The sequence below is a fragment of the Giraffa tippelskirchi genome, chromosome 7 (assembly GCF_054371585.1).
Source record: "Giraffa tippelskirchi isolate mGirTip1 chromosome 7, T2T-mGirTip1v1.2.pri, whole genome shotgun sequence".
Lineage (NCBI taxonomy): Eukaryota > Metazoa > Chordata > Mammalia > Artiodactyla > Giraffidae > Giraffa > Giraffa tippelskirchi.
Window position 1 is genome coordinate 138,350,122 of NC_137281.1, and position 1,013,670 is coordinate 139,363,791.

At 38.7% G+C, this 1,013,670-nt stretch overlaps 4 protein-coding genes, 4 long non-coding RNA genes and 2 other non-coding genes across 135 annotated transcripts; 8 read left to right on the forward strand and 2 right to left on the reverse strand.

The window, feature by feature from the left end:
* Window positions 1–90,129: 90,129 nt before the first annotated feature.
* Window positions 90,130–134,606, forward strand: LOC145514740 (uncharacterized). The gene is made up of 5 exons (XR_014060431.1): window positions 90,130–90,281; window positions 101,058–101,210; window positions 112,276–112,336; window positions 114,936–115,308; window positions 133,679–134,606. It is a non-coding gene; the product is annotated as an uncharacterized LOC145514740 (long non-coding RNA).
* Window positions 134,607–204,082: 69,476 nt separating this feature from the next.
* Window positions 204,083–444,759, reverse strand: LOC145514739 (uncharacterized). 10 transcript variants are annotated; one of them, XM_081513413.1, is made up of 7 exons: window positions 441,201–444,759; window positions 439,983–440,203; window positions 295,681–295,881; window positions 291,974–292,112; window positions 290,075–290,160; window positions 289,250–289,326; window positions 204,083–204,314 (listed from the first exon to the last, which is right to left on the reverse strand). In XM_081513413.1, exons 1-2 carry the CDS (start codon window positions 442,034–442,036, stop codon window positions 440,167–440,169), a joined length of 873 nt encoding a protein of 290 aa, XP_081369539.1. In that variant the 5' UTR covers window positions 442,037–444,759; the 3' UTR covers window positions 204,083–204,314; window positions 289,250–289,326; window positions 290,075–290,160; window positions 291,974–292,112; window positions 295,681–295,881; window positions 439,983–440,166. The 10 variants fall into 10 exon arrangements, with proteins under 10 accessions (XP_081369539.1, XP_081369542.1, XP_081369540.1 ...); XM_081513416.1 differs by lacking the exon at window positions 295,681–295,881; XM_081513414.1 differs by lacking the exon at window positions 295,681–295,881 and having other exon boundaries at window positions 290,075–290,211.
* Window positions 224,955–225,026, reverse strand: TRNAC-ACA (transfer RNA cysteine (anticodon ACA)). The gene has a single exon. It is a non-coding gene; the product is annotated as a tRNA-Cys (tRNA).
* TRNAW-CCA (transfer RNA tryptophan (anticodon CCA)) lies at window positions 346,089–346,161 on the forward strand. The gene has a single exon. It is a non-coding gene; the product is annotated as a tRNA-Trp (tRNA).
* CCDC196 (coiled-coil domain containing 196) lies at window positions 415,148–429,431 on the forward strand. 50 transcript variants are annotated; one of them, XR_014060428.1, is made up of 14 exons: window positions 415,148–415,177; window positions 417,166–417,235; window positions 417,340–417,492; window positions 418,807–418,903; window positions 419,571–419,621; window positions 421,259–421,336; window positions 421,539–421,622; window positions 422,188–422,247; window positions 422,614–422,755; window positions 424,745–424,829; window positions 426,643–426,838; window positions 428,473–428,528; window positions 428,989–429,047; window positions 429,232–429,431. XR_014060428.1 is itself a non-coding variant. In XM_081513408.1 (11 exons), the coding sequence occupies exons 2-10, from the start codon at window positions 417,186–417,188 to the stop codon at window positions 429,087–429,089; spliced, it is 816 nt and encodes a 271-aa protein (XP_081369534.1). In that variant the 5' UTR covers window positions 415,148–415,177; window positions 417,166–417,185; the 3' UTR covers window positions 429,090–429,100; window positions 429,232–429,431. The 50 variants fall into 50 exon arrangements, 5 of the variants coding, with proteins under 5 accessions (XP_081369534.1, XP_081369532.1, XP_081369529.1 ...); XR_014060421.1 differs by lacking the exon at window positions 428,473–428,528 and having other exon boundaries at window positions 424,745–424,882; window positions 428,989–429,100; XR_014060419.1 differs by lacking the exon at window positions 428,473–428,528 and having other exon boundaries at window positions 424,745–424,882; window positions 428,989–429,096.
* GPHN (gephyrin) lies at window positions 442,011–967,220 on the forward strand. Of its 19 annotated transcripts, none has more exons than XM_081513368.1 (25): window positions 442,011–442,098; window positions 557,448–557,526; window positions 634,532–634,589; window positions 670,318–670,410; window positions 685,537–685,575; window positions 706,504–706,598; window positions 736,506–736,572; window positions 742,649–742,921; window positions 744,297–744,404; window positions 773,548–773,682; window positions 789,333–789,389; window positions 825,147–825,189; window positions 863,347–863,484; window positions 883,363–883,455; window positions 892,471–892,526; window positions 901,028–901,147; window positions 902,634–902,692; window positions 903,737–903,890; window positions 921,168–921,289; window positions 940,397–940,484; window positions 950,132–950,205; window positions 954,411–954,475; window positions 957,720–957,823; window positions 965,019–965,115; window positions 966,215–967,220. In XM_081513368.1, exons 1-25 carry the CDS (start codon window positions 442,035–442,037, stop codon window positions 966,346–966,348), a joined length of 2,415 nt encoding a protein of 804 aa, XP_081369494.1. In that variant the 5' UTR covers window positions 442,011–442,034; the 3' UTR covers window positions 966,349–967,220. The 19 variants fall into 19 exon arrangements, with proteins under 19 accessions (XP_081369494.1, XP_081369498.1, XP_081369512.1 ...); XM_081513372.1 differs by lacking the exon at window positions 744,297–744,404 and adding an exon at window positions 823,444–823,506; XM_081513386.1 differs by lacking the exons at window positions 685,537–685,575; window positions 789,333–789,389 and adding an exon at window positions 645,706–645,800.
* On the forward strand, window positions 502,024–507,839 carry LOC145514742 (uncharacterized). The gene is made up of 2 exons (XR_014060434.1): window positions 502,024–503,569; window positions 506,368–507,839. It is a non-coding gene; the product is annotated as an uncharacterized LOC145514742 (long non-coding RNA).
* On the forward strand, window positions 515,260–517,203 carry LOC145513586 (uncharacterized). The gene is made up of 2 exons (XR_014059541.1): window positions 515,260–515,471; window positions 515,606–517,203. It is a non-coding gene; the product is annotated as an uncharacterized LOC145513586 (long non-coding RNA).
* LOC145514741 (uncharacterized) lies at window positions 709,319–713,458 on the forward strand. Its single transcript, XR_014060433.1, has 2 exons — window positions 709,319–711,536; window positions 711,681–713,458. It is a non-coding gene; the product is annotated as an uncharacterized LOC145514741 (long non-coding RNA).
* Window positions 967,221–977,695: 10,475 nt separating the features above from the next.
* Window positions 977,696–1,007,484, forward strand: GARIN2 (golgi associated RAB2 interactor family member 2). Of its 50 annotated transcripts, XR_014060366.1 has the most exons (13): window positions 977,696–977,845; window positions 984,802–985,075; window positions 985,532–985,616; window positions 987,915–988,090; window positions 991,181–991,380; window positions 992,251–992,794; window positions 995,611–995,858; window positions 1,001,681–1,001,709; window positions 1,001,975–1,002,055; window positions 1,003,600–1,003,699; window positions 1,004,912–1,004,996; window positions 1,005,356–1,005,463; window positions 1,007,368–1,007,484. XR_014060366.1 is itself a non-coding variant. In XM_081513400.1 (12 exons), exons 6-11 carry the CDS (start codon window positions 991,280–991,282, stop codon window positions 1,005,459–1,005,461), a joined length of 1,113 nt encoding a protein of 370 aa, XP_081369526.1. In that variant the 5' UTR covers window positions 977,696–977,845; window positions 984,802–985,075; window positions 985,532–985,616; window positions 987,915–988,090; window positions 989,587–989,653; window positions 991,181–991,279; the 3' UTR covers window positions 1,005,462–1,005,463; window positions 1,007,368–1,007,484. The 50 variants fall into 50 exon arrangements, 12 of the variants coding, with proteins under 12 accessions (XP_081369526.1, XP_081369516.1, XP_081369525.1 ...); XR_014060351.1 differs by lacking the exon at window positions 984,802–985,075 and having other exon boundaries at window positions 1,001,975–1,002,077; window positions 1,004,341–1,004,996; XR_014060350.1 differs by lacking the exon at window positions 984,802–985,075 and having other exon boundaries at window positions 1,001,975–1,002,077.
* The last annotated feature ends 6,186 nt before the right edge of the window (window positions 1,007,485–1,013,670 follow it).

Here is a 1,013,670-nt window from a genome sequence, read left to right on the forward strand (position 1 = left end):
CTACCAGGCTCCTCGGTCCATGGGACTTTCCAGGCAAGAATACTAGAATGGGTTGCCATTTCCTTCTCCAAGGGATCTTCCTGACCCAGGGATCAAACCCAGGTCTCCCGCATTGCAGGCAGATGCTTTACCATCTGAGCCACCAAGGAGGCTCTATTAATGACGTGAGGACTCTGCTTTTCAGCAGTTGTGACTCTAGGATGTCGAGGTAACTTCAAATGAACCCAGGTTTTAAGAGGAATCTTGTGGAATCTTAGGAGGGGTCTGTGAAGGGAATAGTGCCTGCCATACCAAGGGAATGAGGATTTGGGGGTTTCCCATCTCACTGCAGGAAGGACACTCTTTGAACAAGGTTTATGGAAGAAGAGGCAAACTTCCTCCAGTCCAGCTACCTCCAGATACATCGCCCATGTTGTGTGGCAGGGAAGGAGAGGGGTTCTTACTAGGAAAGATAGGGTGAGTTAGTCTGCTATTGTGATCCTCATTCTGTTCTCAAAGATGTCTGCTAACATGAACCCCTGAGGAGATCTTGGCCATCTTCAAACGAGTATGGAAGAATCTGGGTTTTACCAGTTATCATAGTTTGGAGTTCTTCTCCAACATTCAGGGCTATTAGGTCAGCTCGTTAGTAACTAGGTTTTTATAGACTCTGAACATCAACAGAAAGAAAGATGAACGTTTTACCACAAGCAATGTGCACTGTAATTACTTACTTATCACTGGTAATTAAGAGATAAGGTAATTTTGGAGATGATGTAATTCAAGGTGGCAAGGGTCACATTGTTTAATTCCCAGACCTTCAAATCCTTAAGTAGGGAGTCCACAATCCCCACCTCTCAGCAGAATGCCTTTGAGATCATCCATGTTGTTGGTGTATCTATAGTTTCTCTCTTCCTATTATTATTGAATATATTATCTATGAATAATCTACAACTTGTTTATCCATTTTCCTTTTGATGGACATTTGGGTTGCCAGTTTGGAGCTATTGTGAATAAAGCTGTTATGGACATTTTTATACAAATCTTTTCATGGACATATGTTTTAATTTATTTTATGTAAATATGTAGAAGCAGAATTTCTGGGTCATCAGTTCAGTTCAGTCGTTCAGTCATGTCCGACTGTTTGCGACCCTATGAATCGCAGCATGCCAGGCCTCCCTGTCCATCACCAACTCCCAGAGTCTACCCAAACCCATGTCCATCGAGTCGGTGATGCCATCCAGCCATCTCATGCTCTGTTGTCCCCTTCTCCTCCTGCCCTCAATCTTTCCCAGCATCAGGGTTTTTTCAAATGAGTCAGCTCTTCACATCAGGTGGCCAAAGTATTGGAGTTTCAACTTCAACATCAGTCCTTCCAATGAACACCCAGGACTGATCTCCTTTAGGATGGACTGGTTGGATCTCCTTGCAGTCCAAGGGACTCTCAAGAGCCTTCTCCAACGCCACAGTTCAAAAGCATCAATTCTTTGGCGCTCAGCTTTCTTTATAGTCCAACTCTCATATCCATACATGACCACTGGAAAAACTATAGCCTTGACTAGACGGACCTTTGTTGGCAAAGTAATGTCTCTGTTTTTCAATATGCTATCTAGGTTGGTCATAACTTTCCTTCCAAGGAGTAAGCGTCTTTTAATTTCATGGCTGCAGTCACCATCTGCAGTGATTTTGGAGCCCAGAAAAATAAAGTCAGCCACTGTTTCCACTGTTTCCCCATCTATTTGCCATGAAGTGATGGGACCGGATGCCATGATCTTAGTTTTCTGAATGTTGAGCTTTAAGCCAACTTTTTCACTCTCCTCTTTCATTTTCATCAAGAGGCTCTTTAGTTCTTCTTCACTTTCTGCCACAAGGGTGGTGTCATCTGCATATCTGAGGTTATCTACATTTCTCCCGGCAATCTCGATTCCAGCTTGTGCTTCATCCAGCCCAGCGTTTCTCATGATGTACTCTGCATATGTGTTAAATAAGCAGGGTGATAATATACAGCCTTCTGGGTCATAGGATAAGTGTATAATTGGAAACTGTGAAACAGTTTTCGAAGCGATGAACCACTTTGAACTCCCACCACCAACGTTTGAGAGTTCAGTTGCTGCAAATCTTTACTGTCATTTTGAGCAGTCAGTCTTCTTCACGTGAGCCATTCTGGTAGGTGTCTTATCAGGCTTTTCACTTGTATTGTCTTGATGACTAAGAATGTTGAACACTTTTTCATGTTGTTGTTGGATATGTTTCTTGGTTAAGTGTTCACTTACATCTTTTGTTGGGCTTCCCTCATGGCTCAGATAGTAAAACGTCTGCTCGCAATGTGGGAGACCAGAGTTCGATCCCTGGGTTGGGAAGATCCCCTGGAGAAGGAAATGGCAACCCACTCCAGTACTCTTGCCTAGAAAAATCCCATGGACAGAGGAGCCTGGTAGGCTACATTCCATGGGGTCACAAAGAGTCGGACATGGATAACCGACTTCACTTTCACTTTTGTTGATTTGAAAAAAACTGGGAAGTTCTTCTGTTAGAATTGCCTGGTGATTCCACAGGGGTTCATAAATTTAAGTCTTCCCTTATTCATACATCTGGATTATTGGCTAAAGCTTGTTCTCCTGTGGTCATTTACCACTTAATAGTCCAACTTGGGTTTTGTACATAGTTGCAGAAGTGTTCCAAGATGAAGGTGGAAGTCACTGGACCTCTTGAGGATGAGCCTTTGTAAATATCAGGTCATGTCTGTTTACTCTGGGATCAAAGCAAGTCCTAAGGCCAGTCCAGATTTCAAAGATGGGAAAATGCACTCCAACTGCAAAACTGATGCCCTTATTTTTCAGTTTCTCACAGCTTCCTATTGCACTTTGTGTAACATTTAAATTACCTACAGTTTATGGCCACTTCTGACCACATTACTCTGTTTTCTTTCCTTATGGTACTTAGCAGCATCAAAAGTTTTCTTATTCATGCATTCATTACTTATCTTCTTACTAGAATTTAAACACCATGAGAGCATAACCATTTTCCCGCCATTTCATCTCTGTATCCCCAGTGCCTAGAATGGTGCCTGATACCAAGCAGATGCTCAGTGATGATTTGTGGAAGCAATGAACCTTGCAATATTTGCCTTTATAGCTTTGAAAGTGTGTATCCCCTTAGAAGACAGGACAAAAGTGGATGGAAAAAATGAATCTCCATCCTCAAAGTTGGAATTTAAAAAAATATTTAGGCTCTTTTCCTGTAATTAGGGTATATAGCCAACAAGCAAGTGTTCCCAGGTGGTGCTAGTGGTAAAGAATATGCCTACCAGTGCAGGAGACTAAGAGATTGGGGTTCGATTCCTGGGTCAGGAAGATCCCCTGGAGGAGGGCATGGCAACCCACTCCAATATTCTTGCCTGGATAATCCCATCAGCTCTTTGCATCAAGTGGTCAAAGTATTGGAGCTTCTGCTTAAGCATCAGTCCTTCCAATGAATATTCTGGGTTGATTTCCTTTAGGATTGACTGGTTGGATCTCCTTGCAGTTCAAGGGACTCTCAAGAGTCTTCTCCAACACTGCAGTTTGAAAGCTTCAATTCTTCATCACTCAGAACTTTTTATGGTCCAACTCTCACATCCATACGTGAGATAATCCTATGGACAGAGGAGCCTGGTAATCTATGGTCCATAAGATTGCAAAGAGTTGGGGACAACTGAAGTGACTTAGCACTCACGAATGCCAGCAAGCAGCAGTAAGTGCCTTAATCATTTTGTGCAATCAAGTGGGCAAGGGCTTTTCCTTAGATTCAAATGGTGTTTGTCTAAGTCCAAATTAACAGATTTATAATCATTTACTTTCTATTTGCATATTATTAATTATTTAAAATACTTTTTAAAAGTACTGCTTGAAACAACAATGAATAGTAAAGCTGCTTATTCTTAGAGAAACAGTTTTTTCTCTGTGTATACATTAATTTATCATTAAATCTACTCTTTTCCCGTAGCAATATTCTGATTAGAAATTTGACATGAATGCCACCATAGAGGCCTTGTGTCTCAAGGCTGACATGTGAAGCTGGGCCTTCAGGCTAGATTTACATTGCAAAGCTTTCTGACTTCTCTCAGCTGTGAGCTCTACCCTCATTTAATGCCTGCTGATGACTTAGTTCCTTGTGTTTCAACTCCCCTTTTCTCAGCACTAGCTCTTTTATTTCTCTTCCTTGTATCAGAATTAGGAAGAGAGAGAAAAGAACACCTATTCCTTTATCTTGGACACACGATTCTGCCCCAGATTCTTTCCAATACAAAGAAAGTAATTGTCCTTAAACAAGAGTCAAATATCTCCCTTCATTCAGTTTTCTCACTGGGAGTTCTTTAAACTAGTGGTTATGTGCAATAGGATGTATCTTAGCGAAGCCATTGCAATGATCGGCAAGAGGCAGTTTATACAAACTGTTTCTGTGATAAGGGTTCTTTAGAAACTCTTTTTCTAAAGAAAGAGATCAAGCTCTTAAACAGAACAATGAAGCAACATTTAGACAAAGCTCCTGACTGGGCATTTAAGCTTTTCTGCACAGCTCTTCTGAAAAGTGCCAGACCCAAAGGGTGGACCTCGTAGGTCAGCTTGTAGGGACCCCACTGTGAGTCACAGTAAGATCTCTAGGACCACATCCTCTCCTTAGTTCACATTTCTTCCCCAGGTATGCTAGGGATGCAATAAATGCTACTGAATACAGGGATGATCCAGACCCAGGGCATCCACATTACAGATGCTTAGTCCAGTGTAAAGATAATACCTTTCTTCTTTCTATGGAAATGACCTATGTATAATATTGCTAACAAAGTCTGACCACCCTGAGGTTAAATGTCTTTTAGAATATATATACAATCAGAACTCATTAAGGCAATATTTGTGTATAAGGAAGGTTCATTGAATGAATGAAGGAAAATGACCATTTTGAGTTCATAGTCTATACATATGTTAATTTACATCAGTGTTCTCTGATATTTTGGATTGCATATCTCATTAGTTGAAAAATAAATAACTCTTAAACTGTATATTATTTAAAGTTATTCAAATGTACTACTATACCAATGTTTTATGTACATGAAAATATACACAAAAATGCAAACTTTTAAAAGGATAAGGTAAAAAAGAAATAAATAATGCATTTAAGTGATTGCTTTATTTATTATTGATGTACTTTTATTCTAAGTATAATATTTTACACATTACTAATAGTCTAGTGAGAACAATGCAATTGATTATGCTTCTTTATATTTTAAAATTTTGGTTTAGGACTTTGTGATGTAATCATTCAGTGGTCTAGTTTTAAGTTTGATTTTTTTTCTTTTTTTTTTTACTTCATAATGTATCTTTTTTTTTTTTTATTTTATAAATTTATTTATTTTAGTTGGGGGCTAATTACTTTACAATATTGTAATAGTTTTTGCCATACATTGACATGAATCAGCCATGGGTTTACATGTGTTCCCCTTCCTGGACCCCCCACCCACCTTACTTGGTTTTAGTTGCTATCAGAAGATAATAAAGCTACTTTATAGATCCAAATAGAAATCTTTTACCATTGGCTTCTCTTACCAAACAATAGTGATCATTGTTTAATCATATTCACCAAATATGCAAAGGTTTTTGTGGAAATTCACTAATACCTTTCTATATTCTCTGATATCAACCTCATTTTCTTAGAAATGAATCAGAAGAGGCGTTGGTAGACTATAGTTATATTTTTGTAAAATGTATCCAAACTATGTGAATGATTTTTAAATGCTAGAAAATTCTATCTCTTAGTGTGAAGAGATAAATGTTTTTATAAGAGCTACAGTGTCATTTTCAACAATAAAATCACATAATGATGAAAACAATGCTCTCTTCATAGCACAGGTTTGTTTTGAGGAGCAAATACTTTCCTACTTATTGGTAAATTGTGCCTTTTACTCTAAGGGGCAGATTTAGGTGTATGTACATGTGTAGGTGTGTATGTATGTATTTATTTAATATCTGTTAAGTAGAATTTCATTAATAGCTATCTGTCATTATTTACTTATTTATTTAATTCAGGTATAGTTAATTTACAATGTTGTGTTAGTTTCTGGTGCGCAGCAAAGCAATTCAATTATACATATGTATATATATTCTTTTTTGTATTCTTTACCATTATAGTTTAAAGAAGATATTGAATATACTTCCCTGTGCTATAGAGTAGGACTTTGTTGTTTATCTATTTTATATATAGTAATTTGTATCTGCTAATACCAAACTCCTAATTTAAACCTCCTACTCTGCCTTTTCCCTTTGGTAACTATAATTTTGTTTTCTGTGTCTGTGAGGCTATTCCTATTTTATAAATAAGTTCATTTCTATCATTTTTTTAGATTCCACATATAAGTGATATATATTTGTCTTTGATTTACTTCACTTAGTACGATATTCTCTAGGACCAACCATTTTTCTGCAAGTGGCATTATTTCATTCTTTTTTGTGGCTGAGTAATATTCCATCGTGTGTTTAGGTATTATATATATATGCATACCACATCTTCTTTATCTGTTATCATCTGTCAAGGGACATTTAGGTTGCTTCCATGTCTTGGCTATTGTAAATAGTACTGCAATGAACACTGAGGTGCAGGTATCTTTATGAATTAGAATTTTCTCTGAATAGATACCCAGGAGTGGGGTTGCTGGATCATATGGCAATTCTAATTTTTATTTTTTTTGAGTAACCTTCATACTGTTTTCTATAATGGCTGCACCTAATTTACATTCCCACAAACAGTGTAGGAGGGTTCCCTTTTCTCCAGACTCTCTCTAGCATTTATTATTTGTAGACTTTTTGATGCTGGCTCTTCTGACTGATGAAATTTTCGGGTGGTGCAGTTGGTAAAGAATCCACCTGCCAACGCAGGAGATGAAAGAGACACATGTTCTATCCCTGGCTCAGAAAGATTCCATGGAGTAGGAAATGGCAACTCACCCCAGTTTTCTTACCTGGAAAATTCCAAGGACAGAAGAGCCTGGCGAGCTACAGTCCATGGGGTCACAAAGAGTCCCATGACTGGGCGGCTAGCACGCACACACTTCTGACTCGTGTGAGGTGACACCTTGTAGTTTTGATTTGCATTTCTCTAATAATCAGCGATATTGGGCATCTTGCCATGTACCTGCTGACCATCTGTATGTATTCTTTGGAGAAAAGTCTGTTTAGGTTTTCTGCTCACTTTTTGATTGGATTGTTTGTTTCTTTGTTATTGAGTAGTATGAACTGTTTGTGTATTTTGGAAATTAAGCCCTTGTTGTTCTCATAATTTGCAAATATTTTCTCCCAGTCCATTGGTTGCTTTTTTTTTTTTTATGGTTTCCCTGACTGTGCAAAAGCTTTTAAGTTTGATGAGGTCCCATTTTGTTTATTTTTGCGTTTATTTCTATTGCCTTGGGAGACCAACCTAAGAAAAAGTTGCTACGATTCATGTCAGAGAAAGTTTTGCCTATGTTCTCTTCCAGGAACTTAATGGTGTCATGTCTTATATTTATATCTTTAAGCCATGTTGAGTTTATTTTTGTGTGTGGTATTAGAGAATATTCTAACTCCACTGATTTACATGTGGCTGTCCAGCTTTCCCAACACTACTTACTGAAGAGGTTGTCTTTTCTCCACTGTATATTCTTGCCTCCTTTGTCAAAGAATAATTGACTGTAGGTGTGTGGGTATTTGCCATTATTTAAAAGGTCACAAACTTGCAATTTTGCTAAAGCACAATCATCAGCACATCCTCATGTATGACAACTCTTAAGGACTTTACCACAAGATAACCAGTAAACCTTGCTGTGGTACAGATGATTTGCATGATCACTCCACATGTTATCACAAAATAATCTAAAGCTTTCTGTATACTGTAAATGAACCTATTTTTATAAATTAAAACCAACTCTAACATTCTCTATTTCTTTATAGTCTCACAACTCAAAGAGTGGTTCACTGACCAGCAGCAGCAGCATCACTTGGGAGCTTTTAGAAATGAAGACTCTCAGGACAGGACAGACCTACTGAATCAGAATCTGCATTTTAACGAGACCCCAGGTGACTCACACACACTGACAGAATCCAGAATACTGCCCTATGAAATTCTAACTTCTACTTTTTCGCTTCAATAGCTAGTTTAGGAAAAAATGAAGTGAATGAATTTCACACATGGGGCAAGCTGTAGCCTGACTTCTGAATTCATTTTTCCCCCCAGTTGACCCACCTGCGCCTTTGGTGTGGTAACATTCGCCAAGTTTTCGAGAAGTCATTTTCTGTAGAGAATGCATTTTCTTTAATGTCTCTTCCCCTTGTTCTGTTCTGTGATTAGTTGCTCAGTTGTGCCGACTCTTTGTGACCCCATGGACTGTAGCCCACCAGGTTTCTCTGTCCATGGGGGGATTCTCCAGGCAAGAATACTGGAGTGGGTTGCCATGCCCTCCTCCAGGGGGTCTTCCCAACCCAGGGATTGAATCCAGGGCTCCCGCATTACAGGCAGATTCTTTAGCAATTGAGCCACCGAGGAAGCCCAAGAATACTGGAGTGGATATCCTATCACTTCTCCAGGGGATCTTCCTGACCTAGGAATCAAACTGGGGTATCCTGCATTGCAGGCAGATTCTTTACCAGCTGAGCTATCAAGGAAGTCCCACTTACCCTTAGTGACTCACAAAAAATACTGTATGTCTTTACACAGTTATTGAAAAAAGGACCTTATTATACCATTAATGTAAACATCTGTATTTTCACCCCAAAGCATAACAACCTCCTGCTTGGTGTAGTTTGTTCCGTACCCATTTCTTATAACATTTAACAATGTCTTCTGTGCATCTCTTAATATAATTTGCTGTTAAAGGAATTCATTTTGGTTTGCTCCATACTCTTTTCCACACTTGTTTCAGCCATTTTTACCACGGAAGGAAGGAAGAACATAAAATGATGTGTGGTCTTTTGCTTCTTCTAAGAGACCCTTAAAGATGTTTCTTGATTGTTCAGTAACATTTAAAAAAATATTGGATTCGGTATCACCTGACCTAAAATATTGCTAAGGCTACTGTAGAGATTTGTGTTTATATTCTGGATGCTTAACTTTTGGATATCCCACTACTCATGCTGCCTTCTTACACTTGGTATAATATCAGGTACAACACACACCTGGGGCAAATTAATGATAGTTAATGATATATTATAAATAATCTTCATTATTTTCATTTTTAAAATTTGCTGGCTTTTCACCAGAAGGGATCCGATCACTGCTGTTTCACTTCACAGTATGACTGACCCAGGGCTCGTCCTTGAGTAACGGTCAGCTCGGCCATTTCTGCATTGTCTGTCTGTGTAAATTTTTCAACTGCTATTTCTTTGCATGAAATTTTTAAAGCCCTGTATCTATTTTCTGAGAGTTAGTGTAGTTAAAATTAGATACTATATTTCCTCAATACCCCTAACAGGAAATACTTCACACTACACTGAAACGAAAGAAGAGGGGGTGCCATGTGTAGACCTCTGGTTTATGGAAGTGCAAGCTCTATGGGTGATAACGATGTATGCCTCGGCCAGCTGTTTATAAAACTCACAGCATCATGCTTCAGTTCTGCTTCCAAAGCAGGGCGGTGGTGTCTGTAGAATGGTTCTGACTGCAAGCAGAGAGGAGGAGAAGGACAGGTGATGAGGACCTTGGAGACGGTTGAGCAGATGAGGGAGAGCGCCCCCTATGGCAGACTCACGTCCCTGCTCCCTGGACTCCCGCTTTTCAGTGTGGTCCTGGGAAGCCTGACTTCCTCCATCCAGGAGTTCGTCTCACCCATCTAGGTGTAATACAGACAGAACCCACAGCTGTCTTGCTCTCCCCTTCACAAACACTTTTGTCTCCCCAAACACTGAAATCAAACTCCTTTACAGCCCAGTGTGCTTCTCCATAAATAAGATTTGAAGCAAATATTCTTTTCCTTTCACCCAGGGAGCAGATTCTACCCGCTCTGTTGAGGTGGTAGAGGGCGTTTCCCTCTACAAAAGCAATAAAGCTGACTTAGCTGTCATTAAGTTTTATAAGGTAACGCTGACCCTGTCATGAAGTGTTCTCCTCCAGACTGCTTTACTCATTAACCACAGTCGAGCGTTAACCTTTCCAGACATAAATAATATAGCAGCACCTTGGCCTGAACAGAAGGGAGGAAATGGCCAGGGCTTTACTTTGTCTTTTCCCCTTGGATATTTGCAAACTTCTTTCTCTTCTTGTGTTTGACAAAATGTCAAAACTGTATTTCTCTTTATCTGTGCTAAGAAATTCTTCATCCTCTCCTGAACCTGTGCCCTCTGCCATTTAACTTTGCCACACGGGTGGGGTTACTTGACCCTGGCTGGGCTCAGATGAGAGACATGCCCTGACCAGAGGGATATTAGCAGACCTGACAGATGGAGGCTATGAAGGGGTGTGGGCATCAGCGCTGGCTCCCCTTGTCTCTGCTCTCACCCTGAGAATGGCAAACCAAAGCTAGCCCACAGGTCCCAGGATGGGGCCAAGGGTTGTGTGAGCAGAGCCCAGTCACCCCAGTCATCCATTACCACAGATTCATCCAGAGTAGCTGGCATCCCTGGAGTCTCAGACAGGTAAGTCCAATCAAGGTCGGGGGAGCCACTTAGCTGACCTCCTTTATTCGTTGAGTAATTTGAGCAGCTATGTGCTCGATTGCTTAGTCATGTCTGACTCTTTGCCATCCCATGTACTGTAGCCCACTAGGCTCCTCTGTCCATAGGATTTTTCAGGCAGCTGGGTTGGGTTGCCATTTCCTACTCTAGGGGATCTTCCTGACCCAGGGATCAAACCCACATCTCTCGCATCTCCTGCACTGGCAGGCAGATTCTTTACCATTAGCGCCACCTGACTCCCAGTTGATTCCAAAAATAGGAGCATAGACACTGATGTATGTTCCTGGGTTTCATGGTCGTTTGTTAATGGGTGCTTGATCTATCCTATCTAAGGCCTGTCCCTACCACTATACCCTGGAACCAGGCATGTCCCCTCGACAGGGGCCCTCTCTAATGATCACCCCCTCTGACACCTCTTTCATGAACATTTTCTTCCTCAGTAGCTATTACTCATTAGCATTTGAATCCTCTCAAGACCTTCCCATCATGTAGGTCCTAAATAATTGTCTTCTGTCCTATTACTCCCCTTGTCCACTTATCACCTCATCTCCCCTCTTCCTTCACAGGTAGAATCTTGAAAGAGAAAGGTTATACCTAGTCCTAGATTCTGCTTTCCACCTCCCATCAACTCTCAACCCACTTTCCCACCACAGGGAAACTACTTTTATCCAGGACTCCAAGAATCTGCTTGCTATTGAATATAATGGCTACTTTCCCTCCTCCTCCTCCATGTCCGTATCCACGCCCTTATCCTTCGCCCTTTCCAGTCCCTCCAACACAGGCTCTCCCAGGTCTCCTGCTTCACTGCTCACCCTCACACTGCCTCTGGGCTTTTCATCCTCATTCCATCCCTTTGACATTGGTTGGTTTCCATGGGCTTTTCTAGGAACTCTTCACTCTCTACCTGGGATAATTTCATTATATTTCATAGTCTCTGTTGCCAACAATAGGCTGATGCCCCCCCAGATTTCTAAGTCTTCCCAGCTCCTTGTACTGAGCTCCAGATACATACATCTAAGAGTCTATTGAATAGGACACAGGCAAACCTGAAATATCTAAAATTAACTCACTGCTGTTTCCTTTAAACTCCCTCTTTCCCCAGTATTCACTGTCTCAGTGAGTAGTACCATCTCTCCCATCCAGTAACATAAGCTGGCATCCTCAGTACTGTCCTTAGTTTCTTTCTTCCATCTTTCATATACAGCTGCATTCTCATGTCCCGTTAATTCTATCTTCCTAATATATCTCTGGGGAAGGCAATCGCAACCCGCTCCAGTACTCTTGCCTGAAAAATCCCATGGACAGAGGAGCCTGGTAGGCTGCAGTCCATGGGGTTGCTAAGAGTCGGACACAACTGAGCAACTTCCCTTTCACTTTTCACTTTCATGCATTGGAGAAGGAAATGGCAACCCACTCCAGTGTTCTTGCCTGGAGAATCCCAGGGACGGGGAAGCCTGGTGGGCTGCCATCTATGGAGTCGCACAGAGTCGGACATGACTGAAGCGACTTAGCAGCAGCAGCAATATATCTTCACTCTGTTTACTTGTCTCTATCCCATGTCAGCTACCTGAGCTAAGGTCACTTTTATCCTTTGACTGATTACTTTACCAGGCTCTTAACTTGCCTCCTAGCCTCACCTTTCCCACCTCCAAGCCATTTCCCATACTGGTACCAACACCACCTTTCTAATATGGAAATTTGATCACATCACTCGCCCTGCTTAGAAACTTTTAGTGGTTCCCATTGCCAGGAATCACAAGAAAGCTCTTTCTGATCTGGATCCCTGGTTACCTCTCCAGCTTTACATCTTAACATAACTTTTCTTGAACCAGAAGAAGCCATAAAGAGCTACTTGCAGTTACTCAAAGATTTCCTATTTTCTTTATCTTTGCAGCTTTTGTACCTCTAACTCCACCTGTCTGGAACAGCTCACAACCGAGACTTGTCCTGGCAGGTTGGGTAGGAAGCATTCTTGCTCCCCCACATGCACTAACACATCACCCCTGCCTCCTCTACACTCATCCAGCCCCTGCACTCTAAGGCCTCTTTTCTGGTGTATCATCCATATTGAAGGGCCTTGAAGCAGGGGTTGTGTCTTGTTCAACACTTTTTCCCTGGAACCTGCCACATTTGGGAACAGAGATGGTGCTCAATGAATGTTTGTTGACTGAGCAACTGAGAAAATAAGTAAATAAATTAAGATGCACATGAATCATAGATCTGAGAGCTTCTTCATCTTGTGGAGTGAAGACCTTTTAGTTCCTCAAAGATTTCCTTCTCTCACCTATCATCTACAAATGGGTTTCTGTCCTTATTTTATTGGTACTATCTTTAGGTCCTATAAAAATATCTCCAATTTCTTTTACTAGCTGTCTCAGAGCAATAAGCTTCTCAAGCTTCCCCTGTCTCTAATGAGTGCCATATGGGGACATGATGCACTAATACTTGTTTCAGTAAGCTGGAGTTATCGTTAAAACAAACTGAACTTTCTCCAGCTCACTTCCCATTTTAAACGGCCCACTAAAATTGATTCTGTGAAATATTCTTTTAAAAAATATCCTCTTCAAGGAGAAAATATAAACAGGAGAGGGTTTCTAGCTCAGCAAACACAGGCCTATTTGGAGACCCAGTTTGTTTCACTTGACCGCACAGGAGGTAATAATGCCCGTTGGCACAGTGCGGTCTAAATCTGTTTCCGTCCACACTAATTGACCAGAGCTCTCAAAGATTCTTAGAAACAACGACACAAGCTTCAGCTTTGAATGACTTGGGGAGTGACTCGGCTATGACATGTGCACAACTCATGTGTCCATGTGATGGTGGTGATGGTGTGTTAGACAAGCATTGAAATATGATTTTTTTTTTGTTCATCTTGTTTGTGTCATGGTTCCTCCAGACTTCCCTGGTGGCTCAGATGGTAAAGCGTCTGCCTACAATGCAGGAGACCCAGGTTCAGTCCCTGGGTCAGGAAGATCTCCTGGAGAAGGAAATGGCAACCCACTCCAGTATTCTTGCCTGGAAAATCCCGTGGACGGAGGAGCCTGGTAGGCTACAGTCCATGAGGTCGCAAAGAGTCAGACATGACTGAGTGACTTCACTCACTCACTCTCCTCCAAACTACTAAACCAGAATATCACAATTCTTTTCTCTGGCCGCGCTGCAAGACATGGGGGACCTTCATTCCCCTGATAAGGGATCGAACCTGCATCCCCTGCAGTGGAAGCCATGGAAGCGCAGAGTCTTAACCACTGGACCGCCAGGGAAGTCCCCAGGGTATCACAATTCTGCCTCTAAAAATTTTCCTTTGACTGTATGAAATCTGTGGATTACACCAATTTAGACACACACACACTTATATTTTTAAATTATCCAAGCCTTCTATTCAGTATCTTCTTGGCAACCCACTCCAGTATTCTTGCCTGGGAAATGCATGGACAGAGGAGCCTGGCAGGCTACAGTCCATAGGGTTGCAAGAGTCGGACTCAACTTAGCGACTAAACCTACCTACCTACCTATTATTGTAAACGGTAAACAGCCCCAGACAGAGCACTTTCCTGCAACAGGACTCATTTGGGGTCATGTTGGGAACTGAGGCTCCTGGAATCATCATCAGAAAAGTACTTCACGGCTGGAACCCAGTTTCAAGATGGGCAAGAAAGCTCTGACTCTGTAACTCCTATTTGTGGACTACAAATGACCTTGTTTGTGTCCTTGTGAGACAGAATTTTTCCCTCTTCTATCCTTTTACTGAGGTGGTTGCACATAGAGGGTCATTCAGCCAGGCGGTTTCCTTGAGGCCTGATCACTGTGTCCACTGCCAGGACGAAACATGTTCTCAGAGGCTTGAGAACATAACACAGGGAAAGCAGAGAGACAGGCAGAGGAATGCATTGGGGCAGAGAGGGGGGTGGCGTGGGGTAGTTGGAAGGGCAGTGGGGTCTCAGCCCAATCACACCCATGCAAGCTCCCTGGAGGAGAACTTGAAATGCTGAACTGGGGCAATGAAATGTCAGTTGCTTTTGTAGGTGCTGAGATATATATGTATTTATGTCAGTTCTATTTTTTTTTCCCCTTTAACCAGAGAAACTAAACCTTTGTGGAATCCACAGGGTGAGTCAAAAACTTTGGAAAAGCATATTAGGCAGTAGAGAAAAATCCTGAAATAAGATGTGCTATAGCAGAAGAGCAGAAATGAAACTTAGTAGTGGATCTATTAGACAGTCAGCCACAGTCTTCCAGCTGTGGGCCTGGCAAGCACCTTACCATCCCCAGAGCCTTGGGATACCTGGCCTTTTTTCATTACCCACACCAAACCTTTTGTTTCTGGTCTGAAGAGGTAGAGTTCAAATGTGTGCAAACTTCTGGATGTTTTCTCTCCAGCTATAAAAATGGTAAGAAGGCAGACAATGGCTTCCTATGGCTTTAAAAGGTAGTGCAGTCTCCAAACTCTTGTGATCACATACCTCTATCAGTTTAAAAATGTGTATATATTCATTAATACATTGTAAGCATGTGCTCCTCTACTAATATAATGTGCACATGGTAAAGCATATATGAAGCATAGAAGCTAAGCAATGTATGAGGTAAATACACAAGCAGACATCCTAACACAACGTTTTCTTCCCACGCTATAGTAAATGTGCCTCTTTCCCTCCTGTTGTGTGACCGTGTGTCCCAACTAAGAGGAAAAATCACTTCAATTATGCACACAAAAACCTACAGAGAACAGAAGGAAGATCAAATTCGTCAAAGAGGGGATTCATCGATATGGAGATGTGGACGTACATTTCTGGAAATACGCTGTACTCTGATGCAAAGGACATGAACTTGGGAAAACTTCAGGAGATGGTGAGGGACAGGGAGGCCTGGCATGCTGCAGTCCACAGGGTTGCAAAGAGTTGGACATGACTGGGCGACTGAACAACAACAACAGAAATTCTGAAAACATTTCCACTCCAAAATAAACACACAGCAACAACTTAAAATGGTGAATAAAATGCTTAAAAAATTCAGAACCTTCAGAATAGTGGAGAAAGACACAGATCGTAGAAATACAGTGGCCATGGAAGACAGCAATTCCCTCAAGGGTTTCGACCCCCATCATCCGTTCTAGTGCCTTGGGTTTCATGGCCATGTTTGGGAGGTGGAGAGTTGGAAGGGCAGGGACCCCCTCCATGCTACGGTATCAGAGAAATGACACAGGAGGAAAAAATTCTGCATCACGAGGACACAAACTTGTCTGTCTATGCCTTGGCCCTTGGAAAAGAAAAATCTCTCCCAAATACGTGTAACCACAAGCCTGTTCCCATGCAGGTTTGTGGTTGGAATTCAAGCAATCTGCATGTACCAAAAAGCAAATGAGATTAATTAACAAGAAATTAGTTCAAAGCAGGCCAGTGATGAAAGCACCCCTGGTGGATGGCAGAAACAAATAACAGATTTTCTCTAGAGGAAGAACTTCAACCCCAGTTTCCTAGGATTTTCACAGATAAAGACTTGAGAAACCGGAGCATGTGGAGAAGAGGAGGCCAAACATAGATCTAAGTGGAGTTCCCAAGAACAATAATACAGAAAATGGGAAGTGGCAATATCTGAAGAATACAGGCTGAAAATTTTCCAGATTTGGAATTGCAACAAACCCCAAGCAGGGTAATAAAGATAAATCCATATGTTGACACACAGCTGTAGTGAAATTGATTTCATAGTTGCAATAGTTGCATATTTGCAATAGCTGCGTAGTTGCAATCTATGCATATGTAAGGAGTTGCAAAGAGCAACCAGAGAGGAAACTCAGACCATAGATCCACAGCAGGAGCCAGAATGGGAGGGGTGCTCCCTCTAAAAGGCTGAGAATCGAGAACGGTCTATCCTGTGAAAACATCTTTTGAGAACACAAAAGGAAAAATATTCTCAGACAATAGTCAGAAGAGATGACCACCAACAGAACCTCTCTAAATAATCTTCTCATCTTTGAGAGATCCATCCTCATTCTCAGAGAACAGTTCTCCATCACAACGCTGGTCCTGAGAAGCATCAGGAGTGATTTCTACAGAAGTCGGTCCCCTCCCATCTCCTCCCCTCCCACGACCCATCTCCTACTGGTCCCCACGTGCCCAGAGCTACCTGGACGGGTCAGGTCCTTTTCTCCTCTCCCTTCACTTCTCATGTTGCTGAACTATATGAGGAGCTCCTGACAAGTTGTTCTTTGCCTTTCCCAAATGGGCCCTCTGCACCAAATGTTAGAAATTAGATTTCATCCAGACATCAGCAAATCTCAGATTCGAGGCACCTCCTGGGCTCCCAGCAAGGCAAGACCAGAAGGTCCCACTCAGGTGACACAAGAAAGAGATGACTAACAACCTTTATTTTCCAACCAGCCTGATATTCGTTGCCATTCACAGTAGGTCAATTGGCTCATCAGCATTTGGTGTTTGGGTGACACTGGAAGCACTGACAGGTAAAGAGAAGGGAAGCTGTGGGGAAAACACCAGGAGGCATAATTAAAACAGAGCACGAATAACTCTGCCCATCAAAGCCCCTTTCTCTGTTGCTCTGAGCACAGCGCATGAAGCAGAGCTGCCAGCTGGAAAGGAGCAGGCAGAGCTGTGCCAGGGCTGGCTTGGCCTTGAGGCCATGAGCACAGATGCCGCTCCCTGCCCTCCTCATGGCTCAACTGCTTAGGTAGCCCATGGACCAGTGCGCCAGTGTGTTAAGTATCACATGAAGCCAGAACTCTGGGCTGGTCCTCAGTCCCCGCCCCGGGAGGTGCTGAAGGCACTCTGTGCCAAGATTGAATCCCTCAGCATCCTGGAAGGTTCTGCAGGGAGGACTGGACTTGCTTGGGGGTCTTGACCATCCTCGAAGGCAACACTGACCTCAGGATGAAGGACGGGTGCTGATGGATAGTCACCCACATGCCAACAAGGCAGGCAAACCTGAAGTGTCTAAGTGATTTTATGATTCCTGATCACACCACCATTCCATGGTCCTTCACAGAGAGCAAAAGCTCAGGTGTGATGCTTAGCCCATGTGATTCTTAGAAATGACTTGGTGAGGTAGAGATTGGCATCCCTACTTTATAAATGAAGGATGCTCAGGGAGAAGTTGGAGGACCAAGGTCCTGTGGCTGGTAAGCTCAGAGGCCTAGTCCTTCTGTGCACAGTCAGAGCTTTATCCCACAAAGATGATGCTCTGAGCCTGAGCTGTTATGCGTGCATATAAAATAGTATTAGTTGGCGTTTGCCAAGTACTTCCTGGGTTTACACTGTTAACCCATCTAATTAATCCTCACAGTTGCCCCAGGGAATAGGTACTATTTTTATTCTTATTCTACAAAATTAGAAAGCTAAGGCCCAGAGAAGCTGTTTCTTGCCCAAAGTCATAGGGTTGGTAGATTGGCTGGGATCAAACCCTCCAGAGCCTTTGTTCTTAATTCCCTTTACACATATATTTTTTCACTCTCTTTTACTTTCTCCACCACACCACCATCCCTCTGCTCTCTCTTTCCTTCTGTCTCTAAATAAGGGCCTGGTAAGTACTGAAATGATAAATCAACAGAAGGAAAACATGAATTGCTTTTTCTTTCATCTCTAGTGCGGATTCTCCATCTAGAATGGGTCTTTGGCTGGTGTTTCTGAGAAGGGAGGGATCAGCATTAAGGCAGCTGCATTTTGAAGCCAACAGTCAAAGTCATCACAGGTGCTTTGTGACTGGCTAGCTGGGACCTAACCTAGGGCTAGGCAGTGTCAGCTGGGGCTGGGACTGATGAACTGCAGTTCCATCCCCGTGATCTGACCCAGGGCACAGCGTCCCAGGCTGGCATCCACAAATATGCCCAGGTGCAGAGCCCATGTGGACTTCCCCCGACCTGGACCAGGTTCTGCTCTGGAAAGGCCAATGGAGCAGGCCCATCCATGCTCTCCTCACCACGCCTCCCCAGAAAGCAGGTGTACAAGTCAGCCAGCCAGCAGAAGAGGTGAGTGTCCTGCAGCTGTCACACACAAGGTTTATTACACTGCAGAGCACCGGAGCTTTGCTTGTGCCTGGCTGGTCCTCAGCAGCCTGCCTTTGTCATCCATATCACCGGCTATGTCGCTGCCACAGCTTTATTAGGCTGCGGTGACACCTTGTAATTGCTCCTTTGTTTAGGCCCATTGACTGGACCATATGTCTTAGGAGTCTCTGCCAGTAGATCTATCGTATAGTAATTACCTCGGCTTTGGATTCTGCAAGCACTGCCAGGCCAGTCATAGGTAGAAAAGGTATCTTCAGTGACAAGGATACAGAGGAAGGGACAGATCCAGGCTTGGTGGGCCCTAAAGTTTGTACAATTATGAGGGCCCTCTTCAAGGAAAAGAATACCACATTACGAATGTGAAATTTCTCGGCCCTTGTAGGGGACCACTGGAAGCAAGGGTACTGATGATTCAGGTTTATTAATTTCATGGTAAGAGTGTGTCTTGTGTCAGGTGATTGACAGATGCACGCAAGCAGGGTTGCCATTTGAGTAGAATTTGCTACGGCTTGTTTGGTTTCCTACTCATGAAGATTGGTCTTCCTTTTTAACACTCAGCAAAGGAGAAGAATGTAGGAGAAAGAAAGAGATGCAACTTCCAATTCCACTTTACTAAAGAGAAAAGCCAAGGCATTCATAGATTGTTCTGGTCAACAGAACACATGACAAAGAGATAGAGTGGAGAAAACAGAAATATCCAGAAAAGGACATGGGGGGTCTTGCTTCTAAAACTCATGAAGAGATGAATCAACATTGTTTTGGAGGCAGCAAGAGGAGGGGTGAAGTAATGAGCAAAAATATCTTTCACTCATCACACTAACAAGTCTCACTGCTCTAAGTAGGCAGGTAGGTTCATTCCTAAGTTGGCTATTTTCTCTTTGCTCCCATCTCAAGCCCTAATGGGCTTCCCTGGTGGCTCAGATGGTAAAGAATCTGCCTGCAATGCAGGAGACCCAGGTTCAATTCCTGGGTTGGGAAGATACCCCGGAGAAGGAAATGGCAATATACTCCAGTATTCTTGCCTGGAGAATTCCATGGACAGAGGAGCCTGGCAGGCTATAGTCCATGGGGTTACAAAGAGTCGTACATGACTGACTAAGTCTTTAGCCCCTAACACTGGTTCCATCAACTTTCTGCCATCTCTACCCTGCTGTTTGCCCAAAGGCTACCCCTCAGGCTGCAGTACCCAGGCTCCCTTGCCGTCTGGCCTACAGTTGGTCTTGGCCAATGGGAAGCACCTGTAGAAGATCAGAAGGTGAAAAGAGGGAGAGACTAGGATATTTCTTCCCTGTTCTCTCCCTGCGTCAGTCCCACAGTTCCAGCAGGAGCTGAGCAGTCATTTTTCCCTGACTCCACCTCTCACAGGCCTAGAGATGGTGAGGGCTTCGCACAGTTAGTGGCTTGTGGGAGCCTCAACATGCAAGGATGGTCAGCTTGTCCCATAGGCCTCTAATGAAAGGAAGGCATGAAGAAAGGAGGAAAGAGAAAAGGACACATGATCCGGGAAACAGGCAGAGAGCAAGACAGAGAAAGAGAGAAACATACTTGAAATGATGAAAGAATGCTTTTCCTTTGCTAAACTCAGGCTGCCCTTTCCAGGCAGGATTTCTAAAAGATATTTGAAACAGAACCTAATGTAAAAGGCTGATGACTTGTAAAAGCAGCAGGGATTCCCATGGGGAGGTAAAAGGGGGGAGATGACCACATGGTCTTGAAAGGAGGCCTGTTATTTTGAAGTTGGAAGTGATGGTAAGGATGGCCCTTGGACAGCAACATTTCTGTCAAGCCTTCAGAAACTGATCAGGAGTAAATAATAAGGCAAAGCACCCACTTCCCTTTGGCTGCCAAGGGTCAGAACAATCTGGGCCAGAAGAGACCATGGAAGCCTGAGATCGTGACCACCTGAACCCTAGAGAGTCACAGACCTTGAAGAAGTGCAGTGACTCCATTTCCTTTCCTGCGAGTTGGGACAGATGATGCCTGCACCACCCAGGGAGGCAGCATGAATGAAAGACTCAACAGATGTCACATAGAGTGAGTGCCACGCACCACATCAGAGCTAGATTTGTTTTTATTTGTAAGTTGGTGGTTTATGGTCCTAAAAAACGATTAAGCATTATAATTTTACCAGCATGTTGTAGATTATAACAGTGACAGTCCCAGCAAGAAGCAGAATTCCATGAGGATGCACTTGTAAAGAGCCTTCTTAAAGATGTGAACAGGGACAAGGGAAACTGCAGGCATGCTGAGGCACCCAGGACCCACTACCACCTCCAGGCTTCTGACCAGAGCCCCGTGAGAGATGAAACCATGGGCCAAGGGCCACTTCAGGTCACTCTGAGCAAGGAACTCAGCTCCACTTCAAAAAATCCCAGAGGATAGGCAGCGGAAAATGCCACCACACAACTTTGTTATTTCTCCTTAAACCCTCTTTGGAAGTAGGTAGGTGAAGGTATCTCTTATAAATCAATCATTCTAATGGATAAACATTAGGATATTTATCATGAAACATAAAACAACAACAACAACAACACAAAATTTGGTAAATTTTATTCCAGAATAATTTGTCCAGGGTTCTGTAAATAACCAACATTTTGCTTTATTAAAGAATATAACTCAATTAAAGACTTTGGTGTCTTTTTTTTTTTAACTTAAATTGATGGCTAGATAAATAAGTCTTATAAGAAGCCCTGGCCCACAGCTCTCCCAATGACCAACAGCTCTTGCCTTTAGTGGTGGGTCCATCTGCCCACTGACCACTACCCTATTAAACTATTCCTTATATTAGCCCTCATGCAGCTTTTAAGAAAGGAGGCCCAGTGATCCAGCTAAGTGGTCAGGTTGCTGACTGAGCTAAAATATTGGGCATAAGCTTGTGACTCACCTATTTATAAGCTTTCTTTTATCCACTTCACTATCTTTCTCTCACTACACATGCCCTTGTAGTTGTTTAGGCACTAAGTTGTGCCTAACTCTTTTGTGACCTCATGGACTGCAGCCCACCAGTCTCCTCTGTCCAAGGGATTTCCAAGGCAAGAATACTGGAGTGGGTTGCTATTCTCTTCTCCAGGGGCATCTTCCTGACCCAGGGATCAAACCTGCGTCTCCTGCATTGGCAGGAAGATTGTTCACCATTGAACCACGAGGGAAGCCCACACATGCCCTTGCTACTGCTTAAAAAAGACTCAACTTTATTTCGCCCTGGAGAAGGCAATGGCACCCCACTCCAGTACTCTTGCCTGGAAAATCCCATGGGTGGAGGAGCCTGGTAGGCTGCAGACCCATGGGGTCGCTAGGAGTCGGACACGACTGAGCAACTTCACTTTCACTTATCCCTTTCATGCACTGGAGAAGGAAATGGCAACCCACTCCAGTATTCTTGCCTGGAGAATCCCAGGGACGGCGGAGCCTGGTGGGCTGCCGTCTATGGGGTCGCACAGAGTCGGACACGACTGAAGCGACTTAGCAGCAGCAGCAGCAGCAGTATTTCGCCCAGGAAATTTTATGCAAGATAAAGCCCTTCTCATTGGCCAAGGGGTTCCTGGGGCCTGTCTGTGCATCAAGCTTTTTCCATAAGGAATTGATTCCCAAGAACTGCATTTAAAAAATAACTTGCTGTTGATTATGTCCCTGTGTTAGAGGAGAACCAAAAGACATCAAAATCTTATGACCAAGAAACATAAAATGAGCAGATGCTCTTTGCTCTGGGTCATTACTTTCTTCAGCCTGCTTAAGGATTCTGTAAATTACCAAAAATAAGTGGTGTAAAGACAAAGTAAGATTGGGGAGTAAAGCTAACCATAAACAAGCTACTCCACCCAGCACACCCCTGATCTGTCAGACTCTTCACTATTCCATGCCTTGAGCAGGTTATCTGACCAAAAATCTTTCTCCAGGCTTAAATTCTATACCTGCTTTGGAAGTCAGATGATGAAAATAAAAGGGAAAATAATTGGGTGAGCTCCATTTGAGTTAGAAAATTTCAGAGATGGGCTTTCTTAGCCTAACTCAGTATAAAAAACACAACTTAATTATGCAGCATCTTTCACTCTATCCAAAAATGCCTTTCAGAGCAAATTTATTTGTGATTTGTGCATTTTAAGAGTTTCATCCAAAGAAGACACTGAAGCCTTTAGTAGAGATTTGAAATAAACTAGAAGTTCAACAAGGGGCCCAGATATAGTCCTCCCAAAGAAGATCTAAACAAATCCAGCTCCCTCAGCCTCAAAGGATGTCTTGCATGGGAACACACCTTGACTACTAATTGGTCTCCCATCCTCTGCCATGGCTTGTCTTGTCTTCTCTCTGGCTTGCACTACACTCATCCGAATTGCCCTGTGTTCCAGTGCAGGTCATTCAGACTCCATGAAACTTCAGGATAATTAGGAACTGCCCTGCTGATGTTTTTCTCAGGAAACAGAAAACCAAGACATCTGCTGCAAATGAGGGGATGAAACCTAGAAGGAGTGATGGGGTAGAGTGCTTCAGGAGGGTGATAAAGTTTAAATGAGTCATTATGAAACCAAACCGAAGAGGTTCAGGGGCTAAGGGTTGACATCTATAATGCATAAGGATGACACCATGATGGACTTTCACAGGCATCGCTAAGCAGCGGGACTTGAAGAAGTGGGTGGTTGGATTTATCTAGAGTTGGGATTGTCAGGGTGTTAATTGTCAGTGGAGGGGTGACAGCTCAGGAGGCAGGGAGGGTAACGAGAATAGTCTTAGTGAAGTGACTACTGATGAAAAACATAATGGTAGCAAAGAAGAGAAACTCAGAAAGCGTTGATGCCAGGAAGCCTGGCAGAGTTAGGAACTGGAGAGCTTGAAGGATGAAAGAGCATGTCTGGTGGGACTGGTGATATGGGGAGAAATAGGGAAAAGACCAAGAGCAGAAATTCCAAATTTAAGGCAAGATGAACGGAGAGGGAGGCAGGTGACTGGTTCAGGGTGTGGCTGTGACAGTTAGTGGGCAAGGTAGAGGGGAAGAGAGAAGTGAGGGGTCTGGACTTAGCTGTTAGATGACCTGTCCTTGTAGATCTTGAGGTCAATTAGCCTAATGTCAGAAAATAGATCTTGCCAGAGAACATGGAGCTGCTAACAGCAGTGCTGTAATCAGAGCCCAAGCCTCCAAGCTACCTATATATATATATTTTTAGGAAAGTTTTATTATTTTTTATTATATCAGATGACTCAAGTGCTAAGAATCCACCTGCCAATGCAGGAGACTCAGGTTTGATCCCTGGGTCTAGAAGATCCTCTGGAGGAGGAAATGGCAACCCACTCTAGTCTTCTTGCCAGGATAATCCCATGGACAGAGGAGCCTGGTGGGCTATAGTCCATGGGATGGCAAAGAGTCAGACACAGCTGAGCACAAGCACAGTACATTTATTTATGTATTTTGGCCTTGCTGCATGACATGTGGGATTTCAGTTCCCCAGTCAGGAATCAAACCCACACCCCCTGCAATGGAAGCACAGAGTCTTAGGCAGAGACTGCCAGGGAAGTCCTTGAGCTACCATTTTTCATGTGTTCCCCTTTAGTAAAAAACTGCCCACCCCTCCTGGTAACCACCACGCTGGAAACAGTTCACAACGAAGAAAGCTTCATGAAGCCTCACTTAGACCTCTAATTCCAAGGGTTGCGATGACAGCTCCTTCCCTGTTCAAGAAAACCCTGGGGTTGAGAATCCTGGCCCCCATCAACCTCCTCATACTGGCACTAAGTCCTTAAAAGTGCCTGCCTTGAGGCTGGCATGGAAAAAAAAAAAAGATAAAATGGACAAAAATATAAAGAAGGTTCTCAGTTATTTTCTCCTAGTTTAGGTCTTGGCTCCTCTACGGGTCTGTGTCTGAGCTGGAGATGTCATAAGCACCAGCCCTCAGGTAGATCAGCTCCTCTCTTTTCACCTCTTGGTCTTCTTTGTCTAGCAATGGTTCTGGTAAGGGAAGAGCTATTACTTGATGAATCAAAACTAATTTTCTTCTACAACTGTTTCTCTTGCTCTTGCGTGACCTATAAATGATTCCATTTGAAAATGTGCTTTTTGCATCCTTGCCATACCTTCTCCAAGCAACACGGGGTCAGAAACTAAGCATTCAGTTTAGTTCCAAGTTAGAACTTTTGGCGTCCAATCATGGTCCAAGGTTTTGGTGCATATTCAAAAGTCAATACCACCATCACAAACCAAATAGGAAGAACTGGAACAGTGTTTTTTTTCCAAAATGAAAAAAAAAAAAAAGGCTAGAAGGAAGGGAAACTGCCATCTTCGTGAATTACCCTTCTTTCCTCCCCAGGCTTTTGCTTTCCCATGCATTGAAACATCTGAAGTGTCTTCCAGCTTTAAACATCTATATGTAAATAACTAAGTAGCTTTTATGGACCCCTAAAGAAATTTGTTCACAGAGAAAAAGAAAAAGTCTGGTTTGGCTTGATTTTTTTCCTTGGAAACACTGATAGAAATCCTGCACCAGTGTTTTTCCTCTTCACGTCATCTTTTTTTCTTTTTATTCCTTGCCTCTCATATCTCAGCAGAGAGCTTATCTTTACTCTATTTCCCAAATCTTCCATATTACCCTCGTGGTGTCTTTGTAACTCTATTCACTGTATTGAAGTTTGGAATACAGTTTTCTTGAAAGATAACACCCACAGCTAAATTCTTATAAAAGACTGTCGCTTGGGTTTGAAGAGTAGAAATGAGTTGGCAGTAAAGATAAGGCCCTCCTTTCACGTTAAAACTGAAGAGTTCTGAAATCTTTAAGAAGCCCAATTATTAACTGCATACTTCACCGACAATGCCAAAATAGATCCGTTATACTTTACGGTAAAGAAATGACACCTTTAGCAAAAGGCAGGGACAAAAATTCCATTTAATCATCATTTATACAAGGACTTGGAGTCCCAGCATGACATATTCCTTATCGCTTCAAATATTACGTCATTTATTCCCAGCTCAGTTCAATTCCCTTGTGCTGAATGTCTTCCTTTACTGAAATTGATTTTTGTTAATACCAGGCATAATGTGTTCTCCATCTCTTAAAGGAAACCAATGAATTCCTGCCATGACAGGAGATAACTGGAAATCTATATACTCCAGACACAAATTCCCCATCAATACACTGAAATGTCTTTTCTTTAAAAATAACAGCCCTGCATGAATTTGATCACTTTCCCAAATTAGTGTAATTGATGCACCCTGAGGCCTTAATGATTCAGAAAGTGCATATTCGAGGGATATTTAAATAGCTATTTTGTAGGAAGATAAAATGTGGGCCAATTTCATTGAATACACATTCCCAGAGTTTAGGTAATGCTCGGAGCTTGACCAAGGGCTGGTCAGTGTGTCAGGAAGGCTGCCCTTAAATAACACAGAGGGCAAATGGTTTTGTATGCACATGATCATGCTTTTTCTGGGCCTTCAGTGAAAGGTGCAAAATTATTACAGTAGAAATTATTAATCCAGTTGCTTCTAAAACTGAGAGGAACCTCAGTTTTTGAGCCTGAGAAAATAGAATGATAATAATAATTTTGGTGACTGCAACCATGAAATTAAAAGACACTTGCTCCTTGGAAGAAAAGCTATGACAAACCTAGACAGTGTATTGAAAAAAAGAGACATCACTTTGCTGACAAAGGTCAATATAGTTAAAGCTATGGTTTTTCTAGTAGGCATGTACTAATGTGAGGGTTGGACCATAAAGAAGGCTGAGCACCAAAGAACTGATGCTTTCAAACTGTGGTGTTGGAGAAGACTCTTGAGAGTCCTTTGGACTTCAAGGAGATCAAACCAGTTAATCCTAAAGGAAATCAACCCTGAATATTCATTGGAAGGACTGATGCTGAAACTGAAACACAAGTACTTTAGCCACCTGATGCAAAGAGCCGACTTATTAGAAAATACCCTGATGCTGGGAAAGATTGAGGGCAAGAGGAGAAGGGGAGAAGACAGAGGATGAGACATTTGGATTGCATCACTGACTCAAAGGACAGGAATTTGAACAAACTCTGGAAGATAGTGAAGGACAGAGAAGCCTGGCGTGCTGCAGTCCACGGGATCACAATCAGACATGACTTAGTGATTGAACAACAATAATAATTTCTACTTCCCAGGGGCTATTTGCTGATGCTGAATCTAAATGAGGTGCCAAGGCATTCTTAGATATTCAAAACAGCTCCTAGGATCTCTGGATATGTCAGCAAATTTGGAAAACTCAACAGTGGCCACAGGACTGGAAAAGGTCAGTTTTCATTCCAATCCCAAAGAAAGGCAATGCCAAAGAATGCTCAAACTACTGCACAATTGCACTCGTCTCACACACTAGTAAAGTAATGCTCAAAATTCTCCAAGCCAGGCTTCAGCAATATGTGAACCGTGAACTTTCAGATGTTCAAGCTGGTTTTAGAAAAGGCAGAGGAACCAGAGATCATATTGCCAACACCCGCTGGATCATCAAAAAAGCAAGAGAGTTCCAGAAAAACATCTATTTCTGCTTTATTGACTATCCCAAAGCCTTTGACTGTGTGGATCACAATAAATTGTGGAAAATTCTGAAAGAGATGGAAATACCAGACCACCTGACCTGCCTCTTGAGAAACCTGTATGCAGGTCAAGAAGCAACAGTTAGAACTGGACATGGAACAACAGACTGGTTCCAAATAGGAAAAGGAGTACGTCAAGGCTGTATATTGTCACCCTGCTTATTTAACTTATATGCAGAGTACATCATGAGAAACACTGGGCTAGAAGAAGCACAAGCTGGAATCAAGATTGCCGAGAGAAATATCAATAACCTCAGATATGCAGATGACACCACCCTTATGGCAGAAAGTGAAGAAGAACTAAAGAGGCTCTTGATGAAAGTGAAAGTGGAGAGTGAAAAAGTTGGCTTAAAGCTCATCATTCAGAAAACTAAGATCATGGCATCTGGTCCCATCACTTCATGGCAAATAGATGGGGAAACAGTAGCTGACTTTATTTTTCTGGGCTCCAAAATCACTGCAGATGGTGATTGCAGCCATGAAATTAAAAGACGCTTACTCCTTGGAAGGAAAGATATGACCAACCTAGACAGCATATTAAAAAGCAGAGACATTCCTTTGCCAACAAAGTCTGTCTAGTCAAGGCTATGGTTTTTCCAATGGTCATGTATAGATGTGAGAGTTGGACTACAAAGAAAGTTGAGCGCCGAAGAATTGATGCTTTTGAACTGTGGTGTTGGAGAAGACTCTTGAGAGTCCCTTGGACTGCAAGGAGATCCAACCAGTCCATCCTAAAGGAGATCAGTCCTGGGTGTTCTTTGGAAGGACTGATGTTGAAGCTGAAACTCCAATACTTTGGCCACCTGATGTGAAGAGCTGACTCATTTGCAAAGACCCTGATTTTGGGAAAGATTGAGGGCGGGAGGAGAAGGGGACGACAGAGGGTGAGATGGTTGGATGGCACCACTGACTCAATGGACATGAGTTTGGGTAGACTCCGGGAGTTGGTGATGGACAGGGTGGCCTGGCGTGCTGCGGTTCATGGGGTCGCAAAGAGTCGGACACGACTGAGTGACTGAACTGAACTGAATCTCTGGAACGTCTCCCTACACATATCCTCACTTTCTCTAGGGCAGGAGTGCTGCTCATGGAGGCTATTCTGGGAATGCTGAATACATGAATGAATAAAATCCACCACCAACATCTTACAGGTATGCTCCAGCTGCATATTAGCTAATAGGAACTAGCTGCATAGCAAGTATACTTCTACTCATTGTTTCTAAGCCCTTGGCAGACATAAATAATCAATCACAGTATTCTTCCCAAATATGACCTTCAAAATGTTTCTCAAGACAATGTTCCAGGCAGCCACTGTGTTTAGAGTTGACACCAGAGATAAAATCCATTTGAAATCTCCAAGGCTATCCATATCACGGCCAGTGCGTAAAGGCTCCCCATGAACTTATGTTTGAATCACTGATTCATCATAGCTGGCACCATGGGTAGTCAGGACTGCCCTCAATTTGCCTAGTACTGTGGTTAGAAAAGGCTAGGAAAGTGAAGTCTGACTAAGGGCAGACCGTGCTTTTTGCCAAAGGGCCCTGCAGAGGGACTTCTTATTTGGTTTACTTATGCCTGGCAGTCTTTGACCCTGCCCACCCTACTTTCTTCACAAGTGAAGAAGCCCATTGTCTTCCACCTGCAGTCTCTAGCCTTCCTGGTCTTGGTCCAAAACTTCTACCCCTACCCCCACCCCCAGAAGTTACGCAGGTTAATAACAAGCCCCACTCTTGTTCTTCGCTTGTGTGTCAATAACTCTTTCTGTGTAGCTTCTGACCTCATGTGGCCTCTGACACCTTGCTCCCTGCTGATCAGAATCTTGCCTGAATCCCTAATCCTCTGACATCTTCTTGTCTGTTTCCAGTGTCCTGGATATTTGCCTTAGCTCTGATGACCCCTGGAAGCATCAAGCACATCACGCTGGATGCTTCTCAAGGTTGTCAGCCTTTACTGGGGAAACAGCCAACATTTATTGCCTGCTTTTTTTTGTGCCAGCTTCTTTAAATCCATTACCTAATTTAATTTTCAAAACAAAGTCAAGAGGTTGAGACAGCACCATTGTAACCTGTATGGGGGAGTGAGAGGGGACCGGAGATTCAGAGACATTAAATAACATGCATGAGGTCAGAGAGCTGGTAGATGGCAGAGCTGGGATTTAAGATCTGACCCTAGAATCTGGACATCATCTGTTCACTTCACTGCCTCCTAAATTGATGTATACAGGGCTGGACGCTTGGGGGTCCCACATTATAGGGAAGGTAACTCTCTCCTACTCTCCCTTCCCCACCACCTCTAACTCCAGCTCAACTTGTCAATACAGGCTCATGTGACTCACGTGAGGAGAGGGATAAAAAGCAGACTTCTTTGGATATCAGAAACCCAACACAGTGATTTGTGGCATGGGGCCTGATAATTAACTAAGTAGGATCCTTTGCAATGAGACAATCTCACTTGTTTTTATTGCCACATTAAAGTGTGAATATTAAGCAAAATAAGAATATAAATCTTACTGGAGCATGCTGAAGTTTACAACAGTATACACCCAGCTCAGTTCTCAATAGAGAACAGTCTTTATTGAAGGCCATAAACATTTCTGCATGACGGGGGGAAATAGTACCACTAAAGTAGCTCTGGTTTAGTCATTTGGTAAATGAATAGACGAGTCCCAGCAGGATTCTTGGGGGGCAGTCATTAAGACCACCATATCCGTGAGCAACATCTTATATGTTTCTCCCTGGAGGTGCTCTGGCATGTGGGGCAGGGTATCTTCATTTGAGGGGACTGTTCTGTGCATGGCAGAACATTTATATCTCTCAGAACGGACCCCTTTCCATTGTCCAAATACTTCAATGCACTTCCTAAAGAACTCATAGAGGTGGTACCACCGTCTATGTGGGGTACCAGAACAGGAGTCAGGAATCCAAGGGTAAGTCCTTCCTTCTTCAAACCCCAGTTGTTCCCTCTGTATACAGAGGAGAGTGCCAGCTACTTCTGGCTTAACCTGTGATTGTTCAGAACAACAGAAGAAGAGAAAAGCAGTCGCGGGAAGAAGAATAGAGTGGTTAAGATTTCCAAAGGATATTTTTTCACAAAAGGTAAAATCATGATCCTCACACAAATATAAAATGAACATATGCCATTATTAATGATGAAACTAGTCAGATGTTGCAGCTAGTTCAGGGGAGGATTCAAGAAAACACATACAGATCATCAAGAATGCTGAGATATAACTGAATCACTTTACTGTACAACTGAAATTAACACAACATTGTGAATCAACTATATTTCAATACAAATTTAAAAAAGAATGCTGAAATAAATACAGAAAGATACAAACGGTATTGTAGGGCAGTGATCAATTGCCTCTCTTCTGGACACAGTTTGCATTTCTATGGGCAAAAATCACTTGCATTACTACCAGTATTCCACACCTTGACAGGGTTGTAAAATAGCTTTAGACGAAGAAAGATGAATCAGAAGGGTGGTATGAACAGGACACCTAGCAATCAATTTTGTCTGTTTCCAAAGTCTTTCACACATTTTTCCTGACAAGATGGTTAGATATAACGGATGGCCCTAAGCAGGGACTCTGTGTCCTGCCCCTGCTCCTAACTAAGCCAAAGGCAGGGCAACATAAACACCAGAAGATGTGGGGACCTGGCAAGTAGATAGCATATATGCTAGGATTCTCTCTTGTTCCCTGGAAGGAGACAAGGACCACCAATGTTTTCTCACAGGCCATAGCAGGAAAGATGCAGAGATGGTATAGAAATGGTTTCACAGGATCTCTTTGCACAGAATAAAATCCCAACTCTATCATGGCCTATCAGATCTGCTCACGCCCCACCTCTCTCCAATCTCTCTTCCTTCTGCATACTCTAGCTAGTCTAGCTTCTTTCTGTCCACCATACAGGACAAATTCATCCCTATCTTGGAGACTTTGTGCTTTTGCTTCCTCCTATTGAAAATCTACTTCTCCAGATTTTTGCTAGGTTACTTCTTTCTCGTTATTCTGTTCCAACTCAAATGCCATGCTTACAAAGACCTTCCCCCTTCCTTGCTCCCTTCACAGTACCTTCATCTCACCTCTTTTCATTTATTTTGTTTTCTTGTCTATTACCTGGCTTCCCTGTCTAGAATATAATTTCTCAGAGCAGGACTCTTGGACTTGGGCACTGCCCTTTCTGGTACCTGGATTATGGTGCTGCTCCATGAATACTCTCAGATCACCTAGGTGCTCAGGCAGCCTAGCTGAGGCAGCCTGCTGTTCTCTCTTGTGGCTGAGAGTAGCACAGGTGTGATACTTGGATCTGGCCTCATAACTGGGACCAGATGCCCTTATTGGATTTAGGATTAATTGTAATTGCTAAGAAGAAAGAAGGAGGGTGGGCATTTTAGGAACTAACAGCTTGGCTAGGCACCTCCATGGCCCAGTTTCTGATACCTCAAAATTATGTTAGCCCTTTAGGAATAGAGCTCATGCCAAGAAAAGTGAGGAAAGGAAATAACCTTGAAGTAACGGAGCTGATCTTGAATTGGTGAGATTGTGTTTTCTGATACCATGTAAAATGAAACTCAACACAGTTAAAGAAAAATCTTAAAATTATGTTTTGGACATCTGAGATATATGGCCTGAAATTATTTTACTTTCTGCATAAACAATTCTCTAGGCTAACCATCAAATGTTGTTAGGTCATGAGTGTTGCATATTAATGTGTATAAAAGGCCACCAGGGTCAGTGGAGAAGGTTGCCATTTCGCTTTCACTAACCTACCCAGTTGTTCTCCGCCATCTTGAACTGAATATTCTGTGCCTTACCATGTTTATTTGCTTTGTCAGTATAACAAGGGCCATGGAGGGAAGGAGGGCTTCCATGGTGGCTCAGTGGTAAAGAATCTGCCTGTGATGCAGGAGACACGGGTTCGATCCCTGGGTCAGGAAGATCCCCTGGAGGAGGGCATGGCAACCTACTCCAGCAACCCACTCCAGTATTCTTGCCTGGAGAATTCCATGGGCAGAGGAGTCTGGTGGGCTACCATCTATAGCATCTCAAAGAGTTGGACACGACTAAAGTGACTGAGCATGCACGTACATGGAGGGAAGGAGGTGGGTGAAGGAGAGAAAAAAGGGCGTCCCTAATGATTGCTAATGGAACGCTGAGGACATCAACTCATGCTTTCAACACACATTAATTAAATGCTTGCATGTGTTAGGCTCTATTTCAGGTACTTGAGACACAGCAGAGAACAAAATAGGTGATCAGCTGTCCTTGTGAATCTTATATTCTAGCAGCGGAAGAGGATAATAAGTGATAAGTAAGTAATAAACAAGTAAACTGCATTGCAGGTTAGAAAGAGATGAGTGCTTAGAAAAGGAAAAAAGTAGATCAGGATGCAAAGGATCAGGAGTAGGAGGCAGAGGGCAGAGCAGGTGGAGATATTAAATAAGGAGCAGGAGAGACCTTATCTGAGTAAAGACTGAAGGAAAGGAGGAAGGTCCCCGAGCATCAGGTTGAGGGAACAACTAGATGAATAGCCTTGCATGTTGCTGTTTGTTTAAAGACAAGGACAGGGAGGAGGCCAATGCGCCCAGACCCAGTTATCGGGGGACAATGGGGATAGTGGAGTCAGGGAGTTAATAGGGACTGGATCATGAAGGATTTTATAGGCATTCACTCTGAATAAAATGGGAGATGTATTCATTTCCTGTGGCTGCTATATAGCAAACTACCACAAACTTGATAACTGAAAACATCAGAAATTTATTTTCTCACAGTTCCAGTCAAAGCATCAGTATGGCTGTGCCCTCCAAAGCTCTAGGCGAGGATGTGCTCCTTGTCTTGTCCAGCCCTGGGGCTACATTGCTCCAGTCTTTGCCTCGTGGCCACATTACCTTCTTTTTTGCTTGTTGGCAAATCTCCTCTGCCTCCCTCTTGTAAGGACACATGTGATTATATTTAGGGCTTTCCCAGATTGGGAAGATCCCCTGGAGAAGGAAATGGCAACCCATTCCACTACTCTTGCCTAGAAAATTCCATGGATGGAGGAGCCTGGTGGGCTACAGTCCATGGCATTGCAAAGAGTCGGACACGATTGAGTGACTTCACTTTCACTTTCAGATAGTCCAGGATCATCTCTCCATCTCAAGATCCTTAATTATATCAACAAAGGCTCTCCCTTTTTCCAAATAAGACTCTCACAGGTTGCTGAGATTAGGGCATGGATATACTTTGGGGGACCATTTTGCAGTGAACCACAGGGGCCACTGTTGGGGAAGGCAATGGCACCCCACTCAAGTACTCTTGCCTGGAAAATCCCATGGACCGAGGAGCCTGGTAGGCTGCAGTCCATGGGGTTGCTAAGAGTCGGACACGACTGAGTGACTTCACTTTCACTTTTCCCTTTAATGCACTGGAGAAGGAAATGGCAACCCACTCCAGTATTCTTGCCTGGAGAATCCTAGGGATGGAGGAGCCTGGTGGGTTGTCGTCTATGGGGTCGCACAGAGTCGGACACGACTGACTTGATTTAGCAGCAGTAGCACAGGGGCCATTGTGGGGTTTTGAGCAAACCTAATCTGATTTCCCTTTTCAAAACACAAAGGGATCCCTTTGGTAGTGAGGGAAAGTTTTGAAGCAGGAATCATATAGGAGCAGGAAGGCTGTTTGGATAATTCAAGTGAGATGCCCTTGATAATTCAAGGGTGGTGGCAGTAGAGATAGTAAGAAACGATCAGTTTGTGACTATATTTTAAAAAGTAGAAATAGTGGAATCCACTAAAAAAATTAGAAACCAAGGATAAAAGAAAGACAGGTGTCAAAGGTGACTTCAAAGTTTGCCGCCTGGTTAACTAGAAAAATGGAGCTGCTGTTGACTGAGACGGTTCAGGGCTGCCAGTGGAGCAGGCTTGAATGAAAAGAATGACAGTGCATTTGGACAAGTTAAGTCTGAGGCAGAGATGCAGAGCAGGCAGTTGTGTATGATAGTGTGGAGCTCAGGACTGAGGACTGGGATAGAGATCTGTAGATGGTATTTAAAGCCAAAAGGCATGATGAGATCATCAAGGAAATGAAGTCAGAGAGAAAAGAAAAGAAGTTGGAGCCCCGGGGCCTACTAACCCTGAAAAGGTGGGGAGAAGAGGATGAATCAGAAAAGACTGAGGCAGAAACTCAAGAGCATGGGGTCCTGGAAGCCACGTGAAGAAAACAGCAAGGAGAGAGGGTTCACTCATGTCAAATGATGCTCATAGGTCAAGTAAAGTAAGGACTGTGGTTTTCTTCAGATTCAACCATTTGGAGGTCACCTGTGATCTTAACAAGATGAATTTGATGGAATGAGTTTAGGAGAGACAGGAGGAAAGGAACCGAAGATAGCTAGTACCTACATCTCTCCAGGGAATTTTGTTGCAGAGAAATGAGATGGTAGCTGGTGGGGGAAAGAAGAGTACAGAAAAGGGTGAAGTACTGTTTGTGTTGTTTAGGACTTTTAAATTTTTATGTGGGAGCCATAATTGCATGCTTACACACTCAGGGGAATGACTCAGTAGAGAGGGAACATTGATGACACAGGAGAGAAAAAGATAGATTGTTAGAACAGTGTCCTTGGAAAGAAAAAAGGAGATGGATGTTCATCTGAGCTAAGGTACACAGAGGCAGAGTATATACGAGATGCTGGTCGGGGTAGGTGTGGTGGTGGAGATCTGTAGAAATTCTATTCTGATAACTTCACTTTCTCAGAAAATTGCAAATGAGGTCGTCTGTCAAGAGCAAGGATGGAGAAGGGGCTGTGGGGAGTTTGAGAGTCATTTAGGAGGATGAAAGAGTGTATGGGGGTGGGAGTGGTCTCATTTTGAGCAAGCATGTGCTGTATGGATCTCTGTTAATGAATTTGGTGTCTGGAGAAGACTAATATTACCAAATACTGCAGCCTCTCTGTTGAGGATGATGGAACATGAGGCCTTAGGGAAGGCAGAGTTTGAGACCCTTAGACTTGGTAGGGCCAAGTTATACAAGTCCTTTTTGCATAAAACTTTTAAGTCTGGTGGGAGATTTAGCGAAGGAGAGCTTGAGGCTAGAATGGCATCTGGAACAAAGGGCTGCTCTGATCTCAGAAGCTGGGGGGAAAGGAGCAGTCGTAAAAAGAAATGAGGCCACGGACTCACCCAAGGTCAAAGAGAGTCAGCACATGCTGTGGCCTTTTTGGATAGATGACCTAGACTACTGGCCAGGATAGCTGCTTAGCCTCAAATGCTCTCGGACCCAGTACTGGAGGCTTCCTTCTAAACTACCTGACAGCAATGACCATGAACTGAAAGGTCCAAGCCAACATCTGGGAGCTCAAAAGGGCTATGACCACTTAGGGGCTGGGACAAATATTCAGAGCCATAGTGTCCCCAGTGAGGGGAAGCAAGAGCAGTGAGCAGTGCAGTAGAACAGAGACAGCAGTGCAGTAGAACAGAGACAATGGCAGTGAGTCATGTGACTCACCTAGCGTGAGGCTGCCCACCCCCAGCAAGCTGGGCCACTAGCCTTCTGACGGGGAGGCAATCAGCCCAGGTCCCAGACTTTCATCTTGTAACTTGTTCTTTAGAGAAGAGGCTTCTGCCAAGTGGCCTAGCCTCGAGCAATTTGGCCAACTGTATTCAGGGTTTTTGTCTAGCCCTTCCCAGCACTGAGAGGAAACGGGAGAGACTGAAGAATGTGGATTAAGCACCTCCAGCTGCTGACACGTTGCTGACAGCGGCAGATAAGATGGGATGAGTGGCATGCGCTGAATGCAAGCTCCAATAGCACTCGACTCAACTGCATTCAGCAAGCTGGAGTTCGGGGTACTTGAAATTATTTATTTAGATCCATCAGCCCTGTTTGGGAAGCCTGATTAGTGTCAGCAGACGCCTGTGAGGAGCCCAGGGAGCCACAGAGTAAATGTGTCAGGGCTCACAGTTGCCTAGCCCTCGCGCTGCCGCCCCTGCTCCAGGCAGTTCTGAATGCACTTCCTCCACTTCTTCCTGATTGTGGAAGAGTGAAAGGGGACTGTCTTAGTGATTCAGGCAACTCTCGAACAATCCAAAGGCCAGGATTGTGTGTTATTAATTCCCGAACTTCCCAAGGGAGGAAAATACATAATTCTTTATGAACATCTTAAATGGAGGCTGGAGGGACTTCCCTAGTGGTCCAGTGTTTAAGACTTCGCCTTCCAGTGCAAGGGGTTTAATCCCTGGTTTGGGAGCTAAAATCCTACATGTCTCTCTGCTGAAAAACTAGAACATAAACAACAGAAGCAATATTGTAATAAATTCAATAGAGACTTTAAAAATGGTCCACATTGATTTAAAATAAAATGGAGGTCAGAGCAAAGAACAGTAGCAATCTGATGCTGGGAGTGGTCCACTAGCCCTCAGAGCTTGGGCAGGACCTGTTACCTCTCTGATCCTCACATTCTCATGTGTAAATTAAGAGATCAGATCTAATCAGTGCCTTTTTTTTCCCCTTTCCTTTTCCTTTCTTTTTTTCTCCCTTCCTTCTTTCCTTTTACTTTTCCTTCATTTCAATACGGAACTGTTTTCTCAAATAAAGAAGATAATCTAAGTGGCCTTACACTTTCCCTTGGTTCTTGTTCCTAGCTTTTTATGGTAAAATTATCATTCACATAGTGATGGATGGATAATCCATGGTATAGTCCAGGGGTCAGTTACCTTTTCCTATAAAGGTTTAGATAAGTTAGGCTTTGTGGGCCATTTGGCCAAGTGAAAAAGCAGCAATAGATGATAGGTAAACCAATAGGTTGGAGAAGGCAATGGCACCCTACTCCAGTACTCTTGCCTGGAAAATCCCATGGACGGAGGAGCCTGGTAGACTACAGTCCATGGGGTCGCTAAGAGTCGGACACGACTGAGCGACTTCACTTTCACTTTTCCCTTTAATGCACTGGAGAAGGAAATGGCAACCCACTCCAGTATTCTTGCCTGGAGAATCCCAGGGACGGCAGAGCCTGGTGGGCTGCCGTTTATGGGGTCGCACAGAGTCGGACACAACTGAAGCGACTTAGCAGCAGCAAACCAATAGGTATGACTGTGCTCCCATAAAGCTTTATTTACAAGAACAGGTAGCAGGCCAGATTTGGCCCATGGGCTATTGCTTGCCCACCCTTGGGATAGCCCCGTCAGCAGTCTCCTCCACTCTATAGCCCTGTATGAGAACTCCAAATTGAGTGAGGAAGAAACTGAGAGAAAGGGGCTGGATCACTTCAATTCTCTACCCCTAACTCTCAAGACATTTGCCTCACATCCCAGATTAATAACAGATGTTCACAAGCATATATGTTCCGAGTGAATGTTTTTTATTTAGAAACAAATTGCTCTACATTCATGAAGGGAAGAAAGGGGAAAGACCAAAAACAAAATTGCTGTTGACTCACTTGATGAGCAAATTGGCAACCACTCACCTCTGTCCCACAGGGCCCATGATGAGTCCAGAGCTGAGTCCTGGAATCTACAGATCCTGCCATCTTCTCCCACCACTGCAGGACCCCACACAGTGCCCCTCTCCATTTATATAGTGCTTTAATATGCCGGGTTGTTAATTACATAATGAGTCTGCCTATGTGAGAGTAGAGATTCTAATGAAATCCTCATGTGTACAGTATTTTATAGTAATAAAAAATACCTACTGGACTATTTGGTCAATCCTCATTTTCTGAGCATTATTCCTCCCCACTTCTAGGAATCACATCCCGAATGACAGGAGCTCAAGGAGGGCCTACTCCTTTCCAGCCTCAGGACATTTGCACATGAGCCCCAAGTATTTGCTGCTTTCTGGACCTAGGTGTCTCTTCCTCCATCTCCCTTGTTAATTCCTATTTATTTCCCAGATCTCAATTTACATATCATTTCCTAAGAAGCACATTCCTGTGTCCTCCAATATAAACTAGTTCCCTCTATTATCCTCTCAGTATTCTATGCTTCTCCTTCATCATATATATCATAAGTGCCATTACATTTTTATTTGTTGTCTTTTGGCTTAATGTACATCTTCCCTAGAAGAATTTAGGGTAAGAGCAGGGGGACCTTATGTATTTTGTACGAACTCTATCCCTGACATCAGACACTGTGCAGGGAGTTGGCACTTAGTTGATATTTGTTGAATGAATGACTATCCTTTGTGCTGCTGGTTAAAGAAAAGGCTGCTATCTTTCCAGTGGGCCAGAGTGCAAACACACTCCCACTCTGCAACTTGAACTGAACTCCTGTTATGGACTAAATGTTTGTGCTTCTTTCAAATTCATTTGTTGAAATCCTAACCCCTTCAGGGTGATGGTATAAAGAGGTAGGCCTTTGGGAAGTGATTAGGTCATGAGCAGGGAGCCCTCGTGACCAGGATTCATGCCCTTATGAAGGAAACTTCAGAGATGCTCCCTACTGCCTGGTGAGGACACAGTGAGAAGGCTGCAGTCTGCAACCCAGAGGAGGGCTCTCACCAGAACCCAACAGAGCTGATGCCGTGACCTCTAACGTCCAGTCTCCAGAATGGGGAGAAATAAACTTTGTCATTTATAAGTCACCTCATTTGTGGTATTTTGTTACAGCAGCCTGAGCTAAGGCAAGTTTTCAGTAACTGCACAGAAGGTCTATTCACAGGATATAAGTGGGCACTTATATAATAAGTAGTACTCTGGGCACCACACTGGCAAGGAAAAAAGAAAAAAAGAGGTGGGAAGGGGGAAGTGGGATGAAAGATCAACAGAGTACAGCATCTGGATTTCTGAAGTCTTAAAAGAAGGTTTAGAACTCCAAGCCAGTGGGGGCTTGTGCTGTCTTTCATCTCATGTAAGTTTTCCTCTCCCTTAAGGAGAACTATCTATAGAACGATCTACACCTCGACACTTCCTAAACTTATGGTAACCCTACTGCTGTCTCCACTCCTCAGCACCCCCAAAACATCAAGTTAGTTGGTCCACACTTGACTGTGACCAAATAAAATCCCTCCCCTGAGACACCCAATAGAAACCAAGAGAGAGATTCAGCCCCTCCTACACACAAATTGGATGACCATGATCTATGGGTAAGAAAAGCAGAAGAAATCTGTCTTCAGATAAAGAAGGGAAGGCCTAAGGAGAGGTGGATAGACAGCCCTGATGGTTCCAGTCTTTGATTACAGCTCTTTTATGAAGTGTGTGCATGCTCAGTCACTTGGTCATGTACAACTCTTTAAGACCCCATGGACTGTAGCCCGGCAGGCTCCTCTGTCCATGGGCTTTTCCAGGCAAGAATACTGGAGTGGGTTGCTGTGACTTCCTCCAGGAGATCTTCCCGACCCGAGGATGGAACCCCACATTTCTTTTTTCTCCTGCATTGGCAGGCAGATTCTTTACCACTGTGCCACCTGGGAAGCCCTTTCATGAAGTCCAACTGCAAATCCACCTTCGGGTGGTTTGAGAAATCCACCTTTTTGATTAGGCAAGTTACTTCCTGAAAAATGAACTCTAGGTAAATATAATGATTTCACATAGTCCATCCTGTTGGACTCTCATGAAAGTACAGCAGGGGAAGTACTATTACTCCCATTTTACAGGTGCTTTTTGACTATAAGAAATTATGCTTCATTGCATTCTTGTGAACTCTAGTCTTAATTCTATCATGACTGCATTGTCTGAAGCAAATGGATTTCTTTCAGCCTTTCTTTTTCAAGAACCAATCTTAGACTGGTGGAAAGGGTCAAGAAACCTGTTTGTAATTTATGAAACCAATGACCATGATCTTCTAGATCTTCAAAATCTTCTAGATTTTGAATAGGCAGGAACTGTCAATAAGCCTGGCCACAGTCTCCTCATTTCTAAATGCATGGATTGGATTATATGGTATCCAAGATCCCTTCTAGGTCTAACACTCAACAGATTATTTCCTGGCTTCAATTACCAAGATGTTTACTCTTAGTCATGAAAGAGCTGAAAATGGCTAATAAATTTGGTGGGATATTTGGACAACACAGTTATAGACCCACTTGTATCCGCAATAATTCTTTCTGGCTCTGAAAACCTTTGAAAATTTTCCCTTTTATTATGACTCTATGGATCATTACTTGGCAAAGAAATTTCCCCTAATATTGATCTATGAACATAAAGAATTATGTGCCAGAATAAAAGGATATAAAAATAAAATCTATTAACTTATTGACAATAAAAGTCAGAGCTGAATTTTCATGAAAATGAACAAACAAACGCTACCATCAAAACTGGATGAGTTGAGAAAATACAAGCTTAATTGACTTACCCTGAGTAAGTGATTTTCAACTTAATGTTTCCTCGTTCTGAATCTCCAAGACTTTCTTGAAATTGTTTAATGGAGAAAATTATTCCCCAAATTTCCAGCCTATTGTAAGCTCACTGAGAGTTTGACCTTAATTGCCATCTTCACCATGCTATCCATGGACCTCATCTTCACTCATTAGCATTCCTCAAATGATTGAAATTCCAGAAAACCAAGATCATATAACCTCAGTGCCTTAAAAGGGAACCACACACACAGAGGCTACTAGCCTGGATCTCACTAAATTCTGAAATTGAAAACCAACTAAAATAAATTCTGAGGATGATAATCTACCAATTCTATTGGCAAGCACTTTCCAAAACTGTCACAAAACTTGTAATCAAGTGAAATTAGGAAACTACTTATGTTTTTCAAACATCCAAGATGGAGAAAAACCAGACCTATTCATAGAATAATTTCTGGCACATATCAGGTGTTCAATAAGTGATTCTTAATGAGTAAATTAGCTTTACAGTTTTAAAGTACACATGCATAATATATTTATACTTCATTACACATAAAAAGACAAAATATTTTCTTATTTTGCATTCTTTGTCTATTAATTCTTCACCTCAGTTTGAGTGTATACAGCCATTCCAAGGTATGTTCCTCTGGATTGCTTTCTGAGGCTCATTGTTGACCTTTAGTGACCTCATCATCTGAAGAATGAGAATGGGGGAAACTCTATTAACCGGGCCACTTAAGAAGAGTCCTTTGCCGGTCAAGGAATTTAAATGTTATTTTTTCCCCTTGCCACACAGATATATAGATAGATACAGATATAGACATGCAAACATAGAGATACAGATGTAGCTACAGGTAAACAGATAAAAACAGAAATAGAGATATATATTTCAATTTTACTAGGCTTTGTCCAGTGCAGTAAAAATCGTGAATTCTCCTCTTTCTGCTCCAAGCAGCACGTGATGCAGTGGCGTCCTCTACCTGTAACAGAATCATTTATCTTCATTAGGTCGCCAGGTCACTGGTCTTCATTAGCCTATGGCAGCCTCTCATTTGACTTGCATTGCAGGCTCCCCATATGGGTAATGATCCAATTTTGAAAATCTCCAACAGTTATGGCTAAGAAGCTGAGCCAGAAAGATGGACGGAAAGGACAGGAATGGTGCTGCCTCACTCTGCACCCTCTAGAGAGACACAGGCTGCAGGCTGATTGGGACTGTGGAACTTGGGGACCTGGGACTTGTTCTCTGCTGGCTTTTCTTCAGTGAATGAGCATTCATAGTTATTGCATCAGAAAGCTTAACAAAAGGAAACCAAAACTTTAGTCTGAAACCATCAAAGATATTTAAAGGGCACCAGCCCCTCTTGTGCCCTCTCTCCTTTACATACGGCACAACTGCCACAGTAACTTGCCCCTACCTTCTGGCCTCAGGGCCTTTGCACATGATGCTCCTTGGGCCTGGATTTCTCTTTCCTCAGCTCACCCCTGATAAATTCCTACCTATCTTTGGTCTATAGTCTCTCTTGACTCCCTGATCTAAATTAGTTTCCTGTTTTATTATTTTTTAGTATAGTCTCTAATTTTATAGATTAGTCTCTAATTTTATAGATTATAGACTAATTTCATAGATTAGTCTCCTTCTTTTCCACACTTATCATAAATGTCACTATATACTTATTTTTTTACTTTTGGTTTAATGTCCATCTTCCCCAGAGGAATTTAGGGACTACTGTGAACTGAATGTTAGTGTCGCCCCTCAAATTCTCCTTTTTGTATTTAATTCAATTAATTAATTAATTAATTCTATTTTTCTGTGTCAGGTCTTAGTTGGGGCACATGGGCTGTTTCATTGAGGTGCCAGGGCTTCAGTCTAGCTGTGGTGCTTAGGCTCCAGAGCTCAGGCTCAGTAGTTGCAACATTGGGGCTTAGCTGCCCCATGGCATACAGGATCCTAGTTTCCAGACCAGGGATCAAACCCATATCTCCTGCATTTGAAGGTGGACTGTTAACCACTGGACCACCAGAGAAATTCCACCCCACTCCCACCCCTACCCCCCACCTCCAATTCTTATGTTGAAGCCTGTTTCGAAGTGTGATGGCATTTGGAGATGGGATCTTTGGGAAGTAATTAGTTTTGGGTGAGGTCATGGGGATGGAGGCTCCGTGAGGGAATCAGTGTCCCTGTAAAGAATGAAATGATCAGGGCTCTCCCTTTGCTGCATGGGGACACAGGAGAAGGAGACTGTCTACAAGTTAGAAACAGGGTCCTCCCCAGAATGTGATCATTTCAGAACCCTGACCTTGGAATTCCAGCCTCTAGAACTGTAAGAAATAAATATTTGTGGGTCTAAACTGGCCAGTTGGAGAAGGCAATGGCACCCCACTCCAGTACTCTTGCCTGGAAAATCCCATGGATGGAGGAACCTGGTAGGCTGCAGTCCATGGGGTCGCGAAGAGTCAGACACGACTGAGCGACTTCACTTTCACTTTTCACTTTCATGCACTGGAGAAGGAAATGGCAACCCACTTCGGTATTCTTGCCCGGAGAATCCCAGGGACGGCGGAGCCTGGTGAGCTGCCGTCTATGGGGTCGCACAGAGTCGGACACGACTGAAGCGACTTAGCAGCAAACTGGCCAGTCTATGGTATTTTTGTTAAAGCAGCCCAAGCTGACTATGACAGGGAAGAATATGAAGGCTGTATTTATTTTGTATAACACGGTGCCCCCAACATCTCACATCATACAGTGAATGGACAGTTAATTCATATTTGCTGAAGAATAACCTATCATTTGCTGCTGTTGATAAAAAGAAAAGACTATATCTTTCCAGTGGGCCAGAATCTGAGTACTCTCTGCTCCACAACCTGGGCTGAGGGTCTTCCTCTCAGCAGGAGTGCTCACAGGATGAGTAGCCCAAAGTGTTATTCCCAATCTCAAGAAACAGATAAAGAGTTAGTAGCTTTACCCTGCCAGTTCCTTTGAAGAGTCAGGGAATATAACAAGAAAGAACTGGGGATTGGAACACTGATCAATAAACAAAAGGAGTGGCAGAATCCTAATGGCAATGAGTCTCATTCTCTAGCATGTCAGCCACCAGTCAATCAGTCACCTGTGAAAACACTTCAGGCCCTGAGAAAACTATGTTAAATAACAGGTTGGAGTGATTTGCAGTCTCTGATATTTGCTAACAACAAATTTGGGGTATTCAGAAGTAAATTTCAAAGCCAGTTGTGTCAGGAATTGTTTCCACTGCGAACTACAGAATAACCATGTATCAGGCTAAAGTAATAAAGACATTTAACTATTTCACGTTACAGAAAGCTTAGAGGTAGGTGGTTCTAATATATGGGCAGCAGGAAAGGGTCAGCAAGGACCCAGGCTCTGTCCATCTTTCTCCTCTGTCTTTATTGGTAGATCAGTAATGTCTTCCCACATGGTGGTAAGATGGCTGCCACATTCCAAGAATCATGTCTTCCCAAAATATCATCCCAAGAACAAAGGGCAAGCATGTGGAGGAGGACTGTTTCTCTTCTTGCTGCTCTCTCTTTTAACAGACAGAAAACCTTTCCCAGGACTTCAGCTCAGATATCACTGGCCATTGAGGTCACTGGTATTCTCTGGAAAAAAGGAATGGGATTCTATAACTGGCATAGATCAATCAGAGGTTGTCCTCTGAGGGTGGATGGTGGGGAGCCCATTGACACTCTGAGTAGAGTCGAGGTTTTGCTAAAAGAGAAGAAAGGGAATTGCTGTCGGGTAGGCAATCAAAAGTGTCTGTCACATAAAGTTTTATCTATTTTTAAACGTGTTAATGCATAAATAGGTGGATCTCCATTCAAAATATGGCAAGCTGTATGCTCAGATCTGAGATATTTATCAGACTAATCTTATTGACTGAATCAGAACCATTTTGGTTCATGCATACAATTACCCTAAATTTATCTGATTTTATGTTAGAAGAGGAGGGTATTAAAATTTGTATTCATGGACAGATTCCCATGAAGTAGTCATCCACTAAAAAGTTATTTATTTAGTGCTACCATACCTCTGGCACAGTGGCTAAGTATCAGGACTAAGATATAGTCCCTCTCCTTGGGTGACTATAATTAGGATGATTAAGTATTATTACAGGTACAAGTACATGAGACCAGGGAATATGTCTAGGGAGAGCCCTCTCCTGGGGTTAGGGAGAGTTTTGGAAGATGTGACATTTAAAGAGATCTGAAAGGGACTTCTCTGGTGGTCCAGTGGCTAAGACTCCACGCTCCCAGTGCACGGGCCCAGGTTCAATCCCTGGTCAGGGAACTAGCTCTCACATGCCGCAACTTAAAAAAACTGATCCCACATGCATCAGTGAAGATTGAAGATCCTGAGTGCCACAACTAAGACCCAGTGCAGCCAAATAAATAAATTTAAAAAGACAAGAGAGAGATCTGAAGGACAAGTGAAGTGGCTGGATGATGCATGGGATGGGGACTCGGCTGTGGGTGAGAAAAAGATGAGGAAGTGTTCCAGGCAAAGGAACTAGCTGTGCAAAGATTTAGAGGCAAGAGCACTCAGACAAAATTTGAAAATAAATATAATTCACTGGGGCAGGAGTAGAGTGTGACTGGTGGTGTAAGAAGACAGGCTAGGGTCACATCATGAATTTAGACTCTACCGCAAGGACAATGGGGAGAAACATCATCAGATTCGCTTGTTAGAAATCCAGTTACCAGGTGGAAAATAGATCAGAGAGGATGAGCGGTGATTTGCATTGCTGGCCCCAATGCTCACTGTCCCCTGCATCCACACCCTTGCCATGGCCTCCCAGTGAACTGAGGACACTTTCTACTGCTTGGCTTTGGGCCAGGCCATCCAATCTGTTCTGGCCAGTGGCAGGTGGCAGAAGCAACCATGTGCCATTTCTAAGCCCAGGCATTAAGAAGCCTTGGGTGTTTCCACCTGCCCTCTGGTATCTCTGCCTTTGCCAGGGCCTCCATTGGGGCCCAGAAGGAAGATGGGAGACAAATGGAGCACAGCCACCCAGCTGCTGCAGCCTGAAGCACAGCCAGCCCAGCTGCCCCACCAACTCCTAAGAGAGGAATGACTGTCTTTGTTTTTATGAGATGTTGAAATTTTGAGTATGCAGTGTTATTGTGACTATTGCTAGGAGAGGGCCACGCTAGAAGCAGCGTGATGTATTAGGAGATGATTGTAGCTGTCAGGTGAAGGCTAATGGTCACCTGAACCAAGCTGATGAGGAAAGAGAAGGAGAAAAACAGACACATTCAAAAGATACTTAGAAAACTGAATTGCCATGACACAGTAGCTTATAGAAGAATTAGTTTAGAATGTCTCCTGTGGTTCTTCCTTGGATAACTGTTCACTAAGATGGGGACGTATGGGGAAAATGATGTGCTTGTTTATGCGGAATCTGAGACATTTGGAAGGTGTGCAAGGGGAGTCGTCCAGGAGACATAGGTCTAGAACTTGAGTGAGGTCTCAGCTGGGCCGATGCACACATGTGGGTCTGGAGAGGGACCCTTGCGGGAGAGTTTAGAGCAAGAAGAACGTGGAGGGTAGAACTCCGAAGAGGCCAGCATTTGAGGACAAATGAGCAGGAGCCCTCAGAGAACAGCAGCCAAAAGAAGAAGAAATACCTAGTGAGGGTAATGTCTTGGGGGCAAAGAATGAGCGGGCTCTACGAAGGAGAGTGGCTGATTGTGCAGAGACTGGTGAGGAAAGAGGCAAAGAGTTTATGAGGAATATCAAAGAATTTGACTAATTTACAAACAAAGAAAGGAAAGAGATGTTTGCCCAAGAAATTTCAGACAGTCCCACAGTAGATGAGTCAATAAAGCCATAAGCATAAGAACAGATGCTGAGATTCACAGAGATGTTCAGAAAAGGAGCAAATTCACGATTCAGGGCATGCTGAGTCACTGTTTTTCCCAGTCCGTCTGGGTGAGTGCCACCTTCAAGCAGAACCTTGCATTACCTGCAGCAGATCACTGCCATCCAGGGTACCACCCCCTTCCCCCAACCAGCCCTGGCCACCCTGACAAGTCCATGACAAGTCTGTCAGCGCCAGGGCTGGCCAAGTCCCTCTGACTCATTTCCCATCGATCCGGGTGAACTTTCTGAGTTCCCTGGAGGCCAGGATCGATCCAGTCTGGCTTCTGCTGGAATTTAGGATGGCTCCTGCTTTCAACAGCACAGTGGGCTCTTTTCCTTTGTATCTGCGTTCTGTAGACCAGCTACAGGCTGAAATATCAATACCCTAAAGAGTCCCTGGTGGTTCAGACCATAAAGAATCTGTCTGCAATGCAGGAGACCTGGATTTGATCCCTGGGTCGGGAAGATTCCCTGGAGAAGGGAATGACCACCCATTCCAGTATTCTTGCCTGGAGAATTCCATGGACAGAGGAGCCTGGAGGGCTACAGTCCAAGAGGTCGCAAAGAGTTGGACAGTACTGAGCCACTAACACTTTCACTTTCCACAATGTTCCGGGAGGGGGCGCTGAAGAAGAGGTGATATGGGAGCCTGTGGAGGAGTGGGACCGCTCACACCCCTCCCAGCACAGGACTTTCAAGCTCTAGAGCAGCAATTACCACATTTACAGCCCCAGCGATTGCTCAGGTTGGGGAACGCCAGGCACTTGAAGTTTGTTTTCCTGTTCAATTGGAACTGACATTTCCCCAAGATTGGATTACTTTGAAATCCAGAAATTGCAGCTTGGATAGTTCATAAATTTATTTCTGTTTCACCTTGTAGCAGTTATTACAAAGACTGATCAGCCAAAGAATATGGGTTTTCTGCTTTTTATTTCCTGTTTTTATTGCAGTCACCTTTTAAGATAGGGTGGTGTGGTTAGCAGGGTGGGGGTAGCTCACAGTCTGCAGGTAAGGGTGTAACTGAACATAGAGAGGTGTCCTCTTGTTCTCATGGACTCCATTTGCTGTCTACCCCATCCAGACCCCTGGAGGAAGGGTCTGAAAAAAGATATCAAGTGTCCTGAGAGAAATGTGGAGAAGGGTTAATAGGTGTCAGAAACTTCCCGCTACATTGGAGGTAAACCCAAATTTGAGTGGGCAGCTACTCTCTCTACCTCCTCCCCCTGCAGCCACCTTTGGAGCAGGTATAGAGAGGGCTGTTGATCAAAGGAAAGGGATTATAACCCAAAAGGTCTGGAGAGGCCTTCTGGGACTCCAGGTAACCAAAAGTCATCAGTCCTTGTGTGAGTGTGTTGGGTATGTGTATGAGAGAGAAAGAGCCATTTATTTGTTATATGAATATTTTTCTACTAGAGGCAGAGGTTTCCCAGGTGGTAAAGAGTCCGCCTGCCAGGGCAAGAGATACAGCAGACTTGGGTTCGATCTCTGGGTTGGGAAGATCCCCTGGAGAAGGGAATGGCAACGCACTCCAGTATTCTTGCCTGAAAAATTGTATGAACAGAGGAGTCTGGCAGGCTACAGTCCATGGGGTCGCGAAAGAGTCAGACATGACTTCATGACTAAACAACAACTAGAGGCGAACCCTGGGTAAGGGCCTGGAAACCCACCAAAAAATTGGCCCGGTCCTCCAGAAGCTCTTAGTCATGTGGGGTCACTGAGCTGAGAGCCAGGACAGGGTGGGCCCAGGTGCTAGGGGAGTGCTATGGAGAGCTTCTGGGAGGAAGTGGAGGCATCCATTTATAAAGTCCTTCGATGGGAGACATTGTCTTCTAAGTGGTTAGACCCAGACTCCTGGAACAAGAAAGGAGGCAGGGTGCGAGGCAGAAGCCCACTCCAAGAGTGACAACTGTGCTTTTTACTTTATACATATACATGAGAATCTAATTTGTTTTTAAAGCTTAATTCCATTGCACATATATGTCATATATTGTTTATCCATTTATATGTTGATGGACATTTGACCATTGTAATAATGCTGCTGTGAACATTGGTATACAGATATCTGTTGGTGTCCCTGTTTTGAATTTCGGAGGTAGGTATCTAGAATTGGAATATTGGGTTACTCTATTTTTAGTTTTTTGAAAAAAACTACCCTACTGTTTTCTATAGCCACTGCACTATTTTATATTCCCTTCAGCAATGCACAAATGTTCCAACTTTTCTACCTCTTCACCAACACTTGTTATTTTCTTCTTTTTTTTAAAAAATAATAACCATTCTAATAGGCGTGAGGCAGTATTCAATTATGGTTTTGAATTGCATTTTCCTAATGATTAGTGATACAACGAAAGGACTTCAGTAGACATGTTTCTCAAGAAAAACATGTAAACAACTGTGCTTCTGATGCTTTAGCAGGGTGGTGAACAGTCCTCCTGGTCAATAACCTGGCTCTGTCATTTGCTAACTCGGTGGCCTTACCCTTTTTGCGTCTCTGTTTATTTGTAAAAAGGGGGCAAAAAATGGGTTTCCCTCACAAGCTTGCTGAGAGAATAGAATGAGAGAACCCATGGACCATTTGAGGATGGAGCCTGCACCCAGGAGCTTAGTGTGGCTCTATTAATGGGTCAGGCCCTGGCCTTGTGAATTTCAGAGGGGACAGGAGAATGAGGAATAGCCAGGGCTGCGCCTTTGTTCCTTGGGCACTGTTTGTGCAGAATAGAGGGCTGACCCAGTCACAATCGGCCTGAGAGTTAATCGACAACTTATTTTAAATGAGCAAAGAAGAGCAAAGTTTCTCTTCATCTATCACATGTCTTATCATCATCCTCACTTATTTCCTTGTGAAACCAACGGCTAGGAGCAAAATCCACCTTTCCTAACTGGGAGAATGAAATCTCAAGATCCTTAAATAACTTGTCTGAAATCCTGCATTGCGATTATTTTAAAGGGAAATCAAACCAGTCAATCCTAAAGGAAATCAATCCTGAATATACATTAGAAGGACTGATACTGAAACTGAAGCTCCAATACTTTGGCCACCTGATGCGAAGAGCTGACTCATTGGAAAAGACCCTGATGCTGGGAAAGATTGAGGGCAGGAGGAGAAGAGGATGACAGAGGATGAGATGGTTGCATGGCTTCATTGACTCAATGGACATGAGTTTGAGAAAATTCTGGGAGATTGTGATGGACAGGCAAGGCTGGTGTGCTGCAGTCCATGGGGTCACAGAGTCAGACACGACTTAGTAACTGAAGAACAGCAACAGGGGATCTGAACTCTGATCTTCTAAACTCCAGGCCCAGGCCTCCTAATCAATCCCATTGTTCCCTGTCATCAGATACCTGGCAAGACCTGCCCTCGATCATTGCGAGCTGCTCATAAGAGTGAAATGATTTCATCGAGCAAGCCCTGGTCAGCAACAGAAAATGTTGCCTCAGGCGTTTTCTTGGATGTTTGATTTTAATATCAAAGCTAGTTCTGACCATAATGAGAAAAAACTAAGCGATTAATTCTCTTAGGCTTTTCTGATAGCAAAGAATGGAGGCTGAGAAGCCAGGAAGGGTCAGTAGCAGAAGGGGACAGGGAGCACTCAAACCCTACTGGTTTGAGTAGGGACTTGACTTTGCATTGTAACTCTGCCTGGCTTTTCATCCAAAGGAAAACTATGGCTTACGATTACAGAAAATCAGTAGCTGGAATTATTAATAATAGCAAAAAATTTGTTTGTGCAGCAAGTAATTTGCGATAATGTTTTTTAACTGATAGTCATTTCTATTACTTAAACACTAATTAATTCTTGTACTAAGGAATGTATTGACTTTACTTAGGGTGTTACGGCAGCCCTTCTAGCTTAAAATAATTCCTTATTGTTTTCTTTAGATAATTAAAATGCACTGTTTATGTGTTCTATGTGTGGAAGTTGGCAGGACTGAACCTTCAGAGAGAGCTCTATGGGCAGTTTAGAAGTTTAAAAGCAACCACATGTGAGCTCTGGTCCTTCTAAGGAGCCAGTCTGATGCTTTTCTTTTCAGGAAAATTCCCAGAATATACCTTGGTAGTCTCTCTGCACAGTCCCCCTGTTTTGGGCTTTACTTGGCCCATCTGTGAAAGGAGAAGAGTCAAACCTGTGAATGCAGCTGCCATTCTGATTCTGCAGCAGTGACCCAGCAGGCATGGCTTTGACGAGTCACAGGGGCAAGTCCCTCCACCTCTCCAGGCTCTCGGGCCTCTTCTTGAAGCCAGTAAAATGAGGGAGAGGAAAGTGGTCATCCTTACAAGTTCTCAGGGCTCTACACTGACTGTGTTAACAGAATCAGTGAATACGCTTTCCTGCAGGTGCAATGAAGGCTATGACTGCTGCAAAGGGAAAAAGAAAAGAGTAATGGATCAGTGTCACTAGAGGATTCACAGCCAGCAAAAATGAGCTGTCTGTTCCTGTTTAGTATCTCTGCATCTTCCTGAAGTCTGAGTTTCACCATTTTTACTTCTTCTATCCCTTTAAACAGCAGGCTGCCCATAAAATAAAATCTACTGAACCTCAGCTGAAGCTCGAGGCTGATATGAGATATTCCAGAATATTTTTCCAAGTTTATTTAGAAGATGGGAGTCTTTATGTTCATCATTTATTAGGCATGTTAATTTTGTTTTTGTTTTCGTCTCAGGAAGAGAAACGAAAGCTCTTTTATAAGCTGTCAGTTCTCACCTCACAAGGTCAGAGCTGAAAGCCCCATGTAGAAAAATATCAACTCCAGAATGCAAATACGTTGTATTGCTACTGCCAGCTTGTGATTGTGCAGATCAGTTGGTTTCAGCAACCTTGAGAGATCAAGATTATGGATTAGCATTTCTATAATTCCATTAGCTGTGTTGTGTTCCATGGCTTCATGTCACAGTCCTGGCTTTACCCAGATATATTGCAAATGGTTGTTGCTGGTTGTAAGAAGCATTTCCTCTGAATTGTAGCTTACGTCTTTGTTACCTGTGGATGACTCTTCTTCATCTTGGACTGACCAATGCTGAGTACTTTCCTGAATCATGGCTAGAAAGGTTAAGTTTCTTGGCAAATGTCTTGTCTGTTTGGTTAAATTTTGACTTTCAGATGGTATCCTCCAGCTCAGTGGCTGTTCCATCATCCTACTGAACAGGTCTGATGTCAGGCCTGTGTGCGTGCTCAGTTGCTCAGTCGTGTCTGACTCTTTGCGACCCCATGGACTGTAGCCCGCCAGGCTCAGGCTCCTCCGTCCATGGGATTCTCCAGGCAAGAATACTGAAGTGAAAAAAAAAAAAAAAGAATACTGAAGTGGTTTACCGTTTCTTCCTCCAAGGGATCTTTCTGACCCAGGGATTGAACCCATGCCTCCTGTGTCTCCTGCATTGGCAGGTGGATTCTTTACCACTGCGCCACCTGGGAAATTCCCCAAATTCTTTTGCTCCACCTTGAATAAGCTGTCATGAGTCTTGCCAAGCTGTCCTGAAATACAATCACAGCCAGTGCCTCTTGGAATGCTACTCAATATTTGGAAGAGGTCAAACAAGGAGACATGGATACTTTTAACCAGAAATTTGCCAAAGAAGCAAAGGCTACTACTCCCCAGCATTGACTTTAGACTTTCCCTCTGCTGGAATTCATTAAGAAATAATGTGGATTAAAACAGCTAAAAATTTTTTTATACAAAATAGTGAGGAGAGACATGCCCTAGACATTAAAAATATAATGTTAAGCTGAAACAAATAAGCCTTTTGGTACAATCATAGAAACAAACATAACAAGAAAAGATAAGATTAATATAGACTTTGATATTTACAATTGAGCTATAATAAAGGATTTGGAGGAGAAAAATAATTAACTTAGATCTTCCTCTCATAGCACTTTACAAAATAATTTTGAAATGGATGATACGGACAAGACAGGTATACATACAAAATGAAACTTAAGGTATCATAAGAAATTGTAAAAATATTTTTATCTAACATCAAGATGGCAAAAGACTTTTTAAGCACAAAAACCATGGGTGAAGATAGAATAGATTTGACTGAATAAAAACTGAATCCATTTGTCTATTTTAAAAGTGTTCATATTCAAAGACAAACTATGAGAAAGTGGTTATTAGGGAAGGATTCTGGGAATTTAACAGTAAAAACAGCATGGTTTTTGCTGCTGCTGCATGGTTTTTAAATCTCCCAGAATTCCCACAAATAGAGTAGCTAGCTATATAGCAAAAAATTAAAAATCTTTCAGCAGTACTTACAACAAGATTAAATGAAGAGGTATCCCCAACATAGAATCAGGGGGTCAAAATACCAATAGCTTCAAGATCTTCAGGATACCAGTATATGTGGTCGAGGAAGCTGAGGAGGGAGGAAGAATGTGACAGAAGTGTGGTAGGTTGACTTGGTGGACAGCAGATGAATCCCGGAGGGAGTTTGCCCGATGCAATAGTGGTGAATGAGTCCAAGAAGCTCTGTGAGGAGGGCTTGAGGGGCCCCAGAGCAGTCTTTATCCTGACGACTCTTTATTTTGTTTTTTATTTTTGTTTATTTATTTATGGTTGCACTTGGTCTTCATCGCTGTGCTCGGGTTTTTCTCTAACTGAAGAGAGCGGGGGCTGCTCTTCATGCAGTGCACGGGCTTCTCATTGCGTGGGCTTCTGATATTGTAGCTCACCGGCCCTAGAGAGTGGGCTCAGTAGTTGTGGCACACAGGCCTTGTTGCTTTGAGGCATGTGGGAATCTTCCTGGAGCAGGGATTGAACCCGTGTCCCTTGCATTGGCAGGCAGATTCTTAACCACTGGATTACCAGTGAAGTCTGTATCTTGCCAACTCTTGAAAAGTGACCAGTCATGGGTCTTCTCTGGGAGAATTCTCAGTCATTTTACAGGTGGTAGTGGCTTTGTACTGTGATTCTGTTGTGTGTATAAGATGGGATGAAGTGAATGAGTAATTATGCACATTCTGTCATCTCCTAATTCCTTGAGAACCAGGATTTTTAGCATGGAAGAAAGGAGATACAGACGTACTATAGATGAAGTTAAGTGAGTAAAAACCTTATAGTCCTGCAACTAAATTGGAAGTATCAGTATGAATGCATGAGGTAGGTGCATGTATGTGTTCAGTTCTGCTACAATATGACATATGCATTCCTAAAGTCACCGCAATAGGCAATAAAATGCCAGTCAGAATGGCTGCTATCCAAAAGTCTACAAGCAATAAATGCTGGAGAGGGTGTGGAGAAAAGGGAACCCTCTTACACTGTTGGTGGGAATGCAAACTAGTACAGCCACTATGGAGAACAGTGTGGAGATTCCTTAAAAAACTGGGAATAGAACTGCCATATGACCCAGCAATCCCACTGCTGGGCATATACACCGAGGAAACCAGAATTGAAAGAGATGCATGTACCCCAATGTTCATCGCAGCACTGTTTACAATAGCCAGGACATGGAAGCAACCTAGATGTCCATCAGCAGACGAATGGATAAGGAAGCTGTGGTACATATACACAATGGAATATTACTCAGCCATTAAAAAAAATACATTTGAATCCGTTCTACTGAGATGGATGAAACTGGAGCCCATTATACAGAGTGAAGTAAGCCAGAAAGAAAAACACCAATACAGTATACTAATGCATATATATGAAATTTGAAAGATGGTAACGATAACCTTATATGCGAGACAGAATAAGAGACACAGATGCATAGAACAATTTTATGGACTCTGAGGGAGAAGGTGAGAGTGGGACGTTCTGGGAGAATAGCATTGAAACATGTATATTATCATATGTGAAACAGAACACCATTCCTTGTTCGATGCATGAGACAAGGGCTCAGGGCCGGGGCAATGGGATGACCCAGAGGGATGGGATGGGGGAGGGAGGTGGGTGGGGGGTCCAGGAAGGGGAACACATGTAAACCCATGGCTGATTCATGTCAATGTATGGCAAAAACTATTACAATATTGTAAAGTAATTAGCCCCCAACTAAAATAAATAAATTTATAAAAAAAAAAAAAAAAGACCACAGGGCTATGGTAAAAATGCAGATAAGGGTATAACCCTCAAAAATTTCATTAGTGACACATTTTCTAAAAGTATAGAAATTTAGCAAAAATGGTAGTTCAGTTCTATAATATAAATACCACAATAAATATATGGCATGTTGCCTTGAAAAAGAGTTGAAGTTTGCTTGTGGAAGTGGGCATTTGAAGGCTAGTTAGTTGCTGTGAAGTAATGGAAGGAGGCTTACCTGAAATTGGATGGTAAATTGTATCAGACATGGGTGTCTGGCTCATTGTCCTCTGTTGGGCATTGGTGCTAAACACCTGAGTTACGTGATCTTTTGCAGCCTTAAATCCCAGGTCATGTTTTTCTGCCTTGGAGATGGAGACCCTTGAAGGCAAGTATTTATAATACACAGCTGTGTCATCACAACTGAAAATATTATCCAATGTATAGCATTCTTCTCCAGTTAAGTTCTGTATCACTGCTGGAAATTATTTTGCTTCTTTCTCATCTGCAGTTACAGCCTCACTTGACAGCTGAAAATTCTGGAAATCATAGTGATGTTTGAAACCACCAGACCAGCCACCCATAGCCATAAAAGGTGCCATTTCTGCAGGATTTGCAATTTCTGTTTAAAGTCTTTGCATACAGATTGTGCTTTCTCTTTGATTGTGGAAAAGGTTATTCTTGATTTTCTTTTCCTTTTTTTCCTGCTTCATGTATTCTTATACAGGTTGGTTCAGCTGGGTGCAGCTTTCTGCCTTCCTGTAATATCTCTCCAGTATAAAATCACCCACAGTCAAATGCGAAATTTGTGTTATATTTCTGTTTCTCCTTAATATACCAATTGTACTTGAACAAATTTGCATTTTCAAAACAAGCATTATAGCAAAATTGACTGTACACAAATATTTTTCCCTGGTTAATCCCACTGTCCACTAAAAGGACTAAAAACAATGACTAATACTGTAGTAAAGTAGCAATAAGCATCTGTAGCACCATATCCCACTAAAAGCAGTCAGAGATGTTTGGATGAAAGACTGATTTCAGGTCTGGGAAAGGAGATATATCAGGTGAGCCTGAAACATATTGTCAACGGATAGCAGGGAAGGGTATCAAGGACCACTAGGGTCATGTCAACAGGACTCAGAACAAACTGAGGAAGAGAATTTGCATTTTTGATGGCTCAGCAGTAAAGAATCTGCCTGCAACACAAGAGACATGGATTCAATCTCTGGGTCAGGAAGATTCCCTGGAGAAGGGAATGGAAACCCACTCCAGTATTCTTGCCTGGAGATTCCCATGGACAGAGGAGCCTGGCGGGCTACAGTCCATGCGGTTGCAAAGAGTCGGATACGACTGAGCGACTAACACTTTCACTTTCAATAGTTGCATAAATATATTTAAATCCATCAAATACGTTTACATCTATGAGTTTCTAAGGCTATTTGAACAAACTGATTGGTCACTATTGGAGAAGGAAAGGCATTTGAAGACTGATAAATAAAACAAAGAATCAAGCATTTGTCCTGCCTTTCCTTCAGGAGCTATACCACTGGGTAACCAAGTCATCAACATGAGGAAACATCTCTTCACGGAAGTATTCCAACTAATAAATGAAAAAAGAAATGGTGGAATGAGAATATCACCATTTGCAACCCCCAGTGAATTAATGGATCCAGGCATTGAACGTCAACAGCTGCTCACACCACAAAAAGGGAGACGTGCAAACATTATGTGCCTCTTGATGAAAAACACACCACCAGCTATAGTCTTGCCAAGGGGATCAAACTTAAGTCTAATCAAGCCTTTGGATCCAGCTACCAATTTGCAGGAAATACAGAGCTCAGAGGAACACATTGAACCGTTCCTTGAATATGCAATCAGCAAAATCCAGACTGTGGGAAACGTTACAGGGTAAAAGGCTCAGATTCTTAGACAGAAAATTTATAAAAATAAGAGGGAATCTACAAAGTGGACTTTGTAGCTAAAAAATGATTTAAAAGACATCTCAAAATTTTTAAAATTGACAAGGCTAAATTATAGTGTTCTAAGGGTTGTACTTCATAGTGATAAAGCTATAAAGAAACACAAGAAAGTGGTTATTGTAACACTCAGAGTAGTTGAGAATTGTGGTTCAGCCAGTAAAGAATCTGCCTGCAGTGCAAGGAGACCCAGATTCGTTCCCTAGGTTGGGAAGATCCGCTGGAGAAGGGAATGGCTACCCACTCTAGTATTCTTGCCTGGAGAACAAGAATACTAGACAGAAGAGTTTGGTGGGCTATAGTCGATGGGGTCGCAAAGAGTCAGACATCACTGCATGACTAACATACACATCCATATCCAGAGAAAATAAAACTATGTTGCCTGTGCAACTGTGTGTGAGGGCGGAGTCCTGTCCATCATATGCCTTTATGGCCTTGCTTTTCCTCCTAACCTGACTTGTCTCAGGTTATGCATAGGTTTGCCTCCAGCCAGTTGTACATCCCCAGGATAACAGCATCGGCCCTGGGCCCTCACCCCCAACAGGGCTTGAATGGTTCCCTCCAGGCAGACTCTGTCATCCTCCTGTGGGCTAAGGCCGTTTCCTGGGAGGAGCAGAGCTGCTCCTTTATTCCCAGATCTCCTCTCTAAGGTTGTAAATTCTGTGTTTGTTTTTTTTTTCCCTCCATCCATCCAGGAAAACAAAACCAAAAACAAATGCTGGGCCTGTCTGAGTCATTTTCCTCGCCATCCCTGCCAGAGCCCAGGAGTCCTATTTGGCTGCTTCCTGACAAGCCAATTAGATAAAGACTGTTAATCAGAGTAATGGAGGGAGAAGGGACTGAGGAAAGGGAAGGAGGGAAGGAGTGTGGCAGAGGCGGTAATGGAAGACCCAGAGCGCTGCCCCTCCCTTCCTGCTCTGATGTTTTATTCAGGCTATTTGCAAATGAGCCAGTGGAAACAGCATTAACAATAAATGAGATGCATTAGACTGCGGAGAGTGGGGGAGCGAGCTCTCAGTGCTGGTCCTTGCCAGCCAGGCTCACAGGCTCCCTATCTTATCAAACAAAGTGAGCCCTTCTCAGGTAGCTTTACCTGCTTGCCCACCTGTATTTGGGCCTTCTGAAGAGGCTCAGATACCATTTAGTGAATAATACGAAGAAGTTCAGGCTTCAGATGCCTGGAATGCAGGAGACCTGGGTTCGATCCCTGGGTTGGGAGGATCCCCTGGAGGAGGGCATGGCAACTCACTCCAGTATTCTTGCCTGGAGAATCCCCACGGACAGAAAAGCCTGGCGGGCTACAGTTCATGGGGTCGCAGAGAGTTGGACACGACTTAGCGACTAAGCACACACAGCACACGGGAAGCTCAGAGAGTTTTCTAGCACACAGCAGCCAACCTCAGAGGCAAAGCCCAAAGGTCAGAAACCTGCACTCTCAGCATCAGCACCGAAGCTGTCACACCCCAAAGGGCCTGCTAGGCAGTCTTTCCACTCTATTAAAGTAGCTAATACTCAATTTACCCTTTACTCTTCACCAAGAACTTTCATATGCATTGTCAAGTGTTTCTCATAATAACCTGGTAGTAACTGATTTTATAAGCAGAGAAGATGAACACAGTTAGCCAGGGCCTGAAAGTCTTCACTTTCAAGAATTCAGGTGTTTCTATAATTCTTTTCCTTTGAAAAATTTGCATAAGCTCAAATTCTCCCATGTACAAATTTACCTTGCTGTTGTTGTTTGGTCACTAAGTTGTGTCCAGCTCTTTTGTGACTCTATGGACTGTAGTCCGTCAGAGTCCTCTGTCAGTGGAATTCTCCAGGCAAGAATACTGGTTGCCATTCCCTTCTCCAGGGGATCTTTTCGATCCAGGGATTGAACCCGTGTCTCATGCATAAATTCCTTACCATAAAGCTACCAGGGAAGCTACTAACTTACCTAAACTTATGTAATTACTTCCTCCCATTCAACAAACAGGTGCTTCATGGGCCAGGCATTGAACAAGGTGGAGAATAGGAAATCTCAGTTCAGTTCAGTTGCTCAGTCGTGTCCGACTCCTTGCGACCCCATGAACCGCAGCATGCCAGGCCTCCCTGTCCATCACCAACTCCCGGAGTCCACCCAAAGCCATGTCCATTGGGTCAGTGATGCCATCCAACCATCTCATCTTCCGTCATCCCCTTCTCCTCCTGCCCTCAATCTTTCCCAGCATCAGGGTCTTTTCAAATGAGTCAGCTCTTCACATCAGGTGGCCAAGTATTGGAGTTTCAGCTTCAACATCAGTCCTTCCAATGAACAACCAGGACTGATCTCCTTTAGGATGGACTGGTTGGATCTCCTTGCAGTCCAAGGGACTCTCAAGAGTCTTCTCCAACACCACAGTTCAAAAGCATCAATTCTTCGGTGCTCAGCTTTCTTCACAGTCCAAATCTCACATCCATACATGACTACTGGAAAAACCATAGCCTTGACTAGACGGACTTTTGTTGACAAAGTAATGTCTTTGCTTTTTAATATGCTGTCTAGGTTGGTCATAACTTTCCTTCCAAGGAGTAAGCATCTTTTAATTTCATGGCTGAAGTCACCATCTGCAGTGATTTTGGAGCCCAGAAAAATAAAGTCAGCCACTGTTTCCACTGTTTCCCCATCTATTTTCCATGAAGTGAAGGGACCAGATGCCATGATCTTAGTTTTCTGAATGTTGAGCTTTAAGCCAACTTTTTCACTCTCCACTTTCACTTTCATCAAGAGCCTCTTTAGTTCTTCTTTACTTTCTGCCATAAGGGTGCCATCTGCATATCTGAGGTTATTGATATTTCTCCCAGCAATCTTGATTCCAGTTTGTGCTTCTTCTAGCCCAGTGTTTCTCATGATGTACTCTGCATATAAGTTAAATAAGCAGGGTGACAATATACAGCCTTGACATGCTCCTTTTCCTATTTGGAACCTGTCTGTTGTTCCGTGTCCAGTTCTAACTGTTGCTTCCTGACCTGCATACAGGTTTCACAAGAGACATGCCAGGTAGTCAGGTATTCCCATCTCTTTCAGAATTTTCCACAGTATATTGTGATCCACACAGTTAAAGGCTTTGGGATAGTCAATAAAGCAGAAATAGATATTTTTCTGGAACTCTTTTGCTTTTTCGATGATCCAGCGGGTGTTGGCAATATGATCTCTGGTTCCTCTGCCTTTTCTAAAACCAGCTTGAACATCTGGAAGTTCATGGTTCACGTATTGCTGAAGCCTGGTTTGGAGAATTTTGAGCATTAATTTACTAGCGTGTGAGATGAGTGCAATTGTGCGGTAGTTTGAGCATTCTTTGACATTGCCTTTCTTTGGGACTGCAATGAACATTGACCTTTTCCAGTTCTGTGGCCACTGCTGAGTTGTCCAAATTTGCTGACATATTGAGTGCAGCACTTTCACAGCATCATCTTTTAGGATTTGAAATAGCTCAGCTGGAATTCCATCACCTCTACTAGCTTTGTTAGTAGTGATGTTTCCTATGGCTCACCTGACTTCACATTCCAGAATGTCTGGCTCTAGGTGAGTGGGAGTGATCACACCTTCGTGATTATCTGGGTTGTGAAGATCTTTTTTGTACAGTTCTTCTGTGTATTCTTGCCACCTCTTCCTAATATCTTCTGCTTCTGTTAGGTCCATACCATTTCTGTCCTTTATTGAGCCCATCTTTGCATGAAATATTCCCTTGGTATCTCTAACTTTCTTGAAGAGATCTCTAGTCTTTCCCATTCTATTGTTTTCCTCTATTTCTTTGCATTGATCACTGAGGAAGGCTTTCTTTTCTCTCCTTGCTATTCTTTGGAACTCTGCATTCAAATAGATATATCATTCCTTTTCTCCTTTGCCTTTTGCTTCTCTTCTTTTCACAGCTATTTGTAAGGTCTCTTCAAACAGCCATTTTGCTTTTTTGCATTTCTTTTTCTTGGAGATAGTCTTGCTCCCTGTCTTCTGTACAATGTCATGAACCTCCGTCCATAGTTCATCAGGCACTCTGTCTATCAGATCTAGTCCCTTAAATCTATTTGTCACTTCCACTGTATAGTCATAAGGGATTTGATTTAGGTCATATCTGAATGGTCTAGTGGTTTTCTCCACTTTCTTCAATTTAAGTCTGAATTTGGTAATAAGGAATTCATGATCTGAACCACAGTCAGCTCCCAGTCTTGTTTTTGCTGACTGTATAGAGCTTCTCCATCTTTGGCTGCAAAGGATATAATCAATCTGATTTTCGTGTTGACCATCTGGTGATGTCCATGTGTAGAGTCTTCTCTTGTGTTGTTGGAAGAGGGTGTTTGCTATGACCAGTGTGTTCTCTTGGCAGAACTCTCTTAGCCTTTGCCCTGCTTCATTCTGTACTCCAAGGCCACATTTGCCTGTTACTCCAGGTGTTTAGTGCCAAGCACCATGATAACCAGTTTATGAATGCTATTTTATTTAAAGCTTTGGGTCCATATCTAAGCCGAGAGCTCATGTTTTCACAACGGTATGCTATAATACACAGTTATGTTATAAAAGGGAAAGCTTTATTTTTCTACGTTGACTCCCTGTCCTTTTACAGCCTCAGGGAGACCCGACTCCCAACAGGCACGCTTTCCACCTGTGTGACCTGGCAGCACAATTCTGCCAGTAGTATTTCTCCCATGTCTTTCCTCTTCACACCTATCAACATTCTGGGTAAGGGTCTCTTACCCTGGAAGGCCAGGTTTCCTTCTGAAGCTGAGACAAAAGCTGCCTCCAGCATACAGATGTTGCTTCCTGGTGGCCAGGCCAATGTGACCTTGGGAAATTTAGATTACAGTGACACTCTCTGGGACTACCCCATTTTAAGGTCATCCAAAACATCCCCTGATGTCCCAAGAAGGCATAAAGGAAGGAAGAGTCCTCTATCAAAGAGGACCAGGGTGCCAGAAGACGATGGCTTACTTCTGAGAATGTGGCCCTCATTGCCATGGGATGGTCACCGAGCTCCTCTCCAACTTACTCAGAGTCTGTGCTTCAACAAAATTCTGGATGACTGGAATACACACTAAATTTGAGTACATGGGGAAGGAGTAGAGTGTAGCCCAGTGATTCGCCAGGTGTGGCCTCCAGAGACCAGCAGCATCAGCATCACCTGGGAATTTGTTAGTAATAAGAATTCTTAGGCTTCACCCTAGTTACACTGAATCAGAAACTCTAGGAGTGGGGCCCAGCAAGCTGGGTTTAATCAGCCTTCCAAGTGACCCTGATGCTTGCTAAGTTTGAAAACCACTGGTATAGACAATTACCTCTCCAAGCTCCGAGTCCCTTACTTCTGATACGTCGGTTAGGCTGCAGTCTTGGCTGATACTTGGAAAAACAGAAGGAAGGTCTCTTGTGTTCAGTTTTCCCCTTTCCATTTTATTACCCTGGGGATGGTTCTGAAAACTCAAGCTTCTGAACAAAACCTCTCTTGCTTGTAATTTAATCCGTCATTTGCATTGCCAATAAGAGCGGGAAGAAAGAAGTTCCAGGAGACCAACTGGCTTTTAAGTGCTTTATTGTATCTGCTCAGAAGCAGGCCTGGGAATGGAAGGCCCAGGTTTCCCAGCATAAGAATAAACAGGGACACGAGCCACCAGGAAGAGGGACTCTGGGGGGGTCACAGCCTGGGGGTGGGAGAGATGGGGGGATGGGCATGGGCAAAACAACCATAGTACAAGATAGAAGCAGATTGGGAGTGTCTACACAGACAGACACTCTTTGCAACCCCATGGACTGTAGCCCACTAGGCTCCTCTGTCCATGAAATTCTCCAGGCGAGAATACTGGAGTGGGTAGCCATTCCCTTCTCCAGGAGATCTTTCCGACCCAGGGATGGAACCCAGGTCTCCTGCATTACAGGCAGATTCTTTACGGTCTGAGCCACCAAGGAAGCCCCCAATAACTAATACAGACAGAATAAGGATACGAACATTCTCCAAATCCGAGAATCGCTGGCTGTCAGAAAACAATCCAGCCTACCCCCAACTCTGGTCACTCTCGTGCTTACATCTCTCTAGACCCAGGACTCCATGTATTCAGTCTGGAGAAGTGTCAACACTAGCCACTGATATTAAAGGAAAAGGCCTGATTGTGTCCATTCATGTCTTCAGCAAGTCTTTTTTAAAATTATTTCATATGCCAGACACAATGCCATGAACACAAAGACAGACACTACTTCCAAATTCACAAGGTGTACATTCTAGTGGAAGAGACAGGCATCCATCTCTCAATTAAGTGTATACTTAGAGCCTGTGAACATGGCAGGGGAGATTTTAACAGGGAACCTGGCCTGGTGTCAGGACAAGGAAGGTTCCCCTGGGAAGGTAGTTGAGTCTGGGTCTTAAAGAGTTAACTAGGCAAAGGCAGTTAATGATGGTGAGAAAACTGCAACAGAGGGAAAGGACCTGAGTCATGAGACAGAGCATGGCAAGCTTACCGATCAGAAAGAAGAACCAAGGAAGGGACCCGGACCAGGGCAGATGGTGGTGTGGCGTTAGATAACACGGGAGTGGAGGGCAGAGACCAGGCCATGCAGGCTGATCAAGTCTCATTGAGTCTTTATTATAAAAGCAATGGAGAGCCTTTGAAGGGTTTTGAGCAGAACATACTGGGAAAGGTTCATGTGTTGTAAAGCTCACTCTGGCTTCCCTGAGGACAGGGAAATACAGATGGCAGGAGCATAAGCCAGCTGTGAAGCTAGTCAAGTTGTCCAGGGTATTCTGACCAAGTGCTAGTAGTGGACGTGGGAAAAAGAATGCAGATCAGAGAGAGAGAGAGACACTTAGATGAAACCCCCAGATCTCAGGTATAGACTGGCTTTGTCAGCCAAGAGAAGAACAGGCACCAAGGGCATCTTTGAGGTGACTGGACAACGGCTGTAAATGGGCTGAGGGCTGGACTGGGAAAGAATAAGAGTGGATTAGTTACAAATGTAGAAGAGGTGCACTCAGACAGGACAAGTGATGAAATTAGACAGTCTGTGCTGAATAAGGCTCACTTAATGTTTATTTAGGGCTTCCCGGACAGCTCAGCTGGTAAAGAATCCATCTGCAATGCAGGAGACCTGGGTTCGATCCCTGGGTTGGGAAGATCCCCTTAAGGAGGGCATGGCTACCCACTCCAGTATTCTTGCCTGGAGAATCTCCATGGACAGAGGAGCCTGGTGGGTTATAGTCCATGGGGTTGCAAAGAGTCGGATATGACTGAGCAACCAAGCACAGCACAGTATTTAATTAAAATAGGTGTCCAAACAGCTTTCAGTTATTCACAGTCATCTAATGTGTTGATTTAGAGTCCTGTTGCAATCTTTGGGCTTTGTACATTCTTGCTTTTACCAGCAGGGGAAAGAAAGAAAAGAGAGGGGTTGGGAGACCAGGTCACTTAGTCGTGTACATCTGGTGAAGAGATGAAAACCAAATGGACTCACCTACTTGGAGCGCCAGCCTATTGTGACTATTTAGCTTACAGGCCAGCAGTCCTCTCCCTGAAGGGGAGGGCTGCATATAAATGCATTTATATCTCTGGCAACTTTCTACAATCATCCCTTAATGAATTAGTCAAACCATCAAGGCATCTGAATTGGTTCCTGAGATCCTTTCATCTTCCAGGTTGTTTGCCTTTAACGTTTAGAATGCAATTGAAGAGTATTAATAGCAATGGGATGTTTCTTTGAACCTGGGAGAAGGGGTCTGTGATAAATAAACACTAGAGAACTGTAGAAAATGAACCTAGCCCGTGGGCTCTTTTAGGCAGGTTTACAATGACTGGTTGCTCTGTCCCTTGGAAAGTCATGCAGGCAGCAGCCACCACTGGGCTTGGAGACTGCGTGGAAAAGGGAGTCCAAAACTATGATAAAAATTTAATTGCGTATTTGATCTGTTTCAGGATGAACAATCCATATGTAGGGACTATTTCCAAGGGTGTAAGAGGGGTTAAAGGCAGTGAAGTAGCCAAGCTCTCCAGAAATCTCTAACCTCCCATGGCATAAAAGGGGAAAAAGAAGAGAGTGGTTCTTTATTTCCCAACAATAGGATGACTCAGAATCTGCAGAGGAATGAAGACTCTGCTGACTACAGGCAGGGAGGGAGCCTGGGGAAGAAATACTCAGTCCTATCTTCTTACAGGCACTTCTCATTGGTCCATCCAAACTAGAAACTGATTATCAAGGTAGCATGTGGCCTTGTTTCACCCAGGCAGCTTCCTCAGAACAAAGGAGGGTAGGAAACTGTGGAGGGTGAATGAATAGGGACAAGCTGAGAGAACTTAGCACGGGAGCGGAGAGACTGACTCAGATTTGCAGTTGTCTGTGGGCCAGTATGTTTATGCAGATCTGGGGATTTCACTGTGAGTGCTCCTTGGGTTTCATAATGATATTGTTAACCCCACATGGATGGTATTAAACAAAGCAACAATGGAAACCAGACTTGCTAGCCCAGATGGGTCTCGGGTGAGATGAAGAGGGAACTAAACCCAACAGCCCTGTCTGTTCTTTCCTGGGTTTCCTCTGTAAAGTCAGCTGCGTCTCTGGCACCTGGACTTTCTTTCTTTTTCCCCAAAAGGAGACAGGGCTTGAATGATTGATGAAATCGAAAGGATAAGTTTGGGGACTGCATGTTTCCATCCTGCCTGTTGTTTTGTCCAGTAAATAACATTTCCTCTGTAAAACCTGAGCTTTCATCTCAAGTGTGTGGACCAGACATAGGCAGACATCAATGCTTACCTTGGAGAAAACACTCTGTGATCCTGGCTTCCTTTGATCAGTTCTCTCCTCCTGTGCAGTCATAACACACACAGTCCATCAGGACACTTTCCCCTTGGCCCTGTTTTCTTTCCCCCTGGGCAGCGCACTCTGCAACAGACTTTGCTCCTGGTCTTTCCTCTGACTGGACTGACTCTCCCCTCACGGGAATTTGACCAGGGAAGCCCTTGCTAATTTCAGAGCAACTGAAAGACTCCTTTTGGTGAGGCAGCGAACCCCTGAGGGCCCCGAGAGAGAGACTCAGACCCGCTCCGACACTGCCCTCTGCTGGCAACTGTTGGGACTGCTCCAGTCCTCAGGGCAGTCTGTCACTAGTGCTGTCCAGTCAAGGCCTCACCCTTACTGGGCTGTAGATATACAAAAGCGGAGATAACCTTACTTAGAAGACCTCTCATTACCAACCCAGATGTGAAAAAAAAATTAGAATATCATGCAGGAAAAGTTTTTCCATGAGTTGATATAGAAACTTGTTTCTAAACAAGTTACAAAAACCATGAGTTGATATAGAAACTTATCTCTAAACAAGTTACAAAAACCAAAACTTATAGAAGACTGATAAATTTGACTGCCTCAAAAACAAGAACTTCTATATAAAAGAAGACACCATAAACAAAGTTAAAGGACAACAGGAGAAAATACTTGCAACAAAGGATTAGTATATAGAATACATAAAGAACTTCTACAGAACAAAAATGAAGTGAAAAACGATTCAATAGAAAAATATTCTGAAGATACAAAGTGCTAATTCACAGAAACACAAATATAAAAAATGCAAATTTTTTTGTATAATAAAAATGTGAGGTATAAATATAAAAGAAATATAAATAGCCCCAAAATGAATGGCAAAAACCTCAGTTTTACTAGCAGTCAGGAAATTCAAACATGAGTGAGTTTTTTTTTCTAATAAATTAGAAAAATTAAAAAGGATATAGGAGAAAAGATATTTCCATACACTACAGATAAGACTGTAAGCTGGTATGACCACATTTTGCAGGGTAATTTGGCATTATCTTTTACAGCAAAAATATTCATACACTATGATCCAATGATTCTGTTTATCCATATCTTCCCCAGAGAAATCCTTATTCATGTGCTCAGAAGACAGGTCTGAGGATGTTTGTGGCAGCTTTGTTTGCAATAGCAACATGTCAGAAATAACTTAAATAACCATCAGAATGGCTAAATAAAATGTGGTTTATCCATACCACACACACACACACACATATATATATAAACATATATATATATATATATATATATACACACAGCAGATTTCTTTTTAAAGTGCTATATGTACTGACATGGGAAACTCTTCAAGACCTATTGTTAAGTGAAAAATAATCAAGCTGAAGAATGACACACAGTATAAAAACATATATAAAAACACCCATGCACACAAAGCAATATGATTTTTTTTCCTATTTAGATACTATGTGTTTTTGTCTTTTTTAATGCATGGTAAATGTTTAAAAGAAGACACATCAAACTGATGGCGAAAGTTACCTCTGGGGTGGAGATGCCGACTGGAGATGGTAGTCAAAGAAGACTTTGACCTTATCTATAATGTTTAATTTTTTTTATAAAGAGAAGATATTCATGTATTACTTATATATTTAGTTAAAACTAATAAAAACTATTCTTATTTGAAAGGAATAAATCCTTAATCTTTATTTATAAAGCACCTGGAAGTCCAGGGAATCATTGAGCTATAAGCAAAACGGGTGATTTGCCAGGGGACCTGCTAAGCAGAGGGCACTGTGGTTGCCATGGAGATGGCTGCCTTCAACACAGACTGTCTTGTGCATCCATCTACATGTCAGACCATCTCCCATACAGTGTCATGCTTTTAAAGCTTGGTTCACAAACTCAGTATTAATAATACAGTCCTTAATACTTAGTGAGGATATTTTATGTTAAAATGTAACATTTTATTTACTCTCTTATTCTTTCCCTCTCTGTCTCTTTCTCTGTACCACCCCCCACACACACTCCCACCAGCCTCGTCTCTCCCTTTCTCCAGATAAGGTTGCTTAGCTTTAGAGATATTATATAACTTCTCCAAAGTCAGTTAACCAATATGTGGTAGAGTTTGTCCTAACTCCAGCAGCCATACTTTCAACCACTTAAACTATACTACAGAATCATAAACATCCTGATAGGTTTCTAACTTCAGAATATCAACTTCCTGTCAAGAGCCTTCCTAGCTTTCTCTGCCACTCAGGCCATCCATTTGACATGTTGCTCTGAATCAAAATGGCAGCTGGTTCATTCTGGGAGAAAAATATACCACAGGATGAGGAGTTACTCAAGTCAGTACAACTAAGAAGCTCAAAAGTAAATACACACTAAAGAAACAACTAAGAGATTAGGGATAATCCTCAACTCAGAAGACTCCTTTCAAGTATTTTTAAAGTTAATTTTAGGAACAAAACTAATCAATAATAGCAAAGGTTAAAGTCTGAGAATAATGCAAACCTTGTTAAGACTCACACAGGACACAATGTGCTCCCTTTTCCAAATTCTAGAAATTTCTTATACCGATATGCAATGCCTCCCACTGATGCAGGCATGCTTTCACTGCTGAATCATTACTTACAGGCAGAGAACACAACTGGGTAACATAAGGGATTATAGAGTAGTGTCTCTGGGCAGAGGCCCCCCAGTAGGACTCTTGGGGTCCTCTTTGGAGAGGAGGCAGGCCTCCTCTTATTGCAGAGAAGAGAGTTTTTGAGGGATGTTTCCAGAATAACTTATGAGTAGAGGGGGCAGCAGGTTTACAAATCAGAGCTGTGATTCCTTCTCTTCCAATTAAAAAAAAAAAGAATTACTCTCTGTTTGGTTTCTTATTTGAGAGCAGGTGTGTCTATGAATAATACATAGATGGGCAGGCTACACATGGACCTGAAGACGCAGAAGTCTACAAGCAAATGAGACCCAGACTGTGAAGATTACACAGTGGATTTTAAGTAGCATCACGTAGGCAAGGAAAAACCTGGAAGAGCACACATACACACACACACACACAAACTATATGCAAATAATAAGCACATCCAAGCCCCTGGCTATGCACACAAACACATCTCCTCTCAGATAATGGTAATTGAAAGTCACTAGGTTCCCATTTGAGGAGAGGGGAGATAAATCAAGAAATGCAATCTAAGAAAAGATTAGAACATTAGGGTTTTAATGAACAATGTTTCAGCGCAGGGAATTAAGGATATTTAAATCTTCTTTTCTGGGCTGCAAATCTAACGTTTTAAACTCAGCAGGAAGTGAAACAAGAGGGACATGGTTAGGGTAGCAGATAAGGGGTGGGGGCAGATGGCTGCTGGACTCCTGGGTCCGTTCTGGGATTCCACTCCTGGCTCCCAACAGCTGAACTCTGGTCTGCCCATGGAGGCCAAAAGGGGCTTTTCCATTTGTTAAACATGAGATAACACCATAGCACTACAGATTAGGGAGATTAAATGTCAGCAAAAGCCTGGTGATGTAGGATCATTAACAGCAGGGTCTTAGCCTGGAGTTCTTTGGGGGAAGCAGGAAGATGTTGAAAAATGTAAACAGGAAGATGTTGAAAAATGTGCCTGTGACAGGCCTCAAGAGTCAGGGAAGGATCTCCTACTGCTGGACTTGGTCTTCTGAAAACCTGTGGTGTCCCCAGATAAAAAGGAAGCCTTGAGCATCACTGAGGATGTTCATCTCTCCAGCGAGGAAGCGCAGCTGCCTCAAGGAGGGTAGCTGAGGATCGCAACAGCTTTAGCATGCAGGCATGCGTGCTCGCAAGCACACACACAAATACATATGCTACTTATCAGCTCTGCAGAGCAAAGCATTCTCAAGGATAAAGGACTTGGATTTTTATCTCGTCCAAATCCCTTCAAGGTATTGTCTCGAGACAGGACAAGTTATGTTAACCTTGCCCCGTTTGAAAATGTAACTATGGAAATAATACCTCCCCACCCGTCTCCACCCCTCAAGTAAAATGGCCCACATTTAGGAGCAGAAGGTATTTGGAGCTGTGGCAGGAAGCAGATTAATATGTGAACCAAAAGCACACAGACTCTTTGAAAGTCTGTCCACATTGCAGAATTGGAAATAGATGAACCTCTTTCCCATTATAGCAACAATACCACAAGGCCGGATTTGTTTGAAAGGGAATAAATAGGCAAACAAGCCAAGACTGGAAGGTGGCTCTCCCCTCATCGGCCTGAGCAGGGCTGAAGAGGAAGAGAAAACCCAGGGGGTGCAGGCTCCCAGTGAAGGCAGGGGAAGGGGCCACCTAGAACACCCCCACTCTAATATCTCTCTCCTGGTGGCTGGAGTCACTCATGGATGGAGCTGGGTAGGGTTGGGTTGGGTTGGTCATCAGGTGGCTGGCCCTTTGTTCTTCCCCTGACGATGATGGGAATATTTTCTGTCGTAACTAGGGAGTTGACAACCATTTTTCAAAACTCCCCCTGGTGATTCAGATGATAAAGAATCTGCCTGCAGTGCAGAAGACCTGGGTTCCATCCCTAGGTTGGGAAGATCCCCTGGAGAGGGGAATGGCAACCCACCCCAGTATTCTTGCCTGGAGAATTCCATGGATAGAGGAGCGTGGCAGGACACGGCTGAATGACTATCACAGTGGTGGGATGGTTCCTCATGGTGGCAGAGGCACTGTGGTAGAGAGACAAAGAGCACCTACTCCACATCCACGACCTGACTCTGAATCCACCTTGTATGAATTCTGTGACCTTTAGACAAGGTCACACCCAGCAGGTGGACTGGAGTAGGGGAGAGGTAGGAAGGAGGCCTGGCAAGGGCTTCAGAGCCTTCTAGACCAGCCAGGGGGGTGGCGCCTTTATCATGGGGCACATGCCATGGGTGCTGACTCAGAAATCCTCACTCTGGCTCCCTCACCCCAGCCTGTGGGTCTCTGTTCCCTGTGGCTGTGACTCACATTCTAACATCTTTCCTGACACTGCTCCAGCCCCTCCCACACACCCATTTAGCACTGCTTGAAGCATGCCACCCCGTCACACAGACCTTTAATAGCAAGTGAAACAGTAGCAGGTGTCAGAGCTGAGAGAGGAAAAAGAAATCTCAATCCCCACTGGAGGGCGAAGATCATTTTCTGCATTTCCATTTAAAGGGAGAAGTGAAAAGCATGAAATCACATGCCAACGGGGATAAAGAGTCTACACCAGAATACCCTCGACAGGACCAGTCACCAGCAGCTTCCAGGTCACGGGTCCTCAAACCCATCTCCTGGGACACACAAGCAGGGACCCGCAGGGAGAAGCCACCTAACCTTCTATTCTGAGCGCCACCCCCACTCTGCGGCCTACTTAACATTTCCTCTTGGACATGCCCCAGGCTCTCAGGCTCGTCCACTCCAAACTCATCTTGTCATCTTTCTTCCAAATCTGCTCCTCTTCTAGGTTCCTTCCCACATCATGACTCCTACCCAAGCCAGAGATCTGAGAGCCTCCCAGGACTGCTCTCTCTTCCTAGTATATTACCCTCACCCGACTGCACCAGCCTGGCTTCCCAGGTGATGCTAGTGGTAAAGAACCCACGAGCCAGTGTAGGAGATGTAAGAGAGGCTGGTTCAATCCCTGGGTCGGGAAGATCCCCTGGAGAAGGAAATGGCAACCCACTCAAGTATTTGTGCCTGGAGAATCCCACGGATAGAGGAACCTGGCTGGCTACCAGCCACGGGGTCGCAAAGAGTCGAACACGACTGAAGCGACTTAGCACACAGGCACTGTACCAGCCAGAGCTCCGCTGCACTTAGCTCAGTCTGCTCTGTCCTTGCCTCCCCCATTCCCGCCGCCGATGGCCTTCCTCTGGCTCCGTTATCTCTCACATGGATAGTTGCCGTAGCCTCCCGGCCAGCCTCCACTACAACTCTCTCTTTAATCCAGCTTCTGTTTTGCTCCCAGTATGATCCCCCACTCCAAATGCAAATCTGATGATAGAAATTCCCTTCTTAAAATGCTCGAGCATTTTCCCTCTGCTATTAGGATAAATTCCAAACTCAGGCTGGTGAACAAGGCATTCCAAGCCTTGCCCCTTCCTAGCTATTCAACTTGATCTGCTCATTTACTCACCAACGCCCCCACCCTCCCACCTGCCCCATTTTCAATTCTTTGCCTCAAGATTTCAGGCTCTTTCACACACTCAAGACTTTGAAAAGCCTGTCTCTTTCTTTGCCCAGTCTCCCTGATTAACTCTTACTTATCCCTCCAGACCCAGGGCTCCCTTTGAGCCCTTTCATCTGTGCACATCTCCTGCATCACATTAGTGTTGTACTTGCTCGGTCACCTTTCTGCCTCTCCTCCCAGCTCTTTGAGCGCAGGGACTCTGCTATGTTTATCTTCAGATGCTCAGGCTCAGGACAGAACCTGATACAAAAGTCTGAACAAGTGTCCATGGAATGTATAAGCTGGGAATGGTTCTCTCCTGGGGCTGGGAGAGGCTGCAGACAACTCAGGGGATGTGGTGGAACCCCACCAGAGACAAGTCCTGGGCTTCCTGGTCAAGGGGGCCAATGAGCACAGACACTTAAATCCATCAGAATAGCAGATTCAATATAAAAATACAAATATCTTTAAAAATATCATGGGAGAGGAGTTACTGCCTGCTCCTGAGACTAGAGATTTGCATACTGTCTGCTCCTGAAAGAGTGTCTTAAACTATACCAAGGATTTCCAGACTTCAGGGTTTACAAAAGCCAGGATACAAGGACATCAGAAACATCACTCTACAAGAAAAAACACTTTTTTTGGTAATTATGTATGATGATTGATGTTAACTAGACTTATTGTGGTGATTTTCCAATATATAAAAATATTTAGTCATTTTGTTTTATATCGAAAACTAACATAATGTTAAATGTCAATTAAACCTCAATTTTTTAAAAAATATTTTTTTAAAGAAAGGAAAGAAAAGAAACATTACTGCTTCACCAGTAAGCTGAAAACTGACTTCGTTCACTTGTTAAAAAATTGAGGTAAAATTCATATAACATCAAATTCACCATTGTGACTATTTTTAAAGTGTAAAACTTAGTGACTTTTAGTACATTCACAATATTTTGTAACTATTGCCACTAATTCCAGGACCTGTTCACCACTCTAAAGGAAACTACATATCCATTAAGCAATCATTTCCATTCTTCCCTTCGCCCAACCCTGGCAGCCACTATCTACTTACTGTCTATGAATTTGTCTGGGCCTCCCAGTGGCTCAGTAGCAAAGAATCCACGTGTCAGTGCAGAAGACACAAGAGACATGGATTCGATCCTGGGTAGGGAAGATCCCCTGGAGGAGGAAATGGCAACCCACTTCAGTATTCTTGCCTGGAAATTCCCATGGACAGAGGAGCCTGGAGAGTTGCAGTCCATGGGGTCACAAAGAGACACAACTGAGTAACTAAGCACTCACACATGGATTTGCCTGTTCTATTTCATATAAATTGAATCACATAATATGTGGTCTTTTGCATCTGGCTTCATTTACCTAGTGTGATGTTTTCAGTTCTGTTCAGTCAGTTAGTCGTGTCCAACTCTTCACAACCCCATGGACTGCAGCACTCCAGGCCCCCATGTCCATCACCAACTCCCGGAGTTTACCCAAACTCATGTCCATTGAATTAGTGATGCCATCCAACCATCTCACCCTTCTCATCCCCTTCTTGCCCCACCTTCAGTCTTCCCCAGCATCAGGGTCTTTTCAAATGAGTCAGTTCTTCACATCAGTTCTTCATTCCTTTTCATAGCTGAATAATATTCCATTGTATGGATCCATCACACATGTTTATCCATTCATCAGTTGCTGAACATTTAGGTTGTTTCCACTTTTTAGTTATTATGAATATTTGGCTGCTCTGAAGATTTGTGTACAAGTGCTTATGTGAACATATGTTTTCATTTCTCTTGGGTATGCAGTTGGGAGTGAAATTGATTTGTCAAATGTTTAACATTTTTTGAGGAACTGCCAATATATTTTCCTCAGCAGATGTACCATTTTACATTCCCAACAGCAATGTATAAGGCTTCCAATTCACTCCATCTTTAAAGATCTTAGTTGTGGAATTCCTAGTACTGGGACCTTTATTATAGACTATGCAAAAGTACAACCAGTTGGATAGCAATTGCATTGGAATCTAAAATCTGCAATGGGGAAACAGCCTTAAGCCGGATCTGAGCTGATCTCTGATGTCTCCACCCACGAATCTCACAAGATGGGCTCCTGTAGCCACCACTTGAGTTCTGTGCAGCTCAGAATCACAAGGATGTCACATGCCCTGTCTCCTAGACCTGTTAGGTAAGGTATCACCACTGTCCCGCACTTACAAATCAGATGAGAAGGAAAAGAAGTGAGCCTAAGTCTCATTGGCAGGTAGAAAGAAGAGGGAACAGTCCAAATCCATTTTAGTCATCATAAATTAGGGTTGTTTTTTTTTTTTTTTTCCTGCTGTGGAAGCCAGAACACTGGGGAATCCTCTGGGTGGGGTGAGTGGACCTCCAGCAGGGCTCAGGATGGCTGACTTCCAGGCAAGCACAGAGACTAAGCCTGCCAGCTCCTCCTACCGAATGGCAGCATTCTCAGTAGAGAAGAATTCAGTGACACCCTCGCCCAATGCTTAACTCAATACTCTTATCTCCAGCATGTACCCCCATTCACACACATCTTTTATTCTCTTACCAAAAGGCTTTAGGGGAAATGCAAAGCAATCCTAATTCACAAAAAAGATTAACAATCTTCACTGTGATTAATGACAAAGGTGGGATAGTCTTAAAGTCTCTCATTTACTGAGCACCTACTACATGCCAGGCACTAGGCTAAACATTTTAAAGATACCATCTTGAACACCTGCAACCCTCCTAAAAGTTTTCATTATGATACCTTTCATGTATGTGCAGAACAGAGATGCGGGTCCCCTTTCTCCCTGTTATTCTTATCTATCTTCACTCTGAGTGGAGAGGGAATCTTTAACATAACATGTCAAAATCACAGTAACTCATAAAACACTTATCATGAGCAAGGAATTGTTTTAAACCAGGGTTTCTCATCCATATCATTAGTAACATTAGGGGTTGATAATTCTTTGTTATGAGGCTGTCCTGTGCCTTGTAGGATGTCTAGCTGCATCCCTGGCCTCTGCCCACTAGGTAAATACCAGTAGCACCCCTTACCAGGTGTGACAGTCAAAAACATCTCCAGACACTGCCCAATTCTCTTCAGGGACAAAACTGACCTCAGTTTAGAGAGGTCTATTCTAAACGCTTTACAAACTAACTCAGAAAAACTCTATGAAACCGGAAGGCAGAAAAGGCCTAGAGAAAAGGAAATGGGAACAAGGCCAGAGGAACACGAAACTCTCAGAGACAAGTCCCGTTCTGTACCGTCCTCTGCACTGTGGGTGCTCATGATCACCTGGCTGTAATGCCCCTCCTGCCCCTCTCCTCCCTTCTTTGTTCTTCCCTTTCTCCCTCTTTTCCTCCCTCTCTCCCCTTCTTCCCGCCTTCCTTACTTCCTCTCCCTTTCTTTCTTGCTGGTCATCTGGATATCTGCCTTTCCAGATATTGTGGGGTGTAATGTGATAAATGAGACTAAGTAAACTGAGGTTCTGAGCTTGATGGGATCTACCGCACAAACGCCCCTCCCCTGAGGGACCTTCCATTAGAGCTGGGATTTTGTGCTATGATTCCTTTCAACTGCAGACAGCAGAAACCAGACATAGAGTGGCTTCACTACAAAGGGGATGAGTTTCCCTGAAGGATCAGATGCAAGCACTCCAGGACTGCTGGCTGGTTTCACAATGCTGTTGACATCCCAGGCTTCCCCTGTCTTTCTTCTTGGCATGTGGCTTTCATCCTTTTGTTCACAAGAAGGCTTCTAGATGCTTCCATGCATCACGACTGTGATCAGGCAGTAAATGGGGGAGGGGAGTGCCAGCCGAACCTGTCCCACTGGCTTACATCTCAGTGGCCAGGACTGTGTTACATGTCCCCCCTGCCTGCCAGGGAGTCTGGGTGGTGTTTATTTTCAGTTGGGCTATCATGACTCTGCAAAAATAATGGGGTTCAATAAGTAAGAAAAAGGAGAAAATGGATGTTGAGAAGGCATTTCACAGTGTCTACTGTAGAATTCAAAGGCAGCCTGCACTTCACTAGGAAACATTGTTTTGTGAGAACCAGCCCTGGCTCTGGAGATGGATGCCTAATCTTGAACCCCCTTCCTTCCCCTAACTATCTGTGTGACCTTGGGCCGATTGCTTTATCTTGTTGTGCCTCATTTTCTTCATCAGTAAACCTGAGAAAACAGTAACATCCAATTTTCCTCATCTGTAAAACTGAGGAAAAATAACAGTGTGGTCATGGGGGTAAAATCAGTTAGCATATGTAAAATACCTAACCTAGTGCCTGGTGCGCAAGTCCTCAATAAATATTAGCTACTTTCAGCTGCTATTATTTACTGAATGTTTACATGCCAAATACTCTACATGATCTTCTCCAATCCTCACAACAGAAGAGTGAGGGAAATAAATGAGTTCAGGAGGGGTCCCCAGCCCCACTGCCTGTCATTTCACCATTTCCTCAAAGTCTTCTAGGAGTTTCTTTAATGAAAACTCCTTTAATAAGAAAGGTCTCTCTGCCCTTTCAGCAAGCAGCTGAGCAGCTGACAGGGCACAGAGAATAGTAGTATCAGCACACCAGGGTGTCAGACATAGTCTCTCCCTGGCACTTTCTAGTAGGTCTTGCCCTGGGTTTAGTTCCAAGTTTTGAGCAAAGATTTAATCTAATTTCTCTTCTTTCTTGCTTGATCTTCAAATTGGCTCACCCATCCCAGATGCTTAGAGACATGTGTTAATGACACTCTGGGGATAAAGCAGGAGCTGACACACTCAGAGCTTCCAGCGCTTAATTAGGACACGGTGGTAGAATGGACAGAAATTCTGGGGGTGTAGGGGGGAGGTGGCACACTCAATTAGGACAGGGCTTCCCAAGTGGTACTAGTGGTAAGAACCTACCTGCCAATGCAGGCGTAAGAGATGGGGGTTCGATCCCTGGATCAGGAAGATTCCCTAGATGAGGGCATGACAACCCACTCCAGCATTCTTGCCTGGAGAATCCCATGGGCAGAGGAAACTGGTGGGCTACAGTCCATGGGGTCACAGAGAGTCGGACACAACTGAGCAACCGAGCACGCACACGCGTGGGGAACAGGGGAGGCCACAGCTCACAAGAGACTTCAGCAGCTGGCACCTGGGTGAGGCCAGACCAGGCCAGAGGACGATCAAGTTCAATGCCCCAGGCCCAGATGCTGGCTGAATTTCAGGGCAGTGATGTCCAAGGCAGCCAGTAGGGGAGAAGGCATCATTTCCATTGTGAAGGTGGAAACAGACCCATGTCTCCACTATAGTCCCTCTGTGCTCACCAAGCCCCCGAACAAACCATCAGATTCAGGGAGGGGGTTCACTCCTGGAAGTTCAGTCTAAATGCAATTATATAGTCCCAAAAGAGCTTTGAAAAATTTAAAGAATCTTATCCCCATAGGATAAATTGCACTTGTAAGAATATTTCCTATAGAGATAATGTGCAGAAGGATTTTGCATGATAGCACTGTTTGTAACACTGACCAATTTGGGAACAACCAGAGCATTCATGAATAAGGGGCTAGTAATTTGTGGAATACATACAGTTAAAAGCAAAGTTGTACATCAGAATTTATTAGCATGATAAGATGTTGCTGACATGTAGGCAAAAAATACATTTTGAGGTAACAGGTAAGATATGTACCACTTATATGAAAATAAATATACATATTTAATATATGTACTATATTCATTCATATATATAGCAGAAAAGGGCTTCCCAGGTGGCACAGTGGTAAAGAATCTGCCTGTCAATGCAGGAGATGAAAGAGAGTTCAGTCCCTGGATGGGGAAAATCCCCTGGAGGAGTAAATGGCAACCATTCCAGTATTCTTGCCTAGAAAATTCCATGGACAGAGGAGCCTGGTGGGCTACAGTCCAGGGGCCCGTAAGAAGTCAGACATGACTGGCACACACACACACACACACACACACACAAAGCAAAAAGGCAGGAACATGGACAGAGACAAAGAGAGAGATGTCTAAAAATTTTCTACCAAAATGTTAACATTGATTTGTCTGCATAAACATTTCCTGCAGAGCCAGGAATCTCACTGTTGGAGCGGGAATTTACAGATAAGTAAGGGGAGGAGCTAAAGTAATCCATGTGGTAATGGATTAGAGTCTGAAGCATCAATAGGAACTCGTGTTTAGCTTAATACAGATACAGATGGTTACATAAAAAAATATTTGCACACATGTATACACACACATGTCTATTTCTTAGAGAACTAGAAGAAATGATGTTCCAGTAACAAGGAGCACAAATAGTACCCAGATCTTTACTTCTAATACTAGTCTCCAATAAAAGGAATCAGGGATCCTTGAAGAAATGACTGGTTTGAGTACTAGAGCAAGAAATATACACAATGAGCCTGAAGGATCTTGTAATTCCAGCAAGTAAGAAAGCACTAATAAAGTAAAATAAAATCACCCATATTGACAGGTATGACAGAGGAGCATAGGAATCAACTGGCAGAACTCTCAAATGGCTAATACTGGAATAATTTAAGCAAAAAATAAAATAAGTATTATTGGAGTATAATCCAAATGCAAAATAAATATATATGAGCCCATACTAATACAAATAAATTATTGTATTATTTATTCAATAAGTTATTGAATACACTAATAAATGGGGAGAGGAGACAAGATAAATCTTTCATGCAGAATAATTCCAAATAATTTACATAGATTTTCTGCCCTCAAAGGAGAGCCTAACTCCCCATCCTGCAGTGTGGCTGCGCACAGTGACTTCCTTCCAAAGAGCACAGTGTGAAAACAGAAATAAAAACAAGCAGCTTCACAGTGGAGAAAACTGACAAACTCGTCTCAGTTCTTTGATCAAGGTCAACATCAACAGTCATAAATCATGTCGATAGCAAGCAACCCTAATACAATGGGGAAAAAATGATTGTTTGCCTCACTGATCTTCCTCCTCAAAATCCACAACCCCAGGCTCATCTTGAGAAAACCATCAGACAAATTCCAATAGAGGGGCCTCATGCTGAAGCGACTTAGCAGCAGCAGCATGCAAACTATGATACACAGCAAGTTCCCACCGTATAGCACAGGGAACTATATTCAATATCCTATAATAAACCATCATGGAAAAGAATATGAAAAAAAAAGAATGTTTATATGTGTATAGCTGAGTCACTTTGCTATACAGCAGGGATTGGCACAATTTTGTAAATCAATTATATTTCCATTAAAAAAAAGAGAGAGATAGACACACACACACAAAGCCTGGCTAGTACTCCTCAAAAATGCCGTGGTCACCAAAAAACAAACTATCACAACCAAGACTATCAAACCATCAGAACCAAGATGAATCTAAGAGACGGGTAAACCTAAAACTGTTTTTTTAAAAAAGATTTTTTTTTTAAGTTCCCACAGAACAATTTTTCCCTAAGCAAGAATCAAAGTGAATTTTTATATCAACCTTGAACAATTCAGAAAAGCAGTAAAAGATGTACAAAAAGCTTTTTCTTAAAAGTTTTGTAATATCCTGGATCAAATTCTTACATGGGGCTTAAAGTCAAAATTCTTGGGCTTTTTCCAGGAAGCAGAATGATTTTCCTAAATATTGATATAACAGAGGCAGACACTGCCCTTACCGAAGGGAGGGGTTCAAGAAGGTTGAGACTTCCTCTTCTGGGATGTTGGTGTTTTCCTTTTTACACACTTGTAGGTTAAGTATGTGCATCTCAGTGTAGCTCTTATGAAATGGTAAAGCCACAAGTGTCCAGCTCACTTGCAATATTCTTATCAGGTCCTGGTCCATCTCCATAGTTCACTTCTCAGGCCACTACCTGCCCACAGAAAAGACCCACTGAAGCTTTTCAGAGAGTCTGTGGAGTCTCCAGATAGAAGTGTACAGGCAATGGCCCAATGGCGGTGGTCACATAACTTCAGGCCCCTGATTCACTGGGATGGTTAGATGCTTCACTGTGATGATATCAAGTCTGTCATAGACTGATTTATGAGACATCCCAAAGATTCCCCTGGAACCCCAAGTTAAGCCAGAAAAGAAGGATCTTGAAAGGCTGCACTTCTATGAATCAAGCTGAAAGGAAAGCCATGGAATTGTTTTATTCCTTCTTACTGATTTTGTACGTTTGCAACGTGATGGAGAACTATACAAGTTGGTGTTCCTGATGACCCAGGAAATGTGCTACAAAATAATTCTTTTGCATAGTCAGAGAGGTCCCTAAGGTTAGCACTAGGATTTAGAAATAAAGTCAGAAAATGACATCTTTGAAAACTAGAAATGGCAAAAATCAATATGAAATGAATGGAATTAGTCCCCCAGATATTCATCCCCTGTAAGTCATTCATCCACAGAGATGTTTGGAAAACATATTACAGCTAAGACTGGAGTGTCTCCCAAATCCTGCCGAGGGCCCCAGGACTCTTCTGTATTTCCACAGGAAACTACTAATCTCAAAGGGACTTTAGTTTATGGAGATAAGCTACAGTTGGGAAAATTGTGACATGCTAATGAAAAAGGCAATAGAAAGCTCCACCTGCAATCTAGAGACAGGAGAGAAACAGAAACATCCTGGTCAGGGTTTAAAAATAGGTCTAACCACTAATCTGACCAAGTGGTGCTTTCTGGTTGCTAGAAAAGTATCTTTTCCTGGGACAACGAGGGCAACTTTTCAGATTCCTCCAGAGCGGGCGCTGTGAGAGGAGGTGATCCTTTCTCTGACTGTGAGTTTTCCAAGGAGAGATCTTGGAAGATCTCTTGGAAGATCCCTTAAGATCTTCAGGGAAGACACTGGGAACCATCCAGATAAGCAGATGTAAGAAGTACCCGATTACCAGAAGTCCTACATTAATACGTTTATAAGCTAATGTCTTCTAAGTTTGGAAAATGTCCTTCCATACTCTGGATCTAGAGCAGCACTTAATGTACTGACACAAGTGGGTTCCAAACATCAAGGCCAAGAACTCAGACGCTGCATTATGATGTCCTCACTAGAGGCTACCACATGGACAGCCAGCTAGCTTCATTAATGCTTCCTCACACTACTTTGGATCTTGATTTTTAAAATAACATCTTACATCTTAAATTTTACAAGGCTGTCTCTTTACTTCAGATGCTTATTAGATTCATTTCCTTTTGGAACTGGCTAATGTTACAGTCAGTGAAGATGGATTCATCTGACTTACCAAGATCTTTCTCTTATTGTATTTGAGTTTTCAAATTCATCTAAGGGCAGCAGGGTCAGATTCTTTCTCAAATGCATTGAACCATTTGATGACCCTTACCCAGAGGTTGGGTATTAGTGAAAGAACTCTGACAAGACATGTTGAAACCATAAAGCCCAAAGCCCAAATTCTTTACTTAAGCTGCACACACAGACTTTGCCTCCACTTGTGCCAAAATCACCTTCTATGACGTGAAAACAGCACTCCTTAGTAGACTGCAAAATTTTTCACTTATAATCTAAGAAGTAATACCCGCAAGAGGCAAAATTGTGCTAGTCACCCAGTTGCTATGATTAGGCCTTTAGTTTCCTTGAAGAAGTTTTATCCGTGGGATAGAAAGGAGAGTGTGTATTTTAAATTTTGGTTTATATATGAGTAAAAACAATCAATTCTCAGGATATACTTTTTGAAAAGTTATTTGGACTCTTCTGCCTTTTTAGACAACAACCATCACTTCTTCAGCCCCACATCTTCCTCTTCTCTTTGTTGCATATTTTCTATCACAAAGAAATTGCAAGGCTTCCGGTCATACTCAGCATCCCCCTTGATTTCTGCAGGGCTCCTTGGTGAACACACACCCTGCTATGATTAAAAACATTTGCCAGCTATAAAATGTCTTCTCCAAGCCCCCCTGTCAAAGAATATTAAAATCAAAGCTCGTACTGTTATGAGTTTCTGGAACAACAGTCCTGGAGGCAACAGCTGCTCTTTCTTATTGTTATAACAGCAGCTCTCTTGGCAGCAATGAGATGGGCTCTTATAACTTCCCTGGAGGGAACCCACTAAAGTTCAAAGCAGATTCCCACCAATTCCCAAACTCTGAGTGATCCAGGAGAGCCCTGCACAAGATGAGGTTCATGACCCTCACCTTCTAGGAACTACAAGAAGGAAAAGACAAGGAAGAAAGCAATCTCTCCATCCAAGACCTTAGACAACCTTCCGATTGCCTCTAATTGCCCCCACTCAGAAGTGGTTTCCCAGACCAGATATTCAACTGCTTTCTTCAGGCATGATTTCCCACCTGGAGTAGCAGGAAGGCCTTGGGTCAGGTGTCAGAACTTTGCAACAAAGATATGCATGGGCTTTAACCTCCAGGGGAACAAGGCAAGAATCGTCTTTGCTGGACGAACTCCAAAGGAGAACAAAAATGAAGCTTTTTAGCAAGAAGCCTGACCTGACAGGTCTCTGGTTTGCTACGGAGACAGCAGCATCACTGGCAGGTCAGAACACGGAGGGGAAGGTGACTTCTGTTGCTTGAATGGCTCAGACATCAAAACCAAATCAGAGAATTTACGAGAGCGTAGCAATAGGTTCATGCTTTCTGCTCAGTTCCAAGCAGCAAGATAACCATAGCCTAGCTTTTGAATAAGCACAAGACTATTTTTTTTCCTACTATCTGCTTCTGTCATCTTTGGAAGCCAATAGATAAACTCTTTTAATAGGCTATAGTAATAATATTAGGTACCATTTATGTTATATACATTATAACATTAAATCTTCACAATGAACCGATGGAAACAAGTAGTTTTATATCCATTTTATATGTGAATAACTTCAAGATATTAAGAGAGAAGTAACTTACTCAAGATTATGCAGCAAGCAAATGGTTGAAAGAGAATTTGAATCCTGATCGCCATGGCTCCAAAGCACTTGCTCTTCATCACTTTCTCTTCCTTCTCCACTTCTTACTTCCTCCTGGCCCAGAGTGGCTGCACCTCAAGTCTCAGTCAAGTGACTTGGTGTATGCCAAACCTCAGAAGAAAATGATTCCTACGATGCACCTTCAGGTCTATCGTCTGAATATATTAGACACTGTTTGCTACGTGAAAGCCTACATTGGTCTATATCACACAAATAGAAAGAAGGCCTTTTAAAATACCAATATCTCAGGGTTGCCAGGGTCCAAAAGAGGCACCTAATTTTCATTTATCTCAGGAATTCTGAAAGTCGCCGTGTCAACCCAAATCCATTTTGCATGAGGATCAGAGGAACAGGTTCAGAAACTGGCATAAAACATTTCGAGGACTTCCAATAAAGCCCAGAAATTAAAAACATGTATTAACTTTTGCTTCCCATGGAAATGTCTCTAAAATGACAGTCTAGAAATTTAAAGGAATAAACCATATGGACACAGAGAATGGGAGAGGAGATTACAGAAAGCAAAACGATGGAAAGTGAATGGATGAGTGATAACTGCAGACCAGAAAACCTTGGAGCTGAACTGCCTTCAGAGAGATGGCTGATGAGAAGCAAACTGATTTGTGCTGTGGCGCCCCTAGACAGCTTTGGGTTGAAACGTCTAAAAGGGCCTGAAGGTAGGGATGAGGAGAATGGCTGGAAATAACTGATAGGCAACAGGCTTCATGAGAAGCACTGACCCTGCAGCCTGGTCCTTTCCCTTACCCCACACCATGACATGGCCAGCCCCTCTCTATCTACTATAGGAGACTCTAAGAGGTATAGCCCCAGGAGAAAGTGAGTCAATGGAGAAAATGAACAACATCAGAGAAAAACTTAGCCATGATGAAATTTCAGGGTAGCTTAACAGAAAGGCACTGCTCCTAACTTATCCTGTTAAAACAAATTAAGCTTCTCATTTTGAAATAATCTGGCTTACCAAACAAGTTGCAAAGACAGTATATAGAGTTATCATAGACTCTCTACCCGTATTTCCCAAATGTTACCATTTTGTGTAACCTTAGTACATCAATCAAAATCAGGAAATTAACATTGGTACAATGCTATTAATTAATATATAGACCTCATTCACTTCACTGTTTTTCCTTCGCTGGTCTAGGACCTAATCCAAGACTACGCACTACATTTATGTATCACGTCTCTTTAGACCTCAGAAATTTAGAACAGGTGTGCATTATTATTATTGTCTTGAATGACTTTGACACTTTTAAAGAGCACTGGTCAGCTGCTTATAGAATCCTGTGATGCGTTGTGTGGATCTCAGTGCATCATATCAGGTTGCACATGATGTCAATATGACTCGTTACTGGTGATGTTAACTTTGATCATTTGGTTAAAGTGGTGTCTGCCAGCCTTCTCCACTCTACTGTTACCTTTGTAATTAATAGCTATATTGTGAAGAACAAAGCATTCTGATTCCCAAAACATTTTGACCCATTAATTTTAGCATCCACTGATGCCTTTTCCTGTAACTGTTATTACTGTGGTGTCTGTCAGAAAATGATTTTTTTCAAATTTCCATCAATTCTCCTACATTTAAAAAAATTTTCATCTTATTTTTAATTGGAGGATAATTACAATATTGTGATGATTTCTGCCGTACATCAACATGAATCAGCCATAGGTACACATATATCCCCTCCCTCTTAAACCTCCTTCCTCATTCCACCCCAAGATGGTACTGATGAATTTTCTACATCTTTAATTGAAATTCTAGTCAGAGTTTTCTGTTCTTCTCCAATTATATGTTTATTCATAAAAGTATTTTACACTGTTATGGATTCTGGGATATTTATCTTATTCTGTTCTGTCTTGTCTATCTTGTTCTACTCTCATTATTTATTTTGTTGTTCAAACTGTCCCAGATCTGGCCAGTGAAAGCTTTTTAAAATTGACTTCTCTGTCCTTTTAACATGTCCTCATCATTCTTTTTTTGGGTATTTTCTTACTTTCTGGTGGTATAAGATATTCTAGGCTAATCCAGTAGTGTTCCTAACCTAGTCTACTTTTTTTCATTGACTACAGTAAAGCCTTGCCTGTGTGGTTCATAACAAACTGGAAAATTCTTAAAGAAATGAGAATATCAGAACACCTTACCTTTCTCCTGAGAAACCAGTATGTGGGTCAAAAAGCAACAGTTAGAACCAGACATGGAACAACAGACTGGTTCAACATTGGGAAAGGAGTATGTCAAGGTTGTATATTGCCACCCTGCTGATTTAAGTTATATACAGAGTACATCATATGAAATGCTGGGCTGGATGAATCACAAACTGATTGCTGGGAGAAAGATCAACAATCTCCGATATGCAGATGATAGCACTCTAATGGCAGAAAGTGAAGAGGAACTAAAGAGCCTCTTGATGGGGGTGAAAGAAGAGAGTGATAAAGCTGGCTTGAAGCTCAACATTCAAAAAAGTAAGATCATGGCATCTGGTACCATCATTTCATGGCAAATAGAAGGAGAAAAAAGTGGAAGCAGTGACAGACTTTATTTTCTTGGGCTCCAAAATTATTGTGGATGGTGACTGCAGCCTTGAAATTAAAAGATGCTTGCTCCATGGAAGGAAAGCTATGACAAACCTAGACAGCATATTAAAAAGCAGAGACATAAGTCCACATAGTCAAAGCTTTGGTTTTTCCAGTAGTCATGTACGGATTTGAAAGTTGGACCATAAAGAAGGCTGAGCCCTGCAGAACTGATGCTTTCAAATTGTGGTGCTGGAGAAGACTCTTGAGAGTCCCTTGGGATCAAACCAGTCAATCCTAAAGGAAATCAACTCTGAATATTTGTTGAAAGAACTATTACTGAAATTGAACTCCAATAGTTTGGCCACCTGCTGCAAAGAGCTGACTCATTGGAAAAGACCCTGATGCTGGGAAAGACTGAAAGCAAAAGAAGAAGGGGAAGACAGAGGATGAGATGGTTGGATGGTATCACTGACTCAATGGACATGAATTTGAGCCAACTCCAGAGATAGTGGAGGACAGAGGAACTTGGCCTCCTGCAGTCCATGGAGTCACAAAGAGTTGGACATGACTTTGTGACTGAATAACAACAACAAGGCCTAGAAGGAGCCATTTCTCCAAACAGCATTTGTTGCTTTTACTAGAGAATGATATTTAACAACTAAGATTGGCACTAGCATGCTTATTGCTATTAGGGTACACTTCCTCTAGACTCTCTCCATGACAAAGTTAGAAAATAAGTGTGTGGACACACATACACATGCACAATCTATATCTTACAGTTGTTTTGAAAGTAGAGACTCAAATTTTAGAATAAGATTGACATTTACTAAAACCTGCTTATAAAAGGAAGAGATGGAGAAGCCCAATACAGCAATGGCTCAACTCCTCAGCCTCTTCAATACTATGAAGTTATAAAGGTTATTTGATACACCTTTACATGGAACACATCCGCAGAAAAGGATTAGTGACTTGAGCAAGCTGTCAGCTATTCTTCCTTATGGCTATTTTTCTTCATAGTTTCTATTTATATTATTTATCTAGTTCATAGAATATTTATATAGGTCCAAAATTCCTTCTCATAGAATACTTACTAATTACAAAGGCAAAAAAGGAAAGCTTTACACAGAAGAAGCCTGGAAGATACCCTCTTAATCAAGTGATCAATGAGAACGTTACTAGTATTAGGACAAGTCAAAGGCATGCACACCTGATAGGATACAGTGAGACTCACACAGCACCGCTTCTGTGCTAGTCCTACCAAGAATGCATGACCTGAACTTAATCAAGAGGAAATACCAGACAAACTCAAGTTCAGGAAAGATCTACAAAATATCTCATTTCTATTCTTCAAAAGTATCAAGATGACAAAGGAAAAATGGAGAAACTGCCCTGGATTTAAGGAGACTAAAGAGAAATAATTAAAGGTAACACATGATTCAGAACTGGATCTTCTCCTTATTAAGGAAACTGAAAAAACTTGACTGAGGTCTGAGAATTAGACGGAAGTAAAGTGTCAATGCTAATTTTCTGATTTTGGTGCTAGTATGATGGTTATGTGGGAGAATGCCCTTGTTTGTAGGAAATACACTTAAGGATTTGGTTATCACAGTATCATCACATCAACTATTAGCTTTCAAATGATTTAGGAAAAAAGTTCTTAATGTATCTGCAACTTTTCTCTAAGTTTGGATTTGCTTTAAGATTTTAAAAATTAATTCATCAAAAGAGAAATCATAAGAGAAAACTTTTTTAAGTTAGAACTCTAGTCCAAGAAACTCCACATCTGAGTACTATGAACTCCGGAAACACAAAACAAAATAAGCAGAGGGAGACAAAATTATCAAAGAAGTATAATGAAAATGTTGCATTTTCCCCCACAGGGCATAATTTCTCAGATTAAAGGCCCCATTAATCGTTTAGCATAATAAATGGAGACAACCAAGGCATGCGTGTGTGCTCAGTCACCTAACTTGTGTCTGACTCTTTTGTGACCCTACGGACTGTAGCCCAACAGGCTCCTCTGTCCATGGGATTTCCCAGGCAAGAATACTAGAGTGGTTTGCCATTTCCTCCTCCAGGGGATCTTCCCAATCTGGGATGAAACCCATGTCTCTTTCATCTTCTGCATTGGCAGGCATATGCTTTACCACTGAGCCATCAGAGAAGACCAGACCAAGAAATATCATCATGAAATTTTAGAGCACTGGCGATAAGAGAGGATACAAAGAGCTTCTGGAAAGGAAAAAAAAAAGTCACACACTCTTTATAAGGCAATCTTTGATTGGAGAGGAGATCATTTCTCTTTGCCAAGGCCTCTAATCAATAAAATTCTTCTTTTATAAGACAATGACTGAAATGTTCAGAACTAGAGAAGACACACATCAGTCAAAAGCAGTTTTTTCCACAAAATCCTGCCATTTCTACTCAAGACAGTGGTAAATTATAATCAGAAAATGCTCAAACTAGTTTCACAGTCCTTTTCTTTAATGAGATCACGTTTGAGTGGTGTCAAATGTCACAGCAGAGATTCAAGACCCACCTGCCATTTGTCCTGGGAAGAAGGCTGCACAGAAGAGGATAAGAATAAGGCTATTTTTATATCCTTACATAGGATATATATATGTAGATCTATCTATCTATCTATCTAGGCTTCCCTGGTGGTTCAGACGGTAAAAGAATCTGCCTGCCAATGCAGAAGATGCCGAAGCCATGGGTTCTATCCTTGGGTAGGGAAGATCCCCTGGAGAAGGGAATGGCTACCAACTCTAGTATTCTTGCCTGGAGAATTCCATGGACAGAGGATCTGGCAAGCTATTAGAAGATATAAAGGATAAAGTTTCAAGGATAAGGTGTGTGGACACCATCTACTCACTGTTGCTCTCCTGGAAGGGACCTGCCTCTTTCATTTACATTCAAAGATGTTTAACAGGGATGCCATAAAATTAAAACATTTTCTTGGTAATGTGGGGCTCTGAGAGGTAGATGACTTCTATTTTCCCACAGAGATTCTACAATGTATTGATCCTGCAAAAGCTCTCATGACATAATGTACGGCAGAAAGAATGAAGTCCCACACACATCCCTGTTTGATTCTATCCCTCTATGCCTAGGCTTTCTTCTGGGAATGAAACAACATAAGCCTTGCTCTCCTAGAGTCTCCTAGAATCAAATCCATACATTCCCAGGTAAAGGAAGCTACTGAGTGTCTCTGTCACACACATGAGGGAAGAGAATCAGAATCAACCAAATGACATGTACTGTATTCCAGTCCCCAAGATTTTGCTCCCTCAGCCCAATACCTTTGTGCCCCCAATGCACAAAATGTCAGATACACATGGTAGCCCTTGACATTAGCCTAACCTGCTCCTCAGCTGGTGAGCTGGGCTGGAAGCAGGTCAAGTGGCTGTGTTTGCTTCTTTCCCAAGGCTTACATTCTGCTAGAGGCTTCATTCTGGCTGCTTGGTTGGTGAGAAGCAGCACAGAAAGACACAGGAAAAGGGGGCATTTCTTCCTCTAGCCTTGAACAGCTGGTCCAAACCTATCCCTCTGTGCTTTCCTCCTGCCTTCTGTTCCATTTTTGTCCCTGCTTACAGTATACAGGCAGAGTGGCCTACTGCCAAGCAAGAGGCTGCCCAGGCCCATCTTAGCAGAGCTTAGCACAGCCTGGGGCTTGAGGCTGGCAGTGGAGACTCTGCCTTCTAGACAGTGGGACTCCCACAGCCATCCAGAGCTGAGCTGCGTCAGTGGCTGAAGGAGAACTTGGGTCTTAGCAGTTTCATTGTCAAATGTGGTTTCGGTTATCCTTTGAATTATTACTCTTTGAATGTGCTTCTTAAGGTTAGTGTGGCCTGAGGAAGCACAGCGTACAATAGAGAAGACTCTAGCCACATTAGTCCCACCTGGGTGGAAATCCTTCGAGTCACATCCCCGGTAGTTCCCCAGGGTCATGGGAAGTGCATGAGATTTGTTAACAAAGTGTTACTCCCTTTGGACAGCTCCAAAGGCCTTCCCCCCATTAATGTGATTCAGAAGAATATCCATTAGAGCTATCTGTACACCACAAAAATTTAAACTCAGCGTTCATGATGCCTCAGCTCTTTCTTTTTTTTTTTTAAATTAATTTATTTATTTTAGTTGGGGGCTAATTATTTTACAATATTGTGGTGGTTTTTGCCATACATTGACATGAATCAGCCATGGGTTTACATGTGTTCGCCATCCTGAACCCCCCTCCCACCTCCCCCCCCATCCCATCCCTCTGGGTCATCCCATTGCCCCAGCCCTGAGCATTTGTCTCATGCATCGAACCTGGAATGGTGTTCTGTTTCACATATGATAATATACATGTTTCAATGCTATTCTGTCAGAACGTCCCACCTTCACCTTCTCCCTTCTTTCGGCCCTCAAACAATCGACATCATTGAAAGGAAAGAGGAATCCTTCCCAACTCCAACGTGGGTTTTAACATTTTCCATCCGTCCTCAAATATTTTTTGCTGTGTGACCTGACTGAGAGCAGCCTTGAGGCCCACACCCCCACACACCCCACCAGCCATCAGGGATACATATTAAAGTTTGTCTTGACCTAATTCCATTCCAAATTTGAGAGCCTTTTGGTATCTTAGGTGGTTCTGAGTTACCTATAAAAAGTCTCAAGGTTAGATTCTCATTGCAGAGAAATTACTCCTTCCTTAGTTATGATAAAACTCTTTCAATTGGGCCAGTGTCAAATTAGTCACTAACAAGAGTAACTTCTCACCTACCAAATATAGGAATCAATCAGATCTCCTTCCTTCATGCCTGTGAGCAATGCAACCAGACTGCTTGTTCAGATCTTGACTCTACTACTTATTATTAATAGGTGACACCTTGGACAAACCTCTCTAAGCCTCAGTTTCCATATGTGTAAGATAAAAATAATAATGATTCATAATTCATGGGATTATTGTGAGGAGTAGATGAGTGAATATATGCAAAATGCTTAGGACAGTATACCATAAAGTACTCAATAAGTAATATCAGCTGTTATTATCATTACACAACCTTGGTTCAATTTGGTAAAAGGTCTTCATATCTCAAAGTGCTATAAGAAAGCTTGTATCATCCTTAAAGGGCAATAACAAAATCACACCCCCCTCTCCATGCACGCTGGTGACTCAGCTAGTAAAGAATGCGCCTGCAATGAGGGTGATCTGGGTTCGATCCCTGGATTGGGAAGATCCTCTGGAGAAGGGAACAGCTACCCACTCCAATATTCTGTCCTGGAGAATTCTATGGACTGTATAGTCCACGGGGTCACAAAGAGTCGGACATGACTGAGCAACTTTCACTTCCAATATTGATACTTGTAGGCAAGTTACTTCAATAAACATTTCCCCAGAGGTTATTGGTCCTTATGAGCCCAGTGAAGCTTCTTGAGGTAACAGTGAATTCAGGCTTAGTTGTGTCCAACTCTTTGTGACTCCATAGATTGTAGCCTTCCAGGATCCTCTGTCCGTGGAATTCTGCAGGCAAAGAATACTGGATAGGTTGCCATTTCTTCCTCCAGGGGAATCTTCCCAACCCAGGGATTGATCCCATGTTTCCTGTGTTTCCTGCATTGGCAAGGAGATTCTTTACTACTGCACCACCTGAGGTAACAGTAACATTGAGAAATAGAGAAAATTTTTCCTTTCTTTGGATGTTCTTTCCCAGTTCTTTCCCTCTCCCTGACATCTCCATCTGAGTTCAGCCTCCACTAAAACAACTTAGTCTGACCTGGCCAAGGGCTGACCGCTGGAAACAGCTCTCATGTGTGGGAAGAATCACATGGGGTTTTAGTCCTGGACTCTGGTATATCCTTCCCTAGGACGCCAAGTCCAGTCCTATCTAAGTCCCCCTCAGAGTTGCTGCTATTTGCAGCTCTTGAAAACAGACAGCTGGCCACACAGGAGGTTCTGACTGGGTGAAAGGCTTCTGTGGCCTTGGTTTCCAGGAGTTTGAGGGCACATGGTGAGAAATTGAGCTGGGCTTTGTTCTCATTTAAAGGATCAACTTCAGATCCAGCCTTAGCATTAGTTCCAGACAGGGTGGAGTCCCTGTCCTGTCAAATTAGGGAGAAGAGAAATAAATAAAATGAACATTAGGAGAGCAAATATCCCATCTCGGTGTGAGGCTAACTAGAAAAGAGTGGATGTGAAGACAGGGAGATGGTCCAGAACAGAGAAAAATAGGACCAAACTGGGTGGTACCAGTTACAAAAATGAAAAGAAAAAAATAGATGCGTCTTAGTACATTCAGTCTGATTTAAGAAAATACCACACCAGGTGGCTTATAAACAACAAAAACTGCATTGCTCACTGTTCTGGAGGCTGGAAGGCTGAGATCATGGTGATCACATGGCTGGATTCCAGTGAGGGGCCCTCTTCCAGGTCTCAGCCTTCTCATTGCATCCTCGGGTGGTGGAAGGGGCTTGGAAGCTCTGTGGGGTCTTTTTTGTAAGATCACTAATCCCATTACTGAGGACCTCACCCTCATGATTTAATCACTTCCCAAAGACTCCCATCTACTAATACCATCACCTTTGGGGGTTAGGATTATAACACATAAATTTTGTGGTGACACAAACATTCAGACCATAGCAAGATGAAAGAAGGCTCCAAGAAAAAGCAATTTGAAACACGGGTTGACCAGTTGTTTGGGAGGCAGGGGGAGAAGGAAGGCTGAAGAAGGCCCAGGGTTTAAAATCTGGGTGGTTAAAAGAATCTGTGATTAGGAGGAAGGCCCAGGGATAAAGTTGAATGATAAGCTGCTGGTTTGATGACATCCTCCTGTAAAGATCTAGTCAGCAGTAAACGGGGTGAAGAAAACAGCTGAGAACTCAGATTCTGGAGTAATTTGCATCTATTGTGAAGTTATAAGAATGGGTGTGTCCTCTGAGGGAAAGAACATAAAGAGTAAAGAATGAAAAATTGCCATCTAACGCTGAAGAAGCCTCTTGTCTGGGCAGAAAGGAGAATGAGAACTAAAAGGAAACAGAGAAGGAGAAGTTCAATAAAGAAAAAGTATTACTCAGGGTTTTCCAGAGAAATGAAACCAATAGGATGTATACCTATAGAAAGAGAGATTCATTTTAAGGAAATGGTTCTCATCATTATGAATGCAGGTAAATCCAAAATCTGCAGAGTAAGACGCAGGCTAGAGACCTAGGGAAGAGCTGCAGTTCAAGTTCAAAGGCCATCTGAGGGCAGAATTTCTTGCTCAGACCTCAGCCTTTGTTTTCTTAAGGCCTTCAACTGATTGGGTGAGTCCCATCCATATTACAGAGGGCAATCTGCTTTATTCAATTGTCCACCAATTTAAATGTTAATCTGATTTTAAAAACACGCTTACAAAAATATCCAGAATAGTGTTTGACCAAATATACGGGCCCAGCCACGTTGACACATAAAATTAATGATGACCAAAGATGAAGCTGTATCTTTAAGCAGACTGGGGATAGAGTTCTAAGATAGATAATGATGATCAAACACAAGCACTATCTGAGAGGCTGAAGATTTATGAAGGAAAAGTCCAGTGTATTCTGCATCTGTGGATGAATGCTAACCACATTTCTTCCTCCTTTAAGTGTAAGATAGTGGTTAAGAGCATAGTCTTGCAGCTAAAAAAAAATTCTGGGAGCCCATAATGACTTAACCATTACATGCTATGACCCAAATCCCTTTTCCTCTTTGAGCCTCAGTTTTTCAAGGTCTAAAACAGGGATAATTGTATCTATTTCTTAAGATTATTCTGAGTGTTAAATGAGATAATACTCTTCAGTGTCTAGTACATATTAAGTACTTGATGAAGAGTAGAATATCTCATACTTTAATTAACTTAAATCAATTAATTAGATTATTAATAGATTAGTATTGTCATCATGGGGTTTCCCTGGTGGTTCAGCAGTCAAGAATTCGCCTGCCAATGAAGGACACTCGAGTTTGATCCCTGGGTCAGGAAGATAACCCTGGAGAAGGAAATGGCAACCCACTCTAATATTCTTGCCTGAGAAATCCTATGGACAGATGACTCTGGTGGGCTACAGTCCATGGGGTTGCAAAGAGGCAGACACAACTTAGCGACTAAACAACAACAGATTGTCGGCATCTCAGTCATTATTATCTTCATCTATCCAAAATTCTGAGGACACAATTTGGAGTAGAAGGACTAAAGATGAAATGGATTAAAGACTGAAGGAAGCATTAAAGAGGGAATAAGTAAGGAGAAATGTGTGCATGCACTGGATTGCAGTCCCGACATTATACATTGAAACCCTGTCCTGAGACCTGAACTGTTCTGATTCCTTCCCTTTACTCTACAAGCAAGGAAACATCTTCAGTACTAACGTACTGACTTCTTCCAACCCTTAGTGTAGTAACAGTCAGAACTAGAGAATAGACATTTTTCCTCTACTTTGTGCCTTTGTCACCAGATGAGCTAGTTTACGACTCCTACGAGTTAGCCCTTGATTCTGATGCATTTCCTAGAAAGCTGTGAATGAAGGTCATAGTGGGCCACATGACCCCTTCTGAATGAGGAGGGAGCAGGTATGGCACTCAACACAGCACAAGGCAGGAATGGATTCTGACTCTTAACATTTAGCTCAGAGTTCTCTCTCTGACAGTCAAACTGTATTTCCTTCCTTCTTTCAGCCCAGTGGGACAGGGGTTAATGACTTAGTCCAAAAAAAAAAAAAAAAAAGAAAAACAAAGGACTTAAATCCAATTAAAAAGATCTCAGAAACAAGTCAGGCATAAAGAGTGTTCCAGAAACTCTACAATTGAAACTTTTTCATTGACAAATGATCCTGCCATCATTGTAGATAGGGAACAAATCTAATTCCTATAATTCTATATCTTTAACCGAAGCCTGCAGGAGATGCTTTGATGGAAAGAAAGATCAATGGGACTGAAAGGAATATATTCCACTTCATTCCCTCTCTCTCAATTAAATTTCTCACCAGGTACTCTGATAGCTTCCCTCTCCTACCTCTGCCTGAAGCCAATTCTCATTTATTCAACCTTAATGAAGAACACGAAGCCAACAGATTCACTAAATACCTAACCTAGTAAAGACCTCAGCCCTCTCCTGCAAGCAAACCTCTTCCTTTTGGTAGTTTTGTCTTACATTCATCATCCAGAAAAGAAAAAAAAAAAACTGGAAAAAGACCAAAAAGAGACGAGGTAAAGAGGATTGAAAGGCCCAGAGAGTTCACAAATAAGAGAACTTGCTTCAGTGTTATAAAGTGCCAACCACACTCGCTTTGTGCTCAGATTAGACTTTATTTGGCTCTTCTGGGCAAGCACCAACACCCAGATCATTCACTTAGTGCCATAGCCGTGGCCTGCTATGTGACACAAAATGTGATGCTACAGATTGCCAGTATGAAGGCAAGACATCATCCTGGAACTAACATTCCTTGCTCTGTGATCTTGGACAAGTTATCTAATCTCTCTGTGCCTCAGTTTTCTCATCTGTACATGGGCATAGTAATAGACTCTACCTCAGAGGCTGTGATGAGAATCAAATGAGTTATTATGTAAAATGCAGTTTAGTACTATTGTAGAGATACCATTAAAAGAGACCAGGATACTGGAGGATAATTCTGCAAGGACCTTCACTAAGGAAATGATACTTGGAATGAGTCTTTAAAAAGTTGAGTAAGGGTTCAAGGAGAATGGCATATCATTGGAAAGGCCATCCCAGAGGAGAGGCCTGTGTAACAATGGCACAGAAGTGAAAATACACACAAGGCATTGGCTGGTGAGAGGCTGGAGCAGATGAGAACTGGGAGGGTGAAGCTGTGGGTGCCTCAGGGCTTCTATCTCAGGCTCTGATGGGCCAGTGTGTGCCAGGGGCGGTTGTCCAGATGATATATGGCACTCCTGCTACAGGGAGGAAGCAGTCCTTGACTGGGGACAGCAAGAGCATCCCTGAGAGAGGAGCAGAGAGCATCTCCCATCTGCTCCCATCAATTCCCTCAGTGTCTCTTCCCTTGACTTCCCCACAAGTGGGGACACAAAGGATGGAAATGGTATTCGGCCTAGGATGAGACGCTCTCCTAGTTAAATTCAAACAGCGCTAATCCTTGGAAGGTTTCTGAGTGGATGCTTCTGTTCTAGAATTTTTCTTCCCTTTGGTCACCTCTTTCATAAGCAGCAGGACTTCCCTGGTGGCTCAGACGGTAAAGTGTCTGCCTACAATGTGGGAGACCCGGGTTCGATCCCTGGGTCGGGAAGATCCTCTGGAGAAGGAAATGGCAACCCACTCCAGTACTCTTGCCTGGAAAATCCCATGGACAGAGGAGCCGGTGGACTATAGTCCATGTGGTCGCAAAGAGTCGGACATGACTGAGCGACTAAACGTTCTTTCTTTCATAAGCAGCCCCTACCCACAGGCTTCCCTCTGCCCCTCACTTTCCAGAGTCCCCCAGCACTCTGAGGAAGGAGTAGCCCAGGTGAGGCAGAGCTGGGGAGATGACAGGGGGACAGAGGTGAGCTCAGCTGCCACAGGATCTATCCTCTCACAGGAACAGAGAGAGGCAGAGATCAGGGAGAAAGAGGCAGACATAGAGAAGGAGGAGAAAAAGGACACAGAGTCAAAACCACAGAGGGAAAGAGAGCGTGTATCCAACACCTTTTGTGCTCCATCTCACAGTGCCTTGTTGCTCAGCTTTTGCAAAGGTGCAACCTGGGTAGAGGCGGAAGTGGTTTTCTCCCCACCATCACTCTCGGTGGCTCGCTGGCAAATGTGTGCTCTTGTCTCATGATCTTAGGCTCTGCTAGATTAGAAGCCCCAGGTCCCAAGATGGAGACATAGTTGGAGTTCAGCAAGAAGCCATGAGTGCCATATGTGCAATTCACAAGCAGCCTTTCCTGTCACATGCTTCCCAGTCCCCATGCTTCCCAGTCACTGGGAAGTGACCCAGTCCCAGGAATCGCTTCCCCAAATCAACTGCCCACACTCAAGCTCTTGGCTCAGCTCTCCTCTGGGGGAAACCCAGCCTAGGACACACACCTGGGGTAGGGGAGGAGGAGATAGAGAAGAGAACCACAAAGGGAGATACAGAGGGACACAGAGCCAGCAAAATCATAAAGGAGAAAGACAGGAGAAGAAGGGAGAGGATACACACTCCCAGACATCAAAATCCCAGGTCAGTTTCTGGGTCAGAGAGGCAACATCAAGTTTAAAGTGGGAAGGAGAGGCCAGTGAGGGATGTGGGTGGAGAGGGAACACTGTTACAACTGCAGAGAACACGTTAGGATCCAGACCTTTCACCACCCCCATCACCGCACTGCCCAGATTCCACAGCCATGTCTCAGAGCATCTCTGCTGCAGAAGGGACCACGCAGAGCAGCAGAGCCAAGCCTCCTCCAGGGACAGGACTCCTCCTGGAAGGCAGTCTGAAGGGTCAGGGCATAGATGTAGGTGGGGCGAGCCACTTTTCAGGGAGAAATGAAACTCAAGCTTGGGAGACCAAGCCAGCTTCTAGTAGCATAGTCATAAATAGGAGACTGAGTCAGGGACTAGGAGCCAGGCAGAAATAGGAGTAGATCGGGAACTGACGGGACACACCCGTGCACAGGCAGGGACAACTGCCTCTCTCTGGGGCTCCCCTCTGCCTGTGTGTGGGCTCCTTCGTACACAGCGGGGGTCGCTCAGGGTCAGTGACAAGTCACTCCTGCCAGGGTGTTGAGGACCAACAGCTCAGGGCACTACTCCAAAGGTATCAATGCAGTTTCCCTTGAAGTATATTTATCCAACAAATACATTTATTAAGCACCTCCCAGGTGCTAGGATCTGTTCTCAGCACAGCAGGGAACAGATTCCCTGCCTTAAAGGAGCACACAGTCTTGTAGAGGAGACGTGATGTTTTAGCGTATTAATAGATAAATGATTCTGAGAGAATTCCCAGAGGGGTGAGCCTTACCCCCTCTGGCTCAGCTCCTTTCCCTGCACCACGAGTCTCCAGCCATGGCAAGGTGGGAGGGGACGTGAAGTAGCTGCAGACTCAGGGTCTCCTCGGGTTCCCTTTGAGGCACCAATCCAATCCCTCCCTGGGATGGCTCATCCCTGCCTTTCCTGAGTCCACTCACCTCTGGTTCTGACCCCAGCCCCACAGATTTAGCCCCAGGGCTTTCATGTCACACAGTACATGGGCTCCAAGAGGTACTCCAAGCTTATCCTGCCCTTGGGGGTGCTCTGAGCTTTTAGCTCAGGGATGAGTCTCAGGTGCCCCCTGTAGTCTGTAGTCTGGGCTTGTTCCTAGTTCTTTGCTAGAATCAGAGCCCTGTCCTGAGCCCCAGCTCCCTTAGCTGCATACCAAAACCATACCTGTCCCTTGCTCTTCAGGACCTCCAGCTGCCACCTGGAGTCATTCCCCCAAGAGAGGGACCACTGAGAACCACAGTGCTGCCACTGCAGGCTCCAAGTACCATCCCAGGCACCTGGCTGCTCCAGATGCCGCATCTTGCCCCTCAGGGTCACTCTGAGCGGCAAGGCTGGTTTAGATGGTCTCATTTCAGGGAACTTTTCCTCGCTTTTCCCTCCAGCTGCCCCAGCTCACTCCCAGCCTGAGTCATGGCTGAGTATGCACGCATTTGGAGAGCAGCAACACTTCCAGCCAGGAAGTGAATATATATTATCAATACATATATAAGTATGTGTGTGTGGGGGGTGGGTAGTCACTCAGTCTTGTCTGACTCATTGTAGACTGCAGCCCACCAGGCTCCCCTGTACAGGGAATCCTCCGGGCAAGAATACTGGAATAGGTTGCCATTCCCTTCTCCATGGAATCTCCCCGACCCAGGGATCGAACCCTGGTCTCCTGCATTGCAGGCAGATTCTTTACTGTCTGAGTCACCAGGGAACATGTGTGTGTGTGTGTCTGTGTGTGTGTGTGTCTGTGTGTGTACACAGAATTCATATGGGCTTCCCTGGTGGTGCAGCAGTAAACAATCTGCCTGCCAATGAAACAGACCAGGGTTCAATCTCTGAGTCAGGAAGATCTCCTAGAGAAGGAAATGGCAACCCATTCCAGTATTCTTCCCTGGGAAATACCATGGACAAAGGAACCCAGTGGGCTACACACAGCCCATGGAGTCTTAAGAGTCAGACAAGACTTAGCAACTAAACAATAAAACAACATTATATGATGTGACACTGTACAGGAGGTAGTGATCAAGACCATTCCCAAGAAAAAGAAATGTAAAAAGCAAAATGATTGTCTGAGGAGACCTTACAAATAGCTGAGAAAAGAAGAGAAGCTAAAGGCAAAGGAGAAAAGGAAAGATATATCCATTTGAATGCAGAGTTCCAAAGAATAACAAGGGGAGAGAAGAAAGCCTTCCTCAGTGATCAATGCAAAGAAATAGAGGAAAACAGTAGAATGAGAAAGGCTAGAGATCTCTTCAAGAAAATTAGAGACACCAAGGGAACATTTTATTTATTTGGATTTATTGCAAAGATGGGCACAATTAAGGACAGAAACAGTATGAACCTAACAGAAGCAGAAGATATTAAGAAGAAGTGGTAAAAATACACAGAAGAACTATACAAAAAAGATCTTCATGACCCAGATAACCACGATGTGACCACTCACCTAGAGCCAGACATCCTGGAATGTGAAGTCAAGTGGGCCTTAGGAAGCATCACTACAAACAAAGCTAGTGGAGGTGATGCAGTTCCAGTTGAACTATTTCAAATCCTAAACGATGATGCTGTGAAAGTGCTGCACTCAATATGCCAGCAAATTTGGAAAACTCAGCAGTGGCCACAGGACTGGAAAAGGTCAGTTTTCATTCCAATCCCAAAGAAAGTCAATGCCAAAGAATGTTCAAACTACCACATAATTGCATTCATCTCACATGCTAGCAAAGAAATGCTCAAAATTCTCCAAGCCAGGCTTCAACAGTACGTGAACCATGAACTTCCAGATGTTCAAGCTGGATTTAGAAAAGGCAGAGGAAGCAGAGATCAAATTGCCAACATCTGTTGGATCATCAAAAAAGCAAGAGAGTTCCAGAAAAATATCTACTTCTGCTTTATTGATTACGCCAAAGCCTTTGACTGTATAGATCACAAAAAACTGCAGAAAATTCTTCAAGAGATGGGAATACCAGACCACCTGACCTGCCTCCTGAGAACTCTGTACGCAGGTCAAGAAGCAACAGTTAGAACTGGACATGGAACAACAGACTGGTTTCAAATTGGGAAAGGAGTACGTCAAGGCTGTATGTTGTCACCCTGCTTATTTAACTTACATGCAGAGTACATCTTGTGAAATGCCGGGCTGGATAAAGCACAAGCTGGAATCAAGCCTGCCGGGAGAAATATCAATAACTTCAGATATGCAGATGACACCATATTTATGGCAGAAAGTGAAGAACTGAAGAGTCTCTTGATGACAGTGAAAGAGGAGAGTGAAAAAGCTGGCTTAAAACTCAACATTCAAAAAACGAATATCACGGCATCCAGTCCCATCATTTCATGGCAAATAGATGGGGAAACAATGGAAACATTGACAGAGTTTATTTTCTTGGGCTCCAAAATCACTGCAGATAGTAACTGCAGCAATGAAATTAAAAGACACTTGTTCCTTGAAAGAAAAGCTATGACTAACCTAAACAGCATATTAAAAAGCAGAGACATTACTTTGCCAACAAAGGTCCATCTAGTCAAAGCTATGGTTTTTCCAGTGTTCATGTTTGGATGTAAGAGTTGGACCACAAAGAAAGCTGAGCACTGACGAATTGATGCTTTTGAACTGTGGCATTAGAGAAGACTCTTGAGAGTCCCTTGGACTGCAAGTAGATCCAACCAGTCAATCCTAAAGGAAACCAGTGCTGAATATTCACTGGAAGGACTGATGCTGAAGCTGAAGCTCCGATACTTTGGCCACCTGATGCGAAGAGCTTACTCACTAGAAAAGACCTTGATGCTGGGAAAGATTGAAGGCAGGAAGAGAAGGGGACGGCAGAGGATGAGATGGTTGAATGGCATCACTGACTGGATGGACATGAGTTTGAGCAAGTTCCAGGAGTTGATGATTGACAGGAACCCTGGCGTGCTGCAATTCATGGGGTCACAAAGAGTCAGACACAACTGAGTGACTGAACTGAACTGATACAATTATATATATATGTGTATATTTATATATATATGCATATATATATATCTCTCTCTCACAAGATAGAGATATATGAAACGTTTTTCTAATACAGATCCAAGACTTTGTTATGGTTTAAAATTACCCCATTTTCTGTAGTAAAGTCTCCCTCTCTCTCTCTCTCTCACACACACACACACACACACACATGCCATATCTTAAACCTAAGTTGACAGGGTGTGAAACTGCATCTCATTTACTCTATAATGAATCACCTTAATGATACTATTAGAAATAATGCTTTTTCTCTGAGCCACATTTCTTTTTAGTATTTAACATATGTTATTACCACAATTTTCATCTGTTTTTCAGGAATACTCTGCAAAATCTATTTTCCTTGTTGTGAAACTAAACCCAAAGAGCAGGGATCCCTGTCTGTTTTGTTAACAAGTATTTTGAGAGTTCTTTAGGAATGTGTAACTCCACAGAATGGAACATATAGGCCTATGAGATGCCGAAACAATGTCACATCTATAAGGATATCTCTGGGTATAAGCTGAAATTCTCACTATGGGAGCGGTGGAGTTCTACTCTCAGAAGAGTTTGTTAGTTGTCTGAGATAAAAACACTCACAAAGGCGAAGCCAATAATAAAGCAAAGGACCAACAAAATTTTTTTACATCAACTGAGACTCTTTTTGCAACTGAATTAACTAAAACACAACTCAAGATAACACAAGTAAAGAAATGTGTTGAGAGCAGACAGTGGAGGAGTGGGTTCCAATGCACACAAGTCAAGGGACTTAGAGGGAAGTTCTCTCCTTGTCAGCTCTGTTTTCTGCAGTTTGGTAGCCTCATTTTCTCTGACTGAAGAAAGATCTTGGTTCTAGAAAATTCTAGTCATCATCCCAGCAGCATGGACATGGACTCTGACTGGTCCTGTTTCAGTCACACACCCACCCGTGTCCAATCACTGAGTCCTGAAGGATGGAGCACTACAATTGGCCAGAATCTGGACACATGCCCATAGCCATGGCTTAGTGAACCAGAACACTGTAAATAGCAGACCCACCAGAACCACATAGCATAGAAAAATGGACATTTCCCTAAGGAAAAGGAGTACCTGAAAGAGGGTAGAAGGGAAACCAGGCAGGCAAAATAATACATACCTACCTCAAAAATTCATTGCATTGGTGTTCCTCAGCTTACACATAGCCTCTTAACAATTTTTTCTGGTTCAATAAAAGTGGAAAAGAGGGTTTATCTATACTCGTATTTAACACAGGCAGAAGAGTAAAGAGAGACTCAGAAAATGCTCCAAAATCTATCAGCCAGCATTACCACACAGAAAAACTTCTGCTTCCAGAGAAGGAGCCAAGTTCAAGTCAGAGGTGGTGAATGCAAGCAGGAAATCTCACTTCCTCTGGAAATATTCAAGGTAAGTGAAGGAAAGGTTGGTCAACATAGCAGAGTCAGGTAGGGCTCAGGGTAAATGCTACTGTCACCAATCCACCCCAACCAGTCCAATGAGAATATCTACCTCATGCAACCCAGCTTGACTGCATCCACCTGGGTGGTCCCACTCACCTCCACTGAACACTCTGACCCCAGGGCAGACTGTAGCTCCGCTGTCCTACCTCTTCCTGTCACCTACTAATCAGGACTTAACTACCCCTTTGGAGTCTGCTTTTTGCTTCTGCTTCACCAGGCTGTGGTACGCTTCCCAGGTGGCGTTAGTGGTAAAGAACCCTCCTGTCAATGCAGGAGATGCGACAGACATGGGTTCGATCCCTGGGTGGGGGAAATCCCCTGTAAGAGGCTATGGCAACCCACTCGAGTATTCTTGCCTGGGAAATCCCATGGACAGAGGAGGCTGGCTGGCTGTAGTCCATAGGGTCACAGAGTCGGACATGACGGAAGCAACTCAGCAGTAGCAGCAGCAGCAGGCTGTGGGAGCTTAGGTTTCATAATTCGGCTGAGACAGGTAAAAGCAGTTATAAGGAAACCTATTCCCACTGTACTAAAATAATTACATGATTCTGGCTCCCCAAATTCCCAAAGTCTTAATCCTTATTCTGAAAACTCTGATCTTAATCACGCTCTCTGTTCTTATCTCCACTACTTTTCTTTGTAAACACTTCCTTCAAAACACTATAACAAAGTCCTTCACCTAGTTTTTTATATGGCAGCCTCTGGGTTTTCCCCATCATAATTCCCATGAACTAGTGTATATCCCATAGGAATTGTGTACTATTCTCAACATTTGAGTTGGAAATAGTTCTTTCTCCCATCAAAATTACAGTCATTCTTCAAATATTACCTCAAAAACAACTTTCTTCATGGAGACTCCTATGGCCACTGCAGTAGGAAATGATTGCCATCAATGGTATAAAAATTTAGTGTTGGAATCAGGCTGATTTAACTAGCTTTCAAGTGTGAAATTTCTCTACTTGTCTCTATGATATACTCCGCCACTTTTAGAAAATGATTTCACTCAACACCAGTCAGAAAAATTAACACATGCTCTGAGTCTAAAGGAAGTATTGCTTTGGGGATTTTTAAAAGAATTTAGGATTAAAAGAAAACTGTGATTGTGTTATGCAAAATAGTATGAGCCTTACTCTCATGAACTCAGGGAAGTAAATGTATGCAAAACTGTGACTCTCAGAACAACATATGAAATATGTGAGCATCTGATAATACAAGGGATATTCATTTGAAATTTAGAAATTTTGCTATCAGATGTCTATAAATTATAGTAACCACTGCCAAATACATTCATTGAAAGTTTACCCTACAAAAAGACATAATCTGAAGGAATCCAATATACAAATAAATTCCTAGAAATTGTACTAATGTATAATAGAGCACACTAGTGGTTAGAGCTTATGAAACATAAAACCCACTTCTGAAGTATTCTTTCCTTTAGAAAACTGCCCTAACTTAATATAGATTCATTTTTGAAACTGTCTACCCAAGAGTTTCCTACTTGTTAGTATTCTGTTCTTCATCACAGAAAGCTTTCCCAGAGATTTCCCTGTTGGGTACCTTGGATTTATAGATATCTTTTAAAAATATGTTTCAAACACCAGTAATTTCTCCTTCCAATCAGACATCTAAAAAGTGTTCTTGCCCTGTCTCACCTTGTCACCCACTGCAGTGGGGCCACTGATCTCACCACCAAGACCTCTCTCCAAGGTTATAAACATCCTCTGCTGACAAATCTAACGAGAATCTTTTGGGCCTCATACCATGACTTATCTGTGGTATTGACATTGGAGGCCATTTTCTTGCTTTTGAAATATGTTCCTGGAGCTCAGCCTTTGCATTTCCTTTCTCTGTGTTCTCCTGAGCAAGCTGACTTCAACAGTGGATTCAAATCCCACTGAGCATCTTCACCGTGACACCTACTCACTCATCTTCACACATGAAACCTGCACGCCTTCCCATGTTCCCATCTCAGGAAGGACATCACCCTGACTCTACCTTGTTGTTGGGAGTCCTCCAAGATTCCTGTTCTCTCAGCCCTGTCATCTGATTGGCACTAGTTCTTATTACCTCTGCCTTCTAAAATTCCTCACATAATCTGGAGAAAACTCTAATTCAAAAAAATACACACACCTCCATGTTCATAGCAGCATTATTTATAAGCCAAGACATGGAAATAACCTAATGTCCACTGACAGATGAATGGATAAAGAGAATGTGATATATATGTGTGTGTGTGTGTGTGTGTGTGTGTGTGTATATACACATACATACAGCTTCTGCTCAGGTTCATTCAGGAGGAAGTTATCATTATCTCATTTTTATGGATGAGGACATTGAAGCTCGTTAAGAATAAAGTAATTGTCCATCCCAGTGCCACAGGGTAAGTGGCAAAACTGGGACTGAAATCCACACTGGTTTTAATCCGAAGTCTTTTGCTAGCACACCATGAAATTGGAGGTGCATTTGGAAGTGATGATCCTACGGTGGATAGTAGGTAGTTGTGTGCACTACTCAGACCATCTATCCCAGGGAGCTGGATGTCAGAGGAAGACATCTCCTGTGTGAATCCCATATTTGGGGAATTCTGGGTGAATTGCTGTCACCTTGACCTACATTCCCTCTGTTGAAGAGGTAGTATCTAGGCTGAGCCAGAAGAGTCAGGACACAGAGTACAAAGGAGGAAGACTCCTGACCAAAAGAAGCAATAACAACTGATGTTCCAGTCTGTGGCTTCTTGGAACCCAGCTGCCCCAACAGCCTGACAGGACACACCGATAGAGCATCTCTGTGAAGCCAGCCTCTCCAGGAGTCAACCAGGTTAGAACAACTTAACAAACCAGGTTAGAACCAACACAGAGGCATGGGGCCGAAGATGTGTCGCCTACAAGGCCAGATCCACAGGAATCATGCTCAAGGTCATCTTTGACAAATAACAACTGTGCTATGATTTTGCAACCCTGAAATTTCCATTACAATATATGAATATGCTTGGGGCCCAGAGAAAGGGAGATTGATAACTTCATTTAGAACAAATCAATTGGATTCCACTGATATACTCATGAATCATCCGAGAGACATACAAGGGGTGTCAAGGAACACTGAGTCCTCTCCCCTGGCAATTTTTACAAGCTTCATCAATTTCTGTCCAACTGAACACTTCCATTTGGGTTATTAACATAAAGTTTCTAGAATACATGAAGTTAAATTCTTTCTAAAATTCTGGCACCTTGGCCAACACCATTTTGTCATTATGCCTTTGATTTAACTAACATGAATAAAGAAAATGTATGCCCATTCAAATGTGGGCTGGTCAATCATGACACTTAGAAAAAAGTCATAATAGCAACCATTAGCATTGTCTCCAAAAATAGCATCCTGGGAAGAGGGAGACTTAAATGGTCCAGGTGCCCTTGTTCAAAGATTGTTAGAGCCATCTTAGCCTTACACCATTACACAAAATCAAATATTTCTTGTTCTGATCCATACGTATTGACTGAGTTGGAGCTGGGGGACTTATGCTACAACCTCCCCTAATATATCCACATATTCCATGATTTACAATACATAAAGACTAAGAAATCACTGAATGAAGTCTCAAATCCTGGGGTTCAGTTATAAACAACGCAGCTGGTGGACTTAGCAGATGATGCGGTTTGGTACAAGAGGAGAGTATAAGATGCCCAGAGATACCTCCATATTGTTTTCCCTAGTAGTTAAATTAATTAATATTCCATAATAGATCTACCATATGATCCAGCTTCTGGGTACATAGCCAAAGGAAATGACAACAGGATTTTGAAGAGATATATGCACTGTCTTGTTTACTGTAATATTTCACAACAGCCAAGGTATGGAAACAATGTAACTGCCCACTCTATGGATGAATGGATACCATATATGTGGTATACATACAAAATGGAATATTATTCTGCCAGGAGAAAGGGGGGGGTATCCTGCCGTTTGTGACAACATGAATGGACCTTGAGCACATCATGCAAAATGAGATGTCAGACAGAGAAAGACAAGTACTAAATGATATTGTATCCATTTATATGTGGAATCTGAAAAAGTCAAACATAAAAAACAGAGAGTAAAATGCTAGTTACCAGGGCATGGGGCTGGGGGGATAAGATTGATGTTATTTAAGGATACGAATCTCCAACAAGTAGTAAATAAGACATAGAGATCTAATGAACAGTATAATGAATATAGACATTATTGTACTATAATTATATAATGCAATATATATTACTACAATCTCATCATTTTATAATATATAAATATATCAAAGTAACATATATACCTTAAATTTTCACAATGCAGTATGTCAAGTTTATTCAATCAATAAATGAAGCCTTTTTTCCCCAAAGATAATATAATGTGCTTGTGCCCCAACCCTCCCTATTCTCAGCTGCCACAACACTGAAGTTTGTAGTTAGTGAGTTTCTGGTGCCCAAATAGACTGTCTGGAGACAAAGGTCTTCCTCTGTCCCTTGCCACTTGATGGGGAGCAAGGGAACCAGTAAAATCCATCTTGAAGTGAAAGTGAAAGTATTAGTCGAGCTCAGGCATGTCTGACTCTTTGAGACCCCATAGACTGTAACCCACCAGGCTCCTCTCTCTATGGGATTCTCTGGCAAGAATCCTGGAGTGGGTTTTCATTCCCTTCTCCAGGGGATCTTCCTGACACAGGGATCAAACTTGAATCTCCTTCAGGGCAGGAGAATTCTTTACCACTGAGCCACCAGGGAAGCCCAAAATCCATCTTAATGGCGGCAATAATAGAGATGTTGAGATTTAACTGATCATAAGGGGGATAGACTTGAGCTATGAGTAGGGCTTGATGTCAAAAAGGGTTAGTGTGGTTCTTGGTGATGTGCAGCAACTGACCCTAAAATCTGTCCAAAGCACTTGCTTTCCTGGAGAGGAAGAGGTTGTACAAGCAACTCTGCTCTGGGGACTTTACATAACTAAAAAGAAATATTTCTTCAAAGCTGGGGAAAAATATCTTTGGCTTTGCGTCCTGTAGTTTGAGTGTGTGATATTAAATTCATCTAACTGTGATAGCTATTAATAAACAGGACTTGTGTGTACAAATATTAAAAGCACCTCTGGGTTTCTAAACCTATTTGGGAAAAATAAATTTAGAAAAGGCCAAGATTCCAGCAGCAAACGGAAAGGCTCAGAGACATAAAGATTTGGATCTTATTAAAACTACATCTTTATTCTCAGGCTTACAAAGTCTGAGATACCTACCATATACATGCTTACCAATCTTGTCTGCCACAAGTATTTTCAGTCTATAAGGCATTGATTTCTTGTATCTTTGCTGATTATCTTTTCCCCTTTTAAAGCAATCCCTCTACATGTGATTACTTGTGACTAGATTTCAACTCTTTCACTTACCCAAAGATTTGTCTCTAGCAATCCTCTTCATTCTCTTACATCATCAGTTCTACTTTTTCTTTTGGGTCATTACCACGAGCATACGGATGTGCTGTTATTTCTCCATCTTTAAAACAAACAAACATACAAACATTCTCTTAGCCCTACTTTCCCCAAGAGCTCTGGCCCCATTACTTTGCTTTCTTTTGCATCAAACTCCTCTAAAGCATGATGTATACTTGTCACACACTATCTTCCCATTCTCTCTCTCTTTTAAAACTTATTAATAGAGTTTTTTTAATTGGAATATAATTGCTTTAAAATGTCGTGTTAGTTTTTGCTGTACAATGTCATGAATCAGTCACACACATACATGTATCCCCTCCCTTTTGGGCCTCCCTCACACCCTCCTATCCCAGTGCTCTAGGTCATCACAGAGCACACAGGCTGAGTTCCCTGTAATATACAGCATCTTCTCACTAGCCATCTATTTTACACATGGTAGTGTCTACATGTCAGTGCCACTCTCTCAGTTCATCCCTCTGCTCATTTCCCAACTGTGTCTACACATATACACAATGAACGCTACTCAGACATAAAAAGCAACGAAATTGAGCCAGTTGAAGTGATGTGGATGGACCTAGAACCTGTCATACAGGGTAAAGTAAATTAGAAAGAGAAAACCAAATATAATATATTAACACATATAGATGGAATCCAGAAAGATGAACTTGTTTGTAGGGCAGGAATAGAGGCACACATGTAGAGAACGGACCTCTCATTCTCTCTTAAACACTCCAATTAGCTTCTTGCTCTCCAAACTGCTCTTCTAAAGGTTACCAGTTACCCATACATTCCTAAGTCTAATGATTTTCAGTTTGTGTCTAATGTGATCTACAAGCTGCATCAACACACACACATATGTGAACACACTCATGAAGCTGTACTTTATAAATTACACCTCAAAAAGACGTTATATAATTGAAATATCTACTGATTAAATGATATTATATCTGGAATTCAGAGAGGAGAGGAAGTGAATCATGGTATAGATACACAAGATTGACAACAGATCAACAATTATAATTATAGCCTATCTCCTTTGCATGCGTGCTCAGTCACTTCAGTCATGTCCGACTCTGTGACCCCAAGGACCATGGACCGCCAGGCTCCTCTGTCCATGGGATTCTCCAGGCAAGAATACTGGAGAGGGTTGCCATTTCCTTCTCCAGTGATAAAGTATGGAGTGAGTGAAGTGAGTGAAGTGAAATCGCTCAGTCATGTCCGACTCTTTGCGACCCCATGGACTGTAGCCCACCAGGCTCCTCTGTCCACGGGATTTTCTAGGCAAGAGTACTGGAGTGGGTTGCCCTATCTCCTTTAGTTTGTTTAAAATTTCTATAATAAACGTTTCAAAACAAACAAAAGATTAATTAAAAAATAAGTCAGATCATGTCATCCCTGGGCTTACAGTCTTACCTTGCCTTCCATCTTATTCAGAGTAAAATTACAGTCTTTACAAAGGCTAAAGGGCTGCATATGCCATGTTCTTATGACCTCTCTTACTCTCTGTTCTCACTCATCCCCTCCTGTGACACTGGCATTCTCTCTCCTTTGGGTCTTTGCCTAGACTTGTTCCTTCTGCTTAGAAGGGTCTTCCTTCACATACCTACACCTCCTTCAATTTTTGCTGACATGTAATCTGCTCAACTGGACCATAAAGTGAAAGTGTTAGTAGCTCAGTTGTTTCCGACTCTTTGTGACCCCATGGACTGTAGCCCGCCAGGCTTCTCTATCCACCACCATATTTAATGCTGTAACCCATTTACCTGGTATTCTTGATTCCCTTTAACATGACATATTTCTCCCTTTTCCTCCATGGAACCAATAACATTCTAACATACTGCATAATTTATTAACTTATTGTTTATTGTTTATTACCTGTCTTCCCCTTGCTTCTGCCCTAAAATGCAAGCTCCTTAAAAACAAGTATCATTGCCTGTTTTGTTCACCAAAGTGTCCCAAGCACATAGAACAGTACCAAGTTCCACAAAAAAGTACCTGTAACATAATATGTACTCAATAAGTACTTGTTTAATAAACAATGAATAAACAATAATGCAATAGAAAGACTAATTCTGACTTATCTCCCAAGCATCTTAACTACAGGAAGAGGACATGCTGGTCATGCCCCCATAATTGCCTCTGGTCCATATAAAGTCAGGGGCTTTATTTGTTGTTGTTTGTTTCCATTTTGTTTTGTTTGTTAAAACAGCACATGTCAGTCTTTGTTTGCATAACAAACATGTTAGGCAATGTGCCTGTTATTCTCACCATCCTGTATATCTTAATGGAAAAGATCTTCAGAGCCTTGAAAGGGGTAGATCTAGGACGCTGTCATTCACACGGCTCTTTTGAATCTTTAAAATAGACCTTCTTTACCGAAGCTTCTGTGGCTCTGGGTTCATTGAAAATGCATCTTCAGGACTTCCATGATGGTATCAGTGGTTAAGCATCCACCTTGCAATGCAGGGGATGCAGGTTTGATCCCTGGCAGGGGGACTAGGAAACCACATGCTGCAGGGCAGCTAAGCCTTAACAAGGGAGCTCGAGTCCCGCAATACGGAAGACCATGCACTCTGGAGCCCGCACGCCACTAGAGTGTTCATGCACCGCAACGAAAGATCCACATGATGCAGTGAAGACCCCCTGTGCCACAACCAAGACTGGGCTCAGTCAAATAAATAATTTTTTTTTTTAAGAAAATATTTTCAAAAAAAGGAAAGTAAAGAAAAGGCATTCTCATATTAGATGACGCAAGTCCTAATATGCCTGGTCCTTGGGGCATTCAGGGCTTCCTTGGTAGCTCAGTTGGTAAAGAATACGCCTGCAGTGCAGGAGACTCCAGTTCAATTCCTGGGTTGGGAAGATCAGCTGGAGAAGGGACAGGCTACCCACTCCAGCATCCTTGGGCTTCCCTTGTGGCTCAGCTGGTAAAGAAACTGCCTGCAATGTGGGAGACCTGGGTTTGATCCCTGGGTTGGAAAAATCCCCTGGAAAAGGGAAAGGCTACGCACTCCAGTATTCTGGCCTGGAGAATTCCATGGACTGTATAGTCCATGGGGTCACAAAGAGTCTGACATGACTGAGCCACTTTCACTTTCACTTTGGGCACTGAAATGGAGGCGGTCCAGCCATCCTCCCCTTACAATCCATGTTTCCCAGAACAGTGGTCCAACATGATCAATACACACTCTAGGCTGAATTCTCAGAAATATAGATTCATGTGGAAATATTAGGACAGAGCCTGAGAACATGTGGTTTTAACATCTCCCTAGAATATTCTAATTTGCAAATCAGTTTGGGAAATCACTATAGGCTACTATTTCCAGATATAGACTCTTAACTCACTTCTACTGTGCAAATGCAGCTCTTTTTGTAATTTGGGACAAAATTTGCATTGCAAATACAATAAGTCACATGTTATTACAGAAACCATACCATCTCCCACCTCCATTGAAGTGGTACACTAAAGTTGCAAAAACCAACCTCGGTAACCCTTCGGTTTCTCTGAGAAAGGAACTCTCTTTTCTGGCAGCATTACTTTGGCCTGTATATGCAAGTTCATAGAAATGAAAAAGAACAAAGCTCTTCACTTTGTAAGCAGCCAACCTACTCCTGTTCCCTGGAGGTCACTGAGTCCTACACCAGGGTCACACTGACATGGGGGTGGATCAGGCAGGACTCAGTAATTTTACGACCTGTTATAACAGTTCAAGTGATGCAGCAGAGATAAAAGTGCTAATCAAATTTCATGCTTCGAGGCGTGAGCTGATTACTGCTGGGCCAAGAGGGAATTTATTTTCTGTGGTTCTGACAAGCACAGGGGGCCGGGTGCTCTCTGTGCAGCTTCACACACTATTGACCACTTCCAAAAAGGAAGATCCATGAGCTGGCTGCCTGACATCCACCAGCTGGGCTTCTGGGGTTTCTCAGATCAGAGGCAGAGGGATGCCATAAGAAAAGTTTCACAGGCAAAAGATTCTCAGAGAAAGAATGACAGGAGCTATGTGGAATGTACCTGAGGGAGCCCTAGGTAACTTGTATGCTGAGGTCTGTTCTAAGCTAGAGAGGAGGGAGCATCCTGATGACCTCTGTTCCTTTCTATCTGGTATCTTAACCTCTCTAAGAATCAGTTTTACCATCTATGAAATTGAAATAATAATAGTACCTGCCTCTAGAGGTGGTTGTGAAGATGAAAGTGGGCAAGACTGGATTATGGGCTAGGATTACAGGCAAGGCCCCCAAAACTATTCAGCTGGTGACCTTGGAGACATCAGAGCACAGGCCTTGGCTACAAGACAATAATTCTTATGCTTAATATATTTGTGTAGCTAAGATCTTTGCCTTTGCATCAGAGAAGACATGCAGATAGACCAAAAGTCTAAAATGTTTTCAAAGTAACTATAAAGTCAAAGAAACTATAAACCTAGCACTTATTCAACCTCCAAGGCAATTTTCAGGTCCCAAAACTTGTATCAACAGGAAATCGGCTGCCAACACTGACACCCAAAAAGTTTGTTTTCCCAGTGTTCACCTAGAGTATGGCCATGGAGGACAACAAACCAGAAAGATTCTTCCAGAAGTAGACCTTGTCTTTGAGTGGTGACCTAGCCATGAGGATGATAGTCACAAATCTATTCCACCTCCAGAACTTCTCCAGCCTTGAGGAGCTTCTCGGTTGTAACTTTGAAACCAAGTGCACCCCTCAAGTCCACTCTAGGATGCTAGCGATCGATCCAGTTCCCCCTGAAGGTAGGCTGTCCCTCTTTTCTCTTCTTAACTCATCCTAGTCATTCTTTACATCTTAGATAAAGTCAGTCCACTTCTACCCAAAGTCTCTAGCCACTCCATGCCACAGAACACTTTCCTTCTACAGAGTTCCTTGTAACTCTTTTTGCTGCTGCTGCTGCTAAGTCGCTTCAGTTGTGTCCGACTCTGGGCAACCCCATAGACAGCAGCCTACCAGGCTCTCCCGTCCCTGGGATTCTCCAGGCAAGAACACTGGAGTGGGTTGCCATTGCCTTCTCCACTGCATGAAAGGGAAAAGTGAAAGTGAAGTCACTCAGTCGTGTCTGACTCTTAGCGAACCCATGGACTGCAGCCTACCAGGCTCCTCTGTCCATGGGATTTTCCAGGCAAGAGTACTGGAGTGGGGTGCCAGTGCCTTCTCCGGTAACTCTTTTTACTAAGTATCAATTTTGTACATGGCTATAATCTCTATCTTAATTAAAATGAACAAATATAAAGGTATTATATTTCAGAACAAAGAGTTCTAGCTTTGAGACAGGTACCAACATTTGTTAACTTAGTGAACTGTAGAAAGTTTCATCTCCTAAGACTCAGGATCCTTATCTGTTAAATGCAGATAATAAAATTTTGTGGGGTAATTTTGAAGAATATAATAATATGTGTGAATCACCTGGCACACAGTAGGCATTTAATATACTGAAGCTATTAACATTTGCATAATTTAATTTTTCATGTACTCCAGTTCTATATATCTAACTAAAGTTTGAGCTATTTAGGATAGAACTGAGTCTTGTATATTTTCATATTCTTCATAGGGTAATGCCCACAATTGGTGCCAAAAACTATTTACAACTAAAGACTAAAGTAACATTCAAGGTAAGGCCATTTTTCTTCCCTTTGGTACTTCCAAAATACTAGCCTGAGGAGATCAAGCCTACGTTTATGTCCATAACAAATGCGGTGTCCTTTTCCTAATTGTTCTGGAAGCAGATGATCAGTAGAAATGAGAAGAGAATGGGCAAAAGATACCCAAAAGGAATCAAGACGATACATTAAAAAAATCAGAGATCAGTAGCAAGAAAGACTTTATAACAGGATCAGGTCTTCTGACTCAGGCTCCATTTTTATGCGGTAGCTGTGGAGACAGGCATCTGTTCTGGTCTGATCCCCAGGTGAAGCAGGAACCCGGAGGCACCTAACTGAGGTGTATTCGCAAAGCTCTTCCCAGTCAGACACTGACATGCACTCTTCCTTAAAAACTAAATAAGAAATTTAAAAACCCTCAAGGCATAATATCTGATTTATTTTTGATCTTCTCCAAAATCAGCCATGTTCCCTTTCTAAATTCCTAAAAAAAGGCAGAGAAAAGTATAGAACTTCCAAGACATAAACATAGAAGGAAGGGGCTACTGTTGTTGGGTGGTGTTTAGAAATCCAGTCAGCTTGGTCATTCCACATTCACATCCCAGAAAAAATAAATGAATAACTACCTTCTATTTATCCATCAACTTCCAAGTGATCCTTAAGCCATCTCCTTCTTGCTCTCAGTGGTTTAATGATCTTTCTTGAAAGACGTCTGTGTGTATCAGGGGAAAGCATGCCCGCCCAGGCCAAGCCTTGCTCTCCCAAGTCTGGGGTGGTCTCCCTGATTTACCACTAGAGCACCTCACATTTCCCCACCTTGACTTCCTCTTCCGCCATCAGGCATTGCATCACCATTAGCCTTGGAAAAGCTTCATAACTCAAGATGACAACACTGAGACCATTAAGCCTATATACATCAGCAAAACTGCCTCTCTGCTGTCTCTATTCCAGCTTATAAAGATATGTCACAGTGCACACAGGCCCCTCAAGCACTGGACTTAATGGATTGTGCTCAGAAGGCCACTTCCAAGACCAAAGCCATTTTTCACTCAAGAACTCTGTCAATGGGGGCCTCAAAATACTGCACAGGAATGCTGATGGTGATAGCCATGGGGTATTACACTGCCATGGCCCATTGCTCGGATCTCAAAACTGGTGATCAGATCTAGTTTGGCATACTTCAAAAAACATGCTCATTCATGCATGTACACTGAAACATGAATATCCATTTCCCCTTACTCATGACTGGGGAAAATCCACAGGGTACAGTATAAGAGTTCATGCTCTTGGTTTGTGGATTAATAAATCAGAGGGTATAAAGTCAAGATCTCCAAATCAAATCTAATAATCCTTCAAATTCCCATATAACAAGAAAAATTTCTGGAGCCTGTGGGGAAGACATTTTTCCTGGACCCCATAAAATTTGACCTCTATTGAAACAACCAAATTACAATGGCCCTTGGTCTACAGGCTGCCTTCTGAACCCCCTCAACTTCCTGATGGGGTACCACATCCCAACTTCCACCTCCAGGCAGATGAGCAAAAGTTGACGGATGACAGCAGCAAAAACACAGTGATGATTTAAAAGCAAGTGACAAAGTCGAGAGTGTATACACCAAAATTCACAAATGTATATGACATTTGCCTAGAAATCTGTCTATTTTCAGTGGTGTTGTATCCAAAGGCTGTGTAAGGGTCCAATTTCATCTCTTGTCTCTCTCCAGGGCCTGATGATGGAATCATAATTGTGAAATGTAGTGTAGCCTGTACAGATAAAAACATCAAGATCTTAGTTGAATACACACTGGCAGGCATTTATCTTGAATTATGGCTCTTCTTCATTTTCATATCATATCCCCACCAGTTTAAACTTTCAAAGCAATGTCCATCCAAGTTATCATTGTCCAGTACAACTTTTGCAGTGATGGAAGAAGAAGCCATTTGAAATGTGGCTAGTACAATGGAGAATGAAATTTTATTTACTTTTAATGAATTGGAATTTAACCACATGAGAGCAGTGACTTCTATATTGGACGGCACAAATTCTAAAGGCTCATGACATGGGACTATGTTTGCTTCCCCTGCGTTTAGCAAGCCCTAGAATGATAGCTCAGCACAAAATGGTGACACATGAATGAAGAAGAGAAATTTAAATGGAACTCAGATGCATAAAATACCTAAATGAATCTGGGACAGCCTCCACAGATTGAGTGTACAAAGGAAATGATTAGTTGAACTGGTTCTATGCTTTTTGCACCCTCTCAGCAAGATGAAGGCTATAAAGAGGAATCAAAGTGTGAAGAGGGGAGAGGGTGTGATGAAGAGAGTCTTTGGAGAAATTCATTCTGACTGCTACCTTGTGATCTGCCTGAAATCCTTTCAGTTTGGAAGGGGCAAAAATATGATAAGGATTGCCTATAGGCACAGGAGAGAGCTGGACTAGAGCTGATGAAATCTTACCCAAGAAGACTTCCTGTGAGAGCAAGGGAACTCCAGTACCAGGGGTCTGGGCTGGATGGACCCAGCAGTGTGCTGATGGTTAAGATCCAACTCTCTGAGGGTGAGCGGGGGCGGCGGGGAAAGCCCTGATTTCTTTTTATTTTTTCCGCAGTGTCCTGAATGTAAATCCTCCCATCATGGCCAGTTTCCAGCTACCAATCTGAAGTCCCTGAATGTACAGTCTGGAATGGAGGTGTATAATCAGCTTTCATGTGGCCATGTAAGGCCACTCCAGCACACCTCTGAGTGGACCACCCTGAGCCTGGGCCTTCTGGGAAGCATCTTGCCTGGGGAATGGAGGACATCACTGCAGTGCAAACGTGAGAGATTCAAGTGATGAGTGTGTCTGCAGAACCCAGGAGAAAGAATGAGCTTGATTATCTTCCAGACAGAGAACATAAGTCACCATGCTGAGTCAGAGTTTTTCTATCCCCTTATCAGTTCTTGTAGAATAAAAAAATAGCAGTTTGGGAATCTGTGAGAAGGTGAGTGGGAGAAAGAGCAGAAGCCTATCACAGTCCCTTCCTTAAAGTCAGGCAGCTGCCAAGGAAAGATGAAAGCATGTCTTTTCTCTGCAAGAAGAGAATGAAGTCCCTGATTAATATCATGGGCCTGATTCATTCTAGTTACTGAATTGAGACTGTGTTGAGACTTAAAATGACCATCAGTTCAGTTCAGTTCAGTCTCTCAGTCATGTCCGACTCTTTGCGACCCCATGAACCGCAGCACGTCAGGCCTCCCTGTCCATCACTATCTGCCAATTTTTTTTTTCCTGGGAGCAGAGGATAAATTTAGAGGGACAATGGGAGCAAAAACATAATAGTGATAAGGCTGAGCTTCTATTACATCATGAGATGTACATGTATAGCATTAAAAAATAGAACCAGCTTTGAGTGTCCCTTCTTCCCATAGCTTCATCTTCACAGCATAAGAAATCAGCACCACCAAGGATAATTTGAATCATGTTTTTTATTGAGACGAGGTCTCCTATTTGGATAAGGATAGCAGCAGAGAGGCCACATACTCTGAAGTCTCTGATCTTAATAATGTCTACATTTGGATGGTAGGGTGAAATTTAAATAAAACCTCCGAGAATGTTCATGACCCCCTGATATGTAGGACACTTAACCCTATGGAATCTTCAGCTACTCATGTCTGATAGTTTTATTTTTCTTTTTAAAATAACTTTTTAAAAGTATCGTTGTGTTAACTGCTCATTCGTGTCTGACTCTTTGTGACACATGGACCCGCCCGACTCCTCTGTCTATAGAACTCTCCAGGCAAGAGTACTGGAGTGGGTTGCCATTTCCTACTCCGGTGGATCTTCTTGATCCAGGGATTGAAACCGAGTCTCCTACATTGCAGGATTCTTGAACGTCTGAGCCACTGGGGAAGCCATAGAAAGTATTAACAAAAAAGAAAATAGCAATTTCATGTAGTCAAAAGCTCTCACAATCAAAGGAGTTCACTTTCAGTCTCAAAGTAAGTACCCACCTCCTTACCCTTCAAGAGGCAAGGTAAAGGTGGTAATCTCATACAGGCAGTGGTGGATGGTCATAGTAGACTGGTCATGGGAGCTGAAACCCCTGGCCAACTGCTGAGCTCCAGTCTGGCTGCTACATCAACACACCAAAGACTCTAAGAGAACACAAAAGGATGAGCCTAGAGGGTACAAATGGCCCTATAGTTAGACTAGAGCTACAAGAGCTTGCTCTGTAAGGACTAGTTTTCTATTTATGGCTTAAATTTAAAGCTGAATGATATCGGTTGCCTGCTAAGTGACTGCTTCATTGCCATCAAAATCCAGCCTGATGACCAGGAGAGTTTCATAACTTTCACATCAAAGTCAACAACTGTCCAGCTGGTAAACCTCTTCCTAAAATTCAGTGTCTTTTGCAGGACGTTTTTCCTCCCAGATCTCCTGTGGTGAAACAACCAAGGGAAAGAAGAATATAGGCATTTCCCACTGTGACATGAAATAAACATGAATACATAGCCATCCTTTTCTCGTCTAGTCCCAGTAGCTTATTCTGGGCATTCTTCTTTGTCTGCTGGCTAGGTACTTTTAGGGCGTGGATGCTGCCTTGTCTAAATTCCTGCAGAAGTCAAGAATCAAGCTGAGGACTCAGGAAAAATAGTAAGACTCACTAATGCTTGGTAGCCATCCAATGGTGCTAAACTGGAGAGAATGTCAGAGTTTGGTCTGAAGAAAACAGCCTTTTTCTTCCTACCTGAGGGGTGGAAGCGATGGACGCAAAATACTGCTGCCGCTTCTTCCACTTATAGCAAGTGCCACCCTGAACCTTTCATCTTCTCCTTCTAGCTTTCTTATTTTAAGCAGAAATTCAAATGATTCTTAATCTTTTCTGGGTCTTGGAATTATTTGAGAATTAATTAAGAAAGTATTAAGATCCCTAGAATAATGTATATGTGCCTATACTCAGATATTTCCCAAATCCTGCATATAATTTTAAGGAAGTTTCACAGACAACTCTCACCTCTTCCCAGAGTCTGTGGACTCAGATTCTGGGAAATCGAGATTCAGAAGGCAGATGCTTTGGTGCTAATGCCCTCTGAAAGTACCATCCTGGTACTCTCCCCTTTCCCTACTCCTTCCCACCTTCTCTGGCTGGCCAACTTCCAGCACAAGATTCCTTGAAAATTGAACTGGCATCATGGACTACTCAGTAGTTGCTCCCTGGGTGCAGGGGAAATAACCAAATTCTTTTAAGCAAAACATGTCTTAGTTACTGATTTTTTCCACTTGGAGTCTTGAGAACCCCAATTAAATCATAAATTATTGCATCAGCCATCCTTCTGGTGCTTCAGTCTCTTGAACCAAACTTCAGTATCTTTGGGGCACTTCAACTACAGTGCAGCAAGTTCTGGATCTATACACATCATTCTTTCACTCATTTGAACTCTAATATTTATTGAGCATCTATTAGGCACTATTCTCAGCAGCAGGGATATAATAATGAACAAAACAGATCTCATCTTATTCTCTCCCAAAACAGCAATTCTAACTACTGCTGCTTTTTTAAATGATAGTGATTATTATTGTAACTACATAAGTTATAGGCTCTGTTCTGGAAATTTGATATGCAGTTTCTCATTATTTATCAGGAGACTTGGTAAGATAGATATTTATTATCATTCCCATTTTACAAATGTGAAAACCGAACCAAAAAATCTACTTAAATAATATACCTGAGCTAAGCAGGGGCAAAGACAAGATATGACATCAGGCAGTTTGACTAAAAAACTTCAGATTCAATAGTTACAACTCCAGGTTGTAGATACAAAGCAAAGTTAGAAAATGTAGCATCACTGAAATGTGAACAGATGTTCCACAAAAAATTAGTCTGGCAAAGTGCACATACTTAGGTAGGTCTGGGGTTATTTGTGATTCCCAAGAGGCTCACAGTCAGCATGAATAAAATCAGGAGACATTGACAACTTTGTTAAACAGAGATAGTTTGGTGATCCTAGAAAAATAGTAAGATGTGATGGCTGGGTATGTAGAGCTAAGGCTCATTAGAGTTGAGCTGGTAGCCAAAGGACAGACAAGTCAAAAGCTATTTAAAAATATGTTTTTAAATTATAGATTTTTAAAAACCACAATGGATAGAAGAGATGATTACAATCCTAAGGCAATAATCGGAGAAAGCGCAGAGTAGGTAGTAAAAGGATGGACCAGTCCTAAGATGGGGCTGAATTAATATTTTGCAGGCGCTGAAGGTCATACAATTTGAGTGTCCCTCCCTAAAAAATTTTGCTCATACCAAATTATGTCCAGGATTTTGGAAGGGGCCCTGAAACTTCAGCTACATAAGTCTCATGGCAAATCCCAATTTGCCCAAGTCCCATCACTGCCCAAGTGGACATCAGACCCAGAGAAGGGTTGCTAAGAAACACATACCTACTTAGCATTAGGATCACAGAGGCTCAGATAAGACTGAAAGCCCAATTTGGAAAACTTTGTGATCCCGAGAACAATTATTAGAAGGCACTTTGATAAGATGTGAAAAATAGTGGGGGTGGTTTGAAAGGAGCCTTTTGGCAATTCAAGCCACTGAAAGAGACATTTAATGTAAATTTTAATAAAATATCAATTTGTCAGTTCAAAGAAAAAAATCATACTGTTGAGTCAGCAATCCCCCACCAGCACACATAGCACCTATGAAGGATTTACAAAAGACACTTATGTAGGCAGACAAGGTGAAAAGACAAATCTCCTCTGAGCAGGTAGAACCTCTGTAGGTAAATCATACAGCAATCAGGTGAAGCTTTGGGGCAAGGTAAAAAGCATTTCTTTCTATGTGGTTCCCCACTTGCAAGGTGCAAGGCTGGGGCAAGGGAAATGTAGACTGGATTTCAGCCCCAATTCATCCTCTCATCTTGGCACCTTTGTGCAGCATTCAGACAACATAACCAAACATGGTGGTCTTGTTATCTAAAGGCATCGTGATTTTGGTGGTACACCTAAAAGGATTTAAAATGTACAATTCTCTGGCCCAGAAAGTCCACTTCTTGTCATTTTTCTTAAGAGAACTATCAGTTCAGTTCAGTTCAGTCACTCAGTCGTGCCCGACTCTTTGCGAACTATCAGTAAAAGGACAAAGATGTAAAGTAAAGCACAACTATGTAGTATTTATGTAGTGAAAAATTGAAAACAAGCTGTATGTCCAATAACAGAAAACTGGTTAACTTATGACTCAGTCTTACAATAGCATAGTGACCATCCACTGTGCATTAAAAGACTTTTTAATGACAGGAGGAAATGTTCATGACATGATTCTAAATTAAAAAGCAAGAAAGGAAACTTGGCAGAATTTTAAAATGTGTGTGTATGTTAAAAGATTAGAACATTTCCAGAATATTAAAAGCAGTTATGAATGGGTAGAGAGATTAAAGGTGATTTTATTTTTTCTCCACACTTTTCCATATTAATTTTTTTTTAACTTTGTAAATGTCATACTAACATCCTCATTGCAAATACACATTTTAAAAGGATATCAAGACTGCAGGGCAGAGACAAAGTGGGAGCAGAGAGTAAACGTTGCCTTGACTTCACAAGCATATTGTTTGCACCTCATTGATTTTTACTTCTCATCGAGCCCAAGCCCCTGGTTACCCAGCTGCACTTTGCTACACTGCTGTCTCTGACCTAAGTGATGGATGGTCATTAAAAGAACAAGACTTCTCCTCATGATTGTCACTGTACCTTTCAAAGCCCAAAGAGGTCTCTGTGTGCTTGAGCAATATGACAAAATAGCTTCAGGTCACTAAAGACATTCACCCAGGAGCCACCGTAGAAGGTGAAGATAATGTGGGCCAGGCTGGAGCAGCCAATTGACTTAGCTACTTACTTCCAGATTTATAGGATACCACTGCTGAGTAATTAAATTTACTGAGCTATTTCCACAAGATACTAACTTTACGTAATCCTCACTAAACATAAATTGAGAGCTGGGTTTGGGTTTTGTTTTGCTGTTTTTTTTTTTTTTTCATTTTGGAATCAGTAATTAAAGATTATTCAATTATGATAATATGTTTCGTTAGGAATGGTCTTTGTAGCTGAAGCCTGATGAACATGAGGTAGCTGGGGCAATAATAAGGATTTTAGAAAGTTTGCTGTAAAGTTCCAACTGGAGGAAACTTGCCCTCTCATTTTCCTATGGCTAATTGCTCTCTAAATGTCACTCCAAAACCATCTTTAGTTTAGGGCATATTTTCTCCCCATTAGAGATAGACAGTCAGGCAGCATGGATTTGTCTCAGAGCCCAGTTACACCTCCGTCCCCTAGGGATCACTTTAGCACATCATGGGTGGAAATGGCAAAGGGCTTCAGGCTTAATAATCATGTTAAATAGTGGCATTAAACAGTCAGAGAGAAACACCCAGGATCCCAGGCCCACAGATCTCTAAGGGATGAAGGGCCCACTTGGGCCACCTGGCAGGTAGGGCTACGCAGCCTGGATTGGCCTCTTCTCTCCCAAACTGCTCTTGCCTCAGGCTTCGCAGCAAATATTCATTGTGGGCTGGATGCTGATGCATATAACATCCCTGGTGAGCATGTTATCAGTGCTCCTTCTGGTGAGCACTTAGCAGCCACTGGAGCAGAAATCCAGGTACAAACAACTGACAGGCAGTAAGATTACAGGAATCAGCCCTCTCTCCTTGTTCTAAGCTCTCTCTTAGGGGATCAGGGTTGTTGCATCACACAGTGGAGGGAACACAGGCTTCTAAATAAAATGGGACCTAGGTTTTAAGTCTTCCGATCGTGGGCAGTTGTTTTGGTATCTCTTAGTTTTCTCCTAGGTATATTAGGATGATAGCATGTAACTCCTGGAGAGTTTTGTCAGATCAACAGGATACCAGATGTAAGTGTGTAGTACAGTTACTGATTCACCGTATCTATTCCCTTCCACAGCTCCCCTGCCCCCTAGTTCCCAGGCTCCTCCACCCATTCACTCCTTGACACCAGTGGCGACACTTTAGAATCACCCAGGAAACTTGTAAAAAAAAAAAAAAAGATCAGCTGCTTTAGCCCTGTATTAGTTATCTATTGCTGTGTAACAAATTATGCCACAGCTAATGGCTTAAAAAAAAACATACATTTATTATCTCACAGTTTCTGTGGGCCAAGAATCTGGAAACAGCTTAGCCAGGTAGTTCTGATTTAGAGATTCTCAATGATGCTGCAGTCATGGTGAAGCTGAGGCTGCGGTCAGCTGAAGCTTGCCTTGAGTAAGAGTATATACCACCAACCTCACTCACATGGCTTTGGCCAGAGTTCCTTACCATCTGTCTTCCATGAGGCTGCTCACAACATGATGTTTGGCCTTTTCCAAAGCAAGTGACCTGAGGGAGTCAGAAAGCAATGCCACATGCTTTTATGACCTAATCTCCAAGTTACATACTTTCACTTCTACCTGTTCTATTCATTAGAAGCAAGACACTAAGTCTTGCCCATACTCAATGGGAGAGAATTATAAAAGGGTATGAATACCCAAGGGATGGGGTCACTGGGGGCCATCCTGGAGGGTCACCTCCATAACCCCCATCCCAGAGGTTTCAATTTAACTGTATTAGGGTGCAGTATTTTTTTTCTTAGCTCTCTGGGCAACTCAAATGGGCCACCAATATAAAATAAACCACACTCTATTGTTTCTCCTAAGTTGCCTTCTCTTCAGCCCAGTGTTGTCAGTTTAATCCCTTCCCTTCACTGGCTCATCATCTCTTGGCTCATAATCAGTCAGTCCAAAACCACAGGCAGCAGGTCCTAAGGAAGTAAGGCCCTTCAGAGTGCAGGGGTAGCAGTGGCAGTGGGGTTGAAGACCAGATATGCATCCAGCACCAGAATTCAAGATGATATAAACACTGGAAGGCCCTGGAGCTCCTGGGGCGTGTAGTTAGGTAAGGGCCAGGCAAACTCAGACATCAGGGATGCTGGAAGGGCTGCTCATGTGCAGGCATAAGGCTTGAAAACAGTGAAGCATGACCACCAGCAAGGAGTCCCCCCGTGCAGAGGCAGTCTATTGGCACAGCACCAGCTGCCTACTGCTCTTGACCCTCATGAGATCCATTCTAAAACACCTCCCTAAAGTGCTGCACGTGATGCCAGCCAAAAACAGCCTGAAGTGTGAATTCAGAGAAGGAGAGCAGACAGCCCCAGCTTCCTGGCAGAGACAGTTCCCCTAACACAAGCTGCCCTCAAGCCGTCTTCCAGTAAGCGAGCTTTCCTGGCTCATTATAATGTTGGCACTGCCATCCACAAGATGAAAGTTGCCTACCATAAAAATAAACATGAAATGATGATGATATACACATCACTCAGGAGTGAGGTTTCCATCATCACAGATGGCTTATTCATCTTTGTATAATGAATGGAACCAAAATTGTAATTGTATATAGTTCCAGTCTGTTCTCTCTCTGCTCACTAAAGAGGTATCTGGCTTTGTCCGCCTGACCAACTGCTGCCTGCTTGGCCCTCTGGTCCTTTGGCTTTTTGTAGCACAGAATCCAGAGAAGAAGCCGGGGGATAGAAGGACCAGAGTGAGGGCTTAGTAAGGGCTAAGCAGGAGTGACTCTGAAGAGAGGTGAGGAATATTTACAATAGGTGAGAAAAATGGATGGAAGACAAAAGGGTTGTAAAAAGAGAAAGTTTCTTAGGATCCTGAGATCCTTTAAAATGTTCAATAGCAATATTTTTTTTTAAAACTTAGATATTTAGAAATTTCCTTTCAGTTGATGTACTGTTTTTTGATCATGATCATGTAACGAGACTGGATCATGGGGGCCCTCTACTTAAGTGAGGTTACATTTTTATCCCCATTGGTATCCACATAGAGGCATAAACCTATGGAGAGTTCACGGCACTTCAATAGACACCATGAGTGAATTGGTGGTTAGACAGGAAGCCATGTCGTAAACATTTATGCCTCTGAACTGTATCCTGTCAACAGTGGGGAGCCAGGGAAGAATTTCAAACAAGAGTCACAGGATTTGATCTGAGAGCTGCGGGTGACTGGAAGTTCATAGAACTGGAGGCAGGGAAACCAGTTAGCAGGTGTTAGTCCTGGTAAGAGGTGATGGTAAGGACTGTGCTAAGGCAGTAGTAGGTGGACAAAGAAAGGAAGTAGGTGTGAGGAACATTTAGGTGATGGGACAGGGGACTGCAGGTAGTCTGAAGAAGAGGGAGGAGTAGAGACTGACTCCAGGGGTCCAGCTTTGGTATCTGGGATAGGAGGTCATGACAGACTTCATGGGTATAAGGAATTCAGAAGGGGAGCAAATACTGAACTCTGGTTACAGGCAAGACAGATTAGAAAGCACTTGATCACACACAGTGATGATGCATGGTCCTTATGATTTTCATTACCTTTGTGTTTCAGCTTTTACAACAGATTTCCCTGAACTTTATATAAAATATTTGTTTAGCAATTTCTTTTCCGACTATGACCAGGTTCTGCCATTCTAGGCGCTGTGAATACCCACATCACCCACAGCTCCCAGATTGAATCCTGTGATTCCTTTGTTTGAAATTCTTCACTGGCTCTCCACTGTTTCTAGAAAAGAGTTCAAAGGCATAAAATGTTTTACGATGTGGCTTCCTGTCTAACCACCAGTTCACTCATGGTGCCTATTTGGACTGCCATGAACTCTTTGCACATTTGCATCTCTGTGCCTTTTCTCGGGCTCTTGCCCTCACTGCACTGTCATTCCAGCGCCGGCACCCCAACCCCCTACCTAGAGGGGTGCCTACTGTGTGTGTACTGTACCAGAGCACTTATCACCCAGCCTGGACACAATTACTTCCCTCCTCATTTTTCCCACTGCACCCCCATAGATAATTCTACCGCTGTTTTTGTAACCTTCTGCACTCATTTGTACCCTTTGGCACTTTTGAATGTCTCACCCCATGAAGTTAAAATCTTCTTAAGGGCATGATAACCTTTTATCATGACAGTTTATAATGATTATCGTTTTATTGTTATGAATACTGTTCATGGCCATTTGTTGGACTCCTAGTTTGTATGCTCTTTCCAAAACCATGCTGCCTTTTTTATTACCTATGCCAAGCAGAGTCTGACATATGAGCATTTTTAAACAAAGGAGTAGGCATCCATTTGTTGAGAAACAGTAATAGGGAGTTTGAATTTGACTTGTGTTACTTCTCTTCTCTGGTAGACATGATGCCTGTAAACTTATATCCTACTTCCGACCCCCAAAGTGGGTGTTTAGGATTAAGTAAAGTCAGTGTAATATCTTTTTAAAACATATATATATGCTCATTTTTATGTGAAAATTTCTGAAACAATAACAGATGATAACAAAAACAGATTAACTGTTTTTCAATGAGAGGAAGGATATACAAATGTGAATATAAACTTTCATCAATTATGCATGCATACTAAGTCACTTCAGTCACGTCCGACTCTTTGCGACCCTATGGACTGTTAGTCCTCCAGGCTCCTCTGTCCATGAGGTTTCTCCAGGCAAGAATACTAGAGTGGGTTGTCATGCCCTCCTCCAAGGGATCTTCCCAACCCAGGGACCGAAACGTGTCTCTTACGTCTCCTGCATTGGCAAGCAGGTTTCATTGACACTAATGCCAACCAGGAAGCTCCCAATCAAGTATAATCCATAGTTAAAACATACCAACCTAGTAATTATGTCTTTATTTTTTGTGTGTGATTTGACCTCTGAGGTTTGGAGCATTATTGTAAGTTTTTCATGGTGCAATACTTTACTAATTATTGAATCTGATTTATGAGTATCTGAAACTTTATTTTACTATTTTCTCTACTTTCAAGTGTATTTGAAAGTTATTGGTATAAAAAGATGAGAACTTTTTAATGTATCATTGTTTAAGGATCTTTTCTCACAGAAGACATGACTATAACTGCCTAGTGGTTTCCTGATGCCTCTCCCAAGCCCTTCCTTTTTTTAATGAGCAACCAGACCACTTTCAGTGACATTGCTCTGGTGCTAGATCAATTGTGACACTTTATGTATTTTATCTGGTGAAATCACTCTTCAACATGTGCAATGAATTCACTCTTGGCTTGATCCGATTTGCCTGGGTGATGTATGCATCGGTGACTCAGGCCTAAGCAGTCACCTGGAGAGGCAATCCTTCTTCCAGAGACAGCCCTGCGCATATGAGATGTGGTCGATGACAGGCATGATGACAGCAAGATTTATCTGCCAGATGGGGACATGGTTAGTGCTCTTTTCAGCTCCAGGACAGGCCCCAGACTGAGCAGCAAAGCTGCTCAAAGTCTGTAGCCTAAAGCAAAGAAAATTTCCCTTAGTCTCTGAAAACCCTCAGCCAGACCTCTTGAGTCCGGGAGAATTGCAGCTTGAAACGCAGCAAGGCATTAACCACTCCTGGGGGCAGGAGCGGTGATGAGAGAAACAGCTGTACAAAGACATTTGGTAAATCATCAAACTTTTCAAATTCTGGAGGGGACAAAATTGGGTCCAGATTATTTTGTGGAGATATAGAGAAGAGGGAGAAAACCAACATGGAACGAAAAATAAGTTTTAGAGTCAGTCAGATATAGAGTCTGATACTAGAAAAGCCACTACCAATTTGTGACTTTGGACACTGTTTAAGCAGCCTGAGTCTCCACTGTCTCAGGTCAAAGACAGTGATAACCTTTTAGAAAAAATGTATGTAAAGAACCAGCACAATGCCTGGAAAACAATAAGTTCTCAACAGATGATAGATGTACTGTTCTAGGAGATTTTGAACAGTCTGCAGTGTTCCAAGAGGCACACCAGACAGAAAATATGTTGGCTTTTTAGGTTTTTCTTTTTAGAAAACACTGGTGAGGGTACGGAAATCATCAGTTATGTGAAGATAGCTGAAGAAATGATCAGAGAAAGTAGCAGGCACCAACAGGAACAGAGGAAAATATGGACAGCTAAGTTTCTCTTATGTAGATTTCAGTTTTTCAGGACTTACTCCGGGTTTTACAAGACAATGAATTATTAAAGTTGAGCCAAAGTCTTTTGAACATTCGGAATCTCACTGCATGGGTCTGGAAGCTTTTAGCAGTGACATGTGCAGTCCCCACAGAGATGTACAAGTGTTGGAACAGCGTCTTCCTGAATGCTGGCCTCAACATCCGCTGTACATAAAAAGAAGCAGAACAGACAGTAGCTTAAGAGTTGCTAAACCATGCCATTTTCCTAAGTTGTACTTCTTCCATCTACCCCATCTCTGTAAAAACTTTACAGTTCATTAATTTTGTAGGATTTCAGGATCCCGAGTCTGTAATTTTTGGTTAGTGCTGTCCCATATGCTCTGGCAGGGAAGACATGCATAAACAGTTTCCCAGCCACACATCAGTACCAGCCCAGAGACTCTGGGCTCAGTCCTAGATATGCCGTTTCAAGTAGGATGTTTAGCATCTGCCTGATTTATGACCTCTTTGCTTTAATAGGAGAGCTGGTAAAAGCTGTTTGGGAGCATTTTGATGATACTTGTGCTCATTTTCAGCAATAAATTGTAATGGCGTTACAAAAGCAAATGTATCAGACAGTCAGAGTCTATTATGGTGTAAGGCCAGCAGCAGCCTGGGAAAATCACAATATATATGGGATGCTAAAAGCTACCTTCAAGTATCATTTAGGGCATATTTTTAAATACACAGGAAATTAGGAATATGGATATTAAGGTTCCCATAGCCACACTAATTGGGCCACATGATTATTTAACCGTCAGGTTGTGCATGGCATGGAGCAGGGTGGATGACTGTCACAAGTAGACCCTAAAGTCAATCAGCCATCTGTAGTGTGCAATTGTCAGCCCTAATGATCTGACTACACTTCGTGTTTGTGTGGGATATTTTACATGGCTTATGAATTAGCTCCCAACTTGTGAAATAACCTCACGGTCACATCTCTTCTTGGCTCTCCTTTCCCTAGTTCCTCCCTGGTTCAGGAACCCTCACTGCTTTTTACCCCAATGCATCAAACAATTCTCCCTGGCACTAGTCAGTCCTCCAATCAATCTCTCTTACAATGAAAAGCCAAATTAATCTTTCTCAAGTAGTTCTCTATGCATATTAACCACTGCTCAAAAACCACCAATGGACTTCCAGTTCTCTTAAAGCAGCCACAACACTTTTCCTGGCTAATCTTCTATGTGGCCCTGGCCGTCTGGGCAACTTTCCCCAGCCCCTCAATTGTAATCAATTTTTGTGTCTTCCATATTTGACATTAAACTCTTCAATAGCAGAGATGGTGCCAGCATATAATAGTTTCTCAATAAATATTTGCTGAATGACTAGATGCATGAATCTGCTCATACACAGTGGCTGGCAATATGAACTATTAAAAATTCTTCTGGAAAGCAATTTTCAAATATCAATATTCATTAAATTATTCATAATCTTTGACCTTAAAATAATATTTCTGAGAATATATTCTAAAGCAATCATTCAATGGGGAAATGATGTTTATATAGTATTGCCTATAATAATGAAATGTCAGAATGAAATTTAAAGCAATAATAAGAGAATGGTTAAGTAAATTAAGGTAAGTCCACTCAAATGACTATAATAAAGTCAATAATTATTATTATAAAACCTTGTCACGGAGCATTCTTGTGACCTATTTCTTTTCAAAAAGTGTTGAAAATTGAAACTTTATGTTGTTTTATCCACTTTGCTAGCAGGATGGTTAAAAAATACTTAAAAGTAAAAATGGTAGTATTTTAGAAAATTTCCTTTTTTTGGATTTCTGTTAGTTTTATAGTGCAAGTGAAAAGATCACCTTTCTACCTAACAAATGAGCACTTCAAAGGCTCCCTATCTGTGGAATAAAATCCAGATCCAACCTAGCATTCCAGACACTGAACATCACTTCTGAACCTACATTTCTAGGCTGATGTCTTTTTCCTTTATGGCTGTGAACGACCATGTATATAAGCACAGAAATCAAAACTGTGAGGCTCAATGATTTCCCTCAAAGTGAAGTCGATGTGACCACCACCAAACTCAGCAGAACCTGCAGAACCCCTTCCCAGGCCCCATCCCTTCTCTCCACAAAGGAAGTCACCATCTTGACTTTTGTTGTAATCATTCCCTTTGTTTCTTTTTAGTTTTGTCACAAAAACCTTATCTCTGAATATCATTGTCACAGTTTGGTTTGAGCTAACGTGGATGGAAACATACTATTGTCCCCAGGTATAACCTGAGGAATTGGTTCCAGGAGCCCCTGCATATAACAAAATCCATAGATGTTTAAGTCCCTTATCTAAAATGGTGGGGTACATATACATATCCAAAAAAATCTGCATATAAATGGACCTGCCTAATTCAAACTCATATTGTTCAAGGGTCAACTGCATTTAAAATTTTTGTGTTGTGTGACAGAAACCAACACAACATTATAAAGCAATTAGCCTCCAATTTAAGTATATAAATACAAATTTTGGCTTCTTTTCGCTCAATATTATACTGTTACCATTTATCCATGCTGGTGTGTGAGTGTCTGTATTTTGTTCATTTTCTTAATTATTTAGCATTCCATCACATGAATATATATCATTCATTTTTCCCTTCTATTGTTGATGGATATTAGTTAAGACTCTTTCCAATTTGAAGTTATCATAAATAATGCTGCTGTGAATACTTTTATATGCATTCTGTGGTACTCATGTGTATATATCTGTTGCATATATATCTAGGAGAGGAATTGCCAGATCATATGGCTATGTGTACTTTTAACTTTAGTAGATAATGTCTAATTTTTTTCTAAAATGTTTGTGTTAACTTCCATTCCCAGCAGCAATGCATGAGAATTCAGATTGTTCCATATCCTTGTCAAAACTTGGTATTATCAGTCTCAGGTTTTAGCCTGTTCTAGTGAACATGAGGCTTGATCTCTTTGCAGTTTTAATTTGCACTTCCCATGACTAATTAAACTTTTATATGTTTATTGCTATTTTAATATTATCCTTTATGGAGTACATGTTTAAATCTCTTGCCCATTTTTCCATGGTGTTATCTGTTATTTTCTTGACACTTTATAGAAGTCATTTATATGTTATGGATACAAATTTTTGTTATATGTTTCAAATATCTTCTCCCACTATACTGCTTGACTTTTGATTCTCTTAATGGCCTCTTTTGATGAACAGAAGTTTTTAATTCTAATGAAGTCCAACATCACTTTTCCTTTGCATTCGTGCCAAGTCATTTCAGTCACGTCCGACTCTTTGCGACACTATGCACTGTAGTTCGCCAGGCTCCTCTCTCCATAGAATTCTACAGGCAAGAATACTGGAGTGCCTTGCCATGCCTTCATCCAGGGGATCTTCCTGACCCAGGGACTGAACCTGCATCTCCTGCGGCTCCTGCATTGCAGTCAGACTCTTTATTGCTGACACACCTGGAAAGTCCCACTTCTCCTGTATGATTACATTTTTCCTGTCCTGTTTTAAACACCTTTCCCTATCTAGAGGTCCTATATTATCCTGTGGAAGTTTTGTTTTTTGCTCTTGACATTTAGATCTACAATCTATAGCCTAGAATTCATTTGGGGACAGGATGAAATGGTTGGATGGCTGACCTGACTCACTGACTCAATGGATATGAGTTTGAGCAAATTCCAGGAGACAGTGAAGGACAGGGAAGCCTTACAAGCTACAGTTCACGGGGTTGCAAAGAGTCAGACATGACTTAGTTACTGAGCAACAACAATAATCTCCATTCCCTGGTGTCACTCTCATGAATATGTTACTATGAAGGTTTCTAATGAATTGACCTTAAAATAGGGATATCATCCAGGAATATGGAGTCATTGTACAAGTCCTTCAAATCAGAAAGCTGAACCAGAAGAGGAAGCATAAAGACTCAACATACACTGTCACTAGCTTGAAGATGGTGGGGCCACATGAGGACTGTGGGCTGCCTCTAGGAACTAAGAGGCAAAGAAAAGTGAACCTCAGTCCCACAACTGCAAGCAATGGATTCTGCCACCAACCTGAATGAGCATGGAAGCAGATTCTTTCCCAGAGCCTCCTGAAAAGATCCTGGCAACTGACACCTTTACTTCAATTTTGGGAGACCCTGAACAGAGACCCTAGCCACACTATGCCAGACTTCTGACTTATAGAACTAAGATAATAAGCAAAGGCTATTCTAGACTGCTAAATCTGTGGTAATGTGTTACTGCTGCATGAATAGAGAACTGTTATAGTAGGCCATCTACTCTCTGGGAGGAGGGAGTCCAGCACAGGGAACAGGAGGGTAGCAGTCCTGAGTTGGGAGCATACTTGGCATACTCTAAGAAGAGCAAGTCGGCCAATGGGGTAGGAGTAGAGTGATGGGGAGTGGTCGGAAATGAGGTGAAAAATGCAATTAGGGGTCTATTGTGTAGGGCCTTAAAATTTTACAGGAAGTTATTGAAAAGTTTTGATCAGGAGAATGATGTAATAAGATTTTAAAGGATTGTAAAAAGATACCTCTGCTGTCACACAGTAATTCGCCACAAGGATAGATGTAGGAACAGTTAGGAATCTGCTGCAGTAGACAAGTAGAGAGATCATTATGGCTGGGACCAGCTGGTAAAGGCAGATGAGGAAAAGTTGAATACTGAATATATTTTGAAGATACAGCCTACAGGATTTGCTGATGGAGTGGATGGGGATAAGAGAAGGTGAGATGTGGAGATGGTGAGTAAGTTATTGGATGCACAAGTTTGGAAACTGTACAAGGAACTGACAGCAGATAGATGCTATTAAAGCCCCAATAGTGGAGGAGATTTCCCACAGAATGAATGTAATTAGAAACAAGGACTTCACTCTGTTAAGAGGCAATATTGAGAGATCTGGAAGAGGCAGAGTGAGTAAATGAGATGTTAGGAGAAACAGAAGGGTGGTGTCCCAAAAGCCAAAGGTCGCAAGGAGCAGGGAGTGGACCAGGAGACCAGAACTGAGAGTGAACAACTGGGTATGCAGCAAGGAGAGCACTGGTGGCCTTAATGAGACTGCTTTTGTGGAGTGGTTGGGTGATGTCAAGAGGACTGGAAGAAGCAGAGACAGTGAGTACAGACTCCTCTTGTTGAATAATTTTACTGCAAAGGGAAGCAGAGAAATGAGGCTATAGCCAAAGAGAAATGCAGGGTCAAGAGAGAAGGTAATTTTTCCTAAGCTGGGAGCTATTACAGCATGTGTTTGATGTTAATGGGAATGACCTAGCAGAGAGCAGGGATTTGTGCAGGAGGGGAAATGCCAGAACAGGGATCCAGGGCCCTGGAGAGGAGGCAGAATGAACAAGTGCAGAGGTCAACAGCTGGGAACACACATCAGGTGTGTGTGGATGTGTCCATGGAAGTAATTGTAACACCGGAACAGGTACACAGCACCGGACTCTTGACAGAGACACTCCTTTGATGCTGCCCGGGAGGCTCAGTCTTATCTCACATGCAAGGACAGAGGTTAAGTAACTTGCCTCTGGTTATCCATCAGTAGGGTCAGAGTCAGATGGTAGGTCTTTGAAATGAACTCAGAGAGAGAACCATTTGGAGGTTTTGATGAATTGGTTTTCTCAGCCCTGGGGATGATTTCTGCTTAGAATAATTAGAGACGACCTGGAGCAAGTCAGGCCTGCATGGTGGAGAGAGCTGAAAAAAATCAGAAAGAAAAAGATCTTGTAGCTTTGTGAACAGAGGAAGTTAAGAGTCAACATATATTAACTAGGTTAAGTAAGGTGTGTTTAAAAAAAAAATATGAAACTAGGAACAAAAAGCTAAAAAATTCTAATAGAGACAATATTTTATATCTGAACATATAATTTATAAGGTTTGTGCTCAGAAATCTCACCCTCTATAACAAAGTGGCTTGTTTGTACCTCAAATGTTACCTGGATCACATCACAGTGGTTCCAAGGCCTCACTCATACTGAAACTTGGCTACTATCACTATTTTTACCATGGGATATACATCACTCTGCTGGCAAAGGTCCATATAGTCAAAGCTATGGTTTTTCCATAGTCATGTACGGATGTGAGAGTTGTACCATAAAGAAGGCTGATGCATTTGAACTGTAGTGCTGGAGAAGGCTCTTGAAAGTCCCTCGGACAGCAAGGAGATCAAACCGGTCAATCCTAAGGGAAACCAACCCTGAATATTCACTGGAAGGACTGATGCTGAAGCTGAAGCTCCAATACTTTGGCCACCTGATGCGAAGAGCTTACTCATTTGAAAAGATCCCGATGCTGGGAAAGATTGAAGGCAGGAGGAGAAGAAAACAGTAGAGGATGAGATTGTTAGCATCATCGACTCAGTGGACATGAATTTGAGCAAACTCTGGGAGACAGTGAAGGACAGAGATGCCTGGCATGCCTCAGTCCATGGGCTCTCAAAGAGTTGGACGTGACTGCCCAGAGAGCAATCTGTCAGCTTCAGAATCCCAGGCTTCTGCCTTGTTCTTTTCAGGCTCCTGTGCCTGAAAATAGGCTGCCTGTTCACAGCCAAAACTCCGCTGTGTCTCTCCCCAAAGCCCTTGCTGCCCATGTTCATCACAGGTTGCCCTGTCTGGGCCAAGGACTGACTTCTCTGCCTGGCCTGAGTGACCAGCTCATGTAGAGTTCTGTGCAGAGTCAGGAAGAATATCCTACTTTCCAACCTGGGACACATTTTATTTCCAGACGTGAGACCCAGAGCCTTGATGGGCCATGAACCCTTCTGTGAGGCCCTGGCCTCACCCCTGTCCCAGTCTGCCACAGTGTTGACCATTTTCAACCTTCAGGGAGTCAAGTCCAGTTCAAAGGGATGGGCAAGGAGTGGACATGACACCATTTCTACCCCTTCTCCCTCTTTCCTTCGCATTCCTGCTCCCAATCCAAACCTCTCCTTTCTCTCCCTTTAAATCAAGGTGGCCAACAGCTGGGGAAGAAGCTGAGGTGCTCTGCATGCCAACAGTGTCTGTGCCCCAGAGCGGCTGCAAATGGCCACGTTTTTCTCCCCTGGCTCTCCAAGGGTGGACTGGCTGCAGGCACCTTATTAGAGTGAGAAAATGAAGAAAACGGGAAAAGATGATGGTTGGTGAAGAGCATCTCACCAACCTCCTTAAGTTCTGTGAGCAGTTGGGGGTTCCCTAGGCCTGTTTGCTTAGAACTGGTGAGCAAAGGAAAACAGGTTCTGGCTGGGTTCTCTGCATCTTACAAGAGAGAAGATGCTAAAGCTGACTTCCTTTTAGGCTGTAAGCTCCTGTGGGCAAGGACCATGTTTTAGCCTGACCTAGCGGAGTGCCATAAACAGACAAATGTAAACTGTGTGCAACTCAAGGGCAAGGAATGTGTCTGATACTTTGCTTGTTCTTTCCACAGGGTCTGAAGAGTGCTCACTTACACTAAAGGCTTATCACATGCCTGTGGACTAGTCATCATTGGGAAGCAGTTGGAATATCAGGCTAAGAGCACAGGAGTGGGAAACAGAGGAGCTTCCAGTCCCAGCTCTGCTCTGTCATCCTGAGAAAATCCCCCCACCTGTCTAAGCCCCACGTTCACATTTGTAGATAAGGACACCACCACTGCCCAGGGCTGTGTGAGGTCAGACGAAACAATGGGCTTGAAATTTCTGGGCACTGTAAACTTGACGCACTGGACAAAGGAAAGGTATATCTATTCTCCTTTTCCCTCTCTTCTGGGCTTCCCTGATGGCTCAGACGGTAAAGAATCCACCTGCAATGTGGGAGACCTGAGTTTAATCCCTGGATTGGGAAGATCCCCTGGATGACGGCATGGCAACCCACTCCAGTATTCTTGCCTGGAGAATCCCCATGGACAGAGGAGCCTGGTGGGCTACAGTCCATGAGGTCAGAAAGAGTAGGACACGACTGAGTGACTCAGCACAATATTCCCCTCTCTCTCACCACAATGTACACAAGGCACATTTTAGGAAACCTTGGAATTGATGAGCCAGCACCTTCCAACCAGCGGGGATAGGCCTACAATTTCAAGGCTGTTAGTACAACAACAAAGGGAAACACAGAAAGAGGAGACTACGTCCATGTAATCTGGGAGATAGACAGGAGGGCACTAAAAAAAAGACAGAAAAACTCAGGATCCCAGACAGAAAACATATCCTCAGGTCCAGGCCACTCAGCTGCTTTTGCAGATTCCCTGAGTCAGAATCAAGTGTGCAGCAAGTTAGGGGAACAAGAGGCTTTATTTAAGGAGATACAGGCAGTTTTTACTTTTCCTGCAACCAAATATGTTAGAAATAAAGCCTCATCTGGGGTCTCCCTAAAGCTAATGAGACTAAGTTGACAGTTCATTGACTTGCTTCGCAGAATTTATTTTATGAGTGTCTCTAATCCACATGGTTCCTCTTTGCTTTGGGACTCAACCAAGGGCAACTCCAGAAATCCCATCGGCTTATTTATACTTACCATGTCGCCTCAGACACAGTGTGTGCCCAATCAACATAATTATTATTCCATTCTGAGAAAGCAAACACCATTTTAGAGATGACTAATCCACATGAGCATTCACATGCATGCATGTCATACACATTTATGTGTGTGTCTGAATGCTTAAGTTAGAATTATAAATTTCCCACATCTATTGGGCTTCCTGTTCAGGCTATCATTCAGATGAATTTCACATAAGAAGGCTATCCCTAATTATAAATCAAAAAAATTTCCCCATTGGCCCAGGAGAGGAAAAGAAAGACCTTGGACCACTGCTCTTTTCCAAGACCATGTCCCCAGGCAAGGGCCAGATCTCAGAGGCGATGTCTATCTGCATTTCACATTCAGGAAAAGGGACCCTGGTCCTGGGCTTCCAGTCACATGAAGATTCTGATGGCCCAGCATGGTGTGGGAGGTGTGAGAGATGGGACTGAAGGGACAGTGGAGATCTCAGAACTGACTGATGGTAGGCAGAGATGACCAACGCCATCCCCAGCACTCTACTCCACTTGGGGCAAAAAGCTTCAAGAACGACTGAGGTTATACTTCCTCCCAGCTCAGTGAAATAGAAACTCACGGTCAAAGAAGTTAAGTTAGAGATTATAAAAGTAGGATTTGTACACTCTGAGTTTATGGATAAGATTCATATCTGTTCCAATGGAGAAATGATGTATTACCAAATGAACACAGTTTGCTAGATAAATCTTTTCAAAATTCAGTGTCTATGGGGAAAAACATCAAAGTGGTTGGGGTGCAGGGGTTTCTTGGTGGTTAAGACATTGAAAATCAAGTCTCAGCCATAATCTCTGAGCACATGGCACTTTTTCCTCACTGCCCTTCCCTGAAGGTTCCTGCACTCCCAGGAAAGAACTAGCCATGGCACCCTGCTTCTAGGCTTTAGGGGGCTATGCTAACTTGCTTTGCCTCAGACCATCTTTATATTCATCACTCCCCTGGGAAAGCAATCTCAAAAGAGCATGTCCAACTAGAAAGATTGGATAAATAAGTTGGCATGTTTAGCCAGGATCTTTGGACTGTAAGAACAGAGACCTCGTCAGGTGAGTTTACATCATGGGAGTCTGTCATAAGGATATGCATGAAAACAAGAGGTGCCATGAAGCCCAGAAACAGCTGCATACCAGGCTGGGAGGGAATACAGAAACCTAGTTCAGACATTCTTTTTGCTGAAGAATTTCATTATCTTCACTCAGAACTCCACCCTTAACACTGATGCAGGTCCTCTCCATCTCTGTCTCTGCTTCCCCATGAACCAAGTCAGCCTCTACCCTAGTGACTCTTAGCTACCTCCTAACTTGCATGCTCATGGTTATTACATACTCCCGGACTCTTCTATAGCATGATATCTATATTCTACCTTCTCTCAGTGCGTGGCCCCATGTCTGTTCCTCCTACCAACTAATCAACCCTCTCTAATTCTAGTCCAAATTGCTAAGGAAGACATGATGTCCTTGCTTGGCAGAGCTTTCATGTCATGTGACACCATAGGCTTCAGGTACCCAGCCTATGGATTTTCTCATCTATACGTCAGACACCTGCTACTTAGTCTAATCAGTTTAAGCTGTGGTAGTGAGGTTCCACTGTATGGGGAACCCAGCGACTACTTTCTTGATTAGAAAGCAGTGTATGAAAATCTCTTCATATGAGGCTATTGTCATGGCAGTGGGTGCGTGCATGCATGCTCAGTTGACTTTTACCCTACTGGAACAATTAGGAAGTCAGAGATCATTTGTCAATTAGCTGAGTATACTATTGCATCTCTCTTGCATTGTGTTAAATAAATAACTTTTAAACCCCTATTTTACAGGAGTTCATCCTCTCCATTTCAAGAAAAAAGATCACTAGGGCTTCCCAGGTGGCGCTAGTGGTAAAGAACCCGCCTGCTAATGCAGGAGACATAAGAGACGGGGCTTTGATCCCTGGGTTGGGAAGATCCCCTGGAGGAGGGCATAGCAACCCACTCCAGTATTCTTGCCTGGAAAATCCCATGGACAGAAAAGCCTGGCAGGCTACAGTCCATAGGGTCACTCAGAGTTGACACAACTGAAGTGACTTAGCACTCCCTGCATGCAGAGATATTTGACCCAATTACCACTTTAAAGTGGAAAATATCACTGAACATGGGCTTAGATGCCTGACAAGAGTCCCAGTTTAAGGGGCCTCCTACAGCGGGTTTTTCAGTGTCTGCAGGAGGGCACAGCAATTCTCCCTGAATGGGGAAATATCTTTTCTCCCATAACCAAAGCCTCATGTTTCTAAGACAGTTCAGAGAAAAAATCCTGCCTAAGAAGGACCGACCTGCTATTCATTTAATTCCAATATCTCCTTGGTCAGCAAGCAGAGCACTGAGCTGGGTCTGAAGGTGCCACGTGTCTTGTACAGGACCCAAGCTCCAAGCATACATCCTCTGGCATCGAATCTAAAGTGATGGCCCAGCAGAGAAAGTCGATTTGGTCACTGGAGGCCTAGACGGTGCCTCTGTGGTTTTCTGGGTCCCATGGAGGTAGCTGCTTCTTCCAGCTCCCTGTTCCCTCCAAGTGCTACTCGAGTTGAGCAGGGGGAGGCTGCTGTGATCAAATAGGCTGGCAGAATGAGCACACTTGGGGTGTGCTTGGGGTGCATCTGGAAATTGGCCTTCTTTAACTCTTCACAGGACATTTCTCCAGCAGTTTTACTATTACCAAAGACAATCAGGGCAGTTGGAAAGCTGGACTATTTGTACCCTTTCCTCTCTTTGGGCCTCAAGCACCAAAAACAGTAAGTCAGTGCCCTAGAGGGCCCCTCCCCTTTAGAGAAAAGGTTTAGTCACCCAAAGGCACCATATTTCTGTACTCATTAATTTTTAGAATATTCCCCAGTCAATATTCTTACCAATGAACATGATTATTTCTTGCTTAGTGACAGGTTGAAGATATGACAACAGTTTCTACCACCTTCTGTTTTCTATCAGGAATAAAAAATAGCATTCAACTATTCACAGCATCTATCACAGTCAGTGTGATTTTAAATAATGGAGATAAACATCTACTTTTCTTTTTTAGGTTTGGCTGTGCTGGGTCTTTGGTGCTAGGCAGGCTTTTCTCTAGTTGCGGCGAGTGGGGGCTACTCTCTAGTTGTGGAGCACAGGCCATTGTGGTGGCTTCTCTTGTTGCAGAGTATGGGCTCTAGGGTATGTGGGCTTCAGTAGTTGCAGCTCCTGGGCTCTAGAACACAGGCTCAATAGTTGTACACAGGCTTAGCTGCTCTGCGGCATATGGGATCTTCACAGACCAGAGGTCAAACCTGTGTCTCCTGCTGGCAGGTGGATTCTTTACCACTGAGCTACCAAGGAGCCCTAAACATCGATATTTTGTTGCTGTTGTTCCATCATCTTTTGGTAGTATTTCCTGATCACCACCTATCACTATAAGTTGGAAGACTACTCCTAATTTACTGTCCCTATCTCTCTTCTATTCTTATCTATACTTCTATTGTATATTTTCTTTTACATGATTAATGATAAATATAAATACTATCCCATAATTTTAATTATGTCTTTCACACTTTGTTTATTGGTTGAGTCTAAAAACTAATAAGCCAATAAATATCTTTTTTTGTTGTAATTACTATGTAAATATTATTCACCACAGAAGCAAACGGTATTATATAATTAATTTTCCTTCTCTACAGGTAAAGTGTCATAATCCCTGGGATATCTGGAGAAGAATGTCGTTAGTGTCAAGGTCAAATAGATTATCTATCCAGATACTCAACCAATGCTCCAGTCATCTCACAGTATAATAAACTTTCTGTGAGACCCATGACTCTGGTATAAAATGATCTGGTGTTTCCCAAGATTTCTAATTGGGTTTCTTCCACTCAGTGATAGGGCTGCATGAGATTCCCATTTTACCCAGGGGCCTTACTCAAGGACCTTCCCTCCTTGTGGATTGATTATTCTACATGCTTGGTGTACACTTCCAATGCTAGGACTTTCCTTCACCACACTATTGAGTTAGAGCCACTTCTTCCTTAATCATGGCTTTCTTTCCCCCTGTTTTTGCCAGAATAACTCTTTTATTCTGCCAAGTAAATATCCTGTATGCCTAAAAATGTACTTTACCTTCCCACTTGATTGACAGTTTGGCAGATACAGAATTCTAGATCAGAATTTCCAGTTCAAAATAATTTTCCCTAAGAATTTTGTGGCATTGCTCTATGAACTTCTGTCAGCCAGTGTTGCTGATGCCAACTGATTTTCGTTACAATGCAGGCTTCTTGATTTGCCGGTTTGTTTCACTCAGAAAACTTTTAGGGTCTTCACTTTATCCTGACATTTCCAAGCATGATTAGATGACTCTTACGTGCTGATTTTTTTTTCCCCCATACTGTTCAACATTTGAAGAGCCTTGTCAAATTGAAGACTTGTACCTTTCATCAACTGTTGTTAATTTCCTCACAGTTAAAACAAAATCAAACCTCTATTGTATAGTCTAAATTCTGTAACTACCATTAGTTATGTTGAAGCTATATTGATTATTCTTTCATGTTCTTTTTTTTCTCATGTTTTCCAACTACCCTTTTGCTTTATAGTATGGAAATTGGCTTTGACTTTACTATCAAAATCTGCTATTGATTTAAAATTTTTGACATAATTTTTTATTACACAAGTTACTTCTTTGAAAATTCATTTATTACATCATTCTGTTCTTGCCTTGAATACAATGTCTTCTCAATTTTCTGTGAGGACATATTCAGATTTTCTTTTTTTAGTTATCTTTTGTTTCCTGGGGTTTCCCTGGTAGCTCAGATGATAAAGAATCTGCCTGCAATGCAGAAGACTCAGGTTCAATCCTTGGGGGAAGATCCCTGGAGTAGGAAATGGCAACCCACTCTAGTATTCTTGCCTGGAGAATTTAATGGAGAGAGGAGCCTGGTGGGTTACAGTCCACAGGTCGCAAACAGTCAGATGCCACTGAGCGACTAACACTTTCACTTTTGTTTCCTGAAATAGCTTCTCCAGAATCAGTTATATGTGTTTTGCTCCTTTTACATACTGCTCTTCTTCTTCATATATTGTTCATTCATACTCAAGAGAAATGGACAAGGCTGACTATTCCAAGTAGCTAGTATGATTTCCTTCTGCTACTTTATAGGACTATATGATTATTTCCCTTAACGGACCTCTGCCCTAAATTATAAGGCTGATTGCAACCTTTGCATATCTGGATGGGATGTATTTAATGGTAGGCTTTGTTTTAGGGTGATAAGTGAGAAATGAACCACCCAAATTCCAGAAGAAAAAAAAAAAGCTTTATTCTGGGATAGCAATACTCACTAGGAGTCTTAGTTCTCTACAGATTGCTTGTTCTCTTTCTAGAGAACATTTTTCAGTTTGGGTTTGTTTTGCTTTTTGGTTTTGGCTTATTTGCTTTTTACTCTTGAAGTAAATTCAAGTTACTAACTGCTTTATAAAGGGAGGCCAAGGAGAAAAGGCCTATGGGGCTGACTTCCGCAGCTTTTATCTTTCATCAAAACTTTTCTAAAAACTTTTCTTTTCGGTTCCCTCTCACTACTACTCTTCACACCTATTGATTCAGAGTCCAAAACCCCTTAGAGGTTTCACAGGTAAGACCAGCTTCCATGTCTCCTGCAAGCCCCATCTGCTTTGTGGCTCCCTCTGCTTGCTCACTAATCAACATACTTTCATTTTCCCTCTTATGAAAATTTCCAGAAATGATTTATTCATCCATGATCTCTCTTTGAAAACTTTTGGCCATTATATGCTTATTCCTTCCTGTGTTTCTCTAAGTCCTGAAACCTCAACTGGATTTCAGAAGATAAGGGGAGTCCATGAGTGAAAAGGTTTTGAATCTTGAATCAGAAGTCCCCCAACACTTCTTTTGGGGTATTTAGACAAGAGAAAAGCAGTGTTTTCCCTCCCCTAGGGCCAGAGAGAGGACATCAATGGTAATGGCCTGTGGAGGACAGCTGTTCCCAGCAGGATGGCTACCTCATAGAGTCACAAGCCGCAAAGGCTGTTAGGTAGCAAAGAGGCCTGAGTAGAAGACCTTGAGAAATGGTTGTGAGTCAGCTGTCTGAGTCAGTCATTGGTCTGCAGAGCTCTCAAAAGTAACTGGGGGCCACTTTATAGAGGGGGTTAATTTGTAAAAATGGGCAAGCAGAAGCTCATCTCAACATACACTGGGATAAGAAAGGAAGTACAATCTTATATGATAGTTTTGTTGTCCTTTAAAAATTTTTCTTCCACAGAAGTGTTAGTACAGCTCAAGCAAAGATTAATCTTTAGAACATAGAAGGTCACATCTAGGGACAAAATGCTGTTTGGTTCAAGACATCTTGCCTGTTATACAACATCTAACTCAAGGTGAAGGAAAGAGGGTGTGGAGGGAACTGATACTTATTTGGATTCTACTATGTGTTAGGAATGGAAGCACCTTATTTTGATTCATCCCCGCAAGAACTTCATGAGATTTATTCATTCCATTAACCAGCTAAATTTAATGACTATCCTAGTATACCTGGAACTGTGCTAGGCATGGGGAGAACAATGGTGTACAAACTAATGTAGGAAAACCAACAAATAACCACATAAATGAATATAAAGTTAAAATTACAAGTTCTACAAAATGCTATATGATACCATAAAAATGCAAAAATGAGGAAATCTGAGCCAGTATGAAAGGAAGTCGAGGGAAAGCATTTCTGAGAAAATGACATTTGATCTGAGAGCTAAAGAAATAATGAGAGTTAATCAGCTGAAAAGAAAGGGGAAGGGTAATTCCAAGTGAAAGGTTTACCTGTGCAAAAGCCTTGGGTAGAGAAAGCATGACAGTTTTAAATACACGAAAGAATCATCATTTGGCATCCACTATAGTATAATGATTTAAGACAAGAGTCGACAATGGATTCTAATGGTTGAAGAAGAAAGTTTGATAAGAAACAGGGTTCTATATAGTCTCTGAGTATTTCCCCACAAAATACCTTTTTAATTATAAAGGGAAAAATTGTAACATCACAATGGCAAAACCTGACAGACATCACTTTAAAGTGATCAAAATTAACATCATATTCATAGTAACGGGATAATTGATAACATGTTTCTCCTGGTATGATGTACTAAAAAGAACACAAAATTACCTATTGATATTCCTGCCCTAAATGGATAATATGTATCTAATCATTAGGCACATCAGACAACCTAAAACAAAAAACATTCTATAAAATAACTGGCAGGATTCTTCAAAAATATCAGTGTCATAAAAGACAAAGAAAGACTGAGGGACAGTTTCAGATTAAGGAGTTGAAAGAGACAGGGAAAGTAAGTGGAATATGTGAGCCTGGATCCTGGAGCAGAAATCATTTTTTTTTTTTTTACTTTTGCTATAAAAGATACTAATGGACTGCTTAGTGAAATCTGAAAAAGGTCCATAAGTTAGAAAACAGTACTGTGTGTGTGTGTGTGTGTGTGTGTGTGTACTCAGTCGTGTGTGTGTGTGTGTGTGTGTGTGTGTGTGTGTGTGTGTGTGTACTCAGTCATGTCCAACTCTTCACAATCCCGTGGACTGTAGCCTGCCAGGCTTCTCTGTCCATGGGATTTCCTAGGCAAGAATACTGGAGTGGATTTTCATTTCCTACTCCAGGCGATCTTCCTGACCCAGGGACTGAACCCATGTCTCTTGCATCTCCTGTACTAGTAGGCGGATTCTTTACCACTAGCACCAAGAGAGTCAGACATTACTTAGCGGTGGAGCATGCATGCATGAGTGGCAATCATTAAACAAAGCAGAGTGGGAGACAGGGATGAAACTGAACTTATAGAGAAATGCAAAACCATATTGTCCTTGAAAATCACGTTAAGATGTTGGTCTTTATCCTGAAAGCAATGGAAAGCCACTGAAAGGTATGGAGAGGCAAATAACATGATCAGATTAGCATTAGATTTTGAAAAGCTCACTCTGGTTGCAGGGCAGAAGAGAGACTGCAGAGGGTCTAGAACAACCTCATAAGAAAGTGTCATGTAAAGGGCAGCCGAGTGGTGATATTGGACCTTGACAGCAGTGGGTGGATTTAAGGGCTACTTGGGCATTAACATGTATGGTGTTTGGAATAGACTGGAAATACGGGAGGACATTGAGGAACTAGAATGGGAGGAATCACACTGGACTCCCAGATTTCTGGTTTGCACGACGGGGTAGATGGTGGAGACCTTTACACAGATAGGGAAAATGGGGAGAAGACCAATTTGGGGGGAAAGTCAAGAGTTTGTTTGGAGGTGTAATGTGTAAGTTCCACTTGAGACATCAAGGGAGAGCTGTCAAGTAGGCAGCTGATTGGCGGTGGGAATGAAAGGCGGGAAAGGTGGGAATGATCAGTGGTGGGAATGTAGCTGAGCTCACCCAGAGAGCAGTGCCTAGGAGGGAGCCTTGAAGACCTCTGTGGGTCTGTCTGTGCATCTGTGTTCTTACCCTCATTTCATAAATGAAAACAGAAGGCAGTAAGTGACAGCAGAAATTGAAATGGAGGTCTGTCTGACTTCAAATCTCTGCCTTTCCCAGTAAGCTCTCAAGTACAAGATACTTTTGGTTCTTTTTCAGTTTCATGCAAAATAAGCCTGGAGGAATCAAAATATACTAAGAAAGAAGTGACGTGGTAGAAGGGGATTTTAGGTCTTTCTTTCTTTAGATACCCAGTTAATGAGATTTTTATCAATTAGGAAAACCAAAAAGCCACCCTTTCTTTCAAAGTTTTCAAAGTTTGCTTGTAGTTTACCTCCAGAAGCATATCAGAAAGCCACTTTCTTTTGAATATAAACACATCCTTTGGTAATGTTGTGGAGAGTCAGAAAAATCTATCCCTGCTCTGAGTATGAATTTCCAAGGTCAAACTTTGCTGAGTTGGTTCTTCCCTGAACTTAACACTCATCTCCTGTTAACATGTTGAGAAAGGAGAGAACTGGAGCCTGCAGTGGTCATTTTTGCAGAGACTCCAGCATAAAACTGCAGTGATCCTGCCCCCACCTCCACCTCCCCATCTCAGAGCATGGCTGTATAAGTGAGTGACGAATTTCATGTGTTATTTAGAATTTTCACCTATTATCAGGAAATTTCATGTCTGTGATTCCATTAACCTTTTCTGAGTTAGGTGAAACAAACTCATAGCTATCCTTTGCACATCTCCTAAAGAAGCTTGTAATAACTCCTAGCTTATGAGGTTGGCTACTGGCAAATCCCTAGGGTGCTATGGTGGAATATGAGAGGCCAGACACAGAGCCCAGCTAACAGAAGGGCTTCTAATGACAAACTAAAGATGAGAAGTTCAAAGATATGAGGCTCTGGGGTAACTAAGAAGCCCACCTGGTTTTTTAGACAGTTTGTAACCTTTATGGGCTTCCCTGGTGGCTCAGATGGTAAAGAATCCACCTACCATGCAAGAGACCTGGGTTTGATCCCTGGGTCAGGAAGATCCCCTGGAGTAGGGACTAGCTCCCCACTCCAGTATTCTTGCCTGAAGAATGCCATGGATAGAGGAGCTTAGTGGGCTGCGGTCCATGGGGTGGCAAAGAGTCAGACATGACTGAGCAACAAACACCTTCACTTTCAACCTATATAAATACATTCACACATTTATTTCATGTCCTACTGTGCTTTGCCAACAGCAAGTATCCCCACATCCATGTCCCAGTGTAGTTCTGACCCTGGCTCTAGGACATTTTCCCTAAACTCACAGTTATCTTTTGAAGAAGCTGTGTATTTTTTCAGACAAGCAAATAAATACAGGAGCTTCCAGCTCTGTGCCCAAACTATGACAATCTAAGTTTACATTCAACTATGACTGTGAGCCCTTTGGCTGTGATGCTGACCTTCCTATGAGCAGACTTAGACCAAAACCCAGAGGAGAAATAGCATCTCTTATTCTCATCGCAACACCAAAACTCCTCTACTTAAAGAAGCATTCACCAAGCACTGTTAATAGAACCCTCATCGAATCTCTAAGGTCCAGTGGGTTGACCTGGAGAAGTAGTGGAGCTGGTTATTCTTTATGACTTTCATTCTACTTCCTGTCCATGTCATAGAAACACAACTAAATTATAATCTGAAAACATATCAGAAGATAAGCACAATGAAATTAATAATGGCTAATATTTACTGAGAACTTATTGAGCACCAGGCACCATGTTGAGCCCTTCATAGACACTATTTTATTGATTCTTCCCAACAACTCTATAAGGCAATTACTACTATGGTCCCTAACTCACTGATAAGGAAATAAGACTTGGCAGACTAAGTAACATCAGTCAGTAGTGCCAAGGGAACAAAACCCTGAGTAAACCACTAAATCTCCAGATGGGAACCCCAGAAACACAATTTCATCCAGTTCCAGTAATGACCAAAACAATTCCATGACCAAAAATCAGCCAGGATAATATTGGATATAACCTCATAAAATGAAATTTAGTTTGTAACCTCACTTCACAAGTGTGTCAGTAATGTGATCCTATGCCAGAGCAAGCATTGTTTCATAAATGATTGCAAGCATTTATAACAAAACAATTTACATTCTTGTAATGATTATTCTTTGTGCAAGAATTATCATTGAATTTTTTCAACATTTTTGTGCATTCACACAGAAAATACACAAAACCTAACTGTATAGCTCTACGTATCTGCACAAAGTAAACACATATCTACAACCATCACTGATCAGGAAACTGAATATTATTAACATACAATTTGCAGCCTTTTCCCTCTTATATATCAAAAGGTAAACTATTCTCCTAACTTCTGTCACCATAGATAGTTTTGCTTGTTTTTGAACTTCATATAAATGGAGTCATATATTAGACACTCTTTTGTGTCCAATATCTTTTGCTCAACAGTGTTTGCAAGATTCATTGTGAATGGTTGTCATTCATTTTCAATGCCTCGTGGCATTTCATTGTATGAATATACCATGACAAGCTTAACTATTCTATTTTTGATAGATGTCAAAATTGTCTCTAATTTTTGGCTAAACAAATAAAGTTGCTATGACAATCTTTATACATGTATTTTGGTGCATTTCTGTTGAGTATAAATCTAAGAACAGAAACAGTAGATCATAGAGTACGTATGGCTTCACTTTTACTAGATGGTGCCAAACTGTTTTCCAAAATAGTTATATCAATTTATACACCCACCAGCAGTATTTCCAGAGTGTGAATGGTTTCATTGTCCCATATTCTTATAAATCCTTGGTCTTTTCAATCTTTTTTATTCTAGCCATTTTGGAAGATAAGTTGTAGGTAGAATCTTACATCAATTTTTATTTGTATTCTAATGAGATAAAGCATTGTTTCCAAAGTACCTGGGATTTAGTTTAATCAAGTAAAATGTATAAACAAAGAAATGACAGTCATGAAAAAAAGAAGTTTCTATCCTCACAGTTCCCTAGAAACAGCAGGCAGGCACGCCACACAGCGGGGCACCAGGGTGGCTTAGGAGGCAGAAGGACCTGGAAGAACATGACCAAGAGCCTCTGTGGTGGTTTTGACAGTTGTCCCCAGTTCCTGGGGTGATTAGGGCACAGGTATGGTGGCCTTGAGTGTGAGACACTGATAACGGTGGCTGGGGGTGTGGGCTCTGGATTGGTTGGTTTGCATATGGAAAGTGCCTAAAGACAAGTTGCTTACTACTTCTAGGAATTTGCTAACCTTTGGAAAAGGAGTCGCTCCAGAGTCAGCAAGGCCCCAAGATGTCAAAACACCAGAACACAAAAAATAAAAAGACATCGTTAATACTTTTTCGTATGCTCATTGGGTATTTGGGGATATTGTTTTGCAGCCATTCAAGTCTTTCACCCATTTTTCTATTTGATTCTCTGTCTCTTATTGATTTATAGGAATTCTTCCTATACTCTAGATGTGAGAACCTGATTGACTATGTGTATTACAAATATCTTTTCCCATTCTATTTCATTTTCACTCTTTTAGTGCTATCTTGTAATGAATAGTTTTTAATTTTTATGTAGTTCAATTTATCAATCTTTTTCTTCATCATTAATGCTTTTCCTTAAGAAATATTTGCCTACTCCAAGGTCACGAAGATATTTCTCTCTGTTATCTTCCAGAAGCCTTTGGTGCCTTGTTTGCTTTTCATACTGAAGCTATAATCCATCTGGAATTTATGTGTATGGTGTAATATGGGGTAAAAAACTTTTTTCCAACTTGACCAGCATCACTTCTTGAAAAGCAATCCTTTTTCCACTATTTTCTATAGCAATTTATTATAAATTAGGTGAACATTTATGCGTGTGTGGTTTTCTTAGATTTACTATTATATTGCATTGGTCATTTGTTTAGAAGATTTTGCCAACACCATACTATGAATATCTTGTTCAGTCGCTCAGTCATGTCTGACTCTTCGTGATCCCATGAACTGCAGCACACCAGGCTTCCCTGTCCTTCACTATCTCACAAAGTTTGCTCTAACTCATGACCTTGAATCGATGATGCCATCCAACCACCTCATCCTCTGTCACCCCCTTCTTCTTCGGCCCTCAATCTTTCCCAGCATCAGGGTCTTTTCCAGTGAGTCAGCTCTTTGCATCAAGTGGCCAAAGGATTGGCGCGTCAGCTTCAGCATCAGTCCTTCCAATGAATATTCAGGGTTGGTTTCCTTTAGGTTTGACTGGTTTGATCTCATTGCAGTCCAAGGGTTTCGGGACTTCTTCAGGAATGTCTTGACAATTCTCAGTTCTTTGAATTTTTGTATGAACACTAGAATCAATTTGTCAATCTCCACAAAAAAATTGTACCCATTGGGATGTCTTGATCAGTGATGTCAAGCTGATATCATTACAATATTGAATATTCCAATTTATGAATATAATATGTCCTTGCATTTATTTAACTATTCTCTAATCTCTTTTGATCTCGTTGTATAGTTTTCTTTGTACAGGTCTTACACATATTTCATTATATTTATTACTAATTTATACGATGTGTTTTAATGCCTGTGGCAGTCATTGAGCTATATCACTTGGTCTCCCTTTAAAAAAGAAGTCCTGTTGGCTGACAGCCTCCAGCTATTAGCACCTTTAGGATATGCTTCATGTCTTAAGGTTAAGAACAGGCTATTCCTGAGAAATCCCCAGACAGTGCTTGAATAAAGCAAGGATACTTGGCTCTGACCCTATCTGCCCAGTATGGGAACACTTTAACAGATAATTTTTGCTTCAGTGCTCCCCACTGCACTGGTCAAGACTTTGTGAGATTGATATCATAGTCTGAGGCTACCCTTTCCCAGTTGTGCTTCCTTCCTTTTTTACCTTTCTTGGATGCTACCTCACAATAAACATCCTCCATTCCTCAATCTGTCTCAGTGTCTGCTTCCCAGAGGATCCAACTGATAATGCTATTATTCAGGGCATTGCTTATTAAACTTCAATTTTTGCTTGTTTATTGCTGGTACATGGAAAACACAATTGATTTGTACATGTGACTTTGTATTAGCAACATCGCTAAATTTAATATTAATCCTGATTCTTCTGCATTTTCCAGTAAAAACTATAAAATCCTTATAGCTTTAATTCATTCTCCCACTTTATTGCACCATGACCTATTTTAGAATGTTATAAATATCATAAGACAGTTTATCATTTTTTCTTAAAATAGCTCTTTGTATTTTAAAATAAAAATCATCTTCTATATTTACCTAAATACTATTTCAAATGCTCTTTTCTTTCTAAAGATTCAAGTTTCCATATGACATAATTTACTTTCAATCTGAAGAAATTCCTATAGCATTTTGTATGCAAATTTTCTAACAGTAAATCTCTTAGCTTTCTTTAATCAGAAAATGTTTTTATGTAATTTTTGTTCTTTTCTAAAGGTGGCTTACTGATATACAATTCATATACTATGCAATTCATTTAAAGTGTATAATTTAGTGGTTTTTAATATATTCACAGTTGTGCAACCACTGTTGCAATTAATTTTAGAACTTTTTCATTACCCCCCCGCCTCCACTCCTGCCTCAAAACAAACCTCATACCGTTTAGCAATCACTCTTCTTTTCTCCTCCACTATCTCCTTCCAGCCAGAGGCAACAACTAATCTACTTCCTTTCCCTATGCATTTGCTTATTTCATAAAAAATGGAATTATATATTGTCTTTAGCAACTGGCTTCTTTCTCTAAACATAATGTTTTTGAGGTTTATCCATGTTGTAGCATGCTGCAGTATTCTCTTTCTTTTTATGGCCAAACTGATAATGAAATTGATGCTTTCAAGTTGTGGTGCTGGAGAAGACTCTTGAGTGTCCCTTGGACTGCAAGGAGATCAAACCAGTCAATCCTAAAGGAAATCAACCCTGAATATTCATTGGAAGGACTGATGCTGAAGCTGAAGCTCCAATCCTTTGGCCACCTGATGCAAAGAGCTGACTCACTGAAAAACCCTGATGCTGGGAAAGATTGAAGGTAGGAGGAGAAGGGGATGACAGAGGATGAGATGGTTGGATGGCATCACCAACTCAATGGACATGAATTTGAGCAAACTCTGGAACATAATGGAGGACAGAGAAGCCTGGTGTTCTGCAGGCCATGGGGTCACAAATTGGAAATGACTTAGCAATTGAATAACAACAACATGGCCAGATAATATTCCAGTGTATGACTGTGTCATATCTTATTTACCCATTCACCAGCTGATGGCTATCCAACTGTTTTCCCTTTTTGGCTATTGTGAGTAATGCTCTTATGAACAATAGTGTACATGTTTTTGTATGGACATAAATATTTTCATTTCTCTTGAGGAAATGAAGAGGAATTGCTGGGTCTTATTAACTTTTTAAGAAACTGCCAGACTGTCTTTAAAGCAACTATCTACACCATTTTACATTCCCACCAACAATGTATGAGTCTCACAGTTTCTCTGCATTCTTATCAACATTTGTTATTATTTGTCTTTCTTTTTTTTTTTTATAATAGCTGTCCTATTGGATGTATAGCGTTATCTCATTGTAACTTTGATTTGAATATCCTTAATGGCTAATGATGTTGAGCATCTTTTGACTTGAATATCTTCTTTGGAAAAATATCCTTTGCCCATTTTTAATTGGGGTCTTTTTATTATTGCATTGTACACCTTTGTTCTTATATTTTCACTGGATATAAAATTCTGAGTCAAAAGGATGGGGTTTTTTTGTTTGTTTGTTTGCTTAAGCACTTAAAGATGTTATTACAGAAATCATCCTTAGGCAAATACAACAGCAAAAATTTTCATAGACAAGATCTATAGACAGATACTAGTGAAAGTCTAAGGTGAAGCAGGATACCTGCTTGGCCTCAAAATATTTCCTACAAGACATTTTTTATTACAAAAGGCAAAACAATAACTTCCTAGTAAAGACACATGACCTTACCTAATTGATCAAGTTAACATCACCAGGAATGAGACATTTGACACCCTGAACTCCCTGATGTGACACAATGAGAAAAATACAATATCACTTCTGTGATATTCTTGTGAAAAATACTAATTATCATCATCAGAAAACCTCAGACAATCCCAAATTGAGACAGTTCACAAAATATCTGACTAATACCCTTCCAAAGACAAAGATAGACTGAGGAATTGTCACAGATGTTGAAGATGAAACATAACAAATACAATGTGGGATCCTCAACTGGATCCTGAAACAGAAAAAAAAAGGATATTAAAAGGAAAACTGGTGAAATTCTAATAAGGTCTATAATTTAATTAATGGAATTGTACCAATATTAATTTCTTGGCTTTAATAATTATCAATGCTTATGTATGCTGGTAACATTAGGGAAAGCTGGGTAAAAGTAGACAGAAATTTTCAGTACTATTTTTGTGACTTTTCTGTACTTTCTAAAATTACTTTAAAATGAAAAGCTTCTTTAAAGATGTTATTCTACTATCTTTTGACCTCTAACATTTCTGATGAGACCTGAAGAATAATTCAAATCATTTTTCTTCTGATGCAATATTTTAATTTATTAAAATTTCCTTCATTAAACATAATGCCTTACTTATAATGTCTACTTTTTAAATCTTATGAGCAAATTCCATGGGTTGGTCCTAAATTTCTCAGTGTTAGCCTAAGTTTATTGTCTTTTCTCTTAAGACTGGTTTTCATATGTCAAGCTGAATTGAATCATGGATCTTATCAATGCTGTGTTGTAGAGACTAGATTTATTTACATCCCTCCAAAGAATGTTGTTTTCATTTTAGCGGTCAGTTAATTTGATTTGCTCAAATTGTAAACTCTGTCTCTTGCACAACAACTCAAATCTCATTTCTGATCTTTTGGCCTTCGTTTAAGGTACACAGAGCATATCCCAGGCATGTATTGTTGAGAGGTCAACCAGAAACTTGGGCAGAGCTTATTTAGAGAATTTGGGGCTTTGACGCTCTCTTTTCCAGGACTGTAATCTCACTTTCCAGTCACTGTGGTAACCTATCCTCTAATTGTTTAGGACAGAAAGACAGATGGACAGATCTTTCATCAGAGTTTTTGTCACTTCATATGGTATCAAACTTTGGTCTGCCCTCAGACTAAGTCATAAAAATGGGAATCTCCCCCTTATTGGTCCCTTTTTGCAGATTTAATCTCCCCTCCAGACTTGCCCCTTTAGAAGACTGTAGTTGTTACCTTTGGTATGGTGAGGTCCAGTTGGAGCCCATTCAGTCTTACCCTTGGCTGCTATTTCCTGATTTGTTTCTTTCTGGGCCACTGCCACTTACTACTTTGCAAATGCATCAAAGAGAAACAACTCAGACTATTAGGTTCATTGTTCTGTACTTCCTTTTGCAGCAGCATCTTCAAGATGCTTACATGGTAAGTATCTTACACGGTAGTCTTGCATACCAATCGGCATCTCACAAGCACCACAGCACTGCTGAAAACTCTGCTCAGCTTCTCTGCTTCTTAGCAGAGGTCTTTTCTCTTACTTTCAATCTCTCTTCTTAGACCACTTATAAATTGGTAAATGTCTATAAATTGGCAAAGGTCTCATTTGGAAAACAATACAGATTGTCAGGCTTACCTCAAGGAGTTTCCCTTCTCTCCAGGATTGCGGCCCTCTCGTCCTAGCTGCTTTGTCACTCTCCAATGCTTCAAACACCAAGTTTTGTTTTGCTTGTAATCCATGATTTCTCTGCCACAAGCTAGTGTGCCATTACTGGAAGTTGAACATTATCACCCAAATTTTTAAAATTAATTTACATGATCCACTTAAGCATATAGAAACAAGAAGGCAATTTGGATAAAATGTTTATGTAAGGAATTGAAGTGAACTGAAAGTGAAAATAAGTTACAAAAATCAGAGTTCTAAAGGTTTGTTTCAAGTCAATGAATTCCCCATATACTAGTGGACAACAGCGTTCACTTTCAAGTAGCCAGATCTGACCTCAAATTCTACTTTGCTGCCTCCCAGGCAAAACAATTTAAGTAAATCTCTTAAGTTTTCTCACCTGTATAAGGGAGATAATAGTACCTACACCCTCAAGTAATCACGAGAGAACTAAATAAGCTATTATTTGTAAAAGCCTAAAGATAAATAACCCAAAGGTATAGGTATTATATATGTATGTATGTACGAGTATTATATATGTGTGTATATATATATATGTGTGTGTATATACATATATACATACCTTTACCACTATCATCGAAGAACTTGAGGCCTCTTTCTTTGTAAGGTAAAAAATAGATTGGGCTTAGAAACCTAACCATTATAACCATGCATTCCAAAAGCAGAGTGGATTAACACAGTAAATGCTATTTCTCCCTCTTGTCACAGTCCAATGCAGGTTGGTAGGAAGTATGAGGGAGTCCTATGTTTCATACAGCCATTCAGGGACCCAGGCCCTTTCCATCTTGAGGCTCCATGCTCCTCTGGCTCTATGGCATTCTCTCTATTCAGACGATAACCAGATGAAGAGAGAGAAGGTTTTATGGGGGGAGTTCATTGACCGGACCTAGAATTAGCATAAGTCACATCTGCCCACATTTGACTAGCCAAACTCCAATCACTTGGCTACATCTAATTAAAGAGTCTGAGAAAAGAGTTGCCAAGAAGAAAATAAAAATATCTAGTGAACAAGTAGCCAGTTTACACAGTAAAAAATATTGCATTATGTTGTATAATACATAAAAGAGTATATCATATAATGATATTGATGACATAAAAACTGTATATCATCTATATTCTCAGCTAGATTTTGACATCATTTAGGACAAGGATTTGTATTACTTTTTCTAGAACAGTATCTAACACTCTCAGTAGTTGCCCAATAAATGTCTGAAGGATGAGTTGTACTATATTGAAGCTAAAAGAGTCCTTGGAGATTTTCTAATCTAAATCCTTCATTTTAAATGTGAAGAATTGGAAATCTAGAGATGCTAAGCACTTTGTCCATGTTTACTGGCAAAGCTGGGGCCCATTTATCTCATACCCCAAATCAAACGAGACAATCTTTTTAAACCAACTTATCATGCTTTCCAGACCAAATGAGACTCTCTTTTTAACCAACTTATCAGAACTGCACATCTAAATAAGAATTATTTCTTCCAAAGAAGTCTCCTTGGAGTTTCTATACTAGTCAGATACTACTGCCACTTTAAAAATTCACAGAGCTTCATTTTAGGAATTGCTTTCATAGCCTATGGCATTTTCTTTAGAATTCCATTAATAATGGCTGATAAATATTCATTCCCTTTGTGGATTTGATTTTGAGAAACAGAAGTTGTTTGGAATCCAGTTTGGTAGATAAAGGTGAGTGAAGGTGACCCAGCTATGCAATACTGTTTGTTTTTTTTTTTTAAAGGTGAATACTGTGTATTATATGATTTGCCAGTCAGTTGGGGGAAGATTCCCGAAAAGGGGATGTGTGGGCATTTTGAGCAATGGTATCACTGTTGGAAGGACATCCATCACATCATGGAGTCCTAAGGTCATTGGCTTGAAGAGAGTCATCTGAAATGTGTATGTTCTAGTTTGTATAACCCACATGTCAGAAATGTCTGTGTTACCAAATGCCCATGTCAATTTCTAATGCCTTAAGATTCTAGTAAGAAACCTGGATGATTTTTAGACCCATACTAGCTCCCTTTTCAAAACAGCAACAAGATGGGAGAAAGAATTGCTACTAGAAGAATGGGGGATAGATTTCTGGATAACATAGCAGAAAGTTGATAACCTTATCTACCCTTTTCTTAGGAGATACTTAGGAAAATATGAGAACCAAAACTGCAAAATGCTAGGAAATTGTGCACCCCAACAAACCCTCTAGTTGAGGAACTAAGTGTATTCTAAAAGCAGTCACACACGCAGAGAGAGGATTCAAGAAGATAACTGCCACTCTCCATCAACAAGCCCCAGATCAGGAGAGTTTTTCCCTCCTCAGATGATAAACAAATAAACAGGAAGCAATAGGGAAACTCGAGAAGAGTTTGCAACACAAACAGAAAGAACAATGCTCTAGCAAAAGGTATACGGATTCTGCCTTAATTGCCTCTGGGTCAGGAAGATCCCCTGGAGAAGGAAATGGCAACCCACTCCAGTATTCTTGCTGGGAGAATCCCATGGACAGAGAAGCCTGGTGGACTACAGTCCATGGGGTCACAAACAGTCAGACATGACTTAGTGACTAAATGACAACAAACTGGGGAAGAGGGAAGTCAGAGTTCAGAGTCATTATTTGTGTTTTGTACAACTTTATGGAAATATAAACATCAGTCTCATTACCTTACACTTACACCTGGCCTATTTTGAGGTACTCATGGCATTTCCCTGACAATCGCATTTAAAGACTTTTCAATTGCATAATTACACTCTTTTGGTAAATTACCATCTTGAGCAAAGCTCCACGTGGAAGGGAAAGGACTGTTGGGCAAGTGCTTCCTGAGAAAGTGCTGTTGTACTGTAATAGGGATCTTTTTGGAAGTAAACATTTATTTTAGGAAATAGAAACATGTGACTATGTGGCCACCAAATAATTACCTGAGAATTCAACAAAGACCTCAGCCTAGAAAGCCTTAGCTGTCCTCCTCTGCCCTCAACATTACACATAAAGACAACTTCCCTCGATGGATTCCACCGTGTCCAAGCCTACCTTTTCTCAGCTGAGCTCTAGTGCTTCTCGGATGTGGCATTTCCAAGAAAATGGAGATATGCAAATACACAGGTGGATTAACTGTCTGCCCTCAACAACCCAGTTATCTGCCTCACCTCAACAGCTGAGCATCTTAAAACTCTTTTTCCCTGGGCCTTCTACATCACACTTACCTGAGGAAGTGCTGAACCCTGAGGTATACTCCTGAAAGGGCAGTTATTCACAGAAACCAACATCAGGGGGTTTCAAATTTCATCTCCCAGCAATTGCCTCCAGATTAAATTGTCCTCAGTTAACAGTCAAAAGTTGCCTCTATCTGCCAGTCCGAAAATCTCCACCTGGGATGCGGGACCCAGCTGTGCTCTTTTCTGCCTCTCACATCTTCAAAAGTAATAAAGCCTCAGCAATTGGAATTTAGCTGTCAATTCTGCTGATGAGGCAGCAGGAAAATTAGAAACCATTTCCTAGACTATAGCTGTGTTGGACCCAACAAATGCTAACTGGAGCAAAAAGTTATGGTTACGTACTTAAATAAACAGTTAGGAAAGCCCAGGCATGGGGAGCCTTGATTGAGAAAGGGTCATTTTAAAATAGTTATCTTGCTTCCCAGAACTCCTATTTTGAAAGGGAGCATCTCTGATAACAGAAAGTTGTTTAAAACCTGATCTTCTCCACTAATAACAAAACAAACAACTTAGAAATGCATCAAGCAGATTCCCTAGAGACCAATATAACCCAGAACATGCAATAATGCAAAGCCTAGGCAGCTGAGTTTTCATTTGTGTCTAGCTTCAGAAAGTCAAACCCTAAGGGGTCTGAACCCAAGGTTCATTTATTCTTAATAACTAAGTTCCAGGGGTGCCGTCAGCCTGCAGCTAATGACAACACTGCCAGCAGCTGAGGTAGCTGGATTCCAAAGAGTGAGGATCTAATTGAGATAAGAAATATAAGTGTTGATTCATGTCGGCATTTATTAATGTCCAGATCCCACGTCTTACGTTTCTAACAGCTGGTTCAGCATGGATTCTCTAATCCCCCTTAAAAGAGAGCATTCTTGGTGCTCATCAAGATGGCACTGGAGACAGAGGCAGAAACAGGCACTTCCTTGCAGCTTCCCCTTCCCCACTAAGGTCACAGCCACTCAGAGAAGCACACAGGGTACAGAGGGGGACTGCCCAATGTCATGCTCGAAACAGGCTGTCTCCTGTTCATGAGAGACATCAGCCCAGATGAAAAGTCATGAATTCATAGTTTACTCCCATCCCAGAGATATGGTTTCCTTCCTGAGGACTCCAAAGCTACCAGGCATCACATGAAATGAAGGCTCTGGGGAAGCGATCTAGCTGTAAGACTGATCAACTTGATCTTGTAACTCAGCCACCCTAACACAGGCCTCACTCAGATCACCTCCCTGGGCTCCCAGTCTGACTAATTCAGGTGATCCTCCCTATTCTCTTGGTCAGCACTGTCTGTAATGAAAATGAAGCATCTCCAAAATGATGTGATGAGTGGTGGTGAAGGAACAGTGAAGTTACTAGTCCAAGGGATTGGTTCCCTCTAGATGGGTCTGGGTTGCTTCTCTAACAGAACATGAGGAGGGGTTTCCTAGCTGAGCATATATTAAGAGCAGACAAGGGGACATCTTTGGTAGAAATAGCAGGATAGACACACTACATGTAGGAGACTTTTCTGATTTCTGGCTCCTACTTGTCTTCTGTCTAGTCCAAGTTCAGAGGCTTATGCTCTAGGAAGTCCTGGGGTCTCACTTTCCACTAAACTCGGGATTCTGTAGCCTGATTCACAAAATCAAATCTCCAGTTTGGACCTCTCCTTGGGCCTGAAACTGCAGAACCATTGTCTACTCAATATCTCCACTTAAGCATTTCACATGATTATTGAATTCAACCCATTCAAAGCAAAATTTATGATATTCTTTCCAAACCTGGTTCTATTCCTATGAAATCTCCATGCATGTGCCAGTCACTTTAGTCAGAACCTAGGAGTTGTCTTTTGCATTTTCCTCTCTTTCACCGCTGATATCCAATGGATCATGGGATCCTGCAGATGTTATCTCCAAATGTCTTTCAAATATACCTTCCTCTCCATCTCTACAGACCCTTACTCTAATCCATGTAACCATCACCTCCGTTCCAGGCCACTGCCATTGACTCCTTTTTGGCCTTCCTACTTTCACCCTTGCTTTTCTGCATTCAATTCTCCACACAGTAGTCAGAGTGATCTGTTTGTAGTACAGATCTCATACATCACTACCATATTTATGCCCTTCAGTCGCTTCCCATGGCTCTCAGGACAAAAGCCAAATCCTTGGCTGGGTTTATAAGGTATTCCACAGACTTGCCCCCAGCTGCCTCTCCAGCTCCACCTGCTCCTCTCCAAATTCAGCTGCCCTCCACTCCTCACAGGCCACTCCCAGCCCCCTCTCCCAGAAGTGCTCCTCTCTCTCTCTGCTTCACAGTCGCTGCTTCAGGGGCTCCTCTCTGACCAGGTCAGTCCCCCTGTCACATGTTCTTGTAATGATCATGTGTCTGCCTTTCACAGTCCTTGTGAAAGGACCAAAGGACTAAGGACTAAAACACAGTCCATGTTAGTTTTTGTTTGTTTGATTTGTATGATTACTTGATTACTGTTTCTCTCTTTCAGCCTGCTGTAAGCTCCATGAAGTCCCTTCTGATGCACAGTTGGCATTCAAAAATTGTTGAAGAAATATGTATTGAATTAAATGCTGTGTGTGTGTGTGTGTGTGTGTGTGTGTGTGTGTGTGCGCGCGCGCGCACGCGCGTGTTAAGTAGCATCCGATTCTTGTGACCCCATGGACTATAGCCCATCAGGCCCCTCTGTCCATGGAATTTTCCAGGCAAGAATACTGAAGGAGGTTGCCATTTCCTCCTCCAGGGGCTCTTCCTGACCTAGGGATCCAACCCTCATCTCTTGCGTCTCCTGCATTGGCAGCCATATTCTTTACCACTGCACCACCTAGGAATTAAGTGCTAGAGGCAAAAAATCAATGTCTTCAGAATCTTGAAGGAAAAAATATGATCCAAGAGATTGCTTTAAGTTTTAATTTTACTTGGAATGTTTCATCCCCAACTTGCTTAGAAAAATTAAAATTCTACAAATTGACATTAACAAAGTCTTTGACCACTACCTACCCACAACAAAACAGACACACACACACACACATACACACACACACACATACACACACAAGCAAGCCCACATTCTCAAAATACCTATTCCTTACTTAACAGTGATAACTACCATTGAAAACCTGGTATACACTCTTTTGGAATTTTTTCTGTACTTTTACATATATACATGTACCCAGAAAAATAATAATAGTTTATGAGAATGAGGGTAAGGTCCTCGAGAATTGTCAACCTGGATAGGATGTCTTTTACTTGGGAAGACAATAAAAAGGCATTTCCAGATACACAAGCACTAAAAACAATATACCACCCATGTATTCTTGGGAAAAAACACCTTTGAAAAACTATTTCATCCAAGGGAAGATAAAAAGTGTGATAACAAAGGACTCATTGGTCATTGTCACACAGTTTAGACTCCAGAGAGTTCTACAGTATGTTTTCAGATGAGATCTGTGGTCAGAGGAAAGCTTTCTTTACTATGTTTCTCTTTATTTTTCCCTTTTTGTTTCCATACCTTCTAGTGCCAGGAAACTGGGTCTTGAGCCATATTCTTCATTCCCCAATTCCCCAGTGATTGCTAATTTTGTCTAATAACATCATAAAATAATAATAATGCTGTTTCAGTCCTTGCTAATAATGATCAAACTCCATGTGGGTAGGATGCTGTCCCAGGAGAATTACTAGAAAAATCTCTTTTTTTTTTCTCCACAAAAGCATAGCTGTAGGAAGAACATATTGTTCATTGCCAAGGAAATTGAAATGCTGCCTTAAAACTCCTACAGCATTTTTAAGTGGTAAAGAATAATAAGCCAGGTACTGTCTCTCATAACACTTTTTCTTTTATCATTTTTCATCTAGCATGTATGAAAGTATCCATGTAACTGATGCTTAAAATCAATATACAAATGAATTATGTTTTTTAAATATGTATGTAAATAAATACCCCAAAACATTAACAATCACTGTATGTGAATTTAATTATTCATTTGAACAAACACTATTAAATGATGAAAATGGAGCAATGAGTAAGACATGCAAGAAAGGGTGGTAGAATTTTGGCTGTTTTATGTCTATTTTATACTTTAAAATATTTTACATTTTCTACAAATTTGAACCTTTCTCATACTTTGGATTCATTGCCATTAAGCTATTTGTAATGTTCCTTTGTAATATTCTTAAATGTGTCTGCATCAGTTGGAGAAGGAAATGGCAACCCACTCCAGTATTCTTGCCTGGAAAATCCCATGGATGGAGGAGTCTGGCAGGCTACAGTCCATGGGATCACAAAGAGTCGGACAGAACTGAGTGACTAACACTTCGTAATATTCTTAAATGTGTCTGCATCAGTAGTTTTGTCCACTGTTTCATTCTTGATATTATTTCTTCATGGATTCTGCCTTTTCCCCCCTTAAGTAATTCTGCCAGAGATTTGTCAGTTTCTTAATGCTTAAAAAAAAAAAAAAACTTTCAGTTTTGTTAATACCTTTACTGTAAACTTTCCCCCCTAGATCATTAATTTTTGTCTCTTGTTCACCATTTTCTTTCTTCTATGTTTTTGGAACTTTATTCTACTCTTTTTAACTTCATAATTTGGATGCTAAGCTTAGTTATTTTCAGTGTTCTTTTCTAATATGAGCATAATAAGCTATAAATTTCCCTTTAAGTACCACATACATTCTAGACTATAAATTTCCCTCTGAGTACCACTAACCACCACATGTTTTAAAATGCAGTATTTCTTTGTTGTTCAGTTCTAAATGCAAAACAATCCTGTAGGCAATACTACAATCTGTATATTGCTAGCAGTTTACAACAGCCACAATCTGTCACAGTCTATACCTGATCTACATATTCCAGTAATTCCCAAATAAGAAGCCATGAAGTACTAAATAGCACTAACAGTATTTTGAATAAGTATTAATCTGAGCATAAACTCTGTCTTTAAGATTTGAATACAAAAACTGGCCAAATAGGCTAAGGCCACACAACATACATTTCCTGTGAAGTTGCCAGTCCACTAATTTGGTAAACAACTTAATTATTTTCTCTCATCCTGAATAAAAATTCTTTCATGTATTCTTGGGAAGTCATTTTCCTGACTAGATCTCAGATACAACATCTGTACATATGTTCAAGGACACAAATCTCTAATAACAATTTGGCTACTGCTCAATTGGTGGCGCTAGTAGTAAAGAACCTGCCTGCCAATGCAGGTGATGTGAGACTCCAGTACGATCCCTGGGTCAGGAAGACCCCCTGGAGGAGGGCATGGCAACCCACTTTAGTATTCTTGCCTGGAGAATCCCATGGACAGAGGAGTCTGGCAGGCTACAGTCCACAGGGTCGCACAGTCAGACACCACTGAAGCGACTTAGCACACACACAGTGCAGTTACTGCTTTTGACTTTAGCACACATTTTGCAATACTTATTATTTCTGACATTTGGATTATTTAGAAATAAGTGTTACAGTATACAAATGAGGTTTTTTTAATTACCTTTTTGGTGTTTAATTTCTAACTTGTTAGTATTGCATTCATTAAATATGATCTGAATAATATTCAACTGTTAAAATTTATAAAGACTTGCTTAATTATTTAGAATCAATTTTTGTAAATGTTCCATGAGAATTTAATACAAATATATATTTTCTGTCTATTAGGTGAAGTGGTATATATGCTCACTGTTTTACTGTTTGTGTTGTTCAAATCCTCTATGTTTACTTCTTTTTTTAATCTGCTTGATCTATCAAATATTGAGTATATTAAAATATCCCACTTTGATTAAAGTTTTATCTGTTTCTCCTTGATGTTTTGTCAATTAAAATCTATGTAATTTGGTGCATGTCAGATTAAAATTGTATCTTCCTCTTAAAATTTAACTAATACTTAGACCCTTCATCATAAGTAAATTCCTTTGGCCTTAAAGCTTATTTTATCTGACAATAATATGCATCAATTTTCTTTTGATGACTACCTGTCTGCCTAAATTTTTTTTTCTCATGCCTTTACTATCAACCATTCTGTGTTCTTATGTTTTAGGTATGTTTCATGTAAACCATCATTGGGTGGATTTTTTATTTCAGTGTGACAAGCTTTGTCTTTTAAATAGAGTTCAATTTATGAAAGTTTAGTGTATTAATATACTTTCTAACGTTGTCCCTCCTCCTATCATTCTTTTATATCTATCTACAGAGGGGTATCAAAACTAAACTTCTATCACTCTCCTGGGACTCTGATTAAACATATACTGGAGCTTCTCTTTTTATTATCCATGTCCTCTAATTCTCTATATTTGGCATCTTCATGTCTCCTTACAAGACATTCTAGGAAAATTATTTAAATCTATCCTCCAACTTGCTAAATCTCTCCTCAACTGTATCAAATCTGCTATTTAATCAATCCACTAGCTTTCTAATGTTCAGCATTAATTTTTTTATTTCTAGAAATTTTGTTTGTTTCCTTTTCAGATAGGAAATATCCTGCTCCTTCCTATACTTTCAGTGACCTCTCTTTAATTCCTTTGACAGTGAAAATAGTTTTTAAAAATAGTCTATCACTGATACTTTTAGCATATGAAACCTTTGAAGGTCTAATTCAATGGTTGTTGGTTTCTGCTGGACCTCCTACACATCCTATTTCATCATGTGTTCAGTGATTTATACCTGTAAGCTCATATTCCTTGCAACTTTGTAGAATTCACTGAAGCTTGAGTTTAAACTGAGTCTTGTCTAAGATAATCTGCATTTGCTCCTGCCAAGTACTTCAGGAGACAACTAACCCAGAACCACTTTAAGTTAAATTTTCAAGCTGGGATTTTGTAGGCCAAGCAATAGTGTGAATTCCAGCCCTAAATCTTTTCAAGTATAAGCTTAGGGCTTAAGGCAAGTTTTTTCATTTGATGGTGGTGATGGTGGTGGTGGTGCTTTTTTTTTTTTTCACCCTAGCCTTCAACCTGGCCCACCAACAGGGCAGGCTTTTTCCTAGCTTTGCCTCTACCCTAAGTATATTGCCTTCCAGGAAGTCTCAGCTCTACTGAGGGGGAGTGTTCTTTGATATTCCATCTGTTTAAAGCCCCGTGTTATCTCTGCACCAGGAAGGGTTTCTCTAAACATCTACCCTGCTATATTGCCAGAAGCTGAAACTTTTTATATTTTTTTGTATTTTCAAAATTTCCAGAAAAAAACATAGTGTAAAATTTTAAAGCAGATATTTTCCCCAAAGAGATATATACCATTGTGGATATGATATACAATCATAGCAACACTGAAGAAAATACATCCAAAAAGATTAAAAGTAAATATGCCAAAATATACTGCAGGTACGAGAATTACAGAATTTTCCTTCTATTTCTTTGTATCTTCCAAAAATTTTATATAAAACAACTATATTGGAATAGGACAAAGACAATTTTTTAAAGAAATAGAATGAGGTTAAGAGACAGAAAATGGTATCGTATCACAAAAGCACTCATGTGCCCGTCTAGAAAATTATTAAGCTATATTTTAGTTAGAAAAATCCATTTATAACAATATTAACTCAAAAAGCTGCTTCAACTTGACCTTGATTATGGTCTCAGCGTATCTTCTCACTAGGTCCAGATCATCTTGAAATCAGAACAGTTCTTTCCTAATGCATTTACAATGACATACACTGAACCCAAGTAACATCTACTGCATGAGGTAGATGTCAATGCAGATAAATAGCCCAAAACTTTAATTCTCTATAGAAATACTGTGTTTATGTCACAAGATAAGCATAGTCTCATTTCCTTTTGATTTCACAGCTCTGGGAAATCATAGCAGTCAAACCAGTAAGATTTTGAACTGACATTGATCACACTGAGCCCTATCTTTTGTATTCTCCTGGAATGCAAGTTTCAGCCTTCAGTTTATACAAAGGGAGAGTATATGTAAAGTAAACAACACACTCCTGAACAATTAAATCAGAAGGCAAATTTAAAAAATATATATCTTCAGAAAAAAAAAGGAAACAGATTATACCAAAACTTAAGGGGATACAGCAAAAGCAGTTCTAAGAGGGAAGCCTATAGTGAAGGCTACATTCCCCTATAGGGAAGCCTACACTTAGCAAAGAAATATCTCAAATTACACTTCAAGTAACTAGAAAAAGAAGAACAACCTAAGCCCAAAGTTAACAGAAGAAAGGAAATAACAAAGATTAGAGCAGAAATAAACGAAACAGAGAATGTGAAAGCAATAGAATAGATTAACAAAATTAAAAGTTGGTCCTTTGAAAAGATAAAATTGAAAACCCTTTAACTAGACTAACCAAGAAAGGGCAAAGGACTCAAGTAAATAAAGTTATAAATGAAAGAGGAGATATTACAACAGATAAGACAACGAATCATAAGTGACTACTGTGAACAATCATAAGCTTACAAATTGGGCAACCTAGAAAAAAATGAATTCCCAGATACATACAACCTATCAAAACTAAATTCTGAAGAAATAGAAAATCAGAACAGACAGCAAGTAAGGAAACTGAGTCAGTAATTAGAAACCTCCCAACAAAGAAAAGCCCAGGACCAGATGGTTTTACTGGTGAATTCTACCGAACATTCAAAAAAAATTTTTTTTTAATTAAAACCAGTCATTTTCAAACTCTTCCAAAAAATTAAAGAGGAGGGAGTACACTCAATCTCATTTTATGAAGCCAGCATTACAAAAGCCAGATAAGGACACTATAAAGAAAATTACATGCCAATATCCCCGGTGAATACAGATGCAAAAATTCTCAACAAAATACTAGGAAACCAAATTCAACAATTCACTAAAAGGATCATGCACCATCAAGTGGAAGTTTCTTTGGGATACAAGGATGGTTCTGTTAGAGGAAGCACACTGACTGAAACTGTCCACGCTGGCAAGGCACCATAGTAACCATTTGCAGGAGTTGTTTTACAACAGGAGGTCCTGGTAAGGAACACGAAACTAATAAGCCCCCAATAAGATCAAAAGGAGACACCATGTGTCTGATCACCCCCCAGAATCCTTCTTGCTAGCATCCATCTTGGCTAAGCAATGCATGCACCACCAGGAAGGATTCTGAGTCAGAATGATTGGTCAAAGACAACCCAGAAACTAATCCTATCACCATAAAACATGAGACTGAGAGCCATGTGGCAGAGCAGTTCTCCTGGCCTCCCTTACCTTACTGCCCTCCGTTCAGGCACTCCTTCTCAATAAAATGTCTTGCTTTGTCAACTCCTATGTCTCCTTGGACAATTCATTTCTGAGGGTTAGAAAAGAGCTCACTTTTGGGCCCTGGAAGAGGTCCCCATTCCTGCAACAGTTCAACATATGCAAATGAATATATGTGATACATCATATTAACAGAAAAACAAAAATTACATGATCATCTCAGTAGATGCAGGAAAAGCATTTGACAAAATCAACATCTATCCATGATAAAAAAGAGAAACCTCTCAACACCACAGCATAACATCATACATGACAAGTCCACAGCTAACATCACACTCAAGGGTGAAAGAGTAGATTTTCCCCTAGAATTAGGAATAAGACAAAGGTGCCTACTCTCACCATTCCTGTTCAACATAGAGTTCTAGTAGAGCAATCAGGCAAGAAAAAGAAACAAAAGCACCCAAACTGTCTATTTGCAAATGACATATTATCTACAGAAAGCTCTAAGGACTCCACCAAGAAATTGTTCAAACTAACAAACAAATTCAGTAAAGTTGAAGGATGCAAAATCAATATCCCCAAATAAAGAAAATGATCCCATTCACAATAGCACTAAAAACAATAAAATTCTTAGAAATAAATTAAACCAAAGGGAAAAAGATATCCACTAAAAACTATTAGACACTGATTAAAAAAAAATTGAATTCAGTACAAATGAATGAAAAGCTATCCCATGATCATGTATCACAAAAATTAATAGTTAACATGTCTGTATTATCCAAAGCCATCTAAAGATTTTATGCAATCCCCATCAGAATTTCAATGGCTTTTTTTTATACATAAATAGAAAAAACAGTAATAAAATTGGTATAGAATTACAGAAGACTGAAAATAACCAAAGCAGTCTTGAGAAAGAAGAACAAAGCTGGAGGTATCACACTTCTTGATTTCAAATTATACTACAAAGCTATAGTAATCAAAATAGTATAAATGGCATTTTTAAAAAGATACATAGAAAAATGGGCCAGAATCAAGAGCCCTGAAATAAATGCACACGTATACATTTGACGCAGCTGTGCAGCACTGGATGTGTGGCACTGGAGCAGCTGCGAGGAGATACCCTACATCCAAGGGCAAAGGCGAAGCCCAAACAAGACGGTAGGCACTGGAGCAGCGGCTGTGCAGCACTGGAGTGACTCTGAGGAGATACCCCACATCCAAGGTCACAGGAGCTCCAGCAAGATGGTAGGAGGGGCAAATTCGCATTTAGAATCAAACCCCATTCCCTCCAGAGATGCTCAGAGGGCTCAAACAAACCTTGTGCACACCAGGACCCAGAGACCCCACAGAGACTGAGAACTGTGTTTGAGTGTCTCCTGTGGAGGTACAGGTCACTAGTGGACTGCCGCAGGGGCAGGGGCTCTGGGTGCAGCAGACTTGGGTATGGCATAAGCCCTCTTGGAGGAGGTCGCCATTAACCCCACCACAGAGCTGCCAGAACTTACACGGGACTGGGGAAACAGACTCTTGGAGGGCACAAACAGAAGTTTGTGCACCGGGACCCAGGAGAAAGGAGCAGTGACCCAACAAGAGACTGACTCAGACTTGCCCAGGAGTGTCCAGAAGTCTCCAGCAGAGGCGTGGGTCAGTGGTGGCCTGCTGCAGGGTTGGGGTCATTGAATGTAGCAGTACATGCATGGAATCTTTTGAAGGAGATCACCATTATCTTCATTAACCTCCACCATAGTTTGGCCCCAGGTAAATAACGGGGAGGGAACACATCTCCACCCATCAACAGAAAATTGGATTAAAGACTTATTGAGCATGGCCCTTCCCATCAGAACAAGACCCAGTTTCCCCCTCAGTCAGTCTCTCAGGAAGCTTCTATAAGCCTCTTATCCTTCTCCATCAGAGGGCAGACTGACTGAAAACCACAATCACAGAAAACTAACCAATCTGATCACATGGACCACACCCTTGTCTAACTCAGTGAAACTATGGGCCATGCCGTGTAGGGCCACCCAAGACAGATGGGTAATGGTGGAGACTTCTGACAAAATGTGGTTCACTGTAGAAGGGACTGGCAAACCACTTCAGTATTCTTGCCTTGAGAACCCCATGAACAGTATGAAAAGGCAAAAAGATAGCACACTAAAAGATGAACTCCCCAGGTTGGTACGTGCCCAGTATGCTACTGGAGATCAGTGGAGAAATAACTCCAGAAAGAAGAGACGGAGCCAAAGCAAAAACAACACTCAGTTGTGGATGTGACTGGTGATAGAAGCAAAGTCCGATGAGCAATATTGCATAGGAGCCTGGAAGGTTAGGTCCATGAATCAAGACAAATTGGAAGTGGTCAAACAGGAGATGGCAAGAGTGAACATGGACATTTTAGGAATCAGAGAGCTAAAATGGACTGGAATGGGTGAATTTAACTCAGATGACCATCATATTGACTACTGTGGACAAGAATCCCTTAGAAGAAATGGAGTAGCCATCATAGTCAACAAAAAGAGTCCAAAATGCAGTACTTGGATGCAATCTCAAAAATGACAGAATGATCTCAAGGCAAATCATTCAATATCACGGCAATCCAAGTCTATGCCCTGACCAGTAATGCTGAAGAAGCTGAAGTTGAACGGTTCTATGAAGACCTACAAGACTTTTTAGAACTAACACCCAAAAAAGATGTTCTTTTCATTATAGGGGATTGGAATGCAAAAGTAGAAAGGCAAGAAACACATGGAGTAACAGGCAAATTTGGCCTTGGAGTACAGAATGAAGCAGGGCAAAGGCTAATAGAGTTCTGCCAAAAGAACGCACTGGTCATAACAAACACTCTCTTCCAACAACACAAGAGAAGACTCTACATATGGACATCACCTGATGGTCAATAGTGAAATCAGATTGATTATATTCTCTGCAGCCAAAGATGGAGAAGCTGTATACAGTCAGGAAAAGCAAGGCTGGGAGCTGACTGTGGCTCAGATCATGAACTCCTTATTGCCAAATTCAGACTTAAATTGAAGAAAGTAGGGAAAACCACTAGACCATTCAGTTCAGTTCAGTTCAGTCGCTCAGTCGTGTCCGACTCTTTGCGACCCCATGAATTGCAGCACGCCAGGCGTCCTTGTCCATCACCAACTCTCGGAGTTTACCCAAACCCATGTCCATCGAGTCAGTGATGCCATCCAACCATCTCATCCTCTGTCATCCCCTTCTCTTCCTGCCCCCAATCCTACCCAGCATTAGGGTCTTTTCCAATGAGTCAACTCTTTGCATGAGGTGGACAAAGTATTGGAGTTTCAGCTTCAACATCAGTCCTTCCAATGAACACCCAGGATTGATCTCCTTTAGGATGGACTGGTTGGATCTCCTTGCAGTCCAAGGGACTCTCAAGAGTCTTCTCCAACACCACAGTTCAAAAGCATCAATTCTGCAGCGCTCAGCTTTCTTCACCATCCAACTCTTACATCCATACATGACCACTGGAAAAACCATAGCCTTGACTAGACGGACTTTTGTTGGCAAAGTAATGTCTCTGCTTTTAAATATGCTATCTAGGTTGGCCATAACCTTCCTTCCTTCCTTCCAAGGAGTAAGCGTGTTTTAATTTCATGGCTGCAATCACCATCAGCAGTGATTTTGGAGCCCAAAAAAATAAAGTCAGCCACTGTTTCCACTGTTTCCCCATGTATTTCCCATGAAGTGATGGGACCAGATGCCATGATCTTAGTTTTCTGAACGTTGAGCTTTAAGCCAACTTTTTCACTCTCCTCTTTCACTTTCATCAAGAGGCTTTTTAGTTCTTCTTCACTTTCTGCCATAAGGGTGGTGTCATCTGCATACCTGAAGTTATTGATATTTCTCCCGGCAATCTTGATTCCAGCTTGTGTTTCTTCCAGCCCAGCGTTTCTCATGATGTACTCTGCATATAAGTTAAATAAGCAGGGTGACAATATACAGCCTTGATGGTAGGACCTAAATGAAATCTCTTACGACTGTACAGTGAAAGTGACAAATAGATTCAAGGGATTAGATCTGATAGACAGAGTACCTGAAGAACTATGGACGGAGGTTCGTGACATTGTACAGGAGGCAGTGATCAAGACCATCCCCAAGGAAAAGAAATTCAAAAAAGCAAAATGGCTGTCTAAGGAGGCCTTACAAATAGCTGTGAAAAGAAGAGAAGCAAAAGGCAAAGGAGAAAAGGAAAGATATACCCATTTGAATGCAGAGATCTAAAGAATAGCAAGGAGAGATAAGAAAGCCTTCCTCAGTGATCAGTGCAAAGAAATAGATGAAAACCATAAAATGGGAAAGACTAGAGCTCTCTTCAAGAAAATTAGAGATACCAAGGAAACATTTCATGCAAAGATGAGCACAATAAAGGACAGAAATGGTATGGACCTAACAGAAGCAGAAGATATTAAGAAAAGGTGGCAAGAATATACATAAGAACTATACAAAAGAGATCTTCATGACCCAGATAATCACGATGGTATGATCACTCACCTAGAGCCAGACATCCTGGAATGCAAAGTCAAGCGGGCCCTAGGAACCATCACTACGAATCAAGCTAGTAGAGGTGATGGAATTCCAGTTGAGCTATTTCAGATCCTATATGATGATGCTGTTAAAGTGTTGCACTCAATATGCCAGCAAATTTGGAAAACTCAGCAGTGGGAAAAGGTCAGTTTTCATTCCAATCCCAAAGAAAGGCAATGCCAAAGAATTCTCAAACTACTCTGCAATTGCACTCATCTCACATGCTAGTAAAGTAATGCTGAAAATTCTCCATGCCTGGCTTCAACAGTACGCGAACCATGAATTTCCAGATGTTCAAGTTGGTTTTAGAAAAGGCAGAGGAACCAGAGATCAAATTGCCAACATCTGTTGGATCATCGAAAAAGCAAAAGAGTACCAGAAAAACATCTTCTTCTGCTTTATTGACTATGCCAAAGCCTTGACCATGTGGATCATGACAAACTGTGGAAAATTCTTAAAGAGATGGGAATACCAGACCACCTGACCTGCCTCTTGAGAAATCTGTATGCAGGTTAGGAAGCAACAGTTAGAACTGGACATGGAACAACAGACTGGTTCCAAATAGGAAAAGGAGTACATCAAGGCTGTATATTGTCACCCTGCTTATTTAACTTATATGCATAGTACGTCATGAGAAATGTTGGGCTGGATGAAGCACAAGCTGGAATCAAGATTGCCAGGAGAAATATCAATAACCTCAGGTATGCAGATGACACTACCCTTATGGCAGAAACTCTAGAATCACAGAAACATGCTTTTTTAATGGCCTGTTGTTTGAGATCTTTATTAAAAATAAAATGCAAGAAGACCAGTAGCCCTGACAGAAGCAACAAATCAGCTGGGTTTCATTCATGGCTGCCTTATCTCTAAAGAATTAAACTAGGCAGACAACTGGAAGAGAACTATCAGGCTGGATTCAGTTCACAATAGTCCACACAAATGCTTGAGAGTGTGTTTGCTGGTCACAGAGAAGGTAGGGATAGGCCAGCTAAAGCCGACAGGCAGGTCCAAGTGAAGTTACAGGCAGGAGGGAACAGGTTTAATGCGGTGGGGGACGGGGGCAGTCTACCCAGAAAGTCACTTGAGCTTGCAAATCTTGGGCTTTATTATTATTGTAGATAGAAGATGTTTGTGAATTTCTGGATAAACTGTCACCCCACCCAGGATTCAGGCGGGGCTGGCCCTGATCAGCTATGGGTGGAGGGAAAGGGTATCTCAGAGATGCTTCAGACTTTATGCTAAGCTGCCACCCTCCTGACAGAAACAGGTTTCTTGTATAATTCACATCATGTGGAGCGATTACAACAAATCCTACAAGTGCTCTCGGGAATTGTGAGTCAACTGGGGCTCCCTTAGTCCCGGTTAACTTCCTCTCAGAAAACTGACGGAGAAGGCAATGGCACCCCACTCCAGTACTCTTGCCTGGAAAATCCCATGGATGGAGGAGCCTGGTAGGCTACCGTCCATGGGGTCGCTAAGAGTCGGACACGACTGAGCGACTTCACTTTCACTTTTCCCTTTCCTGCACTGGAGAAGGAAATGGCAACCCACTCCAGTATTCTTGCCTGGAGAATCCCAGGGATGGCGGAGCCTGGTAGGCTGCCGTCTATGGGGTCGCACAGAGTCGGACACGACTGAAGCGACTTAGCAGTAGCAGCAGCAAACTGAGCCCTGAGCTGGTGAATCTCCCGCAGCCCCCCTCCCCCACTTTCCCTTTCTTTTTAAAGACACCTTAAAGAGCAATGAGCCAGAAATCAGCCCTTCAGGGTCCAAGGAGTGCTCTGCTTTCAAACGCTTAACCAGCACCCCAGGGTGATGAGGAAACAGAAGGCATAAAACTGCTTGCCCAAGCGGAACTGCTCTGGGAATTCTCCTAGCTCCACGGCTCCCTCCTTCACAGCTCTTAGCTCATTTTTCAAAGACAAAGACTAAAAACGAACATGACTCCTTAACATCTAATGCTTCATTTGTTCTGTGTGAATACGGGAATTCAGCATAGATGGTGGGAACTAAAGAGGCTTGACTTTGCAGTCTTCCATTGTTGCTGTTTGGTGGCCCAGTCGTGCCCAGCTCTGTGACCCAGTGGACTGCAGCCTGCCAGGCTCCTCTGTCTATGGGATTTCCCAGGCAAGAATACTGAAGTGGGTTGTATTTTGTTTTCCAAGGGATCTTGCTGACCCAGGGACGGAACCCACGTCTCCTTCATTGGTAGGTGGATTCTTTACCACTGAGCCACCAGGGAAACCCAGTCTTCCATTGGATAAATCCAGTTTATATTCAAAAACAGTGGAGATCACAAAAGAAAACAGGAGAACTCCAAGACTCCAATAATAGGTCTGTGCTCAAGATGTTCTAAAGAGAAATTTAAAATATGGGATACTGACAAATTAGTAAAGACCCTTTACCCTTTGTCTACAAAGGTTGCGTCCACATTGCCACAGCCTCTCCCCAAAGGACCCATACAGACCATGCATATCTTAGTGGAAGAAGGGATCACCCAAAGCAAGCGGTTAAAAAGATTTATGTGGAGATAAAAGATTACAAACAGTTTAGCAAGGATGACAGCTTCTCAACAACCAAGGCCCTTTCCTCCCACTGGGAATGTTAAGTAATTAGAATAGGAAACAGGAGTCCAAAATGGCGGTGGCTAAAAGATAAGGAAGGGAAAAGCCCGCAACAATAGAACAAAGGAAGGTCCGAGGACTGGAGTGAGGACCTCAGATAGAACAAACAACACTCCTGGCTAGCCCAATTTATATAGAGCAGGCCCAGAGAGAGAAAAAAAACATATAAAAAGAGGAGCCAAAGGGCCGGGGGTCTCTTTCTCTCCCACGCGCTGGGGCGCTCTTCTCTTCGCGTCTTTGGGTCGACATGCCCTCACGCCTCGAGGATGGATTTTCCTGCTATTTTCTAAATAAAATAGAGCTATAACACGGAGCTGTAACACTGATTTGTCTAAGAGCTATAACACGGTCTGTCCGAGACCTGAGAGCTATAACACGGTCTGTCCAAGACCCAAGAGCTGTGTGGGCTTTAATGTCCGACACTCCAAATCTTTGTTGTGATGAGACAGAACTGAAGAGTATACACTCGCCTGACACTTCTATAAACTTGTTCTTGTCCTACTGTGTCCCTCTATCATTGAGGTTGTGGTCACCTAACAAAGACAGCCCAAGCCCCTTTGTTTGATTTTCAAGTGCCTCTCTCCTTGAGCAGATCCTGCACTGACTTTTCTAGCCTTTTCTCACATGACCTCAGAACCACACTGCCTGGTGGTAAACCCTGCCTTCCAAGGCAGTGACCTTGGAAAGTTACCGGGGTTTCTCTGTGCCTCATGATGATACAATATTTCACAAGTGCTGGCTTGACCCAGTTTTGAGATCATGGCTAAAAAGCTCTCAATTCTCTTCCGAAGACAGTTTGCTAAACCCACACTCCAACTGTTTCCTTTGTGGGGCTTTTAACATTCCTGGGCTACAACATACATACCCCAACTTGGATTTCTACAGCTGAAGTCACCTGTCCCTCTATTTAACTCTCATAGCATCTAGTTCTTGGTTGCATAAAATCATGGAACTTGGAAGCTGAAGAAAGTCAAAGATGAGCACATTCCAGTGGATGCTCTATTTACAACACCCCCAGCGTATGGCCTGTCAGACTCTCCTCAAGAACATCAGGCATTCAATTCAGTCTTGGAGCTCTGATGGTGGAGGAAGGCTGACACTCCAGAACATCACCCAATGGCTCTGAAACCTTAAAAGGTCTAATGCTTTTCTCATCTCCTTACTCACATCCTGGTTCTACCTCCACCCAATAAAGTTCTAGAATAGAGATTGCAAAATGGCAGCTTACAGGGACAAGTCTGTGTTTTGTTTATCCTATCTAGTGATTTTCCTCTACATAATAGTTTTCAATTTGTAAAATTAATTACCAACATAAAAAACTGAGAAGTTTCATGTAAATTTTTGTATTTCTGATTCCTCTCTATAAACTGAAAGATCTGCTTATGTTGAGCCTGTAACTTCAAGAGACAATTATCACCTGGGCTGAGTAGGGACTGCCCCCAAGAAGGGCTGTGTGCCTCCATGGTCTTCATCCATCTCCAAAGTTTCCCTGACTCAGGGCACTTCTGCTTGGCTGTGTCACCTAATTGTTTCTAACGAACACTTGAGTTTAAACCATTTGCCCTTGAGAGTCTGGCTGGTACACATTACATCTACTTGCACACTCAAATCCAAAACATAACTCAGTGAATACATGTGACAGGAGCACGTTTCTTCTTCGTTTGTTGCTAAAACAAATTTCTCTTCAAAAGTGGAGAAAACCACAGAGGCACGTCTGTTGAAACTCTCAATTTCTAGGAACTGGGGAGAATATTTTGATGGCGCCATAACCAACAACCCAGGAATACCCACATCCTGCCCAGACAATCATCCTAAACCCTTCGTCCTACCCTGCCCCTCCTGAGGGGGCTCTGTACAACCACATAGTGTTAAGCAGAAAACTAGGACAATGGGATTAGAGATGTAGGCTGGATGGGAATTGTAATAAAAATCTCATCCTCATGTTGTTTCCTATCTGGGTTACAATTAAACAAATACAATGAACTTTCTGCTTTAGCCAGAAACACTTGCAGATTTAGCTTTCTAGAACAGACACTAATTGCATTAGAAAGAAAGATGAAAATGTAATTTAGAGAGAGAAGGGGAAAAAAAAAGATTTGAAAGGGAAAAAAATGAACTATTCACAAACTTAAAGTGAGAATTGGGAGAAGCCAGTGACTTCACAGAGGCACCTGGAAGCTACTTCAACTGGCAAAGTGCCCCTCCCCGAACCCCAGTGTATTTTCATGGAACTCCAGGGTTCTAGAAGAAATGTTTGTGAAATGCTGCACCCGCAGTTAAAACAGCAATGGCAGCAGTTGTGCTGAGTGAGGCCAAAGCATCTGATAAGAATTAGAGACACCTAAGCAAAGTAGGTAAGAGCAATGGAGAATAACCCTTCTGGATCAGATGCAACACTTCCAATATTTCATTGCTACAAATCCCACCTACAGATCTGAATGCAAATCCGGACACCTTGACTTACTCATTTAACCAAATAACTTCTCTGAGCCTTGGTTTCTTCATTTATAAAGATATTACCTACCCGAGAGGGCAATAATGAATGTCAAATGCAGAAAGCACTTAAATGTTCTGTCTAGCCATCAGCTCTCAATAAATCTTGGCTTGTAATTATAATTATTATTGCTACAGTTGTCAGGAACTGTAGCACTATTTGCGACAAACAGAGTAACGTTTTATTATCTTGCAGTTTAAAGCCATATTTTCATCTATTCTCTGCTTCAACAATCCACAATCATAACGTCAAAGTCTCTCTTTTTGTCCACTGACATTTCCCTAAACCAGCCAACAATGTGGAAATGTCTACTCTTTAAGGTTCACGATTACTGTGTCAGCTATGAGTGTGCTATCTGAGAGACAAGCCTCTGCTTTTAAATTTGAGCGGGTGGGGAATAAAAGGTAAGAGATGAAGCCCTTTATACTGTCTTATGTCTTTTGAAATTTGCTTTCTGAAGTTGCTTTAGCTCTTTGCCTCTATCTCTCCAAGGACACATGAGAAACACTATGGAATATTCTAGTCTGGCTTAATAATAAAGACCCTTTGTGAGGCCAGATACAAAGCACTGCTACTCCTGAATGTGACGCTTATGCTGCATGTTCAACGCCTGTCCTGCTAAACATAACTTTTAAGCACCAGTCTTAAAAAGCATATCCTTGCTCCTCAGTGGGGTTCTGTTGGTATAATTCACGGAGAACAGAAACCCCTAGGATATTACAGAATCATGTTTTGGGAGCTGGAAATGATCTGGAAGACTGTAGATTGAATAATTTTTTAAAAGTAAGGCCAGAGAGATCACAGAAAGTAAGATCACATGTCTTGTCAAAGACAAAGCCAAGACTAGAACCACATCTCCTTAGTTTGGGTTCAGGGCTCTTTATATTGCCCACATTCACAGAGAGAACGATCAGGAATTTCCTATTATCCCCAAACACACATTTACTCCCAGTTTGCTCCTGAGTGCCTCAGAGGCAACCCTCAGCCAACACTATCTGCCCCAGCTCTGTGGTGACGATAGCTGCCGAGAGACTTCTCCACTCAGCAACTCCTCTTTTCTCATAGCTACACTGGTGCTGACAGTTTTCAGAGAGCCACGGTTTTCCACCTCCACATTATTTGTCAAAATGGAAATGGAAATTTGTATTTTTGACCCCTACAAAAAAGGTTAAAAGCCCTGTGGTTTATTTTCCCTGGTCTCTCTTTTGGGTGCTAATCAGCAGACAGCCTTTGAACTGCAATGTTTGGATCCCTGCAGGCCTCTGTCACCAGCTGTGGCCATAGATGTTTTGAAGTGAAAAAAAAAAAAAATCCATTTCTGGAATTTCCAGAAATAAGGAGTTTGTTTTCTGAGGACACTTTCCTCGTAGTTGCAGTCTGTGAGGAAATGAAGAGACTTTCTCATTGAGAGCAGGAGAAAGGACCAGAAAAGGGAGAGGAGCTAAAAAACAAAACTGAGAAATTGATACTAAGACAAGAAAGGCACAGGAGAAAGGAAAGGAGAAAAACAGCCATATAAAAACAGGAGAAAATGAGACAGCTGAAAAGTAAAACTGGGAGCTGGTGAGGCTCACTTAGAAGAAGCATTAAGAAGAAAGATGGTGGTGTTTCCACAGAGGAGACCATTTGTAATATCATGAGTCTGAAGCAGAATGCTGTGTTGTGCTGTGTTTAGTTGCTCACTTGTGTCAGACTTTTTGCAACCCCATGGACAGTGACCCACCAGGCTCCTCTGGCCTTGGGGATTCTCCAGGTAAGAATACTAGAGTGGGTTGCCAGACCCTCCTCCCGGGAATCTTCCCAACCCAGGGATCGAACCCAGGTCTCCCACATTGCAGGTGGATTCTTTACCATCCGAGCCACCAGGGAAGCCGAAGAATACTGGAGTAGGAAGTCTACCCCTTCTCTAGGGGAACTTCCCAACCCAGAAATCAAACCAGGGTGTCCTACACTGCAGGTGGATTCTTTACCAGCTGAGCTACCAGGGAAGCCCCCGAAGCAGAATACACAACCCATAAATATGTCACTTCAGCATAAGGATCATGTTGAGTGAAAGCAATTGAAAAGAAGCAAATACAAGAAAAACTCTTGGTCCTTCCACTATCTGTCTAAAAGCAGGACTTGAATCTGTAAAGGTGTCCTCTGGCCCAGCAAAGGACAAAAGTTAATTACCAGAGAAAACTCTAGACCCTCATCAACACAGAGATGGCATCAAAGGAATCTACATACAAACGATGCTAATGTTAGCCCTTATCATCAATTAGTTTCTCCATGCATTTTGTTGTTGTTGTTCAGTCACTTAGTCATGTCCGACTTTGTGACCCCATGGACTGCAGCATGCCGGGCTTCCCTGTCCTTTACCATCTCCTGAGTTTGCTCAAACTCATGTCCACTGAGTCAGTGATGCCATCCAACCTAATTGTCCTCTGTCATCCCCTTCTTCTCCTGACTTCAATCTTTCCCAGCATCAGGATCTTTCCCAATGAGTCAGCTCCTCACATCAGGTGACCAAAGTATTGAAACTTCAGCTTCAACATCAATCCTTCAGATGAGTATTCAGTGTTGATTTCCTTTAGGATTGACTGGTTGGATCTCCTGGAAGTCCAAGGGACTCTCAAGAGTCTTCTCCAACACCACAGTTCAAAAGCATCAATTCTTCGGCACTCAGCCTTCTTTATGGTCCAACTCTCACATCCATAGATGACTACTGGAAAAATCATAGCTTTGATTAGATGGACCTCTGTTGGCAAAGTGATGTCTCTTCTTTTTAATATATTGTAGGTTTGTCACAGCTTTCTTCCAAGGAGCAAGCATATTTTAATTTCATGGCTGCAGTCACCGTCCACAGTGATTTTGAAGCCCAAGAAAATAAAGTCTGTCACTGTTTCCATAGTGAAAGGCAAATATTGTTTGCATGTATGCCTTCCCACAATTCACACCCTACAAACTCAGTCCTTTTCCTTTGTCTTATCACTTTGTCAAAAACTTACTGCTCTTTTGTTAAATGCTATATAAGCCCATGTTCTAACCATATCTTTGAGTTACCCATTGCTAAGTGTTCCCTTGTATTCAATCAATTCAGATGCTAGTAAATAATGTTTGTTTTCTCTTGTTAATCAGTCTTTTGTCAGCCTAATTTACAAAGCCTCAGCCAATGAACCTAACATAGACTGAACATTTGTGGCCCCACAAAATTCATATGTTGAAACCTAGCCCCCAGTGTGACGGTATTAGGAGATGGGGCCATGGGGAGGTGATTAGAACATGAGAACAGAGTCCTCATGAATAGGATTAATGCCCTGATAAAGAGACCCTAGAAAGATCCCCTACCTCTTCTGCTAAATGAGGACAGGGCAAAAAGATGACCAATGTCAGACCCTGAATCAGTTAGTGCCATAATCTTGGACTTCCCAGCTTCCAGAACTGTGAGGAATATATTTCTGGTGTTTATAATCCACCCAGTCTATGGTATTTTATTATAACAGCCTGAGTGAAATGAGACAGATGGGTAAAGAGAAAAAGAATTATTGTAGGTCACACCAGCCAGGGATGATGGTCCAGCCTTCAAGATAGAAGGGAACTGCACATCTAGACGTCCATGGTTTGACAATTCTTACTACTTCCCCAAGTGAAGTGGGATGGACCGTGTAAGATGTGGGGTTAGATATCCAGATAGCTAAATAACACTCAGTAAATCATAGTTAATGCATGTTCAGTCACTCCGTCATGTCCAACTCTTTGAGACCCCATGGACTGTAGCCTGCCAAGCTCCTCTGTCCATGGGATTGTCCCAGCAAGAATACTGCAGTGGGTTGCCATTTCCTCCTCCAGGGGATCTTCCAGACCCAAGGATGGAACCCACAACTCCTGTGGCTTCTACATTGGCAGGTGGTTCTTTACCACTGTGCCACCTGGGAAGCCACAAATTCTAGTTAAAATCCCATCCAAATGTCAAACGTCATTTGAGACATTTTGGGGACATTTTGGAATGCAACCAAAACCAGGTCCCAAATAGGATCTATCTGTACCCCTGATCCACTCATAGCAGGAAGAGGCAGGATTACAGAATAGAAATGTGGATGTAGATAGTGGTGGTGACACAAGTTAATGGGATTGAGTTCTTACATCCCCAAAGTGGAGGACAAAGTACTCCAGTGATAGGTCAGGACGTCCAGAGCACTACCTATGCACTTCACACATCCAAGTCTGCCTCCTCTCAAAAAGAATAGAAAATCTAAGAGAAAAAGCATGAAAGAATAACCTTCCTGGATCAAACACAACACTTCAAATATTCCATGGCTACAAATGCCACCTACATCACAAAAGCTGCTAGCTGTCAGATTTTCAGATTCAATTTTCACTCCTAACAAAAATAAGAATGAAGGGAAAAAATCAGGCAGAATATCTGAGGCCTTTCTTTCCGAACATCGCTGCCTGCCTGAGGAATTTTTTGAACTTGGAGCTCTGGTTCATAAGCCTCCCAGTAGCAGGTTGAGTTTTTACATTTAAGCTCAGTGTTTTGTAGTCTTACCATTAGGTTTCTAATTAGCTGCATGTAACTAAGTAAATGTCTTTAAAGTCATAAGTAAAAGTTTATGTATAGTAATAAGTAAAGAAACCCTTTTTAGGATCCCCATTTTAAACTATGAATAAGGGATTTGGTACAATACAGCAGATAGAGACTGGCTGCTCCCAAACCCACTGGGTGCCCCTTTCCCCTTGTTTTCTCAGGCTATAGGCTGCAAAAGTCAGAACACTTACCTCTAGAGTCTCCCTTACAGCCAGGGGTATGATCCCTGAGGAGGGCTCCCCTTTCCAAATATGCAGAGAAAGTCTAAAAGGAGAAGGATTAGAAGTCTTTCTGCCAGAATTCAGAAAGTGCTGCCTGGAGGAATATCTGCCATCTTGAAACCACAGGGGTAGAACTAAGAATGAAAAGCAAGAGATAGGAGGAGACTAGTTCTAATGCCCTTAAAAACCACTGTACTAACCGAGGACTGCTTATCTCCAGGATTGTTCACACGTGAGACATATAAATGCCTCACTGATTTAAGCCACGGTCAGGTAAAGGCAAAAATCTGAAACACTTTAAAATGGACCATTGTCTTCAAAGCAAAGTTAGGCATTGTCTAATGAATTTATTAAGAAGAGGTGGCAAGAATACACAGAAGAACTATACAAAAAAGATCTTAATGACACAGATAACCACGAAGGTGTGATCACTCACCTAGAGCCAGACATCTTGGAGTGTGAAGTCAAGTGGGCCTTAGGAAGCACCACTACATACAAAGCTAGTGGCGCTGACGCAATTTCAGCTGAGCTATTTCAGATTCTAAAAGATGATACTGTAAAGTGCTGCACTCAATATGCCAGCAAATTTGGAAAACTCAGCAGTGGCCACAGGACTAGAAATGGTCAGTTTTTATTCCAGTCCCAAAGAAAGGCAGTGCCAAAGAATGTTCAAATTACCGCACAATTGCACTCATCTCACATGCTAGCAAAGCAATGTTCAAAATTCTCCAAGCCAGGCTTCAATAGTGTGTGAACCGAGAACTTCCAGATGTTCAATCTGGATTTAGGAAAGGCAGAGAAACTAGAGATCAAACTGCCAAAATCCCTTGGATCATAGAAAAAGCAAGAGAATTCCAGAAAAATATCTATTTCTGCTTCGTTGACTATGATAAAGCCTTTGACTATGTGGATCACATCAAACTGTGGAAAATTCTTCAAGAGATATGAATACCAGACCACCTGACCTGCCTCCTGAGAAATCTGTATGCAGGTCAAGAAGAAAAAGTTAGAATTGGACCTGGAACAATGGACTGGCTCCAAATCAGGAAAGGAGTACATCAAGGCTGTGTATTGTCACCCTGCTTATTTAACTTATATGCAGAGTATATCATGGAAAATGCCAGGCTAGATGAAGCACAAGCTGGAATCAAGATTGCCAGGAGAAATAATCAATAACTTCAGATATGCAGATGAAAGCACCCTTATGGAAGAAAGTGAAGAGGAACTAAAGAGCCTCTTGATGAAGGTGAAACAGGAGCATGAAAAAGGTATCTTAAAACTCAACATTCACAAAACGACGATCATGGCTTCTGGTCCCATCACTTCATGGCAAATAGATGGGGAAACAATAGAAACAGTGACAGACTTTATTTTCTTGGGCTCCAAAATCACTCCAGATGGTGACTGCAGCCATGAAATTAAAAGATGCTTGCTCCTTGGAAGAAAAGCTATGATAAACCTATTAAAAAGTAGAGATATTACTTTGCCTACAAAGATCTGTATAGTCAAAGCTATAGTTTTTCTAGTAGTCATGTATGGATGTGAGAGTTGGACCATAAAGAAAGCTGAGCGCTGACGAATTGATGCTTTTGAACTGTGGTGTTGGAGAAGACTCTTGAGAGTCCCTTGTACTGCCAAGAGATCTAACCAGTCAATCCTAAAGGAAATCAGTCCTGAATATTCATTGGAAGGACTGATGCTGAAGCTGGAGCTCCAGTACTTTGGCCATCTGATGCAAAGAACTGACTCATTTGAAAAGACCCCGATGCTGGGAAAGATTGAAGGCAGGAGGATAAGGGGATGACAGAGGATGAGATGGTTGGATGGCATCACTGATTTAGTGGACATGAGTTTGAGCAAACTCCAGGAAGTGGTGAAGGACAGGGAAACCTAGTGTGCTACCGTCCATGGGGTCTCAAAAAATCAGACACAACCGAACAACTGAACAACAACAATATACTCTCCAGGTCGTCTGATTCCGTGGAGTCTCTGCATTTTTCAATGTGGTTGAACTATTTTACAACTCTGTAAATTCCATGGAACTGTCAGCAAGGCACATGATTCTTGTCCATAAATATGCAAATTAATTTTGTCTGGCAGAGGTGCAACTGATCTCCAACATTTTTGCTCTACTAAGAAAATTCATTTTAGTATCCCTGATTGCTTCTACCTGTTTCTGTTCTCTGAATTACCCATTGAATTGGTTGGAATATTTTACTTGTGCCCTCTTTAATTAACGAGTTAAATAAAATCATTGGCATGTGTTCATTCTATATTTGTATGATCATAATTTTACCTTTTTAATAGAAGTGTCCTCTATTCCTTGCATTGAAGTACTCTTAACAGACACATCTACATGGCATAACTACATATTCAAGTAAACTGGTACCCAGGTGAGAGCTGAAGCCACCACCAATAGCACAGAAAAGCATAGCAGCAAAACAACTTATTCTAGCAGACTTAGATCAAATCAGTGCCATCGAGACCACACATGGCCATCTTCCTCTTCGTCAGAGAATGAGCAAGGACAATCACTCAAAAAGCTGACTTCTCTTGCAAATTCCTGAGATAATTTGGCAGCAGAGGAAATTGGCTATAAGAGAGTCTAGAAGAGCCTAAGTGGGTTTTACCCACTTTGTAAGTGGTGACAATTGAAGGTCTGATTTTGAGGTGAGCGTGTGCACACTAAGAGAAAGGAAGCATCACTCCTGCTCCATCCTCTCTCTCTACCCATGGAAGGAGACTCTATGAAGGAGAACAAGGGTCAGTCAGGGTTCAGTCTCTTTCATCTCTGACAGAGGGGGAAAGTTCAAATGCCCTTCTCCTTCTCTGTTTCATTTCTCTGACCCTCTGCGGCCCAGAACGTCTTTTCTTTCCTTGATGGACATCCCTTGAGGGCTGGAGCAATTCTCTGTGATGGATCTTATAAAGCATCCAGCATACTGGTGACATTTTACTTGAACTAAAGAGCAGACTGGTAATTGAAATGAGAAATTAGCATGTTTTTCCTCCCAGGGATATCTCTGCAACTGTTCCTAGAGATGGACTAAGTTCTATCCTAGTAAACATGGGGACATTTTGCATGACACTCTTAGACCTTGTCCTGTCCATCTGCCCCCCTCCCCACTCTCATCTGTGAAAAACTGAATTCCATTGTCTGTGTCTGAAGATGTATACCCTTGTGTATTAACATGTTAAAGGTTGATGCCAGCCCAGAAGGCACTTTCTGGAGACTTGGGTAAATGAGGGATCAAAGTTTGAAAGGGAATATCTTAACATTTGAAAGAGAATATTTTAACAATAATGCTATTTAAGCCACACTTGATCTAAAGGACAGCCAAAAAACTCCCTTGAGAGAAAGAATGCTTAAAAATTGTCCTTCCCCTAGAGATGTGGATTATAAGATAACCCTCTGCTGGCTGAACTTTTTTTTTTTTTTTGGAAAGTAAATTAAGCTTTTAAGATACTAGTATCTGAGTGATGGTAAATGATCCAGGACAGGGCTGTGGACTCAGATAGACCCAAGTTATTACATTAAATTAGATACATAGGGAGTTTGACAGGATGCTTGGCATGTACCACCACTAAATGGTCATTACTGATGAGGTCAGAAGTTTATCTGACTTATATAATTTTACCTTTGAGGGCTTGTGACCTAGAGTCAGCCAATGAAGTTAACTAGATGAAAGGCAACCTTTTAAAGAGAGGATAGTAAAACAAAAGTCACTGAAGTCAATTTGAGAGAAATAAAGTAAGACCAAGGACTTTGTCCTATGAGCCCTATGTCTCTGGACAGGGCCTGGCACATAGAAGGCACTCAACAGATACTTGTTGAGTCCATCAAAGTCCAAACAACAGGAGGTCTAGCTCCCTCTTTAGTGCTTCTGAGCATCACGGGGAGACGGGAGCTTCTGTTTACAAGAGGGTTGTCGTGAGCTCCCTCTTAGTTCCACTCTGGGCACATATGCTACTCTGTCCTGGGCCTTGGTCACCGGGCATGGACATATAAACACCAGTCCCCTTCTCCTTCCATCCGCCTAACATCTCTAACACAGGCTGGTGTGTGAAGCTCGCCTTTTCTCAACAGCTCATGAGGATCACAGCATGCATGAGTCTGGAAAACATGCCCCCTGGAAGTCAGATGGATGGACATTACTGCTTCTCCAGCCTCTGGACCATTCCTGCCATAGGAGATCCATTTTAGACCAGCTCTCTCCCTCCTCTCCTTACAAGGGCTCACTGCCCCAGAGGCACAGAAGCCATATTATGGTACCAGCTTTTGAGAAAAGAAAGAACTTTACCTTGAACTCTGCTGGCAAGGAGACAGGACTCAAATCGGTCTCTCCAATTTGGGGTTCTGTCAAACATTTATGGCTTTGGGAGGAGGGTAGGCGTGCAAAAGAACTGTTGGGGCGGGTTTCTATCGGAGGGTTTTGGAACTTGGTCACTTACGGTAAAATGCGGTAATGCGTCCTTTAGCAAAAGATGTTCCCAGACTATGGGCCCTGTACTTCTGAAAGCATTAGGCTTTCAGTTTCTGGTCTTGCCCCTGGACTTTGGTTCTGAGTGGAGGGTGGGGGACCTCCCAGGTGGCTCAGTGGTAAAGAATCCACCTGAAATGAGGAGACCTGGTAGAAGTCGCAGATTCCATCCCTAGATCAGGAAGATCCCCTGGAGGAGGAAATGGCAACCCACTCCAGTATTCTTGCCTGGGGAATCCCACGGGCAAAGGAACCTGGCGGGCTACCGTCCATGGGGTCACAAAGAGTCCCACATGACTTAGCGACTGGGCACGCACACACAGAGACGGGTGGGAAAGTTTGGTTCCGGTTGTTATTTGAGGTTCAAATTTTCTCCTCTGTGCAGCACTTCGCCAGCACGACTGTTCTGTTCTGTCTCTGAAAAACAACTTGGCATCTTGTTCGAAATAGGATAGGGCCAGTTTGAACTTTTTCTACAGTTACACCCTGGTGGACCATCAGGTACTTGGAGCTGGTTCCCCCTCTCCTCTTTCCTGGAGAGACTGCTCTTCTTGGCTCTCACACTGACAGACTGAGAGTGGAAGAGTAGATGTGTACTAAGTCACTTAGTGGAGTCTGACTATTCCTCCCGGCTCTCTATCCATGGGATTCTCCAGGCAAGAATACTAGAGCGGGTTGCCAGCATCTTCTCCAGGAGATCTTCCTAACCTAGGGATTGAACCGCACCTCTTACATCTCCTGCATTGGTAGACAGGTTCTTCACCATCAACACCTGGAAAGGGCCAGAAAAGTACATGGAGGGGCTCAATAATTCTGCTTGCACAGAGCAGGTAACCCCTTTTGTATAATCTCTATCTTTCAAAGTACAAAAAATCTTGTGTTTCAGAACCAGAGAGGTTATCAACCTGTTTCTAAAAATAGTCCTCCCCACTTATTTGCCTGCCTGCTCAGTTGCCCAGTCACATGGGACTCTTTGGGACCCTTTGGACTGTAGCTCGCTGGGCTCCTCTGTCCATGGGATTTTTTTTAGGCAAGAATACTGGAGTGGGTTGCCATTCTCTTCCTCCAAGGGATCTGTCCAGCCCAGGGATCAAAGTCACATTTCCTCTGTCTCCTGCAATGCAGGCAGATTTTTTATCCCACAGAGCCATCGGAGAAGCACACCCCCCTCCCCCACTTCTTTATCTCCCCTAAAATGCTTCACTTACCCTTACCCACCCATACCCAACTGCACTGGTAAACATTTCAACTCTTTTGCTGATTTTTTTGTTTTGATTTCCATATTTTTAACATGATGCTTACATTGCTATTTCTTGATTTATCAATTTTAGACATTATTAATCGACTTCTGTACCAGCCAGACTCCATGAACCTATGCCAGATAACTTAATAAAGGGAAATTTAATACCGGATATTAGTTGGAAAGTGTTAGAATTGCTGAAAGAGCAAACCAAGATCAGTAACTCCAGCTCCTGCCTCCCCCAGGGCTGGAGGGACCAGAAGAAGGGGGTGTTCTGGGCCACATGACAGGAGGGGGGACCATTGGGGCCACTCGGCAGATTATGTAAATTTTATTAACTGCTGAGTCAGTAATGTAATTACATTTTCTTCCTCATACAATTTTTTTTGTTGTTTCTTCCTGAAATAATTTTTTGAGTGTGCAATATACTTAGTTTATTGTATAACCAGTGCCAAACAGTCTGTGAAAACTCTCAATCCTCTCCTCTGCCTGGTCCAACACACAGATGAAGAGGTTCAGAACATGCCGCCCCAGGAACTGCTGCTTTGGCATATTGATTATTTTGAGCTGAAAGTACTCGAGAAATAATAGATGTAGGAGAGTGTTCTTTCTTTCTCCCTAAAAGCAGGTCCTAGAAGGTCCCATGAGAAAGGTGCTCTGCCTACAGCAGGAAGAGAACAATCTTACCACCAGGATGGACCCACGCAAACAAAATTACTAAAATAATCCTTAGCTTTCATCAGTTCCTCCCCCTCAGCCATATACCCCAGTCACTGTCCCATAGTTGACTGTCCCTTTGTCTTGTCACATCCCCACAATTTATCTTGCTTTGTATAAGTATAAGAGCTTTAGGGCGCATTGGCCTCTTTGGGTCTTCATTTTTCTTTTGAGGACTACCATGTACACATAAAAATATTAAATAAATTTGCGTGTTTTTCTCCTGTTAAACTGCATTATGTCAGTTTCATTCTGAGGCCAGCTACGGAAACTAGAGGGCAGAAGGAAGTTTTCTTCTCTGGCATAGACAAGCCATTGGTTGCCTGTACTTTGGAGACCCCCTCCCCATCTCACCCCTTCTCACTCCTGCCTAGACCGGCTGCTGTTAGAAGCCTGGAACATAGCTGTCATGCTAGTATGTCCCATAAGGAAGGCTTCCATAGTTTCCTCTTCCTTGGTTTACTCCCTTACTATGCTGAAGTATAAGCTCCACAAAAGACGAAAAATACAATTTTTGAGTCACGGCTGTCTGAAAACATCTTATCCTATCCTTATACTGGATTGAATTCCAGATTGGAAGTTGTTTCTCCTGCAATAATCTTGAAGTTATCACTCTGTCTTCTTGTAACCTTCACTGTAACTTTTGAGAAGTTCAATCCCATTCTGAGTTCTGATCCTCTGTCTGTGACCTTCTCTCCCTGGAGTCTTTTAGGATTTTCTCTTTATCTCTGATGTTCAGAAAATTCACAGTAATGTCCTTGATCTGGGTCTTTTTATGTTCGTTGTGTTGGCCAATGCAAGAATCTTTTCATCCAAAGCAGGAACTGGCCAACTTTTTCCGTAAGATAAGGTAGCAAATGAGATAGCAAATATTCTAGGCTTTGTTGGCCATTCAGGTTCTGTCACAGTTTCTCGACTCCATCATTTTAGCAAAGCAGCCGTGGACAAATATGTAAATATATGAATGTGGCTGAGTTTCAGTAAAATTCTATTTACAAAACAGGTAACAATGTGAACGTGACTCATGTACTGTTTTTTGCCAAACCTGATCTGGACTCTAGATACTCATAACTCTCAGTTCAGGGACATTTTCTTGTGTTATTTATTTGATAATATCCTCCCCTCCACCTTTTCTATTCTCCCTTTCTAAATCTTTTATTAGTCAGATGATGGCCTTCTTAGATTCTCTAATATTCTTATCTTTTCTTTCTGATTGTGAGTCTTTCTGTTTTAGGGGAGATTTCTCCCACTACTGAATATTTCTACAACTCTATTTTTAAATTTCTTTCATCTTTCTTGTTCTTGGATTCTTTTTTAAAACAGTAGCCTGGTTTTGTTTTGCAGGTAAAATATTTTTGTCTAAGAATATTATTGTGAAGGGTTTATTTTTATGTTCTGTTCTGCTCTGGATGGTATCTCTGTTTCCTCTGAGCAACACCTTTCCAACCTTTCCTCCATTTCCATGGTTTCATTTTGTTTCTCCATCTTTTATGCCAGATGCTTTCCTCAACCTCTCTTGATTCTTAGCTGTTAACTCATATTTAAAAGTAAGGCAGAGAAAAGTGATATCAGAATAAAAATTAGCAAATATTAATAACTACCAAAAAGGACTTTCTGTCAGCTCTTATCAGAACAACCCTTCTCCAGAAAACCACTCGTAAACCTTGAACAAAACGCAACAGTTACCTATAGACACTACACGGTGACCAGAAGTAGCCAGATAGTAGAGAAGAGTTGACATTGGGAAGCACTGGGCCATTTCTCATTCTGTTACAACTTCTAACCTGAAAGCAAGTTCCAGTCAGTCTGTACCTCATGGAGGGTCAAAATACTTAGAGAAACCCCTAGACTTGCTGGCTTAAATAATCAAAGTCCTAGGCAACAACAAAGTGAAGGATGATCCAAAGAGAGAGTCAGAAAGGAAAAATCCTAAATTCTGTGTAGAAACTCCTACCTGTCTCTGGCTGCCCCCTGAACCACAGTGTACTGGGTCGACTTCAAGCACAGCTAAGGCTAAAGTCTGGAACCAAGGGGTCAGCTGCTGCCCACCACAGGGGAGATGGAGTCTACAGTTCAAGTTAATACAAGTTAACTTCCTGGGTATTTTTTTAAATAAATAAAAATAATGGAAAGTTCTGAATGCCTAGGATGGGCTTACTGATGTCTAAGGTTTAAGGGGGTCCTCAAACATTAGGATTTGTAAGCATTTCCTTTCAGTTTCCCCAGGAAAGAAGCCACCTCTTCTGCAGGGGTTTCAGCCCTGGATGCCAGCATCCAGAGGGCAGGGCAGGGGAAGATAGAAGATGTGTAATTGATCCCCATAGTTTGCCTAAGTGTTATCTCCACCATCTGCAGTACATGATCTACCCATGGCCTGAGCCTCTCCAGATCCAATTTCTATAGAGAGAAACTGGGAGTGTTAGAGGGAAGAAGTGTTGTATCCACTCTCTGCAGGTGTTTGGAGGGATTTGAGGCTCTAACTGAACCCAGAGAGAGTTTCGACCCACAGCTTGGCTCAGCTCTTGCCCCCAGGCTCCCTGCTGCACTCCTGGGGCCATCAGCGTGCTTCTCCTCTTGCCCTTCTCTGTGGCACTGAGGCCGTAGCTTCCCCCTTTCTGGTGAGCCCATTGCAATTCTTTCAACTGCTTTCCATCCTCCAAGAATGCATGGACATCTTTCCTCTAACCCCTCATTTCCCTCATTTCCTCTATCCAGTGGCTTCATCACATTTATCTCCCCCCCAACCTTTGGCAGTCACTTTAGTGAGGTTTCAGGAGGAAGAAGAGCTGATTGCTTGGGTTAAATAAACCACCATGTCTAACTGGAAGGAATTATGATTTGGGGTTATTCCTAGCAACTAGCAGAGAATGGTCATGGCATCGGACAGTCCAGGAGAGGCTGTGACTGGAGTGTTGACAAGCTCAGCCAGTGGCTGCCCTGGGAAGGCAGGCAAAGACAGATTTAAAGAGCCACCTTTGGAGGTTCGTAACTATCCTTTATTTCTGTTTGAAGCAGGTAGGAGCAGGGCCTGGGGTTTTCAGCTCAAAAGTGTCTGGTTTGGAGGCAAAGGAAAAGGAAACACAACCCAGTTCCCTGGCAGGTTGTCAATGGCTAAAAGCCAGGAGTTTCCTAATGTTCTGGTTAAACCTGCCCTCCTTTCCTGGCATCCGTATGATTTACGCCAGGGCTTCTCTCAGGCAACAGCTGCCCCTCTGTTCTCCTAGCAGAGTTTCTGGCTGCTCCCAGACTCCTTTTGAGGAAAGACAAAATAGTGCTTTTCACAGAACATAAGAGGCCACCTTGGGTCCAAGTTTCTCTCCCAATTAAACCGCTAGTGAGGAAAGCCAGGCTGCCTGCCTCCCATCTGTACCTTTGGCAGGTCTCACACATCCAAAACCGAAATGGAGCCAAACCGGCCTCACAGGTATGGGAAGATGCAAAGATTTCCCAGGAACTGAGCCTGGTGTTCCCCGGGCAGCAACCCCAGACAGTGGGACTAGTGTTGGCTGGATTTTATAGCTGGGGGTGAGCTCTCATGCTCACCACTCACCACTGGGGCCCAGTGCAGTGTCTGGCACATGTAGTAAGAACTCCAGCAAAATTTTGGTGAATATAAAAATGGATGAGGAGATGTTAAGGACCCACCCAAGTCCATACAGCTAGTGCCTGAGGGAAGGGGGATTGGAAGCCAGGGCTATCGGACTCCCTCACTGAGGTGGGAACCACGGAGTTGTGTGGACTCAGAAAGAAAGACCCTTTTACTTGAGCTACTGAGGACCTGCAGGCTCCACCCATGTCTGACCCCATCCCAACTTGAGTCTGCCTGGCTGAGCCTCCTCTCTGCTTCCTTAGTTAGCCAATGGTGCAGAGTTTTTCTACAACTTGAGCAGATCGACTGCAGCAAATCGATACCTTGGATCAAGAGCTGCCACCTTCCATCTGCAGGAAGGCTGCCTTCCAGCAGTGAAAGAAATCAATCCTTCCTGTAGTTACTTTAGCCAGCCTTCAGGGACAGTAGCTAAGGCAGTGTTCCCTGACTAAACCCAGCAGGGCACAGCGAGGGCCTCTGACCAGGGCCCTTATACCGGCTCTCGGGGGCACTTTCTGGAAGAAACAGACAATGAAACTGGAAGCTGCTGAAGGATAGACAACACCTCCAGTTACCAGCTGTGCCCACTCCAGCCTCTATGCCCACAGCTTGGGCAAGTCTTCTCGTGCTGATCAATGAAGCACTCCTCCACTGGTTCACACTTCCCCATCATGGATGTCTCTCATTCATCCTCAAGAGCCAGAGAGAACCTTCCTTTCCTCAATAACACCATGTCTGTTTTCCCTGACAACAAGCAGAAAACCAACCAGTCCCAAGTAGCCCAGCAGCTCTAGGAAGCTTCTGGAAATGGGGAGAAAAGCATTAATCAGCAGTATCCCTTTCAAAGGAAAATGCTGGAAGTCAGCTTCTTTCCAGCATCAAGAAAGATTTGTCCACTTTTCTTATTTCTCTCCTTTCCAAACCTTTCTCCTGCTGACAGGCCACAGTCTGTCTGCTTTGGGGAAAAGATTTCTATTTGTTATTCCTCATGAAGGAAGATTGTTCTTCTGCCATTGCAGGAGCCTAGAAAGCCTGAACCTCATTTTGAAAAAGACCCTAATTCCTAAGGAACAAAAAGATCATGAGGGTCAGATAGAAAATAGGGTTTATAGGGGGAAAGCATAAATAGAGAAGTGGCTAAGCACATGTAACCCCTGATGCTCTCATCATCCCCCAACTCAGGCCAAGTATAGACAGTCCACATGCTCCACGGCAAGGTTCCTATCAAATGGGCCCATCCATGGACCTTTGTGTCCATCCTTATTTTATATACACAATGTTATTTAATATAATCTAGCAGGTACCAAGTACTGCGCTAAATGGATCAAAGCTCCTAGCACGACAGTATTTAAAAGTCACCCTGATGTCTGCTACCTGTGAATTCCAAATTATCCAGCTTTTCTGGCTCACCCTTCCCTTCAAAAACAAAATGGATTGAGCATCATTCCTTCATTCCATTGAACTCCAACATTTGTACACGTTTTCGAAAGGGCCCATGTCCTCATGTTTATCTCTCCACCTGGTTTCACCTCCCCACTAAACACTCAAATAATCTTCTTTCAGCATTTCCTGCAGAAGCTCCTCCCTCAGTTAGTGTTCCTTCACTGCTCCACTCCCTCAAGATTTTTGGCCATAGTTTCCCATTAGAATAAACTGCAAAAGACTGTCCACATTTTTATTTACGACAAAGTTTCCCCTCATTGAATGCTGCTGATATAAACAGGCCATTGTGAATCACTGAGAAGTAGAGATTTTCATTGCAGGGGTATTTGCTTTATGGGATTGCACCCATGTTTGAAATTTTCCATTGGTGTCAAATTGAATTCCCTTCTCTGACCTTCCAGAAAGTGAGATCCAATTCCACCAAAATGTCACTACGACGTTTAATGATATGGAGCCATCTCACTCCTCCACACAAAGAATCAACTTCCCTCAGTGCCTGTGTGCTAAGTCGCTTCAGTCATGTCTGACTCTTTGCAACCCTACAGACTGTGTCCAGGGCATTCTCCAGGCAAGAATACTGGAGTGGGTTGCCATGTCCTTCTCCAGGGGCTCTTCCCAACCCAAGGATCGAACCCGCATCTCTTTTGTCTCTTGCATTGGCAGGAGGGTTCTTTACCACTAGCACCACCTGGGAAGCAACTTCCCTTAGAGTTCCAGGAAAATCTGATGAAGACAGATATATAGTTATGCACAATGTTAGGAAAATTCACTGACCTCATATGCACTTCAGCATCTCAGAAGTAGCAAATATAATGTCTCCAAGTCTATCAAAGTAGTAAAATTTGTCCCCACATATATACAGGTCAGGTTCTTCTCCATATTATATTTTTCACAATGCCCACTCAGTTCAACATTCCTTGACTTCCAAAACAACATTCTATTAAAAGCTTTGTAGCTTTGTTATTTAAAAAAAGAAAGAAAGAAAGAGAAGTCTTCAGATGCAGTATGTGTCTTGATTCAAAAGTGCTAGTTTCTAATGTTATTTGAGGAGTTCTTAATCTCTTATTAGACTCTCTTGCTCACAGAAAAGGTCCTCAGACACTTACAAACATTCCCAACATGTTGGCTATCAAGGCTATTGCTATATACTGTCCCAACACACACACAGACACACACACACACAACTCCTCTTGAAAAACGATTACCCAGCAAACACTAAGTTCACATAAATCCTAAGAATCATAGTTCAGACAACCTACTACACATATCCTAGTCACCAAATGAGTCTCTAAAATGCTCTAAGTGACTTGCAGGGCAATGCAGGAAGTCACTGGGGCAGGGAATTGCCTACCCCAAAAGCATTTTTGCAAAGGAAATAAAAGGAAAGAGTGTCACAGGCAAAGTAGGTGTGAAATATCTGCTCAATGCAGGACTTGCCTCTCAAGCTTGGTACTCTGTATTATTAACCTCAATTAAATATGAGCCTCTCATCTTTTAAGACTACAACCTATGTCACCTAGTTTTGAGACCACCAACCATCCCTGCGTTCAGCCATCATCAAGAACCTGCTCAAAAGAATCCAGCTGGTGCTGGCTGACAATGTGTGAACAACTGCCAGTGCACAAGCCTGTGTACACGGGAGCCTTCGAATCCATTTCAGTTGGGCAGCTGCTTATCAAGACTTTCCCCCAGAAACCGATTTAGCCTAATGATTGTGAGTAGCAATGACTTCTGCTTAATTAGTACAGTAATCGGTGCAAATTCCCCCTAAATACTAGAGACCCATTTGGCAGGTGCCAAGTGATGCTTAACCAGGTGCTAAATAGGTGTGAAAGCCTCACTTCTGGTTTCCTCGATAGTTGCCAAATATATACAGATGGAATGGGGTTCTAAGGATGCCTGGATGGATGAGTTGTTTCAAATGTCCCTCTAATTGCTGTAACAGCCTCTTCCCACACTTCTTGTCGCAATGAGTCTTTGTGAAGGTAGAAAGAGTACCAGGGACAGAAAAGAGCAAAAGTAAAATCGATAGCACTTTGAAGTTTCTGCTCTCGATTCCCAATTCCTACTCTTTCCCAGCCCACACTAAACATTCCTATCCTGGTCAAATGTCCTAATGTCTGCCTCCACTTAACAGTGGAGCTGATTATCATGTACCAAACAAGCCCAGGACTACCGTCCCAGCTTGTGTGCTGCCTTGTCATCCATTCTGATGGGAAGAGAGACTGTGCACCTGGACCAAAGGAAGGACTGAAGATAATGTTAAAGAGAGAGGACATTCGACATATAGTCTGGTGTATGTGTGCAATTGACCCCAATAATATTCTCTTCATTATTAGGAAAAATAACTTTTACTGAGGGCTAGCTATGGGCTGGAAAATGCCCAGAGGTTATACGATTAAATCCTTCCTGATACCCAGTCCACCACATGCTAGGCCAATCCATCCATGGCATTTCACCCTGGCTTTTGGTTCATGGGTGGGCATGTATTCCAAGAGGGTGCAAACAGATGGAAGGGAAGTGCATGCATTGAACTCTTGGGGCAGAGGTTTTGCTCTCTCCTTCATCAGACATGAGGGAGAAAGCCTGTCACCCCGGTCGCTGCTGCTGACCCTCTTGCAAATGCAAAGGGAGCCTGCCTGACCACAAAACTGAAAATCAGAAGAGGACAGTGACAACAGAAGGAGAGGAAACACTACTTGGGCCCCAGTTGCATTCTGCCTGGAGCTCTCTTTACCTCTGGACTTCTCCCTATATGAGCAAATACCTTCCACATTGTTTAAGTCCACGTGGGTTGACCTTTCTGTTATTTGCTCCTGAAAGCATCCTAATTAAAACTACAGCACTCTGGGGAAGGAATTGTAATATCTTGTTTCTAGCTTGAGGACCAGAGGTACAGTGGGGCTAAATTACTTGGCCAGGGAACTGGCTGAGGCCTGATTGAAACCCAGGATTGCCTGGTGTCTGGGTTGTGTGAGCTGTCTCCCTAGGAGTATGAAGAGCCTGAGAATATCCCTGAGAGTGGCATAACTTCATCCCTGTGATGGCTGATTTTATGTCAACCTGACTGGTTCATGAAGTATCCAGATACATGGCTGAATGTTTTGGTGTGTTTATGAAGATGTTTCCAGCATTTGAACTGATAGATTCAGTGAAGCAGATTGTCCTCCCAGTATAGATGGGTATCATCCAATCCAACCTGGGGAGTAAATACAACAAAGGGCAGAGGAATAGAGAATCTATACGGTTCTGCCTGATATCTATCTGCTCCTGTCACTGAGCTGTAATTTTCACCATCAACTCTTCTGGTTCTCAGGCCTTCAGACTCAGGCTGAATTACACAACTGGCTTTCTTGGGATATATCCCCAGGATATAAGATTTCCATTGATTCTGTTTCTCTGGAAAACCCTGACTAATATAAGCCATTACAATTAATTTTTTTTAATCAACTAAGTGATTTGGAACCAAGTTTGGAAAATCAGGTGGGTGCTCAGGCAGAGAAATGACACATTGGCTAAAGTTAGGAGCTCTTCCTTTGTGGCTGAAGGCAGTCCTGAAGAAAGAGTTCCTAATAGTCTTTAGCAGTGACAGAATTGTCAGAACAAGACCACAGCCTCCCAGTGTAACTGTTTCAAAGGACCTTGTTTTTCAGATGTACATCTTCTAGTATATTTAAGAAACCATGGGGTCTTGACTATCATCGTTCTATCTCATATGCATTTTAATTCCAGGCTTGAATCTCTGGACACATCTCTGAGTTCTCTCTCTCTTACTCAAACACTAAGTCCTAAATATTCTTGTTCCTTCATTGTGTCTCTGGAGTTCATCTTTCCTCTTCCACATTCACCTCCACTTTCATGATAAATCCCATTCTCATTTTTCTCCTCACACTGAGTCACCACTTCACTGTTTGGCCAGTTATAATAGTTCAGTTCAGTTGCTCAGTTGTGTCCGACTCTTTGTGACCCTGTGGACTACAGTACACCAGGCTTCCCTGCCCATCACCAACTCCTGGAACTTACTCAAACTCATGTCCATTGAGTTGGTGATGCCATCCAACCATCTCATCCTCTGTCATCCTCTTTTCCTCCTGCCTTCAATCTTTCCCAGCGTCAGGGTCTTTTCAGATGAGTCAGTTCTTTGCATCAGGTGGCCAAAGTATTGGAGTTTCAGCTTCAACATCAGTCCTTCCAATGAATATTCAGGACTGATTTCCTTTAGGATGGACTGATTGGATCTTGTTGCAGTCCAAGGGACTCTCAAGAGTCTTCTCCAACATCACAGTTCAAAAGCATCAATTCTTCAGTGCTTAGCTTTCTTTATAGTGCAACTCTCACATCCACGCATGACTACTGGAAAAACCATAGCTTTGACTAGATGGACCTTTGTTGACAAAGTAATGTCTTTATGCTGTCTAGGTTGGTCAAAGCTTTGCTTCCAAGGAGCAAGCATCTTTTAATTTCATGGCTGCAGTCACCATCTGCAGTGATTTTGGAGCCCCCCAAAATAAAGTCTGTTACTGTTTCCATTGTTTCCCCATCTATTTGCCATGAAGTGATGGCACCAGGTGCCATGATCTTAGTTTTCTTAATGTTGAGTTTTAAGCCAACTTTTTCACTTTCATCAAGAAGCTCTTTAGTTCTTCTCTGCTTTCTGCCATAAGTGTGGTGTCATCTGCATATCTGAGGTTATTGATATTTTTTCCAGCAATCTTGATTCCAGCTTGTGCTTCATCCAGTCCAGCATTTCTCATTATGTCCTCTGCATATAAGTTAAATAAGCAGGGTGACAATATACAGCCTTGACATACTCCTTTCCCAATTTGGAACCAATCTGTTGTTCCATGTCCAGTTCTAACTGTTGCTTCTTGACCTGCAAACAGATTCAGGAGGCAGGTCAGGTGGTCTGGTACTCCTGTCTCTTTAAGAATTTTCCACAGTTTGTTGTGATACATACAGTCAAAGGCTTTGGCATATAATGGTTACCCTACCTCAGACACTTCCTGCTCTCACCTCTTCACCTCCCCAAACAACTTCTGTTGTTCTCATCTCTAAAAAGACTCAGAAAACTTCAGTGTAGCATAGTACAAAACAATAAAGGCTTTGTCAGGAGACATAGGGCCAAATATTGGTCCTGTTGTTCATTAACTGTGTGATTTTGCCTAAGTTCCTGGGTCCTATTACACCTCAATTTTCTCATCTTTAAAATGGACATTATAATAAGTACCTTATTGAATTATTGCAAGAATTATAGTGGACCATTATACTTCATGATTTAAAGAGTGATTAAATAAGAAATCACATCAAATATCCTCTACAGGACCAGGTAAATATTAGACATTTAATATTGGCACCAATCATCATTATCATTGTATTTATGGGGTTGGTCAAAAAATTCATTTGGGATTTTCCATAACAACTTATGGAAAACCTCAAACGAACTTTTTGGCCAACCCAATACCATATTTAATCACCATAAAGTATATAGTGGTTGTCAACAGTGATCTAACTTCTTGGTTTGGCCTTTAAGCTTTACCTGGATTCTTAGGCTTATGTTTCTGCTGCTCTCTCTTTCAATAGCATTTCACTCCAGTCATACTCTTCTATTCATTGTCTTCTAAATATAATTCCTATATCCCCAAGTCTAAATGCCAGTTTATTCTACTACCCATGCCTGTAACATTCTTCCCAAGCCCCTCTACTTATCTAAATATTATCCTTCACTTAAGATTTTTTAATCATCCTATCTCCTAAGTCCTCTCTGACTGTACCAGACCATCTACTAAGCTTTTTCTCCATACCAGGCATCTTCCACTCAGCCTAAGAGGGTCTTCCAAATGGAGTATAAACTGCTTGAAGGCCTACACCTCTTGGACTCCATAGTACCTAGCAAACTTCCCAGCACATAGTAGGAACTCAATAAATGTTGACCATGACCATTATTATTCTTACAATTTAATTGTGCTCATTCACTCAGTTGTGTCCAACTCTTTGCAACCCCAAGGACTGTAGCCCACCAGATTCCTCTGTCCATGGGATTCTCCAGGCAAGAATACTGCAGTAGGTTGCCATTTCCTCCTCCAGAGGACCTTCCCAACCCAGGGATCAAACCCATGTCTCTCCTGTGTCTCCTGCATTGTCAGGCAGATTCTTTACCACTGAGCTACCTGGGAAGCCCACAATTTAGTTAGGCCACAACAATTTTTTTTAATCATTATCTTACAGTATCAAGTATCTATGAAGCAAAAGTCTTTTATCCTGATTTTTTGAGGTTCTGGGTATGAGTGTATGTTTCTGAAGCTAGAAATATTCTACTGAAAGATTATTCAAATAGATCTTAAGAGAACTGATATCCATAGAAACTGTTTTAGGCTTTACTGACTCCAACCTCGTATGTCTAAAGGTAGATACAGATAGACTTTTTTTCATGTAATTTGAGGTTTGGGTCATTCACAGGTGACAGCCCTGGAACCTTTGATTAGATTAGTAGCAGAGCCAGCTTCTCTGTTTATTGATAGTAAGTCAATATGGAGCAAAACAGCTGAGTTTCCACTCCAAAGAAAGGATTGAGGGATGAATGAGTTAATACTGGCGAAAATACTTTGCCAAGTATAAAACAGCAGTCTGAATGAGTATTTCAGTCATCACCACCATTATTCTCCCTGATAATAATTAAATCACAGAGACTCTCTTAAGGACAGGAGATGGGTTTTAACTTCTTAGAATGATTCCTCTCACCCAAAGTGGGTTTATTCAAAACTAACTCAGACTCAAGCTTCTCCCTCTTTACAGTGACCACGTAGGAAAAAACTATAAAGCTTTGCTTATTAATAACCCCTCCACAGAGAAAGAATATGAGAGCTTAGGTGTGAGTGAATGAATGTCTGTGTAATAAATGGCCTAGCTTTCTCTAGAAATACCTGGAAGAGATCCCCCACCTTCTGACAGTGTAATTAACAAGTTGTGTGCATTTCTTATCTCTATACTATATGCTCCCCACCATGAGCTGGAGTCTGTGATCTGGGACCAGCTGCTCCACCAAGCACAGATTCTAGTGAAGGACTCTGCAATGGGAAGCAATAAGCTGCCATCACTTTTAACACTAGTAGGGACTACTGGCTGGCTCTAAGCAGGCATGCCAAGGTCTTGTTGTATGTGAAAGGAGCAGTACGCTGTATACAAATAGACTTTTTACATACTGTTGACAGCCAGTGAGAACAAGCTATACCAACACAGCTCCTGGCCACATGAAGCTTGCAAAATTAAACTTATCTGGATAGAAAATACAAAATTCAAACTTAATTCCATTCAGCTGAATGCTACTGCATTTTAGGCAGAAAAAAGTTTGTTTTTTCCTGCGAACCTGTCTTCCCCCAAACCAAAATTCTTCTCAATAAAAACCACATCCAAGATTTGAAGTCAGAAGTTCTGGATTTAATCCCAGCTCTGCACCTTATTTATTAGTTGTATGGACCTGGACTTAAACTCTAGGGATCTCGGTTTCTTCATCTATAAGTGAGAATCATGAAAGTAAATGTTTAAAAATTTAATTCTCACAGAATGGCTGTGAGAATTCAATGCAATTATATTGTCCTGGGTCAGGTTTCCCAGAAGCAGAGACTGAGATGAGTGTGGGCAAGTGATTCAGTGTGAAATGCTCCCAGGAGAAGCAGGTAAGGCAATGGGAAAGCAGGGTGGGAAGAGAAAGAAACTAAGACAGGGTGCAATTTCAGGCAAAGGTCTGTGGAGAGGTACTTTAGTCTGATCCCACAGAGAAACTCAGGAGCATAAATTATGCCTGAGTTTGTTTCAGTCCAAGCAAAAGAACTGGTCTTTCATACTCCACACCTGTCAATCACTGTCTGAGGGCTGCCCCAGGGACCTGAACTCCAGGCCCTGATACCTCTTTGTGGGGACAGAGGACTTTAGTGGCTGGGAGGGTCTTCAGAGAAGAAAAGCAGGACTGGACTGATGGAAGCAAAAGTGCACTGAACCCAGGAAAGAAGCAGATAGTTATGATAAAAAGATGTCAACAGTAGACTGAGCCTGGCACCAGTAGGGGCTGAATCTGAATCTGCCAGTGGGCAAAAAAGTTGAATCATCTACTTTAGGTCACAAGATGGAAGATTCTATGCAACTAAATATCTAGATGCCTGAAGGATTTTCTGAACTATTAACCCTGGCCAAAAGCTGCATGTTCAATGCCCTGGAGAGATTCTTAAAGCAGCTTCTTGGGAAATGATCAATACTTGCTTCCTCATTGCTAGTCAGCCTGTGAGTGAGAAATCAAGATGAGGTTGACATTAAAATAATGAACAGGAAGGAGTTCAAGGGAAATGAACTCAATTCTTCTTGAACCTTTGGAGATTTTTTGGCAAGAAGATGAAAAGGGGTCAGGAAATGGGTCCAGCCTTGTTAATAGACAAATCCCCAGAGTTGACCCTGGAGACAGATTTCACAAATCCTCAGTAAATATGTCTCTAACCACACCTCTGAAACTGAGCCAGCTTTAACCAACAGTGCAAAGGGGTCCTCAGGCAGCCCTCAGTGAACATCTCATTATACTGTCAGCAGCTTTGTGTAGGGCATTTAACCTTTAAGGGACAAGAGGAACCAAAACTCCAAACTGAGAGAAGTTTTAGATATAACTATTGATTTCATCAGTCTCTGAAATCAGGATGCCCAAATAACCCAGAATCTTTGCCCTTTATCTGGGGATTTAGTGGGCCAGTGAACATTTGACTCCTACTGTGTGAACAGATGACTCTCTAAGCACATTAGTTGTTTTCCTCTTCCAGGTGGAGAGATGACACTGCCAAAAATACTCAGTCTTTCCAGAGAAGCATAAAGAAAGCGAGCTGAAGAAACAGAACCCTGAAGCTCCACTACAGCCCCCACGTTTTCATCCCAATTAACAGATACTTATCATGCAGCCACTGTAGGCTGGACTCTCTGCTACACTAGGGGAGCACTGGCAAGTGGTACATGACACAGGTACTTCTCAAGAAAGTGGACTGACTCTGGAGGCAAAGGCTAGAATCTCAAGAAGGAGGGGGCAGTGATTGTCTCCTGATTGTCCAGTGGTTAAGAATCCACCTTGCAATGCAGGGCACATGGGTAATATTCCTGGTTGGGGAACAAAGACCCCTACATGCAGTGGAAAAAAAAAGCCCATGCACAGCAACTACTGAGCCTGTACGCCACAACTAGAGAGTCCATGGGCAGCAACAAAAGATGCCACGTGACACGAGACCTGACGCAGCCAAATTAATTCATTCATTAATTACCTTTAAGGGCTTCCCAGATGGCACAGTGGTAAAGATTCCACCTGCCAATGCAGGAGACACAGAGATGTGGGTTCAATCCCTGGGTCAGGAAGATCCCCTGGTGTAGGAAGTGGCAACCTGCTCCAGTATTCTTGCCTGGAAAATTCCATTGACAGAGAAGCTTGGTAGGCTTGCAAAGAGTCAGACACAACTTAACACGGCACACACACAATTGATTAAAAAAAAAAAAAAAAAAAAAGAGGAGGAGTGGCTGTGAGGGACAAGTTCCCAAGGAAAGGAGAAGAGAGGAGATGAAGAAAGTCAAAGGGATTTTGAGCAGAGGTAGAAGCCAAGAAGCAAGAGTGAGTGGCTGGTGAAAGAGCAGCAAACATTGCTTATAGCAAAATGATTTCTCTCTCGACATTCTGACCTTGAACCTCTTTCACAGCTTTCCTACCAGAGAAATATCTGCCTTTGGGAAGCATCAGGGGAAAGAGTTCATGCCCTTCATTCCCTGCCCTCATCCCCTCTTTCCCAAGGCAGGAAGTAAATCTTCCTAAGGAGCAAAACCACAACCCAAGCCCTTAAAGATTATCGCAACAATGATTCACAATGAAAGCGGACAAGGGATTTGATTTCTAAGCAGATGGAAAGAAGAGATTGAAAAAGCAACTGAACAAGGGCTACTGAAGAATCAAGATTTGAAGGTGAGGAACAGGCAATAGAAATGGGGATGGCCATTAGGTGTCTTGGCTTCATTATTAATAATGCTGCCTTTTACTTGCAGTAGTGTTCCAGTTTGGATAATAAGTTATATGGTCATAATAAAGGTAATGTTATCAAGCATAAGGAGGGAAGAGTAGTTAGTTGTGGTAGAAGAACATATACTCAGATGAAAGAATAAGGAAAAGATGAAGATTTATTTAGAAGTCAGTTCAAGTGGCTTAAAGAGTAGATGATCATACCAAGCCAAAATGCTTGGTTAGGTTATTTCTAAGGCCTCTTCCAGCCCCTGAGATTCTATGTTCTTATGGTTTTTCCTAATAAGGGAAGAAAGTAATGTCGGGAGCTTCAATGTGTTGGTAGCCAAGCAAAGAGTTACCAAGGGATCATATTCTTCTGATTCTGTCTACCTCGTGTCCCACCTGCAGGGCCTCTAACTCCCTACCCCTACCCTAAGAAAACCCTAACTGGAGGAGTTTTAATCTCTAAGAAACAACTTAGAACCTAATTAATTATACAGAAAGTTAGGTAAAAATAGAATGAGAGGAAATGGTTTTCAAAGAATCTAGACAAATAAGAGGCCAAACAATAAGAATTTGCTGATACATTTTCAGCACTGCCCAGAGGATGATGTGGCCTTTTGATGGGGTTGTACTTAACTCTTTAAATTATAACTTATGGATTTGCCTACAAGGAGAGAAGGCACAAGCCAGCTAATTCAATGTTTACACACATACATAAACACATACTCATCACCGCTTCACTCCACAAAATTTTATGTTCACATTATAGATACATATCTGAGATTTTCTACTTACACATCAACCTCACATGAGTTTGGTGAAAGTGAGTCAATTCCTTGAGTTCAGTCTTATCAGAAAAGACAAACTCATATTTCTAAAACCACAAATCTGATCATGAGCTGGACAAGGTCCCAAGAGGCCCTGACTGAGCTGCCAGCCCACTTCTCTTTCTGGTAACTCTATGTATTCTTTCTTCAACATTCACACCCAGGAACTCTAAGAAGCTCTGCAGCCTCTGGCATCCCTTTGCTGTGGGTAAAGAATGAGCAGCACAAGGAGGATCTGTGGTGGGACTGGAGCTCTGATTCCTCCTCTCTGCATCTTCCAAGCATCACTGGACCCATCTTTCCCAAGTGCCCAAATGAATAATCTTCAGTCTCCACCTGATTTCTTTCTCTCTGGGACCAACTTCCCAGAGAGTATAGACTGGCAGTTCTTACCCTCCCTGATATTTTCTGATTTTGAGGAGCTTCCTCAGGCAAATAGAAGTTTTCCCTGAAACAGTGTGAATTTCTTTTCTTTGCCAACCCTACCTGATTTAGCAGATGTTATTTTCTGCTATCCTGTAAGTCAGGCAAACATGGTCGATGCCATGTTCCCACCATTACTTAAGTCCTTCCCCTGGAGTATTCTCTCCCTTCTTCCCAGGCACAGCAAGAGCACCCCTGACTCCACGCATCTTTCTCCATGAACTGGTTGCCTTTCTAACCTCCCAGAGTTCTCACTAATTGCTGAACCAAACATCTAGCACTTGCCTGAAACCCAGCAATAAGAAAGAAGCTAGAATAAGGAAGATGAACTTGGTCAGGGAAGTCTGGAGCCCAGGGCATAATTTAGTAGGAGCTGTGTCACTGAATTAAGGTCACCTAGCCAGCCAACGACCATTTGACATTTTTAGACATCCTGAAAGCAATGCTTTATGAAGGAAAAGAACATTTTCAATAATACGCTGGCACAGGATGCTGTTCATGCAGAAAGTGGGCAGGAAATGCCTACTCGTTCAGTATGCCTCTGAGTGGCTGCATTTTTCAAGCCTGATTAATACTTAATGTGATTGTCTTTAAAATCTGTCACTATTTGGCAGTGATCAAGACAAGTACCAGCGACAGAGCACAAATATTTGTATTAGGGCTATGCCTTCTGCTAGGGTTATATGATTAATAAGTTTTGCCTGGTCACCCACAGAGATTTTGTTTTCTAATTTATCCAGCAGTAGTGTTAACCAAAATGCTGGAACCAGTGTGGAAAAAAACAAAAAGGAGAGGAAGAGCAGGTTGTTAGTAGCTTTGGGGTTTTTTCCTTTAATTATTCAAAGGGTAGCCCTTTGCTTAAAGGGACTGGCTGACAAATTTAGAAGTTCTCAAAATCCTGCTGGAACCAGAGCATAGGATCTTAAAGCCTGAATTTCATCCAGACGGACACATTTTGAAGAGAGCAGAATATGCCAAAGAAATGCTTTAAAATTAAAAAGGGGTGAGAGGAGGTGGGCAGAGAGAGGGACAGAGATTTTGCTACAGGGAGAACAATAACACTTTAACTTTCAGAGGAAATGCACACAAAATACCAGATGCCGTAACTTCAACAATTCAAACAGAGGCACACTAAATATTTCTAAGCAAGAGAGAACATTCTGGAAGGAGACAGCGAAAAAGGGATGCCCAAGTGGCTGCTAATCCATGAACAGCTGTGACGTGCTTACAGAAGGCTCTGTCTGCGCCAGGCAAACCCTTAAAGGCCCAACTCTGCCTTCAGTGGTCGCAAGGTGGCCACGGGGGCACCGTGTTCTAGCTTTTCTCATTTCAGATGAGGAGAGAGGCCTCTAGGTATCTTTCCAGGTCTTCTGGGCTATGTGTTCAAGGCAGCTACTCAGAATTGCTGTGTTCTGGGGGTTTGGGAGTGGAAGTTTGGGCTCAGAGCACGGATTTCAGTCTCTCAAACCTAGGTTTGAACCCTACTTCTGTCACTTACTAAGTATGTGATCGTGGACAAGTCACTTAACCTCTTTGGGCACCAGATCTGTAAAATGAAGACAATACATGGGTTATTTTGAGGTTTAAATGACTTAGAAAATGAAAAAGTAGTCATTACTCTAAGAGACTCAGTCTTTGCAAGTTTCTCATTTGTATCTCCTTCCCTTCCCCTCTCTGTCTCTCCCTCCCTCCTACCTTCTCATGCAGCATTAATTTCCAGCCATCCTACCAATACCAGCCCATCAGGTCTGCTGGCTTACCTGGATATTCATCTCCATGACACACACAGTAATCTTTCAAGTGCTAATCCAAAGACACTGATCCAAACAAAGGAAGACAGCAGTCCCTACAGGATGCATTACTAACAGAAAGTGTCTAGTTCAATCATCACTATATTATTACCATCATCATCATTAATTAGGTGTCTGCCGTGTGCTAGTTTTATAAAAGATGACTAACCACCCGTTTCCTAAAAGACCAATAAATTTTTAGCAAGGCCAAATTACTCTGTGCCAAAAGCCAAATACTGTACAGGGTGGTGAGGGTACAGAACAAAGAAACCAAGAGAGAAGAGGGATTTGGGCTCAGTGACCAACTCTGAAAGCTGACAACTGCATGAAAGGAGGTTAACCAGTAACAAGGGGATAACTGCAAATTGTTTCCCCAGCTTCATTAAAATATAAATGACATATAACACTGTATAAATTTAAGGGGTACAAAATGATGATTTGATACATGTGTACATTGTGAAATGATTACCTTAGGTTAGTCAACTTCATCACCTCACATTTTTCTTTTCTTTTTTGTAGATGTATTGAGAACTAACATCTACTCTCTTAGAAAATGCTAAGCATGCAATACAGTATTGTTAACCATTATCACCTTGTTTTGCCTTATATCCCTTGGACTTACTTACCTTATAGCTGGAAGTCTGTACCGTCTGACCATCTTCACTCATTCCCCTACTTCCTAAACCACAAATCTACTCGCTAAATCTATGAGTTGAGGGTTTTTAAGATTCCATGTATAAGTGGAATCATACAATAATTGTCTTTCTTTGTGTGACTTATTTTACTTTGCTTAATGCTCTTCAGTTTTGTCTGTTGTCAAAAATGGCATAATTTTCTTTTTTATGGCTGAATAATATCTCATTAAAAATATATATACCATATTTTCTTTATTCATTCTTCAATCGACAGACACTTAAGTTGTTTCCATGTCTTGACTATCCCAAATAATGCTGAAATAAACATGAAAGTGCAGGTAGGTCTCCAAGATGGTGATTTCATTTCCTTAGGATATATGACCATAAGCTTGATTGCTGGATCATTCTGCAGCCTCGAAATAGTCCGTGACAGACACACAAAGGAATTACACCCATAACCTAAACCTACATTCAAAACAAAAATTTTTTACATGTAGTTTCAACATATATAAATGCAAATACAATTACACACACATAAATACATGGATATACATGTAACTGTACCAATAACTGTATCTATGATAAAACATATTCAAAACAGTCATTTAAGTGAAGGGATAAAGAACAGTTATATCCTTTAATAGCAATTCTAATATCTCTTTGTTTCTCCATGGAATCACCTTGAGCAACTTCTGAGATGTATGCACTCTACTTTGCAGATGGTTATTCTAGCCATCTGAGCCTTCAGCCCCTTCAGCAAGGAAAGTCTGTTTTCAATCTGTTCTGCTATGCTGAGCAAATCCTAAATATAAGCATCTATGAGATTCACTAATAGCGCTGAAAAGTCAAAGACGAACAAATATCAAACTCAGTTCTAGCCCTCAAGGTGCTCACAGGTCATAATGGGAGCGAGCCACAGGAAACAGCCTTTGTCAGCAGAATGTTGGACGTTTGCTTGTGTGCACCTAGCCCAACCTGGCTTCCCAGGTGGCTCAGTGGTAAAGAACCCAGCTGCCAAAACAGGGGACTCAGGAGACAGGTTCGATCCCTGGGCCTGAAAAATTTCTTGGAAGAGGAAAGGACAACCCACTCTAGTATTCTTACCTGGAATATCCCAGGGACAGAGGAGCCTGGTGGGCTGCAGTCCACAGGGTCGCAAGGAGTTGGACATGACTGAGCAACTGAACACAAACATACACCCCCATCTAGCCCAACCTGGGGAGGAAGAATGGGTAATACTTCCAGGAGCACAGCTGAACCTGGGGGTGGAGCATGGGTGGGAGTCAGGAATTGAAGTACGGTGATCACTTGATTGAGTGAAAATTTGTGTTTTCATGTAGCCTTCCAAAAAATACAACAGTGAAAAGGAGAGCACTGGCTAATTGAGCCAGAGAATAAATTGAGAATTAAAACCCAGAAAAGAATATAAGAAGGCATATGTAACATGTTTTGACCTTTGAATAATTAATTTGGAATTACACAAAGTTTAAAAGCCAAAATCTTGGCATCCCATTCCTAGCTTCTTAGCCTAATCCCTGAAAAACAGGAAGTAAACTCATTTTTAAACCTCTTGAACTCCATGACCCTATCTATAAAATGAGATGTCAACACATCACTCATTCACTGTAGAAAATACTTTAATCACTAAACATACAGATATCTCCTGTAAATGTATTTTGAAGCTTCTAAATGTAATCTAAGACCTTGTCTAAGTATCAATCAATGAAGTTTTATCATCCCAATGAGACTGGACTAATTTTCAAAGGGGAAAACTGAGTCATAAGAATGGCAATAACCTGTGTACACTGGCACCGCTGAAGCCCAGGCTTATTGTCAAGTTTTCTACCATCCGTAGTCTACGGTCCCTATGGTTTCTCCCTTGGACGCTCTTCTCTTGTGTACCCTCTCACTGGTCCCCTCACCACTCCCGTAAATGTGCTGAGAGCTCCCACATCTCTTCCTGTAGCCTTGACCTTTTTTATGACCTCCATGCCCCTTCATCCAACTGCCTTCTGGCCACTGCTCTATTGGATGTCCCAGTTGAAATGTCCAAACTGATATCATTATTTTCCCTCAACAGACCTAACCATCTTCCTGCCTTCTTAGTTGGGAGAATGGTAGATTCCCCCATCCAGAGCTGAGGAGTTACCCTTCACTTCTCACATTTCTCACCCATCAATCACCCAGGACAATGTGCTTCCTTCTAACTAGCTCTCAACTCTCAAATCTCCCACACATCTCCATTCATGTGGCCACTACTAATATTCCACTGGTTTTGCCGAAATAGCCTTCTTTCATCCCGATTTAATTTATTTTACTTTATTTTTCCAATCCATTTAAAAATGTAAATTGTATCATGGCATTCTCTTGTCTAAAACCCTTCAAGGATTTCTATCACCCTTAGTACAAAGTTCAAATGCCTTAACACTGTTTATATGGACCTTTGGGACCTGGCCTCTCTACATGCTCAGATTCACCTCTCACCTCTTCCCTCCTTAAACTCTATGTCCTAGCCATGCTGAATTCTTTCTAATCCATGAATGCGCTGTACTCTCACTACTAGGCTCTCATCGACATAGTTCCTCTACTGGAAATACTCCTCCCTCTTCATTTGATTAATACCTACTTATTTTTCACATAATCTTCCTCGAGGAACTGTTCCCTCAACCACTAAATTAATTTATTAGCCATGTAATGTATTCCCAAATGCATCCATACTAGTCAAGAAAGTATGAGCTGTGCTGTGGCAACAATAAACCCCAATTCCTTAGTGACTTAGTAACATTTTAATTTTTTAAATTTAATTTGGAAATAATTTCAAACTTACAAAAAGTTACAAACCTAAAATTAGTACAAGGAACATCCATACACGCTTTACCCAGATTTGCCTATTGTTGATATTTTACCCCCATTTGCTTTTTGTATTTGAGGGTGAGCTACATAGATCATGGCCCTTTGCCGCTGAATACTTTAGTGTGTATTTCCTAAGACTAGTAAGGTCTCTTATATAACCATAGCACAACTGTCATCTTCACAGGTTGACAATACAATACAATACAATCTAATACAATACTTTAAAAAATCTAATCTAATATTCGCATTCCAATTTTGTCTGCTGATCTAATTATGTCCTTTGCAGCACTTTCCCCCTTTCATTACATAATCTATTCTTAGGGTAGATATAGCATCTAGTTGGCTCCTTTAATCTGGCATATTGTCACAGTATTTCTTTATCTTTTACGACATTGACAATAAAAGTTTATTTCTCATTCACATCACAGTCTGAAGCAGCCTGGGCTACCCTCCTCCATTTGTAGTTATGCTCACTGGCATATGTGGCCTCCAAAGTCATCAAGGCTGGGTAAGAGTGAGCATGGAGAAAGCATGCCCCAGATGAATGTGACACATTGCTTCCACTCACATGCCTTTGGTGAAAATTAATCACACAACCCTACCAAATGCAAGGAGCAGAGAAATATAGAAAAGCAGACAGATGAGTGAGTCTAACAATCTCTGCTATCCATCCTATATTTCCTGTATCATGAAATATCATTTTTTATTATAAATGCCCATGGAACTAGTTGTCACACATACAGATTTTTGATTGTGTCATAGCAGGGATTTCTTAGTCACTGCCAGCCCCTTAGAACCTAGGACATACACTTAGAACTTAGAACCCCTGGGACATACACAGGGCTCATTAAATACTTGTTGAATGAATGAATGAACAAGTTTGCTCAGTTTACATATTATTTCAAGTATGAGGCAACCTCAAGAACCTTAACGGGACTTCTCTGGTTAAGAATAGCCTTTTCATGCAGGAGATGCAGGGGAAGCAAAGATTCCATTTAAGTCATATAAATATCATCAGCCAGTCTCTCTAGAGCCTTTAACAATTTGTTAGAGAAGATTCTCTATTTCTTCCTTAAAGTCCTTGGTTGGACATTAACAATTATGTGGAGAGTACTAAGAATATAATACGTGTAAGACCTTAAAAACCTACAGTCCACAGCTATAGAGGCTCACAATATCATGAAACTGACCAAAAATGATGCCAGTGTTGGAACTGAGACTTCTGCTTCCATTGTTCATGATATTCTCTCCTTTTACCTGGTAGCCTGGTCAAGTTCCAGTTTTATTGAGCTGGTCACTGCCTCTATTTAACTGTTCTTATCTCACATCCAAATTCATTAATACGCTAGATCTCTATTTTCAGGTGTAGGCTTAGAAATCTCTCATTGTGTTTGAGATCAGCTACTTCCATGTCTGTTTCTCACATGAATCTCTGGGAAATGGGTCCCTGTTTTCTTCACCTACATTTACCCACAGTATTCATGCTAATTGACAAGAGTTGTTACAGATTTAGTGGCCTAAGCCTGAAGGGTTTTGCACTGTTCTGTGGTTTCCTAGTCAGAAACCTCAGCTTTGAATTCACCCTGAAATTGGAGCTGGGACATCTAAGCAGATGTGACATGGCAGGCAAAGGCTAAAGAAATATATATACATCATCCTGGCTCCGGTAATGGTGGCTTTCATCATATTTCTTCCCTTTAACACAGCACAGTTAGCTCTTTTGTAAAGACTTTACCTTGAACATCTCTTACTAATTAAGCCCTTCCTTCCTGGCAGTCTCTTTGTACTGCAAATGGGATTCAGCACTGGCTGCTGGGTGATTTGCAGCCACAGGAGTTAGAAAGAGCAGAGTGCCTAGAGAGCACTCTGGAAAGGGTGGGAGAGGAGGAGGGGGTGAGAGGAGTGATAAATTGTTCATTTGTGCTAAGAAAAAATTACATATCCCCCCCTGGACTTTCCCAATGAGCACTGAATTGTTTTATTACCAAGTCCTAAAAAAGAGCCAGAAAATGAGTATTAGACATGTGGAAAACCTACTTTAAAGGAATAGTTCATCTGGCAAACAATTTGAAACAGTGCTTTTTTCAAACTTGCTTTTTCTTAACAACCAACATACATATGGTGATCATTTTATGCCAGGCAGTTTTTAAGCTCTTAATGTATAACTAATTATTTAAATCTTTGTATAAAATTTATGAAGTAGATGCCATTATTATGCCCATTTTATAGATGGGAAAACTGAGGTACTAGGAGACTGAGTATAGTCAGTTCTTGCAATGTTAAGAGGCAGAGATAGACTTTGACTTGGCAGTTTGAATTCAGTCAATGTGCTTAACCACTACACTAAACTCTCTTAGGGAAAAAAAAGATAACTGTGACTAAATTTCCTTACTTAGTACATGTTTTACTTTGAGCAAATTGTTTAATCTCAGTTTCTGTCTCCTTGCCTGGATCAGGCTAATAGTTTCTACCTTGCAGTTTGGATAGAAGAATTAGTGGCAAAGTCTATAAAGTACCTATTACTGGAACCCACACATTGACTCCATAATAGTAGTTTTTAATCTTTGTCTTTCTTTATATATCAAGAGGGATTCCACAACAACTTCTTCTGTAAACAGAATCACCAGGCAAGATGTAATTGTTTAAATCCAAGCCCACAGGCACTGAATAAATATGAATATTTATAGTTTCAGTATTGAAAACCTAATCTCAACTAGACAAATGTCATGGATCCAATCACCTGGGAGAAATTTCCTAAAATCTTCAGATGTCTCTTCCTGTAGCTCACTAGGTACTGGCCAGTTCCCAGTGCCAGCCTCACCCTGGGGGACCCTTGGTCAAGTCCAGGCCCTCTGGGCCCATTCAAGACAGGCTTGAGTATTGGCTCAAGGTCTCCCCAGAGTATGCCTCATTCCACACATACCACAGAGTTCAGCCTAGAATCCTCCCCTAACCTCCCAAGAGCTCTTCAGATTGGGTGTGGCCTGGGTTAACCACCTAGAGAAGATCAAGGTTTGAAAGAACTCCACTGAGGAAGAGGAGGAAGAGAAGGGTAAGAAACAGAGCATCATTCCAAGGTCCTTAGTATTTCTTGGGCCCAGGTGAAGCCTTGCACCACGCAGGCTGTGCTGTGCTTAGTTGCTCAGTCATGTCCAACTCTTTGGGATCCCATGGACTGTAGCCCGCCAGGCTTCTCTGTCCATGGGATTCTCTAGGCAAGAACACTGGAGTGGGTTGCCATGCCTTTCTCCAGGGGATCTTCCCAACCCAGGCAGGCTCAGAAGTGCCTTTCAGCCTTCATGCAAACTTCTTTCATGGAAGGAAAAAGCCATAAAATACACAGCTTCCAGCCAGGGCCTGCAACCACAACAGGCTTTTGTCTAGAGGATGAAAACACAGAGGAAATGCAGGCAGAGGGAAGGGAGATTAATCGAAATGGACGCCACTTTGCAAGCCCAGCCACATGAAGGATATCCCTGAAGAACACTGAGGAGGGTCAAGCGGGGTGTCTGTGCTACCTGGGATCACTTGGAGGGCCTCAAAAGCTTCAGACAGCTCGTTCTTTCATCATGAGGCAGGTGATGAGCGACCCTGGAGCTGACGCTTTGAGGGTGAAATTGAAAGGGGTAATCCTGATGTGTGGTTTTGTCAGAAGAGAATAAAAACTGTCACTAGAAAAAGAAAATTGCTAATGAAAGGGCACGAGCCTTTCCCGTCTACTCAGAAGAGTGAAAGAAAGTGCATTTGCTCAGCTGCTGAACTTTGCTTGAAGAACAAAGAAAGATCCATACACCGGGGGAACTCACGGTACCTCTGTGAGGGTGAGGACTCGTGGTCAGATTATAACTTTAGTTTGAGGATATTGTTGTTAAAGTCCCCAGATATGAAATTAATATAATTAGGTAATAGCTCCTGAACGTAAATCTCTCATCAAACTGAGAGTAGGCAAAAGTAGCTAGAGTGGACCTCATTAAAATTGAATTAGTAAATGCCAGCTTCCAGAAGAATGTCAACAAGAAAAAAAAAATGCAATGACGTTAAACTCAGAAAGGGGCAGAGGCAAAGCAGTGCAAAAGGAATTGGGCGCCAGGAAACTGAGTTTGTGCCCTGCTGGCAGCTGTATGAACACCATGTCCAGCACCCTGGACAAATGGCTCAAGCCAGTGTTTCTTAATGTGAAAGCATTAGTCACTCAGTTGTGTCCAACTCTTTGGGATCCCGTGGACTGTAGCCCACCAGGCTCCTCTGTCCATGGAATTCTCTAGGCAAGAATATTGGAGTGGGTAGCCATTCTCTTCTCCAGGGGATCTTCCCAACGCAGGGATCAAACCTGGGTCTCCCACATCGCAGGTATATTCTTTACTGTCTGAGCCACCAGTGTTTCTTAAACCAGAGCATTAATCAAATTCTCTGGAGGTCTGGTTAAAATGCTGGGCGTCACCCCAGAGTTAAAATGCAGATCGCTTGGCCCCATGCCAGAGTTTCAGGTTCCCCAGGTATGATATGGAGCGTGAAAATTTGCATTTCTAACAGGTTCCCAGGGGGAGGCTGATGCTGCTGGTCCTAGGACCTCACCATGGGATCCAGTAGGCCTTCCTGGGCCTCAGTTTCCATGTTAATAAAATGACAGTGGAAAGCAGGTGATCTCTAAGGCCCCCTCCTGTTCTAAAATTCTTTGAGATGAAAAACCTGGGAAAACAAGAGTAGCAAAAGATTTTCTCTGAAATAATAGGAACAGTTCTGCATGCTGCCTGAATCTTCAAGGAGCCATCCAGAGGAATGTACTCTGGTTTGGTCATCTACCAAAGACCCAGACAGCAGCCCAGAACCCTGAAGAGCCATCCTTGGTGGCTGGCAGTGCCGGCCAGAATCTGGTGCTTCCTCCCATCTGTGAGAAAAGGAAAACATACAAGAGACATCAGAACTGTCATCAGTCAAAAATGATGTTAATTTAATTGGAGTCCCAGTCATTTGTGAGGAAGGGTCAGCCATAGGCAACTGAGGAAGGATTCTCTCAGATCTGATGATTCCAGGGACAAGAGAATCATTTTAAGAGATACATGTTATCCTGTTTTAACTGTAAATGCACAGTCAGTTGTTCATTTTTGTCACTTTCATATGCCTCTATGTGAATGTGTTGGCTATGCTTGGCTTTTGGGTAAGAAAAATAAAACAATTACTGAAAAGAAAAAAAAAAACTCCAGAGCCCACTCACAGGTTTGAGAGCTGATTGCTCACTTTATACTTGTTAGTTTATGTAAGTGAATAAGGTAATAAGATTTGAGTCTTTGATATTCCTTGCCTCTTCAGTCTTTCCCCTCATATTTACTTATATATATATTAATTTTTTAATAAATATGTATTTCTTATAATCATGAAAGTGAAAGTGAAAGTGAAGTCACTCAGTCGCGTCTGACTCTTTGCAACCCTATGGCTCCTCTGTCCATGGGGTTTTCCAGGCAAGAGTACTGGAGTGGGCTGCCATTTCCTTCTCCAGGGGATCTTCCCAACCCAGGGATCGAACCTGGATGTCCCGCACTGCAGACTTATAATCATAATGTGTATGTAAAAGTATGTAAAATTGACATAGCTAAGGACTGTTGAGCAAATTTTACAGAAATATGTATTCTTATTCATATTTATAATTAGTTGAGCTTATATATATATGCATAAATATAGGCATTATATAATTAAACCTATATATTCCTTTAAAAAACTTATGTAACTTCTTATATAAACTCATATGAGATCTCTTCTACAATGTCTTCCCTGATCCTTCATGATCAGATTCATGTAGTAAAAATTTGCTTTTAGATGAGAATATAAATATATATGCATATTCAATTTTCTTATCTAATACATATGTATATTCAATTACTTATAAGGTTAAAAAAATGACTTTAGAGTAAAGCCACCCTAAGTTCATATTTTGGCTGCACCATTTGGTTGCTAAGAGATGGTGGGCAAGTTACTCAACCCCTCTGAACCTCAGTTTCCTTCAGGGAAAATGGGGATAAAGAGTACTTACCTCATAGGGTCATGGTGAGAATTATATGAGGTAATATGCAATTAAGCACTACATTTATAAAATGGTAGCTTTATTATAAAACAATGTGACTTTTTTCATTAAAATGCTTAATAAATTATGTATGGAGCTTAATAAATATTAAATTAACATAATCAGCTTCTAACTTAAAAATTAGGTCTCTATTTCCAAGGTTAACTTCAAAAATAATGTGGGACATGTCAGATAGCTCCCAGGAGGGGAAATGTTGTAAACGTGTTAACCTAACAAGCAATGATCATGACTGAGGGAAACAGGGTCATTTTATGAATTTGCTAGCTGGTCTCTCCTGTTGGATCTTTAGCCATGACTTGGAGCCAGTGATTCATGAAATGGTCTTTTTAGGTATTTGCCTGGTGGCCCAGTGGTGAAGAGTCTGCCTTGCAATGTAGGGGCCCAGGTTTGATCCCTGGTTGGGGAGCTAAGATCCCACATGCCAGGAAGCCACAAAGCCTGCACACCACAGCCAGAGTCCGTGAGCAACAATATAAGATCCTGCATGATGCAACAAAGACCTGATACAGCCAATTAAAGAAAAAAAGAAAAAGAAATGGTCTTTCTGGCCAATATCTCTGACCTCAACTACTTTGAAGTCTCTCACCTCCACTTTATGTATGATGTTCAGCTGCCTATTTGCCATTTTCAAACACAGCCTTTTCCATATTATCACCTGGACAGAAATGCCTGCCATCATCCAGTCACATTTACAGACACTTCCAAGCTTTGGATTCACCTACTATGAGGAAAATATGCATAAAAACTCGGTCTTTGCCTTGAGTTGCAATTTTTGTCTAAAGTCTTCAATTTTACATTTGGTAAAGAATTAACTATGTTGATTAAATTGTCAAGCATTTGGAAAACTGCTCCATGGACAAGGCTCTGGACTGAGCATTAAGGAGGACTACATTTGGGAAAAAACATAATCTTAAAGTCTAACAGAAACAGTATCTAGACACATGTAAGTACCACAGGTAAAGAGTAGAATGTAATGAGTATCACAAAATATTGCTCCAAACTAAGATATGCCATTCAGAAAGCAAAATCTTTCTCTAATAAGAGAGATCTAGGAAGGCAGGATATTGAACAGATTTAAAGTTTAGTATTTCTCTAAAACAGCATGGATTGAAAGAGGAAATTGCAGGATGAGGCAATATTTACAAAGATATTGACATAAAAATGTGGGATTTCTTTTGACCACAAGTAACATAGGAAATGTAAAGGAATGGACAATAGTTAATATTGACTCACATATGCTGAATGCCTGCCTTGTGCTTTATGTACTTTTGTCCATTATTTTATTTGATCTTCATAACAACCTTATAAAATGAATATTAACTGAAACCAACACACTTTCCCATCTCTGGAAACAATACTACGAACAGGCAAAAAATAGTTTAGCTATTTGTTCCTGAAATACTCCTGGAAGATAAGACTGTGAAGTATATAAGATAGCTCACATCAAGGTCCTTGCCCTCTGGTGCCCACCAATCCAAAGCCACTGTCATAAACTACCCAATTCCAACCTCTCCTGCCTTTTCAGACCCACTTTAAAGTCATACAGCCCTGGCCCTAAAGTCCTATAAAAAATCCTCCCTTGACTTCCCCCTTTTGAGATACTATATTTTTGCCAGTGGTAATCTTTCCCTAACTGCAATAAGTCTATCAGCTTATGTTTGATCAACAGATTTTTTAGTTGTTTTCTAAGGACAACTACTAACATTACTACAAATATTGAAGACATATTAATATTATATTTCCATTTTACAGATAAGGAAACCAAGGCACAGAAAGGTGAGCTAACCTGTTCAATGTTTTAACAGTCAGTGGCAGAGCTGGGACTGAAACCCAGATTTTCTGATCCTTAAGTCCAAGCTCTTGACCAGAGAGTGGAGGCTATAAACGGCAAGATGGGAGTCTGAATATTTTTGGTACTCAGAGGGATGTTCAAGGGCCCCTCCTCCTAAAGCCTTCTTGATTCCTGCTTTCTACCACAGGAGGAATTCCTCTACAACAACACTAGCAAGGGGCCACTGGAGCTTCTGTTTCAACATTTCAAGATATGGATCCATGCTGACTCCGAAGACAGCCCCTCATATGATTCCACTGAACTAAGCATTCTTTAGCAGTGGGTATTTACAAAAACAGAAGAAGACCACTTATTAGGAGCATGGATCCAACCCATATTCCTTCACCCTGGCCCAAGAGTAGAAGATGCTTCAGTGTCTTCCTCCTTGGAATGGAGTCGGCTTATGGTGTCATGATTCTAATCACTCCACCCAAACCACGGTTCAGTTTAACAGGCCCCTTGAATTTCATCCTGGGGTATCCAGGGAAATACAGTTGGGTCTTCAGACACCACTTCATGCTTCCAATCACAGCACTTCCAGTTAATCCCTGGGATTCAGATGTTTAGACTGAATTTCCAAACTTCTATTCATCAGGGCACAGCCAGCTTCTCACTGATTCTTTTCCCTAAAGCTATTACTTCAGAAGTAGGGAACACCAAGTAAGGAGGCATGGAAGAAGGTAACTCATTGATTTATTTCCTCCTGAAACTCAGCCAGATGATTCAGGATCTAACTTCTATTTGACCACTTCTCTTTTTTTAAATTTGATAAGCAAGAACATCCTTCTGGCTGAGTTGTGCTCACTGATACAAAGCTAACTTTGTGATCACTTCTGAGCCAAAATATAATCAGAAATTCTTTGACTTCTATCTTTTCCAAAAGGATAAACATACACAGAAGAAAATTATCATATACGAGATAATATCTCATTTGTCTTTTTTCTTTCCAACCTCAAGTTTAAAATATTATCCAGAGAATTTCAACAATTCATTACTTCAAAAATACTAGTTTAGCTCCCAAATTCACATCAACCATGAGCTTGAGAAGCAAGTCTTCCACCAAAATCATGCATTTTTATTAAAAGGAGGTGAGAGCAATGACAGGTTCCTGGAACACATCTCTCTCAGCCCCCTGAAATTAAATTCATCCAGGCCCAGAGAGTTGAGCTCAGTTTCAGAAATTACACTCTTATTACATCCTCCAGAGTTGTGTGCTTCACTTTCCTTAATAATTCTTAACTAGAATTGCTTTTCCTTTCTGAGAAATTGATATCTCCCTCCTCTATACACATATAGCAATTTATTGGTACCTCTATCCTAGCACTTACTCCTGTCCTGGGCCATCGTTCATTTAAGCAGCTTAAATGCAGGGATCATTTTTTGTGTCCTTTCAGTACCTACCACTGTGTGGATAGGAGGCCCAGTGCTGTTTGTTGAGTTTCTGGATGGAGCTAATGAAAATGACATTTTGAAGGAGTAGCTCAGGATGATTAATCTGGCTGTGGTACATAGGAGACTTGGGAAAATGTGCAGAACAGAAGTAAGGGAATTACTTAAAGAGCAATCATGATATCTTAGTGGGAGATTAAAAGGGCCTGAACTAGGGAGATGGCAACAGGAATGGAAATAAAGCACTAATATGAGAGAAAATGGGGAGAGCATAGGCATGGTTGACAAGTGCTTGAATCTGTGCGGTGAATGAGCTTGCCCAAGATAACTAGCTGATGACTAAAAATGCTTCTCTAAAGTATCACCAAGAAGGGACTGCCCTGCCAGGGACTACTTTTCCCTACCACCCACCTTGTACCTAGGTTGAGCCATAGGACTAGCCTTTGCCACTGAAATGTAAAAGGACGTAATAAGAAGTAATGTGTGTCACTTCCAGGTCCAAGTGGTTAAAAAGTAGATCAAATAGCCACGTGATTTTTCGTCTCATTTATCACTCAGAAGGAGAAAATTCTAAGGTCCTAGAAGAGGTTGGAGACACTGGGAAAAATGCCTGTGTCCTTGAGTGACCATATGGAAGGCTGCCTATGAACGAAGAATACCTATACTGTACTTTACACAAGTGAGGCATGAATGGCTATTTGTTTAGTTTATCTATTACAGCAGCAAGTGTTATCTTAATCAAAACAGAAAGGGGCAGGAAAAGCCATGGATATTCTTGGGTCCCTAGTGGCATCCAGTCCTTTGGAGAATGGCGGCACTGTCTTAATATAGTGAGGTGTATCAAGAGGAGGACCATTAAAGAGGGGACTGTCAATACACAGAGGAATGGTATCATGACGTTAGGAAGATGCCAGAAACTGGAAGTCTGAAGACTCAGCCCTAGACTCAGTTGCCCTGCTTAAAAAGTATGTCCTTAAACAATTCTCTTAACTTTTCAGCCTCAATTTCTTCACCCAGAGTGTAATACATGAAGATATTTCTTTCAAAAAAATTTTTATTGGGGTATCATCAATTAACAATGTTGTGATAGTTTCACATGGACAGCAAAGGGTCTCAGCCATAAATATACATGTATCCATTCTCTCTCAAACTTTCCTCCCATCCAGTTTGCCACATAACATTGAACAGAGTTGCCAGTGCTATACAGTAGGTCCTATTGGTTGTCCATTTAAAATATAGTAGTGTGCCTCTAATACCAGACCATCTGACCTGTCTGTTGAGAAACCTGTATGCAGGTCAGGAAGCAACAGTTAGAACTGGACATGGAACAACAGACTGGTTGCAAATAGGAAAAGGAGGACATCAAGGCTGTATATTGTCACCCTGCTTATTTAACTTATATGCATAGTACATCATGAGAAACACTGGGCTGGAAGAAATACAAGCTGGAATCAAGATTGCCGGGAGAAATATCAATAACCTCAGATATGCAGATGACACCACCCTTATGGCAGAAAGTGAAGAAGAACTAAAGAGCCTCTTGATGAAAGTGAAAGAGAGTGAAAAAGTTGGCTTAAAGCTCAACGTTCAGAAAACTAAGATCATGGCATCCGGTCCCATCACTTCATGGCAAATAGATGGGGAAACAATGGAAACAGTGGCTGACTTTATTTTTTTGGGCTCCAAAATCACTGCTGATGGTGATTGCAGCCATGAAATTAAAAGACGCTTACTCCTTGGAAGGAAGGTTATGGCCAACCTAGATAGCACATTTAAAAGCAGAGATATTACTTTGCCAACAAAGGTCCGTCTAGTCAAGGCTATAGGTTTTCCAGTAGTCATGTATGGATGTGAGAGTTGAGACTGTGAAGAAAGCTGAGCGCCGAAGAATTGATGCTTTTGAACTGTGGTGTTGGAGAAGACTCTTGAGAGTCCCTTGGACTGCAAGGAGATCCAACCAGTCCATCCTAAAGGAGATCAGTCCTGGGTGTTCATTGGAAGGACTGATGTTGAAGCTGAAACTCCAATACTTTGTCCACCTCATGTGAAGAGTTGACTCATTGGAAAAGACCCTAATGCTGGGAAGGATTGAGGGCAGGAGGAGAAGGGGACGACAGAGGATGAGATGGTTGGATGGCATCACTGACTCGATGGACATGGGTTTGGGTAGAGTCCGGGAGTTGGTGATGGACAGGGAGGCCTGGCGTGCTGTGATTCATGGGGTCGCAAAGAGTTGGACACGACTGAGTGACTGAAGTGAACTGAATGTAAGTGTGTCTCTCACTATCTCTTCCCCTCATTCTTCCCCTCTGGTAACCATAAGTTCCTTCTCTAAGTGAAGACAAGTCTTTTAAACAATAAATAGCTATTCCAATGTAAAAATGGTGTTATTTTAATCTTATCATCCCCTTTTAAAATGGCAGGAGTACTTACAGATCATCTGAGCAAGAAAACTGCTAAACCTCACATAGCAGTTACTATAAGTGGGTACTGTGTTAACTCATATCATTTTCATGACAGATATTATTATTATCATCACTAATTCATAGGTGAAAAAATTGAAACACAGATGGTTTAAGTAATTTTCTCAAGGTCACACCACTAGTAAGTGGAAAAGTAGGGATCAAATCCAGGCAGCTTGCTCCCCAAATCTGTGCTCTTTACCACAACAAAAAGATATCCTCTCTGAGTACAGCATCTTCATTTTAGATGTGGAAACACAGGTCATGTCACACAGGTGGTTATGCACTAAATATAGACTACAGTGACAGAGAAGGCAATTTTCTCCCCAGGAAAATTCTAGTTTCTCATAAAAGGCTGGTTCTGCAGAAAATCACTGAGCTAAGAATGCATAAATTACTAAAGAAACTGAACCAGATATTTGAGCAGAATTTACGTTGATAGGAGAAAAAACAAAATGAGCCATACCCTTGCCATATCTTTCAAATATAAAACAGGAGTGCTAAGCAGATGGACTTATTTAAGTGTTTTCCAGGCAAACTCTTCCTATGGTTCTAAGACATATTCTAAGACAAACCAAGGCCCTGAAGGAAGTGAACTCCAGTCTCTTGAACCCTGTCCAGTCTGAAGCAGAAAAATGTCCCCAAGGTGACCATGAAGCCAGATCAAGCTCAACTCTCCTGAAAGCATTTAGCCAGGGTAAACCAAGTATGAGGAGCTGTCTTCCCCTCCTTAAACTCTTGAGATACTCAACCCTAAGAAACCTGAATGTCCAAGCAGAACCCCTGACAGGTGAGTGATACCAACTGAAACTGTATCTGGACAAAGCCCCCTGTGAACAAGACTCTGCCCTCCAGGCGCCATCTGAAGCCACTGCGTGAAAGAGAGGCCTCTCCTCATGTGAGACCCTTCCCACTTGCTTACATTCAGGTCAGAGAAAATCTCATGTAAGCCCCAGGGCCAACATGGTTCTCCCCTGGAACCAACTGATGGCAGGATCCACACGCCTTACTCATTTCTACTGTCCCTGTTTATGGAACATCATCATTCTCTCATGACATAGGTAGAGCATCTTAGATGAATTTCCAGATGGCTAGTTTGCGCCTTTCTATTTCCCACCCTGAGAGAGACACAGCTCCAGTGATGGCTACAGACCTGCACAGATGTTTTTGAGTATGTTTGTCACCCCATAAAGGGAAAGGAAAGTGAAGTCGCTCAGTCGTGTCTGACTCTTTGAGACCCCATGGACCGTAACCTATCAGGCTCCAATGTCTATGGGATTTTCCAGGCAAGAGTACTGGAGTGGGTTGCCATTTCCTTCTCCAGGGGATCTTGCTGACCCAGCGATCAAACACAGGTCTCCCACATTGCAGGCAGATGCTTTACCGTCTGAGCCACTAGGGAAGTCACCCCATATGGACTGCCTTATCTCTGACCATTTGTTGGCCTTGATTAACTCAAGAAAACTCAAAAATCAAAACACATTGACAAAGATCTTTGTTATAAAATGTGAAGAAATAAGATAAAATCAAGAAGAAAAAAATCATTCAAAATATACAAGAGAGTTAAGTAGGGATATTGTGAATCTGTGATGAAGAGAAAGAGACCAATTACTGTATAGATTTTTTTCCTTTTTGTCCCAATGCCAGGGGTTTAGAGATACAGATAACATTTGCCCCTGCCTCACAGGCTATCGCAGAAAAGCAGGGAAAACAGTTGTTTTTTACCTTTGGACCACATCACTTACAAAGCTTCTCCAGTATCTTACCTAACTGGTTTGCCCAGCAGCCCATTTTGGGCTTCTTGGGTGGCTCAGTAGGTAAAGAATCCTCCTGCAATGTAGGAGAGCAGGAGACTTAGGTTCAATCCCTGAGTCGGGAAGATCCCCTGGAGAAGGGAACGGCAACCAACTCCAGTAGTCTTGCTTGAAGAATCCCATGGACAGAGGAGCCTGGCGGACTACAGTCCATGGGGTCACAAAGAGTTGGACATGACTGAAGCGACTGAGCACAGCACACACAGCAGCCCATTTTATAGGAAACTAGGGTCAAATTATTTAAGTGATTTGCTCTAAATCAGAGTTCTAAACAGAACACATCTATGAATTCCAACCCCGGGCTCTTTGTCCTACACCACACTCCCTCTTGCATTACCAAGTAAATTTGTAGGAAAAAGCATAGTTCCGGCCATCAACCATCTGTGTGATCAAGGATGAATTACAACTTCTTTAGGGCCTCGGTGTCTTCACTTGGAAAATGAGGTTACACTAGAAATGGATGATCTACAGTTCTGAAAGTCTATGACTCCAGAAGTCTGTCCTCCATGAAGTTTAACAACCAGTATTTTTTAAATTGCCAGTTATAATTTATTAGTGGATCATGAAATTTACTTAGTGGGTACCCACCATTGCCTCTTTTTTTTTTTTTAAAGTGACATAAAACAGAAAAGGTTTGAGTAGAATAAGGAAGGGTAAGATAGGATTAGCATGCATCCCATGACATAAGGATGAACAATGTTTTGTAAAACGGCGTATGTGCACTGAGTCATAATATAAAATTTATTTCTTACTATGGGATCTGGTCAGAAATGATTGAAACTCAGGTTTAAATTATAGAGTCATGTGACACATTATAGCAGAGTTTTACTATATTCCAAAAATATACATACACTTGCTGGGAGGTGTTTTTGTCATCATTTTTTGTTTTCATTTTTGTGATTCACATGGCTCTGGCTTTACTTTCTCTTTCTGGTCATCTTTTCCTCCAACCAAGAGTTCTCATCACCTCCTTCCCTTTCTCACTTGCTCATCATCCCCCTTCTTTGGGGAGGCTTCTCCTGCTGTCAGACAGAAGGGAAGGTATCACGGTGTTAAATGGCATTGCAGGTTCTGCTACGCTCATGACACCTGGTTTCCTGAAAGGGGAAATACACATGATATAGAAAGTCTAGTTGTAAGGATACTAAAGGACCTGGAGATTCTGAGCACTAGTATTGTGCCATGGCAGGGACGGGCTACAATCAACTACATCTCTGTCTCTTCCATCCTCTCCTTGTAGAAGGGCGATTAACATAACTGTGTCCCAACTCTTCAAACAAAGGCCTCTCAGAAGGGGTCTATGTTGAGGGAAGTGGAGATTGTGTCTGCTTTCCCAAGGCTGGCAGCCTAAGAGAAGTTGCTTAAATTCATGCAAGGAATGGAGGTTTGGGGAGGAAATTGAGGACTAGGGCTTCCAATTTGCTGCTCAAAATCTTTCTCTTTCTAAAAACGATTGCCCCTTCTAGTTCAAGTTTAAGCAAGTGAGACAAGTAGTTCCATGAGACTGGATAGGAGTTCCATGACCCAGAGCCTCCCACAAGAGATTTCCAATTGTTACCCTTTCCTGGATCCTCTTGGGTACAAAAACTCTGACTTCCTGTGTGATTCAAAGTTTGAAGTCAAGGTCAGTGGCTAGAAAATGGAATCCGCTGTGCTATCAGATTCTCAGTCATTCAATGTCTGAGATGAAGGTCAGTGAAAACATTTGACAGAGACCTTTCATTCTAAATCATCTAGCTGGAAACTTGAGACATGGCATTCTCATTCTTCCTATCAGCCTGGTCTCAGGACAGCTTGGTTTGGAATAATGTCCAGGAAATTATTAGTAATTAGAATCTTCTGTTCCCAGCAGGCCCAGTCTATTAATAGGGATGTGAAATGTAAGTGTGATCTCATGAGTTCTGCATAAATACTCCCTTTTGGCCTCTCAGTGGCAAAAATACCAGTGTTTCCTTTTAGGGGCTGCAGGTGGAGGTGAGATGGGGCAGCCCCTGGCTCTAACTGGCTCCCTGAGCTGTGCATAGAATCATGGTGTCCACTTCGGATCTGCCTGGCAATGATGCCCTGTCAAGTGCTGCCATGTTAAGCGGCCCCTGTGGCTTTATAAAACAGCTGACCTGCTATTGACCTGTTCTGTGTCACTGCAGCTCAGGAGAAGTCTCTCTGGTTAAATTCTTATGGGCCCCATGATAGATTAAAATGAAGATTACAAAGGCACAGCTAAACCTAATGTCTCCCAATGGCCTCACAGTACAAGGAGCAGTTTCTATTAGGGGAGCACAGGTGAGCCCCTCCATGGAGGTGAGGTCAGTAGCAGTGACTCCTTTACCACTCAGTAAAGACCCCCTCCCAACTCCTATTCCTCCAAGGAAAGTCAATGATCTATCAGGGTCAGCCCCACATTTCTTCAGAACACAAATCTTTCCTTCATTTATTCCCAGATCCAAAGGTGGCTACACCAAATTTCCACAGGTAAAAATCTTATCTTGACCATCAGAGGTGAGTTACCAGGAATTATCTTTCTATCAGGGATGTTTAGCATCATTCCTACCCTGGCCATAGTCAAATAAGATAAGCACTTGCAGATGAGACAACCGAAGCACTAAAGAGGTACTCAGATTAGAGAAAATCAGTGTTGACAATCAACTTCCTGTATCATACAGGAAAGTGGCGTCCACCAAGGGAGCTGGGTAGTTGCAGTAGTTGAACCTTGGTTTCCTGAGAATTGAGTTTCCTGGGTATCAACACAGAGGGGTCTTGATGAGTTTCCCCACTTTCTTTGTTCAAGAGAAAGGAAGTGTATCAACTCCTGAGAGGTAGTAAAGCATGCCCCTAAATTTTTCCCTAAGATAAATTTCTCCCATGAAGCTTCATATTAGAAACCCGTGCATGAACAATGTCCTCAACAATAGGAAATGAAGTCACTATTTCAATAGGTGAAAACTAGCAGAATAACAAAACACTGCTTAGTGAACAGAGTCTGCTGGAGGCCAAGCAAGATGGCCTGACCAAATGTTTGCTATGGTCTGGCTTGATCAAAGAATGAAGAATAGAAGATCTGAAGAAATGAATAGGCCTTGCAACTGTCCTCCATAAATAGTACTTTCTTCTTGGAAAATAGAGTGGTCAGTCATGGTCTGCCCTGCCTTCCAAGACTACCTCCCCTAAAGAATCAACTCCATGGTCAAGTCACCATGACCCCACCTGCACTGACACAGGTGTTTAGAACAGGGCAGGCATTTCATCAGATGGCCAGATTCCTGTGAGGCCTGATTTGAAAGATGAGCAAAGCTAATCAGATGATTCTCTAGCCATTTGAATCCAAAGCCCCACTTGGCATCAGGAACGATTCTAAGATCAGAGGTAGGGAAAGCTGTAATGGCCAAATATCAATGGTAAGGAAGATGGAAGAAGATGCCATATGATATTAGAGGGAAAAAATGGTGAAGAGTAAGAACAGAGAACGTCTACACAAGAGGTAGAAACAATGCAATTCAGAGACCATGCAGCTCTTGAGAGAGATTGTGAGCACATACTCTCCCCAAAAGCTGCCATGGTTCCAAATCACCTCCCATTTCCAGGCTTGGCTATGATGATCCCTGGGGGATCTCTGCATTTTTGTAATAAACTCTCACTTTCTCAGATAAGGTTGAGTGGGTCTTTATAGTCTTTGCAAATAAAGAGCCTGGCCAAAACACAGGCTTTAATAAGAAACAAAACCATACAGTACACATGTCCTAGTCTCTGTATGGCAGGTATCATGTTGTTGAGTGAGGGCAGATCCAGTGCACAAAGGATCAACATCAGATGGTATGACAACAACGTGGACCAATCTCAAAGCCATTATGTTGAGTGAAAGAAACCAGGCTTAAAATGTTACACACTGTATGACTCCATTTATATGTCATTCTTGAAAAAACGCATAATAGTGATAGAGAACAGATCAGTGGATCCTGAGGCAGGGGTGGGAGGAGAACGTGACTGCAAGACGGCAGCACAAAAGCCTTTGGAAGATGATAGTGCCAGTCCATATCTTAACTGTAGTGGTGGTTACACAAATCTATACTTGTCTGTAAAAAGAAATTTAAAAAAGGAAGAAAGGAAAGGAGGGAGGGGGTAGGGGTGATCTCTCAGATAAGCAGCATTACTAAATGGACCATCAGCCAGACCAGAAGGAGAGCCAACTCTAGGCAAAATTCATCTTGGCATAGGCTCTTCTCAGTGCTCTTAGGCTTGTTTTTTTATCCCTCAATTCTTCATTCTCTTCTTTCTGGCTGACATTGCCTTCATGACAAAGCCACACCAAGGAAATGAGCAATAAAGGTGAAATTTCAAGCATCAACCAAGAGATAAGGGAAGTTTTGAGTTGGGATCAGATATTGCCATCTCTCCTAAAATCACACTGTAAGTCAGAACTAGTCACATGATCAGCTCCAGCTATAAACTCTCCTGGGAAGTTATCTGGCTTTCATTTCTGTTTTGTGTGTGTGTGTGTGCACACACATGCCCAGTTGTCCTCTTTTCCTGCCATTGAAGTGAAGTGAAATGAAGTCGCTCAGTTGTGTCCAACTCTTTGCGACCCCATGGACGGTAGACTACCAGGCTCCTCTGTCCATGGAGGAGGATTTTCCAGGCAAGAGTACTGGAGTGGGTTGCCATTTCCTTCTCCAGAGGATCTTCCCTACCCAGGGATTGAACCTGGGTCTCCCGCATTGTAGGCAGATGCTTTACCATCTGAGCCACCAGGGAAGTCCTTCCTGCCATTATCAAATTCATTTTTCCCTTCTTTTTTATACCTAGGAATGTCTCTTTTTCTATTCAGGAAGTCATTCTCTCAGCTTGCTAGAGAGATACTTCATGATTTTTTTCCCTGAACATGGAACCCAGAAGAAAAGCTTGGACTTGTAGTTCTCAGCTGTCTTTCAATTTTCTTTTTTTTTTAATTGGGAGATATTAGTATGTCCCAACTGACAGCAAAAGCTTGAGAAAAGTAACTGTGTGGAAAAAAGGGAGCCTCTGTTAGCATATAAGGCAGCAGCAGTCACATACTGGAGGCACTTACTTGTAACTTGAACAGGATCCTCAGATAAGTAGCAACAAAAGACCATCACAATTTTTTAGAGAGGGGTGGAAGGTAACTCTGCAAGTCAGACAGGACTCAGAAACAGTGGCAAAGGAATGTGAGAAGACCGTATACACCAGGGCTGGCCACTCATTAGTCACCTGCCATCTTACATGGTCATTATCTTCTCAGTCACTGAAATGCATAGAAGGCAATGAGGCAGAAGAGCAGTGGTTCAGGAGTCACAACCTGGAAACAGCATTTCCTAGAACCATGATCTTTGGGAACTTCCTTGGGAAAATTTCCTTAGCTTCCTCATCTATAAACAGAAATAACAAGAGTACCCACCTTGTAGAGCTGTGAATATTACATGAAATAAACATAAGATACCTCAACAGTGTCTGGTGCAGTGTGCTGCTCCCCTCCAACACACACACACACACACACACACACACACACACACACACACACACACACACACACACTCACCATCACCAATACCACCACCACCACCGCAAAATTATGCAAGGGGATCTAGGTGGAGCACTGATATGGTCCACTACACAGAAGCTCTCAAAAATGTTACCTCTAGGGACTTCCCTGGTGGTCTAGTGGTAAACGATTCACCCTGCAATGTGGAGGACACAAGTTCAATCCTTGGTTGGGGAACAAAGATCCCATATGATGTGGGGAAGCTAAGCCTTAGTTGACATGCCACAACTAAGACCTGATGCAGCCAAATAAAGTAGATAAGTAAATAAATAAATAAATAAATATTTTTTAAAATGTGACTTCTCATGATGAACCAGAGAACAAGCCATCCCTGCTCCTCATGAGAGTCAAACTAAATGAACTAGTAGACATTCGATGTGAGAAGATTTGTACTAGTAAGAGCAGTAAATAAAAGCAACAGATTAGAGCAATATTACTAAATCCCATCACTTAGGTTCCTACCTGGCATATTTAATAAATGAGATCTATCTTTTCTTGGTGGATGCAGTGGCATAAGTACCATCTAAATCAGGTCTGCAGAGATTCAAGGGATCTGACAGATATCTATCTTTTAGTTCAATAGCAGTAATGCATGGAGGACTTGGAGGGATTTGTGCCAGGAATTAGAGAATGCAATGTGTGTCTTGAATTAACTAATTTTTATAATCAATGTACTGTGAGTTATATGCTCCTGCCAAAGTAGATTGGTGACCTGCCTGAAATACCAATTATGTTCCAATTTATACAGTAAATCTATTTGGTAATATGAGGTGTTGCAGCAATTTTAATACATCATTAAAGATGGAAATCAATATTCTTTTCCTTTATTTACAAAGTAAGCTTTGTAAATAAAAAGGAAAATATAGGGTTCCCAGGACCAAGTCAGCCTTTTGCTGCAGCTTTTCCTATTTCATGGCTGTGGACTGAGGGGAGGGTCTGTCCCCCTACTAGAAATCCCACTCTGATAGAAGACCAAGCTGGCACCTTGTGGATGGTGAACCTTTTGAGTTTTGGGGAAGAATGAGTGTCTTCTTCAGGACAGGCCTGTTGCTGGGTTTATGGGCTGGAACTGAGCTTTAAAGGTGTGTCAGACATTATCACACATATTATCTCATCTGGCAAAGAAGGCTGGACAGTTGCTAGCATTCCTACTTTACAAAGAAGAAAACCAAGGCTCAAGTTCAACAAAGGATTTCCTGAGGATCAAGGTGAGACTCAAATGCTACATCATGAGATGGTAAAATCTAATTTTTGCCTGTGAATCCATGAAGTCATTTAATGGTCTCGTCTCTGTATATACACCCTTGTCTTCTGAGTAGATGAGAACACGAGATCACTGAGACAAGTAGGAAGTTGCCAAGTGCAGGAAAAAGGAGGGAATCTCAGGCAGAACAAACAACATGTGCAAAAGCAGGAGGCTTACAAGCTCATGTGAGATGGAGAAAGTCAGAAAGGGCATCAGTCCTACACTTACAAAAAATGTTTGCAAAGACAAACAGCACATCCAAAACTATTCTTGAAACCACAAGAGTTGAGCTGACAGGACCACCAACTAACCCAAAATTTGAGGAAAGTCACCCGCAAGAGGAAACGAATTGTGAGCTCTAGCTTACTTGGGATGGATGCTGCTGAGCATTGACGAGTTTCGCTCAAATCGTCAGCGAATTGGTAAAGGACACAGAGAAGGTTCAGAACCCCTGGGGGAAGTGGATTTCCATGAGGGGTAATCTCTACCCACTTGTAGTTTCTTCTTCATAGATCTCACTGGGAACTCACAGAAAAGTCTGGCGAAAGTTCCGAGAACGTGTCCCTTGTCCCACAGGTTTGTGGGAAGGAAACAGATGGTCCTCCAGGAAGACAAGAAACCCCACCCAGATCCTGCTGTTCAATCTCTCCAACAGAACAAAAGCTTTACACTGTTGGGGGGAGAACAACACACACTATCACTCTTAAGGCACAGAAGAAAATCTACTGCAGCGGAGCGAAGGAAACAGAAAAGAGCCATCTTCTCCTGGGGGTGGGGCAGGAATACCTGCTGGCCCAGAACCACCTCTTGGAGGGGACAGAAGCACTGAGACCCAGGGACATAGCCCCTTTCAGAAACCTTCTAATGACAATGACAGAGAATGCCTTGCCACTGCCCAACCCTTCCTATGATCAATCTAACAAGCAGCAAGTAACAGCAATCGAATATTGCTGAGACTTAAAAAAGTATGGAAAGAGACTCTCCCAAAGGAAAACCCAAAGAGAAGATGGAAACCTGAGAGTGGAAAAGATATTAAGAAAAACCCTCTGACAAGCCGACCCCTACCCTCAACACAAGGCAACGCCAGAGGAATTTTAAGTCTGCAGGGTGCTGTTGCTAACTACGGCGACAGCAAACCCCAAGCTGAGTTCACCAAAAGCCTAGCAGAAGGAAAGGTGTATTCATTTCCAGGTACAAAAACTATTTACAGTCTCTACTATTCTACATAAAATGTTCAGTTTTTTTAAAATTATAAGGAATATTAAGAAAGAAGAAGAATACAATACTGCCAAGAGATAAAGCCAAAAAACTAGGCATATCATATCAAAACTGCTGAAAACAGAAAACAAAGTTTTAAAAAATATTTACTAGAGCTGGGGGAAAAGATACGTTATGTACACAGAAACAAAGATGAGAATCATAGAAGACTTCTTGTCAGAAGCCAAGCAAGCTAGAAGCCCATGGAGTGACATACTTAAAGTACTAAAATAAAGACTATTAACCAGAGTTCTATAACCAGCAAAAATATGGAAGAAATATTTTCTCAAAAACAAACAAACAAAAAATGGAGAGAATTCATTGCCAGCAGATCTGCACTATAAGAAATATTAAAGGAAAAATCTGAGGCAAAAGCAACATGATTCCAAGCAGAAAACTGGATTCACACAAAGAAATGACAAGCTCTAAAAATGGAAAAAATGAAAGTAAAAATAAAATTCTTTTTTTTCCTTATTTTTAATGATTCCAAAAAAATAGATGATTGCTTAAATTAAAATAGTAGCAATGTATTGTATATTTATATCTTATGTAAAAGTGAACTATATAACAACAGCACAAAGGATAAAAGGAAAAAATTAGCAATACATGTTGTAAGGTCCTGACATTATACACAAGGAAGCACGATAATATTTAAAGATAGACTCTAATTAATTACAGACGTACAAAGTGGTACATTGCAAACCAATTTGCGGTCACTAAAAGGACAAAAAGAAAGGGTATAAATAATAAGCTAATGGTGGCAATAAAAAGAAATCATAATATATACTTAATTAATTCAACAAGGGAAAGAAAGAGGAGAAAATTTTAAAACAGGCAGAAAAACAGAAAACAACTATCTAGATGGTTGATTTTAAGCAACCATATCAATAGCTATACTAATTGTAAACAATCTAAACTCATCAATTAAACTGTAGAGATTGTTCAATTGTATAAAAAGTGCAAGACCAGCTATAACACAAATAGTTGAACTGAAAGGAGAAATAGACCAATTCACAATTATAATTAGAGGCATCAACACTCCTCCATTAGCAATGACAGACAGAAAATCAGTAAGGAATAGCACTATCCACCAATTTGGGCTAATTGGCATTTACAGGATATTTCACCCAACAAAAGCAGAGAACACATTTTTTTCAAATGAACATAGACTAGTCAGTATGACTAGGCTGTGTTCTGGACCAGGAAATAAATCTTAACAAGTTTCAATAAATAGAAGTCATACAAAGTTCTCTAACCAGAGCAAAATTAAATTTTATAAAAGAAGGATAGAGTTTAATTAGAAACTTTAGTTGCACTAGATTGGGAAGGGAGCCCAGTGGACTTCTAGGACTATGCTAGTCTCAAAGCATGTGTTACACATGCAGATAAAGACAGGCAAAAGCTTTATAATTTACTGTGAAATTAACACACAAGTAGTAAAACTATTTTTGGTTATCACATTCCTCCCCATCTAGCAGCAAATATACCTATGCTTTGCTTCGACCTGAGATATCTACAGAGTCAGCCCTTTGTAATCGTAAATTCAACCAACTGTGGATCAAAGATATTTTTAAAAAAAATTCCAGAGAGTCCCAAAAAGCAAAATTTAAATTTGTTGCATGCTGGAAAATATTTACATAGCATTTACATTGTATTTAATACTATTTACATAGCATTTACATGGTATTAGGTATTATAAGTAGTCGAGAAATGATTTAAAGTATACAGGGGGATGTATGTGGGTTATATGTAAATCTATGCCATTTTATGTTTGAGCATCTAAGGATTTTGGTATCCACAGGGGTCCTGGTACCAATCCTCTACAGATACCAAGGGATAGGTGTAGAGAGAAAGACAGTGAAAAATAGATTGAGGTCTATTCTTGCCTGGAGAATCCCAGGGACAGTGGAGACTGGTGGGCTGCCGTCTATGGGGTTGCACAGAGTCGGACATGACTGAGGTGACTTAGCAGTAGGGATCTAAATCCAGGGCCTCCTGCTGATCACACCCTGCTTTTTCCTTTCCTCTATCAGATCACACACTGCAAGCAATACAGTATGATGATCCAGCCCTCAGGCCTCAAGGACTCAATCCTGGCTCCCCTCTCTCCAGCTATGTGGTTATGGGTATATTACTCAACCTCTCTAAACTTCATTTGCTCATCTGTCAAGTGGAGATAGCAATTGGATCTATCTCAGATGAGTTTTGTGAGAATTAAATGGAGATGATGTATGAAAGTACTTAGTACAGGGTATATAAACCAGAGTAAGCGCTCAATAGAGATAGTTATCACCATTATCATCCATTATTATTATTCCTAGGGAAGAAATTCTCCTGGGAAGCTCACCATAAGGCTAAAACACTTGTGCTGTTTAGAGACTTTTTTTTTTAATTTGGAACCTGAAAAGAAGCATACAGTCTAAAGGTAGGAAGAAATTAAATCTGCCGTGGTTTCCCATCTCTTCTCTGGGAGGGTTAGGGGAACAAAATGGAGGCAAAAACATCAGGCTGCCCTATACAGACTCTCTCACAGGAAGACCCTGTCCCATCCTACATCCCCCACAAAGCTGTTTTCCCTTTATGGCTGTCTGCACTTTAATTCCTTTAACTGTAGCCAAACATTGTCATTCTACAACATAAATATGACTGCAAACCCATATAGTGCTGGGATGGATGACACAATGTGTTATAATCCTATTAATATTTTTTAAAAAACAGAATTCATATAAGGGGGAAGAGGCTTTGCTTATGTGAAGAGGATCGCCTGGAGGAGGGCATGGCAACGCACTCCAGTATTCTCGCCTGGAAAATCCCATGGACAGAGGAGCCTGGAGGGCACAGTCCATAGGGTCACACAGAGTTGGACATGACTGAAGCAACTTAGCACACACACTGCAAGGGGACATAGTACATCCTAAAGACCACTTGAACCCAAAGAAAAAGGCAAATGAGTAAAACTAGAAGGATCCTTGAGGGCAGGTAGATCAGAGGTCTCCAAACACCAGCCCTCAGACCAATTTATATACAAATTCCTAGGCTCCACTCTGGTGCTTAGTTGCATCCAACTCTTTGTGACCTTATGGACTGTAGCCAGCAAGGCTCCTCTGTCCATGGGATTCTCCAGGGAAGAATACTGGAGTGGGTAGCCCTTTCTTCTCCAGGTATCTTCCAGACCTAGGGATTGAATCTGGGTTTTCTGCATTGCAGGCAGATTCTTTACTGTCTGAGCCACCAGGGAGCCACCCTAGGTTTATTGAATCTGAACCGGTTGGGGTGGGGTGATAAGATTTTAACAAGTTGGGGGAGCCAGATGTGGAATCCCATATTAATACTAACTTTTCTCTTCATAGAGATCAAAACAGAGCCCAGAAGTGAAGTAAGGGTCATTGTCCAGGGTCATTTCAAAGCTGTTGTCAACACACTTGGCTCAGCTGTAGGAGTGAGAAAGTGGTGTGAGCAAACAACTCTAGTCACTTTCACATCCACCCCTAATGGTTCACTCCAGCATCTAACAAATGGACAGTGTCACCTTCCTGTGATCTCAGTCTCTCTGTGCTACCCATGGTGACAACTCTCTCAAGATGGCTGAGATAAGCCCACATCACTTTGTAAGTTCAGTTCTTTGATTGCAACTCTTCTCCAAACAGAAAAGCTATCAGCACTGGAAATGTCACATTTGGTCAGTAGCTGGCAGTTATGATTGGAGCAGCATGCGCTAACAAGAGGAAGTAGCAAGAGGCCAAAAATGAATCTAAAGGAAGCAAAGTGACCTCTAACCAACAAGAAAACACAAGCCAATCAACCGAGAAAATCGATAAGGTGAAAATGGGCTGCTGAGGAAAATCAATAGGGTGCAAATCGGCTGCACTCAGCCCTGTGGCCTTGCACCTGGTTCCAACCCCAAAGTTGAAATGCATCATTCCCACTTTTCAAAGACAACTCCTCACTCCCACCTCAATCTGTGCCCCCAGAATCTTCCTATTTACCAAATCTTCTCCCTGAAATACTCTAAACTTTGTCGACACATGAAAACATGCTTTCTGCATTCTCCCATTCTCTGGGCCACCTGTTTTGCCCAGAACCTCATCGTTTAATACACAGATTATTTCCAGAACCAGTTCCTTCTGCCTCCATCCTGTCCCTAGCATACCTGGCAAAGTCAGAATGATCTGCCTCCTTTGTCTGCATGACTCCTTTATATGAACCCTCAGCCAACAGGGAAAATCTTTTCTTTGTCCTTGCCTGAAGCTCAAAGTTTTTGTTCAGGACCTTCCCTGGTAGTCCAGTGGTTAAGAATCCACCTGCCAATGCAGGGGACATGGGTTTACTCTCTGGTCCAGGAAAATCCCGTGTGCCACGAGGCAACGAAGCCTGTGTACCACAACTATGGAGCCCAAGCGCCTGGAGCCTGTCCTCCACAGCAAGTGAAGTCACTGCAAAGAGAAGCCCATGTACCACAACGAAGGGTAGTCCCTGCTCGCCACAACTAGAGAAAGCCTGGGCAACAAGAAGACCCAGCACAGCCAAAAATAAATAAATAAATAAAATTTTAAAAAGCTTTTGTTAGGACTGGTCCTGAGAATGCTATCTTGTCTCTCTGAAAACAAGAAAACACAAGCCAATCAAACAAGAATATTCTCTCTGAATATTCAGTTCTTCTACCTACTTTGGGTTGAGCCAAAGCATCCTCTTCTTTACTAGGCCTTCCTGGAACATCAGCATCCCCCAAACATCCCCTCTTCCTCTCTCCTTCACCTGCATCCCTCATGTCTACATTAAGCTCATGTTCACGTTCACTGTTACAATGCTGGGGGTTGGGTGTGAGAGGTGGTATTTCTACAGCGGTCTAAACTCCTGGAGGAAGGCAGAGTAGGGTGCAAAGTACACTGCAAAGAGACTTGGGAGTTCTCAATCTGGTCCCCCTTTGCCTTTAATTACTGTGGGTTCTTGAGCAAGTGCTTGAACCTCTCAAGGCTCTTCTTAAAATGGTATGGTCCTGTGAGAGATCTCTAAGCTTCCTTCTCATTCAAACATTCTAGAATTCTAAGACAAAAGTTGTCTTTTCTTCATATCCCCCACAACACTTACTAACTTTTTGCCCTTACTTTATTTTTTTTTTATAAATTTATTTATTTTAGTTGGGGGCTAATTACTTTACAATATTGTAATATTTTTTGCCATACATTGACATGAATCAGCCATGGGTTTACATGTGTTCCCCTTCCTGGACCCCCCACCCACCTCCCTCCCCATCCCATCCCTCTGGGTCATCCCATTGCCCCGGCCCTGAGCCCTTGTCTCATGCATCGAACATGGAATGGTGTTCTGTTTCACATATGATAATATACATGTTTCAATGCTATTCTCCCAGAACGTCCCACCCTCACCTTCTCCCTCAGAGTCCATAAAATTGTTCTATGCATCTGTGTCTCTTATTCTGTCACGCATATAGGGTTATCGTTACCATCTTTCAAATTCCATATATATGCATTAGTATACTGTATTGTTGTTTTTCTTTCTGGCTTACTTGCCCTTACTTTTTTTTAACTTCCTACGAGTCTCCTTCCTTATTTATTAAATAGGATTGATAATAATACCTTTTCCATAGAATTTTTGAGAGGTTCAAATAAGATATTGCTTGTAAGATACTCAGCACAGATCTGGCAAAGTAAGGAGTTTTTAAGTTTTTGTTATTGTTATGAAAGATATAGAGCAGTACATTAAACATCTGTTGAATAAATAAATAAAAGCAACTATGCTTGAACCCCTCAAAAAAAATCTCAAGTAATTTAATTCCCATTTAAGCAGTAAGGTATGCTACCTTTCCTTTAAAAACAAAATGTATTTTCCTTTCCTTTTTCTGAGCTAGAAATTCCCACTTATAACTGCTGTTCTGTGTTCACGCTGAAAGCAGAAGCTCAGAGCTATTTCTGCAGGCCTCTGTGCTGGACAGTGGGCCCCAAGGAGGCTGGAGAAAGGTGTGCTCATCCCAGACAGCACTCCTGAAGGTTAAAGCCGCCGCACATGCCAAACAGGAAGACCAAACGTTCCATTTAGAGAAGCCACAGTCACTTTAACCTGAGACACAAAGATAGTATTTCCTGAGATTAGAAGGAGGAGAAGGCTGCGGTTCAGAGGCCCCTCATCCCTGGCTGGCAAGTTGTTAAATGTCAGTGAACTCACCAAGTGAGTCCTTTTCCTTCTCAAAGCAGAGCCACTTGATGACGCTTCTCTCAGAAGATAGAGAAAACTCACCCTCTTGGTGTTCATTTACCCAAAATAACCATGTGCAAAGCAGAGGAAGTGTGTCCTGAGGCATGATCTCAGGGAAGAGATCACACACTGAGCCAACCAGCCAGAAGCAAGAGTCTCAGCTCAACAGATTAAGAGAGTTCCAGGAGGAACCATGACAAGGTCGGCTGCCCCTGTGACTAAAAGACACAACGGTCATGCCAGAAAATAGAATTCACAGAAATGGAGTTAGGCTGCCTGGAGTAGATTAGGAAACCAGAATCCATGGCACTCCAGAATTCAAATAATCCAGACTCGACTTAGGGAAAGTGGCAATGTCTTCCTCCTTCCTTTACAGCTTAGTAAATCCACAGGACAAAAAGCATCATACAATAAAAAAAAAAATTTCTTCACCACTGCTTATGATTCCCAACTTTTAAAGTATGGCTTCAAGTGCTAACAAAATAGATAAATAAATAAAAACCAAAATGTTTCCTGTCCTGTGATGGAATTCCACTGGGGTTGGGAGGCAGGTATGAGTGTAAAATACACATACTATGCTAAGTTGCTTCAGTCATGTCTGACTGTGTGACCGACCCTATGGACTGTAGCCCACCAGGCTCCTCTGTCCATGGGATTCTCCAGGCAAGAACACTGGAGTGTGTTGCCATGCTCTCCTCCAGGGGATCTTCCCGACCCAGGGAAACCTGCATCTGTCTTGTCTCCTGCACTGGCAGTCAGGTTCTTCACCACTAGGGCCACCAGCATGATGAAAAGAAATACTTTCAAAAATGTATTACTCAGGAACTAGGTTACAGATGAACAACTGGTCAAAACCAGTTTGGAAAGGATACTGCTACAGTATCTCTCTAATCTTACAAATGTTCCCTATGCATCCCTCTTTCCATCAGACACACATCAATCCTGAAGTCTAATCCATTCTGGACCCTTTGTAGGTTGATGGTTGAAATGACAGCCACAATGCCTGCCTTCATGGTCTCAAGGTCACTGGGAGGCAGAACAAACACAGGTTCTTTGAAATCTCTCAACCAGAAGTTGGATGATGTGATATCGAGGATAAGGTTAACCACTGTTCAATTATTTTTAATTATCATGTGTTTACACAGGGTGCGTGTATGATATCAAACATATAAAGCACATATGGGAACTTGACCAAAATTACTTGGTGATAAGGAAGGAAATGGTGAGTGTGTGTATAGTGTAACAAAGTGAAGTCCTTGGAGAACTAGTGGGGAAGAGAAGAAATTTTATGGGGATGTCACCGAGCAAGTGTTAAAGTGAAAGAAAAAGTGAAGTTGCTCAGTTGTGTCCGACTCCTTGAGACCCCATGGGCTGCAGCCTGCCAGGCTCCTCCTTCCATGGGATTTTCCAGGCAAGAATACTGGAGTGAGTTGCCATTTCCTTCTTCACAATGGAAACATGTCATTGCTCTGCCTCTGAGCAATTTTAGGACCTTGAATAAGTCCTTCACATTCTCTAAACCTCAGCATCATCATCATAAAATGGAGAAAATAGTAACTGTCCTTTGTGAGATCAAAATATTACTTTTCTCATGTGGGATCTCAGAGAGCAAAGTATAAAGACAAATCAGTGATTGACCCAGATTTCTGATATTTACCAGATTTTTTGATCTGTTTGGAAGCTCTGTTGTTGTTGGAGATAGTTTCTAGTCTCGGCAAGGCCTGCATGGTCCCAGCCATGAAATAAAGAGAAGCCCGAGTCCCTGAGTCAAGAAGGCTCCACAATCCAGTGAGAGCACGTGCTATGGAAGCTGAGCCTGAACAAGGGGTTACTCACATCTTTTCATCTGTTCTGGCTATTAAGATACAAAGATAAGAAATCATTTTTATTTTCATACAGAAAGCTTTCCAGGGTGGACTTGTCTCCTGAATGCTGATCATATCCCCAAAGGAGAGAGATTATTAGGTTAGTTCTGCTTTTGTAACAGAGCCACCCTCGACTCTACAATATTATGTTACTTCACACTCTAAGGGCACACACACAAGAGAGAGTGTGTGTGTGTGCGTGTGTGTGTGTGCACACATGTCAACCACAACAAAAGTGTCCCAGGTGTAGAAGGCCACTGACTCTCTGAAAAAGAGAAAGCCAAACTAATAAGCTCAGTCCTGGTGCCCGTGGAAATTCCATTCCTGACCAACAGTGACTGTCTCTGAGTCTGCCTCAGAAGTGGTCTCAGCAAGCCTGGGAGCCCTGCCCTCCCCTCCAGAGTCCAGTCCCTCTGTTGTGCCAAGGCTGCCAGCCAAGGGACCAATTAGTATCAACAATGATGTCAACATTTCCCTGGTGAGTCCTGCATTCAGCACATCTTCCTAATGAAGCTCTGGACCATTTAATTAGTAGCTGCTCTGACAATTCTGTCCTTGTAGCATCAGCTATAGATTGGAACACAAGGGAGAAAATTTCCATTGAAGCCATGCCATGGCATTTGCTCTTTAAATTAAGATGAAGGAGATGCACTCACCTTGCTAATGCAGCGAAATAAGAGGGAATACAGCTTCTCACCCTATCAGCTGGGAAGGTACAGACAAACAGCCATGCATAAAACAAAGGACACTTGTTTTTCTCCCCATCTAAGCAGTTGTTTGCTCACCACCTCTCCTTTTTGAGACACATGTGCTCCATCTTTTAGAACATTGTCGTTAGAGTCAGGGGGACTTGAGTTTTAATTCTGCCTGACTTTGGGCTAGATTCTTAATTTCTCTGAACCTCCGTATGCTCATCTTTTAAATAATAATGCTTGCCTCTGAGGTTGTTATGATTCAAACAATCAAACGAATATAGAGCACCAAGCGTAAGTACTAAATATTCAAAAAAGAGCTTTTTATATTACTGTTACATCTCAATGTCCTGAGTTCTGAAATAAGAGATTAATTGCACACCGTGGTGAGTATAGCATTGACTTTATTCATCTCTTCTGTTTTCCACTTCAGACCCTTTTTTTCCCAACCTAGTTACTTCACCACTCCTTATAAAAAATAGATTTCAGCCATCTTACCACCCCAACTGTCTTCCTGTATAAATTCCAGTTTGTAGGTAATTTTCAAAAAGTGTGACTCCCAAGTTTAACCCCAAGCTCACTTTCACAAAGTACAATGGGACTTTTATTTCCCTTGAACTAGACAACCTGATGACTGATTCAGTCTCAGACCCCATTAACTTTTCAGCAGCCATTCCGCTCAGGATGAGAAAGAGGCTTTCTAGCCCAACGGCTAAGAAAAGGTAATTTATTTGGAAGAAACCACCAAACTCCACCCATTTAAGTTTTTATTAAACAGAGAGAAAATGAGATCTTAAGTGATACAATGCCTTTGTGATTATCAGATTCTTTGAAAAGGTTATGGTGTTTACTACAAGATGTAAAATAGTGATCTTCATCTTTGCCATTAAAATTTCAGGAAGGAGATTTAGAAACTTTGGAAGGCAACTATCCACTAGAGTCTCAGGAGACAAACTATTGGAATGGACTCTGACAATCAAGGAAAATGAAGATAAAGAATAAAACAGATCCGTAATTCACTGGCTCCTCCCTTCCAGTTCAAAAGAAAAGAAGAAAACATAGGTCTTTTCAAGAGCTAAAATTATCGTTAAAAAACATAAGAAAGTAAAAAGGGTTTCTTTCTTTTTCTGAAGATGAACTTTTTAAACATTGCCCTTTTCCCTTGAAACCATCACTGCACCTCCCTGAAGAGGCTCAACCAGATCCTGTTGCCTGTCCTTAAAGAAAGGGCAGTTGTAACCAAGAGAACTGTAAGGATCGTGTGACCATAGCCCAAGAGAAGATTTACTGGGAACAAAATCCATTTAGAATTCTTTATTCCTCACTCAGTTTGTACACAAGTCAATAATAATATTTCTTTTAACCTGGCACGGATTTCTACGTGCCACGCCATTCCGACGCGTGTGAAACTTTTTGCATCTGGCACATTCGCAAAGCATTACATCTCTACAGAGCCAAGAAGAAAAAGAAGAAAAAGAAGAAAGCGGCTTTGCTAGGCTGTTTTGTGACAGCCACAACCTCTGGCAGAAATAGAAGCTGACAGTGACAAGGGTGGGAAGTAAAAACTCTTACAGGGTAACAAAGGAGCACTTTCACTAACAGCAAAGAGGTAAGTTAAGAGTTCCTGATGTCTCCCATCCACAGGCAGAGCCAAGAGAGAAGGTAAAATCATCTGTCTCCTCAACCTGAACATGGAACCAGAAACACAGAGGCCCAAGTGCTCTCAGCCAGGGACTCTCTTTGCAAGATGTAACGGGCAAGCAGAGAATGAATGACAGACAGAGAACCTGAGGGAGACCAGACAGAGAAATGAGACAGAGAAGGTATGATTTAAAGAGATGAAGAAGAGAAAGAGGTGGTGGTGGTTTAGTCTCTAAGCTATGTCTGACTCTAGCAACCCCATGGACTCTAGCCCACCAGGCCCTTCTGTCCTTGGGATTTCCCAGGCAAGGATACTGGAGTGGGTTGCCATTTCCTTCTCCAGGGGATCTTCCTGACCCAGGGATCATACCAGGGTCTCTTGCACTGCCAGCAGATTCTTTACCAACTGAGCTACCAAGGAAGTAGGTGAGAAAGAGGTGGGGAGACAGAAACACACAACCCAAAGCAAGCGGGAAAAGAGGCCGCAAAAAGGAAATCAGCATCAGAATGAAAGTTAGAGAAAAGGCATTTTTGATGGACAAGCCAAAGGAAACCAAAATGCAAGGAAAAATAATAGGAGCCAAATGAAAGTGAAGGTGAGTAGGTTAAGGATTGCTGGGTGGGCTGAGAGCCACTGAGAACATGATGAGTCACCTGATGTCTTCCATGCATTTCTTCAGGGAGCCTGGCAATTGCAAAGCACACTCTAAGCAAAGTGACAAACATTTGCTCTCCAAGAGCATGGACTTTGGGGTCTGGCAGATCCAGATTCAGATCTTTGGACATGACACTTCACTTTTTGAGTTTTAGTTTAAGCAGCTGCAAAATGGGGGCTAATAACTTGCTTTACAGGATTGTGGTGAAGATTAAATACGACCAAGTATGTAAAATACCATCATGATATCTGATACCTAATGGATGCTCAATGAGTGTTAGTTTCCCCTCTTTTTCCATATCAGTAATTCTACACTGGCCTTTTTTTAATTATTATTACTTTCTCATCCTAATAAGAGAAGGCAATGGCACCCCACTCCAGTCCTCTTGCCTGGAAAATCCCATGGACGGAGGAGCCTGGTAGGCTGCAGTCCATGGGGTCGCTAAGAGTCGGACACGACTGAGCGACTTCACTTTCACTTTTCCCTTTCATGCATTGGAGAAGGAAGTGGCAACCCACTCCAGTATTCTTGCCTGGAGAATCCCAGGGACGGTGGAGCCTAGTGGGCTGCCGTCTATGGGGTCGCACAGAGTCGGACACGACTGAAGCGACTTAGCAGCAGCAGCATCCTAATAAACCTTTGTACTCAGTCATGTCTGACTCTTCCGTCATGTCTGACTCTTTGCAGCCCCATGAGCTATAGTCCACCAGGTTCCTCTGTCCATGGGATTTTCCGGGCAAGATTACTGGACTTGGTTGCCATTTCCTACTCCAGGGGACCTTCCTGACTCAGGGATCGAACCTGTGTCTCTTGCGTCTACTGCATTGGCAGGCAGATTCTTTATCATTAGTGCCACCTGATAAGCCCTACACTGGCCTTTTTAATCATCTATAATTCTATGTACTGTCTCTCCACCCCACTAGACCCTGGCTTTCAACAGTAAGTTCTTTAAGGCAAGAACCTGTGTCTTCCGCTGAGAACCCTCAGTGCCTTGCCTTGTCTGACACAAGCACGATAGTTAGTAACTGCATGGACAAGTATTATTGAATGAATGAATGTACAAACAAATGAACAAATGAGGTAATGAACAGCAATCTTCCTTTGGAGGGAGCTTAGTTACTATATAATCAGGGTAGAGTGCAGAAAACAGAAAACTAGTCCAGATTGTTCAAGCAAAGAGCTTAATATTGGGTAACAGGGACTTATAAAGATGTTGGCAGAACTGGAGGAGCAACAATCAGTCAAAAAGCTGCCACTAGACTATCGATTTCACGGTCATCCCACCATGACAAGCCACAGATCAGAAAGCTGCTGCTTCAAACCTAGTCACAACTACCCTTCATACCCACTAATCTGGTGACTACACAGGCATCCTAGGTCCATCACTACAACTCTCCCAACACTTGTGTGTCACGACCCAGCTTGCCAGCAACAACTGCTGCCTCCTTTCTTCCAAATCTCAGCCTAGGTACACCTAACTGGCAGAACAAAACTGGTATGCATGGGTCTGAGACATGTAGTTTTGTTTTTCAATTGAAGTATAGCTGATGTACAATATTTTGTTAGTTTCTGGTGTACAGCAAAATGATTCAGTTATATATATATATAAATAATATATAATATAAATATATATTAAATATATGTGTATATATACACATATAGTTTTTCATATAGTTTTCCTTCATGGCTTATCACAAGATATTGAATACCATTCCCTGTGCTATACAGGAGGACTTTGTTGTCCATCCATTCTATATTTAATAGTTTGCATCTTCTAGTCCCAACTGCCCAGTCCAGCCCTCCCCTCCTCCCCCTTGGCAACCAGAAGTCTATTCTACATGGGACATGAAGTTTTTTAATAACTTCCTAACATATCAAACACCAAAAAATTGATGCTTTTGAACGGTGGTGTTGGAGAAGACTCTTGAGAGTCCCTTGGACTTGCAAGGAGATCCAACCAGTCAATCCTAAAGGAAATCAGTGCTGAATATTCATTGGAAGGACTGATGTTGAAGCTGAAACTCCAATACTTTGGCCACCTCATGCGAAAAACTGACTCATTTGAAAAGACCCTGATGCTGGGAAAGATTGAAGGCAGGAGGAGAAGGGGATGACAGAGGATGAGATGGTTGGATGGCATCACCGACTCAATAGACATGAGTTTGAGTAAGCTCCAGGAGTTGGTGATGGACAGGGAAGCCTGGCATGCTGCAGTTCATGGGGTGGCAAAGAGTCAGACACGACTGAGCGACTAAACTGAACTGAAATGAACATATCAAACCAAGAAAAGAGTAGAGTGAAGACAGAAAGAACCAATCCATGTTGAGAAGTTCTTTCAATCTAATGAGAAAACAAGTTTTGTCATGAGAGAGGACAAAGCAAGAGAAGAAAAAGGAAGGGCTAAGAAATACACATAACTCCTTTATGGTCTTGATTTTCTAGTATGTTCCAATTCATATGTTTGAGTCTTTCGTGAGACCTTGTGTATATTTTGGAGTTTCTAAAATTTGCTCACATCAGATACAGGAGAACAAGATTCACTTCATTTCCTAAACATCATTTCTTTTATGACTTCATCCATAGAGAAGACAGACAGTATTCTGGAAAGAAATTACAGTAATTAAGACCAAGGTCTGTCCTGCCAAATGTCTCCTTGGAATCTTGAAAACCTTTCCATCTGTTGCCTAGAGGAGGCAGGTTTTCTAAATCAGCTCCTGAATGAGTCACGAGCTGTGATGGCCATGAGAATGGACTTCACAAACTTCCAACTGCAGGGAGTATAACTGCTCAAGGGCCCCAAGCTGCTACTGGCTCTGATACCCACTGAAATTCATCACCACTGTCGCACTAAGGCTACTCTTCCTGCAAGCTGCTCCCAGGCAATGACTAAGCACAGCAAGGAGTCTAAGACAGGCTCTTTCCTGGGAGAGATGGGGCTCCTTTAATGGGTGACTTTGGCTCAAGGACTCCCCCAGAGCCTTGCCAAACTTTCCTTAGAACTTCCCTCAGACTGCTCAGGATCTAGAGTGCTCCCAGGCAACCTTTCTTTCCTCTCTCCTTCACTCAAGGTCAGATTTGCTTTGATGGCTCTACCAGCCTCTTTCAGCTTCCTCCCAATTTTCCAGGCATTTCCCCTTGGCATCTGCTTTCTGGAAGATCAAGATTATCACATGGGTCATGCTGGAGAAGCCTTACAGCTGATCTTTTGTATTCTAAGCCCAAGTATGTCCACAGGATGGGGGAAGAGATATGAAGGGGGTGGGGATAAGAGATCATTATGAGACCATCCAGGGTACTCTTCCTTTTTTTTTTTTCTTTTGACCATACATTGTGGCAATCAGGATCTTAGTTGCCTGACCAGGGTTCAAACCACGCCCCTGTGTTTGGAAAGCAGTCTTAACACCTGGACCACCAGGGAAGTCGGCAGAGTAAGTCTCTTAAATAAGCAGTGGAACCATGGTTTATATGTACTTACATCTAATGATAGAACAGCTTTCAGTCATGACACAGGTGGAAATCAGAGAAGAAGCAGGAAAAACTAAAAGATATACACATGGATACTCTATGACTGTGAGTTTCCAAGATTGTTTCAGTTCAAATATTCTGGTCCATCACTAGACCTCATGCACTTTTTGAGCTTATAAAACATGCTCATATGAGCTACAGAAGAACAAAATTTATCCCAGTCCCTGAATATCATGTATACATGATATATACCATCTATGTGTGTATATATACATGGAGTGAGTGAAGTGAAGTCACTCAGTCGTGTCCCATTCTTTGCGACCCCCTGGACTATAGCCTACAGGTTCCTCTGTCCATGGAATTTTCCAGGCAAGAGTACTGGAGTGGGTTGCCATTTCCTTCTCCAGAGGATCTTCCCAACCCAAGGATCAAACTTGGCTCTCCCGCATTTCAGGCAGACGCTTTACCATCTGAGCCACCAGGGAAGCATGTTTATATGGAAGCAACTATTAAAAGGAGGACATTTTGTATTGTTAATCCTTGTCAAGAAAGATAATCTCCATTCTTGAATAGGTAAAATAATTTAAATGCTTTAAAGCTTTTTTCTCATGCCTACACTCAGGCAAAGTTTTCTTCCCTTTTGATGACATTTTATTGTTAAATATTCAGTATTTTTGCTTAAACTGTCACTAAATCAGAGTTTCCCTTGATTGTTTTATTTCTGAGTACACTGACAGGTAAGCTGGTAGGTAGATAGATAAGATAGATAGGCAGACAGACAAGTCTCTCTCACTATTTTAGAAATCAAGTCTGCAAACTGCATGTCAGTCTACAGCAACACTGTCACCTGAGTTTCTAGCACTACACTGGGCATACAGTCAGCACTTTAAAAACAATTGTTAAATCTCAGGTTGATCCTTATGAAAGCTGACTTGACTCCAAACAACTCACAGAAGATTCTCTTTGTATTTATCTTCTATTATTTGCTAACCCCCTAAACAAGAACACATCTAGAAGGAACTAAGTTTGGAGCTGACTGTCATGGCCCAGATCATGTAAAGTAGAGAAACGGATTGCCACAAGCCTGCATGGGAACCTCGGTGTTACCAACTAATTCTAAACACAGTCTGTCCAAAATAGAGTGATTCAAACCCCTGTTTAGCCAGTCTTGGAGGTCATTATAATGTGAAATGTTCAGGGATATCCCACACCCTCTGAGCAATCTAAAGGGGCCTGGAATTGCTTCTATACCATTGTTTTAAATCTGGAAGATAAGCCTGGAAGGAAAAACTGCTTATTGCCCAACTGAGATTTGGATTCACTGGGCCCACATACCCAGGGCTCCCTTGGTCAATAGAGTTTAAATGAAACAAGAACCAGAGCCTGGCCAAGATAATCCCATGACTTAATTATTATTATCTTTACAGGGTGGCTTTGATTATTAGGTCAGGAATCCCATTTTTTAGTGGCCTAGACTTTGAGAAAGGAGAACAAAGATTTTTGAATGACAAAGTTAAGACTATTGATGTGATAAGTTTATGTCTTTTGTTGTGATTTTTTTTTTCCTTTATCCCTCCTACCATTTATTCTACCAGTCTGGGCCCTACTCCTAATCAATCAAACACACTTATGAAGTAGGAAAATCCTGACCCTTAGAAACTCATTCAAAAATTATTTATTGATCACATACTACATTCCAAGCCTGAACTAAGGTTCTGTGGAGACATTGATGAGCCAAATTGATACACTTTCTACCACCATCAGAGCTCAAAGTCTGGGAGGGAGAGCGCCAATAATAAAGTAGTCCCTCAAATCAATAGCCAATTGTACACTAAGAAATGTGCTATGAAGAACAGGATGCTCTGAATCATCCCAGAGGATGGACTAGATTGAACTAAAGTATGAAGCATGAGGAATAGTTAACTCAGAGGAGTGGAGTAGATAAGAAAAGGTGGAGCAGGGAAAGCGGCTCCAGGCAGGTGGATCAGCTTGCGGAACAGCAGGAACGTTTAAACACAATACCCAGGATGGTCCCTACAACAAAGAATTATTTGGCCAGAAATATTAATAATCCCAAGGATGAAAAACCCTACAGTAAACTCCTCCACTTTGAAGTGACAATTCAAGGTTTATAGCCTTCATCCCTGGTTAATATAATTATCATAATTCATATCATTTGTCGGCTAACCACTGTCCCAATGCATTCACCTAATCAATGCCTATATTTGTATGTATTTTTATTGATTACAGTTTTCCCCTTCTTGTGTCTTCAACTTGGACATTTAAAGTCTTCAAGGAGATGATGCTTCATCTACATTTAGCAACCCAATAAGACCTGGTTGAGCAGTTGGCATCCAGCAGTCTTACCCAGTGTTGAGAGATATTAGATTTCTGAGAAGTAATCGGTCTCCCTTCTGCTTTGCACATTCTCTTAATACAGAGGATGGGACTGCTGCAGTGGACCCCAGAACTGCCCTGTGCAGAGGGAGACAAACATGTGTAATAGTCAAAATGAAATTGAGCATGCTGTAGTGACAACCATCTCAACATCTCAGTGGCTTTAATACTTCAAGAGTTTATTCCTCACTCACCCTACATATCCATCACAGGACAGCCGGGGGTTCTGCTCACCTGTGCTGTTCAGGGACCCAGCCTGATGGACACTCTGCCATCTTAAGATGGGACTTCAGTGTTCATTTCAGAAGGAAAGAGATGCTAGAGAATCACACTTGAGCCCAGAATTGATACAAGTCACTTCTGCTCATGACTCAGAAATATTTCTGCTCAGACTAGAAATAACAGCAAGAGAACTAGGAAATATGGGGGAAAAAACAGAATATTATCTGAGTTTGAATTCCAGCTTCAAAACTTATAAGCTTGGGTAAATTATTTAACTTCCATAAGCCTCAGCTGCTTCACTTGTAAAGTGGCAATAATAATAAATACTTACTTCATAGTGTGGTTGTGAGAATAAGATGAGATGCTTTATACATAAACCATGGCATATTTCAGGCATATAATATTGGCTCAATAAATGAAAACTACTATCATTATTATGACAATGACAACAATGGTAAAGTTGTTTTTGTTCTTTGGGCCACGAGCTTGTATAGATCCAACAGATCATAATGTAAAGCAGACTTAAGAGGAGCCTGCTACCTGATTGGCTTTTTGAATGGGATAACATGGTGATTTGTCAAATTTTCTTTTGTATTGCTGAGAGTAAATAGTCTTATTCCTTGTTCATTCATCCAGGTTCATTTTTGAATACCTACAAATATTCCAAACATTATGCAGATGCTGCAAATAGAAAGATAAATAAGACCTCAGTCCTGTCTTCAAGAGTTCACATCTAGAGAGAGGGGGCAGCTGAGGCTTTGGGAAGGTCTGTGATAGCACCCCACAGACTGGGAAGACAAGAGTCATATTACAAAAAGCAAACGGAAGTTATCAGGGAAGGGGGTGGTCTGGACAAGGGAGAACAACCCAGCTGAGGAAAGAACATGGCAAAGTTATGGAGAGAACTCAGTACGTCCGTCATTCAGCAAGTCCAGAGAACTGAGGAGGGGGAGGTGCAGGTACACAGGGGTCTTCTACACAAAGAAGAGTGCAAACAGGACAGTGATGTGATCAAATTTGGTTTTGAAAGAATCTATTCAAGTCGTTATATTAGTCTGCGCAGGCTACCATGACAGAGTGGTAGCCTGTCACAGTCTGGGTGGCTTAAACAACAGAAATTATTTTCTCGCAGTCCTGCAGGCTGGAACCTGAGATCAAGGTCCTGGCAGGTTAGGTTTCTCCTGAGGCTTCTCTCTTTGTTATGCAGATGGCCACCTACTTGCTGTGTCCTCACAGCAGTACACCCCTAGTGTCTTTTCCTCTTCTTATGAGGACACCGGGTATATTAGATGAGGACCCCTCCCATTATGACCTCCTTTAATCATAAATTAAATCACAAATCCTTAAAGTCACAGTCTCCAAATATATTCACATGGCAGGGGTGTTAGGGCTTCAGCACAGGTATTTGTTTGGGAGAGGGATATAATTCAGTCCATAATAGTGGGCAAGCTTTGCTGCAGGCAAGCTAGAGAGGTGAAGCTGCAGCAACGGTTAAGTTCAGTTCAGTCGCTCAGTTGTGTCTGACTCTTTGCGACCCCATGAATCGCAGCACGCCAGGCCTCCCTGTCCATCACCAACTCCCGGAGTTTACCCAAACCCATGTCCATCGAGTCGGTGATGCCATCCAACCATCTCATTCTCTGTCGTCCCCTTCTCCTCCTGCCCTCAATCTTTCCCAGCATTAGGGTCTTTTCCAGTGAGTCAACTCTTCGCATGAGGCTGGCAAAGTATTGGAGTTTCAGCTTCAACATCAGTCCTTCCAATGAATATTCAAGACTGATTTCCTTTAGGATTGACTGGTTGGATCTCCTTATGGCCCAAGGGACTCTCAAGAGTCTTCTCCAACAACCCAGTTCAAAAGCATCAGTTCTTCGGCTCTCAGCTTTCTTTATGGTTCACACAGTTTGTTTGTACCAATTCTTCTGCTATTCCCAAGTAAACTCTTTTTTTTTGGTTTGTTTGTTTAAATAAATTGCTCTTCACCCTGTTTAAGTTTGGCAAGGGAGCCAGTATGTAGGGGAGAGACGAAGAGTTCATGTTTTAACTGCTGATTTTGAGGTGTTTTAGGGACACACCAGTGGAGAAATTAAATATGTGGTATGTGGGCTGGCTCCAGAAAGAAATCTAGACTGGAAATACAGGTTTGGGAATTGTCAGCATAGATCGGGGCTGATTAAGGACCTAAGAGTGGATGAAATCACCCAAGGAAACTAAACTGAGTGAAAAGAAGGGGTGGCCAATGGCCAAAAGCCAAACCTCAGGAAAAAAAATTTAAAGAGTAGGTAGAATAAGAATTGCTTCTGAGGAGCAACTAGGAAAAACTAGGAAGGTAACTGAAAAATCAAGAGCTTTTGAAGTCATGAAAGTCAGGTGAGGAGAGGGTTTCAGGAAAGGACTGGTCAGCAGAGTCAAAATGCCACTAAAACATTAACAACGTGGATTTAAAAGGGACTAAGCACACAGACGCTTAGTCCCTTTTAACTCCAATGGCACCCCACTCCAGTACTCTTGCCTGGAAAATCCCATGGACAGGGGAGCCTGGTAGGCTGCAGTCCATGCGGTCGCTACGAGCCGGACACAACTGAGCGACTTCACTTTCACTTTTCCCTTTCATGCACTGGAGAAGGAAATGGCAACCCACTCCAGTGTTCTTGCCTGGAGAATCCCAGGGACGGGGGAGCCTGGTGGGCTGCCGTCTGTGGGGTCGCACAGAGTCGGACACGACTGAAGCGACTTAGCAGCAGCAGCAGCAGGCACACAGATATCACAAGTGACCCCCACTGGAAAAGTTCTAGCGCAGAAGCTACCCTGAGAGGGTCTGACCAGGAGAGATGGGGAAGCGGGGAGCTGAGTAAACCAATCCTTTTAATTCGTTTGTGTGAAGGAAACGGCAAGCTAAGAATGGAAACTAAAGGGGAACATAAGAGCAAATTAAGGACTTGGTTTTGCTCAGGTAAAAGACTTAAGCACATTTATATGCTAAGGGGATGAGCCTGTAAACAAGTAGATTGAAAATATAACCAAGTGGAAAAAACTGATAGCATAAGAACCCAAGGAAGCAACGGGATGCAATCCAGGGTTCAGGTGAAAGAAACAGCATCAGACATAAGACTCTTTTCCATGGGGAGCTCATATTCTGTGCTCTGTGACAACCTACAGGGGTGAGATGGGGTAGGAGGTAGGAGGGAAGGTCTAGAGGGAGGGGACATACGTATACCTATGACTGACTCATGTTGATATATGGCAGAAACCAACACAATATTGTAAAGCAATTATCCTCCAGTTAAAAATAAATAATTTTTTTTAAAAAGAATCTTTTGCCTGGACTGATTGCATCCTTTGAAATCAAAAAAGAAAATCAGCAATGCCCAGGCTCCAACCTCTCACTCCCCTGTCTACTCAGACCTCTCCTTCTTTCTCAAGGCAAACCCGTTTTTCCAGGTTGGACTATTGTCAGCTAGATATCTGGGACCTAACACAGTCCCCAGCACTATTGAACATAAATATTCCATAAATATTGGCTGAATAAATTATTCTATGAGCAGAATCTTAGCCTATTTGGTGCAGACTTTGCACCTTTCCATGGTCACCAAAGACTGGAGCATACAGTGGTCAGGTGAAAAGAAACACTGGGTACGTTGGCAGGGAAAGTCTCTAGGAAAGATTTATTATTCATTCCACAAATCTCTACTTAGTGCGTGGCACTGCCTTCAGCCACGGAACAGATGGCCTGAGGCAACAGATTCATGAGGACTCTTCCAAACTGGAGGATTCCCTGCTCCCTGCAAATGACAAATCGGTGGCTTCTATACACACCCATCTGCCGTGATCTGGAGCCCAAATATTCCCTCTGAATCACCAGCTTGGGGAGCGAATCACTACCAATTTTTCTTTCTGTCAACAGGAGCTGTGGAATAATTATGCCCAATTGACACAAGCAGCTCCAATTGCCTTCAGAATTTGGCCTGAAGCCCAATTATATTTCTCTAGCTTGTGCCACAGCACATGAACAGTACAATTTGTCTCACTTCTTTCTCTTCCCTTTTAGAATATTCAAAAAAATTTTGGCTCAGTGAAACCAACCAAGCATGTTCTTTAAGAATAATTTTGCACACGATCCATAAGCCAAGTTAATATGATATATACTCTGGGAGAAATTCAGTTGAAAGCACCTAGATATATTACTTTTAAATTATATGCACATGAGTAAAGTATACTGTACACAAATAACCTTAAAATGCTGTTGCTAGGGTGAGTACAAATCAAGCTGGTAAATATGTACATGCACACACACGGTCCCAAATTCACCAATGAGCTATTTCGTAAAAACTATTTCCTAAGCTGGTTGTTGGAAATTTAGACTGTATGTTTACAGAAATAATGTCAGGAATGGTGGGCAACTTCCCAGAGTTATCTCAAAAAACCTTTCACCTAGAATTCAGATGAACTAGGTAGGACTGATCGGGTTCCTGAGAAGACTGGACAGACTATGTGTTCAGAAGGGAAGAAAAAGAGAATTAAGAGAGCATATACTTTAAAAATAAAAACAGAACAGTCAACTCCAACTAAAAATTGCTAGAGAGTGGTGGTCTGTGCACCCTCCCCTTCCTAAGACCCCTCTGTTGCCCAAATTCTCAGGTTCTGGAAGCCTTTCTCCAAGCCAAAACCTCCACTGGATACCAGGCTTCATGTACCAACCATACTTATCAATGCCTATGACCAAAAACCACTTATGCCATCAGGCATAAGAATCTTTTGCTTGGGGAGCTCAAATCCTTCAGAAGCACAAACCTTACCCTATGAACAGAGCAGAACTGCCCACAGACTGGTCCTCAGGACAGGCCCCAGTCTGGAACTCCATGGTGAGACTCAGATCAGGGTTTGTTTGGCTCATTCAGTGAAGGCTTGTTCAGGAAATTCCCTGCAGTCCAGTGGTTAGGACTCTGCACTTCCACAGCCAGGGCCTGTAGTCAATTCTGGTCAGGGAACTAAGATCCTGCAAGTCACGCAGTGTGGCCAAAAAAAGAAAAAAAAAAAATTAAGCCTCTTTCAGTCTCATTTCTTTTTTTTTTTTTCAAACTATAGTTGCTAACACTAAAATCAGAAGTAGAGAATAGATATTACTAAAATAATATCTATTCAGTTCAGTTCAGTCACTCAGTCATGTCCAACTCTTTGCAACCCCGTGGACTGCAGCATGCCGGGCCTCCCTGTCCATCACCAACCCCTGGAGCTTGCTCAAACTCATGTCCATCGAGTCAGTGATGCCATCCAACCACCTCATCCTCTATCATCCCCTTATCCTCCTGCCTTCAATCTTTCCCAGCATCAGGGTCTTTTCAAATGAGTCAGTTCTTCACATCAGGTGGCCAAAGGGTTGGAGCTTCAGCTTCAGCATCAGTCCTTCCAATGAATATTCAGCACTGATTTCCTTTAGGATTGACTGGTTTGATCTCCTGGCAGTCCAAGGGACTCTCAAGAGTCTTCTCCAACACCACAGTTCAAAAGCATCAATTTTTCAGTGCTCAGCTTTCTTTATGGTCCAACTCTCATATCCATACATGACTACTGGAAAAACTATAGCTTTGACTAGACAGACCTTTCTTGGCAAATTTATGTCTCTGCTTTTTAATATGCTGTCTGGTTTGTCATAGCTTTTCTTCCAAGGAGCAAGCATCTTTTAATTTTATGGCTGCAGTCACCATCTGCAATGATTTTGGAGCCCAAGAAAATAACACTAAAATCAGGAGTAGAAAGTAGATATTACTAACATAGTATCTATTGCTAACATAATATCAAGATGTTGGCAGGACCATGCTCTCGCTGAAGGTGCAGAAGGATTTGTTCTAGACCACTCCCCTCCTTTCTGGTAGTTCCTTGGCTTGTGGCACCATAACTGCAAATATTCACATGGTGTCCTTCCTGTATGCATGTCTTGATATCCAAAATTTCCCTATTTTAGAAATAGGGAACATTTCTAAATAGTGACAGTAATAGTGATATGAATATAGGACCCATTTACCGACCTCATTTTAGTGATTACCTCCAAGGACACATCTGGTAGTCCAGTGGTTAAGAATCAACCTTCCAATGCAGGGGTGTGGGTTCGATCCCTGGTCAGAGAACTAAGGTCCTACATGCCACACAGCACTTAATCCCGGGGGCCACAACTACCTAGCCCACTCAGGCTGAGAAGTCTGCATGCCATGACAAAGACCCAGCACAATCAATCAATAAATAAATAATAAAAATAAAGTGATGAACTCTGTAAAGACCTTATCTCCAGGTAAGGTCACCTTCTCAAGGTTCTAGGGATTAAGCTTCCAACATATCTTTCTGGGAGATGCAATTCAACCCATAACACTTGGCCACTGGTTCCATAGAAACCTAATGTTGAGCTGGTGGAATCAGTTGATGGAAAAGAAGGTACTCTGGACACTTACCTAGATTTCCAGAGAACTTCACATAAGGGAAGAAAAATGTTAAGCTGCTAGGACTTGGGAGCTGTTTATTATCACAGCAGGGGCTAGCCTAATCAACTTTTAATACAAAATATTTCATGTAAAAATCCAGCTTTCTTCCATGGAAGATCTAGCCTGCTGGGCTTACATCTCACACTGGCAACTGAAAATCAACAGTTTCCCTTAGACTGCACCAAATACTGCTCCCTGGTTTCCAATTCACTGCAGTCCCCACTGCTCCCTATCATTGTCCCCAACCATTATTTTCATTACCATTTTCCATTACATGTCTGTTACTATTTTTCTTACTCCTACCTTGCATTCTTTGTTTATATTTACCTGCCTGGCCTCTTTAAGCTTGTGAATCTGCCATCTTTGCTCTAAACTGGTCCTAGTATTCAGAGCTGCCTCCTTACTGCCCTTTCTGAAACTTTAAATTATAATTTGTGTGTGTGTTCACAATAGCTCCATAGGTAGCTTCAGGCTATAATGGAGGAGTAAATCCCTTCCAGCTCAGAGTTCATAATTATCTGTTTTTCCTGTCTATTTTAATGGAGAGACATAAACACATTTCAAGGGCAATTTCAAATATAGGTTGAAAAACCATCATAATATCACAAGAGAACTTTATACCTATTTTCAAAGCATTGTTATGCTCATAACATTTCTAACAAGTTAAAAGTAGAGGTATTATTATTTCATTATCAATGAAAGAACAAAAGAGTAAAGAAATCAGGTGATGGAACCACAGTCTCAGACCTGGTGATTAGTAAAGATGGAATGAGGTCTGCCGCCTTTAGGACTCAAAGGGAGTGTTCTGATCTCTGGGTCTCCATGTCCTCACAGAAAAATGAAGTTATTAGATAAGGAATAGGCATTTCCAAGTATCTTTAGTTGTATAAGTTTATGGGCTTCCCTGGTGGCTCAATGGTAAAGAATCCGCCTGCCTATGCAGGAGACTCGGATTCCATCTCTGGGTTGGAAAGATCCTCTGGAGAAGAAAAAGGCAGCCCACTCCAGTATTCTTGCCTGGAAAAACCCCATGGATAAAGGAGTCTGATGGGCTACAGTCTATGGGGTCCCAAAGAGTTGGACATGACTTTGTGACTGAACAACAGCAACAAATGTAAGTTTCATTCTAATCAGAGTTCACATAGAACAACCAAAAATACAGAAGTGGCTCTAGCTGAAGTCAAGGTGAATTCTAGAGTCAGAAAAGTGACATTTCGATATTGACAAATGTTTTGGCCAAGGAACATTTTGACTCAGGAGAAAACACAACCTTTCAGCATTAAAAAAAGAAAAATTACCAAATGTAGGGGGTTAAGTGCTGGCCCCTCACAGTTTTATCCACATCCTAATCCCCAGAACTAGTGAATATCACCTTATTTGAAAAAAGAGTCTTTACAGATGAATCTAAGGACTTTGAGATGAGGAGATGATTCTGGAGTATCTGTGTGGGCTCTAAATCCAATGAAAGTGTATTTATAAGAGAAGAGGAGCAGACACAGGCACGGAGGAAAAGGTCATGTGAAAGCAGAAGCAGAGACTGGACTTGTGCAGCCACATGCCAAGGGACGCCCGGATCCACCAGAAGCTGGAAGACAAAGAAAGATTGTCCCCTAGAGCCTTCAGAAGCAGCACAGCCCAGCCGACACCTTGATTCTGGAATTACTGCCTCCAGAATTCTGAGAGAATAAATTTCTATTGTTTTAAGCCATCAAGAGTATGGTAATTTGTTACGGCAGCCACAGGAAATTAATACACCAAGTAGTGTGAAGCACTAGCAAACCCACCCTACACCTTAGCTTTACTACACTGCCAACAGCATCCCAGGGTGAAGAAGTAGGGGTGAGGTAAAGATGAAAGATGTGGTGAGGGTGGGTGAAGTTCAGGGATAGGGTGAGACCCAGGAATTCTTTAAGAGTTTACTTAGACCTTGGTTGATCTATATCTCAAATTCTATCATTCACCCATCAGAGTTAAAGGCATGGTGCAATATTGATATTTAGCCCCTTATTCTCAGCTCCAGACTGCACAGGAAATTGCCAATTATATTTCTAGCAGTTCTCTCAGAACTTTGATAGTGTACATTTTCATTTCATAATATTCCTATGTAACTCTGGCTTAATGAGATAAGCCTGATGCTTCTAAGAACCTATCCCAGTTTAATCAGACTTCTAAGAAATATCTTTAATAATTTTTCTGAGTGAAAGCAATAAATATGCATAAAAATTCAGACAATAGATAAGTGAGTAAAATAGAAAATGAAAATCACCACAACAGGGGTAGGGTTTGGTAAGAGTAAGGATCAAGGATAGCCATGCATACTTTATTGATGGTAAGAACCTGGAGTTTTATGATTTTCCAGGATCATTTAGTGCAGCCATGCCATAACACAGTATCTGCTTCAAAAATGATTGAGCCAAGATGATTTTGCATCATGATAAGCAGGTCAGAATACCCTGCTTTCCCTATAGAACTGTACACTGTCTGACCTTGAAACACCCAGAAAGTCCTTTAAGAGATTTCCAGAAACCTCTAAGAGATCTTCTGGCCACAGTTTGAAAAACACTGGGTGAGGCCTTTAAATGCCTCCCAGCTATAACTTTCAATAAATGTGTGTAGATGTGAACGAGTTTAATACACAGTCATAAAATAACACAATACAACAGAAAGCTATTGGAATGGATACCCATAAACCAGTTAATGCCTGTCAGCAATCAGAAAACTAGTAGCTTCAGCCTCTATTGATATTTATGATTACAACTTAATGATGTTTTTACTTAACTGATGGCAGCTGTCTCCACGAGAAGCTATTAGCACATTAGGTCTTTATTAAGACTGGCAAAGTAATAAATAATGTTTGTGACTTCTCTTTTGTTCACAAGGTTTATTGTTGCTTAATAATATTCTTGTGATGTATCAAGAGCTCCCAAGAAATTATATATGCAGACCATTACACTAAATACAGAAGTCTCAACAATCTTCTAATTTACAGGTTGTTGATGGACCCAAGACATATCTGGCAGTAAGATACTGGATATTGTGATGATTACCCAGGATTTTGCATCCATTCTGATCTTTTCATTTAAATTAACAGATACTTATTTAGCAAAATACTAAGTTAGAAACTCTGGGGAATACAAAGATATATGCCACCAGAGCTCTCGAATATTGCTGAGGAGGAAAATATATATGTGTTAAGTGAATCATTAAGTGAGCTGTATTCAGAAGATGTAAAGAGAAAACTGCTCTAGCTTGGCTATATATAAAACCTTACACATAGCTGAATATGGTTTCCTTAAATTTACCTAGAATTTTTTTTTCAGTCTATGCCATTTGTTTAAGTCACTGCCAATTGGTTACTTTGTTACTTACTGCCAAATACACCCTAACTTACTTAAAGTGAAAGTGTTAGTCACTCGGTCATAACCAACTCTTTACCAACTCTTTGCGACCCCAGGGACTGTAGCCCAGCAGGCTCCTCTGTCCATGAGATTTTCCAGGCAACGATACTAGAGTGAGTTGCTTATTCCCTTCTCCACAGGATCTTCCCCACCCAGGGATTGAACCTGGATCTCCTGCATTCCAGGCAGATTCTTTACCGTCTGAGCCACCAAGGAAGGCTTCCTGATCCAAGGATCGAACCCACATCTCATATGTCTCCTGCATTGGCAGGCGGGTTCTTTACCACTAGCGCCACCTAGGAAGCCCTAACTCCTTAAGTGTGGTCCATTCAGATACTACCCCTCTTGGAGTGGGACTGAACCTAAGATACCATTAATTTCTATCTCTCCTACCAAGGAGGAGGGTAGAGCCCAGAGATATGAAGGGATTGGCCCAAATCATGTGGCAGCAGCAAAACCTGGACCAACCCCGGTTCAAGTCACTCAATTTCTTATTTCTTTGAGGCTGATGGGTTCCGTTTTGCCCATATTGTCCTATATAGTTTGCACACAAGACCTCAAATTCCAACACACAGGTTAGACACACAGGCAGGAAAGAAAAAAATAAAATGATGGTCATAATGATGATGATGGTGGTGGTGGTGGAGATGAGGATGGAGATGAGGAAACTGAAAAGAAGAAAATAGCTCTGTTTAGGGAGAGTTTACGATAAATCAGGTGCTTTACAAACACATTCATTATAAGCCTTATAGCATCTCTCTGAGGTCGGTACTAAACTTATCCTAACTTTACAGATAAGGATGCAGTGGCATTAAATGCCTGAGGTTGCACAGTAAGTAGATGCTAGTAAATGTGAAATCCCAGACTGCTCTGACCTCAGAGCCTGGATTCGGAACCTCAACACATATGACACTATGGGCTATGCGATTTCTGGAAAACCCTGCCCACTGAACAAATCTAAGAGAATGAGACAGAGACTTGGAACAGTCCTTGCTCGTGGTTGAGAAGCCCCTGAGAAAGTCTCCGATTGTACCAGCAGCCCCAAATGGTATTTCTGATGTCCTCATTCTCTGTGGTGCTTTCAGCTACCAAGACAATCATCTCCAACAGGAATTCCAGCGAAGCTCAGAGCAAATTAATTAGCCGTGTGCAGACACATTAAAACTCTGCAAGCAGTTACCATGATAGGTAACCTTGCATGTTTTACAAAGTGTGATGTTTTTATTTCATCTCATGTTGAATAATGAATAATTTTCCCTGCCCCCTGCTAAACAGTGAATGATGAGAAGCCCTTTGGTAATTCAGTGATGTTGAATTAATCTGATGGTAGAAAATCCACATAATTTCCCTAGGCCACCATCCCCTTAGTCTATCCCTCTCCCTTTATTTCCCTCCCTCACAAATTCCACCACAGACACTAAAAGGAGATGGCGCTCCATTCCTTGCTATGGAAGCAGCATCTGCTGGCAACACCCAGCTCAAAGCATGCTTGTGTGGGAACTTGGAAGCCACCAAGCACTCCAGGCACCCAAGATACAGTGGTACTGCCCAGTGGCCTCACACCCACTTTGACTCACATAACATCACCTCCAAGGTTGTCAATTCCAACATCTCCTGTTGCTTTCCAACCCCTGCCCTGCTTTAATTTGTCTTTGAGAAGTTATACATTTATTTTCTTTTAATTTTATTTTTCTCCACTGGATGTTAACACCATGATAGCAGGGACTTCATTTTGTTCACTGCTGTGCTGGGGAGAAAGCAACTAAAACCAGAACCTAGGACGCAGAAGGAATGCAGATATATTTGCTGAACAGATGAATGACTGCCAAAAGCATTGGCCAGTGATGTCAGTTTTACTGAGGATTTTCTAGGGGAGGAGAATGAAATCACATTCCATGGAGCAGGATTTCACCCAGTCCCCGCTGGACATCTGTCCTCTGATGTAACTCCTCTCCTTTTCCCATCCAGCCTCCACAAATGCCCTTCAATTGTCCCAACAATCTAGGAATATCTACAAAGTATCAAAACAAAAGTTTAGAGTCCCTGCACATGTACCCCACCCCAACTCCTATCTCAGAAATCACTTCAACCAAAAATAAAATATCCCAAACAACAACAGGGAGTTGACTAGATAAATTATGATACATTCATAAAATGGACTACTATGCAGCCATTACAAGGAATTTGGCCAAGCATAGACAAGTAGGTAGGTAGGTAAGTAGATAGGTAGATAGCTAGAACAATGTCTAAGATACATTGTTTAATGAGAAAAGCAAGATGTAGAACCACATATATAGTAGGATTATATAGGTGAAAGAGAGCAGTACACATATATTAATATTTACTTAGTAAATGTTTGGGAAGACACGTAAGAAACTGCTGGTAGCTGTCTATAAGGAACAGAACTAGGAAACTGTATGTCAAGAGTGGAAAGAAACTCTTCTTTTCAGGGGTTTTATGGTACTGCTTGAAGTTTTAGGGTTTTTTGAGAGGGGTGCTTTTGGAGTATTTAAATATTTTATACACACCAAATACATGTAATTAGAAACTAAAGGATAGAAAGCGTGGGTGGCAGGCAGTTAGACAGTCAAGCAAACAGTAGATCAGCTTCACCATGCCCCTCAAAAAGTTCATCCAACCAGTTTATCATCTCTCGTGGGTATCTGCTAAAAAATTAGACTTGAATCTTCACCCTTCCATTCTCTGCCAAAGCAAAGCTTCAAAGCAGGTCATGGCACCCATTGGATCCCAAGGCCAAAGAAACTCAGTGAGTCGACAACTTAAAAATGCATTTGCTCCAGAAAGCTATTTAAGTGTAATTATGAGGTTGGTCTCCCCAGAACTTTTAATTTGCCCAGTCATTCTTTTCATAGAAAATAATATTTAAAATTAAAGTAAATTAGCTTCTGTGATAACAGTATAATCTAATGAGGGTTTGGAAAGTTCTATTTATCAAAGAAATATCCAATCACAACCACATCAGCTTGGTTTTCTGGAATGTACATCTCACCAAAGTACTGATTATCTGCTGGTCCTGTTGCCTGTATCCATCACTTGCTAATACATCCTATAAAGCTGTCAACTCAATCGATGAAGTAAGAGAAAGAGCTCGAGCAGGGATTTTCCAGTTTTGTGTTAACCCCTTGGGAGGAATCCTGCCTGCCCCTCAGACACTGAGGGTATTGTGAACTCTTCCGAGGGGTGAGGGTATTGACTCTCTGTCAGGGAGACCCCATGGTGACTGATGACCACCTTCAATGGCTGACCAAGCCACGGTCCAGGGGCACCGAGGTACAGTCAGGGTCCAAGAAACATTCAGTCCAGGCCATCCTCACTTCCCACAGATTCTGCCAGGCCCTCATCTATGTCTATGGACTTCCTGATGGCTCAGCAGGTAAAGAATGTGCCTGCAAAGCAGGACACAGGAGACTTGGGTTCGATCCCTGGGTCAAGAAGATCCCCTGGAGGAGGGCATGGCAACACACTCCAGGATTCTTGCCTGGAGAATCCCTTAGACAGAGGAGCCTGGCGGGCTACAGTGCATGGGGTCGCAAAGAGTCAGGCATGACGGAGTGACTGATGCATGCACACATGCATCTATGTCTATACCAATACCTACACCTACCAAAATATCTAAACCCTTTCTCTTTGATTGAATTAGACAACAAACTGAGGGAGAATGAGGAGAGACAAAGGAAACATAAGGCTGGTGATATTCATTCTTGAAAGAAGTAGGGGTAACCCTTCTTTTAAAGTGATTCTGCACTATTTAGCACCATCAAGAAAACCATGACAGAAAGAGCAGTACCTGTCTTATTGCCAAGAAAAAAAAAAAAAAGACTGGATTTTATACTTTTAAGGGAGCTGAAAAGAGAGGAAGCTCTGATAAAACTGAAGAGCAAGTCCTGTGCTACCAAATTCCAGATAAATCAGGTGAGACTCAGCAAAATGTAGATGATTTAAGCAAGGCAAACATGTGCAGGTTCATATCTTTGCAATGTTCTATTTTGCATCTTCCTAGAATTAAAGAAAAATTGCTAATGTAATCAGCAAATTCCTAGATCACTGACAATTCTAGAGGATAAATGAACACTGGCATTTTAATTTAGGAACTGATTAGCTAATAAAAGAGGTGCCATTTAGGACTGGATGATCCATATTTCTAGATTTAGAGCTTCATTCCTCTAATTTAAGGCCTGGACAATCACTTCCAAATCATTCAAGACAGAGCCCACTTTAAACTCTTATCAGTCAATCACATCTAAATGTGAATTAATATATTTTAAATCTTCACTTAAGAATAGTTTGCTACAGGAGGAAGAGGGACAGAACATTTGGAAGACACATGTCTTCCAAAACATGTGTTTTAGGAAGTTGGAAAGGAATTACCTCCATAGCAGGCTTCCCCAGTGGCTCAGACGGTAAGGAATGTGCCTGCAGTGCAGGAGACCTGGGTTTGATCCCTGGTTAGGAAGATCCCCTGGAGAAGGAAATGGCAACCCACTCTGGTCTCCCTGCCTGAAGAATTCCATGGACAGAGGAGCCTGGCAGGCGTGGGGTCTCCATAGCATAGGGTAACTAGGAAGAAAAGATGGGAAGCATAGAATGGGCACCAAACACAAATGTCACTGCTTTTCTTGAGAAACAGGGCTCTCAGGCAGCAGAGAGCTTTGCCCATCTCACACACCTCTGTGTTCTGTTCAGTGGCAGAGAACATGATAGTTTCCAGGCATCTCCTGATTCATAGCTGTATCTTTAGATCTTTATGTATAGAGGAACCTTGTCCACAGGTATCTGCCAGCTCCCCAAGCTGTGGCTGTCTTTGGTCTGTCCCTCTAACTAGTAGCAGGGTAGCATCACCTCACTCTGAAGTTTCATTCTCTGCTACACGGTATCACCTCCACCTGGCCACTCCCTCTACTACTTAACCACAGTAACATGATGTTGAACATCTTCATGATACAATAAACACAGAACTAGTGATGGTTTATGAATTCATCTGCATGGTCTATTACTGGCAACCTCTTGAAGAATTAACCCTATTGTTAAACATGACTACATTAAGAGAGCTTTTAGACTAAAATCAAGCTAGCTCCTATAGCCAGAGATCTGATACTTAGGGAAAACTGAACTACACATTATCAGTTAAATTGTGTCCCTCAAATTCATAGGTTGAAGTCCTAACCCCTAGGACTTCAGAATGTGAAGTTTTTGTAACTGATGAAGTTAAAATGAAGTTATTAGGGTAATCCCTAATCCAGTATATTGCATCCTTATTAAAGGGGGAAATTTGGACACAGGGATAGCCACATGCACACAGAAAGAAATGCCATGTAAACACGAAGGCAGAGAGCAGGATGATGTGTCTACAAGCCAAGAAACAACAAAAATTGCCAGCAAGCCAGCAGAAGCTGGGGGTGGGGTGGGGGCAGGTGGGGTGTGGGGGGCAGGAAAGTATGGAATAATTTCTCTCCAAGTCCTCAAAAGAAACCAACCCTGCTGACACCTTAAGCTCAGACTTCTAACCTCCAGAACAATCAATTAAGCCACACAGTTTGTGGTACTTTGTTACAGCTGCTCAAGCACACTAATACACTAAACTTCAAAGCCCTGGCTCAAGATCCATTGACTTAAACCCTAAAATCTAAAATTGTTCCTTTCTCTACTTTGCCCAACCATTCCAGGAATCAGTCTTCAGCTGCTGCTACTGCTAAGTCGCTTCAGTCGTGTCCGACTCTGTGCGACCCCATAGATGGCAGCCCACCAGGCTCCACTGTCCCTGGGATTCTCCAGGCAAGGATACTGCAGTGGGTTGCCATTTCCTTCTCCAGTGCATGAAAGGGAAAAGGGAAAGTGAAGTCACTCAGTTGTATCCGACTCTTAGCGACCCCATGGACTGTAGCCTACCAGGCTCCTCCATCCATGGGATTTTCCAGGCAAGAGGACTGGAGTGGGGTGCCACTGCCTTCTCTGAGTCTTCAGCTAAATAGCTCCAAACTGAGACGGGTCTTGAGTTTCCGACTAGGGAAAAATAAATTTAAATTTTAGACCTGGTCGGCTCTCTGCATTGACTTAAACAAGTTATCTCATCAGTTTCCTGACTGTCAGATGAGAAGGTTGAATAAAACTCTGGTTAGCAAATAGATTGCATCTCTTGTGCCCATTCTAGCTGAGTTGTGGCAGCTACTTAGACCACTATCTTGACCACTCTTTGAGGATCACATTCCTTCATCTCTGAGCCTGACCCACTGGCTCTGCTCGTCTCATTAGATGACATTCAGATAATTTAATGACTTATATTACACTCACTATACATGGTCCCAAAGGCTCTAGGTGAGACCCTTCACCTTCCTACAGAGAAAGTGAATCACTCTGCCATGCCACTCGGGTGCCTTGACTGAACAGAAAGAATACAGTGATTTATTAGCAACATCTGCTGTGAATAAAAGATGGGAAATTTGCCCCACATGACTATGTACTTGCCATCCCTGGACTGAATCACAAAACTTTACAATTTCTTTCTGCACTGATCTGAGCTGCTTATTATTGCCCTTTGTTATCACTTTCAACCATGGACTTTGGTGCTCGTGGTTCTTGGGCCTTTGGATTTCACCTAGGGCTTATACTATTCACTTCTTAGTTCTCAGGTTTGGGGATTCAAATTGAATTACACCACAGGCTTTCTTGGTTCTCCAGCTTACAGATGGCCTCTTGGCCTCCATAATCATGTAAACCAATTCCTATAATAAATAAATCTCTCTATTAGAATGAAGTGAAGTGAAGTGAATATCGCTCAGTCAGTCATGTCTGACTCTTTGTGACCCTATGGACTATACAGTCCATGAAATTCTCTTGGCCAGAATACTGGAGTGGGTAGCCTTCTCTAAGGGATATTCCCAACCCAGGGATCAAACCCAGGTCTTCTGCACTGCAGGCGGATTATTTACCAGCTGAGCCACCAGGGAAGTCCAAGAATACTGGAGTAGGTAGCCTATCCCTTCTCCAGCAGATCTTCCCAACCCAGGAATCGAACTGGGGTCTCCTGCATTGCAGGTGGATTTTTTACCAGCTGAGCTACCAGGGAAGCCCCACTAGAATACATGTGTATATATTATTGGTTTTGTTTCTCTAAAGAACCCTTCTCCACTAGCCTTTTCCTACTCTCACCCTCCTATGCTTTATGGTGTTGGTGATGCCAGAATTGTCTATTATAGCTATTACCAGCCAATGAAAATACACTTTTCCTTCTGGACTGGTAAAATGATCAATTACAGGACATTATTGATGACCTTTTCAGCTTAAGCTCTATTTTCCTCATTGTTTATATTAGTCTTTTGCTGTTGTCATTGCTGTTAAGTCTCCTAAGAATTTGTGGTAGTCCTAGGTGATTGTGAGTGCTGGATGCTGATACACTGGGACAATGCAGTGATCCCACAAAAAGCCTTCCTAACACAGTGATTGACAGGAGGTAAAGCTACATTTATTATTTCTGAAACAGAGGAGATTATATCTCAGCAAACAGAGTTCTATCTTTATCTAAGCTTTCCATACATTATCCTATTTGATCTTCACAACCTTGTGATATAGGTAGGACAAATATTCTGTTATTCCTTCATTACATTTAGGGATCATGATCAGAAAAACTAAGTGACTCAATCACACAGAATTAAAAGACTTCAGGTTGGGTCATCTTACCAATCACTCAGCAAACCATTTGATTTCATTCACGAAGATAGTATCATACATGAGTAGTTTTCTTTAACAGCCATCGAGACCCACGAAATGAATAGTGGTAGTTTGACCAGGATTGCATTGATTAAAGACCACAGCTTTAAACTGTGTCCAAACAGCTTTTCCCCAAAGCAGCAGGATGGCTTCTCTCTGAAGTACTCTCACTTTGCCTGAACTAGTTTGCCATAATTTCATGCCTGACACACAGGCTTTGCTTGCCTCATCAGGTGTGAATCAGATAAATTAAAGAAATAACTAAATTCATTTTGCACACGGTTCCAAGTCAATAGGCTCAGAGTGAGAGCCTATATTTTACTCCACACTTATCCCACAAGGGTAATGGGCTTTTGGGTCAATGTTTTCCTTGCTAAACAAAGAAAACCATCTAGAAACCATCAGTGTGTCTGGTCATCAAACTCAGCATACAAATACAAACACATTGCCAATGTTTAATGTTTCCTAGGAATACAAGGAGACCATAATGAGGTTTGTGCTGTACCTAACTGTTACAATTCTGAAATACTCACAAATAGAAATAGGTTCTCCTTTAGCCTAAATTTTCTTCTGGAAAAATAAGTAAAGACAGCTATACTGAGCTCAAACAGTACAGGCTTGCTGTGAAAAAGCACACATCTCTAGGATGAGAAATCAGCATTTTCTCTGCCTCCTGATTCTGGGGAGATATCCAGTGTCAGAAGGAGTTCTGTGGGCTGAGCAAGGCAGGCTCGACTTAGGAGGTGCAGCTGTGCTCTGGTTGAGAACACGAACTACAGGTTTGCTCCCCTAAGAACTGATGAGTGTTAGGATGAAGCACGAGCACCACCATCCTTTTTTGCCCTTGACAGGTATTACCCAACTTATTTGCCAAAAGGACAGAGCTCAGGCTTCAAATAAGTCTTTCAGATTGAGATAGCACAGAGCTCATGATCAGATTAGAGACTGAAAGCCACCAGGGTGATGGCTGCTGGGCAGGCCTCCCACAGCCCTGCATCACTCTTTCTGAGGCTGTCCGCCCACTCTACTTCCCAAGTACCACCATCCATCAAGTGTCTCCGGTATATTTGTGAGGCTCAAATGCCCAGGAACTTTTTAGGTCTTATATTGTCAGACTTTCCATCAAATAAATCATATTTGATCGTTCTCTACTTCTTTAAATTCTCTTTTTCCTCTGCGTCTCTGACATCATACTCTCTCATGGGCATTTGCCTACCCCTTCAACAACCTCTTCCCAGTATTTCACTCATACTTCCTCCTCTAGCTAACTTCCAAATGCTAGAGCTCCTAAAAATGCATCCCCAGCCCCTCTTCTTTTCTCTAGACTGTCTCCTGAGCGATCTCATTCATTTCGTCACTTGAAGTGTTATCTCTAACACTGCTGTGCCAAAAATATTTCCCCATGGAGATTCTTATTCATGAAGTCTGGATTTGTTTATCCAACCACTTTGCAATTATCTTACCCGAGAGGTCTCCAAAGCTCCTCAAATTTAACAAAAGCAAACCCGAAGTCTTGACCTCAAAAAAAGATCTGAGACTTCCTGCACTTCCAGTAATGTGGAACTAGGTGACTTCCCGCACAGATTGTGATCAAGGACAGTAAGCCACCTCTTCCAGGAGAATCACTTCTGGTAACATGGGACTAGATAGAGCATATCAACCTCTTTCACCGAGAACTGCTATGAAAGCTGGGAAAAACAGTTCTACCTATGTTTGAGAGCTTTAGAGAAGGAACACAGCAGTGAATAATTATGAGGACAAGATCCAAGAAAAGAAAGAACCTCAGAGAAACAAGCCTATCTATGGGGACTACTTTTTCCTCAGGTAGATCTTTCAGTTCACAGAGAGGTGGCTGAGAGGCACAGAAACTGAGCAGAGTATTCAACAAAGTGATGGGGCAAGGGGACAAAAATCAGAGTTTGCAGCCTGCTGAGGAAGGACCCTCTTCAATTCCCCAAGCTTTGGGATTTGATTTGGGACCCTGATTAGTCAGGGTTATCCAGAGAAACAGAACCAGTAGGGTATGAAGAGAAAGAGAGAGAGATTTTAAGGAATAGTCTCATGCAACTGTGGAGTTGGAAAGTAGGAAAACTGCAGGGAAGGCCAGCAGGCAGGAGACTCAGGGAGGAGTTGATGTTACAGCTCAAGTTGGAAGGCAGTCAAGAGATAGAATTCCCTCTTCCTCAGGGGACTGCAATCTTTTTCTCTTAAGGCCTTCAACTAATTGGATGAGGCCCACCCACATTGTGGAAGATGATTTGCTTTACTTAAAGTCTACTGACTGAACTGTAAATTTATCTTAAAAGTTCTTTTATAGTGACATCTAGACTGGTGTTTGAGCATTCTTCGGCATTGCCTTTCTTTGGGATTGGAATGAAAACTGACCTTTTCCAGTCCTGTGGCCACTGCTGACGTTTCCAGATTTGCTGGCATATCGAGTGCAGCACTTTCACAGCATCATCTTTGAGGATTTGAAATAGCTCAACTGGAATTCCATCACCTCCACTAGCTTTGTTCGTAGTGATGCTTTCTAAGGCCCACTTGACCTCACATTCCAGGATGTCTGGCTCTAGGTGACTGACCACACCATCGTGATTATCTGGGTCGTGAAGATCTTTTTTGTACAGTTCTTATGTGTATTCTTGCCATCTCTTCTTAATATCTTCTGCTTCTGTTAGGTCCATACCATTTCTGTCCTTTATCGAGCCCATCTTTGCGTGAAATGTTCCCTTGGTATCTCTAATTTTCTTGAAGAGATCTCTAGTCTTTCCCAATCTGTTGTTTTCCTCTATTTCTTTGCACTGATCGCTGAGGAAGGCTTTCTTATCTCTCCTTGCTAGTCTTTGAAACTCTGGATTCAGATGGGAATATCTTTCCTTTTCTCCTTTGCTTTTCACTTCTCTTCTTTTTCCAGATATTTGTAAGGCCTCCTCAGACAGCCATTTTGCTTTTTTTGCATGTCTTTTCCATGGGGATGGTCTTGATCCCTGTCTCCTATACAATGTCACGAACCTCTGTCCATAGTTCATCAGGCACTCTTGTCTATCAGATCTAGTCCCTTAAATCTATTTGTCACTTCCACTATATAATCATAAGGGATTTGATTTAGGTCATACTTGAATGGTCTAGTGGTTTTTCCCTACTTTCTTCAATTTAAGTCTGAATTTGACAATAAGGAGTTCATGATCTGAGCCACAGTCTGCTCCCGGTCTTGTTTTGGCTGACTGTATACAGCTTCTTCATCTTTGGCTGCAAAGAATATAATCAATCTGATTTCGGTGTTGACCATCTGGTGATGTCCATGTGTAGAGTCTTCTCTTGTGGTGTTGGAAGAGGGTGTTTGCTATGACCAGCGCGTTCTCTCGGCAAAACTCTATTAGCCTTTGCCCTGCTTCATTCTGTACTCCAAGGCCAAATTTGCCCGTTATGCCAGGTGTTTCCTGACTTCCTACTTTTGCATTCCAGTCCCCTATAATGAAAAGGACATCTTTTTTGCAAGGCTTCAGCAATACGTGAACCATGAACTTCCAGATGTTCAAGCTGGTTTTAGAAAAGGCAGAGGAACCAGAGATCAAATTGCCAACATCCACTGGATCATCGAAAAAGCAAGAGAGTTCCAGAAAAACATCTATTTCTGCTTTATTGACTATGCCAAAGCCTTTGACTGTGTGGATCACAATAAACTGTGGAAAATTCTTCAAGAGATGGGACTACCAGACCATCTGACCTGTCTCTTGAGAAACCTGTATGCCGGTCAGGAAGCAACAGTTAGAACTGGACATGGGACAACAGACTGGTTCCAAATAGGAAAAGGAGTACATCAAGGCTGTATACTGTCACCCTGCTTATTTAACTTATAGGCAGAGTACATCATGAGAAACGCTGGGCTGGAAGAAACACAAGCTGGAATCAAGATTGCCGGGAGAAATATCAATAACCTCAGGTATGCGGATGACACCACCCTTATGGCAGAAAGTGAAGAAGAACTAAAGAGCCTCTTGATGAAAGTGAAAGAGGAGAGTGAAAAAGTTGGCTTAAAGCTCAACGTTCAGAAAACTAAGATCATGGCATCTGGTCCCATCACTTCATGGGAAATAGATGGGGAAACAGTGGAAACAGTGTCAGACTTTATTTTTTTGGGCTCCAAAATCACTGCTGATGGTGATTGCAGCCATGAAATTAAAAGACGTTTACTCCTTGGAAGGAAGGTTATGACCAACCTAGATAGCATATTTAAAAGCAGAGACATTACTTTGCCAACAAAGGTCCATCCAGTCAAGGCTATGCGTTTTCCAGTGGTCATGTATGGATGTGAGAGTTGGATGGTGAAGAGAGCTGAGTGCCGAAGAATTGATGCTTTTTTTTTTTTTTACTTTTTATTTATTTATTTATTTATTTATTTTTATTTACCCCCCTCCCACCTCCCTCCCCATCCCATCCCTCTGGGTCATCCCATTGCCCCAGCCCTGAGCATTTGTCTCATGCATCAAACATAGAATAGTGTTCTGTTTCACATACGATAACATACATGTTTCAATGCTATTCTCCCAGAACGTCCCACCCTCACCTTCTCCCTCAGAGTCCATAAGACTGTTCTATGCATCTGTGTCTCTTATTCTGTCTCGCATATAGGGTTATTGTTACCATCTTTCAAATTCCATATATATGCATTAGTATACTGTATTGGTGTTTTTCTTTCTGGCTTACTTCACTCTGTATAATGGGCTCCAGTTTCATCCATCTCAATAGAACCGATTCAAATGTATTTTTTTAATGGCTGAGTAATATTCCATTGTGTATATGTACCACAGCTTCCTTATCCATTCGTCTGCTGATGGACATCTAGGTTGCTTCCATGTCCTGGCTGTTGTAAACAGTGCTGCGATGAACATTGGGGTACACGCGTCTCTTTCAAGAATTGATGCTTTTGAACTGTGGTGTTGGAGAAGACTCTTGAGAGTCCCTTGGACTGCAAGGAGATCCAACCAGTCCATCCTAAAGGAGGTCAGTCCTGGGTGTTCATTGGAAGGACTGATGTTGAAGCTGAAACTCCAATACTTTGGCCACCTGATGTGAAGAGCTGACTCATTGGAAAAGACCCTAATGCTGGGAAGGATTGGGGGCAGGAGGAGAAGGGGACGACAGAGGATGAGATGGTTGGATGGCATCACCGACTCGATGGACATGGGTTTGGGTAAACTCCAGGAGTTGGTGATGGACATGGAGGCCTGGCGTGCTGCGATTCATGGGGTCACAAAGAGTCGGACACGACTGAGCGACTGAACTGAACTGAGACTGGTGTTTTACCAAATATCTAGATGCAGAGTCCTCCGCAGGTTGGCACACAAGATCAACCATCACAGACCACAGACCATTGCCAATTCAAGAACCATCCTCTGAGAGTAGCACTAGTCTAAGATTGTTGTGTTACAGTTGACCCTTGGACAACGCGGGTTAGAACTGCAAGGGCCCACTTAAAAACAGCCTTTTTTCAATAAGTATGTGCTAGAATATTTTACAATCAGCAGTTGGTTGAATCCATGGATATGGAACTGCATATAAGGATGGCTGACTATAAGTTATACTTGGATTGTTTGCTGCATAGGGGGTTTACACCCCTAACCCCTGTGTTGTTCAGGTGTCAACTGTATTTAGTATTAGGAAAAAGTATGAATTGGCATTAGGCTTTGATAAGCTAAGGATATATAATATAATCTCTAGAATAACCAATAAAAGAATAGTAAAATAATGTTTAACTTGGCATAATATAAAATAATCTAAAACAAAGGAGACATAAAAAGATTTTAAAAAATATAAAATAGGTGAAACAAATAAAAAGCAAATACTAAGATGGTAAATTTAGCCTCACATGTATCAGTAATTATCTTCAATGTAAATGAACTAAATACTTCAATTAAAAGAGATTAGTAGGATGGATTCAAACATATATATATACACATATATATACACACACATATATATAGATATATATATACATATATATATGTGTATATATATGTATATATATATATACACACACATATACATATATTGGTTTCCCTGGTGGCTCAAATGGTAAAGAATCTGCCTGCAATGCCAGAGACCTGGGTTCAATCCCTGGCTTGGGAAGATGGAGGAGGGCATGGCAACCCACTCCAGTATTCTTGCCTGGAGAATCTCCATAGACAGAGGAGTCTGGCGGGCTACAGTCCAAGGGGTCACAAAGAGTCAGACATGACCGAGCCACTAAGCACACACACATATGTATATGTACATATGTATATGTATATATATATATGTATATACACACTGCTTAAAGACACACAAATATAATAATGATGGTCGAAAGCAAGAGGATAAGAAAGGTATACTATGAAAATACTAAACAAAAGAAAGTACAATAGCTACACTACTATCAGATAAGACTTTAGAACAAGAACCATTATTAGAGTTAAAGGACATTGAATAATAATAAAGAGGCTAATACACCAGGAAGATACAACAATCCTACATTTGCTTATTCCTTGGAACATAGCTTCAAAACATATAAAGCAAAAAAGAGAAGTCTGCAAATCCACAATTACACTGAAAGAGATTAACAGGCCTATCTCACAGCTAGAATAAGCAGTCAAAAAATTCAGTAGGAACACAAAAGATCTAAACAATACAAACTTTCCCCAGTGGACATATTTGTCTAACACTATACCTAACAACTGCAGAATATACCTTCTTTTCAAGGACACACAGAACATTTGCCAAAATTGCCTTATTCAGAGTCATAAAGCAAATCTCAACATATTTCAAAATCAAAATCATATCAGAATATGTTCTTTGGTTTCAGTGGAATTAAGCTGAAAAGTAGAAAAATCCCTCAATTTGGAAATTAAGAAGTAAATTTCTAAATATCTATGGGCCAGAAAAGAAATCACAAAGGAAATTAAATAACCAATACCAACCCGAGGATTTTTTAATACATATTTAAATCATACTTATATGAACATTTATAGCCCTATAGACATATAACAGAAAAGGAGAAAAACTGAACATCAGTACACTAAGTATCTACTTCAAAAAGTTAGAAAAAAAAAAGAAATGAGAAAGAAGAAATGAGAGAGATAAGAAAACTAATGAGAAAGAACACAGAATAGTAGTGGGGATCATCCAAGCAAACAGTAGGTTTGCTGAAAAAATTTAATAGTAAGGTGATAAACTCCTTCCCAAAAAAGGCACAACTGATTCACATCAGGGATGAAAAAGGGTATCACTATATATCCTACAAACAATGAAATAACAATAATAAGATATTTTTAATTACATGCCAGTACACTTGAAAATTTAGATGAATTAGATGATATATTCCATAAAACACACACACACACAATTTAGCAAAAATAAAAGTAATTTAAAATAAAATAATTCACTATTTAAAACCGTTTGCATAAAGAAACCTATAGACCTAGATGGCTTTGCTGTGAATTCTACAAAATATGTCAAGAAGAACCAATGCCAATTTTTCCACATATTCTTCCAGAAAAGAGAATACTCCTCAGTTCTTTATTTTTGGAGAAGAATTTTAAAATCCCTCTTTTTTTTTTTCTACTGGAATATATTTGCTTTACAATATTGTGTTAGTTTCTGCTATACAGCAAAGTGAATCAGCTATATGTTTGCATATATCCTCCCTCTCTTTTTTTGGATTTTCTTCCCATTTAGTTTACCACTCAGGTCATTTTTTAAGGCCAGAATAATCCTGATACAAAAACTGGCAAGGATATTACAATAAAGGAATATTAGGAGCCCAGCTCGCTTATGACCTTGATTTAAAAAAAAAAAAAATTCTAAGCAAATTCTAGCAAATCAAATCTGGCAATGTGTGAGAAAGATTATACATCACAACCAAACTGGAAATGCAAAAATTGCGAAGTTGTTTCAACATTCAAGAAATCATTCCAGGCAATCTGCTCCGTTAATAAAAGAGAGAATCCTGTGACCATTTCAATAGATGCAGAAAAAAGTTCATAAAATTCAACACATATGATTTAAAAAAAAAAAAACTGGTAGCAAACTAGAAAAAGAAATTAACATCTTTCATCTGATAAAGAGTATCTACAAAAACCTAAAATAAAACTTAAGTCCTTAATCATCTGCTCCAAAGTCACTCTTGTTTGACTCTTCCCCATCTCAGTAAAAGGACATCTTCATCCATCCAACTGCTAAAGCCAAACACTTGAAAGTTGTTATTTCAAATTTCATCTCTCTGTCTTCTCCCACCTCATACCCAATCCATTGTCAACCTATTGAGTCTACTTCCAAATATTTCCAGAGTTCATGCTCTGTTTTTCATCTCTTTCTTTACCACTCTGGAATACTACCATCTCTCACCTGGATTTCTACCATAGACTTACAGCTGCTCTCCCTGTTTTTATTCCTGCCCCATCCGAACCATTATCCGAAGCTGCATTGCAAACAGAATGATATTCCTGAAGTACCATTGAAATTACATCACTGCCTGTTTAACAACTCCCTAAGGTGGCTGAGTGAAAAAAAGAAAACAAATTCTTACCAGACTCTTCCTACCTCCAAGCCTCATCCTAGCATCAATTTCCCCCTCACTCATTGCGTCAAGCTGGCCTCTTTAAGTTCCTTGCGTTTGCTGAGCTGGTCCCCTCTTCAGCATTGCTTCCCTTAATGTTGTTTGTCTCCTCACTTCTCACTGTGCAACCTGACCACCCTATGGTTTCCTTTCTCTGAACCTTATACTTCCTTTCAGAATTCTCATCATAATTTGCAAGTCTATATTATTCTTTTAGTTTTTAAATTTCTATCTTCTTCACTCAAAGGCAAGAATCAGAACTGTTTTGTTTTCTTCTGCTTCATCTCTATCCTAGCACCTACTACATTATAAGCATTCAATGAATCACTGTTGAAAAATGAATGAATAAGTGAATGAATGAAATCTTCTTATATTCCGAGTATATTAAAAACGGATGCAGCTTTTTCAGCATGCATAGTGTGAGCCACCATTTTTAATAGCTTTGACTATAAGCAGTTTCAGGCATATAACCTTGAGCTTCCAGACAAACGTTGAAGCAAATGAACACCATGTCTCACCTAGACCCCTGCAATTAATTCTAACTCCTGAAAAACCTTATCTACTGACACTAGGCTTTGCTATGCATGGATCTTAAGTGAAGTCATTGCAAACAGGCATAAAAACAACCAAAGGCATCATATCAAGAGTTAAAAGCTTTTATTCAGCTACAAATGCAGTTTACTGGCTGAGTAGACTTCAAAACCTTCATTTTCACGGTAAGCAAATAATGTTCCTAAAATTAAGTAAAATGTGCAGCTAGTGATATTTATTTACAAATGCCCTATGACTACCTTCTAAGAAACACTGAATGATAGTAAAACTTCAAAAGACATCAGTGCAGCCAACACCATTTTTCTGTTAAATATATTTTCTTCTGTATGTGATAACCCCAGCAAAACAATCTTTATTAATCTCAAAACTAATCACTAACTCCAGAGTGATATGAAATTAATTTGGTTATGCCTTAGTACTCCACTTTTTCTACCTTTCTACCTTCAAAAGATGGCTGCTAATGCTATGTGAAAATAGAATCTATTAATATAAAGGCCCCATGTTCCTTTAACGATAGGGTCAACTCTCTCAGTGTCCCAGAAAGAGAGGAAATAAATTTTTCATTTTTCTTCACAGGTTGAAAGACATGGCCAGACTTTATACCATGATTGGAACCAGTTCTGTCTAGTGTATGTTGTGTGTTAGTTGCTCAGTTGTGTCTTACTCTTTGTGACCCCGTGGACCATAGCCCACCAGGACTCCTCTGCCCATGGCTTCTCCAGGGGGTTCTTTCTAGGATTAAGACCAAATCAAAATCACCAGGCTGATCATCTGATCCAAAAAGGTAGTTAATTCAGTATTATAGACAGGGGGAAAGGAGAGGCATCTACCATTTATATCTTTACTTGAAGAAAACAGAGAAGAATCCAAATTATCAAGCTGTGGACTCAAGGACACTTACAGACTCTAGAAGCCCCTGTAACTGGTGAGGGTGCTGAGGGCTTTGTATTCTCATGGTGATGAGTTCAAATCCCAGCTCCTTCACTTGCAATTTGCATGTCCCTAAAAAATTTACCAAACCTCACTCAGCTTCAACTTCTTCATCTAGTAACAATGCTCTCTCAAAAGTTCCCTTTGAGAAATTAGAGATTATCTACAGAAAGTACAGGGAATCCCTGGTGGTTCAGTAGTAAAGAATCCACCTGCAATGCATGAGACGCAAGTTCAGTCCCTGAGTAGGGAAGATCCCCTGGAGAAGAAAATGGCAACCCACTCCAGTATTCTTGCTTGGGAAACCCCATGGACAGGGGAGCCTGGTGGGCTATAGTCCAGGGGGTAGCAAGAGTTGGACACGACTTAGGGACTAAACAACCACCACAAGCACAGAGAGTACATGGCACACAGTAGGACTTCAAAAAATAGTAGTTATTCAACGGAATAGATATTGGCCTTTCTTTCTATATCTCCCTTGTTAAAAGTAAACGAAGACAAGGAGAATGGGAACTAGCAAAAGGTATTCTTAAATACTAACATTCCTCCTGGGGATGTTCGATACTGCCAGAAAACCTCAAACTATCAAAAAAAGGAATGTGAATTAGATAGAAAACATAGCTGGCCCCCAGGACTTTGCTATCTCACATCCCCAAGTTAACATTATCTAAGAAACTGAATGATATCAAATCTGTCTTACACTGAGAATTACTTTCATGGGTAAGAGATAGAAAGGAAGCGAGGAGGTGGAGCAAATGGAAATTAAAAATAGGGGAAGAGAAGACTGGAAAGAAAGAGAAAAAGCAATCAATTCCATCTGGATTAAAGTTTGCTTATAAACAGAACAATATGGGACTGCCGTCTCCTTTCTGCTGTGTTCCCTATGAAAGTAAAGACCGTAGCTGCTTTGTTCACTTCTATCTGCCCAGTAGTTAATACAGTGCCTGGGACACAACAGACATTTAATAAATAATTGTGGGATGTACAAAAACATAAAGGAATGAGTGCCGTGTATATCTCCGGAGTCATAAATATTCACTCTGCATCCAAAACTTGAAAACATAAAGGAGTGATTTTATGCACTGACTGGGTACTTAGAACTGGAATCCCAGATATGAGTGTCCCCAGGTTTGCACCATGTGGCTGTCACTTAACCATCTCTTTGGCCCTGCAAAATGGCCTTTTTCATATAAAGATTTGAAGATCCTTTGGGGTGACCTCAATTTCAGCTCTCACTCTGCCAGTGTTCTCAGTTGCCTTATAATACAGTTTCTAGTGCTAGATATTAAAATGCAGCAAGAACTGTTTAGAGACTCTGAGTTGTATACAAAAAAAAAAAATCAAAGATAGAGCTGAGCAGTTAGAAATCAGTCAATACAGTGTCTGCTCTCATTATTGAGAGATGCTTAAGCTCATTATTCAGTTTTCGGAGAGAACAGGAGGCATGTAGTGAAATTCAATAGAGGCTTAATGTATAGTTTTAAGTTAGCAACAGATAGGGTAATATCAAAATGACCAATTTCAAAATAAGCTTTAACTGTCAATAATTAAAACTATTTAATCAAAACACTGGAAGAATATTTTTTGGTATGCTGCATAGTAACATTTTTCAAACTATTAAAAACAGGTCAAATGCCTCAACAAATATAGAAAGGCAACAGAAATTTCACCTCATTGATATAAACCACTAGGTTTCCATTTGGGGACTTTTTCTAGAACAATTCATATAAACCCACAACTACCAAAACACAGCTCTGAGGATTAATTGTGTCTATAAAAGCATTTTGCAACATTATGTCTTTTTTTCCCTCATAAGAGATATGAGGTATTTTTGTTTTTCTCAACCAGTCTGCATGTAACACACGATGAAATCACCTTCCATTTTTACCTGCCTTCCTATTAGAGGCAAGATTTTTCTCCTTTCCTTCTTAAACTAATGAGATTTTGAAAAAGCAATCTCATTCCATCAGAAGCCACCATATTTCAGAAACTAAGTGATTTATGGGTGGTAATTACATTACAAAAAGTTTATACATCATTTGGGCATTATTCAGGGGAAAAGGTATAGCGTGTTGCTGCTGTTATTAAACCCCAAAGACCCATTGATCAAGAATATAAAGATCAACCACTTGTTTTGTTAAGTAATTAACTTAACTCTTCCCCATAGCTCCCATTCAGGCTTGGAATGATCCATTCCTTACTGGAACGAGAGTCCCCAGCAATGTATTGAAAAGAGCTGGTAAAAGGTGATGCCAATTAATTGCCAAAAGTAATTGTCATTTTGTAATCACATTATTACTAGTTTGCTGCCACTAGATCATTAAAGTGCCAGTTATGCATCTCTGCTTTAATGTATTAATAAAAAAGCAATCATGCATTTATTGCCTTTATAATTTCTGAGATAATTATACAGCAGGCTGAAGGTGTATCTCTTCTGTGATCCAGCAAACAGCAACCCCACTGGAGACTCCAATGGTTAGGAAATTAATATATCAGAACTGACTATTTTTAGAGCTAAAACCAAATATTCTCAGCTTCTTCATTCAAAGTGCAGTAGGGATAGTCTATGGAATCGAATTGTGAGGAAGTAAGAGCTTGCCTCTATAAGATGGTCTAGACCCTCTTCATTCTTTGCCAGGGAGGAGTCGAATAGAAAGAAAATTCTGTTCAGGAACAAGAGAAAATGGTTTCCAGGGTGGTTGATAGGTTACGAGTTCTAAAACAGACTTGTGGTCCAGGGGAGGCTATTCTTCTCAGCTGTCCGATGAACCACCTTCATTTTGAGTCAGTCCCATCCCCGCCAGAGGAGAAGTTAGGGGCTTCCCTGGTAGCTCAGCTGGTAAAGAATCTGCCTGTAATGCAGGAGACCCCGGTTCGATTCCTGGGTCGGGAAGATCCCCTAGGATAGGCTACCCACTCCAGTATTCTTGGGCTTCCCTGCTGGCTCAGACGGTAAGGAATCTGCCTGCAACGCTGGAGACCTGGGTACTATCCCTGGGTTGGGAAGATCGCCTGGGGAAGGGCATGGCAACCCACTCCAGTATTCCTGTCTGGAGAATCCCCATGGACAGGGGGATCCTGGCGGGCTACAGTCCATAGGGTCACAAAGAGTCAGACATGACTGAGTGACTAAGCACAGCACAGCAGGGAGAAGGAGTTGGAGGGGCTGAAGCGGCAGTCTAGAGACCTTTTCAAGTTTGGCTTCATTATTATTCTTGAAATTCTATGAATTCCCAGATCACACGTCTCCTCCTTAACAGAGATATAAAATCCATTCTGCAGATAAAATGAAGTTAATTAAGGAGTCTCTATTTTGGATTATCTGTTCTCTCTATCCTTAATATAAATGAGTTTCAATTCAATTGAAGTGCCCTTTCTTATCAAAAGAAAATGTTATGGTATTGCATGTTTTCTGTCCACTCTTCTCCGTAATTGCCACATTTAAGACTGAAGTGGTCGTATTAAGTGCTCCCTGTAGCTACACATATGGCAGAAGTATTCCCCAGCATACTCGGTGGCCATTCTCTTCTCTCAGAAACAATTCTGTAAAGGTTGCCTCTCCAGCTGTCACAGTCCCACTGATAGTCCTTTATTCAATAATTCCTGACATTGTCCTAGAGCTGAGGTCAACAGACTACAGCCCAGTGACCAGTCCAGTCCACCTTTTATTTTTGTAAATGAAGCTTTCTTGGAATACAGCCCAGGCCCGTTGATTTACATATTGTCTCTATCTGCTTCACTCTACAGCAAGAGTTAAGCAGTGGCAACAGAGACTGCATGACCCCCAAAGCCTGAAATATTTTCTATCTGGCCTTTTACAGAAAAAGTTTGCCAATACCTATTCTAGTACAACTTTTTTCATCTGACTATTACAGAATCTCCTTCCCCTCAAATAAAAACCTTTATTCTTACATTGTTTAATGTTTTTCTTTTTTCTCTGGATAAATCTTTCTAAATTATAGCATCTTCTTTAACTTCTGAAATTTAAATCTCTGTACCATTTCATCCACACACTCTCCCAAGTGAGAACACATCCCCCAAGGATGCTCACAAAGGTGCTTGATAATGTCTCCTTTTGATCTGTCGCCTAATAAGGGATCGCCCTCTGAGCAGATCTAAAAATTTCATTGATTCCATCAAGTAACAGACATTTGATGAAGGACTTTGTCATGTGCCAGCCACTGATGCTAGATGCAAAATTTTGTAAGACACAGTCTCTCATTGTTGTTGTTCAGTCGCTCAGTCATATCCAACTCTTTGCGACCCCATGAACTGCAGCACGCCAGGCTTCCCTGTCCTTCACCATCTCCCAGAGCTTGCTCAAACTCATGTCCATGGAGTTAGTGATGCCATCCAACCATCTCATCTTCTGTTGTCCCCTTCTCCCTTCTCCTCCTGCCTTCTATCTTTCCCAGCATCAGGGTCTGCCAGTGAGTTGGCTCTTCGCATCAGGTAGCCTACCTAGACACAGTCTCTTCCTATCTAGAAACTCACAGTCTAGCAGAGAAGACCTCACACACATCACGGCATCATTGTTCTTGCAGCTATTGTTTAACACTTTCTTAGTTACATGCCAAGAACTGTGTTAAGAACTTTACATATATTAGCTCATTTAATTCTCATAACAATCCTATGAGGAAGATTATTATCTTAATATTATCCTCATTTTACAGATTAAAAAAATTAAGTATGAATAAGAGAACTTAATATAAGATGGATTACAGCAAAGGTTTAGTAATTAGTAAGTGGCAGGGCTGGGATTTGAACCCAAGCAGTCAGGCTCCAGAGTCCAAACTCCTAACTACTTTATCAATATTAACTTTTACTTTCTCTGCCCAGGACCTGAGAGGAAAACCCCCCCCACAGGGCACTCCTGAATTCCCCATCTCATAACACTCAAGGGATCTGAGTTATGCTGTTGTTGACTGAAACAAAGTGCACGTGAAAGCTGTGACTTGCAGTTTACTCTGAGAACCTTACTGAGGGCTCTAGCTCTCAGCTCTGAGGAACTGCTTCAAAGAGCTAGGGGAGGAGCCAGGAAGCATATGAATTTTTTTTTTTGGCTGGGAATTACATGTAGTCAAGGATACATCTTGGTAAAAGATTACTGTTAATCACCGAAAAACACAGATATTTCAAGTTAATGATTTTAGTGCTTATCTATATATGGGAAGATGCAAGAGCCTAGCGTCACTGAAATTCTTCCTTAGATACACATTTTAACTGTCTAGGAGCTCATATACCCAAAATATGGGATGCTTCATCCTGTTTTTTTTCCCTTTCTGAATCCCTTTCAGGATGTACTGAATGTCAGTGATACAGTAGCTAATGAATTGATCCTTGTAGAACTGGGTGGTGGGTACACTCTTTGTTCTATAACCTGCAGACTCACACCACTCCCTATCAGTCTGCTTCTTTGGAGACGGGCACCTTCAGACTCCCAGTGCAAGGCCTGGCAATCTAGGGATATTCTGATTTCTCACACAATGATTCTCTTATCAAACTAGAGCCTCTCCAAACAGAAAGAGCTGGATCTCATTCCTCTGGTAGTAGGAAGGGAAGGACTACTATCCATCAGCAAAACTGAGGGCAGCTATTTGTGACTTCTTGGGGAGAAACAAAATTTCCCATCCAGAGAGACAATCCTTTAGTTTAGGAAAAGCCTTGATTCAGATGTTCAGTCGTGTCCGACTCTTTCCATCCCTGTGGACTGTAGTCCATCAAGATCCCATGTTCATGGGATTCTCTCAGCAAGAATATTGGAGTGGGGTGCCATTTCCTCCTCCAGGATATCTTCCCAACCCAGGGATCAAACATGTGTCTTCTTCATTGGCAGGAGGATTCTTTACCAATGAGCCACTTGGGAAGCTCTATGCTTAGACATAATTTAATGGGGTGTTTTTATTTGGGGGTTGGTTTTAGTTGATTTTAAAATGTTTTTGCTGTTATTGTAGGCACCTGAGTAAGTGAATGGGAGTGTGTGAGACAATGAGAATTTAACTGTTCTGCATGATGAGGTGAAGAAGATTTTGAGGGTATCCCAGAAAGAGAAGATAAGGGTGTTGAGATGATTAAAAATGGAAGAAATATGAGGGCAACCTAGAAAGAGAAGGAGGCTCAAGAAGATGCCTGGGTATTGGGGCCTTTAGAAGAGAAAATTGGCCAGGGAGAAATCCCCATAGGGAGATGGTTAATGGTCTTTAGGACTGTGATGCCTGATAGCAAATTTAAAGTTGTTTGCTGTGCTGAAAGTAAAAGTAGCTCAGTCATGTTCGACTCTTTGCAACCCCATGGACTATGCAGTCCATGGAATTCTCCAGGCCAGAATACTGGAGTGGGTAGCCTTTCCCTTCTCCAGGGGATCTTCCAAACCCAGGGATCGAACCCAGGTCTCCAGCATTGCAGGCAGATTCTTTAGCTGCTGTGCCACAAGGGAGGCCCAAGAATATTGGAGTGGGTAGCCCATTCTTTCTCCAGCAGATATTCCCAATCCAGGAAACGAACTGGGGTCTCCTGCGTTGCAGGTGGGTTCTTTACCAACTGAACTATCAGGGAAGTTTGCTGTGCTAGGTGATCCTAAGAGAGGGCAACAGCTTCAGAGGAGACAGAGCAGTGATGGCAGAGGGGAGGATAGTGCGAGCAAGACTGGTTTTAAAAAGAGCCTCCTGGGACTTTCCTGATAGTCCAGTGGCTAGGACTCCATGCTCCCAATGCAGGGGGCTGGCGTTCTATCCCTGGTCTGGAAACTAGACCCCACATGCTGCAACTAAGACCCAATGCAGCCAAATAAATAAATAATTTAAAACATTTTTTTAAAAGCCTTCTAATAAAAGACATGATAAAGATTGGAAAGAAAGAAGTTAATCTATCTCTTTTCACAGATGGCATGCTCTTGAACATAGAAAATCCTAAGGAATCCACAATAAAACTATCAGAACTAATAAAAGAATTCTACAAGGTTGCAAAATATAAGACCAATATATAAAAAATCAATTGCATTTCTACGCAGTAGCAATGAACAATCCAAAAATGAAATTAAAGAAATTATTCCATTTATAATAACATCAAAAGAAATAAAATACTTGAGAGTAAATTTAACAAAAACGTGCAAGATGTATAAACACATTACTTTGTATGTAAACACATCATCACTGGAAAAAATTAAAGAAGATGTAAATGAAAAGACATTATACGTGCATAGAGAGGAAGACGCTATTATTAAGATGACAGTTTGCTCCAAATTAATCTACAGATTCAATGCAATACCTATAGAGCTTCATGCCTTGTTCACAGAAATTGACAAACTGATCCTAAAATTCATATAGAAATGCCAGGGACTCACAATAGCCAAAACAATTTTTAGAAAACAATAAAGCAGACAAGACTAGAAATTCCTGACTTCAAAGCTTACTACAAAGCTTCAGTAATCAAGACAGTGTGCTGCTGACATAAGGATAGACATATAGAGCAAGAGAATAGAGTTAAGAGACCAGAAGTAATCTCATATGCCTACAGTCAATTGATTCTCAATAAGGGGAGAGAATTCAGTGGAGAAGAATAATCTTTTCAACCAATGGCACTACAACAAGCAACTGAATGAATTTGGAGCCTATTTCACACCATACACAAAAGTTAAGTCAAAATGGTGCAAAGACCCAAATTTAATAGGCAAGATTATACAACTCCTTGAAGAAAACATAGACATAAAATTATTTGTGATTTGAGGTAAAGCAATAACTCCTTAAACATGACACCAAATGAACAAGCAACAAAAGGAAAAATAGATAAACTGGATTCCCTGAAAATTTAAAACTTCCACGTTTCAAATGCTGGTATCAAGAAAGTGAAAGATAAGCCCACAGAATGGGAGAAAAATTTGACAAATCAGGTATCTAACATGGGACTTGTATAGAGAATAAAAAACTCATAACTTGGCAATAAAATCCAATCCAACTGAAAAATGGTCAAATCATTTTGCTATTAATGTTTCTCCAAAGAAGATACACAAATGACCAAAATACATATAAAAAATGCCCAATATCATCAATTATTAGGGGAATGAAAATCAAAAGCACAATGATACATTTTTCATCTACTAGAGTAGCTATCATCAAAAAGCTAAACAACAAGTGCAAGGGAGGATGTGGAAAAGTTGAAACCCTCATATGTTGCTGGTGGAAATATAAAATTATGCAGCCACTTTGGAAAACAGTAAGACAGTTCCTCAAAAAGTTAAACACAAAATACAATATGATCTTGCAATTTCACTCCTAGATAGATATCCAAGAGAACTGAAAACATACATCCACACCAAACATGTACATTGAATGTTTATAGTATTATGAACATATTTGGCCAAAAAGTAGAAATAACTCAAATGTCAATCAGCTAATGAATGGATAAGAAAATGTGGTATATCCAAACAATGCAATATTACTCATCAATGAGGAAGAATGAAGTACTGATACATGTTACAGTACGGATGAGCCTTAAATATATTAAAGAAGCCAGACACAATGGCCAAATACTGCATGATTCCATTTATGTGAAATGTCCAGAATAGGCAAACCTATAGAAATAAAAAGTAGAATGGTGATTGCCAGGAGTTGGGGAACGGGAATTAAAAAGAGAGGCTGCTGATGGATATCGTTTCTTTTTGGAATGATGAAATGTTCTGGAATTAGATTGTAGTGATGGATGTACAACTTTGAAATATACTAAAACCCACTAAATGGTACAACTTTATGTGCATGCTGAGTCACTTCAGTTGTCTGAGTCTTTGTGACCTTATGGACTGTCACCCACCAGGCTCCTCTGTCCATAGGATTCTCCATACAAGAGTACCAGAGTGGGTTACCATGCCCTTCTCCAGGGAATCTTCCTGACCCAGGGATCAAACTCGTATCTCCTGCAGCTCCTACACTGGCAGGCGGGTTCTTTATTATATATGATGTATGAATTATAAATCCATTTAATAATATTCTTTAAAGCCTCCTTTTCACCAGATACAACCAAAAGATGGTGACCCTGCTGAAAAGAGAGGGAAACAGTTCGTAGGAGAGGAAATCACCTCACTCCTAGAGAAAGACCCTAAAAAAGGGTTATTTTCGCTAATTCAAAAGAACTAAAGGTGGCTTCTAAGGCATTCACACTTGAAGTACTGCACCAAATAGCGATTTCATCTAGAAAGTGGTTTCAGCCAGTTCTGATGGAAAAGAAATGGAAAAGAGACTTCCAAAATGACGTGTTGTGGGGATGTTTTTGACTTTTCAGAGTGGCAGGAGTTCAAAGGAGATGTGTGTAGAATTCTCTGGCTGCAGAAAAGCCTTTGATCTCATAAGACTAGGAATGTTCTCATAAGGGCAGGCTGAAAGTGTATTTGGGACCTGAAAGCCAACCCCAGCTAGGAGTCACCTCAGCAAAGTGGGTAGAAACACAGCCCTGGGCAGACCCAAAGTCTGGGAAGAGGAATTCCCTGGGCAAGGCTGCCTCTCCCACCCTCACCTGACTGCCCTCTGTGGACATGTGCTGGGGCTTGGGGTCAGTTCATGATGCTGCAAAAGACATGGGTCCCTTGATGAGACTGTGGCAGAACCCGTTTCTCTGACCTGTGAACTGGTTCATCTATAACTTGAGCAAATGAGGGAAAATGAGTGCTCCTTCCAGTTCAGTACCTCAGCTCCCAGTTTACAGTTCTCTTCTCGCTAGAACTTATTTTCTAGAATGCTTTGTCAAGGTTTACAATTCAGGGAACACCAAGTTAAGTAAATGCATCTTCCCTCGTCTTTGTGTCAACACCAAGGACAGGCAACCTGACCCCTCCTTTGCTCATACTTCCAATAAAGAAAATAAAACCCCTACTGAGATGGTCTTTGCCCTCACAGGGAGGAACTGCGTACAAGACGACTCCATGGCAGAGAAAAGAATGAAGAACAAGCAAGTAGTCAGACTTGGATGGAAGCAGGGCTCCCCCTGCTTAAGAATATTTCCCACATACTTTCTACCAGGCACAAATTCACTTTTCCACAGGTACTGAACGAGGGTCACGACTCCTGGCTACCCTCACCTCTGTGTCATTTGTTTTCATCTGATCACCCACTGACCAATCAGTCTCTAGGCCTGGGGCTGGGAAGGCAGAAAGTGAAGAAAAATAGACCCCTAGGAAGAAATAAGCACCTGCTCAGGTCAAAATTTGCTAGTAACCTTATGGGGCCAATTAAGGCTCAACAAGGCTTCATTCTTGTTCTTGCTGAAGTGAGTGTGGACTTGGAAGGAAGGAGGAGTTGAAGGGGGAGGGCGGTGGGGTGGGGGTAGAAGACGCACAGCATCCTCAGAAGGCCTGGGCAACATCTTGTGGGAAACCCCACCACACACACACACACACACACACACACACCCGGTATTCCTGGGAAACATCTTGTGGGAACCCCCACCACTCACTCACACACACACACACACACACACACACACACCGTATTCCTGGGAAACAGCTTGTGGGAACCCCCACCACTAACACACACACACACACACACACACACCCAGTATTCCTGGGAAACATCTTGTGGGAACCCCCACCACTAACACACACACACACACACACACACTCACACACATCGTATTCCTGGGAAACATCTTGTGGGAACCCCCACCACTAACACACGCACACACACGCACACACACACACACACACCCAGGATTCCTGGGAAACATCTTGTGGGAACCCCCACCACTAACACACACACACACACCGCATTCCTGGGAAACATCTTGTGGGAACCCCCACCACTCACACACACACACACACACCCCGTATTCCTGGGAAACATCTTGTGGGAACCCCCACCACTAACACACACACACACACACACACACCCAGTATTCCTGGGAAACATCTTATGGGAACCCCCACCACTAACACACACACACACACACACACACACACCGCATTCCTGGGAAACATCTTGTGGGAACCCCCACCACTAACACACACACACACACACCCCGTATTCCTGGGAAACATCTTGTGGGAACCCCCACCACACACACAGACACACACACACACACAGACACACACACACCCCCCGTATTCCTGGGAAACATCTTGTGGGAACCCCCACCACACACACACACACACACACACACACACACACACACACACCATATTCCTGGGAAACATCTTGTGGGAGCCCCCACCACACACACACACACACACACACACACACACACACCGTATTCCTGGGAAACATCTTGTGGGAACCCCCACCACTAACACACACACACACACACACACACACACACACACCATATTCCTGGGAAACATCTTGTGGGAACCCCCACCACTAACACACACACACACACACACACACCCCGTACACACACACACACACACCGTATTCCTACACTCTGCCCAGGCTGGAGGCCTCTTTCTCACACAAGAAAAACCAAGAGTTAACTAGATCAAGGGTGCAACACCAGAACACCAGCCTCTGAAAACTGAGCCATAGAGAAGAGGTATTGTTGCCAGTGAATCTGAGGTTCTTTCTTCACAGCAAAAAAAATTCAGAAATGAAGCAGAGAGGTTAAGAAAGTAAAGTGAAAGTTTATTTAAGCAAGGATACACACTCAGAGGGCTTCCCTGGTAGCTCAGCTGGTAAAGAATAAGCAGAGCATTGCAGCACCTCTCAGAGGGAGAGCAGGCAGACAGGTGAAGAGCTGCTGCCACCCTGGGCTTCTTTTGCAAGCCGGTTATGTTCAGTCGCTCAGTCATATCCGACTCTTTGTGATCCCATGGACTGTAGCCCACCAGGCTCCTCCATCCATGTGGATTCTCCAGGCAAGAATACTGGTGTAGATAGCCATGCCCTCCCCCAAGGGATTTCCCAACCCAGGGATCGAACCCAGGTCTCCGGCACTGCAGGTGGATTCTTTACTGTCTGAGCCACCAGGGAAGCCCAATACTGGAGTGGGTAGCCTATCCCTTCTCCAGGGGAACTTCTAGGGTCTCCTGCATTATAGGTGGATTCTTTACCAGCTGAGCAACCAGGGAAGCCCTAAACTGGTCATGGGGGGCATACAAATGAAGGGGCGGAATATTCACCGGGGGAGGAGGAGGAGTTTGGGGGAAGAGGAGAAAGGAATGACAGAGGATTAGATGGTTGGATGGTATAGCTGACCCCATGGATGTGGGTTTGAGCAACCTCTGGGCGTTGGTGATGGACAGGGAGGCCTGGCGTGCTGCAGTCGATGGGGATGCAAAGAGTCAGACATGACTGAGCGACTAAACAGAACTCCCTGATTTTCATCCCAGATACATTTTCCTGAGAGGAGAAGGGATATTTGTCCCCTTTTTATTTACATCAGAAGTGTCAAGGCATGAGAGCAGGAGGTGCAGGATGAGTACTTCTTATCTGTAAAGTTAATCTTATCATAATGAGAGCACAATGAGCAAAAGGTTACATTTGGATGCAGGAGATTCCTGCCTTTCCTGCCCTTTGTCTGCTACTCTGACCATTATTACCCAAAATGTGTTGTTTCCTGTCAGTCTGAAGGTTTCTGCTTTCCTTTGTCTGCCTGTGGAACCCTGCTGTTGACAAGAGGTGGGATTTCCTGCCACCCGGCCCCTGCCCCCATTTCTCTGCTCCTACCTAGTTACCTGCCTGCTCTAACAGTATCACCTACTCCTGACTCTTCACCAGGGGTCAACAACACTCACCAGAGACTGCGCGCAGCAGAGTCTCTTATCTGAAGTTCTGTCCTAGAAGTATCAGTGTCTGTGTCTCCAGCTTTCTCCTCCTCAGAGCGTTGCAGGAAGGAGGACCCCTTCCAGGGCCCGAAACTCGGCTCTTGTCTAACACTGGGAAATGAATTGTCCGAGGAGACACATGTGCTGACAAAGCAAGAGATTTTACTGGGAAAGGGCACCCGGGTGGAGAGCAATAGGGTAAGGGAACCCAGGAGAACAGCTCTGCCACGTGGCTCGCAGTCTCGGGTTTTATGGTGATGGGATTAGTTTCCGGGTGGTCTTTGGCCAATCATTCTAATTCAGAGTCTCTCCTGGTGGCGCACGCATCCTTCATCCAAGATGGATGCCAGGGAGAGGGATTCTGGGAAGTGGACGGACACGTGGTGTCTCCTTTCGACTTTTCCCAAACTCTTCCGGTTGGTGATGGTTGGTGGCTTATTAGTTCCGTGTTCCTTAGCAGGACCTCCTGTCGTAAAACAACTCATGCAAATAGTTACTATGGTGCCTGGCCAGGGTGGGCGGTTTCAATCAGTGTGCTTCCCCTAACAAGAGGACCTCCCACTCCACTGTTAAGGTTAAGTGTTGACTGAAACCACCTGCCTCCACCAGGCACGAGAATAGAGGCTCAAGTTGTCTCATAATCGGAGGTCCCAATCAGGAACATGGAATTGATGACAGTTCAGTTCAGTCGCTCAGTCGTGTCCGACTCTTTGCGACCCCATGGACTGCAGCACACCAGCCACCCTGTCCATCACTAACTCCCGGAGTTTACCCAAACTCATGTCCATTGAGTCAGTGATGCCATCCAACCATCTCATCCTCTGTCATCCCCAAGCTGCCACCAAAACCAACCAGAAGAATGCGGGAGGGGTCAAAAGGAAGGAGCCTCTGAGACATCCTTTCAACCTCCCAGAAAGGCTGGCACTGGAAACCATCTTAACTGAGAGATGCACATACCACAAAGAAGGGCTCCTGGGTGGGATAAAATATGAGCACGAGCAAGATGACTGGCCAGAGACAAGGCAGAAGGCAAACCCTCCACCATAAAACCTGAAACTGTGAGACAGGAAGCAGAGCAGCTCTCCTGGGTTCCCTTAACCCGAGGCTCTCCTCTCAAGAGCCCTTTCACAAAAGGTCTTTTGCTTGGTTCGCATGTGAGGCTTGAAAAGAGCCCACTCTTAGACCCTGGAAGGGGGTCTCCCCAACCCAAAGCACCACTACCATATGACAAAGAGAGAAGGGGGTCAACTGCCTAGGTTCCAGCTCCTTCTATCAGGGCACTTACAAAACCACCTGCTGTTACTGGAGCAGGTTTCTAGCTCCAGTTCTGAAATACTAATAGAATAGCCCCAAGTCCTTCTAAGATCTTCCCTGTAGCTCAGATGGTAAAGAATCTGCCTGCAATGCAGGAGACCTGGGTTCGATCCCTGGGTTAGGAAGATCCTCTGGAGAAGGGAATGGCAATCCACTCCAGTATTCTTGCCTGGAGAATCCCATGGACAGAGAAGCCTGACAGGCTACAGTTCGTGGGGTCGCAAAGAGTCGGACACGACTGAGCAACTAACCCACCCACCCACCCACCCACCCAAGTCCTTCTAACAAGAAGAACTTGTTGGAAGAACTAATAGTTCAGTTCTTCTAACAAGCAAATGACTTTGGGAAATTACCTTCTCAAAAACATCTAAGAGGAGTTGTCAGGTAAGCATATGGATGTACAGGTTTGGAGCTGAGGGAACTAGACCAAAGATATGAACTCGAAAGTCAGCTGTTGTTGGAAGTAATTGAAGCTAGGGCTTAGGTGAGATTGCCCAGAGAGAACAGAATGATTAGAGAGCTCAGGACTGTCAGGGAAAATTTTCAAGACCTCATAAATGGGGGCAGAGATCACTCACTCTGGACATTGTCCAATGGACCTTCTGTGGATCATCTGATTCTATAGAGCTGTACACCTTTGATGGTCTTCCCATTGGCCAGGCTGTTTTACAACTTTCTAGGAATAGAGGCTTAATTTGTAGAAAAACTTACAGCAATGCAAATGATCATTGTCCATAGCATGGTGAATAAATTTTGTCCCAAAAGATACAATTAATTTTTACCCTATAAAAAAATGCCCTTAAGAATTACATTTGACTGTTGTTCAGTTCAGTCACTCAGTTGTGTCTAACTCTTTGCGACCCCATAGACTATAGCACGCCAGACTTCCCCGTCCATCACCAACTCCCAGAGCCTACTCAAATTCACGTCCATCGCATCAGTGATGCCATCTAACCATTTCATCCTCTGTCGTCCCTTTCTCCTCCTGCCTTCAATTCTTCCCAGCATCAGGATCTCTGCCAACAAGTCGGTTCTTCGCATCAGGTGGCCAAAGTATTGGAGTTTCAGCTTCAGCATCAGTCCTTCCAATGAATATTCAGGACTGATTTCCTTTAAGATGGAGTGGTTGTATCTCCTTGCTGTCCAAGGGACTCTCAAGAGTCTTCTCCAACACCACAGTTCAAAAGCATCAATTCTTCGGTGCTCAGCTTTCACTATAGTCAAACTCTCACATTTACTGTTGTATGTTAACCATTTTGCATCTACTAGCAAAGTCATTTCAGTGTTGCTGAGTATGTGCGTGTGCGTGTGCGTGTGTGTGTGTGTCAGTCATTCAGTCATGTCTGACTCTTTGTGACCCCAAGGACTGTAGCCCTCCAGACTCCTCTGTCCATGGAATTCTCCAGGCAAGAACACTGGGGTGGGTTGCCATTTCTTTCTCCAGGGGATCTTCCCAACCCAGGGATTGAACACATGTCTCCTGCATTGCAGGTGGGCTTTTCACTGTGTGAGCCACCAGGGAAGCCATTCCTGAGTATATATGTCTCTTTTTCAAATTCTCTCTGAATCTAACACCTTCTGGTTTCTTCATTAATCAATGGGTTACATAAAATCTTTGATGTGTTCCTTTTTGACTCTTGATTTTACTTTTGTGAAAATGTTTTTGCAAGACCAAACCCTTAAGGGAGACCAGCAGATGGTAGAGGAGCACGATCTTACAAAGGAGGGAAGGAAAAAGCAGCCAGTGAAGCAGGGGAAAGAAACAAAAGGGTCTGGGCACAAAAGTCAAGGTGAGACAAGCGTTTTGAAAACAGGGAGTGAGCGATTGAATCCAAAGGGCATTTAATTAATTTTCATCTGACTTGACCGCACTATTGCCTTCAGGTCACAGCCCTCCTGCTGCTGTTCTGTACCAACCTCCCACCAGATGTGAGGCAACCTTTTCTAAACCATTGAAAGCACAAGATGTCTTGTTACTCCCTTCTCCTGGGATGGGAGGCCTACTCATCTGACATTTACATAACCAAGGGAACCTACTCAAGCATCCTTTGCAGAACAAGGAACGTGTACTTCAAGGTGATTTTCTGTTTCCAACTTGACTGAATCAGGTGGAGCTATTAAAAAAGAAAAGGAAAAGCCGTCATATTTAATCTGTCAGCGTGTCTCTTTAAATAGAATATACATTTAACTGCTACTCTAACATCCTTAGAGGTTGTCCCACCACCTTAATATCTTTGGAAGACAATCAGTTGGCAAATTTGCTCATTCTCTTCATTTCCAACTCACAGATGGGAAAACTGAAAAGAATTTTGCAGCTGTGTCTGAACACGTGTAAATTACTCATCCCTTCAACCTTGTTCTTACTTCTTATGTGAATTTGGAATCTTAATAAGCCCAATTTTCCCCTTTTGTCCGTGCTCTGACCTTTAGATAGACTGTATATATCATAGGAGCAATCTTTCCCTATCATTTTCCAACTCATGCAACCTGTAGAAAGTAGGAGCAGGTTGTGATAAAAATCACTGAAATCCAACCAATGGGTTTGTTTTTTTGTTTGTTTGTTTTTTAGGCAAACCCTTCCAGATGTTCTCTAACCTTTAAAAAGCAAAAAGCCACAGCGAACGCTTAAAAAAGATGCTCTCGTTTTTTTTCATCCCCATTTGTCCAGGTTGAAGGGAAATCCCTCAGCCGCCAGCAGGCATCATTACTTTTCATGTGTGGAGCACCCAATAGACAGATCAGCCTCGTGAACTGGGTGTGCTACCTCACCACCTGCTATCATCTTCCCAGGTGCACCCACAAATGGCACTTTAGCTAAAAAGCCTGAAGTCTGATCATCAGAAGGGTGCTTTAAGAACTTACCCATTCGTCTAGAACTGGTGGCGGCTGCAGTCACTGGCGTCCCAGATGGTCCCACTTTTCAGCATTATGGATTCTGGGGAAGGAAGCTGACAGCACAGAACAGCTCCCTCTCCAGCATTCAGATTCTCACCCGCTTCCTAATGGCAAAGATGCGCTGGTGGTCATTTTCAAGCTTTAACATTCTTATTATTACAGAATAACCACAGCCCAAATTCAGGTGGTGCTTGTGAGTACGTGCTCCTAACCTCCGGTAAATTCCAGTAGTTGCCGTTCTTAAACTCAGTAACATGATGGGTAATTCTACTGAGTAGCCACTAGATGGCAGGCTTCAACCTTCAAAAGATCTCCAACGCTTCAGGTCTTTGCTGCCTGCAGGGTTGGGGAGCAAGGAAAGGACAAGCTGTGGGCAGAGGCATCTCTTCCTTTTATGAATACTCCCAGACACAGTTTGAGCAGCTCGCATTCACTTTAGGAAGCTGATCTGTTTGGACATTCATTTGGTTTAAGGAGAATAATTCCCTAATCTCCTGTCCGGTGACGTGCTTTTACATTTTAGCTCTTGCTTTTATAGGAAAAAAGATGTCTACCCAGAAGATTCATGACAAGGGGATGTATGTATAGGCAGGATAATCACCTGCATGTTAACAGGGAGATGTTGTTTTCCAGGGGTTCCAGAAAATATAGAGTTTACTCACTGGCAAAATAAATGTGGATATATATTACTGGAACACACACACTAACCAGAAAAAAAAATCATGTTAACAATAGCTTGCAGATGCTGTTTCAAGTTTCAACCATAATTATAATGTTCAACATCAACTCTTCTTTTTCTTTCTGACTTCAAACAACTGTCGCCTACTCAAAGATGAGAAAATAAAATTTCAAGAACCTTTAGTTGAAGGTGTCCAAGTCACATCTTCAAAAAGCAGAAAACAAAAATCTCATCCAACTTGTTCAGAAAGAGAGAATTGTGTACTTCTTCCCATGAGAAATCTACCAGTTGGGGATGGGGCTGCTGCGGAAGGGGAGGCAGGAACAAATGAGGACAAGGATCTACACTGGGGATAGTGGTTACACAAACAAGTAATCTAGGTTCTCCTGAACAAAATGAGGAGGTAATTTAGTTGCAGCTGGATCAAGAAGATTTCAGAGCAATAAGAATCAGGTAAGGCAATGCAGAGAGTTAATAGAGGACAATTTAGACTCACAATAAAGATATAATTTCCTTAGGGCCTTCCAAATAACAATAACTTCCAGAAGGTCGTTAGCATACACTCTTGGAGATGGCTTTAGCTCATCCTGTTCATAAAGATACACACATGGGTCCACGCACAAGAGCCAGTAATTACATTCTGCCACTCCCTGTCCGGAGCGGCCCTGGACTGTGACCATTAACCCTCTGCTCCAGACGCAGGAGAAGTGATCTGGGAATGCCGTGTGCACAGGCCGTGGCTCATTACGACAGCAGCAATTACCCTCCGTCCCAGTATGTGTCTGCCTCAGCGGGGCCCAGGGCACTTGGTGCATTAAAGAGCATTTATAAACAGTAGGTTAGAAGAGCTCAGGGGAAGATGAACCATGTAATGAGTGATGGTTATTAATGAACATTATTATCCTTGTCCTGACCCAAGAACTATTCCTCAGAGAATGTTTACTTAGCATGCAGAGCTGAGTCAAACACCAGGCGCTCTGAAACTCTGCTATTAATCCATGGGTTTTACGGAGATAGCAAATTGCACCAGAAAGTAAAGTTCTCTTCTTAAAAATTAATATAGACATAAATGAAAACTTTTAGAGTGTTCATGTTCCACCAGAAGAGAAACAGATCGATTGTCTGTGTGGCGAATCACAGAATGGAGGGCGTTAGGGCAGGTTTAACATGAATAAGATATTGATTACCCCTTGTTACTTGGTTCAACTTTATTCCTTTTGGATTGCTGAAGGCCTCTGTGACAGCACAGGATATGGTCTGGAGGGCAACTGGGAACTGTATTCGCTGGTCCTTTATTTATTCATTCAAGTTTTGTGCTGACAATATCTGAGTGAAAGAGAGGTGCAATTAAGCCAACAAGTATGCCTGAGCCTTTTCAGACTGATAAAAGAGTAAACAGGTTAATTTTCAAGAAAATGGACAGGAAGACTATTCGCAGAACAGTTCATGCTATTTTGGAAGGGTTGGTTTATTTATTTTTTACTTGTCAAAATTTTATTCTGTTAATATGTCATATCATACAAAAAGACAGGGAGGAAAAAGTGAACCTCCTCTCTCACATACCATCTCTTCTCTCCCAATTCATGTCTCTTCTGGATAATGTTCTTAACACTTAGATCCGCATCCATCCAGGGTTTTCTATGCATTTGTATATAGTTTTTTTGTTTTCACAAAAATGGAGCCATACCATCATGTTGTTCTAGAACACAGTGCATGCGTGCTCAGTCACTTCAGTCGTGTCTGACTCTCTGTGACCCCATGGACTGTAGCCCACCAGGCTCCTCTGTCCATGGGATTCTCCAGGCAAGAATACTGGAGTAGGTTGCCATTTCCTTCTCCAGTGATAAAGTATGAAGTGAGTGTAGTGAGTGAAGTCTCTCAGTCGTGTCCAACTCTTTGCGACCCCATGGACTGTAGCCTACCAGGCTCCTCCATCCATGGGATTTTCCAGGCAAGAGTACTGGAGTGGGGTGCCATTTCCTTCTCCACAGAACAAAGTATGTCTTGGAATTCTTTTTGTTTCAGGATAAAGAGAGATCCCTGGGACTTTTTAACGGCAGCATAGTATTCCATAGTGCAAACAATATTCACTTATTTAAACTTCTTCCCATTGATAGCATTTCAGAATGTTTCCAGCTTTTACCACAATGATACCACAGAGCTCACACACCTTGGCCTCACAGAAGGTCCCCTGCCTGACACATGGGTGGCCAGAGGAGAGACAAAGTGGAGGTAGGACAGGTCTGGGATGGCAGAGGTATGTCCTGGGACCACCATCTCCTGCTCTGGTAGATTGTAGCCTCAGATATGGGTTCAGGACAACATCCAAAGTGTTCCCTTACCTGACCCCATCCTGCCCCTACTCACTCAAGACAGGTGCAGGCGAGGCTGACCCTAGCCAAGCCTCACATTTAAGATGAGGGTATTAAAGTTAAGTAAACGGGTTGGATCCAGTGACCCAATACAGGGGAGGCATGGGGAGTAGACATTTCAGCAACAGACACAGAACATCTACAGCCAACATAACAAAGGGGAAAAACAGACATAGCAGAATCCTGAGAGGACAGACGCCTCCATGTAGGGCCACGGCCTGGTGAGAAAGACAGGAGGGAAGAGAAGGAGAGGAAAATGGAAATTACTTGAGTATTTATTCAAAAGAGCCTAATGTACCTGAAGACTCCCAAGTTTGCTTTGAACTGGCAAGATCAAGTTTATCACCATCACTGAAAAAGAAGATTTGAGTGTTGTATTGGTTTGCTAGGACTACCATAACAGAGCACCATAAACAGGGTAGCTTAAACAGCAGAAATATACCCACTCACAGTTCTCTCAGTTCAACAGGCAAGAAGTCCAGGATCAAAATGATTCCTTCCTTCTGAGGTCCAAGAAAGAAATTGTTCCACGCTGCTGCCCTAGCTTCTGTTGGTTTCTAGCAATCTTTAGCATCCCTGAGCTTTAGAAGCCTCACTCTGATCTCTGCCTTCATTGTCACATGGTGTTTTTCCCTGGCTTCATGTCAGGAACCTCCCAAACTATTCCACTTGCATCAAGAAACAGGAAAACTAATGGAGATGTCTGTCCTTGAAGATGCTTGACCTGTAGCCTAGAATACATTTCACACAAGACTGCCTCTAAGTTTAGTAGAATTTACAAACAGTCCTCTGAAAATCCACTGCCTCACCTCTACAGGGGTGTGACCCCCAAGGCTCCAAAAGGAAGCTCCTCAAGGAAGACCCCACAGGTCAGAAAGTCCCCCAGAGAATCAGCCCTAGGAGGCAACACAGTAAGTTACCATGTTTTGGATCTCGCCCTGAAAAGGGACCAGAGGAGACACCTAAGACCAGCCAAGGGGGCCTCTCAAGTGGTCTGGGCAGAGCAGAGATGCCTGAGAGCAGGGAACAGGACCGAAGCCGGAAAGTTTGGGTGAAGGATCCATTTGACATGCAGCCTTCCTAGGACTCTTCTTCCCTGTTCAATTCCCTGTTCATCCCAGGAAAAGCCATAGAATGGCCTCAGGAGGTGGGTCTAGGCACCCACTCCAAGGGGCAGTCCCGGTGCCCATGCCAGCATTTTGAATGGTCAGGTAGAAAGCAGGCAGGATCCATCCCAAACTCAGAGAAGAAGAAACTTGTCAGAAGCCAATTCACTTTCCAGTAGTCAATATCTGAAATGAAGTCAGCAGCTTGGCAGCAGCTGGCATTTCGTGGAGTTTCTAAAGGACTGTCGTACCTGCCTCTCTATCTTTACAGTTTCTATATGACCTCGTCCAGTTAAGGTGTTGGTTATGGAGCTTTGTGCAAGGTTGTCATTTTCATGTATGTCTCAGAGGTTGACAGTTCTTAGAGGCAGCGTTTTCAGCACACCAAATGGTTGAGCTGTTGGAGGCTGCCGCAGTACATTCTACCCAAGGGTGGAGCTTAGACAGCCTCTGGTGAGAAAGACAACAAAAAACACGGAGACAAACCTCCGGGACTTAGTGAGAGGCACACATCTACCTGCTAGATGGGGTTTTCTTCAAAAAGCACAAATTGTGTATCAGGAGCCTCACACAGCCTGGGAGGGCTAGAGAAGCAGCCTCAAAGGATGGCCGATGGAGTGTGGTAAACAAACATCCAGCTCCCTCACGCCAACTGGGAGAACTCCAGAACTTTTGTACACTGGCGGTAGAGTTCCTCAGGAGTGTAAATGCTAGTTGCCCATGTGGGTGCTTGATAACACCTCTTTACTGACTGCCTCCCTTCCCTGTCTCACTTTCCTCTTCCTCCACTGGTGTTTCCTGGATTCACTTCCCAAATAAACTTGTGGCCCCCAAATCCTTGTCTCAGGGAAGACCCAACCTAGGACAGCCACCAGCAGAAGTGGATGGTTCCTGTTTCACCAAGATGTAATCCCAGATCTCAACATGGATTTGCTGAGAAACCCTGTGTTCAGCACAAATGGGCTGGGGAAACAACCTCAGCAGAAGACAGCCTCCAGGACAACAGGTAAGAACCACAGTTGAAGGTACAGAGAGAAGTCATTTCACTGAGAAAGAAAAAAAATGCATATAGAGGAGCCATTTTCTCCTCCTCATTCTGAACCGGATCTTAGAATAAGGATTTATGCCTTCTCTCTTCCCCGTCTTCTCTGTTCCCTTTACGTCCCATCTGCCAACACAGGGAGGTGTCCTAGCATCTGAATAGCTGTCATTGGCTTCATTCAGATGGGGAAGACTATTCTCTTTGGACAGGAAAAAGGCAGGTGCTCTGAGCCCTTTTGGACTCCTATGCCTAGTCCTCAACTGGTCCAGGATCCAGGCGGCAGATGACATGAATAGTTGGCACCTTCAAGCACCAACAGGCACAGGCACGCAGCTTTTATGATCGAACAGTGGGAGGAAAACACTTTCACTTACTCTGTTGGCAGAAGGAGTGTTTCACTGCTTCATTTCTTGGGCAGAAGGTCAGATGGTCGACCCAGGAACAAATTAGCAGCAGCAGGTGGCAGGAGTCACATAGCCAACTCCAGCTGCAAACATCTGGCTTCTCTCCTCTCATCTAATGAAAAGTAGTTCTCCTTACCCCCTCAAATCGGCTCTTTGAGAAAGCAGGTCTACCTGATGGGTGCACAGAAAAGAGAACTACCAATGTGGCCTTAGTCAAGACACTTCATCTCTCAGGGCTGCGGGGAACCCTCCCCCTCTCTTCCTCTGCCTTCTCGCCCAGTTCCTAATTGCAAGGTCTCCATGAACACATGTGTTTTCCTCTGCCAAGTCTTTGCTTGCTCACTGACCCTGTGCTGCAGCCAGATCCTGACGTTCTCACAGCAAAGCTGTCTCCAGTGGCATAGGTAATCCTAACACCCTTCCAGCTTTAGGACTCTATGATTCTGCATGATTGGAATCCCTCATACATAGAACTTCTTAGCACTTCAATTCCCCTAGCCTGAGAGTCACTGACCAACCACCACCTGGCATATAATTAACTATACATAACTCCCTGAAAATCTACCACAGGGCATGACCCTCAGGGCTCCAGGGAAGACCCCACTAACCACCAAGTTCACCACAGAGGCCCAGGGAGCCAGCAGGATAAGTTACTATGTGGTGCATTGTGCATTGCAGAGGACCAAGAGCCCTGTACTATGTTACCCAGGCCTGGAACAGAGAGACAGAAGTAGAGAGAGGGGCAAGCCATGACTTCAGGTAGACTCCACTCCCTCTGGACTATAAGAAACTCATTTCTAGGGGACTTCCCTGGCAGTCCAGTGGCTACAACTTCACCTTCCAAAGCAGATGGCGTGGGTTCAAACTCTGGTCAGGCAGCTAAGATCCCACATGCCTCCAGGGCCAAAAAACCAAAACATAAAACAGAAATGATATTGTAACAAATTCAATAAAGACTTTAAAAATGGTCCACATTAAAAAAAAAATCTTTAAAATTAAAAAAAAGAAAGAAAAGAAAAAGAAACTTGTTTCTATGAGAAAGATGGAGGGAGGAATGTTCTATCACAGTGAGGTCATGTAAAACAAGTATTTCTAAGCCCCAGGCACTGGCCTATGCAACTCAAGCGGAGTTGATTTGTATTAACGCCAAGAGAGTTTGGCCAGGCATGGGGAGTTCACTATCATAGGATTTGCCCAGACATATGTTCTCCCTACTCCCAGGTACACTTATTCTCCATAACCTGGCACTCCAGGAAAGTCACCAAGCTTTCCACTAGAGCAGACCGTGAGGACCTAAATCAGAGCAGAAAGGTCATAGTAACTGGAACATTCTGAGCTAGAAGAAAGGATGCCAACCAACTGTCCTTCCTCTGTGAAACAGGCACAGTTGGAATTCAACAGAACAGATGTTTTACCTCCAAGGTAGACATCTAAAGTGTCATTTGTGACATCCAAGCCAAATGCAAAATGATGTCCCCTTGGCCTAGGGCCTTGGACTATTTGTCACCCTTTCCATCAGTTTGGACTTTGAGGCCTAGTATTATACTTAGAATACCATTCTCTGACTCCGTTGTAGTTATTCATGCTTGTATCTTATCTTTAGCATAGCGGTGAGACCCTGAACTGGGAGTCAGGAAGTCTGCATTTGACCTTGGCTCAGCACTGAAAAGCTAGCGATCAAGTGGAAATCTTTTACCTGTTCTAAATTCCACTTCCCTACTTCAAGAAATAAATGGATAAACCAGGAAACCTCTAAGATTTCTTCCATCTCCTAAAATATCTCTACTTTTATTCAATTTAAGGACACACAACGGTTTAATTGCTTGCACAGGCCATAGTCGGGAGCGGGGTAAGAGAGGCAGATGGTTGAGAATAACACCTTTTCAAGACACCATTAAAAAGTAATTTATATTTCAAGACTCCCATTCTGTCTTCTTGGAAAGCCTGAAAGAAATTTCTTCTTTTATCTGGTTGCCAGACAACCTTTCTATAGAGGTTTTCATTTCCCTTTTTTAAAAAGAAATATAAATCCGGCTTTGGAGACTTGGTTAGGAGTGAAAGCCGACTTCAAGTGTCCCTCAGCAAGAATGTGAATTATGGTTGCCAATCAGGGTTTTGACCAAAATTGAAAGAATTTAAGGAGAATGCTTTAAGGCAGCTGATGAAACTAAAAATGGCTAGTAGGTACTGGAGGCTAGAAAAAGCTATAGAAAGGATTGATAATTAAATGGTGCGTTATATTTAGTGACCCTCTATGTTGCAAAAGTATCTTCCCAAATTGTATTTCATCCTCATATTAGCTTTTGAATAAGAAGAGCAGAGAGTCTCTTTTTAACTGATAAGCAAATGACACCCAAAAGGATAAATGGCTCGCCTTAATTTTCATTTCTAAATAATGGCAGAGCCCAGGCTTGCAGCCTCTCTAGTTTGGTGCTTCACATTTGGGTGAGCATCCACAGAAGACAAAGTTTATTTCCATCAATCAGGTTCCCTCAGACAAGCAGCCAAAGAAGGGTCAGGACAGAGAAAGATGAGAAGCACCCACGCAGATTAGGCAACATTCCTCTAGGCTGGAAAATCCAGGGTTACTTTTTCAGGGAACAAGAAGAACCACATTTCCCTTGTTTCCAGTCCCTGCCCAGCCTCTGGAAGAAGTTTCCCTCCTTGGCAACCAGGGCACCTCCACTTGTCAGGACTCAGCGTGATGTTTTAAGAGGAAACAGAAGTTCATCGGTTGGGACCCTAAAATTAGGGCAAAGCCAAATTCAGCAAAGAAAATTATTTTATTTCAGTTCCCTAAACCACCCTGCCAGTCTATAGAAATAAGAACCATTTGTCAAGTACTTCCCAGGTGGTTCAGTGGTTAAGACTTGGTGCTTCCCCTGAAGAGGGACTGGGTTCAATCCATGATTGGGAAACTAAGATCCCACATGCTGCATGCTGGGGACAAAAATAAATTGAAAGTTACATTAAAAAAAAAAAAAAACCACTTGTCATATTGTGATGTATTTGTTCATATGTCTGTCTTCCTATTAGATTATAATCTCACTGAAAGCCAAAGACTGATGAAACATACAGGGAGGTTTAAGTTGACAGAAACCACATTTGCTTCATCTTCAAGGTCACATGCCTGATTTCTCTGGCCAAGAATGCCAGAGCAGGGCGTCAGCCACCCAGAGCAAAAGCAGATGCAGCTGTTTTTAGCAGCTTCCCTTGGTGTCCCAAGCACCTGAGGCGCTGGGGGTCATGATGCGGCCCAAGTCTAATCCTTTTATACCTGGGACTTGCATCACTATTCGGGAGCATATGCAAATAATTCACGGCTTTGATAGGAAATTTTTCCAGATACCATCATCCTTTTGGTTCTTGAGTCGAAACCAGCATCAGTAAGGCCATATCCAGAGGGAGGAGTGGGGTGAGATGGGAGGGAAGAAAACAAAGGCAACTATCCAAGCTTTTCCTGGACAAGATCCTTACCTCCAGGTGCCCAGCAGTCTGAAAGGGCCATTTCCCTGCTATTTATTCTTCCTGTTCCTCAATGCCTATATAATGTCTGGTCCATGGCTGTACTTCCCATGCATTTTTGATTTGACTACGGTAATTGTCTCTTAGCTGGATTTCCATCTAAATGCCTTTTTGCTCCAACCCTAACTACACAAACATGAGTTTGGGAGACATTAAGTGATCTGAATGATGACCCAGCTAGTTAGTGGCAAAATCCAAATCTATAAGCATTAATTCCATTATTTTTTTCTACTCTACCACACACCTCCTCTCCTCCTAAAAACCCACAGCAGTTCCCTGTGGGTTCTAAAAACCTAGATGGGTACCCTGTGGTTACCACATCAAATTTAGGTGTTTCTGCTCTGTCTTCTCCCCTAAACGCTGCCTATCTCTCCACTTTTTTCTGCATTAAAAAAGACTCTCTTGGGACTTCCCTGGTTGTCCATTGGTTAAGACTTTGCACTTCCAGTGCAGGGGGTGTGTGTTTGATCCCTAGTTGGGGAAATAAGATCTCACATACTGCAAGGCACAGCAGGAAAAAAAAACACTCTCTTTGCTAGTCAAGCATACCTGCTGGTCATCTCCTCATTCTTACATTCTTACAAGCCCCTTCACTGAGCAATAAAATGTTCCCCTGCCTCTTTCTATGAATTCATTTATCTTTTCCTTTTTGGGGAAGCTAGGTCAGACCGCATTCTTCCAGGAAGCCCACTCTGATAGCACCACCCCTCTCTGCTCTACTCTGAACACTCCCCTGTCAGCATCAGCGGTGCTTATATTCTCTTCCTGGTTCATACTGGCTGACACATAGCACAGACTGAATACATGTGTTGAGTGTATGAATTAATAGATTCTGTTGATTCTGTCTCTGAGCCATCTCTCAAGTGTGTCCCTGTCTCCCTGTTCCCCACTGTCATAGCCCCAAGTAAGGCTCTCATCACTGTTCCCATGGACCATCCAAATAATTTCCAAAAAGCTTCCCCTCCCTTCCATCTTCCTTCTGCAGACTCCCCAGTGCCACCAAGTGAACTTTATGAGAGAAATCTGATCATGTCTCCTATTTGTCATGGTTCTCCAGGGCCTTTGGGATAAAGTCAAAAGTTCTTAGCGTGACTTGTGAAGCTCTTCACAATCAAGTCACAAACGATTCTTCTTGTCTCTATTACTTTTCACTACTGATATACGCATGTTTGAGTTAACACTTCAAGCCCAGGACATACGCCTTGTCAGTACTACGTTGTTTGCCAGGGGCTTCCTTCCTTTTCTACCTGCTGAACTTCTGTTTCTGTTTTGGGGTCTATCACACATATACCACCACAGCCTGCATGGTTGCCCCCGTGTAGCCCTCCTCTGAACCCCCAGCAATTTAGCCCTGGGTGTCGGTAACGGGGCACACTGATCACAGTGCACTTTAATTACTAGCCGGTCAGTCTTGCTGTTGCTTTGTGACCCTCTTGAAAGCAGGCTGAAATGTCTCTTACATCCACAGCCTCGATAGAGCACTTAGCTCCAAGGATGCTCTCAGTGAATAAGTGAATGAAGCAGTTTGTTCACACCATGTAAGTTTTCATTCACTTGAAACCATGCACTTTTAGAACGAAAAAAGATACTATAAAATGTTTTTTCTAACTTGCTCATTTTTCACATGAAGAAACTCTAGCCTACAGGGTTTTAAGGGACTTGCCCAAGATCATCAAGAGGCATCAGAGGCATTGGCCCTGGTCACCTGATTGATGCCACCTTCTACTTTATTGTATATATAAAGTTATGGGGCCAAAAGACAGAGTAAACCACACAAGGAAAAAAATTGAGTATCTTCTTCTTTCTTTTGCATTTGTCTATACAGGGGACGATAGACCTTCATTTGAATTCAACAAATGTGACTGAATTAAGGACATTTATAGACCTGCATCTCTGCTTTGCAACTGTGCAATTGCCCCTTGATATCATTTTATATTTTAATGAGTCAATTCAGTTGACTTCAATATTTTTAAAAATTCTTCAAATATATTAAAATTCTGCAAAACTCCTCTTAGGATGTTGCATATTAAAACATTTAAGTTAAAGTGTTGGTGAGGATGTGGAGAAAAAGGAACCCCTGTGCACTGTTGGTGGAAATGTGAATTGGCACAGCCATTATGAAGAATACAGAGGCCCCTCAAAAAATTAAAACTCTAACTACCATTTGATTCAGCAGTTCCACTCATGGATATGTATCAGAAAAAAAAAAAAGCAAATACTAACGGGAAAAGATATATGTGCCCTCATGTTTATTGCAGCATTATTTAAAATAGCCAAGATATGGAAACAACCTAAGTGTCCATAGATAGATGAATAGATAAAGAAGATGAACGGATAAAGAAGATATATATACACAATGGAATATTATTCAGCCATAGAAGGAAGGAAATGTTGCCATTTACAGCAACATGAATGGACCTTGAGAGTATTATGCTAAGTGAAATAGATCAGGCAGAGAAAGACAAATACCACACGATCTCACAGGTGGAATCTAAAAACAAAACAAACAAGAAACCAAGCTCATGGGTACAGAGAACAGATTGGTGGTTACCAGAGGTGGGGGCAGGGGTACAAAATAAGTGAAGGGGGTTTGAAAGTCCAAACTTTCAGTTATTAAAAAAATGTCATAGGGATGTAAGGTACAGCATAGGGGCTATAGTAAATAATACTGTGTTATGTTGCTATTTGAGTAACTCTCAAAAGTTTTCTGTATAGTCCATGGGGTCCCAAAGAGTTGGACACAACTGAGCGACTTTCACTTTCACTTTCACAAAAGTTTTCATCACTAGAAAAAAAATTTGTAACTATGTATGCTGATGGATGTTAACTAGACTTATTGTGATGATCATTTCCCAGTATGTACAAATATTGAATCACTAGGTTGTACAGCTGAAACTGTATAATGTTAAATGTCAACTTTATGTAATATTTTAAAAAGAAGAAGAATGGTAAAGCAAGCAATATATGAACCTTAATTTTCCCACAAGTTTCCTTTGGCCCTACTTTATACTTTACTGTTTACAGCTTTAAAACTTTATATTTGCAGACAATTCCTTCAAATGTCCTGTTAATGTTTGAAAGGTATTTGCTTGCTACATAAACCACACCTCCGTAATACAGATGTCAAGCTTAATTTTAATTCTGTATTGCTTAGATTTGATGCTCATCTTTAACTACTTTGTTTTATGTAAAATTATATAGAAATTAAATGGTCAAAGCACTGGCAAAAAAAAGTTTATGGTAAACAATTATGGGCACTGAATTATGCTATTCTTCAAATTTGTTGTTGTTTAGTTGCTAAGTCATGTCCAACTCTTTGTTACCCCATGGACTGCAGTATGCCAGGCTTCCCTGTCTTCGCTATCTCCCAGAGTTTGTTCAAATTCATGTCCATTAAGTCAGTGATGCTATCTAACCATCTCATCCTCTCCCGCCCTTTTTTCCTTTTGCCTTCAGTCTTTCCCAGCAACAGGGTCTTTTCCAATGAGTTGGCCATCACATCAGGTGACCAAAGTATTGGAGCTTCAGCTTCAGCATCAGTCCTTCTAATGAATATTCAGGGTTGATTTCCTTTAGGACTGGCTGGTCTCCTTGCTGTCCAAGGGACTCTCAAGAGTCTTCTCCAGGACCATAGTTCAAAAGCGTTAATTCTTTGGCACTCAGCCTTCTTTATGGCCCAACTCTCACATCCATACATAACTATTGGAAAGGCCATAGCTTTGACTATATGGACCTTTGACAGTAAAGTGATGTCTTTCCTTTTTAATATGCTGTCTAGGTTTGTCATAACTTTCTTTCCAAGCAGCATCTTTTAATTTCATGGCTGCAGTCACTGTCCACAGTGATTTTGGAGCCCAAGAATATAAAATCTGTCACAGATTCCACTATTTCCCTTTCTAATACCCAAGGTCAAATTAAATTCCCAATTTATGCCATTAATCTAGACAAACACTAACGTCTAGCTATTCCATCCTGACTTCTGTCTCACAATATGATGCTGAAGATAATTTGCTCTTCTCCAATGGGAAAAGTCAAAGAAAGATGATCCTAATGATAATCCTGTCTGATAATAACAGACACGGGGAGAGGCAAAGGAACTGACACTGTTGGTCAATCAGATTCCTCAATCTTCTACAACACAAAGAGAAATGCTTCTTTTCAGGAAAAAAATATTAAATGAATTCCTGCTTTACTCTTTTGAGCAACGCGAGGCAATGTGCCCTCCAATTCATCATGGCTTCCGCCCTGTTAACCCCGTCACTCTCGAGTTTGCATTCTTTTCACAACAGAGGGCAAGCATCTTAAAAGGTTCTAAGAATTTTGTTCAAGTATATACACAACAAAGATTTTTTGCTAATTTGCCATAGAAAGTGAAATGATCACTTTAGAGTGATTTCTTTTTTTTTTTTTTTATAAATTTATTTATTTTAGTTGGGGGCTAATTACTTTACAATATTGTAATAGTTTTTGCCATACATTGACATGAATCAGCCATGGGTTTACATGTGTTCCCCTTCCCGGACCCCCCACCCACCTCCCTCCCCATCCCATCCTTCTGGATCATCCCATTGCCCCGGCCCTGAGCCCTTGTCACATGCATCGAACATGGAATGGTGCTCTGTTTCACATATGACAATACACAGTGATTTCATAGCTTTTAACAGCATATCCGTGCACTAACATCTGCACAGCCTGTAAGCGAGGAGGTTAGCTTTTACACTCCTGCTAATACACTCCATTTCCCCCTTAGTCCTGCTTACAGTTCAAACAGGCTTCAGTAGTCACGTGGCTGTCATTTGCTGCTATCTCAAAGTTAAATCATAATGAGCTTTGAGGTTGTTAGTTGTTTCTCTCTTGTTTCTGCAGAAATGCAGGCTCCTTTTCCATTTTGGAGGATCTGAGCCTCCAGGTTTCTATGATTGCCTCTCACGCCTTCTCTCTCCTTTTATTCTTTGCTCTTCTTTGGCTGAAAAAGCAAACTCATTACCAAAGCAAATGTATAAGCCTCCCACACAGAATCTGGAGGAGAAAGTCATCCCATTTAATTCAGATGAGCCATTTCAGAGGCTCTCCACGGTCCTCGGCTTCACTGGCTTGCAGGCCACCCCATGTGTCATCTGACTAAATACAGGACTGTCTCTTCAGAGCCTGCTTTGCTATCTAAACAAAGTCACTAACATGGAAAAGTAACAACTTTTCTATAGAATACCCTCACTCCCAAACAGTGTACAACCTAAAAATTAAAATTAGTGCAATAATAATTATAACAATAATAACAACAAATGTATAAGCATTTTGTGCCAGACTCTCATCAAAGAACTTCACATTTATCATCTTATTTAATCCTCACAACTCTATGAGATAAATGCCCTCATCATCCTATGTTACAGATAAGGGAAGTGAGGCCCAGAAGGATTATTAATTTGCCCAAGATCACACAGCAGTGAATGGCAGATGCAGCCTAAGTGTTCCCAGTTCATTCTCTTTACCACTATACTGTGCTGCCTCAAAGGACAGATATATCATTTTATAATAGAGATAATAATAAAAATAGTAAGAACAAATATTTATTGAGGGCTTACTATGTGCCAGATACATAACATAACAACCTTCCGGTGTTATTATTACCATCATTTTCTAACTGAGAAGACTTAGGTTAAGTAGCTAGCCAAAAATCACACACTACTAGCTGTCAACTGAATTCATGCACCCTGAGTCCTAAGTCCTCTTGGTATACTTCTTCTCCACCTTACTGCTGTAAACATGAGAAAAATGAGGCACACAAGGGCTTAGTATTTATATAATAACCTGATCCAATTATTTTCAAGGTAGTTTTTCAAAAACTCAGACCTAAATCAAGGTCTTCTGAGTCTCCATTATATGCTTTTTTTCATTGTAGCTGCCCTTCCTTTGTCCCTTCTCAGTGGATGCTGCCTGCTCCAATCATCTAGGAGTTCATGTGAGACACCTGAAATCTCTCCTAGTTCCTCTGTAATGCTCAGCGCCCTGTAACCAACTTGTTTTTGTGTCCCATTGAATCTACCACCAAATACTATACATTTTGGATCTATACATTTTGCTTCTGGGATAAAAAGTTCAAACTCCTTACTGTAGTCACTTAAGGTCTTCAACAATCTTATCTTAACTTTCCTCGCAAGTCTCATCACCACAGTGGGCCCCACCCTGTACATACAAACATGCGCACACACACACACACACAATGTACATTGCACAGTAGTCATGCAAAGCTACATGAAAGCCATGTTTCTTTACACTCATGCTTTTGCAAACACTGTTCTGTTTGCAGGCAATATTCTTTCCCAACCTCTTCATTTTGTAAACTCCTATACAATCCTTAAAGCCTTCTTTTGCTTAACCAGGTAGATCCAGTCTCTGCTTCCTTGATAGTCCCATGTCACTTTTATAGTATTTATCACATTGTGTTGTCATTTCTTATCAGACTGTAAATTCTAGGAGGGCAATAATTTTGTTTTAAATTCATTTGCCTCTCTATCACCTAACACAATGCCTACTTAAGGTTCAATAACTGAGAGTTCGGTTAAGTTGAGCTTCTCTTACACAACAGCTGCATTAACTGGCCTAGTTCCTTGCCACTCTAAGTGGGATCTAATAGTAAGGACCTATGGGACTAGTATTTGAATCTCCTTTGTATTTTACACATTCTAAAATGTATTTTCTTTTCTTACCTAACTAGTATGGAAGAGGAAAAGCAGGGCAGGCTACTAGTATTTCTTTAGGCTTGGCCAACAATGGAGATACTATATTAGGATAACTTTCCCTCTCAGTAAAAACAAAACCACTCATGAAAATTCAGAGTTATATTGAGGAGAATAAATTTAAAAGTTTGAAAATTCTCTTTCAACAACTACAATAGAAATATAAATACACCAAGTTGAAAGTTTAAATTGGCCTTTGAATTCCAACTAAATTAATACATACATAAAAATATGCAGAGTAGATTTCTTTATCAGTTTTTAGATACAGAAGATGAACAGCAGAAGAAGTTGATAGTGTTTCACAGTTAGAACGGCTAAGACCTAAAAACGTTTTTTTAATTAGTTTTTCTTTCCAATTCTGGGTGGCAAGACCATATGGCTACCCATTCATTTTAAAGATAAAGAGAATAAAGCACAGAGAGTTAAATGATTTGCTGAAATTACCCAAACTACCACCTTCTGGTAGTAAAATAGTAGTAGTAGCTTATTAGGGCTTACTGTGTGACTGACAGGGCTTTCCAGGAGGTGCTAGTGGTAAAGAATTTGCCTGCCAATGCAGGAGGTGTAAGAACCATGGGTTCAATCCTTGGATCGGGAAGATCACCTGGAGGAAGGCATGGCAACCCACTCCAGTATTCTTGCCTAGAGAATCACATGGACAAAAGATCCTGGAGCGGTTCAAAGAGGGTTGCATAGGGTTACAAAGAGTCAGACATAATGGAAATGACTTAGCAAGCAGGCATATGTGACTGACAAAGTGCTAAGAATTTGTATGATCTTAGTCCTCACCTGGATACCATGAGGTAGGTGCTAGCCTACTTCCTCAATTGTAATATCCTTTTATTTAAAAACCTTCTAACATCTCTAAAATAGATGTTTTTTACAATCAATGTTGTGTCATAGTCTGACTGGCAGTCACTTTGCTTTGTTAGTTGTATAAAAAAGTAATGTTAGCACACTAAATCTAAGAAAATACAGTATCAGTCCAATTTTTACAGGCAAGGAAATGTAACCTTGGAGAAAAAAAGTTAGCCCGAAGTCAAATAGCTTATAAGTGGCAGAGTCAGGATTTGAACCCAGGAATTTGACTCTAAGCCCACATGCTCAACAGCCTATGATATTTGATAGGTAATTCACACTCGTGGCATCTGAGTGTTCATCATTACTACTACAGAGTAGTAAAGAACACTCTACATTGGCCCTAGAAGACCATTGTCTCTGGTTGTCAGACTTATTGGGAAGAGTAATGATTGGTGAATGAATGAAAAATTGAGTTCCCCTTAGCAGATGGCCTTTGACTTCTTGTGGGTCCCTGCAGTGATACAAAGCATGTGTTAGTAGGAAAGACCTGTGGAAAGTGCACATTATTCCCAGAGGTTAAAGTTGGGTTGCAATACCTTCCAGTGGGTGCTAGGGTAACACCCCTGGCTTTTATTACCCATCCCTGCTTCTCCCTCTTGCAAAGCTAGCCAGATAAGGACCCAGCTCTGATTAGATCACCATCCTCTATGAATTCTAGTCTACTTCCTAACATAAAACCTTACTTTTTTCTAAACTGTGAAAACCCTTCTAAGACCATAGGCAAGTTTCCAATATTGGCTGTGTTTTAGAAAACAAACTTGGCAAGACTCAAACTTGCCAACAGCAAAACAGATATATATTTTTCATTAATGAGCGTTAGAATGCAGTTGTCTGCAGGAATTGGAATGTGTCAACAGCTCAGAAAGAGAATACAAGTTGATTTGGGCAGCAGGGTGATTAATTAGGTTTTCTTTTGTAAAGGAATTGTTTTGTATTGATTCATGTATGTCTGATGTAACTCAGTCCTACCCCTGCCGTGGGAAGCCTGCCTGGACTGGTAAGTGATAAGAAGACTGGCTCACTAGGGCTATGTTTACCTCACTGCTAAATGCAGTTTTCGGGGCCATGGTGACCAGATCACCCTGCTTAGACACAGGCCAGTCCTGTGAGCTATCCGTGGTGACTGGATGTGGAACCCTAACACCAGGACTGCCTTGAAAAGTCATGGAGAGTGCTCAGACTCTAAGCTATAGAGTTTGCACTTTCCTGATTCAATAAACTAAACCAAAAGAGACTCATCCGATTTCCTATGTTGGGAAAGCTCACACCCTCTCTATATGCAGGTCTCTACCATCATTCCCATCACAGGGAAAAGAACTCTCCAGTGACGAAATTCAGCACTAGAATTAATATATCAAAAAACTATGCAGACAAAGCATTCATGGCAACTTTTAGCATCAATAGTGATTTTCAAAGAGAATTAGGAGGGGTGGCTTTCAGATATGGTTTTGTAACTGATTAGTTGAATGTCCTTGTCAATTGACTGAACTTCCCTGGGTCTGTGTCTTCTTATTTGTGACAGTTCATATGAAAGATGATACCTGTAAATTTATCATCTCTAGAGCCTATGCAGGGACATTTCCCCCAAGAGACTAGTCGCTTTACACAGAGTTATCCTTACTCTTTTGCCCAGAAACTCTTATCTTCAACAAACACCAGTAACAGTTCACGAAGAGCATTCCAAAGTTCTACAGCCATGAATAGCATTTATTTCGGTAAAAACAAGCTCAGAGAGATCAGGTAAAGTCACCCCTAAGTAGTAGGAGTGAAGTGCTAACCCATGTCTGTCCTTATCCATGATGGTTAGTACGTCACTGCCAGCAGGCCATGGACCTGGGAGGAAGGAGTTCCTGAAACAATGAATCTCCAGGAAAGGAGCATGCAAACCCTGCTTGGGCATGCCATGGAGCTTATGGAGAAACTAGAAGCCTTTTAGAGAAACTACCAAAGACAGAAAGCATAAACTTTTATAGCACCAAGTAGGTGGTAAAACACAGGCAGCTTCCTGGGAATGGAAATGTCCAAAGGCCAAGCTCAGGTCAAAGTAACCAGCATGGCAGAGAACAGTAAATGCTGCCAGGTCAGGTTCAAGTGAGGACAGAGAACAGTGTCACCCCCACACTCTGTAAGTAATCTTAGGATCCAAGCAGAAAGAGTTTTGTCCTCTTACTGATGGCCACTCTGTGCTTGGTGGTTGTGATTTCAAATAAGTAATGATCTATATTGATTAAGGTTCTTTGGTTACAAACAACAGGAACTGACTCTAGCTAATTTGAACAACAAATTACAAAGAAACCTTGAGAAGGACACGGAGCAGTTCACAAATGTTAAAGAAAAGATAAACCTTAGATTTTAGAGCAGTCCGAAATAAGGGAAACTTTGACAATCTCAACAGCAGGACTACTGAACAGTCACTTCAGGTCACTCCTCCAAACACAATCCATCTGTTTAAGATTTAAATTCCTATAGAAAGTATCTATCTGATTGACCCTTTTCATCTGGGTGTGTGTGGGGGTGTGTGTGTGTTAGATTACAGTATCCCACCATCTGGTGGCTCAGACAGTAAAGAATCCGCCTGCAATGTGGGAGACCTGGGTTCAATCCCTAGGTTGGTTGGGAAGATCCCCTGGAGAAGGGAAAGGCTACCTACTCCAGTATTCCTACCTGGAGAATTCCAGGGACAGAGGAGCCTGGCGGGTCATAGTCCATGGTGTCTCAAAGAGTCAGACACAGCTGAGCGACTGAGCACAAGTACAACAACAATAATTTATGCAAAATATTCCTCAGTTTCCAGGTTATATGAACAATTTTAACACAAACATTCAACAGGGCATCGTTCTCATTGCTTCCAAGATATCATCTCTTTCTGTTGCTCTAGGCATAGATGGCTTCACTCCATTCTGTCTTCTCTGGACCATGACAGAATTCCAGGATTTCTCACATTTCTTGGACTTGGAGAAGTAGAATACCTTTCTCAGTCATAGGTATTTTCATCTATACATCTGCAAAAGCGTGAGATTCTGACAAGCACACATACACACGCTAAGAAAGGACATGCTTCAGGTAGAAGTTTCACCCAGAGTTGCTTGCAGTGGTGGTGGTTGTGGTGGTGGTGGGGGGGGGGCAGTGTGGTTGTTTTACCATAGGAGGGAAGGAATTAGAGAAGGCAGAAGGAGTGGCCATTGACTGCAAGGTCCCTATCAGCAGTTCTACAACAGAACTAAGAGGGCAGATTGTGTGCCTTCCCAGGAGCTAGACCTAGAGAGTTCCAGGCCTAGAGGCGATGCAGAGCTGAAAGGAAATCCACACATGCAAATAAGTACTGGGGAGTAGGAGGAACTCAGGAATCAGATATTCAGAGCAGAACTGGTGGACAACATGCCTGGACAATGTGACAAAATCTCACCTCAGCCAGCATTGTCTTAAACATTTCTTGCTATGGAAGGCCCCATACAGAATCTGAGTTAGCAGAGAAAGAGAGAGATGGAGAGACAGAAAGACAGAGAGAGAGGTGAGCTGTTTAGGAGTTGGAAATGAAAAATAATCATAAGCCTTGACAATGACAAGATGGAGAAAGCTGAAACAATTAGTTCTACCCCTGGAGAGCAAGTGGACCCAAACCAAACAAGGCAGGAATTATATCTGAGAGTCACTGGTTGTGCCCCTAGCGCACACTAACATACACAGACACACACATCACCACCACCGCCATCAGCAGCCTCTGGTAAAACCAGGGGATAGCTGGTGTTGTCTTCATTTTCTCCCTATCATTCTTCAAGAACTTAGACTCCTTGACTTTCAAACTCTTCTCCGTGTTTGCTGACATTACCAAACTCATTCACAATGCGTCATGCTTTTGCATTTTAAGACATTATCTTTTATTCCAACTATGGAATATAATATTTTATTGCTAAAATGTAGTGGAAAGAGAATTTTATTTGGTGTCAGAGGACTTGGGTTGGTAAATCTAGGCTGGACACTCATCGTTAGGCTCCATCACCACAGCGTGAAGAGCGAGCTGAGGAACCACATTCACTTACCTTTTCATCTCCTGGTCCCCTCCTCATGCTCTAACCTTCAGAAGCAGCTCTACCTTATAACTAAATCACACTTATCACACCTGGTCCAAGTGAGGACAGTGTGGCATACAGGAAAGTACCTATTTGCCTCGTTCAACTCCTAGCTCCACCACTGATGAACCGGAAAGCTTTAGACAAACTACCTCACTAAGGCTCTGTGTCACAATCTGTGAAATCCTTTCTTTCAAGAAGTCCATGAAATAGTTTCTATAAAAAGAAACGCCTGCCACAGCACCTGATGGTTATTGCCATTGCTTCTTGCACAAAGCCTTCCCTGACTCACCTTTCTACCAGTCTCGCCACTCTCTCCACCTTTGAATGAATTCTCTGTGTCATTTAGATAGTCATCAGTGCTCTGGGTTGCTAAAATATTACCTTTCTTATAATATCTGTATCAAAAATTTCCCCAATGTATTGTTTTTAAAACTTATTTGACTACGTAGGATCTGGTATGTTCTTTTTTCTAGGAAATGTCCTTTTAATTAAACTCTCCCATCAGCATGAAGTCCTTTGACTTAGCAGCATGAGTAAGATGTTCATCAAAGACCATTTTGAATAAGAGGTTTAAAACTATATGCTCTGCTAAAATACCTACATGTGTGTTCCTTTTCCTTTTTAATTTAACCCAGAAAGGTCCTTTATGAACCTTGGATAAGCATGTATTTCCTTACTACCAGAGGTAGTCACTTCTCTTCTCCTGCTTTTAATTCTGTAGGCGACACCCACAGCCTGGTGGTCCTGTGTCCTAGTTGTGCATTTCACCCTCTGTGTTTCAGTTGTGCTCAGCACTGGGATTTGTTAACCTAGGAAAAATGCAGAAGTGAGTGGAAATAAGAGCCAGGCTTTGTTCAAAACCCTGACTACTCCTTCCCTTTTACATCTCCCCAGGCACCCCAGCCCTCTAAAGCATTACTGAATTTGAGTCTCATTTCATCAGTTTCATCAAAAGTCCAGAAACAGCTGCTTCATTTGAGTAAAAAGGCAACGAGTGAGGAAGTTGAGAGCCCTAATACAGATTCAGCAAATTCAAGTCTGAGGCACAACCTGGCTTTCGGATTGTGTCTCAGACTTGAGATGAGATGAAAGGGCATGGTTGATGGCTTCCCTGGGTGGGAGGGAAATGAATTCTGAAGGCTGTTTCTGCTGAGTGTGCTTATTCTCAGGGGTCTGGAAACAGATCCCTAAAAACTGAACAAGATCAAAGGACTCATCAAAGAGCTAGTCATCAAAGTGGAATTCCACACAGTCTGTGTTAGAAACTGTGTCCTTTCTCCAGGCCTAGGAAAATCTGTACAGGTGGAGGCAGTCTTCAATCCTGCTTATTGGTGTAAATCAATGATACCCAAAACGGAGAGAGGTGAAGAAAGATAAATGCCCAGGATAATCATGGTCTCTTGAGACTTTTATGGCCTTTTGAATCTCTTAAGAAAATCTCTACCTCCTTTCTTTCCTAGGAAGGCTCTCGCTAGCACCAAAAATAGGTTTATAATTCTTACTGTTTGCTAAAGGTAGCACATTGAATGCCAGCACTGACATTGCACCGTGCAGTTAGATTCGATCTCTATCCTGTGGGTTCACATTCCCAATGAGATATAAATGAGAGAAAAGGAAAAAAGGCCCTCCAGAGCAAGAATGTACATATGTATTTACACATTTTCTCACTTTCTCCACCAAGGCAGGAGAGTGGTGAGTTCTGCACGCAAAAGAGTCCCTGGCCTCTAGGAGGTCCTCCAAGAATTGGAAGAAGAGAAGTTACCCTTTGTTTTGGCTACTTCTGAATGCTAGATGAAAATAGAGGGGGTTGCCCTGGTCACAGATGATAGACAGAGAGGCAATGCCAGAGGCTACATCTATCTATGATGAAGGACAAACTCATGTTCAGCAGACAAATGTCCCATCGAATTTTCTTGAGAAGCAGAAAGTGTGCTGTGACAGATCAGGTTGGATACAGACTCATAACAGACTTGATATTGCAATCAAAGATCACGACTTTCTCCACATGATCTCCAAGCCCAAGATCAAGTGTTAAAGAACAGTGGATGAACTGTTTCTCCCTAAAAGATCTTGGTGAGACAATAATTGATGATTCAAGGTTATGAGGCAGACGTATTTTCCAGTAAAGACAGAAAAATAGGAGTTTGTGTTGTCCATGTCTAATGTTTGGACATTGCCAAACACTGTGATGCCTTTGCCAGACAAATCTTGCCTTAACTTCAAAGGCATTTCAAATGGGATGCTTCCCTACAGTATGCCTTCATGTTTTTCATGGAACAAAACCAAATGTTGCAGAATTTGAAGGAACCAGAAACCATGTAGTTTAAGTTTTCAAGTGAAAACTGAGTTCCTTCAAACAAGTTCTTTCCAAGAGGATTGGATCCTTATGTCCTTCTATATTTGGGGTATGGCTACAAGTCGCTCTCTCTTTCTTATGGTCTCTGACTCTCTTCCAGGAAGTAACAACTGAATGAAAAATTAGGATGAAATCTTACAGGGAGGGCAGTCACAACAGGAAGATGGTTCAAGGAGTAGTCCCTCCAGGAGATAAATCCACACACTTCAGTGACAACAGTGGGAAATGCTCTCAACAGACCTGCTACCCAGCAGCCACTAGGGGTGGGGAGGGGACTGTCACTGCCTGTCAGACACACAGCTTTTACTTTGGTTTCTTAGGAAAATAGTACATGCCAGTTCTGTTTCCCACTGAGAGTGAATTACTCTTGCCTGCATTCAAGCAGAGAGAGGCTGACGGGGCTGGGAGCACTCAGCTACAGCCTATTAAACTGAGTTGCCTTTAAAGTTGGTTAATGATGAGAAAAAGTCTGTGTTTCCATCTATCTATGTATCCAAGCTCAGATAAAGGAGAAAAAATTTGGTGCACAAAAATGCCCTTCATTTGACAAATTTAAACATGTCACTGACTTGATATCTAAAAACTCTTCAAGTTGCTGAGATAAAAATTAAAATTCAAGCTGAAAATGATAAAAATCTATATTTGCTGATAGTTCAAATGTTATTGCACACTTGCTTATACACCCACAAAACAAAATGACTTTCTTGGAGGTCGAACTGTAGCAAAGGAAAGAGCACATCTTTCCTCCCACGCTGTATCATTATCAGTGGTATTTAGCCTTTACACAGCGCTGCACTTTTTTAACTGTTTCTTATAAGCATTCCTATCAGCTGGTCCTGAGCAGTAACCTTCTTTTAGATGTCAGGTCAGAGAATACCAGTTTGCACATGAGACACATAACAGCCAAGTTTTGAGTAGAATCTCAAATCAAGAAAAATAAATTTGAATTTATTTCTTTGAAACGAGAACTGAAAATAAGGTAGATAACCATCATACTCCCAAACCCACTGTTAATCAGTCAGGTCGTTTCTTTTAGAAAAACCTTCAGGCCAAATCCATAGCAATTTTATTACTCAATTCCTTACATCTTTGTCTTTATTCACTGTTATTATCAGCTGTAGATGCTTCTAAGATGAATTTCCTGTTATGAAATAACATTAATATAAGAATCCTGCATACTTGGAATTATCCTTCCATCAGTCTTACAAAGACTGGTTTTATTCCTTTCACTATTCAAAGGCCATATTTGTATCTTAATTGTCCAAATCAACTGACCTAAATATTGTTGACATATTTTTAACCAGTGCTTAATTAGATAAGTAAGAGTTCGTAACTGCATATGTCACTGTCACAGTTTTAAAAGATCAGAGGCACAATTTCAATGTTCAATAATTTAGAATTAGCCTTTAATGGAAGGTAGAAATGGTAGAGAAAAAGAGAAGCAAGCTCGAAATCATGTCATGATTTGTCATCTGTAAAGCGAAGAGTTGACTCACTGGAAAAGACCCTAATGCTGGGAAGGATTGGGGGCAGGAGGAGAAGGGGACGACAGAGGATGAGACGGCTGGATGGCATCACCGACTCGATGGACATGGGTTTGGGTAAACTCCGAAAGTTGGTGATGGACAGGGAGGCCTGGCGTGCTGCGATTCGTGGGGTCGCAAAGAGTTGGACATGACTGAGCGACTGAACTGAACTGAAGCTCAGTACAAATGTTTGTTGTTGATGATGGTGAAGGGAGTGAGGAGGAGGAGAGAGAGGAAGACACAGTTGTCATTTCCACAGGAAAGTATTAAGCAGCACTCTGGCCCTTGGTTTCAATGACATAGACAATCAGCCTTGACTCGTCTCAAACTGGTTTTGAAAATATTAGAGGTACAACTTGGTTGGTGGCCTGATCTGAGAGTCTAAGTTTCTGACTGGGGATAAGTTGACCACATAACGTAGGTATTTTGTTGGAGTGACAGAATCTCACTCATTTATCTAGTCTGTGATCTTGGAACTTCCCAAATGGCAGAAAGACTCAGAATGTCATAAAATCTAGCTGGAAATAGCCTGGGACTAACTTGTTCTTTTCTGATGCAGAGGACACTGAAAACAGCTGGTTTCTTTTCAGAATCGGAACATCCAATAACCCGCAATGATTTTAGCCAGGTACAAAATGTGAACATTTTGAACTCAGATTGTAACCCATTAAGGATTTCCTATCTGAAATTCCGCAGCAACCATGAAAACAAGCACTAACTCATGTACTTTGGGCCTATAGAAAATTAGACAATCAGCTGCAAATAGCTAACTCTGGTTTCTTTGTGCTATTCCCATGACTATCTGTACAGAGAGCCTATAAACATCATGCCAAAAGCACCTCCGTTCCATTCAAATGCCCTCTCTTCTGAAACAATACCCATTCCCATCATTACCTCCAAGTATTTATTTTCTTAACTTATGTTACTGTCTCCCCACCTACACACCTCCCCCACTTTATCCTTAATCCTAGTAATCTATCTCAAGTCAGTGACCTGAATAACGAGAAAACTGTCTTATCAACCAGCCACTGCTAAGACCTGAGTAGTAAGGCTGTGCCATGGGGTGAAAGGGCCACAAACTGTGGAGTCAGACTGGCTGGGTCCAAACATCAGCTTTGCCAGTTTCTTGCTACTTGATGACCCTCTCTGTGTCTCAACTTCCTCCTCTGTAAAATGGGCATGAGAAAATCGCTGTCATGAAGATTGAATGAATTGATACATGTAAAGTGTGTGGAATAGTACCTAGAATATTGCAAGCATTATATATACAAGTCTAAGATACTTTTTTCCATTGAGGGCAAATGTGGGGACTTCCCTGGTGATCCAGTGGTTAAGAAACCACCTTCCAGTGCAGGGGACATGGGTTTGATCCCTGGTCAGGGAGCTAAGATCTCACATCCCCGAGGACAACTAAGTCCAAGCGCAGCAACTACTGAGCCCTCATGTTGCAACTAGAGAGAAGCCAGCATGCCACTACTAAGATGACATGCAGTCAAATTAAAAAAAAATTTTTTTTTTAAAGGCTAATCTCACATAGTCTTTAAAAACAAAGTGGGGGCAAATGTTGAACAACCTTGTCAATATCCTGTTTCTGAAAAATACTCTGCCTCTCTCTGGACAATCAAGCAGCTCTCTGAACACCTTTTGGCCCCTGACACTCCCTGGCCCTCCTTATACACGACAGATGGGACCACAGTTGCCAGGCTCTCTAGTGCAAGCATTCCCTGGACTTTGTTTATCCGGCTGTCATTCACACATCTCCTAACCAATCCCTCTAGCACCACTACTCACAAATGTCTCTAGAATGGGTAGAGGTTCATGTAAAATTGTGTTGGGCAATGAAGGAATAAGATTTCTCATATTAGTAAGAGAACTAAAGCAAGGCTACTTGTCTGTGTTCTGTCTGAATTCTCCAGGGAGTAAAAACCCTAGCATTCCAACAGGTCTTTGCGAAGAAGCATGTTCCTTTCAGCATCATTCATCATATGGCTCTGCATAAACATTTTACTGTCTCCTCCTCCTTGGCAGAACTATCCATTCAGTTCTTCCCTGTCCAAACCCCTGCTGCTTACTCAGAGGCTGGATCTCAACTCTCCCTCTTAAGGCTTTTTTACACTCTCTGAAAGGCCCTAAATAGGCCCGCTTCTCCCCAACATTTCCTGCAGGTAGAAATTTAAAGGCATGCAGAAGGAAGGAGAAGCAGAGGCCAGTGGAGAAATGATCTCAGGGGAGCTGGATTCTCATTTCACCTTACATTTTTGACCAGCTTGTTTCTGAGGATGCAAACATCACATTTGCTCCTTGGGCTCTTTCCTTAGAAAGAGCCAGAAGGAAGAAAGTGACCAAGAATGGTAAACATGGCAGGTCCAGTTTGAAAACTGACTTTAGAATGACTTTTTTTCCTAATAGCAAAGATTGTAGATACCAGCGTGCTGAATGCTAGTCACTCTCCACTTACAAAAAATTGAATGTGCATGAGAGCTCAGTTGCTTCAGTAATGTCTGACTCTTGGTGACCCTAGGGACTGTAGCCCACCAGGCTCCTCTGTACATGGAATTCTCCAGGCAAAAATACTGGAGTGGGTTGCCATTCCCTTCTCCAGGGGATCTTCCCTTTTCCAGGGATCAAACCCATGTCTCCGGCTTGGCAGGCAGATTCCTTACCACTAAGCCACTGGGGAAGCCCTAAAAAATTGATTAATAGGCTATAAAGCTACCTATCCTATAAGATATATTACATTCTACCATGAGGAGGAAATAGTAAATAAGTATTTTTGAAAATAAGATCTTAGTGTCCTCCAGGATCCACAAAGCACTTCAGTATAGTTTTTTTAATGTTGTGACTTTATGGCAATTATGTCTTTAAAAAACAATGTAAGCATTGATAAAGACTGAACGTCTGTGCCCCCCAACCTGCCCGAATCCATACACTGAAATCTAATCACCAGCGTGAACACGCCTGTAGTTGGGATCTTTGGGAGATGACAAAGCCATGAGTGTGAAACCCTCACAAATGGGATTGGTGCCCTTAAAAAGAGGCCTCAGAGTGTGTCTTTGCCTCTCTGCCATGTGAGGACATAGCACCGAGAAACCAGGCCCTCACCAGACATCAAATCTACCAGTGCCTTGATCTTGGACTTCCCAGTCTCCAGAAGTGTCAGAAATAAATGTCTGTTGTTTTTCAGCCAGTTAGTCTATTTTTGTTATAGCAGCCCAATCAGACTAAGACAGATACGTTCTAGATCTCAGACTTCTAAAGTCTCAAAAGCCACTAAAGATTGAGAAATCCATGAAAACAGCTCACTCTTGAAAGGAAACTGTGGAAAGAATGCATAAAATAAACTTTAATTTAAGAGTTAATGCAGATAAGAAAAATGGCAACCAAAATAAAAGTATTTTTGAATTGGTTCTCTCAACCTTTTTATGACAATTCTGTTTTATTTCAGATAGTGTCACTTTTGCACACTCACTCTATCCATAGTTTTTATGGGAAAGACATTCTTCCTCACTCACAATCAACGCAGGTGATTCTAGTAACAGTTTCTAAGGCCCTATCTCTTGCCTAATTGGGCTGAACTGAAGCTGATAATCAAGTTCTAGGAGTATTTCCACCTCTGCTTTACCCTGTAACCTCTCTGAGATTGTTTCCACTTGTGAAAGGGAGCTGGTGATTAGAAATGGAAGCTCTTTGTAAATTCTAAGTAATGTTTGTATTCTAAGACAATGTATCATTGCAAGGGGCACAGTATACTTTCTGAAAAGGCTACAAGGGCAAATACTCCACTAACTTTTTGTACTTAATTTTGATTTGAAGTTTCTCAGTCCCTGCGTACGTGCCAATTTACTTTAGTCATGTCTGACTCTGTGCGACCCTATCGACTGTAGCCTGCCAGGCTCTGTCCTTGGGATTCTCCAAGCAAGAATACTGGAGTGGGTTGCTATGCCCTCCTCCAGGGGATCTTCCTGACTCAGGGATCGAACCTGTGTCTCTTATGTCTCCTGTATTGCCAGGTGGGTTCTTTTCCACTAGCGCCACCTGGGAAGTTCTCAGTCCTTGATCCTCTAGATTATTTTAGTGGAAGATGAACCCCTCTCTTCTGCTTGAATCCTTATGAATAATGAACGATTTTTACTGATCATTGGGGGAGGAGAACAGCTATTCCCACACAAAGATTTTACAGAACTGCAAAGTTAGGCCAACCAAAAAAGAGATTGCTAGGTTATTAACTGAATCAGGATACAGAACAGAAGAAAAGAGAGTAATTTCTTTCATCACAACCTCCATAATAAATCTCTTCTCTTCCAATCATTAATGGACTCACCCATTTGTTTAACAACTATTGATTGCAATCATGATGACAGTCACTTATTCTTGGCCCCAGATATCCAGCAGTGACAAAACCAAGGCTCTGCTTTCATGAAGTTTACATTCTAGTTGTGGGAGCAGAATGAAATAGACAAGAAATAAACATGCCAGGTGGTACTAAATCCTAGGAAGAAAAATCAAGCAGGCTTAGGGAACACAGTATGATGGAGGCAGGGGGTGTTGTACAGGGTGGTTGTTATGTCTTTCTTGTTAGGTAAGACTGCAGCTGAGGCTTGAAGAAAACAAGGCAGCAAGTCACCAGATATGTAGGGGCAGCACATCCCAAACAGAGGGAACAGTATGAAATTCTGAAAGCTAGAGGGTGGTTGGCATGTTCTAGGAAGAGTCAAGAGGTCAGTATGCCCAGAGCATTGGGGGAAAGGGGACAGGGATGGTCCATGAGGTCAGGGAGATGGCAGAGGGACAGGTAGTACAGAATCTTACAATCCATGGTAAGGATTTTCCACTCTATTCAAAGTGGTAAGAGAAGATTTATAGGTTTTAGTGCAGGGGAATGACATGATCTGATTTGTATTTGTAAAAGAGTCCTCTGTGGAATATAGATGGAGGAAGGGGAGAGGAGCACAGGTAGAAGCAGAGAGAACAGTTGGGAGGCTGCTGCAACAGTTTAAATGAGAGATGATCATGGCTGAGATGAGCATGTTAGCCGTGGAGGTGGAGGAAATGAGAATTCTGATTTTATTGTGAAGATTCCATCTCTGGGGGTTGCTAATAAGTATACAGCAAGTGAGAATGAGGGGTCAACTGGGAGAATGTGACATGGTTGCTCAAGCAGAGGGAAGCCTACAGGAGGAATAAACCTGGTAGGAGGAAAGAGAATCAAGATTTGTTCAGACATGGCAAGTTTGAGCTCCTGTTAGAAATCCAAGTGGAGGTATTGAGGCTTTGAAATATGCAGGGTTGTTTTCCCATCTGTAAAATGATCAGGAGAGAGATTTAGGCTGGAGATAGGAATTTAGGAGTCATCAGGGCAAAGACGTGGAGAAGGCAATGGCAACCCACTCCTGTACTCTTGCCTGGAAAATCCCATGGATGGAGGAGTCTGGTAGGCTGCAGTCCATGGGGTTGCTAAGAGTCTGACACGACTAAGCGACTTCACTTTGACTTTTCACTTTCATGCATTGGAGAAGGAACTGGCAACCCACTCCAGTGTTCTTGCCTGGAGAGTCCCAGGGACGGGGGAGCCTGGTGGGCCGCCATCTCTGGGGTCGCACAAAGTCGGACACGACTGAAGCGACTTAGCAGCAGCAGCAGCAGCAGCAGGGCAAAGACTGGATAGGCAAGTTTATCTGATTTACAAAATAAAATTTTAGGGCTAAAAAAATAGTGGTTGTCTAAAATTCAAATTTAACTGGGAATGCTGTATTTTATGTCAGCTCTGTGGATCAGGCTGGCTGAGATCATATAGGAAGCTAGTGTGGACAGAGGAGAGAGAAGTGGCCCAAGGAGTAAGCCCTGAAGCACTGCAATGTAAAGAGATCAGAAAGGTGAGGGTAAGCTAGCAAAGGGTCTAGAAGGAAACCCAGTTTTTTAAAAAAAAAAAAAAAAGGTTTAGAAACCAGATGTGGGTAGCCAGTTCTTTCTCCAGGAGATACTCCTGACCCAGGGATCGAACCCAGGTCTCCAAGATCGCAGGCAGATTCTTTACCATCTCTGCCACCAGGGAACCACCAGAGAATCCCCAAAGAAAGACTTCTAAGAAGGAAAGAGTGATCAGCTCTGTCAGTTGCAACTAATTGTACAAGGCGAGGAATGTCTAACTGGAGTGGATTCAGAAAAAAATGGAGAAAAAGAACAAGAACATAGGCGATAGTTTTCCCCCATTGTAATGGGGAATATATAAGTAGGCAGTAGTTAAATGGTGATTTGGGGTCAAAAGAAGTGTTTTTATAAGATGAAATCATGGCCAGCAGCCAGGACAGGTGACTCAATTGGCATCCTGTCCCCAGAGAGGCCATGCATTTGACAAAGAGAAGTTGATACTCTCCTTTACATGAATGCATAGCTTTGCCAGCCAGGTCGGTGTGGAAGAACCACCGTGGGTCCCAGACCAGGAGTGTCCAAATGTGCACAGTGTAACACCAAATTTAATTTAAAGTACCATTGTCTCTGGGGCAGGAAGTACTTCTGCATATAAATCCCTTGTCCTGGGGGTTCTGGGTTTGGGTGGACACTGTGTGGCTGAGCACCTAGGGTGCTACTACATCTGGCTACTGGAAAACCAGAGAGATCTGAAATGATAATTTATCATCTTTTCAGCAATCAGACGTCTTGTTTTTGAATAGAAACAGGCATGATGGAGCTGAAATTACATAGATTTCTACTGTTCAGGGGCTTAGGGCTTTGAAGAGACAACACAAGACCTCAGGCTTGTCCTTGCAGTATCAGGTTCTGGAACAGAGGATGTGACCCAGAGGAAGGGGGAAGCTGGCGAAGACTCGAGGGCCAGGAGAAGACAACGGCAGGGTTGGCAGCCATTGCAGAGCAACGGGGTGCCTCCATGACTCACAGGACAAGACATGAGAGGCACCAACGAGTCCAGTGACCCGGCTGACAGAGCAACCAGGCACCATACAGCTTCCTCCTGTATCCTCACAGGTGATGAATCTTATCAGTGCTGAGAAACACAACTCAAGGATTTAGAGAAACAAAAGTTCTCACATTTCTTTGCCTTTAAGAATGTGCATATTATTCTTATGGTACTTTCTTAGGAGCGGGAGAGTCTAAGCTATACCACTTCTAAACTTATTTTCACATTGTGAAAGTCACTCAGTCATGTCCGACTCTTTGCGACCCCATGGATATACAGTGCATGGATTCCCCAGGCCGGAATACTGTAGTGGATAGCCATTTCCTTCTACAAGGGATCTTCCCAACCCAGGGACTGAACCCAGGTCTCCCACATTGCAGGCAGATTCTTTAACAGCTGAGACACCAGGGAAGACCATTTTCACATCACCTGTATCAAAGTTATATTATTTCCTAAGTTTACTAGAAGTTTATGGTCCATCATTGTTGCTTTTAGTTTTTCCACAGAAATCTGGTAATAACACCCGTGTCTGCTTAACATTTGAGTCTATCCAGTTTTAGAAATAGCAATTAAGGTTTTCTTTAGCATATGTTACAGATTGTCTATTTATTGTATCACTAATTTTGAGCTTTGAAAAAATGTCTTCGGTTTCCCTAAGGGAAAGGAGCCAGCTTCATGTTTAACACTTTTTCACATAATATTTTCCCTTATTAAAATGACTGTATAATTTTACAACAATAATCATTTCTTCTCAAGGAGCAGTAGGTCGGCTGGGGCTGCTTTGCTTCCAGTTGCAGTGGCCAGGCTAGCTCTGTGTCATGAGTCCCTCCTATTTCTCCTGGGAGCACTGGACCAAGCGGGGCACCATTCTCCTCACATGGCAGAGGGTCAGAGAGACAGCCCTGATGGGTCAGGTCTGTGATATCCCATTGGCCAGAGCAAGTCACATGACTGAGCCAAGACAAAGGCCTGGAAGAGCTCCCGTCTTCCTGTGGGAGGGGCCCCTAGCTACACATCAGCAGGCATGGGTCTAGGAGAGTGAAGGATGGAGGACATTAAGGCAATCTACCCCAGGCCCAATTTGGAATTCCTGGAAACATGGTGTGATTTATGTTTCTGGGAAGGTTCTGCAGATGAGGACTTTTTAAAAGAGAATGTGTTAACAGTTTGGTTGTTTTCATAAAGTTAAACATAGAATTACCATGCTGCTGCTGCTAAGTCACTCCAGTCGTGTCCGACTCTGTGCGACCCCATAGACGGCAGCCCACCAGGCTCCCCCGTCCCCGGGATTCTCCAGGCAAGAATACTGGAGTGGGTTGCCATTTCCTTCTCCAATGCATGCCTGCATGCTAAGTTGCTTCAGTCATGTCCGACTCTGTGCTACCCTACGGACAGCAGCCCACCAGGCTCCTCTGTCCACAGGATTCTCTAGGCAAGAATACTGGAGTGGGTTGCCATTTCCTTATGATCCAGCAATTTCAATCCTAGGTAGACATCCAAAAGAATTGAAAGTAAACAGAAATAGACCCACAGATATAGAGAACAAATTTATGGTTACCAAAGGGGAAAGTGAAGGGAGGTATAAATTATGAGTTTGGGATTGACATATACACATTATTATATATTATATATATATAATGGGTAGCCAGTGAGAACCTACTGTGTGACACAGGGGACTTTACTCAATATTTTGTAATACTGAATAACCTATAAGGGAAAAGAATCTGAAAAAAATATATATATATGTGAATATATATATAGTTCAATCACTCTGCTGTACATCTGAAACTAGCACAATGTTGTAAATCATCTATATTTCAATTAAAAAGAAAGAATTAAAAGCAGAGATTCGAATAGGTACTTTGTACACCAATGTTCACAGCAGCATTTTTCATAATAGCCAAAGGTGGGAACAATACAGATATCCATCAAGAAATAAATGGATAGACAAAATGTGCTATATATATACTATGGAATGTTAGTCTTAATAAAGAGGGATATTCTGGGGGGGAAATGACTGTATAGAAATTTGTTCATATAGCTTATAACGAGCACTGATACTGTAAATTTTAAAAAGATGGGTTACTGCAACATGCATGTATCTTCATGGTAATGATCAAGTAAAGAGGAAGAAACTAATCTTAAAAGAAAGAATTTAAATGGCAGAAGTGTTGTCCTTGAGTAAGTGAGGGTGGGGAGAGTGCAGAATCTAGCCCACCAGTGCAAGGACTGCCCTACAGAGGTGAAAGGACAGCTGACTCACTGCAGCAACAGCCAGAGTGGGTGTGTGGATACACATGCAGATACGTGATGAGTTTAGGTGGTGAGCACATGTGAAATTTCTCTTTGGAGTGTTTGTAACCCCTCAGTGAAATGAGAAATCAGGTCTTTAGCAGAGAGTGAGGAGTAGGGAGGGACGTTGGAGGCTGGCAGGGAGAAGGTATGAGATGATCTTCTGGCAGGGGGGCAGGGAATTGACTAGGAAAATGCTGCAGGATTGGTTGGCTACACAATCCACTTGAGGTTGCAGTAATAAATTCAGAGTAGGATGATGGAGAAATAAGGGGGCAAGGGAACAGAAGATACATCCCAGGGAATTAGGAGGGAAGTAAAGACTTGAGGACAGGTAATGATCAGTGCAAGGGGTTCCCAGTTGGCACTAGTGGTAAAGAATCCACCTGCCAATGCAACAGACTGTAAGGGATGGGTTCGATCCCTGGGTTTGGAAGATCCCCTGAGGAGGAAATGGCACCCCATTCTAGTATTCTTGCCAGGAGAATCCCATTGACAGGGGAGCCTGGTGGGCAGTCCATGGGATCTCAAAGAGTTGGACATGACTGAGCGTCTGAGCACAGCAATGGTCAATGCAAAAGGGATAAGGTCAAAGAATTGGAGGTGAGGTGGAAGAGCTATTGGAGTCCAAATACTGGAGGGAAGGAGCCTGACAAATAGGAGAGGGTGGTAGGATATAAAAATGTTTGAAGCTGAGATATGAAGGAAATGCATTTCTGTCAACATTCTCATTGCCTGACATCGTTTCTAAGGTTCAGTAAAAGTCAGTTTGATATTGCCTAAGAAGACTACGCAAATGTCAAGGAACACGGTTCAGAAAAATCTCCCCTTCCCATTCTCCTTCTTATTCCTTCTTCCCCTCTCTTTTCCCTCCCTTCACCCACCCTCCTCATAAATCTGAAATGGAATAAAACTGCTCAAATTCAAATTTAAATGAAACAGACTAAAACCAATCCCTGATGAAAGAGCATCTTTCCGTTGCTCTGAAGATGTAGAGAAAACATAAAAAGAGCATGTTGCTGATAGAAGCTGAGAGGATAAACACAAGAAATAGTTGTCTCTGGCATCTAAGCAAGCTGGATGCTGCATGTTTTTAGATTTATATGACTGATAAATAATACAAGATTCCCTGTAGAGGACAAATCCAAGTGAAAAACAACCAATTGAGAAGAGAGGTATGTGGTTAGTAATCTCAACTAGAAAGGATGAGCTATTCTGAAATCCAAGATATCAAATGATGATTTTTCATTTGTAAAATTATACCCTCGGCAACTATCCAACTGCCTTTCTCTCGTTCTCTCTCTCTCTTTCTCTCTCGAGCCCCAGTGGATTTACATTTTTATTCAAGTAAACTGACCCACTCCAGTACTCTTGCCTGGAAAATTCCATGGACGGGGAGTCTGGTAGGCTACAGTCCATGGGGTTGCAAAGCGACTGAGCGACTTCACTTTCACTCTCTAAACTGAGGTGCCGTCTATATTAGTAGCAATTAATCCTGGAATGTTCTTTTATTTAGAAAATTCTTTATCTATTTTTTTAAACCTTTCTATTTTGCTTCTCATTCAAATATCTTAGCAAAATTCTTCTCTTCATCTGGCATTTCCAAGCAGTGAGATGGGGGGTGGGGCCGGCATTATTGTGCTTCTCCTTAGGAGTGATCTGATTTCAAAAGTGGAAAAAAAAATCCATCCACTTTTTTACACTAGAATTAAACAGTTGGACATTCATATTTAGCAGAAGAAATGCAAATGGTAAAATGAAAGTGTTATTCGCTCAGTCATGTCCAACTCTTTGTGACCCCATGGACTGTGGCCCGCCAGGCTCCTCTGTCCATGGAAGTCTCCAGGCAAGAATATGGGAATGGGTAACCATTGCCTTCTCCAGGGGATCGCCCAACCCAGAGATCGAACCTGGGTCTCCTGCACTGCAGGCAGATTCTTCACTGTCTGAGCCATCAGGGAAGGCCAGATGGTAAACCAATATATAAAAAGATATTCAATATAACTGGAATGCATTTATTTAACTCATATAGTGTGTATTATGTGTCAGGCACTGCTCTAAGTACCAGACACCATTCAAAAACTTTACAAATATAATTAATCTTAATAATACTATTTTTCACATACTATGATTTTTTTCCCATTTTCAATGGGGACAATGAGACTGAGTCACAGAGAATCTTTGTAATTTGCTAAGGTCGCACAGCTCATAAGCAGCATAGCCAAGCAGGTAGGCTGTGGGCGCATGATTTTAGACACTATACTAAGCAGCCTTGCTAAGGAAATGTAAGCTCCAACAAGATACCATTGTCTATCCAACAGACTGGCAAAAAAGTTTTAAATATTGGTAACATCAAGTGCTGTAAGGATAAGTCACTTCAGTCAGTTCAACTCTTTGCAACCCCATGGACTGTAGCCCACCAGGCTCCTCTGTCCATGGGATTCTCCAGGCAAGAATACTGGAGTGCATTAGTGAGTTGCCATTTCCTTCTCCAGGGGCTCTTCCTGACCCAGGGATCAAACCCACGTCTCTTAGGTCCCCTGCATTGGCAGGTGGGTTCTTTGCCACTAGCACCATGTAGGAAGCCTGCTGGAAGGACATAGGCAAATGAATAATCAAGTATTGTTATGCCCTTTCAGAAGGCAACCTGGCCTTCTAAATTTGGTATTCTTGAAAATGTGCAGTACACAAAACCCTCTACACAGCATTCTACTTTGAGGATTGTGGCCTACAGAAATAAAAGCACTAGTCTATAAGCTGTACATGAAATTGCAGCATTATTTGTGGTGCTAACAAGACTGGAAAGAGCACAGATGTCCATCACAGGAGCTATGGTTGAATAAACTACGTTACATGCGTACCATGAAATATGCAGCTATTAAAGAATATGTCTATTATTTATATCTATTGATCCAGAGATAGTTTCATAATGTGTCCAGTAAAATCTCACTTTGGGGAGTATTTTTCAATCTATGTCTATTTATCCAGAGAAAGTTTCAATAATGTGCACAGTACAATTCCACTTTGAGAGGTATTTTTCTGAGCATATTTAACAGTTACCTCAGGAAGTGGGATAGGACAGAGCAGACTGTTAATTTTCTCCATATTTATTTCTGAATTGCTTGACTTTTTAAATAAGTTTGTATTGCCTCCAAAATTTAAAAATCTAAGTTAAAAATAAGTATAAACTCAAATGTCATAATCAGCCTAGAAAATGCATTTTAGATCTTCAGCTCCACACAAAAAAATTATATAAATAATTCAAGTTTTCAGATCAAATAGGAAAGACTCAGATTTATATTTCTAGAGACCTCTTACATATACAGGCATTGTAATTTACAGTTTTCAGAAATTACAGAATAAACATTCATTTTCTTTATTGGGCATTTCTGGCAATAGAGAACAGAAGGGATAGTTTGCTCATTCTTCGCTGAACAGTATAACTTACTAGTGAAGGGTAATATTTTAAAATCAGTGTATGATCTACAATCTTCATTTCTAATCCTTCAGTTTCACCCTCAAGTAGAGAAAAAAATCCACACTCAGGAGGGAAATGGAGGGGCTGATGGTATAGAAAGATTTAAAAATTCCTTTCTTTTTTGATAAAGAGAATTAGGCAGACCTTTGTTGGGCTTCTCGTCCCTCTTTCTATGCTCTAAGCTGTGCAGGGCTCAAAGAGGAAGTGGAAATCTGAAGTTGTGGCTGGAGATGTTAGTGGGGATGTGGGGAAAACAGTGAGGAGCCTGCTAGCATCATTTGATTTCCGGTTGTGGTAACCATAGGCCTTTCCTGGGTTGGTGAAATTTAAAGTGCTGCTGCCATCTTCAGGAGTTCGCCACTGTCATATTCGAGTAAAGTTACAAGTAAGCTGGCTACAGCCTTGTAACCCTCTCCAGGAGTCCTGAATTACAGGTACAAAGGAGACACCCCAGGTTACTGCTAAAATAAAGGTAATTTCTCCTAAAAACTTAAGATGATTATCTAGTGAGGCAGTTTCGGTGTATATATTTAATGTTAAGAAATGGTAAGTTTCTCCCTTTGAGAGGTAATATTGATCAAATTAAAATTTAGGGTCTAAAAAAAAATTATAAAATGTGACTGAGAAGGAACCTTGGCTTGCAGCTCATGCTCAGTTGTGTCTGACTGCAACCCTATGAACTGTAGCCTGCCAGGCTCCTCTGTCCGTGGGATTTTCCAGGCAAGAATACTGGTTGTTGTTCAGTAGCTAAGTCATGTCCAACTCTTCACGACCCCATGGACTGTAGCACGCCAGGCTCCCTGTCCTTCACTGTCTCCCGGAGTTTGCTCAGATTCATGTGCCCTGAGTCAGTGTTCCTATCTAATCACCTCATCCTCAGCCCTTTGGGTTGCCGTTTCCTCTTTCAGGGGATCTTCCCGATCCAGGAATGGAAACTGTGTCTCCTTCATTGGCAGGCAGATCGTGTACCACTGAGCCACCTGGGAAACTCTGACTGAGAAGTAAGACAAGGCTTTAAAAATGGAAAGTGGGTTAAGTTTGGATGCACCTGGCAACTCTGAAGCCAGTCGAGTCAGTCTCTAGGAGGACCACCTGCTCAATTTCCACAACCAACATGAAGTTTAGGGAATATTTGATTAAAAAAGGAATCTGTGGCTTTCCATTTTTACCTGATTTCTTGAGTGGTTTATTCGTTAATTCTAAGCCTGGCTCTCTTCTCTGAAGTCTTGAGTTATGGCTAACAGATAGGAAAGGCCAAATTGTCTAACAGTACCCTCAGAACGAATCTCTGCTTCTTCCTTACCAGAAATAATTTTACTTCACTGCATTGTAAAGAAAAATTAACTAAGCCCTAAAGTGGAAAAAAAAAGATCCATTACATTATCTTTCCTTGTGATGGTTAGAGGTGTCCACAATTGGTACAGGAAGTCCATGAGAACATGAATACCCCTAGTGGCTCTCACTGGAGGCAGCGGTCCAATCTTCAGGTCATGATACCACAATATTCTCTGTAAATGCTCTTTACAGACACCGAAGTTTTCATAGAACTCACTTTACACTGGTTTTTTGTTTGTTTATTCATCATTTTAAGCAAACATAAGTTCTCACAGCAACTTGGAATATACCTTATAGAATCCATTTTTTTCTCCTGGTTTACATTATTAAACGCAGAGAGTAGTTTCAATTCACCTTTAGCAAAATTTCACAAAGTTTTGGATATCTAAGTTCCCTTCCACCATAAATCTGGCAGTTAAAAAAATGTATGCTGAAAAAAAGGATTACAGTACATAGGTAGTACCATGCTGGGCATGTCACCAGCATAACACTTCTGAAACTTTGCTATGTTTGGAAGACTCTCCATGTCTTCTGCAATTTTGTTTTGGAGCTATTCATTTATTTGGCAAATACTTTCTAAGGGCCTATTAATATGCTAGGTATTCAGCTAGGTGCTTTTTATATGTTTTCTGTTCATTCTTGACAGTGACTCTCTGAAAATCATATACTCCCATTTAGCAGATGAGCAAATGGGATACAGGCAGTTTAAGTAACTTGCGTCTGGTGATTTAGGATTAAAATCCAAGTGTACTTTACTCTTATGTCTACTCTGCTTGCACAACAGCATTGCCAAAGCCAGAAACATTCTGAGCTCTTTCCTGCCTACTATGATTATGAAACAAGTCATTCAATGAGCAGTGGACTCTTTGCTACATGCAAGACATTGTGAATTTGATTAATATAGCAGCTAGAGAGGGGAAAGAATAATTTGGGCCTAAAATTAGACTCTAAAACAAGCAAAAGTGATAAAAATGTGAAGTATGAGTCAAGGCATATTGAGCTATTTGTGTTCACTGCCACTGGGGGCATTGCTGACTTACAAGTGGAAGGAGAGCAAGTGAACAAATTACACACCAGAGAAATCCCACACCCTTTAGATAATTTTGAACCCATCCACAATGCCACGTGGAAAGAAAATGTTTAGATAAAAACCTAAGACGTACTGAAACGCAGCTCACCACAAAGTGGCATCTGGACCAAAGTATAGATAGCAATTTTTATTTCTGTTTTACTTCCTATCCCTATTTCATCTGACCACTCAAATCTTGAAACGGGAAAACAGATACCCCCTTGCAAAATATACCCCCATTTAGTTTTATGGGTGATCCTGTTACTATTTCTAGATCTCAATCCCTACTTCCTGAATTCAGTATAAGGGTAAATTGGACCATGTTCAATTTTATCATGCTCACTGTTCTTCCTGCAGAGCTCTAGATGGGACAGATGCAGAAGCTAGACAGTGAAACTACCATCTCAGCCCAGTGCCCTAAGAAGCCTCTAGTGCCATACACAGCTGCTTACAGCTTAATGAATCACTGTTTAGTGTGCTGCTAAATGAGGCTGCAAGAGCTAACCATTTCTAATGGCATCGACCTTTCACTTGAGGAAAGGAGACCTTCTCATCACTTACCAGACTTCACCTGAAGGACAAGCCCTACCTCTCCACCCTGCCACCCCACTGCCAGACCTTCACATTTGGGCAAGCTAGAAACTCTGTAAGGAACAGATCTGACTCTGCCTGCTGATCTGACTTTCTGCTCCAGCAGCCAACATTAATATTAATGCTAAACTGGAAGGAGAGACATCGGGGTCCTCAGGCAGAAAGTCAGCACAAAAGGCTGAATATGAATTAGCCAGGATGGATCGGCCACACTTAATGCTAATAATGATGCAAACTTTATATTGCTCGAGTGCTTTTTGAGGAGCACAGACAAATGCTACCTTGATTCAGCCTAAAAACAGTGAAATCACTAGTCTTGTCTTGACACTACATATATAAAAATGAAAAGGTGAAGAAATCATTCGGATATCTGTCTAGAGATGTACTCCATGTTCAAGGGGACCCCCTACCCTAGAACTGCCAGGGACATTTATCTAAGCCCCTTAATGAAAACTGCCTCAGGCACTAGGAGTGTTCATTCTTTCCTATCACCTCAACCTCAACATGTCTAGAATATCAGCTGCAACATCCCCAACCTGCTCCTAAGCTCACTTGATACCTCTACTATCCCAGTGTCTCCAGCCTCAACAGCGGGCTCTTCCCCACCCTCTGCCTTGGCCCCAGCATTCAATATTATCAAGTGTTCCTTAGTGAGGTTCATTTCAGCATCCTTCCATCTGCCTTTCCCCTTGTCCAGGTTCTCATCATTGCAGTTCTGATTCTACACTGAATTGACCCAGAGGGCAGCAGAACATGCCACCTCAAAACAGGCCACTTTGATATAGTAATTATTTTGAGCTAAAGGCACCTGAAAAACAGCAAATGCAGGGAGAGGCTTTCTCTGAACTCCCTGTTTATCTGCCAAAAGTCAGATCCTCCAAAAGGATCTCATTTGTCATATATCCCTTCCCCAGGATATTCATCAACTAGGGAAGATGGACTCTTATCACAGGAGAGGAATGAAGAAGTTGACACCACACCCAGACTCACTTTGTCACAAACTATCACACCTCCCATCTGTTCTTCTCCCATTTGGCCCATTCATCTTTCCTGAAAACCATTTACTCTCTCCTTAAGAGGCCTATGTACACCTCCTCTTTCTCTATAAAGATAACATTTAACCCTGAATTCTAAGCTACCTTGGAGAGTTACTTATTTTTCCCTGGGTATCTCCCATGTGTACATGAGAGCTGCATGTTAACAACTTTCTGTTTGTTTTCTCTTGTTTATCTGTCTTTTAGCACAGAGATCAATTATTTTCCTCCCCTGTAATTCCTAACTAGTCTCTCAGAATCCTTCATCCTTCTATCATAGATTAAAAGTGAAATATTAAGTTCTTTAATGTGCCATATTCCCCCATTCAAACCCCCTCTGTGGTTCTCATGTCTTCAGAGTCAAGTTCTAACTGCTCAACCTGGTAGTCAAGCCCCCTCCCCTATTCCAGCTACTTCTTTGCTCACAAGGATCCAGGCAGACCAGCCTTTCTTCCCACCCCTGTAACAGGCTCCATCATTTCCATCCATTATTATTCAGGCCATTCTGCCTGCCTCTTTCCTCCTACAAATCCTACTTCTCTTCAAAGACTAAGCTTACAGGAGTACCACCAGTAAGCCTCCCCAGTTCATCCTTCTGTGTTCTTTCCTTCTAACACAATTTCTTTATTTATAACACTGTTTCCCAAAAGGATTTACAGCTAACTCCTGCAGAGATTGCTGACTATGCCACTCGTTTACCACTTTCCATAATAATAGTAGCTAACACATATAGTGCTTACTAACGCCTGGCTCAGAATAGTGCTTTACATATATTAACCTATTTAAAACTCACAATAAACCTAGGAGGCAGGTACTATTATTATCTCCCTTTTATAGATCAGACACTGAAAGCTCTCACAGTCTGCCCAAGGTCACCCAGCTAAACAACTACAGAGCCAAGATTTTGACCCAGGCAGTCAAGCTCCAAAACTATGCTCTAATAGTTAATCTTTTATTATCCATTAACTTTTTACTCCTGCTCCTATTTTTCCACATAGTAGTCACCATGTTTCATGCCTCATCTTATCCCTTCCCATAACTAGTACAGAGTTTTGCATGTAATTAGTTCTTTACAGTTTGCAGATATTATCTGCCTTAAAGTAGCCTTAAATTCTTTCTGGGGAAAAAAAAGGTGGTTATAAGCAAATAAGTTATGAAGTCTTCTTACACACCAGTCACCCTGGAAATCTAGGCTCAGACCTTATAAACACTTTTATCATCTTCTTTGAATCACGAATGAGAATCAGAGTCTGAAAAATCTGACTTTCGGGAATATATGAATTTTAGTAACATGGGCTGCAAATGAAACCTTTCCTCACCTCCCATACACACCAATTTCCAATATGACATTAAAAAGTATTTCCAAAGGGGAAACAGTTTCCAAGAAAATAATTCTCAATGTATTAAACACAAAATTATTGTTGAAGAAGATTTAGGGAGGGTAGTCAGCCTCTTGAAATGTTATCTTAAAAGAAGTTTTTGTAGCATTTGGATCTTTAGAATTTATTATTCAAAATGTATAATCACCTATGACGTCAAGAACCTTGTCTAATATCACGTTTATATTGTCCAAGCACCTAGCTAGTGAAAGATACATATTCACTCCTTAAAAATCCTCTGAAATGATTTCTCCAACTTTGAGGTTTTCTTGCCATCACTGATTGCTTTTCCTGTCTTTCCCTGAAATATATTAACTTCTCTCTGGTCCATGAATTCCCCTGCTCAACCCTTCCAGCTCCTGGCAGCTTTGTTCTCTTTGCTCATCTGTTTCTGGGCCATTCCACTGCCTACTAGAGTTAGACTGTAATATCATACTTGCCAGCAGGGGCTGCCATTTGCCATAGGATTTGCTAATTTTCAACATTCCCTAAATCTGAGACTCCAGATTGTGTAAAATAGTACAGTGCCTAATTTATCAACTTGGCAGGTTTGAAATGCTATAAAATCAGTTACTTAAAATGAGTGAACTCGTAATGTGCTGCACAGTTTTAATGAGCAGAGTTCCACTGCTCCATTAAGACAACAGGAGACCACATTGAGAAAACAAGCAGCAAGAATGTGAGGTTAAGAAAATAGCAGGAAAACCTGCTTCTTACCCACAAGATCCCAGTGGGGACAATATGTTCAACCAACAATTGACTTTCTGCTTGGCAAGTGAAAAAGACTCATCTTTCATATCTGTCCTACCTCTCCATTTGCATACAAGGTCAGCCCTTTATTACCTCCTATAAAAATGACTCCAGTAGTCTTATGTTTTGTTCCCTGCCCCAGGCTCTTCCCACTCCAAACCATCCTGTGCATTTGTCGAATAATTTTCCTAAAGTGATGCTTGCTTAAAAATCTCCATCGATACCTACAACCAAGACAGCCCTCTTCAATGGGACACTCCAGGCCCTTATAATCCATTCTCAGGTTACCTATCCAACTTTACTTTCTACTATTCCCAGATTCTCCACTTTGACAAGGCAGGGGATTTTATTCTTCACCGCAGATTAAGCTCATTGTTGTCTTAGGACCTTTGTGCTCATAATCTATACACCTGAAATGCCTCCCCTCTTCTCTTAACTCCTTAGTCAACGCTACTGCTAGAGTAATTTCCCAGGAGTAATTAAATGCATGGAATATTGCTGGTTGACATAATTCCTTCTCCCAGCATCCCTGGGAACATCTGAAATGTAGGACAAGTACTGCCTGACAAAACAATATTAATGAAATACAACACTGTGTAGCACTTACGCAGAGCATCAAGAGAGCAGACAACACACAGATAACTCCTGAGGGCCCTCAGTCAGCACAAGCCCTTCTGCTTGTCCGTTGTTGCATTCCCAGGTGAAATATGATTTTGATGGAGCCTCCCCACAGTCTCAGAACTTCCTTAGTTCTCCATTAGTAGAATCTTAAAGGTAACAGTAAGAGCCCTCTGCTCCACTTAAGTTCCATCTTTCCTTTCTACCAGCCCAACCCACATTTTCTTACTCTTCTGACTTCCTGAGTCACAGGCCACACCATGTTACCTATCCCACTACTGGAGTGGACAGAGGACTCACAAATAACGGCATCCGCTGTGATCACCAGAAAGAGGGCTGGCTCCATCATGTTCGCCTTTTCAGTATATTCATATGCTGCCCAGAGTCACTTCCCAGCTCTAGTTAGCCCTCCAAGAGCCTCTCTGCCTCCCTCGTCAGCCAACTACTCTCTTCTCTGATATATCCTTGATTTATGGTATCTGGATGAAATATAGTCTATTCCGAGTCAGAAATCAAAAGGCTTAGACTGAAGTTCTAGCTCTGCTACTGTCTAGTGATATATTTGAACCTCTGTTTCCTCAGAGGTAAAATGGAAGTTATCATTTCCATAAATTCAAGAAATGAGCTCAAAGGGGATAATGCATACGAAACTCACTGAAAACTGTAAAGCGCCATAAAGAAGTACAATGTCAAGTATTTCTGCACTCACTTGGTAGCCGTCACAACCATACAGTTCACCCCATGAAGACATGAACAAAGTTAAGACCCTGGCAGGAAAGAGGAACTCTAGTCATTTATTCTTAGCACCGCTATGCTATAGAAACAAGAATTTGTCCACTGGCTCTATCTGAACGCCAACTAATGGGCATAAGGTTCTTGTGAGAATGAAAGTACTACAGATATGAGTGATGGTTCCTAAGGTGTGAGCCTCTGTCAGTATTGTTAGTATATAACATAAGTTTCAACCTTGGCAGGAGACAAATTAGTGGCCACTTATGAGGTACAACTCAAAAAATTCCGGATAAGTTCCTGTTTCTTAGTGATTCTCCCTCCATTCTCTAATACCCTCCACATTTCATCATTAGAGCTTCATTTAGTCAAGCTTTGGAGGGTTTTTGGTCTTCAAATGCCCCTTATTAAAATTAAAACACCTGTGAGCCCTTAAATCTCTTCCATCTCACACCTTAGTAGAGTTTAGCTGAAAGTGAAGAGGAGCAGAATCATGGAGGAATAAAAGTCAAGAGGGGGAAGGAAGAGTGGATGGCCTTGGGGGTCATGAAAGGGTCAAAGAGGGGACCAGGAGGACTGAAAACAAAGTCTGCGCTCACCCTAGTTTTGCTTTAACCAGACCTTGTTAATATGTGTTGCTTGCCTGACTTTCATTCCTTTTGTATCCAGCAGCTGACAATTAGCCTTGATGGCTGATGAAGCAAAAGTGGAAAGAACATGTGATTTTTTTTTTTTTTTAAGTTTTAAATGTTATCTCTGGAGCTATCTCAGCACACCAGAGAGGAGGGTGGGGGCTGCTGGCAAGAGGGGGACCTGCCTTGTGGTTTGAGCCCAAAGCCGATGGGGCTTCCCACCAGCAGCCCTAGCTTAGCAGTGTGACACTGGAGGCATGCCTCTTTGGAAACGTATCGGAGCCCTGCCTAGCCGTGTCTGCTCCTCCTCAACATGCTTCCTTTTCCATCTACAGTATTTAGAAAGATGAGAGACAACGCTGCGAAGAACACAAAGGCTTTTGCAAAACCGTCTCTGGCTTCACATTCAAAGCTGTTGCTATCAGGGTTGGATTTAGCAACTTGGCATTCACTTCACAGGACCACCCCTGTTGGCGGCCATCTGGAGTCTTTTGGAGAATTTTTAAAGAGACACTGCTTGGAGAGCATTTGGTAGTGGGGAATGCTCTAGTGTTCAATCCAGGAAGCCTGGTCTGCGCGCACAGTGAGTAGCTAAGTGACCTTGGGCAATCCACTGCACTTCCTTGAACCGCTGTCTCTTCATCAGTTCAGTGATTTGTCAATTTCTTGCAAGATTTAATAGTCTAGAGCAAAGGTCCCCAAAGCATGGTCTCTGGAGGCGCAGCATCAGTACCAGATAGGAACCTAGCAGAAGGCACATTCTCAGTCCCCACCTGGGCCTCCTGAATCCAAAAACCTGGGAGGAGGGCCCGGCAATCTCTGTTTAAGAAACCGTCCAGGGGATTCTGACACACAGCCAAATTGGAGAACCAGGGCTCCTTGTTCTCTTTCTGCTGTTGTCAGTGTGCCTGGGCAACAATGATTTGCTGTTGGTCAAAAGTTGCTGACTGGTGGCCCAAGGAGGCACTCACTTGCAAAAGATGGCTGAGCCCACAGCTGGAGAGGCCCAAATCAGAGTGGCAGGGAACCTGGAGGAAAGCCCTCCCTCACTTCCCCAGCCCCTCCCATGGCCAAAGTTCCAGAAAACTCCAAGGCTTGTCTACAGAACAGATATCTTTTGGGCCATGTTCTGAACGCAGCACATTTTACAACGTCAAAAGAAGCAAGAGCAAAAGCGGTTTTGTTAATGATGCCAACCTCTCTTCTGACTATTTTTGTCTCTAGTCCCCATAGATACATGTCATTTAGTGCTGGGCAAGGAAAATTACTTCTTCATTTTAGCTTTTTGTTTTTTCCCCTACCTTTTCTGACAGCTCTTGGCTTCCTCTAAGTTATCAGGGACAACTTGCAAGTGTTGTTCTGGGTTCCACCAGGGAACTGTGGTTTCCTAGCAACAGCCAGGGCCTGCTGGGCCATTCTCTGAGTCACCAGCTCCAGGCAGCTCCTGATAAGCAGTGCAGGTTGCAGAGGAACCCTCTGTGGACCCCACATGGGAGTCTGCCTCACAGGGTGATGGGATCTATAAAGAATAGACCATAGATAGTACCTAAAGAATGACATAAATAGAGAGCTCTTTATTCTAAACTAAATAGATCTTGCTTTCTGACTGTTCCATGCATATGGAAGAAGAAAAAGGAAGGAGGGAAGGAAGGAAGGGCAAAGGGAGAAGGAAAGGAAGGGAGGGCAGAAAGAAGAAATGTTTTCAACAAACATCCCCTGCATGTCTGCATTCTCTACAATGTATACTGTATACTTACGTTATATACTGTAGGTGCAAAATCAAATAAAACCGTAGTCTTTGACCCCAGGAAACTTGTAGTCTAATAGGGAAGACAGGTCAGTAAACTTAATTTGCATTCCTTCCTAAACTGGATGTCATATTCCAGTTTCCATGACAGAGTACAACTATAGGGCTTCATGAGACATAATAAGGCCTCTTTTAATTTTGTAATATTTCTATTTCCCTATAAAATCATCTTTACCATTGAGATTTTTAGATGTCTGAGGATTAAGTCATATACAGTATTGCTCTTACAATGGATTTAATCTCTCTGTCTTTGGTTATATTCCCTTTCTTATTCTTAATGCTATGTATGTGGTCCTTTCTAACTTTTTTGTAAGGTTTTCCAAGAGTTCGTCTCTTCTATTGACCTTTTTGGAACAGGATCTTGGTAAATTTATCAATTTCACATTTCTTTCAAATGTATTGATTTCTGTTTTTGTTTTTATTGATTCTTTTCTCTTGCTTTCCTAAAGCTATATTTGTTCTTTATGTCCTCTTGAGTTGAAGCCGTAATTGAATCCCTTTATCTTCATTTTCTTGTGTATTAATAAAAGCACTTAAATCCATGACTATCTCTGATTTCAGGTTTGGCTGCTGCCATATGTCTTAATATGAGCTCTTGTTGAATATCTTTATTTACTTTTGTCTGCTTGATCTATCACAGGGATTAAAGTCCCCCTCTGTGATTATGGTTCTTGCAGATTTCTCATATTTCTAAGAAGTTTTGATATATCTATTTGATGCATGCTATTTAGCACTTCAAGTTTCAGTGATTCCTTCATCTTTGTTATGGACTGCACCTATTAACAATGCAAAAAGAAAGACAGAAAAGGAAAAACCCTTTTTCATCTCATTTAATGGCCCAGGCCTGAATGCTACATCATCTGATATTAATTTTGTCACTCATGATTTACTTTTATTGTCTGTACTATCCTCTACTTTAACATGTTAATTTAGAAGTGTGGCTTGTATTTTGACTTAGTAGAGCTTGGTTCTAGACCTGTTTTCCCTCCAATTTATTTCTTGTTCTTTTCTTATTCAGCTCTACATCATAGCGTGGTCCCTACAGTTTGTCAGCTGACTTTCCACTGGGTTTGGCCAATAGAAGAAATCTGGTGAGAGAAAAGAATAAGCAGGGGTTTTCCTCTCCCCCTAATTCTTATGTGATATTTCTTCAATAGCTGCAACTCCACTCTGGCTCCAGCTCCTTCTAAATAAGCCTGTTCTACCCTCTCCCTTGTCTTTCTGATATTGAGTGGATAGTAGTTTCCTGAGGTTGCTAATCTCTGGGCTACCTCGCTGTCCCCTGTTTGGCTTTCATACTCATCAATTCCCTGTGTAACTGACTTCCTATATTAAATTCTCTTCACAGAAAAATTCAGAGTGGTTTTTGTTTTCCTGAGTTAACCTTGATATGTTCACCCATTTTATCTTATTTATATGGATATTTAACCTATTCATTTTTGCAGCAAAGTCTGTGGGTTGACTGACTCAACATCAATCTCAGACCCCCTTTTCCTTGACTTCCTCTAGTATAAAAGCTGCAAAACCAGAAACTAAACCCTTTCAGCAAGCAAGATCATGTGATACAATAAGATATATATGGAAGTCTACAGGGATTTTTGCTTTCCAAATAGAGATATTGCCCTCTCTTTCCTTAATCTTTCTTTTTCCTGTCTGAACACTACGTTTGATGGCTACAGCTTCAGCAGCCATTATGAGACTATGAGGAAAACACAATTAGAAACACTGTGAACTGAGTCCTAAAACCCTTGAGCCACTCTTAAACCTATACCAGCTACCTCCTGACTTCGTGTTGCATAAGGAAAAGAAAATGATTATTTGCTTAAACTACTAATAGGATTTTCTGTTAGCCTCAGCAGAATGCAATTTCTTTCTTTTTTTTTTTTTTAATAAATTTATTTATTTTAGTTGGGGGCTAATTACTTTACAATATTGTAATAGTTTTTGCCATACATTGACATGAATCAGCCATGGGTTTACATGTGTTCCCCATCCTGAACCCCCCTCCCACCTCCCTCCCTATCCCATCCCTCTGGGTCATCCCATTGCCCCAGCCCTGAGCATTTGTCTCATGCACTGAATCTGGAATGGCGTTCTGTTTCACATATGATAATATACATGTTTCAATGCTATTCTCCTAGAACATCTCACCCTCACCTTCTCCCTCAGAGTCCATAAGACTGTTCTATGCATCTATGTCTCTTATTCTGTCTCACATATAGGGTTATCGTTACCATCTTTCAAATTCCATATATATGCATTAGTATACTGTATTGGTGTTTTTCTTTCTGGCTTACTTCACTCTGTATAATGGGCTCCAGTTTCATCCATCTCAATAGAACTGATTCAAATGTATTCTTTTTAATGGCTGAGTAATATTCCACTCAGTATTTCCCAAAAGGATATAACTGGAACCAGGGCCCGGTCAGTTAGTATCCTTGGCCCCAAGTACTAAATGCTGGTAACATCATTCAAGTATAGGGCCAGTCAAAATCTCCTCCCAAACATTTCCAAATGTCTTTGGAAGGGATGGGGTTGTGCCCTTCCAAAAAAACCACAATGTGTATACACAGCAAACACAGTAAGTTTTGTTTTTTTAAATATCATGTCAGAACTGCATAGACCCACTCTTTCCCTAGGAATTCATCAATCTTCTAACAAAATCATTGTTGTAAGGACATAAGGTTAGATATTTATTACACTTTTGGGGGAGTATGAAAGGTTTTAAAAATAAAGTACAAGAATAACATAACAAACAACTATGTATCTACTGTTCAGAATTAACAAATGTTAACATTCTGTTGCTTTGCTTCAGATTTTTTTTTAATAAAAGGAGCAAAATATTATAAAGCTGAAGTCCTTTATTTCAAACTATAGATTCAAAGCTCTCCTAGTCTTCTTCCCCAGGGGTAAAGACTACCATGAGTTTGACACATTTCCATTTAGTTCTTGTTTCTTACTGTTAATCACTGTCTTTGTAGACAATTCCTAGTAAAGTGGGTGTGATTTTGAGTGCTTGTTAAATGTGTATGAATCCTAGCAGGATATTCACACCATTCTGGAATTTGCTCTTTTTCAAATTAACTTTATGTTTTTTCAAATTTAGTTAAAACACAAATGTAGTTCATTAGTTTTAACTAATGTATATTATCCAGTTGTGTGAATTAATCAAGTTCATTTCCCTGTTAATATTTCCCTTGTGATGGACGTTTAGATTGTTTCCACTTTTTCACTATTACAAACAATGATGTCACTGGAGGAGTACATGGGGAAGAACATTTAGAAGAGTTTCTTTAAGGTGTATATTTAGAAGTCAAATTGCTGAGTACTCACATCTTCAACTTTGCTTCATATTACAAAATTCTCCAAAGTATTAGAACTAATTTAAAGTTCACCAAAAGACTAAGAGAGTTTCTGTTTCCCTATATGCTCACCAACATGTGGTATCATCAGACATACTAATCTTTGGTAATCAGATTGATTCATGCCAATGTATGGCAAAACAAATACAATATTGTAAAGTTAAAAATAGATACACTAATTAAACAAAAAAAGAATTAACAGGTCTTTGTTATTTTATTTTTGTTTTCCTGATTACTAGTTAGATTGGGAGACGGAGGGGACGTTCGACTTTTATTTTCTTAAAATTGATGTAAATTGAATTTTTCCTTCATCTTTCTATCAGATAGTCTTTCTATTATTATTTCATGGGAGTTTTAAATCATAATTGATTATAGAGATTTGGTAGACTTAATTCATTCATTAAGCACCTACAGTATGTCAGGCACTATTCTAAGCCTAGGGATAAAACAGCAAACAAAATAGACCAAACTTAAATGCTCACAGAGCCTCTATTTCCTCCCTCTTCCTTCACACTCTCAAGTTTTTATCTGAATAAGCTACCTTTTTAGATCCAGGCTATTATCATTTTTAATATTTTTGCTAAATTTTATAACATTAACAGCAATCATTTATATACTAATATGAAATTTTATTGGTTTCATTTCTTGTAATAAGTTCTGTGATGCGCTGGCTTCCTCCAGTTTGAATTATTTATTTTGATTTCTTCCTTGAATTGCTATAGGACTTTTTCAAGGAATTTTTCTCAGAAAAAAGGAGTATTTTATGAGTTCTTCAACATGTGAGAATAGATTTTTCTGTTGCCCTCTCACATAAACCATATAAGAAGTTCTTGGGTAGTAATGTTTCCTTCAAAGTTTTATATATGTTATTCCCTGACTTCCAGCAATTAGTATGGCTGATGCTCTTTTTTCCCTTTTCTAAATAGTGTGTTTTGTTTTGTTGTTTTTCCCTGAGTGCAAGGAAAAAGTTGTGTTGGACCTGTCTTAGTGTAGGAGTCTATACACTAGGTTTACCTGGTCTGAAGACTCAAATGTTTCTTGAGGTATGGATCTTTTTTTCTATTATTTCTTTATTGTTACCACTTCTGTAGCTGCTCTCTCTTTTGGGTCTTTTCACTATACCTAAGTTGGATCTGTTGGATTTATTATTCCCTGCCCATGTTTCCTTTACATGCATTATGGTTCTTAGAGGAGGAAATGGCAACCTACTCCAGCAGTCCTGCCTGGAAAACACCATGGACAGAGGAGCCTGGTGAGCTATGGTCCTTGAGGTCGCAAAGAGTTGGACATGATTGAGCAGGTACCATTTCTGTAGTTGTTCTTTCTTTCTGGTATTTTCCTTACACCTAAGTTAGATCTGTTGGATTTTTTCCCTGACCATGTTTCCTTTACATGCATTATAGTTAAGTTTATTTTCCTCTGCAATATAGGAGAATTTCTCAACATAATTGTCTAATTCACCAATTCAATTTACTGTAGGATTCAATTTTCTCTATGCTACCTTTATTTAGAATTTTAATTTAAGAATTATATTGCTGATATTATGGCAATATTTCCTAGCCTCAGATTGTTTCATTTTCCTAAATACAGTGTCCTCTCTAATCCTGTATTGAAATATTAAAAGGAATTGGTGATTCAAAGATATCTAAAAAGAAGCTTTTTTTTATTCTGATTTCTTGGGATAAGTTCATTTCAGAGAGGTCATCTCCTTGGATTGCTCTGATTGGCTTCTCTTTTTTGAACAATTTAAATAGTATTGAATAATTTCTCAAGCCCAGTCCAATGCTTTTTCCCTATTTACCCATCCTTGCAGCTCCTTGATTGCCCCATGTTTTCTTTTGGTTTGCCTTCAGATTTTTGCATAGGATGCAAAACCTCTGAATGAAACCCTCATTCTAGAATAAGCCTGGCACATAACAGTGCTCAACAAAAATTTGTTAACAAATAAATGTCTACATTTTTCCTGTTTGGGGATTTGAAAAGTGGCTTATCAGAAACTGTACAGGTCTATATTTAAACTGTTTAATTTCAGACAAAGGAGAAAGGGAAAACTTCATATTTTTATGGCTTTATTTTTCTAAGATTGGCAGTCTAGTTTGTACTCAGAAGTTAGGAAAGAGTATATGCAAGAAAGTTTGCCTGCTTAGCCCATTGTACTTATGGGATACCCTTCTATGTTTGCCGTGGTCCCCCAAGCCGGCCCCTTCTCAGAGTGGCACAGCTCTCCTTAGTACAAACCTGCTGGGATAACGCCTCCATTTTTATTTGACGTGGCCACTCATGGCAAGGATGGAGTCAAGGTCAATTTCCCAAGGTCATTGATAGGGCTCACATGTGTCCCACATCTGCTTGAGCACCTGTTGTCTGAGCTTGGAGATTATCTGAGGCTCTTCTAAGGGAATCTACCCACTTATTTTTAAGTGAGTCTTTTCTTCGTATACACTGGCGTCAGTACTCCCCTAAATCCATTTTTTTTTTTTACAAAGTCTTCAACCAAGCTTGCATTAGTTTCCTAAGGCTGTCATAGCAAATTGCCACAACCTGGATGACATAAAACAGTAGAAATTTATTCTCTTACAGTTCTGGGGGCTGGAAGTCCAAAATTAAGATTTTGGCAGGGCCATGCTCCCTCACAAGGTTCTAAGGGAGAATCTTTCCTTGCCTCCCTCTAGCTTCCGGTGGCTGCCAGCAGTCCTTGGCACTCCTGCACCACTCCAATCTCTGCCTCCCTTGTTACATGGCCTTCGTTTCCATGTATCTCTTCCAAATATCCCTCTTCTTATAAGTATACCAACTGTTGGATTAGAGTCCACCCTAATCCAATATGACCTAGCTTGATATATCTTCAAAGACCCTATTTTCAAATATAGTCACGTCATAGGCACTGGGAGTTAGAACTTGAACATATTATCTGGGGGAGACACAACTCAAGTCACAACAAAGGTTTTAAAACAATTCATAAAATAACAATTTTTCATTACTAAATAGTAAGACCCTAAATCTAGTTTCATTAGGGGAAACATTGCCCAAAACCACCTGCCCTGGCCAGACATGATAGTGGCCACTTGCATGAGTTATCTTACAACCGGAAGTCCTGGTAAGAACTTCCTTACCTTCCTTGTAAGGTACCACCAACTGGAAGAATTCAGGAAAGGTCAAAAGGGGAGAAGAGACTCCAGTCCATATGCCCCACCAGCCTCCCAAGATCCTTCTCACTGGAATCCACCTTGGCTGAGCAATGTGTGCGCCACCAGGAAGGACCCTGAGTTTGAGTGATTGGCCAGAGACACCCTGGAACTAAATCTAGCACCATAGAACCCAAGACTGTGAGCCACACGGCAGAGCAGTCCTCCTGGTTTCCCTTACGCTGCTGTTCTCCACCAGGGCACCCCTCCCAATAAAGTCTCTTTTTTTTCAGCACATGTGTCTCCTCAGACAATTCATTTCCAAGTATTAGACAGGAGCCCACTCTCCAGCCCTGGAAGGGATCTCCCTTTCTGCAACAGTTTTATGTGAAACTATATCTTACAGAAATGTCATTAAAATTTCTGGCCTCCAGTTGCACCATTTTTCTGTTTTCTAACTCTGCGGCACATGTTCTCTAACATTTATTGGACCATTTCAAGTGGAATTGGGGTGAAAAGATGGAGAGTTAAATGTGTGGATCCAAATCTTAGTGAAATAATGTTTACAAACTTTATGAAGATTGACTTAATGACAAATATTAAAGTGGGATTAACAGTGGGCACTAGGAAAGAAATATGGTGCCATCCAGTCATTAAGGAAACACAGATAAAATGACTGATGATGTCAAAAATCTCTGCCCTGAGATTTTCCTAAGCAACAGCTCAAGGCACACAGCTTCCCTCCACTGAAGAATAGTTTTCTTCAGAACTTGCTTAGGTGCCTAGCTTAGAAAGTATCTAAGGGTGTTTCTCAAAAATTTTCTAATGTCAATAAGAATGGAAAGATACTGTGCAGTGACATTTTCTCATTCTCCTGCCAAAGGGAGGAGGGAGGCCTTAAGCACAGGTTGAACTTTAGGAGCACTGTAGAGGGGACAACATGGATGAAGTAGGCTGCCAGAGGTGAGGGCAGACCAGGCAGCACCTTCTCTGCGTCCACACTTGACCAGGCGTTGTCCAAGGACTAATTCACTTAGTCCTCACATGAGCCTGCAAGACGAGTGGTATTAGTTCTGTTGTTTTGTTTTTTTTTTTTTTACAGATGAGGGGCCGGTTTGAAACAGATTAATTCCTCTCACATTTATATTAACAGTTAAGTGGCAGAAGCAAGGGAGAAGGGGTGATTTGCTAAGACAGAAGGAAATGCTGGGCTGAAGAGTGAGACAGGGGTCCCATACCTTAGACACATCTTTGAAATCAGACACTCTTCCTCTGGTCTTACTCTGCCAGTATCAACCAATGAACAACTCTGTAGTTACCTTCTCTGAGCCTTAGTCAAGTCATCTGCAAAATGGGAATAACACCCACATTGATGGGGTTAAGTGAGATGAGATCTGTGATACCTGTTTCAGAACATTAGTTCTCTTTCACCCACTTTTCCCAACCTCGGAGGGAAAAAGTCCCCCAGGGAATCCTGACCTGCCAAGCTTTGTTGTATGAATAATACTTTTTCCTTTCATCCTCAAAGTACTTTCGTATGCATTATCCTAGTCAGTTCTGGTTAGGAAAGTCTAACCCCCACTCCACTGTTCTGGCAGATGAAGAAATAGTCTCAGAAGCATTGAGAAATCACCCCAAGGTCACAAGCTCTTGTTGGAACTGGGCTCCAGATCACCTGACTTCTGGTTACAGCTACACCTAACAGAGCAGTCCTGAAGCGTCGCATTTGCTGAATTACAAAGCACTGTAGCTGTACATCAAAGCCAAAAGCTGTAACAAGCTGCTGTGACAGCAATTTCGGGTTGAGTTTCTATTGACCTGTTAGCTGTCCACCCTGAATGAGGCATCAGCTATCTCACCTATTTTGTGTACAATGTGAGACTTCAATAAAGAGCTAGGTGGGGACCATCCATCAGTGTCACCTGCTGTGTCTGGAGGCTCTCTAGGAGACAGGAGTGGCGGGGGAGCAACTCTGCCCACAAACTATGTGCTGGGAAGCAGGCTATTGTAACATTTTAATTGCCACTCCATGGGGACTCGGCCACCTAACACCTCCTCTCAGATAGAAGGAAACAGAAATGAAGACCCCTGTCCCCTTAATCCTGTAAGTGAAACAAAGAATGACCGTAAATTAATATAACTAATGCGGAGTAAATCAATAATTATCTATCACTATTTGGACTTCCCTGGTGGCTCAGAGGTTAAAGCGTCTGCCTCCAATGCGGGAGACCTGGGTTCGATCCCTGGGTCAGGGAAGATCCCCTGGAGAAGGAAATGGCAAACCACTCCAGTATTCTTGCCTAGAGAATCCCATGGACGGAGGAGCCTGGTAGGCTACAGTCCATGGGGTTGCAAAGAGTCGGACACGACTGAGCGCCTTCCCTTTCCCTTTCCCTATTTACCTTCTACTGTCAGATTTCTTCATCAATTGAATCTCTCTCTCTCTCTCCTCTCTCTCTCTCTCTCTCTCTCTCTCTCTCTCACACACACACACACACACACACACACACACACAGTCTAACTCAGGTTCAAGTTTGCTGGTGTATATTTATCTTGACTTTCACAGAAAACAAGGCAAATGTTAAATCCTTCTTCTCATTTGGATCCAAATCAATATTTTTTGAGAGCCTTAATACTTGGAGACAAGCTCCAGAGTAATGTTCAGTTAAAATGCTGCACAACTGGCCTCATTTCCATCGCAATATCTTACGCTCCTGATTGTTAAACCTTCTGTGATGGGAATCCTTTCCTTACTATTCCCCGCATGTGCAGGCTTCACGATTAGCTGCTCCAACATGAGCCACGCTTTATGCCAAGGTGATCTCAGGCTACTGCACACATTACACAGACTTTGCATATCGGGGGAATAAATCTCAATGACCCTAAAATCTTTCCCTCATAATCAGTTTTCTTTCCTATAACTGCATCTCTCTGAGGACTGTCTGGAGTTTTACTGCAACAAATAAGTTAATATAGGAGAGGAAACAGATGGGCTTGACTGCATTCTGGGATTTTTATAAAGCAACTCATTTTGGAAAGTGTAAGTAAGCTTTTGTCTACAAATCCCCCAAAGGCATGAATAAAGAATGGCAATTTGGGTCCCAAAATAACAAGAAGGGACAATAATTATGGTACCAACCCACAAGTGGCCTGAGAATTCAGTCAGTAGCACTGAGGTTCCAAACACTAATCCCAGATGGGCACTAACTCACTTCCTGGTCTTGAACACATCAGTGAAATCTCCACATTGGGTTGGAGTTTTCATTTGTGACACAGGTTTGATATTACAAATATCTATTCAAAGTGAGCATGATACTTTTTACTAGCCACTAGAGAATTTTGTGCCTTGTGTCAAAGAAAAGTTTGAGGCTCAGTTTAATTTAAAAATAACAAATTGTCATCAACGGACTACTTCCATGACTCAGGATTATCATAAAGGTGGTACGCTGGGAGTGAATTGTGGATTAGACAGGAGAGGAAAAATTCCAAAAATACCCAGACCACTCTGTCTTTTCTGAGAACTACTGAGGCCCATGATGGGCCTCTACATGACTGTACCAACTCACCATTCTACCCCTACACCCCATGTCAAACAGACTTGGTATCTGACCAAAAGGAACCTATCCTGAGACTGAAATGGGGTAACTGGATTCTATCTCCTAGGAATTTGTAATTAAAAGTCAGTGGGCCCTGGGACTTCCCTAGTGGTCCAGTGGTTAAGACTCTGAGCTTTCAATGCAGCAGGGCTGGGTTCAATCACTGGTTGGGGAAATAAGATCCCACATGTGGCACAGAAAAAAAAAAAAGACAATTGGCTTCATCATACATTGCTAGTTGGGATGCAAAATGATGAAGCCACTGTGGAAAATAATATGGCAGTTCCTCAGAAAGTTAAACATAGAATTATCATATGACCTAGCAATTCTGCTCCTAGGTGGAGAATTAAATATACATACTTGCAAAAGCTTGTACACTAATGTTCATAGCAGCATTATTGGTAATAGCTAAAAAGTGGTAACAACTCAAATGCCCATCAATTGATGGTGGATAAACAAATGTGATATTTCCATTTATTAGAATGCTATTTAGCCATAAAAGTAAGTGGCAATACTCTTAAATGCTACAACAAGGGTCAACATTAAAAACATTATGCTAAGTGAAAGAAGTCAGACACAAAAGTCATATGTTATATGATTGCATTCATATGAAATGTTCAGAATAGGCAAAGCCAAAGAGACAGAAAGTAAATTAGTGATCACCAGAGAATGGGGGGAGGGGATATTTGGGACTAGGTGCTAAGAGAAACAGGGTTTCCTTTGGGGTGAAGGAAATGTTCAGGAATTAGGTAGTGATAATGACTGGACAACATGATGAATACACTGAAAATCACAGAAGTAAACACTTTAAATGGTGATTCTTCCATTATGTGATGTGCATTTCAATTTAAAAAAAATACTATATTATAAATAAGTATTGGGATTAAGTCAGATAGGTATGGGCTGTGGTCTGGAAACTTTCTATAACTCAGAGACTGAGGGTACCATTCATGGGGATTTATAGTGAGCCAAACACAAGCTCAATAGAGAAAGCTAGTCTGCAAGGGAAATAGAGAAGGAGCAGATACTCCAACAGCTGTGGGAATGAGGTGACTGGCAGCCCCTGGAGTGAGAAGCTCTCCAAGTCCTAGTGTGGATCCGTGTAAGACCCAGATGAATAGCCTGACCTTGGGAGATACCCCTGTACCTATTTAATAGGCCCCCCTTTTTCTTCTTTAAATTGAAGAAAGTAGGGAAAACCACTAGGCAATTCAGGTATGACCTAAATCAGATCCCTTACGATTATACAGTGGAAGTGACAAAATAGATTCAAGGGATTAGATCTGATAGACACAGTACCTGAAGAACTATGGACAGAGGTTCGTGACATTGTACAAGAGGCAGCGATCAAAACTATCTTCAAGAAAAATAATCGCAAAAGACAAAATGGTTGTCTGAGAAGGCTTTACAAATAGTTGAGAAAAGAAGAAAAGTGAAAGGCAAAGGAGTAGAAGGAAAATATACCCATTTGAATGTAGAGTTCCAACGAATAGCACAGAGAGATAAGAAAGCCTTCCTAGGAGATCAATGCAAAGAAATAGAGGAAAATAACAGAATGGGAAAGACTAGAGATCTCTTCAAGAAAATTAGAGATACCAAGAGAACATTTCAGGCAAAGATGGACACAATAAAGGACTGAAATGGTATGGATCTAACAGAAGCAGAAGATATTAAGAAGAGGTGGCAAGAATACACAGAAGAACCATACAAAAGATATCTTAATGACCCAGATAACCACAATGGTGTGATCACTCACCTAGAGCCAGACACCTTGGAGTGCAAAGTCAAGTGGGCCTTAGGAAGCATCACTACGAACAAAGCTAATGGAGGTGATACAATTCCAGCTGAGCTATTTCAAATCCTAAGAGATGATACTGTGAAAGTGCTGTACTCAATATGCCAGCAAATTTGGAAAACTAGTAGTGGCCACAGGACTGGAAAAGGTCAGTTTTCATTATAGTCCCAAAGAAGGGCAATGTCAAAGAATGTTCAAACTACTGCACAATTGCACTTATTTCACATGCTAGTAAAATAATGCTCAACATTCTCCAAGCTAGGCTTCAACAGTATGTGAACTGAGAATTTCCAGATGTTCAAATTGGACTAAGAAAAGGCAGAGGAACACAGATCAAATTGCCAACATCCATTGGATCATAGAAAAAGCAAGAGAATTCCAGAAAAACATCTACTTCTGCTTCATTGACTACGCTAAAGCCTTTGACTGTGTAAATCACAATAAACTATTGAAAATTCTTAAAGAGATGGGAATACCAGACCACCTGACCTGCCTCCTGAGAAATCTGTATGCAGGCAAGAAGCAACAGTTCGAACCAGACATAGAACAACAGACTGGTTCCACATTGGGAAAGGAGTACATCAAGGCTGTGTATTGTCACCCTGCTTATTTAACTTATATGCAGAGAACCACACGAAATGCTGGGCTGGATGAAGCACAAGCTGGAATCAAGATTGTCGGGAAAAATGTCAATAACCTCAGATATGGAGATGACATCAAACTTACGGCAGAAAGCAAAGAGGAACTAATGGGCCTCTTGATGAAAGTGAAATGGGAGAGTGAAAAAGCTGGCTTAAAACTCAACATTCATGGATGTATGGATATGAGAATTGGACCATAAAGAAGGCTGAGCGCTAAAGAATTTATGCTTTTGAACTGTGGTGTTGGAGAAAATTTTTGAGTCCCTTGGACTGCAAGGAGATCAAACCAGTGAATTCTAAAGGAAATCAATCCTGAATATTCATTGGAAGCACTGATGCTGAAGCTGAAGCTCCAATACTTTTGCCACCTTCCGACTCATTAGAAAAGACCCTGATGCTGGGAAAGATTGAAGGCAGGAGGAGAAGGGGACAACAGAGGACAAGATGGTTGGATGGCACTACTGCCCCAATGGACATGAGTTTGAGCAAGCTCGGGGAGTTAGTGAAGGACAGGGAAGCCTGGAGTGCTGCAGTACATGGAGTAGCAAAGAGTTGGACATGGCCGAACGACTGAACAACAAAACTTTACACCAAGCTTGTTTGAGAGGACTTCTGTTACTTGGAACCAAACAATCCTGTCCAAGACAAAGCAAATGGCATGCATGCTGTTACTTAAGTCGTTCTGACTCTTTGAGACCCCATGGAGTGTAACATGCTAGACTCCTCTGTCCATGGGATTCTCCAGGCAAGAATACTGGAGTGGGTTGCCATTTCCTCCTCCAGGGGATCTTCCCCACCCAGGGATCGAACCCACGTCTCTTATGTCTCCTGCATTGGCAGGCAGGTTCTTTACCACTAGTGCCACCTGGAAAGCCCAAGTAAATGGCAACACAGTACAGTATTCCCAAACTTTTTGGCACCAAGGCCCAAGTTTGTGGAAGACAACGTTTCCATGCACCAGGGTGGGGAAGATGTTGTTGAAATGATTAAAATGCATTACATTTATTGTGCACTTTATTTCTGTTATTATTATATCAGCTCTATCTCAGATCATCAGGCACTAGATTCTGGAGTTTGGGGGTCCCTGAGTGAAAGCATTTATCCCTCTCCCCACCCCACCAAGATGTTAAAAGCACTTCCAGTTTCTCAGATACTCATGTGAAAATAGAAATACCACGAAGTACAAAATACCCAATTCTACTTGAAGAAAGGAAAGCTCACTTTCACTTGGTCAGCACACTTTCATTTAAAAAGCTCTGAGGCCCAAACACAGTAGGAGCTTAGAGGAACATATGTTTAACCCAAGGGGCAGTGGGTATGAAAGACACAGCAAATACTAGTTTAACCTGACTCCTCAGTCAGGGCTTGAAGGAAGTCCCACTTCAGGGCAACTACACATTGCCCAGAGAACCCTTCTCAAGTTTTCTCCCTCTACCCCACTTTCCTGAGCTTATCCTTGTTCCCACTGAAGGCCTAAATGGTAAATGTTGGGAAGGACTTTGGTCAAATCTAGTAGAGAGGATTGGGCCATTCCCATGTCTGTCTTTTTAAAAAATCTACCTATTTTAGCTTTTCTCCCAAAGTATAAAGCAACGTGATATACGAGAGGAGACAGGCTTGTTGAACACCCTTTCTAATAGCATCCATGAAAATTAACTTTCATTGATTTGCTATTAAAATTCTACACCCATAACTACTTTGTATAATGATTTACTCGGTGAGGCTGATTTTGAGTCATGAGCTGGCAGGTGCATAGGTACATTTATAACAGAGAATTCAATCCTTTTAAGGATGCCAGAGATACCTAAACTCAGCATCACTATTCACGTAAAGGCTCCTGAAGATTGGAATCTCAACATCTTCCAGAGATGTAGTTTACGGAAACTAGGCTTACAAAATCAGAATGTTGCCTGTGAGGTCATTGGACCTTGGCCTAAATCTAATTTGAATAATTACATTTCGTTCTATCTTGAGTCAGTAGAGGCCCCTGATTAATAATCAGCATTTGCTACATGCCAGTGAAGTGTTTGCTGCTATATATAGACAGAGTTAACAATCTAATTAACTATAGGAACTGGCAAGATGAAAACTCCATTCAGGGAGAAAGATAGATGACAGTATTTTTAAGGTCTGTGAGCACTGAGCTGTCCCTGACCCTAATCCATTAGCAGTTATTGTCAAAGGTCACTCTGTCAGCCCTCATTTTTAAAACCTCCTTCCAAAAGCTGTCACCTTTTCTTCCTGAGGGCAGGCATTTCAGCAATAAATATTCCGTAATGATCCTATAGTACCTTGAGGTGCCTAAGGATAAAACGTGACTGGAGAAGCATATGTCACTGTCATTCTAACACTTCTAGACACTGATAGTTCATAGCCCTTGGACTTGGTGTCCTCAGTGTTGTTGTTCAGTCACTCAGTCATATCCAGCTCTTTGCAGCCTCGTGGACTACAGCACTCTAGGCTTCCCTGGCCTTCTCTATCTCCCAGAGTTTGTTCAAACTCAAGTCCATTGAGTCGGCGATGCCATCCAACATCTCATCCTCTCTTGCCCCCTTCTCCTCCTGCCCTCAATCTTTCCTGGCATCAGGATCTTTTCCAATGAGTTGGCTCTTTGCATCAGGTGGCCAAGATATTGAAGCTTCAGGGCCCAACCTCTGGTGGCCAGGCAGGGACAATTCTGCCATCGCTTTTTTCATATCAGTGCTTGGCTCTCATGGAGTTTCTTTCTTCTACCCAGTTGTAATGAAGTAAAATCCAGCATAGGACAAACCTCCTGGAAAAAGAGTGTGTTCTGGGGCCTTCCCCTAGTGGTCCAGTGGTTAAGACTCAGCCTTTCAATGCAGGGGACACAAATTGGATCCCTGGTAAAGAAACTAAGATTTCCACATGCCTTGGGGCTACTGAGCTCATGCGCCAACTAGGGAGGCCAAGTAACACAACTAGAGAGAACCCCTATGATGCAATTATAGAGCCCACGTGCTCCGGAGCCCTCTCACCACAAGGAAGAATCCCCACAACACAATGAAAAATCCTGTGTGCTGCAACAAAGAGCTGACACAGCCAGAAAAAAATAAATAACTTTTTAAAGAGTGTTTCTATTAAGTGATTTATAATCTAAAGTTCACAATCCGATTTCCATCTGAGAGTATCTAAATTTGGCCTACTACATAATTAAAATGAGCATTTTGCCAAGAGTAGGGTTCCCATCCTTTTTTTTTTTCTTTCATGTTTCATTTGCAATAATGTGCCTCCTTTTCCCCGTCTTGCTTCCCAACAAAGGATGCCTGAGCCCTGGGTACCAAGCCAATAAACTGCAGCTTCACAATTAAGCCAATCTCTGGCCTTTATAGAATGTTTTAAAACTAGGGTCTTGATTTTTCACAAAATAACTAAATGCATTTATCACCCCAGTGGCTGTGAGCCCAGGGCCTAGGGTCCATCTTCACCTTTGACCTTAGACTATATTTCTCTCCTTTCTTATTATCAAACCTCTTTACTGAGTGGTACACGTGTGGTGCATTGGGCCCCTGCCTTCACTGCTGTGTCAAATGCCCCCAGTGGTGTCCTAATGACAAAATCTCATTTCCATGGCTTTATGGAAGCACCTGCTACCAGTGAGCACCTTTTGCATTCTTATAATTCTCTCCTCCCTTCGTTCAAGTAACATTCTTTTGATTTCCATTAACTTTGGTGATAGGGTTGCCAGATTTAGCAAATAAAACTACAGGATATCCAGCTAACTTTGGTTTCAGATAAACATGCATGGGATGTATTTATACTGAACTGTTATTTGGTGGTTGACTGAAACTTGAACTTTACTGTGGGTCCTGTATTTTACCTGACAACACTACACGGTGATATTTCTTTGCTTTTTTCCATCCAGGCTTTAGTCTTTGTTCTTATCATTCTTTTATGTTCACTTGCCCCTCAGTGAAGGTTGGAGAAGGAAATGGCAACCCACTCCAGTGCTCTTGCCTGGAGAATCCCCGGGACGGCAGAGCCTGGTGGGCTGCCGTCTGTGGGGTCGCACAGAGTCGGACACGACTGAAGCGACTTAGCAGCAGCAGCAGCAGCAATGAGGGTACCTATTCTACCAAGCTCAACCATCATATCACTTCTAGATTAGCTCTCTCCTTCCTCTGAACTCCCTTAAACATATTTGGCAATTTGATATGCTTCCCTGTCACATACATCTCTTCTGTTGTCTTAAACTATTATTTGAATCTTTCATGTGTTCATTATTTATTGCTTACACGATTTTAGATTCCTAGAGGTCAGAATTCTTTGTATACCAAGGCCTGCAGCGTAGCTTCCATGGGTAGACTTGTCAACAAAGGTATAAAATTCCCAACCCTTGGCCTCTCCTCATCAAACTAACCCCTTACTGGGACTTCTCTAATGGTCCAGTGGTTAAGATGCCACACTTCCAATGCAAAGAGTGCAGCTTCAATCGCTGGTCAGGGAACTAAGATCCCACATCCCGATCGATGCATCCAGGAAAACTAAAAACTAAAATAAATAACCCCTTTCCTTTCTATACAATGCTGCCTGGAAATCTTACCATTACGTTCCGTCAGTCCTTTCACTCCCCTGGGTGTTGCACCTCTTCGTAATTCCAGCTCCTCCCCCTCCACACTCTGAGCTGATGGCCTTTCTTCCTGCCTTGCTGGGATAATAGAAACACTCAGAGAGTATTTGCACAGGCTCTTGTTTGTGTGACAGGCAACCTACCAGTGTCTGTCCCCACATATTCTGCCTTCCCCCTGTGACAATGACTTGCTCTGTGCTCCTTTCCGAAACAAACCTCTCCCTTTTTCAGTGGATCTCACCTCCCTCCTCCCCAACTCAAGGACATCACTGAAGCAACTCTCTCTTCCCTCTTTAAAACAGTCAATGTCCTCCTTTCTGTATGACCGTTACCATTAGCTTGCACTAGGATTTCACCTTTTAGTGTAATAAGTAAACAGACAAACCAACCTCCGCATCCCTTGACATCAAATCACTCTCCAGCTACCACACTAGTTTTTGCCCGCTGTACAGCAAAATTCCTCCAAAGGGCCTGTGTTTTCTGTCTCCAATTCCCCTCCTAATATTTTCTCCTAAAGCCACTGTAATTGGGATTTGGTCTCACCCACATCTAAACTGGTCTTCTCAGGTGGCACTGCCCTGTTCTTTGTCTCTCAGTCGTGTCCAACTCTTTGCGACCCCATGGACTCTAGCCCACCAGGCTCCTCTGTCCATGGGGATTCTGCAGGCAAGAATACTGGAGTGGGTTGCCATGCCCTCCTCCAGGGGATCTTCCCAACCCAGGGATCAAACCCAGGTCTCGCGCATTGCAGGCAGATTCTTTACCATCTGAGCCAGCAGGAAAGCCCAAGAATACTGGAGTGGGTAGCCTATCCCTTTTCCAGGGGAACTTTCTGACCCAGAAATCAAATCGGGGTCTCCTGCACTGGCAGTCAGATTCTTTACCAGCTGAGCTATCAGGGAAGCCCAAGTGGTAAACAATCTGACTGCCAGTGCAGGAGACATAAGAGACGTAGGTTCTCCATCATTCAAATAGTAATGTCAGTTGCTATTTCCTGCTTGCCATCTCCTGCACACACAGTGGGGTATTGCTCCAGGAACTTGCTTCAGGTATGTGAGATTCCCTCCATCCAATGAACCAAAAGTGTCTCTGCCACTGACCCTGAGCTCTTTTTTCTGTCTCGAGGTTGGGCAACTGTAAGGCATACAGGCCTGTAGGGTGCAACCCACAGGCTGCCATAAGTATTGCAAACTAGGTGTCTTCAAACAACAGAAATGTGTTCTATAACAGTTCTGAAGACTAGAAGTCTGAAACCAAGGTGCTAGCAGGGCCATGCTCCCTCTGAAGGCCCTAAGACTCTTTCTTTGCCTCCAACTAGCTTCTGGTGTTTTCCTGCAATCCTTAGCATTCCTTGGCTTGTAGAAACATCACTCCAATCTCTGCCTCCATCATCACATGGCATTCTCCCTACATGTCTGTGTGTTTGTGTTTGAATTCTCTCTTTTAATAAGGACACAAGTCATTGGAGTAGGGCTCACTCTATCCTTCAATGACCTCATCATAACTTGATTACCTCTGCAAAGACCCTATATCCAATTTAGACAACTTTTGCAAGTACCGAGGGTTGAGACTTGAACATCTTTTGGGGGATACAATTCAACCCACAACAGTATTTAAAGGGCCTAGAAACATCTTTCAAAGAGCATGCCAGGGAGGTAGTTAACATCGTTGGAAAGTATGCATGCCCAAAGACAGTCCAGCTGTGCATGGATCAGACACCGGGCAGAGTTTCTCTTACAACTGACAAACACAAAACCTATAGGCATGAAATCGTCACCGCAGCAGAGAAGGCTTTGGCAAAATGCCCTCGTTTCTCTGAGAGGCAGATTGATTCATAAAGTAATCTACCTTAATCAGCATTATATAATCCCGCAAAAGGACGTGCCAGGAAAGCAATGATGAAAGCAGGGCAGCGCTCAAGGAGGACTCTTGCCCTACATTGTTATGCGGTGCTGCTGCGCAGCTGGCACACCTTTCAGCTCGCTCTGCCTCTAGCACCTCGCCCCGGCAACTAACCCAGTTTAGTCAGACCTTCCAATGTTAAGGAAGCTTCTATATTTAGACCGTGTTCCCTGCCTGAGGATGAACTGTACTGGCTGCAGTGTCACACGGTAACAGAGCTCTGCTCCTGTCCTCTGTGCTCACTGGGGGCATCAGCAGCCTGCCCTGGCATGTGGACGTAAGGTACTTTCAGAGCTAGAGAGACCCCCAGAAACTCATTTAATTCCACTCTTTATTTGAACAGCATCCACATGCAGACTTTGGATTTCCTACCTGGGTTCAGAGTCCCAACAATCCCTAGCTGTGTGCCTTTGCCTCTATTCCTTAGCCTCTCTGAGCCTTAATTTTTCTCACCTGTAAAAATGAAAACCGTAGTAATAGTATTTACCTGAAAACATTTTTAGAAGAGTAAATAGGTCCATGGCTTCCCAGGTGGCTCAGTGATAAACAATTGGCCCACCAATGCAGGAGCTGTAGGAGACACGGGTTAGATCCCTGGGTCAGAAAGATCCCCTGGAGAAGGAAATGGCAACCCACTCCAGTATTCTTGCCTGGAGAACCCCATGGAGAGAGGAGCCTGGAGGGCTATAGTTCATTGGGTCACAAAAGAGCCGGACACAACTGAGCAACTAAGTACTTAAAGAAGTGCCTGGAACATAGTAAATACAAAAGAAAATTTAACCATTGCTATTTTCATCGTCTCAGATGAGCACAATCAAGCCCAGAGACATGATGTGAGCTTCCCAGGTTAACCAGCAATCTAGTGCACAGTCACAGTTGGAATTGGTCTGCTGGGGCAATACCCTCTCATTTGGTCCACAGTTAGCACACTTAAAGTAGCTCCTTTGAGATGGATAAGAAAGGTAGAAGCCATGCCTCACCAGCTCCACCGCTCTGTCTTTAATTTGTTTCCCAGGTTACCTGATTGTGAAAGTCAGGAGATAGGCCCTGGGGGATGAAATAATAATAAAAACAGCAAGTTAGATTGGAGGGGTGTGAGATTAAAGGCTAGGGAACCACTTGGTGGCCATTACAGTAGGCCAGCTGGTAAATAATTAGATGGGAAGGGAAGAAAGAATGGGGAAATAGTTTATTTTAAAAAATCGTAATAAACTAAGGTGGCTCATTACTATCAAAAGTATAAGGCAAGCAAGTGAAAGTGTAAACATCTTTCTGGACAAGACCACGATGAAGGACTCTGGGAAGATAAGATAGGTTTGGTAAAAACGTGTGATTGCTTCAGCTTGTTAGAAGTTACATGTAGAAACTGAACTGCTGAGGTACCCAGGTGGAATCTTCTCAGATTTCAGCAACTATTTAAATTATATGAGGACTGAGCAGGAAGAGACTGTAGAGGATTTATTCCTTCACTCTCCATCTAAACAATTGAGGGTTGACAAGCCCAAGAAAACACCCTGACCTTAGCACAAGAGAGCCTTGTATGGTACAAATGAATTTTTCTCAGGAAAAGAAAGAAAACTAATAATTTAAATTTTTCTCTGAGTTCCAGGCAAGTCAATTCATCTCATCACATTCTTGGGCCCTGCATGAGACCTCAAATGATAAAGGGGTTAAGGAAGTGTGTTCCCACTTTACAGAGAGGAAGAAATGTTGATAGAACATTGTAAATTGTTGGATGTGGGGATAATGGGAAATGAGGCCTTGAGGATGATGCCCAGATGGAGGACACCACCCTGAGTTTGGAATAAATAAAGCACTTCCACATCTACTTCTCATCGTCCCAAAGTACCTCTAAAGACGTAATCACAATAACAAACGTTTGTTTCTCATACCTACTTTCTTTAATCCTCAAAAGATCTCCACTTAAATAGACTTATTCTTTATTTTGAAGATGAAAGAATCAAGATCAAAGAGGTCACAGAATTGTTTATTTTATTTTATTTTTTTTTGATTTTTTGGCCATGCTACGTGGCATGTCGGATCCCAGTTCCCTGACCAGGGATCAAACCCACGCCCCTTGCAATGGAAGCATGGAGCCTTAACCACTGAACCACCAGGGAAGTCCTAGGACCCTGGTTTTCTGATACCACATTTCCTGACTCTCAAGTCTGTCTGGGTGATGCAATGAGTCTTGTGGGGAAGGAGAACCAAATGTGGCAGTAACTAAGGAAGCTACACTTGAAAACTTCAGCTTCGAAATGCCACATCTAGCTGTCAGGGCCAAGAGAACATTCTAGCTTTACACTCAGAAGGTGGGCCTCTGGAAAATTCTGATGCAAATTCATTCATTATTTGTACATTCAGAGATACTTCTTGAGTGCCTGCTATTGCCGGGCTGGCCCTGTTCTAAATGCTAAAGATAACAGCCAGGGACAACACAGACAAGGCCCCAGTGCTTTGGCTCCTAGATGGAGAAACAAATAATAAACAAGTAAATAATCTTTAGACAGTGTTACAAAGAAAGTAAATCTGAGGCAATTGAGGGGCTTTGAGAGGGTGTTTAGAAACGTGAGGTGAGTGGGTCAGTGAACACACCCTCATCTACATAGCACCAGAAAGTTTTGTGCAGGAAAGAAGTCAGTCTGGCTGAGATCTGGGTAAAGCACTTTCCAGGCAAAGAGGACAGATACAGAGACTGAGGCTCAGCCAAGTCAGAGCTGAGGAAGGACTGTAGCAGATGAGGCTGGAGAGGTGGGCAGGGGCCAGTCTACATAGGTAGACTACATCTGGCATGCTCAGAAGTTTAGATTTTATTTCAGATTAAAAAGAGAACCAGTGGAGAATTTCAAGTGAAAAAATGATGTTATCTGATTTGTTAAGAAAGGATTCCTCTAGTTGCCATGTGGAGAATGAATTGTAGGGCAGCATAAATGACAGATGGGAGACCAGTTAGGGTTTTCTATAGCCTAAAATAAGACATGAAGTGGCTTGGATTAGGGTGAAAGCGGTGAAAATGGAAAGAAGTGGATGGATATGGCATATCCCTCTTTTGAGCAGAGTTAACGGACTAGATGTGGACAGTAGAAGAAAAAAGGGACTCGAGCAAAAATAATTCACAAAGCTAAGTCCTTGCTGTCTATTCTGGTGAAAGAGAACACTGTTAAGCCTAGGCAATGGATGTAGTAAATTGATGCAACCAAGGCAGTATAGAGGATTAGGAAGGACTCAGGCTTTGTCTGGAAATTTAAACTCAAGTTCTGATTTCATCACAAATAATTAACTTTGGACAAATTTTCCTATGTCCCTGAGCATGTACTTCCCTCATGTATAAAATGATAACGATCATGCCTTGTCTTGTAGGATTGTTGCTAGATAATTGATGAAAAATACTTAACATAGTTTTCTTTTAGTCTCTAAGTCATGTCCAACTCTTTGTGACCCCATGGACGGTAGCCTATCACGCTCCTCTGTCCATGGGATTCTCCAGACAAGAATACTGGAGTGCATTGCCATTTCCTCCTCCAGGGGATCTTCCCAGCCCAGGGATGGAACCTGCATCTCCTGCATAGCAGGCAGATTCTTTACCACCGAGCCACCAGGGAAGCCCACTTAACACAGTAGTGACAAATAACACTAGATTACTATTATTCATTTCATTAAGAATTACTGATAGGAAAGCAAACTTTCACCTTTTCTGCTTAGCTTCTTATCACATACCTAATCACATCATCCTCTTGGATCTGAAAGCAACATCTCCTTGAGTTGGGTCCACAGAAGAAAGATCACTGCTCTCTGGATATTCACTTTATGGCAATAGGCACAAGGTTTCTGGGTTTGCCCCAGGCATCCTTGCCAGGGATATCTGGCAGGTAAGACAATTTCATAGGCCACCCCTGGCCAACTCTGCTTAAGTCAACTAGGATTTCCTTGACTATACCTGACACACTCAGAAGCACTACTCAAATGTTTATGCTATATAATACATAATAAAACTTGCTTATTCGTGGATGGAATCATATTGTGATATAGTTGCACTAGTCATCTGCTATATCAGCATTTTTGAAAAAAGTTTTTAGCCATGACCTATAGTAAGAAATACATCATGATCCAGGAAACAGTGTGTAATGGGACAAACCATCATGAAACAGCCTTTATTCTTACTACACGTGATGCACTCTGAATATTTCCTGTTCCCACCACTACTTTTGTTTCAACTTCTGGTCACAACCTATTAAATTGATTTCATAACCTATTGATGGATCATGACTCAGTTTGAAAAGCTATGCCGGAGGGCTGCAGCAGATTGTTCTATAGCTGAGTATGTATTTATTTCTCTAAACCTCCTCTTCCAGAAAGTTTGTTTCTCTAGGCTGTGGGGTTTGCTATGATTTTCATGTATTTGAACTCTACATCTATAAAAGGCATTTACTGCTTGTAATTTTTCAAAGGATGCTTCTAACTCAAGAGTTAGCCCATCTGTTAAGACCTATTTATTGCTTTTTAAAAGAAAAAATTAAAAGCAAATTAGGAATTCCAGGCTTACACTAACCAGGATTTTTTTTTCCTTTTGTAAAAACCTTCCATCTGTCTGCCCTCTTTCGGACATAACTCAAATAGGGGCATGCATCTCATCAAATCAAATGTGGGCACTGTCAAAAAGCTGTTAAAATATCACACCAGTTGCTTTATTTTTTTTTAAGGAGAATTCAAATCAGATTTAACATAAAGCGTTGTTTGTTTTGCTGCTTTTCATTCCATCCATTATAGAAACATGGACCTCAGTTTATTGCTTGTAAGAGTAAGCAGTAGCCTTCCAGGGGCAGTCCCAAGGTACACTAAAATAAATCGGGATGACACAGTTCTGCTGGGGTGAAGATGAGTAGTGGAGAAACAAACCACTGGAGGAGCTGGGGTAGACCAGAGCTCTAGCTCTGAGCCCCATTAGACTGGGAACGCCAGAGAGGGGAAATTATCCCATCTGACTTGCTTTACCCTCTCTCACAGAGCCTAGCTCAGAGGAATTCAGTACCTCCAACTCCAATCCCCTGGCAAGTCGTTTAATCTTTGGCTAGTTCTCTTTCTTGACCTAACTTTAAGATTTAAATTAACAGCTGTCTATTCCCCAAAAGATCTTCTAAGAATAATCAGGAATTAAAGAACGCAGCGTTAATAGATAGAGGGACCAAGAAGTTATGTCCAGTTATCAGATAACAGAGCCTGAAGCCCCTTGGAGAGATCTCCCTCCCTTCCTCCCCAAGATGAGTGTCTCAGGACTGTGTGCTCAGGACTACCACCCTACCACCACCACGATGCCACACCTAGAGGGGAGGCTGGTGATCTGCAAAGGTTAAGAGTGATGGCACTCAAGTCAAGCAGACCCTGCTGTTCAAATTCTGACCTTACCATTGAGGTCTGTATGACCTTGAAAGTAATCACATAATCTCTCAAAACCCGTTTCCTCCTTGTTGTAAGATTAAATGAGAATAAATTATATGGAGCACCTAACATTCTAGCAAAAAGGAAACCCTCAAATAGCAGATGCTAATGTTATTTTTGTTACTGTTACTGTTATGAAAGGAAGAAACTTAAATATGAACAGCTGATCCATTGGAAAAGACCCTGATGCTGGGAAAGATTGAAGGCAGAAGGAGAAGAAGGTGACAGAGGATGAGATGGTTGGATGGCACCACCAATTCAATGGACATGAACTTGGGCAAACTCTAGGAGATGGTGAAGGACAAGGAAGCCTGACATGCTGCTATCTATGGGGTTGCAAAGAGTCAGACATGACTTGGAGACTGTAAAACAATGACAATAGGTAAAGAGCAATCAAAATGTAGAGAGATCTGTAAAAAGAAGAGAGAGAGCGAATGCATGCTTATTATGAATATGATAAGACCAAATGCTTCAATTTGAAAAGCAATGACATAATACAAGAGATTGAAGCTGAAAAAGTAAAGCTGGAAAATTATTTTGAATGAAGTATTTAGGAAGAATTGCTTCCCTGAATCAGCCTAATTAATGTCTTGGGGGTTGGGCCTTATTTAATCATGTATATATCTTGTTACCTGATTATAAGTGTTTATTAAAGCAAAGTTTATTTTTGAATTTCCCTTCACATCATTTTCATCTCTTTTTGCCACATTCTTTCTGAAGGGTCCTCCACTAGAAAGCTAATTTCCGTTTACTCAAAACACACTTATAATGGACCCTATCACATCTTTTCCACTAATCCTTTATTATTCTGTGATGTCAAATATTCTGTGGTTCTAATCAGTGTCCCTCTTCAGTAGTACTTGGGTGTCCTGTGAGTATATCTGAAATAAGTAATTAAAGGGGGGTGGGACAGGAGTTCTTCAAGTTTGAAGACTTTGATAGAGTATAAATAATTATGACAACATTTTGGTTGGGTTTTAACAGCATTTCTTTACTTTTAGCATTTAGTATAACCTGTTTACTTGGTCTTCCCCTTTCATAAATAAGAATCTTGTCTCCAGTTTTCAGTTCAGTTCAGTGACTCCACTAATGACATCTGACAGGGTTCTTCTCAATGCAGGGTTTCTAAAATACATCTCTTAACTACCTAGGCAAGAATACTTTTCCATCCCAAATCAATGCACTTGTAGAATACATATATTTATGGAAAATGAAATATATTTAGTTTACTTTTCCGGTGCTTTATTTTAGTATTCCAGAAATTCTTTATTCTCAATTCTCATTGGTCAGCATTTGGTCATGGCTCCCCAGACTATCCATCAAGTAACTAACTAATGATGAATAAGCAAAATGTGCCAAGGAAACTAATTTCAAGAAATCCTGCAATTTAAGAAAATTTGTTTGTAAAATAAGTATTGCCTTATAATGTAGACAAACTTCTAATTTATCTAGAACTTGTGTTTAGACTTCTGTAGAACACTGTTCTATCCCTGGGTCAGGAAGATCCCCTGGAGGAGGGCATGGCAATCCACTCCAGTATCCTTGCCTGGAGAATCCCGTGGACAGAGGAGCCTGGGGGGCTACAGTCCATGGGTCACAAAGAGTCGGACACGAGTGAGTGCGAGCAAGAGAGCACTTTTCTTAAAGTGAAATCTCAAAGATCCGCCATAAAAGTAAAGCAAGCCCATATTAAAATCCCAGTTAAGGGGGTTTCCTGGTGGTCCAGTGGTTAAGACGCTGAGTTTCCTATGCAGAGGGCGTGGTTTTGATCCCTGGTCAGGGAACTAAAATCCCACATGCCATATAGTATGGCCAAAAAAAGGAATATCCAAAAAAAAAAGTAGAAAAAAATCCCAGTTAATGTGTCTTATGTGTAGTCTTGGGCAAGGTACTTAGTTTATCAAAACCTCAGTTTCCATATCTGTTAACGGTAGTGATAATGTGTACCTTGACTGTTGTAAGGATTAAAACAGATAACTAACATAACATTGTAAACAAACTATACTTCAATTTTTTAAAAATGTGATGATGTACTTGGCCCATAGTAGCCACTTAATAAAGGCTACCTATTTTCTATTAGAAAGTCTGGTTATAATAATAAGAGACTGAGGAGCTGAAGAATTAGGCAAGCTGAAAGCATGACTTTATGAAAACTATGCAGTCTTTTATCTACAACTACAAAACACACTGTGCTCTTAAAACTGAAAGTTTTTCATAATTCATCTGTCTGCAAACTTGACCTGAATGGCTAGGAAGCTATTTATAGTCCTTATATATTTTGCTGCAGAAATATTCATGTGTTTTTTCAGGATATTTACCCCAGACTCTGCTGGCTGTGTTATACAACATACACAGATTGCGTCATTCCTTTACAGTGGCCTGTAAACACTATAATCCAGGATCGGACCTGGAAATCCCGATCTTTTCCTACAGAGCTCAGCACAGCACCTTGCCTAAGGCAGTCTTCCGAATTTAGCTGATTAGATTCTTGTGAAGTAGGCTCCTGCCTTGCTATTGTCCCAGCAACCCAGGTATTAGCCACTTGACTCAACAAAGTAAAGATGGGGAAGAGAAAGGAACCGAAATTAAATCAGTAAGTTTGTCTAATTATTAGAAAAAAAACATTTTTCAATGTAAAATTATTGATTAAAAATATGAGATTTAGGCATTATGTGAAGACTTCTCACAAACACCCTTCTAAGACACTACTACCACTGTCACCAGACATTTTGCTAAGTTTTTTTCAAAGACCTTCTACACACTATTTTCCCCAAACTGTGTATAGTATTTGTTGGAGTAGGAAATGGCAATCTATTCCAGTATTCTTACCTGGAAAATCCCATGGACAGAGGAGTCTGGTGGGCTGTAGTCCATGGGGTCACAAAGAGTCACACATGACTGTGTGTGTTTTACACGTTTTACTGTTTCAGTTTGCCTGGCATGAGGAACTTTCCAAAATGGTGGGAATTTCAGTGCTAAAAGAGCAAAGGTCTGAGAAAACTGGGAGGAGTTATTCATACTACTCTGAAGCTGTTTTGGGCATGATTTTCTTCTACCCTTTTCCACTTGGAAAGATAGGCATATCACTTTTGAGCAAGTAGCTAACTTATAAACTATTCACAAGAGAGGGTCATCACAAAAACTGCTTTCAGATACCACATGTCTGCAAACTTCATATTTAAACAGTATGCTCTGCCAAGTACGAAGCACAGAAAAAGACTGGAGAAACAATTTAGCACTAATAGGCAGACTTGGCTCTTGTTGTTGTCATTTTCTTCAAGCTTATCTCTATAAGTTCATTCTCAAGTTCATTCTTTTGTAGCAGTGGTGCCTTATTTATGCTTTCACAAAATCATCCTGTCACCATATGATCCAGCAATTCCACTCCTATATACCCAAAGGAACTGAAAGTAGGGACTCAAACAGATATTTGAACACCAGTGGTCATTATAGCATTATTCACAATTAAGAGATAAATGAATCAACAAAACATAGTATAATGGAATATTGTTTAGCTACAAAAAGAAATAAAAGTTCTGATACATGCTATACCATAGATAAACCTTAAAATCTTTATGGTTTATGACTGAAATGAATGAAATGACAAATGAAATAAGCCAGAGATAAATTTCACTTGTATAAAATATTTGGAAAAGGCAAATTCATGGAGACAGAAAGTAGACTGAAGTTACTAGGCGCTGCAGGGAGGGAGAATGGTTAGGGAGTTTCTGACTGGGTGATAAAGTTTTGGAAATAAATAGTGGTGATGGTTGCATAATATTGTGAGTGCAATTAATGCCACAGAATTGCACATTTTAAAATGGTAGGTTTTATATTACATGTATTGGGTTGGCCAAAAAGTTCATTTGGGTTTTTTTCCATAAGATGTTATAGAATGAACTTTTTGATCAACTCAATATTTTATCCCCAAAATACCCCCAAAAATTCACTGAAAAAAAGTGAATTAGGAAAATTTAGGCAAAGTATTGAAATTTTAAGTCTCTAGCTAATGCATTATTAGACCGTTAAACAAGTTCGATGTCTAAACCCAGAATTATACCTGATAATATACTAAATATACCTTTCTCTGTATCTTCAACACATCTCTCCTTTCTATATACAGGTCTCTAGCCAAAGGTTAGATATTTTTAAATACAGTCAGAGATTTCGTCTATATTCTTTATTAAAAATAAGTGCTTAAGCATTGTGGGTGAAGTCAACTGTTTAAAATACCAGAGAAGAGGCAGCTTTTCAACTCAAACTAAGTAGCACACTATGTACTTAAGAACAACAATCTTCAGAAATATGTCATCCCCAGAACTTGAGGGACCAAAAATGTACCTTAGAGATGTAATATACCAGGAAGGCACCTTGTCCAGACATCATCCTCTGAAGCTCCAAACTCCCTGAATCTTGCCTCCAATTGCCCATTCACACAGTGAGTCTCTTCTAAATCACACCTGAGGGATTTTTTTTTGCATATAGGTATTTTTCCTAAGGCATATGCTATAAAGATTATATTTTCTAATTGAGTTACTTTGGTACTTTTATCAAGAATCAGTTGATAAAATACATTGAGATATATTTTAGATCCACTATTCTGTGTTTTTTAACTGTTTGCTTTACACTGGAGTATAACCAATTAACAATGTTCTGATAGTTCCAGGTGGACAGCAAAGGGACTCAGGCATGCATATATATGTATCCATTCTCCTCTATTCTTTCGAATCCATCCATTCTTCCTAAAGGAAATCAACCTTGAATATTCATTGGAAGGACTGGTGCTGAGGCTGATGCTCCAATACTTTGGCCACCTGATGTGAAGAACCAACTCACTGGAAAAGACCCTGACACTGGGAAAGATTGAGGGCAGGAGAAGGGGACAACAGAGGATGAGATGGTTGGATGGCACCACTGACTCAATGGAAGTGAGTTTGAGCAAACTCTGGGAGATAGTGAAGGACAGAGAAGCCTGGCATGCTGGAGTTCATGGGGTCACCAAGAGTCGGACACAGCTTAGCGACTGAACAACAACAGTTCTCCCCCAAATTCCCCTCCCATTCCAGCTGCCACATAGCACTGAGCAGAATTCCCGGTGCCATACAGTAAGTCCTTGTTTGTTACCCATTTTAAATATAGCCGTGTGTACATGTCGATCTCAAACTATCCTTTACCCCAATTCTTCCCCACTGGCAACTAGAAGTTCATTCTCTAGGGCTGTGAATCGGTATCTCTTTTGTAAATAAGTTCATTTGTATCATTTCTTTTCAGATTCTGCATCTAAGGGATGTCTTACAATATTTCTCCTTTTCTGTCTGCCTTACTTCACCCAGTAGTACAATCTATAGGTCCAACCATGATGCTGCAAATGACATTATTTCATTCGTTTCAATGGCTGAATAACATTCCATTGTATTATGTATATGTACCACATCTTCTTTATCTGTTTATCTGGAAATGAACATTTACTTACATGTCTTTGCTACTGTAAATAGTGTTGCAGTGAACCTTGGGGTGCAAGTATATTTTCAAATTACAGTTTTCTCTAAGTATGTGCCCAGGAGTGGGACTGCTGGATCATATGGTAGCTCTCTTTTAAGTTTCTTAAGGAATCTCCATACTGTTCTCCATGGTGGCTGTACCAATTTACATTCCCGCCAACAGTATAGAAGAGTTCCCTTTTCTCAACACCCTCTCCGGCATTTATTGTTTGCAGATTTTTTTGATGATGGCCATTCTGACCAGGGTGAGGTGATATCTGACTGTAGTTTTGGTATGAATTTCTCTAATAATTAATGATGTTGAGCACCTTTTCATGTGCCTTTGCACCATCTGTATGTCTTCTTTGGAGAAATGTCTATTTAGATCTTCCATCCATTTTTTGACTAGATTGTTTGTTTCTTGGTTATTGAGCTGCATGAGCTTTTGTATGTTTTGGAGATAAATCTATTGTCAGTTGCTTCACTTGCGAATAGTTTCTCCCATTCTGTGTGTTGTCTTTTCATTTCATTTACGGTTTCCTTTGCTGTGCAAAAAGAGGGTCAATGTATCTAGAAATGCAATTGGTTTTTCAAGCTATATGCACAATAGATCTTTACCTTCAATCCTGTGACTTTACTAAACTTATTTATAAGGTCTAGCAGTTTTTCGGAGATTCCTTAGAGCTTTACACATTGAGTATCATGTAGTGTGCAAAGTCTTCTATACCCTGATAATCTGCCATCTACTTCTATAAACTCTGAGAGAGGGATATTGAAATCTATGACTATGATAATTGATTTCTATTTCTCTTATCATTTCTGTAAGTTTTGGTGTCATGCATTTTGAATTTCTTATTATCATCAGCATGCTTAGGACTGTTACACTCTCTGGATGAATCAATCATTTGTCATTATCCATGATAATATTCCTTATTCTGAAAGTTACTTTATCTGATATTAATAATAATCACTTCAGCTTTCTTTAAATTAGCATTTGCAAGATATATTGTTATCTATCCTTTTATTTTTAATTTATCTGTATCTTTAGAGTTTAGACAGTTTTAGATAGCACATCATTGAGACTTTATTTTTAATCCAATCTGATAACATCTGCCTTTTAGTTTGATTGTATAGACTACTGTTTACATTAAGTACCATTAATGATTATTGACGTCATTGGCTTTACATCTGTGTGTGTGTGTTAGTTGCTCAGTCGTGTCCGACTCTTTGTGACCCCATGGACTGTAGCCCATCAGTCTCCTCTGTCCATGGGATTTTCCAGGCCAGAATACTGGAGTGGGTTGCCATTTTCTTCTCCAAAATATTTTTTCTTCCAATTTTATTGAGATATTATTCACATGCTTTGCTTTGTGACTCAGTCATATCTCTTTGTGTCCCCATGGACTGTAGCTTGCCAAGTTTCTTTGTCCATGGGGATTCTCCAGGCAAGAATACTGGAGTGGGTTGCCATGTCCTCCTCCAGGAGTTCTTCCCAACTCAGGTATGGAAACCCAGGTCTCCTGCATTGCAGGCAGATTCTTTACCAGCTGAGTTACCAGGGAGACCTTTACATCTACTATCTTGCTATTTATTTTCTATTTGTCCCATCTCTTCTTTGTTTTTGTTTTTTTTTTTCTCTTTGCCTGTCTTCTTTTAGAATAATCAAACATATTCTATGATTTCATTTTATCTTCATTTTGTCTTGTTAGCTGTACTTCTTTGTTTGGTGTGTTGCTCTAGATTTGTCAAGGGAAGATAAGACCACCATTCAATACCTGAAATAAAAGGATAATAGAAAGAAAGAGCTGTGTTGATCAGGCACAGTATGTCAGTGCAAAACAGATTATTGATTTTATATTTGGTTTGGGGAAGTGTGGAGTGTTGGTGGACTTTGAGAGGTGGAAGCAGAAATGTGATTACTTAGGTGAAATTATTGTTGCTTTGTTGGCATTCAGTGTCATGTTTATGAAAGTGAGTTCAGCCTGGATTAACCCACTTTAGTAATGAGGGGCTGACACTGATTGGTTGACTTGTGAAAGCATGATCACTGAGATTGATCTCAGGTGGCCTCAGTCTGCAATGGCTTGGAGTGGGGTTTGGATTCCCAACCAGAGATTGGGCTGGGTCACGGCAATGAAAGCATCAGATTCTAGCCACTGGACCAGGGGTCAGTGACAAGGGCCCTGGCCCCTCAGCTTTGCAGAAAAGAATTTCCACCAAGACAAAAAGTAGTGAAGCAAGTTAAATATTTATTAAGAGGAAAAAGTACAGTACATGTGGGTAGGGACACTGGGAGACTCAGAGGGAGAGTCCCTGGTCACTCCCTCGTGCCAGTTTGAATTACTCTTATGGGATATTTCTTCCAGGTTTCCTTTGGTTAGTCAATTTGATTTGCCTGGTTCACAGTCCATATTTGGTGTACCTCAGGATCCTTCCATGTGTGCGCACACATCTCTTAGCCAAGACAGATTTCACCGGAAAGGTGTCTGGGTAGAACATCCCTTGACATTGCTCCCTCTTTGGCCTGCAAGGAGCCTTCTCTGCATATTTGTGGTTGGGGAGGTCTCCTGACTTTGAAAATAAGAAATATGTGGTCTGGACAGGACTTTCTCCCTTAATTGTCCTACTATTCTTGTCTTGGAGTTTTAGTCAATAGAGGATGAATCTCCAATTGCTTTAGCCTGGGGGTGGGGACATCTGCCTTCTGTTTCAAAGTGAGTTGTTGATTGATTAAATAGGTTTAAAGTTAATTTTGATGGCTGCTTTTCACCATGGCCAAAGCCTTTTTCTAAGTTGGTAGGAACTTTTTTATTCTCAGATTTAAACAGGTATCTGTAACTTACAATACTGTACTTTCAAATAATATTATACCACTTCATATATATTGTAAGAATATTACCACATTATATTTCCATTTCTCCCCTTTCATCTATTGTGCTCAGTTCAGTCCAGTTGCTAAGTCATGTCTGACTCTTTGGGTCCCCATGGACTGCAACATGCCAAACTTCCCTGTCCATCACCAACTCCCGGAGCTTACTCAAACTCATGTCCATTGAGTCAGTGATGCCATTCAACCATCTCATCCTCTGTTGTCCCCTTCTCCTTCTGCCTTCAATCTTTCCCAGCATCATGGTGTTTTCCAATGAGTCAGTTCTTTGCATCAGGTGGCCACAGTATTGGAGCTTCAGCCTCAGCATCAGTCCTTCCAGTGAATATTCAGGACTGATTTCCTTTAGGATTGACTGGTTTGATCTCTTTGCTATCCAAAGGACTCTGAAGAGTCTTATCCAACACCACAGTTCAAAAGCATCAATTCTTAAGTGCTCAGCTTTCTTTATGGTCCAACTCTTGCATCCATATATGACTACTGGAAATGAGGTTCAATATCTTATTGCTAATGTGGTTCTGTATTTTATTTCTACAAAATTATTAATCTCAAAATACATTGCTATTATTTTAAAATAATCATGTAGTATATTTAATGCAAAAAAAGTTTTCTATATTTACTCATATATTTGTCTCTTCCAGTTCTTTTCATTCGTTTGTGTAGATCCAAATTTCCAGTTTCCTTTTATTTGACAAAATTCCTTTTACATTTCTTGCAGTGTAGTCTGCTGGTGATGAATTTGTTCTGTTTTTCTTTTTATGAATATGCCTTTTGGGGGCTTTATTTTTTGAAAAATAATATTTCCTTCCATACTATAGTATGGAATACTACTATACATTACTAGTATGGAATACTACTATACATACTATAGTATGGAATCTCCTTCCATACTATAAAGATATTCCATTGTTTTTTGGCTTGCATGGTTTTAACAAGAAATCTGTTATCATTTATTTTTTCCCTCTATTTAATGATTTATTTATTTATCTCTAATTCATCTTTAATTTTTATCTCTAAGGTTTTGTCTTCATCACTAGATTTTAGCAGTTTGATTGTGATATGTCTTGGGGGGTTTCTTCTGTTTCTATTACTTCAGGTACATTGAACTTCTTGGATCTGTGGGATTTTAGTGTTCATTAAATTTGGAAAGTTTGCAACTATTATTCAAATGTTTTACTCCCATCCTTTCTTGTTCCAATTACATGTACATTAGACCACTTGATAGAGTCCCTGAAATCACTGACTTCTTGTTACTGATTTTTTCCTCTGTATGCTTAATTTTGGATGGTTTTTGCTTATGATATCTTTACATTCATTGATCTTTTTTGCTACAGAGTTTTAATTATTAATTCCTTTCAATTTTTTTTTAAATTTCTGTTGTTGTATTTTTCATTTCTAGAAGTTCAACTGGGATGTGTTTCATCTTTTTTCTCATCATTTTCATGTTTTCCTCTCCCTTCTCAAACATACAGAGACAGGCATTTTAATGACTGTCAGATAAATCCTTTATCTCTGTTGTTTCTAGATATGCTTCTTTTGGTTTTTCTCCCAATTATGGATACTATTTACTGCTTCTTTGGATGTCTGGGAATTATTTTTGGATGCAGACCCTTTGTATTAGGAATTCTTACCACGCTGGCTAGTAAGAACACCAACTATTCACAGTCCTAGGAAATCTACCTGCTCTCTTCCAGGTTTCTTTCTATGATCTCATATAATTTTCTCAAAAGCAAGAGTAGGTAATTACTCAGCCAAAGACTCAAAGAATTCCTTCTACAGATATATGAAGATCTCTTTCTATGAGGTTCTCACCTTGCCTGCATTTTCCCCTGAATACTCTGGCCACCTTGGTCTGCCTAAACTTCAAACTCTGTATTCTCATCTCAGCAGGACTGCTAGTTCCAGTTTGGGTCCCCTTCCCTGTGCTGCAGTCTGGAAACTCTCTCCAGTAATAAGCTGTCATAATAGTAGGACTCATCTCATTTGTTTCCCTGGTTTCAGGGATCACTGCCCAGTGCTACTTGTTGTCCAATGTCTAAAACCCATTGATTCATTTTGTCCAGTTTTATAGTTGTTTAAAGAAGATGAGTGAATATGGTCTTTGTTACTCCATCGTGACCAGAAGTTTCCTGAATTATTTTTAATGTGCAACACTTTAGAGATAAATAAAAATATTAACTGAAAATAACTGAACTGCCTTTTGAAGAGAGGTATTTATTGTGGTGGTTTAATAAACAATTAGCTAGAATATAAGTTAATGTTTAATCATGCATAACAGTTCAGTGCATAGACTCTGGAATCAGATTGTCTCAATGTCAGTGCTGCTACTTATAAACTGAATGAGACTGGTCCGTGTTCCCATTCCCTCATTGCCTCTGCTTCCCCATCTGTAAATGAGAGTGATAATGCTACCTACTTTATAGTGTTGTTGTGAACCTTAAATGAGCCATATGTGCATAAGGTGCTACGTTGTTATTGTTGTTCAGTCACCAAGTCATGTCCGACTCTTTGCAACCCCATGAACTGCAGCACGCCAGGCTTCCCTATCCCTCATCAACTCCTGGAGTTTGCCCAGGTTCATGTCCATTGCATTGGTGATGCCATCCAGCCATCTCATCCTCTGTTGCCCTCCTCTCCTTCTGCCCTGTCTTTTCCAGAGATGCTATAGTCATTATCTACTGATGCATAACAAACCTGGGTAACAGAATACTATAAAACTTAGTGGCCAAAAACACTATTTAGAACCTATTTAGCACACAGTTTGAAAGGTCACAGTTTTTAAAAATCTTATTTTATTGAAGTGTAATTGATTTACAATGTTGTGTTAATTTCTTATGTACAGGAAAGTAATTTGGTTATATATATATATATAAAATACATATATATATATATATTCCTTTTCATATTCTTTTCCATTATGGTTTATCACAGAATATTTACTTTATTTCCCTGTACTATGCAGTTGGACCTTGTTGTTTATCCATTCTATATATGATAACTTGCATCGGCTAATCCCAAACTCCCAGGCTAACCTTCGCCACCTGGTTCCCCCTTGGCAACCACAAGTCTGTTCTCTATGTCTGTAAGTCTGTTTCTGGTTTGTATATAAGTTCATTTGTATCATTTTTTAAGATTCCACATATAAGTGATATCATATGGTATTTGTATCTCTGTTTCTGACTTCTTATTTCTTAGTACAATAATCTCTAAGTCCAACAACATTGCTGGAAATGGCATTATTTCTTTTTTATGGCTGAATATTATTCCACATCTTCTTTATCCACTTACCTGTGGATGGACATTTAAGTTGTTTCCACATCTTGGCTATTGTGAATAGTTCTGCTATGACTGTAAGGGTGCCTGTATCTTTTTTTAATTATAGTTTTATCTAGATATATGCCCAGGAGTGGGATTGCTGGATCATATGACAATTCTATTTTTGTTTTTTGAGGAACCTCCATACTGTTTTCCATAGTGGCTGTACCAATTTACATTCCCACCGATAGTGTAGAAGGGTTTCTTTTCTCTACATCCTTTCCAGCACTTGTTATTTGTAGACTTTTTTATGATGGCCATCTTGATGTGAGCTGGTAACTCATTTTAGTTTTTACTTTCAATTCTGTAATAATTGTGATGTTTAGCATCTTTTCATGTGCCTCTTGGTCATATGCATGTCTTCTTTGGAGAAATGTCTATTTAGGTCTTCTGCCTATTTTTCAATTGGGTTGTTCTATTGCTATTATTGAGTTGTAGGAAATGTTTGTATATTTTGAAGGTTAAGCCCTTTTTGGTCACATTATTTGCAAATATTTTCTCTCAGCCCATAGACTGCTTTTTCATTTTGTTTATGATTTCCTTTGCTATACAAAGAGGCTTCCCAGGTGGCACAGTGGTAAAGAATCTGTCTGTCAGTGAATGGAATGCAAGAGACAAAGTTCAATCCCCATGTCATGAAGATCCCCTGGAGCAGGAAATGGCAACCCGCTTCAGTATTCTTGCTTAGAAAGTTCCATGGACAGAGGAGCCTGTCAGGCTACAGTCTATAGGGTCACAAAGAGTCAGATATGACTGGGCAGGCATGTATTCTTCTATTTTATTTGCTATATGAAAGCTTGTAAGTTTGATTAGGCCCCATTTGTTTGTTTTTGCTTTTGTTTGTATTGGGTAGGTCACAATTTTAACTGCGCTTTTCTGAGTGATGCAGTCTCAGTGTGACTTACTGATGCATCTACAGTCAGTTGCCAATGAACTAGTTAATTCGGCATCTGAAGTTCAGCTCCTTCTTGGCTCTGATGATGGGGTAAATGAACCACATATCCCTTACCCTCCCACATGGTAGTCTGAGCTTGTTCATATGACTGTACAAGGTTCTAAGAGCAGCAACAGTGCCAGTTCCATTGCTCAAGTACTATTCAAGTCTCTGCCTCAGTCAGATTTTCTATTTTCCCCTTTACCAGTACAAGTTATATGGTGAGCTCAGGGTCAAAGAAGGAAGATACCATCAGAAGTGTGATTACAGAGAAGAAACAAATTTGTGGCCAATCTGCCATCTATTGTAGACTGTTAGCAAAATTATAACTGTTTAACACATTTTTTAAAATTTTATTGCAGTCTATTTCAAATACAACAAGCATGTAGTAGTTATTACTTACAAATGATAGACAATAATAAGAACCAGGTAGCTGTGATACTGTTAACTCTATCTCATCAGTGTATGGTTAAAGCTAAAATAAATGTGCTTGTCTTGGCTCAGCTGATCTTTTCACTCTGCTTCTGTGCAATCATTACAACTTCAGGGGACATCTCTTGCCTCCAATTCCACAATCATATTCTGCTACAAAATTCCTTCTCTCTGCACTCATCAGTGGGAACAGTTGTATAAATCACTAGGAATGTTTGCAAGAAAAGAGAAACTTCTGAACTGAGTGCTTTTTTGGGGAAAAAAAAAATCCCTGCTTACCCAGAAGTCATTTACATAGGTTAATTCCTAGGAGTTGAAATCCATAGCACCCTTTTGCTACAGCAAGTGTGGGAGAAACTTTTCTTTTGCCATAACACATAGGGTTTATCTTCTTAAGCACACATATGCGGGAACTCCTGGCAATAGAAATATTCAATATTATGTATTGTTCCTGAACATTTATGATTGACTAGCTTTCCTTCCCTAGATATGTTACTCTTCTGATACCAAACGCCACAGTTGCTGTCCCAGTAATGCATTGCTTGAGTTTTCCAGGATTAAGCACTCATCTGAAGATCATTGCTCAGTCATTCTCTGGTCCTACATTCCCAAACTTGATTCAGTCACTGTGTGTATATCCCACAAGGCTTCATTGACCTCAATAATATACAAGTCACCTTCATCTCTGCAGCAGGATAATTTACTGAGATATGAATTTTACCTTGTTCTTGCTCAATAGGAGAATACAAAGAATGAAAGGGAAATTTTCCTCTTCCTACCTCCCTTCCAAGCCTCCCTTGCTTTGTGGGCATTAGTTTAGTCACTTCTTTGTGATTCAGAAGAGACCTTGAAAGCAACACCCCTCTCACACCCAGATCTCTGAGAAGAAGCTGTTGCTTGGAAAAGAGGAATTAATGTCCTGAATTCTGGAGAAAGAGAAGGATTCCTGTAGAGTGGGAGGCTTTTGGAGGGCAGAGAAAGCTGTTGTGTGTTTCAGGTGTATATGGAAGACTTGGCCTTTACTTCTATGCAGTGCCTGGCAATGGTCAGGCCTCTGATGTGGCAACACATGGGTACCAGGTATCATGGTCTTTAGAGCTGTGATCAAGTTTGGTACAAGAGAGTATTCAGATTCAAATGGACCAGATAGGCTTGGGCTGTGAACATCTTAGCAGCAACTATGATAGAATAAAAACTGAAGGCCTTTTCCCAAGTTTCCTCCATCGTATAAATCGTGGTAGGGGAACAGCCCTGTCCCCTCTCCCTTGCCCTATGTGCCTGCAATTAGATTTTCTGCTGGCAGACCCCCTGGAGGAGGGCGTTGCAAACCCACTCCAGTGTTCTTGCCTGGAGAATCCCCATGGACAGAGGAGCCTGATGGGCTACAGTCCATAGGGCTGCAAAGAGTCAGACATGACTGAGGCAGCCTAGCATGCACACATGCTAGCCCTAAGATGAACAAGGCAGGAAACAAAGCATGAATTACCTTTCTTACGTCTTAGTCAAAATGTGAAATTACACTGACATATACTCATGAAAATAAAATCTTCATCAACAAGTTCCTAGGAGCTGGTGCTCTAAGGTGTTTTCCATTCTTGCACTTTTTGGTTTCACGCTAGTCACCAGAAATCCCTGGGACAATATGATCTAGGAGTTGGTAGGAGCCAAGTGTGTCAGTGCTAACATTTTCTCTGGATCTAGTGACAGCTAACTGGCACTAATAGGCCTGTTAGCAGGTGTGAAATAAAAAAGATTCTGATGCTACCATGCCCACAAAAGAAATTACACAGAAATTTTGCTGCAGGACTTAACATTAAAAAACTCCATCAGTTGTAGTTGGCTCTATCTACTAGTCCAAAGGCAATTTCCTTCCAAACCTTTAGCATTTCAGATTCTCTCTTTCCTCTTGAACTTGAAAATCCAGCTGTGTTCTCTCGCCTCTGACATCAGCATTACTGGCTTTGATTCAGCCAACCATCTGGTTGATGAGGCATGAGGCAGAAAGGAATCCAACTCGCTGGTCCCTGCTGTTTCCACATGAACACTACCAAATCAACTGGCATCAACATGGATGGTGAGCTGTGACTCAGACTAACAATGAATGAATGCATTAAATGGCCCTGGGTCATAATTTCTGATGACCATCATTGACATTTTCAGGTTGAGAATAAGGCATCTCTTCTTGTCATATCATGGAACTTTTGGAGGATGTTTTTAGTTAGGTGATCTCCCCAAGAAGTTCACCAGATGATGGGAAATTAATGTAGATGATAGGATAAAGATCTAGAAAACTGAGAAAAAGAGTTAACATTTTTAGGTATTTCCAGTTAGACAGTATCACTGGTTCAACGGACATGAATTTGAGCAAACTCCAGGAGACAGTAAAAGACAGAGGAGCCTGGCATGCTACAGTCCATGGGGTTGCAAAGAGTCAGATATCACTTAACGACTGAACAACAATTTTTAAGTATGAAATGTAGCTGTTCATTTATTGTTTGAATTCATATTCCTTCTAAAGCTGTTCTTTATTTTTCCCTACTCTTTTTCAACACCTTATCTGTAAGTAGGAAAGTTCTACCCATTGGCGTTAACCATCTTCTTCACCTCCCACCCACAATAACTCACTCCCCCAGCATTCCTGTCATTTATAATGTGGGGAATTGTAAAGGGAAAAGAGAGACAACAACTACAAAAGAGGATTAAGAGTAAGAAGAGGCAGCCTGATGGTGGAAACAGATTTTGTAGCGGAAGAACCTGGATTTAGTCCTCATTCTGCTGCTTACTAAATAGTGGTATCTTTTTGTAACATCATTTGAATTCTCTTCACCTCAGTTCCCTAATCTATAAATTAGGGAATAGTAAATGAGGTCAGGTGTGGCCTGTGCAAGACTTTATTGACATTATTTATTAAAGAAAAATTGAGAAAAGGATTTTGAACTTCATATTAGATCATGAATAGAGGCAATAAAATGGAGTTACCAAAGAAAACTAGTTTATCCTTCTTATTTTCCCCATGAGCACTGAAGTAGGGACTATATTTGTCTGGTCTAGTTGCTTTCATTATGGAGATGAATTCTCTGAATAGATTTTTCCTGGTAGGATGAGAACTTTGGTCTCTTTTCAGAGAATAGACACTTAGGATTCAGGAAAAAACAGCAGGCTCTCTACTTATTTATCTGCCTGTGTCCCTGGACAGTCCTCTTGCCTTTCTTCAACTCTCCTTTGAAACCGAAATATTGAAGAGAAAAAAAAAAAAAGGGCCATCCACAGCCTTGCTCAGTGTGACTGGGCAAACCTATTCCATTCTTACTTTGTATTCAAGACACACACACTCCTCCTCCTGTAGTATTTGCTGATGTACTTTGCACTCCAGCTGCTGCAATATTTAAATCAGTGATTCAGTACACAGACCACACGATGTGCCACTACACTCCAACAAGCAAGGTCTGTCTCTCCGTGGGGACAGAGGATCTAAGCATCTGTCATTCTCCTCCCGTTGCTTATAATTAACCACACACCCCTTTACACACATAAATATTTATATGCAAAAATAAAACTCTCTGGTGCTTTAAGCCAATCTCTCTTCTCCTTAGTGAGCTTTGAAAGTTGCCAAAATGGATGTTTTACTTAATTCAAGACTCTGTAAGAAATTCTTTGGTGTGAAGAACTTATAGCACATAATTATATTCCTAGAAAATAATTTTAAAACCTTGGAGTTAGAAGTATGATACATGAAAATTTCCAGAATGTACGCTCCATGAGGGAGTGGTCTCTGTCTATCTCACTGACATACCCCAAGTGTTAGAAGAGTCCCTAGTATAAAGTGTGAGCTCAGTGAATATATTTTGAGTGTTAGAATGAATGTATAGAAACCCCAATTGTGAGGCAAGATGCTGCTATTTAGGATGAAGAATTTAAGACCAGAACTTCCAGGCAAACATTGTGGAACCTGAAAATACTTTCATATTAAGTGAGAGTAAGGCAGAGTGAGAAATAATCACCGACTTATTTATTAATTGACCCAATGAATTATTTAACTGTTGTCAAGCACGATGAAACTAAGTACTGAAACTTCTATACAAAATAAATAATGGTCCTTCCCCTCAGGGAACTCTTGGCTTGTGTGTGATTCTCCAATGATGGCTCATGGATCTCCTATCTGTATGTGTTAAGAGTGCAGAGTCCCATGTCCTACCCCAAACTAACTGAATCAGAATCAATGAGGATAATCCTAGGAATCTGTATTTTCAACTTGCTAGCCAGGCACTTACAAGCACTATTTGAGAAGCTGGTCTAGTGGAACTTGAGGCTTCCCAGGTGGCACTAGTGGTGAAGAACCAGCTTGTCAATTCAGGAGATGTAAGAGACGCAGGTTTGATCCCTGGGTCAGGAAGATCCGCTGGAGGTAGGCACAACAACCCACTCCAGTATTCTTGCCTGGAGAATCCCATGGACAGAGAAGCCTGGTGGGCTACAGTCCATAGGGTCACAAAGAGTCAAACACGACTGAAGTGACTTAACACACACACACATGCACTAGTGGAACTTGTGTTATTTGCCTGTTTCTCAGCAATTACCATTTAGGTAATATAACATCGTCACAGCCAAACATCTTAGTGAACCAATAGAATGTAATAATATTAAAATAAAATGACCACTTTAGATTAGTTGTTCAGTATCTTATTGATTGGGCTTCCCTGGTGGCTCTGTGGTAGGGAATCTGCCTGCCGAGCAGGAGATGTGAGTTCAGTCCTTGAGTTGGGAAGATCCTCTAGAGAAGGAAATGGCAACCCACTCCAGTATTCTTGCTTGGGAAATCCCATGGGCAGAGGAGCCTGGTGGGCTACAGTCCATGGGGTTGCAAAAGAGTCAGACATGACTGAGCGACTAATCAACAACCCTATTGATTGGAGCCTACAAAATGGTCCTCTGTAAAACTAATCTTTACTGGGACTGCAATTTGAATTGTGTTAAAAAGGCAAGCATGTAGCACTTACAGACTTTCAGAAACAGGCCTAAACTGAATTTCCTGCATGTTCACTAAGTTTCTAAACTTCTGCAAATTGTGTTTGAAACTTGCCTCAGGCCTCATCAATTTCAAGTATTAGAGTGTCTCCGTTAACCTGTCCTGCTCAGCACTAACTCCAGAATTGACTGACACCTGCACACCTTCTTGAAAAAAACGAATTAGGTCCTCAGTGCCCAAGGTATAATCAGAATCAACTACCATCTGTCTCATGGTGACAGAGCCTTAATATTCTGAACGTTTAGCTTTAATTGTATGTTGTGCAATTTAGTGCAATTTTTATGACTACTGACATAGCACATCTTTAAACAACTTTGCTGACCTCCTGTGGATTGTAAGATCTGTTTCCCAGTTGTTCTCCCCTACTGGAATGTTCTCTTCAACATGGCTTTAGCAGGCAGAGCCTTTCACATCTTTAATTGTCTAACATGTTGCATATTTCCACATTATTCAATTCTGTGATTTCTCCTGGCCTATCAATTATTTCCTTTATAGATTCTGACATCTTTAATAACCACTTTCCCCATTTTAGGGCTTTCTAAGTGGCTCAGTGGTAAGGAATCTGCCTGCCAATGCAGGAGATGCAGGTTCAATCTTTGAGTCAGGAAGATCCCCTGGAGAAGAACTAGCAACCCACGTCAGTATTCTTGTTGGGAAAATCCCACGTGAGCTACAGTCTGTGGTGTCACAAAGAGTTGGATACAACTGAAAAGGGCACAGCAGCTCTCCATTTTAACATTCGTGCTAATCTTTCTCTAGTCCCTCACCAATTTTTTTTTGAATGATTTGTATAAATTTAATATTAATTATTTTCCTAGTTCTATGCCCCAGAACTGTGTTGTTTACCATTTCACTAAGTAGAAAGTACAAATTAAGAGTTGATCACATAGTAATGTTGGTTATTATCTATATACTAGTATACTATACTCTTATCCTCTGTGGAAAAGGTATATATATATATATATAGATAGATAGATAGATAGATAGATACTGAAGATCTTTATTGATTGAACTATAGCAGCAACCTTTGGTGAGAATGTAATTTTTTCCCTAATTTCCAAACTCTCACTGGTTTGGAAGGACAGTTAGGAAAACAAGAAACAAAAACTTGATTACAGAGTCACAGAGGATTGCCTCAGGACTGGATGGTGCACTCCGCTCTTAGTCCACAATAGGGAAATGGACAGGAGGGGTTGGGGACATCCACATCAAGGGGGACGAAGGGAAGACCAAGGAAAGTACTGGCAATCTACACTTTTTGTGGAAAAGGTATATTAAATTAAATTCCAGCCAGAGAAATGAAAGCGCTTTAGAAACTGCAAACATTGGTCACTGAGCTAGCTGCAAACACCTCCTCAGCATTTTGAAAAAACAGATTAAAAATAATTTGAGATAGAGTTTAATATCTTAATGTTAAATTGTTCATATTTGCTGTTAATCAAAACAATTTTCTCAACTCAAAGGGATGGTACTTAATGTTCTGTTAATTATGCAAGGAGCTAATCAATTTGTCCCTTAAATGGATGTTTGACTGATTAAGAGAAGCTAATCATCAGTTATGAAATCCATACGGCTCAGATGAGTCAGTGATAAAATGCTTTCTGTTAACTTGGGGCCAGTAATTCTGTCTCCTTAAATTACCTCTTATTCCAATTGGAAGAAGTTATTCTTTTCTTAAATATGTAAGTGTTATATTATTACTTGTGGATTGGAAATTAAAGCCCAGGCTAGCCTATAGTTTAGGAATCAAACCAAGGATAATGAAATGATAGTTCAATTTCTTGTGTAATCTCTAGATGACAATAACTAGGCACAGCAAATAGAATTCAGTATTAAGAATAGATTGCTATAAATAAGACGATTTATAAGTTTAACTCCGCTCAATGCTATAAACAGGGACAAGGTAGGTTAATTGTTCAGTACTCCAAGAAGATCATTTTATTGATAATATCATCCATTTGACAAATTTTATTAAGCATCTATTAAATATCAGATAGTGTGCCAAACACCAAAAATGTAAGTAAGGGCATGGGAGGCACAGTTCCTGATCTTAAAAGGCCAAAAAGAAACAAAAAGCAACTACCATGCAGACATTACGAGCCCTCATCATAAGAAAAAAAATTCGATCTATGTATAGTGGCAAATGTTAACTAGACTTACTGTGGTGATCTTTTCATAATATATGCAAATATTGAGTCACTCTGTTGTACACCTGAAACTAATATAATGTTATATGTCAATTATACCTTAATTTAAAAAATTTAAGCAACCAAAATGATAGATAATTAGGTATATTTTTACCTATAAGAGTCACTCAAAAATAAACATAGCAAAAAAGAAAGAGAGGCAGAGTCACACTGCAATGTGCTAAAGCTTATACATCAGAGGTTAAGAGGTGGATAAAAGCTACTCAGGTCAGAAAAAAAGTATAGTTCAATGACTCTAAATTCAATTGACTGGCAGTCAGAATGCCTGGCCTCTAATTCTACCTTGTAGCTGTCACTGGCATCCTTTTTGACTTTGGGAATATTTGAATTGTCTCTGTATTTCAACTTCCTCATCTGCAAAAAAAACAGTGCACTTTCCACCATGTAGTAGAGGTCAATCTTAGATCACTTGGAGGAAAACCAGCACATCCTCAAGGGCTTCTATAGTGAGAATTCAAATGCAAAGTGCGTTAGTCGATCAATCATTCAGTCAGTAAGTATCTATTGATTATCTACTGAGCATTCTTCAAGATGCCAGGCCCTGTGAGGGAAGAGGAAATAAAATGATCATTTTCTTAATTAGCTGCCAGCCTTGTTAGGAAGAAAACAATTAATATGCAACAATAATGAATAAGGAAATAAATGAATATATATTGGGTGACTACTAAACAACAAGAGACCCAGGAAACACGGGTTCTATCCCTGGGTCCGGAAGATCCCCTGGAGAAGGAAATGGCAACCCACTCCAATATACTTGCCTGGGAAATTCCACAGACAGAGTAGCCTGGTGGGCTACAATCTGTGGGGTCACAACGAGTCGGACACGATTGAATGCACACTGAATAACAACAGCTATATGCAGACACTGCTATGCTATTTAAACTGTAAGTCTCTTTCACATCTTATGTTATTTAAGACTGAGCGAGTGTATAAAATCAAATACAGTCTGTAGTCTGTTAAAAGATATAGAAAGTTGGAAGAGAGAGGAATCAGTTTTGCTACATTCAAGGATGGCTGCATTGAAGTTAGAGGACTGAACTGAGCCAAGATGTTGAACTGTTTGGAGCAGGTGAAGTTGGATAGAAAGCAGCACATTTCAGAGGAAAGGGATAAAACCCACAGAGGCAAGGAACAGAAGCTGATTATGGTGGATTTGCAGGCATCTGCTTTTACTGAAGCAGAGGTATTATAGACAGATGATGGGAAACCAGAGGTGGACTTTGAAAGCCTAATTTAAATTTTGCCAGAATATCAATCTAGGAGAAAGTGTGTAGAAAGAAAGAAAATACTTGAAATAGGGATAGGATGAAATTTCTAGAGTAAGGAACTCATGTGATAAAAGAGGTTCAAGGGAGATTGGTCTGGTCCTGGCATACTGACTAGATTTTAGGGCTCAGCAACTAGACCATCAGGAGATTGGCTTTTTCTGATCCCATATTTCCGATTTCTGCAACACCCAAATCACAGATTTTGTTCTTATCATTTGTAGAATAACATATCACTGAGAGATTTTAGATCTGCTATTTGATTTACTGAACCTGCCATGACAGGTGGCTCATGCAATGTCAGGTGTTGATTCTACTTTGTCCAATTTGAGATTCGTCATGCAAAGATTTTCTCAAAAAGAGAACAGTTGTTTATATGTCCAATTTATATTTCTTCATGGTGTTTCTAACTATCTTTTGGTTCAGGGTTGAGCTAAAACAAAGTTAGCAAAATATGCCATTAATCCTTTTCTTCCTTCAGTATCCAAGCACTGGTGAGTGCCTGGCCAAAGTGAAATGGGATCATGACTCCTGTGGGGTCCTCAAACTTTTTCATGGGATGAAAAGTTGAAAGTCTAAGAATCAAAATGAAAGTGGCCACAGCAGTTGCCCTCTCTTCAAGATGATTGAAGAGAGCTTGGAAAGAAGAAGGGAGAAGCAGTGAAATAGAAGAAGAAAAGTGGAGATAAAATGGGTGTTCTTTTCAAGTCTAGAAGAGGAGCTGTAGGGCCAATTCAAGACACAAGCTCAGTTCTGCAATTGCCTGGAGCATCTTAGGAAACTCCGGGCAACACCCCTAGCAGAAGCATTTGCCTTCTGTCTTTCCTCTGCTGTTTCCCCTCTCTCTATGTGTTTCCAATCCACAAACCCCCTCCTCTGCCAGAAACCAGGCCTTGTTTTTTTTTATCCAGATCCACTGTTCAAAGGGGAAAGAAAAAGAGTTCTTCGGTTGTACACAGGCGAGGCTGGCATTCAGTTACTATGCAGAGTACCTTTTTTATAAGTTATGCTTCAACCTGTGTGGCTATCTATCTACCTGTCTATCTAATACAGTTGTCTAAATATATATTAACCCTATACGCTTTAATAAGAAGGGCCATGAGGAATCAATTTCCAGGCCTATCTGGAATCCTCAAAAATGTTCCTTACTGCCCTACTTTGTCCCTTATTTTTCCCATCCTTTCCTTCCTGGCTCTTCTCCCCTCACTGTCTTCTCCTCTTTTCCATTCTTGGCAGAAAACACACAAAGAAAAAGAAAATATGGGGATTTCCAAGATAAATATTGACTCTAATAGAGGAGGCTTGCTTTCTGGAAAAGGTGGACTGTGTAGAGGGACACCCAAACAGCACACTCTTATTTTTTCATCGTTTTTGTCAATGGCCATAGGACTTCCCTCTTTCATACATCAATGGATCTGAAACTGGGTCACCTTAACCACAGCACTACTCATCAAGGTTTCAAGAATCATTGTGCTATAGCCCTCACGCTCCTTTGTTGCCTTTCACAGAAAGCCAGTGGGAATAAGCTATTCTCACTTCTAACAGAAAAGCTTTATCACTAGGGCATGGGCTCATGGCCACTGAACACAACACAGAAATGCTCGGATGTCCCTCTGTGTTGCAGAGTTAAAAGAGAAGATCATCTGGTCTAGAGTCTGGATGGAACTTTCTGAACCCTTCTTATATTCAGTTTTTTGGTTTCTGAAATCGGCCATATTCCCATCAATTTTAATTTTTTTCTCCTCCCTCTCTCTCCCCACTGCCTCTTTTTTATACACACTTCTTTATTCTATTTTACAGCAAAGAACTCCTATCTAGTTCCCTGTATTCTTCTCCATTTCAGTTGCATGTAAAAGCATCAGCAATGATTCTAAAACCATAAAGTTTATGTTTTGGAAATACTATACTCTAATTAGGTAATTGTGCATGGAGCATATGCATAGTGCTTCAGACCAAGTTATGACTACTTCATTTCCACAGTGCTGTAAGCCCACTTTGTGATCAATTTTGTAATAAGAAATGGGTCTGTTTTAATAAATATTATTCAAGTTTACCTGCTTTGAACTGGCTTTCAGATTTCTTATTAGCCTCTAGCTTTTCAATCACATGTGTTCCTAAAGTGATAATTTTCCATTGGCTCAGTGGGTAAAGAATCTGCCTTCAATGCACTAGATGCAGGAGATGCGAGTTGGATCCCTGTGTCAGGAAGATCCCCTGGAGAAGGAAATGGCAACCCACTCCACTATTCTTGCCTGGGAAATCCCATGGACAGAGGAGCCTGGCAGGCTTACAGTCCATGGGGTCACAAAAGAGTTGGATATGACAAATTAACTGAATAATCAACAATAATTTTCCATTAGCTAATCAATGAGCTTCCTTGTAAGAATTTTGATAGCTATCTGAGTATTAAAATAGAGGAATGAGATGGAGTAGAAAAATCAATCTTTTTTTTTAAAAAAAATGTTAGGCATAGTATCATGCGTGCATGCTCAGTTGCTTCAATTGTAACTGACTCTTTGTGACCCTATGGACTGTAGCTCACCAGGCTCCTCTGTTCATGGGATTCTCCAGGCAAGAATCCTGGAGCAGGATGCCATGCCCTCTTCCAGGGGATCTTCCCAACCCAGGGATGGAACCTGCTTCTCCTACATCTCTTCATTGCAGACAGATTCTTTACCACTGAAACACTGGAGAAACTTTTTCTTCTAATGCAGTAATCTAGTAGCATACTGGTTACATTAAATAAAATTCCATCTTAACCTATTTAAAACTCATTTTTAAAATTAAAAATACTTTTCGACTCTTCTTGTCTCAGAATGTTTCAGACACATGCTGCTACATTAGACACATTTCACACCCACATTAATCAAAGCTCAGAGACGTTATTACTGAAGATGTGAGATTGACAACACTGCTTTTTGAGATATCTCGAACAGACACTATACTGCATAGAAGACGGTATTCAACCCAAACCTCTATCTGCCCTCCTTCCACTTCTCAATGAATCTCTACTAAAAGTTCTTATTTATAAGCTAAAGAAGCCACAACTCAAGATAAGAGAAATTGTTGAAATCTTTACAACCAGATCTATTTTTTACTTTATTGAATAAACAAACAAACCAAAACAATAATCGATGGCAGATGTAGTTATAGAAATGCTGCATGTCAATTGGAAAAGTCTAAGAGAATGCAAGTTATTTTTCTCCAGAAAGCCCTATTGCTGTCCAATAGCAGTGATGCTGTCATTTACTTTTGCAAAACTCATTGACAAAGGTCAGCAATATTTTTCTTGAAAGTAATTCATTCTTCATTTAAAAAAATACTTGGCATTTATTATGCACACAAATTTGACATACTGGGGATACATCAAAGCAATCTCAAGAAGGAAGAACAGAGCTGAATGTATCACATTCTGATTTCAGGCTATACTACAAAGCTACATTAATCAAAACAATATAGTACTGACACAAAAATAGACACATAGATCAATGGAACAGAAAAGAGCCCAGAAATAAACCTATGCACCTATAGTCAGTTAATTTACAACAGAGGAGACAAGAATATACAGTGGGAAAAGACAGACTTTTCAATAAGTGGTGCTGGGAAAACTGAACAGCTACTTGTGAAAGAATGAAATCAGAACATTTTCTCATACCATATATAAAAATAAACTTAGAATGTATTAAACACTTAAGTATAAAACATGGTACCACAAAACTCCTAGAAGAAAACACAGGCAGCACGCTCTTTGACATAAACCATGCCAGTATGTTTTTTGGAACTGTCTCAGCCTAAGGAAAAAGAAACAAAAGTAAAAAATAAACAAATTGGACTTAATTAAACTTAAAATCTTAGTCCATGGGATTTTCCAGGCAAGAATATTGGAGTGGGTTGCCATTTCCTTCTCCAGGGGATCTTCCCGACCCAGGGATCGAACCTGGGTCTCCCACATTGTAGGCAGGCACTTTACCGTCTGAGCTACCAGGGAAGCCCAAAATCTTTCACAGAGCAAAGGAAACCATCAACAAAATGAAAAGACAACCTGCTGAATGGGAGAAAATATTTGCAGATGTTATGATGGTAAGGGATTAAAATCCAAAATATATAAACAACTCATACAACTCAATATAAAAAAGCCAAACAACCTGATTATAAAATGGGCAGAAAAAAGTAAATGGACAGAAGACCTGAATAGATATTTTTCCAAAGAAGATACACAGATGGCCAACAGACACATGAAAAGATGCTCAACACTGCCAATTATCAGAGAAATGTAAATTCAAACAACAATGAGATATCACCTCACACCTCACAATGGCTATGCTATCATAAAAAAAAAAGGCCACAAATAACAAGTATTGGCAAGGATGTGACAAAAAAAGAACTCATATACACTGTTGATGGGCATATAAATTGGTGCAGCCACTATGGAAAACAGTGTGAAGTTTCCTCAAAAAAATAAAAATAGAATTACCATATGATCCAGCAATTCCATTCCTGGATATATCCAAAGAAAACAAAAACACTAATTCAAAAACCTATATGCACATCAATGTTCATAGCAGCGTTATTTACAGTGTCAAAGATATGAAAGCAACCTAAGTGTCCATCAACAGATGAATGGATAAAGATGTGAGATATATATATATGTGTGTGTATATATATACACACAATAGAATACTACTCAAACTATAAAAAGGATGAAATTTTGCCATTTGCAACAACATGAATGGACCTGGAGGGTATAATTCTTAGTGAAATAATGGCACAGAAAAAGACAAATTCTGTACGTTATCACTTATGTGTGGAATCTAAAAAATAAAATGAACATGACAGAAACAGACTTACAGACACAGAGAACAAACTAGTGGTTACCAGGCGGGAGAAGAAAGAAGGAAGAGGTAATATAGGGATAGAGGATTAAGAAGCACAAACTTCTATGTGTAAAATAACAAGGAAGAGGTAACATAGGGATAGAGGATTAAGAAGCACAAACTGCTATGCGTAAAATAATAAGATAAAATAATATATTGTACAATACAGGGAAACTAGCCAATATTTTATAACTTAGAATTGAATATAATTTATAAAAATTTAGAATCATTATGTTGTATACATGAAACTAATATATTGATACTATACCTAAGTAAAACTTTTGTAATTTAAGAAAAAGGAAAACCTGTTTTTTTAAAAAAGGAGTAAGGATACAAGATTCCTCTTTTCCTGTAGTAGCATAATTGAACTTTCTGCAATGGTAAAAATGTTCTATATTCCTACTATCCAATATGTTAGCCACTAGCTACATGTAGCTATTGAGCATTTGAAATGTGACTAATGCAATTTGAAAATGTATTTTTTAATTTAACTTTAAATGTATATTTAAGTAGCCATACATGGCTAATGGCTATATATTAGACAGTGTGGTTTTGTGCACACATGGGTGTGGTGTGTGTGTGAGTGTGTGCGTATTGGTAGAAACAGACTCTATAAATATTTAACTGAATAAGAAACATCAAATTATATTAAGCACAAGGCAGACAATTAAAGTAGGGTAATGTGATAGTGTTTAGAAGGTTGCTTTAGAATGAGTGGCTGAGGAAGGAATCTGACAGTGACATTTAAGCTGCCAAATAATGACAAGAATGTGCATGCATGCTAAGTTTCTTCAGTTGTGTACGACTCTGGGACCCCAAGGACTATAGACCGCCAGCTCCTCTGTCCATGGGATTCTCCAGGCAAGAATACTGGAGTGGGTTGCCATTTCCTTCTCCAGGGGATCTTCCCAACCCAGGTATTGAACTCATGTCCTCTATGTCTCCTGCGTTGGCAGGTGGGTTCTTTTAACACTAGCACCACTTGGCAAATATCAGAGCACCCCAAGGAGAAGAAGTAACTAGTGACAAGCCCTGAGGTGGGAACCAGTTTGGTGTTCCAGCACCAAGGACAGCAGGGAGACCAGTGTGGCTGGATGGTAGAAGGCAAGGGAAGGGCAATAGAGTTGAAGCTAGTGAGTTATAAATAAACCTATATTTGTTTCCTAAGGCTGCTCTAACAAGATAACAAACTTGGTGACTTAAACAGCATAAATTATATTGTCTCACAGTTTTGGAGGCCAGAAGTCTGAAATTAGGGTATCAGCAGAACCTGCATCTGCTAAAGGATCTAGGCTCTAGGGGAGAATCTTTCCTTGCCTCTTCCCAGCTTCCACTGGCTCTCAGCAATCATAGGTGCTCCTTGTCTTGTAACTGGATCATTCCAACCTCTGCCCTTGTCTTTGCACGACCTTCTCTGTTATCTCCAGTCTCTGTGTCCTCTCCTTTTCTTTTTAATAACCTAGAGCCTGTTATACAGAGTGAAGAAAAGTCAGAAAGAGAAATATCATATACTAACACATATATATGGAATCTAGAAAGATAGTACTGATGCAGCTTTCTGCAGAGCAGCAATGGAGACACAGACATAGAGAACAGACTTTTGGATGTGGGGTGGGGGTAGGAAGGAGAGGGTGAGATGTGCGGAGAAAGTAACATGAAAACTTATATTACCATATGTAAAATAGATAGCCTTTGGGAATTTGCTGTCTGATTCAGGGTACTCAAACAGGGGCTCTGTAACCACCTGGAGGGTGGGGTGGGGAGGGAGATGGGAGGCAGGTTCAAGAGGGAGGGGATATGTGTATACCTATGGCTGATTCATGTTGATGTTTGGCAGAAACCAACAAAATTCTGCAAAGCAATTACCCTTCAACTCAAAAATAAAGTTTTTAAAAAGATTAAAAAACTTTAAAAAATTTTATTTATTTATCTATTTTTGGCTGTGCTGGGTCTTCATTGCTGCACAGGCTTTTCTGTAGTTGTGGCAAGCAAAGGCTACTCTCTAGTTGCAGTGCATGAGTTTCTTATTGTGGTGTCTTCTCTTGTTGCAGAGCACGGGCTCTGGGGCACATGGGCTTCAGCAGTTGTGTTCTCAGGCTCCAGAGCTAAGGCTCAATAGTTGTGGCACAAAGACTTAGTTGCTTCACAGCATGTGGGATCTTCCTGGGGGATCAAACCCATGTCTCCTGCATTGGCAGGCAGATTCTTTACCACTGACCACAAAGGAAGCCCCCTTTCCTCTTCTTATAAGGACACCAGTCATTGGATTTAGGGCCCATGCTACTTCAGTATGACTTAACTACATTTTCAAGGCCCTATTTCCAATTAAGATCACATTCTGAGGTTCCAAGTAGACATGAATTTGGGGTAGGATGCTATTTAATCGGAGAAGGCAATGGCACCCCACTCCAGTACTCTTGCCTGGAAAATCCCATGGACAGAGGAGCCTGGTAGGCTACAGTCCATGGGGTCCCTAAGAGTCGGACACGACTGAACGACTTCACTTTCACTTTTCCCTTTCATGCATTGGAGAAGGAAATGGCAACCCACTCCAGTGCACTTGCCTGGAGAATCCCAGGGCCGGCGGAGCCTGGTGGGCTGCCGTCTATGGGGTCGCACAGAGTCGGACACGACTGAGGCAACTTAGCAGCAGCAGCAGCAGCTATTTAATCCCCTATAGCACCAATTTTGGAGAAGGAAATGGCAACCCACTCCAGTGTTCTTGCTTGGAGAATCCTGTGGACGGAGGAGCCTGGTGGGCTGCCGTCTATGGGGTTGTGCAGAGTCGGACATGACTGAATCGACTTAGCTCGCATGCATGCATTGGAGAAGGAAATGGCAACCCACTCCGGTGTTCTTGCCTGGAGAATCCCAGGGACAGAGGAGCCTGGTGGGCTGCCGTCTATGGGGTCACACAGGGTCGGACCTGACTGAAGCGACTTAGCAGCAACAGCAGCAGCACGACCACCAATTTTGTAATACTTTGAAAGTCAGATGAAGGAGTTCGACCTTTATCTTAAATGTGTAAGAAGCTATTGGGAAATTCAGAGTAAGAGAGTGAGTAATATGATTCATGCTTTTAAAAAAATCATTTTGGTCACAGGTAGATTGGATGTTAGAGAAGTAAGAGCGGAAGAACGGAAACAAATAAGGCAACTATTACAGGGGTCCAGACATGAGAGGACAGTGGGGGCACAGATAAGGCAGTGTTGGTGAAAATGGAAGAAGTAGGCAGATTTGAAGTATGTTTTAGAGGTAAAGAGGTTGGGATTCACTGACGGATTAGGTTTGAAAATGAGGGGGAAAGAAGAATCAAGGAAAATTCCAAGATTTGGGCTTTGAGCAAAGAGCAAGTGGTGTCGCCACTTGTAGGTCAGGGCAGAGTAGGACTAAGGCAGGTTCTATTGATGAGGTTAAGTTTGAGATGCCTTTTAGATAGTCAAGTTGAGATACTGCTAGACAATTTCAAATGCAAATCTAAAATTCTGAGTAGTCAAATCTGGAAATGCAGATTTGAAGATTTAGAAGAAAAAACTAAGGCACAGAGAAGCTAGGAAGTTTCTCTATTTCACACAGCTAGTAAATAAATGGCAGAGATGGAATTAGAACCTGAACATTTCAGCTCCAGCATCCATTCATTTAACTGCTTTGCTGTACTACTCATTAAAAAAAAAATGGCTCTTTCCCCCTCCCCAGCCAGAGCCAGAGGAAGTTTGTCTTTGATGCTATGGGAGTCAGGTTGCCTCCTGGAGGTAAACCTCACAGTATCTCAGCCCCCCCCCTCACGACTGGGTCCCCCTGGAGTTTCTAACTCTCAGGCTTGTCCTCCTGAGCCTCCCGCATCTCCTCAGTTACATCTCGGCTGTTCCCGCCCAGGCCAGTTCTATGAAGACCTACAAGACATTCTAGAACTAACACCCAAAACAGATGTCCTTTTCATTATAGGGGACTGGAATGCAAAAGTAGGAAGTCAAGAAATACCTGGAGTAACAGGCAAATTTGGCCTTGGAGTACAGAATGAAGCAGGGCAAAGGCTAATAGAGTTTTGCCACGAGAACGCACTGATAATAGCAAACACCCTCTTCCAATCACACAAGAGAAGACTCTACACATGGACATCACCAGATGGTCAATACCAAAATCAGATTGATTATATTCTTTGCAGCTAAAGATGGAGAAGCTCTACACAGTCAGCAAAAACAAGACCAGGAGCTGACTGTGGCTCATATCATGAACTCCTTTTGCCAAATTCAGATTTAAATTGAAGAAAGTGGGGAAAACCACTAGACCATTCAGGTATGACCTAAATCAAATCCCTTATGATTATATAGTAGAAGTGAGAAATAGATTTAAGGGACTAGATCTGATAGAGTACATGATGAACTGTGGACGGAGGTTCGTGACATTGTACAGGAGACAGGGATCAAGATCATCCCCAAGAAAAACAAAGGCAAAAAAGCAAAATGGCTGTCTGAGGAGGCCTTACAATAGCTGTGAAAAGAAGAGAAGCGAAAAGCAAAGGATAAAAGGAAATATATACCCATTTGAATGCAGAGTTCCAAAGAAACGCAAGGAGAGATAAGAAAGCCTTCCTCAGCAATCAATGCAAAGAAATAGAGGAAAACAATAGAATGGGAAAGACTAGAGATCTCTTCAAGAAAATTAGAGACACCAAGGGAACATTTCATGCAAAGATGGCTCATTAAAGGACGGAAATGATATGGATCTAACAGAAGCAGAAGATATTAAGAGGTGGCAAGAATACACAGAAGAACTGTACACAAAAGATCTTCACTGACCCAGATAATAACGATCGTGTGATCACCTTGTAATTAACATAGATCAAATTTTTAAATGGCATCCATGATTAGTGACAAATAGTAAAATATTTAAGTTTAAAGTCACTGTACTTACTGTGAAGAGAGAATGTGGCATTGGAAAAAAAATTCAAACTTCTGAAAAAGAAAACTAGGAGATTTTTAAAAAATGTAGTATGCACTTTAGACTCTTTCCTTTGGGAAATGTCCTAGCATGTCTGCTTAAACAGCCCAGTATCTTAGACCAGAGACAACAATGCACAGTGATTCAAAGCACAGACGGCTCTGTGTTCTGCCATGTCCTCGAAATGGGCACTGGGAAAGTTATTTAACTCCTCTTGCCTCCCTTCTTTATCTACCTCTTAGAATTATCATAGGAATAAAGTAACGTAATACACAGAAAATGCTTAGAGTACTGCCTGACACATAATAAATACTCCAAAAAAATTAACCGTTTTCAGATTTTCTCACTCTGTCTGTCTTTCTGGACTTGATCTAAAATAACTGCCTAAGTATGAAATGCCAAATATATGTTCCATATTTCTAAACTGGCTAACTGAGACCCTCATCAGAAGCTCCCCCAGTATAAGCTCAAACCTGCTGCTCTGTGACAACATAGAGGGACAGGATGGGGTGGGAGGTGGAAGAGAGGTTCAAGATGGAAGGGACACATGTAAACCTGTGGCTGATTCATGTTGATGTATGGCGGAAACCAACATAATATTATAAAGCAATTATCCTCTAATTAAAAATAAGCAAATTAAAAAAAAGAAGAAGCAGCTTCCGCAGTGTCAAAGGGGCCACCTGATTATCTCATATCTCTTCCTTATTTCTGCTCTTGGGAGCTAAATGTTTTCTTCAGGAAATCATTCAAAATCTCCATCATCAACTATGAAATTTCACTTCTAGAATTTGCTAAATTTATCCTGAAAAAAATAATTAAGAATTTATGCTCAGATTTAGCTGTGATATTGTCAATAATAGTGAAGAAATGAACTCAGACAAAATTAGTAACAACAACAGAGGATTGTTTGGATAAATCGTGGAGCACCACTCACACAATAGAATCTTAATTCTAAAAAGAATGTTGTACAAGAATAATGAGTGATGGGGAGTGATATTAATAATACATATATGTTTTAATTTTTACAAACCCAGCTACAGTGCACCATAGCATCCATGGTACTATTTTTTTAGTGTAAAAGTAAATACAAGCACTGAAGATGTCTTGAAGGTTTTCACCAAAATATAGCATATCAACCACTCACATTTCCCTAACACCACAAAGGTCTACTAGCTAGCCTAGAAAACTGCTGTTCTTGTGTAAAAAGCCTGATCCTTTTCTTGCTAAGCAGAGAGTGGGAGACAAAAGAGGACACACTGGTTACAACCACAAGGAAGGAGCAGCAGTCTGTACCTTTATAATTCTTCCCTTTATACCTCTTTGCTTTGAAGGCTTTACTGCTGGGGTTTCCTTGAATCAATGCCCACAAGTAGCTAAAGGAGTCAGGGATGACAACAAAAGCAAAAGTTATTATATTTACTCCGTAGGACTTTCTTTGCCCATGATCATTGTTGTGGTCCTAGGGCCCTTGTCCTAGCCCAGACCTAGGCCTTTCAAATGATTTTATGAGTATTTGGAAATTTGAAATTGTTCAAATAGTGAAAGATCAAAATTAATCTCCCTCCTTTTTATCATTTATGGCAGTATTTTTTAAAACAAGCTATAGATTAAATTTGTTATTATGTTCTTAATTATGAAATACATGAAATCTTTTTTAATAATTGAGAGTGCTTATTTTATATTCAGAAAAGGAAGGGGGTGCTATGTGTAAAGTAATCAATATTTAAGGACATTAAATCTTTTTACAATACATTCAGATGGTCATTCCACAGTCTCTATGGCAGATTTATGATTAGCCATAAAAGTTCATAGTAAAAATGTCAGCTTCACATTGTTTTAATGAAGATGCTATAATATTTGTTCTAATTTTTTAGATCACTTTCAGTCCCTGGCATTTGGAAGCAAAAAGCCCTGTTAATGAACATTAAAGTACATTTTCTCCAAGCTTCAGTGTTTTCATCACTTGGAACTACAGGGATAAATTAGCTGGTAGTTTGTAAACTAAGATCACACCAAATGAAATTGCTATTTTTTGACCTCTAAAAAATGACAGTTGCATATGGCTCATTCTAATATGGTAATCAAAGTATATAAACGACTTCTAAAATAAAGCCTCCTTAAAAAATCTTAAACAATTGTTTTAACATTTGTTATAGACAACAGAGTTTTCTGCTAACTTGTTTGTTTTTAATCTGAGATTTACCAGAAGTTTTATAATCACACTATGTTCTAAGGGAAACAGGAACAGGGAGACATTAAATATAAATTGTGTAACTTGCTCTAGGAAGTAAACAGGTTAAATGGGTATCCAAGGAAAGAGCCTCAAAGCTAAAACAACTTCTTTATCCATTCAACAAATATTTGTTGAATGTATACTATGCGTCAGGCACTAAACCAAATGCTGAGAACACATCAATGAATAACTTCCTCATAGAAATTGTATCCAATTTTTTACTTAATTTTATGAAAACATTCTCATAAGTTTATTTCTCATTTAGATTCTAAGGAACATTTTCATGTACCACTGTCATCCTTGATGCCTTTTTTTAAATGCAGTAAAATATGTATAGAATTTACTGTTTTAACCACTCTGGTAAAGTAATTTTGATAGGGACAGTGTAAAGGAACAAAGTAGGTGATTAAGTAATTAATCCCAGTAAGGAATTGTAAGTAGAAAAAATATGGGGGACTCCTGTAAGTTGATGATTACTCAAGAAAGGTTTGCTTAACCACCAAACCAAACAGGCTTGCTTAACAATAAAACCATGGAACAGAAGCACAAGACTAGACCAAAAACATTAAAACAATGGTGGAAAGAGACCAACACCCTGCCCAGTGAGCTCAGTAAGTTAGGGCAGACTCTCTGCACACATAAAAAACAATAATCTATGGACCTAGCTTGACCATGTACGGACAAGAAAACTCCCCTGGTCAACCTGGAGGAGGAACTGATGACAGAAGCATGATGTCTACTCAAGAAAGACAATGAAGGTCTTCTCCCCCTCCCCACTTTTCCTTTGATTATAAAATGGTAGACAAGTAAGTTCTCAGGGCATGGCACCCTCTCACCCACCTGCTTGTAAGCCTCACAAGTATACTATTCTAATAAGTCACTTCTTATCTATCACTCAGCCTCTTACTGAATTCTTTCTGCGCTGAGACATAAGGGACTCCAGATTTCGGAATCCCTGAAACAACATCCAACAGTTCTGGGTTTTGTCATCAAGTGTGTAAGGAAAGTGTTCAGACTATGTGCAGTTAATACTATAGATCTGTGTGGATTGGACACTGTGGATCTGTCTGATAAAGTACCAAAAGTTCAAAAAGTTGTAAACTAAATCAAGACTAGAGTCTACCCTTTGGGAAACTGGCAACCAGGGTATGGTAGGAACTTGGCAGCAAGTTCTAGATCAGTGTTTCCCATACATATTTGATCTCATATAATGTGGTGATGAAAAATCAACAAGACCTCATAAAATATAAGCATCTGGTCTAAAGTAGGCAGTAAAAGATGGTCTCTAAGAAAATGTAACTGTTAGACATAATCAAAATTTTATCCATATCTCAAATATGCACAGTATAGGCTGAAGATCATGAGAAAGTCAACATGCACTACTGTTTTAGATTAAGCTGGTAAAATGGTCAAATCTGGCTCTGCATTAATTAACAAGTTGAGTACCAGTCAATTACTCTTCAGGTGACATATGCAACTTCCTTTGTTCTTAGAATTACCCACCATTTCTTGGTAACAGACTTTTGCATAATAAGAGCAACAGAAATGTGCTTAGTATTTTTCTCACATATATTTTTGAAATGTACTTTTGAAGAAAATATTGCTAGCACCAGGTTTTGGGGTTTGTTTCTAGTTTTGCTGAACCTATTAATATCTTAGGACAGATTGGGAGCATTGTTCTGTATGCCACACAAAGCTATAAAGGATTAATAAAAAAGGTTTTGGTCATGTGTGATACCTCACCTTATTTTTTCAAAAGGTTTTATTAACACTGAGAATATCTGCCAACTTACATGGCTATACATGATCTCCCCCACTTGTTTATCAGGTTGGGACATTATAAGACAATTCAAGGATTTCTTCTTAAGATTATGAACTCTGAGAGACAAGGAGAGAATCTGCTCCTGGTTTATATCTCTAATCATCTCCTTATTTAAAGCACCTAGTATTGTACCTTTTATATAATAGACATTTAATAAGTGTCCATGGGAAAAAAGGCAGGGTGCCTAGTCAAACATTCTTGAATTCAAATTCTAACTCAGCCTCTTAATAGCTAAGTAACCATGGGCAAATTTATTAATCTGAGGATTTGTTAATCCTGTATTATATGATGGTGACAACTTGTTCCATAATTGCTATGAAAAGTAAGATAAATATAATGTGTCCAGTACAAAAGCTGGACACAGTAGAGACTCAGTGAATGTTAAGGTCTTTTCCCTTACTTAATATATCCTTCTTACCAGAATCAATCCTAGAAAAAATTATAAAGTGAAGCCCCCTTGCACTTTCCTGTTTAGTACCCAAAGATATTTTCACTTGTGGTGGCTTGATTAGGGCTAAGGTAAAATTCCTGTATGTTCAAATTCCTTCTTTTGTTAGTACAGTTGATTTGTTGAAAAAGTGGATGACCTTTAAGTTTTCTTCCAGCGCAGGAATTCTTTCAGCTTATTATTCTCCTCCTCTCCTTACCAAATTTCAACTTAATCTGATAAACTAGGCATCAGGGAAAACCTACTGCATATTGCCCAAGGCTTCCAGAGGCAGTTTTCTGGGCACAAGCAATTAGCTGCCCTAGGCAAAATTACACAGTAGGCAGTTTGCCTCCTCCCTCTCCTGCTGTACCCACCCCCATTCCTGCAGGATTCCTCAACTGCCGTCAGCCTGCCAGAGCACTCACACCCACCTACAAGTTTGACTTCTACCTGCGCCTCAAGCTCTAAACATTCCCCCTCTATTCCCGTTTATAATCTTTATTCTCTCTTTGGAGTTCATCTCAGCTAGGTTATACAAGGTAATCTGATTTAAACTTTTCTGATTGACACCTGCATTTTAAAGAAGAATGTATTGGTACAAATAGTGAAATGTTTATGGGAAATGTTTCTGAACCCTTGAACCATTAATATGCTCTTTGTACATTCTAGGCTACCAGATCTTGCTGTATGACTTTTATCTCTTCAAAAGAATAGAGGACATGAAATACTTCCCATTATTATGGAAGTATTATGAAATACTTTCAATTATACTGACATTATTTCTTTTGTGTTATGTGAAACTCATAGGCTTTAAGCTATATTAAGTAATTTAAGATGGAGTCACAGTGACGAAAGCAAACTTCTGTATCTGTTGCTTTCAAACATCTGGTTTAGGACCGCCAGTTTCTCAGTCTGATAAATGAAGAGTGCTACTTTAGATAAGGAATTTGTTTGGTAGCATCCAAGGAAAGATGTCACTAGAACAGAAGGAGAAAATGATACAGACAAGACTCCCTGGGGCATGACCGCTGCACCCTACTGGCAGACTCCTTAAAAATGAGACCCCTGAGCCCAGTGACTCTTTGCTGCAGGACCTGACTCTGCTGAGAAGTGATGCAAACGAAGACTGTCAGAGGCTTTTCTTTGGAATGGGTCATTACCTCCTTTTCTGTTTTCACTACTTTGACTAACTTGTATTGTGTGCTAATTCTGTGCAATAGACCGAGTGATTCAGGAATTGAGTAATAACTGTTTCCTCCATCTCCTATCCCGTGATTCTTACCTGGCCTTACCACTGGGCCCTGCATCAAAACACTAAATCCCTGTGATAAATTAACCAATGCCAGTAGAGTTCTTAGAGAATATACAAGTCTCAGTGACTCCTTTTTCATATTACCCTTCAATCTGTAATACCTCACTATCCTTCCTCCATCTATATGAAACTATAAAATCAGAGATATTGAACTGGTGGCCTAGGACTTGTAGAGGGCCCTGAATATGTTTTGTTTGACTATTATTATATTGGGCCTATAATAGGTAATGAATCACATATTATTCTAACCCAGCAACATAAACAGCTTAGCACCTATTGTATTGCATCTAGTCTACTTCATCTAATTACGCACAAGGCCTTTCAGTTTGTCAAACTTTACTCAACCTTCAAGATTTCTCATCCCAAATCATCTATTCCATGAAGATTTGAGAATCAATCTTTTGTATATTTACAGCAAGTTAGGTGCTAGTTTCATTAATTAAAAGTACCTAGCCTTACACAGGGTCTCTAATGGAATGCATGCACGCACGCTGAGTCGCTTCAGTCATGTCTGACTCTTTGCAACCCTGTGAACTGTCACCCGCCGGGTTCCTCTGTCTGTGGGACTCTCCAGGCAAGGATACTGAAGTGGGTTGCCATTCCCTTCTCCAGGGGATCTCCCCAACCCAGGGATCGAACCTGGGTCTCTTATGTCTCCTGCATTGGCAGACGAGTTCTTTAAAACTGCACCACCTGGGAAACCCAATGTGGGAGACCTAGGAAGTTGAGTCTAATGGAATAGTTCACTGCAAATGCAACCCAGTGGAATAGGTATCATTGTGAAGATTTCAGGTATCTAGGGAGCAAGAGGTATTTTGAGGCCAACTGAGCTTTTCTGTGCCCTTAAATTGCCCAATGTATGATGTTAGCTACTTTATATCTAGGAATGTCTAGTACAGCCTTGTACCTTACACTGGCCCTGGAGGCAGTATTTACCCTTATATCCTATATGTTGTTGGTGTTGTTCAGTCACCCAATCATGTCTGACTCTGCAACTGCATGGACTGCAGCACGCTAGGCCTCCCTGTCCCTCACCACCTCCCGGAGTTTGCCCAAGTTCATGCTCATTGCATCAGTAATGCTGTCCAGCCATCTCATCCCCTGATGCCCTCTTCTCCTTCTGCCCTCAATCTTTCCCAGCATTAGGGACTTTTCCAATGAGTCATCTGTTCGCATCAGATGACCAAAATCCTGGAGCTTCAGCTTCAGCATCAGTCCTTCAGCAGTGAGTATTCAGGGTTGATCTCCCTTAAGATTGGCTGGTTTGATCTCCTTGCTGTCCAAGGGACTTTCAGGAGTCTTCTCCAGCACCACAGTTCAAAGGCATCAATTCTTTGGCGCTCTGCCTTCTTTTCTGTCCAACTCTCACAACCATACAGGATAGCTGGGAAGACCATAGTCTTGACTATATGGACCTTTGTCGGCAGAATAACGTATCTGCTTTTCAACACACTCTCTAGGTTTGTCATCGCTTTCCTGCCAAGAAGCAATCGTCTTCTTATTTCATGGCTGCAGTCACCGTCCGCAGTGATTTGGAGCCCAAGAAGAGGAAATCTGTCACTACTTCCACCTTTTCCCCTTCTATTTGCCATGCAGTAATGGGGCTGGATGCCATGATCTTAGTTCTTTTAATATTTAGTTTTAAGCTGGCTCTTTCACTCTCCTGCTTCACCCTCATCAAGAGGCTCTTTAGATCCTCTTTGCTTTCTGCCATTAGAGTGGTATCATCCCCATATCTGAGGTTGTTGATTTTTCTCCCACCTATCTTGATTCCAGCTTGTAATTCATCCAGCCCAGTATTTCTCATAATGTCCTCAGTGTATAGGTTAAACAAACAGCGTGACAGCAGACAGCCCGGTGGCACTCCTTTCTCGATCTTGAACCAATCAATTGTTCCATACAGAGTTGTAATTGTTGCTTCTTGACTTGCATACAGGTTTCTCAGGAGACAAGTAAGATGGTCTGGTATTTCCATATACACTGTGTCAATATTTATACAAATTTCACTTGCATTATGTAACATCACTTTCCCCCTCTCATGTGTGAACTGAACTATTTGAACCATTTGGGCTATAGCCAGGGGCCACTCCTTTGTTAGCTTTCCCCTCATCTACGCAAAATAAGCAAAAACAGCACAGCCTGTGCTCAGTTCCCTCCACTGCCATGACTCCCAAGAGAGTAAACATAATAACAAAGTAATCACCATTTTTTTAAAAAAGGCATAAAACTACTGTCTTGGAGATTTGCTATGGGCCTACCATATAAAAGGGCTTCCCTGGTAGCTGAGCTGGTAAAGAATCTGCCTGCAATGCAGAAGACACCAGTTCAATTCCTGGGTCAGGAAGATCCCCTGGAGAAGGGATAAGCTATCCACTTCAGTATTCTTGGGCTTTCCTGGTGGCTCAGACAGTAAAGAATTCGAGGAGGGCATGGCAACCCACTCCAGTATTCTTGCCTGGAGAATCCCCACGGACAAAGGAGCCTGTAAGGCTACAGTCCATGGGTCGCAAAGAGTCGGACAGGACTGAGCAACTAAGCACAGCACAGCACAGCACTGCACCATACAGGAACCATTCTCCCGGTATTTTGGTAACTGAACCTCCTTGGACTGGAGACTGAAAGGACATAATATTATTCTAAACCTTATTGTTTTGCAAACAGAATAATGGCAAACTTCCAGCATAATAATACTGGACATTTACATAATGCCCTTTTTCACAGCCATTCATAGGGCTTTGCAAAATTTTTATGCATTTTTTTCAATATTAAATAAGAAGACAGGCGAAGATGATTGATTTTAGATGAGGAAAGAGGGATAGGTAAAGCCTGGGGGGAAAAATGTGAAACAGAAAGCTTAACAGTATATTCCTGACTCTGAATCTAGCGTTTGTTCTCTCCACTCTCCTTCTAAAAGCAAAGGATTTTTCCTTTTCTTGAGTCTGCTATTCAATTGCACCCTGTGAATATTGAAAAGCAAAGAACATTAAAATGGCCCTTAGTATTGGACACAGAAAATAGACATGTTTAGAAGGCAGTGTTTATTAAAAATGGGTTTCAAAGAAGCTTATTTATATGAATTAAGAAGTCAATAGCAAGTCAAAATTAGGGGAAAATATTAAATGCCAACAAAATGAGCTGTACCTTTGTGTCCCCTGATAATGGAAGATTCAGGAAACTGTTAGCTAAAAAACAGACCAGAGTACCCTTAAATATCTTAGAATAGTAGATTATAATCCATCTGATAAATTTCTCAAAACAAAAACATATCTAGCTTGGACTCACTAGGGATTTTTCAGAATATTAGATTTAGAAGAGAAAAGAAAAGTACCTGAAATAGAAAAGCCAGGTGGAGAGGGGAGGCAAGGAATATATAGAGTGATTAAATTCTGAGCCTGACTTAAAAAAAAAAAAAAAAAACAGTAAAAAGAACTAGTGATGTGATAATAGCCCCAAGGATTTAAAAAGAGTTTCCTCAAATATATCTGGGGGATAAGAAACACTGGAGAGAAAATAGACCCATTAATAAATGACAAATGAGATGAAATGAGATTTTGAAATAGTTGGGCTACTGAACTGCTTTCTTAAAAAATAGCTCTTTTAACAAGAAAAACAAAAAAGGGGGATGAGGACAGGGAAGGAACAAAGCTTGTCTGCAGATGCTGATAGATAGCAAGCAAGGGAATTTAGTCCTTGGAAAAAACAAAAAAAGGATTTTCCAAATCAGCACACTTGGGGGATATGCCTTCTACTGGGGATAAAAAAGAACTGAGTAATTTATATGCTGAAGCACATTTTCTCTTGCATCTTCTTCTAGCCAGGATGATCAAACCATATCATCAACCCCAGAAACTAACTTCATGCAAATCACCTGCACTGTGTTCTCACTTCTAATATCCTTTAGATAATCTCACATGCTTTTAACAAACATTAATTATCTCCTAGTGCCAAGCACTGTATTAGGTACTGCAAATACAAAGGCTGAAACATTAGCACGTATTCTAATTCATCCAGCTTAGCTCGGGCCCCTCAGTTTTGTTCAAGACCTCGTTTTTTAACAGGCACACATACACACACATGCAACATCAACCTACAAGCATACAATACCTTTTTTCCTTTATATGACATTTACTTATCTTCGTTCCTAAACTGAGGATTCTAGAACTAAATACTTATGACCTTGAGGAAGCCAGTCATAGCCCTGAAGCTCTCAGAAAGCCAATCAACTTTCTTCTAAAGCACAGCAGTTTTAACTGAAAAAGTGATTAATATATATGGTTTACATTTCAGACTCTCAAAAGGATCAATATACAATTAAAAGTAAGCATTCCTCTCAACCTAAATCACCAGACCTCTTTCCCCAGAAGTCATCACTATTGAATTATTTATGTAGTCATCTTTCATATACTTTTCATATATAAAAATAGGTATATGAATACTTTTAAAAGAAAACTTAAACTAGCTTATTTTAAACCCTGTTCTTCATTTTTGCCCTTTCTTAATAAATTCCTCTGTGTCTTGGATAGCTTTCTGTAATAGCAACATAGAGATTTTTTTATAAGCTACATTAAAAAAGTAGCTGCATAATATAGTATTTTATTGTACAGATTACTGTAATTTACTTAACATGTCTCTTATATTACACATATTGATTGCTTCCTCTCTTTTACCATTACAGAGAACTATGTTATTTATGCATCTATTAAAAGGAGATAATAATGTACTTCTGTGCAGAGTTAATGTAAAAATTACATGAGATAATTTATGTGAAAGCATCTAGAATGCCTAGCACATGTTAGGCATTTTGGGTATGTGTTAGCTAAATGAATGAATTGAATGAGGGAGCAAATGAACCAACAATACTTCTTGTTTTGTTCCTGTCCAGTGTCAGTCTCCATCCACGAGAATAAAAACTATGAAAGTAGAAATCAATCTTGCTTGTCTTTGGTCAATCCTTACAGCTTAAAATAAGTGCCTTGTGTATAGTAAATGTTCAAATTGGTTAATGAATATCATTAGCCATCATTCTTACTTTCCTATGACTCAGTTTTAATTTCAAGATATAAAGGCCTGCAGTGGTGGTGGTTTAGTTACTAAGTCATGTCCGACTCTTGGAACCCCATGGACTGTAGCCTGCCAGGCTCCTCTGTCCATGGGATTTCCCAAGCAAGAATACTGGAGTGAGTTGCCATTTCCTTCTCCAATAAAAGAGCCTATTTAAGATGAAAAACAGCACAGCCTTCTTTCAAGTGAGATTATTTGTAATTTGATTCTGAGAAAAGTTAAAGATCAAGGCCACTCCCAGAGGAGTGTTAAGACCCTGGCAACTTAAACTATCCTGCCTACCCACGCTAATCTCTCACTTGGAAGCCAGTTACACCGTCAGCAATTTTCATAAGCCTCTTGGGATGTCATTATAGGCAGAAATTTTGAAAGTGACTTCAATTACATTCAGAAAAAAAGAATAGGTGCAACACCTACACGGCCCTGCCTCCACGTAGGAGGCCCAGGGTGACAACTCTCGTTGCCCTACCCAAGGGATCAGTCTGTTAAAGACAGCCAGCATTTGTGAATTGATCACTGTTTTCGAATATAGATCAAAGTCCAGTCAAAGATGTCTTTATAAGAACATTATGCTCACTAGAATTGCTTTCTTAATTTGGAGAAATGTCTCAACTCTGGGTACACCATGCGAACATGTCTCCTATAGGAACAGCGCTTGTCCCATGTATTGCCAAAAGAAAAAAAAAAAAGATAACCACTGGTCTAGAATAGGGCTTTTTAAGTCATGTGAGAAAAAGCTGGTCAGATTTCTGGGACTTCCCTGGTGGCTCAGAAGGTAAACAGTCTGCCCACAATGTGGGAAACCCAGGTTTGATCCCTGGGTTGGGAAGATCCCCTGGAGAAGAAAATGGCAACCCATTCCACTATTCTTGCCTGGAAAATCCCATGGATAGAGAAGCCTTGTAATTGCATATCTGGGACAAGCAAAGTCTTAAGTTTGGGAATAATGTTATAACTCAATAAATTGTATTGAGCCTCACTTGGCTCATTCTCAACTTGTTTTCATGTTCAGACACAAACACCTGGGAAGTATTAGTATAACACTGCACTCTCTTCACTCTTTACTTCTAGTAGAATGGAGAAATATGCACCCCAAAATGGAGAATGCATTCTGAAGGCAGAGCAAGAATCTTTTAAGTCCTTTCTCCATGGCTGTCCCTTTCTATAACCTCATACAGATGGCAGCTGCTGCCCAAAACATTCACTCACAATTCCCAGCATCTCCAAGACTCTACCTGACACCTAGCCCATGAGTTTCCTCTCTCTTCTTCCTTACTTCCCTATGGAAACCTGCTTCTTACACGGTGTAAGCTTTGGGTGTGTAGTTCTCCCTTCTTCAGTGCTGATTGAAACAGATACCCTTTATTGTCAGAATTATCTTCAAGTGACTTGAAAGGTTTTTGTTTGTTTCATTACTATTTCTAAATGTTTCCATATTTTCTTCCTTCTTATTTTCCTAGTTTTAAAATTAGAATATTTTGATTCTACAAGAAAAACATTTTTAATTTTAAAAGTTTCCACATGCTCATTAGAGAAATTTTGGAAAGTCCAGAAAAATAGAGGAAAGTATAATCACTGAGAGCACCTCGATTTTCATGTATCTTCAGTCTTCTAAACAAACACACCCATACACACACACATAGATTCCGCTGTTCTGTGTTTGTTCCTATTTCATATTGTGTTTTGAGTGTCTTCTCTTTTTAATAATAATCTTTCAGAGTAAGATTTCTATGGCTCGATGCATTCTATTGTATGGCTATATCATAATGTATTCACTTATTCCCCTGTTGTTATAAACCTAGATTATTTTCAATTTTTCATGACTTTATAATGAATGTTCATTAATCTTTGAATCTGTGATATTTCCTTAAAATAGATCACTAAAAATTAGAATTCCTGAACCAAAAATGATAAACATTTCTTAAAAGTTTATGAAAATTTCAACTGTACCCCAAAATAGAGAAACCAGTATAATGAACTTCCCCATGTATTAAGAATATCACCCCACAGTCAAACATTTATCAAAAACTTTGCAACATCTTTATTCTTAAGGTTAGGGATACACAGTATATTGTCTAATCGCTTTCTAGAAGTGTGCTAATTGTCACTTTCACCAGAACTGTGAAGGTCCCACAAATACCCTAACCAGTATTGAGTATTTTCAGTATCTAATCTATGCTGGCTAATTTGGTTGGTTATTTCAAATCTAACTTGCCAGAATCTGGCATTACATTGTCCCAGAGTCCAGTTCAGATCCTTTGAGAATTCATTTCATCCCAAAATGCAATTTATATTTTTTAAGACTGCCTGCCTGTCTTCAGTTGAGCAGAGGAACTCAGACTTCATCTGACAGTCCCTCCACCTCTAGAGAGAATGGGCATAGCAGGAGCTCCTTCTCAATGAGACTCTCTTTGGTGTACTTGGGCAGTGTGTAGATCATCCTGCTACTCATCAGGAATCACTGTGAGTAATGATGATTGAAGGTTGTTGGCAGCTTTTAATCTCATACTAACAGTTTCCATGTGTCAGTCTTCTTCAAGTTCTGCATCTTTGCGGAATAGACTAAAATGTAGAATATATAATTAAACATGACATTAGATGCATTATCAGAACTAGGTTGGTCTATTTATAGAGAAATTGAGTGTCTCACAGGCTTAATACTTTTATTTGAGGCTAGACATTCATAGGCAAAGGGTTATTATTGTTGCTATTATTATGCAAATAATATAATGGTTCTATGTTGTACTAGAAAGATCACTAAGATGGGAATAGAGGCAAAGTGTAAACTTGACTCTGCTATTAATTAGTTATGTCATGTTAGGTTTGTTTTAAAATCACTTAAAGTTTCATTTTTCTCTGCTTTACTAAAATCCTGTGCAGTTCTACCTACAGCCTGTCATATAGAGCGAAGTAAATCAGAGAAAAACAAATGTTGTATATTAATGCATATATATGGACTCCAGAAAAATGGTACTGATGAACCCATTTGTAGGCCAGTAATAGAGATGCTCATTTGAAAAGACCCTGATGCTGGGAAAGATTGAGGGCAGGAGGAGAAGGGGACAATAGAGGATGAGATGGTTGGATGGCATCACTCAATGGACATGAGTTTGGGTGGACTCTGGGAGTTGGTGATGGACAGGGAGGCCTGGCGTGCTGCAGTTCATGGGGTCACAAAGAGTTGGACACAACTGAGCAACTGAACTGAACTGAATAGAGATGCTAGCTCAAATAGTGAAGAATCTACCTGCAATGTGGGAGACCTGGGTTTGATCCCTGGGTTGAGAAGATCTCCTGGAGAAGGGCAGGGCAACTCACCCCAGTATTCTTACCTGGAGAATCCCCATAGACAAAGGAGCCTGGAGGGCTACAATCCATCAAGGCACAAACAGCCAGACATAACTGAGCGACTTTCACTTTTTTTTCAATAGAGACGTAGACTTAGAGAACAGACTTGTGGACACAGTGTGGGAAGGAGGGGGTAGAATGAATTGAGAGAGTAGCATTGCATATATATACTACCTTGTGTAAAATAGATAGCTAGCAGGAAGCAACTATGTAGTACAGGGAGCTGAGCCCAGTGCTCTATATGACCTAAAGGGCTGGGATGTGGGGTGTGGGGTGGGAGGGAGGGTCGAGAGAGAGAGCATATATGTATACTCATAGCCAAGTCACATTGTACAGCAGAAACCAACACAACATAGTAAAGCAATTGTCCTCCAATTAAAAAAATATCCTTTACAGTTCTAAAATTCTACAACTTGAAAATGTCTTAGTATAATTCCTTATACATTTGCTGTTAAAAAATAAAATTTAAAAGATGGTAGGTAGTGGAACTTTCCTGGTGGTCCAGTGGTTAAGAATCTGCCTGCCTGCTAACGCAGGGAACACGGGTTCAATCTCTGGTCCATGAAAATTCCACATGCCATGTGGCAACTAAGCCTGCACCACAACTACTGAGTTCGTGCACCTAAAGCCTGATCTCCACAACAAGAGAAGCCACCACAATGAGAAGCTTGTGCGCTGCAACTAGAGAGTAGCCCCACTCGCCCCAATTAGAGAAAGCCCGCGCACAGTAATGAAGACCAAGCACAGTCAAAAATACAAACAAATAAATTAAAAAAAAATTTTTTTTAAGATGATAGGTAGCATGTTGTGTGCTGTGCTGAGTTGCTCAGTCATGTCCAACTCTTTGCAACCCCATGGACTGCAGCCCGCCAGGCTCGTCTGTCCATTGGGATTCTCTAGGCAAGAATACTGGAATGGGTTGCCACGCCCTCCTCCAGGGGATCTTCCCAGGTCTCCTGCATTGTGGGCAGATTCTTTACAAAGGTAGCATAGTAGGTATTATTATTTGTGAGGGTAATGTAAGTAACCCAGTAGTATGCTGCTGATAAATGCTTAACTGGCTTTCTGGGAGGCATCGGGGGAGTCCTGATATGCATCATTGGCCTAGTCCCATAGTGTAAATAGTCCCATCATAGGTAATTTAAAACTACCAACTTGGAGTCACTGATAGCAGAATTGGAAAGAGATGGGCACAGTTGTCTCACCAGCCAATGAGCTGGCTCTGTCACACCACTGACCCTGCATTTATATAGTATTCCAGTAGACTCCATTAAACAGCAAGCAACAGGGAATCTAGCTATCAGTGACTTAAACAAAGGCATTTTTCTTTTCAGGTCATAAGAAATCTGGAGGTAAGTGGGTCAAAGGATGCTTTAGCAGTTTCAGCTTGTCAGGGTGCTGACTTAGTTTCTTTACAATTCTCTTGGTCTTCTACCTTGTAAAATGGCTATAGTCCCTTCAAGCTTTCTCTCCTTTTAGGACAGTATCCAAAGTAAGAAAGAGGTAGAGAGTAAATATGTTTTTTTTTCTCTCTCTTCTTTTATTAAAAAGGACAAATTTTACCCAGAAACCCCAGCAGTCTTCCCCTTAAGTTCTGTCAGCCAGGACTGAATCACATGTCTATAATTAAGCCTGTCATTGGCAAAGAGGATATGACCAGTTGTGACCCAACCCTGGGACTGGACACAAGGCCGGAAGAGGAACTAGCCTTGACATAGGCAAACAACTGTGTCTGCTACACACAAAAAGGTTTCAAGCTGAAAAACGTTAATGTTTTCAACTATCAATTTCAATTCAGTTTGATTATTATTAAATCTGTTCAATGAGCAAGACCAAAGAATCTATCTGTCTCTCTTTTACCATGATCATATGCTCATGAGTGGCTTTATAGAGACGACAGAGGGCTTCCCAGAAGAGCCATTAATATACTCACCCCTTGTCAGCTTTTTTATGTTCCTAGGGCAGTATTATTTTTAAACACTAAGCCATATCATAACTTCAGTTCCAAAGAACTTTTACTTAATGAATGTGAACCTCTTAAATTAAGCTTTGTGACCATTGTAAACAGCCTTTAATGAATGAGAAAATTTAATGAATGAGAAAATTTCAGGACTTTTATTGTCATGATGCATTACTACATAATGCACTTCATTTTCTTTTTAGTAAATGCTGTTTGGCTTACAGATAAGTTTATAATATATGTACCCAAGTAATAATACTTTATTTAAAATGATTCTGTAGTTCAGAAATAATGTTTAATTTGATGCCTCATTTTGTAACATTCAGAAAGTTTGCTATAATGCACCCAAACTGAAATTGGAAAAGGAGTCTGATTTGGTGTAGTAAACAAGTCTCTGAATAAAATTTTCTGTGCATGGAAAATAGCAGCTTATAAAGTCAGAAGATTTTCAATTTTGTCACCTAGCACTATACAGCCTTTAAAAAATACAATCTCTGCTCAGACTTTGTTTTTTTATATTTTCTAATTATCATTTATAATCCTCTAATTATTTATTTGCAAGTGCAAATGAAAAAAAAAGAAAAAATGCTTCAATGCAGAAGAAAGGCTTAATAACATGATAAATCATCTTATTTTTAGTATTTGATTATTGAAGCAGCATAGGTTACAAGGGTACATAATTTTGTATTTATTTTTATTTTGTAGTGTCTAAAATTATACATGGTTATTACTAAACTTTTAAAACTTCAGTAGAGAGATACTTTATGCTGTTTGGTTTTTTCAGTTGATGTAGCATATAAGCCTATATGAGTAGCTAAACCAGAATCAGAGAATTCTCTGTTCAGTCTAGACTACTGAGCCTACTTGTGATTCTGACTATACAGTATGACTAGATTGTCTACTAATATTACATTTTATTTATATAATACTTTTTTATGTCCCCCACAATGCCTAGCAATAAATGTCAAAAATATCTGTGGTTTTGGGGGTTTGGTTTTCATTTTATTTTGGACAGTGTTGCCTCTATCATTCACTCTCTGATACACTCAATCTAAACTTGTCAAATTAGGAAATGAGATCAAATTCGCATTCCATATAATTTAAGCAAAACATTGTGTAAATTACCTGGATCTAAAAGGCTATTTGAAAGTGATCATTTCAATGCAAGAAAAAGAAAAACTTGGAAAACACAGAAAAAATTGATTTACCTTGAGTTTAGATTTCAAAATGGCAGTCTGCAGGCCAAATGAATCCCATAAATATGTTGTTTGATTCATACAATGCTTAAAAGTCAAGAGGTGACATAAAAAGTCACCCATTTTCTCTTGAAAGTCACTAAGAACTGGCAGAGTTGGATCTGCATTTCAGCTGGAGCCAAGGGGTGACTCTCATCCCCATACTTACTACAAACAAAGCCTCTGCTGCCCTCTATCCCCACTCAGTCCCCACCATGCAATAAGCTAGTCTCCCAAGTCCATCTAATTTATCCTACTCCCCATTCTTCCAGTTGTGCACCTGAAATCCCAGTATGACTTACCACTGAGTACACCCAAAATGTAACAGTAAATTTCATCAATCCATTCTGTACTTCCGTAAGTAAAGCAAGCTTCCTTTACAGATGTATACACACACAGGTGAATAAAACTAGAAAATATTTTGGCTCCAATCTATTGTATCCATATATATTTAAATTAGATACAAAAGAATAATTTTTGCTATTGTTTATATATTTATACTTCTCTAGAGAGGATCTGCGGAGAAGGCAATGGCACCCCACTCCAGTACTCTTGCCTGGAAAATCCCATGAACAGAGGAGCCTGGTGGGCTACAGTCCATGGGGTCGCTAAGAGTCAGACACAACTGAGCGACTTCACTTTCGCTTTTCCCTTTCATGCACTGGAGAAGGAAATGGCAACCCACTCCAGTATTCTTGCCTGGAGAATCCCAGGGATGGCGGAGCCTGATGGGCTCCCGTCTATGGGGTAGCACAGAGTCGGACACGACTGAGGCGACTTAGCAGCAGCAGCAGCAGCAGCAGAGAGGATCTGAGGTGATTTAATAATAAAAAAGTGGAAAGTCATTTAAAAAATCAGGACCAAGAAAAGTATTAATTGGAAGATCATAAGCAAGAAAGAGCTAGGACCCAAATGTCCAAAGGCACAAAATTATCTCTACGATTCCCAGTAAACCAGACGAAAAGAAAAACAAAACTAGTTTATTGATTTATCCCTAAGGAAAACTGCATACCAATAGTTTCCTGAAGAAGCAACACTTTCTGTAGTACCTAATTCTGAGTGAAATTTGTGATATGTGATCACCTGTGGGCAGCACTGGTGGCCAGGAAAGTAGATAAGAGATTGATGTATTGGATAATCTTCTTTACAGATTCAGGAAGGCTTCATAAAAATTTCTCAAGGCATCCCAAGTGAACGGTGAAGGTGTGACACAAAATATGACTCAGAGGAGGCAGGAAGTTCTATAGATGACCCAGGAAAAAAAGGATGCAAGTAAGCAGCCTTCTGCTGATGCATTGTGATCTGAGAAGAAACCTTGAAGTGGTATTTCTCAAAGGTCAGTCCACAGATCACATATCAAAATCACCAGGGAATGCTTGTTAAAACTGTACTTTCTCCAGATGTACAGAGTAGGATCTCTGGGGGATGAGCCTGGAAATCTGCAGCTTTTACAAGTTTCCCAGGGGATACTTAAATACATCAGAGCCAAGAACCACTGCCCTGGAGCAATGGTCTTTATCCTTGTTATTTTTTCCTTGTCTATTCTAAAAGAATTTTGAAACACTAGGAAACTAGGTATCATTTCACATGTTTTTAGGTTGACATCTAATCTTTTTATTGTAAGTTTAAGAGGTTAAAAAATACAATTTCTGTTGTAACACTGACATTTCAAATAAATCTTTTATATTACTTTAAAATGTATACAATTAATTAAAAACCCATATGCAATAAAATCTAAATACATGAACAAGCTCTTCTTTAGCAGTCAACATTTTTACATTTTCTCCTTTTCCTCCTTGAACGCAAATTTCCATCCCATTTCCCCCACAGAATTTTACTCAAATGCAACATATTTTATGTTTGAAGTCTCTTTTTTATCACCCTATCATTCTTCTCTGTAAAATATGTATGTATGTTGAAATTTTATTTTTTTATTTCCTGTCACCTTATGTTCTAAACGTTAACATTTCTTCAGAATTGCATTAGCATTATAGTTATTAGTAGTACACATTGTGGAGAAGGCAATGGCACCCCACTCCAGTACTCTTGCCTAGAAAATCCCATGGATGGAGGAGCCTGGTAGGCTACAGTCCATGGGGTCACTAGGAGTCGGACACGACTGAGCGACTTCACTTTCACTTTCCCTTTCATGCACTGGAGAAGGAAATGGCAACCCACTCCAGTATTCTTGCCTGGAGAATCCCGGGGACGGCGGAGCCTGGTGGGCTGCCGTCTATGGGGTCGCACAGAGTCGGACACGACTGGAGCGACGCAGCAGCAGCAGCAGCAGCAGTATACACTGACAGAAGAGACATTTTCATATTAATTTTTAACTACAATGAATTATGTCGGAAATGCTTCTATTAATTTGGTTTGTAGACTGTTTTCTCCCTATTTAATTTTTGTATTCACAGGTGAATATTATTTATGGCTAGAATAAAACAGACCAACACCAATTTTATTCACATTTTTTGCTTTACATACAATGTTCCCTTGAGAGAAATATTTGCTTATATCTTATATCTTATATCTTGCTTATATATCTTCCATTCTTATTTGCTTATTTGCTTATACAAATAAGCAAATAAGAATGGAAGATGTTTTGTTATAGCAGGGTCACTTAGATCTTTGAACTATAGCCAAAGTTCAAAGAATTATAAGCCAAAACCCATATAGTAATTTATCATCAAAATTTATATTTAATAAAGTTAAGCTGACAATTTGATTATGTCATTCTTCAATTTTGTTGGAAGAATTGGAAACCACATGACCTGCAAAAGAATTTGTAATCTAGTCACTAATAATCATTCACTTTAACTCCAACACCAACACTGTAGTTAGTTTAATGTCCTAGATGTTTATACATATCCACCAAACCATACCACTGAAGTAGGATAAGTCATGGAAGATTTCAGATGGTTGAAAGGTATTCCATTTTAACAAGTGTAAAAGTGTAATTAGGAAAGGGGTGATAGGAGAAGTCATAAAGGGGCATTTTCAGGCAGATCCCATTTTAATAAGTAAGTACTTGTGGAAACCCAGAATCAAGCAAGATCGCCTGAAAACAACCCTTGTTTTCGCATTTCTTGAAAAATTTTTGTGAACATTCACATACCTCAGTTTGAAGACCATTGTACTGAGTATCCGGATACACTGAGAGAATATGTTGCTTTCATAAAGACCTCAACAATAACACAGAGAATTCAAGAGTTCCAAAATTTAATTTTCCTCTTCTTAGCTACCCGGATTCACTCCAAATGTAGGTGCACCCTAGCCTGGGACAGCTCTAGCACAGATTAAAGGGAAGCAGACCACAAAATGGTTATAACAAGCAACACAGGGAGATGTGGGTGATCTTTAAGAGCCTACAAGTTTTTGCTATTATGATTTTGCCAGCACTTCTCTCCTTACTTAAGTTAATGGAATTCTTATCATCTCCTCAAGGGTTGAAGTGGCTCTGGGTCAGAAAGGACCAGAAGGTCCTCATATTTCTCCCCTGAGGCATTCTGTAATTTTGTTGCTACAACCAAAGGTGAGGGAGAGAGGATAGGGAAAAAAAAATTTTTTTTGCTTTAATATGAAAATAATTGCCTCTCCTCTTGGAGACGTGGCTTAATTAAACTAATGTGATTTTCTACTGGTAAAACTAACATGAAAATGCTACTGCTCTGAGTTCTCTAATTATAGAGCAATCACATTTTTTCTTAACAGATACTAGAATCAAATGCTATAATGTTGGATGAGGTCATTGTGAATAGCTTGTTATAAGGCCTATTTTGAGGTGTCACATGAATTTCAGTGAATATTGTGCAGTGACAGGAAGCAACAGAAAGCTTACTGCAGGAAAAAAAATATATGAATTTCTACTAGAATTTACCTAAAAAGTGATGAGGTTCTACAAATAATTTCCTAAGAAGTGTGTTCTGACCATAAACTGACCATAATCTGTTCTTCCATCCCAAACTCCTTAAATTCAACTCCTTGATTTCCCCTCTTAGCTACCCCCTTTTTCATTTTTTTTCCCTGTATCACCTGAATGATGATCAACCTTTTACTGGTTACGCTCACCAGCCCTCTCAGCCTCCTTACACCCTTGAACTTCTACATATCCGTTCTGCCAAGTCACAGCTCAGAATCAAACAACCATCTGCTGTCTCTACTACTGCTTCTAGTTTGCCAAGTACTGCTGGAGAAATTGTATTACTATCAACTCATTGTCTACTTTAGGAAAAACTAGCATTCACCTTTTTTTTCCACTTCTAATTGTCATCTATAGCTTCACCCTCCCTACATCTGTCCCAGAGATAATATGTTGATTTTCTTCCATTCCATACTATTGTTTTGGGGTTTGGGTTGATTTGTTTGTTTGTTTTAAGCTCTTAAAGTCTGTGTACGTTATTACAAGGAATTCTTCTTGGAAGTCATACTCCAAGTTGAAGAAAGGGCATCAGAATGTTAGGAAATTAAAGGTGCTGATTGGCTATAGAAAAGAGCACATCAGAATAGCAAGTGTTCTACTTTCAATCATTCCCGACCAAGGACAGAAAGAAAGGTGAGTTGGGATGCTGTCTGCGCATTAAATGTTTTAAAATTCTAACATAATTCTGCCAACCAAATGTTACAACATGTAATTTAAAGAGGTCATGCTTTAGTGATCAATGCCATTTTTGTCCTCTATTTGTAATACCTGCCCCATCTACAGTCTAAAAAGCTACTACTAATAATTAGTCCACTTTGTTCCTTCTTTTAACTATATGGAGTTTGCTCAGACTCATTCAACCCAAACTTTTCATGGGCACTCTTAGGGCAACCAATGTGAATTACATTATGTTGCACCTGATACGGCTATTCTAATTTGGGGTCATATTACACTAGCTATCATGTAAAACTTACAAGTGACACATATATGTTTTAGAAAAAATATTTGTAGAGACTGCCTAAAGAGAGGTTTTGGTATAGAAAATACTTTATATACCCTGAAAGTGTATATAGTTTGAGGAGTTCTCTCCTTTCAAAAAGAATATAAAATGAGATACAGGGTCTTTGGAAGAGGTCTATGAAAACGAAGGACTCTGAAGCTTAAGTTTCATTAGCATTAAATAAATCATCTTCTTTGTATTTGACCTCTTAGGACATAAAACAATCCCTAAATCCAAACCATCCAAAAATTCACTAAAATGTAAAAACATGACATGAGCCAGAAGCTTCACATACTACATCTCATTGTCATAACAAACCTTTTAGTTTACTACTCTCATCTTTATAAGAGTGGAAACTGAGACAGAGAATATAGTGACTTGCTCACAGTCAGTGCACTGCTCACAGTGAAGCTGAGATTCAAACCAAGATCTGACAAACTAAATCTTGTGTCATTTTCACTGCCTTTAAGGTTTCCCAAAATACAGAAAGTCTAAGTTACTTTGGAGAATGCCCCTAGAACATTCCCGAAAAGACTCACTTGAAATTAACAAGACAGTTCACACTTGAGGATGTCATTGAAAATATGGCCCTAAAACTGTGTTTAAAGAGCATAAAAGGGATTCCCCCAGTGGTCCAGTGGTTAGGACTGCATGCTTTCACTACATAGGCCCAAATTGAATCCCTGGTCAGGGTACTAAGATCCCACAAGCCATGCAGCAAGGCCACACACACACACACACAAAAGAACATAAAGAAACAAAACAAATGTATAACTCTTAAAGAGTTATCCTCTGATCACTATGTGAATAGAAGAAAATGGAAGATCTTAGGGGCTAAGAGAAATGTGATTCTAGTAGGGTGAGGTAAGTGGAAGCAAATTCAGAATCTGAAAGGAAGTCCAAAATTATAGCCTCTCAGGAAGGAATTTGGCTATGGGGTGATCTTTTACATGATCTTTTACAAACTATATCCTCTTGTTACATGTCTAGTATAATTCTACCTTGCCATTGTGATATATCACATTTTAAAGATAAGAAAGTAATGACAACTGACTCATGTATTACATTGCTCAATATTATACCCATACCTTGTATTTGCCAGTTTGGCCTCTACTTTTTTAGATGTATGCTAGAGATATCCCCTCCAGAAGGTAGATGCTGTGTCTTTATTTTTTCTTCACTCACAGAATCAGTCAGTACTGTGTCCTACAGATAGCAGGCATTCTATTCCATGGAGGTCAATTGCCATGGAAGATGGTGTTGATGAGTTATTTTTGACAAGCCATTATTCTCTAACACAGTAGAAATTCCATAATATAGATATTTTATGATACTATCCTATTCAGTCAAAGACCAGAACAAAACTGTTGGCATTGGCTAAAGCTAAGGAAAGAACTGATCAGATGTCGTTAGTAGTATTTTTAGTCAACAAGCTGTCACTGATGTTGAAGTTACTTAAAGGACCTGTTTAATCTGTGGCCTTAGTGCCATTGTGACCTCAACCTGTAGCTAAAATCAGTCCAGTGCAACCAGAGTTTCAAGAACAGCAGCACAGAAACGATGACTTAACTGAACGGCACAGGAAGGCACATATTTTCAAGAAGACCTTTTTCATTCTTAGAGCAGAAGTTTTCCTTCAAGATGACAAGTGCTTCCAACTCTCCAGAATCTTACTTATCTTCCAAAACAAGGTAAGTCTTTGATGGAAGATGCTGAGTGGTAACTATCTAGGAGAGAGAAGAGGGTCTCTATTATTAGTCCAGGATAAAGTAAAATATAGTGTCTTTTCCCACAGAAATTCTAAATTAGATGACAACTACTTGAAGGAGTTAAATGAGGACTTAAAACTGAGGAAGCAGGAACTGCTAGAGATACTAAAACCTCTAGAAAACAAGAACAACCTGTTGTTCCAGAAGTTGATGTCTAACTTGGAGGAAAAACAAAGAAGGTATGTGTTCCCTTTTCAGGATTTCCTAGAATGGGAAAGGCAGGAGAACTAGATTTAGTGATGATTATTTACATTTTTAAAAATGTTTAGTAGCTATAGTAGATTAACAAGAAAGTAACCACAAATCAGAGTGGCAAGGAATCCTTTTCTCTTTTAGTAGAATTAAATATGACTCATCTCATCTCACAGGGCTACAGTTACAACGTTTCTTCCCAAGGAAAAGATAAGAGCCTTCAGTATCCTCCATGTATCAGGGTCACACAGACAGCTGCCCATTCATGTTTGTGGAATCACCTTAGGAGGCATGACTCTGCTCTTCAAATGCCAAGCAGTGGAATGGCAATCATTTCTGAGCATCAAACTCCTCTGGATTAGGGTCTGGCTTTACTCTTAATAAATGTACTAGGCAATTGAGGTCTTAACTCTTTGCTAAGGCACGCACTGTTCTTGGAATCTACCAATTTTCTTTTTCCTTCCTAGTCCTAGGGAATCTCACCTTAATGTGTCTACCTTAGCAAAAGCACCTCATGGAGCTTAGATTTTTGGAGAGCAAAAGCCAGGCAGAAAGCTGTGAGAGCAAAAGCCAGGCAGAAAGCTGTGAGAGCAAAAGCCAGGCAGAAAATTGTGGTCAATCATCAGCTGCTTCCAACCCAGAAACTCAGCCCTCTCAGGGCAAGGGGACACAAAGGCTTGCTTCTCTACTTATAATTAGAGAAGGGAAAGTACAAAAAGGGAAAAGTACAAAGAATATAGGCACAAGTTAATTAATGCCTTTGAAGAATATCCTCTCCTACAGTCATAGACTTGATATTTATTCAGATTTTGTCAAAAACTTTTTGATGGCTTAATTCTCTAGAGGCTACCATAAGGATATAAGTGGGTTCCCCAGTTAACTCCAATGTTTTTATATAGAGAAGCAAAGCAGGGGAGAGAACAGGGAATGATTCTGAGATTTATCCCTAAGACAACAAGTTTCTCAACCTCCTTCTTCACAGAGGTGAAAAATGCCCCCTTTCTACTCCAAAAGTCATACAGCAAAACCTTCATCTAAAGGGGTGGAGAGGAGTTTCCCTAGCTGTTGAAGACCTAACTTTTGACCGTTTTAGGGCACAGAATTCACTCCAGAGCACATACCTAAGGTAAATGTCAGTTAGGAATGAAACTGGAGACATTTTATGTCCAGAAAGACTTCCACAACTTCTATGATTTCAGCCCCCATCTCCCTCTCATGGTAGAATAGTTTCTGGCTGGTCATGGAATATTAGTATTCTCTTTAAGAAGTATTATGTTTATGCTATCTCTTTTTCTTTCTAGTCTACAGATCATGAGGCAGATCATGGCAGGGAAGGGGAATGATGACTCCTCAGTCATCGAGCTTGTTAAGGAAGCAGAAGAGCTGAAGCAGAATCTGGTAAGAGGGTGGTGGGCACGCCAGGGACTAGCCTTCTGAACAGGGCTCTCAGTTCCACAGCTTCAGGCAGGGTGCTCATCTGTAGCATTGGTGCTCCAACACTCGTAGGTCCTTGATCTAGGAAGTCCTGGTTGAACCGAAGGGAGTCAGATGAAACAATGGGAAGAATAAGGACTAGCTAGTAAAAATTCTGTTTCTTTGACTTTAAAAAAACTTTCCATCTAAAGATTAATGAGTAGAAGCACATTAACCCCTCACATTTCAAAACAAATAGAACATACCAAAGTAAAAGGGAAGAATGTGAGAGATTCTTTAAGATTTTTAAAAATTAACAACAAAGGATCTTAAAAATGAGAAATTAGGGGTCTGAGTCCCAGAGAAACTGTCATATGATCAGGAAATGTGAAATAGTGCAAGAGTGGGGAACTCATTACAATATTATTATACCACAATTACCATAATTAAAGTTATTATTCCAAATTGTTATTATTTTTTTATCATCATCATCAATCTCATCTCTCATGTTCCTGGGTTTGAGGCGAGGCTCATTTATTGCCTTCCTCTGTGGTTTATTATGCTGCTGCCCCCTGTTCACCCTATTAGTAATTTCTTCCAACTTTAGTAAGACAAACATATTTCTGTTTGTTTGGATTTTCCCCTACAACAGGAAAGGAAAAACAAGATGCTTCGGAAGAAAATGGAGATGCTGTGGAACAAGGTATGTGTGTGTGCCTCTAAGGATCTCTTGGAAAAAGAGAAACTTCCTTTTTCTGGTCCACATCCTCACTTTTTCATGTCTCTGTTTCTACGCATGCCTTATTCCAATTCATTCTTTAATCTTTATTTTTAAAACTATTACATCATGTCACTTCTTATGAAAACCCTTTACAGTTATTCCTTATTATGGCATAAGCTGCCTCTTGCCACCTTTCCAGTCTCCTCTCAGAGAAGTTCCCCCCTCCCACACTGGCCTCCACATGTCAAGACCTTTCCTTGCTCAAAACTTTTGCCTTTGCTTTATCCCTGGGCTGTAATGCTGTTTTCTTATAGCTGACTCATTCTCATCCTCCAGGTCCCCACTTAAATGTCACCTCCTCAGAGAAGCCCTCCTTATTTACTCCATCTGAAAAAGGGCATCACCCCACCCCTTACTTTCTATTATACAATTCCGTTCATGTCTTCCATAGCACTTTTTATAAGTCCATTATTATTTTTGTGTGTTATTTTTATTTTATGTGCTTGTCTCCCTGCCCTGGTCTGAAACACATGCTTCTCCACTATCTTGATTGCTTTGTTCATCTTGGAATCCCTAGCACTGTAGCACAATGCTTGGCACATAGTAGATGATCAATATATGGAAGTTGAATGAATAAATACCTAGTTCTAATTCCCCTACAACTTTGCAACAATCAAGGCACGGTTTAATATAAAGACGTTATGGCCTTTTGATGGGAAACCAAGCAGGGGCAGAAATTCCTTTATGCACTTAGCCTTTGGGATTCAAGGGTTTTTTCACATATTATGAGACCGGAATAGCAGATTGTCTTGTTCTATACACAGGTGTGAGTGTGATCTCTGACAGCTTTCTCCATGTCACCTTTCCACAAATAACTGGAATACTATCAAGCCCTGTATCTTTACTGAGATCTGCTCTTAGTTCTTAGTGGGAGCTACACATCAGTTCTATGAATTATGAGAAATTTTAGTTCCTAAGGTCTTGAATCCTAGTGACAAGAAATATGCTGGCACCCTTCCTCTGTCAAAATCCAGTTTCTCCAGAGCTCCCAAAAGACTTTGTATAAGGGATGTCCATATACCCAAGCTTATGATTGACTTTCCCTACTGATATTTTTAGACAAGGAGAAATGGGGAGACAAGATCATGTGCCTAATGGTTAAGAACACAGACTTAAGGCATCCAAGAGATCTGGTTCGAGTTCCAGCTCTGTACTTCCCTACTTGAGTGACACTAAACAAATGACTTAACCTCCCCAAGTCTTAGTTTTCTTATCTATAAAGTAGAAATAAAAACAGCCATGTTAGGATTAAATGCGAATGTTTGTAATGCAGTAGCACAAATAAGTAAAGGAGTAATTAGCTCACTGTAGTGATTGGCATATGATAAAGTTCAGTTAATGGTTTTTATTATTATAAAGTACACTCAAGAGACCAAATAGAAAGGCTCAGTTCATTCTGAACCTCCTTTGGTAGTACACTTTTCATGTCAGACGCTGAGAGGTTGCTAAGTGGCAGTAATAAGCCAGTTTTGCTGGCTTTCCAGTTGACCCATATTGGCTTTCCACTTCCCTCACCAAGTCCCACTAATTTAAATGTTTGCCAAAATGCCTCTCTACAGACATTCAACACAGAAGAATTCAGTGATGAAGAAAAAGTACTGCAGATAAAGAACAAAACAGACGTACAGGATGGAAAGGCAAGTGGACAGCATAGTACTTAGAATTTCAGAGTTGTTGATGCCACACAGATGGAAACAGCCTGTTAACAGTCCAGGCTAATTTGGGTAGATAGACAGGTAGGAACTGGGCCTTAAGGATATATTGGATTTACTGTCTGCTGAGACATTATATTTCTTTCTTGGGACCTCTTAGTCCTTTAGCTCTCTTCTTTCCTCCCAGGCTCCCAAAACCCCCTCATCATCTAGGAAGACCAAGAGTGAACTGGAGACATTGTGTGCAGAGAAAGTGAAGGAAATAAGGAAGGTAGTATGATCTTTCTGGAAGTAGTGACTTTAAGAGCTGAGAGATTAGAAATCTTTATTGTAGCAATAGTCTGCCTAAACTATGGTGTGCTCCTGAGCAGATACAAAATTTTATGGGAGATTTGGTTCCCTTGGGATGCTGCATTTGAGTCAGAGTGACATTGCAAGTTTCTTTTTTTTTAAAATTAATTAATTTATTTTAGTTGGGGGCAAATTTCTTGTAAATTATGATAGGTAGGGCAAAGTAGGAAAAGCTATGCCAATAATGACAACTTTGAAATAGCTATGTGATGTCAAAATACTTGTTAATTTGTTTTTGAACGTATATTTAGAGATATGCTTCCCACAACCAATTCATTGATAGAAAACGATCCTATTCATTTAGCTTTCAGCTTTTGGAGAGTAGGTTGTACAGGTGGGGCCAATTAGAGGACTAATACAGTTGAAACCAATATATTAGTGAATCTATGACACCATAATTTTGCTATAAAGTCTTTGCAGCATATTGAGAGAACTGATTTCTGATCTCAATTTACTTTGTCACCAGAAGCTCTTTCTCCCACCAGGAAAAGAAACAGAGGAAAATGGAATGGGTCAGGAATCAGGAACAAGCCAACATCATTCAGGTACAAAGTCTTCCAAGGCAGGACACGGGATACAGTTCCATCTATGCAATATAGAAGCTTTTAGTTACTTAATATTAAGCCTGATCCCCTCATCTGGATTACCAGCTGTCATGCCAAAAGAAATGTTTTGTGGGAAGATGGTTGGAGAGATCTACCTCCAGCTCCACCTTGAGTATAGCACTTTTTCCCTACGATCTTGATTTTGTTCTATTTGAAATGGGAAAAGAATCACAAATACTTTCTCCCCACTTTTACAGACCGAGCATGATAGGACCATTTTAAGACTTATGAGTAAAAAGGATTCAGGTAGTAGTGGATTTAGAGAACAATAATATATGAGTAGCCTTGGAAAATGTTCTCTTGTAGAATGACTTTAATGGCAAAGTGATTGAGCTGAGAATTGAAGCCTTGAAGAACTACCAGAAAGCCAATGATCTGAAGTTATCACTGTACATACAGCAGAATTTTGAGCCAAAGCACACATTTTTGAATCTTCCAAGATCCCAAGGTAAGTACAATATCATAAGTACATAATTTGAGGTTTGTTTTGTTTTACACTGGCGAGTCCATTAAGCCTGCACACAGTAAGTTAGTCAGCAGTGTTTTAATAAAGGTTATCACTATCATCATCATTATTATTACACTAAAGCTCTTATATCAACATAAAGATTCTTCTGGAGGAAATAAAATATTCCTTTGTAAAGACTAAGTCATGCATTGTGTACTTAGCATATGCAGAAGATACATAGTTGACACCTGATAAAATATTAGTTTTCTCCTCACTTCCTCTCCTTTCCAAGGAATTAGAGTAGTTTAATCTCACAAACTTTATTGGAATAGACTCTGCTACTTCAGAATGGAAGACCAAAGAGACATTGGACAATGGTTGTGAGTTTCACCACTCCAGATATTCCTCTGGGAGTTTCAGCATTTCCCCACCCCAAAGGATTTATGACATTGCTAAAGGAAATCATGTAGCTTACCATAAGAAAATGAAGAAATGGGACTTCCCGGAAGGCCCACGGGTTTAGACTTTGCCGTCCTGATGCAGGCTGTGCAGATTCAATCCCTGGTGGGGAAGCCAAGACACCCCATTCCTTGTGACCAAAATCCCAAAACATAAAACAAAAGCAATATTGTAACAAATTCAATAAAGACTTTAAAAATGATCCACATCAAAAAAAAAAATCTTTCAAAAAAAATGAAGGGATGGTCTCTGAGGGACAGGAAGAAAGGGCTCTTAAATTTTCATGGATCTATGAATTTGAACTATGTAATTTAAAAAAAAGGAAAGGGAAAGGAAAGGGAAGTCGCTCAGTCGTGTCCGACTCTTTGCGACCCCGTGGACTGTAGCCTACCAGGCTCCTCCGTCCATGGGATTCTCCAGGCAAGAATACTGGAGTGGTTTGCCATTTCCTTCTCCAGGGGATCTTCCTGACCCAGGGATCGAACCCAGGTCTCCCGCATTGGAGGCAGACGCTTTAACCTCTGAGCCACCAGGGAAGTCCAACAAAAAGAGACATGCAATAAAAAAATCACGGCTAAGGGGTGCCAATATTTTAACAGTATCAATGTGTATGTCTCTAATTTCTTCTCAATCTTATTCCCTAATGACTTGAATAGGTTATAAAATCATTTACAGCACAAATATTAAGTAAATGACTAAATCAAGGCAAAGTAAAAATAAGTTGAAGCCAGGTAAATAACATGAAAATGTGTAATGAAAGTACTACACAGTTGGTACAGGTAGGCTTCAAACTTGATTATGAATTTCCCAGAAAAGGAAACATGGATTTACAGTGTCCACAAAATAAAAATAAACTAACCCCTCAGAAAAAGTATCCTTTTAATTTTACTGAAATGAGAAAAATTTCTCTTCTGATCCTCATCATGGAGAGAGGGCACTCGAATGTGGGTCACGTTAGCTAATGTCCTCAACAATATTTCTAAGATAAATTCAGAATCTCAATTTCTAAGACTGGTTCTTATCTATTCTTTGGCACAGTGTGATAAGAAATTATTGATTTGAATTTTTTTTGTAAGTGATGGATCAGCTTACAAGGATTTGGTCCATGTCCATAGCACTCTGCTGAGCTGAACTGATCCATATTTAAAAGTCAGAAAATCTAGAAGATTGGAGGAATCTACCTGTCCTTCAGCCCATATTCCATCCATATTTTTCTTTTAACTTTTGTTTTGATAAGAATTGGAAAGCAGAAAGCTTGAGGTTTTCCTCTCCAATAAGAATCTAGAATACAACCAGAAGCAGTATAAAGTCATTAAAATGTGAATTAAGATAGAGGAGGGGAGGGTGACAAGGGTGAGAGATCCATGTCTTGTGTCATTTAAAATTAGCTGAAAGACATCTCAAGGGATCCATAGAGTAAGGAGCCAAAAATCCTTTCATTCTGGATTCAAATCAAGTCAAGATAATAAACAGTGAAGGGTTCCATTCAACGTGATCACCTCAGAAGATTTTTTTTCCCCTTGCTTTCAGAACCCTGAATCTTTGAACTCTGAACTAGAACAGCCCAGAGATCAGCATCTCCTTTTCTCTTCTCTCCTCTTAAGCTTCTGGAGTAGTAAGTGATAGGGCACTAAACTGTTCAATTACCACAAGTGCATGTAGCCCCAGGTATGTGTTACCCATTTCTTGTGTGTTATTGATTTATGGATTGCACATGCATTGGATACTGATTGCAGGCCAGTTTTATTTTCTAAAACACACGCATACGGAATCTTTGAGTTTGTTTGAGACCAAGTGGATCTGAAATCTAAGCCCTAAATTTAGGTTATATTGATCTATTTATAGCCTAGTGTTTAATTATTGAAAAGAAAACAAAAGAAATACTAGTTTTCTTCATTGAAGGATTTTTTAAAGTAATTATATTAAGATATGATTATTACCAACCTGGAGAAGGAAATGGCAACCCACTCCAGTATTCTTACCTGGGAAAGCCCATGGTCAGAGGAGTCTGGTGGACTAGAGTCCATGGGGTCACAAAAGAGACAGATACAACTTAGGAACTAAGCCACCACCACCATGATTACCAACAGTGATATGATAGGGAGGTGGTTTGGTGGGTGCTCAGTGTTTCCCAACTTCTGTGTCATTTGAACTATTTTTTATTGTTTATTCAGTATTTTTATTGTTTATTCAGTATTTTTCTGTTTACATTGACTTCAATTTCTTAAATACCTTCCTTGAAAATAAAATTGTATTGCTGTTTTACATGAAAAAAAGCCTATAGTTTTCTATAATAAAAAGTAAACATCATAAGTATACAGAAAATAAAATTTTAGTATTCTAACAAGATGCCGAAGCCTAAGGCCTCTTTTATCTTTATTAGGAAGTGAGATTAGCAAGATGTAAACAGTTTTAAAGAAAACCACCAAATTGAAACTTTTCTCCTTGATGCCATCAGGTATCAAGTTTGAAAGAATCAAAAGGGGGTAATTATCTCACTATGATTTATAATATTTAATGCTGTGTTCTAGCACCTCCTAAATTTATTGCAGTTGCCTCATAAAATCATCTCACCATCAGATTTTGGGAAATAGTAATTTAATGGGAAAAAGCACTGGATTTGAATTCAGATATATGACTTACAGGCCTTACTCTGAAGCTAACCAGTGAGATGACCTGGACCAGTCATTTTGTTTCAGTGTTTTTCTTTATCTAAAACAATACAGTAACACAGTATAGAGCAATCATAACACAGTATAGAGAAAGTTGAAAACATATAGTTTTGTGTAATCTTCACAATGACTCTATGAGGTAGGCATTATAGAACAAGAAGCTGGTTCAGAGAAGCCAGGTTTCTGACTCCATATCCAAAGCTCACCTCCTAAAATATTATGTAAAGTGACAGTGTTCCAATATATGATTTCTTATGACTCTTCCAGCTCTAAAGTCTATGATTTGGATCCAGGCCAATCACCTGTTTGATGTATAATCCTCCCAATAAATAATCATACCCACATTACTTTTTTCAGTAACAGAAATACTAGTTCCAAAAGGGGTTGACAGATTTGTAATTCTACATTTATTCCAGTAGGTGGCACCAATCACATCCAGGCCTCTAGCCCATAAACGGTGGTAATTCAGGAAACTTTAGGGAGCCATTGGTCTTCTATGGCCCTTAGGACAAAATGTACTACCCTTATATATCAAATGAAAACATTTAAAAATCTGTTAGTGTTTCCCACCATGGTTCACGTCACTGGGTTGTATTACTGGTAGCTTTGATTATATCATATCAAATTCAGTATTCTGCTGCAACATCCATAACTATCATTCCCCTCCGTAAACTACAGAGTCCTCCATTCCAAAAACGGCCACTGTCCACTTCCTCCACAATCCCTGTCTAATTCTGTTTTTCTTTTCTACCACAGATAAATCAGGCGATTAGGACAAGGAATTAAAAAATCAGGCAATTGCACAAGGTGGTGATTTTCTTGAAGTTGAAGTACTTAAAAGTGTTCCTGGATAATGTTCCTTTTCCTCTAGTTTCAAAAGAATTGAATTTCACAAACCTGTGTTAAAGAATGGATGGAAAGCAATTTTGGACACACCTTCCAGCAAATCAGGGTACAGGGCCTTCTGTTATAGGCATTTCCAAGCAAAGGGAGGGTTTTATTGTTCCCCACTGCTCCTGGCCAAGAATTCCTCCTCCCATATCAATTGTCCTGTGTGCAGGTTGGCTGTGTCACAGTGGCGTGATCTACTTGGTTGGCAAAATACAATCCTCTTAATACTGACTTTGTTACACTTAAGCAACCCCTCTTTGCAAATTCCCCTGAGGCCCAGGTTGCAGCGTTAGCATTGTCAGTCTCATCTGCTTAGCATACTGCATCTCCTAGTCTTACAGAAGAGAAAAGCATTTTATAGCCTGGGTGAAGTTTTTTACCTTTTGGTTTCACCAGAGACGAGTCACATTTGAAGGGATTTACTTCCAGACCAGCGGTAAAAAGACAATTTGACCCAGAGTATATGGCAGCCCTGCCCAGGTTTCTGTAGAGTCAAGAGAGCAGTTCTTGGCCTTTGGCAGTCACCTATCTTAAGAGAGCTCAGGCATGTAGACATCTTTAAATTCAGCTGAGTTTCCCATCACACCTGCTGGTGTTCAAAAAAGAGGTCTATCTTCCGTCATAATAGAACTGGCGATAAGACACTTGATTCTGACACCCTTGCTTTTCTTTCCTTCCCTCCCCTGTCCCCTAGCTCCCTCTCTAACTCTTCCCATTTCCTTGAGCTCTTTTAAGAAGCTGAAGGTTGCATGTGAATATTTTGCTCCACTTATAAATTCAGATGAAAGCCCAGTGCAGTGGGAAATGAATATTCTTGAGACTTTATTTATTTATTCTATAACTCCCTCTGTTCTGAAAGCAAGTCATTCTCCCCAGCTTTAACCTTTACTTCACTTTAGCATTACCCTTCCTGATGGCCGAAATACACTCCCGCAGGTGCTGCTGAAAGGAAAATAGTAGTGTTAAGCTAAAATTCTAAAAGGCAGAGGCAGAAACCCACAGCTAGCTCAAACCTGGGTCCTTGATAAATAGCACTGCTCTCAAATACAGGTTTTTTAAAGCTTTTCTGCAACTTGAACCTTTTCAATGTCAGTGTTAGGTTCATGGTATTAGTAGGTTATGAAGTTAATTTCTGAAATAGGTCATTCTTTCACTTCTTATAAAAACCCACAGAAGTCCAAGGGAGAACAGAAGTCATTTTCCCTAAACATAAATTTTGAAGGTTGAAAAATATGTAAGCTGTACCTTTATTAATATTATTATTTCTTCAATGAGTGACAATAGATTGTAAACTTTTTTTGCATCACACACTCAGGAGAACAACAGGTTGTCTAGAATAGGGTTGTCATATTTAGCTAATAGAAAGAAGATTCCCAGTTAAGTGTAAACTGCAGATAAACAATACCTTTTAATTTAAATATGTTTCAAGTGTTGCATGGGACATACTTATACTAAAAATTATTTGGTGTTTTTGAAATTCATGTTTAACTGAGTATCCTGTATTTTAGTCTGGCAACCCTCACCTAGGACACACTCACCACAGAGCCTGTTTAGCACCCTACAGTTGTCCCTTTTTCCCCTTTTCATTGTCTCCTGTGTCCCTTTCTCTCTGTCTGGACCTGTCTTTTTTTCCTGCCTCCTCTTTCTCATCCCAACACCCACCTTTATCTTTTGTTTGTTCTCTGCTGCCCACAGTTGGCCATTTTTGAGGAATATGTATCTGGGTTATCAGAGGGTACACAGATATGTACGTGAGTTATCATCTCATTTCTTCATTTAAAGGGGGGTTTGGAGATGGATACATGTATATGTATGAGTGAGTCCCTTCACTGTTCACCTGAAATTATCACAGCATTGTTAATCTACTTTACTCCAATACAAAATAAAAAGTTAAAAAAGAAAATATTGGAAGCACTCTTTTTAGGCTCTCAAAATTGTTTTTATTTGATGTAATCCTCAAATGATTTTTTCCCCCTGTGGGACATGAGCTTTCAGGAGAAAAAAAGATTTGCCACTTCTACTTTAAAAATATTGCTTGATGAAGTTATTTTCTAAAACAGCAATTAAAAAATCAGTATCAACACTAATACCAGAGTCAGTCCTACAGTGATATAATACTGTGCTGAATGCTAACAGACTTGCAACTAAAAATAAAACTAGGGTTTTTTTTTACTCAAAGAAAGCTCTCATTTTCCTAATTTTCCCCATCAGGTACTGCGAACACTACAGCTATGAGCAGAGCAACTACCTCCAAAAATGAGTCTAATGTGGTGAGAATTACTTTGGTTTTCGAAGTCATTTTAAAGGCTTGAATAGACAGTAGGTATAGAATTTTGGAATGCATTTGTTAATGTACATTCTAATTTAATATTTGTAGGGAATTTGCAAAGTGAGTGCCAGGAAACTTGGGGCTTTAGCTGTCTTTTTTTTTTCTTCTGTTTTTTCCCGTCTTAGAGAATTCTGGGATCAAAGACCTACACAGAACAACAAAGAGCTAAAGGAAGTCAGTTTGATGATGCAAGAGGGAGGCTCTTTTTTCTGAGGTCAAGGCCAGATGAAGTGCTGAAGGATTAGAAGGCTTTCACTCCATTTGCTTTGGATAGATTTAAAGACTAAGCACAGCCATTTGTGTTAATTAAAATCTTTCCAACCTTTGTTTTAGTGCTGTTTCCACTCTCTTTCTCCTCCGAAATGGATGGAAATGCTAGTTAGATACTTGGCCTTATGCATGTCAGAAATTTAGTCATTTAGAATAAACAACCTGATTATTTTGATAGCTTTTGATTTTAGAAATGACTAGATTCAAACCACATTGTATGTTGTTAACAAGTCCATAAAAAGCTGCTGCTCTCCACCTCTCAGGGCTTCCTCTGGTGCCTCAGGGGTAAAGAATCTGCCTGCCAATGCAGAAGACGCAGGTTTGATTCCTGGGTCGCCAAGATCCTCTGGAGAAGGAAATAACAACTGGCTCCAGTATTCTTGCCTGAGAAATCCCATGGACAGAGGAGTCTGGTGGGCACTAAGAATCGGACAAGAGTTAGTGACTAAACAAGAACAACTCCACTTCTGAAGTATTTAATTCTGGGCAGATCCTCCACTGACAAATGAGCAAAAGTAGTTAAAAACTAAGGAAATAATATTCTATAGACTCCCCTTACTCTCTCACCCACCACATCCATCTGCCCTGTTGATACTGCTTCCTAGTTATCTAGTCCTTGAATACCTTCTACCTTTCTGGTACCACTGTTTTTGTTCAGGTTCTCTTTCCTGCTTGGATTACCAGAGCCTCTTAATTGGTTTCCTTGCTTGGTTTCCAGCCCCTCTAATTAACCTTCCACAGCACCACAGAAACTATCTTTTCTAAAAGAGAAATGAGATCATGTCACTTTCCTACTGATTTCCCCTTGACTTTAGTGTAAACTTCAAATCTCCTTAACAAACCACATAATGATTTACCTTCCACCTATATCCCCAGCCTCATCTTCCACTGTAACCCTCTGCCCTGATACAGCTACAATGAGCTATACAAGACAGGTTGCAGTTCCCCTGGTGCTCCATGAGTTCTATTATCTCCATGCCTTTGCACAGTTGTTCCTCTGCCTGAAAGAGTCTTCTCTTCTTGTCTGCTTGACCATTGCCGCTGGTCCTAAGGGCCAAGTTGGGTACCATTGTTCTATCCCAGTAATTCTCAGTCCTAGTTGTGTTTCAGAAGCTCCTTGGGAGCTTTTAAAAACACCAATTCAGCAAGCCCCTCTTCAGGTCATTTAAATTCTGATCTCTGAGAGGGAGCGCAAAAAAGCATCTGCAGCTTTTAAAAGCTCCCTAGGAAATTCTAAGGTGCGGTCAGGTTTAAGAGTCATGGTTCAGGCTGTCTTCTATCATAGCACTTACCAAACTATGTTGCAATTATTTGTTTACCTAGCCATTGATTTCCCTAACTAAATTGTGAGCTCTTTGAAGCCCAGGACTATGTCTTCTTCATCTTTTCATTTTGATCACATAACACAGTACCTGGGATTTGATAGAGCCTCAGATATTGCAAAAGACCACAGAAAGTTAATTGTAAAGTCGCAGGTCTCTTGACACTCTGTGTGTGTCAGTATAATACCACTGGATCATATTGTAGTCCCTGAGATCTTCAGATCTTTTCTTTCATTAAATTGTCATTAATTTCCTATCTCATGTCAGTACAAAGAAAGTTGACTTGTTACAAAACACTTCATGACCTGTAGGAATCCTCATATGGTATAATGAGTAAAGTAAGCTAACCAACTAAAAATCTTCCCTCTCCCAAGGTCAATTTAAATTTTTAAAGGTTGCTTGAAAAGGTGGATTTTTTTGAAATGTATTTTCAGACTGGAAAACTTTTCACAAAATCATAGAATTTGGGCATTAGATGGAACTTGAAATAACTATGGGCTTCCCTGATAACTTGGTTGGTAAAGAATCCACCTGCAATGCAGGAGACCCCAGTTCCATTCCTGGGTCAGGAAGATCTGCTGGAGAAGGGATAGGCTACCTGCTCCAAGTATTCTTGGGCTTCCCTTGTGGCTCAGCTGGTAAAGAATCCACCTGCAATGCGGGAGACCTGGGTTGGGAAGATTCCCTGGAGAAGAGAAAGGCTTCCCACTCTAGTGTTCTGGCCTGGAGAATTCCATGGCCTGCATGGGGTTGCAAAGAATAAAATAAATATAAACCTACATTACTTTTCAGAAGAGGGTACTGAAGTTCAGATGTGTTGAAAGAGTGTCCAAAGGCTTACAGTTAATTGAGGCTATTAACAGTTAAGCTAATTACCAGAGCCTGGTATTATTACTGCCAGTTCACATTCCAACTTAACTCATATCTCTCCTCTCTTGACCACAAAAATAAGAGGCTCTTCAGTCTTTAGACAATTAGTTTCATGTTCTATCAACTGAAAGTGAAAGTCGCTCAGTTCTGTCCGACTCTTTGCAACCCCATGTACTATACAGTCCATGGAATTCTCCAGGCCAGAATAATGGAGTGGGTAGCCTTTCCCTTCTCCAGGGGATCTTCCCAACCCAGGGATTGAACCTAGGTCTCCCACACTGCAGGCGGATTCTTTACGAGCTGAGCCACAAAAGAAGCCCAGATAGCTCAATTGGTAAAGAATCCTCCTGCAATGTAGGAAACCCCGGTTCAACTCCTGGGTCAGGAAGATCCTCTGGAGAAAAGGGTGGGCTACCCACTCCAATACTCTTGGGCTTCCCTCATGGCTCAGCTGGTAAAGAATTCACCTTTACCGTCCATGGGGTCTATAGAGTCCATGGGGTTGCAAAGGGTTGGACATAACTCAGCAACTTTGACTTTCACTTTTTCTATCAACTGAGTTAGCTGAGTATATAATCTACATTCCTTTTCAAGAAAGCCACCTCTCTTCTCATTTGGACCCTCTGTACTTTAGCAGTCCTGAAAGATTTTCCAAGCCAACTGGATTACACAGAGCAATAAGAACAAAAATCAGGAATATAAAATCTGATTAAACCACTGACTACCTTTAATAAGTCATTTAATCTCAAGGTCTTAGATTCCCATTTTAAAAGTTGAATTAAAAGAACACCATTCAAAAAAGGAACACCATTCAAGTATTTTAAAATCATGTTTTTTGTCTGTTTGTTTTTACCATGAAATGAGTTTGGATGAGTATATGACCTTCCCCCCCCCCCTTTTTTTTCTGTTAACCAAAGCATGAAATAAACAATTCACTTGCTAACAGAGATGTATAACTTCTTAAAAAATGAATCATTTGCTGTCTCTAAACTATTGAAATTGTATGTTCATTATAATTAGGCTTATCATGTTTACCTCAAATGCTCCAAATCTTTCAGTTTCTTCAAAACTCAGAACTGAAATGTTATAGCCTTTTTTTCCTACTGTCTTCATGACTTCACACTGGATTTTGACTTTCACCTGTATGGCAGTACAGTGTTATCAATTAGATTGGCTGGCTATGCCTGGGTATCTGCATTTTGATAAGTTCAACATATGTATCTCAGCTTTGTGGGTACAAATTTATTTGGTCAACTTATCCAACAGATCAAAGACTCATTCAAGATACCCAACATCCCAAGAAAAACATTGATAAATCCAGTATTGGTTGTCCATGGTGGCTCAGATGATAAAGAACCTGGCTGCAATGCAGGAGACCCAGGTTTGATCCCTGAGTTGGAAAGATCTCCTGGAGAAGGGAATGGCTACCCACTCCAGTATTCTTGCCTGGAGAATTCCATGGACAGAGAAGCCTGGAGTACTATAGTAGGCTACAGTCCATGGGGTCACAAAGGGTCTGACAAAACGGAGTGACTTTCACTAGTTTAAATTACAAAGAGGGCTATACCTTCCAATATGGTTGAAATATGTCTGTATTTAGGGCATTTCCATCTCAGAATCAAATTGTTAGGGAAACTGAATTAGTAATCAGAAAATATTGATGGCACTGAAACATTAACACTTTTATTTATATTAATAATATTCCAGTTATGCTTCTCAGAGAATAAAACCCCTGATGCTCTTGATTGTACTTAGGAGATATATTTCCACTTTAAGTTCAACTGAGGAAAACTCTATCCCCATCAGCAAAATGTTTAATAACCATAATCTTGGGTAGTACTATTTTTGTGGCTTATCTCATTTCTTTTACCTTGACAATCTAGCTATTCAAAGAATATTTGCTAACATTTCACCCTCAAAAGTTGCCTTTTTGCAGTGACCACAAAGTGATTAGTAATATTTGTATCACACTACTTTCCTAAATGAAATAAGGTCGACAACAGTCTGCAATTTTCATCTTTAGTCCAGAATTGCAGTCACCAAAGAGGGTAAGTGATAGTATGCAACATTTTGCCATACACTATTAGGTCCAGGCAGAAAAATTCAGCTTTAGCATTGTTTGAGTGAACTATGGCCACGTGGGTGGTGTCTCCTTTTATAGACAGAGGCTTCTGCAAGCTGTTACAAGCCAAGGCAAATTTCTAACAGACCCACTGGTACCTTGGGAGGAGCCTGTATTGCTGTCAATTCCAAGTCCCTACTGCTTCATGTGTTCTGTATTTAGTTATCAAATATTAGCAAATGGTAAGAAAACAAGGTTCTGTGTTGAAAAGCGATACTTGCTCTGCACCAAATCAATCCCACACCAGGAGATACACAGGCAGATAAATATGAAATGTAATTATTACATGGTAAAATGAGATTTTTCAGGACAGCTGAAAAATTCATCATTTCTGCTTCATTCACCAATTCATTTATGCTTGCTAACATTTCAAATTCTACTTAAGTTTCATTTTAAGCTAAAATACTGTACAAACATTCCTATCAACCATATTTCCTCCAATTATTACTTAGCTTGGGAGAAAATGAGGTTTCTTAGGTTAACAAAATAATTTTTTGTTGCTTTATAGAGACAAAACTATTTTCCTAGGGCAGTTGGGCTCTGATTACATTGAAACCAATTAATAATAATTTAAGAAATTCATGATACATTTGATTTTTTTTAAAGCTCACTTAAACTCAATCCATGTCGGTGGTTAGCTTTGGGACTACTTCTTCTTTACTTATGTATAATTGTTGTTCAGTCACTAAGTCATATCTGACTCTTTGCTACCCTATGGACTGCAGCATGCCAGTCTTCCCTGTCCTTCACAGACTCCCAGAGTTTGTTCAAACTCTTGTCCATTGAATGAGTGATGCCATCCAACCATCTTATTCTCTGTCACCTCCTCTTCCTGCTCTCAATCTTCCCCAGCATCAGGGTCTTTTCCAATGAGTCGACTCTTCGCATCAGGTGACCAAAGAATTGGAGCTTCAGCTTCAGCACTAGTCCTTCAGGAATATTCAGGACTGATTTCCTTTAGGATTGATTGGTTTGATCTCCTTGTTTGACTCTCAAGAGTCTTCTCCAGCACCACAGTTTGAAAGCATCAATTCTTTGGCACTCAGCCTTCTTTATGGTCCAACTCTCACATCCGTATGTGACCACTGGAAAAACCATAGCTTTGACTATACGGATCTTTGTTGGCAAAATTGTGTCTGCTTTTTAATACGCTGTCTAGGTTTGTTATAGCTTTTCTTTCAAGGAGCAAGCGTCTTTTAATTTCATGGCTGCAGTCATCATCCACAGTGATTTTGAAGCCCAAGAAAAGAAAATCTGTCACTGTTTCCACTTTTCTCCCACCTATTTGCCATGATCTTTACTTTTTGGAATGCTGAGTTTTAAGCCAGCTTTTTCACTCTCCTCTTTCACCTTCATCAAGAGGTTCTTTAATTCCTCTTCACTTTCTGCCATTACAGTGGTATCATCTGCATATCCGAGGTTGTTGATATTTTCCCTGGCAATCTTGATTCCAGCTTGTGCTTCATTCAGCCTGGCATTTTGCATGATGTACTGTGCATAAAAGTTAAATAAGCAGGGTGACAGTATACAGCCTTGACATACTCCCTTCCCAATTTTGAACCAGTCCATTACTACATGTCCAGTTCTAACTGTTGCTTCTTGACCTGCCTACAGGTTTCTCAGGAGACAGATAAGGTGGTTTGGTATTCCTATCTTTTTAAAAAAAATTATTTATTTTAATTGGAGGCTAATTACTTTACAATACTGTAGTGGTTTTGCCAGACACTGACATGAATCAGCCATGGGTGTACATGTGTCCCCCATCCTGAACCCCCCTCCCCCTGCCATCCCTTTGGGTCATCCCAGTGCACCAGCCCTGAGCACCTGTCTCATGCATTGAACCTGGACTGGCGATCTGTTTCACATATGATAATATACATGTTTCAGTGCTAGTCTCTCAAATCATCCCACCCTTGCCCTCCCACAGAGTCCAAAAGACTGTTCTATACATCTCTGTCTCTTTTGCTGTCTTGCACATAGGATTATTGTTACCATCTTTCTAAATTCCATATATATGTGTTAGTATACAAAAGTCTGTCTAGTCAAGGCTATGGTTTTTCCAGTGGTCATATATGGATGTGAGAGTTGGACGGTGAAGAAAGCTGAGTGCCGAAGAATTGATGCTTTTGAACTGTGGTGTTGGAGAAGACTCTTGAGAGTCCCTTGGACTGCAAGGAGATCCAATCAATCCATCCTAAAAGAGATCAATCCTGGGTGTTCACTGGAAGGTCTGATGTTGAAGCTGAAACTCCAATACTTTGGCCACCTCATGCGAAGGGTTGACTCATTGGAAAAGATCCTAATGCTGGGTAGGATTGGGGGAGGGAGGAGAAGGGGACGACAGAGGATGAGATGGTTGGATGGCATCACCGACTCGATGGACATGGGTTTGGGTAGACTCCGGGAGTTGGTGATGGACAGAGAGGCCTGGCGTGCTGCAATTCATGAGGTTGCAAAGAGTCGGACACGACTGAGCGACTGAAGTGAAGTGAAGTGATACTGTACTGGTGTTTTTCTTTCTGGCTTACTTCACTCTGTATAATAGGCTCCAGTTTCATCCACCTCATTACAACTGATTCAAATGTATTCTTTTTAAGTTTTTATCACCAGAAATAATTTTAATCCTAAGCTAATATCTTAGTTTAAGTCCTTTCTGACTAACTACTAACCTATCAAGGCACTAACCTAATGATGGTATCCAGAGCCATCCTCCCTTGAACTTAGTCCTTTCCGTAGAGTTTCAACTGATGTTGACCCTCTGGGTGAGTACACTACTGAGGCCTAACTAATCAGAAAATGCTATTCCTTTTGCCTTAGTGTTTTGGGATGGAGCCATGACTTACACCTGTGGTTTCTAAGACTTTGATCTCAGGACCCCTTTACACTCTTCAAAATTATTGAGGACTCCAAAGAGCTTCTGTTTAAGTAGGTTATACCTACTGATATTTACTATATTAAAATTTTAACATATATGAATATACAGACACATTTCATTATCCATCAGAGTGATGATGTCACTACACATCATGTAACCTCTGGAAAATTCTACTGCATCTAGTGAGAAAGAAAGAGGGGAAAGACACATAATGGCTTACTACTAGTATGAAAATACTTTTGACTTTGTAGACCCTCTGAAAAGGTCTTGGAATCTCCAGGTGTCCCTTGATGTTCTCAACAAGTGCTGATCTAAATTATAACCTACTGAAGCCAACGCATGTCTGAACCTCCTAAGCACATGAGCCAATGCTTTTTAGCTTAAACTACAGTCAGTCACTTGCAAGCAAAAACATTGCCATACATTTGTATTTCCAGTTAGGGACCTCAGAGGAAGAGAGTAAGGTAGGGGAACAGTACAAAGGACTGTGGCACAAAATTATTCATCTAAGCAGCAGAAATATAATGTGAAGCCCAAAGAAGGAAAAGTTCCAATTTATTTTAATAAACATGGCAGACATTGGAAAACACTGTCCTAGTTGTTCCTAAATAAGTGTCATCAAACTCCATGAGAAATTGAGGTTTCTCAGCTTCACTTCACTAAAAGATAACCAGGGCAGCAGAACTAAAATCAAAATGTCAGTTTCATTAGTGTGTGTGGTGTGCTCAGTCGTATCCAACTCTTTGCAGCCCCATGGACTATAGGCCACCAGGCTCCTCTGTCCATGGAACTTTCCAGGCAAGAAAGCTGGAGCGGGTTGCCATTTCTTACTCCAAGGGCTATTCCTGACATACGGATCAAAACAGCATCTTCTGCATTGGCAGGTGGATTCTTTACCACTGTGCCACATAGGACTGAATAATTTTTTCATTCAGTTCAGTTCAGTCCAGTCGCTCAGTCATGTCCGACTCTTTGCGACCCCATGAATCACAGCATGCCAGGCCTCCCTGTCCATCACCAACTCCCAGAGTTTACCCAAACTCATGTCCATCGAGTCGGTGATGCCATCCAGCCATCTCATCCTCTGTCGTCCCCTTCTCCTTCTGCCCCCAATCCTTTAGAAAACTACTTTTGGGGAAAAAGCATTAAGCTATTTAGGGCTAATATTAAAAATTTCCAGTATTCTCTATTCTATAGAGCTGTATTTTCTCTAAAAATGTGTCTAAGTCTCAGCTTTGAAAGAAACTTTGGAACGTTCTTTTCTAATAGGCTGAATTTCTGATTTGTAGGATTACACAGTAATGTAATTTACCACTGCCTGTACTAGACTAATGGAGAAGGCAATGGCACCCCACTCCAGTACTCTTGCCTGGAAAATCTCATGGACAGAGGAGCCTCGTAGGCTACAGTCCATGGGGTCGCTAAAAGTCAGACACGACTGAGCGACTTCACTTTCACTTTTCACTTTCATGCATTGGAGAAGGAAATGGCAACCCACTCCAGTGTTCTTGCCTGGAGAATCCCAGGGACGGCGGAGCCTGGTGGGCTGCCGTCTATGGGGTCACACAGTTGGACACGACTGAAGCGACTTAGCAGCAGCAGCAGTAGTAAATAGTGTCCCCTCAAATTTCACATCTGCACAGAACCTTGGAATGTGACCTGTGTGGAAATAGGGTTTTTGGAGATGTGATTAGTTAAAATGAGGTCATACTAGATTAATATGGGGCCTAAATCCAATGAGTGGTATCCTTATAAGAAGGGCAAATAAAAATACACATAGGGAAGAAGGCCATGCGAAGACAAAGGCAAAGACTGACTGATGCAACTATAAGCCAAGGAATGCCAAGGATTGTAGGCAACCACCGAAAGCTAGAAAGAGGCAAGGAAGAATTCTTCTCTAGAGCCTTTAGAGGGAGCATGGCTTTGCCAACACGTTGATTTTATATTTCTGGTCTCCAGAACCACAAGAGAACAAATTTCTGTTGTTTTAAGGCATTGGGTTTGTGGTACTTAGTTATGGCAGCCCTAGGAACTAATACATTGCCTAATTCAGTCAGTCAAAAATTCATTTGAACTCCACCACACTTCCTTTGGGGAAAATACTATGTTAAAATCAACCAGAGTTTCACCTTACATCCACGCTTTTTTAAAAAATTGTGCTAAAAACACATAACAAAATTTACCATTTTAATAATTTTAAAGTGTACAAATCAGTGGAATTAAATATATTCAAAATGTTGCTTGCACCCATTTGTAATCCACTCAGTTGTGGCTATTTAGACAATCAGGAAAGAGGCAAGAGTAGAATAAGACTTAGCAGAAAAATAATCCATTACCAAATTTGTTCCTGTTGACGTCTAGTGCTAATGAGGAGGAGAGTCTAACCCCAGAAAAGCCACTAAATTTTTGCCTTATTACATTGAAAGTGTGACTAACCAGAGGAAAACTAAAGTCCTAGGAGGGCTAATTGTAAATACACCATTACTAGAAAAACTCAGCTTTTCTTCCTTCAGTAATTCATTTCTACTGATAAACTTTCATAACTTTTATAATGAAAATCATTATGACAGCCAAATATTTACCCATCTTTTCTGTTAGTTCTCATTGTAAACTCTTAATTTTCATTATTAAAATATCAGTAATGGAGAGAATAAATCCTTGGGCATTTCTAATTCTTTAGGTACAAACCTTTAACTTTTTTACTTTCTCTCCTCTCTCACCCCCTGCCTCTATATGTTCCTGAGACATTTATCAAGGTTGGAAATACTACTCTCTTTCTCCTTTCCAGAAAGCCTTCTTTGTTGTAAACTTGATTCCAGGATGAATTCTGAAGAAATGTCACATGGAGTTATGAAGCATGTGCATACCCAATATTCATTCAATAACCAGTGGTAAAAGAAAAAGTCATATTAGACAGTAAGGTCGCTGGACTTTTCCTGTGTAAATTTCGTTGTGTGCATAAATTTTTTTTACAGATTCCTAAATTCAGCAGAGATGAATACACTTGAGGAAAATTGTTGAAAGACAAGCATCTATTATAATTGTCCAGTTTTATTCTAACATTACTTTTCAACAATTTTAGTAGTTTTAACAAACAAACCTCCATGTACTTTAAAAGGCTTAATTCATCTTCACCCTTCCCAATTAAATTTTAATTAATTTCACCATTACTTCTTTTATAGATACAGAAAGTCTCTTGTTTTCTGTTATTTGTGAAACAAAATTGCCAGTTTCTTTCCATGAATAGTAAATAACAGAATACTCTAAATTGAAAGGGTGCTTATTCACCAATTTATTTAAAGGATATAGAAAAAGGCCCCAACTTATTTAAGGTTACAGAATTTATTGTGGGCAGAATTAGAATTTCTCTCTCTAAAAATACAAGACATTTTAAAAGGATTTCAGATTATGGGGTACCTGGAAAATCCCATGGACGGAGGAGCCTGGTAGACTGCAGTTCATGGGGTCTTGAAGAGTCGGACACGACTGAGCAACTTCACTTTCACTTTTCACTTTCATGCATTGGAGAAGGAAATGGCAACCCACTCCAGTGTTCTTGCCTGGAGAATCCCAGGGACTGCAGAGCCTGGTGGGAGGCCGTCTATGGGGTTGCACAGAGTCGGACACGACTGAAGCAACTTAGCAGCAGCAGCAGCAGAGGGAATAAAGATAGAAAGGTAAAGTAACCAACTATTTGCTTATCTTTGTTTGAAATAAAGTAAACATACTTCCCATATATACCTCTCATTTAAACTGGTTCAGAATCCACAAGCTCCCAGGCTCTATGGTGATAGATTATTATAGAAAGTGGGATCATGATCTGGCTTCAATTTTAAATCCTGTCAAAAATACTAGCAATACACATACTCAAAAGTATTTTACTAATTAATTTTATTCTATCTCAATTCCACCCATCATCTCCTATGTACTCCCATTATTTAAAACGAAATATGTAACAATATGAATCTTCAGTTAGAGATTAGTCCACGTTCTAGGTGGCATGATAAAACTCATATAACCATCAAATTGAGATGTTCATTGTGTACAAATGATAATTATACTTTTTTGGGATATTTTGCTTTTAATTTTTTATGCTTCCCAGTTTTACTATAGTTATGAAGAAAAATTATACATACATGGGTGTACATGTTTTATTCAGAAATTGAAAGGGCTAGAGAAGGAACTAAGAAACCGATGTGAAATAGCCACAGGTGATTAATAACACACTTCATGAAAGACACATGCAGATAAGTGTCAACAAAAGCTATTTACATGGTAATTTCACGTCCCACAAATACTGAAATGAAAATTGCCACCACCGGGGTTCTAGTTCCAGTTTTGCGACTGTGGCTCAGGTGGGCGAAACATTCTCTAATCTCATTCTCTAAGACTGGTGTTTTTCAACTAAAAGCAGAGCCTCTAGCGAAGAAGCCTGATGCCACAAAAACATGGGACAGCGGGAGGCGCAGAAGCCTGTTATTTCTCAAGCTGCTCTGCCGCAGGCTCCTACGCTTCGCTAGTGAGAATCCTCCCGTAGGTACAGCCTTGGAGTTGGGAAATCCTCCGGCAGGTCGAGTCGACTAAAACAGCAAGCGGGAAGATGAGGCAGGATAGGATAACTCCTCCCTCGCTCACCGCAGGCTGTCACAGTAGTTGGCGTTCGTGCCACCCACGCAGGTTTCTAAGGCACCTCCAGGCTCCCTGGCGCCTTTTCTCTTCTCCCTCGGGAGAGCTGGCTCGGTAGCCCCAAGAGCCGGCCGGAGTCGCTGACAAACGACGAGGAGCCGGGCTCGGCAGGGGATTGCTTCTGTCTGGGGCTCGGCGGAGCCTGCGTTCGTGTCTCGCGCGCACTCGCTCCGCGTTCTCCTAGCCAATCCGGCGCTACTCGCGCGCCCAGGAGCGTTCCCTGGTCCAGTTTGGGCTGGGCCGGCTCCTTCCCGCTCCCAGCATTTCCCAACCGAGCGCTCACTCCTCCTCTCACTCCTCCCCTCACTCTCCACGAGTTCCACGATTCGCGGTGTAGCTCCGCCCCTGGCCCGAGTCCACCCCCGCAATTTCGGGAGCTTGTGCTTTCCTTTTCCCTCAGTCTCCTGCCGACTAGCTGTGCTGGGTCTCGCGCTCCGCAGAGTGGCACGAGTCTCTGCCGCCTCGCTCCTACGCCTCCGCGCGGTCTCCCTGGGTAGCCACCGCGTCCCCCACCCGCAGCTCTCCGCCTGAGACCCGAAGTCGGGGTCCCGCGCCCTGACTCCGCCCCCCCACACCCCGGCGGACTCGCGCGCTCGGGGCCCGGCCTCTCGCGCAGGCCGCGGAGCGCTCGGCCGCCTCCCCCTCCTTCCCAGCTCGGCTCGCGATCCCCGGGCGCTCTCGCTCCCGCTCTCGCGCTCTCCAAAGCGAGCGCGCTCCCGGCACGCGCGCTCCGGGCTCTGGCTTCTCCCGGCTCCTGTCAGTGCGGTGACTGCGCTGGGAAACATGGCGACCGAGGGAATGATCCTCACTAACCACGACCACCAAATCCGGGTTGGAGTCCTCACAGGTAACCGGGGGAGGAGGTCCAGGACAGCCGCGGCTGCTGTCCCCGGCTTGCCTCAGGCTTGCCTGTGATGACCCTTCTCTGCGGCCTCGGGAGAAGGGAAGGCAGAAGAAGGGGACGGGGGGGGGCGCGGACGTTTTTACAACCGCTGAGAGGTGCTGGGAGGTTGGGGTGTTCCCGCGGGGTCCCCCGGGAGCTGGGGCCGATCCCGTGGGATGTCAGGCCCCAGTGTCTTCGCAGCCGAAGTCCTGGGCCCCTGGGGACCGAGGGGCCGGTGCGGCGGGCGCTGCGGGGCTCCTGGCTGCCGGTGCAGGCGACGGGATCCCGGCTCCGCAATCTGAAGCATGCCGCTCTCGGCTGGCCCGCGCGCTCCCTCGGCTACTGCTTGTCCCAGAGAGGGGGGAATCCCGTTGCCACCCCCTCCCTCTTTTCCCTTCCTCCTACCTGGGCGGCCCCTCGCTGCTCTAGCAGTGCTTTCGCGGGGCACCGGCCACAGATGACATGGGTGTTCTTTAGGCGAAACTCTGCTCGGTCTCAGGCTGCCCCTCGCGAGCCGGGAATCCCCTCTGCCACCCATGGACCATCCTTCATCCCCCCCCCCCACCCCGGGAGGTGGGGATCGGCTTGCACCCGGACCTCGGAAAGTGTTTGCATTCTGCCTTCCCAAGTGGAGGGCCCTCTGCCCGCCTCTTCCTTTTCTTAGAGGGAAGGCTGTAGCCTGCGACTGGGGATCTAGCCTTTCTACTTGAGAGGGAAGTATTCCCCTACTCGGGCTCTTCTGTCCTCCTCCCTTCTGGGACCTCCCCCCACCCTCCCGAGGCTTGTGAGGAGCTCACTTTTCCCGGGTCGCGTTTCCCTCCCTCGCGGAAGCCGTGTGTGCTCTGCATGTCTGATTCCGTTGCGTTGCATTTGGGTAATATCCCTCAGTTCGGCGACAGGCAGTTGCTGCAGGGCATGACTTCCGAGATGAATAGCAAGCCGATTTGTAGGGGTTTCTGCTGGGGTTCTGTAGTTGGTAAGGTTTATGTGTAATTGAGTGCCGAGGTGGGGGCTAAAGAACTATATTTGGAACCTGAGAGCTTAGTTCGGAGGGAAGGAAATCCAAGACTTAACTGATTTTGGAAAAAGAAGCGGTGTAGACGGGAATCCTCGTGTTCTCCCCACCCCTTCCCCCCGCCCCACCACACACACACACACTTCTATTTTTTTTTTCCTTGTCAAATTCTGACAGGTTGAGACGGTGCTCGAGAAGGGACTGAATTGAATGAGACTTGCTTTATTATTATTATTAGGCAGAGAAAAATCTCTGTTGATAAGAATGCAAAGCTTAATTTGGCTGCTGAGTTTTATGAAGAAGACATTCATGGTACCCCTTATTCTCTTTTAAATAACTGGGTCGTCTTTCTCTGATATTGTTTCCAGATGTTAATGGTAATTTATTGAATTTTTCTAATTGAAAGCCCCTGCGATGGAGAAACTAGCCTAAAATCTATTGCAGGGAAGGGAAACCATCCCCCACCCCCTCTATTAGAAGATGCGCTGTTCGCTTCTTTTGGTACTGAAGCTCTTTCTTTATGTGAAGATTCAGTTGTAACTCAGAAATCTTGGAGTTGGCATTGCTGATTTTTAAAGAGTCTTTTTGCGGGGTGTAAAATTGTATACTGTATATAAGCCCTCAACTCGCACTTTAGAATAATAGTGAGAGTAAAGCTTAATAGAAACCAAAGTGTGGTAACTGTCCACGGAAATGAAAGGTCATAAATGTTTTCAAGTTAAACCACAGAGATTTTTAAAAAAACTTTTTTTGTTTATTTAATCTTTCTCTGATAGTTTTATTTAGTGAATCAGCTTACCTGAGTCAAGTGACATGGTAGATAGCTGTTGCACAGAATGCTTTGAAAGGTGCAGCCCTTATCTGTGTCTCTGCAGTCCAATAGGGATGACATTGATATGCAAACAAATAAAGGAACACTGTATGTAATCACTGTGTGAAAATTGTCTAAATAAATTACTTGTGTGATTGAGAGCTAAATGTAAAAGGTATTCCTTACTCAGATGGATTAGGAGCAAATGTGATTACCTGAAGAGAGAATTTGTTATGTTTATCAGTGGTGAGAAGAAACTGACATTTTTAATGGGAGTTGAAAGTCAGTTCAGTGGCAGCCTTATAAATGAATATGTTGCTGAGGGTGAGGCTCTTGAGCAGAATAAAAATGTAATGCAAAGGCCCTGGAATGCCTAGGTAGGATAGGTAGGTGGCACAAGCAGAATGGCAATGAGAGAAGATAACTTTGGCAGTGGAATTAAAGACAACAGATTGTCAAACTATCTCATGAAAATGAGGCACAGTAGTTTAGGGGGAAAAGTCTAGGGTCAGGAATAAGGATATAGCTGAAGGAATGAAAAGGAAGGTGCACATTTGGGAGAAATGGTAGCAGAGGACAATAGGATTTGGTGATAAAATGGATATTTGAAGTCAGAAATAATTCTGAGAGATTTTTACTTAAAATTATTGAAACAAATATTGTCTACTATGATAGAGCCTGGAAACATGGAGAGTAATCAGGAAAGAGCACCAGCTATGTTTGTGAATAGTGGATTTTGCTATGAATAGCTTAATATTTATGATCTTAACATTCCACACACAGTGAAAACCTACAAAAATAAAACCATTTTGCACAATTTTGTCTTGTATAACTTCCAAGTATTGAAATTTTACTATGTAAAATTATTCTTTACTGAACTTAAGCAGATACTATGATTTCATACTTAAGAAAATTAAATTGAGGCCACATTTAAAACCATGCTTCTTGAGTTATAATTTGTGGCTCTCTTAAAGGTGGAGGGCTTGTTTTATAAAATATCCTCTTCATGTTTCATAATAGTGATTTCAAGTAATTTATCTAAGTCTGTTTTAGAGTGGTTTTACATATTTTAGAGGAAATGCACACATTTTACAATATGGTAGTATTTTGGTGAATTGTGTTGTCATTTCTAAAATCTTTAATTGACTTCCCTTGAAAGATAATTTTTATACCACTTTGAAACATTTCATCTCCTAGATGTTTTTGTAATCCTTATCTCAGCTATAAATTTGGTAAATACGGTACACAGCCTATTGAAACTTATCAAATTGATTAACTGTTAAAATTTTGAAAGAATATAGTAGGAAAATATTTAGCAAAGGCATTTCTTTTTTTGTATCACTGTCTTGAATCATTTAGAACTTGGAAATCAGTATGATAATTAATGTAATGTGGATATTTTAGTTACATTATTTTTTTGGTCAGGAAAAAGGGAACATTTACATAGGTTATCATGAAAACACTTTATGTTGAAGATTATTGTCCATCTGCAAAAACAATATCTTTATTAGTAACTTTTTATGTTGATTTGTTAGAAATGAAAGTTATATGATCTTTAGTAATCTAAGATCTAGTTTTTAATATATCGATTTCTAATGTTCTCTATTACTATTTATAATAGACTAAAGACAATGTGATGATGAATAACATGAGGCAAGTAAACAAGTATCTGTTGCTTTGAGACTAGAAATGAGATGTAGGACAGATGTAAGAATTTTTCTTTTTTATTTTTTTTATAACTTCAGTAGTAATTATACTTACAGTCAGTCTTAACAATTATACAGCAGGTTCATTATATCAAATGTGTCACTTTTCACCTTTTTTTCCCCCCTATTTCTGAAGAAGCTGTTTATTAGGGAAGCAGACAACTTCTACCTCTATAAGCTCCATGAAAACATCAGGAAAATAGAGTACATATATGTTTTGATACAGGAATAGATTATGCTCCATTGGCTGTTTAGTATCATATTAGCTAGCCACTGCTGATGTTTGGTATACCAGAGCACTTAGCTAAAGATAATAATCCATTACCTGAATTTTCACTGATAGTGATATGGATGAGAAAAAGAGGCAAATATTTAGAAAAGAGCATTTTAAAATCATGGTTTTGCTCTAATAATATACATTTTATTGCACTAAGTTGTAGATTTGTAATCAGTAAGAGATATTAGACATATATAAGACTAGATAATAGAGATTAGATAAAAGACTAATTGTAAACTAGAAACTAAAATATTAGTTACATTTAGGGAGTATTTCAGTCATTTATGACTAAAATCAATGTATTAAAAAAACAAGTTCTAAGCCAAGGATTTAATAATCATATGACTCTGGAATCGTTCATTCGTTTATTTCATTTCACTTCTCCTCCCTATCTTTATATATTATGTGTGTCATTATTATTTTCTGAAAAGCCCATTTATTGATAAAGATAAGTAAATATATCTTTTGAGAATAAATGCTGTCATTAAGTAAGGCAAATCACTATTGCAAACAAAACCTGTATCCTACAAAATGGAATTTTGTGTACTGTCAAGCATACCAATATTGACCTATATGACTGTTATTAAAAAGAAGCTTATTTCTCAAACTAGGTCATTCCTTCATGAATTTCTGATTGGAAGCAATGTATTAGTGATTAAGAAATCATTACATTAGATTCTGTTGAATACATTTAATACTATTACCTTTGATCAAAGACTTTATTAACTAGTAGTACACAAACTTAGTTAAGAGTTTTAACTATTAAAGATACTTATGACTATTTGACTTTAACTGGGGTATGTGGTAGAGAATCAGCAGCTTGTTATTGGGGAGGAAATGATGAATGAATTTGTTTTTCTCTTACTGGTGATCGATTCCGGGTTAAGGTGAATGGGGTGCTTTTTTGAAATAATGAGTAAAATAAAGTTTATACTTTGAACTTGTAAATAAGACTGAAAAACTAAGCATATTTGGAATTTGAGATGTTAAAATAAGGAAATCCTGAGAAAGAAAATAATGAAACCACAAGGGATATCTTCCTTTACATCTAGGGAGAGAAGAAAAACAGATTATTTAACTTGTTTAAAAGTAATTGGATCTGTTGTTAATATGAATAGTGTGCAACCTTACTTAATTTTTGAGTGACCTCTCAGAAAAGCAAATGTCTAATGAGGTATTGTGATGTAGAGATTCCATCCAGGTGGTTTAATGAGTTTATAAGTGAATTTGTACTTAATCAGTTTAAACTGAGTATGTAGAATTGCTTGAAGATGTAAATTAAACAACTGCAACAACTTTTACAATAGTTTTGCCAGTAAGTATACATTTTGAAAAAACGGAGTTAAATTTACTGTGCTTTAAAAAATATCCTCATTTGAAAAATAAAGGAGCAAGGAATTGTGAAAGGAGCATTACACAATTTGTGCCCTGTTTCTTCAAGTTGGGATACATGACATTGAACACGGATACTGTTAACGATTCTAAGCCTTAGAAACGAAGCTATGGAAACAAACATAATAATTCCTGAAATATCAATTTTACTTAGAATGTAGTATTTAAGCCATTTTAATACTACAATAAGCAGGAGTAAATTAGGCATGAATGTAGAATTTTGAAGGAGCTTTTAGATAAAATTAAACTTCAAAGAAATTTCAAGTGAACCTGTTATATAACTCCAGACCTCATTGTTCTTCTGTTATTGGTGCCTTGGGTAGGAAAAATTAAGGAGCGCGGGGCCATAGTAAGAACTCTGGGAGACTCATTATCTAATGCTAGTCTGGCCAGTGAAGTTCTATAACTCTTTCAACTTTTCTCACTATTAACATGAAGGAGGCTCTTATGGCAATATATGTTCTATCCTTTAGTATCTTGACTAGCTGCAAAGAGAAATATTGGATAGCAGGCTTAGTTTTTTTTTTGGTCTTTATAATCGGAGAAGGCAATGACACCCCACTCCAGTACTCTTGCCTGGAAAATCCCATGAATGGAGGAGCTTGGTAGGCTACAGTCCATGGGGTCGCTAAGAGTCGGACACGACTGAGTGACTTTACTTTCACTTTTCACTTTCATGCATTGGAGAAGGAAATGGCAACCCACTCCAGTGTTCTTGCCTAGAGAATCCCAGGGACAGGGGAGCCCGGTGGGCTGCCGTCTATGGGGTCGCACAGAGTCGGACACCACTGAAGCGACTTAGCAGCAGCAGCAGCAGCATAGTGGGAATCATTATGGGGGAGGGGTAGATTATACATTGAAAATACAAGAGAATAAGAAATGGAAGAAAAGATAAAAAATTTCAGTGATTACAAGCCTAAGGGAAAATATTTAGATTCTTTTTTCATTTAGAAATTTTTGTGGTATCACTCACAAAATTAACAGTGGTTTCAGTTTTACATTTAATTTCAGACTCAGCTCACACTTCATTTCCTCAACAGAATCTTTTCTAGGAATTATTCTCTATGATGATGTCTGTCTTTGTTTTCTTGTAATGTTTATAAATGTTCCTATACCCTATAATGTACATGTGGGAGGCTGCAAGATGTAGTTTAAAGGGGAAAAAAAAAAAGACTTTGGAGTCAGACTTGTATTTCAAACTCTGATTTGCCCTTTATTTTGGGAAGCTCATTTTACCTGTCTGAATTTCAGTTTCCTTCTCCAGAATGAATGTAGTGATGTTTACTTCACAAGGTTGTTAAGAACTGAGATAATGTATGTGAAAATTCTACTATATGTGTCTAACTTGGATTATACAGTCAACTCTTTAACAATGTGGGAGGGGTGAATAGGGATACCATCACTTGCCCCACTTGCCCCACAGTCCACAACTGGGGTTAAACTTTGTAGTCTGTCTTCTCTGATTCTCCCCTATCCAAGGTTCTGTCAATTCAACCAACCTTGGATCATGTAGTACTACAGTACTTACTCAAAAAAAAAAAAAAAAAATCCTAGGTGTAAGTGGACTGGTGCAGTTCAAACTATTCTTTTTCAAGTGTTAATTGTGTACTCAATAATCTTCTTTCCTCTGCATATGCTATTTTGGTGCAATTTGCTAATAGCTTCATGTATAAACATCTTATTTAAAGTAGATTTTACAGTTTTTGAAACAGGTGATTGTGTTCTTCACTTCTTTGCCCTTTTGTTATAGGATCTATTAATGAAGTATTTCATTAATATTAATGAAGTATCAGTGATGTTAAAAAAGAAAAACTGGGTGGTGTGACACTTAGTAGTTTAGGAAACAGTAGTTCAGCAACGTTTAGATAAACAAGAACTTCACTATTATTACTAAAAGGAGAATTCAGGGTAAGTGGAGTGGGGTTTAGTATTTTTCCATACATTTATTACTGTTGACAGGATGATATCAGTGATGTGTATTTGAGATATTTCATACTATCAAATTTAATATATTATTTATATATTTTCTTTTTATTTTTTCTTATGTGTTTATATATTTTCTGATTTTTATATAATTAAGTTGATGAGCATAATCTGTGTAAGAGTTATTTTAGAGTAGTTTTTTAAACTGTTATTTTAAAAAATTAAAAATTGAAATTATAGGTAAAAGATTCTGAAAATGCTGTTATTTTGAAAGTTAATTCTGATAGGCAAAAAAGCATAAAATAGGAGTCAAAAGTTCTACATCTTTTACCACTTTCAAGACAACTTAACTGCATTTTACCTTAGTTTCCTTAGCTTTGAACAGGAGAAATTATGCTTACCTTATCTAGTTACTGTGAGGGAGACAGAAAACAATGTATTCAATACTCAGTACCTGCTATGTGCTTGGCTCTGTGCTAAAGTGAGGGATACCACAATGAGGAAGATAGACACGGTCATCCTCTTGGAGATTATATTTTAGTACCAACACGAACACACTCCTTAGTCAAGTTAGAGTCTGACAAATCATGCTTCATTTAGGTTGCATTTTGAGTAATAAAGTACTTCTGTATTTTATTTGATGTGGCTAAGTATAAGCACCAAAACTGTTTCACATTAAATCATTTTTGATACAAATTTTTAAACCGTTATACATTTTTGCTTTCTAAGATAGAAAATATTGAACATAATTTAATTATCTTATTTAATCAGATTTAAGTAATTATAGCTAACATCTGTCGAGTTTATATATATACATACATATTTATATGGCATAAATATGTCCTGCTTGTGCTTAGCATTTGGCACATGTTATTTAATCTTTATAGCCTTTATAAGGAAATATATTATTCCTTTTTATTGTGCCTGAGAAATAGAGATCAGGTAACTTGCTCAAGGTCACACCTGCGGCCCTGCCGGGATTCAAGCACAATCCCAACTGTACTCTGAGCAATGATGTTTCTGTATTCTATTCCGAATACCTTTTATTGTGGTGTGTGGTACTATAGTTCTCTATAGCGTTTTCTTTTCTGCTGTGACTTTACACACTTGCCCCCTTCCCTACTTCTAGTTTCTCATCTATTATAAATGCCTTTTTGTGGCAGTCAGTGGTAGACTATGGACCATAACTAACCAGTACAATGTTTCATTAGGCCCATACTGTGTCTTTACAAAAAAGCATCTTTCTAACATTACAAAAGACATTTTATATTAACCTGTATTTTTAGTTTTTTAAGATCAGCAATACTGTAACCTCTTCCCATAGGACAGTTGCTGCTAAGTCACTTCAGTCGTGTCCGACTCTGTGCAACCCCATAGGTGGCAGCCCATCAGGCTCCACCGTCCCTGGGATTCTCCAGTCAAGAACACTGGAGTGGGTTGCCATTTCCTTCTCCAGTGCATGAAAGTGAAAAGTGAAAGTGAAATCGCTCAGTCGTGTCCGACTCTTAGCGACCCCATGGACTGCAGCCTACGAGGCTCCTCCGTCCATGGGATTTTCCAGGCAAGAGTACTGGAGTGGGGTGCCATTACCTTAGTTGGTTAGAATAGCTGTCCTCTTGAGATAGGGCATGTATTCTCTAGTTTCCCACAATTCCCACTTAACCTGTTATCTGCCTTGCCTGGTAGGTATTAGAGTTTGTGATCTTTACTCGTATGTATTCTGTACCTTCCTCTTTTTTCATCATAGTTCAGACAACTTTTCATGTTAGTGGAAATAATAATACAGGGTTAATTGAGAGTTACCAAGTGTGAAATAATTTTCTAGAGCCTGCCATAGAACCTATTAATTTATTTAATCCTCATCATAGTATCAATATCTCCATTTTTCATTAGAAGAAATTGTAGCAGAGAGAGATTAAGTAATTTGCTCAAATTACTGTAATGAGAGGCCACGCTGAGAAAAGGCCAAACTGAGTTGAACTGTTCCTAGAGCTGTTCCTAGGGCTTCCCTGGCAGCTCGGACAGTAAAGAATCTGCCTGCAGTGCAGGAGATCTGGGTTCAATCCCTGGATCAGGAAGATCTCTGGGGAAGTGAGTGGCTACCCACTGTAGTATTCTTGCCTGGGAAACTCCGTGGACAGAGGAACCTAGCGGACTGTAGTCCATGGGGTTACAAAGAGTCAGACATGACTGAGTGACTAAGCACGCACACACAGGCTGTTCCTAGAGTAAAGCTGTTAACCACTACAGTATACTCCTTGGCATTTAATAGTTCATAGAGATGCACATCTTTCTTTTTAATGTTTGTTATATATCATCATAGGTTACACTATATTTAATCAATCCTCAATTGATGAATTTCTAATTTTTCTAATTTTTCATGTGTCAAATGCTGTAGATGATAACATGGTACATTTATTATTGCATATTTGTGAGCTTTTTTTAAATGTAAGATTAATTACTGTAAATAGAATTTTGGGGTAAACAGTATCTGCTTTTAAAAATATTGATAAAAATTACACCCTTTTTGGAAGACAAGTTTGTACTAATTGTAATATTCTCATCTTCATTTGGTTTTATCTTTTTAATCTTTTTGAGTTCTTTTGAGATACAACTCTTTCTTGAATTATATACATGTAGTAGGAATCCCCAGTTGTTCAGCAGTCAAGAATCTGCCTGCAATGCAGGAGACACAGGAGATGAGGGTTTAATGTCTGGGTTGGGAAGATCTCCTGAGGGAGGAAATGTCAACCCACTCCAGTATTCTTGCCCGGAAAAATCCCATGGACAAAGGAGCAAAGGGGCCATGGGGGCTACAGAAAGTGGGGGATGGGGGTGGGAGTTTGGGGGTGTCACAAAGAGTCAGATAGAACTGAGCGACTAAGCATAGCACAGCACATGCATGTAACAGTAAGATCTTGCTAGTTTTTGCAACAGTTCTTTTATATTGCTTTATTTAAAGTTTTGTTCAGTTATGAGTCTTTAGTTTTCTTTTTCTACCAATGATCCCTTCCAGTGTTTCCTAAGTTCTGTTCTAGTAACACTGGGAAATGTTATAATAGGTATGATATTAAGAGTTTTTAATGTGGTTAAATAAATTTGGAAAGTGCTGTATACTATATCCCTCCTTATGGAGGTTAACAGTATACTAGAGCATATTAAAGATGTGAGTAATACTGCAGTTGTGGAGCCTGTTGAACGTTATTTAGTCTAGTGTTGCCAAAACTTTTTGAAGATGGAATGCTGTTTCAAGACAAAGCAGAATTCTGTTTAACACTTCTTTGGGAAATAATGGTCTTTGTCCTGAAAATGATCTTTTGGAAGTCTGTCTAATGCCTTTATATTGTTAATATTTTAGCTTTTTGCTGTAGAAATAGTGGTTTCCAATAGTAATCGCTACTATGAAAATTAATTCTTTTTTTCTGGATTTGCCTTTAAAAGGTGTGTATGTGTGTATTTCCCAGTTATCATCTCTGACGTTTTTCTTCTTCTTTCGACATTAAAAGATTGGCTGAATGTATTATTTTATTCAGAAAATCTATGATAGCAACAGCCATTCTTGATTCTGTTACTACTGTATGGGGAAAGAATATTGGAATAAGTTCTATTTTGGATTTTTCCAGTGAGCATTTGGTATCATTATCTGTAAATGTAAAGATGAAGAGATGCTTTCTAAAATCTTCTTCAGCTCTAAAATCTTAATAATCTCAATCTCAGGAACATACCTCATGTTTACCATACTCTCACTGCTAGTAGTCACGTAATCTACAGTCTGTTACTGACAACAAAATTATTGATTTGAAATGCCTTCCTTGCTTCAAACAGGAAAACTGCTGGAAAAAGACACTGACATTCATACCAACTGTAAATGGAAATAACATCTGTTACTTCCATTGCAAAGTATATGCAATTTTATTTCATTCACTGTCACATGAGTGACACAGAGAGTTCACATTGCAAAACGCTTAAGATTTAGTATACAAATTATATACATGTAAGCATAATAACTGATTCACACAGTCAAGCCTAGAAGGGTAATAGTGGTTAAGAGGTTTTGAAGTATTACCTTTTTCCTTTTAAATTTAAATTGTAGTGATATGCCAGAGACCTGGAAAGCATAAATTAGCAATCACAAATATTATGATTATTTTGCTGTTAAATATTTAAAATGAAGCTATTGTAAAAATAAGACATATAGCTTCAATGAACAGTATTGTGCTTTAGGTTCATGCCTGTGTTTATACCTGAGTTAAGTGAAGTTTTTAGAATTACTTCTGTAAGCTTCAAATTTCTCATCCCATGAAATGAGGAATAATCCATTGCTTGCCTAAGAGGGTTGTTTTGGTAAGTGAAATAATACATGTAAATGTTTGTGAGTGCCCACATAAGAAATAATCATTACGTGCTTGTTATATATTATAATAAATTTGAATCTAATTACCTTTACAAATATGATAATAGAAAGCAAACAATGTAACTTTTAGCTATATGACCCAATCATGATTAATTTTCATGCTTTTTTTCTGTTTTATTTAAGGAGCATCATTAAAGATTAGTACTATACTGGGGATTTGCTTGATCTAGAGCCTTATTTTCTAGCTTAATTTTGGTGTTGTTAGAGTCAGAAGATGCTGTTTATAGTATGATAACTAAGGACAAGAATTTGAGGTTTTTGGGGCATAGGTTTAAAGTATATATGGGAAACTGCTTCTTATAGTCTCTAAGGTTTGTTAAGATCTGTGGAGAAAACTGCCTCTATATACAGATATGTTCGTATTATAGTTATGGGGTACTATACTGTAGTTAAGAAGGTGGAAGAGTTTTAAATGTTATACAGTGGTGTTAAATGTTAGATGAGGCAGTAATACAGGATGGTAAAGTGATAGCAAAATGAAACTATTTACATTAGACAATAGTTGATTTATAGAAGAGTTTTAATTGATATATAAGGAAAATAGTAAACCCCAGGGACAGTGAGCCAAAGCCTAGACCTTGCTGTGTTTGGGTTGACTAGGGACATAAGACAAATGCATATTATATATAAAAGGTGAGAGATATTTTATAAAGTACCAAATACCAAGAGAAAATCTATAAAATTTAAAGCATTGTCAAAGATGATTTTAGGCAGTAAAGTTTGCTAACCATTGATTATGTCAATACTGGACTTGGATTTTCCATTTTTTTCCTGCAGACACATCTGTGAAGCATTATTAATTGAAAGATTGCCAATTATGCATCATAATGAAACATTCATTCCTTTCTGATTTTGAATGCAATTCAGAAGTGGGTCCTGTCTAATACATTAGAAACTTGAAATGGGACCCTCCTATCCCCATAAGTAGGAACTTTAGTTAAATAGTTACGGATTTGATTTTATTACTGTTGTTTTCCTGGTCTGTCATTTCCTATTAATTAATCTGTTAGTTTGACTATAGCCTGACTTGTTAACAGACAGTGCAGTCCAATTCAGTCACTGTCTTAAGTCTGTTTGGGTTGCCATAGCAAAGTACTATAGACTGGGTAGCTTATAAACAAACAGAAATTTATTTCTTACAGTTGTGGAGTCAGGGAAGTTTAAGATCAAGTTACCATCAGCTTCAGTGTCTAGTGAGGGCCTACTTCATGGTTCGTAGATAACCATCTTCTCTCTGTTTCCTCACATTGCAGAAATGGGGAGGGAACTCTCTGAGTCTCTCTTTTAATGGTACTGATCTCACTCATGAGGGCTAGGTCCTCATGACCTAATCACCTCCCAAAGACCCCACGTCCAAACACCACTAACTAGGGGAATCAGTTTCAGCATGTGAATTTGGAAGGCTGGACACAAACATTCAGCCTTTGGCAAATATGTGCCGTGTGTTTTGTTAAGCTAAAACTACTAAATGTTTACAGTGTCATCTTTTAGGTATGAGGAGTTGGTTGTAAAGTAGCTTTACAGTTTTAGTCATTTATATATTAAAACACTTACAAGCAGTGCATGACAGGGTTTACTAAACTTTTTCTGTAAAGGGCCAGATAATAAATATTTTAGGCTCTGCTGGCTATATGATTTATGTTACAGCTACTCAGCTCTGCCCTCATAGCATAAAAGCGGCCATAGACAATATGTAAATAAGTGAGCATGACTGTGTTTCAGTAAAACTTTATTTACAAAAACAGTTGGTTGTCCAGGTTGGCCCAAAGGCACTATAGCTTCCCAATCCATGCTGAAAGACATAGTCTCTGTTAGGAAAGTATAATTTTAAGTTACCTGCATTATGGCAACATATGTTTCTATCCTTTAGTATCTTGACTAGCTGGAAAGAGAAATACTGGATAGCAGGCTTAGTTTTTTTTTTGGTCTTTATAATCAGAGAAGGCAATGACACCCCACTCCAGTACTCTTGCCTGGAAAATCCCATGAATGGAGGAGCCTGGTAGGCTGCAGTCCATGGGGTCGCTAAGAGTCAGACACGACTGAGCGACTTCACTTTCACTTTCATGCATTGGAGAAGGAAATGGCAACCCACTCCAGTGTTCTTGCCTAGAGAATCCCAGGGACAGGAGAGCCCGGTGGGCTGCCGTCTGTGGGGTCACACAGAGTCAGACACGACTGAAGCGACTTAGCAGCAGCAGCAGCAGCATGTGAGTCAAACTTTATTTGCCCTATAAACCACCACAAACTTTTGTGGTTTAAAACTACAATTTAATGTTTCTCACATTTCTATGAATTAGCTCAGTAGTTCTGCTTTACGTGACATTGGTCAGAGTTCTGGTCTAGCTGCAGTCATCTGGAGGCTTGATTGGAACTGTTGTCCAGGGTCTTGGTTCTCCTGCATGTGGATTTCTCCACCTGTCTGATTCATTAGCCTCATGGTGTTACGGCTGAGTTCCAACAAGTATTCCAAGAGCAAGCATTGTGAAAGGAAGGAAACAGAGCTGCCAGGACAATTAAGGGGTAGGCTTGAAATTGGCAGAGCCTCACTTCGAACCTTATTTAGATCAACATAGTCAGAGGCTTAGCCCCGAGTCACTGTGGAAAGAGACTAGGAATACCAGGAAGCACAATAAATTTGGGATCATCAAAATAACAGTCTGTTGCAGGGTTGTTTTGGTTGCAAGTGACAATTCAAATGGACTAGCTTTAGTAAAGGGGAAATTTATTGTAAGAATAATGGAGTGTCTTATTTCACTGAGCCTAAACATGGGATGAGGTGCTAGAAATTTTGGACCTAGGGTTTGAAGGTCCTCACAACTGTTTTTTGTTTTTGCTTCATTCTGTAAAGTAAGCTCTATTTTGTCTTACCACAGCTCTACCTTTTTCATAATGGAAAAAACATTACCATTGACTATTCTTGTGTTGTTTAGATCTTCTCATTTCATTCATTCAGAGAAGGACTGACTTTATTTTCCTGGTTGTGTTTCTAAAATATTTCAGAAAGAACTTTGTTCTGGACCAATCATTTGTGATCAGAGCATAGAGGTTATGTTGTACCAACTATGTGGACAGGAGTAGGGTCAATTAACAGAAAAGGGATACTAAATATTTAACCACTAAGTAGTTCGCTTGCTTTCTCCCTAATCAACTATTTCCTGACATAAGATAATTTGGAGATTATTTTAATAAATAATTTGTTTCCCCATTTCAGGCCTAATTTGCTATTTTATTCACCTATCTGCCTTTGTTTATTTCATTGTTCTACTGGACAACAGGCTGAATTAGTTCAGTATTTGAATATTCATTGTAATTTCTTCTTGCATTGAGTAGGGGACAGCAGCATTTAGTATCTGTTGTTTCACTTTGCCACCATTAACATAGAATCAGATATGCAGGTGATCTTACTATACTGTTACTCATTGATTTCTAAGTTTGATTTGAATGATATGGTTGGCTGAGGAAGTATATCCTTCTGGAAAGGGTGTAATTACATACAAGAATACAAGGAACAGAATGTAGTAATACAGAATGAAATAAGAGCTATAATAGAAGTTCAAGCAGCATACTGTGGGTGCACAGAGGAAGAACAATTAATTTTGACTGAGTGGCTGTTGGAGGGGATGGTATTTTAAAGGAGATACTGTTTGAGTGAGGCCTGGAAGAATTAAAAACCCATCCTTAGGAAAACAAGGAAAGGTAATCTGGCTGTCAGGTTTTTTGGGTGACACCAGAAGGGGTGGCTCCAGAATGTCTTGGCTAAAGTAGATGAGCTTAAATATGAGTATAGAGGATTCAGAACAAACAGCAGCATGTACTTCTTTTAACCTGCTTCAGTTAGAATTACAAGAGTTAATTAGGTTTTGCTACATTCAGGCTTTAGGTGACTCTGTAGTAGTTTGAAATTTGATTTTTTAAATTAAGCAATTTATCTTAAAGACTCAGATTTTTGGATTTAGAAAGAACTTTAAGGATTATGTGTACTAACCCCCTGTAGTGTATAAAGAAACTAAGACTCAGTTAAATGACTTATTTAACGTTACACATCTAAATGATAGAGTTGGAGCTAAAATCCAGGCTACCTTACTCCTAGTCTTGCGTATTAAAATAAATTATATGGTGTATCCTTTGTAGTAAGATTTGTCCCAAATATTCCATTTGAATTATGTAGTGTAGAAGTTTTAGAATCTGAGATATAACATATATACAGTAAAATGCACAAATGTTAAATTACAGTATCATGAATTTTTCATATGTATAGATCCTTGTAAGTATCACCCATGAACATTTCCAGCAGTCCAGAATTTTCCTTCATGCCTTTTACTATGCCCTCTCCAGGGGATCTTCCCGACCCAAAAATTTAACCAGGGTCTCCTGCATTGCAGGCGAATTCTTTACCAGCTGAGCTACCAGTGAAGCCCAAAGAATACTGGAGTAGGTTGTCACTTCCTTCTCCAGGGCATATTCATGACCCAAGGATCGAACCCAAGTCTCCTGCATTGGCAGGTGGGTTCTTTACCACTGAGCCACCAGGGAAGCCCTATGCCTTTTACTAGTCAATATCTAATTCCTCTGCCACCCTCAAATAATCACTATTCTCATTTTTATTGTAAAGGATTAATTATGCCTGTTCTTGAACTTTATATAAGTATAATGACTTCTGTCATTCATCATTATGTCTATTATACTATCCTCATTGTTGTGTGTAGCAGTTATTCTTTTTATTAATATGTGGTATTCCACTGAATGAATTGGATTGTTATTTTTCTATTTATGGACATTTGAATTGTTTCTAGTTTTTGACTATTGTTTATAAAGCTGTCATGGATATTCTCATATGAATTTTTTTGATACATATATTGTCTCTATTCTCGGTGTAGAATTTCTGAGTTAACTGTTTTTCCAAAAGATGTACTGTTTTTCTGTCCCTGCCAGTAATGGAGGAAAGTTTCATTGCTCTACATTTTTGTCAAAATTTTGACCATTCTGGGGTCAGTGTGTGGTGATTTCTAATTTATATTTCCGAGGTAAAAAATGATGTTGAGCACTTTTTAATATATTAATTTTAAAAATAAATATTTTTAATAGGGCTGTCTTTGTCTTACAGATTTGTAGGAATTCTTTGTAATTCTGAATATGGGAACTCTGGGTATATGTATAGCAGTTATCTTCTCCCAGTCTGTGGTGAGTCTTTTCACTCTCTTAATAAAGTCTTTTAATAAATAAAAATTTTTATTATTAATGAAGTTCAATTTATTAAATTTTGTTTTTATCTTTAGTGGATTTTTGTGTCTTATTTAGAAAGGCTTTGCCTATTATAGGATCATCAAAATATTCTCCAAAATATTCTTGAGCTTTATTGCTTTCCCTTTTACTTGAAGTTCTGATATATTTCAAATTAATTTGTCTGAATGACATGAGGCGGAGATCAAGAATTTCTTTTAGAACATATGACTATCCAGTTGATCTAGCACCATTTTTTGAAAAAAAAGAAGTCCTTTTCTCACTAAATTATAGAGTACCTTTTATATAAATCAGACAGAATTGTTCCTAGAGTGTTTCTGTTCCATTGGTCTATTTGTCTGTCTTCGTACCAGTGTTACATATCCTAATTACTGTAGCTTTGTACTAAGTCTTGATATCTGGTAGTATAAATTCTCTGAAGTTTTCTTCTTCAACTTTATTTTGGGAGTGGAGGTTGTACTCCATCAGTTGTATTATCATATATATTTAAAATCAGATTCAATTCAGTTCAGTCGCTCAGTCGTGTCCGACTCTTTGCGACCCCATGTATCGCAGCACGCCAGGCCTCCATGTCCATCACCAACTCCTGGAGTCCACCCAAACCCATGTCCATCGAGTCGGCGATGCCATCCAGCCATCTCATCCTCTGTTGTCCCCTTCTCCTCCTGCCCTCAATCTTTCCTAGCATCAGTGTCTTTTCAAATGAGTCAGCTCTTCGCATCAGGTGGCCAAAGTATTGGAGTTTCAGCTTCAGCATCAGTCCTTCCAATGAATATTCAGGATTGATCTCCTTTAAGATGGACTGGTTGGATCTCCTTGCAGTCCAAGGGACTCTCAAGAGTCTTCTCCAACACCACAGTTCAAAAGTATCAATTCTTCGGCGCTCAGCTTTCTTTATAGTCCAACTCTCACATCCATACATGACCACTGAAAAAACCATAGCCTTGACTAGATGGACCTTTGTTGGCAAAGTAATGTCTCTGCTTTTCAATATGCTTTCTAGGTTGGTCATAACTTTCCTTCCAAGGAGTAAGTGTCTTTTAATATCATGGCTGCAATCACCATCTGCAGAGATTTTAGAGCCCAGAGAAATAAAGTCAGCCACTGTTTCCACTGTTTCCCCATCTATTTGCCATGGAGTGATGGGACTGGATGCTATGATCTTAGTTTTCTGAATGTTGAGTTTTAAGCCAACTTTTTCACTCTCCTCTTTCACTTTCATCAAGAGGCTCTTTAGTTCTTCTTCACTTTCTGCCATAAGAGTGGTGTCATCGTCATCTGCATATCTGAGGTTATTGATATTTCTCTCAGCAATCTTGATTCCAGCTTGTGCTTCCTCCAGCCCAGCATTTCTCATGATGTACTCTGCATATAAGTTAAATAAGCAGGGTGACAATATACAGGCTTGACGTACTCCTTTTCCTATTTGGAACCAGTCTGTTGTCCCATGTCCAGTTCTAACTGTTGCTTCCTGACCTGCATACAAGTTTCTCAAGAGGCAGGTCAGGTGGTCTAGTATTTCTATCTCTTTCAGAATTTTCCACAGTTTATTGTGATCCACACAGTCAAAGGCTTTGGCATAGTCAATAAAGCGGATATAGATGTTTTTCTGGAACTCTCTTGCTTTTTCGATGATCCAGCGGATGTTGACAATTTGATTTCTGGTTCCTCTGCCTTTTCTAAAACCAGCTTGAGCATCTGGAAGTTCATGGTTGACATATTGCTGAAGCCTGGCTTGGAGAATTTTGAGTATTACTTTACTAGCGTGTGAGATGAGTGCAATTGTGCGGTAGTTTGAGCATTCTTTGGCATTGCCTTTCTTTGGGATTGGAATGAAAACGGACCTTTTCCAGTCTTGTGGCCACTGCTGAGTTTTCCAAATTTGCTGGCATATTGAGTGCAGCACTTTCACAGCATCATCTTTGAGGATTTGAAATAGCTCAACTGGAATTCCATCACCTCCACTAGCTTTGTTTTAGGAATCAGTGAACTAAAATGGACGGGAATGAGTGTATTTAATTCACATGAGCGTTGTATCTGCTATCTGTGGGCAAGAGTCCCTTAGAAGAAATGGAGTAGCTCTCATAGTTAGCAGCTGAGTCCGAAATGCAGTACTTGAGTGCAATCTCAAAAACAACAGAATGATCTCTGTTTCTAAGGCAGACCATTCAGTATCACAGTAATCCAAGTCTATGTCCCAACCATAAAAGCCAAAGAAGCTGAAGTTGAATGGTTCTATGAAGACCTACAAGACCTTCTAGAACTAACACCAACAAAAGATATCCTTTTCATCATAGGGGATTGGAATGCAAAAGTAGGAGGTCAAGAGATATTTGGAGTAACAGGCAAGTTTGGCCTTGAAATACAAAATGAAGCAGGAGAAAGGCTAACAGGGGCTTCCCTGAGGCTCAGATGGCAAAGCATCTGCCTACAGTGCAGGAGACCCAGGTTTGATTTCTGGGTTAGGAAGATTCCCTGGAGAAGGGAAAGGCTACCCACTCCAGTATTATGGCCTGGAGAATTCCATGGACAAAGGAGCCTGGTGGGCTACAGTCTGTGGGGTCACAAAAGTCAGACACGGCTGACGCAACTAACACTCACTCAGTCAAAGGCTAACAGAGTTTTGCCAAGAGAACACGCTGGTCACAGCAAACACCCTCTTACAACAACATAAGAGATGACACTGCACATGGATATCGCCAGATGGTCGATACTGAAATCAGATTGATTATATTCTTTGCAGCCGAAGATGGAGAAGCTCTATACAATAAGCAAAAACAAGACCTGGAGCTGGCTGTGGCTCAGATCATGAACTCCTTATTGCCAAATTCCGGCTTAAATTGGAGAAAGTAGGAGAAACTGCCAGGCCATTCAGATATGACCTAAATCAAATTCCTTATGATTGTACATTAGTGGTGACGAATAGATTCAAGGGCTTAGATCTGGTAGACCGACTGTCTGAATAACTATAGATGGAGGGTTGTAACACTGTACAGGAAGGGTGAGCAAACCCATCCTAAAGAAAAAGAAATGCAAGAAGGCAAAGTGGTTGTCTGAGGTGGTCTTACAAATAGCTGAGGAAAAAAAGAAGCAGAAGGCAAAGGAGAAAGGGAAAGATATATCTGACAGAATGCAAAGTTCCAGAGAATAGAAGTGAGTGAAATTTGCTCAATTATGTCTGACTCTTTGCGACCCCAAGGACTATACAGTCCATGATTCTCCAGGCCAGATTACTGGAATGGGTAGCCTTTCCCTTCTCCAGGGGATCTTTCCAACCCAGGGATCTAACCCAGGTCTTCTGCATTGTAGGTGGATTCTTGACTTGCTGAGTCACAAGGGAAGCCCAAGAATACTGGAGTGGGTAGCCTATCCCTTCTCCAGCAGATCTTCCTGACCCAGGATTCAAACCGGGGTCTCCTGCATTTCAGGTGGATTCTTTACCAACTGAGCTATCAAGGGAAACCCAGAGAACATCAGGAGAGAGAAGAAAGCCTTAAGGGGAACAATGCAAAGAAACAGAGGAAAATAATAAGGTGAGAAAGAGTAGAGATCTCTTCAAGAAAATTAGAGATGCCAAGGGAAGATTTCATGCAAAGATGGGCATAATAAAGGACAGAAACAGCAAGGACCTAACAAAAGCAGAAGAGATTAAGAAGAGGTGGCAGGAATATACAGAAGTATACAAAAAGGTCTTAATGACCCGGATAACCATGATGGTGTGATCACCCACCTAAGCCAGACATCCTGTGATGTGAAGTCAACTGGGCCTTAGGAAGCATTACTATGAACAAAGTTAGTGGAAGTGATGGAATTCCAGCTGAGCCATTTCAAATCCTAAAAGATGATGCTGTGAAAGATGATGCACTCAATATGGCAGCTAATTTGGAAGACTCAGCAGTGGCCACAGGACTGGAAAAGGTCAATTTTCATTCCAATCACAAAGAAAGGCAATGCCAAAAAATGTTCCAACTATTATACAATTGTGCTCATTTCACATGCTAGCAAAGTAATGCTGAAAATCCTTCAAGCTAGGCTTCAGTAGTACATGAACTGAGAACTTCCAGATGCACAAGATGGATATAGAAAATGCAGAGGAACTAGAGATCAAATTGCCAGTATCTGTTGGATGTTAGAGAAAGCAAGGGAATTCCAGAAAACATGTGCTTCATTGACTACACTAAAAGCTTTGACTGTGTGGATCACAACAAACTATGGAAAATTCTTAGAGATGGGAATTCCAGACCACCTTACCTGCCTCTTGCGAAACATGTATGCAGGTCAAGAAGCAACAGTTAGAACTGGACATGGAACACTGACTGGTTCAAAATTGGGAAAGGAGTATGTCAAGGCTGTTTATTGTTACCCTGCTTGTTTAACTTATATGCTGTGTACATCATGTAAATATATGTACAGTGCCTGACTGTAGGAATCTCAAGCTGGAATCAAGATTGCCAGAAGAAATATCAACAACCTCAGATATGCAGATGATACCATTGTAATGCCAGAAAGTGAGGAGGAACTAAAGAATGATATTTAAAAATATTGTTGTAAATAGTATTGTCTATTTAAATTTCATTTTCCAGTTGTTTTATATTCATAGAAGTACTATTGATTTTTGTATTTTGGTCTTTTGAACAGCAACCTTGCTAAATTAACTTATTTTTTATTCATTAAATTTTTTAAAAATTTAATTTTTTAATTGAATGAAAGATTCTTTAAATTCTATAGCGCTTTGTAGTTTTCGGAAGTTTTACACACACATGTGATCACATAATAACCCTTTTTCTCCTACTCACTTATGGCCTCCTCCCACCAACAGTAACCACTAATATCTGTGAGTCTGATTTTTTTGTTTGTTTTATTTTATTCACTAATTTTTTTTTTTTTTATAAATTTATTTATTTTAGTTGGGGGCTAATTACTTTACAATATTGTAATAGTTTTTGCCATACATTGACATGAATCAGCCATGGGTTTACATGTGTTCCCCTTCCTGGACCCCCCACCCACCTCCCTCCCCATCCCATCCTTCTGGATCATCCCATTGCCCCGGCCCTGAGCCCTTGTCACATGCATCGAACATGGAATGGTGTTCTGTTTCACATATGATAATATACATGTTTCAATGCTATTCTCCCAGAACGTCCCACCCTCACGTTCTCCCTCAGAGTCCATAAAATTGTTCCATGCATCTGTGTCTCTTATTCTGTCTCGCATATAGGGTTATCATTACCATCTTTCAAATTCAGAATTTTTATTGGCATATAGTTGCTTTTTAATGTTGTGTTAGTTTCTGCTGTATGGCAAAGTGAGTCAGCATTACATAGACATATATCCCCTCTTTTTTGGCTTTCTTTCCCATTTAGGTCACCACAGAGCATTGGGATGGGTTCCCTTGCCAATCAATAGATTTTCGTTAGTTATCTATTTTATACATAGTAGTGTCAACACCGAAATCAGATTGATTATATTCTTTGCAGCCAAAGATGGAGAAGCTCTATACAGTCAGCAAAAACAAGACCGGGAGCAGACTGTGGCTCAGATCATGAACTCCTTATTGCCAAATTCAGACTTAAATTGAAGAAAGTAGGGAAAACCACTAGTCCATTCAGGTATGACCTGCATCAAATCCCTTATGAGTATACAGTAGAAGTGACAAAAAGATTTCAGGGACTAGATCTGATAGACAGAGTGCCTGATGAACTATGGACAGAGGTTCGTGACATTGTACAGGAGACAGGGATCAAGACCATCCCCGTGGAAAAGAAATGCAAAAAATGCGAAAAAGCAAGATGGCTGTCTGAGGAGGCCTTACATATAGCTGGGAAGAGAAGAGAAGCAAAAAGGAAAGGAGAAAGGGAAAGATATTCCCATCTGAATGCAGAGTTCCAAAGAATAGCAAGGAGAGATAAGAAAGCCTTCCTCAGCAATCAGTGCAAAGAAATAGAGGAAAACAACAGATTGGGAAAGACTAGCGATCTCTTCAAGAAAATTAGAAATACCAAGGGAACATTTCATGCAAAGATGGGCTCGATAAAGGACAGAAATGGTATGGACCTAACAGAAGCAGAAGGTGTTAAGAATACACAGAACTGTACAGAAAAGATCTTCACGACCCAGATAATCACAATGGTGTGATCACTCACCTAGAGCCAGACATCCTGGAAGGTGAAGTCAAGTGGGCCTTAGAAAGCATCACTACGAACAAAGCTAGTGAAGGCGATGGCATTCCAGTTGAGCTAAGATGAGATAAGTTCATCTGTATCATTTCACTAGAGTCTACATATAAACAATATTATACGCTATTTGTTTTTCTGACTTCACTCTAGGTCTATCCACGTTTCTACAAATGGCACAATTTCGTTTATTTTTATGGCTGACTAATATTCCATTCGGAGAAGGCCATGGCACCCCACTCCAGTACTCTTGCCTGGAAAATTCCATGGACAAAGGAGCATGGTAGGCTACAGTCCATGGGGTCGCTAAGAGTCGGACACGACTGAGCAACTTCACTTTCACTTTTCCCTTTCATGCACTGGAGAAGGAAATGGCAACCTACTCCAGTATTCCTGCCTGGAGAATCCCAGGGATGGCGGAGCCTGGTGAACTGCCGTCTGTGGGGTCACACAGAGTCGGACACGACTGAGGCGACTTAGCAGCAGCAGCAGCAATATTCCATTGTATATATGTAACACATCTTCTATATCCATTCTTCTATTGAGGGACATTTAGGTTGTTTTCATGTCCTGACTGTTGTAAATAGTGCTTCAGTGAACACTAGGGTTCATTTATCTTTTTGAGTTATGGTTTTTTACAGGTATATACCCAGGGCTGGGATTGCTGGGTCATATAGTACTATTTTTAGTTTTTTAAAGAGTCTCCATACTGTTCTCCACAGTGACTATATCAGTTTACATTCCAATCAAGTTTGTTGTGTTTTGAATTCCACATATAAGTGTTACTGAGTCCAAGCTCATACTACTTGCCACACAACAGGCCAGTAATTCAAGAGATGAGTTGTTGGGGCAAGGAATAGAGTTCATTTAGAAAGCCAGCAGACAGAGAAGATGGTGGACTAGTGCCCCAAAGAACCATCTTGCCTGAATTCAAGTTTCTTTTATAGTAAAAAGAGGAAAGGGTGTGGTTGGTTGTGCAAACTTCTTTGTGCTGGAATCCTTTGTTCTTGCAGGTGTCCACTAGGTCTGGTCACAGTGTTTGTATAAACCGCCAGCAAGACAAATGTTATTCTCTGTTCTGCAGCTTTTTGTATATGTATGAATGGAAAAGTTCTGAAGGTGAGAGACTTGAGAAAGGGCTGTCCTGTGTATTTCAGGCTACAGGCAGCATTCTTTAATTTATTGTAGTAAAAGCATTAGAATAAGAGGATAAAATAAAAGAAACAGATCCAATATGGAGTCAGATGTGTTCTTCCCTGTTCCATAAGTAACATCAGTGTTTGTCTTTCTGTGTCTGACTTATTTCACTTAGCATAATGTCCTCCAAGTCCATCCATGTTGCTGCAAATGGCAAATAAATTAGCTTATTTTTAATATTTAACAGTTTGTAGATTCTGTTCTATTTCCTGTTTACAACTACATCATCTGAGAACAATAATACCATTACTTACTCCTTTCCAGTCTTTACATTTTTTTCTTTCTTTTTCTTAATTGCAATAATCAAAACTTTCAGAACAGTGTTTAGTGGAAATAGTGATTGTTTTATTCCTGAACTTAGTGTGTGGTGGGGGATGTTCACTTTTTCATCATTAATTATTATGTTAATATAGGTTTTTGTAGGTACCCTTTATCAGATTAAAGAAGTTACTATCTATTCCTAGTTTTCTGAGAGTTTTCTAAATTAGTAATGGCTAACATTTATTTGGGCTTCTCTGGTGGCTCAGACGGTAAAGAATCTGCCTGCAATGTGGGAGACCCAGGTTCGACCCCTGGATTGGGAAAGTCCCCTCGAGAAAGGAATGGCAACCCACTCCAGTATTCTTGCCTGGAGAATTCCATGGACAGAGGAGCCTGGTGGGCTACAGTCTGTGGGGTACTAAGGGTTGGACACGACTGAGCAATTTTGCTTTCTTTTCAACTTTTATTTAAATATACTTATGTTTAATTTAAATATAAATTAATTATTAATAGTTAAATTTTATGAAATGGTTTTCTGCTTTTACTGAGATAAATCATATGGTTCATGTTCTTAATTCTGTAATATGGTGAATTACACTGATTTCAATGTTAAACTAACCCTGTACTCCTAGGATAAATCCTATTTGGTCACAGTGTATTGTATCACTGGATTCAATTTGTTAATATTTTGTTTAGGATTTTTATTTTTATTCATTAGCCTGTAATCTTCCTTTCTTGGAAAATTTTTGTTAGGTATTGTTATCAAGGTTTGCTGGCCTTGTAAAAAGTATTGGGAAGTCTCTGTCTCTCTTATTCTCTGAAGGACTTAGTGTTAGATTGGTACATTTCATCTGCGCTAGAAAAGAATGTTTATTCTACAGTTTGTTGATCTTAGTCCTGTGTGTCAACAAGATCAAACTGGTTAATCATGTTGATCAAATCTTTTAATGATTTTTAATGCTTTTCTTTCTTTTTTGTCAGTTATGACAGAAGAATTTTAAAATTACCAACTGTGACTAGATATTTCCTTTCAGCTCTTCCAACTTTTCTTTTATGTTTTCTGAAGCTCTTGTTAGGTTATAAAAATTTAGGATTGTTACAATTTTCAGTTGAACCATTATGTAATTATAAAATGCCCTTTTCTATCTCTATTAGTGTTTCTTGCTTTGAAGTCTCCTTTAGAATTTCTGTTAATATGACTGCTCTTTCTTTTCATGGAGAAGGCAATGGCAACCCACTCCAGTACTCTTGCCTGGAAAATCCCATGGACAGAGGAGCCTGGTAGGCTGTAGTCCATGGGGTTGTGAAGAGTTGGACACTACTGAGCGACTTAACTTTCACTTTTCACTTTCATGCATTGGAGAAGGAAATGGCAACCCACTCCAGTGTTCTTGCTTGGAGGATCCCAGGGATGGCGGACCCTGGTGGGCTGCCGTCTATGGGGTTGCACAGAGTTGGTCATGACTGAAGCGACTTAGCAGCAGCAGCAGCTTTCTTTTCATCTGTATTTCTATGGTTTATTTTTCCTTTTACTTCAACCTATCTGTATTTTTGTGTTTAAGGTATTATTTTTTGGAAGTAGCATATTATTGGGTCATGTTTATTTGATCTAGCTTGACAATCTTTGTGTTTTAATTAGAATGTTTATTTACATTTAATGTGAATACTAATGTAGTTGGGTAGAATTCTGTCATCTCACTAGCTCTTTTCTCTCTGCCCTATCTACTCCTTGTAATTTTTTAATTATTCCTTTCCTGCATTTTTGATTTGTCAACTTTTGTAAGTTTCATTTTTTTCCTAATTAGCTTTTCTGTTATGCATTCATCTATAACTATATATTTTTAGTCATCCTAGAGATTTTAATGGATATCGTTGATTAATTAGTGTATCTTAAATCAATAGTCTTGTCACTTCCCAAACAGTGAAAAACTTAAGGCAGTTAAGTTTCATTTACTCCTGTCTGCCTTTTGTGGTGTTTTTATCAATATGTGTTATAAAACACATAGACGTAATTTTTTCAAGCAGTATCTTTTTCTATTTATCTATATACTCTTTCTAGTGCTCTTCATTCTTTTTTGCAGTTCTTTGCTATCATCCAGGATAATTTTCCTGTAGCTTGATGTCATTCCTTTAATATTTCTTATATTGCTCATCTGCTGGAGGTAGATTTTCTTAGCTGTGGTTTGTCTGCAGTCATCTTCATTTCACGTTTTTAAAGGAAAATTTTTCTGTTAAGAGAATTCTAGATTTGTGTCTCTTATTCTTTCTACAGTACCAACATGTCATTCCTTTTCTGGCTGTCATAATTTACTTTGAAAAGTCAGCTGTCAGACTTACTGTTGCTTGTTTAAAGGTAATGTGTGTTTCTTTGCTGCTTTTAGAATTTCTTTATGCTTTTAGTTTCTAATGGTTTGACTATGTGGTATATAAACATGATTTTATTTGCATTTATCCTGTTTGGGGTTTGCTGGGTTGATTTTAGTTGTTGTTCTTTTTGGGTTGATTTTTTAAAATAATTTTGGGAAAATTTGGCTTTTTTATCTTTGTTGCTGTGCTGTACTCACTCATGTCCTATTCTTTGTGATCCCATAGACTGTGGCCTGCCAGGCTCCCCTGTTCATGGGATTTTCCAGCCAATTATACTGGAGTGGGTTGCCATTTCCTACTCCAGGGGATCTTCCTGACCCAAGGATTGAACCCAAGTCTCCTGTGGCTCCTGCATTTGGCAGTCAGATTCTTTTACCCCTGAGCCACCTGAAAGTGAAAGTGAAAGTGAAGTTGCTCAGTTGTGTCTGACTGTTTGTGACCCCAGGGATTGTAGCCTACCAGGCTCTTCCATCCCTGGGATTCTCCAGGCAAAAGTACTGGAGTGGGTTGCCATTTCCTTATCCAGGGGATCTCCCCGACCCAGGGATCCAACCTGGGTCTCCAGCATTGTTGCCACCTTAGAAGCCCTTATATCTTTGTTACTTTTACTCTATTCTCTCTCCTCTCTCCTGAACCATGTTAGATGTTTTGGTTGTATACTGTATATCTCTTGTGCTTCTCTTTACTATTTTCTCTCTGTGGGTTAGTGGGTGTTTTCTATCGACTTGTTTCTTAAGTTTATTCTCTCTTGATGTGTCCAGCCTAATACTGAAATTACTTCAAATATCTTATTTTCTCAGTTCTATGAATTAAAAAAAAAAAGAGTGTCCTGTTTTTAAAATAGTCCTAAAATAGATTCCCATTTTTGTTGACTATCTCCATTCTTTCATAAATTTCTAAAAATTCTTTTCTTTCATGAAAATATTGACAATTGCTATTTTAAAGTCTTTGTCTGCTTATTCCACTGTCTGTATCACTTGTGACCTTGCTTCTATTTTCTTGTTTTTGTCTTGATTATAGGCCATATTTTCTTGTCTCCTCACATAAGTTGTTAAGGAAGGAAAAAAATATACGATGAAAATACTGATGAAAAGGATGGTTATGGTAATAGAAGTTCAAAATTTTTTATTATGTGCTGAATATTGTATTTTAACTCTATAAAGTTTGAAGAGAATATATACTTTTTTCCAACTGTTAGGCCAGTTGAGTGAGGTGCTGACACCTCAGTTTAATTAAGAATTGAGCTAGGTTTAATTAGAGTCAGTCTTGATTGCGGTTCTAGTAATATTTTAGTAAGATTTAATTATCTCTCATTTGTTATCCTTGCCCTACTAGATTTTTTGACTGAGAGACTGTCAGGCTTCTTCTCCACAGTCCTAAAAGATTACAGAAGTTTCAGTTCTGTTCTTTGGCGGTTTTGAGATTGGCCCTTTGATGTCTTGCTTCACACTGCTTCAGATTCAGGCAGTGTTGGAGAACTGTCATGTGTTTGCTTATGTGAGTCTCCTTTTTCTAGCAGGTTTTCTCCCAACTGCCGTGAAACTAAGGGAAATTTGTCTCTGCCATTTAATCTCTTTCACCCAGCCTCCTGGGAGAATCACTGTAGAACTCAGCAATTGTCCTTTTTTTTGCCTTATATTTGAAGCTTTCTGATTTTCAGTCCATCACACTGAAAAGCTCTGCTGCTTACTCTTTTTACCTGTCCTCTTGCCTGGGCCCATCTCCGTTCTCAGTCTACGCCCAGAATCATTAAATGATCTTAGGAAAGAAATAGCATATGATTGTCACCTCTCCTAAAGAGGGCTCTTCTCTTTCTGGAATTTCAGTTTATCTATTTCTTGTCACTTCTTAAGTTTTCTGATGTCTCAAAAATATGATCACACTTGCTTCATTTTTTTCCCCCTAGTTGTTGTTGAAGTATTTATTACATACCTACTTTCCTTAAAGATTGAAGCAGTGAAATCTATTTTTTCAGATTTAAAAAATAATACATGCTGTATTAACTTTTGCTGAATTATACTGTGTAACAAAAGACCCCAATATTTCACTGGCTTATAACAACAAAGGTTTATTTTTCACTCTTCTGCATGTTATCTGAAGGTCAGCAGTGGCTCTGCTCTTGCTCTGTTTATCTTCTGAGATTTCTGAGATCCAGGCTGGGGAGCAACTCCTATTTGGGCCACTCTGTTCTTATAACAGGGGGAAAAAAAGAAAGAGATTTGGCAGAAATATGTTCTGGCTCTTAAATCTGCTTGGATGTCTGTTTATATGCCATTGGCCAAAGCCAAAGTCAGTGGGGCAGAGATGTTTACTCCTGTAAAAGTACTGTGTTACATAGGAACAAGTAGAGGTGATTATCCTTTTGACAAAAGGTAGATTGAATAATTGTAAATTGTAATAAAACTGATTAGCCGTGCTAACTGAACGTAACTACAGAGACATATAGCATTTTTAGTAGAATTCTGCCTTCTGCCTTGTGCCTTCCAAGATCATCAGTGATGATACTTTGGTATATATTCAGGATTGAAGCCTTCTTGTTGTCCTGACTTTATGGTTTCTTTGAAAATAATAGTCTTAAGTAAATTATAAATAAGACCTTTGTCTTTTCAGCCATTTACGCATAATAACAGAAGAGCCCTCAATCTGGCTACATTTAGTTCTTGCTTTGCCAGGTAGTTCCAGACTTACTATAATGTCCAATTTACATTTCTAAATATAAAATATCTTTAACACAAGTTTGGGTCTGGTTTGTGGCTTCTAATATTATCACCTTTTCACTCTGAGAGAAGGCAAAATTCTGCATTGTGGGATTTTATAAAGGATATAGTCAAGGGAGACAGTGCTAGAAATAATAAAAGTCAATAAAAAATTCTTACGCAGCTGAATTATTTTACCTAATATGGTTGACATTGGGGCTTAAAGAGGGTTAACCAGACTCCCTGTTAGGATGAGAATACCTGTGAAAGAGGGTTTATTTAGTCCTTTATATTTATAGATATTTTTACATTCAGAGCGATTCTTAAGTGGTTCAGATTTTCATGAAGGGGGTCTATTAGAAGGGAAAAATGGAAGCAATTTTGTATAAATTGAGGGAGGGCATGACTTATTTGTGAGTTTGGACACAGAAGGGTTCTTAGAAGAAGAAGAAGAAGGTGAAAGAGGCCTGGGAAAAAATTGTGTGACTTGTAATATGCCTAGGTCCAACTTGGCAGAGGGTGGCATGCCAGTGGAAATCAAATTTACAATACAGCTTGGTGCTATTGGTATCATGGAAGGAATGACTTGAATGAAGCACATCTGAGTTCATTTTCTGTTCTTATTATGTAACTGAAATGATGTGTGATTTGGACAACTTAAGTCTTTTTTACAAAATAGAGATAATTGATTTATTGCCCCTACCATCTTTTAATTTGTCCCTCTGTTCCTTGAGCCATCACTTCCTCTTTTATCCAACATAAATTTCATGGTCCTTCATTATCTGTAGCATGCATTCGCAAATCCTTTCATAAACAGGTGACATAAACCTTTAACTTTCTTATCTCACTTTAACGTGGTCATATTCACTTAGAAAAACTATAACCCAGGTTAAATCCAGTCTTTTAAATTTAGTTTGTATCTGTGGAGCTGTATGTGTCTAGAGGAAAATCATGCCGACTAGTTTTACTTTAAATTCATCACAGACATGAAGTGAATCCTTAATATTACCATATTTTCCTAAATCATTTATTTTTTCTTCTCTCAATGACTGATTTCATGTTTTCTCTCATTATACCTTCCAATAGTTTCTCATCCATGGTCTTGTCCTCTGCTGATGATTTTGCTTCTTGCCTCACTAAAAAAATTGTAGCAGTCAGAAGAGAACTTACACAGACTCCTTTTTACCACATTTACATGCTACGAATATCTCCAATCCCTATAGTCTGTATTCTCACCTATTACTTTCTGTTGTTCTCTCCATTGTGTTTTAGATTCTGTCTCTTCATGCCTAATTAAGGACATCAGTTCTCCACTCTTACTGTGTCATAAAGTTTTCTCAGTACTGCATCACTGCCATAAGAAGACAAAATCTACTGCTCTTTTCTGTCTTTAAAACATGTTTCTTTGTTGTTTTGTTTTTTGCCCTGCTTACTTACCCAGTAGCACTTATACTCGCTCCCCATTTACAACAGACTCCTTCAAAGAGTTCTCTATGTTCACAGTGTCCAATTCCCTTTTTCCTATTTCCCCTTAAATCTAGTACAATCAAGCTTTTGCCATTACCATTGCATTGAAACTACTTCTGACAATATTATAAATGACCTTCATTTTGTTAAATCTCAAGTTAATTTCTTAATATTCATCTCCCTTGATTTAGCAGCAGTATTTGACACAACTAACTAACTATTCCTTCGTACATATACCTTCTCCTTCTGCACTTGGCTTCTAGGAAATTATAGTTTTTAAAAATCTTTCTTTCTTTGTCACTTGTTTTTCTCCTTTTCCCAGTCTCTTAAATATTGAAGCATTTGTTTTGAGTTCTCTTCTGTATCTATACTCACTCCCTTGAGAACCATGGCTCTAAATACCAACTATATCCTGAAAATTCTTAAACTTATAGACAGTTGACCCTTGGAAAACATAGATTTGTGAACTGTGTGGGTCCACTTATACTCAGATTTTTTTTCAATAGTAAATACTGTTAAGTACTACACAAGCCATGGTTGGTTAAATCTGAAGATACAGAACCTTGGATACAGAGGAACCTCAGAGAAGGAGGGTAAATTATAAGTTATACTTGGATTTTCCACTGTATGGAGGTTTAGGTGCTCATAAGCCCTGTGTTTGAGAGTTAACTGTATATCCCCATTTAAGATCCCTCTCTTGAATTCCAGACTCATATAGTCTATATACATATCCTCTACTTGGCATCACCATTTGGATGTCTAATTAACATCTTATAATTAATATGTCTGAAACCAAATTACTCATTACCTGCTCAAAACTTGCTCTTTCTGCAGTATTTTTTAGTTCAATAAATGTTTACTACGTTTTTCCAGTTGGAGCTGCCCTTGATTCTTCTTTCTTACTCCCATGACCAATTGTAATCAAAATCTTATCAAGCCCTACTTTCAAAATATGAAGATGTATTCCAAGTATGTCAGTTTCTCACTACCTAAAGCTTCTTCCACCTTGGTCCAAACCGCTATTATTTCTCACCTGGGTTACTGTAATAACCTTGTAATTTAACTCAGTTGCCCTCTTACACACCCTCTAACAGTCTTCTCTTAACATAACTGAGTGATCCCTTCAAAAAGTAAGTAAAATATTTCACTTCTCTGTTTAGAACTCCTCAGTGGCTCCCAGGAACCATGCAGACAACTTCTTTAAATGTTACCATCTTAAACCACTGTAATTAAAATCACAGCCTTATCTCTTTTTCACATACACTCCTCTGCTATATACCTCTAATGCCCCTTACCTGGTTTGTTTTTTCTATAGGAATTTTTTGCCATTTAACACATTTCTTAATATACATATTGGATTCATTCTTTATTATCTACCTCTTTTGTTAAAATAAGCTTCACCAGGGCAGAGATCTTCTTCTCTTAATTTTGCTTACTGATGTATTCTGAGTATCCCAAACAGTGCCTAGCACATAGTACCCAGTAAATATTTGTTGAGTGAAAGAATTGCCTACCTCTCAAGATTGTGTACATAATAAATGTGATATTGAGTTTATATGAACCTCTCACAATAACTGACAAGTTGTACATGCTTATTAATTTTGTTCTCTTTCATCCCCTGTTTCTTAGTTACTGATGCTTTATATAGGTTATCTGGAGGTATTAGGAGTGCTGTAGTCTTTTAGATACTGTATTTTATCCCTTTCTCCCTAGCCTTTGAAACTGAACCCAACTTTTTCTCATTCTTTTGGCTCTCTTCCTCTGTCCAACAGAGGAGAGAGGGACTTAGAATTAGAGGAGAAAGAAAGAGGAGAAGGAGGTTTCTTATCTTCTGTCTCTGAGCCTGCTAACCTTTTACAGGGTGATGGATTTGAGATTTAAATGGGAGGATGAATGTAAAAATGCTATAAAAATGTTGTGTTGTTGTTGTTATTATTCTATCACAGGGTGGCAGACCATGGCTGTTTTGAGATTATAGGAAATGGTATGACTGAGTAGAGGCAAATAAGAAAACAGTTCTGTCAGTCTCCTAGGAAAATGTCACCAGAGGTGAATAAGAAAAACAAGAGACTGGTGAATCTGAAGAAAAATTAGTAAGTATTAAAATGAATGAAAATAAATGAGAAATTAAGGGGTCACAAAGAGTTGGACATGACTGAGCGACTGAGCACATATAAGGGAGAAAGAATTTCAGAATGAGCAGGGGAGAGAAATGATATGAACTCCTAATTTAATGAGAAGAGAGAATGTGAATTTTCTTAATACATTTTAGCATAATGAGAAATTCTTAAACTGAAAGAGACCTTTTTGTTGTCCAGTTGCTCAGTCATGTGACTTTGCGACCCCCATGGACTGCAGCTCGCCAGGCTTCCCTGCCTTTCACCATCTCCTGGAGTTTAATTCAAACTCGTCCATTGAGTCAGTGATGCCATTTTATAGGTAAGAAAATGAATGAGTCACAGAGAAGTCAATCAAATTACTCAAAGATGTAACAAGTGGTGAGATTAGGATTAAAGCCCCACTACTGGGCTTTTTCTGTGCAACAGGAGAAAAACTCTAATAATTATAGTTAACATTTGTATCGTTATGATTAGTATATATCAGGCTTTGTACTGAGCAGTTCACTTCTATTAACTAGGTTAAAAGTAATTGTAACCTAAAAAAATACAGCCTATTCCACATTTTCGTTTGAGGAAAACTGTGGTACAGAGAAATGAAGTGGTATGTCTAAGTCACCTAGTTTACTAGTGGATAAACTACCAACTTGGGTAGTTTGGGTTGTCTGTATTCTTAACCCACTGTATTATATTGCAACTGTATTTCACTGAGATACATGAAATAATGTTAAAGATAATATAATTAGCTCTTAGAATGAAATTACTATTTTTGAAAGTGAGTAAGCAATAATCAATTTTAAATGTGTTGGTATAACTGAAATTAAACAGAAGAGGACATTGAAATACATGCGTTTCCAGTGAACCTGATAAAACTTCCTCGTACCTGTCTTTTCTAAAGTGCTACCAACTCAAATTAATACAAAGAAATATCACTGAAATTTTATTCATACAAAATAATGCTAAGCTATTTCCAAGTAGGCTAATATTAATAAGTCATGAAGTCTACTTTGGTAGTATTTTATGAAGTCCTTGAGTTATGTTAACATAGCTGAATAAAGCCAGGTTTTATTTTTAAATGGCAATTTAGGCAATCCCATTTAGGGTTTCTCATGGTGATTGTTTCAGTAGTAAGGACAGATGATATACCATTTCCAAGGCCCTTGGTTTCCTCTAAAGAAATCCTCATCAGGTCTCAGCTTCCAAGTTTCTCTGGTTGTTATTAGGTATCTAATTTATGGTTGTTCTTTGGGTCCTATCTTTCTTATTTTATGTTCCAATGACGACTCTTTGCCCCCACTGTTAAGCTGCCTCTTTTCTGTATCTTTTCTTTATTAAATATGCTGTGATAAATTGCAAAAATGGCCACAATTTTTTGCATCTCTTTCCATTGGGAGGTATAGGGCATTTTGTCTTACCCCTTGAATCTGGGCTTGTCTTGTTACTTGCTTTGACCAATTGAATATAGCTAAGAACTATTGCTTCCCTGGTAGCTCAGACGGTAAAGCGTCTACCTACAATGTGGGAGACCTGGGTTCGATCCCTGGGTCAGGAAGATCACCTGGAGAAGGAAATGGCAACCCACTCCAGTATTCTTGCCTGGTAAATCCCATGCACTGAGGATCCTGGTAGGCTACAGTCCATGGGGTTGCAAAGAGTGAGACATCACTGAGCGACTTCACTTTCTTTCTTTCTTTTTCAAGAACTATTGTGCAAATCCTGAACCAAGACCTTAAGAGGTCTTGTAGCTTCTACTTTTGCTGCTTTTCGGAGCCTCTTCTCTCCTTCTATGTATGAAAAACTGGATTAGCTTTCAGCATGATGAGATACATACATGACCCCTGTTACCCCAGGTTGCAGCCTCCCTGCTGACAGGCATGTCAGTGAGACCATCATCCATGTACCAACTGACAATACCAGTTGATATATAAGCAAGCCCAATAGAGATTTGCTGGTAACTTTTTTAAAAAACTTTTTAGTTGTAGTTTCAGATGAACAGTGAAGGAACTCAGCCATACATATACATTGCTGGTAACTTTTTTTAATGTATAGTCTTTTGGGTAACTTCTCTTATAATTTTGGCTTAAACTTTAATACTCAGTTGATGCATAGAGTTTTGAGCTAAAATTAAATGGTTATTTTTAATCTACTAAGCTTTAGAGTGGGCTTCACTAGTGGCTCAGTGGTAAAGAATCTGTTTGCCAATGCAGGAAATGCGGGTTCATTCCCTGGGGGTGGGGAAGATCCCCTAGAGAAGAAAATGGCAAGCCACTCTAGTGTTCTTGTCTGGGAAATCCCATGGACAGAGGAATCTGGTGGGCTACAGTCTATGGGATTGCAAAGAGTTGGGTACCACTTAGTGATACAGTGGTATCAACAACTTTGATAAATAACAACAAAGCTTTAGAATGTTTTATTGTACATAAAGCAAAAGATAAAAGATACACATACTTTCCTATCTGGTCAAAACTCTACCTTGATTCCATTCTGCATCTCTGTTTAATTTTAAGGTTGTCTCTTTTTCTACTCATAGATGAGTCAGAAGTTTCCGTGTCCTAGCTGAAGGCCAATGAGCAATGTTTTATAGTTCTTTTTCGTGAAAGGACAGTTTCTGACTTTTAGCTTTGTGCAAGAATGTCAGTGCTAGCTGTCCTGTGATTTCTATTCTTTTAGGAATAAGCATTAATACTGTAGCCTTTAAAATGCATACATGGGATTTATACCTACCGTGGTTGCTGAATGTGAGTCCTGTTTACTGTTACGAGTTTGAGTTTCATTTTTACTTCTGGCACCAAGAAACTTTCTTTTCATCTTTTCACATTCATCTACTTGTCTTGATTTAAACTCTCCCAGGATTTGATCTGCTGATCAGTCAATTCTTTAAAACTTCTTTATCCTCTGTCAGTGAAGCTACTCTTTCCTGTTTCAGTTCAGTTCAGTTCAGTCACTTAGTCGCGTCCGACTCTTTGGACCCCATGAATTGCAGCACGCCAGGCCTACCTGCCCATCACCAACTCCCGGAGTTTACTCAAATTCATGTCCACTAAGTTGGTGATGCCATCCAACCATCTCATCCTTTGTCATCCCCTTCTCCTCCTGCCCCCAACCCTTCTCAGCATCAGGGTCTTTTCCAATGAGTCAGCTCTTCGCATGAGGTGGCCAAAGTATTGGAGTTTCAGCTTCAACCTCAGTCCTTCCAATGAACACTCAGGACTGATCTCCTTTAGGATGGACTGGTTGGATCTCCTTGCAGTCCAAGGGACTCTCAAGAGTCTTCTCCAACACCACAGTTCAAAAGCATCAATTCTTCGGTGCTCAACTTTCTTCACAGTCCAACTCTCACATCCATACATGACTACTGGAAAAACCATAGCCTTGACTAGACGGACCTTTGTTGGTAATGTCTTTGCTTTTTAATATGCTGTCTAGATTGGTCAGAACTTTTCTTCCAAGGAGCAAGTGTCTTTTAAAATTTCATGGCTGCAATCACCATCTGCAGTGGTTTCAGAGCCCAGAAAAATAAACTCAGCCGCTGTTTCCACTGTTTCCGCATCTATTTGCCATGAAGTGATGGGACCAGACGCCATGATCTTAGTTTTCTGAATGTTGAGTTTTAAGCCAACTTTTTCACTCTCCTCTTTCAATTTCATCAAGGGAAACTTTAGTTCTTCTTCGCTTCTGCCATAAGGGTGGTGTCATCTGCATATCTGAGATAATTAATATTTCTCCTGGCAATCTTGATTCCACCTTGTGCTTCATCCGTCCCAGTGTTTCTCATGATGTACTCTGCATATAAGTTAAATAAGCAGGGTGACAATATACAGCCTTGACGTACTCCTTTCCCTATTTGGAACCAGTTTGTTGTCCCATGTCCAGTTCTAACTGTTGCTTCCTGACCTGCATGCACATTTCTCAAGAGATAGGTCAGGTGGTCTGGTATTCCCATCTCTTGAAGAATTTTCCAGAATTTGTTGTGGTCCACAGAGTCAAAGGCTTTGGCATAGTCAATAAATCAAAAGTAGATGTTTTTCTGGAACTCTCTTGCTTTTTCGATGATCCATCGGATGTTGGCAATTTGATCTCTGGTTCCTCTGCCTTTTCTAAATCCAGCTTGAACATCTGGAAGTTCACTGTTCACGGATTGCTGAAGTCTGGCTTGGAGAATTTTGAGCATTACTTTAGTAGCATGTGAGATGAGTGCAATTATGTGGTAGTTTGAACATTCTTTGGCATTGCCTTGCTTTGAGATGGGAATGAAAACTGACCTTTTCCCATCCTGTTGCCACTGCAGAGTTTTCCAAATTTGCTGGCACATTGAGTGCAGCGCTTTCACAGCATCATCTTTTAGGATTTGAAATAGCTCAACTGGAATTCCATCACCTCTACTAGCTTTGTTCTTAGTGATGCTTCCTAAGGCCCACTTGACTTCACATTCCAGGATGTCTGGCTCTAGGTTGGTGATCACACCATCATGATTATCTGGGTTGTGAAGATCTTTCTTTGTATAGTTCTTCTGTGTATTCTTGCCACTTACTTCTTAACATCTTCTGCTTCTTTTAGGTTCATACCATTTCTGTATGGGCAGAAATGTTTGCATGAAATGTTCCCTTGAAGTGCAGGTGCTTAGTCGTGTCCAACTCTTTGTGACCGCATGGACTGTAGCCTACCATGCTGCTCCATCCATGGGATTTTCCAGGCAAGAGTACTGGAGCTGGTTGCCATTTCCTTCTCCAGAGGATCTTCCCAACCCAGGGATCGAACCCAGGTCTCCCGCATTGTAGGCAGATGCCTTACCGCTGAGCCACCAGGGAAATCACTAGGAAATGTTCCATTGGTATCTCTAATTTTCTTGAAGAGATCACTAGACTTTCCCATTCTATTGTTTTCCTTTATTTCTTTGTATTGATCACTGAGGAAGGCTTTTTCATCTCTCCTTGCTATTCTTTGGAACTCTGCATTCAAATGGGTATACCTTTCCTTTTCTCTTTTGCCTTTCGCTTCTCTTCTTTTCTCAGCTATTTGTAAGGCCTCCTCAGACAACCATTTTGCCTTTTTACATTTCTTTTTCTTGGAGATGGTCTTGATCACTGCCTCTTGTACAGCGCCAGGAACCTTTGTCCATAGTTCTTCAGGCACTCTGTCTATCAGATCTAATCCCTTGAATCTATTTCTCACTTCCACTGTATAATTGGAAGGGGTTTGATATAGGTCATATCCGAATGGTGTACTGGTTTTCCCTACTTTCTTCAATTTAAGTCTGAATTTGGCAATAAGGAGTTCATGATCTGTGCCACCATCACCTCCCGGTCTTGTTTTTTGCTGACTATATAGAGCTTCTCCATCTTTGCCTGCAAAGAATAAAATCAATCTGATTTCAGTATTGAGCATCTGGTGATGTCTATGTGTAGAGTCTTCTCTTGTGTTGTCAGAAGAGGGTGTTTGCTATGACCAGTGCATTCTCTTGTCAAGACTCTATTAGCTTTTGCCCTGCTTCATTCTGTACTTCAAGGCTAAATTTGCCTGTTACTCCAGGTATTTCTTGACTTCCTACTTTTGCATTCCAGCCCCCTGTAATGAAAAGGACATCTTTTTTGGGTGTTAGTTCCAGAAGGTCTTTTAGGTCTTCAAAGAACCATTCAACTTCAGCTTCTTCAGCATTACTGGTCAGGGCATAGACTTGGATTAGTGTGATATTGAATGGTTTGCCTTGGAAATGAGCAGGTATCATTGTGTCGTTTTTGAGACTGCCTCCAAGTACTGCATTTCGGACTCTTTTGTTGACTACGATGGTTACTCCATTTCTTCTAAGGGATTCTTGCCCACAGTAGTGGAAATAATGGTCATCTGAGTTAAATTCACCCATTCCAGTCCATTTTAGTTCTCTGATTGCTAAAATATCAATGTTCACTCTTGCCATTTCCTGTTTGACTGCTTCCAATTTGCCCTGATTCATGGACCTAACATTCCAGGTTCTTATGCAATATTGCTCTTTACAGCATCAAACTTTACTTCCATCACCAGTCACATCCACAGCTGGGTGTTGTTTCCACTTTGGCTCAGCCTCTTCATTCCTTCTGGAGCTATTTCTCTGCTCTTTTCCAGTAGCATATTGAGAACCTACCGACCTGGGGAGTTTATCTTTCAGTGTCACAACTTTTTGCCTTTTTGTACTGTTCATGGGGTTCTCAAGGCAAGAAAACTCAAGTGGTTTGCCATTCTCTTCTCCCTTTTCCCTGTTTTTCACCTATCTTTATGGCTACTTCTCATTCTTTAAGGTGTTTTTCTTCCTTTGTATTGACTACGTGTGTTTATTGGAACTCTATCCCTGGCCCTTAGTCCATCTTTCTTTAGATATTACTTTTGCATAACCTTTTCTACACTTATTACTTTAACTACCACTTATGTTCTTGCCTTGTATCTAAGCCTTAAGCTATAAAGTTGTTCACCTCCACATTCTTACATCACATTCCCTATTATCTTTTCCACTTGATTATCCTCTGGGCATCCTCTGCATGCCCAGAACAAGACTCACAGCCTTTATGCTTGAAAACTTCTTTTACTGTATCCCACAGTGTGGTTAAGGGAAACTGATAGCTCTGTAACCAAGAAAACTTGAAGTAATCGTAGATATCTCCCTTTCATTCTTCTCAACGTTTATTTACTCATTAATGCCTGACTCACTTACATACCCGGAAACTATTTGCTTTCCTAATTTCTTTCCATATAATTGCAAGCTAGATAAGAATACTTCCATCTTCTCGGAAAGTTCTCATATTTCATATCTCACACTTCCTACTTCACTCTCTCTCTCTTATTATCCACCTCACCCAGCTTGTTTCCTGTTTCCAGTTTTCCAGTGTAAGACCTTACTACAAGATACAGTTATCCTTGGTATCCAAGGAAGGTTGGTTCCACGACCACCCCCATACTAACATATGTAATCACTCAAGTTCCTTGTATAAAATGTTATAGGATTTGGGTATATCCTATGAGCATCTTTGCAATACACACTTAAATCATTTCTAGATTATTTATAATAACCTATACAGTTTGAATGCTGTGTAAATAGCTGTAAAAATAATTTAAATGCTTTGTAAATAATTACTGGCACATGGCAAACTTAAGCATTGATTTTTGGAACTTTCTGAAATTTTTCATTATTTTACTTCTATGTATTTTTTGAACCCCACTTTACCCTATGCTGCTGTATTTTACATTAAACAGTTATTTAACTTTTCAGTACTAAGAAAGAAAACACAGTCTTTGTTTTCCCACTCATTTACCGCTTCTGGTACTCTTTGTTCCTTTCTTTAGATCCGAGTATCCACTTTGTATTCTTTCTTTTTGACCTGAGAGATATCCTTTGGAATTTCTTATACTGCAGATCTAATGGCAAGTATTTATTCTCTCAGCTTTTGTTTAGCTGGAAATGTCTTTTTTCACCCTCATTTGTGAAGGATATTTTTTACTGAATATAAAATTTTAGGTTGCTACTACGTGCCCCCTCCAAGTACTTTAAAGATGTTATTCTGTTTCTTCTGACCTCCAATGAGAAGTTGGTAGTCACTCTTATTGTGGTTTCTTTGTACATGATGTGTCTTCTCTCTCCCCTTTCTCCCTTCTCTGGTTGCATTCAAGATTTTATCTTTATGTTTGGTTTTTATCAATTTGACTATGATATGCCTAGATGTGATTCCATTTATATTTATCCTGGTTGAGATTAGCTGTGAAAAAAGTGAAAGTGTTAGTTGCTCAGTTTTGTCCAATTATTTGCATCTTATGGACTGTACCCTGCCAGGCTCCTCTGTCCGTGGAATTCTCAAGGCAAGAATACTGGAGTGGGTAAGCCATTCCCTTCTCCAGGGCGTCTTCCTGACTCAGAGATCAAACCTGGATTTCCTACATTGCAGGCAGATTCTTTATGGTCTGAGCCATCAGGGATCAGCTATACTTGTTAAAATTGGTGTTTTTCATCATATTTGGGAAGTTTTCAGCCATTTATTTTTCAAATATTGCTTTTCCCCCAGTCTCATTGTCTTCTCCAGTGAGAACACAATTATAAATATTTTAGATCATTTGATAATGTTCATGGTCCCTGAAGCTTAATAATTTTCTTCAGTTTTTTTCCTCTCTGCAAGGTTGGGTAGTATTAATAATTGTTCTTCAACTTCTACCACCTCTAGTATATTGTTAAACCCCATCCAGTAGCATTGTAATTTCAATTAGAGTACTTCTAAGTTCTAAAATTTCTAGGTTTAATGTTTTCCATTTAGTTAGCTTTTCAGCTAATCTCAATTGTTGACTTTTATATGGATAGTTCCTTTGCCCTCTTATTTCATTTCATCTTGATTACAAAGTAGTACTAGATATAGCTTATTGCAAATTAAAATATTTGACTCCTTATCTGAAAGTTTATTATACATTTTGGGATATTTTTACTTTCCTGACTGGGTTTTATTCTTTAAAAACCACATGAATTTACAATTTATGCCAGAATGGATGTGTGTAATCAAGGGCAGCGGAGAAGGCAATGGCACCCCACTCCAGTACTCTTGCCTGGACAATCCCATGGACGGAGGAGCCTGGTAGGCTACAGTCCATGGGGTATCTAAGAGTCGGACATGACTGAGCGACTTCACTTTCACTTTCATGCATTGGAGAAGGAAATGGCAACCCACTCCAGTGTTCTTGCCTGGAGAATCCCAGGGGCGGGGGAGCCTGGTGGGCTGCTGTCTGTGGGGTCGCACAGAGTCGGACACAACTGAAGCGACTTAGCAGCAGCAGCAGCAGCAATCAAGGGCAGAGACAGCAGAAATGAGATTAGGGTTATGTTCTGTAGAATGGCCAGGGGGACAAGTAGGGCTATCACTTTAATGATGTTTTAAATTACGTATAGGTCCCAGTAATTTATTAGATTTCACCTGTGTTTTGCTCTTATACTGTCAGTTGCACAGTTAGGAAATCATGGACTTTTAGTTCCTGAATAGACTTTAGAATTGATCCTAATAACTTCATTTTCATTCTTTGAAAGTAGGTTTATAAGGATTTCATTCACACTGAGTTGAACAGATAGGTGAAAGATATTTCTAATGCAGATTGTTAAGCAAAAATACAATGTAGTACATGTGTTACATGTATTGAAGGCAGGAGGAGAAGGGGACAATAGAGGATGTAATTACAATGTAATACATGTAGTACAATACATACATGGTACAATGTAAAGGTTTCAATAGTTTTCAGCCAATTCTTGGCAAATATTAATGTATAGATTTAAAATACTGGAACAAAGGTAAATTCAGAATTTGAAGAATAAACAAGTCACTAGTTCAAAAACATGGGGCTTCCCTGGTGACTCAGACGGTAAAGAATCTGCCTGCAATTCAGGAGACCTCGGTTTGATACCTGGATCCGGAAGGTCCCCAGGAGAAGGGAATGGTTACCCACTCCAGTATTCTTGCCTGGAGAATTCCATGGACACAGGAGCCTGGTGGGCTACAGTCCAAGGTTTACAAAGAGTCAGATACGACTGAGTGACTAACACTAAAACAGAAAACAAAACCAGAAGATAGTAGTAGCATAAGCACCTAATGTTTTTTATTATGTCACAAAATAAAATCTCTGTAGCAGATTGTGAACATATGGTAGGCTACATAGAATAGTGTATTACACATTTGGTATATTGCATCAAATATATATATGTACATTTATCTATATACACACATTTACCTAAATTGTATCAAGTTCTATAATACTATCAAATAATAGTTTTCATTTTCTTTCCTATATTGATATGATTCATAGGTGTTTAATAATAGGAAATGAAGTGACTGTTTCACAAATGTGTATGTTGTTTATCACTGTTATCTCCCTAGCATCTATTACAGTGTCTGGCATATGTTAGATGTTTAATAAATATTTATTGCATGAATAAATGCATACAATTTTAAAAAGAATCATTCTTTTGAAAAAGTACTTAGAGAGATGGATTTATTTTTGTGCTAACTACTACCAAATAATTATCATTATAATAAGCCCGCATAAAATACTCTGAAGTAAAACTTTTATCCTCATAATTTGGGGTTTGTTGTAGTATTTGGAATTTCTCCTTAGTCTCCTTCATGAACATTAACTTAGTGTTAACCATCCTAAAGGAAATCAGTCCTGAATATTCATTGGAAGGACTGATGCTGAAGCTGAAACTCCAATACTTTGGCCTCCTGATGCGAAGAACTGACTCATTTGAAAAGACCCTGATGCTGGGAAAGACTGAAGGCGGAAGGAGAAGGGGACAACAGAGGATGAGATGGTTGGATGGCATCACCGACTAAATGGATATGAATTTGAATAAACTCCGGGAGTTGGTGATGGACAGGGAGGCCTGGCGTGCTGCAGTCCATGGGGTTGCAAAGAGTTGGACATGACTGAGTGACTGAACTGAACTGAATGGACAGGTAATAGCTAAAGCATTTTTATGTAATGTGTACCTAAAATTATTAGGTTGGTGCAAACGTAATTGCGGTTTTAGATTGTGAATTTTAAATCATAACTAGGCTCAAGCACATCTTTATTAATCAAAATAGGAACCATTACAATCAACACATTTTTGCCAATAAGAAATGTTTATTTCTGTAGCTTAAAAATCTATGCTTTGGGATTCATTGAACTCTTGGAAACCTTTTTCTGCCTCCTACTGATTGTGAAAGCATTTTCCCTGCAAAAAGTTGTCAAGAAGCTTGTAGAAGTGAGGTTGGTGAGAGGTCATATGAATATGACAGATGAGGCAAAACTTCATAGCCCAATTCGTTCAACTTTTGAAGTGTTGGTTGTGCAACTTGCCATTGGGCGTTTTTCGTGGAGAATTGGGCCCATTCTGTTGACCAATGCCAGCTGCAAATGTTGCAGTATTCCATGCATCTCATGGATTTGCCGAGTGTACTTCTCAGATGTGATGGTCTTGCCAGGATTCAGAAAACTGTAGTGGATTAGATGGGCAGCAGACTACCAAACAGTGACCATGACCTTTGTTTGGTCCAGGTTTGGCTTTGGGAAGTGCTTTGGAGCTTCTTGTGGCTCCACTGGTGACTCAGAACGTCAGGAATCTGCCTGCAATGCAGGGAGGCCTGAGTTTGATCCCTGGGATGGGAAGATCCCTTGGAGAAGGGAATGGAAACCCACTCTAGTATTCTTGCCTGGAGAATTCCATGGACAGAGGAGCCTGGTGGGCTGCAGTCCATGGGGTTGCAAAGAGTTGGACGTGACTGAGTGACTAACACTTCACTTTCACTTTTGGGGCTTTTTCCTGTCCAGCCACTGAGCTGGTCGTCACTGGTTGTGGTACAAAATTCACTTGTTGTCACATGTCACAATCCAATCGAGAAATGGTTCATTGTCGTTGTGTGGAATAATAAAAGACGACACTTCAGAATGATGATTTTTGGTCAGCTCATGAGGCACCCAACTTAATCAAGCTTCTTTACCTTGGCAATTTGTTTCAAATGCCGAATGACCATAGAATGGTAGACGTCAAGTTCTTCAGCAACTTCTCATGTAGTTTTAAGAGGATCAGCTTTGATGATCCTCTCAGTTGGTCCTTGTCCACTTCCAATGGCTGGCCACTTTGCTTGTCATCTTCGGGACTTTTGTCTCTTTTGCAAAACTTCTTGAACCACCACTGCACTGTACATTCTTTACCAGTTCCTGAAGCAAATGCGTTGTTGGTGTTGCAAGTTGTCTTGGCTGGTTTATGACGCATTTTGAACTCGAATAAGAAAATTGTTTGAATTTGGTTTTTGTCTAACATCATTTCTGTGGTATAAAATAAATATAAAATAAATAGCAAGTAATAAGTCCTTGGCAAACAACATAAAGCGAGAAATGTGCATTAATATGATGTATACCACTACCATATTTGTTTAAGAATGTATCGCAGTGTCAAATGGCAAAGTTCAACAGTGCAAAACTGTAGTTTCTTTTGCACAAACCTAATACCATATGACCTTTTTTACCCCCACTTTCAATGGTTTCTATTCATCTTGGCATTTAATCATCTTTTATCTTGTATTTATTATTTAAATGTTTTATGTGTATAAATGTTGTTTGACCATGATGTTGTGTACTTCTTAAGTATGGAAACCCTCTTTTAAGCAGTTATTTGCCATATAGCATAGTATTACACATGTAGTTGATGGTCTTTGGAGCCAAAGATGGAGAAGCTCTATATAGTCAGCAGAAACAAGACTGGGAGTGGACTGTGGCTCAGATCATGAACTCCTTATTTCCAAATTCAGACTTAAGTTGAAGAAAGTAGGGAAAACCAGTATATGATTCAGGTATGACCTAAATCAAACCCATTCCGATTATACAGTGGAAGTGAGAAATAGATTCAAGGGATTAGATCTGAGAGAGGAGTGCCTAATGAACTATGGATGGAGGTTTGTGACATAGATAAAGACCATCCCCCCAAAAAAGAAATGCAAAAAAGCAAAATGACTGTCTGAGGAGGCCTTACAAATAGCTGTGAACAGAAGAGAAGCAAAAAGCAAAGGAGAAAAGGAAGATATACCCATTTGAATGCAGACTTCCAAAGAATAGCAAGGAGAGGTAAGAAAGCCTTCCTCAGTGATCAGTGCAAAAAAAATACCGCAAAGCAATAGAAAGGGAAAGACTAGAGATCTCTTCAAGAAAACTAGAGATACCAAGGGAACATTTCATGCAAAAATAGGCTCAGTAAAGGACAGAAATGGATTGGACCTAACAGAAGCAGAAGATATTAAGAAGAGGTGGCAAGAATACACAGAAGAACTGTACAAAAATCTTCACGACCCAGATAATCATGATGGTGTGATCACCAACCTAGAGCGAGACATCGTGGAATGCGAAATCAAGTGGACCTTAGTAAGCATCACTATGAACAAAGCTAGTAAAGGTGATGAAATTCCAGTTGAGCTATTTCAAATCCTAAAAGATAATGCTGTGAAAGTATTGCACTCAATATGCCAGCAAATTTGGAAACCTCAGCATTGGCCACAGGACTGGAAAATGCCAGTTTTCATTCCAGTCCCAAAGAAAGGCAATGCCAAAGAATGCTCAAACTACTGGACAAATGCATTCATCTCACACGCTAGTAAAGTAATACTCAAAATTCTCCAAGCCAGGCTTCAGCAATCCATGAACCATGAACTTCCAGATGTTCAAGCTGGATTTAGAAAAGAGAGAGGGACCAGAGATCAAATTGCCAACATCCATTGGATTATCGAAAAAGCAAGAGAGTTCCAAGAAAACATCTACTTCTGCTTTGTTGACTATGCCAAAGCCTTTGACTGTGTGGATCACCACAAACTGGAAAATTATTCAAGAGATGGGAATACCAGACCACCTGACCTGTCTCTTGAGAAATCTGTATGCAGGTCAGGATGCAACAATTAGAACCAGACATGGAACAACAGACTGGTTCCAAATAGGGAAAGGAGTATGTCAAGCCTGTACTGTATATTGTCACCCTGCTTCTTTAACTTATATGCAAAGTACATCATGAGAAATGCTATGCTGGATGAAGCACAAGCTGAAATCAAGATTACTGGGGGAAAAAATCAATAACCTCAGATATGCAGATGACACCACCCTTATGGCAGAAAGTGAAGAAGAACTCAAGAGCCTCTTGATGAAATTGAAAGAGGAGAGTGAAAAAGTTAGCTTAAAACTCAATATTCAGAAAAGTAAGATTTGGCATCTGGTCACATCATTTCATGGCAAATAGATGGGGAAACAGTGAGAAACTTAATTTTGGGGGGCTCTAAAATCACTGCAGATGGTGACTGCAGCCATGAAATTAGGACGCTTACTCCTTGGAAAAAACGTTCTGACCAATCTAGACAGCATATTAAAAAGCAGAGACATTACTTTGCCAACAAAGATCCTTCTAGTCAAGGCTATGGTTTTTCCAGTAGTCATGTATGGATGTGAGAGTTGGACTGTAAAGAAGGCTGAGTGCCGAAGAATTGATGCTTTTGAACTGTGATGTTGGAGAAGACTCTTGAGAGTCCCTTGGGCAGCAAGGAGATTAAACCAGTCCATCCTAAACGAAATCAGTCCTGAGTATTCATTGAAAGTACTGATGCTGAAACTGAAGCTCCAATACTTTGGCCTCCTGATGCAAAGAACTGACTCACTGGAAAAGACCCTAATGCTGGGAAAGATTGAAGGCAGAGGAGAAGGGAATGACAGAGGATGAGATGGTTGGATGGCATCACTGACTCAATGGACATGAGTTTGAGTCAACCCCAGAAGTTGGTAACGGACAGGGAGGCCTGGCTTGCTGCAGTCCATAGAGTCGCAAAGAGTTGGGCACTACTGAATGACTGAACTGAACTGAACTGAACTGAGTTGATGGTCAATACACGTTGAATAGTTTAAAAAGATGTCGCGGAGCCCAAATATGTTTGAGAGTTGTTAAACCTCAAGATGTTGTTAAGTGCCTTTCTACCCATATCTTTCTAAAAAAATACAGCCTCTGTACTATTAAATCCTCTGCCAAGTGGTATGCTGAGGCAGGTGTGCATTATGTATCTCTTAATACCAGTCTTTCCAGCTATAGCCATTTGGACTTAAGAGAGGGTACCTCTTTCCAGAGATGTTAAGTAAATAGACTGGCCTATTATCTGTTTATCTTCTTGTGTCTGAGGTGATTTTATCTAATCTGATGGAAATTAGGAAAATGAATGAGTTAGCAAGACAGCTAAACTAATGAAATTTCATGAGGTTGACTTAGTTTATGTTAAATTGAATGAAAGTTACCAGCTCATGTCATAGGAAGCAGAAAAGGGAAAGGATAGAAGGTAAAGTAGCTTGTTAGTAGAATGATCAGAGCAATAGCTATGTGAATACTTAGATATTATGACACATAGACTGGCTTAATTTGAATTACTGTTTTAAACTGTATACAGTAGGGTCTTAAGTATTTGAAGTTTTATACTTAAGAAAACAGGAGTGACACTGCATTGTCAAACACTTATATGCCTCTTCTGTGACTCATCTTCCGTGGCCTTTTTGAGGATTCGGTTTGGGCTTTGTTAGGACGAGTCTATTCTACTTTTGCTCTTGTTCCATGTAGTCCTAAATCCAGGCCATTCTGAGGTCTCAGCTTAAAGCCTGGGGGTACTTTATCAAGCTCTTTTTAAACTTAAATTGCAGTCTTACCAACATTATGTGATTACTGAAACCTTTGCTCAGATCTTTAGTTTCCCACCTGCCGTTTCTGCTGGCATTCTTGAAGTTTTGTTTTGTGCATGTGAAGTTCGGGAGTAAGTCAACAACTGGAGGAAATATCTTTACAGATTTTTAGGCTCCTACTCTGCAGTTTCTTTAAAGTCTTTGTTCCGGTGGTGGTTTAATAATAGTTTTATTTTTTCCTCCCAGGCTTCTTTTCAGAAGCTAGGGTTGTGGTGGTGTGGTAGTAGTTTGAGGTGTAAGTTCAAGCAGTGAGTCTAGGTGTGGTCTTTGCTAGAGCTAGAGAACTTTAGTTCCCATTACCCTACAGGAACTGACTGATTATCTGCCACTGCTTTCTTCTATACAACGGAACTCAATAGGTTTGTAGCTTTAGCTTGGCTCACTTTATGTTTTTATTTTATTCCAGATCACAGGATAGGAGTGGGGGAATGTATATAGATTAGGCCCTTGAGCAGTACAGGTTTGAACAGTGTGAGTCCACTTAATATGCAGAGTTTTATTCAATAGTAAATACCATAGTACTACATGATCTGAAGTTGGTTGAATTTGTGGATGTGGAATTGTGAATACAGAGGGCCAACTATGTGTTAAACATGGATTTTCAACTGTGCAGAGGGTTGGCACCCCAACCCTGTGTTGTTCAAGGGTCACCTATGTGTGTATACACACACACACACAGGTATGTATGTAAATATAAATGTAAAATACAGATATACAGTATGTAAATATCTTATGCAATTTTTATATAAATTATTTTTAAATGAATGTTGAATAAAATTGACTTTTTTGGCACTGTTCTATGAATTTTAATTCATATATAAATTCACGTAGACATGACCATAGTCAGGATACAGAACAATCTCATCATTCTGAAAACCTCCCTTGTGCTGTCTCATTTTGGTCACACCTTCTTCCCACCTATAACTTTTGGCAGCCTCTGATCTGTTCTTTTTCCTATTTGGAACCAGTCTGTTGTTCCATGTCCAGTTCTAACTGTTGCTTCCTGACCTGCGTACAGGTTTCTCAAGAGACAGGTCAGATGGTCTGGTATTCCCATCTCTTTCAGCATTTTCCACAGTTTATTGTGATCCACACAGTCAAAGGCTTTGGCATAGTCAATAAAGCAGAAATAGATGTTTTTCTGGAACTCTCTTGCTTTTTCAATGATCCAGTGGATGTTGGCAATTTGATCTCTGGTTCCTCTGCCTTTTCTAAAACCAGCTTGAACATCTGGAAGTTCACGGTTCACGTATTGCTGAAGCCTGGCTTGGAGAATTTTGAGCATTACTTTACTAGCATGTGAGATGAGTGCAATAGGAAAAGGAGTACGTCAAGGCTGTATATTGTCACCCTGCTTATTTAACTTATATGCAGAGTACATTATGAGAAACGCTGGGCTGGAAGAAACACAAGCTGGAATCAAGATTGCCGGGAGAAATATCAATAACCTCAGATATGCAGATGACACCACCCTTATGGCAGAAGGTGAAGAGGAACTAAAGAGCCTGTTGATGAAAGTGAAAGAGGAGAGTGAAAAAGTTGGCTTAAAGCTCAACATTCAGAAAACTAAGATCATGGCATCTGGTCCCATCACTTCATGGGAAATAGATGGGGAAACAGTGGAAACAGTGTCAGACTTTATTTTTTTGGGCTCCAAGATCACTGCTGATGGTGATTGCAGCCATGAAATTAAAAGACACTTACTCCTTGGAAGGAAGGTTATGGCCAACCTAGATAGCATATTTAGAAGCAGAGACATTACTTTGCCAACAAAAGTCCGTCTAGTCAAGGCTATGGTTTTTCCAGTGGTCATGTATGGATGTGCGAGTTGGACGGTGAAGAAAGCTGAGCACCGCATAATTGATGCTTTTGAACTGTGGTGTTGGAGAAGACTCTTGAGAGTCCCTTGGACTGCAAGGAGATCCAATCAATCCATCCTAAAGGAGATCAATCCTGGGTGTTCATTGGAAGGACTGATGTTGAAGCTGAAACTCCAGTACTTTGGCCACCTCATGCGAGGAGTTGATTCACTGGAAAAGACCCTGATGCTGTGTAGAATTGGGGGCAGGAGGAGAAGGGGATGACAGAGGGTGAGATGGTTGGATGGCATCACCGACTCGATGGACATGGGTTTGGGTAGACTTTGGGAGTTGGTGATGGACAGAGAGGCCTGGCGTGCTGCGATTCATGGGGTTGCAAAGAGTCGTACACAACTGAGCGACTGAACTGAAACTAAACTGATCTATTCTTTATCACTGTAGTTTTTATCTTTTCAAGAATGGTATTTCAAAGGAATTGCATGTTGTTTAATCTTTTCTAGAGTAGTATCTTTCATTCTGCCTAATGGCTTTTGAGATTCTTCTAAGTTGTTGCATTTATCATTTCTCTTTAATACTGAGTTGTATTTCATTGTACAGATGTGCTGTAGTTTGTTTATCCATTCACCAGTTGAAGAACATTTGGGTGTTTTGTTTTAACAGATCAACTCTGAAAATTCATGTATAGGTTTTTGTGAACATACGTTTTTGTTTCTCTAGGGTAAATACCTGGGAGTGGGATGATGGGACCTATGGTAAGTGTATGTTTAACTTTTTAAGAAACTGCCCAACTGTTTTCCATGTGGCTGTGCCATTTTTGTCCCCCCAACAATGTATGAGAGTTCCAGTTTCTCTGCATCCTCACCAGTACTTGTTCTTGTCGAAATTTTTTATTTTAGTCAATCTTCTAGGTATGTAGTGGTATCTCATTGTGGTTTGCATTTCTCTGTTGACTAATGATGTTGAACATCTTTAAAAATGTGCCCATTTGCCATTCCTACACACTATTTGGTGAAATATCTTTTCAGATCTTTTAAATCTTTTGTCTATTTATTTTTCAAGTTTTGTTTTTTTCTTTTTAAGCCTAGCTGAATATCTTTTTTGTTTTTTCCCTTCCCAATTTTCTTTTCTCTGTCACTACTGTGTGTTTGGAGCTGATGCATTGAGTCTAAATTCACAAAACCATTTTTTTTTTTTTTGGTGGGGGGAGGGTCGTGCTGCGAGCCATGTGAAATCTTAGTTCCTCGACTAGAGATTGAACCCATCCATGCCCCTTGCATTGGAAGCACAGAGTCTTAATCACTGGTCTGCCAGGGAAGTCCCCCTTACTATACCATTTTGATAGAAAGTTCAAGGCAGAATATTTTCAAAGGCAGAATTTTTCATATGAAGGGATTGCAAAAAAACTACAGGAATGGAAATGGAAGAATATAATCAGGAATGTTTAAGTAATCCCACGAAATATGCCTTGTAGGTATATATAGTGATCTAGAAAATGAGATGGGCTTCCCAGGGTGGCACTAGTGGTGCTGTCTGCTGGTGCAGGAGACACAAATGACTTGGGTTGAATCGCTGGGTCAGGAAGACCCCTTGGAGAAGGGAATAGCAACCCACTCCAGTTTTCTTGCCTGGAAAATCCTGTGGACAGAGGATCCTAGTGGGTTATAATCAAGGGGGTCACAGAGTCGGACATGACTGGGCTCTCGTGCACGCACGCACACACATACACACACACAGAGAAAATGGAATGAAACTAGTTTTTATTTAAGTCAATAGATTTTGAGATATTAGTAAAAGTCTAACTTTTGGTTCCAAAATTTTAACAGCCTGCATTTAAAAACTAATTTTAAAAGTCTGTTTATATAGATTTCTATTAAATATATTGAATATTTAACATTGACTTCATTGAAGAATAACAGAAGCACTGTTGTACTGTTACATTAACATATGTTTTATATCATTATAAATTGGGGTTCCTTCATGGCAACTGTCATAGTATCATTCGGTGCCAGACTATACAAAGGCTTCTACACACCTGCTTGTGTTTTTTTTTTGGCCATGCCAAAAGGCAAGTGGGATCTTAGTTCCCCAACCAGGGATGGATCAAACCCGTGCCACCAGTGTTGGAAGCACGGAGTCTTAACCACTGGACTGCCATGGAAGTTCCTACATATCTTAATTAAAAAAACAAACTGACAGTGCAGTGTTTGATCAATACTGAGATAGTAGAATGTTTTCCCAAGCTTGTTGAGAATATAATGGTAAAAAGATGTTTTAATGCAAAGCTGTTGTCACAATAAACAGAAACATGACCCAGTGTGTTTTCCTGGCTGATTTGAGGCTGCAACTATCCAGCTTTCACAGGAGGAATATACTGATTTTACCATAGTGCCTAGATTTCCAGCTTCAAGATAACACGTTTCCCTGCACAATTTAGAGCTGTATAGTGTACAAACACTACCGATTGCTGAGCAAAGATATCAACGGAGAATGCTCTGTGAATGTGGATGGCCAAGCCTGTTTTACCCTGATTAGGTGAAAGCTTTGTCAGCTGATTAGATGGAACATACTGTCAGATGACCTTGCAGCAAGTAGTGGCAAGCTGCCTGATTCTTGAGAAGTGAAGTTGTTCAGTCATATGCAACACTTTGCGATCCCATAGACTGTAGCCTACCAGGCTCCTCCATCTGTGGAATTTTTCAGGCAAGAGTAGTGGAGTGGGTTGCCATTTCCTTCTCCAGGGGATCTTCCCGACCCAGGGATTGAACCCAAATCTCCCACATTGCAGGCAGACGCTTTCCCCTCTGAGCCACCAGGGAAGCCCCCCAATTTTTTTTTTAATGCAAAAGCAACTTGTAATTACCACTTAAAATACAAGTCATCATTTGATATAAGTGAACAATGATTGAGATATTTGACACCTGTAAATAGAATGACTGCTTACATAAAGTATGTCATATCTTTAGAAATTTGTTTATAGTTGTATTGGCAGAATTATGATTTCTCAGGGAAAGAAGACACATTTTTTACATTAAATCATAAGATGGAACATACTACATGATTTTTGAAGGCATAGTTTTGAAGTTTTCAAAGCCTACATATTTTCTCACAAGTAAAACCAAAATATTAAATTGCAAGAAAAGTAAGGTTTCACATTCTGATTATCTGTATGTCCCCTTCTGAATCCACTGGATTCTATGATTTAAGTGTGTTTAAACATGGCTATCATCAGAAACCATCTTGACTTTTAAAAGTGTATCCTACTTAAGAATTATGTGTAAAATAATCTCTTAAAACTGAGTTATTGGGACTTCTCTTGTGGTCCAGTGGTTAGGACTCTGTGCTTCTAATGCAGGGGGCATGAGTTGGATCCCTGGTCGGGGAACTAAAATCCCACATGCCATGCATTGCGACCAAAAAATAATAAATTTAAAAACCAACAAACTGAGGTTATTTTACAGTTATGTGAGTTATTAATATAGCTAATAGTTGTGAAATTGCAAATTGTGATAATCCTCTTGCCCTTGATTCTCATTTTGGTTTGAAAATAGTTCCTGAAAGTGTTGTGTTAGTTGCTCAGTCATGTCCAGCTCTTTGCAACCCCATGAACTATATAGCCCACTAGGCTCCTCTGTCCATGGAATTCTCCAGGCAAGAATAACAGAGTAGGTAGCCATTCTCCAGGGGACCTTCCTGGCCCAGGCACTGAACCCCAGTCTCCCACTTTGCAAGCAGATTCTTTACCATCTGAGCCACCAGGGAAGCCCAGTTAGTATTCACCGGAGACATTTAACAGTCTTATCTAATCATTATTTTAGGAGCAGTTTAATAATTCTTTTAAAAAATTACTTAAAAAAAAAAAACTCACAATGAAGTGTTTCTCTTTAAAAACCTAAAAAAAAAAAATGGCTTTTCCCGCCTCTTAAAGGATATCTCTCAAACTAATGTGGGGTAGGTTTCCAGTAGACGAGTTTTGGTAACCTTTACTGCTGTGTGCTAGCAAGTGTCACTGTATAAAACTGAAGGTTTACAGATTCCTGAGGAGCTACAGCATCATAATAACATTCGCTCCCACTCAAAATTTATTTTAAGAAATGACATAAATACTGTGTTATAATTGATCTGTTGTACAAAAAGTACTGAATAATACACAAACAAGACAACAGACAGTCTTGACGATCAAAAACAATTTTTTTCTGTGAAATTCTCTGGTTTGAATAATGAAAGAGAAGGTGTCAGGGTGAAAAAAATAATCTGATTCTACTGTCTGTGTCTTAGATAATGATATTCATCAGATCTATATATATTTTGTTGTTATTTCCTTTCAAAGCAACCTTTAAATGTTTGCTCAGCCCTGAAATTTGATCCTTCTGTTAAGGGCTTTGTTACATATTTTAAGTCATTCTTTTAATTGCTCATATCATTTAGTATAGAATTCATTGTTATAAATGGAATTAATTGTGTAATGTTATTCTCATTAATATAATCTTATATTAATAGCTATTTGTATATTCTGTTTAATCCTCAGCTTTCTGGAGTCTAGGATAGTATTGACTATAATTGTGGTTTTTATTTATTTCATAACAAACAATTGCTCATGAGTTTCATATTACTGATGAGGAGATAGTTTACCCAATGGTGAAGAAATAGTTTACCCAAAGTCACACAAATATTTAACTGTCAGACTGTGGCTAGAATTTAGGTTATTTTATTCTTAGTATAGCATTTTGCTTTATATATGTTTGTGTGAGTATTATTTCTAAAAATAGGCTAAGTTGAAGTATCTTAATTTATAAAGCTGAAGATACTTCTAGAATATATATTATGTTTCCAGTTGCTGCTGTAACAAATTATCACACACTGGCTTAAGAGTCCAAGATGGACCTCCCCACTAAAAGGTGTAAACATCCTATCCCCAGAATCTAAGAATATGTTATCTCACATAGCAAAAGGGATTTTGCAAATGAATATTACAGACCATAAGATGGGGAGATTATCCTGGATTATTGGGTTGACACAGTCTAATTACTTGAGTCCTTAAAAGAGGGTACCGGGATAGAATGCTGCTGATACCTTGACTTTAGCCTCGTGAAGCTTGTTATATTCTTATTTTACCTCCCAGTTCTAATATTTTTATTTACATCTTCTGACTAAACCTTTTTTTTTTTTTTTTTTTTTTAGTACTTTGGATCCAGTAATAGGTATCATGTCTGATTCATTACGGGGCTTCCCACATAGCTCAGTGGTAAAGAATACGCCTGCCAATGCAGGAGATGCAGATTCGATTCCTGGGTTGGGAAAATCCCCTGGAGGAGGAAATGGCAACCCACCTCAGTATTCTTGCCTGGAAAATCCCATGGACAGAGGAGTCTGGCGGGCTCTAGTCCATAGGGTTGCAAAGAGTCAGACATGACTGAGCACCTGAGCTCACACACACTGGGTCATTACCACCTCTTTGGCCAGTTCAGTTTGATAATTCTGCTTGACTGCTTGCATTTTTTTTTTTTTTGGACTGAACACTTGTATGTATCTTTCTAATCACAAATACTAGTAATTTCCAGTCTGCTTTTTCTTGTCCATTAATAAAACCTTGGTTCTGCTACTAGCAAGTTTTTTATTAATGTTGTATATTACTATCAGCATGAGTTCATAGTAAGTATTTGATGAATAAATTAAGTGCATGTTCCATTTAAAGCTTCCCATGTGGCTCAGACGGTAAAGAATCAGCCTGCAATGCAGGAGACTCAGGTTCAATCATTGGGGTGAGAAGATTCCCTGGAGAAGGGAATGGCAACCCACTCCAGTATTCTTGCCTGGAGAATTCCATGGGCAAGGAATCTAGAGGGCTTAACTCCTTGGGGTTTCAGAGTTGGACATAATTGAACAACTAACACTTTCCATTTGAAGCATTCAGAGGTTGTGAACATGTATTCTTAATAATTTCCTAGTGATTCCTCAAGTTCCTATTCCTTTTTGTACCTCTGGGGAAATAGGTAGCAATTACTACATAATTGTAGTTAATTATTAAAATACAGGGAGATTTAAACCTTTCATTGGACTCAAAACATAAGTGTCCTTAGCATTTACTTTAGTGGTTCGTAAATTTTTGAATTTCACGTACTAGTGAAATGTACTGAAAAGTTTGGAGGATGGACAAAGAAGTGCTACCTTTTTGTTTTGCTAAGAGCATAATAAAAAGCCATCACCAGCTATCACCACTGTATTGTAAAAGGATTTTTGAACATCTAAAAAAGGAGAAAGTCACTGAATAAAAAAGTTCTGTAAATTTAATAAAGTTAGCTTTATGGAAAAACTCAATACATTGTCATTTACTTTTCTAAGTTTACTGAGAATGACTAAAACTTGAGAGGAAAATTGGTCTTGGGTACCACTAGTGTAGTCATTCTCTTATTTAAGTGGAACTTGAGTCTCAGTGTATGTGGCTTTCTTAAATCTTAAAGCAAGCCAATACTTGAAGGAAAAGGCAAAGAGGAATTAGAAGTACGTAGTAGTCTTTTTCTTAGGGTGACTTGCTTTGATTACACTTCCAACATTTTGATATAATAAATAGTATTTTACCCTTTCTGCTTCCCCTACTCTCCATTTCCTACAAAAATATCCATTCTCCCACTTTGTATTCAGTACTTGTAATCCTCTGTATTTTCCATACCCTTGAGCCTTAATCTTGTTGTTTTGGTTGTCTAATGCTTCTTTTTTTCATGGTCTGCCTAATACTTTCTGATTTATTTGTGTTTAATATATACACACATTCAGTATATCATAGAAATGTTGAAAATGAAAAAAGAAATTCTATCTCTTGTCCCTTTCTTTAAAGGTAATCATTGTAAATTTCAGTATAACTTTTTAGAAAAAGCATTTTCTGCATATACCAGTAGCTGGCTATACTAAAAGATGTCTTCTAATATACACATCTATAAAAACATACAGAAATGGGTTTTCACTTATGGTACATTCTTAGCTTTATTCCTGGCTCTTCTTTGGCCGTACCCTTGTTTTTCTGTTTTTCAACCTGTATTTGGACTAAATTATTTTTTGACCTCTTAACTTGCTTTATTCTGTGGGCTGATGTTGAAACTTATTTGTTCTAGGAGTGACAGTTTTTAGGGTTGCTGGAAGTGCCTTTCTCTGGACTGGATGTACTTTGATTCTTTTGATCACAGTGAGATTTAAATTTCAGTATATGCCAAAGCCTTTGACTGTGTGGATCACAATAAACTGTGGAAAATTCTGAAAGAGATGAGAATACCAGACCACCTGACCTGTCTCTTGAGAAACCTGTATGCAGGTCAGGAAGCAACAGTTAGAACTGGACATGGAACAACAGACTGGTTCCAAATAGGCAAAGGAGTACGTAAAGGCTGTATATTGTCACCCTGCTCTTTTAACTTATATGCAGAGTACATCATGAGAAACACTGGGCTGGAGGAAGCATAAGATTGCCGGGAGAAATATCAATAACCTCAGATATGCAGATGACACCACCCTTATGGCAGAAGGTGAAGAAGAACTAAGGAGCCTCTTGATGAAAGTGAAAGAGGAGAGTGAAAAAGTTGGCTTAAAGCTCAATATTCAGAAAACGAGGATCATGGCATCTGGTCCCATCACTTCATGGGAAATAGATGGGGAGACAGTGGAAACAGTGGCTGACTTTATTTTTCTGGGCTCCAAAATTACTGCAGGTGGTGACTGCAGCCATGAAATTAAAAGACGCTTACTCCTTGGAAGGAGAGTTATGACCAACCTAGACAGCATATTGAAAAGTTGGCAGTACTTTGCCAACAAAGGTCTGCCTAGTCAATGCTATGGGTTTTCCAGTAGTCATGTATGGATGTGAGAGTTGGACTATAAGGAAAGCTGAGCGCCAAAGAATTGATGCTTTTGAACTGTGGTGTTGGAGAAGACTCTTGAGAGTCCCTTGGATCTTCTCCCTTGCAGGAAGATCCAACCAGTCCATCCTAAAGGAGATTGGTCCTGGGTGTTCATTAGAAGGATGATGTTGAAGCTGAAACTCCAATACTTTGGCCACCTCATGCGAAGAGTTGACTCATTGGAAAAGACCATAACACTGGGAAGGATTGGGGGCAGGAGGAGAAGGGGACGACAGAGGATGAGATGGCTGGATGGCATTACTGACTCGATGGGCATGGGTTTGGGTAAGCTCCGGGAGTTGGTGATGGACAGGGAAGCCTGGCGTGCTGCGGTTCATGGGGTCGCAAAGAGTCGGACACAACTGACCAACTGAACTGAACTGAACTGAACTGATACTAGCAAACAGAAACCTATGAAAAGGATTTCTCCAACACTTTATTCTTACTGAAAGGAATGCAAACAATACCTCTACTTTTCTTTCCCCACCTGAAGGTGAGAATTGTCTAAAACTTCCTTTTACTGAGAACTAGTTTTGTTAGCTCAAAAATAGTAGGTTGACCTGTATGGGAGTTTTGCATCTAATCTGTACTACTCTGGCAAGAGGAAGTGTTCTGACCTTTCTCTGTGACAGAAATTGCAGAAATTATTCATTTTCTCCTAGGGCAGGGACTTTATTTTATATACCTTGCGTAGAGTTATGATTTGCTAGTCTTGTTTGTTGCTGCAGAGTTCAAGCTGTTGCATGATGGTACAAGGAATCGTAGAACCCAAGTATTATTTCTTAATTAATAAAAAACTAGGGAGCTAAAATATTTTAAAGATAGAGAATATTTCTACCTAAATTATTGAGGTAATTAAGAGGTATTTAAGGTATTAAGAGGACCAAACAATTTGTTTCCCTTTTGTGTAGGTGGTAAAAAGAAAAAAAGTGTGTAATGCAGAGTTGTTTCTCTCAAATTTTTAGCTAAAGTTATGTAACTTCTGATTAACATAAGATTTTTGTCCCAAACTGTGAAGGCACTTGAACACTGAGATGAGTTTTAAATAATCTTATGACTAATGTGTTAAAACAAGAGTGTGTGCCATGTTTCAAAGTATAAGGTGATATTTGCTTTACTACTGCAACACTACCATAGTCTCACCTATAATTCATTGGTGTTTAACTGTAGAGAATTAAACTTTGTTCCTTTGAAATATATGACCATTGAAATAAGAATCAAAGATTTTTTTGGTTTGCTTTTAGTTTTGGTCCCCTCAGCCTCCTGTTTTTTGTTTTTGTTTTTCCTGTTTTTGTGATGAAAGTGAAAGAGGAGAGTGAAAAAGTTGACTTAAAGCTCAGCATTCAGAAAACTAAGATCATGGCATCACTTCTTGGCAAATAGTGGAAGCAGCGAGAGGCTGACTTTATTTTTTATCACTGCAGATGGTGACTGCCGCCATGAAATTAAAAAACTCTTACTCTTTGGAAGGGAAGTTATGACCAACCTAGACAGCATATTAAAAAGCAGAGACATTACTTTGCCAACAAAGATCTGTTTAGTCAAGGCTATGTATGTAGTATGTATGGATGTGAGAGCTGATGGACATGAGTTTGAGTAAGCTCTGGGAGTTGGTGATGGACAGGGAAGCCTGGCGTGCTGCAGTCCATGAGGTCGCAATGAGTCAGACACGACTCAGCAACTGAACTGAGGGTCTTTTATGAGGGGATAAAAATACTAAGGAACTGTAGCAATTATTTCTCTGATACATTGTAAGCAGATAGTATATTTTTTATTGTCTAATTCTTTCGCAATCTAGGTTTTATGGGTTCCTGAACTATCCATGCTGCTGCTCAGTTGCTTCAGTCATGTCTGACTCTGTGCTGTTAACTTAATGGAAATCTTTTGACCCCACTATTGGGCTTCTTGAAGAAAGGAAATTTCTTCTTCATCTGTAAGATCTTTAATCAGGTCTAGCATTGGGAGGTAGTCAGTCAGGTTTTGTTTATTGGTTTTTTTTCTGAACTGGAGATATTTTGAGTTTTAGGGGGTGAAAAGTGCTTATGAAAAAGTCACTCAGTTGTGTCCGACTCTTTGAGACCCCATGGACTATACACTCCATGGAATTCTCCAGGCCTGAAAACTGGAGTGGGTAACCTTTCCCTTCTCCAGAGGATCTTCCCAACCCAGGGATTGAGCCCAGGTCTCCCGCATTGCAGGCGGATTCTTTACCATATGAACCACAAGGGAGGCCCAAGAATACTGGAGTGGGTAGCCTATCCCTTCTCCAGCAGATCTTTCCAACCCAGGAATTGAACCGGGGTGTCCTTCATGCAGGCGGATTCTTTACCAACTGAGACATCAGAGAAGCCCAAGAGTGTTTATAGACTCCTACATATTTCGCAGAATAAAGTAGAGGACATCACATTCTGGGGCAATGACAAGGTTTCTCTTGGCAACATAGGGATGTTGACAGTTAAGAAGTCTGAGACTTAACAGAGACTTAGCCTCTTGGGAACTTTATAGCATAGATTGCTTGTAGATGCCAACTTTAGAAATTAAACTGAATAGATCAAAGTAACCAAAGGTGTGGCAGGCTAGGTTGTCTTTAAAACAGTGTTTTGGGCACTGCATTTTCAAATGGAGCTAGTGCCAGCCAGGTGGGCAGAGCATTTCAGGAAATTCATGACAGGTAACAGTCATGAAGGGGTGTAATTATCTTGGAGCCAAATTTTGCCAGTTAATAGAGTCCTGGATATGAATTCAGACTCTCAGATAAAGAACTGTAAGAAAACAGAAGCATGCATTAAAGCAAAATCCAGCTGGAATCTTGTACATACTGAATTGAAGAAAGCTGAGCATTGGAGCCTAGAGGTGGTATCTCATCTTTAGATTTGTTTAGCAGTCTAGGGGACACTTAGGATGGTGGTGCAGTTTTGCCAGCAGTGGCTCTATATCATTACTTGATTTGGAAGGGTAACCGAGGCTAAACCCCAATGGATAAATAGCTAAGACTATTTAATGCTGAATTGCTTTCATCTGGAATCTTCCAGGGGCTTATTTTATCCAAATATAGAACAAGAAAATGAGAAAGTGGTGGGATGCAGAACTGATAAATCTAGGAGGACTGCCTTGGAGTCCTGTTTAAATCCCTAGGGATTTGTTTAGCTCCTGTAAAGTTAGATTGTATTGATATATTGTAGGTTCCCAGAAAATATTTGTTGAATGATTGACTGAATCAAAATGATCACTTTGGTGCCCTAGGGCCATTAATACAACCTCGTTTACGTTATGTGGATCATTTCCTTTATGTAACTATGGAAATAATCACATCGCCTCATAACTCAGATATAAAAACTCATAGTTAAATTCCTAATCTGGGTAATAGGTTTTTATTGGTATTACTTTTGTTGCATTTGTAAATTGCTGTATGTGTGTGTGTGTGTGTGTGTGTGTGTGTGTGTGTTCAGTCATGTCCGACTGTTTGTAATATCATGGACCGTAGACCACTGGGCTCCTCTGTCCATGGAATTTTCCAGGCAAGAATACTGGAGCGAGTTACTGTTTCCTACTCTAGGGGATCTTCCTGACCCAAGGATCAGACTTACATCTCTTGCATCTCCTGCATTGGTAGCTGATTCCTTACCAATTGAGCAATCTGGAAAGTCCAATTGATAGATACCCCACTCAGTAAACATGGAATACATTTTGTTGCTGAATAGTATGTTTAGTGGTTTATTTTGTGCCTATGTTCAGTAGGTGTTTTTTGAGGGTCACTATGTGTATGTTCATGTACTAAGCACTGTGGGATCTATATAAGGTGTAAGATGTACTGTCTTGCAATAAGAAGCTTAAGTTTCAGTAGCTAATTCAGAGGAAGTTAGGTAAATTATGCCAGTCAGTAAACAAAGAGTGCAGTGGGTGATGTTTGAGAAGAAAATATTTGTAACTGTACATTCACAACTTGATAATGGCAGTCTAGCTGAAATTTTGAAAACATTGTTCTCTAATATTATCTTATTTTTAACTCACACTGTTAAAAGAAATAGAAAGAAAGTGAAAGTGAAGTCGCTCAGTCGTGTCCAACTCTTTGCAACCCCATGGACTGTAGCCTACCAGGTTCCTCCGTCCATGGGATTTTCCAGGCAAGAATACTGGAGTGGGTTGCCATTTCCTTCTCCAGCAGATCTTCCCGACCCAGGGATTGAACCCGGGTCTTCTGCATCACAGGCAGACACTTTAGTGTCTGAGCCACCAGGGAAGAAATAGAAAGTACTGTTATTTCACATTTTAATTATAAGAAAGACAGTCTATTTATTTTTCAGTAGAGGTGTTATTAGATAACTCATTAATATTTGCAAAAGAAAATTTATAGAATTCTAGTTAAACTGCATTAAAGAAAAAAGTGAAAATGAAGTTGCTCAGTCATGTCCAACTCTTTGTGACCCCCATGGACTGTAGCCTACCAGGCTCCTCCGTTGGAAAGAAGTAAATGTTTTGTAAATAATCATTCACTATATTTAAGATTTGATTGGTTCAATGCATCAATTAATACAGATGTTCAGGATGCTGTTTTATATTTTTGGTTAAAGTACATTAGTGTTGGTTAAGATTGGGTGCCCTGTTTTTTGTATTAGATCCATTTTGATTTAATGAGAACAGTACCATCTACTGAGTCACCAATATGATATAATATCTATTATTTACAAGGGCAAAGAGGAAAATATACATTTATTCAGTTATTTTTCTTTCTTTTATTTTAAAATCTAATTGTTTAGTTTCAAAAGAAATTTTAATGAAAGTATATGAGCAAGCAGGTCCTTTGATGCTAAAAAGTTCCTTGATTGGAAATAGTAATTGAATTTGAACATTAAATGCATTATTTTTCTAGTACATTAAACAGATTGAATACTATCAAAAACCTCGAACTGCTTGTAGAATATATCACTTTATCCATCATCCTTGCCTTTCTTACTTTTATATTCCATATTCCACGAGCATATTTTTTCTGCTTCTCAAGTCAAACTGTTTTTAATAATGGATTGAATACTTACCTTTTCAATTCAGTGAGATAATTCAGTGAATTGTGAAAATTATCCTGATATCCCATCATTACATAAATTCATGCATGTTTATATGTTAAATTTATAGCACGTTAGCAAGTTATTTGGCCTTGAAAAGATATTCTAGGAAATCTCTATTTCCAAGAAGAAAAAAGCATGTGGCAAAAAATACATTGTGCTGTATTGTTGTTCAGTCAGTTGTGTCCGACTCGGTGACCTCGTGGACTGCAGCGTGCCAGGCCTCCCTGTCCTTCACCATCTCTGGAGCTTGCTCAAACTTATGTCCATTGAGTCGGTGATGCCATCCAACCTTCTCATCCTCTATTTTCCCCTTCTCCTCCTGCCTTCAATTTTTCCCAGCATCAGGGTCATTTCTGATGAGTTGGCTCTTCATATGAGGTGGCCAAAGTATTGGAGCTTCAGCTTCAGCATCAATCTTTCCAATGAATATTAAGGGTTGATTTCCTTTAGAATTGACTGGTTGAATCTCCTTGCAGTCTAAGGGACTCTCAAGAGTCTTCTCCAGCACCACAGTTCAAAAGCATCAATTCTTCTGAGCTCAGCTTCAACCACACCCCTTAGCAGGAAATTGGATTAAAGGTTTACTGTAAGTATGGCCCTACCCACAAGAGTAAGACCCAGTTTTCCCCCTAGCCATCCCTATTGAGAGTCCCTTGGACTGCAAGGAGATCCAATCAATCCATCCTAAAGGAGATCAATCCTGGGTGTTCATTGGAAGGACTGATGTTGAAGCTGAAACTCCAATACTTTGGCCACCTCATGCGAAGAGTTGACTCGTTGGAAAAGACCCTAATGCTGGGTAGGATTGGGGGCAGGAGGAGAAGGGGACGACAGAGGATGAGATGGTTGGGTGGCATCACTGACTGGATGGACATGGGTTTGAGTAGACTCCGGGAGTTGGTGATGGACAGAGAGGCCTGGCGTGCTGCAATTCATGGGGTCGCAATGAGTCGGACACGACTGAGCGACTAAACTGAACTGATCCCCTCCCATCAGGAAGCTTCCACAAGCCTCTTATCCTCATCCATTAGAGGTCAGACAGAATGAAAACCACAATCACAGAAAACTAACAAGACTGATCACATGGATCACAGCCTTGTCTAACTCAGTGAAACTATGAGCGATGCCATGTAGGGCCACCCAAGACTGATGGGTCATGGTGGAAGTGAAGTGAAGTCGCTCAGTCATGTCCGACTCTTTGCGACCCCATGGACTGTAGCCCACCAGGCTCCTCCATCCATGGAATTTTCCAGGCAAGAGTACTGGAGTGGCTTGCCATTTCCTTCTCCAGGGGATCTTCTTGACCCAGGGGATCTTCTTGACCCAGGGATCAAACCTGGGTCTCCCACATTGCAGGCAGACGCTTTTACTGTCTGAGCCACCAGTGGAGAGTTCTGACAAAACGTGGTCCACTGGAGAAGGGAATGGCAAAACACTTCAGCATTCTTGCCTTGAGAACCCCGTGAACAGTATGAAAAGGCAGAAAGATGTGACACTGAAAGATAAACTCCCCAGGTCGGCAGGTGCCCAGTATGCTACTGGAGAAGAGCAGAGAAATAGCTCCAGAAGGAATGAAGAAGCTGAGCCAAAGTGGAAACAGCACCCGCTTGTGGATATGTCTAGTGATGAAAGTGAAATCCGACGATGTAAAGAACACTATTGCATAGGAACTTGCAGTGTTAGGTGCATGAATCAAGGCAAATTGAAAGCAGTCAAACAGGAGATGCCAAGATTGACACTTTAGGAATCACTGGACTAAAATGGACTAGAATGGGCAAATTTAATTCAGATGACCATTATATCTACTACTGTGGGCAAGAATCCCTTAGTAGGAATGGAGCAGCCCTCATAGTCAACAAAGAAGTCCAAAATGCAGTACTTGGGTGCAATCTCAAAAACGACAAAATGATCTCTGTTCATTTCCAAGACAAGCCATTCAATATCACAGTAATCCAAGTCTATGCCCCAACCACTAATGCTGAAGAGCTGAAGTTGAATGGCTCTATGAGGACCTACAAGACCTTTTAGAACTAACACCAAAAAAAGATGTCCTTTTCATCATAGACGACTGGAATGCAAAAGTAGGAAGTCAAGAGATATCTGGAGTAACAGGCAAGTTTGGCCTTAGAGTAAAAATTTGAAGCAGGGCAAAGGCTTGCAGAGTTTTGCGAGAGAACACACTGGTCATAGCAAACACCCTCTTCCAACAACACAAGAGACGATTCTACACATGGACATCACCAGATGGTCAATACTGAAATTGGAATGATTCTATTCTTTGCAGCAAAGACGGAGAAGCTCTATACAGTCAGCAAAAATAAGACCAGGAGCTGACTATGGCTCAGATCATAAACTCCTTATTGCAAAAGTCAAACTTAAATTGAACAAAGTGGGTATGCCATCCAGGTATGACCTAAATCAAATCCCTTACAATTATACAGTGGAAGTGAGAAAAATATTCAAGGGATTGGATCTGATAGTTAAGAAAGCCTTCCTAAGTGATCAATGCAAAGAAATATAGGAAAACAATAGGATAGGGAAGACTAGAGATCTCTTCAAGAAAATTAGAGATATTAAGGGAACATTTCATGCAAAAACGGGTGCAATAAAGGACAGAAATACAAATAGCTTACAAATAGCTGTGAAAAGAAGGGAAGAAAAAGCAAAGGAGAGAAGAAAAGATATACCCGTTTGAATGCAGAGTTCCAAAGAATAGCAAGGAGAGATAAGAAAGCCTTCCTCAGCGACCAATGCAAAGAAATAGAGGAAAACAACAGAATAGGAAAGACTAGAGATCTCTTTAAGAAAATTAGAAATACCAAGGGAACGTTTTATGCAAAGATGGGCTCATTAAAGGACAGAAATGGTATGGACCTAACAGAAGCAGAAGATATTAAGAAGAGGTGGCAAGAATACACAGAAGACCTGTACCAAAAAGATCTTCATGGCCCAGATAATGACGATGGTGTGATCACTCACCTAGAGCCAGACATCCTGGAATGTGAAGTCAAGTGGGCCTTAGGAAGCATCACTACGAACAAAGCTAGTGGAGGAGATGGAATTCCAGTTGAACTATTTCAAATCCTGAAAGATGGTGCTGTGAAAGTGCTGCACTCAGTATGCCAGCAAATTTGGAAAACTCTGCAGTGGCCACAGGACAGGAAAATGTCCGTTTTCATTCCAATCCCAAAAAAAGGCAATGCCAAAGAATGCCCAGACTACCACACAATTGCATTCATCTCACACGCTAGTAAAGTAATGCTCAAAATTCTCCAAGCCAGGCTTCAGCAATACGTGAACCATGAACTTCCAGATGTTCAAGCTGGTTTTAGAAAAGGCAGAGGAACCAGAGATCAAATTGCCAACATCCACTGGATCATTGAAAAAGCAAGAGAGTTCCAGAAAAACATCTATATCTGCTTTATTGACTATGCCAAATGCTTTGACTGTGTGGATCACAATAAACTGTGGAAAATTCTGAAAGAAATGGGAATACCAGACCACCTGACCTGCTTCTTCAGAAATCTGTATGCAGGTCAGGAAGCAACAGTTAGAACTGGACATGGAACAACAGACTGGTTCCAAATAGAAAAAGGAGTACATCAAGGCTGTATATTGTCACCATACTTATTAACTTATATGCAGAGTACATCATGAGAAACGCCAGGCTGGAGGAAGCACAAGGTGGAATCAAAGATTGCTGGGAGAAATATCAATAACCTCAGATATGCAGATGACAGCACCCTTATGGAAGAAAGTGAAGTACTAAAGAGTGTCTTGATGAAAGTGAAAGAGGAGAGTGAAAAAGTTGGCTTAAATCTCAACATATCAGAAAACTAAGATCATGGCATCCGGTCCCATCACTTCATGGGAAATAGATGGGGAAACAGTGGAAACAGTGTCAGACTTTATTTTTTTGAGCTCCAAAGTCACTGCAGATGGTGATTGCAACCATGAAATTAAAAGACGCCTACTCCTTGGAAGGAAAGTTATGACCAACCTAGATAGCATATTAAAAAGCAGAGACATTACTTTGCCGACAAAGGTCTGTCTAGTCAAGGCTATGGTTTTTCCAGTGGTCATGTATGGATGTGAAAGTTGGAGTATAAAGAAAGCTGAGCACAGAAGAATTGATGCTTTTGAACTGTGGTGTTGGAGAAGACTCTTGAGAGTCCCTTGGACTGCAAGGAGATCCAACCAGTCCATCCTAAAGGAGATCAGTCCTGGGTGTTCATTGGAAGGATTGATGTTGAAGGTGAAACTCCAATACTTTGGCCACCTGAAACAAAGAGCTGACTCATTTGAAAAGACCCTGATGCTGGGAAAAATTGAGGGTAGGAGAAGAAGGGGACGACAGAGGAAGAGATGGTTGGATGGCATCACCAACTCAATGGACATGGGTTTGGGTAAACTCCGGGAGTTGATGATCGACAGGGAGGCCTAGCGTGCTGCAGTTCATGGGGTCCCAAAGAGCCGGACACGACTGAGCAACTGAACTGAAAGGACAGAAAAGCTATGAACCTAACAGAAGTAAAGATACTAAGAAGCAATGGCAAGAATACACAGAAGAACTATTCAAAAAAATCTTAATGACCCAGATAACCAGGGTGGTATGATCACTCACACTCACCTAGAGATATACATCTTGGAGTGTGAAGTCAAATGGGCCTTAGGAAGCATCACTACAAACCAAGCCAGTGGAGGTGATAGAATTCCAGCTCATCTCTTTCAAATCCTGGAAGATGTTGCTGGGAAAGTGTTGCACTCAATATGCCAGCAAATTTGGAAGACTCATCAGTGGCTACAGAACTGGAAAAGGTCAGTTTTCATTCCCATCCCAAAGAAAGGCAATGCAAAGAATGTTCAAATTACTGCACTATTGCACTCATTTTACACGCTAGTAAAGTAATGCTGAAAATTCTTCAAGTGAGGCTCCAGGAGTACTTGAGCCATGAACTTCCAGATGTTCAAGCTGGATTTAGAAAAGGCAGAGGAACTCGAGATCAAATTGCCAACATCTGCTGGATCATAGAAAAAGCAAGAGAATTCCAGAAACACATCTACTTCTGCTTTATTGACTATGCTAAAGCTTTTGACTGTGTGGATCACAACAAACTGGAAAATTCTCAGAAATAGGAATACCAGACCACCTTAACCTGCCTCCTGAGAAATCTGTATGCAGGTCAAGAAGCAACAGTTAGAACCAGACATGGAACAATGGACTGGTTGAAAATTGGGAAAGGAGTATGTCAAGACTGTTTGTTGTCATCCTGCTTATTTAATTTCTATGCAGAGAACATCATGCGAAATGGCAGGCTGGATGAAACACAAGCTGGAATCAAGAATGCCAGGAGAAATATCAATAACCTCAGATATGCAGATAACATTGCCCTTATGGCAGAAAGTGCAGAGGAATTGAACAGCCTCTTGATGAAGTGAAAGAAGAGAATGAGAAAGCTGGCTTAAAATTCAACATTCAAAAAACTATGATCATGGCATCGGGTCCCATCACTTTATGGCAAATAGATGGGGAAACAGTGGAAACAGTGACAGACTTATTTTTCTTAGGCTCCAAAATCACTGCAGGTGGCTACTGCAGCCGTGAAATTAAAAAATGCTTGCTTCTTGGAAGAAAAGCTATGACCAACCTAGAGAGCATATTAAAAAGCAGAAACATTACTTTGCCAACAGAAGTCCGTATAAGTCAAGGCTATGGTTTTTCTAGTAGTTATGTATGGATGTGAGGGTTGGTCCATAAAAGTTGCTGAGCTCTGAAGAATTGATGCTTTTGAACTACGGTGTTGGAGAAGACTCTTGTGACTTCTTTGGACAGCAAGGAGATCAAACTGGTCAATTTCAATCCTAAGGAAATCAACCCTTAGTATTTATTGGAAGGACTGATGCTGAAACCAAAACTGCAATAATTTGGCCGCCTGAAGAACCAGCTCATTACAGAAGGCCCTAATGCTGTGCAAAATTGAATGCAGGAGGAGAAGGGGATGACAGAGGTCGAGATTGTTGGATGGCATCACTGCCTCAATGGACATGAGTTTGAACAAGCTTTGAGTGATGGTGAAGAACAGGGAAGTCTGTCATGCTGCAGTCCATGGGGTCTCAAAGAGTCGGAAATGACTGGGCGACAACAGCAACAGCCTTCTTTATGGTCCAACTCTCACATCCATACATGACTACTGGAAGAACCATAGCTTTGACTATGGTTGTGCTGTGTATTATAGCTAACTTAAACTTATTCTAATAAACACAGGAAAGTATGTCATATATATATATATATATATATATATATATAGTTGATTTGTCATTCTTAAATTCTTGATACTGAATGATGGCTGTGTTTAAACACCTCTGTTGATAGTTATAAAACCATGACTGTTGAAACAGTTTCTCTTTCTCAAAAACTAACCGAATCTGTTTTCCCCTGCCGAAATAAATGTATGTATCCTAAGGAACTGGTTATACACAACTGGAAGAGAAAACTCACTATGATTGTGAAATTGAATTAAAATGCTAATACATATTATTTTTCTCTGTTCCGGATACTTTTCTCATTTCTGTTAACAGACTCCCTTTCTCCCCAGCACTGTGCTTTTGTTGAGATTACCAAACATTCTATTCTTGTTTATTGAGATGCGGACTTAATCCAGATGTAGTCAACTGTGATGCCCAACCTACTGGCCATGGCAGTATATCCCGGGGTGAATGGAGTTCTCACCTACCAGAGGTCATGCTCACCCTTCCATCTCCCACACCATGTTGAGAGACAGTCTAGGTTTAGTTGGAGAGAATGAGATCCACTCACAGAGCAACTAAAGTGGCACAGATAATTCTGATTGCGTGGTCAATTCCCAGGTTCTAGTTCTTCTTGTCCCTATAGTGGCCCTATATCTGGCCAGTTTTTGATACTATCTAGATATCCTGTAATAACATTACCCTAGCCCTCTCTTTAAAATTTAAGTTATATCATTTACCATCAAAATAAATATTTTTCATACTTAATGTTACCAGTTCATTTTTAAAGCACATTTTCTGAGAAAGCTTTAAACCTCAAATTTAAATCTTTTTCTGTAGGCTAGAAAAGACCTCTATTTTATCATTACGTCAAGGATTCAGAAATGAAAATTTTATTTCAAGGGTTGTTTCTGTTTTATATTTTTATTGCCACTCTTCTTTCAGTCTTGGAACATGTAATTAATTCAGGAATGAGGGTCGGGATTTGGGAGGAAATCAGGGGCTTCCCTGGTTACTCAGAGGGTAAAGAATCCACCTGTAATGTGGGAGACCTCAGTTCGATCCCTGGGTTGGGAAGATCCCCTGGAGAAGGGAAAGGATATCCACTCCAGTATCATGGCCTGGAGAATTCCATGGACAGAGGAGTCTGCAGTCCATAGGATCATAAAGAGTCTGACACGACTGAGTAACTTTCACTTTCAGAGTAGTCAACAAATGTTTGTGAGTTCAGCCATGGGACAATTTTTGTAGTGATAAAAAGAAGTTTAGGAAATTCTCACTAACAAAGGTTCTGAACCCAGCCACCTTCCTGAGAGGATCCTGTCTCAACACTTTAACCTGGGACATTCTTAGAAATACCGGTGAATTCTGGTTGGGTATCTTTTCCAGCCTAAGATTTTTCCTTCTACTTCTTGTAGAACATGTTTGAGCAAGTTATCTCCCTAAATGTGTATCACTCTTCCCTGTTCCCTCCTTACCAATCTCTTGTCCTTCTAACACTAAATAAAATGTCAAAAGGATTCCTTTGCCTTCAGCCATTCATTTGACATCTGCTTTCACAGCTGTTAGATTGAGAACTAAGACATTGAGTCCCTAAAAACTTAAATTCTGAATGTTAGACTAGTCACTTACTGTAACATTCACATCTTTAAATGAGTAAGGTAAACTAGTAGGTGAGTCTTTTCAGCTCTAAGAAGTGAACAATTCTAAAGAAATTGCTTGTTTTAATGACAACTTTTCAGTTTACTTAAACATTATCATTAAGTGCCTACTGTGTACCAGTTACTAGACTAGGTACTCTGGGGGGTTCAATATAACATTCGTTTCCTGCCAGTAGAATTTTAAGCTGTTTAGGGGATTAACAAGCGAGAGGTATCAATTAAGAAACAATATGGTGTGGTGTGGGGGCTTCCCTTGTAGCTCAGTCGGTAAAGAATCTGCCTGCAGTGCAGGAGACCTGGGTTCGATCCCTGGGTTGGGAAGATCCCCTAGAGAAGGAAATGGCAACCCACTCGAGTATCCTTGCCTGGAAAATCTCATGGACAGAGGAGCCTGGTGGGCTGCAGTCCATGGGGTCGCAAAGAGTCGGGCACGACTGAGCGACTAACACTTACACTTAGAGTGTTTCTCAAAGTATGTTACATTCAGATAATTGGGATGATGACAGGCATGTTCAGGACAGAATATCAAATAATGTCAAATTGCATAAAAAAGCTTTTCCTTTTTTCTCTCTCAGTCCTTTTCATTATATTTATAAACATAAGCCCTTGACACCTTTTGAACACTTAACCATTCTCCCTTTTTAACAAAGTGGGCTCAAAACATTGTGAGCAGCTCTTCTTTAGTACTATTTAAGATATACATATATTTATATATATTATATATATAGTAGTATTTAAGATATATATCTTTTAAAAAATTTTGCTGAAGTATAGTGATTTATCATGATGTGTTAGTTCTGCAGTACAGCTACGTGAATCAGTTATGTATTTACATATTTCCACTCTTTTAAAAATTCTTTTACAAATTGGAAGATTGAGTTTGACATATATACTATTATATTTTATTTATGTCAAGCCATACATTTTTCTCATTTGTTATAATGATATAAGCATTTTACTTGGAAGTTTTTGTTTTAAAAGTGAGATGGAAAAAAAAAAAGTGAGTTGATGAAAGATGGCCAACATTGAGAAGCTGATATACTGTTTTAAGAACTGCCAAAATTAATATCTTTCTTCTTTTGCCTGGATTGTTTTAATTTTTTTTAAATTACAACAAAATAGAAATTTTAGAAGAGATATCTCAAAAATGTTCATTCTTTATTCCTTTTCAAATTTATGTCTCAATATTTATGTGCTCTACTTTCAGTCTTCTGTTTGAATGTAAGACTCTTCACTCGTCCAAAGGGTGTTGGTTCCAGATATGATATTGTTCCTTCAGTGAGGAACAGTGATTAAGGGCAGAGCAGTACAGAAGGATTGTGCTTAGCCTTTACTAGGATAGATATTGTGGGTCCTCTGGTGAAATTTAGTCATAAGTCTGTCCTTGGTGATATCTCATTAGGCCTCTCCCCAGGAAAAATTCCTTTAGCTTTTTCTTTTGCTTTATTTGGTAATTAAATGGATAAGTCTTTCTCTAAAATATCTTAGAAGGAGACTGGTTAAAACATCAGGGAGCAGAATTTCTTAATTTCAGAAGAAGAAGTTGCGTGTGTTAGTCATTTTCCCTTACTGTAGATGTGACTGATATCATTTAAATCTTGATTGCCAAATCTTGCCTTAATTTAATAATACACTAAGTTATTTGAAGAAGGAACAGTTGTAGCATGACACATTTGAAGGATTTCAGGTTTGCTGCATAGATTTAATTGCCTTGTAATTACATATACATAAATGAAGATTGAGAAGCACTGGTGTAGTGGAAAGTGGACAGAATCTGTTGTTAAGTTTGTTTTTCTATGGCTCTACTACTGTTATAGTTATAGTGACCTTGTTCAGGATCCTTAAGTTCTCTGTGTTTTTAGATGGATTTTAAATTTTGTAAAGACCTTTATAATTCTAAAATTTTGTAATAACCTACTGTATACCCTATTTTAAATTCCTTGCTATTCTAGATATAGTCTGTGGACTAGTAACAATGTCATCTGGGAGTTAATTAGAAGCGCAGAATCTCAGGCCTCAATCCTAGACCTAATGAATCAGAATCTGCATTTTTATAAGATTCCTGGGTGATTACATGGAAATGAAAATTGGAGAAGCACTGCTATATAATGCTTATTTCTTTTAGTTGTTACTTGAATGTTCAGTTGCTCATCAGAACAAAGGTAAAAGTAGAAGGTATAGGAGTTGATTTGAGAAAAGGGAAATGTAGAGATTCATGTTCGTTAAGATTAGCATAACTGAAGAACAATAAACGTTAATACTGATTCAAAGTATGAATTACTTAAATAGTTAGATATTTTAGAGGAAAAAAGATTAAAAAATAGTTCATCTCTTTAATACAAAAGAGAGAGATATATTTAGCATTTATTAAGAGTAAATAAATGCCAGCATTTATTAAGAGTAAATAAATGCCAGCATTTATTAAGAGTAAATAAATGCCAGCATTTATTAAGAGTAAATAAATGCCAGCATTTATTAAGAGTAAATAAATGCTAGCATTTATTAAGAGTAAATAAATGCTAGCATTTATTAAGAATATACTAGTTTCAGGGATTCCCTGGTGGTCCTTGGTTAGGACTCCTTGCTCTCACTGCTGAGGGCCTAAGTTCAGTTCCTGGTCAGAGAATTAAGATCCTGCAAGCTGTGTGGCATGACTGGTGGGGGAAAAAAGAATATACTAGTTTTAATTACATAGATGTATTATTCTGTTGGTAACACCATGGGATTTCAGTTCAGTTCAGTCGCTCAGCCGTGTCTGACTCTTTGCGACCCCATGAATTGCAGCACGCCAGGCCTCTCTGTCCATCGCCAACTCCCGGAGTCTACCCAAACCCATGTCCATCGAGTCGGTGATGCCATCCAACCATCTCATCCTCTGTCGTCCCCTTATCCTCCTGCCCCCAATCCTACCTAGCATTAGGGTCTTTTCCAATGAGTCAACTCTTCGCATGAGGTGGCCAAAGTATTGGAGTTTCAGCTTCAACATCAGTCCTTCCAATGAACACCCAGGATTGATCTCCTTTAGGATGGATTGATTGGATCTCCTTGCAGTCCAAGGGACTCTCAAGAGTCTTCTCCATTAGTATACTGTATTGGTGTTTTTCTTTCTGGCTTACTTCACTCTGTATAATGGGCTCCAGTTTCATCCATCTCAATAGAACCGATTCAAATGTATTTTTTTAATGGCTGAGTAATATTCCATTGTGTATATGTACCACAGCTTCCTTATCCATTCGTCTGCTGATGGGCATCTAGGTTGCTTCCATGTCCTGGCTATTGTAAACAGTGCTGTGATGAACACTGGGGTACACGTGTCTCTTTCAATTCTGGTTTCCTCGGTGTGTATGCCCAGCAGTGGGATTGCTGGGTCATATGGCAGTTCTATTCCCAGTTTTTTAAGGAATCTCCACACTGTTCTCCATAGTGGCTGTACTAGTTTGCATTCCCACCAACAGTGTAAGAGGGTTCCCTTTTCTCCACACTCTCTCCAGCATTTACTGCTTATAGACTTTTGGATAGCAGCCATTCTGACTGGTGTGAAATGGTACGTCATTGTGGTTTTGATTTGCATTTCTCTAATAATGAGTGATGTTGAGCATCTTTTCATGTGTTTGTTAGCCATCTGTATGTCTTCTTTGGAGAAATGTCTGTTTAGTTCTTTGGCCCATTTTTTGATTGGGTCATTTATTTTTCTGGAATTCAGCTGCAGAAGTTGCTTGTATATTTTTGAGATTAATTCTTTGTCTGTTGCTTCATTTGCTATTATTTTCTCCCATTCTGAAGGCTGTCTTTTCACCTTGTTATGGACTCTGAGGGAGAAGGTGAGGGTGGGACGTTCTGGGACAATAGCATTGAAACATGTGTATTATCATATGTGAAACAGAACACCATTCCATGTTCGATGCATGAGACAAATGCTCAGGGCTGGGGCAATGGGATGACCCAGAGGGATGGGATGGGGAGGAAGGTGGGAGGGGGGTTCAGGATGGGGAACACATGTAAACCCATGGCTGATTCATGTCAATGTGTGGCAAAAACTACTACAATATTGTAAAGTAATTAGCCCCCAGCTAAAATAAATAAATTTATTAAAAAAAAAAAAAAAGAATCTTCTCCAACACCACAGTTCAAAAGCATCAATTCTGCGGCGCTCAGCTTTCTTCACTGTTCAACTCTCACATCCATACATGGCCACTGGAAAAACCATAGCCTTGACTAGACGGACTTTTGTTGGCAAAGTAATGTCTCTGCTTTTAAATATGCTATCTAGATTGGCCATAACCTTCCTTCCAAGGAGTAAGCGTCTTTTAATTTCATGGCTGAAATCACCATCAGCAGTGATTTTGGAACCCCCCAAAATAAAGTCTGACACTATTTCCACTGTTTCCCCATCTATTTCCCATGAAGTGATGGGACCAGATGCCATGATCTTAGTTTTCTGAACGTTGAGCTTTATGGCAACTTTTTCACTCTCCTCTTTCACTTTCATCAAGAGGCTCTTTAGTTCTTCTTCACTTTCTGCCATAAGGGTGGTGTCATCTGCATATCTGAGGTTATTGATATTTCTCCCGGCAATCTTGATTCCAGCTTGTGCTTCCTCCAGCCCAGCGTTTCTCATGATGTACTCTGCATATAAGTTAAATAAGCAGGGTGACAATATACAGCCTTGACGTACTCCTTTTCCTATTTGGAACCAGTCTGTTGTTCCATGTCCAGTTCTAACTGTTGCTTCCTGACCTGCATACAGGTTTCTCAAGAGACAGGTCAGATGGTCTGGTATCCCATCTCTTTCAGAATTTTCCACAGTTTACTGTGATCCGCACATTCAAAGGCTTTGGCATAGTCAATAATGCAGAAATAGATGTTTTTCTGGAACTTTCTTGCTTTTTCGATGATCCAGCGGATGAGAGTATTTTAGATCTTTTATTTCCACCAAAAATTCCCTCCCACCAAATCTCCCAAATAAATTTAGACTGCGTATAGAAAGTATGCTTGTTGTGAAAACTTAAGCCTTTCATCCTTATACTCTCCCAGGAAGATTTCTATCCTGGAATCCTTCTTATATAGTGATCTTTGACATCATTATACACATTTTTAAGATAAGAACAGGTTGCAGAAAGGTTTAGTAAATTGCCTAAGTCTCTCAACTAATAAATGGCTGAGCCACAATTCATATCTTAGGCTGACTGAGTTCAGTCAGTTCTCCTACCATTATACCATTCTGCTGCTCTTTTGAAAAAAAAAAATCAAATTTATTACAAAATAGCTAAAGACTGAACATTTACTTTATAAAAGAATTATGCTTCCTTTAAAAACCATCACAAGGCTTTCACAATCCTTTATAAAACAAAATGACTTGCAACTTTTTAATTTGTTTATAACTTTTAGAGATACAGATAATGGAATAAATGAGGTATGGAATCAGAGTTCAGTCAGGGAAGCAGAAGCATCATGAGTGTTTTAGAATCAAGGACATACTACAGATATAAAACCTCATATAATTGTGGGAGAAAATGGTAAGAATCCTACAGAGGGAATTGGAAGTGCAGAAGATAGTCACTAATCACCTATTCTGAGACTTTGATGTGGGTGTATTAATTGGAGCTTGCAAGGGAATATGGGAAACCAGGCGTTTTGAACTATTAGAGTGGGATCACAAAGAATAGCTACTGGCTAAGTCTTGTGCAGTGCTGCTGCCTGTGCTTCTGTCTTTCATCACATCTAACCATGATGATCTTTAGAAACTAATGGCTGCTGCTTCACTTCTGCCTTCTAGGTCTCATGCTCATTTGTATGGATTAGCCAAAAACTAATCAGAGAAGAGGATTCTGGGAAACATAGTTTTGGCTTATCCAAGTGGACACTATTAAATCACCATAATGTGCCTTATGTGTCTAAGATTGAAAAGAGATGCTAAGCTATTGGTTGATGTATATACTATTAGTGAGAAATATATTGAAATATATTGATAAACTCATTTCATGAATAATTCAGTGTGAGATTTTGAATGAAGCAGCAGTACTTTTGGGGGACTTTAGATTTTAATCATATCTTAGATTTATGGGCAAGTTGCTTAATTGTTGTCATGTTCTCTTCCGTGAAAAGAAAGAACCAGCTTCATTTGATAAATAATAGTTAAATAAATAAGTGGAAACCTGTCTACTCTCCTCTAACATTTTATAGTAAATGTTATTTTAGAATATTGATTTTATTATAATATTTTATTTTAAATATTATTTAAATATTGCAATAATATTTAAATATCATTTAAATATTTTGAATATTATTTAAAGTATAATATTTTAAATATATTTATTTTATTGTATATTATTTTATGATATTTATTCTATGTTTTGACATATAACAAAGGTAAAAGAATTATACACCAAATATCTATATAGCACCACCTAGATTCTGCTATTAATATTTTAATTTTCTTTGTTTCATCATGCATATCTAGCAGTCTGTCTATCCCATGTTCTGTCTGTTAGTGCATTTTATTTTTCATGCATCCAAAGTAAATTTCAGATATCAATACAGTTCTTCTTAAATACTTCAGCGTGTATATTTTTACCTAGATTCAGCATTAATTTACAGGTTTCTTTTTTCTTTGTGTGTAGAATTTACATGCAGTAAAATAAATCTCAAGTCTATTTTCGCTGAGTTTTGAGATGCATATATCTATGTAATTAAAACCCATGTTGCTGTAGACTGAGTGTATCTCCCCCACCCCCAGATTCATAAATTGAAACCTAATATTTCAATGTGGGACCTTTCGGAAGTGGTTAGGTCATAGGGTGGGACCTTCATGAATGAGATTCAGTTCAATTCAGTCACTCAATTGTGTCCGACTCTTTGCAACCCCATGGACTGCAGCATACCAGGCTTCCCTGTCCACATCACCAACTCCTGGAGCTTACTCAGACTCATGTCCCTTGAGTCGGTGATGCCATCCAACCATCTCATCCTCTGTTGTCCCCTTCTCCTCCTGCCTTCAAATTTTCCCAGCATCAGGGTTTTTTCCAGTGAGTCAGTTCTTCATACCAGGTGGCCAAAGTGTTGGAGTTGCAGCTTCAGCATCGGTCCTTCCAGTGAATATTCAGGACTGATTTCCTTTAGGATTGATGAGGGCCCTTTTAATGGATTCCAGAGAACTTCCTTATCTCTTCCACCATGTGAGGACATGGCAGTCTGTGAACTAAGAAGTCTTTGCCAGACACTGAATCTGACAATCCTTTGATCTTGGACTTCTCATCTGTGAGAAACATTTCTCTGCTCACAAGAAACAATATATGTTTTACTCTAAAAGCATTATAGTTTTAGGCCTGTTTATCTCAAATTAATTTTTGTGTGTGATGTGAGATAGTAGTAGTAGTCGTGTCTAACTCTTTGCGACCGCATGGACTGCAGCATGCCAGGCCTCCCTGTCCATCACCAACTCCCGGGGTCCTTTCAATGAATATGCAGGACTGATTTCGTCTAAGATGGACTGGTTGGATCTCCTTGCAGTCCAAGGGACTCTCAAGAGTCTTCTCCAACACCACAGTTCAAAAGCATCAGTTCTTTGGTGCTCAGCTTTCTTTACAGTCCAAGTTTCTTTCTTCTCACATCCATACATGACTGCTGAAAAAACCATAGCTTTGACTAGACAGACCTTTGTTGGCAAAGTAATGTCTCTGCTTTTTAATAAGCAGTCTAGGTTGGTCATAACTTTTCTTCCAAGAAGCAGGCATCTTTTAATTTCATGGCTGCAGTCACCATCTGCAGTGTTTTTGGAGCCCCCAAAAAATAAAGTCTGCCATTGTTTCCCCATCTGTTTGCCATGAAGTGATGGGACCAGATGCCATGGTCTTAGTTTTCTGAATGTTGAGCTTTAAACCAACTTTTTCACTCTCCTCTTTCACTTTCATCCAGAGGCCTTTACTTCTTCTTCACTTGTCATCTGCATATCTGAGGTTATTGATATTTCTCTCAGCAATCTTGATTCCAGCTTGTGCTTCATTCAGTCCAGCATTTCTCATGATGTACTCTGCATATAAGTTAAATAAGCAGGATGACAATATACAGCCTTGACGTACTCCTTTTCCTATTTGGAACCAGCCTTTTGTTCCATGTCCAGTTCTAACTGTTGCTCCCTGACCTGCATACAGATTTCTCATGAGGCAGGCCAGGTGGTCTGGTATTCCTGTCTCTTGGAGAGTTTTCCACAGTTTGTTGTGATCCACACAGTCAAAGGCTTTGGTATAGTCAATAAAGCAGAAATAGATGTTTTTCTGGAACTCTCTTGCCTTTTCGATGATCCAGTGATGTTGGCAATTTGATCTCTGGTTCTTCTGCCTTTTCTAAATCTAGCTTGAACATCTGGAAGTTCACAGTTCATGTACTGTTGAAGTCTGGCCTGGAGGATTTTGAGCATTATTTTACTAGCATGTGAGATGAGTGCAATTGTGCGGTAGTTTGAGCATTCTTTGGCATTGCCTGTCTTTGGGATTGGAACGAAAATCCAATCTTGGCGTGGGGAGTGTTTTTTGGTTGTGTCCTATGAATGTTTGATGTTGATGTGGATTCTATTTAAATCTTCTAATTTAGTAAGCAAACACACTGTGACAGTTTAATTGTATAGGTCTTGGCCTACTGTTGGGAGCTGTGGTTCCAATGACAGTTATGCTCAGAGTTTTTATAGTGCTATTCTGATCTCTCCTTTTACCTGGTACTTCTGTGCATTATGTTTGGTCCATAATGGGGCCATCCTCAGGTGTGGAATGTATGTTCCTGGTCTGGATCTCCTAGGTCAGAGGTAGAGGTCAGGCCTACGGGGACAGAATACTCTTCCCATGTCTGCCTGCTGCTGGCAAGACTCCCACACCATCTCAGTTGGTGCTTCTGCTAGAGCTCGAGTCTTTTGGACAGCAGTCCTAAAGGAAATCAACCCTGAATGTTCGTTTGAAAGACTGATGCTGAAGCTGAAGCTCCAGTACTTTGGCCACCTGATGCAAAGACCTGACTCACTGGAAAAGACCCTGGTGCTGGGAACGACTGAAGGCGAAAGGAGAAGAAGGTGGCAGAGGATGAGATGTTTAGATAGCATCACCCACTCAATGGACATGAGTTTGAGCAAACTCTGGGAGATGGTGAAGGACAGGGAAGCGTGGAGTGCTGTGGTCCATGGAGTCAGAAAGAGTTGGCCAAGTCTTAGAGACTGAACAGTAACAAAGGTGTTTCTCAACCTACCTGGGCTGCTTTTTACCCCTTAGTGTCAGTTTAGATAATATCAAGCCTTGGGTGCCTTTTTTAGTTAGGTGATAGATTGAGCAGTGCTTAACTGCTGCATTATTTCTTCAAATTCTGGGATCCCTAGCCAGTTGCCTCCCGCCCCCCCATCTTTCAGACTGTTTCTATGGCTGTCTCTTATACTGTTTCCAGCTTTTTAAGTTGTTCTTAGTTTGGAGAAGCATGGATAGATGGGTGCCTGCAGTTGTGCCCAAACTGAAATCCTAAAGCTTTAAAAAAAATAATTTAAGAAGGTAGTAGTATTGTAAATGAGGATATGAGGTTTTTTTGTGATGGATTTATGTTTAGCAGTATTGGTCACTAGATTTATTTATTTTCCTTTGTTAAATTTGCTTCTATTTCTTTTTTAAAAATAGAAAGTACTAAAATGTTTTTTTTTAGTAGCAAGAAGATACAATAATCAAAAGCAAGCTTAATTATCCTGTGACACCCTTTAAAACCATATTATTTTGGAGTGTGTCATTAGAGCAAATTATTCTGAAGCCAGATAAATATTTAGATGTTAATTCATTTCTTTATCTTATAGCCTGAATCCCTTCAGCTATCTATGTATTTTTGTTGTATTTCATTATAGAGCTGAAGTGTGTATGATACTGGATTAGCAAAAAAATTTCAGAGTGGACCTGATAAAAGATATTGGTAATGTTTTAATTAAAGAACAAAACCTTTTGTTAGCACATTGCCTGGGAGTGAATACTATTTGTTTCTGGGAAGCAAAAAATTTGATAACTAGGGTAAAAGTAATTTGATGACATGGTAATGAGCTGCCTTTTTAGTATGCTTGTTAATTTTGTGGCTAGTGGATTCTGTCTTCTTTGAATAAGTGTGTAGTATTTAGTATATTGACAAACTTGTATAGCTGCTACCACTCTTCTTACTTGCAGAACATTTTCATCACCCTATAAAGAAATCTTGTATTTCATTAGCAGTCACTCTATTTTCTCCTTGTCACTTCCTGGCCACCCACTAACCTGCTTTCTATGTAGATTTGACTCTTCTAGACATTGCATGTAAATGGAATCGTATACAGTATGTGTTTTTCTGTCTGGCCTTTCCCCCTTAGCATATGCTTTTAGGGTTTATTTATGTTGTAGCATATATGAATACTTTGTTTCAGTGCCAAATAACATCCCATTTTATGAATATACTACCTTTTGCTTATCCATTGATGGAGGGTTGTTTCCACTTAAGAGTATTATAAATTATGCTGGTAAGAGGGTTGATATACAAGTTTTTCTATGGACATGTTCTCATTTCTTATGAGTAAATATTGATGCCTACTAATGGAATTGCTATGTCATACTGTAACTTTGTTAAATTTTTTAAGGAACTGCCAAACATTCTGAAGGGACTGCATCATTTGACAGTCCCACTAGTAAATGTTTGAGGATTCCAGTTTCTCTACATCTTTGTCAAGACTTGCTGTATCTTTTTTATTTTAGTCATCCTCTGATATCTCATTGTTTTGATTTGTATTTCCCTAAGGACTAACAATGTTGAGCATCTTATCATGTACTTATTGGCCATTTTAATATCTTCTTTTGAGAACTATATATTCAGGTCCTCTTGCCCACTTTTAATAATAGACTGTTTTTTAGAGCAGTTTTAAGTTCACAGCAAAATTGAGAAGAAGATGCAGAGATTCCTCATATTACTTCTGCCCCTGTATATATTTGTGTGTTTGTGTGTGTGTATACACACACATATGGCCTTCCACATTATCAAAATCCCATACCAGAGTAGTACATTTGTTACAATTAATGAACCTACATTTACACATCATTATCACCCAAAGTCATAGTTTAGATTAGGGTTTATTATTCTTGTTGTTGTAGGTTCTATGGATTTTGACAAATGTATAATGACATATTCACCATTTTAAAATCATACAGAGTAGTATCACTATGCCCCTCTATGCTATGCCTACTTGTTCCTCTCTCTCCCCTAGTCTCTGGCAACCACTTATCCTTTTGCTGTCACTATCATTTTGCTTTTTCCAGAATGTCATAAAGTTGGAATCTTATGTTGTCTGGCCATTTCAGATTAGCTCCTTTCACTTAGTAATATGTATTTAAGTTTCCTCCATGTTTTTTTATGGCTTGGTGTCTCATTTATTTTTAGCACTAAGTAATATTCTAGTATCTGGATGTACCAGGTTTATTTATCTATTCACGTACCGAAGGACATCTTGGTTGCATCACAGTTTTGACAGTGATAAATAAAGCTGCTTTAATCATTCATGTGCAGGTTTTTGTGTGGGTATAAGTTTTCAGCTTGTTTGGGTAAATACCAAGGAGTACAGTTGCTAGACTGTATGGTAAGAGTACGTTTAGTTTTTTAAGAAATCACCAAACTGCATTCCAAAGTGGCTGTACCATTTTGCATTCCCACCTGGAATGAATGAAAGTTCCTTTTGGTCCACATCCTTGCCAGTATTTGGAAGTAGCATTGTTTTAGATTTTGGCCATTTTATTAGGTATATAGTGGTGTCTTTCTGTCATTTCATTTTTCAAATCCCTAAAGACATATGATGATGAATATCTCTTCACACAATGATTTTGTACTTGTATATCTTCTTTGGTTAGGTGTCCATTAAGGTCTTTGTGTGTGCCATGTGCTCAGTCGTTCCCGACTCTGTGACCCCGTGGACTATATAGCTCACTGGGCTCCTCTGTTCATGGAATTTTCCATGCAAGAATACTGGAGTGGGTTGCCGTTTCCTCCTCCAAGGGATCTTCCTCACCAGGGGACTGAACCTGCATCTCCTATGTCTCCTGCATTGCAGGGAATTCTTTACCTGCTAAGCCATTGGGAAGCCCTATTTTAATTGGGTTGTTTGGGTTTTTTTTATTTTTGAGTTGTAAGAGTTCCTCTCTTATGTAACTTCTAGGAGTTTTATATTTATAGTTTTATGTTATACATTTAGATCTATGATGTACTTTTAGTTAGTCCTCTGACCATTTTTTGGCTTACTAGGTGGTGCTAGTGGTACAGAACTTACCTGCCAATGTAGGAGACTTAAGAGATGCGGGTTCAGTCTCTGGATCAGGAAGATTCCATGGAGGAGGACATGGCAGCCCACTCTAGTATTTTTTCTGGAGAATCCTATGGACAGAGGAGCATGGAGGGTTATAGTCCATAGGGTCACGAAGAGCCAGACTCGACTGAAGTGACTTAGCACGCACACATGCTGTCCATTTTTACATTGGGTTGTTTTGTTGTTGTTGCTGAATTTTAAAAGTTCATATCCCTCATCATATATGTGATTTGTAATTTCTTTCTTTCATTCTATAGATAGTCTTTTCATTTTCTTGATGTTATCCTTTGAAGTGTAACACATTAAAATTTTGATGATGTCCCATTTGTCTTTTTTTTTCTTTCATAGCTTGTGTTTGTGGTGTCCTATATAACTGTTGCCTAATACAACTTCATGAAGATTTACTGCTGTGTTTCCTTCTAATAATTTTAAAGGTTTATTTCTTAACAGTTTTGTCTACGATACCTTTCGAGTTAATTTTTGAATATAAGGTGAGGTAGGGGTCCAACTTCATTATTTTAAATGTGAATATATAGTTGTAATAGCACCATTTGTTGAAGACAGTATTCTTTCCCATTGAATGGTTGGGCACTATTGTCAAAAGCCATTTGACCATAGATGTATATAGGTTTATTTCTGAACTCTCAATTCTATTCCCTAGATCCTTATGTTTATCCTTATCCCAATAACATATGATTTTGAGGTGGTGCTAGTGATAAAGAACCCACCTGCCAGTGCAGGAGACACGTAAGAGACACAGGTTCAATCCCTGGGTCAGGAAGATCCTCTGGAGGAGGGCACGGCAACCCAGTCCAGTATTCTTGCCTGGAGAATCCCATGGACAGAGGAGCCGGGTGGGCTACCGTCCATAGGGTCACAAAGAGCTGGACATGAATAAAGTGACTTAGCACCCACATAGCTTTCTAGTAAGTTTTGAAATCAGAAAATGTGAATCCTCCAAATTTGCTCATCTGTTTCAAGATTATTTTGATTATTCAGAGTTCCTTGTAGTTTCTATGAATTTTAGGATAAGCTTTTACTTTTTTGCAAAAAAGGCCATTATGATTTTGATAAGGATTGTAGTGAATCTGTAGATTTGAATTATATTTCCCTGGTGGCTCAGATGGTAACAATCTGCCTGCAGTGTTCGATCCCTGGGTTGGGAAGATCCCCTGGAGAAGGGCCTGGCAGCCCACTCCAGTATTCTTGACTGGAGAACCCCCATGGCCAGAGCAGCCTGGTGGTTTACAGTCCATGGAGTCACAAAGAGTCGGACACAGATGAGTGACTGAGCACGGCACAGCACTCTCTTGAGAATAGTGAGTCTTTGAATTCATGATTGTGCAGTGGCTTTCACGTAGTTACATTTTAATTTCTTAAAAAAAATGTTTTGTTGTTTTTAGTGTACAAGTCTATACTTAAAAAACAAACTTTTTTTTCTCTTTTTGATGCCGTTGTTAATAGAATTGTCTGTTAGATTTCACTTTTGGATTATTTATTGCTAGTATATAGAAGGACAGTATATTTTGGTATATTGATCTTTTATCTTTCTGAATTTATTAGTTTCAATAATTTTATTCTGGATTCCTATTTTCTGTGTGCACCATCATTTTTCCATAAATATAGATAGTATTTTAGTTCTTTCTGCTGGGGGATGCCTTTTATTTCTTTTTCTTGCCTAGTTGCTCTTGCTGAAACTTCTAGTACAGTGTTCAGTGTAAGTCATTAAAATAGACTTTCTTTTTCACATTCCTGATCTACAGGGAAAGTAAACATTGAGAAAGATATTAACTGTATTTCTTATAAATATGTTTTCATGTTGTTTAAGTTCCTTTCCAATCCAGGTTTATTGAGTTGTGTTTGTCATGAAAAGGTGTTGGATTTTGTCAGATACTTTTTTTGTGTCAATTGTGATAATCATTCTTTTTTCCTTTATTAATGTGGCCCATTATATTAAATCTGATTTTGATTACATTTGTTTATCCTTTTCAGTTTCAGGTTTTTGTGGTATTTCATTCTTTCATTAAAATTTTTTGGAACATTTTTTAGTAGGCATTGTCTTAGACATATTCTTTTTGAGCAGTTTTAAAATTCTTTTGTATATACTATTGTTGTTTTATACTGTGTTTTTTAGGTTTGCGTTTATATTAACCAAATTTTTTTAATCATCATTTTTATTCACTTCTTATAGCTTTCTTTTAAGGACATATTTCCTCTTCTTTGGCATGCTTTATTGAGAAATTCTTTTGGAAAACTTGGAAAGTTATTTATTATTTATCTGAAAATGTCTTTGTTTTGGCCTTGCTCTTAAGGAAAGATTTTCCTCTTTCATCAAAGTACACAATTAGCATTTTAGGCTGGTGGTTATTTTCAAGTTACTATTACATTTATCTTCTAGCTTCATTTGAGCTATTAGGAAGTCTTTTATCAATCTAATTGTCGTTATTTCTAAGTGATCTGTCCGTTTAAAAGATTCTTGGTCTTTTTGTATTACAGTTTCTGTATAATATCTGGATTATGTTACATAATTTTCTTGAAGAGATCTCCAGTCTTTCCCAATCTGTTGTTTTCCTCTATTTCTTTGCACTGATAGTTGAGGAAGGCTTTCTTATCTCTCCTTGCGATTCTTTGGAACTCTGCATTCAGATGGGGATATCTTTCCTTTTCTCCTTTGCTTTTCGCTTCTCTTCTCTTCCCAGCTATCTGTAAGGCTTCCTCAGACAGCCATTTTGCTTTTTTCCATTTCTTTTCCATGGGGATTGTCTTGATCCCTGTCTCCTGTACAATGTCACAAACCTCTGCCCATAGTTCATCAGGCACTCTATTAGATCTAGTCCCTTTAATCTATTTGTCACTTCTACTGTATACTCATAAGGGATTTGATGTAGTTCATACCTGAATGGACTAGTGGTTTTCCCTACTTGCTTCAATTTAAGTCTGAATTTGGCAATAAGCAGTTCATGATCTGAGCCACGGTCTGCTCCCGGTCTTGTTTTTGCTGACTGTATAGAGCTTCTCCATCTTTGGCTGCAAAGAATATAATCAGTCTGATTTCGGTGTTGACCATCTGGTGATGTCCACGTGTAGAGTCTTCTCTTGTGTTGTTGGAATAGGGTGTTTGCTATTACCAGTGTGTTCTCTTGGCAAAACTCTATTAGCCTTTGCCCTGCTTCATTCTGTACTCCAAGGCCAAATTTGCCTGTTATGCCAGGTGTTTCTTGATTTCCTACTTTTGCATTCCAGTCCTCTATAATGAAAAGGACATCTTTTTTGGGTATTAGTTCTAGAAGGTCTTGTAGGTCTTCATAGAACTGTTCAACTTCAGCTTCTTCAGCTTTACTGTTTGGGGCATAGACTTGGATTACTGTGATATTGAATGGTTTGCCTTGGAAACGAACAGAGATCATTCTATCGTTTTTGAGATTGCATCCAAGTACTGCCTTTCGGACTCTTTTGTTGACCATGATGGCTACTCCATTTCTTCTAAGGGATTCTTGCCCACAGTAGTAGATATAATGGTCATCTGAGTTAAATTCACCCATTCCAGTCCATCTTAGTTCGCTGATTCCTAGAATGTCGACGTTCACTCTTGCCATCTCCTGTTTGACCACTTCCAATTTGCCTTGATTCATGGACCTAACATTCCAGGTTCTTATGCAATATTGCTCTTTACAGTGTCGGACTTTGCGTCTATCACCAGTCACATCCACAGCTGGGTATCGTTAATAGAGTTGATAATGGACATCCTTGTCTGTTCCTTTTTTGAATGAAAAATGTCTAGCATTTCCCATTAAGTAAGATGTTGGCTCTTTATATCTAGATACACATACACAATGTATGCACATTCAGGTTAAGAACATATCTCTTAATTTCTATTTTAAACCTTTTTTTTTTCATGAATCATGTTGAATTTTGTCACTAGAGTTTTTAGCGGTTACGAGGATGAATATATAAATTTTCTATTAATAATAATAATAATAATTTTCTATTATTTCTCTTATCATGATGGATTTTGTGAATGGATTTTTGAATATTGAAGTACATTTGAGTCTGAACTATACCCCCCTTTTTTCCTGATTTTTTAAAGGTGTTTTGGATTTTTTACATAATATGTTCAGATTTTTACATTGTTTTTCATATGTGTGATCTGTAATATTCTTTATATGCTTTTTGTTAAGTTTCAGCATCAGTGTTATATTTACTTTATAAAAATAATTTGGAAAGTTTTTTTCTATCTGGTGCTTATTTTAATTTTATTCAGGCAGTAATTCAACAAAGTTTTGAGTACCTACTGTGTGCTAAATAGCTGTGTGCTAAATTTACCTACTGTGTGCTAAATAGCAATAAAGATTTAATGGTAAGTAATACCTACTGAGCTGTAAATATGTAACTAACTTTCAGTAGTTACTGGGCTAACTTTCAGTAGTTTTGTGCTATAAACATGCTGTATTTATTGACTCAGTAAATACTGAACCATTGCTCCTAGAGGAATTACAGGGATAGGTTCCTGAGAGTCTCCAGTCACAAATTTTGGTCACCTGAGCAATACATAATCTTCTTCTATATATGTTTCTGTTTAAAGACACCTTGTTTAATATGTAATAGATTCATTAATCCTGAATTCACATCCAGCAGCATTATGGATCATACCTGAATGACGATTATCTAACACACATATTTTCTCCTTAAAGCATATCATAACTTTCTTGCTCTTGAACACTATAAATAGCACTTCAGCACTGTGCAAGGGCTCTAGTCTAAATAATGAATCACCAACAGAAAGCACAAAAATATGGCACTAAATAGACTGTGTAAAGGATACTTGTTTACAGTATGTGAACTGAAACAAGAATATCACCATGTTTGACGTCAGCTGAGGTCATGTGATTCAACTGACATTTTTGTCAATTCTGCATATTTCTGCAAAATCCGTAAGTACAAGTATTGATGTTAGGGTTGCAGGAAATTTTAGTGAGTAGGCAAATTCACAAATGCTGAGTCTATGAATAAGGAGGAGTGATTGTGCATCTATGCATTTAATATGTATATTCATTCATTTATTCATCATAGAAGTCCTATGAGGTAGATTCTGTTATTGTAGATGATGTACTCTGCAACAAAGAAGTTATGTAGCTTTCTCAGTGTTACAGAATCAGTGAGTTATAGTCCATCCACTTCTAAAATAAATAGGACTGATACCAAGACATGGTATCTGCTCTTAGGGTCCCTTTCTGTCAAAAGGGTTAATAAAATGTTTCGCTAAAATAACTAAATTCAAGGTAATTTTTTAAGTAGTACAGGGGTAATACCACAAAAATATAACTGATATCCAGCAGAAGAAGTATTTCAGGGTCTTGGAATGGTTTTATGCAAATAATAATATCTAAACTAAGCCTTAAAAAATCAATAAAATATCACTAAGTGGGCTTGTGAGGATGGAAGAGATTACTTAAATTTAGAATGTTCTCACTTGTTACATAATGGCTGGTTCTAGTATTGTCAGAATAGGGAATTGAGAGTAGAGGATCTGCCTCTATTTTTGGATTTGTATCATCACTTTGACCATTTTTCAATTGCTGTCTCTTTTCCTTCTGTTCTTGTGATGTCAGAAAGTGAGACAATAGCACCTTTAATTGTAGGAGGAACATGGCAGGGTTTTGTTGTAAATGCATGAACTTCTCATTATGGAAGATGGAGAAACATTAGCTAGATGGAGAAATACTAGCTGAAATTAATTGGGCATTTCCAAGTAGGACTGCATAGAGTATTTTGTTGTAGAGTAAAACAAGCAAAGAAATTTTCAACTAATTATTAAAAATTGCTAAAATTTAAAGATTTTCCCCTCATATATTTTTAAATACTAGACTCATTGTCTTCCTTAGCTGCATCTTATTAAACTATACCTTTTAACTGCATCTTAAAACCCAGAAAATTAGAAAATTTTTAAGCTCTATTTTAAACCAAAATATTTTAACAGGCAAAATTGTGATGATCTTCTTATTACTGAGTCGATTCATAGTAGGTGGTACATGTAGAAGTCTAATGGAGTGTGAACTAGCTGAGGCGAGAACTGTGGCTTTTCATCTTCTACATTTCTAATGCCTAGAAGGCCCTCAGGAAATGTTAACGATCAAATGAATACTTACAAACCCTTTGTGACTAATGTAATTAGAAGTGACACATATAATTAGAAATGTAAGTGTTATTCTTGTATGTATATTTTAAGGAATTCCATTTTACTTGTTACTTAAATCTTCATAAGATCTTTAGTGAAGGAACTTCAGAGGTTATCCCAATTTCACTTTAATGCCTATGGTAACAAACATTTATTTCTGATAAACTAGTTTAGTTAAGTAATAGGTGAAATTTAAGATTAGAAAGGCAAATTACTACTACTGAAATAAAAGAGGATATTTTAATAAGACGTGCACGCTTTTGGGGCTTATATTTTAGGAAGGAGAGGTAGAAGATGAAGTTTAAAGATCACAAAGACTTGAATCTAAGGCCAATAAAATTGGATGTTTTCAACTAAGAGTTATAGATTACTTAGTATTTGTTCCTGGTCAAATTTTTTTTGGTCCCCCAAGAAACTGTTTTTTCCTCCCGTGTTCAGTTTGGTTCTGTTACTCCCAGCAGGCTTCTGAAGCTGGAATGAGGATCAGTGAGCATGTATCTCACCAAAAATTGAAAACATTGTTTCTAAAGCCCGGGATCCCATTGTGAATCTCATAGAGTATGAAATCTTTGTGGCAGGAAATTTGTATGTGGGTGGAAACTAAAAGAATAGGATTTCTAAAAATTCTAACTATTAAGAAAATTTGAGGACTGTAAGATTCAAAATGAAGAAAATTAAAAATTCCCATAACCCCTCTATCCAGAAATAATCATAACAAGATATTTTTCCTTCCAGTTCTCTTTTCTCTATTATACTAACTTTGAATCAAACGGTAACAACTCTATTGTTCCTTGCCTTTTTAGCTTTATGAACATTTCCCATGCTATTAAAAATTCAGCACAAAATCATTTAAGTCCGTTATATAATTTTCTATTGAATACCTATATTATAGTATAAGCTAGTCTCCAACAGTTGGACATTCAGTTCAGTTCAGTCCCTCAGTCGTGTCTGACTCTTTGCAACCCCATGAACTACAGCATGCGAGGCCTACCTGCCCATCACCAACTCCTGGAGTTGACTCAAACTCATGTCCATTGAGTTGGTGATGCCATCCAATAATCTCATCCTCTGTTGTCCCCTCCTCCTCCCGCCCTCAATCTTTCCCAGCATCAGAGTCTTTGCCAGTGAGTCAGTTCTTCACATCAGGTGGCCAAAGTATTGGAGTTTCAGCTTCATCATCAGTCCTTCCAATTGAATAATCAGCACTGATTTCATTTAAGATGAACTGGTTGGAGCTCCTTGCTGTCCAAGGGACTCTCAAGAGTCTTCTCCAACACTACTGTTCAAAAGCATCAATTCTTCGGTGCTCAGCTTTCTTTATAATCCAACTCATATCCATACATGACTACTGGAAAAACCATAGATTTGACTAGATAGACCTTTGTTGGCAAAGTAATGTCTCTGCTTTTTAATAAGCAATCTAGGTTGGTCATAACTTTTCTTCCAAAGAGCAAACATCTTTTAATTTCATGGCTGCAGTCACCATCTGCAGTGCTTTTGGAGCCCAAGAAAATTAAGTCTGTCACTGTTTCCATTGTTTCCCCATCTGTTTGTCTTGAAGTGATGGGTCTGAATGTTGAGTTTTAAGCCAACTTTTTCAGTCTCCTCTTTCACTTTCATCAAGAGGCTCTTTGTGTCTTCTTTGCTTTCTGCCATAAGGGCGGTGTCATCTGCTTATATGCTGCTGCTAAGTCACTTCAGTCCTGTCTGACTCTGTGCGACCCCATAGACGGCAGCCCACCAGGCTCCCCCGTCCCTGGGATTCTCCAGGCAAGAACACTGGAGTGGGTTGCCATTTCCTTCTCCAGTGCATGAAAGTAAAAGTGAAAGTGAAGTCACTCAGTCTTAGCGACCCCATGAACTTCAGCCTACGAGGCTCCTCCGTCCATGGGATTTTCCAGGCGAGAGTACTGGAGTGGGTTGCCATTGCCTTTTCAACTGCGTATATGAGGTAATTGATAGTTGATTCCAGCCTGTGCTTCATCCAGCCCAGCATTTCTCATGATATACTCTGCATATAAGTTAAATAAGCAGGGTGACAATATACAGCCTTGACGTACTCCTTTCCCAATTTGGGACCAGTCTTTTGTTCCATGTCCAGTTCTAACTGTTGCTTCTACACCTGCATACAGATTTCTCAGGAGGCAGGCCAGGTGGTCTGGTATTCCCATCTCTTGAATAATTTTCCACAGTTTGTTGTGATCCACACAGTCGAAGGCTTTGGCATAGTCAGTAAAGCAGAAATAGCTGTTTTTCTGGAACTCTCTTGCTTTTTCAATGATCCAGTGGATGTTAGCATTTGATCTCTGTTTCCTCTGTCTTTTCTAAATCTAGCTTGAACGTTTGGAAGTTCACGGTTCACGAACTGTGGAAGCCTCGCTTGGAGAATTTTGAGGATTACTTTGCTAGTGAAGTGAGAGAGGAGGGTGAAAAAGTTGGCTTAAAGCTCAACATTCAGAAAACTAAAATCATGGCACCTGGTCCCATCACTTCATGGCAAATAAATGGGGAAACAGTGGAAACAGTGTCAGACTTTATTTTTGGGGGCTCCAAAATCACTGCAGGTGGTGATTGCAACCGTGAAATTAAAAGATGCTTACTCCTTCGAAGGAAAGTTATAACCAACCTAGATAGCATATTAAAAAGCAGAGACATTGCTTTGCCAACAAAGGTCCATCTAGTCAAGGCTATGGTTTTTCCAATAGTCATGTATGGATGTGAGAGTTGGACTGTGAAGAAAGCCGAGTGCTGAAGAATTGATGTTTTTGAAGTGTGGTGTTGGAGAAGACCCTTGAGAGTCCCTTGGACTGCAAGGAGATCCAACCAGTCCATCCTAAAGGAGATCCATCCTGAGTGTTCTTTGGAAGGACTGATGTTGAAGCTGAAACTCCTATACTTTGGCCACCTCATGCGAAGAGTTGACTCATTGGCAAAGACCCTGATGCTGGGAAGGATTAGGGGCAGGAGGAGAAGAGGACGACAGAGGATGAGATGGCTGGCTGGATGGCATCACCGACTCGATAGACATGAGTTTGGGTAAACTCCGGGAATTTGTGATGGACAGGGAGGCCTGGTGTGCTGCAATTCATGGGGTCGGAAAGAGTCGGACACGACTGAGCGACTGAACTGAACTGAACTTGCTAGCGTGTGAGATGAGGGCAGTTGTGCAGTAATTTGAACATTCTTTGCATTGCCTTTCTTTGGGATTGAAATGAAAACTGACCTTTTCCAGTCCTGTGGCCACTGCTGAGTTTTCCAAATTTGCTGGCATATTGAGTGCAGCACTTTCACTGCATCCTCTTTTAGGATTTGAAATAGCTCAATTGGAATTCCATCACCTCCACTAGCTTTGTTCATAGTGAGGCTTCCTAAGGCCCACTTGTCTTCACATTCCAGGATGTCTGGCTGTAGGTGAGTGATCACACCATCGTGGTTATCTGGGTCAGAGAGATCTCTTTTGCATAGTTCTTCCGAGTATTCTTGCCACCTCGTCTTAGCATCTTCTGCTTCTGTTAGGTCCATACCATTTCTGTCCTTTATTATGCCCATCTGTGCATGAAATGTTCCCTTGGTATCTCTGTTTTCTTGAAGAGATCTCTAGTCTTTCCCATTCTGTTGTTTTCCTATACTTCTTTGTACTGATCACTGAGGAAGACTTTCTTATCTCTCCTTGCTATTCTTTGGAACTCTGAATTCAAATGGGTATATCTTTCCTTTTCTGCTTTGCCTTTCCCTTCTCTTCTTACCTCAGCTATTTGTAAGGCTTCCTCAGACAACCATTTTGCTTTTTTGTATTTCTTTTCCTTAGGGATGGTCTTGATCCTGTCTCTTGTACCATGTCACAAACCTCTGTCCATAGTTCATCAGGCACTCTGTCTATCAGATTTAATCCCTTGAATCTATTTCTCACTTCCACTGTATAATCGTAATGAAATTGTTTTATGTCATACCTGAATAGTCTAGTGGTTTTTCCCTACTTTCTTCAATTTAAGCCTGAATTTAGCATTATGGAGTTCATGATCTGAGCCACAGTCAGCTCCCAATCTTGTTTTTGCTGACTGTATAGAGCAAATGCATCTATATATTTCATGCAAATGCATCTTTGGCTGCAAAGAATATAATCAGTCAGATTTTGGTATTGATCATCTGGTGATGTCAGTGTATAGAGTCTTCTCTTATGTTGTTGGAAGAGGGTGTTTGCTGTGACTAGTGCATTCTCTTAGCAAAGCTCTATTGACCTTTGCCCTGCTTCATTCTGTACTCCAAGTCCAAATTTGCCTGTTACTCCAGGTATTTCTTGACTTGGTACTTTTGCATTCCAGTCCCTTAATTTAAAGGGCATCTTTTTTGGGTGTTAGTTCTAAGGATCTTGCAGCTAAGCTTCTATTTTATCTTAAACATTTTCAAATTATTAGCTTTAACTCTCCAACTTGGTGATATGTAGTCAGGAAATACTTGATAAATTAGGTCACTTTTGTTAAAGGTAAACTACTTTTTATTTTCATTTTTCTACTTTTACCCAAGTCAGTTTTAGGTATATGAAGGAATCTTATATTTTCTTAAATGTGAAACTTTTAATTATAAAGAATGAAGCTTATATTTCTTCACATCTAACAATATGATTATACATCTTACTGTTAATGTTATATTCCCTGAGAAGAAGGTTCCACTGTTCTTTATGTATAGTCAACTGCACATCGTCTACTGTGGTAAAATATGCCTCTGTGACGTCCTCTGAATGTATTAGTTGTCAGAGCCTCGGGTATGAACTTTGTTTCAGTATTGGCCAGTATGTCAGACTAAGTACTTTAATTGGATTATCTCTTTTAATTCTCACAATATTATAGGAAGCTAAGGTAGTATTTTTATCCTATTTTATAGAAGATTTCTGATTCTTGGAGATTTTTGTAAAGTTTGTATAAAGTGTAAGTGATAGAATCACTGTTAGATTATGGGAACTCTGGTTCCAGCATCTGCATTTGCAAACATATATAACACGAATGTGTGCCATTTAATACTGTTTTCTTCCTCTAGCGAATCTCATTTGGTTTCTGAATTCTCTCCATTAGTGCAAGTTTAAAAATTTTTTGTATATGATATCTATACTTTTGATATAGTGTATATGTATTCAGGTGTAAATAGATACCCACAAGCACAACCTAATATTAAAATAGTCACCTGAAACTATATCAACATTGTTAATTGGCTATAAATGTAAAATAAAAAGTTTTAAAAATATTAAAATGGTTACTTTATAGACACTAGTTATAGAATAATATCTATTAAATGGAGTCTTTTTTCTAGCTATCATTGGAATATAATTAAAATACAAATTCAAATGTCTCTCTTTTAAGAAAATATTTCATAAAAAAAGATTTTACTTTCTTCAGAAAATTATTCCGATTATGTAGCTGTGTTTTTACTCAGAAGTGTTTATGTCTAATTTAAAATTATTCTTTAGTTGATTCTTTAGTTGTAAGATAATATTTTTGTCATTAGGATGGATGGACAAACTTATTTATCATTATAAAGTCCTTCAGATAATAAAAGCAGTTTTAATGATTATGAATTTAACCTTGAATAGAAATTTTCCAGATTTGAAACTATATAATTCAGGGATAGGTAGGGTGATTTTTTTACTAGCAATTTGGTTATGTGTTTCCCTTTTTTTTCCCGTTAGAAGTTACATGAGAGCAGTGTTTATTTCTGTTGACTGAGGTTTATCCCTTTGAATGTAAAGCATTATTTTCATGGCTAAAGCCATAGGTGGTGGTAATAGGGGCTGTAAGAAAAAAGCTTATTGGATAAGATGCTTACATAATGTGCATACATAATGATATAAATTCTTCCCATTTTAACATTATATCTATAAAGACAACACAGCACAGAAAGTATAATTATTGCTATTTGGAGTAATCTTTTGCAAATCTGGAATCCCTGCTTGTGCTTTTATAGTTGTTCCATAACAGGGTTATTTTTTAAAACAATATACAAAACAGAAATTCCAACATTAATTGGATTGACATTTCTAGCTGTAAATTAACACTTCCAGTAGTAAATCTTGAGATAATTGGCATCAGACTTCAACATGTTTGGTTTTCATTTGGTGAATTTTCTCAGTATTATATTGTGCTGAAGAGAAGAATCTCAGTGCTTAAACCTCTGTAGATATATCTAACCTGATATTTGTTCTTTAGAAAATCTTAGCGCTCAGTCACCAGTGCAGATGCCTGTGTCCTTGCTTCCCTATTCTCCTTGTCATTGCCCCTGTCATTGTCTCTCATAGGGGCATATAATGCTTCCATACTATCCTTCAGTTTTGCAAGATTAAACTTTCTAAAGTTTAGCTCTAATCTTGTCATTTCCAAACTTGAATGTGCAAAATGACTTCCTGTTGCCCAGTGTGTTTTCTGTGGCCCATGATTTTAGGCTGTTTTGATAATTTCATCTTCTACTTTTTCAAGTTTATTTCATATTATTGTTTTTTCTTGACCTTATATTTAAGCGAAACTGTTTCCTAAATAGCCTAACACTAGTAATACTTATGTGATTTTGTTTACACTGTTTTCAGTGTCCACTTCATGGACTTTCCTTGCTTTTGCCTAAAATCTACCAAATATACCCAGTTCTAATGACTTTTCCATGAAACCTTCAAATCAAATTATTACTTTAACTGTTTTATAAAGTTCACTTTCTATCCTGTAGTTTCTCTACATACTTACTTCTCCTCTTATTATTTTTTAAACTTCATTTTGGAAAGTTTAGTGAATGTACAAAAACCCAGTGTGATATACCCTGTGTACTCATCACTCAAATATAGCAGTTAGCATTTTGACATTCTTATTTCATTTATATATTCCTTTACTTTCCACCTTCCACTCAATTATAGCTAATTATTTGAGATAATTTATGTATTAAAATTCATAAATGTTAGCTGTATAATGTTGACAATTATGTGCATACATGAAACTCCTCCCCTTTCATAATACAGAATGTTTCCATCTTTCAGGAAGTTTCTCCTACCACTTTTCATTCAGTCCTCCCACACTGAAGCAGGCACTGTTTAATTTTTTTCACCATATATTTGTTATACCTTTCTTATTCTTTCCATGTAAATGGAGTTAACTCTTTGTGTAAGGCTTCTTTTGCTCAGCATAACTTTTCTGATCCTTTGTTATTCTATTTTGTTGCTGAGTAGTATACCTTTGTATGACTGTTCCACAATTTATTTATCTGTTTGGTTAATGGACATTTGGGTTAGTTTCAGTTTTTGGCTCTTGTGAGTACAACTGCTATGGATACTTGCATAAGTCTTTTTGTGGATATAGTTGAATCTCATTATTTGCAGTAGTTATGTTTTAAAAAGTCACTATGAACATTGAACTAACTAATACTGAGCCATTTCTTCTAGGGGAAGCACAGGGCTAGGTTTCTGTGAGCTTCTGATGCAGTATTTTTGTTAATTGATTAACACAACTTTCTTTTATGTGTGTTTCTGTTTAAAAGCCATTTGCCATTGGGAGCTTTGAAGAAGAGGAGAGACTCAAACTTTTATGAGTTTTATGGTTCTGTTGAATCCAAGTGCTCAATTCACCATTCTTCCGGGTCCCATGTGAGGAGGAAAAGAGGCACAGGCTTTGCTAAAATTGCCAAAGACTGAAGGCAAGAGCTGCAGTAATATGCAGGTACCCTCAGCTGGGGTGTTTTCCAAATATCAGAAGTTACATGAGGGAGGAAACAACCCTGGGGCTTGAACCCAACTGTGGAGGGAGCAGCTGTAGGAGAGAAAAAGTCTGCTACTGCTTCCATGTCCCTGTCATCCCTTTTCTCAAGCTCTAGTCTCTTCCCTGCAGTTCCCGGGAGTGTCATCAGCATCTGGGGCTATTACTGTAGCCCCAGATGTGTGCTTATTAGAGAACTTGGTTGTGTTTTGGAAGGGGAAAAGATACTTGAATTCAACTGGTAGATGTGAACAAAGTTTATAGCTGAGAAATTAAATTGACCTTCTTGGTAAAGGCCTTGGACTGATTATGTATACAGAGTTTACCTTAAATGTTTGTACATGGTTCACTGATGATTCAGCTAAGTGAAAAATTGATGGTGTCCACTGGGTGGCAGCCACCCTCTAACTCCAAGGACAGCTCTGGAAGACCGACTGTGGTAAGGACTGATAAATAGGCTCAATTGAGTTATTTTCTTTGCCTTGGGCCAGGAGTTAGCAAACTTCAACCTGTGTGCCAAATCTGTTTGCAGCCTGTGTTTGTACTGCTCTTGAGCCTGGGAATGTTCTTTTACATTTTTTAAATAAAGCATTAGGAATAAAATGAATATATACCAGAGATTGTGTGCGGCTTATAAAATCTAAAATATTTACTATATGCCCTTCTCAAAAATAGAAAAATTAGCCAATCCCTGCTTTAGACAGTACTCCCAAGGATCCATCAAGCATGTTCTATTTTTCCTGAGTGGTGGGCTGTTGACAATGGTGTCACTTGAGTAAGATTTCAGAATAGCAGATTAAAGGCACATTCCTCAATGAGACCACAAGCTATGGAAACAAATCACACTTGCCTTTTGGAAGGTCATGGTCACTCTTCTTGATGCTTAGACTAAGGACCTCTTTTTTCATGAGAGTGACTGGAATCAAACTGCTTATTAAGCCTGCACTGCCCAAGTCACCACCATAGCCACTTGGATCCATCATTGTTTTGAGTATGGCTCATGTATCCACCATCATAAACTGGGTCAAAAATGTAGCACTGTATGCTTATGATATACAAGCCATCCCTGCCTGCCAAACTTGTCACCCCTAGCAGAAGCTGGCCTGTTTTTTTCATGGTAAAGGACCTTTGACTCCATCTTGGGTTAATTATTGGTGCTTCACATAACTTTTTTAGTAATGATTTTGTTGCCCAGTCAGATCAACTGACTGACTATATCATTGTAACCCTTGAAATGAGTGTGTCATGTTTTTGGCCTTCTGAACTATTTACATTCTGACATTGGTGTCCTTTTTGTCACAAAGGCCAAATATTGATGGGCCAATAGTCAAACTCTTTGATGGAAGTTCTGTGTTTCATACCGCCCACAGGCATCTGGTATTGCTGAGCACCCGAGTTTGCTTTCTCCAACATCAGCTCAAAAAGATTTTTGAATGACTCTCTTTCAAATCTTTCTGGTGTACATACCTTGGTAAACATGACCATCCTCAGAAAGTGATCATCTCTTGATTGTTTCCTTGCTAATAATGATCAGGGAGGGCTGAAGGGGTAGAGGATTATACAGAGCTATTTTGAAAATTCAGTGTTTCGCCTTAAGTATGTCTGAGCGTAATGCTTCTTTCTTTCCTCTAATAGTTACTAGGTTACAATGGTTAGTACTCCTTCAGGGTGTCAGCTTGCTATAATGGGGAGAGTTGGCTGGCAGGTGCAAACTGTCTTTGTGGCTATGGTTCTAGAGAGTCTAACCACCTTGCTGGCCCACACTTGTCCCTAAATATTTGTTAATGTTTTTCTGGTTTCTTCTTTTCCCCATTTATGGTGACTTCTTCCTGTAACAGTTGTTCTATCTAGGATGAAAGCAACTCTTCTTAGTTTCTGTTTTCTGGATTTTAGTTCATTTAGGCTTCTTTGCCTCCTAAGCTCTATATACTGTTTTAATTATGGTTTTTTGCTTTAGTCAACATGTTCTTATTTTTAAAGTGAGAGTGATGTTCTCTAGTTATAAGAGAGATATATAACTTATGCAGAAGTCTCTACGAAATGGCTTTTAAATGATAGAAAGCATAGAAACTACTTTATTTGGTGTGACACAAATAGGAAACAGTAAGTGTTAGTTTTTATTTGTGTCATTGCTTTGTTGTTACTGATGCTAACCTTATCTCAAAGGAATGGATTATGCAGTCAAATTTCTTTTATTATAATCCCCTCTGTGATCAAAACTTTGTAGCTAGGCAGAATCAGGGAAATAGATATGGAACAATAAATATTTTTAATCCGATAGAGAAAATGAATATCATTTAAAAGTGAATATTTTTGTGTGCTTTTATCTTTGGAATCAAGGAAATGCATTGATATTAAGTATTAAATGGAAATTTTTATCATGAAGATTCAAAAGCAAAAGAAAAAACATTTTAAGTAACATTATGTTACTTTAAAAAAATGCATTGTAGCTGTTGCTGGTAAGATGTGACAAATTTTTAAGATAGTACCAGGTAACATGATAGGATGGAACTCAGAGAGCACATTACCAAGTTGTTTACCTTAAGGGAAAAGTCAGAGACAGAAAAATGTGGCTTTACATGGAATGCCAGCATATTAGAGTTAATTCCCTGGGCAATATATCTAATCAGAACTTTGATAATTAATTGATCTTCACATGGGTTCTTTCCTGAGATATTTTCACAGCTCATGCCAACCTATTTGGTTTTTATCCTTGTGGATATCAAACATTATACATACAGCCTTTGGATCCCAAATTCATTAATCCCTTATGAAAAGCTAGTCTTTACATCACATCTCAAGGATTATATTTTATCTAAAATCAATGTTTGTCAGTTGAAGAGATTTTATGTTTAAAGTAAGCAGTGCTTATCCTATTTGTATTTAAAAGTATAGCTCTGAGTCTATTGGTGGTTAAGTTTGTTGTTATTGCTTAGTCGCTAAGTCATGTCCAACTCTCTGTGACCCCCATGGACTGCAGCACTCCAGGCTTCCCTGTCCTACCCTATCTCCTGGAATTTGCTCAAATTCATGTTCATTGAGTTGGTGATGGTATCTAACCTTCTCATCCTCTGTCTGATGGTTAAGTTATGGCCTCTTAGAAGAAAAGGTTAAATGTTTGGATTTACTGAGAGATTAGGGATGATATTGACTGAAAAAATGCGAGGAAATGCGTAGGGTGGAATGGATCATATTATTTTCTTTATTCCTTAAGTGATATGTGTGTGTGTATGTGTTTGATAATCTGTTTTTGGCACAAGTGTTTTTTTTTTGTTTTTTTTTTTTTTTCTGTAAAATTTGTGATGTTTATTTATTGTCCACAAGGATATCCCGGGGCCTATTTGAGGGGTTTTTCATTCTTAAGATTCTGTTCATCTTCAGGAAACAAGAGTGTGTTATAATGATGACAACGTGGTCCCATTGGTGGAGCATACCACGTGGCACAAGTGGTTTTGAAAGGTATCTACAATAGCTGTTTTCCTAGGTTACATTAAAAATTAAAGTGGTATGACTTACTTTAAATAATTTTTACCCTTTGGAATTTTAAAAGTGTATTGCTACCATATTATTAAACTGTAAAATGTCAAAGGTGCTGCTAGAACTTGCTTATGGGGCAAAGATTATTCAGAGACTAAGTTTGACTTTGAACATCATTTTAGATTTAATATAGGCTTTCAAGTATTTGATGATGTGGAAAGCTAAGTTTTGAAACTACTTTTGAGTACAGTGAAGTTTTGTTGTTTGGGCTTCCCTGGTGGCTCAGCTGGTAAAAATTCTGCCTGCCAATGCAGGAAATTTAAGAGATACTGGTTCGATCCCTGGGTCAAGAAGATCCCCTGGAGAAGAGCATGACAACCCACTCCAGTATTCTTGTCTGGAGAATCCCATGGACAGAGGAGCCAGGCAGGCTACAGTCCATGGGTTCATAAAAGAGTCGGGAAGCCCCTGTTGATATTTGGTTTCTTGGTTTCCTGTAAAAACTAAAAGATCCTTAACACAAACAAAGGAGCATATATAATTGAAAGAAAGACATAGACACTTATTGTACAGTTTTAAGTCTTTTTCTTAAAAATGTTAATTTTATTTAAAGTATACTGGGAGATTTTAGAAGGCTGGCGTGATCCAGTTTATGTTTTTTAAAAACTTTATACAATTCACTTTAAGATTTTTAATTGTGGTACACAACACAAAATTCATATCTTAACCATTTTTAAGTATATATTCATATTGCTGTGCAAACTATCTCAGGAACTTTTCACTTTGCAAAACTAAATCTCTATACCCATTAAGCAACAATTCCCCATTTTCTCCTATCCTTATCCTCTGGCAAACATGGTTCTGCTTTGTGTTTCTATGCTTTTATACTATTTCTATACTCGAGGAATCTCATGTTAGTGGAATCATACAGTATTTTCTTTTTGTGACTAACTTGTTTCATTTAGCCTAGTATCTCAAGGTTTATCTATGTTGTAGCTTGCATTAGAATTTCATTTCTTTTTTAAGGCTGAATAATTTTCCATTCTATGCATATACCACACTTTATTTATGCATTCAATTGCCAGTGGACATTTGGGATGCGTCCATCTTTTGGCTAATGTTAATAATGCTGCTTTGAACACAGATGTACAAATATTTCTTCAAGATCTTGTTTTCAGTACTTGGATATGTGCTTGGAAGTGGAGTTGCTATTATCATATAAGAGTTTGCATGGCAGATCTTTATCTATCCTTTTGTTTCAACCTCCCTTGGTCTTTATATTTAAGATGTGATTTTTGTATGTAGCATATAATTGGGTTTTGTTCAGTTTTATACAAACTGACAAGTGTAGTGTTTCAATTGGAATTTTAGTCTATTTTAATGTAACTGCCAGTATGATCAGGACAGAAGAGGTGTACTGAGACTTACCACAGATGAAATTGAGACTTAAAATATGCCCCCAACATAAATTCAGCTACTAATGATGATGTCTATATTTTATCCTGTTTTTCTAGGTAGGCATGCTGATTTGCTGCCAGCTATGTTGGTGGCTCAGCTGTAAAGAATCTGCCTGCCAATGCAGGAGACATGGGTTCAATCCCTGGGTCAGGAAGATCCCCTGGAGGAGATCTAATCTCCATTAGGTCTTTGATTTTCTTTACTAGCCTTTTATAATTTTCAGTATACAAGTCCTACACAAGATTTGTTAGATGTACTTATGAGTATTTCATTTTCTTTTGAACAGTTGTAAATGGTATTATATTGTAACTTTAAGATAATGTTTTCACAGCTAGTATGTAGAAATGCAGTTGATTTTTATATGTTGATCTTGTATCCTAAGATCTTGATGAACTCACTTTTTAGTTTTAGGAGTTGTTGGTAGGTTTTCTGTGTTGATGATAATGTTATCTGTAATTAGGGATAGGATAGATTACTTCTCTCTTTCTAATCTATATGGCTTTTGTTTCTTATTATTGCCTCTTGCACTGGCTAAATCATCCATTACTTCATTCATTATGAATGATGAAAGCAGACATCTTCATTTTGTTCCTGACCTTTAGAGAAAAGCATTCAGTCTTTTTGCCATTGAGAATGGTGTTAGCTGAAGATTTTTATAAATGCTGTTTATCAAGTTGGTGAATTTCCCTTTTATTCCTATTTTTTTTTTATCACAGAAGGATGCTTAATGTTATAAAATGCTTTTTCTGCCTCAGTCCAATGATTATTTGATTGTACTTTAACCTGTCACTATGTTGGATTACATTAATTGTTTTTTGAATTTTTTAACAGTCTTGCATCCTTGGAATAAATCCCATTTGATCATGGTGTGTAATTTTTGTATATTGCTGAATGGTGTGTGCTAACATTTGGTTAAGGATCTTTTGAGTCTATATTCACATAGTAAACATTTGTAGAGGTTTTTTTGTTTTTTGGTCTTTGGTTTCTGCATCAGGGTAATAGTGTCTTTATAAAATCAATTTGGAAGTTTTCACTCCACTTGTTTTATGGAAGAGATGATATAGAATTGGTATTAATTGTTCTGTAGATATTTGACAAATTTTCCACTGAAGTCTTCCCAGACTAGAGATTCTTGTTTGGGGAGATTTTAAATTGTAAGTTCAATTTTATTAATAGTTGTAGCATTATTCAAATTATTTATATCATATTGGGTGAGTTGTAGTAGTCTTTGCTTTTTGAGAAATGGGTCTATTTATGTTGCTAAATTTAACGTCTTTAGAGTTGTTTGGAGGATTCCTTTATTATTATGTTGATTTCTATGAAGTCTATAGTCATATATCTCCTGTTTTATTCCTGATATTGGTAATTTGTGTCTTCTGTTTTTTTTTCTTTGTCATTCTAGTAAGAGGTTTGTTAATTTATCTTTTCTCAGATCTAGCTCTTTAGGGTAAATGTGCTGCTCACAAATTTTCTTGGTTTTACTTCATTTGAAAATGTTATAATTGCTTCTCCACCTCTAAAGGATATTTTCACTGGCTGTAAGAGGCAAGTTCATAGTTCTTTTATTTGAGCTTTTGAAAAAGTTCTTCCTTCTGGCCTCCCTGGTTTCTGATGCTGCCATTTGAATTGTTTTTCTGCTGTTGATATGGTGTAGTTTCTCTCTCACTGTTTTCACAATGTTTTCCTTGTCTCTAGTTTTCAGAAGTTTGGCTGTGATTTGCCTTCGTATACATTTCATTGTTTATCCTGTTTGAGGTTTGCTCAGCATGTTGCATCTGTATATTTGTGTCTTTTGCCAAATTTGGGAAGTTTTCAAGCCATTATTTCTTCAAATACCTTTTCAGCCCTGCACATTTTCTCCTTTCCTTTAAGACTCAAATGATAGGAAAGTAAGGTCTTTTGTTATTGTCCTATAGAGCCTTGAGGCTTCGTTTATTTATTTATTTATTTGTTGGTCTATTTTTCTCTGATTAAACATTTTTTTCCATTTTGGTGTTGGCACCTATCAGTTGTCTTTCTTCGTTCAGTTTTAGATCTTCTTGTTTCTTTTTTTTCTGACAATTGACTTTTTATCTGGTTTTTTTTTTTCTTCTTGAAAGTATAGTAGATGTACTGTGTTAGTTTCTGGTGTACAGCAAAGTGACTCAGATATATATATATACACACACACACACACACACACACACTTCATATTCTTTTCCATTATAATTGATTACAGTGGATTGAATATGGTTCCCTGTACTATACAGGGTACCTTGCTGTTGTTTATATAGTTTGTATGTAGTAGTTTGTATCTGCTAATCCAAAGCTCCTAATTTATCCCTCCCCCACTCCTTTTAGTAACCATAAGTTTGTTTTCTATGAGTTTATTTCAGTTTTTTAAATAAGTTCATTTTTAGAGTCCACATATAAGTGATATATGCTATTTTTCTTTGATTCGCCTCACTTAATATGATCATCTCTAGGTCCATCTATGTTGCTGCAAATGGCATTATTTTCATTCTTTTTAATGGTTGATTAACATTCCATTGCATACACGTGTGTGTGTGTGTGTGTGTGTGTGTGTGTGTGTGTGTGTGTGTGAATATGAATGACCCCTTTATCCATTCATCTGTTGGTGGACATTTAGGTTGCTTCCATGTCTTGGTTATTGTAAATAGTGCTGCTGTGAACACTGGGGTGCATGTATCTTTTCAGATTAGAGTTTTGTCCAAATATATGCCCAGAAGTGGGATTCCTGGATCATACAGCAACTCTGGCAACTCTGTAGGAGGGCTTCCTCACACCCTCGCCAGTATTTCTTATATGTCGACTTTTTAACAATGGCCATCCTGACCAGAGTGATATGCTATATCATTGTAGTTTTGTATTTGCATGTCTCTAATAATTAGTAATATTGAACATCTTTTCATGTGCCTGTTGGCCATCTTATGTCTTTTTTGGAGAAATTTCTGTTTAGGTCTTCTGCCCATTTTTTGGTTGGGTTGTTTGTTTTTTAAATATTGAGCTATATGAGCTGTTCGTATTGTATATTTTGGAAATTAAGCCCTTGTTGGCCACACTGTTTTCAAATATTTCATAGGTTGTCTTTTCATTTTGTTTATGGTTTCCTTTGCTGTGCAAGAGGATATAAGTTTGATTAGGTCCCATTTGTTTATTTTTGCTTTTATTTCTGTTTCCTTGGGAGACTGACCTAGAAAACATTGGTATGATTTATGTCAGAGAATGTTTTGCCTATGTTCTCTTTTAGGAGTTTTATGGTGTCATATTTTATATTTAAGTCTTTAAGCTATTTTGACTTTATTGTTGTGTATAGTGTGAGGGAATATTGCAATCTTATTGATTTACATGAGGCTGTTCAGCTTTTCCAACATCAACTGCTGTAGAGACTGTCTTTTCTCCATTGTATATTCTTGCCTCCTTTGTCAGAGATTAATTGACCATAGATGTGAGGGTTTATTTCTAGGCTCTCTATTCTATTTCATTGATCTATAGTGACAGCTAACTTTTTGTTGAAACCTGGACTTTTGGGGTATTACATTATGAACTGTAATGTAAATCTTCTGTTTTAGCTGGTTTATTCAGATACTACCCAGGCAGGTAAAGGGAGATAAACTTTCTTCTTTATGCCAGACTGCGGTAGAAGTTGGACACGACTGAAACGACTGAACAAAGCGCAGGGCTAGAAGTCAGATTCTCCATTTTACCTCCTTTCATACTCTATAGATAGGGCCTCTAAGGCACTGCTGAGTGAGCATGGTATTTCTGGCCCCCTACTGAGTCCTCAGTGATCTCTCATTGCCTAAGATTGGTACGTGAACATATATGAGGATGAATGAAGATATTTGGAAGTTTTCCTCATAATTTGAGTTTTGTTAATGGGCTTTAGTCAGAGATATAAAAAACAACAGAGAGAGCATAAATCATTTCTGTAATTTGTGTTCTTCTGTGCATAGCCATGGACATATGTTACACTAATGCACGTGCTAGGAATTGCATTGATTAGCTCTGTATAGTGTGTGGTAATCCTCCTTTGTTCCTATAAACCAGGAGTCAGTAAACTTGCATAATAATCAATGTACATTTGAAGATAAGGTGGAAGCTCCTTAGTTGAACAGTTATTAAGTGGATTTTGAAATACGAAAGAATTCTTTTCCACTTGAGTCAGATCCAAAAAATGCTACTCAGACCTCAGACTGTAGCTTGAACTCAGAAAGCATATGTTGCAAATATTGGGAAAGCAGATTTTGCATCTTTTTTTTAACTTTTCTCAGCATAGGATATGTTACTTTTTAACAGCAATACACAACAGCTTGGATTACTTAAGATTAAAGAAACATTGGTAGTTATGAAATGACTATCATAATATCATACTATAACTTTTGAATATCAACATTAGCATTATTATGGAAGCTTCCGTAAGTCTCTTATCCTTCTCCATCAGAGGAAAGACAGACTGAAAACCACAATCACAGAAGACTAACCAATCTGAACACATGGACTGCAGCCTTGTCTAACTCAATGAAACCATGAGCCATGCCATGTAGGGCCACCTAAGACAGATGGGTCATGGTGGAGAGTTCTGACAAAACGTTGTCCACTGCAGATGGGAATGGTAAACCACTTCAGGATTATTGCCTTGAGAACCCCATGAACAGTATGAAAAGGCAAAAAGATAGGACACTGAAAGATGAACTCCCGAGGTCAGTAGGTGCCCAACATGCTACTGGAGATCAGTGGAGAAATAACTCCAGAAAGAATGAAGAGACGGAGCCAAAGCAAAAACATCACCGAGTTGTGGATGTTACTGGTGATGGAAGTAAAGTCTGATGCTGTAAAGAATGATATTCCATAGGAACCTGGAATGTTAGCTGCATGAATCAAGGCAAATTGGATGTGGTCAACAGGAGACGGCAAGTGTGAACATCGACATTCTAGGAATCAGTGAACTAAAATGGACTGGAATGGATGAATTTAACTCAGATGACCATTATATCTACCACTGTGGGCAGGAATCCCTTAGAAAAAATGGAGTAGCCACCATAGTCAACAAAAGAGTCTGAAATGCAGTACTTAGATGCAGTCTCAAAAACAACAGAATGGTCTCTCTTCGTTTCCAAGGCAAACCATTCAATATCACAGTAATCCAAGTTTATGCCCTGACCAGTAATGCTGAAGAAGCTAAAGTTGAACGGTTCTTTGAAGACCTACAAGACCTTGTAGAGCTAACACCCAAAAAAGATGTCCTTTTCATTATAGGGGACTGGAATGCAAAAGTAGGAAGTCAAGAAATACTTGGAGTAACAGGCAAATTTGGCCTTGGAGTACAGAATGAAGCAGGTCAAAGGCCAATAGAGTTTTGCCAAGACAACACATGGTTATAGCAAACACCCTCTTCCAACAACACAAGAAAAGACTCTACACATGGACATCATCAGATGGTCAATACCAAAATCAGATTGATTATATTCTATGCAGCCAAAGATGGAAAAGCTCTATACAGTCAGCAAAAACAAGACCAGGAGATGACTGTGGCTCTGATCATGAACTCCTTATTGCCAAATTCAGACTTAAATTGACCAAAGTGGAGAAAACCACTAGACCATTCAGGTGTGACCTAAATCAAATGCATTATGATTACACAGTGGAAGTGAGAAATAGATTCAAGGGATTAGATCTGATAGACAGAGTGCCTGAAGAACTATCAACGGAGGTTTGTGACATTGTCAGGAGGCAGGGTTCAAGACCATTACCAAGAAAAAGAAATGCAAAAAGGCAACATGGTTGTCTGAGGAGGCCTCACAAATAGCTGAAGAAAGAAGAGAAGGGAAAGGCAAAGGAGAAAAGGAAAGATATACCCATTTGAATGCAGAGTTCCAAAGAATAGTAAGGAGAGAAAAGAAAGCCTTCCTCCGTGATCAATGCAAAGAAATAGAGGAAAACAATAAAATGGGAAAGACTAGAAATCTCTTCAAGAAAATGACATACAAAGGGAACTTTTCATGCAAAGGTGGGCACAATAAAGGACAGAGATGGTGTGGACCTAACAGAAGCAGAAGATATTAAGAAGACATGTCAAGAATACACAGAACTATGCAAAAAAGATCTTCTTGACCCAGATAATCATGATGGTGTGATCACTCACCTAGAATCAGACCTCCTGGAATGCAAAGTCGAGTGGGCCTTAGCAAGCATTACTGGGAATAAAGCTAGTGGAGGTGATGGAATTCCAGTTGAACTATTTCAAATCCTGAAAGAGGATGCTGTGAAAGCGCTGCACTCAATATGCCAGCAAATTTGGAAAACTCAGCATTGGCCACAGGAGTGGAAAAGGTCAGTTTTCATTCCAACCCCAAAGAGAGGCAATGCCAAAGAATGCTCTAACTACTGGACAAATGCATTCATCTCACATGCTAGTAAAATAATGCTCAAAATTCTCCAAGCCAAGCTTCAACACTATGTGAACCAGATGTTCAAGCTGGATTTAGAAAAGACAGAGAAACCAGAAATCAAATTGCTAACATCCATTGTATCATTGAAAAAGCAAGAGAGTTCCAGAAAAACATGTACCTCTGCTTTATTGGCTATGCCAAAGCCTTCGACTCTGTGAATCACAACATACTGTGGAAAATTCTGAAAGAGATGGGACTACCAGACCACCTTACCTGCCTGTTGAGAAATGTGTTTGCAGGTCAGGAAGCAACAGAGAGAACTGGATAAGAAACAAGAGACTGGTCCCAAATAGTGAAAGGAGTACTTCAAGACTGTATATTGTCACCCTGCTTATTTAACTTATATGTAGAATACATCATGAGAAACACTGGGCTGGATGAAGCACAGGCTGGAATCAAGATTGCTGGGAGAAGTATCAATAACTTCAGATATGCAAATGAAACCACCCTTATGGCAGAAAGTGAAGAAGAGCTAAAGAGCCTCTTGATGAAAGTGAAAGAAGAGACTGAAAAAGTTGGCTTAAAACTCAACATTCAGAAAAGTAAGATCATGGCATCTGGTTCCATCACTTCATGGCAAGTAGATGGGGAAACAGTGGAAACAGTGACAGACTTTATTTTCTTGGGCTTCAAAATCACTGCAGATGGTGACTACAGCCATGAAATTAAAAGATGCTTGCTCCTTGGAAGAAAAGTTATGACCAACCTAGACAGCTATTAAAAAGCAGAGACATCACCTTGCCAACAAAGTCTGTCTACTCAAGGCTGTGGTTTTTCCAGTAGTCATGTGTGGATGTGAGAGTTGGACTTAAAGAAAGTTGAGCGCTGAAGAATTGATGCTTTTGAAGTGTGGTGTTGGAGAAGACTCTTGCGAGTCCCTTGGACTGCAAGGAGATCCAGCCAGTCTGTCCTAAAGGAAATCAGTCCTGCGTATTCATGGAAGGACTGATGCTCAGCTGAAACTCCAATACTTTGGCCACCTGATGCGAAGAACTGACTCATTTGAAAAGACCCTGATGCTGGGAAAGATTGAAGGCGGAAGGAGAAGGGGACGATAGAGGATGAGATGGTTGGATGGCATGACTGACTCAATGGACATGAGTTTGAGTAAACTCTGGGAGTTTTTGATCATGCTACAGTCCATGGGGCCACAAAGAGTCGGACACGACTGAGCTGAACTGTGCTGATCATTTTGAGTTGTAATTTTTGGTTGGATACGTTAACAAAATTACCTTATTTCTATGATGGCAGTTTTTACTTTTTCAGTTTTTTCAGTAGTTCTGTGTACTTAGTTTGCATCCTTTTTAGGAAAATTCAGGGAACTTTTCTCCTAGAGAGTAGACAATGGTAGGACTTGGACATGGAGAAAAACATAAACTGGTAATGTGGATAGATAATTGGTAATAGTTAAATTCATCTTAAAATGAATCTACTTAAAATGGGGACATTATTTGTCCTGAGAAATTGATTCGAATCCTGATATTCATATGAAATTGTAAGACATGCTGAGTAGCCAAAAATATCTTGAAAAAAGAAAAAGTTGGGGGACTCACAGTTCCCAATTTAAAAATTGCAAAGCTGCAGTAGTAGAAACAGTGTGATAATAACATAATAGATCAATGTTATTGAATTGAGTCCAGAAATAACCTCTTGTGCCTGTGATTATTTCAGTTTTCAGAAGAATGCCAAGATCATTCAATGGGGAAAGAACATTCTCTTTAATAAATGCTACTGAAACAACTAGATACCCACACGTGAAAGAATGAAGCTAGACTTTTCCCTTCACACCATGTACAAACATTAACTGAAAATGAATAAAAGACCTAAATATGTGTTAAAGTTTTGAAATTATTAGAGGAAAATAAAAGAAAAGTTTTTCATGACCTTGGATTTGGCAGTGGTTTCTTAAATAAGACACCAAATCACAAACTATCAAAGAAAAAAGATACATTGAATTTGTACATTAAAAAACATTATCTAGAGAGCATGAGGATAAACCACAGGAGAAAATATTTGTAAATATATCTAGTTCTAGTATCCAGAGTATATAAAGACATCTTATATCTCAACAACCTTAAACAACAACTAACAGTGTACAAAGAACTTAAATACACATTTCTCCAAAGAAATATGCAAATATCCAACAAACACATGAAAGAATGCTGAATATCATTTGTCTTAAGGGAAACCACAATGAGATAATACTTTGTACCTCACTATTATGACTTAATTAGAAAAGACAGACAATAATGTCTGTGATTGTGGGCAAAAGGAATCCTTGTGCATTGCTGGTGGAATGTAAAATAGTGCAACTTCTTTGGAAAACAATTTTGCAGAAAATTAAACATGAAATTTCCATATAATCCCGCAATTCTGTTTCTGGGGATAATTTTTGGGCTCCAAAATCACTGCTGATGGTGATTGCAGCCATGAAATTAAAAGACACTTACTCCTTGGAAGGAAGGTTATGACCAACCTATATAGCATATTGAAAAGCAGAGACATTACTCTGCCAACAAAGGTCCGTCTAGTCAAGGCTGTGGTTTTTCCAGTAGTCATGTATGGATGTGAGAGTTGGACGGTGAAGAAAGCTGAGCGCCGAAGAATTGATGCTTGTGACCTGTGGTGTTGGAGAAGACTCTTGAGAGTCACTTGGACTGCAAGGAGATCCAACCAGTCCATCCTAAAGGAGATCAGTCCTGGGTGTTCATTGGAAGGACTGATGTTGAAGCTGAAACTCCAATACTTTGGCCACCTCATGCAAAGAGTTGACTCATTGGAAAAGACCCTAATTCTGGGAAGGATTGGGGGCAGAAGGAGAAGGGGATGGCGAGGGTGAGATGGCTGGATGGCATCACTGACTCGATGGACATGGGTTTGGGTAGACTCCAGGAGTTGGTGATGGACAGGGAGGCCTGGCGTGCTGCGATTCATGGGGTCGGAAAGAGTTGGACATGACTGAGCGACTGAACTGAACTACAAAGAATTGAAAACAGGCACTCAAATATTTGTACATGGATGCTCATTTAGCCTATTCACAATAACCAAATGTGGAAGCAAATGGCCAACAAAGGATTAATGGATAAACAAAAGTGGTACATACATACAATGGCGTATTATTAACTGTAAAGAGGAATGATTTTTCTCTGTACGTGGATGAACCTTGAAAGCATTATGCTCATTGAAAGAATCTAGACACAAAAAGTCATGTATTTTATGCTTCCATTTGTATGAAATATCTAGGATAATTAAATCCATAGAGACCAAAAAACAGATTAATGGTTGCCAGGGATTGGGGAAGGGAAAGGAAGAATGGGAACTTGCTGTTTAATGTGTACCAGGTTTTCTCTGGGATAATGAAAATGTTTTGGAAATAGAGGTGGAGATGTACAACATTGTAAATAAACTAAATGTCCCAGAATCGTCCACTTCAAAATTGTTAATTTTGTGTTATATGACTTTCATGTAAATAATAAAAAATGTACATTAGAGATTTATTTTAAAATGAAACCAAGAATTATGGAGTTAAATTTTCTTACCAGTTATTTAAACTATATATTTTCAAAATAAAACAAGTGCTCATATTTCTTGACATATTTTAAAATTACAACATACTGACATTTTTCCACTAAACTTTCACACTGTGATTATAGAAAGTGACATTTTCTTGACAAATATGTGTGTTCCCAAGACCCAGCTCTTAATTTTGTGGTGTTTATTAATCATTGGGACAAAAAGCATAATAATTCCTTTGGTTGGCATATACTGGGGGAAAAAACAACAGAAAAATATAATGACCAAACTGGTTGATTTGGATGTGATTTACGTATGAAAGAAGTACAGTCACTAGTTTCTGAAAATGTTCTTATTTGTAATTCAAAACCAAAATTTGTTGCATTGTTGAAATATATCTTAAACTTAATACATATATTAGGCGGGTAAAGTTTTGGACTATTTGTTGAAAAAGTATTGATATTTAGATTCTTTATTCTGTTTTTAACTTAAAATTTGGATGTGATATGAAGTTTAGAAAGTATTTACCTCCTTTAGTAAAACTCATTTCAATAGCTGTCTAACAAACCTTTATAGAAGCGAAGATTTACTCTATTTTAGTTAAGCCTTCAAAACTTTCTGGTTCTTGAAGTTTGTAACTAAGCTCTCATATTTTCCAAATTGGGCAGGAAACTTTATGAGAACAAATGTTTTGATATAATATATTATTGCTTCAAGTTCAGCTCAACTGGAAACCAACTTTTCTTATCGTGTGGCAACATTTTATTTTTTTCCACTTGGCTCTAATTAGGAAATAATGTAATAATGAGTATTTGTGTTAAAATTAAGAAAAACAGAATTTGTCTCAAACCAACAGGTTGGTATCAGTGTCTGTCAAATATGGAAAGAAAATTATATATTGATAAAAATTGCCTATCTCATTGTGAAAAAAAGGTGAAGGAAATCTTTTTGCATTTAATAAAAATAATATAAACTTGATTTCAACTTGAGATCCATCCTTTAAATGCATCATTTTATGCATTTATCATTTGTATCAGAGGAAGATTCAGATTTAGAGAGCTTATAATTTTGAGCTGTAAGCAAAAGGACTATAAAATCCAAATAAAATATTAGGTAATGGATCTTTGAAAGGAGCAAGGCAAATGTTATATTCTTCTTGCTCCTTAAGAAGATTTGAATTGGCTGAGATACATAATGAAACTGTTAAATTAAAATAGGAAATAGCTGCTTAATATTTATGCTAACATATGTTAGCATATGTTTTATATATATAGCATTTAACATATATATATAGCATATAACATGTTAGCTTAATATAGGAAATAATCACTTAATATTTATCCTAAAATATGAGTAGAGTTTTAATTCATCTTTAATTTTAGGATGGATGTTTAATCAAGGTATAGACTTACATTCTAGATTTTCCCCCCAGCATTTTAACTATATTGTTCTATTGTCTTCTTTGTTCCATAGTTTATGTTTGATACTCAGCTGTAAGTTTTATTGTTTTTCCTTAGAAGTTGATGTGTCCTTGCTGTTTTTAAGATTTTGTTGTTATCTTTGATTTTCAGCAGTTTGACTGCTGAGTGTGATTTTCTTTCACATTTTCCAGTACAGACTTGGCTATATTCCCTGGGTCATTGAGTAATGTATTATATCAGTTTTGGAATGTTCTTAACTGTTTTTTCTGAAAATATTGCATCTTCCTCATTCTCTTTTCACCTATAGTCTCATTGGCTGTTTGATTCCAGCGTGTCTCATGTTTGTTTTATTTTTTTTCTCTTTTTGCTTCAGTTTGAATGTTTTCTGTTGATCTCTTCAAGTTCACTAATCCTGTGTTTTGCTGTGTTGAGTTGGGCTCTAAAATCCAGGCACAGATTTCTTAATTTCAGATAGTGTATTTCTCTGTTCTAAAATTACTGTTAGAGTCTTTTGCATAGATTTTAATTCTCTGTTGAAATGTTCCTATTTTCATCTACTGTGAATGTTTTTCTGTTTTTTAACTTACAGTTTTCTTTAGATTTTTCTTCAAGTCCTTGTCTTCGAATTCTGTATTATTGTGGGTTGACATATACATTATTTTTTCAACTGGGTATTGGTCACATATTGTGCCCTTCATGATATTTTGTGTCAAATACTGTTTATCATACAATCATAGAAATTGATGTAAATATTACTTTCTCTCAATGTTATATTAGAAAGAAATGATTAAGTGTTAACCCTCTCAACTCAACCACAAGTTGAACTGGGTGGTTTAAGTGACAGCTTTAGATATATTCAGTCTGCCTCTGGTTTTAAATGTATTAAGGGCCAAACCTATTGTGTTGCAGTCGTTTCTCTCTGCTGTGGCTTTGTACTAATGTGCTGTGAAATTATTGGAGATTTTACTCTACCATTTGGCTTCTTCCCCCTTTCACTCATCTTCCCTCTCAAGGTGGGATGCGTTTGGTTGATAGCAAATATATCGAGGGGAGATCGAGAGAAATTGTACACTAGACATGGTAGGCAGAGTCGACTTTATCTCTTAACCACCACAACACTACAGAGAACATTTGCCCTATGTCCTGTTCTCTTCTCCTTTCCCCAAATCCTCTTATGCAATCCTAGCCCTCAGCAAATCTCCCAGAAGAAAATTTTCTTGTGTTTTGTGGGTCCCATGGGATTCCAGTCTGTCATTGCCAGCCCATGAGCTATCAAAAACTATGCTGGTTTATCTTTTTCTTAGTAGTGTCCCTCTCTCTAATTCTTATGTTTAAATGGCAAATCCTTTCAGAAATGAAACAATTGGGCAGCTCAGCTTACCCAAAAACAGATTGCACTTTTCTCCTAGTTTACCGTTTTTTTTTTAAATCCAAAGTTCTCTATTCCCTTTAAAAATATGATGTTGGGGCATAGTTTATCATTTTTTTCCTCTAGTTTTTGTGAAAGCAGTGACTTGCTACTAGACTGGTAAATTGATTTTGTAAAAGTAAGAATAAAATTTAGACCCATATGTTCACTCTTTTATATATTGTATTTATGTAAAGTCTTGTGCTTAGATTATTGGCTTTTTATTGAATATTAATATTTGCTGCTAATCTACCAGGCCCCAAAATTAATCATTCTTGATGTTTAGAAAAGACCTATCCCAATAACCAATTTTAATTTCAAAATCCCTTTTGGATAGTAGTAAATTAACTGAAATGTAAACAAAAATTAATTTTCCTTTCTCCTTTTCCTGTTTAGTGAGTGATAGTTGCTTCAGAAATCTTGCAGAAGATCGCAGTGGGATAAATCTCAAAGATCTCGTACAAGATCCTTCTTTGTGAGTATTTGGTTTTCAGTATTAAGTGTAAATTAAAACTTGGTGTGACTTTTCTCAGAAGAGTTGTAACCGAGCACTAATTTCAGGTTGATTAATTTCTTCTTTTCTAACAATTTGTTACATGTAATGAAGCACATAGAACAGTTCCAACAGAAGTGAAGTTATGAAACACTTCCTGTGTAGAAATAGAAGAGATTTTAGAAGAAGAGATAATGAGATTAATGATTGACTTTCAAAGAGTATCTACTAATGTTTGATGATATCTTACCAATGTGGCAGTAGATACTAGGCAGATGATCAGTAGTTTAGTTGCTTGGGGAGGCAAGATTGAATTCGTTTACATCAGTTTTAAACATTTTTGAATAACTTGCAATAATAATTTGTAAGTATAATTAAAAATGTAGAATAATTATTTATAATAACAATGTACTTGACTATATTGAATATATTTGTGATGTTTTACATTTGAAAGTTGTATGTAGCACAAGATTTTTGAGGAGTTCAGTAGGTTTCAGTTTTTAATGTTCTTGATCATAAGTCAATTCCATTCTTTATCAGAACATATTTCATATCAGAGTATAATGTCACTTTCTATTTCATGAATAAACTCTTTTGCAGTTATATATTAAACTCCAAATCAAACATGCTATCTTCTGTAGGAACATATCCTTTCAGTAAGATCCTCTTTTATTAAAAAAATAATCAATACTAATTAAGCCATAGACAGCAGGAAAAGAAAATCGAGTGCTGGCAGATGCTTTCCTTAGTGATATTTAATGCATTCAGTAAAATATATTACAACAAAAAATTGATCTTCCACATTACGTGTAATCTATATTCATACAAGTTTTACTAGTAATTCATTTAAAATGTGAGGAATAAAACACAAGAGTGTGTTGAACCTGAAGGTTATTGATTCCTTTAATGATGGTCCAAGTCATTTTAAAAAATATAGTTACAAGACAGAATGGTGAAAATTATTGAATATTGAATATTGAAGTTATTATAATGAACTCATTGTTGTGAGTTCGTAAATGAGTTTTCAATCCCAACTTTCTAAATTTTTTTCTTTTTTAAAATGTCTCTCTTTTCTTCATTTAAAAGGATTGTCAGTACTCTTTCTACGTGATTTTTATTGAAATGAAGATTGACAAGTTGTTCTTTCAATTCTATAAGTATTTAATGAAGAATAGAATTATTCTATGTGGATATAAATATTCCTAGTGAATGAATATTGAATAACATGTTCATGAGTATATGGAAAGAAACTTTATAATATCATTGAAAGATTTCATCCACTTGAATGAATAAAATAAATTATTCCATTATTGTATTATTTATAAGGTATATTTTTGGTGCAATGTAATTATATATCTTTTTAATGCAGTGTTTGTGGGAAAAATGTGCTTATATGGACTTCAATGATATAAAAGCTGTGGAGAATTACATTTGAATAATGGATTATAATAATGAGTTATAGTATTTTGAAATACTTTGGTACCTCTTTATAGAATGTAGAACAGTATTCATCAGGTAATCTATCACTAAAATATGATTTTAATCTTAGTATTCTAAGATAAATTTATCTCAGACCACTATTACATTGAGTGGACAAAGTAATTCTGAGGCTCTGTTTTAAAGTAGTCAGATATCTTAGCTTAACATCATTCCTTAAGTTGGCGTTAGTCTCTTGGCATTCGTGTTGAATGTAAGAGTTCAGTGAGCAAGAATTTGTCTTTGCCCTTAACACTTGATTGGGAAAGAACTTTTTTCTTAATAAAAATTGTCAAAATGTACTATGAATGACTGATTCATTTTTTAGAGATAGATTTCTTGGTAAAATTCTTTAGGGAAAGTAATGCTTGGTGTGGAAAAATAATTATTTTTTTGGTTGTTATAATGGGGAATATTTTATTCTGAGTTACTATCCTGTAGCAATATTTTGTATCTCTTGGGTAAGGATTTTTTTTAAGCCAGCTACTTCTTTTTCCGGCCTAGACTCCCAAACTCTTGACATAATTCGTTACTTTGTTCATTAATTACTTCATTCATTAATTCATGTGCACTACTGTATGGTTCTATGTGAATTGCTTTGGTTGTAACATTAAGTAGGAAATATGTGAAAAATAAGTTTTCTGAAAGAACTTCCTCAAAAAATCACTGGCATTTAATGAGTACTCTGGTAGGCTACAATCCACGGGGTTGCAAAGAGTCGGACACGACTGAGCGACTTCACTTTCTTTCCTGACAAGTATAAGGGTTGCTAAAATTGTATGTTATTTCAATAAATGTTCCAAATAAAAATATTAATAGAATAAGATATGTATATTAAATGAATGCTCCATATGTAAATATGCCTGTCAGATTTGTATTATGGTTCACCTACTTGAGCTCCTGATGATGAAAGGAGTTGATGTGTGAAAAAAACTGTACTTCAGTCACTAATACTGTTAGAAAGAGAGAAGGAAAAAGTAGATTGAGGAGATCCCAGGCTAATTTGGTCAATGTGACACTCGCAGTGATATTGTATGTCTTAATCACATAAGTGAGCAGGTATAAAATATCTGTAAAATCATTGTAGTAAAAGTAATTATTGGGCTTGAGTGAACTGAGTGAGCTATATTGTGTGAACATGATGAAGGAGGGATGGTATGGAAGGAGGAAAAAAAAATGAGAAAGTTGTGAATCCTTACTTAAGCAAGACTTTCTTGTCTTGCTACTAACTTTTTATCTGTTGTAGTAATGAGAGCAGAATCTGATTTGTCGCAAGATTGTGATGGGGAATACCTGAGAAGCTCTCTTCTTTGGGTAGTTTCTCTAAGAATATTTCTAGTGTAGTCCTGTAGGTGTTACATATAAGACCAAGTAGAAGAACCTTTCACTTTTTTGCTAATAACGTGCAGAAATGTTTATTTGAATTAGTAATTTATATGCATATTAAATTTTGAAATAAACAACAGTTTTAATAATATATCTTCTGTTTATGTTTATAAATATTTTAAGAATGATTTCTTCTGCTGTATGCATAATTTGTCAGTTAGAATTGTTTTATAAGACTTCTTGTTTTAGTTGTTGTCTTCAATGGCACATTGAAAAATGTTGTCAAATTTAGCTTGCTGTCATCACCCTATTAGAAACATATCTGGGCTACAGTCCATAGGATCACAAAGAGTTGAACATGACTGAAGCAACTTAGCATACCCACACATATCATCACATTAGAAACATAACTAATATGATACATAATTTTCATACGTATAAGGAATTATTCTTAGCATGATACCATTAATTTTTGTTCTCTTTAAGTGGAGAGTTATATGCTATTTAAATCATACAAATTCATTTATACTTTTTCTTGTTATCTATGCGGGAGAACTGACTACTCTGTGAAAAAGAGATACTTTATATAACATACTTTTTTTTTTTTTTTTAACCTTTTAGCCAATCCAGCATTTATTGTTGTTATTGTTTAGTAGCTCAAGTTGTGTCTGACTTTTTGCAACCCTGCCAGGCTCCTCTGTCCATGGGATTTTCCTGGCAAGAATACTGGAGTGGGTTGCCATTTCCTCCTCCAATATAACATACTTTTAAGTTATATCAGTTGTGTTCTCTATAGTTATGATTCTCAAAGATGCTTTCAAGTTTCCATTGTTTGGTGAATATGAAAGATAAAACATACTACCATATTGATGCTTTAAGGTTTTTTTTGCTTATAAACCATTTAGCAGAGATAATTATTTGAACTCAGGTTCATTTATAGAAATTATTAAAAGCTGTTTAATAATCAAGAGGGAAATAGAAGAATGAAAAAGACTAATAGAAATTGAACACTTAATTGTAGTATTCATTGTGTTGATGCTAATTGTGTGTGTGTGTGTGGTTGGTTGTAGATGTATGTATCTTGCTTAATTTGCAAAAACTCTTAAAAATTTAGGTCCGTTGTATATATGTGATGTGTAAATGAGTTAGAGGAAGAATTGTTTAATTCATAGAAGAATTGGCCATCTCTGGATATTAGAAATATAATTCATAATGTAAGATATTAGTAATTTTTTCCATAGAGCAAATAGGGAAAGAATTTTGCAAAACATGACAATTATGCCACTCTTTGTTATCTTTCTTTCTGTTGCTCAGAGTATATTTTCAATTGTTCCAGTGTTGAACAAAAATTCATTAAATATTAACTCCCTATTTTCCTCTTTTCCCAGCCTCTGGCAACCACAGTTCTTTTTGTTTCAATAGTTTTGGAATACTGTAGGACTCTTATAAGTGGCATCATACAATATTTGTCTTTTTGTGACTTTTTGTCTTTTATTTCAGTTAGCACAGTTGTCTCAAGTGAATTCTATCATGTGTCAGAATCTCTTTCCTTTTTAAGGTTGAATAATATACCATTATGCATATATATATCAGTTTGTTTACTTATTCATACATTGATGAGCACTGAGTTGCTTCTACCTCTTAACTATTGTGAATAATGCTGCTCTGAACATGAGTATGCAAATATCTCCTTGAGCCACTGATTTCAATTCTTTTGGATATATACCCAGAAGTGGAATTGCTATATCATATGGTAATTCTGTTTTTAAGGTTTTGAAGAACTGCTATAGTGTTTTCTATAATGACTGCAACAACTTATATTCCCTCCAGAGGTGCATATGTGTTTCAATTTTGCCATTCCTCATCAATACACACTTTTCTGTTGGTTTTTATTTTCATTTTTTAATATAATAGCCGTCTTAATGGGTATGAGAGATAATGTTCTTAGTATTTTTAATTGAACTTCACTTCTTTTGTCTTTAATAATTTTGATGCAGCTAATCTAGAGAGTAAAGAAAAATAAAAGGTACTCTCTGTGATTATTACTATGATTATTATGATACTTGGTACCTTGTGAAGTAAACTGTGTTACTTATTAGTGAAATAGAAATTCTTTTCACTATCATTACAAAGATTATAAAGTACAAATACATCCACGGTAATTTTGTAACAATAGCATTTTCATCAATTAATCTTTCATATAGTGTATTGTATTACTTGTATTACTACTGCTCTTGTTATACATAGTCTGTAAAAGATTCCTTTTGGGTAAAAGGTTTTTTCTTGTTTAATTAGAAGGTTCCAAATTGGAAGTGTCACATACTAATTAAATAATAACAAAACCCTTCTAGCTGAAATGTATTTTGATAGTACAAATCATTAGCATTTGATGACAGCATTTAATGTTTAAGAACAAAGATAAAATTGGGCAAAATAGTATTGCATCTAGTTGTAAATTTTTTAGATGTAAAAATTTTATTTACATATATATGCTTCTTTACAAATCATAGCACCTTTGGAAGCTGTTCTCGTCATAGTTCTGAAACACAGCTTCATCCCCTTGAGTATACTTGTCTTCACACTACAGTCTGATTGAATGATATTTTGGTCCCTTGGATCATGACATTAAATATGAAGGAAAGGCAGGATTGCCGTCTGGAAAGCAATCATATCTAAATATAGCCTGTACTTATCTGCTGGTGTTAAGACAAGTTGCTATGGTGAATTGAATTTCTTAAAAATGCCAGTCAGCAGAGGATAAACAGTGGTTTTTGATGTGGTTATTTTCCATAGAGCTGTACATTCTCGTACTACAGGTAGATTATTTTAGTTAATTTTTTTTATGGCCTATTTTTTAAATTTCAATTTTAGAGTATCTTGGAGACCTTTAGTAATTATTAATCAAAATAGAAGAGTTTTTATATTGTTATCCTTTTTTTCTGAAGATAAATTTCGTTTGATATGGGAACGATTTTTCCAATGACAGCATTTTAAGCATTATTGATTATTCATTTTGCTTTGCTGCCAGTAGTTCTGCTAAATCTGACAGACACCAAAGCTGTCTTGTCTATAATAATATATCTAACTGAAAGTTTCTATCCTTTTTAACCAGGTTCCTTTTTGGATTATATGATTATTGTACTATAAAGTGTATTTTTGGACAATATAGCTTAATCTAGGCTGGTGCTCAGGTATTATGGTTTTGTACTCTATGTCAGAACTGTGAAGACTTTGGATTTTATCTACTTTTAGAAAACTTTCTCTCATTTCCATCATCCCATACATTCCTAAGAATATATGTGGAAGCTTTTGTGGGCTCATTTGTATAGAATTTATTTCAATCAAAGCACTAGTATATGTTCATTTTACATTGTTCTTGAAATTAAGGAACATCTGATCAAAGATGGGTAATATCTGTGTTTCTGCTTGAGGTATATAGATGACCTATCATTGTTAGAATTTCTTAATGAAATAAATAACATGTTGTTTAATTAGTTGATTCTTGCAGAGTATATACACATAAGTCAACTAGCTTAAAAAGTTAGTTTGTGATTTATTGGCATATGTAACTAAAGAGTATTTCTCATGGAATCAAGAAAGAGCTTCAGAAACCAGGGCAAGAGTGGGAACCTCAAGGAATAGAATTAGGGAGTTTATGCAACTGGGTTTGTTCTCTCACCTTCTGTCATCATCTCTCTTGGTTTTTCTTGACTTTAGTCTCACTTATGACAATCAGGCTTTCACCATGAAACTGATGAGACTGTTGCTAACTTACTCTAATTCCATCCTTATAGCTCCATGGTCTGTCTTCATTTCAGCTCTAAAACATAAAATCTCATGGAATAATTCTGTGATTTTGTTTATCTGGTCATGTGCCCAAACCTCAGCCAATCACTGTGGCTAGAGGGGTAGACTATTTTGATTGACCTGTCATGGACAGATGCCTATGGTCAGAATGGTGGGGTCCTCTATGAGAGAGAAGATAGTCCCAGAAAAAGAGTGATCAAGCTAAGAGATGACTGCTGTATTGATTCTCAGCTGTTAATTTAAGGACAAATTTATACATCATCAAGAATTATTATTTTAAAATAGAACATTTTGCTTGCCTACACATACCATCTCAATTAGATAGATAATGGCAGTAATAGCTATAATAAAGACTGCCTAGTTCAATTAATTGATGTTAGTTGCTCCCTGCCTCCTGAGAAATCTTTATGCAGGTCACAAAGCAATAGTTAGAACTGGACATGGAACAAAAGACTGGTTCCAAATCAGGAAAGGAGTACGTCAATGCTATGTATTTTCACCCTGCTTATTTAACTTATATGCAGAGTACATGGTGAGAAATGCTGGGCTGGATGAAGCACAAGCTGGAATCAAGATTGCTGGGAGAAATATCAATAACCTCAGATATGCAGATAACACCACCATTATGGCAGAAAGTGAAGAACTAAAGAGCCTCTTGATGAAAGTGAAAGAGGAGTGTGATAAAGATGGCTTAAAACTCAGGATTCAGAAAACTAAAATCTTGGCATCTGGTCCCATCACTTCATGGCAAATAGATGGGAAAACAATGGAAACAGAGGCAGACTTTATATTTTGGGGCTCCAAAATCACTGCATATGGTGACTGCCATGAAATTAAAAGATGCTTTCTCCTTGGAAGAAAAGCTATGACCAACCTAGACAGCATATTAAAAAGCAGAGACATTACTTTGCTGACAAAGGTCCATCTAGTCAAAGCTATGATTTTTCAGCACCGAAGAATTGATGCTTGTGAACTGTGATGTTGGAGAAGACTCTTGGGAGTCCCTTGGATAGCAAGGAGATCTAGTCAGTCCATCCGAAAGGAAATCAGTCCTGAATATTCATTGGAGGACTGATGCTGAAGCTGAAACTCCAATACTTTGGCCACCTGATATAAAGAACTGACTCATTTGAAAAGACCCTGACGCTGGGAAAGATTGAAGGCGGGAGGAGAAGGGGATGACAGAGGATGAGATGGTTGGGTGGCATCACCTACTTGATGGACATGAGTTTGAGTAAGCTCTGGGAGTTGGTGATGGACAGAGAAGCCTGGCATGCTGTAGTCCATGGGGTCGCAAAGAGTCAGACATGACTGAGCAGCTGAACTGACACATACCATCTCAATTAGATAGGTGTTGGCAGTAATAGCAATAATAAGGACTGCCTAGTTCAATTAATTGATGTTAGTACTTCTTAATATTATTGCCTGTTTATGGAGTACACACACAAAAATGTGAAATGACTCAGATGAATTTATTACTTTAATTACAGCTGATTAGACAGCAGGTGGAATAACAGCACAATAATAACAGACATTATTTCTGTCTTTCCATGCTTTCTTCCTTCTTAAAAAGAGAAACTACTACTGTTGGTTAAAAAGGGGAAAGAAAAAAAGGGATGAGGAAGGGGAAAAGAGTCAAATATTCTCATTCCCCATTCCATTATGATACCTAATAGAGGAATATTATTATAGAGGCATATGAAAGTTTAATGAGAGCACTGACAGAGGTGATTTAAAAAGAGATGATCCTTGAAAAGAAGCTTTCATTAAGGAAAAAGAGAAGTAGAAGAAGAAAAGGAGGAAGGGAGTGAGGAAGGGTAGAAGGAAAGCAGAGAGAGGAGAGACTGATTGATTATGAGAATGAATAGAAATTCGAGGAGTATGCTTTGCTTTTTAGAAACTCAGTTTGGCTGAAGATGAATCAGAGTCTAAGAGATTAAGTGAAGTGAAGTGAAGTTGCTCAGTCGTGTCCGACTCTCTGCGACCCCATGGACTGTAGCCTACTAGGCTGCTCCGTCCTTGGGATTTTCCAGGCAAGAATACTGGAGTGGGTTGCCATTTGCTTCTCCAGGAGATCTTCCCGACCCAGGGATTGAACCCGGGTCTCCCGCACTGTCAGTTCAGTTCAGTTCAGTCGCTTGGTTGTGTCCGACTCTCTGCGACCCTATGAACTGCAGCACGCCAGGCCTCCCTGTCCATCACCAACTCCTGGAGTCTACCCAAACCCATGTTCATCGAGTCGGTGATGCAATCCAACCATCTCATCCTCTGTCGTCCCCTTCTCCTCCCGCCCCCAATCCTACCCAGCATTAGGGTCTTTTCCAATGAGTCAACCCTTCGCATGAGGTGGCCAAAGTATTGGAGTTTCAGCTTCAAAATCAGACCTTCCAATGAACACCCAGGATTGATCTCTTTTAGGATGGATTGATTGGATCTCCTTGCAGTCCAAGGGACTCTCAAGAGTCTTCTCCAACACCACAGTTCAAAAGCATCAATTCTTCGGCGCTCAACTTTCTTCACCGTCCAACTCTCACATCCATACATGACCACTGGAAAAACATAGCCTTGACTAGACGGACTTTTGCTGGCAAAGTAATGTCTCTGCTTTTAAATATGCTATCTAGGTTGGCCATAACCTTCCTGCCAAGGAGTAAGCATCTTTTAATTTCATGGCTGCAGTCACCATCAGCAGTGATTCTGGAGCCCAAAAAAATAAAGTCTGACACTGTTTCCACTGTTTCCCCATCTATTTCCCATAGAGTGATGGGACCAGATGCCATGATCTTAGTTTTCTGAATGTTGAGCTTTAAGCCAACTTTTTCACTCTCCTCTTTCACCTTCATCAAGAAGCTCTTTAGTTCTTCTTCACTCTCTGCCATAAGGGTGGTGTCATCCGCATATCTGAGGTTATTGATATTTCTCCCGGCAATCTTGATTCCAGCTTGTGTGTCTTCCAGCCCAGCGTTTCTCATGATGTACTCTGCATATAAGTTAAATAAGCAGGGTGACAATATACAGCCTTGACGGACTCCTTTTCCTATTTGGAACCAGTCTGTTGTTCCATGTCCAGTTCTAACTGTTGCTTCCTGACCTGCATACAGGTTTCTCAAGAGACAGGTCAGATGGTCTGGTATTCCCATCTCTTTCAGAATTTTCCACAGTTTATTGTGATCCACACAGTCAAAGGCTTTGGCATAGTCAATAAAGCAGAAATAGATGTTTTTCTGGAACTCTCTTGCTTTTTCGATGATCCAGCGGATATTGGCAATTTGATCTCTGGTTCCTCTGCCTTTTCTAAAACCAGCTTGAACATCTGGAAGTTCACGGTTCACGTATTGCTGAAGCCTGGCTTGCAGAATTTTGAGCATTACTTTACTAGCATGTGAGATGAGTGCAATTGTGCGGTAGTTTGAGCATTCTTTGGCATTGCCTTTCTTTGGGATTGGAACAAAAACTGACCTTTTCCAGTCCTGTGGCCACTGCTGAGTTTTCCAAATTTGCTGGCATATCGAGTTTAGCACTTTCATAGCATCACCTTTGAGGATTTGAAATAGCTCAACTGGAATTCCATCACCTCCACTAGCTTTGTTCGTAGTGATGCTTTCTAAGGCCCACTTGACTTCACATTCCAGGATGTCTGGCTCTAGGTGAGTGATCACACCATCGTGATTATCTGGGTCATGAAGATCTTTTTTGTACAGTTCTTCTGTGTATCCTTGCCACCTCTTCTTAATATCTTCTACTTCTGTTAGGTCCATACCATTTCTGTCCTTTATCGAGCCCATCTTTGCATGAAATGTTCCTTTGGTATCTCTAATTTTCTTGAAGAGATCTCTAGTCTTTCCCAATCTGTTGTTTTCCTCTATTTCTTTGCACTGATCGCTGAGGAAGGCTTTCTTATCTCTCCTTGCTATTCTTTGGAACTCTGCATTCAGATGGGGATATCTTTCCTTTTCACTTCTCTTCTCTTCCCAGCTATCTGTAAGGCCTCCTCAGACAGCCATTTTGCTTTTTTGCATTTCTTTTCCACGGGGATTTTCTTGATCCCTGTCTCTTGTACAATGTCACGAACCTCTGTCCATAGTTCATCAGGCACTCTGTCTATGAGGTCTAGTCCCTTAAATCTATTTCTCACTTCTACTGTATACTCATAAGGGATTTGATCTAGGTCATACCTGAATGGTCTAGTGGTTTTCCCTACTTTCTTGAATTTAAGTCTGAATTTGGCAATAAGCACTGTAGGCAGATGCTTTACCATCTGAGCCACCAGGGAAGTCCTAAGAGATTAAAACTAGTGATTAAAAACAGTGTTTTTATATCCATGTATTTTATTTATCAAGAACACAATGATACATGTGACACTGATGGTCAAAGTAAAAAAAACCCAAATGATTGCATTGTCTAGTTATAATAGCTTTATACTGCTGTGTAAAAAATTACCACAGACTTTTTTAAAACAACACATATTTATTATTAACAGTTTGGATCAGTCAGGATTTTGGGCACAGTTTAACTGTATTTTCTGCTCAGGATCTCCCAAGATTAGAGTCTAAGTGTTAGCTGGTTGCATTTTGATCTAGAGGCTTGACTGGTGAGGGTGCATGAACCTAATCAGGTTGTTGGCAGAGTTCATAACCTCATGTTTTACGACTGAATATTCTGGTTTTTGCTTGTTGTTGGCTAGTTTGCATCTACAGCTTCAGTCATCTTAGGATCTATTGCCTGCACTACTTTCGAAATTTTCTTTTCTATATGACAGTCACACTTAATTAGTTTAGCTCTGTCAATTTACAGATGTAAAAACTAGAGCTCAACTAAGTTGTAGTTGATCTAAGGTCCTAAAATTACATAGTTATTATGGGCTTCCTGACAACCAGTCATTGCATTCTTTCTACTTCTAGCCTTAGTTTTGACTTTCTTGGTTTTGTTATCACATTTTTCAAAATCTTTTCTCTACTTTTATTGAGATGTCATTGACGTTTAGCTCTGTAAGTTTAAGATCTTCAGCATAATGGCTTCACTTAATTTGGCTTCAGTTTGTGTTGCTACGTTTATTAAAAATATGATGGACTAACATCTTAGCACTGGTCTTCTAGGAACTGACATTAAAATGTTTGAAACATTTTTAAATTTATGGCCTGTAGGTATTTGATTTTTGATCATTTCATTGTTCTCTCACCATGAGCTTTTATATACTTTTTTCTCAATGTTTGTTAGGAAGAGGAGGAAAAGAATTTTTGGTTTATGTTGATATCTGAAATATGAGACTGTGAAGACTCATGAGATTGAAAGTGAGATTTAACACCTGCAAAAGAAAAGCCTTAATGAAATAATGACAGTTTAGTCCTGTATATGAACTCTTCTCTGGGTTTTTCAATGGAAGATTGTTGCCTGTGGGTTGGGAAGACAAACAGGCAGGTTAAAGAAGCTTGCTAATCAGAAATCTGCATAAGTATTCTTCCCTAATGAGTTTCCTAGGAAAAACTTGGCTTGTGACTCAGCCCAATTTAGGAAGAAAGTAACAAAAGATAGGTCAGACCTATTTGTTTCTTTCTAGATGTTTTAAGAGTTCAAGCTTTTAAAATACTGTTTTTTGAGAGATTATGGGGAATTAAATTACCTCTATCCACATGGGAAAATGTCTGTAATACTAGACTATTGGATAGCAGTTTCAAGGAGACCAGCCCTTGCTATTCCTTTCCAGTCCTCCCTGGTCACTGTGGTAAATAACTATCCTAATCTTCTTTAACCCTCTGAGAAAAATTAAATGAAAGTTTAGTAGAAAGCCTAAATTTTAAATTTAGAGTAATCTATTTAGGTAGGAAGGCTAATTGAGCTGATTGAACTTGGTTTTTTTTTTTTTTCTGGAGCCCTCTGTGGTCTCCCATGTGCTCTTCCTATATGTTGCCTAAACTCCTGTCTTAGCTTTTTGTGCTGTATTATCATTGTCTGTGTATGTACTCTGTATTTCAGAATAGATTATAACTTTCTTAAGGGCAGAGTCTGTTCATGTTTAATTGCTGCCACCTACCATAGGTGACCCAGCCAGATATATTTCTTAAATAGATAAATGAATGTGTGATTTAGTGACTAAGCTAAAGAATGGGTGGTAGAAAGAGTAAGAGAGTAACAGACTGAATGTGCAGTGAATATACATTGGCAAAACCTGGTTTTCTCCCATTTTTCAGGCAGTTCTGATACCAACATTCAGCCCTTTGTTGGTGTTCAGTATGAAAGCTTATTCTCTGGTGGCCTAATAATAGCTGTATTTAAACTTTGATCAACATTAGTTCCTTCTGCAGCCTCAGTATCTTTCTAAGTGTGTATTAGATAACAAGAAACCTAACTTCATGAGCAAAAGGGTATGATGACCTTGCTAATCCCCACGGTTTTGATTTATAGGTACTTGCTATTGAGAATACTGAGAAGATATAGCCGAGAAAGGCTTCCATTCTTGATGAAATCGAGGAAGATCCCTGAAATCATTTTCAAAATTGAATCTATTTTCTGAAGTTCACTTTGAAGACAACTCTGATAGCATAATTTTATAGAGAAAAAAATATTTTTAGTAATTCAGTCTAACTTTTAAATTGTTTCTTTAAAAGACAATAATTTTAAAAGTAAGTTATTTTTGTATATGGTTTTCGAAAATATTCTACTTTTATTCTTTCACATGTAGCTGTCCAGTTTTCTCAGCATCACTTACTGAAGAGGCTATCTTTTCTCCATTTTATATTCTTGCCTCCTTTGTCAAAGATAGGTGCCCATAGATGCATGGATTTATCTCTGGGCCTTTTGTCTTATTCTGTTGGTCTTTGTTACTGTTTTAGTGCCAATACCATACTGTTTTAATGACTACAGCTTTGTAGTATGGTCTGAAGTCAAGAAAGTTGATTCATCCAGCTGCATTCTTCTTTTTCAAGATTGCTTTGGCTATTTGGGGTCCTTTGTGTTTTCATACAAATTGAAAATTTTTTTCTAGTTCTATGAAAAATACCATTGATAGTTTGATAGGTATCTCATTGAATCTGTAGATTTACTTTGTATAGTACAGTCATTTTCACAATACTGATTCTTCCAATATGAAAACATGGTATAGCTTTCCATCTGTTTGTGTCCTCTTTAATTTCTTTCATCAGTGTCTTATAGTTTTGAGCACAGAAGTCTTTTGTCTCTTTAGGTAGATTTATCCATAGGTATTTTATTCTTTTTGTTGCAGTGGTGAATGGGATTGTTTCCTTAACTTCTCTTCCTGATTTTTCACTGTTACTGAACACAAATGCAAGGAATAGTGTATAGGAATGCAAGGGATTTAAATGTAAGGACAGAAACTGTAACACTCTTAGAGGAAAACATAGGCAGTACACTCTGACATATTTTACAGCAAAATCCTCTTTGACCCGCCTCCTAGAGTAATGGAAATAAAAACAAAAGTAAACAAATGGGGCTTAATTAAACTTAAAAGCCTTTGTACAGCAAAGGAAGCAATAAATAAGCTTAAAAGACAACCCTTAGAATGGGAGAAAATAATTGCAAACAACTGACAAAGGATTAATCTCTAAAATATACAGGCAGCTCATGTAGCTCAATACCAGAAAAACAAACAACAGAATCAAAAAATGAGTGGAAGACCTAAACAGACATTTCTCTGAAGAAGACATACAGATGACCAACAAAGACTTGAAAAGATGCTCAGCATTACTCATTACTAGAGAAATGCAAATCAAAACTAAGATGAGGTGTCACTGGTCAGAATAGCTGTCATTAAAAAATCTACAAATAATAAATGCTGGAGAGGATATAGGAAAAGGGAACCCTCTTGCACTGTTGGCAGTAATGTGAATCGCTACAGCCACTATGGAGAACAGTATGGAGATTCCTTAAAAAACTAGGAATAGAACTACCACTTGACCAAACAATTACACTACTAGGCAAATACCCTGAGCAAACCATAATATGTTTGTCTCAGCACTTTTTACAATAGCGAGGACATGGAAGCAACCTCCATGTCCATCAACAGATGAGTGGATACAGAAATTGTGGTACATATATACAGTGGAACATTACTCAACTATAAAAAAGAATGCATTTGCGTCAATCTTAATGAGGTGGATGAACCTGGAGCCTATTGTATAGAGTGAAGTAAGTCAGAAAGAGAAAGACAAATACTGTATATTAATGCATAGATCTGGTAGAGTGCCTGAAGAACCGTGGATGGAGGTTTGTGATATTGTACAGGAGGCCGTGATCAAGACTTTCCCCAGGAAAAAGAAATGCAAAAAGGCAAAATGGTTGTCTGAGGAGGCCTTACAAATAGCTTAGAAAAGAAGAGAAGTGAAAGGCAAAGGAGAAAAGGAAAGATATACCCATCTGAGTTCAGAGTTCCAAAAAACAGCAAGGAGAGATAAGACAACCTTCCTCAGTAATCAGTGCAAAGAAATAGAGAAAAACAATAGAAAGGGAAAAACTAGAGATCTCTTCAAAAAAATTAGAGATACCAAGGGAATCTTGGGATAGCATCATGCAAAGATGGGCACAATAAATGACAGAAATGGTATGGACCTAACAGAAGAAGAAGATATTAAGAGACATGTCAAGAATACACAGAAGAACTAGACAAAAAATATCTTCATAACCCAGATAACCACAATGGTATGATCACTTACCTAGAGCCAGACATCCTGGAATGCGAAGTCAAGTGGGCCTTAGGAAGCATCATTACGAGCAAAGCTAGTGGAGGTGATGGAATTCCAGTTGAGCTATTTCAAATCCTAAAAGATAATGCTGTGAAAGTGCTGCACTCAATATGCCAGCAAATTTGGAAAACTCAGCATTGGCCATAGGACTGGAAAAGGTCAGTTTTCATTCCATTCCAAAGAAAGCCAATGCCAAGAATGTTCAAATTACCTCACAATTGCACTCATTTCACATGCTAGCAAAGTAATGCTCAAAAATCTCCAAGCCAGTCTTCAACAGCACATGAACCAAGAACTTCCAGATATTCAAGCTGGGTTTAGAAAAGGCAGAAGAATTATAGATCAAATTGCCAACATCCAGTGTATCATTGAAAAAGCAAGAGAGTTCCAGAAAAACATCTACTTACTGACTATGCCAAAGCCTTTGACTGTGTGGATCACAATAAACTTTGGAAAATTATTCAAGAGATGGAAATACCAGACCACCTTACCTGCCTCCTGAGATATCTGTATGCAGGTCACGAAGCAACAGTTAGAACCAGACATGGAACATCGGACTGGTTCCAAATCGGGAAAGGAGTATGTCAAGGCTGTATATTGTCACCCTACTTCTTTAACTTACATGCAGAATACATCATGCGAAACACTGGGCTGGATGAAGCACAAGCTTGAATCAAGAATGCCAGGAGAAATATCAATAACCTCAGATATGCAGATGACACCACCGTTATGGCAGAAAGTGAAGAAGAACTAAAGAGCCTCTTGATGAAATTGAAAGAGGAGAGTGAAAAAGTTGGCTTAAAACTCAATATTCAACAAACTAAGATCATGGCATCTAATTCCTCTTTTGCTTTTTAACTTCTCTGTATAAACTTTGCTCTAAGTAATTTTGTTATCCTTGTTGTTCAGTTGCTCAGTCGTGTACAACTCTTTGAGACTCCATGGACTGCTGCACACAGGCTTCCCTGTCCTTCACCATGCCAGACTTTCCTGTTCTTTACCATCTTCCAGAACTTGCTCAAACTCATGTCCATCGAGTCGGTGATGCCATCCACCACAGTTCAAAAGCATCAATTCTTCAGCTCTTCAGCTTTCCTTATGGTCCAACTCGCACATCCATACATGACTACTGGAGAAACCATAGCTTTGACTAGATGGACCTTTGTTGGCAAAGTAATGTCTCTGCTTTTTAATATGCTGTCTGGGCGTTTATAGCTTTTCTTCCAAGTAGCAAGCGTCTCTTAATATCATGGCTGCAGTCACCATCTGCAGTGATTTTGGAGCCCAAGAAAATAAAGTCTCTTACTGTTTCCATTGTTTCCCCATCTATTGGCCATGAAGTGATGGGACCGGATGCCATGATCTTAGTTTTTTGAATGTTAATTTTTTTTTTAATTTATTTATTTTAGTTGGGGGCTAATTACTTTACAATATTGTAATAGTTTTTGCCATACATTGACATGAATCAGCCATGGGTTTACATGTGTTCCCCTTCCTGGACCCCCCACCCACCTCCCTCCCCATCCCATCCCTCTGGGTCATCCCATTGCCCCGGCCCTGAGCCCTTGTCTCATGCATCGAACATGGAATGGTGTTCTGTTTCACATATGATAATATACATGTTTCAATGCTATTCTCCCAGAACGTCCCACCCTCACCTTCTCCCTCAGAGTCCATAAAATTGTTCTATGCATCTGTGTCTCTTATTCTGTCTTGCATATAGGGTTATCGTTACCATATTTCAAATTCCATATATATGCATTAGTATACTGTATTGTTGTTTTTCTTTCTGGCTTACTTCACTCTGTATAATGGGCTCCAGTTTCATCCATCTCAGTAGAACCGATTCAAATGTATTTTTTTAATGGCTGAGTAATATTCCATTGTGTATATGTACCACAGCTTCCTTATCCATTCGTCTGCTGATGGACATCTAGGTTGCTTCCATGTCCTGGCTATTGTAAACAGTGCTGCAATGAACATTGGGGTACACGCGTCTCTTTCAATTCTGGTTTCCTCAGTGTATATGCCCAGCAGTGGGATTGCTGGGTCATATGGCAGTTCTATTCCCAGTTTTTTAAGGAATCTCCACACTGTTCTCCATAGTGGCTGTACTAGTTTGCATTCCCACCAACAGTGTAAGAGGGTTCCCTTTTCTCCACACCCTCTCCAGCATTTATTGCTTGTAGACTTTTGGATAGCAGCCATTCTGACGGGTGTGAAATGATACCTCATTGTGGTTTTGATTTGCATTTCTCTAATAATGAGTGATGTTGAGCATCTTTTCATGTGTTTGTTAGCCATCTGTATGTCTTCTTTGGAGAAATGTCTGTTTAGTTCTTTGGCCCATTTTCTGATTGGGTCGTTTATTTTTCTGGAATTCAGCTGCAGAAGTTGCTTGTATATTTTTGAGATTAATTGTTTGTCTGTTGCTTCGTTTGCTATTATTTTCTCCCATTCTGAAGGCTGTCTTTTCACCTTGCTTATAGTTTCCTTTGTTGTGCAAAAGCTTTTAATTTTAATTAGGTCCCATTTGTTTATTTTTGCTTTTATTTCCAATATTCTGGGAGGTGGGTCATGGAGGTTCCTGCTGTGATTTATGTCGGAGAGTGTTTTGCCTATGTTTTCCTCTAGGAGTTTTATAGTTTCTGGTCTTACGTTTAGATCTTTAATCCATTTTGAGTTTATTTTTGTGTATGGTGTTAGGAAGTGTTCTAGTTTCATTCTTTTACAAGTGGTTGACCAGTTTTCCCAGCACCACTTGTTAAAGAGATTGTCTTTTCTCCATTGTATATTCTTGCCTCCTTTGTCGAAGATAAGGTGTCCATATGTGCGTGGGTTTATCTCTGGGCTTTCTATTTTGTTCCATTGATCTATATTTCTATATTTGTGCCAGTACCATACTGTCTTAATGACAGTGGCTTTGTAGTAGAGCCTGAAGTCAGGCAGGTTGATTCCTCCAGTTCCATTCTTCTTCCTCAAGATTGCTTTGGCTATTCGAGGTTTCTTATATTTCCGTACAAATTGAGAGATGATTTGTTCTAGTTCTGTGAAAACTACCATTGTTAGCTTGATAGGGATTGCATTGAATCTATAGATTGCTTTGGGTAGTATACTCATTTTCACTATATTAATTCTTCCAATCCATGAACACGGTATATTTCTCCATCTGTTTGTGTCCTCTTTGATTTCTTTCATCAGTGTTTTATAGTTTTCTATATATATAAGTCTTTTGTTTCTTTAGGTAGATATATTCCTAAGTATTTTATTCTTTTTGTTGCAATGGTGAATGGTATTGTTTCCTTAATTTCTCTTTCTGTTTTCTCATTATTGGAGTATAGGAATGCAAGGGATTTCTGTGTGTTAATTTTATATCCTGCAAGTTTACTATATTCATTGATTAACTCTAGTAATTTTCTAGTAGAGTCTTTAGGGTTTTCTATGTAGAGGATCATGTCATCTGCAAACAGTGAGAGTTTTACTTCTTCTTTTCCTATCTGTATTCCTTTTATTTCTTTTTCAGCTCTGATTGCTGTGGCCAAAACTTCCAAAACTATGTTGAATAGTAGTGGTGAAAGTGGGCATCCTTGCCTTGTTCCTGACTTTAGGGGAAATGCTTTCAATTTTTCACCATTGAGAATAATGTTTGCTGTGGGTTTGTCATATATAGCTTTTATTATGTTGAGATATGTTCCTTCTATTCCTGCTTTCTGGAGGGTTTTTATCATAAATGGATGCTGAATTTTGTCAAAGGCTTTTTCTGCATCTATTGAGATAACCATATGGTTTTTTTCTTTCAATTTGTTAATGTGGTGTATTACATTGATTGATTTGCGGATGTTAAAAAAACCTTGCATTCCTGGGATAAAGCCCACTTGGTCATGATGTATGATCTTTTTAATATGATGTTGGATTCTGTTTGCTAGAATTTTATTAAGGATTTTTGCATCTATGTTCATCAGTGATATTGGCCTGTAGTTTTCCTTTTTTGTGATATCTTTGTCTGGTTTTGGAATTAGGGTGATGGTGGCCTCATAGAATGAGTTTGGAAGTTTACCATCTTCTGCAATTTTCTGGAAGAGTTTGAGTAGGATAGGTGTTAGCTCTTCTCTAAATTTTTGGTAGAATTCCGCTGTGAAGCCGTCTGGTCCTGGGCTTTTGTTTGCTGGAAGATTTCTGATTACAGTTTCGATTTCCGTGCTTGTGATGGGTCTGTTAAGATCTTCTATTTCTTCCTGGTTCAGTTTTGGAAAGTTATATTTTTCTAAGAATTTGTCCATTTCTTCCAAGTTGTCCATTTGATTGGCATATAGCTGTTGGTAGTAGTCTCTTATGATCCTTTGTATTTCTGTGGAGTCTGTTGTGATCTCTCCATTTTCATTTCTAATTTTGTTGATCTGATTCTTCTCCCTTTGTTTCTTGATGAGTCTGGCTAATGGCTTGTCAATTTTGTTTATCTTCTCGAAAAACCAGCTTTTAGTTTTGTTGATTTTTGCTATGGTCTCTTTTGTTTCTTTTGCATTTATTTCTGCCCTAATTTTTAAGATTTCTTTCCTTCTACTGACCCTGGGGTTTTTCATTTCTTCCTTCTCTAGTTGCTTTAGGTGTAGAGTTAGTTGATTTATTTGATTTTTTTCTTGTTTCTTGAGGTACGCCTGTATTGCTATGAACCTTCCCCTTAGTATTGCTTTTACAGTGTCCCATAGGTTTGGGTTGTTGTGTTTTCATTTTCATTTGTTTCTATGCATAATTTGATTTCTTTTTTGATTTCTTCTATGATTTGTTGGTTATTCAGAAGCGTGTTGTTTAGCCTCCATATGTTGGAATTTTTAATAGTTTTTTTCCTGTAATTGAGGTCTAATCTTACTGCATTGTGGTCAGAGAAGATGGCTGGGATGATTTCAATTTTTTTGAATTTACCAAGGCTAGATTTATGGCCCAGGATGTGATCTATCCTGGAGAAAGTTCCATGTGCACTTGAGAAAAAGGTAAAATTGATTGTTTTGGGGTGGAAAGTCCTGTAAATATCAATTAAATCTAATTTGTCTATTGTTTCATTTAAAGTTTGTGTTTCCTTGTTAATTTTCTGTTTAGTTGATCTATCCATATGCGTGAGTGGAGTATTAAAGTCTCCCACTATTATTGTGTTATTGTTAATTTCCCCTTTCATACTTGTTAGTATTTGCCTTATATATTGTGGTGCTCCTATGTTGGGTGCATATATATTTATGATTGTTACGTCTTCTTCTTGGATTGATCCTTTGATCATTATGTAGTGTCCTTCTTTGTCCCTTTTCACATCCTTTATTTTAAAGTCTATTTTATCTGAAATGAGTATTGCGACTCCTGCTTTCTTTTGGTCTCCGTTTGCATGAAATATGTTTTTCCATCCCTTCACTTTCAGCCTGTGTGTGTCCCTAGTTTTGAGGTGGGTCTCTTGTAGACAGCATATATAGGGGTCTTGTTTTTGTATCCATTCAGCAAGCCTTTGTCTTTTGGTTGGGGCATTCAACCCATTTACATTTAAGGTAATTATTGATAAATATGATCCCGTTGCCATTTACTTTGTTGTTTTGAGTTCGTGTTGAAACATCCTTTCTGTGTTTCCTGTTTAGAGAAGATCCTTTAGCATTTGTTGGAGAGCTGGTTTGGTGGTGCTGAATTCCCTCAGCTCTTGCTTGTCTGTAAAGCTTTTGAATTCTCCTTCATATCTGAATGAGATCCTTGCTGGGTACAGTAATCTGGGTTGTAGATTATTCTCTTTCATTACTTTAAGTATGTCCTGCCATTCCCTTCTAGCCTGAAGGGTTTCTATTGAAAGATCAGCTGTTATCCTTATGGGGATCCCCTTGTGTGTTATTTGTTGTTTTTCCCTTGCTGCTTTTAATATTTGTTCTTTGTGTTTGATCTTTGTTAATTTGATTAATATGTGTCTTGGGGTGTTTCGCCTTGGGTTTATCCTGTTTGGAACTCTCTGGGTTTCTTGGACTTCTGTGACTATTTCTTTCCTCATTTTAGGGAAGTTTTCAACTATTATCTCCTCGAGTATTTTTTCATGGCCTTTCCTTTTATCTTCTTCTTCTGGGACTCCTATGATTTGAATGTTGGGGCGTTTCATATTGTCCCAGAGGTCCCTGAGGTTTTCCTCATTTCTTTTGATTCTTTTTTCTTTTTTCCTCTCTGCTTCGTTTATTTCCATCATTCTATCTTCTACCTCACTTATCCTATCTTCTGCCTCCGTTATTCTACTGTTGGTTCCCTCCAGAGTGTCTTTTATCTCCTTTATTTCATTATTCATTCTATATTGACTCCTTTTTATTTCTTTTAAGTCCTTAATAAACATTTCTTGCATCTTCTCAGTCTTTGTCTCCAAGCTATTTATCTGTAACTCCATTTTGCTTTCAAGATTTTGGATCATTTTTATTATCATTATTCTAAATTCTTTTTCAGATAGATTCCCTATCTCCTCCTCTTTTGTTTGGTTTTGTGGGCATTTCTCATTTTCCTTTACTTGCTGAGTATTTCTCTGCCTTTTCATCTTGTTTAGATTGCTGTGTTAGGCGTGGCCCTTCTGTATTCTGGTAGTATGAAGTTCCTCTTTATTGTGGAGGTTCCTCACTGTGGTTGGGGTTGGACAGGCGGCTTGTCAAGGCTTCCTGGTTGGGGGAGCTTGTGTCGGTGTTCTGGTGGGCAGAGCTGGATTTCTGCTCTCTAGAGTGCAATGGAGTGACCAGTATTAATTTTTGATATGTCTATGGATTTGGTGTGCCTCTGGGCAGCCTGTATATTGATGCTCAGGTCTATGTTCCTGCGTTGCTGGAGAATTTACGTGGTATGTCTTGCTCTGGAACTTATTGTCTCTTGGGTGGAGCTTGGTTTCAGTGTATATGTGGAGGCTATTGGATGGTCTCTTATTAATTAATGTTTCCCCTGGCTTTCAGTCTTATTCTTGCAGTAGCCTCAAGACTTCTCCTTCCATACAGCATCAATAATAAAACTTTTAGGTTAATAGTGAAAAGATTCTCCACAGTGAGGGATACCCAGAAAGGTTCACTGAGTTACATGGAGAGATGAGGTGGGGGGGGTTGAGGTGACCAGGAGGGGAAGAGGGGAATTCAAATGTGGAGAGAGCAATCTAGCCAGTAAGCACTTCCCTCTGTGCTTTCCACAGTTTGGAACCCTCAGAGTGGTTCACAGAGATACATAGAGAGGGGGGAGGAAGGTAATAGAGGTGAGCATGAGTAGAAAGGGAGGAATCAACAGGGGAGAGAGAGATCTGGGCAGTATCCTGTTCCTGAAGTGTTCTCCGGTACCCAGATCACCCTCAGAGATTCACAGAATTGGGTTGAGAAGAGGAGGAGGAGGGTGGGAGATAGAGGTTCCCTGGGGGAGAAGAAAGAGCATCAATAGGGGGAGAGAGTAATCAGGCCAGTGATCACACTCCTGAGTAAAAATGGGTCCTAAAGATTGGGTTCTTAAATGTACAAAATTGATATCAAATATGTAAAACAAAGATTAAAAATCTAGAGTAGAGGTTAGACTCTTATAAAACTTACAATATTAACAAAAAAAAGAAAAAAGGAAACAGTGTAAAAAGAAAAAAAAACAGTAAAACAGTAAAAAAAGAAACAGTAAAAAAAAGTAAAACAGGAGAAAAACAGTAAAAAAAGAAAACACAAAAGGTATAAGATATACGTATGTAGTTTGCTTCAAAAATAGGGTTGGTTTTTTTTTTGCAAGTTAATAGTGGGTTATGAAAATGAAAGTTAAAGGTGTAATAGAGGACTTGAAGAAAAAGGAAAGAAGACAAAAAAATTTTTTTTTATTTAAAAAAAATTAAAAAAAAAATAATAGTAAAAAAATATATATCCTGGACTTTCTCTGGAGCTGTTGTGAGCAGTGTGGGGTCTGCTCAGTTTCAGATAGATCCTTATTCCTGCTTATACTTTTCAAGATCTACAGGTCCTTTTCAATGCAGTCGGTATTAACTACAGGGATTTTAATCTGTTGGCCTGTCCCTTCCAAAGCGCTTCCCTCTGTTTATTTGGCTTCTGTTTGGAGATCTCTTCAGTATCTAATTTCCGCCCTGCAACAAAGCGGTGGAGGTGATCTCTTTAGGTTCGCTTGTTCAATCGTGCTGTGGGGAGGAAGGAACACTGCAAATCTGGCGTGTGTGTGGTGAGCTCGCAGTGTCTCGGCACTGGGTTCGCCCCCGCTCACGGCGTGTGTGCTTTCCCCGTCTACCCTGCTCAGGCTTCAGGTTAGTGGGCCGGGGAGTGGGCCCTGAGATGCGTGCACTTCCCAGGTCTAAGCCGCTCAGGTTCAGGCTCCCGGTTACTCCACAAAGGCGCAGACTCGGTTTCGCCCACGGCTTGCGCCTTTCCCAGTCGGAGCTGCTCAGGCGGCCAGGAGTTTGGCGAGCGCGCTCCCCCCTGTTGGGGCGGTGCGGCTTATCACCTCCCTGGTCCCCGCCTCGGTTTACGGGCGCGCTCGGCTCCCGTGTGCTTTATGTCGGTTCTGGGGAGCTGGTCTCTGGCTGCGACCCTCTCGGCGGCTGTCGACCCTCCGGGATCTCAGGCAGTCTTTGCTTAGAAACTGGGAGCCTGTTTGCAGTTTGGTAGGGGGTGCCCTCTCTGGGGCCGAGTTTGCCCCTTTCCGGCTCTGGCTGGCCCCGCCTGCCCGCTGTGTCCGGCGGGGGATGGGGCGGTCCGCAGCCGGCTAGCTCTCCTCTGGTATCGCTCAGTCCTTTGTTCTGTGAGCGGGCCGGCAGTGCCCTAGAGTTGGGCTTTTCGCGGGATAGTTCTCTCTCTCTGGCTGTCCCACAGTTTAGGCCACTATCTCACGTTAGCTCCCTCAGATTGCCCTCGGGGCACTCGGGCCCGGTCCTTACCCTAGGCAGTGCCGCCCGCTCCTCTCCGTTCAGCCCCCACTTGCTGGTGGCGGATGATGCGAGCGTCTGGGGTTCTTTGCTGGGAGTTGCTTTAGGCACGTAATCTGTGGATTTGTTTATTTTTTCTTCCCAGTTACGTTGCCCTCCGAGATAAGAAATCTTCCCCCACACCCGCCGGTGAGAGGGTTTCCTGGTGCTTAGAAATTCCTCCTCCTTTATGACTCCCTCCCCGGGACGGGTTTCCGTCCCTAACTCTTTTGTCTCTCTTTTTATCTTTTATAATTTCTCCTACCGTTCTTGAAGATAATGCTCTGTCTTTGTGGAAGCCTGACGTCCTCTGCCAGCCTTCAGAAGTAGTTTTGTGAAGTTTGGTCAGCGTTCAGATGTTCTTTCAATAAATTTGTGGAGGAGAGAGTGGTCTCCCCGTCCTATTCCTCCGCCATCTTAGCCCCCTCCCTCTGAATGTTAATTTTTAAGCCATCTTTTTTACTTTCCTCCTTCAATTTCATCAAGAGGCTCTTTAGTTCTTCTCTTTCTGCCATAAGGTTGCTGTCTTTGCATATCTCAGATTATTGATATTATTCCCAGTAATATTGATTCTAGCTTGTGCTTCATCTGGGGCTTATATAGTATCTTAAAAGGGGAGGTGCAGGGGAAGAAGAACACTTATGTGAAAAAATTTCTGTTAGAAGTGGAAGAGAAGGGTCACTAATAGGAATCAAATGACTTTCTTGAAGGATGTTCATGCCCTTGGACAAATTGTTGTTCCTTTCATAAGTCACGTCCAACTCTTTGAGACTGAGTGGACTGCAGGACACCATGCTTCCCTGTCCTTCACTGTCTGCCGGAGTTTGCTTAAATTCATGTCTGTTGACTTGGTGAGGCCATCCAACCAGCTCATCTTCTGCCACCCCCTTCTCTTCCTTCCCTCAATATTTTCCAGCAGTCAGAGTCTTTTCCAGTGAGTCAGCTCTTCCTATCAGGTGGCCAAAATACTGGAACTTCAGCTTCAGCATCAGCCTTTCCAATGAATATTCAGGGTTGATTTTCTTTAGGATTGACTGATTTGATCACCTTGCAGTCCAGGGGACTCTCGAGAGTCTTCTGCAGCACCACAGTTCAAAACCATCAATTCTTTGGTGCTCATCATTCTTTATGGTCCAACTCTCACATCCGTAGATGACTACTGGAAGAACTATAGTTTTGACCATACTGACCTTTTTTGGAAAAGTGATGTCTCTACTTTTTAAGCTGTCTAGGTTTGTCATAGGTTTCCCTCTAAGGAACAAGCATCTTTTAATTTCATGGCTGCAGTCACCATCTACAGTGATTTTGCGGCCCAAGAAAGTAAAATCTGTCACTGCTTCCACGGTTTCCCTACCTATTTGCTATTAAATAATGCAATTGGATGCTATGATCTTCATTTTTTGAAATGTTGAGTTTTAGCCAGCTTTTTCACTCTCGTTCACCTTCATCTAGAGGTTCTTTCAGTTCAATTCAGTCACCCAGTTGTGTCCGAGACTCTTTAGTTCCTCTTTGCTTTCTACCATTAGTGTGGTATCATATGCACATCTGAGGTTTTTGATATTTCTTCCAGCAATCTCAATTCCACCTTGTGATTCAGCCTGCCTGGCGTTTAGTATGATGTATTCTGCATGTAGGTTAAATAAGTGAAAGTGAAAGTGAAGTCGCTCAGTCGTGTCCGACTCTTTGCGACCCTATGGACAGTAGCCTACCAGGCTCTGCCGTCCATGGGATTTTCCAGGCAAGAATGCTGGAGTGGGCTGCCATTTCCTTCTCCAGGGGATCTTCCCAACCCAGGGATCGAACCCGGGTCTCCTGCATTGCAGACAGACGCTTTACCGTCTGAGCCACCAGGGAAGCCCGGTTAAATAAGCAGAGTGACAAAATACAGCCTTGACATACTCCTTTCCCAATTTGGAACCTGTCCATTGTTCCAGGTCCTGTTCTGTTGCTTCTTGACCTTCATACAGATTTCTCAGGAGGTAGATAAGGTGGTCTGATACTTCCATCTCTTCAGAAATTTCCCACAGTTTGTTGTGATCCACATAGTCAAAGGCTTTCGAGTAGTCAATGAAGCAAAACTAGATATTTTTCTGGAATTCTGGAATTCCCTTGCTTTCTTTATGATCCAGCAGATATTGGCAATTTTATCTCTGGTTCCACTGCTTTTTCTAAATCCAGCTTGTACAGCTTAAGTTCTTGGTTCATGTACCATTGAAGCCTAGCTTGAAGGATTCTGAGCATTACTTTGCTGGCATGTGAAATAAGCTCAAATGTATGGTGGTTTGAAAATTCTTTGGCATTACCCTTCTTTGGGATTGGATGAAAACTGACCTTTTCCAGTCCTGTGACCACTGCTCTGTATTCCAAATTTGTTGACATATTGACAGCACTTCCACAGCATTATCTTTTAGGATTTGAAATAACTCAGCTGAAATTCCATCACCTCCACTATCTTTGTTTGTCGTAATGCTTCCTAAGGCCCACTTGAATTCACACTCCAGGATGTTTGGCTATAGGTAAGTGACCACACCATCATGGTTATGCAGATCATTAATACCTTTATTGTACAATTCTGTGTATTTTTGCCACTTCTTAATCTCTTTTGCTTCTGTTAGGCCTTAGCCATTTCTGTCTTTTATTGTGCCCATCTTTGCATGAAATGTTCCCTTGGTATCTCTAATTTTCTTGAAGAGATCTCTAGTCTTTCCCATTCTATGGTTTTCCTCTATTTCTTTGCATTGCTCCCGGAGGAAGGCTTTCTTATCTCTCTTTGCTATTCTTTGGAACTCTGCATTCAAATGGGTATCTCTCTCCTTTTCTCCCTTGCCTTTCCCTTCTCTTCACAGTTATTTGTAAGGCCTCCTCAGACAACCATTTTGCCTTTTTGCATTTGTTTTTCTTGGGAATGGTCTTGATCAGTGCCTCCTGCACAATGTCAGGAACCTCAGTCCATATTTCTTCAGGCACTCTATCAGATCTAATCCCTTGAATCTATTTCTCACTTCCCCTGGTATCTCAAGTTTTGTTGATGAGATCTCTGATCTTCCCCATTCTGTTGTTTTCCTCTAATTCTTTACTTTGTTCGCTTAAGAAGGCTTTCTTACCTATCCTTGCTATGCTCTGGAACTCTGTATTTAGTTGGGTAGATCTTTCCCTCTCTCCTTTGCCTTTCACTTCTCTTTTTTTTTTTTTCCAGCTATTTGTAAGGCCTCCTCAAGACAACCATTTTGCCTTCTTGCATTTCTTTTTCTTTGAGATGGTTTTAGTCATCACCTCCTGTAGAGTGTTACAAAACTCAGGCATAATTCTTCATGTACTTTTTCTATGAGATCTAATCCCTTGAATCTGTCACTTTCACTGTATTTTCATTCATAAAGAATTTGATTTAAGTCATACCTGAATGGCCTCGTGGTTTTACCTACTTTCTTCAATTTAAGTCTGAATTTTACAATAAGGAGCTCATGATCTGAGCCACAGTCAGTTCCAGGTCTTGTTTTTGCTGCCTGTATATAGCGTTTCCATCTTGGACTGCAAAGAGTATAATCAATCTGATTACAGTATTGACTGTCTGGTGATGTCCATGTGTAGAGTTGTCTCTTGTGTTGTTAGAAGAGGGTGTTTTCTATGACCAGTGTGTTTTCTTGACAGAACTCTGTTAACCTTTGCCCTTCAGCTCAAAATAATTGTTCTGTTACCGCGGCTCATTCCAAACCCCTTCAGTGGAGTTTAAAATGTTTTCAGATTTTCTTAGGTTGGCCTGTTCTTCATTATTGAGAATAAAGTTAGAATGTTATCATTTTATATTTTTAAATGTTAAGTAAGTCTGAACAGGTAGTTTTCATATTATGGATCTGTTCTTACTGGTAAATTACATCATCACTTTTTTTCCTTCTAGTATAATTTAGTAGAAAAGTCACTTAGCACCAGTGCTTTTTGTTGAGAAAGGCTTGTTAACGATTAATAGAATATTAAGCTTTTTAATCAATTAAAGTTGAATATATGAAACTCTTAATATCTCATACATAGGGACTAAAGCATGAACTAATTTATAAAATGTATTAGAACATATTCAAATGCACACAATATAGTATTATCATGTATCATAAGATCATCACTTAAAAATGCTTATTTCTTAACTAATTTATCCAAGAGGATAATTTATAATGTCTGGTAATGGTATAGTTCTTGTTATGGCCTTACAGTTTGATAGTCTTCCTACAGATTTAGGTTGATGGAAGATTAGCAGGTTTTTTTGGTTTTTTATTTATTTTTTGCCCATCATGTAGCTTGTGGGATCTTAGTTCCTTGACCAGGGATCAAATCTGAGCCCCAGCAGTGTTAGTGCAAATTCCTGACCACTGGACTACAAAGGAATTCCCTAGCAGGCTTTTCTAAATAGCCATATTATGAAATAGAGTTAGAATTCCTTGCCAGGTTGAAAGCATTCTGAGGGGAGGAACCCCATCTTTCACATTCAGCCTATTTCTTCATTGCTTGATAGTTCCTCACACTTTCCATACCATTCATGCAAAATTCCTAGCTGGATGAAGCACAAGCTGGAATCAAGATTGCAGGAGAAGTATCAACAACCTCAGGTATGTATATGACACCACCCTTATGGCAGAAAGCGAAGAGCAACTAAAGAGCCTCTTGTTGAAGGTGAAAGAAGAGGTTGAAAAAACTAGCTTAAAATTGAACATTCAAAATACTAAGATCTTGGCATCCGGTCCCATCATTTCTTGGCAAATAGATGGTGAAACAATAGAAACAGCAACAGACTTTATTTTCTTGGGTTCCAAAATCACTGCAGATGGTGACTGCAACCATGAAATTAAGAGATGCTTGCTCCTTGGAAGAAAAGCTATGACCAACCTAGACAGCATATTAAAAAGCAGAGACAGTACTTTGCCAACAAAGATCTATCTAGTCAGAGCTATGGTTTCTCCAGTAGCCATATACAGATGTGAGAGTTGGACCATAAAGAAGTCTGAGCACCAAAGAGTTGATGCTTTTGAACTGTGGTGTTGGAGAAAATTCTTAAGAGTCCCTTGGTCTGCAAGGAAAGCAAACCAGACAGTCCTAAAGGAAATCAGTCCTGAGTATTCATTGGAAGGACTGATGTTGAAGCCGAAACTCCAATACTTTGGCCACCTGATGCCAAGAGCTGACTCATTGGAAAAGACCATGATGCTAGGAAAGATTGAAGGCAGGAAGAGAAGGGAACAACACAGGATGAGATGGTTGGATGGCATCACTGACTCAGTGGACATGAGTTTGAGCAAACTCCTGAAGATGGTGTGAAGGACAGGGAAGCCTAGCGTGCTATAGTCCATGGGGTAACAAAGAGTTGGACACGACTGAGCAACTAAACAACAATGCTCATACTTGGTTAGAAATTTTCTTAATGAAGTAAGAATATCTAATTTTAAGTTTTAGCCCTCACTTATAAGATGTGTATCAAAAAGAAGTATAGAGTGTTCCAAAGGGAGAGTCTGTCTCCTTTTGGCCAGAAGCGTCATTTAAGGAAAAAGTGAAAAAACATGAAAAGTGTTAGTTACTCAGTTATGACACAGTCTTTGCAACCTCGTGGACAAGAGAATTTGAATTATCAATTATCAAGAGAAAGTAGATTGTAGGAGCACAGTTGTGGGTATTAAAAAAAAAAAAAAAGAATAGAAATTGTTTGGGAAGTAATGAATGCCCAGAGCATTAAGCATGTGAACAAAAGTAATGGGAAACTCCTAGAGGAAAGAACTTGAATGGCAAAGTAGAAAAGCTTTAGAGCAGGAAAGGCATGTCTGGAGTTGTCATTAAAAGGATAATTAACTGCCAGTGGCGTGCATGAAATGGGCTGGATCCAGAAAGGCATAGAGATTATTATTGCAATTGTACATACTTTACTATTCCCATAAACCACCCTGGGTTCTAAGTTATTCATATTTCAACACTTAATAACTTTATATGTTAAGTTGTTAAAATATCAATATTAGAATTACTTTTACATACATTATATGGTTCTTAGATTGAATTCATTAGTCATATAATAATTTGGTCCTCCTTATTTATACATTCCAGAATATGTTCAGGATTTGGAATCTGAGAAGTCTTTTTTCCAAAATACTTTACGTATTATATGAGCTATGTTAAAGTGAATCTAAAGTTAGTCTATGCATCATCCATCACGTTTCACAAGCTGCTAGTTAGCCAGGTCGTGATATGTCTTTTTCACATACACATGAATATAAAAATAGGGCTATATGTATATATAAGTATTTTTAAGGTGCTTTATAAATATTACTTTTCCCTATAGTTTATACTCTCTATATTTTATGCTCCATATATTTTATTCACTCATCTTTTTTTAAATATTGCTTTTTTTTCCCCTTCTGTAACCACCTTAATCAGATCTGCTTCCTTACTCTTAGGTAGAACATCTCTTAAGTAATATTTGTGGCGGAGTACTATCTGGGAAAATGATTGACATTAGAGACAGTATAGCACAGAATTTAAGAGCTAAGATCCTGGCTTTACAACCTGAATTGAAATAGTATGTTTTCCACTTATGAATGCTTCTTAACCCGGGCCTCAGTTTCCATATCTGTAAAATTGGGATGATAATCTTACCTACCACATAGGATTATTGTTAGGCTTAAATGAGGTAATACAAATAGAAGTTCTTAGAAAAGATTCTACTAAGTGGAAAGCACTCAACAGATGCTGTCAATCATTATTTTTATAATTTGAGTTATTTATATGATCTGCTTTTTAATATGCCATTTTGGTTTCTCATAGCTTTTCTTCCGAGGAGCAAGGGTCTTGACTTCATGGCTGCAGTCACCATCTGCAGTGATTTGGAGCCCAAGAAAATAAAGTCTCTCACTGTTTCCCTTGATTCCCCATCTATTTACCCTGAAGTGATAGGATCCAATGCCATGATTTTCGTTTTTTGAATGTTGTTTTCAGCCAGCTTTTAAACTCTCTTCTTTCACCTTCATCAAAGGCTCTTTAGTTCTTCACTTTCTGTCATAATGGTGGTGTCATCTGCATATCTGAGGTTATTGATATTTCTCCTGGTAGTACTGATTCTAGCTTGTGCTTCATCCATTCCGGCATTTCACATGATGTACTCTGCATATAAGTTAAATAAGCAGGGTGACAACATACAGCTTTGATGTACTCCTTTCCTGATTTGGAACCAGTCCGTTCTTTCATGTCTGGTTCTAACTGTTGCCTCTTGACCTGCATATAGATATCTCAGGAGGCAGGTAAGGTTAGTCTGGTATTCTCATTTGTTGAATAATTTTCCATACTTTGTTGTGATCCACAGTCAAAGACTTTGGCATATTCAATAAAACAGTAGTAGATGTTTTTCTTTAAGTCTGTTGCTTTTTTGTTTGTGTTAAAAAGGTAAAAGTAAAACTTTACTAGTTTCATTCTAAACACTTTCCTATAATTTCAGAGATACTGTGTCTTCTCTAGGCTATTTGTCAAGTAGAGTCCTAATGTCAGAGATCCTTCTGACTCTCAAAGATAGAGAGAAGGTAATAATTATCAGCACAGTTCTTAAATGTTACAGTAAGGATTAATAATTGCTTTCCACTCATCTGCTGACTTATGAAGGCAGCTGATGGGCATTATGGATTGACATTACACACACACAGATACACAAATACCATAAATGCAAACATAGCCAGTTTGTATAAATTTGATGCTCACACCCTTTGCTGGTATCTTTTAGTTGATGTATAATCAACCTGTTAAGTGACAGCTTTGATGGCAAATGGAAAAGCAGAAAATAAAGTATGGCATGATACAAAAAAGGTCGTGTTTTAATCATGTAGGTTGTTTTTGTTTATTCTTGTGGGATAGTTTGAGTCTTAAGACTTTTCTGGAGTATTCTAGGAAAAAGTTAATCTACTAAATTGTGTTTTTATCAATTGTGAGACAACAGAAAATACCATTCAACTTGGTTTAAACAACAAAAGGAATATAATTGGTTTATAAAATTCAACAAATTTATAGGTTTTAGGCTCCAAGTATAGTTTAATCAGAGCTCAAGCTGTGTTTTTTGGTTCTGATTGATCAATTGGTTGATTGACTTATTTATTTTTTTATACTTTTCTCAACTCTGCCGTCTTTTAGGCTGGCAAAGTAGACAGCAATTCTAGGTCATTGATATCGAGAGGAAAGCTTCTATGTCTCTGTATTCCCAATGGAAGATCATAGACTCACTCTGATTGTACTGGCTGGCTTAGGTATTGTACTGAAGTACCACTTTGACAAGGGTTTGAAATGTGCTGACTGGTTTAACCTAGTTTACACTTTAGCATTGAGGCTGGAAGTCTGAGATCAGGGTGCCCCTGTGTGAGGACAGCAAGAAGGTGGCCAGGTGAGCCGAGGAAGAGTGCTCTCACCAAACCTAACTATGCTGGTACCCTCATCTTGGAATTCTAGTTTCCTGAACTGTGGAAAAAATCAATTTCTGTTGTTTAAGCCACCTTACCACCTTATGTTAACTTGTTATGACAGCATGGTGACTAACATACCTGGCAAGCTGAAGTGTTTTGCATCTGTCAAGCTTAAGGAATATATAGTTCCAGTCGTGTATTTTGGTTTAGTTGAGCCTTTATTTAGTTCTAATGTTTTCCCCTCATATTCTTTGTATTTACTGGAAAATAACATGCTTCAAAGTATGGTAGTAGATCTTTGAAAATAATATTTTTAAGTGCAGAAAGGACAGATAGTTTTAATTGCCCCATTTCTACATTCTTCTGAAAATATAGACTATTTAATCTACTTTCTGTATGTTAAACTAAAATTTTCCTTTAGGTATTTTTAAAATAAAATATTTCAGTTTTTAAAGTTCAGCTTAGAAACACAGGATGGTCATACAGTTCATACATGGTACTAAATAGGTCAATAAAGTCCTTCTGACAACTTACTGTTGAAATTCCTACTATGTCTTGACTTTTATAATATATAATATTATATATATTTTATTTATAATATATAATAATTTATAATAATATTAAGATGATAAATCTGATCCTTAGCATCCTTGCTATTATTGTCATCATCTCTAAATCTGTTTCTTTTGGGTTCTTGGATCAAAAGAGATGAAATAGACTGATACTGTTTCAGCTGAAAGACATACAAATAACAGCTACTGCCAAAGATTTCTGCCAAAATTAGAAAACATGAATTATCAAATAGTGCCACAAAGTAAACACTTCTTTTGAAGATAAGTTAAATACATCTTACTGTTCTCTGTTAAATCAGTACAAACACACTATTTTTAATCATGTACTTTCTTTGTAGCTTTGTTCCAGAAAAATATGGAATCATTGACACTCCAGACTCTCAGGATGGTGTCTGTCAGTAGAAGCATAACAGGAGAAGTAGAAGCATTTTGAAATTCATAAAATGCAGAACTTAATTAAATTCACAATAAGTTCTAATTAGAAGATGATGGTGTCATAAAGATGAGTACTCACGAAGAGCTAGTAAATTTTCCCACCAATTATGAACAGATCAACTCCAGTAATGAGTTCTTGCTTATATTTTTCTTTATTTAATTGTGCTTGCTAGGTAATCTTGCTCTAGAGATATTTTGGAATTCCTTAATTATTATTGGCTGGAAAATGGATAGAGTGCTGTTTGGTGATATGATGACTTTATGTTATTACCAGTTTGCATGTATGTAGGAGATTCCCTTTAGGAAGTCAGGTATTTCATAGAAGATGGTCGTTAAAATCAGAAAATCACTCTGAATTTGAGAGAAATCTATATAGGTAGCAGAAAATCCCTACTTGCTCATAAACTACCGGAAGTAATTTACTTGCCCATCTGTTAAAAATTATGAATGAATATCTGATTTGTATGTAGTAAGTTGCAGTCTTATCTCCAAAGCAAATTGAATAAATTATATACTACAATCTAAAGATATTAATATAACTTGTGGTTATAGAAATCTGATATTAGGGGAGAGGAAGTTCACTGAAAAGAGTCACGTGAAAATATTCTGGGGTGATTAAAATATTCCTTTATCTTGTCTGAGTGGCAGTTTTCACAAATCTATATTCATTGAACATAAATCATCAATCATAACACCTGATCTTTGTATTTTCTCATATGTTAACTTCTTATGAGAGTTTGAGTAGGGCTATAATATGATTAAATTTGAATTTCAGATCAATTTAGCAAAGGTGAAAAAGATAGACTATATGGGAAAAATTATGTCTTTTGTGGGCACTAATATTTTTTTGTATAAAACAAATTCTTGTAGACAATGTGTATGTAGACTGTAATTCTGTTTTCTTACCAGGATTTTATAAAGCAGTGAAAAGTCTCTTCAGCTTTCTGCCAGTAATTTTATTTGTCAAAGTGCACCAGTTTTTGGTCACTAGGACTATCTTATCTTATATCCACTCCTGGTTAAGTTATTAATTTAAAAAACCAACTTAAATTGATAAACATGTCAACATAATATTGACTGCTGCAGCACAGGAGAATGTATGTCAGAATTTAATAGGGATTTACATAGGATTAGGCTTATGCTTAGTATGGTTTTCTTAAATTCAGTCTCCTTAACTCAGTAAGTCTGCTGTGCGTCATGTGAGTTCCAACACCTGCACCAGCCACCTGGAAATTCTCTCAAAGCTTTAAAATGGGCATAAATTATAAGGCTCATCTATTTGTTTCCCATCACTCTCAGATCATTGTCCTTCATGCTTAAGTTCCATTATATGAATACTGTGGTTTTAAATATTTTGCCTGATTTTTTAATGCAGTGGGAATAATCCTGTCTTAGTTAGCCCATCTTAGTCAGCAGTAGAAGTTCTTGTGTTGTTTCTTTTAAAAAAATATTGGAGGAGGATGATGTGTGGATAGGCAAAAAAAGTTAGTATGCCAGTTCTTGTTTCAAAGACATGAAAGGCCACAAAACTTGAATGACAATAGAAAATAATATAAAAATAACCGTAAGCAATTGCTTAAAATTAATTTCAGGAATAGTTTTTGATCTGTAGAAAGAGATGCACTTAAGCTAAGTTGTACTAAATAATAAGCACATATCAATTAATTAATTATAAGCACCTTGAAAAGAGTTATTTACTGATTTAATTTTGAACGTGTTCATGTATTGAATGCTCAATAAATAAATGTTGAATAAGTGTTTCCAGGATCAGAGAGCTAGCATTCATAGTATTTATCTTGTCCCTGAGCTTGATAAAGATCCATTTTTAGGTAAGATGAGAACTAATGCTTATTTATACAAATCCAGTCAAATATGTGATTTTATATTGCAAGTTTTAATGTTCAACTCAGTTTTTAAAATCTGTTCCTTATTCTAGTCTCTCTTCATGTGTTATTGTAAACTTACTGATTATCAACTTTTATTTTTTTTCTAAATATTCATTCATATACTCATTTTAGTAAATGACTAAATTTTTAGTTAAATTTTGAGCACTTTAGTGATCACACATTAATATGATTCTTGGTCTTCTGGAGCTTACAGTCTAATGGAGAAGGCACATGTTAGTCAAATAATCACTGATTTCTATATAACTGCAGACTGAGATTACTGTGTCAGAATTAACAAAAAACCTTTGTTAAGACTCAGAGAATGTATTAATTTTTGTAGAGAATGTATTTTGGATGGTATTACCAAAGGTTATTTAGCATCATCCTTATAAAGAACAAAGAATACGTTTTAATAAACATAAAAGCATAGATTAGGTTGGTGCAAATGTAATTGCAGTTTCAAACTGTGAATTTTAAATCATTATAACTAGGCTCAAACATCTTTATTAATCAAAATAAGAACCACTACAATCAACACATTTTGCCAGTGAGAAATAAGTTTGTTTCATTCAGATGTAATGCTTCCACCAGGATTCAGAAAACTGCAATGAATCAGATGGGCAGCAGACCACCAAACAGTGACCATGACCTTTTTTGGTGCAAGTTTGGCTTTGGGTAGTGCTTTGGAGCTTCTTCTTGGTCCAACCACTTTACCAAGCTGATCGTCACTGGTTGTCATATAAAATCCCCTTTTTTTTCCGTGTCACCATCTGATCAAGAAATGGTTCATTGTTGTTGAATAGAATTAGACAAGATGACACTTAAAAGGGCTACCCTGGTGGCTCAGAGGGACACTTCAAAATGATGATTTTTTTTTTTTTATAGTCAGCTCATGAAGCACCCACATATTGAGCATTTTTACCTTTCTAATTTGCTTCAAATGTCAAACAACCATAGAATGGTCAATGATGAGTTCTTCAGCAACTTCTCGTGTAGTTGTGAGAGGATGAGCTTCTTTGATCCCCTCAATTGGTCTTTGTCACTTCCAGTGCCCGACCACTACACTTCTCATCTTCAAGGCTCTTTTCTCCTTTGCAAAACTTCTTGAATCATGACTGCACTGTGCATTCATTAATAGTTCCTGGGCCAACTCAGTTGTAGATGCTACAAGTTGTCTCCACTGCTTTATGAGCCATTTTGAATTAGACTAAGAAAACTGCATCACATGGACCACAATCTGATCACACGGACCACAGCTTTGTCTAACTCAGTGAAATTAAGCCGTGCCATGTGGGCCACACAAGACGGATGGGTCATGGTGGAGAGGTCTGACAGAATGTGGTCCACTGGAGAAGGGAATGGTAAACCACTTTAGTATTCTTGCCTTGAGAACCCCATAATCAGTGTGAAAAGGCAAAAAGATAGGACACTGAAAGATGAACTCCCCTGGTCAGTAGGTGGCCAATATGCTACTGGAGATCAGTGGAGAAATAACTCTAGACAGAATGAAGGGATGGAGCCAAAGCAAAAACAACATCTGGTTGTGGATGGGACTGCTGATATAAGCAAGGTCTGATGCTGTAAAGAGCAATATTGCATAGGAAACTGGAATGTTAGCTCCATGAATGAAGGCACACTGGACATGGTCAAACAGGAGATGGCAGAGTGAGCGTCAACATTCTATGAATCAGTGACTAAGGTGGACTGGAATGGGTGAATTTAACTCAAATGACCATTATTTCTACTACTGTGGGCAGGGATCCCTTAGAAGAAATGGCGTAGCTATCATAGTCAACAAAAGAGTCCGAAATGCAGTATTTGGATGCAATCTCAAAAACGAAAGAATGATCTCTGTTTGTTTCCAAGGCAAACCATTCAATATCACGGTAATCCAAGTCTATGCCCCGACCAGTAACTCTGAAGAAGCTGAAGTTGAACAGTTCTATGAAGACCTACAAGACCTTTTAGAACTAACACCCAAAAAAGATGTCTTTTTCATTATAAGGAACTGGAATGCAAAAGTAGGAAGTCAAGAAATACCTGGAGTAACAGGCAAATTTGGCCTTGGAGTACAGAATGAAGCAGGGCAAACAAAGGCTAATAGAGTTCTACCAAGAGGACACACTGGTCATAGCAAACACCCGCTTCAAACAACACAAGAGAAGACTCTACACATGGACGTCACCAGATGGTCAACACCGAAATCAGATTGATTATATTCTTTGCAGCCAAAGATGGAGAAGCTCTATACAGTCAGAAAAACAAGACTGGGAGCTGACTGTGGCTCAGATCATGAACTCCTTATTGCCAAATTCAGACTTAAATTGAAGAAAGTGGGGAGAACCACTAGACCATTCAGGTATGACCTAAATCAAATCCCTTATGACTATACAATGGAAGTGAGAAATAGATTTAAGGGACTAGATCTGATAGATAGAGTGCCTGATGAACTATGGACAGAGGTTCATGACATTGTATAGGAGACAGGGATCAAGACCATCACCAAGAAAAAGAAATGCAAAAAAGCAAAATGGCTGTCTGAGCAAGCCTTACAAATAGGTGTGAAAAGAAGAGAACTGAAAAGCAAAGGAGAAAAGGAAAGATATACCAATTTGAACGCAGAGATCCAAAGAATAGCAAGGAGAGATAAGCAAGCCTTCCTCAGCAATCAATGCAAAGAAATAGAGGAAAACAATAGAATAGAAAAGACTAGAGATCTCTTCAAGAATGATGTACCGAGGGAACATTTCATGCAAAGATAGGCTCGATAAAGGACAGAAATGGTATGGACCTAACAGAAGCAGAAGATATTAAGAAGAGGTGGCAAGAATACACAGAAGAACTATACAAAAAAGATCTTCACAACCCAGATAATGACAATGGTGTGATCACTCACCTAGAGACAGACATCTTGAAATATGAAGTCAGGTGGGCCTTAGGAAGTATCACTATGAACAAAGCTAGTGGAGGTGATGGAATTCCAGTTGAGCTATTTCAAATCCTAAAAGATAATGCTGTGAATGTGCTGCACTCAATATGTCAGCAAATTTGGAAAACTCAGCAGCGGCCACAGGACTGGAAAAGGTCCGTTTTCATTCCAATCCCAAAGAAAGGCAATGCCAAAGAATGCTCAAACTACCACACAGTTGCACTCATCTCACATTCTAGTAAAGTAATACTCAAAATTCTCGAAGCCAGGCTTTTGCAATACGTGAACCATGAACTTCCAGATGTTCAAGCTGGTTTTAGAAAAGGCAGAGGAACCAGAGATCAAATTGCCAACATCCGCTGGATCATCAAGAAAGCAAGAGAGTTCCAGAAAAACATCTATTTCTGCTTTATTGACTATGCCAAAGCCTTTGACTGTGTGGATCACAATAAACTGTGGAAAATTCTGTAAGAGATGAGAATATCGGACCACCTGACCTGCCTCTTGAGAAACCTGTATGCAGGTCAGGAAGCAACAGTTAGAACTGGACATGGAACAACAGACTGGTTCCAAGTGGGAAAAGGAGTCCGTCAAGGCTGTATACTGTCACTCTGCTTATTTAACTTATAGGCAGAGTACATCATGAGAAATGCTGGGCTGGAAGAAACACAAGCTGGAATCAAGATTGCCGGGAGAAATATCAATAACCTCAGATATGCAGATGACACCACCCTAATGGCAGAAAGTGAAGAAGAACTAAAGAGCCTCTTGATGAAAGGGAAAGAGGAGAGTGAAAAAGTTGGCTTAAAGCTCAACATTCAGAAAACTAAGATCATGGCATCTGGTCCCATCACTCTATGGGAAATAGATGGGGAAACAGTGGAAACAGTGTCAGACTATTTTTTTGGGCTCCAGAATCACTGCTGATGGTGACTGCAGCCATGAAATTAAAAGACGCTTACTCCTTGGAAGGAAGGTTATGGCCAACCTAGATAGCATATTTAAAAGCAGAGACATTACTTTTCCAACAAAAGTCCGTCTTGTCAAGGCTATGGTTTTTCCAGTGGTCATGTATGGATGTGATAGTTGGACGGTGAAGAAAGCTTAGTGCCGAAGAATTGATGCTTTTGAACTGTGGTGTTGGAGAAGACTCTTGAGAGTCCCTTGGACTGCAAGGAGATCCAATCAATCCATCCTAAAAGAGATCAATCCTGGGTGTTCATTGGAAGGTCTGATGTTGAAGCTGAAGCTCCAATACTTTGGCCACCTCATGCGAAGGGTTGACTCATTGGAAAAGACCCTAATGCTGGGTAGGATTGGCGGCGGGAGGAGAAGGGGATGACAGAGGATGAGATGGTTGGATGGCATCACCGACTCGATGGACATGGGATTGGGTAGACTCCGGGAGTTGGTGATGGACAGAGAGGCCTGGCGTGCTGCGATTCATGGGGTTGCAAAGAGTCTGACACGACTGAGCCACTGAACTGAACTGATCTCCTCCTGGAATTTCTATAGTATTTTGAATTAACTCAAGCATTCTACATAGTCCTGAACCTTTTCTTCCCCCATATATCTTTTTCTCTTTCTGCTGCATTCTTGTCATTATTGAGACATGCCTTCCAGTATATGAATTCTTTTTTCAGCTCTTTCTGATTTCTTGCTAATCTCTTTAGGTTCTTCCCCAGTCCTAAAATACTATTATATGTTTCATTCATTAATGGCCTGATTGTTTTTTTTTAGATCTGCCTAGTCAATTTTATTACATTTAGTACTTTCTCTAGGCGTATTAAGTATATTAATGTTCTTTTATCTGATAATTCTAATACAGTATTTTCAGGTCAGATTCTATAGCTTATTGTTTCTACATATACTTCATGTAGTAATTTTCATTTACTTTTAGTTTGTTTGGTGACTTTTCAATACGTGGAGTTTGATTATTTTATGAGAAAGGTAATTCTGCCATGCAACCTGGATAGTACCAATCTGGAACCACTCTATTTTTTTTTTTTTATAAATTTATTTATTTTAGTTGGGGGCTAATTACTTTACAATATTGTAATAGTTTTTGCCATACATTGACATGAATCAGCCATGGGTTTACATGTGTTCCCCTTCCTGGACCCCCCACCCACCTCCCTCCCCATCCCATCCCTCTGGGTCATCCCATTGCCCCGGCCCTGAGCCCTTGTCTCATGCATCGAACATGGAATGGTGTTCTGTTTCACATATGATAATATACATGTTTCAATGCTATCCTCCCAGAACATCCCACCCTCACCTTCTCCCTCAGAGTCCATAAAATTGTTCTATGCATCTGTGTCTCTTATTCTGTCTCGCATATAGGGTTATCGTTACCATCTTTCAAATTCCATATATATGCATTAGTATACTGTATTGTTGTTTTTCTTTCTGGCTTACTTCACTCTGTATAATGGGCTCCAGTTTCATCCATCTCAGTAGAACCGATTCAAATGTATTTTTTTAATGGCTGAGTAATATTCCATTGTGTATATGTACCACAGCTTCCTTATCCATTCGTCTGCTGATGGACATCTAGGTTGCTTCCATGTCCTGGCTATTGTAAACAGTGCTGCGATGAACATTGGGGTACATGCGTCTCTTTCAATTCTGGTTTCCTCGGTGTATATGCCCAGCAGTGGGATTGCTGGGTCATATGGTAGTTCTATTCCCAGTTTTTTAAGGAATCTCCACACTGTTCTCCATAGTGGCTGTACTAGTTTGCATTCCCACCAACAGTGTAAGAGGGTTCCCTTTTCTCCACACCCTCTCCAGCATTTATTGCTTGTAGACTTTTGGATAGCAGCCATTCTGACTGGTGTGAAATGATACCTCATTGTGGTTTTGATTTGCATTTCTCTAATAATGTGAGATGCTCAACATCACTCATTATTAGAGAAATGGAACCACTTTAAATTTGGGAGCGATATGAATTCAGGCCATAAACTTGGGTAGCGTGAGTCCTTGTTTCCTTTTTATTCTACTTGTCCCAAGGCCTACAGGCATGTATCCCTGGCAACTCACTGTTTGGGTTTTTGTTTGTTTTCATAGTTTATTATTTGTACTTTTGCCATAGTACAAAAGATTCTTGACTGTATGTTGATTTTATATATGGCTCCCTATCTAAATTGGACTCTAAATTCCTAGCCTCAAAAATGGGACTCTTTAATACCTACACACTAGGTCACACATCAGCTGATGCCACAGAGTCCAGCAAATATTGGCTGAAGAACTCTGCCTAGCTCGATTTTTGCCTCCTTTTATCCTTAAGTTCCTTTATAGATTCTTTAGGTTCCAACTTGCTCAGCCATGTGTTTAAACAAATTTTTTTTCAATGTGTGTTTTATTCAATATTTTTAGATAGTGGTATCCAAGGGGGGTGTTAACTTAATATCTTGGTCTGCCATAGTGAAAAAGACAACCCGTTTGATTTTTTGGAGCCCTAACAGTAATCAGTGCTCACTGGACTCAGAAGCAAGTTACAAACATTAGAACCCTTCCTTATGGATTTGCTATTATGTTACCCAGAGGTTGAATTAGAACTGTTTGACTGCCCTGGCCATAGGCAACTAACTCCTACCTCCAAAGAAAATTTAAAATAATGAAATTTGCCTCAAAAAATATATCTCACACTCAAAAAACTAGAGCAAATCTTGATAAAATGTAATAGAGCAGTAGTGGTGATAGGGAACCGGTTGTTAGATGTTCTATATTCATGCTTGATTCTTACACCAAAGCAGTAGAATAAAACTGAAGTTATAAATTGAAGCACAGTTAATTCAGAAATATCTTTTCTGTTTTATATTAAAGTGTTAGGCTAAAACAGATTTTCTTCCGACCCCAAAATAGTAACATGAGAACAGTCTGTTGTCACAGAAGTCATCCTATTATAAAGTTATTCTATTATAAAGGGTATAGTCTTTATTTAAAATGTTAAGCTACAAATATTTATCCTTTTGAGCCATCTGCTCTCCTAAATACCCAAGTATTTTAAACTAAAATCTGAAAAATGGAGATAGTTTAAAACCTTTGCATTGTTGACTCGATTTTTTTATAGCATGTATCTTGCTTTGAGTAGAAATAGATTGATGCAGTAAGCTTACTTGCAAAACATTACATTGCTAAGTCGCTTCACTCGTGTCCGACTCTGTGCGACCCAATAGATGGCAGCCCACCAGGCTCCGCCGTCCCTGGGATTCTCCAGGCAAGAATACTGGAGTGGGTTGCCATTTCCTTCTTACCCTTATGTAAAAAAAGAGTTTTAAATCCTCTCATAGAAAGAAACTCTGTATCTGAGGGAAATTATTTTATAAAAAATATTTAATTTGTAATGTAAATAAAAATAAAACTCTACTCAATTTACTTATTCCCACAAAACTTTTTTTGTCTATTCTTGTCATTTTGTATATATATTTAACTCTTAGTTTAAAATTCTACCAGATGAATTTATGTCTAAAATCATTACATTAATTAACTAAGAAAGTTCCTGTCAGAATGTGTGGAGGAAAGTTTGCCCCTCATTCTCTCATGATGAAATAATTTTAATATTGTCTTTATAACTCCAGGAAATATTATGTCTTTAGCTATTTTCATGAATACACATTTTATTAAATGTTTATTTCATATTTCCTTTTTCAGTGTTGTTCCTCTAAACATTTGGATAGAGATTAGTCACTCTTGTACTACCTCTACTCATCCGTCACTCACACATCCATATGCATGTGTACACACATACGCACAAATACACCATTCCCAGAGGAGTGAAAACTGGAAAGAAATATGCATTAGAGCTGGACAAAATAGGGGTTTAAGAAACACCCTTGAGAAGTAGTAGCCATGATCTTAGAATGAATTTTCAATTCAAATTCATATCACCTGGACTGTACAAAAAACTTAAATGTGTGAATTTAGTTCAGAGCAGTATGTGACTGGTAATGCTTCTGAGGTCTTGACAGAAACAGGTGCAAATCCCTGGTGAACATATTTTATCCTAAGTTCAGGGAGGTCTTCCCAGGTGGCACAGTGATAAAGAGTCTGCCTGTTAATGCTCGAGACGCGGGTTTGATCCATGGATCGGAAAGATCCCCTGGAGAAGAAAATAGCAACCCACTCCAGTACTCTTGCCTGGGAAATCCCAAGGACAGAGGAGCCTGGAGGGCTACAGTCCACGGGGTCGCAAAAGCATCAGACACAACGTAGCAATTTACTATCAGCAACAACAAATCCTCAGCAAAATTAATTTGAGACTGGACTGAACATGTCCTAAGACATTATCATTTTGACCCTTCTGATTTATTTTCCCATGGTACTATTACTCTTAAGTGTGGTGGATAGCTTTGGCTTAGATTCCAGTAAACCAGGCAAGCTGAAACAGTTGTGCTGAAAATAAGGTTTTTGTTTGTTTTTCTGAGGTACCATTTGGCTGATTTTCTAATTTTTGTTTTGGATCAGAGTTACTTAGGTATTACTTTGATATCAATGGAAGATATGTATTTATAATATTCTTTTTCTGTAGAAGTTGTAAAATTAAAAGTAAATATAAGAGCAGTAAATGATATTGAAAAATCTGTGGCACTCATATTTTGGTAATGATCTTTTTAAAGTTCCTTATAGAAAATTCTAAAAGATGACGCTGTGAAAGTGCTGCACTCATCAAATTTGGAAAACTCAGCAGTGGCCACAGGACTGGAAAAGGTCAGTTTTCATTCCAATCCCAAGAAAGGCAATGCCAAAGAATGCTCAAACTACTGCACAATTGCAATCATCTCACTTGCTAGTAAAGTAATGCTCAAAATTCTCCAAGCCAGCTTCAACAATACATGAACCGTGAACTTCCAGATGTTCAAGCTGGTGTTAGAAAAGGCAGAGGAACCAGAGATCAAATTGCCAGCATCCGCTGGATCATCAAGAAAGCAAGAGAGTTCCAGAAAAACATCTATTTCTGCTTTATTGACTATGCCAAAGCCTTTGACTGTGTGGATCACAATAAACTGTGGAAAATTCTGAAAGGGATGGGAATACCAGACCACCTGACCTGCCTCTTGAGAAACCTGTATGCAGGTCAGGAAGCAACAGTTAGAACTGGACATGGAACAACAGACTGGTTCCAAATGGGAAAAGGAGTACATCAAGGTTGTATATTGTCACCCTGCTTATTTAACTTATAGGCAGAGTACATCATGAGAAACGCTTGGCTGGAGGAAGCACAAGCTGAAATCAGGATGCTGGGAGAAATATCAATAACCTCAGATACGCAGATGACACCACCCTTATGGAAGAAAGTGAAGAAGAACTAAAGAGCCTCTTGATGAAAGTGAAAGAGGAGAGTGAAAAAGCTGGCTTAAAGCTCAACATTCAGAAAACAAAGATCAAGGCATCCGGTCCCATCACTTCATGGCAAATAGATGGAAAAAGAATGGAAACAGTGTCAGACTTTATTTTTTTGAGCTCCAAAATCACTGCTGATGGTGATTGCAGCCATGAAATTAAAAGCCGCTTACTCCTTGGAAGAAAAGTTATGACCAACCTAGACAGAGACATGACTTTTCCAACAAAGGTCCGTCTAGTCAAGGCTGTGTTTTTTCCAGTAGTCATGTATGGATGCGAGAGTTGGGCTATAAAGAAAGCTGAGCACCAAAGAATTGGTGCTTTTTGAACTGTGGTGTTGGAGAAGACTCTTGAGAATCCCTTGGACTGCAAGGAGATCCAACCAGTCCATCCTAAAGGAAATCAGTCCTGAATATTCATTGGAGGGACTGATGTTGAAGCTGAAACTCCAATACTTTGACCACCTGATGCAAAGAACTAACTCATTTGAAAAGACCCTGACACTGGGAAAGATTGAAGGCAAGAGGAGAAGGGGACGACAGAGGATGAGATGATTGGATGGCATCACTGACTCAATGGACATGAGTTTGAGTAAACTCCAGGAGTTGGTGATGGATAGGGAGGCCTGGCGTGCCTCAGTCCATGGGTTTGCAGAGTCATACAAGACTGAGCAACTGAACTAAACTCAACTGATGTGTTTACTGCCAGCCAGTGGAATATGAGCTTACATTCTGTGTTTGCTACTTCCCTCGTCTGGCCATTGGAAACTTCTATACATATTCTTCTATATTTTTCCTTCCTCTTGCGTAGCAGAGTTGAAGATGACTGTTATTAAAAGCTTAGAAGCAAAATGTTGAATGTAGTAGAAGCTTGTCACTGAATTTTGGGGAAGACATTATATCATATTAGCCTACCTACACTATCTAATATGGTAATATTTTGGGTGGTGAAGAAAATGTTAAAACTGATTTATATATATATTTTTTTGTTTAATTGAAGTATAGTGTGAGTCAAGATTGGAAAGGTACTGATTTAAATATGTTATATTGTTAGTCTATAAAACTCATAAAAGGAAAACAATAGTTTAAAAAGGAGACTTCTAAAATAGTACTAAAAATATATATATTTGGGCTGCTGAATGATCCAGATAAGAAGAGGGTATTACATGTCAAAATTTGCCTCAGCTCCTGACCTTAAAGAGTTTCTCCCTACCAGCTTATCACAATTACAAGTAATATTTATGCAATTATTTGCTTAATGTCCCCTTTTTATTATAAATTATATGAGTTCAAAGATTGTTTTTGTTGTTGTTAATGTTCAGTTGCTAAGTCGTGTCCAACTCTTTGTGACCCCATGGTCTGCAGCACCCCAGCCTTCCCCATTACTAAGTAACTCCAGGAGTTTGCTCAAACTCATGTCCACTGAGTTGGTGATGCCATCCAGCCATCTCATCCTCTTCTCCTTCTGCCCTCAATCTTTCCCAGCATCAGAGTCTTTTCCAATAAGTCAGCTTTCCACTTCTGGTGGCCAGTGTATTGAAGCTTCAATATCAGCATCAGTCCTTCCAATGAATATTCACTGTTGATTTCCTTCAGGATTGACTGGTTTGATCTCCTTGCAGTCCAGGAGACTCTCAAGAGTCTTCTCCAGCACCACAGTTCAAAAGCATCAATTCTTCAGCACTCAGCTTCTTTATAGTCCAACTGTCATATCCATACATGACTACTAGAAAAACCATAGCTTTGACTGTATGGACCTTTGTTGGCAAAGTGATATCTCTGCTTTTTAATACTCTCTCTACATTTGTTTCTTCCAAGGAGGAAGTGTCTTTTAATTTCCTGGCTGTGGTCACTGTCTGCAGTAATTTTGGAGCCCAAGAAAAATAAAGTCTGTCACTGTTTCCATTGTTTCCCCATATATTTGCTATGAAGTGATGGGATCGGATGCCATGATCCTAGTTTTTTGAATATTGGGTTTTAAGCCAGCTTTTCCACTTTCCTCTTTTTCTTCCATCAAGAGATTTGTTAATTCGCCTTCACTTTCTGCCATTAGAGTGGTATCATCTGTGTATCTGAGGTGGTTATTTCCTCTGGCATTGTTGATTCCAGCTTGTGATTCATCCAGCCCAACACTTCGCTTGATGTACTCTGAATGTAAGTTAAATAAGCAGGGTTACAATATACAGCCTTGATGTACTCCTTTCCCAATTTTGATCCAGTCCATTGTTCTATGTCTGGTTATAACTGTTCCCTCTTGACCCCAATACACGTTTCTCAGGAGGCAGGTCAGGTGGTCTGGTATTCCCATCTCTTTCAGAATTTTCCAGTTTGTTTGATCCACACAAAGCTTTAGTGTAGTAAATGAAGCATATGTAGATGTTCCTCTGAAATATTTTTGCTTTCTCTGTGAGTCAATGAATGTTGGCAATTTGATCTCTGGTTCCTCTGCCTTTTTTAAACCCAGCTTGTACACCTGGAAGTTCTTGGTTCACATGCTGCTGAAACCTAACTTGAAGGATTTTGAGCATCATTACCTTGCTAGCATGTGGAATGAGTGCAGTTGTATGGTACTTTAAACATTCTTTGGCATTGCCGTTCTTTGGGATTGGAATGAAAACTGACCTTTTCCAGTCCTGTGGCCACTGCTGAGTTTTCCAAATTTGCTGGCATATTGAGTGCAGCATTTTCACAGCATCATCTTTTAGGATTTTAAGTAGCTCAGCTGGAATTCCATCACCTCCACTATCTTTGTTTGTAGTAATGCTTCCTAAGACCCGCTTGACCTCACACTCCAGAATGTCTGACTCTAGATTAGTGACCATACCATCCTGGTTGTCTTCATCATTAAGACCTTTTTTTGTATAGTTCTGTGTATTCTTGCCACCTCTTCTTAATATCTTAACCACCTCTTCTCCTTGCTGTTTTTTGTCCTTTTTTGTGCCCATCTTTGCATGAAGTCTTCTCTTGGTATCTCCAGTTTTCTCGAAGAGATCTCTAGCCTTTCCCATTCTATTGTTTTCCTTTCTTTCTTTGCATTGTTCACTGAAGTGAACAATCTCTCCTTACTCTTGTCTGGAACTTTGCATTCATTTGCGTACATATTTCTCTTTCTCCCTTGCCTCTCACCTCTCTTCTTTTCTCAGTTCTTTGTAAGGCTTCCTCAGACAACCACTTTGGCTTCTTGCATTCCTTTTTTGGGGGGATGGTTTGGTCACTGCCTCCTATACAGAGTTAACAAACCTCAGTCCTTGCATCTTCAGGCACTGTGTATACCAGATCTAATCTCCTGAATCTGTTTTTCACCTACACTGTGTAGTCATAAGGGATTTTATTTGGTCATACCTGAATGGGCTAGTGGTTTTCCCTAGTTTCTTCAATTTAATCCTGAATTTTCCAGTAAAGAGCTCACGATCTGCATCAGAGTCACCTTCAGGTCTTGTTTTTGTTGACTATATAGAGCTTTTTCATCTTTGGGTCAAAGAAAATAATCAATCTGATTTTGGTGTTGACCATACAGTGATGTCCATGTGTAGATTTACGTGTTGTATTGTTGGAAGAGGGTGTTTGCTATGACCAGTGTGTTTTCTTCGGAAAACTCAGTTAGCCTTTGCCCTGCTTCATTTTGTATTCTAAGGCCAAACTTGCCAGTTATTCCAGGTATCTGTTGATTTCCTACTTTTGTATTCCAGTCTCCTATGATGAAAAGGACATCTTTTTATCATTATGTGTTAATTCTAGAAAGTCTTATAGATGTTAATAGATCTGTTCAACTGCAGCTTTTTCAGCAATAGTGATTGGGACTAGATTTGGATTACTCTGATATTGAATGGTTTCCCTTGGAAACGAACCAAGACCATTCTGACATTTCTGAGATGGCATCCATATACTGCATTTTGGACTGTTTCGTTGACTATGAGGGATTCTTGCCGACAGTACAGATACAAGGTCATCTGAGTTAAATTCACCCATTCCTGTTAATTTTAGTTCACCGATTCCCAAGATGTCTGTGTTTACTCGTTCCATCTCCTGCTTGACCATGTCATATTTACCTTGATTCATGGACCTAATGTTCCAGATTCCTATGCAGCATTGTTCTTTACAGCATTGGATTTAACTTTCACCATCAGACACCTCCACACCTCAGTGTCATTTCTACTTATGCCCAGCATCTTCATTCTTTCTGGGACTATTTCTCTGCTTTTAGCCAGTAGCATATTGAAAAACTTCTGACCTGAGGGGCTCGTCTTCCAGTGTTACATATTTTTGCCTTTTTATGCTGTTCATGGGGTTCTCCAGGCAAGAATACTAGAGTGGTTTGCTATTCCCTCCTCCAGTGGACCACACACATAGTGTACAATCCAGTGGTTTATGTCTTAGTCTCTTCTTTATCCCTTATCTCAGAAGATTGCCTGATACATGGTAAGTAATAATATTTTCTCAAAAATATTTGTTAAATATATTCATGAATTTGAATGTTTAACTTCGAAATTAACTTTGACAGTACTTATGGAGAATTTGTAGGTTTAGTTGGAGTGTTCATTGCATGTTTGCATGTCAGTATTTAAAAGTTAACATTTAGTGCTTATTTAGAAGTTATAAAATGCCTTAACCCCCTCATTTGTTGTCAGTAATCTTGTGAGGTAGATGATGGCCTTTTTCTCTTTTAAAAGCAAACTGTGGAGTTTAGATAAAGCAAATGATTTGCTGCAAGGACATATAGATTTATACGTGACCAGATTCTGGACTGGAACCATTAGTTTTTAGTATCTCTTGGATTCTTATATTAACTTTGTATCATATACCCATGTGTTCATTAACTAAAGGACAGTTGCAAAATTAAAGTCTATATAATTAAGATACACAAATAAATGAGCACTTTGGATTATTTCCCGTGCTGAAAATAATAGTCGTCTTTGATTATGAGCATGAATTTTCATAAATTTAGGTTGTGTTCATTTAAATTTGAATTACATAAAAGAACACAGAGTGGACTTATTTCTAAATTAATTCTGAAAAGCAGAAATAGAATTACATGGCAGTTAATGAAGAAGGAGCACACAGTGGTCTTTGAATTACCTAAATTAGTTATTTTCTTGCTTGTTCTACAAATACTTGTGTTCAGCTCATTAAATTTTCTATTATTTCTTTAAAACTAATGTAATCAGCAATAGTACAAGGAGTGAAAGAAGATGAAAACCAAGTAGAGCAGGATGTTTTGTTGAGAGTGTGTGCATGTGAAATGAAGGTGAGAGATCTGGGAAAAGCCATGATAATATGAAAAGATAAAGCTTACTGGTATTTTTTATATGGACTGATAGAATCTCTGAGAACTGGAGAACTAGAGATATTCATTATATAGGATCCTCTTTTTTGAAAGAATATGTCAATCTTAATGAGTAAGAAAGTATGCAAAAACATGTATGCATGCTTGTATAAAAAAGGGAATATTTGTATATATCTCTTTCTGTGTAGTTGCTTTTATATGCGTACAGGGACATATAGGAAGCTGGTATATCAGGGTAGAGAGGAAGATTTTACATCATGCTTTCCTAACTTTGATTTTTTAACCATTTGAATGTATTATTTATTCTAAATATAATTTGAATGAAAAATAATTATCTTAAAACAATTTAATTTTTCTACATGATGAGTGAAAACTGTAATCAAATTAAATTTCTGATTTTATGATTTTCAGTTGAATCTTCTCTGAGAGTCTTCTGTTTTGAATTGGTTGCTAGCAGTTTTGATATCAGCCATTGTGGTCCTCTAAATCTGTTGTACTGTACTTGATAATAATGAAAATGTTTAAAATTTGTCCTTTTTCTTTACCTTTTCTTAATAGCTGTTATTTTATTAGGTTCTGCCTGTGAACTGAATCTTTTATTCATCTTCATGTTAAGAATATGTTTAGTTCCTTTAATTGCATGAAGCCTATCATTTTATAGGTTCCAAAATAAAATTATTCATTTTATTTTATATCAGAAATGAAGTTATTGTATTTTTTAGCTTTATTGAGATATAATTGATATAATAAAAATTGCACACGTTTAATATATGCATTTTGATTAGTTTGGGCTTTTGCAAACACCCATGAGACTACCACAATAATCATAGTAGTAAATATATCCATCTCCTCAAACTTCTGTTTTCTTTTGTGTTGTTGTTGTTTGGTAAGAACACTTAATATGAAATCTGTCTTCTTAACACATTTTAATAAATACCATATAGCTAACTTTTGATATATGGTGTACAGTAGATCTCTAGAACTTATCTTGTATAAAGAAACTTTATATCCATTGGGAAATAGTTTCTCATTTCTTTCACTGCCAGCCCTTGGCAACCACCATTCTATTTTCTGCTTCTATGACATTGACTATGTCAGATACCTTATGTAAGTGGAATCATGTAGTATTTTCCTGGGATCATGTAGCATTTTCCTTTTGTGACTCCCTGGTGACTTAGAGGGTAAAGTGTCTGCCTGCAATGCAGGAGACCCGGGTTCGATCCCTGGGTCGGGAAGATCCCCTGGAGAAGGAAATAGCAACCCACTCCAGTACTCTTGCCTGGAAAATCCCATGGACGGAGGAGCCTGGTCGGCTACAGTCCATGGGGTCACAAAGAGTCAGACACGACTGAGCGACAACACATTTATTTCATTTAGCATAATATCCTCTAGGCTTATTCATATTGTTGCAAATGTCAGGAATTCTTTCATTGTTCAGGCTGAATAATATCCCCATGTATGTGTGTACCATGTTTTCCATTTATTTGTTTATTGATATTTGGATTCCTTCCATATCTTGGCTATTGTGAATAATGCTGCTGTGAACATGGTATAAATATATCTTCAAGATCCTGATTTATTTCTTTAGGATATATACCCAGAAGTGTGATTGCTGGATCATATGGTAGTTTTATTAATATTTTAAGGAACCTCCATACTGTTTTCCAGTGTGGCCACACTATTCTACATCCCCACCAACACAGTATAAGGGTTATCTTTTCTCCATACTCTGGCCAACACTTGCTAGCTCTTGGTTTTTTAAAGTAGCCCTCCTAACAGGTATGAAATGGTATGTCATTGTGATTTTGATCTCCATTTCCCTGTTGGTTAGTGATGCTGAACATCATTAGTGATGATGAGTGATGTATATGCCTAGTAGCCATGTGTGTGTCTTCTTCGTTGGCAAGGCCTTTGCCTGCTTTTTAATTATTTTATCATTATCATCATTACTATTATTTTGCTGTTTTGATGGAGGTTCTTAAATATCTTTTAATACTAACTCTTATCAGATAGATGGTTTGCAGGTAGAATACATTTCACTCTGCAGATTATTTCCTTTACTATGCAAAATATTTTTAGTAATATAGTCCCTCCCAGTTGTCTATATTTTGTGTTTGTTGCCTGTGCTCCTGGTGTCAAATCCAAGAAATAGTGACCAAGACAAATGTCAGGAAGTATTCTCCTATGTTTTCTCCCTGGAGTTTCACAGTTTCAGATCTTACATTTAAGTTTTAATTTTGAAGTTTTCTTTTTGTGTATGGTATAAGATAGAGATCCAATTACATTCCTTTGCATGTGGAAATCTAGTATTTCCAACATCATTTATTGAAGAATCTATCCTTTGCCATTTAGTGTTCTTAGCACTCTTGTCAAAGAATAGTTGAATGTATGTATGTTGATTTATTTCTGTAGTGTCTGTTCTGTTCCATCAGTCTATGTGTCTGTTTTAATGGCAGTGTCATACTGCTTCAGTACTTTGGCCCTGTAATATTTTTTGAAATCAGGAAGTGTGATATTGCCAGCTTTGTTCTTCTTCCCTGAGATTGCTTTGGTTACTTATGGGTTTTGTGGTTTCATATGAATTTAAGGATTTTTTTTTTTCATGTAAAAAGTGCCATTTTGATTTTGGTTCAGTTCAGTCGCTCAGTTGTGTCCGACTCTGCGACCCCATGAACTGTAGCACACCAGGCCTCTCTGTCCATCACCAACTGCCGGAGTCTACCCAAACCCGTGTCCATTGAGTCGGTGATGCCATCCAACCATCTTATCCTCTGTCGCCCCCTTCTCTTGCCCTCAATCTTTCCCAGCATCAGGGTCTTTTCAAATGAATCAGCTCTTCGCATCAGGTGGCCAAAGTATTGGAGTTTCAGCTTCAACATCAGTCCTTCCAGTGAATATTCAGGACTGATCTCCTTTAGGATGGACTGGTTGGATCACCTTGCAGTCCAAGGGACTCTCAAGAGTCTTCTCCAACACCACGGTTCAAAAGCATCACTTCTTCGGCACTCAGCTTTCTTTACAGTCCAACTCTCACATCCATACATGGCTAATGGAAAAAATATAGCCTTGACTAGACGGACGTTTGTTGACAAAGTAATGTCTCTGCTTTTTAATATGCTGTCTAGGTTGGTCATAACTTTCCTTCCAAGAGTAAGCATCTTTTAATTTCATGGCTTCAGTCACCATCTGCAGTGATTTTGGAGACCAGAAAAATAAAGTCAGCCACTGTTTCCCCATCTATTTTCCATGAAGTGATGGGACCGGATGCCATGATAGGAATTGTATTTAATCTGTGCATTGCTTTGGGTAGGATGGACATTTTAACAATGTTAAGTTTTCCCATCCATGATCACATAATTTCTTTTCATTTACTTTTGTCTTTTGAAATTTCTTTCAGCAAGATTTTGTATTTTTTACTGTATAAGTTAGTTACCTTTTTGTAAGGTTATTTCTAAATATTTTGTTCTTTTTTGATACTATTGTAAATGGAATTGTTTTCTTAATTTCCTTTTCAGATAGTTCATTGTTGGTGGTTAGAAATGCAACTGAATTTTATTTGTTTATTTTGTTTGCTGCAACTTGACTGAACTCATTATTTCTAACGTGTGTGTGTGTGTATGTTCTTTAGGGTTTTTCATGTATAACTATGTTATGTACACACATAGTGTCATATTTCCTTTCCAATTTGGATGTCTTTTATTTCTTTTTCTTGCCTAATTGCTCTGGTTAGGATTTCCACTACTATATTTAATAGAAGTGGTGAGGGTAGACATCCTGTCTTGTTCCTGATCTTAGAGAAAAAGCTCTCAGTTCTTCACTACTGAGTATGACATTAGCTGTGGACTTTCACATATGGGTTTTATTATGTTTAGATATATTCCTTCTAAGTCTAATTTGTTGAGTGTTTTTATCATGAAAATATGTTAAATTTTGTAAGTACTTTTTCTGTATCTATTGAGATGATCTGTGATTTTTATCTTTTTATTCTGTTAAATGTAATGGATAATATTAATTGATTTAGGTATGTTGAACCATGCTTGCATCTTAGGGGTATATCTCACTAAATTATAACATGAACCTTTTATTGTGCTGGTGAATTCAGTTTGCTAGAATTTTATTGAAAATTTTTGTATTTCTGTTTTTAGATATCATTTTTTTTCTGTTTATTTTGGCTTCCACTATCCTTGTACAGTCCCTTATCACATTTGGTTGGGAATATTTACTGTCTTACTTTTCTGTCTTTAGTCTTTCACTAATTGCATCATTTTGCATGCTCCTCTTGTAAAAGTTTTTTCCATACTAAAGACATAGCTGGAGAAGAAGGAATTGAGAGGGGGAAGAAACATTAGTTAGAGATAAGTTTTGAGTAAATTCTAGGAAAAAAGAAGGAGAGAGATTGCAGTTCAATGAGATATGACACTTTTCCTAAGAGACTGGCAAAAAGACCTTTTAAGAAATTTTGCTGTGTGCAGGTATTCCTTCATTCACATATTTTAGATTTAAAGTAGTTTTGCTTGTATTTTGTCATATATGTGAATTTTTTCTCACATATGTGGGAAATATGTAAAATATGTTAATATGTAGTAAAATATAGTAGCATTGTATGCATTATATAATAAATATGTAAATATATAATATACACATATATGATATCTGAGATATATGTATATATATCCATTATATATAATGTACATAATTGCATATGTTTTGTGTCTCTATCAAGATTTTAAAGTTCCTGGAGTCAAAAAACCATCACTTTGTATCTGACATATAACCCTGAATATTGCTAAAGTAAGTTTTTATTGTTTACTCTTCTAATCTTTGTATTAAAGAGTGTATCTTTCCATATGTTTGTGTCATCTTCCAGTTCTTTCATCAGTTTCTTAGAGTTTTCCAACTGCAGGTCTTTTAACTCCTTAGGTAGGATTATTGCTAGGCATTTTATTCTTTCTGATGCAATTTTAAATAAGATGGTTTCCTTAATTTCTGTTAGTTTGTAGAAATGCAACAGATTTTTGTATGTTAATTTTATATCCTGCAACTTTACTAAATTCATTGATGACCTCTAGTGGTTTTTGGTGGCATCTTTTAAGATTTTCTCAGTAGAGTATCATGCCTTCTGCCAACAGTGACAGTTTGACATTTTTCTTTCCTGTTTGAATTTCTTTTCTTTCATTTGTCTGATTGTTGTGGCTAATACTTCCATACTGTGTTGATTAAAAGTGGTGAGAGTGGTCATCCTTGTACCTGATCTTAGAGGAAACACTTTTAGCTATTCACCATTGACTATGATGTTAGCTGTGGGCTTGTCATATATGGCCTTTATTACGTTGAGGTATGTCCCCTCTATGTGCACTTTCTCGAGTTTTTTTATTATAAATGTATGTTGAATTTTATTGAATGCCTTTTTTTGCATCTATTGAGCTGATCATCTGATATTTTTTGACACCATGTGTCACATTGATTTGTGGGACTGAACCTTCTTTGCCTCTTTGGGGTAAATCCCACTTTATCATGATGTGCCATCCTTATGTGTTATTGGTTGAGGGTTTTTGCACCTGTATTCTTCAGTGATGTTGGCCTATAATTTTTTGTGTGTGATATCTTTTTCTAGTTTTGGTATCAGGGTGCTGCTAGTCTTTACAGTTGGAAGCATTTCTTCTTTTGCAACTTTTTTGAAATACTTTGAGAAATATAGGTATTAACTCTTCTCTAAATGTTTGGTGGAATTCACCTGTGAAACCATCTGGTCCTGAACTTTTGTTTGTTGCGAGTTTTAAATCACTGACTCAGTTTCATTAATGGTAAGTTCTCTGATCATATTTTTCATTTGTCCCTGGTTTAATCTATACAGTCCATTAAATTCTCTAAGCCAGAATACTGGAGTGAGTAACTATTCCCTTCTCCAGGAGATCTTCCCAACCCAGGGATCGAACCCAGGTCTTGTGCACTGCAGGCAGATTCTTTTCTGTCTGAGCCACCAGGAAACCTGGTTTAATCTTGGGAGATTATATATTTCTAGAAATTTGTCCATTTATTCTAGCTTGTCCATTTTATTGTCATATACTTGTTTATAGTCTTTTATGATCCTTTGTATTTCTGTAGTGTTGGTTGTATCTTCTTTTTCATTTCTCATTTTATTGATTTGGTCTCCCTTTTTTTTCTTGATGAGTCTGGCTAATGATTTATCAATTTTGTTTATCTTTTCAAAGATCTGGATCTTAGGTTCATTCACCTTTTCTACTGTTTTTTAGTCTCTATTTCATTTATTTCTGCTCTGATCTTTTTGAAATCTTTTTTTCCACTAGCTTTGGATTTTATTTGTTCTTGTTCTCCTTTTTCTAGTTCCTATAGGTGTAAATTTAGGTTCTTTATTTGAGATTTTTCTTTTTTCCTGAGGTAAGCTTTGTAATTGCTATAAACTTCTCTTTTAAAACTACTTTTGCTGCATCATATAGATTTTGGGTTTTTGGGTTTTCATTTTCATTTGTCTTCAGATATTTCTTGATTTTTCTCTTTGATTTCTTCAGTGATCCATTGATTGTTTAGTCACATATGTTTTAGTATCCATATATGTGTTTTGTAGGCTTTTTTGTTGTTGTTGTTAATTTCTAATCTCATAACATTGTTGGAAAATATACTCGATAGGATTGAAATTTTGTTAAATTCGCCTAGCTGTGATCTATCCTGGAGAAAGTTCCATGTGCACTTGAAAAGCAGTATTCTGCTATTGAGCGAGATGTTTATGTATATATATATATATATATATATATATATATGTATATATATATATATATATATGTATGTATGTATGTATGTATGTATATGTTTGAATTCCATCTGGTCTAATGTGTCATTTAAGGCCAGTGTTTTGTTTTGTTTTGTTTTGTTCATTTACTGTCTGGGTGATCTTTCCATTGATCTCAGTGGGATGTCAGTGTTCCCTGCTATTATTGTATTACTTTCAGTTTTTCTTTTTATGTCTGTTAATATTTGCTTTATATATATAGGCACTCCTATCTTGGGTGCATGTGTTACATCTTTCTCTTGGATTGGTCCCTTGATCATTATGTAATTTCTATCCCAGTGCAGAGTCTGACCTGCTGGTGTGTGGCTGCAGCGCTGTGATTTTTTTGTGACTGGTATCTACCCTTTGATGGGTCAGGCTGGTACCAGTGCTAGAGCAGGCTTGCTGGAGGGCAGAGCTGGGACCCATCATATTCTGAGATTAGTGCCTGCCCACTGGTGGATGAAACTAGGTCTTAGAGTTTTATTGGAGGGCCTTGTGGGTCCCGGTTCTAGTGTTTGTGCACTTATTTGTGGGAATAGGCTCTGGCCTCTCTGGTGGGTAGGACTGTGTCCAGGGGAAGCTAAAGGCTCAGAGGGCCTTAAGGCAGCCTGTCTGCTGGTGGACACGGCTGTGTCATTGCCTATTTAATTGCTTGGCCTGAAGTATCTTAGTGATGTCTCCTACAGCTTATTGAGCCAGAGCACGTCTGGATCCTGCTAGAGGGAGAATTTCAAAATGGTTCTTGCTAGCAGTAGTGTCTACGTGGTGGAATCAGCTACCGATAATGGTTGCTGCCAGTGTCTGGGTCCCCAGGATGGGCTACAGTTGCCTTCTACCTCTCAAGGAGACTCTTCAAGATAAATAAGTAGATCTGAACTGCGCTTCTTCCAAATTAGTGCTTCTGCCCTGGATCCCAGAGCTTATTAGATTTTGAGTGTGCCCTTAAGAGTGACGTCTCTGTTTATCCCAGCCTTTTGGGACTTTTGAAAATAATCCCTACTGGCCTTCAGTGCCAAATGCTTTGTGGGCCTCTTCTTCCTGGTACAAGACCCGTAGCCTGGAAAGCCCAACATGGTACTTGGACCCCTCACTCCATTGGAAGAATCTCTGCATTTGTAATTGTTCTTCTGTTTGTAGGTCACTCCCTGTGTTATGGGAATTGACTATATTGTGACTCTGCCCCTCCTCCACGTCTCTTTGTGGTTCCTTCTTTATATCTTTGTTTTCAATCTTTTCTAGTAGGTTCTGGTCTTTTAAACCAATGGTTGTTGATTTTAGTTGTAATTTTGCTGTGCCTATTAGAGGAGGTGAGCTCAGGGTCTTTTTACTCTGCCATATTTGCCAACACTAGAAATGAGTTATATATGAGCATTTGAAGTAGAAGTTTATTAGAATTCTTTACTTTAGCTGAGTTTTAGTTTTAACAAGGAAAATGTGTAACTAAATGAATCTGATCTAATAGCACCATAAATTTTGAATTTTTATTTTTTAACCTACTATAAGGAAATGAAAAGATTTCTAATAACAAAAATAGTTTAGAGGAGGAATTTTATGTTACTGGATTGCTCTCAGTTGACAACACCCATTTTTCCTTTCCAATTAGAATAGCTGGACACGGCAGAGCTGCTGCAGGTTTATTTTTGAAATTGTAACAGATGGTTACCATTATTCTTCCTTAAAACAGTAAATGAAGAGACCAGACATTAGAAAGTAAATTTATTCAGTGATTTACTCACATATTTTTGTTTCATGAATAGTGAAAATATGAGACTTTAGCTTAATGGGGGAAATCAATTGCCATTATAAAAGTTTATCTGTTATCTTACATAAATGTTTTGGTCAGATACTTAAACACCATGCTTTTAAAATAGTTTTTGAAAGAATCTTCATAACTTCAGAGAAATCATATGGTTTAAACTGTAGAAATGTATTTTTTCTTTGTTGTTTTCTACATTAAATTTTCCTTTTCTTTCACTCAGTGTGGTTTTCCCTTGGAGATATTTAGCTTTGTGTCAGTTTTTCTAGCTTTTGAGTAGTTCATTGTTATCAGTCAAAATTCAACCAGGAAAAAAGCAGGAAGTGATTTACTGGGATCAGCTGTTTATAGACTTGTTGAAAGGGTAGAATGAAAGGCAAGTAAGACCTTTGCTAGACCTTAGTTTTACTGCTGACATTTAAGGAGTCAGGAAGGTGAAGCAACTTCAGGAATTGTATATGGATGATTATTATTGCCTCCATTTCCAAACGTGTAATTTGTACAAAAACACCTAGAAAGAAATGTTACTGAGTTAGCAAAACATTTGACAGTATAGTAAAATATAGAAGGGGGATATGCTTAATTTTTGCGAGGAAAGTTAGCTCTATAAATTCTGTTAATGGCCTAGGATGGCATTTTTTTTTAATGCATTATATTGCATGTGGCTGTTTCTCACCTTTTTCTTAATAAGTCTCTATATTGTGTTTCTATTGGAAGTCACCAAATTCTTACTTCCTCATGACAGTGAATCCCAGTCTTACTGTGCAGTGTTTTTCTTTTTTTTTAAACCATGAAGTAATGAAGCAAAACCAAATAGGCCACATTTAGAGGATGGAATTATTGAATATACATGAGAAAGAAAACTTTTTTCCCTAGGAAACATATTCAAGTACTAGGAAAAGTAAAAAGTAAAGGAGAATATCTTCAGATTCTTATATTACATTCCAGATTACCATTTGTTGGTCACTTTTAAGTTTTCCACTGGAGGATGAGAAGAAATGATAATAGTTTCATAGAAAGTGAAAAGGGCAAATACTCAAAATTTCAAAAAAATCACTAATTTGGAAGGCTGTGTAACTTGTCTGTTACAGTATGTCAGTGATACATATACTTTTTCATAGAAATCCTAGAGTTCCCCTTTTAGGTACTTCCCATCTTTGTCACTCTAACCTCATACAAGGTTCTCTGTAGGAGAAAAGATTTATTTCATTCTACTGTGGCATCCCTGATGATTCTGAGTATTCAAGTGCTATAATTATAAATGCTTGAACAATGTTTATGTGCATGATTATGACCAGCAATTCATTAACCATGACAACGAGTGAAGAGAGAACAAGAAGAAAAGGGTTGTACATTTTTTGAGTGAGATTTTGAACATAAGCCAAATTCAGAAAATCATTAGAACTCCAAAGTGAGAATTTTAAAACCTAATACATTTTTTCTTTTAATTATCTAGAGATCAAACAATTTAGTCTTTCTCTCGGAAGTCAACACCCATTTATTTACCCATAAAAAATCTCAAGTAAAGCTTTTTTCCCTGAAGAAGTAAGACCTACTCCAAACATAGAGAAATATTCACGTTGGACTATTACATGAAAAATAAATAAAACTTGAATCATTGAAATTTTGGGTTGATTTGTATAGAATCTAGTGTTACTCTAGCTCTGTTTTGTCCAGATAGGGTAGCCATTAGCTACATGTGCTTGTTTAAATATATTAATACAAAATATTTTGGTTTCTCAGTCATATGCATTCATATCAAGTACTCAACAGTCACATATAATTAGTTGCTACAGTATTCGACTGTACAGATAGACTATTTCCATCTTCACAGAAAGTTCTATTGCACAGAGCCACTCTAATACACTCTTACAAGCACCTGAGTTTGTGGCTCCTGATTTAGAACCTGAAACAAAGAAAAACAATATTCTTGTGAGTTATAAATGATTATACATGATTATTCGGTAGGGATAAAAACACTATTAACATTTGTATGACAGTCATAAGTTAAGAAATACTTTCATGTGTTATCTAATTTGATCTCCTAAACCAACTTTTTGTAGTTGGTAAGCACAAATTTCACCCTTCATCCTTAAGAGCATTTTCCATCAACAGATCCTTCTTATCGTGAAGGTGAAGCTTAATATAAAAAAACACACGACACAGAAGTAGCAATACGTACCTTTTTTTACTTCTTCATCTTGTGGCTTCATCTTCCCTTAAGACCTTGGAGATTGTTGCTTACACATACTAAAGGAGAGAAAATACTACTCTTTCCAGCCTGGAAGTTAAAAAAGACCACTTTGCTCACATTGTTATTGAAAACTTGTCATGTGGTCATATCTGGATCCAAGAAACTGGAAAATGTAGTCTCTGGCTGGGCAGCCACTACACAGCAATATATTTGATGGTATGGTAAGAGGAACACACATTTTCGATGTTCGATTTTGCCACAAAAGACTAGGCAAGTAATACACAAGAGTAAAGTGGGCCAGGTGTCAGTGCATATGCTTTCCCTCTGTATACATGTGGGGCGTGGGCAGAGCTGTGGCATGCCCTGTACACAGACAAGTTGCTATTCATTATCAGCTGGACTTGTCCTGTCCTAAGGTGCCAGATCTTTTAGTTTTAGGGTTTTCAATGAAAATCTGAACCTCTTGTTTTAATATCCCTAGTTTTGAAAGATTATAAATTAAACAGCTGTAAACATTCATGTATGTTTTTCTATAAAACAAGTATCATCTTTAACTTTCAAGAAATTGTGAAATTGTTTTCCTAAGCTGCTGTACCACCTTACATTCCCACCAACAATATATGAGAGTTCTAATTGCTCTGTATCTGGCATTTGCTCATCAGTATCTTTTGTTTTAGCCATTCTGAGAGGTATGTAGTGGTATCTCTTAATGGTTTTCATTTCCCTCTCATATTGGCTAATGATTTTGAACATTTTTTCCTATACTTATTTGCCATATGTATATCAACTTTGGTCAAGTTTTCATTCAAATCTTTTACTTATTTTTGATTGAGTTGTTTTCTTTCTTCCTGTTGAATATTGAGAGTTCTTTATATATTCTTATATAAAGATATATATATATATAAAGCTTATATAGCTATAAAGATATATATATATATATATATAAAGCTTATATAAAGATATATATAAGCCCTTTGTTGGATTTGTGAGTTGCCAACATGTTTTCTCAATCTGTAGCTTGTCTTTTCATTTTCTTAACAGTGTGTTCCATAGAGCAAAAATTCTCAATTTTGATGAACTCTTTGCCAAACTCAGTCACTAAGATTTTTTTCTGGTATTTTCTTATAAAATTTTATAATTTTGCATTTAATTTTTTTTTATAAGGTGTGAAGTTTAAATAAAATTTCATTGACTTAGATATGGATGTTCAGTTGTTCTAACACTATTTGTGGAAAAGAAAATAGAATTTTGTAGGCTGCCAGGAAGGAAGATATTTTTTAACTTCTGTATTTTCACTAGGAAACTTCCTATAAGGCTTTCTCATTTCCGTTGTTATAGCAAGTTCATTTGCTATAATGTGTTGAAAATTAACTAATTTTAATCAAGATCATGTATGTTTACTGATGCTTATCATAGTGATTTCTAGCTACACTATTCCTTTCCCATACCATTAGATTATGACTGTAAGCCTATAACCAAATGCCTAGAGTTCAGTGTGGTGTTGTTTACTTGCTCAGTCGTGTCCGACTCTTTGTGACCGAATGGACTGTAGCCCGCCAGGCTCCTCTGTCCATGGGATTTCCCAAACAAGAATACTGGAGTGAGTCGCCATTTCCTTCTCCAGGGGAGCTTCCTGACCCAGGGATTGAACCAGGGTCTCCTGCATTGGCAGACGGATTCTTTTTTTTTTTTTTTTTTGGCAGACAGATTCTTTACCACTGAGTCACCCGAAAAGATTTTATCTGCTAGCAAACATTTCTAAAAGGCAATCAAAAAGAATTTAGAAGCAAATGTTTTAATGCCTGAAATGTGTAAACTGTATAGTTATTTCAGACATTATGTACAGAACTATTCTAACACAAATCTTCCCCAAATCATTCAAAAATCAGTAAACCAACAAATAATTATTGAGCATTCATTTTCTAGGAATTAGGTTCTGCAGAAGACAATAGATAGTTTTAATGTCCTCAGAAATTCTACACTCAAGTTGACATAGAGTAAAATCTAGACCTGCAAACTCAAATATCTTCAGTTTCCGGAGAAGTATTGTAAACATTTTGAGTTCCAGATATAAGAAAATAAGGAGAGAGAGTTAGGAACTTTGTTAGCCTAGAGAGTTCATTCATGATAAAAGGCATTCACACAAACAGCCATACATACACATGTCCAAAGAAATCACCTTAAAAGATTGACTTCAGTCTAGGCTGTAAGTTTGCAACCCAGCCTCTGACTGAGGATCGGCCTTTAGGTGTCTGGAAGGACTCTGAATTTGAAAGGATTGCCCTTACAAGCAGTTACATGCATGTGTACATACACTTGGCTTTCTTTGGTTAAAAAGCAGATTTTTCAAATTTCTCATTGGCTTTATATGTAACTAGTGTGTTTGTGTGTGTGAATGTGTGTGCATGTTCTTATGTATTTACTGTGGTGAATATCGTAGTCCTTTTATTCTCTCCTACATTTTCTGATTGATCATTATTGGTATTTTAGTTTTGTTTGTTAACCTTCCAACTCTTACTTATTCTACTAAGCTCTTATGTGTGAATTTAACTATAGCTGAAGATTATATGCTTTCCTGAATTTTTAGTAAGAATGTTTCTGACGTCTCACCATTTAGTATAGTGTTACTTTTGATTTGGAGAAGGCAATGGTACTTCTGATTTATTGTATTAATATATCCCCTTTGGAAATTTCCTTCTGTTCTTCTTTACTTGAATCTTTAGATTTTGCTAATTTAAATCAGGAGTCAATACAGAATTTTATCAAGTACTTTTCCAGTATCTGTTGAGATGGTTTTATGTTTTTTAATTTACATTGAACCCTACTCCAGAGATGAACTTTACTTGGATAAGTTATTCGGTGTGTTATTTGTTTAATACACTGCTAGAGTCTATTTAAGATTTTTACCTCTAAACTACTTTGTGTTCTAAACTTTTTTTTTGTATTCTAAACTTTTTTTCGTTTTCTATTCAGTACACAGTATGGTGGCTTTGTGTATTTCAGTCAGTTCAGTTCAGTTCAGTTGCTCAGTCGTGTCCAACTCTTTGCAACCCCATGAATCGCAGCACGCCAGGCGTCCCTGTCCATCACTAACTCCCAGAGTTTACCCAAACTGATGTCCATCGAGTCGGTGATGCCATCCAGCCGTCTCATCTCTGTCGTCCCCTTCTCCTCCTGCCCCCAATCCTTCCCAGCCTCAGGGCCTTTAGGTGCTTATTATTATTTTTTTAAATAAATGAAACTTTGATACTGTTTAAATTAGTATGTTGGGAAGACAGACTGGGGTGTAACTAACAGACCTCCATCTGTATCAGAATCCATGATAAATATATTGTAGATACTTCTAAGAAAATGTTTTGTCATTTTCTATTTGACTTCTCTATTCCTCTAGTGCAGAGTTTCTCAGTCTCAGCTTTATTGTCATTTTGGGCTGGCTAATTGTCATGGGAGGCTCTCTTGTGCATGGTAGGATGTTAAGCAACACCTCTGGTCTCTCCCTACTGGATGCCAGTACTACCATCTAAGCTATAGCTAATGAAAACGTATCTAGACATTTCCAAGTGTCCCCAGGGAGCAAAATCACTGCCAGTTGAGAGCCACTCTGGTGGTTTTGGCAGACCTTTTTTTTTTTTTTTCCAACAGAGAATAAGAATGTAGATAAAGCAATTAAAATTATAATCTTGTTGAAAGTACCTTTGGGATTTTTTTCTTCTGTTAGTGTTTTACTGAATTTTACAAAGGCATGTTGCTGGAATATAAAAAATGCTATAGAGATATGCTCCTTCAGTGCTATTATATTGATAACTTCAGTAGCTTATAATGTCTGAGCTAAGTTGTCAGAAAGCTGAATTAGCTTTGGCAGAATGCCTGGATGAACCACTTAGCAGGGAGCAGGGAAAACACAGAAATAAAAAAAGAAAATGAATGAGATCCACCCTTAATTGTTCATCTTTCTCAATGCAGAATATCTCCATATTATTTATTCAATTTATATATAAAATTAGCATACAAGAATGCTAAATACTGAATTTAGGATTGTTCCTACCAAGTAATTTATAATGCATTGTAAAAATAACAACGCATACTGGAAACATTAACAAAAATGATATATATGATTACATGACAACTGAATTGGGATTACCAGTGAATATTAAAAGTCTATAGAGGAAGGAGATCATCTTTTCTTGGAATGATGTTTTTCCAAGTTTTCACTAGGAGCATTTTGCTTTTACTCTGCTCTTTCTCTAAAAATCAGACTGTCTTTGTACTATTGGTCTCCTCATTCAAGTTGTTTAGAGCTCATTTCATGGACCTGAAGTTGAGATATTCTCCAGCTACATCTTCTTCTATCTACAAGTTTCCAGTCAATAATATGGATTAATACAGTACTGCGAATTCTATTAACCTCTCTGCAATTACCTTGCAAGTGAAATAAACTATTTCACTGTTGAAAGTCATGATTAGTAGACGGACCTTTCTTCCTGGTAGTCCTGTTGTTTTTTTATACTGTTATTTGAGAAGGAAGAACAGATTATGTTAGAGGTGAGGAGAACAGAAAAGTTTCAAAGATAATTGCTGGTTAATGTGAAAAATAAAAACAATGAAAAGAACAGCTGCAGCTCAGCTTAACTGAACCTTCCACTCGTACTCCTGGCAAACATTCAAAAAGAAATTGGATTTTTCCTCCATATATACAACGTTTTTTGTTTATATTGTTTTTCTTTTTTAAAAAACTTAATTCTTATTTTTCATTGAAGTAAAACATTCATATGTTTTAAAAAATCAAACAATGCTAAAATAACTTATAACAACAATGAAGACCAGCTGCTGCTGCTAAGTCACCTCAGTCGTGTCCGACTCTGTGCGACCCCATAGACGGCAGCCCACCAGGCTCCCCCATCCCTGGGATTCTCCAGGCAAGAACACTGGAGTGGGCTGCCATTTCCTTCTCCAATGCATGAAAGGGAAAAGTGAAAGTGAAGTCACTCAGTCATGTCCGACTCTTAGCGACCCCATGGACTGCAACCCTCCGGGCTCCTCTGTCCATGGGATTTTCCAGGCAAGAGGACTGGAGTGGGGTGCCATTGCCTTCTCCGGAAGACCAGCTACCTGCTTTTATCCTGCTGTTTCCAGAAGCAACCAGTTTCTTGCAGTTGTTTCTTCTAATATTTGCATACATGTTTCATACAGTGCCCTTTGCTGTATCTATTTTAGACCTTATATGTTTGTTTTCTGTGGCTACCATAATAGATGATTATAAATGGCTTAAAACAGCACATATTTGTTATCTTACAATTCTATAATTTAGATATCCCATACAGGATCTTGACTGCACAACAACAATATAGGATCTCACGTAGGCTGAGATCAAGATGTGGGCAGGACTACATTTCTTTCTGGAGGCTGAAGGGGAGAATTCTTTTGCTTGGTTTTTCCAGCTTTTAGTGGCCACCTTCTTACCAGGGCTTATCATCCCTTGCAGTTTAAAAGCAAGCAACATCAGGAATCCTAGTCTTCACATTACCATCTCTCTTCTATTTTAAGGTACCCTTGTAATTTTACATTGAGAATCAACAAGATAATCCAGAATAAAGTCTCTATTTTAAAGTCAGCTGATTAGCTTTATTCCATCTGCAGGTTTAATTTGACTCTTCCAGATAGCCTAGGCTTCCCTGATGGCTCAATGGTAAAGAATCTGCCTGCCAGTGCAAGAGAATCAGGTTCAGTCCCTGGGTCGGGAAGATCCCCTGGAGAAGGAAGTGGCAACCCACTCTAGTATTCTTGCCTAGAGAATTCCATGGACAGAGGAGCCTGGTGGGCTACAGTCCATGTAGTTGCAAAGAGTCGGACATGACTTGGTGACTAAATAACAATGACAACCATACAGCCTAACATATTCACAGGGGCGTTATTTTGCCTACTATACCTTCCCAGTATGATCTGTTGCTGTTCAGTCACTAAGTTGTGTCCATCTCTGCAGCCTCGTGGACTGCAGCACGCTAGGCTCTCTGTCCTCCACTATCTCCCGGAGTTTGCTCAAATTCGTATCCATTGAGTCGTGATGTTATCCAACCATCTCATTCTCTATCGCCCTTCTTCTCTTGCCCTCAGTCTTTCCCAGCATCAGGGTCCTTTTCAGTGAGTTGGCTCTTCTCATCAGGTGGCCAAAGTATTGAAGCTTCAGCTTCAGCATCAGTCCTTCCAATGAATATTCAAGGTTGATTTCCTTTAGGATTGACTGGTTTGATCACCTTACAGTCCAAGTGACTCTCAAGAGTCTTCTTCAGCACCACAATTCAAAAGCATCAATTGTTTGACACTCAGCCTTCTTTATGGTCCAGACCTTGACTACATTTTTTCGAGTCCTCCTACAGCTCAGTGAAATCCCTCTCAGTACTCTTTTCCACTTTTTCAAGCTCATCAAATAATTTGACTCCTGCTTTTTACCTGGAGATCTTTCTCCTGTTCCTTCACCATCAGAGTAAGTTTGTTTACCTGTACTGAAGACTGCGAGTCTTCATATATAAGCCATCTTCTAGCTTAAAATTGTCCACCTTCTGTAGTACCTTGTACCTACAATTCCTCAGTATTTGAGGATTTCTAATATGAATCACCTTGTTATTGGTATTTCCTTTTGGAGGTGGTTAGGTAATGCCTACATACATACTAAGTCACTTCAGTCATGTCTGACTCTTTGCGACCCAATGGACTATAGCCTGCCAGGCTTCTCTGTCCATGGGATTCTCCAGGCAAGAATACTGGAGTGGGTTGCCATGCCCTCTCCAGGGGATCTTCCTGACTGGGGGATCAAACCTGTGTCTCTTATGTCTTCTACATCGGCAAGCAGGTTCTTTACCACTAATGCTCCTTGGAAGCCCAGGTAATGCCTAGGGTAACCATACAGTTGATCTTTGTCTGAACCTAGGATAACATTGGAGTAGGAAAGAAAGATAAAGGAAAGGCAAAGAAGGAAAGGAGGCAGGAGAGATAAATTCAGGTTACTTTCAGCCTGGACCAAGTGATATAGAAATATACAATCTCACTTATTTAAATGCAATGTTAATAAAATTGGCATATAATTAGAGAAATTTTTGAATTATAAGTTTTTGTTAATTTTTAGAATAGCTTTAGTACTTTGAATATATACAGTTACTCAGATAATTAATATCAGACCTTAGTTTAAATTATGACTTTCTCAGAGCTTAACTTGCACCAATCAATCTTGTGTATGCTAACACATCATCCTGGTTTTTCTGTTTTCCTCACAGATCTTATTGGATTGAAATCATCTTATTTATTTGTTTATTTATACATGTATCCCTGATACAAGATCTATAAATATAAGTACCAGATTTGTTTTGTTCACTGCCTTCTCTCTTATATGTGGAACATGCCTAGCATATAACATATATTCAATAAGTATGTATTGAATCAATGAACAAAAGTGTTTAGGCATGTTATTTTCACAAATAGATTAACAGAATTTTAGTAGCATTATCAGAAGAGTCTTTGTAAATAAGGCTTTAGAGACTCACAGATGTTTCTGTTTTAGATAATTTAAATTCTACTCTCCATTCTCATTTAATTATGGATTATACATTTTACATATCAGCAAGAGATTAATTTATGTTAGCCTTGGGCAAATTATGATATAATCTATGAGTTCTTCATGTTTACTGTAACTGTATTATGTGAAATACATGCAATGAAATTTCACTAGTGTTTATTAAATATAAGATTATAAAACAGATTAAAACTGCAAATAAGGGCAACAGCATTCTTATAAATAAAGGCTTGAACACAGTACACTAAGTACTAATGGTCAGGTCAAATTGTTAAAGATCTTAAAAGATTTTCTAAATTCTTTCTAAATTTATTTATCTTTTAATTTGTAAGTCATTATAACAAAACTAGTTGTATTCCAGTGATCATCTGTATGAGTTCTTTGAATTTAAGAATATATTTAAGTTAATATTCTTAATGATAATTTAATTTTCTAATGTTTACCTGAACTGAAGTCTGAAGAACATGCTCTGTCTTTCAGTTTTAGTTCAGTTGCTCAGTTGTGTCCAACTCTTTGTGACCCCATGGACTGCAGCATGCCAGGCTTCTCTGTCCATCACCAACTCCTGGAGCCTACTCAAATTCATGTCCATCCTGTTAGTGATGCCATCCAACCATCTCATCCTCTCTTGTCCCCTTCTCCTCTCACCTTCAATCTTTCCCAGCATCAGGGTCTTTTCCAGTGAGTCGGTTCTTTGTATCAGGTGGCCAAAGTATTGGAGTTTTAGCGTCAGCATCAGTCCTTCCAATCAATATTCAGGACTCATTTCCTTTAGGATGGAGTGGTTGGATCTCCTTGTAGTCCAAGGGACTCTCAAGAGTCTTCTCCAATACCACAGTTCAAAAGCATCAATTCTTTGGCACTCAGCTGTCTTTATGGTCCAACTCTCACATCCATACATGACTACTGTCTTTAGAATAACATTTATATATGAAAACTTAATTCTAGGATACATATTATCTGACACAGACAAGTATGTGTGCTAAATCACTTCAGCTGTGTTCGACTCTTTGCGACACTATGGACTGTAGCCCGCCAGGTTCCTCTATCCATGGGGATTCTCCAGGCAAGAATACTAGAATGAGTTGCCATGCCCTCCTCCAAGGGGTCTTCCTGACACAGGAATTAATCCCACGTCTCTTAAGTCTCCTGCATTGGATAATGGTTTCTTTTACCACTAGCACCATCTGGGGGAAAAGGTCTGGGCATTGAAATGAGATAGATGTAGATAAATGACACTGTTCTCCTTGTTAGCTGTCTGTAGTGTTAGTTGCTCAGTTGTGCCCAACTCTTTGTGACCCCATGGACTGCAACCCACCAGGCTCCTCTGTCCATGAGATTATATCCTTAAGCAAATTAACCTTTCTGAACCATACATTGGAGAAGGAAATGGCAACTCACTGCAGTACTCTTGCCTGAAAAACTCCATGGACTGTCTCCTGAGGAGCCTGGTAGCCAACAGTCCAAGGAGTCGCAAAGAGTTGGACACAACTGAGTGACTTCACAAACTGTACTGAGACAGTATATGTAAAAATGCCTAGTATAATGCCCATTATAAATTTTCAATAAATTCTAGTTCTCTTTCCTTCCTTGAAGTTGGAACAGAAACACTTCTCATTTACCAAAATAATGGAGAAGAATGATGAGATTAAAAAATATCCATTTAATCCTAGTGAGCTTGGCTATTATTCATCGATATTAAAGAGGGGAAATTCTAATCAAAGGCATTTAGGGAGCAAACTTTGAGCATCTTTTATAAAGGTACCTCGTTTATTTTAAAATCATTTTGGCCTAGTCTTTTCCCCCATAGCCTCATGCTCCTTCCCAGTCTCCAGTAACCCTGTACTGTTGTAGGGCCATGCCACAGGACAGGCAGAGCTTACATAGCCTCTTAATGTATACCAGGATGCAGGGTGTGATAGTCTGGCCACTGTCAGAGATCAAGGTTTCTTCTGATATGCTTTCTCAGTAAGTACTACCCACCACGCTATGCTCAGACACTTGCCTAGGTCTGAATAAACTCTGCATCCACACCTGAGCTCTTCCCAGTTGCCACAACCCTCAATCCAGTCTGTGACTGTGACATAAAAGTAAGTGAAGCTGAAGCATTGGCTCAGCTCAGGCTGGAGTACACGCTGGGGCTATTGTGGGCCACTAGGTAGCCACCTGTGCAGTCCTAATTATCCCTCTCTGTTCTGCTGTGGGAGCAATGAACCAGCCAGTGCTGGTTCACTCCTCACGAGTGAAGTCCATGCTGACTACAGCCTTCCTGTTAGTCCCAGCAGAGCTCAAGATGCCAAGGAGTTACCTGTGTCAGATCCCAGGGCTGGGACACCCAATATGTGGCTGGAACCACTTCCTCTTCAGGAAGAATCTCCACCCCTGTAATCTCCCTTTTCCTCCAAGTCCCCTCCCAGGGACACAAGGCCTGATCTGATCACTTCTCCTGCTACCTGATTTCTTGTGGATTTGTCTTACAGCCTTGGTTGTATAGGAGTCTTTATACCAGTTTTCATTAGTTTTTAGTGAAGGTTGTTCCTCATGTAGAATTTTTTTTTTTTTAATTGGAGTATACAGTAAAGAATCTGCCTGCAGTACAGGAGATGCAGGTTCAAACCCTGGTGAGGAAGCTCCCCTGAGGAAGGAAATGGCAACCCACTCCAATATTCTTGTCTGGGAAATCCCATGGCCAGAGGAACCTGACGGGCCACAGTCCATGAGGTCAAAAAAGAGTCCGACATGACTTAGCAACTAAACAACAGTAGTTGATTTACAGTGTTACTTTCTGTTGTACAGCAAAGTGAATCCGTTTTATTTATTTATTTATATACACACACACACACACACACATATATATATGTATACACACACACACATATATATATATCCACTTTTTCTTTGACATCAGGTGGTCACATCTTTGGCCACCTGATGCAAAGAGCCAACTCATTAGAAAAGACCGAAGGCAAGTGGAGAAGGGGACAACAGAGGACGAGATGATTGGATGGCATCACCGACTCAATGGACATGAGTTTCAGCAAGCTCTGGGAGATGGTGAAGGACAGGGAAGCCTGGCGTGCTGCAGTTCGTGGTGTCGCAAAGAGTCGAACATGACTGAGCGACTGAACAACAAATCCGCTCTTTCAGATTCTTTTCCCATATAGGCTATCAAAAGAGTATTGAGTGGAAGTCCCTGTATTATACAGTAGGTCCTTATTAGTTATCTGTTTTATATATAGTATTATGTGTATGTCCATCCAAATATACCAATTAATCCTTCCCCCCCAGCCATTTTACCCCAGTAACCATAAGACTGTTTTCTACATCTGTGACTGTATTTCTTTTTTGTAGATATGTTTATTTGTGCCATATTTTAGATTCCATATATAAGTGATATCATATGATATTTTCTTTCTGTCATACTCAGTATGGCAGTCTCTGGGTCCAGCCATGTTGCTGCAAATGGCACTATTTCATTCTTTTTTATGGCTGAATAATATAATATTCCATTGTATATGAAACACATCTTCTTTATTTCTCAGTTGATGGACATTTAGGTTGCTTCCATGTCCTGACTATTTAAAATAGTGAACATTGCAGTGAACATTGGGGTGCATGTACCTTTTAAAATTATGATTTTCTCTAGGTATTTGCCCAGAAGTGGGATTACTGCATCATATGGTTGCTCTCTTTATTTTTTAAGGAACTTCCATACTGTTCTCCATGGTGATTGTCCCAGTTTACATTCTCATCAACAGTATAGAAGGTAAAAGAGAAATTAAGGAAACAGTCCCATTTACTGTCACATGAAAAAGAATGAAATACCTAGGAATAAACCTATCTAAGGAGACAAAAGACCTGTGCTTGGAAAGCTATAAGATACTGATGAAAACTATATGATCAAGATGGCACAGATGGAAGAGATATACCATTTTCTTGAATTGGGACAATCAATATTGTGAAAATGACTGTACTACCCAAAGCAATCTACAGATTTAATGCAATCCCTATCAGATTACCAATGGCATTTTTCACAGATCTAGAACAAAAAATTTTACAATTTGTATGGAAACTCAAAAGACTCTGAATAGCCAAAGCAAAATAGAGTGGAAAGAATTAGATGCCTGACTTCAGCCTATACTACAAAACTACAGTAATCAAAACCATATGGTTTTGGCATAAAAACTAACTTATAGATCAATGGAACAGGATAGCAAGCCCAGAAATAACCCCCCACACTTATGATCTATTACTTTATCACAAAAGAAGCAAAGAACATATAGTGGAGAAAAGATAGTCTCTTTAATAAGTAGTGCTTGGAAAACTGGACAGCTTCATATAAAAAAATGAAATTAGAACACTCCCTAACACCACACACAAAAATAAACTAAAAATAGATTAAAGACCTAAATATAAGGCTGGATACTATAAACCTCCTAGAGTAAAACATAGGCAGAACACTCTCTTCCATAAACCAAGATCTTTTTAGACCCACCTCCTAGAGTAATGTAGATGTATTTTTGATGTGTTCATGCGGGATGTTGATTTCCACATCTTCCTACTTCGCCATGTTGATCCAGAAGTCTGGAGATACTGCTTTGAAAAAAGATTTTTGCTGAGGATCTTGGTGAAATTTCATATGTCTGACTCCCCTGAACTAATTCATTCATTCACCAAATGTGTGCTGATTTTTCAAACTATAAGTACTCACCATTTGCCAAGTATAGAAAATAATTTAAATATAATCTACTCCTTCATTATCTAGTGGAGAATATATATCTCTAAGCAGATAATTACAATAATAGAACAAAAGCTATAATGCAAATATGGGTAAGGCACTATTCATAGTAGAGGAGATGCCTATTTCTGCTTCCAGAGTTTGTATAAGTGCACTACTGGGTCAATTAACATTTATCATAACAAAGATTGAGGAGAACTGTAGAAAAGGAAGATATGATTTGGGGAGAAAAGTCAAACTATTTCTGAGAAACTTTGAATTATCTTTAAATATTTCTATTCCTGATAAATTTGAATTTAGATAACCACGATGCTGTGGTCACTCACCTCGAGCCAGACATCTTTGAGTGTGAAGTCAAGTGGACCTTAGGAAGCATTACTACAAACAAAATTTGTGGAGGTGATAGAATTCCAGCTGAGCTATTTCAAATCCTAAAAGATGATGCTGTGAAAGTGCTGCACTCAATATGCCAGCCAATTTGAAAAACTCAGCATAGGCCACAGATAGGGAAAGGTCAGTTTTCGTTCCAATCCCAAAGAGAGTTTGACATTTTCTTATGTTGTACTACCCTTGAATTCCTGGGTTAATCTGATTTGGTCATCATGTATAATCCCTTTTTGTTTTTTTTTTTGAGGACTCAAGAAAATATTAAGGCACTGAATCCAACAGTGTATTAAAAGGATTATACATGGTGACCAAATTAGATTGCCCCCAGGAATTCAAGGGTAGTTCAACATATGAAAAGTAATTACTGTAATATACCAAATTAACAGAAAGATTGAAAGGCAAAAAACCACATGATATCTGATTTGACACAGAGAAAACATTTAATAAAAATCCAGCATCTTTCCATGGTAAAAAACACTCAGAAAACTAGAAATAGAAGGGGACCTACTTAACCTGATAAAAAGCATTTGTGAAAATCCCACAACTGACATCATATTCAATTGTGAAAAATGGAAAGCTTCACCACTGATACTGAACATTGCACTGGAAGTTCTAACCAGAGTGTTTAGACAAAAACAGGACATAAAAGGTATCCAGACGGTTAAGTGAGAAGTAAATCTATCTCTATTCACAGATAACATGATCCTGTGTATAGATAGTCCTAGAGAATCCAAAAGAAAGTTACTAGAATCAATAATCAAGTTCATCAAAGTTGCAGAGTACAAGATCAACACAGGAAAATCATTTGTTTCTATACATCAGGAATAAACAATCTGAAGAGCGAATTAAAAGCTACTCCATTTAAAATAGCATCTGAAAACAAAGATAGACCTATAGACCAATAGTATAAAATTAAGGATCCAGAAATAAACCTGTATCCATGGAAAACTGACTTTAGACAAAGGTGCTGAGTCAGAGCTATGAGAACAGCTTTGGGAGAGAAATGGTGCTAAATGATTGGATTTCCACATGGAAAAGAATTAACTTAAAATCATCTCTCGTGCCATATACAAACATTAACTCAAAATGGATCAGTACCCTAAATAGAAGCACTAAAATAATAAAACACTTTCAAGAAAATGTAGTAAGAAACCTTCGAGACATTGGATTTGGCAATGGATTCTTATGCATTGCACCAGTAAGGTGAGCAATGAAAGAAAAAAGTACATAAACCGTACTTCACCAAAATTAAAAGTTTTTGTGCATCAAAGTCTATTATCAAGAAAGCAAAAGACAACCTACAGAATGAGAGAAAATATATGGAAATAATATCTTAGATAAGGGTTTAATATCCAGAATATATAAAAAACTCCTACAGCTCACCAGCAAAAAGAAAACCCAATTTAAAAATTCTCAGAGCACTTGAATCAATATTTCTTTAGATCAGAGCACTTGAATCAATATTTCTTTAGATAAGAGACACAAGTGGCCAATAAGAATATGAAAAGATACTTTATACCCATTAGGGTAGCCATTAAAAAAATAGAATAACAAGTATTGATGCAGATGAGGATAAATTGGAACCCTCATGCATTCTTGGTGGTAATGTATCAATAAAATCTGTACAGCCACTTCAGAAAACTGTTTGGTTGTCTTTCAAATGCTAAACTTGGAATTATATATGATTGAGCAGTTCCACCTCCTAGGTAAATATCCAAAAGAACTGGAAAGAGAGATTCAGATATTGTATGCTAATGTTTATTGCAGTATTGTTTACAGTAGCCAAAAAATTGAAGCAATCTAAGTTTCCGTTAACAGATGCATGGATAAACAAATATGGTATATACATACAGTGGAAATTATACTGTCATAAAAAAGGAATGAAGTTCTGAGACGGTGCTACAGTGTGGATAAAGCTTAAAAACTAGGCAGAGTGACATTTTCCAGACACAAAAGGACAAATATTGTATGATTTCTCTTTGTGAGTTTCCTAGAGTAGTCAAATTCATAAAGACAAAGTTGGTTAGTAGTTACCAGGGAATGGGGGTAGGGGAAAATGAGGAGTTATTCCTTAATGATTATAGAGTTTTTGTTTGTTTGGTGTTTTTTTATAGAATTTCTGTTTATGTAATGGGTAAGTTTTAGAAATAGATAGTACTGATGGTTGTCCATCATTTGTCATTTCTTGTAGCTCAGTTGGTAAAGAGTCTGCCTGCAGTGTAGGAGACCTGGGTTTGATCCCTGGGTCAGGAAGATCCCCTGGAGAATGAAATGGCAACCCACTCCAGTATCCTTGCCTGGAAGATCTCATGGACAGAGGAGTCTGGTGGGCTGCAGTCCATGGGGTCGCAAAGAGTCGGGCACAACTAAGTGACTAACGCTTACTTCTTGTACACTTAAAAATGGTTAAAATGTCAAATTACAATATTTACAATAAAATAAAATTTATTTAATAAACAAAAAGTAAATTACAATAAAATAAAAGGAAAACAAAAGCTAGTTGACAGTAAATGTGATACTTGTTTCCAGACTTTCAGTTGTACTCTGTTGCTTTGTATGTCTATTCTTATGCCAGCTCCACATTGTCTTGATTATTGTAGCTCTTTAGTAACTTGATATCAGAAAATATAAATCCTCCAACTTTCATCTTTTCAAGATTGTTTGATTATTCTGTATCCCTTGAACTGCCATATGAATTTAAGAATCTGCTTATCAATTTTTGGAAGTGAGTTCTTAAGCCCAGTCTGCCATTTCTAGTTGTGAGACTTTCAAAAATTGCTTGTCTCATTTTTTCATAATCCTTATTATAATTTATTAGAGTTAAATGAGAAAAAAAAACATGTAAAACCTGACAATTGAATGTTTGGAGTATAGTAAATACTCAGTATACTACTAACTATAGTATTATTGCTATAACTACCACTGTTACTGCCAAAGTAATACTTTCACATATTGACTAGAGTAAATTACTCTACTACTACTTCTAGCGTAGTCCTTCCTTGAGTCAGGAAAGCAGAGTGTTGTAAGGGAAATAACATAAAATTTGAAATCAATCTACCTGAGTGCAGTGCTGTAGAATACTGATGGTATGTTGAATTGATAGGTATTTTAAACCTAGATGTGTTTCATGATGCCATGAAAACAGAAATGTCAGATACTGTTCCTGATACATCTTAGTTGTGACAGAATCTGTTAATCAAAGTGGCAGTTTGAGCATCATAAAAACCATCAATAAGAGAAACTTAATTATGGTTAAAAATCTAAATTATGTTTCCTCCTTCAGTAGTCATTTATTATCTGTCTTTTTAAGCTACTATATTGAAAACCTGAGCACAAAATGGTTGTTTTTCTCCTCCAGAGTTATTGGAGTGGGTAATGGGCAATTACTGGTGGCACTCTGCTGCTAATGGCAAAAATAGTCCATATTTTTTAATACACTGTTGCCGGTTTTGAGAATATTTTTTTCTCCTAATTTCAGGTTGGGTGGGACTATATCAGCATACAAGATAGTACCAGATGAAATAGAAGAAATCAAGGTATAGTATGGCATTTTTCACTTCTAAAAAACTTAGTATCTTGGTGGGAAGGTGGGCAACAAATTGTCTTTTCTTTATACTATTGAATATTTACCTGTGTTGGGATATCATTTAACTCCCAGGTATTCTGTTTGAATTAAAATATGCATATCAGATAATCATCATCAGATTTCATCTACCATCATCAATACGTAGTAGGAAAATCAAAAAAGGAACCCTTCTTGTAAAATTCATTGAAAATTTACTTAAGAAAGCACTGTATATAAGCATTATTGTGCATAAAGTATTTCTTTATCATTTTAATTTTTTTCCTATAGTCTCTCACCAATTATTAGTCTTCTAGTAAATAATATTAGTCTTCTAATAAATTTTTCTGGTTCCTTTGATAACACAGTAGGCCAATTTCAATTTAAAATTAACAGTACAATAACTTAAAAATTGACCTTGCTCTTTGAATATTACAGCATAGTAACATTTTTCTGTCTTTACATTTTACTAAATTCTGTGGACTGTTAGTATTCTAGCATAACGTGTGGCCCTTCTCTAAAAGCAGTTTAAAATCTAATGAGAACTGAACTTACTATCTTTTCCATGAATAAAATTTAACAACTGGATAACAGTAGTCAAGGATAAACAAGACTGAGTTAAACTGTTAACAATAACATGTAAAGATCTTAACAAATTGTTAAGTTTGATTTGATCACACTTTTCTAAATCAATTTCAATAAATTCAAGCTGTTAGTAAATAGTTCTTTAAATTGGTTACATTATTTTTAAGTAAGTTAAATTCATTAATCTTTATGTTATATTCTGTTACTTTCAGTATCTCAGGTGTTTTGTATGGGCAACATCAGGAATTAATACCATGGTTATAGTCTAGCAGAAAGTTAGGGGGAAAGTCAGGCATGTCAAGAGACTCTTTCCAACTTCATATAAATTCATAAAATAGTTTAGCTGGGAAGAACCTTCAGTCTAATCAAGATCTCTCATTTTTCAGAAGATAAAATGGGAATTAATAAAACTGAGCTTGTTGAAATTAATTTTTTGTGATGTTTAAAGTTGCTCTTATAATTACAATATGTGTTAAATGATAAAGGTGAAGAAAATATTCTATGGAATATATAGGTAAGACACTTATTCAAAAAATAAAATCAGCAAAATCTTTCCAAGAGGTATACTGAGCAAATTGAAATTCTATACAGAAGCAGAGGCATTTGTGAAATCATAAATAGGAGATAGTATGACACCAGGTCATAGGGTATAAAATAAAGACTGTTGAGATGTAGGACTGGCAATGAACCTTTATGCCATGTTAAGAAACTGAAAACTATCAGGTGCCATTATGTGATTTTAAGAAAGACAGTGGCATAATCAGGGTGATGATTTTATTAGATTTTTCTTTGATGAATGAGAGATCTTATTTCAGTGGAGAAGAGGTTCCATTTATAAGGAAGGAAACCAGATTGCAGGAATATAGGCAGTGATTGAGACTTGAATTAAAGCATGGCCATGAAGTTGAAGAAAAAGAACTCATATTCAAGAAATATTATTTAAGAAAATAGAATCAACAATACTTGGTGATTTATTGAATATTTAAGGAAAAGTGGAAAGATTGACTCGAGTTTTTGCCTTGGTAATTTAAGTAGATTGTGTTGCTGTTAATCTAAAGAGGAGAGGAAAAAGGAATGTTTGAGAGGAAATGTTTGAGTAATGTTTGAAAGGGTAAGTTTTGGACTTATTGAATTTGAGGTTCCTCTTAAGTAACCTTATGTTAATCAGCTTGTAAGTCAAAAGAAAGATAATTCCATCTTTCAGTTGATACTGAGATGTGTCATGATACAAAAGTTAGCTGAGCGATGCTACTAAATAGAATTACCTAAAAGAGTTATATGAGATCTTAATAGTGGACCAAAATTGTTGCTTTGGGGAAGGTCCATCCTAGAAACAGAGGATAAATATACTCTTTTATTAGCTTAATTGATAAGCAGAAATGTTGCATATTTTTAGTAGTGACTTTTTCTCTAAAAGAATAGTTATTGTGATTTTTTTAAATTCTAGAATTATGAGTTATTCCTCAAGAGATTCCTTGAAAAAAAAGCATGATTCATGGATGACATATAAATAGTGATTTTTTTTCCCCATCAGTTCCTGTTATTACATCTAAAACAACTTCAGAGAATCTGAGGCATAAAAAAATGTGAAACTGATTCTTCCTTTCAAAAGTGTTAGAAGAAAAATTGTCACAAAATATCTTGTCAGCATTCCTTGGCAGCATTAGTATTTTCAGCTAATATCTTTTTGTTTTGTTTAGACATAATGTGAAACATCTGGTTGTAATGTTTATTTTATTTGGCTAATATATGAGTAATTTAAAACTATCTAAATAGTACAATTGCATTTAAATTTGAAATATACTCTCCGTAGTATACTATGTATAAATAAATAAGCATGTGTATGAAAAGTGAAAATGTTAGTTCCTCAGTTGTGTCCAGCTCTTTGCAAGCCCATGAACTGTGGCTCACCAGACTCCTCTGTCCTTGGAATTTTTTAGGCAAGAATACTGGAGTAGTTAGTTAGCCATTGCCTTCTCCAAAGGATCTTCCCATCCAAGATCATCCCAGCCCAGGGTTCGAACCCGAGTCTCCCACATTGCAGGCAGATTCTTTACCATCTGAGCCACCATATGTATATTTACTCTTAAAAGGATATGATTGGTTGAAGCATAATTCAATTTTTGTCAGATGTGGTAGTCTTTTACAATATTTCTAGCACCAGAAATCATTATTGAGTTCATACATAGTTTGAATTAAGCATACATTTATTAATTATAGTAAATCACCTTAGAGTGAATAGATGCTTGGCCAAAGCCTTAAGGGATAAAGAGCAAATACATGGCCCAATCACAACCATCTCTTCCACCCGATATTCTGAATTTTTATCATTATCAGTTCCTTGCTTTTATTTAGTTGTACTATATATGTGTACATCCATAAATATTATATTTTTGTTTCTCTTTGAACTTTATATGAATTGAATACAATCTATTGTGCCTTGCTTCTCTTTTTCAATACTGTGAGATTCATCATGTTGTCTATAGCTAAGGTTTTGGGGAGACTGTTTTTGTTTTGTTGTATTTTTTGCTGTAAAATAGTACATTGTGACACAAATTATTGAGATCTCCTTCTGTTGATGGACATTCAACTTATTTCCACTTGGAGCTCTTAAGAAAAGTGATACTATAATATTCTTATAAAAATATATGTAAGAGATTCTCTGAAGTATACACAGGAATGAAATTCCTGAGTTTCAGTAATATGTATTTTCTGGATGAAATCACAAACTGTTTTCTAAGGTAGTTATGCCAGTTTATATTGCCACTTGGGTGAATTTATTTAAAATAGAGATATTTAAATATTAACTTTAATCCATTTGTAATTTATGTGTATAAATTTATTTTTATTTACAAACAGAATCACTAAACTTTTATAATATTTTCCCAATGAATCTATTTTTGTGTGTAAGAGAACCATATTGGTTATAGATGATTTATCATCCATCATAATGTCTTCAGTTCTGCCAACAGGCAAAAAATATGAGGAAGAGATCACTCCAATTCAGTCAGAAATTTCGCTGGGTTAGAGCTGGATTGAGAATACAGTGGGTTTTCATCCATTCCTTCCTGTCACTGTAGGAAACTTAGCTTTAATAGTCTTACATTCTAGCCTGACTCTGTTGCCTCCAGCCTAACCGATGTAAGCCTCAAACACTGGCAGGTATCTTGAAGTAGGAAGTTTCTTTGTTCTTTGGTCAGGCTTACTTCCCTAGTAGATCTTTCTTAAGTACTATGAAGAATGCAAAAGATTGTACTCTGCCTTTCAATAGTTCTTTGTCTAGCCTTACAGACTTGTGTACAGCACTCAATCCACAGTTGCTCCCAGGGAAGAAACAGCCATTTGTTTAAGTCTATTCAAGTTTCCAGTTTCTAAATGTCTAATATCTTTCTGGTTTCTTTAAATCGCAACAAAAGTTCTCTGCCTGGAAAAGTTGATGGTCAGCCCTGTGACCAAAATCAGCAAATACCCACCAAATACCCAGTGGAGATGGGTGGGTGGTAGGAAAAGCCAGAGATTATTATTTTAACTTAGAAAAGTTTCCTCATTTCTAGAATCTTATTTTGTCTAGTTTATTGGTCTGAAGCTCCTTACTGTCTATAAAAGTAGGACTTTTGTAATTATGTGATTGAGTCTACTCATTATGGTGTTAAGTATTGACCTGCTGTGATTTACTGCACTCTACCCCAAAGCAGAATGCTTACACTGTATTTTTAAATGATTATTGCTAGAGTATAGAAAATCTGTTTGTTTGCTGAATGAATACTTTAACTACTTTTTATGAAACACTGTTATTATATCTAGTAGTTTTTCAGTTTATTGATTTAAATGAACTTTGGTAACATTAACTCACAAAATCAAATCATTTTGCCATTATATCTACTACTGTGGACAAGAATCCCTTAGAAGAAATGGAGTAGCCATCATAGTCAACAAATGAGTCCGAAATGCAGTACTTGGATGCAATCTCAAATGACAGAATGATCTCTCTTCATTTCCAAGGCAAACCATTCAATGTAACAGTAATCCAAGTCTATGCCCCGACCAGTAATGCTGCAGAAGCTGAAGTTGAATGATTCTATGAAGACCTACAAGACCTTTTAGAACTAACACCCAAAAAAGATGTTCTTTTCGTTATAAGGGACTGGTATGCAAAAGTAGGAAGTCAAGAAATAACTGAAGTAACAGGCAAATTTGGCCTTGGAGTACAGAATGAAGTAGGGCAAAGTCTAATAGAGTTTTACCAAGAGAACGCACTGGTCATAGCAAACACCCTCTTCCAACAACACAAGAGAAGACTCTACATATGGACATCACCAGACGGTCAATACCAAAATCAGATTGATTATATTCTTTGCAGCCAAAAATGGAGAGGCCCTATATAGTCAGCGAAAACAAGACTGGGAGCTGACGGTGGCTCAGATCATGAATTCCTTATTGCCAAGTTCAGATTTAAATTGAAGAAAGTGGGGGAAACCACTAGACCATTCAGGTATGACCTAAATCAAATCCCTTACGATTATACAGTGGAAGTGACAAATAGATTCAAGGGATTAGGTCTGACAGACAGAGTGCCTGAAGAACTATGGACGGACATTCCTGACATTGTACAGGAGGGAGGGATCAAGACCATCCCAAGAAAAAGAAAGGCAAAATGGTTGTCTGAGGAAGCCTTACAAATAGCTGTGAAAAGGAAAAAGAAGTGAAAGGCAAACGAGAAAAGGAAAGATATACCTATTTGAACAGAGTTCCAAAAAACAGCAAGGAGAGAGAGATAAGAAAGCCTTCCTCAGTGATCAGTGCAAAGAAATAGAGGAAAGCAATACAATGGGAAAGACTAGAAATCTCTTCAAGAAAATTAGAGATACCAAGGGGACATTTCATGCAAAGATGGGCACAATAAAGGACAGAAATGGTATGGATCTAACAGAAGCAGAAGATGTTAAGAAGAGGTGACAAGAATACACAAAAGAACTATACAAAAGAGATCTTCATGACCCAGATGATAGCTATGGTATGATCACACACCTAAAGCCAGATGTCCTGGAATGCAAAGTCAAGTGGGGCTTAGGAAGCATCACTACGAACAAAGCTAGTGGAGGTGATGGAATTCCAGTTGAGCTATTTCAAATCCTAGAAGATGATGCTGTGAAAGTGCTGTGCTCAATATGCCAGCAAATTTGGAAAACTCAGCATTGGCCACAGACTGGAAAAGGTCAGTTTTCATTCCAATCCCAAAGAAAGGCAATGCCAAAGAATGCTCAAACTACTGCATGATTGCACTCATCTTGCACGCTAGGAAACTAATGCTCAAAATTCTCCAAGTCAGGCTTCAGCAGTAGATGAACCATGAACTTCCAGATGTTTTCAAGCTGGATTTGGAAAAGGCATTGGAATTAGAGATCAAATTGCCAACATCCGTTGGATCATCAAAAGCAGGAGAGTTCCAGAAAAACATCTACTTCTGCTTTATTGAATGTGCCAAATTCTTTGACTATGGGATCACAACAAACTGTGGAAAATACTGAAAGATAAGGGCATAACAGACCACCTTACCTGCCTCCTGAGAAATCTGTATGCAGGTCAGGAAGCAACAGTTAGAACCAGACATGGAAGAACAGACTGGTTCCAAATGGGAAAAGAAGTACGTCAAGGCTATATATTGTCACCCTGCTTCTTTAACTTATATGCAGAGTACATCATGTGAAACACTGGGCTGGATGAAACACAAGCTGGAATCAAGATTGCCGGGAGAAATATCAATAACCTCAGATATGCAGATGAAACCTCCCTTATGGCAGAAAGTGAAGAACTAAAGAGCCTCTTGATGAAAGTGAAAGAGGAGAGTGAAAAAGCTGGCTTAAAACTCAAGAATCAGAAAACTAATATCATGGCATCTAGTCCCATCACTTCGTGGGAAATAGATACAGAAACAGTGGAAACAGTGTCAGACTTTATTTTCTTGGGCTCCAAAATCACTGCAGATGGTGACTGCAGCCATGAAATTAAAATACGCTTGCTGCTACTGCTGCTGCTAAGTCACTTCAGTCGTGTCTGACTCTGTGCAACCCCATAGACGGCAGCCCACCAGGCTCCACTGTCCCTGGGATTCTCCAGGCAAGAATACTGGAGTGGGTTGCCATTTCCTTCTCCAGTGCGTGAAAGGGAAAAGTGAAAGTGAAGTCGCTCAGTTGTGTCCTACTCTTAGCAACCCCATGGACTGACTGTAGCCTACCAGGCTCCTCCGTCCATGGGATTTTCCAGGCAAGAGTACTGGACGCTTACTTCTTGGAAAAAAAGTTATGACCAACCTAGACAGCATATTAAAAAGCAGAGACATTACTTTGCCAACAAAGCTCTTGTCAAGGCTATGGTTTTTCCACTAGTCATATATGGATGTGAGAGTTGGTCCATAAAGATTGCTGAGCTCTGAAGAATTAATGCTTTTGAACTATGGTGTTGGAGAAGACTCTTGAGAGTCCCTTGGACTACAAGGAGATCAAACCAGTCAATCCTAAAGGAAATCAATCCTGAATAGTTATTGGAAGGACTGATGCTGAAGCTGAAGCTCCAATACGCTGGCCACCTGGTGCGACTCCTTAGAAGAGACCCTGATGCTGGGAAAGTTTGAAGGTGGGAGGAGAATGGGACGACAGAGGATGAGATGGTTGGATGGCATCAGCAACTCTATAGACATGAGTTCGAGTAAAGTCCGCGGGTTGGTGATGGACAGGGAGGCCTGGCGTGCTGCATTCCATGGAGTCGCAAAGAGTCGGACATGACTGAGCGACTGAACTGAATTGAACTGTTTTTTTTTGTTTAATGATTAATGTCTCAGACACTGTGGCAGTTGCTTTAAAACTGCTAACTGATTTTAATCCTCATAACAGAATATGAGGTGGGTATTCTTTTTGTTTCTATTCATAAGTAAGAAAGATGAGGCAAAAGCGTTAAGAATGTCCAGGGTCACACAGCAATTAGTGGGGCAATCAGATTCAGTCCCAGAGTCCAGATTCTTTTATGATAATGAGCATTAGTAGTAGTGTAGATACAAAACATTATTTATCTGATCTTCCTACGTGAATACAGCAAACTGATTAGGAAATGTTTACTTCAATATGTGTTACTGTCTGATACCCCTTTTCTTATTTGGATTGCTCTTCTTAAATTTCTTTCGATCTCTGATTTATCCATTCATTTATTCAGTAATAATTTATTTAGCATTTGTTTCTTCTGTATTTATACTTGGTTATCTCATCCAGTTTCATAGCTTTTGTTTGGTTCTTTTTCCTAAAATACGCTTTTTAATGAGGTATAATATTCTGTATGAGTTGTACATAAAAGGCATAAAATCATAAATGTAAAGCTTGTTTAATTGATAATTAAATTGTGATACAGATAGCACATCTGAGTAACCACCACAGATAAAGAGAATATCACAACATCACAGAAATCTCCCGATACTCACTTCCAATCATTACAGCTTACCTCTTCTTCAAAGGTAATTACTGTCTGATTTCTATCACCATGAATTATTTTTACTTGTATAGCAATGGTCAATTGCTGTATTTTTGTTATGTTGAATGTACAATTTAGTTATCCATTCTTACGATGAAGGGTATTTGGATAATTTCCGGGTAGCAGCTCTTATGAATAGTGCTGCAATAAACAATCTTGAATATGTCTTTTGATGTACATATGTATACATAATCTCATTAGATATACACTTAAATAGACAAGGTAGATATGATCTAGAGGTACTGGATCATAGGGTATGTAAATGAATAATTTTACTCAATTCTGCCATTTTCCCAAATACATGATGAATTTATATTCTCTTCAGCATTTTAGGGGACTTCCCTGGTGTCACAGGTGTTAAAAAATCCCCCTGTAATGTAGGAGACCCCTGGAGAACTCCGGTTAACTTTATATTCTCACTAACATTTAGTATTGTCAGCCTTTTCATTTTACCCATTTCAGAGATTGACCAAAAATTATTTAACTATATGTATTTCTCTGATTACTAATGATGTTGAGCGTATTTTCATATGTTTATTGGCCATTTGAATATCCTCTTTTGTGAAGTGACTGTTCATGTGTTTCATGTTTTAAAACTTAGGGTAAATGTGTTTTCTTATTTATTAGTAGGCATTCCTTGTATATTCTATGTGAGTCCTTTGTTTGATATGTGTATTGCACATTTATTCTTATACTCTGTTGCTTCCCTTTTTACTCTCTTAAAAGTGTCTCTGATGAATAGAAATTACTTGAAGTAAGCCAGAAAGAAAAACACCAATACAGTATACTAACACATATATATGGTATTAATCGGTAAAGATAACCCTGTATGCGAGACATCAAAAGAGACACAGATAAATAGAACAGTATTATGGACTCTATCGGAGAGGGCGAGGACGGGATGATATGGGAGAATGGCATTGAAGCATGTAAATTATCATATGTGAAACGAATCGCCAGTCCAGGTTCGATGCATGATACAGGGCGCTCGGGGCTGGTGTACCGGGATGACCCGGAGGGATGGGATGGGGAGGGAGGTGGGAGGGGGGTTCTGGAAGGGGAAAACATGTACACCCATGGTGGATTCATGTCAGTGTATGGCAAAACAAATACAACATTGTAAAGTTAAAAAAAAAATAAAAGGGAAAAAAATTAATGTAAGACAGTTATAATTAGTGAGTGAATATTTGTGGATTAAATGAATGATCCTGAAGACATTTAATGTCTGGTACAAGGGACAGTCTTATTCATTATAAAATGTAATTTTTCTATTAAATATATATTAAAAATTCTTTAGAGCACAGAAGAAACAGTGACTAATTCTGGCTTAGAGGATAAAGAATTTCTTCAAGTAGATAGGATGAGAAGGGCTTCTATAGCAAAAACAAACACAATGTGAGAAAAGATACTACTGCATAAACAGTGTTTTTGAGAAAAGCAAGTTTGTTTAAACTCAAGGGATTACTAAAAGTAACTTTAGTAGATGACTCTGGAATGTTCAGTTGTAGTCACATTGTATATTATTTGTATGTCTTAGGGAGGGAAACTTTCAAAGATTTTTAAACAGAGACATTTTCAGGTATATTTCGGAGAGTTTACTATCCTTACTGAAATGAATTGGAAGGAGGCACAGAGGCAGAACACTTAGAATGCTCTATACCAATCTAGATGAATGGTGATAAAGGGAAGGCTCATGTTTTTGCAAGAGTCGTGGAAAGTGTGGGAGGTACACCACAGTGTTTAATAAAACAGACTGTCTTAATTGGATTGTAACCGTATCTTAACCATTCTGTGCTTTCCTTAATATACGGATAAAACAAACCTACCTTTGTTGGATTAAAACACCTGCTGTTTTTATTCTGAGGATAAAATGTTTATAAAGTACACAGTGCCTGGTACATAGTAAACACATAGTAAATGACACCTATGTGATCCATGTAGACTTGCAAAGTGAGGAGTACAAATAGATCGATTCAGGTTTTAAGCTTAGGCAACTTCATAGAAGATAATGCCAATCCCTGAGCTAAGGAATTAAATGGGAAAAAAAATTATATTTAGGAGGAATAAAGAATGTTGAGGGTCTTTAAGGCATATGGGTAAAGAACCTAAAACTGAAGATTTATTCGTCTCCCAACCCGATCAGTTTAGTGTTTTTGTATGGTTTGTTCACTGTTGATGATTTCCATCTCTCTTTTTTTCTGGTCCTGTTCCCTTAACTGAGAAACTTTTTCCTGTTACCTTCTCTTCAGGATAAGGGCATCCCAGAGAAATGATGGGAAAAAAATACATTTTAAAATATCAGAGATATCAAATTGATGCAGGTTTTCTCTCTACCATATTTTTGATCATTTAGTCCCTTAAGAAAAAACAGACCTAGCCTTACCATTGTGCAGTGTGGAGTAGGTAATTTTCCTCTCAACATCAGAACAATCTGCTCCAGTAAAAAGAACAGTTCTTGGCTCTCTTTGAAAAGATGGTTTAAGCCTACCTCTCTTTCTGCTATTTTTTGCAGCCTATAGATAGATCAGTGTTCTATTGTTTCTCTTACTAATTATTACATAATATCTTTACATAGACATCTTGGCTAAAATTCCACCCAAATACTATACTTTATTTAACCTTACTAAAATGAATTTCCTGTGCTATTCTTTACTAATAGACGTGTAAATTATATTGTAACATCTTTCAAATATTTTTTACCACTGACATCCTCATTGAAAACTAAACCACAGTAATGGTTATTACTATTAAAGTCATTGAAAATCAGACCTTTTATATTCCAATATGGCTAAATATTATTGAATAAAATTTTTTTGAGATCACTTTTGTTAAGGAGATTTTTAAATAGAATTAAATTAATTACATAATATATGTTATCAATGTCCAATTATTTACCTACCCTAGCTATAGTCAGGCTGTAATAAAATAAAACCCAGAATTATAAAAGATGTTTTTCATGTTCTCATTTACTTTACTCCCCTTGACAGTGGTCCAGCTTTCAAAGAGTTTCAGTAACTTGCCTGTGGACACAAAAGAAATAAGTTGACAAAAACTGAAACAGGCACCCAAGTCTGTCTTGCCTGTAAGTCTGTTCCCTTTCTATTACCTTTTCTTCTAACTCAGTGACTTTTCAGTTAAAAAATTTGTAAATAGTGTTGTTAAGAGACATGAAAAACTAAAAGCAGCATAAATATTTTTCCATAGGGTTTTAAAATTAAAATATATGGGCTATTTATGTAGAACTTATTACTGATGGGGAACTTATTAATGATATATTGTCAAACTGAAAAAGAAAGTAAATAGTGTAAGTATATGTGGGTTTTATGTATGGAGATTTGTATAGAAGGATGCTTAACAAATTTTAAATGGGTTATCTCTGGTAAAATGTTGGTGATTTTCAATCCTTTATACTTTTTTATTTTAATTGAATTATTTTTATCTCTCTTTTTTTTTTTTAGTAAGTATGTATTTTTAGAATCATAAAAATCACCAAGAATATTCTCATTTGGGGTCCCCAGATTAAAAGTCATACAAAAATAGAAACAGGTTAAAATACAAAAGTTATTTTTTTCACCAACTTTCATTTCCAGAACCTGTAATTGTATAGCAAATGATACAAGTAAAACCTCTCTCACATAGCCATTTTTTTTGCATATTGGCTACAACAAGGAGTAGAATGGCTTTAAATGCCAGACTCAGAGGAGGTACGAAATTTTACTGATAAATAAAATAATAGCTGTTTAAACTTAAATTTGAGAGGAAGCTCCATTCCACTGTAGCATAATAGCTCCTATTAGAAGACCCTATTTTCACAAAAAACAATTATAAATGCTGGACCAATAAATAAGTAACTAAGTACTTGAATGCATTGGAGAGTGACCAAAAGCAAGTAGATTCTGACATTTGGAAGAAAGCCCTAGTTGAGTATTCCATTTTGTAATGCTTAGGCCCAGAATAGACCCCGGTTTGGCCTATTTGGCAGCTGAAATCTGCAGGCTTTCTTGCTAGAAAAACAGTTTGGGCAACCACAGCTGCTTTAATGTGAGGGGATACCACGGCACATTGATCAGCATGGCCATCATTAAAAATCTGCAAAGAACAAATGCTGGAGAGGATGTGGAGAAAAGGGAACCCTTTTATAATGGTGGTAATGTAAATTGTTGCAGCCACTATGGAAAACAGCATGGCAGTTCCTCAAGAAACTAAAAATAGAGTTGCCATATGATCCAGCAATCCTACTCCTGGGCATATATCCAGACAAAACTATAATTCAAAAAGATGCATGCACCCTTATGTTCATAGCAGCACAATTCACAATAGCCAATAATGGAAACAACTTAAATGTCCATGGACAGATGAATGGATAAAGAAGGTATTACACGTGTGTGTGTGTGTACACACAATCACCTAGTTGTGTCTGACTCTTTGCGATCCCTATGGACTGTAGCCCACGAAGCTCCTCTGTCCATGGAATTTTCCTGGCAAAATGCTAGAGTGGGTTGCCATGCCCTCCTCCAGGGCATCTTCCCAACTCAGGGACTGAACCCCACATCTGCATCTCCTGCTTTGCAGGCAGGTTCTTTACCACTGAGCCACAGGGAAGCCTGATACATACATACATACATACATACACGTACATACAATGGAGTACTATTCAACCATAAATAGGATGAAATAATGCCATCTGTAGCATTCCATAGATAGACCTAGAGATTATCATATTAAATGAAGTCAGAAAGAGAAAGACAAATACCATATGATATCACTTATATGTGGAGTCTAAAACATGACACAAATGAACTTATTTATAAAACAGAGACAGACACAGATATTGAAAACAAACTTATGATTACTAAAGAGGAAAGAGGATGGGGGAGGGATAAATTAGGAGTTTGGAATTAGCAGATACAAACTACTGTGTGTAAAATAAACAACAGGGTCCTACTGTATAGCTCAGGGAACTATATTCAATATCCTTTAATAAACCATAATGGAAAAGAATTATGAAGTAAAAGTGAGCAGGGAAATCCTGGAAAAGATAAAGCCAAAGAGAAGAGCCTTACATTCTGTAAATAAGCTCCCTAGATCACTGGCTGACCTCTGCACCATGAATCTACTGAGCAAGCTACAAGCAACATAGCTAAGGCTAAAGGAATTGAATTAAATTTTGGATTGCCATCACTACAGAGGAGACAGTTTTCAGTTATGTCTACCCAAGTCATCTGCTTAGTGAAATAGAAATAAATCACCATTCTTTGGAGTAATATAAAAAACTTAGTATCTCTTCAAAATATCATTCACCATGTCCAGGATGCAATTCAAAATTATTTAACATATAAAGAAATAAGAAAATATGACCCATTTTCAAGCAAAAGACAATCAACTGATATTAACCCAAGATGACCCAGGTATTGGAATTAACAGACAAAGATGGCTAAAGCAGCTACTATAACTAGGCTCAATGAGTAAAGGAAAACATGCTTGTAATTAATAAAGAGATATGAAATCTTAGCAGTAAGATAGAGACTATTAGACAGAACCAAATGAAAATTTTATAACTGTAAAATACAGTAGCTAAGAAGTATTCCAAGAGTATCTTTTGATCTTTAATTCAAGGCCCCATATGAGCTAATTTAGGATTGATGACAATAAGATGATGTAATAAATATATAGAGTTATTAAATATCAAATTAAATAAATTTGGCCTTGGAATACAAAAAGAAGCAGGTCAAAGGCTAACAGAGTTTTGCCAAGAGAACACACTGGTCATAGCAAGCACCTTCTTCCAACAACACAAGAGAAGACTCTACACATGGACATCACCAGATGGTCAATACTGTGACTGATTATATTCTTTGCAGCCAAAGATGAAGAGGCTCTATACAGTCAGCAAAAACAAGACTGGGAGCAGACTGTGGCTCAGATCATGAACTTCTTATTGCCAAATTCAGATTTAAATTGAAGAAAGTACAGAAAACTACTAGACCATTCAGTTATGACCCAAATCAAATCACTTACAATTATACACTGGAAGTGAGAAATAGATTCAAGAGATTAGATCTGATAGAGGGCCTGAAGAACTATGGATGGAGGTTCCTGACATTGTGCAGGAGGCAGTGATCAAGACCATTTCCAAGAAAAAGAAATGCAAAAAGGCAAATGGTTGACTGAGGAGGCCTTACAAATAGCTGTGAAGAGAAGGGAGAGGCAAACAAGAAAAGCAAAGATATACCCATTTGAATGCAGAGTTCCAAAGAATAGCAAGGAGAGATAAGAAAGCTGTCCTCAGTGATCAATGCAAAGAAATAGAGGAAAACAATAGAATGGGAAAGACTAGAGATCTCTTCAAGAAAATTAGAGATACCAAGGGAGCATTCCATGCAAAGATGGGCACAATAAAGGACAGAAATGGTATGGATCTAACAGAAGCAGAAGATGTTAAGAAGAGGTGGCAAGAATACACAGAAGGACTGTACAAAAAAGATCTTCGTGACCCAGATAATCATGATGGTGTGATCACTCACCTAGAGCCAGATGTCCTGGAATGCAAAGTCAAGTGGAGCTTAGGAAGCATCACTATGAACAAAGCCACTGGAGGTGATGGAATTCCAGTTGAGCTATTTCAGATTCTAAAAGATAATGCTGTGAAAGTGCTGCACTCAATATGCCAACAAATTTGGAAAACTCAGCATTGGCCACAGGCCTGGAAAAGGTCAGTTTTCATTCCAATCCCAAAGAAAGGCAATGCCAAAGAATGTTCAAACTACTGCACAGTGGCACTCATCTCACAGTCTAGCAAAGTAATGCTCAAAATTCTCCAAGCCAGTCTTCAACAGTCCATGAACCAAGAACTTCCAGATGTTCAAGCTGGATTTAGAAAAGACAGAGGAATTAGAGATCAAATTGCCAACATCCGCTGGATCATTGAAAAAGCAAGAAAGTTCCAGAAAAACATCTACTTCTGCTTTATTGACTATGCCAAAGCCTTTGACTGTGTGGATCACAACAAACTCTGGAAAATTTTTCAAGAGATGGAAATACCACACAACCTCATCTGCCTCCTGAGAAATCTGTATGCAGGTCAGGAAGCAACAGTTAGAACTGGACATGGAAGAACAGACTGGTTCCAAATGGGAAAAGGAGTACGTAAAGGCTATATATTGTCACCCTGCTTCTTTATCTTATATACAGAGTACATCATGCAAAACACTTGGCTGGATGAAGCACAAGCTGGAATCAAGATTGCCAGGAGAAATATCAATAACCTCAGATATGCAGATATGCACTTTCCACCCTTATGGCAGAAAGTGAAGAAGAACTAAAGAGCCTCTTGATGAAAGTGAAAGAGGAGAGTGAAAAAGCTGGCTTAAAAGTCAAGATTCAGAAAACTAAGATCATGGCATCTGGTCCCATCACTTTATGGCAAATAGATGGGGAAACAATGAAAACGGTGAAAGACTTTTATTTTCTTGGGCTCCAAATTCACCTCAGATGGTGACTTCAGCTATGAAATTAAACTTTGCTTGCTCCTTGGAAGAAAAGTTATGACCAACCTAGATAGCATATTAAAAAGCAGAGACATTACTTTGCCAACAAAGGTCTGTCTAATCAAAGCTATGGTTTTTCCAGTAGTCATGTGTGGCTGTGAGAGCTAGCCTGTAAAGAAAGCTGAGCGCCAAAGAACTGATGCTTTTGAACTGTGGTATTGAAGAAGACTTGAGAGTCCCTTGGACTGCAAGGAGATCTAACCAGTCAGTCCTAAAAGAAATGAGTCCTGAATATTCATTGGAAGGACTGATGTTGAAGCTGAAACTCCACTACTTTGGCCACCTAATGCGAAGAACTGACTCATTTGAAAAGTCCCTGATGATGGGAATGATTGAAGGCGGGAGGAGGAGACAACAGAGGATGAGATGGTTGGATGGCATCGCCGACTCGATGGACATGACTTGGAGTAAGCTCTGGAACTTGGTGATGGATGGGAAACCTGGTGTGCTGCAGTCCGTGTGGTCGCAAAGAGGCAGAGACAACTGAGTGGCTGAACAAATAAAAATCACAGCATGTTGGATTCCCTTACCAACCAATATTATTTGCCTAGTTGTTTGTGTTTGAAAAGTTTTGGTAGTTTGCTAATGCAATTATACTGTGGAAATGTAGAGGAAAAGGAAAACTGGAAAATATTTATAATTCTTACTCTGAAAAGTCATCTTTGGGTGTTAGGTGGAGATCTCTCTAAAGATAACCCACTGTTTTACCCTGGCAAATTTCTTATGTATTATAGCATATCTATTTAGAATTGATAGCGGGTAGCAGAATAGCTAGTTTTACAGCTTCAAGCTCCCACCCTTCCACAGAAACACTATGAAACAAACAGAAACTGATTGTAGAGGATCAAAATGGTTGAGTTTGTTCACCCACAAACACAGCAAAATTCCCATCTACGTGTGGAACAATTCTCATAAAAAAACAACTGGAGACTGGCAGAAGAAATGAAAGCTTCAAGAAAGATAACCACATAAATGAGTAGGACGAGTTAAATAAGGCATCAGGACAGGATCATCAACCCTGGAAGGGATCTATGATGGAATGAGGGGCCCTCATGGGCAGCTCCTTGCCCTGGGGGTCCCCCCTGCCTGCTGGGAGGACTGCCAGGATACATAGAGGGGCTGAAGGGGGTCACGACTCTGCTTGCAAAGTGTGCTGCTGCTGGTTTACTAGCAATCAGGATAGTTAGAGATCTGCTCTGACAGCTTCATCTTGGTGCACTTCTAAGCCCCAAACCTTCACCAGGCAGGGGTCATAGTATGCACAGAGGCTAGGTGCTAAATCTCAGAGGGAAGGGCCCTGGGAGAGGATTCAGTCTAGGTGCATGGTTCTGAACTCAATTCAAGCCTGGAGGGCTTGAGGCACAGTCCAGGCCAAACCTCAAGGCCTGCGGTTAGTATGTGCACAGAGACAGGGTACAGGTCTAGCATCAGAGCCATCATGTGGTGGAGATGGGTTCAGCAGCCTCAGAGTTTGTGGGTGCACACACCAGGAGGCACCACAGAAACTCACATTTCAGGTGGAAAGACCCTAGGAATGGTACACAAGTGAATACTTGTTCAGTGGGAGCACATCAGTTCTGCCCATCCTACACCAATGCTTGTAGTCAGATCTGGGGTGACAGGTCCTGGGAGAAGTCTGCCATAGAAGCAGCTCAGGTTCCAGGTTGCAGCACAACCAACTTGATTCCTGCAGCAACAGTACCCTCGCCCTCAGCACCAGCCTAGCACTAGGTGTGGGATGAATACAGCCAAGAAAGGGATGCAACCTTGGGCTGCTTCTGGGCAAAACCATAGTTTCCCTGTTTGCTATGACCACACAGTGCTCACTTGCTTTAGCATTCACCTCTTTTGGGACGAAGCATGCACTTGAAGGCAATGGAACCTTACTAAACCCAACTCTCAGAGCTTCTACTCCAATAATTGGGAAGCAGACACCGCCCTGTACTGAGCTGTGAGCAAAGAGGAGGCCCTGCCTAACATCCAGTGCAGGCTCTGGAAATCATAACACCAGTCACACGCCCTATCAAGGGGATGGCCAGCACTCTCTGAGGAAAGACGTGACTGGCATTCATACCAAACACAGCCCTTGCACCAAAAATACTTGACTCACACAGTCCACCCAGGGATGCTCCCACAGAAAAACACCTCTTCAAATCACAGCAGATAACTGCTTCTTCTAAATTCATAGAGACAGAGAAAGTTAAGTAAAATGAAAAATCAGAGGAACTAATCCCAGTTAAAATAACAAGAGAAATCTTCTAAAAGAATAAATATTGAAATATCTCACCAGTCTACTAGATCCTGAGTTCAAAGCAGAGATAATAAAAATACTAAAGAAATTAAGAAAGATTACCAATAGAAATACAGATCACTATAACTAGGAACTAGACACTATAAAGAGGAACCAATCAAAATTAGAAAGCTGAATTGCCAAGATAAAAACCATAGAAGCAATGAATAGCAGAATAAATAATGCAGAAGAATAAATGATTCTGGAAGATAGAATAATGGAAATCACCCATTCAAAACAGCAGATAGAAGGACGCATAAAATGAAAACAACATATGAAATCTATGGGGTAATATGAAGTGTGCCACCCTACCCATAATAGGAGTTCCAGAAGGAGAAGGGGGAATTTAAAATGTCTTTGAAGAAGATGGCTGAAAACCTCCCAAGCCTGGAGAAGGAAACAGATGCCCAAGTACAGGACACAGAAGATGCCAAACAAGATGAATCCAAACAAACCCACGCTAAGACATATCAAAAATTAAAGATAAAGAGAGGATTCTAAAGGCAGCAAGAAAAAAAGAGTCATTTACAAGGGAACTCCCATAAGGCTATTAGTTGATTTTTTTTTTTTTTTTTTGAAGAAGCTTTGCAGGCAGAAGGGAGTGACTTGATATGTTCAAAGTCCTGAAAGGAAAAAGTCTGAAACCTAGGATACGCTACCCAGAAAGATTATCATTTACAATAGAAGAGGAGAGAGAATTTCCCAGACAAGCGAAAATTAGAAGACTATAGCAATAATAAACATACCCTGAAAGAAATATTGAATGGTCTTCTCTAAATAGAGGAAAAGCAAGAATCTATAGGAAAGGGAAAAATCACAGTAGGAAAGACAAATTTATAAAATGAATTGAAGGTCACTTAAGTAACCTAATACATAACAGCAAACAACTCATTCAGAAAATGGGCAGGAAACCAAAATAGACATTTCTCTGAAGAAGACATACAGATGGTCAACAGGCACATGAAAAGATGCTTGACATTGGTTATTACAGAAATGCAAGACAGAACCACAATGAGGTATAACCTCACATTGGTCAGAATGGTTACCATCAAAGTCTACAAATAATGAATGCTGGAGAGTGTGTGGAGACAAAGGAACCCTCATACACTGTTGGTAGGAATGTAAATTAGTGCACTCAATATGGAAAACAGTATGAAGTTTCCTTAAAAAACTACAACTAGACCTACCATATAGTCCACCAATCCCACTGCTGGGCATATATCCAAAAACGATGAAATTGTAATTTAAATATCTATATGCACTCGAGTGTTTATAGCAGCACTATTTACAGTAGCCAAGACATGGAAACCACCCAAGTGTCCATCAACAAACAATTGATACACACACAATGGAATATTAATTAACCATAAAAAAGAATGGTATATTGCCATTTGCAGCAAAATGGATGGACCTAGAGAATATCATACTGAGAGTAGTAAGAGAGAGATAAAGAAATATTACATGATTTTATTTATATGTGGAATTTTAAAAATAATACTAAGGAATGAATATGTGTACAAAACAGGAATAGACCTACAGACATAGAAAACAAACTTATGGTTACCACAAAGGAAAGAAAAGGGGAGAAGGGATAAATTAGGAGTATGGTATTAATGGATTAAAACTACTAAACATAAAATAGATAAGCAACAAAATTTACTATGTAGCACAAGGGACTATTTTCAATATCTTATAATAATGTATAATGAAAAATAACCTGAAAAAATTGTTTAGCTGAATCACTTTGCTGTGTATCTGAAACTAACACAATATTTAAATCAACTGTACTTCAATTAAAAAATAGAATTAACCTTCTTTTAAAAAATAAAAACAAGCAGAAACTGTTGCAATCAACTTTTTCAGAACTCTATTTCAGAAAATAGTCAAAGGTTTATAGAAACCAAGCAAATGCTGAATCAATTTTTGTTTGGGATGATGAAAAAGTTTTGAAAAGAGATAGTTGTGATAGTTGCACTGCATTGTGGATGACATTAATGCCACTGTGCCACTGAATTGTACACTTTAAAATGGTTAAGATTCAGTTTTTATTATATAAATATTTTACCACGGTAAAAAAATTTTGGAAAAAAGTAGAATTAAATATTAGTAATTTGCTACAGCATGTATGAGTCCTGAAAACATTATGGTAAGTGAAAGAAGCCAGTCACAAAAGACCACATATTGTGTGATTCCAATTGTGTAAATTTCTAGAATAGAGACAGAATGTAAATTGTGGTTGCTTGGGCCCTCCCAATCTGAGAAGTAGTGACTGCTAATGTTTGCCAGGTTTCTTTTGGGAGTTGGCAAATTCTAAAATCACATTAAGGTAATGTTTGCACAACTTTGTGAAGTTATTAATAACCAGTGAATTGTATACTTTAACTGTATGACTTTATGATATGTGAACTATATCTTAATAAAGTTCTTTTTTTAAAAAAAAGTTTACGAGTTCACACAAATGCACAGTTTTTTAAGTAAGACTAATCCATTGGATGGGCTAAATGGTGAGACATGTAAAAGGACTGGTAACTAATAATTTAATATAGATCTTAAGTGTGTATAATTTGTGTTAACATTCCTGGTCTTAATGTATTTGAAGCCGATCAGGAGGTACTGCTACTGCTAAGTTGCTTCAGTCGTGTCCGACTCTGTGTGACCCCATAGACGGCAGCCCACCAGGCTCCCCAGTCCCTGGGATTATCCAGGCAAGAACACTGGAGTGGGTTGCCATTTCCTTCTCCAATGCTAGGATCAGGAAATAAGAAGATAGCCAAGAAATACTAAATTATATAATCTGGATGCATATTCTGCTAAGTGATACATCATTACTGCCTGAATGTGTGAATATTCTGTGGCCTTCTGAAGCTGTTATATTTAATTTTTTGGACATTGTGGATACCTTCTCTCTCCAGAAAATCCTCATAGGTTTATACTTTTAGATATGATTTTATAAGAAATGTAAATCATGAGCCATGGTAGGAACATGGAGCTTTCCTCTAATGAAATAGCCTGAATTGGATAAAAGAATCAGGAGTTTTTGAGTAAGTAAGTTGATATAAAGAAGTAGGCACAGAGAGAGGAATAATGTAAGACAAGAAAAGAGCTCTGTGAAACCACAGTAAACATGCATAAAAAACTGGGAATCTAGAGACCAGAGTTTTATTACTGCCATCTATCACTACTAATTGAACAAATCTTTCTGTAGAACAACAAAATACATTGGTAAAGCGTATGAATAGAGGATAATAAATGGGAAGAGTACAAATAATGATAGGAAAAATAAAACCATATTTGAATAAACATGTTTGCCTTCTTAGCATCGCAACTGTTCATTCTAATATTATTTCCCGTTGCCTCATTGAAGTATCAGAGAGGGCGATGGCACCCCACTCCAGTACTCTTGCCTGGAGAGTCCCATGGATGGAGGAGCCTGGTGGGCTGCAGTCCATGGGGTCGCTGGGAGTCGGACACGACTGAGCAACTTCACTTTCACTTTTCCCTTTCATGCACTGGAGAAGGAAATGGCAACGCACTCCAGTGTTCTTGCCTGGGGAATCCCAGGGACGGCGGAGCCTGGTGGGCTGCCGTCTATGGGGTCGCACAGAGTCGGACACGACTGGAGCGACTTAGCAGCAGCAGCAGCAGCATTGAAGTATGGAAGGTATACTTTTTAGAAAAAAGTATAAAAAGCATAGAACAAATATAATAAAAACTATAGAGGTTTTAATTAATATTTCAAAAGATTAGCTTCTCTGAAGCAGGCGTTTATACTGGTGGTTTTCCCTTGAGATTTGAGAATCTTAAGGCTAAACACCAAAGATGATGCCATCATCCCCTTTTCTCTTGGAACTTGTAATATCTTTAATATGTGAACAAATCCATACATATATAGTTATTCCAATTGTTCAACCTTGAAAACAGCATGTTTCAATATTTCTATTGCCTACATTGATAGTGGAATGAGAATTTTATTAAACTTTGATCATTATCAGGCTACTCATATAAATCTCTCTTAAAATTGATGTGATATCTATAAAATAGGATAAATATTCTTGCCATTATCTCATGGAATAAACAGATTTTTCCTTACCGTGCTTAGTTCTTAGTCACGGGCTACAATATAGCCACTAGGTAGGTGACTGGAATGCAAAAGTAGGAAATCAGGAGACACCTGGAGTAACAAGCAAGTTTGGCCTTGGAGTACAAAATGAAGCAGGGTAAAGGCTAACCGACTTTTGCCAAGAGAACACACCGGTCATAGCAAACACCCTTTTCCAACAACACAAGAGAAGACTCTACGCATAGACATTATCAGATGGTCAATACGGAAATCAGATTGATTATATTCTTTGCAGCCGAATATGGAGAAGCTCTATATGTCAGCAAAAGGAAGACTGGGAACTGACTGTGGTCAGATCATGAAGTCCCTATTGCCAAATTCAGACTTAAATTGAAGAAAGTAGGGAAAACCATTGGATCATTCAGGTATGACCTAAATCAAATCCCTTATGATTACATAGTGAAAGTGAGAAATAGATTCAAGGGATTAGATCTGATGGACACAGTACCTGAAGAATTACGGACAGAGGTTCATGACATTGTACAAGAGGCCGTGATCAAAACCATCCCCAAGGAAAAGAAGTGTAAAAAGATAAAGTGGTTGTTTCTGAGGAGACCTTGCAAATAGCTGAGAAAAGAAGAGAAGTGGAAGACAAAGGAGAAAAGAAAAGGTATATCCGTCTGAATGCAGAACTCCAAAGAATAGCAAGGAGAGAAAAGAAAGCCTTCCTAAGTGATCAGTGCAAAGAAATAGAGGAAAACAATAGAATGGGAAAGACTAGAGATTGCTTTAAGAAAATTAGAGATACCAAGGGAACATTTCATGCAAAGATGGGTGCAATAAAGGACAAAAATGGTATGCACCTAACAGAAACAGAAGATGTTAAGAAGTGGCAAGAATATACAGAAGAACTATACAAAAAAGATAGGAATGACTTAGATAACCACGATGGTGTGATCACTTACATAGAGCCAGTCATCCTAGAGTGTGAAGTGAAGTGGGCCTTAGGAAGCATCACTACGAACAAAGCTAGTGGAGGTGATGGAATTCCACCTGAGCTGTTTCAAATCCGGAAAGATGATGCTGTGAAAGTGCTGCACCCAATACGCCATCAAATTTGGAAAGCTCATCAGTGGCCACAGGACTGGAAAAGGTCAGTTTTCATTCCAATCTCAAAGAAGGGCAGTGCCGAAGAATATTCAAACTACTGCATAATTGCACTCATTTCACATGCTAACAAAGTAATGCTCAAAATTCTCCAAGCTGGCCAAGAAGCATATATGAGCCAAGAACTTCCAGATGTTCAAGCTGAATTTAGAAAAGGCAGAGGAACCAGAGATCAAATTGCCAATATCTGTTGGATCATAGAAAAAGCAAGAGAATTCTAGAAAAACATCTACTTTTCCTTCATTGACTACACTAAAGCCTTTGACTGGGTGGATCACAACAAACTGGAAAATTCATCAAAAGATGGGAACATCAGACCACCTTACCTGCCTCCTGTGAAACCTGTATGCAGGTCAAGAGCAACAGTTAGAACCAGACATGGAATAACGGACTGGTTCAAAATTGGGAAAGGAGTATGTCAAGGCTGTATATTGTTATCCTGCTTATTTAACTTCCTTGCAGAGTACATCATGTGAAATGCCAGCTAGATGAAGCACAAGTTGGAATCAAAATTGCCGGGTGAAATATCAATAACCTCAGATACACAGATAAACCTTATGGTAGAAAGCAAAGAGGAACTAAAGAGCCTCTTGATGAAAGTAAAAGAGAAGAGTGAAAAAGCTGGCTTAAAACTCAACATTCAAAAAACTAAGAGCATGGCATCCAGTCCCATTACTTCATGGCAAATGGATGGGGAAACAGTGAGAGACTTTTATTTTCTTGAACTCCAAAATCACTGCAGATAGTGACTGCAGCCATGAAATTAAAAGACTCTTGCTCCTTGGAAGAAAAACTATGACAAATCTAGACAGCGTATTAAAAAGCAGAGACATTACTTTACCAACAAAGGTCCATCTGTTCAAAGCTATGATTTTTCCAGTAGTCATGTATGGATGTGAGAGCTGGACCATAAAGAAGGATAAGCACCGAAGAACTGATGCTTTTGAACTTTGGTGTTGGAGAAGACTCTTGAGAGTCCACTGAACTGCAAGGAGATCAAACCAGTCAGTTCTAAAGGAAATCAGTCCTTAATATTCATTGGAAGGACTGATGCTGAAACTCCAATAATTTGGCCACCTGATGTGAAGACTGACTCATTAGAAAAGACCCTGGTTCTGGGAAATATTGAAGGCATGAAAAGGGATGACAGAGGATGAGATGGCATCATCGACTCAGTGGACACAAGTTTGAGCAGGCTCCTGGAGATAATGAAGCACAGGGAAGCTTGGCATGCTGCAGTCCATGGGGTCACAGAGTCAGACATGACCCAGCAACTGAACAATAACAAAATGTATCGACAGTATTAATAGAAAAGGAATGATGGTACCAGTAACACACACAGACACAAATTGAGCAAAACTCCAATACTATAGCTGTGTGTTCTGCAGGTGAATGTTGTTTCTCAGTTGTTTTTAATAACTGGGGATCTGGTATACTAATGTGATAAATGGTCCTCTGTCCTGTTTTCAAAGCCATTTTAGTTTTGATTCAAATATAATGAATACCGAATATTGAATTTCTCTCAATCTGTTGGTGGTATATCTGTTTTGTTTTGATACAGGGCAGAGTAATCCTAGAATCAATCCTAAGGGAAATTTTGAGGGAGACTTTTGTAGTTTGTTTTCCATACTTAGCAGCCATGCTCTTCTCCTAGGTAGCAAATATTTGACTTATTGGAGAAAGCCTATAATTGTATTTCTTATGTTAGGTTGATTCCTAAGGATTCCTATTGAAGTCATCTTGAGATAATATGTTTGATTTACCATTATTTAGTTTTAATTATTTCATTGTCCTTTCTCAGGTCCAGTCAATCTTAGGAAAAGCTTTCTCTTGGCAGAATCATCTGCCATTTATTCAGGTCACCTATTAAGATCAATGAAGAGTACCAATATGCATAAGATATGGCTCTTAAACTCAGTTAAGGCCTTGGGGAAAATAGGAGAAATAGGTCAAAAGACTTCTTTCTTAAATCCGCTTAGGTCCATAAATCATTTGATTATTCTCTTTTACAGTTTATCTTCCTTTTTAAAAATGTCATTTCAGTGTTTGACCTATAAGAGTTTGTGCTAAAATGATTACCATGAACCCTGAACTCTACTTAGATCTTTTAAGGTGATTAATGTTGTGTAAAAACTGCATACATAGACAGTGTAACTCTGACAAAAATAATACCTTTGAAAAATAACAAAAAATAATCACTTATTCAGCCCTTACTATGTCGGGTGCTTAACTTGCGTCAGTGTGATTCCATCTTTAGGAGCAAATCCTTGCTATTCTCTGAAGCAATTCAGGTTACTAATTTCTTATCATAATACAGCATTCTGCACTATTGTGATGACTGCAGAATGTGGACCCAGATTGCCTTCATTCAGAACAGTACAGTGGAGATACCCAAGCACAAATTAATTATACTTGAATAATTTGGCACATGATATAGTTTCATCTTCTCATTTATATTTCTTTCATCAGTGAGAGGATTAATATACTATTATCTCGTTAAGGTTGGGAAAAATCATATTGATAAAAGACATTTAATAAAGTACAAGAAAATGATTATCATAAATAATAGTAAGCTGCTTTCCATAGCAATTTAATATAGTCACTACAATATCTTACATTAATATCAACAATGGTTAGAACTGTAATCATTTGCATTCTTTAACATGTCTTTATAATTAGTACATACAGTATTTGAAAACAAGAGTATTTGGTATCTAAATGAATAAACTGAAATTGGTCCAGGAGTTAAGAATTAGACGACCTGAATAAAAGAACAGCCCTCACTTTCTTGTGAGCAAAAGATACAATTAGCCTGAAATGGCACCTGGGTTGACATTTTTTGTGGGTGTATGAAAAGAAAAAGTTGTAATTTAAAATACAACAAAATCTTAGTTTTCATATATATGTACAAATGGAAAATAGGAATGTATGAAAAATAATGGATGAATACTCCTTGGATAAAGTCACCTGCTTGCTTTTTATCCCTACACCCCCCGACCCAAATACCCCAGGAACTTATACTTCTCATTTTAATCACTTCCTGTGCTGTTGCTATAAGCATTTACTTTTTAAGGAACTTGGTGAAAGCTTCAGCTATATTAACAGATATTTAGAAAATATGTTATTATTTTCTTCAAAGAAGAAAAGTTACTTACAAAAGGTTTTAGGGAAATATATTTTAGAATATTAATTTTAAAATGGTCTGAAGTAGATGACAAAGCCAAAAAGGACCAGAGAAAGAGATATTAAATCCAGATAATATATACATACAGATAAGAAGATACTGTGTGTGTTAGTTGCTCAGTCATGTCTGACTCTTTGCAACCCCACTGATTGTAGCTTGCCAGGCTCCTCTGTCCGTAGAATTCTCCAGGCAAGAATACTGGAGTATTCCTCCTGACATAAGAATCAAACCCAGGTCTCCCTCATTGCAGGCAGGTTCTTTGCCATCTGAGCCACCAGGGAAGATGATACTAATGTATACATAATGGGAGAATCAGCTTGGAAAAATAAATGAGAGGTTAAAATAATTCAGAAAACAATTTGCTGAAAAAAACATGAAAGAATATCTTAGGAAAAATTTCCGACGGTATTAAGACATGCTTAAGATACTTGGATAATTAAAATTGTTCACATTAAGCTCTTTGTTAATGGAAATGATACTGTGTCACTTATATAAACTAGTAACTGCATACCTTAAAAAAAATCTAGGAAACAAAATTTTAACCCATTTAAAACTTTTCCATTTGAAGAGTTTTGTGGGTTTTGAACCCATTTGTTAACATTTTAAAAGTAATATCTTCTAATTACTTTGTAGAAAGAACTAATATCTTAAAAGGTAGAAACTTATTAATCCCATTTCAAAAATGCATTTCATGTTTGATGGATGAGCTTGAAAATAAATGTTGTGTAATGATTTAGTAAGTACATCTTCCGTTTCACTCTACTTATCTTTTAAAATGATATTTTACTCTTTAATTATAATATCACAAAATATCAAACCAAGATTTTCTAATTTTCTAAAATAATGAATATTTAAGCACATTGCTTTCATAAAAAATTAGAAGAATATTTTGCACATTTAATTAGTAAAGTAAAATGAAAAATATTTAAAATATTGTAACATCTTTATCTCATTTTTAAAAATTTCTATTTAAGTGTGATATGCTAAATGCTTTTATCTAGTAATATGAAAATAACATTCAGCAGTTGTTTACTGATAGAGATGCATGATCAGACTTTTGAAGATCACTCTCAGAGATGAGAGACATTTGTAAGAATGTAAGTTTAGTAAACTGTGAAAAGTGCTTTCTTTCCAAAGGAATGAGTAGGAACACACATGGGGAACAGATTGCCTGGAGGAATTAGGGAGACTTTACTGAGATGACCCTAAAACTGTGTCTCCTTAGGCACAGATAGGAATTTTTTAGTTGGTTATTTCATAACTAATAAACTGAAGAAAAATATGACATCTCTCAAATGTTTTGGTGAGGTCTGCTTAATTCACTAATTCATGTTCCCCTCGATAAATATAGAGAAAAGGAGAAAATCTCTTATCTTAGATTTAGATCTAGTTAAGTATGCAACTTCAGGTGGATTTAGAGAATGGTGTCAAACTTGCTTCCTCTTCCTCTGTTACTGTCCCATTTTTCTCTTTACTAGGATTTTTACTCTTGGGCAAGAGAAAAATATCTCAAAAACTTCTGTGGAGTGCTGTTTTCATCCTAGTTATGAAGAAAATGTTATATATTTAAAAATACATAATACTGTGAAAAAGTTTTCTTAACATGGGCATCCCACTTTCATAGCACTAACCATGATAAATTGATGTACTACATTATATTAATTAGTTCATACTTCTGAGCTCTTTGATATCAAGGACATTTGTTATGCCCCCTTTTTTGCCCCATACCTACAATTTCCTGGCCTATACTAGGCATTGGATTGTTTCTCAAAGTGAATGATTAAAAGATACAGTCACATTTTTGAGACTTTATGCCAATTTATTTATATGTAACTCACATCAAGTCCACTTGCAAAGCTATGTGGAAGTTTATTATAAAGGGTGTATAAACTTATGATTAGTAAGATATAAATTGGAAGTAGCCAGAGAAAGAGAAGGATGCAAAGATGCTAATTATGAAAGTAGTAACTTTATTGTTACGTTAAAAACCACCACAAAATCTTGTGACTTAGGACAACAATGACTTATTAATTCTAATGAAATCTGTGGATTTGCCTGGCTCAGGTAGTGTATCATCTTCTCTTACCTGGAATCACTCATATGGCTGAAATAATTAATCAGCTCAGCTGTGGCTAGAGAATCTAAGATGGTTTCACTTAGATTTCTAGGTCCTTGCTGCTCTCTGTTCTGCTAGGCCTTTCTCTCCACAATATCTCTGACCTTTCCATTCTTTAGCCTGGACTTCCAGTCATGGTAATAGAAGTTTACCAAAGAGTGAAGGCAGAACTGTGAAGTCCTATTAGACATCGGGCTTCAGAACTCACACATCATGACTTCTGCCCCATTCTGTTGGCCAAAGTCACAAGTCCAGCTGAGATGCAAACCTCAGAGAAATAGATTCCACCTCTTGATAGGAGTACCTATAAAGTATATATGGTCATATTTAATCTTTCACAATAGCATATGAATTGTTGTTGAGCTGGCTAAAAGTGAAAGTGTTAGGTGCTCAGTTGTGTCTTACTTTTTGTGACCCCATGGACAGTAACCCACCAGGCTCCTCTGTCCATGGAATTTCCCAGGCAGGAATACTGGAGTGGAGGGTCATTTCCTACTCCAAGGGATCTTCCCAATCCAGAGATACAACCCTGGTCTTCTGAATTACATTGGAATGTTGAAATGTAATGATTAGCATTACATTTTTTGTATCTGAGCTACCAGGGAAGCCCTGAAATGGTTAAAATGAGGGGAAAATAGACATTAAGGTACTAGCTATCAGAATGGAGAACTAATACCAGAAGAGTCCATTTTTTCCCCCAGTTTTATTGAGATATAATTGGCATACAGCACTGTATAAATTTAAAGTGTACAGCATAATAATATGACTTACATATTTATCATGAAATTATTACCGCAATAAGTTTAGTGAATAGATAAGTTAAAGAAATAGAAAAAAATTTGCCTTGTAATAAGGAATCTTATGATTTACAGCTTTCATATATAATGTATAGCAGTGTTTGTTACAGTTATGTTGTACATTTTATCCCTAGTATTTATTTTATGCCTGGAAACGTGTATCTTTTGACCACTTTCATCCAGTTCCTCTTCTAACCACCTCCTGCCTCTGTTAACCACAAATCTGATCTCTTTTTCTTTAAGTTTGCTTGATTTTTATGTATAATTGACCTACAACTCCATGTTAGTTCCTGATACACGACAGAAAATTCAATTTTAAAAAATCTCTTTAATTTTTAAAAATACATGCAAATTATGAAAAATTCAAAAAATGCAAAAAATTAAAATGGGAGTAAAAAAGTAAAATGCACTTCAAAATTCTGATTACCCAGAAATAACCATTATTAAGATTAATTATAAAAAATCCTCAAACCTTTCTATGCCTGCATTATAGATAAGAATGGATGGATTAATGCTTAATTGAGTAAAAGATATAGCTATATGAATTTATAATAATTCTCTAAAGCTAATACAAAATAGCATTTTATTTCATTTAAACAGAGGCGAAAGAAAGTGTATAGAAAAGGCATATTACTAGAGATATTATTTGCTAAACTGAGATCTCTAAAGTTAAAAAATAAATAGGAAAATCATTAATAGCTTACAGTCATAGTTTTAACTTTCTAAACCTTAGACAAAGGATGTTAGCATTGTTATATTTCCTTTTAACGACCTTCTACATGCCTTCAAATTTCTGTTTATTATATGGTTATCAAAAAAAAAGAAAACCTTCTTGAACAACATCCAGTCCTCAATATGAGCTTATTTCATAAACCATTGCTATGACAAACCTAGAAACTATATCAGATCTGGACAGACTTGCACAAAGAAAAATAGAGGAAGTGAGGAACCAGAGACTATATATGATCTTTGTTGGAATTGTCTTTTTTCTCTGTGAGGTTTTATTAAATGTCCAGTAATAGAAGTTTTCTACCTAAATAGGGTTTAACTTACTATTATGTGAGTATAGCATTGGGTTTCATACTATCCATGGGGTTTTCCAGGCAAGGATACTGGAGTGGGTTGCCATTTCCTTCTCCATTGGACCATGTTTTGTCAGAAGTCTTCATTATTACCCGTCTGTCTTGGGTGGCCCTGCCTGGCATGGCCCATAGCTTCACTGAGTTATGTAAGGCCATTTGCCACAACAAAGCTGTGATCCATGAAGGGGTGTGAAATGCCAAAGCCTTTGACTATGTAGATCACTGTGGAAATTCTTAAAGAGAGAGTACCAGACAACCCTACCTGTCTCCTGAGAAACCTGCATGTGGGTCAAGAAGCAACAGTTAGAACCAGATATGAAAAAAATGGACTGGTTCAAAATTGGGAAAGGAGTGCAACAAGGATTTATATTGTCACTTTGCTGTTTAACTTATAGGCAGAGTATAGTATATCATGTGAAATGCCAGGCTGAATGAATCACAAGCTGGAATCCAGATTGCTGGGAGAAATATCAACAAACTCAAATATGCAGATAATATCACTCTAATGGCTGAATGTGAAGAGAAACTAAAGAGTCTCTTGGTGAGAGTGAAAGAGGAGAGCGAAAAAGCTGGCTTGAAGCTCAGCATTCAAAAAACTAAGATCATGGTATCTGGTTCCATCACTTCATGGCAAATAGAAGAGGAAAAAGTGGAAGCAGTGACAGATGGCGCCAAAATCACTGTGTACAGTGGACAGTGACTGCAGCCACGAAATTAAAAGATGCTTGCCCCTTGGAAGAAAAGCTATGATGAACCTAGAGACTGTATTATAAAGCAGAGACATCACTTTTTTGACAAAAGTCCGTATAGTAAAGCTGTGGTTTTTTCCAGTAATCATGTACAGCGTGAGTTGGTCCATAATGAAGGCTGAGCGACTGAACTGAACTGAACTGAACTGAAGGCTGAGTGCCAAACAATTGATGCTTTTGAATTGTGGTGCTGCAGAAGACTCTTGAGAGTCCTGTGGACTGCAAGGAGATCAAACCAGTCAGTCCTTAGGGAAATCAACCCTGAATATTCATTGGAAGGACTAATGCTGAAGCCAACAATGCAATACTTTGGCCATCTGATGCGAGTTCAGTTCAGTCGCTCAGTCGTGTGCAACTCTTTGCGACCCCATGAACCACAGCACGCCAGGCCTCCCTGTCCATCACCAACTCCCGGATTCCACCCAAACCCATGTCCATTGAGTTGGTGATGCCATCCAACCATCTCATCTTCTGCCATCCCCTTCTCCTCCTGCCCTCAATCTTTCTCAGCATCAGGGTCTTTTCCAATGAGTCAGCTGTTTGCAGCAGGTGGCCAAAGTATTGGAGTTTCTGCTTCAACATCAGTCCTTCCAATGAACACCCAGGACTGATCTCCTTTAGAATGGACTGGTTGGATCTCCTTGCAGTCCAAGGGACTGTCAAAAGTCTTCTCCAACACCACAGTTCAAAAGCATCAATTATTTGGCTCTCAGCTTTCTTTATAGACCAACTATCACATCCATACATGACCACTGGAAAAACCACAGCCTTGACTTGACGGACCTTTGTTGACAAAGTAAGGTCTCTGCTTTTTAATATACTATCTAAGTTGGTCATAACTTCCCTTCCAAGGAGTAAGCGTCTTTTAATTTCATTGCTGCAGTCACCATCTGCAGTGATTTTGGAGCCCAGAAAAATAAAGGCAGCCACTGTTTCCACTGTTTCCCCATCTATTTGCCATGAAGTGATGGGACCAGATGCCATGATCTTAGTTTTCTGAATGTTGAGCTTTAAGCCAACTTTTTCACTCTCCTCTTTCACTTTCATCAAGAGGCCCTTTAGTTCCTCTTCATTTTCTGCCATAAGGGTGGTGTCATCTGCATATCTGAGGTTACTGATATTTCTCCCGGCAATCTTGATTTCAGCTTGTGCTTCCTCCAGCCCAGCATTTCTCATGATGTACTCTGCATATAAGTTAAATAAGCAGGGTGACAATATACAGCCTTGAAGAGCTGACTTATTGGAAATGACCCTGATGTTGGGAAAGATTGCAAAGTGAAAGTTACTCGGTCGTGTCCGACTATTTGCCACCCATGGACTATGGAATTCTCCAGGCCAGAATACCGGAGTGGGTATCCTTTCCCTTCTCCAGGGGATCTTCCCGCCCCAGGGTTCAAACCCAGGTTTCCTGCATTGCAGGCGTATTCTTTACCAGTGAGCCACTAGGGAAGCAGCCCGTGTTAGGAAAGATTGGAGATGTTGGGAAAGAGTGGAGGCAAAAGGAAAAGGGGGTGGCAGAGGATAAGATGATTAGATGGTATTACCTACCGACTCAGTGGACATGAATTTGAGCAAATTGCAGGAGAGAGTGGAGAACAGAGGAGCCTATATGCTACGGTTCATGGAGTCACAAAAAGTTGGACACCACTTAGTGACTGAACAATGGATTACTCAGATTCAGATTGGTTCCCTGATTCAGTGTGCATTTGTTCCTGGAACATTCAAACTGATCACAGAAATTTCACCGCTCGTTTCATTTGTTTCTCTCAGCAGCTGCTTTTAAGATGAAAAAAATCATTTCTTTCAATTTACATCTCTCTTGATTTGAAGTTACTAGTGAGAATTTTTATGATTTTGATCGCCATTATGACTTTTGGGAGCACAAACAGCATTAGGAGTCTCAGCCTATATGTCTCAAACACATTTTATTTCTGTCATTAACCACAACTTTTGAGATTTGTGACATAAAGCTGTATGTTTTTTCCTATGTGATCATTGCTGGTAGAAGTTTTTTTCCTCTAGTTTTTACTCTTTTTGTTCATTTCTGTTAGTTATGGAGAGGCAGAATTTCTTTAATGCAACTCGATTCTACTATGCTAACCTATAAGTTCAAGGCAGTAAGTTTTTAAAGAAACGCATTTTATGTAATGGAAAATAATCATTAAAAATAGAAAATGCCTTTAGCTTCAATTTTGCAGCATATGCAGAGGAATTTTTCATAATGATGGTTAATGTAGAAATCCTCAATGACTTTCTACCTGGTAGTAGCCAAATATTCAAATATATTTCAAAATGAAAGGTATCTTTTAGGTGCAGAGAAAAATGTGACAAGATAAATCGCTTTCAGGTGATCTAACATGATAGAAGAAAAGATTCATGATATTCTGAATGGTACATGGTTAGAAAGCATAGTTTTGTCCAGTTTAATGTGCAAATAGCATTTCGAGGAGTTTTTCTAAATATGCAAATCTTGAATCAGTAAGTCTTGAATGGGACCTGAGATTCTGTATTTCTAGCAAGCTCTCAGTGAAACAGGTGATACTTTTAGTAGCAAAAATCTTCACGACTGCATACTCAGAGCAACTCGAACTAAACCCTTTAGGCCAGGGATTGTAGCTTATTCATCTTTGCAAACCTGTTATCTAATGAAGTGCCTGAATAAAAGTATGCCCTGAAATATTCTCTTGTTAAATAAATGAATTAATATGTTAAATAAATAAATCATACTAGATGCCTGGAATATTCATCTTCTCTGTTAATGATTGATGAGGAATCCTTCTGTTTTGGAGACCAGTTGCATGAATGATAAGATTGCTAGTTTCTCTTAAAAAGTCCGAAGTCCTAATAAAATTTTTGCTTAGTTGAAACTGTTGTACATCACACAGCTACTTTGGACAACAAAATATTACTTTTCAAATACTTGAACATATTCTTAACTGGTTCTCAGTTTTGGTTGTACACTGGAATGATGGATATTTTTGCTTTTCTAATTCTTAAATAAACACTGATTTATGCAAGTACCACATAATCACCTTTATTACAATAACCATTGATAATTTGTATGTGAGCTTTCCTCAGAACAAAATTGTAACTATATCAGGGGTATGAGTGAGAATAAGAAAAAAATCATTTACAAATCTTAAATTGTCCTTCTGAATAATTATCCTGCATTTTGTGTTACCAATGAATTTGAGAACTGAGAATATTGTATTTTGCATATAAGTATCAGCCTTACTTATTTACTTATGTATATATATACACATATGTATATGTATATCAGCCTGTTAGGGCTTCTCTGGTGGCTCAGACGGTAAAGAATCTGCCTGCGATACAGGAAACTTGACTTTGATCCCTGAGTCAGGAAGATTCCCTGGAGAAGAGAATGGCTACCTCCTCCAGTATTCTTGCCTGGAGAATTCCATGGACAGAGGAACCTGGGGGCTACAGTCCATGGGGTTGCAGAGTCGGACACGACTGAGCAACTAACATTTTATCAGCTTGTTACTGGTGTTTCACATCTGATTATCAACACATAAATGATTTAATTGTATTATTAAATTTTGGAACTGGGTTGTATAAAGGAAATGAAACAGTGAAATACCAGAGCAAGTATTTAATTACAATTTAAATGAGCAGTTCATAGTTAAAATGCAGGATGGATGAATAGAACTAACAATAGAAAGAGAGATCCTCTATAGCAGAGATCTTTGTCCCATTCTTTACAAAATTAACCGGTAACTTTGAGTAAATTATTCAACCACATTGCCTTTTCTGTAAATTGAAGAGGCAAATCTGCCAAGGTCTCTACCAACTGCAGAATTTTGTGGTATGTAACTCTAATCTCAACTAAGTGTCCTGGTGTTGGTGTTGGGGAAAAAGTAACTTTAAGCAATCATTTATTCCTACACCTTTCCTTTAGGGCAACTATGTAAAATAAATTCTGAAAAATGTAAAACTTTCCTAAACAACATGAAACTAGCCGAAAGAAAAAAAATATTGAGTCATTCATAGGCAGAATATAGGCAGAATATAGAGGAACATGTGTTGATGGTCCAACAGATCTAAGTTTAAATTGTAAATATTTCCCCTTCTAGTTTGTGAGCCCATGAGCAAGTACATCTCTTGATTTCTCTGAGTCCATTAATGGAAAAAAAATGAATAAGTCTGTTTCCTTAAATGTAAAATTGAAGTATGAATATTTACCTGACAGGATTGCTATACTTATTAAATAGTGACATCATTTAATTAACACACAGTGCTCAATTTTTTTAACCCGAATATATTTTGAATGGCTGAAAATATCTTCAGACATCCTATTTAAATACATAATGAGCATTAATTATAAAATATTTATGCTGTTTACTGTGTTTCATTTACTTTCAAGAATTCGATGATTGCATCTTCATTTTCTATGATCAATAAAATAAATACCCCAAACTGCAGTGTCTTTTAATTAATAGTGGGACTGTTCCATGAATTGTGCTTCAGATTTTTCTCATGAGTGTTGAATCTGTTTCCTCACTGAACACAAAGTATTCCAGTATGTGGATGTTTTGAGTAGGCAAGCAAGTCCTTCTGCATGTGACAATATTATCATTTTCTTTCAGGAAACCCTGATAGATTGGTGTGATGAAAAGGAACTTAATTTGATATTAACAACTGGAGGAACAGGGTTTGCACCACGAGATGTCACTCCAGAGGTGAGATAGTATAACTTTTCTGATATCAAGAAGTAGACTATTCATGTTATTTTTAATCCTTTTAATTATTTTTGTATGGTTTTTGTAATTTTGCTAGACAGGAATGACATCTGTGGTTCTAAGAATGTGAACATCTTGCAGTGGTTGAATATTTATTTTTTTTTTTTTAAAGTTTCTTGACTTCTTTTCTTTTGGCTTAAACTAGATATTATCTAAAATGAGGAAGATTGAACTGGTCCAGAAGGTAATCTTGCATTTGCTCAGTGGTCTGTGGTATTGGCTGAATTTCAGGCATATATTGCTAAAGGAGGTGATAGCAGAACTCTGACTCAGCATGGCATCTGGTCTGATGTGCTGTGTTAATGTAATTGAAAATGTATCTGATTCCTTTTTTCTTTAGATATCCTTGTCATTGGTCTCAGGTAGAATGACTATAATAGCATATTTATACCAATTTTATAGTATTTGATGAGAAAGTTATATATTCCATAATTTTAAATGTGAATTCAAATGCAGAATTTGATAAGCCAAGAAACAAAATTAGTATCTAGGCTATGCCTTAAGAATCACCTTCAACCTTGCACAGGAAAAAAAAAAAAGGGAAAGAATGAAGAATAGACAGCACTCAGTGATACAAGGGGAAAAGTCTTTTTAAAGCAGCCATAAACTTCAGCTGTAACTTTAGAGTAATATGCAGACTTATGTTCATACTTAGACAGTGTTTCATTCACTTTCCAAAAAAATGTTTCTTGGCTGAATTCCAACTTACTGTTAGCTGTTTTGTTTTGTTTCTTTTTTTTTTTAATTTTCAAGTCAGTATCCCACTGTGTCTACTGTCTTATTCAGAGCAAGATATTTTTGCTCTGTACCTATTAAATAATTATTGTCCTACTTACTCTAATATAGGAGTTTTCAAACTTTAGCCTGTACCCCCATCAAAGGTAAAACAGACTGTTGCATCCTACCCACAGTGTTCTGATTCAGTAAATCTGCAGTGGGTCCCAAGAATTTGTGTTTTTGGTAAGGCCCCAGGTAATGCACATGTTGCTGGCCCATAGACCATGCTTCCAGACTATGGGTACCACTGCTCTAGTATGTGAAAATGTAAATTGTTTTAACAAACTATAAAATAATTTCTATTTTCCTATGTAAAAATCACAGAAATTTTGGAAATATTATTATAGCTAGGCTTATAAATATAATGGTTTTGTTTTTAAAGCAATCAGAATAGAGTTGTGTTGGGAGATTGTTACCTTCCAGTACTTAAAAAAGGTGGGAGAGGGGTTCAGGATGGGGGACACATGTACATCCATGGCTGATTCATGTCAATGTATGGCAAAAACCACTACAATATTGTGAAGTAATTAGCCTCCAACTAAAATAAATAAATTAATTAAAAAAAAAAAAGAAGTCATTCTTACATAGCTCTTGAGTCCTTAGGGGAAATGATCTTTTGGCCAATTTTTTCATTTCTTTTAAACTGTGAGACTAACTTAAAAAGATAAAACTGGAGATAAGCCATCTCCTCTAGAGGTGTGTTTATGTTTTGTTTGTGAGAAAATCACCTACATATATGAAGAACTTAATTTTTGAAGTTTAAGTGTTGTGTTAAGTGTTTCAAGTAAATAACTTTTGTTTTATATATCCCTATTGTTGTTGTAATGGTTTGATATTTTCATAATATTATTTTTATATCATAAAAGTAGAAAAAAGTTACCATAGAATTCATTCATAACCAGTTAACAATATTATTTTTAATTGTGAGAAAATAATTTGCATCACAAAGTATTTTGTATTCCCTAGAGTTTCAAGTTTATCCCAGAACACTAGGATGCAAATTTAAGCTTTTAAATTCTGGCTCTGCCACTTACGACGCGGTGACCATAGACTAGTCATTAAGCCATTATGTACCTCAGTTTCCAGTAAAGTGAGGGAAATGAACGTGCCTATCTATCAGGGTAGCTATGACGATTCAATGAGAACTATTCTTGCTAAGAATACTAAAAGATATTTTTATCTTTTAGTTAATTAAGGGTTAATTTTTTTTTATTAGTCATTACATAACTACCAAAGTGGACAAATTTGTGGTATTTTTTATATATAAATATCAAATGGACAAAAACAGGCAAATACTGAAGTATTATCCATGCAGTCTTTGTGACCTTCTTAAATTTTTAAATATTTTGATATAGTAAGCTTCATATTTTATCTTTTCTCTCTTCATATAAGCCAGAGGTCTTGAAATTCTGTCATTCTAGTATCGATTTATGGAGAAGGCAGTGGCAACCCACTCCAGCATTCTTGCCTGGAGAATCCCAGGGACCGGGGAGCCTGGTGGGGTGCCGTTTATGGGGTTGCTCAGAGTCGGACACGACTGAAGCGACTTAGCAGCAGCAGCAGCAGTATAGATTTAGCCCCCAACGGTGGTTTTTTTTTTTTTTTTTTGCTGTTGACAAGAGTCTGTGTCTTTCCATTACCTTGTATATGACATTATATCAGAAATTGAGAGGTCCTTTGTTCTTCATTGAAGTTTTTCAGAAAACCCTAGATATGCTCTTATATTTGTATATGCCTATAGCAATCACTGGCTAAAATTTGTATTAGGGTTGTTTTTAATGAGTTTAAAATACATGTAATTATGTCTTCCCTAATATCTATTTTTGAAAACAAGTGACTTACCTGATTGTAAATATCTTGATCTTTAATGGATTTACTTTATTTCATATTTTTACACACACACACACACACACACATACACACTCACATACACAGAGAGCATGGTTATCGACAGCAAAAGTCTGTAGCACTGTTAAGCCTTTGAAAAATAACTGTAAAAGCCATCTGACTACTCAAAAATAATTTTACTAATTTCTTCTAATCTTTAAATAGTTGCAATTCTTGTAATACCTAAAACATAGCACTGGGATGTCAGCTAGTAATCCTGAAATATAATTTTGTGCCTGTAGTAATATAGTTACTTGTCTTTATCTTATTTGTCTTAGATAATTGTACCTAAAATGGGAAACCTGTTGATAAACCATATGTGCCTATATACAACTGTTTGCAAATCTTTTTAAATAGAACCAGAAGTTATTGACGGAAAACACAGATATTAGTGATGAGGGTAAAATAATATAAAATTTCTCCCGTAAGTCATTAATTGTCAGTAATTAGTTTGATCTACAAACACAAAGTACAAATTGTTTGTGGGTTTAAAAAAAAAGGGAAGGTGAAAAATGCTAAATTGAATGATTAAAATAAAGCAATCTAAAGTTATTATCACTGGATATGAACCTGAGAGAAAATGAAACGTTTAATAGACTTATCCAGATCTATTACCAGAAAAATGGAATAGCAGCTTCAGTAAAGTGTATCTTATTTATATATTTTATAGGATTAAGGCAATCAGAATTGACTTTTCTAAATTATGAATTTGTTTCTGCTTTTTGGCACCATATCTTAGAATGTGGTTCATCTGATAGTCACATGCCTGCTGGTTCCCTCCCTTCCTCTAAACATGAGATATTATCAAAGCTTACATAAAGTAACATAATAATCCCTACTGTACAACTTTTTAGAGTTTTATTTGATATAAAAAGCTTATTTTTTAGTAATATATTGCATTTTCTGTGAACTGATAAAGGTTGGATAATCTGTTGACATTGATGAAATGCTAGTAATAGAATTTTATATAGTTATATAGAAAATAAGAACTCATTGGTATACAAAGTATTATATCTTCATGTTCCACTATCACTTAAAAGTTTATATATCCAAAATAGGTATTATTACATGAAGAGTCTTTCATTATTCTTAAAAAGTAAAAGTATAATTAAGGATGTATAAGTGAGGTAAAGTGAAAGTCTTTTAGAATTAAAGTCTAGAAGAAAATAAAAGGTTAAGAAGCATTTGTTTTAAAAAGAACATCTATATGATTACAAAGAAATGTTTGATATTATGTTTTGGTAAATTAGAAAATATTGCACTATTTAATATTTGTTAGGTAAATTAAGTTTTAGCACTTTCATAGTGCTAAGCTATACCAGAGTAAAGGGTTGTATAGTAATATATTATTATGGTTATGAATTAAAGAGTTAAATAAGATCCTAGCATGCATCTTAAGTCTCATTTATTTATTCATTTATCAGATTTTTTATTTTTAATCCTTGATATGTGTCTGATGCCATGCTGGGTGCTGGAGTTAAAAAATGAATAAGACATGATCCCTATTCTCAATTCAATCTATTGCATGGGTCAGCAAACTATAGCCCATAGGCCAAATTAAGCCCGTTGTGTATTTTTTTGTATGACTCGTGAACTAAGAGCGTATTTTGATTTCTTTCAGTCAATGACTGAAAGAAATCAAAAGGAAAATGATTTTTTGTGACATATGAGAGCCATTTGAAATTTGGATTTCGGTGTCCATAAGTGAAATTTTATTGGAACATAGTCACACTCCTTCATTGACCTATTGCCTATGGCTACAATAGCAGAATAGAATAGTTGAATGAAAACCACATAGACCTGCAAAGCCTAAAATATTTGCTGTCTGATCCTTTGCGGAAAAAGTTTGCCAACCTCTGGTCTGTTAGATGAAAATTAATCATCTTTATTCACATTTTAGGCTGACTTTTTAAATTCATTTTTACCATTTGTTCTTTAGTAATTTGAAATGATGTTGAGGTTCATTTCTTAAATGTTTAATCTTAGAAGGAGCAAGGAAAGAACACTTTTCTTCCACAGTAAAGTGTATTGCCCCATTGTTTCAGTAGACAATATAGAATAATAAAAATAAAAGATCCCTCATATAAATAATTTATAAAATTTTGAACTTTCAAAATTGATCAAATTATTGGATTTGTTAAACACTGTTTCACTCTTAAATCTTTTTCTTAGTAGTACCTCCTAAAAAGTGTCCTGATCAAATTTATCATTATGAAGTAATCCAACTAAAGGAAGAATTACAAAATGTCAGGAAATTGTAAGTTTGATGTAAAAGATATTCATTTAAAAGGGTTTTGATGGTTCATTTTGGAAGTGAAGAGGCATCTGACAAAATGACTAACTCTGACAGCGATAAAATAATCTGGTACAAAGGATGAATTTCTAGGAAAAGATTATGAACTTCACAGCACATATTTTGTTTATAGCTTAAAGTGTTTATGTTTATTTGGAACAGATTGCTATCTAAGCCTTTCTACAAATATTTATATATTTCATAACTTTAGCTGCGAGTATACTATGACAGCTATCATTGTATGTGGTCATTAATCATTTCTTACATTGTAATGCTTAAAAAACAAGAATACTGTGTAAATAAAAGGAAAGAGACATAATTGACCTGAGTTACTGAGTTAATTATTCTTAATTTGTTACTTGTGAAAAATCTACATTTAAAAGTACCACCTTATAGTTAATACTGAACATTTTAAGGATCAGAAGAACTCTTTTACATTATAGCAGAGGCATAGCAAAACATCCTGTCCCATAATAATTTCTGTTTTTGAAAGAAAATTTGATCCCTCTTCAGGTCATTTAAATTATATAATTGATTTCAAGTACATATCAATATCTCTAGAAAAGATTATTTCCCTAAAATATCATATACTAATACTGTAGAACTGTATGAATATTTATTTTTTAATTCTAAAATTGTTATGACTAAAGTAAAGTACCTATTATACATGATAAAACTAAAAGTAACCATACTACAATAAAATTTTGAGATTAAAATTGTTCTGTATAAATAGGATAACTAAACAATATGAAATTGGTAAGAAAGCAGAATATTAGAAACTTATACTGGAAATTTAAAAAACCAGATTCAAAAAAATATACTGTCCCTTTATTGTCAAATAAGGTTATATTTTATGGGTTTTGGGGGATCTCTTTTTCTTATTTTTTTGAAATAGTTCTGGATGTGGGAAATATGTTTTTATGTCTTACCTTTGTCTAAATATGTTGGGATGTAATGTATCTTTCTCATATATATATATGTGTGTGTGTGTGTGTGTATATATATATATAAATAAAATACTAACACTGTAGAGTCAGACAGACCTGACTTTGAATCTTACTTCTACCACTAACTAATTATGAAATTAAAGCAAATTAAACTGTTCTGACTTCAGTTTACTCATCCACTCAGTTAGCTAATGCACACCTCTCCAGGTTGTTTCTTCTAATAATTGAGATAATAAAAGTAGTCAATGATAATAATTAGCAAATGTATATAGCACTTACTATGTGTCAGGAGCTATTTTAAACTCATTTAATTTTAATTCATTTAGTCTTCAAAACAACCATTGAGCCTAGTGTTGTATCTATTTTAAATATGGAGAAACTGGGACAAATCAATTAATTGACTGGTCCAGGGTTATCCAAGCTAGTAAGTGACAATAATGCATGTAAAAGGATCTCTTGTAAAGCCTGGCATCTTTGTAGATCCTCATTAAATGTCCTTTTTTTCCTTTACTTTTTTCTTCCACATTTAATTAATAATATTACCTATTACCTCTAATTTAATGTGATAATCCGAAGTATTTCTGCTGCTAATCATTGTACTCTGATACCTGTTGTTAGCTATTAACATACCTGATGGATATGTCTAAAAATTAAGGATGTTAGTCCTTAATTTTCCCACTACTAATTTAGGGCATGGGCAAATGAATGAGAATAAGAATGTCTACAGTTTATATTATATGTGGATTACGAGTGATTGCATTAAGTACCTCTCCTGATATCCTGTCTGAATCTATTTATTTTGTTCCTCTTTAAGTTTAAAATTTTTGGACTATGGCTTGAAATGGCCCAAATATGTAGCATTCAGGATAGTTGTTAGTAATAGTCCTTTTTATCTGGAGTTTATATGTATTGTGCATTATCTAATATTGAGTAGTATATGTCTTAGAGCTTGGGCACATTTATGACCTACCAGTGTGCTAAAAAACATTTAGAGTCTTTGTTCAATTTAACAAGTATTTATCAAGCATCTTAGGCTTTATTGAATAAATGCTAAACTATGTGTATTCCTAAAATAGTCACCTGACAAATCAAAGCAATATAAACTTAGTACCAGAAATGTTCAGCCAATTTAGACCAAAAAAATTCTTTAAAGGGAAAGATTAAGAGAGAACTGAGCAATCAGTGAAATTTTTGTACAAGTAGAATTTAAGCTAAAATTGAAGGAGAGAAATAGAACTTAGATTTGGAGAGAAGACATTACTGATGGGAGTAAGAAAGAAAGGGAAATGTATGATCAAGCTATGAGAAAGATAAAATTAAGAAAATCTTCCTGGCTAGAGCAGAGGATTCACTTTACAAAGAAGGATGGATAAACTGGAACTATGTTATTTTAATCTCTTTCTTAGAACAGTTAGAGTAGTACTGTCTCTGGAGATGAAAAACAGCAACAGCGATTCCTTAGAAGCCAAAATTCACAGGACAACTATCAACAAATACATGCCATAAAATCATGTCATCAAAGCTTTCTATAAGTAGATCCTTTTGAAAACTGGCACTTACTCAAATGTACATTCCCCAATAAGACTAGCATCAGTATTTTTGAAGATTGTTTCTATGCCCTGGTTTTTGCTTTGTTTTTTGGAGTCCTGATGTAAGCTACAAACCTAGTACCGTTATTTGTATGTAAAATGTAAACTGCTGTGAAGCACCAAGTTCCAGTTTTGTTGTTCAGAAACCTTTTCAGTCAATACTTAAAATCCAGGGTTTCCCAGGTGGTGCCAATGGTAAAGAACCCTCCTGCCAATGCAGGAGACCTAAGAGACTCAGGTTGAATCCCTGGGTCCAGAAGGTCCCCTGGAGAAGGAAATGGTAACCCACTCTAGTATTCTTGCCTGGAAAATTCTATGGACAGAGGAGCTTGGCGAGCTACGGTCCAGGAGGCCACAAAGAGTTGGATACGACAGAACAACTTAGCACATAGCATGTGTCTGATAATCAAGACATCGAGAAAATTTTTTTATCATGGATTTTTTTTTTTTGTCAGTGCTGTGTCTTATCCTTGAGTTGGCCTAATGTTTTATATAAAATCACTATATAATAATAGAGAAATCACAGTATCTCAGAGTTTGAGGAGAATTCAAAAGCCATTGTGTTAAAAGTCCTAACGTGACCCTTTTATCATTCCCAGCCAGACCTTGTGTGAACACCTCAATCGCATATTCTTTCATGTGAGAGTCCCTTGTTTGTGTAATTCTAATTACTTGTAAGTCCAAATCTGCCCCCTTACCCAAGACATTCACCCTCTGTTTTATTTATACATTAAAAGGAAAAGCTCCTTAGTATAATTATCCCAATTGAGAAGTAACTGGTATAACATTAAACCATTTAGATGATTAGAGCAAGAGGTGACGCTGCATTTAAAAATCCTGTGTTGTTAGGCCCCTATTCCACATAGCAACACGGCAGAGTGAAGCGAACATTGCTCTTTGAGGTGGGGATTTAGGAATTTCAAGCATAAGGAAAAAAGAAACATTTCGTATATGAAGAACCCATAAATGAAATCCTGTCTTCATTTTTCCCTTAAGTACATTTCTTAATTGTATGCTTACTCTGCATCAGAACATGTTCTCAGCTTTTAGGGGGGGTCCTGATGGGGAAAAGAGATCAATCAGTAAGCAAATGAGTACAAATATACTTTTTATGGTAAATTCTATGTCTAATTAAAGCTTTCACTAGAAAAGTAGCATTGCTCATATAACTGTTTGTGAGGCAGCATAACATAGTGGTTAAGAGCTCAGACAACTTGAATTTGAATCTTTGATTCACCTCTTACTAGTGTATAACCTTTCACAACTTGCTTTACTCATTTTTCTTATGTGTAAAATGGAGAATATAAGTGTACCTACTTCATAGGGTAGTTATATTATGTAGGTTAATGTAAGTAAAACACCAAAAGCAACATTTGTTTACTACACAAATATTTCCTATTATTACCTATAATCTAAATAGAACTTTAGCTTACACAGTAAAAGATAATGGTTGAGTAAGTATTGACAGAATTTTTCTCTGGGGAAAAAATCGAGCAAGATAGGACCTAAGGTATACAATAGAATAGTTGTGGGAAAGGAAAAAGCAGCAGAGATGACATGCTAAATATTTATTTTTACCTTGAATTTATCAGAGAAATAAAACCTTGAAATCAGTGTTCTACTTCACCCTTTTACAATCTACTCCCATAAAATGAACAGAGGCCGGCATACTAGGATAGTTCTGTAAAGTATATGCTAAGACATTGACAAGAAAACATCATTAAATATTTTGCAAATATTAATATAAAATACTAAAGGTGTGTTATCTAGAGATATAGTTTCAGGAATGAAGATTTCAGAAGTTTCCTTTCTTATTGTCTGAAATCAAGAATGTGAATTCATCTTCCCTTATTAGATCTTCATCCATGAGAAAGACTTAAAGTCGCTTTTCACACAAAATGTCATATGATGACTTATATCTGTCAAGTCCTCTGAGCTTCTTAGAATTATATCACTGAATTAGAGCAGAATATCTGTGACTTCATGTTATTGCCATGCCTAAAAGGAAACCGATAGGGAGTAAGAAAATTGATTCAAATAACGAAATAAACTTTGCAATTATTCTCGTAATTTTACTAGTATTATTTCCTCATGCTGGAACTTGGGAAGACCATCACTTCAGTTCAGTCGCTCAGTCGTGTCCGACTCTTTGCGACCCCATGAACCGCAGTATGCCAGGCCTCCCTGTCCATCACCAACTCCCTGAGTCCACCCAAACCTATGTCCATCGAGTCGGTGATGCCATCCAACCATCTCATCCTCTGTCGTCCCCTTCTCCTCCTGCCCTCAATCTTTCCCAGCATCAGGGTCTTTAGCAATGAGTCAGCTCTTCATATCAGGTGGCCCAAGTGTTGGAGCTTCAGCTTCAACATCAGTCCTTCCAGTGAACACCCAGGACTGATCTCCTTTAGGATGGACTGGTTGGATCTCCTTGCAGTCCAAGGGACTCTCAAGAGTCTTCTCCAACACCACAGTTCAAAAGCATCAATTCTTCGGTGTTCAGCTTTCTTTATAGTCCAACTCTCACATCCATACATGACTACTGGAAAAACCATAGCCTTGACTAGACGGACCTTTGTTGACAAAGTAATGTCTTTGCTTTTTAATATGCTGTCTACGTTGGTCATAACTTTCCTTCCAAAGAGTAAGCGTCTTTTAATTTCATTGCTGCAGTCACCATCTGCAGTGATTTTGGAGCCCAGAAAAATAAAGTCAGCCACTGTTTCCACTGTTACCCCATCTATCTGCCATGAAGTGATGGGACTGGATGCCATGATCTTAGTTTTCTGACTGTTGAGCTTTAAGCCAACTTTTTCACTCTCCTCTTTTACTTTCATCAAGAAGCTCTTTAGTTCTTCTTCACTTTCTGCCATAAGGGTGGTGTCATCTGCATATATGAGGTTATTGATATTTCTCCCAGCAATCTTGATTCCAGCTTGTGCTTCCTCCAGCCCAGCGTTTCTCATGATGTACTCTACATATAAGTTAAATAAGCAGGGTGACAATATACAGCCTTGACATACTCCTTTTCTATTTGGAACCAGTCTATTGTTCCATGTCCAGTTCTAACTGTTGCTTCCTGACCTGCATACAAGTTTCTCAAGAGGCAGGTCAGGTGGTCTGGTATTCCCATCTCTTTCAGAATTTTCCACAGTTTATTGTGATCCACACAGTCAAAGGCTTTGGCATAGTCAATAAAGCAGAAATAGATGTTTTTCTGGTACTCTCTAGCTTTTTCGATGATCCATCGGATGTTGGCAATTTGATCTCTGGTTCCTCTGCCTTTTCTAAAACCAGCTTGAACATCTGGAAGTTCATGGTTCATGTATTGCTGAAGCCTTGCTTGGAGAATTTTGAGCATTACTTTCCTAGCGTGTGAGATGAGTTCAATTGTGCGGTAGTTTGAGCATTCTTTGGCATTGCCTTTCTTTGGGATTGAAATGAAAACTGACCTTTTTCAGTCCTGTGGCCACTGCTGAGTTTTGCATATTTGCTGGCATATTGAGTGCAGCACTTTCACAGCATCATCTTTCAGGATTTGACATAGCTCGACTGGAATTCCATCACCTCCGCTAGCTTTGTTCGTAGTGATGCTTCCTAAGGCCCACTTGACTTCACATTCCAGGATGTATGGCTCTAGGTGAGTGATCACACCATTGTGATTATCTGGGTCGTGAAGATCTTTTTTGTACAGTTCTTCTGTGTATCCTTGCCACCTCTTTTTAGTATCATCTGCTTCTTTTAGGTCCCTACCATTTCTGTGCTTTATTGAGCCCATCTTTGCATGAAATTTTCCCTTGGTATCTCTCATTTTCTTGCAGAGATCTCTAATCTTTCTCATTGTATTGTTTTCCTCTCTTTCTTTGCATTGATCGCTGAGGAGGCTTTCTTATCTCTCCTTGCTCTTCTTTGGAACTCTGCATTCAAATGGGTATATCTTTCCTTTTCTCCTTTGCTTTTCGCTTCCCATCTTTCCACAGCTATTTGTAAGGCCTTCTCAGACAGCCATTTTGCTTTTTTGCATTTCTTTTTCTTGGAGATGGTCTTGATTCCTGTCTCCTGTACCATGTCATGAACCTCCATCCATAGTTCATCAGGCATTCTCTCTATCAGATCTCGTCCTTTAAATCTATTTCTCACTTCTACTGTATAGTCATAAGGGATTTGATTTAGGTCATACCTGAATGGCCTAGTGGTTTTCTCCATTTTCTTCAATTTAAGTCTGAATTTGGCAATAAGGAGTTCATGATCTGAACCACAGTCAGCTCCTCGTCTTGTTTTTGCTGACTGTATAGAACTTCTCCATCTTTGTCTGCAAAGAATATAATCAATCTGATTTTGGTGTCGACCATCTGGTGATGTCCATGTGAAGACCATGGGTGCTATTAAAGACTGACAGACAAATATCCAACAGAGGGAGTAACCATTTCAGAAAATCTTAATAACAGGCACACAACTGAGAATTTACAGGAAGTATCCAAGTTCCTTTAAAAGGTGCTGAGAAGACAGAAGCAGTAAAGTTGTTGTAAGTATGACATTTGAAAATGAAATGTTACCAGTTTCTCAGAGAGAGACACACAGACGTCAAATATCAAAGGCAACAATGCAGAAGAAGCAATTGATTGTGCTGGAAGGACCAATTAATAAGATGCAATATATTATAATGTTCTGTGAAGATAACATTATAGTGATGAATGTCATTGGGGTAATTTAAGTGTTTGTCCCCTACCTCTTCACTCCTTCCTATAAGTTTGATTGCAGCATATGATATGTTACTCTTGCATGTAATAATCCTCTGGGTTAAACTTTATAAGAGGAGAAGATAGGTCAGTTTTGATTAGGAGGTGATTTTGAATAGTTTAAAAATTTTTTTAAATGCTTTTCTGCAAAATGTAGGCATTTGAAGCAATGACAGAATAACTTAGTTTTGAATATTGCGTAAAAATGGAACTTCCCTGGTGGTCCAGTGGTTAAGACTCCCCACTTCCAATGCAGGGGGCATGGGTTAGATCCTTGTTTGGGGAACTAAGACCCCACATGCTGTGCGGCATTGCCATAAAAAAATGCAATCTTATCATAATGTTTCTCACACTCTCAAAACATTCAACACTGTAATTTATAGGAGACCTAAATTATAACAGAGGACACTTTAGTATAACCGTATTGATGAAATTCAAAGAGGTTCACATTATACTAATTTCCCACTGTTGTTAAACATGATATTTAGAGGTTTGGCTAATTATATGATATGCATACTTTGATATAAGTTCTATTTGTGGTTCCTACTTACTTCCCTTTCTGATATATTTCCTTTCTAGTATTTTTCAAGGCTATAGTGTATCCTGCCCCTTAAGATAAGACTGCTCTGTGGGGTGATGAATGAATATCACTATCAGTATTAAATACTAATAATTAGAGGAATGAGAGATCTGCTTTTATATAATACTGAAAGCCAATCCTAATATAAATGCACCTTCCCGCATGGGTGTATCGTGTGCAATAGTAGCAGCAGTACTAAAAATAATGCTCTAGTTTAACTTTATTCATACTTCAGTTGTTACTGTTTGCCTTCTAAATATAAGATACCTTAGAAGAGGGATCAGCAAACTTATTCTTTAGAGGAAGTAAATATTTAGAGATAATAAATATTTTAGGCTTTGTGGGCTTTATAGTCTCTATCATAACTACTCAACTATGCCAGCCTGTCACAGAAGCTGCTATATGATGATATCAATAAATGGGCCCTGCTGTGCCCCCAGTAAAACTTTATTTATGGACGCTAAAATTGGCTTTCTCATAATTTTCACATGTCATGAAGTATTACTCTTCTTTGAGTTGTTTTTTAATCATCTAAACATTTGAAGATTACCATTAGAATGCAGGGCATGCAAAAAACAAGTGGCAGGCAAGATTTGTCCCATTGGCTGTGGTTCAGTTCAGTTCAGTTCAGTTCAGTCGCTCAGTCATGTCCGACTCTTTGCGACCCCATGAATTTCAGCACGCCAGGCCTCTCTGTCCATCACCAACTCCCGGAGTCTACCCAAACCCATGTCCATCGAGTTGGTGATGCCATCCAACCATCTCATCCTCTGTCGTCCCCTTCTCCTCCTGCCCCCAATCCTACCCAGCATTAGGGTCTTTTCCAACGAGTCAACTCTTCGCATGAGGTGGCCAAAGTATTGGAGTTTCAGCTTCAACATCAGTCCTTCCAATGAACACCCAGGATTGATCTCCTTTAGGATGGATTGATTGTATCTCCTTGCAGTCCAAGGGACTCTCAAGAGTCTTCTCCAACACCACAGTTCAAAAGCATCAATTCTGCGGCGCTCAGCTTTCTTCACCGTCCAACTCTCACATCCATACATGACCACTGGAAAAACCATAGCCTTGACCAGACGGACTTTTGTTGGCAAAGTAATATCTCTGCTTTTAAATATGCTATCTAGGTTGGCTATAACCTTCCTTCCAAGGAGTAAGCGTGTTTTAATTTCATGGCTGCAATCACCATCAGCAGTGATTTTGGAGCCCAAAAAAATAAAGTCTGACACTGTTTCCACTGTTTCCCCATCTATTTCCCGTGAAGTGATGGGACCAGATGCCATGATCTTAGTTTTCTGAACGTTAAGCTTTAAGCCAACCTCTATTTTAGAACATTCCTAACTACTGTGTACACGCATCTGCTCTGTTATTCAAAACTCATAGTGTGTAAGAGTGTTCAGAGAATTTAAGTCAGAACTTTTCAGAAGAATTTTCTGAGAACTTAATAAGAAAAAGGAGTTGCCCTATAGAAACTAACACTTGTTAGATTCAAATATGTTGAGTGCCTACCGTGTAGATACCAGGACTTTGACTTGGGCAGTTAGAAGAATGGGCTTGCCATTTACTGAAATGGAGAAGACTGTGGGAAGAGTAGGTTTGAGGAGGAAGATCAGGAGTTTTACTTTGGTCATAGAAATTTCTAACTGCCTTTAGATATCCAAATGGAGATGTTAAGCTGGCAGTTAAATATGTGCATCTGGAGTTGAGAGAAGTCTGGGCTAAAGATACTATTTTTTTAGAGTCATCAGCATCTTAATGGAATTAAAATTCATGACAACTGATGAGATCATCAAGGTACTTACTAATACTACTATTTATTTTATTACTACCCCTGCTTCCTTTCTCATCCACTTTCAAAGAGGTAGGTGGTTTCTAGTAACCTGGCCCCTCTGCTCACTCACAAAGGGCGGAAGGGATCCCTTTGAACAGGAACCTGGCCTATACAGGAAGGACCATTAGTTGGCTATCCTGAAATTTTGCCATGGTGTAAATATGAGAGTGAATTTTCCCAAGTACCTCCTTGCTGGAAACTGTTTGCACTGGAGGTAAGTGTGAAAGGGGAGGTTGTGGGGATTGATGGGGTGAGGGCTTCCTAAACCTTTCCCAAACCTCAGGAGTGGCTTGATTCTGAGGAAGGGAGAAGGTTCAGACTGGTTCCTATTTCCCCGAACCAGTTTGTACAGCCCTAAAGTTGACCTGCTTTCCTCAAACTGGGAGTCAGAAATCCCTTTTCTCTTCTGTTTTTCTGCTGCAGAAATTCCCAACATTCCCATTTTGTGGGCTCCAGAAAGGGGTAAGCGAAGACTTCAATCCCAGCCAACCATTTCCAGATTAATAATTTTTAGTGTTTTGATTTATTTTATCATCATAAAAAATGCTTGGACCCATTTATCCCATTTGTTTGATTTCCTTGTGGATTGTTATGTATCTATGTTCTAGGGTCATTTCGTATCCCTGGGCAGTAGAGTTCAGATCCATCTGCTCTCTCCATTTATGTGCTGTTTCTCTTATGGATTCTCATGTGCAGCTTATTGATGACTATTTCCTAGATGGAAGACACTCCATTCAGGAGACTGCTTCACTCTTAATCTCATCTTTTCCTGAATGGTGTTTTGTTCTCCTGCTGACAGCTTTTCACTACCCTACCCAACTGCTTCTGATGATCTGTCATCGCTTCTTTGCTGTTCTGTCTTCCTGTGTGACTGCCTTTGATTTTTTGTCTCTACTTTTTGCCCCCATTACTTATCTGCTGAATGATTTGCATTCTTCACTCACTGGTGCTTTGTCCATCAGCAAATGGCCTGGTACTACATATTCATCTGCTATTTTAACATTTTCAGAGTGCCCAACATTGTTTATCTGCTCTCCTACCATTCTCCTCTACCGTGGCCTTCCAAATGCTATGCTGTCTGTCTGCCTGATCTTGCCCTACCCAATCTATGCCTGTAATATTATAAGTAGGTTCAGATTGTTTAACACTTCTGTTACCTATCTCCACTTGCCTTGTGCCACTAAGTTGGACTGCTGACTGAATATGCTTGACTACTGTTCTCTACCTATTTGTTGCACATGGCTGCCCAATTACTTGACTTGAGACATTGCATTTATCGCCTATGTACTCAGCCTTGCAACTTGCTGTTTGGTCCTTTATATTGCCTCCTTTATACTTCTGTGCATCCAATAAATCACTGGTGGTGTTCATCTGTTGTCTTGTAATCCTGATCAGAAATTTATTTCCAAGAGAAGTGTTGCCTACTTATTGTCCAAACATATCTTACCAATGGAAAATCCTTTACTATTTAAGTCCAGTCCAATTTACTCCTAAACTGACTTAAATTCACTACCACCATCTTTTCTACTGTTTTATACAACTCCACGTTCTTCCTTCTATTTAGGAATAGATTTTTTTTTCTAAATCATTTATCATCTCTGCTTCAGTTGCCTTTTAATATCACATACTATGTGCTTTTTGTTCTTTGTATGTGGGATCTATCACTAATTTTCCATATACTAAATTTGTTTTATAATTAATTTTCCCTGATTTTTTCAGGGCTTCATGAGGATAAATTGCTCCTGTTACCTTTATCCTTTCTAGTTAAGACCAGAATGATTTTTTGAAACTTGAAAGTATCATCTCTTAAAATAATAAATTTAATTGTCTTATAGTTCTTTGTAGGTAAGATTAAAGTAACTTTCCACTCTGCTCCATTTTTTCCTGAGAATATCATTTCTCTGCCACTCCATAATTTATATACTATCATTTAGAGATCCTTTTGATGCATTTATCTTTCCCTCCTAAATTTTTTGACTGTCTTTTCTTGTGTGTAGGTAAACTTTTAAAATTGATATTAGTATTTGGCATCTAGAAAAAATTGAAATAAAAATTATCTGCATGTAAAGCTTATTGTCTTTTTCCTTTATATTTAAATGAATGACAAGATCAAACAAGAAGTGGAGAAGAATTGTGAAATTTTCAGTTTCAAGAATCTAAGGAGATTTAAATTGGGGAGTGTTTACATGCATGCATGTGTGTGTATGTGGACTTGAACAGTTCTATGTGCATATGTATCCACATCATTGTGCCTGAAGTGTGGAAAATGCTGAGTATCCGTATTAAATTTTATTTAATTTTTCAAAAAATGAGAGGGAAAAGGAATAGGGGAAAGCTAAAAAGAGAGTGATAAACAGGGAATAGAGAAAAAGGTATGGATAGTTGGTTCTTCTTCTCCTTTTTCTTTTGTTTTAGTAATAGAGGTAAAATTAATGTGAAGCAAAGGACTGCTCTAGGAACATCAAGAAAATTATTTCAGTAGATTTTTTTATTGTATAAAATACACACAAGATAAAATTTACTACTTTAATCATTTTTAAGTGTACAATTCAGTGGCATTAAATACTTCACTATTCTGTATAGCCATCACCACTATAGATTTCCAGAACTTTTTCAAAATCCCAAATAGAAACTCTGAACATTAAACAGTAACTCCCCATTCCTCCTTCCCACACCCCCTGGTAACCTCTATTTTACATTCTGTCTCAGAATTTGCCCATTCTAGGGACCTCATATAAGTGGAATCATACAATTTTTGTCCTTCTCTATCTGACTTATTTCACTTAGCATTAATATTTTCAGGTTGATTCATGTTGTATCATATATCACACATTCATTCATTTTTAAAGAATATTCCATTGTATACATATACAATAGTTTATCTCTTCATCTGCCAAGGGATACCTGAGTTGTTTTCATCTTTTGACTATTAATACTGCTATGAACATTGTTGTGCAAGTACCTTTTTTCTTTCCATCCTTTCGGGTATTTACTTAGAAGTGAATTCAGTAGCATTTAATACTTTTGTCTAAGGAGAAATTAAATTAGTAGCAAAGACATCAGGGAAACTACATCATTTACATGATACAACATTAGCATGATAACAAGTCCAAGATACTTTATTAGGAGTAGAGGAAATTATAAACTTTTAGAAAGGCCACAGAAGCCAAGTGAGATTTAGAAGATCCTCTATTGTAAGAATAAAAGGGAGAAAAAATTGAAATAACACAAATATTGGAGGTTTGAGGAAAGCAAAAGTGATTCTGGAGAAGGCTGAACTTAAAAAATATTTGAAATGAAATAATGCAGACTTTAAAAGAAGAGAAGAGATAAGTATTTGAAAGGCAGGGTTTAAAGTTAATGGACCTGAGATGAGGCAACCAGGTTATATTTATAGGAACCAGTAATGGTAACAGGAATGCAGTTCAGTTCAGCTGCTCAGTCATGTGCAATTCTTTGTGACCCCATGGAGTGCAGCACACCAGGCCTCCCTATCTATCACCAACTCCTAGAGCTTGCTCAAACTCATGTCCATCAAGTCGGTGATGCCATACAACCATCTCATCCTCTGTTGTCCCCTTCTCCTCCTGCTTTCAATCTTTCCCAGCATCAGGGTCTTTTCAAATGAGTCAGTTCTTCTCATCAGGTGGCCAAAATATTGGTGCTTCAGCTTCAGCATCAGTCCTTCCAATGAATATTCAGGGCTGATTTCCTTTAGGATGAACTGGTTGGATCTCCTTGCAGTCCAAGGGAATCTCAAGAGTCTTCTCCAACACCACAGTTCAAAAGCATCAATTAATTCTTCAGCACTCAGTTTATGTCCAACTCTATCATCCATACATGACTACTGGAAAAACCATAGCTTCAACTAGATGGACCTTTGCTGGCAAAGTAATCTCTCTGCTTTTTAATATGCTGTCTAGGCTTGTCATAGCTTTTCTTCCAAGGAGCAAATGTCTTTTAATTTTGTTTCAATTTAGTGGTCTTCAGTTCTGAATACCTAGCTTTCTACCTAAATTGAACTCTACATCATAGTGTCTTAGACCTTAAAGGAGTTACAAAGATTGGAAAGGATTGTTCTTTGTCATCAAGGGGTTTAAAGCTAGAGTAGTTAAAAATGCACTAATAATGGGTTTAAGAAAAAAGACTTTCAGTCCTTTAGATGATAATGTTTTCCCTTGTTAACTCAATAAACTTTTGGTGATTTTAGCCAAGGTTCCTCATCTAAATTATCAAACACAGAAAATGATTTGAGTGACTGTTGTCTCAGTTCTCTCAAGGGTGATATGTAAACTAGTACTATTTATATGAATAAGAGAGAAATTAATTCAGTACATCTAACAATTCTCTTAGAATCTATTGAAAAAGGCTTAACTCTGTGCTATACAGCCAGCCGGTTAGGTGTCTGTAACACAAAAGGCCTTGCTCTCAAGGAACTTATTTTCCAGAAGAGGGGAAAAGGCATTTTGCAAAACATGCATTTCTAATATCATCCACAAATTTTTGTTTTTTTCTTCTAATTATTCAGGGAAAATGTTCAAAGTCAGAGTGATTGCATATGAGGGAATCCTTTTGCCTCTTACAGGCATTATTGGTTCAGGATTAAGAATGTCTCTATTTAATATCTTGTCACAGCTAAAGGATTCTGATAATAGTCTAAATGCCAATAAGAATCTCTTTAATTTTAAAACCTAGGGCCTTCAGTGACAGATTAGTGATTTGGTAGCTGTTAATATACAAGGTTACCTAAAACCAAGTTTATTGGTTTTATAGTGAAAGAATAGAGAATGGCTAGATAAATAGATAATTAGTGTTCAAGAGGTTGTTCTTGAATTAATTGCAAGAACAATGAGGGATTACACACTCCGAGATAACAACTGTATACTAACACAGAAAATGTTTGTTAATTTAATTTATTCTCACTGTCAACTAAAGCTCACTTGAATTCTGGGTGTCAGGAATTTCAGTTGATATTCACAGTTTTCTTTATGGATTTGATTAAGTAGTCATTTGAACTTGGAATTTGTCCTCCCTAACTTGATATGTGCCTTCAAACTTGAGATCAATTACTTTCTTTCCTATTGGTCAGTACTTCAGTGATTCCTTTAAAGTAATCTCTTTAAAGTGCTACACTTAAGATAAGTTTCAGTAACCTGTTTTTTCTCCCAACCCCTGATGATGTCCTACTAAAGTTATTTATGTTGACAATACAGCTATGGGAAGATCAAAGTTCACATGTCAGGGGAAGAGCAGTAAAATAAAACTTACATTCAGATTTAACTTTTTTTTTTTAACAATGATGAACAATTTTTAAAAATTCTGCTTTACTTGGATTCATTATGAAAAATATATTTAGTGAAAAAAAAATAGATATTTTAAAGTATGAGATCTAGAATAAAGAAAAATATGACTAAATCATTTTATTCAGCTTGTTTTATTAGTAATAAATATACTTTTTTCTTTCCTTGTGACATCTGAAATTCTGTCTTTATTTTGAGAAAAGCTTCAGTTGGAAACAAAGTTGTATAATATATTTCTTTGGCAAAGGTTAACCTGAAAAGGCAATATTTCTGTCATACTTTTATTCGACTTCAAGTTCTTTTTATATTTAATAAGAAGATCTTCTAAATGTCTTTGCAATCAAGAGACTGTTTGTAGGCAACTACTCCTAACAAGCAAGTTGTCATGTAATTTTTCTTTTTCTTATTTTTCCTTTCTCTGTTGAAGAACAGTAGATCATATTCAATACCTTGAATACCAGTAATGACAATAGCAGGTGCTAATAACCAGTCTCTGAAACTCTTTATCTCTTTTTCTCCCCTTGTCTCCTATATCAAGTTATTTCTTGTCTTGCTGACAAGAACTAACACAATACATGTGTAGCACAGAAGATCTAGTGAAGTGAGAGAGAACACTGAGTGAAGTCAATTGCCTCATATACAGAAACTATTTGGTACAAAGCTCCTTCATGTATGTTTAATAGTGTATAATTCCATAAACATCAAAATCAATACCTGAAAAGTTTACTAGTTAGATATATGGATATTTATAAAATACAAACCACTGAAGACTTTTGTATTTGTCTCTGAATGCTTTTAGATTTCTTGTAATGTTTAGTATTTATGAAGAAATAAAAATAATTTTACATCAACAGCGTAAAAACATTTTAGATGTTTATGAATCAATTTTTCTTTGGTTTATTCATAACCATATTATAGTAATAGATGTGTTCTTACTATGCATTCAAAGGTAATAATCTCATTATAGAGATCTTGAACAAATGTTCTGAAAGAAAATATCTCTTATAAGTTAAATTCTTTTCTCATTCCCCAACTGGATGCCTTCTGGTGAAAATTAAGATCAATCTTAAAAGAAGGGTAGAACGTAAAAGCCTTTTTAGATGTCCTGTTTCTCATGTTGATTAGTAAATAAAAAGAAAACTTAAGACCATCTGTAGAAAGCTTTTATTTTATTTACCAGAAAATCTGTCTTCAAATTTCATAGTTCCGGGTTTGTGTTAGAATATTTAGGACCACAGCATTTTGCATATTGCAGGTGTTTAATAAGAGCGTAAAATGGTGATTTTTAATTAAGTTGTTGTTGTTTAGTTGCTAAGTCTTGTCTGACTTTTAGCGACCCCATGGACTGTACCCCACCAGGCTCTCCTGTCCATGAGATTTCCCAGGCAAGGATACTGGAGTGGATTGCCATTTCCTTCTCCGGGGGATCTTCCCGACTCCAGGATCAGACCTGTGTATCCTGCATTGCAGGCAGATCCAGGCTGAACCACCAAGGAAGCTTAATACAAAGATGAGATTTTAACTGAAAAAATATATGGTCATTTTAAGATTAGGAAAAGGCAAATGTTTTTATGACTTAAATGCTTTTTATTAATAGCTTTAATTTTTTTTCTGAATATAGATTTCTAAATACATTTTAATTTGGTATTTTGAAATACCTTCCCACTATGGAAAAACTTGGCCCAGTAAAAGAACATACCCTTTGAGGCATATCCTGTCAAAGGACATATAACCTCTCCAAGCACAAGTAAGGCAGCTAAACCATTAATTAATAGGTGGAGTGAAAAGATGACTGCCAGAACTGTCAAATACAAAATGTAAGACAGAGGAGACTTAGGTGACCATTCTTATTTGTTGCTCATACTGGGGGAATTTGTTTAGGACAAATACTAAACCAGAAAGGATGCAAACACAGCAGAAGTATATCAAACTGTCCCTGGCAATCCAGGGTTAACTAGTGTATGATGAAATATCCAAAGAACAAAGACATACTTGCAAAGATAAAAATATAACAAGAGACCATCATTTATGAATGATCAAATGGGGAGAAAATGGGACTCTTAGAAATAAGAAAATAAAAGTTAAAAATTTATATCTGAGGACAGACAAAACAGCAGATTGAAGCAGTAGAAGAGAGAATTAGCATACTGAAATATGTACCTGAGGAAATTACCTCATATCAGAACTGTCACATAGAGAGATGATGTAATGGCAAAAATAGAGAAATGGGGCATGGAGAGTGAAATGAAAGGTCCAAAATATATTATATCAAAACCCCCCAAGGGAGAGAATGGAGGAAAGAACATGATTTAAAGAGATGATGGCTGTAAAATTTACAGAACTGATGAAAAAAACATGAATATACAGATCCTGAATATATAATGTATCTCAAGAAGAATAAATGAAATAAATCGATGCCTAACCACATAAAAGTAAAACTTTAGAAACAAAACAAGACAATCTTAAAAGTAGCCAGAGAGAAAGGACAGATCACTTATATAGGAATGATAGCAGGCTTTTAAACAACATTGGAATAAAGCAGATAATAGAATATATCTTAAAAGTATTAATAAGTTATATTGGAAATTATTTTATACAGGTTTTCATTTTGTGACATACATGTGTGAAGTGTCTTATTTTGAGATTCACTTGTTGTTAATAAACTTGTTCTAAAATTTGGATAGAGAACAGTTAGACACTTAATAAAGTGTATATGTGGGCTAAAATGAACATCAAAGTAGCACTGAAAGAGGCAGTGTTGTATTGGCCAACCCAATAAATGAGCAGCTTCAGGAGTATATATGTGTATATTTTTGTGTATGTTGTCTGCTGCTGCTGCTGCTACTAAGTCGCATCAGTCGTGTCCGACTCTGTGCGACCCCATAGACAGCAGCCCATCAGGCTCCCCCGTCCCTGGGATTCTCCAGGCAAGAATACTGGAGTGGGTTGCCATTTCCTTCTCCAGTGCATGAAAGGGAAAAGTGAAAGTGAAGTCGCTCAGTCGTGTCTGACTCTTAGCGACCCCATGGACCGCAGCCCACCAGGCTCCTTTGTCCATGGGATTTTCCAGGCAAGAGTACTGGAGTGGGGTGCCATTGCTTTCTCCAGTATGTTGTCTACATGTTGGTAAAAATGGTTATATCTTCTCATTCTTGACTAGATGATGGAATTTGCTTAGTGCCAGTCTCAGCTGGTAAAGAATCTGCCTGCAGTGTGGGAGACCTGGGCTCGATCCCTGAGTTGAAGGATCCCCTGGAGAAGGGAAAGGTTACCCACTCCAGTATTCTGGCCTGGAGAATTCCATGGACTGTATAGTCCCTGGGGTTGCAAAGAGTCAGACAGGACTGAGCAACTTTCACTTCACTTCACTTCAGTAGATAGAACTAACTTCTTCCTTCCTATTCCGACCAGCTGCCTAATAAAGTCAACTGTTCAGTTGCCTATAACCCTAACCTTAAGAACTGAACTCCAGTCCTGAGACGTGTACTTGTGTGTATGCACACATACACGTTATCCTCAGTTTTATGAAGTGTTTAAGGATAGACTCTATTTTGACTTCTAAATCTCAGACTTGAAGGAAATATAGGCAGTTTTGGGATAGTTACGTTATTCAGTACCATAGTCTGGATGTTCTGAAAAAATTTTGGGATCTTCACAGCTTAAATTAAAGATTCTGATTCTAAGATGTCAGCCCAAAGTTCCATACCGAAAAAAAAATGTATATGTGTATGTGTGTATACTTGTGTGTGTACACAAGGGTACACTCACATGTAAATTATGATTCCTTGGGAGAGTCTCAAAGGATAAAATATTTTATGTTTCAAGTTAAGGGTGTATATAAGAGCTATTATTTAACTTTTTAAGAACTTTTTATTTTTATGAACTTTTCTCCGTTCCTACAGTTTAGCTTTTTTGTTTGCATAGGATAGCTGCACCTCTTTTTAGAACAGTTTTTCAAAATTGGGCCTCATTATTTTTAAGTCCTTCGTTAAGAGATTTTTTTTCCATTATAATAAAGGTAAAGATTTTCTTCTAATATATCAATTTTATTTAATAAATAATGTCTTCCAGGTTGTAACTCACTGAATTATTTATTTCTCGTTCTTTCCTTTTTGAGACTTTTGTAGATTTTTCTGCTATAAAGTATAATGATTGTTTGTTTTAAGTGATTATGATAAGTATTAGAAGCAGAGCATTAATTTGAGTCCAATGTTGCCTCTTTGTGTTCCCCTATTTTACAGCATCCTGGATCTTAGTCCATCCTGACCTCTTGTCAGGCTGATGTTGCCTTTACAGCCTTAATTTGTAATTTATGGTTGTTATGGAAATTTTCGAAAATTATATTTATTTGTTTGGCTTATCAGTTTGAACAATTTATTTACCGCAAATAGTTATTGATACTTACTTATATTTTTCCATCTTTGCTTAAGTATATAATTACATTGCTGTTTTTTGTTGGCCTTTGATTGAAAACATAAATGCAGAAGGTGCTGTTAGCTCTTCTTTTTTCAAAATACATCTATAATCTTCTCACATTCTTTTCCCAATTTACTTTGGAGGTTTTATGGTAATGTCCAAGGCTATATTCCTGGTAATTGGTGTCTCCAAAACTGCTGTTTCTTGATAAATCTTCATTAAGTTTTCAAGATCATTGCTGGCATTTTGGATTCTTCAGACATCTTCTGGTAATTCACACACATTCGAAAACAAACATGCCCATAACTTCCACTCTGTACTACTTCTGAGAGAACTGTTCAATTTTTACACTTTCTTTAACTGTAGCAACTTGCATGACATAGGTGACGGAAGGTGACGGACGTTCGATTTGTGTTTTAGTACAAATCTCAGTACTCAACATTTGTTATGCACTTGCTACATGTTAGGAATGATAGTATGCATTTTTATATTCTGTAGCATTTAAGCAAAGTACAAAGATCCTTTCTGTGTCTGATAGGGTGTAGCACCTTTTAAACTGAAAGCACATAGTAATTAGATTTAATTAGATTTAATGGATTAATTTCAGAATTGGACTCTACAAGCATAAGTTTTATTGATTTACTGTGTGGCTTTGCATTATTCATTAAATTTATTAGTGAGTCTGTTTCTTCACTTACAAAAAGATAATAAAGTATCTCTTCTGTATTATGTTATATAGGAATCTGTTAAGTATTTAAATAGAGAATATCTATAGATGTTTTGTAAGAAAGGCATCATAAATAAAACCTTCTGATGTGAATATTTCTCCTATTATTGAACTATGTTGCTTAATAATAGTATTCCTTTTTATATTTTCAGTGTGGTAAGAGAAATAAGAGCTTTTACATGGCTTTATAAATTTATGTTGTATTAATATATAACGTTATCTATCATACTAGCATTAAAAATATTATGACATCCTTTTAGTTAACTAAAAACTGCTTTATTGTGTTAACACTTTAGTTTTATAAGAAGGATAACAAATATCATTGCCCCTTTTTACAAATGAAAAGCTGAGAAAGAGAGATAAATTTCTGGAAGCACAGGAACAAAAGCTGGTATTTGTTTAACATGTGAATAATGAAAGACGATTAGGTTATAGATGATGAATAAAAAGCCTGATCATAAAGTGAGAGGTTATTAGGTTTAAAATCAATCTTTAGATGAGCAAAACTATAAGAGAAAAAGTTATTTAATTCAAACTACAGCATGTCATGGGCTTCCCAGGTGGTGCTAGTGGTAAAGAACCCTCCTGCCAATGCAGGAGGCATTAAGAGACACGGGTTTGATCCCTGGGTCTGGAAGATCCCCTGGATGAGGGCATGGCAACCCACTCCAGTATTCTTGCCTAGAGAATCCCATGGACAGGGGAGCTTGGCAGGGTACAGTCCATAAGGTCATAAAGAGTAGGACACAACTGACGTGACTTGGCATGCACGCGCGCACGCACAACGTGTTCATAGTCTCCAGATATATATGGATGTAGATTTTTCTCTCATCTTTACTATTGGACTTCTTCTAAGTTAAGGTCATCTCAGTACAGTAGCAATATTGGGTTTCTTTGCTTTTGAGAAGTACTGTACTCATTTTCATATTTCCCAATTGGCCTGTAATTTTAAAACTGAGAGTGGTATGGGAAAACAAAATGGAACACCTTATAATAATATTTAAAATAAGAATGAGCTATTTTTGGTTTTTCTCTTTTCTTAGCAGTTCTTCCACTTATTCTGCCTCCTTTACCTCACTTATTTTTTTCTTTCTCTCCCTTTTTCACAAGTGCCTGTTTTAGTAAAAATCTAGTTTTGTTGAAAAAGAACTTCAGATGTGATAATTACACGTTTCTAATGTGGATACTTTTCTAAAGAATCCACCAGTGAGAATTATTGCATCTTTAGGCAAAGAGCAAAGTTTTAATTTTTCTAAAATCAGTTGTCAGTGAGTCATTTGCAAATAGTACTTATGAGGCTAAAGTAGGAGCTTATTTCTTTTATTCTGACTTAAGATTTTTGAGCACAGCTTAACTTACATTGTCATATGAGCATTAAAAACACTGCTGTAAGTAAACTAAGTAATTATGTGTGATCATTAATAAAGTGGAAATCCAATGTGTAGATTTTTTACATAGCTTTTTTAGGTAGCTTCTGTTATGTTTCTACTTATATTATATACCACTAATGACATTAAAAAAAACAGAATTCCAGAGTAGTTGGAATAAAGAGGCTGAGTTATATATTTGCCAGTTAACTGACCAGACAACAGCCTTTCAGTGAAATTTCAAATTGGATCATCTTTCTTCATATTTGAGAAACAGGGTATTTTTCCTTATCTATATATCAACTTTTGAAGAGCATGAATTAATAATATTTTGTTCTCTATAGATTAAAAGACATGTAACCAACAATATACAATAAAGATAAACTTTATTGCTTTTCACATAATGCCAAAAATGAATAAATGTGTAATGCATACTAATGCATATATAAAAATGCTAATAATCTGTAGAAATACCACTGTTTTCTCACATTTTCCTGTAATGAGATAAAAAGTAGTGCAATTTATAGACTACTTATTAGACTATAAAGATAAATGCTATTCTTGTGAAAAATCTCTTACAAAAAATAGTTCCCTCATTTGAGTTACCTTATTTTTTTGTTTGATAATTTGACTATCAAATTATTAATATTTAGGTAAATGAGAAAAAAATACAAAAAAGTACTCACTGAGTAAGGAGAGTACTCAATAAGTACTCACTAAGGAGTACTTACTGCTGTACATGTACTCAACTTGATTCTTTAACAAGGGTTGGGATCTAAATGTTAACAAATGGGGTGAGATTTTTCATAGTTAAAGTACTTAGAAATCTTTTAGTCACTCCCAATGTATTTGTACAACTAACATTATAATAAATCCTATGGTTGAGTCAGATAAATTGGTTGGCTTGCTTTAGGGCCATGTTATACAAGAAATGTGTCCGATCGCTCAGGCGTGTCCGACTCCTTGTGACTCCCTGGACCATAGCCTACCAGACTCCTCTGCCCTGGGATTTCCCATGCAAGAATACTGGAGTGGGTTACCATTTCATCCTCCAGGGATTTTCCCAACCCAGGGATCAAACTCCTCTGCACTGACCAGCGAATTCTTTACCACAGCGCCACCCGGGATGCCCTATACAAAAATACTTATCTTTAAACAGTAAAATCTTAACTAGCAGGTGATATGTTAACTCAGTGGAGTTTATGGGAACTGAGGTGAACAATGGAAACAAGAGACTGTTCACTCAGCATCTCATGCTCGTTGCAAAGTACATGTTTATTGAATGGACTAGAAGATAAATTTGCCTGTGGTACTTAGATTTTTATTTTACCATCTCCTTTGATTTTTTTCATTATAACCAGATCTTACTTAAGTATTATATAGCTTAACTGAAAAACAAAATGGAATATCTCCATTTTGAAAAGCTTTCTGCTTCTAGGAGTGGAAAAAGACATAAATATCTAAGAAAGCTAAAGCTCCAAGGAAAAGAAATACATAACAAATAGGTATATATCTCCTAAGTAAAAATGGAATAACTATTAATATTTTCATTACTTGGTTGCAGCTTCTCCTTTGTGGCAATAGTCTTTAACCATTTGGTCACATTGTTGATTCACTGATATGTTGTGATTGGTTGAAAGATGTTTGTAATTAGTAATATAAAATTAATGAAATATGTAAATGAGTGTTTTCAGTTAATAGAATAAAAGTTGACTTTATAAAAGTTGACTTCCCTGGTGGCTCAGACGGTAAAAGCGTCTGCCTACAATGTGGTGGGAGACTCTGGTTCGATTCCTGGGTCAGGAAGATCCCCTGGAGAAGGAAATGGCAACCCACTCCAGTACTCTTGCCTGGAAAATTCCATGGACGGAGAAACCTGATAGGCTACAATCCATGGGGTCGCAAAGAGTTGGACACGACTGAGCGACTTCACTTTCTTATAATAATGTGACTCGTACTTCCACTGTGCTTCTTAATTGAGGGGACAAAAGAGTAAATTTATAGTTGTGTTCCTTGAACATCCCTAAGAGTCTTCTGTGTAAATTTTATTCATCATATATAGCCCTGAGGAAAAAATATATTAAGATAACTTCTCTGTACCGTGGGATACTTATAGGGACAAGATATGGATTGTTTATTATAACCATTTTTTAAAGTGTAAAATAAAATTTATGTAGTTGGCTGCCATTAGTGAATAGAGTCAGGAAAGTTTAATTGGTTGGCATTAAACTGCCTATTTTTACCTAATTTATCTCCTCACCAAGGTCTATATTTTGCTCTGATGAAGGATCATTAAATTTATTTCAGCCTGTTTTACAAAATTGAATATAAGGTGATTATGAATATTACAGCAAGTTGTGCACATTATCATTAATCTATCTCATTTCTTCTGTCTGCAGTGTGTTTTTCAAAGTATAGTCCTCTGACCAGGATCTCAAGCATTACCTGGAAACTTGTTAGAAGTGAAAAATTTGAGACCCCGACTATACATTCTGAATCAAAATCTCTGGGTATGGCCCAGCAATCATTGTTTAACAAGGTTTCTATAAGATCCTGATGCACACTAAAGTTTGAGAAACACTGCTGTAATCATATTCCACCTGGATAGCTTAGCAAGTTTATTAGTACTTGTTAGCTAGTGTTTCAAAGATAGTCTTTGTTATTTAAAATTGTTTAATTAGCAGAAGACTCTGTAGTAGTTGTTAGGAAATTGTATACTCAAGTAAAAATTATGTAAATATTTATGTATAAATTATACCTATTAACTAAAGTATGTCTATAAAAATAAGTAAAAGCACTCTACTATGTGATTTTTCACTACCGCCATGCATACAAGGAGTTTCTACACATTTACATTTACCTATTGTGTGTTCTGTGCATACTTAAACATCATTGCCTGTTAGCAATAACATTTTTCAAGGTGATTTTTTTCTATGAAGGTGAAAATGGACCCAAATTTCATTGACAAGTTCCCTGGGCTATAGAATCATTATTTATGACACCCTTTTTTTTTGTAACTTGAGCAGTCTTTGAAGCATCTTTTTGACTTTAATGTTATCTTCAAAGTGTCAAGGGTAAAAGAAAAAGATCACAATAAGTGATTTTCCATGGAGGTTGCAACCTTCAAAGTTTAGAAGGTATCTAAAAGTTAAAAATAAAATGTCTTATTTAAAGACTGTAGGTAAATCTAATTAAACCTCATTGTTTTGGAATCTACTAGTGCAAAAAAGGTTATATCTGAAGTAAGAATATAAATTTCTACTATTTCTCAAGGATAAAGAGAATGTGGTAATCAAGTTAATAATTAATAAAAAAGTGGGAAACAACTTAAGCTAAATATTAATAAGAAAAATGATTTCATACTTTTAATGGCATCTCTTTTGCCATTGATTGTGAATAAATAATGATTGTTTGTTATCTTCTTGTTAATAGATACTAATAACCTTCTTTTATTTATATGTATCATCCTAGTATATATGATCAAAGGAATAAAGCTACAGTTGTTAGAACCACTCTTTTATTTGGATTTTCTAATAACCTATACAGATATTTTTTTATTTTATTCTAAATTAACTTTTATTTTCCTGCTCTTTGCCTTCTAGTTGAGCCTTCCCATTTACAGTTCACAAATGTTTCTACCCAGCTCCTGCCCTCCTGTTCATTCTTCCAATCTCTACTTCGTTTGGCTGTTTGTTCCTTTAGATATCGTGATTTCAGTATTCATCTTCCTGCCCACCACTGCCAATGTTCTTATTTTTGGGTTCTTGCTCTCTCTTCTCTTTCCTCTCACCTTTGGTTCTCAACCACTGTTGCTAGGTTTGGTTTCTGGATTTTTGAATTGTATCTCTTTTCTAACTGGTATAATAAAAACTATGAAGATGTAAGATTGGAAATCAGAGGCCTAGAGAAAATTGACAAGTATTGAATACCTACTCTATGCTAGGAAATTTACTTATATAATTTAATTCTCATAAAATGTAGGTATGCTTAATTATTAGCTCCATTTTGTTTGTAAGTACACCGAAGCTCAGAGAGGTAAAATATTTTGTTCTAATTCACAAAGCAAGTAAGTGATAAGGCCAGATTTCAAACCTATATGGGTTCATTTATTCCCTCCTCTTATTCAACAAATATTGATTGAGTACGTATTCTATATGTTGGCCACTATGGTAGGGGCTTCACCAGATCCAGTCCTTACTCTCAGGACCTTAACTATGTGGTGGTATTGTCTGATTTCACAGATGTTGATCATTTTGCTACATCAAACAGGGAAAAGATACATTTGATATAGATGTGAGAAAAACTATATTTGTGCATTATTTAAGAAAATATAAGCAAAAGCATTGGTTTGTGTCTAGTCCTAGAGTCTCCCTCCTCACTCAGCACCAGTGCCTTTTAGTGACATCACTACACTCTAAGTATTTTCCTCCTATGTTCTCAGCTGTACAAGATTTATGTCTATAGGCCAACATTCTGTAGAAAGTCTTCAGAAAGAATTAGCTGTCTATCCTAAATTACCTTTGGAAAAGAGGAAGTCCTCTGTGTAAGAATACATATGTTCATCCATCTCTCATCCATATATTTACTAATACATTATAAAATATTTAAGATGACTTAGCCAAATACACAAAACACAGCAGAACTTTTAATAAGATAAATGTGGAAAAATAGGGCAAGGAAAAATAAGATGAAATTAGGTTGTGTTCAGTGAAAGTGAAAGTGTTAGTCGCTCAGTCGTGTCTGGCATTTTGCAGTCCTGTGGACTGTAGCCCACTAGGCTATCCTGTCCATGGAATTCGCCAGGCAAGAATACTGTTGTAGGTAGCCATTACCTTCTCCAAGGGGTCTTCCCAACTCAGGGATCAAACTCGGGTCTCCTGCATTGCAGACAGATTCTTTACTGTCTGAGCTGCCAGGGAAGCCCCATGTGTTCAGTAAGCCTACTTAAAAAAAAAAAAAAAATCATAAATTAGTCTCTGTTCTCAAGGATAACTTGATTCACAATCATTATAATTTTAAAAACAAACTGGTATCATAAAAGAGTGCCCATTTCTAGTTGTGATACTTAAGAGAGAATTTCTTCTAAAGAGGACCTTGGTGCAGTGTGGTGAGCAATGGCCTCAAATATTTGCTAATAAATATGAGTTTTGCTGAGCCATTTAATTGTATCCCACTGCATACTACAAAAGCAAAGTCCAATAAAATAATTCTTTTAAAATTGGGACAAGCTTTTCCAAGTAGACCACTGTGGTCTGGCCAAATCCATGGTATATTTTAGAGGATCTAGAAAAATGAATGAATTGCATGTCTTTTAGGTAATTCTCATATGTAATTTGTCAATTGAATTTTTCACATACTAGATGACAGTGAGTTTACATACTCTTATGTAAGTTTGTTTTATTCACTGTTGCAGCGTCATTGCATAGAGTTCTACCTAGTGCATAGTAGGTGTTTAATAAGTATTTGTGGTGCTGCTAAGTCGCTTCAGTTGTGTCCGACTCTGTGCGACCCCATAGACGGCAGCCCACCAGGCTCCGCCGTCCCTGGGATTCTCTGGGCAAGAATACTGGAGTGGGTTGCCATTTCCTTCTCCAGTGCATGAAAGGGAAAAGTGAAAGTGAAGTCGCTCAGTCGTGTCTGACTCTCAGCGACCCCATGGACTGTAGCCTACCAGGCTCCTCTGTCCATGGGATTTTCCAGGCAAGAGTACTGGAGTGGGGTGCCATTGCCTTCTCCCAGTATTTGTTGTATGGATGGATAAATGCTGTGCTTTGAAGTATCAAAGTGAAAGACTTCCTCTACCTATCTGTTGATATTTTCTTCTTGTCCTTAAATAAAGCGTGCTACTCTACTTTGGACTACATCATCTTTATGTGGACCTATAAATTCATTAAATGTCAGACATTGCTTAGGTGACTTTTTCAAGCAGATAATGAAATCAATATAAACTCTATGCAAAGAGCTCTTTTAAGATCGTTCTCAGTAACATGCCTTGCTTGATTTTTTAGGGCTCTAAGATTTTAAGGTTCCTAAGAAGAAATTGTAAACTTGAGTAAAGCAATTTTAACATGGAAACAGTTTTTCTTCTCCAGAGACCTCAAAATCATACCAGATTTATTGAATTTGGAAAACATTGGGGTAGATTCTGTATAACACTAGCTCAACAAATTTTAGCTGTATATTTTAATGAAAGTGGTTAACTTCCAAACTTAAGAATTTAAGAAAGCCCATTTTTCCTTCCTGCTGGCCCTTTATTTTTAAAGCAGGTTTTATTGAAAAGCATTATGTTAGTGCTATTTTTCTTTAAAATTTCTGACACTATAAAATATTACATTATGCTGAGATTCAGTGAACCAGTAGATTATATCATTTCTGGTAATCCTTTATTCTATATAATTATAAGGGATTAACTAAGATGTAATTTATATGCATCTTGAAAGCTTATTTATAACATTAACTGGATGTAACACATAGTGACACATTTTAACTACTCTTCCCAGATTTCTTACTCTGTGAAAATCTATTGAACTATTATAGCAACCTGCACCTTCATTTTGAAATTTAGGTTATTAGGCTGGATGAGACTTTATCAATGTAAAGCTTGCCTAGAGAAGTGGCCTTATTTAGGATGATCACTGTACTTGTAATGAAATTTTGAAATATCAACCTTTCACTCTGTTTTCCATAACTTGCTTTTTATTTTGTTTGCCTTTCTTCTTATTTACTATAATACTTTATTTTGCAAGCTTTCTTCCTGTGTTGCTCCCAATTATTATAGCCTGCTACATATCTAAAAAGAGGATTAGAAATGAATTAAATCATGTACTTCACTCCCAACTTTAGCATAAAGCTTATCTTTACCATCAGTTCAGTTCAATTCAGTCGCTCAGTCGTGTCCGACTCTCTGCGACCCCATGAATTGCAGCACGCCAGGCCTCTCTGTCCATCACCAACTCCTGGAGTCTACCCAAACCCATGTTCATCGAGTCGATGATGCCATCCAACCATCTCATCCTCTGTCGACCCCTTCTCCTCCCGCCCCCAATCCTACCCAGCATTAGGGTCTTTTCCAATGAGTCAACCCTTCGCATGAGGTGGCCAAAGTATTGGAGCTTCAGCTTCAACATCAGACCTTCCAATGAGCACCCAGGATTGATCTCTTTTAGGATGGATTGATTGGATCTCCTTGCAGTCCAGGGGACTCTCAAGCGTCTTCTCCAACACCACAGTTCAAAAGCATCAATTCTGCGGCGCTCAGCTTTCTTCACCGTCCAACTCTCACATCCATACATGACCACTGGAAAAACCATAGCCTTGACTAGACGGACATTTGTTGGCAAAGTAATTTCTCTGCTTTTAAACATGCTATCTAGGTTGGCCATAACCTTCCTTCCAAGGAGTAAGCGTCTTTTAATTTCATGGCTGCAGTCACCATCAGCAGTGATTCTGGAGCCCAAAAAAGTAAAGTCTGACACTGTTTCCCCATCTATTTCCCATGGAGTGATGGGACCAGATGCCATGATCTTAGTTTTCTGAACGTTGAGCTTTAAGCCAACTTTTTCACTCTCCTCCTTCACCTTCATCAAGAGGCTCTTTAGTTCTTCTTCACTTTCTGCCATAAGGGTGGTGTCATCCACATATCTGAGGTTATTGATATTTCTCCCAGCAATCTTGATTCCAGCTTGTGTTTCTTCCAGCCCAGCGTTTCTCATGATGTACTCTGCATATAAGTTAAATAAGCAGGGTGACAATATACAGCCTTGATGTACTCCTTTTCCTATTTGGAACCAGTCTGTTGTTCCATGTCCAGTTCTAACTGTTGCTTCCTGACCTGCATACAGGTTTCTCAAGAGACAGGTCAGATGGTCTGGTATTCCCATCTCTTTCAGAATTTTCCACAGTTTATTGTGATCCACACAGTCAAAGGCTTTGGCATAGTCAATAAAGCAGAAATAGATGTTTTTTCTGGAACTCTCTTGCTTTTTCGATGATCCAGCAGATATTGGCAATTTGATCTCTGGTTCCTCTGCCTTTTCTAAAACCAGCTTGAATATCCGGAAGTTCACAGTTCACGTATTGCTGAAGCCTGGCTTGGAGAATTTTGAGCATTACTTTCCTAGCATGTGAGATGAGTGCAATTGTGCGGTAGTTTGAGCATTCTTTGGCATTGCCTTTCTTTGGGATTGGAACGAAAACTGACCTTTTCCAGTCCTGTGGCCACTGCTGAGTTGTCCAAATTTGCTGGCATATTGAGTGCAGCACTTTCACAGCATCACCTTTGAGGATTTGAAATAGCTCAACTGGAATTCCATCACCTCCACTAGCTTTGTTCGTAGTGATGCTTTCTAAGGCCCACTTAACTTCACATTCCAGGATGTCTGGCTCTAGGTGAGTGATCACACCATCGTGATTATCTGGGTCGTGAAGATCTTTTTTGTACAGTCCTTCTGTGTATTCTTGCCACCTCTTCTTAATATCTTCTGCTTCTGTTAGGTCCATACCATTTCTGTCCTTTATCGAGCCTATCTTTGCATGAAATGTTCCTTTGGTATCTCTAATTTTCTTGAAGAGATCTCTAGTCTTTCCCAATCTGTTGTTTTCCTCTATTTGTTTGCACTGATTGCTGAGGAAGGCTTTCTTATCTCTCCTTGCTATTCTTTGGAACTCTGCATTCAGATGAGAATATCTTTCCTTTTCTCCTTTGCTTTTCGCTTCTCTTCTCTTCCCAGCTATCTGTAAGGCCTCCTCAGACAGCCATTTTGCTTTTTTGCATTTCCTTTCCATGGGGATTTTCTTGATCCCTGTCTCCTGTACAATGTCACGAACCTCTGTCCATATTTCATCAGGCACTCTGTGTATCAGGTCTAGTCCCTTAAATCTTTACCATCACATTATGATAATATATACATATTTTGATTGATCTTTAGAAAATGAAATTTTCTTGCCTTCGATACCTATTCCACATTTAATCATACTTGTCTTAAAAATGCCCTATCTTAAAACTTATATACTTAAAGCCTATCACTTTATTAATTCCTTTTTTAAAAAGATATATAATTTATATTGAAGATTTGGAAAAGAATCTAGAGTTTTTCTTCTACCCAATTTCTTGATGATTTGTTGAGTTCCATTTATTATATCATAAAATCATAGAGCTAAGAGAGATACAAGGGGTTCTCAGGTTTTTAGGAACTAATTATTTCAAGAGTAATAGTCAAAGAAAAATACCCAGATTTCTTGTTCTGTGAAAATCTGTTGAGCCGTTTTAGCAATATGAGGCTTAATTTTAAAATTAAGGTTATTAGGCAAGATGATATTGCTATCAAACACTTCTGAGTTATAAGGGATAAGAAAGATCTAATATAAAAGTTCCCTCATTGTCCTGGTTTTCAGCTTTTATTCAGTGGTCCCAAAGAAATGAATCTTTAAGCCTTAAAAAAAAAAATTTGGAGAACTACAAAGTATGGTTTATATTAATGGATAGCATGATCTATAATTATTTTTTAAGTTAATTTTGCTACTCTGCCTTCCTTATTTTTGGTTAATTTCACTCAGTCTGCTATTTAATCTTTAATTACAGGCCACAAAAGAAGTAATAGAACGGGAAGCACCAGGGATGGCCCTGGCAATGCTGATGGGATCACTTAATGTTACACCTCTGGGCATGCTCTCTAGGTAAGAAAGTCACCAAAGTGGTGCAAAGAAAATTAATTCCATACCAGTAATCACTACAATAGACTGAGAAACCTAAGAAACTTTATAGTCATACCACTTAATTTTGCCCCCCCTCCCAAAGTCTCAGCATCCTGTCTAAATCTTGGCCACAGTTTCTTTCAAGTTCTTTATCTTTTTTTATTTAATTTTTTTGCATATTATGTTGAAACTGAGAAAATATCATATTACTGCTGAAAGTAATCAATTATAACCCCAAGAAGAGTCCAGTTTTTTTAAGATATAATATATTCTTTTTTTGTGTGATTATAGTCATCAATTAATTTTCCTTAGTTGTCATTAAATCCTAATTTAATAAAACTAAGCAACAGAGTCTTTTAATAGGTTTTTACAAGTTAGGAACTTAATTTCCATTTGTAAATAGGCATATAGATGTGTGATCATGAAAAGAAAATCAATAATATATGTTCAAAGTGTTAGTCACTCAGTTGTGTCAGACTCTTTGAAACCACATGGACTGTAACCCGCCAGGCTCCTCTGTCTATGTATGGGCTTTCCCAGGCAAGAATGCTGTAGTGGGTTGCCACTTCCTACTGCAGAGGATCTTCCAAATCCAGGGATCAAACCTGGGCCTCCTCCATTGCAGGCAAATTCTTTACTGTCTGAGTCACCAGAGAAGGCTAATATATTAGTATATTTAAAACTATGATTTATTGACCTACAAGGTGACATCCATCCTTTAGTTATTTTTTATTATTTTAGTAATTATTAGATTAAAACCCCCTTTAATGAGAACAACAGACATCATTTAAGTTAAAGACAGAACTGTCAACTTAATGAGAATCTGTTGATATAATGACCTTTGATTTATAGTTGATCTCAGAGCAATCTAGAAAATACATAGTAACTTTATAATTGGCAGGATTTCTCTATCATTATTTATAGTTGTTTATTGATCCTGCTTGCAAAATGAATATAAAAGTAAATATATCCATTTAATGCGTAGAATGAGTTATAATGCCCTTTCTGTTACTTAGACTAAGTTTGTATCCCCAAGTGGCAGCTACTTGAAGCGCGGCTACAGGGAAAAGTGAGTGGGTCATCAGTTATTGTACTGTCTTTCCTGTTACAAGTACTATATTATAATATTTCATATAATAAGACCAAGAAAAGAACTAAAGTAACTTGATACTTTTAATTTAAAAGTCTATGCTAGTCTTTAACAAACTTGAACTGATTCTCTTATGCTGTTCTTTTTTCACCCTTACTTATATTACCTGCCCATAGGAGATCAAAGGTCACCTCTGGTCCCTTTTTCTCTATGGAATTAAGTAGTAGTCTTTGAATATAAGAACCTTTCTTGGCATATAAGGAATATAGTCAAGATAGAATTAAACTTTATCTCTTGTTAATTACTTTATAATAAAAATCTAGTTCAACAAACTCTTGAACTATTATTATTCAAAATAATAATACTCTATTTGCCAGGCCTTGTATTAGCCATCAGGAATACTAAGTGTGGAAAGAAAAGTAAGACATGGTCTTTACCTTAAGGATCCCCCGTTTATCTGGAGAACTTTTTCCTCACAACTGTTAAGATAACTTCTTAAACTGAATATAGCTTTCCTGATCCAGTATAGAAATGCACTTTTGCCTTATTGAAAAAATTTTCTGGATTAATTTCCCCTCTGCCTTCTAAATTCAAATAATTACTGAGTACCGGCCTGCCCAGTGAATGAAAATAAATTAATAGGAGCTGATTTTAAGTATTTTAGAATGAGTTCATCATTCTTAGGCTGAAGGCTTTGAAAATTAAAACATATATACAGCATGGTAACAGATTCTTCTGACTTTTATTTCCATTGCCTACTGAACTGAGAGTTTATTTACAAAATTGAAACAGAGGTAGTAGTCCACATGAGTTATGGAAAAGGAATTATGGGCTGTTTCCCTTAATGTTTATATTTTTGTGCTTTTCAAAGCATTAAAAAAAATTTTTTTAAGCAGCCTTGATTAGATTGATGCCTCCTTTGTATAGAATTTTTGCTTTGTATGTACTTGAGGCTTTGTACATGCTTATGTTATAGCACATGCTATGTTATAATCATTTACTTTCCTGTCTGTTTTACCTAACTTGTATAAAATACAAATTTGTGTTAAGATCAGCTGCTTTATCTTATTCATTTTACATCCTTAGCTCCAAAACAATTTCTGACACATAGTAAGTACTCAAAAAAAGGATTTATTTTTACGATTACTATTGCTAACTCGATGTTTCATCCTAGTTTTAACAGAATATTTTTCAGGGTAAAGTAATACATCAAGTTGGTGCCTTGCCTTCCTATTTTTATGTCTAGTATAATAATAATAATATAATACTTTATAATATAATTATTTAATTACTTTAAGTAATTAAAATTACTTAATCTGTTTAAATGGCTTCCATCTATTTGGTTAACTTAATATTCTCCAGGTTTTTTTGTGTTTTTTTTTTTAACAAGTTGGAAGATTGTAGTAAGTAATGGTTAAGAGCATCATCTCTGAACTCAGATTGCTTGGCTTCTATTCTGGCTCTATTACTAGCTGTATCACATAGTTCTTTTTCTCATCTCTACAACGAGGATGTTAATAGTACCAGCCTTCTTGAATTAAGTAAACTAGTCCATCTAAGTGCTTAGAACAGTTGATTCATAGTAAATTTCAGTGTTAGTCACCATTGTTTTGTTACTGGTTCGGAGTTCCAGTTCTTAGATCAAGTGTGCTAGCAAAACCTTTTAATACTTTCATTCATCTGGAAATGTCTTTATCTTACCTTTATTCCTGAAGGATATTTTCACTAGATATAGAATTCCGGATTAACAGTTCTTTCTTTTCAGCATTTAACAAAATGTTATTCCACTCTCTTCTGGCTCCATAGTTCCTATGGAGAAATCCACAACCATTTGAATTGATATTTCCTTATATGTGTTATTTTTTATTCTCTAGATGCTTTGAAGATATTTTTTCTTTATCTTTGATTTCAACAATTTGATTATTATGTATCTGGATGTGGATTTTTTTTGAGTTTATGCTTTTGGGTTAAAAGAATTTCTTTTAAAACTATGCCTTTAACCAAATTTGGGAATTAGCCATTAAGTTTTCAGATTTTTTCTTTTTCTGTACCTATCTCTTTCTCATTTTCTTCTGGTACTTTTGTGACATGAATTGCACATCTTTTAATAATGTTCACTTTTTTTAAACTCATTTTTATCCTATTCTTCAGATTGTTTATGTTAATCTATCTTCAAATTCACTGACATTTTTCCTCTTTCATCTTAATTTTGCCTTTGCGCCTAGGCAGTGATTTTTAAAATTACAGTTGCAGTATTTTCAGTTCTAAAATTTATATTCAGGTATTTTTTATGGCTCTATTTCTTTTCTAAGAACTTCTATCTTTGCTTTTATTTCAGAAGGGTTGACCTTTATTTCATGGAGAATGGTTTTATAATTGCTGCTTAATGTTGTTTTTCTGACAGTTCCAATATCTGAATCACCTTGAAGTTGACATCTGTTGATTTTCTTTTTCTGTAATAGGTGGTCAGATTTTCTTGATTCTTTCTAAGTTGAGTAATATTGAATTATACCCTGGACATTTTGAGTATTATCTTTTAAACCTCTGGCCTCTGTTAAAATTCTCTGGAGAGAGTTAGTTAGCTAGTTTCAGCAACCAATCTGATTGGATTCATGTTGAAAATTCTGTCTCACCTTGTATGGATGGTGACTCAGCCTTTGCTATTGTATTTGGGTCTGCCAGCACATGAACCATTCAGGAGTTAGCTTGAGAATTGGGCAGTGGAGTATATTTTATTTATTTTTTAAAAAAACCTTTCTTTACACTTCTTTGAGTCTGTCACACATGCTTAGCTCAGGAGTAAGCCTGGGATCTGTGTCTGTTCATTCTCAAAATTAAGAAATCCACCTTCACCAGCTCTCTCCTCTCTAAGCATTTCCCTGTACTCTGCAGTTCCCAGTTACTGCTCTACACAAAATAGCTTCTATCTAAGAAAACTGGGAATAGAAGATCTTTCTTGTAGAGTATTAATCCCCTGTGCTATTATTGCAATTCCACACAATTTGACCACCTTCAGGGCAAAGACAAAAGAAAAGGAAAAAGTAAAAAATAACAGTTTCCTCTCACTCACACTTCTCGACTTGAGCCAGATAGATACGTCTTCTTACTGGGTTCTTCTGCTTATACCATCATGAGTCTAGTAGTGCAGCTCTGTAACTAGAATTAGCCCCATTCAGTGTTATTATTCAAGTTCTGACTTCTGTCCCCAGTCTCTCTGCAATTATTTATGTTCAGAGTTCTCAGGTAGTCAGTCTTTTATATTTTCCCCACAATCAATAAGAGAGCCTTAGTTAAGGTTCTACTATCTTGGTCAACACTCACAGAAAAAGAACTCTATTTTGAAAATCAGATCTTTGAGTTTATATATTAGCATTTACTCTCCATGTGACCTTGGGAAATTTATTCAGCTAAGTTTAGCACTTCCAGTCCTAGTAGCTAATTGAATTGCCCACAAAATTGTAGCATATAAGCTCCCAAATCTATAATTTATGCCCTACTCACTTTTTAAAGAGATCAAATACTTTTGGTTCTAAATGTCATTAACAGTAATAGAGCAACCACTGTGGCTACACATTGAGGCATAATTTATCCTTGCTTTATTCTCAGTTCAGTCATTAACTTGATTTGTGATCTCTACTTTATAGTTTTTTAGTGACCTCACATAGCTCATGGAAATGTTATGAGGTCCTATGTGGATTTCCTCACTAAGAGAAACTACTATGTGAATATCTAAATTCATAAAAGGAAAAAGTAATAAGCAGTTTTTCATTTTATAAAGAAATTTACTGTTGTAATACTTAATATGGAGAAGGCAATGGCACCCCACTCCAGTACTCTTGCCTGGAAAATCCCATGCATGGAGGAGCCTGGTAGGCCACAGTCCATGGGGTCGCTAAGAGTCAGACACGACTGAGCGACTTCACTTTCACTTTTCCTTTTCATGCACTGGAGAAGGAAATGGCAACCCACTCCAGTATTCTTGCCTGGAGAATCCCAGGGACGTCGGAGCCCGGTGGCTGCCGTCTATGGGGTCGCACAGAGCCGGACACGACTGAAGCGACTTAGCAACAGCAATACTTAATAACTTGTCTTTCAATTGTTTTAAATACTCAGCTTATTTTTTGTTACATGTAATTTTCCATAGTGTCTCTATCTTCTGAAGTAGGAGGTGAAATCTCTAGTTAGTTTTTAATGTGTGAAGTAGAACTAATCATTTTTCCACAATTTATTGCCAGTTTGATCTCAGCTTCATCTAGTGTATGACTGAACATAAACACTCAGACACATGCACTGCTATTGGGGAGCAGTATTCTTTCCATTTGGTGCCAAAAATGGTTTCACACAACTATTATTAAAAAGTTTTTTAAGCAAAAATGTATTGGATTTAAATTTTTATATCAGTGAATTCAGTTATCCTAAATATTTTTTAAAACATGTTACAATGACATGGATCATTTAAAATAATAATTGTCAATAACAGTATTACCATCTTGAAGTGCTTCTATTTTTTAACCTAAAATAAAATATACTTAGCGTATAAAAGGCTGTAGAAGGGAACTGGGAAGAAGACGATAGAAAGGAATCCATTTCTTGACCTAGACAACAATTGGACTAACAGAATCTAATAAAACAATTTTGGATATCTTGAGTATATTCAAAGGCTGGCAGCTTCCAGGGGTAGGTTTGGCTGGTAAATTGTGGTTAATTTCAATCAGTTTTGCCCCAAATAGTAGTATCTATGTACTCACCAACCCCTCAACTGCAGGGCAGGCAGCCAACACTAGCATGCTTGTGGGAGACAGAGTGGGCAACTAGGACCTCATCTTTCAAATATTATGGATCTAGGTTTTATTTGTGGATTATTGCTTTGCATTGTAGAGGAACAGACAAAGGCAGATTACCATTGTTGTAACTTCCACCAAATGAAATGACTTCAAGGAGAATTAAAGGGACAGTACCTTTTTTTTTTTTTTAAATGTCCCCTAGACTTTTCTCTTTTCCCCCTTTTGGAAGCCAGATATTTAAAGATTAGGATACCCAAGAGCAAACACTCACATAAGGAAATTTAAGAAGTCATTGCACATGCCCAAAGACAAATGCAGATTCAGAGAACACCTGGGATCACCTTAGGTTTACACCTCAGGCTGATCCCAACAAAGAAACACTCTACAACAATCAAAAATAAAGCAAGATCTGAAGGGATAGGAGGAGAATATGATTTCTAGAATTAGCACATTACAAGATTCAGATGTTCAGTTTTCAGCAATAACAACAATACAACACAAGGTATTTTAAAAAGAGAAAAAAAAAACCCAGAAATGTGGCCCATTTAAAAAAAAAAAAATTGACAGAAAAGACTCATGAGGATGACCAGATGGTAAACTTATTAGACAGAGATTTTTAAAACAATTGTTTTAAAGATGGTCAAAATAATAAAGGAAAATGTGAATAAAATCAAGAAAATGATATGAGCAAAATGTAAATATCAATAATGAGATTTTAAAAAAGGCAAAAAGATATTCTGAAGTTGAAAAACACAACTGACATAAAAATTTCACTAAAGGGGTTCAGAAGCTGATTTCATAAGCCAGAGAAAGGAGTCAATGAACTTCAAAATAGAGGTACTGAACTTGTTAAGTCTAAGAAACAGAAAGAAAAAAAAATACTAAAGAAAAGTGAATGGAGCCTAAGGGACCTGTGAAACACCATTAAGTTCTTGGTTGACACCACTAGACCATGCTTTGTGGGAGTCTGAAAAGGAGAAGAAAGGGAGAAAAGGGCAGAGGATTATTTGAAGATTAATAACTAAAAACTTCCTAAATTTGATGCAAGATACAAATCTGAAAATCCAAGATACTCAGCAGACTCCATCTACGAAAGCAGAAAGAAATCCATATAATATTCTGTCAGAAGCCAAAAACAGACAATCTTGAAAGCATCAAGAGAAAAGATACTCATCATAAACAAGGGATCCGCAATAAGATCATAAGCAGATTTCTCTTTAGAAATATTGGACATGTAAAATATAATAATGAAAGTTTTAAAACTTAATAGATGGATTAGACTGCAGATTATATACAGTTGAAGAGGCAATTAGGGAAACAGGTAAAACTATTTGAAGAAATTATCCATAATGCAGTTCATATTTACAGTGACATAAAAATGAAGTAAAAGTTAACCATGGAGGATAGAGTAAGAAAATATAAAATATACTTAAAGTTCAGAAGAAGATAGTAGAGAATGAAGAAAAATAAATGGTTGAAATATCATGTAATACTAAAAAGAATTGCAAACTCCAGAAAGGCATCAATCTTCAGATGTGGAAATCCAAGCAAGTCTTTAGCAAGATGAATAAAAATAATCTATACCTACTCACATCATAGTAACACTGTAAAATACCTCAGAAAAATAGATCTTACAGAATTATAGGCAAATGAATTGAGTATTGTATGTAAATTATACTTCAATAAAGTTTTTTAAAGTGGAGTTGCTACATCTTGAAATTACAAATTTGATTCTTTCTCATTGTGATAAGCAATAATTTTAATGAGTCCAGCTTATCAATTATTTTTTCCATGGATTATGCCCTTGTATCTAAAAGTTACATCCAAAAAGTCATTGCACCCAAGTCATCTATGTTTTCTTCTATGTAACCTTCTAGGAGTTTTATAGTTTTTGTGTTTAGTAATTTGTTCTGTTACCCATATTGAGATAATTTTTACAAGGAAGAAGTCTGTATCTTGTGTCTAAATTCAGTTTTTACATGTGGATGGATGGATGTCTAGTACCATTTGCGGGAAAGCTCTTTTTTTTTTTTGCTCCAATGTGTTGCCTTTGCTCCTCTGTCAAAGATTCATTGACTGTATTTATGTTCTTCTGTCCATTCATCTATTTACCTGTTCTTTTGTCAATACCACACCATCTTAATTACTGTGGCTATATAGTATCTATAAGTCTCAAAGTCAGTTAGTATCAGCTCTCCAACTTTGTTCTCCTTAAGTATTGTGTTGGCTACTTATAGACTTTTGTCTCTCCATATAAACTTTAGAATCAGTTTATTGATATCCATAAAATGACTTGCTGGGATTTTTATTTGGAGTGCATAGAATCACTGAACTGACAATATTCAGATTTCCTGTCCATGAACATGGAATATCTGTCCATTTGTTTCTTCTTTGATTCATTTATTTATTTCATTCAGGGTTTTGCAGTTTTCCTCAAATAGAACTTATACCTCTTTTGTTAGACTTATACTAAGTATTTCTTTATGGCAGGTGCTAATATAAATGGTATTCTATTTTTAATTTCAAGTTTCTGTTGTTTGTTGCTGGCAAATATATAGGAAAGCTATTGGCTTTTGTATATTAACTTTTCATCCTGCAGTCTTGCTCTAATCACTTATTAGTTATAGGAGTGTTATTTAATCTCCTAACATTTGGGGATTTTCAGTTATCTTTTTGTTATTGAAGAAGTTTAATCTCTACTTTAATTTCATTGTTGTCTGAAAGTAGACATTGTACAATTTCTATTCTTTTAAATCTATTAAGGTGTATTTTATGGCCCAGATTGTGGCCTATCATGGTGAATGCTCCATGTGAGTTTGAGGGGAATGTGTTTTCTGCTGTTGTGGGATGAAGTTCGTTTGGGTGTCAATTATACCCAGTTGATTGATGATGGTATTGAGTTCAACTGTGTCCTTACTGATTTTCTCTGAGTTGTACCTGTCCATTTCTGACAGACAGAGCTTGAGGTGTCCAACTAAAATAGTGGACTCATGTATTTCTCTTTGCAGTTTTGGAGTTTAGCCTTACATAGTTTGACACTGTTGTTGGATGCACACACATTAAAGATAACTGCATCCTCTTGGAGAATTGATCCCTTTTTCATTATGTAATGTCCTTTATGCCTGGTAACATTCTTGGCTTTGAAGTATGCTCTATCTGAAATTAATATAGCTACTCCTGCATTTTTTAATTAATGTTAGCATAGTATATTTTTCATTTACTTTTAATCTATATATATCTTTATATTTAAAATGAATTTCTTGTACACAACATATACTTGGGTCATATTTTTAATCCACTCTGACAATTTCTGTCTTTTAATTGATGCTCAAAGTGATTCTGAGTATAATTGGAGTAATGTCTACCATATGTTACAGTTTTCTATCTTTTGTCCTTTTTTTTTCCTGTTTTTATCTTCCAGTCTTTTTCTTCTCTGTCACTTGTGATTGTAACTGAGATTTTAATGTGATTCCTTTTTTCTCCTTTCTTAGTATATAGATTAAACTTCTTTTTTCCTTTTTTTAGTGATTGCCTTAGAGTTTGCAATATACATTTACGGCTAAACCAAGTCCACTTTCAAGTAACATCATACTACTTCACATGTTAAGTTTTTACCTTAATTTATTCCTTCTTTGATGCTCTTCCTTCCTTTATGTAGAGTTTCTGATTCCCTTCTCGCTAAAGAACTTTTTTTTAACTGAAGGATGGTTGATTTACAAAGTTGTGCCAATCTCTGCTGTATAGCAGATTGACTCATTTATACAGATACAGACGTTTCTAAAGAACTTGTTTTAACAATTCTTGTAAGGCAAATCTACTGGCAGCAGTTTCCTTCAGTTTCTGTTTGACCTGTACTTTTTTTGGCTGCATCAGGTCTTAGTTGTAGCATGGGATGTGGGCTCAGTAGTTGCAGTGCTCAAGCTTAGTTGTTTCGAGGCCTTTGGGATGTTAATCCCCTTACAGTGAAAGTGTTAGTCACTCAGTTGTGTCTAACACTTTGTGAGCCCGCCAGGCTCCTCTGTCCATGAATATTTCCAGGCAAGAATACTGGAGTGGATTGCCATTTCCTTCTCCAGGGGATCATCCCAATCCAAGGATCGATCCTAGGTCTCCTGCATTGCAGACAGATTCTTTATTGTCTGAGCCACCAGTGATCAAATTTGTGTTCCCTGCATTGTAAGGTGAATTCCTAACCGCTAGACCACCAGGGAAGTCCCTGTCCTGCAATTTTGAAACATAATTTCACATAGTATTGTGAGTGAGTTGGTTTTTTTTTCTCTCAACTCTTTAAATGTGTCACTCCACTTTCTTCTTGTTGGCATGATTTCTAAGGAGAAATCAACTGTAATCCTTTATTTTGTTTCTCTTTAGGCAAGTGTTTTTTTCCCCTTTGGCTTCTTTTAAGATTTTTTTAAATCACTAACTTTCTATAGTTTGAAATGTTATGCCTAAGTGTAGCTTTCTTGGCAATTATTCTACTTGATATTCTCTATTTCTGGATCTGTAGTTTGCATCTGATGTTACTTTAAGAAAATTTTGAGTCATTATTGTTACAAATATTTTTTTGTTCCTTTCTTCCTTCTCCTTAAATTTAGTTCAGTTGTTCAGTTGTGTCAGACTCTTTGCAACCCCATGGACTGCAGCATGCCAGGCTTTCCTGTCCATCTCCAACTCCCGGAGGTTGCTCAAACTCATGTCCATCAAGTCAGTGATGCCATCCAACCATCTCATCTTCTGTTGTCCCCTTCTCCTCCTCCCTTCAGTCTTTTGAAGCATCATGGCCTTTTCTAATGAGTCAGTTCTTTGCAGCAGGTGGCCAAAGTATTGGTGCTTCAGCTTCAGCATCAGTCCATCCAATGAAGATTCTGGACTGATTTCCTTTAGGATGGACTGGTTAAATCTCCTTGCTGTCCACAGGACTCTCAAGAGTCTTCTCCAGCATCACAGTTCAAAAGCATCGATTCTTTGGCACTCAGCTTTCCTTATGGTCCAAATCTCACATCCATATATGACTACTGGAAAAAGCATAGCTTCGACTAGATGGACCTCTGTCAGCAAAGTAATGTCTCTGCTTTTTAATATACTGTCTTGGTTTTTCATAGCTTTTCTTCCAAGGAGCAAGCATCTTTTAATTTCATGGCTGCAGTCACCATTTGCAGTGATTTTTGAGTCCAAGTAAATAAAGTCTGCCACTGTTTCCATTGTTTCCCCATCTGTTTGCCATGAAGTGATGGAACTGGATGCCATGATCTTAGTTTTGTGAATGTTAGGTGTTAAGCTAGCTTTTTCACTCTCCTCTTTCATTTTCATCAAGAGGCTCTTTAGTTCTTCTTCACTTTCTGCCATAAGGGTGGTGTCATCTGCATATCTGAGGTTATTGATATTTCTCCTGGCAATCTTGATTCCAGCTTGTGTTTCATCCAGACCAGCATTTCACGTGATGTACTCTGCATATAAGTTAAATAAGCAGGGTGACAACATACAGCCTTTACATACTCCTTTCCTGATTTGGAACCAGTCTATTGTTTCATGTCCAGTTCTAACTGTTGCTCCTTGACCTGCATACAGATTTCTCAGGAGGCAAGTAAGGTGATCTGGTATTCCTATCTCTTTAAGAATCTTCCACAGTTTGTTGTGATCCACGCCGTGAAAGGCTTTAGCATAGTCAATGAAGCAGAAGTAGATGTTTTTCTGGAACTCTTTTGCTTTTTCTATGACCCAGCAGATGTTGGCAATTTTATCTCCGGTTCCTCTGCCTTTTCTAATCCAGCTTGAACATCTGGAAGTTCTCAGTTCATGTGCTGTTGAAGCCTGGCTTGGAGAATTTTCAGCATTAATATGCTAGCATGTGAAATGAGTGTAGTTGTGCAGTAGTTTGAACATTCTTTGGCATGGCCTGCCTTTGGGAATGAAAATTGACCTTTTCTAGTCCTGTGGCCACTGCTGAGTTTTCCAGCATTTAGTAGAATTTGAGTGGCATATTAGTGCAGCACTTTCATAGCATTGTCTTTTAGGGTTTGAAATAGCTCAGCTGAAATTCCATATCCTCCACTAGCTTTGTTTGTAATGATACTTCCTAAGGCCCACTTGACTTCATACTCGAGGATGTCTGGCTCTAAGTGAGTGATAACACCATCATGGTTATCTAGGTCATTAAGATCTTTTTTATATAGTTCTTCTGTGTGTTCTTGCCACTCCTTCTTAATATCTTCTGCTTCTGTTAGGTCCACACCATTTCTGTCTTTATTGTGCCCATCTTTGCATGAAATGTTCTCTTGGTATCTCTAATTTTCTTGAAGAGATCTCTAGTCTTTCCCATTCTGTTGTTTTCCTCTGTTTTTTGCATTGATCCCCTAGGAAGTCTTTCTTTTCTCTCCTTGCTGTTCTTTGGAATTCTGCTTTCTGATGGATATATCTTTCCTTTTCTCCTTTGCCTTTTGCTTCTCTTCTTTTCTCTGTTATTTGTAAGGCCTCCTCAGACAACCATTTTGCCTTTTTTCATTTCTTTTTCTTCGGAATGGTTTTGATCACGGCCTCCTGTACAGTATTACAAACCTCCATCCATAGTTCTTCAGGCACTCTGTCTACCAGGTCTAATCCCTTGAATATATTTATCACTTTCACTATATAATCATAAGGGATTTGTTTTAGGTCATACCTGGATGATCTAGTGGTTTTCCCTGCTTTCTTCAATTTAAGTCTGAATTTGGCAATAAGGAGTTCATGATCTGAGCCACAGTCAGTTCCTGGTCTTATTTCTGCTGACTGTCTAGAGCTTCTTCATCTTAGACTGCAGAGAATATAATCAATCTGTTTTCAGTATTTACCAACCATTGATGTCCTTGTGTAGAGTTGTCTCTTTTGTTTTTGGAGGAGGGTATTTGCTATGACTACTGCGTTCTCCAGTCTACTAAGGAGCCCATCATAGGCATTCTTTATTTCTATTTCATTGTTTTTTATATCTAGCATTTCTTTTTGTTTCTTTTTCAGGATTTTGATCTCCCTGCTTACATTGCCCATTTGGTCTGACATGCTGTCTACTTTATTGGGCCATCAGATACTTCTGTTAAATTCCTGTCTTATAGTTTAAACATCTCTGCTATGTCTGGTTCTAATGTTTGCTCTGTATCTTCAAATTGTGCTTTTTGTCTTTTAGTATACCTTGTAGTTTTTTCTTAATAGCTGGAAATGAAATACTAGGTAAAAGGAACTGCTATAGTAGCCCTTTATTTAGTTGGTGGTGAGATTTGGGGGGATGTATCTTGCTCTATATGGTTCCTAAGGTGGGATACTTTACCTCTTCTCTAATGTATTATTAGAAACACTGCTTACGGTGAAATGCATTGATTTGGTATGTTGTCCTTTTGCTTTCACTCAGTTTAATATATTTTTTTCATTTCTTTTGAGACTTCTTTCATCCATTGGTTATCAAGTTTATAAACTTGGTTTAGGGTTCCAGTATACTGGATTTTTTCTGTTATCTTCCTATTATTGGTTTCTAATTTTATCCTTTTGTGGTTAGAAAACACACTGTGTATTTTTTTAAACTTGCTGGGGTTGATTTTTATGGTTCAGGATATGATATGTCTTGGTGAATGTTCCATGGGTATTGGAGAAAACTGTAGATTATTTTTTCAGGTGGAGTGTTCTGTAAATGTCAGTTAGATCCTGTTATTAATGGTGTTTTTGAGTTCTTCTATATCCTTGTTGAGCTTCTGTATAGTTCTATTATAATGTCTGAAAAACAACCTAAATCAAAAATATACAAAGAGCTCCTAGTTATTTACCCAATTAATTTGAAAATTTATGTGATGAAAAAATATGCATATGAATGTTAAGAACTTTATTCACAATTGCAAAAAGCTAAAATAAGCCAAGATATACTTCAGTAGATAAATGGATAGGCAAACTATGGTGCATCAATACAACAGAATATTATTTAGTGATTAAAAAGAAATGAGCTATCAAGCCACCAAAAAAAAAAGAAAACACAACCCATGGAGGATCCTTAAGTGCATATTGCTGAGTAGAAGAAGCCAGTCAGAAAGGCATGCCATATGATTCCAGCTCTATGACGTTCTTAAAAAAGGGAAATTATAGAGACATAAAATGATTGTGACTGCCAGGGGATTGTGCAAAGAGGGGATAGGTGCATGGATGAGTCACAGCAGATTTTTAGGACTATAACACTATGCTATATGATACTGTATTGGTGAAACATGGAAACATGACATTATGCATATGTCAAAACTCACAGAACTTTATATCAGAAAGAATGCTTGCTATATGAAAATTTTTAAAAACTGTTATTTAGACATAGAATAATGCAACTCTTGATAAGAGAATCTAAATATTTTACAAATAGAGGAAACAATATTACTAAAGGGGATGGAGGGAGAAGACACTGACCTAAATAACTTTGGTGTCATGAGTGGTGTTTTAAGACTAAAGGTGAATGGAACTATACACACGCACTTTTGTTGATAATGTTGTAATCCATGTTGGTATATATTAACAGTTCTGATACTACTGAATTTGTAGTTGGTCCTCGACTTGACACTGGGTTACTTCCCAGTAAACCCATTCTATCATAAGTCAAAAATGCATTTAACACGTCTAACCTACCAAATATCATAGCTTAGCCTGGCCTATCTTAAATGGGCTCAGAACACTTACATTGTTTGACACTTAACATCCTTCTTGGCTCAGATGGTAAAGAATCTGCCTGCAATTCAAGAGACCCAGGTTCAATCCCTGGTTCAGGAAGATCCCCTAGAGTAGGAAATGGCAACCCACTCCAGTATTCTTGCCTGAGAATTCCATGGACAGAGGAACCTGGTGGGCTACAGTCCATGTGGTCTCAAAGAGCCAGACATGACTGAGCATCTAACACACAAAACCTGTTTTATAATAAAGTGTTGAGTATTTCAAGTAGTTTATTGACTTTATACTGAAAGTGAAAAGCAGAATGGGTTATAGGGGTGAAGAATGTTGTGAGTGTATCATTTTTACTTTCATGATTGCATGTTGATTGGGAGCTATAGCTCACTGCTGCTACCCAGCATTAGGAGAGTATATCATACTGTATATTATAGCCCAGGAAAGATCAAAATTCAAAATTTGAAGTATGGTTTTTGCTGAATATATATCATTATCACACCTTCATAAAATCAGAAAATCATAAGTTGGGAATCATTAAGTTAGAGCCTTTACTGGAATTGAACAATTATGTACATGGAGGATGAGTGGTGGGAACCACATTTCTCACAGATACAGTAGGAAATCACATAGTTACAAGCAAGGAGAGGAAGCTAGAATGATCCATATGATATAATGAATCAGAGTTAGAGAAATCAGTATGGACTCATGTTTTGTTTAATATAGATACAAATGAGATACATGGAAATATTTGTAGATGTGTGTATATATGCATGTTAGCATGCACATATATTTCTTTGCTTTATTAACAGAGAGGATCTAAAAGAAATAACACTCCAGCAACCACAGCTATACCTTATGCTCAGTTCTTGATTTCTAATACCATTTGCCAGTAAATGGAATTTTCTCAGAAGTGGCTGTTTCTAGGACTAGGGGAAGAAATACACAAAATGAGCCTAGTATCTTCTAGTGCTTGAAAGTAAGGAAATGCTCAAAAAACAAACCCCCTCCCCCACATTATAGATTAATGTCACAAAAATGTAGGAGCCAACTGACAAAGCTTCTAATGGCCAAAGATAGAACAGTTTGAGCAACAAAATAAAGTAGTATTTGATTATTATAACTTAAAATATAAAATAAGCTTTCATGAGTCTATACTTATATCAAAGAATAATTGAATAAATTAGTAGTGAAGTAAAGGAGACAAATCTCTTACCAAAGACTTCCAAATAATACATGTAAATATTCCACCCTTAAGGAGGGGGGCACATAACCCCCCATTCTTTGACACAGGCTGCACACTGCAACTTTCTGAACAATATGTTTCCTATGTGCAGAAGTATTTTTAAAGTAAACGATGCCTGAAATATTACTCAACTTGGATGAACCTTAAAAACATGCTAAGTAAAAGAAAAACCAACCTCAAAAGGCCATATATTCTTCCATATATGAAGGAATTCCTATATGATTCCATTTATGTGAAATGTCCAGAATATATAGGTCTATGGAGACAGGAAGTAGATTAATGGTTGCTCAGGGCTAAGAGTAGGAGAAAATGTGGACTGCTAATAGATATGTGATTTTTTTTTTAGAGGAGATGAGTAATATATTCTAAAAATGATTGCATTGATGATTGCACAACTCTGTGAAACATACCAAAAATACAATTTTTTTTTACTCTATGATTAAGTTAGATAATATGTGAATTACATCTTAATTATTTCTTATTTCTTACAAAAATAAATAAGAGAATGATTTTTAAATTCAAGAAAATAGTTATCTAAGGAAAAATGGGACTTGAGATCATGATAAGGTACATAGTAGTCTTTGAAAATATAGTAATAACCTGTTTCTTAAACTAGATTGAAGTACCTAGGTAGCTTTTTTCCATTATTATCTACATTTTATACATACATTATAAGCTTCTATGTATTTAATACTTAATGAAAATTTCTTTTTAAGGGAAACAAAATTGTATTATTCATGCTAATTTATATCCATGGCTAGTGTGACAGGTTTTATTTTCTTGGACTCCAAAATCACTGCAGACGGTGACTGTAGTCATAAAGTTAAAGGACGCTTGCTCCTTGGAAGGAAAGCCATGACAAACCTAGACAGCATATTAAAAAGCAGAGACATCACTTTGCCAACAAAGGTCTGTCAAAGCTATGATTTTTCCAGTAGTCATGTACAGATGTGAGAGTTCAACCATAAAGGAGGCTGAACACCTCAGAATTGGTGCTTTTGAATTGTGGTGCTGGAGAAGACTCTATGGAGAGTCCCCTGGATTACAAGGAGATCAAACCAGTCAATCCTGAAGGAAATCAACCCTGAATATTCATTGGAAAGACTGTTGCTGAAGCTGATGCTCCAGTACTTTGGCTACCTGATGCAAAGAGCCGACTACTTGGAAAAGACCCTAATGCTGAGAAAGGATGAAAACAAAAGGAGAAGAAGGTGACAGAGGATGAGATAGCTGGCTAGCATCAGTGACTCCATGAATTTGAGCAAACTCCTGGAGACAGTAGAGGACAAAGGAGCCTGGCATGCTGCAGTCCATGGGGTCACAACGAGTCAGACACGACTTAGTGACTGAACAACCGCAGCAGCTAGTGTGATCAAGTTTAACATGGAATATCAAAATTCTGGTGTTAATTGAGACTCAGATTTAGTTTTTATCCAGATATGTCCCATTTTAAAAAATTATTCTTTAGATAATTAAATTTCTAGGAAAATATATATTTTAGTATTAAAAGGTTACTGTCTCATTATATTCTCTGTAAGTCACTATACATTTAAAGACTATAACCTGTCTTTTTCATCATCATTGCAACCATCCTAATTCACCTCTCATATTACAACATTCTAACTGGGTTCTTTGTACCTCTTCAGTTTTCCACATTGCAGTTCAGAGACATCTTTTGAAAACACGAGTTTTAGTATGTTATTCCTCTGCTTAAAACTTCAGTGGTATCTCATTTTTTCTATGGATAAAGACTCAATTCTTTAATACAATTTTCCAGGGCCTAAATAAGTTGTCTCCACTAACTGTCTATTTAGCAGCATCTCCCACTGTTCTAATTTGGGCTGTTATAACAAAGTACCACACATTGAGTGGCTTATAAACAACATAAATTTATTTCTCACAGTTCTAGAGGCTGGAAGTCTGAGAGTAGGGGACAGCATGGTCAGATACTGATGAGAGCACTCTTCCTGGTTGTACAGCACTGAGTCCTTTCTGTATCCTCACATAGTGACAGGTGGAGTCTTTTTTGTAAGGGCACTAAATCGCATTCATGAGGACTCTTCCCTCATGGCCTAATTACTTCCCCAAGGCCCCAACTCCTAATACCATCCTACTGAGAGTTAGGATTTCAATATATGAATTTGAGGAGGATACAAAGATTCACTCTATTCCACTCACCCACCTTAATTATTGTTATCACACACATCCAGTTCTCTCACTAGCTTCTGAGTCCTTTGTTCATGCCATTTCCTTTGCCTAGAATGTTCTTCCCAGCCTAACTCTATAATACCTATTCTTCAGGTAGCAGCATAGGTTTTCTTCCTTCTAGAAGTCTTCTCTAACCATCCCTCGCCCTTCCAGCATAAGACTAAACTGCCCTTCCTGTCATTCCTATAAGTATTAATATGCCTATAACTTGGTTAACTATCTTAACACTTACTGATATTTTCCTGTAATAAATAAATAAATAAATTCCTTATTTATCCCATAATACTTACTACAGATTTAGTGAGTTTAACTTAATTAAACTTAGTAAGTTTTTGATAAGTTTGTCATATGCAAGAATATGGTGCTTGTGTTTTTAAAAATTATTAAATAGTGTTTGTAAAAATAACTTCTTAACCTAAAAAGTCTAAATAAATAAAAAGGACTTTCTTCTTACAATAACTCTGGATATTCCGGAGATTAAAAAACTAATTTTTAAACATTCAAAGAGAAGGAAACAAAGGACTTTTGTTAAGTTTAATCTAATTTTGGGGGGACAAAATAAAAGGCCAAAGAGCCAAATAGATTGAGGGGAAAAAAACAGTTTCTCATGGCTGTATTCTTAGTCTTTTAATTATATCATACATATATATATATACACATATATATATATACATATATATATATAAAATACATACACAGAAATAGTGGTCTGAGTATTATAACTATTATGTACATACAATACAGATAGAAGTTTACATCCTTAGCTTTGTTAACACTGCTATTTGGGTATCAATCTAGAGAAGATGAAGTATTATTGAAGGCATAACAGGCCTGGGCTTGATGACAAAATATTAGAATTAAAAGTATTGATTGAATTTTAATTGGTCACTAACCTTGTGGTGGAGGGAGTTAAAACTTGGAACATTCTTGGAAACATCCTTAGAAAATAGTTATATTCTTGGAAAGTAAATTCCAATTTTTGCAATAGTTGATAAATTAGAAATGTATATAGACCCAACATCATTCTTCATAAGGATAAAGTTATTACTACAATACTTAGAAAAAGAAATGACGTGAACGCTGATAGGGTGAACTTGCTTTGTAAAATGACAAAGATCCCAGAGGCATGTATTAATCAAGCTCTTTATACCTAAAAGACAAAACTTAAAAAAAAAAAACCGTTAATGAAACAGTGATAAGTGGTTTACCTGGAAAAAAAATGTTCACAGTAACGGTCATGAAGGTGCTTACCAAGGTCAGGAGAACAGTGCATGTCCAAAGTGAGAATTTGACAGAATATAAGAAAGTACCAAACAGAAGTTAGAAGCCAGAAGAATACAATAACTGAATTGAAAATTTCATTAGAAACTGTCAACAGCAGTAGAAGAAAGGATGAGGGAACTTGAAGATCGGACAATGGAACCCATCCAAAAGAGGAACAGAAAGAAAAAGAGTACAGCTAGCTTAAGGGACTTACAGGACAACATCAAGCAGAATACTATTCACATTATAAGAATCCCAGAGACAGAAAAAAGAAAAGGACAGAAATCTATCTGAAGAGATAATTAATAGCTGAAAATGTCCCAAACCTGGGAAACAGACGTCCAAATCCAGGACACCCAGAGAGTTCCAGTAAAGATGAATCCAAAGAGACTCACCCACAAAAAACACATTAATTACATTGTCAAAAATTATTAAAAACAAGAAGGAAATCTTAAAAGCACGAAAAACACCTTTTTATATATAAGGGAACTTCTGTAAGACCAACAGTGGATTTTTAGTGGGCTTCCCCAGTGGCTCAGTGGCAAGAACTCCTCCTGCACTGCAGGAACCACAGAGACACGGGTTCAATCCCTGGGTCAGGAAGATCCCCTGGAGGGGGGCATGGCAACCCACTTCAGTATTCTTACCTGGAGAATCCCCATGGACAGAGGAGCCTGGAGGGCTACAGTCCATTGGGTTGCAAAGAGTCAGATACTACTGAAGCGACTTAGCAGGCACACACAGATTTTTTAGCAGAAACTTTGCAGGCTTAAAAGGAGTGACATGATGCGTTTCAAGTGCTGAAGAGAAAAAACTGTCTACCAAGAATACTTTACTCAAGAGTTGTCCTTCAGGGTTATAAAGGAAAGATGAAGAATTTTCCAGTCACACAAAAGCTGAAGGAGTTGAGCACCACTAGACTGGCCTTACAAGAAAGCTTAAGGGGACTTCTTTAACCTGAAATGAAAGCATGCTAGCAGGAAAGTATATGAAATTGTAAACCTACTGGTAAAGGTAAATACATAGTTAAATTTAGAATAATCTAATGTTGTAAAGGTGGTGGATTAACCACTTATAAATGTAGTGTGAAGTAGGTTAAAGTAGTAAAAATAACTGTAAGTACAGTAATTTGTTAGTAAATACGCCAATTAAAAAGATGCAAATTACAGCATCAAAAACGGTAAACATAGTGGAGTCAGAAGGTGGAGCTTTGGAATGTGTTTGAACTTAAGTTGTTATCAGCTTAAAATAGACTTACAAATAAAAGATATTTTACATAAGCCTAATAGTAACCATATAGCAAAAACCTATGGTAGATAACGCAACAAGATAAACAAAAAGGAATCTAAGCATACTACTATCAAAAAATCATCAAATCCCAAAGGAAGGGAGTAAGAGAAAAAAAGGCAACAAGGGAATTATGAAACAGCAAGAAAACGATTTACAAAATGGCAGTAAGTCCATACTTATCAATAATTACTTTAAATGTAAACAAATAAATTCTCCAATCAAAACATACAACAGCTGAATGAATTGGAAAAAAAAACACACCCTACTATATGTGGCCTGACCAACTTCTCACATAAGGATACAGAAAATAAAGAATGGAAAAAGATATTCCATGCAAATGAAAAACAAAAGAAAGCTGAGATAGCTATAATTGTATCAGGCAAAAGACTATAGTAAGAGACAAATCACTGTATAATAATAAAGGGGTCAATCCAACAAGAGGAAATAACATTTGTAAATATTTAGGCACCTAACTTAGGAGAACCTATATATATATATATATAAAGTATATAAAGCAGGTATTAACAGACTTTAAGGGAGGCATAGACAGCAAAAGAATAATTGGGGATTTCAGTACTCCACTTTCATCACTGGAGAGATCATACAGACAGAAAACCAGTAAACAAACTTTGGACTTAAATGACCCTCTAGATCTGATGGAAAGCAACAGAATACACATTCTTCTTAAGTATACATAGAACATTCTCCAGAATAAATCACGTCTTAAGCCACAGTACAAATCTTGAAATTTAAGATTAAAATCCTATCAAGCATCTTTGCTGACCACAGTAGTGTGAAACTAGAAATCAATTATAAGAAGAAAATTGGAAATTCACAAATATATAGAGATTCAATGACATGCTGCCAAACAACCAATGGAAAGAACCAGGTCTTCATTTCGCTGTTGTTTTCTATTGTCCCTTTAGTCTCCATTTCATTTTTCTTTTCCACTCTGGTCTTTATTTTCGCCTTCTTTCCACTACAGGCTTAGTTCTTTGTTTTGTTTTTTTTTTTGTTTAATTGAGTGATAATTGCTTTACAATAGTTTGTTAGTTTCTGCCATATATCAACATGAATCAGCCATGGGTATACCTGTGTACCCTCCCACCCACCTCATCCCATCCCTCTAGATTGTCACAGAGCCCCAGCTTGAGTTCCCTTATCATATAGCAAATTTTCCCACTGGCTATCTATTTTACATATAGTAGTGTATATGTTTCCATGGTACTCTATCCATTCATTCCACCCTCTTCTCCCCCCACCCCACACCATGTCCACAAGTCTGTTCTCTATGTCTGCATCTCCATTACTGCCCTGCAAATAGATTCATCGGTACCATCTTTCTATATTCCATATATATGCATTACTATATGGCATTTACTTTTCTCTTTCTTACTTACTTCACTCTATATAATAGGCTCTGGGTTCATCCACCCTATTAGAACTGATTCAAATGCATTCCTTTTATGGCTGAGTAATATTCCATTGTGCATAAGTACCACAGCTGCTTTATCCATTCATCTGTCGATGACATGTAGGTTGCTTCCATGTCCCAGCTATTATAAATAATGCTGCAGTGAACATTGAGATACGTGTGTCTTTTTCAATTATGATTTCCTCAGTAGTGGGATTGTTGGGTCATATGGTAGTTTTATGCCTAGTTTTTTTAAGGAATCTCCGTGTTGTCTTTCATAGAGGCTGTATCAATTTACATTCCCACCAAGAGTGCAAGAGGGCTCACTTTTCTCCACACCCTCTCCAGCATTTATTGTTTGTAGATTTTTTGATGATGGCCATTCTGACCACTGTTAAGGTGATATCTCATTGTAGTTTTGATTTTTTTAAAAATTATTTGAAGTGGTTGTTTCTTTAAGCTCTTTCCACTTTCTTCAAGTAGAGATTGAGCACTCTGAGCTTCCCTCTTAGAAGGAAGCTTGGGTTTATCTTTGAAAAGATAAACAAGATGAGTAAGCCTTTAACTAAACTCATTAAGAAAAAGAGGATTTAAATAAATAAAATTATAAATGAAAGAGGAGATGTTTTAATTGATACTACAAAAATACAAAGAATCATGAGACTACTATATACAATTAAACACAACAAAATGGACAACCTGGAAGATATGGAGAAATTGCTATCACCCACAAATCAGTCAGCATGACAAGACCACAGGTAACATACTCAATGGTGAAAAACTGAAAACTTTTCCTCTAAGATCAGGGACAAGATACAGACAGCCACCATTTCTACTTTTATCCAACATAGTAATGGAAGTCCCAGCCAGAGCAATTAGACAAGGAAAAGAAATAAGTCACCCAAATCATAAAGGAATAAATAAAAATTGATATTCTTCTTTAAGGCACATGGACCATTATTAAGAATATATGTTGAAACACAAAGCAAGTCTCAATAAATTTAAATATTGAAATCATATTAGGCATATTTTTCACCACTGTGCCGTGATTAACTATTGATACAAGAAGAAAACTGGAAAAATCACAATACGTGGAGATTAAACAACATGCTACCGAACAGCTGTTGACTCAATGAAAAAATCAAAAGCAGAAGTCAAAAAATACCTGACCACAAATAAAAATGAAAATACAACATATAAAAATCTATAGGATATAGCAAAAGCCACACTTAGAAGGAGGTATATAGCAATAAGGTCTCCCTCAAGAAATAAGAAATATCTCAAATCAAAAGTCTAACCTTATACCTAAAGGAACTGGGTGGGGTGGGGGGAGAAAATCTAACATCAGTATAAGGGAGAAAATAAAAATCAGAGCAGAAATAAATGAAGTAGAAACTAAAAAGGTGATAGAAAAAGTTAATGAAACTAAGAAATAGTTCTTGGAGGAGAAAACAAAATTGGCAAACCTTTAACTAGACTCACTTATAAAATCAGAAACAAGGAGAAATTGCAAACAATATCAGAATATAAAGGATTGTAAGAGAAGACTAAACAGTTATAGATCAAAAAATTGGGCAACCTAATAATGAGAAAACAGAAAGAGAAATTAAGGAAACAATACCATTCACCATTGCAACAAAAAGAATAAAATACTTAGGAATATATCTACCTAAACAAAACAAAAGACCTATATATAGAAAACTATAAAACACTGATGAAAGAAATCAAAGAGGACACAAACAGATGGAGAAATATACCGTGTTCATGGATTGGAAGAATTAATATAGTGAAAATGAGTATACTACCCAAAGCAATCTATAGATTCAATGCCATCCCTATAAAGCTACCAATGGTATTTTTCACAGAACTAGAACAAATCATCTCTCAATTTGTATGGAAATATAAGAAACCTCAAATAGCCAAAGCAATCTTGAGGAAGAAGAATGGAACTGGAGGAATCAACCTGCCTGACTTCAGGCTCTACTACAAAGCCACAGTCATCAAGACAGTATGGTACTGGCACAAAGATAGAAATATAGATCAATGGAACAAAATAGAAAGCCCAGAGATAAACCCACGTACCTATGGACACCTTATCTTTGACAAAGGAGGCAAGAATATACAATGGAGAAAAGACAATCTCTTTAACAAGTGGTGCTGGGAAAACTGGTCAACCACTTGTAAAAGAATGAAACTAGAACACTTCCTAACACCATACACAAAAATAAACTCAAAATGGATTAAAGATCTAAATGTAAGACCAGAAACTATAAAACTCCTACAGGAAAACATAGGCATAACACTCTCCGACATAAATCACAGCAGGATCCTCCATGACCCACCTCCCAGAATATTGGAAATAAAAGCAAAAATAAACAAATGGGACCTAATTAAAATTAAAAGCTTTTGCACAAGAAAGGAAACTATAAGCAAGGTGAAAAGACAGCCTTCAGAATGGGAGAAAATAATAGCAAACGAAGCAACAGACAAACAATTAATCTCAAAAATATACAAGCAACTTCTGCAGCTGAATTCCAGAAAAATAAACAACGCAATCAAAAAATGGGCCAAAGAACTAAACAGACATTTCTCCAAAGAAGACATACAGATGGCTAACAAACACATGAAAAGATGCTCAACATCACTCATTATTAGAGAAATGCAAATCAAAACCACAATGAGGTATCATTTCACACCCGTCAGAATGGCTGCTATCCAAAAGTCTACAAGCAATAAATGCTGGAGAGGGTGTGGAGAAAAGGGAACCCTCTTACACTGTTGGTGGGAATGCAAACTAGTACAGCCACTATGGAGAACAGTGTGGAGATTCCTTAAAAAACTGGGAATAGAACTGCCATATGACCCAGCAATCCCACTGCTGGGCATACACAGTGAAGAAACCAGAATTGAAAGAGACACGTGTACCCCAATGTTCATCGCAGCACTGTTTACAATAGCCAGGACATGGAAGCAACCTAGATGTCCATCAGCAGACGAATGGATAAGGAAGCCGTGGTACATATACACAATGGAATATTACTCAACCATTAAAAAAGTACATTTAAATCGGTTCTACTGAGATGGATGAAACTGGAGCCCATTATACAGAGTGAAGTAAGCCAGAAAGAAAAACACCAATACAGTATACTAATGCATATATATGGAATTTGAAAGATGGTAATGATAACCCTATATGCGAGACAGAATAAGAGACACAGATGCGTAGAACAATTTTATGGACTCTGAGGGAGAAGGTGAGGGTGGGACGTTCTGGGAGAATAGCATTGAAACATGTATATTATCATATGTGAAACAGAACACCATTCCATGTTCGATGCATGAGACAAATGCTCAGGGCCGGGGCAATGGGATGACCCAGAGGGATGGGATGGGGAGGGAGGTGGGTGGGGGGTCCAGGAAGGGGAACACATGTAAACCCATGGCTGATTCATGTCAATGTATGGCAAAAACTATTACAATATTGTAAAGTAATTAGCCCCCAACTAAAATAAATAAATTTATATAAAAAAAACAACAAATTGGGCAACCTATAAGAAATGGATCAATTCTTAGAATCATACATTTTTCCAAGACTGAATCATGCAAATGAATAGATCACTCACTAGTAAGGAGATGGAAACAGTAATCAAAAACCTCCTAAGAAACAGCATCCAGTACAAAACAACTTAATTGGTGAATTCTATCAAACATTTAAAGAATTAGTACCAATTCTTCTCAAACTCTTCCAAACACTAGAAGAAAAGGGAGCACTTCATAACTCTTTTTATGAGCCAACATTACTCTAATACCAAAATCAGACAAGGACAACACAAAATTACAGGCCAGTATGTCTGATGAACTTAGATGCAAAACATCTAGACAAAACATTAGCAAATGAATACAGCAATACGTTGAAAGGATCATACACCATGGTCAAATAGGATTTACTCCGGGGATATAAGGACAGTTTAATATCTATAAATCAATCAACATAATACAAAACTTTAATAAAAATGAAGGATAAAAATCATGATTATTGTATCAATAGATGCAAGAAAAAAGCATTTGACAAGAGTCAACACCTATTTATCATTAAAGTAAAATAAAATGAGCCAGAAGGAGCATACATCAGTATGATAAAAGCCGTATATGACAGACCCACAGCTAACATACTCAGTAGTGAAAAACTGAAGGGTTTTCCTCTCAGATTGGGACCAAGACAAGGATACCCATTCTTGCTACTCTTACTCAACATGGTGGTGAAATTCTAGCTAGAGCAATTACATAAGAAAAAGAAATAAAAGTCCAAATTGGAAAGGAAGAAGTAAAACTCGGTATTTGTGGATGACATGATTTTATATATAGAAAACACTAAAGATTCCATAGAAAAACTATTAAAAATAATAAATGAATGAAATAAACTTGCAGGATAAAAATAAGCATACAAAAATCTGTTGCATTTCTGTACACTAAGAATGAACTAGCATAATGAGAAATTAAGAAAACAATTCATTTTACAATTGCAACAAAAAATAAAATATCTAGGAAGATTTTAATCCAAGGAAGTGAAAACTACAAGACATGTTGAAAGAAACTGAATAAGACACAAAGAAATGGAAAGCTAGTCCATGTTCATGAGTTGCAAGAATTAGCATTGTTAAAATGTACACATTACCTAAAGCAAACTGTAGATTCAGTGGAATCCCCATCAAAATACAATGACATTTTTCATAGAAATGGAACAAAAAAAATCCTATAATTTGTAAAAAAATTAGCAGAAGACCCTTGGATAGATAGCCAAAGCAATCTTGAGAAAAATGATCAAACTGAAGATATTACACTCCCTGATTTCAAATTATACTGCAAATCTATAACAATCAAAACAGCATAATATTAGGGAAAAAGCCCAGAATTTGAGAGCCCAGAACTAAACCCATACATATATGGACAATTAATTTACAACAAAGGAGCAAAGAACATAAAATGGAGAAAGGAGTATTGGGAAAACCAGATAGCATATGCAAAAGAATGAAACTAAACCCTGTCTTACATTGTACATAGAAATTAATAAAAATGGGTTAAAGACTTGAATGTAAACCTGAAACCATAAAATTCCAGACAAAAATCATGGGCAGTACGCTTTTGACATTAGTTTTAGCAATATCTTTCTTGATATGTATTCTCAAGCAAAGGAAGCAAAATTAAAATTAACCACATGGGACTACATCAAACTAAAAAGCTCTGCACAGCAAAAGAAGCTATCAGCAAAATGAAAATACAGCCTACCAATGGCAGAAGATACTTGCCCATCATGTGTCTATAAGTGGTTGATACTCAACATTTATAAAGAGCAACAACAACAATTTTTTTTTAATTAAAAAATGGGCAGAGGTTCTGAATAGACACTCTTCCAAAGCAGGTATACAAATAGCCAACAGGCACATCAGAAGATTTTCCACATCACTAATTAGGGAGATGCAACTCAAAACCACAAAGAGATATCACTTCACAGCCATTAGAATGGCTGTTATTAAAAACAACAAATAACAAGTGTTCGAGAGGATGTGCAAAAAAGGGAACCCTCATACACTGTTGGTGGCAGTGTAATTATGTGCAGCCACTGTGGAAAACAGTATGGAAGTTCCTAAAAACATTAAAAATAGAACTATCATTTGATCCAGCAATTCAACTTTTGGATATTTATCCAGAGGAAACAGAATCACTATCTCCAAAAGATATCTGCAATTCCACCTTTACTGCAGCATTATTGCCAGGACCTGGAAACAACCTAAGTGTCCATGAATGGATAAAGAAAATGAGGTATGTAAATGCTATAGGACATTAGTCAGCCATAAAAAATGAAATTTTGCTACTTGTAACAATATGAATGGACCTTAAGTCTATCATGCTAAGTGAAATAGGTCAGACAAAAACAAAGACTGTATGATTTCATTTGTATATGTACTCTAATAATAATCAACTCATAGATACAGAGAGTTGATTGGGATTCCCTCATAGCTCAGTCAGTAAAGAATCTGCCTGCAATGCAGGAGACCACAGTTCTATCCCTGGATCAGGAAGATCCCCTGAAGAAGGAAATGGCAGTCCACTCCAGTATTCTTGCCTGGAGAATCCCATGGACAAATGAGCCTGGCAGGCTACAGTCCATGGAATCACAAGAGTTGGACACGACTTAGCAACTAAACCACCAGATACAGAAAACATATTGGTGGTTGCCAGAGGCAGGGGTTGGTGAGTGGGCTAAATGCGTGAAAGGAGTCAAAAGGCACAAACTTCTACTTATAAATCCTGGGGATGTAATATACAGCATGTTGATTATAGTTAATAATATCGTTTGGTTGAAACTTTCTGAGAGTAGATTGTAAAATTTCTCATCACAAGAGAAAAATTGTACAATGTGTGGTGATAGATATTAGCTAAACTTATTGTAATAATCATCCCATATATATACATATATATATACATATATCAAATCATTATGTTGTACACCTAAAATTAATACAGTGTTATTTGTCAATTATATCTCAATTAAAAGGAAAGCTGTATGGACAGTTTTAAATAGCTATGAGCACTTTGTAAGATAAGAAAAAACAATAAAATACAAGACAATTTTAGGTTATTTCAAAACGTTAAGTAAGAAACTCAATTAAAAGTTGTAGAAAAACATTGTTATGTGGCCCACTTTGCTGTGGACTCAACTTCAGTGTGCCTCTGTTTTTGAGGTCTCTCTTTGTTCTGAGCTGTGGATCCACTGCTTAAAAAAAAAAAAAAAAAAAGTTGTAGAAAAACATTGTTATGTGACTTACAATCTGAGTTATAAAATTTTAGAAATAGACTAATTGAATCTAGTCCTTTTGTTTTCAAATGATGGAAATTATATGTTACCAGGTCAGAATCATAGCCAGTTATTGGAAGAGCATGATTCGAACTCTCATTTGAAATCTAGGCCTTCAACTCTTTATTCCAGCTTTCATACTTTTCAACTGCTTGTGTTTCTTATCTAACGACTTGGTTTTAAACTGACGTAAAACTTTACAGTGAACTCTGAAAGACCTTTATACTTTAAATTGACTCTTGTTTATCAATTTATCAGTTAACAGCTGAGGTATCTAAATTCTCCCCAGTGCTATTGATCTATGAGAGACCTGTCTCACTTTTTTTTAAATTTATTTACTTATTTTAATTAAGGGATAATTACTTTACAATGTTGTGATAGTTTTTGACATACTTCAGTATGAATCGGCCATAGGTATACACGTGTCCTTTCCATCCTGAACTCCTCTGCTACCTCTCTCCCCACCTTATCCCTCCAGGTTGACACAGAGCACCAGCTTTGGGTGCCCTATATCATACGTCAAACTTGCACTAGTTAGCTATTTTACATATGGTAATGTATATGTTTCAATGCTATTCTTTCAAATCATCCCACCCTCTTCTTCTACTGAGTCCAAAAGTCTATTCTTACTTTAAAACTTACAGACTTCCTGAGAAGCAAGAGTTTAAACATCTCACTCAATGCCAGAGTGCCTTATGTGTTAGACTTTTGAACATAGACATTACTATATTAGTCATTTTTAGTATGCTATCTCATTGAATTCTTAGAACTGTAAGAGATATGAAAAAGCTGAAGTTAGAGAAAGAAAATAATTTGGCCGTTATTTCTTTAAAGTGGCTAATTTATTCTGATTTCATGTTCAGTGCGTTTTTCTAATCCACCACACTGACAATTGTTATAAAAACCTCAGCCAGAGAGAGTGCCCAATCTGTATAATAATCGGTAAATATTTAGCTATAACAGTTTTATTCCTAAAAAAGTTGTTCACATATTAAAACAATGATTGGTCTTTGTTGTTGAATGTATTTAAACCAGCCATCATCCTAAGTTAGTGTTCATCCAGTTTCTTTTTCCTTCCAGGCCTGTATGTGGAATCAGAGGGAAAACTCTCATAATTAACTTGCCAGGTAGCAAGAAAGGATCTCAGGTAAGCAGTCTTCAGATTTATATGGTTTAGTTTGAGAAATTTTGGCCAGCTGTGAGAGTTAGCCATATAAGAAGTTGGAGCCCTCCACAAGACCAAACTTCTTACACCAGTTGCAGTTCAGTGCATTCCCAAAACCACCCTCTGTTTCAATAATTCACTCAATAGATTCAGGAAACTCGTTGAAAGGTGGTATACTCATAGTTATGGTTTATTATGTGGAAAGGATACAGATTAAAATCAACTGGGGAAAGAGGTGCATAAGACAGAATAAAGAAGTACCAAATGGAAAAGAGCTTCTAATATCTTCTCCCTGTGGAGTCATGAACACATTACTCTCTGGGCATCAGTATGCAATGACACAAGGCTTATTGCTTATCAGGGAAGCTCTAAGTCCTTAGCATCCATAGTTTTTATTGAAGTACATCATATATTGCCCGTATGGCTGACCTTTAGTCTCTTTCATTTCCCAGGGGCTGGGCTAATACTTGTAGTCTCCAACACTTACCAGAGCCAAAAATCACATTTCCCAAAGTCTTCATAATAAATCACACGGTTAGACCGCCTGGTAGCAAAAGTTTCCAGACAGAAAAAAGACACTCCTTTCATTTCCTAGTAACCAGATTTCCCAGTAGGCCAGATTCTCTTTGGGTAAAGTTAAATTTTCATTATGCAAGCTACCCCCTGGCCTCTGGCCAAGGCTTTCTTACAACTAAACAATAATATTTGTCTGACTGGGCATCTATATTTACTATAGCATTTATATTATAGACACAACAGTAGTAGTGTGAATATGCCTAAGATTTGGAGGAACCAGAGAGAGATAAGACTAAATTTAGAGAAACGAGTAATTTATCCTCTAAAGCCATTATACAAATTTTCATATTTTTGTACTCATTTTCTAATTTTCCACCTTGATCTTCTGTTACTGTACCCTGTGATACATTCGCACAGAACTGTTTACCATAGAAATTAGCTCTCTTGCTCAGGCCAGTCATTTCCCATTGGTATTACATATTGAGAAGGCTTTAACTCAAATCTCCAGTACACGTGGCCATCAATATCAGCACTATAATCTTACTAACAATACTTGTATTGTATCATAGTATGGTAGTAAATATAACCTGAAAAATAAGAGTCAAAAGATACTGAAACATTACTGGAGTCCTACACACACATTAACAGTTAACCTAGTCGTCATCATATCATATGATCAAGATGTATCCCAGAGCGATGCTCCTCAGGTTTACAGACTTGTCAGGTTCCAGAAGCAACCTATGCCTTTTCCCTTTCTAGCATCTGCTACAACTGAGCCAAGAAACAATATCATCTCTTGTTTTAAGCTGCTTTTGAGGCACTAAAGTAATACTGGATTTTCCTGCTGCATAACCCCTTTAAACTCGTTCTGTACCTTCAACTATCATTTCTCCTTCTCTCCATTTATATTCAAGCATTTCCTTTGAACATCTTGAATGAGACACTTGATTTGGCCACTGGGCTGGTCCAGATGGCCATCAGTAATACTAGTTCACCAAGTACTTCCCTCTCAATCCATTCCATTTATATAAGATAAGGTTACATAGGTACAGAGTTAGTGGGCAGTCTGAAACACCAGGCAATATAATTGCATTTACTCTTAAGCCCAATTTGGCCAGATGGAATAAGACATAGTCTGCACCATCAGACCCTTAGGAATTCTGAAATAAAGGTTTTTAAAAGTATAGTTACAGTTTTAGCCTAAGAATCATCCCTGCCTCTGGCACCCACAGTTACAGCCCTGGTCCTCAGACCACTGCATCACATAGAAAAAAATAGCGTTCAGGTGATGTGGGGAAAAAGGGAAAAGGATAATTGTAAAGATTAAAGTGTAGTTGTACAAACATCCTTTTCCATCCCCTCTTACCAGAAAAGCAGACGAATCTGTCTGGAGGGAACACTCACTTAGCCTTCCTAATGTTGAGTATGATCATACGCTAATGAAGGCTTCATGCATTTCTCTCCTCCCATTTTAGACAACAAGTGTTTCAATTGCCCATTTCAGTTTTCTATCATATTATTGCTCTGAAGATGAAAATATGTTCCTTGGTCTAAAGATGTGTGCCTCCATGGTCACTGACACAATATCTTCTGGTCCTTTTATAGTCCATTGAGCATGTGTATCTACTCTGGAATAAACAAAGCTCATCCAGAGTAAGTGTCTGTACCTAGTAGACCTCATTTGTAGCCTTGTACCCATTTGTAGTTAGTTGGACCTACAACATCAGTCCAACTTGCCAGATATGCATAGGACTTTTCCCTTAGGGAATTCGCTGCATAGCCCTCTGCCATCTCTGTCTCTCTTTTTAGCAGACAAAACAGTTCTTATTGGCATTTGTGCCTCATAGTGTAAGAGTAATATATCTAGATTCAGCCCGTTTCTGCCTTCTATAGGCCCCTAGTGTCCACTCATCTCATGGGCCCAGGTGGCCATGTTAAGCAAGTATACCAGGATATCTGCTCTCCAGTACCAGTCAACTTCCAGTTCTGAAAGGAAGTTCTTCTGATGGGCATTAGCAATCTACTTTAATACACCCATTACATTCCCAGAGTGATTTCCATAGAGCCATACCCCATACAGGTATCCCTTTAATAGACTAGTTTTCCATTGCCCATCTGCCCGACCATAGGACCAGGCCACTTGAACACTTCCCATGAGTCAGTAAAAACCCAAACATAGGGGCAAACAAGCAGTTCAGCCCATGGAGCTGATTTGTTTTTACCTTCTTCAATCAGAGTGGCGGCCTTCCAAACAGGATGCTGTCCCTTCACCTTGGAATTGCCATCCATAAACCAAGCAGCTCTTTGTTGATCAATAGAAAGCTGTTTATAGGGCACCGCCCAAGTGGCCCAAGTGGCCATAGGATCCAGCAGCTCCTCAGGTGGTTCCGAAGTCAGCCCTAGGTGAAAAGAGGCTGCCTGCTCGTGAGTACCTCCTTGCATTCTCCTGGTAGCATGATTCTATATGCAACATTTCCATTTTATTATGGAATTCTCCTAGGCATTGCCTTCTTTCCTCATTAGAGCTTTTCTCTGAAATTACAAAGACATTATAGATATTTCAGGTTTCAGGGTTATTGTGTGTCCTTTAGTCCATAAGGACAGTCTCAGTTAAAGTCCAGTAGGAAGTAGTAATTGTCTCTTAAATGGAAATTTTTTGGTCCAAAATTCCAGCAGTTGTTGAGTGGCACTCACAGATTTTTGCTGTAAGTCCTAGTCTGCATGCCACACAAGGCTTTTGTACAGCAACTTAGTAATCTGTGTGCTCCCATTTAGCATGTCCAAGTAGAAGACTGGATTTACATGCCTCCTGTTTTACAGTGTGAGATAGGGAATGAATTCTCCAGACACAACATGCATCCTCATAATACATTCAGGTAGAAATTCACCATTCACATAAAGTCACTGTCCAAACATTCTAATTCTTATCTAAATGTTTACCTTAATCCCATCAACTGCGGCATTCCCATAGCCTCCCATTCTAACTATACTCCTCACACCTCCCACTGGGATTTCAACAGGTTTTAGAATCACAGTACATGGAGCTCCCATGTCAAGGAGTCCCAGAAAAGTCTCTTATCTGTCTCCAGATGAGTTTAGCCATTTGTGTGCATTCGGCCTTGGAATTCTAAGGCCTGGGTTGGGTCTAGGAATCCAGACCCTTTTGTCATACCTTATATTGATTAGATTATGGGGCCATCACCTAAGGTGATTCAAGGTAAGGTTTCTTTGCCTTCTATCTTTCTAAATTCCGCCAAACAAGTGTAAATAGAAATTTCCTTAGGATCCCTTAATGTTAGGAGATCAGCAGATCTCCCATCTGTCCACTCAACACACAGTGCTTCCTTAAGACGTCTGTTTTGCCCCCGTCAATACTCGCTTCATTCATACATTTCTTAATAACCATGCACATATTTCCACCCTGCTAGGACAAGTCCCTTGAATCTCTTGTTTCTCTTTCCCCATTTTCCTATGAATCAGTCCAACTTTATTTACTATTTATTGCTTCAAGATAAATTTTTCCATGGGAAGCAGCTCGGAGGCTAGCAGCTACATGTCAGACCATCTAGAAGCCAAGCTTGACCCAGCCTCAGGATCTACCCCAACATTCTCCATTACTTTTGTTTTAGCTAGTACAGATACCATTTATTGTTTATGTATTGATGTAACTCCTTAGGGGTTAGATCTTTCATTTTCAAATTTAACTGCTAATTTTGTTTCCAATAACTAATTGCAGCAGAGCTGCAATTCCATTCTTTGGGTGACCCTGTATTCTTCAAGACTCTAAAGATTCATTATCCCCCACCTTCTCTTCCTTCCTCTTCCCTGGTCACAAGTTTCAATGAGTCAGGCTATTTCTGTCAAATCTCACTTCTTAATACCAACTGTAAGGAGTTTTGACCAGCCGCAGAAGCTAGCTGGCTAACTTTTTGTGGAGCACTCCACAAGACTAACCTCACTTCTATCATCAATTGCAATTGAGAGGATTTCTAAAATAACTCTCACTTTTAATAATTCACTAGAAAGGCTCACAGAACTCACTGAAAGCTGTCATACTCACGAGTATGTTGCATCACAGGGAAAAAATACAAGATGAAATCAGCCAAGGAAAGGAGCATATATGGCCGAGTCTAAGTGAGGTAACAGACAGGGAACTTGTGGTCATTCTCTTTAATGGAGTCACAGATAGAATCACCTCCTGTTAACATAAGACAATTGTTGTTGCTGTTTAGTCGCTAAGTCACGTCCGACTCTTTGTGACCCCATGGACTGTAGCCCATCAGGCTCCTCTATCCCTGGAATTTCCCAGGCAAGAATACTGGAATGGGTTGTCATTTCCTCCTCCAGGAGATCTTTCCGACCCAAGGATTGAACCTGTTTCTCCTGCATTGCAGGCGGATTCTTTACTTCTGAGCCACTGGGGAAGCCCAATATAAGACAACACACACAGAACATTGCTAACTATGCACACTTTCCTTTACCTTTTGTGTTCAAAGTTTTTATTGGAACTTGATCACATATTGCCCATGTGGTTGACCTTTAGTCAGCCATTCCCAGGTCTTTCCAGAGGTAAAACTGATACCGTATTTCCCAAAGCCCTCATAATAAACCACGTTGTTAGACTGTTCAGTGGCTAAAGCCCCCAGGCAGAGACACTCTTATCAGGCATGATATAATAAGAAACTAGAGATCACCTCCCAAAAGCAGAGAATAAAGACCAGACCTCTCTTTGGTTAGAGTTAAATTCCTTACTATACAATTTTTTCCAGGAGGGTAAAAGATTAGTTACCTTCCAGGTATTCCAGAAACTGATATTTCTTTACATATTAGATTTTAAGGTAAGTTGCTTCACATGTGAAAGAGAAAGACTTCTGCTTAAATATATTCCCCAGATATATATGGCCTTACTTTCTGATTTTAAAGTTCTCACCTGTTTTCTTTTGGTGATACATTATAGGTGATAATGGACATATTTTGGGCATTAGCTGCCTGTTCTCCTTACTTATTAGCACCCTACAATAAATGCTGTACTTTCCTTCACCCACTTCCAAAAAAAAAGAGAGAGAAACTGTTTTGACTTTTATGCTGCACAAACTTATATCTACTTTTACATATTGTACAATCTTGTCTATCTGTACTTTACAATTGTAATCAAAACCTAAGTTCTCTGAATAAAATAGTTCAGTACTCAGTCGGTTTGTTAGTTCTAGTATCCTTCTCTTACCAGAAAGGTAAAAACTGTTACCTGCTCTCTCATAATGTATCTTTAAATTCCAAAGTTGTATAGAAATTTTACTTAAAAAAACAATTTGCTGTGTGCTTATATGGTGGAGTTCTTCAGCTTATGGCGAGTACTGTAATATATACCAGCTTACTTCATATTTTGCATTACAAAGACAATACATTAAATATGATTCATTCTTAAGACAGATGGAGAGAAAATCACAAGTAAATCCAAAATCATAAATAAATTTGATTCTTCCCATTTTGCATGCCTATAAAAGTACTTTATCTTCATTTTTTTCCTTCCTCTTGCATACAGGAATGCTTTCAGTTCATACTACCAGCCCTACCTCATGCCATTGACCTTTTACGTGATGCCATTGTAAAAGTAAAGGAAGTTCATGATGAACTTGAAGATTTACCTTCCCCGCCACCACCTCTTTCCCCTCCTCCCACAACTAGCCCCCATAAACAGACAGAAGACAAAGGGGTTCAATGTGAGGAAGAGGAAGAAGAGAAGAAGGACAGTGGTGTTGCTTCAACAGAAGATAGTTCTTCATCACATATAACTGCAGCAGCCATTGCGGCCAAGGTAAGCCTGCTGAGAGAGACCCAGAGATCTAAAGGACCCACAGGTAAATGTATTGATTTCATCCCTCTTTCCATCCCATTCTTCCATAAATTAAATACAACTTTGTGGCATCCTTTGAAAAGAACTGGGATATTCATGACACTCTACAGCTGTATTCCCTCCATTATGTTGAGTTCTTGAAACATTTAAGTTTTCTTTTGAGTTCTGAGGCATTAAAGATTTTGCTGTTACCTATTGAAGTAGTAGCTCCCATGATAAACAATGTGACATTTAAGAACTCTGTGAAGATGTCAGTTTTGTGATCTTATTAAATATATAATGTTTATGTATTCAGAACACCAAATATTCACAAATTCTTAAAGGAGCATCAAAAGAGGGTAAGAGACCTAAGATGGTTCAAGGAATTAGTTGAGAAAGATTAATAAATTTTTTTTTAAAAGACAAGACTTTTCATCAATTAACTACCATTTATTTAACTGTTGGACACAATTTACACCAGTCATATGGAGAAGAAATTGATATAAGATATTTGTATTTTTAATTTAATAAAGCAATAAATATTATTAAAGCAGTATCAAAATATTGCAAGTTCTCCTGGAGCAATTCTGGGAGTAAATAGTACCATACAGTACTTAGTACACTAAATAGTACTATACATTACTTCTGTAAATTTCATCATCATCTCAAAGTCACAGAACATGATTTACATTATAACCATATTTCATGTAACCCACCTTGTTTACTTTAAAATCTTCAGACAGTAGCATATCCTTTCTGGAAGTAATGCTTGTTCATTGATCAAGAATGTAAAGATTGGTAATCTAATAGTATATGAAGTAATTCATAAAGTTTTATGGCGCATCCAGAAATTTTAGCTATGAGCTTAGCATGAGAGGATTTTTTGACAAGATATATATATTGGAAAGAATCATAGAGATCCTTTTGAAGTGTCCATTCAGACAACCAGTAGATGGTTCCTTCACTGAAAACTGGATCATTCCATCTCCAGATCCATTCAGTGATCCATTAAGTCCTGACTTAGGGTAGTAAGTATTTAAATTATATGTGAGGTTTGTTTTATTTCATTTTGTTTTGTTTTTATGGAACTGATTGATGAAATAGGTACATTATTAAATCATCATATGTTCTCTTTCTTTTACTCTTAATTAAAAGAGTTAAAAGTACCATCAGTTTCAACCTTAAAAAAAGCATATACCATCTGAATTCTAAGCTGATTTTGTCATTATACATTTGTGAATTTTGGGCATTTCAGTGTTCCATTTGTTTTCAACTTTTTTCCTTCCCAGTCATTTTGCTTGTATAGTTTCATATTTTCCTGTCATTGTATTCATCATTGTTATGTGTTGTGCATTAGAAGCATCCATTCTACACCAGTCCTGCTGTTATCATGGCACACGGTGAGCAGCCCATCCCTGGTCTCATCAGTTATTCCCATGATGCAACAGGCAGTGCAGAGGAACCGGTAAGACAAGAGGCTTTTGCATTAATGATTTTGCAAGCATACAGCCTATCTCCTGTCCTTGGAGGTAGGCTGTAACTTATTACAGATGTGTTTTTTTCTGAAGGACCTTCACTAGTGCTTTTTTGTTGAAAATATAAGTGCCACTGAGTATCTTCCATCAAGGAATTTAATAGTTTCTCCTGTACCTGAAGTACTCTAACATCATTAAGATTTTATATTATGTGGCAATGAACTTTCACATGATTTCCAAGAAATTCATGACTCAGAAGTCTTTTTCTTTAGTAATTTCATCACATACTTTTAAATATATTGCCTGCCTTAATTAAGATAATCCCGTAAGAAGATCACATTAAGTTTTAAAAATCTAAACAGATTGGTCAAGATAATATTTAATTTGTATCAATCTTGCTTTTTTTTCTTATGATTTTGTGTCTTTCTTTTCTATAACTGTGTTCACAGTACCACCATTTAGAGAGTTGAGGCTTTGTACAAAGTCTGATATTACTAATCTTCAGATAGAAACTTTTAAGGATATGTATCACTTCTTTCTGGCTTTCCTGGTGGCTCAGACAGTAAAGATTCCACCTGCAATGTAAGAGATCTCTGGGTCGGAAAGATCCCCTGGAGAAGGGAATGGCTACCCACTCCAGTATTCTTGCCCAAAGAATTCCATGGACAGAGGAACCTGGCGGGCTACAGTCCATGGGGTCACAAAGAGTCATACTAATACTTTCACTTTTTTTCCATCGCATCTTTCAGTCATTAGCTGTGAGTGGTACTTTGTGAAAAGTGTCGGGCTAGAAAAGATTAAACTGGTTAGTATAACTGAATAAGCAGTGACAATTTAGACCATGGCTGCAAAAAAAAAAAAAAAAAAACCTCAGTCCCTGACATGAATATAAAATAAGAAAAGTAATAAAGTATAATTTTGTTTATAATCCTTAGAAGAAAAAATACCCAGAATTTCAGGGGGATGCAAGGAGAAAAACTAGTATTGGTTATCTCTTGGTAGATAAGCTACCAAATGGTGACTTTAACCCTCTATTCAACAAGCCATGCCTGGTTAGAAACAAGCTTAGCCAAGTCAAAGACCAAGTAGAAAAAGAAAATATTGGTTAATAAAATGATTAAGAATTTAAGTCAAAAAAAAAAAAAATTTAAGTCGACAGCTGAATTCTCCAGCTATAGCTTTACTATAAATTGTAAACATTCCAAAATATACCAAACTGTCTTTTGTGTTCTCATATTATAAAGCAACTACAGCAACTATAATAATTATCCTGGTTTTCAAACTGAAATATTTGGAAGTTTTCTATTCATAACAAAGCTTTCAAGTTATCATATTCTAGGTATTATGTTATATGTGAAAAATATTTGAATAACCAAAAAAATTTGAATAACTCTTCAATAGTTAGTTCCTAGTGATCTGAATACTTGCTATTGCCAAACTGACAAGTTGCTTTTTCAGGAAACGAAGAAGCTTGAGGAATGACCCTTGTAGTGGTTCTTTGTTAGTTGCCTCTCCAGCAGCCTTTTGCAGTTCCCTCTTCCTAACACTTTACCACATTCCCCAGTCATGTTATTTGGGTGAGATTGACTAACCCTCCAGCATATGTATTTCACATAGCCACAGTTTTCGTTCAAGAAATACATAATTCAGGTCAATAAGAGCATCTATTAGGTTTTATTTGCACTGCTAGGAACATAGACTCTCTGTTTTCTATTGAATATGAATGAGAACATATATAACTCTAAAAGAATTGCTATCTTGAACCATGAAAGTAATGCCTCCCTATAATAGAGCCAACTGTAAAGAAGCAAGCCTAAGAAATGGAAGAGAAAGAGAGATCCTGAGTCCTGGTCACATTGTTTGACCATTTACTCAAGCCCTTGTTGACTTCTCAGTTACCTGAGCCAATACAGTACTTTAAAAACACTAATTAGAGATAGAGATGGGTCAACTGTGGTGTGCAACCAAAAAGCATGTTAACATATCTCAGTATGTAGTGTCTGACCAAAGAGGTGAAAAATTTTCCATATAATAACTGAAAAATATAAAATAGGAATCCCTGAAGTTTCATATTTGAGTAAGAAACCTCATTCAAGGGAATAGAGAGTAGGAAAGTGTGACACACAGGAGGTATCTTGTCCCATCACTTCATGGCAAATAGATGGGAAAAAAGTGGAATCAGTGACAGATTATATTTTCTTGAACTCCAGAATCACTGTAGACAGTGTCTGTGGCCATGCAGTTAAAAGATGTTTGTTCCTTGGAAGGAAAGCCGTGACAAACCTAGACAGTATATTTTTAATAAAACGCAGAGACATCACTTTGCTGACAAAGGTCTGTATAGTCAAAGTTACGGTTTTTCCAGTAGTCATGTATGGATGTGAGAGTTGGACCATAAAGAAGGCTAAGCGGTGAAGAATTGATGCTTTTGAACTATGGTGCTGAAGAAGACTCTTGGAATCCCTTGGACTACTTGGAGATCAAACCAGTCAATCTTAAAGGGAATCAACCCTGAATATTCATTGGAAGAACTGAGGCTGAAGCTGAAACTCCAATACTTTGGCTGCCTGATACAAAGAGCCACCTCATTGGAAAAGACGCTGATGCTGGGAAAGATTGAGGGCAGGAGGAGAAGGGGACAGCAGAGGATAAGATGGTTGGATGGCATCATCAACACCTTGAACATGAATTTGAACAAACTCTGGGAAATAGTGAAGGACAGGGAAGCCTGGTGTGCTGCAATCCACAGTGTCACAAAGAGTAAGACATGACTTAGTGACTGAACAACAACAACACACAGGAGGAAACAAGGGATAAATAAATCTTGCCCCTCTGATTACTAAATAAGTGTAAAGGTCTTTTCAAGGAGACTGGATCCAAACGTGAAAAAAATACAGCTATACTTTGTATAATGCTTGCAATATGCTCGCACAACTCCAAACATAGTGAGAGGCATTTAAGACAAAGGCAGGAGAGTCATGGAGATACATAATAAGAAACCTTATCCCACTGACAGAAATTAAATCTTCTGGAGAAGTCCCACATAATAATGATGGTCCCCAAGATCCATTGATTACAAGAAAATCTGTCTGCTGTGAGAAATAAAAGAGTTGCTGATTTCCCTTTGGGAAATAATGGGCTTCCCTGGTGGCTCAAACAATAAAAAAATCCACTTGCAACATGGGAGAACTTGGTTTCTATCCCTGGGTTGGGAAGATCCCCTGGAGGAGGGTATGGCAACCCACTCCAGTAGTCCTGCCTGGAGAATCTCCATAGACAAAGGTGGCTGGTGGGCTACAGTCCATGGGGTTGCAAAGAGTCGGGCATGGCTGAGCAACTAAGCACTGCACACAGCATAGAGAAAACTATGTTTGATTGATAGGACCAGTCAGGAAAGAGTGTATCTTCCCAGAGCATGTATTTTGTAACTTAAGAGAGAAAATGCTGAGTTAGCAACCTACCACTATTATTTACCTGGAGATAAATCACACCTTATGGCAGAAAGTGAAGAAGAACTAAAGAGCCTCTTGATGAAAGTGAAAGAGGAGAGTGAAAAAGTTGGCTTAAAGCTCAACGTTCAGAAAACTAAGATCATGGCATCTGGTCCCATCACTTCATGGGAAATAGATGGAGAAACAGTGGAAACAGTGTCAGATTTTATTTTGGGGGGCTCCAAAATCACTGCTGATGGTGATTGCAGCCATGAAATTGAAAGACGCTTACTCCTTGGAAGGAAGGTTATGACCAACCTAGATAGTATATTTAAAAGCAGAGACATTACTTTGCCAACAAAAGTCCGTCTGGTCAAGGCTATGGTTTTTCCAGTTGTCATGTATGGATGTGAGAGTTGGACGGTGAAGAAAGCTGAGCGCCGCAGAATTGATGCTTTTGAACCATGGTGTTGGAGAAGACTCTTGAGAGTCCCGTGGACTGCAAGGAGACCCAATCAATCCATCCTAAAGGAGATAATCCTGGGTATTCATTGGAAGGACTGATGTTGAAGCTGAAACTCCAATACTTTGGCCACCTCATGCGAAAAGTTGACTCATTGGAAAAGACTCTAATGCTGGGAAGGATTGGGGGCAGGAGGAAAAGGCGACGACAGAGGATGAGATGGTTGGATGGCATCACTGACTCAATGGACATGGGTTTGGGTACACTCCGGGAGTTGGTGATGGACAGGGAGGCCTGGTGTGCTGCAATTCATGGGGTCGCAAAGAGTCGGACACAACTGAGCGACTGAACTGAACTGAAATCACACCATTACAAAAGACCAGAGACACTTGTAAAGTTTTGGTCAGAAAATTGAAGAATATACATATTGTGTGTGTGTGTGTGTATATATTTTTTTCTGCATATGTAATATACTTAAAACTAAATATTAAAAAAATTAAGATCATGGCAGCTGGCCCCATTACTTCATGGCAAATAGAAGGGGAAAAGGTAGAAGTAGTGACAGATTTCCTCTTATTGGGCTCTAAATTCACTGCGGATAGTAACTACAGCCATGAAATCGGAAGACGATTGCTTTGTTGCAGGAAACCTATGACAGACCTAGACAATGTGTTGAAAAGCACAGACGTTACTCTGCCGACAAAGGTTCGTTTAGTCAAGACTATGGCCTTCCCGTTGGTCATGTACGATTGTGAGATCTGGACCATAAAGAAGGCAGAGCACTAAAGAATTGATGCCTTCAAACTGTTGTGCTGGAGAAGACTCCTGAAAGTCCACCGGACAGCAAGGAGATCAAGCCAGTCAATCTTAAGGGAAATCAACCTGAATATTCACTGGAAGGACTGATGCTGAAGCTGAAGCTCCAGTATTTTGGTAATCTGATACAAATAGCCAACTCATTGGAAAAGACCCTGATACTGGGAAAGTTGAGGGATAAGGAGAGGAGGGCATCAGAGGATGAAATGGCTAGATGGCATCACCGATGCAATGGACATGAACTTGGGCAAACTTTGGGAGATGGTGAGGGACAGGGAGGCCTGGTGTGCTGCAGTCCATGGGGTTGCAAAGAATCTGACACGACTGGGCAACTGAAAAACAACTATATATATAATATATGTGTAATATATGTTATATATATATTTACATAATATATACACACATAATTTTATTGTTTCTTCCTATCTGTGATGATTTTAGTATATTTAAATAATATTAAATATTATTTATAATATATTTTAGTATATTAAATAATATTAAAATAATAGTCACTCTTCTAAACATTTTATATATACCAACACTTTACATACATTGTCATTTTACTTATCAGAAAATTGAAGCACTAATTGGTAAAGGACATATAACCAACTAGAGATCTAACTGGTATTCAAGTCCAGGCAGTTTGGCTCCTGCATCGTCACTCTTGACCTCTCTGCTGTAACACCTCTCAGTGCAAGAGAGAGAGAGAGAAAAAGAATGATGTTCTGGGAGATGACTAGTACAGATTTTTTTGAAGAATGAAAACTAGGATTTTTGGACCTTAGTGTGAAATACTTGAATGATAAAATTCATTGCACAACCTAAGCACTGTGAGCAATAGGATATATTTACTCTGAAAGTTTGCTGATTCAAGCAATAGAGCTTTAAGCTATGAGCACAATTGGAGTCAGAAATGTATTTAGACAAATACATGAAATCAAATGCTTTGGAGAACATAGTACAATACATGTTAAAGGATAGTATTTTTAAAGGTTTAATCATAATGTTCATAGAAATATAAAATGTGTCAAATATTTTATTTCATTAATGAGAGAGTAGTAAGCTGTTAAACACGTTCAAAGTAAGAAAAGGACACATACATATATCATCAGTCACAAAGACTGGCGTGAATTTATAAATAGACACAAAACTCAGTATACACAGGATAATAATCAAACATTCCTTCTCGGGACAAAATGTATTTGCATTGTTGTTGACAATAATTTGCATTAATATTAGTTTTCTGTAACTTGCAAAGTTGTAAAATAGTGAAAGTAAAAAGTGCAAATAACCCAGAAGAGTATACAAATCAGGACATTTTAATAATCTTTCTCGCCCATTTTCCGGACAACTCTCTACACCCCCGATAATAATAAACTCAAAGATGATTTTTGATGCAAAAAAATGGCTGGTCTCATTAGTTAGTTTGGGCTTGATTGATTATTTAGCTGCAGCAAGATATTAACTAGCCAGATAGCCTCTCTGAGTTTGCTTTTGCAATTACTGAGGCTGCAAAACTAGCTTTTATCTGGAAATTTTCAGAGAGAATCTCAGATTCTGCTTTTTAAAGTTTCTATTTTTGCCATTCCAAGTTTAGGTAACAGAGCCCTAGACAATCCCTTCACTCTATTTTACCTGCAGGTACCTGTTATGGGATGAATTCCTCTCTTTTCCAGGTCACCAAAATTTCATTACCACTTATAAGTGACCTTCCTTACCACATGCAAAGCTGAAACCCTCTACTCCAGGTATCAGGTCATTTTTCCTAAGACAGCTTTGTAGTTATTAGCTTTGTGAGTATAGCCAATCTTTGTTCTTCAGAAGTGGTAGTCATATCTGATTAAATGGACACCATTCTCGAACATGATACAGATATGTCCTTAGTTCAGCCATTGGTTTGTCCAGTTATATCCTGTTAGAGAGGAGGACATTCTTCATAAATCTATGAAAACTACTATATTGTCAAGAAAAGTTAGCAGACCTAGTGAGAGTTTCTGATTTCTGAGGGAATCAGTTAAATCAAATACTTTTAGTTTTAAGAAATCAGAATCTATGAAATTGTGTGGGTTATACATAGATCGAGAAGAAAGAAAAAGAATTTCCTCACATATGCAGAAAAGATAACATTTGAAACATCAGTAATATTCCAAATAAATAGCCAGAAAAAAAAATTATTCAGTTTACTTAGTCCTAGGTGATCAATCCTCATTCCACTAGATTTTAGCTTAGCAGTCTGCTCTCATGAAACTTTCACCTTTTAGACTAATGAGAGTTTTGGAAATACTAGCTCAGTCCACTGTTACAGTCTAAAAGTTACCTAAACAGTAGTATGAATTAAGCAGTCTGTACCCAAGGGTATATTCTTTGAAGTGTCAGTAGCTGAAAGTATCTGGTACAGTTCTTTCCATGAGGCTTATAAAACTGTCCTTCTTTGGTAAATGTACAAGCTCTGGTCTGTAGCTTATAGCATAACTTTGAGGTAAGCATCAGAATCCATCTGTAAGTGACAAGAACTTAATAGTTGGAGTTATTAACTGTTACCAGTAATATCAGAATGGAAGAGAGTAAAATTCTCTATTGAGGGGTGGAATATATTTCTTTCAAGAGTCTTAAGCAGTGTTTTCCCTTAGAGTAAAAATATTAGGGTCTGTAAGGAATTGACAGTTATCTAAGGACTTTACACAAAGTGCAAAATTAATGAAATGGTTAAATTAAAAGCAGTTTGCTTATTTAAACTTAACCTAGAGAAGACTGGACTTCTCTTTCGACACAACTTTCCATGAAATTTATAGTTGTAACTCATCAAACAAATCTAATTATATTTTTCATCACTTTATCTGTGAAAAAGAACAACTTTTTGTGACTTCTAGGAGCCTGCCAGGAAATCTCAAAGATAGTTTTTTGGGTTTTTTTTCTTTTTTTTAATTATTTATCTATTTTTTAACTTTACCATATTGTATTTGTTTTGCCATACATTGACATGAATCCACCATAGGTGTACATGTTGTCCCCTTCCAGAACCCCCCTCCCACACCTCTCCCCATCCCATCCCTCCAGGTCATCCCAGTGCACCAGCCCCGAGCGCCCTGTATCATGCATCGAACCTGGACTGGCGATTCGTTTCACATATGATAATTTACATGCTTCAATGCCATTCTCCCATATCATCCCACCCTCGCCCTCTCCCATAGAGTCCATAATACTGTTCTATTTATCTGTGTCTCTTTTGATGTCTCGCATACAGGGTTATCTTTACCGATTAACTAAATACCATATATATGTGTTAGTATACTATATTGGTGTTTTTCTTTCTGGCTTACTTCACTCTGTATAATAGGCTCCAGTTTCATCCACCTCATTAGAGACTGATTCGAATATATTCTTTTTAATGGCTGAGTAATATTCCATTGTGTATATGTACCACAGCTTCCTTATCCATTCGTCTGCTGATGGGCATCTAGGCTGCTTCCATGTCCTGGCTATTATAAACAGTGCTGCGATGAACATTGGGGTACACGTGTCTCTTTCAGTTCTGGTTTCCTCAGTGTATATGCCCAGCAGTGGGATTGCTGGGTCATACAGCAGTTCTATTTCCAGTTTTTTAAGGAATCTCCACACTGTTCTCCATAGTAGCTGTACTAGTTTGCATTCCTACCAACAGTGTAAGAGGGTTCCCTTTTCTCCACACCCTCTCCAGCATTTATTGCTTGTAGTCTTTTAGATAGCAGCCATTCTGACTGGTGTGAAATAGTACCTCATTGTGGTTTTGATTTGCATTTCTCTGATAATGAGTGATGTTGAGCATCTTTTCATGTGTTTGTTAGCCATCTGTATGTCTTCTTTGGAGAAATGTCTGTTTAGTTCTTTGGCCCAGTTTTTGATTGGGTCGTTTATTTTTCTGAAATTGAGCTGCAGGAGTTGCTTGTATATTTTTGAGATTAATTGTCCGTTGCTTCGTTTGCTATTATTTTCTCCCATTCTGAAGGCTGTCTTTCACTTTGCTTATAGTTTCCTTTCTTGTACAAAAGCTTTTAATTTTAATTAGGTCCCATTTGTTTATTTTTGCTTTTATTTCCAATATTCTGGGAGGTGGGTCATAGAGGATCCTGCTGTGGTTTATGTCGGAGAGTCTTTTGCCTATGTTTTCCTCTAGGAGTTTTATAGTTTCTGGTCTTACGTTTAGATCTTCAAAGATAGTTTTAAGTGAAAGATACTCTGAAAAAATTTTAATAGTTCTGTACTTAAGATTTGACTTCAAGTTTTCAGAGGAAATTTGGACACTTGATTTAAGATAGGATCATGGATGCCTGAGAAGTAATTTTGAGGCCTTTTTAAATTAAAATGACTATAAAAGTGCAAAAGGTACACAGTTGTTAAAAATTAACTCTTTCATAACTGAGGAAGTTTTTGTTCTTTTTCTGCCTAAGAACCCAAGCATATAACAAAATTAACATATAGCAAAGAAAATTATTCTGGTAAGACATGAATTTCTGCTGTCTAGGCAGATTACATAGATAATATGTAAAAGCACTCATCAGTAAGCCAAGGAAAGAAGCCCATCAAAACTAAGTGAACTTTGTTTCAGGTGAATGTATATTTTAACACATTTTGTAACTTATTTTCAAGCATTACAAATTGAAGGAAATAATCTTCGCTTTCCAAGTTTTATCTTTTGTTATGTTTTTTCAAATATCCTGGAATGAATTGATACTTTGCTTTAGGACTACAGTCCTTTTTCAGATGACCCACATGATGAAAACTGTCTTCACAATAATATGATATTTATTTAACATGCAACAGGTTGATCATTGCTTTTTTCAAATGAATTAATATTTGTAAAATTTTTGTTTTGATTTCTAATTCAGTAAATATTGATAGTTATAACCCACATGTGCAAAAGCTCTAGGAGTTCTAAATAAGTTTTAAATGTGTAAAGGGGCTCAGAAACCAAAAAGTTTCAGGACTGCTGCTTTGGGGCAGTGTTTTTTTGTTTGTTTGTTTGTTTGTTTCGTTAAAAAAATAAAAACACATGCTCAGTTGCATATATCTATCACGGTTGCTCAGCAACTCATTTTGGTATACTTTTAGTGAAAGTCAGTCATTTCTATTTCACAGAGAAAACGTGGGATAAATAATTAAGAACTGTCTGACATATGTATATTTTAATAGACAGCAAAGCTCATGAACATGTATAATTTTCTACAGCAACATGCAATCCTCTTACAGCTTGTTAAAGTGGCAAAAAGGAGCATGTTCATAAACATGACAAAAATTTTTACAATTTATATAGCAAATAAAAATAAGCAAAGGTATGTAAACTTATGATTAATAATCAGTACAACAAAAGAAAAATTGATAAATTGGACTTTATCAACTTAAGGACTTTTGTACATTGAAGGATTCTGTCAGAGAGAAGACTGCTAACAGAATGAAAGGAAATATCTTCAAAACACATTTGAGAAAGGACTAGTATCTAGAATATAAGAAGAATTCCTGCAACTGAGTAGCAAAAAAAAAGGGGGGAACCCAATTGAAACATGGGTGAAGGATTTACATAAACATTTCTCCAAGGAATGAATACAAATAGAAATGTGCAAAAGAGGATACTCAATATCACTAGTCATTAGGAAACTGCAATTCAAAACCTCGATGAGAGACCACTTTATATCCATTTAGGTGTTTTATTAACCACCACCACCACCCTTCTCCCACAAATAACCCAGAAAATAAGTAGAGGCAAATAAGGCAGGGAATGTGAAGAAATTGGAGCCCTTGTGCATTTTTTTTGCTGGAGGGAGTATAAAATGGTGCCACCACAGTGATAAACACTTTTGTGGTTCTGAAAGTTAAACATGTGATGCAGCAATTCTACCACTCTTTATATACCCAAAAGAATTGAAAGCAAGAACTCCTGTTTATAGCAGCTATATTCATAATGGCCAAAAAAATGGAAAGAGCCCAAATATCTATTGGCGAATGAATAAACAAAATATATTATATACACATAATAGAAATATTATTCAACCATAGAAGAAATGAAGTTCTGATATATGCTGCAGCATGGATAAAACTTGAAAACGTTATGCTGAATTTAATAAGCCAGAAATAAAAGGAAAAGTATTATATGAGTTCACTTACTTGAGGTACTCAGAATAGTCAAATTCATAGAGGCAGAAAATAAAATAGATGAAAACAAGGAGTGGGGAGTTACTGTTTAAAAGTTAGGAAATTTCTCTTTGGTATGATGAAAGTGGTAGATAGTGGTGGTGTTTGCATTACATTGTGTATTTGTTTAATGCCATTTCATTTTACACTGATTAAAGTGGTAAATTTTGTTACATATATTTCACCACAATAAAAAAATATTATTAGTAATTGATGTCTCCTAATTCTTATTTAAAAATTATCCAGATTTCTAATGATTATCCATTAATAATTTAATATCAGTCCAAAGTTTAAGTTACTTAAAAGATCGTGGAAATTATATTCAAGCTGACATGTAATTTAGGAGTAATTTAAGCTTGTTCAGTCAGTAAACCTCTACGTGTTTAGGGAAAGCAGCCCACACAAAACAAAATATATACTTATATTTAACATATAAAAAATTTTAAGACAGTCTTTAAGCTACAATTATTAAGCTTATCATATTTGCCAAAGATTTACCCTAATTATATGAACTTGGATTTTTAAAATACTTAATTACTTTCCAGTAGATTTTTTTAAGTCTAGCATATTTGAAGTATTAGAAATTCAGTTTCTTTATTTTGGGAAATAGTAAAGATAATTCCCCTTCATGGATCACAGCCTTGTCATGGTGAAGGAGCTTGCATAATTCAGTGAAGCTATGAGCTGTGCTGTGCAGGGCCACCCAAGACAGATGGGTCATAGCGAAGAATTCTGACAAAATATGGTCCACTGGAGAAGGGAAATGGCAACCCACTCCAGTATTCTTGCCACAAGAATCCATGAACTGTATGAAAAGGCAAAAAGATGTGACACCGGAAGGTGAGCCCCCTAGGTTGAAAGATGTCCAATATGCTACTGGGGAAGAGTGGAGGACAACTACTAATAGCTCCAGAAAGAATGAAGCAGCTGGGCCAAAGCAGAAATAGCTCTCAGTTGTGGATGTGTCTGGTGGTGAAAGTAAAGTCTGATGCCATAAAGAACAACATTGCATAGGAACCTAGAATGTTAGGTCCATCAAGGTAAATTGGACGTGGCAGTACATTGTACTTCCCTAGTGAAAAAGGACCACTTGGAGAAAAACTTTTTACATTACTCTCAGTTTTTTACAACTTAGATTTGTAAAATATCTAAAAGACTGAAGAGTACAGATAATTCAGAATGGTCCACTACACAAGACACCTAATAATATTTTTGCCCACTTCACAGTCTTCCACAATTTTTGCTGGCATATGAAAGGAGTTGAGTAATGCATGGATGTTTACAAAATTGAATAAAATTTCTGTTCAAGATGTCCATGGCTTAGTGTACTTTTTTATACTTATTTGTTTCTATTCTTAGGGATGCCACATAGTGGGATTTTTTAGAAGATTATGTGATCTTTAGTAATAAATGTTTTGAGTTTCTCAAAATTTGGATTGAAAAAGCCAAGAAGTTTTTATATTCCTACTATAGATGTCAATATAGGGATTGATTTATTTGGATGCCAATTGTTTTTTCCTAACATTGACCATTGAGTAATATTTTGGACTGATTGTGTATATATTTGTTATAAACTTGTAGTAATCATTATTTGGGTAAAAAAAATACATGTTCTTATAGTTTTTCACAAAGATTGCTATTATCAATAAGGTAAGTAGGAAGTTATATTAAAATAAAGTTCATAGACTTTTTCAAACCTGAGAAATAGTATGCACTGTGCTTTAACAGCTAGAGCCTTGGCATTAGATAGTTTCTGTTCTGCTAGATTCTGCGTGATCTGTTTCTAAGTCCTTCTGTTACCATCTCTCTCCCTCTCCCCACTGCTCACTAAGTTTACATCCAGCTTTTTCTTGGCTCTGGTAACATGCTGTTACCACTACCTAGAAGCTCTTAACCCCACTCTTTGCCTGGCTAACTTCTGATTATCCTTTCTGTTCCAGTTTCAGTGTCTCTTTAATCACAGAAAGACTTTGCTAATCTGCCTCCTTTGATCTAATTTTTTCTCATTATTCTCTCTCATAACATCTTGTTATTTTCCTTTATAGCACTTACCACAATTTACAACTATGTATTATTCATGTGTTTGATTTCTGTGGGACTTCCCTAGTGGCTCAGATGATAAAGAATCCACTTGCAGTGCAAGAAACCTGGGTTCAGCCCCTGGGTTGGGAAGATCCACTGGAGAAGGGAATAGCAACCCACTCCAATATTCTTGCTTGGAGAAGCCCATGGACAGAAGGGTCTGGCAGCTGCAATCCGTGCAGTCACAAAGAGTTGAACATGACTGAGCGACTAACACTTTCACTTTGGTTTCTGTATATGTTATCTATAACATCCATGAGACAAGGATCACATTTCTTAGTTTATATGATTAATCCTGGAGGAAATCAGTCCTGAATATTCATTGGAAGGACTGATATTGAAGCTGAACTCCAACACTTTGGCCACCTGATGCGAAGAACTGACTCATTTGAAAAGACCCTGATGCTAGGAATGATTGAAGGCAGGAGGAGAAGGGGACAACAGAGGATGAGATGGTTGGATGGCATCACCAACTCAATGCACATGAGTTTGAGTAAGCTCCAGAAGTTGGTGATGGACAGGGAACCCTGGCGTGCTGCAGTCCATGGGGTAGCAAAGAGTCGGACACGACTGAGCGACTGAACTGAACTGAACCGACATCTGGCACAGTTTGACACATAGTATACCCTGTATGAATATTTGTTAAATATATTTTATGAAAAAATATGAAGCATCATCCAACTAAGTTCATAAGACATAAAAAAACCAAAATATGTTTAGCATTCCCCATGATTTATAAGAACTTTTCCATGATATAAACAAATAATCAACGTATTCTCTCCCTATACTAAGCAAATGTATTAAGCAGCTATAGTATTAATGATAATAGACAGCATTTAAATACTGATTATGTAGCAGACATTTTTCAAAGAGTTTTAGACAAATACACAATCGGAAATTGATGTTGGAATGCAGGTATCGGCAAGATTATACCTTTTTATTTTCCTGGAAGGCAAATTTATATGAAATAACATGTTATAAAAACTCTGATTAAGACCATTAAGAACAACAAAAATCCTAAATAATTTTAGTAGGTGTAAATAATTGTTAAGAAACAAACTCATAAATATTTAAATTTTTACATTTATTTAAAAACATCTGTTATAGTCATACTTCATAAGGTCTCTGTCTAGACAAAACATAAAGTGTGGCTTTTCTTTATAAATATGAATCATAAATTCTTGTGTTTTTTTAATACCATTAATTTTAATTAAAATCCAGGTCCTCACATATATTCTTGTTGAATTTCATTTTGCTACATTTATCAGTCCACCCCAAGGAGACTTTTTCAAAATCTGTATAAGACATCTGATATTTTACGTTAATAATGCAAATACAGTAATAATGTTGTCACTCAAGTCACTTAACGAACATTTTTTTAGGATAGGCTATTTCACATGCTATTTAAGATAGGCTATTTCACATGCTACCAGAAAGCCTATTGGTTAATTGCTTAACCAGCTGACATATTTCTCTTATAGCCCATCAAAAGCCACTTTGTCTATCTTGTTCCAAGAACTTTTGAATTCTTGTCACATATATGGCTTGTCAAATACCTTACAGAACTCAAGATACTCTGGTTTGATAGTTTTGTTCTTTAGTAAAATTTTCATAGCTCTTAATCATAGAACTTTAATTGGTATTCTGACCAGTATTAGAAGTTCCAGAAAGACATGTGATGTATTTTTTTTCTGAAAGAACCCATTTAGGCATTCATATGTAATCTATTTTTATTAGTTCAGATCCTATATTGTACACCTGGGTATATAGTAGGATTTTTAAGCGAGTGCAGCCTACCTTAAATATCTCTAAACAGAGAATTTACTAGGAAAGGTTTTATATGATATAGCTAACCACCAGGCTAGACAAGGACTTCAAAAGCTTCACCATGGAGACTGGCAAATTGTTGCTATGAAAGCCATACTTCTTTATATATGGCTGTTTAGGGAGACTCACTGCAATTATTATGAATTTGATCACTAGCTACCCAAAATTTAATTTAGATAACAGATCTTCTATTGTATTAGTCTTGCAACTTTTCTGTAAGTTTAAATACTTTTTCAAAATAAAAATATTAGGTGGTAAAAACAGTGATTGAAAGGGGAAATGTATGCTCACTTAAGAATTTCTCTAGCATCAAGATGCAAAGTTGTGTGTTTGTTGATATTCTTACTAGCAATTCAAAAGACAGAGGTTATAAAGGAAATGATATTTTGGCTAGCTACCCTAACTTTGATAATATAATTTCCCATTTCTTTTTTTAGAAGGGTTTGCCCAATCAGTGAAAACAGCTTTAGAACAGAATACTACATAACTAGAAATAATCAGATCCTAAGAAAATAGGTATTCCAATTATAATTTCCCTTCATGAGGAGAATTCTATTGTTTAGTAGTTCACAGTTGAAATTACAATACATATCTACACAGGATTTGATATCAACTGAAGCAAATTGTTTTCCCTGTGTTCTCAGTTGCATAAGATAATAGGAATACAGATGAGTGCTCTTAAAAGTAGGAATGTTATTTCTTTTGGAAGTTACTTGACATTTTTCTTTATTTGTGCTGACTTACCCACTACAAATTCTGCTTGCTCTAAGTGAACCCCACTACTTAGCAAGGCTTTCATTCATCTCTTATTGATTCCTTTTTTTTTTTTTAATTTTACCTGGAGGATAATTGCTTTACAATACTGTCTTGGTTTCTGCCATACATCAACATGAATAAGCCATAGGTATACATATGCCCCTCCCCTTGAAACTCCCTCTCGCCTCCCATCCCATCCTACCTCCTATGTTGTCACAGAGCACCTGCTTTGACCTCCCTGCATTATACAGCAAATTTCCACCGGCTACCTATTTTACATATGGTAATTTATATGTTTCCAGGCTACTCTCTCAGTTTGTCCTACCCTCTTCTTCCCCTGTGTCCATAAGTCTGTCCTCTATGTCTGCGTCTCCATTGCTGCCCTGCTGATAGGTTCATCAGTACCATCTTTCTAGATTCTATATTATATGTGTTTATATATGATATTTGTTTTACTCTTTCTGACTTGCTTCACTCTGTATAACAGGCTGTAGGTTCATCCACCTCATTAGGACTGACCCAAATGTGTTTTTATGGCTGAGTAATATGCTATTTTGTGTGTGTGTGTGTGTGTGTATCTCACAACTTCTTTATCCATTCATCTGTTGATGGGCATCTAGGTTGCTTCCATGTCCTAGCTGTTGTAAATAGTGCTATCACGAACTTTGGAGTACATGCTCCTCTTTCAGTTCTGGTTTTCTCAAGATATGTGCCCAGTAGTGGAATTTTTGGGTCATACGGTAGTTCTCTTGCTAGTTTTTTAAGGAATCTCCATACTGTTCTCTTTTGTGGCTGTAACAATTGCAATTTTTAGAGCTTTACTTTTTTTTATCTCATTTCCCCTATTCTCTCTTGCTTATTATATTAAAATAAAGATCATCAAGGCTAAACAACTGTCCTTTCTGCATAAACTATTTTTCTGAGTTAATAGTTTGTTCTATTCCTTCCATCTCAAGAGAGCCTGTAATTCTGTTATTGGCTTCTTCTACTTCTTTATTATCAAAGAAAAAATTCTTTACTATCAACTCTGTACAAGAGATGATGCTCCTTTTTTTGAGTTCTCCCTAGCTGTTGAGCACATTGACCACTTCTTAATTTTTGAAACATCTCCCAGAATTTTCATTACTAAAACTTCTTTACTGTACAGTGATACATGAGTACATTCTTTTTATTAAAACATACACATGAAATGTAGGTAAGGTTAGCATCCACCTGAATCATCCTCTCATCTCATTCTCATTTGCGTTCACACACCCCCAGAAGCAAATGCTTTTTAGCAAATTAGAGGGGTATCCTCTAAAACTTTATTATCTTTTTCTGTACAAAGGTAGTAAATAAAATCCTAACAGTTTGTATGTGGTGTGTGTATGTGTGTGTGTATTTAATTAAGAGGAGAGAGAAAAGTGACAAGCTGTTTCTAAAATTTATACAGAACAGAAAGTGCAAAGGATCAAAAATAACCAAGATACTCTTTGAATAAGAAAAGAATAAAGTGAGAAGATCTGCTCTATAAATAGCAAGACTTAAAATGATATAAAGTAGTACATTACTGGTGCAAGAATTACCACTTTGATCAATGAAACAGAAGAGAAGCCTGAGAAATACCAACACATGGACACTTGGTATATAACAGAATCTGTACCACACATTAATGAAGAAGCTCTTTTTTCAATAAATGATGCTGGGACCACAAGCTGTCCTTATGGAAAAAAAAAAAGTGAAATTGATCTCTTATCCAATACAGTATCCAAGAATCAATTCTAATTTTTTCAGAGACCTAAATATGAAAGACAGAATTATAAAGCTTTCATAGATTTATATAGGACAAAATTTTCATTGTAACGGATCAGGGACTTCCCTGGTGGTGCTAGTGGTAAAGAACCTGCCTACAAATACAGGAGACATGAGAGATGCAGATTTGATCCTTGGGTTGGAAGATTCCCTGAAGAAGGAAGTGGCAACCCACTCCAGTATTCTTGCCTGGGAAATCCCATGGACAGAGGAGCCTAGCCGGCTACAGGGTTAGGGCTGCAAAGAGTCAGACACAACTGAAGCGACTTAGCTTAGCAATAGATTAGGGAAGGATTTCTTTTTCAATATAATTGAAGTAAAATTCACCATTTTTAGGTGTACAATTCAATGGCTTTTAGTACATTTACAGTGTCTGCAAGCATCACTGCTATCTAACTCCAGAATATTTTATCACCCTTCAAAAATACCACACCCAGTAAGTAGTCACTACCCATACCCCTACTTCCCATCCCCTGTCAGCAACTAATTTGCTTACTGGTTATGTATTTGCCCACTCTGAACATTACACGTGAGTGGAATCATGCAATATGTGATTGTTCATATCTAGCTTCTTTCACTTCACATCATGTTTCTAAGGTTCACCTGTGTTGTAGCAGTATCAGTACTCTGCTATATAGCTGTAAAATATTCCATTGTGTAGGTATACCACATGTTGTTTAGCCATTGATGAGTTGATAAACATTTTAGTTGTTTCCACTTTTTGGTTATTAAAATAATGCTGCTGTCAGCATCTGTGTACAAGCATTTTTTTGAAAATCAGTTTTTAATTCTTTTGGTTATACACCTTGAATAGAATTGTTGAGTCATACGGTAATTCTGTGTTTAACTTTGTGAGGAACCATTGAATTGTTTTTCACAGAGCTGCAACATTTTACAAATCTAATAGGAATGTATGAGGTTTTCATTTTCTCCACATGTTCAACAACGTTTTTTATTTTCCTTTTTTAAAGAGATCAGAGCCATTGAGTGAGTGTTAAGTATCTCATTGTGGTTTTGTTTGCATTTCCATAATTACTAATGATAATGAACATCTTTTCATGTTCTTTGTTGGCCATTGCTATATCATCTTCAGAGAAAAGTCTATTCAAGTCGTTTCACTCATTTCTTAAAATAAGGTATGTTATTAATGAGTTATATTTTGTTGTTCCATTGTAATTATTCTTTGTATATTCTAGATACTAAACTATTGTCAAATATATGATTTGCAAATATTTTCTCCCATTCTATTGATTGTCTTTTCAACCTTTCGTGATAATGTCCTGTAATGTACAAAACTTTTTATTTTGATGATGTCCAATTTGCCTAAATTTTCTTTTGTCTCTCTGCTTTTAGTATCATATCTAAGAATCAATTGCCAAGTCCAAAGTAAAGGACATTTATCCCTCTGTTTTCTTCTGAGAATTTTATCGTTTTTGGCTCTTTACAGTTAGGTCATTGATCCATTTTGAGATAATTTTTGTATATAGTGTGAGGAAAGAGTAGAACTTCATTTATAAATGTGGATATCTAGTTGTTGTGGCAGAATTTGTTGAAAAGGTTATTCTTTTCTATTGTCTTAGCACTTTTGTAAAAAAATGGTCAACTGTAAAAGTATAAAGGATTTATTTTGTTACTTCCAATTGTATCCCATTGATCTGTGTGTCTGTCCTTATGGCAGCATTGCACTGTTTGGATTACTGCACCTTTGAAGTAAGTTTTGAAATTGAAAAGTATGAGTTTTCCAATTTTATTTTTCAAGATTGTTTTCGCTATGTGGAGTCCATTGAGATTCCATATGAGTTTTAGGTGGGCTTTTCTAGTTCTGCAAAAAATTCTGTTTGAATTTGATAGAGATTATATTGAATTTGTAATTCCCTCTGGATAGTATTGCCATCTTAATATATGTCTTTCCATTGATTTATGTCTTCTTATGTTTGGTAAGATTTGGTGTATAATTCTTGCACCACCTTGGTTAAGTTTATTCCTTATTGTGTTATCCTTTTTGATTCTGTTGTAGGTGGAATTGTTTTCTTAATTTTCTTTTTGAAATTTTCACTATTAGTGCAAATACAACTGATTTTGGTGTGTTCCTCATGTATCCGGTAACTTTGCTGAATTTATTACTTCAAATATTTCTTTCTGTGGAAAAACTATGTATGTATGTATGTATTGTATATATTTATATAGTGGCATCATCGACTCAATGGACATGAGTTTGAGTAACCTCCGAGAGTTGGTGTGGACAGAGAAGCCTGGTGTGCTGCAGTCCATTGGGTTGCAAAGAGTCAGACACAACTGAGCGACTAAACTGAACTGAACTGATGAGTAGAGATTATTTTACGTCTTTCTTTTGAATTCAGATTCCTTTTATTTCTTTTTCTTGCATGATTTCCCCAGCTAGAACTTCTAGTAATGTTGAAAAGAAGTGATGAGTGCAGACATCCTTGAGCTTGATCTTAAAGGAAACTTTCAGTCTTCCATTAAGTAGGATGTTAGCCATGGGGTTTTCGTAGAGGCTGTTATCAGGTTTGGAAACTTATTCCTAGTTTTCTGAGCATTTTTATCATGAAAAGGTGTTCTGTTTTGTCAAAGGCTTTTTCTACATCATTTGGAATTTTGGATCATGTCGATTTTTTCATTCTATTAATGTTTTGTATTATACATTGTTATATTACACATAGATTATTATGTTGGGTCACCCCTAGATTCATGGGATAAATCCCACTTGGTTGTAGTATATAATACTTTTAACATGCTGTTAGATTCAGTTTAATACTATTTTATTCAGAATGTTTGCCAAACATCTATATTCATAAAGGATAGTTAGTTAGTTCAGCCGCTCAGTCATGTCCGACTCTTTGCAACCCCATGGACTACAGCATGCTAAGTTTCCCTATCCATTGGATATTGGCTTGTAATACTGTTTTCCTGAGTCATCTTTATTTGTCTTTGGTATCAGGGCCAACTGACCACATAATACAAAACCTTTTCTTCTCTTTTCTAGGAGAGTTTGTGAAGGATTTATGTTAACTCTTCTTTAAATATTTGATAAAATTTTTAGTGAAGCTATCTGGGGGCCTCTGAGTGTCTTGGATGTGTGGATTCATGTATTTCATCAAATTTGAAACTTTTAGACAACATTTTTTCAAATATTTTCTCTACCACTTTCTCTCTTCTCCATAGGATTCCCATTATGCATAACTTGGTAGACTTGTTAGTGTCCCATATGTTTCTTAAACCTTGTTCATTTTTCCTTATTCTTTATTTCTACTCTTCAGTTCACTGATTTTTTTCTTCTGCCTCCTCATATCTGATACTGAATCCCTCTAGTGAACTTTTTATTTTAGTTATACTTTTCAACTTTAGAATTTCTATTTGGTTTCTTTTTATGATTTCTACCTCTTTATTGATATTGTTTATTGGTTATATATCATTACCATGCTTTCTTTTGTTCTTTTCCAGATTGCTTTTAGCTCTTTGAATATATTTTAAATACTTAGTTTAAAAATTTGCCCCGTGAGCCCAGTATCTAGAGTTTCTCAAGGACAGTTTCTGTTTTTTCTTCTTCTTTTTTGCTATACATAGGTCATACTTCCTTGTTTCTATTCATACCTTACATTTTTTTTTTGTTGAAAACTGAACCCTGTGAATATTATTAGTAGCAACTCTGAAAATCAAATTCTCTTTCCTCCCCAGGGTGTGTTACTGTTACCTGTTAAAATTGTTGTTGTTTGTTGATTAACTTACCTGAACTACTTTTGTCAAGTCTGTTATTCTTTGCTGTGTGTGACCACTAAAGTCTCTTTTCTATTAGCTTCATGGTCAGCTCACAGTGATTTTACGTAAGTTCCTTAAATGCCCAGAAAATATGTATATACAAAAAAAAAATCTCCCATTCTTTGCAGATGAGCTCTTTGTATATATTTTAGCACACCTTCAACACTCAGGTAGACAGTTTACTACTCTAACTAATCTTCACTTCCTGCTTGGGAAAAATCTTTAGCTCAGCAGAAGTTGAAATCTTCTAAGGATATGCCTGGCCTTGGGCATAATCGTGACTTGCTGGATACTCAGGAAAATCTGTGAACTTTTCAAAGTGCATTACATGGCCTTCCCTCCCAGATTTTTGAAGTATTATTCTATTATTTGTTTCACATTTTATCCTTTACCCAGACAGCAGTGGCTAATATATTTGGCATTACTTTTTTGTTAACCTCCCCTCCTTATTGCAAAATTCAGACTTGAATTGAAGAAAGTAGGGGAAACCAGTAGGCCATTTAGGTATCACCTAAATCAAATCCCTTACAATTATACAGAGGAAGTAATAAATAGATTAAAGGGATTAGATCTGATAGACAGAGTGCCTGAAGAACTCTGGACAGAGGTTCATAATATTGTACAGGAGGCCATGATCAAAACCATCCCCAAGAAAAAGAGATGCAAAAAGGCAAAATGGTTGTCTGAGGAAGCCTTACAAATAGCTGAGAAAAGAAAAGAAACGAAGGCAAAGGAGAAAAGGAAATACAGCCATCTGAATGCAGAGTTCCAAAGAATAGCAAGGGGAGAAAAGAAAGCCTTCCTCAGTGATCAATGCAAAGAAATAGAGGAAAACAATTGAAAGGGAAAGACTAGAGATCTCTTCAAGAAAATTAGAGATACCAAGGGACCATTTCATGCAAAGATGGGCACAATAAAAGACAGAAATGGTATGGACCTAACAGAAGCAGAAGATATTAAGAAGAGGTGGCAATAATACACAGAAGAACTATACAAAAAAGATCTTAATGACCTAGATAACCACAATGGTGTGATCACTCACCTAGAGCCGGACATCCTTGAGTCAAGTGGGCCTTAGGAAGCGTCAAGTGGGCCTTAGGAAGCATCACTATGAACCAAGCTAGTGGAGGTGATGGAATTCCAGTTGAGCTATTTCAAATCCTGAAAGATGATGCTGTGAGGGTGCTGCATCCAATATGCCAGCAAATTTGGAAAACTCAGCAGTGGCCACAAGACTGGAAAAGGTCAGTTTCATGAAAATCCCAAGGAAAGGCCATGCCAAAGAATGTTCAAACTACCACACAATTGCACTCATTTCACACACTAGCAAAGTAATGCTCAAAATTCTCCAAGCTAGGCTTGAATAGTACTTGAACTGAGAGCTTCCAGATGTTCAAGGTGGATTTAGAAAAGGTAGAGGAACCAGAGATCAAATTGCCAACATCCATCAGATCCTAGAAAAAGCAAGAGAGTTCCAGAAAAAATCTACTTCTGTTTTATTGACTATGTTAAGTTTTTGACTTTGTGGATCAAAATAAACTATGGAAAATTCTTAAGAGAGATGGGAATACCAGACTATCTTACCTGCCCCCAAAACCTGTATGCAGGTCAAGAAGCAACAGTTAGAACCGGACATGAAACTATGAACTGGTTCCAAATTGGGAAAAGAGTTTGTCAAGGCTGTATATTGTCACCCTGCTTATTTAACTTCTTTGCAGATTACATCATGTGAAATGCCAGGCTGGATGAAGCATAAGCTGGAATCAAAATTGCCAGGTGAAATATCAATAACCTCAGATATGCAGATAACCCTTATGGCAGAAAGCAGAGGAACTAAAGGGCCTCTTGATGAAGGTGAGAGAGGAGAGTGAAAAGACTGGCCTAAAACTCGACATTCAAAAAACGAAGATCATGGCATCCAGTCCCATCACTTCATGGAAAATAGTTGGGGAAACAATGGAAACAGTGAGAGACTTTATTTTCTCCAAAATCACTCAAGATGGTGATTGCAGCCATGAAATTAAAAGACACTTGCTCTTTGGAAGAAAAGACCTAGACAGCATATTAAAAAGCAGAGCGATTACTTTGCCAACAATGTTACATCTAGTCAAAGCTATAGTTTTTCCAGTAGTCATGAATAAATATGAGAGTTGGATCATAAAGAAGGCTGAGCGTCAAAGAATTGATGCTTTTGAACTGTGATGTTGGAGAAGACTCTTGAGAGACCCTTGGACTGCCAGGAGGTTAAACCAGTCAATCCTAAAGGAAATCAGTCCTGAATATTCATTGGAAGGACTGATGCTGAAGCTGAAGCTCCAGTACTTTGGCCACCTGATGCCAAGAGCCAACTCATTAGAAACGACCTTGATACTGGGAAAGATCGAAGGCAGGAGGAGAAGGGGACGGCAGAGGACAAGATGATTAGATGGCATTGCCGACTCAATGGACTTGAATTTGAGCTAGCTCCTGAAGATGGTGATGGCCAGGGAAGCCTGGTGTGCTGCAGTCCATGAGGTCGCAAAGAGTTGGACACGACCGAGCAACTGAACAGCATCAACAACTCCTCCAGTAGCTGCCTGAGCCATTTGGGAGTTCCAAAATAGAGGAAATAAAGGCAGGTCTTTGAGAATATCCTTCAGTGAGCCACCAGAAATGTTGAAACAAACAGCCCCCACTCTTGAGGACAAGATTTGTTTCCCCTTCAGTACTCAGAACCTTCACCAGAGTTGTGGACTCTGTCATCTTCTCAGGCATCACTGAGCTATGTAGTGGGGGTCAGTTGGGAGTTTTGTGAGGTTTTTTTCATTAAGCATTCATTTGGCTGCTGTAAACTTGATTAGTTTATAGATTTCTGATAAAGTTGATTCTGACAGTTTTTGTTTGTTTATTCACTTCTTTAATGAGGGATGGGCTGTTGATATTACCTACTCCACCTTTCTACTGAGGTCACTCGGGAAGTTTTCCTTTTAAGATACAAAACCCACTAACTATAAAGGAAAATATTGATTTGTTTTCTAACTATATAATAGCTAACTATCAATAAAATTTAATAAAAATTAAAATATTCTGTTCATCAGAATACATGATGAAATTGGAAGGCAAGCTGCATAGTAGGAATATATATTTTTACCATATAAAACTGATAAAAGACTAGCTATCCAGAATAGATACAGAAATGTAATAATTAAATAAAAAGAATTGCTCAATAAGGGGAAAATTGGGCAAAACACTTGAACAGGAACTTTACAAAAGAGAACAGCTGAATGGCTGGTAAACATGAAAAAGTGTTTATTCTTATTAACAATGAGGGAAGAAGAAAGCCACTTTAAGATATTTTTACTGTCTATCACATTTGAAAAAATATTACTGACAATACTAGGTAGAGCTAAGTTGTAAAGTAAGACAAATTGTTACTATTTTCTTTTGATAGACTTAAATTGGCTTAACCAATTTGGGAATTTGTAAAAGAAGATATTTACAGCCAACAACCAGCAATTATGTTTCTGACTGTATATAACCTAGAATTAATGCATATGGGAATTATGATACATGAACAAGAGTCATTCATAATGTCTCTAAAAAGGAAACATTATGAACACTCTGCAATGGAATAATGGGCTTGTATTATTGATTTTATTTATTTATTATTGATAAGAATTCACAATGATGGTTGAGAATTCTTTTGACAATGCCTTAGTTATCCTCCATGCTTATTCATCAGTGCATTTATTCAGATATTTATGACTCTTCTAGAGAGATCTTTCCCACTTGTTTTTCCCCCTTTTCTTGTCAATAAAGTAGATCTTTATTCCAAGCACCAAAGAAAAGAATATTTGTGAATGTCTTTTTCTCTCCCCACAAATTTCCCTGCTTTATCATCCCTACTTGCTTCCTCATTTCTACTTTTCTTGTTTACTTTACTTGTAGTATTTTATATAATTACTAGATCCAAGGGCATCTTTTCAGCTCTTATCTTACTCCTGTTCTCTCCAATAATTGATATTTTGTAACATCTCCTAACAGTTTCTTCTCTTTTCTCTTCCCTTACGTTCACTCTGTCTTGATTTTCCTCTTTTGTCTAACAATTTCTTAAAGATAGGAAGACCAAATAATTTATCTTCCAAACTGAAATAATTTCATACAATCAGCCTTTGGTTTTTCACATATTTTCCCTGGGTGACCTGAAATGTTTGCATGACTGAAACTACCACCTTCAATGATAATTCCCGAAGTATATGTCCAGTCTAACTTTTTCATGACTCCAGACTCATATTTCCAATAGTTCATTGTATATTTCCAAACTAGTAACCCAAAAGTATGTACTTGACAGTATTTTTAATTTTTATTCATTTATTTATTTGTATTTTTGGCTGTGCTAGATCTTCATTGCTATGTGGGTGTTCTCTAGTTGACATGAGTGGAGGCTAGTCTATTAGTTGTGTTTTATGGGCTTATCATGGTGTCTTCTCTTGTTGGAGGGCAAAGGTTCTAGGGCATGCAGGCTTCAGTAGTTGTGGCACGTGGGCTCCGTAGCTGTAGCTCCTGGGCTCTGGAGTGCAGGCTCAATAATTGTGGTGCACAGGCTCACTTGCTTTGTGGCATGTGGAATCTTCCTGGACCAGTTATCAAACATGTATCCCCTGCATTGACAGGCAGATTCTTATCCACTATACCACCAGGGAAGTCCCTGTACCTCACACTCTAATCTTACCTTCTCCCTCAAATTTCCTACTCTTTTGTCTATTGAAGGGGTGGAGGTGAATACTGTGTGTGTGTGGCGGGGGAGGAGGTGGACGGTGTATAAGTCTGGAAATCACACACGTATACTACTATGTGCAGACGCTTCATTAGGCACTGGACGTACAGTAGTAGCAAAAACTTAGTTCCATCATCATGACAATGCATTCTGGTATGAGAGATAGGCATTGACCAAACTAGCACTCATATAAATGTAGTGTAAGTGTGGGTAATTCCGTGAAGGAGAGAAACATGGTACTGTGTGAAATACAGTAGGGGCATTTGACCTTTTTCTTTCCAATACCTGACCTTTTTTATTAGATGTAAGTGGCAATATATAGCTCTTCTAAATTAGAGAAGAGCCTCTACCTCTGTTTCTTAAAATATTTATTGCAATTCAGTATTTAAGTGTACTAGCAAATGGAGCCATTTTTCTTCTCAGAATTCCCACTGCTTTTCATCATAGTTATTCAGATATTGTTCATAAATCACAAAAATTAAGCCCATAAATTGTGGCAGTACCTTTGGTATTGAGGATGTAGGTATGGAAACTAAATGAAAGAACACCTGTGGAAGTAGTATTTCCTTTGTGAGAAAGAGATGATGTGTAAAGATAAAGAGCACCTTTCTAGTCACAATGTCTGGCTGCTGTTTTCTTCTTTTTACATAGTAAGTAATATTTTGATTGAATGTTAATTGCTTATTCTTTCATCATTCATATTTCCCCTCTTGTGCATAAAACTTGGAAGTGGTCAACTTGTCATTTTGAGATTAAAAGACCTATACTCACTAGTACTAGCCCAGAATATGGACTAGATTATACATAGCCCTAAATAACAAATTTTATAATCAACATAAATATTAATAATTTTAAAGACAAATAATCCACAGTATTTGTCCTACATTTGTATGTTTTTACAGTAGTGATGTTCACTTACATCAGTTGTTAGTGTATAACATAATAACAATAGCTAATATTTATTAAGTATTAAATACTTGTAAGTGCTAGATAATTTATATGCATTATCTTTTTTTTTTTTTAAAAACATTTTTTATTTTTTAATGATTGTGTTGTTTTTAGGAATTAATATCTGTTGAGCTAAATATATCAATACACTTATCTGATCTACATTGTTTTTTCTTTTTTTTTGCATCTCTGTGTTTTAAAATTGGAGGATAATGGCTTTACAGTATTGTGTTGGAGTCTGCCATCAACAATTCAAATCAACCATAATACATATATATATCCCACTCTTTAGCTTCCTTCCCAACCTGCCCCCATGCCACTTATCTAGTCTGTCACAGAGAGCCTGGCTGGGCTCTGTGTTACATAGCAACTTCCCACTAGCTATCTATTTTTACACATGGTAGTGTATGTATATCAAAGCTAATTTCTCAATTCTTGCCACTCTCCCTCCTGCTGTGTCTGCAAGTCTGTTCTCCATGTCTGTCTCTATTCCTGCCCTGAAATAGATTCATCACTAACATTTTTCTAGATTCCATGTATATTTAATATACAATATTTGTGTTTCTCTTTCTGACTTACTTTACTCTCTATAACTGGTTCTACATTCATCCACCTCAGTTCAACTGATTAGCATTCCTTCCTTTTCATGGTTGAGTAATATTCCATTTGATTTGTGTATCTCTAATAATGAGCAACACATCTTTTCAGATATTTGTTGGCCATCTGTATGTCTTCATTGGAGAAAAGTCTGTTTGTATTTTCTTTTTTTTTTTTTTTTTTTTTTATAAATTTATTTATTTTAGTTGGGGGCTAATTACTTTACAATATTGTAATAGTTTTTGCCATACATTGACATGAATCAGCCATGGGTTTACATGTGTTCCCCTTCCCGGATCCCCCACCCACCTCCCTCCCCATCCCATCCTTCTGGATCATCCCATTGCCCCGGCCCTGAGCCCTTGTCACATTATCTTATTTAGCCCTCAGATGTAATCTGGTGAGGTAAATGCTATCATTTATCCACATTTTTTAGATAAAGGAATTAATAGTTTAAAAATGATATATCCATCAGTATACCAGCAGAAGTCACAGCATACTTAAATGGATAATTGTGAAGTTTAATAAAGGACTATGATATTTATAAAAGCATGGGAAGATTTTAGAGAAAGCAACAAAATATGATGCAGCACCCTGGAACTAGTAATAATGAGAATCATTAATACTCCTAAACCTAATGGGGCAAAAAAGAGAGCAGGTAATTGGAATCCAGAAAAGAACTGTAAGCATCTAACAGGGCCTGTGATCTTAGCCAACCTACAGTGACGTGCTAGAGAGGAAGCCAAGGGAATAAATATCAGACCTTATTCTCCCCCAATTCTTCAGTTTCCTGATAGTACCTCTTACCTGACCCAGCTAGAAATCAGAGAGCACAAAATAGCTTGTTGATTCTATCTGTACAGTTTAGCTTGGCACAGAGAGAGTGAAGAAGAGTGGAGAATGAATCTGAAAGGGAAATGGAAAATATCTAGGAATTAAATAGCTGTTAAATGACAGAGCCAGTATATGAATGCCAAAACTTTACTCCTCTCTACAATTCTATACTGCCTCATAAAAAAGCTTTGATGAAATATTATTTGGCCAAGAAAAATATATTGAATCTGAAGGTTTCTACCTTATCCCAAATTTTTAGATGCATTCATACTTAACGATAAGTGAGACCAAATATCTGAGAGCCGAGTGGCAAAGGGTGTTCAGTCATTTAGTGTCTGACTCTTTGACTCTTTGCATCTCCGTGGACTGCAGCATGCCAGGCTTCCCTGTCCTTCACCATCTCCCAGAGTTTGCTCAGATTCATGTCCATTGAGTCAGTGATGCCATTCAACCATCTCATCCTCTGCCACCCCTTTCTCTGGCCTTCAGTCTTTCCCAGCATCAGGGTCTCTTCCAATGAGTTAGCTTTTCACATCAGGTGGCCAAAGTATTGGAGTGTCATCTTCAGCATCAGTCCTTCCAATGAATAGTTGAGGTTTATTTCCTTTAAGATTGACTGGTTTTATCTCCTTGAAGTCCAAGGAACTCTCAGGAGTCTTCTCCACCACCACAATTTGAAAGCCTCAATTCTTTAGCACTCAGCCTTCTTTATGGTTCAACTCTCACATCCATACATGACTACTAGAAAAACCACAGCTTTGACTATATGCGTGCCGCCCACTACCCCCCCCCGACCCCCGCCCCCAAAAAAAAAAGTTTGGTGTGGCTATTGATTTTGCATGTTATTGGTATTTTCAGCATATTAAACGATACTTGTTCCTCTTGTTCAGATTCCAGACTCCATCATTTCTCGTGGCGTTCAGGTGCTCCCACGAGACACAGCCTCCCTCAGTACTACTCCTTCAGAATCTCCTCGTGCTCAGGCTACATCTCGCCTTTCTACAGCTTCCTGCCCGACACCAAAAGTAAGTATAGTTCCTTGGCACCTTACACCTGCTCTGCTATGTACATCTGGGAAAACTAACCAGTATTTCCCTCTGCTTGTCAAGGTTGGATTGCATGGAAGATATTACAGTGAAAAATTAATGGGCTATAACATAGTTATCACCTAATGTTTCACAAATTATTGTATTAGGCAAACAATAGAATAGAAATTTCATTCAAAATGCCTACTACCTCACAGCTGTAGGTATCACTTTCTGTAACTGCTGTTTCTTTGTTGTAGACTTCTTATTTTTTATCATACTTATTTGTACAGATATGAAGTTATTTATTTATGCAGAGGGTGAATGTGTTTCTGGCCAATAAACAGCAAGATTAACAAAATAAAATGATGTCACCAAAAGGATTTTTTTTTTTAACTTGTCCAGGCAGGGGTAACTCCTTGCTCTAGTATCATTCCAAATTTTTTCAAACATATTCAACTTGGAATGTTGCTGCCTAATATTTGGAAACAAATCTAAATTGATAGAAAGTTTTAATGCCAACCTTTGGGGGAGGAAGGAAGTATCTTAGTATTTATCTTTTTTAATTTTTCCCAAGTACTAAAGCAGTGAGCCAGGGAGAGGATTAGATATTTATTTGCTGCCTGACATTTTCATGTGTGTGATAAACTGAGTAGCAAAGCTAATTATGACTATGATACTTTTTCCTAGAATATCTCTTCCCTGTAAAGTTAGTCATTTGTACTTTCAAGTTTCCTATAGGATGGATCCACTATTGGCATCAAAAGCAAACAGTAACATTCCTTCTTATTTAATAGGATATGATTTTAACTATCAGGCTATACAGTAAATTTATTTCAGAAATCTGTAGGTAATTTTTCAAAGTATGACTTTTTCACTGTCATCAGATTTAAGGATTTATATAGCTACCTTCCTCAATTCCAGCTTTTCTATGAGTTTTATGAATGTTATTGTTGAATTTAACTGAAAGTGATCTCAATCAGTTCTTGAAATGTGTAGTGCAGTTGCTTTTACATTGCAACCTACATCTTTTTTAGTAGTCTTCAGAGTGTTAACTGTTGAATATCATTTTTAGACTTGTGTCAAAAATTGCTGATAATTAATTGTATAGTTTAAAAAAATGAGGTCTTAAATCTTCATGAAGAAAAACTATAAAAACATTCTAGATATAAAATGTTTGTTATATGTTTATACACTGAATGCCAGCCAGCTGCATCTTCAACTGAAGGAAAACATGGAGTTATCAAGACATAAATTGAGTAGAAGAATCTCATCCATATCTTACAAATTTTTAAAACAGAATGATTTATTGTTTGACTTCACTAAATTACAGCTGTATAAGTTTACTCATTTATGAAGTCTGGGAAACAGTTAAAGCTAAACATTAAGTCCACTATAAAAGATTACTCATTCATCAAATATTAAGACCTTAATGATTGGAATGTGGAATTATCTAAGACAGTATATTTTTCTTAGTGCTGTACTGTGTACATAAATATTGAAAGCTAAGTTTTATCTAAGTTCTTGGACTTTTTAAAACTTCAGAGTTACATTTTAATTACTAGGAGAATATTAAATACAGTTAATAAATGCAGTTATTAACTACAGTTTTAAAAATTGCTCTAAATTTCCACATTTATTATTTTGCTTATTTCAAAACTTTAGGATAACAAGTGGCTTGTCTTGATATCTTTCCATAGATAACACTTAGCTGTTCAAATTGACAATGAATTCAAATAAAATTTATTTCAAAATCTTTTTTTTTTTTCAGAAATTTTTCTTCTGTATTTTTGCCTAGGAATATGATTCTGTTTCTTTTAAATAATTTTACCAACACCAAAATGTAACCTCAAAGATAAAATTATTGCTTTGGTGTTATTTAATTTTAAAATTAAACTTTTAAGGTTGAATCAGAGTAGTAATATAATAGAAAAACTAATTTGAATACTTTTTAAAAAGTGAAGACAATCAAATTACTCTTCCTATTAAAAGTCTCAAATTATAAGACTGCTTAATTAATGTATACTAGATGCTTTAACATGTACTTTTATATCAGTGATAGATGTAACCTCTTCCCCCATAGAGTTTACGGTTTAGTCAAAGGTATGCTGAAACAAATAGGTATTTTTAAAATAAATTTATTTAAAATAACCTTTAAAAATTATAATAAAAAACAAAACCTTTAAAATAATGTAAAAATAACCTTTCAAATTATAATAAATATACTTTTATAATAACTTAATAATGATACATTGAAATTCACACCAAGAGGAAGTGAAAAAGTGTAGTAGAAAGTAAAAGGAGGGAAATCTCAGATTGGATGATCAGAGAAGGCAACTCTAAGGAGTAGCATTTCACCAGGGACATGACAAATGATGAAAACAAAATAACAGCTTTTTTGCCAGGTGGAGGTTTTGAGAATTATGTTCCACAATAATGACCACTTTAATGGTAGTATTCACTAATCAAAAACTCTCTGTAAAACTTCATTAGTACACGAATAACCTAATTCAGTGACTTCAAAATCCAACTTCAGATCAGTTCTTCTTTATTTTAAATAATGATTTTTTTCCCTTTGCATACTAAGTAAAATTCAAGGCCATAGGTTTTAGCACATAAATATATTCTAGATAAATGAGAAAATAAAGGCTTACTTATCTTAAAAAAAAAATTAATTTTATAGCGTAAAAATGCAAGGCAGAGAAGAAATAAAAATGAAGGTCAGGGTTCTAATTTAAAATTTGGGTAAATGATGTTGTTGACTATACTAAGGAATGAAAAAGCAAAGGAAAATTGTTAATGCATTTTGGTTTTGAATGTTTTCAGTCTATGATATTGGAGAAGGCAGTGGCACCCCACTCCAGTACTCTTGCCTGGAAAATCCCATGGACGGAGGAGCCTGGTAGGCTACAGTCCATGGGGTCGCCAAGAGTCGGATACAACTGAGCGACTTCCCTTTCACTTTTCCCTTTCATGCACTGGAGAAGGAAATGGCAACCCACTCCAGTATTCTTGCCTGGAGAATCCCAGGGACGGCGAAGCCTGGTGGGCTGCCGTCTATGGGGTCGCACAGAGTCGGACACGACTGAAGCGGCTTAGCAGCAGCAGCAGCAGTCTAAGATATGAGACATCCCAGGAACAAGTTGAGTCTGACATCATTATTGTTACTGTATCTTGGATGGAATGTTTATAATTTAGTACATATTACTGTTAGCGAAACCCCATAAAAATCCCCCTTCCATGTTTCAGATTAGGCATGCAGTCTGTCATGTGCAGAAAAAAAATGTGCAAATACATTTTCCTTACATTGGAAATACAATACAGTCTTAAAAGACCAGCACTAGAAAGAGCACTTGACTTGATATTAGAGGTCCTGGTTTCAAACACTGGCTTCTCTACTTAATAACTACACTGCATTAAGCAAGTTGTTCAACTTCTCTGAGCTTTTTGTCTGTAATAAAACTGGTAATCCTTGCCTCCCCAATAGAGTTATTAACTATTAAATAAGTCTTTGCCTGGTGCTGGGAAAGCAGTGGTGGGCAAATAACACTATTCTTGGCTTTACAGACAGATAAAGCAGGCAACTATAAATTATAGTAAAGTATAATAATTTTTATGATTTATCAGCAGAAGTACAGAATACGCTGGGAATAACCATCAGAAACACTTATCCTAGTCTTGGTGAAAATACAGAAGGGTTGAATAACCAAACTATGATTAAAAACTAACAGTTCCAACCTTTTCCTCTGTAATGTTTTATCACGGGGCAGCATTTAAACTGTAAACTTCCTGTCCATTTATATGTATGCATTTATTCCTGTTAGGTCAACAGCTGTAATGTTGATATTACAAATTATTTTGAATTCACAATATATTTGCTCTCTGCAATATTTTATTCCAGATTGTACTTTAATCCATTAAGATTCTCCACCTATAGTGAAAACATGATCTATCAAACAAACCAAGGTTGGATTTCCTTTTCAGTACACTCGTCACAATCTAATAAAGACAGGGTATTTTCTTTTCTAAACAGTTCTATATAAAATGGCATCGTCTCCCGCAAAAATTTGTTTGCTGGGATGACATAATATTTTTCTGTATATGGGGAAATTCATTTCTCCTTTATATCAGATATTTTCTTTTCATGAAATCTGACTGAAATGACAAGTGATTTTCACTCCTTTGGCTTGAGGACACAGTGAAATGTATTTTAACAACAAACATGAGATTTTAGTCTTACATTGCCCTAAGTAAAATAGTGCCTAAGCCAAAAAGTCAAATAGTATGTAGATTCTATGAATGGGCAATCTCTAGAGGACTCAAATTCTAAAATGGTGATCATCTCCCAAAAAATGGTTTGCTAAAAGAATAATTCTATAACAAATTCTGTTTTAAAGTGAATATGATTCACAAATGAAATAAATTCTACTTTTCAGTTATGAAAGGCAGCAGCATCTCTTTTAGAATCAAGAGGCTTGATGTAGAGAATAATGACCAGAACTGAAAAGAAAAAAAATCCAGACTTTCAATCAATTCACCACTCCCTATCAATGTCATTAAAAATAGAGAATTTTTTACAAAGACCAGTTCAATTTTCCTTTTATTCCCTAAGCATCTGAAATTTGACTAAAGTAAATAAAGGTAATCTCTGCACATGCTCCCTTATACTTCAAAAATTAGAATAGAACTTTGTGCACAGACTACTCAGCATGTTATTTTTTCTCTTCTTAGAAAGAAAATATAAATTAATTTTCCTATCTAACTTAAGTTTACAAAATAATTTTAAATATATATTAAAGTATCCTTATGGAGTATGTGTTCCTTTAATAATAATGTCTCATATTCAAACAAAATGCAGAATTATAACCTCTCTAGGGTTCTGTTATTGTCCTTTGAACAAAGGAATTTAGATTACTCTGGATAAAGAATATTTTCTTAACTCACAATTTTTAATGTGTATATCTGAAAAGAAGTGGATTTACTTTACATATAAAAATGGCATTATTTGATCTAGTATCAAGGTAATATTTTCTCTTGAGTTTTTTTCCTATTGATATTAGTTTTTACCAACTATTCCATATTATCACCACTTTCCTTTGTGAACGCCAAGATGATTGTGTAATATGGCTAGTTCATTGGTTCCCAAGTCTTTGGACACTCAGTAAGTTCTGCAGTTCTAGCCTGAATCAAGGCACTAACTGAGGCCTGCAAATTATTTTCTACTGTTTTTGAGAGCCTAAAAAAAATTAGTAAAACTACACTGACCATCAGATTTCTTTGCTTTTGTCTGAAGTCATATCAACATTGGCACATCAACAGCTGTTAATGACATTGTAGAAGTGTATGGGTTCTACATGTGGAGTCAACAAACACCAAAAAGGTTGGAACACATTTTGAATTAATAACATTAATTAGTGTAGTAAAATATATCTCTGGACATAAAAATATAAGTTTTGGTTAACTATCTCATGGAGATGAGGGTTGCTGAGCAATAATACTCTCAACTTTGTTGGTCATATCCATCAGTTCTCAAACTTAATGGTCTCAGGACCCCTTCACATGCTTAGGAATTATTGAGTACCTCAAAGGCTTATTTATGTGAGTCATAGCTGGTGATATTTACTGCACTGATAATTAAAACTTAGAAACTTTAAAAATGTTATTTATTTGCTTTAAATTGAGAATAAGACCTTTCTATGTTAATTTAAATAATATTGCTAAGGGTAAAAATAATGTTTTCCAAAATTTTTAAAAATCTACTAGAAAGGATGACATTGTTTTACATTTTTTCCTATTCATTTCGATGTCTGGTTGAATAGACGTCAGCTGGATTCTCACATCTGCTTCTGTACTCAGTCTGTTGGAATATGTTGTTTTGGTTGAAGGAAACAAATCCAACCTCACACAGTTATGTGGTTAGAAAAGAAAGGGATATCTCAATAACATTTTCATATAATTGTGGATATTCTTTGACACTACAACAAGATTGTGCAGTTGATAGTATAATAAAAGTTATTTGAATTGTAGAATTTAGCCCTGTCAAGAGCCATTTCATATCCAATATATTAAAATCCTTTGGACATACTACCATTATAAAATAGATAAACAGAGACCTACTATATAGCATAGGGAACTGTATTCAATATCTTATAATAACCTATAATAAAAAGGATATATATATATGTATAAATGAATCACTTTGCTATACACCTGAAACTAATGTGACATTGTAAGTCAGCTATACCTCAATAAAAAGTTGTTCATTCTGGGAAAAAAATAAAAAATTCATTGGTCGGTCCTGAATGTTTAATGGATCCAGGTATGTTCTTGTAATGTATTTTTTGATCACATGGAAAATATAAGTTCTTCCAAGTGTTTACTCTATCAAAATTTATTTTCATTAATATAACCACCAACTCGTTAAAAACTCCTTGGAAGCATTGGAAGCTCATGGTGATACCCATTTTCCATAATTTTAATTTTTGCTTAAAACATAGAGTTTTTTCTTTGGCCAAAAAAAGCCGACAAGCCCTGTTTGTTTTCCCTAAATTGACTGTCTCATTTTATTCATTTTCAAGAAAATGTCTCTCAGACATCTAAGTCTGAATAGTCATAGTTTGTGAGACATTCTTTCAAGCAAAAATAGTGTTCTGTGCAAAACCTGGCTAGTTCAGCTTGCAACTCAATCTGTTGCCTAAGTTCTTTAACTTGAGACACCTGTCATTCTTTGTTATACAGCGAAAGTGTTTTATTTCATTCTTCCTATTTTGTCACACTCAGTGGACAAATTTTAATTAAATTGAGTTAGTATTTACTGTTTCACTGAGAGGACAATGTTAATGAAACAGTTAGGACATAGTGGTGAATAATTCAATAACTATTCACACTGTTTGTATCCACTGCCTAGATTTCTACTGTAGTATCAAACCACCATTGCTTTTGTACCATCATTTCAAATGTCAACATAGTGTTAGAGGCAAATAATGTCTTTGTATTATTATTAACATCATTTGGCCTTGTGGACCCCTGAAAGAATCTCAGGGACCCTCACAGGTCTGTGGAACAGACTTAAAGAACCGCTGGTATAATCAAGTGAGCGGAGTGAGTGCTTTATGTTTCGTACAAAGTGTCCTGGGCCTCACCATGTTGCAGTGGTGTTCTCGTTGCAGAGATCTTATCCTTCATGTCAGTGACCACCAGTACCAGGCTTAACATAAACAGCTCACCCTGACTCTGATCCAGACTAATTCTAGGACAGGGAACACAGTTTCTCCTCCCTGACTCAAAATAATAGAAGACTTTACAATGTCTTTTCAAGATAACAACCAGAAAGTACATCTCCAGCTAGCTTTACTCATTTCTAGTGTGAAACTGCTTCTATATTTCTACAGCAACTAATGTTTCCCTAGAATCTCCTTTCTACTTATAGGTACACAGAGAGTCCTCTTTTAAGCTATAACCTAGTTGATGGAAGATAATTTTATTAGGGATGTCTTTGGGGATGACTTCCTTTTTTATAATTAGTTTGGAACATTTAAAATTGGTGAGATTTTTTAAATAAAAATACAGTTTTCAGCTTTCTAAAAACTCATGTTAATATTACTGGGCCAGATGACATATATTAATACTCAAGTGGCTTTCTTTATACCCTCTAGGTTACTTTACTTGTTTGCATTAAATGCCTGGCTCCTAGAGACTTTTAAGTAACTTATTTCTACTCTCATTCATTATTTTCTAGTTTCTCCTCCTTTATAACAACATTTGTTTTGCTATTTATTCTAGTTTGATAGAAAAACAGATTTTTGAGACTTCAAATAAAGGGTTTCATATCTTTTCTAACAGGAAAGGCACTCTCCAGTATGGTAAACTGTTTCATATTTTGAAGAAAACTAAAATCAGATAGTAATAATATATTTTAGCTGTGAATTTTGAGTTTACAAATTATTTTAAATGGTTGTTCTATGACATTCTGCTAAGTATAAAAGATTTACCTTGATTTTTGTTTCTTCATTCATCTGATTAAACATCCCCTCTACCTTTATGTACAATGAAAATTGAAAATGGAATTTCCCCCATCCTTTTCTTAGCATTTAATGTTCATAGAATTAATTTATCATTGAAACTAAGTATAACTTAACTGTGAAATGTACAATCACCACATTGAAATCTGAGCTGCAAATGAAATTTGATTAGCTCGCCTGAGAATATATAGTTAACCAGAAAGTCTTAGCTAATAGTTAACAGTTTTATAGGTTAGACAGTCTACAAGTGCCATGTCCTTTTATTATTATTATTTAAGAAAAGTAATATACATGATCATTTTAGAAAATTTTAAAAATTAATATAAGCAAAAACAAAGAGAATTCCTGTAAGACCACCTTTAATAAATAACAGCTGTTAAAACTCTGCTTATATCATCCTGGGTTTATTTTCCTGTGCATTCAAATATTTTATATAAATGGATCATGATAAGAAGGCAGTGATTAAGAGCTCAGGTTCTGGGAATCTGACAGGCTTAGCCTTGAATCTCAGTTTTTTCACTTACTATATGTATGGCTTTCAGAACATTAATTTGTCTCTATAACCTGAATTATCTCATCTGTAAAATGAAAAATAATAATACCATTTGCCTCATAGGATTATTTTAAGGTTTAAATTTTAAAATGCATATAAATCATTGACTACAGTGTTTGAAATATAGGAAATGATCACTAAATATTAGCTATTGTTATTAAACTATGTAAGTATTGTAACCTATCTCATACATTTAGTAACATTCTTTCCTTTCTATGTCATGAACATCTTTCCATGTTGTTAAATTATTTTTTACAACATTAATATCAGTCTTGGTTCAGTATTCTAATTTGTGGGCATAGCATAGTTTTTTTCACCAGTCCCTATTTTGCATATTCTAGTTGTTACCTATTTCCTAGTCTTACAAATAATGCTGTGATAATCTTCTGGAAGTTAAATGTTTTAGAGTCTTCTCTTAATTAAACATAGCAACTTGTATTAATTCTACCTTTGTTGGAAGTATATGCCAGACTTTTAGGCCCATGGTTCCCGTAATTCATATGGACCATTTTTGCATCTTCATGAATTCAATTTTAATATTCTGGAAGAAGCACTCTCTAGCATTTGCATTTGACTGATGTACTGATGGATGTTTAAAAACTATAGATCCAAAGTCAATTGAAAAGTCAACAATATTGAGTATGTAAAAGTACTGCTCTTTCAGGCACTAGATATTGAGCCCTGGTCTGCCACTTCATAACTTTGTTAGAACCAGTAGACCTCAGTTTCTATATCTGTAACATCATGATATAAGTTAAGTAGCCTCTAAAGTCCCTTGTAGGCCTATAATTCTGTTCCTTTGAAATAAGTTTCTATACTGACTAAATAAATATTATCCTTCGCTTTAGCCCTTCTCTCTGATATTATGTTAATGTCCAATTAATGTAGAATAATTTACATTTATTTATTTCAGCTTTTCCATTTCATGCTGCTACATAAAGATTATTAACTGAAAATATTCTAACTTTGTTTAAGATCTTTTTCGTCTCTATTAAATGGAATATTGTTTTCTCTTGGTATTCACTAGCATTTTGTCTAAGTTTTTGGATGATAGGAAACTGAAGGCTGTAGAAATACAAGGAATAATGAAATTAAGAATACTATCTTTCAGCTTAATTTAATATCTTTGATTCCTATAAACTTCTTCCTAAAAGTTTAGGGTATGTTTTGTGTAAAAGCAGTTCAACAAAATAATCTGTCCCATCATTATTTCAGTAGCAGAATTTATTAGATATAGCCATAATTCAAATCAATATAGTTAACTGGCCATGTCTCATTCATAACTTTACTAGAGAGCATATCCCAAACTAAACTATTTCTTAGATCTTTATATTTTTAAATGATCCATATACCAAAATTTGCCAGGTATTTTCTTGCCCAAAACTTCAGGATTATCTACTCTCCCTTTTCATTCTACTTTCATTAAAGATACAACACACGTTAATTCAGAAATCCATTCAATGAGTATTTTTAGTGTATATTATGTCAAATACTGTGCTAGGTTTTAGAAGTATAGTAGTGGATAGACTTACTGAACCTGACCTCAAAGATCTTATAGTGGAGCAGATGTGGGAAAAAAAATTACAAAAAATCTATCAAAGCTTTGATAGTCTAAAAAAGCTCCTCTCATCTTATAGGGTAAAAAATAAATAAATGAATAAAGGGCTGTTTACTTAGCCCTTTATGAAACAGTAAATAGCTGTTTCATAAAAAGAGAAAATCAGCAAAGAAATATGTGGGGGAAAATGTACTCTCACTAAAAATCTATTTAAAATTTTCTAGTCAAATTGATAACTATTTTTAAATTATAATCACTACTATAATGAGCAGCGACACAAATATTCCTAGTCACACTAGCAGGAATATAATCTTGTATGACGTTGCAAGCAAGCTATATATTTTAAAAATATTTTGTTTAACCAGTCATATTATTTCCAGAAATTTTTTGGTGGAAATTATCAAACAGAGAATGGAAGACTTAATTACAAGATTATTTATCACAGCATTATTCATATTCATGAAACAGAATCAACCTTAATGTCTGTGGTTAAATAATTTATGATATGTATGTATATATGAGTTATTTATATTATTAAAAAGTCATATTTAAGAATATTTAATGGCATGGGAAAATGCTCAAAATATAATATGTAGTTTAAAAAAGTAGTAAGCAAAATTGCGTAGAGATTAAATTATAGGTTATTTTATAATCTAAATTTTTTACTAGAGCAGAAAAATACAAGTTTTTCTGGTTTTGTTATTTAGACAGGATCTGGTAATGACAAGGATAGATGTCTTTTGCCTGCTTCATAAAGCCAACTATTTGCTTGTGTTTATAATTGTATTTATACCAGGGTATTTTTATATGCAGGCTAAACCATACTATTCTTAATCTTATTGGATAGAAAATTATATTTCAGTTGAAGTTTGAATACAAACTTTTTTCTATCTCCTCTATAAATAATAAATAATTCTTCAGAAAATACACTATACTATTTAAAAATTGTCTATTCCAAAGTGCCTAATAACTCTTTTATACTGTACCTATAATGGGCTTCTTAATTTCTTTATAGACAGATAAGAAATTTGGGGAAAAAAGATCATGGATTGAATTATTCTCTAGATAGTGGGCAGGAAATAGCATGCTTAAAAGTCTAATTTTGTATAGATCACATTATTTCAAAATCAAAGCTATCATAGAAACTTAGGGATCAAAATAATATGTGTAGTAAAATAAAAATATTTGAAATCATAATAAATCATTAGAAATCATAGCCTTTAAAATAAAAGATTTCCTAAGTATACAAATTTTTTGTAAGCCAGGGGGAGGTTGGTGGATCTGTGACTTGCTACCAAGATTCTTATTTTTGACTTCTTATTTCTTCAGTATTCTTTGCAGTATTTCCTTGATCTTCTCTATCCTTTTGTTGGTTTGCCTTTCTCTAGAAATGCATTAGATTATTTTTCCTTGACACACAGAATTACTGCTTCTCTTACTTTCATTTCTTCCTTCCTTTTTTACTTTGCCTTAATAAATCGCAAGTGAAACAGAATTATTTTACAGTGAAGCACCAGTTTTACTGAAAGGCCTAAAATATAGTGAATTGAAATATTAACCAGATCCCCAAAAGAATTTCTTTATTCACAAATTTGTTTAAATTTTGAATTCTCAAGTAAAACTTCTTAAAAATCTCCTTCTCCAATCATAACTATCAGAAGCAGTCTATAGCTGTATCAATATATATTAGTGATATTGGTTAGAAGACAGTTTCTAAGAAAAAAGTTTTATTTCCTGTTAGTGATACCCATACTTTTTTTAAAAAGTGGCATAATAAAACAGGATTAAAAATGTCTGTTTCTCAAGGTCGTTCTAAACATAAATTAGATAATTCTAAAAGTAAAACAATTCAGTCCCTAGGACAAACAAACAGAACTGTTTTTTTAATCTATACAATCTTAATCTAAATCAATACAAAATATATTAGGGGACAAAAAGGGGAAGTCTACATTAGTCATTCTGTAAATGAAAGCCCAAATTTAATGAAGAGATCTCAGAGCCAGAGAATTTAATACCAGCTATTTACTTTTTTTTTATTTATAGGTCTCCAGAAAGCTACTGATCCTAAGACCTGGGTTCTCTCATCAATAAAACAAATATAGAAAATATGTAACCTTTTCTCATAATTTTTCACCAAAATCTCACCACTAAAAGGAAGTGTTAATGCATACACCTAGTGATATGGGCCCTTACCTTAACATGACTTTTACAATCCAAAAATTTCTTGAAGTTTCATATTTTGTTTCAAAAATTAATATAAAGATGATTTTCTACTCCAAAATCTTGTATGTTTGCCTTTGAAAAAATATTGACATTTTGCTTACAACTACTTATTATTGGCAAGAGAGATAAGGGTGAGTTGGGGTAATTTTCTGCTTTGTTAATAGTGGAAATACTTTTACAGTATTTACAGAGCTCAGTTTTGGAGAACCAAGCTAAATCAAAGGGAATCAACAACTCATATTGTATGAACATCCAGGCATTTTCTTTTGTTGCATAATATATCTATAATTCAAACTCTTATTTTAAAAAAATCAATACCAATTGCAGTCTTTTCACCACTTTAGAGGCCACATCCTCATAATTAATTCCTTGGGTAGATTACCCAGTAATTAATTCCTAAAGACATATTCCCAGGATGCTGCCAAAGAAGTAAGTGATACAGTGCAGTCTTCTCAGGCAATTTTTAATGGATATCTTGTTAATATATTATAGCTGAGAGGCTGAATAGAAGATTGAAATGATTTTGATCCTCTAATTTATTTCTTTTACAATCTCAGTAAAAAATATTTACAGAAGAATTTCTTCAGGGTACAGAAATCATTAGTGATAATGTTTTTTGTTTTGCAGGTAACATTTTAGTTTTCAATATGTGTAAATAAACTAATAATTTTAACCAACCCATAGTCCCTACAGTTCTTTACATCCAGTTCTCAAGCTTCATTTATATTGCAGTGATCTTATATGTAGTATAAACATTTGAAGTTTAACCTCTTTTAGTTATTGATGGAGAATGTTCAGTCTCACAGAAAAATATTTATCAAATTAGCTATCATTATGAGGCTTTTATAATTATGATGAAGAATGAATTTCATTTTATCCAAATGCAAATCTTTTATTATTTCTTTTAAATTCTAACCAAAGTAAAAAAGTAATCAGATATCTAGATTAGCTGTGAATTTCTTTTATTTATGCTATTCCATCATAACTGATGATTAAGTGTTGACTAGAATAAATGAGAGCATTATATTTTAAAATCTATGATTTTACTTCTCTCTACAACTCAAATTTTATATTTTCAAATTCTTTCTGAAGTTTTTCAATATTAGTAATTATTACCTGTGTCAGGAGCAAAAAAAAATCACATGACACTTGAATTACAACCACTTGTAGCGTTGATAACCACATTGGTTTTCTAGAGTCTTTCTCTTATGATAGTTAAGAATTTGCAATGTCAGATTTAAATACAGAAAATCGGTGTCAAGCATTGACAGATCAGCTCTCTACTCCTAAAAATCTTTGTTTAATTTGGTGTGTAGTCTGTTTTTCACATCCAGAGTTCATGGTGATTGTCTTTTCTTATATTTCATTCTTTAAGCTTCTGAACTAGCACTTGCATTTGGAATTGAAATGATTTAGGAAAATTTTCTTCCATGCATTAATATAGTAACAAAATTTCTAACATAAATTGAATAGGTAGACAAATATACACACAGGGACATGTATACTTAATACAGCCTCTTATAAGCATCAGGTTTTTTTCCAACCTATTTATTTCCAGGCCTATTAAGGGAGTACAACTTTAAAGTAGAAATCAGGAATGGTGGATGTTGGTCTTGGGTTTGTTATTAACGTCCTGTGTAACCTTGACCTCATGTTGCTGGACTTGATGTAATTTTAAGCCTTCCAGAAATAAAAGATAATGTAGAAAATGGTGTTCATGTGTTACTATTAATATATAATAATTCAGTTTCTAAACATTTTTAGAAAGCAACATGAGGTATTAGACTATTTTTATATAAAACTACATAGTATATAATCAAGATATTGTGAATATCAATTTAAAAAGGAAAACAGCTTTTGATATAAAGGTGTTCTCTGAGATCAAATAAAATAGCACGAGAAAATGACTAGACATTATGAATGCACTGTCCATCAGAGGCCGTTTATTATAGAATGTTGCCATTCTAATTAGTATCCATTGTTTCTGAATTTGAGAATTTTTTTCAACTGAAAGTTGAGTAAGGATCAGTGATTATCTTTAGGATAGAACATTTAATTGGTGTTGAAGAATTAATAAAAACTATATCAAGTAAAACAAAAAGTTGACTCTGTTCTTTTCAGAGTGAAAGATGCTCTTTTCAGAGTGAAAATCCAATTTTCTCAGTATTATTCCTAAACAATCTCTTTATGGTATCAAAGATATCATAAAAAAGATAAAACAGTAGCCTGCCTCCAGAAATTATAATTTTGTAATATGGTCAGATTTCTTTTTCCTGAGGACTTTAACACTGGGAATTTGGTATCACATGGATATTTCATCTATTGTCTCCTAATACAAGCAAGACCATCACAACTAACTTGAGCTATGCTGGTCTCAGTGGAGACCATCATCCTGCACATGAAGGAATCCATAATGTAAAAGCACTTGATCTGAAGCTTCCTTTCAGTCTCCCCTGACTCTTTTTTTTAGTTTGTTTTCCTCTTTAACCAAAATATTAGTTATTGTTACAGCTCTATTAAAATAAAGGCAAAGGGATTTCTTGTTTATACCTCATCTAATAATAACACTTTGGGTTTAGAACCTTCCTTTTCTCATTTACACAGTGATTTGAAACAAATTTCTAAAATAGCAGTTTTATTTTCTTTTTTGTCGTCTTACCCAAGAAGAAAATTCAGCTGAAATAACTGAAAATTTTGAGGGAGTGAATGTATCTAACTTTGGTCTGGCATTAAAATTTTCTGGTTGGGCAGCACGATTGTTTAATTGGGAACCTCAGTGACAGCTGAATAACCTCAATGCTTGGGTCAACAAGCAGAGGAACTTCACTCTGTCACCTATCAAGAATGATGCTTGTCAAGATTGATCTCTCCACTTACAGAACACTCATGCATCTGGTGATACCACTGTTGTCTTCTGATATTACAATGGAATAGACATTAAAAGAGACAAAGTTTTCTGCATAGGTATATTTGTAATTCTTTGTTTTTTGTAAGCCAAATGCAAATGTAACACTACTCCAGATACTGCTTCATCAGAAGTCCCCAAGATAACCAAAAGTAAGTGCCCATTTCCTCATCTTAGGAACAGAGAGTCATAACAAAGACTGAATTCTAGCAACCAGCCTATTTGCAGAGCATGTCATATAGCCTCTGGGTTACTTAACTCCTTGGCCTCCTAAGACATATCTCAGAGTCGATTGATGTTTTTGCATGTATTATTTACTAATGTTTAGAAAAATTTTTAAGTTCACTTTTTCTTTATTCTGTCTTTTTTACCCATCTTCCCTCATTGTAGCAAATTAGACGGCCGGATGAAAGCAAAGGAGTTGCTAGTAGAGTTGGATCCCTCAAAGTAAATATGTTTCTAACATCTTTTGGCAAGATTTCGTCTATAGCCTACACTTCTTCCTTTTTGGAGGGTGGAGGGAGGAAGGGGGCTTTTTCCATTTTTCACCATCCCATTTTGTTTTATTTTAATATTTTTATTGGCTGTTGGGTCATATTTTTTTGTTTGTTTCAGCTACACATAGAGCAACCAGCTGAAGGCAAGCTGCCAAATAACTAGCTTTGAGTGGCACCCCAAACAAGAGACAGGGCACCTGCCTCATTTCAGGTGCCTATAATTTGGGGTTCCATAGTAAACCGTTCCTCTGATTGATGTCACTGACTATGTGTTAAGTTCCTGATACACAGAGAACTAACATTTATTTTCAGATTATGATATCCCCTTTTTTTTGTTGTTAAAAGTAATTAAGTGTATTTTAGTGCCATTACCGTTTGTAGTTCATTCCAGAAAAATAATTATCAGTTAATAACATGTATCACATATATATATAATCTTAAGAATTAGAAAAGGAATTTCATATGATGCTATTATATTGAGCTCACATATAGCTAATAGTAAGCACTCTTAATCCCCTTTGTTTTATTTGTCAAAAGTTAAAAATTGATATAATAATCAAAAGAAACTGATATTTATCTAAATGTTTGCCCATTTGTGTATGTAGCCTACTAATATATCACTTAAGATTTTTGATCTAATGGTACCATTTGGTAATTTTTAAATATCCATTTGGTCAATATGTCTTGGGCACTCGATATCTAACATTTAATCACGATGAAAAGATAAATAAGTTATCACCCTTAAGAGACATAGGCATAGCCAATTAATCACTTTTAATGCTGCCACCATAAATGCAAGTTGGAAATTTTGCTGAATTTTAAAAATACACAGAGAAACCTTCAAAATGAGCCACTTCTTCTATCTCAGTCCCGTGTGTCCTAACAGCAATAGTAACTGCTAAATTAATCAAAATGACATAAATCACTGTACTGGAATGTCCCAATATTCAGTAACTACTTTGAGGCTAATATTAAGTCATTTTAAAATTTTACACACCTCCAGTTTATTTCCATTTAACAATTTATGAAGCACTAATTTCTGCACTCTTTCCTCTCCTTGCCTCTTCTGCCTTCTTAATTTTACTTTTTGTTGTTGTTTATTTATCTGTATGTGTGCACACATGAGTGCACATGGATGAGGGTGTGTCTGTATGTTTGTGTCTTTTATTCCAAACAAGCCATCTTCTCTGTTCTCTAACACTGCTATATACTGGGTAGCATTTTTTTTTGTTATTATTTCACTAAGAATAATCAGAGGGGCTTGGAAGTGTTGGTTATATGCCTATCTCAAAAGCAGGGCAAACTAAAATTATTTAGTCAGAAAAATATGACTTTATGTATCTTGATGATATATCAGTAGCATTCCTCACTGTCTACCTGTGAGGTATCATATTTTAATTTTTAAGGGGACATAGATCCATTATTGTTGAGACTGGATTATAACTCAGACTCAAGCGAGAAGGTGCAGTTTGACATAACTTTTTGGAAATGACTGATAGTGAAATCAAGATTAAATAGCATTCATAACTGCAGCACCATCTGCTATAAACTGGATTATATGTGCGAGTATACCTGTGTTGATCTTGAAGTTAAGCTTTTGGATGCATAGAACTTCAAGTTGTAATTATATGTTTATTGTTTTTAAGTATATATACAGTATGATTATGTATATATATATATAAATACATTTAAGAACAAAATATTCATTTTAGGGTTCAGTCTATTTACTTGGATATGGATGAAGCTTTAAATCATAAAGTGTGTTTGGGAAAGAAAGGCAAATTTCATGATTCTTAAGTATCTTTTTTCCATGTTTCTGCAAAATAGAAAGTTTTAAAGTGAATCTATAGGGAATTATAAGAATAGTTATGGTATTTGTTTTCTCTAACACTTTGGGGAGAAAAGATACTTTAATTAAAATATTCTCATCCTAGTCACGGCTTATTGAGCATGTATTCTTGCACTGTACAAAGATCTTTGATGTTTTGAGATGTTTGCCAAAGGCAGTGAGAAATGTATAATGCTATGATCTTATTTTTAAAAGGAAAAAGGAAAACTGAAAAGAGAACAAGTTGCTTTTTCAATTCATTTTCTGATGTTTACATGTAGCTCCATCGAAAGCTGGAGGAGCTCAGAGATCACCTAGAAGGCAATGTGAAAGGATACTCTCTCAGAGTAAATGTACGATTTCACTCGGTGATTTTTTTTTCCCCAAACTTCTACTGACTGGTAATTCCAAATCAGATTGGTTTGTCCGCTCATCTCCATTTTTTTTACTTTCTGTCTCTTTCTCCCTATCTCTTTCTTTCTTTTTGAGCTGTAGCTTCATGCTCACATTTATGAAATAAAGATTAAATTGTCAGGGTAGAAGACTTTTAAGCCAAACTAACATTGCATTTGATTTAATAGCATTCTGGCTCCAATGCAAATTAAAAACCTTTTTTTCCCCAAAAATCTGTGTTTCTTACACAATTGTGTAATTTTCTGAGGATCTTTTCATGAGACTTCATTTGGAGCTTTCCATTGACTGTGTCTTCTGTCCCTTGTTGGATGTGTCAGCAGGATTCTAAATTATGTGCTGGATCCAAGTGATAGAACTTTGATGATTCCATTTCAGTTGTCAAGGAAAATATTCAATATTAGAGTCTCATTATAGGTAATCTGGCAAGTAGATACGTCTATTCTGAGTTAATAGACTTCTCTTAACTCAGACTCTTTGGGAATAACTAAGATAACTATTTTTTTTTTTTGTCTAAAAATAAGAAAATTAGGCAGTAAGAATCTTCACTATGAACACTATTATGTAACATCTTATAAACTCTTGAGATAGTGGCTAATCTCATGACCCAGGACAACACTTTGAAGGAGAACAATACCTTATAGTCACTCAATGCTGTCCATACATCATATAGGCATACTAACAATCGTACTTTTGTGACTGATTAGTTCAGACTCAGAATGCTTGGTCCTTCTCCTGAGTATATCTTTTCAAAATAAATAGAATTAAAATCTCTGAAATGGTATATGGTATAAATACAATAGAAGAAAAACAAAAATACTGCAGTAAATAATTTCTGGCTTTATTTAACCTTGATCTCCTACTTCTGGGGCTTTAAAAAGAAGTTCCTAAGAATCTTAGGTCTGATTTACTTCTCCCAAGATTATTGCCATACCTTTAATTCATATTGCTATAATAGTTATGAAGGATAGAATAAAAAATAATAGTGCTATGATAATTCTCTGATTTCTCAGCTTTGTTTTTAATTTGTACTCTATGTATTATGTGTATCTCTTCATTAAATTTATGATTACTAAAGTTCAGTTTTTAGTAATATCAATCATTAAATACTGATAGCTAAACAGAGGAAGAAATTAATACGTATCTCATTGTTCTACTTCTTTCTTTTGAGCCAGTCCTTCTTTTCAGTCATATTCTTAGAGAATTTGAAAAATCATCCACAGTCATCCCCAGAATCTATTCCACTGTTTTAAGAAATTTAAAAGATTTTTATGAATTTTATAATTAAATAAGTCTAGATACATCTGGATATCATTCTAGAAATTCCTAAAATGAGTCTCATAATGTGTGTCTATAGTGCCATATTCTTCCCTAACCAGTCATAGGAAGTGATGTTATTTTTCTTTCAATGAAACCAAGACCAGAAAGTTAGACTTGCTAAGGTCTATATGGTAGGGTGTTCATGTTAGATTAGGGTTAATTTGAAAGCTCTGTGCTTTGAAAATTGGGTTCTCATACCACTCCAGTTTCCTCAATACCTATACTGCAAGGAGAAGTACATAGTAACTAGTCTCAGTGTCCTCACCTTTTGTTTAATTTCACTATGTCACACTTTGTTCTAACTACCTTTTTTCTGAAAAGACGGAATATAAAGTATATCATCCTTAGATTCCTGTTAACTGGAATACTAGGCAAAAAATTTGTTTTAAATTGTCAAAAGACAAATAATAGTATCTTCTCTACCGAGTTCAGCTAAGAAAAGATACAAATCAAATATTGGCTGAATGTTTAGGTTTTCTCCTTTCCTGTTAATTCCCCCAGAATGCTTTAAAATAATGGCTTCCTAGGTGGCTCAGTGGTAAAGAATCCACCTGCCAGTGTAGGAGCTGCAGGAGACACAGTTTCAATCTGTGGGTCGGGAAGATGGAGGAGGTAATGGCAACCCACTCCAGTATTCTTGCTGGGAGACTCCCATGGAGAGATGAACCTGACAGTCCATTGGGTTGCAAAAGAGTCGGCCACATCTGAGCATGCCTTAAAATATGCCTTGCATGTTAAAAACTGGTACTTAGAGGTAGAATAAAGTTATTCTCAGTACCATAGGCTGTATCGACAGATTTTGTTTCTAAAATGAGATAAACTGGCATATAATGACCTTTTCATTTTGTGGAAATTTATTATCGGTGTCCACACAGAAGAGCAAGTATATGAGTGCTTTTTAATTCATTGAAACATTGCTAAATATTTCAGAGAGATGAAAGATTCAGAACCATGTAGCCACTTAAACATTTAATAGTTGAAGAAGGTGAGATCATTCAGAAGTTTGGGATAAGGCTTTAATTAAATCAGTGCTTCAACTGGTATCATCTATATGATATATTGTTTTTTTTAGAGGAAAGAACCCTGCATTTTTATTTATTACATATAATCAGTGATATAAAGTTGGATATTCTATTAAGCAATTATTTTTAGAATAGTTTTGTTTTTATTTCTCATGTGAAAACATACTTTTTTATTTTACATGGATTCTTCTATAGCAGAAAATAGGATGCACTTGATTCTTATAAATTAAGAATGTATCATCTTTTTCTGTACTTTGTACAGAGCTGAAGTATTCTGAACCCTAAATTGGTTTTTAGTAATTTTAATAATAATAAAATTATCATCTTGGACCCTGGAAAGAAGCTTAAATGTTAAAACATTCAGAAAAAAAGTAGATAAGTGCTTATGAAATAAAAACAAAAAGAAATGAGAGGAATAAAAATACCTCAAAGCCACAAATTTTGAATTTTAAGTCAGTCTATATAATACCCTGGTAAATTTCCATTCATCTACAAATATATGCAGATAGTTTTGGGGTAATCAAATATGTTAATTTTTTGAAAGACTTTAACAAGTAGTAAAAGGGAAGATGACTTATGAAAACAGATTACTGGCACATTAGTGAACTAAGAAGAAAGGTGATGAAGTAGAAGGAATATGATGAGTACTTGCTATGCTAACAAAAAAAAAAGATGGTATTTGAAGTGGAAAAAGTTAAGGAAGGAGTTATCACATAAAATAAGACTGTATTTTTATTAAGAAAAATGTTTAAATCAAGTCAGAAAGCAATGTCTTTTGAAGAATAGTTTTTCAATGTTTAGTAATTTCCTGAACGCTGAAATAAGACTAGTATGAAATAGGATAACAAATAATGAATTAGATAATTGTAATTTTACAGGCCTTTAAGATCAGTGTTTTGATTCCAGCTCTAGTTCTAAACTAACACTTCTTTATATGTTGATGAATTGTCTTCAGGATATTTGCACTTTTGTGTTCATTAAATTAATGCTCTAACTCAGGGATCAACAAACTACAGCCCTTGGGCCAAATCGTGTTTCTCTTTTGTGGGTCCATGACCTAGGAATGATTTTTGCATTTTTAAATGGTAGGGGGGAAAGTCAAAAGAATATTTTATTGTAGAATGTGGAACATTATATGAAACTAAAATTTCAGTGTTCAAAAATAAAGTTTTATTGAAACACAGCCACACTCTTTCATTGTATGTAATCCGTGGTTGCTTTTGCACCACAACAGCAGAGTTGAATAATTGCAGCAAAGACCATATGGCACAGAAAGCCTAGACTATGTAGTACTATCTCCCTGTTTGCCAAGACCTGCTAAAACTGGTTAGTGTGTCAAGGTGACATTGACAAAGAGGTTGTTATAGTAGAGGCTGTGTGAAATTATTTAACAAGTTGAGAAAAGGAGAGTTGCTCATTTTTTCTCGGGATGGTTACAGGTCATTCTGCATGGAAGCATGCACTGAAAAGAGTTGATCCCCTGAAATTTCTTACCTTTACATTTTCATTCTTCCTTTTTATATTATTTTTTCCAGCTGCTCTCTTGTCACATGCCAAACACACGCACCTGAACACTAAATACACTCACCATGAAATTACATTAAACACTTCAAAGGTAGAACTGTCATATGGATAAAGTACGGATTATTAATTCCTCTTCTCTGGGCGGGGGGGTACCCTTACAGAGATTTAAAGATAAATTGAATTCTTGCTCTTTGAACTGTTTTAAAATGTGTTTTTAGAGTATTTTTGCTGCACACAGTGCGTTTTTTGTTTATTACTTCCTTGTATCTTAGTAAAGATATTTCCTCTGAAAACCATGATCATCTTTTGATTTCTGCTAAATTTCCTATTTGACCCCACATAAAATCATAAGTTCTATAGGAAATTTCATACAACTAGGAAAGACATTCTAATGTGATCAAGTAATACATCATGTCTTAATATAGCATTTAAAAATCCTTAAGTGTTTACATTGAACCAACCTGCTTTGATTGAGATGAGGAAAAACAGCTGGACCATTAGTCCTTACATGAATAATCTTTAAGTAGCTTTTAAATGAGTAAACATCACTTTATGTACTCTTCCTTTAAGCAAATTTCAATGTTTTTTGGTTCTTGTATGTAGAACATTGTTTGGGCCTCCTAAATCTTCCTTCTTTGGCATTTACTCACATTAATAATTTACTATTTAATTTATAACATGTAACATCCTGAGTATCTTGGTAGGTAATGTTTCATAATATGACCAGGTTACAATAATGATAAAGATGGCAGTAAATAAATTTTAAGATTATCTCTTTAGAAAACAGGCTAATTTTGCTTTCGTTTTATTAGCATTCACTTAACATGTAAAGTGAATTAATTCAATCCTGAAGTTTAACTTCTACTGAAAAATAGCAAAAACCTTTCTTGTGCTTTGAACCATCTAATACTTGTAAAATTGCCTACAGTAGCCTAAGACATCACTTGGACTGGAAGTGACACATCTGTGAGGGATTTAATGCTTATTATGGAATTGCCCTTCTTAGAATTGACTTTAATACAAAAATACGGTATTAACAAAAGATCTCCCTGACAAGTAAATTTCCCTAGTAATTGAAAATGGAGCAGTGAGAAGGAAAAAAAAGACAAGACTCAGACTATTTTGAAAGATAAAGTTTTCCAGTTTTATGGGTATAGTTATAGGAACAGAACAAACATGCTGAGGAAGGGTTTCTTAGAACTAGTATCCTGCTAAAGAAAATTAGATGTGTATATGGCCAAAAGAAAGGTTAAATTTCTTAATATGTATAGAATTTATCATATTTAGAAACTACCTCTTAGTAAACTCATTAATTGGCAGTGATACATTTTATCACAAATCTTTGTGATGACAAATGTAAAGCTTTCTTAATATTAATTCACACAATTCAGTTTTTGAGGATAGGAAAAAAAGACTTTGTATATTCACTCATTTAACAAACCATTATTGAGTGCCTACTATTACATTCCACTGTGCTGAGTGCTAGAAATATACTAAAAGAACAAATCAGATAATGACATTTCTGATTTCTCCACTGTGCCGACTTCTTCTGTTCTTTATTTTCCCACCCTAACTTTGTATTTTGGAACTTCATAAAGAGTATGTAACTAGAAAATACATACTTAAGTATTTAACTCACGTGGCATTGTGACAGCGTAATGAAAGAAGAAGCCACAATATTTAATATGGCATGTGACAACCTGGAAAGTAACAATAGGGCAGAAAATTAGCAAGTCAGTGTCATGAAAAAGTCACAAAAAAATCAATGAAACATTCTGATAAAATATGGGTCTAAAGAGTTTTGTGTTCAGGTTTTTAAATATCTTTTTGTTATTGCTATTGGCTTATTTGTTTGTTTAGATTCAGTACTACAGAATGGATTCAGTAATGAGAATGGAATAGTAGGAAAAGGAAATCAGAATCAGAATACTGAGCTGGCTTTGACACCCTCTTTAAAGAGTAACATGAAAATGTACAGTAGAGTCATTCTATAAATAATCTCACATGTCGTCTGCTAACGTTATGACAATGTGATCAGTGTAGTACCACAGGAAAAAGGAATCAGTGTTCCACTTTCCTGTTAACGTTACCTGAGCATCTTCTCAGCAAGACCAGACCAGATTCTAACTGGGGTAGTCTTCTCCGTCATGGATATTTTTTAAAGCTAGGTATTTTTTTATCACAAGGTTCTCCTCAAATAGTATGAACCTTGAGATTTCAAGCTCAAGTGTCTATTTTTAAGACTGTTTCATTATCTGGCAAATGTGTTGGTGATGGAGCCTCCTAAACTTCTGAGACACTTACTGTGCTATAACTTCCTCTTTAACAGTGTTTTCTTTTCCCCACTGCAAAACCAGGCTCGGCTTCCCTCGTGCTCATCTACCTATAGTGTATCTGAGGTATACTTTGCACGTGTTTTCTTACATGGTCAACAACATGCTCGCCCTCACCATTCTTCTTATTTTATTTTCCTTTTGCCTTAATTTATTTTGCCTGGCACTTTGCACTTGGCTGAAAAGGATGATGGTACCAAAGAGAAATAACTGTTTTAAGGGGAAATTTGTATATTTTCATACAGTACTTTTTTTCTGAGTAACTTTTTTCTGGCAGTCACTGTATCATATTGAAATGGTTAAAGCCTAAACAGCCAACTTGATTGTTGCCACCTCAATTCCGTAAAGATTCCTTTGAACTGGGTAATTTGTTATTAAACCCTTATTGGCTATGACAAAGATTCCAGTTTGCAGACTTGTATAGGTCTGTCTCTGGTAGCTGAAGATTTACAATGAATTAGTAAAATCTTGTCCCATTAGTCATAGAGAAAAGCATCCAAATTGATTATTAAATGAGAATTTAGTATGATTCCCCTATTTTTATGTAAAATAGAAGATTCACTCCCTTTTAAAAAACTGATTAGGTTATTCAGGAAAATAGTCTCCTTGATGCTTGTATAAGGTTTGTACAATCTAGGGCTTCCCAGGTGCCTCAGTGGTAAAGAATCTGCCTGCCAGTGTGGAAGACTCAGAATCAGAAGATGCAGTTTTGACCCCTGGATCGGGAAGGTCCTCTAGAGGAGGAAATGGCAATCCACTCCAGTATTCTTGCCTGGAGAATCCCATAAACAGGGGAGCCTGGCATGCCACAGTCCATAGTGTCACAAAGAGTCAGACACAACTGAGCACACACATATAGCATCTTAAAATCTAGAAAAGCTTATCACTCATGAGATTCATGTTCTTTTGCCGCTGCTGCTGCTAAGTCGCTTCAGTTGTGTCCGACTCTGTGCGACCCCATAGACGGCAGCCCACCAGGCTCCACCGTCCCTGGGATTCTCCAGGCAAGAACACTGGAGTGGGTTGCCATTTCCTTCTCCACATGTTCTTTTAACAGAGTACTTTATGTGAACTTTGACCTATGTTCTTTGCCGTTTTAGAGATTTAATTTCTTGCTCTTATTGTGTTAAACCATAGTATTAATGGATTTTCTAGTTGTATAAGCCACAGTCACAGAAATATTAACAGACTTTGAATATCCTTTAAGCCTACTGTTCAAAGCAGGGGCACTGTTGAGTAGCTAAGAGAAAAGAGTATATGTACCTCAAAATATGATTAGTAAATAACAGGACTTGAATAGCCTGTGAATTTTTAAGATTTTAACTTTTTACTTTGCAGACATAACCTATTTCTACATATAGTTACTTTGTGAAAGCTACTATAGTTAGTATATGCAGGCCAGTATTGTCAGCTTAATTCTGATTGCAGAAATATTATGTCTGAATGTCATACAAAAAACAGAAAGATGGCACTATCTAAAATACCAGATAATGTATACAGAACCACAAGCAGAAAATCATCCTTTGACTTTAAAACTTTGTAAATAGCCTTCCAAAGAATGGCGCTGCTAAACCCGTAGCTTCACAAAGATTAATTTATTGAGTTAGTAGAATTACAGCTATCTTCTTTAATTTTTTCCTTTGTAAGTTGCAGCTGTTACACTTTTTTTTTTTCCTTCTTAACTGATTTTTGGACAATTGATTTTTTCTTAAAATGTGTATTTGTAGAGAGAAACAAAGTAATGAAAAGCAAATGAATTACTTGTGATATTAGTAAAGACTTTTGAAGGAGAAGATTGGTACCATCTCACCACCACATTTCCCATAGGTCTTAATCCCCCAGGATTATGATTCCTAGTGTAAAAAATATATAACCCATTTCTTTCTGCCACTTCATCCAGGCAATTCTCCATTTCCCATGAGAGTATTTAAGAAGTCTACCATTGGCATCATCTCCAGTCACAGCCTACAGCATCCATCAGGGTATCACTTTCTCTGTGACAGCATGTGTGCAGGAGGGCTCTCAGGTTGGAATGCAAAACTGGTTTCTGGGGGGATGGTATTGTGTATGCTATGGCCTTTGCTCCATAGCACTCAGCTCTTAAATGAGCTCTGGCTTCACTTGGATTTGTTTTTTTCATTATGACACGTAAGATTTATTTACTTGTCATGAAATGTGTTCCTCCTTTTGTCATTTGTGGCAGGGTTTCTACATTTCTATACTCAGTGCCCCATCTCTGTGGACTCCATAGGTGGTTTTATGTTTCTCTTACTATGTGACAACCTGATAAATGTTCATCTCCTTTATCTCATCTCAATCTTCACTATGGCTCTGTTTGGAGAAGATATTATTGTCACCTCATTTTGCAGATAAGGAAACTGAGGCTCAAAGAGGTTAAATATCTTGCCCAAAGTCATAAAAGCTGCCAGATAAGTAGTAGAAAATTGTTTTGTCTTAAATACAGTGCTTTTCACTTTTCATGATTATTAAAAATCATCAGCTGTCTGAATGGCGTGCAGTAGTCTTGTATTTTCACAGTATATATTTACTTGGTTCAGGTTGATTATGTAGTTTTGGATTTTGTCTTATCAGAAGATACAGGTGTATCTGTACGATACAAAACTTGAGTTTAAGGAAGTATTAGAAAGCCATTCCTTTCTATAATTGCTTATTTTTCTTGTATTTATTCATTTAATAAATATTTATTGAGCACCTACTATGCTCTGCTTAAATACAATCTTCTAGCTATTTCTTGATCTTTGAAATTGGCTTGACACTTAAAATGCATAAAATATTATGAATGTAATGAGATCAGTGGCTTCAGTTGTACACTGTTTTTCATCCCTTCAAATCAGGTTAAAAAAAGAGGAGACGAAGCAGGGGGAACTCACTTCCAGATTTCTAACTAACATTCAGTTTTGTTCCTGCAGTGTTCATTTTTTTAAAAGCCTTTGAAAAAAAGTGCTTTAGAATTCCCTTAACTTAAACCAAAGCCAGAATTAGTACTATTTCTTGGTAGAAATGGTGTTCTTTCTGACTTATTTAGAAAATTGAAGTATATACTAGACATAACTCTTTTATGATTTGTAACAGTATCTAACCCCCCCAAAAAATTGAACCCTGTAAAATCTTATTTTTAGTGTCTTAGATTTCCCAGTAGCGAGATTCATTTAGATAATTTGAGATTTTGAAGCTAAATTGATTTTTCCTGTTGAGTGGACAGAGACTGAAGCTTAATTGTTTTTACTTAATGCTTAAGAACTTTTAGGGAACTTCCCTGGTGGTCCATTGGTTAAGACTCCACACTGCCACTGCAGGAGGCACCAGTTCAATCCCATCCTTAGGGAAGTAAGATCTCACACACTGTACAGCAAAAAAAAAGAACCTACCTAAAGAAAAGGTGACATTTTTAAGTTGTAACCTGCTAATATGCAAAACAGTTGCTGTTGGAACTCTTAGATGAATTCTGATGTAAACAAATCTTGATTGACAATTTGTAGTTGTGTTGGACAATGAAGCTCCGTATACTTCTGGATTGATCTCTTAATCAACCATATTTATTATTATGATCATCACCATCCATCATCATTATTATTACTTCTACTTATGATATTTTTCCAGTAGTCATGTATGGATGTGAGAGTTGAACTATAAAGAAAGCTGAGCACTGAAGAATCGATGCTTTTGAACTGTGGTGTTGGAGAAGACTCTTGAGAGTCCCTTGGACAGCAAGGACATCCAACCAGTCCATCCTAAAGGAGATCAGTCCTAAATATTCATTGGAGGGACTGATGTTGAAAATGAAACTCCTTTGGCCACCTGATGTGAAGAGCTGACTCATTTGAAAAGACCCTGATGCTGGGAAAGATTGAAGGTGGGAGGAGAAGGGGACGACAGAGGATGAGATGGTTGGATGCCATCACTGACTCAATGGACATGAGTTTGAGTAAACTCTGGGAGTTGGTGATGGACAGGGAGGCCTGGCGTGCTGCAGTCCATGGGGTTACAAAGAGTCGGACACTACTGAGGGACTGAATTGACTGACTGACTGATGATATAGCACTTTTGGTCAGGGATCATTCTAGGAGCTTCATGTATGTTACCATTACATCACTATATAGTAACTACCTTGGCACCAACTCCTGTTTACAGACCACATCTCTCTCCAGAGTTTTAAGCACCTTATATATAACTCAGCCCCCAAATCTGTACCTTTACCCACTAATCCAATATATGACACTACCCAATCACTCAAAGACTAGAAACCTGGGAGTTACATCCCTTATAACCAATCAGATTTAAGTCTTAAAGATTCTGCCTCTTTTGTTTCTCTAGAATCTATACTCCTTCTCTCCAAAACCACTTTCAGTAATTTAGTTGGATTTTTTAATCTGAATTATTAGATCAATATCCAGACTAGTTCCTCTACCCTCATCATTTATTCCACAAATATCACTGATCCATCTTTGCACACATAACAATTAACTTTTTAAAATGTTAATGTAATAATGCTATTCCTCTACTTGAAATCTTTCAGTGGCTCTCCATAACCCTTAGGAGGGCTTCCCTGGTGGCCCAGATGGTAAAAAATGTGCCTGCAGTGCAGGAGACCTGGGTTCGATCCCTGGGTTAGGAAGATCCGTGGGAGAAGGAAATGGCTCCCCTCTCCGATACTCTTGCCTGGAGAATCCCATGCACAGAGGAGCCTGGTGGGCTACAGTCCATGGGGTCACAAAGAAGACGACACGACTGAGGGAGTAACACTTGCAACGCTTATGAACTGGGCTCTATCTACTTCATCAACTACTCCTCTTTACCACTCCCTATCATGGTTAAAACTAGTTTCAGCCATGCTTTCTGCCATTCCCTATCTGGCAGGATCCCTCACATCTATGAATTGTGCTGACCTTTTTCTCTGACTTTCCTATCTTTTCTTCACCCAAATTATAATTGTCCGTTAAAACTGTGTTCCTACATCCCAGCTCAAAGAAATCGTTCCTGATAACCTTCCCCTATCTCCCACCCCCAACTGAATTAGGAGCATCTATTACATATCCCCATAGCAGTTTGTCGGAGAAGGCAATGGCACCCCACTCCAGTACTCTTGCCTGGAAAATCCCCATGGACGGAGGAGCCTGGTAGGCTACAGTCCATGGGGTCGCTAAGAGTCGGACACGACTGAGCGACTTCACTTTCACTTTTCCCTTTCATGCACTGGAGAAGGAAATGGCAACCCACTCCAGTATTCTTGCCTGGAGAATCCCAGGGACGGCGGAGCCTGATGGGCTGCTGTCTATGGGGTCGCACAGAGTCGGACACGACTGAAGCGACTTAGCAGCAGCAGCAGCAGCAGCAGCAGCAGCAGCATAGCAGTTTGTACTAGATTCTATTATAATACTTACTATGATGTACTGTAACTGTAAGTTTTACTTTGTGAACTCCTAGAGACCCGAGGCTGCTTTATTTTTAACCTATCATTCACAGGCTAGATTAGTTTGGGACAAACAGTAAATAATAAATGTAGGTTGAATGAATGACATTAATTATGCCCTAATTGCTATATCTATAATAATATTTACTTTGTTATTAGATTATTAAACTCAGTTGGGTAAAGATATTGATTTACCTTCTTTATGGAGCACACAATAAGCATTTAATAAACACATATTAACCAACTCATGAATTACAACCCAGTATCGAGTATCTCATTATATATGTATCAGATGTTCCTAAGATTTGTATGCATTTTTCTAATTCCCTGAAGCATATATTAATCTAGGTCAATGCTTTTAAAGTATTTTAATTCTATACTGCCTGAATGTTCCTACAGTCTACTCTAATATTTCATTTTTAAATAAATCATAGGGGTTGCTGGCACAATTTTTCTTCAGTGTAGGCTCAAACGATATCAAACAATCATCTCCATCTCTAAACTTTAATTCCTTGTTGACCTTGAATGTAGGATGAGGGAAGAGTCTCATAAACTGTACATTTGACTTTCTTGCCCTACTGTTGAAACTCGAAGTTTACATAGAGCAATGTGGCTTTGTTCTCTGTGACCCCAATCAGTCTCCTTGACATCCTGTTTGAAAAACACTGAGAACTAAAAGTCTGTGAAAAATCACACTCTTATAAATTCAGATGGGAATCAAAATTGGTACACAAACAAACAAAAAAAAAAATAGAAAGCTGAGGTTTATTGTTAAGTCAGTAAGTATTTCTTAGTTAACTTTCAACAAAATTGTAGTCAGAATCTAATGTTGATTGATAAATAAGTTGTATTCAGGCCTCTGATTAAAGCTTCTTCATCTGTTACCAAGACACAAAGGGAGTATGGGCAAGCAATTTAAATCGAAAGGAGGCTCAAAATCTAAATTTCCAATAACTTTTTTTTTACTCTGTGTCTGATACTGAGGGAAATTGACGTCAAAGTGATTTTTACGGCTCATTGGGCGAATGTCCATCGTTCTTTTCCTTCATGTGTCCTTATGCACCACAGGTCAGCATTGCATCTCCATTTTTCCTTTTCTTTATTAACCCAGTTGTCTGTTCTGCATAGGAGATAATACCAATGGATGCTTGTACCGCTTCTTGTACATTACAGAGATTTAATGAATATTAAACAGTTCATGGCCATACTATGATGTGGTTCAGAGCTTTACACACATTTGGTTTACTACCAATCCTAGTCTAATTTTTTTTTTTTTTATAAATTTATTTATTTTAGTTGGGGGCTAATTACTTTACAATATGGTAATAGTTTTTGCCATACATTGACATGAATCAGCCATGGGTTTACATGTGTTCCCCTTCCTGGACCCCCCACCCACCTCCCTCCCCATCCCATCCTTCTGGATCATCCCATTGCCCCGGCCCTGAGCCCTTGTCACATGCATCGAACATGGAATGGTGTTCTGTTTCACATATGATAATATACATGTTTCAATGCTATTCTCCCAGAACGTCCCACCCTCACCTTCTCCCTCAGAGTCCATAAAATTGTTCCATGCATCTGTGTCTCTTATTCTGTCTCGCATATAGGGTTATCGTTACCATCTTTCAAATTCCATATATATGCATTAGTATACTGTATTGTTGTTTTTCTTTCTGGCTTACTTCACTCTGTATAATGGGCTCCAGTTTCATCCATCTCAGTAGAACTGATTCAAACCTAGTCTAATTTTTAAAGGTTCAGATAAACATCTTCTTGACTACTAGCAATGTCAATTTTCTTTTACATGTTTACAAAAATGTGTGTTTGGATAAATGGAAAACGTAGCTTGGACTTTAGGATGAATAGAATTATCAGTTTTTTCTAGTCACCTTATTTTTCCCCTTTGAAAAGCACATCCTTTCTCAACCAGAGTTTCTCATCTAAACCAGTGCAAGAAGTGGTTTGTTTGGCTGTTTTCTCAAGCTGCTGTGAAGATGGCGCTCTTCTAGATTCATAAAAGTCATTATATACAATGGGTGTACAGTGTATCAGGGCTTAATTCTCTGCCAGAATTGAAAACGATATAATAATTCTTTCTTTCATTCTTAAGTATTTCAGTGCTTCTTGAAACCATTTGTTATTTAAAACTGTACTTAAAATTTCTTCTTTGGGAATTCTCCCTATTGCCTTATTTTTTGAATAATGAAATCTCTATATAGCCTTATGTTTACCATGTGAACTTAAGAGCTGAGAGTATGAGGCATGTTTTTATCATAAAACGCGTTTTTTTTGAAGTAGACTTTTCATTTTTCTGAAAGAATCAAGACCTTTAACCAGCTTCTTAACATATTCCAAGGACGGTCATGCTTTGGCAGAAATTAATATTTTACTGGTTGTCTCACAGTGCTTAAAAGTCTGAGATTGAAGATGCATAGAACAATTTTATGGACTCTGAGGGAGAAGGTGAGGGTGGGACGTTCTGGGAGAATAGCATTGAAACATGTATATTATCATATGTGAAACAGAACACCATTCCATGTTCGATGCATGAGACAAGGGCTCAGGGCCGGGGCAATGGGATGACCCAGAGGGATGGGATGGGGAGGGAGGTGGGTGGGGGGTCCAGGAAGGGGAACACATGTAAACCCATGGCTGATTCATGTCAATGTATGGCAAAAACTATTACAATATTGTAAAGTAATTAGCCCCCAACTAAAATAAATAAATTTATAAAAAAAAAAAAAGTCTGAGATTGGGCTAGGTTTGAATCCCAGCCCTGGATGTGAATCACAGTCCTAGATTTGAAACCCTGTGCTGCCTCTTACTAGCTTTGTAATCTTAAGCACTTGATCATTAAGTTAGCTTATCTGTACTTCATATCCTTATAAAATGGGAATGATATCACCTTAAGGATTGAGTTGGTTAAGGCTGCTTGGTGCAGTGCACAATATGCATAAGTACTCAGTAAATATAAATTTTATTATTATCAATACTGATTATCATACTAAAAGCCCAAACATAAAGTTATTCTAGTTTGACCTAACTCTGTCAGACATATGCTACATTTGTCACAGAGTAAATGTGTCTTGTTCTGTTATGGTTATTAGCTACAATCTGACTGAAAAATCAAGTATTATTAGCTTCACTATCAATTTGATGCAAGTTAATGTCAACACTTGTACCATTCCTGCCTTCTTTTTCCTAATCATTGTCAAGTATATTGAATATGATATATATGAACATATATCTATGAGATATATCCTTTTTAATTCAATGAGTTGACCATCTTCTCCAATTTTTATCTTGTCTTTTTCTCCAAAATCACTTTCCTATTTAGTGGCTGCATTATTGCACGTAGACCTCACCTCACAGAAGAGTATTGCTAAAAAGAATAATGCTTTTTTATTATAATTATTATTTTAGGATAGAAAAAGTTTTCCTTGACCCTCTTAGGACCCCTGATTGAATCTGAAAATTAAACTGATAAAGATTAACAGGAATAAGCATACAAATTTATTTAATATAAATTTTACAAGGAAATGAAGGCCCAAAGAAATTGTTAAATCTGATGTTATGCTGGGGCATCCCAGGTGGCACTAGCAGTAAAGAATCTGCCTGCCAATGCATGAGACATAAGAGACACAGGTTCAATCCCTGGGTCAGGAAGATCCCCTGGAGGAGGGTATGGAAACCCACTCCAGTATTCATGCCTGGAGAATCTCACTGACAGTTGTTATGCTAGGTTCGATGGGGAGGGATGGTCATGGAGAAATATGATGGGACAAAAAGTATGAGCTGAGGATAGTAAACTGAGAGAAACTTAGTAAGACCTGTTCATTCTTATTCTTCTTGATGTCCTTCTATCTTGGAAAAAACAATGCTCCTTTCCTCAGGGTATAAATAGGACACCTCTCATTTGAGGGTCTTATGATGTTTTGGAGGAGCAGGGGAAGGACAAGAGACCTTGCTTTTGCCATTTTCTGATACTTCAGTTTATTCAGTGTGCCAGGATGCCATATTTACAGGTAGCACATCCTGAACAACATCATTGTATTGTCCTTGAATTTCATTAGAATTCCACTATATGTCATACTCTAGAGATAGTCACCAACTTATAAGTGGGTCAAAACAATTTCCACTGAAAACAGCTTTATAAGTGGTTACCAGATTTTTAGGCTAGTTCTTAAAAGTTTATATAACCCTTAAAAGCTGAAATGTAGCTATGGTTTAACTGAATTGAGGGTCAAGTAGACATATATGGATTAATGGAGGAATCTATATACTATTTGTAACATTCTTGCTGAGAAAATGCTTTTTAACCTCTGACAGAATTGAGTTTACTCCAAAGTATTTTTACCCTGACAAATTCTGAATGGCATCAGGATCTTACATTCAGTTTTCTTCTTGCAGCAGCTTAAAATAGGACATCTTCTTTAAAATACACATTGTTGTGGAAGGCGAAAGTGGGAGAGAGCTAGCAATTTGGAGCAAGGAATTTTCTGTAGCATCATAAATCAGTGTTTGCTGAATGAATCTATAAATTGAATGTTTATATCAAGGGTTTATGTCTATATAGTTACATTTCAATAAACTTTCTATGGCATGGTATTATTACACCTAATTCCTCTTTCTAGTGAATGCTGATATTTCTGACTTATTAAAAACCTTCTGTGTCCTTAGTATCTTGTAAGTAAGAGACAGGTCTTTGAGCAGGCTGAGCAAAGTAAAACGAATATATGGCTGTGAATTAAAAGCAGTGATTTCTACTGCATAGTCTGTGCATGAGAGAACTACTTTGTTACGAATGTACCAAATAGTATTTTTAATCCTATTAAAATATTAATGGTATAATTTTAAAGGAGTTGGATTTGGATTATCCAAAATCAAAATACTTTGTAGGAGTATATATTTTGCTTTCTACATGAAAGTTTAGTCAGAGTGCCAAATGCAGATAAAAAACATACGTTGAGCTTGAAAGTATATAATGGATCTTAATACCCTGAATTAATGTAAAAATCAGAATTGATATAATAGTTATTTTTACTTGATTGTTTATAATTGCTAACCCTACCAGTAGGTCATGGTTGGGCTTCCCTGGTGGCTCAGACGGTAAAGAATCTGCCTGCAATGCGGGAGACCTAGGTTCGATCCCTGGGTTGGGAAAATCCCCTGGAGAAGGGAATGGCAACCCACTCTGCCAGTATTCTTTCCCGGAGGATCCCCATGGACAGAGGAGCCTGGCAGGCTACAGTCTGTGGGGTCGCAAAGAGTCAGACACGACCGAGTGACTAAGTTCAGCACAGCACAGGTCATGATGAGTCACCAAGTATCTTTGAGCATCTGTACTACAAAGTAGATATTACCATATTAGGTATATAGAAAACATAGCAAAAAGTAAATGTGGGGCCTCACTTAAGGAGTTTACAAACTGGAATATTGTCTATTCTTTTAAATCATATTCTATGTATTCAGGCTGTGGTGTTTGGAAATATTGCTAGAAAAAATGTCTTTGGCTTAAAAAGTGAAGCTGTTTAGTGTTAGCATAAAAAATCTGTAGGAAAATTACCATCGGGGGGGTCTTGTATTCACAAAATAGTCATGGGGGAGTTATTTAAAAATTTACCAGTTTGTTGGTAAGTTCTCAAGTAAGAACCTACATAGGGCAGATTTTCCTAGAATAGATTTGAGTCCTTAGGGTCTTAATTTGTAATATGAGAAATACAATACTATTTCTTTAAGCCACATTTTTTCTATACAGAGATGGTATCAGTTATTCTAAGTTGATGGTAAGGCTTATTTCATTTATTTGCCAAGTACACACCTCTTTGGAAAGGGTAAATTAAAAAAAAACTTGATGTTACTCTTTATTTACATTGCTTATGAAGAAGAATGCAAATTTTCAGCCCTTAATGCTGTCCTCTGCCCTGCGAAGTCATCTGACACACTGGAGCCGTGTGGGAAACCCTAGGAGAGAGAGAACTCTAGTAAACATTATAGATCAAGATGGATAGCATGTGCAAAGAAGACACAGTTTATGAAAAAGAATCTGATTTTTTTTAAAGTCTACTCAGTTGAATTTAAGGGCATGTTTTGAATCCTATGAAATTCATTCTGATCATACTGATAGTCTTTCACATGTATTTCAGGTACTTACCTGTTTTATCTAATAACACGTCATTTTACAACTGCAGCTATCATTCTCCAAAGTAGATTAATCTGTAGTATTCACAGTTTTGTTACTCCTTTGCCTATGTCTGTGTCTACTATGTCTATTATTCAAGAGTTTTTTTTTTTAATAGTATTCTTTTGTCTTCTTACAGAATCTCTCTAAGGAGTTTTCATTTTATTCTCATTTTTAATAAGAATTACAAAATGTGGAATTATAAAGACCTATTGAGAGTTTTTCCACAAGGCACCCTACTAGCATCAATAGGCCAAGCTAGAAATAAAAGTGGATAATGTGTGGTAATATTCTTTCCATTAGCTTTGAAAAGTTCAACTTGTGTAATTACGTGTATGTAACATCAGAGTTTTTCATAAGTATACACATTTTATCATATTGACTTATTTCTCTTCAACTTAAATATTTCAGGAACCCAGATTCATATTTAGTTTTTCAGTGACATATTTTTTTATCCAGGAATAATTATCAATGCATTGGATGATAAATTGAAATCACACATAACTTGTGAACTATGTGTGGTTTATGAATTTATGAATTCATAAATTCATAATTTATGAATTCATTTATGAATCTACCTTTTCAAGTCCTTTTGATTTTTTTCAATGTGAGTTTTGTTACTATAGAAAGTAAAGATTTATAAGACATAGTGATGTTATTACATAAACTAACATTTCTAATATAACAGCTAGATGTGTATTATGATTAGGAAACCTAAATTGCATATATCCCTGGGAATTGAGAGGGGAGAAAAAAGAAGGTATGGTGGTATCAAATGTTTTGCATTAAAAGAAACTTTTTAAAATAAAAAGAGAAATTAGGGGGCAAGAGAAAGTAAAGAAAGGGAGAGATGGAGCAAGAAAACAAGCCCTGGCTTTTCATTCCCTTTTCTGCCTTAGAAATTGGTCATTTATTCTGATTTTCCCATATTAAATAGATGCAGAGCAAAAGCAACAACTTATAGGACAAGGGTAAATTCAGAAAGACCTTAAGGATATTTTTAAATTCGTGTTCCATGAAACTCTGAATGGAATTCAGATTCATATGGACTTTTATAGCCAGAGTTTTCAATTATATTAGCAATTTTCCTTGTTCTAATTCTAAGTCTGCCTTAGGATAAGAAAAGAAGGGTCTATTTTTGAAATTTTGTCCTGGCCATTCTGCAGTTAATATTGCCTACAGTCATAAAAATCAGGCTTGCCGCTTTATTTTTTTCTTTTCTTTCCTCTTTGGCAACTTGCTGCTATCCCAGCACACAGCAATTAAATCTAATTCTGTTTGGGCTGCCATGCCTAACCGTTCTTGTTGACAAGCATGGCATGAACTATTGCATGGCTTTTTGAGAACGCTGCTGTGTATATCTGCACTGAAAGAAAAGTTCTATAGCAATCTAGCCCTTTACATTTAATATTAAAACTGCAGTAATTAATGATGAACATCTCTACAGTGCTTGACAGAGAAGGGAATTCCTCAGGAATGAAAATGAAAACTGAGGGAGAAAAATGATCTTTTGCAGTCAGATACTGCTAAATTGGGCTTCCCTGGTGGCTCAGACAGTAAAGAAACCACCTGCAATGCAGGAGACCCAAGTTCAACACTGCTAAATTAGTCATTGGTACTTCTGATTTGAGGAGGTAGGCATCCATTCAAAGAATGCACAGGAATGAGAGAGTAGGAAAGAAAAAAAAGGATGCCATTGAGACCTGAAAGAGGTTATAAGAGAAAACGTTGAGTCAGTTTTTAATCTCAGGTATTTGGCTCAAGAGTCTGAGGTAGTTTGGGTGAAAATAAGACTGATTTTAATTGTCTTGCCATCAGATTTCACGGTCTAATCATCCAGTGTTAAATATACCGAATATGACTTAACTCCTTTGTATCCATGACAGTTTCAAACTGTTTCTGTAAACAACTTTTTAATTGCCTTCAGTATTTTAAATGTTTTTGGGAGCACTGGTTTAAGGATCATGTGATCAGCACCTTTTATTAGTTCCATTAAGCATTCATCTTGTTTCATGTGTGCATTTTTTCTTCATAAGCAAGTGAATTAAACTAGATGCTATTTTTCCAAGTGAAAAAAATTTTCCTTTTCCCTTTTACATTACAGTTTCATCTTGAGAAGATGGGAAGCAAGTGAATGGTCCTAAAATTAGGTGTTTCATCTAGATTCCTAATGCCCAGTTTTTCTGTTTTCTGGGTGTTTCCAGATAAATAATAAGGACAGTAATTGAACCATACAACTGTCAGTTACTCCAGCCTTGATGTATAGGTTAGTGAAGTTTGAACAAACAAAAAATGTTGTATGACCAGAAGTTCAGAATCATCTAAATTGCCTCCTTTAGCTCATTTCCCTTTATACATAGCACATTTACCTGTAATCTCCCCAGTTCATCTGTTTTAGAGCCATATAGCACAGTTCAAGAATTCAAAGGACAAGTCAAGATAATGTTGGGTTACTTGTTCAGCTTTAAATGCCTCCACGTAGCAAGGATCTCTGTAGCCATTCTCACTACTTCAGGTCAGTGATAGTAGCATTTCTAAAGTGTTCATATAGGTACCACTGTTTCAGTCCACCTGTATCACTATCCTTTTAATTATCTATCTTTCAGACATAATTGACCTCTGTTTCAAGGCGATGGTCTGAAATACTATCCCGATAGAGTTACCTACTTGGGCTTTGCTTTATTGAGTCATTTATCCTGGTAGATGTAGTCATATTATGTCATTGCTTTAAGGTTTTTTTGAAATCACTTTGGTAAAAATATCCCACCCATAAAGGAAATTTTGCTACTTAAGATTAGTCATGATGTAATTCAAAATACCTATCTTTTTTCTCACATACACAGTCTTTAAAATTTTGTAAGCTATGCCTTTTGACTTTAAAAGACAATTTCAAAACGGGGATGATGTTGGTGTTTTTAAGGTCTACAATGATATTTTAAAGGTTGGTGTAAGAAACTTGAAGGGAAGAATAATCTGGAAGAATCCCCAGTCCATTATTTATTACCTTATTTACATTCACCCACCTTCTTACTACATAGAGTTCACTCTCTTAATAATTGCTGTTAAAATGAATAAGTATCTCATTTTACTGTAAGAGAACAAAATGGGATGAACATAGCTGCTCTTATGTTTAATATAGTGACCCAAGCATATATTATGCCTAAATTTTAGGCCTATTAGTTCACAGCAGTATAAAAGAAGTAATCTGAATGAATGAATTAGCATAAATGAATTCGATATCTCTAATTTACAAGTAGCATCTCTACTTGTAAAATTTCAAAGTTTCAAATACAGTGACCCTGTGAAAAGACTTAAGTACATGTATGCCCTTTTTAGCTTAGATGAGTTAAAATATAATGCTAATGCATCCAGGGTTTCAATTTATAAAACCAGCTTAACAACTGTTCTGTGATTATAGACTGTAAACTAATCCTAAGTATCTTATTGCAGATATGTATGCAGAGGAAGGACTGAGGAAGGATGTGTTGATGGTTCAAAATAAATCTATCAACAGTTGACTGAGACTGAATTGAACAAATACTATAATGGTCAATCTATATTATACTAAAAGGTCTGAATTTTAGAATTTCTAAAAAAAGTCAAATGTCTATCATTTTCAATGACAATTTCTATTTCATTTTCAACAACTTTTGTTTCTCACATGTTCAGTAAAGAATATAGATAAGAAAAGAAAGGTGGGGAGGTGGGGGGTGGGAATCACCCTTGATCTCTCCCATGTTATTTGCTATTAATATTTAACAGAAAGAAGTAATAAGGGTGGTGAATTTAAGAAAAGAGGAGAAAGTAGGCAGTTCTATAGAGAATGTAAATAAAGAATAAAGAAGCATGTATAGAAGGAAGAATTATTACTGAAGAATTCCCTATGTGGAAAGATTTTAAGAATAGCTAGTGTATCAGACATCTAAGAGTTGGAAAGCTCTGGTGGATGTGTTTCTGTGGAGTCTGACTTGGTTATGTTCCTCATGTAACAACTGAGCAATGCAAGGCACTGCAAAGCTACTTGAAGCAACCCTGAGAAGAGCTGAGGGAGTAAACTGGCTAATGGTGAAACTGTCAACATCAGTGGTTACAATTTAACAGCATTCTCAGTCCACTATATATTTAGTGAAGGAAAAAAAAAAAACGATGGAAAAGACTTGGATTGAAATCTTGCCATTTGTATTCTTAGAATAAAGAGGGCAAAAGGATATACAGATGATCCCAAATTCTAAATGTAAAAAATCTAAGCCAAAGCATTTGTGAGTATAGTCAGTGTCATACCAATGCCCTTTGGTAAATTAGTTCCCTCTTTTCTTTTTTAAACAGTTCTCATTTTTTAATGAAATATATCAAATACACAGTAAAGAATATATCTGACAAATATCCATACACTGACCAGCTCGATTTAATAAATATTAAAGTTGTTCTCTTTTCCTTAGGAATTTTTCATGACCTGAATCTTGACAAGATAAGGTTTATATTCAAACTGAGTTTTCACTGGACTTGGATGAAAAAGAAAACTAAAAATATGTATATGTATTAAGATTTGGAAGTTATATTTTAAGTCACATTTTTAAAAGACTGAAAATTTCATATGAATTTATGCCATTTTTTCAATATGGTAAACTTATTTTAATATTATGATAACACAAAAGCTGAAGTCCACTTAAAAGTAACTACAGTAGATATTTCATATAATCTTAGAAACCAAGGTTATACACTAGGAAGAAAACTCAAAAAAAAAAAGACCCCACAAAACTAGAACTCAATTTACAGACATAAATTCAATTAATAGGTGTACCCCACCCAGGTCAAAAATTTATCAGGTAAAATTGTGAAAGACTTTGCAATGAATGAAAGAGATTATTGGCTGTCTTATCTAGATCCTTCTGGGTCATCATCTCCTTTTATCATCTGAGCTATTGTGTATTGCATTGTAGTATATGAATAGTAATGTAAATGATTTTAATCCATAGAAATACATATTAAGTCCAGTTGGAGATGCAATTAATTTTTGCTCAATGTGTAAATTCATTTTGATATTCCTGATATTCCATATATGTGTATTTTTTTATTCTCTTTTGAACAAATTAGACAATCTTCTTGGTTCTCTCATTAATTAACACTTTACAGTTTCAGCCTCTCCCAGGAATGTAACCTTTAACTAGTCAGTCTGGGGTTTCCTGGCTAGCAGCACTGGTGAGACAATCTACCTGATAGATAGCTACCTTCCCCACCCTCTTCCACCACCCCCAAGTAAGGTGGTTGTTGTTGTTCAGTCGCTCAGTTGCGCCCAGCTCTTTGCAACCCCATGGACTACAACACGACAGGCTTCCCTGTCCTTCACCATCTCCCAGAGCTTGCTCAAACTCATGTCCATTGAGTCGGTGATGCCATCCCACCATCTTGTCCTCTCTCATCCCCTGTCGTCCCCTTCTCCTCCTGCCTGCAATCTTTCCCAGCATCAGGATCTTTTCTAATGAGTTGGCTCTTCGCATCAGTGGCTAAAGGATTGGAGCTTCAGCTTCAGCATCAGTCCTTTGATGCTGAATGAATATTCAGGGTTGAATATACCAAGGAAGGTAGCCTAACATAAAATATTTTTGTCTCTTTTTTATGACTTCCTTGTCTTACCACCTTTCTGCCTCCAAAAACCCTCTATTTGTTCAGCTTCTCAGAGCTCCTTACTAATTACTAGTTGGGATGCTGCTCAATTCATGTAATGCTGAATAAAGCCAAGTAGATCCTCAAATTTTCTCAGTTGAATTTTCTTTTTAACAACTACAATATAACAGCCTTTGATTTAGAAAGGAAAACAATGCAACCATACTCTTACAAGGTATATTATACTCAATAAAAATAGTAGTTTGTTTTGTTGTAATGAATAAGTGATATGACATGACATTTAAGAATGTTGGAGGAGGCAAATAATATTTCATGTATCTATTTGATATCTTTGCTGAGATAACCTGTGATTCTGATTAACAAGAGGAAAACAAAAGTCTGTTAACATGTGTACCTTGTGTTTACTTGGGAGCTACCCAGGAAAAAATGAGTAGCTCCCTAAGATAGCTTAAACTACCAGTTTAAATATCATCCTCAACTAAGACAAATGAAAGGTGGGGACAGGAAGGCCAGTTACAGATAGATTACCAGCAAAAGTTCAGTGAACAGCTATAAGGTTTGTTACACAGATTAAATTGGTGCCTTCTCCATTGACAAGATTACCTTGTGATTTAGAGTCATCCTTCTCTTCAGGTCCAGAAGACTGAGACTGTAGTATAAATGGAAATTTGTTTTATAAATGGAAATTTCCCTTGCCAAAGGGTAAATTCTACTCTGTGTCAGAGCTTCTTTTATGTCTACTCTTTCTCAGAATAATCTTTATGCCAAAGAGCCACATTTTGGGTCAGCATTTCTGCTACTACTCTAAGAAGATCAAGGAGAATCTAGTTAAAAACTCAACATTTCAAAATTCATGGTTAATGAAAACTAATATGGTTTTCTGTCAAGTATTAGAAAATGGTAATAATTACAAGTGCTCAATAATTCAGGTTTTTATATTATTGACTGATTCTATCTCATACAAGGGCCTTATTTCATGAGATTTATTAGTTCTTTTAAAATTTCTATTCAAATACTTACCTAATCTTACTTGATCTTATTTATGAGAGCTGTCAAAATCACAAAGAAATTAGACAGCTTTCTTTATTACAGATCTAGAATATCATCCAAACAAAAGAATGATAGTAATAACAACAACAAACATAGTAATAGCTAATACTTATACACTGTTCACTCTGGGCCAGATATTCTTCTAAGCAAACACCTTATTTCATATTATCTCATTTTCTTCACAACAACCCTATGAGATAGTTATTGCTATTATTCTCATTTTATACATAAGAAAACAAAGACAGAGAGAGATTATGACTTATCCAGTTTTAACAGCTAATAATGATAGAGCCGAAAGATTCAAATCCAGTTTGGTTCCAGAGTGCTATTCCCCAAACTGCCTGTATATTCAGTTTTTCTTCACTCTTACGTTCATATGCCTATTCTAAATGGTTTTCATTGCTACCAGAAATAGTCAAGAGCAGAAAGTCAATGAAAATTCAGGTCTGATTAGGAATACAGTGATTGCTGTTGGTAGGTTAGAAACATAAGCTTTTCTACTAGTGTTTAGAGAAATGGATTTAGAAGTCAAGAGGGCTAAGTTCCATTACTACTGTACTGTAAGATCTAAAGCCAGTAACAACCCTTACTTTTTCATCTCTAGAATGAAGATAAATTATTCTGTAAAATAATCATTTATTCATCTGAAGATTGAGATGAATCATATTTTGAATAATTCAAAATCCCTACTAGTCAAAAAATATTTAGGTCTGTTTTATTATATATGCATGTGTGCATGTGTGTGTTTATAGTTAGGTAGTATATTTTCCTCATAATTATCATGATCAACATTAAAATCCTCAGGACAAACATAAACTCACAAAAATTTTTGGTACCAAGGGAAGACCAACTTGGGATTTACAAATTTTCTAGAGGTCACTGAGAATGACTCAATTTAGAATTAAAGCTTTAAATGGGAAATACATTAAGAGTATTCACCATTGATGTTCAGATTAGATTATTTTCCCATTGAGTCATGGTGTGATCAGTTCTATTCTTCTACATGTTCTTCCTACTGTAGTATTCTCTTTGAGAAGAAGGAACTTGCCATGTTACCTGTAAAGCAGCATAAAGACTTCTCATTTTTAATGGTGATTATTCACGTCACCAGCTGTGTAACCTGCCGCAATTCAACCTCTTTTAGAAGAGGTTAATACTGAAAGAAGACAAATTCTTCACTTTTACCTCGGACTTCGGAAAGCTAAGTGGAATTTAATAGGACAGTACTGATTTAAATGACGGTGGGAAAACATTTAAGACTGGTCCTCTGGAAAAGACTTGTAAAATTATGTTGCTTATAAATATTGTCCACACGCCTGCAAAGATACATGTTATAGTTAGATAACAGCCTTGTTGCTCTCTACCTGTGATCAACACATGGCTGAATTAAAAAGATAATTAATGAAACATATTCACACTCATGTGTGTGTATGTGTATGAGTTCACCTTTAGTTAGAGAGTTTGAAATGTGATGAATGTTAAATGATTATTACATTTAATTATCTAAACCAACCGGAAAATAACAAGTAAAGCAGAAATATTTTTTTTTAAGTCTGAGGTCTTTGTAATTTCTTAGCAGCCATGTTTCTTTTTTGTTTCTGAGATGGTCTTTTAAAGGGGCAATTGCTTAATTCAGTGACGAATATTTAATTTTCTTAAAAAGAGAAGGACTTCCTTTATATGTAATTTGATAAAGGGCAGCAGATGGAGGTGGTTAAGTTTTCTTACGGTTACAAAATCCTAGAGATAAGGGTTTTTTTTAAATTTTTGCTTCCATAGACCCTTTTGGGAATCTGGCAAAGCCTACAGACTTTGTTTCAGAAAAATACTTTAAACATACATAAAATAAAATACATAGGATTACAAAAATAATTAAATTGAAATCATGAACAAAATATCTATTACAAATTATATGATAATAATACTGCCTTTTAAAAATGCATTAAATGACAAAATCTAGTATCAAGTCATTAGACACTACTGTAATTTGAAATCTTGGTGACATAAACAGTATTTTAAAATATGCATAATAATTTGATGATTATAATAATAGATTCTCCTAATAGTACTATAGTTTGTCACCTAATAATCAAAGAAAGTAATAAAATTTAATTAGATTGGTGAATAATTGTAATTTCTTTCTCCTTTCCAATGAATGGAATCCTCAGTTTTATTCACAGGTTCTCCCAAGGGGCCTCAACCTCAGTTGAAACCCCTGGAAACATCTTCATTTTGTAGGTGAAGAAACTAAGTCCCATAGAAGTGAGATATCTTGACTAAAATTATACAACATGATATTATATTAATCCTTGCAGAGGTAACCTCAACACCTTACCTCAGTCTTTTTTGACACTTTCGTCTAGAAATTGGCAATGATAGTCTTATGATTTGTCACTGATTTATGGCATGATCTGAAGCAAATTCTTTATTCTCATTATGTCTCAGATTTCACCTGTATAAAATATAGGTGACTTAAAGTGTACATAAGGATAATAATAATGACTTAGACTTGTATTGCTCTTTTTCATTTTACAGTAGTTTTTACTTTTACGTACATGATCCTACTTAATTTTCCTCATTTTGTGGATAAGGAAATTAAAACTTCACGATGTTGAATGTCATGTCTAAGTATCGGAAACCATACCACTGGACTCCAGAGGATATTAAATAAACCAAAACTCTGAGTTCAGTTGCATATTTATTGTGATATCACAAACACAAATAAATGGTCATGAGGCTCAGATGAGCCAAATACTTAATACCCTAACTTATCCAGATAAAGTGATAGATGAATAGAACTACAGAACAGAGCTTTTTTAGACCAAGTCTCTACTTCTGCAAAAGGAAGTGAGAAGAGAAAGAAATAGATTTTAAAAGTCTAAGATTGTAGAGTTGTTGGCTTAATGTTGATCAAATCAATCCTTTCTTTCCTTTCGTTCACAGTAGGCTAAAGAGGCAAGTAATCTGAGGTCCTTTTTCTCTCTCCTCTTAAGTTTTACTTTTATGAGTAAATGATATTCAGTGAAGTTTGTTCTTTCAGAGACAGATTACTCTTAATTAAGTTTAATAAGGTAGAGAAATTAAAGTCAAAAGAAGCGTGATACATCAAATATCTCTATCATTCTAGTGAGCTGACTTATGAGATACAGAACATCCTGTTCTCTTAGGAAATAAGAAATCTTAACCTGACCTAAAACCTTTATTGGACTCCAAATGTCACTATTTGATTAACCTTAAGCAGTATTAATAGTAATCTGTTTTCCTAATTCTTACAGTCATTCTATAGGTTATTTCTTTGCTATAATCCACATTTTTTCCATGTTATCTCTCTTAATATTGGTGGGTCCAAAAATAAATAAACATTTTACAGTGGTATAGGAATAGCTGTGATCACACTTACACTGTAAATAATAAATTTGAATCTGCCGAGATTGAAAAAATATATAATTACTACAAAATAAACATTCAGAATTGACAAATATTTACTCTGTATAAAGCACCATATTTGATATAGTAAGAAATATAAAGAGAATTAAAGTCATGGTCCTTTTCCTTCCAAAAATGTACAGTATATTTGGGGACCTACATCAGTAATTGAAATGAAAGTAACTATGATAACTCTTACAATAGAAGTTTAGTTAAAAGGCTTTAAGAATTTAGGTAAACTTAAAACTAGATAATAGTAATGATTATACAGCCAGATAGATCTATTAAAAGCTATCAAATGTGTACTTAAGTGAACTTTATAATAGCTAAATTCTGTCTCAGTAAGGCTGTTACAGAGTTCAACGGAAAAAAAGATTGTTTCTAATGAGGAACTAAGGAATATTTTTTGCCCCAGATACAATTTAAACTATATCTTAAAGGACAAATAGTATAGGAAATAGCTCGTCTAAGGACTAAAAGCTCAGGAGTACCACAAATAATCTAGATGAGCTAGTTCAGACGTTGCTCCATGCCTTAGATTGTATGGTTTTCATTCCTACCAGTATACATATGGCTATATGGCTATGTCATTTCCAAAAAGTTTTCCTCAATTCCTATTGAGAAAAATGTATAACTGTACATTGAGGTCTTTTTTTCTTTCCATCAAAAATAAGAATTTGCCTCCATGTTGAGCTGATGGGGAAGTTATAATGAGGAGGGTAATTAATTCATAATTATTTCACAGCTGTCAGTGGCTCCACTGATCATAACAACTACTGATACTTATTTCCACCTTTATAGTTTAAAATCACTGATACAGATATTATCTCCTTTGAGTCCCATAACAGCCTTTATTTTTCCAGTGAAGAAAGTAAGATTAAAGGAGGGAGGGCCCAGAGCCTAAAATAATAAAGATGTGCTAAAGGAAAGGTCAAGATATTCTGGACTGCTAAGAATAGGATGAGGAAGAGAAAATGGTAATATAAGTAAATCATCTTTAAAAAATAAAAATCTGCTAACTTAATTGTATGCCACACATGAATTAAAACATGTCCCATACAAAAAATAAAGCAGGTCAAATTAACTACTATCATCAATAATAGAAAACCAAATAGAAATATTTTGTAATAAGCCGGTACAACCATATTATTGATAGGAACAGCTCATTGTAAAAAAAAAAAAAGTTATTGACAGTAGAGAAAAGTACATAGGAGGCTTACTAACAATTTTTAAATAGGTAGTCTTCTTTATTATTTGCTTTTTAAAATTTAAATATTAAAATTTAAACCAAACCATTGACATAGAATTTCTCAGATTGTATAAGTAAGCATATATACAGCAAAATTAAATGTAAATAAAGCCAAATTAAATACAGAAGCTTAATTTTTTAATTTAAAATGTAACTGCCAGCCAGTAAAATCATGCTAAAAATAAAGACGGCTTTCCTAATGTTCATCAAAGAAGATGATTTGTTTTATTCTTGGCTTTGACCCTACCTGACCAACTGCTCAGAATCTTTAAATATGAGCCATATTGTGTAGATTTATTCCAAGTATTTTCAAGGAAAAAGAATGAAAATTAACCTGGTGAGCAGCAAAAGAGAGTCAGTTTTATGAAACCTGAGTTGATTAACCTGCAATCAAATGTAGTCTCCATTTTAATACTTATACATCTTTATATTGCTATGAACCTATTCTTAACATGGGTTTTTGTTTCTCTCCTCCCTCACTTCTGTGAAATGCAGAAGGGAGAGGGTGTTTGTTATTCACACATTTGTACCCCACCAACTGGTGTTAACACAACTGGCTTCCACTGGAGAGCCCCTGACATCGCAGGGAACGGTGATCAAAATTCCACATATTAGCTTCAAGCTGGGGGCTCGTAGCTACTGCAGCATTGAAGGGGGTCTTTTCCTGGCTTCTTTAAAATAAGCATGGTGATGGGATGGTTTAAGGGAAGAATACCTCTCAAATCACTTGACCACTGCTGCGCTTCCGTGTGTCCTGCTTTCTTCATAACAGCTTGGCACTACATTCTTTCCCTGTATCTTAGTGGGCTTGTGTGTGTACAAGTGGGATGGGGGTTGTGGTGGGGGCTGTCAGTAGATGGTTATATATTATGCATGCATCTTTTAATGTTAGAGTGATGTGCCTTCCCTTATGTGTCACAGATTAAATCTTCTGTGTTCCTGAGAGATTGGGCTGTCTCTCTCTTATTGTTGTGAGATTCATGTGTTTTGATGTTTACACCCTCAAATGTTCTTCATGTTGCATTAAACATAAGTTGAAATGTTCTCCCATAAGAGTTAGCTTTTCATGTTGGGCTGAACAAGTTTTCATTTCTGTGTAGCAATTCATGTTATTATAACCTATGGCTTTCAATTGTACCTCCCATAATGAAGAGCTGACTTTAAACACTGTGCTATTCTTGTTATGACCTAAGCATAAGGTAAGTCACTTCTCTAACTGTATCTAAAGATTGTGGTTGTTTGTTAAAGTTTCCTCAGCTTTGTTTAAAGCATTTTCACTTTTTTTCCTTACCATTTATTACGTGCTCTCCCCCCTTTTGTTTTCTGTTTCATGGCTTAAGGTTTCTTAATGGACAATGTGATCTTCAGCAAAAATTATATTATATATGTAAACACATGTTGAAATGAATTAAATGAATTATTTGGTGTCTGAAAGCAGTCTTGATTAGTAAATTAATTGCCTAAATTTTCAGTAAGTCTCTTGTGTTTTTTATTTCCTCCATTAACTTTAATATATTATACTGTTTCTACACATGATTTTAGTTTTGATTTCAATTAAAAGGGGAATTTATTGTCAATACCAAAAATTTAATTTTAGTAAAATAACGAAATCCAGTAGAATAAAGTAATAGATCATCCAAAGCCATACCTTTCATTTTTAATCCTTGAAAAATTGGGTAAGATAAAGGAAAACAATAACAGAAAACCATAGAAATCAAGACAGATCTGTATTGCCCTCTTTATAGTTCATATTGTTCTTACAATATGGAAATGGCAACCCACTCTAGTATTCTTGCCTGGAGAATCCCATGGACAGAGGAGCCTGGCAAGCTCTAGTCCATAGGGTTGCAAAGAGTCGGACACAACAGAAGCAACTTAACATTGTGAGAATAAAAACAGTAGTTGTTTTTCAGCTTTATCCTTTAAAGTAAACCCCCTTACATTGTGAGCTAAGCAAAATCTTCATATTGGGATTTTATAAAATTAAGTCAGTATTAAAAAGACAGCCAGTTTCATGGTACAAAAATTAGGGGCATCTACTGCATGCATAAGTATTAAAATGTTTTAATTTAATTTCCTCAATTTTTTAATGTATACTCAAAATCACTAAGGTAAAGAAGTTCATTTTATCACTGATTTTTGAAAGTGATTTCCCTCAAATTTGAGTCAAATAGCCAATGTAATGTAAATGAGAAAACATTGGTTATACTGATGTTGGCAATTTTTGAACCTAGATTCACAGATGTAAAAATTTGAATTTTTTTCATCATCCAAATTTCTCTTTCCAAAACTATTTGAAATATATCATTCTAAACTTATATGCCACAACGCAAGACTTGAGTTTCTTTATTAAATTCATGTTATGAATGAATTTTTTGTTTTTTAAGCCACCTAAGGAAAGGAAAAGGTTTTTTTGTTTGTTTGTTTTCTTTTTTTATTGTGGTTTTGGTTGGTTTGCTTTTTGGTAAAACCAGCTAGTATTTCACCTCCATTTCCATTTACACAATATATAATCTGTTGAAACATTTGATGAGACAACTTGAACTACTCATCTGAACTGCTCTGTTCATTGTAAATCTCTTGTTTCTATCCATACACTAGCTCCACTCTAGATTGGAAGGGCTTAAAGATGAACTCTGGAGGAATAGAGGCTACGACTTAAGAGTAACTATTACTGATCAAAGGAGCTGCTTTCCATTCGCAAACATTGCTTTGCGCTATGGGTTTGGGCTCCTTCCGTTTCTACATCTTGTTAAAGACCTTCTTGACTTCCATTTGACTTCCTTGAACTCTGTTTTTGTCTTTTGACATTTTCCCCTTTCTTTTCCTTTTCTATCCCAGATTTTTCTCTCCCTCTTTTAAGTATCTCTTGTGTTCTTTGAATCACTTTTTAAAATGTAGTTTATCTCTTTATTAAGCTTGTCTATTATTTGTCTATTAGTATTTGTTTCTTTTCTCCTTTAAAGTTGTAGTGATATAGTTCACACTATTTTCATTCCATGGTATGCCAACTTGCTTTTTATTTTGAAGCAAGTTCATTGGTCATTCTTACTCTCTTGGTATAAATTTTCAATAAGAAATAGCAGAATATTCTGCATTTATATATTGTCCCTGTCTATAAGGCTGTACTTTCTCTTCTATCTTCTAGATTTACCCCCACTCAAGCCTCTCTTTCTTCTTTTTCTTTTCCTTGCTCTCCTGTCTTCCTTCCTGTATTATTTTAAGTAGTCATTAATATCTTTCCCATTTGGTCCGGAATTGTTCTTCAATAAAACTGTAAGTAAAGCATTTAAGAATGTTATCTTCCAGACTAGTTTCTTCATTCTAGTGTATTTAAAACTAATTAAACAATCTGGGCCAAAAGAGAATAACTTTAACATCTAGAATTATTTTTCCCCTTTTTTTCTTTCTTTTTTTTTTTTGGTGTGTGTGTGCGTTTTTCTTGTGTATGTTTGTGATTTTTTAATTATTGTTGTTCTTTCTTTAAACATTAACACTTGTTTTTTTCAGGGAAGGACAACCATAACCCACCCTAAGTTGCAACATTCCTTTCATAATTTGTTTCATTACAATAGTAGACTGTGTTAAGCAATAGAAGTTAATTTGTTGTGTATACCATTTGGGGCAAGCTGCTGTGGAGTGGGAAGAAGAGGTGTTTAAACAGCTTCCTCTGAAATTAACAAGTATCAGTGTCATCCAGCATGGCCCTTGAATTCATTAGTTTTGCAACATTTAAAAGAATGTTCCACTTTGACCTAAAATATTTGAATCAGCATTAGTTTCTGATTGATGTATCTACACACTTAAGAACTGGCAAATAAATTACTTTAATTTCATAATTTCTCTTTTCCCCTCATTAACATATGTAACTAAAAATGACTACCAAGGACTCTTAGATTACAACTTTGTTACTTGAATTGCGTTATTATTTTAGTCAAGATATATGCACAATGCCTTTAATATTAAGGGTCTGAATTCATAATTGAATATGTGGTAATTTAAATTTTTCCCCATATACTAATTTCAAATACACATCAATTTTAAAATGACTTTAGTTTTAACCTTGTCCCATTTACAGTATTGTGCCCCCATTTTTTTTCTAGAAATCAGTCCTTTCTTTAAGTAAGAAAAGGATAAGTTAAAAATATATGGAATAAACTAACATTTTTATTGACATGTTATGACGTGTGGGATACATAAAGCCTTTGCTCCTAGACCTCAGGAGTTTGCCCATTAAATATGCATACATATCTGTCTGTCTTTGTCATGAGCCCTAAATTACTGAGTTTATGCTCTCTCTGCAGGTCCAGTCCAGGTGCAGCAGCAAGGAGAACATTCTCAGAGCCAGTGAGTATATCATTATCTCAGATGGACTACTGGATTAGAACTTGTGGTTCTGCGGAAGGAAAGCTAACAATGACATTTTAGTGAAAGAATGAAGAAAAACAATGGGGAAAGTTAATGTCAAGAATACGAATTTTAGAGCTTTGCCTTCTAAAAATATCATTATCAATATGTTAATGAATATTTCCCTTATACCAGTTGTTTTTGCAAGCTGACATCAGAACTTTGATAGCACTACTGGTTAGGATCGAAATGAGCTCCTCTATGACTCAAACATGACAGCCCTCTTTAATTGCAGCACTGCCAAAAAGTTATTTGAGAACAGACTAAAATAATATAAATCCACTAAATGAATCTAACTAAAAAAGAAACAAAGATTCCTAAGAGGATACATCATAATCATTTTATAAGTATGAATTTCTAAAAGATCTTATCTTCACAGGCAGCATGTTTTAGAACATAGTGCCCTAAACCAAGGATGAAGAAACCATAATTTTATTTTTCTGTTTTGTCACCAATAACATTTGCATGGAAGTCATTTGACTTTGTGTATTATTCATTTTCCTGTCTTATAAGAAGGAAATATAAATAGCTTTTCCTTACCTGTATCCTTGAAATGATTTGACATCGATGGTTATACTTTGAAAGCTTTGGAATTCTATGAGAAAAGTGTTCTGTAAATGCTAATTTTTTAGATATTGTTCTCTGTCACTTAATGATATCACTCTGTCTTCTTCCTGATCATTGTCAAGAAAAGAAGTACAGAAGGGCTATACTGAAATTGGTCCTTACTTATATCACTAGGAGTTTTAGTAAATGGAATGGTTTCCGTTTCCAGCAGAATGTCTGTATTATATAACAATCAAAAAAAAGTCAATGGAAAACTTCAAATAGGTAAAATTTTGTTTTGTTTACTTTAACGTAAAATTTTCTGACTTCTGTGTTGTGAAATCTGCTACCTTAGCTTGAAAACCTTCAGCTATTAGGCAAACATACTGGCAGTTCTTTCCCAAGAGACTTCATATTAGAGTTATATAAAAATAAATGCAAACAGATTTGTTTAACTTGTATACTTTTGTGAGTTTTCATAATGTCTGACAGACATGTGAATCTGAGGGAGGCTTTTCAATTATAGGAGATATAAAGTCCTATAATTCCTTCTTAAGACCTAAGATTGAGAAAACTAAGAGTCAGAGAAGTGATGATTGAATATTTACTAAAATAAAACAATAGCAATAAATAAAATTTTAAAGTGACATTTTTCATGATTACTGTGTAATTTCCACTTACTGTTGATCCTAAGATGATTGTGGATCATTGACAGTGATTGTGATGATTCAGAACAGAAATAATTTCATACTGAGAACAGATTTCTTTGAAATTTTTTTCACCTCTCTCATGGATTTTTGTGCTGTTAGAACTGCTTCCATTTCAGTTACGGTCTTACTGACTTGTTAGCTATTAATCAAATGGACATTATGATGGTCCATGTTTTTCTGTTCATCTTTTCTTAGGATAAAATAGTCACGTAGATGGTCCATATAGCTGTTTAGATCCATGCAGAGAGCCCATCCTACATTGTAGCCTCTTAGTTCTATGAGTTCTACAAGTTCAAGGTCTTTCCTCTCCATACTGCTTTAGTAACTCATGCCCATAACCACACTCAGGACTTTTTCATCACCATGAGCTATTCTATCTCTGAGCTTCTTAATCTCAGTACTTACTTGTGTGAAAGTTACTCAGTCATGTCTGACTCTTTGCGACTGGATTGGCTATACAGTCCATGGAATTCTCCAGGCCAGAATACTGGAGTGGGTAGCCGTTCCCTTCTCCAGGGGATCTTCACAAGCCAAGGAGAAACAGCTTCACTGCTTAATTTTGCCAATTATTTAAAGAAGAATTAACACCAATCTTTCTCAAACTCTTCCCAAAAATTGAAGAGGAAGGAACATTTCCAAACTCATTACTTAAGGCCGGCATTACCCTGATAACAAAGCTAGAAAAAGATCCTGCAAGAAAAGTGCAGGTCAATATCCCTGATGAATGCAGATGCAAAAATCTCAATAAAATACTAGCAAACTAAATTTAACAGTACATTAAAAAAATCATTCACTATGATCAAGTAAGATTTATCCCTGGGATACAATGGCAACTCAATATATGCAAATAATAAATGTGATGCATTAATTAACATTATAAAGTCAAAGAAAAAAAATCATAACGATCATCTCAGTAGACACAGAAAAAGCATTTGCCAGAACTCAACATTTGTTCATGATAAAAACTCAACAAATTTATAGATACGGAAAGACTTGAGTGAGTGAAAGTGGCTCAATCATATCCGACTCTTTGTGAACCCATAGGCTATAGCCTGCCAGCTCCTAGTCCATGGGGTTTTCCAGGCAAGAATACTGGAGTCGGTTGCCATTTCCTTCTCCAGTAGAAGGAATAATAAAGGCCATATATAATAAGCTCACAGATAACATTATATGCAATGGTGAAAAATTAGAAGCTTTTCCACTAAGGTCAGGAACGATACAGTGGTGCTCACTCTCATCATTCCTACTTAACATATTACTAGAAGTCTTAGAGCAGTTGGGCAAGAAAGATAAATAAAAAGCACCAGAATTATAAAGGAAGAAATAGAATAGTCCGTATATGCAGAGGACACGATTTTATATGAAGACAATCCTTAAGACTCTACCAAAAAGAGAGAATTTATCAACGAATTCAATAAGTTACAGAATACAAAATTGACATAAAAAATTCAGTAGCATTTCTATACTCTAACAATCAGTTATCTGAAGAAGAAAGAAAATAGCTTCAAAAACAATAAAATACTTAGGAATAAGTGTAACCAAGGAAGTGAAAGATCTCTACACTGAAAACTACAAGACATTGATGAATGAATTCGAAGACACAAATAAATGGGCAGGTATCCTTTGTTCATAGATTTGTTGTTGTTCAGTTGCTAAGTGTGTCTTACTCTTTGTGACCCCATGGACTGCAGCACGCCAAGCTTCCCTGTCCTTCACCATCTCCCAGAGTTTGCGCAAGCTCATGTCCATTGAGTCGGTGATACCATCCAACCGTCTCATCTTTGGTCTCCCCCTTCTCCTCCTGCCCTCAGTTTTTCCCAGCATCAGGGTCTTTTCCAGTGAATCGGCTCTTTCCATCAGGTGGCCAAAGTATTGGAGCTTCAGCTTCAGCCCAGTCCTTTCAATGAGTACTCGGGGTTGATTTCCTTTAGGCTTGATTGTTTTCATCTCCCTGCTGTCCAAGCGACTCTCAAGAGTCTTCTCCAGCACCACAGTTCAAAAGCATCAATTCTTCAGTGCTCAGCCTTCTGTATGGTTCAGTTATCACATCTGTACATCACTACTGGAAAAACCATAGTTTTGACTATATGGATTCATAGATTGGAAAAGTTAATATTGTTAAAATGTTCATACTGCCCAAAGCCATTTATAGACAGCAGACTATACCTATCAAGAGTCCAATGGCATTTCTGTAATAGTCAAATCATATGGTTCTGGCATAGAAACAGACAGTAGACATAGACCATTGAGACAGAATCAGGAGCCCATTAATAAATCCAGTCATATATGATCAATATTTGACAAGGGAGCAAAAGGAGCAATATTCGGTGGAAAAAAGTCTGTTCCATCAATGGTGCTGGAAGACAATTTTTCCACATACCAGAGGGCGTGGGGATAGTTTCAGGATGATTTTAAGTGCATTACGCTTATTGTGCACTTTATTTCTGTTATTATTACATCAGCTTCACCTCAGATCATGAGGCATTAGATCCCAGAGATTGGGGAACTGTAACATCAGTGATTGGCAATTTGATCTCTAGTTCCTCTGCCTTTTCTAAAACCAGCTTGAACATCTGGAAGTTCACAGTTCACGTATTGCTGAAGCCTGGCTTGGAGAATTTTGAGCATTACTTTACTAGCGTGTGAGATGAGTGCAATTGTGCGGTAGTTTCAGCATTCTTTGGCATTCCCTTTCTTTGGGATTGGAACGAAAACTGACCTCTTCCAGTCCTGTGGCCACTGCTGAGTTTTCCAAATTTGCTGGCATATCGAGTGCAGCACTTTCACAGCATCACCTTTGAGGATTTGAAATAGTTCAACTGGAATTCCATCACCTCCACTACCTTTGTTCGTAGGGATGCTTTCTAAGGCCCACTTGACTTCACATTCCAGGATGTCTGGCTCTAGGTGAGTGATCACACCATCGTGATTATCTGGGTCGTGAAGATCTTTTTTGTACAGTTCTTCTGTGTATTCTTGCCACCTCTTCTTAATATCTTCTGCTTCTGTTAGGTCCATACCATTTCTGTCCTTTATCGAGCCTATCTTTGCATGAAATGTTCCTTTGGTATCTCTAATTTTCTTGAAGAGATCTCTAGTCTTTCCCAATCCGTTGTTTTCCTCTATTTCTTTGCACTGATTGCTGAGGAAGGCTTTCTTATCTCTCCTTGCTATTCTTTGGAACTCTGCATTCAGATGGGAATATCTTTCCTTTTCTCCTTTGCTTTTCACTTCTCTTCTCTTCCCAGCTATCTGTAAGGCCTCCTCAGACAGCCATTTTGCTTTTTTGCATTTCTTTTCCATGGGGATTTTCTTGATCTCTGTCTCCTGTACAATGTCACGAACCTCTGTCCATAGTTCATCAGGCACTCTGTCTATCAGGTCTAGTCCCTTAAATCTATTTGTCACTTCCACTGTATACTCATAAGGGATTTGATCTAGGTCATACCTGAATGGGCTAGTGGTTTTCCCTACTTTCTTCAATTTAAGTCTGAATTTGGCAATAAGCAGTTCATGATCTGAGCCACAGTCTGCTCCTGGTCTTGTTTTTGCTGACTGTACAGAGCTTCTCCATCTTTGGCTGCAAAGAATATAATCAATCTGATTTCAGTGTTGACCATCTGGTGATGTCCACGTGTAAAGTCTTCTCTTGTGTTGTTGGAATAGGGTGTTTGCTATTACCAGTGCGTTCTCATGGCAAAACTCTATTAGCCTTTGCCCTGCTTCATTCTGTACTGCAAGGCCAAACTTGCCTGTTACGCCAGGTGTTTCTTGACTTCCTACTTTTGCATTCCAGTCCCCTATAATGAAAAGGACATCTTTTTTGGGTGTTAGTTCTAGAAGGCCTTGTAGGTCTTCATAGAACCGTTCAACTTCAGCTTCTTCGGCGTTACTGGTCGGGGCATAGACTTGGATTACCATGATATTGAATGGTTTGCCTTGGAAACGAACAGAGATCATTCTGTCATTTTTGAGATTGCACCCAAGTACTGCATTTTGGACTCTTTTGTTGACCATGGTGGCTACTCCATTTCTTCTAAGGGATTCTTGCCCACAGTAGTAGATACAATGGTCATCTGAGTTAAATTCACCCATTCCAGTCCATCTTAGTTCGCTGATTCCTAGAATGTCGACATTCACTCTTGCCATCTCCTGTTTGACCACTTCCAATTTGCCTTGATTCATGGACCTAACATTCCAGGTTCCTATGCAATATTGCTCTTTACAGCATCGGACTTTGCATCCATCACCAGTCACATCCACAGTTGGGTATCGTTTTTGCTTTGGCTCCATCCCATCATTCTTTCTGGAGTTATTTCTCCACTGATCTCCACTAGCATATTGGGCACCTACTGACCTGGGGAGTTCATCTTTCAGTGTCCTATCTTTTTGCCTTTTCATACTGTTCATGGGGTTCTCAAGGCAAGAATACTGAAGTGGTTTGCCATGCCCTTCTCCAGTGGACCACATTCTGTCAGACCTCTCCACCATGACCCATCCGTCTTGGGTGGCCCCACACGGCATGGCTTAGTTTCATTGAGATAGACAAGGCTTTGGTCCGTGTGATCAGATTAGCTAGTTTTCTGTAATTTTAGTTTCAGTGTGTCTGCCCTTTGATGCGCTCTCGCAAACTTACTGTCTTACTTGGGTTTCTCTTACCTTGGGCCTTGGGTAATTCCTCTCGCCGCAGCCGGCCCCCGGCACCTGGCCCGGCCTAGCCCCTGTCGGCCGCCGCCCCCGGTTTTAGAAAAGGCAGAGGAACCAGAGATCAAATTGCCAATATCCACTGGATCATCGAAAAAGCAAGAGAGTTCCAGAAAAACATCTATTTCTGCTTTATTGACTATGCCAAAGCCTTTGACTGTGTGGATCACAATAAACTGTGGAAAATTCTGAAAGAGATGGCAATACCAGACCATCTGACCTGTCTCTTGAGAAACCTGTATGCAGGTCAGGAAGCAACAGTTAGAACTGGACATGGAACAACAGACTGGTTCCAAATTGGAAAAGGAATACGTCAAGGCTGTATATTGTCACCCTGCTTATTTAACTTATATGCAGAGTACATCTTGAGAAATGCTGGGCTGGAAGAAACACAAGCTGAAATCAAGATTGCCGGGAGAAATATCAGTAACCTCAGGTATGCGGGTGACACCACCCTTATGGCAGAAAGTGAAGAAGAACTAAAGAGCCTCTTGATGAAGGTGAAGGAGGAGAGTGAAAAAGTTGGCTTAAAGCTCAACGTTCAGAAAACTAAGATCATGGCATCTGGTCCCATCACTTCATGGGAATAGATGGGGAAACAGTGGAAACAGTGTCAGACTTTATTTTTTTGGGCTCCAGAATCACTGCTGATGGTGACTGCAGCCATGAAATTAAAAGATGCTTACTCCTTGGAAGGAAGGTTATGGCCAACCTAGATAGCATATTTAAAAGCAGAGACATTACTTTGCCAACAAAAGTCCGTCTAGTCAAGGCTATGGAGAAGGCAATGGCAACCCACTCCAGTACTTTTGCCTGGAAACTCCCATGGACAGAGGACCCTGGTAGGCTGCCATCCATGGGGTCGCGAAGAGTCAGACATGACTGAGCGACTTCACTTTCACTTTTCACTTTCATGCATTGGAGAAGGTAATGGCAACCCACTCCAGTGTTCTTGCCTGGAGAATCCCAGGGACGGGGGAGCCTGGTGGGCTGCCGTCTATGGGGTCGCACAGAGTCGGGCACGACTGAAGCGACTTAACAGCAGCAGCAGCAGCAGTCAAGGCTATGGTTTTTCCAGTGGTCATGTATGGATGAGAGTTGGACGGTGAAGAAAGCTGAGCGCCGAAGAATTGATGCTTTTGAACTGTGGTGTTGGAGAAGACTCTTGAGAGTCCCTTGGACTGCAAGGAGATCCAATCAATCCATCCTAAAAGAGATCAATCCTGGGTGTTCATTGGAAGATCTGATGTTGAAGCTGAAACTGCAGTAGTTTGGCCACCTCATGCGAAGGGTTGACTCATTGGAAAAGACCCTAATGCTGGGTAGGATTGGGGGCGGGAGGAGAAGGGGACGACAGAGGATGAGATGGTTGGATGGCATCACCGACTCGATGAACATGGGTTTGGGTAGTCTCCGGGAGTTGGTGATGGACAGGGAGGCCTGGCGTGCTGAGGTTCATGGGGTCACAAAGAGTCGGACCCGACTGAGTGACTGAACTGAACTGAATATCAGTGATCCAGAGAAGTATAAAAGCTTGTGAAAACAACACTCTTACCTAAAAGTAGCATGTATTTTTCCTTGAAAGGCAAATATTATACCTAAAGCAGTTGAGCCACTGCCCTTGTAATTTCATTAACATTTCAAGTGAGGAGTTCTTTAGTCTTGGTGGCATTATCTTTTGTTGTTCAGTCGCTAAATCATATCTGACTCTCTGCAACCCAGTGAACGACAGCATGTCAGGCTTCCCTATCCTTCACCAGCTCCCAGAGCCTGCTCAAACTCATGTTCATTGCATCAGTGATACCATCCAACCATCTCATCCTCTTTTGTCCGCTTCTCCTCTTGCTTCAATTTTTCCCAGCATCAGGGTCTTTTCCAGTGAGTCGACTCTTTGCATCAGGTGGCCAAAGTGTTGGAGCTTCAGTACCAGTCCTTCCAATGAATTCAGGGTTGATTTCCTTTAGGACTGACTGGTTTGATCTCCTTGCTGTCCAAGGTACTCCCAAGAGTCTTCTCCAGTACCACAGTTTGAAAGCATCAGTTCTTCAGTGCTCAGCCGTCTTTATGGTCCAACTCTCACAGCCATACCTGACTACTGGAAAAACCATAGCTTTAACCATACAGGCCTCAGGAACAGTATGAAAAAACATTATCTTGCTCACCTGCTCATCTCTGAATCAGAGGATGTAGCACACTCCTTATTTTCTGGGCCTCTTGTAAAGCTAGAAGTAACAAGGCTTGAGAAAGGAAGAAAGAAAGCCAGAATTTCCCTGGAGTGATCAAGATTTCTATTCTTAAATCGAGGTCCAACTTTCCTACTTTTATACAAATTAAATTATCTGACGATCTTTTTCTTTCTTCAAAAAGAAACCAATGGCTTAAAATGGATCCTGGATGATGTTGGGGACTCTACTGAATGGCAGCATCAGTTTACAAAGATCATATCCAGTCTGCGAGTAGTAGCTATCAGGCTTTTGTACCACAGATTGAATACCAGTCATTGGAGAATGCACAGTGTCCTATTTGAGGCCAAAACACCCCTCAAGTAAAAGTGAAAGCGTCAGTCACTTGGTCATGTCCAACTCTTTGCGACCCCATGGACTATAGCTCACCAGGCTCTTCTGTCCATGGAGTTCTTCAGGTACTGTCTGAGCCACAGAAAAGCTCTAAAATACCCCTATGTGCTTATCAAATATGTTATAACATTTGGAGCCAGTCATCAAAAATAATTGTGCACCATATAATAAAAAATTTAAAGTGTTGAGACCGTTTAGAAGATCTGAAGTAAAGGAGAAATATCAATAATATCTTACTTAACTTGTAAGGTGTATAAAAGTATGACAACTTCCAAATAACACATTGTTGTTTCTTAGTTCCCTCACAAGTTCTATTTCTATTAATAAAGTTTGGTTACAAAAACTAATTCCCACCAAAAATCTTAAGAGAATTATTTTGGTGATGTCAAGAACCATGTCTTCTAGGTATGACCTAAGAGAGCGTTTTAGAATCTATATCTCTTAGACCTGATATATAGTTTGTCATCAGAAAAATCACCTAATAGTTGAGTATAGTTGCCTAGGAAACCAAGATTCATTATTGGGAAGTGGAACCAAAGGAATCTGGGTGGCTACCAAAAAAATTAAGGTGGTGCGAAACCAGTTTGGTTGTGTGCATTAGCTAGTTCACAGGTGAATAAGAGCCAAGTATGAATGATTGAAGATGCAAATGAAGTGCATTATTAAGAACAGAGCAATATAGATAACATAGTTAAAAGGAGCGTTAAACCATGGAGAGAAAAGGAGGAAAATAGTAAAAATAAATAATAGAATGCAGATGAAAATGTAGAAATCCACTGCCTTATTCTATGGATCTTGGGTACAACCTCCCTACGAACATGTGGTCAATGGTCTTGAATGGAAGATGTCTCTTTCAGAGCATTGTCTGTTTGTAGAGGATTTCTAAAAACTCCTCAGCTTAAAAATCCACAAATTCAGGTTAGATTATGCCTCCTTAGAAGCCATGAATCCAAAGATCAAACCTTTAGAGTTGTATTACTGTGCTCCTTACTGACAGTACTTGATAAGATTTAGTAGGGTTCTAGAGTTGTTTTTCTCTGTTGTCTTTTCCAAAAGACCACTTATCTGGGCTTTAGGTCACACAAGGGTTATTTAAAAGGATATTGAGGAAAGGGTACTTGTACCTACTTATAAGACTTGGTGTATGGCATGAATAATTCCTTGCAATACTTAGCCATGTCTGATTGCACTAATGTGGAATTTGGAATGAAAGATGATATTCCTCGGTGTATGTGGGAGAGTTGATAGAACCACAGAAAGATTTGATCTCATTGTTATTAAAGACAATACCTTAGGCCATGGAAGTTCAGGAATCTCTGAGTTTAGCTGATCTGATATTTAGATCTATGTTTGTTCTCTCTTACCTTTCCTGAAGATTGAGGGTAAAGTTGACGGTAAAGTGTCTTAGTAAGTGGCAGGACTTTCCAAAAGTCTTTAGTAATAGGCCTAGTAAAATAGATGCCTCTATCACTGGAGAGAAAGGTCAGAATTGTCTGGATTGGGAACATGAAATCAAGAAAATTTTGCTATTACTAGAGTTGTAGCTCTCTATCAAGGAAAGGCTTCAAACCATCCCAATTATAAGTGAACAATGACTACGTCATATTTAAAACCCAGACAGTAGCTTTATGAAACCCATTTGGAGATGTTTAAGGGTGCCCTGAGATTTTCCTGCTTTTCTTACCAGGATTATATTGGTGACAGACGAGATAGAGTAAAACTTTCCCATCAATGTTAATTATGTGCAGTGGCAAGTTTCTTCTTTCACTCGTGGGTAACTTCATATATAATTTTTACAAGATTCCATTTGAGGTCCTTCAGAGCTGCTGCTGCTACTGCTGCTAAGTCTCTTCAGTTGTGTCCAACTGTGTGCGACCCCACAGACGGCAGCCCACCAGGCTCCCCCGTCCCTGGGATTCTCCAGGCAAGAACACTGGAGTGTGTTGCCATTTCCTTCTCCAATGCATGAAAGTGAAAAGTGAAAGTGAAGTCGCTCCTAAATAGCTAACAATGCAATTTACACACAGCTTTCTCCTCGTACCTTTTTTTGTGACTCTGGAGCTGATCACTGGCATCCTGTAATAGAGGTTTTGAACTCAATTTGCTGTTGAATCAAAGAGTTAGTCCCTTGAGGTATTATAAGGGCTATAATTTCAGTGAGGGCTGTCTTTCTGGCATGATGATTAGTCAAGACATTTTCTCTAGCCTCCATATCATCTTCTTTTGTTTGAGCCCCTACTTTTATAATAGCCAGTTCCTCAGGAAGCATTAGAGCACTTAAAGATTCTGTAAATTGCTAACCATTCTGAATTGAGATTCCTGCCGAGGTCAAGAATAGTGCCTTGTTTCCAAAGCATTTCAGAATCATAGAATAACCCAAAAGTATGTCTACGGCCAATGAATATATTAACTTTCTTATCTGTAGCTAACTGAAACTTCTGGTGTGCTCACAGAGTTCTGCCATCTGGGAAGATTTACCTCTAGCAGAGGATCAGTCTAAGGATGAACATTAGGTAGGAAGTAAGTGAGGAGCTGATCTTAACTCACAAAAGGCCTGTTCATGTTTAGGGCCCAGGGAAGAGGTTCACTTTCCAAGTACTTGGTTAAGTCTTAAATTGGCGTGACAATAGCAGGAAAGTTGGGAACCCATTGCCTGCAATAATCAGTGAAACTCAAGAATCCTTTTAATTATCTCTTTGTTACTGACATGGGAAAATTTTTAAGAGATTTACTTCCTTGAGATAAATCTTGTTCTGGGTTATGAATTTAGACAAAATTGTAACTTCCCTCTGGAAATTTTATCCTCTTTGTGAGTTGAAAAAGTAAATGGATAGAAGGAATTAGTTTTAGAGCTCACTCTGTCTTTAGAACCCAACAAAAAGTTATCCCCATGTTGAATAAGAATAGAACCACAAGGAAAGACAAAATCTTGAAGGTCCTGATTGAGGACTTGTAAAAAATAGTGTTTCAGTAAATCTTTGCAGTGTAACAGTCAAGGTATATATTGTGTTTTCTTAACAGAAGGCAAACAAATATTGACTATTTTGACCTAAAAGGTCATTAAAGAAAGCAGAATACAAATCACAGTCGAATATGCAGCCTCAGGAGGCACTGAAGATAAAATAGGTTTGGGGATTAGTACTGCACGGAAGTGGGAAGTGACTACTCTATTATGGACCTATTTGCTGAACAAATCTGTATCCCCACCTATTCAGCTTTTTGATTGGGAGGATAGAAGTGTTAACAGAAACACTGTAAAGCAATTATCCTCCAATTAAAATAAATAAATAAATTTAAAAAAACTAGTACAACATATGTTGAATCTTTTCTCTGTTTGCTTTTACCTCTTAGTTTTAGTGCCTCTTTAGCTTCTGGTTCAAGAGAGTATTTTACACTTTAGGGTATAGGTTTCAGTGGCTTAGTTTGAACATTAATAACTTCAGTCCCAGTAATCCTCCCTATTTTCATCAAATAAAGCCTGGGATCTCCTCTCGATCTTCAATTTAGGGTCAACTTAAGCACAAAGATACTGGTAAATCAATTTCCAAATTAGCCATCATCTCTTGCAAATAAGGGAGTCCTTGGGGATTTCAGGAAAGTATTTAATCTAACAATTCCATTTATACAGTACACCCTGCCTAGCAAGCTAGCAGGTACGATATCTCAGAAAAAGAAAGATTGTTCTTTTGTTAAATGTCCAAGGGTAACAGTTATGAGTAAAGTGGAACTAACAAAAGGAGTATTTGAGAAACACTCTGAATAGTGTTTTACCTGAAGGGAGAGTTTTGTAATAGTGGTAGAGTTTAAGATTGATAGTGGGGGCTTTCCTGGTGGCTCAGTGGTAAAGAATCTGCCTGTAAATGTGGGAGACCTGGGTTTGAATCTGATCCGGGAAGATTTCACATGCCACGGAGCACCTAAGCCTGTGCGCCAAAACTATTGAGCTTGTGCTCTAGAGCCCAGGAACCACAACTATTGGGCCCATGTGCAAGCAACTGCTGAAGCCCACATGTCCTAGAGCCTGTGCTCCCCGGCAATGGAAGCCACCTCAATGAAAAGCCTGCACGTTACAACTAGAGAGTAGTCCCTGCTCTCTGTAACCAGAGAAAACCTGTGCAGCAGTGAAAACCCAGCACAGCCAAAAATAAATACATAAATAAAATTTAAATTGTTCTTTTCAAAAAAAAGAAAGACTAATAGTGTATGCCTCTATATCAATTTAAAAAACTTTTTGGCAAGATTGTCCTTTAATATTTATATAAATTTCTCCCTGGGAATTTAAGGGTAAAACAAAAAATCTCCTTCAAAACTCACTTTATTTTTTTTTTTCCTTTTAGCATCTTAGCTAACACAAGACAGTTCTTTTTTGATGTCCTTTTTTATATAGTATTGATAAGTGTCTTTATCAAGAGATTCCCTCTTTTGAGATTTACTGACCCTGGTAGGAACATCTAGTTGTTTTATCTGTAGTGCTATCAATTTATTTCTGAGTTTTATTTTGTTTTCATTCTAAGACTCTCAAAATATTCATCAAGATTCTTGAGCTCTAGCAAAGGCATTATTTCCCATATCATTTTTTGCTTGCATGCTGTATCCCTCATGTGGCTTAAGACTGTTTACAAAAATCTAGGAGAGAGTTAGGAGTCACATGTGCTTTAATACCTACTCCTGAGTGCTGTCTAAAACTGTTAAAGAGCCTGTCCTTAAAGTCTCCTGAGTTATCCTTTCCTTGCTTGTAAGACTAACTCAGAGCCCAGTCTACTTTCTCAGGAAGGACTTGGAATAGCCTCCTTTCCTCCAAAGGACTTTGACCAACTTCTATAGCTTTTCTAAACCCTTCTGGTTTCCTGCGCAATTTAGATTCTTCTGTGCTGTGCTTAGTTGCTTAGTCGTGTCCAGCTCTTTGCGATCTCATGGACTATAGCCGCCAGGCCTCTGTCCATGGGGATTCTCCAGGCAAGAATACTGGAGTGAGTTGCCATGCCCTCCTCCAGGGGATCTTCCCAACCCAGGATCGAACCCAGGTCTCCCACACTGTAGTCAGATTCTTTACCATCTGAGCCACCAGGGAAGCCCAGATTCTTCTGAGTTACCTTCAGATTCTTCCCATTCTACTTTTCTTACAGAGTTTTTTACATCTCAAGCTTCCACAAACATGAACTAACTGTTAGAGATATGGAACCCCCGGATATGTTCTTAAAATTATTCCAAATTGCTCTGCGAAATTCACTGTGCCCTTTCTAGGTTTTGGAAAGTCATTGATGACTCTCAGCTCAGAGGAAGAAGAGAGCTTTAAATCAACCACGAGGGGATTTTTTTCTGTTCTTAAGGAAGTTAAACTTTAAGAGGTAACTGAGTTTTGAAAGTTTTTCACCAGCCAAAAGGAAAGAGTGGAGCAGAGGGAGAGATGGGCAGAGGAAAATGGAGGTGTATAGGATGGATAAAGAGAAATAGATGAAACCCACTAGATTCAAGATGTGATTTTTGGAGAATCTAAACAAACATTAAGTTTTTCTTATTTTTATTTTGCCTTGGCCAAGAAATTTCTTGAAGCAATTTTGGAAGCTGAATTTCTAATGGACATTTGCTGACACCAATCAAAAATATACTTGATGTTTGGAATTTTGTTCCTTTTTTGTCCTACAGAACCTGTCGAACAATTTTGTCCAGAACAGAATTTCCCCAAAGTGGCCACTATAATTCCAAATTATCCTTGGTGAGATTACAGATAAGTACAAAGATTTGGGGTACAACATAAATACATGTAAGAAGTAGGAGTCTGGTCTGGAAGAGGCATAGACTTAGGTTTAGACTAAGGAAAATGAGAACCTGTGAATAGTCCATCCCAAGTGTTACTTGTATACCTCCTACATCAGACTCCCCAGCCTAATGAGTAGACGGTCCAACTACAAACTGACATGTTTATAGTTCTAGAGCATCAAAAGTTTGAAGGGGAGCTCTCTTCTGTAACCAGACTCTCACTAACAAAATAAGACCAAGGAAAGTTCTCTGAGGTTGATGGGTAACCCAAGGCAAAGCTTGTTCAAAGGATACCGCTTTGAAAATAAACCTGAACTTCTCGGTTCCCAGACCCAGTTTGCAAAATAGACTTATTAAGGCCTACCCCCCCCCCATATTTTTCCACATGAATTTTCCCCTTATAGAGATATAACAGAAAATGACAAGGATAAACAGAGATAGATAATAAAGTTCTTAGTAATAAGATGGGTTCCTTATTCCTACAAGACAAAATAAACTTAGCAGTTGGGGAGCTCAAAGAAAATGCATCAGTGTTTGGTCTAATGTGAGACTCACTTATCTCACTGTGATGATTAGAGACACTCCCATTCCCCAGAGCAGAAAGCTTAAGGGGTCTCAGAGGAGCTTGCTGTTGTCAAATCAAGGATCTTGGGCTTTGGTGGCAAGGAGTCTGTCTTGCCTGGGTCTCCCTGTACCCTCTTAAGTTGGTTGAATGCTGGCTTCCCACAAATAAGAGGTTATTATAGCCAGGGAAAACTCGACCTTAACAGAGTATTAGTAGCAACTCAATGTGGATTCACCATTGAGATATTTATATTTGGAAGCTAGGTTTAAGTTGAGGTTTTCATTGTGACAGTTTGATTAGGATTGGGTAAAGTTCATGATGTAAGAGTTAAGATTGGTGGACACAGCAAGACAAGGATTTTGTGTGTATGGTATGTGGTGGTGGAGGTTTAGTCACTAAGTCGTGTCTGACTCTTGTGACCCCATGGACTATAGCCTCCTGGGCTCCTGTGTCCATGGGATTTTCCAGGCAAGAATACTGAAGTGGGTTGCCATTTCCTTTTCCAGTGTATAGTGTGTAGCTTTGTTTTATTTTACTTTAATTTTGGCCTTTTAACTCTACAGAATAGTTTTGCATATAAGCAAAATTTAAAAAAAAAAAAAAAAGAAAACTGAGCAAAAGCTTAAGTTGAGCAAAAGGGCCAGTGCTAATTCCAGGAAATCATGCAGGAATCCATAGGAGTAAAGACAACATGTTACAGTTGTGATTTGAACATATTGAATTTTTGGTGTATTCAGTCAGTTAGCCTCAATCTTCAGGTGTCCGTCAGCATGAGTACCTAGGACACAGACGTTATGTTAATAACAACCTAACCAAACTAGATAGAGATAAAGAGCTATATTTTTTCAGAGAAACAAGCCGTTCCAAATCTGAAATGACTAAAAAAGTTCCTTTCATTTCATTCATGGCTTAAATTCCACTGGAGTCAGAGATGAAGTGTCGTCAATTCCAAGAATGAAGTCTTTAGGTAATGTTTCAGATGCAGTCTTAACTAAATGTCATAGGAATACAGGGTCCAAAATTTCTCTCATTGATTGGCTCCTCTGGTTTCTAAACCATCAAATGAATTACCATGGCTGCCAAAGTCAACACGAAGCCAATCCTCTGTGTCCTTCCTTTTTTTTTAATTGAGATGAAATTCAGGTAATATAAAATTAATCATTTAAAGTGAATAATTCAGTGGTACTTAGTAAATTTATAATGTGCAACCACCACTTCTGTATAGCTGCAAAACATTTTCACCACCCCATATGGAAACTCCATACCCTTTAAGCAGTTATTCTCCATTCCCCAGCCACTGACAACCACCAGTCTGCTTTTTGTCTCTAAGGATTTGCCTATTCTGAATGTTTCATATAAATGGAATCAAACAGTTCAAGATGAATGTAAAATGTAATCATTTTTATCTAGCTTCTTTTACTTAGCTTAATGTTTTCGAGATTCCTCCATGTTATAACATGTGTTAGTATTTCATTCCTTGTTATAGCTGCATAATATTCCATTATATATTTATACCATGTTTAGTTTATGCATTGATCAGTTTATAGATGATTTGTGTTTCCGCCTTTTGGCTATTGTGAATAGTGCTGCTTTGAACTTGCCTGTATCTATATTTGTTTTTGAGTACCTGTTTTCAGTTCTTTGGTGTATATACCTAAGAAGTAGAATTGCTGGGTCATATATTAATTTTATATTTAACTTTCTGAGAAGCTGACAAGCTATTTTTCACAGTGACTGAACTTTTGTACATTCTCAACAGCAAGGTACAAAGATTCCAGTTTCTTCATATTCCTACCAAAACTTGTTACTTTCTTTTTTCTTTTTTTCATTTTAACCATTCTACTATGAGTGCAGTGGTATCTCATTTTGGTTTTGATTTGCACTTCCCTAATGAACAATGATGTGGAGCATCTTTGCATGCCCTTCTTGGCCATTTTTGTATCTTCCTTGGAGAACTATCCATTCAAGTCCTTTGTTCGATTTTTAATCAGGTGGATTGTCTTTTTGTTGTTGTAGGAGTTCTTTACATATTTTGGGTACTAGACCTTATCTTATATATCATTTGCAAATATTTTCTCCCATTCTCTAGGTTATCTCTTCACTTTTTTGATAATGTTCTTTGATGCACAAAAGTTTTTAGTTTTGATGAAGTTCAATATGCCTAAATTTTCTTTGTTGTGTGTGCTTTAAAAAAAATTTTTTTTTAAGGATTTATTTGTTTACTTTTGACTGAGCTAGGTCTTTGTTGCTGTGCACAGGCTTTCTCTAGTTGCATCAAATGGGGGCTACCCTAGTTGTGGTGTGTGCGCTTCACATTGCAGTGGCTTCACTTGTTGCAGACCACAGGCTCTAGAGTACTCAGGCGTCAATAGTTGAGCATGTTGCCTCAGTAGTTGTGGCACTATTAAATTTTTCAATCTGTCTTCCTTTGGATCTTAATGTAAAGTTCACTTTTATATCTCAGGTATTTGTGCATTTCACGGTGAACTAGGTAGGCCATGGCATGTGTTAATAAGTATCTCATGGAGATTCCATTCCCAATAACAAAGTGATTTGTATGTTTCATCTCTGGAAGAATTTTTATCACACAAATATATATTTCATTTTCTTGCCTTAAACTGAAAGCAGCATGTCAATGACAAATTTGGGATTAATTTATGGTCTGTTGTGCCAAACTCCAGGCACCCCTCCCCAGTTTTCCTCCTACCTGCTTTTCTAGTCAGGGTTTAGGGTCAGGCAGCCCTGACCCACTAGTCCTGTAGTGGCCACCTTACAGCCAGCAATGGAGGCATGAACCCTGTACCCACAGCATGCCTCACTCCCTGGGAAGGGGCTCTGCACCACAGCAGTGCCCCAGCTGCCTCCAGTGCAAGGATCTGCAGATGAGAACTCAAAAGAGTCTTAGTGTTTAAACTGTCTTTGGTATTATCCATTTAAGAGTTAATGGAAAAAAAAAAAAAAGAGTTAATAGATCTTTCAGGAAATTCCTATGTTAAGTAATAAAGTTATTTACAGTTTTGTCTCCATGCTCAGGAAGTTTCTGGGTTAATAAAGGTATGTTGATGAAAACAATGGTATGTAGTAAGGTCATGTTTCTACTCTCACTCTAGTTTAGTAGCCAACATTAGTTATCTAGGCAGAATATCTCTAGAGTGCAAAATAATTTTTCTGTACCCTAATTTGATGAAAAGGCATCCTTTTTCATTTAACTATGTGAAAGATTCCATGCTAATTTCTGGAGACTCTTCTTTGAACACCCTGTAAAATAAGTAAAATAGAGGCTTCAGGGTTTCAGTTCTATGAAGACAGAACTGACTTTCTTCTTTGAATGAATTAAGAGATTTTACTACTTCAGTAGCAAAAACTGGAATAATGATTCAGTTGAGTCACTACTGAAGTAAGGGATTTCCCATAGCTCTGTTTGAACCTGACTCACCACTGCCCTCCTTTTTAAACAACTGTTTTCTTCCAAATTGTTTTACCAGTTCTCAAAGACTAGCACATTCATGCCAGGTTTCAAATAGGCTTTTACTTTCAAAGTAATTTTATCTTACAGACACATTTACTTGAAGACATTACTATTTTATGGGAGACATTAACTATATAATAGAACAGGGTTCCGTGGGATGTGGATGAGATAAATGTCATTCATTAAAATTCTTACCAGAACTATTAAATGAAAATTTTTGGAGATGTTAGTTTATCTGCAGCTCCTAACTTTCTATGAGGCTTTGCTTTTTCTGCTTTATGCATAAAAATTTGCCTAGTCTTACTCTAAGCAACTGAATTTTACAGTTTTTAGGGTTTCTCTCACTGATCTTAATACTTCAGGCAAAAGTTTCAGAAATTAGGTTTATTTCTGTTTTATTTTATAATTAATGATTTTCTATCTATGACCTCACTTATATCTCCTTCTTGGTCACATGCCTATATGTTGATATTGCATGCATAATATTCATACATAATAGGTCATCTTTTTTAATGATGTCATTGTCAATGTTGTATCTGGTATAGCTAAAAACATTAAGTTAATAGATTGCAGAATAGGAAGTCCTACTCTTGTTTCACCTACAGACACCAATTTAACAATATATGGACCAAAATACCTTTATGAAAACTCCAGAAACCAGTTAAGATGTTGCAGTACCCACATGTGGGCAAAACCAAGAACAGGGCATTAAAATGGGTAAGAAGAGCCTTTTCACTTTACCTGTGATCTGTTCTGCCCCAAGTCAATGTAGCTCACTGTGATCAGCAGAGAACACCTGGCTTGTAGTCTCTCGCTGGAGAGAGGAGGAGAAAGAAGAGTACACCCAATGTTCCAGCTTTTCACAAGGTTGCACAAGGAGCTGGTTTCTGTTTTGCTTGATGCAGTGTTAATGGAATCAGTACAGTTTTGGTGCATACGGGCCACTGAAAGCAAGGGAGAGCAGGAGCAACTTGCATCAACACCAGAGAGCCTGTAATGGTGCAGAGCCCAGCATGGCTCAGTGCAATGGAAAGAAGTCACCGAATTCACAGTTTCTCCATTGGGTAGAAGGGAGAAGAGTAGAGCATGTGTCCTGCAATCCGGGTTTTTTGTGGGGTTGCATGAAGGAGTGATTTCTATCTACCTGACTCAGAGCACTTGAGCCAGCATACTTTGGATGCCTAAGAATAAAAGAGTAGGTTGGTTTGCCAGTGCAGCACCAGAAAACCTGCAGCACTGAAGGCAGACACCAGAAGGAATAAGAGATTATGGACTTCTGAAAAAGAAACTGGCAAACCTCTGACTGGGAAGTTGTATACACAGCCAAGAGAAGCTGCATCACCCCAAAAAGGTTTCAGAGGCTTCCAGAATCTCTAGCCAGGCTGATTGATGAAAATCTTTCCCTGTACAAAGCCCGGCCATAAATACTGGGAGGTGTGGCTAGTTTTTCAAATGCATAAAGCTCAGCCCTATCCACCAAAAAAATCACAAGGCATATGAAAAAACAGTAACATGGCCCAATCAAATGAATAAAACAAATCTCCAGAAACCAACTTCAAAGGTACAGAGATCTATAAATTTTCTGAGAAGGAACTCAAGGTTTTGTTTGTTTTTTTTCTTTTGAAGCAAAATGGTCTGCATGAGAATACAGATAGACAGCTATGCAAAATCAGGAAAACAGTTCATGAACAAAGTGGAAGTATCAACAAAGAAAAACTTAAAAAGAACCAAATAGAAATTCTGAAACTGAAGAATACAATAACTGGATTGAAAATTTCGCTAGATTCTTTCAATAGCAGACTTAATCAAACAGAAGAACGAACTTGAAAGAAGATCATTTGAAATTATCAAATCAGAAGAGCAAAAAAGTAAAGACAAGTAAACAAAGCCTAAGGGACTTCTAGGACTATATCAAGCAGATTAATATATGTATCATGGGAGTCTTAGAAGAAGAGTGAGAGAAAGGGACATAGGGCTTATTTGACAAAATAATGGCTGAAAACTTCCCAAAGCTGAGAAAAGGAATGAACATTGAATTTCAAGGAGCTCAAAATACTCCAACTAGGAATAGGGAAGTTGGGAAATTCACAAATTTGTGGAAGTTACACAAACTCTTGAATAGCCATTGAGTCAAAGAAGAAATCACAAGGAAATTGGGAAATATCTTTAGACTAATGAAAATGAAACCACCAAAACTTAAGAGATGCAGTAAAAGCAGTCATAATAGGGAAGTTTATTGCACCAAACCCTACATTAAAAAGAAGAAAAATCTCAAATCAGTAACCTAAGTGTACATCTTAAAGGACTAGAAAAATAACAACAAACTAAACCCTCGCATGTATGGTCAAATGATTTTTGACAAAAATGCCAAAACTATGCAATGGGAAAAAGACAACCTCTTCAACAAATGATACTGGGAAAACTTGATGCAAAAGAGTAAAGATTGACCCTTAGCTTATACCATATACAAAAATTAATTCAAAATGTATCAAAGACTGAAAAGTAAGACCTGAAACTATAAAACTCCTAGAAGAAAACATAAAGGGAAATCCTCAAGACTGGAATGAGTAATGATTTCCTGGATATATACTAAAGCACTGACAACAAAAATAGACAAATGGCACTACGTCAAGCTTTAAAACTTCTATACAGCAAAGGCTATAATCAGTAGAATGAAAAGGCAACCTATTGGATGGAACAAAATATTTGCCTGCTAGGTATCAGATAAGGAGTTAATTTCTAGAATATGAAAAGAATTCCTGCAACTCAGTAACAACAATAAAAATTATTTAAAAAGGGGTGAAGGACTTATAGAGACATTTTGCAAAAGAAGATATACAAACATACGAAAAGATGCTCAACAGCACTAATTATAAGGAAAATGTAAATCAAAACTACATGTATTAGGATGACCATTATCAAAACAACAGAAATAACAAGTGTTGGTGAGGATGTGAGAAATTGGAGCCCTTGTGTACTGCCAGTGAGATTGTAAAATGGTACAGCTACTATGGAAAACTGTAAGGAGGTTCCTCCAAAAGTTAACATTAAAACTACCACATGATCCAACAATCCCACTTCTGAATAAATAATTGAAAAGAACTGAAAACAAGGTCTCAAAGAGATATTTGCACATCCACGTTCAACACAGCATTATTCACAATAGACAGGATATGGAAGCAGGCTAAATGTTCATCAATAGATGGATGAATCTATACATACAGTGGAATATTACTGAGCCTTTAAAGACAAGGAAATCTGTCATACGCTACAACACGAATGAACCTTGAGTCATCATGTTAAATGAGATAAGCCAGTCACAAAAAGGCAGATACTGCATGATTAGACTTCGCTGCAGTATCTACAGTAATCAACTAATAGAAACAAAGTACTGTGGTAGGTGCTGGGACTGGAGGAAGGAGGAAATATGAGGGAAATGCATTATTCCATTCGCACAGAATATCAGTTACACAAGATGAAAATGTTCTAGACATCCGTTTTACAACAATGTGCATACAGTTAACAAGACTATACTGTACACTTATAAATTGGTGAAAGTGAAGTCGCTCAGCCATTTCCGACTTTTTGCAACCCCATGGACTGTAGCCTACCAGACGCCTCAGTCCATGGAATTTTCCAGGCAAGAGTACTGAAGTGGGTTGCCATTTCCTTCTCCGGGGGTCTTCCCAATCCAGGGAAGACCCAACCTGGGTTTCCCGCATTGCAGGCAGGTGCTTTACCATCTGAGCCACCAGGGAAGCCCTTATAAATTGTTGAGTGTAAAAGAAAAAAAGAAATGTATGTTATTGGATTGATCAGCTGTATACTATTGATGCCTAAATATAGGCCTACCTTCTCTCCCAACTCCAGACACTCCTTGATGTTGCATACTGAAATCACTCCTTGATGTCCTGCTGGCATCTCACATTTCCCTCATCAGTAACCAAAATTTAGTACCCTTCCATCCAAATTGTTTCTATATTGCTCTGTTAGTAAATGACACTCTTGCCTACCCTAATAAGCAAAGTTGAAATCTCACCACAGTATTTACCTTCTCCTTCCCAAAGCACAGTCAGTCATGCATAGAACTCTTTGTTATGGCCCTTTTAAATATCTTTCTCCAGTTTCTGTTGCATTAGTTCTGGCCTTCGTTGTCTTTTACCTTTAGGATTTAGGTAGCATACTAATTGCTCTGCCTGTCTGCAATCTCTCTTCCTTCCAATCTACCATCAGTGAAGTATTGCAGTTTTATGTATCACTTCTCTGTAAAAAGTTTTGAATGGTTCTCCATTACTGCAATACTAAGCATCTTCAAAATCTGTCCTTAACAGAATTGACAGTTTTATTTCTTAATATTTCAGCCTTTCCATCCAACCCCTAACCATATTAGGCAGTTTCTCATTCGCTACAAGTTCTTTCTCTCTTTTTTTGTTCATTCTGTTTTGAATATTCCTCCTTTTTTCTTATTGTTTAAAGCTCAAATCAGTTGTTACTTCCTCTGTGAGGTTTTACAGTTTGTTCCATCAGAATCAGTTAGTCCCTTTTCTGTATTATCATACATAGTATTTTGTTTTTACATTAAAGCATAAATATTTACAGGGTTGGTTTTTATTTGTTTGTTTTTTACTTTTTCCTTAAAACGCAGCCTGATTTGTGTATTAATGAGACCGTGGGAAATAGAAATCTCATCTTGTTTACCTTAACATCACTCCCTAATGTTTAATAAAGGGCCTTATATAAAGAGAGTATTCAATTCACTTTTAGTAAATAAAGTTGAGCCAAAGAAAGTTCCCCTAGTGTAATATAGGAGGAAGCACACCATACTAAATATCTGGAAATTTAATCTTTTCATCTTTTCATCTTGACCTACTGTTAAGACATATGACTTTGAGCTAATCTTTTTAACCTCTCTGTGGCAGAATATGTTTTCTACAAGAAATCTTAATGGGCACTACACCCATGCTTAGAAACTTTAAAATATTGGCCTATGTGGTAAAGCTATGTAAATAGTTTTCCATTGCCTTATATGTTAAAGTTCAAATTCCAAAGCCTAGCATTCAGAGGCCTCCACAGTCTGGTTTTAGATGCTATTCTAGTTTCAGCTTGCACTAACAGGAAGCCAAGGAAATAAATACCTTAGTTTTGTACTCTTCTGCTCACCAGCCTCCGGCCAGTACTTTCTATTGGCTGAGCTCAAGCAGAAGCCGCAAGGACAGAGAGACCCTTGGTCCTATTCATAAACACTAGCTCCTTGAAGGCACAGAGCACAGTAGAGAATAATGCAAGTGATGAGGAGGAACAAATGGAGCTGCTTTATTCAAACTGTTCCCTCTCCCTTCCTGGATTTAAGTCTTTCTATCTCAAGTGATGACTCTATAAAAACTAATAATAATGTAGGTATTTAACATTTATGGAGAGCTTACTGTTGTCCAGGCAGTTTGACATGCAGATGGAGGAGGAGATAAAGTTTGAGGAGGAGGAAGAAGGTAATGAGGGGAATAAGAGTCTTGAAGAAGTTACCAGATCATGACCTTCACAGTTGGCCATATTATTTTTGCAGATGAACCTCTTAATTGCCATGCTAATGGGTTTGGACGTTATTGTGAAGGCCAATGAAGGCATTTAAACATGGAAATAGCAAGATCAAGTTTGGAGCTTTTGAAATAATGTCTATTACTTGTGTGGATAATGAATTGAGTCAGGGTGAGATCAGAACCAGGAATCTGATGAGAGCTTGAATGAAAGTTGACACAACAGTAATAGAAAAATAAAGCAAGATTTTTGAAATATTAAGGAATCACAATTGACAGGAAAAGAAACTGGTTGTGGAAGGTAAGGAAGTCAAGAATGACTCCCAGTTTCTAACTTGGGCAACATAGGAATTACAATACCATATGTTGATATTACCTATTTGCTAGTTGGACTGGAAGGAGAAGGACAGTTGAGTCAGATATGTGACAGAATCATGCTGTGTACTAGAAATTATTAAGAAGTAGAATAAGAGTATGTGTAAGAGCAAAGAGATGAAGTTGAATAAAAAGAACAGACAAAGAAAAACTGAGCACATTACTCTAAACAGTCTGAACTTTGTCCCTAGAACAGTAGAAAGTTTTTGATGGTTAAAAGCACAATTAAATCAGATACTATTGAGAAATTTTCCTAGAACCCTAGAATTTGGACCTTGAGTTTGAAAGATATTGACTAGAGTTGACTAAGAAAATAATTATTTCAAAATAAATAGCATTTATTGACCATTTTGAGTGTTGTAACAATCAAGAATCTGAATAATAAAAGTAGGGAAAAATTCACTCTCATCCTGTTATGCATGCATGCAATAGCTCAGTCGCTTCAGGATCTGTAACTCCCTCCAGGCTCCTCTGTCCATGGGATTATCCAGGCAAGAATACCGGAGTGGGTTGCCATCCCTCCTCCAAGGGATCTTCCTGACCCAGGATCAAACCCGCCTGTCCTGTGTCTTCTGCATCGCAGGTGGATTCTTTACTGCTGAGCCACCAGGGAAGCCCCTCTCATCCTATTACTTAAAGATAACTACTACTAACATTTATAATTATTTTATTCCAGCCTATACATTGGATTGTATTTTATTTCTAAGCTATAATCATATTATGATGTATAATTTTTAAATCTACAGCATTCCTATCAGCAGAATTAATGGTGAATTAACCCTACTTTTTAAGCCTATGGAAAGACCGGGATCATATCAAGTGCCCAATAAGTGTAAACTGCTTAGTTTCTATCTACATATTGTGCAAAATACCTTAAAAACTAGATATGTTTTCACCAATGACGCTTGACTCAGTCTTCACATTTTCTTCATTCTCTGATTACCTGTTCTAAAATTTCCTTTCTCAGCCATACAAATTAGCATCTACTACTTGCCTAAAGACCATGTTTGACAGTGTTTACCTCTTACAAGATATGAACCAAAATTTACTTTTGATTAGTCTATCATTGAAATTAATATATAGGATAGGCATTCTGGAAGTTGAAGCTTTTGTGCTTATACCTAATAATATGAGAAACAGCACCATAAAGGAAACATTAACTAAGAGAAATGAGACTTTTATGAGCTGATAAAATTTCTCTAATAGCAAAGATAACTTTAACTTCTCTTGGTCCTTTTTCTCAGGCCATTATAGACCTAATTAGTTAAAATACTTTAAAAGAACTCTGAAAGGAACTTGTCAGATTCTACTTTTAAAGATTTAATAGCTTTTGATTTCTAAGGAAAAATTACTTTTTCTCTACCTTTGTCTAGGGAATGTTTAAAACAAGAACCTACTGAAGAAAACAGAATTCTAACTTTGCATTTCAGTACTGAAGAAAACAAAATTCTAACTTTGCATTTCAATACACTGACACAATGAAAACATTCCAAATGGAAGCTGACTAGGTGACTTTGTGTTTGTTCATTTGTATATGTGTGTGTGTCTACATGTGAAACTGTATCCTGACAGGCTCTTTGGAAAATAAGAGAATTCTTGGTCAGCTTTTTTGACTACTCAAGGTTAAAATGGCGAAGGAAATGGCAACCCACTCCAGTATTCTTTCCTAGAGAATCCTGTGGGCAGAGAAGCCTGGTGGGCTGCTTGCCATAGGGTCGCACAGAGTCGGACACGACTGAAGCGACTTAGCAGCAGCAGTAGCAAGGTTAAAAATGGGGTTTCTAGCCACATCACTAAGGGAGCTAGTGTTTAGAGATGCAAAAGTGCACCAAACCAGGAATCATATAGCAAGACAAGGATGAATCATCGGAAATATAAATCAAGCTCCGAGGTTTATGTTCCTGAAACAACATTAACAGCAAAGCAAAAGGTAATTACCAATAGTGTAAGCAAAGAAAAAGGTCTGATGAAAGATGGAGGCAGAAAAGGGAAAGATTGTGTCTAAAGCTGAAAGCTGCCATAATGGCTATAACCAGAACTCACAATTCTTAATGTATATAAAGCATTAGTGCCGCTAGTAAGGGCAGGAACCAGGGATCTTGAATTGAGACCTTCCTTAAGAAACCTCAGTCCTTAAGAAACTTTGTTGTGAAATCCAGACCTATAAAGACAGTCATGAAGAACTCCTGTTGATTATCTAAAGCCACCTCAACTCAAAACACTTTGCTTCCTTTGTTAGGAATATTGACACTTGATTCCTACTTTTAAAGCTCTTTAAAGTAATTTTATCCTTTTTTTAATGTTACTTTAGCTACTCTCTTTAATCACTATGTCTTCTAATACCGTTTTCTTCACTTCCATATTTATCCTGTTATGGCAGCTCTTTACCGGTTTACTTTTAACTTTGTATATTTAACTTACCTGTATGTGACAAATTTAAAAGCCAAAGGAAGACAGTTGCTAAGACAGTTCACACCTGATCAAGGGAAATTAATTACTTTTCCTCCTTTTGGCCTTATAATTTTTCTATAGGTAACCCTCTTCATCTCAGAAATAACTGATAAGTATTTACTTACAGTGTTGTTTACAGTGTTCTCATTTTGTCTTCTAGCTTAGTAGAGCATGCATTAGCTTTTTTCCCATTTCCCTGATTATTTCACCTTAGCTAAAAGTGACAGTTGCCATATTATTTTTATTCTTCTTTTTCTTTTCCCTACCACAATAACTCACTACTTTTTAACAAAAAGGTAAAGAGAGGAAAACCCAATGTTCACTCCATTGTTAACAAATGTTAACTTTACAGCTGTCTCTGAAAAAGGAGTCATTGTAGTAAGAAGAACGTTGAATTAATGACCAGAATAGAGTTTGAAATTGTGTGTAGTGTATATCTCTACAGCCCATCTTCTTTGGCAATCTATATATTCTAGACTGAGTAAAATCAAACATTTAAAAACTCATTCACCGAAATTTGCTGTGTGACCACATGTGCACAGTATCATTGGGCCTTGACTTAAAACATCCTTTCCTTTCTCAAAGAGCTGATAATCTAATAAGAAAGCAGACAGGTATATAAAAAAGTATAATTACTATAAGATATGTAATGAATACAATATGCAGTGAAATGCTGAGATACAGTATTTAGAGTGCCTCGGTGCAGGGAAAAATGGAATGGTCATGCATTGCTCCATAAAAGGTGGACCATTAAAAAACTTTAATTTTTTAAATTTTAAAATAATTTCAAGCTTTAAAAAAGCTTCAAGAAATAGTACAAACAATTCCTGTATATCTTTCACCCAGTTTCCCACAAGTGTTACCATTTTGCCACATTTACTTTGCCATTTCTCTCTACATATTAATATACATACTTTCCTGAGCTGCTTATGAGTAAATTGCAGACATGATGCCCCTTAATGCTTCAAATGCATATGTCCTTTTTTAAAAACGGAAGAAAATTTTAAAAAAGAAAATAATATTCTTACTTAAGCACAGTATAATTATCAAAATCAGGAAATGAACCTTGCCATAACAATATTATGTAATCTTATTCAAATTACACTTTGCCAGTTTTTCTAATAATGTTCTTTGTAGCCAAAGGGAAAAAAACATTCTCTTCTTCTGATCTGGGATCCAATCCAGAATCATGCATTACTTTTAGCTATCATGTGTCTTTAGGCTATTTTATCTGGAACAGTTCCTCAGTTTTTCTTTGTCTTTCATGACCTTGACATTTTTAGAGTGTGGGAGAGTTATTTTGTAGAGTGTTCCTCAAATTTAGACTTTTCTGATGTTTCCTGATAGTTTGGTTCAGGTTATGCATTTCTGACAGTAACACCTGATATGTGACTTCATGTCCTGCTTAGTACATCCTTAGGAATTTCATGAGGTCATTACTGATTATTTTAACTTTGATCATTTGGTTAAGGTAATATCTGCCAGATTTCTCAACTATACAATCACTTTGTGATTAATAAGAATCTTGTGGGGAGATATGTTGCGACTATATAAATATATTGTTTTTCTCGAGGTTTTCATCTTCTAGTCTTAGTATCCATTGATTTTTACACCAGTTATTACTATGAACCAATTATCGTACTGTGCTGTGTTGCTCAGTCATGTCTGATTCTTTGCAACCCCATGGACTATAGCCCGGCAGGCTGCTGTGTCCATGGGGATTCTCCAGGCAAGAACACAAGAGTGGGCTACCATGCCCTCCTCCAGGGGATCTTCTTAACCCAGGGATTGAACCCAGGTCTCCCACATTGGAGACGGATTCTTTACCAGCTGGGCCACCAGGGAAGCCCAAACCAATTATTACTGTTGAGCCAATTACTACTATGATAGTTGCCAAGTGGTGACTTTCTAATTCTTTCTCTTCATTTATCAGTTGTCATTCTGCTGTAATGAAGAATTTTATTTAATCATTACTTTATACTATTATATACTCATGGATTTTAATTTTTTATGGATCATTTTATTAAATAGATTATATCATGTTACTATCCTAATTTATTTTGAAGCTTAAGTTGTCCCAGGTTTGACTAACGGGAGCCTTTTCATATTGACTCTAATATCCTTTGATATATGTTCTCATCACTATTTGAATACTTGCTTACCAAAGAAAGTTGTGAAAGAAGAATAACTTCCCACTAAAACAAAAAGATGAGAGAAAACTTACTCTGTGCAGAGAAAACATACAAGAGCAGGAAAATATGACATAGTGCAGTGTATTCCAGTATCTACAATATTATTAATTTTCTGAATGATGGAGTAATGTGTGATGAGACTGAAAAGGAAGCAAGAAAGGTTTTGTATACTATTCTAAAGAATTTGAATTTTATCCTGACGATGATAGTGAACCATTGATAAAAATTTTAGAGTAAACATTTTGTGACAACAATGCCTTGTTTTGTATCTTGAGGCCCATAAATTCCAGGGGTACTTTCTTTTAATATTTCTTATACAAATTAACACAATCCTTTCCCTCATGATTTTTAGGTTTTATCAGAAATATTGAGCTGGCTAAAAAGTTCCATTGGGTTTTCATAACAGCAGCCAGGAAAACTCAAACAAACTTTTTGGCCAACCCAATATTCTGAGGCTCATTATCTTGAAAAAGATAGAAAAAGGTAGAAAAAGAGTACTAAACTGAAAGCAGTATAAGAAATTTATTTTCAGATATACAGAGTTCCCTGTAGACCTGAGCCTGCAAACACTACCATTGCCAGTGTTTCCCTGGAGGTTTGGACCTGATTCCTCTTAATTTGAGATTTATATAAAAGACTAAATGCTCTGTATATCTGAGCCACACATTCTTTGAATTACCAAATGCCCTGGTTATTTAACCTGAATAAATTACTATCATCTTTGCTTTTTAAGCTTCCTAGGAAAGTTATTCATTATCTTAGGTGGTTTGTGTTCAGAAAGAACCAGGAAATAGAAATACAAGAAATTGAAGCTGCAGATAACCATGGGGAACAGAGGCAGTAATATTAATAGGGTAGACCAGGTCTCTCCCTTGAGATTTTCTGTATCTAAAGAATGAATAATGATTTACACTTTGGGTAGTTTGGGAACTCTTTTACTGATTGTTTTGAAGAATAAAGTTTCCTCTTGAGGTTTTGAATTTAATCAAGAAGAACTTGCATGAACATCTTGTTTCTATTATATTCTGTTCTGTCACCTGAAAGCATCTTATCTTCATTTACTTCTAATTTAAAAAATGGATTTTCAAGCCAAGATGAAACATTGTATATTAAGAATTGGCAGATTAAAAAGGATGCACTTGAAATGGGAAAAAGTCATTCCATTGGTATAAACAGTTTCATTTAATATGGCTATGCCATAAAAAAAATGTTACTGCTGTATAACAAAGACCTTAGTTTACTCAATAGAAAAGAATCCGTTTGTACTTTTTTGTCCCTTTAAGGCCTTGTACAACATAGACATTGCTGTTAGTACTTAAACGTGTCTATGATGATGGCAATCCTGAGTGAACATCATATATTGTTGTTTTAGTGATTATAAATGCTGCATGCAAGATAGAAAAATCTCAGTAATATTTTAAGTACTTTATCTGCAGATTCTGAACTCACATATAATCATCCCCAATTCTGAACCTATACATGAGAAAAATATAAATGAGACAAGTTAAGTTTTACTAATGGAAGCCTAAGCTTATTAGAGAAACCTCTAGATCATCAATCTGTGCTAATTTAGAATTGCTTTAATCCCACAAATCTACTTCAGAAAATTAAGCCCCTCATATAAGAATGCCATCAATGTAGATGTTATAATAATTCAGCCTGTTACTCTTTGCTTAGTTTGGAAATCTACTAGTAGGGAAGATGTCTAGACTTCCTTTTCCCATCACCACCCCTACTCCCATATAAGGATCCCATATCCTAAACTACCTTGTAGTTTATTTTTTGTCAGAGTAGCTAGTCTGCCTACATCATTACCATATGTCACCAGAAAATTTTACGATATAAGTTTAAATAAATATTTCTTTGAATAAGTTTAAATAAATATTTCTTTGAATGGTATAATCTTCTCAAGACACATTTTCACATTTGTTAGTTTTGTTTCATTTTATAGTTTACATAAATTGAATGGAGCCTAGTACCTTTACACATATTCATTTGTAAGGTAGCCATCAGTATATATTTATGGCTGTGAAATAGCTTTTGTTTCATAGGAAAAGTTCTATCCAAATTTTGGATATCTTCTCTGTCCAAAACCCAAACTTTCTTTTGTTATAACCTTCTTACTTTTTAACAATTGTTCTTTCCTTCATTTCCTACTTCTAGGTAAATGGATTTTATGGACCACTCAATGGAAACTGCCTGCTAGGCTGTGTTAACTCGTCTGGTGTAAGAGACAGAGACAAAAGTGCATACTGTTTTTCCCAATTTTTTTCTCTTCTGTCAGATTTCTATTTGAGCTCAAAATCAAGAAGAGGGATAAGGTTTGAACTAGAACATTTCTTGATCATTTTTCCTGTCTGACTGAGTTCTGCAATGGTCCTGGATGGGTAGAAGTGCTTTGCAGTTGTAACTTGCAAAATAAGACAAGTCAGAGATAACTATTCTTAGATTTTGTGAAGCTTTCAGTTTACGGCTTCTTATAAATCACTGGTATCAACATCAGAAAATAGTTGAAATTATGTTTTTTAATGGAAACCAAAAAAAGAAACAGGTATTTACTTACCAGCTTTATTTTGGAAATGTATGCCTTATAAATGAGCTTCCCCATGCCAGCCTATGAGACGCCTGCATATGAGCCCCTGAGCTAACTGGTGATGCTGTGCTTCCTCAGCCTGTACCCGCAGCTGCCAATTCCTCTGTGTGTGTGTCCCTGGAGCTGACCCTCGAGCATGGTTTGTCCACTTTCGATCTGAAAATGAGAATACTGAATCACCTAGATCGATAGTTTTCAAACTTATTTTAGCTACAGTTTTTTGCTAAATGGAATCTTACATAACACATAGACTTCCTGCATGTGATGAGGGATGCAACAGAACTAAGTATGTTAATGTTATTTAGTAATTCCGTTTATGTAAAAAGAGCAGCTATTTAGAGAAATTAAAATCAAAACTACAATGAGGTCTCACCTCACACCAGTCAGAATGGCCATTATTAAAAAGTCTACAAATAACCCTGGAGAGGGTGTGGAGAAAAAGGAACCCTCCTACACTGTTCATAGGAATGTAAATGGTGCAGCCACTGTGGAGAACAGTATGGAGGTTACTTTAAAAACTAAAAATAAAAGTTACCATATGATCCTGCATTCCGACTGCTGGGCATATAGCTGGACAAAACTCTTAATTCAAAAAGATACATGCATCCCAATGTTCATCACAGCACTGTTTACACTAGCCAAGATATGAAAGCAATCTAAATGTCCATCTATAGAGAAATGGATGAAGATGTGTGTGTGTGTGTGTATATTTATATACATATATATTAAATCAAATACTACTCAGCCATAAAAAAGAATGAAAGCCCATTTGCAGCAACATGGATGGACCTGAAGATGATTATACTAAGTGAATTAATCCAGAAAAAACAAATATCATATGATATCACTTATTTCTGGAATCTAATACAAATGAACTTTGTATAAATATTAATACAAATGAACTTATTTACAAAACAGAAATAGATTCACAGTCATAGAAAACAAATTTACGGTTACCAAAAGGAATAGTTGAGGCGGAGCTAAATTGGAAGTTTGGGACTAACGTATACACACTACTATATATAAAATAGGTAGTTTTTACAAGGATCCGCTGTATAACACAGGGAGCTATACTCAATATCTTGTGATAACCTATAATGGGATAGAATCTTAAAAAGAACATATATATATATATACACACACACACACACACACACATATATATATATTGTTTGCTGTACACTTAACTAACAAAACATTGTAAATTAACCACACTTCAATTTTAAAAAGCACAACTATTACTTCATTAATTTTATTTTTGATATGTAGACGATAAGCCACAAATACTGTTTTTCTCATATTTGCACAACCAAGTTAGCCCTTCTTTACAGGTGAAGTAGCTGATTATTTCCACTGTGCAATCTTGGGGGGGTCTTGAGTGGGAAGAAGCCTCTTGGCACATAGAAGTTGCTCAGTAAACACTTGCTGAGAACACATGCACACACTTGCTGATGTGCCAGAGAATTAAAGTACTTCTCCTTTGAGACTTTTTTTCCAGTTATTTTATCCAGAAGTCTGCTGTGATGACACGCAAACAGTTTAGTGAGGGGCGAGTGTTAACTCATTAGCATCAAAGTTTGGATTATGTATCTAGTGACACAATCACTTTATGAAAGAGAATTGACAAATGCAGAAGGAATTAGAGAAGCAAAGGGCAGAAAAGGAAGCAACACTTTGTTTCTCCCTTCCCAACTTTAGACTTTGTTTGAGGATGTGTTGTTCATTCATGTGTTGTTGGACTCAGTCACGTCCAACTCGTTGCAGCCCCAAGGACTGTAGCCCACCAGGCTCCTCTGTCCATGGAATTATCTAAGCAGGAATACTGGAGTAGGTAACCATTCCCTTCTCCAGGGGATTTTCCCAACCCAGGGATCGAACCTGGGTCTTGTGCACTGCAGGCAGATTCTTTACTCTCTGAGCCACTAGGGAAGCCCCATTCATTCATACCTCAAGTATTTATTCAATATCTACTATAAGGAAAGCATAACTCTAAAAGTGGCAAAAGATGCACAGATTAATGAGATACAGGTTCTGCCTTCAAGGAGTTTATGATAGGCTAACATAGGCAGGGCAAATACTTAAATGTCTATACCATAAGATGGAAAATGGTATGTGCCATAAGAAAAATAAAAGCAAGTACAAAATTATTATAAAGACAGGAAAGATTTTTCCAGGTTAATGGAAATTGGTATGCAGTTTTCAATTAAAAAAAAAAATACCAACCTCTAGAGAACAATCAGGTGGTTTAATATCCTCCTGCCTTTATTTTTTATTTACTTATACACCTTTCCTTTCTGCTGAGCTGAAATGTTCTTCATCACAAGTTGTATCTTAGTCTGTGTAGACCGAGTACATAACTGTGCCTGGCTCATAAAATATACTCAATAAATATTTGTTGAATGGATGTGTGTATCACTGATAATCAAACTTGGTTTCTAATAAGAAAAATTCCATTACAAAGCACATTCAACAAATAACTTCTGTACAGTTAAAAAGTGTAATTTTCCCCTCAGAAACCAAACTTAAAAAAAAAAAGCTTTTATAAGATTATACATAATTTTCACCATAAAGAGAGTAAAGAATATCTTAGAAAAGACCAGATCTGAGATCTATAAATCTGAATAAAATGCGGAAGCATCTATCATGCTTTTCAGTTATACTGGTTGTGACAATATGTATTGATGATATTTAATGAAAAAACAAGGACTTCAGTGAAAGTGAGTTGTGAATAAATATACAGTTCAATTATAGGTAAATGGTTAATCACACAAAATCCTTCTCTAAGTGTTCACCTTGAAGTAGAAATTTTTTCATATTTAGCACTAAATAATCTCTAGGGTCATTAAGGTTTAAAAATTTTGTAATTTCATGATTGCCCATGGGTGAGAAATAAGTATAAGTATATTGTATGTCTTTTCTTTGACTACTTATGACAATGTCATTTGTCTTAGAATGAAAAGTATGGGACAGTACCTATAAGTTCAATGAATATGTCTGAAGTAGCCTCTGGAGGTGGGATGGGAGGACTAAATTAAATAAATTACAATGACCAGGAACTTACATACTTCTGAGGGTTGTATACAGTCATTGTTGTCCAGTCACTCAGTCGTATCCGACTCTTTCTGACCCCATGAACTGCATCATGCCAGCCTTCCCTCTCCTTCCCTATGTCCCAGAATTTGCTCATACTCATGTCCATTAAGTCTGTGATGCTATCCAACTGTCTCATCCTCTGTTGCCCCCTTAAGAAATAGGAGCTTATTTGTCTCACATATCAAAAGTCTGGAGGCAGGCAGTCCAGGGTTTGTACAGTAGCTCAACACTGTCATCAGGGATTCTGGCTGTTTTCCTTTCCTTGTTTCCCATACTTACTCTATGGGTTTCCAGTCTCATAGTTGAAAATGACTATGGCACCTCCCAGTAGCTAGTCATGTTCTCCTCTTAAAGTTTTACCTCTTTATCTTTTTATTTGTAGTAGGAAGCCTGCCCCCAGGGACTACTTCCTACATCTTGCTGGCCAGAACTTCGGTGGCCATAAACATATTATATGGCCATTCTTAGGTGAAAGGCAGCTGCAGAAGTGAATTGTGGATATTAGTTAGGATAGCCAAACAACAGTGTTTGCAGTTACTCCTTTTATGTTAACCCTTTGAGCTATAGACTTTTAAGATTTCAAAGAAAAGGCCAGGTATACTTATGCATGAAGATATTGTACTCTAAGAAGTCCCTTTCTGTCATTAAATGATACATTCATTAATTCAAACACTATTGTCTACTATGTACCAGATACTGTTCCAGGTATTGAGGATAACAATACTGGCTAAAAAAGACAAAGTTGCTGCTGTCATGACGCTTACATTAGAAGGTTATAAATATATAAGTATATAGATACGAATATCCATATATGTGTATATGTTTTTCACTAAGAAAAATAAAATAGGTAAGGAGAATAAAGAGTGATAGTAGGTAATCTTCTTTATAGGATGTTTAGCAAAGGCCTCTGATTTAGTGATATTTTAGCAAAGACCTGAAAGAAATGAGGGATGAATGGAACATAATATCTGGGGAAGAATGTCCAAGTAGAGGAAACAGCAAGTATGCAGAGCCTAAAGAGTAATATATTTGGCTTTTTCAGGCGAGGAGTCAGTATGACTAGAGCACATTGAACAAGGGTGAAATGATAAGAGAACAGTGTAGATTATGTGTTGGGCTTTCTTGACCATAGCAAAGACTTTACTCTGAGTGAATTAGAAAGTCATTGGAGGGTTGTGAGCAGAGATGAGTACAATCCATCTTACAGTTTAAAAGGACTATTGTAACTACTGTGTGGAGAATAAATTGTAATGGGACAAGGATAGAAGCAGGGAGACCAGTTAGGACCCTATTCAATTTCCCAGGAAATAAATGATGGTTCCAACTATTGTGATTATAGAGATCGTGAGTAATGATGGGATTTCAGTTCAGTCGCTCAGTCATGTCCGACTCTTAGCGACCCCATGAACCGCAGCACACCTCCCTGTCCATCACCAACACCCAGAGTCCACCTAAACCCATGTCCATCAAGTCGGTGATTCCATCTAACCATCTCATCCTCTGGCGTCCCCTTCTCCTCCTGCCCTCAATCTTTCCCAGCATCAGGGTCTTTTCAAATGAGTCAGCTCTTCGCACCAGGTGGCCAAAGTTTTGGAGTTTCAGCTTCAACATCAGTCCTTCCAATGAACACCCAGGACTGATCTCCTTTAGGATGGACTGGTTGGATCTCCTTGCAGTCCAAGGGACTCTCAAGAGTCTTCTCCAACACCACAGTTCAAAAGCATCAATTCTTTGGTGCTCAACTTTCTTTATAGTCCAGCTCTCACATCCATACATGACCACTGGAAAAACCATAGCCTTGACTAGACGGACCTTTGTTGGCAAAATAATGTCTCTGCTTTTTAATATGCTGTCTAGGTTGGTCATAACTTTCCTTCCAAGGAGTAAGCGTCTTTTAATTTCATGGCTGCAGTCACCATCTGCAGTGATTTTGGAGCCCAGAAAAATAAAGTCAGCCACTGTTTCCCCATCTATCCGCCGTGAAGTGATGGGACCAGATGCCATGATCTTAGTTTTCTGAATGTTGAGCTTTAAGCCAACTTTTTCACTCTCCTCTTTCACTTTCTTCACGAGGCTCTTTAATTCTTCTTCACTTTCTGCCATAAGGGTGGTGTCATCTGCATATCTGAGGTTATTGATATTTCTCCCGGCAATCTTGATTCCAGCTTGTGCTTCCTCCAGCCCAGCATTTCTCATGATGTACTCTGCATATAAGTTAAATAAGCAAGGTGATAATATACAGCCTTGACGTACTCCTTTTCCTATTTGGAACCAGTCTGTTGTTCCATATCCAGTTCTAACTGTTGCTTCCTGACCTGCATACAGATTTCTCAAGAGAAAGGTCAGGTGGTCTGGTATTCCCATCTCTTTCAGAATTTTCCACAGTTTATGGTGATCCACACAGTCAAAGGCTTTGGCATAGTCAATAAAGCAGAAATAGATGTTTTCCTGGAATTCTCTTGCTTTTTCGATGATCCATCAGATGTTGGCAATTTGATCTCTGGTTCCTCTGCCTTTTCTAAAACCAGCTTGAACATCTGGAAGTTCACAGTTCACGTATGATGATGGGACTTAGAGACATTTTAATGGTAGTTTAGATATGGTTCTGATAATAATAGAAAAATCAATGATGTCACCAAGGTTTTGGATTAGTAACTTAATGAATGGAGTTTCTATTTACCGAGATGGGAATTGCAAGAGAATAAGACATCATGTAGGTCGATTAGGAGGATGGGGAATCAAAAGTTTGATTTTGAACATGCTAGGTTTGAGTTGCCTGTTGCACACTCAAGTGCATGTTTTATGATTTATACATTTGTAGATATATACTCTTATCCACCAACTGTTGGGATGACATATAAACCTGGAGCTGAAGGTAGAGGTTGGGATTGAAGATATAAAATTAGGAGTTTTAGTATATGGGTAATATTAATGTCATGACACTAGGTAGGGTTACATTGGGAGTACATAACTAAATAATAATATTTTTCTATGACCTTTTTTAGAAGAAAGAGAATTTCCTATGAAGTTCTAAATAAATTTAAGCTTGTATATTTCTTTTCACTAACTGGCTCATTGAGTATTAAAAGTTCATTATAGTAACTAAGGACATGGACTCTAAAGTATGGCTACCTAGGTTTGAATCCTAGCTCTTTGTTTTCTATCTTTGCAATTTAGGCCAAAATATGTAAACCTCATTTTCCTCATCTGTAAATAAGGATAATAATGATCCCTCCCTTTAGGTTGCTGTGAAGCTTAATTAGAAGAGTGCCAAGACACATAGTAAGCACTGAGAAAGAATTAGCCAATATCATCATTAAACTTCATCAGCTTCTGCTACATGATAAAAAATTACTAACAATTTAATGTTCTGCCAAAGCAGGCTATATTTGGGGAGCAACAGAAAATTTTTCCCCCTGTTATATTCATTTCTGGACATATGAACACTGAGAATTACTGTTGTTTATAAGCCATTCCCACTTTTTAATCAGGTTTCAGCATCATGTTCTCAGTTACTTATCTTCCTGTTTAGGTCACAGTGCCGTCGATATCACCAAGGTGGCTAGAAGACACCGCATGTCTCCTTTTCCTCTGACGTCTATGGACAAAGCCTTTATCACAGTCCTGGAGATGACTCCGGTGCTTGGGACAGAAATCATCAACTACCGAGGTACTGTTATATTTGCCCATTGCCTTTTATTTTCATCCTTTTCCAAACAAGATTACTCTAACACTAACACACAGTTTTCCTGAAAAAGAAATGTTATTAACCATTATCACAGTTATTACCATCTTTCTTTTCACTTCTTATTTCTACTCAACTCTAGGATCAGTCTTAACAGTATACAGAGTAAAATACTCATAAATCTTCCTTTACATTAAAAAAAAGGAAAAATTCAACTGTGTTTCTCCTATTCATCAAAATATCAATACTCTCAAGAGAGGGCTGTCAACACTGAGTGAGGAGAATAGTTGACTGTGGTCTGCCTTATGTCCTTTCTGACAGAAGTGAGAGATAGCTAATGTGTCTTGTAATTATTTTCATTTGTGAAACTCATGTTTTTAAATGTAAATACTACATTAATTAATTTATCTGTGGATCACTGAGCAGCCAGTCTGATCTCAGTTTTTCTGCTTCATCTATCCTCTCATTTTCTGCTCTTAGTTTAGTAGCACATTGAGACCAGCTTGTGGAAAGATAATGGAAAGGTAGTATTCCCCAGTGTTTCCAGTTTTTAATCAGCTACTTCCCTTTCTAAAAATCCAGTTCAAGTGCAGTCTGAATAAAATGTAGTTTCTAAATTGTTTTTGTTGTACAGATAAAAACATGCAGAAGTATTGATTTTACAAATAAAGGACTTTATTCATAGATTGTAAAATATTCAAATTTCAATGATATTAGAGAGCATCTATACAAACACCCTGATTTTTCTACAAGAAAACTCAAAAACAGCAGAAAAGGAATGGAATTAAGACTCAAGACAACGTTCTTGGGAATTCCCTGGCAGTTCAATGGCTAGTACTCGGCACTTTCACTCAGGTGACCCAGGTTCAGTCCTTGTCAGGGAGCTAAGATCTTGTAAGTTGTGTGGCGCAGCCAAAAGAGAAAAAAGAAAAAAGCTCAATGTTCTTCTCTTTCTACATGATAATGCTCTTCTGCCAATATTAAAATATAGAAAATAATAGTAGATAAAATTATGTTAAAAGGCCTAAAGCTAGTAAAATATTAAATGCCAAATGCTAGCTCTTTGGTCTCTGGCCTTACTTAGGCAAAAATTGCTTTAATTTACACCTGTCCTACTTCTTTGACTTACATCCTTTTAGACATGTATGTCATTAGGTTTAAACCTATTCTTTTGTTTCCGTTTTATTCCTCATTAAAGGAAATAAAGATAGTAAAACTAAAGTGGGGAATTGGAAATTAACTATGTGATTTCAGAAATCAATTTTAATGAAATGGTTTCTTTCTGTTATTATATGCAGATACTTAGATATTTTTATGTCAGTCAATACTAAGACATCTTCAGAAAATATGAATGTAAAATTAAGTTGGAAAAAATTTAACAGTGCTTTACATTATATAAAAATAAGTTAACCATACCTGGCCTCTTATAATAACAGGGTAGTTTCTCTTATCATCAGTCCTTAAAAGAATCTCACTGTGATGCCAGGTCACATTTAGATAGAAATTCCAGGACTTTTAAGGAAAAAAACAGAACTGGAAATGGCCGTTTCTATTTCTCCTCTAGGGGAAAAAAAATACTGTCAGATACATTCTCTTTTCCTGTCATATGTTTATTTCTCCTTCATTTGTTCATCAAATCAGTTGTCACTCATAAGTAAGCAGACTCTTCATGCATGGTTAACTCTTGTCAAGTGTTTCCACCCATGATGATGAAAAATAATAGTTAGGTTTGCATTCAACCTTTGAGCTGGATCAAACTTGGTTTTTAATGCAAAAGAGCATTATAATTAATCCTCCTAGGCACTTTAGTTAGGTGTTTCGAAAGCAATACCATATATAGAAACATAATTTATTCAACAAGTATCTATTAAAAATCTGCTAAATTGCCAGGCCCTGTGTTAAGTCCAGATATGCAAAGATGAATAAAATAAAACCCCACCCTATGGTTCTCACTGTGTAGTACAGGAAAGAGACAGATAAACAATGTGGCACTTGTTTCCTGTACTGGCTCTTTTGTAAGCTTGCCTTCATTTGTCAATTCCTTGAATATGAACTTTCTTTTCAGCTTGTCTCTGGCCCTTTTCAAATCTTAAATATTATTTCGGATAACCGCACATATACCAGTTGTTTCAAGTACCACCTGTTAAGTGATTGCTAAATCTATATCTTTACTCAGACCTTGCCTGAGCTCCAAACTCATACAACAAATGTATACCTGCTGCTATTAAATTTACATCACTGTTACTAAACTTATTTTCTTTACTGCTACAATACTCATTTCCTCTACATCCTCTTGAATCTATCCTTTATTTGCCATTCCCACCTCTCTCATTTTAATTTAAGTCTATATTATTAGCTTCCCGGATTATTGTAACAGCCTTCGCTTCCCCAATTAGCATCTTCCCATCCATTTTCCAATTTGATTCCAAAGTAATCTGTTCAAATGGTGAGTTTGATATTAACATTCCTGCATATAGCTCTTCAGTAGTATTCCTCACAACTCCAGATAAAATTCAAAACTCCTTGATATGTCATATAAGGCCCTTTGTAATCTCATTTCTTCCTACTTTTTTAGTTCCTTCTCATCAGAACTTGCTTTCCCCTAAACTTGCCATGCTGTTCCTTACCTCTTATTCTCTTATCTCTAAGCCATTGTCTCTACTGTCTTTTGCTTAGGACAGTTTTATCCTATTTCTCTGCTAGGTCACTATGTACTCTTTTTTTTTTTTGTCTGACTTTATTGAGGCATAATTAGTAAGTTGAAAGTGTATATATTTAGGGTATTCAGCATGGTGCTTTAATATACATATACATTGTGAAATAATTACCACAATCAAGCTAATCAAAGCATTCATCACCTTATAGTTAGCGAGTGTGTATGAGTGTGTATGGTAAGAATGCTTAAGATTTACTCTTTGAGCAAATTTCAAGTATACAATACAGCATTATTAACTATAGTCACCATGCTTTATGTTAGATCCCCAGATCTTATTCATCTTATAATTGAAAGTTTGTACCCTTTGGCCAACATCTCCCCATTTTCCCAGTCTATGTTTTTTAAGAGTAAATTTAAGAAGCTCTCCTCCATGAAGGCATTCCTGGTGTCCACGCCTCCCTTTCACCAGCAGAGTTGTTTTCTTCCTCCACGTCCCCATAGCATGTGTGTTTGATAATAGAAATGACTGGCATATTTGATCATTCTCTGTTATAAATGCTCTAATAAACAACATGGGTATAAAAAGTTGAGTGATCTAAATGTGAATCACTATAAATTGAATTGTGAGTCAGATATGGCCTATAATTCTCTTACTGAAGATAAGAGGTTTCTCCCCAGAAAAAGATTAGAAACTCATTTTCACTGTAGCTCTTATCTTTTCCAGGGATGTTTGCATTTTAATGAACAAACTTTCTTAGTTCATTCTGATTTCAGCTGGATGCACCTCTAACTATCCAATTTCATCTATCAATCACTGAATAGGAAAAGTATGTGGATGGGGATTCCAAATATTTTGCCTCTGCAAATACACTGACACCTACAATTACAGAAGCCTGTAGAGAGATGTGCACATTTCCTAAGAGAGATCCAGAATCAATGAATCTTTGAGGCCATTTGCCACTGTGAGATCTCTAAAATTACTTATTATATCTCCGTGAAGGTTCAGCAAGAATCCCAGAAAACTAAGAATAAATCATGTATACAGAAGTGCTTGGAAGTGATGCTCTCAAGGTCATATACATAGGGTAAATCTGTGAAGGAATGTTAACAGTATAATATATGAAATACTTACAATTTTACAAAAAGAAGGTGATTTGGAGATCAAGTAGTCTTTCTTACTTTAAAGACAAAGAAATTTAGGACCAAAGAGGTTAATAATGTTCTTAGAAAATTTGTTATGATTAAAAACAGCTAGAACCTAAGATTCTTTACTCCTAGTCGACTGTTCATTCCATTACAGCAGTTCAGTTCAGTCACTCAGTCGTGTCCGACTCTTTGCGACCCCATGGACTGCAGCTCACCAAGCCTCCCTGTCTATCATCAACTCCCAGAGTTTACTCAAACTCATGTCCATTGAATCGGTAGTGCCATCCAACCATCTCATCCTCTGTCGTCCCCTTCTCCTCCTACCTTCAATCTTCCCCAGCATCAGGGTCTTTTCAAATGAGTCAGTTCTTCACATCAGGTGGCCAAAGTATTGGAGTTTCAGCTTCAACATCAGGCCTTCCAATGAATATTCAGGACTGATTTCCTTTAGGATGGATTGGTTGGATCTCCTTGCAGTCCAAGGGACACTCAAGAGTCTTCTCCAACACCACAGTTCAAAAGCATCAATTCTTTGGCTCTCAGCTTTCTTTATGTCCAACTCTCACATCCATACATGACTACTGGAAAAACCATAGCCTTGACTAGACAGACCTTTGTTGGTAAAGTAATCTCTCTGCTTTTTAATATGCTGTCTAGGTTGGTCTTCCAAGGAGTTAAGCATCTTATAATTTTTAATTATAGCAGAGTATGTCTCAAATCAGTATGAAAATTATCCTTCTAAAACAAGGACCTAGAAGTGCGTGTATATGCAAAATTTACTGTTTATTTTAATGTGTTTTGACTGCTGCTGCTGCTGCTGCTGCTGCTAAGTCGCTTCAGTCGTGTCCGACTCTGTGCGACCCCATAGACGGCAGCCCACCAGGCTCCGCCGTCCCTGGGATTCTCCAGGCAAGAATACTGGAGTGGGTTGCCGTTTCCTTCTCCAGTGCATGAAAGGGAAAAGTGAAAGCGAAGTTGCTCAGTCGTGTCCGACTCTTAGCAACCCCATGGACCGTAGCCTACCAGGCTCCTCTGTCCATGGGATTTTCCAGGCAAGAGTACTGGAGTGGGGTGCCACGGCCTTCTCCGGTGTTTTGACTACAGGTGAATTTTTTCTGTCTCTGAGCTGTCCTTTATTATATCTACTATTTTCAATTCCTGTCTGCAAGCAAGACCTTTAAGGAGCAAGTGCTCCACTAATTAAACATACTTTCCTTTAGTTTCTTAGAGGAGAAATACCAATGGAGATAATATTTGTCACACTACTATTTATGATTCATCTTTGCTTATAAAATACATGACATGAATACATTATAAATTCATACTTGGTGCAGTACTAGCTGCTGTAAAGCAGATTAAAATATTCTAGAATTCCCTGTTATCCCCAGTGTCTTTCAGTTAACAGTGAAAAAACTAACGTTTGAATTAGGCTTCTGCTTTCTTAGGAGCATTATTTTACAAGCTCTAGGGGCTTTTTTTAAGACTTTATAACCAAAGACTTTGGCATTTCTGACCTGAGTTCTTTGTATTTCCACAAAAGACTTAAGCAGTTCTAGATATGGAACCTTTAAGTTTTGCTGAACTCAGTTTAAAGCAGTGAAGTATCCTTCTTAGAATACTGACCACAACAGATGTACTTCTCCCTGTTTCTGACCTAAAGTGAGATATATTTATAATACTTTTTAAAAGAGAAAAATATGTTTATGAAAATATATAATAATATTCATAGAAGAAGGTATGAAATAGGAAGATTAGTCTACCTGTTTGTGACATAGGGATGTTTTAGCCAGCGTTATAGGTCTGATTTTTTTTCCTAAGTGAGTTAATTTTACTCAGTTGTGTAACTGTAAAAATAACTCCCCCACACAAGGGGGCTTCGTGAGTGCCTATCCAGTCATATTATTAATATCTAGTCTACTGCTGCCTGCTGCTTTTCTGAAACCACACTCACAATGTTTATTCAACAGTAGTACTTTGGCTCCACCTATGGGCAAAGAGAAGAGATGGTTTAAGATCCATGACAGTATTTAAATGTAAGCAAGAGAGACAGCTCCAAGTAATAAAGTACTTTGCAGCACTACTACATACTCTGTAAGCTCCCAAATTGATCATCTGGTGAGACATTGAATGAAATCTAATATTGACTGCTTGGAAGAGCTAGCCATTGCCTGATCCATGAATCCTACTGATATATATTGATATACTTGCTGTTGTGTATTTACGTTTATCCTTCAGTTCTCTTATATTTGCTGCTAACTGGAAGCCCTTACCATTTTCCAATCAAGTGCATATTTCTCGTCAAATCCTTTCCCTTGCCTTAGGCTTTTAGGGAAAAAAGAAACTTGGGATAATACATGTTTTTCTCTTTGAAGAGACTTAAATGCGGCTGGTAAGTTAACTTAATATCAACTGCAAAAGCAGAATTAATCTAATAGAGATCTAATTTACCTTAAAGATAGAATTCCTTATATTTAGTATGAGTACAAAATAAAATTTGGCCGATTTTCTCTTATTAGATTTAGGCTGATAACCTTAAGCATGAAGCTGTTCTTTCTTTCCAGAAGAAATGTTTTATTTTTCTTTCCAAGATATTTCAAAAATCTATAAAGACCAGATGGTATATGTGTACTTCAAATATGACTTTTCTTGACTCTTCTAATATAATTATATATGTTAAAATGAAAGATATTCTTCCTTTAAAAATCTCTTATTCTTTCCCTTTAAAAAATAACAGCTTTATTGAAATACAACTCATATACCATGTAATTCACCCATATAAATTATATAGTTCAAAGGTTTTTAGTTTATTCACAGATATGTATAGCCATCACCACGTTAGTTTTAGAACATATTATCACTTCAAAAAGAATCTCCACCATCTTTAGTTATCATCCTCCTCCTATCCCCCTAGTCCACTATCCAGTCTTAAGCAACCACTAAACTACTTATATCTCTATAGGTTTACCTATTCTGAACATTGCACATAATGGGCTTATATAATATGTGGTCTTTTATTACTGGTGTTTTCTACCTAGCATAATATTTTCAAAGTCTATCCATGCTGTAACATATATCAGTATCTCATTCCTTTTTAAAAAATTACTATAGTAAAAAACATAAAATTTATCATCTTAACATCATTAAGTTAATTAAATTAACAAATTATCACTGCAATTAAGTGGCATTAAGTACATTCACATTGTTGTGAAACATATCTCCAAAATTTTCTCATACAGGATATCTGAAACTCTTTACCCATTAAACAACTCCCTTTTTACTCCTCATCCCAGCCCCTGGTAACCGCCATTTTACTTTTTATTTCTAAGAATTTGACTGCTTTAGATATGGTGTATAAGTTGAGTCAGCAGTATTTGTCTTTTTATGGCTGGCTTATTTCACTTAGCTTAATGTCCTCAAGGTCTACCCATGTTGTGCCATGTGATAGTATTTAGATATATACACCAGTTTTGTTAATCCATTCATCTGTTGATGGACACTTGGAACGCTTCCAAGTACACATATCTCTTCAAGACCCTGCTTTCAGTTCTTTTGGATATATACTCAGAAGTGAGATTGATGGATTGTATGGTACTTCTGTTTTTAATTTTCTGAGGAAATTTTTTCTCTTTTCCATACTGGTTGCACTATTCTACAGTCCTACCAATACTATGTAAGAATTCCAATTTTTCTACATTCTCATCAGCACTTGATTTTTTGATAGTAACCAATTAATGGGTGTGAGGTGATATCTCATTGTAGTTTTGATTTGCATTTTTCTGATAATTAGTGGTGTTGAGCATCTTTTCATATGCTTATTAACAGTTCATACTTCATCTTTGGAGAAATATGTATTCAAATCCTTTCCCAGTTTTAAAATTGTTTTAATTTTAGTTAATATGCAATGTTCTGTTAGTCTCAAGTGCACAGCACAGTGATTCTTTATATGTATACATATATATTCAGATATATGTGTGTGTGTTCTTCTTCAGATTCTTTTCCATTATAGCTTATTACAAGATATTGAGTAGAGTTTTCTGAGCTATATAGTAAGTCTTTGTTGATTACCTATTTTATATATAGTAGTGTATGTATATTAATCCCAAACTCCTAATTTATCTCTCCCCCAACCGGCTATCCTCTTTGGTAACCATATATTTGTTTTCTATGTCTTTGAGTCTATTTCTGTTTTGTAAATAAGTTCATTTGTATTATTTTAGAGCAGTATTTTTATAAGTGATGTCATATGATATATCTCTTTCTCTGAATGACGTACTTCACTTAAGGTGATAATCTCTAGGTCCATTCATGTTGCAAATGATGCAAATGGCATCATTTCATGCTTTTTTAAGGCTGAGTACTGTTCTATTATATATATGTGTGTGTATATATATATATATATGTACACACACACACACTATTTCTTTATCCATTTATCTGTGGACAAACATTTAGGTTGCTTCCATGTCTTGACTATGAACATTAGGGCGCATGTCTTTTCAAATTAGTTTTATGTGGATATATGCCCAGGTGTGGAATTGCAGGATGATATGATAACTCTTATTTTAGCTTTTTGAGGAACCTCTGTACTGTTCTCCACAGTGGCTACACCAGTTTACATTCCCACCAATAGTGTAGGAGGGTTCCTTTCTCTCCACAGTCTTTACAGTATTTATTATTTGTAGATTTTTAATGATGGCCATTCTGACTGGTGTGAGGTGATACCTCATTGTAGTTTTGCTATTCGTTTCTCTAATAATTAGTGATATTGAGCATCATTGCATGTGCCTGTTGGTAATTTGTATGTCTTCTTTGAAGAAATGTGTATTTAGGTCTTCTTCCCACTTTTTAATTGAGTTGTTCAGTTTATACATATTAAAGCTGTATGAGCTGGTAGTATGTTTTGTAAACTAATCCCTTATCAGTAGCATTGTTTGCAAACATTTTCTCCCAGTCTGTAAGTTGACTTTTTGTTTTGTTTATGATTTACCTTTGCTGTGCAAAAGCTTTTAAATATAATTAGGTCCCATTTGTTTATTTTTCTTTTTATTTCCATTACTCTAGAAGACAGACACACCCCCCCCAATATTGTGACTTATGACAAAGACTGTTCTGCCTATGTTTTCCTCTAGGAGTTTTATGATATCCAATCTTACATTTAGGTCTTTTATCTATTTTGAATTTATTTTTGTATATGTGTGCTAGTCACTCAGTCATGTCTAACTCTTTGTGACCCCATGGACTCTAATCCTCCAGGCTCCTCTGCCCATGGGATTTTCCAGGCAAGAATACTGGAGTGGGTTGCCAATTCCTTCTCCAATTTTTGTATATGTATATGGTGTTAGAGAATGTTCTAATTTTGTTATTTTACATGTGGCTGTCTAGTTTTCCCCACACCACTTATTGAAGAGACTGTCTTTTCTCCATTATATATCCTTGCCTCCTTTGTGGTAGATTAATAGACCATAAGTGCATGGGTTTTGGGGCTTTCTGTCCTATTCCATTGATCTATAAGTCTATTTTTGTGCCAGTACCATACTGTTCTGATTATTGTCACTTTCTAGTATAGTCTGAAGTAAGAGATTGTGGATTGAACTTTTAGCTTCATTCTTTCTCAAGATTGTTTTGGCTGTTCAGAGTCTTTTGTGTTTACATACAAATTTTAAATTTTTTTATTCTAGTGTGAAAAATGTCATTGGTTAATTTGATAGGGATTGCATTGAATCCATAGATTGCTTGGGTAGTATGATAATTTTAACAATATTGATTCTTCCAGTCCAAGAATACAGTATATTAGTATCTTCCATTTGTTTGTGTCATCTTTAATTTCTTTAATAAGCATCTTCTAGTTTTCAGAGTATGGATCTCTTGCCTGCTTAGGTAGTTTTATTCCTTGGTATTTTGTTGTTGTTGTTCTTTTTGATGTGGTGATAAATGAGATTGTTTCCTTAATTTCTCTTTCTGATCTTTTACTGTTAGTATATAGAAATGCAAAAAAAATTGTTTATTAATTTTGTATCCAGCAGCTATACTGAATCTTGATGAACTCTAATCGTTTTCTAGAAGCATCTTTTGGATTTTCTATGTATAGCATCATGTCATCTGCAAACAATGACAGTTTTACTTTTTTCCCAACTTGGATTCCTTTTATCTCTTTTTCTTCTCTGATTACTATAGCTCGGACTTCCAAAGCTATGTTGAATAAAAGTAGCCAGAATGGCCATCCTTGTCTTCTTCCTGAGTGTAGAGAAAATGCTTTCAACTTTTCACCATTGAATATGATGTTAGATGTGGGTTTGTCATTGATGGCCTTTATCATGTTGAGGTATGTTCCCTCTATGCCCACTTTCTAGAGAGTTTTTGTTATAAATGGATAGTGAAATATATCAAAAGCTTTTTTCTGCATCTATCGAGAGAATCATATGGCTTTTATTTTTCAATTTCTTAATGTGATGTATCACATTGATATGCAGATAGTGAAAAATCTTTGCATCCCTGGGGTAAATCCCACTTGATCATGGTGTACAATTCCTTCTTTTACTATTTATTTATTTATTTTTGGCTCAACTGGATCTTCGTTGCTTTGCATTGGCTTTCTCTAGTTGCAGCAAGTGGGTGCTACTGTTCGTTGTGGTGCATGGGCTTCTCATTGTGGTAGCTTCTTTTGTTGCAGAACACAGGCTCTAGGCACATGTTGTGGTGCAAGGCCTTAGTTGCCCGACAGCATGTGAAATCCTTCCAAACCAGGGTGCAAGGCCTTAGTTGCCCAACAGCATGTGGAATCCTTCCAAACCAGGGAGCCTCCCAAACCTCACTCATAGTTGTAGGTTTTATGTTTAGGTCTTTAATCCTTTTGAGTTAAGTTTTGTAGATGGTGGAAGATAAGAGTCCAGCTTCATTCTTTCAAATGTGGCTATCCAGTTTTCCCAACATCATGTTTTTAAAACTATCCTTTCCCCATTGAGTGGTCTTGACACCCTTGTCAAAAGTCATTTGACCATATACATGAGTGTTTATTTCTGGGCTCTCTATTCTATTCCATTTGTATTAGACAGAGCTCTCCAGAACCAATAGAATATATATAGGAAGAGATTTATTATGAGGAATTGAGTCACATGATTATGGAAGCTGAGAAGTCCCATGATTTGTTGTCTGCAAGCTGGAGACCAGGAAAGTTGGTGTTATAATTCCATTCCATGTTCAAAGGCCTGCAAACCAAGGGAGTTAATGGATAAAGCCCATCCAAGGGCAGGAGAAGACCAACATTCCAAGTCAAAAGGCAGGCAGGAAGCAAAAGGGACCTTTTTTTTTCTCCATCTTTTGTTCTATTCAAATGCCCAGTGGATAGAATGATGGCACTCACATGGGGAGGGTGATATATTTTATTTATTTCACCAATTCAAATACTAATCTCATCTGGACATATTCTTTTGGAATTACATATGAATTTTAGGATGAATTTTTCTATTTCTGAAAAAAATGCCGTTTGCATTTTAATGAGATTACATTGAATCTATAAGTGACTTTAGGTAGCATGAGCTCTAAGAATATTACGTCTTTAAATTCCTGAACAAAGAATGTCTTTCCATTTATTTGTATCTTCTTTATAATTTCTTTCAGCAATGCTTTATGGTTCCCATTAGTACCTCACTCCTTGTGGCCAAATAATATCTCATTGTATGTATTGGGTTTTTATCCATTAACCCCCTTGGTTTGCAGGCCTTTGGACTTGGACTGGAATTATAACACAAGCTTTCCTGGGTTTTTCTGAATGAACTTTTTGGCTAATCCAATATACATCACTTTTATTTATCCATTCATCAATTGATGGACTGTTGGATTGTTTCCATCTTTTGAGTATTAATGAATAATGCTGCAATTAATATTTGTTTACAAGTTTTTGCCTGGACATATGTTTTCATTGGGCTTCTCTGGTAGCTCAGCTGGTAAAGAATCCTTCAATTGACTCCGGTTCAATTCCTGGGTCAGGAAGATCCCCTGGAGAAGGGATTGGCTACCCACTCCAGTATTCATGGAGTTTCCTGGTGGCTCATATGGTAAAGAATCCTCCTGCAATGTGGGAGACCTGGGTTTGATCCCTGGGTTGGGAAGATCCCCTGGAGGAGGGCATGGCAACCCACTCCAGTATTATTGCCTGGAGAATCCCCACGACAGAGGAGCCTAGCAAGCTACAGTCCATGGGGTCGCAAAGAGTTGTACACAACTGAGCAACTAAACACAGCACATGTTTTCATTTCTCTTGGATTTATGCTTCCCTTTTAAGAAGAACAGAATTTAAATAATAGCAAAGACTCCTGGGAATCTAGGCTGCTAAAAGTTATTTTGAATATAACTTCTGTATTTATTGTTTTGATTAGACATAAAGGAAAGAAAAAATATAGTTCTGTGTCTTCAGAAACTTAAGAAACAAAATACACACTTCTCACACTCATCACCCTGAGAACTCTTACACACAATTTTGCAAGTACTTGCTAATATACTACTAACTGAATATACAGAGTCGTATTCAGAGAGGCATCAGGAGAACCTATATCTTTAATGAGGTCTTGAAATAGATGATGGACATTGATTGATAGCAAAAGGAAAATGATAATACAGGTTTAGGGAAGTCATGACTGTAATCATGGAGATAAGCATCCATTATACAAAAAGATTTGCTTAAAGGAGTCTAAATGGGAATAATGAAGGTAAAAATTAGCTAGATGTCCTTCTCTATTTTATGTATTCTTTGGGTGAAGTGATTTGTATTAATATTTGATTGATATGACTCTTTTCTCTATTTATCCAACATTTCCCTCCTTAGTCCTAATCATTAATGTACTCATTCATTGACTCAGTCATTCAGCAAACACTCACTGAGTGCCTTTTAAGTACCAAGCGCTGTGCTTGGTACTGGGGATACAATGATGAGTGAGTTATGCTGTGAAAACAAGGAATTAACAACTTAATGAAGAAGTCAAGATATAATAGCTTCACAAACAACCTAATGTAATGTGGAAAGTGTACCGTAACAGATGGATACAAGTGTTTGAAAAATATGAAGACTGTGTATAATCCCTCGAAACCATTCTGTATCTTGTCACTAGGCAAGATAAAAGTTATCTCTGAAGAGATTTAAATGCTGCTGGGAGGTTAACTTGAAGTCATTACTTTGTTTAAAATCCTTCATTGGATTCCCATTTTCATAAGATTGAGTTTAAATTACCTTGATCCTGCTTCTGTTGTCGAAAATGCCCCCCACTCTTCTCCTACTTCGTTTGTACTTAAAACTTTAAAAGTCAGCATAGGTATCATCTCATCTAGGAAGATTTTTTTGATGTCCCACAAATTGTTGGTTAGGTGTTTTTTTCCTATTATTGTTGTCACTAAGTCATGTCAGACTCTGCAACCTCATGGACTATAGCATGACAGGCTCCTCTGTCCTCCACTATCTCCCAGAGTTTGCTCAAGTTCATGTCTTTTGAGTTGGTAATGCTATCTAACCATCTCATCCTCTGCTGCCCCCTTCTTTTGCCTTCAATCTTTCCCAGCATCAGGGTCTTTTCCAATGAGTTGACTCTTCACATCATGTGGCTCAAGTATTGGAGCTTCAGGAGCAATCCTTCCAGTGACTATTCAGGGTTAATTTCCTTTAAGAATGAGGGGTTTGATCTCTTTGCTGTCCAGGGCACTCTCAAGAGTCTTCTTGAGCACCACAGTTTGAAAGCATCAATTCTTTGGTGCCCAGCCTTCTTAATAGACCAACTTTCAAATCTGTACATAACTACTAGAAAAGCCATAGCTTTGACTATATGGACCTTTGTTGGCAAAGTGGTGTCTCTGCTTTTTAATACCCTGTCTAGGTTTGCCATAGCTTTAGTTCTTTTGTGTGTTCTTGCCATCTCATCTTAGTCTCTTCTGCTTCTGTTACATCTTTATCATTTCTGTCCTCTGTTGTGCCCATCCTTGCATGAAATGTTCCCTTGATATCTCCAACTTTCTTGAAGAAATCTCTAATCTTACCCATTTTATTGTTTTCCTCTATTTCTATGCATTGTTCATTTAAGAAGGCCTTCTTATCTCTCCTTTGCTATTCTCTGAAACTCTGCATTCAGCTGGGTATATCTTTCCCTTTCTCCTTTATCTTCCTTCCTTCCTCAGCTATTTGCAAAGCCTCCTCAGACAACCACTTTTCCTTCTTACATTTCTTTTTCTTTGGAATGGTTTTGGTCACTGCCTCCTGTATAGTGTTATGGACCTCCATCCACTCTGTCTAGTCACCTCCAATCATAAGGGATTTGATTTAGGTCATACCTGAATGGCCTAGTAGTTTTCCCTACTTTTTTCAATTTAAGCCTGAATTTTGCAGTAAGGAGCTCATGATCTGAGCTGATTTTTTCTGTTTCTCCCATATTACCCTGATGATATATTGTCACTGCCCATACTGTACTATCTTGTAGTCATATTTTTATTTTTCCATATTCCCCTTTCTCACATATACTGTTACATGTGAATTCCTTGAGGAAATCAGCCAGGTCTTACTAGTATTTTTGTCCTCAGTGTCTAGCATATAGTAGGTTACCAGTGTTTGATGATGAATGAATAAATAAATCAGTCAATGAACTGTTTTTTCTTGTTTAGAGGCAGAAGACCAAAGACATGATATCTGAGCTGAAAATTAGGGGATACCTGAGATTCACTAGGCACAGGAAAGGAGAAGGAAAAAAATATTCCTGTCCAAGGCAACATTATTTCCAAGGGCATAGCAATAAGAAAAAGCCCACCATGTTTAAGATGCAGCAAATCATTCTTTGTATCAGAAACTAGACACTTGTCAGAAATGCTCAACCTCAGTATAAATATTTTCCAAATTATGCTGGGCAAGCCTTACGCTAGCACTACAGAATTCTTAAAATAGGATCTGTGTATTATTTTGTAGCCTAGTGAATCTTGGGTAGATTGTGGCATTTAAATAACTCACTTATAGGATGTAGAGAACAGGGAACCTCCACCTACACTGTTGGTGAGAATGTAAATTGGTACAGCCCCTGCAGAAAGCAGTATGAAAGTTTCACAGAAAACTAAAAATAGGATTACCATATAACCCAGCAATTCTACTCCTGGGTATGTATCCAAAAAAGCAAAAACACTAATAAAAAAAAGATACATGCACCCCAGTGTTCTGGCAGCATTATTTATGATTGCCAAAATATGGAAGCAACCTAAGTGTCCATCAGCAGATGAATGGATAAAGACATTACACACACACACACAATGGACTGCTACTCATCCATAAAAAAAAGTATGAAGTTTTGCCTTTTGCACCAATGTGGATGGACTTAGAGGATATTATGCTAAGTGAAGGGGCTTCCCCAGTGGCTCAGGCAGTAAAGAATTGGCCTAAAATGCAGGAGACCCCAGTTCGACCCCTGGGTCAGGAAGATCCCATGGAGAAGGGAATGGCTACCCACTCCAGTATTCTTGCCTGGAGAATTTCATGAACAGAGGAGCCTAGCAGGCTACAGTCCATGGGGTTGCAAAGAGTCAGACATGATGGAGCTACTAACACACACTATATATGCTAAGTGAAATAAGTCAGACAAAGAAAGATACTGTGTGATATCATTTATATATGGAATCTAAAATAAACTAGTGAATATAACAAAAAAGCAGTAGAGTCACAGATGTAGAGAACAAACTAGAGGTTACTAGTGGGGAAAGGAAGGAAGGGGCAATATAGGGGTAAGGGAGTAAGAAGTACAAGCTATTACATATAAAATAAGCTACAAGCACATGTTGTACAACACAGAGCATATAGCCAATATTTTGTAGTAACTATAAATGGAGTATAATCTTTAAAAATTGCAAACCACTATATTCTGCGCTTGTAGCTGATATAACATTTACAGCAACTATATTTCAATAAATAATTAAACACTAATTCCTTGTCATATGTACGTCTCAATCTGTCATTATTATTTGATTCTCCTCAGATTTGCAGGCTATTTTTTAGTGTTTATGTGTATGGTAAAATGGGGGTCAGTTCAGTTCAGTTCAGTTCAGTCGCTCAGTCGTGTACGACTCTCTGCGACCCCATGAATTGCAGCACGCCAGGCCTCTCTGTCCATCACCAACTCCCGGAGTCTACCCAAACCCATGTTCATCGAGTCGGTGATGCCATCCAACCATCTCATCCTCTGTCGTCCCCTTCTCCTCCCGCCCCCAATCCTACCCAGCATTAGGGTCTTTTCCAATGAGTCAACCCTTCGCATGAGGTGGCCAAAGTATTGGAGTTTCAGCTTCAACATCAGACCTTCCAATGAACATCCAGGATTGATCTCTTTTAGGATGGATTGATTGGATCTCCTTGCAGTCCAAGGGACTCTCAAGAGTCTTCTCCAACACCACAGTTCAAAAGCATCAATTATGCGGCACTCAGCTTTCTTCACCGTCCAACTCTCACATCCATACATGACCACTGGAAAAACCATAGCCTTGACTAGATGGACTTTTGTTGGCAAAGTAATGTCTCTGCTTTTAAATATGCTATCTAGGTTGGCCATAACCTTCCTTCCAAGGAGTAAGCGTCTTTTAATTTCATGGCTGCAGTCACCATCAGCAGTGATTTTGGAGCCCAAAAAAGTAAAGTCTGACACTGTTTCCACTGTTTCCCCATCTATTTCCCATGGAGTGATGGGACCAGATGCCATGATCTTAGTTTTCTGAACGTTGAGCTTTAAGCCAACTTAGCAGCAGCAGCAGCAGCAGACCCTATACCTTAGGAACCATCCAGAATGCTGCTGCTGCTGCTAAGTCGCTTCAGTCGTGTCCGACTCTGTGCGACCCTATAGACGGCAGCCCACCAGGCTCCGCCGTCCCTGGGATTCTCCAGGCAAGAACACTGGAGTGGGTTGCCATTTCCTTCTCCAGTGCATGAAAGGGAAAAGTGAAAGTGAAGTCGCTCAGTCGTGTCCGACTCTTAGCGACCCCATGGACTGCAGCCTACCAGGCTCCTCCGTCCATGGGATTTTCCAGGCAAGAGTACTGGAGTGGGGTGCCATTGCCTTCTCCGCCATCCAGAATGGAATTGCACAATAAGATATATGAGTGACTCAAGCATTAAAGGGAGAAATCAAGTCAGCTGATATACTTTTCTCTAAATTGGCCATCAGTGAGACCTTAGTTAACTTATGTTAAGCTTCTGCAGTAGCTACAACTGTCAGTATCAACAGGCTTTCAAACTTAGGTGTTCAGCCTCTTTCTTCCTGGAATATAGAAGTAAAAAGAGTCTTGATGAGCATGTATCACTTCTCTTGGGCTGCTGGCAAGGACCTAGGGAGGAAAAATACATGTGCTAACTGTTGATGACAGCCGTTCTTTGTAGTTTTTTGTTGGCAGTAGTAACACGTAAGACTTACCATTTTAATCATGTTTAACTGTACAGTTCAGTGACACTAAATACATTTACATTGTTATGCAACTGTCACTACCTTCCATCCATCTCCAAACTATTTCATCACCCCAAACTGAAACTACATACTCATTAAAAAATAACTTCCTATTCCTCCCTTTTCCCCGCCCATGACAACCACCGTTCTATTTTTTGATAATTATAATTTTAAATACTCTAATTACCTCAAATAAGTGAAATCATATGATGTTTGTCCTTTTGTGGCTGGCTTGTTTCAGCTATTTTCACTTATTTCATAATTGCTTCAAGTTTCATCCATATTTATATGGATAACATATGTAAGAATTTCCTTCTTTTTTAAGGCTGAATAATATTCCTATATGTATGCACCACATTTTGTTTACCCCTTCATCTGTCAGTGGATATTTGGGTTACTTCCACCTTTTGACTATTGTGAATAATGCCGCTATAAAAATAGGTGCACAAATATCTGTTCAAGTTTCTGCTACTACTTCTTTTGAATATATACCTAGAAGTGAAATGGCTGGATTATATGGTAATTCTATCTTTAATTTTTTGAGGACTCACCTTGTAGCTTTTTTAAATGTTAGAACAGAGGAGGAGCAGTATGTGGAGGGTATGTAGCTATTGCCATTGTAGTAATGATTGAAGTTCTAAGATCTAAATTTCAGTCCTGTCTTAGCCATCTGTAAAATATGTGATCTTGGGTAGGTTACCCTGTTTAAACTTCTCTTAATTCACCTCTAAAATGAATATAATAATGCTTTACTAGATTTTTTTAAGAATTAAATGAAATTATGTATGTGATATTACTTGGTAATTTATAAAATGCTATATAAACATTTATTAGATAAACTAGATCAGCTGCCAGAAAAACTCAGCCCTGGTGCTGTCTTTGATTATTAAATACTGAGTTATTCAAATCCCAGCAAAGTTATTCTCTTGGAATTTGTACTGGTGTCACACTTCCATTTTCATTCACCACCCTGGATAGAATAGTTCCGATAAGGAGCTAACCCAAGTAGTTTATTTTGACCCTAAGCAGATGCCATAGGGTCCACTACCAGAGGCTGCCTTATAGCTTCAGGTTCATTTGGGAGTTAATGTCGTATATGTGTATACAAACAAGGCCCTCTAGTCCACCACTTCCCTGGTATTACAAAGTATGGTCCATAGCTCAGGATAGCTCTAGAATAGTTTCAACCTCCTGAAGGTACCTACAGCTAGTTCTCCCAATTCTGGTGTCACTTTGCTTAAAAAGGGTCAATATCACTATCACTGTGGATCAGAGTACAAAATTTAAAATCTGTCTCTACTTACTTCTTTGTCCTGGGTTCTGGAAACCAGAGGACCCTAAGTAGCTAAGAATGACAAAGCTAAAAACAAAAGACAGACCAAAAAAACTCACCCATCCAGCTCTGGAAACAATAGAATTTTTTAAACCTATACAAACTTGTTGTGTAAATCAAGTTCTATATTACTTATAGTCTTTAGAGGGAAGCTTGATTTTTTTTTCCCTCCTCTTCTTCTTCCTTCTCTACCTCCTATTAATTATTATATTACTTCTTTAATAGCAATAGTAATGATAATACTAAGGGCAGAGTCTGACTAGAGGATTTAAGTAACTGGTCGTAACTCTTGAAACTTTTATTCTTATTGTCATGAAATCAAACTCCTGGGAGCTCGCTAAAGATGATTGTCATCCAGAGTATATGAATAGTGGTTTGAATAGTCACTTCACACAATAGATTACTGATGTTCTTCTAGTCACTGCTTTTTTTTAAGTTAATAAAGTCAAATTTTTGGCTAAAATTAAATAGAATGCTAAAGAAGCTCCTTTCTTTACTTTTCTCTTCTAAAAGAAAAAAATTATAAAAATTACATCTGATCATTATAGAAAATTTGGAAACTTTCACACAAGTATAGCATAGGGTATAAAAGTATACATAATTCTAACGTATTGCAGTAAACAAATACTTTCTATTTTCATGTGTGTCCTTCCCATCTTTTTCTATTGATCTATACACATATATCTTAACATAGTTAAGATTATACTTTACATGTATAGTTCTGCATGTTTTAAAATGCATATTATAAGAATTTTCTGTGTCAGTGAATATTCTTTATAAAATACAAATGTATAATATTTTGTCATAAGGATACATCACTGTTTAAATTTCTGTATTGTTAATCTTTTTATTTCTTTCCCTTTCTCACTAATGTAAGCAACTCTTAAATAAACACATACAGGAAGACTTGTCCGTTTTCTTAGAAGTGAAATTACTGGATCAATGACTATGACTATTTAAGAATTTACTTTTTAAAGAAAATCATCTTTGCATTGTTAAAGGATTTATGACACATCAGCTTGAACACATCTTTGATGTCTGTGTAGCTACTCGTATTCAAATAACCCCTACAAGTGTTACTATTCGTTGACTGAATCTAATCTTTCATTTCAGACACTAGGATGCATCTCTTCCTTCTGTCACCTATTGCTTGCGGTAGAAATCAGATCTGACTGAGCCCTTACACAAGCCTTGTCAGACAAGTACTTATGTCCATCTTGTTTAGGACCACCTGTTTAACCCATTGCACTAAACATCCATATTTTCCTTTTTTTCTCTTACAGATGGAATGGGGCGAGTCCTTGCTCAAGATGTATATGCAAAAGACAACCTACCCCCTTTCCCAGCATCGGTAAAAGATGGCTATGCTGTCCGAGGTAAATATTTTGGTTTTCTTCAGTATCAACATACTCACATTGGTTTTGGGGGGTTTGTTGGCTTGTTTTGTGTTGTTTTTAGTGTTCTGTTTTTAGATTTTTGGCTCAGCCCAGGTACCTAATGATTGTTACATCTGTTTCCCCCTTGGTTGTCAAAATTTATTCACAGATAACAATATTAACCTACACCTGTATATTTTCTGGCACAATCTTGAGTAAAACTTCAGAGAAAGTACTGTAGTTACTTGAAAATTCTTACTCACAAATAAATATGTAGAGATTGATAAAGACACTGTGCCATAATTCTTTTGGCCTCTACATATACCAGACAGCAGACAGTCTTAGTCTGAAGTTTTCCAAATGTTTTCTAGTGGAAAACATCTATAGGTCCAAGGAAGACAAGCAAACTCCCACAATGGGGGTAAAGTGGGCTAGTTTTTTTCTTTTGCTTTAAATTCAAACATCAGTAAGAGCTTCATAGAAAGCAAGTGTGAGGGAAACCTCTAAATCCTTAGAAGGTCCTATATTTCAGAACTCCAAAGCTCCAGATGGTACCAGCAGTTCACGCCTTCAGAATTGCCTGGGATGGCATAAAGCTCAAAAGCAAAATCATTTGCCTCCCTAAAGTCCAATGGAAGAAAACACAAAATGAAAATGCAACTGAAATGCTTAGAAACTATTATTGGTTATATTATATTGGCTAACATCGTTGAAGAAACATCTAAAAACATTCCCCAGTTTATCAGAGCTGTTAAGAATGCCAGTTCCTTTCTAATGATCATTTATGGAGTCCTTTACTTGACTGTCTTCATTTTGGATTTGTTTTTTATACTGTATCTAGCCATTAAAATATTTTCCTCTTTCTTGTGATTAAATGTATTCACTGATCTCCTCAATGTTGCATCACCAACTCTTAGGAGTATCTTTCTGTGTTGGAGATGGTAGAACAAATGGTTAAAGTTATGGACTTCAAGTAAAGAAAGAATGATCTGGGCTCTTGTACCAGTTCCATCTGTGTAACTTTAAGCAAATCAGTTCAACTTTTTGATCCTTGGTTTTCTCGTTTATGAAACTGTGATCATTGTAACCATACTTACCCCAACAGGTTATTGTGAGGACTAAGTGGGACTGTAGAAGGTCTTAAAGTATCTGGCAGTAAAAAAAAGCCCTCAATGTTTTTAACATTTAATAATAGTACCTATTATTATCAATCTTATTACTATTATCAAATTTACTTAAACCATCTCTGAAAGAAGGATAACATTATCTGAACTGTTATTCTCATAAAACAATGGAGAGGTTAATTCCTCCTAGTATATTCTTTCTCACGAAGCTATCTTAAATGCACCTAACTTGGCTTGATCTCTCTAAATTAGTTGTTTTCATTGTCCAGTCACTAAGTCGTGTCCGACTCATTACAACCGCATGGACTGCAACATGCCAGGCTTCCCTGTCCTCCACTATCTCCCGACTTTGCTCAAGTTCATGTCCATTGAGTCGATGATGTTATCTAAATTAGAGCTGGAAACAAATAACAAATACCCACTGCCTCCTTTTTTTTCTAAGTTCATTTCTTCTATAATCTTTATTAAGATGAATATTGTTCAGAAAGAAATTATTTTAGTATTCTGATAGCCTCATTGACTCTGCTTTCTTATTCCCTCTAAAATGTAACTTCTGTCTGAACTTTTAATTGGTAGCCATATTGAATTGCTTTGAAATGACAAAGAATTCTTACTTCCAGAGTAGAACGAACAACTACAGCAGATGAAACACCAAAGGGACAAGAAAGTCTATTTTTTTTACATTCTCAGTAATATAAAGTAGGAGAAAGTGAGGAAGTAAATAATATGAGACAGAATCATTCTGAAACAGAATGTTGTTCTGTGATTTTTACATAAGGTAGCAGCAGCTCAGTATAAAACTATTGCTTTTAGTTTTTTTAGTTAGCCCACATGAACAATGAAAGAGCCTTTCTGCAACTGTAGAATCTATCAAAGAAATGTATATATAAAATTACCATTTAGAATATCATATTCTTTTGTTTTAAAGTGGTGGTGCTTTTAGTTATTTCACACATGTACACAAACACAAACACACAGAGACATTTAAAATGGCATCTCACAGTATAAAAGGTTCAACAGACAATCTGCCATGCAGCTAATTCACATTATTTCTTTCCTGTGAAGTATTGCTAGTTCTCTAAGATATGGAACATATAACAGAGACATAACACATAACAGAAAACCATCGTGGAAATGGTTACATTTCAAAGTTGGAATGGTTGGTTAATTATGATCAACATCACAATTAAGGCAGCAAAGGTTCTCAGTGAACAAAAAGGCATGGTCTAAGTCTTTTCTGTGCTGTAACACCACCCCTAGGCAGTGTTTTGGTGAAGAATAGCCTTGAGGCTGTTGTGGCTCTCTACCACTCTACTTCCTATACCTCTTCTCTCCACCCTGTCTTCCTTTACTCCCATTCCTTCCTACCCACTCCCTTTATTCTCCCTGTTTTTCTTCTCCTCTGCCTTTGCCTTAGGCCTTCCAGTAATAACCCGTGGCACCTGTGACCATTGCTAACCCTCTAGGTGTAAAGAGGTTCCTAACTTGCTCTGGATCACTAAGCATTAGCCAGTATCCTTCAGAAACATGTGGGATAAAACTCCAAACCAGTTGGAGGATCTCTTGCTTTAAGGTATGTGGGTTGAAAAATCAAGACAATAACAAATAGCTAAAGAAATAGGAACAGCTTTTAAAGAATAAGAAAGAATAGAGTATAAAGAAGACAGGAATTAAGCGATGATGATGTAAACTAATAAATCTAAAACTACATTCAGGAGGAGGAGGAAGTGAATTTGAAAGATACAAGTAGAGAAAATGAAAGTAGCATTTACCAGCTAGAAGCAATACAATAGTTTTATTCATATTTTTGAAGAGTTATTTCTCCCTTCACACTGATTAAGCTAACCATCTTCTTGATGCATTCACGGCCTCCTATAGAGATGTGGGTGCCCATTGTCTCACAGTTGCTTCTTGGTTCGTTAATAAAGGCAAAGATATCTCAATACCAAGTTCACGCTCTTGAAAATGTTCAATTTGAAAGACTTATTGTTTCAGAATTAGTTTAGGTATCATTTAGGCAAAGGAAAAATTATAAACAAGCCGATAATTATTTTAAAAACCATGTGCAGCAAACAATTCTGGAAAATTAAGAGAAATCTTTGCATTTTAAGTTAATAAATTTTTTTTCTTTTTTACATGCTGATTAAGTACATGCTTATGGAAATATAGAAAATCAAAAAGAACATTTTAAAAGTACCCATTATCTCACTATCTAGCTATTAACATTCTATGTACTTCCTCCCAGTAGGTTAAAGTGCATACTAAAATTTGACATAACCTTTTTAATTTTGAGCTAGTTCTTATTCTGTCACAAAAGTCTGTTTAAGGGTTTCTGTTTTGTCCAGTTAAATCCTGTTTGGCCGTAGCTGGTTCTCCAATTCATTTGACAGCCTTTAGTCTTCCACTGTACGACACTGGATGAAGAAGAGAGCCTTATGATATAGGAGCACTACTCATGTGAGCCGAGAGATAATTTGAAATAATTAATCTTAGTTAATTCCAAAAAGCTTAAAATAATATATTTAAGGAAATAATATATCTTTTCCCAATACTAACAATATATGGGCATTTTTCTCCTGGAAGATGATGATGAAGAATATGAAATGCCTTCTAATTCATCTGTTCTACTCCTTGCTCCCTGCTTTCCAGGCAGCAGATTTAAAATCCAAAGCAATTCACCAGATTTAATCCCTCAGTCTAACTGCAGCAAGTATTAATCCTGTTGTGTTAGTCTCGTCATCTACCCTTGCCACCACTCCAAACTCTTTCTATAATGTTAATTTTAGTATACACACAAATACTATTACCTTGTTGCCTATCCACCAGTCTTAGTTTGGTTCCATAGTTAGAGTAAACAAAATCTTAGTCCCTCTGCCTTATTCCTCCATTGAAGAGACTTCCTATGACCTCTGAAAGTTATGCTATCTCTCTGGCCTCTATTTATTCAGCCCTAATGTGGAAACAGTGAGACTTTTGTTACTGAAAATAAGTGAATAGCTATAAGAGATTTAAAGAGAGCGCCCACATAACTAGAAAATGAAAAAGAGGGATAATTCTAGGGCAAATAGCCTTAGGATGATCATTTTCTGTATATTGCCACATTGAATAGCTATCTAATGCTATCAATTTTATATCAAATGATATAATTAGAGATCTTCAACTAAAGAGGTGAACAAGACTAAAAGTGTTTTCATATTTAAAAGATGGAAGTGGAATTAGCTTCAGGGTCTAGCATTAAGCATTATAAATTGCTTACACAGTGCATTTGCTGTTAGGATTTGGTTTATATTGCTTTTATCACTTCCTTCAAATTAAATTCTACAGTTGCAAAATATAAAAGAAAAGCTGTTAACCGAAATGCCAGAATTGGTGGGGGGGCGGTGGAAAGAGTCTAAGCCTTTACAGAAATCCTTGCAATCCATCCATTGTTTCTAATGGCATACTGTGGCTTATTTAGTTTCTTTCTTTCCAAGCTTTAGGTTCATCTGCCACTGTATCTCCACTTCTGCCCCCTCCCACCCAAGCTGGTAGAATTCATCTTGAACACAGCAACCTGTTTGTTTGGTTTTTTTTCACATATCTCTTTCATAGGTTTTTAAAATAAGTATCAACAAGTTAGGTAGATTGATCATTACTTTTCTGTCTTTATAGTAAATAACAAGCCTTGTTGGTGTAAAATCAGAACTTCTGTTGTAGTTCACTAATTTTTTATTTAAGTTTTCTATTAGTCTGAATTTGGATTCCATTCAGTCTTACAGTGCTCTGCTTCTCAAAAAGGGTAGTCCCTGAACCAGCTTCAAAAGCATCAGCTTGTTAGAAATGTAGAACCTCAGGACCTATCCCAGCCTACTGAATCAGAATCTGTATTTTAACAAGCTCTCTAAGTGATTTCTATGTACATTAAGAGTTGAGAAGCACTGTTAAAAGGGAAATGGTAAAAATGACTCCTCCATTGGTGTCAGGGACTTTCTATAATGTTGGTGGACTGAACCTTCCTTAGCCAACAACAGAGAGGCATAGTTTCCACGTGGAAATTTTCAGAGGAAAGTGGAGAACCTAGTTAAAGTGAGACATATTCTCTCCCCAGTTAGTGTACCTTCCTTGGTAACAAAGCATCTTGCTTCTTTCACTTAAAGACTGCTTCGGATGTTGGCTTCCCTGACACACTATACCAGCTTGGCCCCACATTATCTCTAGCCACTCATTATATAATGACATTTGCTTGGAGCACTTGTGCAGAACATTGAGATGAGCGTTTGAGTGTATGTGTATTAGAATGTGTGAAGAGGGAAACAGGAAAACAAGAGGAGGACTGAAGAGCAGACAATTTCAAAAAAGAAATAAAGGAAGTGATCCCTACCTCAAAAGAGCTTATTATCTAGCTGAAGAGATAAAATATACACGTTTATAAAATTGTTTAAGAAAATTTACAAAGCACAATACTAATGCATACAAGACAGTTTACAAACTTCCTAAGTATTATGGAAGCGCAAAGTTCATTTCTTTATTTTAACAAGTATTTACTGAGCACCAATGACAAGCTTAGCACTATGTTAGACATAACCTAAGTTATATGGAATTGATCAGAGCAATCTTTCTAAACTTGCTAAAGATGGTGAATGTTGTTGACTCACATTTTGAAGAAAATAATATACCATGAACCAGCAGAAAATGGAAGGCGTTCAAAATACAGCATTTTGTATTAGAAAATATTTATTGTTTCCTTCATGGATACATTTTTCTAAAAAGATTCTTAGGAGCCACACTCATTCATTTCTCTCACTTGCGAATACTTCATATATTGAACACTTACTGAATACCTATTTTTCAACAAGTACCAGGAATTTCCCTGAGACAAATAAGCAAATGATTACAAATACATTAAGAAACCATAATTAGAGTTACTTCAGGCATACACTGGGGAAACAAAAGAGAAAGGGGAAGGAAGTCATATATGACCTCCTAGAGAAGGTGGCACTCGAGCTGAGTCCTAAAAGCTAAGAAGTTTTTAACCAGAAGGCAGGGAGAAGGAAAGGACATGCCAAGCAGTGGGAGTAGCATATGTTATGGAGCTGAAATATGAGTCATCTTGGTATTCTCGGTGCTTGAGAGAGTAGCTAGACTGTAAGATAGATGGAGGACAAGAACCAGAGCCTTCACACATACTGTTTCCTTTAGGTGAATATCTTTAGATGCAGCATGTCCATTTCCATTTCCTCTCTCTCCCTCCCCCTCCCACCTCTCCCTCACACACACACACACACACACACACACACACACACACACACACACACACACACACACACACACACACACACACACACACACACACACAATTTTGCCTACTTAGTTCTGGGTTATGCTTCATATTCAAATCATAAATCCTTTATATCAAGGTGGCTTTCCCTGACCCTCCAGGGTAGTTCAGGTACTCTCAATGTATGCTCTCATTAAATTGTGTTCCTTTCCTTTAGAGTGGTTCTCTTAATTTATATTTGTATATTCATTAATGTGGCTATTTGATTAACATTAAAATCTATCTCCCTCACTACCTCAGTGGCTTTAAGAGTTTTGGTTTCACAACACCCATAAAAAAACAGGCACTAAATACATTAAACATCACAAACCAAGGATATACATATACATGTATATATATATGCATGCATATATATAAACAAAATAAGTTTCTTGAAATAATATTCATCTTTACCATTTGTGATAAAATATATTTTCTATTTTTATTAAAAAAATTGCTTACAAGATGATTTTAGAGCCCACCTCTATTTGTGTAAAACATTGCAACAAATTGACACTGCATTAAAATAGAGACAGTATCTAGTTTTACTTCTGTTTCCCTGGTAGCTCAGTCATAAAGAATCTGCCTACAATACAGGAGACACAGGTTCGACCCCTGGGTCAGGAAGATCCCCTGGAGAAGGAAATGGGAACCCACTCCAGTCTTCTTACCTGGGAAATCCCATGGACAGAGGAGCCTGGGGGGCTACACTCCATGAGGTTGCAAAAGAGTTGGAGATAACTTAGTGACTACACAACAACAGCTAGTTTTACTCTCTACTCTGTCCCATCATCTAGTATGATACTTATGGCATAGAAGACACTCAGTAGAAATTCAGTGAATAAATGAAAGAATATAAAGCCTTAAAAGGTACTATTTTAAAGTGTGGTTATTCCCATTTTTATCAACAGGCAAACTGAAGTGTAGAGAAGGTTTTAGTAATTTGCTGAAAGTCCTGAGACTAATAATAGTCAGAACCAGGATTCAGATTCAACTTTTACTCTAAAACCATGCTAATTTCCTCTTGTTCAAGAGGCAAGAAAAGAAAGCATCTAGGTTGCTTATGGGGAGGCAGAAAGCTGATAATATCTCTAGCAGAAAAATAAAAATGTTTATTCAGATTTGAGATGCAATTAGTGCAAAACTCCGAAAGATAATTAACTTCTTAATTTTCTAAAGTAAGAAAATTACGATTAGTTTTAAAATACTGAGTATGGGTATAGCTGAAACAAAATTGGTAAAATGTTGATAATTGTTGAAGTAGTGATTTCTCTGCTTTAAATTGTTTCATTTAAAAAGCAAAAAGAACCCATGAAAGCAGCATAATAAGAATGCCATTCAAGAAAACTGCAGTAGTCTCTTTTTTACAAGTAAACACTGAAAATATTAATACAGTAGGATTCCAAAAAACACCAGAAAGCCAGGAGTTTATTAACTGAGACAAAGTCTAAAAAGCACAAGATACAACATCTAGTAAGTAGAAGACACCTAATGTTAATTTTTGTTCCTCTTCACATTAGGTTAACCAAAGCCAGCTATACAAAAAGAGTGACTTATAAACAGTTTTGTATATATAAGCCTTTAGAAAAAATACTGCTTTGCAGTCACATAAAGAAACAGTGAATTTTATATCTCCTCTCTAAAAGAGGGAAAATGCTTTTTATTATTTATAAACATGGCTGCAAATATGATTAAAATATTCATATAAATAGTGTTATCTTTGCTGTGCGTGTGCCCCCAGACCCTTGCTGTATGCCGATTACAAGGAGGTAATGGTCATGATCATAAAATTCATTAGGTACATATTGCCTTGCCAGTAGTATTGGTCTGAAATCCGCATCATGTGTGTGAAGAAAACCCTTTTAAATACATTTATCTTCAGGAGTATTTTTTTCATCCAGCCATTACTCTACTGTATGTGGAAAAAAACTGGATAAGAAGTTTTCTCCATCTCAATTCTGAAAGTGTTTTCTTCCAGTTTAAAAATAAGTAGTCAGTAGAAATTGTGATGCAGCACTGCCTATGAATTTTGTTTTTTTATCAGCATTTTGATCCTTCATGAAAAAATAATGTTGTATTGGAAATTCAGGGTGTGAGTTTTTCAAATCCTAGCTCTATCACTATCACTTGTTAAAGGTACCTTTCTACCTGAGTTACTTCATTCTGTAACTCATTTCCTTCAAGCATCAAATGAAGAATAGATGTTCTTCCTAATTCATGTATAAGTCTCTGCGAGTGTGTACACACACATCACACATACATACCCTTTTATTTAGGAGGATAGACTAAAAGAACTTCCTGTTTAAAAGTGCAAGAGTGGAAATTATGGAACAAGAAGAAGACTGTCTCCAGAGACACCAGGAAAAGGCACATTTAGAACCACTTCTGTTGGTACTTGTAAGTTGTGTATACCAACTATCTAACTAGTATTATAGTAACAAAACTTTTTTCTAAACTAGGAGATCAGAAAAGTGTTCCAGTTTCCTGAAGCCTTACCTAATCATTTGAGTCAACTTTTAGAATTCCAAGACTAGGTTCTTATTCCTTGCCATAGGTGCATTCTGATGATTATTCTTGGTTGTGTTCATCTCACAGCTGCTGATGGCCCAGGAGATCGTTTCATCATTGGAGAATCCCAAGCTGGTGAACAGGTGAGATTCATAGGCCTGAAAAAGGCCCTAAAGATTTTAGTTTCATGGACTTTCAGAGTCTAATCCTAAACTTCTGCCATTGTTTTTATGGAAATCTTAGAGAAGGATTAAATGGGTCATCAAAGAAATGAAATGATGATTCCCCTGAGAAAGAATCAAATGAATTCTTTCTTAACTGAAAGAACCTGCATCTAGTCATATGCAGCGTGAACATAGTGTTATTAGTATATCTCACAGACATGCCCCACAAGCATTTTCCAGCCCTGTGATTGGATAAATCTTTCTTCTAGTATAAACATTAATGTTATTAATAGAGCTATAATTTCTAAGTGGTTTTCTCAGACTTTTCCCCAACTCGTGTTACAAAGAGGAAAACTTAGAAGAAGCAAATTATTTAATCTTTCTTGCTAATCATTTTGATTAATTTTACTCATTAGGGAGCTAACCAGAGTACAGGTATACATATATTTCTATTAAGAAATGAAGTACTAAAAAAAAAAAATGAAGTACTAATGGGCCATGGTGGACGTACAATAGAAGTCCTCTTACTGCTTTTGATACTAGTAATTGGTCATTTGATTGGAAATAAGTTACAAGTGGCAAATTGTCTTTTAAAATAAATATAAATTTAAATTAAATAAATGAACATTTATTTGTCATTAATCTGATGGAGAGCCAAGGCTTTTCTTTTAATAAGTATCTACTATTTGAGTTTCTATTGTACCCACAAGGCATTATATGGGATTTCCAGTGTTGGTTTCTTTAAAGTGGAAGAAGATTTAAGGACTTTTGCACGGTGTCTAAGTATAGACTCCTTCTAGATTTTTATTATATTTTTACAGTACTTTTTACAGTTGTTTCACCTACACCTAATTTGACAGGAGTTCTTTTTTAGCAGACTTTTTTAAATGAGATGTTCCAAAGGTTTAGCTTAATTTTTTCAGGAAAAATAGAACTCTTTTTACCCTCGTATATCATTTGTTTATGGAATATTTACTTAAATAACTTGATTCAGTAGCAGCTAGTGCCACAAACTGGTACAAACAAGTTTGGGAACAAACAGTTTGCATCTTAGACCAGTAGTTTACAAGTGTCTAACAGTTTCAAACTTAGAGTATACTGTAGGCATCATTTTGTACAGTGGGAAATAGAGAGCATATGTTAATCTAGTGAACTGTGAAAGTTGATTAAAACAGCTCTTTCCTTATTGACTAGAATCAGAGAAAGACCAGCACACTTTTCTGCTGTCACCAAGTACTCATAAGCATTGTATAAAAATAAAGGAGGAAATAATAAATAGAGCAGTTGAGCAAAAGCTATGTCCCACGCCTTAGCATGTCCTCCCATATGTACTAAAGATAGAGAGGAGTTTAGGAAGTATACAGGAGCAGATGATGCTAATGGTGGCAACCCTAGCTCCCTCACCTCTACCAAGGAGTATGTGTACAGAGCTCTGAATCTGAGCCTAGCACTACAGTAATTAGATCCCTGTCCATGCTATACACAGGCTGATTTCCGTCTTCATGACTGTTTTCCTGACAAAAAGAACAACTAGTCTTGGGTCCCCTTTTTTTTATAAATAACTTACATTGTGATCTCATAACTTACTTGACCTCTTGGTATAGATATCCATCAACAATGGACATCTAAAGCATCCATTTTTTAACAAAACTCCAAAGTAGTAATTATTCAAGGAATACTTCTCTGATCCTCAGTTGAGTCTATCCAACATTTATCAAGCATACCTGCAGTTTGTACCAAGCACTCTGCTAGGTTGTAGGGATATAAAGTAGATTAATACATGATTAATACTCTGAACAGTTTATATCTAGTGGCAGAGACAGAGTATAAACAACTAAATATAATACAATATATTAAGTGTTAAACTGATGCTGTCAGTCATGTGCTGTGGAAAACAATAGAGAGGTTAAGCATTTTGTCCTAGAACGGTTAGGAAGATGACTTTGGAGCTGGGCATAAGAGAGTTTTTACAAAAACAGAAATGAAAAAGGACCATCCCAAGCAGAGAGAATAGTGTAAGTCAAGACCTAGTAGTGTTTGTGGCAGTCACAGCCTAGTATACTTAGGCATAGGTAGTAGATTGTTAAGAACCTTATGGACCCTTAAACTGTATTACTAGTTATGACTTCCAACTGAAAACTAGAAGCACAGGAAAAGTTGTGAAATTTAAAAATTGCTAGGTTCTTGAAAGTTCTCATAAAAGTATGATAGGGAAAAAAGATCAACACTATACAAGAAAACAGGGTTTTTCCTCAAATTACCTGGGATATATTTTATCTATAATGGATGTATCATACACATACACACTTTAAAGCAATCTCAGAGATCTTGCAAAAGCCAAATTGCTCACTTATTGAAAGTACATATGCTTGAGAGCTAGGGTGCCACTGCATCCACTTTATTTTCAACATGGTTTATTGGTGTACAAAATACTTGATCTTAGTCACTTACCATTTGGTCCTGTTGATTAGCATTCAGTATCAGTTCAGTCACTCAGTCGTGTCTGACTCTTTGCAACTCCATGAACCGCAGCACACCAGGCCTCCCTGTCGATCACCAACTCCCGGAGTCAACCCAAACCCATGTCCATTGAGTCAGTGATGCCATCCAACCATCTCATCCTCTGTCATCCCCTTCTCCTCCTGCCCTCAATCTTTCCCAGCATCAGGGTCTTTTCCACTGAGTCAGCTCTTTGTATCAGGTGGCCAAAATATTGGAGTTTCAGCTTCAACATCAGTCCTTCCAATGGACACCCAGGACTGATCTCCTTTAGGATGGACTGGTTGGATCCCCTTGCAGTCCAAGGGACTCTCAAGAGTCTTCTCCAACATCACAGTTCAAAAGCATCAATTCTTTGGTGCTCAGCTTTCTTTATGGTCCAACTATCACATCCATACATGACCACTGGAAAAACCATAGCCTTGACTAGACGGACTTTTGTTGGCAAAGTAATGTCTCTGCTTTTAAATATGCTATCTAGGTTGGCCATAACCTTCCTTCCAAGGAGTAAGCGTCTTTTAATTTCATGGCTGCAGTCACCATCAGCAGTGATTTTGGAGCCCAAAAAAATAAAGTCTGACACTGTTTCCACTGTTTCCCCATCTATTTCCCATGAAGTGATGGGACCAGATGCCATGATCTTAGTTTTCTGAATGTTGAGCTTTAAGCCAACTTTTTCACTCTCCTCCTTCACCTTCATCAAGAGGCTCTTTAGTTCTTCACTTTCTGCCGTAAGGGTGGTGTCATCCGCATATCTGAGGTTATTGATATTTCTCCCGGCAATCTTGATTCCACCTTGTGTTTCTTCCAGCCCAGCGTTTCTCTTGATGTACTCTGCATATAAGTTAAATAAGCAGGGTGATAATATACAGCCTTGACGTACTCCTTTTCCTATTTGGAACCAGTCTGTTGTTCCATGTCCCATTCTAACTGTTGCTTCCTGACCTGCATACAGGTTTCTCAAGAGACAGGTCAGATGGTCTGGTATTCCCATCTCTTTCAGAATTTTCCACAGTTTATTGTGATCCACACAGTCAAAGGCTTTGGCATAGTCAATAAAGCAGAAATAGATGTTTTTCTGGAACTCTCTTGCTTTTTCGATAATCCAGCGGATATTGGCAATTTGATCTCTGGTTCCTCTGCCTTTTCTAAAACCAGCTTGAATATCCGGAATTTCACAGTTCACGTATTGCTGAAGCCTGGCTTGAAGAATTTTGAGCATTACTTTACTAGCATGTGAGATGAGTGCAATTGTGCGGTAGTTTGAGCATTCTTTGGCATTGCCTTTCTTTGGGATTGGAACGAAGACTGACCTCTTCCAGTCCTGTGGCCACTGCTGAGTTTTCCCAATTTGCTGGCATATCGAGTGCAGCACTTTCACAACATCATCTTTCAGGATTTGAAATAGCTCAACTGGAATTCCATCACCTCCACTAGCTTTGTTCGTAGTGATGCTTTCTAAGGCCCACTTGACTTCACATTCCAGGATGTCTGGCTCTAGGTGAGTGATCACACCATCGTGATTATCTGGGTCATGAAGATCTTTTTTGTACAGTTCTTCTGTGTATTCTTGCCACCTCTTCTTAATACCTTCTGCTTCTGTTAGGTCCATACCATTTCTGTCCTTCATCGAGCCTATCTTTGCATGAAATGTTCCTTTGGTATCTCTAATTTTCTTGAAGAGTTCTCTAGTCTTTCCCAAAAAACACTTCTTAAGACTTAGTTTAAGCCAAGAAGTAGAGAAAGTTACAGGTATAACCACAGTAAAACTTAAAGTAAATTTGCATAGTATGGTACATTTATCCAGACTAAACTGAGGCAGCCTGCAGGCTAACACACTTCAGCTTAAGAAGCAACTACCTGTAACTCACTTTGGGATTCACTTTCCCAAAAAGGCACTTGCAGCAGGAAAAAGTCTTTAAGTCTGTATTAAATATTTTAATTGCACAAGCTCATAAGATAGTTTTGACATTAACACGTACCTCTACTAAAAAACAAATATATCAAAACATTCACGCTTTTCATAAAATAATCACTACGCTGCAAAATGGTCATGTTTAGTGAATTAAAAAATGTACCAGATAATAAGCAGTATCTGTTGCTGAAAAAACAAATTAATGCATTGGGCCCTAAGCTTTTTTTTGTTTTAGTTTTATGCATTATCTTGGTAGAAAATTACAGTATTGTTGTTGTTCAGTCACTCAGTCATGTCCAACTCTTTGCGACCCCGTGGACTGCAGCACACCAGATTTTCCTGTCCTTCACCATCTCCAGGAGCTTGCTCCAATTCGTGTCAAGTTGGTGATGCCATCTAACCATCTCATCCTCTATCATCCCCTTCTCCTCCTCTGTTGTCCCCTTCTTCTCCTGCCTTCAGTCTTTCCCAGCATCAGGGTCTTTTCTAATGAGTCAGCACTTCACATCAGGTGGCCAAAGTATTGGAGCTTAAACTTCAGCATCAGTCCTTCCAATGAACATTCAGGATTGATTTCCTTTCGGATTGACTGGTTTGATCTCCTTGCAGTCCAAGGGACTCTCAAGAGTCTTCTCCAAAATCACAGTTCAAAAGCATCAATTCTTCGGCACTCAGCCTCCTTTATGGTCCAACTCTCACATCCATACGTGACTACTGCAAAAACCATACCTTTGACTATATGGACCTTTGTTGGCAAAATAATGTCTGCTTTTTAATATGCTGTCTAGGTTTGTCAGACAAACCCTGGTAGCTCATCTGGTAAAGAATCCGCCTGCGATGCAGGAGACCTGGGTTCAACACCTGGGTTGGGAAGATCCCCTGGAAAAGGGAACAGCCACCCAATCCAGTATTCTGTCCTGGAGAATTCCATGGACTGTATAGTCCATGGGGACTCAAAGAGTTGGACACTATTGAGAGAGTTTCAGTTTTCAGTTTTGTCATTGCTTTTCTTCCAAGGAGCAAGCATCTTTTAATTTCATGGCTGCAGTCACCATATGCAGTGATTTTGGAGCCCAGCAAAATAAAGTCTGTCACTGTTTCCATTGTTTCCCCATCTATTTGCCGTGAAGTGATGGGACCAGATCCCATGATCTTCGTTTTTTGAATGTTGAATTTTAAACCAGCTTTTTCACTCTCCTCTTTCACTTTCATCAAGAGGCTCTTCAGTTCCTCTTTACTTTCTATCATAAGAGTAGTGTTATCTGCATATCTGATGTTATTGATATTTCTCCTGGCAATCTTGATTCCATTTGGTGCTTCATCCATCCAGCATTTCACAAGATGTGCTCTGCATATAAGCTGAATAAGCAGAGTGACAGTACACAGCCTTCATGTACTCCTTTCCCAATTTGGAACCAGTTCATTGTTCCATGTCCATTTCTAACTGTTGCTTCTTGACCTGCATACAGGTTTCTCAGGAGGCAGGTAAGGTGGTCTGGTATTCCCATTTCTTTAAGAATTTTCCACAGTTTTTTTGTGATCCACACAAAGGCTTTAGCATAGTCAATGAAGCAGAAGTAGGTGTTTTTTTGGAACTCTGTTGCTTTTTCTATGATCCAGCAGATGCTGGCAATTTGATCTCTGGTTCCTCTGCTTTTTGTAAATCCAGCTTGAACATCTGGAAGTTTTTAGTTCACATACTGTTGAAGCCTAGCTTGGAGAATTTTGAGCATTACTTTGCTAGCGTGTGAGATGAGTGCAGTTGTGCAGTAGTTTGAACATTTGTTTACATTAGAATATAATATTTCTGAATAAACCTGAAATGTCTCTTATTCAAATATCAGAATAAGAGGATATAAAGTATGTAGCTCAATGCCAGATCTGATCTCAAGAATCATTCTCCAGTGACTTGTTGGAAAAAATTAATGAGATCACTGGAATTGTAAGCCAAGAAGGATTACATGCTTCGTGTAGTTGTTATGATAATGAGATCATGCATGCTTATTCATTCATTCTGGAAATATTTATTGACTGCCACTTTGTGCCAGATACTCTCTAGGCTTTGGGGTGATAGAGCAATAAATATGTCTGCAAAGGGAGTGATTAAAGATGAATGCAAGTACTCTACTGAAGATATAGACAGAATTAAAGGAGATCCAATCAATCCATCCTAAAAGAGATCAATCCTGGGTGTTCATTGGAAGGACTGATGTTGAAGCTGAAACTCCAATACTTTGGCCACCTCATGCGAAGAGTTGACTCATTGGAAAAGACCCTAATGCTGGGTAGGACTGGGGGCAGGAGGAGAAGGGGACGACAGAGGATGAGATGGTTGGATGGCATCACCGACTCAATGGACATGGGTTTGGGTAGACTCCGGGAGTTGGTGATGGACAGAGAGGCCTGGCGTGCTGCAATTCATGGGGTCGCAAAGAGTCAGACACGACTGAGCGACTGAACTGAACTGAACAAAGGAATGTGAAACATTCAGGTGCTAGCAACAGTAGGATTTCATTCCCACCTTTAGGTCTGAAGGGGCAAAGAGATAGTGGTACCTGGACCTGGGGAGATTGATAGCTATGGGAGACGGCCACCTAATAGGAATTGTGGCATCAGTGCTATTAGATATGACATAGCCATCATCAAACTGCAACCCAGCAGGGAAAGAGCACAGGGAATAAAAATTGTACTTCTCTCTCTCTCCTACCCTCTAGTCTCGTTGTTCAATCAGTACATCTGTCCAAGTTTTTACAACCCCACGGACTGCAGCATGCCAGTCTTCCCTGTCTTTCTATCTCACAGCATTTGCTCAAACTCATGTCCATTGAGTCAGTGATGCCATCCAGCCATTTCGTCCTCTCCAACCCGCTTCTCTTCCTGCCCTTGGTCTTTCCCCGCATCAGGGTTTTCTCCAGTGAGTCTCTTGTTGGGCCCTCCCACGGATTGAACTTAACCAGAAGCCAGTGCTATGGGAACCTGGTTGAAACAATTGGCAGAGATCAGCCTCTATGCCACAGCACAGGATAGAAAATGATGATGTGATCTAAAGAGGCAAACAGAAAATGAAACAAATTTCTGTCTTTATAGAGCTCATATTCTGAAACATAATAATGCACTTAACACTAAGCCTAGCATAGACTGAGTATTCCACAAATATTAGCTATTGGTTACATTATCTACAGAAATAACATTATAGAAATAAGCTTCTAAAGGCTTTTCTAACAAATGAATTTCCAGTTTTACTTTGATTGTGTATTTAGTGGAAGGATAGTTTTCCTTAATCATTCCTTTTTTTTTTAATGTGGTAAAAAGTGTGTAACATAAAATGTACCATCTTAACCATTTTAAAATGTACAGGTTTTTTAGATTATATAATTATATTTGCTAGACTTTTATTATTAATTGCATCGTACACTAATATATTTTATAAAGATTTTCAAGAACAATAGTTAAAATTTTTCTGGTTTGCCTTTATTTAACCAAAATGTTGGTTAATAAAGTACTATATTTCCCAAACATTGGAACTTCAGCAAATGATCAACATGCTGGTTTTTCATAATTGTCATTCATAAAAATCATATTGCATGGCATTTTTTTAAAGACTCTCATATCACTTTACATATATTAAGAAAATTCACACTGAGTGAGAGACAGTAGTGGCAAATATAAGTGGCAGTTCTTCAAAAAGAAAGCAGGGCACCAAGAAAAACATCTGATAGTCATCACCTTAAGTCAAGTGAAAACCTCTTTGGTGTGAGTGTACCTGTTTGACTTTTATTATATTTTCCCAAAATGAATAAGACTATAAGACTCTCCTTTTATGAAAGTGAAAAAAAAAGAAAGTGTTAGTCGCTCAATCATGTCCGGCTCTTCGTGACCCTGTAGACTGCAGCCCACCAGGTTTCTCTGTCCATGGGATTCTCCAAGCGAGAATACTGCAATGGGTAGCCATTCCCTTCTCCAGGGGATCTTCCTTTTATAGTTTGTTTCAAAAACTGTTACATCTGCAAGAGTTTCCTTGGCAGGAGCAAAGTATCAGCTCTTTCTTGTGTGTTTCTATTTCCAGCCAACTCAGACAGTAATGCCAGGACAAGTCATGCGGGTTACAACAGGTGCTCCAATCCCCTGTGGTGCTGATGCAGTAGTACAAGTGGAAGATACTGAACTTATCAGGGAATCCGATGATGTACGTCGTTACCAGGTCTTATGGCTTCATTCCTGTGGCAATATTATAAGTCATGCCCGTTTTCTGCAATGTTTATGAGATTAGCCCAATTTTTTTATGTTAGGACCTTACATTGTAGTGTATAGTGAATAAGGAGTTGCCTTAGGCTTGAAAACCTTTTATTATAGAAATTGTTTTTATGACCATTACTGGGATTACAGCAGAATTTGAACCACATTTGAGCCAAGAAGTTGCATTTGCAAGCAAGGAAAGAAACTACCTCAAGATAAAAGAGCAATGATATTAACTGTTGTCCTACCATCTAGCTGAGAAATTTGCTATCAAGATGAGCTTATGATAAAATGTGAAAATTTTAATAGAGAAGAATTTAACAAAGAACACTTGGGCAAGTTCTTGAATACTTCACTAAGCTAAGCATTTAAACCAAATGGCCCTTTCAGCTCTGGTTTTCTATAGTTCAGGAAAATCTGTGCCACCAAATTTCAGTCAGGAAACATTAAATTTATGTCAGTTCCCCCTCTATTTCCTAAAAGAAAGGACTCTGTTCTAAGTAGGCCTTTATCTCACTGAAACTACTGGCAGTTATTGAATCCAGAGAATCAGTCAGGAATAAAAGTTTCAGTGGAGGGTTTACTGATTTTGTTTTGTGAAGAAGCTTAAGATATCTTGTATTTTTTAATACAAGAATAAATGACAAAATATATTCTCCCAGACTGAGTATATAGTAAAATTTGGCCATGCTGAAACATACCCTCTTTTTGTCATTTGAGGATTTTCCTTTTTATCACCTACAAGTGCTTACTTCCCACAAGTAAGGCTTATAAAATTCAACTTTTGGCATACAGGTCACATTGTCCTGCTGTTAAAACTGCCCAACAAATTTATTGGCATCAAGGAAGCCAGCAGAGCATTGAAATCCAGAACATGCTCTGCCAGATGACAAGACACAGTTCCAATATCACAATATTAGTCACAGTTCATAAATGTAAAAATTATGATCACCATTAATTTATAGAAATCTACTACCAGGCAAACTGTAAGTCCCTCACTGAAATTTCTACAGATATTCAGGAATCTTGGCATAGTATTGAACCCATGATTTATGGGAACAGAATAGTTACCTCCACATACATTCACTGTATCTATTAGGGTAGAGGTCTCTCTCTCTCTCTGTATATATATATATGTTTTTCCTTGAGAATGCGATTTACAAAGTATGAGTCAATATTTGAATTGGGACATTTTTTAAAAGTATGAGAATCAGTGAAAATGTTTCCTTATTCTTTGGGATCAAGCCTGATATTTCAGGAACCTATAGTAGAAATTCATCATGTTCAAAGGATTTCACAAAGGATTTCCTGTTCCTCTGTATCTTTATATATTCTGAGCCTATCTGATATTGAAAGCATCTGAATAGCTAAATTCTATTGATCAAAATTCAGTCAGATTGCTCTGTTTGAAATTACATGACTTGCTGTTACCATAGGGCACTGAGGAGCTTGAAGTACGAATTCTGGTGCAAGCTCGGCCAGGCCAGGATATCAGGTAAGTTCATAACACATAGAATGTATAGCCAACTTTTGTTTCTACCATGATCATGAACTCAGGAGAGCATGGCTAATATAAATTCACAGCTCAATTAACCATTAGCTTTCAGGGATTTTAACCAGTAGAAAAATAATCTTTCTAAATTATATATCCCATGTCTGCCCTACCTACTTTTTTATGAAGTTAGTAAAGGCAAATGATTTATTCAAGAGCAACATGAGAAGGAGGCAGAGTCATGAACCTGCATAATCCATAGTTGATCCTATTTCTAGATAATCCAGAATTTCCCATCCTTACCCCTAGGTAACTGAGAATTTGATACTAACACAGATACTTTCAAAATTGAGTATTTATATAATTAGCTGAAAGCCCCTCCTCAACTACCAATAATAATGGAATAATGTGCTACTCTTTATATACAAAGTTGAGACTACTGTCTTATTATAAGTAGTGTGTATCCTTCAGATGATTTTTCTCATGATTGAATATGTTTGCCCTGATTCCATTAGTCCTAATTTACTCAACATTTTGTAACAAAGCTACACTTCTTCCGCTCCTATGGGGACAAAGTGAATGGGGTGGCCACAGAACTAGACTAGTCTAAGTGATCTGATGGAAATTATCTCCATGGCTGTAACCTCATTAGCATTATTCTCTTCACCACAATGGTAACAAGCTCTGGAATGGCACTAGATATTTTCATATAAATGCCTGCCTTACACCAAAGAAAGTTTGCAGTTGGTGTTTTTGACTATAATGTGTACAAAGCAATTTGTAAAATAATTTTCAAACATAAAGTAGCATATTCCTGTTTAACAGCAATGGATACAAATCTATTTCTGTCTTCCATTGTGTGATTTAAATTTTTTTAATTAAAAAAGCATAGAGTTTTTAAAATCTCTTCATTTTAGTACTCTGTTCCATGCCTCATTTCCCCTTTTCCCCTTTGAGTGTCCTCTTTCTCTGACACTAAAGTTTCCCTCTGAGTTGAGAAAATATTGTTCTTAGTCATACTGCTTACGGTTCTGCTTTGATTTTCAGACCCATTGGCCATGACATTAAAAGAGGGGAATGCGTTTTGGCCAAAGGAACCCACATGGGCCCCTCAGAGATTGGTCTTCTGGCAACTGTAGGTGTTACAGAGGTGGAAGTTAATAAGTTTCCAGTGGTTGCAGTCATGTCAACAGGGAACGAGGTAAAAAAGGCAGGGGGAGGGGCAGGTTTGGGCAAGGGAAGGGGGTCGTGGGACTTTCAGAGAAAAGCATTTCTGACATTCTGTGTTCTATATTATGAATAGAATATTAAGGATTATAGATCTTACCACATTTCTATAACAAGGGAATAATAAATTGGCCTCGGGATAGTTCAAGTACAGAAGATGAAAAGGAAGAACTAGAAATTATATATTAAGAAGTGTCCCCTTCCATTTACTAGAATGAAATATTACAACCAATGGCTTTCCACACACTCAGTACATATAAACAAAGAATGTTGACTGCTAGCTGTAGATATTCACCTGTGCAAACCTAGTACTTAGGCTACTGGTATGGTGAATCATGCCTGCTCTGCTGCTGAGATGATGGGCCACCTCTGTGTGAGAAGTAATTCAGTGAATTGGGACACCATGGCTAGCCCTTTTTCTTGCTTAACATTCCATGTGATCTTTAGTCACCAGGAAGGATTTGAAAATCATTTTTCTCTCTAAAGATAGCATCTCTAGTGGTATGCTGTTCAGAATATGTCAAAATGTCATTTCAGTTCTAATTTAGGAAGGAAAATTTAGTCAGTAATCTGAGAACTTTTGAAAAACTTTCTGTTCCCTCTTTGCTTAGGTTATACAGAACTTCAATTGGAGGCTATAAGGCCAAACTAGGAATACTGAAAAGTGAATCTGCTGGAAATTCAAAGCCTAAAAGCAGAATCAGAAACTACTGAGATTTTTTTCAAGTTATTCCTTAAGATCTTATACTATTTTTAAAAAGATTTATAGGATTTTTTTTAATCTCTCTTTTAATCTCTAACGTTCTGAAAATAAGCCATTTGCTACCATTGTTTTTCATTTCTTAGACTTGGAAATGGACATTTTCAAGGGTCTATTGCCCTTATAGCTCTTTTGGAAAGAATAGAAGAAAAGAATATTTTGTTTTGATAATGGAGAGATAAATCAGCATTCTACATCTGTTTACTTCCCAGTATAGGTGTACTAGTCATTCCCTGAAACTATTGACTGACCCAAAAGAAACGTTCTTTTCAGTTCATCTACACAGTGACGATTTTCTGTCTTTAGGATCAACCAACACTATGTTTAGCATCAGAAAGAAATTTCTGTTCAACTGATTGACTTAATGAACTGTTCTTATTTGAGATTTATGTATATGCTTTGTGCATCTAAGTGACTTCATGGGGTTTAGGAAAGCTAGGTAGAATGAGCAAACTAATAGACAACTATTTATTAGGCATCTTTGTTTAAGCTACATTTTTTGTTTTCCTCCTAATGACTTTGTAGGTCTGGATTCTCAGTTACTCCCCCAGAGTACATTGGCAGTATTTTGTAAGCGACCTTTTATACTCTTTATTAAAACTATTTATTAGTAGTAGGGAATAGTGACAGGATGAGACTAGAGATGGTACATACATGGTAGGATTTAAAGATTTTGTAGTTTTAGTTCCCTGCCCCCATAGACTTGATTATCTTTGAAGAGGCTTTGCTAGATCCTGTGTGACTCTCTTTCCCTACGTTTTCTGGCCTGCTGTGCTTACATGGTTTTCCAAGGGAATAATGCTTTTAAATTCCAAGATCTCTAGTTCTGTGTAGTTTGACATTCCTCCCTGTGCTGTGCTTAGTTGCTCAGTCGTGTTCAACTCTTTGCAACACCATGGACTAGCCCATCAGGCTCCTCTGTCCATGGGGATTCTCCCAGCAAGAATACTGGTATGGGTTGCCATGCCCTCCTCCAGGGTATCTTCCCAACCCAGGAATCGAGCTGGGGTCTCCTGCATTGCAGGCAGATTCCTTATCAGCTGAGCTACCAGGGAAGCTCCAACATTCCTCCCTACTTCCATCCAAAGTTAGCTGTTATTAAATTTATGACTCTCTGTCACCATATAGTTTTTATTGAGTACTTCTATGCCAGACACTATACTGGAAACTAGAGATAAAAGAGATAAATAAAGCATAGTATCTCTCATGAAGGCTTGAGATCCTCAGATAGCCAGAAAACAATAATAAAAAAATTATTCATTTATTTCAAAGAGGCCAAAAGTAATTACATTTGTATATTAATGTGACAAGTCTATAATTTACTCACTCACAGCACAAGCTCCACTTAAGTATTAGTTCTGACTTCTCCTGATATGTATGGCTTCACAAATGCCACCTCTTGAATCCAGTGTGGTATATTGATAAGCAGAACAGTAGCCTTAGGCAACCCAAAGAATGCCATACAAGATGTCTATGTAGACTCACTCAGAACCTGCTCTGTATTTTGTGACTCCGTGAGCTTATTCAGGATAAAGGAATTATTTTAAAATTGGGAAGCCAGAGTTGCAAACTATAACTCACACAGAATAGCTGGTGTAGACATTTATTAATTTTGACAAACTGTGCATGTTAAAATTTAAGTAATAGCATCCAGTAATTAAATAATTGTGGTAATACATTTCCAACCTCATGTATTTGCTCAATAAATGTTTGTTGAGCATCGGTTACATGCTGAAATACCCACCAGAGGTTCTCTTAACTAAACATCAGACTTACAAGATATGAATAATCTATACCTTGAACCAGTTTCCTGAGATATTAAAAAGGAAACTCAGCATTCAGGAGGGGAGCATCAGGCTTTCTTCAGTGGGACCAGTCATCTTAGTACTTCACACAGCCATCCAACTGTTCTCTTTGTTCTTCAAGTAACATTTTAGGTACAAGGAACAAGAGTTCTACTAGGAGAGTATGAGAGCCATCAGCATAAAAGCACCATGCCCTACATAGAAATCAGTATTTCTTATAACAATCTTAGGCAGTTTCCAGAGTCCCTACAAGGAAATGCCCAGTTTCAAATGTCACCACATTCATGGAAGCCCAAAGCCTGGCTTTCCGTTATGGATTCACTTGTAATCCCTTCTATTCCATACGCAAGTTACTATTCAGAGACCATTTTTACCATAAGAAACGCTGTCTACTAACAAGTTGACCTTTTTCTTTGTCAAATTTCGGAGAATCTGAGCTAGAAAGTTAACCCAAGTTCAAATTTGTCCTTAGAGATGGAGAAAGGATTTTGTTAATCTTTAACCTCACGTAAAAGAATGCACTGTCTGCAGAAAATTAGAAAACAGTAGTAAAAGTAACTACAAGTCATTCTGTTCTTTATTATCAGCATGCACTGGCAATTCTAAACAATGTCAGTGATAAAATATTCCTTTCCACTGAGGCAGTCACTCTTACGGCCCCTCCTCTCTCAGTATGCTATCATACTGATGCCAGGTACTATTCTGACTACTGGAGATGACAGCAGCAAACAAGACAGATAAAGCCCCTGCTCTTATAGAATTTATGTTCTGATGGGAGGAGGGAGGTAGTCAATAAACAAATAGTGGTAAATTGTATGAATTTTTAAAGCAGAGTAAGATGATAAAGAATGCTAGTAGAAGAGGTATATGCCAGGTATATAATAATTGTATTCAATATAATCAATTATTCATTATATTCAATTCTATTGAATAATGTAATTATATTCAATATAATCTATTGAAACTTATTCCATATCAACCCTTTTATTCTCTCCCTGATACAATAAAACTAGAAGCCTGAAAACACAATTTCTCAGGCTCTCTTTCCCTGTGATCCAGGTAGGTTTTGCCATTGGGATGCATTAACATGATATTAGAAGGTGGAAAAAAGGCAGCAGCAGTAGAATCTCCTCAACTCAGTAGCATCTCTCTCCTCCAGCAGCCCCGGGGATGGTGGTGACTCTGGCAGTTACTGATCTTTAGTGATACACTTTTCTGCTTTTGTTTCTCCAACTTGGCAACACACTTATAACCAATCCCATGCATTAAATCCTCTCTTTTCCCACTCTCTCCATTTGAAAAAGCTAAAGGAGTTTTGATTTTCATGTCTGGACCTGACTGGCAGACAGATAGAGTCCTGTGTTTTACAAAGACTAATTAGGCCTCAGTGATGAGGGAAATCAGAGTGGAAATATGAAGACATTGAAGGTATATGCTATGTGACTAGAATTGTGTTCCAAGCAGAGGGGATGACAAACACAAAGGCCTTGGAGTATGGTGCATGCTTATCATGTTTGAGGAACAGCAATGAAGCCAATGTGGCTGAAGAATAGAGGGAAGGTAGCAAAGTGAAAGGATATGAAGTTGGAGAGGTAACAGAAACAAGATCCTTTTATTCTAAATAGACAGTTTTGAGGAAGTGGAACATAAAATATCTTAAATTTGCAAATGCTTACTCTGTCTTCTATATGAATGATTTGGCATATGGGAGGGAAAAGGTGAAAGGCCAAGAGGACCGTTGAAAGGCTGTGGAGTACTCCAGCAAGAGATTTGGACCAGAATGATAGTGGAGATGGTGAGAAGTAATCAGATCCAGAATATATTTTGAAGGTAAAATCAGCAAACAAGATTTACCAGAGAATTCAAAGTAGAAGATAAGAGAAAGTGAAAAGTCAAGATGAACTCTAAGGTTTTGACCTGAGCTTTGATAACTGACCTAAGGAGAGTTATCATTTACCCTGATAAGACATTAGGCAGCAGAAATCAGGGCTTCTTCTTTAGAAATGTTAAGTTTGAGATACTTATGAGAATTAAGAGTAGGCAATTAAACATTATTAGTCTGGAGCTTAGGAGAAAGGTTAGAATTAAAGGTACATATTTGGAAGTTATTAGCGTATATATATAGTATTTAAAAATAGTACATGTATATAAATATAGTATTTAAAATCATGAGACTGCATAAGGTCACCTAGGAAATCAGTATAAATAGAAGATCAGAGGTGTAACTTTTACACTTAGACAGCTGTCCCTTCTTCCTCTTTCCCCAACCTTTATATTTCCAAGTTTTATTTTCTAATTTTGACTCTTGATGACATCATCTCTCCATTTCATAAAATATATTGTTTCCCTTGAAACTGTCGATGGTAACTTACAGATCTTTAAACTGGATAACAGTCTGCCAGCTGCCATTAGCTTCAAGAAATCAAGACTGTATGATTGTTACCTAGTTACCAAAGTACTAGCAATAGTTATTCCTTCCAGAGATGGTGAGTTTTCATCTAATTTCAGTCACCTTCAGCCATATTCCATAACTCATTCATTCATTTTTATTCATTCTCTCCCCCACCTCCTTCCCTGTCTCTCCCTCCCTCTCTGCAGCCCTCTCTCTCTTTCTCTCTCTCTCATGCACATACACACAGAACTAGGTGTATTTATGCCCACTATTTATTTTATTCCATCATTTATAAATCTCTTGGCCACTCTAATAACAGGTGTTTGTACAAACAAGTTTACACTTTAGACACATAGTGAAAGTGAAGTCGCATCAGTCGTGTCCGACTCTGTGTGACCCCATAGACTGCAGCCTACCAGGCTCCTCTGTCCATGGGATTTTCCAGGCAAGAGTACTGGAGTGGGTCGCCAGTGCCGGTCTATCTAAAATCTCCCTATACTGTTCTTTGGGGGCTGCCACAAGCAGCTGTTGTTATAAAAATAGAATCTTTGAAATCTTTGTCCCCACCAATAAGAGAAAGAATAAGAAGTTGAGTGTCTACTATGACCAGTACTGCCATGTGCTTTATGATTAAAGCAACACTATGAGGTTAATATAACTATCCTTCATTTTATGTAACAGAAAATTGAAGCTCAAAAACAAAGCAACTTACCCAACATCATATATTTTGTCTTAAGTGATTAAGCCTGGTTTCACACCTAAATCTTTCGCTGTAATGACCTTTTTCTACTATTCCACAATGCTTCCCAATTCCTTAAATTTCATTTCCCCAACTTTTTAATGGCAGTCTCTGAAACCTATCAGGTTAAATATTCCTCTACTTTCTTCTAGCCACACTTTATTTCTTGTCCAAATTAAAGACCATGACTCACCACTTTGAAGTTGCCCTCTCTAACACTTCAGATAGCTTCACTCCTTCAATTTATCCCTTTGCTTACTATGGTGATACCCAAAGTGAATGACTCCTTTCTCCACTTTCTCCATTTTTGTTCCCAAGCAGAAAAACAGTACTGAATAAAATTCATAGAACTATGATTACCTGAACAACTACAAATTACTGCCATTTAGTGACAACCTGAAACTTAAAGTTGTTCAGTAATTCTGATGTAACTGTCTTGTTGGTTTTCTAGCACATTCTTCCAGATCCAATATGATAGTTCATTCATACCTTCTACCCCGTCTTCAAACCTCAGCAGCAGCCCTGCTTTCAACTCTTGGCAGATGATCTCACTACCTTTGCGGGGAAAAGTGAAGCTTAAAAATAAATATATTTGTGAAACTGAGCACTATGAGGGGTTCCTCTTCTTCCCGTCTCATTACCTAAAAAATTTCCCCATTCCTTTAGCTATATTCCTTTCTTTCAATCTAAAAGGAAGAGGTATTTCTCCTTCCTAAGAACAATACTTCTACTTTTAAGCCTACTTTTTCTCACCTTCCTCAGAACTTTGATTTCTAAATTATTTCCTGTGTCTTCTGGGTTCTCTGTTTTCTCTCTAGTGGCTCATCCTCCTACATCCAAATAGACAAAGATTACCACTGTCACAAGAGAACCTATATTTAAACACCACTTTTCCTCATTGAGCTACTGCATAGTCACGTCCTATCCACTACTAGATATGTTGAAAGAGAGATCAGCAATACTTCCTTTCCTTCTGTACTCTCCACTCTCTACTCAAGCTCCCAAATCTCATTAGTGTCCCATTAGTACAAAAACTGCTTTCCTGAGTACACTCATCACCTCCTAACCTCCAAAACCTGCTCTGATATTCAACCTCCTTACCATGTATATGTCATTTGACATCAGAGACATTCCTCACCTACCACCTGGAAACTACTTCATTGCTAGTGATCTATGACAGTTCTCTCTTGATGCCCTGACAGCTACTCCTTTTTTTCCTCATCATGCCTGTCTCCATTCCCTACTTGGAATATTCCCCTAAGATGCTGTTCTCTGCCGTGTCCTCCACTCCCTCCAGATTCTCCCTTAGACTTTTCCTCTCATGCCAAATATGTGCAGGCAACTTCTCATATCTAAAGCCCTAATCTTAACCTCTTTTGTAAATGTAAGCCTTCATTTACAACTTCCTTTGGATATTTACACCTCATATTCCTTGGACAGCAAGGAGATCAAACTAGTCAATCCTCAAGGAAATCAACCCTGAATATTCATTGCAAGAACTGATGCTGAAGCTGAAGCTCCAATACTCTGGCCACCTGATTTGAAGAGCCTACTCATTGGAAAAGACGCTGATCCTGGGAAAGATTGGGAGCAGGAGGAGAAGGGGACAACAGAGGATGAGATGGCTGGATGGCATCATCGACTCAATGGACGAGTTTGAGTAGACTCCGGGAAATAATGAAGGAGAAGGAAAACTGGCATGCTGTAGTCCATGGGGTTGCAAAGAGTCTGACATGACTTAGTGAGTGAACAACAACCTCATGTTCCACCATTGCCTAATCTCACTCATCACTTTTCCCTTCCTACTATAAAGAGTGGAATACTTCCTTCTTGATCTACCCCCCCTTTTTTTAATGTGTTGTTTAATTATTTACTTAAATTTTTGCTGGAGTATACTTGCTTTACAAAGTGATATTAGTTTCTACTGTTTTTTGAAAGCATCACTCTTCCCTAAAATGTTTATTACCAAGGTCATAAGTGACTTTTTTTTTCATTTTTAATTATGATAAAATACATATAACAAAACATTTACCATGTTAACTATTTTTAAATGTATTTTGTTGTTGTTCAGTCACTAAGTCATTGACTTTTGATCAATTAATTTTTCCAAAAGAGGAAAAAAGGAAGAAAGGATATGTAAGGGAGCTGTTTGCAATGGATGTGGAAACAGTTACTGACCTATAGAAGGCTAATATCTTCCCTTTGCACAGAGGAGAAAAGTCTTAGATGCAGACAAACCCATTTCAGTACATTTTTAAAAAGAGAGAGAGTAAATCATTATAACAGTCTTGGGCCCCTTGACATTCCATCAAGACGATAGGATTAAATCTCTGAAGAACAGAAACAAAGAGGGAGGTCTCTTAAAATAAGTGATTTCTCTTTTAGACAAATAAGACAGAGAACTTCCTCCTGAGGGTTTAACAAAAGAGGTTTTAAATGTTTTGGGTTTTTACTTAAATTTAATTTTGAAGCAATGCATAACGATAAAAATGATAATCACTGAATATTCAGAATAATATTCATCCTTTGTTCTAAAAGTGCTTTCAAACTGTCCACTTAAAAAATAGTCACAATTGAGTTACCTTTTATTGGGTGAGAATTTTTAGGACTTCAAGCCCAGGAGACATCGTCTCAAGTAACCCTGAGAGAACCGCTCCAAGGTAGGGGGGAGGGGGAGGCGGGGGGGGGGGGTCAGGTTATATAGAAGTTTGCAACAAAGAGCAGGTACTCTGATCATCCAGAAAAACATCTACTTCTGCTTCATTCACTACACTAAAGCCTTTGACTGTGGGGATCACAATAAACTGTGGAAAATTCTTAAAAAGATGGGAATACCAGACCACCTTACCTGCCTCCTGAGAAACCTGTATGCAGGTCAAGAAGCAACAATTAGAACCAGACATAGAACAAAGGACTGGTTCAAAATTGGGAAAGGAGTATGTCCAGGCTATATATTGTCATCCTGCTTATTTAACTTAAATACAGAGTACATCATGTGAAATGCCATGGTGGATGAATCCCAAGCTAGAGTCAAGATTGCCAGGAGAAATATCAACAACCTCAGATACCACTCAAATGGAAGAAAGTGAAGAGGAACTAAATAACCTCTGGATGAGAGCGAGAAAGCTGGCTTAAAACTCAGCATTCAAAAAAATGAAGATCATGTCATCCTGTCCTGTCACCTCATGGCAAATAGATGGGGAAGCAATGGAAACAGTGACAGACTTTATTTTCTTGGGCTCCAAAATCACTCCAGAGAGTGATTATAGCCATGAAATTAAAAGACGCTTGCTCTTTGGAAGAAAAGTTATGACAAACTTAGATAGCATATTAGAAAGGAGATTCATCACTTTGCTGACAAAGGTCCATCTAGTCAAAGTTAGTTTTTCCAGTAGTTGTGTACGGATGTGAGAGCTGAACTATAAAGTAGGCTGAGCATCGAAAAATTGATGCTTCCAAATTGTGGTGCTGGAGAAGATTCTGGAGAGTCCCTTGGAGACTCAAAGAGATCAAACTAGTCAATCCTAAAAGAAATCAACCCTGAATATTCATTGGAAGGACTGAAGCTGAAGTTCCAGTGCTTTGGCCACCTGATACAAAGAGCTGACTCATTGGAAAACACTCTGATGCTGGGAAAGATTGAGGGCAGGAGGAGAAGGGGGCGACAGAGGATGAGATGGTTGGATGGCATCACCGACTCAATGGACATGAGTTTGGGTAAACTCTGGGAGCTGGTGATGGACAGGGAAGCCTGGCATGCTGCAGACCGTGGGATCACAGAGAGTCGGACACAACTGAGATACTGAACTGAGCTGGAGCACAAAAACTTACCATATATGGTTCTAGGTTCTTTGGCTGGTCTAATAACTAAATTGACAGATTACTGGAGAAAATATTAATCTTGTACATATAGGAATCCATAAAAATATGAAACTCAAAAAGCAGTCATGCAGTTGAGGCTTGTCTGCCAATCTGAGCTGAGGAAGGGAAAAGCCCTGCGACTTCATAGGGGGAGAAGGGCAATTCACGGGAAGATGAGAAGAGCAGATGTTTTGTAATCAGTTGTTTGCCCTGCCATACAGGTATGTCTTTCAGGTGAAAATTTTCTCCTGGTAAGGGCTCTTTTTCTGGGCCAGGTCCCCTATCTAAGTTCTTAGGCAGTCAAGGGAGTCATAAAAGTTTTTGTTGACTCTGCTAGGTTTTGATAGCCTTCAGCTCAAAATAATCCACGTACCAAAGAGGTTCATTTGGAGGTGGCATATTCCGCTCCCCTTCTAAACAAAATAAATCTCAGCTAACATTGAGAGCTCAACAAAAAAGGATCATTGTGTGCTGCATCACTTCAGTCGTGTCCAACTCTTTGTGACCTCAAGGAACTGTAGCCCACCAGGCTCCTCTGTCAATGGGATTCTCCAGGCAAGAATACTGTAGTGGGTTGCCATTTCCTTCTCCAGGGGAACTTCCAGGCCCAGGGATTGAACCATGTCTCATGTCTTCTGCATTGGCAGGTGGGTTCTTTTCCACTAGCACCACCTGGGAAGCCCTCTACTTGTAACTTCACTAAGTTATCTTGAGCATGCTGCTGCTCCTCTCTGGTATTCCTCCCACACCGTCTATAAAATGAGACTTCCAGGCTGGACAGGCTCCCAGCTCTAACGCGGTGTCACTGATTCTAAACAGCCCCACCCAAATCTTACAATGAAATCCTCCAACCACCTTTATTTTCTGAAAACCAGCATCTGTCAGAACTTTTCCATAGCTCAAAGTTTAACCATCTTCCTGTTTGTCCTGAGCTTTCTTGCTTTTTGAATGATCCTTTCAAGATCCCAGGAATAAAGCTGTCCCCAAAGCTTGAAGCAGATAAAAAGCAACAGCAGTATAAGAGAGCAGTATAAGAGAGTAAGCTCCAGGAGTTGGTGATGAACAGGGAAGCCTGGAGTGCTGCAGTCCATGGGGTTGCAAAGAGTCAGACACAACTGAGCAACTGAATTGACTGACTGATTGAGTACAAGAGAAGAAGAAATTTGTGGGCTCTTTCCCCTTCCTTTCCTTAGTTTAACTTCTGAGCGATTTAAACATTTGTTATACTTTTCCTGGAAACTTAAAAGTTGAATTTGGAATCCAGCCAAGGGAGAAAAAAGGATCAGAGCTTAATGTAAATGCTGGACTTACCATCATAGATAACAACTTCCCCAAACACAGAGACTCAGAAGACCTCAGTGAAGAGCAGTGTAACCAAAATGAGAATACTGGTGGCATGGGGTCTTACCTAAGTGTGGTGGGGACTTTAATGACTATCATGGTCTTTGTACAGAGACCACCCGGGAAACCTGCTAGTCATACAAAGCTGGGTATATTAAAGTTTCTGAACAAGGGAGAACATCACCTTGATAGAGTTCTGCGTTTTCCAAATTTGCTGGCATATTGAGTGCAGCATTTTCACAGCATCATCTTTTAGGATTTGAAATAGCTCAGCTGGAATTCCATCACCTCCACTAGCTTTGTTCATAGTGAGGCTTCCTAAGGCCCACTTGACTTCATGTTCCAGGATGTCTGGCTCTAGGTGAGTGATCACACCATCGTGATTATCTGGGTCGTGAAGATCTTTTTTGTACAATTCTTTGTATTCTTGCCACCTCTTCTTAATACCTTCTGCTTCTGTTAGGTCCATACCATTTCTGTCCTTTATTGAGCCCATCTTTGCATGATATGTTCCCTTGTTATCTCTAATTTTCTTGAAGAGATCTCTCTAGTCTTTCCCATTCTGTTGTTTTCTTCTATTTCTTTGATACTGAGGAAGGCTTTCTTATCTCTCCTTGCTATTCTTTGGATCTCTGCATTCAAATGGGTATATCTTTCCTTTTCTCCTGTGCTTTTCACTTCTCTTCTTTTCATTGCTATTTGTAAGGCCTCCTCAGACAGCCATTTTGCTTTTCTGCATTTCTTTTCCATGGGGATGGTCTTGATCCTTGTCTCCTGTACAATGTCATGAACCTCCGTCCATAGTTCATCAGGCACTCTGTCTATCAGATCTAGTCCCTTGAATCTATTTCTCACTTCCACTGTATAGTCATAAGAGATTTGATTTAGGTCATACTTGAATGGTCTAGTGGTTTTCCCCACTTTCTTCAATTTAAGTCTGAATTTGGCAAGGAGTTCATGATCTGAGCCACAGTCAGCTCCTGGTCTTGTTTTTGCTGACTGTATAGAGCTTCTCCATCTTTGGCTGCAAAGAATATAATCAATCTGATTTCAATGTTGGCCATGTGTAGAGTTTTCTCTTGTGTTGTTGGAAGAGGATGTTTGCTATGACCAGGGCGTTCTCTTGGCAAAAGTCTATTAGCCTTTGCCCTGCTTCATTCTGTACTCCAAGGCCGAATTTGCCTGTTACTCCAGGTGTTTCTTGACTTCATACCTTTGCATTCCAGTCCCTTATAATGAAAAGGACATCTTTTTTGGTGTTAGTTCTAGTCTTGTAGGTCTTCATAGAACCGTTCAACTTCAGCTTCTTCAGCATTACTGGTGGGGGCACAGACTTGGATTACTGTGATATTGAATGGTTTGCCTTGGAAACCAACAGAGATCACTCTGTTGTTTTTGAGATTGCATCCAAGGACTGCATTTCGAACTCTTTTGTTGACTATGATGGCTACTCCATTTCTTCTAAGGGATTCCTGCCCACAGTAGTAGATATAATGGACATCTGAGTTAAATTCACCCATTCCAGTCCATATTAGTTTTCTGATTCCTAGAATGTCAACATTCACTCTTGCCATATCCTGTTTGACCACTTCCAATGTGCCTTGATTCATGGGCCTAACATTCCAAGTTCCTATGCAATATTGCTCTTTACAGCATCAGAGCTTGCATCTATCACCAGTCACATACACAACTGGGTATTGTTTTTGCTTTGGCTCCATCCCTTCATTCTTTCTGGAGTTATTTCTCTACTGATCTCCAGTAGCATATTGAGCACCTACCAACCTGGGGAATTCATCTTTCAGTGTCCTATCTTTTTGCCTTTTCACACTGTTCATGGGGTTCTCAAGGCAAGAATACTGAAGTGGTTTGCCATTCCCTTCTCCAGCGGACCACATTCTGTCAGACCTCTCCACCATGACCTGTCCATCTTGGGTGGTCCCACACGGCAGAGCTTAGTTTCATTGAGTTAGACAAGGCTGTGGTCCATGTGATCAGATTGGCTAGTTTTCTGTGATTGTGGTTTCAGTCTGTCTGCCCTCTGATGCCCTCTCTCAGCGCCTATGGTCTTACTTGGGGTTCTCTTACCTTGGACATGGGGTATCTCTTCATGGCTGCTCCATCAAAGCACAGCACTGTTCCCTACCTTGGACGTGGGGTATCTCCTCATGGCCGCCACTCCTGACCTTGGACGTGGGGTATCTCCTCTCAGCCACTCCTGCACCACCCCCTCAAAAGGATACTTACAGGATTTGGGGGACTGGGATTGGTCATGGGGTGGTTTTAAGGTAGTTTGTAAATGTGATCTAGGCAGAGACTGATCACATTTTGTAAAATAGGTGAGTTGCTGAAACAGCTTCATTTTTTCTTTGGAGTAAGTGTCCATATGGAGTTACCATTGTCTCTATTTGTCATGATAGTATAGGAATATATAGGTCTGAATAAGCTTGTGTTATAACAATTTGACTTAAGATAGTTTGTGTTAAATATCCTGGTTTGGTATAGTTTGCCTGTTTTGCAAGTTGATATATCTATTTTCTCTCTCAGAAAGAAAGAGTTTGTTGGCAAGATAGCCAATTATAAGGCTTTTGAAGAAATTCAGATATATTAAATACCTGAAATTCAGAAGAATGGGGAGTTGATAAGAGAGTGAATGGAAACTTAGGGTCATTGAGGAGTGGAGTAAGGATTAAGGATTGAAACCTTTGGGAAGATAGTAGACTACAAAGGAAAAAAAAAATCAAAGGTTAAATGTTTGAAAGCTGGAAATACAATGGCACCATTGACGGTAACAGAAACAGGAAATTGAAATTTGGCCTTTGGTAGATAAGGAAGTAATAAGATATGAACATAATGGGTTATGTTTTTTTACTTTGTATTGTAGGTTTTCTTTTGTATTTTAACTATAGTAAGTTTTAGGCATCATTCTAGAGATCAGAAGATGTCAGAAAAATTAGATTCCATTTTAACGAGGAATATTGTGAATTTATTCTAGTGTATGCAACCTTATAATCTTTCATTCAATTCTGTGTATTTTCTTTGAAAATACTTAAAATGCACTGGAAATCCCACACCCTCATTTAACTAGCTAATATTTCATTATGTCAGTTTTACAAACAGCCAGTGATCTCTAATTGTTCTATTATTTCTGGAACTTTGTGTGACAAAATAACAGAGAGGAACATGAATGGCAAAGAAAACGCCATATTAACATGGAAAATTACGCCATATTAACAGGGAAATCTAATTCCTTAGTTGGTGTTTAGTATCCTTCGTGAAAAAAATCTTTTCTCTCCATTGCAACTTGTCTGATTAATGCAGTTAAAAAGCTGTAAGTCTTGGCCTTTATAAAATTATAATAAGTTCAATAACTATGTGTTAATTAAGATCAGAAAAGCAACCTATATTAGTACTGCAATAGCAATTTTCCCAGCTCTGCCAGTAACAAAGGGTATGAGTGGGTTGCAGTGTCACGTGGCATCTGATTAAGGTAGATTCGTACATGATTTGAAGGGAAGTCTTCCAGGTGACAGTGAATAAGAATATCAAAGTTTTTCTCCAGATATTTTAAGGGGACAGTTGGTTGAAAAGCTACTACTCTTCCATCATAAAGCCAAAAGTCTAGCCACATGGTATCACTAATGAGTCAGAAGGAAAGACTGAAGGGGCTTGAGGTTACTGTTTGGCAGTACTGATATAGAAAGCCCTAGGTATTAGCCATATTAACAGCCTAAGTGTCTGAAATATGCAGGCTTGCCTTCAGCCTCCTAAGTTAATATTCCAGGTTTTCTCACTTCAAAGATGTACTTTTTTTTCATTTTCTAATTTTCTGAAATCAAAGTGTGGCATCCATCTTGGCTGAACAAGGCGTGCACCACCAGGAAGGACTCTGAGTCAGAATGATTGGCTAAAGACAACCCAGAAACTAATCCCATCACCATAAAACCACTGCAAGCCTCCTGGGTTCCCTTACACTCCTGCTCTCCACCCAGGTGCCCTTTCCCAATAAAATCTCTTGCTTTGTCGGCATATGTGTCTCCTCGGACAATTCCTTTCCAAGTGTTAGACAAGAGCCCAGTTGCAGAGTCCCCCTTCCTGCAACAAAAGTACATCTTAAAATTGTATGAAGTTGCATGTTGTGTATGTGTGCATGTGTTAAGGACCTCCTACTCTTCAGTTCAGTTCAGTTCAGTCACTCAGTCGTGTCTGACTCTTTGCGACCCCATGATTCGCAGCACGCCAGGCCTCCCTGTCCATCACCAACTCCCGGAGCTTACCCAAACCCACGTCCATCGAGTGGGTGATGCCATCCAACCATCTCATCCTCTGTTGTCCCCTTCTCCTCCTGCCCCGAATCCTTCCCAGCATTAGGGTCTTTTCCACTGAATCAACTCTTCGCATGAGGTGGCCAAAGTATTGGAGTTTCAGCTTCAACATCAGTCCTTCCAATGAACACCCAGGACTGATCTCCCTTAGGATGGACTGGTTGGATCTCCTTGCAGTCTAAGGGACTCTCAAGAGTCTTCTCAAACACCACAGTTCAAAAGCATCAATTCTGTGGTGCTCAGCTTTCTTCACAGTCCAACTCTCACATCCATACATGACCACTGGAAAAACCATAGCCTTGACTAGATGGACCTTTGTTGGCAAAGTAATGTCTCTGCTTTAAATATGCTATCTAGGTTGGTCATAACCTTCCTTCCAAGGAGTAAGCGCCTTTTAATTTCATGGCTGCAATCACCATCAGCAGTGATTTTGGAGCCCAAAAAAATAAAGTCTGACACCGTTTCCACTGTTTCCTGATCTATTTCCCATGAAATGATGGGACCAGATGCCATGGTCTTAGTTTTCTGAACGTTGAGCTTTAAGCCAACTTTTTCACTCTCCTCTTTCACTTTCCTCAAGAAGCTCTTTAGTTCTTCTTCACTTTCTGTCATAAGGGTGGTGTCATCTGCATATCTGAGGTTATTGATATTTCTCCCGGCAATCTTGATTCCAGCTTGTGTTTCTTCCAGCCCAGCGTTTCTCATGATGTACTCTGCATAGAAGTTAAATAAGCAGGGTGACAATATTACAGCCTTGACGTACTCCTTTTCCTATTTGGAACCAGTCTGTTGTTCCATGTCCAGTTCTAACTGTTGCTTCCTGACCTGCATACAGGTTTCTCAAGAGACAGGTCAGATGGTCTGGTATTCCCATCTCTTTCAGAATTTTCCACAGTTTATGGTGATCACACAGTCAAAGGTTTTGGCATAGTCAATAAAGCAGAAATAGATGTTTTTCTGGAACTCTCTTGCTTTTTCAATGATACTCTTCAGTATTTTATAATCTAATGTAAATCTATGTTCACATTATCCACTGATTCCATCTATACTAGCATGTAGAAGTAACAATATTAAGGACAATTGGAATTAGGTGCTTTTTCAATATTATATATAATAAAGAAAGGACAGAGAATTGCATTTATTTTGTATTTATCTATATTAACTCAGTGTTCATTATCTCAATCCTAACAGCTGCCTTTCAAGGTAGTTATTATTGCTGTGTATTATAAATGGGAATATTATGGCATAACATATTTGGGCCACTTGAATTTGAACCTCATCTGAATAAGCTAGCCTCTTGCTACTATGCCACACTGCCTCACTAGGACTTCCTAACATAAAAGAAACTTCTTAAAATTTTCTTTATTGACATATAATTACAGGTATTAAATCTCTAAAGGGTGATTCTGTTCAAAGTCATGGAATTGTGAGTGTGTGCAGTTAAGTATTACTTGTTTAAGTTTGCTAATAGAGACAAAATATCTGGCTCCTTCTCCTTCAAATAAGTTTAACTTTTTGGTATTACTGATCCTGCTTCAAAAAAGATATCCAAAAGCTTGAAAGAAAAGATAAAATATCAGTCTCTTCAGACTTGAGAATATCATGTCAGAGTCTCTACCTTAAGTATTCTCAGTGAAAGACAAGTTAGAAAATAATAGTGAAAGAGAAAACAAAGTTTGTTGTCGTGTGTGTTCTGTTTTTGTTTTCAGTTTGACCCAGTAAACAGCCAGTGGGAAGGCCACTATCTCCAGAGCACTATTTTGTCAAATTATAACCAAAGCTGGTGTGATATTTGGCCTACTTTAGTCACTTAAATTTCTGCATTTTTTTAATTCTGGAGAAATGTTTTCTCATTCTCCTGGCTTTCACTATTTAACAAAGATCCTTTGAGCATTTATCTTTCTCTTGCCAGATAATGTTGTAGGTGCTAGATATGCTAAACTCTGTTTATTAGATCTATTTTTTTTTCCATTAACAATAGGCAGTATAATCCTAAGAAAATAATTTGTGGTGGTTTTTTTGGCTTTGTAGTTGCTAAATCCTGAAGATGACCTCTTACCAGGAAAGATTCGAGACAGCAATCGTTCAACCCTCTTAGCAACAATTCAGGAACATGGTTACCCCACAATCAACTTGGGAATTGTGGGAGACAAGTAAGTATTGGATTTTATTTTGAGGTTGTTATGGTTCAGATACAAATTTGGGGGATACTAACTAGGTGAGATTGTTGCTAAAAAAAAAAAGGGATTTAATACCATAATTTCCACTTATCTCATTTTTCAAAAGCCAAAGATTTGTGAAGGTGTCTATTTCCTTTAGTGTAGACATTTTTCTGGAAAGCCTTTTACAACCAGAGAAATATGTTGCTCTGCTATGGGTGTTATTCCTATTCACACTTTTACTAGTTTCAAGAAAGATAAGATACAGGTGAAATGAGTAAGAGGGAAATGTCAAAATTAGCACTAACTGATGCTTTGAAGTTTAAGTACAATTATTTTCTATGACTTTTGTATTGATTTATGTATTCTTATATAACTTGAGTTTCTCCAGGCTTCACCCACCTGTAAGTACAAAGGGAGGCACATTTACTATAATTGCCCATCTCCAAGAGCACATTACCCCCATTTCCTCAGTTAGCTCAGCTGTCTGCTAAATTCCCCAAGTATTTCTCTAAATCTCCAACTGCATCTCACTTGTGATCAAAAACAAGTCTGCTCTTCCTGAGCAACCCCTTCCATGCAACATGCTGCTAAGCCACCTTTTACCAGGCACTGTTTCCAGTTCACAAGAGGTGTGCCTGTGCCCTTAATAACCCTCAAATATCAGCCTGCTGGAGACAAAGATAGGAGACAGATCTGAGTGATGGATACCCTGATGTATCTGTCACCCATAACTGCCTCTTCCTGTCTTATCACCACCTTGTCACTAAGAAAAGCTCATTATGCCTTGCTCTTTCCTCTCTAACAATGAGTGCTTTCCCAGGGCTCAAATATGCTTTTGAAGAGGCTCTGCCCTACCATTCCACAAGGTATGTTCAGACACCTTTAAACCCCAGTTTAGGCTCAAACCGGACACGGTGTAGTCCAGACCTGAAACACAGCATCTTGCCAGTAACCTGAAAGGTAATAGTTTTTAATGTTAATCTCACCTTTTAAAGTTCTCTTCTTACCTCTTGATTTTTTCTTTCTCTGAGAACACTGGAGTAGAGGCTGTTAGACATATTTTCAAACATTATTTTTTTTTAATTCACCATTTATAAATACCTGAAAGTTTAGTGCTAGAAAAGTCCATAGGTAAGTAAACAGCCAACTTAGAGCCCATGCTGGTAAAGTCAGTACTACAGGTCACCTAGTATTAACTTGACTCGGACTCCCTAGCCCTGGGAAGGGAAAGAAAGAAGCCCACTGAAAAAACAAGGAGTGGGTTAAATTTGGACCTGACCAGTAACTTTTTTTTTTCAAGATTTTTAAGATAATATTTATTTCTTAAAAGTTAACATGTGCATAATAGGAAACCAAAAAACACAAAAAGCAAAGTCATTCGTAATCACAGGCAGTTTACCATTTGATGATCCTTCTAGGTTAATTTGTGCATGGCACAACTAAGCATCCATTTTTATGTAAGTATGATCATAGAGTCATGTATCATGCTGTTTCACACATCATGAATGTTTGCTGTTTTAAAGTCCCAAAGCTGAGTATTTTGATAACCAAGAATACACTGCACCAACTCAATCTGGAAGGAAAAAAATATATAATCCTGCCTTTCTTGGTGACAAAAATTTCAGAAAAGACAAAAATGGCAACAGTCCTCTAGATAAAGATATTGGCAGAGTTATGATTAAAATACTACATTCCTTAATGTTCAATTAAAAGTGAAACATAAAGCAACAGCGTACATCAAGTATAATACTTCTAAGAGGATTCATCATTATCCGATCTAAACTATTAAAGAATATATTTCCTTTGAATACTTAACAATGTATTCCTATTGTACAGTCAAGAGATGCACACACATGGATGGTTATCATCAAAATATAAATGTACATACATCCCTTCCTTTATACTTCCTTCTGCCTCTCTGCTGCCAGCCTAAATGAGCAAGTCCTGACGTACATTTCTCAGAGACGGTCATATAAACTTCAGGCATATAAAAATTATCCTGATGCAGATACACCTTTAAAGATGACAAAAATTAATTGCTGAAAAGAAATAGGATGAATCAAAGAGTTCCAACAGCACAGAGCAGGCTTGAAGTTCTAAAGAACACATTCACCAGATTTTGAGTTTGTTTCCTACCCACTGCTGGCTCTGGCCCTTCCACCAAGTGCCTTCATGAGCTCTAAGAACTATCATAAGGTAAAAGGTACTTTTTGTTTGTGTGTATCATTTGTACCTTATGCTGTTCTAGACTATAATTCTGTTCATTCTCTCCTCCTAATGTTGTACTTTTATATTAAAAAGGAAGTAACTTGATAAATATACTACATGCTGCATTGTCTTACTACGAAACCCAAAACACCATTAAAAGGTTACTGTGTTGATAAGCTAATATTTGATTATCTGGGGCTAATTGTTGACTTGTTATAGACATTTCCCAATAATTAATGTACCTTGAAAATAGCATGTAAAGAACAACAAAACTGTAAGCAAGACATAGGCAATTCTGAGAATATGCAAATCTTCAGTATATTCTTTTCTTGATTCAATACTTTACATAAAACTGAGAACAATTTTTTAAAGTACAATTGATGCAAATCTAAACTTTCTCAGTCTTAGAGTGCTATATTGAAAAAACCCAGAGTAAATGGTTTAAAATGCAGAGGTGGAATGTGGGAGGAAAAAATTTATAACTGTTCAGATGGAAATCTTTGCTGGGAATTTAGCAGAGGAAACAAGATACATTTAATCTGTACCCTGTTGATATTCTGTGAAGGTTGCCTCCCTCTTCATTCTTCTCTTTCCTGTGTAAGACATTTGCTTATGAAACAAAGGTTGTTATAAAGAAGCCTTTCTGTGAAACTCGCCAGGGAAATAAACAGGATCTTGAGAGAAACTACCCTATTTTTAAAGCAGGGAGAGAAATAACTCAAAATGTCAGCAAGCACAGAACCCTCCTTACTAAGCTAGGCAGATAAGAGTAGAGAGTAAGAGTACTACTCTTATCACTTTCAAAAGGTTTCAGTCTGGGTTTAAATTCTACATGGTTAGATTTCTCAGCTCTTATTCTTATCACCTTCCATAACTTTAACAATAAATGTTAAAATTGAAGAATCAGTTCAGTTCAGTTCAGTTGCTCAGTCGTGTCCGACTCTTTGCGACCCCATGAATCGCAGCATGTCAGGCCTCCCTGTCCATCACCAATTCCCGGAGTTTACCCAAACTCATGTCCATCGAGTCGGTGATGCCATCCAACCATCTCATCCTCTGTTGTCCCCTTTTCCTCCTGCCCCCTATCCTTCCCAGCATCAGGATCTTTTCCACTGTGTCAACTCTTCACATGAGGTGGCCAAAGTATTGGAGTTTCAGCTTCAACATCAGTCCTTCTAATGAACACCCAGGACTGATTTCCTTTAGGATGGACTGGTTGGATTTCCTTGCAGTCCAAGGGACTCTCAAGAGTCTTCTCCAACACTAAAGTTCAAAAGCATCAGTTCTTCAGGGCTCAGCTTTCTTCACCGTCCAACTCTCACATCCATACATGACTACTGGAAAAACCATAGCCTTGACTAGATGGACCTTTGTTGGCAAAGTAATGTCTCTGCTTTTTAATATGCTGTCTAAGTTGGTCATAACTTTCCTTCCAAGGAGCAAGCGTCTTTTAATTTCATGACTGCAGTCACCATCTGCAGTGATTTTGGAGGCCAAAAAAATAAAGTCTGACACCGTTTCCACTGTTTGCCCACCCATTTCCCATGAAGTGATGAGACCAGATGCCATGATCTTAGTTTTCTGAATGTTGAGCTTTAAGCCAACTTTTTCACTCTCCTCTCTCACTTTCATCAAGAGGCTCTTTAGTTCTTCTTCACTTTCTGCCATAAGGGTGGTGTCATCCGCATATCTGAGGTTATTGATATTTCTCCCGGCAATCTTGATTCCAGCTTGTGCTTCTTCCATCCCAGCGTTTCTCATGATGTACTCTGCATATAAGTTAAATAAGCAGGGTGACAATATACAGCCTTGACGTACTCCTTTTCCTATTTGGAACCAGTCTGTTGTTCCATATCCAGTTCTAACTGTTGCTTCCTGACCTGCATACAGATTTCTCAAGAGAAAGGTCAGGTGGTCTTGTATTCCCATCTCTTTCAGAACTTTCCACAGTTTATTGTGATCCACACAGTCAAAGGCTTAAACATTCGTTATTTGTGGTCTTTTTAATAATAGCCATTGTGACAAGTGTGAAGTGACATTTCACTGTGACACTGATGAATTAGTGATGTTGAGCATCTTCTCATGTTCCTATTGGCCACATGTATGAAAAAGATGAATTTTTAAACCCAGAGATGTTAATTGAACTTTCCCAGCATTATACAAGTGAGTGGCAGAGGTGGAAATGAAATCTAAATTTCTTGAAATTAACTATCACTATGAACACAAGAGAATAAATATAAATATGTCAAAAGATAAGCATTATATAGGCTGGAATAGTCTGCGAGAGTTTTAAAAAGGTGCATTTTTAGCTAGAGCAGAAGGAATGAATAGGATTTGTATAGTTAGAAAGAAGGTGTTAACCAAGTAGGAAACAGGGAATGAACAAAAATAGAGAAGTAGAAATGAACAACTTAGGTCAGGCCAGACTGTTTAAAATAAGAGGTTTAGGAAGAAGGATACATGTAAATATGATAGAAATTTGTGGCCAAACTTTGAAAGGATTTGCAACCCAGGCAAGACTACTCAAGTTGCTTAAATGTACAGCTTTTTTAAAAGCAGAATTGACATAATAAATCATTATTTTGGAAAGATAATTTGACCAGGTGTTATCACATGGACTAAAGTTGGAGACTATTAGAAATAAGAACAATACAGTTTATTTCTTGTTCAGTTCGGAAGTACTGATTGTGAATCTATGCAAATCATCTGGAGAGCTTATTAAAAATGCTGATTCTGATACAGCAAAACTGGAGTGGGCCAAGATTTTGCATTTCTAACAAGCTCCTAAGATATCAAGCCACTGGTCCATGGATCATAAGAAGTAATAAGGATGTAGTATATTTAATCATGTATCAGGGCTTCCTTGGTGTCTCCTGTAAAGAATCCGTTTGCAATGCAGGGGACCGCCTGCAATGCAGGAGATGCAGGTTCAATCCCTGGGTTGGGAACATCCCCTGGAGAAGGAAATGGCAACCCACTCCAGTATTCTTGCCTGGAGAATCCCACGGACAGAGGAGCCTGGTGGGCTACAGTCCATGTGGTCACAAAGAGTCAGACATGACTGAACAACTTTCACTTCACTTGGTACTACAGAGATGAATAAGATAGTTATTAGTAAGAATTACAAAGAAGATTTCAATTCTATTTCACTCCTCTCTTTCCTCCCCAGCTAATCCGTATCCATTACCTCCAGCCTCCTCACTCCAAACTTGTCAGTCTTTACCTGGAAAGAGACACGAATCTTTACTTACTACCTCCTCTATATATAACACTATACTGCACGTTTTTCACTTATCTTATTTAGGCCTCATAGAACAACGATCCAGATAAGTGTCTTTTATCCTCATTTTGTAGATAATATTGGGTTAGCCAAAAAGTTCTTTTGGGTTTTTCCACAACATGTTATGGAAAAACCCATGAGACAAATGAAACTTTTGGCCAACCCAATACTGTTGAAGCTCAGAAAAATTAAATAAGTTGTTCAGAGTCTTACCCTTTCTTATTATAATCTCTTCTTTTATCTTTCCCCCCACAATTACTGGAACCATTTTTGCCGCATTTATTGCCTTTAGGTAATTTGTTTTACCAGGTTCATAGTATCTTTGGGAGTGAGAGAGACTGGAGAGAAAAGGAGTATGGGAAAGAGAAAAGAGTGTGCATGCAATGTGAATGTATAATAATTTCTTATTCAGACCTGCATTAATTCAATTTACAAATGACCCAGATTCACAGATGGCCTATTCTAACCTTTCCCCTACTCACCATCTAAGTACCTCTGTCAGTACTTTAAGAGAAGGGAAGGAGAAATAGCTTTTAGAGAAGTGAAAAGCAGAAAGCCATGAATAGCAAAAACTGTCAAGAGACAGTTAATTTCCTTATTCCCTGACTGTCAAGATCCAGGCTGCTTAGGGGAGCCCAAGTCATTGGCTCCATGTGTCTGTTCTGTTTACTTTGCTATACTTCCTGATAATCTAATATTTAGAGTTTCATTTGTGTTTTAAAGTATTCTACCTGAGGATGAGTTGTTTACATATTAATATTTATTAGTTCAAATCAGATATCCAACATGTGGGTAAGTCCGCTGTCCTAAAAAAAACAGGAACTAACCACTTAAAACAAAGTTCTCTGACTTAGAGGAGCAAATTCTGAACAGGACCACATCAGAAGCCTAGCACAGCAAGATACTGTAGGCATGGCAAGAAGTACATTTTATTTATTTGGGTCCTCTCTCTTTTTTCCTGATGAGTTGGCTAAAGGTTTACCCATTTTGTTTATATTTTCAAAGAAACAGCTGTTAGTTTCATTGATCTTTCCCAGTATCACTCTTCATCTTGTCTTTAATTCTTGAATGCTTCTCTATTTTTACCTTTTCCTCTTTTCCCTCGGTGTCTTGCTGTGACCTCAACAGGGTGGGGAAGGGGTTTGTTCCTATTGAGCCAGAGTTGTTTTCTTTCCCATCACACTAATAAGCTCCATAAAAGCCAGGACAAGATTTGTCTTGGTAATCCTGTGTTTACAGCTCTTAGTAGGAATACCTCCTCTAGATTGTACAACCCTGCCTTCTTTTCCTACACCACCCTCCTTTTCCACGGTACCTAGAAACTTCCAACTGGGCAACTGTCCAGAAAAATCTTACAGGGTTCCCTCAAAGTGGGTACAAAAACCTGTTTACAGCTCTTAGTAGGAATACCTCCTCTAGATTATACAACCCTGCCTTCTTTTCCTACACCACCCTCCTTTTCCATGGTACCTAGAAACTTCCAACTGGGCAACTGTCCAGAAAAATCTTACAGGGTTCCCTCAAAGTGGGTACAAAAACCTTAGCTGTGGGAGCAGATCAGAAAATATGGCTCTGACAACAAAATTAAATTAGTAACTGAGGCACATTGCCAAAAAAAAAAAAGCACAATGAAAAGCTTTGTACCTAGGATGATTCATTTTATTTTTCTGAAGAATATGGAGTAGGATGGGGAAGCAGAACTCCAAATAGATTTAGGAAGCTTCTAATGTTAAAAGTTGGAGAGTTATCCCACTGGCTTTGGGTGATCTTACACATTTACCTCTTAAATATAACAAGCAGTGATCATGGTTCAAATACACAAAATCCACTTGGGGAAAATTTTTTTAATGAAGTTCAGCATTGATTGAATTTATATCATTCGTAAAACTAAGTTTAACTACTGAGCTGTTTATATTTCTACATCAGTTTTGAAACAGCTTGGTAAACGTAGCTTTCAAACTGCTGACTTGTGCTTTCTGTTCTAGCCTTTCACGGGCTGGAGGGCTGGGAAATTCCCTTAATTAAGAAAAGAATTCCCCCTTCTGGAAAATTGCCATCCCATAAGCCTACCCCATTCAAATCATGCTGGGCTTCTGTCATAAATTGATGTTTTGAATTTAAATTTCCTGATCCTACTGCTGCCAATTTGTGAAGCTGCCTCCTCACATTGAAGCATGAAACAAGAGGAACAAGCCAGTAAGATAGCAAATTGGATTCTTTTAAAACTGGCACATTTAGCAGGAATTAACAAGCTAGACTTAACAGTACAGTGATTATTTGAGCAAAGCCCAGTGCCTTAACATCCTCCAATTTGTGAACCAAACATATCCTAGCTTCCTAGTGCTTAATTTGTAAAACTAGAAATCTCATATTATCAGACAGAATTTAGATCTGGATTTAATTGGTTCATAGCCTCTTTATAAACTACCAGCTTCCCTTATGGAATAAATACCCTTTTCTGTTCAAAATACAAAGTTTTAATTTTAAGTCAACATAATAGATTTATTTTCTGATCATTTATTTTCTATTGGCTAACCGAAAATATTTTTTATTGTAACAAACGTTATGGTATTGACAAAAGAGTCTTCGTACTCTTAATGACAGACTTTCTCATGGCTACTGCATTTGCCTTTTCTCTAATCCTTAAGAGTTGCTCTTACGGTTGACATGACCGTTTCTTCCAAGAATTACCTCTAGGTACTACTGTAATTTTAGAAATTTTTTCTCACATGACCTGGCCCTCATAAAAAGTAATATGTCCAGAAAGCCTTTCCTAATTATTCCAGGCCAATTCTGACCATTCTCTTATACTCAACATTTGTAACATTTCTTTTCATGTGTATTTTCATTTTAATTATGTATTTAAATTCAATCAATGTTAATTTAATTGCTCCTTTTATTCATCTTTCTAAATTTTTTCATATGTTTTCTGCACTGATTTGTAAACATAAAGGTGGTGACCATACTTTGTTCTGTTTTTATATGATTCCATAGTACTTAAAAACCCAGTGGAAATGAAGGAAAACTAAATGATGACTATATAAATATACAGTTTGATCTTGTACCTGAAATAGACACCCAGGAAATATTTATAATTCGGGAATTTATCCTTCCTTGACTTCTGAAGAAATTAGTATATGATTAGTTTATCTTTAACTATCTTTTTTGTAATCTTGGTAAGATCAACAGCCATTATTCTTTCGTCTCCAAATCCTAGAGTTTTTTCTCACCCTCCCACTGTCATCTTCACTCATCTTAAAATGATACAGCTCACAGTTGGTATAACAGATGAAACAAGAAGCTAATTAGCAGTTGTTGTCCATCTGTGTGTTTATATTAAATATTTTAAAATAAAACTGCATTTGCATTCTGAATAGTCTGTCTGAAATCCATAAAATCTAATCTTGAGTAAAGGTTCTGTCTTTGTTTTGACTTTGCAGTAGACTACATGGTAAAGCAAAAAAAAAAAATCTGTGCTAGAATCAGGATTATAGTGAGTTAAGACAAATGCAATTTTTTCCAGTTTTATTGAGCTATAACTGACATACAGCACTGTATAATTTTAAGGCATACAGTATAATCATTTGACTTATGATAGGTCTATATTTAGTTTTATAAGAAACCTCCATACTGTTCTCCATAATGATTTACCAGTTTGCATTCCCACCAACAGCGTAAGAGGGTTCCCTTTTCTCCGCACCCTCTCCAGCATTTATTGTTAGTAGATTTTTTGATGATGCCATTCTGCCCAGTATGAGGTGATACATGCACTGTTGTAAAGAGTGCTACATGTTCATCACAGCACTATTCACAGAATCCAGGACCTAGAAGCAGCCGACATGTCCATCAACAGAGGAATGGGTAAAGAAGATGTGGGATACACACACACACACACACATACATATATATAATGGAATATTACTCAGCCATAAAAAAGAATGCAATAATGCCATTTGCAGCACCATGGATAAACCTAGAAACTGTCACGCTGAGTGAAGTAAGTCAGATAGGGAAAGACAGATATCGTGTGATATTGCTTATATATGGAATCTAAAAAAATGGTGAATTTACTTACAAAAGAGAAATAGAGTCACAAATGTAGAAAACAAGCTTTTAGGTATAAGGGGAAAAGGGGAGGAGGGATAAATTGGGAGATTGGAATTGATCTATTAGGCTACTATATAAAATAGTTACCTAATAAGGACCTACTGTATAGCACAAGGAAGTCTACTCAAAACTCTGTAATAATCTTTATGGGAAAAGAATCTAAAATAGAGTGGATTTATGAGTTATATAACTGAGTCATTTTATTGTACCACTGAAACTACCACAACATTGAAAATCTACTCCAATAAAAAATTTTTTAAAGAATCTTTTGACTTACATACACCATGAAATGATTGCCACAATAAATTTAGTGACCATCATCTTGTGTAGATACAAAATGAAAACATTTTTTTCTTGTGATGAGAGGTCTAAGGATTTACTCTCCTAACAACTTGCATATATAACATACAGCAATGTTAATTAATCATGTTGAACATTATATCCCTAGTACTTATTTATCTTTTAACTGGAAGTTGGTACCTTTCCACTGCCTTATCCAATCCCTCTATCCCCCTACCACCTGCCTCTGGTAATCACAAGTATGATCTCTTTTTCCATGGGTTAGTTGGTTGGTTTATTGAACTGTAATTGATCTACAACACTCTGTTAGTTCCTAGTATACAACATCAGCTCAGTTCAGTTCAGTCGCTCAGTCGTGTCCAACTCTTTGCGACCCCATGAACCGCAGCACGCCAGGCCTCCCTGTCCATCACCAACTCCCTGAGTCCACCCAAACCCATGTCCATTGAGTCAGTGATGCCATCCAACCAGCTCATCCTCTGTCGTCCCCTTCTCCTCCTGCTCTCAATCTTTCCCAGCATCAGGGTCTTTTCAAATGAGTTAGCTCTTTGCATCAGGTGGCCTAAGTATTGGAGTTTCAGTTTCAGCATCAGTCCTTCCAATGAACATTCAGGACTGATTTCCTTTAGGATGGACTGGTTGGATCTCCTTGCAGTCCAATGGACTCTCAAGAGTCTTCTCCAATACCACAGTTCAAAAGCATCAATTCTTCAGCACTCAGCTTTCTTTATAGTCCAACTCTCACATCCATACATGACCACTGGAAAAAGTATACAACATAGTGACTCAATATTTCTATACATTACAAAATGATCACCACAATGTTAGTTACCATCTGTCACCATACAAATATATTACATTATTATTGGCTATATTCCCATCTGTACATTTCACCCCTGTGACTCATTTATTTTGTAAGTTTGTACCTCTTAATTCCCCTCACCTATTTCATTCATTCCCCCATCTCCTCCCCTCTAGCGATCACCTGTTTGTTCTCTGTATCTGTACCTCTGTTTCTGTTTTGATGTGTTTGTTCATTTGTCTTGTTTTATAGATTCCACATATAAGTGAAATCATACTGTATTTTTCTTTCTCTGTCTGACTAATTTCACTTTAGCATAATCCCCTCTAGGTCTATCCATGTTGTCACAAGTGGCAAGATTTTATTCATTTTTATGGCTGAGTAGTATTCCACACACACTGTATACACACCACCTCTCCTATTTATCCAGTCATCTATCAGTGGACACTTCAGTTGCTTACCTATCTTCACTATTGTGGATAGTGCTACAGTGAACATAGCAGTACATATATCTTTTCAAAATAGTTGTTTTGTTTTCTTTGGCAGTATACACAGAAGTGGAATTGGTGGATCACATGTTAGTTGTATTTTTAATTTTTTAAGAAACCTCCAAGATGTCTTCCATAGTGGCTACACCAATTTACATCCCCCCAGCACTGCAGAAGAGCCCCCTTTTCTCCATATTCTTGCCAACACTTGTTATTTTTTTATGATAACCATTGTCTTTTTTATAATAGCCATTCTGACAGATGTGAGTTGATACCTCATTGTGGTTTTGACTTGCAATTCTGTGACGATTAGTTAGCCTGAGCTTCTTGTCATGTGCCTGTTGGCCATGTAAATGTCTTCTTTGGGAAAATGTCTATGCAGGTCATCTGCCATTTTTAAATCAGGTTATTTGGTTTTTTTTTTTATTCTCAGTTGTATGAGTTGTTTATGTATATTGGCTGTTAACCCCTTTTTGGTCATATCATTTTACAAACATTTTCTCCCATTCAGTAGTCTGCCTTTTCATTTTGTTGATAGTTTTCTTCTTTGTGCAAAAGCTTTTCAGTTTGATATAGTCCCCTTTGTTTATTTTTCTTTTTTGTTTCACTTGCCTGAGGAGACATATTCAAAAAAATTGCCAAAACTGATGTAAAAGAGCATACTATCCATGTTTTCTTCTAGGAGTTTTACAGTTTCTGGACTTATACTTAGGCTTTTACCCATCTTTAGTTTATTTTTGTATATGGTGTAAGGAATTGGACAAGTTTGATTCTTCTGCAAATAACTGTCCAGTTTTCCCAACACCATTCCTTGAAGAGACTGTCTTTTCTTCATTGTATGTTCTTGCCTCCTTTGTCATAGATTAATTGACCATAAGTGTGTGGGTTTATTTCTGGGCTCCCTGTGTTGTTCCATTGATCTGTGGGTCTATTTTTGTGCCAGTACCATACAGCTTTGATTGCTGTAGTTTTAGTATGGTTTGAAATTAGGGTGCTTGATACCTCCAACTTTGTTCTTCTTTCTCAAGATTGTTTTGACTATTCATGGCCTTTTGTGTTTTCATACAAACTTTAAAATTATTTATTCTAGTTCTGTGAAAAATGCCATTGTTATTTTGATAGAGATTACATGAAATCTATAGATTGCCTTGGGTAATACAGTAATTTTAACAATATTAATTCTCCAATCCATGAACATAGTTGGTGTATCCTTCTACTTGTTCATCTTCAGTTTCTTTCAACAGTGTTTTATAGTTTTCCAAGGACAGGTCTTTTACCTCCTTAGGTTTATTGCTAGGTATTTTATTCTTTTTGATGCAACTATAAATGGAATTATTTTGTTAATTTCTCTTTCTGATTGTTGTTAGTGTATAGAAACACAACAGACTCTATATATTAACTTTGTATCCTGCAACTTTACTGAATTCATTTATTAGTTCTAGTAGGGTTTTTTTGGCTGACATCTTTAGGATTTTCTACGTATAGTATCACATCATTTGCAAACAGTGACAGTTTTTCTTTTCCAGTTTGGATCCCTTTTATTTCTTTCTCTTGTCTGATTGCCGCAGCTAGGATGTTCAATGCTGTGTTGAATTAAAATGGTGAGAGTGGACATCCTTGTTTCGTTCTGATCTTCGAAGTTCTTTCAGCTTTCCACCATTGAGGATGATGTTGACTGTAGGTCTGTCATATGTGATCTTTATTATATTGAGGTACATAGCCTCTATACTCACTTTATAGAGAGTTTTTATTATATGTGGATATTGCATTTTGTCAGAAGCTTTTTTTACATCTATTGAGATGATTTATGATTTGTATTCTTCTTGTTAATGTGATATATTGTATTAATTGATTTTTGGTTATTAGACTATCCTTTTCTCCCTGGAATAAATCCTACTTGATCATGATGTATATTGTTGAATTCTATTTGCTTATATATCATTGAGGAGTTATGTGTCTATGTTCATCAGTGATTTTGGCCTATAATCTTTTTTTGCGATATCTTTGACTGTTTTGCTATCAGATGATGCTGACCTTGTATATAAGTTCAGAATCATTCCTTGCATGTCAGTTTTTTGGAATAGTGGGAGAAATATAGGTATTAACTGTTCTTTTGCTCAGTAGAAAATTTCTAACAGCTGGCCATCAGGTTTTTATTCGATACTTTTACTGAGAAAGATATTATTTGCCTCATGAGGTAGCGTATTTATTCTTGGATGGTTGTTATGGCAAGGATTTTTTTCTTTTTATTACACTAAGCCAAAGTCTTTATCCCAGTTTCTCTCAGCTATTAGTTCTAATTCTGCCCTCATGAGCAACACCAAATAAATTAACTCCCTCATCTACATGACAGCCTTTCAAAGGAAATACTATTTATGATTATATAAATGTTAAGTAGTATCTTCTCTTCCATCCACAGATAATATTATTTGCCCATAATATCATTATAGTTATAAATATTGTACACTGTTAATTCCCAAAGCTACTGTGGAGAGATTAAGTTGAGGCCAGGGTTCATTCAGTTCATTTATTGAGTGCCTACAATGTGCAAGGAGTTGGCAGGACAATCAAGAAGCCTAGATAAAATGAGACTATGTCTTGTGAGACAGACATATATTATTGTATCAGCTTTATAAATTTGCCTTTCATCACAACTTGTTTCCTCTCTTTATTCTGTTTAGTTCTTTTGACTTTAAACTCCACTTTGACATCAAAATGCCATTCCTGATTTTTTGCATGTTTACATTAGCTTGGTGCCTTTTACCATAGCTTTTATTTTTATTCTTTCATATCTTTTAAGTGTATCACTTATAAATAAGATCCAAATGGGATTTGAGCTTTAAAAAACTAAATCTTGCTTTTGCCCTAAGTTACTGTAACCCTGATCCTAGCCTGAAGTTCATTTTGCTTTACCTTGAAGATTGCTATAAATATTCCCTTGATATTTTTTCCTTCCATCTTACATTGTTTTTACTATTAATATAACTTTGGTTATCCTTTTCCTTTTCTCTGTTGTTGGTTTAATCCAGGTGCTACTTGTTCCCCTTTACTCATTATTTTGGAAAGTATGGGGTACTCTACCATCCCCCTCATACTTCCCTTCTAAATTCTGATACTAATAATCCAATATTCATTTCGCCACTGTTACATTTTTTTTTTCCACTGTTACATTTTTAAAAGGTGCTCACTATACCCCTCCTGCACAGCCTTCCCGTTTCCTCCCTGCACCTCCTATATCACTGAGACTTTGAGAATACTTGTACTTCTCCCAGCTACTTTCACTCCCCCCACTTTTAGGCACTGCTGAAATAATGCCTTTAAATCTAGACTATTACTAAGTTTTCTTTTGTAGTATATATCTCTACAACTTCTGAGGAATCCATGTTTAGCACATATATTATAATTTCCCTGTTTTATTGTTATTCATTTAGATTTAGTTATAAATTTTATAAATGTGTGTGTGTTTTACTAGTGTTTTCTCTACTATTCATCTTCCCCTATCTTGAGACCTCTGAACTGGTTAAATTTTTTTCATATAGAGTCACTTTTCTATAACATTACTTATTGATTTATTATCTAAATTTTTGCATTTTCACAAATATTATTCTTCTATACTGACAGATGAAAAGTGTCTGACTGGGTATAGGATTTGGGTGTTGCAAGCCTTTTTTCTCAGAGTACATTGATGTTAATCTACTGTTTTATAGTTTTTAGTGTTGCAGGTAAGAAATCCAAAGCCAATATTCTTTTTTTCTTTGTTAGTAAATCTAATCTTTCTGTCTGACAGTTTGTAAGATTTTCTCTTCATCCTTGAAATTTATTTACATTCTTAGGTTTATACTCTTTTGTCAGTCTTAAACTAGATCCCAATCAGCTTCTAGTGCTTTAAATCAGTGAATGTTAGACGTGGAAAGGACCTAGTCCAAATTCTCATTTTACAAGTAGGGACAATGAGACCCGAAAAAATGATGTTCATTTTTCAAAGTCATCTCAGCGGTAGAGACAACTTGATTCTAGGCCCTGACACACTCAAGCCTGCAGTTAACACTTCTGTTTTCTGTCACTGAGCATTTAAATTTTTAGCATTTAGCACTAGATCATTGCTCTTATATGTTTTTATGTATTGATACTCTCAGAGAACCATGGGTAGGTTACTTATTTCAAGTGAAAGTGGAAAGAAAGTGCTAATAAATCAAGATTAATACTAGTATTAGATTTAACTTTAAAAATGGTTAATCACTCTCCAAACCTAATTAAAACTGCAGTTTTTAATGAATTAAGAATTAAATGATATCACAGTATCCCTTTAAGACCCACTGCTCTTTGAGGAAAGGGAAGCGACTGATATATATATATATATACACGTAAAGTTTAATCTGCTTAATTCCATATCCCTTCCAGTGGCAATGGTGAGAATATATTTCAAGTGTAAAAAGTACAATTTATTGGGTATTGATCATCACTATTTGTCATACACAAATTAGATATATATTCTTAGATAACAATGATAAATAGCTTTTTTTTCTAAAGATAATATAACAAAGTGTCTTTCACAATGTGAATAACTACTATAGTTTAAAAGAATAGTAAAATGAACGTAGGTGACCTTGAACCTGTCACTGCCTTTGTGAATTTCATTGACCTCTCTTGTCCTGCCTACATCGTAGAATTGCAAAACTAACACATAAGTGTGAGAGTGTGTTCTTCTTTTAAAATGTGAGAATTACTGTCATTAATTTTATTTCTTAAATATCAACTAATCTTATATATAGGAAGTAATGTCATATATAAGACATATAAGGCCATATTGTGTTTTCATTTTACTCTCCTCTCTTTAAGAAAATTAATATGCTATGTTTTCTGTTTAACAAGACATAAAGTCATGAATTATTTTTATCCTACTGTAATATCCATGATTATAATCCTTGCTACCTATTTTTTATCACTATTCAGAGTAATCTCAGTCTTAGAAAGCAAACTCAATTTTTATTTCTTAAAAGTAAAAAGGTTGAGGTGAGTGAATATAAAATAAATACAGGAAAATATCAGCATTTGTCAGATCTGAGAGATGGATACATAGGTGTTACACTTTATGTTAGAAATATTTGATTATTTAAAATATGATTCACAAAAAGAAAATTTATGACTTGTAAGCAGTACTAAGTTATGTTTAATCAAATCTTATTTAGTTTTCATCTGAATATAGGATTCAGAATTATGTTGGTTTCATTCCCCAGAAATGTACTAACATGTCCACACACGCACTTTTCCTGTCATCCCGGACAGATTCTCACCTGCTGCCTTAGCGTCCTCTGTTTGATGCTTTTGCACAATGGTCCATTCTACTGAGAACTTTCCTTGTATGACATGTCATATGCCTGAAAAAAACAGACAATTACTCTACTTAGGCACTTGACAAGGAGACAGAGATTCTAATCCTAGCTCTGCCCCATACTGCTCCGCCTAACCTTTAATATGCCACTTTGCCACTCTGAATAGCGTTCTCCTTTTCTGTAAACTAGGGATAATTCACACCTGTTCAATCTACCTCAGAGATTTGTTGTGAAATAACAAGTGGAGTTATATCATGCAATATAAATGAAGGTACAGATCCTCTGACAGTTGCCACACTTTGCTGCCTATCCCTCTAAGCTATGATCTCTTACTAGATCCTACGCCATGAAGGTAGAGTTAAAGAGGTAGGCAGAGGAAGATAGAGAAGCGCCAGCCCCAGAGTGCTCAGAGCTGTGCTACTGAACACAGTGACCCCCAAAGACCTTTCTGACTTTAAGATTCAATGATTTTGTGAATCCACCAGCCTCAGAGTAGAAAGCAGCACTGAGCGTATCCTTTGAAATATAATAAATTACAGTAAGGACTTGCTTGGTATAAAAGTCCTTTTACTTTATTTCTGCAAATTAGAAAATTTACTGTGGAAAGTTGATGACTATTCAGTTTTACAAAAATAGGAATATATGATATGAAATATATACCAGATAATATGAAAACAATAAATAAGGAAACAAATCACTGAAAAGTATGTTTATTTGCAGTCATCAGCTAGCCTGTCCCAGGAACTTTATCCATATACAAAGACGTCAATGCGTATGTCACTGCTACTTTGTTTCCAGTGACTTTACAACCCTGTAGAGTCAACATACAAGAAATGAAATATTGTAAAATTGGTGAAATTAGCTAATGTCTCTTGATACTAGCACAAAATTCTATTATGTGTTGATAATAATCACTGTCCATTCACCTGAACCACATTCCAAATCACCCTGTGTTTGTAACGCTTTACCATTTACTCCATAGGCCAACCATTTGGCTCAACTTAATGATCCAGCAAGGCAAAGGGACCAGAGTGCTGGGCATACAGTAATCAAGAATCCATCACATTCGTATCTTATAGTATTTCAATACAGAGGATAATTTGCTTTTTTTCCTAAAACAAAATGAAAAAGATGAAAAATCTGTTCAAAATACACAGTCCAAGAATACTTTACACCCATTTTGAATATATTTCTTCCAAGATGTTTACCTAACCAAGTTAAGTTCAAAATCCGTGTCAGGGATTTTTTTTTAAGTTTTTTTTTCCTTTTTTTTTTTTAATGTTTACACATAAATCCTTCTTTCATTAAATGTCTGGGTATATTTTGCTGCATAAGCAATTAACTGGATGAATTCAAAGGATCTCTGTGTTATAGATTGAACTTCACGTCAGCCATTTTTCAACTTTTACTATTGTTTTGTCTTCCTGGGAGCTCATTCACCAAAGCCAAGCAACCTCCAGTATACTCATGGACAGACCAGTGCTTGGGGCGCAGGAGAGTTCTATCTAGATTCAGTAAGAGAACCTAACAGTAAATGGAACTATTTGGGCTGAAACCAGTCCTGGGTTATTGAGCCATTCAGACTTTTCAAATATAGTTCTATGAATGTATTTGACGTCCAATCTATCATATTCTTCTGTGTTAGACATCGGTTAGTCATCCTAAATAAAAACTGCCAAATAGGCTAAAGTTGAACTCTGCCAGGTTGTTGGGTATGTTTGTGTGATAACTTCTCTCAGTACTTCCAGTAATATCAACAACAACAACCAAACTTCCTTGAAAACTTGTTTTGTACAAGGTTTTATTCCATAAACTTATATGTACTGTTACTTAATCCACATAACAACCTTATAGTATCCCTACTTTATAGATGGAAAACTACGGCAAAGAACGGTTAAGCAACTTTTAGCACTTTTCCAAGGTTCTACATCTCCCAGGTTGCAGCACCAGGATTTAAACTCAGGCAGTCCAACTTCAGAGCTCACACTCTTAATCTCTGTGCTGTGCCCTTCCCAACTTTGTCTCTTGTAGAGCCTCTTGGGTAGATCTCAGGTTTCTTTTCTTACCTCTGTCACCCTGGATAAAATATGAAATGATGCTCTACTTAAAAATCAGCCCATTTCTTAAGGCCTAACCAAATTAAGTCATATTCCCTGTAAAGAGTCCTAAGTCTCTAGCACCTAGAGTGATCAATTTTCCTGGTGTGCCTAAAATTTCCTAGGACATGTAACTTTCATGTTACATGAAACTAAATCTGGGATATTCCTAGGCAAACTGGGAGGGTGAGACAGCCTACTTACACTTTACTGTGTCCCCTCATTATACCGCCTTGTTATATAGAGCAAAAAGCCCATGAAAGTGCCAGTAACCACTACTTCTGCACTTACAAGTTTCTTTCTTCACAACAAGTTATGCTATTGCATAGAGACCTTTTTGATTCCCACTTCATACAGAATTTAGTGTTGTGCTCACATTAATGCCTACTCACTGAATAGGTGGTTTAGTTTTCAGCAGGCACTATATATAAAAATCTTTCCTTGTATGTTAATTTGTTTGTCTTTCTTTTTTTTTTTTTTCCAGCCCAGATGACTTACTCAATGCCTTGAATGAGGGTATCAGTCGTGCTGATGTCATCATCACATCAGGGGGTGTGTCCATGGGGGAAAAGGTATGAAAAAATGGGGTTCTTAAAACATAAAATTGATTAACAGTGGTCTGGTAGACATCTTGTATCCATAACCAGACCCCCACGAAGCTGGAAATCCACAGGGGTTCAGAAATTCCTGAGTGTTCTAAAAGGGATGCAATACAAAGGTCAGACAGCTTACCATCTCAAATTAAATCCAGGAGTGAAGGTGTTAAAGTGTAGATATTAATAGGCATTCTCCATATAGCAGACAGATTGCTAGAATAGTCTTCCCTCAAAGTCTCCTAGAGGTCTTGAGCAGATTGCTGCCATTTTCTCCCAAGATCACAAAGGCTAGGGGCTGCAGCCTGCATTGTCGCAAAGCTGTAAAATATAATTTGCATTACCATCAAACTATCTGAGGGGCTCTGAGCATCATAAGAGCACACCCTGACGTTAAGAGTACTCAAGTGTTATATTTATTATTTCTGGAGAGTGTTTCATGTAAAAGTTTTCTTGGTTGCTAATGAACGTAATTATGGGACAGTAACTATTTGGCAGACTGAAAGTTTGTCTTTCCAGGACTTCTAAAGAGGCAGCAACCTTGTAGTTAACATAGGCTTGGCAGTTATGGTAAGAACAGAACACTCTCAATCTTAACCTTCTTTATTAGTGCTAACAAAGATGTCATTTATCCTAGGGATTTGCTCACAGGTAAACAGCCAATATAGTAAAGCATATTGGTTTTCTTTATTTTACTCTCTGTGTAGTAAGATACTTACAGTAATTCTTTAATTTACTAAGGAGGTGATTTTAAGAACTGGGCATCCCAGAGTATTCCATAGTGTTAGTTGCTCAGTCGTGCCCGAATCTTTGTGACCCTATGGACTGTAGCTTGCCTGGCTCCTCTGTCCATGGAATTCTCTAGGCAAGAATACTAGAGTGGGTTGCCATTCCCTTCTCCAGGGGATCTTCCCGACCTGGGATTTGAACCCAAGGCTCCTGCATTGGAGGCAGACTATTTACCATCTGACCCACCAAGAGCTAATAATTGTCCTTCCTACCTCCTTGAGGGGGAATGAAATGAGAGAAGAACCGGGAAGAAAGAGAGAAAGCAGCAATGCAGCAAACTCCTGTCAGGCTGCAAACTCTAGTCCTCAAAAGAATTCCCGTGTACTTAAGTAGCAGAAAGAAAGAAAAGTATAAGAGAGAGAACATCTGTTTTAGCCCAAGGGCTGAATCTGAAAATCAGTCACTGAAAACACAGGGAAGTAAGTCAAAGAAAGATCCAGAAGCATTATGTAGCAGACATGAATTTTAAGTACAGAAACTCAAGTATGCAAGAAATTTATTTACTTGTTTGAACTTAAATTCTACTATGAGCACCTTTGCTATGGAATTGGTGGGAAATTTATTTAAGCCACTACAGAATTAATTGCCTCCAGGAATTATACCAAAGAACAGGCAGGGGCTTGAGAGGCAGCAGGGCATCAGGAAGATACACGTCTGGTCACCAGTCTTCACTGGATGCATTTAGAGTGTCCTTGTCATGTTACTGTATATCTCAGGTCTTTGCTGTTTTGGGGCCATAGTAATAGCACTGAGATCAAGGAGGAGGATGGAAGCCTTAGAGCAGAGGGAAGGGGCCCCTGCCGCATGTGGGACCCACAGACCTCGAACCTCTTCTCAGCCAAGGAGAAATGACTCTTCACAGTTGCTTCCATTAAAATCTCTCCCCAGCCCCACCTCTTCCTGCTCCACATAGCCTTTTCAAAAAGTTTTCATTTTTTATGTTTCTGCTTTTTGCCCTAAAAGCTAAGGAATTATATGTATTACTCTAAATTCTCCACCACCCACAGAATTGTGAAATAGCTCAAAGACAATGAGAGGTGTAGACAACCATTGAAGATCCCCTGGATTGAACACCCAGTAACTGTTTCTTCCTACTTCAAAGACTCTTAATTCTTCCCAGGGCTTCGCTTGTGGCCCAGCTGGCAAAGAATCCGCCTGCAATGCGGGAGACCTGGGTTGGATCCCTGGGTTGGGAAGATCCCCTGGAGAAGGGAATGGCTACCCACTCCAGTATTCTGGCCTGGAGAATTCCATGGACTGTATTGTCCATGGGGTCACAGAATCGGACATGACTGAGCGACTTTTACTGTCAATTCTTCCTAACAGTGTCTCCCTCACCCCACATGATCAGAAAAAAGGGCTGGTCTCGTAGGTTTGCCCTGATTATTTAGCACCAAAGGTATTAAATATATAGGTCACCTTGAGTATGGCTCCTAGAGCCATATAGCAGTATAATATTAAAACTAATCAACAGTATTCCAAACAAACAATTTGTTAAAATATTTTTTGTCTCCCTTATTTCATTTAGTCCTATGTTTCTTGTTCTGCAAGATCTTGGCTTAGCAGTCTGTTTTTTAAAACCTTCTGCTTCCATTCTAGAGAGTCCTGGGTTTCCTGACTCAGTCCACTGATACTGTATAAAAGTGACCTAAGCTGTATCACCTCAGAGGTCTATACCCTAGAGACTATTCTTTGAAGCATCAATTGTTCAAAATACCTATGATGGTCCTTTTTCCTAGTGCTCTGGATCTGTCTTTGTTGTAGACACAGACTATTTACTATAGCTTACAGCAGTGCCTTCAGGCCAGCTTCAAAGAAAAGCAGTAACTTTCCTTAGGAAATAGATACTAAAATATATTAAAGTAAGACTCTCTATTTGGATACAGTATGTAATAATTTCATAAAAAATTTTGGTCAGTGTTTTCTCTGCAGGTGAAAACACATCACTGACAGTATAAGCATTGTCAAATCTCCAGACAGACACTTCCCATAAAGGATATAATTTCTGAAATATTATATTAATGACATTTTACCTGCCTGAATCTAACCTAACACACAGTGAGCCTCTCTTCTCAGATGTAACAGTAACTTCCTTTCCATGAAATTCTTATAATGGTAACATCAAACAAACCTATTTCTAATGTCTCTTTTTATAAGATAAAAGAACAAACCTTCATGACTTTCTGGGAGCCCTCTAGGAAATTTCAAACATAGTTTTAGGCTTAAAAAATATTCAGCAATATTTTTTTTCTATATTTTGGTCTGATCTTTAGAAGGCAAAATCAAAAGAGTTGTCCAAAAAAAATGAGCCTTGATTAAGATCATGGATATCTAAGAAACAGTTCTTGGTTACCTAATTTTTCAAAGCAACAATAAAATATTTGAAAACAAGCATAGAGAACTTGCGTGCTATGCTTTTTTATGTCCTTAAATAATCAAAGACAAAGTAAACAAAAAGCACAACAAGAAAAATGCTGCATATCATAGGGAAAGCATTAGTCAGTAAACCCAAGAAGTAAGCTCATCAAAACTAAGTGAACTTACTAAAATTTTAATATATTTCTCAGCTTCATTTCAAACACAGGTATTATAAACCAAGGCAAATCAAAGTCACTTTCAGAGTTTTATCCTTTATTATGCTTTTTTTTAATGTTTTGGAACAACCTGACACTTCACTTTAGAACTAAGAGTGGTCTGCCGATCCAAGAGTGTCCTTGAGATTCTTTAAGCAGGTCTGCAAGGTTAAAACTATCCTCATAATAAAACTAAGTCTTTATCTGACTTTTTTATTTTCCTTCTCTCATGAGTGAATAGAAAGTTTTCCAGTGTTGGAAGATGTATGATCTCATCAGACTGAATACTAAAGCAAATAAGAGAATCTACCTGACTTCTCTTAAGCGGAACATTAAAGAGAGTTTTTAATTATAAAATGCATAAACAATAAATGACTTATGTTAACATGAAGTAGTTCATCATTGCTATTTCCAGATGAACCAACAAATAAATACTTTTAACTTCTTAGTTTTAATTTCTAACACAGTAAACATTGATAGACATAAGCCACATAAACAAAAGCTCTAAGGATCCTTAATGGATTTTAATTTAAGAGAATATAAAGGGTCCTGAGACCAAATATTTTGAATATTGGATGTCTTTAATTTTTTTCCTTGAAAAATGAAAGAACGTGCATAATTATACTTGTCTGTCATTATTACTCCAACATTTAAGAAAATAACTAATGTCTATCTCATAGTGAAAACTAGGGGACATAGATAATTGACAAATCACATGTAAGCATTTTAGCAGACTAGCCAAGTTCATATACACACAGAATACAGCTTTGTAGAGCAGACATATCCCCTTTTTTACCTTCTTAATGGAGCAAAAATGAAAACATATTCATTAACACAACCCAAAGATATATCCTCCCTATGGCATATTAAAATAATAGGCAAAGTATATTAGCTTAAAGTTATGTTTAGTAAACAGTGATCCAGTATTTTATCTGACTTAGAAATCATCTTGGTTTCCCATGATTGTTCATTAATTAACCAATTCAATAACTTCAAGGTTTTAAATTACTTAAAGATCTTGAAAATTATTTTCAAGCTGACATTCTACAAACATAATTACTATTGAAATTAAAAGTTTGTCAGAATAATGATTCAATTTCATTGAACCAAATTTTAGATTTTTCACTATCTTAAGTAGTATATAGGAATAGCATTAGCTTCTTTGATGAATTAATCTATATAATTTTAGGAAAAAACAAACCCAGGCAAAATAAAATGCATTCACCTACTTAACACTGATGAATAAGAGAAAGAGCATGGCTGGATTTACTTATTAACCAAAATAATTAAGCTAGTCTCATTTGCTAAAGATTTACCTTAACTGTGTGAACTTTGATTCTTAAAATTGTAAGAAGAATATTTTTTTAGCATAGCATATTTAAAATATTATAAGATAAATTTTCTTATTACCTGTGAATTTTAGGAATATTCTATTTATGTAAGTATTTAATCTCTCTAAGTCAATCAGAATAGAGCACCTTTAATTTAAGAGACAATAGAAGTGTTTTGGTGTGTTGGTTTTTCTCCCCTGTGGCAAAGCAAAGTTTTCTCCCTTGTGGTCAAGGCTCTTCTCTCCAAGTCCTGGTGAAACCAGAGTTGGGAATGAGAGGCTCTTTTGTTGCTCCCACCAGGGGCAGAGGCAAGGTAGGGGACACCCTGAATCTGCAGTGTTCCTGCCCTGAGAAAGGCCCACTCTGCATGGTGGTCTTACGGTCATATAATTTATGAATATCCTCCAGAAGTAGGAAAACATTTCACACTCTCAAAGCAAGATAAATGGCTTTCTGGATCAGACACATAGTCACACAACCACGTAAAGAATATATAGCTTCATCTCTACAACTTCAATGACATGGTAAGAGTAAACACAGAAACAAACAAAAAACTACTCCGTCTACAAATAAAGAACTATTTTCCTTCCTAGAGGAAGGAAAAATTCTTCATTGATTTAGGTTCAAAATGACAGTAAGACAAATAAACTCACAAAACCAAGAAACCAGATTCTCTGTCTTCTCTTACCCAACAGAGAATAGATTTCAATCAGCCATTTATAGGAGTCACCTAATGGTGAAACCGTAAAACCAAATTCTCAATCACTGCTGCTACAAGGGGGACTACCTTAATGGCCATGCATAGAAACAGAAATAGAACCAAAATTAATAGAGGAGGTAAAAGTAGAAAAACCAACATTTAGCAGTTTTCAAGTTTTATTGCTGCTTGGCATTCACTCCAGAAACCAAGGAAAATGTGTCCAGGTTTAAACCACCCATAGAGGACACTTTTCTGACAATCGACTTTACTTGGCTTTGTCAGATAAATCAATATAGCATCTCTGTGGAGCCTTCAGAATCGTTAAGGTATAGTTTTTTAGAGATAAAATCATGAATCTCATAAATATGTATTTTATTTTATAAAATTAACATGTGTCAAAGATTTTATTTAACTCATTAATTAGTGAAGGAACTAGTAAGATATTACAACTGGTTCTAAGAATTCAAAAAACACAGACATAGATAGGTAATCCAAAATGCTGAGATCAGTTTTCTAACAGGTGTAAAATTGTTCTATATCTGGAGGAGGATAGTCAATTACAACTCTACTGACAGAATTAATTTTTATTTGTTTGGATACTAATCGTGTTCACTATTACACTATTATTTTTCTGCAGATTCATTTTTGTGGAATAGCTCAAAGACAGTGAAAGGCACAAATAACCCAGAAGATTATTTGGACATCAGATCATCTTTTTTACCCATTTCAAAGTCTTTCACAATTTTTCTGACATTGTTTGTTCTTGCTTAAGTTGAGGGAAAGATCAGTGTCCTTCATTCATTCGTGTTTCTTCTTCATATCTGTATGTAGCTTTCAGAACATCAGAGATCCTTGCTGTTTCTGTAGATAGACAAAAACAAGAGCAATGATGATTCTCAGCCTTTATTGCTACATCTGGTACAAGCTTTCTGTCGCAAGAAAGATGAAGCATTTCTTCATGTTCAAAAAAGAATTGAAAGGGGGCATTTTTTTACAACAGAGATGATTTTTTTTCAAGAAAAATAAAATACTTTCATTCATTTAGCAAATATGTAATGAATGTATATGCTTTCCAAACTCTGTATCATTATCCTTAGAGAGCCCTGCATGTATGGCCTCTACCTGTCTCTTCAGCATCCCCTTATGCCTTTCCCCTGCTCATTCACTACCTTCCATTGTCTTTTCAGTTCTAGACACACTCTTTACTGCTCTAGAAGCTTTTGTATATACTTTTCTCTGCCAAGAATTCCCTCCACACTTCACATGACTGAGTCCTCCTCATCCTCACCACCTGTTTTAAAGTGGTCTTTCCGTATTCTCCACTTCACACCATTGTTCTCTATCCTAGCACCTGCTTTTTTCCTTCAGAGTATGTTCCACACTTTATAGTTAATCTGTTTGTTGGTTTGCTTATTTTAGGCTGTCTTCTCCCCACAGTTAACTATAACAGGACATCTTTGTGCCAGGGGCCTTGTCTGTCTGGTTCACTAGTGAGGCTCTAACACAAATAGAATTCCTGATACATAGTGGGCACTCAGAAATATTTGTTGAACTAACAAATGGATGCATGAAAGGCATGTGTGTGTCACTATGGACTCATTATAAATATATATACAGGGTTCCTGTTCTCACAAACTATATAGTACAGTAAAGGATACAGATAGTTATCAGGCAATTGCCGTATTACCTAAGTGTGTGGTGTCAAGAAGACTTGGTATTGTAAGAGCATAAAAGAAAGACCTGGAGATTTCTGCCTCTACTATGATGGAGTGGCTTATTTGGACCAACTCTCCCACCAAGAACAACTATGAAAGCTATGTGAAAGAAAGATTATGGAAGCATGGAAATGCTAGAAAGGACTAGAGGGCAAAGGAAAGGGTTAATGTGTGGGTAAATGTAAATGAATTGTTGATTATATGAAATAATATCTTGAGGTTTGCATGTATATAAATATATACTAAATATAGAGTATATATTGTCTGTATAGCATATATAGACTTTATAATAGTTATATACATACACATACATGCATATTTATAATGTATATAAAATATATGCTACAGGATAGCACAAAAAGTGAAGAGGAATAAATAGAGTTAACATGTTTTAAAGTTCTTACATTTTGGGGAAGTGATAAAAATACCAGATCATGATGGACTGTAGTAAGTTAAGAATACATTTTGTAATCTCTAAGGCAACCAATAAGAGAATGTGTAACTAACAAGCAAATAGAAGAGAAAGAAAATTAAAAAACAAAAAATTTTGGCAAATCAAAGGAAGACATGAAAGGAGAAAAAAGGAAATAAAAACAGAAGTGACAAATAACTAATGAGTAGGAGGCCAATAGTTTTAAATCCAAATATAGCAGTAATAAGGGACTTCTTGAGGGTCCATGAGTTAAGAATGTGCTGTGCAATGTAGGGGATGCAGGATCAATCCCTGGTGGGGGAGCTAAGATTCCACATGCTGCAGAGCAACAAAGCCCACACCTGGCAACTGCTCAGCCTGTGCACCACACCTAGAGAGCCCAGGCACTGCTACAGAGACGCAGCACAACCAAAAATAAAAATAAATAGATAAAATTAAAAATACAGCACAGTAATTATAATAAGTGTAAGTGGACTGAGTCCTCCAATTAAAAATTGTCACTCTAGATTTTAAAAAACAACAAATTGTATGATGCTTATAAGAGACCCACCTTATATTAGGACACAGCTACTTGAAAGTGAAAGATGAGAAAAAAGTTACAGAACAGCTAGTTGGCTGTCTTGATATCAGAGAAAATTAAGGTAAAAAGGCTTACTAGATATTAAGAGGAGGGACATTTCCTATTCCTGTATTTACATAGATCAGTTCATCAAGAAAATTCTAAATTATTTCATCTAATAACATAGTCTAAAAATAATCATGAATCAGTAATCAATCTATTGTCCAGCCCTGGGAATTCAGGGAAGACTTGAGATTGAGAATAGAGGAGAGCAGAAAGAAAGAGTATTCCAGACAAAATGGAGAATATTTTCAAAGATTTGAGGCAAGAAAGTGTGAAAACTGACAGCAATAAAGACTTGCAGGAATGTTGAGAGAGACAGGAAGAGGAATGGGGCTGGTGGGAAACGGATTGCCTGATAAGAGCAATGATTGGCAAAAGGAGGCTAGAAAATACCAATACAAGAATCTTAGCTATGATCATTTAAAAGATGAGACTTATTTCTGGAGATCATGGAGTTATTGAAGTGTTATATAGTGATTTCATCAGATTTGTCTCTCTCACTACTGTCAGGGAAATGAATTGGAGAATTGGCAGAGAGACCTATTTCAGTAATTCAGGTGGGATGATGTTGGCTGAGGCTGTAGAGATGGAGAGAAGGAAATAGCTTTTAAAAATAAAGTGTCTCATAACTTGTGAAATATTTAATATTTTAGTAGGATACTAGACTCTCTTGAATTAGTGAGCAGGAAATTCAGTAACAGAAGTTGTATTACTTTGGAGAAATTTTTTAAACTGCTATTTTTTTCTTTATATCTACAAAACCAACTACAAGGCACTGTTGCCTTTCCTTTCTGAAGATCAGGTTTTGTCATATTGCTCTGGCTTGATCATAACCTTAGGTTGGTTGTGTTTGTAGTCACAGAATATGAAGTTGGAGCAATTAAACCCCCTTGACTTTCTGTTTAGAGCTCCCTCCCTAAGTTTTTAGTTGACTTATTTAGACTCGGTAATCTTGGGTAAATGTCCAAGTCTCTCCTCAAGGACTGCACATTAGTTTAAGCTCATTAAGCAGAACAGCATGGGATACATACACGTGGCTTCCCTGCCCAAGCACAACTTCTTAAGCCATATTTATTAACATCCTTTCTCAGACACAAAATTCTATCTTAAAAGAGAGACAACAGCCTATCAAGTAATTATTTGTATGTTAATGTGGTTATTTGGTTTACTCTCTAACTACTCCTATTGGAAAGTTCTTTCTATGAGGGAAGGAACATTGCCTCTTTTGTTCAAGGCTGCATCTCCTTGTACATTGATTGATATTCAGCATACATATATTATACTCAATAAATATTTACTGAATGAATAAATGAATGAGGAATGAAGAAATATTTGTCATAAATCAACTTCACTAAAATAGGTGTTTCTTTTCATTTCAATCTTATACATTTTTTTTCATTGAAAGTCTGAAAGTCTGATATTGAAATGTTTGAAAGTAAAGTGATTATTTTTCATGTTTGCAGGACTATCTCAAGCAGGTGCTGGACATTGATCTTCATGCCCAGATCCATTTTGGCAGGGTTTTTATGAAACCAGGGTATGAAAATAATCTTGTTATCTAATATATGGGTTGGTTTGGTTTGCTTTGACTAACAAAGTTTTTAAATGCTTTCCTATTACATTTTCTATTATGGATTATTTATTCTAATAAAGGAATGTTACAGTATTAGAGTTCTTTGAAAAAGTTATATACCCTGTCTGAAATGGGAATTCATCTTCTTTATTAAACACTGAATCTGGTTTAAAAAGAAGCAAAGCAACTTTCCAAACCTTTTCTCCTTTTAATTCCCATGACTAGTTCCTTCCTTCTGTTTTTCAGCTCTTTCTCTAACTTAAAAACATTTTAGTATGAAAATTCTCAAACATACACAAAAGCAGAGAGTATAACGAAACCCCCTATACCCCATAACCCAGCTTCAGTAACTATCAACATTTCTCCTTAATTGTTTTATCAATCCCTTCCTTCACCTTTTTGGGGGGACAGAGGGTTAGATTGTTTTAAAACAAATTCTAGACATGGCATTTTAATATACATCTCAAATACTAATAATAACAACAGCAGTATTATATAATCACAATGGCATTATCTCACCTAAAAAAGTAAATAAGAACACCTGAATATCATCTAATCCCCTGCTCATATTTGAAAAGTCTCCCAAATGTCAGGGAAGAGGATGCCTTCCTATATATGTTTTGTTTGAATTAGGATTTGAGTTAGCTCTACTCAATGTATTTGGTTGTTGACTCTCTATTAAACAAGAACATTTAATACCTCCCCCCCACTCCCACATTTTTAGTATGCCATTGACTTGTTGCAAAACTTGAATCCTTTGTCCTTGTGAATAGGTTTGGCTGATTGCTTCCTTGTGGTGGTGTTTGACTTGTTTCTCTCTCTCTCCAGTATATTCTGTACACTAGAAGTTAGATCTAAAAGTTTGATTAGATTCAGATTCAGTTTTTTTCTTTGTAAGAATACTTCGTGAATAGTGTTTCATAATGCTTACTACCTCCAAAGAGGAAAGAAAAGTAAACACATACCTAGATCTTGCATATGTCCTAAAAATTAATAACTCCCTGAGGAATGGCCGGAGATTTTGTAATCCATTATAAATCCTCAAAGAATGCAAACATTGGTGTTGATAAAATATGTGTGGCCATGTCTTTAAGCAATAGCCTGTCTGTTCAGACCGCTGCTACTCTCTAAGTCTTTGGTACATAAACATTATAAAAACAGTGTTGAAAGGCCTCAGTGTGTGGGTGAGCATTCCAGCACACTTCCATGCTGTCCGGGACAACAGTGATGATGCTTTAGTTCAGGGTTATACTCTGATGGGTGCTCATGTGAACCCTGAGAATAGAGGTGGGACCTACCAGTTATTACAAGTGAGCCGTGAGAAATGGAAGAAATTTCTAGAAAGAAGCTTTTTTTAAGTGTCAAGCCAGCCCTCCTGATCTCCCTGATTTATTTGGGACCTCATGTCAGTTCTAAGACAGAGATTGGGCTTTATGTTTAAGTATGAAGTTAAGATAATTCCTAAAGCCTTTCCACAATCTGATAGAATTCAGAATTCTTGGTGTTGTATTTCTGTAGTTGCTCCAATATGGCCACCACTGACAGGACCTTTTTACTACTGAAGCTGTTGGATTGGGATCATTCTTACTAAGAATATTTTGTCTTAAGCAAATATCTTTATGCCATGAGTACACACAGACTTTTTAAAATTCCTGTCCCCATGGGCAGTACTAATTTGATTAGAATACAGAGAACATCCCATGAGTATGTCAATGTACTTCTCCCTAACTGCAAAAATTGAATTGATTATTAATCTGCAGTGAGAATGAAGCTGACATTACTTGCCTTCACCTCTAGGGGAGAAATATTTGTGTTCCCTTAAAGTCTAAAAGCTGTTACATTCTGATCTCAAGAGGGAAAACGAACAACAGGTGTTGAGTTTTAAGGAAATAGCTTTCCAGATCCTAAAGAGAAACTTCACAGTCTAGCAATAAGACAACCATGATAGCAGTGCAAAATTACAAAATGTTTTATTGTAATGGAATCTTTTTAAAATGAGTATCTTTAGAGAAATCACACTACCTGTCTGCAAGATTCAAAAGATGATTTAAATTAGCTTTAAATACATAGAGGGAAGGTGTCATGTATTCCCTCCTCACTCTTAGTATGAGTTTTAGTTTGCTATAAAAAAAAGTGGTTTAGAACTTTAAATGGGCTTCCTTTAATTGGCCAGAATTTTATACTTGTCTGAAGATAAGAATTTAAAGTAATTGCTACTTAATAGTAGAACAAGAAGAAATATAGAAAGCTGAAGAACAATTTAGCTTTGCTCTTCCCACATACAGTGCATTCAGAATGCAATTAACCTCTTTCATTTTAGACAAAGAGATACTCAAAAAACATTTGGCATATTATCAACCAGATCTACCAATCACAGTTTTTATGGGTCATCTGCAGTGAACATAGCTGTTGTCAAAATGTACCTTGGAAATTATTTTCATCACACAGTAACAATCATTGCCAAATAACCTATCTATAAATAGATAAGACAGTCTAATCTCTGTTTTCTAAAATACAGCAAAGAATCAGGAAGTAAGCAAAAAAGGCCTCAGTAGACAAAAATAGATGTTACGAAGCCAATATAGTAACACTTCACAGCATACCCTATGAGAGCCTTATCTAATTATGAACCATAATGTTAGAAAAACCTTGGTTCAAATCTTTGTTTCCCCATTTTGTATCTGAGTGATTTTGGCTAAATTGCTTAATCTCTGAGTCTCATTTTCGTCATCTATAAAAAGGAATAATAATTGTCACTTAATAGGATTTTTGTAAGAATTAAATGAAATAATGGATATAATGCTTAGATGTTTCTTTAAAAGTGGTAGTCTCTATTATTATTATTGTTATCATTCTAACAATATAACTATTACTACTCTCTGGTTCCCAGACCTAAGGCCAGCTTTAAGTCTCATCTGAAGGGGACCCCAGAAAAATAAAACACTAGGGGGAGAAAAAGCAGAAACAAGAACTGTAGAAACACTGCGGCGTATGCCGTCGTGTTATGTCGTGTAATACTCTGGTAACCCAATATCACTGTATCGTAGCCGAGTAGAATTGGTTAATAATGATGCCTGTGATTCATCAAAAATGTTAATGTTCATCGTTACTGCAAAAGGTTATGTGTGAGTGATCCTTTTCTCATTCAGCCCGTCCATGAAAATAGTAAAAAGGAAAACAGTTTGGGTAGTTTTTTTAGTTATGTGGAAATTTCAGCATTCCCTAAGAACTTTGCATCACTCAAGTTTCATTTCTATAATAAAAATTTTAGCTGAGATTCTGTATGAAGGGTAGTCAATAGAAAAAAAAAATCACTCTTATTTACCGCCTGCCCTCTTCATGCCACTCACACCCGTCTCCACACCCCTGTGATGAGAATTCCTGTCAGACCCTTAAGGAAGTATAATTTGAGAATATTTTAAAATTATTATTGCTTTAAGGGCACTCAAAGCCAATGCACTGGGACAACCCAGGGGGATGGGATGGGGAGGGAGGTGGGAAGGGTGTCAGGACAGGGGGACACACGTACATCCATCGCTGATTCATGTCAAGGTATGGCAAAAACCACCACAATATTGTAAAGCAATTAGCCTCCAGTTAAAATAAATTAATTAAAAAATAAAATTTAAAGATTATTATTGCTTTAATTTTGTTCTAGTCATTATATTTTATTTGTTTTGATATTTCAAAAAATTCCCTTCATAGGAGGGAAGCTTTTATGTTTATTGCTGAGTATAGTCTTAAAGGGCTGAGAAATACTCATCTTCAACAATAGGTGGTTATCTGATAGACATGTCTTACCAGATAGTCATCTGATAAAAGGAATGATTGTTACTGGTCAGCCGGAAATAAACGCATTAGAAATTATTAAACTAAAGGGCTAGAGAAACTGGGGTTTGGGATACACTTCTTTGGCACTGACAAGAAGGAAACAAAGTAAACTACAGAAAACCGGGAAGTGTTGGTTAAAAACAGAAGATGCTAAAAACAAATTAATTTAATTGTGCTTCACTGCAAATTATAAAGGTTTAAAGGAGAGTCAACAGAAAAGTATTTTTAGAGAGTAAGTGATCTGTATGAAGAACCGTATAACAAGAAAACTACAGTATTTAATTTACTCATCAAATTGCTTAGCAGTCACTAACAAATATCCTCTATTTTTCCTCTAGCCTGCCAACGACATTTGCAACTTTGGATATTGATGGTGTAAGAAAAATAATCTTTGCACTACCAGGTAAGAATAACTTAAATACTTTCTTTTGTTTTTTTCTGGAAAAATAACCAAAATCTTTTTGTGCCCCAGGTGACATGATTTGGAATCTGAAAGACCTGGGCTCAAGCCCCAGCTTTGCATACTGTATGACCTTGAACAAATCACGTAATCTCTCTGAAGCTGTTTCTTCATCTATAAAATGGGGCAAATATATGCTTCATAGGGCTTGTGCAAAAGTCAAATTAGATAGTACCTTTCAAAGCACAATTCAGACCCTAAGATGATAAGCGTTACCTGTTACTACATCTTTCTGGGGCACTTACAGGACACTGGTCAAAGTTAGCAGTATAATCATCTCCCACAACTAGAGTATTGTGTTCAAAGGGCCTTGAATCACCCCTGCAGACACTAGAACAACAACAGAAATACAACATTGCATCTACTTGTTATTTTTTCAACTTCTAAAATTTCCTCTGATTTGTAAGCAATGTTCCATTCTCTATGTTTTGGCATAGATTCCTTCAGAAAATAACCTACTTATTCCTTTCAGATGTACAAGTCTGGTGGCTTTGGGATGCTTATTTGCTTTTTTATATATAAATCTCAAAATAGAGATAGAAAGAAAAGGCAGGCAAAAATTTTTAGAACTTTAAAAATATTTTTAAAGCCTCTTATCTATAAGCATAAAAGAGGTTTGATTTCTACCACATTAAGAGAGAGGACATGTAAGTAAAGTTTTAGTTCTCAAAATTTATCTGTGGTATAAAACTCCTTAAGGCCTTTAATATATCCCTAGATACTCTGAACACCATTATGTAGAGAAAGGGTAACCTCTTTCTAGCTTCATTTTGCTTAGAAGAGACTGTTTATGTTGTCTACAGAAAATATGACTTGACCTACAAAGTATGTTATAGTGGGAGCCTATTTTGCCGTTACTAACAAAGTGTTTATCTACCAAAGAAGTTACAATTAAATAACCTACTTTTCAAATTGCTCCTCTGAGATTTTCTATGCTCAGCCTGAAGGTACCAAAAGAGGGCAGCAACAATTCACATGTTCAGATTGTAAAACCAGCAAAGTGGTTCTTTTTACAAGGATTTGAAAACTCAGAATTGGATTTTGCTTATTTAAAGTCCTTCATTTAAAGCCATTACTTATCTTGATAAGTTCTAAAGCAGTTTAAAAGTCTTGTGTATCTACTTGTTCTTTTTTTTTACTTTTTAAACTTACTCTAGTAACATGTGTTCACTGTAAAACATTAGAAAATACTTAGATAAGCAATAAGAAATGTTATCCATAATCTCCCTCACACGAAATAACCACTATTTTCAGATTTTTGGAGTTGGTTCTTCCAGTCTCTTTTTTTTTTTACATTGAGCAATTCATTTTTTATAGAGTAATTTTATCAAGCAGTAGCATTACAGGAATACTGTAATTACTGTTGAGCTTTTTTTCTTTTTTTTTCCCTTTTTTTGCTTTTCCAAAAAAATTTCCATCTGTTTACATTTTGATTCAAGAGTAAAGCAGTTAATTGTCACTAAGAGTCTGCTATCCTGTGGAATAACTCAGAAAAACAACAATTTTTTTTACTGAAATAATTGTGTCACTCATCACTTTACAACTTTAAAAAAATCTCTTTTTAACTGCTTTTGTAGGTAGAAGAAAACTAAAGGTATGGTTTTAACTAGTAATAGGCTAAACCAGCCATTGCCTTTTATTTTGATGATGAAATTAGCATCATATAACCAGGCCAAGGGAATCTAAAAGCCACAAGCCATTCCCTACCCCCACTATACACACACACACACACACACACACACACACACACACACATATACACACACACAGTCATATATCACTGTATGAAAGTATTACTAAAATTATAATTTTAGAACCAACAGGGATATTGAGACTTATATCATCCAAACTTTTTATTTTGTGAATGAGTGAAGATAGACCTAGAAAGATTTGGAACTCTTGCCAGGGTCACACAGCTTTGTTAGTTAACAATACCACACAAGAAACTAAATCTGTTATTCTCAGCTCAATCATTTTTTCATAGCTCACCTTACTTGCCTTTGAAGTGCATGACACACCCAGATTTCTTCTTGGAGAGGTACAACTGAATTCCTCAAATTTTTCTTTTAACTGTAAAAGAACTTGGCATTTGTATTATTCTGCTCAGGCTGCCAAAGCAGAATATCACAGACTGGGTGGCTTAAACAACAGAAATTTATTTTCTCACAGTTCTGGAGACTAGAAGTCTAAGCTCAAGGTGCCAGCTCAGTTGGTTTCTGTTGAGATCTTTCTCCCTTGCTTGCAGATGGCCACTTTCTCCCAACGCCTCCACATGACCTTTTCTTCTGTGTACACTCCTCATGTTTCTTTTTCTTTTTATGAGGACACCAGTCCTATTGGATTAGAACCTCACCCTTACAACCTCATTGAACTTCGCATGCGTGCTAAGTTGCTTTAGTTGTGTCCAACTGTTTGCGACCCTATGGACCATAGCCCGCCAGGCTCCTCTGTCCATGGGATTCTCCAGGCAAGAATACTGGAGTGGGTTCCCATGTCCTTCTCCAGGGGATCTTCCCTACCCAGGGATTGAACCTGTGTCTCTTACCTCTCCTGCATTGGCAGGCCTGTTCTTTACCACTGGCGCCACCTGGGAAGCCCATTTAACCTTAGTTACTTCTTTAACAGTCCTATCTCCAAATGCAGTCACATTGAAGGGTTAAGACTTCAACATGTGAATTTGAGAGAAACATAATTCAGTTCCTAACAGTACTCACCTTCAAATCCTTCACATTTTAAATCATTTAGTTTTATATTTTTTAATTTAAAGAAATTTCTAGGTAGGGAGGATTATGGATAAATTTCTTTATGCTTATTCTACTTGCTAATATATTTTTGCACTCAGTATATATTACTATGTAATTTTATGCCATTTTAAAAATAGCAAGTACAAACTGATTAGTAAGGGCTTCAACGTATGGCTCTCAGGAAAGCAAAAATAAATGCTGTTCAGCAGCTTCTGTGCATCAGAAGTCTGCGTTTCACTGGTAGATCCAAGTGTTTACACACTCTGTGCCATTTGGTTGACTATAGCTCTATTCTGGCATCCTTTTGGATTCAAGGTGATTCAAAAGAGGAAGGCTAGTGGTTAGGCACTTCATTCCCTTTGATACCTGAAGGTATAGACATTCATGATTTTTTGGCAAATTTCTATGTGTATACTATAAATAACTGCTTGGTTGACTTCCAGGGAATCCTGTGTCAGCCGTGGTCACCTGCAATCTCTTTGTTGTGCCTGCACTGAGAAAGATGCAAGGCATCTTGGATCCTCGGCCAACCATCATCAAAGCCAGGGTAATGTTTTCTAATGACCAGAAACCAAACTGGAGCCTAATAACAAATAAGGATATGACTTTTTAACTGCCCAAAACAAACATCTAGAATATTATATTGTTGTTGTTATTCAGTCACTTAGCCGTGTCCTACTCTTTGCGACCCTCTGTAGCACACCAGGCTTCCCTGTCCTTCACCATCTCCCAGAGCTTGCTCAAACTCATATCCATTGAGTCAATTTTGAAGGAAAATATGATTGTATTCCTCTCTTCCTGATAGAAAACAAAGGGAAAGGAGTCCCCTTTATTCCCTTCCCACATTATTCCACTACTCCTGAAGGGAATAATTTTCTTCAGCTAGAAGTCCATTTAGGAATGGATATGTAATGACAAAATGGTCAATAGAATACTAAACTAATACTAAACCCTATGGAAGGAGGGATAAAAATTCCCTTTTCCCTAGGAAAACTTACAGAGAATAGCAATTTATTTGATCACTTTTTCTGTGACCCCACTGATCAATTTTAAACAGTTCAGAAAAGATAATTAAAGGACCAGAAAGAGACTCTAGGAAACAGAAGGAAAGGGTGACCATATTGTTTGGAAAAGGACTACTAAGTTATACCTGCAGTAAAAGTCACTCAGAAATTACAGTCCCCTTCTCACCACACTAATTCAACGTGATTTACTACTAGTCAACTAACTATGTAATACAGTTTCCATGTAACTAGTGAACAATTTTCCTGGCAATTTAAACTAATACTAAGCCAGTGCTTTTCTTTCTTTTAAGATTTACTGAGGTATAATTTATATACACAAATTGCACATATTTAATGTAGGCATTTTGAAAAATTTTGACAAACACAAACACCCATGATACCATCACCACAGTCAAGGTACTAAACATCCATTGCCTCCAGAAATCCCCTTGTGTTCTTTGATTTGCTTGTTTCATGGTAAGAGCATTTAATGTGAAAACTATCCTCTTATTTTAAAATGCACAGTACCACATAACTATAGGTAATATACTGTACAGCAGATGCCGTAGAGCTTATTCGCCTTGCATAACAGAAACTGTATATCCATTGAACAACAATTTCCCATTTCCTCCATCCCTCAGCTCCTGACAACCACTGTTCTATCCTTCGCCTCTGTGAGTCTCACTATTTTAGATGAATAAGTGGGATCTGGCAGTACTTTTGTAACTAGCTTATTTCACTTGGTATGATGTCCCCTAGGTATACCCATGTTGCCTCATGGGAAACAGTATGGAGTTTCCTTAAAAATTAAAAGTAAAACTACCATATGATCCAACGATCTCACTTTTGGATATATGTCCAAAAGAATTGAAATCCGGATCTCAGAGAGATATTTGCACTCCACCATTCATTGTAGCATTATCCTCTATAGCAAAGATAAGGAAGCAACCCAAATTTCCAACAACAGATAAATAGGTAAGGAAAATGATGTACATGTGTACAATGGAACATTATTCAGCTTTTTAAAAAGGTTAGTCATTGATCATCACAAGATGATGATGCCTGTTATGTGAGAATATTATGGCCTATAGATTGATTAAAAACAGATATTGAAAATGATAGAACTGTCTATGATTTATAAGAAGTGTAAGCCAGTTTTATTATTACTAGGAGATGAAAATTATATCTAGGTTATAGAAACTTTGGGAAAATGAAGTTGAAACTGATCTGTACCAGCATGCATAAGAATTTTAATGTTACAAGATAAATTTCAGATGATTTGTGGGGCAAATGAGCTCAAGCCCCTCTCTTTTAGACTAATGAAATCAGTGCTTATAACGTCTCTAGTACTTTTAAGAGTTAGTATCAGGCTCCTTTAAAACCACTCTTTGGACGCTTTGACAAGACTCAAACAGAGTCCAGGCCCTCAATATCAGCCAGGGCCTAGAGCGTGTCACCTGGGGCCTCCACTCAAATTGAATCCCCTTTGTCATCTGTTTTCTCACAAACTCTCTTTTCCAGTCTGTGCAGCAATTACTCCAACCTCTCCCCGCAAGTCTCCTGGAGCTTTCGCCTTCCCATATTATCACCAGCAAACGTTCCAAACACATTCAGGTTTTGGCAGTTGTCCAAAAGTCTTCTTTTGTGCCTGACCTCTTATCATCAGTTGCTTTATTTCCATAATTCTTGATAATTTTATTTTTGCTTCAGCCACACACACGCCCGTCCTTTTCAATGCCATGAAGTTCTCCATCTAAAAACTCACCAACTCTAGTATACAGTTCAAGAACAATGACAAGTTACCTACCAGCAGATATAAAAGAATTTAAACACCTCACTGTTTTTCCTCAGTCCATAAGCCCCTTCTGGCTTTAACCCTTTTCTCATCCAGCCTAAATCCTATGGTGTATCACTTCAACTGTTTCTAACACCCTCAATTTTTTTTTCGCCTCTCCTTCCTTGTACTACAATCACTCTAAGAATCCACAAAGATGAATCAGTTTTCCCTTTTTTGTCCTTCACTTTTATTCCCAGGGCACTGAGTACAGCTGGAGAAGAGTGTACATCTGTTCGAGTTATCACTTCCAATTTACAAATCTCAGAAGGGGCCAAAATGCCCCTTGAAGAACCTTTTATATCTTGTGGATCAGCTTTTTCCATTCCTTACTCCAGCCTTCCAGATCTTCACCATTCTCCTAACATCCCCTCCACCATCCACATCCCCTGTGTTTTGTAGCCAAATAAGCCTGATTTGAATGATGGCACCAACATTTGATGTTTTCTCTTCCTCTAATCTTGCCTCCTTTTAAATCCCTTTTCTGTCTAACTAATCATTGTCAGCACCTCCAATTAAAATTCTTCAATGCTTCCCATGACCCCAGGGTTAAATTCAGACACTCAAGTGAGCATAGGAGGCCCTCCATCCCAAAGCCTGTTTTCCCTCCAGTGTTATCTGCTTCCCATCCTGCATTCTGACCATACCAAGCTTTTTACTGCCTCCAGGATGAGCATGAGATCGCCTTCCTAGGAGGTTCTCTCCTAACCACCACTTTCTCTTTTCTCAGCTTAGAAAATTCCTTAATCATAAGACTCAGGCATCATCATGCCCTCTGTGAATCCTTTCCCAGTGTCCCTAAGAAGGCTGATTATTTACTTCTTTGTGCCCTTTTATACCATATAAATGGCTCCATAACATTATTACACTGTATTTATAGTTAACTCCTTACTATGCTAGATAATTCTTAGAGGTCACTTCTCTAAAAGATGGACAGGACAAAGAGGAAGGACAAAATATTCTCCCCTTTTTTATTTAACAAATTTTGTTTTTTTATAGCACATCCAGATTCACAGCAAAATTAAGCAGAAAGTAGAGTTCCTGTATTAATTCTCCTCCTCGCCCCATACACACACACACACACAATCTCCTTGACTGTTGACATCCTGTACCACAGTGGTACATTTTTTACAATCAGTGGACCTACAGTGACACATTCATTATCCCCCAAAGTCCATAGTCTACATTAGGGTTCACTCTTGCTGTTGTGTATTCTATGGGTCTTGATATATGCAATTACATGTATTGACCCCTGGGTTGGGAAAATCCCCTGGAGGAGGGCATAACAACCCACTCCAGTATTCTTGCCTAGAGAATCCTATGGACAGAGGAGCCTGGCAGGCTACAGTCCATAGGGTCACAGAGTCGGACACAACTGAGCGACTTAGCACATATCACGCACCATTGTAGTGTCATACACTTTCACAACCCCCAAACCCCCTGCACTCTGCCTGTTCATTCCTCACTCCCTACTAACCCTTGATCTTTTTACTGTCTCCATAGTTTTGCCTTTTCCAGAATATCATATTGTTGGAATCATGCAGTATGTAACCTTTTCAAATTGTCTTCTTTCACTTAGTAATATGAATTTAAGTTCCCTTCATGACTTTTCATGGCTAGATAGCTCATTTCTTTTTAGCACAGAATAATAATCCTTTCTCTGGATATGCCACCATTTATCCACTCACCTACTGAAGGGCATCTTTATTGCTTCCAATTTTGGCAATTATGAATAAAGCTGCTAAACATATTTGTTTAGCAAGTTTTTGTATGAACATAAACTTTCAGTTCACTTGGGTAAATACTAAGGAATATGATTGCTGGATTGTATGATAAGATATATTTAGTTTTGTAAGAAATGCCAAAATGTCTTCCAAAGTAGCTGTACCATTTTGCATTCCCGCCCCAGTGACGAGTCCCTGTTCTTCCACATTCTCAACAGGATTTGGTGTGGCCAGTGTTTTGGATTTTTGGCCTTTCTAGTAGATATCTAGTGATGTCTCATTGTTGTTTTAATTTGCAATTCTCTATATGATGTTGAACATTTTTTCATATGCTTACTTGTCATATGTATTTTCATTGCTATGGTGCTCAGTTCTTTTGCCCAGTTTTTAATTGGATTGTTCATGTTCTTATTGTTGAGTTTTAAGAATTTTTTGTATATTTTGGATAACAGGTCTTTATCAGGCATGCTTTGTACAAGTATTTTCTCCCAGTATGTGGCTTTTCATCTCATTTCATTGACCTTTCTTTTTTTCTTTTCTAATTCTCTCCATTAGATATTTACATGTAGAGCATACCATATAATACCACACCAAATAATACAATTTTATCTCTTGAGTGACTGCAATGCACCAGAAAAAATACTCAAAGGAAGCAGAGGACTCCTAATCCATAGCTCACTGCCCAATTTTGAATGAGTGGAAAAAAAAGTAAAACATCCACAATTTGCAATGTTCTTCCACCAAAATATATGTGTGTGTTTACTCATGGTACATCATTATTTTAAGCACTGATGCTCATAGTAAATAGGTGCTTTCTTAAGCTAACTGATACGATATACCAGAACTATAATGTCAGTACAACTAAATATATTAGTGAATAAAACATTCTGCATTTCAGTAAAATACTACAAAAACCTGATTAGCTTCATCTCTTGCTACAAAAGGAACAGCTCTTTGTGAGGCTGTGAAAAAAATTCATTCACTTCAAATTGATGCAGTTCTTATTTCTTAAATTAACATAAATATACTCCTTTAAAACAAACAATCCCATTTTATAGATGAACAAACAGGTATGGGAAAGCAAAATAACTTTCCAGTACAGCACACCAGTTAACAGTAAGACTGGGAGTAGAACCTCGGTGCTGGTATCTTCACAGGCTAGTATTTGCTCTACTGCACTGCCGTGAGCCAGTCAGTGCCATTGCTGGGGAAAAGCTGAAACGTGCAGCAAATGACACAACCATGTGATAGTTCTTACGGTTTAGAACTGGAGAACACACATACCCATGGGGAGAGGTTGAAAGACAGAGATTTTTGTCCTCAGGTAAGCACAGAATAAATTAGGGGTCAAGTAAATAAATAAATAAATTGGGGGGCAAGTTACCCACCCCCAATAGATATGAAGTAGCATATAAACATAAGTAATATCACATGAAAGAGTTGAGTGTGATTTAATTAAGGAGAAACACCCTTGAATTGAATTTTAGTCTAGATTCCAGAGAGAAAGCCTAATTAGAATAATTGTTGTTCAGTCACTCAGTCATGTGCGACTCTTTGCAACCCCATGGACTGCAGCATGACAGGCCTCCCTGTCCTTCACCATCTCCCGGAGCTTGCTCAAACTCATGTCCATTGAGTCAGTTTGCCATCCAACTATCTCATCCTCTGTCGTCCCCTTCTTCTCATGCCTTCAATCTTTCCTAGCATCAGGGTCTTTTCTAATGAGTCGCGTCAGGTGGCCAAAGTATTGGAGCTTCAGCTTCAGCATCAGTCCTTCCAATGAATATTCAGGATTGACTTCCTTTAGGGTTGACTGGTTTGATCTCCTTGCAATCCAAGGGACTCTCAAGAGTCTTCTCCAGCCCACAGTTCAGAAGCATCAATTCTTCTGCACTCAGCCTTCTTTATGGTCCAAATCTCACATCCATATGTGACTACTGGAAAAACCATAGCTTTCATTATATGGACCTTTGTTGGCAAAGTAATGTCTCTGCTTTTTAATACACTGTGAAATATTACTCATTCATAAAAAAGAATGGAATAACACCATTTTCAGCAACATGGATAAACCTATAGATTATCATACTGAGTGAAGTAAGTCAGACAGAGAAAGACAAGTATCATGTTATCACTTATATGTGGAATGTAAAAAAAGTACAAATGAACTTACCTACAAAACATAAATAGACTTACAGATGTAGAAAACAAACTTATGATTACCGGGGAATAAGGAGGTTGTGTTGTTGTTGTTTAGTTGCTAAGTTGTATCCACCTGTTTTGCGAACTCTATCCATGGGATATCCCAGGCAAGAACACTGAAGTGAGTTGCCATTTCCTTCTGCAAGGAATCTTCCCAACCCAGGGATCAAACCCACGTCTCCTGCATTGGCAGGCAGGTTCTTTACCAGTGGACCACCAGGGAAGCCCTCCAGAGAGTAAGGAGAGGGAAGGGATAAATTGGAAGATTAGGATGACCTATACACACTACTATGAATCTAGTATATAAAAGATAGATAACTAATAAGGACCTACTGTATAGCACAGGTACCTCTACTGCATACTCTGTAATGGCCTACATGGAAATGAATCTAAAAAAAGTAGATATATGTGTAACTGATTTGTTTTGTTTTACACCTGAAACTAACACAACATTGTAAATCAGTTGTACTCCAATGAAAATTTTAAAAAATGAAAGTAACTATCCGTTTTATATTAAAGATAAGTATATGAATGAGTTGCTAAATTAGCACCCCAATAAATCTGTTTACTGGATGGATGGATGGATGGATAGATGGACAAATGGATGGATAGACAGATAAATATGTATTGAGCTTGTTTGTTGAGGTGTGCCTCCTTTATTTTCAGTGTTAAAATATCTGCCTTAATTTCTCAATTCATAGGTCAAATTAGACTTCAAAAATAGACTTTGTATTTTTCATCTACCCTTTTGCATACTGTGAATACCAACTTCGTAGCCTTCTTTTCTCTTTTTACCAGAGCAACCCAACCTCTGGACTTCCTGTATTAAGAACATAAGGCGGCCGTGGTGGAGACAGCACAATGCCAGGATATTTCCCTGTCCATTGCACTCTTTGCACGACTACCACCACCCTATAGTTTTAAGAGATGATCAAGTTTAAGAGTTATTGAGTTTATTTTCCTTTCCTCTTTTTTCTGTAGTTATCATGTGATGTAAAACTGGATCCTCGCCCAGAATACCATCGGTGTATACTGACTTGGCATCACCAAGAACCACTACCTTGGGCACAGAGTACAGGTTAGTCATTCACACCTGCAGGTATCTCTTTGCACTCATTCTGTTAAAATAAACTTATGTATAACCTCCTTCCTTGAGTATACCTAATTTTATAATTATTGTACATTTTCCCGTTTGAGAGATTAGATGTTAAGTTATTCCTAAACAGCGTTACATAACAGACAAGAGTAAAAAAGACTAATAATTGTTTAGTTATTCCTTGGAACTGTATTTCTAGACAAACGTTTGAAATACAAATCTAGAATTATAGAAGATTTTTATCTGTTTGTTCAACCAGTAAATTCTAAGCATAACTTTGATTTTAGGAAAAGGAGGGGACTGTGGCTATGCCATGCTGAAATGTGACATTAAAGCCCAATTAGAGTGTGATTCTCTGTAGCCTTTACTATACCCTAGATATTGGTAAGTTCTAAGGACTCAGAAATCAGCTCTGATAATTGAGTTTTGTAGTTAGCTGCTGTAGACTTTAAATTTTTATCCCCAACTTCTCTAGTCATATTTACCTGACTTTTGGTGCAATTCCAGAAAAAATTTAAACAAAGATCCTCTTAAGTGCAAACATCAGTTATCACAATGAGTAAGAACATGGGCTTTGCCATCAGAGATTGCTTGGCCACCAACTAGTTAGTAGGACCATAGACAAGTTACCTAACCTCTTTTGAGGTGTCGAGAATTAAATAAAGTAGTTGAGTAAAATGCCTACCACCTTGTCTGTTCCTTAAGTAAATACAAAAGAAATGATAGCCACTGCTGTTATTATCATAATTATTTTAATAGGTTTTAAAAGCCTCTCTTTTAGACACACATCACACTTTAGCCTGAATTGAGAAATTCAGTGGCATTTTCCACAGTGCTGTAAAATTTTGGTTTCGTTCTCTTAAACAATAATTTTTAATGTTTATTTTTTAAAGTTCAATGAGAAGGTAGTAGGATACAGTAGCTAGGTCACCTGAAAAAGATACTGAGAAGTCTGATCATCTTTCTTCCTCTTGAACACCTGTGTTTCTGTTCATCAGTTTTTATTTTGAGAAGAACTACAAGGGCTCCATGTACATACACTGTGATGCTGCTGCTGCTGTAATAAGGTATTTCCTCCTAGGTAATCAGATGAGCAGCCGTCTGATGAGTATGCGCAGTGCCAACGGATTATTGATGCTTCCTCCAAAGACAGAGCAGTACGTGGAGCTCCACAAGGGCGAGGTGGTGGACGTCATGGTCATCGGACGGCTATGATGATCACCAGTGGGAGAAAGCTTTGATGCATGTCCACATATCATTGACTGTATCCTGTAATATGCAACGGCACAGCTAGTTTTTCTGATTTGGATAAAAGTTGATCTGTATAGTCAACATCTTGAACTATATTTCAAAAGAATTTAAATACCTTTTAAAGAAAAAAAACACCTAAAAATAAATCTTAACAGACAACTCTATTCTGATTATATCAAAGCAAATTTTTCCTTTCTTGCAAATTGCTTTGTGTGTTCAATGCTAGGTCTGATAGCGATAGCTTTTAGTAGACAGCGGTAGGTGCCTGCAGAACTTGTGTTTTTCTCATCTTTAAAATACAACTACTTATGCTCTTAAATCAAGGCTGTCTGCTTATTTATACTAGCATAGGCAACACTTGGATTTCCCTTCTTAGTATGCTTCATAACTGCTTTACAGAGAGCTTCTGCTTGTTCTTTATCATGTATCTCGTGTTTATGTGCACAGTGCCAAACAAAGAGTGACTGGGTGGCGGCCCTGCCCTGCCTCAAGGAGAGCCATCCCCGCAGAGCGTCCGGGGAGAAGCGTCTCTCGTCCCAGTAGCCTCATGGCACGGTACTCTTGGGCAGTAACTGGATACCTTTTATTTGAACAAACAAACTGGGGGAAAAAATGCTTCCTTAAGTGCTGACAGCCTTTTTAACCAATACATTTAAAATTGTACAGAACAAAAAATAAAATCAAAGACTGATCTTGTACAGATATTAGTGTTACCAGCATTCATGTGGAAATCAAGAGCAAAGAAAAAACAATGTTAAACAACTCTGTACCATAACATTTTCTGTAATGATACTAAAACTTAATGAATAAAAAAAATCCTTGGTCATTATTTAAAATCCATTGTGTTGGCCTTGTTATTTAGAAAAAGAGAGAGAAAATTATCATGGCATTCTGATGGGGTGCTGCCTGGATAAAAGCAATAGTTAAGATGGCTTAGCAACGTGAAATGGTATCAGTTCAGTTCAGTCACTCAATCGTGTCTGACTGTTTGCGACCCCATGATCCGCAGCACGCCAGGCCTCCCTGTCCATCACCAACTCCCTCAGTCCACCCAAACCCATGTCCATTGAGTCGGTGATGCTGTCCAACCATCTCATCCTCTCTCGTCCCCTTCTCCTCCTGCCCTCAATCTTTCCCAGCATCAGGGTCTTTTCCAGTGAGTCAGCTTTTCGCATCAAGTGGCCAAAGTATTGGAGTTTCAGCTTCAACATCAGTCCTTCCAATGAACACCCAGGACTGATCTCCTTTAGGATGGACTGGTTGGATCTCCTTGCAGTCCAAGGGACTCTCAAGAGTCTTCTCCAACACCACAGTTCAAAAGCATCAATTCTTCAGCACTCAGCTTTCTTTATAGTCCGACTCTCACATCCATACATGACCACTGGAAAAACCATAGCCTTGACTAGATGGACCTTTGTTGGCAAAGTAATGTCTCTACTTTTTAATATGCTGTCTAGGTTGGTCATAACCTTCCTTCCAAGGAGTAAGCGTCTTTTAATTTCATTGCTGCAGTCACCATCAGCAGTGATTTTGGAGCCCAAAAAAGTAAAGTCTGACACTGTTTCCACTGTTTCCCCATCTATTTCCCATGAAGTGATGGGACCAGATGCCGTGATCTTAGTTTTCTGAATGTTGAGCTTTAAGCCAACTTTTTCACTCTCCTCTTTCACTTTCATCAAGAGGCTCTTTAGTTCTTCTTCACTTTCTGCCATAAGAATGGTATCATCTGCATATCTGAGGTTATTGGTATTTCTCCCGGCAATCTTGATTCCAGCTTGTGCTTCCTCCAGCCCAGCGTTTCTCATGATGTACTCTGCATATAAGTTAAATAAGCAGGATGACAATATACAGCCTTGACGTACTCCTTTCCTATTTGGAACCAGTCTGTTGTTCCATATCCAGTTCTAACTGTTGCTTCCTGACCTGCATACAGGTTTCTCAAGAGGCAGCTCAGGTGGTCTGGTATTCCCATCTCTTTCAGAATTTTCCACAGTTTATTGTGATCCACACAGTCAAAGGCTTTGGCATAGTCAATAAAGCAGAAATAGATGTTTTCCTGGAACTCTTGCTTTTTCGATGATCCAGCGGATGTTGGCAATTTGATCTCTGGTTCCTCTGGCTTTTCTAAAACCAGCTTGAACATCTGGAAGTTCACGGTTCACATATTGCTGAAGCCTGGCTTGGAGAATTTTAAGCATTACTTTACTAGCGTGTGAGATGAGTGAAATTGTGTGGTAGTTTGAGCATTCTTTGGCATTGCCTTTCTTAGGGATTGGAATGAAAACTGACCTTTTCCAGTCCTGTGGCCACTGCTGAGTTTTCCAGATTTGCTGGCATATTGAGTGCAGCACTTTCACAGCGTCATCTTTCAGGATTTGAAATAACTCAACTGGAATGCTTTCACCTCCACTAGCTTTGTTCATAGTGAGGCTTCCTAAGGCCCACTTGACTTCATGTTCCAGGATGTCTGGCTCTAGGTAACTGATCACACCATCGTGATTGTCTGGGTCGTGAAGAACTTTTTTGTACAATTCTTCTGTGTATTCTTGCCACCTCTTCTTAATATCTTCTGCTTCAGTTAGGTCCCTACCATTTCTGTCCTTTATTAAGCCCATCTTTGCATGAAATGTTCCATCTTTGCATGAAATGGTATAAAGGAGTTTTTTTTTTAAATATAGAGTAGTCTATATTTTACTGTGGCACTGTGCAAATGTAGACTAGAAAGTAGGGAAGAACCTGCAGTTGGTCTTTTCTTTCAGATGTCATAGAAACAAATCAAACATCAACAGTTCTTTGGAATAGGAGGGAAAATAATGAACCAGAAAATTACCAATGAGTACCTGGACTTTTTTTTTTTTTAATCATGATCAGAAGTAGGAAATGGGAAAAATCTGTGCAACCACAGAAAATACAACGATTAAAATATATGCTGCCCACAATGGCTTCTTTAACAAAAACTTGAGGCACTTTTCAAACAGTGGTAACCCAGGACATTAATATGCTATAGAGTATAGTTAGTAAACCAAACAACAAATGTGAGTTTACTAGTGAACAAGAAGCCAAATGATGGTGATGAATAAAGTCAAGTTGTGAACAATTAATATTTGATACTGATACTTGATATTTCCAAAGTTGAAAATAAAATGTTCTATATTTTAAATGTATATTTTCAATTTAAAAAGACAAGATTAATTGAGGTCAAATGAAAGCCCATGCAAAAAGTTCTTTACCTACATTCATGCAGGAAACATCTATGAAACATCTACTGTGTGCTTGATAGCATGCCATACTATTTACAAGGATGAATAGGGATAAAGCTGACATTATACTCTGTCAAGAAAGATTAAAAAAACATGTGCAAATAACCATAATATTTGATGTGCTTGATATTTCATAATACATGATAGACTTGACTGATAAATGCTGTTAAAATAATTCAGATTTAAAGAGTTGGAGGTGTTCAGATGGGAACCTTTTTAAGATAAGATTTCAAGGGGTAAGAAATTTTATTGGGTCTTGAAGGAAAGGTAGAATTTTAAAGGTGGTAATGCAGAAAGAGGGTATTCCAGAAATAGAATTATGTATAGTTAATAATAATTTTTATTTTTATTTTTATTACTGAATGTAATCCCACAAGGGCAATGATTTTTGTTTTGTTTACTGACATTATCCCCAAGTCCTTAGAGTTTCTGGCATATGTACATAAGTGTAGGCATATGTAACTGTTAGTTCCGTGAAACATATTATACAGAGCTTACTATGTGCCATTCACTTTTCTAAGTACTCTTTATATGTTTCATTTTCACAGCAATGCTGTGTTCCTATTCCTATTATAGATGAGAAAACTGACGCACAGAGAGGTTAAGGAACTTGTCCATGATGACACAGCTTATAAGAGGAGGAGCCAGGATTCAGACTTAACAGTCTGGCTTCAGAATCCATATTCCCAAAAACTCAGCCATAGAAACAGAAAATTGATATGTTTGTAAAACCAAAGAAGTATATGTTTGAGGACCAAACTATGAAGTTCTCAAATGCCAGGGTAAGGAGTCTAGATTTTCTAGAGACAATTAGACCACTAGAGATTCTTAATCAGAGAAGTATTAGGATCAGAGCTTTTTTTTTTTTTTTTTTGGAAAAATTGCTCTGGCAATGTTGAATAGGATAGATTGGATTGGGAGGAAAACTGGAGAGAGACACCAATTAAGAACTGATCGTGATTGTGCAGGTGAGGAGTGATGACAGCCTTAACTATAGTGGTGGAGGTGATGGTGATCTGAAGGTCATGACAGCTGAATGCAGCTTTGAACAGGAAAAATGGAAAGAATTTTGTGATTGATTGAAAGTTTTAGAAAGGAAGTTAGACAAAGAAGACATGATTCAAAGTCTCTTGTCATGGCTGACTGGGAACATGGTCAACAATTAACAACCAAAAAAGAAAATCAGAAAAGTGGATTTTCTGCAGGAGCTAGTAAGTTTAGACATGTGTTTGAGATGCCAGAGGAAAACTAAGGTACCATGTCCTGTTGGCATTTGAAAATATAAGTTAGGAGTTCACAAAAGACATGCTGGCTGAATGTAATCCCGGGGATCACTCACATAAAGGTGATATTTGAAATGTAAGAGTAAATAGGAAAGTTTATCAAAAAAGGACTTGCCAATAGGATAGGCTTGCAGAGCATCTTATTTTGGAGTGTTGCTGGAAAAAGCCATGAATGGAATGAAAGGAAAAACAGTTTGTAGAAGAGATGAAACAGGATGCTGCAATATAGCAAGACCAGGGAAGAGAGTTTCAAGAAGGAAGGATGTGTGTTAGTTGCTCAATCGTGTCCGACTCTTTGCAACCCCATCGACTATAGCCTACCAGGCCACTCTGCCCATGGAATTCTGGAGTGGGTACCCATTTCCTTCTCCAGAGGATCTTCCCAACCCAGGGATGGAACCCAGGTTTCCTGCACTGCAGGCAGATTCTTTACCTCTGAGTCACCAGGAAGAATAATCAACTGTCAAAAAGAAATGTCAAGAAGGATGAGGGCTCAAAAGAATCTACTGATCGGGCAATCATTTGTGAGCTACAGGAGTGCAATTTCAATCATGAGTGGAAGGCAAAACCAGAAAACAAAATAGAAATCATGACTGAATTATTTGAAATGTGGGCATGAGAAAAGACAGACACAGGATGATGGCTTGAACCAGTAGCAAGATGGGGAAAAGATTTTTGTTTGTGAATTTTGAGAAAGGAGAAACAATAGTAGTGGGCATATTAATATTTGAGAGTAAGGGTCCAGGTGGAGAAAGAAGAGGAAGGAAGAGTTGGATTTAAGGATCCTGATGGCCCATTTATGCTGTAGAAGAAAAGGAACGTTTTTCCTTCTGAGTTAGAAAAGGAAAAAAAAGAAAATACACATTTGAAGTAGATGGAAGGAAAATTTAATTGTAAAGTTAAAGGTCATTTGTTCCACTTGGTATAGAGAAAGTCCATGTCATATAATCTATTTGCATTTATTTGAGCAAAATTATTTTAGAATGCCAAATGCCAGGCTGGATGAAGCACAAGCTGGAATCAACATTGCCAGGAGAAATATCAATAACCTCAGATATGCAGATGACACCATCCTTATGGCAGAAAGTGAAGAGGAACTGAAGAGCCTCTTGATGAAGGTGAAAGAGGAGGGTAAAAAAATTGGCTTAAAACTCAACATTCAAAAATCGAAGATCATGGCATCCTGTCCCATCACTTCATGGCAAATAGATGGGGAAACAATGAAAACAGTGACAGACTGTATTTTCTTGGGCTCCAAAATAACTGCAGATGGTAATTGCAGCCATGAAATTAAAAGAGGCTTGCTCCTTGGAAGAGAAGTTATGACCAACCTAGACAGCATATTAAAAAGCAGAGACATTACTTTGCCAACAAAGGTCCATCTAGTCAAGGCTGTGGTTTTTCCAGTAGTCATGTATGGATGTGAGAGTTGGACCATAAAGAATGCTGAGTCCTGAAGAGCTGATGCTGTTGAACTGTGGTGTTGGAGAAGACTCTTGAGAGTCCCTTGAACTGCAAGGAGATCAAACCAATCAATCTTAAAGGAAATCAGTCCTCAATATTCATTAGAAGGACTGATTCTGAAACTGAAGCTTCAATACTTTGACCACCTGATGTGAAGAGCCGACTCGTTAGAAAAGACCCTGATGCTGGGAAAGATTGAAGGCAGGAGGAAAAGGGGACAACAGAGGATAAGATGGTTGGATGGCATCACTGACTCAATGGACATGAATTTGAGCAAGCTCCGGAAGATGGTGAAGGACAGGGAAGTCTGCCGTGCTGCAGTCCATGGGGTTGCTAAGAGTTGAACACGACTGAGCAACTGAACAACATTTTAGAATTATGCATATATGGCATATTATGATTGATAGTCTTGGTATTATAGTTGATATTTAAATAAAAGATTGTAAAATAAATGCTATTAAGTGATGTTTCATGTTACAGAAAGTTGATTCCTTGGATGGCTTTTATTTTTGAAGTTATTTTCTAACCAACAAAACTTGGTGGATCTAACCCATAACCAACTCCTGATCTTCATGAAACCCTAATAGGTAAGTTATTATCATTCCTAGTTATAGAAAGTGGGGATTTATGTAAGTATAGAATTCAAAGAAAATAAATTGTGTATCTTGTTATCCCAATGATGATGGATCTGTGTTAGATAATGCATTGTATTCTAACAGGCTTATAAGAAGCATGGACCTCCACTCTCTGTTATAAAGTTGCATTATTATATAGTTCATTAATAACTTGACTTAGAACCAAGAGGTTAAAAAATTGCTCAATTCTGGCCATTTTTTTTACAGTCAGTTAGCAATATTTCTCCTGTAGTCTTTTGTGATAATTCAATAATTTATATAACAAGCATATATATTAAGTCCCTACAGTATGCCAGGCTCCATGATAGACTCCAGGGATACAATGATAAATGAGACAAAACCTCTAGTATCCTAAAGGAGACAGATGATGAAAAAGCAAAAAAATAAAAAATAAATTTAAATACAGATTATGAGAAGTCTATAAGGAAACTCCTATTATATGTTAGAGAATAACTGGATGGAGGCCTAAATTATCTTCAGTTGTTGTGTCAGGGTCCAGCAGTTAAGAAAGGCAGAAATCACACTGAGAGACTTTAGTGTAGGAGTACTAAGTTAAATTCGTATTGGACATCTGGAAAAGCACAAAGGAAACACTGAGATGTCAGAGATAATAACTACGGGAAGCAGATACCACAACTAGGGCTGGGGAGGTGGGAGGAAGAGGTTAGAATTATCAGAATCTGGAAGCTCATAGGTCAGATCCCTGGGAGGTAGGACTTAACTCTCCAAGGAAAGGGCACTGCCCAGATGTTGAATGACTAGAACCAGTTGCCATTGCCAGGGTGACATAGAGAATCAAAAAACAATCTGGAAGGAACATAAGTCCCTTCTTCCCACCCTCTGCTTTCCAAGTTCCCTGTAGTCTAATGCAGTCTATTGCTGAACCTAGCAGGAAGCCAGCTGGCAAAAAAAAAAAAAAAAAAGAAAAGTAGTTAGCTGAGTTTTAGCCCCAGTACCACAATGCAGAATACAGTGGTGGATTTGGTGCTGGGAGGCAGTCACTTGACCAGGAATTGAGGAAAGGGTTCTCTAAGCAGGTGATATTTGAGCTCAGAGCAGAAAATAAGCCCCTCATGTTAACTGAGAGAAGAGCATTCAGACAGAGGAAAGGACTTAAAGAACACAACCCAGAAAGGAGACAGAAGCATGATAAGGGAAGGGGCAGGATCTAAGATGTAGCTGGAGACAGCTGAAGCCAGCATGAAGCAAGATCATGCTCATACATGTATAGGCTCTTGGGTGTGATACTAAGTACACACACACACCTTATGATCTATGTCAAATAGCCTAATAGCATGGGAAGCCACTGAAGGTTTAAAAAAAAAAAAAAAGGCTTATTTAGTAAATACCTCAGAGAAGGCAATGGCACCCCACTCCAGTACTCTTGCCTGGAAAATCCCATGGATGGAGGAGCCTGGTAGGCTACAGTCCATGGGGTCGCTAAGAGTCAGACACAACTGAGCGACTTCACTTTCACTTTTCCCTTTCATGCACTGGAGAAGGAAATGGCAACCCACTCCAGTATTCTTGCCTGGAGAATCCCAGGGACGGCGGAGCGTGGTGGGCTGCCGTCTATGGGGTCGCACAGAGTCGGACACGACTGAAGCGACTTAGCAGCAGCAGTAAATACCTATTGAATACAAGGCACCACTCTAGACAGGGGCTCCTGCAGACAAGGAACCCACCCTCCCTGCCTCCTACACCTGTTCTGCCTGTATTTTATTTCCTGGTTAATGGCACCACCATTTACCCAAGTTTCCCAAACCAGAAACCTCTGAGTCATTCTTTCTTCTCACTTCCCACATCTGATTAGTCACCAAGTTCTGTCAACTCTACTAATAGTTCCTGCATTAACCTTCTCATTTCTAGTCCCACTGATACCATCTTCATCCGTACGCCTCCAGAACTGCCCTCCACGAATCCACCCTTCAGGCTGCTACCAAAGTGGTTGATCCAGAGCATAAATCTCTCTGTGCTAAAACTCCTCATGAGAAAATTCCTGCAACAAATGAAGTCCAAGACCCAGTTAGGGCAGTTAAAGTCCTCCATGATCTAGCTCCTCTGTCATCCACATTCATTTTTCCCCCTCCCACTTCACTTAACACCAGACCATTTGCAGTTTCCCCTTCAAACCATGTCATTTTATGCCTCAGTGCCTTTGCTCAGGCTGCTAATCTTTCAAGATTAATCTTGGACACTAACTCTTCCAGAAACCCTTCCCTAAATCCCCAAATTGGACTAAGCGCCACCTATCTGTGCTTCCACTTATCACTGCATCCCATTGGCATCACCCCTCCTCCACTTGATGGCAGAGACTGTTCACCTCTGTAGCCCCAGCTTGACACGGTGCCTAGGAAATAGTAGGTACTCATTACTAAACTTACCAACAGAATTGACCTTGGATAGCACTCAGCAGGGAGCCAGAGACAAAATCTGACAAGAAAACTTCATATCCCAGGCTTAGAACATGCAGCAGAGGGGACCGCATGCAGGCATGAGCAAGTGGGCACATCTCATGAGGGACAAGGACAGAGGGCTAATTGGTATGGACCTCACTTCAACAGAGGGCCTCGAACTCAGAATTATGGCATCATCTCCAAGAACAGTTACAAGTATGATTTAATACTCTGTGCATGTTAAAAAAACATTAATATTTTAAAGATGAATATTTAAAATATACCATGATTTTGACTTCCCTCCTTTGCTACTCTTCACGTTTTAAGATACCGGTAGGGAAAAAAAAATGGAAATGGGAAAGGCAGCATTTCATCAAGATGTCAGAATTAGTAACAACAACGTGGAAGAGGTGAGATCAGATTTATGCAAAAATGTTTCCTGGCCCTAATGCAGGAGGCACAGAAAATGGCCAGTGATCATGCAACAAACACGCTGAATGAAGAAATGAGTGGCAAGAAATCTGGCCAATGTTACTCACAATTAGAAGAAGAATTTGTCCATCCAGAAGAGGGCATTCAGGATAGAAGCAGGAAAGGGAGTGTCTGAGGCAAAAATAACAGGAAATCCTTTGATCTCACGCATGTGGAGGCTGCCCTTGTTGGCAGACTGAGCCAGTTATACATGGAAAGATATTACCAGAGTCTGCTGTCAATAGACACTCCAATGATACATCCAATCCTCAATTCTGGGAAAGCTGCCTGATATATATCCTATGGGAGTGGATGCTGTAATCTCCCTGACCCCAGCACGTGGTCCCAAATGGAAGTTACAGTTCTTAAGGAAATAGAAACTCTATCATCCATTCAAAACCTCAGACGATATTTATTCAGAGAGAATGAATGTTCTCTGGGCCCTGCACAAAGAAAGTGTCTGAGCCTGCAATATGGTGACCCAAGTGAAGCGAATTCACCAAGGTAACACCCTCCAGTCCTGAGTGGTTGGTTAGTATCCCCCTTGTGCTCTCCCACCCTGAGGAGCTGCTGAGGAGGCAGCTAGACAGGGAGTACCTACAGCACTCGACCATAACACAAAGGTGAAGAAGGACAGTATGACTGGGAAGCCTCACAGAAAAGCAATGACAAATAATCATGTTTCTTCAAGAGGTAGGAGATCTTCAGAGAGAGAATATTGTGTGTTTCATTACATTCATTCATTCATCCAACAAACAATTACTGGGTTGGGTGCCTACCACAGCCTGTGTCAGAATATACTAGAAGGTGAGGTATAAAGATGCTTTATGAAATTAAAAGACGCTTGCTCCTTGGAAGAAAAGTTATGACCAACCTAGACAGCATATTAAAAAACAGAGACATTACTTTGCCAACAAAGGTCTGTCTAGTTAAGGCTACAGTTTTTCCAGTAGTCATGGATGTGAGAGTTGGACTATAAAGAAAGCTGAGCGCCGAAGAATTGATGCTTTTGAACCGTGGTGTTGGAGAAGACTCTTGAGAGTCCGTTGGACTGCAAGGAGATCCAACCAGTCCATCCTAAAGGAGATCAGTCCTGAATATTCATTGGAAGGACTGATGTTGAAACTGAAACTCCAATACTTTGGCCACCTTATGCAAAGAGCTGACTCATTTGAAAAGGCCCTGATGCTGGGAAAGATTGAAGGTGGGAGAAGAAGGGGACAACAGAGGATGAGATGGTTGGATGGCATCACCGACTCAATGGACATGAGTTTGGGTTAACTCCGGGAGTTGGTGGTGGACAGGGAGGCCTGGCATGCAACAGTCCACGGGGTTGCAAAGAGTCAGACATGACTGAGCGACTGAACTGAACTGAGGTATAAAGAGGCCTCTGCCCTCTAAGAATGTCACCTTCTTTTGAAGTTTTTCTTCACAGAAGCTTAAACTGGCTTAAATATTAGTATGTTTAAAGTCTCTGAAAATTGGAATGTAGTTAGATTGAAGGACAAATTATCACTTGAATAACAAATGGTAGTGTTTTCAACTCCTCAGTACGATATCTTTTCCATGGTGATCCTATGACTAAATGGTCTTTTCTCTCCAGGGGAGCCTCTGAAATCTTCACACAGCAGCTAGAACTGCAGCTCCGGAGCTGTGCGGGCTCCACAGGAGTGCCGGCGACATCTAAGCCCAGGTGCTGACTTTCAGGTCTGCTCTTCTCTTACTTCAGAGACTATGTCAGCACTTTATGATGCGGGAGCCCGAGAACAATGCCCAGGGCAGCCTGGCCTCCTGTGTTCTTTTACTAAGTGGTTAGTTGTCTGCCCAGTAGACTAAAAGCACCTTCTGCCCAAGAAATGTGAGAAGAGTCGAAAACGTGCTGTTTGGAGTCTATTCTCCTAGTAGACATCCAGGAGACCTCCAGAGATCTGATTCATCCTCACCTCTCCACAGTAAGTGACTGCCTGCTTCCTGCCACTTTGGTGTGAACCTGAGGGAGACGGAAAGGAGAGTTGAATGAATCTTCATAATCTGAAGGCAAAATGTCTACCCTCTTTCCATCTTTCCCTTTTACTTTATAGTTTTATTTCCTTCCGGTTTCAGCTGGAACAAGCAAGAAATCTCAGATTCTTAACACCTGGCTATTGAACTTCTTAAAAATAATTTGAGTTTGTTTGAAAACAAATTTTCTGGATGACTTTTAAATTCTGATTTTTCAAACTGTTACCCCAGTTTTCTCTCGTAAGTGACTGAACTGAATGAGTTTATGGAGATGGTCGTTTTAGATTATTCAAATGGGAGAGAAGATCTAGAGCACAGGGTTTTTCTTTCAAAGCTGAAAGATTAGTTGGAGCCACATTGTCAGAAGAGAGGGGCCCGTAACAGTTAGATCGTCTCTCAGGTTCAACTGCAATTGCGACCTAGGACTGTGATGGACCAATCTAAAAATGTGTTTGTTAGTGTGTTAAGAATCTTGGGGGAAAATCGAAGTAAACGCTATGCTTCAAAGTGCTACAAAGAATGAATCTCCCAGCACCAAGTAGTATTACAGAGACCAGCTCCAACATGTGACAGGTGAACCTATTATTCAAGAGCTTTCACATAATTACAGAAACAACACACGCAGAAGAAAAAGACAGGAGAATCTACATGGTCAGTACCTGGGTGTTCACTATGGAATTCTTTCAGCTTTGGTGCAGCTTTGAAAATGTTTTATATGTCTTCTTTGGAGAAGTGTCTGTTTAGTTCTTTGGCCCGCTTTTTGATTGGGTCGTTTACTTTTCTGGAATTCAGCTGCAGGAGTTGCTTGTATATTTTTGAGATTAATTATTTGTCCGTTGCTTCATTTGCTATTATTTTCTCCCATTCTGAAGGCTGTCTTTTCACCTTGCTTATAGTTTCCTTTGTTTTGCAAAAGCTTTTAAGTTTAATTAGGTCCCATTTGTTTATTTTTGCTTTTATTTCCAATAATCTGGGAGGTGGGTCATAGAGGATCCTGCTGTAGTTTATGTCAGAGAGTGTTTTGCCTATGTTTTCCTCTAGGAGTTTCATGGTTTCTGGTCTTATGTTAAGATCGTTAATCCATTTTGAGTTTATTTTTGTGTATGGTGTTAGAAAGTGTTCTAGTTTCATTCTTTTACAAGTGGTTGACCAGTTTTCCCAGCACAACTTGTTAAAGAGATTGTCTTTTCTCCATTGTATATTCTTGCCTCCTTTGTCAAAGATAAGATGTCCATAGGTGCGTGGATTCATCTCTGGGCTTTCTATTTTGTTCCATTGATCTATATTTCTGTCCTTGTGCCAGTACCATACTGTCTTGATGACTGTGGCTTTGCAGTAGAGACTGAAGTCAGGCAGGTTGATTCCTCCAGTTCCATTCTTCTTCCTCAAGATTGCTTTGGCTATTCGAGGTTTTTTGTATTTCCATACAAATTGTGAAATTATTTGTTTTAGTTCTCTGAAAAATACCGTTGGCAGCTTAATGGGGATTGCATTGAATCTATAGATTGCTTTGGGTAGTATACTCATTTTCACTATATTGATTCTTCCAATCCATGAACACGGTATATTTCTCCATCTATTTGTGTCCTCTTTGATTTCTTTCACCAGTGTTTTATAGTTTTCTATATATAGATCTTTTGTTTCTTTAGGTAGATATATTCCTAAGTATTTTATTCTTTTCATTGCAATGGTGAATGGTATTGTTTCCTTAATTTCTCTTTCTGTTTTCTCATTGTTAGTGTGTAGGAATGCAAGGGATTTCTGTGTGTTGATTTTACATCCTGCAACTTTACTATATTAGTTGATTAGCCCTAGTAATTTTCTGGTGGAGTCTTTAGGGTTTTCTATGTAGAGGATCATGTCATCTGCAAACAGTGAGAGATTTACTTCTTTTCCAATCGGGATTCCTTTTATTTCTTTTTCTGCTCTGATTGCTCTGGCCAAAACTTCCAAAACTATGTTGAATAGTAGTGGTGAGAGTGGGCACCCTTGTCTTATTCCTGACTTTAGGGAAAATGCTTTCAATTTTTCACCATTGAGGATAATATTTGCTGTGAATTTGTCATATATACCTCTTATTATGTTGAGGTATGTTCCTTCTATTCCTGCTTTTTGGAGGGTTTTTATCATAAATGGATGTTGAATTTTGTCAAAGGCTTTCTCTGTGTCTATTGAAATAATCACATGGTTTTTATTTTTCAATTTGTTAATGTAGTCTATTACATTGATTGATTTGAGGATATTGAAGAATGCTTGCGTCCCTGGGATAAAGCCCACTTGGTCATGATGTATGATCTTTTTAATATGTTGTTGGATTCTGTTTGTTAGAATTTTGTTAAGGATTTTTGCATCTATGTTCATCAGTGATATTGGCCTGTAGTTTTCTTTTCTCCAAAGAAGACATACAGATGGCTAACAAACACATGAAAAGATGCGCAACATCACTCATTATCAGAGAAATGCAAATCAAGACCACAATGAGGTACCATTTCACGCCAGTCAGAAAAGCTGCTATCCAAATGTCTACAAGCAATAAATGCTGGAGAGAGTGTAGAGAAAATGGAACCCTATTACACTGTTGGTGGGAATGCAAACTAGCACAGCCACTATGGAGAACAGTGTGGAGATTCTTTAAAAAACTGGAAATAGAACTGCCATATGACCCAGCAATCCCGCTGCTGGGCATACACACTGAGGAAACCAGAATTGAAAGAGACACATGTACCCCAGTGTTCATCGCAGCACTGTTTATAATAGCCAGGACATGGAAGCAACCTAGATGTCCATGAGCAGATGAATGGATAAGGAAGCTGTGGTACATATACACAATGGAATATTACTCAGCCATCAAAAAGAATACATTCAAATCAGTTCTAATGAGGTGGATGAAACTGGAGCCTATTATACAGAGGGAAGAAAGCCAGAAAGAAAAACGCCAATGCACTATACTAACGCATATAGATAGAATTTAGAAAGATAGTAACGATAATCCTGTATGTGAGACAGCAAAAGAGACACAGATGTATAGAACAGTCTTTTGGACTCTATGGGAGAGGGCAAGGGTGGGATGATATGGGAGAATGGCATTGAAGCATGTCAATTATCATATGTGAAACGAATCACCAGTCTAGGTTCAATGCATGATACAGGGTGCTCGGGGCTAGTGCACTGGGATGACCCAGAAGGATGGGATGGGAAGGGAGGTGGGAGGGGGGTTCTGGATGGGGAACACATGTACACCCATGGTGGATTCATGTCAATGTATGGCAAAACAAATACAATACTGTAAAGTAAAAAAATAAATAAATAAATAAGAAAATGTTTTATAATAAAATACCAGTGAGGGCAAAGCCTCCATGAAAGTAGTAAACAGCCAACACTTAGAACACTTTCAGGGACATTTATAGACACCCTCTCTGATTTCAGTGGTCAGAAAAACTACCAAAATCACTTCCACATTGGCTCCCACACTCTCCACTTCCCAATTTCCATTAAAACTCAAGCTGCCAAAGGTCCAAAAATTTCCCAGTAACCAATAACCACATCATCATCACCATCACAGGGTGAAGAGACCTCATAGCTATACTATTTTTAGCACTAATAGGGCCTTGGCCTTTCTTGAAACATTACCCAGATGGGGGAGGTCCTAGTGACATAATGGAAGTCTAGAGCAAAGCTGAAGTAATTCCATCCCTGAAATGTTACAAGTCATTGCTTCTCTGTGCTTGGTTTCCCCATTAAAATCCTGGCATTGGTTTCTGGTCTGTAATCAGATTTAGTTTGGAATCTGTTTTGTTTTACTAAAAGTAGCCAACAATACTTTTCAGATGAAAATCTGTACTGTAATTCTGCAGAAAAGTACAACTTCATGTAACTGTCTGCTGAATTAATCCCCACTTAACTGGAACTAAAAAGAGAAACAAGAAAAACTGAGAAAGGGGATAAAGCACTAATTAAATAAGGGATACAAAGAATCTGCAAGTGATAGGATAAATTAGGGTTCATCTCAAATAGAACTAGATTCTTTCATGTTGTCTTTGCTCCACAACACACAAAACACCTTTCTCTGTAATATCACTCCATATCTCTCTTGCTTAGTTAGATGTATAAGACATTTAATGGGCCTGGTGAAAGACATAGATTATTGGAAAAAAATATAAACTTCGATGGTGAAAACTAATGCACCATCCTTGTAGGACATAATATAACAAAGGGTTCTGTGTATCTGTGAAATGATGCTAGTGTTTCCACGGCGGCCTATAGCAACCCTGCTTTGTTTCCCTGCTTTAATTCACACGTTAATTCAGCACATATTTATTGTAAATCCATAATCCATACATTCATTAACCCTTTAATGTGATTAAGCTATTTTTAATACTAAAATTTATTTTTTGTTTGAGTTCTATATTGTAGATAGACCTCTACTGCACATATAATAGTAGTAAAGCAAAATAGTATGAACTTTCATAAAGAATTTGCATAAATAGTCTTGTTTTACTCTTAAAATATTTTCATAGAATCTATGAATGTTCAGCTTATTAATATGATAATGCTGTTGCCAATTTCCCCCACAACACCTCTGCTCTGACTTTTCATCATCAAGGCCATGTTCACGTGATTCATTCTCTGACAATTCAACAGTCACAGGGTGATACAAGAGAGATATAAATGCATCACTCATGTTTTACATTTATCCTGACTAAAAATTTATCCATGGATGATGAAGAAAATGTTCTAAAGTAAGATTAGGAGATTATGGTGCCAACTGCACAACTCTGTAAATACACTAAAAATCATTGAATTGTACTAACCCTTTAAATGAATGAAGTTGATGGTACATAAATTATATCTCAATAAAGCTATTTGAAAAACCTATCCATGGATAAAATTATTAGGTAGACAAAAACCACCTGTGAAAGACCAGCCCACACAAATTAAAGTTATTTTGAATCACAGTTAATAACATTATTTCTGTAAGGGTTGCTCATTGGCTAAGACGGCTGGGGTCTGTGAGCGGGCTGCTCATCTGTGATCTCCCCACAAGAACCGCAGCAGAGCGCAGGGGCTCTTCAGAGGGTGAACCGTGAATCATCTACTGCTCTTTCAGGGAAAATCTTTCCCAAACACCAGTTGAACCACTGGGTGCAATTTGTTCTGGTATATCTTACAAGAGACTGTGATGTTCCATATAGGTCCACATTAGATTAGTAACTGCTGTTGTTTTTTTTAAAAAAATACTGCTATTTAATGTCATGGGAAAATATTAGTATATATTACATATATGAAGCAATTTTAAAACTTCCAGTTTTACAGATATAAGGTATATATGGTTATGGCTATATATAGATATAGATATATATTGATATATATTGATATAGACAGAGCTGTACCAAAACTTTCATACTATCTCTAGGTATTAAGAGTAAACCTAGTAGATAGTTAACAGCTGACCCTGCTTTTGAACCACTGGCAAAATGTGTTGTGTGCATGCACAGCCACACAATTGGTTTCACAGAACAATTCATACACTTTAAGAATTGTTAAATAGTGCTGTCCCGACTCATTAACCTAGATAACTGAAGAGATTAGGGATGGGGGCTTGGGTGTACAAAGTGTTAATCTCAAACACTGTAACCACAGTTACAACAAAACTAGTTAACATTCAGCACACATTTACCAGCCATACATATAATCCAAAAGTACAAAAATATTTCCAGAACAAATGCTTTGCAACAAACGATTTTCAAAAATCCTATCACACCAGAGAAGATAAAAGATTCTGTTTCATTTCCTGCTGCTTGGCGGATCCCACCCTTTGTTCCCAGGTTCAAAGGGGACGCGAGGAGCCAGGCCTGGTCTTGGTGGCCAGTCCCCTGGAACCCTTCCTTCCTCTCATTCTCTCCTCCCTCTCAGTGGCCCTGGATCCGAGCTGCTCCTGTTCCTCTGAGAGATCGTCTGCCCTCTGGAGGCATTTTTCTCATATCCAGGGATTCTGGGAGCCACATAAATGACAGCGCTGGGGAAGGGCCACAGGGCATGTACAGAGTAGTACGTGTTTGTGAACAGCAGACACGCCCTCCAATATGTGGATGTTGTCACTTTATCAGGGTGATTTTTTTTAATGTGCACTGTATCACCCACTTCTGGATGAGCAAGAGGCAACTACTGCATTTTATTAAATCTAAAATCCATCATTTATATTATTTTATGGGCCACTGAGAAAGGAACATGCAGCTAATTATATAACTCAATGCTTTCTTACAGCTTGGAATTTTCCACATATTTATCTGTCACCCTCTGTGCCCTCATCCTCCGGGTGTTTCTTAGAGGAGTGCTTCTCTCTAGTCTCTGGGACCTTCTTCCAAGCCTCTGATGTGCATTCTGCAAGTTTTACACTGAAACTTTCTTAATCTTACCTGAAAGGGTAAACCAGAGACTTTTAGGTATTCATTAAGATCACGTCTTAAATGACAATTAAACGTAACCCAGGTAGTACAGCTTATGTATATGATTTAACATGAACAACCATGACTAAGTCTAGGCACATGTGGCCAAGTGACAACCACCAGGAGATTGTGTTCCCTGCCCTGCACACACACACACACATACTGTGGAGAGTGATCACAAGACATATTCCATTTCAGTTTTTAAGCTGAGGAAAAATATGTTCCTTAGAATGAATGAAACTTGGGAAATATGAAACTAACAGTGATCAAGAAGGAACCCAGTCCAGCAAACAATGGAGAGATTCTACCTTTGGACACAGGGTCAAGTGTGGTGGATCAGTGCAAGCATCATTCAAGTGTTCATTGGGCCATAGCCATGCTGTTCAGTATTTTTTTATGCATCCTTGTGTCGGTGGTCCCAACACTGAGTTGAGGCTGATGGTTTTATCCTCATTTTACAGATGAGGAAATTGATCTCAAGAGATGATCTCAGTAACATGCCAAGGTCACAAAGGAGCAGGTGACAGAGCCCAAATACGAACCTAGATGTGTCTGACTCCGGAATCCTTTATATCCCCACCGCACCAGTTTCCATACTGGTCTTACAGCACTTGAGTTCTGAGAGCAATTACACTTGTAGTTGGCCTTCAGAATTTTGTGGAGAGGAAAAAGGATTATCTACAGTGACTGCAACCACAATATATGGCATGAGAACTACACACTAGTGATGAAATGGTGAGACAAACATATGTAAGTGTATGCATATATACAACTACCAGTTGGGAATATAGAGTTGAATAGAGCACTCTGGCTCTTTATAGGAAGACAACACCCAGGCTTCTCAGGACCCTACATTGCACAATGGTTATTTGAGTCTACATTACTAGCCACCTCATATTATCAAATATCCTCATTGACTATAGGAACCCAGGATTTCATTTATTTGGCAGTTTCAGGCCTGCTGCAAGCTACGGACTCATGATTGTCTGGCTGTACTCACCGAAAGCCATGATCAAGACCATCGAAAACAGCTCAGCTCAAATATAGACAGCAGCTCTCTGACCACTGATGTAGTTAATGAAACTCTTTCTAAGGCATGGATCTCATGTGTGAAATGAAAGTGAGGATTAGTGTTGAAATTTTCTACCTTTATATATGCCTTATTTTCCATTTTTGTTTCCTTCACTAAAGACTTCATCATGAAAAAGAGGAAGCCCAAACTGAAGTGAGTTAAAACTTTGCCTCCAAGAGGATTGTGGCTTGGCCCTGAGTTGAGGTAAGAGGTGATGGTGCATATGGGGGTTGGGAAGGGACCACATGGAACTGCTTCTCTTGATCTCGCTCTCCCTTTAGCTCTCCTTCCCAGGCTTTGCTTTTTTTTTTTTAAAGCTGCACCAGGTCTTAGTTGCAGTATATGGGATACTTTAGTTGCAGCATGCAAACTCTTAGTTGTGGCAAGTGAGATCTAGTTCCTTGATTAGGGATCAAATCTGGGCCCCCTGCACTTGGAACATGGAGTCTTAGTCACTGGACGACCAGAGAAGTCCCTCCAGGCTTTCTTTTTCTCTTTTCATCTTCTGGGAAAGATAAGATGCTGTACCAAAGACATTGCTTACAGGGATCAATGCTTCTAGAACTCAGGCAGGGACATGGGAACTGACAGAAGAGAGTCTGTCTGGGCTGAGAGCAATGAAAGTGACCTGACATTTGCTCTGGGAGATGACGGGTGAATAGCTGCTGCGATATTGCTGATGACCCTGACCTGAAAGCCTGCTGACCTTTGCTTTCCTTCCTCTGTCATACCTTTGTCTCATCTGAAAGTGTGCTTTTCTTATGATTTCTTGTCATATCCTAGGAGATCCCCATATATTGAGGCCCCAAATAATCCAATTGATGTTTTCATCCATCTTCCCTCCTCCAACCTCTCACTTCCTTCTTCCTTGTATTATTATTCCCGTCCATCTTTCCAAGCATTCAAGGCAAGACTGAACCTTAAGCAATGACATAAACTCCTCTCATCAGTCTGTGAGGTTCTGATTCGTGGTGTGGGGACTTAAAAGCTCGGGTAAGTTACTTTCCCTCTCCAAGCCTCATGGTGTATAAAATGAGCATCTTAATAATGCTACTTCATAATGCTTTTAGAATCAAATGAGATAGCACACGTAAAGCTGTTATAGTGTGCCACAAAGCAAGAACTAAATAAATGTGGTTGATTATTATTTTCCATCGTCTCTGTTTCAGCTTGTCATTTAACCTCTCTCTTTTATTCCTGAATGATCTTTCTTCTGTCTTATTCTATTTACATTTTGGCTCCTTGGACTATCACTTCCTCTTGGCCCATTTTACTTTCCCTGTGTTCATGTAAGATGCACTGAAGTTGAGGGGAAGGGGGGACACTGTGTTGTCAACAGCAGAAGGTCTGATGGGAAATTCCCGGAGTCACGTATTCATGGGATGTCAAGCAGCACTGGTCTCTGTGCCCCCACGCTCTGGCTGGGACGGAGATGAGATGTTCACTACCCTCTAGCTTGGCCAGGGAAAGGAAGAGAAGGATCTCTGAGAAAGGACTGAGGTGGAAATAAGTATTCAGGGCTTACCACTTGCCAGGTAAGGACCCTTCCTCTGAACTGGCATGGAGTTTGTGAAGGGGAACAAGCGATCTTTTGAAGGCTTGAACAGAATTGCCTTCTGAGGCCTTGTTCCCTTGTTGGAATTCTGTGATTTCTGGCAGGTGAAAGATAAAATCCAGTTATGTAGAGCCACTGTTGTTTGTTGAAGCAGTTGTGAAGAGAGGGCAGAGAGACAGCAGGAGATGCACAGCTGTCAGTGACTAGACAGAATCCACTGTTCACTAAGCCTCAGTCACAGATGAATGGTCAGGAAGAAATGGTCTCAGGCTAGTATGGTTTCGATACTCTACTTACAATAAAAGGGCTTGAGACCAATGCAATATGGGAAAGATAGTGGTAGCATTATTTAGGAAGATAGAAAATAATGGTTTGGGGAGGGGGATATATGCTGAGAGGCTTCCCCTCACCACCCTAACTAATTCCTGTTGCCAGCACCACACCCCAGACATTTTTGTCACATGAATCTGATCCAGAGTCTTTGTAACCCTTATCATCCAACATTTTCTTTTTCACTTGCTTACTCTGTCTCTCCAGAGAGAGTAACCTACATGAAAGTTAAAGTGTTAGTCGCTCAGTAGTATCCGACTCTTTTCAACCCCATGGACTGTAGCCCGCCAAGCTCCTCTGTCCATGGGTTTCTCCCAGCAAGAATATTGGAGTGGGTTGCCATTGCCTTCTCCAGAGGATCTTCCCAACCCAGGGATCAAACCTGGGTCTCCTGCATTGCAGGCAGATTCTTTACCATCTAAGCCAATAGGAAATATGTATGAGGGCAGGTGTATTATCAGTCTGATTCAGATGGATCTCCAATGCCCAGCACAGTGCCTGGAATATCACCAATGTTGATAAAATGTGTTGATTAATGAATAAGTGAGGCAACTTAATTTTATGTTAAATGTTCTCTGTCTCTATTCATTGTACTTCCATTCCTTCATTTTCCTGAGGTTTATACATAAGCACAATGAAGAAGAGTAACAGGAAATCTCCCCCAAGGATCGGCAAACAAGAAGACATCTGTGTCCCAGACTCCCAGGATCCAAGAGAGCTTCAAAATATGTTGAAGGGAGGAGAATATGACCCTTTTATATCTCCTCCCATATTAGAGAGCAATTTTATCCAGGTAAATGATAATTAAACCCTGAATTAAGTTCCGATAACCTCAATAATTAATTTTCTCAAAGACAACGGAAAAGGTTGGAAAAATTGTTTTAATATGGCAAGAGACTGTGTGATAGAATTAAAGGGAACAGTTTGGGAACTTCAAACAATCTAAACTAATTATAATGTAAAAGGAAAATTCATTTCAGATTTCCCCAACAAACTCTAACCTAGAAATTCTATCCCAACTCCACTGAAATTATTCAATAATCTTCCCAAAATTGCACAAAGAAAGTACAGTCATTTTTAGAATATTCTGCCACAGGAAAGCATTCAGATAACTCCTTTCTTAACTTAGGAGACATTTTAAAGAATAATATCTATGACACAACTAGGGATTAAAATGCATTTTCCTTCTTAGTTCTGAAGGAAAATATACTTGTTAAATTGTATCAAGGAGAGAAGTTTCCTTCTCCTAAAAATGTACCTACATTATGAATGAAACTACCCTTCAATGCATTTGGGAGCAGTTCTAAATTTCCTCTAAACATTCAACATTAAACTATTCAGACAGAGGGTTCCATGATGGTCCAGTGGTTATGATTCAGTGCTTCCACTGCAGGGGCATAGTTTCGACCCCTGGTCCTGGACGTTTCGCATGCTATGAGGTGCCAAAAAAGAAAAGAAAAAAAACTCAGACAGAGAAATGGGGAACTGAATTAAATGATGTAGGGCAGACCCTTAAACTTCTTGAAAATGTCACAACCAAGTCAAACACAAAACACACCCATTTAAGCAGCTCCTCAGCTGATTCTACAAAGAAATGACAACATACACATGTCCTCTGCACTGATGGGAGAGCTCTTCACCTCCAAGAAGCCATAGGGAGGGAGGGGACGCCTCGAAGAAGACTAATGTTTGTCATACCCCAAAACGCATGTGATGTCATGTTTTGATGTAATTCACCTCTATGTGCTTCTTTCCTAATAATCTTCTTATTTTTCTTCTGCACCTTTCTCAAATAATCATTTTCAAGCTTTAATGAACCCTGAGGGAGGCAGTCGGCTTTCGATAACTTAGACATGTCCCCATGACATAACTGGATGTTACTCCCTTCAACATACACAACCTCTTGTGATTGCTATGTCTTTGGCAGCAAGTTATCAAGGTACCTGATTCAAGTGTGAGCGAGAAAGAACACTGATTATCTCAAGTAAAGTGGTGGCTCAGATGTAAGGAGTCTGCCTGTAATGCAGGAGACCCAGGTTTGATCCCTGGGTCAGGAAGACCCCCTGGAGGAGGGAATGGCTACCCACTCCAGTATTCTTGCCTGGAGAATCTCATTGGCAGAGGAGCCTGGTGGGCTATGGTCCATGGGGTCACAAAGAGTCAGACACAACTGAGCAACTAACACAGATACAGATTGAAAGAACCACAGGGCTGCAACTCATTCACAGGAGCCATCAGGGACCTGGCTTCTCTCTTTTTATCCTATTACCTACAAATTTCTCCCTTCAGGACATCACATGTGAGCAGGACGTGACCGCTGCCAGCAACAGAGGGGATACGTCTCATCTCTGCAACTGTGAGAGCTGAGAACCCTTTCCCAGAGCCACCAGGAGCCTCTGTCCCATTGGCCAGGCCTGAGTCACATGCCCCTGCTGCAGAGAGCAATCACTGGCCAGGGGATGGGACCACCATAACTAGTTTGGGTGGATGAGGAGTTCGCTCCTCAGCTGGGGGCACCATCCTTGAGGGGTGGATCCTAGACAAAATCAGAATTCTATTAATCAGGAAGAATAGGAGCACAGCTTTGGTAGCTTAATCAATAGTGTAGGCTACAATCTCTTTCTAAATATATTTGTTTTTTGGTAATTTACTTTTTCGCAACAGTTAATACGCAGCTGAGAAACCAAGTGTTTTCCCTCTCTGGCTTCCTTCACATCCCTGTCCACCCACTTTCCGGCCTCCTCCTCTTCCAGCCAGCAGAGATTCTCCTGGGTGTCCAGCCTGTCCATGTCCCACATTGTTCAGGTCTCATTTAGAGGCCCTTCCGCAGGGGACCTTTTCTGACTCTATGGCCAGAGTGTACCGAACTGGCCGATCAGTAAGAGTTCAGGAAGTTTACAAGTCGGTTGTTAAACACAGTCATCATTAAGAATTAAATAGCATAACTTTATAATTAAAACTATATCCTAAACAAAGGCAACAAATATTCAAGATTCATCATTCATTCTACTACATTTTACTGGTATCTTGGGGTTATGGATACAAGAGTTTGACTTCTGTGAGAATCAATTGGCTGTATGGAGTACAACATAGAACAGTATATGACTGTAAATTGTCTGCTGCAATTTATAATAAACTTGTATGTTCTCTGAGAAAGGTAGTTACACATGTACCTGCCTTCTTCCCCACTAAGTCAAGTTTTCTGTCATGCACCCCACAGCACAGCACCCTAAACTTGTGCTCAATAACACTTAAGACACTTAGTGACATACTTGTTTAATGTTCACTTTCCCTGGTGGACCCCAGAGGTCAGGGACCATGTCTATTCACTGTGATATCTCCAAGAAGTCACATGAACCAAAGCATCATTTTTCAGTTCACTTCAGTTCAGTTGCTCAGTTGTGTCCGACTCTTTGCGACCCCATGGACTGCAGCACGCTTGGCCTCCCTGTCCATCACCAACTCCCAGAGCTTACCCAAACTCATATCCGTTGAGTTGGTGATGCCATCCAATCATCGCATCCTCTGTCGTCCCCTTCTCCTCCTGCCTTCAATCTTTCCCAGCATCAGGGTCTTTTCCAATGAGTCAGTTCTTCGTATCAGGCGGCCAAAGTTTTGGAGTTTCAGCTTCAACATCAGTCCTTCCAATGAATATTCAGGACTGATCTCCTTTAGGATGGACTGGTTGGATGTCCTTGCAGTCCAAGGGACTCTCAAGAGTCTTCTCCAACACCACAGTTCAAAAGCATCAATTCTTCGGTGCTCAGCCTTCTTTATACCATCATGGTTCATCTCTCCTTTATTCCTACACTGTTTGGGTAAGTGAGGTTGTTGAGGCCACAGACCTTATCAGAAAAACTCCTCTTCCTCTTCTCTGTCTCAGGTAAACAGGAGAGGTGAATCCATTTACCTTCATAACCGAGCCAACTGGGTGACCGTAGGCATCTGCTCTTCCAATCCCACCATCAAGACCCCTAACGTGATGTTGCTGGCTCATCTGACACCCACCGCCCAGAAAGATTCAGAACCCCTGTTTAAAAGTCTCCTGACATCTCCTTCTCCAGAAAATCTGGTGCTTACCAGGTGAGTTACAAAGGAAAGAGGTTCACGACCTATCAGATAAAAACACTTTACCCCTGAGGAGATGAGACGAGAAACACAGATGAGAAGTGCTCATTTGTTTTCCTGCTACAGATGACAGAGTCACATCTGTAGAGTCTGGGGAGAGAGTCTGACAACCTGGCAGTCAAAGCAAGTGGTTCACCTTTAACTTCTCAAAAATTAAACCTAGGGGACTTCCTCAGTGGTCCAGTGGCTAAGACTCCACACTCCCAATGCAGAGGCTTGGGTTCAATCCCTGTTCAGGGAATGAAGGTCCCACATGCTGCAACTAAGACCTGGCACCGCCAAATTAATTAATTAATTATATAAAACGAAGCCTGGCGTGCTGCAGTCCCTCGGGTCGCAAAGAATCGGACACGACTAAGCAACTGAACTGAACTGACTGAACAGGAACTTCCTCCCCCACCATCCCAGCTTCCGTCAGGATTAGTTCTGCTCTCGTCTCAGTCCACCAACTTGACATAGGACCCACAGCAAATCACTCTCAGTCTCAACCTTGCAGGACTAACTAAATGGGACAACTTCCCCTAAATAAATTATAAATAGCTGATATAATAGTTGATAGTCTTAGGAGTATGATTCAGGTGAGTTGGTCTTCAGGAGCCCAATTATATGTATGAAAAATCAAGGTTTTGAATCTCAAAATCCATGAGCCAGACCTGGGAACACGTGGCCACAAGAAGGTCCTGCCCCATCCCACGCCGGCTCCTCCCCAAACCTGTTTGAGAGAGACACCTGGTGTCCTGTCTCACTCCACAAACGTCTGTAACAGGAAAGGCTTTGTGACAGTTTCCAATCAGGCCTCCAGATGATATTTGCATTTGTCTGCAGGTTTCTCCCTCTGCAGTTTGTGACTGTCTCTGTACACAATGCCGAGAATATGCGCATCAAAGTAAAGCTGGTGAGTGGCAGAGCCTACTACCTACAGCTCTGCGCCCCACCGTGCAAACAAGACACCCTGTTCTGTCAGTGGGTAGAGCTCATCTCCCTCTTGAATGAGGAGAAAGCCAAGCCTTCCAAAGTGTCGGAAGTCTCCAGCCTCTCGGAAATCACAAACAGCACAGACATCACAGGCTCGGTAGACATCATGGGTATAGCAGCCTTCCCCGCCGTACAGACCTCACACCTGCCCACGTGTTCAGACCCCAACAACGATGTAGAAAGCATTGATTTCTCAGAATTCACGGACATCACCGATGTCACCGACGTCACAGATATTCCAGAAAATGAGGTCACCGAGGCCCCAGATATAAATATTGTCACCGAAGTCACAGAGGTCACAGAAGTCATAGACATCTGTGAAGTCACAGCAAGCTCAGGGGTCAAAGTGGTGTTTGAAAATGATGACATACTCAGGGCCAAGCAGGAGGAAAAGGTATGTGACATGGAAGACTTTCATTCTCTAATAATTACTCTCTTTCACTCTCTTTGGTAAGTTTCATGACATCGATTATTGAAATAGTATGGAACTTACTCTGATTAACCTAACATTAAGAATGAGATCTGATCCCTGAACTCCTGCATAAAAGAGTTATAAGATATCCTCTGAAATAGGCAGTGACCATCCATACCATAAAACTTAACCCTGTATTAGGAAGCATGGTAGGATAAAAAAAGAACTTTGGTATCAGAGTCAGAAGTCCTGGGTTGGAATCCTGCCCTGCTTCATGTTAGTTTGGCCAAGTCACTGAACATGCGTCTCTCAAATGAGAATATTAATATCATGTAACGGTTATATTAAGGTTTAAATGTTCACAAATGTATGAAGTACACTGAAGGACGGGGTGAAATTTCAATAAGTAAGGATGAAAATAAGAAAATAAAACCCCCAAAGAAGTGAGCAGCTTTAGAAATGGCCAGAAAGTGGAAAAACACAGAGGTATATCCAACAATATATCAGTTTTACTGTACCATAATACATGTGGAAAATATTAGGATATGGGATTGGAAAATTGCTTGCAAATCTTGAATGCCAAAGTAAGAAGTGTAGACTCAGTCTTTGAGCAAACCTTAGCCACAAAAGTTCTGTGTAAGGGAGTGAAGGGGCTGTGTTTTTAAAACATTATTCTGATGGCAGGACGGACTGTAGGTAAAGAGATTGGTGTGTAGACTGTGGCTAAGCAATCCCTGTGGGGCCCAGGACAGAAAAATGACAGAGGGCAAAGATGGACATTTCATAAAAGAGGAAACCACTAGCTACTAAAGTTAGTGGAAAAGTTTAACCTCACTAGTAATCAAAAAAATGCAAACAAAAAAATATTTCATCTATAAAGCTGTTAAATAAGAGAATCAACACAGTCAGCAGTAAAGTTGGGGTCATCTTGGAGTTTCTGAAGATTCCTGGCAGGGTGAGAATTAGAACAAACTTTCTTGAAATCATTATGAATCAAGAACCTAGAAATATTGACACTCTTTGACTCAGTGATTTCACTTTTAAGAATCTTTCTTAAGGAATTAATCATCAATAGGAATGAGGATCTAGCTATAAAGATGTTAATTGTACCACATCTATACTATGTTTATAAGAATAAAATAATAATAATGAGGAAGTAACCTAAACATCCGCTACAGAGGAAGGGCTGAATGAATTTAAACCACAAAGGGCATGTGCCATGTTTATATCATTCAGGAGCAACCAACGTGACGGACAAGATTATATCCACTCAGTAAATACTGGTTAAACGAACAACTACTCTGTAGCTGCTAAAACTGTTGAAGAATTTTTCTTTACTTGGAAAAATGTTTATGATATAAAGCTGAATGAAAAATGAACTAAAGGTTACAATCCTTATTACATAAAAATCCAAATGTATACATAGACAATAGGAGGGGGAAAAGTCATGTTGTTAATAATTGTTTATTTCTGGGCTTCCCTGATAGCTCAGTTGGTAAAGAATCCGCCTGCAATGCAGAAGAACTGGGTTCGATCCCTGGGTTGGGAAGATCCCCTGGAGAAGGGACAGGCTACCCACTCCAGTGTTCTGGCCTAGAGATTTCCATGGACTGTGTAGTCCATGGGGTTCCAAAAGTCAGACACGACTGAGCGACTTTCACATTCTTATTACATAAAAATGCAAGTGTATACACAGACAATAGGAGGGGGGAAAGTCATATTGTTAATAATAGTTTATTTCTAGATTGTGGTCTTATAAATGATGTTTTCTTCTTTATGGGTTTCTGAATGTTCTGCTCGTTATAAAAATAATTTTTAATTAGAAAAATTCAAGTGGCTTTACAAAGTTTTTAATAACATAGGGAGTTTTTATAATAAATTTTTAAGTGAAAAATGTAGGATACAGTACTGCAATATAATCACAGAGCAGGCACATTCAAAATAAATAAATGGAGAAAAAGACCAAAATGAAATGTACTATAGTAGTTATTTCTAGCCTGTGGCATCAAGAAGCAATAATTTTATCCCTTTCACTGTATATCTTTTAGCATTTTCTCAATATTCTATGAAAAATATATATTACTTTCATTGTCAGAAAAAAATGTTTTATCTTTAAAGAACATTACTGCATTATTTTCAAAGAACAGTATAGAGGTGATGGACTAGGTAATGACAAAAGGAGGAAGAAGGTGCAGATGTCAGGGATATTAGATGGACAGAACCTGTAAGACCAGCTGACTATTGCTCTGAGGCCTGAGAGAGAGTCTGAGGACGGCGAGGACGACAGAACAGTGGTGCAAATACCAGACTCCAGGGACACTAGGGGAATGGGCAAGATGTTAGAATACTAAATCTTAGGTCTTTGAAAAACAGACTCTTTAGTATTTTTATGAACCTCCAACTCCTGTCACCTATTAGATGCTCTTAAATCAAGAGCAGCTTTGGATCGGGAACAACAGGTGGCAAGACATTTCTAGACAACCTTCCTTTCCCTGCCAGTTGAGGGAAAGGAAGCCCTGTGACTGAGCCCTAATTTTCCTTCTTGAGGTGACATTGGTGTGCGTGACCACGTGAGGTTTAGGATGTGCCATGTCGGGTCCCCACGCTGCCGGCCTCCTGTGCCCACCTAGGCTCTTCTCACCGGCTGTGCAACACCAAGCCTCATCTCTTCATTATTGCACTTGTGCATTTGAGGGCACTCAGTAAACATGGATGGAATGATTACTGCTTCATGAATAATCTGTTTCTGTGTGATGCCCTTCTGTTACCTGATTTGCTGCTGCTTGTTATTTTCAAAGGAAAAAATGGAAAACATTCTGAAGCTTGGGTGTTTACGAGATACAAAAAGTAACAATGAGTTTAGAGAATCCTCAAAACATGTCACCATCTCAAACCTAACACTGACTTTCGAAGGTGAAAGATGTTTTCAAACTACCTTGACTCCAGAAGAAGATGAGACAGACAAAGCCAAAGAGATGAGTGACAGATCCCCTGAAATAAGGACAATGGACTCCGAAAACACAACTATCAAGGCTGAAGAATCCAGGTATGTGAAGCAGGGAGATGCTAAATGATGCTAAGACATGAACTATGTAAATAAGTGCATGCCTTAAAGTCCCTGCAGGATTTCCCTGGCAGTCCACTGGTTAAAACTATGCCCCTTCCATTGTCGGGGGCATGGGTTCAATCTCTGGTCAGGGAAATAAAATCCCACATGCCGTGCGGCAAGACCAAAAAAAAAAAAGGAAAAGTAAATAAAGTCCCTGCAACTCAAGCATTTGTCATGGAAGATTCTCAGACATATGAATGATATATAAATGATGACATAATATCAGACATATGAATGATGGCATAATCAACTCAATTATCCACATTTGGTTTAACCTTGTCTAATTTCACACCAATTTCTCACACCATTCAGTTGGCATTCTGAGCTATCTGCCTAGTGTAGATGGTGTGTGCTGAAGGAAATAAAATAGAATCATGGTGTCCACATTTTGGAGTTAGGGGCATTGATTATATGGAGTAATTATGGGTACTTTTATCTTTACACTTCTCTGTTTTCTTCTTTACATGTCCCTTACACTTTTCTACACTTCCAATGAATAACTTAATAATCTGAAAAAATGTTTTTATAATTGTAAATACCCAATTACAAAATGAATGTGAGAGACACTGTGGTATTATAAAAATAAAAGTTAATATGATCCTTCTGGAGTAACAGCTATCAAGAAACCAGAGAAAAACATAGAGATCTAAATGCTATAATAGCAAGAATGAAAATGAGGAATGTAATGAACTATGTCTAAGTTCTTTTTAAATATAAAAAGGAACAGGGGAAAACAGGGAAACAAACTGTTTAAAGGTTTGAGTCATTCATTCAATAATATTTACTGAGCATCTTCTATATGCTAAAGACTGGGCATACATCAGTGAAAACAAGTCATGCAGTGTTTCATTCTAGTGGAGGGTATAGATAATAATCAAACAAAGTGTATTATGCCAGCTGGAATGTGCTGTGAGAAAACAAAAAGTAACAGAAGCATTTAAGGAGGGAGTAGGGCTATTTTACACAGTGGTCAGGGACTGCTTCTCTGAGGAAGGGCAGAGATCTGAAGAAAGGGTGGGGCGCTGGGGGAATGGAATTTCAAGCTGATTGACTGCGTAACAATTATAAGAGGGCCACGTTAGGTGTTCAGTAAATGGTCATGATTGTCACTATTAATTCATTTCCGACAACAAGGATAAAAGAAAGTTAGCTCTTCTGTCAGAAAAAAATCTTAATTGACTGAGGGGTAATAGTTATTAGGTTGAGGTAAATTCCCTCTATGACCAGTTCCTGGAGTTTTATCATAAATGGGTGTTGAATTTTGTCAAAAATTTTTTGCATCTATTGAGATGATCATAGGGTTTTTATTCTTCAATCTGTTGATGTGGTATATCACACTGAATATTGGGAAAATCCTTGCATCCCTGGCATAAATCCCACTTAACTGTGGTGTATGATCCTTTTAATGCATTGTTGGGTTTGGTTGGCTAGTATTTTGTTGAGGATTTTTGTGTCTGTGTTCATCAGTGATATTAGCCTGTAATTTTCTCTCTTTTTTCTGGTATCTTTGTCTGATTTTGGTATCAGGGTGTTGGTGGCCTCATAAAATGAGTTTGAGAGTATTTCTTCCTCTAAAATTTTTTGTAATAGCTTCAGAAGGATAGGTGTTAGCTCTTCTGTAAATGTTTGATAGAATTAACCTGTGAAGCCGTCTGGTCCCAGACTTTTGTTTGTTGGGAGTTTTCTAATCATAGATTCAATTTCAGTGCTTGTGTTTGGTCTGCTTATATTTTCTATTTCTTTCTAGTTCAGTCTTGGGAAATTGTGCCTTTCTAAGAATTTGTCCATTTCTTCTAGGTTGTCCACTTTTTGGCATGTTTGTAGTAGTCTCTTATGATATTTTGTATTTCTGTGAGGTCAGCTGTAACTTCTTTTTCATTTCTAATTTTATTGATTTGAGCTCTCTCCCTTTTTTCTTGAGTCTGGCTAAAGGTTTATCAATTATGTTTATCCTTTCAAAGAACCAGCTTTTAGCTTCATTGATCTTTTATTTTGTTTTCTTCATCTCTCATTTATTTCTGCTCTGATCTTTATGATTTCTTTCCTTCTGCTAACTTTTGATTTTGTTTGTTCTTCCTCTAGCTGCTTTAGGTATAAGGTTAGGTTGTTCATTTGAAATTTTTCTTGTTTCTTGAGGTAAGATTCTATCTCTATGAACTTTCCTCTTAGAATTGCTTTTGTTGCATCCTATACTTTTTGGGTCATCATATTTTTGTTCTTATTTATCTCTAGGCATTTAAAAAATTTCCTCTGATTTCTTCAGTAATCCATTATTTGTTTAGTAGCCTATTGTTCAGTTTCCACATATTTGCATTTTTTTGCAGTTTTTTTTTTTTTTTGTAATTTCTAAGCTCATAGCAATGTGATCCAAAAAAAAAAATCTTGATATGATTTCAATTTTCTTGGCTTCCCTGGTAGCTCAAATGGTAAAGATTCCACTTGCATGGAAGCATATACACTACCATATATAAAATAGATAGCCAGTGGGAATTTGCTATATGACTCAGGGAATTCAAACCAGGGCTCTGGTTTGACAACCTAGAGGGGTGGAAGATGGGAGAGAGTTTTAAGAGAAAGGAAACATATGTATACCTATGGCTGATTCATGTTGATGTATGGCAAAATCCAAGACTATTGTAAAGCAATTATCCTTCAATTAAAAATAAATAAAAATTTTAAAAAGCAATCATCAGTCAGAAGGAGTGAGAGAAAGTCAAAGAATGTAAGAGACAAAGGTATAGAAGCAGGTGCCACTCAATAGGAAATGTACTTTTTGCTATGTATGAGTGTGACTTTTGTAGAAAAGCATAAGATTTCTAAAAAACTAGTGAGATAAAAATCCATCCAGTCTAGCAATTTTTCCTAAACAGTAATTAATCAGGTCTGATCATTCTGACACCTTCCTCTGCTTTATTTCATTCAATGTCTCAAATTCTGTCCTGCCCTTGTCTAAGCTTTCAGAAACACACAATTCAAAATCTAACAAGGTTAACTGTTTAAATCATTTCAACTTCTTCTTTCCTCACCCTTTTGCAAATAATGGATGCCCTGAAGCACTGGATTAACTTTTAGTGCCTTAAAAAATTCTTTAAAAAATAATTAATAAACATTTTTGAAGTATAGTTTTAGATTTACAGAATAATTGAGCACATAGTACATACAACCCTACGCCCACACCACTGCCACCCCCTTACCCTCCCTCATTCCCAGTCTCCCCTATTATTAACCCTTGCATTAGTGTGGTGCCTTTGTTAACAGTCAATGAACAAAATTGATGTATTATTATTAACTATAGTCCCTAGTTTAAGGTTCACTCTCTATCTTGTACAGTTTTATGGGTTTTGACATATGCACACTGACATGTATCCACTGTTACATACAGAAAAGCCTCAGTACCCTAAAAATTCTCTGAGCATTAGACTGCTCGTAGCAGTTTTTTGAAAATGTTAAAAATTGTAAGGATAACTTGTTTCTAGGTTGAAGTGATCTGCAAGTGTGAAGTTTTGTTACTCTCACTGTTATGGTTGGTATTAGAAATGAGAAAATGAATGCCTATATAAATAGCAAAAATCTTAGAATTTTAAAGATTATACAGGATCTTAGTTAGCAAATCTCAAAATCTTCCAGGCTCTGCCCTTCAGTCTCTCAGCTTCCTGTATCATTTATCTGCTGACGCTACTGTAAAGAAACAAAGAAATAGATTAAGAAAACAAAGCAAAAAATGAATTTTGGTTCTAACTAATCCTCTTAAGCCCAATTTAATCAAGCATAGATTATATTTTATTGCTTATTTACATCAGGAACATAATTACTAGCTAGAGCCCAATTTGAGAATGTTCATTATACTTGAAAGACATAATAAAATCAAAGAACAGAATGGGATTCACTGATACTTAGTCCTAGGATATTTGTAGGATTAAGTCAGGATACTGTGAGAGTGATAAATGAATTCTAGTGTATATTTTTCTTCTCCAAGACCATAGATTTCGGTGACACCTTTCTAACCGTGTACTTTGAAACAATGAAAAAAAAAATTAAACAATTACCTTGTTGAACATTTTGCCCTCGAATTCATTGGCCTTTAAAATATAAATTGAACAATTTAAATCTGGATGAGTGAAAGACTATGGAAACTTCTATAATGTCACTTTGGGTACTTTAGAAATGAAGGATTTACTTTATAGAGCATTTATATTCCTTTCATACCTTGGCAATAGTGTTACTGTGACTCTTCCCTTTGTTTTAAAGAGGATAATGGCAGGCTTAATTTTAATTTGCACCTACTCTTTTAAAGTACACTTATTTGATATCTCTCAGTCTATTGAAAATTTTTATCATTAAACTCAACCTTATTTAAATCACCAGACCCATTTGGTAAAGGTTATGAGTATTTGTTTGCAAACTTCTCAGAAAATTACTAATTTAACCTTTACATTTGAAAGATTCACTAAAGAATTTGAACTGCATGAATTTTCCAGATCCTCTAAATGGATCAGAATTATTTCTTTGTACATTTATCTGAGAAGATATTATATAAGGATAATTATTCTTCCCAAAACCTCTTACTCAAACAGCAAAACTTCCAAAATAGCTATTGCAATATAGCCAAGAAACAAAGATTTGGTGAAAATTAACTGACTTAAGTTCATATTTTAGCATTCAGTAGGTTAAGAAAATAAGTATTTTAATTATTGATATTGATTTTAAAAGTCAGACATACAGGGTTTTGCCAAGCGGTCCAGTGGTTAAGACTCCACGCTGCCAATACAGGAGGTTGGATACCTGGTCTGGGAACTAAGATCCCGCAGTCCGTGTAGCATGGTCAAAAGATTAAAAAATTTTAAAAAGGTATCAGGCATGCAGAAAACAAACTTTATCCAAAGATATCTCTGAAAGTAAAATAGTCCAAAAAACTGACAGCTAGTCTCCTACTTTATATCCACTAAGCTGTAAGATATTGTAATAACTTGGATGAATGATTGAGAAGGTAATTCACCTAGAAGATTCCCATCAAGGGCACCAAGATTGTGATGAAGAGCTAGTAGAGGTGGGCAACTGCAAACCCTGGCACCCATCCATTTCAGAATATACCCTACGTGTCTACAAGAGCATATATTCCCAATGCAACTGACTCCGTCTACAGAAACCCCTGAACAGCAGCAGTTAGCTTCTTTCAGTCTCAACCTCAAATGAGTTTTTAGGGGCTGGAGATGTAGCATGATAGGGATCCTTACAGCCTCATTGAGTGACAAGTGATAGCCACAATAAAAATAGATTATATGTAATTATATACAACTCACTTTTATGGCTTTTATAGGTTGGACAGCGTGCATGTTACATAAATGTAGGTGATTTTACTCTAAGATGTATTATAATGGATAATACCCTCGGCTTGGGCTTCCCACATGTCACTAGTGGTAAAGAACCCACCTACCATTGCAGGAGATAAAAGAATCATGGGTCAGTCCTCGAGTTGGGAAGATCCCCTGGAGGAGGGCATGACAACCCTCTCCAGTACTCTTACCTGCAAAATCCTACGGACAGAGGAGCCTGGTGAGCTACAGTTCATAGGGTCGCATAGAGTTGGACATGACTGAAACAACTTAGCACGCACATATGCACCCTTGGCTTACTAAATATATGTCATTACTACCTACTAAGTACTTAGAGAATGGTTGTTTTCTCATACCTAGTCATTCGTTTCTAAATATTTGCAGTCATACTGGCAAAACTTTGAAATGTGCTATTTCTTTTTACAGGAGCAGTAGAACTGATTCAAACACTTCAGGTATGGACCAAATTCCACCATATTTCTTTGTGATCCCTGGTATCAAGCAGTCACCTCAGGGCCCTAGAACAGAGTAGCTAAGAGCAAAGGAATGGAGCCAGACATTTTGAGGCATTCCCTTTCCTGTCTTTGCTTTCTTCTGAGAGTCTGTCCCACAGAAACTGCCTCAAAGACTACATTCATGCTATCTTTCAAGCAGTAGGCACCACTTTGCTTTTTTCTGTGCTGATAGACTTACCTAGTTCCCACGATCTCTAACTCACAGGGCAGGAACCACTCCCAAGCTAGCTCTGCAAGCAGAACCAAACATGATATGGCCTGTTACTCCTGCTGATTTGGAAGGAAAGTGATCGTAACTCAATTTCTTGGTAAATCTAAAATCGGCTAGCCCCTCTTTTCTTCCTGCTTGTGTCTCTGGCTTCTGCTTTGCTGTCAGGTGATAGAATTTAATGTTTTCTTCCGGCAGCTTTTTCTTTACATATTTCCACATCTCAGGATCATTAACTGGTAACAACTGTTTGAAGTAAAGGCTGTCATGTAAACACCAGTGGAGAGGTCTTCCCTTGCTTGCTGCTGACCTACTTCTGAGTGTCTAACCTCTGGGGAGTAGAAGAGACTTCTGCTCCAGTCATGCACAGAAAAGAACATCATGGAAGGAACACAAAATCACATTTCACTGAACTTAAAAGGAGGGGGAAAAAAAATACCAGAAACACCTGAAGGCGTTTTTTAGTCACACTTGCAAGAGTCCTACAAAAAAAAAAAAAGAAAAGCAAATGATTGATGGGGAGAACTAAATGGGAAAGGGGATCAACCTGTAATTTTGGTGGGGAGCACGTGCAGAAATATATAAAATTGTACACATGAAATTTATATAATGTTAAATAAGTAAATGTTAGCTCAATAAAGGTTTTTTTTATAAAGCCAATGATTATAGAAAAGCTATTTATACAAATGGGATTCATCTTTGGGCCTTCTTACTGGACTTTAGTGTCCAAAAGTACCAGAGGAACTTCACTATAATGTGTTTTTTACCTATATTCCAATCTATAGAACTGAACCTGAAAACAAATGCTATTATAGTTTATAAGAAAAATATAAAATTTCCCTCACAGTATATAGAATTTTCATCTATCAATTTCTATCCCAAATTTTATTTCAAAAAGAAATCAAATCTGTAAAAATTCCCGAGATATGCTACTACAGGCAAATATTTTCCTCTTATTTTCTAAAGGCAATATTAAATCTAGCAAAAGCCTTATCACTTAATACATAATTAGTAGCTGAGCATATAATTAGTACATTCTTCATACATTCTGAAGTACTCCTTATTGAAGCCATGGAAATTTAAAATTAATATAGGACATTGATACTTTCATTTTCATCTTATATGTGACTGATTGACCTGCCTCCTGGCACAAACTCAATTTTGTTCAACTGAACAAACATTCAATGCCCATATATTATATATGAGGCACTGAGACAGACTCTGGGAGAGATTCAAAATAAATAACAGGACATATACCTGGCCTCAAGACATGTGCACAAATACTGTAAGTCGGAACGTTACAGGCCCTCTAAGAGAAAAGTAGAGAACCTACTTTTTGCTCAAAAGAGAAAATTCTGAAGGAGTCTGTGAAGATAACAATCTCTGTGTTAGGAAAGGGGAAACAAGAATATCCTGGATATAAGCAACAGGATGGACAAAATCACAGGGCTGGGACAGTGCTGGGCATGTTCAGTTTAGGAGCAGTGAGAGCAAGGCCAGTAGTGAGAGCCAGCCTGGGGGGGTTCTTAATCCACACTAAGGAGTTTGGATAGTGCTGCTTGGTAGATAAGGAGGAGTCACTGAAAAGCCAGGGAAATGACAAACTTAATATTACATTTTAGGTAGATTACTCTGACTGCAGTCCCTAAGAGAAGCTGAAAGAGGTTAGAGGCAGAACGTCATTATAATAGTCTGGGTGAAAGGCACCCAAGTCTTGACCAGGTAAGAAGCAGTGAGATGAAAAAAAGACCTGAACACACAGCCAACAAGCTTTAACACGTAACTACTTGTGAAAACAGGGAAAAAAAAAAAAGTAGAGTTTGTGAGGCAGCATGACTAGGAGGTACTGAGTCCATGAAACAAACTGGGAAAAGGAAGAAAACTTGGAAGGGAAAGCTGAAGAAATAAGCTATGAAACACTGAACTTGGGCTTGAAAGTCCTAGATTTTGCTTCTGTTTGTCCTGTTTCGCAAACGTGTCATTTAATCTCTCTGGTCTCAGTTTCCTCAGCTATCAAATGTGTGTGCATATGGGTGGGGGAATGAAGGCATGACTGGCTGTCTCAAGGCCCTTTCTGCTACTATGGTTTATTAGCTCATGCTTGTGGTCCTGGTGGCCCATCTACGTAAATTTTAGCAGGCAGCTGGAAATGGGGCTCTGGAAATGAGGAGCTGAGGAAGGATACAGCAAACACGCAGCAAAATTCCACTCTGAGCTTGTTAAATCATGAAGCTGGTACAATATACAAATTTGGCATGTAGTTTTCACCAAGGATTAATTATTTTCCCTGTTTGTTTTCTTTCCTGTACTTTCTCGTTCTTTCCACTTTCCTTTCCTTTATCCTCTCACTTTTCATTACTTAGGCTTGTACAGTTTTTCAATTTTCCCTCTGATTAGCATTTCTTTCCCCCTTTCCACACTCCTCTGAATCACTTTTTTCCCCTTTCACACTCCCTTACTCACACTTAACACTCTTCACCCCAAGGAAGCAAAGATTAGTAAACTTGTCCTATTGAATTTAGACTGGATGTAGACTGAAAATAAGTTTATAAATCTGATTTCTATTTTAGGCAGAAGCCAGAATAATTACTGCTTCCACAGCAGTAAATCAAATCACTGTTTCTATTAACTTAATCAGATTCACATTCAACAACTCTTGGGCAAGGCTAGTTGGGGACAGCAGTCTCCAATTCTCTCTAACCTCTGAGCAATTTGGAAGAATTACACTTTTCCTCCTTTTTGAGTAGGGTTTCGGGTAAAGCAGCACTTCAAATGTACTGTTGTTATGAAAAGTCTACAAGGTGTAGGGCCCAGGCTAAACCCATCTCTTTGGATCTGGGTCCATCTCTCTCCTTTCTTGACTTTCCATTTCTTACCTTTCTAAGCTTTGTTTTCTTTAATTTTGCTGATTTTCTTTACAATGACCCCAAACAGTAGGCTTATCTATGATCCCCTGGCATTTTTCTAAGATGGAAAGAAATAAGACAAAGGACAGAGATTCAAGAAAAGAAGAGAGAGGGTAATCATTTATGAAATACTGGGAATGTCCTCCCCTCCCCCACCCATCTATCTTTTCCATTTTCTTAATTATGGCAAATCAAACCCTTGGAATCCTAAGGAGTAATGGGAGAATCCTAAAAGGGAAACTGAAATTTAACTATGGGCTCCACTGGAAAGAATAGAGACATTTTTGATGAGGTTAGAAAATCATTTGAATTTAAGACTCAAGTTCTCTCTCTTTCTGTGACTTTCTTCTCTCCGGTTTTTGGCCTTTTTCTTTCTTTCTCACTTCCTCTCTCTCTAATAATCTCACTTCCACTTTGCTGGACTATTTTCTGGCTCTCTCCTCTCCTGCCAAATCCTCTCTAAATTCCTCAGTCTCGTGCCTCATCTGTCCTCCCTTTCTCAGGGGAATGGATGTGAGGAAAGGAAAGTAAAACAGGAAAAGAAAAGGCCAATGGAAAAAACATATAAGGCAACTTAAAGGTAATTTTTGCAGTTATAAGTCTCTATAGATGTAAATGACAGACATGACACTTTCACAAAAAGTTGTCAGTAAACTGAATCTTTGAACAGTGAATCATATTACTTCTATTATAGTAACAATAGAGGTGGAACGGAATGTTGAGGGTTTTGTTGTGGTTTCTGCTCTAGAATCCACCAGGGGTCAAAGTGTAACATCAGCAGGGCGAGAGGGCGCTTCAGGTGAGGCACTGGAAGAGAATTACTTGCTGCTGCTCTTAACAATGATTCCTTTCATTCTCATTGCTACTCTTCCTCTCTGCTCCCTTATCATACTCTTTCCCAACCTGCTTTCTCAGATTAGCCAACACAGCCAAAGCCTCTTACTTTCACACCAAAAATTATACAAATACCTATAGAGTCCCTAGAGGGCTGCCATGTGCAACTGCACAGATTGTACACTGCACAGAGCTGAGGGGCCCCATTCACAAGGTAGTCTCTGCGCAACGAATAACTTGCCCAGCTGTGTGTGGTGGCCAACAGTGTACTAAGTTTCTCTGAGACACGCTTTACAGTGAGCTATTTGTGAATGAAACTTCTCTCATTTGCCTCTCCTAATATAACTAATGCTGTGTGTGTGAGAGAGAGAGACTGTGCATATATGCACACACATACATTTAAGGCTAAATTCACACAATTAAATAGCCAGTTGGTGAAGCAGAGGTGACTCCAGCAAGAAGCACATGCCCATCTTATTAGGGTTCTGATGAAGGCATTGAGGTGCCTACCCTTTTTCCCACCTTTCTGTCACTCCGCCAACCAAAGTCAGTTTAGCATTTGAGCACTCAGTTTATTAACAGGGCCCCACCCAGATGTACACCAGAGAAAAAGATAACGCACCAGAGAAAAACAAATGTGGCCAAAAAATGTCAGATGTTCACACACATTAATCCCCTGGCCTCCACATACACTCCTCAGTCTGTGTTGTTCTTTTGTCACTTTTTTTCCTCCATTAAGTATATTCTTAATAGTGTTCTATGGTGCTGGACAGCGAAGGGATGGCGCTCAGGATGACATGCTGCTTCCTACACCCACCTAGGAAGAGTTCCCAGCATGGCTATTTCTCAATATATTATAGCCTTTAGAGGGAGAAATTCCTTTTAAAAGTGAACCCAGTATACTGCAGCAATTTCATCCTTTGACTGATATATTCTATAACAAGAAATTTTAAATACTGTGGTCTCATTAAGAGAGAGCTACAAATGCAAAGAAGGACAAAAATAATGGTATATATAACATATTTAGATCTTGACTTTGGAAATTTCAAAAGTGGCTCCCAAATATTTAAATTGTGAATTACTCATATATGGGAAAAGGTAGATTTTTTTTATATGGCGAAAAAAGTTTGCCACTAATAAAGACTTCATACTGATATTATTACAACTGAAATCATGTGAAAGTTACTAGGCCCCTTATTTACAATAAGCATAAACTATGTGTGTGTAAATCTCACATACATTTGACTTATTTCAGGACTCAGTTTAGCACAGATCAAGAACTTGCAAATAATTCAATGACAATGTCTACAAGCCCTAAAGAATAAAAGTCCATAATTTTAATCTTGACTTCTTGATTTACTAGGTAACTATGTGGCAGAAGTAATTTTTAACAACAAAAATTTTAAGAAATTCCTTTAACATTGCATCAACTTCTAGATTTAAAAAATGATAACTTACCTGTCCAAAGGATGTTTATTGTTATATTAAGAAGAAATACTGTATTATAAATGTAATTTTACTTATTTTAATCACTTATTTTACTCATATTTAGTTATTTTAAGTTTTACACTTAACAGTAATAGCTTTAAAAGATTCTGTATTTCAGACTTTCGAATTAACTGAACTAGCTCCATCTTTTTTCTTTACCAGATAAATGTAAACTACTAAATTAAAAGCAAGCACAGCTCAAGAAATAACAATTGAAGGAAAGGAAAACAAAACAGCATCTTTCATGTGGCAGAAATAAAGGCTACTACTAATCATTAAGCATTTAATCCATGTCAATCTTTCTTAAATCTTAATGATTGTAATTGTGGATATTGATTTTAAAGTAAGTAGAGAACTATATAATTCATAAACTCAATTTTTATCTGTAGGGCTTCTTTTCTGTGGGATTGTTGAATAAATATGTTATTCTCTTTGGTTTTACTTCTCTCATTTGGACATTAGCCCACCACTGTGCTGTTTCTAACATGGGGTGCCTGAGGGTCCCCAAAGCCAGGATCATATTATTTCCATCTTTGTGTTTCAGTGAGCACCTGGCCTAAGAGGCAGTACTTATGGAATCAATGAATGCATTTTCAAACAAGTTTTTTTAATTCTCTAACTTTTAAAAATAAAGGAAATACAGACAGTCCCCATCCAAAGAATCGTTTGGATTTAAAACAAAACCTTTACTTATTTGGCTGTATCGGGTCTTGGTTGCAGCACGTGGCCCCTCTAGTTGTGTCACGTGGGCTCAGTAGCCATGAGTAGGACCTTATTTCCCCCACCAGGAATCAAACTCACATTCTCTGCATTGCAAGGCAGATTTTTTAACCACTGGACCACCAGGGAAGTCCCTGTTTGGATTTTTCAAAGCCACCACTTACCTATTTTCAAAACTTTGCCAGTCATTCTACCATGTGCTTTGCATAGATTCTCAGTCTTCACAGTAATCTGAGGGGTATGATTACTTTCCTGTTTTACAGACAGATGGTGAAAGTAAAGCTTGGACAATTAAGTTACTTGCTCAAAATCATACAGCTAAAAATATATGTAGTACTGGTATTTTCTACCAGTGACATGAGTTGCAATAACAAATATGTCTCCCCTCTATCTGCCATTTCCTGTCCCACAGACAATGCTCTAGAACTACATGGTCCAATACGGTAGCAAATGGGTATGTATGGCTCTACTGAGCACTTGAAATGTGGCTAATGCAACTGAGAAACTGACTTTTAAATTTCTTTTCATTTTAATTAAAAAAACTGAAGCAGTGTAGAATTCTTCTTCATTAAACATAAATACTGTTTGGGTAAGGTTATGTTTTTTCACTTCAACCCTTGGAAATTTAGCATCTGTACTGTGATAAAGTGTAAAAAAGTGTAAAATATACAATTGATTTTTAGGCCTTAGTATGAAAAAGAATGTAAAATACCTCAATAATTATTATATTGATTGTATGTTTAAATTATAATATTTTAGCTATATTGGGTTAAAATTTAGAAATAAATTTCATGTGTTTCTTTTTACTTTTTAATTGGCTACTAAATAGTGTTTCATGAAATTATATATGTGGCCATTTTATATTTCTATTGGACAATGCTATAGGGGAAAACCCTCTACCTAGCCCCCTTGGCCCACAGCCCAGGAGATTCTTCCCTTCTTTCCTTGCTGTTCCAAAGATGAAAGGGATTTCTTTCCCACTTCTACAATCAGAGATGAAATAGGGAGCAACCAAGAGAAGATTAATATCAGGGTCATTTTTAAGATATGAATATATGTAAACTAAAAGTTTCTAATTTGTAGTTGACTGTCTCATTATAGGAAATGCTTTGTTGAGAGTGATTATCTGAAACAAATTGGCTCTTTAGGAAGAAAGTCACAACTAAGACTGACTAATATTACCTGGTAACAGAGTCCTTCAAAAGGCAGTACCAGACCACACCAACCGTGGGTGACTATGTGGAACAACTAGATCCTTCATACATCATGGCCCCTGCACAACCACTTTGGAAAACAGGAAATGCCTTACGAAATTAAGACATTCTTATTATATGACCAAATGATCCTACTCTAGGTATTTACTCAAGAAAAATAAAAACATGTTCACAAGACATATGTTCAAAACAAGACTTGTACACAAATATTCAAAGGAGTTTTGATCATAATAACCAAAATCTGAAAACAAACCGAATACCTGCCAACAGATAAATGGTTCAACGAACTGTGGTATATTCATAGAGTGATACTACTTCATAACAACAACAAAAACATGCAACAGCGAAGTCAGATACAAAAAGAACATACATATGAAGGACTTCCCTGGCAGTTCAGTGGTTAAGACTCTGAGCTTCCAATGAAGGGGGAGAGGGTTCAATCCCTGATCAGGGAACTAAGATCCCATGTGCTCCCGCAACACAGCCAAAAGGAAGAAAAAAAAAAAGAATACATACTATATGATTCAATTGAATTGAATATTCACAAGACAAAATCAATTTACAAAGACAGATTAGTAATCTCATGGAGTGGAGGTGGGCTAGAGGATATTGACAGCAAGGTGATAAAGGAAACTCTGAGGTGAAGGGAAGTTGTATACCTTAACTGAGGTGGTATTAATAGTTACATTGGTGTATGCATTTATCTAACTTACTACTTTAAAGTGGATGTATTTTATTGCATATAAATTATACCTCAACAAAATGATTTTTTAAGGCAGTACTATATTTTTATAGCAAAAAAGAAACTCTAGGAAGTTCATCTTGAAGTTAACAATCTTTTATTAGGTTTAAACACACACACACATGCACACACACCCAAACTTGCTTGCTCTTAATAATGTACTGAATTTTTTTCTTAAAAATAGATTTTTGGTCAGAGAAAATTCATAAATATTCCATAATTGAGTTGTTTCAACTTCTGCAATACTCATTCTTTACTATGTAACACATAAGACAGGTTTATAACATTTACCTAAGATTTTAGAATTTTATACTAGTACTCCTTTATCTTTTTTCCACATCTATAAAAATAGTTCATGTCATAACACATTGATTCCTCAGTACAGCACTGTCCAGCAGAATTTCTATGATTATGAAAAGCTCAGTATCTGTGCTATCCAATATGGTCAGCATAGCCTTAGAACACAACTCTTAAGACAATGTCTATTATAAGAAAAAATATTTTCATGATCTATTATACTTTAATACAAAAATATTTTAAACTATACTTTGGAATGGAGAAGGAAATGGCAACCCACTCCAGTATTCTTGCCTGGAGAATCCCAGGGACAGCGGAGCCTGGTGGGCTGCCGTCTATGGGGTCGCACAGAGTCGGACATGACTGAAGCGACTTAGCAGCAGGAGCATACTTTGGAAATCTTTCAATAAAACGAAGGTGATGTTCTATGTGAAAGGATAAATAAGTAGTACGTATAAATACCAGCATATCTGGTTGTCAAGTTAGGTGGAATGGTCTGTTAATGTCAATATTTAAGGAAAATTCAACTAAAGACCTAAAAGCTAATTACATGGCTGATTTGAGAACAGTGTTACCTCTCTAGAAAGCAGATGATCTCCGTAATTTAAATATGAAGTCAGTCCTTAGATGTGTAATATTTGTTAGAAGGGCCTTTAGACATAAATAGACTGAGACATCAGAAATATACCCTTGTCCTCTGTCACTGTCATCACCACAGAACTCTGAGCAACAGAGATGGCTATTACCTTTCTGGCTGCTGGGAATGCTGCTGGTGCCACTGCGTGGAACCAGGGTAAAGTAGAGGAATCCCAGATATTCTGGCTGGAGAACTAGCATGAGTGCTACAGGAAGCAATTCCCACAGTCATAAATTTTACCTGGAAAACACATTTTCTGGTGCACTGGTGAAGTTTTGTGGGAGCAATTTTTAGATCAAATAAGATTTTGTGGTTTTGGAACTGATTTATAACCTCACCGTAACTATAACTTGTCTGTTATTTGAGAGATCTTTATATCATACCTCAGTTGGTAAAGAATCCACCTGCAATGCAGGAGACCTGGGTTCGATCCCTGGGTTGGGAAGACTACCTAGGGAAGGGAAAGGTTACCCACTCCAGTATTCTGGCCTGGAGAATTCCATGGACTGTATAGTACATGGGGTCACAAAGAGTCGGACATGACTGAGCGACTTTCACTCACTGTATCTTTAAATACATCCAGCAGATCTAGAGTTTGCAGGGCAGGAATTCTCTGTGGCTCACTGAACACCTAAGTAAAGGCATCTTACTAGGGCAAAAGCAACACGACTTCTGAAAGGGAAGACTCATGCCACAGGAATCTATTAAAGTTCACTAAGGCTAAGTCTGAAAACAAGGAGGACTTTATAGAATTTTAGAGTATGAATTTATTTGAACTGTCCACACTTTTTACAAAGTGCGATATCAAAAGTGTTTTGCTATGTGTAGAAAGCAGCCCTGCTGTGGAGGTACGGCATTTTCTATGTTCATAAGAAAGAAAATAAGGGTTTTCTGCAAGGACTGGGGCAGGTCCTGGGTGGGCTTGTAAAGAGTGATACAACTATTGTTAGAGTGAACGTGGACACAGACAATAGGTTGCGATAATGCTTTAAACATTATTTGATTTTATCTCAGTTCAGTTCTGTCGCTCAGTTGTGTTCCACTCTTTGCAACCCCATGGACTGCAGCGTGCCAAGCTTCTCGTCCATCACCAACTCCTGGAGCTTGCCCAAACTCATGTCGAGTCGGTGATGCCATCCAACTGTCTCATCCTCTGTCATACCCTTCTCCTCCTGCCTTCAATCTTTCCCAGCATCATGGTATTTTCTAATGAGTCAGTTCTTCGCATCAGGTGGCCAAAGTATTGGAGCTTCAGCTTCAGCATCAGTCCTTCCAATGAACATTCAGGACTGATTTCCTTTAGGATGGACTGGTTGGATCTCCTTGCAGTTCAAGGGACTCTCAAATCTTCAACACCACACTTCAAAAGCATCAATTCTTCAGTGCTCAGCCTTCTTATGGTCCAACTCTCACATCCACACGTGACTACTGGAAAAACCATAGCCTTGACTAGACGGACCTTTATCGGCAAAGTGATCTCTCTTCTTTTTAATATGCTGTCTAGGTTGGTTATAACTTTTCTTCCAAGGAGCAAGCATCTTTTAATTTCATGGCTGCAGTCACCATCTGCAGTGATTTTGGAGCCCAAGAAAATAAAGTCTGTCACTGTTTCCATTGTTTCCCCATCTATTTGCCATGAAGTGATGGGACAGGATTCCATGATCTTCGTTTTTTGAATGTTGAGTTTCAAGCCAGTTTTTTCACTCTCCTTTTTCACTTTCATCAAGAGGCTCTTCACTTCCTCTTTGCTTTATGCCATAAGAGTGGTATCATCTGCATATCTGAGGTTATTGATATTTCTCCTGGCAATCTTGATTTGAGTTTGTGCTTCATCCAGCCTGGTATTTTGTGTGATGTACTCTATATATGACCTGGAAAACTCTATAATTGACCTGGAAAAGCTCAGTTTTCATTCAAATCCCTAAGAAAGGCAATGCCAAATAATGCTCAAACTACCTCACAATTGCACTCATTTCACACACTAGCAAAGTAATGCTCAAAATTCTCCAAGCCAGGCTTCAGCAATACGTGAACTGTGAACTTCCGGATATTCAAGCTGGTTTTAGAAAAGGCAGAGGAACCAGAGATCAAATTGCCAACATCCACTGGATCATCGAAAAAACAAGAGAGTTCCAGAAAAACATCTGTTTCTGCTTTATTGACTATGCCAAAGCCTTTGACTGTGTGGATCACAATAAACTGTGGAAAATTTTGAAAGAGATGGGAATACCAGACCACCTGAATTGCCTCTTGAGAAATCTGTATGCAGGTTAAGAAGCAACAGTTAGAACTGGACATGGAACAACAGACTGGTTCCAAATAAGAAAAGGAATACGTCAAGGCTGTGTATTGTCACCCTGCTTATTTAACTTACATGCAGAGCACATCATGAGAAATGCTGGGCTGGATGAAGCACAAGCTGGAATGAAGATTGCTGGGAGAAATATCAATAACCTCAGATATGCAGATGACACCACCCTTATGGCAGAAAGTGAAGAACTAAAGAGCCTCTTGATGAAAGTGAAAGAGGAGAGTGAAAAAACTGGCTTGAAACTCAACATTCAAAAAACAAAGATCATGGCATCGGTCTCATCACTTCATGGCAGATAAATGGAGAAACAGTGGAAACAGTAGCTGACTTTATTTTTCTGGGCTCCAAAATCACTGCAGATGGTGAATGCAGCAATGAAATTAAAAGACGCTTATTCCTTGGAAAAAAAGTTATGACCAACCTAGACAGCATATTAAAAAGCAGAGACATTACTTTGCCAACAAAGGTCTGTCTAGTCAAGGCTAGTCACGTAGTCATGTATGGATGTGAGAGTTGGACTATAAAGAAAGCTGAACACAGAATA

Excerpts from the sequence above, each read along its gene's own strand:
- CCDC196 (XM_081513403.1), top strand. The coding sequence starts at position 417,186 with ATGACAAGTGCTTCCAACTCTCCAGAATCTTACTTATCTTCCAAAACA. Across the intron at positions 417,236-417,339 it reads TACTTATCTTCCAAAACAAG|AAATTCTAAATTAGATGACA; the intron begins GTAAGTCTTTGA and ends CTTTTCCCACAG. Across the intron at positions 421,337-421,538 it reads CAGACGTACAGGATGGAAAG|GCTCCCAAAACCCCCTCATC; the intron begins GCAAGTGGACAG and ends CTTTCCTCCCAG.
- GPHN (XM_081513368.1), top strand. The coding sequence starts at position 442,035 with ATGGCGACCGAGGGAATGATCCTCACTAACCACGACCACCAAATCCGG. Across the intron at positions 744,405-773,547 it reads CAGGCAGTGCAGAGGAACCG|ATTCCAGACTCCATCATTTC; the intron begins GTAAGACAAGAG and ends CCTCTTGTTCAG. Across the intron at positions 903,891-921,167 it reads TCATGTCAACAGGGAACGAG|TTGCTAAATCCTGAAGATGA; the intron begins GTAAAAAAGGCA and ends TTGGCTTTGTAG.
- LOC145514739 (XM_081513416.1), bottom strand. The coding sequence starts at position 442,036 with ATGTTTCCCAGCGCAGTCACCGCACTGACAGGAGCCGGGAGAAGCCAG. Across the intron at positions 440,204-441,200 it reads AACTACTGTGACAGCCTGCG|TTGCTTCAGTCGTGTCCGAC; the intron begins GTGAGCGAGGGA and ends GCTGCTGCTAAG.
- GARIN2 (XM_081513390.1), top strand. The coding sequence starts at position 987,932 with ATGAAGAAGAGTAACAGGAAATCTCCCCCAAGGATCGGCAAACAAGAA. Across the intron at positions 988,091-991,180 it reads TAGAGAGCAATTTTATCCAG|GTAAACAGGAGAGGTGAATC; the intron begins GTAAATGATAAT and ends TCTCTGTCTCAG. Across the intron at positions 1,004,997-1,005,355 it reads TCAAGAAAAGAAGAGAGAGG|TCTCGTGCCTCATCTGTCCT; the intron begins GTAATCATTTAT and ends TAAATTCCTCAG.